The sequence below is a fragment of the Patagioenas fasciata genome, chromosome 2 (genome assembly GCF_037038585.1).
Source record: "Patagioenas fasciata isolate bPatFas1 chromosome 2, bPatFas1.hap1, whole genome shotgun sequence".
Lineage (NCBI taxonomy): Eukaryota > Metazoa > Chordata > Aves > Columbiformes > Columbidae > Patagioenas > Patagioenas fasciata.
Genome location: NC_092521.1, coordinates 65784108 through 66937540, shown reverse-complemented (window position 1 = coordinate 66937540; position 1153433 = coordinate 65784108). Strand labels below are relative to the sequence as shown.

General features: G+C 38.8%; 7 protein-coding genes across 13 annotated transcripts; 3 read left to right on the top strand and 4 right to left on the bottom strand.

The window, feature by feature from the left end:
* Window positions 1–289514: 289514 nt before the first annotated feature.
* ANKS6 (ankyrin repeat and sterile alpha motif domain containing 6) lies at window positions 289515–324063 on the bottom strand. Of its 2 annotated transcripts, none has more exons than XM_065832104.2 (17): window positions 323655–324063; window positions 320081–320577; window positions 316860–316904; window positions 313271–313475; window positions 310088–310194; window positions 308484–308632; window positions 305219–305429; window positions 304545–304594; window positions 302713–302916; window positions 300721–300886; window positions 299907–300076; window positions 296604–296790; window positions 295075–295191; window positions 294651–294718; window positions 293266–293382; window positions 292355–292451; window positions 289515–290288 (listed from the first exon to the last, which is right to left on the bottom strand). In XM_065832104.2, exons 1-17 carry the CDS (start codon window positions 324008–324010, stop codon window positions 290239–290241), a joined length of 2796 nt encoding a protein of 931 aa, XP_065688176.1. In that variant the 5' UTR covers window positions 324011–324063; the 3' UTR covers window positions 289515–290238. The 2 variants fall into 2 exon arrangements, with proteins under 2 accessions (XP_065688176.1, XP_071660441.1); XM_071804340.1 differs by having other exon boundaries at window positions 296604–296787.
* A 7563-nt stretch (window positions 324064–331626) lies between these two features.
* On the top strand, window positions 331627–384898 carry GALNT12 (polypeptide N-acetylgalactosaminyltransferase 12). The gene is made up of 10 exons (XM_065831333.2): window positions 331627–332083; window positions 345450–345619; window positions 346341–346530; window positions 350043–350228; window positions 352501–352618; window positions 359907–360083; window positions 362753–362884; window positions 372004–372117; window positions 378617–378772; window positions 381380–384898. Exons 1-10 carry the CDS (start codon window positions 331710–331712, stop codon window positions 381515–381517), a joined length of 1755 nt encoding a protein of 584 aa, XP_065687405.1. The 5' UTR covers window positions 331627–331709; the 3' UTR covers window positions 381518–384898.
* A 5146-nt stretch (window positions 384899–390044) lies between these two features.
* On the top strand, window positions 390045–880427 carry GABBR2 (gamma-aminobutyric acid type B receptor subunit 2). 2 transcript variants are annotated; one of them, XM_071804339.1, is made up of 20 exons: window positions 390045–390130; window positions 390716–391264; window positions 495942–496079; window positions 582678–582848; window positions 621128–621229; window positions 627732–627797; window positions 635039–635230; window positions 636295–636531; window positions 671820–671880; window positions 710982–711062; window positions 714031–714181; window positions 714675–714807; window positions 725890–725997; window positions 740412–740534; window positions 838704–838814; window positions 852568–852792; window positions 858960–859142; window positions 861659–861788; window positions 870599–870716; window positions 877940–880427. In XM_071804339.1, the coding sequence occupies exons 2-20, from the start codon at window positions 390950–390952 to the stop codon at window positions 878103–878105; spliced, it is 2811 nt and encodes a 936-aa protein (XP_071660440.1). In that variant the 5' UTR covers window positions 390045–390130; window positions 390716–390949; the 3' UTR covers window positions 878106–880427. The 2 variants fall into 2 exon arrangements, with proteins under 2 accessions (XP_071660440.1, XP_065688428.1); XM_065832356.2 differs by lacking the exon at window positions 390045–390130 and having other exon boundaries at window positions 390200–391264.
* A 39157-nt stretch (window positions 880428–919584) lies between these two features.
* Window positions 919585–957495, bottom strand: ELP2 (elongator acetyltransferase complex subunit 2). The gene is made up of 22 exons (XM_065832566.2): window positions 957336–957495; window positions 956793–956871; window positions 955517–955602; window positions 953874–954024; window positions 952644–952721; window positions 948577–948641; window positions 943177–943243; window positions 942133–942267; window positions 941098–941193; window positions 939098–939198; window positions 937059–937190; window positions 936394–936543; window positions 933400–933588; window positions 930720–930789; window positions 928455–928550; window positions 928273–928330; window positions 924860–924932; window positions 924239–924425; window positions 922506–922627; window positions 921859–922001; window positions 920949–921062; window positions 919585–919903 (listed from the first exon to the last, which is right to left on the bottom strand). Exons 1-22 carry the CDS (start codon window positions 957465–957467, stop codon window positions 919747–919749), a joined length of 2481 nt encoding a protein of 826 aa, XP_065688638.1. The 5' UTR covers window positions 957468–957495; the 3' UTR covers window positions 919585–919746.
* Window positions 957496–1012161: 54666 nt separating this feature from the next.
* CTNNAL1 (catenin alpha like 1) lies at window positions 1012162–1071205 on the top strand. Of its 3 annotated transcripts, none has more exons than XM_065829781.2 (19): window positions 1012162–1012393; window positions 1031474–1031663; window positions 1039039–1039226; window positions 1043356–1043475; window positions 1045838–1045927; window positions 1046216–1046386; window positions 1047431–1047631; window positions 1049543–1049629; window positions 1053395–1053553; window positions 1055278–1055370; window positions 1055685–1055835; window positions 1062458–1062495; window positions 1065788–1065838; window positions 1065937–1066091; window positions 1066837–1066885; window positions 1067641–1067697; window positions 1067808–1067927; window positions 1069418–1069501; window positions 1069591–1071205. In XM_065829781.2, the coding sequence occupies exons 1-19, from the start codon at window positions 1012268–1012270 to the stop codon at window positions 1069750–1069752; spliced, it is 2292 nt and encodes a 763-aa protein (XP_065685853.1). In that variant the 5' UTR covers window positions 1012162–1012267; the 3' UTR covers window positions 1069753–1071205. The 3 variants fall into 3 exon arrangements, with proteins under 3 accessions (XP_065685853.1, XP_065685852.1, XP_071660435.1); XM_065829780.2 differs by having other exon boundaries at window positions 1065910–1066091; XM_071804334.1 differs by having other exon boundaries at window positions 1047374–1047631.
* Window positions 1062710–1075714, bottom strand: ABITRAM (actin binding transcription modulator). 3 transcript variants are annotated; one of them, XM_071804336.1, is made up of 7 exons: window positions 1075620–1075714; window positions 1075474–1075525; window positions 1072089–1072218; window positions 1071328–1071404; window positions 1071188–1071257; window positions 1070980–1071119; window positions 1062710–1063328 (listed from the first exon to the last, which is right to left on the bottom strand). In XM_071804336.1, exons 1-6 carry the CDS (start codon window positions 1075672–1075674, stop codon window positions 1070994–1070996), a joined length of 510 nt encoding a protein of 169 aa, XP_071660437.1. In that variant the 5' UTR covers window positions 1075675–1075714; the 3' UTR covers window positions 1062710–1063328; window positions 1070980–1070993. The 3 variants fall into 3 exon arrangements, with proteins under 3 accessions (XP_071660437.1, XP_065685854.1, XP_071660438.1); XM_065829782.2 differs by lacking the exon at window positions 1062710–1063328 and having other exon boundaries at window positions 1070830–1071119; XM_071804337.1 differs by lacking the exons at window positions 1062710–1063328; window positions 1071188–1071257 and having other exon boundaries at window positions 1070830–1071132.
* A 360-nt stretch (window positions 1075715–1076074) lies between these two features.
* SLC39A6 (solute carrier family 39 member 6) lies at window positions 1076075–1098090 on the bottom strand. The gene is made up of 10 exons (XM_065832664.2): window positions 1097971–1098090; window positions 1095176–1095907; window positions 1093710–1093890; window positions 1093254–1093423; window positions 1091764–1091976; window positions 1090500–1090569; window positions 1087047–1087424; window positions 1081825–1081905; window positions 1080141–1080331; window positions 1076075–1079360 (listed from the first exon to the last, which is right to left on the bottom strand). The coding sequence occupies exons 2-10, from the start codon at window positions 1095893–1095895 to the stop codon at window positions 1079208–1079210; spliced, it is 2157 nt and encodes a 718-aa protein (XP_065688736.1). The 5' UTR covers window positions 1095896–1095907; window positions 1097971–1098090; the 3' UTR covers window positions 1076075–1079207.
* Between the last annotated feature and the right edge of the window lie 55343 nt (window positions 1098091–1153433).

Here is a 1153433-nt window from a genome sequence, read left to right as displayed (position 1 = left end):
CTCCAAATTTGGTTTGATTGATAAAAACCAAACAGTGATCAGAAAACATCAAAGTACTCTTCTCCTCATAGTCACAAAAGCACTAACTAGATGGAGTTTTTTCTGCAGCTGAATGGCTCTGTATACCAAGGCTTTAGATAAAGCAATAAATACTGTCAATCTTCTAATTAAAAAAAAAAAAAATCCAGGAATGAGAATAATACTATATCTTATCCTTGGCTTACTGGTACACACGGATCTATGAAGGATTCCATACCTCAAGCAGGCCTCCTCAAGATAACATTTCTTAATTAACACCTTAATTAGCACTTAGAGGGTATGGCCTGTAGTTTATTGGATCTATTTACCTCTCCAAGCAGCTGCATTGCTTTTAATCAGCAGCAATGTTTCTCAGAAAGCAGAAACAGCACTCCTGTTCTAAATATGCTGCAATATGTTTAATCATTTATCTCCCTGCCCAGTGAGGGGAATCCTACATAAAGGCCTACTTTATACCTGAGCTTTTTCTCTTTTGTGAATACCTGCAGTTTATGTTTTTCATGACTGACAGTAAGAAATTAATCTCAACAGCAAAGGATTGGGAAAGCAGAAAGACTTGCCTTAGATTCACTGCCTATCCGAAGGCTATAGGGACTTAAGGTAGTGTTCACAAAGTTGTAGGGTCTTTACATGCCCAGACGAAGACAAAGTCTCTTCAGTAACCTGATTAAAAATGAGTGAAATGGCATGTAAATTAATAATGCAACACAGCTTGTGTTTTAATTTTCACTTATCTCCAAATTAATTGGAAAACACAGCAATAATGTCCTGTTGTTGCCTGTATGAGCGAGTTTGTGTTACAATTTGGGCTGACCACCGCAGAGAACAGGGAGCTGCTACTCTCGGCTAAGTGACTTCTGCTCTGCCTTTGGAGAAGCAGGATTTGCCTCCTTGCTGCTGGCTTTGACAGGCTATGCTGCTTCTAAAGTGACGACTGAAGTAGGATGCTGTTGGTGGGGTGGCCATTTTCAACAGAACAAATTACAATCTAAGGCTGAAACATAGCTCTTGTGGAATCAGCCAGTTCAATGGGAACAGAACTGAACTGTATGCCTGCTGATAATTCAATGTAATGACAGTCCCTAATTTTCCCAACCACTAGAGCAATAAGCATGTGCCCTGGTAATTGTCTTACTTTGCAGCCAGAAATCCCACAAAGTCAGCACAAGATGTGCATATACAGTATGTAAGAGAATAGCAGAGGAACCTGAGAAATGAAAAACACATAATGAATTTTAAAAATGCTCTACATACTAATCTTTTCTGTGGCTTTCCCCAACAAAGTGACTAGTACTTCACAGGCGATAAAGCTCCGACAAGCGTTAAAATCTATCCAGTTGTTTATGACAAAAGTGTAATTTATATTTTTATATTATATTTCAGTATCATTCTTCTTTCACTTTGGATTACACCACTTTCATTCAGTTAGCAAGTGTCCTGACCAAATCAGGGTAAATGACAGAAACCAGGTAACGATTTATAAGGTTGTGTTACTAATCCCGTAGGAGTCTTACTTCAGCTGCCGTGCTGAGAAATTACCTCTCAATAGACCCACATCAGAAATACTGAAAATGTGACAGAAAACACCAAGTAAGAGGGCAGAAAAGAACATTTGAAAGGAACGTGTACTGCTAGGATTTCTGGAACTTTAATAGCTTTCCACCTCAATTTTGGCCATCGTGAACTCAAGCTAAGAGAAAAAAAATATATCTTTTTAATGAGTTTTACAACATGCAAGTTGCTTTATAACATATTACATAATGATGTAAGTGCCATAAAGAAGGTTGTGTGCTGCTCTGTAAAACGTATTAGATCATCAATATTTCTGGTTTCGTACTGAGGAATTAGAAATAATGATGAAGATTAGGGTTACAAGAATTAAAAAAATCCTTTGAATTGAACCATTCACTGTCCCCAGGGAAATACTAAGGAATTTGTAGGCTGAGAAAATAGGTAAGTTTATAGGTTCTCCTTAGGTGAAAAAAGTCATGTTAACATCATAAGTTTTATACAAACTTTCCATATGCTGTAGTACCCTCGCTGCTTACCCCCAGCTTTCTTTCCCTCGCACCCTTATTGTGTAGCCCAGTTGGAAACAGATTTATTAAAAATGATCCATCAACTTTTACACAGAAGGAGGTCAAACATCTTTCAGTAGCATGACTCAAACCAGGAATATCCATTTAATCCTCCTGCAAATGACAAGCTGGGAGAGATTGCATCAGCAAGCCTAGAGGAAAAGGAGGTTTGCAGGATAGCAATCCCTTCACTTCATACCGTGTTTCCTCAGAGTCACCCACACTCTGCCCCATGACCCAATGCTGCAGATGTTCTGTATTCCTGGAAAGGAATGCAGAGATCTTGAGACTCCTCACTTCCAAAATTTTTGGTTTGGTTCTTTTTTTCCTGGTACAGACATGTACTTTCAACTTTTGAAATACCTGTAGGGCTTCTATGTACATTAGTCAATCAACAAGCTAGAAAAGAATCTTTACTGAATGGGTCGAGGAAGGAGTCTTGTAGAGTTTTTTGGCTGTTTGATTAGAGGAGTTCGATATTTCGCTGCTTCTGAAAGGCCAGCTTGACACCTACCTGCCCAAATGCAGCTTCAAATCTGGCACTGAGCAAGATAAATCATGCTGGCTGTTAATAATACAGATTTCTATACTATCTTTTTAAATGGGACTTAAGTTTTAATGATACTGTGCAAAAACTAGACTGAATAATTCTAAAATTATTGGAAGTTAAAAGAGGGATGAATTAACTGGCTAAATGTAATGATTTTTATCATATAAAACTCGCTATGCATTGACCACCAATTACCACTGTAGGTTCACGAAATAAATGGTGTCTGTACCTACAGTTCAAAGTCAAGAACCATGGCAAACCTATATGAGAAACTATGCTTACTTTTATGCTTAGAAAACAGTCTCTACCACAAAGATATATGTGCATTATTATATAATTAACTGCAGTGTAAGAAAGCATGTCAGGTGTAACACAGCCTGCTGAAATTATGTTTCCATCCCCTTTGGTTTCATTTAAAATAATTGATTTCCACATCCCTAAGCTTTGTTCAGTGTGTGAAAGTAAATCAACACAGGTTTTTGTTTTTTGTTTGTTTGGTTTTTTTTTTAATTGCTGATTCATGTGTAAACATGGGCAAGAGAAGTCTAAAGCTCTCAGTCTCTATCAATGAACAAATAACTTGATCAGGCCTGGTAAGTTTTCCTGTTTTGATAAGGGGCAAAAGTGTCTTTTTGCCATATTTGAAGCACTTTATGTTGTGAGTCTCTAGTATTCATGATGAAGGATGCAAAAAAACTGCAGTAGGTCGAGAGGTCTGACTGATGCTGCAGAAGCCCAGGCATCTAAAATCATCAAGTTAAAGAAGACCTAAGAGGTACAGAGAAGAAATAAACATTAAGTAAAGAATCAGAGAAATAAATCTCTTTGCTTTCAGCAGGGAGTGCTGTCTCCAGGCTGGTATTAAGCTCAGGAAGATAAGGCTGCTATGGATATAGTCCTCATACATAAAAATTAAAGGAACTAGGAGAGTATTGAAATGACTCTTTAATGTGTAGTGTGATTATAAACTTTGCACCTGGCCTCACAAATTTTCCTCCCATAGGTATTTTGCCTAAATTAAATGCAATATAATAGCTACATACTATACAAGCTTTAACTTTCTCATTTGGGAAGAGCGAAAAATTATGATCATGTAACGTTTATTGAGAGTGAAAACCAACTAGATCATTAGATACCTTGAGTGATTCTCCAAACAGAAGCTATTCCACACCTGTCTTGCTGTTCCTCAATTCTCAACAAAGAAAAAATAAATATAGGTTCTCAGATCTGGAATGATACTAACATTCAGGTGCTAAACTTGTTGCTGACTTCATTAACATTATGTTAGACTTGTTGGTTTTGTTTTCTAATGAAAATTAAAATCAAGATCCCCTAACACAGTAATATTTTGTCTTGCTACCAAATAGCTGATAAACAATGTAGGTCAAGAGCAATGCATTATTAAAGTTGGCTTACATGTCGTTTCTCACCTCGTAGTTGTAACCACTTTTAAGGATGTACTCTCAACCGCTAAAATCCCAAGGGTATTTATTGATGGCATTGTGTTTACAGTAGAGCTACACTGAAATTTTTATCAAATCAAGTGGTAGGTTGAGAAAGTTTGTGAATGAGCTGATAAGTTCTTGCTCCTGTGATCTTATCCATAAGATAGTATTAAAATGGTTCCAAGTCCTCCCTGTCATTTTTCAGTGAGTTTCAGAAATGCATTGTTATCTCCAGATACGTCGGGATTTAATTTTTTAATATACTCCACTAAGACAGAGAATTTTTAGGGTGAGCTGAATTGCTTCCTTGGGCTCCACTGGCTGAGCTGCCTGGACATGGATTCACTAGGGCAGCAGTTTCAGACACCTGAAGCACACATAGACACCTTTTTGTGGATTTTCCTTCCTTCATTTAAGAATCCTAACCCAGAGCTGACTCTCACTGGAGGAGTTGCAGAGTAAACTCAGCACAGCTGAAGTTAAACACTCATCTTCTCAGTATGGAAATCGCAGAAACTACAGAAAAGCATCTGAGAACTCAGTCTGACATATGTATATATATTCATGTTGTTCAGACATAATTCATGGAATTGTCCCAGTTATGGATTCTTTCCTTAAAAGACTGCACTGTGCATGGGACATGTTGCATGAAAATAGATTTAGTTCTGTTTCAGGAGAACCAGGAGATGAAATGTGACTCTGAGATCAGTGAATCCTGCAGGTTAAATGGTCACTGTTGTAGACAAGACACCTCCCAGTTTGTCAGCTCCTAATGGTAGCAAGGCAAGTGCTGAAAGAGAAGAACATTTTTGTGAGAGAAAGTATCCCATATCAAAAGAGAAAAGAAATGCAAAGCAGAAAATTCTGACAACAAATTTCCAGTAATAGCTTTAATACCTGACCAATTAAGGAGTACATGGAAAAGGTTTTGGTTTTTAGAAAATTACTTCACCATCTGTGACATAATATGGTACTGCAGAGTTTAGATGGTTTCCATCCCAGTACCAGAACCAAATGTTCTTGGAGACAGGCTGGCTAGACTAGTCAGAAGGGCATCCAGAATGCAATATACATACTTGATGCTTTTAAAGGACTGTTTCACAAAGCTGAAAATAATTACAAAGCATATCAGGCCAGAGAAAGAAATCAAAGAGAAAAACATTAATAGCAGTTTGGAACTATTTAGGAATGTTTTACTAGATGTCCAAAAAAACACAGTTTCATATCTGACAGAAAAGGATATGTGGATAAAAAAATAAAAAGCCTAGTTCAGTGGGGAAGTGAAAGCAGCTATAAAGAAAGTGAATCAAAAATAATATAGAAAAAAGATGAAAGTAAAAGGGAAGAGAAGTAGAGAGCAATGAATATAAACCAGGAACTGTACAAAACTAAGAGAGAAACAAAGAATAGAAGAAAAAATAATCACTGATGAAAAGAGTTAAGGACAAGACAGAAGAGCTTGTCTGAAAGTAGCTTAGGAATAAAGGGAATCCTAGTAAAGGAACAGAGACATTATCAGGTGGAAATGGGAGGTGTCTAAATATTAATACAGCAATGCTCTGTATTGTGAAGAGAAACAGGATGAAGTATTAATCATCTCACAATCATGACATAGTTTCCATTCCCATGAAAGAGAATATTAGAAGGCCTCCGAACTTGGACATTTTGATATCAGTAGCTCTAAATAATTTGCTTCCAATAATTTGTAAGCATTAACTTTCTGGATTATTATTGTTGCTTTTCAGTAATTCATAAAATATTGAGGTTCTCCCGAAGACTAGAAGACACTGAAGTACTGATATTTAAAAAGGGAAAGTGGAATGATGTCAATAACTGCAGGCCTGCTGTCATGACAATAACACTGGAAAAAGATGATGGGATGGCTGATAGGAGACTTGATGTATAAAGAATCAAAAGAGAGTTAAAAAAGCATACTCTCAGTCAATATGGGTATACCAGAAATAGATCTTATCAAGCTAACTTAATATATTTTTAATAAGATTACAAATTTAGTTGCTAAAGATAATCAAGTTGATATAGAGTACTGAGATTTCAGTGAGGCATTCCACTTATTACCACACAACACTTTGATTAAGAAATGAGAGCAATACAAAATCAACATGTAATACATCAAGTGGATTAAAAACTGGCTAACCAGTAAGTCTCAAAAAGTACTTCTAAGCAGAAATTATTATTAAATGCCTTTGCTTCTAAATGGGGTCTGAAAAAAAAATATACTTTATTTTGTTTATATTTTTGTCAGTGATCAAGAAGACAACTTTAAATAGTAACCAACAAAGTTTGCAGGTGGCACAACAACAGCAGGTACAGGAGATAACCAAGAAGATAAGTCGCTGCTGCAGAACTGTCTGGGTTGCTCAGCGATATGGGGTCATTTTAAAGTAGCCAGTTGTAAAATCCTACCTGTACTCACAAAGAGTGAAGGACATATTTACAGGATGGGGGACTGTACTGTGTAAAGTGGTGATGATGAAAAGGACTCCTGGGGTGAAGGCAAGGTCAATGGGAGATAATCAGCTGAACAAGAGTTCCCAGTATGATACAAGATGAACAGAAATTTGATAACAGAGCACTCTGGTCTACCAGACAAAAGTATAATAAGATCAAATGGCTAGAAGTTAAACCTTAGTAAATTCAGAGTGAAAAATAAAACACATTTTTAGTAAAGAAAGTGTATACATACATATATATATATATATAGGAACATATATATATAGGAATGACTTGCTAAGGGCTGATTCTCTAACATATAAGGTTTTAAAATTTTGTTTGGTGACTTGTTTTTTATTTTATTAGATTTTTGTTTCCCAGAAAAGAGCCAGATATAAGTGATTCAGGGGCAGTTAATGTTGCACAAAAGACCATACAAAATAATCCCACCCCATTACAGAATCACAGAATCGACTGGGGTGGAAAAGACCTCAGAGATCATCAAGTCCAATCCTTGGTTCAACTCGAGTCCATTTACTAGATCATGGCACTATTTGCCATTATTTCTGAATTCTATGTGCTCTTGGCTAATGCTTTCATTCACACTTGTAGCAAAGGTGAGGCTACTGTCATTCAATTCTGATTTACCTGTATGAGAAGGACTTTTTCTTGTCAGGTAATACAATTAATGCAGCTCTGAATAACCATCACGGTTAATTGCAAATCCTGTATTTTCAAACCTAGTTGGGGATTTGAAGTGTTGTCCACAATGCTTCAGGTGGCATTGTTCTGACAATTCATTGCAGTTTAAATTGAAAAAAGTACTAGAGTTCATAAAAAAGCATTATGGACTTTTTTTTTCCCCTCCTTTTTTTCCATTTTAAAAGCTTAGCGCTAGGACTGGGGGGCTTAGCTGGCTTTTTTGTTCTGTTTCTTGGGTTCAGGTCTCTCCCCAGGTGCTTGAAAAACTGTGTAGGTCCTAAGCACAAGCTTCACAGTAGACTTCGTTGTTTTAAAGTGCTTGGCTCAGATTCCAGTTCACGAGCCTGTGGTTTATGACAGCAGGAGACAACTCACTATCTTCCCCTCCAGCCAGAAAATCCAGGAGACATTTGACTGTGAGCAGTTTTTCCAAGAAATGGTGGTATCTTTCCAAGAGTGACCAAGTCCCTGCTCCTCCTTAGTTCCCAGGAAATCAGAGTGACAGCCCTATGTAAAAGACAGCGGTTGAAAATCTTTTAGCAGGTCTTCACCTAAAAATTTAAATCAAGATCCAAATTAAGCTTTTCAGATAAGGAACAAAGTTTTAATCAGTACTTTAACTGTTGTTAAAAATCATGACCGATTTCCCTTATTAGAAAAAAAAAGAGGCTGAAAGCATTTCAAAGTCATATTTAAGCCTCCTGCTGACATTGCTACACTGAAATATGGTGGGGGTTTAATTATGTTACTTGATTGTGTGTTAAAGAACATTACTGTTGTTCTCCATAGTATATAAAATTAAGAAAACAACTAAAAAATGTTTTGGTTACCTCTCAGACTTGCAAAGAGAAAGCATTAAAAGTGAACAATTTAAAAAATAAAGTATTTTCTTATTAGAAACAAAATTAAAATTGTGTTCAATCTGTTATTTCAGCCTGCTATCTCAATATAAGGTGAGGGGAAATTATATTTCTGATCTCTGGAATCAATTCAAATAGGAAAAAAATCTAGAAGGAAAGAAGATAAATAATCCTGAAATGTCAGTTAGCAATCAGATGTGACGTAAACACCGAACAAGATTCTGGGGGTCTAACTGTACCGTGCCTTCCTCTAATACAAATGAAAGGTAATCCACAATTATGGGCTCTAATTATTTAATAAAATGTTTATTTGTCTTTCTAACTCTCTGGGTGAAATTCAATCCCCTGCACTCGCATGGAGCCAGAGTAATTGGGAGTCTATGCAATGGCTGTGTAAAGGGACTGATGAGGTGAAATTCATCCTTCTCAGTCCGGCTTCTCTGCACCGCTCCAGATCCCCAGCCAGCTGCTCTCCCCTGTGCCTTTGCAATGCCTGGTTGGGAATGGCAGCAGTGATCTCTCCGTGCCGTTTATAAGGATTGGAACTCTTCTTGGTGTTCTGCAAGTGCAGTTTATAACTTCTCCTGCTCTTCCTTGACTGAATGTCTATCCAGAGAAAAAGGTGCTCTGTACTGCACAGGGGAGCTAAAAAGTAGCAAAAAGAACATTTTCCTGATTGCACCACAGTAGGTGACACTGATGTGGCAATGGTTTGGAATATCGCTGATTTCCAAGTGTCAGACATAGGGGCAGAGACCTTTTACATTAAATCACAAATGGAAAGGAAAAGATGCATCTGAACGCAGAGTGTCAGTGATATTTTTGATGTGAGTTCCTTCTCCAAATCTGTAGAAGACATAGACTCTTTAGTATATGCGTGCGTAAGTCAGCATTTATAAACACTTGTAAGAGAGGAAAAAGAGAACAAATCCATATGGGGCCCTGGTTTTGTGTGCATATGTGTGTATTAAAATTGCCAAAGTAACACAGATCTGTGGAGATGGGTTGAATAACAAAGCTGACAATTTCCATTCACAGTCTCATGGAAGAGGAGATTTGTATGGAAATCACAACCTTTTACAAATAAAGTTTTGGTCCATTTTGCTGTAAAATGTGAAAGAGTTAAGACAACATTTTGAAGGCTTTGCTGAGAGTACCGGCCTAAGTAGTCCATTGTGTTATTAAGTCCACAAATTGTAGGACATTCTTGTTATCTTGCAAGACTGAGACTTCCAGAGTCACTGAGCATTTCCTCTTTGACTTCAAAAACCACATACATTATAGCAGCACGTGAACAATGCTATCAGATTGAACAATAATGTTTCAACCCGTGTGGAAGAGTTCTAAATGCACACTATCAGTGCTCCTGCAAATCTCTGACAATGATCTATAAATTTATATTCTGCAACAAATAAAATACTTCTATCAGCCTGCAAGAAGAAAACATTCAATTAGACCATGTCGTTTGTCCGTCTCAACCACGACAAGACCATTTCTTTTAAAGGGGACTTAAATTTAAAGCTCTTAACATGAATTTCCAAGTCTTCAAAAAATCTTTCTCGCTTCTCTATTAGAAAGAGTAAATGGAAAAAAAAGTGACTGAGTGCTTTGAATAAAGACTTTGAGCAGGCCCTTCTTAGGAAAAGTTGTTTCTTACTGAAAGCCTTGGTGAGTGTCTAATTACTTCCTTTAGAGCCACTTTGAATTGAACTATAAGATTCCAATGTGTATTGAATTTAAATTCTACTTATGGGCTCTGCTTCCTTTGATTCTGCATTTCTAGCAAGGGGAGCTCCTTACACCACATTAATCATAATATATGGAAGGGCTTCTGTGTTTGCTTCTGCAGTGCACTAAGTTGTCCCTGAAGATAAAAAAAATCCCCCTTGGAAGAAAAATCTCATTCTAAATGAAGATTTAAATTGAAATTATTGGAGAAGTTAAGAGGGAAAGATATGCCCAGTAAAATTAGAACAAGCATTTAAATGGAAGAGGGTATCTTTAATTATTTTCTTCCTTGGCATAGTAGAAAATCCCATGATATGATAACTAAGGATACTTTGGGGGGTTAAGAGCCCAACAGCAGAAAAGCTAATGGGATTTTTTTTTCAGATAGAGGTTAAAGTGATGGTACTGTAAGTAGGCTGTCAAACTATCTCAGCTCACCATCTGCTACATATTAATTTACAATAGAGAGATAGGTGAAGTGGGTGTTGCTCTTCAGGAGCTATATAAATGTGTAACTTTCTCAATTAGTATTCACTTCAAATGAAGAATAAAATCCCAGGAATCTCAGACCACAAGCCAGGCAGTATTATGTTTAAATGGTAATAGTATATCTATAATATGCAGCTAGAGCTGCAGTGTATTGCCAAGAACAGAGTCCAAAAGGCTAGGCTAAGCTGTTTACCATTAACCTCGTGAGATTTCTTTGCTTTGGATAGGTATGCAAAATGGCATAAAATAGACGTGTGCTTCTAAGAGGCTTTATTTTTTCTTTCTTAGTTCTGTTCTCTCTCTCTCTTTTTTTTTTCCCCCAATGGAAATAAATGTTGCCCTTTTAGTTTGCGAGAAACTATTGCCAAAATCAGATCAAGAGAAGGAAACAGATACTTAAGAAAAATAACCTCTACGTTCTACTGTTCCTGTGTCAATCAAATGCCAGTTGAAGAAAAATAGAGAACTTGTAATTTTTGTATGTAGTGAGCCAACAGATACTCATAACAGTGGGAACAGACGCATCTTTCTCACTATAATGTCATTGTGGATCCCTAACCCATCTCCTGGATATATGTGGGACTTAGTCCATTTGGGCTAATTCCCTGCTTCTCTGAATGATACTGGAAATCCTTCTCTTGACCTTGAAGGAAGCAGTTCAAACACTCATACAAGCACACAAAGTGTGGAAGTGTGGTCTTTGTACAGTTTATAACTCTGTTGGAGGTACATTTAAAAACATAGTGAGGTTCTTCTTTGGTTATTAAAGAGTGTGGCTGCAATATGACATAAAAATAATGCCTCCCTTTAAATTCATCTCTTCATTATTTACTGTAGCATGAAATACTGGTTAACCATTAGAGGTGCTTTAGTGAAAATGCTGATTAGACTTAGGTTAATCATAGCAGACCTGGCCTTGTTTTATGTAGAAAAGTCTCTTAAATTGGAAAGAACATTTTATCTCAAGTTAGAAACACGTTTATTTTCCTCACTCATCCATTGTTTGAAGAATATGGGATTTATCACCATACCGCTCTTTTTTGTCCTACAACCAGAGATTTCACCCAGATCTTCTCCTCTCCCTCTCCCCCTCAAAGGAAAAATACTAAATTCAGGGAAAGGCAGAGCTGTGCTTTCTCTTTGCTGTATCTTCTGTCGTGGAGAGCGAGTGTGGGGGTACAGCTCTTCTGCAGAGTGCAGCTGTAACCATGTCGTCCACCTCGGAGGCAAGTCTCTCCCTAACACACAGCCATCTCCTACTAAATGTCCAGAGCAAAGGTGGTGTGCTCGGCAATAATTTAAAGGCCCATGACACAAAGAAAGGGTTATGATGTTTAACTTACAGGCCATCCAAATATTATAGGCCCAAGCAAGTTCCTATTAGCAATAACTCAAGTCCAGCGAGGAGATTTGACATTCAAAACTGATGAGCGCTAATCCCTTGAGCCCACTCCGACCCAGCCACACTCAGGCCACTTGGTAACCTGAGTGACCCAGGAGTCAAACCATGATAACCCTCTTCAATTTAAAGAGCAGCTTCTCCCCATCTGTCTGAGTTCTGACTCTGCACAATAAATTTCCCAAAGAGCATAAAGAGCCATCTAGTGTATATCAAATCAATATCATTGTGGCTTGCAGCGATATCCGAGGCTACAGTTCACAAAATAAACTAGGCCAGGGGCTGGATTTCTGCCCTTGGCAATCAATCAGACTCACTGGGTCATAGATTTTAGTGTAAATTAACACAGCAGAAACAATCATGCTCCCCAGATGATGATATAATACAGTATTTGCTTTTCTTTTTCCCCCCATTTCATTGCTCATGCTCGGCGGCTAAGCTGTACTGAACAAGAATAATAAAAAGCAATGATTAGAAAGGTGGTGGTAATCATAAAGCAGAACATTAATATTCTCCTGACAAATGTATATAAAATGCACATAAAGTGTATACACAATATTAAAGGGAAGAAGGAGAGGGGAAATTGCATGAAGCCACTGATGTTTCAAATACATTATTTTTGCTTAAGAATTTTAGAAGTGATCTCGTAAATTTTTGCAAGTGGTTATCATTTTGTTTCATTACCGGATTTGAATCCAAAGATGCTAAATGCTCCGGTTTTGTCTTCATGTACCACTTCCCACACACAGTGTCGAGCACACTGACAACTCCCTTCTCCACTTGCAATTCGGGCTTTCCCAATGTTTACCTGAGAACTGCCAGCACTTTTCCCCAGAGGAGTTTTAATTTTTTTCTCTTTAGGATCTCATTGTTATAGAAGAAGTATCACCTAGTATTTCTTGACACCCACCTTTACACACATCTCAACTTTTGAAATTTTCTCAGTGTATGCCACATGCAAAAGCCTTGCAGGAATTACTATAATCTCTAATTATTCAATTGACATAAGGCAGTGTATTATATTTTCTGTCAGAACCTCAGGAAGAAATGTCAATATTTTCAGCATTAGCAGGATATTTTTTGAAATATAAACACCCATCTTGTAATGTTATTTTATCTATCTCATGCATCTTCTCAAAATATTTTACAGAAAGGAAATGAGATACACATAAAGGAGACTAAGTAGGGTTCTTTAATAATTGCAAAGCAAGCTGTATTTTTACTTATTGCAACAGAAATTTCTGGTAAGCAACCACATTATTCTTTAAGTATTCAAACCTTTACATTACTGTTCAGATAGTGTAACTCCAGACAGAATATATTTATTTGCAAAATATCTTATTAGATTATACAAACAATATTTAGTTTGGATATAATAAAATACTAATCTGTGTACAAAAGCTACATGGTATGGATTAGAACTGTGTGAGAATAATAACTACCATGCAGGAGTGGTTTCTGATGAATAGTCTGCATAATAAGATTTATCAAATAACAGTTATAAGCAGGAATTCATTTCTTAGATTAAATTGATCCACTATTTTCTGCCAGGGGCCTAAAGAAACAGAAGCTTCAAAGGTAGCTCTCTTCTGAGATGACTGAAGGCATGCTATACTTCCTTTAGTGACAAATCTACTCCTCTGTTCTCTGACTAAAGAAAGGAGCTGGATTAAGAGGCTGCGGAAGGGGAGCATCCTTGTGTGCTCTGATGTGTCCAACTCAGGAAAGCTCCTAAGTAGTTGCTACAAAGCCAAGATACAGGGTAGAACTGAGGGATCTGCCACCACAACAAGGTCACAGATACTCCCTTTCCCTGGCAGCTGGACTAGAAAAATATAGTCTTTGCAGGGCTGCACAGTGTCCCTCCATTATAATTATGAAGGAATCCACTTTCTCACTGTCTCAGTTCTCATTTTATTCAGCAAGTACTTCCTATGTGGCTGAGGACCTGTCCATGGAGACAATAACATTTCTGAGAAAGAATTAGTGAAATGTACAGTATTAGTGACAGGCAACTTAATAGTTTGTGTAAGTTGAAGCAACCTCCTGGAAAAAAAAGAAAAAAAACCAAACCAAACCAAACCAAACCACCACCACCAACAACAACAACAACAACAAAAAACCACTCAAAACCAAAAAACCCACAACCTAACCTATAGGCTGAAGACTTAGATTTCCTTTTTTTCATGATAGTCCACCCATGGACAGCTGAGTTAAAAACTCTTGCAAATCATTATTTGGGTTTTAAAGTTTAGATTCCTCAAGAAAATTCTGCTTCTGTGCCCCTGTATCAGCTGGTGTGTTCTGACAGCTACTAGATTGACCGTCTTTCTAAAAGCTGGTGTAGAACAACATTACCTTGAGATAGCAACCATCTTCTATGTTGGTTTGGTTTTGTCTGTTTTTTTAATGTCCAAAATGTAGCAATTAACTCTCGTGGTGCTATATGGAAGTTACAGTTACATATAAACTGATGATTTTTTACCTCTTTTTAAAAAATTGAAGTACTCATAAGTAGAGAAATTTAGCTTAAAAATTCATAGGGCTTCACACTCCATCTCAGAGGCAAGAAGACAGAAAATGTCTCAGCAAATTTTAGTTGAGCCTTTATGAATTATTAGGTATTATACTACATTATACTATACTATATACTGTATTATGCTACAGACCTTAATTATGTAGTGGCAGGGTATTTTTTCATCAGAGTGCTTCATTCAGAGCACAGACTGGATGCACACAGGAGCAAAATTAAGATCTCACAGCATAGCATAAATCTCACCTTGCCCAACTTGCTCTTTCTGGAGTTTGCCACCTAAGCATCACTCCTCTGTCCTATTTTCAAACACTTAAAAATAATAATTTTCTTGCCTCCATATCTTTCCCTGCATTTTGTCAACATAAAACCAGTCTTCGTTTAATGATGTCTACATGAAGCAGCTCTGCATCTTTGGAGTGCTACAGTGATAGTAATCCCTCAATAGGAAGCAAATGCTATCTGTCAATATGCTGTGCTGTGCAACACAGTAGGCCATATGAGAGGTCTGTATTACATCATTTCTGGACTTTCCAGGCTTATAATGGCCTTTCAGTGAACCTGAACTGAGTGTTGAGCTTGTAACGAAAACTGAAACCCAGGGACTTAGTTGTGGCTTAAGATTTTTGCACAGCTTCAATATACACACACTGGGAATCATTTCAATAGGCCAAGGATGTGTTTCAGCCACTTGTGAGGTAGTAATGCTAATAGGTAAGAAATTTGCTTCCTAACGTAAAAATTCTTCATTCCTCCATTCTAGAGTTTTGTGGGGGTTTGTTGTTGGTGGTGGGTTTGGGGTTTGTTTTGTTTGGATTGTTTGTGTTGTTTTCAGTGAACAGAGTACACTTGTGCCAGGCATCTGTAATATTTTTTGCACTTTTCCAGTTGTAGGAAGCAGGCATATGTTACTATAATTATGGATATTATTCTATGGATGTGTGAATGAGGGATTCTCTGTGTGTTAAACTGCATGCCTGTGTATAAAAATAATGAAATATTCACTGGTCTAGAAGAGAGAAGGGGAAACAACAAACAAATCCTACAGTCCAATGGTCAGGGTACTCCCCTGGGATGTGGGAGAATCCAGTCACAGTCCCTACTGAGATGAATGTTAATTATGTACTGGAAGCAGAGCACTTCCAGCAGGAGAGATTAAGAGGTAGCTATTCACTAGCCGATGGATTAAGTCACCTTTGTGAGAAACTTGTGTTCAGAGACAGTTAGGAATTGATCCTAATTCATTCAAAAGATGACCACTCCTAGGCAGTAAAGAGCTCACCTCCACGGTGTGAGAGAGAAACTCTGCTCCTAGCCACTGGCTAAGTTTTGACCTTGCAAGTAAGGTGGGCAGAAGCAGACCTTGTTTTTTAAGGTTATGAGATCTTGAGCGTGCAACTAGCCTTACATCTGAGTCCTAGCAAGACAGTGACAGCCCTTTCTATTAAATTCTGGAGTCTTGAGAGTTTCTCTAGTAGAAACAAGAGCGTGAGAAATGTAAATACCTCCAACATTAAGAAAGATGGTGGTGGGATACCATGGAGGAAAGAAGACAGGAATCTGAATGTTGTATTTGAGTCTTGTAAAGAAACAGATGTTTTTTCTGTATTCTCCCATGAATTTATGGCGACATAGTGTTACTTTTCCCCCTTCATTTCCAGTGTACACTTCTGGCTCTGTCTTCTCCTCTGTTTCGCTTGCCACAAGCATTCTATGCCTGACCTTGGAAGTCAATTGCTATAAGGAACAGTTTCATGGGATTACCTCTGTTGAAAAGCTGCCTCAAAAGTCATCTTGATATAAGGCTATCCTTAGGTTCCAGTAGGCCTAAGAGCTGTTGCCTTTGCTTGCTCTGGGAAAGTCAAATGACCATCCTGAGGGGTCCCAACATCATAAGTCAAATGACAAGTTGGGGGAAAGAGTGTGCCAAGAAGCAATTATTCTTTCCCGCATACAGATGAACAGCAGCTGCCATGTACTGAGGTCCTTTCTCTCTTCTAAACTGCTTCTGTACTTTGCGATCCGTAAGCAATTGTTGACATCTCTTTCCAAGCCCTTCCTACCTGACTTCCAAATACCACTGTAGAGAAACTATAATTACATCTAATGAAACACCTTGATAAATATGTGCAAAAGGCAATCTTTAGAAACAAAAAGGGCATTCATGTTTTTTCTGAGTTTGGTCATTCAGAGGAAAACCTCATAAACCCAGACGGAAGAGCTGAATGGGAAATACAATGGAAGTCCTCATAATTCTGTCAAACTACCCAGATATCTTTTCTCCATGAATTTCTTTTTAAATTCACTTTAGCATTTAAAATATTCAACTGATTAATGGAAAAAAAGTTTATCCTAATTGTATTTTTTGTTTCCTTCTAATCAGGAAAAGTACTTTTTAAATTACATGAGAAAATAGTTGCCAGACTGGTTAAAGCCAGGTAGATCTTTAAATGTTGCAAGAAAACCTGGTGCTATTAGATTTTAATCCTATTTTCCAAAATTTAGTTATATTCAGATTATTCAGATAATCCTTTTGAAAAAAAGCAAATGCTACGTTTCTTACAAGACCCAGACTTCCAATAAATTATTTGGGACTGAGGCAGAGAAAGCAATGCCAAACTGGGTTAATTTGGGTGTTGGCCCCCTTAGCTAATTTGACAAACAGAACTGAAATTTAACTGGTACTTTTTTCTATGCATGCATGCCATTTTTTTTGGTGGCAGTAAGGGTTATTAGCATGGCTTGTTTCCTTCTTGTTGCTGTTTTTCATAAAGTTAACTAGTAGAAATGGTGCCAAGAAAGAAAAGAAAAATCGGTTCATGATTTAAAGTAATAAAATGATTCAGTATTAAAATGGTAACAATCCTGCCATTACAAAATTGACTGGTGCAAAACTAGACTAGTTGGCTACAAACTGCATGCAAAATATAAAGCAATAAAGAGAAAAGCATATTTGCCCATTGTTTTACTGAATGTCATAAACAACAACTAAAATTCTGGAAGGTAATGCTCTGCTTGTTTTTATAAGTAACATTACCAAGCAGCTTAACTTAAATGGTATACCATGAGAAAATCATTTCTAATTATTTTAAGTAATATTTAGATCAATTCATAGTAATCTTATTATCTTTCATGTTTATGTCAGTATTAGATTACTTTCATGTTTGTTTAAGCTCTTTTGCTTTTTAGAATTTTGGTTTCAAAGGCAAATTGAGCATAGTTAAAATAATCAATGTCCTTTGTGGTTTCAGCATATGCAAATAACAACAACAGTTGAAAGGAATCTAATGCTTTCTTATACAAACTATTAAGCTTTTACTGAAGAAAACCAGAATTATCTAGCTAATTATATCATTCATTATTGCTACCTACATATAGTCAGTAACTTAGTCTATTAAAGATAACCATAGTGAAAGAGATATGCTGTGAGAAAGAATAGCAGCTGGGCAGACTCAATCCCCATACGACATTGCTCAAAAAATGTTATTTATTTGCTCATGTGGATGATGCGGAGTAAACAACAGTCTGGTGTGGCAATAACTGGGTTTCACCTGGGAAGATCTGCATTCACTTTCTTGCACTGCCACAGACTTTCTGTGTGACCTTTAGTGCATTATTTTGTTGTTTCTGAGCTCTGGCCTGAAGTTAAGGGTTCTGAGGTGCTTCCTTCCCTTCCCCTTTGCCCATAAGGAACTCACGCTGGGGGTTACATCTGCACTTTGCGATGTGATGGTGTCGTGTGTAGCCTGGTTGGGCGCCCATCGTGGCTGCAGCTGCTCTCCCAGGTTGTACAGTGAGTAATGACACTAATACAACAGCCCGTCTGTACATGAAAGCACTCATTGCTTCACTAAGATTTCCACTGGAGCCATAATTGCAACGGTGAAGTGCTGACAATTTCTCAGCATGGGTCACCTTCCAAAATGTTTAATGGGAGTGTAAAATACCTGAACTAATTGCTAGTGTCTTATTCTTTGTTGTTTTATCTTCACTTGCTCCTCTTGTGCTTTGTGCCTGGCTGTCAGGAAAGGAAAATGTACACTTTGCCAGGGCTCTATGGGCTCCACTGCAACAAGAGAAGCGATCACAACACTCAACGGGGTGCTCTCCACTCCAAGTCTTATTGTCATTCACAGTGGAGAGAAGTATCCGAGCTAGGCTGTGGTTCCTACCAGTTTATACATCTAGGATTTCTACTGGCAGAAGAAAACAAAGCAGGAGAGAGATGAAATGCATGTCCAGGACACATCTGAGCTTTTCCCAGATCCAGGAATACAAAACCACTATTGGGACGGGTCGAAATTTTTTTTTTAAGTCACCCCACAGCTTTTTTCTGCTTCTCCATCTCAAATGTAAGCAATGTCTGTCTATTACAAGGTACCATACTGTTATAATATCACGTTGCTGTGCACAGAGAACATCTGTGAGATAACACTTCGGTATATAAAGATATTAACCTATCTGCTTTATTTTAAGATTTTTTTTTTTTTCAGGAAGAAGATCCTTCAAATTACTTTCTTCAAAATGGTAGTAGATTGTGTTTTCTTTTCTTAGTAGCCACCTTTTTAAAGTTTCAGCTGCCTTTACATAAATCAGTTAGAAAATATTTATACTCTGATAGAATCATAGAGCCTTCTTTGCAATATCTAGAGTTCACATTTGCTAAGAAAGCAGGTTCCTGTTCTTATTACTGGAATACAAACATAATGTTGTTATATTCCAAATTTTATTGGTTATGTTCAGTGATAATACTGGTGTAGCAGACTAATGCACATTTATTTTAACAAGTTTCTCTCTTGCAGTTTTAAATGCTGGGCAGTAGCTCAGTCTTCCAGACCATTTGGCAGATGGAGGTAAACACAAGGAGAATATTAATCTCAAAGGTTTCAATGTGTTTCAAAGAAGAAAATATCTTTTGGGTTTGTATCCTATTTGCATAATTTTGATGAGCTCTGCTGTAAATTCATTTATAGAATTCAATATCTTCAAAAGTCACTACATGTTGAAAGCAACTGATACAAGTAGGAATCATTGAAAAAATCTTTACAGTCTTCTATTTCTGATTCTCTGCTCAGGGCGACTTTTGATTCTTTAGCTGCAGGTTGGCCAGATGAGTGTGGCACTTCCCATCACTGTTTAAGAATGGTACAAAACCTTCACTTATTTTGAAAAGAGGTGTTCTCATGCGTAAAGTAATAATAATAATAATAATAGTAATAATAATAATAACGTAATTGTAGCTATGTTCAGCAAAAACATCCATGTTTGCATCAAAATCACTCATTTTCAATATTCATGTGTGTTCAGGTCTAAGGTTTCAGGTCACACACTACTGAAAAGAGAGAGGGAGGCTCCTACCTGTGCAGAAGATCCCACCTGCTTCTGAGAAGGGCTTTGCAGTAACAGTACAGATACTAGAATCTTACTATTACAGATGAAGGTCCAGAAAAATTTCCTTCTCAATGAGCAGAAATTAGTGCATCCATTCCCTTATTTTCTCACCTATATCAATAACCGAGATAGTTTGCAGGAGCAATGGGCCTGGGACTTCAAATTCACAGGCCTCCAAAGGCTTTTTTTTTGCTGGATAACGAGGCTCAAAGGAAATCTTGATGACTTAGGTAGTTATCAAACCAAATGAAAACCTGAAACCCTTAGCAGAAGTAAACTACATATAGGAATCAACAGGTCTACTTAACTATGAAAATGCAAACTAGAAGATCAAAAAGGAGAGATGTTTAGAAATGGTAAGTTCATCCTTTTTGCTGTAATGATTGCAGGAAAATTATGGATACCATGAACTACTCTTAAAAGATTATGAGGTGAGACAGAGGACAAAAAAGTAGGTGAAACAACCTGAAAAGCAGATTTTTCAATAGCCAGTCAGGCTAGAAACAGCTGGTTATTACTATGGAATTCAAAATATGTAAGTCAAAGCTTTTTATCATGGAATATATCAGTATATACTAATATCCTGCATGCAATTTGAACTTATTTAGGAAAAAAAAATCAATCATATTTAACCTGATAAAGATGTGCTAAGGAAAAAATCCTAGAGGGGAAAATATATACATACAGGAATCAAAAGGGAAACTATATTTATTCTAATAACAAATATTGTTTAACTGGAGACTTCAAGGCGTACCAAAAGGCTATTATGAACAAAGGAACAAAGAAAATAAATATTTTGTGATCTGATTGTTCTGTATCATAGAAAGAGGTGTTCTAAAAAGAGGTGCAATGTTAGCAAGCCAAAATGCTCAGAAAACTTGAATCTTTCTTTAAAACTGTAGACTACAACAGTGCATTTGAGTGACTGAGCTTCAATGAGACCGAAGATTTATTTCATGTCCTAAGGAACACCAATTAACAGTGAGATTCCTTATAAAAAGATTATCAGCGGAAGAATTAAAGTTTTAAGTGTTTCCAGTTCTCATGATTTTCTTGCCAATATTGAAGTATTTATTGTCCCTTTCAAAGTTTATGTTCCTAGAGTCAGACTTTTTCCTGAGAATCTCATCTAACAATTAAAAAAAGATGTTTTCTGTGTTGAGAATATTTTTCATTATTTAGATTTTTTTTTTTTTACTTCAGTCTCCTGAATCCCGAATGTTTGCATTTGACAGTGAGGGAAGACTAAGAATTCTGTAAAAGGGTGTTTGAAAAACAGAAGACTAAGAAGCTAGGTAGTGGTTAGCATATAATTTAACAATAAGCCTTCATTCCAGATCACAGTAACTTAATGTTATATAATAAAAGAGTAAGGGAACATTTGATTTCCTTGAAACACAAAATTTAAAGAAGTGCAAGGAAATAATTTACTACTTTTAAAATTTACTTTTGGGATTCACTGTTGCAGTACATTTTGTCCTAAATAAATACCATATTTATACATATGATTATGTATAAAAGCATAAACGGCCATAAAATCATAATTTCATTAAGCATATTTTCTTGTATTGCACTAAGGTAAAACTAGAAGTGTTAGTTATGCTTATATCTAGAAAATAAAATGCCCCGTCAGTTTTAGAAAGAGTGAATTATTTTGCTGTGACCAAATTTGGGCATTATAGGCATTTTTCAATGTATTAAATGCTAAGCATTCATCCAAGCTAACTTCAAGTGCCCAGCTGTGTTTTTCCTGTCTTCCTTCAGCAGTAAAACAAACAAACAAATAGGATTATAGCATTTGTTGACTTGTGAAGGTGAATATTCCTCTTGGTTATTCCTCTCCAGTGCAGTGAGTTTAGGTTGCTAGTTTAGAAGATTTGACTAGAGGACTTCTTGAGATCCCTTCTAACCTAACTTACCCTACAAATTGCTTTATGTCCCTTTGTCATCTTAGCTAAGAACCCAAGGGTTTCGTCCACATTAATGGTTTAGTTCAGCTCCTGAAATTTATCTCCTAGTTTTCTCCGCATTCCTGTACTTTAGTTCACACTGGGACAGACACCCTGGTTGAAACAAAACTAGAAGATGCACCCTGGGTTGCACTTACAGAGTATTACAGTTGCAACAGGGCATTCAGTCCATGGGACCACACCGGAGTGAGCCCAAGTTAAAACATGCCGGAAATACATACAATGAGGTTGTTGATCCTCAGCACCAACTGCTGTGCTCTCTGGAGCCACTCCTATTGGTCTGTGCCACTTGTTAGTGAGGATGTAGTTAGAGTTAGCAGTGATCACAGAATCACAGAATGTTAGGGATTGGAAGGGACCTCGAAAGATCATGTAGTCCAATCCCCCTGCTGGAGCAGGAACACCTAGATGAGGTTACACAGGAATGTGTCCAGGCAGGTTTTGAATGTCTCCAGAGAAGGAGACTCCACAACCTCCCTGGGCAGCCTGTTCCAGTGCTCTGGCACCCTCACTGAGAAGAAGTTTCTTCTCATATTTAAGTGGATGGAACCTCTTGTGTTCCAGTTTGCACCCATTACCCTTTGTCTTACCATTGATTGTCACCAAGGAGAGCCTGGCTCCATCCTCGTGGCACTCATCCTTTACATATTTATAAGCATTGATGAGGTCACCCCTCAGTCTCCTCCTCTCCAGGCTAAAGACACCCAGCTCCCTCAGCCTTTGCTCATAAGGGAGATGCTCCACTCCCTTCATCATCTTTGTTGCCCTGCACTGGATTCTCTCCAGCAGTGCCCTGTCCTTCTTAAACTGAGGGGCCTAGAACTGGACACAATATTCTAGGTGTGGTCTCACCAGGGCAGAGTAGAGGGGAAGGAGAACCTCTCTCAACCTACTCATCACCCCGCTTCTAATACACCCCAGGATTCCATTGGCCTTCTTGGCCACAAGAGCACAGTGCTGGCTCATGGTCATCCTGCTGCCCACCAGGACCCCCAGGTCCCTTTCCCCTACACTGCTCTCTAACAGGTCATTCCCTAACTTATACTGGAACCTGGGGTTGTTCCTGCCCAGATGCAAAACTCTACACTTGCCCTTGTTATATTTAATTAAATTTTTCCCCATCCAACTCTCCAGCCTGTCCAGGTCTCACTGGATGGCAGCACAACCTTCTGGTGTGTCAACCATTCCTCCCAGTTTGATGATAGTACACTCTATTCCCTTATCCAAATCGTTGATGAATATATTGAATAGTATTGGTCCCAATACTGACCCTTGAGGCACTCCACTAGATACAGGCCTCCAACTAGACTCTGCCCCATTGACCACAACTCTCTGGCTTCTTTCCTCCAGCCTTCTGGCTCAGTGTATGAAAGAATCCACAAAATACAGACCAAACATAGTTGCAGTATCATCTGGAACTGAAGTGGATTTCCTTCAGTAAAGTTTTAGAAGAACTTCCAACCTGCTTGCACACAGAACAGCGCAAGCATCAAAATACTCAGTCATTTAACAGAGTTGGTACATGACCACAGGAATAATTTGGAATAATTTAGCTACAGAGTTGCATAGCTTTTGAAAGATTAATTTTCTCCTTTTGTTTCTTCTCTTGGAAATGCTACACGGACTCTGTAAAACTGTGTATAAATAGTATAAGTATCAAGTATAAATTTGCTTAAACTTCTAAAACAGGCATTATTTATGCAGAGCTCAGCCACAGTTATTGTGAAAAAAAATCAAATATCGACAGCATTTGAAATAAAAATGCCTCATATTACCAGCAAGACTAATTGCTATGTGTTGAATCTCCGATTTTTCAAACAGCCCAATTCACAGAAATAGATTACTAGAAATCATGTGTAATGATAGTAAACATTTGAGATCGCATACATTCAAGTTTCATATGAAAAAGTCCATGCTTAGCGTTGCTTTTGAAAAAGAAACAGTGGTGCTGAACATCTTACTATTTCACCTCTAAAGTTACTGGACCATGTCACAGTAAGAGCAATCAATATTGCTTAATAGACCAGATCTGTGTTATTAGTATTCTTTACAACCTTGACATACTTCATTTTATGTACAGATTGCCTATGAAAACTTGGGCTTATATCTTGTCTAGACAATGCCTTACATGGCCATTCAAATTAATAATGTGCCAGAATTATCCTATGCTTAATGCAGCTGTGCTCTGTATTGACTCTGAAAATTAAATTTACTTCATTGTGCCTATTGACAGCTGGGTCTCAAGCATATTTAATGGATTTGAATGGAGTTTGGGCTATGGCTTATGCCTCCAAGCAAAATGTTGATAGCTAATAATTTTCATTAAAAGTGAGAGTGTTTATCTATAAATGTTGCATTTCTCAGTATAGGAAGTCAGGGTAAAAAAAAGTTTAAGGTCACCTTTCAGTTCACTCAAAGCACCCAGAAGGAATCAAGAGAAAAGGAAAATAACCTGTTTGCTGTCTTTAAAAGCAATTCTTTACCTTATTAACAATGTACTTGCAAATACGTGGTGAGGGAATCCTATTCTAGTTGAGAAAAATAGCTTTAGTTCCAAGAAGGCAGAGACAATACCTCAAGTTACATCTGAACATAATGAAAAACCTCATGCATAATATATTTATTGACAGGCCTGGAAATTGAAGTACTTTATTTATTGACAACCTACATACAGAATAGACACTGCAAGTTTCTTTCACTGCTGAGCAAACATACTTTTTACCTGGGCAGAAGAAACTACTTTTTCTGAAGGAAATAAAATTTATTCATTATATCCAGTTGTTCTTTGGATTATATATGAAATGTCTAACAAATGTGTCAGTTAGTACTGATTCTTCTGATCACTCTTCTACTCCAGAATGTGTTCTCAAGAGACGCCTAACAGAAACAAATTTTCCAGTTCTTCCTAAGTCTGAAATTATCACGAGAGGGTAAAAAGTTTGAACAGTTCTGCAATTTTTAATCACAAGAAGAGTGAAAAACTTGCTTTTTAACCTTCAAGTGATAATAAACTTTCTCAGACAGTATGGCAAAGAAAATTATTAAAGTTGGAAATTTGAAATATGAGATGGTAGACCTTCACAATGTCAGGCTGCAGTCCTGCAGTACATTTTGCACAAGACTTTATTTCCTAAGCTTAGAAAACAGGCAGCTTAGGAAGGGTTGTGCTGGACTTTAGCAGAAATCAAAGCAGGCCTGAAATTCAGATGCAAGTGCCACATACTCTGTCAGGCTCCGTGATGTCCATTAACAGATACCTTGGCAGTTTATCCTACATGTAGTAAAACTGTTTCTATTTAGGACCTTCCAAAATGCGTTGCAAACCACTGAAAAAATATTTTTTGTTGTTTGTTTCCTCTCTTTTTGCTACAGACTCAAACATATTCTATACAAAAGTCTGTGGCAAGATTAAGGAGAAAGAAGGTGAACACATTAGATATGTAATATCTATACAGATATATAACAAAGAAATGTTATACATACACATATATACATACATAGAGAAACACATGTACATAAATATACAGAATAATACATAACCCAGAGAAATAAATCAGAGAAATGCATTACAAATAGAAAACAAGCATGACACCTGGCTCAGCTTCCTAGGAACTGTCAGAAACAACTGCAGTCTCTGATTGACATCACAGGCAGCTATGACTAAAAAAGAAAAATGCAGTAGTTTCAGGTGGAAGAATATTTAAAAGATTAATCAAAGTTTCAGTGTAGAGATTAAGGATGGGCAGTGACATACAGGGCAACACACTGCTGAATTGCAATTAAAAAGAAAGCAAGAAAGCATAACGTTACCAGCTGGCATGTCCTCCATAGGAGGGAAACACATCGTGTGATATTCCGTGGTCTCAGATGAGACATGTGCTGTGAAGCAAATATACAAAGGCTTCACAGATAGCCTTAATTTTCACATTTTCTTCTTTTGGATGGTTCACTTCACAGTTCAAGCATTTTAGGGGTTGATAATATCTTTAACTGGAGATGTTTTTTTGAAGATAAATTCCTAGAAGATTCTTCCTCTTGGACTTTCCATTGAATTCACTCCTGATGAGAAGGGGTATGCTACCCTACAGAAGAAATTTAGGTTGTACCCCACAAATCTTTAATGTACCCCAAGATTTGAGAGATCTGATTGAATTTAGGAATTTTTTTAAGTCAGAATCCCATGACTGCAGCCCCACTGATGACACAGGCTGACTACAGTTGTCTTTCCTTTCACAGCATTTTTTCTGCAAGAAACTGCAAGAATAGTGTGCCTCCCTCTGATAACACTGCTTGGCTACGTCTTCTATCCTCTCTGAATTATTCTGATTGCTGGTGGTTCTGCTATGCATTTTGCCTTTCTGATAATTGGCACAGACCACAACTTTATGTAGAAGTCTAAGGAGCACAACCCCATACCTCTTTTTTACCAAGAAACATTATTTGTAACCTGAAATGTATGGTATGTTTTCTTCCACTGAAAAAATCAAGAAACTATTGAGGTTGAACTTATTGGAAAAGGAATGACTTCTAACCCAAGAAGAGAAAAGTGAATGTCTTTCAATACTCAAGCTAAAACACCGGTTGGACAATGTGTTCTTATTTTGATAAAATGTTGATATTGCTAATGGTGCTTCTTGATGCCAAAACTTTCTTCTCCTGTGACTCTAAGCAAGCAAAAGAACAAAGATTGTTTCAGTAACACTGTCAGAACCGCCCAAATCATTCAGTTTTGGTTTCTCATTTTTAAAATAAAACCCAGCAAACTCAGCTAGTCTTCACAAGTAAAAAAGAAAGTCACATTTTTTTTTTCCTTTTTATGAACTTACCTTTAGAAATGTATCAAACTATTCACACTTGTATCCCTTAAATTTTTGCCACAGCTAATGATGGACGAAACCCATCATATAAAAGTGAAAATGTCTTCCGAAAGAGAGGTTACCGTAGGCTCCTGCCCTGCAAATGTCAGCAGTTTTGGTGGGGTTTTGTTTGGTTGGGTTTCTTTTCCTCCTGTCCTTTCTCTTTCCTTCCCTTCTCTCTCCTTTGTTTTCTTTCCATGGGAATTGAGAGTCGTATTTTCAGCTCATAGAATTAAGTCTGGTTTCTAAATTTCACACAATAGCTATGCTGTGACACTCTGTGACTTGGAATTTCCATGGCACATATACTTTTAAAGTAGAGACAACTAAAACATTCCTTTTATGCTATTTCACACTTCCATAGCTACAGAAAACAATAGCTATGAACTTTTAATTAATTTATATAATACAAATCCTGATAACATCCACTTGTGTGCCATTTTTAATTTAGAAATAAAAGAAACTAAATAAAATAATTTCCTAATAGCTGTAATAGATTCTTGTTTGCTAGAATACATAATCTAATGAACTACTGACAGGAATGAAAATTTTACTTATTATGAGCAGGTTTTTCTTTCCCCCCTGTTCCCAGCACACCCAGCTTCCTGAGCAAAACAGGGTCTCCAACATATATAAAAACGTGAAAAAAATGACACAGGCTATGGAGCATAGGATTGTTCATAGAAAATGTACCCTTACCACCTCTTTGGATGCTGTAATCACTTCTTCTTTATTGCCAAATCACCACTGCATGGCTACATTTTCTATTTGAACCTTGTCTGTAAAACACACTCATCCCATTCCTCTTCTACCTCACTTTTTCACAGGTTCTTTCACTTTCTGTATGCTTCCTATACCTCTCTAAAAGTACCTTCCTGTACCTCACGTTCCTTGGTACAACTTCAGAAAAGCCCTGAAAGTTTCAAAATTCATCTTCACCTGAAGTTTCCTGGAGTAGAAGACTGTTAATATGGCACTTCATTGCCAGACATGGACAATGATGTATGAAATCATGGTTTCTTTACAATTGCAGCTGTAAGAATTCAAAACAGATAATTTGGAAACACTAAGAGCAATTTTCCAGTGTAGTATTTATTTGAATATCACTACTCAAAATTTAACAGCAAAATGTGTCACTAAATTATGAAAAATAATAAATACATAAATCATGCATATATGCTAAGAGACAGATCTCAAAAGTTAAGGGAAAACCTCAAAGGAAACTGATTCTGTATATAGGAGCACTCATGTAAAATAGTAACTAGGACATGTGTTGGTAGCTTGGATTTTCAAATGAACTGTGCTTTTATATCCCTTTAAATCCTCCTAAAAATTAAGTATATTGTTTATAATTTCACCTGCATTACTTCCAATTTCCAGATGGATTTTATTTGCATAAGAGTTCCCAGGGGGGCTTTGTTATAAAGAAGCCTTGCTGAACAAATTACAGAACTAATCATTTCTTTAAACAGGCATTTGTAAATAAAATAAAAGATCTATACAATATGTCAGATGTGAAAGGTTAGCCACTGTGCATAATAACAAAATAATGTAATTTTAAATAAATGCCTTTGCCTTAATAAATTAGGAGGTGAACTGAGCCTCAACTCCCAACATACTTAAGGGAGAATACTCAGGCTTATGCCAAAAAGCAGACTGTAAAAAAAATGTGAGGTTGAAAACTGCTTTTTCTTCTCTAACTAGTATGAGCCTAAAGTTTCTGCAAGCAGGAGAAGCTCTTGAGGCTGCTTTGTATCAACGCATGACAGGAAAGTGGCTATAAAGGCTATAGAATGGACACTTATGTGCTTTATTTGACCTCTAGATATGGTTCCCCATCAGGAAGGAGAGCCTTCAAAGGTTGCAAGGTGACAAAATCAACAGGATTGAATCTGTAACTACTGGCAAGCACCTGGAGTGAAGTTCAACAACATGTTTGAGGTCCTTTTCCAATAGTATCTGTAGCAGCCAGCACAAGTATCAGATTTAAACCCTAACATTTAAATTACTGCTCGTAGGAACAAAATAATTGACAAAAATCCCCAGGAGGTATCTATTTTGATTGTTTTCCAGCCTGGAAATTTTTTGGGAATCATTATCATGACTGCCTTTTGGAATACAGTCACAGCCTTGTAAATAGGTTCACATGTGACTGATGATACCTTAAGGGACTTCTAGTAAATCCTATAAACTCTTCGGAGAGGTAGAATTACTCATGTGCATAATTATCTGAGGGACAGATAATTACCTAATAGTAGTTTCTTTTAGTCAGAATTTTTAAAGCATTAATTTATAATAGTAACATTGTATCGCTTTTAGTGGAATATTATTGCAATTGGCCTAATACGTATTTTTTATCTTTTATCTCCCAAGGCCTGAGGGATGACGGGAGGGAGGAAGGAGAGGGCAGAAAAACAGTAAACCAGTGACTGCTCTTATCTTTGACATGCTGTGAATAGACAGGATATTAGACTAATACCCACAAAATCACAGATAAATGATTATCTTGTCTTGATTACTACTGCCCTTTAACAGGCTCCTCTTTTTAGCCAAAGACATTAGTTCTAATTTATTTGACACAAATTTCAAGGCCTTCTGCCAAGAGGAGAGCAAAAGCTTCATGAAAATGTTCTTAGCATAAATTTGGGACATCACTTGTAAAATTAGTCGATAAAAAGAAATAAAGGTCTTTCTACTGAAACCAGGGGGTATCCCAACTTAAAGCAGTTCTGGTTTCTATATTTTACTGTGTATTTATAATAAAGACTTAATTCACCTTTGATGTGAACTTCCTAGCAAAAGCTGAGGCTTAGAGACTGTCTATATTATAAGCACTTAATCATAAAGTACAGGAGAGCACACTTCATACATTCATATGATTTATTTCCTTACAGCATAAACTTTAGGAGCAAGAAGAATTTCATTTTTCTGTTGTGTTTCTGTATTAATTAATTTTAAAGAAGAGTCAACACTTCATTTCTGCTGCCAGGGAAATGGTTTACCTTGCAGTAAGAAAATGCATCGTTGTATTATGAACCATAGTAGCTATTGGCGATGTTCGTAACAGCGCAGGATGTCAGTGAATAATGTCAGCATTACTTTGCTACGTGTATTTTAAGAAGCATTTTTATAAACTTTTTGGATCCATTTCTGCTGAGTGATATGAGCTATCACTTTCGCAGTTATACAGGCTTAACTTGGAGCAGTTAATTTAGCTTGAATTTTGTTTGGTTTTACCTTCTTGGTTTTTCTAATATTAAGTATATAAGAAGAGAATGCATTAAAAAAATATATTCTGCCCTTCTTATTATCAAAGGGCCCTGGGATAGGAGGAAGGTGGGATTCTCCAGTCTAGTGGTAGATTTGCAGTTACTGCAGTTTTTGTTTTCATCTTCGTTTTGGCTGGTTTCTGTTTTATGTCAGTCCTAAGCAGCTTTGTGTGTGTATAAAGCTATTGTTCAGTCACAAGAAGGCAGGTTTTCTCTCCTTCTGCTGTAGCTTGTTTGGGCCCTGATACCCATAGTCCTTCTCATATTCAACCAACTCAAAATTTCATCTTAGAATTATGGAATAATTCGTGTTGGTAGAGACTTGAGCTAGTCCAGCCTCCTGCTCCAAGCAGGTTAGGTTGTGTTGATCAGGGTCTTGTCCAGCTGAGTTTAACCATCTCCAGTCTCTAGTTTCAGAAAACAAAACAAAACAAAACAAAACAAAACCAAAAACAAAAAAACAAACAAACAAACAAAAACAAATACTGGGAATTGCTCCAAAAACACAGCTTAAAGAGACATAGTGGCTACTTCAAGACAACTAATTCATTACAGAATGACATCTGCATACATACAGTTCTAAGTAGGACCACATCAATAATGACAAGCACTTTAAATAATATTATCTGAGTATTTCACAAATACTTGAAATTTACTGGGAGCCTAGAAGGAATAAAGTGAAATTAGTTGAGTAAGAGGTTTCAGGTAGACTTCTTGTAATTTTTTTTACACCTTCATTCAGAAGAAGCACTCATGAATATTCTCATCAAAGCAGTCGTTTCTCCAGTAATGATAAAATATATTTCTATTGTAGCCTTGATTCTGAAAAGACTCAGATGTCTGATTAAATTCAGGGATTGGGAGTAGTTCCACAGAAATAATCCAGCTACTAAAAATCCCTATGAAGTTAAAACAAGGAAATACTGTTGAAACCCTTAAACATAATTTCTACTTCTATTCATAAAAGGTAGGAATTATCTGATTATAAAATAAAAGTATATATATATATTAATTCTTATTTTCTAAATCATGTGCAGTTTTCTTTACATAGATTATGGCATTTTCATCAGGCTTCTAACCAAAAATCAAATTTAGATACATGTACACTTGGTATCATTTTTGCGTGGACTCAAATCCTCACTTGCTTACCCATTTAAATTTCCATTCACCAAACTGGAAGTTCTCTGTTCTTACGTAGTAAAAGCTAACTGAAGAGTTATTGTTAAAAAATCTTTTTTAATATTTAACTCAAGTATTTATGAGTAAGAAAAGCAATTTACTTCAAATGCTAACAATAACACGTTAACATTGAGACTTGTCAAAGTTAACAACTGGAGTTTTCAAAGACAATTGTTTAACAACCTTGTGCAATAGGAAGCAATAATATTATTCATTTGGATTAAATACCACATAAGTGAAATTTGCCTGAAGTAAAATTACACTGAATAGAAAATAGGAGCTGAACTGATTGACTTCAATAAATCTAAAGGTTGAACAATCAAACCTAAACTGAAGAATACAGAGGAAACATTCATCCGGTTCTTTGTTAGAGATTCTTTTTAGAAATTTGCCAGAATAGTCATAATAAGAGCTGTAATTAAGCAATCAGCCTTTTCAGAGATACATCTGTAATAACCGCCAGCAATGAAGTGTCTTATTGTAGATTATACTTCATGTAATTTAAGAAAAACAACTGTAATTGTAAGTAAAGCTTATGGTATCATACCTCATGTTTACACAGGTGTGATGTTATAACTTATCAAACTGAAAGCTTTCTTTAACACAAGAACAGTATAAAAGTAGCTTACAATATTGCCAGAAGTAATTGTATGGTTAACAAGCAAGTGTATTCACCTGTTCAGAAATAGCTCTGCCTGCTCTGCATGCAACATCTGTGCTCCATCACTTAAACTGCTTTGAGTGTGGAGGTAAAGTTAAGCCTTTTTCAACTCTTCCGGCTCATTAGTTTTGTATGATTGACAAATCTGCTGCTGCTGGGTCCGAAACACATGCATGGCCCATGCAGCCTATGGTGGAAGCAGCCAGCTCACATTGTCTCCTTTTGTGTCAGTGCTTCTGGACAGGGAAAAGTGTTCCTGTTGAAGGACTTGATGCTGATGGCACATGGAGACCCAGCTAGCAGCTGGGAGCAGCAACAGCCACGGGCATCGCCGGATACACTGAGACGCTGCCACCAATATCCATTGTTTAGGAACTGCCTGGCCAGAACTGGCAGAAGAAGGTGGCAGCAGCACAAGAGGGGTTTCCAAACACTTAGAGCTCTCCTCTGTGCATGTTGATGTAGGATGGAACTGGTAAGAAGCTGTTTTAGGGTGATTTGTACTTGGCCGTCATACAACTGGTCAATCACATCCCATTTCCCACCAGCAGACAGTCCTCACTTAGAATGTAGTATTCCTTCTTTCCACACTCAGCTTTGCTGGTTCATGGTACACCTGATATAAAGAATACCTCACTGGCATCCTTCAATTTTGCTTGTAATTGTGTATTTGCGTATATCCATTTGTCAATCCAGGAATTACCTGGACAGCAACAATTTTGGTGGGAAAGCATTTGTACATTTTTTCCTGCCTCTGGGCCATACTATAGAGTAGTTTTGAACTTCCATTCTCATCTACAGTGGAAGGTCCTGAAGACATAAAAGGACATCTAGATACATGATCTTTACCTATATATATTAGCAGCAAGGGAGCAGAGGACTATACTTTTGGAATCAGTATTTAAGAGAATCTCATTCACTGGTCAATGCTGAAGCAACATGGCTTCTTTTTTAGTCTTGATACATCATCCTTTTTAAAGCTCAACCAAAGTAATACTGGCAATTAGAGTAACTGTTCTTTCATTTGGAAACTATGATTTTTTGCAGGACCCTGGCCTTGAGATGGTTGGCAGTCTGTCCCACAAAGGTAAAGATATCCTAAGACAAGATATGTACCTCTTCTCATTTCCAGAAATAAAAAGTTGAGCTTGATACTTCTAATATTTACAGGGAAAAAAAAAAAATCTTTTCTAAATTCCATATCTTAAATAGGATATTATCATTTAGCAAGATAAATGACTCCTATGCACTAAAATACAGAGAGAGAGAGAGAGTGAGAGAGGTAAGTATTTTCAGCTTTCAAGTCTGTTACCTCTTTGCTCTCTTACAAAACGCAGCTTAGATTAATTCTGAGAAGAGGTGCTAGTATAATGGGAAATCATACATCTGGTAGCAATACGGTTCTGTACTAAAGGGATTCCTTTTGTTTGTGGTACTGCAGAGCTGAACTGGTCAGGGAAAATTGTGAAGGACCGGCTAGATTATTTAGCACTTTTCATTTTAAATTAGTTCTCTGTTGATATTTTATCTGTCAGTCTAAATCACAGGTTAAGAGCCAAATGGTCCACAAACAGAAAACAAAGCTGCTATTTATGATGCAAAAAGTTTACAAGGCAAATTTAAGTTATGTTCCCCTTGCCAATGCTGAATTGACAGTTAAAACCTCAGTATTAAAGACCAGTTCTGTTTTTATCTTCTTACAGTCATCTTTGTGAACAACATGTGGTACATGGCTAGATCTGGCCAAAAAACACCAAAACCAACCAAACAAACAAAAACTAAAACAAACAAACAAAAAACCCCACAGAAAACCGAGAGATTAAATACATGACATTGCATCCCTTTTAATATATTGTTCACTTACACCTAGTCAAGCAATTGAATCTGATTATATTCTCTCAGACCCTCCTAAAAACTCCTGGAGTACCAGCCTGTTGTCATGGATGATCTGGATCTATCATGTTGTAAGGGTGACATCACCTCCTAATCTTAGACTGAGACAAGAAAGGAATCTAATCTTTCATTAGTTCAGCCTATTTTTTCCATTTTCTCAACATAGCTTAAAGGAATTCAAGGAAACTTAGTGGGGCCCTGAGTCTAACATGCAGTCTGTATTCCTACACTTGGAGAGTCTCTCTTGGTGGGAAAAGGAGGTGAGAAACTGGAAACTACCTACAAAAATGTTAATAAAATTGTGGAAAGAAATAATTTGTTGTGCATATGTTGTTGTATGTTCTTTTAAAATATTTTAATAACAACTAATTGGCCAGTTAAATTAATATGAGTATATGGAGCCAAAAAATTCCAGGCATGTGAAAATAAGTGGTTTAACTGCATCATGCTGAAGTGAAGAAAGAGCAACTTGCTGCACACCATGAACTATGCAAATGCCAGCAGTAACAGAGAGTGCATAAATGGTACATGAATAAAGAATCATAAACAGTAACTTACAAAAATGTGTAGACTACAGTGTTCTGTTTCAAGATTAGGTTAATTAAATATGAAATGTTAGTTTAAGGGGGAAAAACAATGGTAGATTAAGATTCACAGATCCTGAAGATAAGTGAGTTAAGGAATACTGGCATAACTGTAAAATAAATTTGACCCAAGAGCATGCGGATAATCATAAGCTCCTTTATCTTCTGGACCTTTGGTTTTAGTGCTTTATTTTTTATTTTACTATTTGAAAACTAGATTTTAAAGATTTACATACTTGGTATAGAATAATATCTTAAACATGTCTGGATAAAATTATGACTTGGAGGAATCCAGCCATGATAGATCTTGTATTGAAAAACCTGCCATAACGAATTTTAATTCATAATTGTTATTGAATAGCAAAGGCAGATTTAATTATCTCCATTATTGACCTGTTCTAAGCAAGTACTTTATGTTATAAATCCACACATTATTGCCAAAGAGCAGGCTGAATGCATAAATTCTTTGCCAGTTCTCTCAGCAGGTTCTTTATGCCACAAGAAAACTTCTAAAGGCATAAAATATGTCCAGCTTCCTCCATCCCACCTAGCTATAGTACAGACACAGATTTGTCAGGCTTGCAGGCTCACAACAAAATGAAATTATTATTTGGGGATTCACTACAGTTAAATAAGTCAAAAACTGAAATATTGTATAAGCCCGATTAAAAATTCAATGGTGAAAAAGTAGTTTTGATTGGTTGTGGCACTGGACATCAGTTACACAGAAATCCTTCAGCAGCTGTGCCATTCAAACCCATCTGTTCCACAGTCATCTAAAGGAGTGATGACACTGTGTGAAAACAGGTAAAATGTGGGATTCTTTTTCTTTGCTGGAGAAAAGAAAAAGGGGATATAATAGCAACGATGACCTTGGTACAGGACATTTCCTGGGGAATTGATGACCGCCGTGGACCATCAACTCTCCCAGCTAGTCATTAATCGCCAGGAAATGCCCTGTGTCTGCCTTGTTATTGCTTAATTCAATTATTTGTGGTTGTGGCATTTATTCTGTGAATATTTTATTGCTCAATCTGCTTTCTGTCTTACCTCTGCTCCTTTTAAAGTCCATCTCACTGGTGCACATGGGCTCAGCTCAAGAGCACCTCACGTTTACCAGAACAGACTACAATTTACACATTTCTGTGTGCCTGCTATTTCACTAAGATACGACAGCTAGAATGGAGTAATAAAAAGTGTACTTTTCTATCTTAGGAATTTCATAAATTGTAATTACCAAACAATGTAGGTAGAATCAGGTTTTACTGGGCATATACATTGCATATATACAAGCACCATAACAAAACCAGTTGATTCTGCTGCTTGAAATGTAACCACTATGCTGAGAGGTTTTTAGGTAGGCCAGTATGGTAGGATGCTGCAATAAAGACGGGAAATAGGACAGTGCAATTACTTTTTGTTAGTTTATTTCTTTCTTCTACCTTGTATGGCTTTTGTTCTTATTTCATGTTCTGAGGATGCATCATGACAAGTATTTCAGCATCAAACTTGTTGTTTCCTCCTCAATACTGTACCTCAATGTTTATCCCTCCCCTTGTTTCTGGCAGTGGGACCGTTCTGTGGGGAACAAGATAAAGGAGCTGGATTTTAAAAACCTACAAAAAAAAAAAAAAACAAGACTAGTTTTAACTCCTGCAATCTGTTTCACCAAACACCCACACAAATCGTTGTAGCAGCAAAATGGAGAGACTTGTCTGGAGCCAGGGAGGAGTGGTGAGGACCCGTGTGGAAGTAAGGACAGCTTAGACAGCCTGCCATGGAAACACTCCTCTAATTACAGTCTGAGAGTTGTATTCTCTTCTACACTAAAGGCCTTCACAGTACTTTGACTGTTTGAAGAAGCCATTAAACAAGTCTAAATATAACTATGTTTATTTTACTACTAAGATGGAAGAAAGAGGACATTTCTGAAGCAGCTGAAACACACAGGTATACAAATGGAAATTACTAGACAACATCTGATCATTCAATTACAATGTATGCATGGAGGTCTGTGAGATCAAATAGGATGTATATAAGAGTGTTGGAGGAGCTGGCCAGTGTCATCATGATGCTATTGTGCCATCATTTACAGCTCATGGCAATCAAGGAAGTTTAATAAGAATTGGAATAAGCTTAATGGGAACTGGAAGAAAACTGACAAGAACTTCATGAAGTTTGGTGTGCCTTATACAGAAGAATTCCCATACACCAATACTGTCTGGGAACCAACTGTCTGATAAACAGCTCTACAGAAAAGGATCTGGAGGTCATGGTGGACAACAAGTTGAATGTGAGTCAGCAGTGCAGCAGCAAGGAAGCAGCAAAGAAGACCAGCTGCATCCTGGACTGTTTTACAGAGAGTGAAGCCAGCAGATCTTCCCCACTATCTGATGCTTGTTGAGACTGGATCTGGAGTGCTTTGTCGAATCTCCCCAGTACAATAAACTTGTTGGCCTAATGGACCTAGTCTGCTGGAGGTACTAAAATGGTTTAGCACTGCAGCATGTGACATAAGAGGAAAAGCTGAGAGAACTGTCTGTTTAGTATGGAGAAAAGAAGGCTAAAAGGAGACTCTATTGCAGTTTGATACTGCATTGATCAGAGGATGCAGATAAAAGCCAGAAACTTCTCAGAGGTGGCCCATGACAGTCCAGAGGCCATAGATGCAAGCTAAAACATGGGAAATTTTGACTAGATAAAGAAAAAAATATTTTATTGTGTGGGTAGTCCAGTACTAGAGCATTCTGCCCAGGGAGGTTGTGGAGTGTCCTTTCTTGTAGGTGTTCAAGACTTGGCAGGATAAGACCCTGAGCAACGTTTAAGAAATTAGACCTGCTCTGAGCAGAGGATTGGACTATATGACTTAGAGTGGTTCCTCCTAACTTAAATTATTCTATGAGTCTGTGACTCTGAAGCCATATTTGAAATAACATGAGGACAACATTTTAAACACAGGTACCTTGGCAGTATGAATATAGCTATTTAACATCACTGGGGGTAGTGTATCTCCCTATCTTCATTCACTAAAAGATAAACCCCAGGAAGCAGATCTTGAATTATAACATTTTCATTAAGATCCATGTTATTAACAGTTAAAAGCTCATGTTAATACAGTTTAATATCTTAAACACAGCTACTCTTGTATAGCTAGTAATTAAACATATTGCCTGTTGTGGGTAGGTGTGTCACATAACATAAGATGAAAAAAGTAGCATTTTTTTATATTTGCATTTCTGCTGTACTATTAGCCTTCAGAATAACAAGATTCAAACCAAGATTTGTGATAATGTGGTGGGAATTTTTTTGCTTTCCTCTTGATATTATTGTCACACTGAAGAAAATACAGGAGTTATTTGCCAGGAAATAAGATTGATTTGCACCAAGACTGAATACTGTTAGAGCACATAATTTCCTTGAGATCCTATGAAATAGTACCTAACCTACATTTTTTCCAGATTCTATTGGTTTTTTGCTACAGGCAACAATAATGATGGTCTCTACTCCTCCCACTCAACCTTTCATCTTCAGAGGAGTCAGTTAGCTAGCTGCAAGTCCCATCAGAAATTCTGTAAGCCCAGTGCAAGTTTATAGATACAACCCTTATCTTTATCATAACTTGATGAGTGATAGGTCCAAGAATGACTGTCTGGCACATTCCATTTGATGCAGATAGACAGACAGACACCACAGCTCATTCCCCAAAAATCGTGGTTTTACCCATTAAATTATAACCTCCAATCCGATCATTTCATTTCAGTGTTTCATTAATATCACTACAGAAGCTGTGAATCTGAAGTATGAGATTGGAGCTCGGAAGATTCATACTTTGGTCCCAACTCTAACTGATTTGTGTGCGATTTCTTCCAACTCACTGTGCATTACTCAGTAACCTAACTTGAAAAAATAGAAAAAAAAATCATTGCTCATCCACTTTTAAGCTATACACACTCTACTGGAGATTTTTTTCCCATTTTTTTTTTAAAGTTTTTATTGTTTATAGACAATAAGCAAGAAGGATACACATATGAAGATATTATTATCCAAGCAAGTTTGTGACTTTGCTTCTCAAAGTGTTCAAAAATAAATGTAAGAGGCGTGTGTAAGTCAAGATGAAGTTTAGACATAGACACATGACTGCCTATACACACACAAATGAAATAGTTCCTAAATTCTTAAATGTTGCACTCCTTTGATAGCATAACCATAGTTAATGTTGTGTCAGGGTTTCCACTATAAACTCTCTTTTATAACTAGGCAATAAAATTTTACCCCAGGCATGAAGTATGAGGTCTCAGCACAGCGGCTGACATTTTTATATGTACACATTTTCACACACATTAAAAAAAAAAAAAAGTTTAGCTACTTTAATACATGCAAGTATAACTAATATTAAAAAGTTTAAGGTACTTTTCTGTTGAACGTATATAATGCACATATACAGAGATACTTGTGTATAACTCCAACAGCATTTCCTTGTTACTTAAAAGGTACTGGAAAAAAATAATACAGACTCTTCAGCTAGAAAACAAACATTCATTACTTACATTTCAAGAAATAATCATATATGACCAGATACCTGATTGAAAGTTACTTTATTCAAGGAAATACGAGCCCTCCCACATGACTCTACCTCCCACGCCACCAGCCGTCCCCTCACCCTCAACATGATACACTTCATTAAACACAGAAGTGCTTTGTTGCATTAGGGGGTTTAAAAGAAGTGGAAAGGTAGACTCCTTACACTTCCTATGAGAAATGAACATCGACTTCCTCTGAAGAAAATGTAAATGGATTTACTTAATTGGACTCAGGGCACTGGAGCAATTAATAATAGACTGTGTCATAGTAAGGGCTTTGTTTATATTTAAATAAATAAATTCCAACTATTCATTTATATTTATTCCAAGTTAAACTCATTTGTAATTGACATGTTACTTAGCCCAAGGCTTTTAAGATCTTTTAGTATAATTAAATTAATAGAGAGTTATAGATCACTGCATGATAAACAAACAGCATGGACTTTAATATGACAGATATACAGAGAACAGGCCATGTAAGTAGATCATTATTATTGGTTTTACCTTCAGCAAAAATACAACTGAAATAGCAGAAGAAGATTGAATGCAAACAATGGTAAGTGCAAGGATAGTTTGTAATAAATTTTCTTTTCCTAACTTGATGGTTTAAAACGTATTTATCAGTCTGAGGGAATATTAGATAGTAAAGTAAGCTTCCGAACACTGCTTTCCACTCCATCCTCTACTCCATCATCATTTTGTTTCTTCCACCCTCACACCAGATACTCTGGATTACATTTTTTAAGAGGTCACACCGTACAAGGAGTCACTAAAACTTTAGACATTTTTTATTTCTGAGGGATTCTTCTAGTCCTTTGGCCTTCAACACAATAATGTTAAGTACACTATTCCAAACATACCCTTGTTGAAACAGTTAATAAAGTCTCTAATAGCTGCCATAGAGACCAGTGATGAAGATCCCACACATACCTTGGCAATTTCTTTCAACATTTAGTAGTACTGTTTTTTGGTATCTAACCAAAAATACTTGATAAACAGAGCCTATGTCTTCCTGTTTATTGTGACCATGGAGAAAAGACAATTCTTTTTCTATTCCAGCAGCTTTTGAAGGCCAGTAAGAGTCAAACACTCTCCCTGTTCTTTTTTTCTGTGCATTTCACACATTAAAGAGCAGATTGCTCAGCCTGTCTGTACAGGAGATGCTTTTCAGAACTCTAACCATTCTCTTTTTCTCTCCCAGAGAGTCTCCCACACCTCTGTTGAAATGGCCCATGCAGTCCTCCTCCTGAATCCTTACAAATGCTGAGCAGAGCAGAAAGATATGTTTATTCACTTTGCTCCTTTTAATCTTCCCAGTGCAGCACTTATCTTTTTCTCAACAGCATGACATTATTGACTTGTGTTCCACTTGTGATCTACTAATACCTTTAAATCCCTGTCTACTGGCCTGTTGCTCAGCCAGTTTTTCTAGATCCTGAATTTGTGTGCCTGATTAGGCCTGTTTATCTGCACTATTTCACTTGTGCCTCTTGAGCTGCATTTTGGTTTTCTTCAGACCATGCTTTCAATCTGTCAAGAACCTTTTGAGCTGAAATCTCATCCATCAGTATAATGCAATGTTTTCCATCTCAGCATCACCTATGGATATTGTTACCGCTCTTTTCTCATAGTTCAGGTCATTAACAAAAACACAAAATAGTACCAGATCCCTCACAATCACATGCAGAATCAGACTCAGTGCTTCCTTTCATTTCAGGAGAAACCTGTTAATAAATACTACCTATCAATGATTTTCCAATTGATTTTGCAGTATCCAAAAGTGCACCTAATAAGATACCATTTCCTCATAAGAATATAATGGGATACAGTGTCAGAGTCGGGATTTTAGTAAGTCTAAAGTCAAAACATGTATGACATTCTCTTTTCTGGTACTTGTCCCAAGGAATGGTCATTCATGGAACAGAAAATGACCTTTCTTTGTTGGTACTATTTCTGATCAGATAATCGATTCCAAATACCAGAAATTTGTCTGCATCTGTGCAGTATGTCTTCTGTAATTTTTTTTATTATTATAGTTCAATAGGTGGCTAATGTACCTTTGTACTCCTACAAATCTTTTGCATGGTCTTCTCTGGTCATAATTTTTAACTCAGATCCACTGAAATGTTATTAGTATTATTTATTATATCTCTCTATATATGTTATATATTGCATTATAGAGATCTGTGACTTAAAAAGTTATTCATATTTGATTTAGAACTAGGTATTATGGTACCTTATTTATTTTTATCATTGGCATTTGTCATTGACTATGATGTATTAAGGTCTTCCATTTTCAGGTGTTATGGCACCCCTAAGTTTGAAATTTTCTGTATTAGAAAACTCACCTTTTATTTGAGGATGTGTGATAAAAGATTTAGAGTGAAAGGCTGTGTATGTGGAGACTACTTTAAATACATAATTATTTTTTTGTGCAAATTTTGTTGGAGGGGGAGAAAAGAAGTCTGAGATATCAGAATATCAGTGTGATAATCTTCTATTTTTCTGTGAGAAGATGCTAAGTAAGCAGATAAAATCCCTACACTCTCTATCACTAGAAATTCATAGAATTTTTATTTATTTAGAGTGTGGTTGCAATCATAAAATTCTCTTAGGAGATTAACAGTACTGAAACCGAATGTGTGAATATTTGTTTCCTTTGGTTATGAAGCTTTGCTATCAAAAGTGAGAAAAAAGAGACTTGAAAGTAAAGAGAATTATCCTTGTAGATTTATCAGCTTCACTCATCATGTTGAACATCCATGTGCACTTTTAATTTTCTTATGCACAATAGATTTCCTGCACATAAGGGTTTCTAAATATTACCAGCCCAGAGAATAAGTACCCGCTTCTGAGATATACATATGACATTCCAGCATAGATTGTTGTCACATGCAATAATTTCATATAATGAAATTCACAATGAAATTACAGATGAAATTAATTGCTTCATGCATGCCATAGACACAAGTGTAAAAAAAAAAGACTTCTTTAAAAAAAATAAACCTAACTTTTTTAAAAAAGAAAATCCAATAACAGTAAATTGCCCTTGTACTCAATCCCAAAGCTTTTAATTGCTTTACCTGCCGGATTTTTTTTCACATCATCACCTCTTTAAAAGATAACTATTACTACAAGTACTAATTCCCTAGTATTTAATTTTCCAAATATCTATACTACACTTTTTTTGTTTGGCTAACTAACCATTCCCATCTCTTTTAGACAGCTAAATCATTAGCTTAGACTGGTATATTTCACTGAGACAGGCTTAAAAGCAACTCACAGCTAATCTGGCACCTAAGTGTGCATTTAGCATTTAATTTTGGTCTCTCAGGTTTGAGAACTGTAATCTAAATGACTTTGGCTACCTCATCTTGTGATAACTGTTATCTTTCAGGCTTAACTAGAATTAGAGTAAGAAGAAAAAAAAACCTCTCTCAGATATATCTATGTGATAAGTACTGACCTATCTTGACCGTCTAATTGTGACTGGTAACTATGCATAAAGCAGTGTCATAACTGAAATTAGTTTCTGAGGGAAATCCTGATCATGAGAGATAATGAGATAATGAGAGTTTTTGCCCTTTTGATTTCTTGGGGATAACAACATCTCATTCTGACTCTCTGGAGTGGAAATATGGATATAGCTGCCTTCTTCAATAAATGACCAAGAGCACACACTGTGTCTTCATGTTCATGGTGATGTTGTGGGAAGCCAGTTTCTGACATCACCTGCTAACATGCAGAGCACAGACTAGATTTTTCAAAATGTCTCTAACAGCATCAGGAATTTATTCTCTTTGGTATGTTGGGCTAACCTGAGAAATGCCAGACAACTTGCTTTAGGGACCAGTGACTTAAAGAGCTGACCATTAGCCTCAGCTCAACTTGATTCTTACTGTATTTTCCATAAAATTATGATACAAGCAAAGATGGGGAAAATGTTTTGGCTGTGATTTTATACATCACTGTGATCAAATGGAAAGATTTGCATTAATGAAAAATCCCATGTAAAACTTTACAGGATTACAATAGACCACGAAAGTGAAGTAATAAGTCCTCATTCTTACACTGAAATTGCTAATAATATTAACATTAATGTTCCTATTAATATTTTCTCACTTATCTTTTTAATGAATAGATACTTTTTAAAAGCAAGCAGAGAACAATCAAGATGATTTTTTAAAGTGTTGTCAATGTGCTTCTGACTCCATCTTGCAGCAATTTAGTTTTCTAAATAATTCCAGTCGATGTACTCTTTGGAGCAAATCCCTGCAGAGAACAATGGGGTTGATTGTTTTGTTGACTGTGATTGTTTTATGTGTGGATTGTTTCCCAAACCTCAGTATGGAGCAGGGAAAGGAGTGGTTCAGAGAAGTCCCTCTAATGAATGGGTAACAGATGACTGTAAACCACAGGTATTAGACCTTTTCAGCATGGAGCTTTAGTGACTCAAAATAAAAAAAAAAATAAAATAAAATAAAATAAAATAAAAACCGGCAGAAGAAAAACTGTCAACAAAGCTTGATGAATTCATTCCCTCAAATCAGGTAATTTGTGGCCCAGTTTGGTTTGGATTTTTAACGTTTTTGAGGATGTGTGGTTAATTTTGCAATGCACAAATAGCTATACAATCTAATATCAAGTGTACTTCGATGTTATGCAGAAGATACAATTGGCTATTGGGTTTATCAATAGCACAGAGTCTCAGGATATATGATGATTGGAACATCTGCAGTTTTTCAGCCATCATTACAAGTAGCAAAAATTACTTGATAAAACAATAGAAAATAATGAAAATAAGTGAGAATATATAGGGAAAAAAAAAAAAAAGTTGCTTTAAATACATTCACTCCCATTCACAGCTGTGCTCAACCTGCCCCTTTTGCTTGGTTTTCTTGCAGCATCTCCTGACTGCTGTAGCAGTTCCTCACACACTAAGGTGTTTACGGAAATTCAAGCAATTCAGCATGATCATGTAAGAGCTAATCCAAATATAGTTCTAAGAAATAAGGTGTCTTCTCTAGTCAAGTCTTCCCCACACGAAGTACAATATAAAACTTTATAATCGCTGCTCCTGCTGCTACTGCTGCTGCTTGAAAGTGCTAGTGGAAATATAATTGTATGGCAAAATATCCCTGGGATGCTAACCACATTTTGCTACTTTGTTCACAACTTAAAATTAGCTAGTTTCTACTGTAAAATTTTATTTCTTTGACAAGCATGTTTATTTCATTCTGCTAGAGTCAAAGGCGAATCTTAGATTAAAATATGTGGGATAAATGTCCCGTTCTGTGCCCAGGAGCAGAGGCAAGCTAACAGCTAGAAGATCCACACAGTACATTATGCCTTACCTATCTTTCAGACCTTGAAAACCTCACGAGCCCAGCAATCCATAAAAATGCCATATCTTATTAGCACACCTGTATACGCAAAATGACTTATTTTCTTTTTTGTGCATGAAATTCAGGCAATATCGAAATGAAGTGTCACTTCAAAAATCAAGGTAATATATTTTCCAAATGTTGAAACAAAATTTGGGACTTTACAATCTTCTATTTCCTTTAAAGCTGCAATTTTCATCAAATAAACAATGAGCCCAAAGAAACCTTTCTCAGTATCTAATATCTAACATCTGTGTCAATCACCGAAAACCCTCTTATGGTTCTTTGCATGGAAGCAAGTGTACCCTATCCCTCCTAGCTTCAGTGATTAATGAAGTGACTAAAACGTTCAAACATCTTAAGGAATTTGGACACCTAATCTCCAGTTATTATAAGTCAACTGATATGTCCACGAGGGAGCTTTCAGTTCCCTACAGGTCCATAACTTACAGATGATCCTTTCCATGTTTTTCTTGATTTCTTTTCCCTGTGAAAACAAAAAGACTGATACCTGGAGAAAACAGCAGGATTTATAGCACACTGTTTGCAAGGCTGCAGCAGTACAAGTGCTTTTCTTTATTCCTGCTTTTCTCTGTTACTGTCTAATAATTGATCACTGGCAGTTTATGGTCCAGCTGCTACTCTCCTGCCCACTACCCTGGGACTCTGAAGTGCACTGTAAAATATCTGCACATGGGCTTTGTTGTTCATCTAAAGAAGTACCCTAATTTTCTTTACTGCAGATCACACAGTCATTTATTTTTACAAATCTGGGCTTTGTTTTTCATCTTCTGCATTCTCTTACTGTTCCCAGTACATCAGTGGTGACTTCTGCACCTGGACTCATGGTATTATGACTGCCATTCTCTCTAGTGGACCTGTTTCTCCCATTCCAGAAGAACTGTATCACTGATTAGCTCCATTGATTAGAAGCCCACATGAGCTAATGAATTAGCTTCAGTAATACAGACACATCTTCTCTGTTGCATTTTTAAAGTCTATGTATACGAATTATTGTATGACATCTCTTCATCTCTGTTGAATACCTGGCAAGATGACCAAGCAACACTGAGAGCTTTGTATACAGTTTTGCCTTTATGACAGATATCATACATCATGCTCACACATCAGCACTGTTTACCCTGCTCTAGAGTGACTGTTGAACAGTATTTAAAATTAGGACAGTAATTAGTGTTAGAATTTGAATTTCAAAGCAAATTAAAATTACTATCATATACTGTTGGATGTTGATGTTTTGTTATTACCCTGGGAACTGTAGAGGTTCACAGTTACCAGAATAAGTTCGGCTTGTACAATCACAAGATGAATGTCACAGAAAATTCATACTTTGCTGTGTATAGCTATATTTGCTTCACTGCAGTTGTAGCCTTTCTCTTCATTAGGTATCAATTAGAAGTACGATGTCAATGCTGCTGGGGGCGGGTCCACACCAGCATTTTAGGGAACAGAGCAGGACAAGGAATGATTCTGCAGAGGTCTCTGGCAGGGGGACACAGCAGTTGCTTCATATTTCAGCCACTCTATCAGCCCTGCTCAGCCAGCCACCACAGGGGTAGGGCACCTGGATCCCTGTCTGTCCATTACTCCTTCTGAGTTGCCATATACATTTACATATAAGGATAGCATCCTAATTCTTGGCCTCCTTCATTTTTCTTCCACTTTCCCCTCCCTTCTTAGCCCCTGTACCTTACATCCCAATACAGCCATACAGAGTCTTGCCTTACTTTAATATTATATCATTACCTTAAAATTATTTCCATTTGGAATTATTATGCTATTAATTCTTACATCCTGTAATTTGCAATAAAATAATGTTCTAACTCCTGAATCTTTAAACACAAAGGATATCAGAAGGGCTATTGGAAGCAGAAATAGAAACTCCCCCTCCTAAATCTTAATTACAAATTTTATTTGTACAATGAAGAGTAAGATTTCAGTAGTCCTCTATTTGCTCAGAATCTCTTTATACAGGTTTTCACAGCAAACTAATTTGTATAACACAGGAGGATTTTGCTACAGTTGTGACTAGACTAATGTCATTTTGGATAATCTTCATAATGTCTAAAACTTCAATATCTCCCTGAAAGGCAGAAGCAGCAGGAAAAGAAGAAACTTATCTCCCCTTGGTTTATGGGGTTATTTGCACTGGTCATACTAAGCACTGCAAATAATTCATTGGTTGAAATTAGCTCTTTTTCTTCAAAATATCAGAAAACAAAACTTTCACGTTTATAATCTTCTGTTTATGACACTCAGAAGGGAAGAACAGGATAAAAATGTGCAAAGAGAGGTAAAAAAGAGAACTGCATTATTTGGCAAAGCATTTGACAAGAAATATACTGTAAACAGATGCTATAGTCTGGATTAGTTACTTATCAAGTAGTTCATAGAGTGAGCATTCATACCAAGAACTCATCTGATGGCTTAAGGCACACATTCTGTTCGCTAATTGGATAACGTAACCTTTACTAATTAATTCCACCTTCAGCTGAATTAAACAATTGGCAGTAAAAGGATCTTTGCCAACATTTTAAAATCACTAGCCTATATTGCGGCCAGGTTCTGTAGAAAGGTTTCAGCTGTATTTTATTAGTTGCAGATATCTATTTGGGGAAACTATCGATTTTGTGTTCTATCCTTTTCTGAATATGAGGTTGGATTAGCATCCTCCAAAGTTTCCTTCTAACCTGGATTATCCTATGATTTTGTAATAGAATATTATATTATAGTTATTGTAGAATATACTCACAATATATTTTTATATAAAGATATAAAAAATATAATATATATAGTATATATATTATAAAGCTAAACATGTAACAGTTGCTATCCTATGTTTTTTCATGGTATTTTGACTGTTCGCAGATTCTGCAGCATTCATCAAAAATAACTAAGAAAAGTAAGCTTTTATTGAGCTGACTTATTTGCCTGTACAAAGGCCCTAATTCATACTGAGAATTTGTTAGAGACCTGCAACAAGCTTTAAAAATATTGAGTTATATCAGTCCTGTAGCTTTTAAAAGTAATCTCTGGTAATTGCTTGGAGTTTTTAAATAGCTTGTTAGGATATCAAGATTTTTAGAGACTGGAAATAAGCTTCTGCACCCAAATACCACAGTATCATTTATTTTTAAATACATATAATTGAGGTCCTCATGAGAAGAGCTCTGCCTACTGGGAACTTCTCAGTCCCTCTGAGATTGGTCGCTAAACAAGACATTTACTGAGAACTAAGTCTAAATCATCAAGCCTTTTTTAGAAATTGTGTCAACACTGGCCTCTCATGCCTATCTATTATTACTGATTATTTGGTTTAAGCAATTTTTGTCTTTCAGAGGGAACACTGATACTGTAATTTTAGTCAGAGTTCCAAAGCATTACGGTTCTTTTCAAGGCCACAAAGTTAGCTTTTTTTTTTTTTTAATCTGAAAAAGCTATTCATCTTTTCCTTTTCTCTTCTGGCCCATCTCCTCTGAGGTAGCTCCAGCAACTGGGCTGAAGTTAGAAGAATTTAGCTAACAGAGTTCAACAAGTTTATGGTGTTAACAACAGGAAACCACCACACTAATCTGCAGATTGCCTGCCTTCACATACAGGGCTATTCATGAATTCGTGCTGCTGTTTTCCTGCATTTCAGAACTTCCATTGTTTTATATGGGAGCTTGGAGGCTGGTTTAATTAAAGTGATCTGAATAGAAGTACAGTATGCCAGATGTACATTATAAATATAGAGCAGGTTATGTAATGGTAAACCATCAGGAAGTATATGGGCATGGTTTGTGATAACTCATTGTTAACTAAATATAAATCCTAATTTATTTCTGTTTTAAACTTACTACTTTTTTTTTTTTTTAATTAGCACAAATGAACTTTCTTTGTATTTTTACTTTTTGCTTTTTTTTTTTTTTTACTACAGTTTTCCCATGGGGAAAGTCTGCTTCAAATTAGTTCATTCTGGTGAACAGGTACTATTCAATGTGAATAGGGACTGTAGCACCTGGGCTAGATCCACAGTGAGACTAAGACAGGGTATGCTCTTGTTGTTTCTTCGACCCATAACAAAGATATCTTAATGCCATGATTCAGCTGCCATCTAATTGGCATAAAGACAGAAATTATTGTATTTCAAAATTTAAATACCCAAGGTCTTCAAAGAATATAGGCTTGCTCCAAAATATCTACCCTTCATTATGCTGAGCTGCTCAAATGTATTGTTCTATGATTCACCAGTTAAGTGTTGCCTCTCCTAATTTACTTATGTGGTCTGATCGATAAAGCATTTCCAACATCTTTTTGACAGAAAAGGCAAGGATAGGGAAGTTATCATTCCTACTTCTTTTTGTCCTCTTCTTTCTTTGCTGAAGCACCTTAGACACAACACTCTAGTTCCATTTTCAGTTCTCCTTGCTGAAACTCACTGAAACAGTGTACATAGAAGCCCCACATCCCTTCATTCAGAGGCTTAGTGCCTCTTCATCTCAAAGGCAAACAGCTATTTGTGCAACCCTGGGTCAGGACATACAGCACCAGCTTTCATCGGGTTAAAAGGTAGAATGAAGTGTGTATTCTTCAGTTACCTGTATACTATCATATAGACAAACCTCAACACAGTTAACTACCACTTACATAATGGGTTCAAATACGCATTTCACATATGATTTACTTTTTTCTTCCAATGCCCATGAACAACTCATTTAATTGTCAACCATTTTCAGACTTAGGACTATCCTAATTCCTGAATTATGATACTTTTTTGCATTTACTTTTAGACTATTTGTTCCACTCGACTAACAAAGAGGCTCTAAATGTTGAAATAACTTCTTATAAGCCACATTTCATATCAAAACTGAAATATTTCTGACAGGAAGCATGTTCCTACATATTCATTCAGTGTTTTTCCTGTCTTTTGCCTAATTAACAGTTTCACCCAGTAGACATTTTCAAAGCTGACTGGGCAGGAGGTGTAGAGCAGACAAATCCCACTGTTTGCTAATTAATTTCTCTCTTCTTAAGATCACTAACAGAAAAATCAATGGTCATCTAGCACATGTGTTCTTTATAACCTGCCAGTGGTTCAGTATAATTAGTTGAAAGATTACCCAAGCACTATTCACAGAGAGGTAAAGGTATTAAAGATCATTGCAAGCAGAATAGCAAAAAATATTACAAATATTTCTCTAAGTGTAGAATTTTATTTCTGAAGAATTTATGCTTCATAGCAACTACACATCCTAGACTCTTGCAGAAAGCTCCCTAATTTTAACCTACCTTTCAAGGAGTTTCTATGTCAGATAGAGCATCTGACTAGCCTGGGAGAGCGGAAATGAGACACAACTCCTCTAGCTTCATCACCACAAATAACCCTGTGATTTAGCTTGTTGTACTGGGTGAAACTGAAATAAACTAGAGTAATAAATCATCTGCTCATGTTTGAATTGTCTCTAAATCCACAATACAACTTGATGTGACTCAAAGTGTGAGCCAATGGGTTTGTTTGGGCAGTGATTTTCAAGTTTCAGATGTCTGTCTACATCATCACCCACACATTTGTTGCTGCTTACTGCAAGAGGTTTTGGGGAATGATTTTAAATAATTTTCACAAGCTTTGGAAAACCAACTAGGGCTTCTAAACTAGGCATAAAATCTTGCATTTATTTATGTATAGTCTTCTAATACTATGTATATTAAAATTACTTAGAAACCTGAAAATATCTTTATGTCTTTTTTCTTTTCTCTGAATCATTTCAGTTATGAGGAAAGGAATGTCTCCATCCCATTGATATATTATAAAAGACATAAGTTATGTTAAAGACTTTTTGATTCTTTTTGATTTCTCACAGGTATCGGGCAAAAAGGGAGCAAATGATGAATTTGAGATTTACAAAACTATATATGTGCTGTTTTGGATAAACACAGTTTCAGTCATTAGTCAATGCAACTAGGCAGTAGATAGTGACACATCTACCAAAACAGGCCACCATCAGCTATAACAGCTAAATCCTAGGGGTCTTGACAATCAGGGCATAATGGCCAAGACAGACAGAGGACAGGATATTTCAGCACATTTCTTTTGCAGCCTGAAGCCTCTGCCCACACTGGTATAAACCCTTAGTGGTCTTTCTCGGCTGGATTTCTCTTGGAAAAATCTATAGGTGATGTTACCTGCTGTGCATACTCCTGCCTTGATTCAGATAACTTGAACAGGTCAGAGGCTGCAGGGTTGTATATGTTAAAGTCACCAGCTCTGGGCTTGCAGTGATGTTTCAGAGCTTTCTGGGAATTCATCAATGCAACTTTGGCAGTTGCATGGTTTAGCCTTGCCTGCTCTCCTTGTAGCTTTTGGTGCCTGGCACTCAGTGCATATGCAGGAGGTCGCAGAGTAGGAACCTGATCATATTTATGAGACAGGAAATGATCATCACCTTGTGGCTATATATTTACTTTTATTTTGAATATGATATTCATATGTAGTAGCTTATTGAAAACAAATTAAAGACTAGCACTGTTCCCTGCAACAGGACACACGGGTAGTACTCAGTATGTGGCTTTTATGTGCTTTATGGAGCTCCAGCTGCTTGAACAGTGTGTGGAGACAACAGCTGACTCACATCTGCCAGGTTCATTCAAATCTTGGCTAAAATGTTCTGCCATTACAGATTAATTGCTGATTTCCTTCTGGCTGTCCACAAAGGAAAAGAAAGCAATATTTGAAAACTGGGAGTCACCTTCAGGGTCCTGGAAGTCACATGCAAGGATTTTGTGCTCATGTCTGACAACATATTCTAACATTCTTGTATTAAAAACCAGAAAAAAGGCACCTATTTCCACAATGATTTTTTTTTTTTTTTTTTTTTTTTTAAAGTGGAAACTGTGCTGCAGACAGCAGGAGAAAGCTCAGTCCCAGAGCTGCCAAAAACTCATGGTAAGAACAGTCACCAGAGATGGTAGAGACCCCTACTCCAATGGACATTTTCTCTGTTTTAGAGGACAGAAGTGAATCTCTATCCTGGAGGAGTGTTGCAGGCAGTATTCTCTGCTTCACTGGAACTCTACCATGTTACATCAGAGACCGACAGGAAAGCAATTGAATCCACAGCCTTATAAACTGGATCACTCAGCTGGAATGAGAAAGACAGGCATTGAATACTTGGTTTCCAGTTAATCATTGGAGCAGTTGCTGTAGAAGACCCAGATCTTGGCTACAGCATTCACCAGGTGATGCATAGTCAAGTCTTTGCTCCTGTCATCCCAGTCTATCAGTGGCACAGGGACCTGCTTTGATACTTACATACAGCTAAATTAGCAAATTAAAAAGGGAGATACATAGCCAAAATAATTATGTTTCTAGTACTATTAGAGTACTAATATATCTTCTACTTTGTAATTGTAGATTTTGGTGTTTCGGGTACTACAAGTTTTTGAAGCAATTTACATTTACAGCACTGTTACTAACTGCAGCAAAAGGGAAGAAGAAGGAGGCGGTCATACCCCCAACATTGTCCACTATACCCTATGATTGCGTAATCTCGTGTCTCACCTATGGCCCCCATATACATTCCTCACAGAGGGAGGGCAACCTATGAGAATTACCCTGGGGGCATGATCAGTGTTAGGTGTACATACCTAACGTACACATGCTTTGGGTTCCTAAGAAAACTCAATCAGATCACAGTCTTATCACACATATCATCATTTGAAATTGACAGGCACACCGCTCCTCTTATAATTAGAAGCTTTGAATGTTAATTTCCCAAATTCGTGTATCATCGGAAGGATGAAATTTAATCTCCAAATGTGTCACAGTGGGCTGAGCCAGGTATTTGATGTGTTCAGAGAATCCTGGACCTTATGTATTTTTTGGCGGAAGTAAATGGCAGCATTTTACTGTAACGCTGTACTGTGCTTGCCCCTCAGGGGAGGGCTTATATAAAGAGTGTTTCAGTAGCAGAGGATCATTTTTGATGCTGATAGGGCATCAGTTTCTTTAAGGTCACAGCATCTAGCAAGACCCCGTGGATAGCAGCAAGTCAACCTCTAACACTCAGGAACAAAAGGTCGCTAGAAAAAAGTCAAGTAGATGGTGGCTGGTGGATGCTGCAAAACCTGAGACAGGAAAACAATGGGTAGTGGGATGCTACTCCAGGTAAAAACCTATTGCCTGAGACAAACTATTGAAATCCCAGTTTTCTGTGTGAAACTGAGGACTGCAGAGTTAAGTAGAAGCAAAAATGAGGGAATTACTGTAAACGAAGATATTTTTTGGGTCATAATAGGAAATTGCCGTCACATTGAAAAGAAAAAATCCTCAAAAAACTGAGCTCTTATTGATAACTTTTAACAACCTCTAATAAGGTGAATGTTTTATAATTTATCAGGAAAATAAAGTAGTCATTTTCATGAATTTTCTATGGGAAAGCCAGTATGGGTATTTAACCTGTGCCTTGTCAACTCTCTCTGCAGAAATTATCTTTCTTCTTTGAGGAGTGAGCACTCCACAGTGGTAAATGACCATGCTATCTTTTTCCACAGTCCCATATGTGAAATAGCTACATTTTTGCCCATGATTAATGAGATAAGTTCAAGTAAAGGCTATGTGTTTAACTAAACCTCAGCAGCAGAGTTATGAAACACACATTTAGTATTTTCTTCATCAGAAGCTACATGCTGTTCTAATTTGCTGATTGCCAAATTATGTCATCCAGCTAAAGAATTTTTTTGTTGATATTGAGGACTAGAAAGATGTCTTATTTAAATAGCAAGATAGAAAGAAACTATTAATATGAAGGAAAAACAATGATCTAAACTACAAAATATGGTTATCAGACATTGCCAATAAATCCCCTATTAAATGAATAAATATGATATGAGACTACCCATATCATTCTTATACGCAAGACCACAGTTAAATTAATAAATCTCCTACTGGTATAGATTTACTGCATAAACAGGCAGTAGGCTAGAGAGGTTACACAATCTTCACCTTTTGGTTTATTTGGGAGAAAAGTGCATGGGAAGAAACTGTTTTTACTTTTTCTTCTCATTTACTTTCATTTTTTTCTCTCTCACACCAATAGATATAACCCAGTCACTTCAGTCTTTTGAAAGGCTTGTCAACTCATGTCAGTTTTTCGGACATCTTGGTGCCAGCTGTAGAATGGCTACAATTAAAATATGAGGGAAGTGATAAAACTTTCCCTATAGAGACTAGAGTGCAGCACAAAGGAATCAACTAAAGGCTTTATGATAATAATTTTGGCTTATGCCTGCACTGCCGTCTGCAAGGCTGTGCAGAGCTACTAGAGCAAGATTTATATGAAGCTATTGAGCCATAGCAGTACAAAGCCTGGTGGGGACAGGGTGATTGCAGCTCTCCCATCTGGGTTCTTTCTCACTCCTTGCCTTGTCTCTAACTACTGAGATATTTCTGGAAGGACTTCAGTAAAGGGTTTTCAAGGTTTGTATTTGTCCCAGAACACAGGAGAAATGTATTTGGGGTACTGATTTCCACATGCAGAGTTTGGGAATGGGGAAGGCTCACTGAAGAGCATCCTAGGATCACTCTGACAAAACATAATGAGAGCCGCAAAAATGGTCAGAGGGCTGGAACACCTCTCCTATGAAGAAAGGTTGCTTGAGTAGGGGTTGTTCACTCTGGAGAACAGAAGGGTCCAGTGAGACCTTGTTGCAGCCTTTCAATATATAAATGGGGCTTATAAGAAAGACAGAAAGAGAGGCCTGTAGTGATAGGATAAGGGGCAAGAGTTTTCAAATCAAGTAAAACAGATTTAGATTTGACATGAGGAAGAAATTTCTTATAATGAGGGAGATGAGACAGAGGAATAGGTTGCCCAGAGAAGTTGTGCGTTCTCTGTGATTGGAAATGTTCAAGGTCAGGCTGGACAGGGCTTTGAGCAATCTGATTTAATGGAAGATGTCCCTGCCCTTGGCAGTGGGGTTGACCTAGGGGATTGAGGGAGGGGCATTTGGCATTTAACAATTCTTGCTATTCAGCGTGAAGCCCTAGCCATAAAAATCAGGTCTTCAAAATAATATGTTGTGCACTGTCTTATGGCCTGCATGCAATGTGCTAAGCAAGTCAATGTGCTCGTTTTTTTTGGTTTTTTTTTTTAATTACTGCCTTTCCTAGATGTGAAGTTAAGTTGCATTACAAACCATTTTTTCTTTCCAAGTCAAGATACCTAACCCAGATTTCAACTGCAATTGAACAATTGAAACTATTTTCAATATTGTCATAGAAACATGGTGAGATAACAACCTGAAAACAAAATGTGGTATAATTTAAAAGGGCATCATGCAAGTAGACCATCACTCTTCAGTATATTTTTAAAAAGGCATGCTTACTTATCTGACCATCCTAGGCAGCTTCATACAAAATATTCTGTAAACTTACAGACATTATATTAAGTTAGTCAGTGCTATGAATATCCAGCTCATCATCTCCACAAAAGCAGGAAAATTAACAACCTGGGCAAAGGCAAAGAGTAAGATGTATGATTGTTAACTCATATCTTGAGTACAAAAACTTCAACAGGTACAAAAAATAAGAAAACAGTTCCATATATAAAAAATTATAAATATTTATTTCATTGTTTATTAACAGTTAATTCTTACATGTTTTGTTTAGCTTCCCTTGTCAGTCCCTAATCTCCACTCATTGAATATAAAATCGGAAGAAAATCAAAAAATAGACAATACACAGGAGCTTAACCTGACAACAGGACTATTCCTACACATAAACTTATTATAACTTCTATAAAATACTAGAATTATTACACAAACACAGGATTATGGATTAACTCAGGGCATGTGTGAAAATAATCATGCTCTCATCTGTAATTTTCAAAATAAGAGGAAGCTAAATTAGATTATTTTCTAGATAAAATCCTTCATATAATAAAAAAAGAAAGACTTGAAAAATGTCATATTATCTAATACAGTAATGAAATTCATTACGTTTCAAACAACTTTCCCATAAATTTAAATAATCATTATTCATACTGCTATCTATTTCAAGTGTGTTGACACAGGAAACATCATAAAGAACTAATCCAGTGTGGTTACTGCAGTAAACATGGATGAAGCTCACTGTGAAGGCAGATTTTTAATTTTATACAACAAAATGTTGAAATATTAAGTTTTTAATGTGATGAATGAAAGAAGAAAACAGAAAAAAAAAAAAAATCTCACTCTGCTAACTCATCATAACATAAATAAAACTTAAAGTGTTCCTAAAGGATTCTGCTTGGTGTTACAGAGCAGAAAGAGCTTGTCGTAACCCTTACATTAAATTATCCTTTTAAACTTCTCTATATTTTTAATAAAAAATTACAGATTTCTCTTATTAGGGACATTTTAAGAGATAAGTGTTCAAGTAATTTCACTTGAAACTTGATTGAGACATTTTAAAGGAAAGGAGAGGGGTTTCAACCACTAGGTTGGATTAATGTAAATTGATTTGTCCAAGGTTATTTGTTTAGATAATAGAGGGAGTGGAAGGAAGGCCCTGGGTCTCACACAAGTGATGCTCTGAGATGTCCCATCTTGTCATCATCCTCAAAGCAGGTTCACATCAGGGCATACTCCAATTAGGCAGGGAAAATCCAATTAGGATCATTCTGTGGACTCAGGGATCCCAGTGGGGATCAGGACAGGCAATATGCAGATTTCATTGTCTCACAATGTATTTCAATGAAAGACATTTTTTGCCCTGCCTTGTGCTCCCTCTTGTGTTTTTCTGAAGTCTGTTAGTAGCGTTTTATTAATCATAAAAAAGGCTAAGTTAATTGTTTATGTTTTATTTTGTTAATTATATTAAAAATAATAAAAACTGGCAATAATTAACTACTATCAACAGTGAAAAAAAATAATTGCCAAACCTATACAAAATTATAATTTTGGCACTGCATACTGACTAATATTTTTAAAATTTCAGCATATACAGAAATACAATATAATTAAGGAAGAAACACTTAAAAAACAAAACAACCAAAAAATGTAAATACTTCCTGGAATCAAATACAATTTTTTCTGCAGTGTACTGTTAACTAAGCATGTTTGTCAGAACAAGTCTGAAAGTCAGCAAAAACTTAGGAAAGCTGTGAAGCACTTAAAGAAGACTTCATCATTTTAAACATACAAATATCAGAGTTGCCAGCCCTAAAATTTCAAAGTCATGTGCGAGACAACTAAAATCAGAGGGCTGATTAAAGCAGTGACTAAATGTGAGCCTGTGCTTGATCTGTCCTTTGGATTTTTAATGTATTCTTACCCTACACAATATAGATGTGTCACTTTTACAGAGGTGTCTGTAGTCCAAAACATAAGCAAGCTGGTTCTGGTTCACACATCAAGAGTTGTTACAGCCCGATGATCAACTTCATCCAGCTTTCCCCCAATATAAGAATGCTGGTTAATCAGTCATTTCCCCTCAGCCCCACAAATACCAGTTTCTTAGACAAAATTCTTCCTGCCAATGAAGTGTTAATGAAGGAAAATCTATACCTTTATTACAGCAATTATCGTTAACTCCTTTTCCACAGGAGCAGCAAAGATGTGTGCTCAGACCATCCATCCTTGTGTTAGAACTGAAATGCCTGCGAATCCTATTAGCTGTGTGGTAGCCTTCTGTAGAGACTTAAGACACCATATTGAACACAACAAATGAAAATTGGAAACACAAAGGCAGAAAAGAGCTTGAAGGACAACAACCAAAATGCATAAAATTAATAAACCCTATTTTAAACACACTAGTAGCAGGAAATTTGTCAATGCACTTGTAGGGCCAGTAAGTAATCAAGGCATAAAAGGAACGTTCAGAGAAGATAATGTTATAGTAGGAAAACTTAACAAATATTTTCTCTCTCTTTTCCCTGTGAAGAAGCATAGCAAGGATTCTCCAAAAGATTCCTTCTCTATGCAGGCCTTATCAGAGGATCTTGCTTATGCTGAACTACTAGAAGAATGTGGGGAAAAAACCAACCAACCAACCAAACAAACAAAAAAAAAAAGAAGAAAAAATTATCATCAGGATGATCTGATACATACTTCAGAGTTCATGGAATTCAAGTCTAAAGTCTTACTTCACAGACCTATTGGAGTGCTTTACAAGAACAAGGATGATCACATAAGGATGAGGAAATCCAGAGAATATAATCTATCCACATTTCCAAATGGCCTAAAAGATGCCAAAGGAAAGAAACTGCTATGGAGCAATGGAAAGATCTGAATCTGTAGGTTAATAGGTTAAATAATGGGAATAAATAGTAATAGGAAGTAGATAGTAGATATGCGTAGTTAGAAGGTTTATCATTCAGTTATAAATAAGACAATTATTAATATTTATCTCTAATACGCCCTGTCTGCCCTCACCATTAACATATCCCACTGTTTTTCAAAAAGTCATTGATCTTACCTTAGTTTTACTTAGCTCCATTGATTTACCCTTGGGCAGGACATCCTCAACACACCAACATACATTCTGTTCTGTAATTTAAACACTGTCAAGATTTAGGAAGCCACCTTGGCTTCTCTGGTAAGAGTCTGCACTTGTGATAAAGGTAGGAGCCTTTACTATATAGATTTCATTCCTGGATGTTGAGTCTATATCTAAAAAGAACAGAGGTACCGCAGAGAGATATTTTCTTCCTGTCAGCCTATTGGACCAGCTGCCTGCATATTGGATTTCAGCAGATAAAGAAAACACTTCTTGTCTATTGCATTTTAATTATCTGGGAACTGAGAAGTGGTCAGTATCTTCAGTCTCCATCTTTCCATCCCTCCATCCAAACTTGCTCAATTCACAGGTTGCTACTAACTTTTTTCTTGAGTTCTGCTTTCATTTTGAAATTTCATTCTAATATTGTTACACTTATCTCTTGCTTTACCAGTGTCAGCATTTGCAATGATTGATAATTATATGGAAACAACTTAATTTTGGTACTCAGTACACAATTAATTGCAGACATATGTTTTCCTTTGACGTATGTGCTGTTTGAGACTCAGGTGAGTCAGACTATCGGAGCTGGAAGCAAAGATTATCATAAAATCCTAGACTTACTCTTTATACATTGAAGACATATGCAAAAATACGAAGAGAAACATTTCCAGGTGTTTGCAAGGAAAATGGTATGTATATATAGACAAATGTACATGTATTTGACATGTACCCATAGTGGTATGTGCATAATAGCAATTCGGTGTCCTATATAGGCATTTAGAATAGGTTTTTGTGGCTTCAAGAGTTCCTCAGATGTGCATTTTGTATGCATAGCAGTGCATCATCCTGATTGTACGGGCAAATGTTCGCACCTGCTGAAAGGGGAATGAACTTGCATGACAGCACAATATTGAGCTCCAAGAGAGTCAATCACTGAAAATAAGCAGTTACACAGACAACCAAGGTACATCACCAAAAATTTCAGTCATTTCAGTAAGAAGTCCGTGAATAAGATGAACAAAGTAATTTAATTCACAGTGAAAATGAGTAAAATGGGACAAAGTAATAGCAAGGAGACATTAAATTATCAGTTGAAGATAATTTTAAGTATGACAAATTTGAAGATGAAAAATAGTATTATACTTCCATGCAACATCATTAACTGATAAAACACACCCATGTGTCACAGGATACAAAAAACATTTCTATGAATCAGAGAATAATGATAAAATGACTTGAACCTCCATTTTCACACACACAAAAAAAATCACAGTTGCTAAGTAAATTTGCTTAGTATGGACATTTCTCTTTTGAACATTTAAAATAGTTCATACATTGATAAATCAATCCTGTGTCTTTGTATATTATTCTGAGAAAATCCTGGAACTCAACATGCTGGATGGTGTAACATATTAAGTAGATAAACCTGTTTTCAGGTAATTTGTGGCGGTTCCTCTGTTGCACTGTTTCAGAACACAGGAAGACTGTCTTGAGAGTTACCTACAGCACTTTTCAGTTTATCCCATGACATCTAGATAGGACAGAACTTGTTCCTCCACCTTTCTCCTAAGAAAACAATTATGTTTGTGAACTCCCAAATGTTTTGTTCCAACACATTTATGGTTAAAGACTATCAATTGTTAAATTCATAAGACTTGTTTCCAACCTATCCCTGTGAGATGTAAGAGATAAAAGTGCCAAAGGAAAGAATGAAAGCAACAGAAGGGACAATACTGTCATCTGGTTAAAAGGAGGAAACAAGCTGCTTACTCTATGTGCAGAATCACCTTGCTCAATGAGTACAACATAAGATGGAGATATATTTATTGGTTTACCTCACCGTGGGAGCCAGTGATGCTTTCCCCCCTCCTTCCCCATTAATGGTTTTGATAAAAGACAAGGAAAACAAAGTGTGGTGTTCACCCATTTCTGAAGAGTTAGAAATTAGCCAGAGGTGAGGATAAGGTACAGCAGAAACAGATACCTAATTGCATGACTGCTTTTTACTGTTCTGGACAACTCTGGTGACCTAAGTGAGTTTGATGTGCTAAGTGGTCCCTCCCAAGCCTATGGATCTTGAACCTGTGTATTTCTCAATGTTTGGTCCAAATTCAATAGCCATTTCAGTTAAACTGGGAAAAAATATTCTTCAAAATATGTATTTATTTCAGATTAAGTATAAAAAACTCCTTGGTTCTCTGAAGGAAGCTTTGTTTGACAGTATCATTGCAACAGTATTATTACTAGTCTGGTCTATCGAAGCAGTTGCTGAAGAAAAATAATTAATCTGTGGTGTGTTGCCCTGACACTTCCTGTGTTTTGAAGTTGTTTCACAACTACATTTACAGTATCTGGGTGAACAGGAAAAGATCACATTTGATAAGAGTAATAATATTTTTTTACTTCATGTGAGACATATTGAACATGTAGGCCTCTTATTTGGGGAAAAACAAAACAAACAAAAAAAAAGAGGCAGAAAGATTAGTTCTGACACAAACCAACAATATAACTCAGTAACTGGTCAATATTTTTCATTTTACATCTTAGAAAATGAGCCTGTATGACTGCACTGCCTGTTTGTACATCTGGCAAACAATTGTCCCTCCCTTTACAATAAGTTTTGAACCAATTGGCTGATTTCAGTCAAATTCAGTTCAGAGGTTAAGGTCTTAAAGGTTAAATTCCTTCAAATTTCATTAAAAGAGACAGCCAGATAAAGTGAAGGCAAATATCTAAATTAGTGTCACCACTAAAGGGAAAATTGCACTCTGAGCTGAAATGTTTTCTCGACACCAAAGAATCTGTTTCAGATAGAAATGGACTATAAAGGCATTATGGTCCACCAAAAAAAAAAAAAGTTTATATTGAAAGTTGCTTTATGTATGATTTTGAATATTGTCAATGATGATTTGCATCTAATTTAGATTTACATTCTAAATAATTTTTACAGTGAAAATTATAATTTTGTTACATTTCTGTAACGAGACAGTTTTTTTACCGCCTAGACAAACCAGTATTATTTATTTTCTTAATTAGAAATACCAGCATATGAAACAGAGAATTAAGACATGATACAGTAGCTCTGGGTTCATTTCCTTTGATGAATAAATAATTAGTTATTTGATTAATAAATAATAATTTCTTACGATTTTTCTCAAGTACTTTAAAAAGAAAACCACTCCCTGACATTGTTTTATTGGATAAACTAAGAGCACTCTTTTGGGTTCAGGAAATACTTTTCCCTAAATTTTTTAGCAGCAGGAAGTGGGGCACATGGAGATTTCTAAATACATTTTGCCACTCCAGTAAGTCATAGTAAACTAAATTGGGAGCGAAGGGAAGGATGCTGAAACTGCAAGCGGTTCTTTTTTTCCCAGAAATGGATTTGTCCAGCCAGAGAAGAGACTGTGTGTAATTACTTCATTTTGTGATTGCCATTGAATCATGGCAGTGATTCTACAGATAGAAATTTTACTTACAAAGAATATTTATACCCTTCATGCATTTTTTTGGACTGGGTTCCTTTCCCATAGTAACTAAGGCATAGGAGGGAGTGTACAGGGGAAGAGGGCAGCCCAGTGGATTTTGCTGGAGGTCTCACATACAACAGTGAATAAGTAATGGTAAAGTTCCATTAATTTACAACAGTCCTGTCTTTCATTTTGTTTTGTTTATTTTGTTCCTTAGTCCTTGAACTACCTTGCCTTTCTTGTTTGTTTGTTTGCTTTAGTTCCTCATTTTCCTAGTATTATTTTGAGAAAGACATGTCTAAATTAAGGAAATGATGTAAACTTTTTAATTTTTTTTCCTCACTTGAAATTATCTCAGCTGAATGAAGATCAAACTGCCCCGCAGGCCTAACACTGTCTTACTGCATGAAGTAAAACTATGAAACTGGTAACAGCTTTGTAAGCACTCAGTCACAAGCCAATTGCACCAGTTTGCCTGTAAAAATACAAAGACCATTAACAAAAGGTTTCCTGACTAGTTACTTGGAGTTACATCTTCAAGGCTCGAGTCTGGAGATTTTCCTCACATATCCATGCCTGGGAGAGAGGAACACTTCTTATTACATCCCTCTAATGTGTTAAATGACAGTTTTCAGAATTTCTACATTAAGCAGACTTACAAATCTCAGATACCTTGTTGGACATTGTCTAAAAGAAACATAATCTACTACTTTCTACAAACCTACATCTTCTGTAAGAGAAGGTATTCTGCAGCTCACAGTACAGCTAATTGAAATAGAGAAAAATAAACTAGCATCTCACATTCTGAAAGATTTACTGAGGTCTTAAAATGAAGAGCAAGAAAAGCTTAGCTTTAAAATAACCCAAGAGAAACCAGACAGTTAACAAACAAACCCTACTTAGTGACTCAGGATAAGTAAAACAAATAAAAGCCCCTTCCACAAGCATCTTTTTTCAGACACACATTGTCCTTCAGTTGATACTTGTAAAATTAGTTCATTAGTAAAGATACTTTGATCACGAATGTTTTTGCCAGAAATGTTATATCGGGAATTTGGGGAAAGAGCCTTAAATTAAAGACAATTATAATAGCTCTTATTTGTGGAAAGAATCATTCTGACAGTGTCTTCTATTACACAGTACCATAAGCAAAGCACTGTTTTCATGTCATACTGCTGCTGAACAGTTATAGTACTTCTCACATTATGAAAACCTCAAGCTCAAGAGATCTTCCATAAACACAAGCTCTGATATTATCTTCCTTAAAAAGATAGTTACAGCATGCCAAAAATTGCTTTGTTAAAATGCATTAAAAAAGCTTTTCTGAACATATTTTTTGCATTCCTCAACCTTGTTGTGACCCCCACCATCTTTACATAAGTGTCCTACAACCCAGTTATTAAATAAAATAATCTTCCTATAGAGTCAAACATGATGAAGACAACTTGTATAGCACAAGCAGCTTACATTTTATTTAAATTTACTGTAAAAATTGGTACAAAACCCAGTAATGGATCTTACTATTAGAGAAAGGAAAATAATAAAGATCTTTAGAAGTATTACTATATTTCTAATATTATATGGGCACTTCAAGTTGCAGCAATACCTGGAATAATTTCAAGCAAACTATTTCAATTACTAGCTGAAATTAATCTCACTGCAACAGCATGGAGTTCCATGAAGACTAATTTACTTTGCCGCACTGTAGTGTACAGTGTAGTAGGCATACCTTTACTTTTCTGAAGTTTTTGGGTACGAAGATTAAAAAGAACACTGTATGTGTGTATATAAGCTACTACGTGTATGACTTCATTGTTAAATGCTAGAAAACATGCACAGAGTAAGAATTTTGCATGAGAAGGCTTGCATAAAACATGCTTTACTTAAGAATTTTTCTTGTTTCGTTACGAAGTTTTACAAGCTGCAAAAATGAAAGCTCAAAATATGAGGAAATGCAAGAAAACTACTAAACCAGAAGTGTGTTAACATAGGGTCTATTGTTGCTGCTACTATTTGCATTCTGTCCGATGAAAAGGTCACTTTAGAATGGTGATGAAATACACTAATTTTCCTTAAAGAGTAAACACATTAACCAAGGATACATCATAACTTTAAACTGTGACCTTGGAATTCCACTGACTGGGAGCAATGTTACTTTGTATGCAATTTTCAGAAATACTGCTGAATTTGGTCAAGTAATGAAGTTAAGAAAGCCTGGCTTTTTAATATTTTCCTAGAAGATATTTCAAAAGTGCTGACTGTACAGGGCTGAATGGCAATATTAATTTCTTATTACTATGGATTAATTTATATTATAGAGGAGCTTTAATTGATGGTCACAGTACAAGAGGTTTTGCTAGTTAGTTAGTTAGTTAGTTAGTTAGTTAGTTAGTTAGTTAGTTTGTCTGTTAGTTAGTTAGTTGGTTGGTTAGTTAGTTAGTTAGTTAGTTAGTTAGTTAGTTAGTTAGTTAGTTAGTTAGTTAGTTAGTTTGTTTGTTTGTTTGTTTGTTTGTTTGTTTGTTTTTACAATTAAAAATATGCTGCAAGTAGGCCAGAATTGAAGGGGCTGAAGTGGCCGGAAGAAAACACATTTATACCATGCTGCTGTGTAATTTGAATACTTTGCTGTCAGAGAAAAAAAAAATAGAAGAAAACACGGCGTAATTTTCAATGATGCCAGCTATCTACTGGGAGGATGGATAAATATTGAATTTGGGAAAATTTGTGAAGGACTGAGAAAAAATGGACCTACCAAAATCAAGAAATAACTTGCCATAGAAACTGGTTTGCTCAAGCGAATAAAACGATGCTAAGTAATTATGGTGGAAATTATATGTCTTTCAGTCCTAGTAGCTGGTGGTATTTTATAACACTATTTCAGTAGAACAAATAGTTCTTGTAATTACTCAAAGTGATAACACAGACAAAATGCCAGCACCAAGAGTACCCTTCTCCTCTTCAGCCCTTTTCTTTTCCTTTCTAATGCTCCTACCAAGATTTTAAAGAGCTGAGACACTACAGGCATGTTTTTAGGAGGCAGAGACAACAGCTTGGAACTGAGACACTAGCAGGTAAACATAGGAAAAGAAGTCATTATGTCATTATAGAGCAAAAGCTCACATTACCATTAGATCAATTACACCCATGTATTTGTCCTTCTGCTTTCCTCCTGAGTTCATCAGAGCAATCACAAAACAAGGAAAAAGTAAATCTGATTAATATAAGCAGTTCTTATTGCTGATACTTTGTTTATCCTCCCAACTTTCATCCCTATTATGCGCTATGTCATATTTTTATTTAGAGTAGATGCTGACAGAAGAAATTTTTTCCTTTAGGTTTGCACAATGTCCAGTGAAGGCTGGGATAAGGGGGAAGTAAAGTTTGACAGAATTCTTTAAAACAAAAATGTTCTGCTCACAAGAAGAGGGAGAAATCTCCCAAATGATCAATCTCATTATTCTGTCTGTTATTCCTCACCGTACTAGTTTCCAAATACAAACCCAAGTTCATTTATGTTTTTCCACTAACTCTCTGCTTACTATTGCTTTAATTAATAGGGATATAGTACTATAATATTGGTTATTATGCAGCAGTGATATCAAGAAAGAAGACTAAAGAAAAGGTGTGGATGTTGTCTGTAAAAATAGAAACAGCAACAAAACAACAACACAAAGGAAAATTGAACGCTTTCTAGAAACTTACAGCTAAACAGAGGACTGCTGGCTCCATAGTTGTTGGCGTCTGGGTCAACTGCAGCTTCTTAGACTACAGAGTAATTTTCTTTGGAACACATTAGTGAATTTTAAAGCCCTTTTCTGGAGAATTTTAAAGATTACTAATCTCCCTTAAACATTGATATCCTCCTTCATTGTCCCTGACTGAAGAGAAGACCTTTTGTTTTAGAGCAGTAATCTGCAGTTTTGTTAGAGAAAAACTTCCTTCAAAAATAAGTGATGGGATGGAGCTGTGCAAACTTTAACCCCAAAAAATGCTTTCTATCCCAGCAGAAGCACAAGTGGGGTGTGTGCTAACTTGGACCCTCTCAAGTTCATTTATGGTCAGAGATATTATTATGTAATTATAACAACTTTCCATCTGTTTTTAGCAGTTATCAACTGTGCCTGAAGAAATTCATAGTATTTTATATTCACGCATAGCCTATTGATTCTTTCTTCTTTATTTAATTTTATTTATTAACCAGCATTACAAAAGATGATTTAATTTCTACTGGAGAATGGGACACAGCTCAAATCTTGACTTTTACTTGTTTGCTTGAGCTTGTTACCCTCACAGTTTGAAACACTCAATTTTTCTTCCTAACAGACAGACTTCATGTGACATTTACTGTAACAGTATTAATTTTGTTTCTTTCACAGAGTAACTTTTATAGTATATCCATACTTTTTTTAAAAAGGACGGCAATCAGAAGGATGGATATCATACAGTGTCTTGAACAAATTAAAAGCATAGAAAGTGTAGTTAGAAATATTCTCGGAAAATTTTCACAAACAAAAAATAAAACTTGTATTAGTTGTTCTGAGCTATGTCTGTGTGTAAAGACACAAGTTATGGAAGAGAAAAAAAATACCACAGTTTTTCTCACTTAATTTTTTACAGTTTTGAATTTTCTAGTTAATAATAATATTAGATTTCTTTCTCCCTTTTTCCTCCCTGCACTTCCTCCTCCCTTTCATCCCTTCAACTATATGCAAGCTGCCTGATCAAAACAAATTACAGGACAGCCTTATAAATTAGTTACAGTAGACTAATGTCTAATGGTGACATGTCTGTTTTGCCATGGTGATGCTCATCCTCCAGAGGTAATGTCACCTAGGTTGTCAGACAAGCAACAGCATTTTCATAAATAATCCATGTGATGCTAATACGGGATGATTTGTGATGCTTTATAAAAAGTTTGGTTGAGTTTGATTGAGTTTCCCTCAAGATACTGTATAGTTAACACTGTGACCTGATCTGACTTGGCTGACTCTGATTTCTGAAAAGGTTACTCTAAAATGCTGGTGTACAACAGGAAGGCACTGTGGTTGCCAGACACAGCTACATTGGTAATACACAGATGACTGTAATATTCTGCATGTATCCCTGGCTGGATCAAAAAAATTCACAAATGCATTAAAATACTTATAGAACTAAAAGCTGTCTAGTTCATATTTTTTGAGCGTGGATTTACAGGGTGAAGAGAGGAAACAAAGGGAGTTGAATATCTCCCCCACCAATTAGCATGACCTAATACAGTTTGCATGCTTCAGTTCACGTGACTCTGACCTGTCACTCAGTTGCACAGTCCTCTCTCACCCCTCCTGCCCAACCCCATCACAGCCAATCTGGCCCCAATTTTACCTTTCAAAGATGCAAATATCTATGCTGGTCCTAAACAGCAGCTAAAACTACAGGCACATGCTTTGTGATTAATCTAATGAGATTATATACTTTATTTGTAAAGTATCACCTTCTTTTCAGCTAACAACGGCAAAAGTGCAAACACACAATTATAATATGAGTCCCTCTCTCTGGTTTACAAATATGAGCCAGATGCTCATTGTAACACTTGAAAAATCTTGCGATGTTCCTCCACGAGAAATGTTGAGCTAGAGACCACCAACCTACCCGTGTTTCAGTTCAACTGGATTTAGTTCTACTGGTTGATTGCGAACTTCTGATTAAGGATAACCTGGACTTTCCATATATACAGTGGTTACTTCTCCCCTTTGTTTAATAGGACCTGCTTTGCCAATATCTTGACATACATCCCAGGGAATTACAGTGGCTCCACTGTTGTCACATAATGCTGGCCAGTCCTATGAAAACAATATGGTTCTTATTTTGAAAAGAGCATTAACTATTAGTGTGGTACTTAGCATTTCTGCAGCACTTTTCAGGGTATGACATGGTTGGAAACTTAATGCTATTTGATTGAAATAAATTAAATAGATATTAAAATCCATTACATATTTTTTAAGGGTCAGAGCGTATGTGTGCATGTGCATGAGAAGATGGCGACAGTAAGTGAGAAGAAAGAAAGAAAACATGCAGGAAGATAGAGGCCAGAGGCCAGAGTGCTCAGCTTAGGAGGAAGAATTTAGTACAGACCATCTTTATGAAAATACGAGAACCAGGAATACCTTCTCATTTGTCAGATTTCCTATAGCCTCTGTGTTTTTTACAACACTGCTTATGATGCAAACACTCTAATACTCATATATATAAATCAAAGGACTTATAAAAAAAAAATCTGCAAGAGCTCCAGCAAATAACAACATCCCTGTGACACTCTGATCAAAGACAACAATATAATGCCAAAATAAGACAACAATTCAATACTGACATCAAGCTATAGAATAATATCCAAGCATACAAGGACCAGCGCAACTCTTTTTAATAAGAACAGAAATGGAGTTTTAATACTGCTGCAATTTGATCTCTTGGACATGCAGTTTTCTGAGTTGGTGGCATATCCAAGTCCCAGTGCTTCAGTCATGTAATTGCAATTGTTTCCTTTAATCCTTGCACTCTGCAGTAAGCTGGCAGGTGTAGCATCTGACAGCATTCCTAAAGAAATGGAAGCGTTCCAATCTGGAGCCCCTTTGGTAAAATGTTGATGAAATTTGTTCACTGAAAAAGCCAGCACTTTTCAGAGTCCACAGTTTTTCTCGCAGATGTTTCCCCAAAGCTTTTGAAACAAAGGCATCTTGGTAAATAAAGAGGACTCCAATTTTCAAAATTTGGCCTCTATCATTCCTCACTTCTGACATTACTAAGGTGCCCCAAGAGCACTTAGACCTCATAAAACAATTCACAGGTGAAACCAAAACAATTTTTCCTCAAACCTGAAGTGTCACTTCAATTAGACTATGTCCACCTCAAAATTAAAACCATTAGACTACTTGACTTCTGGAGAGTTGTCCCAAAGTATGAGTGTAGCCCTGTTAAGCAGGCTGTTCCTCCAGTCATCAGTGCGTACCTTCCAATTTCAATTAGGATTCCTGTTTACAGCTGTTGTGAGAGAGGTCCAAGATCTACAAGTTGCTCTTTCAGTTTTCCGTATGACAAGCAGCTTCTCTTCCACAGCAGGGCAGAATGACTGTAGAGAGGTTTCTTTAAAGTGACATTCCTTGCCTTAAATAACACCTGATACTGCCCCTGCTTATTCCTCTAAAACTGTTTATTCATCTCGAAGGACACACTGACACAACAGAAGAACAGCTGCTGACATTTTTTCTTTGCCTTCTGTGGACAATCAGTCCTGCAGGCTCCAGCTCTTACTTACTGGGATGGTTCACATCTGCTCCTCTGCTCCTTCACAGGGTTTTGAGATCACAATTAGAAGTGACTGTGACTGATTTTTCATCAACTGCACTTTCACAATAACTACTTCTGTCTTGAACTCGCAGTTTGGTAAAGCCTGTAACAACTTTTCCGAATGTCAATTCCAGCTGCATATATGTGATTTAAGACATTTCAGCAAGCACACTGTTATAGTCCTTTATTCATAAGAGTCTTATTAATATGGAGACCTTGTTAAACCAAAATTCTAATGTTAATTGCTTGAAGAGAAACTTTATGCACTAATTAAAGGTATCTTTAAAACCTGATGTGCCTTCTCTGTTCCCATACAGGTTGTAAAGGAAAACACTAGTCACTGCTGTAAAGGAAAACACTAGTCCCATAAATGTCTCATCCTGTGATCTTCTCAGACAATATCCAGCCTTAGGACAGCAACCATGAAAATGTTGAGCAATCTGGAAAGATCTCACTTCCCACATACAGTGTCACTTCTGGCTTATATTCACCCAGCTGTTGACCAACACCTCCAGGTCCTTTTCTTCTGGGCAGCTTTCCAGCCACTCTTCCCCGAGCCTATAGTGTTGAAATTGTTACATTATTTTCTTAATTCTTCTCCCTTTTCCTCTTTTAATCATCTCCTTACATTCCTGTTTCAAAGTGTGCAAGATGGTTTCAGTGATACAATTTCAGTGATCAAACACCTCACAATATGTGAGTGGACTTGCCAGAATTGTGTTCAGTGTGAAGGTAGGTAAGATCCCATATCGTACTACAAAATACTTCAAGTCACTTGAATATTAAAAAATACTGATCTTAACAGTGATCAAGTGGCAATAAAAGACAACAGCAAAAAGAAAAAAAAAAATCTTGATACCTGCTAAAATAAGGTATTTTCCGAAACATAAAGAATGTTTTGGCATGAATATGATATTTTTTAAACTATCAAGCTATCCTGCATCTTTTTGTAAGAAATCAGAACTGAAGTTCCATACTACATTTATTATTTACTTCCTCAGAGGAATAAAACTCAAACAGATTTGAAAAGACTTTGATAAACATAAGAAAAATAAATACTAGTTTTTCTTAAGTGACCTTTTAACCAATCAGAATGCATTCCCTGAATATCGGATATAACTGGATAAAATTGCTCCAGCCTTCAGTATTATTGTCATTTGAGAAAGCAAACAATCAAAAGCTATTTTCAGTCAGTTGTGAGCCACCACTTGTTTCAATGATATAACCATATCTTCTATATTCATGAGTGAAGATAACTACAAAACATTCCTAATCCTTTAGTGAAAAATACAATATTGCAGTCTCCCTCCCTGTTTTTGTTCATCCCCGCACAAACAGACAGCCAGCCCTCAACTAAAAGTACAGTCAATTGTCTTGTTATGTTCTTTTTGCATTAGAGATGCCTTAGAGCTCCGCTTAGGCTTTATAATTGAGTTATAGCAGTCATCCACATATTAGATTCTGGACTGAGCTTTGGCAAGACTAAATAATACATTGAAAAATACAATTATTGCTTACCTAAAGAATTCCTTTGCTTGGAAGGTAAAGCATATATATCAGAAAAGTTGTTGGTTTTTGTTTTGTTCTGTGTTGTTTGGGTTTTTTTTTCTTTTTTTTTTTTTTTTCCCCTCAGGCCTATTCAATAAATGAACGTTACACCAGGATTCCTACACAGAGTATCTTTGAAATGGGTTTTGTATTGATTTTTGTAACTACCCTGTTAGATGACGTTATCCCTTAGTGTGTCATGTTTAGATGGGTCCGCCCGGAGCAGGTCACTGAGGTGATAACTGTCATTTGGAGGGACAGAAAAGCAATCATAGCTTTTTCATTACTTACTGTTTTCCCCCTGCAAGTGTGGGATCATTTGACATATTATGGCTTCTGTGATTTAAGCTGCATTCTGAAATTAAGTGCTAGAATATCAAGCTGTGGGTTTAGAAAAATAAACTTCATGTCAAAGGAACCGCATGCCCTGTAGGTCATAACTAAGATCCAGAAGAAGTAACAGTCTTTAGTATTACAAAATAAACAGACAAAAAAAAAAAAAAAAAAAACCAAAAACAAAAATAACAAAAAAAACCCCACCACAACACACACCTCCAAAAAAAAAAAAAAACACCTGAAAAGAAGTACCTTTTTTAATAGGATGCAAAAGGATCCAAAACTGTTAAAGCAATTGTACACTGCACTTCCTATGTTCCTATGTAAATGAAAAATATAAAAGCAATTTTCAACCTGAATCTCTTAATTTTCCATGCTAAAACAAAAATATTGTGAAAGAATCAGCAATTTGTTAAAACATTCAGTAACCCAATAACAGTTAAACGATAGAGTACAAAAAGAAACCAAAAAGCATTTTTTTACAAGCCTTCAGAAAAACTGTCACACTACCCTGCAAAGCTTTTCTGAGTGTTAACAAGTTTCTAGGAAAATCTAAGGTGACTTTAAAATCAATCCAAATTCATATGAAAACAAACCTGTATTAATGCATAGTTGCTGACAGAAAATACACAATATGGTAGTTTATTAAACTATCTTGATATAGAACAAGGTAACTTGTTACACTTAAGCTGACCTTTTGCAATTAAAAAAAAAAAATCAAATACCAAGTTAAAAACCAGGTTAATTAGTTAGTAACAAGTCTCCCATCAGAGATACCCTTTTATATGCTAACTTTTTTTGGTGTATTTTTAAAAGCAAGACACAAAGTCGAAGTGTCCCTTCCCCAATTAATCTTTAACACTGTCTAAGAACTGTTAATGTATTTTAGGGATGAGCCCTTAAATGGTCAGATTTTTTTTTCATTTTTTCAGAATCTTCTTTTGTGATCAAAATCACATTTAATTTAAAAGACAGATCATATGTCCCTTACATGAAAATTGTTTTTACAATTCTCAGTCTGTAATTCTCTGAAAATTTCTAGTACCGTAAAATGTTATTATAGCAATGTTGATATATTATATATTGTCATTAGGTAGAATGCACAAACAATCCTGGAAGCAAGGGTTGCCAAGCAATAATTCAAAGTATCCTGCATAAATGCCAAGTTACAGAACTTGCTGTCTCTTGCCTTCTCTCTCTCTCTGTGAGAATGTTCACCCTGTGAACACTGAAAGTTTTCTCCTACTGAGGAATGGTTTCAGCCCAAGGCAATGATCATAGTCTGGTGGTTCAGGTCCCTTTAAAGAGTAGAATATTTTGGTCTGGACAGTTTTAGGCTGAGGAATCCAGGCCACCCACACACTGGGCAAAGGTTTTAACCATGAGGTTGTGTCCGTCTAGTATATTTTCAAGGAGTCAATCTAATCTGTTCCTCCAGAAGAAAGCTTAAAATTCTCTTTTATGATTCCAGAGTGGATGAGGTTCCCAGGCTCTGGAGAGAGACAGGCATATGCATGCGCTCAAGCATTTCTGTCTGATCTAGTCCTCAGTAGCTCCCTCCTTAACAGTCAATTTGGATTACATGCTGAAAAACTTAATTCACCATACTATCTGTGAGGATCACAAATTGTCAACTAGAATATTAAATATTACCAGACAGGGATAACATTTTCAACAGGTTAAGAGCAAGATTTGTAAAACAAACCACCGTTCCCTTACCTTTCCACTTTCCCCAAAGCACGTTAAGTATTAATAACTAATAAAATAACATTTTTTTTTCTAAGTAGATAATTTTTCATTAATCTATGCTGGTTATGGACATTTTCTTCCCAAACTCCTAGCTGCCAAAATTGATTAAAGCAGTATTGTTAATTTACCTTAAAACATCCCACAAGAGATTTGCAGTCTTGCAACTAAAATCAAAACCTTTAATAGATGTAATTTTGCATTTTACAGATGGGTCTTGCTTCTTTTAAGTTGCTATCTCACATACTTAGGAAAAAACTGACTAAGTAAAATCAATCATTTTTAGAATATGCTCAGAAGTACTCTACTTGGTGCTGATAAAACATAATTGGACAGTTGAAAACGGCTATAAAAATATAAGGTGATCAAGTTACATACTTTATTTTTGTTGGATGTTTGAAATATTGTTGAATATTAGAACTATTTAAATAAATACTGTGTACAAAATTAAAATAATACATGCTATATGAATTGAAAAGTAACCATTTGGCAGATGTCGTAACCAAACACATTGAGAAAGTAATTGGTGGTATTATTTTTAGTGAATAATACTCATCAGTGTACTCCATAATTCTGTAATTCATAAGGAATAACTGATTAAGTTTATTGATAACACAGAGGTTGGTTGACTAAAAATAATTATGAGAATAGGTCACTTATTCAGAGATATCCAGATCACATGGCATCATGACTGTATTCAAGTAACATGCATTTTAATATGTATTTAATACATTCAGTATTCAGCCAGAGGCATGTTTTGAGAGAGCTCAAACCCAAGTTTCTGATGGAATGCTAGTTGCAATGTTATTGATTATGAAAACTTTTTTTATTATTCTTTTTCATTCAGAGGACAGTTTTAAATGTAACTATTTAAGATTTAAAAGAATTTTTGCATTTTTCTTTTTCATATTTACAGGCAAATATATCACTGGAAAAATATTCAAAATCGGAGTTTTCATGAGGTGGTTTTTTCCTTTGGTTTTCATATGCAAAGTCTTCTGGTTTCTGGATGTCATAAAATTCAAATTGCAGGTACATATTTTTGCCTTGGAAACAAATGAAATCATCTCAATATTCATTCATTCTCCGAGATTCTAGAGGAGTTCTGAGAACCTAAGCTTTTTCAAATGATCCAAATAAGCCTCACTAGAAAAAATCCCCTGCTAATTTTAAGGAATAAAAGGAATATGCTATTCTTTTCAATCAGTAATATTTTTCCTCCAAATGGAAACTAAGAGAGTACTGTGAAGGAAACTTTATTGTCCCTATGGAAAGTGATAACTGTGGGTTAACTGTCAAGGAAGTATGACAATACTATCCTTTTTTCACTGCCATATTTTGAAAACACAGAATATTAAATCAGGAAACTACCAGTTATTCTTCCTTACTTAAATTCAAGTCACAAATGGTAGTGAAAATTGACTGAAATTGACATTTTTGAACTTCTCAAATCTCTTTCGTAATAAAAATTACTTGGTCTTCTTTTTTTTTTTTAATTTTTTTATTAAGCATACTTTCTTTTCTACCTTACTGGGTCATAGACTTGCCAAATTACTTTACATTGTATCATCTTAAATATGCATTATTGCCTATCATGTCAACTTTTGGAGATATAATTCAAAAATGTATTCAGGTTGTTTAAAATCCATGCATATAGTTCTGATAGAGAAACACTATAAGAATCCATTGTAAAAAAAATCCATTCACCCACAATGTATTTATAACATGTCACAGACTATTAATATGCATCATCCTAACAAAGACTCTCTTTGTTACAAACTGAAAGTGGAAGAACTGAGAGAAGCTGGAGGATTCTTGATCCACAGGCTTCTGTTGTTCATTCTTAAGCCAGCATGACTTCTTTTTCATGGATATACTTATTCATTTTGTCTACTTTCAGGAATGTAAAAGGAGTTTAAAGTAGCTTTAGCGGGGCCGCAAGATTGGGTTAATAAGATTATAACAAATCTTTTCACTTCTTCCGTCATCTTGCCTTGAGTCTGACTATGTGGCCTGAGGAAACGTTTGAGCTTCAGCTGAAACAACTTTTACATTTCTCAAGATGAAAACTTCTTTATTAACTCCAAGCTTCATTAATGGAAGCCAACTTCTAGAGACCCATTATATATTCTCCCTAAAATTATTGCAGCTACTTTGCAAGTCTGCTCTGTCTTCCTGACATAACTGACCAGATGACCCCATTACATTTGAGTTTGAGAAAGAGGGCAAATAGGAAGCATCAGAACAACGTACTAACAGATTTCTAGATGTTCCATACACTGAAGTGGCTGTATGGGGATATAGCAGAAGATTTAGTGAGGAGGTTAGTTAAATGTAAATACGCTCAAGTGACTTGCACCTGTCTGTGGAAAAAGTACATACATCACACTAATTGTTCTACTGACCTTGTGTGCTTGATGAGTAGAACGTCTGTGTTAGATAACACAGGCCTGTGAGAAACTCCAGGCACCTTATCACTATGTCTGAGATTCCTGCTTTGTTGTGAGAAAGAGCGGGAGGCCGCGCCTGCCTGAAGCTTTGAAATAGAGGCGAGCTCAGCAGGCCCAGTGATCTTCCAGCAGGGCTGAACTGACCAGCGCCTGCATCCCCACCTGTGTCACCTCTGCCTGGGAGCTCAGGTGTGGCTTCGAAGATCCCCCAGTAGAGAGGCAACTAAAATAAAACTTGCTCTTTGCAAATGCATCTGTGGCCTCTGGCTCTTCTTGCGATGTGCCTGCGCATGTGTACACAGTGGCACTGGGCTTCTGGGAACTTTGTGCAAAGGTTAAGCCATGTACTTCTTCCTCAAATCCAGACAGTGTCTGGCTTACTAGCAAATTTAACCTAGTGTCAACCACATTCAATTCTTTTCCTGTTCCCCGTCAGAAAATTATACAATTTTTTAACAAAACATGCACCCATTTTTAATGTAAACAGACCTTTTTGAAGAAATATCAAATATTTCAAGGAAGTTAAGTAGCTTTATATCTGTTCACTGAATACTTCGCAAGAGACAAGCTTACCAAAATATCTGAAAAGAAAAAATAATATTGTAGTTATCTTTATTTTTCTAAAAATTCTCTGTAATACAATGACACATCCTCTCTGTAAGATCTTTTTATTAAAACAGTATTTGTTTTACTCTATCCTTCTATTGACAAGACTTTCAACAGAAGAATTTGACTGAATGCACAATTTTTTGTGATTAAAATGTTACATCTAGGAAAGAAAAAAATTCTATAAGTAAATGGGATTCATTGCACTCAAAAGAAAGGGAATAAATTAAATTACCAGGAAATCAGTACCAGTCATTCCAAACATTGATTTATACATCATTGTTTGTCAATAGTTTTATTCCATAATACCATTTTCTAAAAAGTGTAACTGTTTGTAAACACAAGATGCCAAATTTTCAAAATTACTCCGGTGGAGAGAAGTATCTGGGAAAGTCCAGATCATTAAATATAGCACCAAACCTGAATAAACCAGTAGAAACTATTAATAAAGCATAGAAACAGGGGACTCAAGGACACATGATTCAGTGGAGAAGAAATCGGTTATTCATGGAAAAGTGCCACGCTTACAGTTTCTAATAATCTTTGTAAGACTAAAGGTGAGGGTGATCTGGTTGGCACACTGTGTTTGGATTTTTCCGAAGTCATCTGCCACGTCTCTTGTGGTAGGCTCTAAAAGAAATTAAAATTCTAAGAGGTCACACAAATACCCATTTGTAAGTTATGGAACAAAAAGAAAGATAAATGGTGATTCTGTAGAGCTAGGTCAACAATGAAGTCTGTTAGGAATCTGCACTGACATCGACAGTGTTCAATATAAGCTGATATTAACAAGTTAATAAATGTTCTCAAGTTAGAATAGATAAATGGAAATGCCAAGTGTAAATGTTAACCATTATGAAAGGGAAAAGACAGAATGAAATGAGATGCCATCCTGATCCCAAGAAATAGCACTGGAAGAAGTAGAGAGAAGGATGTGTGGCACAGTTTCTGTGCAAGGAACAGTTAAAGAAATAATAACTTTATCATCTGGAAGAAAAATAACAAGGGTCTATAAATAGATTTATGAGAAAATGATATAAAATCAAGGGTGGCCTGGGTGAATCAAAATCATGAAATAGCGTGTTTAAGAGGAGCAAAACACAAAAAGCAAGAGCAGAAAATCCTAGATACGTTCACAGAAAAAAAATCAGAAAGATACAGCTTCTGACTCACCGAGTCCACACATTGCTGGTAGCTAGGAGGCTGCACAGAGGGAATTATCACTATGCTTCCCTAGGCATCTACTGCTAGTCACCAATGAAGAAAGAAAACTGGGATAAGATGGACTCTTTCATCTGATCCAGCATGGCAGCACTAATGTTTTTATTCAGGAGCCTCTGGCACTACAGAAGCAAAACAATGTCAATTGGCTGATTAGCAGTATCTTGCAACAGGGAAAAGCAGATGCTCTTAAACTAAATTGCTTTATTTGGAATGCACACAAGACTGCAGCAGAAGTTCCCACAGAGATCCTGTAGATTGGCCAAATGCAGTCCTACTCACCACAACTCTGTGTCCATCTTGGGGGGCTAAGGGAGGAGGGGATATTATCAGTGTCTTTTTTATATACCCATCCACGATCACTGTAGGAGCACCTACTTTAGAAACAAACCAATCATACAATACTGGTATTACTTGCTTTTTCTTCTAAATTACTGACACCAAAACCACAAGCTTTTTGAGATCAAGGTCGTCTAAAACTTTATACACATGAAAGACACAAATGTCAGTGTCCACCTCTATTACTTTACTGGATTTACTTATGTCCTTCATTTATGGTCCTTGTAATTGTAACGATATTTCGACCCTACAGAAAGAGCCTCTCTTAGAATTACAGTTGATACAGATGTCTCCTTAGTTACAAAGAATACATTATCATTTGGGAGGAACTGAAAGGAGACAGAAGGAGTGTAACAGTTTTTAAAAACGTTTTAATGGAATTTGGATCTCCAGGGCCAGTACTCTGTAATCACTTGGTTTTGACCACTGCAAGGCATCACCAGAGATCAAAAGCAAAGTCTTTGGGGTGGGTTGTACTCTAATATTTTTGTATTTCTTTTGACTGCTGCTTATTTCTTTGATTTAAGGATAGCTACATTATCACTATAATATTTTATTACCATTAAATGGCACGTTCCCTTTCAATTGTAATTGAAGTTCTTCTTGTGTGGTAATATAGGGTATGGTTACAATAATTCAGCTAAGAGCCATATCACAGAATCACAGAATCACAGAATGTTAGGGATTGGAAGGGACCTCAAAAGATCATCTAGTCAAATCCCCCTGCCGGAAGAGGAACACCTAGATGAGGTTACACAGGAAGGTGTCCAGGCGGGTTTTGAATGTCTCCAGAGAAGGAGACTCCACAACCTCCCTGGGTAGCCTGTTTCAGTGCTCTGTTACCCTCACTGAGAAGAAGTTTCTTCTCATATTTAAGTGGAACCACTTGTGTTCTAGTTTGCACTCATTGCCCCTTGTCTTACCATTGGTTGTCACCAAGAAGAGCCTGGCTCCATCCTCGTGACACTCACCCTTTAGATATTTATAAACATTAATGAGGTCACCCCTCAGTCTCCTCCAGGCTAAAGAGACACAGCTCCCTCAGCCTTTCTTCATACAGGAGATGCTCCACTCCCTTCATCATCTTTGTGGCTCTGCACTGGACTCCCTCCAGCAGTTCCCTGTCCTTCCTGAACTGAGGGGCCCAGAACAGGACACAATATTCCAGGTGTGGTTTCACCAGGGCAGAGTAGAGGGGGAGGAGAACCTCTCTTGACCTACTAACCACCCCCCTTCTAATTCACCCCAGGATGCCATTGGCCTTCCTGGCCACAAAGGCACAGTGCTGGCTCATGGTCATCCTGCTGTCCACCAGGAGCCCCAGGTCCCTTTCCTCTACACTGCTCTCTAATAGATCATTCCCAACTTATACATATTTTGTAATTCATAGAGCACTTTGAGATTTGGAAAGAGAATCTCATAAATCAGTTTAAAAATAATAATGGAAGGCAATGGAATTAAATTATTAACATTACATAAACACTCAGTTTCATTTCAGCTGACTTTTCATCACGATGACTTTTTCTTGACATATAAATATGAAGCCCTACAAAAGAGGGAACATTTTTTTTGTTGTTGTGAGAGAATGAAGGTATGAAAAGAAAATCAGTCACTTATGTAAGAAAATTTCGGCAAGTAACTGAGTAGTACAAAAGGAAAAAGCTGATATTCCTTCACAAGGATTGTGCAAAATAGTGAACTCTAATAATCTGCCTTTCTTGTTGCATTTAGGTGCAATCAGCAGGAGAGGGAAGTAAGGCATGTTCCGTGGAGTTTATACAAACCACATTATATTGTGAAGATTACCTCTCGGAGCTGAATACAATGGCTGCTGAAGTTCATTATTGTCTTGTTACATACAACCATTTTCGCAGTAGTCTCCATAAGACCACGTCACAACCCAGGAATCACAAAATCATCAAACAGAAAAATATCTGTGTTGCAGAGACATTACCATCTGACGGCCAGACCTAAAGAGAACTAAAGCTGAAGAAGTAGAATATAGGTGGATTTAACAATCTATTTCCAAAATTGCAACCCTGAAACATTGTTTTTAACTGCCACTAAATACTGGTTCGTCAATTTTAGTCTGCTATTTTATCACTAGCAAGCTGAAATGAAAAGACCTGGAAAGCTTGGATGAGAAAGAGGATATTGTCAGTTTTTGAAACCATGTTCTGAAAAGAGAGATTAAGTGTTGCTCAGGATTATGAAGGAAAATGGGAAGGCAACTGTGGGAAAGGATACTAGGCTGTCCAAATGCATGATAATTTCTCCACAAAGTCCTAGATAAGTCTTGTCACAGAGCACAATGACCCTCGAATTTCAGACATGGTTCCTCTTCTTCCCATTTTCTGTCGATTACATTCATGTGACTGCACACTGAGGATCAGCACAATGTGCTGTCTGCTAGTGGTTCTGAAACACCCAGCTCCCCACATAAACTGTGAGTCACTAATCTAGTTGCCTAGGACAATATTCTACTCTTTGGTTAATGGAAAAGAACCTGAATTTTTCTCATTGCAGCGTATCACTTTTAAGCAGCTAAGGGCCAGGAAACCTGACCTAATTATAAAATTAGCCCTGCTTTGAGCACAGGGTTCAGTTTCAGAGATTGCCTTCTTACTTAAACTATTTTAATGATTCAATGACCTCTGTTGGTTGTATCTCTAAATTACTAATTCAGTAACCTCAAAAAAGAAAAAAAAATCCCAAACAAACAAACAAAAAAAAAAAAGGCCAAAACACACATGCAAACAAAACCAAACAAACAAAACAACACACACATACACACACAAATCACCTGTTTGTTCTTTCAATATTCCGGTTTTGCTCCATGGGCTAAAAAGCAACTGGAGACCCAGATCTGCCCCCATCATTACCTTCTTCTAACTCTCAGTGGCCCACACCAGAAGTACCTGTCACTGTCTGCACACAAGAGGGATCACAGTTTTCCCTGAACTTCAGATGGGAACAAGGGAGTGAGAATTTTGTTAAACACTCTTCTTTCTCTTGTGTTTATATAAGACTTAGGGACAATTAGCCGCAAAGTTGTTACACATGTATAAAATATATCCTAAAATGATTTGGTTTTGAGTTTCAAAACTTTTTTTTTTTAAAAAAAAAAAAAAAAAAACCCAAAACATTCTTAGGACTTTATAACAAGACAGTGACTGCATGGATGGTTCATTTATAAAAGTTAAGAAACATGTAGCAAATCATGTTTCCTTCAGTAACTAAAGTAAAACTTGCTGCTTGCACATCTGCATTACCACTAACTCTGAATTTTGGAGGCTTCATACTTTCCTGAACTTAAATACAATGGCTGTTAATCAACATCTTCTTTACCAGAAGACCAGTATTTCCTGTTTGTCAGTCAGTTAACTCTGTTCTTCTCTAGAAATGAAAACAATGCTATGCTTTGGTTTTCAAAATACCACAGTACTGTAACTAAGATGTACAATTCAGAATTATTTGTTGATAAATAACCCTGAAATGTGCTAAAGTAAAATAGTTTTGGAAAACTAATATATTTTAAATGTCAGATACACTTTGTGAATTCTAGGCAAGCCAGAATTTGATAACAGTTGTTATTCATGGTCAATAATCCAGCTCTTCAAACAACCAGTATTACATTATTGTATTTCAGGATAAACTGTTGGCCTCTCTTAATGATACATTTTTACTGATTACATACTTCTATCTTATTAATTAAGAGCTTTGGCATTCACTCCATTGAGACTGACTTCCCCTAAATTTACCAAAAATATGGGCTACCTTGTTGCTGTACAACTTGTATCTATACAACTGCCTGTATATATTCATCATTTTAGCATCAATTTGAATTTATTATCCACTTTTATGCACTATGCAATAATTATATTTTCACTTTATTTGGTATATTCACCTTATTACAGGTTCCAATATTTCAGTTTATTTTCCTTATATATCTGACTGGAAAAAACACTGTTTGTTTCATTCTTTGCCTAAAGTGGTTTCACAGAAATGCCTCAAATTAACTGATATAATTCCTTCAATACCTCTAGGTAATGTGTTACAGAGTGTTCCTAGTAACCCACTTCAAGGATCACTGCAAATCATAGAATCATAGAGTAGTTTGGGTTGGAAGGAACTTTCAAAGCTCATCTGGTCCAACCCCCGTGAAATAAGCAGGGACATCTTCAGCTAGATAAGGTTGCTCAGAGCCCCATCCATCCTTGCTCTCTGCTCAGCCTTTGTGAGGTCACATCTGGAATACTGTGGCCAGTTCTGGGCTCCTCATTACAACATATGGACTCACTGGAGTGAGTCTAGTGAAAGGCTATGAAGATGGTTAAGGGACTGGATCATCTTTCATGAGGAGAGGCTGAGAGAGCTGGGTCCATTCAGCCTGGAGAAGAAAGGGTTCAGAGGGGATCTAATCAAAATGTCCAAATATCTCAGGGAAGAGTGCAAAGAAGACAGAGACAGGTTCTTTTCAGCAGTCCCAGTGCTCATGGGCTCAAACTGAAACACAGGAGGTGCCATCTGAACGCCAGGAAACACTCTTTTACTGTGAGAGAGACCAAGCACTGGTGCTCTATTTTGTCACTGCATTTTCCAATATGAGTGCTTTGTAATTTGAGAGTAAGTAGATATTTACAAAACATCTTTTCAATAGAGAACACTTTTCTTGTGTTTTTTCACAGTAACGAAGTACTGGTGAAGACTGTTCAGAAGAGTGCACTGAGTCATGTACCTCACCCACTTAGGAATGTGTAGAAAAGCTTATTGAACATTTCCTAAAAATGGTACCAACACAATCAGTTTCTCAGAACAGTTTTTCAGTTCTTCCAGGAATGCTGCAAATTGTATTTTATTCAATGTATAATGGCAGTTTTAAGAAATACACTATTTTTTCCAAATTACTTTGATTATAATAATATTTAAAGAAAAAACAGGTCTCTACTGATGTTCCTAAAGCTGACCTATAGAAGAAAGTATTAGCAGTGGTTCACATTGTTATCTGTAGTGCAGTTTATTAACTGTAAGACAAGAATAAGTTAACCGTATTTCTGTTGCCTCAGTAATATGAATTAATCAGGTGTTGAATGTATTGTGGAAGTGAATAAAATGCACTGTGGCCTCGATCCAACGTGATACAAAATAAATAATCACAGCACAATTTTAAATATGACACCATGAGTGTTGCAGTACAGTTACCTCTGGACTTGCTGCTGATATTCTCTTCTCATTATGTGCTAATTATCTAGAGTTACACATGTACATATGTGTATGTTTGAACTTGCACACTATACCCATGCACAGAGACACACATATATAAATAAAATCAAATGGCATAGACTGAAGTAACTAAAAGAATTGACAGTATGAAAAGGCAACTTAAAACAGTTTTTTTAAGCATACTAAGAATATTTTGGAAGCAGAAGTGGTAAAATGGCATTAATGCAAATAGGAGAGTATAATGTGCTAGTAGATGCACAGTGAACAGAGTTAAAAAACAGAAGAATTTGACAAATTATCTACTAGCCCAGATTCCTAAATAAGTCAGTTATTTCTGTTATAATCTGCTTAATTGTCTTTTTATTTTCACTCTTACTGAGATGTCTATGCAATATAAATAGCCACTTTTTTTAAACCAATGTACCTGCTTCATGATACAACAATGGCATTATGCAATTCTTCAGCTGTATTAACCTAATTATTAATTTATCCATAATAGCTTGTGGTCAGTTCCAAACACTGTTATTAATGTTCATGTCTCGTATTAGCTTCAGTGTTTTACTAGTGATGTTTGTAGCCACAAAACAAGTAAATATATAGGGCAGTACAGGATTTACATTTACAGTGGGCTGCATTTTACTTGATGAAAAGAAATGGACGTATAGTGTATATTTGTTACAAATACAGAGATACATTGCTTTCACTTTTTATGGTTCACTTTTTAAAAGAACAAAAAATAAAATTTGAATTACTTTTGTATAAAATCTTCACATAAAATTGCAATATCTTGGATCATGATTTACATTCAAAGAGGAGTTTGCAGGGACTCCTGCAAGGAAAGTCACACTCAGACACCAACATGAAACTGACACGTCTGCCTTCCCCTAATCTCTGTTCCTTTACTGAAGGACAGCTATACCCTTTCACTCACTTCAGAATACATTTATTAGAGAGACCTAAGCCTGTATTTCCAAATTAAGTCAAATCAGCTGTATTTGTTTGTTTGTACGTAGTAATTCAATCTGTATTATTAGTATTAAAGTACATATTTTATTTGGCTGTTGCCTTACTCTCCCACTTCTGCTGAAGTTGATGTAAAAATCACGTTTGACAACCATGGGACCTGGCATATCAATAAAATGATTTGTTTCCTTCAGAAATAAGAACTATTGGTTATTATACTTAATAGATAATCGTTACAACTAAGATATAATTTCTGTAATCTTCAACTCTAAAAACAGTCCCATTAACTTTAATAAAATATAGAACAAATACAGAACAAATGCCTATTTCAGTTTCTAGGAATATACTTATTACTCATCCATATGCAATGAAAAGTTTACAAAAATGTACTTGTTTTAAGAGCGATCAAGAGTTATGTTTTGACTGTTCTATGCAACATTTATCTGATATGATCATACTTAACCTTCCCAACTGAATAACTAAAAATTTGTCGGCATTAGTTAGTAAAGCCACAACAGCAATAATACATTCATCTACATAAAGAACAGTTATTCTCTAAACACCGGTATGAACTAAATCTGACTTGCAGAAATGTCAGAAAGATGACCACTTTACACTCTAGTGAAAAATAGCTGTTCAGCTGGGAATGAGTGGTATACTAGCCAGTACTCACTCCTTACCTGAGCACTGTGACTTTTTCATCAACCTATGAGAAGTTGTGAACTGCAGTGAAGAAGGGTCACACGTGTGTTAAGTATACATTACTTTACATTCACATATAAAACTAATTAAAAAATGGTTTTGAGCAGACAACGTAAGACCATCGCTTTTTATCTCCCCAGACTGAGACCTTCTTTAACAGGACGTCTTGCATATGGACCGTGTGGAATTGACCAAAAATCTTCCATCTCAAATCCTGTGTAACTGAACAATCTGACTGACAGCCTGTCCCCAGGCGGACACCTCTGCTGTACCCTAAGTAACTCTCCCGTGATGCCCTTTGAAAAGAAACCCAGGGATGTGAATGAGAAAAGAGCCACTCCAGTAACCTGTCCAGTCTGGGGAGTCCAAAGTTCATGGAGTTCATGGAGCAGATACCATCCTCACAGTGTCAACACAGGCAATGAGAAAAAATTCTCACAACTCATGTTGACGACCAAATGGAAAAAATGGAGAATATATTCACAAAAACAGTCACCATCTTGCCCCAGACACATCACAATGTGGTTAGACCTAAAACAAAACTCTAAGGATGTGGTCATGTATCTCTGTGCCCAAGTACATGCTTTCAGCAGGCTATCTTAGCTCAGATATGGTGTTTTGGGAACACTAGAGACTTGAGTTGGCTGGTGTTAACTAATATTATTTTTTATATATTTATTTCATTTTTATCAGATAGTATGGCTTCCAGTAACATTTAGCTCAAGATTACTTCTAAACCATTTGCTTTCTTCAAAAATTGAAGTCCAGCATATAAGCAAATAAGCTGATAGGAGATGTACAGTTTTCAACCAGCTGAGAATCTGGTCCAGAAAGTGTGTCCAAAACTAAAAGTGCATCTCCTGGTGCACCAGTTTCCATAGTTATCCATAACATTTTATTTTCTAAACTATGTCATTATACACATGCACAGATGCTCACACACAAACAACTGTGTAGATCAATTTCTAATGCAATATCATGTGTCTTTCCTTTTGGTCCAAAGCACTAGTAGACACAGTTGATTCTGAGATTCATATTTCTCAGGAAACATATTAGAATAACTTGAAGAACATTTCTTCTGTTCCACCAATAAAGGAAAAGATTCAAGACACATCTGTAATGCTGTGTTTCTGAACAAGGTGTGCTTGTTCTACCAAGGATATGCCAATAATTCAAGGTAATCAACAGGGTACATTACAGAGGAAACTCTGAACCAACAAGCTGTACAAACAAAATAGCAATCAAAAGATTTAATGCATTTCTGATGTACGTTTAAGGCATTGACACTGGGCCACAGATGTACATGTGTTGTGTTTTATCTTGTTGAGATATGGTCTGTGAGAACCTATTATAGCACATCATCACCCACAACTGGGTCCAGCAAAGGAAAAATTCTATCACACATTACCCCTGCAGATATATTAGAGAAACAAATTGTACTTGGAATTGAAAAGTCACAGGCTTATTCTGTCTTAATAAATTCCTGCCAAAAGGCTAAGTGTAAAACTAGAAATACTTCCAAATGTTGTTACTGTATTATCATCTTTGACATCTCAAGGGCTGCTAAGGGGATCATCTAGATATCATTTCAGAGTTCTCACAATAAATCTGGGTTTTTTTAACTTGTGCTTGGCTTTATGTAGCCATTTTGAGTTTGCTGTACTTGAAATTTAACACCCCCTTTACCAAAAGGCAAAGGCTGTTTTATAACAAGAGCTCTGACACTTCTGGTAATGTGATGATACTATACACTTTTCAAAATCATAGATAGACCTTCATATGTTACTTTAACTTTTCTGAAGACATAGTCTGGAATCCTGTGATGCATTTGAAGAATCTTTAATCTGATTCTGTCCCTGCGCTGCCATCTTTGTATTCTAGATTATGATCATTTTTTATTCTATTACCAATACTTGCAAACACTATTGAGTGTTTTCTTTCACACACGCCTTAAAACTGTACCATATCTTATTGTAGTATATAGCAATATTGTAAAGTTCTCAACTACATGTATTATTTCTATTATCTTCTTTTATGGTTTTAATTCTCTACCTCTCTTAATAAATACATGAGTATTTCATAACATACTGGTATGAGGTTGACAACATGTTAAATAAAATGCTCTAGGAAAAAGCACTTTTTGGAAGTTATTCCAAGAGAAGTAGTCTTTCATGTCCACCAGCAGACCCATTTTGTCCCATTTCATTTCTGCTTCAACTAAACAAAGAAAACAAGCTGAAACATGCAGACGGTGTGCCTACACCATTGGTTTAATTACTCAGTTTCACTCTAAGCTCCTGCTTCTTTGATGAACCACACCTCAGGACTGAGAGATATTTCTTGAGAGGAAATGACGAGGTACTTACCTGGGCAGACTCCAGACCTCGCTCAAAACTTAAGTAGGAAGGTACAGGAGTGAGATACATTGCTCCATTGCCCACCCCAGCCTGCCAACACCATGGTGAAAAACACATTCATCTCACCCTCCTCTGGATATTATGCATGCCCTCCTCAGCATCATGCTATTGAAACAGAAATATGGAGTGATAGAAAAGAACCCTGTAACTATCTTTGTTCCAGTATGAATTTGTATTAATTCTAAATGAAACTTAAACTAATTTTTAAAGTGTCTCACCAAGAAAAAGACACTCTAGACCAAGAAGAACCAGCCTTGACAAGTGTTTCTAGCTATCCCAGTTGCTGGACACAGGGTGACATGAGAAGACTGGGACATGATCACTACACTTGCCTAGAGGAACCCATCAGGACATTCCACAGTGAGGCTTATGAACAGTACAACTTGAACTAAAAATCTGAAAAATGGCTTCCATTAAAGTGGGAGCTGCTATGATCATGTAGCAAAACAGGCACATGCTGCAAGTGTCGTGAGTGTCCTACAGGTATAGGTGCAAAACTCTATGAAACAGGTAGCAAACAAGAGATCACTGAGAAGTTATGCAATGCAGAGCAGTCAAAACACCGCTAGAGGAGCTGGCTATGAGCAGCATGGGTGTTACCCACCCTCACTCAATGTACCAGAGAAATGCAATGACTCTCTGAAACAAATAACAAAGGTGATAAGTGGGTAGCCAAACAGCAGAAGCAACCCCTCAACAGCCTATGCTAAATCTGACGAGGATCATGAAGCAAAAGCTACAGCTGGTGATCTGACATGGTTATAAATTAAATAGATGTGAGTTTACTTTAATATCAGAGTTTGTAAACTGTACATGCTCATAAGTGCACACTCTTCAGCCACTCCTACTGCATGGGAAGCAACCTATAGCAGGGGAAAGGGACAGTGAGCTAAAGATGTCAACTCCTTTCTTTGTTTCAGCAAGAAAATAGTCAGCTTCTTCAATCAGAGCCTTCCATCTCCCTGGATGACATCTAGGAAACAGTGTTGAGAACAGCATTGGGTATCTATAAATAGGTACATGAGTACTTTTAAAGACATAGGCCTTGACGTCTCCAGTCTATAACAACAAGCAAAGGCATTGCAGATCAGGTTGGTGTCAGTCACATATCCCACAAGTCACCAGTATGGCATGGTGTAATAGAAGGTGAACTGACCTAGTATGAAAAAAACACTAATTAAATTTAATATTTAAATATGAAACAAGGCATGTTCTATCCCTTGTAAGTAAAGTCTTCCCTTACGAAACATAGCTGTTTACCCTATCTATGAATGTGCTTATTTTTTTATGTTTAATACTTCTTCATCAAACAATTCTGTGTTCTCAATGGGATCTTCTAGTAATTAATCATTCATTATGTAAAAAAAAAAAAAAAATTACTGTTTTTTCGTCCAAGAAGCACCATCATGTTGTTCTGGTATTAGGAAAAAGGATAAATAGCAATGGTCACCCTGCTTTTTCTCAGTCATGTTTTGGATTTACGCAGTGTCATTCCCTCAAAACAATGCTACATGACATAACTTTTTCATCAGTCATTCACCTTCATCCTTTTCCATGTCCTCATGTATTCTTTTGGAGGCGAGAAATTAGTATTCTACTGTGAGTGCTCTGGGTAAGCAGGATGCCTTATCCCAGTATCTTGCTTATTTAAGACGTGTCTTTCCTCCTTTTTTGTAACTGCTGTTTTTTCAGCAGTTAAAGTCAATATGGCTACTGCTGAGCTTTATACGAATTCACAGATACTGTTTCAAGAGAGCTTCAAACCTCCCCCGGTATATGTGCTTAAGGTGTCAGTATGCAGTGATCAAAAAATTTCTGTCTTCGTTTCAGTGCTTTGTAAAATCAGAACAGCAGATTGCTGTTGACTGTGTATAGGCTCCTCCATACAACTCTTTTACATCAGCAATCAACAGGTAGGCTTAGTCAACCACAGATCTTGAAATAATCAACTAGCAACTTGTCACTTCAGCTGTGATGAAAGTCAACAACTGTGGTGTGGAGATATGAAAGCGCACTGCAAAGAGTGATGTTCTCGTTTTTCTGGCATCTCAATGAGACAATGAAGACAACTGCGTTTCACAGTTGTGCATCAGTGCCTCGTAGTTTAAAACTCGTTAATGTTACCAGACTTTGGTAAATGAATGAACATAAAATTGATCATTAAACGGTGTGATAAAAAGTATGAACAAGACATCCAGATACTGAGAGCTTTCTACATACTGAATGTAGCAGCCTTATAAGCAACAAGCTTACAGTGTACACCTGCAGACCCCACTAAATTGTTTAGATTGCACACTTTACTGTAGGTCAAGGCTGTTAATCACTAGAACGCCCCAGGGCAACCACATACAGCCTTATTTATGAGCAAATCAAGAAACTGAAATACTGAACCGTGCCTGATTAGCTTCACTAATATGCTACTTGTGGCTAATTTCTGAGCTGCTTAATTCGCAGGTGTTTGCCCCAGCCAATAAATCACGCTTTCTACCTCCTCTTTGCACTCATGGACCTGCCATGCATATGTGGAGCCTGTTTAAGTGACAAGTAGGAAATAATTGATGGTGCATTAAATCACTCCAGTGTTCAGTGAACTGGCTCCCCTTTGAAACAAGCCTTGCTACATTCCCACTCCCAGGCTCATTTCAGATGTTATTGTAACCCAAGTCTTCTACGCCACTGCTTACAACCTTTCAAAGGTACAATGTGTACATTTCCTCATTTTTATTTGTTTTACTTGTAGAGCACACTATTTGCATAAGACATTGCTATTAAATTTTCCACAACAGCTCGTCACCAATACAATGAAGCAGAACAGAATTCTACTGATGGAGAAACTGGAAGGGAACGTACCAGGAGTCCGAGCAGCTTCAGTCCTGTAATTTCCCCTTAAATATTCTTCAACTAAGCAGGAGTTCTCAGTCATGTTTTGTACCAATCACCAGCTTGCTTGCTCTGATATTTTCCTTCAGACAAGAGAAGGGGATCTGGAAGTTGAACTCACGGAAACAATCTAAGTCCTATCTCACTCTAAGTCAAAACCAGACAGATTCATGTTATTTCCTGTATCTTGACACAAAACCACAAAGAAGCTGCACAATTTCCAAGCATTAACTGAAAATGCTGTCTAGATATACTGGGAGGTCTGAAACTAGGGAAGGGCCATGTTTTTTCATGTGTCTTTTGATTCATCCCGTATTAACATGTGGTTACTTAAAGTAATTTTTATTTTGCGGAAATCTCTATCTTCAGCTTGCATTGTAGCTGAGATGATAGTTCCTCAGGGAATTCTGGATGTCACATAAATCTTTCTTCTTCTACTTCTTTCTACTGTAAGGAGTCTATTACCATTGTCCATGATAAAATTCCTTTGCCATTATTCTGGGATCTAAGGAAAATATCTCAAAGTATAGTATTTCAGTAAATAAATAAAGATTCTAATTTTGGAACATTTTTAATGGCCACTTAACCTTTATGCTGAGACCAGACAGAAACTGAAACTAATGGGTAATGAGGTCATCTGCTTATTAGTGTATCACACCAAAAGCTTATTGGTGTCCTAAGAACCACAATATTGCCAACAGTTTTGTGGTGATAGCTAAAAGTGGGGATCTCTGGAGATATGATTTCTGGGGGTACTTAAAAGTGATGATATTAACTAGGCCGAGTGCTACATTGTTGGAGGTACATTTACCTGTGACTTTTTCTCATGCTGCAGCTAAGACCAGCAGAAATAATTCAGCTCTCCAAAACCAAGGTAATTAGCTAAAATTAAAATAAAATGAACACCAAAGAGAACAAAATGTCTACAAATGATACAAAAACTTTTTAAAGATAATGTATTAGATATTAAAAAAAACAGTGAGTCACCCCCAGCATCAATATATACTTCTCATGTGTTCCACAGGAAATCATATGGTTGAATAGAAAAGGTAAACTAGGCAATAGCAAATCTGAAAAAAAAAAGAAAAAAAAAAAATCTTAAGTCACATCCAACTGAAGATGTTTTTAAAAAGAACAAATTGAGACAAATTACATACAAAATCACAATAAGGCACATAAAAAGCCTTTGGGGAATAACTTTCTAAAAGCATAAAAATAAGAAAATTAAAAGTAATAACAAAACAAGGAACTGTTGTTAGGGTTTCTGTTTTGTTTTTCAAGCTTGATGTGTAATCTATGAAGTGAACAGAAGGTCAACGTTTATAAAGAGAACTTAAATGTCCTGTAGTAGCCACCAACCACATTAAATTATCATAGAACATCTATCTGACCCCATATAAACAAACATAAATTTTAATATAAGGGTATGACATTTTCCCACTATTTGTTATCTGAATATTTTGCTTTGGTTTTGATGCCTACTTTGCTAAGATGACTACTAGAGAAAAATATAATGCATGCATACCGATTATATCATTTCAATATAACAGACCACAGTGTTTTGACCCAAGAGAGTGTTTTTCTCTAAAATGGCTTTTCTTGGAAGTGAATGTTTTAGGTCAGGGGTTTTTTAGTTAAAACAGAATTGTCATTTGCTTTCTACATTACATAAATATTTCACAAACTTCATACTAAATACTTTTGTCTTTTCTCAACTATTAGAAAATAGTTATTCAAACTAATTATTTAATCAATACCACATTTTTATGAAAAAAAAAGAACATTTTCTCTGGCATGTTCAGGAGATATTTAACGTAAACAGCACTGTTCAATTTAATTACATTATTTGAATAAGTGAGTGCAATAAATTTAAGCTCAATAATAGGTCACACATAAATAATTATATGATTGAAATGGAGAAGTGACAACTGAACAAATTTGTACAGGTCTTCAGCTACTCGTTTATAGCCTATTGGAGGAGTTTGCAGGAATACATCACTTTTTATTCAGGTGATGTTCATGGGAAAACTCCATCCGAATTCAGTGGGGAGAGGGGAAAATATACACAAACACATTTTTTAGTATTTGTATTCTGACTTGATATTTTGAATATCTTATGATAATGAAATAATTTTGAATATCCTAGGACAATGAAATAATCTCATAGAATCACAGAATCCTAGAACGGTTTGGATTGGAAAGGTCCTTGAAGATCATCTAGTTCCAATCTGCCTGCCATGGGCAGGGATAGCGTCCACTAGACCAGGTTGCTCAAAGTCCTGTCCAACCTGGCCTGGAACACTTCCAGGGATGGGACATCCACAGTATCTCTGGGCAAACTGCTCCAGTGCCTCACCACCCTCATAGTGAAGAATTTCTTCCTTATATGTAATCTAAATCTACTCTCTTTCAGTTTAAAGCCATTAGCCCTTGTCCTATCACTACATGCTCTTGTAAAAAGTCCCTCTCCAGCTTTCTTGTAGGCCCTCTTTAGGTACTGGAAGTCTGCTATAGGTCTCCCCGGAGCCTCCTCTTCTCCAGACTGAACAACCCCAACTCTCTCAGCCTGTCTTCATAACAGAGGTGCTCCAGCCCTCTGATCATCTTCATGGCCCTCCTCTGGACTCACTCCAACAAGTCCATGTCCTTCTTATATTGGGGGCCCCAGAGCTAAACACAGTCCTAATTTCAGTTATTTTTGTTCAAATTTTTCTTTAATTTCCCCACTCATCCTGTTTAAAAACATAGATAAACCTATGCCTCACTTATGTTAACTTCATACTTAAAAAACACACAGCAAACTCTGATTCAAGGATCATCACTAGGGATTTTCAGACCAATTTTTCACACCTCTCTAACAGTCTGGAAAACTGGTCTGAAGTTTGTGTTCTTTCAGAAAAAGTATCATAAAATAAAGTGAAATGTACTTTGAAATTTCTTTAGACTGCCTTGATTTTTATGTTTGTTTTCTTTTTAAGGACACATTTTTCTTAATATAGACTTTAGCAACTGCAATAAAGAAATCCCTCTTAACTTTCAGGGGCTGCAAAACACTTGCAGACTGTTACAGAAAATCTTAAAAGTATAACCTGAAACTACAGCAAGCTCCTGTTTTATGCAGTCAAGCTCTTATTTTTTGCAGTCTTGAGGAGGTTTATTAAAAGGTAACATTGGCTTGTGATCATTGTTGGGGTGTACACTAACAGCATTCTAAAAGAATTCTCTGAAGTTTCTCTAGTTTTCTCAAAGTGAATGTGTTAAGAAGGGAGTTAAGGTTGTTTGCATTACCTTAATTGCTCCTCTTCATATTCATGATGCTCTGAGTGGTCTGAAAAGTGAAACTACACATCATTTTCATACTTTGTCTCTGATTTTGGTAATAACTTGGATTATACTATTGAAATGTATACTAGAAAAGACCAAAATATATTTGCAGTTTAACCCCATGTTAACAAAGATTCTTATTATTATTGAATTTGGTTTTTGTTTGCTTCATTGGCCTTGAATTATTTTCCCAGTTGAAAATCGAATCTGTGTTTCATCACATTCTGGATCAACACCAAAGGAATAATGCATGATGATTCAAAAGAGGAAAAACACAATGTACAATGCAACTTAGTAACACTATGTAATTGTCATATTGCTGAAATATAAGCATTGGAGAGGGATATGGGAATGTCAAGAAGTATGGTTTCTGTATTTCAGAATTAAAGGTGTGCCAGCCTTTACTGTCTGTCGCATCCACCACGCTGTCAGAATACACTTTCAGGAGGAAGCAATGAAAGTTTATATTACAAAGGTCACTCAGAGAAGAAGAATGTCACAAAGTTAAGTACATCCAGGCAAGATCAGATAATAGGGAATATCTTTTTCAAAGCTAAAATGATAGATTGCAAGAACGGTAAAATAGAGCACATGGCAGATAGAAAGGGAAATCAAGACAAGAAAAAAAAAAATAGAAGGGTAATACAATATAAGTGAAGCTATAGAAATCACAAAAGAAATGCTTGGAAACAAGAGTGAAACTTATTTAATAAAATAAAATTTATTCCGAGCATTCAGATGGTAAGATTCAGAAAAATAACCAGCAGAGTGGCATTTTAGCTGATTGTAAGATGCTTGACGAATACGTTTTAAAAAATTGTCATGTGTTTTCATATAACATCATATGAATAATTTAACAGTAATGCCAAGATTTATGAAAAGAGTATTATCAGTGAAACATTAATGCTTGAGACAAGAAATTGTGGGGGTTTAGGGTGACTGTACAGTTCTAATTTATAAAAATTTATAGCATTTAACATGGACTCATAAAGACAGGACAAGATCTTCCTGGATTTCTACAATATTAACAGAGATAAAAGCCCGATGATATTTGAGAATTCTATGCTAGTTATCATTTTATACAATCTTTGGCAAACAGAATATGCATAATACTGTCAAAGCAGTATTTATACAGAATAGCAAGTCTAATTATTTTTCATTGAACATTTTGCTTCCTTTGATAAACTCATCATGAAGTGATCCTTTGTAATGAACAAGAAATTTTATGATGTCATTAAAATGTTACAGACATAATCATTATGTAATGTTAGTCATTTTGCCCTGTAAAACCTATAAGGAAGAGCACATGCAAGCAGATTTGTTTGACTGCTTGCATGCCTCGCCACAGCATGAGACAGACACAGTATTTATTTTTCCTCTGGACAACCTCTGTTGCACCTCGACAAAGAAACCCACCTGTGTTCACTGTTTTGGGTCTCCTGTGAGACATAAAAGAGTTGACAAACAAGCACAAAACTCTGAGGATTCCATTGCTTTACCTGTGTTGCCCTCACCTGCAGGATTACAACACCTCCTTGCAGTAATAGGAAACTGTTGGGGAAATCTCCTGAGAGTACACAAGTGTGTGAGGCACAAAAGTAAGGACAAATTATGAATAAAAATCCCTATTTCCTCTTCCTCTATTGGTGAGCTAAAGAAATAACTCAAATTCATTAACTACATGACACATTGTGCTTCACAGAGAGACTTAGAAGACACATTTCCTTCCCTGCACATCATATGATGTATTACCCACAATCCTTTCAAAATCTTCCAGTACTTTATTTCAGTTAAATGCTACAACATCTTTTATGTTGGCTTATAGTCAGTTCTTTGCTGTAAAAAGCACATACCTGATGAACATGGCCCTCTTTCAGAAGATATTCTAATCAATAAATTTGTGTCAGCAACATAAAACTCACATACACACTGAAACTGGTCATAAAATCTGGCCATGGTCTGAACCATGGGATACCTCCAGTTATAGAAACACAAGACTTGTACCAACCAAAAAAATACATCTTGCTGTGGACATACTGACTCCCAAATATTTGAAGATAATGGGGTCAACCTATTGTCCCACAGAACTATAACAACTAACAAAAAAACAGGTGGGTACAGGCTTCTCTGTTAGACCTCTCTTGAGGTCAGATTGACAGAAGAACCAGAAAAAGTGCAAAGGGAAAAACCATCTATGAATTCATGACATGGCCTCCAGGAATGTTCAGCTAGAAGAACCACATATTTAAATTATGTTACTTCTAGACTGGAACCCAAACTATGCTGTGTACTCTGAAAAAACAACGGTGTAGCAGCAAGGATTGGACTTGAGTTGGACTTTAACAGAAAATTTCATGAAGGTCTGTCAGCTCTGAACAGGGTGAAATCTCAGGCTGTTAATCTTGCTTGTCCACCTAAGATTTTTTTATGGATTGAGTTTTACCTGAATATATGTCTTAAGCAGGTTCAGTTATCCAAGAAGAGGTTGGTTTTAATGCAGAAGTTTTTACTTTTGCAATATATTTTTGTAATGCATTTTTAAAGAATGTTTCGCACATGCATGTAGACTATTACACAGATACACTACTGCTATAAAACAAAACAAACAGATCCTTACTTATTTTAGTCTCTGCAGTGAGGAACATTGGGACATTCCTGCTTTTATGCTTTTCAGATTGCTGTACATCAGGCATGACTACCAACAACAGTTGTAGCTATTTTTCTCTTTCTTTCCATTCTTTTTCAGTACATTGTGGCTGATTTTTGAAAACTAGCTTGTATTTTGAAACTTCAAACAATTGGAAACTCTTAATTAAAAAATAGATTTTTTTTTTTTTTTTTTTTTTTTTTTAATTTAGACTTACATAATGCAGTGCAGTGGCCTGTGATATTAAGGGTGGACTTAGGCTGATAGTTTCTTTACATTCCTAGGGTTTCTTTTCACTACTGTGACATAAAAGTTCTCACAAAAACCACAATTAGGCCACAGGGCTTTTTTCTTCTCTATGAGTAGTTCTCTGATTTCCAGCAATCGTGATTTATTGTGATGAAAAAATCTACTGATTTGTGAGCCATCAATTTACTTGGTCATCTGTTCCTATGTGAGTCATATAAAATAGGAAAGGTGGAATCTACATGGTCATCTCATCCTACCACTTCTTCAGGACCACTGCTACTTTCATCATTCATGACATTGTTCCGACTCTTTTTGGAAACTCCTATGATGGTGATCCCACAACCTCCTTTGCAGAACCGTGCACTTGTTCCTTTAAGAGAAAGTTATTTTCTTTTGTTTGTCTTAATGCAGAACACATGTCTTTTGCTGAAAAGGATACAAGTTTATTCCCATCACATGACAAACTACAGCTATGTCTCTCTCTAAGCTAAATAATGCCATTTCAATCAACCTTTTATCATAGGTTACATTTTCTACATTTCTGATCTTTCTTATTTCTCATTTTTCAGGGTATGTTTTTGACAGCCCAAGGTGGTTGTTGTCTTTTTGTGACAACGCTGGCATTGTTGACTCAGGCTAGGGTCCATTACAACCTCACAGAGCTTTTTCTTCAGTCCACCTGCCTAGTCAGCTTGTATTTGTTCTTGCAACTATTTATTCTTATCTAAGCACGGTGCTCTGCTGATTCAGTATCTTTATCTACTCAGTTTGTCAGGAACATATTTTTTATTCTGATCGTGTTCACCAATGCACTTCAACCCATCTCCAGATTTCTTAAGCATCCTCTCAAGTCGTTTGCCCAATTGTCTAGTGACAAACTCAAGCCAGGACGGATCTCTGTCAAGTCTTGTTCGCTGCAGTCTTCCATTTTGAGAATATATTACTAATAGCTATAAACTGGGTGTGGTTGGCCATCAGTGTCTGTACTAGTAACAATTTAACCTAAACCACATTTGCCAAGTTTTCTTATAAGACCACAGTGAAAAACATCTTACCAATATACACATACTGACAATTTCTTCTTTCACCTATCATACAATTGTTTTGTTATGATTTACCTCTCACAATTCCCTGTTGGGCATTTATTTCTTTCTGTTATCACTCAGGTGTTTGCAAACTCTTTCAGTATTAGGAGTATTTTTTTTGCAAGGAATGGAAGTTTCTGTAACTACCTTATATTTCTTATTTCTTCCTCCTTTTCTTGTTTATATGTAAAGACCTGTTTTGCCATTTTCTCAGGTCTCAGAGAGAATGGCTTCTGATCTACAACTGCTTCAGCCAGATCTCTGGGCATCACAGGGTGAATTTCACCTGGTTCACATGATTTACTGCACCTACAGAACAGCTCTCTCAATTGTTCTCTCCCCACTGTAGACTTTTTTTTTCACCCTGACACTCGTCGATGTTAACTCTGTGACCATGGTCAATCCTTTTAGCAAAGGTTGTGGCATACTACCTTGTGGTATGCTGCCATACTTGCCAGTAGACTTTGTGTTACAGCACATCCATAAGTAGAGCGAACATGGAAGAAGAGTGGCAGAGTGAGCTGTTAACAAACTAGTAGAATATGTTCGTCATTTCTAACTGGCAAACATATTGTTTTACAATATTTTTTCCAAGCTTTGGTCTGTTACGTTTCTTACAGACTGACCTGGTTTTGACTGGGATAGAGTTTAATTTTCTTTTTTGTAGCTGTGTTTTGGATTTAGTGTGAGAAGGATGCTGATAATATACAGATGTTTTGGTTATTGCTGGGTAATCAAGGACTTTTTTCAGTTTTCTGTGCTCTACCAGGTGCACAACAAGCTGGGAGGGAACAAAGCCAGCTGACCCAAGCTGGCCAAAAGGGTATTCCTGACCATATGATGTCATTCTCAGTATATAAACTGGACTTGGCTGAGGGGCAAATACCACTGCTCGAGAATGAATAGGTTATCGGTGCCACAGGTAGTGAGAAATTGCATTGTGCATAATTTGTTTTGGATATTCTATTAATGTCTACATTTATTTATTTATTTATCCATCTTCCTTTGCTGTCTCATTAAACTTCTCTTACCTCAACCCATGAGGTGTTTTTTTTCCCCTTTCTGATTCTCTCCCACATCTCACTTGGGGGATTAGTGAGCAAGCAGCTGCATGGTCCTAGTTGCCATCTGGGTTTAAAGCATGACACAAATAAAGGAAAGCTCTCTCCTTGTCTATCGCTTTCCATATGTCTGCCTTCTTCCTTTACTTCTTGTTCTCTGTCTGTTATTGTAAGTTGCAGATTTTGCATGATCTAATGAGATGAATGTTATAAAGTGAGAAAGGGAAACTCAATGCTTTCACTGAACTAATCTCCACCCTGGTCTAAGGGGTTTATTTGCAGCTGAAAGTCCTGATGATAGTCTAGAAATAAATGCCTCATAAAGAATTACTTAATTTAGTTAATAATGTTTGAATCAAGTCATTCTTCATTTTCCATAAAACTAGAATAGGCTAAAAGTAATTCAATTATTTTTTACAAGTACTAATGAATAAAGTAAATGTGTAATTTCCAATAAATTACATAGTTCCTTGTGGTGTGAAAAATTGTGCACTCAAAACGAGTAAAAAATGTGTCACTTTTATTTTCATAGTATGTCCTTTAGAAGAGATATTAAAGCAGTGTTTACTTTATCCCGTGGTACTCTATAGAAAACTGTAGATTAATTTTCCCTCAGAGAAGCCGTATAGTATTTCAACCCTGGAAGAAAAAAAATGTCTTAGAGAGAATCATTCAGGTACCTTCTATAAATTCTCCAGTAATAAGAAATAGGTATTTATGCATTTCACACATACCCTGTATCTGTTGAAGAAACATATTCTTGCCGTGTTAGAGGAAAAAAATAGTCTTTTTCTGCCTGAGTTTTTTTGCCTCTCTTTTAATTAAAATGCAAACTTAGGCACAATCCTGCCTTCTCAAACAGCGTTTTTTTGTTCCGAAGCATGTGGCTAGACTTTCTTTTCTCTGAGCAATGGGTAGGACAGGAAATTCATGAATGGAAAACAAGGGATGAAATACTCCTTATGCCATGCATTTCCTTTTCCTCCTGTTTTACTTCCAAAGCTCAAGAAAATATCTGTGTGTTCATGGAAATGGCAAAGGAATTTATTTCATATTTTCAAATAGAAAGAGATACAACTTAGAAGAATAGGGTATTTATAAAAATATACTTACAGCAAGCTGGTATTCCTCTTGCATACCTGTGTGCAAGCACTGTCTATGAGTAATGCATCCACTGATTGTGCTGGGGCACTGGGGGAGAAGGGGAAAATACAGATTCACATATCTCAGTAACCATAAATGAAGTAAATCCACTTTAGCTTTGCTGTGACCTCCAGGAAGCAGAGCATGAACTGCTTTGATTTATCACAAAATTGGAGCTTGCATCTAGAAATGTAAGTGTGAGATCATTTACTTAAAAGCTGTAGTCATCACCATAATCTTTAAGGACCCAGATCCTGAGGCAAATTGCTGATGTGCTGATGTGCTAAGGCCTAGAAAGCAAGTCAAACTTCGAGGATACTTTACAAATATGGCAATATTGACAAGCTGTAAATTGGTTTCTTTGTGCATGCTGCCTAGCCAAATAACCCTTAAGGAAAGAGTGGTAATAACATAAGTCACCAAATATATTTCACCAGGCCTCTGTGCAGATGTAACTCTTCAGAATAAAATAAACCAGCTATGCTAGTTTTGAAGACAAGGTACTCTCATTTAGTTGTGAAATAAACCACCACCTGGCACAATATAATCTCCTCCTCTGTGGTAGACTTTGTCTGCAAGACATGAAACCAGTGCCTTCACAGATGACACTGGCCAGAGCAGGAGCAGGATGGACATGGATTTAGTGAAGAAACATACAGTCTACAAAGACAGTCCAGGTAAAGCAGTGCCACGCATTCAGATATGCACAGAGGAACAACGATTTGCGAGACCTCCAAGCCCTATATGTTTCTGGGCCATGAAAGTGAACGCAATCTTTGCCAGACCTTCTTTAAATGTGATGTCCCTTTTGGTCAGAGCATTTGCACTTTTGGTAGACAGAAGTTAGAAAGTGACCCTTGTTTCAGCTCTGCTGACCCATAACCCACCACCTTTTTCCAAGTATGCCTCACTACTGCATTCTGTTCTTAACAGCAAAATTACCCAAATAGAGAACTATTAGTAAAACATTGAACAAATGCTGAGTAAGTGTTGACTTCCTACAATGACTCTCTAGCATCATCCTTTCACTAATCCAAAGACCAACAAACACAAAGCACACAGTGAAGGAGCATTTACAAAGGAAGCAGGATAACAGAAAAATAAATTAAAAAAAAAAAAAATAAAAGAAGTTTACTACATTTTTTCCTGGTAAGCTGATTCAGAACAGAATCTTCAAAACTAAACAACACATGATCATGATGAGCAATAATTTCATAAGACTCCATATAATAAGTGTTTCTTATTGCTAGAACTGCCTGGAGAACTTTATCTTCTGTAATATGCTAATGGCACATGCTGATTTCCAAAACAGTATGCAGTGTAGGCTAACTACTGTCAGATATAAAAATATTTACATAGATGAACAAAACTGTGTGTGGTAATACCCTTTCAAATTTATCTTACAAATGTCATTTCCTGACATGAAGCCATGATAATTGTTTTCTAGCTAGCTCTAATTAACTAGGACCCTAAAAAGCTATAACAATTACCATCAACATATATGAAAGCATTTTAGGAATATATTCCTGAATTTTTCAGTCGATGTAAACATGTGGTGATAATTTTGCTATTCATACTCCTCCTGAGATTTTTTTCCACAGTACACACTATACCTTGAGTGAACTAAGAAGTTTTTTCTTCTTAAAAACATCAGTACTTTCCAAGTTTCCAGCACATATTTTCTTTTTAATTTATTTTCCTATGGGGAGAGAAAAAGAGCTTCACAGCCATTTTAAATTTATTTTTGCAAAAAATTTACAGCAACGTAAATCAAAATTGAACCACCTTACTCTACAAAATTAAGAGTGGCTTATGTATCCTGTGTATATGGCAAAATTTTATAATGAATACTTAAAAAGGAACTCACAAATTCCAGAAACTGAACAAGAATGAATCTAAATCAACCAATAAGAAATGGTGAGGACCATGATGCACTCAGTCCTGGACAGAGGCAGATAAGCCCTGGGTACCCAATACGAGGATTCCAGCAATTCCCCTCTGCCAACACAGCTCTCTGGCCCCAGGCCACAAAGTCATACACCCTCTTGTGATTGCTTTCTCTGAACCCAAGGATTAATGACTGCTCTGTTGCCCAGCTTCAACAAGAAAACAGAGAATCAGTACTTTTCAGCCAGTGTTATGAAGCCTGTTGGTTATGCTGCATCTCTAATGTGACATGAAAGCTCTGAGCTTGAAACCATTCAGGCCGAACTACTTTTTGGTCCAGCTCAGACACTTTTTGTTAAAGCTCAATCAAGACAATTAAAACAGCCCAAGTCAATGTACAAGAAACTCAGGGGGACTTAAATAAAAATGCTGAAATCTATTCCTAAAAGATGTTATTTAATTTCTAAGTGTTGTAGCGTTAAGTAATGTTTTTGTTTGTTTGTTTTCCTAGTAACTGTATCCATCCAAATCATCCACTTCCCAATGACTACATTTTCAATAGGTGTTCCATAAATGTTATTTTCTCAGTTCCTCACATCATGTTCACAGAGCTTATTATTTTTAGTGTGTTATTATTTTTGTTGACTTTTAATATAAATGCCACTTACATGTTTATAACTAAGTTTTGTGCAGATACAAATCTTGACAGGAGAAAGCGTGGCCAATGTCAATGGACACACTTTAAACATTAGTATGACTTCTTAAAACACAGTTAAGCTTAGCCTGTGAGGGCTTATGAAATCTGACAGGTCTGAATTGAGAAATGGAGCAAAATTTCTTTTTGAATATAAAAAGCTTTTCTTGTGGAAATTGGCTTTTTAAATTCCTGAATTATTCCTTTTTAACTTGGCATTTTTTTAATGTGAAGGTTTTTTAAAAAAGTGAGGTTGTTTTGGTTTGGTTTAACTTTTCTTATTATGGAATTAAAATACTTTACAAATATTCCAATTTAAAAAACATAATTAATGGTACCAGAAAAAGGACATTGCAGTTTCACAATTTCAACACACTTCTTTCATCAAAAGTAACTTTGGCTACTCTACTTGGGAACATAGGTTGGGGATATTTTGTCCAGTGCAGTGGTACCATACTTTCTCAGAATACTTAGAAGACAAGTATCATGCAGAAAGTTAGAAAACTATGATATTTGATTAGAAACTTAATCAGAACTCCACACTATAGGTGTTCTGTATGGAAATGGCATGAGGAAGTAGTTCTCATCTTAAAAACGTTGGTCTAGAATTCACCCTTCTTCTGTCTGTATGGGCTCTGAGCACTTCTGAATATGAGGAAGTTACGTTTGTGTCCTGTGTACCACTCAGACCCATTAGCTGCACAACAGTGGGAAAATGAAGGCTCCTAAAGCTTCACGTGAACCACGAGGAGTAGCTCAGTTACCCTGCTCAGTTCCAACCTCTGCCTGTTTGGTGATCCAGGTTGTCTGGTGATAGTGATCAAGGAGTGCTACCAGCACTTTGAGGGAGGTGATCCTTCTGGGGAAGCCACATCTGGATTGTATGTCCAGGTCTGTCTCCGGTGCAAGAGAGGTGAAGCTACTGGAGAGAGTCCAGCAACAGAAAGTGAAGATGATGGGAGGACAACAGACTGTTCAGCCTGGAGAAGAGAAAGCTCAGAGGGGATCTCATTAATGAAGGAAGGGTGCAAAGAAGAGGAATCCAGTGGTGCTCAGTGACAGGACCAGAGGCCATGGATACAAACTGAAACACAGGATGTTCTGCCTGAGGCTGACCAAGCACTGACACAGGTTTCCCAAAGAGATTACAGAGTCTCTATCCTTGTACTCAAAAGGTGTCTGGACATTCTCCCAAGAAACACGGTCCGGAAGGCCCTACTTCAGCTGAGGGGTTAGACTGGATGACCTCCAGAGGTCACATCCAACCTCAACTATTCTGTGATTCCGTGAAATATGTCCCAAGTCAAAAGTATGGATATGTAATGAAAGCCAAACATTGTATGCATGTCTCCCAGACTCACCCAGGAGACCATCAGACTACATATAGATATGGGGGGTAGAGGCAGCATGTTGCTGGTTGCCCCTCCCCTGAAGACTTTTCCTCACAAGGCTATGTGCTCACTCAGTGTTCCACAGAGTTCATATTTTTTGTGTCAATAATAAAAGGACTGTGCTCTCTGAAGGTTTCCCTCCATTTCAAAAGGATGTTCCTACCGAGTTCTCCATTTCATGAATGTCCCCTATGAATAATTTCTCTTCCTGAAGTCAGCATTCCCCCTGAAGGCTGATTCATTGTGAGACAGTCTTCCTCAAGTTATGCTCTTCAATGATTGAGGTCCCATGTTTATGGAAAGAAAAAAATCTTTTGAGAGTCTCGGGACATTGATATCTTGCATCTCAGCAAATTGCCATAGGGTAGAGCATTCTGGTGTTATCTATTAATACCAGAAGGCGCAGTCTTATAGATTTTTTATGTTGAGATGCAAAACAGTGGCACCTGGTGACTCCTGCTCCTTGAAGAGAAAGAGTATTTTTGTATTGAGTCTGTTCCATTCCTGTATTCATCAAGTCACTTTGCTGAGCGAGAACAGCTCAGTTAATTTTTTGGCCCAGCTTCCTACATAGCCATATTAATTGGAATTTTCCATGAAGGATTTATAGGGCACAGTTAAAATGAAATATACTTGCTAACACCTTTGCAGAGCTTATATTAGAAAATAGATGAGGACTAACTGGGTTTCCTTTAGAAAACAAATGTACATGTATACATTGCACATTGCAAACCAGATACCATACATTGTTCAGAGTATGAATTAGAAACAGGCAAAAAAAAAAATGAGAGAAGAAGATCAAGAACTTAAATCTGAAAAGCTTTCACTTGTCTTTTCCAGAAAAATAATAATGCAAAACATTATTTTACTTCTTTTTTTCCCGCACAAACCAGCTACCTCTCAGCCACCGGGTGGTAAAGTTTCACTCTAAATAAAGCATTGATGGTATGAAAAAACAGCTGCAAAAAAACACAAATGGCAGTCAGTTCTGACTGTCAATCTAAACATTTAATGAGAAACTCTGCTCAATTTAATGAATCCTGGTGCTTCAGTCTACCATCACTTTAAGTAGAACCTGCATACACAACTATCTAGTGTCAATTTGGGGCGTACATTATGGAAGTACAGTACACCTCTGAAGGAAGAACTTCATTTTCTGAACTATTAACCATATAAGAAATTGTTACTAATTTACTGCGAGAAATGTGTGTGAAAATGCATGTGCACATGATTGGTATGGTGAGACAGCTTGAAAATGTTTAATCAAGGCTGAATAATTCTGAGTCTACAGTAGCAGTTAGATTAAAAACAATCAAAAGAAAAAAAAAAAATACTACTATCACTTCACCAGCATGTCAGGGGTGAAAGTCTAATTGGTTTGTAGTTGAAGATAAACTAACTCCACTGTGAACTAACTAGTTTAAATTTGTAGGTGAGATGCATTATCTTGGGCTTGACCTTTGATTCCTGACTCTAATAAAAACTGAAAAGATGTACCGTTCTTCAGAGGGCATATTTCATATATGGGAAAAAAGAAAAAAAAAAAGCAAGCTAGGTGGCACATTGCAATGCCTGGGCCAGGACCATTCATTCATTCATTCATTGTAAGTATACAGATATAATTCTGCACCAAGTTACTGATTTTAACAACAGTACTTGAATGCTGGTTCTGAACATCAAACTCATGCCCATAATGGACAGCCATGAACAAGCCCAAACCTCTTCTCTTCCACCCCACGCTCCTCACATAAACACATCCTCGCACAGCTATAATGAACTGTAGCCCAGTTCCTCTCTGTGTGAGGCTGAGAACCAGCTCATGTAAATACAAGCTGGAGAATTTAGGTTGTGTCACGTAGCAAAAACAATGAATGGAACAAATGAGTCGAGCAGCGCAGAAAGCTGGAAATCTCTAATTACCAGACCCAGTCACAGCCAAACACTGAAGGAGGGGCGGACTATTTGCGTCTAGTGCCACTCAACCAGGGTGACAATAAATTTATGAAAGGTCAAAGAACTTTTCATATGTAACACTTTGCAGAGGGAAGGATGCGGGGCTGTCACCCGGTGAGGGCTGCCAGGCCTGGGGCGATGCTGCCACCTGCCGATGTCTCGCCCTCCGCTGAGACTGATTTCCAGTACACTCTGCTTTTCCAGCTTTGCTATTTCTGCAGATAACTTATTAATAACACTGTTTTTGTTCTCATCACCTGACAGAATTTGCATTTACTCATTGAGGTCGTAACATTTACCGAGAAATTTCTCAGACCTACTTGGGTCATTTGGGCATTATTTTTTTTTTAGTTTTTTTCTCTGCCAAGAACCCTCTGTCCTGCATGTAACAGCATTATCACTTATGGAAAAGGCAAAGATAATATTAGACAGCTACTACTTGACTTTGTTAAATATGGATGTCTTTTCTAAACAGAGCTTTTACTCCTAGCATTTGTAGGGCTGCAGACTACAGTACACTCCTTGTCAACATACCCCTTATTGCTTGGTTATCAGACTGTTGAAAATGGTTTTCTTATGAAAAATCCCTCTCCCATAAATATAGAAAAGCTTCCACATTAAGCTGTCCTATTGAATACCCCTGTAATAGCAATAAGCCTTATTTATAAAATTTACACAAATACATGTGTATAAATACACAAAAATACGCATATAAATATACATACAGAGCAAAATAGGATTAACAAAAGGGTTTTTTTTAAAAAAAAAAAAAGATAAATATAACCTAACTATATTCAAGAAATATTCTGTCTGTGAATTCTTCTCACTACTTTCTTTGGACAATTTGTCTACCTCAAGCTAAAAAGCGGGGAAAAAAACATTGCAACAGTATTCTCAGTGCAGGCTGTGGATTGCTCTGTATGTTTGTATATCAGGTAGGACTCAAGCATCAAGCAGAGAAGAGCTGAATTAAGGGATGAGCTGCCTTGGCAACTACTCCTGCTGCCCAGCTGTACAGCAGTGCAAAAAGTATCCTGACATCTGCTACAGCACCATCCACCTCTGAGATTTATTCAAGAGCTGTGCCTGGACAGTGAGAGGGGCTGCAATGGTCACTTAATCAAGAAGCATCAGTGTGCCACAAGAACAGTCCTCAATGGCACAGACACAGGATGACACTTCCCAGTGTCTCTGCAGGGCTTTTGGGGTAGCCTCCTGACCAGTCTGTGCCCTGCCAAGCTCCCCTTTACCAGGGATGGCTTTGCAGGGGATTCTGCAATGTCTTGCTCGTGTCATTTCTGTGCTCGCACAGTGCCGGTGTGTGGGTTCGTTTACGTCACCTGGGGGCCTCTTTGTGAAGAAGGATCTGATGCAAAGAATTTTTTGAGTAGGGTAATCTGCAGTTGAACTCTCAAAATTAACTCACCAGCTAAGAGTAGCCCACATATGTTACTCTTCTCCAGCACACACACACATACAGACACATATACACAATTTCAAGTAGCCATTGAAAAAGGTCATAAGGTGTTTTGGAAGGACAACCTTAACCCTTCTCCCTCAAAATCTTGATTATGTGTAATTGTGTGTGCAAGACTACTTAGGATAATGGCATCCCGAGTTTTCATTTATCTCTGTTCTCTGCACTTTCCTGCAAATGTATCTGAATTTTCTTGTTCATATGCTACTAAGACACGGCATATTTGAACTTTCAGCAAATGCAGGAGCCAACCCATCTTCACGTGACCAAGTCAGGAAGCAAAGGTTCCTGTTAGTTGTGTAAATGCTTGCATCAACCTACGGTGACAACCCAATAGACAGATCCTAGAGGAAGCATGTGGTAGTGGCAACAGCACCTGTCCTCAAAGTAAACCCACCAGCTCTCCCACGCAGTCAGCCCAGCATAGCTGTAATTCTTGTTTATTTATGCCTCATTAAGGACTCTGTACCTGAATTTTAATCATGAGAAAGTTGTGTCCAACACAGAGCAAGAGACAGAGAGAGGGTGCCCTTGGAGGACCTCTTGTAGCAATTATTTGGCCTAAATCCCTAAATTTCTTACGTTTTGTTTAATCATTATAAGACAGATAGACCCAGGGTAACAATTCCAGCAAAGGACAAGCCCTGATGGTTAGCTAAGGTAACTAAGGCTGTGCATTTGAAAAAACCCCACACATTTGCATAATGATGTGGCTGTTTAAAAATTACATAACAGTACAATTAAAATGCCAGAGAATGGCACAGTTCAGTTGTTGCTTATGTTAGTTGATGGGATCCTGAATCTCTCTGCCAGCTGCTTTCTTCTCTGAACTGCTTGCCCACTTGAAATGTAAAGACACGTTTTTCCAAACTCCAGTGGCTCTCACAGTTTTCACTTGCATATAAAGTTTCTGGTGCGCTGTGTGCTGCCTTCTCAGAGAAACATTTCACACCTATAGCACATTTTAGCATCTTAAGAGTCACTAGCAAAAGAACACCAACATTTAAAGGTTACGCTTATCTGCTCTTACAAAGTTGTGGACTATACATTGTTTACATATCACACAGAATCACAGAATGTTAGAGACTGGAATACTGGAATATATATGTTAATAATAAATGTATGTATAGAGCAGTGCTCTTTTTCTAAAAAAAGAAAAAAAAAAAAAGGCAAAATATCATTATTTCAACTCCATGCTAAACTTCCAGTATATGCTAACGGTTTAGTTGAACTATTGGCCAGACTGGTAAAAAACGTGTTACCGCTAATGTAGTTTTCTGCACTTCAGTTGAATTTATCTGATTTAAAATCTGTATTTAAATACCTATCAACTTCGACTTCCACAAGTGTTGAAGAGAGTGCTCATATTTTTTCTTGCTGAGAAAATTCTTTCTTGTCAAATGTTGTAATCGAGCCACTAACAGCTGGCAAGAATTCTATCTGTTTTGGCAATCGTGATACCAAATGGAAAGACATGACTTCCCTTGCCTCTGGTTTTCAAGATTACAAAGGAATCAGAGCACAAATCCAGATCTGAATATTTCCTCGTTCAGATAAGACTGATCCATGAGATCAAGTCTCAGTTTAAATTTTGTATCTGGGCCTCATCCGATTTCCAGACATGAAGTGGTGTGGTGAGGAACGTGACAGCTAATTGAAGGCCATTCTATAATGCATTGTAATGGCATTTCCCATTTCCAAAATGGAAAATATAAGAACAAAACTTGCAATTCTTAACTTTAAATGACTGCAAGGCATTTATTTTTGATCAGTGATATTTGCTAGGAAATAGGTTAAAAATTAGAGGAAGGTCAAACATAATCTGCTGTCTGTGCTTCAGAGAATTTAAGATACTAACCACTGGGAAGCCTGCCTCACTTTGAACACTAGGCTGTCTATTAAAAGTTGAGCAAGATCTATGACAAATGGCAATGAACAATAATCTTTCAAGAAATTGCCAACCAGTGGAATTCCTTTACAAAAACATAAACTTTTTTTCTAAATAAACAACTGTTTTCTGAATGAAAAGCACTTCATTTCATCTGAATTTCATTTTACCAAAAAGACCTTTGCTACCACAAATTCTGAGCAGCTGCCAGTATTATTGTTATGTGAAAGTCCTCACTCAGTATTGAAACTCTTGTTTTTTCTAGAGAAGTTGCAAACTGTGGCAGAAACATCCTTTTGCTTTGCCTACCAAACAAATGCAACTTCTATGATTGCAAGAAACATCCTACAATGAACACAAGATAAATCGTCTCTAGGGAGATTTTCTTCACACTAAAAAGATGAAGTTTTCCTATGCCAAAAATACATTAGTCTTTTAAAGAAGCAAATGAATTTAAAAATTACAAATAAACAAGCAAAACCCAATTAAACACACATATTTTATATTTATGGACCATTTAGGAAAGGAAAATTCTTCCTCAGCAATAACAAAACAAATTAAAATTTCAAAAGCAACCCCCTAAAACAAAACAAAACAAAACAAACAAAAAACAAACAAACAAACAAAACCAGTATGTGTTTACTGTCATGCCTTTAGCTTATTACTGAGGTTACAGTGAAGCAGACATTTCACAAGGAATACATGGCTGCAGGTACAGGGAAACAGAACAAAAAGTGCTTGCAGTTTTTAAAATCCTGGAAAATAGAGATATTTTATTTTATATATGTGTTGTTTATGTTATATATGTTATATTATGTACTAATCACTGTAATGTCACTTTTACATAACAGTTTATGAGAACAGGCTGTTATTCAGTGAGCTGTGAGCAGGTTGGTGTATTTCTTTTGCAATGTCAGTACAACTTTTTCCTGAAGAAATGTACACTGGTATATCCGTCAGGAACAGATGGGAACTTTGGAATCAGGCACAGTGTTCTTAAAAAATAAAGTTGTCGGGACTTACTTCTGCAGCCTGTGAGAGACGTATCTTTACCCATGGGTAACATCTACTAGTACCTTCATGGCACACATTTGTCAGCTCTTTCAGGTTTCTAATTGCTCAGTTACTGCATTAGATACAGAATAAGGAACATCAGGTCAACTTTTTTTACGTGTGAGCCTTTTATAGCACATTTTATATTTGTTTGGGCTGAAAGCGAAGAGAGTGGTCTCTCTTTCTCAAAAACAAATCAGAATTCCTTTAATTTTATCCCAAACACTAATACTTAAAGCTGAAAGCCAAAGTAGCAGGACAATTACAGGTAACAGTAGAATAGCATTGTGCCAGAGCTCTAATGAGGATAAACACAATGAGGAAACTATTTTGTTTTCTGGAAATTATATTCTTAGATGCCAGGAATGTAGAATGAACAAGATACAGTCCTCTAAAACACACACATACTATGCATACAACAAAAGGTTTGCATATGCAAGAATAGATTTGCATACACATTTATCACTCCATAAGAGGAAATATTTCATGAACGGTGTTTGAATGCTGTTTATTCAAACTGAACTATAGAATTCCAATTGAGTAGACAAATTGGAGAGATATCTATTAAAGAAAAAAAAAAAAAAAGTTAAACCAGTTGAAAGTGCAGCACTTAATTCTTCAACTCCCGTACATGTAAGCTAGTACCTTATGGGTAATGTACATAATGAAAGGTGTTTAATATTCCTATTATTGGAAACAAGATACAAATAAGTCAAGAAACTGGATTAATTACATTGTTTTGCAGGAACCAAATGAGGGGAGAATCGGCTAGGATCAAAATGTTCTTGTTCTGCAAAACACACCATGATCCTATGCAGTGTTTTTCCATACTGTGTAATGGAATGGAATGTTATGTAGCCATACAGATCTTGCCTCTGCTTGAGGTATTGTAAATCACTATTGATTTTAGTGGAGGCAGGATCAGGTTCTTAGAAATGATAACAAGCCAATGCTGAATTCTCTTATACTTACCAAAGATAGTCGTCATCTTTGACAGAGATGCAGAAATGACAAGAAAATCTATTCATGTGCTTTAGACACTGGCTTTTAGCCGCAGAAAAAAAGATATCAAAGAGCACAGCTTTACAAGCACGTGCAAGAATGGCATTATAGATGCCTTTCCTGAACAAAGGCTTGCATAATCAGGCCAAATTGCTTGTGAGGCTTTCACCAAGCTTTCAAATTTTATGGAAATATGGGGGGGAAATGGTGTTAAAATAGTATTTTAAACCTGTTGCAATATACTGGTTGGGTTTGAATTAAATTGCAGATGCTTAATGTCCCTGAATTAGTACTTTTTATTAACGGACACAGAACATTTCATTAAACTTCTGTTTTGAATCACACTACTGTTGTTAAACAATCAGAGCATGTTTTCTCTTTATTTTGACCTTGACAATTAACATATAAACTTTCAAAGCACTACACTCAGACCTCTGAAAAGAAATATGATATAGAACACAATTAGTGACATAAAGATGGAGACAAATGGTATCTAAATATAAAGAAATTTCCCAAAACCTCTTCCTGAAAATGAGACAGTTATTAGAGATTAGACAGTTTAAAGTGAAAAGACATCTGACATTTGCATTGATGCTGTAGTAGTATTGCTCTGACTTACAGTAGGTGTAATTAGAGCACTCACTCTATGGAGGAAGAAAGACCTGTCACTTTGCAGCAAAGCCCCAAGCAAGGCAGGATAGCTAACAATGTCTTATCCTTAAATTATGCTTCTGATTTGAAAAAATATTTTTAAAAAACGAGGTTTGGGGTGGATTGTGTAGTGTTAGTAACTGAACCTTTCCCCACTTCTCTGTTAATGTTATTACAGCAAGTTATTACGTATTTTTTGAAGCCCAGAGGACAGCTCAAGATTCATCTGTTTGAGTAAAAGCACTGATAGGATTATTTTGAAAAAGCATGATGTAAGCAGGCTCTTTGTAGTAGAATGAATCCCCTCAAGATACTAATAATTACATTGATTAATTTGGCTTGTGAAGGTGCACTGTGTCATCTGATTTTAGAGGTAGACAAATATCCAAGTGATAGAATATCAGTGTCTTCTTGTCCCTTCTTTGTTTGGGGTTGACATACTTCCAGCTAACATGGGAAACACCTCATACAAAAGCTCCTTTTCAGCTGAGCTGATTGAATAGAGTTGGAAATTTCATTTTTTTTCTAGTCCTGGACAAGAAAGAATTTCCATGCATTGGAAATAGCTTTGAATGTTTTGAAGGACATGAAATGCAAACAGTTTGATACCTGTGCGACCTTGAAGATACTGTTCTTTAAAAAATCCTCTCTTCTACCAACAGGAGTTTAGACAAAACAGATGAGGTTCTCACTCCTACATGACGAAGGATAGAGAGGATGATACCTGCAATGATGCCGCCTTCTTTTCTTGCAATACTACTGATCTTTTTGTCACCTGCCCCCAGAGATGCACTGGCACTATTTTGTCATTACAATGCTTGCCATGGGAAACAGAAGGGATAACTTAATGCTGCTTTCTGAAACAGTAATCATTTTACAAATTCCAAATTGGAGACTGAGACTGAATGCCAGAAAGTTTTGTGAAGAGCATTTGACTTCCAAGTAGCGGCCTCACACCTGGTCCTAAAGAAGCCAGGAAGATTTTGTCTTGTAGGGATCCCTAAATCACCTCCATTTTGAAGGAGCAATAGTTTTCCAGGGAAGTGGAAAACACCACTAAAAATTATTGACAGTTTCAATTTTTGAAGATCCCCTTGGCTACAGTCACAATGGAAGAGAATTATTTCTGCTTCCCTTGCCAAATTCATGAAAATCTATAACTTAAATCTTTGCCAGCAAATGAAATATAAGGCACATAAGCAAAACCAATGAAATTTAATAGAAAATCAGAGCAATTTGGCCAGTAGTCAATTTAAGATTACCATGAAACAAGACAAACTGGCTCTTCAAAGAAGACTTTCTCAGTAGGTCTCCTACTTCTGTTGAGTAGGCATTACATTAAACTTGATCATCATTTTAACTACTTATGAATAATTGATTTAGGAATAATTTCACTGACAAAAATCTCCAAGTTCAATTTACTATGGTTTGTGGAACATATTTATATCCATTTATAACAATGCTAATCGACAGCAATCCAGGCTTTGGAACCCTTAAAAAAATTAATTGAACATCATAAACTCAAATACTGTCGATCAACATCATTTAATAGACTGTCTTCCATAGATTACCTAGCAAAGATCAATCATAATCACGGAACCCTCAACCATTTCCATTCTCCTGTGGTTATTAGAATAGATGGGATTTTCCAGTATGTCTGAAAGATTAATGAATCAGATTTCTGGTAGATCAGACTGGGTTACTAAATTAGGAACAAGTAGTTCTCCAGAAGAACCCCCTCCAGTAGCCTGTCCCCACGTGCAGTTTTTGCCAGTGGGATTCTATTTGGAATATCTTTATTGATCACAGTAACAGAAGCATGTTCCCAGGTTGCAGAATATTGAGCACTTCCTGAATTCCTTAAGGAGAACTGGGTCTATAGTTGAACTGCAAGACAAAAAAAAAGTAGCCAATGTCAATCCTGAAATGTTACATGTTGTCTTCATTAAATGTATTTTCTATTATTACTCATTTTGTTGTTAGAATTGATGACTGAATGTAACATTGGTAGACTTAATGTGGTATCTGTTACAGACATGCAGACAGCTAAACAGAAAATGCACTCATCCTGTAGTCCTAGACAAAGTGTCTGATTAGGTACACCAGGTAACTTACATTTAGCTCACTGAAATAGCAAGAGAACGATGAGCTATTATGATATCTCTGGGCTTCATGCATCTCTACATTAAAGCACACTAAAAGCAAGGTATCTTTCCAGTTAATACTGTGTAACTTTTTGTTGGCTTGATGTGTGTCTGTGTGTCCCAAAGGAAATTACATTGCTTTCATAATAAATACAGTTTTTATGTAAGAGTGCATGTGCCTTGTTCTTTTGCACAGTAGCACATGGAAGGGAACAGCTCACATGCAAATCCAGAATGAAAAGACGAGTAGGAGAAGGATCATCAATACAAAAGCTGGTAACAGCGTAGTATGCTCTGCACAATCAAGAGATATAGCCTAGGGTACCTAAAGTGACTCGATGTAGGGCACTGAATCTTCTTTTACTCCTGGGTACAAGAGATACAATGTTCAGTGACAGCAATACACTTCCTCCTCATAGACCCTTCACAGGATGAAGAAAGCAGCAGCTGGTATAGAGGAACTCAGACACTGAGTATAAATTTTTCCTACAAAGGTATGACTATTCACAAAATTTATTTTCAGTCAAAGAAGTAAATCCCAGAAGGGACCTTAACAGAAAAATCTACTTTGTTTCCATTTCTCTATTTCTATCTGGTTTGCCTTCCTAGCCAATTTTTCAGGTTTACTACATGACTTTTTCACAAAATCTGCAGTTACAAACCATCAGAGAAACTAAACACAAAATAGTTATATTTATTACAGATTTATTCAGAAATAGGTCTGACACAGCAACATTGCCAAACATTTGGAAAATGCTCCAAAAGCCCTTTGGCCCTTGTAGGACAAGAAAAATTAAATCCCTCTTGGAATGGTCCAAAGAGTCTAAAGGAACCAACACCAGAACATTACTCCTGCTTTTCCACCACCTGCTTTCATTAAAGAGGACTGTGGAGCATGACAAAACTGGTTTTGTACATGTTTTGCTTTCCAGACTAACGTGGTAATCATGTGGGTAACCCTTTCCCTGCCAGGGAGAGGTGAATGCCTTCATGTTTCAGGAGAGGGGTTCAGCAGCTAGTGAGAGAGATCCTGATGGGCCGGCTTTACCAAAGCATCACTGTCACAGTTTCAGAGTACCAAGGACAGGTGGAGGGTAAGGAGGAAATTTCTGCACAGAGTGTGACTGCATCTGGTGACTCTTCTAGAAGCAGGTTTTTCTATTTGATAGATAGTTTCCAGAAAAGAAGCAAATCCCAAGTTATATAATGAGAATGTCACCAGTATTCCTGTCTTCACTGTCTCTTGAAATGACCTGAAGACAGGTGTCCTGTAATCTAAGAAAATTAAAGCAAGTATTTGGAGATTGTGCAGAAGACATAATCTCCAGACGACTGACCAGCATATTGTAAACCACCTGAATGAAGGTGCATGACTCTGTGCCGCCAGTGTAAAGAGGGGATCACATCACCACAGAATTGTAGTGGGCACAATGAGTTGCCGTCTGTACCTGAGAGTGAAGAAGCAAAACAGAGTTTATGATACATGCTGTATATGATAAGGAAATACATTTTCTTCATCCATTTGTGGCTCTTTTTTAAAATACATGGAAGTATACATTGCTTCATGGTCACTCAGAATTTTAATACCATGACATGATATGCAGACTGGTAGGAATTCCATATTCTCTTTTAAGAAAGAGAGAAAGTAGAAGTGAACAATTCAAAAAGTTACAAGTCTTTTACTCAGCAAGTAATATGCGCTGGCATGGAGCACCAGGAGAAGACTTGGATTATAGGTTTATCTGTCCCTTTTTATGAGTGACCTTGAAAATGCTTAGAGAAATCTAGAGAGAAAAGCAATTATATTTTTGAAATTACACACCACTGTTCTCATTCATCTTGATAAGCACTTTTAAGGAATCCAAAAAGGCTAGAATATTGCTTTTATAGGAGTTATAGAGACCTTGGTTCTGCAGAGTCAGTTTTAAAATAAATTTAGATGTCCAAAGATGATTTTTTATTTCCTTTGTGTTGTTAAATTAGCCCGTTTAAAAAAAAAAAAGTGCAGGATCTTTTTTCTCGTGCTGAAAAGATATACTATGTTGAGCTTATGTTGTACATTCATCCATACTGTGTCACAAGCATCTGCACACATCCATTTCTGTGCATTTATGAGTGTGATTGAAGTGTTGATAGGAAGCTGCATTTATAAAAACAGGGTGTTATGCAAACAATGAGCACAAGATCTTAGTTATTCCTATTCCTGCTGGTTAAGCTCCCCGGTGTTCATTTAGGCATGATATGCCTCCGTGTCTCTCTTACTCTCATTATTATCTTGCTTATCAATTAGGTAAGGCACTGAACGGCCTGTTATTTCAGCTTGGGAGGGCTGGGGGTCAGAAGGAGTCATGCTTGATGTTAAGTAGCTGTGAAACGTTAAAGCCTGTAAATTCATCAGGACAGTTGGTCTAGCCAACTGCAGGGCAAGGGGTGTAAGTACTTTTCTGCTTGAATTACATATGGAGCAGCACTGGCTTTGAAATGCCAGGATCCACGCTGAGCCCCACTAACACTCCCCAAGCGCCTAGCTCCAGTCTCAGCTCTAATCGCAGGAGCAATAGGGGTTATATTTGGAAGCTCTTGGCAGTCAGATAGAAAAGGAAACTTCAAAACTCATTCTGCCTCTCTACTGAGGACCCCCTTAGGAGTACTACTGGGAAGAAGTCTGTCGACCTGCCACAGCTAATAGTCACTCAGCAACCCAGCGTAACCACCACTCCAGAATCAATGCGCTGCAGCTATTCAGAAGTACCACATCCGATGCTTGAAAGGATGGAAAACACGATATGTGACAGCTGCTTATGAGTGATAGTGATAGTGAACAAAAAGCCTAATGGGTACTGGAGTCTTCCCACCCTGCGTACAGAAAAGACAAGGAAGGGAATGATGACTTTTCCTAGCACGGCTGCACTCTTCAACAGGCACCGTCCTGTGTGCCAGATTGGCATCTCCAACAGCTCAACAGCAATTATTCACATGCCGCCTCTGAAACAGGGGTTTGCTGCTCACATGATCCCTTCTATATCACATACCAGACTGCTGACTGCACATCAAGTGTTTTTTCTCTTGTTGGGCAGTAGAATAAGAGACTCACAGACAGAAAAAAAGAAAAGGGACAAATCTGTTCATCTAGAGTTTGCACACAGAAAGTGAGAGATTTTGTAACCAACATGCACAGGGTTAAAAACTAAGCACAGCTAGTTTAGCTTTGGAAATAAAGGTTTTCTGACACATAAAAAAAGTTACCAGGATTTATGGTATGGTGTTTTTACCACTAGCTTTGTTGGGAACTCAGCTGTATATTCTCTTGACCCATTTGAAACATGGCACCCAGCAATATCTAAATTATTCCTGGAATCATGGATTATGTGTCCAGTTCCGGGCCCCTCAGTTCAAGAAGGACAGGGAACTGCTGGAGAGGGTCCAGTGTAGGACAACAAAGATGATTAAGGGAGTGGAGCACCTCACTTATGAAGAAAGGTTGAAGGAGCTGGGTCTCTTTAGTTTGGAGAAGAGGAGACTGAGGGGTGACCTTATTAATGTTTATAAATATATCAAGGGTCAGTGCCACGAAGATGGAGCCAGGCTCTTCTCAGTGGCAAACAATGATAGGACAAGGGCTAATGGGATCAAGCTGGAACAAAAGAGGTTCCACTTAAATTTGAGAAAAAACTTCTTCTCAGTGAGGGTGACGGAGCACTGGAACAGGCTGCCCAGGGTGGTTGTGGAGCCTCCTTCCCTGGAGACATTCAAAGCCCGCCTGGACATGTTCCTGTGCGACCTCACCTAGGCGTTCCTGCTCCAGCAGGGGGATTGGACTAGATGATCTTTTGAGGTCCCTTCCAATCCCAAACATACTGTGATACTATGATTTCCTGAAATCTCCTAGTCTCCCATTTTGATGCACAGCAATACATTTTCTATGACAACTTCACTTCCATCTAGTATACAGTTTAATATCTCAAATGTTTGACTCTATGACTGAATGAATATTTATAGTTACACATTACCTCCATGAACTTTGGTCTTCACTGTATGAGTAAAACTTTGGTATTTAAGAGAAAAAAATCACTTGTTCCAAGAGAGAAGCACATGAGTTAACATGGCTGAAACTTTTTGAAATGTGCTTTAAAACAAATGTAAAAATCTGTTCATTGAGGCAAGCTCCTATAGAAAAAGTCTTCAGTATAAAACTATAACGTTTCCTAACATGCAGAATGCCAGAACACCTGCTCAGAATGAAAAAGAAGAAGATAAAAATAAATTTAATCTGGAGGAAATTTAATTATTAAAGATGTAAAAGCAGTGGTGACCTTGAATTTGGGGTAAAAAGTTTGATCAAAGAGCTAATTCAATCCTTTGTCTATACAGGAAAGTGGTACCCTGAGCTGTCAGTGGCTCCTCTCAACCTACTAAAAGTCCTAAGTGAATCCTATTTTGTAGATCACAGTGGAAAGACTCCATTAATACTCACATGTACGAGAATAATTAAGTTATATTCTGACCAGTTGTTTTCCACTCAAACACAAGTTTTCTGTCATTATGTTCAATCTTGTATACTGCAAGACCTTTTCTTTATCTTAGTTTGAGATACAGAAACATCCTTTCACAGGTTTATATATCACCACAAAATATTTTCAAGGCTACCTTTGTTTGTGATTTTATCTTCATGCTAAGAGACTCAAAAGGTTAAGATTTTAATCCACTGCAAGGGATTTGCTGAATAAATGTCTTGTTTGTAAGAGCTGGATTAAGACAGCACACTAAACCCACTCCACTTCCTACAACACAGAGAATCCTGTCAAGAAAATAAACTCTTCTGTTTATCCTTACTTATGCACAGATCTATGAATAACTCTTATAACCAGCTAGTGATCCTGCCTACATTATCTTGTCTGTAAACATGCTCTGCATGCTGAAACAGCTGAAAAGAATATACAGGATTAGGAAAAATCACAGAAGCTGAAAACATGTTTTAACTTAACTATGGGAGAAAAAAAATCCTCTGCTTCAGGTGAAAAGCTTAATAGTCTCTCTCATCTCCCATTATCCTCTCACATTGCCCAGAATTGCCCTACTTTGTCAGAGAGAAGCTATGATGAAAAGATCCATAGAATGACCCAGCCTGAAGGAATGCCTTTCACTTTGACTTCCCTAAGAACGGATAAAACAGTATATAGGCAGCTACTTTTAAATAATTGTTTCTCAAAACGTGCACTGTCTCTGGTTAGGAAAAAATGTCTTATCTGAACAAATAAAACACAGACCCCAAATGGTCTATGAATTTGTAAATCACTGCTTAAACATTGAGTTTCAACATCTACTTTTTTAGCCCAGGAGGTCCTAAGCATGTCACAAACTTTATCAGCTATCCTGTTCCTATTAATGCTACTAGGATTTTGGTTTGCAACATCAGTTGGAGAAGTAGTGGGCTGCTTAAAGACAGCATCTAGCATTAGCCTGCAGACGAACAGCTGTTTAACAATATAAAGAAATGATGCACAGTGATTTAGGACAGCAAATATATGGCCCTATTATTCTGCCTTCCTGACATGTTCTCCCAATGACCCCAAAGGGACTTAAGCCAGCATATTACATTATTGAAATCTTCAACACCTCAAGACTGCAGTCAGCCAGCAGTTCTCTTCAAAATGATTCTGTACCAGGATTTAGAGACACAACTTCAATTCAATTTCTTAGGCCCTATAGGCCTCTCTGTTTAGCAGGTGCAAAGACCATAAAGCCCTTGATATTAACCATGATAGGATTTACCTTCTCTCATATTATGGACATTATCAACACCTTTAGCTTTTAATTGAGCTAGAAGACTATAGCGGTGGCACAAAAGAATTCCTAATACCGTTATTTTAAAACTTAGGTTTGTTACTGAACCTCTCTGATAAAAGAGGGTAAATGCACTTTACTGAATACTCAGGGCAGTCTGCAGCATCTCAGTCTCACCTGATGGGTGAGAGACAGGTTTTGACATAGTCCTGTATCCCCACCTCAGTGACATGCTCTGTTGATATGATGTATTGAAAGGCTGCGGGACCATGAAAAAATCTCACAAGAACAGTGAATAATGGAATAAAGGCTAATTTGTTCTACTTGGTGAATGAGTACATCACAAACATTTCTTGAAGATCTTTAACTTTCTGCAGACTAGTTGGCACCCCAAAGTCCAAACTAACTGGGGAAGGGACAGAAAGGAGAAGCTGACCTTCCTTCAGAGCTGTACCAGGGTGAAAGTAGCCAGCAAATTGCATTCCTGGGTGTTGCTGCCTGCCCTTTTCAAGCAGAGAGGCCTAATAACCTGTGTTGATGTTACGATATGCAACAGGCTCCAGGGAAGCCTGTCCCTCTGCACTGGAAGCAACCATGGCCTGCAACCCTACATTTTGTACAAGAGCTTACTGCTGCACGCAAAGTAAGAGGTGCACGGTCTTAGGCTCAGACTCTGCAAAACCTTCTCATCAAAGCTGGAGTGATCCCGTACTTTGCTGTCTTGAGACTGTACTTTCGTCCCACCCAATGTCTGCTGACAGGCGGGATTCTGAGATGATGCCCTGCCTCCTCAAGGGTGACAAGAACTTGCAAGCAAGAGGAAAAACGCTTATTTGCAGCTCACTCAAAATTGTCATTTGATGGGAGAAGGATGTGGTGTCAGAAAATAAAAATTTGCTCAATAGCAGAATGTTCAGGGGACATATGTCAGTTTCAATAAACCTGATGATCCCTATGAGAAGCTTTCTGATTTTCTGCCTGCTGGTTTCCAGGCCTCAAGCTTTTAGACCCCAGGTTTTGAACTTTTCTAGGAAAAACAGCATCTACTCTTGATCGGTTGGTCCCCCAACTATGATACTACATGACATTACCCTGGAAATGAATCAGTAAATCCTAACTCACCATCCAGGAAAAAGAAAACGAGTTGTTCTGTTCACTGAAACAGGCCTCAACTACAGTTCATAGCTGAGAGTGTCTGTTTCCTTAGGTACATTTACACAAAGACTTTGGTTCTGGAGAAATCTGCATGTAAAGACTCAGAAAAGCAGATGCATCTGTTTTTTGAGTCTGATGTGGTCACATACAGTTAGGTTGTAGAAGATCATATATTCAAGCTTGATTCATATTTTGAATGCTGCTACTGGAATTTCTGCTGAAATCAGTCAGCTCTACACCAAGGCCATATCACAGGGAACAAAGCCTGGCATACTCTGCCCTTAAAATCCAATGGTACTCTTTCCACTTTATGATGCAAGGCATTTAATTTAGCACGGCATGTACCACAGATCAAATTCCTGTGCATATTTCTTTTTCTTCCTTTGGCAATAGATAAAGAATTGATGTTGTTGCACCATTATGTCTTCCAAATTACTATTTTTAGCAGAAAGTAGTACAGTGATTAAAATTTAAAGTGGCACAGATTAAAATCCTTCTTAGAAACAGTGCTGTAAGGCGCTTTATGATACCAAATAAGTTTTTATAATGTTACTCTTGTATTATACAGTTGCATGTATACAGGTTTGTCTGGTAACCAAGCATATTATATTACTTGTACTCTATTTCTATTATACAATGAAAAAAGAAAGTGTGACCAGGACAATAAAATGATCATTTGGTGTACAAATTGGGACATTCCAGTCAGTTAATTTGCTTTTCTACAGGAAGTGTGGCTATTTGAATTTCCGTAATGTAAAACCATTTACTATTCCACTGAGTAGGAATTTCTGAACAAAATATCCCTGTGGCATTGTTTAAGAGCAATTACTACATTAAAACATTCATTTTCATAATATATATGAAAAAACATATAAAAAACACCACCATTTCTCTCATCAGCAGTAGTAAAAGGAGGAAATAATGAGTTCAGCAAGTGGAACTCAAGGAAGTTTTTACAATTCTTTGTCAGAATTTTTATTATCTGGTCAGAAACATCAGCCACTACTCTAATAATTTATGAGTAAAGATATAAAGAAGTGAACACTGTTTAATATTCACTGATGCTTCTATAAGGAAAATTATAGCACAAATTTATTAATAAAATAAATAACGTATTCACTCAGGATATGTGTCCATTTTATTCCCTCAAATAGTTTCAAAGGATCAAGAGTCTCTTCTCATATAAAACCTTCCACTCAATAAAATGAGGAAAAAATGATACTGTTGATGAAATACACACAGACTTCATAAAGATGAATGACTATGGATCACAGAATCATAGAACAGTTTGGGTTGGAAGGGACCTTCAAAGGTCACCTAGTCCAACCCCCCTGCAATGAGCAGGGACATCTGCAACTAGATCAGGTTGCTCAGAGCTCCGTCCAGCCTGGCCTGGAATGTTTCCAGGGATGGGGCACCTACCACTTCTCCGGGCAACCTGATCCATTCTCATTTAAAAAAACTTCTCATGCTAAAAAGAATACAATAATGCATCGGAGAAGACCTTGTAAACGAAAATGTTGGAGACTCTGAGAATTGTAGAAGTGGGATTCATTCCCTTGGACTATGAATTTGGGAATAGGCATGTTCTGGTCTTTCATATCTGTATATGAGTGTATATGTGTGTGTGTTATTCTTTGGTATTCAGCGTATCTGCATTGGCAAGTAATCCATCTGGCATTGACAAAAGAGCTATGGAGAAGTCTTTTATAGTGATATCTTGCACCCTCCGGTTTCAGAAGAAATAGTCTTTTCCCTCATCTTTCCCATCTGTTATGAAATGTACCTGTTTCTGTGGACAAAGATGCCGCAAATACAGTTTAATCCATTTCACATGTTAATATCTGTCTACATATGCCCATACCTTAAATTTAAAGATTATTTTCCTTAAATGTTTAACACTTTCCTCCTTCTCAAAATTCTACTGTTGTTGTCTGTGTGAATGGACCAAGAAATACACTGTAGTTAAATGAGGAAGACCAATTTTAATCTAAATGTTGGAGGACCAGGAATAAGGGGGGAAAAAAAAAAAGTTAAATGCATTATAGAAATAACACTTGCTGCCTAAAGATTTCTTGAATGGACTGCTGAATGATTTATGCCCTTCTATAGGTACATATATATGCTTTAAATAGTATACAAAATTACTATATTCAGTTATAAAATGTCCATTATGTCAATATTTCTAATTTCCTGAAAAAGAAACATTTTACCCTTGGAACATTTTTTCTGATGTTATTGTTAAAAATATTGCACAAACAATATGTGGTATTGTTCTAAGGCCACAGTAGAAATTACCACACAGTAAAAATTGAGTAAGAAACTTAGAGCAACATCTGGATGCCCAGCATATTTATTTTGGACCCCTTCACCTCATCTGTGTTTGATGTCCCCCAAGAGATGAAATGAATGTATCTGAACAGCCTCATGATTCTTGCACCAGTCAGAGAAGTCACACTGTGCCCTTATTTCCGTCTTCCAGTTCTCCCAACACTTGTTTCTAGCCTGTGTTGTCTAAAAAAGGCATTCTTCCATAAAGTCTGAAGATGCTTCAGAGAAGCCTGAATACCTTCCCTTGAAAACCATTCTTATAATGAGGAAAGAGAGCTTTTCCTGAAAAGAAATCCGTCGGTTGGGAAAAGAAGTCATGTATGAAATGAGTACTTGAAAAAAATCAATTTTGTGAAGAATTCTGTTATCTGAACTGGCTGCATTTTACCTGTGTCCTTCACGCAGAACATCTCCATAGTGTACCTTCCACCCATGGCAGAGCTTTAGCTGATTTCCATGTTGTCTTGACCCAACAGCCTGCATATTCCCAAGCCAGCAGTGGTGAATGGAGTCTCATATCTGTGTTTCATTTGTGTGCAAATACTTCAAAGACACAAAAAATTCCACTGCTTATTTATGAAACACTTCAGAGCCATGGCAATGGACAGGTATTTATACACAACCAGAGACTTATTAGCTTGAACTGAAGTTCCACTGCTAACTGTAAGCCAATAGGAAAACTGAGACAGTGACTGGAGAGAGGGCATCTCACTCTGAACTTTAAAATGTACCTCAATGCAACTGTTTCTGGCAATCCAAAATGTGTCTCTTATGGTTGTTTTCTTAGGCTCACCATCTACTCTTCTGTGTTGGAAAGTTTGGAAGGGGTGGAGGGGCAAGAAACCAAAAATCAGACAAGGGGACTTTTCTCAAAAGATAGCTCACCAACCTGTTCACATGCTTCCATTTCAGATTTTGAAGATTTAACTTGCTCCAATAACCTGGAACAATTGCTTGTCTCAGGCCAAAGTAATTCTTTCAAAATGTGGAAAACATTTCTGAACTTTCCCACAAATTTCACCCTTGCCTAAAACCATTCTTTAACCCTCAACAACCTTCTGCTTGCTTTGTCAAGGCAGTTGCTCCTGAACGACAACCTGAGCCACCTTATTCCAGAGGATGGAGTTATATTAGTACTTCCAGTCCAAGTTGGTCAACTAACTGGTAATAACTATTAGAATTAATCATCCTTGCTTATCTGGCTTCACTACTCAGGAACAAAGTACCAACATCTCTTTCTTGCTGTCACTTCTGTTCATTTTTCCTATATATTTTGCTTAATCTTAGACACCATTGCATCTGAATTCATTTAAAAGTCAGGTCTCATGTTACTTTTCAGTATCTATTCTTTGCCCTGTACCAGCACAGCATAAGGAAATAAGGTGCTTTGCTTGCTGGGCTGCATTTTCATGAGTAGAAACAGATAGTGTGTTAAACTGGGTAGATCCAGTGAAGCTATGGCTTCTACCTTTGCATCTGCCAGTACACTGAAATGGGTATTTGAAGTAGGATTAAAATAAGATGGCAAAATTCATTGTTCCTTGCCAGCAATGTAATTTTCACCACCCCAAAAGCAAGGATGTTTTTGCATAGCCCACGAGCAGCCACAGTCATAGGCTTGGTAATATTAATATAAATGCTGAGTTGAAAACTCTACTTCAAGAAGACAGTTGGTGAAGATACTGGGCCCATACAGCTTCAGCTTTGCTATTGTTACCTGTTGTTATTTATCCAGTTTGTGTGCTACAAGTTCTATTGCAGAATGGAAACACAAGTACACTGTAAACACCAAAAAATACCTAGTTAGTGCTGTTTCATTAATATTCCCATCTGAAAGGGTTACTGACCTCTTACATGAGTAAACCCTAGGCATCTATGTTGAACATTAACCTGACCTTCTCCTGCATGAGTTTTGATTATTTTTCTAGATATTACTGTTCAAAGCCATTCCATAATTTATAGCACATTACTCCAGACTTTCTTTAGTTTCCAAAACCAGGTCCTATATAAAGACCAAAAAACACTTCAAACAACTTAATCTTTCCTCGAAAGGGCTGTTAGCATTCAAAGATGACATTACATCAAAAGCAAAGGTTAAACTCCAGAATGCACTCTTTGAATGAAGTAACAAAAGCTCTATTATATCCTTTGATCACTTGAGCTCACCTGTAGGAAATGTTACACCTTTTTATTAAACTGTTGAATTGTCTTTGCTGTACAAGCTGAAGACATTCTTGACAGGCTTAAAGTCATTAACACCTGCTCAGCAGAGCCTATTAATACTCTCTCATGTCTATGCATGTTAGCATAGCAACTCTATACTTTCCTAACATGGCAGGCACTCTTTCCTTTTGATATTTTTCTAATAAATTTATTGAAATGAGTGAAATAATAGCGTATTGGCAAAATTCTCCATGACACAGATGAGCACAGTAAAATATGTTGATGGTTATAAATGAAAAACCCTTGCACTAAATTAGCAAATTTATTGAATTACCATGACACATTTGTAAAATAAGTCAACAGTTAAATACTGAAAAAAAAATCAACTGAAATTTTGGGTTTTTTATTGGTCTCTGGTCAGCACCTTTACCACTGCCTGTCACCAGCTACCATACACCCAGTCAATTCATCTTCCTTTCACATAAGATATATTAACATTCTCACACAAATAGACACACGCACACACCCCCCATGCATTTTCTGTCTCCAGAGATATCTACATGTATATAAATGTATATGCATGCAAGTATGGATGATTAAAGGAAGATTAAAGATCAACACTCTGGTTTCTCTTCTTTCAAAGATTTTCTTATACATTTTTAGAAGCACATGCAACTATAAACCTGCTGTCTTTAATAAATAAATAAATATATAAGTTTATAAGGACTTTCTGCAATCCAAACTGCTGTTTAGTTCTAACATCTTCAGCAATAAGCAGTGGAAAGCTATTTTCCCCCAGCCTCTTTGGATCCTTAGTTTCCTTTTATTCCTTCAGTTTGTTTGCAAAGCTCATCTCTTCATGTTTAAACAGTATTTTTATGAAAGACTACCGTTACTAAATGGGCATGCTCTCTCAGATATATAGAGAACTGGGAGTTGATTCTCCTTTTCTTCTCAAGTTGTGCTCTATATACATTATTTCTTACACATCACAAGTTTTTGAATATTCCTAATACACTTTACACTTCAGGTTCTGAAATATCTTCTGCTGAATAAGCATTCATATACATGAAAGCTGCTGCCAGACCATCACTAAATACACATACAAAAAGAATTCTTACATAGCAACGAGACAGCTAAGAAACATAGTGCAAACAACTACCAAATGTAAACAGTGATAGATTTTTAAAAGAGCATGTATCATTTAGAAAAAGACAGCTAATGTAATTACCAAAAACTACATTTACATCCTTCTTGTGATTTTCTTAGAGAACTTTTGACTTACTCATGCCTCTATCTCTGGCCTATTTAGAGATAACTATCCAGTGGAGGCTTACAGTGAGCTTCTGGATCTTAATCCTGTTGTCTTGATTAGTCTCTCTAATGATTACAGAGTGTGATTGCCTCAGAGGGAGGTGAAGAAGAATGGGGTAGAGGAATGGGAACAGTTTGTATAGTTCCCATTAGCTTCTCATTACAGAAAAAACAAGATAGTGTCATGTTGGCTGAGTTCAGTGGGGAGGAAGACAACGTGCCTTGGAATAATTCTGGGCAATCAAGAGATTAGAAGGATTAAATGTAACCAAACCTTTCCTAAAACAGGAAAATGAGCAATATGTTTTTAAATGGTAAACACTGGTTAATTTGTTGACTCTTTTGTGAGATAGTCTACCAAGACAATGAGAACATTAGTAAGAATAAAGCAGCGGCTTATACCTATCTCCCTGCTGAATCACATGGAATGGATTTAAGATTGCCGTGTCTATCTGACTTTGTTCACTGAAGATTTCTCTGTCTCTCCCACTGCTGACTCAATTGGGTAATAAAAAGTGAATATTTTCTAAAACTATGGATGTTTTTGTACCTGCAGAATGAATGAGTAAAAGATAGCTCACTTGGAAGAATTTTTCATTGACAGTTTCTTCTTAGATTTTCAATAATTTAGAATTTATATTTTTCATAAAATTTGAAAGTGTCTTTCATAACAATTCAGCCAGAAAAAAGAATTGGTAATTTCATTTGAAAAAATATACAATACAAAAATTAGCCTAATAGACTTTTCTATTTTTAATCCCTTTTTAAGGTAACAATTAATGTTTTACTTATGTAATTTTATTAAAATAGCTCATTATTTTCTGTGTCATATAGAAAATCTATTTCAAATGTCTTCAGTTTCTGGAGAATAATTTCATCTTTTCCACAATCACGCTGCTGTCTGATGCGGAAAGCAAGTTTCACCCTGCCCAGAGAAACCCTTTTCAGTCCCCACAAGAACTCTACTACTGGAAATAATAGTCACACCAATTAAAAAAACAGAAACATATCCAGTCCTGTCCACTCCTAAAAGCTCATACAAGGTGGTGGCTTTCACTGAGAACAGCAGCCCCTCTGACTGGAAGAAGCTTACCAAGCACTTTAGTCTGTGCTGCCAACTTACTTTTAAAAGTCCTTTATTCTCACCAATGTCAGTCTGCTTTTCTCTTCCAGTCACAGCATTCAGAAGAGAGGGCTAACTGCAGTGAAGCATGGAAGCTATATGATCAGGAATCAGTAAGGCAATAACTGTCAGGAGAAAGAATATCTTCTATGAAGATAGCCAGGATAGCTAGAAAATATGAACAAATTTCTGAAATCCTTCATTAGATGAAATACAGGAGTTTTTTGCTTCCAAACATGCATTAGTCCATATAACTCCATTTCCAACCAGTTCAAGGATCTAAAAATGCAGGTAGCAGCATACACAAACTGAAAGTTTACAGTTCATGTAGACACATGGGCTGAAGCTTGCAGCAAACTCAGACACAGCCTGGGAGAAATTGCTCTAACACCTACCTCTCTGGGCAATCTGTTCCAGTGTTTCACCACCTTCATCGTAAAAATTTCTTTCTTATATGTAGTCTAAACCTACCTTCTTTCAGTTTAAAACCATTACCCCTTGTCCTATCGCAACAGGCCCTACTAAAAAGTCTGTCCCCATCTCTTTTCAAGAATTGAAAGGCTGCAATAAGGTCTCCCCAGAGACTTCTCCAGGCTGAACAGCTTCAACAGTCTCAGCCTTTCCTTATTAAGTAAGCACAGCTCTTTACATGGACTTTCCACCAGTGTCTCAACTGGAGAGCAGTTAGGGTAAATGTATATTCAGTAGTTGAATTAAGGATCTGAAAGATCAGGTTAACATCGATGTTTTAACAAAAAGAAAATGTTGATTTCTAAATCAACCCCAAAGTTGGATGGTTTTCCAGATCATTGGTTCAGCAACTTTAGTAATCAGTAAAGGATTTAGGGATTCTTTTGACGCATTATTCATCCAAGCAGAAATTAGAAAGTCAAAACACTAAAAAAAAAAAAAAAAAAATTAAAAAATTGCTGCCCTGGGCATGTTTTAACTTACTATTAGCTCAGTCTGTTTTAGTGTTTCACTCGTAATGGCTCCCTTGCTGTACTTATGACGAACAACAATAAAATATTAACAAAGTAGTTGGTGACAACTCTAGAGATTATAGGAATGAAATGGTGTTCTTCATTTTGCTTCAAGTCTGACAGCTAACTTTGCTCTCGTTACCACTGTATCATCTCAGTGCCAAAAGCATCAGTGACAGCAGCAACACCATATTGCTCACTGGTGTGAGAATAAACAAGTCGGTAAGCTCTCCTCACCTTAGAGAGAATTTGTTTTCCTGTAGTTTCTCATCCTCCTCAACCTGAACTCCTCAACACCCTCCAGCTTGCTCCAGCTTCTTCCCTGAAGTTACTAGAAGACACAGTGATACTTTGCCTCCTTGAGCTGCCTTGTTGCCCATGTTGAGCCTCAGTTAATTTCTTCCAGCTGCTTCCACACACATTCTTCCTCCAGCCACAGCCGTTATAGCTGCTATGATTCACAGATCATCCAATGGTCCACTCTCTCCCTCTCAGTAGTGCAGTGATGGATGTGAAGTCTGCCAGTTCTCAGAAAGCACTCCCATAAAATCAACACAAAACCTCTGACAGAGTATATTTGAAATTTTAAAAAATATATTTTTATTTGCTTGCAATTACTGCTTGCTTATAATCATGCCTACAGGTCTCAAGTGAAATTGGGCACCATCTCTACCTGTAGTAATAAACAGTCCTCAATGCAGAGTTTGCAGTATAAGCTTAATCAGAACAAAGGTAAGGGAAGAAAATACTGTCATTCTTATTAACTCATTTCGCATCAAGGTACAGCTGAATTTGTTCAAAATCTTTGGCAACTGCAGCAAAAGCATTTAAGTAGTACTATGAGCTTGATGTTGAGTGTATAGCGAAATGAGTAGTCTGTTTCAGCACTAGCGCCTTATGAACTAAGGGATCTGTTAAGAGATTCTTGAACATTTCATTCAAACTTAATTTTGTGGCAAAGTTAGGTTTAATTTCATTAAATAAACTAATGTCTATGTTTTTAATCCCTTGGGTGATGTGACATGACTGTAGAATTTTATGGGCAAGCTAGGATAGATTCTTAAAATGACAACAAAGAAAAGTAAAAAGAGAAAAAAAAAAAAAACAACTTTAAGAAGTCAGGCACTAATCACTGGCTAATATTGAGGTTCATTTTTACATTTTCTGTGTAATTTGTAGGCCGTCATTCATACTGAATGATGCCTTTAAAATCTGTTTTGCAAACAATGTGACAAGATTAGGCAAGATTTGTTAATCATGCATAGATGGCCATTTGTCCTAATTCTGTGGTCTTCTCCTCTTCAAGGTCTTTCAATTTCCATACTTTGTCCCCTCAGATTTTTGTATTCTAGTGCTTTTTTAATGATAACACCAGTCGACTCCAGATTGCAGTATCCCTTGGCATTATAGTGCTGATATGATTCACATTACCACTGTCAGGTTATCTATCTCCTGATAATTGTGTAATTAACTTACTGTATAATTATCATTGTTTCAAGCAACCTGCTGTATGATTTACACCTTGTTACCACAAAGCAACACGTGTTGGTTTTGACATGGTCGAACCATGTGGTGTTTGAAGACTTGGGAACTTTATGATGTCTGGAGGGCTTGCAAGTTAGTTTGTTGTGGCTGGGAAACTGAAGCGGGAGCTGAGTCAAACTGAAGAGAACCACCCTACTTAAATGAATAGTGGCAATTTCTCTAACCTCCAAACCAGAATATTTTTGTGAATATATTACACATTCTCACATATAAACAAATTCTAGATACATGGAAGCTTCTAACAGAAAAATTTTGACACATCGAGAGAGGCTAAACACTACATGTGTCACAGTATGCTGGTTTTTAAATTTTTCTAGTTGTCTCTTTTTTATACACTACAGTCTCCACACTTTCTCACACTGTCAATTCTTTGCTTCTGTTTTCAAACCACTTCTATTTTTCTGAATATTTCTGCTCCATTTCTCTAGCCATTTTGCTTCATTCACTCATTGAGAGAATTTTCAAACACAGGATGTTCAAGCCAATTCAAGGTGAGGCAAATCTGATCTTCTCATCCTACACTTTTCTACAGAAATCTGAAAAAAAAAAAAAAAAGTGTCCCCAAACCGTCACTACAAACAAAGCACCTTTTAAACCTCAATTGTTAGCAGTGAGATCAGTGTTTTCTTCATTTTGTTTATGCGTGGATCCATTGTTCAATTTTGTTCCAGCTCTGTTCAGTTTTACTAAATACTGAAAGAAAATAGAAACTCCACTCAATTCAAACTGACAAATTATCCAAACATGACTGGATTATACAAGTATTTAGTTGCCTATAACCAGACCAAACATTGACAGAAATGGGGATTTATGTCTGAAGAACAGTAGCAGAAGCAGATGTAGGACAGATCTACTGGGCTACCTGGGAATTAATCAACTTTGGATTTTATGCCAACATGTGAAACACACTTTGCTTCAATTCATTGGGCTGAAGAACGGGGATATCTGTTCTAAATCAGCCTTTCAAATTTCCCTGAGAATGCTGAATAAATTACACTAGATATGACCACATTATTGTTATATACAAATAGTTAGAATTGAGTCTGGATTCAGATGAAACCAAACCCACTTTTTCTATCGAAGACTTCTCCAGCAAGACAGGCCAGAAGGGTGATGTTCACTATTGTTTAAATATCTACCAAACTGCAGCTTTAATATTAATGCCTTATTCAGGTCATGCCATTTCTTAACTTTTTTTTGGTATCATCCTCTATGATATTTATGCTAATTGCCAAATGCTTTCAGTGAACCTAATTTCCAGCTTCAGTGAAATAACTTCTACACATCTAATTTGAAAAGCAGAACACTTAATTTAAACAGAATATACATAAAGGCGCTTTTTTTTTTTAATCTTTTTCCTTATACTGCTATTGTTAAGCCTGAATCAGATATGAAATCTAAGTTGTTACTGGAAAAAAATCCATTCACATCCAAAGTTTAATGTTACTCAGCTTTTCATACAATCACTGCAATAACACTTTATCTGCCTATTATAAGTGTCCTTGACAGAATGTTTGCAAAGCCAATCATTTTCAGAAAAAATCAGAAATGAGGGTGATAGGACGTATATATTTCATATGTATTTATCTCAGTGTATATATTTATACACGTGTGTGTGTACATGCAAGCATAGATACAGTTGGAGTTGATTTTTTCTGCTCTGGACATGTGCAACTTTTCACTGAAGCTAGAAGAAGTTACTATAATCTAAGCAGGAAAATAAGGGCTTCTGGAGTCAGTTATGTTTTTAAATTCTTACATTACATAATTGTTTTGAAATTCTTAAGATAACAGCCATTATTACATACTGATCAACTACCTGTATTAAAGAAAATATTGCTGTCAAATACAATCCTACTCAGTGTTTATGGTGAAATCATATACTCAAGCAACAAAAAATTCCATAAAGTTATGTCTCTGTTCAACTATTTACAGCTGCTGGCCTGATACACATTCTGGTACAACTTCTTTTTTAACCTCTTAATGAAACCTAATACTACAGATCAGAGTCTAGCTCCTTAAAACTGCAGCTTACAGGATACCTTTGCAGTGCATTAATCTTTTAACCCCTTGAGGCATACTGAACATCAATTACACAGTGCTGTTGCCCAGAGGTGAGATATGTGAGCTGGAGCTGAAGACAGGATACAGCAGCGGCATCTCACACACAGATCGTGAACAATCCATCTTCTTCAGGGCGTGGGAGCAGAACAACTTCAGAAAGCCATCAGTGCGTAATATGGTATTTGAGTGCGTTTGCGGCTAAAACTAACTTGTCGCACAAGGAAGAGCTTGCAAATCATCCTGACCTTCCTGACCCCACACAATCTGCTGCTGAGGAGCACAGGCTATTAAAGAGCCTTGCAAGGTCCACACAAAAGGAGCAAAAAGGAACTCTTATAACTGATGGGGATTTATCAGAGCACCCGTTTAGCAGGAGGATGGAATGTAAATAATGCCACCAAAATTGTTATCATTGGTATTGCTTAAAGGCAAGACAGGTCAGCTCTCAGAAACTCCCTGCTATTGAGATTTTCCCAGCAGTTGCAAATATTAAAAAGTGAGCTTTTCTTAGCTCTGTGAAGGCTTCTGTGAAAACTACAATAACTGTATGCCTCCTCTATATATTCTGTCAGATGGTAAGCTTGCTCTTAAGGTGTTTATAGCCTAAGACAGTAAGAGTCTTATTGGTTTAGAAAGTAGAAATCTAAAATACAGAGTGGTTCTTATGAACCTCAGCTTGCTTAAGGATGGATGGATGGATGGATGGATGGATGGATAGATAGATAGATAGATAGATAGATAGATAGATAGATAGATAATAGATCAATCAATCTGGTACCATCACCTTTAAGGTCATCCAGTATATTCTGTTGTAAGACTAACTGCTTATGTCATGAATATATGCATACCTTTCATGAGTAACTACCTGCAATTTCGTGAAAGCACATCATTCTATGATGTGCCATGTCTTCCAAAAACTCACCAAAACAGCCAATTCAAGAAACCTCAAAATACTGAATAAAGGATGTATTGACTGAATACAACAATGTACTGAATCAGGGATATGTTATTGTATGATAGATTCACTTCCCAAAGATTTTCATTGAGGCATCCTGGAGCTGAAGAAAGGGAGTGAGTAGCCGTGAACCAACACTGTGTGTCAGGCTCCAGAACTAAGAGTTTATTATCTGCTTCCTGTTGCTTTTCTATTTCTTTTAGACAGAATAACATGGAAGTAAAGGAAGTCTGCACCCCTCTGTGCTCAATATTGTACGTATCTTGATATCTACTGCACAGCTAATGAACTATCAAAGTCAGTGCACATTACTGGATGATATATTTATTCAGAAAATAATGGGTACACCGCTTCTTGTTGCGATTTTTTGTTGATGTTGGTATTTACTACTTGCTCAGTTCTTTCTTTGAAGAGGTTTACTCTAAACTTCTTCTTAGCAATTCTTGTTTCACCTGATATTGCTATCTTCTGTGCTTCAATAACCCTTCCCATTTTAGAGATACCCTTTTATATAAGTAATGCAATGCTAGCTAAATGTATAAAGGCATAATTTTTTCTCTACTAATCAGATAGAAAAGCCACTTCTGTGAAAGTCCATTATCTCCTCTGGTTGTTTACTACAAGTCTGACTATTGTCTCTGATGGCCTAAGTCAGACAAGGTGTCTGCTCCTGCTCGCATTGATCAGCACCCTTTACAGGAGACAGAAGTTCTTAGAAACCAAAACAGGGTGCATTGGTTTGTTGACCTGCCCAAGGTTTCTCAGTATCTAAAATTGAATTTGTTGTTCTAAAGATAAGGAAAAAGTCACTTACTTGCTTTTCTTGTGCGGGAAGACAAAACCCATTTTTTACTGCAGCAAGGCAAGTGCCATCTATAGCTGGGCCAAGTTATCTGTTTCCCTACTGCTTCTACTTTTGTCTTCATTTGCAGACTATCAGTTTAAGTACCTGAAGAAAGGCATGAAATATTTAAGCATTTACTTGAACTCTATAACCAAATAATTAAATGCAGTAAATAAACACACATTTTGGTAAAGCACAAACATTGCATAAACTATAGCTCTAGCTAAATTCAGTTATGTTTTCGTCATGTTGTAACTGCAGAAGCATGACGTGCTTGTAAAATAACTTTACCCAGTCACAACTTTTATTCAAGGAGGTGAAAGACTAGACTGAAGTTGGATATTTTGCACATATGTAAACAGACTTGAACCTGGAAGCAGCAGTGGCAGCCTTGCTGAAGTTTGTGAAGTCATTGATTTTGGTAGAGCCAAGGTCTCATTCCCTCTCTTTCAGAAAATAATTTTAGGGGTTGGCAGCATCTTTCAGTAATGGAGCAGTAAGGAAGAGCCTTGGTTCTGTTAGATCTTTAACCTCGAGATACATAAAGCTAATCTAAAGTAGGATCCCTCTGTAGTTATTGGATGCAGATAGGCATCTCCAGAGGGTGTTTCATCCCACCTAGTTTTGATGTATACCAAGCAAGAACTGCCCTGAGGAGATGTATGCTTTTTGGTGATGATTATAGAGAGAAAACAAATTACTAGTGCATTTAGATGTCTAGCTTTCAGATAGCTAACTTTACATTAAACAAATACCACTCTGAATAGATATTTGGAGGCAGATATTTTATAAAGTCTTGTGATCTCACTTCCAAATTGAAAATAAAAATGTAGAATAAACATGTATTAAAACTGATGTACAGATGCATGCAAAGAAGGTAATGGGTCTCTCCCAATACAATTAACTTTTCCTTAACATGCTAGAGAAGCCTTATTTCTTTGGTCAGTCTCAATAAAACATTTCTCTGTTATATTATCTATAAGGCCACACAGCAAGAGCAACATTCACAGGCTTCATACACAGGCACTTATGTAATACCTTCTGTGTCTGGCTCTCAGACTGTTGTTTTCTGGAGGAAAAGGTTCTTGGCAGCCGTGCTAAAATTACAAACATGCCGGTTTTGTGCAACCTGTGATTGGCTATTGTCATGTAATAGAAGATTAAAATCAGACACACTGAGATACTTTAAAATCTTGTCAAATTAAGAAATAAATTTCTAATACAGTTTGAAGGAAAGTTTGCAACTTAATACAAGACATTAATTTTTCCATCATAGTAAACTATGCACAGTTAGGTGGCATCACCATTATTTTAAAACATTTCCTTTTTAAACACAGTGTTAGTTCTGAATTAGAATAAAAATCAAAATTATTGTAGAAATTTTTTTAATATTTTACCTGTACTCATAAAAATATTACCTTTAATTTCAAGTGTCAAAAAAGCCCTTACAGTTGTATGCTATTACATAAGCATGTATTTGATATACTATATAATGTGCACATCTACAAATACATATATTTTTTTATATATATATATATACACATACATATATGTGTATATATATGTGTATATATATATCTCCAGAAAGATTCAGAGGAAAGAGCCAGCAGCATTGGAGACTGTGTTAAAATTTTCAGGTAATTGTGTTTTATTATGTTGATCATTGAGAAATGTTTCTAGTAACTTTCTACATACATATAACTTACTAGGAGAAAAACATTTCAAAGACTATTTCGTAATGTGCCTTGAACTTGTGCGTTGAACTATCATAAGTGCGTTGTACTTTTAAAAAGAAATTAATTCGCAATTATATTGACTAGTTTGAAATGCTTTATTTATTGAAGGGAAATATCAGATCATTCAGCCACTTAGTTGTTCAAGCTAACTTGATTATTAAAAGGATAATTCTCTAATTAATGAACATAGCTAACTGGGCTTTTTTATGTGTATTCTTTATCTATCTATATATATATATATATATATACATATCTATAAGTACATAAACAACAACACAGAAATTACAACATCTCTGCACTATCTTTCATTCTTTAAATCACTGGTAAAGACTAAACAATGATCCCCATCATTATCTACTAGACATTATCTCCATCGTTATCTACAGAACATTCCCATAATTACAAACACATTAACTGTCTTCTCTCCATATAAAAGCATTACAGAATTATCTTCTAAAGGTCCCTTGTGATCCAGACAGAAAGCCAGGGGCCTCCAGAGATCACTGTCAACTCCTTGGAGCCATCCATCTCAGTAGTAAAGTCTCTGATAGGCCAGCTTCTCCCAAAGCAATATAGTTGAGTCTGTAACATGGTATACCCAGTCTCCATTTCCAAGAAGAAATGTGAACAAGAACTTATTTCTGGATAATTTTGCTCAGTGGGTCTTCTCCCTCACCTTACTCTACCCAGAACACCTCTCTCAGGTTCTCCAAGGTGGGATTTCTCTCCCGCAATAAGCAGATAGTTCACAGGAGGCTGCCTTTTCTTTGAAAGCGATAGTTCTTGCCTACCAGCTCATGATAGGAGAACAGCTAACATTAGCTGAAGACTCAAGACAAGAAATGCTGAATGCGTGAAGCAGGCAAGGAGTTATAATACAAGGCATTTCTCTTCTCAAGTTTGCAGTCTGTTGCAGCCACAGGGCTTTTCTCATCAGATGAGCTTACCTGCCTTAGCACTGCTTTTGGATCCCAGTGCCAGAAATACCTAAAAAACTATCTACTAATTATCTGATAAATGTGTTTGTTCATGTCTGAAGTGCAGCTTATCTAATTGCCAGTGCCCTTCCTATTTTCCTCTAAGGGGTAGGTTTAGTTGAGAATTCTCCCAAAGAGCTTGCTTTTCATGTAAGTAATTATGTGCTTTGCTTTCTTCGAAGGGATATTAGCTTGTTTGCTAATGGCAGCAAACAGAAAAAAAAAAAATATTCTCCAGGAGATTCAGATCTAAAATAAAACAGAAGTAAAGAATTTCGTATTTGTAGCTTTTGACTTAATTAAAATTAACATAAAGCTAACAATGAGGCTTGCTAAAAAGTATTAACACATCTGTGTAACTGCAAGTGCTGTCTTAAGGGCATGAACTTGTAAGACCAAGTCACTAATCAGCATTGTACTTGGGAGCCAGGACATTGAAAAGTTAATAAAAACAAACAAGAACAAAATAGGTGTTATTAAGAGGATACTCTCTTGCAAACTCTTGCAAATTTTGCAAATCCTTCATCAACCACTTCTGTGTCTAATATTCCCCTGACTTACTAGGTCCTACCAATCCAACTTCCAGGCCCAAATGTCTCTTTCTTTATGCTTTGTAAATCTTCAGGTGCTACTACAAACCTGCAGGAAGCAGAATATGGTTCGGCTTCTTCCTAGGCCTACTGGACTTGGAACAAGAGGAGAAGGACTCAGTCCTTTTCATAGGATATAAGCATTAACTTAGGTAGAATGTAGTTCAGCTTTATTCAATAAAGTAGAAAGCATTAGGATTGATAATACTGAAATATATGAGATAAATTGTAACAGATTTGTATTGCATACAAGATAAAATAATGTTTACATTTATCAGTAGAACAAACGTGTGGATGGAGAAGGATGTTAATACAGTCAGACAGTTACATAGGTTCATGTGATGATGTCTTTCACTAAAGGCTTTTAAAGAATCTAAAATTCAGTGGGACAATATGTATCTGCACACAGAACCAAGGAACCATTTAAAAAAGGAGGAAACAATGAGCAGTTTTGACTGTGTCAAGTGGCTGTAACAGAAGCCTGACAAAGAGCTATGACATGGATGGTGTTATGCAATGTAAACATTCTTGAAAGGGGATGAGGTGATAAAATTTATTATTGCTCATCAGGGCTGACTGCTAAGAACTACAGACTAACCCCATTATGTGTGGTAATAGAATGACAGATGAACTTCAAGATAGATGACCATAATAAAAAGAAGAGGGTAAGAACTTTCCTCATACACAAACTTGGGGATAGTGTCTTGATACTGTGACCACAAGATAAAAATTATTCAGGATGTATTGAGAACTTTATGAAAATGTTAACTCAGTGTTAAAAAACAGACTGTGAAGAAAAACAAATACACAAACTATGACTCTAGCTTGAAAAAGCATAGAACAGAGCTCTATAAAATTAAAAGCGGCAGAATACAATGAACTGAGAACAGTTGTTCACTATTTCTCATCAATACAGGAGCTAGGGGCTAAGATTAGTAGATTACATATTCAATACAGCAACTACAACAACAAAAGAGATTGCTTCATACAACTCATGTTGTGTGCCATAAGAAACTGTGGCTGCTAAAATTCACATGAATGCAAGAAATGACCAAACCAATGACTGATGTAATCAGGAATACTCTGTGCCATAGTTCGTTGGATCGTGGAATAATATGCCTAATAAATAACATCACGTGCTGTTCTTATGCTATCCCTTATGCTCCATCTGTTGTGAATTCACATTCTCAGGTTAGAACAAAATGAGTAAAGCCACAGAGCCAAAGCAACATACAGGACTTGAAGGAAAGTTTAGTTATCGAAGCTTATCAAATCTACTTAAATGACTTAATAAAATTTCTTGCTGAAGATGAACAAGTTCTATTTTGAACCTTTCTGATGGCTGGCCTCCACTGCCCTTACAGAATCTTATTCACCGAAAGATTAGAAATCTCATTTTCAATTTTATGTTGTTCCAAGTAAATTTATATGCACTGGTTTTTTTTTAGCTACCACTGTAACCTAAAAGCTTTGTCCCCTCAGTGTTGACTACTGCTCCTTTGCCTTCCCTTCACCCCTGATGAGCTACAGAGGTAGATCAACTATAACTCCTTCCAGACTTTGTTTTACTAGTTTAAAAAAATTGAGCTGTTTATGAAATTAAACTTTTGACTTGCTGAAATCGTAGTTATTTTATACACTTTTTTTTAAAGCAAGAAAAATTACAATTTGATGACAGTACCTTTTCTAACAATGAGGTGCTTCAGCCCTTAATGAACTGTGCAGAATGCAAGTATGCAGTTTGGCTGAAATAACAATGCTTGGGAACCACCCATATAAAAATATCAGTAGAGATAATTTCATCAGGGAAAAACAGGAGATCATATTTGATTGATTTTGTTGTGATGTTTTTTCATTTGTCTTTGGAGTTAATTTCTGGCACCTTAAATGGAAAAAAAAAAAAAAAGGAAATGTGACAGTGAGAGAAAAAAAGTAATAAAAATAGCATCACAAAAACATTCCCTGAAGTAAAAATGGATTAGTAGCTAGTTAGATAACATGGTGATGAAAAGCAGTTTTACAGATCTGCATGAAATGGAATGTATACAGAGTATGAGAGGGTTGCTGAGGACTAACATGTTCCTGGAGTCCATAGATCATAGTGGCAGGGCATATGCATAATGCAATAGATATAAAATATATTTCTGCATGCAATACTGGAGATAACTTAGGTTTTCATTTTCTTTTTTGCATGTCTTTATGTCCTATTCTGCATGTATGCAATGACTTTCTAATGCAGGCAAAAATATTTAGGTATTAGTAAGTACTAGAGGTAAGTTCATTATTTTGCATTATTTAGCAATTCTAGTTGTTCATCTTGAATATCCTTCTGATCGAGCTAGGTATTACCCCTTCTGTCAGTACATGATACCGCCTCATCTCAGTAAAACACATTTTAATTAAGTACCATTTCACAGAAGAAAAATTTGCAAGATTGGTAAAATTCACAGAACACAAGCAATGAAAGGAGATCAATGCTTTATTTTTTTTTTTATCATCTCACCATAAGTATCTTCACATATCCAGAAAGAAAAATGGATGAAATAGAAGTGAAAGAAAAGTGTGGCAGTGTCCAACACTTCTTAATAACGAAGTAGTAAATCTGTTTTTCTCAGTGTACTAAATTCATGCCAACTCTCAAATACCCTAATCTGACTATAAATTTACCCTTCCTACACCTTATCACCCATCATATTATTTTTTTTCTCCATATAGACTGTTAATAACATTGTTGGCTGCAAACCCAGCCGAAGTATGAAATTCAATTAAGTAAGTGTCTGTTGCTAAGAGTATTGCAAAGAGCTGCTATTCCTATAGGAATATATTTTCAGCAAGATGGTGCAATTCGATGTGGCTGTCTTATTTAGATGTGCAATTTAACCACAGAAGTAAAGTATTCCTGGCTGACTGGAAATATCTAGATCTATGTTATTTTGATACGTTATCTGTATCACAGCAGATGTCTCGCAGCAGCTTACCATGCAACTGCTGTCTTGTGAGAGGGGAGACCAATACTGAAACACAGGGAGGTGCCAGCTCACAGGGGTACAGACCTTCAGTGATAAACCTGTGTACTATTGGAGTATAATCATTGCAGTAATTTAGCAGGGTCTTTAAGCTTTCAAAAATAAAAAAATAAAAAAAGGCAGGGGGTGGGAACGACAAAAGATACCCCAAGCAAAATAGAGCACTGCACTGTTACTACTACTAACCTTCATCCCAGTCACACACTCCTTTCCAAAAGGAGATAGGGAGAAAGCCAGATGACTTCTCTCTGATGTACTATGAAGGAAAGAGTAAGTGAAACTACAACCGCTTGTTTGATGCTCAGGCAAACAACTACAGGGAAGTATGAGGAGCCAATGGAAGCTGAGGGAGAGAGATGTTCAAAGTTCCCTGATACTGTTATGAAACAAGTACACTCCTGCAAATTGTTGTTTCCTTCAGTGTCAAATCAGAAAAAAAAAAAAAAGGCTGCCAAGTAGCCTGAAGGTAATTATGATGAAACCTCCTTTCCCTCATCTGCCCTCCCTGCCTCCCTTCCTACACACCTGATTTCCTTTCAGCTAATCATCCCTCAAAATAAAAGGCCTTTTCTTATTGTGGAGCTGGAATGATCCTCAAATACTACCACCAAGTGGGTCCCCTATCCTTCTTGCCATTGTTTGTCTTATCTTTTGTACTAAGATCATGCCTTCTTGAGGAAGGGAATGATATTCATTCCATGGTGTCTGGAACAACCTGAGGTTTGGCTGGCTACTTGGCTACCCTTACCATGTCAGACAACAAACTAACAACTAGAAATGACACCTAACTGCATGCTAAATGAAATTGTGAAGGAACACAACCTCTTTCAGCTGAAAGGCTTGTCCTCACCTGATACAGTCTGGGATGAACAATGAAGAGGAGATGAAATATCTGATGACATTTCCTCCTCACTCCTATGTTATTTACTGTGCACTTAGACTATCTAAGTGAAAGCAAGACCTGTGGCACCTAGTCAAGAACTTTTACCTTGCTACCCAGAAGATAATCTTAAAATGAAAGTTTTTATTAAGAAAATAATGGGATTCAATACATTAATAAATGCCCAAATTAATCTTGACATCTTGCTTTGGTGTCAAAATTTCAACAATTTCAGAAAGTGAAAGAATTACACAAAAGGTCAGCTGTCGTATACATATAAAGTACTTCCAGATTATTTTTGAACTAACTTTGTGAGTTGTGAAGCAGTACAGAATTCGAGTCAGAGGTACCTGAGCCTTGGTTCAACAGAGGTGACATAATGGACCTGTCTACCAAGACCTATTCTTCTTTACATTAGATGTTTTTCAGTGTATGCATTCAATATGTCACTTGCTTTGTAAGACAGCAACTTTGCTGTTCATCTGTCACAGACATTCATAAACCACTTAATAGCTGACATAAACAGTAATCACCATGAGATTTTGGATGGGATTCATTTGCTGGTTAATTTAGGAGTCTACAAGTGAGCTGGGCATCTAAGTTTCTGTCCTCAGTCTACCCTTGGTGGTGGAGAACCTACAAAATTACAGGGAATTTATGGAACGTTTACATCACCGTTCCAGTATAAAATACTTAAATGTCTGACAAACACAGACCTAGTGAGTGCAAAATATAAGATATCAGTAGGGAATGTTCAGAACAATTATCTCACTTTCATATACACTGTTCAGGCAGAGAAGCTGGAACATAAAGCTTCTGATGTTCTGGTTGATTCTTGTCATTCAGATCTTCAAGCCAACACAACCAGCCGCCAGGGTGGAAAAGACACTGATGCCTCGGTTGACCAACAATGGCAACCTAAGATGCAACTAGATGCCCTAGTTACAGGTATTTAAAAAGTAATAATTTTAAAAATCTTGTGCAGATAAGCACAAAAATCCACACATAAGAGCATATCCCCCCTGCAGTTGCACTGCCTACAGAAGAGACCTGTGCATAAATGTTGCACTAGCTAGTACCAACACCAAAGTCAGTCTAGACACAGCATCTTGAGGTTGTTTGAAAATGGTTTCCTGAGTTTCTCAGGCAGGCTTTGAGCCTGCAATGTGCAAGGCAAGTGAATTTATGTTACCTAAATTAATTTACTGGGTTGGTGTCACAGCTATTTTAACTTATGTATAATACACAGTTAAATTTCAGTAAAAATTTTCAACTCATAAACCTTAACATATTTAACATAAAGAATTCACTGATGTACCATACAGTTAGACTTAATAACATCTAGCACACTTTATATGTACCCTCAACAATGCGAGTTATTATTTCTTTTCTGATTTTAAACAGTTCAGTTTCTGGGAGTTATAAACTGCTTTGAACATGAAAAGTACACAAGTTTCTTGTAACTGAATTCACTAAAACCCTGGTTATCAACATGAAGAAAATCAGAATCAGGTTCTCAGTGAATATTTAACAGATAATATGGTTGGCTGTGAACAAACACTACTTCGAAAAACAGTTTTCAACTAAATTAAATTTGTTTCTGTTAAATGGACATTCAGCTTAATGACAGCTTCAAACTTCTGAATTACATTCAGCACTTTCATTCAGCCAGTAGCAGATACAGAGTTTCCATTAGACTGTCCAGTTTGACTGCCAAACTAATAAAGAGTTAAATAAAGCAGCTATAGTTCATTTTGATATGGGATTTGAATATGTTTGCCTTTTAAAATTATTTTGACTCTTACTTTGATGTGTTATTTCTTGTTACATCCTGTCTTGAAATCATTCATTTAGCCATTGTAAACATGAACATAAAACCACTTTACCATAAAACATGTTAAAGGACAAGCAGTCCTTAACTGCAATTGTTTTACTAGCACACACCATAATTACATTGTTGTTTCAAGGTAGCGAAAAAAATTAGGTTGCCACTTCATAATTATATTCTCTATTTTCGGGGTTGAATTTGGAGTCTGATCCCAATCTACTGTACTATACATAGACTGATTTTCAAGCAATTTGATAAACTTACCAAATATACACATGTGCTTAAATAAAAGTTCAGCTCCTTTGAAATGTTTGACGTACAGGCTTGATCCTGTACAATGCTAGACTATGTGTACAATATTTCCATGATCATTTTCTTTTCTGCTGCCTTCAGAGTAATTCTCCCCTGCCACTGCAAAATACTCTTCTATATTCACACACACAGACAAACACACATACACACACACATAGTTGCCCCATCTCTTTTTTCTGTGCTTTCTCTTTCCTTGAACCCCTCCATGTACATCCCTCCCCATCCCTTTAACTTTCTTATGGTGCTCCCTTCTGAGAAAAAGTTCAAAGACTGAGAGGTTTAGCACTATTTGGATAAGCATGAAATTCTAGTTGCTTATCCTAATTATACAAAATCTCTAAGTCTTTTGAACTTTCCTTTAGAAGGGAGCATGCAAAATTTTATGCTTATCCAGGACACCTGGATTTTCAAACCTGAGCTGGAATTTTATGATGACAGGCTCTCTCTCATGAGGTAGTACATATACTAGAATGGACACAGAAAAGAAGAATAGAAAAACACTGATTTATAATCCTGGAATTACTACTGTTTTTTCCAAAGTTTTCTGCTATCCCCCTGTCTCATTTTCTCTTTCTGTAAGATGAAACAAATAAGACTGCTCCAGGGATGTTGAATTCATAACCCATTGCATGTGCTTAACTGTACAGAACAGACATGATAATGTTGTTGCCTCTTAATGCATTTCAGCACCAGAAGATCCAGACTGGCCAGAGTAGAAAAAAGAAAAACAGTAAGAGGAGTCAAATAAACTTTTTTTGCTTATGATAACACTGTATTTGAGTTTGTCAATATCCAGGCTTTCATACATTTCATATATTCTGTTTGGCTCATCATTTAAGTTCTGGCATCATAAAATTACTTTCAAATTTCCTTTTATGATTTTGCAGCTTGAACAAAATCTTTGAGAATATGATTGTGCCTTTTACTCTGAAGCTGTCTTCCTGTTCCTCAGCAATAGCATCAATGAACTGTCTGAGCACTTTAGTCTAAGTTTTCTATAGTTATCACTGTTGGCAAAAGTATGATTTTGAGAATGGGATTAGAGAATATTATTGCAAAGTGAGAAACAAAGATCTGAGTGTTGTCCCACAAAAGTGGAGTGACAGAGATAGCAAGGCATCTGCCTTTCTTGTGCTACCCATAACATGCATCTGAGCTGAGTTCCTTTCAGTGTCCCCGGTTATGACAGTACCATGAGAAACATTTATGTTTCATACCACTGGTTCTTATAAGTGTTCAGCAGACACACAGTAAAATAATGAAAGTGGCATTATTAACATAAAATGTCATAACACTTGACAGGTCCATGTAAATGAAGACCTTACTAGAAAAGAAAAAAAAAAGAAAAAGAAAAAAAAAAAAGTAGCTTTTTCTTTAAAGGGAATTCAGGTCTAAAATCTCTAAAATCACAACTGATCCAGCCTGGAAACCAGGAACACGGTGCCTGTGACATGCACAAGCACGAAGGAGCTTCTCTTACACTCTTTGTTTTTGTTTTTGTTTTGTTTTTTTTTCTGTCAGGAAAGACTAATTTGCTTATTTTGATGTGAGTTGCAGAATTCCCAGCAAAGCCTTTTGCCATTTTACTCTTTCTTCAGCTGTTAGGAAGGGAGGGGGAAGAGAGAGAGGGGGAGAAGAGGAGGGAGGGGAGGAGGGAGGGAGGGAGGCAGGGAGGGAAAGAGGGAGGGAGGGAAAGAGGAACAGAATGAGGGAGGAAAAGAGGGAGGGAAAAAGGGAGGAGGGAAGGAGAGGGATGCAGGTTGGACTGAGTGGCAGCAGAGAACAGGGCCAGCAGTTCAGGTCTCCACCCTCACTCTCTCTCTGTCAAAAACACATCACAGGTGCCTTCAGACCTAAATGGAGCAAGTCAGAGCATTCCTCCCTTGTTGTCACAACAGACTTAGCAGATCCTCCTGATGTGGCTTCCAGCTTTCTCATCTTCTTGCCTTGTCAGAAGGTTGCCATCATTTAGAAAGGTACACAGTATTTTGAAAGGATTAGGGGATAAAACACAACTCAATCCTTTACAAAAGAGAGACAGACAAGGGGAAGGGGAAAAGCAAAGTGTCAGGTGCTACAGAGCGACTGGAAGAGAACAGCGTGCACAAATAAAAATAGCGAACTGATTGGACTCCTGTTCCTGTGAAGCAGGGGCAGAAAGAGATGATACGTGACAAATACTTACTGCCACAGCAAAGCAAGAGGAGCAAAATGTAGATTACGACAATGTATGAAGGCAAAGGCTTAGATGACACCAGCAAGGAACATGTCAGCCCCCAAATAAATACTAGTTCTACAATTATTTAATAGTGACACAAGAAGCTACTTCTTTGCTATTATCTGTATTTAAACTACAGAAATTTACAGTAATGGCAAAAAAGTGCTGCTTATTATTGTACTAGCAAAGCCTGACTAGTTTGTTTTTGCCTTTGTGGGCTTGCACCTTAAATTGCATGTCAGGAAATCCCCTTAAATCTTGAGGTTGTCCACACCTCTTCTCCCCACAAAAAATGTCATCTTATGGGGAGTTTGTAGATTTTCTTCTATTTTATTTCACAAATTGTTAGCCTACTCGTGAACTTTATACATTCAAAATATTTGTGCTAAGGAATAAATGAATATTCACTCCTTTATTAACAGGGCCCATTATAATGTAAAACATCTGTTATTTCATTGGGTATTTTGAATATACTGATAGCATGTTGTATGATACATAGTGTCTCATGAAAGTCAGAAGTTGGTTATGATTTGATACCAATAGTTTCTAACATTAAACACTGAAACACACCATTCATTTAGAGAAAGTGAGATTAAAATCACTTTTTTTTCTTCACTTTAGTGTGTTTTAATGATTTTCCTCTCAACTTCTGCAGCAAATAAAAAATGAGAAACATGGGTTTGTAGTATTCTTTTTACCAAGGACAACATTTTACTCATTTCGCCTTAAATGAATATAAAAACTGTTTATGGCGATGTTTACAGTGACGAAAAAACATGATTAATGACAGTTAATCAATCCACAGTAGTTTTCATTTGCAAGAAGTTGATACAAAACGGATTTCATTAGTATCTCCTTTTAAGATGTAACTAATTTATTTGTAATTTATGTTTTCTCCATTTCTTTCTTTTCTCACTGTGTTATGACAATTTTGTTTAGAAGGCAGTGGTTACTTAAGTAAGCCAGTATGCCAGTAATTACTTACATACATACATACTGGAGTATGATACACAACAAAACCTTTTTTAATGTAATGCTGGCCAACAGCCTTTGCTAACGCATGAATACTGACCAGACAACCCATCAACTGACTGTTCACGGCAACGTGAGACCTCTGCGAGTGTGGGTTCCTTGTGGCACAGAAAGATGTCCAAGTCATTTGAATTGCCTAGGTCATCTGAAGCACTTCAGAGACCTGAGGAGCCTCCTCTATCACTTTAGCTTTGTTAAGAAAAACAAAACAAAACAAAACAAAAAGTAAAGTAGAAAACTAATTCCCATGAACTAATCGTATTTATAATAAAAAAGCTGAAAGCAAGGAAGCATCTTTGCTTTCATTTGTCCTGAATGTTTAGTGCATCTGTAATGGCCTACTGTCCTTCAGCTCTTAAAAAAATTCTAAATTTTAAAACTTATTAATGTACTTATTACAGTAAATATTATTTGAATACTTATTTTAAAATACATCATAGCTATTTAGAAGGCATATTAATTGTTTATTACTAGAATGTTGCATGTTGCAAGAGATTCTGTACTCTTAAATTTTTTCTCTAGTTCTTAAAATGTTTGGTAATGTCACTGATGTGACACCTCTCTAGATTGTCTTTCAACTTTATTGCTGATCTGGACAAGGAGTAAACACAGGTAGGTAAGCTTAGCTAATCACCCAGCAAATGTCTCTGTTCATTCCCTGCCACTGTCACACTGACCCTGCAAATTAAATTCTTCCAGAAAGAGAACCAGCAACTATGCAGAACAAACCTGTAAAGAAAAAAGAAGACAATGTAGGCCTGAGTCTTGTTGGCATAAAGATTTCTTACATTCACAGAAATTTGAAACTTGCAGAAAGAAATGGCATATATGTAAAATGGAAGTGTAGTTCTTGTCCATTATGATGTGCAATAAGAGATTAATTACGTATTTTCCTTTACCTTGGTTTACTTTTTATGTTTGTGGTTTTTTCATCATTAAAACTTTTGATTTTTCTAATTCACAAAACAAAGAAAAAGCAATTTTTCTTAATACTGTCTAATTTTTGCTCCTCTATCCATAATTCATTAATCCTGGCTGACAGCAAACACTATTATAATTCCCAAAAACAGGACTGTAAAGCCAGGGATGAGCTCCACCGAAACCAGTCAATTTGTTAATTGCTGAGAGGAACTTGACTTAATGTGGCAATAGCTGGCCTCAATCAAAAATTTCAAAAGACTTTGTGTTCCTAAACGGCTGTTTGGGAAAGGATATTACCGGACTCAGAAATTACAGTGGGAGGTTGGCAAGCTGTAAATTCTCTGGGCAACACCTCGGCAGTCCAGTTAGAGCCTTTTCTACCCTCTCAGCATCTACTTGGCCACAACACAATCCCATTTATCCTGGAACACTAGAACCAGCCTAAGCCAGAACTAACTACCCTAAGTCCATGTAGCTCTTTAAATTGCTGTAGGCTGTCCTGAACAGGCTTTGAATCAAGTATGTGAAGCATGTGGACAGAAAGTTCACAGTAACCTAAAACTGTACGATACACCACAGATCTGAAGATTAAAGGGAAAGTCCCAGTATATGGATCCAAAATATATTTATGGCTATTTAACTGTATTATTCTATTTTCAGTCTACTTAAAGCTGTTCTGAAATAGCTAGTACACTTTAAAAAGCCTATCAGATCACTGCATTATTTAAGAAAAATACAGTAGTTATCATATAAATGGTTTAAAATGAAAAATATGTGATATTATGACAAAAAGACCTAGTGGGCGAACATGAATGCAACCCAGCGTATATGAATATCAAAGCTAAAAAGCAAAAGCAGATAATCAAATTTTGTAATATTCATAGGAAAGTTACAGGTATTATATCACTCTTATTTTGCATAATTCATGAGAATACAAGGAGAAAACTACAACTTATTACAAGGGAAATACAGAATCTTAATCCATATAATCAAATTTAATTAGACTGGGCAGTAATGCACACAAATAAATCCAAAATTTTTACCTTCCCTGATCTTAAAGCTTGTCATTACACATCTTCAGAATGTTTATTTTTCCCCTGATATTAATAAGGCTGGTCAACTTTCAAAGGAGAAGTTTTAGTAACCAAAATTATTGAAATAATAACAATTGCACATAATCTATATCAATAATTTCAATAATTTTGTTATCGGGTTAAGTATGCCCCACACTTGTTTTTTGGCAGTTTTGGAAGAAAACATTTGCACATGAGCTGAGTTTGGGGGGATTGGTTGCTCTTACTTTCTTACAGATTTTGATTCTTATCCTTTATTGAAAGGTCAATGGTACACAAACAGGAACTACAGCAATGGGCCGTTCCCTGCTCAGTAGCTGCAAAAATTTTTAGAAATAATTTTTTGCCATAAGGTCATAGTAGCTCTGAGCTGTTAGAGAAATTAACCCTTACACTTTGGATCATTTTATATCACATTTTTCATCATGACTGATGCGCCATCTATTACTACCCCCTACCAAAACCATTATGACGTGCTTTAAACAAACCGAGCTCCTGCAAGCTGAGAATGACAGCCAGTCAGCACATAGCACATTTCATGATAACACAAGAAAACTTGGTCAAAGACACCCAGATTCTTCTTTTTTACAAAACGAGGTTTATAATGAGGCAGTAATCTTCAAGCAGAGCTGTGCAGCATCCCACTCTATGAAGTTTTATCCTAAAGCTCATACTGAGAGTTTCAAAACTGATTTGAAAAGTCTGCAGAATTCAGATTCTATAAACTGACATGCAATGGATCGTGCTTAGCATACATCAAATGTATGTCAGCAATAAGGACTGCCACTCAAGAAAGAAATTTTGCTGGACGTTGCAGGTTGTCATCTTTAAGGCTGCAGTTCTGATGCAGACAGTTCATCTATTATGCTTCCCAAGTCTTCAGTTTGGGGATATCTTAGTACAGAACTATCCAATTAATTGCTTAAAGCTGTAGTAATGTTATGTATGACAAGCAGGGAAATTGCTCTGATTAGGCAAAAGTGCAGAGTCAGACCTCAAAACAATGCAGTTGTATTTCCTTGTGAATATACAGAACAGAAAAACTAAGACAGCTCTTCTCTTTGAGTGGTTGTGAAATATGTACTCAATGCTTCCATTAAAAATCAAGTAAATGGCATTTTTATATTGTCACTGTCACAGGGGGCTACCAGAATCCTTTTACTGAAAGGATTTTATCTATCTTTGAATAGCATGCTTAGAACAACATTTCTTACTCTTTCCTTTGGAATATAAACAAAAATCCTCTCTTCCAGAAATACATGAACAGAAGCAAGTATATTTCAGCTAGGATCATTGCAAATACATGGCTATTTCTTTCTCTCCTACCACTGCTTGCACTTTTCTCAGGAATCTCTCTGAATATGTTTGTCTTGGAGACACTGCACAGTGCACTCTGACCACTTCGGGAGAGCGCAAATCCCAGTCCAGCTGCAAAAAAGGCATTAAAACTGAAACAAGTGAATAAATGAACATGATAGACTAAGAAAAAAAGAAATTAAATTAGCAAGGTGTCCTACACTAAGACAAAAACTCAGAGGAAGATCAGGCATTCCATAAGGCAAAAACAAGACACAAATAAGACAACTTGTGCTCTGGTTTCACCAGTTACAGGTATATGTTCCAGCAGCAAGATAGAGATCAACCTGCAACTCAAAAATAATTTTAAAGAATTTAAAATAAGAAATTAATAACAGAAGAGAAATATAATTAATAACTGATAAACTTGGGGAATAATTGGGAAAAAATAACATGCAAGTAATGAAACGTAGCTCCCTGCATTTTGGAAATCCTTTTAGGTGAAAGCCATTGATCTCAGCCATTAAAGCCATGAAATCAGAAAATAAATTACCTAAATAAGCTGAAAAATCTTAGCTAAAGGAGTAACATCCAGGATTATTGTAATCACTTTTCACAGTCCGAGTAAACCAATCATGTTTTTGTATTATATTTAATATTTTTATAGGGACAGACCACAGTTTGAAAGGTGTGGCAGCATATGCATGTATACTAAAAATGCACAGTGACATTCTTGTATTTTTCTGGACCTTTGTATTAAGCATTATATACAAAAAATTAAGCACACAAACACTATATAAACAGTAAATATGAAAAACAAGAGATAAGTTACATGATCTAACTGTAAATTTAGATCTGCTCTGAACAGGAGGTTACACCAGACAATTTCCAAAGTTCCATTCCAACCTCAACTGTTCTCTGATTTTACTGTGGGTTTTTTTCCTACAAACCTCACCACGTGCTCCTTGTGGTTCACAACTGGAGAGCAGCTTTGGGGATGAGCAACAGAGGAGAGCTGGTGTAACAGGGTCACACATGATCTTACACTAGTTCTTAGATATTGTTAACCCTTTCAATTACTAAAGAACCAAAAGAGTCAGAAAGGATTAAAAAAAAAGAAGGACTGGAACTATAAATTGCAGACATGAGAAATATAATATAAATGGGACAGATAAATAAAAGCTTGTGTGCACAATATTGACACTACAAGACAATTTTCATACACTCTGAAGCAGGTCTTTTTGAAGAAAGGTTTTTTTGGTAAGTGTTGAAAACAGCAGGAGAAATCAGAGTACATATAGAAATGATAATGGCCAGCGCACTTGGATGGAGTTACAAAAATCAAGGACGATAACCAGAAAGAACTGAAAACGTCTCAACAAAATGGCCCTCAGTGTATTATGTTTGGGTTTCAAATCATGTTTATTCAGTTACTGGTTTCTTATGGAGATAAAGTGCCTCAAATTTGGGAGACTGTACTCCAGGGTTTCCAAAGAACTGATAAAGAAAGCTAAATAGCATGTTCATTCTCATCTGTCATGAACATAGCAACATAACCGTTCATCCTAAGATAAATTTCTAGTGAAGTGATAGGTTTACGTTATATATTTGGCCCACAACTGTGTCTGAATCCTGTATTGATCACTTTCCGCTTTCCCTGTGTTAAGCAACCATTCACACCCCAGATGGACACAGGAGAGCTGTCAGAAATGGCATGAAGATATTAGCAGAAATTAGGCACGTCTCTTGCTGGAGCCCTGTTTTAGGACCAAAAGCAGCTCAGAAAACCCAAAGACAGTCACCAGAAGACCCAGAATAATCCTGACCCTCTGCTGAAGTCACATTAACTACATTTGGGTTTGCAAGACAGAGGATGAGATAGCGCCAAGACAGCTAGCCTGGGGACAGACTTCAGGTTATTAAGAGAGCTACGGGGGTAGCCAGGAGGGATACAAACTTCGGTGAATCTTCCTGAGGGGAAGGACGAAAAATGAGAGTTAAGACCAGCCAAGTAGCCTGCCTGGTAGCAACAGTGATACGATGGCAGCCTTTAGCTAGCCAGAGGCGTCCATGAAAACTGCAGAGAATCTATTCTAAAATCCAACTGTAATGTCCATTTGTTGTAGAAATTAATTCCCCAAAGAAGAGAGCAAAGGAAAAAAAATCAAACATAGCAAATTTTTCTGACACTACAAAATGAAGTGCTAGTCCATACCCTTCTCAGTGTACTAACTCTGTTAAAATAAGTACTTCCTTAGCAGTTCATTTCTGATGACAGCCAAATCCTCAAATATTAGTGTCATGAAGCATTATTAAACATTGAACCACTGAAGAAATACAGTAGCAGAATAAATAGCAATGATGTTCTATTTCTTTGAACTAGATTTTTGAAACAAAATGTGAGTCTTTCCACTAGCTACACAGGTGTGACAGAGAAGCAATATGACTGAAAAATTAAATAAAATGTTTCTCTATTAAATACATTAAACCACTTAATGCAGATGAATAAGTACTGCTCACTTGCTTTCCAGCAGCATTGGCTTGCAAATTATTTCCAAGAGGATGCTAAATTCTCTCTTTGGTATGGATCCAGCAAAACTGCTGCCAGATCACACCTCCTGGGAGATCTGGGACTTGGCATGGGATTTGGCACAAGACTTTACTAATGTCAGCTTTCCTGTAAAAACCTCAGGTCTGTTGTCATGAAAACAACCGTTATGAGTAATTTCTTTTCTTAATATTACTAGCCAATTTAAATAGAGAGAGGATGAGATGCCAGTAATGTAGAGCCGTGCACTCAGGACTGGATTTTTGTAACACAGTTGCCCAGAATAGAAATATGAACTTCGGATTTTGAAATGAATGCCCACCTTTTGGATCAGTGTATGTTGTATTTAAAAGTATATCTGCCCTGTACTTCAGAATATCTATTATGAAATAATTGACCATTATGAGGAAAACAGCAAAGAGTATGAGCTGGGTACTCATGTGCAATCCAGAGCTGCTGGGCTATCACCCTATTTCATTTATATTTATATATAAATCAATATTCCCTAAGACTGTAAAGCACTAGAGAAAAGTTAGGATTTAAACAAGATAGTCATGGCAACAAATTTAATAGTCTGTGATATTATTTTTACCAGTCTGGTAAAAAAATTAGTTGCATGAATGCTTTACTGAATCAGTACACATCAACTAAGCTCCTGGCAAGTCCGAGACTTTAAATTGTTAATTAGTACCTCATTTCTAATATAGTGCCTAATTTGTGGGAAAGCAAACAATGCCCATTCCAAGCAAATGCAAGTTAAGTCATCTTTTGGAAGATGGCTGTTAAGCTTGAGAAGCCAGAAATAAACTTTTTGTCTGAATGGACATCTTACTCTGTGAAGCCATTCAACAGATCTTAGTCACTGTATGTGTTGACCTGCCAACACATAAACATTTGGCCCTCTGAGTCACACATTATATTTGCATTGGGATTTTCTCAGAAACCTCATATCGAGAGTAACAGTTCTGCCTGAACCTTAAGGAAAAACACTGCTGAAGACCCCAAAATTAAACTTTGCCCATAACACCATCTTTTCTCAAATTCCCCTTTTAATACAAAACTAACTTGAATGTCTATTTATATGTCTAGCCCTTGTGTAGTACAGTTATCCAGGAAGATGCACACAGAACAAATCTCAAGTAAAAGCTTCAGTACGGGACCAGTGTCAAAGTAGGTCAATTTTTAGGACTAACAGCCTTGACAGTGTCCCTTTAATATGTTGATCTGTTTCTGTAAAGCACATTAAGAAAAGTTTAGCGTGAAAGAGGATACAAATGTGTTTGATATGATATGGCAATAAGTGTACATTTTGAGCATACTAAAGCTGCCAAAGTACATTTTAAACTGCTTTTCTTTACTAGCTAAGGGCCCTGTTCAATGAAAAAAAATCCAGACTTCTGTACACTAGAAGCTGCAGAAAATCTGGTTTTCTGTGACATCTGTAACCCACTGTATATATTTTCAAGGTGGAATCTACAGCTTTCTTTGAGAGATAATGAAGGGTTTTTTCTGTTTGGACTCCTGAGAAACCTTAAGTTGAGATCAGGTCCAGATGTTGTCCATATAGAGTTAGGCAAAATCACTTGCCTTGAGGATTTAGAAGTTTTGAGTACTTTGTTTTCAGGAATGCTGCTGAATCACCTCACCTGCTACATTATTTGACTACTAATTTGCTTCTGATGCCCATTATACACACCTAAATCTATTAATATCTGTGTGATGAGAATTTGATGCTTCAAGAGATATACCATCTGCATCATATTTACAAGTATTGCTCAGGAAAGTTCACTTGCCAAAGCTTTTTTTTCAGTGAGATCTTATATCCAAATAGGTCTTACTAATTTTTCTTGGTTGCTGCTTTGGTTAAAGCAGATGTTAATTCAATGGTCAATGCATACAGAAAGTGTCTAAATAGTACAGATTTTTCAGCATCTGGGTGTGTGTAGAAAGGGTAAAGTTTCAAAGGCAGTCTTATATTTTATAAAGAACCCTTCCTGAAGACATTTCTACAAGGAAATTTCAAGCTGTCCTTATTTTTGTAATATCTTGCACATTCTCATTCTAAAGTACTGTGTATTACCAATTACTACTCATATGAGGCACTTTCTGATGCTTTATTTTTGCATCATACTGGCCTCTTCATTGTTCCCACTCTTGGATACTGTTAAAATAACATGGAAGTACATTCAGTAGTTTTGTTTTATTGCTTTCCTTGTAAACAAATTATCCTGTAGTTTTCACCACTTCTGTATCATCTGCAGTAAAGGATATAGTAATCATGGACTCTATTTTATTCTCTTTTATTACACTAACTGATGCAATCAAAAAAGTAGACAGGTTTTCAAGCACACAAGCCCTTCTTCAGATCTGAAATGGAAACAGCCAAACTTTAAGTACACAAGTTATACACGCATACAAGCCTGTTAAGTGAACACAATTAAATAAATGTATTTGGATAGCACTGCGTTCAAACCATTTCCTAGGAAAAAATTTGGAGTTACTTCTCGATTTTTTTTAGAAGAGTAATCATTTAAGGAAAAACATTTAAAAATATTGCAAAGTAATCTACTATTAGGAGATGCTTTAAAAACTAAAATCCAATCAGTAAGGCTTAATAAAATGAAGACTGACATTCTACAAAATATCAAAGAATGAAAGGACATAAAATATACATTAATACAAAAATACTTTTTCACAGAATATATGCATAACTGTTAATTAATGGTAAAAGAGGACCAAACAATTTTCTTGTGCAGAGCCACAAATGACGAAGTGTAAACCACGACACATTGTGCACCACAAATATAAAAACAATCAGATCAACAATGAGTACTTGATATCTCTGAGTGAACAACTCCCAGGACCTCGTCTTTAACGAAAATATCCTTATACTGGTTTTGATTTATGGTAATGTAGTGTTTCCTTTGAAATTGGGATGGGGGGAAGATGTTGCAAGTTTCTTAGCTTTATAATAGAACTTCATCTTCTCGTATTCACTCTCAGCACAACTGAAGAGAAAGCAGACAACAATACTTAGCTGTCAACATTTAGTGTTTAAGGTAATTTTTTCCTCCTAAAATTATCATGATTAGAAATATATTCCTGCCCTGTTTCTTAATTATTCCGAGAAACATGCCTCCTAACTTTGACACAACTTTTACATTACTGCTGTGATGGAATTTGAAAAAACAATTTTTTTGCAAGAAAAGATTGAAAAAGGCTGATTCATATACTAGCTTCCAAATCTAACTACACACTGAGCAGTCCACACATTCCTTCTGAAATTCTTGTTATCTGCAGAAACAATGATGGTAGGATTCGTTGTCACAAATTTTCATTTTACAACGCCTCTCTTCTCTTTAGGATTCCATTCTTCTGGAAAAGTAAGCATTAGGTAGCCTTTTTATCTTAACATACTTTTCTAATTTTTTTCCGCATTTATTTGTTTTAGCTGGCACTGCCTCTATTTCGTTGCTCTTTTCTGCAAATACCACATTTATAAGAGACTCTTGGTTTAGAATGATCAAATTAGGAACATAATTTATTAAAAAGAGTTATTTCTCTAGAATTTCTTCAGCAACATCTTAATTAGCAGCAAGGGCAAAGAATTGGTAAGGCAAGATTCATGTGCTGCAGGGCATCTCAAAACAGCTGCCCGATTGCGTGATGTTCCTTTCATATCAGACCCCAGTGCACAAAAAACATTATCAGAACAGAACTCTGCACTACTCTGATTTAACGCAGGGCAGCAGAAAAACGGATGCCTCATCTTTCCAACAAAAATTCTGCTGCACTAAACATCTTTGATAAGAAACATTCAGAAGCAACAGGTCTTCAGATTTTTTTTTTTTTTTTTTTTTTTATGTCTTACCTATATGCCTCTCGTTGTCTTTTCTACAGAACGAAAAGCTCTGAATCAAAATTAAGAAATGTTGCTCTCAGTCACTTCTGGCAAGTAAGAGTCAATCCCAGAGCTGAGCATGTGGTGAAAGAAACTACAAGGCTACAGCAACAGCCTGCTGTGTACACCTCTTCCCCACAGCTTTCACAGAATCACAGAATCACAGAATCACAGAATGTTAGGGATTGGAAGGTACCTCAAAAGATCACCTAGTCCAGTCACCCCGCTGGAGCAGGAACACCTAGATGAGGTTACACAGGAATGTGCCCAGGTAGGTTTTGAATGTCCCAGAGAAGGAGACTCCACAACCCCCATGGGCAGCTTGTTCCAGTGTTCTGTCACCCTCACTGAGAAGAAGTTTCTTCTCAAATTCAACCTCTTGTGTTCCAGTTTGAACCCATTACCCCTTGTCCTACCGTTGGTTTTCACGAAAAAGAGCCTGGCTCTATTCTTGTGACACTCACCCTTTATATATTTGTAAACATTAATAAGGTCACTTCTCAGTCTCCTCTTCTCCAAGCTTTGTTGCCCTGTGCTGGACTCTCTCCAGCAGTTCCCTGTCCTTCCTGAACTGAGGGGCCCAGAACTGGACACAATATTTCAGAAGTGGTCTCACCAGGGCAGAGTAGAGGGGAAGGAGAACCTCTCTCGATCTACTAACCACCCCCCTTCTAATACACCCCAGGATGCCATTGGCCTTCCTGGCCACAAGGGCCCAGTGCTGGCTCATGGTCATACTGCTGTCCACCAGGACCCCCAGGTCCCTTTCCCTTACACTGCTCTCTAACAGGTCATTCCCCAACTTATACCGGAACCTGGGGTTGTGCAGCCAAGCTAAAAGCAGAAATCAGTCCTACTTATCCGGAAAGCCCAGCTTTGCACAAGGCTGTGTCCACGTGCTGGCAAGGTGCAGTTGCAACAGATTCAGAGGAGTGGGAGAAACAGCTTGTATGGGCACAACATCCCAACAACACACCTGCCACAGCAGAAATAGCTGCTCTTCCTACAATGCTGACAGGCAGGTGTGGAGGGGACACGGAGGACTGAGCCACAGCCAAGTGTTGTTTCATTAGTAATGTCAATGAGATATCTGAAGAGTCGCTACGTTCCTTTTCGTTGCTAGAAGTCACATATCAACACAGCTAAAGTTTTGTGCAGATATTAACAAATGAGGTACGTATAGGCCAAGTGCTGAGGATCCAGAGAGTCCTCCTGGTCTAGTACAAAGGTAGCCTTCCTCACCCTTCCTCTTACATGGCAAATTTTGTGTTCACAGTTTGAAGAAAGGGAGATTTAGCACAAGACCTGAATGTAGCAGATCTTGTCAGATAAACCTTCTGGGCTGAAACCATGTGAATTGGTGTAAAAGCAACTTTACGCATTTGGCAGCCAGGAAACATTGGTGAGAATCACTAACGTACCTTATCCAATATAGCAAATTAAGTGGTAATCACCAGAACTTTAAAAGAACTTTTTTTCTGTTTCTAGGAACCATCTCAAGTATTGTGTCAGCTTCACCATTCATTTAGTACGAGGTTAACCCATGCACATAATTTACAGTAAACAGGAAATAAGCTTTTTAAAAAGCAGATCAGAGAGACTACATACACATTTGCTATCTACTACCCCAATCCCATACAAAATATGAGAAATAAATGTGTTTCTTATATAATATTTCCCCTTTTCAGAAAAAAAAAAACAAAAACAAAAAACATCACTAGGCCTGGGCAGACAAGAAAACAATCCCTTCTTCAGGGCACCACATTGCAGTTTCAAGCACAGAAGGAACAGCATAATGTGAAAAGCAAGTTCCTGAGAGGTAGCGCTATCACATAACCCAATAGCAAATATTTGTGCATGCAGAAGTACAAATAGGAAAAAAGGAAGAATAGAGTGCTCATGAAATAACATCCAATGTAATTAAAAAAAAACCACGGCGAATGACAGTGTTGGCAAAGCAGTGTGATATTCAAGACTAAGACACTGAAAGAAATACTTCCCGTTTCTAGCCAAATTTATATGAAGACAAAGTATTTAGGATTAGAGAAGATAAAAGATCAAAAGGCTGAAATTATGTTTGTTTAACTGGTTTTATGAAAGGGTATATTAAGACTGAGCTGCACAAACAAATTAAGTTTATGTAGTTTTGACATATCCAACAAAGGGTAATGAAAACCACAACTACCACCGGGAAACAACAGCGGGTAATCAGCTCCTGCAAGGGTGTGGTTCAGGAGATGAGAAAATGATAAAAATCATTTGATAAAAAGATATGGGGAAGAGCAAAGCCCTGATGTGTCTCATCTTCTGATACTTCAGATTTCAGCCTTGTCATGGTTTACTGTAATCAAAATACAGGTAACAACATGACACAGAAATGGAAAGCAAGCCTGAGGTTATTTTCACTTGAGACACAGGAGTCGCCACCTAAATTGCTGAGAACTATTTGGCCTCCAGAACTTATCTGGCCCCTCTTCCCTCCAGGAGCTAACAAGACAAATATAATAACTCAAGCTCCCACCAGGTGTCTGGAACTACCTGCTGGAGCCAAGGCTGCAAATACTTGGTACTTTCTTGTTTTCACATTGTTATAACTACTTGAGCTCCTCTCCTGTGCCATCCTGCCATTTTCCCCTCACACACACTCTTCAGGTGATACTTCACTTGTCTAAAAAAATTAAAATGTTTTCTAAAATAAAACCCTTTCAGCCCACCTTCCCAGTTACTGGTCAAGAGGACTGATGAAGAAACCCCAGCGTGTGCTAAATTCTACATTTAATCGCATCATTTTGTACATGGGTTTAAGAATGCCAGTAGATTGCTCAGTATCAGTACAAAACATTCTTGATAAAAGCTCACAGGCATTTCCAGCTGGAGATCGATTCAGTTGTATTGGCAATTCGAAGCAATTTTAGTGATCTCAGACTAGATCAGTCTACCTGTTATCTTTTTGCATGGCTTTACAGCAAACTCTTCCAATTTGTTGTTACGCATGTATTTTAGGCACACATATTTGCATGTTCATTCAGCTGCTCTGAGATCCAAAATGTTAATTTTTGGTTTCGTTCTTTAGTTCTTTCATTTCTAAACTTATAACTGCTTAGCTTCCAATCAAAATCTTATTCAAAATTAATTTTAGTGTGCATAATAATATCATTCAGTTCAAATAATACAATCTCATGAACAGAAGGAGGACTGAATATATTGAAAACTATGTAATAAAAAATGCTGCCACTTCTGCAGCTGATTTGGTACAAAACAATTTAAAATCATTTCATAGTTTTAAATGCATGCATTGCCGTTTTCTTCTGGTTTTAATATTCTGTATCTACAATCAAGGTTTAACAAAATTAGCACAGAACAAAAAATTCTGTATGTCCTTATAACGTTTTTGTAGACTGGCAATAATTTAAGGACTTTTAATTAGTTAAGTTTATGGTCTTGCTTTGATTTTTGCTTTTTAATGTCATCAGTACAATCTCAGTCTGAGGTGTAACACCTAAACTAAGATTTTGGAAAAGCTGCAGATGGTAAATACAGAAAATAAAAGGATTAAACCAGAGATTTTCCTTATTCTTTTAACCAAAATCTAATTTTGGATATTGTTTGGGATTCTATCCAGCTGTGAATACCTCTATTTCAAAATATACTTTTTCAATTTGTGTTGTAACAAAACAAAAGTAGTTGAGTTTTGTGCTTTCTGGTGGTTTTGGCATTTTCACTTCAAGGAAATACTGCAGGTGGTTTCACCTGACACCTCTGCCTAAATCCACATTCTCCAACCCAGAAACCTCATATATTCTCAGTGTGAATTTTGCTAACAGGAGACACAAAAAGCCCAGCTTGGTATGATAAAAATTAGAGGCACAGAGCACAAATATAACCTACAAAAAGTATACCTACAAAGCCATCATATCATCATATCATATCATATCATATCATATCATATCATATCATATCATATCATGTATGAGGGATAGCCCTTGTAACCTATGATATGTGATAGTGATATTTTGAGTAGTTTAACAGTGAACCATCTCTTGCTTTTCCTGCTGTTGAACACAATGGCATATAAACAGCAGGAATTATGACTGGATCATGTTTATTCTGCCTTTAAATTTTTCATTCATCTTTCTCTTTCTACGTTTGCTCTATAATAAAAAATTATACAATCATTGCAAGAATTCAATATAACAATGTTTCAGTATTGCTACAGGAAATGCTTTTATAAGCAGAGATCATGGAGATGTCTGCAACACTAAAGTCTGTGTTATCACACAGCCATTAATTATTAAAAATGCCCTGAATACTGTAGCTCTAGTTAGAGCTTCTGGATATTTCATTAATATTTTCAGTGGAAATGAGAGTAATTATCTTTATTACTTTAATAACACCATTTGCAACAGACATTTTCCAATAAAAGATGCATCCTTTAGGTTTGGAGAATAGAGACTAGAAACAGTGTGGGAGTGGAAGGAAGATACAATGATATCTATTTACTGCATTCACTCCATAAGACAAGACCACAGATTTCTGATTGGAAAAGCAGCACTTGATATGAAAATAAAAGAGAAACAAAAAAGTAAAACCCGAGATTCAGGAAAAGTGCTTCTTGTGGTTTAAGATCTCTGTTTCATATTTACATTGTACAGTATTATGAAATGTTAACTTTCCTGTTGGAAATTACTTACTCTTTCAAAAATGAAATACAACTAAAAATCATTTCACACCACCATCGATTCTGAAGGTTAAAATTAATTCTGGAATTGCAGTAGAAGATGGAAACAGGCATGGAAGAACTATTAATCTTTGGTGATATAGTTTTACTGCTCAGGAAAACTGAAATAAATTACATTAGAAGTTCTAGAGGAGAGCTGCAGGATTTTTTTTCTGGGTTTTTTTTGACTCTTAAAAAATTAGTCTGATTATTTTTTCTTTATCAGATTTCCTATCATTAAATGCTATAGGAGAAAGATCGTTAAATAGTAAATTATTTTTTCATCAGCCATATGGTCATCTCAGAGACTTAGGAATCTAGTTTAGGCCCCATCTGTGCCAGTAAGAGTTTACTGGCAATGTCAAGAAGCCCATGCTGTACACAAGTGGACATGTAGCAAAGGAAACCTAAATCTGAGGTGACACGGTGCCACAGACAGTTTGTGTATAGATCCAATCTCAGATGCTCGAATTCTGACCTGGGTCATACACATAAAGTCTGACATATTATGGAAAAAAAGGAAATTCATAACTTTGTTGATGTAAGGTAAGGAAGGAACTTCTGATTAATATAAAAATTCACACTGATGTAAAATGGTCATCAGAAAAAAATGCCTTTTGTATAGCTATGGTTCCGTGTCTTGATATAAAGAAGTTAAATGTATGGTACTATTTGCTGAAAAGGAAAATTGAGTCTCTAATAGGCTTTGAGGTGACAAAATTGAAATCAGAACTCACTGATTTGAAGCATCTTGAGACTCGAATCACAAAAACTCTTCTAAAATCGGGGCCCAGCTGTGACGAACTGTATTGCAGGTAAGTTTCTAAATGAAGGCAAAAGGGTGGATGATTACCTGAAATCACTAAACTAGGAATTAACTTTGAAAGGTTTGATTTTTATCTGAACCTGTCATTGAAGGAAGTAGTTAGGAATAATCATCGGATATAAAGCTCATCAGCACCTTTTTTCTACACTATCTGGTTTGCAAATAAGGATACGGATTTTATATAAACCTGTTCCTTTTGGAAAATTCTCCACTTGTTCATAGTCTTGATTACCAAGCTAGAAGAGAAGCAGTTTTTATGCTGCTTATGGTTGCTCTCACTGATTCTAGACTGGGCTGCAAATGAAAAGTGAAACAAAATCAGATTTTTCCCTATTGGGGTCAATAAGAAGAGAGGCTTTAGGTTCTCTAAAGTAGTTCATAAGTAAATGTGCAAAAATATATCTCTCAAAAAAAAAAAAAAGGGCGAAAAAGGGGTTGAGGAAAAACTCAAAATATGTCCATTTATCTTTCACCCCCCCGCCCCCAGTGAAACACTGGGAAATATGTCTTCTTTCTTTCTTTCCAAATTTTAGAAAATTGGGAAAGAATTGATCAAATTACAGGTAAAGAATTTTGTTTAAAGATCAGCTTCTCTTTTCTAGATAGCATTCTAAAATGTAAAGAGAAGACCTACTGCACTCATTGAATAACATTCTGTAATGAAACATGCCAAGCAAGATACTAAGGGCAAGATGTTTTTTAAAAGCAACTGTAATTTCCAAGTGTACATTTGTACACTTTAGAGCATTGAATTTGAGAAAGAGACCTTTTTAATTTTTTTTTTTTTAAGAGAGCACAGGCTCCCAATTTCCATGTAAAGTTTTTCAAATGGAGGACCAAATCTCGATGTACAGAGTCACTATATTCATCTCACTGTTAGAGTCACTAGTAGTATAGCAATAGCAATAGCATAGTCACTACTAGTAGTACAGAGGCATTAATGTTCATGTACTAAAGAACAGACGTGAAAGTTTTCCACTCCCCTGTAGGACACTTCCCTTACAAAAAGCAAATAAGGGGCAAAGGAAATAAAAGCAAGTGTCATTCTGCCTTTTCAGTCATAACGGCTCGGTTACAACCTATGATCCTGACTGGAGCAAAGGGAGAAGCGCTCTAGGAGAAGCTCCCTTCTCTAATTCCCACTTAAAGCCTCATACAGCAATGGAGCACAACTAGAATCACCACTGTCTCTAAAGCACAAAGGCTGTATGTGTCTTGCAAATAGATTATGAGTAGATAGCTGCAGTGCATATGTTTATATACAACTTTTTTTTTCACTGTTCTATGACCACGTGCAAATGGAAAATAAGCTGCAATGTTATACTCACAGAAGAGAACTCCTGAGAGTTCATACACAGAATATGCATTTAAAGATTATTTCACAAGGACTATCGTGGTCTCCTGCAATGTGAGGCTGGAAGGTTTTGATTTTTAGATGTGGCTGACCACGGTTTGACTTTTACATTATTTACTTGTCACCACATATCACACTTAAAAAAAAAAAAATTCGGAAGTATGCTTCTCTCTCCTTTTCAAATTTAAAATATATATATGTATTCACGCTATGTGCATGCTGACAGTTGAAATATCAACAGCTGAGAAACAATAAACAAAGGAAAAGAATATCTGCAACTAAGTTTGGACCAGCTCTAGGACCACTGTAATTTAAATGTACTGTCAAAATGGAGCCCTGCTTCAAAAAGTAAACAAATTAAAAAAAAAAAAAAGAAAAAACTTCAAATTGACAGGACCATTGCTGAAACTCATGGTGCTTTTCAGATGAAGATTCTGAAGTGCTCCACTGAACTGGGCTGATATGGGAGCTGAAATTATAGCTTATGTGTATGAACCATTGTCCTGGTGAATGGTTCTTACAGTTACATATTGTTAATTCAGTTAGCCAGACACAGTGTTTCAGTAGTAAACAGTGATGAAGATACACCTCAGGTTGGGAAAAGCAACCTGCAAAACTTGCATCTTTTTCCATTCCTGAAATAAGGAGCACACCCGAAGAGGGAGAAGTCTTTTGTCTCCTTTGGGAATTACAATAAGGACATCATCAGACTTTCTCACGTCATAACAACCCTAGAAGGTGTATTTTAACAGTGCAACTTACAACACTTTGTTGTAAGTAAAGTGCCCTTTCCCAAGCATTTTGTGATTGCATCTCCCATGCTTCTCATGTAAGTTTAACTGAAACTACAGGAGCCCAACAAACTACTGTGATTCCATGATGACAAAGTATCTTACACACTCTGTTCAAGGCTTTCTTGTTACAGAGTAGTAGCAACTGTTAATGGTGAAAATAAATGTGTGCAAGAGAACTTGTATGACCTGACACCCTTCTGAATGTTTTGCACCTAGTCTGAGACAGTGGTCTACACTCCTTCACTAGGCAATGGTGGATTTCTCTCAGGTATCTTTGACCCTTCCCTGAAACAAATCACACTCTAACTCCTCGTTACAGGAGGAGCTTAATGAACTTTAATTTGACGCAGGACTTTAAAATGTGTTAAATAAGTCCCACTCATGCACACTATGGTTTTCTTACTCAAATTTTGGATCTTGTTCCAAATTCAGTTTCCCAAAACTGTTACACAGTAGATTTGGTATCCTGAGCATGATGCTCCAGGGCTTCTATGTCAAACACTTTGAGAAGACAGGGGAACAGAAGTACTTCCCTCATTCACACCATACATGCAAATAAAGACAAGTAGAGATGATCTTATCATCTTAACAAGTGAAAACAGACCTCAACTATGCTAGAGCAACTAAAAAAAAAATCTTTCATTTTGATACAGAAATATGCTTTAGGCCAGTTTTTGAGAACATGTTGAAACTTTTGAGACTGTTCTCACTGACTAAAATGTTTTCAAGATCTTTGGCTCCATTGGGCTACGTGCTGATCAAACTCTGCCTACTTCAGATATCAGAGAAGGGAACATAGAGTCTAACCTGAAACAAGATGCAGTTGTGTTACAACTGTGTTTTTCCAGCTTTCACCAAACAGAATAAAAACAAAAGGCTTTTTTTGTATCCTTTTTGGATTCTATAGTTGTTACCTCTCTTCTTTTAGTCCTCTTTAATGTTGAAGAGTAGGTGCACTGCATATTTGGCATGTAAGTACACTGTAAATTTACTGTTTATTAATTTGAATTTACTATTCAATTATAATTAAAAAGAAATCAGAAAGAAAGATGTCAAACTTAAGGTAAAAGACATTTTAATGAGCTTTTAGCAATTAATCATGAATTTATGTTCATCCTTGAATAGAAAGAAGGAAGACAGGTAGATGGAACTATGTCATTCATGGATCCAACAGCAATTATCATACTGTTTACCTTTCCTCTTTGTTCACCTAGAAAGGTTACACACACACACACACACACACACACGCACACAAAATAGTAGGAAACAGACCCTATAATTTACCCATTTTTAATGAGCAGAAAAACTGCACAATGAAAAGCAATCACATACAAATATATCCAGGAGCAATGGAATGCTACTAAATGCTGTATTTCAGTGCACTAGGTAGGAACAAATAGAGCATTGCAATAAGGGTGGGGTTTTTGTAAAAGGAAGATTACCAAGAACTTTTAAGCCTTTTTACCATAGTCCTGAGACCTGAGAAGAAAATAAACTAGATTAATCTTGATTCCTATTGCTTTAATGTATTGCTTTCTACTAATTGAATTAAAGATTTTAAGTTTACCTTCTCAGCTTTGTTTCTATTTAAAGTGATAAGGCCTAAGTCTCCCATAGTCTTAATAAATTCATTACTTCAAAGCTTCAGACACCCAGAAAGTCTTAAACAACTCATGAGACATCCAACTCTAAAAAGCTTTAAAAACCTGGGCCTTCCTGAGTCAGATATTCCCAAGAAAGGCTAAGAAATTACAGACCTGGAAATTATATGTAAAGGCAGATATTTGAGCAGTGGTCACCCATTGAAGGACTGGAGAGCTGAGTGTTGGTGCTGCATCTTTTATTCACAAAAATCAAGGAAGAAATACAATTTCATAAACAAAGAAGCTGGTCATCACACCATGTCGGAAGGATTTTATGGAAAAGCAATTCCTCTCTTCTTTGGGACTTCACTCAGGCTTTGATATTTCATTATGAATTCTTCCTGAATACACATGTGAATTTCTACTGGGAAAACAGGCTACCCATCTAAAGCACCTCAGGATGCAGACCAAAGCAATGCATTGAAAAACACAACCGATGGAGCGCAGACTCTTTGCACTTCACTGTAGTTTTTATTTCTTCACTGTATGTTTTATTTCTTCACTGATGCTCCACCTAATTCCCCTTTGGATGGGTCACTATAAGGTAGGGGGAAACAGGGGAGAAAACAAACTATCTGTCATGGTTACAGGTCTAGCTGCATCCCACTACCCTTCCTTGTTTCTCTGAATAAACCTTACCCTCTCCAAGGATATAATTCTCTCATCACAGTATCACAGTATGTTTGGGATTGGAAGGGACCTCGAAAGATCATCTAGTCCAATCCCCCATCTATCCACTTTGGATGGACCGCTGCACACCATGTGCTTGCCTCCCTCCTCTACCTGTGCTCTGAGCTGGCTGAACACAAACCAGCCAGATCCAGAGGCTGGAGAGCCATTAGCAGAGCACTGAACCACCCTTGGTAAGCCTGACTGAGTGACTAGCGGCTGCTGGGTCATATGGACACAGACAGATACTTCAGTTCCACCTCCCTCTACAACATCCTGTGCATCAGCTGCTCTTGTACAGCCTGTTAAGCTGATATTGGCACCTATGAAATATCTGTTCAGAAATCCATGATTATATATCATACATCAGCAGTACATACATCAGATAAACCACCTTATTATTTAACAATGCCTTGAAATATGAAGAATAAAATTAATATAAGAGATTTAAAAATGAAAGCTTACATTCAAGTCTATTTTAATTCAAGCATTTCTATTCTTACAGTGATCAGCAGAGCAAGCTAGTCCATGTGCCTCAGACCTGGTTCCTCCACAAACTTCCCCCATCATAAATTACTGCAGCCTCACTGGTCATCTGATCTCAAAGTCTAAGATCTACTCTCAGAAATAAGTCTCTGCCTAGGCTAGAGCAGAGCTAGCAGTTAATCAGCTCTTCAGTGTTGATGAAGAGTAGCCCAACTTGAACAACTCTTTCCCTCAAAGCAAAACAGTTGTTCCCTCAGATGAGGTCTTTGCTAATGCCAGTGGAGAGAGCCAAGGTAAAGATTAAAACGCTTTCCTGAGCTGTCAGCAGACAATGTGATTGAGAGGAGATATGCCCACCCTACTTTCCCTTCCATTTTGCTTTTCCTGGCAAACTTTCCCATTGAAAGGAAACCAGCATTTGCACACACTGAACCACATAGAGCAGTTACTCTGCTACAGCTCTGCCCCAGCACCACTTGGAGCTAAAGGCTAGGACTACCTCATTTCTCCGGAGCTGTTCCTTCCTTCCCCATCTCCTGCACCACTACCATTTAGGTGAGTCGATACCTAAAACATGTCTCTGAGAGTCTGCATATCACTAACATGATTGACCCTACCAATAGGAATGGATTGTGGTAAGAGGATTTTCCTGCTGTAGATTATAACTACCATCATATGTAAATTTTATTTATGAGTCTGAGCTCTTAACTGATCAATGATGTTCAAATATTTCAGTGCTTCTGAGGAGCCAGACCCGGTCAACTGGCTTCACCCACTGTTCAAACTGACAGCAGGGTGTCATAGAACAACAGGGGAGTCAGACCGAGCTCACCAAGGTAACACTGTAAGAACTACAGCTATACATTGACAAGTCCATCTCATACCTTAAATTAGCACTGAAGTTACACATCAGCCAAATTTTACCAGGTGCTGCTTCATGAAGGAGATTTCACTTTGTGGAGGAGGAGGGGAAAATTACTGCAACTTGCCAAGTCTTCTAATAGTCTAAAAAACCTAAAGAAAAAGGTAAGATGTATTAAAAAACAGCATAAAAACTATGCTAGTACATTATCGCATATGATCAGCCACTGTGCATTGCCCAATGCTTGTAGCCAACAGCAACGTGTTTTGCCCATTACTGAGGCCCTAGACAGGACGACTCGGTAGGAGTGGGGTTATCATGGAATAATCGCACCCTTGGGTATTGGGTACGCAACCACATCTCAAATCTTGTAACACCCCAGAGGTGTGATTATCTGCTGTCATGCTTTAATTCTTAATTAAAACAAGAGCTGCAGCTCAGATAAGATCTGTAAGAAGATTATGGTCATTCTTGGTTAGACAAGGGGGAACGTGTATCTTTGGAATTAAAATTCAGGTGTTTGAGTGAACTCTGCAATGCTGAGCTGTGCTTGAATCCAGCTCATCTTCGTTTTCCCTTTGATATGATTTAACCAGGAGGCAGCACACACAAAAAGCCACAGTTCCTGGGAACCAAACACTGAATAACCCAGTAAACTGCACAGAATTGTTTGAATGATTCAAACATTTTTGTGCTTTTGATCACTTCTCAGCATTTTGACTTAAATAAAACTGGAAACTTTAAGTTTAAGTGTGCTTTTAATGATGCTAAATGAGGGATTCTTGCTATTAAGCATTAGTTTAAGTCACAGCAGCCATACAAACACTGGAGGAATGTCTTGATGAAATGTGTACTAAACTACTCAACTTGCAAATATAAAGATGGATATACGGCCTGAGGAAAAATGAACATAAAGCACTTCTGTGAGTATTTTTGAAACTTAATTTTATTTTTAACAAATATTAACCAAACTTAAGGTCTCTGTAAAGGTTACATTTGCATTTACAAAGAACTTTGAAGCAATTTAACTACAATGAATTTTAACAAGGCAGCTTCCTGTCCTCACTGCTTACCTATTTTTAAATTTTATGAGACTCTTCTGGCAGAGTTTTGGAGCTGTTAAGATGAAAGCCTGGATGCATGCATACTTTAAAAGTGGAGGAGGAAAAAGAAGAAAAATAAGAAAATAAAATAATCAATTTGGTATCAAATTTATTCCAAAGCCGAAAAGTGCATTTTTTTCTGATTGTGAAAGAAGACATGTGGAGAGGTCAAAGGTCAAGCAAAGAGGAGACAGTATTGTGTAGGAACTGTCACGCATCACCACCTATTTTGACATGCACAGGGCCGTTTGTTGTCTGTCGAACATGCAAATTAAGTGCCTGCTGTCACAGCTAGCCGATATCTGAAAGTGGAAAATGAGACCACCTGTAACCAGTGAATGGAGTGATGGACAAGCATTCAGAGCTCGTCATTTCCAACGCCATTCACACCACCTCCGAATTGCATATGACATGTAAAAATCTTTTCTTAATATTCACAACCGGGAAGTTTGGGGAATTATGGAGGCTTCAACTGCTGCATCTAATGGGTTCTCCAAGCAGACAGCTGTGACTGTGAGTTGGCTTGATAATTAGGTGTCCAGGAAGATTTTATGCTATGAATCAGTTAAAAGGGAGAAAAGAAAAAGAAAATAATGGCAAGCAAAACTCGCTGGAATGGAAATCATATTAACCCTTGCATGTCTTCCTCAGCACTTGGCTTTTACAATTCCTGTGAAGCAAGATTCACAGAAATCAGACACATAATAATTTGTCTTCTGTCTCTGAGCAGCACTGTCTTCCTACTCAGAAAATTGCACTCCAACCCTTTTTGATGCTTTGTTTTCCTGAAGAGAATTTAGAGGCATTAAATCTAAATATGCCAATCCGTCTTCTATTTGAAAGAAAAGGCAAGGCTTTATTTGAATTTCTATTTAATATGGTGCATAGGATTTTAAGGTACAGATTCGTTGTACTAAAGTCATGTCCTGTCATGTGCCTGTACATATGAAAATCAAATAGTTTAGCTAGCTCTTCTGTAATCCTTTGCATGTTATTGCTACTTTTGTATGCATATCTGTCTTTGTGCATGGGATGCCATAAAGACCGCATGCAGTATAATGCCAGGAAAAAATATGATCTTCCTGATTTCCACTTCTGCTTGATAAATAAAGCTGCTCTGAAACACTTAAGGTAGGAGAGTTTTGATGTGTCCAGCTGCACAATAAGCTCATAAAACCTGTTATTTTATTCAAGACCTAACTAATTAATGCCAGTGTTCATTTCTATATAAAAATTGAGCTCTTCAGTTTGCAGCTCCTATGCTGTGTTCTGAAAGCCATTCTGGCTGAGTTTCCTTTCAAACACAAACAAGACATGCATATGCACAGCAGACAGTCAGCATTGAGGAAGGTTATTCAGCTCACTGAGGATGAATCAGAATTTGACTGGGCAATATCATCCATCAATACTTCCCAGCATAACTAGAGAGTTTAGGGAGCCTGTCTGAAGTTCCACTACACAACAACTACTCTAGACTGAAACCAGCCTCTTGGAACCAGAGGCAGGTGAGTTACTAGTATGATAAGCAAGCTTCTCTGAGTCATGTAATAGAAAGCTTGTATTTAAAATTGGGTTTGGTTTTGTTGGTTTGGGTTGATATTTGTTTGTTTGGGTTTTGGTTTTTGTTTTGTTTTTTTTAAGAAAAAAAGCAAAACACTTTTTAGTTTACATTGTGCCGAACTGTAGAACGTGGCAGCTGTTCCACCATTGCCCACAACTTGCATTCACTGCTGCTGTGGTTTAGGTCTTCAGGGATTGCTTCTTCCCTCCTGTGGCAATGGGAGTTTAGAGAAGCTGAAACAGGACTCACTCACCCTTCTGATTGGGGTGGGGAGGGGAAATCAGAAAAGGAAGTAATCAAAAGAACTAGTGAATAGATACCCAAGGGAAAATGAGCAGAAGAGGCATTGGACAAAGAAAAATCCTACTTGCTAACGTTCAAAAGCCATCCTTATCCCATCTTCCTCTTTTGAATAACATGACTACTCTGTCTCTTCCTCTGCCTTCTTGTCCCACTTATTTTAGTCCTGTAAGTTTTCTTGGAAGCAACACTTCCTGTTAGTTTCCATATGCTCTAGAGAGAAAAAAAAACACACACACACCACCACCACCACCAAAACAAAAAAAAAAAAACCAAAACCAAAATGCTCAAGGAGTCCCGTTTTCCAGTCACAAGCCAGCAAATCCCTTTTGATGGTTTACATCTCTAAGACTGTTGGGAAACCAAGGAGGAGAGCCTGACTCAGATACTTCTCAGACAGTACTACACTGCCAGGCACTGATGAGAAGTCTGCAAAGGCATACCTACACACAACCCTGAAATATCATCACTCTGCTTCCTTGTTTCTTCCAAACATGTTAGTTTGCTGCTGGGCAAACAGAAGCAGCAAAGGCAAAAGAAATAATAAAATAAAATAAAATAAAATAAAATAAAATAAAATAAAATAAAATAAAATAAAATAAAATAAAATAACAAAAGAAAGGAAAAACCAAAACCAAAACAACAACAACAAAACCTGGCAAACTTGTTTCTCTGTGCCTGAAATCAAGATCCACACAGGACTTGAAGACAAGGCAGCATGACGGTGGTGTCTTACTAATAATATTCTGATCTACACACAATAGAAAATCTGAAACACTGTCAGTTGAAACCATCCAGTGTGTGCATTTTCACAGAACAAAGTCTTTGGCAATGAAGTCAGATTAAAGATTCCTTCTCCGAAACACCTTCCAGTTACTATCCATGTGCAACACCCTCACATGCCCCAGCAGTGCCTTTTGCAACTGCCAGACTGCCAGTGTGACCAGGGATGAAAATATCCCTCATCCTTGAGCATATTCCAGCCTTTTAGCTTTTTTAGCTCCCCATAAAATGGAAGAATAATAACTGTAAGTCTAACTGACTGGCTTCTGATATGTCCCTGAGACAGCTCACTGCATGCAACATCTGTGCTGGCACAAGCAGGGAGGCAGCACACTGCCACACAATAACAAAAACCTGCATCTGCAAGTAGAACTTAAACTGGCATTGGTGCCGAAGGACAACTCAGCATGGATCTAAAACCATGGCCACACTGTTTATGCCCCTATTAGGAAGCTGCATGGGAGTCCGAGAAGTTGGACTCCACTTCTCAGTGTGTCCCCAAGTGGTCAGTTCACCTCCAGGAACATGGGTACACCAGGACCCTGATGTCAGGACTGGTCTTAAGGGATACCACAGGTAGTCATTAATAAAAATTATCTTTAGATGTGTTTTACTTCATTGCTATTTTACGAATTACAGCAAGTTTTGTTTTCTACATACGAGCTATAAAAATGTGACCCTACAACCTTCAACATCTGGCAGTGTGCTTTTCAATGTGGCTTGCTCCAAGATTCAAATAAGCACTAATAATTTTGAAACATCAAAAATAGGTCAGCAAGTAACATGAGGTTGTTATCTCCATTACACAAGAAGTCAGAGAGAGATCAAGGTCATGTGCCTTTAGGTCAAATCTAGGAGGGACTTGAACATCACAGTTGTGAGACGTCAATGTGAAACTACCAACTCTCATTAGAGCTGGATGTTTTGGCCAACCAACACATTTCCTAAATTCTGATTTCACTGGAAATGTTTCAAACAGGTCATAAGCTGGCACTACGTGCTTTTACAGCACAGGTCTGAGTAGCAGGGATGGGGGAGCAGGTATTTTTCAAGAGAATTCTAAGTGTCTGCTAACACATTGCAATACCAGGAAAGCAAAACAATCATATTTGAAATGACTGCCTGCAGTACTTCAGGCCACATGTTGCCACTCTTTCCATGCTGCAAGTAATAACATGCCAAGCAGAACACCTGTTTTCCCTGTCAACACAGGAAACAACGGCAGAGTATTTGTGGAAGAAAGATCTCATAAACACAATCATGTAATTCCTCCTACTCACTGTGGTACGTCACACTCTTTGGAGCAGATCCAGGAAAACAGTCCATGGGGTAAAGTGTTATATCACCAGCCTTGTCTGACTTAGACGTGCCTGGGTCAATATAAGCCACCAAATGTCCACCACTTCTGAAAATTCATCTACTACTCCTACTAACATTCCTTCAATATGTATTTTACCACCTAATCTGAGATTCATGTTTCTCCAGATAACTTCTTGTGGAGGTCTTACGTGGTTTTCTTAATTTATTTCATCTGCCTAACTTGAACACTTATCCTGTTGGCAGAAACACAATCCAAGGACCCAGAAGTTCTCTTTATTTGGAGAGACTTACAGTATAGGTAGGGCAGACAAATAAGGTCCTTCCCTTTGTGTGGTGTTTTGTAGAAATTTGCTTATTCTGCCAAAAGAAACTGTCACTGAGAAGCAGTGTGACTGAAAGAGACACAGTAGATGACAAACTGAATTTTATGTTTTTTTTACGCATACACAACTTCTGTTTACCATTTAAACACAAGTCCATTTAACCCTATCACTAAAAGCTAAGCATGACATGAAAGTGATGTAGACACATTGAATTGTTCCTCTTTACAAGGCAAATTTTCACTCTAATTAAGTAAATAAAATAATAAAAAATCTCTAGAGTTTTCTAGTAAAATTTCCAGGTTACATTACCTATTTATTATATTATCATTAATTTATATTTAACAACCATCTGTATTATAAAAAATTAACTGTACAGAAAAAATACTTTGCTTGCTTTGGTATACATAATGTTTAAAATATTCAATTAGGCCTAATATTTAAAAGCAGCACAGGAAAATTTTATACCTGTATTAATATGCACATGGTACTTATTTTTCTGTTTATATTTTTCAGTTTCCAAGTTAATATACTGAAGCTTCCTACTGAAAGAATTTCCAACAATAGATTGTGCCAGTAAGAAGGAAAAAGAAAAGTACAAACATGCTGGTCCACTCACTTTTTAGATAAGCTTAATTTCCCATATCATTTTTTAGTTGATGATTTTATAAGTGTTTTTCCACATGACTTTATATAGCTATTTTAGAAATACTCTCTTACCACTCTCTACAGATTTCTGAAACATATACAAAAGCAAGTGAGAAGAAAACACAGCATGACTACAAAACGCGCCATCAGAGGAAGTAGACGGCAACAACAAAAAAAGCCAGCACTGCGCATTGTGATGAAGTCCTCAAACTGGAGTTTTATGATGGCAGCTTAAAGTTTCTTACATGCCCTTGTGTTGCAGCACTGAATGAGCCAGGGACAGCTGCACCAATTCTGCACAATTAGTCAAGGTCAGGCAGTGGAAAGGGAGGACACTCACTATTTGTCATCAGAACAATGGCAGGAGGATCAGCCTTTCTCCGCCAGGAATGACTGTTCGCTACACGCATTCAATCAGTGGCGAAATTATGCCTGGCCCTTTTTTTATTGTATAGTAGAGAGGGGCAACCTTTCCAGACAATCGAAGTGTAAGAACTAACAAGGCAGAGCAACAGCACAAAAACAAGCTTGTTTTAACTACTGAAAGCATATGTTCTTGACACAAATTAATGTTTTGACACTTGTGGAGACGAAGGTTGTAATTTCTGCAAGCTTTGAGTGAAAACACTAAACCCACTTAAAACTGTTCCTTTATTACTGATTATCGAGGTTGCAGATTCAAAAAAAGAAAACAATCCTCACAAGTTACTGTCAATTATTTTGCTTACTCTGAGGGGTTTTGGTGTTGGGGGGAGAGGGATTGGTTTGTTTTTGTTTGTTTGTTTGTTTTAACAGTTATTTTATCAGAAACCTGGGAATATATTCAGAAAGAAAGAAGTTAAATATTGGACAAAGGCACTCCTCTCAACATAGGTAGGCAACCTGAGATTAAAAACAAGAAAAATAATCCAAAGCATCTGTCATTAGCAGGAGAGGGGGGCAGGAAATCTAAACAAAACATTTTTAACAAAGAGATTTTATTTCAGTGTGCAAGTATGTGCACTTGGACCTGCATTTCGAGTTTCTTTATGACACAGCACAAATACAGAAAAGGTAAAAGAGTAGTTACAATTAAGGGATATGCAGTAGCAGTTTTGATACAGAACTCTCACACTACTGCACTGGAATAAATGGATTTAATTGTGTGAATTCTGTCACTTGTATGAACACGTGTGGGGATGCAGAACCTGCTTAAACTATTATGAGGAGACTATACTGAGACCACCTTTTAAAAAGTGAAATATAAATTGTAGATATATTAAAAATGAATCATATCCACTGAAAACAGTATTTAAGCAAGTTTATAGCAGTTGTGAATGCTAACTGACTTTTCAGTATTTTATCATATTTGCGTTCATCAAAGGGAAACAATTTTCAGATACTTAAGGAGGGAATTTTACAGTTAAAGAATTTGAAAGTATTTCTCTAAGTACGTGTAATTAAAAACATCAAAGGACAAATATTCCTTTTTCTGGACACCACCTGAAAACTGGATCGCATTAGCTTTAGTAAAAAGGAATTTCTCCTTCAGGTAGTTTTTGCAGCTACTAAGGTTGCACAAGCCACACCTGCAGTTGCACACTGCCGTAAAAGAGGGAAGGATGGAAATCCATACCCCCTGCATCAACTTCATCCACCTCAGTAAGAGGAGTAAATCCAGCCCCAACCATTACCTACCATTTTCTCTGTTGCTTTCCTGCAGGCACACCAGGATGCTTAAAAACTTTTTTTCTTTAATGCTCACCATCTGTTTGGTGGGATTTTTTTCCTCCAAAAATCTTTCCCCCTGTGACCTGAAGCTGCATTAGCCCTGAAGTTAAGAAGCCATCTGCCCCAGCAGAGAAACAGATTCTGGAAAGACTCAATAAGGGAAGGAAATAGGAGAGATTTTACGTTGCTTTAACTTCACACTCAAAATATCCTACATTCATGATAAACCTCTACTGAATTATATCTGAAAAACAGGTTTTTATTATGTTAATTTTGGAACACCCCTTTTCTCCTGGAGCAATTTAGAGAAATCCTTTAAGCTAAAACAAATTTTGTTCTTCATATATCTAATGAAGACTGAAATTTCACTCTATGAACTGTGTCTGTTAATAGAGACAAGAAACTATTGCACTACCTTCTAATTCTAAATCCTTAAGAATACTTTTCTATTGTGTTGTTTACGAACCAAGGCAACCTCAACCAGTTTCTTTATCATATTTCCAACGTCAACTGAATAAATTAGAACAGGAAAATGTCAGAGTGCAATGTAGATTTTCAAGCCATTTGGCTTAATGAAGCAGGATAAATCCAGGCAAAATTACCTCTTTTCCAGTCTAGTGGCTTTGCAGGAAGTTAGCACCTTGTTCTTCATGTTTAGCAGTCCCTTCTCATGTATTTTTCTGCTAAGAAGCCCTGCAAAGTGAATGAAATTTACAAATGGATGTAACCACTGAGGTCACTTTCAAGCTACTTACTTGCCGTACACCTTCTATATTGATAGGTACAGTTACTGCTCCCTGTGACGAGAATTTAAACTTAAATTTTGTTCATTCTAATCTTCCTCTCCCCCAATCCAAAGCAGAATCTTTCCATCATTTTCCTCTCACTCGCTCTTATATATTTGCTAGAAGGTGAAGTCAGACCCTATGTTTGAAATCTGTGCTGATCAACAGAAAAGAGTCAATCTCATCTAACACTGAACAAGGAAATCCATTATAAAAAGGAAGACAGAATTTCTTAAGCTATTCCAGTCTTTTCACTAAATCTATCATAAATCAAACAGACCAAAAACCCCATTTGGGAATTACTGGATCTGAGAAAGAACTTATTCAAATGAATTCATCTAGCTAAAGGCAACTGCTATTTAACTGCATATTTTGAATTTTTCAGTATGAAAAACTAGATATTTCTATTCCATACTGACTTTTCACATATTTAGAAGGCTGAATTTTGAAACCTCAGAGCACATTAGGAAATATTATTTTGTGGCATTATTGAGAGGGTTTTTCCCCAAATGTATCTATTGCCATATCTTGTGTAAGTACCTGGCTGGTTTGCAAATTTTTGCACATAGCCCAAAATGGATATGTATTGCTTGAAACTTCTATCAAGTATAAACTATGCAAGTGATAGTATTTTACATAAAAGTTCTACCCACAGGGAATAAATGAACAATATATCCTATATTTAGGTTGAGTCTCTAATAACTTACAACATATTTTTACAACATTCATTTAGAGTCATTATGTCACCTTTTCTCCAAACACCATTAAAATCTATCTAGAAATGTTTCAAATTGGGACAAGATCTTTTAATATTATTCTTCTTGAACACCATGGTCTGCAGAATGTTCCAAATATATCTATTCAAAAATACACATTCCCGTAATGAGTAGATAATTTTTTTTTACATGATTGTGAAACATGTCGAAAATGCTTTCAATCACTACTATAGTTTTATGATAGATACGTATTCTACTTAAAAGTAGGTCTAGGTTTGATGGATGTACAGTTTACCCAGATAGTAAATAAGAATATACAGCAGATTCAGGTAGTTTGTAAAACAGAAGTCACTGATAGGGAATAAAATGCTATAAACAGCATTCAACACAGTATTCAAACTGTCATTTCGATAGTACATTTATGTATTTGACGGGGAGTGTATTCTCTTAGAGAGGTTAAAAGAATCACAACTTATGCATAACCAAAGTTGAACTGATCTACACAGGTTGTCAAGAGAAGGACAGATGGATAGGTAAATTAGAAAATATTAAAATAACTTTTTCACTGATATAGAAAGCAGGGAAAAGAGGAAGAAGTAAGACTCCAAGGATCATTAATTCCCTTCTGATATTGTCCATGTTGTACTAACTTAGGTCCCTATCCACCCTGGGAGCCTGAAACACAGGAAAGTCAGCTATAAAGACGTGCGTATAAAATAAAAGACAAACGGGTGCACAATTATACTCCAAACACACCGTTAACTCTTAAGGTACATTTCTATTAGTCATAAATAGAACTGATTGCTGAATTCACTCATTCTAAATGCCATGCTGTATGGAAAACCTCTGAAATAAAGTTTTTTGAAAGAGGGAAAATTGATCCAATACGAAGGTATTATGGACAGATCAAATAAACCACCTTCACTTAAACCTAATAAATCTATTTTTAGTTTAGCAATATTCATTACTAAGAGAAAGTACTTGCACAGGCAGTGTGCAGTCCACACAAAATTTACATCATAAAACAAATCAACAATGGAAGAATTAGTGTTCTTTAAAGAGTAAACCCACAGTTGAACTAGAATTGAAATAAAAGCTTTTTTCTGGCTTTCTAAAATTAAAGAAATCATGATGACAAGTGTTTGCCTGTAGAATCCAGAAATTAAAATCTAAACATTCTCTGAAATTTGATACGAATCAAGATCAGAAATTCTACTGTGAACCATCCCAAATAAAGGTAGACAGAATTATACTGTAAAGCAGAAAATGAACTCTTACTTTCATAATACAATTCATAAGCACGTGTTACTGGATGTTAGCTGGAATGTCTGCTACTATAAATCCTATATTTTGCAGAAAAACTCTTTGAGTAATTTCACTCTTATCTGTTAGTTGCCTGGAATACTTGCTGGAAAAGAAGAATTTGAAAGTGGAAGCACTCAGTAAAGCATCTAATTTAAAATTCAATAGTTAAAAAAAAAAAAAATTTGAATCTACATTTACTGATACTACCTCTAACATCTGCTAAAACCAATTATTAAGGTAAAACCTCAAGTTCTGGGTATTTGATAAAGAGCCTTGACTTTCAGAGGACGAGTGCTCACCACTTTCTGAATCATTAAATAGAAAATTAAGGGTTGTGTTCCTCCATCCTGGCAGAAGCATACCATATGATTTAGATGATGAGTCACTGAGCTGGAATTTCGATGATCAAATATTCACAATGAGATCCTTGAGAATGAGCTACAGACCAAGACCAAGAATTATTCACTGAAGTTACCGGGTGAATAGTTTTGAATAATGAGCACATATGAGAGTCTTTGCTTATACATTCTCTGAAGGAACAAATGTCAACTGTGGAATAAATTATTAATTTCAAATTATGCATTTGGCTCCAAAACATATTTACTACATAATAGTGAACTGTAAGCCTGACTGTAAACTGACTGCCCTTTGTGTTTTCTAGGTGTAAAGTTTTCACAATCACCATGAACTACAAGAATAATGTCTGAACTGAAGTGATGGTGTGAGTTTGTTGGGGAACACAAAATATATTGCTTCTTTGATCAAAGGTCAAACCTAGAATAGCAATGTAAATACACACCGGCTGGGCATAGGTGAGAAGTCTTTCATAAATCCAGCAGAAGTGAAAGCTGTCACCAGTTTCTTTTATGAGCTTGTTTGATGACAGTGGCCTGAGGTACTAATTAAAGGGAGTTACTTTATGACATTATTAGTGCAAAGTGTGTTCAGAGGTGAGCCTATTTGTCATGCCTGATTAGCACCAAGTATGGGAAAAAATTTAAATGGTAACAAACCTGGTAAAATCTGTTTTTAAAAATATCCAGTTAAATTGATTTGACTTTCACTTGCTCAGCTACAAATTCTAGTTAGTTCCAGCTTTGTTTAGTTTTGTTTTGATTTTTTAACTAATGATTCAGAATAGAATTTCTTACTAACACACTGGTATCATGGCAGCTATTAATATTATAATGCTGATGATTTTCCTGAGGATTTGGGTGGGAGGTTTTGATTTACTGGACTCTCTAATCACACTGTTATTCTGTCCTTTGTTTTTCTCATTCTAAGCCACTTGACTGAATCTCTCACCAGCTCATGACTGAAAAAAAAAAAAAAAAAAAGAGCATTTAAATGAAAATGTTCAACCATTATACTGGGAGACAACTAGGCTTCCTAAACATATTTTCAACAAAGTCTCAAAATTCCCTAGAAAAACGCCAAGACTCTTTCAAATTCTTCTGGAGAGAAGGTCTAGAACAATGATTTTTATCCTGAAGTCAGGAAACTGGATGAAACTTTGACAATGGATGTCCTGTAAGGGTAATCTTTTCCTAGAGTGCAATACTCAGTGAAACTTTCCCATTTTCCCACTTTCTTAACTAAAGAAAAGATGTTCTGTAGGCAGCTCCCCAAAAGTTCTGATTTCAAAATCTAGATTGATTCAAAGTCAGTGATTTCAAGAGTCTTCCATTTTATTAACAATCCACAAAGGTTTCCTCTTTCTTAGTGTGGAATGGAAGCAAAAAGTTCCAACAAAATTTAATCATATTTCAGAAAGCTCTAGGGGGTGGGATGGATCTATTGATTTAAATACTAACCCTCAAATTATATTTGTTAAGCACAAAGTAAGAAAAGTTGTGTTAAAACATCACCATTTATATAAAAGATCTCTTACAATGATATCTAGCATGTAAGCTATGAAACTAACTCTTCTCACTCTCTGTCTTAAATAGGACTCAACAGAAGCCAAAAAAACAGCATCAAACCTGCATATCTACCTTCCTCCCTCCACAATATTAAAATCCAACTTCTTATTTCATTATGAATCCTAAATACGAGTCTACATTACAGAATTCTGTGAGTGGCATTTCTTAGACAATAACATTTTACCTGAAAAAAAATGTATTTGAACCTTGTCCAACATTAAAACAGTGGTTGCATCTAATTCATCTTAAGTAATCAGGAGGATGTAGATACAGTATATGTATATTATGTACCAAGAATCAAGTCTCAATGGGTATGCAATGGACAGTCTCCCAGAGATGCACAGATCAAGTATGCAGTGCATGTACTGGCTCCTCAGCCTCCTGGCTGAGACCCCCTTTAGAGAAGCAACTCAACACACTGAGATATGATCAAGAACATTATGCAACTGCCCATTGCATAGCATCACAAAGTTTGTTTACCATTTTTACACCCTTCTAAAAATGCAAGAGATGTTACCACTTTCATTAAAGCTACTGTAAAAACAGAGTTCCGCCACTTAACTGCATATGCAGCTCCTGTCTTTTCACAGGTCTGTGGGAAAAAAATTATGACATGATCCAAATCAGATTCTCGGTCTAGTTTTGTTTTGTTTTGTTCTCCATAAAACCTTAGGGAAGTTAAATGTACCTATAAATATGTATTTAGTTTGGCTGCCCAAAACTTGATGTGTTTTAATAAGTTGGGATTCCAGTGTAAGACAAAACAATTTCTTTTAAATCCATTAAAAAAAAAAAATCAGAAGCTAAATAAACAAAAACCCAGTCATCAAAAAGAAACGGTTTTTATTTGACAGAAGATAAATAAGCAATGGATTTTTTAGATTTAACAAGTCTAATGACATTTCTTAACTGTATACCTTCTGTATACTGTATACATCTTCATGAGAAGTTTTCCCAGGTTTCTAATGGTCATTAGATGAGTAAAGCTGCAACAATGTTTTACTCTCTTTTCTTACCCTCTTCTTGTCATGAACAAGCCTTCAAATAGTAGCCTCACCCTCGATTCCTCATTTCTGATCTTTGTCCCTTGTCTATATCTCCTCTTTATACTATTTATCATTTGTTCAGTACTATCCATGTGTCTTTCAGATTTCCAATACAGAAGTTAACAACAACCTCCTTTAATATTAAAAACATGAAAGTCAAAAGAAGTGCTGAGAAAAAATAGTTTTCAGCTTCACCACATTAATTACAAATTACTTTTGGCTCCAATGTGGGTGTGAGTCTTGTACCACTTATTAGAATGGGAAAATAAGATACTGAGAACATCTTAGGGGCCAAGTAAAGACAACATATAGACAAGAAAAGATTAGTGAGTAATTGTGAGAAGCCTATGGAATACCAAGCAACTGTTGTGGAACTTCACCACTTAATTAGATCAGGGCATGAATGAAAGGTTATGAAAAAGAGGTAATTAAAGCATCTTGTACAAAGCTTTCTCTTCTAATACAAAAGCCAACCAAAAAGGCAATAAAGTAGTAGGTGGGAATCACACCTAAGCACTCTTATTATGAATTAACACCAATGGTAAAAATTTCATTATTCCCTAAAAAGATTGGGTGAAACTGAGTCACATCAGCCAAAAGGTTTACGGATCCAGAGCAGAAGAGGTAACAGCAAATTAATTTCTCACTTTCCCTCAAAACGAAAGGATTTTTCTCCCCCTCATTGTCTGTGTTGAGGTCAGGACAGGTTAGAAGCATTGGAGACCATCTACTGACCAAGGCAGGGTATTGAGTAGTGAGAAATTCACTGCAGTGAATGCTGAGCATCATTCCCCAGATCAGTGTGGTATTTCTTGATCAAACAGCATGCATCACATGGAGCATTAAAGGTGTGCTGAGAAGGAATTATCACCATTACAGAGTAATACTGGGATCATTTGGAGGCATCTTTGGAAATACCACTTCCCCAATATCGCTGAGACATTTGGAACTGCTGATGTCCAACCACTCTTCTTACTTGCTCAATATGTGCAAGCAGACAGCAGAGAAACCAATACTACACTGATGTTCCCACTGTGTTGTGGACTGGATATCCAGAGAAAGATGATTTCAGAATACTGAGTGCATCACTTGCACATTTCCCAGCACACACAGAAACTTGATTTCAAGGTCAATAATATTCCCTCTGTCTCAAGACCCATGCACATTGCACTCACATGCAAACACAGAACAAGGACTAGCACAGGCTGCATACTTTAAGAAAAAAAGTTCTGTTGAAGTGTTATGTAGAAGACACACTGAAGCAATAAGAATTATTATTCCCCTCCTTACACACTCTGTTTAAACACATCAAGGGATAATCAAATATACCAGTGTTATTTAACTACATAACATTTCACTGCCCTAGGAAGTCCATCTACTCAAAAGTAATTCCCAGACAGCTAGCTCTCCATCCATGATCTCTTCATTTGTGCTTCAGCACTTCAAAGAGCCAAAACTGCTCTGATGATTTATCTTAACATGCTAAATTCAGGGAACTGGGAAACAGCCTAAGATAAAAGTCCATGCTCCTATCTTCAAATTTTTAAAAAGTTACCACCCAAAACTTACCCCAGCAATGCCTGCTGGCACTACAACACAGAAAAGAACACAGTTAATTCTGGGTTTTCTGCTGTTATACTTTTTTTTTTTCAGGTGTTTTCAGTTCTACAAGACCTACCTCTATCTTACCACTTGCAAAAATATCCCAAAATTCTGTTACTTAATGCCTATTAATATCCCCTGTAAAATCATCTAGCACTTTTTTGTTGTCTTTTTTTTCACCAGACTTTCTGTTTACCAAGCTTATATTTACCAGCCTCAAAGACTGAGAGCATAACATCATGGAGAAATCCAGAGGTATAAAACATAAAGGAGATATAAAATATTCTGTAGTACTTTCACTAGTTTTTGTTGGTTTATTGTTGTTGTTGTCATTGGTTGGTAGTTTTTTTTAATCTAATAGGAAGGCTTCTCAATCTGTTCTGATCTTACAGAGTTTTCCAATGCATATCAGCTTGAATAGGAAGCCCTTAACATCCTTTCTGCAATGGTGATAGTCAAGGTGACAGAAGTCTTGTTTTCTTTATTGTGCAGCAGTTGACACTAGTCAATCTATTTATAATTTCTCTTGAACTGTAATTCAAATTTAATTGCTCCCATTGTATTGCAGATTCTGTTAGGTATACTAAATGGCACGGGACTATAACTTTCAGATAAAGTCATGTATTTAGAAAAAGAAGTATCCTTATTGCTAAGAGCATGCTATCTGGTCTTAAACCTGGTTAAATAAGTTAGAAGTCATTTTCAGATCTTGAAGAATATAATTGGCAATCTTATATCACATAGTGTGGTGAAAGCCCAGAATCATTAGGAGAAACAAAGAATTATCTTACAATAAAACATTATAGTGCCTTCTGTCCTTTACAACACAAGTTTTTAGAGGAAAACGCAGAAATACTCCATTACTGCATATATCACTTTGCTGTTTAAAATCTGGAATATTGAATAATGTTTTAACAAACAAAATACTTAAGTATTTTCAGATATATCCAGAAAACAACTGATTGTTTGATCAAAAACATTTTTTACTCTGCCACAAAATGAAAGTTATCGCTACGTATGTAAATAAAAAGAGTAGTGAATGCAGCACAATGGAAGAGCCATTTAACCTGTGAATTGCAAGGTTATTTTTGTAGCTGTGTCCTGTCTAACCAGTGCAGTAAATGATTTATGGTCTCCAGCAGAGCTTCATCATCATTGTTCTCACCTTTATTTCCATCATAGCTAATTAAATGGAAGGTCATTGTCACCTTATGTTTTAAACCTTCTTAACATAATATATCACCCTTGGTATGCTTTCATAAGAGGACTTGTGTAGGAATGTTATTATAGGAAAAAAAACTTTACAGCATAATCCATCCTGTTAACAATTACACCTTAGATTTACACATAATGAAAGTTAATAAGCAGACAGAATGAAGGCTACATCTTGATACCCATTCAAATCTTGATTAATTGGCTGTGTGATCTAATGGAATAAACAGGAGTATGCCTTTCTTGACTTCAGGCACATGTATGAAGAGCGAGTTTCTAAAGGGAAGATCTTCCATTGAAATAATTTTAGCATACAAAATACTGTGCCAATGGGAAAGAAAGAAAGAAAGGAAAGAAAGAAAGAAAGGAAAGAAAGAAAGGAAAGAAAGAAAGGAAAGAAAGAAAGAAAGGAAAGAAAGAAAGACAGAAAGAAAGAAAGACAGAAAGAAAGACAGAAAGAAAGAAAGAAAGAAAGAAAGACAGAAAGAAAGTCAGAAAGAAAGAAAGAAAGAAAGAAAGAAAGAAAGAAAGAAAGAAAGAAAGAAAGCAGAGTACATATTTTAAATATTACCAAAGAAAACTCTTTTGATGTTAGATGTACAAAATAAACCACCTTTAAGTTGAAGATTGGCTCAGACAGATTACAAAATATTCAGACAATGAAGACAATGGTTTTTAATAGAGATTCCGTAGGTGTTAGCATTTTTAAACCCCCTGAGGGAAAAATTCTAACTGACTTATAATTATCTACTAAAGAGAACCAACTCTAAAACACACACAGATTTAGGAGAAAAATCATTTAAATATATATTTAAATATTTACTCCAGAAGATCTCCAACAATCTTCTATTCTTAATCTGTATTAAACATTTTTAATCTATTATGCTGTTTATAAAATCAGCCAAAACATGGGCTAAACACACATGAAAAATGGAATTCCACAGCACCACTGCACTAATTAGCCACAGACAGTTGTAGAAAACCTGAGTGTTCAGCACTTTATAGCCATAAAGTTATGGCTTATGGCTATAAGCCCAAGCTTATGCCCATGCTAGAAGTCAAAGCAGATTTCTGATTATAGTATTAGTGGACTGTAGTATAAGCCTTAGAAGAGACAATGTACAAAAGTATGGTCTTTGTCATTTGCATGTGTAGTGCCACTTGTCCTTATGTTGTAAGTACAGCAGCCTTCAACTTGCCTTAATGGATACAACTTGCCAAGCTGAAAGAAAGTTTATACCTCACCCAACTGGTCTGTTTAGGTAAATTATGGACCACAGGACCAAACTGTCTACTGATAACTAAAAAATAGGATCCAGGGATGAAAGTCCTGTCCAGCAGCTCAGCTAGAATCACTATTTTTCTCTTCCTTGCTATACACATCAAAACTTCTTGATCAGTGGAGAAAACAATTCATCTATATGGGACCAAAAATATACTTATTCACGACCTCCTCTTCCTAGTTGTGCTGCTTCCAGTGCTGCTTCCAGTTACGGAGTATGCATCTCTGACATATTAGTACTGTTTTAGATGATAGCTCTAAGATTGATCTTGTGCCTCAATGGTCTGAGAAGTCAGGAAGCAATTTCATAGTTGCCCTGAAAGATAAATTTTTATCAAACCATACAAATGACTTAGCTGGAGACATCAGGAAAAGAATGACTAAAGAACTGCCACTTGGACAACTTGTTCTTGACACCAGCAACACTTTTGAAAGTATACCTGTCAAGACCACAGAAATATCACATTAATAGTCTGTGGAGTACATTATCTCCTTATTTGTCTTGACTTGTCTTCTTGCAGTATTAGTGAAAGCCCTAGAGGCCTGAGATCCAGACCCATGAGAACTTCCATAGAAAAGTCACAGATCAGGTAAAGACAGCATGAAAAAAGGTTGCCACACACTCAGCACCATGTTGAAAAAAATGTGGCATTTCGAGAGAAACATATGAGTGTATTCATGCAGCAATAAAACTCATTCATGCACATGCACTATGTTGCTGTGTAATTTTGTGGAATGGTAGATTAAGTAACTCTGAAGACTGTGTTCAGTCACCACAGAAGTAGACTTCATTCTTAATGCACTGATCTAAAACATTTCTGAAACACCAACAATTAATTTTGGCTAATAGCATAAATAATATACTGCAACTATGTTGATCTTTTCAACACATCTGTGCTTATATGTAGCCAGCACTTTGGGAACTCCAGACTCAGTATTCTGCTACAGAGCTGCCAAAAAGCAAAGCAGGGAAGTGGGCAAGGGTGAATCCAGGTCTTACGCTTCCTAATAATCTAGCTGTTTGCTTTATTCTGCTGTGAAGTTCTTGATCATATTCATTAGAGCAGTTCATTTTGCTTCAGGACAAAATTAATTCACAGAGTAAAGCCTAAAACTAATGTAATTACTTTAAACATACAACTGGAGAGATGTAGCAAAGGAGACATTTCTTCATATACATTCATAAAAGGAAGAATCATGGCCACAAAGTGTAATCTACACCAGTTTGAACAGTTGGAAACCTGAAAGAACCACCAGATGTTTTAGTTCATGTAGCAAACCTTCCAATTTTGTTCAGCTCTGCTATGTTATTGTACAAAATGAGATGTTTAGCTAAAGAATATCCTTTGCATAATTGGTGTATTGCTTTAGCTCCTCCTGAGATGTGGGGATCTCTCACCTGATAATGCTACTACCAGTCTCAAACACTCGTATCACAAGTCACACAAAAGAAAAATCCATGACCTCGATGTAAAAATCCCATTGAAAAAAATATTGTCTTTCTATTACACATCTGGGAAGTCTTCTGACCTCCCGTTAGGGAAGGTGTGTGCAAGTTACTCTGTCAACTCTGCCTGACATACAAACATAAACCTGGGCCTGTTTTAGAAACTCCTGCTGATTAACAGGTAGTAGAGAACTTACAGCTTCTTATCAAATCTCGGATACTAATCAACTAATTCTTATCTGCATGAAGCATCTCTGCTCTTCACACACCCATCAAAGATCCGTAATTAATACAACCTTCACAGTTCCTACATGGCTTTCCATACCTGCCTGAGAGAAATGTACTCACTCCTACTGCACTTTCAGGGGTTCTCCATTATCCTCTTCTTCTCCTCAGGCTTGGATTGGCATTAATGGGAATAAGAGAAAGGATGACCTATACCTGCTTAGCACAATGACTTTCACTACCTGTCCCTTCCAGGAAAACTGGGGAACTAGAGGTGTCAGGCAATCAGATGAATGGTCTTTATGGGCATGGGGTCTGACACTTCTCTGATGGTGCCTGCAGCAGAGGCCAAAATCAAAGTTATGTCACATGCCAACCGTGACAGACTTCCTGCGAGGCAAGAGAGATGTTATGTTAGCAAACACAGAGAGCCTTCCTCAGAAGAATGGGCAGTTCCACACAGCCACGTAAATAATTTTCTTCAGCTCATTTGAACTTCACAGAGGAGGATTTGTTCTGATGTGGCACCTGATGTGTGTCTCTACAAGCAGCTTTGAACAAGTTCACAAGGTTGACTATCTACATACTTGACAAAATTCTAGCACCTCCACTAATCTGCAGTAACCGATCAACCCTGACACTGATTATCCAGTAACAGTTCCAGTCTATCTTCATGATGACTTTTGTGTGGTTTATCAACATGAGATTATGAAAATGAAAGAGATGTCTAAAAAGAGAGGCCTTGGGATCTTCGTCATAAAGCAAGTGTACTCTACTCAGCTGAGCATCACCTTAGTAGCATCGCCTTATTAGCATCACCTCTGTCTTGGCATCTGGCAATAAGCCCATCTGTATTAGGAGGCTCTCCTTGGAAAGGAGTGAGCAATCCAGGGTGTAGCAATGCAGTGGCCTGAGCCTTCAGAGGCAGCTGTGGTACAGACAGCAGGAGGTTTTCTTTGGCCATTTTCCAAATATCAGGATATCATCCAAGCCTCTTTTTTCTCCTCCACAAATTAGACAAGGACTAAATGTTAGGTACCACAAGGTAGAACTTCTGTTCGGGTAGTCATCATTGGCAAAAACAGGATTTAAAAAAAAACAAAACAAAACTGTAAAAGAAGGTAGGTCCTAATGTGCCTTAATTTATAGTGGAGGAAAGCTTGAGCTTTTTGGCCTGAGGGACTTGGAGTCTTTACTTGACACTGGTATTTAAAGTGACAGATGATTACCCAGAGATGGAAATAATGTGACATTAAAATATTTCCCAAGACATACAATATTTGATACCATAGCTCAAGAAACCTAATCCAAAATAATAATAATGATAATAAAATAATGATAACACTAGTTCAGACTGGCTTGGGAAACCAAACAAGCAGACTGGTTAAAGAGCACTTATAAAAAAAAATCACAAAAAAAGGTAGTGAAATGACTCTATGTCTAAGGCCAAGACCCTGTCTTAATGCCTAACAAAATCATATAAAGGTTGGGTAGAAATCAGTAATGGGATTCATGTGGGAACCACAGTGAAAGGACTTTACTTACTGACATGCCTTTCTAGCCCTAATATGAAAGATCTTGTGATCAATACCATATCAGTAGCTCTATATCAGTCTACAGAGACACAATGTAATATTATATATACCTATATATTCTCAATTAATATCCAAAATAGCACACTCAAAACTCACTGATGACATTCATAGGTTGTAAACAAAGTTTTGCACCCCTAAAAATTATGGTGGTTTCCTTCTCCTAACCCACTCCACCCAAACCACACCTTTTTCTACTTCATCTCCAGGCTTAGGAAATTCACACTGTTCGAAAGTACAGCCAAAGTTCTTCAACACAGACAAAATATCACCTGTCAAAAAGCCCCTACAATTTCTAAACTTTTATGGTTTGAAATATGTCAACAATGCCACCTACTAACATTTTGAGGCTGTATTTACATGACTCTTTAAATTCCCCTGATTGTTAGGTTTCAGAAATGTAGCTGGTCTCACAGTTGCCTGCCAGTTCAGCATGCCCTCTCCAATGTGAATGATTTGCTGAAGATGAAAAGTTAAAAATTGTGAAACAAGTTCAGTTTTCAGTATTAGACAATGGAGTTAGAAAATAGCTAGTAAGAAAAATATATATATATTTCAAGCACTGTTTACTATTTATATCTTTATAAATCATGTATAACATCCTGCTGTATTCATATTTTTACAGCATAAATTACGTAGGTGACAAGTTGTGACAGTCACACAAAATCTGATTTTATGACATTTTTCTACTTCCTGCCTTTGGTATTAAAAAAATCATGTTAACGTCATTCTGCTTCATATTTATAGTTCCTATAGAATGACATGGATAAATTTCAGAGTCCGTTAGTCACATTGATATGCATTTGTTTTCCTATATAAGTAAGGCTGCTTATATACAAAATCAGTAAATTTACTGTAATCCACACCTCAACAAGCCAGCACTGTTTATACTAATTCATATAAAAATCATGTACACTAAGAAATTCTTATAAATATTCTCTTTGGGATTTCTGAATTCACCTGCCTCTTTCAAAACTATTCCCGTTTCTCTAGTGACACTGGGGAGAAAACATACTGAAAATATAATGGACTATTTCTCCTCCCCTCAAAGCAATAGGCATTGCAACTTACTTTACTGAGAGTAGGACTGGCAAAACCTCTCTAAATGAAGGTAATTTACAAATCAAGACTAATCAGTTAACACAGAACTCCAAGTGCAAGTCAGATTTTCTTTTTTTTTTTTTCATCAGGGAAACACCAAAAAATACCGTTAGTTGCCTCATATACTAGAAAACATACAATATTGCTAATGCTGCCAACACCAACATGTAATAGCAAATACAGACACACAGTAAAGAAACCACTGGGTTTTATTACTTATTATACATTATGGCATGCAACACACCCTGTAGACTACTTCAAATTACGGCAGGAAGTTATAGAGAAAGTGATGATGTAGTTGTCTGGCAAACCTGAACAGCTTTTTTGTTCTCAGCACAAAACTGGAAAGAAAACTACTTCAGGGCCTATCAGAGCTAGCAAAACAAGACAGAACTAAAAAACAAAAACAAAACCAAAACCACATTAGATTTGTTTTTCACACTACAGTTGTTTAGCACAGATGGCGATTGACCAAATATTCAGTTATGACACAACTGCCCTGGACATCCTAAAAAGGAAACATACCAAGCACTTTTCTTGTAATTTCTTTGTCTTTTTTTTTTTTCAATTATTATTTTTTATTTGACTGATTTGAGGCTTGTTTTGTTCCAGTTTAGTTTTAGGTAGATTTATGAATATTAGGTGATTTTGTTTGCTTGCTTTTCCAGTTTTCAATATTACCCTTCCATAATGCATAATATTACCCTGCACAATGCATGATACTCCCTGTCTGGAATGTAATTCCTCTTCCTTTTGCTCTGTGAGAAGAAATAAGGGTTCAAGACTCCGTGCTAGCAGAGTTTTAGGACTGATTATCTAAAACAGGCTAGAACAGAAGACCTCAGGACACAGACCTGCAAAAGATCTGTGGCATGAGGAAAAAAAGAAACAAAAATCCCCTTTCACTAGCAGGAGTTTATACATTGCTTAAACTCATTTACATATGTCTTTTCCATTTCTATTTTGTCATGAAGCCATCAGGATGTTTTTCAGGACAATGCAATATTTCTTAAATGGTTGCACAAAGAATAAGGTTTGAATATGAAGCAGAACTATACTAACCCTTGCTGACATTCAGATCACAAGTAACTTGTCTTGTGCAAGTTCAATTAATTGGCAAATGTTGTCCTAGACTCCAGAAGGCAAAACTCATTGCTTAACAAACACTACCAACCTTTTACCAAACAAAACATGTATTTTGCTGGGAAATTTGTGATGTGCTTTTTGCATCTCTCATTTTCTTCTACCACAGATCACTCTAACAGTGTGCTCTAATGCAGCTTGCGAAGGCACAGGCAAATGTAAAATCTACTCCAATGATGGGAGGCCAAAACATAAGAGCTCTTAGAAATCCCACTATTCCACATCACTGTAGGTTTTTCAATATAGCTTTACAAACAGCTCTACAGACTTTTTAACCATTCGATGGGTTATTTCTACAGTTTCATAATAGGCAACGGTACTTCAGGCCTTCCAGCACATATTTCAGAGAATATGCTGGAAGATATCTTACATCATACATCATTTAGTGACAGTGTTTATTAGAAGACAATCCCTATTGAGAGAGTAAGTATGTTGGAAGAAATGCATTAAGTAAATGCAAACGAAACTAGTAATGACTATGCAACATGTTAATCTGAAAGAACTACTATCAATGTCTCATGTTAATTCTGTCTCAAAGGAGCACCTTCTTGTATGACTACCATATGCTTTTATCCTTTAAAGATGTCAACCCTCTCTAGTGCCTATTAGAAGATTTTCTCCCAGCCGTTGTGATCATGTTTCAAACCATTTATACTCTTGGACAGCCAAGGGACTGCATTTGCTCTATCAAAAACCTAATGCTGAAGACTCAATACTTCAATGTGTCAAATTTATGTACTAGCACGAATTAAAAAGCACCAGGCAGTGAACTAGCAAAACTTCAAGGAAAATACACAGTACTATTTCAATCTGCCATGTGTATCTCTGTCAAGTTGCCATCGTTCACTGGTCTCATGGAACATTACGTCACAAAATCCAAAACATACTACATTGACTATAAATATTTTTAACTTCATGATATTTAAATAAGACTTAGGTGAAAATTAGAAATTAATATGTCAATTATGTTGGCTTAGAAAACATAATTGGAATTTTTATTCAACTTGAAATTTGTTAGGAATTTATTTTCTAATTCTGGGAGGAAGATAAGGCAAAACAAAACAAAAAAAAAAACATCCACAATTCTAACTGTCATAGATACTCTGAGACACAAAACCTATCCTAAGTAGTAGGTAAGTATGTGGATACCAATTACTCTCTCCAAATTCTTGTTGGTTTAGACATATACCTCATGACTACAAGTTACACTTTTCATACAGAGTGTTTCCTATAGTTTTTCTTTCTCTTTCATTGAGTACGTCATAGTTGCTCAGCCCAGTCTTGGTCCAAGAACAAAAGGGAAGACTCCTACGAAGTTTTCTTCTCCTCTTTACTGCCCAACTGCTTAACTCATGTCCCCGTTCATCTTGGTCAGAGACTCCGATCTTTCAGGTCTGGGCTTTGACTCCAGAAACAGCTTCCCCCAAACTTCACACAGAGGGCATGAAACCCAGGCACTCAGCAAGAGTTTTGTTTGCAAGGCCAGGATTTCACACAGCATGTCCATAGATGAATGACAGATACAAAAGAACTTGAAAAGCGCTGTGCTCTTAAGATAGATGTCACGGCTGACAGTTATGGTATGGAGCTGTCAACTGGGAGCAACAATACATTCGCTCCTAAATATTCTTCTCTCTCTCTCCACCCTAGGGCTGGTACCGCCCAATTTTTGAATAACTGCAGGCCAAGATTTGGCACTTAAGGAACAATTCACGAAAACCCATATCTTCAGATAATTCATTCCTTTCCATAGATCACCTCTTCAAGTTTTGTGAGCTCTAGGCTAAAATTTCAAGTTTGGAGCATGCTTTGTCAAGCTCATGCTGATCAAGGGAGCTGACAACATAATTGCTTTATCAAGATGAGTATCTATTTGATGTTCTTTTAAGATTCTGCCCAGCTGGACTGCTAAGCAGAAATTTATGAGATTTTAGAACAGATGTAACCAGGTTTAGAGCTATGGGGATCCTTTTCTTCTTCCAGATGTACGTGCACTCATGTACAAGGGTTTCTTATTTAGTTTCAGCTCTCTCCTTCTTTTGCTTCCCCCACCACTGTCCCTCTCTCACACCCACAAACATACAAGTTTCTTGAGCTGATAATGGACATTTTAATTAATCCACAAAATGCCTAAAATAATATATGATTTTTGCAGCAGCGAGGGAATTAAAAAATGAATAGTACTTTAAAATACTCTCAGCCCTACTATATATTGTTTCAGACCACAGTTATCCCCTAAAGCTGCCAGCAAGTTGCCTAAACATTATATCTGCCAGTATGCAGAATGCATGGAAGGAAAGCAGAAATATATGTTCCTGAGACTAAATATAGACTACTTAAACAAGTATTAGGTAACCTATTGATTTGAAAGGTAAAGTATATTCCACTGTATGGCAATATAGTAAAGTATAGAAGAGCAATTTATTTAGCAAAAAAAAAAAAAAACTGTGCATCCCAATACTATACTTTTAATAAAGATATCTAAACATTTTTTTCTATGTGATGATTGCAGTCAGCCCAGATTCAGAGGAAGTTAAACTCACATTGCTATTAATTTTTTATATATGAATTTAAAATACTTTACCAAGAGAATCCCTGGGAGGAACATTTAAAATAATTGCATGCTTACATTAGTTACTAGCAATTCAGAATGATCGTTCTCTAGCACAAGCTCTGAAAGAACTTTTATGAAGTTATGATGAAAGCTTAAAACCCATCACATCCGCAACATTCATGAAGTTTAATGTGATTAAAAGAAATTATTTAAAATTATATAAATAATCCAGTATAACATATACATGTATCTTCTGTAAGATTCTCTTGTAGAGAAACAGAATAAAGAGGATCATGGCTGGAAGATCTCATGGAGGATAAGTTTGATGGTTGAGCTTTGGTTACATCTTATGTTTGAGATATAAAAAATTAGTCCTTTACTAACTAGTTTACCATCCAGCAGTAAAGGGGTGATAACTACATAAAGAATTCACTCAGTGAACAGTTCACAGAGACTCTATACAAAACTCTAGCTTATCAAGGTAGTTTTCCAGTTAACTAAATATAAATGCATTCTGTGGTAATGCTAAATACTAATCATACTGATAGTAGTAAATACCAAACAAAACAAAACAAAACAAAAAAACCACAAAATTTCTTCATTTAAAATTATTTACTTACAGTATTTTCACTCAAATATTGACACTTAAATTCTTATATTCCTTCCACATGGGTTTTTTTTTTTTTCTGAAATAAGAGGTAGCTGAGTCTGAAGACTGAAGGGTATTGACTGAAGTATTTTATATCTGGTAAGCTAAATTTTAGGCTACTTAGGTCTAGAGTTCTTTCTAAAGCTTTTAGCAACAGAAATACGTTAGTGAGTTCAAATGTTACTCACTTCTGAGCAGCTACAAACTAAGGAAGGGTCATTTGGAAGAAAAGCAGGATTATTCTAGGGCTGTGGTCAAATCCTGTCTAGAGTTTTAATTCAGGTGTACTATTACTCGGCATCTCGAAAGATATTCTCAAGAGGTTTTGGCGGCATCCGAACTGAAACCAGGAAAGAAGTTTTTTCCAATTTAGCAGGTCATGGAAGGCAAAGAAGATGGCTAGATTCAGATGAAGCAATTCAAAACAAAATGTAATCACCAAGCTCTGTCTCCACAAAATTTAAAGGAGACTTGTTCACTTAGTTTTACCTCATTTTTGGTTGCCAGGTGTTTGGTTTTGGGTCTTGTTTGTTTGTTTTCTTTTTTAAGAGGAATAACATATAATCTACCTTGTTATCTTTTTCTCTTTTCTGCTGCAGTTTTTCCTTACCTCAAATAAACTCCCCCTTCCTTTCTGTCTTACACTTTTCTCATCCAAGATTTTGCCACTGCAGGTGCCTCAATCTTCCAGACATGCCTCAGTCTTCCACTACTGGTAAATCTTTTTATGTGACAAAAGATCATTTTACACTCAAAAAAGCCACATAGGAGAACCAGAATCCCATATTCCCTGAACTCCCATGAAAAAAAAGGAGTAGATTTTCATCCATGTCCTGAAGGTCAAAGACAACTTTAATGCAAAAAATTTACAATGTGAATAATTAATATCTTACCAACAAAAGATTTTGCTCTGATTTTGAAAAGAAGGTAAATAGAAAGTAAATGAATAAAAATTTAATAAAAGCCTGGATTTGTGTGTGGAGGATTCCCATTCAAACTTCTTTTTTTTTTAATATTCTATTAAATAAATTGTCAAGTCATTATATTAACGGAAATTAAAAAAAAAAACACTAGTTGAAATCTGCCTAATTTTCAAACATGCTATTGCAGTGAATTAAGTACAAATGCATGATCTTTTTGCCTGGGCAGGATATGCTCTTTTATAAATGCCTCCTGTTCTATCACGGTAGTTTAATTCCAATAAAACACAGAACTGTTGTATGCATCTATATTCAAACACAAGATAAAATGCATATTTGGATATTCAGCTTTGTTCTTTCACTGCTGTGCCAAGCTCTTATTTAATTTTGGTGTTTAAACCTTTATACATGTAAGGAAAATGTTGATTAATTTGCCTGAGAGTTTAACTCTGATTCCAGAATTAGCCTGAATCAAACGTTCTCATTTGACATATCATTTAAATTTCCATCAATATACATTTGAGAAGAAAGACTAAGTATAAAGATCTTACTCACACATTGTTTTCTCTCCTGCACTAGTATAAATCAAAACAAAAAAGATTATATGGCAATACAAAGAAGGGAGGATTTCTATAAGGCCTCATCTTACAGTTATAAATGGAAAAACATATGAACGTGTTCAATGGAGCTGAAGTTTAATATTACTATCCAAATTCCATTTTATCCCACTGTCACCGCCACCAAAGGAGGGGTTTTATGTTGGAGATAATATGATACCGCAGTATAAGCCCTCCTCAGATTTCAAACAGGTCAACTTGTCAAAGCTTTTTAAGGGAGCCAATTACATTAATTTTCCACAGCAGAGAAATACATATTTCATTTCCATCTCCCACTAGAGATGGGGCCCAGGGATTCTGTTTCGAAAGGCTCTTATCACTAAGTAACATTCGTACCCCCAAAGGAACCTTTGGCAGTCACTGGTCCATTGATATAATTGAGCAAGGTATGAGCTGTCTGACACTGCCATGGCATTGCTCAATCGCGCTGTGCACTAAGCACTCGGAACAATGAAGCTTCAGCAGACGGCCGCATTGTCAATAAATTTCAATTACACTAATTGCCAAGAGTTCAATGAGTGCACTTTCAAAGGGGAGGAGGAAGGACGGATGGAAGATTAAAAAAAACCTGTGCCTACTAGGACTGAAGAATAGGATGCAATAAATAAACTGCAGCTTCTAATGGGGGCATTAATGTATTTTTTTAACATGGCTTAACAAGATTTTACAAGCTGTACCAGTTTCAGGGATCCTGTTTTACATTTCTTTGTTACTGTCTCCAAACAACCTACACAGAGACTCAATTATATGGCATTATCTTTCAGGGAAGAATCATTTTCTTAGGTTTTTATGTTGTTCGTGTTCTGTTCAGGATGGATAATGCATTTGAAAGGAGAATGCTGTAAAGTCAATTCCATGAGCAAAAGAGGCTGCTCACTGAACAGGCATATAGCGACTAAATGCATCACCTTATTGGAGTGACACAGTCACATACTGCAAATTAATTAGAGCAATGCAGGAAATTTACATATGCACATGTGTGTTCACTCCAATCACTCTTAATATTAGGCACACAGCAACGCGCACAGCACAGATACAAGTAGTTGATATACTTACCTCTTACCCACAGGTTATTTACTGCAATGTCTGAACTCGCATAAAAATAATGGTGACCATTCTGAGGTAAATCTGGGAAAACTGTTTGCTTTATGCGGGCCAAGACCCCAAACAAAGTATTATTTCCTGTTACGCTTAGTTCTGGTTTAGTTTTTAATTTACTACAAATGAAAGTACGGTAACATCAAGAAAAGGATTTGAAAGTGGGCCTCCCCCAGTCCAGTCTACCAGCTCTACTGGTATTAAAAATAATCTCAGCTTTAGAAAGCCATACATAGAACTTTGAAAGGTTTTACTGTAGCCCAAAATAGAAATCTCAAAGAAGTCTGCAGAAGAGAATGACAGCTTCAAAATCAGTCCAGGAAACAAAGCACACTTGTAGTTTAATACTTTTCAAGATTTGTTTCTTTAATAAGAATCTAGAGAGCATAATAAAGTGACTTCGGTTTGATAAATTAGGTCTTCAACATCTCAGTGCACCACTGAGAGCGGTGACAATAATGAGTAAAGCTGTAAAGGTCTCCACAAGACACCAGAAGAACTTACAGTACACTAGCTCAAGGCACAAAAGCTAGAAACAGTCACTTATTTACACAGGAGATTTTTAACAATTTAGTTGAGAAACATGAGCAGATGACCTCAGCTTTCTGGGTAAAAAGAACAAATACTTTCTAGCAAAAGAGAGGAGGAAATGGTGGAAAAAGTGAAAGACTCAATTTCCTGCTCTGCTTGATTATGAGTTGATGGACATCTGAAGATTAACTGCTTTCTTACACCTCAGAGACACCAGATCAAGATTTGCCTCTGGTCATATAGGAAAACTAAGGCAGGGCTGAGAGCAGGACTTAAACCTCCCGGAAGCAATATTACCCAATCACAGCATGTACAGATTTCTGCAGCTGGCATACCACATAACATGAAACACCACAGCATCACAGCACAGGAAGGAGGCTCATCACTCATCACAGTCAATAACACTATGTGTGCAGAGTAGAGGTGAATGAGGGATGGCTCAGGAAGAAGGCCATAGGTGATGAATTTCTCCAAGAACATGAGGTTGTGGAGAATCTCCTGGACAACTTTGGAATGGAAGAAATAATCAGTATTTTCACCTTGAAGGGCAAAGCAAGCTTTACACAGCAGAAGTATAAATGACATTTAAGAGTTATTTCCAGCAATTCTGTTGAATTTAAGAGCTATTTCCAGATTCTGAAACACCCAAAGAATAACCCCAAATAATACAGTATGTCTAATAAAAAGCTTTGCTGGTTTTTGGTGTTTTATTTGTTTTGGTTTGGGGTTTATTTAAAAAAAAAAAAAACCTGCAAAAAATAAAAGCCCATGTTGATGCATCAGACTTTTCCCTAACACAAACCAAACTTATGAGTAGTCACTATCAAATTCCACTTTCCCGTCCATCTTCCCCCGTTAAATTTCCAACAGCCAATTTGGAAGTGAATTCAATGTGAAAAATGGGAAAATTCTAAGGAGCCTTCTGTAAAATCAGTGCTTGTAAAAAGGAATAAGGACCAGGTGCTTTTCCACCCAAAAAAGGTGAGAAGTGCTGTGTGCTAACCAACCTGCACACCTGTGGATCACCCCTGTCGCAATTTGCTTTGCTGCTTATTTAAGGTAGAGTACTGCAGCCAAAGGATGAAGTTTGTTTCTCAGAGAGCTCACAAAACATCTTGTTTAGAGTAAGAATTCTCGGTCAGGCATTCTTGTTAACTTCATGATTTCCTTAGCAATTTCAAAACTCTAAACCAAAGTAACAGTTTTGAAGTGAAACATACCTGATTGTTTAGTTTTGGCTACATTAGATGTTATAGTCACAGATTATCTTTGTTTACTGATGACAAAATATTAATTTTGACAAAACCAAAAACCACATTTAAGCTTTAACGAAAAAAATACTGACAGTTGATAAAAAGGTTTTCCAATTCGTATCTTTTTTTTACACAAAAATTTTAGAAGGGAAAATTAACAAATCAGTCCACATATGTCATAATTTACCATGCAGCTGTCCCAAAAAACACCACCAAATCTATTAATCCATGTGTGCATTTATATTCTATTAATCAAAGCGAAGGCATTATTCAGCTATTTAAAATCAGGGGTCATCATGATCCTGTATTTCAACTTCCTGCATAAGTCAGTCTGTACAATGTCATAGAATCATTTCTGCATCAACTCTTGTAACTTGTGGTTGAACAAAAGTAGTTTTTAATAAGATATCTGATGTTAATTTAAAAATCTAGTTACAAAAAGTCCACCACATTTATTGATATTTGCTAATGTTTTGTTTTTTTCTTAAAACTATATACTTAGTTTCTATTGTAGCCCCTACCCATATACATGGGACTTTCTACCTTTTGGAATTTGTTAAGATTGTGTCTACTATACATATATATATATAGATATATATATACCTACTAGCGCAGTACACATATATTTATGCAAATCAAAACAAGAGAGCATCAGAGGTGCTCCATTGTACATGAAAATCAACCCTGAAGAAAAAAATCTCAACATTAACATGAAGCTAATTTTAATATCAAGTTGCATGTGCATTTCCTGTTTTCCATAGAATATTTGTTTATGCATTATAGGAACCTAATGAAACATTCTATAAGAAAAAGCTAAATCATACATGAATTGACACACATGTAACACAATTAATTTTGTAATTATTAATTATGGAAGCTATCCATCCACTGGAAATTTTCTAAGATCAAATTTTGTGTGCATTCTGAGGTACTCCACTGGTAAAAAAAAAAAAAATCTCTATTCAATAACAGATTTATGAATGAGACCTGTGAGACATAACTCAGGAAAAATTACTCCATTTCACTTCAGAAATGAAGATATTCCCTAGTGTAAAAGAAGAAGAAAAAAAAAAAATATTGCCTTGTGAAGTGTAACAAATACGATTGATTTCATTTTTGTTATTTTGGAATATGCTTTCATATGTGTCAGAAAACAAGCAATGGTTAATGGTATTTAGACAAAACCAAGTATTAGGTATTTAGACAAATCAAAGTATTTATTCAAGAAAAATAAAATTATTCTCTTTTGTAGGAAGGCATGCTTAATGTTATTTCATCATAACAGCATAAAACAGCGTGGTTTACGTCAGAAAATTGTGGTTATGTGATTTCTCAGCTTATGGGGTAATCAAGTAAACTCATTGAAACAAAATAATTTTAAGTTTAAACCATGATAACTTTGGAATACTAAATTTCCAATTTGAATTTGTTTATTGATATCAGCTTTAATATCAGGTTTTGGATCTGCTGTGCTGTATTCTTCAAATTACAAAAAATGAAGAACGTATTGTTCTGGTTCAAACCTGCTTTTGTAAGAGAAACCCATGAGATTTACTGAGGTTGTCAAATGATTCCTGTGTGTGAGAGTAATTTTTTTGCTTCCTTCCACTTACACAATAGAGTTCTACTTTCAGACCAATAGGACACAGCTCTATGCAACTTTCTGCATGTTCCTGCAGCAATTCAAGAGGTTTTCCACAGACATAAATGAATTTTATAGTATTTACTGTGTATCCAGATTGGAACAAAAGCTCGCTCTCTTCTAAACTCCTCAATATTTAGTTCCTCTCAGAACTTACATCTTTAAAAAAATCTCATAAGTGTTGTTGAAAACTCTGGGAATCTATGAGAACAGTATCCCATCCAAGTGTACTAGGGAAGTGTGATATATTAAATCTGACAGGATGATGTTCATTAATCTTTGAAATGTAGTTGGGACACTGGTAATTCCAAGAGGCATTACATTAAAATGAAAAGCCCCCTTATGGCAAATGAAGGTGGTTTTTTGTTTCCTGTCATCATCCATTTGTAACTGCCAATAGCCGCTAGTTAAATCAATGCACCTGATAAATATTGCTTGACTGAGCAAACCTAAAGAATCATCATTTCTTAGCACTGGATATTTATCTTGTTTTCTTATTGCATTTATTTTTCAGCAATACTGTACTCTGAAAACCTGCTTGTACCATTTGCCTTTTCAGTAATTAACATTGGCCTAAGGGCAAATTGAGAGAGATGGTTTCAGACCAAAATGTATACCACGGTTGTTACTTTATCACTCTTCCCTGCAGACGAAGAGGATTGTGGACAGAATTCCATGATTCCTGACATTTTTAATCAATGCCTACCTCTCTCAACTGTGTTGTAACATTTAGAAGACTTTAGAACAGAAAATCCCTATTCAATTCAGGAAAAAAAAAAATGAAATATTGTACCTACAACGCAACCCTAGAAATAGACCTATGTGCTGGAAGCAGGTGAAGACTGGATATAGTCAGTTATATTACAATGCTACCGTTAGAAAATGCAAGAGAATAAGAGGAAATATTTCCGTCTATGGTTTAACCTTCTAGCTATAAATCATGCTGTTATGGTTTGTAAAGGTAATGCAGAAAAGTGAGTGGGGGCAAAAGATGTGTATATTTGATAGAGTCTTTAGAAATCTCATTTGTTGTTTTTGCCTACAGTATACAAAATCCGATGTACAAATTTAAGGCTTACCCCTATTTCTTTTCACTAAATATTTCTGTATTTTGCTTATCAGAAGGCAGTATTTTTCAGAAGTGCCCGTTTACTTTGATTGTTCCATTATTTTATATATCTAGGCTGTGATCCATATATTTGGGCAATCCAAGATTAGTGATAACTAGATTTTAAAAGTACTGATACGTATTTGTGTGTTTTTCTTTAGTGGTAAGATTCCCAAACTATTAAAATATTCCTTCAGTGACATGCAAAAACTCTTACAAGATGCTAACTTTTCATTAGGCTCAGTGATAAGCTATTTAGTTTAACAACAGAAAGAAACTCTTTCTAGTGATTTATTGATGACATTTATTCACCAGATAGACAAAGAAGCACAGAAAGCAGTAATTTGGATGTTATTCTGAAGCATCGAGTCTCCTCTGCTAGAAATTTCCTAGTTTAGCTTCAGGAAGCTGAACACTGCTTCTCCATCTTTAAAACTGGCCAGCAGTTCCACCCTACAATGCAGTAGTAGTGTGTATATATAGACATTCTAGAACACTATGCACACACCTAACAGCTTTGACAGTTGTGAGGACACCAACAATCTAACATCTGAAACAGATAATATCTCAAAGGGAAGTTACTTCACATGTATGGTATTTGGCAAATGAACAAGTGAAACAGACTTGACAAATTTGGTCTATAGTTGGTTATATCCAATGCCAAATCACTCTTCTCTCACAAGGCAGAAAATTCATTAAAATTAATTTTGCGTCATTATCGTGAGTAGGTTTTGGTCCATTACATCCACACCAGCTTAGCTGGACATGCTTTTATTTTGAGCTATACTTTTACCTGAATTTTTATGGGCAGATTTCATTCAGAATTTGTACACACACCCGTAATAAAGTCTTGATCCAGAAAAACAATTCTTGCATAACTTGAAGCGTGAAAATAATTTCACTGAACTCAGTCCAGCTGGCTATGTATTTAAGGTAACACCTATGTATATGCCCCTTGAGAAAAGTCACAAGTTGGCAAAGTTGCCCCGTGCTTTAATCCAGTTACACCACTCCACAAAGAAGGCTACTATTTTGATCAAAGAACCAAGAACAAACCTTCCAGTGCACAAAGTATGGCTTTCCTGAAGAAAAGTGCCAGGAAAAAGGATGGCACAGAGACTATACTGCTGCGTGGCACCACACAAGTATGGAAAGAAAAGCTGCCAGAGGATTGCTCATGCTCTGTATCCTACCCTGTGTGTCACAAATGTAATAATAAAGCAGACATCATGCACAATGGCCCCAAAAAGAGCTATTGAAAAAAATCCTCCAACACTTAGAAAGAAGAGAAAGAAAGCACTGATGTATTTTGTCAGAAATAACCATTATCAGTAGCACATATGCATATAAATGCTCCCATTCCATTTTTGAATCATCTTTTAATATCATTTGGTGAAGTCTTATATTTTTGTCATCACTACCATTCACTGGGCTTTATCATAACAACGGTCATCATCAGGAATACTATTGTTATCTCTGCCACAAATATAAATCTATAATATCTGCAGTAAGCTTTAAGATAGGGCTTCCATAAAACAATACAAGCTTACTCCACTCCACTGACTCGTCTCTACCTGTGAGAACTGAAGGCCAGTTCAGCACCTCAACAGCTAGTTTTTGTGGGGATGCTTTTAGACACCCAGCCCTGGCTGACTAGAGCTCAGCATCTTTCTCACACTCTCTTTTTCAGTAAGGAATAGCTTGCTCCTATGTTTGACACCATATATTTCACATTTGGTAATTATTCTTCATCACATTATCATAATCTACCTTGTCCTAAGGGCAACAGCCCTTTGAGATTCAGTTCTCTTGGCCTCTCCCATTAATACAGCCCTACCAGCTATTTTACATGATTGAGGTTTGACTAACAGAAATACAAATAACATAAATTTAGGCCACTGGCTTTTTAACGTCCCCTTGGCTCCCTAGCAAGGCAAATGACAATATTCTAATCTGTTTTCCATTATAATTAAGGCTCTCATTTAGTTTATGGTTCTATAATTGGAGCACCACACCTCAAGAAAAATCACAGATCCTCTCCACAGCCAATTCTGCACATAACGCAAGAGGCCATAGGCAGTAACAGAAAAGATATTTATATAGAAGGAGAAGAGATGTGGTTCAGAAAGGTCCACATTTCCAAGGTGATGAAAAGTAGGTCCACACAGCACAATTGGACACATGTTGTTAAAGGGTACTGAGCCAGCTCCACGTTTGTTTGTATTTGGTGCAATAAAAGCAAGCACTGCCCCATAAGCATAGCAGAAAAATTAGCATGCCTCACTGTGCAAGCTGTTTAGTTCTACTGACAGAGTTTGGTCTGCAGCCAACTCATTTGATACCAGCAATGAGTGACCCTATAGCACGATTTAAATGTGCACATCACATTAAAAATAGTTCAGGATTCACAACAAAGCTTCCCTTAGACTGGATCTTTCCAAGAAGGTTAAGTCTTCACCTTGAGTTTGGAGAGCTGTTTAAATTAGTTGCCTTTCACTGGTGGGATGAAGCCAGGTGAAAAGATGGTTCTCCTTGCAGCAAGGAATTATAAACAAGGGCTCTGAGCTGAGAAAGATGAGAAGCAGAAATAGGTCAAAGGCTGGACTACTAATCCCATACAGGACAGCCCTGTTTTTGTTCTGAATGAAGTATTTTAGTTGTTAACAACCGCAGAAGAATGAAGGGTTTGTGTGTCTGTTGTTTCTACTGTGAGTCATTAAGGCAGTTCCAAAACAGGAAAACTTCAGTTAGACCATTATCAACCTACACATGGAGTGTTGATTATTAATAAAAAAGAGTACACATAGAAAACATTTTACTTTTAAATCAGTCACAGACATGACAACATAGGATCCCAAGGAAGAAGAATGTGATAATACAGGCACTTTTTTTTTTCCCAAAGTCCAGAAGACTCAGGGGATAAAAACAGCAGAAACGGCAAATGACACACAGATAATCTGACACTTACTTCAAGAGCAGTGAGGACAGGACTGAACCGTACAACAGTAGTTAGGATTACCGTATGTGCCAAAAATCATCATCCATCAGGATGACAAAACCAACCATGATAAGAGCAGTGTGCACAATGAAGTTAAAGGACTTTCCGTTCTTTCAGGATGCCCAGAGCTACTAGACTCCACAAGGGCCAGGATCGCAGAGCTGCTGGAAGGTTATATTCAAAACAAGTGTCTGCCAAGAGAAGTACTGCTGTACTGGCATCTCTGGGGGCATTTCTGACCTGCATTTTCTCAAGTAGCCATGCTTTCTCCAAGCTGCTGGTGTGTGCTCAAAGCTGGTGCTTAGTGAAGCAGATGCTATTGCAACCGACAGGTGAGCCGGCCTCTCTGAGAGAACATGCAGACACACATCTTTATTAAAATAAACCAGGCCCTGGCATCACAAGATTATTCCATGAGTTAGAATACAATCTCAGCAAGGACAATGATGACAAGGTTTATCCTGCAGTTCTCTTCAAACACTACCATTATGAACTGGAGTATGCACTGCACTAAATAGTAGCTAATTACTGTTTACTGTCAGACTCACATTTTAATATCTAACATCTAAACACCAAATGCCACTTTCTACATCCCCATCCTCCCACATGTTTTAAGCTTAAAAGAGATGTTATTTCTTATCTAACCTTTGGTTTTGGAGAAGTGGTTCTGTGTTTTTTTTCCTTTGGTTCTCAGCGATACCAGTTTCGGTATTACTTACATGATCTGTAAAAAGAACTTAAAAAAGATGTTTCAATAAAGTAATTTCAATTTTCTTCCAGAGAAGGGGTTAAAATCAACTTCACTTCAACTACAATACTGTTGACTATTAGTTAAAGAACTACACAGCAAGATGACTATAACTTTGCTACCAGGGCAGCATATTTTTACAAGGATGATACAGGAAATATAATATCTTCCCTACAGATAATACAAGAGAGACTGCACATAACACTGAGAATGTTCAAGGGGCATATGGGATAACTGTACCTCCTGTGCAACACCTGTCCTTCAAAACAGCCCATTTCCGAGATGGCTTTAACACCTCTCCACAGAAAGTCTTTAATTTTTTGTTCTTTTATTGCCAGAGCAATAAATATCTCAGCTTTTGAAATGGTGAATTAAAGTAGCTACCAAAGGTTCAAACTGAAATTATGCCACAGATGGGATTAAAAAAAAAAAGGGGGGGGGGGGGCATTATTCTACCTCTTCTTTTTTCCCTATTCAAAATAAAATTTAAAAATAAGAATTGAGTATTTTAAACTCTTTTGTTTTTAATAGCTATTCTACAGCTTCCTAAAACTGCAAGAGGCTGTGAAGTTGCAGATATCATCAATTTCATTACAAGAAGAAATATAAGGGTGTTTTCCACAAATGAAAAAAAATAAAAATAAAATAAAAAATCAGAAGTTTTTCCATTTTATATCATGTTAAAGGTAAAAATTTTGAAGTTGCTTCTATTTCAGTGAAGTTGTTCTGCCATTTTTCAACACAATCTACTGACTTTGTTATCTGCCTTCATCAAACATATAAAAGACCTAGGAAGAGAAGCAAGGTCTGAACAGGTTTTCTCAAAAGCAGTCAGGTATTTCCAAAGACTATTTGTATCAATAATATAAGTAATACTTACTGTTCAAGGCATAGCACAAGTGGGTGCACTCTGTGTAACCCTGAAATCTTGCCACCAGCTAGGTCACATACCCCAGTGAAACAGCTGACAGACTGCGATTTCTGCCAGACAGACTACAGTACCTGAATTTGCCACAGAGACAAAATAGACTTACAAGTGAAACAAATTCCAATTTTACTAACTTTGCCACTGTAAGACACTTTAATAGAAGCTGAACTTCCTTCACTCTTTGTAGAAGTTTTACAAAATTATTTGCCAGACTTTACTACTGCTTCCCAGAAGAGACAGTTAAATGTACAAATTAATTCACAACAAGAATCTGCAAATGTACTTACACACATTGATAAAGATGTGCACAACAATCTGTTTGATTTACATGAAAATAAGGTAGCATGTTTATGTTTAAACTAAAACCATCGTGGCTTTGGGAAAAAGAAAATGAAAAGATGACTAAGTCTACAATGGTTAATAATGAATATCTGAGCCATGAAAACTTAAAGGAGATAGGACAAAAAAGTCCACTGACACCTGGAAAGTTTAGATGTGAACACATGCTTCAGAATTCACAGAATGCTACAACATCTGTAGATCTTATGTCGTAGGAATGAGATGTTATCTGTCATTCATTAAAAGTCTAATTAGTGCAATTATCTTGTGCATTAAGTGTGATACCTTTAGAATTAATTCACATCACACACCGTATGTAAACACACCAGAGCCTCATGAAATTTAGGAAATAGAAAACTTGTTTGAGAAATACTAACTTATTTTGCTATACGTTTGTATAAAAATGTGATGTAATAAATGGTCGCACCATTGTTTAGCTCTTACACGGAATTTCAAAAATTTCCTACTATTCTGAAGTCAAGCTCATGCTCTGGTTTTACTGACTCATGGCCCAAAAGAAACACTCGAAATAGATGACTCCTAACATTTAAGTAAAAGACATTAAACTTAAAGGTGAATAAAAAATACCCCAGTAATTACAACAAAATGCTCCTAAAAGAAGGAAGATATAAAAGCAAAGCATCATTGGCAAACAAAGTAGCAATAAAAATTAAATTTATGTTAGAAATACTGGCATAGCCATGGAATTCTGACAGATACATTTTGTAGTCAGAAAATATCCATTAAATCAAATAGAAAGATGGATTTTCTATGAGTAAATATTTAGAACATTCTTTTGATACTGAGTTTTGAAGTTATACTTGTCTTCCCTAAAGACACAGAGAAGAAATTGCAAAACTGGAAGATACCAAAAGCTAAACTGTGCTGAAGTGCCTGGGCTGGACAAAGCCATCACATGTATAACTGGAAATATTCACCCCTACAATTTGTATTTCTAAATTGAAAGAAGCAGCACAGGAAACGGGAGAGGTGCCTGAGGAACGGAGGAAAGCAAATGTCACTCCAGTCTCCAAAAAGGGCAAGAAGGATGGTCCAGGTAACTATAGACTGGTCAGCCTCACCTGCATCCCTGGGAAGGTGATGGAACAACTTATCCTTGGTGCCATCTCAAGGCATATTAAGGATAAGAGGGTCATTAGGGGCAGTCAACATGGCTTCACCAAGGGGAAGTCATGCTTAACCAACCTCATAGCCTTTTATGAGGACATAATGAGGTGGATAGATGATGGCAAAGCAGTGGATGTGGTCTATCTTGACTTCAGTGAAGCATGTGACACAGTCTCTCACACCATCCTTACAGCTAAACTGAGAGAGTGCGGTCTGGACAATTGGGTAGTGAGGTGAACTGCGAACTGGCTGAAGGAAAGAAGCCAGAGAGTCGTGGTCAATGGGGCAGAGTCTAGTTGGAGGCCTGTATCTAGTGCAGTGCCTCAGGGGTCGGTACCAGGGTCAGTATTATTCAATATATTCATCAACGACTTGGATGACGGAATAGAGTGCACTGTCAGCAAGTTTGCTGATGACACCAAGCTGGGAGGAGTGGCTGACACGCCAGAAGGCTGTGCTGCCATCCAGAGAGACCTGGACAGGCTGGAGAGTTGGGTGGGGGAAAGTTTAATGAAATATAACAAGGGAAAATGTGGAGTCTTGCATCTGGACAGGAACAATCCCAGGTCCCAATATAAGTTGGGGAATGACCTGTTAGAGAGCAGTGTAGGGGAAAGGGATGTGGGGTCCTGATGGACAGCAGGTGATCATGAGCCAGCACTGTGCTCTTGTGACCAAGAAGGCCAATGGCATCCTGGGGTGTATTAGAACGGAGTGGTTAATAGGTCGAGAGAGGTTCTCCTTCCCTTCTACTCTGCCCTGGTGAAACCACACCTGGAATATTGTGCCCTGTTCTGGGCCCCTCAGTTCAAGAAGGACAGGGAACTGCTGGAGAGAGTCCAGCACAGGGCAACAAAGATGATTAAGGGAGTGGAGCACCTCCCTTATGAGGAAAGGCTGAGGGAGCTGGGTCTCTTTAGCTTGGAGAAGAGTACACTGAGGGGTGAGCCCATTAATGTCTATAAATATGTAAAGGGTGAGTGTCACGAGGACGGAGCCAGCCTCTTCTTGGTGACAACAAATGATAGGACAAGGGGCAATGAGTACAAACTGGAACACAGGAGATTCCGCTTAAATATGAGAAGAAACTTCTTCACAGTGAGGGTAACAGAGCACTGGAACAGGCTGCCCAAGGAGGTTGTGGAGTCTCCTTCTCTGGAGACATTCAAAACCCGCCTGGAGGCCTTCCTGTGTAACCTCATCTAGGTGTTCCTGCTCCAGTGGGGGGATTGGACTAGACGATCTTTTGAGGTCCCTTCTAATCCCTGACACTCTGTGATTCTGTGTGATTTTTTTTTTTTAAGTGTTTTGCTGAGTAAATACAAAGAAAAAAAAAAAAAATGAAGACAATCAAAACATGGTCCTAGGAAAGAAATCTGATGTAACAGTCAGGACATAATGGTACAGACTATACTACTTCACTATTCCTTCAAAGTGTAACTGATAATTAATTCCCCTTGATAAGTCCCTTGGGAAGTAAATATTACTGTTTTCCATTTGACAGCTGCAGAAACAGAGAAGAAGACTGTCTGCGTATCCTGGTAATGGTTTCTCAGAAGCTGTGTTATGCCCACTAGCTCACACAACTTCCTCATTGCAATGATTTCAAACATATGTTTTACCATCAGAAATATGAGCCTGACCTAGTACAAAATCATGATGCAAATAAACAGAAGACAAAGTCCACTGTAGTGGAAATAAAACACGAACACAGACGATGCACACTAAGTGTATTTCAGATATGAACACAGGACTTGCTGTTCTGGCTCAGGCTTGTCACCCACAAGGGCTAATACACCGTCCCCAGCAGTAGCCAGCACTGGATGCCTTGGCAAAAGATACAAGAAACCCCACAGATGTGGGATAATCTGTCTCCCTTGAAGGTCTCATCCTAATCCCTTTAGTTATAGATTCCCTTAAATCCTGATGCATGAGGGTTTTTATCCCTTCAAATACTCTTTTTTAGAATTACTATCATAACTCTGGATATTCTTGTTATCCATATAAATGCCCCTTCCCTCTTTGAAGCTTGTGAAATTTTTTATTTCATCTTCATCCAGAGCCCATGAGTTCCAGAGTCTATATAGGCACCTTCTGGTAAGTGTTCCTTTATTTATCGTAAGAGATGGGGAAAACCATAGTCTCCTGATCTTTGCTCTCTGCTGCATTATTTTTTAATATTTTTTTTTTTTTTAAACTACATACACTATCACTCCTATTCTCATCTGACTCCTCAGGTAAACAATCACTTCAGATACTTTTATGTCACTAACCTTTCTCTCTACTTTTATATGGGTCTGTCCATTTCTGCAATATTCTTTTCCAATGTGGATTTTCCGTTAATGACAAATAAATTTTATATAAAACCACAGTGCTGGCTGATACAATGACTGCGTATGGATTTACTTAAATTTTCTTCTGTATTTCTTCAAAAAGAATGTATCTCACAGTTACCTAGTCTGTCTGAGTCCATGTGAAATTCCTTAAGGCTTCTCTGGACTTGATTAACAAGGAACCTACAAAGAGGTTATCTACCAATAATGTGGTGTTGTTACTTCATTTCTCCTTCCTCTTTCCAAATAACTAATAAATACATTACATAACGACAGACCTGGTACAGAAACTTATGGCTATTAACCTTTTGCCATGATGAAAATGGACCATTTGTTCCTGCTTTTTCTCCTTCCTCTCAGCTATTTTTGATCCATGATATCACATTGACTCATGGCTACTTGGTTTCTCTTAGGAGAGATATTATCAATCCACAATCTTCAAAAATCCATGCATGTCTAGCCACAGAATCATGGGATAGCTTACAAATCATGACGTATTAAGACATAATAACAATTCTGTTTCTACTGGTGTCCAATTTCTGAGCTAAACTGATTCACAATCATGAGTTTTAAGTCCTGGATTTCTAAGCTTGTGGTGGTTTTCTTGTTTAGAATTTTTTCTCTTTTTACAAAAACTTCTCATTCCATCGCTTGACTTCCATAATGAAGAAATTAAAAGAAACAAAATCAAGTAATATTGGCCTTAAGAGAAAGCCCCAAGAGCTAGCAATGCTGAGGAGTCTCTCACCTATGACGGTGCCAGAAGCCTTTTGAAAGATATACTTAACAAACCCACTATTCATTTGCTGACACAATTAAATAACGTTATGACATTAGCTGGCCAAAGTTTATTCTGCAGAACTATATGATTAGCTATAGATTATTATCTTCAAACTCCTTTTTCTTTTTCAGTGTCACTCTAGCTAAGTATCCAGTAAGGTTTATCAGCAAGTAGTCCCACAGAGCCCCTCTAGAACCTTTTTAAAGATATCAACAGCGTTTCTGTCCTCTTATCATATGGGCAGTTGGACCATTTTTAAGCAAATGGTTCATTTTGTTAGAAATTCAGATGAATCATACTTAGAACTTCTTCAAAACTCTTGGGTATATACCATTTGGACATGGTGACTTACTTCTTCTGAAATTTTCACCGGTTTACTACACCTTTCAAAAATATAGGTTGAAAAACCAGCCTGCACTTTTATAGATCAGTGAACCACTGAGAGAAAATAAGTGCGAATAATCAAATATTCTATGTGAAAGGATACACGAATTGTATAGAAAATTTCTTTTGGAATTAGTTTAAAGGGAAACTCAAAGCACAAAGAGAAAAAAAAAAAAAGACAGAATAGAAGCAGAGGAAAAAAACCAAGATATTCGGGGCAAATATCATACCAAGGATTACCTTAGTAACTGCAGAAGCCATACTTATTGCTACTTTTTTTTTTTTTTCAAGTGGGTCACACATTTCATTTCCTGTAGCTATTGAAGCTAAGCTGTTGGGGAAAAAGGAAGTTTTCATACTGGGCTTCTTGCTATCAGACCTAGGTGAAACAGGTCGTTTTATAACACAGCTTAAAAAAAGTATGCACTCTTTGAAAGTCCCACGTGCATTTACATTTTCAGATAGAAACTGTGAGGGCTTTGCTTCTGCTCGATTGCCATTGTCCTATTCCTTTGAGTCCTGTGCAGCTGTGGATCTAAGAGAGAACCTTGGAAAACATGCAGATCCCTCTAAGAAATTGCCATATGAGGGTTTGAAAAATCTTACAGGATCAGAGGGTAGATAGGACATAACTTGAGACGGTCTGCATCATTCTGCTACCTGCAGCACCTAAAAGCAGACCAGTAAAAAAGTTCTGCACAGACCATTGCTAGTTGCTAGCAGCCAGGAAGAGAAACAGATGAAGAAAGTAGGCCAGGATTTGAAGAAGGAAAAAATAAAATCAAGATAAATAAATCCTCTCAGAAAGAGTATACGATGTAGGGAAGTAAACACAGTTCCTTTCCGAAATCACTAATACAAATACTGGAAAGAAGTTGGGAAACATATTATATCTTGCTTGTTTCACTTGATAGATAAAGACCTTTTGTGTGACTAAGTACAAAGCTGCAGGTTTATCTTGTGTTGCTGTGCTTGTTCTACCATTTATCTGACATGTGGATTCCAGACAGTCAAAGTTTAGGCTCACAGTATTTGAAAGCGGGATTTTAAAAACAAGAAAAGCAATTCTATTCTCTTGTGAACTTTGACATGGCAGAATGCATAAGTTGTACTCACAAATCAAAAGGAATTTCTGCCACTTTCTGACTTCCACACTGATCGAGAACTGTCCCAGAACTAGTAATTCCAAATGCAAAAACTGTAAAGCATAAGAGAGGACACAGGCTAAGTCCAGCCATCTTTCTAAATCTCCTGAATATGTACTGTATATTTTTATATTGTTCTTATGGTCTGACAAGGTCACCGTGCAATGCCATACCTGATGCTGCTGCACCATTCGGGGAATGAATTGCTCAGTTCTCCTGCATCTGGAAAGCACACCACATGGGAAATATTGGTTTACATATAATTTTAAAGCAAAAGCTGATTTTCAATAAAGCTTATAATTGCAAGAAGATAGGAATTTACTCACAAATACCAGCCAGCATTTACAATTTTCCGAGATATTTTTTGGCACAATAGTTATATTACAGTGCCATCCACTGACTCTCTCCTGCAAGTACGTGCACTGACACACACAGCTGCTGGTTTACATTGACTTGGCTTAATTCCCACTGAAGGGCCAACCATCCCCAGACAGATATATTCCCAATTCATTTCCTCCTGCAATGATAACTGTGAAATTTACCCAGCTCACAAAGGAAGAGAAATAATTTCTCTAATAGCCTTAATGGGTTTTTAGAGACCTTGGCTAGCAGCCAAGAGAGACTTAGACATGGCTTTGCAGGCAGCATGAATACAGAGCTTACTTTCATATGTGTGTGTGTGTGTGTGCCTGTGCATTCTGTGCATGGTTTTATTGTGAGATACATTTCAGGAAAAAATGTATTAATTGAACCTCATCAGCACTGATGCGCCCACCAATAGTTTTCCCTCACTGACGTCAAGGGATATGAATGAAAACTAATTGTGCTTCAAAGAAAAGGCAAATCACAAGTCTGTTGTAGGATTAGTTTTTTCTTTAATTAAGATTGTTGAAATAAACAGCAAGAGAGCTGTTATGGATGTTTTCATGTATACTTTAGTTCCAGTTTCTCTATTGAAATGTGAGACTATCATGTTATTACAAAAGAAGATCAAAGAAAAGAATACACTAGAAAAGCCTGAAAAGCTCTCGGAAAAAATAAAAAAAAAAAAAAAAAGGCCAAAACATTAAGCTTCGCTTAAGTAAAATTCCCTGAAATCATCCACCAAATAAATATTTTTAATATTTCAGTTACAATGAGTTCAATAATACACTCTTAGAATTAGAATTTCATAGTATGTGTTTTACTCATACCCTCCTTCAATTAGAAGTGGAGCACGTAAAGACAGATTTTAGAAGAAATAACTTTGACAATTCAGAGGTTGCTATAATTATCACAATAAAGTACACTTGCTCACTTTTTTGTTGTAATACATGCTAACTGACTGGCACATTACATGCCAGCCCAGGAGGATGTGTCTGTACACCAGCATAACCACACTGCAGACAATCTGCAGCACTTTAGAAACCTTATAGAGGAGGATCCAGGTAATTATAGACCGGTCAGCCTCACCTCTGTCCCTGGGAAAGTAATGGAACAGCTTATCCTTGGTGCCATCTCAAGGCATATCAAGGATAAGAGGGTTATTAGGGACAGTCAGCATGGCTTTACCAAGGGTAAGTCATGCTTGACCAACCTCATAGCCTTTTATGAGAATGTAACAAGGTGGATGGATGATGGCAGGGTGGTGGATGTGGTCTACCTTGACTTCAGTAAAGCCTTTGACACAGTCCCTCACAGCATCCTCACAGCTAAGTTGAGGAGGTGTGGTCTAGACAATAGAGTAGTGAGGTGGATTGCAAACTGGCTTAAGGAGAGAAGCCAGAGAGTGGTAGTCAATGGTGTGGAGTCTAGTTGGAGGCCAGTATCTAGTGGAGTGCCTCAGGGGTCAGTACTGGGGCCAATATTATTCAATATATTCATTAACAATTTGGACGAGGGAATTGAGTGTACCATCAGCAAGTTTGCTAATGACACGAAGCTGGGAGGAGTGGCTGACACGCCAGAAGGCTGTGCTGCCATCCAGCGGGACCTGGACAGGCTGGAGAGTTGGGCGGAGAATAACCTGATGAAATTTAACAAGGGAAAGTGTAGAGTCCTGCATCTGGGCAGGAACAACCCCAGGTTCCAGTATAGGTTGGGAAATTACATATTAGAAAGGGACCTGGGGGTCCTGGTGGACAGCAGTATGACCATGAGCCAGCACTGTGCCCTTGTGGCCAGGAAGGCCAATGGCATCCTTGGGTGTATTACAAGGGAGGTGGTCAGTAGATCGAGAGAGGTCCTCCTTCCCCTCTACTCCGCCCTGGTGAGACCCCATCTAGAACATTGTGTCCAGTTCTGGGCCCCTCAGTTCAGGAAGGACAGGGAACTGCTGGAGAGGGTCCAGCACAGAGCAACAAAGATGATTAAGGGAGTGGAGCACGTCCCTTATGAAGAAAGGCTGAGGGAGCTGGGTCTCTTTAGTTTGGAGAAGAGGAGACTGAGGGGTGACCTTATTAACGTTTATAAATATATAAAGGGTGAGTGCCACGAGGATGGAGTCAGGCTCTTCTCAGTGGCAAACAATGATAGGACAAGAGGCAATGGGATCAAGCTGGAACACAAGAGGTTCCACTTAAATTTAAGAAAAAACTTCTTCTCGGTGATGGTGACAGAGCACTGGAACAGGCTGCCCAGGGAGGTTGTGGAGTCTCCTACTCTGGAGACATTCAAAACCCGCCTGGACATGTTCCTGTGCGACCTCACCTAGGTGTTCCTGCTCCAGCAGGGGGATTGGACTAAATGATCTTTTGAGGTCCCTTCCAATCCCAAACATACTGTGATCCATTTTTGTGACAACTCCCATACTTCGAAAAAGGGTGACCGAGCCATGAACAGCTTCAAATTAAGAGCAGGTTAGGGAGAAAGGAGCCTGAGGGTCCTGCAGCTGGTTAGACTGTTTAGTAGCAGTTCTGCCTCACACACAGATACATGTCCTTATGGAGAGGAAGGGGGCCACAAAGCACTCTTTTATGTATTCCACCATGCCTGTAATGTGCATGGTGTAGACAGAGCTTTAAAAATCCTCCTCTGTGGCAGACTGTTACTTCCCAGAGATGACTTTAAAACATGTTCAGCTGCAATGGATTTTTTAGAAGTTGGTGCACCCAAAGCTGGCAGAAGAAACAGCCCAAACTTAGTGCATCTCCTCAAATTATCTGTCATAAACACCCACCCTGGCCATATGGAAAGTGAGGAAGGGAACTCTGATTTGGAGCACTTCAGCAAGTACATGTCCTGCATGACTTGTGAGTCTCTCAGCCCCCTCCATCTCCTAATCTTTAGCCCCTTTCACATTCTGCTGGTAACAATCACCCATTTCATACACTGTCATGTTTCCTGCTCCTACCTGCGCTGCAATGGAGCAGCAGTGGTGTGGCCTCCCTGGCGAGAGCTGGCTGCCTTCCCACACGTGAACTTTCAGCAGGTAGGTACAGAGTGAGCCAGGAACCATCAATCAAACACAAGCTGCAGAGCTTCACCGGCACCAGCCACTATACTGCAGTTATTGCTGCTCAGTAACTGCCAATTGTTTTGCTGTATGGCAATATCTGCTATTGCTTCTCGTTGTTAGCAATTAAAGAACATACCCAGGTAGCTCATCAGCCACAAAGTACTACAGATTTCCACAATCTGTGATCTTTGTCTTTGGGTACAGTTGGGGAAATCTGCATACCTAATACCATTATATCAAAGGGTTTTAGCACACTGATGGTGATGCACATATGTTTTCATAGCACTTACATGGAGGAGTTTTAATAAAGGCTATATTCTGTTGCTTTATGAAAGCTGGAAAAAATTTCTTGGGGGGAAAAAAAAGCATTGCAACCGGGAGTTCTCCCCAGGAAGCTGGGTTCTGGTTAACAAAACAGTAAAAACCCACCTCCTTGGATTTCAGGTGAGTTCAATGATACCTGACTGCAGGGTCCAACTATTCTGAAAGTCACCCACTTGAAAAACAGGACAGTGGTAAGACACAAAGCTATAATACTTGGAGGAAGGGAAAAGAAAATTTTTTTTAGCAAAGACAAGAGTCATGAAGACTACATTTGTGTCTCTGAATTCTGAGACTGCCTTTTAAACTGTTCCTTTTAATATTACTAGAATAGATTTGTTTTATTTAAACTAAACTTTGTATTTGGAGCCATCTTGACTTTTTTGGTCAAGTGAGTAATTTGTAATTTGTGAGTAATTTTTCACAATGGCACTGGAAACGTGGACTAATTTTGTCCTCACAGCAAAGGAACAAATTCATCAATTTTGCTTTAAACAAAAATTCTTTCTCAGACCTCTAGTCTCAGCATAACAGAGATTAAATGATGGTTTAAGCACAACTCTCTTGAGAGAGGTACTTAAAGGTGTTTGAACATTTCTGCTTTATCCCTTTTCTTAGAGCTACAGTGTTAAAAGGAATTCTCTTTCTCAAAGACCACTGAGGTCTGACAGAGATAATAATATCAAAAATTTGCTGGATTTTAGCATTCATGAATGTTGGAGACTGAGCGTATGCCCTACAATCATGCCATATATATACATCTCCAGAGGTAAAATTGCCACGTGTCTACAGTAATATCTTTTTTTGTATGTAATATTGTTTCCAGCACCTGGAATCCCATCTTCCATTTTCCTTGCTTTTTCCAATATCTGTTAATGTCTTTTGCTACAACTTCTGCAGTACCTGTGTATCAACCAGCTAACATAGTACTGTCATCTTTTAGGGGCCAGAAAACTCAAAATAGCTTTAGAATAGCCTCTGAGTGCAGTAGACACCTTACAGTGCCTAACCTGACAAAACTGTAAAATGGATGGCTGTGATTGGAACATAATATGCTTCATTATAGGTCCATAAACTTTAACATGCAAAACTGCTCATTGTTCAGAACTACTCCAGAGTTTCCAAATCCAGTCCTGCCAGACGAAAATCTGGTGTCCACAAATATAATACATCCAGACTGTCATTCGAAAAGAGCTTTCCATTCAATTCCAGATTAACCATCTATCTGGGTAGCAACCCCAGACACGAAGCCCTAGGCAAAGCAGAAGGTCATCCTCTAAAACACGTAGGAATCTATTTCCCTAAGGTCCCCAGAAAGCTTTGTACGGTTAATACGCTGCCAGGCATACCCAGGCAAGGTTTTCCTCAGCTGCTTGCAATGCCCAGGAGGTGGACAGAGTGCAGAACACATCATGTCACAAACACTTTTGTGGCCGCTTATCAGAAAAAACATATAGATTTAACCAAGAAAACTCAACCTTAACTTTAACCAAGGAAAATCACATTCAAACTTCTCTTGAATCTTTGTTTTCTTTTTTTCTACCAGTTTTCTTTTTTCTTTAGCAATTAGACTATGTTCTGGTTAGGGTTTTCCTGTTTAAATTCTCCACACTGCATTACTGTTTGGTTCTACATGGGTAAAACACAATAGCAAAGTGGAATAATTCCTCTTTCAAAGAGATAGTGGAAAGACCAAAAGCACACGTACTTATACGTTCAAATTCATGTGGTTGTCTCTACATCATACAGGCAGGACAATTTCTCATTTGTTATTTCATTTCCTCAATTAAATTCAGTCATCTTGTTTACAGACTGTAGTTGTTCCATCTACATGGAAACAGACACATGCAGATCTGCAATATCATGTTCTCCAGCCACTCTTATTATAGTCACAGCAATTATTTTTCTGGCATCATCTTACAGGAAAACTTTAGACCCTTCCTGTTTTAGGCCAGTTTCAAAATTATCCAAGTCCTCTGTTAGGATCCCTACACACTTTACTTTTCCTCGAACATAAAATTTCAACATCCTTATTTATCCTGAATAATTCAGTAGGTGATACATAAGCATTCCAAATTTAGAGGAAATCTCACCAGACTTAACATTCTGTGCATGTTGGTTTTGCAGCAAACCCCTTAAAAGATTATGGCTCAGAAGCACACCCTAGATTCATGTCACATACTCAGACTTCCACTACTCTGTGTCAACGTGTGGGTCAGCTGTGGCTAACATCCACATACCCAGATTCTCACCCACACCCCCTCCTCAGTGGGGCAGGGGGAGAAAATACAATGAGAAATCTCCCTGTCAGGATAAAGACAGGGAGATTGCTCACCAGTTAGCATAGCAGGCAAAACAGACTTGACTTGGGGAAATTTTAATTACTTTATGGCCTCTTAAAACAGATTCAGGTAGTGAGAAACAAAGACAAACATTAACACAACACCTTTCCTCCCCACTTTCCCATGCCCAGCACGAAGTCCTTCACTTCAGGGGGTGGTTAGTAGGTCGAGAGAGGTTCTCCTTCCCTTCTACTCTGCCCTGGTGAAACCACACCTGGAATATTGTGTCCAGTTCTGGGCCCCTCAGTTCAAGAAGGCCAGGGACCTGCTGGAGAGAGTCCAGTGCAGAGCCACAAAGATGTTTAAGGGAGTGGAGCATCTCCCTTATGAGGAAAGGCTAAGGGAGCTGGAGCTCTTTAGCTTGGAGGAGACTGAAGGGTGGCCTTATTAATGTTTATAAATATGTAAAGGGTGAGTGTCACGAGGATGGAGCCAGGCTCTCCTTGGTGACAACCAATGGTAAGACAAGGGGCAATTGGTACAAACTGGAACACAAGAGGTTCCACTTAAATTTGAGAAGAAACGTCTTCTTGGTGAGGGTGCCAGAGCACTGGAACAGGCTGCCCAGGGAGGTTGTGGAGTCTCCTTCTCTGGAAACATTCAAAACCCACCTGGACACATTCCTGTGTAAGCTCATCTAGGTGTTCCTGCTCCAGCAGGTGGATTGGACTGGATGATCTTTTGAGGTTCCTTCCAATCTCTAGCATTCTGTGATTCTGTGATTCCAGGCTCCTCCACCCGCCACCCCACAGTGGCACAGGACAGGATGGTGGAAGAGTGTGGACACTACACAGCAGTTACTCTCTGACACTCTTCCCCCTCATGCTTTTCCACTGCTCCACCATGGGCTCTCCCTATAGGCTGCAGTCCTTCAGGAACCTGCCTGTACGGTGTTCTTCAACCCTTTCTTACACAGGCTTTCCACAAGGTGCCACCATCTTGGCTGTGGTGGCTCAGTTGTGCCCTGTGGTGGGTCAGCTGGAACTGGCTGTGTCCTGCACAGGGAAGTCCCTACTTCTCCTCACAGAGGCTCCTGCAGCTCCCCCCACTGTCAGTGCCTGGACACCTGCACTCTGTGCAGTCAAAAAAACGTGAGATTTTATACATGTTAAGACCAGAAGGAACTAGATCAATCTAACACAAAGTGTTACATTTTACTCAGATATGGCCTGCTCTGCTCTTACATTCATCTACAAGACATCTTGCAGAATCACAGAATCATTTTAGTAGGAAAAGACCTTGAAGATCATCGAATCCAACCTTTAACATAACACTGGCAAGTTCACCACAAAACCATGTCCTTAAGTGCCACATTTACGCATCTTTTAAATGCCTCCAAGGATGGTGACTCAACCACTTCCCTAAGCAGCCTGTTCCAATGCCTGACACCCCTTTCCATTAAGAAGTTTTTCCTAATATCCAACCTGAACCTGGTGCAACTGGAAGCCATTTCCTCTTGTCCTATCACTTGTTACTTGAGAGAAGAGACCAACACCCTCCATGCTACAACCTTTCAGGTAGCTGTAGACAATGATCAGGTCTCCCCTCAGCCTCCTTTTCTCCAGGTTAAACAGCCGCAGTTCCCTCAGCTACTCCTCATCAGACTTGTGCTCCAGGCCCCTCACCAGCTTCGTTACCCTTCTCTGAACTCTCTCCAGCACTTCAGTGTCTGTCTTGTAGTGAGGAGCCCAGAACTGAGCACAGGATTTCAGGTGGGGCCTCACCAGTACAGAGGAATGATCATTTCCGTAGTCCTGCTGGCCACACAATTTTTAATACAAGCCAGGATGCTGTTGGCCTTTTTGGCCACCTGGCCAGACTACTGGCTCATACTCATCCTCCTCCAAAAGGCAGTCAGTCTTGATTTGGAGACTGAGACTGCATTGCTCATCAGCTTAATTCATTTCGCCATTTAAGATGTGTGCCTTATTTTTCAGTTGAACTTGCCTGGTTTCAGTCGAGTTACTTGTTCTCATTAGCAAGAGAACAGTCTGTAGCACTCCTGGCACCTCAGTCTTGCCAGCACTACAAACACACAGCTTTTGGGCGTCCTGAAGTTCTTATAACATTCAGTTCCCAATTTCTCAGTATTACTTATTGCTTATACTTTACTCAGTCTCTGACAGCATAACATTGGTCACTGTTTTCTCAGCTGTCACCAATTTTATTGTTTTTTCACTGGATTTGAACAGCTGAAATAAAGCCTTCTAGGTGAAGGGCTGTCACCTATGTGTTTCTAATTTCTCATGTTCCAGGCAGCATTTGATTCAGTTCAGCAACCATCTCTTTTTGGGCTTTCGACTGCAGGAGCACTTTCTTTTTTTCTCCCACAGAGATTACAGGCCCATGCATTTTCTGTATGCTTATTTATTTAGTTTTTAATTACTTACTAATGACTTCTCTGGTGGACACTCAGAAATTGAAAATCAAAGAAACAGCAAAATCCCTCTCTATAATATTGGCACCTATGAAGCTGGGGAGAAAAAAAAACCATGAGAATGTTTAAACAATTATGACTACTCAATATTTTGTTTCTTTCAGCAAATATAAAAGAAACAGAAATAGGTATGGTAAAGGACTCAGTAACATCTTTATTTCAATGAACACCCTAAAACTTAACCAACCTTAAAATAAGCAAGTTGTCCCCTACTAAACAAAGTCGCACAACATCATGCAATCTGGTCCCAAAGCTCCACAAGAACTACGTGTGGAATTAGACCAGCCTGAAACAGAACCCCATCAAGCACTCAGAATAGAAACCTTCTCCCCACAGCAAGGTTGCTGGGAAGCTCCCACCCACTAAAGGTGGGCTTAATATAGTACAAGTTCTATGGTAACATCTCAGGACTTCCAAATAAAACAGAGGTTTTAAACCTGTACTTACTCTTCCTTGCAGGGATGCCCTTCCCTTTAGCCCTGACAAACTCCTAACATGCACAAATCTCACAGTACCCTCTGGAGCTCTACAGCAGCCTCTTTCATCCCCATCACCTCAAGGCTTGGTTGCATGTCTACCCTCCTTTCATGCAAAGCCCATGTTACTAAAATCCACCCCACGCCAACCTGCACAACCTCACAGCCTAGATGCCTCCCCCAGCTGCACAACAAGATTATTCTCAAGGAAAGGCACAATCTTTGCTACGTCTCTAGAGCTTCCCTGACCCTGAACACAATGTGCTGCCCAGTCACAGGCTAGTTAACAAAACAGAGCATATTCAGTGAGCAAAATAGTAGTTCAAGTATTCATCACACTGTTCATCACAGAATTTTAAAATAATGATAGCAAGCAAGTGTGATGCCAGACTGCAGTATAATACATGTACAAATGGACAAGCTATATGAGCTGAACATCAAGAAACTGTAGGTTATACTTAAAAGAATATTAATTCACCACAGCAGGCAAGGTAGACAGCACCTAATATAAAGTGCACTTGAAAAAACTTTACATGGAGCTTTGGTAGTATCAGCTGCTGCAATAGCACCAATCCAATATTCAGTGCTTTAGAAATAGCACTGTGCATTTTCTATTTGTGTGTCATCACATTTGGTTTTCTGTCTCTCTTCTTTTAAATGTGATTGCCGTTGTTCATTCCTTAATTTGTTGATGGGTTTGGTGGTTTCTTTTGTTCTGTTTTCTTTTTTACTTTCCCTGAAGTATTATTTTTCTGGTTCTCAGATTCTACATGCTCCAGCATAGAAGTGGTGTCACCCACTCCTGATGAGCAGTACTGTGTACGCCCTCTTGAACTCACTCCACAGATAGAGGAAAGGAAACAGCTTAATAGAATTAGTTCTAATTATTATTATTTTATAATACAGAGAGAAATAACTCAGATGATTTACTGGTAAGTTTTAGTTCCTGCACATTGATAGTCCACAGTGGTAGGTCAAAGCATTGTGAAATCAAAACCGAATGTTGCCACCAGGACACAGAGGCACAGAAGATTTAAATGACTCACTCCAACTTACACAACTGAATAATCATAGAAACAGTTAAATAATGGTTTTCTAGGGCATTTAGATCAGGCTGAGTCCTGGTTAGCACGTTCACACGTTGCAGTATAGCCATTGTGTTACATAAGACACAGCCAAAATGGAGAAAAGTAGATTTGAAGTGAAGATGTTTGAATTTTAGTGTTCCTTACCCCAAATTCTATCTAAAATGTTAGGCATACAGCTGTATGTTTCTGGTTTGGTTCACACAGTAGTTAGCTGTGATGCTGAGCTCTTGATTATATTACTAAATCACAATATCTCAGTTATGTTGTGTTGTTATACTGAAATATTATAGTACTTTCAAATCCCAAGAGACTACAAGAGACATAAAAATATGCTTCATTGTACATAGCATGAAAATTAATTGGCCTCCAGATATAGAACTGTATCTGGAGAGAAGTGGAAATGTACTGTAGATAATTAGGTCAGACTTAAGGGCCTCCTAAGCCTGCTTTTGACCCATAATATTTTTGACTCATAGATGCAGTTACAGTAAAACTGTTATACTCCAGAGGGAGTGCAGATTTAAAGGTCTTTGCTCATCATACCATTTGGGATTTCCTCACAGACAGCAAAAAACAGAGAACCAAACTTGTAGGAATGAGGATTTAAATTATATATTTATTTTGGCATTGTAACTGAGTCTAATAACATTGTTTTGCAGATCAGAAGAGATGCTAATATTAATACATTTTAATGGTTAACATAATATGCAGTGCTGTGGGACTTTGACAAACACTAACACATTTGTAATTCCAAATTTAATTACTTTGTGAAATAAATATATTTTTCAAATCCTAAACACCTCACTTCACTCCCTCTGCACAACACACTCACCAGTGCATGCTCATTCATAGAGACCTGAAAGTTATCACAGTATGACAGTATGTTTGGGATTGGAAGGGACCTCAAAAGATCATCTAGTCCAATCCACCTGCCAGAGCAGGAACACCTAGGTGAGGTCGCACAGGAACATGTCAAGGCAGGTTTTGAATGTCTCCAGGGAAGGAGACTCCACAACCCCCCTGAGCAGCCTGTTCCAGTGCTCCGTCACCCTCACTGAGAAGTTTCTTCTCAAATTTAAGGGGAAATTCTTGTGTTCCAGCTTGATTTCATTACCCCTTGTCCTACCATTGTTTGCCACTGAGAAGAGCCTGGTTCCATCCTCATGGCACTCACCTTTTGTATACTTACAGACATTAATAAGGTTCCCCCTTAGCCTCCTCTTCTCCAAACTAAAGAGACCCAGCTCCCTCAGCCTTTCTTCATAAGGGAGATGCTCCACTCCCTTAATCATCTTTGTTGCCCTACGCTGGACTCTCTCCAGCAGTTCCCAAGTAGAACTCGGCAAGCTGCAGCTCCTTTTCTCTCTGCTTTTTTTATTTTAACGAGAAAGTATAATAAAACTCTAATTTGGTTCCATTGTTGTCTAAAATCTAACATACAGTAAGCCTACTTTCATGATCAATAAGAGGAGTGTCTATGTTGGTGTTTTGTTCAACTGAGGAATGCAGTTTTGAAGCAGATCTCTCAATCCACTCAAGCTGCTGTGTTTTCATTTGTATTGTGCAGCAGTCTCAGAGAGTCTATTTGGATGAAGTTAAACTGCTGGATGCTCACTCCCCTGCAGCACATCTAATGCACATCACATGAGATCAGGCATTCAGACTGTGGGATCAGACCAGAACTAGCCGAAAGTAAAACCCATAGAAATGTGTATAGTAGGGATGCTGGATCCTTTAGCCTCTCTGTTCCTCTTATGCTGGACTAGTTTAGTGGTTAATACTGAAGCTGTATCTATAGGCCCAACTTCTGAGCACAGTTCATCTTGACATGCTTAAACTTTAACTATCTAGATTTGTAAGGCTACAGCAGTGCAGTGTTGCATATAAGACCAGGACAGCATGGGCAGCTAGAGCTCAGTAAGGCATAGATCCATGTTTAAATACCCTGCTTCCCAGGTGGGTTTTAATATATTTATTTTATATTCTATTTTACATCCAACTTCTGCAGCTATGTCCATGAGCTCTGACTGTAATTCAGACTATCACGTGAACATAGCAAGTGCAATCAGTCCATCTCTAAAGACTGGGTAGGACAAACCTTCTGCACAGAATAGGAAGTGGAATATGAGGAGTCCTGGTCTTCTAAATTAAAGTACGGCAATAGCTAGGCAATCACAGTCTGAACTGGCTTGGATTAATTAACCCTGCTGCTACTGTGAATGCAGCAGTTTACCTATTGTCCATAAGGATTCCAGTGAATGAAGCTCCAGGGCTAACTCACGTAAACTCTAAACCTGCTTGTTCACACAGCTTCGATTCCTCTAAATTTCATGGTCAGTGGACTGAAGGGATTGTGTCTCTCTTTGATGCCTGCGTTTGACTGTTTCTGAATTTAGCAGGCCAGTGCTGCATGTGCTAACAATTCTACATCTATAACATCTATAAGAGCCTGAAGCCAGACTTATGATTCATTTTGGATCTAAACAACCAGAAATACCCTTGTTTTGCAAAAGTCATTAAGAATTCCATGGCTTCCACTGTCTTCTTGAAGATGCTGGATAGATGGAGGAAGTCCTGAATCTCCTGGAAGATGCAGCCAAGTTACCACAAAAGAGATCAGAGTACAGAAGCATTACACTGTATAGCCAAAACCATCAGATGGTTTATCTGTGCAGTCAGCAGTCCTGTAAACTTAATTTTCAGGATATATTACTGACATGCAAAATCCTGCAAAATATTCACCACTCTGTAGTTCACTGTATTAGCAAACTACTCAAATAATGGGTTTCACATGGTCTTGTGTACCTAGACTTTCAGCTGCTCAGTTGTAATACTTCAAAATCTCTAACCTGATAAAAATAGAACTGGTCAGGCAGACTTTGTCACATATATTATTCAAAGAGTACTGCTGTTATTCATCAAAACCATTCTTCAGCAAATAGCTTCTAGCAGCTTTTGACCAATTCTGTAGCTGGCTGAATATTATTCACGGAATAAATTAATCTGCGTATAATGGTAATATTTCTTGAATAATTTATCTGCTGAATATTTTTTCAACTATTTGACAAGCTCCATTAAATTCCAATAAAATCTAAGATATCACATAATTAAAAATAATTAAAAGTCTGTTTACAAAAATTGGCCTTATTCTTTGGTAAGTTGTACATGCTTTATGGCATTTGACTAACTCTCCAGCTCTCAGATAAAGTTCGGGCAACCCAGGCAGAAAAAAGACTCAGATTGCTCAGATCTTTGAACTCATATTTTCATTGCTATTTACACACGTTGAGATACATAAAATAAATGCAGAAAGAGGCTGTGTACATATCTATACCGGTGTATCTTTCAGACCAGAGATAGTATTTCTATCCAACTGTGCTATTTACATTTCAGATCATTAATATAATACACAAATTATTAGGAAAATTAATTTTAATGATTTATCAACACTAACTGCATTTAGATGTAACACCTAAGTTGTTGGGCTTTTTTTACTGTGACAATCTTGGTGATTTTTTTCCTATAGAAAGCTTTTTAACATTGGAGCAAATGTTATGATTTAAATGTTCTTCGTGCAGTATGTACACACAAGGATGCAGTTATAAATTAATACTCTTGTACACACCCATTGAAAGATGACATTTAGATTTACTTGTAGTTAAATTCTAGTGAAATTATTATAGGAATTGCTATCTTCGTATTCCACACCTAGTAGACAGGTATTAATAACCTAAGTAATATTATTTTTCAGAAGCCTGTGCCTCCTTTCGTAATCAGTCTTTGAGTATGAATTTAGTTTTCCATCTTGTAGTTTTTTTATATATGTCAGTGGTGACCAAAACATCATCCTGGTTCTCTGTCACCTAAAAAGGAAATTAGACTGGATGCAAAGCATGAGGCTGGTTCTTCCATATCAATCGAGTAGTCTTAGAGGAAAACTATGTATATAGAGGTGAGATCCATTTATTTAACCGATCAAAATTATTTACCCCTGAAAGAACAGTGAGAAGGCAGCAGAGGGAAGTTGTTCATAAGATTATCCTGTTGGAAGGATTTTCAGTACATGGGATTATCTTTAACGAGATTAACCACTGGGAGATCAAATTCTGAATGGATGCTTCAGGGAGGCAAAATACCCACTAAAACAAAAGAGAAGGGGGAGGTAAAAGCTACAGGATTCAAGATAAGGTCTGGGCCTGAAAGTCTTGTTGTTCAGGCAGCAATAATAGGAAGAAGACTGGTTTGCAAACATTCAGGAATCTCGTCAAGTGCACATCAGTAAAGGCCTAAAGACCATTTTAGGAAAAGGGTTTCTAATGAGTGGATCAATGGGAAAATGTGATAAAAGGTGGCCACTGAGTCTTTTGCATCAACGGGTGGCTGAGAATCCATATGTCAGCAGCAAGATGATGCCGCAAGCAATCATGATCTGTGTGATATTTCATGCACAGTTACAAAGATCAGCTTAGACAGGATTTTAAACAAGAGCTTAGAATGGTGGACAAAGCTACAAGATGTTGTACAAAGAATGGGTAACAATTTTTGTTAAAACCACCCAGGAAATTTCAGATAGATCCATTTGGCAAACTGTTAGTTCTTCTAGTAATTTCTGAGCTTCTTTTTATTGGTGTAATGTTTAGACAAAACAGAAGGTAGTTTTGGGGAGGGAAGTATTGGTGTATCATAAAAACATATGGAAAGGAAATGTCAGTAAATCTAAACTTAGGTCAAAACCAAGATCCAAATTTTCCAGAAGTTTCAGTCAAACCCAGTATTTTGGAACTTCTAATTAACAGAAGATGCCACTAGTAAGTAAAATTATATTTTTGATGCATAGCCCAAAGCAGAGGTAGAGATTGTGCATCCATCCAGAAATGCAACTGTAGCTTTGCCTCTCAAAATTTAGGTATTATGCATATATTTTCCTACTCTAGCAGCAGAAACTCCTGTGGGGTATAGTGACTTGGGCATACCTATTTGAGACATCTGAAAGTTTTAAAAAAGCCAGGGCAGACATTATTCAGAAAAAGTACTCTGTCTATACAAGAAGAATCTTCTGTGCACAGATTTATTCACAGTTCCATAAGCTGTAAGGTGTGGGACTTCTCTTTTAGGAAGAAACAATTATTGGGATTAATCAGATAGGAAGCCAGGTCTGGCCTGGACCCCTGCCCCATCTCCATTTTCCCTCTCTCGCCCTAGTATGTCAATACACAACTGTCATTTGTGGTGCCTTGGCTATTCTATGCCATGCCACGTGTGGGAGGAGATGGGACAACAACAGCTACCTGAGGAAGCTGCAGATGTGCAGGGAGCCATGAAGAAGCAGAACTTCCTTGTGGGACTGTGTTTCAGAAGGAGAGAGAAATGAGCACACAGCAAGTGTGTGGTCTGAGTGGGATGCCAGACCTGGGAAAACAAGGGTTGTGTGTTGAGCTGTAGGTCTCCAAGGGTGTCAGAAAGGCTTCCTCAGGTCTTGCAGAAGTCAAAGACTCTTCACTGGTCAATTGCAGCACACACCCAAGAAGCAGCAGAATGGACTCTGAGACCTCTGCAACTTAAAGAGATTAAAACACCTACTTCCCATGCCCCCCAAAAGTGTCTGATCAAGAGAATTCATAGAGGAAAACAACTACTTTCCTTGAAAAGTTTGTTTCAAGAAATATTTTAGGGAACACCATCTAGTTTAATGTGGTTTTCCTATAGATACGTATGTATGCCTGTGAGCACACGTTCCTTTTCTTTTACTTCAGACATACAATTCAGTATTGGAGGTTTAAATTTTAAATGATAACTGTTTAATACAGTTCTGTGCAAATAGGCACTGTAAATCAATTCGTAAAACTTTTGTCATGTATAAGTGAAATAAAATTTAAATTTAAACAGTCTCTACAGAATCCATGTTTATCAGATTTTTGTGTTCTTAGCAAGCCTGTTTACTCAAGAAAATATTATTCTTACTGTTGTATTAGAGTGAACATAAGTTCCACAGGTGTTAAGTAATTAAGATACTCAGGATTTGAAGACGGAAATGTTGTTCCCTAACACAACACTTCTGAAGCTGTATGCATGCTCTACTGAGCAGCTCACTACAATATTCCTGACAAACACTCTATACCCCATATTTTTCATTACTGAGCCTTCAAGAATACTTGACATTTTTTTTCAGAAGATGACTGGATCAGTTAAGGGTTGTTTTGTTTGCCAAATCAAAAAGTGAAGTCAGATGTTTGAGAACAATTGTATATCATTAAATGGAGACATTTTACATTTTTCCTGACTTATCTTTTAACATACTCTGAAAAATAAATGACTAATATTCAGGTACCGTATGTGAATCCATCATTCCCATTCCTTCATCATCAGAGAACTGAAAAATCTCAGTCTCCTCTGGAATTTGATATCCAACTTTTAATAGCTGGGAAATAATCAAGGATCCTTCAGCCTCATAAAGATAATCTTAGGGTGATATAGCTCAACACTTCCATACATTATAAGTTATGGAAATTAAATATTCCCAGCAACTAGAAAACTCATTGCTGTACACTGTAATTGAAAACTCATGTTCTGTTTTGTACCTGATGAAATTATGACTAATCTATCATATACATTGTTGCATTATGCAGTATATGAGCTAAGTAATTAGCTAGAAGGAAATATTTTTCATTATTTATCATAAACTGTTTTCCTTCCCAAATTAACAGTAGCATGGTAGGCACTAAATAATGAAAAACTGCCAAAAAAACCTCTGGTTAACTTAGACTTATTACATTATGGAATATGGATGGGTAGATTATTCTTATGTATTGTTGGAAACATTACTTAATTCAATTGTTTCGAAGTATTTGTAACAATAGAGAAATGTTCACATTTCAGCCAAGTTAATAATTGTTTCCTCATCTGAAAGAGAAACAGACATTTTATTGACAATACATAGATTTTTCTCCTTTTTAAACACAGCTTTGTAACACTCACTAAACTGTGCTTATGCATAGATCCTCCGCAGGCGTGATCGGTAGCATATGTCTTACGATTTTCTTAGTAGCAACACTGTTTCAATCATTGTGTTCTTAGCTAAATTAAAATTAGTTTTATGATTTATGTTTGTAATTTTTTGCATCTGACAGTCTTTCATGAAGAAATACGCAACCATTTCTCCATCATTGTAAACTTCGTCACAGTTATTACTACGGAAAATACTTTCTTGATCTTTCTGGAAAATGCAACATTCATTTCTCCTCAAAAATAATCAAGTAAAACATAGGTACTTTCTGACCATCTCATACAGAACAATTATCAGAAATATTTGGTGTTTCTATATTTTAACTTATCTGTAACCTTCAAGTTTTCTTTGCTCAAAGAAGTATCCTTTTGCTCATACAATGTTACTTTTACATTTACTGTCAAAGATATGATCCACTCACATTTACCAAATCAAAACACCTAAGTAATACTTAGGTTTAGCTTTGTATCATTATCACACAGTGTGTGGTGTACCAAGATAGTCATTCCAAGTATTGTGCCCAAAAACCAATATGAAAAATATAAGTAACATAGCTCATGATAAATAAATATAACATAATCACCTTTAGATACTCAGCACGTTGAGTATGCAACAACTTCTCTACAAATACATTTCAAGTGTTTCTTTTTTAATTTCAGTGGTAGTAGTAGTCATAGTTTCATATTATTTCTTATGATGCTTTTTTTAAAAAAGTCAGTGCAAATGTAAAGTATGTTAAGCCTATGAGTGTAAAGTATTCATGTTTGGGAAGCCTTGATCTTAGGCCAGGTGGGCTGAGAATACAAAGCAGCCTTCAGAGTAGCAGCTCAGTTCTCAATTTGAGTCATCCTGATATTCCTCTGATGGAGTGAATACTAATAACACTTCTCCCTGTTTGTTGTGCAGAGATTTTTTTTTTTTCTCACTCAGACAAGTGAAGGGAAAGCTTTATGCTTCTCTCTTCATACTGACTCAATAAATGGGTCTATATCCAGCTTAAAGGAAGTTTTCCACCACAGTTCTCTGAAAACTTCAGCTGGGCCTTACTGTAAGTGCAGAAAAATCCAATTTCTTTTCCCGGTTCCACATCAAAGCTCAAAAACTCCTCTCTACAACACCCTGAGCAGCAGCACCATAGAGTGAGGCTACACAAAGGCTGGAGATTTCCTTCAGTACACAGGCTGGCAAGGTCAAATGAGAATTTGGAAAACTCTCGTAAGGCACTTGATCCTTAAAGGTACAATCAGAAGAACCAGCTTTCCCCTACTCATAGTGCTTATTTATATTTGCAATAAAACACAGAGGGCACACAAACAGTGAACAATTGCATTTCACGTGGCCATTAGTGACAAAGGCATCTACCTTGCACAGCTCTACCCAACTGTGATGCAAGAGATGGGAAAAAAACATTTATTGTAACAACTATGTTCTATGAATCAGCTCCATGATTCATATTTCAGGTAGTTCAGTGTGCTGTTAGATCACTACAGAGAAGCTTTTATTTTTCTGGGTTTTGTTTTTAATTTTTGTAGTTAGCATAACTTAAGGTTTCTTTACACTTGGAGTTGAAAACATCTTTAATCAGCTCCTGCATTGTTCTGCAAAGGTTTGATTGATCTTTTCAGCCTTCCTCTTTTTCACATAACAGACAAAATAAAAGCCTTAAAAATAAGGCATTGCTTGTTTGACACAAAGGAGAAATTAAAAGAATAGAGGGTAGAAAGTAATGGCATACACTTTCTGTTCTTCTTACAGAAGCTGTGCATTGTGTAGATAGGAACAAGTGATTCATGCCCAACCCTGTGAGTGTGTATAGGTGAGTTTATAACATGCTTACCAGTAAAGATCGAACAGGGGATTTAAGCACTGCTCATAGAGTTACTGTTTCTTGTGCCATCAGAGGAAGGTCTCTGTCTGTGCAGGTGAGAGCAAGTACCAAAGCACAAGGGCAAAAGAAGAGCAGGAACATGAGGAACTTCCAGGTCAAACTGGAAAGCAACTCCAATATTAGACAGCTGTTAAGGCCTGCTACTATACTTTAACGGATGAGAATTGCACCTTTTTGGTCAATGGATCAGTGACTGAATAAACAGCTACTAGTAATGACTTATTTTACCACTAACTTATATGATTAATTCTCTCTCATTTCTGAAAGGTAATATTTGCCTACTGCAACCCCTCCCTGGGAAGTCATTCATGGTTAAACTCCTGTTGATTCTGTGTGTCATATCAGCTCTTCAAAACAATGTAGGGAAGATCAGTTGAATAACTGAAAAGTTACCTGGTTCTAAAATTTCATAGCATTGTTCACTAACTTAATACTAATACACATATGCAATCTACTCCATTTCCATTCAAAAGGACAGGTGACTAAAATCTTTCTAATCCAAACTGGATATAACATTGCTCTCAGCAAGATGCTAGGCTGTTTTAATTTTGTATGATACCTGCTCAAGAAAATATGCACTACCACAGAATTTGCCAAAAAATAATGGGTATATCTACAGGGATATATAGCTATTTTAATAACTAATAGCCACCACAAAGAATCACATTACCACCTTACACTACCTATTAGCTCATAAAGAATAGTTTTGATGAACAGAGAGTGAACTACAATAAAAGGTTAAGCAAAATTAAAAGTAACTATACATCTTCTATTATTTGTGCTTCTTTTTAAATATCTATTTTTCATTTTGGAGTTTCTCATTCCCTCAGGTACAGCATGAACTTAAAAGCAACCTAGATTCTTCACAGGATTTTTAGAGTATATGATGGATCAATAATTTGTTGGTTTGTTTATGAAATATGCCAACTTACTGGGACAGAGTCATTTTTAAGAGGAAGGAAAGATCAATATATATGTGCATAGATTTATGGGTGTTTTTGTTACAATCAAAATAAGTCTTTTTGTTTAAAGACTTTAAAAGGCAAGCTTGGCTTTTATTTTTCATTGATGTACTGGCCTGAGCAGGCCACTTAAATTGTACATGCTAAGAAATGCTACTTGTGAAACTTCCATTCTGTTAAAATCTTTTTGGAGTTTAAGCAAACTAAGTTCTAAAAACATAAACAACAAGCTACTAAGACTTTTAAAATATTTTGATGACCACAATTTGTTCACTTCTTTAAATATGTGAAATATTTCCCTACCCACTGTCACACTTTTTCTTCCATCAGGTCATATGGCTAGAAGTTTCTCAGGAGAAAAAAAAAAACAAAACAAAATAAACATTAGATGGAAGAAACAGAGGGCTTAGACCCTCCAGTTACCAGCTGCATCCCCCAGACAGGGCCACAGCTTTTCCCTGGCCCTTGCAGCAGCAACACAAGTGTGACAGGGAGAAAGACTGAGCTCAATGAAGAGCTTGAAGTCTCTCACCCCATTGCTGCAAGACATGGTACCTGCAGTACTGTCCATATGGGAGGAGGGAAATTCCTCATCCACATCAGCTTTGTGTTAGCTTTCAATACTCTCAGCACCATCATGCACTTTAAAATTCAGATATTAAATGTACCTGTTCCCTCCCCTTTTCATTGCCAAATCTGAAGATACAGAAGTCCCTCAGGGTTTCAGTGTGTTGATGCTGTTGTGTAATGTTTTACTACCAGCTGTGAACATTGCTACCCATCTCCTTCACACATCAGCCAGAATTTCAAACTCAGTGCCTCTCTGCCTATCTTACGCCTAGGGTTCACTTTGATTGTTTTTTACGTTCTCAGACTCCACACAAACCATAATAGTTAGACAGTGATGGTGACAGTGCTGTATATGCAACATCTAACTTTTTTCTAGCAGTGTTTTCCTGTCGTAGAGGTAAGAAGTCAGTCTTTCCTCCTTCTGGGTGGGTCAGGTGTTTGACTCCACCTCTCACAAGACAATTCTGTAAAACAATCATAGGAAGAGGTATAGAATCTCCTTCTTGGAAATGCTGAGCAAACCTTTTATATATACAGCCTCAGGACTAGCACAATGTATCTCCTAGGTAGTCTACACTAAGGTGATCCTATGAGTGATACGAGTTTTGACATCTGTCCGCCATGAAGATATACAGAATCCTTCAAATCCAGACTGGTCACTGAGCAGCTGTTATTTCACATTCACCAATAGGTGTGATGCATGCCTGGACTGTGTGAGGCATGATTAACCTTCCTTTACATTGCTTTTAGAGTGCAATGGATTTGAAATATAAAAATACAGCACATTATGCAAATCTCACTGTAGCCGTTTACTGAATCCTAGTCACTGGAGAGTCTTTCACCGAACTCAACACATTTGAGATTCAGACTTTTCACGTGACCATTCATTGTCTTTTGCCGCTGTTGGTATGGATGCATTCTCAAGTTACCAAAAAAAAAAAATTAGAATGAACTGGCCACTGCCCCCTTTAGTGTATCTGTTCCAGTCAACACAGAAAAGGTCTTTCTTTGGTGGACTTGGATTGTTGCTTTTATGGTTGGCCTCGAGGATCTTGAAGGTCTCTTCCAACCCAAATGACTCTATAATCTCAAATCAGAATAAATACTGAAATCAAAAACACAACTTTTTTTTCCCTTTCTACACATAAAGAATGAAGATTAATGCATATTATTACATATGTACTATATAATAATAGAAATAAAATATATAGTGGAATAAAATTACTTTATTTACTGGATAGGTAACTATACTAAGTGATAACCTTTATTGTTCATGTGAAAATGTCATTTAAGAATGGAACTTTATACTGAATGTTAAAGAAAAAATAAACAATTGCATATTTTCATTCCTTCAGGGAGGTTAATTTTTTGCATACTTTGTCCGTAATTACAGTGTAATTCCACAAACTTTGCTTAGACAACAAGACACCACAAAATCAATTTTTACTGCTTGAGCAACTAAACTAGTTTATTGATCTTGCAATTCTTTGTGCAATTTCAGGTATCTTCCTTAAAATACACTAGAGCAGCCCAGGGTTGTGTGTGGGAAGAGGATAACATGATGCAAGCCACCTACTAAACACACTTAATTCAACTGTATGCCAAATTCTATTTTCTTCCTCAATGCATACATTCACTTCCAAATTTTCTCTCTCTCTCACTTTCTCTCTCCCTGCTATAGCATCCAAAGATATCAAAGGCATCATTAAAGAAATAAAAAATAGAAATTGAGAAAAAAAAAAGTAAGATCACCAAGTTAAACAAATTCAAATGAGCTACTAAAACAAGAAGAAAGAACAAATAAAAAAATCAAAATAATTTCTTAAAGTTGCTACTATTAATATTTTGATTGCGATTTATCTCAGAGTCAGAGTTGAGAAATGGAACTGCCCCACCTCTTCAGTAATATATAAAAGGTTTCCAAACTTAGCAATTTAAACAAGGTATTAAAAGAAGGTATTTAAACAAGTAGCTTCAATATCTCATCATTCTCAGAATTAAAAGACATGCAAGTTATCTAGGAAATTTATTTTTCATTGTTCTAATCTACAATTTTCCTGCATCATCAACAAAACAGCTGTAAAATCATAAAATAAATAAAGGTTTCAAGTATTTGAAGACTTGCCTGTAACTTTATAAAAGTAACCAGAGGAAATTTACCTTTCTTGTCTTGTTCTGACTCTTTGGCTGTCATGGGTGAAATTCTTAGTTGCGGTCCTCTGATTAAAAATAAAATAAAATAAAAAAAAGACATCAAACCACAACATTCACTTCTGTCAGGGCTGTCAAAAAGGTGGAAGAAATTACCCAAGAGTTCTGACTGTTCTTTGAATAAAATGAAGAAAAAAGGAACATGTTTATTTCCTTCATTTATATTTTTATTTCTTTCAACGTACTTGTCCAAATCCAAGCATAATTCCTCCTTGGGCTTTTTCTACCACTGTTGATTTTATTGCCCAATTAATTTTTGAATGAATTCAGTGCAACTTAAGGAGATTAATTGTAACAGATAAGCATCCTGAATGTGAGTAACTACAAAATGGTGGCCAGGTTCAATGGATAATTTATATATATTTATTTGCTCAAAACCACACCACACGAAGTGCTAAATATTACTAATTACTATTTCTATTACGAATTATATCTCTGTTAACTGTAATAACTACAGTGAGCTAAGCTAGCTGTGAAACTGTGTAACAGACTTTTTATAAGGGACCTGAAATAATATTCTATTGATATATAATAATTCATATTCCTCCCTTTTTTCATTTGCAATTTAATTCACAAATTCACTCAGAGGTAATAAAAAATGTCTGTATCGCCCCAGAAAGTACATATCCAAGAGGCTGTGCTAAATTTTATATTTATTTACCCCATAAGTCTTTAGATTTTTTGTTGAATTTGAGCTTATTAAGAAGATATACAGAGTCAAAGATAAATACATTAGGTCTCAACAATGTCCAACTAATTTCTGAGTCTACTTAAAATTACTAAACTGTTTACATTAGCCTGTATTAGAGATACTATTTTCACATTTATTTTATTCATGACTGTCCAATAATCAAATGTATCTATTCCCTGTTATTTATAGACAAAAAAACTTATTTCAATAAACTCATACGTTCTCTAGTAGAGCAATGCTCTGTTTTCCCAAGCTTCTAGGACATGAACAAATAATTCCTAGTAATAATGACATGAGTGATCTAATCTAATATAAAGTCATAATGCAGGTACTGTTTTAGGAATTTTACTATGATATAAAATTCCCAAAGTAATGATGAGGTGTTAATTGTATTTGAACTTTTAATATGAAAACTAGAAACTACTTCTTGAACATGTTCATTTACAGAGTTCATTAGGTTTTGTTGAACTGAATAGGAAACTCTTGCTTTTGTTACTATTCAGTTTGCTGGAAAAGATGGTCAATTAGTGAGTAGTTGACTGTGGTCGATGTAAGAATTCCTGAAACAATTATTAGTTTATTTAAAACACTTGGAGATCAGATTAGACCTCACCTTCAAAGTCCCAAAGGACTGAAATTCATTACAATTGTGATCCCATTCTTTGTGCATGTTGACAATGTCTTGAGAAAAAAAAATAAAAAAAATAAATAAAAAAACCCCCACAGTGATTGAAAAGACCACACAAAACAATTTCAAAATGCTTTAGGCACAAACTATGTGAGCGACAACTACAAATTTAAGTGCTGTAATTCTTTGATTAATACAAATAAAGTGATTTAGATTATTTTGATAACAGCCTTCGGGGAAAAAATGACACTTAAAGGAATATAAAAATCTGAGGTTCAATTTAGTCACCTAAGGTGTGTTTTTATAAATAACCTGTCACCTATATTTTGGAAGGAGAAGAAAAAAGCTGAGTTATTGGCTTTTTACAAAGTAAACTACCTACTGTATACTCCAAAAGTGACACTTATATTTTTTCTTACCTTATCCAAAACCTCAAGATTTTGAAACATACACTAACCTAGTAAAGGTTGGACACGATAAGAAAGAAAATTCACCATTTACTTCTAGTTTACTAAAAAGAGAAAAGGTACTATCTCTTCAAATATTGCATCTCTTTATTAATAGTAGTTTTGAAGACTGGCTGCACAGATCAGTAATGTATAATTATTTAGTGCCCAGTACACTAACATGAAATAAAATTAGCTGTTTTAAGAAGCATACTTGAAGCCAAATTCTGCTCAAATATTCTACTTGTTTGACATAAATAAAACTAATTTCACTCACTTAGGCGGTCAAATATAAAATTAGACAGCTAACTTTGAAACTTCCTGTCTTACAATTATTAATTTTTCATAAAGAAAAATCTGGTACTTGTCAGTGCTTTTAAACAACATCTTTTGCGTGATGCAGTGTCTCCTCAAGAAGGAGAAGCCCAGGAACCTTGTAGCTTGTGGGGGACTACGGTGGGTCCGTGGATTCCCTGACGGAGGGCATGGGAACAGAAATTAGCCTTGAAGATATGAAGGCCTACCCATGAGAAAGATGGGAGTAAAGGAGTATCCGGAGGTATTAAGGATGTACCCGTGAGAGAGAAGGGAGTAGAAGAGTAACACTGATGATAGCAAAATTAGCCAATGAGATGTTACTGCTGTAACTTGTAACCAATAGTGAAGAGACACATGAATTGGTAAAACTGTATAAAAATGCACTTGTGGCAATAAATGACATCTACTACTTTCATCCTGGAAGAACTTGGTCCATGTCGTTTGTCTGTCTCAACCACGACAGTAGCTCTGCAAAGAAATCCAACACACCATTCCCCTCTCATCATTAACCTCTCTAGCAAATTTGAATCCCACATGCTGTCCTTCTTCATTGAGGCTTGGCCTCTAGAATTATTCCACCACTCACTCTGCTATATTTACAGACTGATTTTGCATCAAAAGCTAAAAGGGAAAGATCCCAGAAAAAAAAATACATTCCTGTAATGGAGACCTTAACAGGAAGCAATGGACAGCGCTTGCTGAAGTTGCAGTTCTCTCATTTTTGTAGCTAGTTTCACATATGTTTGATCCTTCAGCTCATTCAAGAAAAATAATTTGATCTTACCCACAGAAGATATTTTTTTTAGTGCATGTTCAGAAAATTCTTTACTGAGAGATGTGGAATACATAATACTTGTATATTACATTATTTTTAAAGAAACAAAAAATTTTAATTACTTTTTTCAGCTTTCAGATGCCAATACGTACCAATAAATTAGGGAATTCATAGATGAACCTAGCAAAGAGTTCAGTCAAAACTGGTATCTACTTTGTACCTCACAACTTTTTTGCTTACAGAAATTCATATTTCATACAGCTCCACCTAGGAGTGGCCACTCAATAAAAGAAACACTTATGTTGCACCTATTTTATAAAAAATAACATCACTGAATAGGAAACAGGCATTTAAGTTATTGTCAACACATCATCAAAACCTAGAATGAAAGACCATTGAAGCTGGCCAGACTGTTTCATTGACTTCAGTGGAATTTGCATCTATCGCACTGCTTAAGTATTACATATTCAGGGACAAAACCAAGCACTCTTGAGGAAATTACTGTTTCAGGAAGACTGAACATGGCACACTAAAAAGAAGATTGAATGCACATGGGCATGCATATGTCATCTGTATTATATGCCTCCATATATATATATATTATATATATATATATCTCATTGTATTTACCTGATCAGCGGTTCATAGAACTTGTTCCCTCCTGCTTGAATAAGGATACAAAAAGTGTAATGCTGTGTCTGGCCTACATTTCCTGGAAAAAACAGCTAACCGCTTGCATGCATAAAATATATTCTCAAGTACTTTATAATTACACTAGAAAGTCAGATTTGAAAGGCACAAACAGGCTAATATTGAGTAAAGTTTTGATTAATTGATCAAATTCTGCTGCACTGTGAATGAACCTGAAGCTCTTTGCACTAAAAACACAAAAGTTCTTTCAGTTATGTCAGGAGAGGAAAGAATTAAGACAGTTTTTTTTGCAAATATATATACATTGCCAGATGATCTGTCGGCTTTGTGCCAAAATACTACTTGTTGGTAGCTAGAAGTTTAGAACTCTAAATATCGAAAACTATTTTCCTGAAACTCTGAATGAGGCATATAGAAGCGGTTAGTAAAAGTCCTGTGAAATAGATCATACAAACTTCAGGTGTGTAGAGAACTACTTTAATCCACCGAAGTCCTTAAATAAAATGTCACCTATAATGAAGAATTGTGCATCAGTTGTTTTAAATTCCATGGACAAGAAAAGGTAAATCCATGAAAGAAAATTAAATAAAAAAGCCTCTGACATTAGAGACAAGCTTTTTGGAGCAGTCACAGTTGCTTCAAATGCAGCTTTGGAAGATCTATGCTATCACTTGGAGGCAGCTCAGGCCTCATTTTTCCATCCCTCCTTAAATACTTAAAAGATGAACAAAGTAAAATTTTTGCCCAGAGATTTCACTGGCCTACAGACAGAGTAATTTGGGTTGTCACAGAGTAATTTAGGTATGAAGGGGCCAGGGGAGGCCATCCAGTCGAACATATGGCTTAAGGCATGCTTAACATCAAAGCTAGACTAGATTGCCCAAGGCCTTGTCCGATCACATTTTGCAGCTCTCTGAGGATGGGTATTTCACAACCTGTCCAGGCAAACTGTTCCAGTGCATTAACACAGGAATGGTACTAGAAGAACAGTGCAAGCAATGGGACATGTCTGAAAGCCCCTGGGATGTTAAGGATTTCTTCTTCTTCAAGCAGTAAGTGATGTGGGGCTCTATGTCACGCAGGACTGCTTGGGCAGAGAGTTCCCAAGAAGGTGGCTATGTACAGGAGTAGTGACACTTCCACAAAGACTGAAGAGTACAAGGCACTGCAACCACATGCAATTCCTGGTCACACCAGGACCTAAGAAGACTTTGTGGAGGTGGTCTAGTGTGCCCTAATCTGAAGGGGAAGAATAGGGTCAGTAATGCAAAAGAACTGATCTGGAAAATTATAAATTGGCTTGTGTTGATACAGGAAACATGAATAAAGTGAAGAGGAGCTGGAAAGCTGTGCTCAGTCTCAAGTTCCCTTCTATTGTTCTGGATGGTACCACATGATGTTGTAAAAATGAGCAAAATCGAGTTGCTTGCTCACTGGCAACGCAAAAAATATGTTGCTCTCAGTAAAAGTACGTTTGAATGAGGTTCTGAACAAAGATGTAACGTCAATCATGAGACTGCAATTTTCTGTTCTGGAGGACAGAGGTGACTTCACAGTAGCTGATCGTCTCTTAATAATAATGCATTTATTTCTTTGTAAGCAGCTCTATGGCTGACACATGCTTAGCTTTTTCCTCATTTTTCATTTTACTGCCCTTCTGTTACTCTCTAACCAACTTCCTTTTTGCTTTTCTTTTTGAATGATTCATCTCCTATTAAAATTAATTGTGGAACTAGACAACATAGGGTGCGCTACAACCAGTATACTCCAGTTATGTTCTATATTCTTTGCAACTTGTCTATTTAGACTGTCAACTCTGTGTTTGTACGTGACTTAGTAAAATGGGGATCAATACTTGGCTGACCCTTAATCACTCCAATAATAAATATGATTAATAACAATGTCAGGATTTATTTTTTTTTTAATCCAAGAACACTAACAGAAACAAATTAATTGAGGAAAGATGAAAACCACACTGGTTCCCACTGCACCATTCTCACCATTCCACCTGCTGTTTAAATCCAGATTTGCAAAGCCAAATAAACAGTCATCCTGCCTCAAACTTTGCCCACTTTTATCACCATATGAAAGATAAGCCACTGCTACTATACAGAGAGCAATAGTTCATTCAGCCTCCAATATCTGATATCCTTTACTTCCCAAAGTTACCTTTAGATCATTAAAGAATTTTATCAGCTAGACCTTTTGCACTCTGATACCCATCAAGAGAAGAAGGGAGCCTCCAGTGTCTGCATGCTGATAAGAAAGTCCTGCTCAGAAAAAATAAATCACCATCTTCTGTCTTATTTAACACTCTTTATTCATTTTTTTGAACTATAGTCTGTCTCAGAGTGTGATCAACCAAGATTATTGCTTTTCATGCAAAACAAGATCATTACGCTGTCTTACCACCCTCCCATCCTGTATTTAGCTGGTTATAATTTATTGTGCTTGTCATAAAATTACCTTATAAGCATTTGCAGGCAAGACTATTTATATTACACTATACAGAACACAGCACTTCTTAATCAGAGTACTTTTATAATAATTAGCAATAATTTAAAAGTGGGGAAAGTTAATTCATATTTTTTATATTTAAGCAGTTGTAATTTTTCTATTTGAAAAAGTGCAGAGTGTTCAGGGACTGATAAAGGTTCCTTTGAGGTAAAAAGGAGTCAAAATCTGATTATCCCCTCCACTCCTATGAGCAGAGGAGACCCAAATGAGCAGCTTTTGACTGAGGATGGTCCTATGGATATCTCCTGTCTGCAATTAGTCACAATCACTGACACAGCAGGGAGTTACCATCAACAGACAGGATTTCTTGTGCAAATGTTCATATTAAAATCAGAACTGTAAGCAATAGCCACTATATACAAGATTGAATATATATGGTAAAAGCTGCTACTTAAGAATAACTGAGTTAGCTCCTTATAATAATTTTGCGAGAAATGTTTTTGCACAGGGAAGGGAAAATTGTATCATTGACACCTACTTTTTGCCCTCCATAGCTAAATGCATTTTCACCTCTCTTCTCTATACCCTGATATGCTTATGATGTATTCCTAAAAATCCAACAGCTCACAAATTGATGGATAGCAATTTTTCCCATGAAAATTACTGTGACAGAGGAGTGATGCCGGCAGCAACTTAAGAAATATATGCAGTTTAAATACATAGGAAGAGTGTACATGGAGTGGGGGATGGAGAAGCAAGAAGTCAGATCATCCTTATCATCAACTGGAGGAGATGTTGGATTTTTTAGTGGCTGGTTTTACAGTAGCTGAGATCTTTTGAAATCACCCTTCATCAATCCATTCATACTGAGGTCTGCTAACTTTGTCACTATCCTGTTTTTCTGTCCTCCCCTCTGAATGGCCTTGCTGACCGCTGATTCAGCAGAAGAAGATGATGAGGATGAAAACACAGCCATTCAGAGAACAACAGTAGTCACACTAAGACATTTACGCTGGATACTCGGGCCCACGGAGGAGACAGCCAGTCTGTCTCAGTCTGACAATGAGTGCGTCACGTTCAGAAAGGTCCCAGGCACTGAAAAGCCAGAACCTTCTCCAGCACGTGACCCTGCCTATCTTGCTGTACATTTAGAATACAGAAATCAGGGCCTAAGCAGCATGGTGGCTGGGAGAACTAACAATTACAAGACTGCTGAACTTGAGGAACCAGAAATTGAGTGTCTGAAAGGAAATAACTTTTAGCCAAACTGTTTAAATTTTGATTTTGTTTCTGAAAGAATTACCACCTGTAGCAGTATCAACTTAACTGAAAACAGACAATGTTAATCTTTCAATTGTCACACAATTTAGTACAATAATACTTCCAATAAATAACATTTTCTAATATTTTCTAATATTTTCTATTTTTGATCAATCTGTATCAAAAAGTAAAAAATTCTTTAAATACAGCAATCTTTCAGAACATCAACAAGAAACAGAAAGAAAAATGAGTCAGCATTTAACTGTTGTATAAGACTACAGAAAATCCAAACATATCACCTGTCTAGATTCAGATAGACAACTTAAAAAAAAAAAAAAACAAACAAAACCCACAGCTTCACAATAAGGATTACTTAATCTAATGCTTCTGTGCAACATATTTCACTAAATTCTTAAAACATGAAGTAGGCAGGCCAGTTTAATTAGGTTTATTCACAGAATCAATATTGTCACACTAAATATTATTGTATGAAATGAACTGTACTTGAAAAGAGGTCCCACTATGCTATTGTGACCATGTGAAGCAGCAAGGCTGGACTTTCTGACCAGGACTGGTAGTATGCTTGTTGCAGGATCTCTTCTCACACAGCTTTGCACAGTTAATCATTTCTACTGGTTGCTGTAAAGGAAGTGATGCAGAATCCTCACCCTGCCTCCACATGATCACAAAATCATAGAATGTCCTGAGTTGGAAGGGACCCACAAGGATCATGGAGTCCAACTCCTGCCCCTGCATGTGACAGCCCCACAGTTCACACCATGTGTCTGAGGGCATTGTCCAGTCTCTTCTTGAACACTGTCAGGCTTGGGGCCGTGACACCTCCCTGGGGAGCCTGTTCCAGTGCTCCATCACCTTCTGGGTAAAGAACCTTTTCCTGATGTCCAACCTAAACCTCCCCTGGCACATCTTCCTGACATTCCCTCGGGTTCTGTCACTGGTCACCAGAGAGAAGATAATTTTCTCTGCTTTACTGGAAAACTGACTAATAAATGGCTAGAGAGAGCAAGAAAGACATATTGTCACTCAATGCAAGGCCTGTTATTCTACCTTGCCTTCAAAATTGTGGCCTAGTGGCAGATACTTGACTTAGCCTCCAGCTCTGCCTTTCTTAAGGTTATAGGAATACTCTGGTCTCCAGAAAGCTTGTGGGTTCAAAAGCAGGACCCAAAAGTCCAGTGCATACAGCAATCGATGACTCATGCTGTCAATATTCTTTTTTTACATGTAAGGCAGAAGATTTCTGACAACATAGTTCCAGTAGAGTCAGTCAGTCCAGAGATGGTACAATATGACTGTATCCCTAACATGAGTTCCCCAGGTCTCCACAGGACTGTGAGTCAAACTGTGCTGCACTTTGGTAAGGGCCAACTCCAGCCAGCTCTGCCAAGCAGAAAAGGCTAAGTGTAAAATGACATTGGCTAGGCAGAGCAGGTGTCATTGCCTGGGAGGGCTTCTCTTTCTCATGTTGTCAACATAAGCTCTGAATTCAGTGATAACTAAAGTGTGAAGGAGAGAGTGGGATATCAAGCCTGAGGAAAGATAAGTTATAATGATTCCATATAAACTGTTAAAAAAAAATCTCATTCAAAACACAAGATCCAGGATTTTGCAGCAGCGCAGATTGTTTCAGACTTCATAAAGACACATATTCAAGGTTTTAATTAGCACTGTGACAGTTTCGAAACTGCTGTCAATCAACCATTAGGAAGGAAAAAAAAAAAAACACACTTGTCAAGTTTGCATGCCCAGGGAGAGTTAAATTGAAATTAAAGTGAATTTTAAAAGATGGGGAATAATTAGGGCACCAGGAAAAAGAATTCAGAGAAAAAGAAAGCTGTGAGAGAAAAGTATGTTACTAATTATGCTTTTTACTTTTTCTAATTAATCCTTATTCCAGTCCCAGCCCACCTTTAATAAAATTAATGAATGATTATACAGGGAGCGTTTTACTGTTCAATATTTGGTTATGCAGATTTGCCACACCATGTGCACACATGAAAGCATGCCCAAATGGCCAAGTATGTGCCCATCGGAAATGCAGCAGAACGGTCTACACGATAGGAATGAGATTCCCAAACTCATATGTACAGTTTATTAGCATATTCACGCAGCCCAGTTTCAAGTACAAAAGCAAAGCTGTGTATTCCCTAAAGCCTGCTCAAGTAGATTACAGAGGATGTTCACATAGAACAAAAGGGTATCAGCATCAAACACTTCCATTCTCCAGTCAGTGCAGCTCCCATGCAAAAGCTGAAATCTGGGAGGACTGCAAACATGAGCTTGTGAAAGAGAACTGTGGGAAAGACATAAAACTACTGTGAGACAGACATCCTAAGCAGTAAGCTAACAGAGACTGCACAAAGCAAAAGCAACAAGGGAGTGAAACATGGAGGAAAACCTGACATTGTGGTCTGAACACACAGCTGGGTGAAGGGAATACACCAGAAACCCTCACTGGAGGAGATAAGCAAGACTTTGTTTTGCTAAAGGAGAAATTATAATCATTGTCATAGCTCCTGAAGATACTACAGTCATTTAAACACATATATAGGAGTGAGGGGATGCACACGTGGTTAGTAGAGAGAAACACACACAAAACATACAAAACATCCTACATGAGTATATACAAGAACCTCTTTATCTACAAGGTCAGTAAAGGAATGCAATGTCATTTATAATTTTTCAAGCAACCTGCTGTTCATGGTGCATACCTAAAATGTCTGTATTGCTTTAAGGCAAAGATCCTGATGCTATTGTCCTTGCAGACAGATCTAACAAATATAAAGTAATCACATACCAAATGCATAGGAATGATATCTGTAACTGCTAGGGCTGTCGTGAAACATGGTTAATATCCTGTGTCTGATTCCCTGAGCAAAAGTGGCATCCTTCTACAATGTTTTGCGAGTCTCAAAATTAAGTGGCAAAGCAGGAGAAGGAAAACTCAACCCTTAGCTAGCAAAGAACTGATAAGGACAAGCTTTAGCTTATGAGATTTTATACCGTTGACTAAGAGGCCTTGCTCTTGTGTATATGCTCCATGCGTCCACGGCATTCTACTCCTGGGGAAAAAAAAAAACAACAACAACTTATGTACAATGGTCTGAAGAGTCTTTGTCCATTCTCTTCTCTCATGGCCAAGCCCTCCACTGGGAAGGTAATATCCTTCCCAGCTCTTTCGCTCTCTTCGCTGAAAAAGCAACCAGAGTTCAGACTTGCTTGAATGTGAACCTAAATGCTAAATGATGTTGATATAAATAAGTCAGAGACACAGTCTCTTTCATTCCCTTCATATTTAAAATCTTACTGAGTATGTAAAAGTAAATCCAGGACCTCTCCATAGCTCTCTAATGCCTCTTAGTAATTCTGCAGTTCACCCCTAAGATGAACAGGCAAGCTGAATTGACTCCTGCATGTTCATTCTTTTTTCTAAGTCAATTTTCTTATCCTTACATTCTCTTTCATTTCTCAAGGTAGAGGTGTGAGACCTTCAAACAAGAGATATAACTGAACAGCTTCCTGCAGTGCTCCCACTGAAACTGTAACTGTATTTTATCCCACCTTTTAAACAAGAAGGGTATCATTGTTTTCAACAAATATCTAAGATAGCAAACATTTGCATTCTTTCTTCTTGAGGACCACACTGAAACAAGATAACTGCACTAAAATTGTATTGTACAAAAAAAAAAGCTGCTTTATTTCCAAAAAAAAGGCAAAAGTTATTGGAACATTTCTCAGCAAAGACTACTGTTAAACATGTTTGCAAGTATATGGCTAGATGCATCAAAACACCCACGTTCAGTTTCACAAGCTGCTAATACTTCAAATTGCCAACATAAACAGTTTTTCATGAGTCCTACTTACCTTTATGCACGTACAGTTCTTCTGCTGGCAAATATATATTATGGCATCTGAAAATGTATTTCAAACTGTAATTATATCAACTGCTAAACTTAGCCCTGTGCATTAAGGCTGTATTTGCTGCTACTTCTAATACATGCCCTGTGAGAAGTATGTTTTTAGAATATATCCTTTAGTATCTACACTTTTAACAGACATGTCCCTGCAAACAAGTACAAACAAATATTGTGACACTTGAGTTCTTCATTAGAACAAATACTGATCTGTAGAGTTTTTCTTCTGTGTATAGAGAGTATAGCATCAGATATCTTCAGAAAGTCAATTAAAAAGAGAGACAGGGCATCTTAATCACAGGGCTTTGCCTATCTATTTTTTCCAGTAGTTACTTAAAACCACTAACTTGAAATCAGTCACACTCTCTTCAGAAGTTCACTCAATCAAAGGGCCAAGCTCTGAGCAATCAAAGATCTTAAATCACTGGAGCTCCCAACATCATCCGCAGGAGGATTAAAAATCCAGTAGCCAGAACTCAATTCTTCGATCTAGCAAGCACCAGAGCATTATGAGAAGTCCCTAAAGCCCTAGATCACAGCCCAGCCTTTGCCTACTGCGGAGCTAAGTGGAAACCGTCTTTAATTCCTTAGGAGATCCTATCTTGCCAGATGAAAATAGATATTGGCCTCTGTGTGTAGGATGATTAGAAGAATGGAAGAGGATTAAACAAGATGCAAGGGGAAAGGCTCAGAGTGGCTCATTTACATGGTATTACTGCTGACAGATAGGTGTTAACAGAACAGAGCAACCTGAAGGCAAAACTGTATCTGAATTAAAGCTGTATTTATTTACTCAAGTTATAAAGGGATTAAGTCCTGTTTATTTTACCACATCCAGCACTGTTTTATCTTCTAAGCACTTTGATGCTTACTCAATTGTTCTGTGTCATGCATTGCACAGCTGTTTGGGGATGTGTTTATCTTCATTTAAAACAGAAGCTTTTAAATGTTTCAGACATAAAATATAGATGCTAATGGCAAGTTAAACATTCACAGTGGTTGTTGTGTTTCCCAAAATGAGGACACTTTTTAAAAGACAATGGGAAATGTAAAAAACACATTCATAAGTAGTTTGTAGATTGCTGACAGGAAGAACCAAGTACAGGAAAGTATGTGTCACACATAGATGTGAACACAAAAGCAGGGTCACTGACACATAATCCTTGTATTTCTATTAATTTCCAATTATTCAAAAATCTTTAATTAGGCAGGAAAATGATTTAGCAAGAATTCCTTCCAGCTCAAACCACTGGGAATCAGTGAGTTTTCTCAAAAGTCAGTTTAACATCTCATAAAGTAGCTACCTTCTTACTCTGAGTGGAGCCCTGTAACAGCTGCTCCCAGGTGACCCAGTTCTCAGGAAAATACAGAAACTCTTCCCACTCTGCCAGCAACACCAGAAAAATCAGTTATTTGTAAGATCCAGTCTCAGTACTGCTTGATTGCTCTTATACCCTTAGCTGCTTCGTTTACCATACCAAGTTTTCACATGATCCTTACTATCTTCTGGGAGCTGAAAAGCTAACTGTAGCACTTAGCTCACTCTTCCCTGCTTGTATTCCAGCAGACCTACTGCTCTTCTTCTCTCTTCTCTTCCCTTCTCTTCTCTTCTCTTCTCTTCTCTTCTCTTCTCTTCTCTTCTCTTCTCTTCTCTTCTCTTCTCTTCTCCTCTTGTCTCGTCTCGTCTCTCTTCTTCCCTTCCCTTCCCTTCCCTTCCCTTCCCTTCCCTTCCCTTCCCTTCCCTTCCCTTCCCTTCCCTTCCCTTCCCTTCCCTTCCCTTCCCTTCCCTTCCCTTCCCTTCCCTTCCCTTCCCTTCCCTTCCCTTCCCTTCCCTTTCTTTTCTTCCTGCTCATTGCAATAATACCACTTTGCAAATATCTGTGTCACAGCTCAGACTTAGCCAACCCATTTTATATTAAGTGTAGTCAGAGTGCTGAGAACAGAGGATGAAGAAAGAGGCACAAAGAATCTGTCAAAGTTTCGCTTTTCAGTCACATGCAGAACTACTACTGCTTAGTGCTTTTAGGGGTTTGCCTATGATGTTCATGTTCTCCACAAGGAACTAGTTACAAAGCCATGAGGACTCACTCGAGTGCAATCACAGTCTTATTAATCCTGTCAATAACAAGAGTTTTGTCTTCTGATGCTACATTTTCTGGTTCCAGTTGGGACAGATTTGAAGTGCCTAAGAGGCTGTGGGAATAGGCTTCTGCATGTTGTTTTTTTTTTTTCAACAGAGAAAAGAAAGAGCAGGTAAAAGACAATGGAAAATAACTTCTGTCCCACCTTGTACAAGAAATAGTAATGTTTCTACAATCTGAACACTCAGCTCCCTGCAAAACCACAGCTAATAAGACTTGCTGTTGTACTCTAGACCCATTTTAAGAGGCACATTCCAGATGAAATAAAGGCAAGGCTAAGTACTTAGTAAGAAACACTTCCATGTATTGGTGGGAAAGGCTATGCTGCTTCTGTTACTAAGGCATCTCAGTTTTCTTTGTGGAAAGCTTATTATTCATAGGAAGCTACCTTGGCCAACAAAATCCGTGCAAACTTCTATGAAGCCAAGCCCTACATTCCAGAAATAGTATTATCAAATGGGCAAGAAAAACAAACAACCAAGAAAGCAAACAAACAATTCCCTCTCAAAAAGAAACAACAACAACAACAACAGCAACAACAACAACAAACAGAAAAATAGATTCTAGACATAGGTAAGATTCAGTCCTGCCTTGAGAAAACACTTGGGAGCCATCTCAGGTAGAGCAAGTAACCCTGTAGGTATAAGGGTCCAGCAGCATGTCTGTAGTTGGATTCATATCTTCATGTTCATCGGGATTTGCTCCTCCTTCCAGTCACCTGGGCTTTCTCAACATGTTCCTCAACCACCCAAAGCACTTTTTGCAGTAATAGTCTCAACCCTGCCAGCAGTTGAAGCATGACCTACTTACACTTGATTTTGAAAGAAAGTGTGACCCTGACATTGTTGAAGATTTTTTTTTCTTGGTAGTGCAGTTCCTTGTATTCTGCTACAAGATCAGACTCTGCCATTAATACTTTAGATGTGAATACTGGCCTTGTTACATCAGGTACACTATTGTGCATAAAGGAAACAAGATTGAAGTAAACAAGATTTCCAGGCATTAAATAATAATAAAAGAACCCAGAGACTTTAACTAGCCTTTTCATAGAGCTTCAATGCCTCTTAAAATAAATAGGTCAGTGTTGATAGAAAGACTGGGCTTTGATTTTGTCTTTTTGTATTTTCAAAATGCTTTCCAGCATCCAAGCACAATATGAAGAAAAACCACAAGCCTATCTGCTCACACTTCTCTAGCTTTAGTATTGATATTAATGCCAACAAAATTAGTAATTTGACAATTAGTTTTCCACTTACCTGAAAAGACATGAAAGGCAGAAAGAAAGTAGTTTAACTAGATTATAATGTGGCTGTGACAAGTCAGGTTCCTGTCATGTTATAGCCTTCCAACTTTAACATTTTCATGTCTGCTTGGCAGGTTATTAAAATAAATGAGGGTGTGTTGGACTGCTGTTGCACTTTTCTCTAATGGGAGTTCAGGAATTTGCAAGCCGCTACTGTAAATTGACCGATCATGAAGTCTGAAAGAAGTTGGCTAAAGTGGACAATTAGGAGCATTTCTCCACAGCTGAGTGAAATATTCCTTGTTATTTTAATAATTCAGGCACAGGCTAATTTTCGGAGGCTGAGTTTGTCAAGATAATGTGCCTTGTGCTTGTCTGCTTGTCATTTTTAACTCAATCCCACATGTTACAGGTGCAGTCTAGCTTACAAAACAGGCAAATCACTCACAGTGGAATTTGCATATGGAATATAGATATATTGTACTAAGGAAAAACAGTCCAAGAAGCCAACAGATAGCTGTGATAGGAATGCACATGATGGTAAAAACTTTTGATGTTTGATAGCTGTTGTATGCCTCTTTATGTGGATATAATTAAAGGTCTTATTTGGCAGTATGCATGCACAAATATGTATAATGTAAAGCATCATGTAGATTTCTTTGTAAAGAGAGGTGGTAAGGCCACAGGAATCCCATGTGGCATGCAGACATTCTGGGTAGACTCAGTTACTTTTTTCAACTAAAAACATCTCAATGTCAAAAAATATGGAACATGCAGGGAATAGTTATATCCTTCAACTGAGAGGGCAAAATCTCCTTTATGAAAGATGAAGCAGCTTCTCTAGACATTATATTATACTCAGCTTCTGAAGGAAAAAGCTACACTACTGAGCCAGAATTTTCAAACCTCCAATTCTCTTACCAGTTGCTTCTTCTCTGAGAGGCAGTGTGAATGGCATTCATAGCACGCATTTTTCTCTCATTTTCTCAGGCTGGATTTCTGACTTAATCTGAAGACATAGAGAAACATGTGTTAGGTCCAAACTGGTTGAGAAATTCAACTTGCTACAAGCTTCCTCTGCAGACTTAAGGTTTTGCAATGAGTCAGGAGAATTCATTCCAAGATAAAACAATTTCAAATTTGCAGTGGAAGCACTATTTCCAGGACAGTTTCTTGAAGGTCGTCTCAGACCTCTAAAATACCAGCCTATAATGAAGACACCAGGAACTATGTCATCCTAAGGAACACCTTCACACTCAGTAACATTGGGGAAGGCACTGCATACCTTCCCTGACAGGCCTTGCCAGCTTCACAACCCCAGAAGCCCATTACAGTGAGCATCAGGGAAGGACACCCAGGGAAAAAAATACTGTACTCATGAGAGTGCAGTTAGATATTTACACAGAGCATAGAGAATTCCAAATTACTTGTGAAGGGTGCACAATAGCTGCTTCTTAGTCTTCTCCACCATGAGATAAACACACACATGCAAATATATGTATGTGTCTGTGTGTCTGTTTATGTATGTATATATATGAATATATTCATTACTGCCATTTTATCAAACAGATTTCTCCCTTGAGGTCAGGCAAAAGAGCTCTTTGCTAGAAAACAACACAAATTACCACTCTGAGCTCACCAGTCAAAAGATCATGATGCCACCTGATCTCTAGTGTTGCCATCACCCTCATGTAGTATTCAAGGAGCAATGGAGCAATACTACCATCTTCTACTATGAAATAAAACTAAAGGCAATTTTATTAACTGGCTTTACAGATGAAGAATATGGATCCCTATTCAAACTTGCAGGACCATGAAAGATCTGGCGGAGAGAGAGCACACTTACACTTAACAGTGATGTGGTACGAATGCTTAAAATAATGCACCATGAGAGTTCCCGTTCTCTGGCCATTCCTAGAGATTTTCTAAAACACCAAGAACAATCTTAATTCCAACATTTGCATGCAAACCACGCTATCCATGTGTGAACATGAGCATTTATCATATATTATTCATTTCTGATTACATTTTGGAAGTTTCAGTCATTCAGTCAGGGAGTAAACTCAGTCCTAGGCAGCTGAGGTGGCAGTTCACTATGCGTGAGGAATGAACAGCACAGAGTGAAGAGCTGAAGCAAACAGTTCAACAATTTAGTCTCAAATATTATTCCTATAAAATTGTCCATGTAACAAATCCTATCTGTAAACAAGGAACTCGTACTCAGCAATTTGCAAAAAGAATTGGTGGAATGAATTAAATGTTAGAAATTAGTCTGAATAGCTCTGATCTTCACAAGTGAAGAACAAAAGTCTTTATATCAGACCTAAGACATTGCTAAATAATGAAATAGTGAAGACAACAATTTGAAGTCTATGCACACTTCCACTTTCCAATAATGTAACTTCAGAAGTTTCAGGAAGGTGACTGTGGCTGCTGCATCTGGACTTGAGGAAAGAAAAGTTCAACATGTGAGCCTAAGACCATTCTCAAGGAACTTGCTATCTCTGTGAGGAAATAATGAGCAGTAAGGGTAGCCAACAAAACTCATTTCTGGTCAAGTAGAGGACAAAACGCCAAAAGATCAACACTGGATCAGAATCAACACAAATGTCAGACCTCCAGATCCAGAGGTGCCTTCAACAGGGAATAAATCAAAGCTAACAAATCACCATATTACTGAGATGGCAAAAGAAATGTCAACAGTCTCATCCACACAACTATCATCCTACAGTACCTGAAGTTAAGAACTTAAAATCTTTCTCTGGAAAGGCAATAAAAATAGCAGAAGAAGAACGTAAACTGGTGACTTCTCTCTTCCTGCAAAGGAACAATGTCTTAACTAGTCACTGATGGTTATATATTTGCTTATTTCCCCTTCTCTCTAGCATATCTCAGCAGAAAGCTTCTCTCCAAGAAAGCTTGCGTCCCCCAGCTCCCTGATCCTGTCAGATGAGAAAGAGGAAGAAGGGCACTCTGTTCCTGTTTATGTGTCGAGCTTATACCAATGTAAACATGTTCTGGGCTCCTCAGTTCAAGAAGGGCAGGAGAGGGTCCAGCGTAGGGTAACAAAGATGAGTAAGGGAGTGGAGCATCTCCCTTATGAAGAAAGGCTGAGGGAGCTGGGGCTCTTTAGTTTGGAGAAGAGGAGACTGAGGGGTGACCTCGTTAATGTTTATAAATATGTAAAGGGTGAGTGCCATGAGGATGGAGCCAGGCTCTTCTCGGTGGTAAACAATGATAGGACAAGGGGTAATGCGATCAAGCTGGAACACAAGAGGTTCCACTTAAATTTGAGAAGAAACTTCTTCTCATTGAGGCTGACAGAACACTGGAACAGGCTGCCCAGGCGGGTTGTGGAGTCTCCTTCCCTGGAGACATTCAAAACCCGCCTGGACATGTTCCTGTGCAACCTCACCTAGGCGTTCCTGCTTCAGCAGGGGGATTGGACTAGATGATCTTTTGAGGTCCCTTCCAATCCCAAACATACTGTGATACTGCGATAGAGTTGTGTTACTTTATATTAGGCTGCAGGATCAAGAGGCATGACATCACTTCTGTTAGTATAGATTCCATGTCTTTTTGGGACCAGATAACATACAGTCAATTACCTCTGAAATGGATTGTAGGATCTTGTCTGCTCGTGGTTCAAAAACCACAGAAAATCTCTTTTAAAAAAAAAAAAAAAATGTCATTTTTGTTAAAGACGGGCACTTGAAGCCCATGTGTGTCAACAGTATGAATTCAGTAGGCTGAAAATGGAACTTAAATTGTCAGTAGCATTACATCTGACATTTTAAAGTTTTAACAACAGAAAATATGCTATATGTTTGGTCCTCAAATTACATTTTAGCAGCCAAGGGGGAGAAGGGGATTGCCATTATCAGCAACAAATTGAGACCAAAAACTAGTCATAAACAATTCCACAATATTTAGAGGTTATGGAATATATTCACAAATGCTAGTGTTTGCCTAATTGGTTTTGTGTCTACCATGGAGCAAATCTGAGCTCACACACACTTTGTTTCGTTAACACTAGAGGGAATATCTTAACACTTAGAGATTTTTCAGCCGTTACTTTACAGAATGAGAGCATACTCATGTATGAATGCAGATCTTCCCCAGATGTACATGCAGATGTAATATATTAATGCAGATACAGTGAAGGCTCTTTTATAATCTTAATCTTAAAATTAACTTAAAATAAGCTTTGAAATAATTACATTGAAATTTTGCATGTAGAAGCAATTTTGAAACAGTCTGTGTAAATTATTATGTGCTGTACTCTCAGTCTGGTTAATACCTGCAGTTGCCTTTCGTAAAATAATACAATAATTAATGCCTGCATTTTATTACAAAGTCATAGATTCAGAATCGTGAAGTTTCTGGTAGAACAGCAGAGCAAGTACACTTCTATGATCTTGTTTTATTATTTTTTTATTCAGCATAATTATTAAACAATTCTATTGTCCAAACCATTTTTGCAGCTTCACCTGATATTTCATAAACAGAGACTGAAACTGGTTGAAACTCTCTTATAAACAAAAGAAGGTCTGACACCTCTTTCTAACAGGAAAACTGTAGTTCCTTTGAGGATTAATTTATGAGTATGCATAGAGACATACATAAGTTCAAAACCATTTAATTCTGCATTGTTACACATAATGAAGCCTGAAATATTTCAGAGAGAATAAGCATTCGACATTTATAGATAAATTTTAATATAACATGGTTTGTTTAATGTAAACCACACTGTTTGTAACAGAAATGTTAAGGATAATCATCAGAAAGGTTAAAGAAGCCATGATATTTCTAAATCTCCTACAGAAGTCCAACCTGCCAAGATAAAAATGTGGACAAAAAAAGCTTAATGACTTCCTTAAGTCGTTATTTATTCCTAAAAATACGAATCTCTGACAATATCAGTGTATGTTCATCAAATATATATGGCACGTGAAACAACTTTGTGATAAAAAGATTACATTCCACAATGTTTGAGATTCTGTCTGCCTCAGTCCGTTGTAAAACTGCTTGTCTAGCACATAAGTGAGCCAGTGGAAAATACAGAAATATGCTGAAATATGTTTTCATATATTTCCTCCAAAACGTCAAGGTGACTGCAACTTGGTTTCAAATTGTCGATTCACTGTTTGAATATAGCAAATAAGACTGGTTATGATATGGTATATTATACCATGATATATATGGATGGTACCATGCAATCATATTATTATACAGTTATACAACTATACAAAATATGCATAATACTGCATATTAACATTAAAAAGAAACCTCTTCTGTTACTCTTTTCCCCTTCAGAAAGCTCTGACAGAGAAATCTGTCCTTTACAGAAAAATTACAGTGATTAGTTCCAATAACTTGGACAGCTAAATAAATATTTACAGTATCAGAACATACAGTAAAAACTCATTTGCATGGACCTAGGTGACCTCATATGGATTATCAATTTTTGCAATTAGTGTGTAAAAAAACAAACAGGATTAAAAAAGTCAAGGATACTGCATCACAGAGTGTACTTTGTTCATTTATTTTGACAAGCACAGTTTGGGTTTAATTGTGAATAATAATGCTAGCAATCATTTTAGAGTTAAAGTATTATGGGATGTTTGATAAAAAGGCTTACTTCGAAACTATATCTGCAAGGATACGACAGGGAGACAAGTTGAAAAGCAAATGTGGTCTGACAATATCTGTCTTTTCAAGGAAGTTTTAACTTTTTTCCTTTAATTTCATCACAAAATTTCATTATATGTTTTAGTTTCAATAAACCACAAAATGTTTTTCCAGTTATCAGTTGCTAAAATGTTGAGTTTTTTTTTTTTTCCAATTTCACGCTTCCGCATACTTTTTCCTTACTTTACTCTTTCACCAGTGTTTTTCAAGGGTATCAACTTAGTTGTGTAATCTCGGGCAAATGAGATTCTCCATGCTTTGGCTTACCCACCTACAAAAGCTGTGTAACTTGCTGATGATTGTGTAGAATTAGTACTATGTTTAATCAATGTTCATAGAAGCACTCAGCTTCAGAATCCTAGTAGCACATACGTAGGAAGTACCAACACGTTTGATTTCCTATGCTTGCAGCATCAACAGAGTGGTAAAAAGGGAGTGTAGTTCCACTTTTTAAATATTAAAGTTATTAACGCGTCGTGCTTTTCACATTTTAGAGACAGAACATTTCTCCAAGTATTTCTCCAAGTCAGAAGCTACAATTTTTCTAATGCAGCACTGAATATACTGGAAGTGTATTAAGGTATAAATGCAGCTCTAAAGTAGTGCTCTTGAGACAGAAAGACTGTCGGAGTTTTTTTCAGTATGTTTCATTTTATTTTTCTCCAGTGTGCAAAAATGTTAATGCTCAAGAACAGGATTTGCTATATGTCATCAAACTGTCTTTTTAATGTCTCCCTGCTCTGAGCTATGTTCCCTATGAACAATTTTGTTATCAGATTGCTAACAGAGCAGCTGCTTAAATAACTGTTTAAGATTAATTATTACCATTGTTTCACAGGAGTTCCCAAAACACATCAAATGCTAGATAAACTTTATAGCAAGCTTGAGACTGTTGCCACCTTCAGCTCCCCATCCCCCACATCCATGTGATGGGAAAAATTGTTCAGAAATGTTCCTAGTTCACCGCCTGTGAAAGTCAATGGGCAATCGACCAGGCGACACCCTTGCAATGACAGCTAACGATTAGAAAGTCTGTGACACTGCACTGCTTCATAGATGTGACAGCAATTGTAGTGCAGATGCTTAGTAAGTGAAAACAGCATGTTTTTCTCACCAGTAATGTTGTTCCTACCTGCTAAAATGTATCTCTTTAAATAGATTTGTTGGTTAATAATATTTTAAATTGATGTCTTGTGTTGACCATTAAAGAACAGATTGGAAACTGAAGTAGCGGTTCTTAATTGAGTAACTATTACTACCCCGGTAATGGGACATGTGAAGCATTATATCTGCTTTCTTTGCAGATTGTTAATTTAAATGGATGGCATGGCGATAAACCAGATAGAGTTAATCAACTGAACTAAACTGTAGAAAGACAATGTAAGGATCATTTTAATGCTAACGCGGAAAACTACAACTGTTGTAATATGTAACAGTAATTAATAAAGTTGATGAGAAACTAGTTTCTGAAAAACTGGCCATCATTCTAAAGCTATTCATGAGTAGAAGTCTCTGAACTTCTACAGCCTGAAAAGGTCTCATATTCTAATGAGAAAGACTGAATTGTAGCAAAGGAAGGTACCTGCACTGAAAGCAACTGCAAGGGCCACATACAAAGCAGCAGTCTTGAAGGGCTATACTTTGAACTGTAAAAGCATAGAAATGTGCTTTAGGTGCTTTCAAAATTAATTAAAAATCTCATTACCACCTACTCAAGGCTCCAGTTGCCCATGGACCCTAAACAACAAATTGTGCTTTCAGACTAACAGTGCTAAAAGACAATTTTTGTACATGCTTTCTCAAACATCTGCACCCATCACAAACTGTAAGTCCTAAGACCCCATAGCTATTAGAGATGTCTTCAAAACATCACTTCTAAATCAGAATGTATGGGAAACAAACGTAAAAATAATCTATTCTTAACAGACCGCCTCTTCAGACTGCACAATTCTTCTTCAGGCCTATTCACCTTGTGACCACTATAGCAATGTCATGTCATAACAACTGTTCAACAAGTCAATCAAAAAATATTAACAAGAAATTCACGCCAGAGTTCTTGCCTCAAACTTGTTCAGTTTTAAACAGCAAGTCTCTTTAAAGTTGATGTATTGTAATCTGATTACTCAGGCCTGTAGTGCACAAAGGATTACAATCTGTAAACATGGTTTCTAGGTTAACATATGGGGATCTCAAAGGCTACAAATCATTACACAAATATACCGAAATCAGTAGGACTAAACATCACTAGTGGTCTGCTGAATCTTAATCAAGTTTAATAACGATCTGGATTTTAGGCTAAATAAAATCACTGTGTCTAAACAGCTTTTACCCTGAACTCCATGGGCTTGTGTTGGAGTTCCTGTGCAGAACCACCCACTTCAAATCATGAACAAACCTGGGACTGATAGTTAACACCACCACAGAATGAAATTTGTAATACCAGGGATAATTTACACAAAACAGACCATGACTCATGTATTAGCAGTTTGGATGTTCCATAGATCTATGCTAGAAGATGGACATACCTTGAATGAAATTATAAACATGACAAATACTGCATCTCTTCAGAATCTATAGGAACCAACTTAATAGCAGGGGTTTTACAACTGTGTGTTTTACAAAACTATTCTGCTTACAGGAAAAGAGAAATGAAGAAAGCTGGCTTAAGCTTTACATGAATCTGCAAAGTGGAAGAAGCAGCACCTATGTTAATGTACATATATGAAAGATATTTATGTACAGGTTTTTAAAGGAAAACACATTAAAGACGTTTGCAGGAATATGCACTGGGTCACTCAACCTGATAGAATCAGGACTACAACATTTAAAATCCCTTCTCTCAAGTCTTCTCAAGGTCAGAGAAATGTTTAAAATAAACTACAAGGTAGCAAAAAATAGAAGAGCAGGTAAGTCAAATGCTGTACTTATCTGCCTTGTCAGCCTCATTTGAACGAGCAGCAGAACTGGCAATGAACCAGCACAACCTCAGAATGCCATGAAGATGCAGATGTGTTTGAAGTGCCACTTTCTTAAACATCTGTCTAGGTAAACACATCAGGAGTGTTTCTCATCTCACCAGCCCTTTGCCATTCTGACACTGAGGTAAAAATTGCCATTTCCATGAAAATGCCGGCCCTTATTCAGAAATGTATCCAAAGTCCCTGTGACCACAGAAAGCTTCACGTTTATCATATGCATATTGTCTGTATTATGGAACTGGATTACTTTTTGTTTCTAAGTTGATAGGTTTCTTTGCTGATGTACTGTAAACATTCGAATGTATTATTCCTCTTTCCCAGTTGGAAACTACTTTTTATTGGGAGTATTTTCTATTATTATCAGCAAGAAAGGCAAATAAAATACAAAATCAAATCAAATCAAATCAAATCCCCACACTTTACCATTTATTCTTCTAGTCCTCATCATTTCACAGCAACACTGATCCATAAAACTCCTTCCTTAACAGGGGACTAGAATCTGCTAAGACCATCTGAGAAGCTGTAAAGAAATGGTGGGTTTACCCCCATTCCAGAGAAAAAGGGAAAAGAACTTACTGTCACTTCCATCTGTGGTGAAGAGAACTTAAGGAAACTTGGCTCTTCCAACTGTAACAGCACTCTAAGATAACATATCTTTTGATTTAAAATGTTGACATTCTTATCAAAAAATTCATAACTGCATCAAAAATAATCTTGTCTTCAGACATGAAATAAAAAATTTCTTATTTCCCTGCTTACCTTGTGGCATGTGATCAGTCTAGCTACTTGCATTTTTAAGTGTATAGACACCTTAGCAATAAACAAAGTCTGTAGAGCAAAAGCTCCTTCTCTTTAAGAATTTACAATAACCAACAGCTGAATAGCCAAAGAAGATTCATAATTAATCATGCTAACACTACATGGTACAGGCCACTCCAAATAAAAGGAACGTTTAATCTAGAAATTTAAAACTCTTCTGTTCTTGTGTTGATGTCCCTTGTCCACTGTTCCACAAGTTGCCAAGTGAAAACAAGAATCTGGCGTTTTGACACCTTGGGTCCTATTCAAGCCTGTACAGAAATGTTGCTATACTTGATGTTGAAATATTTTCTGGCCTCAGTGGCTTTTCGCAGCTAAGCACCAAATGTTGCCAACACCTCCCTCCCTCCCCCATTCAGCATTTGACAACACAAAATGCTGCTCATCCAGACACGAAAACCATATATGGACATAGCCTTCAAACGCGTGCTGAGCACTCCAAATCTTCTTTCAGATCCAGCTGCTACACACATCTGTTTGTAAGTACCAAGGTAAAGCTTATTTATGCTTTGTCAGCAAGCAGACTTTCTGTTCCAGTCTTCTTCAATACCCAGATTTTTAGTCCACTGAACGCTGAATTATCAGAGGATAAGCAGGAAGCAAAGCTGCTCTGGTTGCTTACTGCAGGGCAGAGGTGGAGAAATAACAGGAAATCAGAACATTCAACAACTGCAGACATAGGTGGTTTCTCCTCTGAAAAATATCAAAACAAAAGGAGGGAGGAAAGTTTAATCCCCTCTCCAGGAATCTTCTCTTCAGTTCCCATGAAAGCATGGTCAACATCTTAATTGTAATACCAGTCATTTCCAAAACTTAAATACAACTAATTCTCATCAAAGACAAAATACCAGACCCATTACACACACACACACAAAAAAAAAAAAAAAAAAAAAAAAAAAAAAAAAAAAATTGGATGTATTCAAATCTACAGAACCTGGCAGAAGTAATTTCAGAAGAGATTGCCAATCTTTCTGTAATCAAGCCATATTTGAGAAATTTAGCACCATTTGAGACTTCTGCAGTGAGAGCTTCTGGCCTGTCCTTCCTTGCTATCTGTTACAGCATGGCTGTTGTGTTTTCTCTACCACAAGAATGTGTCTGGCAATGATTTCTTAGCTTGAAATCAGTACCTTAACCCTGCTGCCTCAGAATATCCCTGCCACCTTATCTCTCACTGCCTGGTGAGAAACCAGCTTTCCTGGTGAGGAATCCATGCCCTACAGCATTTAGGAGGCAGTGTGACCTCTAAAGCACTCATTTTTGAGAACTTGACGACATCGGTAGAGTAACAAAAGTGAAAAAGAGTATCTAAAAGGATGGAAAATGAAGATGGAGGGAGCTACAAAACAGCCCAATTTCAAGACCCTCGAATTGCATATTAAGCAATCAGCGTTTAAGCACATGGAAGACAAAGAATTTGGGAACACATCAAGAACCTGTAGCATCAGTTCAAGCTACTCACAGAATCACAGAATGTTAGGGATTGGAAGGGATCTCGAAAGATTATGTAGTCCAATCCCCCCGCTGGAGCAGGAACACCTAGATGAGGTTACACAGGAAGACCTCCAGGCGGGTTTTGAATGTCTCCAGAGAAGGAGACTTCACAACCCTCCTGGGCAGCCTGTTCCAGTGCTCTGTTACCCTCACTGAGAAGAAGTTTCTTCTCAAATTTAAATAGAACCTCTTGTGTTCCAGTTTATATCCATTGCCCCTTGCTCTAGCATTGGTTGTCATCGAGAAGAGCCTGGCTTCATCCTCGTGACACTCACCCTTTATATATTTATAAGCATTAATGAGGTCGTCCCTCAGTCTCCTCTTCTCCAAACTGAAGAGACCCAGCTCCCTCAGCCTTTCCTCATAAGGGAAATGCGCCACTCCCTTCATCATCTTTGTTGCTCTGTGCTGGACCCTCTTCAGCAGTTCCCTGTCCTTCTTGAACTGAGGGGCCCAGAACTGGACACAATATTCCAGGTGTGGTCTCACCAGGGCAGAGTAGAGGGGAAGAAGAACCTCTCTCAACCTACTGACCACCCCCGTTCTAATACACCCCAGGATGCCATTGGCCTTCTTGGCCACAAGAGCACAGTGCTGGCTCATAGTCATCCTGCTGTCCACCAGGACCCCCAGGTCCCTTTCCCCTACACTGCTCTCTAACAGGTCATTCCCCAACTTATACTGGGACCTGGCACTGTTCCTGCCCATATGTAAGACTCTACACTTGCCTTTGTTGTATTTCACTAAATTTTTCCCCGCCCAACTCTCCAGCCTGTCCAGGTCTCACTGGATGGCAGCACAGCCTTCTGGCGTGTCAGCCACTTCTACTTTGGTGTCATCAGCAAACTTGCTGATAGTACACTCTATTCCCTCATCCAAGTCATTGAGTAATGTATTGAATAGTACTGGTCCCAGTACTTACCCCTGTGGGACTCCACTAGATACAGGCCTCCAACTAGACCCCGTCCCATTGACCACAACTCCCTGGCCTCTTCAGCCAGCTCCCAGTCCACCTCACTATCCAGTCATGCAGTCCACACTTCCTCAATTTAGCAGCGAGGATGATGTGGGAGACTGTGTCAAATGCTTTGATGAAATCAAGATAGACCACATCCACTGCTTTGCCATCATCTATGCACCTCGTTACATCCTCATAAAAGGCTATGAGGTTGGTTAAGCACGACTTCCCCTTGGTGAAGCCATGTTGACTGCCCCTAATGACCCTCTTATCCTTAATATGCCTTGAGATGGCACCAAGGATAAGTTGTTCCATCACTTTCCCAGGGATGGAGGTGAGGCTGATCGATCTATAGTTACCCAGGTCCTTCTTCTTGCCCTTTTTGGAGACTGGAGTGACATTTGCTTTCCTCCAGTCCTCAAGCACCTCTCCTGTTTCCAAAGACTTAGCAAAGATGATGGAGAGTGGCCTAGTAATGACTTCAGCCAGCTCCCTCAGCACCCACAGATGCATTCCATCTGGACCCATTGATTTATGGATGTCCAGATTGCTTAACTGGTCCCTCATCTTCCTTGCTACCATAACTGGCATAATGGAAAGACAGATGTAGCAGATGTGATACACTCATTTTTCTAAAACTGGATATTTTCTCTCATGATAAGCTTGTCAGTGAACAAGGAAAGGTGGTGGAGATTAAGTTGCAATAGGGTGACCACTTGGTAGAAAACATTCACATTAAAAATATCAGTGTCAGATTGGGAATATATTTCACTTGGAGTAACACATGAATTTGTCTTTGGCCAAACTCTATTCAACACATTAATTTAAAACTCATATGGCCAAGAAAAAAAAAAAATTACCAGTTTACAGATGTCAGTGATCTGGAAAGCCTCATACCAGAGACAGAACTGGTATTAAAAAGAACCAAATAAGTCAGGAAGACATCAATAGGCAAATGCAAAGAACTGCCGCCTGAAGAAGTGCATAATATGATATAAACAATAACTGCACAGCTAGAGCTGTGAGGAGCTATTATGGTCCATAAACTGACAGACTCAACATGGTCATGTTGCTGCTGTGAAAGCAAAATCAGTTTTAGCATATAATGGTAGGACTGTCATATACATGACCAAAGTGATAAAGATCATTCTACTCAGTGTTCAGTTAGCCCTGGCTGAAGCATAGCAGACAGTTCCCAGTACCTTACTTCAGAAAAACAGAGGAATGAGAGAAGCGCTCAGGAGAAGAATGGTGGAAGGTTTAGGCAACACAGCCTGTGAAGACAGGTCGAAGGAATTCTGTTTGCCTAGTCTTGGGAAAAAGTACTGAAGATAATACCTAAAAATATTGTAAGATTAGTAGTGAAACATAAGATGATTGATACTCTTATTCAGTGAGAAGGACACAAAAAGCAAACAGATTCAATGGTAGCAGAAGACACTCAGGTTAACTCTCAGGTGAAATTTTAAGAACTGTTTCACTCCGGCCAAAGTCACCTGGGAAGCGGCAAAATCAAAACTTTCAAAGAAAATGTTACATGTAAGAGATGGGTTAGGTATATGTGTTCATGAATGGAAAGGCACCAGATGGCCTTCTTGAAGTCATTTCCAAACTTACATTGCTATGAAAGTTATTATCTGTTTTGTAAAGGACTTAGGGAATGCTGTCAGGACCCTGAAGATAGACTGCAAGGTCAGGGAAACATTTTGCACAGCCCAAAGGTCAGGCTCCACGGTGTTTGGCTCAGGGGTCATGAAGGTCCAAGGTAACCAACAGGGAGCAGCAAGGGCTGGCTGCTTCATAAGGGAAGAACAACCAGGAGATGAGAGTGACAGCAAGGCAGGCAGAAGCTTCACCGGCAAGGGTGCAGACCCACAGGACCTAAACAAGAAGAGCAAAGCAGATCTGGTGGCAGCAGTCAGGTTAAGCAAGAGTCCAGGCTACGGAACAAGTCTGTAACACTGAGGCAGGTCCACAACCAAACCAGCTTGTGTCTGGCTCAGTGGGGCATGTGGTCAAGCACAGGCATAGCTCCAACAAAGGACAGGGAACAGCAATGAGCAAGGATCTGAGATTAAACACAACACCTGAGCAAAATGGGAACAAACCCAAACAAGACTTCTCATAGCTCTTTCTCACACAACTTATTTCACAGCAGCTGGATCCAAGGCCACACAGCTGCACTGTATAGGCACTGACCTCGAGCCCAGGCTGCCAAAGCCACAGAGGAGAGTTGGTGGGCTCAGAGACCAACAAGTAGTTAGGAAGTGACTTGGAAATTAGTGCTGTGTTCATTTATCTTTCTTCAATAAGTACCTCCTAATATTTTTGTGGCTTTATAAATATTATCTGCAAACTCCTACTCTGGCATAAATTAACACAGTTGCCTCTTCTAGGGTGCTAGTACAGTTCCAAGGAGAAAAAACGTAACCAGCATAATGATATAAAATCTTGACACAGGCATGGATAATACAAATATATTAAAAAATTGCCTTATTGGAATGAATGCACATACGAACAGGTAAAAAAAAAAAAAAAAAAGGAAATTAATAAAAATGTTCAGATTGTTAGTAATTGCAGTGTTTTAAAATGTTAATACTGTTTTTAGTAAGCTAAATTTTGTTAAGTAGGTCAATTGCAAATACATCCTCTAATTGCAATATCATTATAAAAATTAAGAGAGATGAGGTCTGCAGGTACTCTTATTGATAGAATAAATGGAAGTACTTGAGAGTATGCCATCTGTAGAGTAAAAGCCATAATGTAAATGTGATTAAAATTGTATCACTGATTTGTAGCAATGGACCAATATCTCCTTTTCAAAAGCTTCATATATTTCAAAGCTACACCATTACAGGAGTGGCATACCTGAATTCCATCTGGGGATCAACTACATCCCTTTATAGTAGATATTTCACCCGACCTTCTAATCTAAGCTTGTTCTCGCAATTTTACAGTCAGCTTTTCTTCAAGCCAACTTGTCAAACACATGGGTCACATTTTCCAAATACCAGTGATAATCTGAAGTACGATCACCCAGAATGCCTTATCTTTGGGAAAGCAAGAGGTGGGGTCATTCACTTCTATTAAGAAAACAGAAATAAGTGTTCAACATGACAAGTCTCAGATCTCTGAGACTCAGCTAGCCATGCAAAGCTTCTCTTATCAGAACCCACAATTCACCACCAGCTTGGATTCCTCTCTCCTTTTGAAGACAAAACCTACCTGTCATCTTGAACTGCCACACAGGGCCTGGGCTTCCCCACAAACCTCCTCTAGAAAAAGGAGCTTGTCCCAAGACCTGCCACGTTCCTTCAGAGAAGTACTCACTCAAGTCTCAACAAAAGGGTCAGTAGTTGCCTGATGACAGACTGGTGAGAAAAACAAGTAGCAACTGCAGTACCAGTTCTTATTTTACCTACAAGGAAGGTCCAACACCACTGAAATCCAAGCCAAGATCCAGAACAGGAGCTTAGTTTTAAGACGGTCTATTCCTTTCATCTTCATAATAAACATGAAAAATTTTCCACTGTGTTTAGTTCAAGTATTGGAAGTGTAACGTGTTATCTGTTAGATAAGAACTTTATTTTCAGAGCTAATCTGGGCAGGTGATGGACACAACGCTGGTTCTGCATTTGCACTCTGTCCATTCAACATTAGTCTTTACCTAAACTGACACACATTTAAGGAATTGTGCCACCTGTGGTAACTCCTATCAAATTGTTCAATGAACACAATATACACAACTGAATCATTTTAATTTTCTATGACAGAGTGTATAATTTGATGAATTAAGTCAGGTTAGTTGATAGTTGAAATGATGCAACTTGCCAAATTACACTGACTTGGGATGTTACAAGAGTAAGTCAAAAGTTAAACCTAGATTTTAGTGATAAATCAGACAGATTATGAGATGTTGTGTTAATGCATCACTTTCAGATTCTTCTACCTCCTTGTTTGCCACACCCAGAGTAGTTTTGGATACCCTGGCATTTTTCTATAAAAAGGTCTTTACATTATTAATGACATCCCAAGAGCAATGAGTGACTGAAAAAGAGGCTCAGAGTTGTGAGATCAGAGGTTTGTGGGACAATATCTGGAAACAAAACAGTGAATTAACCCAATGTACTGAGGAAAAACAGGACAAATAGGGACGTTTTTCTTTGGGTATAAGATATGGTAGCATTTTATATCATACATTAAATAACTCTCATACTTTTTTCAACCTTTCCTACAGAAAAAAAAAAAAGGAGTGTCATAGTTTTCCATGTTGAAGTCATTCCTTCTAGATCCAGTTCTTCCCTTCTTCTTTACTACCAACCTTTATTTTCTTAAAAACTTACTGAAATATTTCTTCTGGTTCTTTTTATTTAAAAAGACATGAAAAATACTTTTGTTTCATGAAAGTTACAAGCAGGTAAGAATTTTATTAATATTAACAATTAATAGTATGGGTTTCATACTAGTAGTGCCAATTATATGCTGTTTAAGCTTATTATCTAATTGCATGCTGGTGCTGGCTTCAGAGATGGCATGACATTAAGTCAGACTTGTGCTGCATTCCCTAGCAGTGAAATATTCAATTATTTGTTCTGACTCATGTAATTCCCTGTATTCCAAGCTTGTTAATGTCATTACAGGGCTGAAATAAAGTGATTACTCTAAATGAGTATTTATCCGATAGGCAATGCAATTCCTGCCCCCTCCAGCTGACAACAGATGATTGCAAGTGTTCTTCTTTACTCCCTCCCCTCCACCTCCCCCTTCTTCCCCTGTCAAGAAGGAAACCATAACATTGTGGTGCTCTGTGAAATACTGTCAGATGGCGTAAAATATATATAATAAAATAAAAAGATGTGCAACCTTCCTCGGCAGAGTTAAAGCTAATGACCACTGCTTCCACTCCCAGTCAGTGATGACAGGTTGAACTAACTGATAATGGCATGCCTGCTGTTGAGCTGGCCACTTATGTTATTTCTCTTGACATGGTTCTGGGGAAGGCCTAATTTTTTTGACATTTGACCATGCAAATTTGAGTCCTGATACATTATTCTGCATTTACATCCTCCCAGTGTTGCTGTTTAAAATGTGCTACAAGCTCCTTGAGCTCAGCTAATAAAGGCCACAGAATGAAAGAAAGTTAAATATGAATGTAAGAGGAGACCTAAATGAAGGGCTAGCTTGTACATCTCAGAGATGACCTTCTGGAAATGAGCAAGTGGAAAATCCTTTTTAAAGCAAATGGTAAGAAGTGTAACATTGATTTTTTTTTTCTTCAAAAATTTTTTAAAGATTCTAAAATATTCACAAAAAGGAAAACATTGAGTTTTACACAGCCATTTCTTCAGTCAGCAATTCAGCTGAGTGTATTTTAAGCCTAGGTTCCATTAATGACTCTTAGTAATCCACCTTTGCCAAAGAGCCAGAGATTCACAGTGCTTCATTAAATATAAGGAAAAAATAGGACTTGCTCACTCTCTTTCTTTTTACTTGCTCTTAAATTTTTCACATTGTTGAAGTCCAAATGTATTACCTGTGAGCAAAGTCTTTTCCATCTCTTAAAATTAATTTGTCTAAATTTACTGCTTATGAATGGCAATAGCTTGACAGCTCTGAGAAAAACACATCTCTTTTTAGCTACAGTGTGAGTGCAGGGTGGACCTGTGGCTCCTCAGCTAAGGGTTTTACATCAGACCTGAATGGGTCATATACAGAGAGAGGTCACCATTTCACTGGCCTTTTGTACACCTAGAGTCATGGAAGTTTTGGTAAATCTTTCATTCCCAGGTTTTTCTCTGTTCTCTTCTCTCTTATTGACTCTTTATTACAATGAACCTCTCGGTGCATAAGCTATTATCCACTGAAGTCAATAGAAATTTTTTCTTGCTTACATGCTCTGCTTCACTCTCACATAAAAACTCCAGTAATGAGATGGTTGCAAGAGGATTACACTGCATGCAGCCTCCAGCGACTGGCATGTGGTTAGCACCCGGAATGTATCAGACTTTCCCCAGTTAATCACCCTGGAAAATAATGCACTTTATAAAGACCATAAATCAGCACATCTAAGCACAAATAAAACAGCAATTTACCATGAACAAGAAAACTTTGATCATTGTGCAATCTGGGCCTCCAAGTAAGCCATCCACTCTAAAGATACTGTAGGTTGTTCTTTAACAATACTCATTTATATTCTCCCTACTTTCCTTGCAAGTTCCTCTGATTTCACCTGTGTTTGCCAACAACTAAAAATTCTGTAGCACAAAATGAAACACATAGTCTGTGTGATATTTGCATGTTTTAGTTAGAAACCTTAAAGAAGATATTATTGCACTGTATCTTGTTGCAATGATATTATACTATGTCATATTGTTACATGCATAGGATATTACATTATAAACAAAGATAAGTAACACCAAATGACTGATTCTATTTTCTTTTTAATTCTAATACCTGCTGGTATTGAGACCCAGTTTTCAAACTCCTTTTTTTGATGTAGATATTAAATAAGTATATTAAATCTAGCTGAGAGTGACCAACACTGGGGAAAAAAAAAATCAACGATCTTAACATTGCTCACTAGCCATGGAAATACGAAGGTGCCTCCTCCAGTTTTCAGATAAGTGTTTCTTTTGCAAGACCATCACTGAGGACAAGGAACGTGAATGATTTCCTTACTCTAAATGGGTGGTCCCTCCAGAAGACTCAGCCAATTTGCACACTGATTGTTAATCCTTAGTATCTCTCCTCTCCTTTTCATCTGGTCAACAAGGAACAGCTCCATCAGAAGGAAGCCATTTGCTCTATCTTTTCCCCAAGACTAAGGCAGAGCCAGTCACCATCATCTCCTGTCTCTGTGGCTTACACAGGCAACAGGGAAATGTCCTCCCTTGCCTTGTAGAGAAGCAAGTGACAATCAGGCAAGTACCCAAACCCACATCAAAAGAGGAATGCAGCAGTCCAAACAACTGTCTGCATATTCTCATTTTTACCAGAAAATTCCTAGTTCTTCTGTGATGCCCACTGTTCTTTAAATGTTTCTTCAAGCTACCTGGAATAACCTAGGTTCTCATTTCCTTCATCTTTTAAAGAAACCTAATTAAAATTACACCATAGATCCATAGTGCTGTACTGGCCAGAATTTGCATATCATTTAACAGAAACAAGACAAAACTGAAACAAACTTGAGTATGTATTTGCTGTGCTAGACAGTGTTGTGAGTGAAAATCAAAGGAGGATGGAGACTATAGCAGTTTTTCTTCTAGTGAAATAAACGTTAATGACATTTAAGCAGCCAATAAATTAATCAATTACATTACTACCAGAAAGCCTCCACTTGAGCAAATATCTCTAGTTGGTCAGAACGTGGCAGTAGAAGCACCACCACCTTAAAAAGTCCTGCAGATTTTTCTTTTTGTACAGCTGTCTAAAACATGTTCTCATACTAAAGTATGAATCATCTTGAAAAACTCCCCACCTCAAGTGCTATTTCATCCTGCAGCAGCTGAGGCTGCAGGGGAAGCCATGTGAAACAGCTGGTTTTCCAATATGCTCCCACCAATCACCTCACTTAAACTATAGAGAACACAATCTAAGGCACACACTCCAAACCAAATAGCATTTTCCTCTATAGTACTTAAATTCCATGAGGTATGATACCTGAGATACAATTAGAACATCTATGTTGGATACCCATGCTACATTTTTTAAAATTACAGTGTAGCCATGAAAAGTCACAAATTTGCTTTGTAGTTTTGCTTTGCAAACTCAACTGACACCTGCAACGTTTGCTTCACTAAAATGAAATCACATTTTGGCACTGTATTTCCCTTGGAGGGGGAAAGTCATGAACATCCCAGTATTCATCACCAGTCTGGTTTTGTAATCCAGTGACACAATAACCATGAATCCAGTAATACAGAAAATGAAAGATCTGAGGCAAACAATCACCAGTTTTTCAAAGAACTGTGGTGCAGATGGTTTTTAAACACTGCAGAGTGTGTTTGTCTGGGGGGAAACAAGATCCAAAGGCACAGTGGCATGAGTGGAAACTGGAAAAGGGAAAATGAACACTGGCCAAAGCTATAAATACCTGGAAGATCATGGTTCCTCCCCTTTTACTAATGAAAAAAATTCCACTGAGTGCAAATGCTGCTCAGTAGTTAGTTAAAAAGGTCGATGTCCAGCAATGTAAGCTCAAGGGTTTCTAGATCTATCCAAGCTGTCTCTATTTCTCTACCAATATTTCTCACCTAAGCACTTCCCAGGGAAATGAAGAACTAAAGTAAATGCTAAGAGATGACTGTAGAATGGGATCTTTTTAACCCCTTAGTAGAAAGCAAAAATATGAGAGTTGTTATTCTGGTTCAAATACATGAGGCCTCTTCTCAAGGTCAGTTTATTACACTTCTCCTATACCAACAAATGTTTGAACTTGCAAATACCTTAGAGCTCAAATCTATTTTTATAACATATAACAGCACTGCATAAATTGCAAAGGCTGACTATTCTCTCACAGATTCAATTTAGCCTATTTCTACAGCAAATTACTTCAAATATTAGCATTTTCTGTTTATTTCTCAGCAAAAACAAATTTTGTAGCCATATTGAATAACAGCTACTTACTACATGATTTGTCACCTTTTTCAAGTGAAAGTGACATTATAATGAGTAGTAGTAGTATTGTTCGTATTTATGTATTAGATACATGCATATATACTACTGCCCTCTGCAGAACAGAATTATGCCACCAGCAATGTTTGCTCTCAAGCCAGGGTATGTTTTTAAAATATATACAATAGATTTAGAAGCACGCAAAATTTCATCCTTTCCTGAGTTAGGACCATGTTTTATGAAAGCACATTATGTCCATTCAGGTTTTCACACAGCAATTGAAAAGTATTTAGCCAGCAGCTGCACCTTTAACAACGCATTTGAATTACTGACCAGTTATTAAAGCATCAGTAAAACTCCCAAACTGAGACCTCTAATAATCAGTGGAATTTAAGGGCTATTACAAGGATTTCACATAAACTCATCAAACTCACAGATAAGTGAGCAGGAAAGCTAAGCTCTGTACTTAGCTGGGTTATCAACAACAAAATCAGAATAACAAGTTCAGTTAATGCCTAAAAAGAGAAAACTGGTCTATGCAGAGGAAGCAGGTAGGACCCTTGCAAAGACCTCTATTTCTCAAAATCCCATCTCTTTACAAGATTAATACAGGATTAATATCAGTGCAGCTGTATTTTCGTCACTTTAGCTAACCACAAATATTCTGCTTCTACATGACATTACCTTAATGCTGGCTAAGTATAACTTGCCACGCTCTGGGGTTATTTGCTCTTGCAATTTTAGCTTGCGTTCATACTTTGTCCCAAGCAATAAATTCAAAAAACCCTGCATGACTAAAATAACTTTTGCCAGAGCCATTTTGATCTTGTCTGTCCCTACTTGCAATTTCTGGTGCCTTTGCAGTTTCTGTTATTAATATATATAACCTCGATTAAGCAATTGAGTTAGGCCACAGGCTTTCTGCTCTAGTAGGCCTCGTGCTCTGTTACACTACAGTCTTTATGCTCAGGTTACAGAAGTGACCTGGATTTTCCATTTTTTTCAGAGAATCTATAAAGTGGCAGTTATATAATTTGGAGAGAAAAAGAAACAGCAACATACAATGCCAAACTTCTAACTAGGAGGCATACAAAAATATTTAGAGCCTAGCCTGAACCAAGAGAAAGCAAAGTAACTGTGAGACGCTGGGCAGCAAAGACCAGACAAATGACTAGAAAGAGTGCATTTCCTACAGGGAGGTGACAGTGACACAAGCTGGAAAGGATGTGGCAACACGAAAAATTAATCAGCTCTCAGAGACTCCTGTTCCAAATACACTCACTGGCTGTTGCTTCTGAAAAGAAAAATCTACATCAAAAGTAAGAGAAAGACCACACGCTATGAGAGCCCCGAAACACAGCTCAGCGCTGCAGAGAGAAATACTTTCCTGTATGTTCCATCCAAAATTCTGCCCAGTTCTCCCTGCCCTTGTCCTGGAAGACCTGGGGAGGGCAGTCCTGGCAGGTTCCTCACTGCTGGCTACTTGAGCATTTCCTCTTTTACTGTTGTTCATTTGCTCTCACTACCAGCAATAAATACAAACAGAAAGCAGTATATCTCAAAAGTAACATGAAATGAGGAGGTGAGGCAGGTCTGAGCAGGAAGGGGGAAGGAAGAGAAGGTTAAACAGTGAAGCATGTGCTCCAGATAACTTCAGGAAACTCAACAGTAGCTGCAGTAAAGCATTACCAACACTTCAGTTAATCCTGAAATAGCCCTGTTGTAAAATGACATCCTGATACAGAAGACATAGCTAATTCTTAGCAAACCTAAAAAGTTACTGACACCATTTCTCTGTAGCACTTGCTACTGGACCTCCTAGGAGACGAAGCACGGGAGCTGGCAAGGTAATGCAAAAAGTTCTACACCCAGAGAATATTTCACAATGTTATCAAGAATAAACTGGGTCAAACACAATCTGATCTCCATACAATGGGTTATCAACAGCTGTGTCTGTCTTTCTTGAAGAGCGGCTCTCAGTCACTCTTCTTGATTGGTGATCTGTTTACCTCCAGTATACCTACCATGTGCCTGATCTTCCCCAGATACGATGTCTTGTTCTCCTTGTAGCAGTTTCCACTGTTCCCACAGGAAAATGGGAATTCGGACATTTGTACTAGACTACAGGTCAGAGCAGAGGTGGTAGCATGAATTACTTGCCTGGTGCCCCAAACTCAATCACAACTGACTACTGCATGAATGCATGGTACTCTGAATTTACTACCCAGGTGCAGAGGAGTGAATCTGGGCACACAGCACAAGCTCAGTGAATCCACAATGTGTCAGATTTGTGGCACACACAGAGCTTTCATGTCTGGTGAACCTGGCATGACTGGTTGTCACAGTTTGACTCGAGCTGGCAATTCAAAACCACAATAGTTGCTTGCTCATTCCCCACTCCCACACTCAAATAGGAGACAGAATAGAAAGGGAAGGTAGAAACTCATGGATTGGGATAAACACAGTTTATTTAAATAACAAAATTATACTAATATACCACTACTAATAATACATATATAAAGGAAAATTAATAGACTAGACTAGACTAGACTAGACTAGACTAGACTAGAATAGAATAGAATAGAATAGAAAAATGCAATTGCTCATGAACTCTGTCCACACTGAGCAGCCAGTCTTGGGATGAGAGAGAGCATCCTGGTCCCGAACAGTCAGTCCCAGCGGAAGAGAGAAAAAAGGCAGACAGTCCCAGTGGCTAACTGCAAAACAGCAGGATGGCAAAAAGCTGAACTAAAAGAACTCCTGAATGGAATTCAACTGAAACAGAGCAGAACCAGAATGGGTCTCTGTCTCCCTAGATGGAAAAGATGAGTCTCCTTAAATATGAACCATGACTCTAATGGCATGGAATATTCTTACTGACCGGTCTGGGTGTCGGTCAAGCTCTGCTCCATCTAAGCCCCCCTTTCTAGATGTCTCACACCTGTGGGCAGAGAGCTGAGAAAAGTCCTTGGCTCCCAGACAACAACTAAGATAACAGCAAACTCTTACATTCTCTTTGTTTCAAGCCAAAGACTCCAGCAAGTTACCTGGGAAAAAAAGGGAAAAAATTTAAAAAAAAAAAAGCCAGTCCTGGGGTGTTATCTTTTTGTTCTCAGACTAAATCCAAACAACGACTGTGCTAGCTATGAAAAATATAAGTTTCTAACTGCACGAAGAAAATTAACTTGCTTTCAGTCAAACCAGCACACCGATATGTCAGCATCGTTGCACGTGCACAGCACTGTGTGTGCACAGACATGTAGCTGGGTCCTAAGCTGTTGGGCAACTGGAGTCCCACCTGAACTGCAGCCAGGCTGTGGAGCCATTTGCAGATCATCTGCACATACAACTGACTTCAGGGTAGCAGCAGGACAAGCCTTTGCAGATAGCACATACCTACCTTTGAATCCCATCACATTTTTTACTTGAGAGCCCTGCGGGCAAAATGGTCATGGAGATGCAGACAACAGCATCTGCCATTGCAGGAAACAAACCAAAGCAACTTCCCTATAAAGAAAAATAAGAATGGTGTATCTGTGAAAGGAAATATCAAATTGCTATCCTATTTCCCTCTGTTTCATAAAACTGCATGAATGCATGGTGAGTAAATCTCAGTTTTGCCAAGAATATCAAATTTACAGAAATGTTATGTCACTCTTGATCTTGCAACTGGAAATTACAAAGCAGCAAGCACAACAGAGCATAGTTTAGTCATAAATAAACTAGTACAAATGAGTTGGTCTATCTATACAAATCAGTGCTACGCAGAGAAAGTGCCCTGAAAAAAAAAGTGTACTTTCATTACTCTGGCATATCCCTCTGCCTAGGCCAATTGCCTCTTTACAGAACTAATTAGAGCAGAGCACATTAATCCAGACACTCTGCTTATCTTGCCAGCTGCTCCACTGAGATGTAGAACACAGTTCTGTCCTCTCAGCCAGCCACAAGACAAACGTGTGAATGTCTGCTGTGGAAAATTCATTTTTAATACCCATTCCATAGCTGACGAGCTCTCATTTGTTGCCAGTCTCATGGAGCGACTTCAAAAGATGATGAAAAGGTCCTTTCAAAACTAAGAATATGGCTGCACATTTAAATATGAGAAACACAAAGGCGGATGTTTTAACAAGACCTTTTCATGGAGACAAAAGCAGAATGAGCATCAGGGAAATTAAGCTGGCATCCAGTCTACCCAGCTGATAGCAGCAATGCCAGGTGAGCGAGTTCAGATATTTTACCAGGGCATTCACATGAACCAGAGAAACAAATGTAAGTGAACATAAAGTTCTCACGAGTTGCAGCCTCTTCACTAGTGCTTCTGGAGTGTGAAAGTGCACTGTCCTGCTTGGGGCAAAAAATTGTGAGCTCTTGTTTCATAAAATAGCTGATAGAATTTGCTCAGAACTGGCCTTTGTACGTGGTTACTCTTTTGGAAAATTATTACATTTTTATATAGTAAAAGAGGTATAACTCACTTTGTTTTCCATTTAACTCCCAACTCCATTTGAAAGTTGTCCTTCTGTTAACGTCAGTATTGCTTAGTATTGTTTACGAAATCGGACTTTGACCATTTCATGACATTGCTATAGTGGTCATATTGTAAAACTGTCCTAGTTTTGTTAAAAAACAAGTTTCTCTTTTAGTGAATTTTGCCTGTCAGCTAAAGCCTTCATATTAGCTGCATTTTCCTGGAGAACCAGAACTATGTTTTGGTAAACACAGCAATGGAATGCAAAGCCATTCATAAGCGTGGATGGACATCTTGCAAGAGGGGCAATGAGAAACAGGTGACCAAGAAACTGATCAACTGTGTATAACATTCCATTCACATGAATACTTCATATAAGAGTGGGAGATCACGAGGATCTCATCCCTTTCCCTTTTTTCCTCCTTTTTCATCCCTTTTGCTTATGGTTGACATTAGGAGAGGACCTTGCTAGTTGTCTCTGCAAACTGAGGCCCAGTGAGAGACTGAATCCAGCTCCAGTTGGCTGCAGAGTCCAATCCAGGACTTCGGGTGCCAGCTCTGCAGTTGTTGAGACTGTCAAGATTGGTTTTGTATATTTTGTATTATTTTCTCTATTCTTATTAGTAGCACTAGTAAAACATCTTTAATTTTTCCAACTCTCTTCTCTCTGTCCTTCTTTTCCTCCCGATCACCTGTCCTTAGTGGGAAGGGGGGAGAGGGAGGGGTAAAAGGGGGAAGTGGCGGGGAGAGGAGGTTAACAATACATCTGCCAGGGTTTGATTGTCACCCCACAGTTTAAACCCTCGACAAAAACATACCCTTCAGAAGTGAGGAAAATCGGTTATTGTAGGTAACAAAACATATAGCACAGCAGCATTTTCAGATATTGAATCCTACACTGAGATTTTGGGGTTGTACCTTTAAAAATCTTTGGATGGCATATAAAATTTGAAAGCATCTATTTACTATTTCTAGTTCTTTCCTTGCAATGCTAGTTTTCTGGTTGTTTTGTGAGGATGAGGATGAATCACAAGTAAGGCTTTTTTTTTTCTAGTTCCAATCCCCTTGCCTTGGGCAGGGATACCTTCCACTAGACCAGATTGCTCAAAGCCCCATCGAACCTGACCTTGAACACTTCCACGAATGAGGCATCCACAGCTTCTCTGGATAACCTGTTCCAGTGTCTCACCACCCTCTTGGTGAAGAATTTCTTCCTTATGTATAATCTAAATCTACCTTCTTTTAGTTTAAAGACATTACACGTCATCCTATTGCTACTTGCCCTTGTAAAAGGTCCCTTTCCAGCTTTCTTGTAAGCCCTCTTTATGTATTGGAAGTCTGTTATAAGGTTCCTCCAGAGTCTTTTCTTCTCCAGGCTCAACAACCCCAACTCTCTCAGCCTGTTTTCACAGCAGAGGTGCTCCAGCCCTCTGATCATCTTCGTGGCCTTCCTCTGGACTCAGTCCAACAGGCCCATGTCCTTCTTATGTTGAGGGCCCCAGAGCTGGACACAGTAGTCCAGGCAGAGTCTCACAAGAGCAGAGTAGATCTTGACCTTCTTTTGATGCAGCCCAGGATACAGTTAGTTGTCTGGGCTGCAAACGCACATTGCTGAGCTTCTCATCAACCAACACTCCAAGTCGTTCTCCAGTCTTTCTATCCCAGATAACCAAGTCTCCTATTTTCTTCTGGAGAGGACCCACATTTTCCCTTAGTCTTCTTTTTATCACTGACATACCTATAAAAGCTTTTCTTGTTGCCCTTGACATCCATGGCCAGATTTAATTCTATCAGGGCTTTAGCTTTTCTAACCTGTTCCCTGCCTACTCAGACAATTTCTCTGTGTTCATCCAAGACTACCTGTTTGTCCAGGATATCCTTTTTCATCCATGCAGGCCTCCTGGTGGTTTTGCCTGACTTCTTCTTTGTTGGGATGCATTGCTCCTGAGCTTGGAGGAGGTGGTGTTTGTTTCTTTGAAAGGAATACATTAAAGTATTTGCACTTTTGGATAATGAAGGAAATGTAAATACAGCACTCTATTCTTTCAAGAAAAGCTTTCGAAATGCACATAGTCCACTCCCCTTAAATTATGATAGAAGATGGGTTATAATAGCTGAATTAATAGGCAAGAAGGGAGAATGCAGCACAATTCCCTAAACTCGATAAAATAAGCAATTACTCTTGTTATCTGAATGGCTCTGTCAGTGGAGAAGTTGTCTGTGTCATAACAGAATCTAACAAAGCCTGTTGCCTTTAAGCATCAAAGGCTTTGGCCTTATTATCTTTTTACGATGTGCATGTATAATAAGTTTTCCCAACAAATGGCAAGGAAGTGTCTCTGGCAAAATCTAAAGTGGTGATAAACTATGTCCAAATGATTAATTCACAGAAATTCTCCATCACACTGCAGCTACATGTGCCCGTCTCTTCTGTTATGCCCTTGGAGATTTTCATACTAAACATATGTGCATATTTTTCATGGCCACTGATATTTGAATTGCAGCCTGCTCCCATGCAGAACATAAAACACTTCAAACTGCATAATGCTGACTAAATTATAAGTTCTCCAGTGGCCCGAGGTAGCAAGGGCCATAATAATGAGTGTGCTTAAGTGGTTTGTGTAGATATTTTCCCCTTTAATTTTAATGCCCTGACTTGCTGCTGCCTTTTCTAAAGCTAGTGATTGTCTCACACAATCATAACAACAGGGAAATAGAAGCTGTATTATGCTTTGAAAAAATATAGGATGCAAAGCAGAAGTTTCAGTCATCAAGCACAGTGATAGGCAATTCAGCCCTGTTGGTCACATGGAATAGGAAATGCTTTGGTGACTTTGTTCATATTTGTGATCGTATTTGAGCTGTTTAGTATATAAAGACAATTCCAAACATGTTTCCTGGATACACCAAAAAGCTGCAATCCTTTCAATCACATTCATATTGGACACACAAAAAAAAAACAAACCAACCAAACAAAAAAACTCCACAGCTGAAATATAATTTGATTAAAATTATAATGAAACCAGGTACATGGAGTCTGCCAAAATACTGAGAACTTTACTCACAGCAAAGTGGACATCTGTATGAGCTGTAATGAACACTTCCTGATTTTGCAATGTTTTCAGTGTTCTGTTATTGGTTATTTTTCTTGGTTTTTCTCAAAAGACAAATGGATGAAAATGCTTACCCTGCAGAAATACTCACTTCCATGGTAATTGGAAAAATATACACAGATTGTGCTAACATCCACGGATGTTTATAGTCAGGCAGATAAAAAACGCCTGGGCACATGTTAACTGTTTCCACCAGCTTCCCCCATCTCTGAATAGAGACCATTTTTGGCCAGCACATTGAGGAGCAAAGAGCTATTGGCTTCACAAGTCAGTGCAGAGGAAGACTGACTCCTTGCAAAATTCTTCTCATGTGCCACTTTTGTCCCACAATGTTTTGGGAAGCCCATTTCTATATTGTCTGCTCTACCGCATTGAGGCAAATGTTTAAACTCAGTTCTCACTGGATTAAGATCGACACCCAACTGCACTTCTTGTCAATAGTCTGAGGCCCTCGTTGTAGAGGAAGGCAAACACATGTAGTTCAAGTGTTCCTATATCAATATGGCTATACATATCTTCCTTTGGCACCAGTTTTCGGACCTCTTCTTCATTGTGAAAATACAGACTAAAATTCTTTTGTAAGCAGTATCAAGACTTAAATGGAAGGAGTGAACACATGGACTTCTGCCCCATCTCCAGGTTGCTCTAGAATCTTGGTGTGGAGCTTCTGGGTCAGTGAGCAGCAAGGGTAGCTCTGCTGGAAGAGCAGGAAAAGATCTGCAGTGGTTTTACCGCCTGCCTACAGCAGGTAAGAACTCCTGATGCAACACCAAGAGCTCCCTGGAAGTACCATCTCTTCTCTCTGACCTCTCTTATACATCTTGCTTTTTCTCTTTCCATAACTGACAGTAATGAATACGTATCTGATTTAGGTGTTTAATTCCCCATTTTCTGGGGATACTGTTTAGCCATTTTACTTACTCAAAGCAATTCCAAAGTGAGGCAATAAAACTACTGGTTAGTGTTTAGAGAGCACAACCCTACTTGTTGCAGTGTCTTGACTTTCTGCAGCTCTTTTCCTCACTTTCATTTTACACTTTGTGATTCAGATATTGGGTTGTCAATACAGATTAGAATTTGTTTTCACACCTGAAAAAAGAGCCTGGCATAATTCACAGAGCCACAGCATGGCTGAAGGGACCTCTGGAGGCCACCTTGTCCAACCCCCCTGCTCAAGCAGTGGCACCTAAAGCTGGCTGCCCACGATCATGTTAAGATGACTTGAATATTGACAGGGATGGAGACTCCACAGCCACCTGGCTCCATCTTCTTTGCATCCTCCCTTCAGATATTTGTGCACACTGATGAGATCCCCTTAGCTATCTTTCACTGGACTCTCTGCAGTTTTCAGTCCATCTCACTTTCTGCTTAGCCAACTCATACTTCATCAGCTTTTCTATGAGAATCTTACAGGATACAGTGTCAAAGCCTTACGCAAGTCCAGGTAGACAATATCCACTGCTCTCCCCTCATCTACAAGCTAGTCATTTAATTGTAAAAGGTTAGCATGGTGGTCAAGCATGACTTCCCCTGGGTGAACTCATGACGGTGACTTTGTTGTCCTTTGTATGCCTGGAAATTGTTTCTAGGATTAGCTGCTCCATCACCTTCAAAGGGATTGAGCTGAGTCTGGCTGCCGTGTAGTTCCCAGGGTCCTCCTTCTTGCCCTCCTGGAGATAGGAGTGACATTTGCTTTCTTCCAGTCCTTAGACACTTCTCCTAGTCACTGTGATCATTTAAAAATTATCAAGAGTGGCCTCACAATGACATAAGGCAGCTCCTTCTGCACTCAAGAATGCATCCCACCAGGGCTCACGGACTTATGTCCAGTTTGATTAACTATTTTCTAACCTGATCTTCTTCCAGCAAGGATAAGCCTGCCTTGCTCAAGACTTTCCCCTAGATATCTGGGCCTTCAGATTTCTGAAGGTGGGTCTTACTAGTGAAGACTGAGGTGAAGATGGCTTTCAATACCTCAGTCTCTTCTATGTCACATGTCACCAGGTCCCTTGCCCCTTCAGCAGCAGGCACACATTTTCCCTAGTCTTCCTTTTGCTGTTTATGTACTTTGAGAAGCTTTTATTGTTACCTTTAACATCCCTCACTACATTCAATTACAGATGGGTGTTTGCTTTGCTAACAGCATTTCTTCATTCACAGGCAGTCTCTCTTTTATATGTTTTGAGTTTTGCCAGGACCTCCTTGTTAATCAATTCAACCCTCCTGACATTTTCACCTGACTTCCTGCTTATTGCAATGGACTATTCTTGAGTTTGGAGGAGATGATCCTTGAATATCAACCAGCTTCCTTGGGTCACTCTTCCATCCAGGGTGTTATCCCATAGGACTTTACCAACAGATCCTTGAAGAGGCCAAAGTCTGCTTTCCTGAAGTCCAGGGTTGTGATCTTGCATTTTGCCCTGATTCTTCTTCTCAGGATTCTGAACTCTACTATCTCACGGTCACTGCAGCCAAGGCTGCCTTTGGCCTTCACAGCCCCAACCAGCCCTTCCTTGTTTGTAATTATGAGGTGCAGTAGAGCACCCATCCTCTTTGACTCCTGTATCATTTGAGTCAGGAAGTTGTCCACAATGTTCTCCAGTAACATCCAGAATTGCATATACCCATCTGTGCTGTTCCTCCAGCAGATATAAAGGTGGTTGAAACTCCTCACGAGGACCACAGCCTGTGGACATGAGTCTGCTTCTGTCTTCAGAAGGCCTCATCCATTTGCTCTTCCCGCTTAGGCTACCTATAGCATAAACCCATTACAACGTCATCCATATTGGTCTGCTCAGTAATTGATATTTATAAGCTCTCAGCTGGTTCATCATCCATCCTTAGGCAGAGCTGTATGTACTCCAGCTGTTCTCTCTCACAAAGGGAAACTCCACCACCTTGAGTTCCCGTCCTGTATCCTTCCATTGCAGCACTGCAGTCCTATGAGCAACCCCACCTCATCTCTGTGATCCCAACATCATGGACTTTCAACTGCACATAGATCTCTGCTTCCTCACATTTATTCCCCATGCTGCATGCATTAGTGTACGCACACTTCAGAGAGGGACCCCAGGATGCTGATTTCCTAGTAAAGGTCTGTTTGTTTGATTGTTTGTTTTCATAATGGTGCCTTGTAAGCACTTTCTTGCTTACATGCAAATGCTTGAAGTGATCTTGCAGAAGCCCTGTTTTGTTGACTCTATTTACTATCGTTCTTATCACTGTTAATGTCAACAAGTTCCTGAAAGACCAGTAAACAGGAAGGTGTTTGGTCTGTGATGGCCATGACTATACATGGCTACGTGTAAGTAGTGACATCTATATTTATTCATGACTGTTGTACAGAGTGTATCACCAAAACCAGGCAAGATTGACCCAGCATACCTGACTTGATTTCAAGGGACATCAGGCATATTTTTTAATCTCCTGAAACATCTATCTGTGTAATTTTGTACCTTAAACTGTCTGAATTACTGAATTTCCAGTTTTTGTGGGCATACCTAGATCATCTATATGGTTTGGACACCTTTTTCAATGTATAATCTGTTCAATATATTGCCTTTACTGGAAAAATTAATTTGGGCATGTATTTAAACACATGAGAAGTCAAACAGGTGTGTTGGTTCATCAGTCTGAACTCACGTGGCAGAGATTCTTAAAATCCAAAAGCCCTAAAATTATTCAGAAGTGTGAAGACCTTTGCTTGCCAAACAAAGGAAAAAAAAAAAAACAAACCACACAAAAAAAATGAGGTGTTCATCCAGCTTCAGTCTGCTCCCTTGTCTCTTTCTCTAGCATAACTTGTCCCATTTTTTAAAGCATTGAAACAGCTACTGTGTGGTACAGTGGAAGTCTCTTCCTCTGAAGCGCTTGAGGGCACTCCGGGCCTGCAAGCACCTGCAGCAGAGCAGTCTTCCTGAAGTCAAAGGTTCTTCATTCAGCCCAAGTGGACAGCTAACCTTCAAAGGGGCTTTCTGAGCAAAGTGCCAGTTTTGATTTGTATCCTTATTCAGAGAGCAGTGAGCTGAGAACTCATCTGTGGCTTCAGGCAGATTTTAATTTAAAACTAAAAATACTACTGCTACCAAAAGAGAATAGTCAGCTCCACTGATGGTATGGCATGTAGCCATCTGACATAACACTCTTCTGAAGCAGGCATTCCAGCTCCTAAAGCTGAATAAAATGTTTTCTTTATCATACTGAACTATGCTTATCCCCAGAGTTTTTCAAAGAAGGTTTGAAAATAAAGGTGCTTTTTAGGAAACCTAATCTGGAAAACAGTGTGTAAAATAGTTAGGTTTCATTATGTTTTAATGAGCAGATACCTTTGTTTAGACCTAGCTTCAGAAGTAAAATATTTATACCACCTTCCACGGTAAAACAATGCATCACTTATCTTCTGGGCATTCACGTGTGAATCTCATCAAGTGTCATTTTTAGGATGAAAGATTCTTAGAGAAGTATCTCACAAACAAACTTTCAAGAGTTGATTGATGTTTGAGGCATCTTGTTGCAAGTAAGACACTGTAGTTTGTTCAAATTAGTTTACAAGATTTCTCATTCCAGCTTATTAAAAGCACAAATGCTGTATGCTAATGACTTAGGGAAGTAAGGTGATTTTTATGTATCCCCTTGGAACACACCTCATGTTCCCTAGCCCTTTTAGGCTTTAATCTGTAATGAAAGATTCGATTTAGAAAAGAGAAGGCTAAATTAACAATAAAAAAGGCTTCCATTCATTACTTCAAAAGGACATTTATGACATGCCTCTGTAGTTCTACCTTCATGTTTTAATTAATTTCTGAGTGAAATGCGTGCACATTTTTCAGTCCCACTGAAGCACACAAGTTTTGAGCACCTACCTCCACCAGGCCCTCTAGTAAACTAGATCTATCCATTTCTAAATCCAAGAACAGTGATCATAACTATCCTTCTAAACAGTCATAAACCCCAGAAACATATTTTTCAAGAAAAACGCTGCACAAAATGGTCACTCAAATGGAAAAGTTCATCTAACAAGGCCTTGTTTGTGTGGCTCAGCCTCCTTGTGAAAGGATTACCTTTCTTTAGAAGAAAAAAATTTCAGCCTTTCTACCAAAACCAGCCCTAACGAAACACTTACCAAGAGCAGCAAACGAGCTGATAACATGGTAATGTGACCACCTGTCATTTAGGCACTGGTCCAATATTACTGATTGACTTCACAGAGGTGGCAGAAGAAGCATTAGCTTGTAATAACTTTCAGGCATAACTGTCATGGGAGGAGTAGATCTGATGTCCCAGAGGCAGAAGGTCGCTTATGCCCCAGAACCGTAGCCTCCCCGCCTTGGAGCATCATCTCTTTGAAGATGAAATGAACTGTGGTCACATGTTCCCTTTTCTTAAATTACTCCTGCTTTGATGTCATCCATGGCATGATTTTATGACTGCATAAATAAAATACATGCCTGCTTCTTAAACAAACACTGGGCAGAAATATGAGTGCAAACTGGTTCCACCCATGGCTCCAAGTAAATGTGAGTATTGTAAGGCTTACTTTCTAGCTTCTGTGTACCACCCAGTAAAACCCTTGGCCTGGGTCTGTGAGGAATTATCCACGGCCAAAAGGAAGCCACAAAAGCCAGGTACTTAAATTAACCCTTTGCACATGCCTGAGTAGTTAGATACCTTATTCTGCTTGGATTTACAGTAATGCCTCCCATACGTTACGATTCCTAATAGCCCTCCAATATTTATCTAAAAGCCAGTCAGATCACTTCTCTATCCCACATCTTGCCACCAGCTGAACAAATGTACTAGCTACAGTTGTTGCCGTTCAAGAGATACCACTGTCATGATCAAATTTTCCTATTAGCATATTTGAACACTTTCCAGAGCAATTTGGCCCACCCTAAGAAGACATTGCTGAAAAACATAAAAAGGAATAATCACTGATTACACAAATATTCTATTGTCAGAATTATATAAAGTGTTTTCTCTTTATGTTGTTTAATTTAGTGTGGAGACTGCATCCTTCTGATGATGAAGACAGGTCATAGAGCTTTAATGATGAAAATGAGCACCTTCAATCCCCTTAATTTATAAAGTATTTAAATCTTTGTACTTCTGCAAGGGCTGTCACTTGCATTATTTGTCCTTCTCTTTTTAATGGATAGTTGTAGTTCCCCTATGTTGATCTGAAATCTGACACATTCTTTTCTAATTAAGGACATCTAATGGGAAAGTTACACTTTCCCATGATGCCTGCTACAATAAATCCTTCTAATTATTAATGTATCCAGGCAAGTGACATCTCATTATTTTGGGTGACTCCACAAAAGCATTTGACAGGAAATAATGATAACTCAACCCAGAACCTAATTTTGGAAGAATTTAAGCAGATCAGAGATGTTTCACTACCACAAAAAAAAATTTATTCATATGGTTTAAACTAATAGATACTCAATCTGGAGGCTCAGATGAGTTAAACTTCTTCCCACTGGAATGGGGATGCTGCCTTCAATGGAGAACAACACTGGTGTGTTTTGAGGCCTACATGGGAACATGCTGTTCCTATCACATTTCCCTTCCTTGAGCTTTAAATACTCTATTTCTACAATAAATGTGTATAGAATCACAGAATCTTTTTTTTTTTTTTTTTTTAGGAGAACCTTAAGATCATCAAGTCCAACCATAACCTAAATCTGGCCCTAAACTGTGTCCCTAAGAGCCTCATCTATACATGTTTTAAACACCTCCAGGGATGGTGACTCAACCACTTCCCTGGGCAGCCTGTTCCAATGCCTGACAACCCTTTCCATGAAGAAATGTTTCCTCATGTCCACTCTGAACCTTCCCTGGCACAACTTGAGGCCATTTCCTCTCATCCTACCACTTGCTAGTTATGACTAGAAACCCACTCCATGCTACAGCCTCCTTTCAGGTAGCTGTAGACAGCGATAAGGTCTCCCTTTAGCCTCCTTTTCTCCAGGCTAAAACAGCCCCAGAGAAGGTAACAACTGGAGCTGATAATGCACACAGACAATTTGAGGCAGTACTTAAAATTTGGTTTGCCTCTCACTGACCAATATTATTTTGTGGGTTCTCCTTTCCTCCTTTCCTGTACAGGGGAAAGCTTAGATCACTGCATCTGTTTCAGAGAGCATCTGGTGAGTTCACCCAGCTTCCCGCGGAGCCGTCGGCCCATCAGGTCACCTGCCACAATTGGGCTAAACGGGAGAGCAACCACCAGGAACACACTGACAGCGGCAGGAAGCAGTTATGTCAGTGCAGGCTGTCTCCTCAGCTGCCCTCTCCCGGTAAACCTGGGGACTCTGCCCAGCAAAATAAAACGTTTACGAGACTCTCTCACCACCCGAAGTCACTTCTGTCCCTACCGGGGCAGCCGACCCCAGGATGCACGGCATCCTCCCTGCTGTGGGACCCGCATGCCTTGGCTGCAGTGACACTTCTCTGGCCTCTTGTCTGGTCCCAGGGGCACAGCCCAGAGCTGAGTGTCGCGCCAGCCCCCCCACTATATTTCGGAGGCCCAGCGTGTTTAAACTGACCATCGGGCTGGAGGGGAGGGCTCCATCCCTCGGGAGACACGGCACAGCGGCCAGCCCAGGCAGAGAGGTCGCGGAGCCCGTTAGCTCCTCTCCGCGGCAGTTTGCTGAGGAAGAGGGCATGCCGGTGCCCGCTGTCCCCGACCCGGTACCCGCTGTCCCCCACCCCCTACCAGCCCTTCCTCATCTCTGCTGATTTCTCCTGGCGACCCCAACGCCGAGTCGGCAGCGCCCCCTGCTGGGCGCTCGGCGTTATGGCGCTCTTCCCGGCCTGGCCGGGGCCGGGTGCCGCGGGGTGGCCCCGTCGGTGAGGGGTAATCTCTCCTAATCTTTGATCATTATTATCACGGTGCTGCAGGGAGCTTTCTCGGAGATTTTTGCCCAGGGAACGTTAATTTCTCTGATTGTCAATAGCCATGAATAATTCAAGGCGTTGTTGCGGAGGCTGAGGTTCCCGTGATAAGGGCAATCGAGAGATCAGAGGGGGCTCGAACTTTTCGAAAGTAAAAGGGAAACTGTTAAAGTAGATCTCAGATGCATCACCTGCCTGTACCAGCTGGCTCTCTCATAGCAGTTTTCAACCAGAAACGTCCTAAAATGCTTAACACACCCTCTCCTTTCCTGAAATACAGCTGGAGGATACAAGGATCTAGTAATGTTTATTTTTATTTTTTTTTCCTTCACAAAATATCAACCTTTCCTTTTGTGGATCTGACATAAGGTGGGAGGGAGCGGACGGCTTGCCCTTTGGTGGAAGCCATTCATCGTAGATCCATGGTATGAAAGGATTTTGGGAGGCCTAGTGCCCTAATCTGGCCTCCCACTCAAGACAGGGTCAGCTCGGTGGTACGAGCAACCCGTCCAGGGTTTCACCCACTCGGATCTTAAAGTCCTGCAAGACTGGAGACTGCACAGCCCCGTGGGCAACCTGCTGCACTGCTTGGCTGCCTTTGTGGGTTTTGTTTCGACTTTTAAAAATGTCACTTTTCAAATGAAATGTAGATGTAGAGCCTTCATTCACATTTTAAGATTTCTATGCAATTTTTAATTTGAAAATGCAAAAAACACTGGAGACTTTCTCGTTGTTGTTTTTTTTTTCCCTTCCTGAATCATCCTCGCCCCATCTAAGGAATTGCAGGTATGTCTTTGCCATAAGTTTTCTTAAAGGCACGAAACAGAGAATCTAATGGGTTTTTATCTGTGTGGAAGTACACTAGAAGGAATCCACCATAACATGGGGAGCCCTATGCAGAAGGTGAAAAAGGCATAACGTGGATTTCCATCCCATCATCAGCTCTGGCTTCTGCATTCATTTTTTCTTTGGCTTTTCCTGCCTGTGATGAAAAAGCAAGTTGCAGCAGAAAGACAAGAATCTTTTTGTGAAATGGCTGTGCAACCCTTCCTATATCGCATGTTGTCTCCAGGAGAGAAAGTAGGTGTTATTCATACTGTGCACATGCACAGTCCACCCGAATTAATTTGAAATATACACATGTGCATAATGTCTAACATATGACATATAACATATGTCATTTCCACATAATAAACAGGCTAAACGAGAGACTTAGTTTTGTTACCATACCCAACCAAGTCAGGGATTTCTAGTGGGGTTGTTTTTAGTTTTCTTTTGTCCTCTCTGTCCCCTCATCTCTAATTATGAATTGCTCTTTATGTTGCTTTGATTCACCAGAAAAGAAAGGCAACATAAAGCAAGTCAGTTTTCAACATTTGTAATACTTGTTTTATCAAATTACTGCTTAGCAGATGAGAGCGTGGCTCAGCCTTCCGAGGCATTAAACAAAGGCACAGCGAATGCCAACAGGGAGGTGAGCTCCAACAAATTAAAGTGATACCTAAAGGAACACGACAGGCACGTTCTTCAGCTACTGGCCCAAGAACATGTCTATAGCCTCTTTGTGTACACATCACGCTGGCATGGGAATGGTGCAATCCAACGTGGCGGGTGGGATGCTCCATTCCTAAATCATCCCAGCACAGATTTTGTCACAGTTCACTATACTTCAAACCAAAGTGCTTTGGATTTGGTGGAGTTATACCAGTACAAATCAGGCCAGTATTCAGCTCTACAGTTCATTACTTATTTCCTGGGAAGTACAAAGGGACATCTTTTTTTTTTTTTGTTAGAACTTCTCAGCAGGCATATTGGCCAAAAGTAGAAAACCATTAGTATGTTTATGCAGTGCTATCACAAAACCCATCACTTTGCTGGCTGCTCTCTGTCCGAAGTGATTTTGTTCTGCAACTCATCAAAACGGAAATCTCTGCTCCAGCTAATTGCAGGCCACCCATTCTGTGGTGTTACAGGTCACTGAGACTTACTAAAAACAAGAATTCACAGCCACATATGAAGTATATGCATGAACACAAAATATTTTTAACCATTTAGAAGAAGGTGGCTGGAATGGGCCCATTTTTCTACATTCACATTCAGCCTTTTATCATCCTCAAGGACCCTGCTCCAATGCTGCAGTAGCCAACCCTGACTTGGCGCTTTCAAGACCAGACAGGCCTATTATGAGTGTTGTACAGACCTACTGATGAAAACTGAGAGGAATAAGAAGCCAATTAAAATGCAATAGATGCAAAGCTGGGAATATGGCAATCATGCTTCAAAAATCTGACTGCTTTTGTTTTTACGACTGCTTGTTAACTCTGTGAAGTTTTAATGCACACTGGAATGCTGTGAATGACAAGTGGCAAAAATTACTTTGAAACAATTCTTTGCTGTGATACTGTAAGGAGGACATTGCATTAACAGTTTATTTCAATAATACAAACTTCTAAGAGACTGGAAATTAAATATTCCAAATGAACTTTAAATATAGCCTAAGAAGTTTCAGGTTTAATGGACAAAGTCTGTTCCCACTAAATGTACGCTTGTACTGCCAAGAGGGGTCTGAAATAAAATAAAACCTGGAAGTGGCAAGTTTGAGGCTATTAGTGTCAGAGTCAGATCAGCCAAGCAATTCTAAACTACAGTGATCTTGGTATTAAATAAATCTGTTTGCACGAACTTTTATGTTCCACTTCACTCTGGAAACCAAAGTTGTTCCCTTGAGAAGCTACCTGGTTTCTGAAGCATTTGCTGAAGCATGAGAAACATTACAGATGAGTGCTGGAATCATCTCCAGGTAACAAAGAATCTGTATTTAAAATCTGATCTTGATTAATGCTCAAAGTGCAGAAAAAAATTAGTAATAAGAAGAACTTTATAAAAGGTTCTTGTAAAATAACAGTACTCTTCAGCAAAATACATCTTATGGTTAACAGCTATAGATGAGTCAAGTCCATAGTTCTAGACTGAATCAGAACAAGAACTGTTTCTTGTATTGTTTACTTCTTCAGGAAAATCCAGAAGGTATCTCTTTTTTTATTATGAGGTAAGCAATTTTGTTAACAAATATTTTCATTTAGACTAAAAAGGAAGACATGGATAATGAACAGGAAATGAGAAAGAGCTTTCTGCATTTGAATGTCTGTGACAAATTAGGACAGGCCAATGAAATTATCATTCTCATCTCTGAATGGTCTCTTTTTCCAAGTGACTGTTCACAACAAACAAACTCACCATAACCTGCACGGATTGTCATGTCTGGCACCCTCTGTGGGTACTTTGGGTGTCTCAGGGCATGCAGGTGCCAGGGGGTGTCTGGACAACTCAATCAAGCTCCTGGTCTAGGTTGGTCAGACCCTGGCTTTTGAGGCCCCAGGGACTGTGCTGATCAGACCTCCACTGCCCGCAGGGGAGCTTATACAGCCCCTACATGCAGACGTGTAGATGTAGGCATCAGTCGCAAACTTACCTTCTCTCAGAGCCATAAAGAGAAGCCATGGTCAGCAAACTGCTTTGTAACTCCACTTCCAACGGTGGCTAAATCAGGTAGATGGAACAGACCACCTCTAATAACTGCAAAATATATGAAAGGTTCCCAAACTCAAAAACTATGTTTTTGTTTCTGTGTTAATAAAGCTTAACTCCTTAGACAGTAGGACTTGTTGATGGTACAGTCTGAGGAACCCTTTCTGTCTGTTGTGTAAACACAAAGAACCTATATTTGTGCATCAGTCAGTGTCCTTTGATAGTATTTTATTCCATTTAAATCTCTCTGCTGCTGCTTCTTTGATGCACTTTCGCTAACATTTCCAGATTTATTGTGCTGTTTATCCTCAAGTTTAGGAATAACAGCTTAGGAATCAGTAAATAAACAAATATAACTAGAGGAACTAAAGCCTAACTCTTCCCCACTCTAGTCCAATGTCTTATGGGGCCACACTCCATGAATCTTGAATTATTTTCTGCACAGTGAGACAGATTCAGCCAGAGGAATGAAGTATGATCCTACCTTGCCTTATAGCCTTGAGGTTCCTAGAGTCTTCTGGGAAGTGATACATACGAATGTAAACCCTCCTAGATTATAGAAACAATGCATCTCTCAACCTTGCAAAGTGTTTTTCGCACTTAACTATTGTTCAATGTTCTATTGAAAAGAAACTAAAAAAAAAAAAAATACACCCACCCCCTCAATTTATTGCAGGCAAGTATAAGGCCCACAAGCTCTTCATTGCAACAGCTGAAGTCTCACCTTGAGGTTTTGGTTTTTGCTATTAGCGGGTTTGAGGTAACTCTGCAGAGCATGTTGGATATTTGGATTGTCACTTGCTGCATTAAGAGCACAAAACTGTACAGGGAAATTGTGCTGCCTCAGGGTCCATGGGCACTAGGTAGGAGAGAAGATGGTTCAGCTCATTACAGATCCCTTATTTCCAGTTACACTGAGAGGGGCTCCAAGGTGCCACTGCGTATTTTTTTAGCTCAGAAGTAGTAACTGTTTCCTGCTCTTCCTAAGACTGCTGCATTTTGAAGTATTTTAACAGAAACTGTCTGCATGTTTCTTCAGGAAAGTACAGGGCTATTAGCTTAATAAGATATAGTTTGCACCCAGCATTTCTGTGGGTCTGTCCTGCTATACCATCTTTAGTAGTTGCTCTTGAAAACTGCGAAAGCAGAAAGGACATATTTTTATGTAATGCTGAAATCAACCTGAAGCACAATTCTGCATAGGGAGTGATTTTCTTGGGCATAAGACATCAGAAACATAAAATACCATGCTAAAAGTCCATAGCATTTTAAATTTGTTGACATATATACACCAAAAAAGAAAAATTGAATAAAAATTATTTTGCACATGGCTATACTATTAACACCTGAAATATTCATAGCATGACCACCAAGGGACCTCAGGGTACTAACAGGCTCTGATTGCTCTCCTCAGTTCATAACCACCTTTTTTATGCAATACCTTCCTGTAACATCTTCTCCTCCTTGGGATGTAGCGAACCCATGTTCAAGTCTGGCTCCGATACACCACAGCTGCTTAATGCGGTGTTTGCTGTCAACGACCTGAAGCGGTACCTCAGGTGGCCAAACCAAAGAAGCCACCACAGAGGCAGCTGACACACCCAGGGGCACCTGAGGGATCGCAGTGGCATCACCACCTTCACTGCTACCACCATTACCACATCCACTTCTATCCCTGTTTTTGCTAAGCTCCGTGAAAACAACTACAGTGAGGAAGGTGGAGAAAAGTAAAATCTTCAGCTCTGTACACAAGTCATTACTTGAGATCACCCCTCTGCACTGGAGCTCCAAGGTCATCTTGACTTTACCTGCATCAGTACTCCTGGCCTCACGCTGAGTTCAGCCAGTGGTAAAGTTGTGAGTCTTCAGAAACACAAAATATAGCATCAGAGGCTTCTGATGACTTGTATTTTAACTGCTCAACAAAAAACTGTATTTACTAAATAGAAAATTATTTCCACTCATAATTAACTAGTCCTTTCAAAATTATTACAAAAGTCAAGTTATAAAAATGTATTTGAAGGCTCTGCTAGTGTTACTGTTCAAAAAAATCCAGTCAATGTCAGTTAAATGGTTTTATTGTCAAAACAACCGATCAGCAATATAAAATATTTTAAAACTATTCCTGTTTAAATACTGGTGACAGACTACGCATTTCCTTAAATAAAGTGCTATTTTTACAAATAGGTATTTCATATTTACTTTTACTGCTGTTCTAACCTCTTAATATTGAATAGATAAAGTGTATTTTGGTTAATGAAGAATGCAGCATTACTTTTCTTTTATATTCCTTCTCATGAAACCATTACATTTTCAATTTGGACTCCTTTATCTATATCCAGTCAATAGAGGCATTTTCAAGTTTATATATTTCTCCATGTAGAAGCTCTTATCATTCGTGGTGGTTGTCATGCCTTCTTCCACGCTTTTGTTGTTCTTGACTGTGCCCATGCAGGCCTCCTATGGGGTCTTCGTCTATGGGCAAGAGTAGAATAAAACCAGGAATCTTCTTACATGGTCATCCATTCTTCTGCTCTTCTGACTTTGTTCTCAAATCCAGACTGCTGATGCCTTGAACAATTCAACACTTAGGCTGAACTATGAAAGCAATCTCCTTCTTATTTTTCAACTCTTTCCGGGATTTGAATTTTAAGCACATTACTGCAGAACGTCCGTACAGATATAGTTAGGACTAACTTTTCAAATTTTCATTTGTACACTTGGATCTATTCAGCCAGGTGCTACAAACTTTACCATGAGAAATAAAAACTTTTTTCCCAGTAGCTACCTTTTAGGAGGAGCAGCTTCTTGTGGTTTGACAGAGCAGCCAGGTGCTGTAAAACAGACAAACAAACAAACAAACAAATCTGAAAAGCCGCAATCAGCAAGACTCACTTAAAGAAGACAGAGTAACTCCACAACTACCAGAAATAGGCCCACATTTCCCAATATCATTGTTATACCAGACTCCAACAATCTGACCCTCTAATTCATTTTACTCATCTTAAGCCCTCTCCTGTGTGGAGAAGGTATGAAAAAATCAAAATCACATGTGAAAAGGCTACCTACTGCCACAAACCTTTCCAGAATCAATCTTTTCTCCATGTGTATGTTTCCAGCAAGTGGCTACCTGAATCCAGTATGATTTTTATTTGCAAGTCTGTATTGGTTTTGCTCCTAATTTTACTTCTCACTCTACAATCTCTGTAGCTCCCTCCTCTGGATAATTTCCACTTGATATTTTTGACTCCGAATCCAAAAGTGGAAAGTAGATATACAAATGACTCCCCGCTCTCTTCCACTTTATTCTGTCACATCTTTTGAAAAACCTATATGTGTATCTGCAGATACATATGTGTAAGTATGTATCAATATGCAGCATACTACTGTATGTAAAAAAGAAACTGGAAGACCAGAATTTCCACAAAGAATTATAGACTGAATGGCATCATACTATTTTTTCATCATAGGCACAGTTACTCTTCGTTTAACCGTATCTGGACAACATTCAGTTCATTCTTTTGATACCTAAATTCTCTCTTTGTTCAGTGCCCCTGCTATATGTTGGGGTGTTCTCTTTTCTTCTCACCTGTTACAAGAGAAGTGTTATGTTTACGTGGGGGAGAGCAGCTAGATGTCTATACCAAGTGACAAGGTTCATCTTTTTCTTTCAAGCATTTAATAAACTTGATATTAGAAGGTAAACTAAGCCAACTGGCAGTTAGCTTCACCTCCAACAAATCTTTGTTGTTTGTTTTGGTTTTTTTTTTTCATAATGAGGTTAAGAAATGCCCTAGGAGAAAAAGAAATGTCCAGTTTTGCCCAAGTCAGCGGTAGGACTACAGTTAGCAGCTGCTTTCACGTATCTCGTGATATTCAGCTGACTGAGACATGAACAACTGGAACTTGCTCATTATTAAGGCTTCCTAAAGCATACAATACCTGAAATATTATTTAACACAACCACTAAACAAATGAAATTATTTTGTGACTGGATGCAAGCAGCAAAATAAGCAACTGAAGAAGAGTAAGAGGCACTTTAAAATGGTGAATTTCTCAAGGCCATTCAATGGCTTTCATGTTTCTCCTAAAACACAGACCCAGAGATAAACATATAAGTAGGTTTTGCCCCATTCCTTAACCTTGAGTAACAGACACATACTTGCCTTTGGCTCAGGTGATGGGCAGGACAGAGATTTGCAACTTTTATATCTAGAGGTGACTATAGTAAATGTATCCATTTGTTACAGGTCAGCAACACCTTTATGTACGTTTTGATTATAGATAGTGTATTTTAAAGGGCAGTTTCTCCATCAATGGCTAGCAACTAACGCTGGTGGTTGGAATAGATATATTCCAAAGAAATTGACTATACAGAATCAAATGAAATATTACCTATGCAAAATAACTAAATGCATACATACATAAATACATAATTAATACAGCTAAGCCAGTATACTAAATTGTAAACCTTGAATGTATTTTATCTACTTGATCACACTGAATAAAATGGTCTCCTCTAAAGAGTATGCAAAAGGAAGTTATGTATCATACAGAAACATACCTCCCATTGATGCTATATATATATATATGTAAACACTATATACAGTATAATGTGTATTATAGTTTACTGTACTTACATCCATTTTCTGTGTTTAGTAATGCATAGCAAAAATCTTACGTTTATTTCAGACAGTAACTGAAGTGTGTATAAAAATCTTACAGATATCTCTACCTCTTTACCTTGAAATCTTCTCTATAGTCTCAGCAAAAGACAGAGACATGCATCAGTCATTAACCCAGAAAGCCATTAACTGGCTTGTGTGCCACAATCTGTCTTCTAGTCAATATTAATTTAAAGTATCCACAAATTTTTCAATTAATCTCAGGTGCTACTTACACTGGGAATGACCCGGATGCCGTGTGTTACTAACACTGCTCTCAAAGGAAGAGTGGAAGTTGTGTATCGTTTCCTGTAAAATCTGTCTCTCTCGTCCCTGTAAAAACACAACAAATTACAATGAGGTATTCTTAAATTTCTGTTTAAAATTGAATTTATTAAGAGTTCATATAAAAACATGTAAATATGCCCAGATAGTTGCAGTACGCTATTAGGAATAATAACAAATCCTTACCTCCCAGATATGTAGAAAACCTTGTAATAATCTTTTCCTGAAACTATCAGACAGCAATGGAAACATTTCAATAATTTTCTTCATAGCTTTATAGGATGGAACATCACCCACCTACCTTCCCTAATTTTTAGTCTCATCACTTGCTGCTCACCTCTTGATCTTAACTTAAGGAAACTGTTTTGTTTATCTGAGCTTCCAGTATCAGGGAACACACCACAAAACTGAAAAAGCAGCTGAGAAGTGTCAGCATGCCTAATTAAAGAGATGCCCCAGTTCACAATACCTCTGACAAGAGCACTGCTTACTGTATGCCATTCTTAGAAAATTTGTTTATGTCAATATAAAATTAAAAGGCAATAAAAGTGTAAGGAGTGGTAGAAGTGCTTTTTACCTAATCACAAAGAAATCAAAAATTGTTAGGCAAAACAAGGGAGACTTTTCCTTTTACATTATATTCTCTGGATAGACTACAGTGGCCAGAGATTCTTTTCAGCATGACTGCAATCAGTATTCAGTAACAGAAATATTTTTCACTAATGAAATATATTAAATATTTTGTTTGGAAAATATTTGTTTGGCTTTTCTAACTAACATCTGCAACTAAATTTTGAAAAGTATGTTGAATTAACAATATAAGTAAATCTTGAATTCAGTTACTGAGTACTTCCAAATGTACCTTTCCTGCATTCAGTTCAGAAATAGCTGCCAAAATTTGCTGTCTTGATCCATCAGTTTTAATACCTAGCTCTTTCAGATCACCATCAGTAAGTGTAAGGAAGGCTTCCATATCCACCTGCAAATGAAAAAAGACAAGACAAATTTACCTAGGCAAAGATTCACTGTTACAGGTTAACAGTGGGCTTTTTTAGTTGTATAGACTTACTCTAAATATAGTGCACACAAAATTTTTTCATGAATGACCAGCACCAAATTGTACCCATTTTACCACTCTATTGTCAGGTTTTAAATCTGCTGTTAGTAATTAAATTAATTATGACAGTATATTTAAAGTATTAACAGATTTTATTTTTTTTTCACACAAGCTCTTATACTTGCCACAAAAATTCCTCTATTTACAGTAGCAGCTAGTTGAATAAGTCTAAGATTTCTCTCGCTTGTTTTCTTCTACCTCCCCACCTTACAAATATTTTTGAAGTTTCAGAACACAGTGTGTACTTTTCCAGTGTCTCCTGAGGAAAACCTAGTTTTTTTTCCATGTATGAGTTTTTATTATATCGACACATCTGTAAGGCCATGATAAGAACAAATGTCTGAAACTTTTCATATTGATATAACCTTCACACACAGCGCAAATTCATTTCTACAAAATACTGTCCTACCTATCAGGTAAGGGGAACAACCATAAGCCCAGTGTATTGCGATGCAGATAAATAATCTGTGTTTCTGGCGAATCCTGAACTCTGCAGCAATGTCAATTTATTGTATGTCTATTTACTACCTTCTGCCTTTGGCCAAACAAAGACACAATTATCGCTCACATCTGATACCCTCTTAAACTTTTTAAGGAATTAATTTTACTCATTTTCAGCAATGTTTCCTTTCATTGCATCCTTCAGGTAAGTCACTGTCACAAGCCTCATCTACAATGATGCTAAGGACCCCCAATTTAATTCTCCTGTTGCTTATTCATAGCAGATAAAGAAGATAAAGCAGCCATCCCAGTAACTCACACCCTGCTGTTCTCCATCTGCAAATAAGGTTCCAGCTGTGATTCCATGGATGATACAGTATGTCCTATAAACTGTTTAGTCACACTGGATATAGACATATATAGAAAAAGTAGTGTGTAAAAACAGAGAGAAAAAAATATCTGAAGCACCTATTATATAAAAATTTTAGGTTCGGTGTAAAAGACACTGATATTTGCAGTAACCTGGAGAATGCCATAAATACTTGGTCCATGTTTAAAGGTCCTCTCTGCTACCAGAAATGGTTGCAGAACTTTAAATTTGAGATTCTGGATCACAATTCTGATACAATGTGAGTAGCACACTACTTTTTCTAAAACAGTACAAAAGAAATCTTTTGAAAAAGATGTACCTCTTGTTCCTCAAAAATAGGCTGATATTTCTCAAGTGACAATTTTTTAAGGATGCCAGTCAGCTCATCTGTAATAATAGAAAAGAAAAAGAAAACACAAAAAAACCTCATGGATCAGGAAAGATTTTAGTGATCTCCACATTGTTAACTGCTGAAAACACATATTAAAACATATATTCCATACAGTGATATATGACAAAAACCCAACCACATTTACTCCGCATCAGAAATTAAAACATTGGATTATGGTGTTCTCACCTACTTCAATACACTGCAATTCCATCTAGTCTTACCTTGCTAGCATAAAATCTTTGTTGTGTTGTCCTTTCTTCTTCATCAAAAGAATCTTAAAAAAACAAAGCACTAACAACACTCCTATTTAGCACCTCTTTTGTACTGCTCTGTCATAGTAAAGTAAAATTACCTTTCTCCAAGTTTTCAGAGTCTCCTTTTACTTTCACATGGTTTCGTCTTTCATGATTTTCTACATCACTGGTTCTCAGAATAGGGACAAGCTGTTGATGGTCCACCAAGTGGTTGCCTAAAAAGAAACCATGCACACCTTTGAATCCTGCTGCCTGCTGTTCCTTTGCACTAATACTCAATGCAAATCAAGTTTCTAATTCATTTAAGTTTACGTGAGAGAAAAAGATAAGTCAACGCTGTGGGCCTCCTGTACTTATTCTTCTGATTTCTGCTGGGCATATGAGTATTTGTACTGTTGCTGCTGAATCAAACCACAGCAAGAGAAGCCTTTCAACTAAAGGACCACTGAACTGCAAATCTCACAAGCAAAACAAACCCAGAACTATTTAGGTTTCTGACAAACTATCCCTCTGCTACAGAGTAAACTCACTGCCTCATGGCATGAGTGGTGCAGTCACAAAGTCCAGCTTCAGCAGGTGAGGCTAGAACAGCTGACAGCTTGGGGAACTCCCCTTGTTATCTGACAGCGAGTTCACTTCCCTTTATATATTTCTAAACAAACAACTCTTACATTATCAGGCCATCACTATAAAACGGTGCTAACTAAAATGTGAAAGGATTTTCTTCAGCAGTGGGTACAATATGTTACAGCTAAGCCAAGATGAGAGGACAGAAAGCGGTTCAAATATCACCCCTTTTGGTGTCAAGTGTCAAAGGACCAGGCTAGTATAAATGAAAACAAAACAAAATCAATATGGACACTTTCAAAAAACCCCAAAATAGTACACAATGCCTTGTGGAGAAACCAGATAAAAGGTACTTCTATCTCTTATTTAAAAGATTCTGAGTCAGGGGTTTTTTTCACTTTGCTTTCTTCTGTAAACATCTCAAAAAAAAAAAAAGTAATCACTGTCCTGTTTCCAAATGCAGTAACATGATTTTTTAAAATAAAGTGTTGTAATTTAGACCTAAAAGTTCAACTTAAAAGGCAGCAATCTTTTTGGAGAAGTAATGACGTTATTACCCTTTCTTATAACCTAAAGTTAAAAAAAAGGTCAAAATAAGGCTACTTTTGCAATTTAAAAGAATAAATGCAATATAGCTCTTAAAAATAAACTGCATGTAGGTATGACTTGCTATGAATCAAAATTCTGTGTCTGTAGTAATGTGCTTCAGTGCATTTATTTAAAAAAATCATTTTTAGTGGGCAGAAAGTGCATTTTCTACTCTTAGTCAATGGTGAAAACCAGAATTTAGGTAAGAAAGAGGGTAAGAAAGGAGGCTATGTAAGACTGGCCCACCTACATGCTCTATGCTAGCTTTGAGATGGCACCAATGTCCCTCCAAAGGGAAGGGGACACAGCTTTTGGGAGAGAAATAGCCAGTTACTGCAGGAATGTCAGTCTTTCTAGAAAGCAAAAAAGTCCTCACTATCGTGCGGATACATAGTAATCAAGTAGAGCTACAGCTTTAAACACTTTGTGCTCTTCATGAATGAAACTCCTATAATTACAGGGACCTACTCACCATCTTCTGTAATAGTTCCACTGCTGGAACCATTGCTCTTGGCCTGTCTGTGGGAAGAGAGGGAGGACTCCGTGTTGTGAACCTTAGGAGACGGGGAGGGCGATGGGGAAGGTGTGAGAGTTGGTGATGTGCTTTTAGACGTAGATGAAGTTCCAGATGGAGGTCTCTTGTTTGTCTCCAATTTCTGCTGTAGTGACACAACCATTTCAGTTAAAAAAGTGTTTACCTATACATGATGCTTCAATAGCACTTAAGTTGCATATTATTTCTGCAGAGCCATTATTTCTGGTCAGAACCAGAAGCTTCTGCTTGATTCATACTGAAATAACTGGCACAATACCGATTTATTCCAGGTGAGAGTCTGTTCTCTCAAATTCACAAAGAAAAATATGTTTATTAAGGCTGTAATTTTGGAATAAGAAAATGATTTTTTATAAACGCTGAAATTACTTTGGCTCTGAAAACAGGTCTTTTTCATTCAGATAGTTAAATAAATAAAGCCTCAACTAAAGCTTTTCAAAGCATACCAGATACTAATTTAAAGTAGCACTTCATGCTGGATTAACCAGAAACATGTAGCAAGCATAAACTAAGTTTCAAGTGCATTTAAACCCCTTGCTGCACTGTCATGAAAGTTTCCAGTCAACCCTTAAACTTGTTATTACTTAACATGAGTCAAACAGTTCAAATTTACTAAATATTTTGCAAATATTTAACACATTTGGAGGTATGGAAAACAGGAAAATAGATGAATTAAAATAAGGAATAAGAATATATAGGTAGGTGGTTTTCTCCTGGATTGCTGAACTCAGAGTTTAATTTAAAATACCTTTTGTCACTCAGGCTGCTACAGAAAAATGCAAGAAAAAAGCTGAGCTGGGTAACAAGGCAAGAAGGGAGAACTACAGTGGTTCCTGTCTCTCCGCAATTTTGTTTCTGTGCTATGGCATAAATACGACATTTCTAGTTAATGAAAGATGCAAATTAAAAAGATAAAACTGATGTGAGTGGTAACACTCTTCCATTGCTCTATCCTATGCCAGAATGTACTACCCTCCTTCGCCCTGCATTGAATTGTCTAGAAGTAATGTAGCATGATATCAATTTGAGAGGTCTCTGAAGAGCATCGTGAACTCATTTCAATTTTTTGTCCAAAATCTCCCTGTATTCTGTAATTGGCCATTTGTGTTTCAGAATGGTCTTCCCTCTCCAGCACATTGTCTGCATTTTTTTAAATTACATCACCCCGTAAATTGTTATTCAGTTTTCCTTTCTTTAAGGCTTGTATAATCCCACCCCTCACGGACAACTTCTGCAAAACTGATCAGAGGAACACAGCTCCACTTTTGGATCAGCTGCTTCCAAGTTTAGACAGCATAATGCTAATGGAAGAGCACAAGCATTTCCAATAATGGATATAAACGTTAAATTTTCAGTATTCATGCTGTTGATTAGAACAAGAAAGTAGGTTGTTTAAGCTTTTGCAGCCAGTGTGGATCCGTATGTGATTGTGTACTCCCAGACACTGACGTCCCAAAAATCACCTGACGTGATACATCAACATCTGTGGCGAGATCCACACTGATTAGATGTTTTGTTATTGGTGGATAGACTGAAATTCATCTAGAAATCTAAGCAAAGAGCACTGAAAGAGTTGTTGCCTTTCCAACACACTGGCATGAGTTTTATTTTAAAATCTTTTCAAAAGTATGATGAACTGCCTTCCTCTAAGAGGATCTGTTTGCACCCTCACTACTTCTTTATCCCCTAATGTCTCCACTGTAACTGGGAATAGCAGTTACATTTCTCAGTGGCAGAATTGTTGTAACAATAGGCCCCAAAGTTCACAGGCACAGGTATTATCTCTTAATAGGCTAATATAACTGAAAAAAATAAGACTTTTGGGGGGACACAACCAGTTGTTCTGAAATTATTTAAAAGATAGAAACAAGCTGAGAGGAACTGCTGAGACTTTAATTAGAAATATATTCGTCAGACCACCTCTGAAAGAAGCAGCATTGTTCAGCAGAGGAGACTTCAATGAGGGAAGAAGATAATAAAAGTGTCTTTGTCTGCAGGAAAGAAAGTGACAGATCATTTATCACACAGGGAGCAGTTACATGGGATAGAAAGGGAGGAAAGATTATCATGTGCCAAAGAATCACTGTGAGTCCATAGCTTTTGGGGGTCCAGTAGAGTCAGAAACTTTAGCTCACAATCTCATCTTTGAAAAGCGACCAGGAGTCCCTTTAGAATCAAGACTGATGGATCAAAGCTACTGTTTAAGGAAACTCTTTTGGCACTACTAGTTCCACACCTTTCTTTCTCTGATTTTTGTTCTAACTAATTTTCAGTTAAATCAATCAAAAACTGTGTAACTTCATTTATCATTGATAGGGGTCAAATGGGCTGTTTGGAGATCACACAAGCAAAAAGTTGAGAAATTCTAACATTTTCAGAATCCCAGACATTAGAACTAAAATCTCAAATTAAATGCTTTATTTCTCTTGCTCTCTGCAATGTAATGTTTCCCTGTGTGAATCAACCCATACATTTCACAATCGTGCATCACATTGTCTGTTACAATGCTACTTCCTAAATTGTGTCTCTACAGATTTTGAAGATTTAAAATCCTAATCCTTAAAAATGTTGTACAAAGCAGTTGCTCACTTCAAAGTATATGCACAAAAATGGGCAGGTCACGAAGGTAAAGCTATTCCAGCAAATTGACAGGTAAGTCAGTGCAGATAACACCTCCTGCACTCAGGAGCAAAACCTGACTTCAGTGATTACAACTTAATGTTCATACTGTTTAGAAGTAACAGCTTGTGGAGTAGATTGGATACATGTATATTGTGCTCAGCAGATCCTGGTACAAATGAATTCATGTTCTGCACCCAGGTTGTGCTTCTGGAGGGAAACTAGCTATACCACTTCAGAGGAAAGTCCAGGAATAACTAACATAGAACACTGAACTAAATCAGTGTCATCAAAGGAAATAAGGAGAAACCAAAGTAACAGTGCAGATGTACCCTAAGATCAATTATTACACTTACTGTTTTTAAGATAGAGTGAAATTAGTAATAAAGCAAAACAAAGTTTCGTTATTAGGTCTGATCTTTTGTAGACTTGTAATTAAAATAAAGGTTTGTGGAGCTGAAGCATTTCCACTACTGTAACAGGTATCCATTAATTTCAGTATGTGCAATGTCATGCAGTTATATTTATCATCCAGCCACGACTGAGACATGACCCACTAAAATTAGTCAATTTGGAAGTACAAAAATTTACATTTCTCTGTACCTTTACAGCATGTCCATTGCCAACGATTTGAGCACACTGCAAATCAGACAGAGTGGATGAAGGAGTTGACTGTACTGGACTGTGCTGTTGGCTGTGTTTCAGTTCAGGTAAGCCTGCTGCTTTTCTTCTTTGGGCTGCAATCTGAGATAAAACATTATCTGCACTGCCACCTAAGGAAAAAAATAAAGACACAGTCAAGTAAAACATAACTTAAAAATATTTGCAAATCCTCAATTCACCTCTCTTCACCACTCACATTCTTTTAAAAACTGACTGGATGAAGAAAGAGAGAGAATTGTAAAGTTCAGGCCTGTTCAGCAGCTTTTAGGAAAGGGAACAAAAATCAGCTGCAGGAGAAGAGAGAATCCAGTCTCGACTATACATACACGTGAGCTACTTCACCATATTTACAGCTCCCAGATACAACAGCTGCAGCTTTGTTTTTAATTTAAAACTGATTTTTATTTTAAACAAAACTCAAGCAACGTGAGTAAGAGACAGCTCTATGAAATGTATATTGCAATGAAGAAGCAGCCCCCTGATCCATGTGGTTGGTCCCAATAAAATCAACATGTTTTTTTTCTGAAAGAGAGGATAACCTGTGAGACCTCTGTAACAGACGTGAGGCTTTTGCTCCCTTAATGTAGGTGTCTAAAGTCCAATCCTGTTCCAACAAATTTATATAAGTTTTTCTTATACAGCAATAGGACCCCTCAGAAAAGGTTTAATATTTTCTGCTATCATTTAAACTCTTAATTTTTTAGCTGAACCAGATAGGAATGACTTTCTTATTAAAAATAAAGCAGCATGGTACCTGATCTGTTATGCAGTTCTCCTCCATGTCTGTTAATTCCCGCAATGTTATTGGATCCACCAGAAGAATGAGGAGAATGGTTGAAGTTGTTGGAATTCGAAGGAGATGCAGGTCTTCTTGCAAATGTTGGTAATTTGACTGGTCTAGTACCTTTGCTAACAGATGTCTGGAAAACAAAAATAAAAATAATGTGCATATTTGCTGTTTGAGCAAAATAAAGCTAGAACTTCAACTGCTATTTTATTTATCATAAGTTCCGAAATTTTCACTGAAGAACAAAGGTATATCAGGAATAATCTACATATACAAATATATTTAATACATATTTGTATAAATACACTTAATATATATATTCAAAAAAAGAAATTACACCATAATCAAGGTGTTAATTCTCCTTAACATTTGACCAACACAAAACAAGGATACACAGTGCACCAGAGATATAATACACACAATATTATGAGCAGTGGGGGCGGGGGGAGGGGGTGCGGGCAGGGGGAGAAAGACAAAAAAAAACCAAACTTATCACATGTGAAACTTCTTTCCTGCAGAATCCTGGTTTTGCCTCTCCCACGTCAAATAGGTACCACCTACTCCTCATCTGTCATATCCCTTTTTCTTACTAATCTGCAACAAGTGACATGAACTTTCCTCCAGTCGCATTATCATATCCTCTTCAATCTAAACATCTACCTGCACCATTTTATTGACTACTAACTGAGGCACTAATGACCTAGCTATATGCTAGCCAAATCCTTAGCTACACCCACATCCTCCTTCAATTATTTTGCTTTTACACCTCTGGCCACTGCCAACCATTGACATATGGCCCTTGCAGCTCAGCTTTTTCATGTTTCTTATCCTGTTGCTCAAATCACTTCTTCCAACTGCAACTTACTATGTTACTTTCTTTCTCCCTATTCCCTTAGCAAAACCCTTCTTTCCCCACAGAAGGATTGACAGCTAGTCCTCCCCTACTTTCCCTGTCCCTCACTTCATACATGGGGGTCAATTATCCATCTACATTATTAGAAACACTTTTTTTTAGGATGACAAACATCTGCATTCCTATGATCTATTACTTCCCTTCTAATACTCCACCTTATTCCACCTAAATCACTTCTACCAGTATTTCGCTAACTTTCACTTCAAAAAGGAAGACAAAAAAATTCCTCCTAACTGTCATAATTGTTCCATTTCTAGAACTGACCAAAAATACAGTTCTGGACTAGTGAAATAAACTCTTCTCTACACTTGGTGACTACAGCCTGAAGTCAGGGGAGTAAGCACTTCTGTCTCCTTTTCCTCCTACTAACTAGGAAAGCAATGGTTATCATGGTTCTTCTGACTCCTGTCTCAATACAAATAAGCTACTTTCCTTTTGTTTTTGCTTTTTCACTAAAAACATTGTAGAATCAGGTGAGCTCCTTCTATTAAAAAAAATATATAATTTATTCAGACTTTTTGCCTTTTTACAGAACTTGCACCACACAAGCCACACAAGCCCACTCGATCACTAATTGCTACGATTTTATCTATTACTAATATTCCAGAATCTTATGCCTGTATATTTATGTCACACTGATATTTCTTCCCTTCCCTCCCCCCCAGTCCTAAAAACTGAGAAACTTTCATTCTTTTCTTCTGCCAACTCAGAGCAGTGTCTGCCACACTTCAATGATGGTACCCACTTCAGCAACTAAAATATGTAGGTGGAACGAGCAGCCACTTGAGCAGTTTGCAGCAAATTTGTTAGGGCTTGACTTTATTCTGGTTAACAGCAAACAAGTGATTTCATTTCATACAAAAGTTTTGTTCCATTTATGTTCCTTCCATAGAGATGTGTATTCTTCTTAAACAGCAGAGCTCAAAAGGACAAGCCATTACTGAGACAGTGTGTTTAAAGCCATTTCTAATCAGAAACACAGTGTGGCTCACCAGTCAGCATGGCCTGCACATAACACTATTTTCGTACAAATTTTGTTTGCTTACTACATCAGAGTTTCCACTGCTGTTAAAATCGTGCTTGATCGCTCTCTGTGGCCAGGCTGTTCTCATCTGTTCGGCTTTTCCATCTTTGTTGAGTCGTGTTCGGTCAGAATTCCAGAGCTCAAAACTTGAGGGCGGTAAGAAAGGGGGTATCACTGCTTTCAGTTTATCACTGGGCAGCCTGGTGAATGGAGCACTGCTTCTCAACTGAGAGAGGGAAACAAAGAAAGGGAAAAAGAGAAGAGCCCTTTTTTAAGAAAGATTAGTGGGTGCTGATGATACGATTTCAAAATTGTAGGTCAAATAAAAAGATGGAGGTAAATCCATTTTTAAACAAAATAAAATGGAAATGAGACAGAAAAGTGGTATTTGTGAGGATGTACGACACTTAATAACAGAGAGAATCCCATGAACATTCTGGCACCCGTCTGTACACTCATTCATTTAATACAATAAATATAGTTAATTAAGTAGCAGAAACTGTCTATTCTTTCATTGGGCTGAATCTTGCTTCAAATTGGTTTTAACACAACTGCTAACAATTAACTTCCAAAGAATTAACAATGTTATCTTCCCTGTACTCCCAGACAGGACACCTGGAAACAGTGAACAACTGCCTGCTGCCTGTGTTCTCCACAAAGAGAAAAAAATCAACATAACTGATTTGGCTCCCTGGAGTTCTGTCAGTCAGTCCAATCAAAAGTTACTCAATCTTCTTAAAAAGAACATAAAGGATAACCAGCCAAATTTAATGATGTCTCCAGGGTGTAAGCTGTAGGGAATTTAAAGCTATAACATAATAAAAGAAATAAAATAATACAAATAAACATCCCAAACTAAATATTTAATGGTTGCTGGTTGCTTCTACTAGCAAATGCTCCATCCATGTCTTCCTGACAGCATACAGCTTGTCAGCAACTAATCAGCTGTTCCATCTATTTTACTAATCCATTTGAGCCAACAGTGTGCCCTGGTGGCCAAGAAGGCCAACGGTATCCTGTCCTGTATCAAAAATAGCGTGGTCAGCAGGACAAGGGAAGTGATCCTTCCCCTGTGCCCTGCATTGGTGAGGCCACACCTGGGGTATTGTGTTCAGTTCTGGGCCCCTCAGTTCAGGAAAGATATTGAAGTGCTGGAGCGGGTCCAGAGAAGAGCAACACGACTGGTGAAGGGACTTGAGCACAAGACCTATGGGGAGAGGCTGAGGAGGCTGGGGTTGTTCAGTCTGGAGAAGAAGAGGCTTAGAAGTGACCTCATCACTCTCTAGAACTACCTGAGGGGAAGTTATAGCCAGGTGGGGATTGGTCTCTTCTCCCAGGCAGTTAGCAATAGGATAAGGGGGCATGGGCTTAAACTCTGCCAGGGGAAATTTAGGCTGGATATTAAAAAGAAATTCTTTACAGAGAGAGTGGTCAGGCATTGGAATGGCCTGTCCAGGGAGGTGGTGGACTCACTTTCCCTGGAGGTTTTTAAACTGAGATTGGACATGGTACTTAGTGCCATGATCTAGTAAACTGACTGGAGTTGGACCAAGGGTTGGACTTGATGATCTCTGAGGTCTTTTCCAACCCAGTCGATTCTGTGATTCTGTGACCATCCAAAGGTACAGATAACTCTTGAAAAAAGTCAGTATTTGTGAACAGCTTCCATACCACAGTACTTGCAATACTTCCTAGTATCAAAACTATTGATACTGTCAGTTCCTGTCTAGTGACTATCAAGAAATTATAGGTCTCTTTCTAATGGTGACTTAGATAAAAAGTAAAAAAACAAAATTATGGGAGCTGCATGACTTTCTGATATGTGCTGAACACATGAAGAACACTGTGACATACCATAGTTGTCAATAATTCATCATCCTTTCCTCCTTTTGCAGTGGTTACACCTGAAAAATATATAAATTATGTTTTATTGTTTACACTCTCCTACTGTTGTTCTCAAGGATATCTTATTCTTTTCAAACATTCAACAGCTTTACCATCAGGAAGCACACAGAACCAAGATCTCCAGTGACACTGTCATGTACCTAAACTGAAGTTAAGCCAATAGTCCTACCACATCACAAACTGTGGGAGCTTTGCGCGGAGAGCTGTACAATTTCAGCAGATGTGCTTTATGATTTGGGCTTTTCCAAAGGAGCACTTAGAAACACTCATAATTATTTATTTAAGTAAATTTGTTTTCATTACATAAATGAGTTTATCACAGATACGAAAAACTTTTGAGCGGTCCCTCCCTACTGCCCAATGTAATGATGTTTGCTACAGAACAATAACATTGTTATATTAGTATTTTCCTGCTTAAACGATGCTGCGCTCAGCATTCAGCACGATCAAGTCAGAAGTACAAACACGTCTCTTGCTACATACTACGAAGTATGTAGATGAAATAAATTACACATCTCTTCAGTTACATTAAGCTAAATAAAAACTAAATCAACAAATTAGAAATAGTATTATCTTCACTATCCCACGAGAGGTCACTTCCCATACGACATTTCTGGCTTTACCACTAGATTTGCTATTTGTGATCCGAGCTGTAGCAGCATCGAGGTTTCCAGAGGTGTCCGTATCACTCTGTGAAACTGCTTTTATGGTGGAACTTAATGATGGCTCAGGCTCATCAGGAAAAGGCACAAACTGACTGGAAGGAAATCCATGGCGCAACGTCTGAGTCAGCTTCAGCTTGCGGAATCGATTGGACATCCTGCTCCACCAGGACTAGATTGATAAGAAAACACAACAATTTAGTTCAAACTAAAAGAAAAAAAGATGGAAAGAAACGTACAATTAAGTAATCAACAGAATGCTCCATCGTACTTTACATGCATATGATTAATCTTTTTCCTCATTTTTCATCTGGCAAATGCCTTACGGTATTTTTCCACACTACCTGGAAAGACCAGGTAGATAAAAATATTTGGGGAATTTGAAAAGTAAATTTTTACAGCTACATGGCAAATAAATAATCTTCCCATTAACTTCCGATTTCACGGTTCATTCTGACACTCTCTGGCATCAATAAACCAGCATGTGTTTTCCGCTTTTAAGAGGTGTGCATAGATGTTTAACTGATCTGCATGACAGCCTCTCCTTAAGATTTTCAAAATCAGTTGCAAACTAGGAGAGTTTTGATAGTATTCCTGTCATAATAAAGATCCACAATCCACATAGTGCTGCTATATAGATAACTTAAACCCTGTCAGACTGGAAAGACTATAAATTGAAAAAGAGCAAGGCAAAAAATTACCAGTTGTGTAAACAACACGAACCTTAGCACTTCTACTACACCTATGACTTTCATACATACAGGTGACACATTTGAGGAGACTATTACACAAGCGGACCATCTTTGCTCAAAATAAAATGTATCCAAGTATTTACAGACTTATGTATTTTTACAGGCAGACAGTGCAAGATGCTTCTAGTATTTAGCAGGCCACTTCTCTAGACTATAAAAGACCTATAGGCTATATTGAGAAGACCTATACAATCTGTATTAATGATTATGTGACTTGTAGGTAAGTAAGTCAGATTATAAATATCTTCTGATTATTTCTTAGTAAAGCTTCTTCTTCCCTTTCTGGAACACTCTAAAAAAATAATAAAGTAATGTAAAAGTGATGATACTTCATGACGGCAGTTTTATGTGATAACCAATTCAGATAACATACTTTCCTAGTCTAATTTTTATTCTTAGCCATTCCTCCTCACCATACATAATCCCCTCTTCTTTTCATCTAACATTTTTCAACTGCTTACTGATATATGTCGTCTCAACTGTCACACAGTAGAACTAAGTAATATAAACTGTAAACTTATTCCCTGTAAATCAATCCTTCTAGCAGATGATCACTAAAGAGATTTTAAATCTGCACAAAGCATTAGTAATGGACAGAGTTCTCAGACCTCTGTATCTCTTTGGAGTCATAACTAATAAAGATTTACATTACTTTCAGCAACAACGACCTGACAGAAAAAGGCAAGAGAGACAAATAGTTCTGAGAAAGCAATAAAAACCACACAGTTCAGTATTTACTCACCTTCCAAAACAAACTGAAAGGGCAAAAAAATCCATCTAGCTTTAATACAGAGCACAATGAGTATACAAAAGAGACTGCTTGCACAATGTGGTTGGTTTATTTCAAGAGCAAGATACATTCAGCGAACAAAAGGATAACCTCTAAGTACCTGTCATCTCTGTTACCCTTCTTTATGGTGCTTCTGCTTCCTTAACGTATGCCCGTGCCACAAACTAAGCCAATATGGAGTAAGTACAGCTACCCTTCTACCATATAAAAAACTACTGCTCTTGGACAAAACTGGAGTGATAGTGCAAAGGTCCATCTTGTCCTCTGGTATTCAAAGTGACGGTGGTCTGAGCTCTGGAGTTTCCAATCTGCTGCTGCTGCAGGGTTGTGGCCTCTCCATATACCTTACCACATCACACATGTATGGAAGCTGGAATAAAGGGCTTTAAACCGCACTAAAGCAGCCAAGGAACAAAAACGCATTTGTGGTTAAAAATAGTGCCTGTCAAAAGGCTGAAACCTAGTGAGGGGGGAAGGCAATAGTATCAAAGACCAGAAAAATAGTGTTGCCACTTGAGAAATACTTTAGACATAAGTAACAATGTTAGGAACGAAAGAATAAGGGGAAGAACTGGAAATCTCTGCCCTCAAACAACTTTAATCTGAAAAAGAAACTGAATGTGATATTTCACACTACTCCAAAACTGACCTTGAGAGAATAACTTGCTGAAGAAGCACAGGAAGGAAGGAGAGGAAATAGAATTTTTGTATACAGCAGAGGCAGAACTTTGTTTTCAAGTCATGCTTATCCACTATATAACCAGTAGGTAAAGGAACAAGGGCCTGTATTATGCATAAATTACAAATAAAAGAAACACACAACAAAAGAAAAAGTCTAACAGTTAATAACAAAAGTGATAAAACAGGAGACAGAAAAGGGTTTGAGTTTTTTTTGAACTTCAAAAGCTGTCTACTTGTGATCAGCTATTTTAGTGTGGATACCATTAACAGGAGGAAGGTAGAAATACGTGTGCATTTGCTTAACAGACTAAAAATATTCAAATAAGCTAACACAAATTAAAACCAAACAAGGTTGATTAAAATTACCCTAGAGTCATCATAGATAACACGACCTCTGAACAAATACTGATTACCTTCAAGATAAGAGGATGGAAGAAGTTCAAGAAATCAGGCAAAAGGCAAATATGTAATCGCCCTTGCCTTAAAGACGAAAATCTGAAAACTTACTGCCCAAAAAGCTTAACTTGAAAGGACATCATTGAAAAAACAAATCCCCGTAACACATCCACTTTGATTTCAAAGAACAAAAAAAATATTAGCTGTGGGTACAAGAAGTCTACTAAAATTGGACTACATTTTAAAGGCAGATTTAAAATTAAGATAATCATAACAGAAATTCAGTTCCAAAATTATGAACACTGTATCTTCAACTACTTAGCTATGGGATCTGCCTCTAGCAACTGAAATGATTTGATAAGAACTCTTCCTTTAAAAGTCCTCCCTTTGCTTTGCCATCTGACAAAAACAAAGCTGAACTCATGCTTCCTTTCATAAAACCAGGCAGTATTGTCAACAAGGAATTCAAAACCACTTCCCCTGGTCTGTCCCACCCCGGGAGGAATATTACATGTTAGATCCAAAGTACTTCTTAGCAATTACTTTTTCTGCATCATACCCTACAGGAAACAACACACTGGTTATTATTTAGAGGAAATATATTTACCTTTAGACCTCCTTTGTCATCTGGCAACATTGGGACATTTAAGGATTGCCTACTTCTGGAACAAGGCAAAGATGATCTGTTGTTCAGTTTATTCTTGTCTTTGCCTACTTGCATACATGCTGATGCCAGTAATCGTACAAGCTCTGTGTCTAAAAGAAAACAAATTAACACACCGTTTAATTTGTTTTGCTTTCCGAAATTATGACTCATACACTGACACTTGCCCTATATACCCCATATAAATAGTAGTTGATTTACCTCTCAAACATAAAGCAGATGAATCCCTAAAATCTTTGTTCTTGGCCTATGTTTCCCACACCTTCTCCCCACAGAGTGGGCTTCAGTCTTACCATCATCCTAAAGGTATTTATCAATATCAGTAAGCACGATATTCAGTCAGAATCAGTCATGTGTGACTAAGTGAACTGTCTCCTCACACACTTTGTAGAAGTTAAGAACGATATTGTGATGCTCCCTTTTCTCACCTGACACAGAAGAGAGTAGAGAAAAATGAATATTCTTTCTTCAAGCGTAGGTTGCAGAAAAGAAGCTTGAAATTAAATCCCAAAGAGAAAGGAGATGTTCAGCCTGGACAACGAAGGGACTGAAAAGACATGTAAGAAAAAAGTGCACAAAAAAAGGTAAGAAAAAAAGAAAGGACGAGGAAGAAAAAAAGAATGAGCATGAAATGAGGACAGGGAAGCAAAAAATATTCTGTACTCTGTATTTTATACAGAAGTCAGGAAAGGCTTTCAGAAGGGCAGACAGAACTAACCCATATATACATACATATATATATATAGACAGGTAACAAGACAAACTACTCTATCGTATAAGTTCGTTGTAAGATAAAATAATTCATTGTATTTATTTTCTAAAATTTCATACTATTGGTGATCTACTTTTGACAAAGAAAAGGTACCCACTAGTGAGCAAAAGCACCATAGGAGTAAATACAGAGAAAACAAACATTAATTCGATCACCAGTAGTGTTTCCTGCCTTCAGATAAAACCAGTCGGGTACCAGGCAAGGTTAAAAATAACAAATTATGTAAATTAAACAGGTTACAACAAAAACTAAATTTGTTTCACTGAAGTCTCCCCAAAACATGCTGTATTTTTCTAATGCACTCCCATAAAAACAACCTGAACCCTGAAGTGTGATTTATTTTCAGCCTTCACAGACCTAGTGAGAGGTTCAGCCAGGACTTCACTAGTTTTGTTCTGACAGCAGTCTCTTTGTCCTGTCCCTTTACTGCTGTTTACTGAGTGGAAATTTCTAGCTCTAGTTGATAGCTCTGTGCTAATGACACACAGAATACCTGGGCCACCACAGTCAACAAACGCCACTGAACTGGCTCTGGTAACACAAACAACACATTTAGGAGCATTTTTAAAAACAAAAGTAAGAAGAATGCACAAAACCTGTTATCCCATAAAAAAAACCTATTAACCAATTAATTCAAACCCCACCATTCTCAGACAGTGTCCTTTCTTGGTCCAGTCCAGCCTGGACCTGAGAGGATACTTACTTGCAATTTTAATGCATTTTCTAGATTGGAAGGGATATTTATGTTGTACATTTTCTCTTTGAAATAACATACCTGGATCATTGAGCAGCATTATCAAGTCAAAAGCTGTGTATCCATTTTTTGCACGAAGATTGACGTCAGCTTCTTGATTTAACAAATACTTCACAACGTCTTTATTTCTTTAAGGGAAGAAAAAAAGGCATTGCTCACGTCAAAAAGCAAAACATCAAACAAAAAAGAAAACCCTAATACTCCATTTTCATCCTTTTATACCATTACTCCTCAATTAGAGATCAGAATTTTACCTTTTCTATAGCTAACCATGTCTAAAATTCATTGACAAGCTATTCAGAAGCTCTCATGATTCCACTGTCAGTCACTGTTTACTTACTATGAATTACACTAATCAACATGCAGAGAGTCAGCCTAAAAAAACTGACTTAAACAGTCAGTTTCTTTAAGCTGACCCTTTGGAATGGATTCTGAAATTTGTTGCCAAACACCTTCCCAATGAAAAGCCGTTCATGCCTAGGGCAAAAAAGCAGATGGAAAGACAAAGGTCAGTCCAGTAGTCATCATACACCATCACTAATACTTCAACTCAACTTCATATTCAGAACAGGTAAGAAACTGCTCACAGAAAAGCCAAATTGGCTGAGCATGATTTATAAACATCAAACAGTACTTCACTTCATTAGAAATATAAATTACATAATTGAGAAAGCACATTATCACTTCCTTGAAGTGTTCAAAATGCAAAAAGAATCAGCATTGAATAATAACGAACACAAACACCTTCCAACAAAAGCTCATAAAAGCTAGTTGCATAAAAGGAACGCACCACCCCATTCCCATTAGTCCCTCTCCCCTCTCACACACCTGAATAAATAAGCAGGACTGGCCTCAGGAGTTAAAAACAAGGCTGTAATCCAGCTTATGGAATAAATGAATGGACAACAAAGCTAGGGAAAATATGTTTAATACAGAACTCCTCTTGAGCAGAGACTGACCTTGTATAAAACCGAACTCTGACACTCATGAGCACCATGAGCAAAAATGTTAAGTAGCAACAGGTGACTGCAAACTCTAATAATGGGGCTGACAAACAGATCTCAACCTCTCCATTTCAGAGCGTTACTGCTTATCATACAGATGAAGCTTTCACTTCTGAACTCACTCCAGATAAAGTCAACCTAAAATGGAGGAGGAATGTTTCTTTCTTCAAATAAAAATTCTGCTTATTGCCACCACAGCTCCTCTGCATACTTCCCATTACTATTCTTCTCTTCCTTAAAACTGTGTCATGCCATCATGCTTGCCAGGTCCTGCACCTTCAGGGCACACAGAGACAACAATTCTTTAGTGCCCCTGGCTCACACAGACCTTGCCTGCAACCTTCTTCAAATCAGAGACCTTCCATATCACTGTTGCTCCTGAGAAAGGGTAAGTTGAGGCTCTGCAGAGGCTAAAGATTTCCAGTTGTTATGAAAACTCACAATTGGCGTGCTGCAACCAAGGAGAGAGGCTAGCATGCAAAGTACAGAATTACAGGGGTAAATATTTATTCAGCAAAACTGGAGCATCCCAAATGTGGTTTTACACAGGGTTCTTGTACCCTTCAAGCATTTAGGTACAACACAATTTGACTTATCACTAACACCCACACTACCAATGATGAATCATAATAAAACTTCACAAAGTAACTCTATTTCTGCAGGATTCTTGCTGCTTGTCGATTGATCCAGATGTCCCAGGAGTCAGTCCTACTATCACTATTTATCTATGATGCCAGACAATACTGGGAGGATTTCAAAGACATGTTAGAGGGCCTATGACACTGGCATTATCTTGGCTGACTAGGCGTATCTTTTATCCTTCATGGACAGGTTTAAACTCCTAAGAAGCCAAGTCTTTTCTTTTTTCAGGGCTGGGATGTCCCTTCTGGTCCTTCCACTGAGCTGGTATCCTTTAGTTTGTTTTACTTAAGCATGAACAATACCAAAGGCCCCAGTAAAACTCCTACCTCAAACCTTAAGTGTCCTAATAAATGTATTCCAATTGCTATTACAAAGAAAACTACTAACAAAGTTAATATGTTTTCATACTATAAAGACTGATATAATAGGGAAAGGAATTTTTCTAACCTAGTCCTCCAGGAAACTGAAAGTGCTGTATCTGAACACACGCAGTACTCAGTTACACTCTGTACTTCCACATCCGAGTGCCTGAGTATTGGCAAGGGGACGTGCCAGCAAGCCTGCATATCACCTGCTGCTGCTGCTTCTAATCCAGCTGTGCACTGGGGTAGCTGCTGAAGGAAAACATCTTCAGGCACTTCTGTGAAATGCTAACTACTACTAGCAGTACTGCATTAGTGAGGAAGCAGAGTATCTCATCTTATGTAGGTCCCAGGAACTACTTCAGAAAATTTTCACAAAGCGATGACAATTTGATCCCCACTTTCTTTCACTTTCATAGTCCTATGAGATCGGTTGAATAAAAATAAAAGCTGGAGCAGAATATTTGCATTTGTACAATTGATGTGAGCATTACCAGGCAGTGAAGGGAATCTTGACCTTCCTGAGAGCCTCACCTACAAGAACGGAGAAAAGTTCACCTTCCTAAACTAAATATCATGTACTCAGACAACGCCACGTATATGGAAGAGATCACATATGAAGTACCAGGCCAGTTTCTGGGGTCTGACAAGATTTTATCTTCCTATCTGCATTTATAAAATAGGTTCAGAGAAAATGACAAGCAGTTTTCTAGTGAGCACCTTTCAGAAAACTCTATGAAAACTAAAGGCCGAATAGGGGAACATAAGAATGGTTCTAAGACTGGAAAATATGGCACATTAAAAGGTCATTGCCTCAAAGATTCACAGAATGATATAGGGCTACAATCCTGGCAGGAGGTGATATTATCATACAAATCACTAAAACCATCAAAGGATGGAAGCTGAAATCTGCACCAAAGCAACTAGTGCCTGCCTGGAGCACTATGTTCCCAGCATTTGCTGTGCAAGATTCAAGCTCCCAAATGTGTCACTCATTCTGAAATCCAAACGGCACTCACGTCTGCTCTGAAAAGCCGAGGGCAGTGCAAGTCATGGAAAACTGAGGTCACAAGTCTCTCAATTTCTTGTAAGACTCCTCCGCTTCCAGAATCAGTAACAAAAATATTTTTTGCTATTGGAATGTAAGAAGAATGAAACTTCTCTACCGCTAGACCCAAAGAAAGCATGTATCTCACCCGTGGTATGTGGCCTGCATGAGTGCTGTCCAGCCATGAACATTATCCTGTTTGTCAATATCAGCATTTTTCTCAACAAGGAGCTGAACAAGGGGCAGTTGTCCAGTCACAGCTGCAATCATTAATGGAGACGCACCATCAACATTGGTAATATTGACCTGACTTGGGTCTTCATCAACAATCTCTTTAACTAGCTGAAAGTTTCCTGTAAAACAGTGATAAAACATAATCTATATGAGCAACAGAGAACTTCTTAGCCACTGAATTAATATGTATTTTGATTTGCTGACACTGGTATACATTTGGTAGAATTCAAACAAACAAAAGACTAAAGTACTAGAGCAATAGCAACAGTAAAGCTAAATATCTGTACTGATTTTTGGTCTTTTAGTTGCTTAGTACATCTTTCCAACCTACACAGAATTGTAGTAGAAGCAGAAAGCACTGTTTTCCCTCATTTTCCCTACCTGTACACTTACAGTGCAATCCCATAACAAGAATCATTTTCTGAAATGAACAACTACGCTATAAAGTCTGTAAAAACTGCAGTGCATCCCACATGTGAAGACACGAGTGGGGAATATTTATATTAAATTATCATAAGATCATGTCACACAAGGAAAACTGATCATGTTGAAACAACATGATGTGTCCTTCAGCAGGACAAAGATCCCCATTCCATTTCCATAGGCTGATATCACAGAAAGCAACAATTTTAGAATCAAAGAGAGTGGATACAAAGGCACTCCGAAAGGTGGTGGAGGCCATTCCTTGCCTTAGGCAGATAAATGCCCTATGTCACACTAACCCATAAGTTCCTCTTACAAAGATGGTTCACTGATTCTAAAAACCTCTACTGTTACAATTTCACAACCTCCCAAGGTTAACTAATCTATTCCGGTGATGAACTTTCTTATATTCAGAAAGATTGTTTTTTTCTTTTTCAATCTGTCTCCAATATTCAAACTAAATCTCCAGTGCAAAACTTCCCTACTCTTTACTCAAAAGCCATGCATTATTCCTGTCGTCTTTCTAGTTCTCTAAAAGTGAACCTAAAATTCAAATTTCCACATAAAGAGGCTGGTAGTCACTGAGTTCTTCTCAAAGTTACAAAAAAACAGTACAAAAATGTATTTTAACTAGGTTATGGTTTGTTTTTTGTTTGTTTGTTTTCTAAATTTTAATAAAGGTAGGAACAAGCACTTTTAAAAAATGTATTACATAGTCAGGGTCATCATAAGCAGAAAGTTCCCCCAACTCTCTTACTTTTTTCATGACATATGGTAGGCAAAAGCAGGGAAGAAACTAAGAGGAAAAAACACCTGTGTGACTGAATATGTACCACCACAGAAACAAAGGCAAGAAGCAGCAAACCATCAACTGCCATGCAAATTGAAAAAAATCTCATCTTTAAAAAAACCTTCAGATGTTAAACTGCTTCATGACATGGGCTGCCTTCCACTCAATCACAAGCATGAACATTTTCTTTGGAAAGCCAGCCAGAATCCCAGACAAATCCCTGCAGGCACTTGAACGCACTCACTGAAACTACCACCCACCCGTGCCACTCAGCTAATTTCTTGGAACGGGAAAGACACAAAAGCATGGAACTACTTTTTTTAAGTCCCAATTTAGTAAAAGATAGCAGGTGGTTTTTTAACACAGACTCGCATCACAGAGTTTGTTAAACTGAAAGTCTGGAACCTATGGAGACTCCAGAATTGACTTTGAACTCTGGCCTGGACATGTCTTAACCTAGTGATTTGGGTTTTTTAACAGTGCTGCCATCCATAGCCAAGTATTTCAGGAAAAAAAAAAAAAAAAAATTAGTATGTTCACCAGCATTCATTTGGCTTCCCCCCAAGATTCCTTCTGACCCAGAACTAACATTTATAAATTTCAAACTAAAAGTCACAGGGATACAAGAAGAGCAGCTGAACTCTCTAAAATCTAACAGATTTGAGGCCTTCCTAGGAAGAGGTTTTGGTAGCTTATATGTGAAAAGCTGACATTTAAGAGAGAGCTCCCCATACTGATGCCTATCATCTCTTTCTCGTCCTCTACTATGTCTGTCCATTTCCAGATCTGGCAGCCTGAAAAATCATAAAGTTCCTGAGATGGTGACTTATGATGGTTAATTGAAAAACAACTGTTAAACTGCTGCACCAAAACCAGGATGGGATTTGAAGACTAAGGCCAGGCTTGATCATTTAAAACACACCTCTAACTTCTCAATAGGAATGGTGTAACAGTAAAACTTGGAAGACAATTGTTGATTTTAAGATGCATTGCTGAAATCCATTTGGATGGATGTTGAGAAAAAATGGTATTTTCCTTCACAAAAATCACTCACTTACAAATAGTAAAAAAAATACCAAAAAATCCACGAGAAACCTTGAAAGTTGCTAACTCTCTGCAGGTTGCAGCTCCCTGTTGAAAATAAGAAGGTGAACCACACCAAAGGCTTTATGATTATGTTACAGTCAGGAGTGGGCACCTGGACATAAAAGCTGGAATGAGAGGTAGTTGTGCTCAACCCTAAAGTTCACGTATTCTCTATGCATATATCACAGTCGGGGGTGGGGAGGTTAAAGGCAGCTTTCAGTACATTATGACCAGATTTTCCATGCCACAGAAGGCACAGCCCCAGTAAGGATTACTAGGTCCAATGCATGCACAAGACTGTATTACCAATGTTTCCTCATTGTCTGGGGCATCTTAGTCCCAACTAAGGGCAGGTTGACTAGAGAAGAAACAAACCTCTTAGGTCTCGTGGAATACCTCTCACAACTTCACTGGATGAAATATTTAATCTCACATGAGAATGACAGATTCCAATGCTTCAAAAAAAAAAAAAATTAATAGATCCATCAGGAACTTTACTACTTAGTGACTATTTTTTCCTGACTGTCTATATAGCTAGGACTGTTGGCAATAGGCTAAATGTGCTATCATATAGCTGAAAATATATATGGGAGCAGTAATCAGATAAGGTTCAAGTACTGAATCTCTCTAACCCGTCAAAGAAATTGCAAACAGCGCAGAGTTTTCTGACCTGTGACATTATCAGGAGCCTCAGCAAAAAGTGAATAGTCCTGTTTCCCATGACAAAGCCATCAGTGAGTCTGAAGCCAAATCCATCATTTCAGTACTTTTTCCTGTGCTGGAAGATCCAGGAAAACTGGAAACCAAAAAGCAGCTTGCCATCTGCCCCAGTTGCAACCCATCAGAGCCTGGACCAAATTTAAATCAACAGGACGGCACTGGCTCTTTCATGTTTGCCATGGAACAGTTTTACTAGTTGTGTGCTCATGAAAGAACAGGTAAGATCTGAGACACTTATTATTTTCTTGAAGCAACTGTAAAACGCAATTACAATGTCCATATGGGGTAGAGGCCAGTATATACTCTGCACCAATTAGCACTTTTGTTGTCATAACGTCAAGTTTTTCAGGAAGGAAAAAAAAAATCATATTAAAGGTAGCATGGTCATGGAATAACTGGAACTACTAAATCACACCATTTTGGCATGAAAGGTACAACAAGTTACAAGAACCAGACATGGTAGAAGAGCCTTGTCAGTACTCACCCAATTTCAAAGCATGAAACACATCAGGTTGCCTCTTTTCTGTATCTGGAAGAAATACAGGTATCACTGTTAGCAATCTTCTAAAAAGTAAAAATTTCTAGGAACATTTTTATAGCAAAAACTACTAAAAATTTACATAAAGATACTATAAAACACGTTTGGACATACCTTTATTAAGAACACAGAAAGCACTGATTACGTTTGTATTCCCTTTGGGAAGAATGACTCACCTGTACAGTTAGCTGCCTGTGCAGACTTAAAGCTACAAACTGTAACACAGCATCGGTACAGGCTTTTGCCTTTCAGCTTCCATTCTCTATCAGGAAATTCTATCTGGAAACTTACATGTTTCCTGCCTGGAAGACTAAAAGATCAATCAAAGAATCACAGTATGGTTCTGTGGTCTCATGTAATCCTCTGTGTAACAGCAAACACTAACAGAGAACCACATCATTTTGAAAGGCGACTCAAAAGCAGTTTTACAAGATGTCCTATTTTTATTTCCTCTTCAGTATTGCCAGCTTAATTTCTGAAGGTCACAAAAATAATAGTGATGATTTAACTACACAGCTTGCTATTAAAAAATATCCTTCAGCTCCCAGATCATCATCCTTATAATAAGAACTGTAATTATTACAAATTCTAGCATTTTTAGTGAAGGATCTTTCCTTTGACATGCCTTCAAAGTGCTTTGAAACTGTTGACCCTATGTAAGATGAGGAAAAAATAGTGACGTATCTTGCACCTGCCACTCATGCCAGAAACCCTCCCCATCATCCAAAGCATTACTGACACTACAGAACCAATGGGCTAAAAAGATTTTAAGGAAAAAAATGAGATGTTGAGAGATTTCCTAAGCCAAATTCTGTCATTTTCATGATAATACAGAAAATATTGATGTTCACAGCTTGACTCCAAAGGAAGTAATTTGAAAATGCTAAACAAAAACTATTGCTGGAAAGCCCTCCCAAACCATGAGAAACTATTATTTTAAGACTGGCAAATAGAGCTGTGGGTCCTACATTTTCTCCTGGTTCAGCCACTGATATTATAGAAGTAACTGAGCTCACAATGGGAAAACAGATTTCAAAAGACTAGTTTAAGAAAGGACCAGACTCTATACTTGGGGTGTGAAAAGCCTAGAAGAGACGCAGCCTCAGGGAGCAGAGCACAAGGAGATTCCAGAACGAAGGACTGTCATCTGAGTGAGCTGAAGCAAGGACAAGGACAGAACACAGGCAATACCCAGGCCACTTCAGGTAGTTCTGAATTTGTTACTGAAAACAGCCCTGAAAAGTGCTGGATGGGTGGTAGCATCTGGATGCTAGTCACATCCTTAGATTTCATAGCAAGTACTCCAAAGCTGAAAAATCCAGGTTCGGCTCTTCCAAATCTTTCTGTTAAGCACCTCCCAACACTGGTTTGAATCATAAAGCACAAACACCTTGAAAAGTGTCCCCAAACAGCCATATCCAGAGTAAGCTCTCAACCTCTGAAATTACTTATTTGCATTCAAATGTCCAACACAATGCACCAATTAAACTCTGTGATTTCAGGAGAAGATTTAATGCATTTCTGTTAGCATAAACAAATTTGTGGAGAAGTAAAGGGAAGAAAATCCACAATACTTTAACAAACCTAACATAAGACATTAATAACATTATTTTCTAGAACCAGCTAGAAAGAAAAGCTAATTTGGAAAGATAGCTGGGAGAGACAACTGCAATAAGTAAAAAATTTTAGACGTAAATTCATTAACATTTCAAACTAACAGGTGACAGCAAGTAGGTTTAACCTTTATCTTCAACAAAAACAAATATCTTGGGAAAATACACACAAAATACTGTCAAGAGAATGTGAGTTTGTTTAGTAATTAAAAAAATTGGAAACTTACTGGTAAAGACACAAAATTATATACTATTCTGTACTTCTGGTTGAGTGTATGGTATTGGATATACTGGTTAAAACTGAAGGAAAAATGTTGCAGTCAAAGTTTGCTCACACCTTCCTAAGCCTTCAGATGCCCTACTACAAGATACAACCTACAAAATCCTGGATTTCTTGTGTCCCTCTACACTCATGGCTACAGCTACATGACCACCACACATTCTTTAATTACATGGTCACAAAATGTTTCTTTATCCGTTCTCTTGTCTCAGTGTACATAATCATGTGTTACAGCGCAAAATTAAAAAACATAAAACCAGCATTTCTTAACTTCATTTTAACTGAGATTTGCATTGAAATAATGTTAATTTAATCTAGTTTTGTATATACACAAGCATGGCGTGTGTCCCTTTTGGTGTTTGTGTACACACACAAACAGGCATATTCACATTTCAAGGAAGGAAGGAGGTTGCCTGTAAATTTTATGAAGTCCTGAAGTTAATTAAGTATTCCCCTCTCCTGAAAGGAACAAAAGCAAGGGACATGCTGACTTGCTACTCATCCACACTAATATTCAGTTTTCCTAGAAAACACAGTCCACTACCAAAGGACTTTAAAGACGTTTAATATATTCAGGGAGTGCCAGAAGAAACCTTTAGGTTAACATCATCTGGCCTTCTGCATGTCACAGGCCTTGTATGTGACACCCAGCACCATTGCATATCTCTACTAAGTCACTCCAGGTCTAACCTTTTACTCCCAGTTGTGGGTTTTTTTGTCCTTTGGCTGTCACATAAAAAGGCCCTCCAGTATTTGACTTCCTACCCTTAATGTGGACGCTTTATTAATCACCTCTTACCCACTTACCCATGGAAGTAGACAGACTGAACTTCTTCAGTCCCTCCTTACAAGGCCTAGATTTGATATCTATTAGGTTTTCTTCAAGTCTGCAATATCCTTTCTTTGATATCCTATTCTGTTTTTTCTGTCTATTCTTTAGAGTCATTTTAAGTAAGCCTTTGTAATTTTCTTCCTAAATGAGCATCTGGATCATGTGTTTTAAATGCAGATAACATTTAAAACATTAAAACATTCTAAAATGTTTCACAAGAGTTTTATTGCAGGACAGGAATCTCGTCATGCTAATACGGAGGAAATGTGCTGAAGTTGGGCATTCCTGCCTCACCCAAGGTAGGTGTACCCACTCTAAACATTTACAAGGGGGCCTAGCTACAAATTATAAAGAACATGATGTACACACAAACTATCCCTTCAATTTCTAAACATGCAATCAAAAGTTCAAGACAGAGAAACAAACAACCAACACTCCATACCTGCCTGGGGTCTGATCGTTGTGAGAGATTCCAGGTAGTCCTTCATGTCTTTGTGTTTGAAGCCAACAGAGATTTCAAAAGGTGTTTTATGTAGTACATTCAAGTGATCAGGATTGGCACCCTTCTCCATGAGCTGCTGTGCCAAGCTCACCTTCCCACTAACAGCTGCCAGCATTAAAGGGCTCCAGCCCATAGTCTTCACAGTGTAATTACAATCAGCTCCCCAGTCTAATAACAGATGTACCACTGCCTCGTGTCCATGCTGAGCTGCTGCCATTAGTGGAGTGATATCGGGAAGGTCATCTCTGCTGCTAAGTACACTTGTGCTAAAATGGTCATAATTGTCTACAAAAGCTCCAGATTCCAGCAACAATTTCACCATGCTGACGTGGCCACCTCTGGAGGCCATTGTGAGGACACTGGCTCCTAACTTATTCTGTGCATTGAGATCAGCACCATTCTCCAGCAAGATGTGAGCCACGCTTAGATGCCCGAACCTTGAGAGAAAGAGATAACGAGGAGAATTAACACCCTGGATGGCAGAGACTTTTCAACAAAAACCAGCATATTCTGAACACAGAAAACTGTTACCAAATTTGCCTATTGACTAATACACTATGTAGCATCATGCACAGACCACTGAATGTGACACTGGTTACCTTACTGGAGGGGAGCAATCAACAGCTAAGGACTGTAAACTAAACCGTTCCATATGTACCAGTGATCCTGCTGAAACCAGGCACCAATTTAAGAGGATGTTCTGGCCACAGCAGCAACATGCTACCCTCATTTTCAGCTGTGTGACATCAATACATAACTTCCACAAACCACAAAGTCACCTTCTTCCTTCCTGTATCACATTGACAAATCAAAGCCGGTTTGTTGGCAGAGATCTTAATTAAGTACCCTTATTAGTACTGAATGAGTACAAACTCCAGAGTCAACACTAAAGGAAAAAAAAAAACTGTTTTATGAACTACATAGCCAATCCTTTGTCTTTGCACCATCCCTTGCTTTCCAGTTATGAACCACTAACAAAGTCCCACAATGGAAGAAGGTTCAAAGACAGGTATGTGCCCATGAAGCTCACGGAAGTATGTAGCAAGTGGCCACAGCTGTTGTAAAGAAAGCTGAACTTCTCTCAGCACAAAGAAGACCAGAGGGTGGCTTCTTTTCCTTTAAAGAAACAGCTCTCTCAGCAGAGTGGGACAACTGGCTACGTGAATGGCCTTCCCTAAAACAATCAAGAGAAAGTATCTTCCCAAGTCAGACCAACACAGGGAAAGTGTTATGCTGCTCAGCCCAACACAGTGCACCAAAACTGAGCAACCAACAGAAATAATTCAGAAGAGAGCAAGGGGCCACATATTCCTTCCTGGCAACTGGGGACATCCAGTACTGTGATGGTGAGCATCCAGGGATTGGTAACTGGCACACTGTTTGTCTTGTGGTTAAACTCCGTGTTACCACTCCTATGTTAGCCTTGTGTTGTGATTTCAGTAGATTGCTGTCTCACTAGGCTCAATCAAAAACCTGTGTAACATCAAATATCTTCCAATAAGGACACTTGGTATTAAAGCATTAAACCCTTCTTGTGTGGAATATCTAAAAGAACTTGGACAGAGTACTGAACTCTTACACCAGTTTCACCAGTAACACAGTTTTGATACCACTTGACTACCAGAGGCTCTGGTAGTTTGTCAGTATGCAAAAGACAACCATGCAAGCCACACACCAAACCAGCTAGCTAACCATACGAAAATGGAAATCATTACTCTTCCTCAGGAGAGGAATCCCACATTTTAATAAACATAATGCATTGACAAGATGAGTACTTTGTGCTGTTACGGATATCATGCATTACTTTATGCTTGTGCAGTGTTTAACATAAACTTTGATCCTGAAGGCAGCCTCTGTACACTGCAGCAAAGCAAATGCTTGTTGGGGATATCCTGAAGAATGCTGGTAATCACTAACAGCAGACATGAGACCAAACTCCCTAGTTTCCTTTCAAAAAGAACATAGTCACAGAAGAACGACTCTGGGATCTGTCTAATCTCTAGGTCTATCCTGGTAGTCTTCACTGCATCACCTCAGCGAAGCCTGCAAGCACTGAACACGAGTAATTTTATGTATAGCTATTATCTCCTGTCCAATGTCAACAGGGCTAACCACAGCTAGAAAACTAAACATGTACATAGTTTGGAACTTGCATTTGTATAAACATTAGGTTTCCTTTTTGGTTATCCATTAAAAAGAAAAAAGAAACACACTCTTCCACTTCAAGCTTTCTCCACAGGTTTCAGTGATATCTGCAGTACTTTCCAAATGGCAGCAAGTAATTTCTCTGAAACAGTAAGATGGTTGTAGTGATATGAGTTTACTGTTTTTGGAGAGTAAACGTATGGTTTCCATTAAGGAGGAAAAAAAAAAATCTAAGAATGTTTCTGCAACTTTTTTCTTTTTTTTTAATCTTTATAAAATAACAATTTTTTTCAACCTTGTCTCCTTGTTCTTACTAGGAAACCAGCTGTGTGACTCATTCTTTGGGAACTTTCTATGGGCTTTAATTGAAAAGAGAAATGTTGACTTTGAAACAGACTCTTTTCTTGCTAGTATTTTAATCTGTTATGAGGCAAGAAAAAAACAACCCCAAAAAAACATTTATCCTCTCAATTAAACATTCAATTATTACAGGAAAACACTGCCCTCCAACCTTGCAAAACACGTCTGTAAAGCCATAGGGTATCTGTATACATAAAGATAAGCACAAACATGAGCATTAGGAACGCAGGAACCTCCCACAACCCAGCAGCGGGTTACATGAAGCACAGCGTCATTGATGCAGAAAACAATCCAGTTTCGTCATTAAAAACCTCAGCAATGATTTCCCATGTCCTTCACCAAGCCATTCAGGAAAATATGGAAAAAGCCAAGTAAAAGGAATTATTTCTGTTTACTTCTGTGTGTTTTGCGTCAGCGTTGAGTTTTCAACAGGTGGGTAACACATACCAGAAAAACACAACAACAACGAAAACCCCCACAGAAATTAAATAAGGGTGTGCATGTATCTTATTTCCACACAACGAAAGAGGAAAACAGAGGAAAACAGAGGAAAACAGATTACTTCTGACTGGGATTCTGCACTGGCTTTACCCAAGAAACAACATGGACAGCTTCAGCCACCACACCCTTAATACAGAAAGATAAAACCTAATGCCCCGGGGTAACACTTGAACACATAAACTCGACAACCCCTCCCCACCCATGCCCCGGAGAAGAGGCGATCACTCGGTTCCCCCCACCGGGCCTACAACATGGCGCCTCCCGCCCGCCCTCACCCACGCTGATCCGCCTGAAGCCACCCCCGGCGCTCCGGGGCGCCCTCCCCCGGCCTGGGGAGCAGCGTTTCGAGGGCGAAGGGCTCAAGCGCCAGCCCCGGGGCGGGGAAGGGAGGAATGCCGAACCTCTGCCCTTCCCGCCCCGGGGCTGCCGCCGGCGCGGCAGTCGCCCCGCCGCTGACTAGGCCGGTGCCCCGCGGTGGGGCGGGACGGCCGCCGGAGACACCCCGTACCTGGCCGCTTGCATGAGGGGGCTCCATCCGTAATGGTTCCTGCTCTGTACCGAGGCCCCCTTCCGCAGCAGGAACCGCACCAGCTGCTCGTGGCCTCCCGCCGCGGCGAACTGCAGCCCCGTGTTGCCGGCTTCGTCCGTGCAGTCCACGGGGACGCTGGGGGACGGCGGGGCGGTCGCTTCCCCACGGGGCTCCGCTGCGGCCGCCGCCTCCTCGGTACCGCAGGAGGAGGCGGCCGCCGGGTCGGTGGTAGCGGCGCCGGGCAGGCCTAAGAGGCGCCGGGCGGTCTCGCAGTCGCCCTGCTCGCAGGCGCGGAGGAAGAGCTGGACCTGCGGGGGAACCCCGCACTCCCCCATGGGCAGCGCCGGCAAGCCCGAGCAGCTCGGCAGCCCGCCACCGCCCCCGCCCCCGCCGGCGGCGGGGAGGAGGGGACTCCGCCGGCGGGAGGAGGGCGGCCGCAGCGCCCCGGCCGCTCTCGCAAGGCGGGGGCCTGGACCGCACGCCGCCCTCGGAGCCGGCAAGGAGCCTTCGCCGCTTCTGTCGTCCGGCCACCCCCCGTTGGTAGTCCCGACGGTGTCACCGTGCACCCTGCCCTTTCCCCAGGTGTCGTCCCCTCGCATCTGGGCTGTAGGCGTTTTCCACACGTTCCCGCTGCCATTACTGATACAGAACAACATCGAAGCTGCTGAGGGGTCTGGAGCACAATGAGGAGCGGCTGAGGGAACTGGGGCTGCTCAGCCTGGAGAAAAGGAGGCTGAGGGGAGACCTGATCGCTGTCTACAACTACCTGAAAGGAGGTTGTAGCATGGAGGGGGTTGGTCTCGTCTCCCAAGCAACAAGTGGTAGGATGAGAGGAAATGGCTTCAAGTTGTTCAATGGGAGGTTCAGATTGGATATTAGGAAAAATTTGTTCATGCAATGGGTTGTCAAGTATTGGAATGGGCTGCCCAGGGAAGTGGTGGAGTCACCATCCCTGAAGGTGTTTAAAAGATGCATAGATTAGGTTCTTAGGGACAATAGTTTAGTGCCAGGTTTAGGTTATGCCTGAACTCGATGATCCTGAGGGTCCCTTCCAACCGAAATGATTCTGTGATTCTGTTCTGTGACTCCCATACCATGAAGTGTCTCCACATTACATGTTTTTGTGCCCCCAGCCGTTGCAGCAAGGCTTCACTGTGGGGTTTATTCAGTCTCACCCGACACAACAGTCCCTTTTTCCTGCAATGTGACCTCTACAGCCTGGCATGGTCCCTCTCTGCTTGCATGATATTTTAGCCCTTAGCCGCACCTTCCTACTTGGTTTTCCCTTCAGCGCAAAACCAGTCTTTTCCTCCACCAAGATACAGGATTCACAGTTGAGTCATTCCCTATAATTCATTAATTTCCTGCTCCCTGAGAGCACAAATCTATCATGCTTTTTTTGTTTAAAGAGTTTGAGCATAAAATTTTGATTTCTTGTGGCATTTCTAAGTATCTTTCCCTAGCTTGAGCCTCTGAGGTGACTTCAAATCTTTTCCAGGTTATATTGATTTATGAAGTGAGGGGAAAAAAAACATAAAGCACTGATGAAATAATTATTGAACTGCAGTTGACCAGTCACTTAAGGATATTGTATTGTGGCCCTATAAGTTTGGGCAGGTCATTACCTATTAAATTGGATTACTTTGATGGCAGATCATGGCACTTAATACAGTAGTGCAGGGTCTGGGGACGAGAGGACTAGGAAAGATTATGGGAAATGTAATGAAACCACCAAATGCCACTAAAATGAAGCCTGTCTTCCACTGATCCACTTGCAAACCCAGCTTGCAACACCATCATGGCAAAGGACCAAACAAGTTACACTTGAAGGAAGACTCCAGCAAACAAGAGCTGTGTTTATGGCCACTTAAGTCAGTCCTCTGGGAAAAAACTGTTCACAGCAAAGAAAAAAAATTACTTACATCTTTGCAAATTTACCATTACAGAAAGGACAGGACAAACTCCTAGGCAGGGTAAATATTCAGTGATGCATCCTCCAGTATAGATACCATGTGTTAACTCATGTAAAACATGTAAATATGTAACATATTAATTTATGTTAAATAATTTCCTTAGATTTTTATGGTGGTCATAATCAGAGGAAAGACACATGGCTAAGCAGACTTTTGGTCTAGCCAGTACAACCATTTTTACATTATGATAATATGAGGAGCTTGCCATTACCAATAAAGCTGGATGGTGCAATTCACTGTGTAAGATTTCAGAGCCTGGAAGAAGGGAATGGCAAGAGTGACTAATGCAATAAATTATTCATGATTCAAGAAAACTGGGTCATTCTTAACATATGAAAGTGCAAGCTCGGATATAGTCAAATTAGTGACATGATCACTCCGGTTTATTTTAGAGATAAGCTACTGAACATGTTGATTGTACAAATTTATGTTATGTAGCTGATTATTATGCTATCAAACTCTGCAAATGGTTTGGAACTCCAACAAAGATATCATGAATATAATTAGGAACTTAACAGCAAGATGCAACTCTTATTTAAAGAAACTCATAAGTAAACAATATGAAATATATGTTAGGGTTTAAAAAATGAGAAAAAAAATTATTTGTGCTAAATGCTGCTGTCACATGATGGCCATTGCTAACTTCAGTCAGCATCCTAGGTATTTATACAGATATGATCGCTCAGTGATTTCTTCACCAATGAAAGATCAACCTAAGCCTTTCAAACTGTTCATTAGGGTAAGATGATGGAGAAAGCTTAGGTTGGAAGATATTAGTAATATAGGAGAAAACAAACCCAAGATTCTCAAGTGCAGATTGTGCATTACTCATTTGGGAGGCTTGTCCAAACTGCATCTGGCTTGTCCAATCTGCTTTAGACAATAAATTCCTTCACATCACCAATGTGTTAATTTTTATAGGTCAGTGTTGGATTGCTCTGAGACTAAAATAATTCAAAATGACAGAGAAAAACCCATTGAATGAAAAAATTGCTTTAGACTAAAGGAGATGAGAAAAGTGCAAGAAACAGAACAGCACACCAAAAGAGGCAGATAAGGCAAAAGCAAACATGCGAATGCAACATTTGTGAAAGTTTTCTAACAGAAGCTTCCACTGTAAATGATATCAAAACACCAGCAGGGATATAAATGGGCAAATGTAAGCTTTACTGAAGCTAATCACAAGGTGACATGAAGGAGATAAACTTAGAGCCATCGTTCTGCAAGAGGCAGAGCTCATCATTTGCAAAACAAAGCCTAGGAAACCATTAGGACATGTAATGTACCTGTAGAGCTAGTAAAGTAAGTATAATATGGCAAATGTGCAGTGATGTAGAACTGCACATTGGCCAAGTAATGTGACAAAAAAAAATCTGTTGCTTTTACAGTAGTAATAGGATGTAATATATGTGCACATATTCTCATACCATGATATAGAAGCTAATTTCTACCTCATATATAATTCAAGATCACATAATATGGAAGACTATAAAATGACCATCATAATCAAAAGCATCTCAGAAATGGGAAAATGCAGGTACTCAATCAATCTGTTCCAAAGAAATGCAGAAAACTAGAGACAGCTGACTCAGTCATAACCTTCATTATGAAAGTCTGGGAATTGTGGCATCTCAAATCCACAAATACGATGGCATTATTTTCATGGCAATTCAAGGACTAAAAGGCTTATTTTTTACTGTAAAACCTTGCTGATGTGAATCGCAAGGAAGCCATACTGCTGAGAAGAAAAAGAAAATGGAAAGTTTTAGCATGTGTTTTGTTTGAATACTCTTATCTCCATCTTAAAGAAAAGCATAGACATATATATTAGACATACCATTAGAAAAGCAGATGTTTCTCCAATATCATTAGACTCATATGTTAACTTCGGTCCTTTCAGGCATAGAAAAAGAAATAACCTTGAAAAAAGACCAAAAAGGTGGTGATAAGTGCCTATAGTATAGGATGACTAAGATTAATTCCACTATGCAATATCCCCCTTGAGGTCTATGGTTTGGAATTTTAATGATGACGTTTATGGCAGGTCTCCACTTTGTCTACTATAGCCAACTGGTATGACTTTGTAATGAAATTACTTCATTTATATGCTTCTGAATATGCCATAGTTTTGATCAAACTTCCAAAAATTATTTGCAGCTCAGTAGTTCAATTCACTGTGTCTGCACAAGAAAGTATGGAAAATCAGTCAGGTTTCCAGTGTAGCAGAGCTTGAACAGTCGTTACAGTAACACATCACATTATACCACATTCCATGCACAGAACTGCAGTTTTGTTCCAACAGTTTTTGACAGCCAAGCTTTCTAGCCATGGCTTCCTTTGTATATGATATTTCTTCTACTGCCTGCAGTTCATGCTTGCTATTTAGCTAAGGAGAACATTAATATATCAACAATATATACCTATAGCAAGCAAATATACTGATCGATGCCTTTAGCATGCACATCTTTACTACTTTTAAGATATCATGGCCTGCATATGACTTTTTGAAAAATATATTTTTTGTGTGTATGTGTATATATATGTAGACATAGGCACATACGTGTACAATGGTACAGGTTAGGTCTTGCATCCACTCAACGCAGTCTGTTTTTATTGGTGTGTCAGTATGAGAATTACACAGCATTCGTCAGTCTGACAGAAGATCCCTGAAAGAGATGACAGTTTCTATCTCACTCATCAAGTCTGTGTTTTTAGTCCGCTTTATTTTTAGGTCTCTGAACCCACTGTTCTTCCTCTCATCAAGATTCCTGATATGCTCTGCTTCTGCACTAGGCACCCAGCTTCACCCTTGATCCAAAGCCTGTCCTGTAATACAGGGTCCCCACTGAAGCACTGGCACCCCAACATCCACCCTCCGGCACAGCCGCTTCATGTTTTGCTTGTGCTACGCAGCTGTCTCAAATAATGACACTTTCAACACAAACACATTATTATTAAAAAAATCCTTGGCACTGGTAGGACAGTGGGCTGAGTACGAATATTTTAAAAATACAGGTACACTTGTACTGACAAAGGAGAGAAAGAACAGCCAAGGTGGGAGTTGGGGGGAGGAGGGGGGTGTTTCTTTGCAGAGCAATGCTATTTTATGCCCAGTTAATGCAATGGTGAACAACCCACAGCCCCACTAAGTATGTTTTATAACTTGGCTGAATCTTCTTCTCCTTGAGCAAATTTCTGTCTATCAGTAATGTATTTGTACATCATGTTCCTCTAATTTTTTTCTTTTTTTTTTTTTTTAGAATATATAAGTGTAGTAACTTATTAAAATTAAAAACATTATTCTGGAACATATTATTGAGTACATTCTTTTTCCCCTGGAAGTATGAATTTAGGAAGGTATTTGAACTTCGGGTTTATTAAAAATGCAGTCTCTATCAGCTGATAGTTCTCCACACCCCATTTCCATTTTAGCATTTTGCATCATTTTGACTGAAAGTACAGATCTAAAAAAAAAAAACAACCCAACCCACAACAACAAACACCAAAAAACCCCCAAAACATTGGATTAGGTAAATTTTAAAGCTTTTGCAAAATTTTATACCTCTAATTTTTTCTGTAATGTGTATGTCATCACTACAAAGTATGAATAACTTTTAGCAATAATGGATGTGTAAAATAGTTAACTTATGCTTTTTCTCCTTGTCTGTAGACCAATTCCTTCAATAAGCTCATGTATTTTACATAAACATATATTTTGGGCTCCTCATGATTAACATGTCTTATTACTCCATTGTAAGTAATTTGCAACCTTACACAATGGGAAAAAAACCAGAATATTTGTTCAAGACAACCAGATCTAAATCAGCAACATGTTCCAGAAATGTTGGCCATATCTTAAGAGTTTACTCCTCCACCAGCTGGAAACTAGGGAACCGATACCAATGACACCAGTTGGGCTTCCTTTTTTTTCCAGAAGGATTGTAAGCAAGGAGACAATGCAATCACCTGGCCTCCAACTACTTTTGCCACCTAACTCTTCAGATCCCAAGCTTGCTAGACACAGCTTCATTTGTACACAGTTTGTATTCTTCTGTCCAGCAGATTGGTATTTAATAGTTGTCTACAAACCATATTTACACACACATACTTAACCACTATTATAGTTGTTATTCTGGCTTGTACGTGTGCTTTGAAACTAGATTTTATGCATATGTAATTATCTGTGATAGATAACTGTATAGCTGAATAAGAAATAATGAAATTGTATCTATACACACAAACACATGCAGTCATATGCAAATCCACCTCCATGACTTGATTTATGCTAGTTTGCCAGCATCAGGATGACTCATTATTATTCATCATCCTTCTGTCCAGAGCAAGGTCTCCACAGTAGCTGACTGCCTCTGTGTCTGTTGTCAAATAACACTGTTTATTAGCATCTAAAATCAGAAACAGCTCATAGCTGTATGCTGTGACCGAGTCTCGTAGTGACAAGGTTTTTCCCCTTCTTTAGCATCAGCGGTGTTTTCATCCACTCCTCAGCAATGCTGGCGAGCACCACCCAATACCATTTACGAGGCTGAGGTCGCTCGCTGGGGATGACCAGAATCCTTTGCAGGTTGATCTTGACGGGTTGATCTCCAACAGCAGATGATAGCGCAGCAAACACTCTTTGTCAAAGACATGGAGCAAATGGCACTTCAGAATTGGACTTTCAGCGCCCTGCTGATCTTGAGAGATAAACTGTATCGGTTATGTTACACTCATGTTTTTGCAGACACAAACTCACAAATTCTCATGTAACCTCATGACCTCAGGATTTAAGTTTAGGCCAGGGATGTCAAACTCATTTTCACCAGGGGCCACATCAGCCACAGTGTAGGGGTGAAGTGAAAAAGTAGCACAAATGTGATGTTGACTACAAAAAAAATTAGAAAGCTTTGACTAAATGCCACTGTTGCCTCACCCCCCCCCCCCGCGTCCCCCAGTCCCACCAATGCATAAAGTGGACTGCCCATTATCTGGATAATAAATTTGGGATTTTCACCTGTCTTCTGGATTTCTTTCTGTGAGGCCACATCAGTTGGCTTTTTTTTTTTTTTTTTCCCAACCAGTGAAAGAGGAGTTTGTCATTAACCCCATAGCTTCTTGGTCCATGTTCTGTTTACTTCTAAAGCACATGCTGTTCTAGAGGCAGCAGACTGGATGAAGCCTGCTTCCCTACTGATCTGTTTCTTCAGCCCCAAAGTTCTTCCTAGTCCCTTGGAAGCAAATAATCTCCCTTGCTGTCTTTCTGCTAATGTCCCTGAGGAGAGAGCCAACCTTGAAGCCATCCCTGTGGCCTCCAATGGCCATCACAGCTTGCTGTGGCCATGCCAACTCTGTGCCAGCCATACTTTCTCTTGCTGTCAGTACTCCTGCGTGTCTGCCACACAGCTACCAGTGTTCATGAAAGTCCCTCAAGCTTCAGGATGTCCAGATCACTTCTTCCTTGAAGGGTGACAGCAAACGTTCCTCCTTCCTCCGCACATCCCAGCAGTGCAAGCCCCAGCAGCACCAGGCTGGCCCTGTTCTGCTCCCGCTCTGCGGCGGGAGCTGCAGGACAGGCGCCCGAGGCTGGGTCAGGAACATACCTGGCTCCATCCCCAGGGAGAGCCCGGAGCAAGCCGGAGGTGTGCGCCTGTCCTGAGCTGCTGGGGCCCACGGCAGCCAGCAGCTTGCCGACCACCACGAAACCCAGGAGCATTGCTCCCGGGGAGCAGGCTGGGGAGCGGGAGGGGTGCAGACCCCCTCTCTAACACAGGGAGAGGTTTCACGGTCCGGGGGCTCCGGCGGGAGCCGCTCCCCGTCCCGCGGTAGCGCCCGTCCACGACTCTTCCGCGCCGCGCCCCTCCGGGCTGGCCCGCGGCGGGGCGGGGAGGAGGGAGGAGCCGCCGGCGGAGGAACCGGGCGGGTTTCCTGGCAGAGGCAGCGCTGGCGGCCGGCGCGGCGTGGGCAGGTTCGTGAGAACTTCGCCGAGTCCGCCTGGGGCGGAGGCGCGTCCGTGTCCGCGTCCGTGTCCGGGAGAGGCCGCCCGCGGTCCCGCCGCCTGCTCGGCATGGCCGGCCGCTTCGGCCGCGGGGTGTGCTGGGGCAAGCGGGGCCGGGGCTGTCGGGGCGGGGGCGCGCTGGTGGCCCTGGGGCTGCTGGCTGCTGTCGGCTTCCTCGCCTGGCGACACGGCCCGCCGCCCCGCCACGCCGCCCGCCGCGCCCCCCCGCCGTCCGTCGACGCCGAGCTGCTGCGGAAGCCGGTGTACGCGAAACCAGCCCTGGACCCGGGGGCGCTGGGCGAGCTGGGCCGGGCGGTGCGGCTGGAGCTGAGCCCGGCGGAGAAGCAGCTCCAGGAGGAGAGCATCCGCCGGCACCAGATCAACATCTACCTGAGCGACCGCATCTCGCTGCACCGCCGCCTACCCGAGCGCTGGCACCCGCTGTGAGTACCCGCCGCTCCGCCTGCCGCTGCCGGGTGACCCCGAGGGCAGGTGGGAATGGGACAGAGCTGCCGTGCCTGCTCCGGGCGCGGCTCGCTAGAGCGGCTCTTCCCAACAGAGGAGCGTTTGGTGGCAGCGGTTAGCGCGGGATAATCGTGCTGCAGCTCACCCAGAAACGTGGAAGCTTTTAAAACTTGTTTCACCCCCACCCACCTCCCAAGCGCTTTCAAACCACAGCGTTTGCTCAACACAGTTAAAACCGTCCCTGATTTTTGCCTGGCTCCCGCTCCTCCACACGGCAGAAAAAGTAGCACGTTGGCGGTGCATATCCGACTCGGGAGAGGTCGCTTTCCTCTGGTAGCCCTGTAGTGTGGTTTCAGTCCTTCAGCGATGGCAAGCTGAAGTGTTTCTCCTCCTGCTGACCCCTGGAGAGGTCACCATAGGCAGCAGCGTGCTTTCCCGTCACTCCCAGCTTTATGAATGTTATGCTTCCCAGATTTCAGCTTTGCATTGTATTGACATGTCTTATACCACACAGTGTAAAGTGCATTGGTTTATTATCAGACTTACCAGAAGCGTGTTGCTGTTTCACAATATAGAAATGTTCACAGATATGCACAATATTCTTTTAAACTGAGGAATTACTTGTTCCAGGATGCGTAGTTGCTGGGACAATTTGCCAGATGATGGCATAAGCAATTCTGAAGTAAGGATTAGACACTGTTTGATTAGATGTTTCTAGTTTGCTGGCAGCAGTTGAGTGCAGTCATGAAGTCAGTGCTGCACAGCAGGTCCAACTGTAAGATCGGTTCTGGCCTGATGCACATAAGCAGTGTCGTTGAGTGGTTCACCTCGCTGTGGGCTGTCCTATGAGAAGAGCAGCCAGCTGGTGAGAGGAATGGGTTGAGTAGTTACAGGTACATGCTTTCAGCTAAAGGGGTAGCAAAGAGCTGTAGAAAAAGCAGGGCTCTGTCTCTACCATGCGTTTGCTTCCTGTCAGTGTGTCCTGTCTGGTAGTTAACACAACTGTACTTGTACGTGCTGCATCTAAAACATGCATTCTATGATAGCTCCTAAAAAAATTGCAGTGCAAGTGCAAGGCCTTTTTATCATGAATTTAAGTGTAACACTAGGCTTGTTTTTCATAGGCTAAGAAGGACCATTTTAGTTGTGTTTCTACAGAAACTATTTAAATAGTTTCAATTAGTTATTTTGGACTCCTGCCATTTCTCTCAGGATGTTGAAGGAAATGGAAGATCACAGTTGTTGAGCAGGGGACATTATAGATAAGGGTGGGGAGATTCTTGAAATGAAAATAATGGGGAGATGGATTTTTCTCCAATGACACATCTTTTTTGATTTGGATATTGAAATGACAAAATGTATCCAAAACAGAAGGATCACGAAATATCAGTGACATAGAGATAATTCCCTTCTGAGGCTGGGGCTGTATTGTACTTTTGTAGTATCTGCTGGCAGGTGCTTCATGCTTTTTCACACAGTTAAATCTAAATTATGGCAGAAACATCGCAGAACCTCTATCTAACTCACACAGCAAATATATAAAAAAAAATCCCCAGGGACGATTTTGCAATAAAGTTGTTAACTACCTCTCTTAAGAAGGAAGACTATGTAAGAGAAGAAAGTAAAAACGAAAGCAGCATTGAAAAACATATCACCAAGACAGTGGTGATAGAAAATTCGTTGCTGTTCAGTGTAAGATTAGAGGTTTTACATGTCAAAATGTCAATTTAATTTATTTAAGGTTCGTAATGCGTGACCATTCATGATCTTTAATGAACATTCGAGTGGTGGGTGAGGCTACGATGGTAAGATATAAGTAGTAATGGTAGACAAAAATGATGCAAAGGCTATATTTGTAGATGGGATCAGTGAAACAATGTTGGTACTTGAAGACCAGAAGGTGACAAGTACACTTTTTGTTGTTGTTGTTAGCGGACTCCCAGAGGAGAACCCAGCAAACTGTATGCTGGGAAGCCTTGGATCTCTTCCAGGCATATTATTTACAAACTGCGGTAAGGAAAAGAATTAGTAGCGGGTAGGCAGGTGTGATCTACTAAGAGGGAGCTTGGCTTTTGTCAAGGATGACGTGGCTCACAAACCTAGTAGAGTTCTTTGAAGGTTGTAATTATATGGATAACGAAGTGTGGTGTTATTTTCAAAGGCTTTTGTTGAGTTCCTTAAAAAGCTGTGAAACAAGGTTGAGGTTCCTTACATTTATAAATAAGTAGATAAAAGCTAGGAAGCACTTGTTTTATTCTTTTTTTTTTTTTTTTTTTAATAGTGGAGGGTCACTGGTAAAGTCCTCCATAAATCTGTGTGGGATCCAGTGCTGTTCAACTTGTGGCATGGCCTCCATAAAGAAGTGGCTAATTTACAGCTCTTTAGACTGAAAGACAGGTTACTGGTGCGGTCCCTCTTGCTGAGCTGCTGCAATACTAGGTTGATGCATGAAGAGGATAACACAAATTGCTCCACTTCCTTGTTCCAAAAATTCGTTTTCTGTAAAGCAGATTCAAAACAAGTATTAATGAGATATTAACAGACACTATGCTTGGAAACTTTATTCTGGTCTATGGGCTTTTGATCTGTTTCAGCATATTCTTATGTGTGTGGAGGTAAGTATAGACATTTTAGATCCCAGGAAAATGGGAGGATGAAAGGGAAATAAAGATAGGTGACATCCCCACCACCTGGGTGCCCTGCTGCTCTGTTTAATGTTAATGCCCTCCCACACTCATCAGTGAAGCCATTCTCTGGGTGTGAATTTATGAAAATCACAAATATGAATCTAGTGAAAACTAGGATTTTGCTAATAAGGTTGAGAATATCTGGATCAGTAAGCCTTTAAACCTCGTCTGCAAAATTATGGATACAAGGTGTTGGTTGCTTTATTAGAAACGGATGACAAAAGCTTTTCCCACTGCTGCATGTTGTACATCCTGGAGCTGCTATCAGACCAGAAATGTAGCAGTAATTATTGGCTAATACCTATGTCTGGTAATTCTGTGCAGGAAGAGAAGAAGAATAGTTTTACTGAGATTACTCCCCCAAATAATGTTTTGTTTGGTGTCATTTGACTATGAATTCTATAGAGTTGTTATTAATTATAAAGTTTCTTCAACTTCAGATGTTTCTCCTACTAATATATTCCTGCCAATGTAAATATTCAGAAGACCTTTATTCCTTCTTGTTCTCACAGACCACTGTAACATGTTTTTTTTTCTGAGAGCTGATCCTGTTGCTATTGAAACACAGACCTGGAGAACTTGACAACTATCGTTTCCTTTAGACAGTTCCTGCTTCCTTTAACTGTCTGCGCTTGAGGTCAACAACTGATAATACTCTGTTTCATCACACAGAAACTCTTTAGTTTTGTTGATGGCTGGAGCTGGGTGTGTGGATATATGTATCTATACGTATACATATATGTTTACATTAAAAATATATATATTTAAACATACATATAAACAAATTAAATAAACATATAAACAAACTATAATAATGTTCTTTTGGTAAAATCTTATGCATAAGAATGTACGGAAATTACTAAATGGTGATACAGTTCATACAATGCTAGAAGTGAAATGTGCCATAGGGTCAGAGAATGATGAAGATTGGAAGGAGCCTCTGTGGTGGGACTGGAGTCCAGCCTCCTGCTTGAAGCACGGCAACTTCAGTGTTAGAGCCTGTTGCTAAAGGCCATCCTTGTCCTGTCAAATTTTGAAAGTCTCCAAGGATGGAGATTTAACACCCTCCCTGGAAACCTCTTTCAAGGCTACATCACAGCCACAGTCAATTTCCCCCGCCCCCCGATCATGATGTTGTCTAGATGGCCCAGGTTGTCTTCCCAATGTCTATCCTTCATTTCTTGAATTTATACACATATGAGAAGCAGCAGTTATATTAACAGCAGGCTTAAAATAAGCAAGCATCCTCCATCAGACATGGACTTACTGAGGGCTGTGTTGGGGCTGATGCCCTGTAGGTGCAGCAGATGAGCTCTGGGATTTGCATTTTGGCGGCCGCTGCTGTGCTGTCCCCCCACGCAACAGCGCGGCCGCATCCCATCCTGATGGGCTTCTCGTCTTGTGCTCATTTCACAGGACTGCAGGATTAGGCTGACAACTGTTAGGGTCTCTTAGACAGGCTTTTATAGCTTATTACAGTGTGTAGGATATAAATTTCCAGTTTTTCTGCTTGGGTTCTTTTAGGTTAAGGAATGTTCTCAAGCATTGTTCCTGATTTTAGACATTCTACCTTCCTTTTTTTTTTTTTCTTTCCCTTTCTGTTTTTCTCCCAGTAGGTGCACATTACATGTTTATTTCAGGGATGGTTTCTGTAAAATCTCCCCAGCCTTCTTTTGGCTGACTCATGTTACAAACAAAACAAGGCAGGGATAGGCACTTTCGTGCTGAGTCAGTATTTTATGTTGTCTCTTTCATGACAGAAGCCTCAATCAGCCCTTAAGCCTCATTTCACTTATGCTTACAAGCAAATGGATTTCTAAGTCTTCTTTTCTTACCTAGCAAATAATTTTAAGTAGCCAAAAAAGCCCCCGAAATATTGAATGTGGTTGGCATAATAATTAGCAGCTATAAAAAAAGTTTTAGAGGTTTGTTCTTTAATTCTAGATAGCTTTCTGTGTTTCAGAAAGAGAGTTCATTTATATATATGTAAATCATACATATATAAACTATATATAAGTATCTGTATATATGTATATAAATATTTGTATATAGGTAGATACACACAAATACTTAAATTCCTCGGTCACCATCACCTACACCTGTAATATTATTTATTTTTTTGGGATATTGTCTTTGAGTTTAGCATAACAATGCTGTGATATTTTTCTGACTTTTAAAACTGCTTTTCCCATCTGTTCCTGGATTTGAATGCGATTCTCTTACAATCTCACTTGCTACCATGGTTTGCTTATCCGATAGTATCTCGCTAGCAAATTCCCAGCATAATCCTCAAGATTAGCTCTTGGTCCCCCTTCTACGCCAAAAATCACAGGATCTGATTTTGATGGGCACGCTGCTTCTGACGGTTTTAACCTGACCCTGTTGCAGGAAATGCCGTGGCCACCGGCTGTTTCCTCCCTGTGCACCGCAGCTGCCTGCCCTCGCCCTGGAGCTTCGCTTTCGGCTCTTTTCTATAGGTGAAATAATGCTGGTGACTACTTTTTTGCAGTTCATATAGTAAAAGTGAACTCATTGGAGTGCTTCTTTGAGGAAGCTTGACCAGGCCAGCGCATCCCTTTCCTCTTGTACATGTATTTGCTTTAGTGGTTTTGTAACACTATAGTAATTGTTTTGGGGTTGTGTGGTTTTTGTTTTGCTTTACTTATTTTATTTTTTTCTGAGTGTCTCTGGAATGGATAATTGGTTACTGGTAACTACATTCATAGTAATAGTAATACCTTTTAGTCATTACTTTATTGTTAGCTGGCAGGATTCCTTGCATTTATAAACAAACTGTAGGCCTGCAAAGCAGTGTGTTTCTGGGACATTTCATTCCTCCGTCATACAGTTCAGTGGGGAAGTGATAAATCTGCTTTTTTTTTTTTTTTTTTAAATAAACAAGCTTCCACAAATGCTTTGATATTTAGAATATTTTAGTATCTTTCTTCTCTGTCTTGTGTAAAAATATGTCGGTTTTCTTTGTTGTTATTCTTTTGTTTAATCATCACCTGCAAACATTCTCCAGAAGAGCTCAAGTGATTATTTTTTGATCATTTTTCTTTACAGCTTCTGGTAGAGATCCTCAGCTTCCTCTGATGTCTAGATGAGTACTTAGTTTTGGTTGATTTCATTTTTAACCCGTCAAAGTTCCCAAATCAGTGATAGTAACTAGAAATTATCATTATTATTTTTTTCTTTATTCAAACAGTGCTTTTACTGTATACGATTGTTTGTAAGGACCAGGTGCACCCACACCCTGCTATTAGTGATGGTTACAATAACGTCTTTCAGTTATTGTATTACTTTGCAAAATGTTTTTCTTGTCCTAAATCAAATTACTTGCACCGAAGTAAGTTTCTGAATGCAGGTACAGGAAATCATATGGCTCTATGCAAATGTTAAGTGTGTCTTGGAAGAAAATTGCAAACATGGGTAAGCAATTGAGCAAAATGAAACCAGTGTTTCAACAAAATAAAATAAAATTTAATTTTTTTTTTTTCCCATGAACACATGCAGAAATGGCTTCTTATCTGCGCATCCAAAACCTGGGCTAGGTATGAACCTCTATTGCCTTTTTCTAACAATTTGGAATTACGAGGATCTATGGATTTCTTAAAGTCATGGACTTTAGGATATAGATTTAGTCCACCTGCATAGGTGGGCTTTCTAGACAATTTCTTATTAATGTATTTTTAATCTCTCTTAAACAGGTTTGACTTTTTTATTTTTTTTTTAACTGCTTTGCAAATATTCTCTTCTATTTCAGACTTCTGAGCTTTCTTCCTTGCTTCTTACAATGTTGGGTTTTTTTTCTAGCCAGTGCGGCCCTTTAGTATCTGAAATCTTAAAGCAGTGTTTGGCAGTCTGTCTTATCAAGACCTTATTGTCACTGAGAGAATTGTTCTTTAAAACATTAAATAATCTGGAAAACCATTTTACAATCCAGCTAGCCTCTGTTTTCAAATGCTTGATCATATCACAGTGTCATAGACTGAACTATATCCTGGGGGGCTCTTTCCTAAAGAGGTTTTTTTAGAACAGACACAATTTAGGGAGGATTTACTTGGGCTGCTGGGCTGGGAGCAGCTGGTGGGAAAGCATGGTCCAGCATCACTTTAACTCATGCTGCTTACGTGTTCCAGCCTTGCCCTGAATAATTCAGCCATTTTGGTGGTTATCAGCACCTTGCTGATATCTGCTTTGCTAATCTGACCAGGGCACACCTTCCGTAAACGTCAGCACGTTTTCTACAAGATCCGAATGCATGTTGGGTATGTAGGTGTGCAAAATCAGGTGCAGCCTTTCCATGCTCAGATTAAGACCTTTTCTTTCTTTATTTTTTCTTTTCCAAAAAAAAAAAAAAAAGGAGGACAGTTGGTTCAAGGTAGTTTTCTGTGAGAAAATATTATAAATTAGTACGAAAAATTGGGTAGTGTTTAGAAGATATAAGAATAATCTGATTTATCATATCCTTTAATTCTGCCGGAGATGTTGCACTTACGTATCCCATGTTTTGATGCAATAGAACTGCATTGCTTTTGTCTCACACAGTGGATTTTATCCGTCAGTTGCTCTCTGCCACAGAAGGGTGATGAGCAGCTGTTGGAACTGGGATTCAGCCTGATATAGGTAACATGGCCTCAGTAACTCTGCAGGGTGGCTCAGAAACCAGGGCTGTGACCTGTGCTGCTATGCTTGAGATGCTTGTGGATGGACCTGCTGAACCCTAAGCTGTTGTTGGGAGCAGAAGGGAAGGAAGAAGTAGGGAAGGGGGGACAAGAGGACTCCAGCACAGCTGTGTCCTCTGCCGTGGCTTTGGGAGGAGGAACGTGTTTTCTCTCAGGTGAAGATGCCTGGCAGACCCCCTAAGTTCACATTGCTGCCTCTGTAGTTTATGGGGTGGTGAGTGGAGGAGGTTAAACTGGATGGAGATGCCCATGGCTGCTGCCATTCCTCCAGATCAGCCATATTTAATTTCAGCCTACAAAACGCCATGTTTGAGCACAACTCTTACTAAAAGGTTATCTGCAGTTTAATTCAATGCCCCAACCCTGTTCAAATTAGGAAGAGAAAAGGAGGTTGTGTTTTGTTGGTGGGTTTGTGACCCACCATAACAAACCCAGTAAGCCCATTGTGTGCAATCCTGAATTAGGTTTCTGACTGTGTTTGCTGGGTGATGCTGTGGTACTGTGTATAAGGCAATGTCACATACCATAGTCACGTAAATCATGTTAAATCAGATATAGCAGTGACACGTGCTATTTTGAACCTCTTGAGAGAAGCAATGCAATTTTGAACTTGCCTGTATTCTTGGGCATTCACATTGAAATTTCAAAAGCAAAACTTACACAGTATATAAGGTATATATTATATACTGTCAGAAAGTATGAATTAATTTATGAACAAATAATTTCTTAGCAAATCTTTGAAAACTCACAGAACATTTCATGTTTTTTTTCTTAAAATATGAGTAACTGTGCATATTGAAGATCAAATTTGGAGATTAAAAATGTATTTTCCCTTGCCGTATCACTGTTGCAGTTGTGGTGAAACACTTATATAAAACTATGTCAGCAACCATTCCTAATTAACTGATGGCAGCATGCCCGGTGTACACACATTCATGCTCTCTCTTTCTGTGTATAGATACACATCTCTAAGAGAAACAGTTCCTTACAATGAAATAAATTGAGTGATTACATTAATTGACACAAATGTTCTCCAAAATAGCCCATTTAATTTTGTTTAGACATTTCCTGACTGATGTCTCCTTAGCTTCTAATAAATAACCTATTGTAAAACTTGCTAACAGAAAATTTTGTAGTGCAGTAGATTCCAAGGTTAAAATATTAAACTTGTCAGCTGTATAGTCTCAGGCTGTGACTTGCAAATGCAGAATGAAAAGGTAAAACCAAGAACCCATAGGAATGTGGATTTATGATGATACACCTTTACATGCTGTGCCTCAGTGTGCATTTTGTGGAGTCGAATGTTCGAGTAGATGCTGTAGTGAAAGATCTAAGAAAGATGGTACATAGTGAACATGGTTTTAAGTTTGTGTTTGGGTACGTACCAGCATTATTCTCTCTTCTTGCCTAGAAATTTAGATTAATGGATGAATACAATTAGAATTTCAAAATAGAGATGTTTGGGTTAGCATAAACTGATGAAGAAAAGCTTTGTCTTTTGGCATTTCTTGCTTTATACCTGTCTTTTAAGCCACAGTGATCAAGTGGGGAGGATTCCTGGAACATCCACCCAGTGTGGCAGAGGGTGCCTGTGGGGAGCAGAGGATGATGCTGGAGCAGGCGGCTGCTGGAGCAGGGCAGTGTCCCAGCCCCACTCCCCAGGAGGTGGTGGGGCCAGTCCCAGACACGTTTTCTCTGGGTGCAACTCCCCTGTGCACAAGGACTCTACCTGTGCATTTTTTAATGAGGCTGCAGAGAACAGGAGCCATCAGAGGGTGGAGGCTGAGCAGGTGTCAGTCCTTTGCATCGTGTTATTGTTGTTATCCATTATATATCAGTGTTTTTCAGTTAAGTTCAAGGCGTATTTAAAGCTCTATGCCTTTCTTTGCTGAATCTGAAAAAGCTGCTCACATGTGCTGGCAGTAGGTTTTTCTGCAGTGACTGGTCCTTGTATCTGATAACTTTTTCCAAAATCAGCTTGACCAGAGATATGTGTACTTTCCTAAAGAAAATTAACCCATTCAACATGCACACATTTTTAACTTAGGTGTGGTTTTTTTAATATATATAGTTATTACCTATGTAAATAGTTGTTCCTGTGGTTGAATAAGATGAGAGTAGTGAAAGAATATGTCAGACTTCAAATGACAACGCTTCTAGATTTGTTGTCTGTGCTTGGAAATGTCATGTTTACAGGCAACTCATTTCCTCGTGTCTGTTACATTTTTACAAACCATTTGGTAGTTATAACTAGGTTCAAGGGCGTGTATCAGTCAGCCAACAGTCAGGACTATAGGTAGTTTCCTGTTGTTTAACTTCACATGTAGAAAAGTTAAGCATCTGATCTATAGGTAAACCTCTATAGACAAGGGGGAGGTTGAGGCCAACAAGGTCTGTTTGTCTGCACTAGATGAATGGAGGGTGAGGTGAATCGCCTTCTGGATCTGTCTTTATGGCCTTGCAGAGTCCAGATAATTAGCTCAAAGATAGCACTTAACTTTTAGATTTCTAATGTGAGATGCAATTAATCCTGTCTTAATATGATCCTCTATATTGGGAAGGACAGTGTTATGCATTTGAGGGTGCTCTGAAGAGTGCCTTAGTCAGAAACTGAAAGCAGCTTGCAGTATAGACAGTATAAATATACATTCCCAGTATCCACAAAAACATTATTTTGGGACTACTGTCACCTGTTTATATCTTCCCTGTCATTTTAATGGCATATTCTAACTGATACACACTTGGGTTTTTGTTTTTTTTTTTTTTTTTCTGAATAACCTAAAATAGGAATGAAATGATTCACTTGGAAAGTAGGAGCTTGAATACTTGGCTGACACACAGAGAATAAAAAATACATCCTGAAGTTTGCAAAGGTGAATACAAAAGGTGCATTGCTAAAGTGATTCTGTGGTAAATAGAAGTTGGGAAACGGAAAAGCTGAGTTATGACCACTAGGCTTTAAGTCAGGTTTCATACTTGTAGTGGGTTTTTTGAAGCTTATGTATCTTGTGAAGTGGTAATGTTTAGTGTCCATATGCATGCTGCGTAATTGTTATTCAACAACACTTTAAGCATTTCCATTCCAGGGATTCATTTGTTTTTTCCAAGGTTTGCTTATACTATTATTGTTCCAGGGTTTAAATGCTTTAGGTTTCTAATCTCCTCATTGGTTTGCTTTTTAAGATTTAGCAAAACTCATTGACATTTCTTTCAGTACAGAAAGATAAGGAGAAGTGTGTTTCATTTTAGCTACAATATTTGTGACTGCTAACAGTTGAGATCTTGTTCCAATCTAGTAAGGTATATATGTCTTGGTAGAAATTTCTGGGACAAACATGGAAATCTGCATAGAAGTTGAGTAACTTTTTCCCCTCCATCCCCCATTTTTTAAAAGTAAAAGTTTCAAAATTCCAGTTGCTCTATATGTGACAATTAGTTTTCCCCAAAACAAAGTACTAAAAAGCTAAGCTTTCAGCCGTGCTCTGTGTATTTCAGCATGCAAGGTGCGATGGTTCCTTTCCTCGGTGAGGTGTCATCCCCATCCAGCCAGCCCATTTTGGGGAAGCGGCCTGACAGGGGTCCACACCCCACTCAGGGCAGGGCAGCCATGCAGGCTAGCAGCCCGCCCTGCATTGCACTTGCCTGCTGCTTTCCACCAGGGAACTTGTAAATAAAAAGCCTTTTTCTTTTTTGGCCTCTTTCCTGACTTCAGAAACCTTAGAAACGTGTGCTGTGGTGCGTCCCACAGGAGGGTGACCTTTTCCTGCAATGCAGGGTGTGCTCAGGGAAGGAGGCAGCAACGCACAGTGAATCACAAGCAGTCTGGGGATTGCCTTGCTCTGTGCCAAGTTAATGTTTCCCGTCTCCAGAATGTAATTTTCAGGCAAATCCATTGAAGTCTTTAATCTATAATGAGGCTCATAAGCTTCTTTAGACCTTTTGGGTTTCCTTTTTTAAATAATGGAGTGCAACATTATTATTCCGTGAATCTTTCTGAGATATTTTCCAGAGAAAGCTTGCATGAAGATTTTCTATTTTTTTTTTCCTTCAGTTTTTTAAAATGGGTAGGTAAAGACCCCATTTTCATCAAGAAATTAACAGAAATTACTGGTACAAGTGGCTGTGATATGTAAGAAGAATTTTACTGGCAGTACTCAGAATAAATGTTTTTCAATAGGCTAAAGTAAATACGTATTTCAAAAATTGTAGTCATACAGTAGGTTTTTCTGCTTAAAAAAAAAGGTAATTAAAATGTCACTCCTTTCTCATGTGTTTATACATGAATATTTGGCAAAATCTATCACTTTTGTCACCAGCCAGTGGTGTGAGGCAGCTCTCTGTGAATGCCCCTGTTTGGCTCCGAAGAAGTTACAGCCTGAAGGGATGGGCATTTTTGTATTTCACTGTAAAAGTGTGTGTATATCTACCCGTCGATGTACATCTGTATGTGTGTGTGCACACATATGCATCTTATACACTGGGTGTCGTTGCATCGCATTCCCTTCATGTTTGAGATGCACTCTTCTGTGTGCCTGCTCTCCCCAAGTGTCATTTCTCCTCATTGCTTCCTCATTTTCAGGTATTTATTGTAAAAGTACTTTACACACTTTTTTGTTCCTCCTAAGAATTTTGATTTTAGGAATATTCAGATTTTTTTCTTTCTGTACCACACATCTTAATAAATGTTGCCTAATCTTTAACGAAACCTAGAAGTCATCTTTTTTAATTGCTAACAGCAGCATTAATTGATCAGGAAATACATCCCGATGTGCTATTTGTAAGTGATTTTTTTCTAATGTCATTTTCTGCACGTTTTGAGGAATTTCAGTTCTCCTAAACTGACCTGAGGGATTTTGCTGTCACATTTTCTATTGAGCAGTTCTAGTTTCCATCTTCAACTCCCAACAGCATAGGTTTTGGAGGACTCGCTGCTGTTGTTTTGCTGGAAGGGATGTCCTACCTGCTTTGGTGTCTATCATGACCTAGTAGCCTACAGAAGCTGAAAAATGTCCATTCTTCCCGTACGAGCCTCGGTGAAGCCAGGCAGTAAGCTGGAGGTGTAAGAAAGTTCAAACGTCTCTAAACTGTTACTGTTTTTTGTTTGTTTTTAACAAAACTACTCATAGACCATGCTCTAAGGAAAAGAGAGAAATGATAGAATAATAAATACTGTCATTTAAAAAAAATATATATTTCAGACCAGGGGTATCTTTAACAATTTACACATTTGGCTCAGCTGGAAGTTTCTTGGCATCTTTATGTTCATTTAGAAAAGTTCATATATATATTTATAGGAGATGCATTCTGGAGCTTAATCCAAAAGTTTGCAAACTTTCTGGTTGTTCATGGAGCCAAAAAATATGCATTTCTATGTCTGTCTGTGTTTTTTGCAGATTTCGCTACTATATCTTGGCAGTTATGTGGTCTTCCCAAATTCTGCTTCAGTGTACACACATCTCAGTTCTGTTGCTGTTTTTTTTTGCTCTATATGTATTGCGGTTCCTTCACAGTTACATTTTCACTGTCTAGCACTTGTTTTGTCTTACCAAGCACAAGTTAGCAGTAATGTATGCTGCTGTTTCTACCACATTTAGGTTTTGTATTTCTTTTGTTTCTTTCTGTAATGTGAGGCGTGGTTTGGCGATTGCTTGTTCCTCTACTTTGGGTAATTTTGTGCAAAGACAGCTACTGCACATACACCAGCCCAGAGTACCTCCCGTTATTTTTATTTATAGATATTTTTGGGTTTGCAGAATTTTAGTGCTGCTGTGAAAGTGGGACTTCTGGAAGCCTGGTTTCCTGGAAGCGTTTACATGACTTTTCCATGTACATACAGTTCTTTTAAAAACCTTTATATGTTCTTGTTTACAGTTAGTAAGTACCATATGAACTCTTCATTTGAGAATACTATTCTGAACAATTAAAACATGCTTTTGCACTTGTACTAAAAGTAGTACTCTCCCTTACAGATGCAGAGAGAAGAAGTATGATTATTACAGCCTGCCAAAAACCTCCGTTGTGATAGCATTTTATAATGAGGCTTGGTCAACACTTCTGAGAACTGTTCACAGTGTTCTTGAGACATCTCCAGATATACTTCTGGAAGAAATTATCCTTGTAGATGATTACAGCGACAAAGGTAGGAGGAATAATTCTTAATAATGTTAATTGTTGGTGAGGTCTTCTGGCCAGCCAGTCACAGGAGGAAAAGATACACTGTTTGGGTAACATACCATAAAATTGTATGACAGTATCTAACTGGAAAATGGTTTTTCTTGTAGCATGCCAGTGAAAATCTTGAGTTCTGGACTAAATTTAGTTTAGAATGAGGAGCCATATTTGTGGTGTTGTAACATGAGTATTGGCATATGTAGATAACTACAGTCTGGTTGGAGCATTTCAGGTTTCCTAATTTGAGCAAATTTTGATCGCTCCAAGGTTTCCCTGGCATAAGATATAGTAAGGAGCTACCTGGTTATCTGTTTGCATTTGAATTCTGAGACACAAAACAATGCTGGCATTTTCCACCACGCGTGAATTGTGTTAAGAATAAAACTTTTCCATGGAAAAAGCTTTACACAACATTTGAGACTCATGTAACAATTTGGAAATGAATTATAGAGGCAAATGCAAAGCATTCAGTTTCTTAAAAGTAACCATGATTTGTATTCATCCAATTTCGGTGCTTTTTCCTTGTCCTTTCCTAACATGGACAGTATAGCAGAATCAGAGTTCAAAATACTGGTAGCTTTAAGGCACTGCTATAAGTAATATGCTACTAAAAAAACAGCTTTCTGTAGCATGACGTAAACCGATCATTCCAGAATTACATTCTTCCTTTCTTTTATTGTTTGTTACAGAACATTTAAAGGAGACTCTGGAAAATTACGTGGCTGGCTTACGCAAGGTGCGTCTTATCCGTGCAAATAAGCGAGAGGGGCTGGTTCGGGCCCGGCTGCTGGGGGCATCCATAGCCAAAGGCGACATCCTGACGTTCCTGGACTGCCACTGCGAATGCCATGAGGGCTGGCTGGAGCCACTGCTGGCAAGGTGAGGTTTTGCTCTGGGGTTGTTTTCTGTCCTGCTGCAGAAGAAAAGACGGTTTGGCACACTTCAACAGTGGAAAAATGACTCTTTGCAGACATTTACCAAAGGTTACTGCATTCTGGTCCCTGGGGCACTGCCAGTGTTTGTCTCCTGGACGTGGGGCAGCAAATGGAAGCGTGGAAGATCAGGAGGTGGATTTTTGTTTTCTCCCAATGACCAGGCTGCTCTTTTTCTTCAGAAAAGGGAAAATTTTGTTTTCAGGAAGAGGAATCCTCCCCCAGCTTTGAAACTACCTTGGCAAAGGTGGCTGCTTCTGTCAGCCTGGGTGGTGGATGAGAAGGAGGTCTGGAAAGATGCATGCCCTGAGACATCCCTTGTTGCATGGGAATGTGCACGTAAGCAGACTGGAATAGAAGTCAACAAACTCCATCTTCCTAGTCCTGAATGAATCCATCTTTCCAAACTGGTTCTGATGTAAAGCATCACAGGGTAGAATAGGGGGGAGTTAATGTTACTTCAGCACTGACTTTTACTTGGACACCATCTGTCCTGGGACACTGTATTTTACAGCAATGTAGTTTTTCATCTATACTGCATATCTGTTGGACAGTTCAGAAAACTTCCATTGATTAAAACCAAACCAACCAACCAAGCAAAAAATCTGACAAAACCCCCTAAACCCTAGTATGCTAGCTCTCTATTACAACTTAGAATATTTATGATATTCTTGAAACTTCACTCATGCATAGTCAGCAGCCATACATGCACTTTTCCTGCTGTCGGTTCTGCTCCTGATACACCTCACTGCAGCACCCTGCCATCCCCCAATGCATGCAGGCGGCTGTATCGCTTTGCTTGCTGACAGATTATGTCTTTACCCCCTTGGATGCCGTTAGCAGATACTGATTGATACAGTACCCGAATCAGACCTCCTAGATATTGTATATAGAAACCCACTGCCTTTAAAGCATAATTCTAAAAAAATCCTTTCCTCAAGGGCAGTGATTCGATTTGCATCCTGTAAAGATTTCTGCCAGGTACTGCAGACTTCAGAGGAGGATGAGACAAAACATCCTTATGCAAACTGGAGGGAGGTTTCTAAAAACAGATGCTGTCTTGAGGAGTGCAAGTCTTCCTGATTCGTGGTGGAAATTGTGTTCTCAAACTCCCCATGTCCACTTGAAATTGTATCTGGATTTTTTTTTTTCCCCTCAAAATTGTCATATTTAATTTGTTTCTAAATTTCACAGTGAGTATATTCCAGGTAACTGTGGGTTAACTATGAACAGTATAGATAGTATGATGAAAGGAAAAAACATAAAATCAAAGAATAGGCATGTTTTTTAACGACTGCCCTCTGAGGAAACAGTATGTATCTGTGGAGATTGTTCTGTAATTTCTTCACTTCTTTAGTGAACCACTAGATGGCAATCTTGAGGAAGGATGTGGATAATTTTATGTGTAATAAATCACCTTCTGTAAAAAGTTAGTTCTGGCTGTGTCTTGGAATTTTTTCCCTTCTTGCTGCCCATGCAGATGTACATCTCTAAGGTGATGTTTGTGTGACATATCTGACTCAAATGTATGGGAGCAATACATGAGCGTTAGCAATTTGCAATGCATGGTTGTATTTGTAAGCTGCCTATGCATTGTACCATCTAGTTAATTTTTAACTTACAGAAAAGGTGATGGCTTTTCATTTACTTGGTTCCTTTCATAACTGAAATTATATGCCAGCTACCTAATTTTTACTCCTTTTCCTTCACAGGAGCAACAAAGCACTTTTACATTTTATTGGGATTTTTTTTCCTCTGTGTACGTATCATTCTCATTGCTTTGTACATAAGTTTTATGCAAATCAAACAGGATATAGCAATATTTGTATAAGCCCTTTTGTGTGTTCTACCAAACAGGATTTAAATGAAAGATCATAAAGAAGAAAACAGCTGCATCGCATCTTCCCTCCAGCAATACGAGACCATTTCATACTTAAGTCAGCCTTTCTCAGCTCAGACAATACTTCTGTGGAACTGCGGCTGTTCTCTGCTGCATTTAACCACCATGAGCTGCTCTGATTTCAGAGTCAAAGCCCCTTGGACAACCTGCAGGTTTTAAGTTTAATAATCCCATGAAGAACAAGCTCCCCTTGAGTGGCAGATATATCACATTTCTTCCTTGTTTGGCGATATAATACGTTCAATTTTCCTTCTCCTCTGGAATATGCAAATCAGAAGATGCAGGGCTAAAACAAGTACTAGCATCTTAAATTCAAACAAATCACTTTGTTTCACGGAACTAATAGGAGATGTCTAAGACTAGTGTAAAGAAAATTACTAGAAGGTGATGTAGGAGAAAGACCTTAGCTTGAGCTTGAGCTTGTGCTTGGAGTTGATCTCTCCTAGCACTGAAACAGGCTTTTCCAGAAGTTGAGGTGAAGGCAAAGGATCCCATTGCTTTTTGTAAGGGCAAACGCTTTTGGAAAGGAATCCGGAAAGCCCTGCGTGTCATTAAGAAATGGGAGGAAGGGCTTTATCTCCTTGCAGAAGTAGACCTGCAAGAAATGTTGCAGCTCTGATGCATTCTTAGTATGATAAAGATCTTCATTATCTTTAGATCAACCTTGCTGATAGGTATGTCATTCTGCAGTACTACATTTTTTCTCCTTTTTATCTCCTATGTTGCCAGGCTTTCTGGAGGCCTTCTTCATATGTGCTTCACTGTTGGAGATCTGATTCTCATGTTGCATGTTTTTTTGTGTTTAAGCTCATGGCTTCTTTTTGCATTACTCTTATAGTGCTCGGTATAACTTTGTTTGCAAGTGACCACAGTTGCAATAACAACCATGACTTTAAGAGCCAAGAGGCTAGCTGATCTATTATTAATCTTTGCAGAACTGTACCATCATGCTGCTCTCTTCATATCTTAAATGCAGCTACCTTGACAAAACAAAATAGATGCTTTTATTGAGAATGTGGTGCTGGCCATAGCAACCAAGCCAGATGCTGAATGCGTTATCTCAAGCCATCTGGCATACCTTGCTTCCACTGTCCAGTAAGATTGATGCTTTCTGAGGATGCATCAGGATGGACTCAGCTGTAGGCACCTGGCAAGCATCAATCTTCCAGTTTATTCTTGTAGCTATTATTTCCTTGTATTGCAGCATGAATTGAAAAAGAGCAAAGCTTCATATTTAGTATTTGTAAGCATTTTCTGTTCTTGACAGTTCTAGTTTTTAAAAGAAGCATAGGAGGTTCCATCTAAACATGAGGAGAAACTTCTTTACTTTGAGGGTGCCAGAGCACTGGAACAGGCTGCCCAGAGAGGCTATGTAGTCTCCTTCTCTGGAGACATTCAAACCCGCCTGGACACCTTCCTGTGTGATCTGCTCTGGGTGAACCTGCTTTAGCAGGTGGGTTGGACTAGATGATCTCCAGAGGTCCCTTCCAGCCCCAGCCATTATGTGATTCTGTGAAGTATCTAATGGGATTCACCTTTTTCTTTTAAAAACATATTAGGATTGCGGAAGAAGAATCAGCTGTCGTGTGCCCTGTTATTGATGTTATTGACTGGAATACATTTGAGTACTTGGGAAATGCTGGTGAGCCACAGATTGGTGGGTTTGACTGGAGGCTGGTCTTCACTTGGCATAGTACACCTGAAAGAGAACAAAAACGGAGGAAGTCCAAGACCGATGTGATCAGGTTAGTTTTTACGCGTCTTATGAAACTGTGAATGTTACAAGTGGTTTTGATTTGACTTGGAAATGCCAGATGCTAAAAAATATTTGAGAAACGAGCATATTAGTAAAAGTTACATGTTTTTTTTAGTTCCATATGGAATCCTTATTGCAGGAGTCTCTGGACTCCTACAGGCAAACTCCCTCAGACGCTTATCAGCACACGGAAAGGTTATAACCGATTAACTAATGCTGAAGCATGTCTTCTGTGCAAAGCAGAGATCCGCGTTGTAGAAAATGTATCATTATCAATGATGAAAAAGGGAAAAAATCATCAACTATAAGAAGGCAAAAGTAGTTTTGAAGACTATGTGTGCTGTAGCGATAGTGGTGGTTCCTTGTGCTGTTTTCAAAGGTAAACCAGTTTGGCAGTTCTTTACGGGGATGAAATGATACAGCTCTATCCACCGCAGTTTCTATTGAAGAGTTAACTCACAGGAGCTGATGCAAATATCTTCCTTGTGGGTTTTAGTTTTGTTTTGTTATCAGACAAGTTGCAGTCAGTCAGTGTTATTTGTCACTCCATGCTGTATTTTTAGGGGAGGTAAGGTATGAGTACAAAGAGTGCATCTGGAAAATGGACACTGTCGACAAAAGCTTTATAACTGAGGGCCTGCTGTGTTCAACTTGGAAGCTGCTGTATTTCACCAGTGTATTGTAAGAAACCAAGCAGTTGTTTGGCATTTTTAACATCATGATTTTGTTAGTCCTTGCTTTTGTTTATGATGTGATCTTACAGACTATAACAAATACAGAATGGTTAATTTTTCTCTGTCTTTTCTAGGTCAGTTATCATTATAACAGTACCCAGTACTTCACATATATAATGAACTCATCCTCAACAGAGAGAACATTTTTTTTTTTTTTTTTAATGGGAAAAGTGAGGCAGTAATTTAGTCCTTCTCAGCATATATTAGTCCACATCCTCCTTGAGAAAAGTTTCAAAGTACAGTGAGTGTTTTTAAAGCCTTTATTTTAAATACAATGCTTTTCTTCTCCATAATGAGTAGAGTTGTCTTTGGCATGCCAAGGGGAAAATGATGAGGGATAAAGCTTCACAGTAGCCTGAGGACTGTGGGCTTGGCAAGTGTCTGGAGAAGGCAGCAGTGCTGAGAGTGGTGTCACCCACAGTTGTGCTTGGAAGGATGAGATTTGGAGTGAGACAGAAGAATCTGAGTGGTTATGGAGTTTGGGTTTTTTAACTTCTGTCTTATCTCATTCCATTCTTTGAAACAACATATGACAGTGTAAAACGGTGTTTCTTCAAAAATTCATTTTGACAGATTAAGAGTAATTGATAACTGTGCCAAGCATTTGTTAATATTTACCTCAACAGCAATTTAGTAAAATTCATAGTGTGTCAGCTGAACTTAGTTCCAACCAGCATTATATGCTTGGCACTTTAAAGAGGGTAATTTTCTAAGACTGTAAACAGGAGCAATACTGAACAAAACCAGGTTTATGTATATGTACATGTACTACCCTACTGAAAGTACATCCCTTAAGTGCACTGTCACTCTGGGCCTTGCAGTCTTCAATGAGGATCTGGTCTTTGGTCTTGACTCCTGATGTTTTGTTTTTTTTTTTTTTTTTCCCCCAAACTTAGTAAAAAAAATTTAAAAATGCAGTTAGGCAAATCTTAGAAAGAAAAAAATAATCTCTTTAGGGGCTATACTTACTTAATTCTGCTGAATTGGTGTCTGAGAGTTTGTCCACTGGCTATTAATAGGATCGGGAATGTTATTATTAATTACTAAAGCACAAATATTTGTATACTTATTACTTAAGCAAAATAGTGCACTTAGAATTTCAGAGCTGACTAGTATAGTTCTGCCACAAACAAGCTTATGTTCTACTGTGTGAACGTAAGAGACTAGTAATTTCTTTTTGCTCACAAAGACACTATGGTTGCAAGAATTGTATTAACACAGTGTTTATCTTCTCTGATTTCATTGTGTCAAGGTCAACAAAACCAGGACACATTGTTATTTTTATTTTAATACATTCCCGAGCTTGTTTCAAATACAATTTTTTACCACAAAATTAAATTTAGATTGCTCAATGATAACTGATCAGTGTCTGTTACTTTGCATGCAGGAAAAAAAAAAAAGAGAAAATGGAAAATAAAAATCTACTGTTTGTTTTGTTTTTTTGGTTTTTTTAATCCATTGCATTGGTTTGTTAATTTATATTTTTTTGCTTCTTATTTAGTTCAGAATTACTATTCTCTTTCATAGGTCTCCGACCATGGCAGGTGGATTGTTTTCTGTGAGCAAGAAGTATTTTGACTATCTTGGTTCATATGACACAGGAATGGAAGTCTGGGGAGGAGAAAACCTTGAATTCTCATTTAGGGTAAGTGGCTCAATTGAAAGGTTTTTTCCTGAGAATAAAAACAAGGTTTTTTATTTCTTTCTTGATGCCCTTCTACTTAGATAACTGCAGTGTAAGAAAGTATTAAGAAGATAATATTTTGGGAGATATTTGTGAGTCTCTTCCTTGATCTCACACTGTTATAGCTCTATTTTCCTTCTGAATAGCCATTTTAAAACATTTTTTAAAAACATGTCTTTGTTTTGAATGCCAGTATAGAGTTGAAGTAGTGGTGTGATATTAGCGGATGAAGTTTACATTCTGTGGCTTGAAGAGGATTGTTGGAAAGAAACATTTTTAATTCTGTAATGTGACTTGGAGCTCTCACTGCAGTTGATGGGAGTGAGCAGGAGGCAGCTGGTGGCACTTACCAGTGGGGTGGGACAAGGCAGCCCCTGCACTTCTTTAAGGCTTTATTCCATTTCACTTCAGGAAAAGTTTGTATAAAGGTTATAAAAGATGATGGAGAAAATATCCAGGAACTGTAGAGCTGTACCCCGCTGGAGGGCGGACCAGTGCTCAAGTGTGAGGCAGATAGGTAGCTGGAATGGAAAGGATTTATGGCAGTGGGAGAGAGAGGAGATGTGAGACACTCCAGACTGACGAGCAAAACAGTTTTGTCCTCCTCAACTCTGTTGTTAGCTGTGATGCTGCTTGTTTCCACTGAGCACTGGCTGCCTATGGTTTGCCCCATATCACACACTCAGCTTGCTGAAGCAATGCAGGGTGGTATAAGAGGTGCACTGTGAGCTGTTTTGGGCTTGCAAGGAGTTGACACCTTAGTATCCTGGATTTCCTTTGCTTTTTCTGCTCATCATCAGGTATGTTTTATGATCATATTAGCATTTTTGTGTGTCACTGGATTGTGGGACAGGAGGGTTGCTGTTTGGTTGTGGAGGGAGCAGGGGAGATGGGGCGGGGTGGTTTGTGGGGTTTGGTTTGGTTTTTTTGTGTGTGTGTGTGTTTTGGGATTTTTTTTGTTTGGTTGCTTTTTTTCCCAGGTGACAGCAGATTTCAGGTATAAATAGTATTTTAATGTTACAAAACCAGTTCATTGGGAAAGGAAGCATCAGCAGACTGTCTCACTTGATGTCTACCTGTTCACCAGAGAAGCCTGGAATCTTCCTGGCTGCTGTTCCTGTCTCCTGCTGCCTGTAGTGTAGGAATCCTAGCAAAGAGGGCACAAAAATAAGGAAAGAAGAGGATTAGGGAGGATAATAAGCACAGACCTAGAGTTGACATGATTTTTCTCTGGAGGGGGATTTCTCAGCTGGAATTACTCTTTGATCTGAATTCATGATCACCTCCTTTCTCACACAGGAGAAAGTTTCCAGCATGTAAATCCAAACACACAGCCTACTTGTCTTGGTCAGCAGGCCTCCGCCTGAAGCTCAAAGCGGCTTGCCTACCTCTGTAGCTCTGTGAGCTTCTGAAGCAGAAATCTCCCAGCTGCCTCCTGTTCTGGTGTAGTCCACTTTGATGTGTCTGTTGCGCTTGGTCCCCTCTTTCCACTAGAAGGAATTTATTTTCTGTGGGATAATTATTCAGTCACAAGGTCAGGAGTTATGAAATAGCTCTGGATGAAATTATTTTTATGGCTTCTTTTTGAGAGGATGTTCAGGGAGCCAGAGGTAGCAATAGATTGAGTTTGTACTTGCAGGCCCGAAGAAACAATCATGCTCATCATCAGTCACAACACAACGTAGGTTAAGCTGGAAAGCAGCTTGCTGACCATCCCCAGCTAACTCTGGCAAAGGAAAATTGTTTTTCTTGCTTACCAAGGAAGTGGAAGGAGTGATGACAATGAGGGAGTCATGCATTTTTGGGTACAGATGCTTGCTGACCTGGGGCTTGCTGGGTCTCTTACTTTCTCAGCTCTGATACTACTGTGGCAGACAAACAAGCAGAGACAGGAGCCTCCGTTTAGCAGCAAACTACATCAGAGAGCTTGACACTGTCTCCCACAAATGTAGCATAACAGTGGCAAGCATGTTGGATGCACTACTGAACAAGTCTGGCTCTTGCAGACACTTGTTTGTGTCTGCTAGTGCACATGCAACCAGACTGAACAGCTGTGAGGTGGCAAGGATGCTGCTTTTGAAAATAGCACTATATGCTTGGCCTCTTCACAGAAATTTTGCACATCTTTCAAACCAGCAAGCTTGGGAACAACAGCCACAGTTGACAGAACTGGACATTACAGGATCTACTTCATGTTGTTTGAAATGTCTTCTGTGACCATGGCTGCCACAGATTTGGTGGCACCAAAATAGTTGCCCCATAACCAGTCAGAGTTAGGGGTAGCACTGCCTCAGATGGCAGGGATTTTGTGCTCTGAGATGGATTGTGGGAGCTTTCTATAGCTCCTTGTAGAAAGTCTTGAAGATGGCCCTCTTTGCATGCAGTTCTTGGCTTTCCACTCTTCATGCCTCGCTTTTGGTAGACCAAGGCTTGCAGACAGGAAAAGCCATACCCCTGCTCTGTATAACATGGAGTGCCCCTGCACTGGCTGCTGCTTTAGACACAAATGATCATTGCTGGTGACCTCTACCAGGCTCTGGCAGCAAGTATGATTTCTGATGTTGCTGGTTCCCCTCAACCAGATGTTTGACCCCATGGGGTGCAGCAGCATGAATGAGCAGTGCCTTTGCTCCTTCAACATGGAGAAATGTGGTCTTCTTGTGGGCTGGAGGAAGCATCAGAGGCTACCTAGCAGGCAGGAGAAGCACAAAAGGAGCGGCAGCAGAGTCCTCGGAGCCAGTGTGCTTGGGGCTGTGCACAGACACGCTGCCGTGCACACTGGAGGGGCTGAGCAGGGACATGGGTGCCCCAGCCTGGGGGCTCAGGGTGCTCCGTCAGTGGCCACAGGCCTGTGGTGTGTTGTGCACCAGGCTGAGAGCAGGCATGTGGCTTGCGGGATCTGAAAGAGGTGATTAAATGACGAAGCAGAGTGGGAGCTGTGGTGTGGGGCTCTGCATGCTGCAGGTGGCTCGAGAGGCTGTCTTCTAGGAGGCCAACGGTTTGGTAGGACAGGCTGTGCAATGGCCAGTGAGTGTGCCTGGGCATGTTAATTTTATTAGTGCAGGTTGCCAGTAGGATGTAGGCATTTGGATCCAAATTGTGTACAACATGCTTTCCTCTATTTGATTTCAAGCCCCTGTATGCGCGTTTGCTGTGGTGAGTGTTTTGGTGGAAGACAGCAGAGCACTGAAGAAGGTCAAGAGGGATAGATCAGTGTTAATTCTGTTGTCTCTGTGGCTTTTAGACCTGCCAGACCTGAAAATTAGGAGCAGGGATACCAAAAAACTCTGTAAATTAATTCGTTGTTCTTCTCATCTCTGAAAACACCACCGTCTCCTGATGGCATGAAAGGACTTGTCCTCGAGCCTTCTCTTTCTCATATTTCAATTATTCTAAGCTGGAGAAATTCTCTGTGGTTTTGAGAGGTGCAACAAGGACAAAGCTTCAGCTAAAAGCATGATGACTAAGAGAGATGGAGGCTGCATGCTGAATGCAGGATCGAGTCAATGTGCCTTGATTTCAAATTGCTTAATGCTATTTGGCTGAATAATATTTCACTTCATGGGCATAATGGACATTGAAACTCCTCTTTCTGAGGGATGTGAAATGTGCCCTTTTGTCTTCCCCCTCCTGTATATGGAGCAAGGGGAACTGGGTGCATCTTTTTTCCCCCTCTCTGCTCTTGGTCCTGCTATTGGTACTGCAATGTAAGTTTGTTTCTGGGGACCACTGCTTGATACACCCGCAGTCTGCCTTTCAACCCACCATCACAGCATGAGGGAAAGCCACGCATGTGCAAAAAGGCACAACTATTTACTTCTTTTGGAAATTTCATTGCCCACAGGCCTGGATGATGCTCCTCCGATTGCCTGGGGTCTTCTCTTTTCTGATATTTTGGTGTTTCTTTCTGCCTAGATCTGGAAATCTGTTTTGTGGTGGGAGCAGCCAGGATGGGTTCATGCAGGTGGGGAGGCCCCCCTTCCCACCCAGCTCCAGCAGATCCTGCAGGAGCAGCAGGCAGGTGGGCTCAGCTACAAGCCAGCAAGCAAAATTGCAACAGAGACGGGCAGGAACAGTGTTTTCTGCAGTTTATCTTTACTCAGAAGGTAGCATCCATTTTAAAAATTATTATTATTCTATTATTATTATTACTATTTTAATGTTAGAATGGAGGTGGTAGAGCTTATAGAGCTTTTCTTATTTAGCATTCAGCGAGCCAGCACTAGGTCAGTTGTCCAAAGACCCGAGCAGGGATGGGGATCCTAATGTGGGTTTTGTACTTTTACTGCAGCTTTTTGTCATGCCACTGTCACTGAAAAGAAAAGAATTTGATAGCCTGCATGCATCAAGATGAAAATGAAAGTAAAAATGAATGTCACCTTGTCTTCTTTTCTTGTGGAAGGAAAAAAGTATGCTTTTATAATGAGCTGCACGTTAGCCAGACCTAGTAAAGAAACGTATTTTCATATACATGAGCGTACAAAATATACATGAAATCTAATGTGCTTCTCTGTTAAAGGAAGTGTGACTAGTTTTACGGAATAACCTTCGCTAGAGTCACTTATTTAGGACATAGTAGTGAACTTGGCTTTCTCTAGTGAATTTCTTGCTTTTTCTCTCTTTCCCTTGCTCTTTGCATCTGATTTTATATAGAGGCCGAAATGTGTTTTCCATGCAAAAAAATAAAGAAACATTTTTAGGAATTGTTTCGCTGAAATATACTTAATTGTGTTTTAAATAGGAAGACAAGAGAAGTTTCAAATTGTTTTAATAAAGGAAGCAGAATTTAATGACCATTGCTTAGCAACCTACAGTTATTTTTTAGAGAAATTCAGAATTTTAATCACTGAAAAATCAGCTGTTATGGAATTCTCTTTTGGCAGCAGTTTAACAGAGATAAAGTCGGTCTGGTTTAGTTCATTTAAATCAGACTTTACCACAGAAGAGTGGAAGAATGTGCTTCCTCCTTAACTGTACATTTTTACTCCAGTAGTCTTTATGGTTCATTCCTCATATCTTGTTTCAAAACAGACTGATCAAAGAAGTAATAATCAATTAAAAAATGCTAATATGGAATTAAATAAATATGGAAATTGTTGAAATCTAATAAATTTAATGATACTTAACATTTGTTGACAAACAGGCCTTCCTTGATACATTTCAACTTTAAAAAAGTAATCTTGTATGTAGAAATTAGAATGTAAGAAAGCTGTTGTTTTGAAACAGATCTCAAAAAGGGAGATCTTACAGTGAAAATAGCTGGTTTCATAGCAGCTTTCAAAATGGCAGTAGTATAACTTACCTGTGAAGATATCTTTCTGTTCAAATTACAAAGATACTTCTCCAAACAGCAACAAAAAAAAAGAGAGAAACCACTCATGAAAAGCAAGAAATTAAAATTTTAAATCCAGGAAGATTATCCAGTACATTTGAATAATGAATTACCTATACCTTTAAGGACATCTTTTGTTATAAAAATAAACGTGTATTACAGTGCTTACAGTTTCCTTATTAAGCACAGTATGGTGCCGCTTGTAAAGGTCTGATGTCATTATCCCAAACGAAATCAACTGAGACAACATGCATTAGTTTCTAAATTAAGAAATTTGAGAGAAGTCCTAAGTAACTAAAAATCAACCAAACAAAAAACCAAAAAACTCACCCCAAAACAAAACAGAAAACAAACGCAACCCCCCAAAAGAAACCAAAACAAAACCCAACTACAACAGAAACCCAACAAACAAAAGAAAAAAACAGCCCCTAAAATAACCATTCCGAAGACAATGTCCATCTTGTGTATGCTGAAGGCTGCCATCTCTAGTGATTTTCTGGATCCCTGAAAGTCCCAGGAAGAGAGAGAGATAAGGTCCTGTCTGATCTGTTGTTATTCAGTACAGAAGTTTTATTTGCTGCCTCATAGGTTTCACTCCTGCCATGTTCATTTGAGTAACATGTAATTAAAAATGTATTTGTTATGTAAGAAGGTTGTCAGGGAGCAAACCTTTACCCCTTAAGCACATCTCGGCTTGTCTTCCATGTACAAAGGAAAGGTGAGCTGTCACCTGTGTGCAATTGAATACATGAGGGGAATCAGCTCACTGAAGTGCTAGTTCTCAAAAGGCTTCCACAAGAAGTCTATGAGAGCCATTGGTGATGACCTCAAGTCGGTTCAAGGGCAGCAACATATCCTGCCTTTCCTGCCATCTGACGATTTCAGAACCCTTGTTTCAGATACCTGCCAGAAATAGGTTGTCTGCCACATTGCATAATAATAATTGGAAAATACCTAGACATGCTTTCCATTCATTACATCAAACTTGAGGTCAGTGGCTGTATGGGTGAGCTGCCCAAAGTCCACAATTTACAAAGGAGGTGGGAATAATCACAAAAATTGGCACAGAGTTCTGAGACTAGTGTCCCTGCTTGGTGGTCATGAATGGGCTTTATCCCCAGGGCCATGTATTTTCTGACTTGGAGAACCAGAGGCATAAGGATAAGGGCAGAGTGAGTTCTGCCAGTTTCACGTTCACATTCAAGTACTTTCCTTGGCAGCAAGGAGGAATGTTGGTTTAGATAGGAGAGATTTTTTTCACTACCATGGATCAGTTACAGAATTACTTTGCTTTTTCTTTTCATGTGTTAGGTCTTGGGTTCTTTCCCCAGCTTTCCAATGAAAAAGGTTAGTGACATTTCATGACCAGGCACCCATACTTCTCTTCTGAGATGGTGAATATGGAAATGGAAACACAACTTATCATTCTCCCATAATATGATGAGTTTACATGTTTTGTCAAGTTAGCTGTCCTGCAGAATGCAAGAGTAAGTTTCTGGTAAGGAATCAGTCATCAGTATCTTTGAGGAGGGTATTTGTATGGCTAATTTGGACTAGAAATAGACTCTTAAAAATGACTGTATAACTTGAATTGTAGACCATTGTTAGACCTGCAGAAATATTGTGGACCATTTCTTCATAATGTCTTCGGAGAAAGTAAAGCTAAGAAAGAAACAATTGCATACCACATAAAACCAGAGATGAGGTTGTCTCCTTGTTACTCCCAGTAGTTTGCTCAGTGTTCGCAAGGATTCATTTAATCTCATCAAATGAAACACACAGTTATTGTATGTGTTGCTTATAGTATGCTTTGATGCTCTTGAGAAGGTGTTATCCTTGCAAAGACATATCATCACTTGTATCCATCTGCTTGCAAAGATACAAATTAATGATGCAAAATGTCTATTCTTTACTCAGATATGGCAGTGTGGAGGAAGTCTTGAGATCCACCCTTGCTCACATGTAGGTCATGTTTTCCCCAAACAAGCTCCGTACTCACGGTCCAAAGCTTTGGCAAATAGTGTGCGTGCAGCTGAAGTGTGGATGGATGAATATAAAGAACTTTATTACCACCGAAACCCACATGCTCGCCTGGTGAGTTCAAGCCCGTTGTTCTTGGAATTTCAATTGAATTTGTTTTCAATGAAATAACTATTAATTTAGCTGATATTTAACATGAAGTGCTTTTTATGTTTATTTCTTATTTCTTCTGAAACTTTTTCCTGAACATAGAATAAGTGTAAATCTACTTAATTTTTAATTTATTGAAAAAAAACTGAAATTCTGTAAGACTAGAGAAGGAGACCACGTTTGTGTCAATATTAAATGAAAGAATAAAGTTTAGCAAGGTGACCCAAGTAAGGAGGAGCTGTTTAGCCTAAAATGTGCATCTCCATGAAACAACTGATACAGGATTCTATCAATAAAGAATTGCAGGAGAGACACACAATTAGTGAAGTCTTAGTCAGCAAGGTTCAATGGACAGTAGATCTTTAAGTGAACAGCATGGTAATAATGTTTAGCAAAATTACCTCTCCTGTGATAGTTGCAAAACTTTGGACTGATGTAAGACAGAATGGATTTTTTTGTTTGATTTACTGATGCATAATGCATGGTTTAATTTTTTTTTTAAAGTGCCAAAACAATATTACAAAGATTAATTAAAATCAGTCTTGGGAATTCAGATGAAAATGTTCCTAATAAAATGTCTGAAGTATCAGTTCTTGTGTTCGTTTTTTGTTTGTTTGTTTGGTTTTTTTTAATTAATTTTGTTTTTGTTTGTTTTTTGTTTGTGGGGTTTTGTTTTGTTGTTTTGGGGTTTTTTGTTTGTTGTGTTGTTGTTTGGTTGGTTTTTGTTTTTGTTTTTTTTTTGGGGGGGAGTGAAGTTAATATATTTATTTCTCACGAGGAAGAAAATAAAACATTGTTTGCGTGCAAAATTTTTCAGAAGATAAATACTGTGAAAATTGAGTAGATCAGAACAGTAATGCAGCGTGCAAATTCATATGTTGGATATATTTATGGTGAGGGGCCTGTAGGCTGGAAGACAATAGCATGGAAATACCCTCACAGCATCTACAAATGACTTATATGAACCTCTGACGCAAAGCCCAAAATTCAAGCTTAAAAGAAATCACTCTCTGCTCTTGCTTGTTTCTGGAGGTGTTTGATCTCCCCGGGCTCTGCTCTTGGCATGGAAAGGAAAGACCTGCCCTGGGTGGGCTGCTGGGCACCCACCTCTGGCCATGCCAGACCAGAGCTTGAGGACCAGGCAGGGGACAGGGAACTCCCCACACGTTTGGGTGGCCTTACCCCAGTAGACATGCCAGTGGAAAAAATGCTCTTGAAACCACTACACTTTTAAAAGATAAGCTGGAGGACACTGGGGAAGCTGAACTTGGTTAGCTTCCATCTCGTGTTCCTTTGGATTAAACTGGGTAATTAGATTATTATAGTCTACGCATTTGTAATAATTGTTTTACTTCAGCATCATAAAAGCCATTTAGGTTTTATTATTAGAGTCTGACTTTGAGAGAAGCAGGGGTTTTGTGTCTGAAGAAGGGAGCTCACAGGCAGATTCTGCTTGCCATAGGCAAAGAGAAAACAACAATAAATACCAACAAGTTTTCTTGTAAAGTTCTGGGCAGATGACATCTGTGATGACAGAACTTCAACTTGAAGGGATATTTGTATGTTAGTATCAGAAATTTTGCATATTGGCTTATTGTAACACAGTGGATGTGAGCTAAGTGTGGGGTTTTTTTGCACGTATCAAAGCTGCCACCCATACACTCCAGTTTCCCTAATACTCTGTGTACCTCCTGTTGCAGCAGTTGAGTTCAGTCCCTTTTACTTCATCTAACTCAAGCATTAAATTCCATAATGGAAACATGATTGATGCTATGGCTGCAGAACTTGCTTCTGTAAAGTTTCTCTTCAAGATTTACATTCAGACCTCAGAGCTATTATGTCATGCTCTTTATTTAAGCAGGCATCTTCTGCCTCTATTTTACATCTGCTTCGTGTTTTCAGTCATATTTCCACAACTTTGAGAAATGCAAATGTATTTGTGGTTTCACGAAGGAGTGCGGCAAGTGACCTGTAAAAATCTGAGAGCTGCAAACAGTAGCTCATGCCCGACTGTCTGAAGTCCTTAGTCAACATAAGGACAGATTTTTTTTGAAGACAGATGTGAAAAGATGTGAACTCTGCTGCAGTCTATAGACAGGGAAAAGTCTGGAATGAAAGCTTTTCTCTGGAGGTTTAAGATTTCATGCTCCCCACCCCCCGAAACTATGAAGTTCAAAAGAAACATTAGCAGATTATACAAATTCCATCAGTTAAGTGTGAAACTGTCTGTACAGGTAATTTGCAAATGGATGGTGGGATAATTTAAAATTCTTGATTCATTCACTGCTTTTGAGACTTTCAATTATCCAGCTAAAGGAAGTTTTATTTTCCAATACGCCTTCGCTGTTCCCAGCAGTCTGTATGCAAGGACTTCCTTACTTGCAGATTTGGAGAGCCAAACTGTCTTCTAGAATATTTTAAAGTTTTACATGCACTGCTCCAATTCTTTTTTGTCAACATTTAACGAATGTAAGGATAATGAGATAAAATCCAGCACCCAAACATGGGGATTTTCCTTGCTAAAAGTCCTACTCATTGCTTCAGCGTACAGTTCCTAATAATGTATACAGATAATTTGAGAGCATCTGCTCCGGTTGGGGTTTTTGAAAGTTTTTTATTTTTTTTTCTTTCAGGAACCATATGGAGATGTGACAGAAAGGAGACTCCTTCGAGAGAAGCTGAAATGTAAGGACTTCAAATGGTTCTTGGACAACGTGTACCCAGAGCTTCATGTACCTGAGGACAGACCAGGCTTCTATGGAATGGTATGTGGCTGCTGAGAAGGGGCCTATTCACAGTTCTCTGAGCTCTCCTACTAACTCAGTATGAAGGTGTTTTTATGCTGAAAAGTGTTTGGGATTTTGATAGAATTCAGTTAGAACTGGTAGGCTTTAAAATGTGGTTTCTATCAGAATCTTTGTTCTAGTGGATGTTGTTTATAAAGAGTTCTGTGGAAGGGTAGGGACAGGTAATGTGGTCATCAATTCCACCTTCCAAGCGAGGTCTTGGTAGTGTTAAAGGCAGCAAAGGATGACATTTTTGTTAAAATGTTGCATAGGAAAAAAAGAGAGCACCAAAGTTTTCTGAGTTTTAGTTGATAACTTGAAAATAGAATGTGCTTTGAAACATGTGTTTGCACACTTTATCTAATGAAAACTATGATGCTCTGATGACAAGAAAAAGCTGGTGCTGTGTGCTTCCAGGTCATATAGGATTCAGCGTGTCAAAAGCGTATTAATTTTTAATCTGGAGGTCACTTTAGACCAGCACAGCTTCACAAGTGATTTTCATTGGTTCAATGTCAGAATCCTCTTCTCTTTTTTTTAAGAGTTGACAACTCTCCATGCTATTTGCAGCTTGCAAATAAATATAAACTATAGCTCCATGTTTATCACATTACTTTAATCTCATTTGGAAGGGATGAGGGGAGAGATGATGCAGCAAATACCTTCTTCCTCTGAAAAATCATCAGATATTTGCTGCATGTCTCATTAGGAAGACAAGGCTGCAACTTTCTGCCAGGCAAAGATGTATAAAATACCTTCCTGGTTTCCAGTGCCACAGTGGCTTAGAAGTACTTTTGCTGGTAACTCAATGGCTCTGCAGATCTGGCTAAGTTGTGTTCCCACCACACTGCATCGCATCCAGCCCAGATCACAACAGTCTTACCTTGCTGCTGTCTGGGCTAGGGGAGGTTTAGGTTGAATATTAGGAAAAACTTCTTCACAGGAAGGGTTGTCAAGTATTGGAACAGCCTGCCCAGGGAAGTGGTGGAGTCACCATCCCTGGAGGTGTTTAAAGGACACATAGGTGAGGTTCTTAGGGACATGGTTTAGAGGTGGACTTGGCAGTGTTAGGTTAATGATTGGACTCGATGATCTTGAAGATCTTTTCCATTTGATCTTTTCCATCGATTCAGTTATTCAATTCCTCAGTCTCTGCTGGATCTCCTTTGATGCTGGAAAAAAACCTGATCACTGAGGGTGTACAAAACATGCAGGAACCAAGTCTCCTTGCAGTCTTTCCTAACGTGGGAATGCTGCGGTTTCCTCAGGGAAGCTGCATTTGCCCCGGGGATCTGCATTTCCCACAGGGAGCGTATCAGTTGGCAGCAAACCCCTTGGGAGCATTTGGGAGAGCAGCCACCCTCCTTCCTTTGCCTTACAACTTGCACTTGAATTGGTACCTCTGGGTAATCGCTGGCATGAAACGTAATAACCCACCATTATCCAGTACCTTAAATGGTCCATGGTACAACACTGGTGTGTTTTCTGTTGTTTTGTGCTGGATCGCTGACTGACAAGATCAGAGACAGCTGAAGCAATAAGGTAAGATTTACCTTCCAGGATCATTTCAGTAACCTTATCTTCCCCTTCACCTCCATCCTTCACCCTCCAAAAGAAAGCCTAGACTGGTGGCAGGGATAGCACTTCAACCCCTTGGGGAGGGAAAGGAATTTCTGCAGTTTCTTTCACAATTTAACTGCACGTGTCATCCTCAAGAAAGGTGTTGACAATACCTAGAAATAATAATTCTTGTTCAGAGCTGCTTGAGGTATCTAGGGTGTAATTTAGGTGTGCTCTATATATCTCTCTAAAACAATTCTTAAATGTTGTCATCTAGTTGTGAGTATAATAAGAATACACCGTTCTTTGGCAGGAAGAATTTTAAATGTGATTAAAGTACAGTTATACTCTAAGAAGTGACAGTGCAAAAATGACACCTACTGATTCAACTGATTTGTGGATATTAAATCCCATCTGCTAACTTCAGTGAATCACTGATCATGTTCTTTACTCCTGTCTTAGCCATATAGTACTTTTCTTGTTCACAAAAATACTGTGTTTAAAAGTGTTGGCTTTGTTAACAGCTCAGCTTAGTGTGAGGTTATTTAATTTAAGGGATTGCAAAGAGATATTGGAATTTCTCTCTCTCCTGAAAATCTTTACACTGAAGTTAATAAATCTTTCTAACGTAGCCCATAGGTTAGCCATATGTTCTTGAAATAAATTCAAGAATTATTGGGCATGCACTGACAATTAGACACTTTGCTAAAACTTTTCTCCTGATACATAGATAAATTTTTCCCATCTGTACTAAGCTTGGTTGTCTAAAAGTTTAGCTGCCTAAAACTTCATTTAAACCTACAGAATTTTCAATATTTTGCCTGAGCTATATTTGCATTCTTATAAACTGAGGCCTAGAAATGAGGGAAATAAGTATCTTTAGTAGTAAAATTAGTACACTTTATACCAAAATCATATAGCGTGAATAAATCTAGAATGCCACAATCCTAATTTAATTCAGTACTCTGAACAAAATTGTACTCCGAGAAGGAATACTATCAATATTACGAGTGTTCTTGTTCATATATATATATATTTATTTTAGTCAGATTTTTCCATAAATATTCCAGTACGGAACAGTGGAGTAGAGTTCAAAATGTAAAATTTCAAATGTTAAGGCTACAGAGGCCATCAAATATTTCCCAGCATTTAGTCTCCTAAAGTGCTGTATGGGATAGCAACGTTAGCTAGAAAGATAACTGCATGGGCAACTTAAAACATAAATTGCCAGAACTTCAAGAGCTATTCCCTTTTTTGCAAAGCATCTTTGTAGGAGCACATCTTAAGTCCCTATTCACTATTTTAATCAAAGAGCAAATGAAATTTGTAGAGATTAATCCACCTTCCCATCTGAGCTCCCAGTATTGTTTTGTGCAGTGGTGTATTAAAGCAAGGCAAAATAGAAGCTCCTAGAGCTCTGAATGAGAGTGCATGCATTTCTTCTCAGGGCTCCTCAGCTGCCAGGGTAGGGGCATAGACATGGTCTTATATCTATATATAGATGTAAGGAAGACATTTTTTACAATGATGGCAGGGAGGCACTGGAACAGGTTGTCCAGAGAACCTGTGGATGCTCCATCCCTGGAAGTGTTTGAGGTCCGGTTAAGTGGGGTTTTGAGCCACCAGATCTAATGGAAGGTGGACCTTGCCCATGGGGGACTGGACTAGGTGGTCTTTAAAGGTGCCTTCCAACCCAAACCATTTTGTGGCTGTATCATTTTATCTCCTTGCTTGGCTCAAGCAGCTGCCATTTTAAAGCCATACAGTGCCCTGAGCACCTGTACAAACAGTGTTTCTGATCCTTGGGCTCCATGTGACTTTGGAACTTTGTGTGGGACATGAACTCAACATTTTGGTGTGGGGTTGGGCTTTTTTTGGTTTTGATTTTTTGCGTTTGGTTTGGTTTGATTTGGTTTCGGTTTTTTGGTTGGTGTTTTTTTGGTTTGGTTTGTTTTTTTTTTGTTTTTTGTTTTTTTGTGGGAGTGAAGCTGGTGGGCATTCAGTGGGTTAAAAATAATAAGATGTCAGTGTTTCTGGAAGGGCTGATAATCCCTTTTAGGTTCTTGAGTGGTACACTGGTATCTGTCTTTTTTTGACATAGCATCTGTTTTGGCCATCCCTGAGTATGCACTTACCACCAAAGTGTGTGCTTCAGCTGGTGTGAAATCTTAGACCTGAACCCAGGTCTGTGGTGTTGTCCACCTAGATAGCCCAGACTAAAGTTTACTTCCAAATCTTGGCTGCCCTTGGGAGGGATGGTGTGGACACCATTAGGGAGGACTTGCGTGTTTAGTATTAGCACTGTGCTATTGCTGCATTGTGCATTTGGGTGAAGACAGGCAAACTGGGCAGTGCTGTGATCTTGTCATGTTACCGGTGTCTGTGGAAAAGCTCAGCTGCAAAGCAAGGGAGTATTCAGGGTTTTTCTCCCCTCTAAGGTGTGGTGAGTATATCTGCCATTCAGGGTCCATATCTGAGGAAAAATTCATGGTCTGTCACTGAATTTGGCTTTGGACTTGGCATCCAGGTTACTTTCAAAAGACACAAAAATCAGGATTTTATCCAAGCTTTTTTTCTAAGTTTGATTGCTTGGCAGTGAGACCATATTGTATTCTGATACATAGAATCATAGAATGTTCTGAGTTGGAAGGGACCCTCAGGGATGATCGAGTCCAGCTCCTGTCCCTGCATGTGACAACCCCACAGTTCACACCATGTGTCTGAGGACGTTGTCCAGTCTCTTCTTGAACACTGTCAGGCTTGGGGCCGTGACACCTCCCTGGGGAGCCTGTTCCAGTGCTCCACCACCCTCTGGGGGAAGAACCTTTTCCTCATGTCCAACCTAAACCTCCCCTGGCACATCTTCCTGACATTCCCTTGGGTTCTGTCACTGGTCACCAGAGAGAAGAGCTCAGTGCCTGCCCCTCCTTCCCTTGTGAGGAAGCTGTAGACGTGATGAAGTCTCCCCTCAGTCTCCTCTTTCCCAGGCTGAACAAACCAAGTGACTTTAGCCGTTCCTCATACAGCAACCTCTCCAAACCCTTCACCAACTTCATAGGCCTCTTCTAGATGCTCTCCAGTAGCTTTATATCCTTTTTATCTTGTGATGCCTAGACCTGCACACAGTGCTCCAGGTGAGGCCGCATCAGTGCGGAGCAGAGCGGGACAGTCACCTCCCTGACCTGGCTGGCAATGCTGCACTTGATGCACCCCAGGACACGGGAAGGTTTTCTTTGTTCTTCTCAAACAGCTTCTAGCTGATTTTTCTTCCAGCTGAACGTGAAGCAGCTAAGCTGATAAATGTTTGTTGTGACACTCCAGCTGATGTCTCTTCTCACCACATATCCCTAAAGGCATCTGAGACTGAGAGAACAAAAACTTGATTTCTTCTATTGGCAACTTCCTTCCACATTTTCCCCCAAGACCATCTTGGCTTCAAGGAAATCCAAAATGCTTAGTTATGATTTTATTTTTAATTTAGACCAGATATAATCTTGAAAAAAACCCAGCAGGTTTGAGCCTTTAAACCTATGCAGAATTTTGCTGGAACATGAAAGAGACCGTCTTGTAAATTATCTAAATAACACATGGACAGGCTTACAGAAGAAGAGATCTTAGCTATGTGGCTTAAGTTATGCAATAAATAAGACTATTCCATGTCTGGTGTTACAAGTTCTCAGAAGTATGAGGCTCCTCTAGGATATACCTTTAGACTGCGTTATAATACAATCAGTAGAGCTGTCACTTGAGATTGAATTGATACCCATGGCTGACTAGACCTGGAGATCTGAAGCCCATCACAGGAAAATATGCACCATTCCATTGGCTGTACAGCTTGAGACAGCTGAAAGCTTGAGACAGACTTTTTTAAAGCTGGTGGGAGAAATTCAAGTGTAGTTAATCTCAAATGAACACACTGGCACTTTAGACATGTTCTTGTATGTTCTTCAGCCTCTCAGAGAGATGTGGACTCACTGGGGTGAGCAAGTGAATTCCAACAGCAGTGTCTCATCATTGATTTCTTTGAAGGATCTTAGTCAGAAGTGGTGCATACCCATTCCACCACTCCATTTAAGTAGGTAACATAAATCTGAGGATATTCACAACCCTTTTTCCAAAAAGGCTGATACGAAAGTGGCCTGCACTCAGTAAAATCATTCCCTGTGACTCCTCAGATTACCTTTGAGGTAAAAGCTTATGCCTGGTCAGTACCATGGAGCTGCTGGCTTGCTATAAATCCTCATCTTACTGTGTCCCACAGTATCATCTGCCCATACCACTAATGCATCAGCACCAATGCCACTGTGGCAGAATAAAGAGGATTCTGATCTATTTTGTGGATGAAGAGAAAGGTTGGCTCTGCTCCACTGTCCGCATTTATCAACTAATGTAACGAAGTTTTAATGTCAAAAATCTGTTGTTGAGGCTTTGCTTACAGTTATATTAAATGGATTTTATCTTAAAAACACCCCCAAAACTAAGAATTATTTACAGAATATCATCTGTATTGTGTTGTTGCATGCAAGTGTCCAGGTATTAGGAAACAACAGATTTAAATTTCTCCAAACAGTAAGGGATAAAGGCCTGAGGTGAATATTTCAGTAGTTGCTGTTTATTACTTGTCCCAACCTCCAGAGTGGGAACTAAATGGCATTGTAGAGTACACCTGCAAGGTTTCAATAAGAGGCAAATGCTGTAGAAAGATACAACCAGTGAAGCTGTATGGGCAGAACTTTTTAGAACTGAACTATGTGTTTCAATGGCAAAGTGATCAACATTTTTTCTTGCTTCTGTTTCTCTAATGCAGCATTCTGCAGAAGAATTAAGGTAAGTCATGGAAAAAAATAGTTCTTATTGCATGACTTGTGTATGCTGGATATAGGAACAAAGATAGCTTCAGAAATGAATGGATGATTACTGTTTTGATAGAGATCTTGTACATAAAAGGAACTTCTACTGCGTATTCTCATTTAACAAGAGAAAAATATTACTTTCACAAATTCTCCTGTGCTTTTTTCTGCCTTGGAACAGATCGTGGCTTTTGCTGTTGTTGTTGTTTTTTTCTTTTTTTATAAATGATGCTACAATCAGATTTTCAAATCTGATTATTTTCAAGTCTTTGTCATTTCAGATCAAGTTGTTTAACACCTTAGTATGCAGTATTCCCAAAAAATTAGGTCTTTAATATCTATTAGGCTTCCTGATGAAGTGTGGATATAAAAGAACATCTACTGAAGTCTGATTAAACAAAATTTAAAAAAAACCAGGTTAAAGTATGAACCATGTATGTTTAGGAATGTGTCTCCGTGTATCACAAGCATTTATGCATGAAGGAGAAAAATGAGAGAACGTACGTGGTAGCATCCCAGGAGCACAGGCTCAGTTTTAAACTATCTGAAATGAAGCTTAAGTTAGTAATCTTTTACACAACTTTTGGGGTTTTGCCTGTATTTAGGCATTGCATAACACATGTAGGAGAGTCACCATGGTTCTAGTGGTGCACAGCATTTTAAAACAGGTTATTTAAATTTCCACCGCACAAAAGGGAGCACGTGCTGGGGCTGACAGCAAAGAGCCCACGCTTGGAGCAGTGGCGAAGGTATTGGGTTGTCTGGAAGGGCACTTCAGCTGAGGGCTTTGTACCTTTATCTTCCCTTGGAGTCAGGAGACAGGCGAAGTCATATGTTGCTGAACATACTAATGAGGGACCCTCTGATCCTGATGACAGCTGCTGACAATAGCTGAAGCCGTTTTATGTTTTTAGAGATACAATTACCATTCTTAAGTGGTTATGACTTTAGGTTGACCTTTCTTTATGTAGAATGTAAAAAACATGAGAAGTGTATTGTTTGGTTTATCTAGTTTCATGGTAATGTTAAAAATAAAAGACACTTTCCTGTTTTTCCAAGAGTAATTCTTGCCTAGTGTTATGAAGTTAAACAAAATGTCTTCTTTTGACAGCTCAGGGAAGGGTGCAGTGGTCTAGTGTGTTCCCATCAAACCACACAAGGCTTTCTGTAGAAAGGGTGCCCAGAGGATTTCTTTTGCTTCTGGTAAACTTGGACATGAAAACTAAGGATGAATTTTATCCTAGACCAAATTCAGATATTAGTTTATCCTGGACTGAAAAATTACACCAAATGCATAGTGGAAGCATATTCAGAGAGGAATTAAGAAGCAAAGCCTGTAAGAGTAAGGGCTTCAGTCCTACATTTATGCATTTGGCTCTGACAGGAAAGCCTCACAGCCCCAGCAGCCCTGCAAAGGGCCCCAAGCCATGGTGGCTCAGTGGTCCTCCCCAGCCCCCCAATGTATTGCTGTTGCCTTGGGCCAACAGCCCAGCCAGGCAGAGCACTGAGAGCTTGGCTGGCTTTCAGCAGGAGTGGGCACGAATCAGTGGAAAAAAGAGGTTGGGTAGCAATAAAAGCAGAAGTTGTGAAAGCAAAATATACATAGAACACAAGTATTTAATTTTCCAACTTGTGTGGTTTGCTCTGTGGTGGGTTTGGGTCCTGCAGGGTTTGGCTTGTTTGGTTGGTTTTAGCCTTCTGCGATCTCTTTGTGTGCGTTCATTCTCTGTGCTAAGAACTGAGGATACAATTATCACGACTAGGGAAGAGCAGTGAAATTACACCTTGCTGAAGTAACTCTTCTGAGATTTACTCTGCTTATTCTTTGTGATATAATTACACTTAGTAACAGGGGCATTCAGCTTGAACCTATGTTTACAGAACCCGGTTTGCTTTGTGTAATTTTAAATTTAGCTAAGTGGCTAATACTAGGAGTCAGTAATTGTTATGGCATTGTTTAACTTATTTTCAGTTACTTTTGCCTCCTGCATACTTAAATGCAAACCCATGTTAATTAGCCTGATGTTTTTAAAAATCAGGTAACTTAATATTTTAAAATTTAATCTAAAAGTTATGTACTTATTGTGTCAGAGATCAGCAATATTAGTAAAGAATGTTTAAAATCACACACAGTGTCTCTTTGGAAAGATATATCCTACCCATTTTCATGATTTCTGATCTTAAAGTCTGTCTGCTTGTTCAACCTCAAGAGGGTACTGGAGTACTTTGGAGAACAAATCCTTCTAATGTCTCCCATTTGACAAAATGAGAAAAGTATGTAGTCTTATTTTCACAAGAAAATTGAACAAGGAGATCCTGGGGGAAAAAAAGAAGTTAAAGGCATGTCAGATTATTTTGTTTTGCATGAATTGCTGGCTTGTTGAGTTTCAACACAACTTTTCATAGTTCCTACCTGCTTCATTTGCAAATACACTAGAGCATGGTGTCATTCCTCGGGGAAGCCATCGTGTCTGACTGCTTCAATACCCAAAGTCAAGATGGATCCAGCAGTTTTATTTCACATTAGTCTGACAGGGATGTTGCCATTTGATCCATTTGATCTATTCCAACTAGTTTGAACCAGCTCTGGGATATAAACCTCATAGTCCAGCAGGGTGGGTGTAAACTGACTACAGCATATCTCACTTGCTTCAGATTAACACTAAAATATTATTTTGTTTTGATTAGCTGAAGAATAGAGGACTAGCAAACTTCTGTTTTGATTATAACCCTCCAAGTGAACATCAAGTAACTGGACACAGGATCATATTGTACCCATGTCATGGCATGGGACAAAATCAGGTAAGTTCCATGTTTTATTTTCATTTTGACCAATGCTATGACTGTAATATAAAAAGTATGGTAAAAAGCATCACAGTAGGACCTAAAGAATATGTTGCTACAGTGAGGTGATCTTACATTAAATTTTGATTCTCGCATTGGATGCTTTTAATTTTGATGGCTCTTGAGGTCAGGCATAGGGTAAAAGGTAAAAGCAAAAGAGTAGTATAATTCATAGGAGAACAGTTCTTATGAGATGACATTTTTGAAGTTATCTTTTGTTTAGCTAGCTCTAAAAGACTTAACTGAATTTACTGCAAAGATATCAAATCACGGGATATTAATGCTCTTACATCTATGTTGATGGTGCGATATGTCCACGTACCTGGATATCAGGCACCAGACCGAGCGCAGCGATGCTCTCAGAGCTGTGCAATCCATGCTCCCTCTGCTGGCATCCAGGCAGGAGAGGAAGGAGAAACAGAGAAACTACCTGGCTGCAATATAAACGGATAAAAGAAAATATGAGATGACACAAGAGAATTGCAGAGCCTGAGGAAGAAAGGACAAACACAGGAAAGGGGTGAAACAACATTAGTGAAACAGGCACAAGGCATGAGAGGGCTGACAGGAGCCAGGGAAAGGCGGGCAAGGTGACGGAGGGCAGAAGTTGTTTGGAACAGAGGTAGGGCAACAGACGAGGAACAGGGCATGTGTGACAGAGGAAAGAGTAGTCACAGGCTACAGGGAGGGAGCATGAAACAAGCAGAATCACTGGAGACCTCTTTAGTGGCAAGGGGACTGAACATGGAAGCTAAGATACCAGCTGGCAAGTGGGGCATGAGCAGGGGTGACAGGTAGTAGCTGCAAGAGAAAAAGTGGGCAGCGGGAAGAACTGTGGGTATGGGAACAGAGGGATGCTAAAATAAGACATGACGTAGAAGCACAAGTGAGATGGGAAATGGAAGTCAGGATTGCTGAACTTGCACCTCCTTTTTCTGGCTCACAAATAACTGCAAAACCTACCAGAGACACACTTAATTTCCTTCCCATCCCACTGCCCTTTTGACAGTCTTTCTTAAAAGATGACAGGCTTCTCCTGGTGATGTGAATTCCTTAGCTGAGTTAGCAGGTGACAGTGGCAGAACCTAAACCATCAAATCTCCCACATGTACATCCACCACTGTCAGCTGATGGAACTGATGGTGACAACGTTGGTCATCTTCTAGTTGTATCAACACTAAGAAGAGCAAGGTACTTCACCACAGCGTTTCACAGATGTTTCCTGACAACAGGCAGCCCTTACCTTCTGTTTTGTCCTTGGAAAGGGAACCTGCCATCCTAATCTCAAGATCTTCTGCCTGCTCTCTTCCAGTCTGCTCTCATCACTTCACACATTACCCTATATACAGCTTTAGCAGCAAACCCTCATTACAAAGCTTCACTCCAATCCCCTGCCCTGCACCATGTGTCACAAACAACTCCGGTTTCTCCACGCCATGCTATTTAACACTTTCTTTTCTATGCTGTCTGGCTCCCAGTCTAACGCCCCTGCTTTGCCTCTCCTGTCACTTATTCTTCCCGCCAGTTTACTACTCACACTAGTCATGTTTTACTCCTTTTCACATACCTCTCTTCTTTCCTGGCTAGCTCACATTTTTAATCTTCTAGTCTTCTTATCCCTTCCTCCAGTTGCAGAGTTTGTTCCACCATTCATCACTTTCTTCCTAAAATAGTACTTACTGCTGCACATCTGCTGTCTTATGGTATAAGGAAATGAAGTTTATTCTCCCGAGTACAGCTCAGTAAAGTTATTCCAAAAGCATCTTGATAGGATTTAACATTAATGAAGGTTAACTTGGTCAGCCATATGTGTCTTACACTCCAGTACACACATCCTCTGGCATGATATGCTAGTGGCAGGTGGCTGTTTATGTAGGGGACAACTGCAAAAGCTCTTTTCACTGGAAGCCATTCTCCACTTAAAGTGACCTCTGAATATCTGTGTGCACTGTGCCGAGAGGAGAGAGCTCTGTGCTCTTGATTATTTATGAAGTCCAGCACCTGCTCCCATTTTATGTGTCAGCAAGTAAAACCACGCTCAGAAAACCCTGGTAATTTGTTGCTATTTTTCTTTGAATCCATTGCCTAAGTGAGAGGATTCCCTTTAGTCCTTTTGCGTTGCTTTTGTGCAGGCCGTAGGAAAGCTAACTATGTGTTGGTTTAAAATTAATGTGTTCATCATAACAAGAAGGGTGTGTATGATGGTGGTGACAGGAGTTGAGTGTATATGGAAGAGAGGCAGAAAATATGCAAAACACTGGCTACCCAATGCTTGTACCTCAGGTTGCTGATGTTTTGTTGATGTGTCTGCCCTGGTAGACAAGAATGAAAGGCTTTGAAATTCAACACAAATAAAGCCCATTACCCTTCTTGGTATGGCTGGGAAGCAGCACGGAGGGCCCCAGTGTGTGATGGCAGGAAGCTGACCTGGTGTGGCAAGAGGATGGGAAACCGTGGAGCAGCCAGCTTTGTCTGACAGTACTTTCCCCAAATATTCCCATTTGCATCTGATAGATTTGAGGCGAATGCAGAGTGGCAAACGAAGAGCTTAGCAAAGCCCTTGAGTTTTCTGCAAAAGGGGTATTAGACCTGTGCAAGCTTCTTGCTGCGTGCAGAAGAGCAATAGCCAGGCAGGGAGGAGGAAGGAGCGTGTTTCAGGGTCTAGAGAGGTAGCCAAAATTTGCCTCCATCCCTGGTACCACAGAGCACTGATGCAGCTGGGGCATAACCTGTAGATCAGCCAGAAGTGGTAGGAGCTGGGTAAAAGGCCTCTTCAAGTTACCCAGTTGCACTTAAGGGAACTTACTTGTTCTCCAAAGCAAAGAAATGCAGTAAGGCTGCTAGTTACTGGGCCACAGATCAGGCTGAAAATAGAATCACAGAATCGCAGAATAATTTTGGTTGGAAGAGACCCTCAGGATCATCGAGTCCAACCATAACCTAACTTTAGCTCTAAACCATGTTCCTAAGAACTTTGTCTAAATGCCTTTTAAACATCTCCAGGGATGGCGACTCTACCACTTCCCAGGGCAGCCTGTTGCAATGCCTGACAACCCTTTCTGTGGATAATTTTTTCATAATATCCAATCTAAACTTCCCCTGGCACAACTTGAGGCCATTTCCTCTTGTCCTATCACTTGCTACTTGGAGGAGAGACCAACACCCTCCATGCTACAACCTCCTTTCAGGTAGTTGCAGACAGCGATCAGGTCTCCCCTCAGCCTCCTTTTCTCCAGGCTAAACAGCCCCAGTTCCCTCAGCCGCTCCTCATCAGATTTGTGCTCCAGACCCCTTACTAGCTTTGTCACCCTCCTCTGCACCCTCTCTAGTAACTCAATGTCCTTCTTACGATGGGGGGCCCAAAACTGAACACAGGATTCGAGGTGTGGCCTCAACAGCACCGAGTACAGTGGCACAATCTAGTCCTGCTGGCCACACTATTCCTGATACAAGCCAGGATGCTGTTGGCCACCTGGGCACACTCCTGGCTCCTATTCAGCTGGCTGTCAATCAACACTCTCAGATATCTTTCTACCAGGCAGCTTTCCAGCCACTCTTCCCTGAGCCTGTAGCGCTGCCGGGGTTGTTGTGACCCAAGTGCAGGACCTGGCACTTGGCCTTGTTGAACCTCATGCAATTGGCCTCAGCCCAATGATCCAGCCGGTCCAGATCCCTCTGTATGGCCTTCCTACCCCCCAGCAGATCAATATTCCCACCCGACTTGGTGTTGTCTACAGACTTACTAAGGGTGTACTCAATCCTCTCATTCAGGTCATTGATAAAGAGATTAAACAGAACTGGCCCCAGTACTGAGCCCTGGGGAACGCCACTCGTGACCAGCGGCCAACTGGATTTGGCTCTGTTCACCACAACTCTTTGGGCCTGGCCATCCAGGCAGTTCTTATCCATCAAAGAGTACACCCATCCAAGCCATGAGCAGCCAGCTTCTCCAGGAGAATGCTGTGGGATACAGTGTCAAAGGCTTTGCTGAAGTCTAAGTACACAACATCCACAGCTTTTCCCTCACATGTAGAATCATAGAATAGTTTGGGCTAGAAGGGGCCTTCAAAGGTCATTTAGTCCAAACCCCCTGCAATGAGCAGGGACATATAAATCAGTCTCTCCTCTGTTAGAGCCCTGACAGCGCGTTAACAAAATGCTAATTCTTGTTTTCTTGTTACTGGAATAAAATATTTTCTGTTGTAATGCTTCCTTTATGCCCACAGAACCCACTGGGCAAGGAAAGAGCACTAAAAAATGCTTGAAAAAGCCTGAAGTATTTATTCCATTTAAGCAGTATAGGGTAAAGAACTGTGTGATGTTCATTGGGCAAGGAGGTAGCAGTAGTGCTTGGTTGCTAATACTATAAGACAAATCCTTAGTGTTATCCAGAAATTAACCATTTTACTTGCTCTTCTCCACAATCGATGCAAGTCCTTGAGAGGCCGTTCAGGAAAGATGTCAGTAGTAATGAGTGCTCTGACCTAGTAGCTGCTCCATCTACTCGATGCATCTGGTACAATCCGCAGCTTGCAGGCTTTCACTGATACTGAATACAAATTGCTAAAAAGAGTTATTATATCTTATAAACCCACTAATGAGCAGGGCTCTAAATGTGGCCTTGTAAAAGTGGCAGCTGTAAAAAGAGTGTCCATACAGACAAAAATGAGCAGGAATGAAGCTTTTTCTTTATTCACTAGTCATAGGCTTAAAATGAGTGCCCTTCCAGCTCACTCTGGTACCCAAAGTAGCAGGCTTTCCATGTGGCAATCAGATGTTGAACCTAGGAGCTAAAGCGTGGAGGCCAAGGAATACCCCCTGCCTATTGGGGTAAAAATAATAATAATTAAATAACTTTTGGCTGGAAATATCACATTTGACTTTTGTTGACAATGAGACATTTCTGGCATAAAGCAGATATTGTAAAGGCAGTGCAGCCGACATCATAGAAACATTTCCCAGCAATAGGTTTCAAGGGGAAATCAGAGTCTCCTGGGTGTTATGTCAGCAGATAAACTTCAATCTTGAAGTTGCTTTCTCAAAACACTCACTTCCCTTTGCGGCTTACCACAAATGAATGACAATGAACACGTTAGCTCTGGGGAAGAGGTGGAGTCACTTGCATCACTGCCCAAAGAAGAGCCATGGAGCACCACAAGCTGACACAAGTGGACAATGTTGATCTGTGTATGGCTGCAACAGCCACCTGGGCAGAGAAATTCCTGGTTGTGATAAAAAGAGGAGCAGAGGAGATTTCATGAACAACCACCATCAGCATAGTCTAGATCAGAACTCTTACACCTAGAAATGGATGACTGCAGACTTTGTAATCACACAGTCCTGTTTACATTAAAACTCCATTTCCAGTTTTTGTTTCAAGGTTAATTAGCCTTTGTGGTTGCTAAGGGTGGTTTTGTGGTAAGTTCAAGTATACGCAACATTTCTGAATTGATACAGCCCTCTTCACAAAGCCTTACAGTCTCTTTATTCAGGGGCTATACAAAACAAAGGAGTTTTCCTTCTCTCTCTCGTGCTTTTATTGCTTTCCACTAATGCACTGTGTTATTGACAGCAAGCGATTTTCTGATGTGTATAAAACTCCTCTGCCCTACTGAGTATAATCTAAATCAAATCTAAACACACATCCGTGCACTATAGTCATCTGAATTATTTAGAAGCGTGCTAAATACAAACAACTCTCAAACTCTGCCGCTCTTTAATGAAGTCCAAAATTTGGCAAGTGTCCATGATAAATATAAAAATTTTAAGGAAGTCCTCAGCATAGTTGCTACAAAAGGCAAGATGTTTTAGAGCATGTTCAGAACACCTCTGTAGAATATTGTGCAATAAGCAAATCCAGTAAATTGTCTTTAATAAAGTTCTGTTCTTGTTTAAAAGCAGCTGCAGTTGATTTGCTCTGAAAAGTATCTTAAAATGTTATAAAATAAAATGCTTATCATCGTGCACCCTGAGTCCTTTTTTATCTGGAAATGAACCTTGACCAAACTGCATTTGTACTATGCAGTGAGCAACTCATTAATTAAAAATAACATCGTTTTGTGACAACAGAATTAAGAAGGCATAATGTCAGGCTATAAACTAGTTTCCATCCTATTTCTAAAGATGATCTAGAATGTGAAAGGAGAGTATTACAGTCAAATTTTGTAAGTTCTTTAATGTTGGAACGTCTGTTTTTCAGGGCATTTATTCAGCCTTTCATACATTTTAAATGCAACCAGAGTAAAGCAGTGCTGTGGTGAGATTGATTTTTCTGTAAAATAGTAAACAAACAGCAGCATTTAAGGCTCCCTGAATATTTTTATCAGAATTTCTCTCCACAATAGCAACTTTAATGTGTGAACTTAATTATAGTATCTTAGTATATCCACCTTATAAATACTTTCTTCTGTACATATTAAATTGCCATTGTCCTTTATTTCTTCTCTTGGGTTTGTAGTTTTTTGAGTACACGTCCCATAATGAAATACGTTACAACACCCGGCAGCCAGAAGTCTGTGCAGCAGTCGATTCAGGGACTGAGTACTTGACAATGTACTTGTGTCAAGAAAATGTCCACAGTGTTCCTGAAAACCAGAAGTTTGTTTTCAGAGAGGTAAGTGTGCCTGCTTGTTTTGGGCTTTGTTTGTTTTTTTGGGGGGAGTTGGAGGAGAAGTGTTGTGTTTTGAGGGGGGAGAGAGTGGGTGGGAGGAAAATTGGTGAGTTTTTTAATTTTTATCTTACTGCCTACACATTGTGCAGGCCACATCATCAGCGTAGATCTCTGGGAGAAATATGCTCTCTTGGCTTTTAATATCTGAGCATAGAACCACAGGGTAGCAGCAGCATGCAGTTGAAGAGTATGCCAGTCATAAAGAACAGGAAGATGAGAGGAAGGAAAGCACCCTTCTTAATGTCAGAGGAGTAGGGAAGGTTGGCAGAGGTCTCTCTTTGCCCTGTCCACATCTAGCACTTTCTGTGGGCTGCTCAGTTCTTTCTCACATCACATCCCTACTGTCTTCTCCTGAGAACTGAGGTATCTCCATATCCCCCTTCCTCAGCCAGTCTCATGTCTGGCCCACTTCTGCTCTCCTTTCATTGACTTCTCTGATTCCCTAGTATTCATACCACCGTATATCCCCAGTCCTTCACATACCACCATTACTTTACACTCTCCCCTGCCTTTGAGCAGCTACTTCTGCTCTGCAGACCATCTCTTTTGACCCTCCTTGTGAGCATCAGAAGTGCTCCCTGAGCTTTTCTACAATGTCATGTGCAGTTGTTGCATTTAATACACCATCAAAAAAGACCTTCTGCCATACTCCCGGCCCTACACAGGACACATCTTACTGGTTGTGGGCACTCAGCAAATCCGTACCTCTCTTCTTCAACCTTAATACCTGCTCCCAAAGGGGAGAAATACTGGTAAGTATGGAGTATATTTAATAAACATAACGTGATCTTAGAAAAACTTGTGTTTAGTAGTTTTTAAATCTCTGAGGGAGTTCCTGGATGCCTGAGAGAAAATAAATTGAATGAAAAATGATGGCCTTGGTCAGGTTCTGGAGTGTTATTATTTGGCTAAGGGAAAAGGTCACATAATATATCAAAATGGTATATTTACATAATGTGTCTGCATAATACATCGAAACTCTACAGGCTCCCTGGTTAACAAATTTCATGCTTAGATACTACCACCAGTAACAGACAGCAGAGTAAATTCTAAAGAAAAATATGAAAACTACTGTCTATTGACTGAAGCTCACAGTGATATTATTGAGTAAACCAAAATATTTAAAAGGCTGATGTTATAAATGACGTTTCATTTTTGGTCATATGCATTAATCCCTAAGATGACATGTATTTAATGAAGCTCATTATTTCACTTCAGGAAATAATCAAGAAAACAGTTTTGCAATACAGCTGTTTCCACTGCATTCCTAACCATTAAATTTAAAAATAATTCCTAAAGTTTCAGATGCTAAATCCCCTTCCCTTGCCTTCCCTTGCCTTCCCTTGCCTTCCCTTGCCTTCCCTTGCCTTCTCTATTTCTCCTGATCAGTTTGTGTCTGTGTGTGATTTAAACGTACTGGTGTGCTCCAATTACTCTTCTTCTGTTGCATTAAATCAAAATCACCAGTCCTCACCTTTCAAGGCAAGTGATGGGTGAGGTGTCAGTACTACATTTCTCTTGCTTTATGTGGAGAAGTGTCAGTCACTGGAAAAGCTGTCCTCATGGATGCAGCATAATCAGAGATTTGAACAGCCTTCCCAGCAGCCTGGCAAGTGTTAAGTTGCTATGGTCACTGAGTCAAAAATGAGTGAGGCAGATATTGATTAGTCCACTCAAAAATGCGAATTATCATGATGGAAACAGGAAAGTCACTTAGCAGCCAAGTCTGTCAGCAGGCCTGTGAGCAAGCTCAGAAACAGGGTGTTGGCGTCTTTCTTTGTTGGTTACATGTGGGGATGTCACCTGGGCCAAAGGAAGGCTCTCGAGGCAGGCAGTTCTCCACAGCTGGCTACGCCGCATTTTTACAGCTCACTCTCCTGGTTGACAACGCTCCTGGATCAGAGCAAGCAATGTGAACTGGAGACGAAATGTTCTTGGAGACTCCTATAATAGGAGGGCCTGAGGCCTCAAAATGTGTTCTTCAGGGAATCTGAGTGTGAAGACCTGTCAGACCTTACACCTCAGAGGCAGCTGTGCTGCCCTCCAGCAAAGCAAGCTGGCTTCACACACATCTGCTGGCAAGGGGCACGCTTAGATATTTTTTCCTTTTCTGCTAAAAATACACCCTGTGAAGAAAGAGGAAATTTTTTTTTGCTGAAAATATATCTAACATCTACACTTAAACTAACAACATTTACGTTTTACTTGCGAGATGTGCAATAAGTTGGTGAATTTAGGTAATGCCTGTGCTTGGCTTTAGTTTTCTCTGCCCCTATTCTGATGCGGTAACAAAAGGCATTTGAAGTGAATGAAGTTATCACATCCTTTACAGCTTTAGATGTCACTCTAAAGCAATGTTAATGTAAGTTTAAAAGCAGGGTCTTTTGATAAAGTTTCAGAGATCCTCAAATTAGGCACTTGGGCTTCACTGCGTGGCCCCATGAGAAGGATATTTATTTGTAATGAATGTCTTCTGTTACTTTTAAAACACAGTGATATGCCTGCAATTTTTAAGACCTGAAAAGCAATAATTATTTCTGTCTTTTGTAGGATGGTACTTTGTTTCATGTACAAACCCAGAAGTGCGTACAAGCCGAGTCAAACGCTTATAATGGAAACCCAGCGCCATTATTACGACCGTGTACCAACTCGGACTACCAAAAATGGTTCTTCAAAGAAAGAAGTTGATCAAGATGTCATCTAGGATATGGCTGAATATGAAAACAGCCTCTTTCTAGTCAGCAGTTAATTAGCCTTTTGAAAATCACTTAAGTGGTATATTTTTTGTATGGAAAGAACTGTAATTAGTTTACAAGCCTTGGATTTCGTTTTCTGGAGTATTAAAAGGCATGAAGCATTGAGAGCTGCATAAAGTGCTGTGGTTATATCATGCACAGAATCTGCTCCTCTTCTTTTCTCTTTATTTGGCAGCTACATAACTGCTGTGTCTTAGGTTCTTTTCACAAGTGACAATATATTTTTTTAACCTACTGTGTGAAATTAAGGCAGTCAAAATAATTGCACTACTGTTATCTGCCAATAACTTAAAATGTTTATTTTTCTACTAAAACATTGTGCAGTTGGGCCTTTGAACAGGTAGTTGTTAGTAATTCTTCTTGTATTTTAAATACCAAGAAGGTAAACAAACATAGGCCAGATTCTGCCCTAAGTGGCTACCACCAAAGCCTCACTGATGGCAGTGTGGATTTGCACATGAAGGCAGAGTAGGTCTGCATGTTTTTGCACAAATAACAATCTAGATGCATACAGATTGCACATGCTTGACAATACTATACGTAAAATGTTGTGACAATTTTAAATGCTCGTGGCACTTGACAGATTTCTAATCATGCTTAAGTCTGGTTTGGGAATAAATTGCGGATTTTCTCTTCTTTCTTAAAGAAATAAGGCAACAATATTTAAGGCGATGCTCTGGGAAAAGCTGTTTGGATTCACATGGATCTAGCTGCGCAGTTGTGTCACAGACTGCATGACTTTGACATTATGTTGATTTTCAGCATGCATCAAACCAGCAATAATTATTTTAACAAATTTCAAAATTACAGTAAGAGAAAATGAATCTAAGAGGTTATATCTTTAAATTGTAAATTTTTAATGGTTCATATAAAAATGATTATAAAAACAAAAATGGTTTTGCAACTAATTGACATGCAGCTGAAATTAATGCGAAAATAATTGTCTGTCAGATATAACTTGCATTTTGTCTGGGAACTCCTTTTCTGATAAGTCGTTCATGTCAGCACATATAGTGCTATTGAAAACATGGGACGTAATCTGCAGCGGTACGAGATGTTTTCTGCTGTGGTGTGTAGGATCTGCCTTACCCAACCAGACAGATAGTGTGTATAGCAATGTATTTGGTCATTGACCATCACAATGTTGATTAAAAGGGTTTCCGCTCATAAGAAAAGTGGTTTTTGCTAGCAACTGGAGGTGTGCTTATGTGTAGAAGCATGAAGATTTCGACTTTTTCCCCTCAGAAATCTTCGCATCTGTTTTGATTAGTTTGGGATATATTCTGTTATTTGCCTTTGTTCATGTCTTCTATAAGAAATGTACAGCCTTGTCTTTGAATCCTCATAAGCTCATGCCATTTTGGCATACCTATTTATATGATTAGAGTGTGGAGGGAGGGTTTCTACCTGTTGGAGATGCATAGGTAGGTTCTTCCAAGGTATTTCTAAACCCATGTAGACAGATTGGTTTTGTGAGCACCTTTAAAGTCTTGTCTCTGTGGGCTGAACTGATGAAATTGATGTTAGAATTAATAAAATATTTTTTGTGACTCAGAAGAATGGGAATTGTCTTTACAACTTTTTTTCATATGGTCAGTGGTTTCCTTTTAATCATTTCCCTGTTCTCTTAGGCTCTGACCTCTGCAGCACTTAGGAGAAGACTGCTTCATGTTACGGTCTATGAAGTTCCCTTTCCTGAACTCACTAATGCTTCTGTTCACCTGCTAGCAGCAGTGGTGTGCATTTTCTGGAGCCACAAATCAAAACTGGGTGGCTGCATGAGAGAACCGTGAGAGGTCCAGCAACACAGCAATTTTTTTCTGTTCGTTTCTGCTTTGCCTTCTTGACTGTTGATTGAATTACATTACTAAGTTAATGATAGCCCAGCTATTTTAACTGTAGACAAAACTCTCATTGATCTTCATGATCAATGAGGTTTTCTTAGTTTTGGGACTTCAAGACTTCATCACCAGGTAGTGGTATGAAAGTTAAACTTAGTAATTGGAAATTATTTTCCATACGTCTTCCTACTCTGCACTTGTTTAGGGAGAAGTATTGATGTTTTGGGCTTCTAGTTATGTGCAGTTGAGCTGTTTTCTCCTATACCAGCAAACCTGCAAGGCTGGGTTGAATATTTGCTAGGCAAACACACTTATCGCTGAGTTTAAAAGCAGACGCTAAATGCAGTAATGTCACCAGTTTGCTCCTCCTGTGTTGGCATTTTAGTCCTTCTACTTCTCATTTTTCTCCTTGATATTTTCTTCTTCTCAGCTCACTGGAAGTGTATTAATGTCTGGCTTCAGGTTTGGAGGGTGAAGGACTCCATCAGATGTCTAAGTCACAATGCTTGTCTTGAAACTTTTGTGGGAGGTCAGGGCTACCTGCTGTGAAATGGACTGGACTTCAGGCTTCTCCTCAGCAGAGAAGGGGCTGGATGCCTCACAGAAACAGAAAAACTGGAGGCCTTCAGTCACAAACCTATACTTCATCTGGTTCTGGCCTCCTAGGGCTCTCTTTGAAAGAGAGACAGGAACACTTTCCAGATGGTCCAAATCAAGAACCAGTACGTTCCCCCTTTCTTAGTATTCATCTTTCTTTTATACTTAGAGACGCATTTTTTCCCCCTTTGCCACTAACCATGTGAAGAGTCCATAAAACTAAAATGTGCATCTCAAGCTTATTGATAACCTTAAATTAAAGTAATGGGATACTGGCAGCGCAAACTGGGAAATCTCAAGGGTCCTCCTTCCATTTCGTACCACCACTGTTCAAAACAAGGACATTCTTAAAATATAGTGAGATCAACTGAACAAATTGTCCTAAGAAGGTGTCATCCCAGTGCACAATATGCTGTAAAAAATTCTAGGATAGAGATGAAGAAATCTGTCCTCCAAATGGATGGAATTCCTTCCTCATTGCCCAGCTCTGAATACAACCCCTCCCATGTTTACTGCCCTTTTTTAAGCATTACACTGGATGAGCATGATTCTATGTTCTCCCAGGTCACTTTGCCTTGTGTGATGTTCTTTAGATGTCCCTAGGTAATGGAGCATATTTGGCACAGTTGAGGCACAAAAGATTAAGCCAGAAGAAGTGTTCCACAGAACTAAACTGTGCAAAATGTTTTCCCAGTTCTCCATATCCTCTGTGCAGAATATACCTTGTGAGGAGAACAGTAATGTGCAAAGAGTTTTCAGCCTTTAATAAATTATCTGATGGTGTTAGCCCCAAAATGAGAATTTGGGGTTGTAAGTACTGATTGAACTTGATGATTTTTTGGAATTAAAAAAAAATAAAGAAAAAATAAATTATTTTTAAATGTTTATTTTTTTGCTTTTTATTCCTTTACTAAAAAAAATGCAATGCAGTCTGGTGTCTAATTACCATATTTCTTAGATCTCATCAGGTAACTTGCTGTTTTTTTTCTTTTATTCTTCTACCATTCTCCTTGTGTTTAAACATTGTGGATCTTTGACATGGGCTAGAACTTATTGGATTTTCACTTCAACAGAAGGCAATACATGAACCTTTTTCTAAAACCTCTATATGTGCACTCTTGGCTGAATCATTATGGTAGAGCATTGTTAGAGCTTGCACAAACACTTAGAGCAGCACTCATCACTGTATATGCATCGGTCAACATGAATTGGAGGCAGGATTTCTTGTTAGCTCAGCTGAAACAAAGACTCAAACTGTGTTCAATTTTAGTTATAGGAAGTTATAGGATTTACTGGAAGGTGAAATTCATGTTGGTTGGTAACACCAGGACTGATGGGATTGTGCCTCTATTCCCCATGTATGAAAACAGGGGCAGTGATACCGCTGGGTTGGTAAGTAAAAAACTGATGTTCTTTTAATTTCATTTGTCTGTCTTAAAGCCTTTAGACTGAGAGACTAATTTGAAATTGAGCTTTGTTCTGATACGCTGACATAAAGATGTAGCAATCAAGATGTCAGGACTGCAGGGTTAGGATCATGCAGTTGTGCATACACCCGTGCAGCTGCGGGGTTTTTTGGCAGTGTCTGAGCATGCTGTATAGGCTCGTAACAAAGACAACATTTTGACTGTGCTAGCAAGTTAGCTGAGGTAGGTGGGAAAGTCCTTGGGAGAGAGGGAAGAGAGTGATAGCAGAGCTCCCCCTGTTCTGTCAGGGTGCTAGCAGTTGGCTGCAAGAGCAATAGCTGTCTTTGAATTAAAGCACTGCAGTATTCTTCCACTTCCCATTTACGGAGGAAAACAATTATGTATGTATATGCAGTACTAAAATTACTATGCCTAGCTCAACGGTTTTAGTTTGGTTTTTTTTTCAATCCATCACTCACTGACATTTATATGAATAGAGAAAGCCTATTTAGACTAGTGGCTGTAGATGACATACTTTTAGAGGCTTCCAGGATTTCCAGAGGGAGCTGGAGACAAAAACAGAGCAGGACTTTCTCAGTGACTTCTCCAAATTCCAAAAACAAGAAGAAAGAAGATGGAAGATGCGCGAAGTGACTCATTGGCCTGTTAGGTAGCGTGACATTTCATGAAGCAGCAGATCATCTCCCAGCAGGGGAGAGGACTTGCAGCAGATGCAATTCCTTGGTGGTAAGGGAAAAATCAGTTTTCTAGGTTTCTTGAACTTATCTGTGCTCTGAAGGTATTTAGCTTGCAGCTGAAGAAAAAGTAGTCAAGGCAGTCATACCAGTACAGATACTTAGACTTCAAATTCATGAATTAGGTACTCTGTGATAATCAAATATAAAGAATATATAAAGAACGAAAGATGTTAACTGTGCATAGACTGTGAGAAGACTTAATAGCAACTGAGAGAAATTGGAAATTATCATTAGCAGGAAGATATTGGACATGACTGGTTTTACTGAAAAATAGCCAAGGGATTCACAAAATTGAAATGCTGAAGTGACTGGGTAAAATGCTGGGAAGAAAGTAACATTTGATTTTTTGAGCAAAGAGCTCTATTTACAATTCTCATGAACTGATATTTTAGCCAACAAGGAATAAACATGTACAGAGGGTGTCTGGTGTAGACCCCCAAATAAGAACATAAAGCCTTTTTGCATGACGGATAAAGGCTGTGTGCCGCTTTAGAAGATTTAATCCCAGGGGATGCACTTTACTGATTTCATGGTAGCAAAACATACTAGGGATTTCTAAGGGAAAAAAAAAAAAAAAAAAAAAAAAGTCAGCTGTGTCTGACACGATCTAATAAGCAGTTTGGTGCAATTCTCCATTAGGCCTCTTTTTATTTAAAATAAGCTGTTACCTGGGCATCTGTTATGCATAAACAAAGGATAGTACCTATGAAAGAAGACATTTCTCAGTGCTGAGAATTGGAAAGAAGCAGGTTTTACAAAATACATGTATACATCATGTTGAAAACTTATAAGCATACAATATGGAAATTTTGGATAGTATTGCAAATGGAATATTTGAAAGTTTCAGAAATATAGTTCTTTGTTAAATCTAAATTTAGCCTCAGTGCATCTATTGGACTATTGCCTTTAATAACATGAGTTTTTTGCATTATATTCCCTGCTTTTTTGCAAAAGATATGGAAACTGTCTTTGTCATGCCTCAGTGAGTATACAGGAAGGATTTTGAGAGGCTTACTTTGCCTAATCCTCATTGTTCAATATATGGCCTTATTTACTTCCCCATAGTAAATCCCTAGCCTGAAAAATAAAGGTTATTTTCCTAGCCTTTTCTTTTAAAGGAACTTGGATATTACAGTGTCTTAGTGCTTCCCAAATATTTATCATTCTGTCTTCACAGTATAAGCACAAAGGAAGAGCACCCTAGTCTTACTGACAGGAAATGCAGTGACAAAAAGATTGAGGTCAGAAGTACCACATTATTAAATACTCTAATTTGAAGTGTAGCTTTGCTTGGTGTAAATGATACCCAGCAATACTCCAGCCTTCTGCAGTTCAGGCACAAGAGCTGGGATTCATTTGACCAAAGGTGGTCACCTTCACACCAGAAATGCTCAGATGGATGAACAGTCACCCCAAACTCACATTACAGGCAGAATGATGCACAGAATGATGCATAGAAAGGATCTCCTGCCAAGCGCCCCAAAAATGAGGAAGGTATCATCAGAGATCACCTCTGAAAAGTCTGCCTTAGGTTTCTGGACAAATGGTGGTAAATCTTGTTTTCCTGGGCCTGATTTTGGAACTGTTTTTGTATCCCATGGTGCTAGCTCCATGACATGGCACTTCCTAGGTGTGTTTTCTTGACCCAGCTCCCCTGCACTTGACTTTCTGGTGGGCAGTGTGGGCACTGCCAGCAGCTGGGCTGAGCCTCCCATGTGAGGACCAACCTCAAGTTTTATGCTGAGTGGAACTGTGCAATAATTCTTTCCAACCTGTGCTTGGAAAGAAGCAAGGAGGTGCATTTGATGCTTAAAATAATACAAGCATGTTTGCTGCTGCATCGGTAACACAAAAGGATATCAAGCAGTTGTTAGTAATATTCAAGGTATTAATCCTTTTGTACCATATAACTTGGACTCAAGCTTTCTTTCAGACTGAGTTCTTAAAAGCTGGGAAATTGCTTAAAAAAAAAAAAAGAAAAAGCTGATGACATTCCAGAGACAGTGTGAGTGTGTGTGTTAATATCGTGCCAATATTGTGAAATAATCCAAGTGATCCAAGTAGCTGTAGTCCTGGTAGCCAAGCACTGGAGAATATCACAGAATGATACAGGATACAAACAGTGAAGAATGATTTTCTGTGAAACAGATTTTGACAAACTTGGTATCTGCTGCAGATCAGGTTGAGAATGGTGAAACATCACTTAGCATATGAAATTCTGATTAAAAATAACATTATACAAAATCAATATGGCACCTGTTCCTGTTGGCATCCTAGGAAGATCTGTTCTTGGCATCATGATAATCAGTTTTCTGGAAGAAAATAAGTTGCTGGTTTGCGGATGACAAAGAAACTGCTGGACAGGTCAGTCGTACAAATAAAGCACATGGTTGGATTTATCCTAATGGAAAGTCCGGTGCAGAGGAGCAAAGGAGGAGGTCATGCTTTTAAGCAGAATGGATCCAAAACACAGTGCAGAGGATTCCATAAAGAGGCAGGCACGGGGACAACAGACTGGCTGGTTTGCCTGTAGGGACTGGTTCTCCTGACCTGCCCAGCCCTCGGAAGTGGCCGATGCTGAGGTTGCTGCTGGTGGCCCAGTGCTGACAGGTTGCAGAGTCAGAACGGCCAGTTCACACATAAAGTGGAGGAAGGAGAGATACCTTGGAAATCCCTCCAAGAATGATCCTTGAGGTGAAGGAAAGTCAGTCTAATTATTTATTAAAAAGCAAAATGTAGTGATTAATCTCAGTCCATGTGCATGGGAGAAGATTGCTGACACTGTCTCCCCTTCAGGTAAGGAGGACATGATAAGAATAAGAGGTTGGAAGCTGGAAAAAAGATAAATTGTTACTGAAGATGAGATACACCTCTTAGCAAACTTATCAATGCAATGGTTAATCCAGAGATGTGGTGGACCCTTCATTACTGATACCTTTAAGTCAACACGGCTGGAAGTCATTCTGAGGGAAAGGCTCTAAAGCAGTGAGTGTTATTGAGGCCTTTTAGCCCAAGGTCAAGTCATGATGATCTTAGAATTTATTAACCTATGAAGATTCTTTCCAATTTATTGCATAGATGTCACTGCCACGTATGTGATATAAATTAGATGTATTAGAATTATCTTCAAAGGTTTTCTGTGAGTGACTTCAGGAAAATTATGCAAATGTATAAAAAGTGAGGTGCCTAAGGCAGGGTTAAGCAAAGCTTTGCATTTTGCCAGTAATGCTGTCTGCATGGGATCCACCTGCCATGAAATGTGTGGTGACCTGTGTCGCTTCCTGGGTCTCCTTGATGGGCTGTGGGCAAGAGTCTTTGGGTGGGTGAGCAGCATGGATGTGTTCCCGGGGGTGGGGAGACACACTGGGAGCGGGGCAGAAAGCCTTGGACAAGAGGTGGGATGCGGGGGTAAGTAGGTGGGAGAACAGGCGTGAGAAGGGGTCATCTGCGCCTGGCTACTCGCAGAGTTGTGGCAACCCCTCGGGGAAACTCCAGTGTGCTGCTGCAGCTTTAGTGTTTCGCAGCCGCCCCTTCTGCGGGGTAAAACAAACAAACAAACAAAAAACAATTAAAAATCGCGACTTCTGCTCTGTCAGAGCGCCCGGCTCCCGCGTTGTCGCAGAGTTGCCCGAGCCCGAGCTGTGCGTGTGCGGGGCTGGCGGAGCAGCCGCGCCGGAGTGGCAGCGTGTTCGCGAACCGCGTGTGCGCGGGGGCGAGCGGGCGGGCGCGCTGTGGCGGCGCGGGGCAGCGCGTGTGAGCGGGTCCGCGCGGGCGCGCGCGCTTTGCCGGGTCGCGCGTGGGGCGGCCGCGCCTCCGCGCGTGGGGAGAGCGCGGGCTCCGGGGCGTGCGGCACCTGCCGGTTGTGCGGGTGGGCAGCGGCGGGAACGCCCCCCCGCGGCCCCGCCGCCATCGGCGCTGGCATTGGGAGCTCCACCTGGAAAAGGTGCCCGACCCACGGGCGCTGAATGCTGATGCTGTGAGGGAAGCTCGGCCCGGCCCGGCCCGGCCCCGCTGCTGCACACTTTGCTCTGCCCCCGGCCGCGGGCTGCCCATCCTCGGCGGTTCTGCCCGACCAGAAGGACGGGCGCTAGGCGGCACCTCCCGCCCGCGGCGGGGGCTGCCCGGCCCACGGGGCGCCTGCGACCGCTGTGCTGCCCCGGCTCCCGGGGAATGCGGCACTAGCACCCCCGCCTCGGCTCGGCACCGCTCCCCTCCTCCCCGGCTCTAGGGGGGGCTTTTTCCTCTTCGGCGTTTTCTGCTGGAGCATCCTTTTTATTTTTTTTCCTTTTCGAGGAGGAGGAGGGGGGAAGGAGGGAGGTGTTCAATGAGCGCTGCTCGGGCCCCCCCTCCGCGCCTCAGAGGTGCTGTCCCTCCCTGAGCGGAGAGGGGGGAGAGCAGCCGGAGAAGCAGAGGCAGGTCCCGCTCCCTTGCTCTGCCCCTGGGGAGCGAGGAGGAGGGTGGTGGGGAGTGTGTCTGTGTGTGCGTGGTGGGGGTTTATTTATTTATTTATTGTTCCTGGTGGTTGCAGCTGGCAGACCTGGGAAGGAGTAGGCGCCATTGCCAGAAGGATTATTGCCAGGGGAAGGGGAGAAGGCAGTGGAGACCCCGAGGCTCCCGAGGAAGCAGAGAGAGGCGGCTCTTTCCCTCCCGCCTTGGCTTCTGCCGCTGGGAGATGCGCCCGGACTGAGGGGCTCGGCTCTCTTCCGCCGCTCTGTCCGTCCCCCCCCACCCTCAGTTCTCCTCCTCCCTCCTGTCCAGCAGCATGCATCCTTCTCCGCGGAGACCGGCCGCTGCCACCTCCAACCCTGCCATGCTACTGCTGCTCCTGTGCCTGGGCTGGGCGCCGCCGGGCTGGGGCTGGACGCGGGGCAGCTCCCGGGGGGCGGCCGGGCTGCCCCCCAACGCCACCACGCCGATCTCCATCATGGGCTTAATGCCGCTCAGCCAGTCCGAGGAGGACCAGAAGAGCAAGATCGGTCGGGGAGTGCTGCCCGCCGTGCAGCTGGCCATGGATCAGATCCGCAACGAGTCCCTTCTCAACCCGTATTTCCTGGACCTGCGGCTGTACGACACGGAGGTAGGGACCGCCGCGGGCCCCGTACCGCCGGGCGCAGGGGGAGGAGGCGCCGCCGCCCAGTCCCGGGGCACTGCGGGCGGCGGGGCGCAAGGGCAGCGCGGACGCCCGAGCCGGGGCTGTCGCTGCCGGCGGAGCCGTGCGCGGGCACCTCCGAGCCCGCTCTGCTGGCCCGGCGCCGCAAGCCGCCGGTGGATGTGGAGGGACCGGCGGTGGAGGGAGAGGAACTGGAGCTGGCGGGCCGTACTCTGCTCGCCCCGCATATCCGGAGCGGCTCCCCCAGCAGCCGGTGCTCGCCCCGCCGCTCGCCCCTCGGGCGCCCCTGCCCGGCGCGGCAGGGGCCGCTTGCAGCGCGGGGGTGGGCGCGGGAGGGTGCCCGTGTGTGGGAGATGTCTGGTGGCGGCTGGGATGCGCTGCCCTTGGCACCCACATACGCGGCTGCCTCTCGCTGGCGCTCCTTCGCCCAGCAAAGCTGCGACCACATCGCTCTCCCAGCCGCTGCCCGTTCAGCAACAGATGCACGCCGGCCACTTTACTCCCCTTCCCCGCCGCCGGGCACACGCTGCTATCTCGATTTATGCCATGCACCGCCGGGACGCGAAGGGCAGCGGCCGCAGGAGGACGTGGGGAGGCTCTGGCAGGATTTCGCCGGGTCTCCCTCTCCTCCGGCTGGGACGGCGGGAGCAGCTGGACGCCCGCCCTTGGGGTGCGCGGTGGGCCGCGGTGGGGCTCAGGCGAGATGCACCGGGGCGCGGAGATGCTTCTCGCAAAGAGTTAAATTTGCAGTCCCTCTCCCCGCGTAGCGCCCGGCAGCGCGGAGGGATGCTTGAGAGGTGCCCGGCATCGGAGCGCTGCCTGGGGCCGGCGGACGGGCCGGGCTGGGAGAGGAGCCCTGCGCGGAGCTGCGCTGGGAAACATCTTCACTTGGTAGAGAGAGAAGCAGGGAGCGAGGCAAGGGCTTGGTTAAGTGGGTTCCCACCGCCAACCACTCACAACTGCATTTGGTTTTGGTCACAACTTCAATACGCGGGTGTTTGCGGAGGGTACGTGCTGCTTCAACGTCGAGGTTTTCCTGAAGATGGCAGCCGTTTCTTGTGTAATGCTGGTGTCGGGGCTCATTTCCAAGACAACCCCCGGCAAAGCAAGCGACTACTGAAAATTTTCCTGGCTATGATTTAAGGAAGCCCCTCTCCTCTCCGCTTCGATTCTTGAGATCCGGGGGGAGCCAGCTGAGAGTAGCAGTGACAGGCTGTACTGCTTTGTGACAGTGTCTCCATCCCCAAAATTATTGCAAAAGCCTCTCCTTCTAGCGTGGCTGCTTTTTATTGACATACATTTGTCGTAGTTTATTTTTTTTTTTTCAGATATCTCTTAGCAAAAATGCATGGAGGGCAATAGTGCTGAAGCGGTAATTTGGGAGAAAGCATGCTGCCATCGTGTTGCGTTTCGTGAACAAGAATGAGATATTCAAAGGGAATACAGGCGAGATCAGCCTAGAGTAGCTGTTCGTTTCCTTAAAAAAATGAATCTCAGGGAACTCTGCAATCATAATAAAAAGAATTGTGGGGGATTTTCTGAATGGCATTACCTGTTTCATAAAGTGAGGTGCTCGTTAGAAGAAAGTCACAGTTCTCCTAATCCTGTTTCCATTCCATTATTCTATTTAAATCTTTACCTTAGATGAAATTGTTACAAATATAACACATGCATAGGAAGTAGAGAAGCCTAGGCGAGATCTTCCTTCTTCATACAGTAGCACCATAATCAATAAGGTGCTGCACTTCATTGCAGACAAAATATTTTGAAGTTCTCCAGATTTGGGGTTCTGAACAAGGTAGTTAAAATATTCAGGAAAAAAATGCCCTATTTGTTCTGGACTGAGTATCGGTTTCTTAAAAAGTACATTTTTACTGTTTTGTACTCTAGGGATGCAAAGAATCAGGGTCATGTTGCCAGTTTGCTCTGTAGCTTTGAATGCTTTTAAGCAATTAATAAATGGATGGTTATGGAATGCTAAGTCAGGTGAATGCATATATTTGAAGTTCGGTTGGATCACTATTGCATGCTTAATAGTGACAAGTAAATAACATAGTGTTCATGAAAAGCACTAGACTGACTGCACCAAAATGGAATAGACTAATGGCTGGGATAGCTGTTAAATACATAATGGCAGTGCAAACTTTTTCATTCGCTTCAGACATTACCTTATTCCTTCAGTGCAGTTACCGTAAGCAGAAGGATAGATGGCTCATCATGCCCACTTGGTCCTCAGCCTATTTTCCGAGGTTGCCAATAAATAGATATGCCTGAAGGGCCTGGATCTTTATCATTGCATAATCACAGACTAGGGAGTCGTTCTTTCTCTCAGGGCTTTGCAGGTGGTGCTTGTGACATTGTTGGCTCTTGAAAAGAGAATGTGGAGCCTTGAACACATGGGATATTTTAATAGCTTGAGAAATAATTGTAGTATATTTATAATGCTTAGGAAATGTATGGCAGTGATTCAGAAACTCATATATTCTTCCTCACATCTTTCCAAAATCTCTCATTGTTGCAATCTGATGTTTGTATTGCAATTTCGTGTAATATTTTCTCTTTAAAAGGTCATGAAACATAATAATGAAAACAAACATTGGATTTTTTTTTTTATTATGCATTCAGGTAGTTTTCTGTGAGGATTGAACTCAGCATTTTGTTTTGCTTGATATTTCAGATTTGTATAATGAAGCATTATAGTGCCTTTTCTTTCTGATCAACCATCTGAAGAAGTGCGATGTGCTTTCTAAGTTAGGCTATTATGTGTCAGCTCTTGAATTCACTGGCCTTTGACGACATGAGAAGCAGCCCTAGTGTTTTTCAAAGCATTTAAACTGAATTAAGCACTTAAATACAATCCCTAGTCTATGTCTCAAGCAGTTGTGTGAATTACATCTTTGTAACAAAACATGACCACAGATCACAGCAAGTATATAAAAATGTGGAGGCTTCTGTCTTGTGTATTTTTGGTGGTTAAATGTATTTGGAGTTCAGTCCTGATCCGGTCTGGTGAACTCTGTTTTGCGACCCCCTGGGCATGCCTTAATCTATTTGGGCTCAGTCAATACAACAAAGCTCAGGTGTAGGCATTTGCAGAACTCTGGTTCCTAATAGTGACTTTAATTTGTGCTGTTCATTTCAATGAGAGGAGGAGCAAACTCTAGATGAGACTCTTAGGGAAAATTTCATAATAGCGTTATTTTAGAAGCTAGAGAATTTATCAAGTGATCATCTGTAAAGAGCCTCATCCAAAACCCATTGAAATTAATGGCAGTAATTCACTGATTCCAACGGCCCTTGGACCAGCTCCTAGAAGTTAAGGGTGCTTGATAGTTTATGGCTTTGGATCAATAACAGCAATATAATATTTCTTCTTTTTCCCCATCCCTGTGATTATAACTTTAGTTGGTCAAAAATGCAAATAAATGTTTTGCAAAATAATGAAGTAAGAAGCTCTGGATACACTAGATGGAGTTCACAACTTCATGGAAATCGGGAAAGAGGATTTCTGCTTAAGCACTCTGACAGACAACTATTGGAGGGGAAAAAAGGCAGAATAACCCTAAAATAAAGCAATTCAATGTTCTAGTACACAATATTATCAGTTTCAACTGTATTTAATTTGCATGAGGCAAAAACTGACCATGCAGAATCTAGAGGAAGAGGCATAATGGAAGAATACAAGGACTTTAATGGAAGTTGTATATTTGCCTTTCTACATCTGGACATCTTCCCTTGAAGATGGCATTTATTTTCTGATTTCTTTTAGGAGCAGTGCTGCAAGTGGTGCACAGAGAGGCTGATATTGTTTTGAATCTAAACATGTATAGTCAAGAAAGCTGTGCAGGCAAGTTCTGTCACTTGTTTCTGAAGATCAAAATGAGTCTTGAAAAGCTGAAAAAATACCTTCCAGAAGTGAGTGGGGTTTATTATCACAAAGAGGGAAGACTATTCATACTATGGGGATGAGATTATTTAATTTTCTCTAACTACTACAAGTAGTGTGTGATAATTCTGATATAATCTCATATTTGTTTAATAATACTAATACTTTGAAATAGAAGGTTGGCATAGAAGGGTGAGCTCTGGAAAATGCACATGTTCCATGAAATCTGAAGTAAAATATGAACTTATTGATATTTAATACATACTTGCCCACTCCTTTAATTCAGTAGAAAGTGCCTTGTTTAGTTTATCTGACAGGAAGTTACAGTATAGGCATATTATAAATAGACCTTCTCTTTATTTTCTTCTTTTACTAAAAAAAGAAAAAAAATCTGTATTTTCAGTGAAACCCTCCCCCCTCAAAGTTTAAGAAAGTTGTACAGGCTGTGCACCACTCTTGATCATTCCTACCAGCTATTCTAAGTTTAAAAAGACACTCAGCCTGCAAATAAAGACGCCATTTCTGGAAAGTCCAGTCATTAGTGTTGTCGACAAAGTCGACCCATGTCTTGTTCCTGCAAGCTGAAGTAAGAGTCACATTTACTCTTACTAAGGATGGGGATTATATTCTGGAAACAGGAGAGCAGGTTGGTGTCAGTGGTGCAATAAGGTGTCTATCCAGGAGCAATGGAGCTCAGTGTTCAGTAGCACCTGGTGGTTGTCAGAGAGTGACAAAGAGCTACTGGTTGCCATCTGACAAACTCTGCCCTGACAGAAGTGAGCAAGCGCACCCCTCCAGAACAAAATCACACCATGTGCAGGTTAGACCAGTTGTCTTAGGAGGCGCAGATTCAAGTCACTCCAGCAGCAGCTGGGTTTGCATGGGGAGGTATGGTGCACCAAAACCAAGTTGGGACTCTGGGGGGTGATCCCTGACACGCTTGTGAATGCTCTGAGTCCTGAATTGTCTGGAGCCTTGCTTTGCTTTTTAAAGTAGTGCTCAAAATGGGAGAGATGTTGTCGTGGTCATGTAAGAGTACCAGTCCACTGAATACATGTCAGGGTCTAAAAGTGGGCCCCATTTACAGCAGATGTTTATTCTTGTATCATCTCATGAGCTTGTGTCTAGCATATGTTGAAGTGGTTGGGTCACTTCTTACATTTAAATATTACCAAGTACTTGTGCTGTCTGATATGTAAAGAGTAGCATTAAAATGCAATACGCTGTGTGTATGGATGACGTTCACCGTCTACTCTGTCTGCTCTGCTGGCAATGTTCTGCTTGGAAGGGACATACTTCTTCAAATAGTCAGTGTGCCCTTTGACTTTTGCGTAATACGGTTCCATTTGTGCCATACCCTCCTTTTGCTCTAGAGTTTTGTAAACTTGGGAATAATCCAGAAGTTAAGTGTTTATGTTAATTCTATGCTGGTTTCTCTGCTGATGCTAAGATGTGGGTGGGGAGAGGAGAGAAATCATGTGTTCACTGCACCCACTCCTCTGGGTGCAGATCCCAGACCTGCAGAATGTATATCCTCTATCTCTGCAAAGAGATTAAAGCCAATGTATCACTTTCTGGCATGTGTCTTGCAATTTCCTGTATAACTTATCCTATGCATACTGCAAAACACACTGTAGCAGAATCTTTTGATTCAAATGCCAAACACACACCATCAGCAGGGAAAAGTTATTTTTTTGGATAAGTCCAGGAAGTCCATTTGAAGAAAGAGGGGGAAGGTTCTATCCTCTGATATGGTTATCAACCAGAGTGAATTACTCAAGTTTCTGGAAAAGATGGGGTGTAATATCCTGGTGGTAACTGTGAAGAAAATATTTGCGATAGGAAAAGGGAGAAGAAGGAGCCAGGAGCGAGAGATTTAATGACGAGACTCACACAACAAGTTGTCAGTGTAATATTTATATTGTTCTAATTACATACACTTAACTATTTGGGATGACAGCATAAATAGCATTGCATGTCAAGGCTACAAAACGCTATCTCACAGTAATGATCTGAGCATGGTGGTGCATGCGTGTCTCAAGCTCTGTCGTTTGCTTTCAGTTTCATTGCTTTATGGACTTTTTAATGGTGGATGGTGAAATAACAATGCATTTGAGCAAAATGCAGAAGCTGGGAGCCAAACAACTTTTTCATGAAACTCAAGTGGAGGTCTTTGCTGTTGCAGGGTAGAAGATATTTTTACTTAGGGAGAGATGAACCATTGCATATGGAGGTCTGGCTCAGAGAATCAAGTGGTGCAAGTTAACAGAGGAAAATCCTCCATGATCCATTTTGTCTCAAATAGTTTTTGGAGCAGCTGGGGTGAGCAGAGAGGTACATTGAGGCCAGTCAGCACTTGTGTGACTCAGTCCTGTGGAGATGTGTGTTGATACGCAGCAGCGCCATATAGTCCAGAAGCTCTATGTCAGGCTGTGGGCTTCCAAGCTGAGAGGGTACAGTGCACATACATCACATTTTTTTGAATTTATTTTTGTACTAGGAATCCTGGAACTAAATTGGTGACAGACCTTGAAGCTTTCTGGAAGCCAGATGCACTGTTCTCTGATTTGTAGGTCTAGCAGACCTAAAGGGAGGTTTGCAGTACCTTTCTGGTCCCCTGGCTCCAGCATTAATGGACCAGTAGCCTGACTCCTGAAGCAAACTGGTTCAGCCACAGCATCACTCTGACTTAAAGAAGGCAGTGTCCCTAAGAATAGCTGGAATATATTTTTGGTCATGCTGTGTCTCCCTTTGCCATACCACTTACACTTGTGGGATGACAGAGTTTTCTTTCCTAGGCAAGGATTCCTCTATTTGCAGAGGATACACTTTTTATTTTTCTCTCTTTTTTTTTTTTTTCCCTTGTGATGTAATAGCCATGTAACCTTATTGCCAAGTTGGTGATTGATGTCCAATTTCTATGCTGATAGCTTTTCATTATCATTGGCCTTTAGTTCTGACAATTTTACCTGTAGTATTTTCCACATAAGTATTCTCGAACATGAAAATGAAGGCTAACAAATTAAAGGCAAATATCCACCTTCACTCTGAAAATAATAGTAATAAAGAGCATAGAATACAAGGGCTAATTCAGCAAGGCTGTCCAAATTGTTACTGAGGCTTCTGAGAGATGAAGGCCCAGATAATGGACTAATTGCTTTAAAGTGAACATCACAAGTTTGAGGGATAGGATTAGAAAACATAGGTTTCCTACTATGGCCATTATGCTTCTCTTAAATAATTAATGACTATTAAGATCAGAGGACCATTAGGATTATCCAGCTCTTACAATATAGGCCGTATATTTCATGTAGGGATTTCTACCTGCCCCACTATGAACTAGATTATGTATTTTCGAAAGCCCTCCAATCTTCAGGATCCCCCCAAATCCTCCTTCCTGGAAAACTTTTCTCTCCGATTGGCTTGAAATCCCTTTAAAAGTCCACTGCTATTTCCAGCTTAAACTCTGCTGACCCTGTAACTGCTGATGCTGTGAGTAGCAGCTCTCAGCTCCTGCGTGTTCCACTGTCCCTGCGATGCCCTCTTGGCTGCAGAGCTGGGAAATCACTGGCAAGGTGGGCTGTGCGGGGTGATTAAGGCTTTCCAGCTTTTTATGGCTATCCAGGGGATCCAGCCTTGTATGAAGGAGTCTGATCGATCAGATCCTGCTGGAATCTGATTTTCTTGCCTTCTAAAGATTGTCCCTGACCAGAAGTGAAAGCCTTGTTAGCTTGCTTCTTGGCACGACGGGTCTGCTGGATTCGTGTGCTCCTTCACTGAGTAGCCGGTTTTGCAAAATATCTTTTGAATTCTTGGCTGAACCCCATGTTCTTCTCTACATGCACCTTTTTTGTAAGACCATTTTGCCGTAATCCCCATTAGAGGAGCTCGTCTGTCTGTCTGGTTAAGTTATTTCCAGAATTTCAGGTTTTTTGATTAAAGAAACACTGCCTTATATCTTTAAAATAATATACTTGTTCAATCGTTTGTTTCCTTAAAGTCATTATGTATTTCAGTTTACCATTTGCCTATGGTGGCCCTCAGCTTCTGCTGCATCTTCACTGAACTACAGAATTATGTGAAGATTCATACACACAATAGGTGTCTAAGTAACCATTTTACATCCAAAACCTCCAGGGAGAAGTAGCAAGAAGTCCCTTTTGGGATGTTAATTAACTTCCTTTCCACTGTTTACTGCTCCTGCTTTCACAGGGAATTTGATGTTTTCTCTAGCAAAGAACACGTATCTTTACAATTTTTACTCTCTCTATATAAAGTCACAGTTTTTAAAAGATTAACAATTAGTGTGGTACAAAATTGAACACATAACATTTTTCAAGCATTGTGATTATCAGACATGCACTCGTGTGTGTCTTAACAGCATCATATAGAGATATTTTAATGTACACATATAGTATAAAAATATTAAGTTCTGCATTTCTGTGGGGTATTTCATGTAGTTTTATAGTTCTATAAAAGCACCTTGGGTTTTGCCTTCCCCTCTCCCCTGTGAATTCAGAGAGCCCTAAATATTAATAATTTACAGGAGGTTGACCAAGATAGAGAGCCAACTTTCTCTTTTTTTGCCCCTTCCACTTTCTTCCTTTCTAAAAACTAAAAGCAGTATGAAATTCCATGTTGTTGGTGAGAATCCAGCATAGAGGGATGTGCTAGTGGCAGGAAGATTTTGTGCAATGTAGTAAAAGAAATTCAATAGCAATAGCTACCACTATGTAGAGAAAGCTCCCTTCCACTCCTAATTTCTTGCTGTGAAGAATGCTAATGCTATCAGCTCCAGATCGCCTTTTATTTTTTCCCCTAAAAAACAACAAAAAAAAAGAGTTTCAAGTTATGTCCCTGAACTGAAGATTTGCTTTCCAAAAGCACTGAGTGATTTGCATTTTCTGTCAACATCAGTGGGAATTGCTGAATGCTCAGCACTTTAGAAAGCCAGCCCACCTATGAAAATGCAACGTGCTGCTATGAGGGGAGACCTAGAATTGCCACTTTTAATTAAGACCAAAGGCATTCATAGTTACTTGCTTTAAAGTTTTGAATTGCCTGGTGGAATAAAATGCAGATTTTGTTCAGCCTTTGGGATACAGATCCTTTCAGGATCAGTGCAGTATTATCAGAATTAAATAACTTTTAGAATAAGAGTATTGCATCTCAAAGATCTTGTAGTTGAGAAATACGCAAGGTACGGGTATTTTTAAAAAGAACAGTCATTCAAAAAATAGTCGTTTTTGTAATTAACACATATCTCGAAGTTGTATGTTTGACCTTGGCAAAAATAACAGCTTGTATGATGTAAACAAAAGGAGTGACACGGTGGGAGTACTGTGTCCCTAGGGCCTTGTTACTCAGGGCAGGTCTACACAACTGGCACAATTATGTCACTGGTGGGTATCAGGAAGTGTTATCTCAATGTCAGTAGAAGCCCTTGGTGCAGTTACAGCATCAAACAGCTCTTTCCAGCTGACCTAATAAAGGGTATTTCATTTTAAGGGAATAGTTTACTGAAGGGTTGGAAGTGTGCTTTCCTTGACCAATATGTTCAAAAGTTTGATATTATTAGAAATCGTTTTTTCACCCATTACAGAGCAAGTTACAGATTAAGGTGCCTCTGGACATGACACTAGATAGACTGAGCTGCCTTTTTTTTTTTTTTTCTTCTTTTCCCATTCCCCAGCTTTTTATTCTTCTGAATATTTCAGTTTGTCATCTTCATTCTCGAAGTGCTGCCACTAGAATTTGATCTATTACTTCAGGAATAATCTCACTGATGCTGTATATACAAGTAATTTTATCTCTTTTCTTCAAGCCTTCTGTTCAGAATGCAGGAAATGAATTTGATCGTTGTGCTGCAGTGCTGGAGAAGAGGGAAAGGAAGCAGAAATGATATTTTCAGGCTACCTATCGGGAGTGAGGCACTAGGATTTGCAGAAAAAAAAGTTTTCATTTGCCTTTTTCAGGTGAATCTCACCAGCTACAAGCAAATACGGTCAGTCTTGGTAGGGCAGTCAGAAGTAGATAGCCTAGTCATTTGGGTAATGCCATGAGAGGTAAATAGTTTTAGCTGCATAGCTGGCTACTTAAGTACTAGAGAGAGTTCAGAGAAGAGCAAACAAAGCTGGTGAGGGGTCTGGAGCACAAGTCTGATGAGGAGCGGCTGAGGGAACTGGGGCTGTTTGGCCTGGAGAAAAGGAGGCTGAGGGGAGACCTGGTCGCTGTCTACAACTACCTGAAAGGAGGTTGTAGCATGGAGGGTGTTGATCTCTTCTCCCAAGTAGCAAGTGATAGGATGAGAGGAAATGGCCTCAAGTTGTGCCAGGGGAGGTTTAGATTGGATATTAGGAAAAATTTGTTCGTGGCAAGGCTTGTCAGGCATTGGAACAGGCTGCTCAGGGAAGTGGTGGAGACACCATCTCTGGAGGTGTTTAAAAGGCGTTTAGATGAGGTTCTTAGGGACATGGTTTAGTGCTAGAGCTAGGTTATGGTTGGACTCGATGATCCCAAGGGTCTCTTCCAGCTGAAATGATTCAAAGATTCTATGAGTCTATGTTAGAGCAGATAGTGGTGTCTCAATATTGAAGCTACTCTTGGCATAGGTGGAGGCTTGATCTTGATGTAAGAACAGCAGTTGCCATCCTAAATAAATCATAATGGTTTCCAGTGCATAACCAAGGTTTCTTAAGGTGTGTGAGTGCTGTGCACTCTAATTACACTGCACGATTAAGCAGTAAGAGCAGAGACACATGGGACAAGAAGGGTGAATGATAACCTACTTTGAAAAAAACTAACATTTAAGGCTAGGATTAGAACATCCTATAAATGTTAATGGGTGTTACTCAAGGGGGAGGAGGTTTTGTGTGGGAGGCGTGAGGTGACATATAGCTTAAATATATAGCCAGCCTTTAACACAGTTAATACACTCCATAGTCAACCTTTTACATGAGCTAATAACTCTTAAAGTGATTTATGGTTCAGAAATACTGATCGGGGGATTGAGAACTCAATTGAAAATGCTATAAAGGCAGAGGATAATGTGGTAAGGAGGACAATACTGAACAGATTACTCCTTTTGCCTTTAGATTGTATTTACTATAGGTAATACATTTATGCCAGGTGTTCGGGTCTTTTTAAGTTCTCAGGGACTGTGCTCCTATGAGGGAGCACAATTTCCTCCTACAGTTTCCCTCTCTGAAAATTACTCAGTTTGTGCAGATCTCATGAAGGAAATGCCAACAGTGAGTCATCTGGTCACCAGCTCTGTCCTAAACTCTTGCAAAAGCTATACCGATCCTTATCATGCTAAAAAACAAGCATCTACCTTTGGTAAAACTATAGTGAGGAAGGCAGGGTTTAATATGAAATGGACTTGATTTTTCTGACACTGAAATAAAATTTCAAAATTAGTACTATTTCAAATAATTGTGGAAATTCAGCTTCAGATTTGAAAAGTGCATGCAAGATGCAAGGAACTGACTTAACAAATTAGCATTTTACAGATGTTTTGTTAGCAAATTCTGAGGGTACTGAGTAAATTCAGTTGAAAAAAACTCTGTCTCTGGATGTGTGGCAAGGGCATAACAGTGTGCTTTTGTGGGTGTTAAGCCTCAAGAGATGATATTCTAAATCTGAAAATTATACCTTCACGATCAATCACATGCCTGGCAAATATGGCTATTTTTTTAATCAAAATGAAAACAGATGGGTATGTTTTGACACAAGTATTACAGGATTAATTAGCAATAAAAATACTATATAAGAAACAATTGTCTATTTAGATAGCCAGATGTTTCTATCAGGAAGCAAATTTTAAGTAAGGAAGTAACATGAGCCTGCTCTAGTACGTGATCTTGTTTGTTTCTTTGCCAGATGTGGGTTAAATGGAGCATTGGTGAGTAGATCTAAAAGTAGCACAAGGAGAAAAACCAGACTGGTCTGGTTGAAACTAGTCACATATCTATAGAATGAGGTGATGCTCCCTAACATGTATGTCCTTCTTTAAAATGTATGTCCATCTATGTGGTACTGAAAATGATTTCATAACCTCTGATACTGCATTGCTCTCTCATGAATTTGAAGCCATTGGGTGAGCAATGAGGGTTGAATGAGGTGTGGTGGCAGATTTGTTTTTTTGAACACAGATGAGGATACTGAATATTCAAATCACATTTTTTTGTTACCTAAATACAATTCAAAGCTATGACTCATGGAACCTCGTGTTCCCACTCGGTTGGTGAAAAGATTGAGGCATAGGACGAAGAGCAGTTCAGAGCACCGTAGCTGCTGAGATTTGGCAGCATGAATGTCTCCCGCTTTCTTCCCCTCCTCTCTCTTGGTGTAGTCAATGTTGAAATAATGCTGGTAAAGAAGGCTGGTCCAAGGACTCTTCACTAACAAAATCCTGGTTAAGCCTCTAATAAAGGTATTAAATGGGATTTGAGCAACGTCTTGGCCTATACTGGCCCTCTGCTCAGGAAAGAGTTTCATCCTGAGTTTAAAAAGTGTTTAAAATGTATATTTTCAATAATCACATTACAGAATCAGAAGACTAAGCAATGGAAAATACCTATTAAGTCATTGTGTTAAATTGTTGCTATGCAGGACTGCGCTAGCAGGGTGTACTTCCTACTTACTGTTGTGCCCAGCTATTGTGCTGAATTTCTCAGTCTAGGGAATTCCCATAATAAATTTTGACCCTCCTGCATTTGATGTGGGCAGAGCCTTCTACAGGAAGAAAAATAGTATCCGCTTCCCCATGCAGCCTTGCTGCTTTGTGACTATAGGCAATGGTGATGAAGAAAAGCAAGGGAAAAGCATCAGGTATTTCTATTTCACTTTGTGTTTGTGTCCAAGAATACATGGAGAGGAGTAATAATTGGTTGGGCTCTTTTCTTGCCCACCCAGTTGCACAAGTGAGTTGGTAGAAGAGTTGCTGTGGACAGTTAGTCATAAACGGAGTGTATCTCCTACTTGGAGCTGTTCCCTGCCCCCAAGGCAGACATTTATTGCTTCTTTATTCAATATTATTTTGCTTTTTTAACTGTTACTTATCTATTTACTTCCATGCCCTCACGCCATGCAATATATAGATTGTAGTTATAAATTAGAATGTTCATAATTAGACTTTATTTGGAGATTTTCTGGAGAAGCTTTTTAGTTGCACATCAGTTTCAAAATAATTTATTGACCTGGAACACTGTTTTGAAAATTAAAATTAAAAAAAAAAAAAAACAAAACAACCACCCTTTCTGCAGCAAACCAATACTTTATTTTGAAATGTCAACTATTCACAAAATAAATTGCTAAGCTCTGAACATATAATTTCAAATTTGATTTATACCAAATCAGACTTCTGCCTATGAGCCCTTCCATGTGTTTTCCTTTCAGATTACTGAGTCACAAAAACCTTTGAGGTTTTGGGTTTCCATCCCAGCGTGGCACAGGGCATTTCTTTTCAAATCTTGAATTTCCACAGGATAGGAAAAAACAATTTGTTATTCAGCTGTATGTATAATGACACTGAGCTGAAAATCTGAGTTTTTTATTCTTCTTGGACAAACAAGCCTTTCCCAGGCCAGATGATCTTTCCTTCCCTGTCCTTGGGTTTGGCTCTTGCATTTCCTTCCCTTGCCTATGGCAGCATCCCAGTAGGTGTCGGGGGCTTTCTGTGCATGGGGGTGATGGGGAGAGCTGGCTGCTTGTGTGGAGGGAAGGGATCACCCAGGTGGCTGATTACAGGGGGTAGGGCAGCATTGATGCTGTGAAGGAGGCAGGGAGGATGATGCCTGAGGGGTGAGCTAGGCTCTGAGTGTTGGGTAACAGAGATACAGGTTCTTCTTCAGTGCGGTGGTCCCGTATCTGTTCCCTTCTCCTCCTGGTGAGCTTTGCTTATCCTGCAGCAAATAAGATTTTCTCCAGCATTAGTATTTTTCTCTGCATTTCTGCATGCACAGCATCCATTCCGTTTGGTAGCCTGGCATATTACTTGGAAAGCTGCAAATGGTGTGATGAAATCACTTAGCTAGCTGCAACAATATGTGAAATGCCTGTCAAAAGCTGTGTGACTGTGGATGGGAGGAACAGTCCTGAACTCTGTGTATGCTCAAAACTCACATTGATTTTAAGGGAAGCATGGGGTTTCTGAGAAAAGCAGAATCAGACAGAGGATATACAGCTTTTAGCTGCTGCACCTTTTGCACTAGAAGTATATAAAATATTATCAATACTCAAGACTGAGTATTCTCTGTTTGGTCTGTGTGAAGCCAATTGAAAATGTGATATGTGAAAGATAAAACAAACTGAAACAATCTTCAACCACTTTGATCAATCCCTAGAATACCCTTTTTTCAAAGCAATCATACTAGTTTGTTTATTGATTTGTCACCTATGGATGAATATTTCTGCTGCAGAAATGTTTTAAATTACACATGTTTAAAATTAGACTTGGCAGAGCAATTTGCCTAGAGATTATTCTTGTGAAGTATTGATTCACAGCACTGCTGTGAGCTGGATTACTGTCCAAATTGGAAAAGCCAGTCGTAGAGAGGTCTTTATCCTTTAATAACAATTAGCTTCTTTCTTAGAGGGACACAGCTGACTGAAGCGAAGGAAAGCTGCAAGATGTCGGGCAACCAGGGAATCTAAGGCCTCCTCTTCAGGGATGTGGGCTGCAGGGGAAGGGAAGGAAAAAAGAGAAAAGCACCAAGAAAGATGGTTCTCTGGAACTGGAAACTAGACACGCTGGTGCTGCTTGTGTTATTAATAATCAGGTGCTCTGAGGAACTGGATCGCACTCGCCTCTCTCTTCTTGGGCTTTCACCCACCAGCTGCCTGATTAATCGGCGAAACCTAACAGCAGACGTGTTGCCCGCTGTCCATTTAGCCTTGAAACATCTACACAAACATTCATGGATGTTGAAGAACTATGAACTCCAGGTATCATTCCATGACACGCAGGTAAATGGACATAGATGTAGAGTTGTGTAATGTTCAAGTCTCCTCTGTGATCACCCTTTTGAAGGCTTGCGACTGAATCCTTTCTGGAGAATTCCACTCTGCTGAAATAGAGCACGTGTGTCCATCTGGAAACTTTGGGCTGTTAGGTGGATGCCTGTCTGTGACGGGGATATTGTGGTGCAGTTGTGCCCTGCTGAATCTAGAAGCAGGAATAAAGAGCAGGTGAATTAAGAGGGTTGGCAAACACCTGTGGCTCTTCAGGTGTTTCTAAGGCACCCAGAAAGTGTGCCCCAAATCAAATGGCGTGTTGAGTTGCTCCGTTATTCTGCACTTTCTTCTGTGTCTCTCGTGACAGCTCTACAGATAGCTGCCATTTGTGCTTCTGCATGAGCAGGAGAGAGGTCTGAGCTGTGCCATCGGGGCAGAGCATTTGCCTGTGCAAAGCCTTGCTTGCTGGTTTGGGGAAAAATTAAGGGCTGATACAAGAGCTGAGGGTGTTGAGGAGCTGGATATAAAGAGTATTGACATTATATTTGTCACAGGAATGCTTTAGAATTTGAGAGAAGCTGTGTTTTTTCCTTTTTCTTCTAGTACTGAGATATCTATCTTCTGTGCAGAAATTAAATCCAGACAGTTAATTTTTAAGGCCTGTCTTTTAGGCTGGCCAAAACAATTGTGACAAAATTAAGAGGAGAGACTCACATAGCAGGGTGATCTGGGACTGTAAACCTGTTCTTAAGGAGCTTTTCACTGATTTGAACTTCTGTCTCTCGCATTGGAGGCATGTTGTGGAGCAGGTGCCCTTAGATTCATACATGGTTACTTGTGTATGTGCATACAGTTTCCATATACAGTAGTAAACTACTTAATACTTTGAAATTGCAAAATAGTGCATCTAAACACATTTGCTTATCTTTAAACATGGACTATATTGTTATGATTAAGTTATTAAAATTTGACATTATTACACAAATAACAGTTGCATTGCGTAATATAATGGGAAGAAGGTATTATATGTCTTCTTTTGAAGCTCTAGAAAATTATCCAAGGGAGAAATTCTAATGTAATTTTAATTGTGCGTTTGGTGCATAAGCAATTATGTGTAATTTTTGAAGTGCTTAACATACAACAAACATGATCCCATATGCTATAAAGTTACTTGAGGATAGCTTCCATGTTTAATGATGTAATACAAATGTATCAACTGCATGTACACATTAAGAAAACCTCTGTCTTGTAAATTACTTTTAATACAATTAACTGTTTTATTTATTTGTTTATAAGTACCTACTGGAAATGTAATTATAGAGATGCAGTCCTGAAAAATGCATACTTGTTAATTTCTTATGTAGAAAGATGATGTGCAGTAACATTTCAACTTAAATAACTGCGAAGTGTAGATGTGAGTTTAAGTGGGCAGCAATTAAAACCTACTGGTATTTGCTCAGATTCAGTGCTTTTAATCCTGTTTCATTTGGGCTAGAGAGAGTGTAGGTGGATGTCTATTAGTTAATCATGTTTGCATAGTTTCCAGTTCTAGGAGCAACTCCAAACTATAATATTTTTCCCCACATAAATGGTCAATAGATTTGAATTGCAGAACTTCAGCTCTGTTGCACTGACCTCTACAATTTGAATTCAAATATTTAAGTAATCTGTAATTATCTTTTTGAAACAAGCTTTGGAAAAAGACAAGTCATAGTGGCTTTTAAAAGATTAACAAAATGTGGGGCATTAGAGTTCTGATTTTTCTTCCTGGTTCTGAGAGTAGAGCACGAAGTCTCAAGGTTAACGTCCTGATTATAGACAAGGTACAGAGGTCTTTGGATTTAATAATTTCTCAGGGACAGTATAGATGCGAGAGAGCTGATTCTGTTTGTTGATGTTGTGAGCCCAGATCTGCCGTATGTGACCTTATACAGCCTTTCAATTAACTTTTGCTTTAAGGAAACACAGGTGCTTGGCTTTTTGATTGCAAGATCTTTCAGGAGTGGGACAGATAATTGACTTTATGGCACAGTTAACTATGAAGAGAGAATAGTTACAACCAAAAATATTTGTGTGGCTTTTGTGAAATAAGAAATGGAAAGAAGTCATGTCATCCAATGTATGATGTTGAACAGGGCTTGAACAGCATTGTGGCTTCATTCATGAGCGCAGGGGAGCGGGGCTGCACTCTGTCCTGTGCCCCTGGGGTTTTGAATCCACATCCCCTGCCTCCCATAAGAAAGCACTGCTGCATGGTAGGGTGTTTTGGGGAGGGTTCTCAGTCTTTTGCTTTGCTACTCTTTTATTTCAACTAATTAAGCCATCACTACTTCAGAATGCGAATTGTTACTATGAGGCGAAGGGAGCACTCTTGCAAGAGCTGAGTTCTTTGTATTAAATGAAGCTGTTTCAGCAGGAGCCTTTGGGAAAACTTTCTTCCGCATAGTACTTTATAACCTGGTGGCTGTGGCACTGAGCTGAGCACTGGATGCTTTCTTTGATTTCTTTCAGGTCTTCTGTGATTTAATGTGTTTCCTAATTACCGTGTTGTCAATTCCTTGGAAGTGGGAATCCCTTGAAAACTCATGATGTAGCACTTCCACATAAAAAAAAAAAAGCTGAAATATTCACTGAGAATGAAGAGCAAGTGAATTAAAATGATCTTCTAGTTTGGTAGATGACTGCTTATCCCTCAAATGGTACATTTATTTCTGAAATGTTTATTTATTTATACCAGAAGGATGGGATTAACAGAACTGTTATGTCCCTCTTTACCGGCCACCCCAAGCAGGGGCATCTTGGAGAGGGGTGTGCTGTGTTTCCCCGTCTAACTGAAGCAAGGCTGAACTTGGGTTGTCTGCAAAGCCCTAATCCTTGAAGTGTTGGATGAAGGGTGTGGGAAGGCAGGCAGACTGCTTCTGCGGATTTGTAAATTCAACCATGGAACAGCTTTTTAATGCAGAAGGGGAAATTATGCCCTTGAGACTTTTCCCCATGGGAGTGGGCAGCCAGGTATAATTGAGCTATCTGGGTATCACTTCATTTCTGTCTTTCACCATATGGCTGACATCTGGAGGCTCTCCTTCTACACTGTCCTCAGGGTGACCAGGCTGGTGGATTCTTACAGGCTTAGGCAAATCTAAAAATAGTTTTACTGGTGGACAAAGATCAATATTGTGGTCTTTCAAAGTTATTCTTAGGTTCTTACCTAGTTTTCTGTGAGCTAATAGCCAATACAAGGACTGTGAAGCCAGTGTTTCAATTAGCGATGACAATGTTAACAGGAAATGCTCACGTCCTGTAACTGGGACGTGGCTTGAGCCTACAAATAGACTTAACTCTGCCTCTGGGATTTTCTGGGTAGTGCTGATTTGCACTCATGTTGCTTGTTGACACTCGGTTGAGTCTATCCTGATGTGTGTTGTCTCTGACAGGGATGATACAACATATCCCAGTCTGACTTCAAGGCTGGTTGTCTTTTCTTTGGTAGTAAACCGGTTCCTTTGTAATGGAATGACACAATAACATGATAGCTGTGTGTCAGCTTATATAAAGCATACCTTTATGTGCTTATTAAAAAAAAAGAGAAACAAACAGCAATGGAACAGTTACTGAAAGTGACATTGATAAGCAGATTATTTCTACAGTGAAAATTTCACGGCATGCTTGTTTTCTTACCTGAATAAGAAAAAAAATTCTGCTTCGGGCTCAAGGTACAGTAAACTGAAGTGTTGTACTAAGTTTTTTTGATTGTACATGTACAGGAATTTCTGCTTAAAAGCAAGTAAAAAGATAGACATTTTGCAATGGCATTAACATAGAACTTCACTTATTAATTTGATTCATTTCATAAACAATAAAAAATAGCTATTGATTTTAATGTGTGCAACTCACTGCCTATGATCTACGTCTGGTACATTCATGATTTCTAAGATGCTTTGTGAAACCATATGCATAGGAAACAAAAGCATCATGTCATTCATGTTTGCTGAAGACTTGACATTTTGGAAACGTTTGTAAATCAGTGTCCTAGGAAGTTGTTAGCAGGCCATGTGTTTGGTAAGTCAGTTCTTGACATGTAACATTCATACAACTTTGCCTCTTAGGGAATGCAGTTTTTCAGTACAGTATCAGAGGCATGAAAATTGTGAGCCATAAAATACTTGTCAAATGCTAATTTTAGCTTTCCTAAACTGCCATATCACTATCCCTATTATTAGAACTGTCTAACTGAAAACAAGAAGTGTTCTGTTATCTATATTTTTAACCCCACAAAAGTCTTAATTATGATTCCTGGGCAAAGCTCTTTGTTTTCTAAATCATATATTTAAGAAAAATAATAAGTAGATGAGCCTGGCTAAATTCCCTATAAGCTGTTCTTGTGAACTGTTGTGAAAGGTATCCAGTTTCAGTTTTATTCTAGTGTTTCACTTTTCAGTGCAGCAGAGGTTGAGAGATGTACAAAAGGTACACAACAGTTCCCTTATGTTAACACTTCCTAAATGTTATTTGATCTAATTCTCATATAACAAAAATAAATGTAGTCTTTCCTACCTTTTGTCCCTAAAGGACCTTATTAATTGATGTAATTGTATGTTTTTACTGTATCTTCTTAGTGTCACTCTTCATTTATTTCAGGCCTTTGAAATTGCTCAGTATAACGCACTTTATGTATGTGAGTGGTGTATATGCAGACATCTGCTGTGAGAAAAATGACTTGGGCTTGACATTTTTTGTTTTCCTGTTACTGCTTCTGAGCTGTAAGGAATTTGAGCAGAGGAGTTGGTTGGCAGATCCAGTGAGGGCTGCCAGGCCAGGAGATGGTTTTGGTGCTGTGAAGCCAGGGGTGTATCCAGGCATGTCCAGTGCAGAAGGGATCTGGTAGGCCTGGGCTTCATCTGGCCTGGGTTTGGAGGTCTGGGCTGGGGAGATCTCCCTTCCAGTGGTGTGGTAGGGCTTGCTATACCATCAAGGAATGGGCACTTCTATGTGGAAAAGATCATCTGACCTATTTGAGGCGGCTATTTTAAGAAAAATAAAAAAAGGATTGTATCCTAGAGAAAGCTTGTTTCTCACTGTGAAGTATTAATATAAAGGGAGCCTCAGCTGGCTAGTGTAGATGTTGATGTCTCCTGTGTGGAGATCTGTATTGCGTCAGCTAGAGACTACCCTAGATGTCTGTGGGACTTTTTATGTAAAAAGCTGTAGTAACAGTGTGTTTCCAGCACCTCTGGCTTTCAGTGGGTTTTCAGCAAACAGTCCAGAGAACTTTCATGGAGAAATTCAATATTTGGGTTTTTTTGTTCCTAATAACATGAAAACCCCTTGCAGAATTCTTCACAGAATCACTTGCTCTGGTTCTGCACCTCCCTGCTCATGTCTCCTCATGGATGTTTTGCTTGTGTGAAGTTCTACACAGATATATATTTTGTAATCTTTGTTGTAAAAATTTCATAAAATGTTCCTTTTCAGATTCTAAAAAAATTTGAGATCTGTCAAAATAAGCAGATTCTTGAGAAATTAGTTCATTTAAGTACACTTTGTTTAGGGCAACTTCAGTGCAAGTTCTTATGCTCATGGGTTATGTTTGAATGAACCCAAGTCTCTGGTGAATACTATTGCTCTTGAAGCAATTTACATGATTTCAATTTGTGACTTGTGCGATCATTTGCAGTTAGGCTAAAGTGTGGCAGCCTCACAAACTGCTCCGAGAATGGTGAGCTGCTGGACAACTCATACAGTGTCAGGAGAAGTAAACCAGAGTTTCTTTCAAAGTAAGAAAGAGGTGGTCAGACCACTTGACTGATTTGAGTAGTTCCACTGAAAGATTAAACATTTTGGTTTTGCATCACAATTAAAGTTTATTCATTTTTTCACATAGGCAATATTTTAAAATAAAAATGCCTTTTGCTTTCAGGTACCTTCAGTCCATTTCAGATAGATACCAACTGATTTCATACTATTAGAAGCATGTTCTTGTTTGACACAGAGGTGTAGTAAATATTTTAAATGTACAGAACAAATCTGAAACACAAAAGGAACGAATCACTGTTCTCTGAGGCTGTTCATACCCAGTTCTTCTGGTTATTTTCCAAGTCTTCTATGTCATCATAGTCGAAGTACTCAGTACTGCTGTCCCCTTGCTCCATCTGTGTCTCTTACCCTCATTTCCCACCCCAGGGGTCTTCCTGCTGACAGTTAGCATGTGCATTATCTGGGATCCCATAATAACTGTTCCAGAGCTCCTTTCTCCTGCTTGTGACTGCTGACTCCGAGTACCCTGTGATTTCTCATCTGCCCACAGTGAGCGGGAGAGGCAGGGATCCAACAGAGAGGAGTCATCAACAGGAGGCTGCTGAAATGTTGTGAAGAGGAAGGAGGCGTTTCACAGGATTTTAAAAAGAACAGGAAAAAAGTGTTGCCCCAATAGCTTATGAGCAATTTCCAAGCACTGGAATCTTTTAGGAGTGCATGGCTTGGTACCATCTAAATCACAAGAAATTCAGAGACCCAAATGTTTGGTGAACAGGGTGTTGTGTTTGAAGAAGTGGGGTTTGAAGCTGTAGTGAGGGACGTTAGCTCCAGAGGTATTTAGCAACACAAAGAACAGATAAATGCATTTTTAATCACATTTTTGTTTGGAATTCACCTCTTGTTGCTTAGGGCATTCAGTATTACTGCAGTACTTTACGGATGGTATTTCATAGATTGCAGGCTGGAATGGAAAATTTTCTGAAAATGATGTTAAATGCATTAAGGAAAATAACGAGATTTTTGTGATTTTTCTCAGTTTTGCAATTAACTGATGTTCAGCTAAATATTTATTCCTTTTTACTATGAAGGCAGGAATGCTGAATTACATTCACTATTTTCTTTCAATTGTGTTCCGGTTCTGAACCAACACTAATAGGAATAAGAATTCCTCAATACATAACAGAACTCAAACACACATATGAAAGGTAGTTTGAGTTGGTTTATAGTATTTATGTGATACCTATTAAATTATCAAAACTTTACTGATACAAGCAATCATGTAGGTTCTTGTATTACAATGGGAAAAATACTCTTGATTTTGTTCTCATTTATACAAAGGACTGTTTTACTTCATTCTGACAAGGTAAAGTTGCCTTATATAGGTCTGATCTTTAGGTCTGCATAGCCAGAAATCACAACTAAGAAAGAACTTCACTGTAAAGCTGTCTTCATAAAACTTGAAAACCAGTATTAATAAAGTAAGGCAACCTGTGGAATGGGTAAGCTATAGAAGTCAGAGGGTTGTTCATCTTAAGTTTGGTGTGCCAGTAGCTGCAGTCAAAAGCATACAGGCAGACTTTTAAGCAAAGTGAGGTGCCAAGCCTTTATTTTTGGGACTAAGATCTATTTATTAGGAGATCATGTGGAGAACTTTCTGTATGGGAAAACATGGGAGGAACTGGCAGGAATATCAGAAAGTCTCTCCTTTGTAGCACAACCTACCTACCAAACAGCAGAGAAAGCTGGATGACTGAAAAGCAAAAGAAAACATGTAGGCCTTGCAAGGGATACTTGCATGTAGATATTAGTATATCAATAATAGCTTGACTACAATAACTTTGGCAATGATGGGCATGGTGGGAGAAGTGTTAGTAGTCTGAGTGTGGTGTGCTTATAACAAGAACTGCTAGTTCTTTGTTTCTAACTTTTGTTGTTACTGCTGTCTGCCCTAACTTGGTCAAAACCTACCAGCAGATGGCTTTGGAAAATATGTAAATATTGACTTCATTAGCCTGAACTTCCACGCACAACTCCATCAAGTAATTCTTACGTCAGGTTCACCAGTCTCCCTCAGAACTGTAATTTATCTTTCTGAATGATGCAGAATTTTTATTCAGAGCCTTCCAAGGGTGATGAATTCACTGCATCTTTTGCAAAGTTGTACCAATGGGCAATTTCACATGTTATTTCTGGTTAAACTTTGCTGATTTCATACTTCAGTTGTAATATATAATGCCGTATCTGTTAGATTTAATATCATACTGTCATCTCTCTGTAGCTGATTGTGGATCATGTTCATTTCAGCACTTTCTATCAGCCATGATAAACAGACAAAGTGCTCTAATTTTCTTGCTGCAAGGCAGAATTTCCAGGAGTTACATCATTCATTGAATGAGCTTTCTGGAGAGAGAGCAGAAGAATATCAACATTCTCCATTCCCCTACTTGACTCGTACTTCACCCTCACGCTGCAGGAGCATGGTTCCCATAGCAATTGGCTCTGCTGTTCCTACTGATGTGCTGAGGTCTAAAGAACAAGAGGGATACAAATCTGATAGAGGAAAAGAGGCTTTTTTATTTTTAAACTGTATATGAAGGTAAAAAGTGTCTCTAGAAACTTTGACATGTCCTTGAGTTGTCAGCACATAGAGAGTACTTACTCTCCCTTCTTGGAATAATGCTGAAATGCAGGCTGTCTTCATAAAGTATACAGAATTCAAACTGTAATTGTTTCAGTCTGAATTTTCTTGATAGGCAGAACCACAGTATGAACTTTTCTGCGTAAGAGAATTTTGAAACCCATCTTCCTGATGACAAAAACCCTCATTAGCATGAGAAACTGAGAATATTTTAACATTTTACAGTGTTTCACATATCAGTGAAAGATTGTTAATCATTATTTACAGAATGTTGAATATATAAATATGCAGTTCTCTCAGTAGAAATGACACAACAGACACATGCACTTTGACTTTAAGCTTACCTAAAAGGCCTATATGTGGAAATGTGTGTACCTATGTTGTACTATAGGAGAAGGTGTGAGATTGTGGCTAATTCTGAATACAAAATCCAAATAACAGTTTTCTTGCTTTGGGTTTCATCTGTCCTGTATGAGAGCTCTTATGCTTTATAGACATGTCTTTAAATCACTGAAAGTGAACTACTTTCAATAAAATTATCTAATTTGAAATGATCGTATTTCTAAAGCTCCCATTACTTTTTAATTAAACAACTACTTTCTAATGCACTTAACCTGTAGGACTTTATACCCTGATAATTATCAAGAATTCTTTCATTCTTAATTTTACCTGAGTACTGCCAGTTTACCCTTATGACGTTCCTAAATACTTTATCTCTTTTCTTAAGACCTGATCCATAACCAGGATCCATATGTAAAGGACAGGACCCAGCAAAGCTGAACCGAACTAAGTGATGATGTATATAAAGATTATGTCTGATTCATCACACCTGTTTTTAGTTATATGTGTCTGAGCTGGTCAGCCTTTATAGACAAGACATTTAGACATCTGCTTTAGGATTATATGAATCCTATCCCAGAAGAGGCTGTTTCTTTCCAGTGTCTATAAAACTAACCCAAAATATTTAACGTAACTGTCTTAAGTTTTGTCAAATGAATCACACCATATATCTGGTCATTTAGATAGGCATTTGTTGTTTGTACTGTTCAGATATATGAAGATCATTAGCTTTTAGATCAGCTGCTTTGCTAAGTTGTGCATTTAGAGTTTTCTTACTCTTTCCTATTAATGAGCTGATCTGTTAATCCAGGGAATTCCTTCAAGTCTGTGTGCACGGTAACGCAGTTCCTGGATGCCCCCTAGGTTTTTACACAAGAGACCATTCATTTAGTGTCTGAGAATTAAACCCACTAATGGTAATACATCTTTGCACCCAAGGGACTGCTACCTCCCGGCATCAGCCCATGTTACCTAATACGTGTTCTGTTTACCTCCACTGTAGTTTTCATGTTTGTCTAATTTTCTGCTTCCAGTGCTTCTGCTAGGACTGTGTTCAGATTTGTTTTTGTTATTGAATATCTTCATTTTGCAGAATGCTCTGGCTAATTAATGATTTTACAGCTTCCAAAATTTAATCTCTTTTATTATTTTCTAAACATATTTCTAAACTAAGTTCCTTGCTATTATTTCCTTGTCTTCATTAGTATTCTCAGTAGCACCCAGTTTAATAGCATTAGCAAATTTCCAGCAAATTAACCAGTTGCTTATTCCTTCCATACAAAAATTAAAATGTTGAACGGGGCTGTTTCAACACTGATCCTTTGACAGTCTAATCATAATCGCCTTTCCCAAACTTAGCAATTTGTTGTTACCATCACTGTGGTATTTCGGCCACAGTTCAGACCATCCTGTCACACATACGTAATCATATGTAATTAATTTGGTGAGATAATATAAAATGATATGCTAAGCTTCAGATATTCTGAGTGCAAGTTTAGTTTTCAATTAAAATTCCCACTCATTGGGAGATGCATCAGGAAAGCAAACACATTAAAACCAAAGTGAAATGGATAACAGATGAAATTGAAAATAGTGAATACAATATAAAGAGATACTAGGTAAATCAGAGACATGTCTGTACATGAATTGTACTCTACTCCATCCTAACTATGAATACAAGAGTAACAGAATGGGTTCAGAGATGGGCGATGAGGCTGGTCAGAGGCTTGTGAATGCTCCAGTCAGAGGAGACACTTGCACAACTGGGATCTGATCGAATCCCCATGCTGCCTGATTTGAAAGAGGAGGCCAATCCCAAGTACCACATTCCAGGAGATTTACTCAACTGAGTTCCCCTGAAAAAAAAATGCCCACCAAACTTTCTTTTTATTTACTGTTTCATTTTACTTGGGTTAATTAAATATCCGTTGGCCCAGGCATCACAAGTAGAACTCCGTGACTGTGGTTTCTGGCCTCACTGGAATATCCATGTAGATCGTTATCTTATTTGAGTGTTAGTTAGTCCATTTTTTGTGTTGCCTAATGCATAATGCACAGGTGAGTCACACCCAGACAGTTCTGTCCTATACTAATTCCTCTAATTTGTTTGAACTGATATATAACATTGCTGGTTCCATTATTATTTCATGTTGCCCGAGATCATACCTGCCTTCTTTTGACTCAGGATTGCACAAACATGGCTTTTTTAGAGCATAAGGATGTATGGGAAAATTCTGGGTCCTCGAAATGAAGCTGCTGTCTTGGAGACTTTCCATAGCATACAAAAAAAAACCCCCATAAAACAAAAACAAGTAGGAGAGAGCTCTGAAGTAAGTGCTGGCAGTGGTGGGGAAGGTGGTGTGATGAATGGTCAGGAAGCTGCTCTAATGCTTTCATTTAAAAATAGACTTAAAGTCTCTTGTGTGGTTACAGAGTAAAACTTGAAAAGGTAATAGGAAAGCATTCAGAAATCAAAAGGCAAATAAGCAATGAAAATTTATTATGATTAGGTTTGGTTTCATGATATCTTGGAGCCTGACTCATGACTTTTGAATGTCTGTAATGGATGATAAAAAAAAAAGATGAAAGGGATTCATAATGTGTAGCAGCCAAGTTAAGGAGCATAGTACGTCAGTCCTTTTGCTGTGAAACTTAAATTCCTACCTTTTTTTCTGTGCAGAGTCGATGTTTTCTTTATATTGTTCCATTTGACTTTGAAGAAATGTACCTTGTTAACAACTTCAGAGTTATCTTAATGAATTTAGTTTATCTATCTGAAACTTTATTTTGGGTTTCTTCTCTATAATGGTAAGACATTGAGCATATATTTCTTAAGAGGCTTTTTAATTTATCTCTGGTAACAGTGTGCAATTTGTATAGGTCTGATTATGCTAAAGCAGAAATATGAGTTGAAATTAATTGTATAACAGATCAAGTAATTCATAAACAAATAATGTAGTTGGTCAGATAAGAGCCCTCAAAATTTCTGAAAACAAAAATGTAGAAAACAAAAATATTTTACACTTAAACTTGCTATAGTGAACAGATTTTATCAGTCAGTAAAAATACAGAAACAGATCCTTAAATAGAAAAACAAAGTATAAATACTCTTTTTCAGGTCTAAAACATGTCACTTAGAACTTATCCCTCTAAGTAAATGTATTTCTCCTAAAGTCAGAGAAGACTGGGCAGTTAGAAGTGGTGTCCTTCAGACACTGACCAACACTGGAACTGATTTTGTGTAATGCCTATATTATTGACCCGGAGGATGGGATGGAGTGCGCCCCTAGTAAGTTTGTTGATGACATCAGGTTGAAGGAGTGGTCGATGACTGCATGCAGGGCTTAATATGGGGGATCTCAACAAGACTGGGTTGAAAGGACCCAGTCTGGGTCTCTTGGGTATAAGACATTGATGTAATCACGTGATGCCAGCAGAAGGTTACCAAGATGGTTAGGTGCTTTGGAGCACACGATGTACAAAATTTAGTTTTGAAATACTATATGTAAGTGAAGGCAAAACAGTATTTGATGAATCACTAGTATGAAGGTGAAGTGCAACTACCATATTGAGCTGTCATCTCTTCATCTCATGGGTGACTTATGCTAGTCACATCTGCTGGAGATACAACAGAGAAGGGCACAAGCAGCTCAAGATTTTTCTTCCTGACAACATAAGTGCTCAAGGTTTCACGAGCTGATGCAGTGTGAGCTAGTGAAATGGGCAGAGAGAAGCTCTGAAAGCTGTCTGAACTGGCAGGCTCAAAGTGACCAGTGGCACAAATTCACTAGTGATGTATCTCAGGAACCAGTAATGAATCCAGTATTCCTTAAGCTCTTAATTAATGAACAGGATGATGTGGCAGACTGTACCCTCAGTGAATTTGCAGGTGATACAAAACTGGGAGAAATGGCCGACATACCAGGTGGGAGTGCTAGAAGGATCTTAACAGGCTGGAGAAATGGGCCAACAGGAACCTCATGAAGTTCAGCAAAGGGCACTGCAAAGTCCTACCGCCATGGAGCAAGAACACCAGACACCAGTACATACTGGGGCTGATGAGCTGGAAAGCATCTTTCCAGAAAAGGCCTTAGGGGTCTTGGTGAACAGCAAGCTGACCATGAGCCAGCAATGCGCCCTTGCAGCAAAGAAAGCCAACAGCCTCCTGGGCTGTCTGCATTACGAAGAGTGTTGCTAGCGAGTCAAGGGAGGTGATCGTTCTCATCTGCTCAGCACTGGTGAGGCCACATCTGGAGTGGCAGTTCTGGGTACCCCAGTACAACAGAAAATTTGACTTACTAGAGCAAGTCCAGCCAAGGGCTACAAGGATGATGAGCATCTCTCATATGTGGAGAGCCTGAAGGAGCTGGGATTACATAGCCTGGAGAAGAGAAGGGTCAAGGGGAAAACTATCGATGTTTGTAAATATCTGATAGGAGGTTGTAAAGATGAAACTGCTAGACTCCTCTCATTCTTGCCCATTGAGAAGAGGCAATGGGTATACACTGAAATACAGAAAATTCTATCTGAATATATATATATTTTTTGTTACTGTGAGAGTGGTTGAATGCTGGAACAGGCTGCTCAGAGGTGTTGTATAGTCTTCATCCTTGGACATACTCAAAACACAACTGGACACAGTCCTGGATGGCTTGATTTTTCTGACCCTGCTTGAGCAAGGAGGTTGGATTAGATGACCCCCATAGGACCCTTTAAACCTCATCCATTCTATGGTTCTGTGATTGTCTAGCAAGATAAGCTAAGTTGAGCCTGAGTGGGAAGCACTGAAGGAATTTCAGGAATATCTGGTAGCTGAAATATTGTCAGACTCATAATTTTCTGCTTTGTCCATGATGTAAAACACTCTATAAGAACTAAGTATGAGTAGATTTATTCTTTAATAGGAAACCTGTAAGATAATTGAAATTGCTGAGGATTGAATATTTCACTTAACCATGCTAAAGAGTCAAAGTTATGCATGTTACTCCACTCCAGCTTAAAATATGCAGTCTTAGTAACGTGAAATGTTAGAGCTTAAAAAAACCCAACACCTAAACAAATGGCAAGACAAGGGAAAAGAGTGCATAGTGAAATGAATACAAAGAAGGACATTACATTTTTATAATCTGTATATAACGTGAATTCTGTAACAATAGTAGAAATTAAAATGTATTGATGTTAATCAGTTATGAGTAAAACCTGCATTTTTCCAACATTTATGCAAATCTGCATTTACCATAATTATTTTGCAAAAGCACAGTGAGGTAAATGAGTGAATTGTTCACTGCTACTGCACCCTGTGTTGCAGTGGTCATCTGGCAAATAAACAAGTTGTCTTAATAACAGGCAGGTGAAAAGATGTCCCCAACAAAGCGAACAACCTGAGAAGAGTTCTGTGTTTCAGTATGCTGTTAATTCCTCAGCCTGGCAGAGAAGTAATTTTTTGCAACTTTTACAGGTCACTGAACATTTTAACATAACTGGAACTAGTCAGCAGTTGGGTTCATCTATTAAACCTGACTCAAATGTCAATCTATATGTAAGATTAACAGTGGTAGAATCAGTTACTCATCATGAGGCTCCAAATGTTTTTTAGGGTAGAATTTTAAAGATACATCAGAAAAAAAAAAAAAAAAAACAAAACACACGCAAACCAAACCAAAACAAACAAAAACAAACTGTGGAAAAATCTTTATTATTTGAAAACAAGGTATTTTATAGGAAGAAAAAAAAGTAACTTTTCTGGTTATTGTGAAAGAGTATCCAGTCTAGAAGTCAGGGTCGTTTTAAATCTGAAAAAAATGGCATTTCAATATAAAGGGAGATAATTATTACATATTTATTCTTTCTGGCAGTAGTAGCAGTAGTAGGAGTAGTAGTAGTAGCAGTATTATATTCTCACACAACATGTAGTCCTGAGGAGAAGGAGCCATTAAATTCCCCATCATCCTGCACTGTCAGATGAGTACTGTTCAGTTCGCCTGTACAGGGGAGCCCCCAGTACTGGCACATGTTGGTTTGCAAGCAGTGGCTTGGGTGGATACTCTTGTGGGCTTCCTTAAAGTCCACAGAAGTTTGCAGAGTTACTCAGTGCTTCGCATATGGCACTGGTGATGCCATTATCTGGTATAATCCGAGGTAAGATCTGACACTCTTCTTACGTGGGGTACTGCAGGATGAGAACTTAGCAGTGGGTTTACACAAGTCTGGTAGGAGTCTGTGTGGACGGACAGTGTGTGGAGAGTGAAACAGGTCTATCAATGAGACGCAAAGCAAACATAAAATTGTGTGAAGGAAATTCTGCCAATGTGGCTAGAGCATGAAAACCTATAGATGTATCCTGTCTGGTGAATGCCTGGTCCAAACCAAAGAGCTTGTGGGACCTGCATCTGCTTCATTTTTATATTAAAGGTTTCATACATAACAGGTTTGGTAGCAGACGTTTAGTATCCTGTAGCTTCAAGTTGATTTTGTGGTAGGACTTCCATTGCTATCGAAATGAATTGAATAGTTTAGAGTAATATATTTTAAATCCTTTTGAAAGTCAGAAGCAGATAAATGTGGGGCCATAACCTGCAAACATTTCTGCTGGAATCTAAAAATAAAAATGCAAGATGTTCTTCCTGTCTGACACGTGCACAAAAGTTCAGGACATGATCTGTAGATTTGTGTTGATTTTTTTTTCCTTGGTGTTTGCTGGAGGATGGGATTAAAATTTAGCATGATCTTGATGACTTGGAGAAACATTCTGGAAAAAACAGGTGCAGTACAATACAGACAAGTGCAGAGTTCCAGCCTCAGCAACAGGCATAGGTCTTTGATGCATGTGACTTAATTTGGCAGCTTTACTTAGTTTTAGATGAAGGGTTAAATACATCTTTGTTCATTACTGACAAGGGGACATATATTTTATCAAAAAAGATGATTAGAGAGTGTTTGGGACTATCAATTCTTTCTACATGAATTGTTACATATTTACATTGGCTGTAATGTATCAGCTACCCGGAGTATCCCTACATCTTAATTGATATATATTTTTTTTTTTTATATAGAGTCAAGATCTCTTACCTTGAATGCATCAGAATTTTATAAGAAGTTGTCATCTGATAAGAACAAAGACCCATAAAAATATTCACTTAAATCTAAAGTATGCTTGACAAATGGTCAAATGAAGGACCTGGTATTTTTTTTCTTTGCTTATTTCTTTTCAGACTCATTTCTTCTGCTTTTTCTCAGTTCTTCAATATTGTACAGCTCATTCACTGAGGATCTGCATTTCTTCCTGTCTTACCGTGCATGAATTCACATACTAACATCTGGCAAATTCTGCCAGATGTCACTGAAATTGTTTCTTAGCTTCAGTGCTGGAGATATCATCTCAGCTTCACATACACAGGAGATTTGTGATCACTGTGATGTTCTGTCCTGCTGCTTGTATATTCTCCATGCACAGGGCGTTCTGTGGGGGAGCTGCCAAGGGAAGGGAAATGCCAGGGGTATAAATGTACTTGCTGCATCATACAGAACAAACAGCCCCACGTTCCCTCTCCTTGTTCATTTTGCAACAGGTAGGAAGATGATTAAAAACTATGGAACAGATCGTTCAAACTGTGGAACTTGAAAATATTAAATATACTGGCTTTTTATTGTGCCAGGAGTAGCGAAACATGCAAAGCTCTCAGATCAGTTCATTTCTAGATCATTAAAAAAGAGTCCACAGTAGGGGGCTACGCTCTTACCTGTTTAGAGCGTGATCTTCTTTTCTGGTCCTGCTTCTGTTCCTTTCACTTCTGACAACAACTCCCTGTGTTCTCACTCTGCTCATGACTTGACATCCTTACTTTTCACTGTTACCTGCTTAATTGTTCTGTCACCTGGTTCTTGCTTTCCTTCTCTACACCTTTCACACACGCTGCCCTTGTAATTAGCCAAATAATTATCTGTAAGGTTTTATGTTCTGTGCATAAAAATAATATCAGAAAATTAGCTTGCTACTTCAACAGTCCTACTGCCCTGCAACAGCCTGCTGAATCAGTCATATGAAATATTACTGGAAACATTAATTGCTGAACTATTCCTAAATGAAATACAAATCTACAGACTTTATCTTCTCCTGACAATGGTAGTCTGAAATTAAACTTATGAGCATACTTTATTTTACTATAGTTTATTTTGTGTAAATGTCTTGCACACATAAATCACATCATTGTTCCTTCAGCCAGCCACGCTGGGAGGCATAAACTAGATATGCCAAGGTAGAGTTGTAAATATTAGAAGATATGGTGTCGCTGAAATTAGAGGTGAAAGAAAACTGTTTTGCTGCAGTAGGGATCAGGTAGTGATCTCCTAGTTGAGGATGTTCTGACAATCCATTTTCATGCTTACCACTCAGGGATAGGGTTATTCAGATCCTTATAGTTAATCAGCTGATAGAAGTTACATGGAGAGGTAGCCTATTCCATGTGTAACCTCTTTGCTGCTGATAGAGGATCCAGAATTAATATCTGGCATAAAAATGCCAAAGGAAGTGTTTGATTTTTCAATCAAAGGACACAGATAATTTTTGGCAGCAGGAGGCTGATTCTGGATGATCATGTGTTAGATTTGTACCAGGGACTTAAAAATTACCAGTCAGCCAAATAAGCAAATAAATAAGTCACATGTTGTTATGAAATCATCTTCAGGCACTTGACTTAGTAAGGTGGAGAAAAAAAAGCAAATTCAGTGCGAAAGGCTTACATGTGCCTTGGTGAAGAGAGGAAAATTGAGAAGGAGCATTTGTGTGTAATACCAACAGAAAGTAGAGTTAAAATACTGAGTCAGTCCTAGAACCTACCGCACATATGTTACACAGCAGCAGTTCTGTGGGGATTCAAGCAAACAAAAGTGGCATCACTGCTTTTGTGGTAAGTTTTCTGTCCCACAGATTTTTCTCAAGAAATTGAAGTAGCATCATTGTTGTTTAGAAAGCTGTGTGATCTTTGACTGGTATAGTAATAAAACATGTAGTATAGCCTCTCTGCAGATCTGATAAGAAAAAAAAAAGAGAATGGATACTTTGATGTATGCAGCATGGTGTCAGAAAAGACATAAAATATATACAACCTTAGACTTTGCAACCTCAATTTCAGTCTTCTTGGCAGATTTGGAAGGTAGACTATGTGCTCCCTGCTTACATTTTTTTCAAGCTCCCTGATTTGTGTATATTTAATAGCACACTGCTGTCAGAAGGTTATCAAACCTAATGTTGTACTTATTATTTTTGTCTTGTCTTTGAAGTGATAAATTGGGGGTGGAGGAATGGGAAAGCAAATGAATTGATCTTTCTGCAATATGAAAGAAAGTTCCCAACTACCCTTTGAGGTGAAAACGTTCCCTCGCCAGTCAGAATCTGGTCTCCACAGCCTATTGAGCATTTTAGATCCATCAAACAGTTTTTCTTTATTTATCGGGAAGGATGCTAAATATTTCTTATTTAAATCTGTACTCTAAATCTATATGCTGATTCTGATATGCCTAGGTGTTGTCCATGCAATACCTTAGCACAAAGCAGACAACATAGCTTGTCAATCACACTGATATGCATGTTAATCACTACTTTCCTAGATTCCTTGTCATCCACAAGAAATGCCTTGATGGCATTGGGACCAGCGGCATCAACACCAGTACAACATCCACCTCAACACGCTGTCAAAAAATCCTTCTCATCTTCCTGCAGCTCTTGCTCCAAACACACCTTCCCCTTCCCCTCACACAACAAGATCCTGATGTGAGATCACAGGACAAGACCAGGCATCTGCGCATCAGGTCAAGAGGATAAGTAGGAGAGGCATCAGGTATGAACAATCCTCCGGCAATAAATCCCCCTTTTTATAACTGACAGTTTTATGTGCCACATTCGTCACAGATGGATTAGCTGCCATGACTGAAGTATCTGAACTGTGCCTGAGAGCTGGCCGGCTCCACCAGGAAAGCGACTCCAGGCTACAGATCTTGCACTTCATGACTCTGAGCAGAGGCCAAATGCAGCAGTTGATGTGATGGTACAGAGGGGGTGCTCCTGTCCCACTGGCATGGAGATGAACGGAGACCATGTTGCTACCAGAGACCGATGTGTCACAGTGGGGTACAAGGCGCAGTTGCCTTCTGCTCTACCTCACAATTGCTTTAAATGCCCTCATAATCATCTGCTCAGCAGGACCCTTTCACTTCTGTTGACTACTACATTTCCTTGCCTCTTTCTTTCTCTAAAATAAGCCTTCAAGTCCATTCGTAGGCTGGTGAAAGATCATCTTCTGGAAAAAAAAAAAGTCCAGGAAGTGTCACTTAAATGTTTTTATTTAATCAGATACAGTAATGCAACAGCATTAACTCAGTGAAGCATAATTTAATAATAACTTACATTCAGTAGTGGTTTTGATCTCGCTGTCTGAAAACACTTTAAAACATTAATACATTAAATTTAACACTGTCCCTCTTGTGAAGTAGGTAGGCATTATAGCCTTAATTTTACAGATGAGGAAACACAGGCACAGAGAATTTAAATGCTTTGCCCAAGGTCAAATGAGAGATTCCTGCTAAAACTAAGAAACTGGGAAGAAGAAGGAACAGGGTGCTTCTATTAATACTGCGGCAATCTGTCCAGCTGCTAGCTTTTTATGGAACAAAACGTGTGCATCAGTGAAATCTACATAACTTAACAAATATATTTATATATGTTCATAGGTGTAACAAGACACTGTTCTAAATTACTTCATAAGCAACAACAAGCTTTTTAATTGAGACAGTGCCTCAGAATGAGGAGTAGACCAAAGATGATATTTTGACCAGCACGTTTGTTCTTTTTTTTCAGTGTTATATCCTAATAATCTATAGCATTATTATTTTTTATTATTTCTTTCATACAAGTGTTGTTTCTGAGAAAAAAAATGCGCTAAGTAAGTAAGTGTGTAACCCTTGCAGTGGCTGATGCAGGTTAATATGAGTCTGGACTGCTGCCTCTGGAGATGAACACAAACCCAGTTCTTGTGCATTCCTGCAGTGGTGTTAAAAGAAACACCACAGGGAGGTACAAAGTTAAGACAAAAACTTGATTACAAAGGGCTGTCATGACTTAGGGGATTTCCCCTAAGAAAGAAAAAGGTCTGGAGTACTGTTAAGAGGCTGCTTTGCAAGAACGGGGACCTCTTAGACATACCTGGGTAGACCTGGAAAAGTTAGCCAGAATAGAGGATGTATAAATCAATTATATCTTCTGAACTTTTTAATGTAAGTTTCTGCTTAAGCGCGCCAGTCAAGGAAGAGCCATGCCAAGGGTCTTATGATTTGCAAGAACCTGAAGAAGTGTTTCACCATGTTGTTTGGAAATAGTTCTGATAGATCTGTGTAGAGATGTTATTCCTAGGTATCTGGAGAAGGCTGATAACAACAACATCAGAGGGTATGGGCTGAGAAGTGACCTGTCCAAGTAGCCAAGTCACAGCAGAGGCAGATTGTCACACAGCAAGAAGGCAGAACATAGACCAAAAAAATGATGATGCCAGTCTCAGGATAGGAGGTAATAAATAATTCTTTGTTTCTCTGTTGCCTGTTTCTGATCTTACAGTATCCCTTAGCTCTGCTTCTTGCAGCATGTTGGGATGGTCCCTTTCTGACTGTGTCCACTTGGGAAAGGTACAAGAATGGGTTTCAAGCCACTTTAGTCCATAAGCAGAAGCTTGTTTATTCAGAAGAGTAGGTCAAATCTCCATGCAAAGCAGGTCTTAAATAAAGCATTTTTAACAATAATGAGGACTGAAAAAAAAAAAAAAATTAGTATATTTTAGGTTTATGTGTGAGAAACTTATGTTAAAAAAATGGCTTATATGTTCCATAGAGCTGAAGTCAGTTTTCAGTTTCTTTAGTGCTATATTCTCCCTATTGCATAGGATAGAGTGTTTATGTGTAATCTAACTTCTGTTCTCCCTGGGGCGAAACAAGTGATGTTCTACTAAAGAGATTTTCTTTGTGGCTCTGCAAAATCACTTTGTTCTCTTCAGCTGTTCCATCTTGTTATATGGATGCATATATCCTAGAAGCACTTGCAAATTTCTTATTTTCCTCCCCTCCTCTTCCTGTAATCAGTTGTTGCCAGCCACTTCCATAAGCGCATATTGGCTTGCTGTCAATTTGCCCAGCTTAATCTATGTAAATACATATAAATGCTTTTATCTCTACTCTCTTTCCTTCCCACTTAATTTCTTCTGAGATTCTCTGCATTTACTCTGATTTGTGTTGCATGCAGCTCTGTTCCCAAGTTTTGAATAGACACATGCACTTATCCTGTACATCTTTGCTGCTATCTGATGCCTGCAAATTCCACGTGTCTTTCAAGCAGTGCCTGTTGCATTTATTTGCCCCTGTAGAGAGGTTTTAGATCTTTTTAGGAATCATGAGCAAAACCTTTTGTCAAGTAGAAAAGTCCTGCTAGATGGATTTTTCCTTGTTCTCTGTGGAGAAAAGGACCAGAACAATACAATACTCACATAGAAAATATGGTCTGACTGCAAATGTAGCAATCACTGTTCTTGCTTCCCAGCTGCAAGTAGCAAACTCCCAACTCCTCAAACCCAAAGACAAAGGCTCTGTTTCTGTCCAGAAAAGCCCAAGCTATGAGCTAGCAGAGGTGGGGGGGCTGGAGAAGAGTGATAATCCCACTTTAGGGCCTAGGGCAAGTATTTAGATGTAATTTACTCTTGTTTTGTATATTTCTTCCTACATGTTCCCATTTCTTAGTCTATCATATGATGCTCCACAAATGTCAGTTGCCCACAGTCCATCTCACTGTTCTTAGCTGTGTAAAAACACCTCAGGCCAGGGCCTCCTTTCCTGAACCTTTGTTCCTTCTCGGCCCCAAATCACTGGCAGAACAGAAGAAATGGAGACCTTCCTTCTCTGTCCATGTAGCTAATGAATACTCTGTCCCATCCAGACCATATTCGAGGGGTTGCTTTGGATTGCTGCTCCTGAACAGAACTTTGTAGTGCCTTGGACTTAAGGTAGCATGTGACCCTGTGGTGTTATTGAGGAATGGGCAGTGAGAAACACTGGTTAAAACAAAGCAAAACAAAAACCTCCTGAAACCAGCAAGAAAGAAAAAAAGAAGTCATCTATGCCTTGCCTCTTGCCTCACTGAAAGAAGTAGTTGTTTGCATCCTGCTGAAGGTTTATGTTTATGTAGACTGGTGCATGGCATGAGTGTGATTCTTATGTTGCAGTAGCCAATGATGGAGGAACTGAAGCCCCAAGCTCAAGGTGTTTTTTTTGTTTTGGTTTGTTTGATTTTTGTTGTTGTTGTTTTCTTTTTTTTTTTTGGTGTGAAACAGTAGATTATTTTTTATAATCTGATCTTCATAGATTTGCTTTATCTATATCAATTTTTATATACAGATCTACACAACAAAGGACACTTCTTCAGGGATGAACTTTACATCACTTTTAGAGTATTACATCTACAAAGAAATGGCTTTTATAATGGAAAGTGTTATGCAAATGAAATATGCAGAGAGTTGCCAGATAGCTGCTCAGAAGGTCGAATTGTTTGTCTGCCCATAAGACTAAAGTAATGGGCAGAAATTAGATATGGCAGCCAGAGGTTTATGCAGAGGTGTTTGCTGTATTGCTCTCATGAACTTTTTTTTGTCATTTATAATGCACTTATTGGTGTACTGTCTTCTAACTAATATGTTGATATATCAGAGTATATAATAGTAGCATGGTATATAGTATATACTATATTGTAGTACTTATTATAAAATAAAATAATAGTAATATAAAGTAATAGTGTCAGAGATGGCTTCAGACCTTAAAGTGTCTTTAAGGAACTGGTTTAGAGTGTTTTTTCTTTCTGCATGTGAGCTTATACAAAAAGAGAGCATGAAGGTGGTTATGATTCCATTTTTGATGAAAACTAGGTTTCCTTTTGCATGCTGATGTAGTGCTGTAGTTTGAAGCGGGTACTCAAAACATTATAATTTTGAAGACAGATATTAGAGAGCCAAAATCGGAGTTTATTTACCACTTTTACTTTATTTACCAGTTTTTTTTTTTTTTACTACTAGTTTCTCAGTCACTTGGGGATGAGCGGATAGAAGGAGAACAGGAAGGACATGGATAATCACTTCATTTTCAGAAAGGACATATTGTCCCCACCAAAAACTCTGGAAAACAGAAGGTGAATCTGACAGTATCAGCACCGTCTGAAAGTGTCTGTATCATCATGCCCTCTTAAAGGTTAAAATCTTTCTGGGAACACTTAATGGCTACTCCTGCCCCGGGATGCAGCAGAAGGGTTCTCCTTGGTAGTTTCCTTGCCCAGCTTCCTTCAGGTCCTTTTTGGAGACTGAACCCAGGTCTTTTGGCATCAGAAGTGTAAGCTCACTGAGCTGCTGGAGAAGCAATTGCATCAGCAGGTTGCAGTGCTGTGCTCTTGCACCGATTCATCTGCCAGCAACAAAAAACTTGTCCATTATCTTTCTATTTCAGGAATGTCCAGGATGTCTTTTTTTGAGAATGTAGCTTTTGATTTTGACCTGAGAATATTTTCTGAGTAGTTCACTGTGGTTTTAAAATGGAAGTGTTTTCAGTCAAGCTTTTTGCCAAAGGGAAATCTTTTCCCCAGTTGGTCTCTGCTGTTTTGGGAGCAATTCCAGTGCAAGCAAAGTGCACCGTGAGCAGGACTTTTCCTTTCCATAGGGTGCTGTTCAGTAGTTGTTTGCTGATTGCTGGCTGGATTGCAGAGATCTAAGTCCAGACATGCAGATGATGTGGATCTAGAGCTGGTTTTCAACATTTTTCTCATCCTGCTATTTCAGTTTAATGCAACCTTAATTTTTATGAATGGGTAAGAAAGACAAATTCTTTTATAAAGTGGAAATTATAATGAAACCTAGATCAAAGGTTTTGGTTGAAGATCGAAGAGTGGTTTTGGCAGACAAGGTAGCATAATGAAACCTCACAGATTCATTGTGTCCTATGCCCTTTTCTTAAGGCACAAGTTATTTAGCAACTATAGCAAACTTTGTGCTGATTTTTTAAAATTGATCCATTAATAACAATTTCATTATATGTTACCGGATTCAGGTATAATTTTGTATTTGCACAGTCTGTTAAAGTCTGTGTACCATTTTGCTTTCAAGATGGATGATTTGAAATACAAAATTTAGTGTGTTTGCTCAGGCAATAAGAAGTGCAAAATGCCATGTAATGTTTGACAATTAAGAGAATACTGTCACAAAATTAAACAGTAATCATTGCAAATGCAATAGGAAATGTGATGATCCAAAACATTCTCCTCTTCTTGCTGAAAGACTGATGATCTTGGATAGGAAGCCATGTAAAAAGAGGATTTGTATGAAGGAATTTGTTCCACATAACCGTATTTTAGTTTTCCCTTGACAAGTTCTTTGAAGATGCCTATTTTAATGGCTGTTGAAAATCTATTGAAGATCTGGAAGATAATCAGCATTAACAAACTTGCCTCCTCTGTAGTTTTGTAGGATTGTCAAATACAATCTTAATTTGCCACAGGCATTGTATGTTTATTAAAAATGGCATTTTCCCATTTTCCTCCAAGCAGATGGCTCATATGTGCAAAGAAAATGAAGTTAGAGAACAAAGACTGTATGTAATGCCATAATGCTTCTCAGTTGCAATATTTCTGAATTTTCTTAAAGTGAAGACCTGAAACAGATTCTCCAGTTGCTAGCTGTGTGGCAAAAGTTTTTAATTAAAGCATTTACAACATGAACTGCCTGCATAATTCTTGAGTAGCCAATTTTCAGAGCAAGCACTTCATCTGTGTGTATTTGTCTAGGTATATACATATACATGCTTACAAACTTGACAGTACTTTTTTCCCCAAAAGCCTCATTTGCTAACCATAGAATGGGTTAAGTTTATGTTCTAGCCTACTTCTGTCTTTTATTATTAAGACCAGATGTAAGGTATATTAAGCTTGGTCATTTTATCCTGGACATTTGCTTTACAAATTTAATTTAATACAGATAGGCTTTTTTGGGCTACACTGTGTAAAGTCTTATGCATGCACAAGAGGAATTAGTGAGATTAATGTCTGTGAGCACTCTGCAGAGGATTCAACATGCAGCAATAATTTTGGTCACAACACCTTATAAAGTCAATGGTAGCAAGAATTTTTAGCATAAATTTAAGCTAATGCATCATTCTGGGAAGCAAAACTTTTTGGACTTTTGCCCTGGTAAGTATCGCCTGCAGATCACAAATGTTTGGTTAACACTTCCTTCTGGAAAATCCAGTTATCTGCCTGGGAAGAGTTTGCCAAAAGTGCATATAGCCAGATGAGCCTCTTACATGGATGGCTAAGTGTAAACAAGGACTTAATACTAGCTTGTAGGTCATCCATCAGAGCTAAGAGGTTCAAATACAAGAACTTAATTTCTTTGCCTCTTTCCTAACTGATCTTGTGCTCTACACACATCAAGTGTGTGTGTCTAAGGAATAATAGGAGTATTGATAATTAGTTTTTTCTTTGGATATCTTCAAGTGCATAACAGCAAAATTGATCAGAAACTTTAATTTATTGGTAAAACTGTGAGTAGTGCATAAGCTCTTCGCAGAATTGCGAACTCCCTTTTTTTGTTTTCCTACATTCATTTGAAATGCTTTATTTGCTTCAAAAGGATTAATCTTAATAGCTTTAAAAATGAAAGCTTAAAACTAGCAGGAATTGTTGGCTTAGGACCTACAACAGGGAATTAGTGGCTTCCCACTCACCACTAATGAGTGGATTTTTTTTAAGCTCTGTTTATTTATGAGCACTGTTGAATACAAATTCTTTTTAAACAAGTTATTTTAGGGAACCTGCTCTGCTTGACTTTAAAAAATATTAAACAACCAAATTAACAAAATACCATTGGCCCAAATGGCAGAGTATCTTCATCTCACATTAAAAAAAATGCAGCATGCTTAAAGAAGAAAACATCTAGATTATTAGTAAGTGTAGGTTTCCAAAAAGTCACCTCCAAAAATGAATCTTTTCTTCGCATGAAACACTTTTTGGGCAACCTAAGATGCAAGTACATACTACCATGCACTGCCATTCTGTATTCAATATACTACATAAAGATTCCAGAAAATTCATATTTAAGCTGGTCAGTAAAGTGGTTTGCTGATATTGAAGACCATATGCCTTAAGAATATTAAGGGAAAAAATAGGCATTTATTTGGGATAGCGTTAGTGTTCCTCTGTAAATGCTTCCTCTAATTCACTGGTGTTACTCCTTTCTCATGCTGGCAAAAAGAAGTTTGAACAGAATAAAAGCAGACTAATAGTGGGCTGAATAAGATCCTGTCTTTTAATATATGAGGACAGAAGTAAAGGGGTTTTTTTGTTTCTTGGCTTTGGGGCATTGACCAGTAGAACTATTACTGTATGGTTGTCTTCCAGATCTCCTGTTTTGAATCCACAAATGTAAGAGAAAACTATTTAGCCACGCTTAAGAGATTTTCATTAATTCTTCCCCATCCTCAGGTTTTGTTTTACATTTCTTTTGTCACTGTTGCAAAGTGCATTTCTCTTTTTCCTATAATATATTCATCTTCTCGACTTCATGTTTTCCCCCCGCTATGTTTTGCTGCTTTTATATTTTCGATTATGATGTTCTTTTCCACCGTTTCTATTCTTGTACTTTGATACTGGCACATGCTGTTTCTAACATGCAGTGGGCTATGACGGCTGATTCTGGGTAGCTCTGGTGGAGGTGGACAATGCAGGCCAAGGAAGAGCCCGAACAGTGTGTGAGTCACAGATGGACTCAGTTAAGACGAACCCCAAGCAGCAACCACTTTACTTGCCCCTTTGTTGTTGGACTGGGTTTCTTTAATAAAGGCTTGCTTGCATCTTCTTTCTTTACATACATAACAATCCTGAAAACAAAATAGCTTTTCACCGGGAAGCATAACTGCTCTTCTCTGGACATCTGCTGGTGCTTAGCAGGGGATCGATTCTGGTCCTGGAACACCAGAAAGGTCAACTAGTTTTAGTTGCTCAAATTACTCTATTGACCGGTTGACCTGTAATTGTCTTCCTCTGCTGTAACAAATTAAAACTCATTTACAATGGGCAATGATTTGCTCCATTATCTGTAAGATAGAGGTGGGATAATTTACTGCATTCCTGTTCCGTACTACAACTGCCCATCAGATTAATTTAGGGAAAAAAAATTACACTGTGATAAAATGTAGCATTAAGTGGCTTGTACTCCATCTGCTGTATCATCCAAATGGATATCTCGTTTTGCATTTCTGAAGTGATGTATGCAATAAAAAAGTGTTCCCGTTGGTGTTTTTCCTACAATATATATACACAGATGCACACACAGAAGAGCTGATTGTTGTTTGGCACTGGCAAAGTTGGGTCTTGGGGAGATAAGGCTTCAGATCATTACAGAAGAGAACTAGAAAAATTACATATATATTAGTTACGTATTACATATTTAATATATAAACAGTTTTTCAAAGTCTTAATTAGTGCACACTACCAGCAAGTGTTGAAAGGTGTTGCTGCCTGACAAGCAAGAGAATGTCAAGCTTGTCATTGAAATCATTTAGGTTAAATTGCAATATTTGAAAAATGAATATATAGACATGTATGGAAAAGCAACCATTTGCATGCAATATGCAATCGTATATCTGCAAATGTAGCACTGATTTTTTCCCTTGTTTGTCGCTTGGCAGTTTCCAGATGAACTGCTATGCATCAGACTCCATCATTATATCTGGCAGCTGCAGTGCAGCATGGTTTTAGAACTTTCTGTGATTTCAGCAGTGAAGCACAGCAAGCACTTTACTGGCCAAAAAGAAAAAAAGCCCAAAACCTTGAATTGAGATATTTTCTGTATCCATGGTAATGATTCTCAGTAAGGCAGGAAGCCTCCATTACATCGTCATTACTGACAGCTTGCAACAGTTCTGAGCCGCCGGATACACACAGGATCAGCTCCATCTCCTGGCCCCACTTTTTGCCCAGTTCTCTGGGCAAACCTGTGCTTTTCATAGAACAGTCAGCTCCCTGAACATTTCTTTTCTGAATTTCAAATGCCATGGTGCTGCAAAGAAAAAAAACAAATACAAAAGTTATAAAAAAGTTTCCATCAGGTGTGGATATGGTTTCCTTCAGATCCCTTGAAATGGTGACCTTGCTGGATCTCCCAAGAAGAGCAGATTCTTTCCTTCTCCCCCTAAGATGAGTATTGTCATGTGTATTATCAGCACTCCTTTAGATGTTCTATTACATGAAAACCCCTGGGTATCCTGGATGCCCAAGTAATTCATAGAAAGGCTAAGAGATCTGGAAAAGGAGCATCAAGTTCAGGAGGAGTAAGGGAAATTATAAATACTAAAAAGAGAGGGTTCTGAGATATACTTTCTTCAACTTTTAGTACTGCTGGCATGAAGGTTTTTATTGTGTACTTATGATGTGTACCTTTGTTTCAGGGAGTAGCACAAGGATAATATATGTGAAAATGATGGACCTTTCCCTGCTTCTCCAGAGACAGTGCACATACTTTTTATTTTTTCAAGCCTTTTTTATCAATGGTGAATGTATACCATTTGGATTTATGCTAGTGTGTTGTTTTGTTGTTTTTTAAAAATATGAATAGCATGTAGATGGCAAAGCCACAATGCGACTGGAATATCATACATGCCTCCCACACACACACCTTTAAAAAGAAGAATGAAAATTAAAGCAGCTCGGGGTAGAAAACACAAATGAGAACTGGCTTTAAGTGTCTGTGTAGACTCGCTTACGCAAATCTCTGAATCAGTCTTCAGAGAAATTACTACCATTGAAAGCTATGTTTTAATTCTTTCTGAATGAGGATCAATGTGAGGAGGTGTATAACTCTAGTTCCAGTTCAGAACAATTTTATTCCATTTTAATTTTAAACGGAGTTATTAAAGTAGATTCCAGGCCAGGCTGGATGGGGCTCTGAGCAACCTGATCTAGTTGAAGATGTCCCTGCTCATTGCAGAGGGTTGGACTAGATGGTCTTTAAAGGTCCCTTCCAATCCAAACCATTCTATGATTCCATGACAATGCTCATTTTTCAAAGTACATCTTTAGGGCTGGTCAAAGGTGAGGTACATTTTTATTAGAGGTGTTAACTGCCAGTCCAGGTCTACAGCACTTTTTATGGTTTTAAAAATTATTCTCTCCGGTTTCTCCCTACCTTGTGCTATTAGACAAAAATTTCAAACAAAAGCTCAACTGACTACTGTAAAACAGTTGAACCGACAGTTATGAATGGAAAGTACTAAAAAATCCGTAAAGCAGAAATACGTCAGGAGACTTTTTCACCAGCTTTCTGAACATATTTGTAATATACGCAGGTATTTGCAAATAGGTGTTTATAGCACACTTAACTGTTATGTAGGAGTCTGTTTTAAATTATGACTGTATGAGCTCTGAAGAGTTATGTGTATACTTCATGAGGATCGTAGACATGTTGGCTTGAAGGCACCTCTGAAGGTCATCTACTCTAACTTTCTGCTTCAAGCAGCACTTTTGCCCTCAGTACAGTGGGTCAGACATGATTAACCAAACCTCAAAAGCCTCCAGGGTGGAGACTCTACACCCTCGCCAGGCCATCAGCCCCAGTGCTGCTTTAATGAATACATTACTGGTCACGTCCAGTGGATCTCCCAGGCTGTGGTTCATAGCTATTGCCTGCCGTTATGTCATAGAATCATAGAATAGTTTGAGTTGGAGGGGACCTTCAAAGCTCATCTAGTCCAACCTCCTGCAATGAGCAGGGACATCTTCAACTAGATCAGGTTCTCAGAGCCCCGTCCAGCCTGGGCTTGAGTGTTTCCAGGGATGGGGCATCTACCACCTCTCTGAGCAACCTGTACTAGTATTTTACATCTGCCATCTGCCAGGACTGGTGTCTTGGTAGCTCCTTCTCAAGTTGCCACTCAGCCTGCACTCCTGAAAGCTAAACAAGCCCAGCTCGCTCAGCCCCTGCCTGCTGGGCTGTATGCTCTGGGCTGCTGACCATCCTGGTAACTGGACTTTTGCTGGAGACCCAAAGCTAGACAGAATATTCCAGATATAGTGCCAAGTAGAAGAGAGTAATATCTTCCCTCTTATGGTCTAATTACATCTAATTACATTACAGGCTAATTGCATCATGTCATAGTGTTTGAGAAATATTTGAGAAATATGGTGAGATATTTTCTAAAATAACGCTGTTCTTACAAGTTCCGCAAAAAATGGGATATACTTTCAAGAAGTCATGCCAGCATAAGCAGTACTACATAGATCTGAGAAATCAATGCATGAGTCTTCTTTATTTTAATCTTTAAAAAAGTCTTTAAGATGCAAGGCCTATTTTCCTCAAACAAGTTAAAGTTCACACTTGATTAAGTTGCGGAAGGAAGGTAACAGGGAAGGTGATTGTGGGCTAGTTTCATCTTTGCTTTTTGGCTGCAGACTCACAAGACAAGTATCTGCAACCTCCACCTCTTGCATTGCTGTTGGCAGGGAAGACAGCACAGGGGAGATCTGTGAGCTCTCTGTGCATGCCAAATGCCTTCCATATTTTCCACAAGATATATTGCTTATTGTCCACAAAGGTATTGAAGATGATATGAGGGATTTGCTTCACTGCTACTTTCAGCATCTATTTTTAGTTGTCTGATGTAATGTTGATATTATTTTAAAAATTGTATGTTTAAAGCAAAGGTGATTAGAAAAAGAGTGACTGCAGAACCCATCTTAATTCCGTACAGTACACATAATATTTTTTAAGGATATTAAGAAAACAATAGATGCATCCTAGCACAAGTTTTGTAAGTCACATGTAAGCTTCTATGTATACATTGTATTTGAGCAGAATATCATGTATAACTGCTTATAACCTCTTGACTCTCTTTGTAGTCCTTTGTCCAGTTTGACATTTACAACAGCTGTCATTTTAATAAAAAATGGAAGCATATTTTCAGTTTTGCTTTCTTTTTCTTTCAATTCAACTTTAATGGATGTTGGTTTCCTTTCAAAAGGTATTTGTCATGAGTGACCAGATCAGACCTGGGGTTTAAATGAAATATGGCTTGTCATAGAGAGAGCGTCAGCTCTGCTTGTAATTAGAAAACAGTTTAGGACCTGGTGTCCAAAATGCTTATTTTTTTTATGTTATGATAACAAGAAGGCTCCTGAAAAGAGTATATTATCATATGATGTAACTTTAGTAAGCAAAAAATGTTCCTATCTCAGAAATCTTGTTCTTTTGGTACAAGATGTATGATAACAGTGGCATGCAGCCAATGTGGTAGAAAAGTACAAGCAATTAGTGTAAGAAAAGAGGTTAAACAGATTGACAGGTGCACAAGGATTTGTAAGTGTCCTATTAGCACAGATTTAAAGGAAGCATTTGAGAGAGTGTATTTTTGTGCATAGACATTTTTCTATAACATAATGCATGGAAGTATGAAGATTTTTGTAGGAAAGACAACAACTGGGCATAAAGAGCTGCTATTGTTGACAGGAAGGAGACAAGTCTTGATACATTTACGACATATTGAATTATTTGGGGAGTTATAAACTGCAACAGCACTAAAGGGGGAACCCCCCAGGCCCCTATTTTATACAGTGAATAAGGTAACGAGTGACAGTGAGAACAGGAGCTAACCATAATAAGAAAAAAAATAACTAAATAAAAACATTCTTGATGAGAGGAGGGTGAACAGAAAAATTATACTTTAGACAGTTTTTCCTCTCTCTGGATTCAGAGCAGAATTTTAAAAAATCCATTTTTACAGGGAAAACATCTCCCTCCATAAACATAGAAAACATAATTTTCTGCAAGGCAAAAATTTGATTTTTTTTTACATTACTGAAATTTTATTTATCTGACTGTGTGACAGAATATTCCAGTCAATCTTACATCCTGCAAAACTTCACGTGGCAGAAAATCTTACATACAGAAAGAAGTAACTGATTGACCAAGCAGAATCAAGAGGTTTTTTAAGGAGAGGACTGAGTTGAGAGTCATATTGAGTAGAAGAAGCTGTAGGGCAAGGAAAGACCAGAAAGATGAAGAGGTAAGAGTTGAAGAAGGAGAGAGGAAAGGATAAGTTAAGGTTGAATTTCTGGATCAGGTGGATGAGGTGGGGGGGATTGATAAAGAAAAAGAACTATCCCAGGTGTACTGTCAGACTGAAAAATCAGTAGGTGAGCAGCGGATGGAATAAAACCTGACTGGGAGGCTGTGGGGAGGAGCAGAGACCAGAGCACCAGTGACAGAAATGACAGAAAAAAATTCCTAGAGAGAGAGAAGGCTGGGCACAGTTTGCTGCAACTCAGAAAGTCACTGAGTTGGCCAAGACCGGGCTCTGAAGCAAGGACCTGCCTACATTTGCTGTTGTGAGAACGATAAAATTGAAGCAGACCCAGAAGTTGTCTCTCCATGATTTCCAATGATTGAGGGCATTTGTATCAAGCTATTATTTCTTTCCAGAATGTAACTCTACAATCGATATGTTGTCTTAATACTTCCAGTGCTAGTTATGAAAATAAAGTCATTTAAATATGTACTCAGAAAATTGTGTCTATCATCCCTTTCTCTGCTGTATATAATAACCCACTTTTTAATAGATACAGATTCTACCTGGGCTGTAGCAGTCCCTGTAGCTTTTACACTAATCTTCCCCTTCCCCTGCTTCAAGAGACAGACAATGCAGCCCAGTTAAATGGATCTGAATACACCAGCCAAACAATTAACATGGAAAAATATATCTTGAGATTCAAAGTACTAATGCTTTCAATGCAATAGCAACTACTGATACTTCAAAATGTTTTCTTTGTGTGTTCTTTTTTTTTTTGTGGGTTATTTTGCTTTTTGTGTTTGGTTGGTGGTTTTTTTTTTCAAATATTGCTTTCCCAACTTTTTCCTTAAACTCCATTCAACAGAAAGGCTTCTGTTTTTTGACTGACTGTTTTCAGTGGCCACTAAAAGTGGCAATTTCTAACTCTAGCTGCTGGTGAAAACAAGTGACTGAAAAAAGAATGACTGAAACGAGTCTTCAGATAATTTTTCCAGATTACATTTGTTTGGAAGAAACAAAATCTTCATGGGAAGCTGGAGATGGGAAGTTCTTTTGAAATAATGGTCGCAGTACCATTTTCCTGGCTCTTTTTGAGATAAAGCACAATACCAACGCTTCCTCCACCTCCTCAAATGTCCCAGTAGAGTTTGTGATGCTGTGAATGAGGGTAACATGACTTTTTGATTTAAGAGGCTTCTTGTATCATTTAGCAAAGACTCTCATTGCAGGGATGCACTTGCAAGCTCTATGTTAGCTAAGGAGTTCGTTTGCTTCACGTTCTGATGCACTGGCACCGTGAAGCCTGGTAAAACACATGAAGCCTTTTGCTCAGCTCTTCTGCCACCAGAAAGTGGAGCACAAGAAGACTGACAGGACAGTGCATCCTGGGCCCCATCCCACCCTAAAAGGACATGGGGTGGGTGGTGATGGATGCTTCTTATAAGACCATTTACTGCTCTTTCAGTGCTTCTTCACAGAAAAATATTTTAATACACACATTCCATCACCCTAACCTTGGTCATCTCAGATTTTTCTGTTAACAAAATTGAAAAGGCAAGGTAGGAAAGATTGTGCTTGAAAAACTTTCAATTGCAGTCTAATAAGATTTTACTATTTTTTGGAACAGTTAGTATATTGTCGTTTGCTAGTTGGAAATGTACCAAAGCCAATCTCAAGCTCAGTTTTTCTTGCCATGTGTCCTGGCCACTGCCCAATAAAGGTTATTGGCCTGAGTGGGTTTTTGGGTTGCTCGATTCTCGTCAGACTTTTTTTTCCCTCCAAGTCAAAGCAAGTGTTTACTTGTAAATGTTTATCTTCTAGGTTAATGTGGTGCTTATCTTCTAGGAGTGCAAAACTCTGTGACACTGTTGTTTTCCTCCTTATTATTTCATCATCTTTTTAAAAATATATGAATATACATATCATGCAAATTATGGATTATAAATCAATAAATAATGGTATTTGCATTGCTGCAGTTGCAAATTTTGAGGTCAAGTTACAACCACTTAAAATAGTTTTATAAGCATCTCTCTTTATCTTGACAAAAATAACTCATTTCTGGAAGTAATGACTGTCATGCAAGCCAGTCAACTGCTTTAGATAACTTGTTTTTGCGTTGTGATGCTATTTGCTATACCCAGTGTGGCTAACTTGTGCAAATGCAACAATTTGCTTGCTGGCAATCCTGTTGTTCAGAAGGCCAGGCCAGCCCTTGGATGACATCTTTGTAACTCTGCTTGCACAGTGTCTGGATTAAACAGTGATTCCCTTACTAGCAGAGGCAAACATAAAGGGTATGTTACATGGGAAGTGAATTCGACTCATACGAGCTTCTTACTCCTTGGGGTGGAGCTGTAAAACAAAGAAGAAAAAGTAGTTGTACAAATAAAGATCTGGACATCAATTTTAGAGTTAAAGAATTAAAATCTGCCAGAACACATGGAGGGAGAAGAATGAGTGGGGTAATAACCTGATATCAGTACTAGAGGCATGTCTAGGCCTGTGACTTTAATAATGATGAATGTCTGCTATATATAGAAACAGTTATGACCTCATGCTGTAATGTAGGTTGTCCTTTAGAAAAAACCTGGATGCATTAGGCAAAGCTTGAAGTGATTCGCTTGAAAATATCACTAGGAGATCCTCGCTGCAGAAATATTACAACAGCAGTGTCTTTGGAAGAAGAAATCAAACCAAACTGACAGCCTGGGGGAAGCAGGAGCTTTAAAATACGATCACAGAATCTTCAGACGGAATCAGCAGTGTAATAACTTTTACAGAAACACAGGTAAATTTGTAGCTACTGGCTCACTGATTTTTCACTTCATATTAAACTATTCCTAGCTAAAAATTGTTAAAAAGCTAGCAGGCACACAGACAACAGGCAGAGTGTTAGATGCTTCCCTTTAGAATACTTTAAAGCAATTGTTTAAAAAAAAAACCCCGAACAACTATTATTTTTTTGACCTTCTGCATGCCTTTGGCTGATATACCCAGCTTTGAAAGACATTTTGCATTTTTTCCTAGTGCCCAAGTGGTGCCAATGGCATCAGTTGTATGAGGTCTCAGAGGGGTAAGATACAAAAACAGATGACACTGTAACATTTGGCTGAGGACATTCTTGATTGTAACCTGATAGCACAATGAACAACGGAAGATGTCAAGTGATATTACAGGTAATGGGCCTCAGTTCTCTTGTCACAAGCTTAAACATATCTAATCCTTTTTGCAGCACAGATTCCACCATGACAAGGCAGGCAAAATTGTCAGGACTGCCAAAAATCTGGGCTTTGGTTGGTTTTGTTTGTTTGCTTGTTTTTGTTTTGGTTTTTTTCTCCCCTCCTACAGATGAAGAGAGATAGGTAAGTGGGAGCATATCAGAATAACAAAGCCTGGAGAAAGAATTAGTAGACTAGAGAAAAACACCAGCAGAAGGCAAAGGCAGCCTTCCAGTACAGCTCATGTCACACCTTATATAGACTATCTTGTTTATAGCAAATGAAGCTTTGCAGCCAGCAGCAGCTGAAAATGTGATTACAATCACCAAGCCAGTGGTAGCAAATAAAATATTACTATGCAGAATCCTGGGACCTGCAACATTCTTGCTGACCAAGAATGCAACTAGCAGCTATAAACAGAGGTAAAATGTGAAGGGCACAAGAAGATGCACATGACTGGTTTCTAGCAACAAAGAACAAGTGACAGGTTCAAATGTGCAGGTGACTCGTTCAGCAGCTACCTTGTAGTATGGGTTGAGAAAAGGTGACCAAGATAAGGCAATAAAATCATTCCAGACAACTTACTAACAGAGATGCAGCCTGAAAACTATTTTAAAAAGTAACAAAATAAAATCCTATGAAACGCTGAATAAATCAAACTGTAAAACTTTTATTTGTAATTGAAAAAAATTCATTGTATTCCAGTAAAAGCAATATGAGAAATAATAAATATGTCATTTATGAAAGCAATGAATGTAAAAGACAGCAGCCTACTAGCATAAAATAATGCTTTTCTTTTCATTAGGCTGAATATTTTATGCAACTGTTTATGGAATTGTGTATTATCTATGTATGAATAAAAAGAGAATTATTAAAGAGGCTGGAAATAGAATAGGCAAAGAGTACACAGCATCATCTAATTTTATAAGTTTCAAATAGATACTTGGACTGGAAAGTTTTCCCCTGAAAATTTTACTTTCAGCATGTTGCCAGAAATAAGCCAGATTTTACTACTGTAATTCCTTATTGCTTGTGGCCAGAGGCACTGGCCAGCACTCAATGACAGATACAAGAGATTTATAGCCAAGGTATACATACAGTGAGTAGCAGGAAGGTTAAATATAATGGAAGTGCAAGTCATGTACCTCTACAACCACAGTTATGAAGAAATAAACACTATACTGTTGTCCTTAGGGAGTGATTTGAATTATTCCTATGGCCGGCTTATTAGGATAGTTTTACTTCCTAGAAGACTTGAGCTGTGGCAAAGATAATGCAAGAAAAATAAAAATCAAAGCATGTAAGTACCTTGAAGGCAATCATGAAATGGAGAACATCACCTGGAATAAAATCATGGATGACTTGTAAAATGGTCTAAAAACCTTTACAGACTTTACATCCAAGTAATATAACTTTTTTTCCCCCCCCCTTCTTTGAAGGAGAGAATCAGTACATGAGCTCCCTCAGTAAGCAGCTAACTGGAGAATGACTAACTTGTTGCTTCTGTGTCTTGAACGTGAGCTTTTGTGGCTTTCGGATTCTTGAAGTTCATAGCTTTCAGGTGGCCCAAGTGCCATTTTTGCATTGAAGCAAAGCCACGCACCTGCAAGGTGGCACAGATCCCGCTGGGTGCAGTTGCTACTAGCCCTGTTGGCCACTTGCCTGCAGTGGCTATCTAAGCTCCTGCTCTATGGCCCACCCAGTTTAGACCACTGAACTTTGCAGTGTAAAGGGAAATTGTTCAGAGGCAGGAAACACAAATGACTTCCAAGAGCTTGAATTAGCTGTTTGCACCCTGCTTCCTCCTTGGAAAGATAGGCAGATAGCAGGTGATTCCTTCTCACACTAAGTCTCTGCAATGCTGAGACCCCAGCAGCAGCAGAGCTGGCTGCTCCAGGTACTTCTGCACCACTCAGCCAGGGCTGCTTCAGAGGGAAGATATCTGTAGAGCTTTCCTGCTTGTCAAGCTCAATATTAACCGAAATCAACCCGAGTTTGTAAATAGTTTACTATTTTATTTAAAAATAAAATAATCCCTCCACAAAACAAACAGATATCTTGCCTAGCCTTAGTCACAGCTGAACAGCTGTGAAGAAGCATTTCTGCTAATGCAGTGCCAGTCAAGGCAGAGAAACAGAGCTTTTCACAGGTGGCTCTCATTTTCTGGGTTGCTGACTTGAGACCTCAGTGTTTGATTTGCAGAAGCACTGAGTAGTTGCAGCTGCAGTTAATAGGCTTTGAACATGGAGGAGTAACACGAAACAAGTCTTCTGAAAAAGCAGTTTTCAGCACTTTCAGATTGAGCACCCAGAATTAGTAGTAAGTGCATAGTGGTTTGGTGTTTGGTTTTTTTTTTTTTTAAACCTTTCTATCTGGGTCTTGTTTTAATGTTAAAGAAGATATAATTTGTTCTTTCTGCAGGTATGCAGTGAAAATAAATGTACTGAAGCATATAAAGTATGTAGATATAAAAATGAACTTGTAGAGGAAATTATGGGAAAGTTTAGTTGCTTTCAGTATGAACTCATGTTGAGCTCACAGAAAGAGAATTCAAGTAGAATGCAGTAGAGCTGTGTGTTGAATCAAGTAGGGCAGGACAAAGAGTAACTTCTATTTTTTTTCTTCCATATGTCTTTTTTTGTAGAATTATGTGAAATGGTGTAAATGTGTACTGGAAACTCTAAGGACAGGTGTGGTCTCTCCATGTTGTGTAAATCATTTCACTCGAATTGCTACTACCTTATGGTGATGTCAGTGAGAAGGAAAAGATCTTGAAGGAATGAACTTCAGTGCGAAGAGAGATCCTATACTGTCACAGACCATAATGTGGTTTATAAATCTACACAGAATATTATGACCAGTTAGATCTCATGCAAAGGACCTGCTCTATTGGCAGGGGAGTGTCACAGTCAAAGCCTTAGCTTTGGAATTTGCTGGTAGCTTATAAATAGCAGTACTGAAAGTGTATAAAACACGGCATAGGGTTTATCTCTAGCTTCTGTGGTTATTGATGTTTTTGATTTGTTATCAGGATAGTGTAGGTACAGAGGTGCATCAAAGAATCATTGATGTGGCAGTCTAATAAGGTCACCTCCTGTGATAGGAGAAGAAACCAACTGTGTGCCTGAACTGCTGTGTTTCTTTTATTTGTTAAAATGTTAGAGGGGGAAAAATGACCTGGCAAAGGATAAGAAGTCCCTTAAAGTTTTGCACTTTCTTCCTTTTGCATAGTTGTGGCTGATGTAAGAAATTATGTAGCTGATTCTGATTAGTATCCGTGTACCTAATTGCAGCCAGCCTGTTTATAATTGTTTGTCCATAGGATTTTATGGCAGTTTTGCATTGCGTTTAGTTTTGAAGTTGGAAGGTGAATTTTGATGGATCTGCCTCGCGCTGATTTAAGATTTCCCTTGGCTGTTGGAAATTGCTATCTTCATTATAGTTGGAAGAATGAGGCAACTATCTGTGGTTCAGCCTCCCCATTTCTTAACCCATCTTAGACTTAAGTGCTGATGAGAGTGGGTTTCTGATAAGAAGCCAGGCTGCAAACAGAAAGAGCCGAAGTACAAGCTCATGTCTTGCTCTCTCAGCTCTTTGCTGAGGCTCAGCTGGGTACGATGGTGCTCATACTAGAACCCAAGTGTCAGACTCCAGTGCTGACTTTTAAAGCTCTTGTCCACCCTTCCTACCCTGCTAAAGGTTTTATTATTGCTGTGCTATTAGATCGCAGATTGATTGCGGTGACTTTTTTATGTCCATACATTATCAATGAAAAAGTCATTGTGGGTTTAGTGCTTTTGCTGAACTGAACATCAATACCTGATAAAATAGGATGTCTAGAGAATGCTTTCTAAAGCTGAACTATTATTCATGCTACTGACTAAACAGTTCAAATATTGAGCATCAGCAGGATTTGCAATCTGAGAAGGCAAATTCAATGTTATGTAGTTCACAACAGATGAAGAAAGTGTGAAAATATGCATAGATACCTTTAAACCAGTGAAGAAAATGATTTCCTGCATTGGCAGTATGTCTCTGAAGAGATAATCAGCTTTTTTAATTGGCAGCAAACTGAGTATACTTTAGCAGTTTTTTGCAGAGGCTGCTGTAAACCCTGGATAACCATTCTGCGTTCTCTCACAACACAGTATTTCCAAACTAGGATTTTGTTTCCCTGAATTTCAGCTTTGAAACGATTCCAAGCATCGCCCCATGCAGCAGGATGACAATACCTGAAAACTGGGACAGCACAGTCACAAGAAACATTTCATGCTTTCAGTAAAGTGCAAGTGAAGGAGACTTTCTAACTCCTAGTAATAATACTACCTCAGATGACAGAATAAATTCTGCCAGCTTTTCTTATTATTTTGCTAAGCTATATTGTCTGAAATGAGTCACCATGAATTCATCTGGTTTGACCCAATTCAAATTAAAGTAGAGGCTCGTCTGCTCTGATTTGATCAGAAGCTACATGGCTCTCTGGTAGCTATAATGGTTGTGGAAAGGAAACTACACACAATGATTAACAAAAATACTGCATTACGCCTACTGCTTTGCTCAGAAATGTGTATAATGTTACGGCAGCATATGGCTTTTCTACATGTTGGCTTTTTTTTTTTTAATAGAAAGAGCCCTTGTTGCATCTCTTCCTGTAAAATTTCTTCAAATCCTGGCTGTTCTCATTCCTGTTGTTCCTGCTCTTTGTTGGTGTTTATTCCTGAGAGAGACTTTCGTACTGGCCAAATCTGTCAAGGTTTGAAGGTCAGTTGCTGGTAAACTCAGCCTCATGGTTCTCACTGGTTTCTAGTCCTGGCCTGTGCTCAAAGCACTTACTGGGGTCCTGTAGTGTTGCATCTGTGTTTCTCTTCATCTGGCTGTGGTGCTGTTGGCAAGCAGCTGGAAGTCTGTGAAGAAGGGAGTGTTTTAATACCCTGTCACATCTTTGCAGCTCTTAAATGTTTTCCTTCACCTTTTTGTTAGTGCCGGGTTCATAAACTAATTTTCTGTGGGCTATACACTGTGGATGGTGAAATAAGGTGCAGCACAGTACTGCTACCTAGTTGTTTGGTTGGTGAACCTTAGTTCTGCTGTTCATTGTCTGTTATCCCAGTTTACCTGGGTAATAATTTCTTGAAAGCCGCATATGCTTTGCTGTTAAACTGGCTGTGGCATGGGAAAAATGAGAGATGTTCAAGTTACGCTGGTGATGTAAACCCTGTGAATCCTTGACAGGCAAATTGGAGAGAAGAGAGCTGGAAGGGACTTTGAGAGGCTGTGTTTTCCATATACCTGTCCAAATATAAATGGATCAATTTTAACTGTCACTTCTTGTAAGTGTTTGTCTAATCTATAAAAACCTCCTGTGATGGAGATTCACATGCTCTTCCAGTCACCTATTCTAGCTTTTAGTGTTGAGCATGGAAAACTTTCCACCTTACATCTGTGATGCAAGCCCATACTTTGCTGCCAGCAGATATGGAGGAGAAAATAATACTCATGCTCCTTTAATTTACCACTTATATGCTTGAAGGCTCTGATGAATGATTACTACTTTTCACTTTGCAGGGCAAACTGTCACAACTCTTTTCACCTTTCAGCCTGTGCTTTTTAGTCTTGTGCTTGGTCCCGTTGCTCACCCAACAGCCAGCTCTGGAGAGTCTGGGTATTTCTTTGGTTTTAGCAGCCACAGCTGGATGTGCTGGTAAATACCTTGCTAGTGCCACAGAGAGCAAAACGGCTGCTCTGGTTGTCTTATGGACAATACTTTCCCTTGTATATTACAGTATGATGCTTGCTTTTTTTTAGTAAGTATATGATAGAACATCAGTTGAAAAGAGATCTGCATTTGCCTCCTGCCCCTCTTTTCTTTCCTGGCATAGTACAGGGTGTTTCAAAAAGATGGACTCAGTTTCAAAGCAGTATATTTCACGATATCTTGCGAATGACTGAGGCTCAGGGCTGTTTGTACTCTGGAAGGTGCATCTAGCAGTAATAATTTGAAACTCTATTATGTCCTGCCCTTTCAAGTGGTAAGAGTTTCATTCTTAGGTGGTTTGTGGTTGCAGAAATATAGTGATTTCAAATTTGGGTCCATGTTTTTGAAACATCTGTAATTTATCCTACATGTAAAGTTCTGAAAATGTAAAATTTGCATTTGTTCTTACTGAATTAAAATAGAGGCCCATGATTTTAATGGGAGCTCCTAGAAGGAGCTGGATGTTGATTGCGTTAGGCTTATATATTATTTCTAACCTATTAGAGTGTCAGAAGATCAACTTGGAATATATTTAACAGGAGTCTGTAATTCACATGACGATTTAGGATGGCTCTGCTGTCAGGTGGTTTCACAGTGAAAGAAATGGCATTCGTAGACCCGTATCCATACAAGTGCACATGGATTTTTGATGTACTTGTGGTAAGAAGGCAGGTGATAGAGTACTCGGTTCTTCCTGAAACCCAACCATGTCCTTTGTAAGAACAAGACATTTCTGTTCATCTGGTATTTAAAACAGTGCATCTATGTTGGCTATAGTACTTCAAACCAAAAATTGTCATAATCTTGCAGACTAAGTTTTCTGTGGCTTTATTTAGTGTCAAACCCTATCTCTGTGTCCGTGCTTACTGTCCATTTCCCAGCTGAGTGATATCTGGGATATGGTACTCAGGAAAGAAGCTGCAAATTCTGACTTCAGGCTGTCAGCACTGAGATCTTAGCAACAAGTATCTCTAGTTCAGACACGGAATATATGGAATACTTCATTAAACAGTTTGATAACCTGTCTTTCAAAATAATGTATCTTTTACTTCATTTTTTTAAAAGCTTTTTTTCTTTAATAGAATATGTCCCCATATATGTGGGGTGTCATTGTTAAAAATAACTTTACAAATTTCTCACCATTTTGAATTGTTTTTGTCTAAAGATGAACAAAGATCAGCTATTAGCTGCCATTTTCTGAACAGCATCTTTAATCTCATTGAGCCACCACATAAACACAGAAAGAAAATTGAAAGGATCTTGAAGTTTTTTGTGTCTATGACTTTCTTTAGTGGTGATTATTCAGATGTGGTTCTTAAATTGCTGGCAGTGAACGTGCGAAAACTCGTAGTATTCCCAGTAAACTCCCTATTTCTCCTGTAGACACATAACTGCTCTATGTTTGTGTTTATCTTTGCTGCACTAACAATTGTTGTAAGCCTTCTAACATTGATAAAGCAATTTATTAGGTACTTATGTGAAGATCATTGTGCAGTATTTCCTTCCTTCCTTCCAGATTTCCACACCTTCTAGAAGATAATTCCTGCATTTAACTGATCATACTGAAACAGTGAAACAGACTTTTTCTTATCACCTGTGTCAGTGGCTTACCTGGCGTGTAAGAGGTTATCTGAAACCCCAAGCCAGGGCATAGGAGGCTAAAACAAAACATACAAACCAGTTAACTGGGCATTGGAGGAGCACAGCAATGGCTCAGAGTTCTCCTTGCCTAGTCTCCCTTAGTAAACTCGACATTCAAATTTCAAGTAGAAAAGTACATGTGAGTCTGGAGAGGTTTTAGAAAGACTCATACTTATCAGCTATGGATCTCACAGCCTTAAGGAAAGAGTCCAACCTTGCTGATAATGGGATTTAAAGTGGGGAAGTAGAAGCTCTGGCAATTGAACATCTTGTGTGAAATAATCCAGTAGCTCAGGAATAGAGCTAGGATTTAAAATCTTAGTTTCAGGTATGAAAATTTAGCTCTTGAATCATACTGAGGTACAATGATGTACTTGGAAAACAAACTAGCACTGATTCTGAAACAATACCAGCTAATAAATGTGATAGAAAAATGTTTGCATAGCTAGTCAGTGTATTGCCCAGAATGAACTATATGTGGAAAGCTGCAGAGACAAAAAAAATTTAGGGGCATCTTGCAGAGGGTAATTTTAGGTAAAGCTAAATTAAGCTTATACAGTAAACTATGGGTATAATGTATACTTCTCCAAAAGATTCATAAGAATGCATGATTTACTCTAATTTCAAGGGGTGACTTACCAGTTCATAATGTCTCTGTTTCAGAGACAAGTTACTGCCCTTGCAGACCTCTAGTTTCGGCAGGACTTGCTGCCTGATGCACGAAGCAGCAGCAGCAGCTGTGCTCCCTCCCTGCCCTCACTGTGTGCTGGGCACCTCTTGCTCTGCTCCCTTCTCCAAGCTGAGGTCTCAGGTAGGGGTGGAATTGTGCTCCTTGGTTGCACACATTCAGCACAGGTGTGATCCAACCCCTACAGTCCAGGTAAAAGAGTTTGGAACCACTGTATGAAGTCTGGCAGCTGACTTGGTACCCTGCAAACACTGGAGATGTGTCTTCCTCCCGAGGAAGTGGAGTAGCTTTTGGAATGAAATATGAAAATTGGGAATAGCACATACTTGTTTGTTCTAAAAAGCAGAAATCTTACTTCAGTTGGACCTAACATGACGTGTACAATCAGTGATATTTATAGATAGAAATGTGATACAAATGGAAATTTAGACAAGAAACAAAGTGCTGAACAGTCTTTTTTGGTTTTCTGTCACGTTAATCCCCTGACCAACCTTTTAATTTAACATTTTTTTGATAATTGGATTAAACAGAGTAAAGGGAATTTTTGCTTAATGGAAATAAGTGGAAGCAATGAAGTGAGACATTTAAAAATAGCTCAGACAAAAAGCTTTAAATCACATAGTGGAGAATGGTGGAAAAAAGACAAACTAACGGACTTGTCTCATTCTTGTCCATGTATATATAAAATAGGGCCCCTTTTATTCCACTATAAGATCCCTGTAATTGTGCAAGAATATATATCAAGCTGAGAATATACACTGACTGGGGATTATGTGGATAATCTCATGAGGCCCTTTAGTCCTGCAATTCTAAACTAGGTTTGGTATGTTCTAGAGCATTATTTTTCTGTGTTAAAGTTTAAAATTTATCTATTTAAACATTTCTATTGATTATAAAATCAACTGAATGGAAAACTTGTTAAAATGAAGTATTCTGTCCTAAAATAGAATTTAAGAGTTGTGGGGATTGGATGAGGTTGGTGGGGTTTATTTTGTTTTTGGTTTGTTCAAATAGCAATGGTGATGACCTAATTATCTTTGTTGATTTCCTGTGACAGCGAAAAAGTAAATGTCTCTTCAGTACACGTGGCTTTTGCGTTGCATTAACATATGATTTCCTTCTAGTAGCTGGCCCATGGACATGGTAAATTTTTGTTTGATCCAATGAAGATGAGTTGCAAAAGTGAATAGACATAACCTTTATGGCATATAGGGATGTGGCCTGGATGCTACCTTGAGAAGATCTAACTAGATTCTTAGACAAGTTAGAAATGTGTGGAAGAAAAGACCTGTATATATACTTTTTACTTTTGAGTATAAAAGAACAGCTTTCCCTTGAGATGTGGAGGAAAAATGCAATATTTAGGATGATTGCTAAATAACTACTTTCTTCTTAGCCTTGTTTTTATATGGCTTGTAGTCAAGTAGTAAGATTTAGGTAGTTCCTATCCTCTGTAGGAAGCCTACGATCATCAACGCTGCTGGCACCCCAAAGTTGCTCATTATCATCACATCTGGGCTTAGTCAAGAGCTAGTGATAAACTACATACGATTAGCCTGCTAAAATATTTGTATTGTGTGGGTTTTTTTTTTTTATTTACAGTGATATAAACCATAAGGTTCAGTGACAGATGCATTCCTTGCTGCTGCATGAAGCCAAATAGCCACCAAATGGGAAGGCAAGAATTTAGACTTTCATTGCAGCAAGGAGTTGCTTAGTAACTGGTCCAGTGCAGGGGGTAACAGTGTAATAAAGAAATATGTGCATGTCTATTTGAAGGGGTGGTGGTCCTCTCCAGACATGTCTCCCTTGTTGTTTGGCGTTCAGCAATGGGCTTTGTTCTATCTGTAGCTTTATAATTTTTTAAAAAATATAAAATATATGTATATATGTATCCAAAAAATAAAAATCAAATCATTTTGATTCTAAACCATTTACATTTCTATGGGATGTGTGAGATTCAATTATATAAACATATACATGCTGCTCTGTACTGAGATTTTGGAAATCTGGCCACTTCTTCTATCTTCTGATTTCTTTAAAAGTTTTTAAGAATCCATTCTGAATGTGCACTCTTACTTCATTTGTACATAATTGGAGCATACTTATTGTTATTTAGAGATTTGGGTCCCTTAAAATAAGTTGTCAAGCAACTTTAAAGCCTACATTCTCAAAATTTCAGTAGAGAACTAGACATGTGAATCACTTTGACATTTTTGAAAATATTGCTTCAATCCTCTCTTTCATCTTGTAATTTTAAAGGATTAAAGGCTTGACTGTACTTTTAAGTCACAAGCCTGCATTATCACTGAAAGTAATGGCCCTGTATTTTAAGGCACATAGAGCTACCGATCCTTAGAAGAATTCTGAAAGCGTGCTTGTAAACTGATAGATGTAAAGATCGTCCTGAGAACTGGGATGTCTGCTGGTTTCGGGAGCTATTCGGTAATTAAAAAGCCTTTTTTTTTTTTTTTTTATTTTTTTAACCAAACCATTGCAATTGTTTCAACAGATCTTCTCGGTGCAGGAGCAGATAAACAGAGAAACTCCAACTCTTTGGGAAGAATAAACAGAAAGAGATAAGTTTGGGGTTTTCTTGGTGTCAGGTACCACAAGAAATAGACTCTGAAAAAAGATAACAGAAAAAACTGTTGGTTGGCTAAAAGCACTCACTTTTGCTATCGGAATAAGGTGGCAAAAAACATATATGTCAGGTGAATGAGAGCGCTCAAATACAACTTGATTTTTTTTTTTCCCAGAGCTGCTTAGCAGCCAAAGTAATATTAATGTTTCTGTATCTCTCACTACTTCCTAATGTTGTATGTGATATTACTGAACCATTCTTTCCCATTCTTGCCATTTGCTTTCTCAGTAGTAGTCATGGTGTTGATGGAGGTCTTTTGCATCCAAAAACCTCTTTAGTTACAAGATGAGGCAGAGCAGTTGTCCAGCCATTTCAGTGGCAACAGCTGTTCTTGAGCACCCTGCTGCAAGGCCCTCCAGAGCAGCATATCTCACTTTCTGTAGATGTTGTCTTACCTGGATGTGCTTGCTTACAGTGTCCTCGGCTTTTATGGTTGCCAGGGTTACCTCTCCTTTCTTAAAGACAGTTCCTCAGATATTCCTTCTTCCTACTGGTCTGTTGTCACCTCCTTGCCCTGACCTCTGTGCTTGTCCTGTCTTGCTCTGCACCTCATCAAACTTCCAAAATGTACATCTCTGCTGCACAGCCGGCCTTCCAGTTATAGCTTTGGCTTGCAGCAAAACAAACTTTGAGAGAAAGCATTTAGCTACCTTGATTTAGCCTGTATCCCGAAGAATTTTTGTAAAACAAATTGTTCCTCTACAGTGGTAGAGAACTTTTATTGAAGAGTGAGAAAATTTTATATTTCAAATGACAGGCAGAATTTCAAATCACAAACTAAATTCCATCACAAATGCTTCAATTTCAAATCTTCATACCACTTCTACTGCACTGAGGGAGTCATAAGCTTGTGTGTTGTCTGCTACAGCTCTGTAAAGTACATAAGGGAGCCCAGAAAAGCTCTGTAGTATTTCCTACCCACACGGAGGAGTGAGTCAAGCAAACAGATTAAGAGGGATTGAATATAGCTCAGCATACTCAGAAAGAATGGGCAACTTTGGACACAGTGGTGCTGGACAGTAGAGCAGTCTGTTCTGATGTGCATTTCTGCATGTCTGCAAGCATCTTCAAGGATTGAAATAGATCAGTTATATGATGCCTGATCATGTAGATTTGATAGCAGAATTCAGAAACCAGCCAGGGATTTCCCCAGCACCTATATGGCATGAGGAATGCTCCATGGTTGTATATAGGGCTGTTTTGGTGCAGACCCAAGTGAGAAGTTGTTAGACTAAAAGAATGTGTAATTTGAGCCTGGAACATTACCTAGTAATTATTTATTCCTGGTCATGAACTAGGTTGTGTTTCTTATGAAATCAGCTACTGATAATGTTGGAGAATCTCTCATATCCCTAAGTGATTTGAAAAGGTACTTATTAATTTTGCTTTAAGGGGCTTCTTTGTTTTTTCACTTCTGTGTAAAATATGAAGCCATTGGATTTCATTAAACCCTGGCTGGTAGACTGGTCTCGAAATATAAATCTTTTCTTCCCTATGGACATTTACAAATTGTGACAAAATGCTTCTTGATTTCATCTTTGATAAGATAAATGGAAAGAGATATTTAAACCTATTAGGCATGACCACCTAGAGTGGCCTGTATAGGCTACATTCGCTTAATAAGTTTATAGGTTGGATTAGTGAGGATGGTCAGAATTATGTTATTCTGTCCACAAAAAGGATGATGAATGTCCCTGCTTGCAGCTACTATGGAGTACCTTGGAAAAAAAAAAAAAAATAAAAGAACCCAACAACAATCAATAAAAAATGTTGGATAGATAACATTACAGGATGGACGATCTTAAGGACAGTTTCTGTTTTGGAAATATTTTTGGAAGAAAGACTATAACATCTTATGGAGACTCTAAATTTCTTCTTTCTGATCTCTGCCTGCTTAAGAAAGACACACTCTTTCAGGAGCATACAGAGACTGAAGTCTCACAATGACCAAAATTTGCTAATGTCTTGCAGCTGTTTTCCTGTTACTGTATTTTTTTGAATGCTGTGTTCCTGTGAGGCTGATAAAGAAACACAAAACATACAGTGTCCTGTGTCTACTCCTGGTGGTTTCTTTACCTGAATGAAAATGCCACTCCATTGTATTAGAGCTTTCTTTTATCCTTTGTTTGCCTCCATGTATTTAAATAAAATAATCTAGAACTGGCAAATCCTGGGAGAAAGATTGCAAACCACATATGTATATATAGATATATTTTATTTTATTTTTTCCCCCAGTCTCAGTTATCCCCAGTCTCAGTTATCTTTTCTCTAGAGCTTATATTGACTTTTCTTGAAGCTAGATAGTTCTGGCTGTCAACTGATTACAGGCTGTCTCACTGATTTGAAAGTTTTGAATTTGGGATCTGAAATCATTTAACAGCAATTTACTTCTGTTTTTAATTCAGAGTGTTGAGCTAACACAGCTAATTGTATTCATGTTTTGTGTACAGTATCAGTGGCATATTTGGATGTAGCAACTTGAGGAAGGATTTGGGAATCACTTGATGGCTGAACAAATATCTGTGATTCTTGACTGTACGAGAACATGAAGCAGCAGTAGGAACATTTATAGCTATTCTTAACTGAACATTATGACCTTTACTCCAAGGGTATACTCAGTTCAGTTATATCCATTCAGCAAAGAGGCTGGAAAGGCTTCAGAGTTTAAAAAAAAAATCAATAAGAATGATGTGGCATTTGGAAAAATAACCTTAACGTGAGAGGAGAAGGAAGTCTATTTATTGTATTAAAGAGTTGCTTAAGAAGACCTGATCGCAGCCTGAGGCAGGATTGTTTTAGAGACTGTTGTTCAGGGTAGAGTTGTCTATAAACAAGCAGGAAAGTCCTGCTGTCCAGAACACCAGGTGCCCCCTCTGTGACCATCTTTAACTTACAGACAGGTCTTGATTTGGTAGAAAAGTCTCCATGTTAACAAAATCCAATAAGAAAATTATTTCATGCTGTCTGTAGCCTATAAATCCTGTGGCTCCTATCAAAACAACGGTATGAACAGGTAACAGGCATGTAACATTAAACAGTACATTTCTACCCATTGTAAGATAAAAACAGAATTACAAATGATTACTGAAAGACACATATTCTGAGATGTCTGTCATCTTAACTGAAGTGCCATTTTGGGTTTTTTTACAATAATAGACTTTTTCAATACATAGAAAGGGTATGTTCATGTAACAGTGTCACAAATTCGGCTTGATGACTAGGAAAATAGGAACTCACTGAAGTTCTGGTACTAGTAAGGAACAGAAAACCCCAAAAGCCTGCAAGAGCAGCAACCCAAAACTCAATCTCCAGCAAATAAATTATGAGTAATAGAACATCCAGTTGTTGTCTGTAAAACACTGCAGAAACTTAATTTGATGCTTAATTAATAGATCTTTCTGGTTGTGTTCAGTCATCTCAGCCTACTGTGGAGAAAAAAGAAATAATATTTGTTAGCCGCAGAGAAATAGCACAGCTTCACAGTGCTCACTGAATTTCACCTCAGGTGTAGTGGAAAAGAATTATTTATAAATTTCTGACTATCTATATCCGAGTCATCACAGAGATTGCATCAATATGCCCAATACCCAAGGACAAGACCTTTCATGGTGATTGCTGATTCCAGAATCAGAAAAAATTGGAATTGAAATATTATTCCACTTCAAATTTTCAGGGGTGGGTCCCAGCCTTGAAAAGCTGAACAAATAAATTTTAGCCCAAATTGTATCAGGGCAGGAGTCCAGAGTTCCCTGTTTATGTGAGAATTTCTTTGCAATATCTATTATTAAAATTATTTGATGGAAGGTAGGGTGTGTTTAACTAAGATCTGTTGCCAACGTATAGAAGATGGTATCTTTAGGAGAGTAAAGCACATTTGTGTCAGATCTCAGAAGTAAAATTTAGAAGCTTGTGGAGATAGTAAGGGGCTATATTTTGAATGAATGTGGGGCAATGGAAATGAATTAATTGGGGAGAAAAAAGTTCTCTTGAGATAACTCAGAACCATAGTTAAAGAATCAAATTTGGCATAGATTCTATACAAACCTACACAAATACTCTTCAGCCTTTTTTTGCATATTGAGGCAAACTAGGTACTTTCTCCCTATTGGAATGAGGTCAGAAAAATTTCAGAAAAATGTCTTCTGAGTCGACCCTTATGAGGGTGGAGGAGGAAGGAGGGCAGGCACCTGCTGCAATCACACATTGTGATCACCGATGGGTGGGTTTTGCCCTGTTCCCCATGCCCAGGGATGCAGGCGCAGGGATGCGGTGCGGATGACGCTTTGGGAGCGGTCCATGCTTCCTGGCTGCTACACAGCACCACAGCTGCTATGGCTTGGCTTGGGAGTTGGCGCTGGTGGTGTGAGAAACAGAAATGAGAAAATAATGCAGATGGCTTTTATCTGCAGCAATGAAAACATCTTAAGTTTGTCCACTGTTTCCATGGTGACCGTGCCATCATATAGTCTCCCTGGGTAACAGGCAGGAGGAGGGGACTGCTCAGAGTCTTGAAATATATAAACCAGCATGTTCTTATAAGAAATTGTTTTGCTCAAAAAGCAAATAGATAAGAGTGTTTTGGAGAACTGCATCTGTGCCTGCGTTCGTACAATCTCACAATGACAGTGGTTCTTTTGATGGGACTGTCAGCTATTCAGAAAGTCATGTATGAGAAGTAAGCCTCTGTTGCATCAGGTGGAATTATTCAGAGGCTTGTGACACCTGGATAAAAGGCTAATCTGCACATTACATCCTTTCTGGTTTTGGGTGTACTCCATGCATATTCTAAAACTGGGTGACTGTGAACCACCTGCACCACCTGCATCAGAGGCTTCTTTGCATTTTTTGTCGATGTATAATCAAAAGATACCCACCCTTTTATCATGCTGACAAATTATTCTGTAATCATGTCTGGTTTAATTTTTGTGTGTTGTGGGTGTGTTGGTTTTTTTTTTTTTATTTTTTTTAAAGTGTATCTTCTCCTGCCAGGACTGGACCTGAGTGGCAGGGGAGAGCTGCTTGTGGGCTGGGTGCTGGCTGCTACAGTTGAATCCAGGGAGGAGATCCTTCTGCTGGAAGAGCAGGCTGCTCCCCATGCTGCTTTAGGGGCAAGGGTGTATCTGGGGAACCGCTGGGGGTGCCTTGGAGCGGGCTGTGGAGGAGCAGTCACGTACAGTTATCAAGGAGCTTTGCCCACAGGGCAGACCAGCATAGGTTGGACTCAGGGGTTTCCATTGGGACCCCAAATTGACTTCAGTCCTATCACCATGTGCCCCAGCTGCCTCAATTCCTTTTCAGTCCTATTTCTTTGTCCCTTTCTTCTTGCAGTTAGATGCAGGAGAGGTGGGGGGTATGACCCAACCTTATTCCACCAGATTTTCAATTTGTTCTTCTTCTTTTTGACTTTGGTTGCCCTCTGTCCTGGCTCACCCTTGCAGGTGGCAGCTCAGGTGGCCCAGTTCCTGGGCATGAGATGTTCCTATTCAGCTGGGAGCCCAGAAGGACACTCCATGAATATGTGAAAGGCTGGTTTTCATTTACATGAAATTGTATTATACACACATAAATATGCACTGCATATTTGTCATTTTCATCTGCAAGACACATGTGCTGCATCTAATAGATCCTGTACAGAACTGACAAATTTCTGCCTTTAAAAGGCAAACTCCCAGGAAACGAAACACGCCACTTGTGCTTCCCACAAAGCTGGGGTTCACAAAGCTAAGGTTCACAAAGCTGGACATGCAAGTCTACAGTTTCAGCAACTCAAACAAGCACTGTGGACGCAGTCGCCACTGTTGACTGGGGCTGAAAAAGTCTGACCTTCTGTTGTTCTGAAAATCCTGTTTATGGGCAAGGAGAGTGCATATAATTAAGAAAATAAGTGTATATATAAATAAAACCAAGCATTTATTCATAATACAATTGAAATATTAATGCTCTAGGTATTATTAGCTGTAGAAAAAGCAAGCTTAATAGTGCCCCGCCTTGAGTGTGGAGTGTATTCCTGGTTATGTGGCAAGTCAGCTGGTCTAGCAGTACTGAAACGCACATTTTTCAGCCCATCTCTGTGCTCCAGAGAGCTGTGTAGAGCTGTTATCATTAGCACTTCACCTGTTTTCTAATCTTTCTTTCCTGTCAGCTGCAGACTTTATCAATAGAGATTTTTGTATTTGCTTTCAGGAATGGGTATGCCTTCTTGATGACCTTAATCAAAGTAGAGAGGTTTGAGATTTGGCAGACTGTTTGTGTCAAAGCATGACTTGATTGATGGTGTAGCCAAAGGCATGTTCATTACTCAAAACTGTTCTACTGGAGGACTGGATCTGCTTGTCTGCATCCCAGGTACTTTTTGGGCATCAAAGTTGGTAGCTGGGAGTTTCCAAGATGTTAGTGTGTACATGACCTCCCACTTCCCTAGCCCAACCAACAGAAAAATCTGAAAATGTAGAATTAAGGTAACACTTAAAATCAAATCATCAATGCAGGAAGCAACATGGACTGTGACATACCTAAGGACTTTGGGCAAAAGTGGAGATGGTAGAAGAGGTACAAATAATTATCATAGGTGGGAAGGACGATGGATGGTTGGGTGGTCCCCAAGTATTCTTTTGTGGTGCTTAAATTACTACCTGTCCAGTTTTAGAAAATGATGGAAAGGAGAAAAGCTTCTTGCTGCGAGTCCACAGCAGGCGAGCGTCTTAATGCTGAAAGCCTTGAAGTTGTGGTGGTTGTCTCTAGCTTGTTTTCAATCTCTCTCTTGGTCCTGTTACTATCATTGCTTTTTGTCTTCTCTTCCTTAATTTAAATTATCAAATATTCCACAAAATTTGTGTCTTCATGAAAAAGAATAATTGGGACATGTGAAGGGTGCCACTTCCAGCCTTCGTAATGGTCACCACTACAGAGTTTATATGAAAAGAACATAGATGTTATGCTCTGGAGTGAATATACTGATTGGTATCTGCAATCACTAAATCTCAGACAGAGCTCAGTCTGTGTTTATCTTGCATATTTTTATGGTGATGTTCAGCAGTTTGATAATCTGTCACTGAATGGTCCTGATTGTTGTTCATTCTCAGTTGATTATGCATGTTTTCAAGGAGATCTGGATTTTGGAGGACTTTGAAGCACTATGGGAATTAAAACTGTAAGTCTAGGACTAAGAAGGAGAGGAAATACTTTGTGACCTCCTCTCCAGCAGTCTTTACAAATATGTTAAATTGACATGTCACTTCTGTATAACCATTACTCTCTCAGGGTATGATAGCATTTAAGATGAAGTTCTCATCGTCCTTAAACTTTGCTTGCTTTAAGTAGGCTTTGACAACAGAGACAAGCTAAGCTGCTTTTCAATTTTACTTTCCAGAAAATCATGAATTAAATGTTAAGATGTGGTGAAAAAGTCTGAGTTTACTCACTGTTGTATTTGACTGGCACAGAATGGCCAGGCTGCTCTGGAAATAGTGTTAAGGGTTGTTGGCTTACTATGTGCAAAGTTAGAAGAAGAAGGGCTAGGAATGCACCTGGGAGGAAATTTTTTAGATGGGATGTTGGCTTTGTAGATTCTAACTTTGTGCTGATTCACAGCAAGGAAACTTATTGGAAAATTTCATGGAGACTTCTCAGCCTCCCACCATGGTTATTTTCATCTCCATATTTCTGTTTTAAGAGATTCCACAGAATCAATTGAGAGAGAAGTTGATTTCGCCTTCCACGCTCACAGATGTGTCTGATCGGAAGTGCAAAGCTGTGATTTTGCTATTTTATCACTTTATAAAGCCAGATATTACAGTCCAGGATTTTGATGCTAGTAAGCTAGTTGTAGTGCAAATAATGGGAAAAGCACAGTAAGTACTCAAAGATATCTTAAATTTCCCTGGATTTTTTTTTTTCCCCCAGAAAAAAAGACCCTGGTATTCAGTAACTGATAACATAATTGCAGAGAAAAGGAGTAGCGACAGTGCACTTTTCATTAAATGTGTAGAATACACTTAGAAAAGAGTTTTTCTGTAGGAAAAAAAAAAAAATAGTAAAGCCTAGCATCCTGGAGATTTGGGTTGTCTGTCCCTCTGCCTGATCTTCACATGCACTGTGATAAATATAATTTCAAGCTTCCTTTATGTCCACTGTGTTTTGTTCCTGTTCAGCCTTTATAGTGCTGGCAGCTTCCTTGTGTTCCCTAATGCCTTGGCAAGAGGCAGCTGTGGCTCATGTTGAGTTTTTGTGGCCAGACAGCACCCATGTGCTGACCTCTTGGTAGGTGACTGAGCTTGTGGTGCTGGGTCACCTCACAAGTTAGAATCATAGAATCATTTCAATTGGAAGAGACCCTCATGATCAGAGTCCAACCATAACCTAAGTCTAGCACTAAACCATGTCCCTAAGAACCCCGTCTAAACACCTTTTAAACACCTTCAGGGATGATGACTCCACCACTTCCCTGGGCAGCCTGTTCTAGTGCTTCACAACCCTTTCCATGAAGAATTTTTTCCCAATATCCAATCTAAACCTCCCCCGGCACAACTTGAGGCCATTTCCTTTTGTCCTATCACTTGTTACTTGGGAGAAGAGACCAACCCCCTCCATGCTACAAGCTCTTTTCAGGTAGTTGCAGACAGCGATCAGGTCTCCCCTCAGCCTCCTTTTCGCCAGGCTAAACAGCCCCAGTTCTCTCAGCCACTTCTCATCAGACTTGTGTTCCAGGCCCCTCAGCCACCTCATTGCCCTTCTCTGCACTCTCCCTAGTCAGCACGCTCTAGGTTGCATCTGACTCTTACTGGGCCATTAGTTTTCATCCAGCTTAAAAACAGCCCTTCAGAAAGGAGAAGGTTTATGAAAGGACAATGATGGATAGAAGGAGAGGATGAATTACTGGAGATTCAGGCTGAAAACAACAACTATGTTTAGGGAGTCACTCAAGAAGTGAAAAAAAACCCTCAACAAAACACCAAAAAACCCCAACAAACCAACCAAAAAACCCAAACCATCAAACCAACAGCAGAAATAAACAAAAAACCCCAAACAAACAAAAAAGCAAAACCAGCCAAAAAAATACAACAAAGAACAAGATGTGTTTCTTGCAGCTTTAGAATTCAGTGCCTGAGAACGAAACCAATGCTTTTCCTCATTGTAGTTGTTTGCTACATCTAAGGCAAATCCTCTCCATGTTTAATGCATTCAGTCTAGAGGAGAGCCTGTGCTAACACGTGTGCTAGGAGTGACAGATTGATCTTCAGGGCAGGATTCAGACTTTGCCGGTTTTGGGAACGGGAGGATACTTTCTGGATTTCACCGCAAAACCAGAATCCGTAAATAATATAACAAGCACGGAACGGTATGGAGAAGGGAGAAATAACACTAAAAGAAAAACCCATCACATTGAAATAGTGGCAAATTTAAAATTCATCAGAAAGTGGAAAGAAGAGTCACAACTAGCAGCTCTAGGTAATTCATGAAAAGAAGGAACGTGTTGAAAACTGTTGATAGGGCTGAATTTAGGAAATAATGAATATGGAAACAGCTGCATTTGTAATGTACGGATCCCAAAGTGTTAACAGAAGTGGTAGAAATGTGTTTCTAAAAATATGTATCACTAAGAATGCCAGTGGAGCTGCATGAGTTTTCACCAAGGCTGACTTGTTTTCATGTTTATAAATCTTGCCTGTTTGTATGGTGTCTGAAGAAATTTGAAATTCCTTATTTGCATATTTATTTCTTAACCTTAAAGCAGCAATAACATGTATAACCATCTCCATTTTATTATGTATCTCATGCTTGATTTTAAATTAAAGGAAAAGGACCAATTCATTAAACTGTAAGCTACGACAACTGCAGGGTTGTTTTTTAATGAATTTTCCAGTGAGTGAAATTGTTTCTGTGATTTATACTGCAGCCATACTTTGATATGAGCATGAAACGTTATAAGGTTTTTTGCTGCATGTGTAAAGAACCAGTATTAGGTCTATACCAGGTAGCTCTGCATTTGTAACAGAACATGAGTTTGCTTCTGCAAGAACTGTCATGTCAATGCTTCATTAATAAATACTTCTATGAAGCTGCTTGGTGATAGAGAACTTGCGTATGTCATTCCCCAGGATGAAGCATTAGGGAAAGACCCCTTCTATTTACAAATTCTTCTGAAATAATTCATAAATATTAGCTCACTTTGTAGGAGGAATGTGCACTATATAATGACAGCATATCTATTCAGCTGACCAATTCTGTGATTATAACTGGTCACATAAATGAGATTTTTCTACAAGTAGACTATTACCAGAAGACAAGAGAAATATTCCATCCCTCAATGAGATTTCAGTGCCCATAAAAATATGTCTTGTGGAAACATATATGTGACAACTATAGTAAGTGTAAAATGAATTAAATGCTAATGTGGTACCTATGTCACTCATCTGTATGATCTCCATATGGAAAACATCCACGAAACATTCTCAATTAATAAATAGTTACATTTTGTACAGAAGGGATGGCTGAGCTATTTGGGGGCTTTTCTTTTTTGCAGTGTATTGCACTTACTCTCTTTGGGAAGAAACAGTTTCAATCTTCATGTATTTGAATCATACAAATCACTTAAGTATACAAATTGCTTTTCTTGATAATGGACATAGTGTTCTAATAAGTGATGCTTTAAAATTAAATGAATCAGCTTAAAATCCAGCATTTATCTACTATTTTAGTACTTTAAATATAAACCAATTATGTTCCAGTGTTGTCTCTGCAGTCTCAAATTATTCAATTTCATGCCTCCTCCTTGTCAGGCATATTAGTCTCCCTGAATGTCTCTGACTTTAGGTTTCAGCTTGACATGATTCAGAATTATTTTAGTTACTATATGTGAAAGTGTGATGCTCTTCACACACTGGACCAGGTCTGATCTGCATGATGTATCGTTATACTCTGAAAGATATTTTAGAATTTTTTGTATAAAAAGGAAAGTATTATTTCCCGTCTTCAGGGTTACAATGAAAATCATTAGTTGTGATCTCTTTGAACATGGAATATTCAAGATGCTTAAAACAGAATGTGGTAATAAAAATTATCAGGCGTCTAAGTTCCTAATCTTATTTAATTCAACCTTGATGTAGCTGGCAAAGAAACAGAACTACTCTCTGCACCTTGTATTTTGTGGGATGAATAAGTCAAGCTCATTTAGCCTTCCCCTAAGATAGGCTTTCCATTCCCATTATTATTTTAGAAGCCTTTCTCTGCATCTACTACAAAATGAATTAATCATTCTTGAATGTTATGATTTGAGGTACACATGGCAGTCCTTTTTGGGTTACCATCGATGTTTGGAAACTGGTAGATAATTTTTAAAATTGCATTTGTTGTTCTCACACCTAAATGTGATTAGTGGTTAAATTAAAATATTTTTTCCTCTATTTCCAACCAATGATCTCCTAATTAAAGTTTGTATTTCTGATTTATGCATTTGTAAGTATAAGTCTAGGCTCTGCTAAATTGTAGTGCTTCATTATGTTATTCCATAATTTCGTAATCTTAGTGAATAGCTAGACTATTGAAATAGGTGAAATAAGGTAGTTCAATTTGTTAAGGAAGCTCACACTTCACATTACATGGTGCGGCAGAAAATCAGTACGAGCATCTGCTCCACTGTTTTGCCTAGTGCAAGGTGAGTGCTGGTCTGCGAGGTGGAACTCAGGCTGGTGTTGGCTGAAAAATTAAAGTATAAAACTCAAAACTGACAAAACAAAACCCGAAACCATCTTTACCCTCAATCATTGTGCTCCTTCATGCTTAGGGAGAGCGTAAGCTGTAGGAATGTGGATGAATATGTGCTGATGAAGGCAACCAATTATTGTGATTAGTGAAAGAACCTATTATTTCCTTCTGCAAAGCCGGCCTGTTAACAATATTGTTACTCAAGGAAGAAAGTGTAACTGATATATAAAACTGCTATCTCACTTCTAGAAACCACTTTTAAAATAAAAAAGTAATGTACACCTACCTGTGAGTGACACAAAACTCCTTGGGTAATGAGTCTCAAGGCACAAGGAGAAACCCTGAAGTCACTTAGAAAAAAAAGCTTTTTTTAGCATGCTTACAGGCAGTATCCCGTGTCTAATTGTTGGGTTTCTCTGTAGATTCTGCAGTCTGAGTAAATTACATTTCACCTACATATGGAACATGTACAGGTATGTTATATAGTCCAGTTGTTAGCTCTGGGCTAGTTATGATGCCTGCTGTAGTAAGAAGTGTGTTTGCATTCCGCTAAGCCCAGTCTGAGCAGGTTTAAGTAGTCAGCCTGGGTGCAAGCCAGTGATGCTCTGTGGCAAAAAGCATGAGCTATTAAGCAAGTATTCATAGTCTCAGCACAAAGGCATGGCTGATCAAGATGGACTGTTATTCTGCAAGTTGAATTGATAATAGCCAGCTTGTCCATATGCTGTGCAGCCCTTTGCTGCAGGGCATGTGTTTGTCTTCAAAGTAGGAGAATTCTGACCATCAGTCCCAAGGGAGTTAATTGCCTGGGTGGTCTGCCCCTCATGGCCCACTTTCTCTTTCAAAACAATAGGAGAATCAAATTGCTCTCTTAATATCTTTCTTATGCAACATTTTCTTTCTTGCATTCATTTAGGAGGTAAAGGGGAGGAGGAAATACCAGGTTTCTTACAGTTGCACAAGAAGCAACAGGGCCCCCTGCGTAATTTTACTTTATCAATAGGAAGAATTAGTTGCAAGAGTCAAAATCCTAAGGGCAGATTTAAACTCTGCAGCATAACTTAATGTATTAACAGGGACCAAATCACATCTGTCAGTGCAACCATAATCAGGAGACTGTCTAGTCCTAAATCTTAATATATATATATGTGTGTGTGTGTGTGTCCAATAATCTGATGTCTAATAGGTTTAATGCTTTCAGTGTCTGCCTCAAACAGCACCTCTGCTCTAAGGTTATTTGCCCATGGTAGCATGTCTTCAGGAAACTAAAATTCACATTATTTGGAACAGAAACACAGTAGAGTAACAAGAAAACTTAAATGAGAGGCAAATGGAGACAGAAAGAGTGATATTGGGTGTGGTATATGTGGAACCAGAGACTTGCAGATTTCAAATACTGAGCATAGGAACTGGGAAAGGAGTGTGACTTAGAAATGCAAACCTTACATTTCTAAAAATGGTTTAATTTTATTTCTCTTAGTTTGTAAATTTTCATGGATTAAGGGACATTGTTTTGGTAACATATAAAGCCCCAGTCTACCGATGGTCAGGGTCCTCTTATATATGTTAATTTGGAGATGCAGAGGTAATAATAATCTCTAATACTCTCTGAAAATTTGGGTTAAAGACTTAAAAGAGTCTATTTGCAAATCCTCCATTTCAACTATGTGAAAGCCCTTCGTTTCATTCCTCATTTCAGTTATTTTTAAGATTGCAGCAACTTTTTTTTTTTGTCTTACAAGTCTGTAGTTTTGCATTTTAACTGACAGCAACTGGCCTGGGTCACTTTTCCATCTATAGTGTTTCCAGTTGTTATAAATGACACCACTAAGTAATGCTGTGTCAGATGTCTAACTTGCTGCAGGAACAAAATGACCCTTAACAGTGTGCCAGCTTGAGGAAGAAGGTTGTAATTTAGAGACCAAAAAGAGAACGAAGAGCTGTTAATTATCTCATCTCTGTACACTTGTCAGTTTTTAACTGGACACTATAGTTTTAATGTACAAAAGAACTCTGTCCGTCTTCCATTTTGTTACCTAACGCCAATTCATTGCCATGACCATGGACTTTTGTCATAGTATAACCTCAGAACTGCTTTCTGTGAGTGAATTGAAGACCATTTTTTGGTTTTGTATATCAAGATGTTTTAATTCAAATGAGCAATGATATGATCTTAATCTTATTGAGAAAACATGTAAAAAAAAACCCTCTGAATTACATCCTCAACTGAATAAAGCTGTTAATTGTGTTATCTTGTATAATAACACAGTACAAGGTGAAAATACAAGGTGATAATTAATTAAGTTAATCTTTTCTTTAAAAGAAAAAATCTGATCATTGTAAGTGAAAAGTATTCTTTTTGCAACAAGTGACAATAATGGGAGACATCTTCTTTGCCTCTCTTCCTGAAGAAACTCTGTGTGATTCAGCTTCAGTAAATTTATTTCTTTTAACTATATATAGCACTTAATCTGTTGTTTTGGTACCTAGATTCTCTGGCTATTCTTATTTTCATGGTAGGAATATTAATCTAGAGTTATGGGACAGATTTATGCTGGTGGATGGCTAGCATCAGAAGTGTATGCTCAAATTTTTCTGAGTGTAAAATGCATGTTAAATCAAAAGTAAGCTTCTGCCCTAACACTTTCAAAACAAGCTTGAAATGTTCTTTACTCCGTACATAAAAAAAAATTTATACTCTGGAGAGGAGAATGAAAAGAGAATTTTTGGGCATTTTCAAGTGAATTAGCCAATGTTGGTATGCATTACTAATAGGCTTATGATCACTTCTTCTGGGGAAATGAGAACGGGGATGGATGTACAGTAGTGGAGAAGCAGGAACTGGGGATTGCAGTGGGGCATAAAAATGAGTCAGAAGTAAGATATGTGACTCAAACATGAAAACCCTTTTCAGCTAAAGGGTGCTGTGTTTGTCTTGGATCCATTTGGTGCATGTTTGGCATCCAGTTCCCTTGCCACCTGGGTTCCCTGTCTGACCTCTCACTGACAGTATTAGATCTGTGCCAAATTCCCTCTAGTTTACTGTTATGTAAAGTGCTTATTATCAGCTTAATATAATATGGACCTTAACATAATATGGACTTGAACCAATAAGCCTTGACTGCATAACATTCTTCCTTTTATAACATGGTCTTGCGAGGGTGTTGAAAGCTAAAGTGTGTCAAAACTTGTTCACCTTCTGTTCTTCGGTACTGTCCTGCGCTGGGGGCTGGATGGATCTAAGCATCGCTATCAACTTAAGGAGATATGTGATTACAAGAGACTTCTAAACAGAGCATAGCAAACAAAAGAGATTTGTGGTGTGTGTCCTACACCATTTTCCTAGGCTTTGCCGTGGCCTACCTCCATCTGTATCTGAGGAAGTGAGTTTCATGTTGCTGTTCATAAATAGAAATAACTTGCTTGAGTAATAGGAGATAATGGCAATATAATTAAGATTCTCATAAAGGCATCCATTTCAGCAACAAAGTGTCTTTTCCTTTTATTAGAAAAAGGGTTATCGCTTGTGTGCAACAAGACTAGAGCCTTCCTTCAGGGATATATTCATGTGGCTGCCTTCAGGTCAGCTGAATATGCACACAGAGGTTGGTGCATCTACTCAGTGCTTAAACAAGATCAGAGCAATGCTGCTAAGAGAAACAGTGGAGTTCGTCAATTCTGCTCACTTAAGTCTGTCTTAGTTTGTAATTTGACTTCACCAGACTCCTAGCATTAACCTCCTTTATCTTTGCTGTGTGTGCCTGGCAGCTTCTGAGCCAAGTGCCTGAGCCATATGTTGGAGATGCCTGTGGCAGAGCTGAGGCATCCCCTGGGTTGGGCAGGAAGGCCAATGTGGCCTGGGGGAAAGGGGCAAGGAGGTGTTTGGAAGAAAGAAAATGTTCTTTTATTTTCTATTTTTACTTAGTAGCTCCAAAGTACAACTGTGATGAATGTGTTTGAGACAGCCGTTATCACAGATAATGCTGGGGCTGGAGCCTGTGAGTTTTCCAATGAAAATGTTCTGTGTTTCTCAACACAACTGGGAGGGCTACTCTGGGAAGGACTCTGCTGTTGGCAGTGAGGCATGTGGAGTCTTAAACACTGGGGTGTTTCTGTCCTTAATTTGAAGGATTAAGGGATAGACATCTAGGCCTGCTCAAAAGATTAATGTAGAATTAATGTATGACATATGTATGACATATTAATCAGTACAACTTTAGGTTTAATTTTGTAAAATACTGACCATCAGCTTCAGCATGTTGTAATACTGCATTCTCATTTTGTACAGCATCCACCATAAGCAAACAGGCTTAATGGTTCATAGAATCATAGAGTGTTCTGAGTTGGAAGGGACCCACAAGGATGATCGAGTCCAGCTCCTGTCCCTGCAGGTGACAGCCCCACAGTTCACACCATGTGTCTGAGGGCGTTGTCCAGTCTCTTCTTGAACACTGTCAGGCTTGGGGCCGTGACACCTCCCTGGGGAGCCTGTTCCAGTGCTCCACCACCCTCTGGGGGAAGAACCTTTTCCTAATGTCCAACTTAAACCTCCCCTGGCACATCTTCCTGCCATTCTCTCGGGTTCTGTCATTGGTCACCAGAGAGAAGAGCTCAGTGCCTGCCCCTCCTCCTCCCCTTGTGAGGAAGCTGTAGCTGCCATGAGGTCTCCCCTCGGTTTCCACTTCTCCAGGCTGAACAAACCCAGTAACGTTAGCTGCTCCTCATATGGCTTCCCCTCCACACCCTTCACCAAATTTGTGGTCCTGGTTCTGGACACTCTCCAGTAGCTTTATATCCTTTTTACACTGCAGCACCCAGAACTGCACAGAGTATTCCAACAGTTCATTGCACTTATAAAATTAAATGACAGTGTGGTTTTTTTTCCTTTTTTTTTTTTTTTTTTTTTTTTTTACAGCAGTGAAAGACCAAATTTTCTTTGAAGAAATTTCTTGCAAGGGTAGAGTGGAGTACAAATAGCCATGCTTGTAAAAGCTTGTCAGATAAACATGGCTAAATAGTCACAGATTTACTGCGGAAGCTTTGGGAGGGCCAGTTCCTTGCTTCCTTGTTCTATTAGCAACAGCCAGTGTGGTGTGCAGTCCAGTGCCGTGAGGCATTTATATTTCTGCTGTTGCACAATTCTCTTGCCTTTGGGAGAGACAAAGAATTGATCTACTACAGTAGCAATGCATGTGTGATACTGCCATGGAAGCAGTCTGTTGCGTTTTTGAAACACGCAGGCTTAAACACTTTTTAATGGGTACCACTCTATCCTACATACTGCGGTTCTAATGTAAAGTATTGCATAGTCTCATTATTTTAACCTGAAGTTATAAAAATTTGGTTGGGGAGGGGAGAAGGTTTAAAGCTTAAATTCTAAAAATAAGTTAATGGTCAAGAAAAAAAAGAATCTCCTGAGCTTCTTAAAAAGTAGAGGTTTTTCTAACCAGACCAAGAGAAGTAAATGATACTTCTGTTTTATTTGTACCACGCTACAATATTTACAACATATTTAATAAGCAGTTGTGATCTAACTGCAAAATAGTCTGAGAAATATTGACTCTAAGGAAGGACAGCAGAGAGCACAGTATTATTGCCAGTTGTGAAGCATGATTTTTCACTGAATAATTCAATGTGTTTAAGATGGCTAAAGGGTAAAGCAAACTATTGGTGTGAGCTTCCTTCACTTGATATAAAAGAATTGATGGTGGTTGAAGATCGGTCCCTACAGGCCTAATTCCACTGAATTCCTTTTATACTGATGCGTAGCTTATGTGCTTTGTGTAAGTGGCAGCACCTGTGTTTTGGAACATAGGCCACCCATGGGTTTTTTATGGAACAGTGCTGTGGTTTTGATTTGCAGCTCTTCTTCAGCTGAAGGAAACTAAGCAGCAAGGAAAGATATAAGGAAAGCAGCATGCCCCAACTGAAATGCCTGATCGAAACACACATGAAGTAATCTAATATTCTGCTAATGTACCAATAAGCCTTTTCTGTGATTGCTGCATGGGTGTTATGCAATGGCAGATGAGACACCAAGTGATTGCTTGATTCTCTATGGGAGTAAAATTGATTTACATAGTGACAGAAATGAGAGACAGAGTGCACTTGAAGAAATTATTCATTAAGATATCATCCATGTTTAGTATTAGGCTGAAGGAGTGTAAAAACAAACGTAATTTGTTGTTGGGAAAGGATCAGGAGACTTGTTTTTTCTGTAGTTTGTGTAAGTTTGAAATCGTGCATTTGGACCTCTTCACAGAGATGGTGGTGTTTTTTATGTTACTGGGATCTGTTCAATGTGATCTGATATACATTGAAAACATCATAGTGAAATCTCTGGAGATGTTAAAATGTTGTGGAGAGGGAAAGAATGCATAAGAATTTCTAAATGTCAAGATACATGAGTAAATGTAACCTCATGATTTGTAGAGTTTGCAATTATACAATATTTTCTGAATATATAAACATATAAATATGATAGCCATTAAAACTATGTACCTTCTAGGAAATCTAACAAGTTGAAATGTGGAAGAGATCTACCTATTTACCAAATGTAAATATTCTCATGATACAATGCTGGAATCCACAGAAAGGAGTAGATCAAATCATGGAATACTACATACATTTTGTTATAAATATTTTAATGTACAATTTAGAGGTATTCCCTCACAAAATAAAGCATGTCTACAGGCAATAGAAACAATAAGGGGAGGAAGTATGGACACAGTCTCCATCTCCTGTTGTCTTTTCTCTCTTTCAAATAAGTCAGCCTTTAAAAATATAAACCAACTGTAGGCAATCATAAGATGTATCTCAGAGTTTGCTAAGAAAATAATTTTGAACTTTGGCCTAATTTATTTCAGTGTCATTCAGTTGACATTGCTGGTAAGCATGCTTTAAATGTTCTCATTGCTCAATGATGAAGTTTTCCAGATACTCCACCTGCCAGTGCAGCTAAAGGTTGTAAACATGAAAGAACTGGAATGTTTGGAGTTGCACAGAATTAAATTTCTGACCTATGCTGTAAGCTGAACCTGGAAAGGACTATACTCTAGAGATTAAAGTCCTTGGGTTTTACAAACCTGCTGTCTAAATAAACACAGTTATTTTACTTAGACTATTATAGCCATAAGAATGTTTATTTTCATTATTCGGCTCTGGAATTTCTAATTCAGCTTGATAGGCATGCATAAAGTGAGAATCCCAATGGCTGTTCTAACTCTTTCATCCTGCTTGCAGGATGTTTTGCACCTCTTTTTTAGTACAACTTCTTGCCGCTAGCAAAAAGCGGTAGATCTGTCTAGGTTTCAGATTCCATAACAGTTTCTCAAGGTGATGACTGGGGTTTCTTTTTGGTGTGTGGTATGTTTGGTTTTTTTGTTTGTTTGTTCATTTGTTGGTTTGGTTTGGGTTTTTGTTTGTTTTCTTTCTTTCTTTGTGTCACAGCACCATGACCTCTCTTGTAAGGTAAAATATCACAGGACTGTCTGCTGGTTGGACCTTGAGTTTAAAAATACGGAGTTTTCCCTAAGTCATTTCCCACTGCTAATTTAGATGTAGCAAGGACTCCTAGTGGTATGATACCATGTTCTTTTTACCATTAAAATAGCTTATCTGGAAATCCAAATATCAAGGTATCAAACAATTTAAGTCCCTATTTCTTTCATTTTAATTTCTCTATGTAATGAACCTGATGCTTTTCAGGATTTCAGTGTTGTACAGTGCTCAGCTTCCCACATACCTTGGAGATAAATCCCTGATTCAGGGAGGAGAAAAATTTATGGTAGATTGGCTTAATTCCTTTTTTTTTTTTTTTGGTGACAGATGTGTGGATCAGAATAGAAACTCAAACTGTTAGGCTAAGGAGTGTGGAGGTGTATGTGTGGATTGAGGGCAAGAGATGTGGTCAGAGAGCCTCGTAAAATGCTTTTATCTCATGGCATGCTAAACAATTTTCTGAATATTACTGCTGCACATTTTGAAATCCATTTATTTGTACTTCCTAACTCTGTTCTTGGGAGATGGCAAGGTAACAGAGCAATAAGTTAATTTGGATCAATGATCTGTGCGTATAACATATGAAAAGAATATTTTAATAAAACCAGGAATTTGAGTTTTGTATGGAATTTTTATCATGACAACACTGTGGCATAATAATGTGAAATTTCTTTCTAAGTGGATGGCTTGGGTTTTTAACTTATAACTTATTTTCATATTGCTGGCTTTAGAAAGAAAATGTGATAAACTCTGTAAGGAGATTTCAGTGTTTCCTGATGCACTCCAGCTGAACAATTTTCATTGGAACAAAAAAAAAAAGGCACTCTGGTGTCTGCGGGCTGCTCCTTTGCCAATTGATTTCCATTTATAGAAAACGAAGCTGTTAAGGCTCTTTCCAAATTGAAAAATACGATGGGGAAAAAAAAAAAAAGTATTATTACCAGAAAGCTTCAAGCATTGTTGTTGTTTTTCTGGTGATGTGCAGGCAAAAAGATTTTAGAAATGGAGTATTATAGCAGGGCACAGTCATTCATGGCAGCCTGGTGCAAGTGAATGGAGCTTTGTGTGTTCTCCAGCCCTGTTAGGAATGGTCAGTTTACTGTGGGTGCCAAGGTCTGGTGCCTAATACTGCGTTTAATGATTTTGTGTGATTTTATGACTAAGTGATATTAAACATCATCTCCCAGGCACAGAAATATTTCTTAACTGTATCAGCAGTGTTGAACTCCTTTGCCTATTTGAAAGACTCTAACAGCTTTGTATGTATGTGTATCATTTTCAGGGAAGTCTACGGTTTTATTGACATAAAAATCATAGCTATTATGGGCTAATTTTAACTCTGGCACATGGAGGTGCACTGGCCAGTGATTACAGTGAGTTTGCATCTGCTTTTTTTGAGGCCTGAAGTTATCACATTACTCTTGTTGCCCCTAACATTCACCTTATTTAACTTCTTATGTGTTGTAAGGAAAGATTGCTTTCTCCAAATCAGTAATTCAGGATGCAACTTCAACTGAACTCCTAAGTCTTAGGAAATATAGGCAGATTAATACATGTATGAAAGCTCCAAAGACAGAATTGCTTGTCTGCAAAGTCACTTCCTTGAGATTAAAAGATGCTGTCATTTAATTGAAATAAATTATTGCTTAAAAATCACCAACTGAAGACTCCATAAAGTGACTTCTAGGATTAGCAATCTTCTGAAGATGACAATATACTCCTGAATAAAATCCATATTTATTTTATATGTCAAATTAAATGAGACTATTGAAGATTTTTTTGCACTCTGCCCATGCTTCATTTTGTTTCTGTGGCCTACTTTTGAACTTACTTAAATTAATGGAGTTAGAACCAAGTCCTCTGAAGATAGTGAAATTACTGTAGCAAATAACTGCTGTAAGGAAAAGGAGGATCAGGCGTGTATATGTAATATTAAAAGAATTCTTCATGAAACTACTTTTACAAGGGACTATTGAAAACCTTATCTTGTGGCCTAATTTTTAAGTTAAGACTTTCAGAAATGCTGCCAGGAAAATAAATCCCTATTACTGTTGATAGTGTCAATGGCTACCACCCACTGCCCATTTGATGTGTATGTAATCATGGGTCTAGTTACAGTTATGTGTTTAATCATCTTTTTGTCAAGCTAAATTTAAGTGGAATTAAATGCCCTTCTTCATTCACAGTGATACCTAGACATGGTAGAAGTTAGCTGGATGCTTAGTAAAGCCAGATTATTGTTCTTTGAAAAGGAATTTTTATTTTTTTATTACAATTAGAAGCTGAAGGCATATGTTGAAAGGCTATACGTGCATGTGAGCACTCAAAAAAACTAGGGCAGAAAGAATGGAAAGTCAGCAAACAAACAAGAGAAGAGGTATGAGTATGGTCTTAAAAGATGTGAAGACATGCCTTTTGTTATCAAACACACTGGGGAGGCAGCTTTGTAGTTATGGTCAAGGGCACATTTCCAGTGCAGCCAGCCCAGCCATGGGCTTGCTGCTGCAGAAGGGGGCACTCCTTGTGCCTTCCCTGTGTGAACCTTCCCCCTGCCTGGTTGCCCCTGATTTCAGGGTAAGCTGATTTAACCCAGTGATCAGATGGAAGAAAATCACCTGTATACTTTTGTGCTCTTTTATAGTTTCAGTCTGTTCACCATGGGATCGGATGACTGTCAGAACCAGATTTACTGAGAGGGTGACAGGAGCAGAAGGTCAGGGCCTCCTGCTCTCTTCAGCAGCAAGATGTTAGTTCAGCTTAAGTCATTTGGATAAGCTGTACCTTCAGCTGTGTTAAGGACATGAGTGAAAAAAGCGCATGTGGGTTGTTATAACAGCTTTTAGGCTTTTTTCTGCTCACTGTAACTTCACATTTTTCCGTAACTGGCAAGAATTCTAAGTAAGGGCTCAAAACAGCAGCAAAGGAACTACCTTCATTGAAGATGACCTTCACCCTAAAGAATCCCTGTATTTCTTGCCATGAATGAGTATGGGGTTTAGACTGTCGTCAGGGGAGATCTTGGTGACCTGACAAACCGCTTTCCATTTGCCCTTTTGAGGATAGACTCACGGTGGTTTTAATAAAAGTCTTGTGCTTGCGAGGAGAATGTTGCTGGATATGAGACACTGAAGCGACAGAAGGTAACTGACCCAGAGAGCAGGAACTTAGATGTCACATCCCAGGTGTCCATGAACTAACCAAAGGCAGAGAAGGTGGCAGTATCTTGTATTTCCCATGGTGGTGCTATCTGCCTCTTGCCCAGCTCGGTCAGGCTGTCCCAGCCCGGGCTTACTCTTTGTGCCCCTCCAGCATGTACAGAGGTGGCAGGGTGGGAGCTCTGACAGTGAGATCCAGTCTTTTCAGTCTGTCGGGTTCCTTAGGCTGCTCAGTCTGTTCTCACAGCATCTTCAAGATGGCTAAATGGAGTGATGAGTGACAGTAGTTCATCCTTCTTCTTCTGTGTTCAGCAGTTAGACTTCAAGCATCAGTTCTTGTGTAATTTCCTCATGCATTCCCCTTTTGTTTTATCGGAAAAGATTTTGGCATAGGCTTCGAATAGTAGCAGTAGATTTATTGGTTTGGATGCATCTCATTGTCCCGGTGTTTGTTGACTGCTCATAAACAATGTTGTGCAATAGGTTGAAATGGATTTTTGTTACCTTGAACAATTCAGAGGGCAGGCTCCTGACAAGAGACAGCATCATGTTTAGAAAAGAGAAACACAATATGCAGTGCACAAGACAAATCTGGTAGCAGAAGTAAGCTATTTTCTTTTGTGTGTGAGCGGGGATTAACTTTGCCAGTGATTAATCACCACCATTAACTAAAAATGTTAGGAAGTATAGAAACTGATCTTCAACTCTGGGCCCAGAAAAATGTTTGTTAGGGTGTTTGCTGATGACAACCTTGGGTTTAGTGAGGAATTAGGATCCTATATGTAACTTTGTGGGACTTGAATCCACTGTTATTAGCAAGCAGAGGCTGGATTTTACCTAATAAAATGCATGGCCCAATAGGAAACTACAGGTCAATATTGTAATCAGGAATGCAACAATATTACCTACTCTCTTGCAGAGAATAATTCAGGCAAAGGAATTCATGCACTGCAGTTTATCAGTTGAGTTTTAATGCTGGGCTTACAACACTCTTCTGCTGCCCATTTGCTAACTGACCATACTTCTTACTTGTCCTTTAGTTAAAGTTTTTAAAGATCTTAAGTTTTTAACTTGTACTACCTGCATGAGGTGGATGATAGAAAGCTGGTTATTCCTGAATACAAGAAAGTGAGAGTTATTCTCTCCCTGGTCTTACAGTGTTTGCTGAATACTGGGGAGGAAGGGGAGTAATTGTACAGAAGCTATTACAGCTGCTGCACGCTGCTATTCTATGCCGAGGTAATTGGCTGGTGACAGTCCTAAAGGTCCATCTATCACATCGGCTTTGTACGTGTCCGCTGATGCAAGGACTTGTATCCTCTTCACTTCATGGTCAGTGGCCTAGGATAAAGATGAGGAAGAAGCACAAGGAGGCATCCAGTGTGAGATACTTCTTCTCTTGAAGCTTCCAAATTGTCTTCCGTGAGCAATTTATCAGCAAATCAATACAAGTATGTTACATTCAAGGGAGTATGTTAGTGTCCATGTCATGAATATTTGGGACTAACATCTCATTCATGTTTATTGGAAAACAAAGGGAAAGATTACATTTATAGTACTATATAAAGCATAAGGATATTGTGTCCTGTTTTTCATTACCATATACTAAAAAAAGCTCAAATGCAAATTTCCTTAAAAATACATTTTCCATAGTGCTACTGCTGTGTTGGACAATTTCCCTTCTATTTGAATGCCAGTGTTTAAGAATGCAAGATCTGAAAAAGCCTTGTATAAAATGCACTGAATAACAGAGTCTACAATAATGAGGTAACATACATGACGTTCTCCCAAGTGAAAATGATACCAAATGTTCAGGAATTTTTTTTTATTTGGATGCTTGTTAGAAATCCAAATTAGCAATATGACTAGGCTATCTTATAAAAGCATTTAATAAGTTCTCAAAAGTTCATCACAGAAGTGATTTCTCAGAGGATATTTGCTGTATAGTCACCTGCTGCAACAGCATGCGCTGCCTCTTCCAGATTCTCATTACTGCATGCCTTGTAATTAAACTAAAGTTGTAATATATCCTCTTTCTTTCCCCTCTTTTCCCAGTCAGTGGGAATGCAGGACAGAAGTATTGATAAGGTACCACGAGTGTTGGGTTAGACACAGGTCTGAGCTCAGGACCAAGTATTAGTGGAGCTGGGAGATATGCTAAGGCAGATTGTAGGGTTCTCAGGGAAGTAGCTAGAAGCTGTATAGGCAGACACATCTGTCACTCTTTAGCAGAAAGGATTATGATTACACTTATTTTTAATTGGGTTCTATAAGTAAGCCTAGCCCTGGGATAAAAGAATGTGACAGGCACGGAAGAAAAAAGATTTTCAACAGAGTGTGACAGAGAAGGATTGGGGTAAAAACAATTGGGATGTCTCAGGGCAGAAGTGATACTGGGGCTGTGGAGTACTGGGGGAAGCGATGGCAACTCTACATGGCAGTACATTCTTGCACGCACAACTGTCATCTGCTATTTCCCTGCATATTTTAATTGCATGATAGGAAATCAAAAGACATTTTAGTTGTTTACCTAAAGGAAGTCATTCAAATGAGAGCTGTCCTTGAAGGACAAGTGCTCACAGACGCGATTTAGATGATGGGTGTTTTAACCAGATTCACTCAGTGCCATTCTTGTCTGGCTGGACTGTTTCAGGTTCCCTTGCCTTTCCTAACTTTACCATCTCTCTGTTCCCACCCATTTTTCCACCTCAAACTAAATCTTTCCAATCCTGTTTTTCCACCTCCTTGCTCTGTAGAGTGTTGTACTCACCTGAAAGACAAGATCCTGATGCTGAAACACACGAATTACATAGAAGTGTTGTTCTCTTATAGCTGCAGGTTTCTGTATGTCTGCTGACCAGTAGTAACTCCAGTGTGAAACACTGTGCACCCTACAGCTGGGGAGTGAGGGTTTGGTTACACAGGGTGTAGCATATGTTGGCAACTTCTGGGGCTGGTCCCAGTTCAAGAAATAGTCCTGAGAAAAGCAATGAATGGATATTAAGTGTGTTTAATCTAAATCAGATCCTACATTTCCGCCTTGTTTACCAAGATTAGCAGATGCCTTCTTTCCAGGAATATAGCTTAAACAATCTGGTGTTTTCTAGGGGAAGTTGTAATTACATTAAGTTATGCATACCTTAAATTATTATAATATTTCAATATTTCTTTTAAATGATTACAAGCTTTTACAAACTCTGACTTGAGAGAAATTATCCTGGGACCTCAGCAAAAGGTGACACGTTCTGTGTTTGTGGACTAAATATTGTCATATTGTATTTTTCCTTGCTTATTTGAGGTTGTTGGATGAACAAGTACATAAAAATGAAAAAAAAAGAAAACCAACAGACATCACTTGCTTGACTAAATAATGTTTCAAAGAAAAAAATTTTAACTAGACAAATTGAAATTCATCTAGTTAGAAAAATTGCAGCAAAACAGTCTGATGCTAGTACAAAGAAAACAGCAGATGATACCAATTGTCCAGCTATCCATAGCAATTTGTAAATAATGCTCTGTATGCTAGCAGAGAACGAATCATGATGGAAATGTCATTTAAAAAAGCAAAACAAAAAACCAAGATTTCAAATAAATATCTTACATGAGAGCAAGAGATCATTCTGTTCTGTGAAAATGAACCATGTCAATCTTTCTCAAGCATTTTAGATATGTTTTTATTGCTGTCTTAAGTAAATACTAGTCAAAGTCATCTTCGGCTTGCCCAATGCAAAGTGATTCATTTTGTCAGTGGAAAGGTGTGATACAAGCCTTAGCCTAGAAATCTTCCAGTCTTTAACTGCACAGCTTTATCCTCAAAACTGGGGTGAAGACCCTATTTTCTTCAGAGCTCATTGGTGGTGCTCAAAATTTTGCAGACTTTTGTTATATCAGTATTGGAATTGCTGATGGGTTAGCTAGGGTAAGTGCTACATTGGAGGCTGCTGTGACTGGACATGGCGTTGTGAGGCTGATTTTTGCCTTTCTTGTTTTGCTTTGGCTCCTATGGCTGCTTGCAGTTGAAACTTCATAGATTCATTTTGATTGAAAAGGACCTCTGGGGGTCATCTAGTCTAACAGCCTGCTCAAAGCAGTGCCAATCTTGAAGATACATCAGGTTGCTCAGGACCTCTTCCTGTTCAGTGTTGAAAATCTCCAACGGTGGAGATTCCCCAGGCTCTCTAGGTAACCTGCTCCAGTGCTTGATCACTGTTTGCCCTTTTTCCTCTTAAATCTAATCAGAATTTGTCTTGCTGCAGCTTGGGCCTGTGACCTCCTTCATTGGTCACCTATGAGAAGAGACTGGCGCCTTTTGCATTTCCTGTGTTAGGGACCAGAAGGAAGTTAGAGACCATGGTAACTGTCTCTTCCTGAGGCTGAAGGAGCCCACCTTCCTCAGCCATTCTCATGCATCATGTGCTCTCTCACCATCTCGATGCCTCTCCTTGGATTCTCTCCTGTTTATCAGTATTTCTTCTGTATCCGAAGGCTCAAAAACGAACACGCAATTTGAAATGCAGCTTTAACAGTGATGACTAGAAGGGAATAGTCACTCTCCTCAAACCACTGGCTATGCTTTTTCTAATACAGTCCTTGCTGCTGCACAGGCACACTGCTGAATCATGTTCAACTTCTTGTCCAGTAGACTCCCATTTTCCTTTCCTAAAGAGTGCTCCATAGCTTCTTAGTCTCCAGCCTGAACTGTTGCACAAGGCTCATTTCTTCTATATGCAAGACTGTGGATTTGCCTTGATGAAATTCATGAGGGTGCTGGCAATCCATGCCCTCATCTTGTCAAGGCCCCACTGAAGGGCAGCCCAGCCCTCCAGTGTACAAACATAACAATTTAATTCGTCTGAGCTTGGGTAAATGAGTTATGAGCAAAGCACTTCAGTTTGCTGTTCCACAACTTCCCTGAAGGAGAAAGCTGTGTCTTTCAGAGATCTGGCAAGGTGTGAAGTCTTGGCCTCTGTCCTTTTCCACTTGTCTCCACAGTTTGTGGTGTTGCCTTAAAGTTCTCTGTATCTCGTTCAGCTTTTACCTTTTGGAACTTTATGAGGAATTCCTGAGTCATTACTGTAACTTACTGAATTCTCAGCTAATATTCTCTACCCTGCTAGCTTGTTATAGAATTAATCAATGACATCAAGAGAGAGTTTTATGTTTGTACATCACCAAACTCTTTCTTTGGGCATCAATGGCATCAAGGAGTTATTGCATTTAGATGTGAGTCTAAAAAGCATTATTCTGACAAGCACTCGCTGGCAGGGGTTTGACTCAGCATAGAAGGAGGGTGAGCTGAATTTGACCTTTGTGTTTAGAGCATTAGCTGATACTTAAAGCCTCATGTTGTGTCTCTTCTCAGCTTGAGGTAATTCAGCCCTGACACTCAGAAGAGTTTTTTAACTACCAGGCCCAAAATGTTCTGGATAAGGTATGCTTCTGTTTTTCTGCTAAAGGTGTCCTGAAATGATTTGAGTTAAATTCAAAGCATTACTCTGTCTAGATGCTCAGATGGAAAAAAGGCATCTTCTACTCAGGTCCTTGATGCCCATTTTTTGTGGTTTATATTAAAAGGAAACAAAATTATCCCACACAAAATAAGCGGTTTTCATTAAGCAGAAGAAATATCTTTTTGAAGGCATCACCCAATCATAAATATTTTAAGTTTGAAGTCCCAGAGTGGATAATGTTAATAGGAGTGCTTATAGAAACTCTGCAGAATTTTAAAATGGGACTTCTTTGCAAATGGCAGTCAACTAAATTATTTATAACCGATTAAAGCAGTGCCAATATCACTTCTGTTTTATTATTCCTAAAGAGAAAACAATTCTGTTTGCCTTCTTTTGCACAGTCTGGCACAATCTGTGTGCTGTCTTTAATGCAGATACCGTGTAAGAATGTGACCTATTGGAAAAAAATGATGGTCGTATGCTAAACTAATACTTCACATCAAATTAATTCTCAGGTCTTTCATAAAATAGTAATACTGGTTTACATGCTTTTAATTAAATGGTCTTTGGAATCATAGCATCCTATTTGCAGGACCCTAAGAATTTGTAATTAGGAACTTACCCAATGTTTACTGAAGATGAGAAAGTACAGGAACTAATGCTGCTAAATTTTTTGAAAAGACCAAGCTAGACCATTTAATGACATTCCAAGGCGTGCGTGCAAATCCACTGAAAGTGATAATTGCATTTGAAGGCAAATGATTTCTACTGTGTGAGGAATAAGCAGGTGAAGTACGAAGTTGCTTATAATATACCCGATAGAGTTAATGCACAAAAAAGTTGAAAAACCACCAGAATTACTTTAAAAGGTCTCTTTTACATTGCCAGGAGCCTAGTCACAAGAACTGTGAGATAATCTCTGTTTTCCATATTTTGCGGTATAGAGCAGAAGCACACAGTGCTCAGACCTTGATTATCAGTAGTCTGTGTACCACATCTTAACTACTGAAAAGCCTTTTGTATTTTGATTGAATGTTAAAATACAAACTCTTTCTTAGAGTAATACCGCACATGACTCTTGTAGACTATTTTTTTTCTAAATTCATGAGTTTTCTATTATGATCTCATTTACTTAATTAAATATGTTCATATTTGTTTCTAATGTTTATGGATGAACACAGTGATTATGAATAAATTGTCAGAAGTGATTGCAAACACCACCACGAAGAAAGCAGTGGACAAATTTTCTATTTCCTTTCCCTCAGTACAGTTTTGTAATCATAGAACTTCTCATGCTTTAAATTCACTGAAATCTGGAGGTGTAGTTGTTTTGTCATATCTGCTTCTAACTGATATCTGTTGGAAAAATTCTAGTAGGCTGAGCTTGAAGGAGTGAATAAGCTTGTGTGGTTAGGGGAGACATACAACACTTTCCCCCTGTTCTCCCCACTAAACTCAGGCACATGTTTGCATGTTAACACACCATATGCCACCCAAATCCGTGTTAATATTGTGCATTATATGATTAACATCCATCTTTGCCTGTCTCGCTTCTTTGGCGTGGGTCTCCTATCTTCCAACTCATACAGTAGCTTAAACTACATTTTGAGCACGCTGGAAGCCTGCGCTTGCTCAGTCTCCCATCAGTTTGCATCTAACAATGCCAGCAGAAGGGCAGTAGGAGAATCTAGCCTTGTTTGTTTTACTGGTTTTAGTGTTGCTAAGGAATACAGTCTCCACTGTGCCTGGGGAAGGGTCTGTTTCATGGTCATCACCAGGTGCTTCTTAGCTCAGCAAGTTGACTCGTGCTACCAGCTCCATTTGCTGGAGAGATTGGATGGCTGGTCTGTATGTGTTCATTGTTGGTTTTTGTTTGTTTGCTTGTGGGTTACTTTTTCATGATTAGTATGTAGAAGCCTGTTGGTAAACTGTCATTCTTGAAGGCTGACATATGGGGTGTTGAAAGGAGAATCTCCTTTTGACTGCTGTGTTGTCATTCACCCTCAAAGCATAGCAGTTGAATTAGCAGTGCAGGAAGATCTGTGGCAACCAGTGATGCTGTTGTCCTCCTCCATTTGTCCCCACTCCTGCATTCATGCACCAACACACACGCACATGTACATACACATGCAGATTTGCCAAAGCAGAAAAGATGATGTGTGAGGTCAGCTGACTTGTATGTGAACAACGATCATTATCAACTGTAATTGGTCAAATTTGCTTTACCTGCAGTGGGAACCACTCACATGAACTCCTCCCAGTGAGATGTGGAAGGGTGGCAGCCAGGTGATGTTTTCTGACCACAGCCTAAGTAGATGTTTTTCTTGGTGCTACTGTGCCATCTGGCCTACAGCACTGGAGTGTGTATTTTCTCTAAACCTTGAAATGCTATGTATAGGCTTGTTAGTATGCATTTTCTCTACTGGTTTTTAAATAGATATGTGCCTGCCTCCTGCACCAACACTTTGCACAGTTTTCAATTTTTATGCCGTGTCAGGTAACCAGCAGAAAACCTATTTAGGTGTCTTTTACTACACCACTACTTTGTACTAGAAAACAGTAATAGCTTTCCTCCCCTTGAGGCACTCTGTGTGTTGTACTTAAGTAAGATATTTAAAATCTATTAAGGTATTCAGAGCACTGGCTCATTATAAGAAAGGTTTCACTAGGCAGGTTCATTGTCAGTTTGATATTTCACCTGGTCAGGACTTCCACATTTTCCTTCAGTTTGTCGCTGAAAAAAAAAAAACAGCAAGAAAATTTTAACTCATTCACACATTTTCTTTTAAATTTCTGATGTCATAGTAAGAAATAAAATTGATCCAGAGCTGTACAAAGTACCTTTTCTTCACTTGACATTGTGGTGCCAGCCACACTTTACAAAATTATTAAAATCATCCTGTTAATGTTTTATACCATTTCAACCTGTTAGGATTCTGGGGGACAGTCTGTGCTTATTTAGCAAAGGGACGTCAAGAATCTGATCAGTTTCCTGTGCAATCTTAAAGCAATTTAGGTCTGTTGGAGTACATATTGTAACAGGAAGCAGACTCTTTCAAGTAGCTTGATATTTTCATGAGATATTATAAGTTAGGACTGTGTGAGTCTGGAAAAATCATGGAGATTTTTAAGGCGGAGAAGACAGAAGAAAAACTGATCTGAGAATTTACAGCTATGATGATTTAATAGAGTTTAGTTGTTTTAGAGTCTAGCAGAGATTGGTTGAGGCATTTTCAGTAGAGTTTAGACAAGTCAAAAAAATTCAATTTACACAGCTGTGAATTCTGCTCATGCATATGAGCTTTGCCTACAGGGTAGCAGTGTCTCCAGAGTATTATGTGCCAAACTAATAGCAGCAATCAGTGAGGTGCCAAATATAACCACAGTGTGAAGGTAACCAGACAAACCAGTGAAGGATTTGGTGATCTGAAACTTCTTCATGGTGCATGTCAATGAAACTTCTGTATGGTTCGGTTACACACAAAAGGCAGGAATTACTTGTTCAGTGGGTTATGTCTGAGGGAGTTCATGTTGGGATTTTATTATGAAGGTGAATCGTGCACACCGAATCAAAACAGGTTCTTTTCTGGGTAGCACCTCTTACAGCTCACCTTGGGTGGCAAGCACGCAAAGAGTTGAACCAATGAGTTTGTTGTGAGTGTGTCACAAGCATATGCCATATTTACCAAACTAAATTAGGTAAGTAAGGAAGAAAATTAGGGTGACCTAACTAGGATAAGATGGAGAAGCTAGGAGGTCTTGTCTTCTCGTATGGATTGTTTGTAGTTTCCAGACTTGCACTGAATGTATTCGCTTTTAAACATCTGTGAGGTTGATCTGGGACTGACTGCAGGTTTGATCTGTGCACTCTGTGGGCATTTCACCTGCATGCAGCTCAGCTCTATTTGACTTTTGTTCAACGTGTCCTGTTTTTTCTGGAGCATAAAGAGGGAACCCCCAAGGGCTGATACATCAAGGTGAGTAATGGCCTGTTCTTGGCAAGCTTAATTAAGATTCACTGTAGGTGCTCCAAGAGGGAAGAGCATTGGTCATCCTGCTTACAGAAATTCTATACTATGCTGTTCAGTGTGACTATTGAGGATTTATTTGGCAGTCTGCTAACCTGTCTTGATCTTGCAAAGTAACAGCTCTTTTTAAACCAGGTTGCAGTTTGCACCGTGGAGGCAATATCTTTCTTGCATCCCTTTAAAACCAGAGAAATATAGTGTCCACGTGTGACAGGACCACAAGTCAGACATAACCACCATTCCATGTTTTTGAAGTGGTTCCTAATCTCTCTACTGATTAGTTACCTGGAATATAAAACCGAACTAGATCAAGGTGAGCCTTTAAGTAGGGAAAACTCAAATGATGCTGGGCATATTATAAAATAACAGGCTTAAAGAAATATGTGCGATGACCGTGCCCCCTAAGTTCATGAAGTTTGGATCTTTTTTAAACACATTTCCATTCCAACATGTCTCTGTAGTTCCAGGACTGCTCTTTTTCTTCCCTTTGCCTCTGAGGCTCGACTCTGAGAATGTCCCTTGTTGCAGCTAAGCCCATGACACCTCAGGTTTGTGTCAGTCTGCCAGTTCCATGTAGGAGTCCCTCTGTCCCTGTCTGCCTTCCTGCCTTTTTCTGCACACAGGGACTGCTTGTGTGTGTGGGAAATGGATAGTTCACCATTGTCACGCATGGTGACACCATTCATCACAGTGGGTTTGAATCAGGAGTGCGTTCAGTCTCTCAGGTGCTTCAGATCAATTTGCTACTTTTTTTTTTTTTGTAAATTTAAAATGTCCCTCTTTTTCAAAACATTCCAAGAAATGGGAAGATGTTTGGACTGTGTAGTTATCCTGTGAATAACAGAGTTTATTTGCACTGCATGAAACAAGAAAGACATTGAGGTACTAGAGAGAGTGCAGAGGAGGGCAATGAAGCTGGTGAGGGGTCTGGAGCACAAGTGTGATGAGGAGCAGCTGAGGGAACTGGGGCTGTTCAGCCTGGAGAAAAGGAGGCTGAGGGGAGACCTGATCGCTGTCTACAACTACCTGAAAGGAGATTGTAGTGTGGAGGGGGTTGGTCTCTTCTCCCAGGTAGCAAGTGATAGGACAAGAGGAAATGGCCTCAGGTTGTGCCAGGGGAGGTTTAGACTGGATATTGGGAAAAAATTCGTCACAGAAGGGGTTGTCAGGCATTGGAACAGGCTGCCCAGGGAAGTATATGTGTTTTGAAGAATATTGCACCAGATTTTCTTGATCTTTGGGTCAAGAAATTTATTTTTGCTATTCTTAATTTATTAAGCCCTTTTAAAAACTCTTTTTCAGTTGTATTGTTCTTCTGACCTGTGTCTGTGTTTCTAAAATTCTTGTTGGGGAATGAAAAGAAAAAAAAAAGAATTAGACAATACTGCTTCAGAAAAAATCATAGTGGGAACTACTTGTACTGCTTCTCACTCTTTGTGAAGAACATCATCCTCTAAAGGAAAAGAGTTTAATTTTATTTTCCAAAAATACCAGATGCTTTCTAACCTTTGATTAAAATTCATATTTGTTCTCAAAAACACCACAGACATCCTTGTGATAGCTTAAGAGATCTTCTCATGTTTTCCAGGTAAGTGACTTTCAGAAGCTATCATATAAGAACATTTCTGAAGGGCCTCAGAGTCATCTGTGTCTCTTGTCATCCCCGGTGAAGGTTTATTTAGAAGCTTCCGCGGTCGTGCGCACTGAGAGACGAGCCCTGTTGCCATGTGACTGAGGGACATACAGGAGACTTTATTTCAACATGACAGAAAGCTACTGAAGAGCTCTTTTTCTTTATCATCTCAAACTCAGAATAATGTCTGATTTTAACTTCGTGTCAGAAAAATATCGAGAAATATTAAAAAAAAAAAACAAACACACACAACCAAAAAAACTAGAGTATTTTTCAGGAGCGAGTAGGTGATGGGAGAGAGATAAGTCATATATCAGACTTCCTCCATAATTGATTCTTGGTGATTGCTGAGGGCCAAGTGATTTTTCAGAGTATTATTGCACTCCTGTCTTGGTTTCAATTGCAGCTTACTACTCAAGAGGGGGATGCCAGGCCATATAGCTGTTACTTCACATGTTTTGCACTAGTACGCTTCAATTTTCTTCCATCTACAAGATGGAGCTTCTTGATTGTTATTTATAATTTTGGATTTTCTCCTTCTATATTGTTTCCTTATTTCAGTCCCTCCTTTTATTTGCTGCAAAGAAAATACCTACAGTTAAAAGGAGTTTCACTATTTTTAGTATGCAACATTTTTCTATGTGCTGAGAAGAAGCAAGTCAATGGTTCGGAGATGGTGACCTTTTTCCTTCTCCCAAAATGACCTGGTGTTGCAGTTTAATCCTTGACAGTAATTAAAAACTGTGCAGCTGCTCACTCACCCCCCAAGCCGGTGGAATGAGGGAGAGAATCAGAAGAGTAAAAGTGAGAAAACTCATGGGTTGAGATAAAGGCTGTTTAGTAGGTAAAGTGAAAGCCGCGCACACAAGCGAAGTGAAACAATAGGTTCATTCACTACTTCCCGTCAGCAGGCAGGTGTTCAGCCATCTCTAGGAAAGCTGGGCTCCATCATGCACAAGGATTACTGAGGAAAACTAATGCTGTGACTCCAAATGTTTCCCCATTCCTCCTTCTTGCCCCATCTTTTATTGCTGAGCATGACATCATATGGTAAGGGATGAAGTTCAATAAGACCAAGTGCCGGGTGCTGCACTTTGGCCACAACAACCCCCTGCAGCGCTACAGGCTGGGCACAGAGTGGCTGGAGAGCAGTCAGGCAGAAAGGGACCTGGGGGTAATAATTGACAGGAAGCTCAACATGAGCCAACAGTGTGCCCAGGTGGCCAAGAAGGCCAATGGTATCCTGTCCTGTATCAAAAATAGAGTGATCAGCAGGACAAGAGAAGTGATCCTTCCCCTGTACGCTGCATTGGTGAGGCCACACCTGGGGTATTGTGTTCAGTTCTGGGCCCCTCAGTTCAGGAAGGACATTGAAGTGCTGGAGCGGGTCCAGAGAAGAGCAACAAGACTGGTGAAGGGACTTGAACATAAGACCTATAGGGAAAGGCTGAGGGAGCTGGGGTTGTTTAGTCTGGAGAAGAGGAGGCTTAGAGGTGACTTCATCACTCTCTAGAACTACCTGAAGGGAAGTTATAGCCAGGTGGGGATTGGTCTCTTCTCCCAGGCAGTTAGCAATAGGACAAGGGGGCATGGGCTTAAACTCTGCCAGGGGAAATTTAGGCTGGATATTAGAAAGAAATTCTTTACAGAGAGAGTGGTTAGGCATTGAAATGGCCTGCCCAGGGAGGTGGTGGACTCACTTTCCCTGGAGGTTTTTAAACTGAGATTGGACATGGCACTTAGTGCCATGATCTAGTAAATGGACTAGAGTTGGACGAAGGGTTGGACTTGATGATCTCTGAGGTCTTTTCCAACCCAGTCGATTCTGTGATTCTGTGTGTGAATATCCCTTTGGTCAGTTGGGGTCAGGTGTCCCAGCTGTGTCCCCTCCCAGCTCCTTGTGTACCTCCAGTCTACTCGCTGATGGGGTGATATGAGAAGCAGAGAAGGCCTTGACTTTGTGTGAGCACTGCTCTGCAGTAACTAAAACATCCCTGTGTTATCAACACTGTTTTCAGCACAAATCCAAAACAGCCCTGTACAAGCTACTATGAAATAAATGAATCCTATCCTAGTTGAAACCAGAACACCTGGGAAAAAACAATCCTCATATTGAAACTAAGTACGTAGTCAATAGTAGACATAAGAAAAGGAGAACATTGGTAAACTCAACTCTTTAAAGGCAATTAGAGAAATTTATTTTACTAAAAATGTATTGTTATGATTTATTATTTTTCATTGTTAATGCTGTAAGTCCCATTTTTTGCAGTGCTCATATTCTAGATCTGGAAAAGGAAACCAAACGTCATATTTAAATGTGATCACACATCTCTTTTCACTTTTGTGACTTCTTCCCCATATTAAAAAAAAAAAAACAAACACAAAACACAAGGAAAAGAATGAAAGGAAATTTGAGATATTACTAGATCTGGTATGATCTATGAAAACATAGGCTATTTACAGTAATGTAATAATAAATGGTGATGAATGAAGGGGAGAAAAAGAAAGGTGAGGAAAGTACAAAATTGAACAATTGACATTAGTGACTCTGAGCCTGCCAAAATGATCTCCCTTAGCTCTTCATTTTGTACTTCCGCTGCAACTGGCAAATGCCTTGTAAATCTGCTACAGCACATCTTTCTCTCAAAATGAGAGGCAACAAAATAGTAAGTAGTTTGCATCAATAAATTTAAGTGATAATGGTCTTGGGGCTCAAGTGTCTGAAACAATTAGCACCTTTTGAGGTTATTTAAATGCAAAAACACAACTGATTTCCTAGAGGACTTTTAAAAAGCCTTTTGATGCAAATACAGAACTGAGACTTTTCTCATTTGATGAATAATTAAAATTAATTCTTTGTTTTGTTAGAAATCATTGTAATGTTGAACTTCTTTGGTAAAAATTGGAAAAGCTAGAGAAAACTAAACCAGTTTAATCTCAACAGCAGGACATGATATTTGTTTTCAGAACATCATTGTATGTATTAGTTTTCCTACATTATTCCTTTGGATTTTTATACTTTTCCATAATTCCACTTATTTTCAGAAAACATAATAGCAGTGGAGCAGTATAGTATAGGGAGGAAGAAGCAGAAGTGAGTAAGGCATTGGTCTTGCCATCAATACTGAATGTACCAAAATATCTCATAAGTGAGCAGTGGAACATCAGAGAAAACAATACAGTACTACGATATAGTTCTTCTTTTTGCACATTTACGCTATAAAACTGTGAATGAGAATGTCCACATGAAGCTTTAAGAATATTTGGAAAAAAATCTAATTCAAAATGGCATTGTGTATGTGAACATTCATCCATTTTAATCAATGTTAGTAATTAGAAAACATCTGTAAAACCATCTTGTGTAATATTATTGGACTGATGCAGAAATGAATGCGTTAAATGAAGTGGACTGTATGCTGTGGGTGAGCAAATATAGTGTGGATGTTATAAAATCCCTTCTGACCCGGGAGTATTTGAGTCAACACCAATTTGATTCTGATTAGATGATGGGTCCAGCTGCAGAACAATCCAGGAGAACTCAATAACTTATACTGTGGGATCTGACTAATTGCTCAGGTTCCACAATAGGAACTCTCTAAGGCCCAAATGTTAGCTTTCCGTTAGCAATTCAGAATGAGATGTTAATGTTCTGAATTAATATTCACCAGCTTACAGAAGTCTTGGCCAGTGTTACCTGAATTAAGAATTTCATCACTGTACAGCCCTAGAACAGCTTCTGCATTTGATCAATGTTACTGCCAGGAAAAAAAAAATGCAGTAGATTCTTTCTAGAATTTCTCTGGTGTAGGGTCCTCTATGGGCTGCAGGGGGACCTCCATGAGCTGCAGGGGGACAACCTCTGCATCACCTCGTTCTGCTCCATGGGCTGCAGGGGAACCTCTGCTCTGGTGCCTGGAGCACCTCCTGCCCTCCTTTACTGACCTTGGTTTCTGCAGTCTATTTCTCTCTAATTTTTCTCATTCCTCTCCTACAGCTGCTGTGCAGTGCTTTTCACTCTGTCTTAAATGTGCTATCACAGAGGTTCCACCAGTGTCACTGATGGGCTCAGCTATGGGCAGTGGCAGGTCTGTTTTGGTGCTGGCTGGAACTGGCTCTGCTGAACACAGGGGCAGCTGCTGATGTCTTCTCATAGAAGCCCCACTCCTACCAAAACCCTGCCACATAAAGCTAATACAGAATCATGAAAGGGAGTGATCTTCATATCACAAATATGCAAAATGTTCCTTGATGGTCATCTTAGCTTCTCTGTGTAACAGTTATGGATAAAGGAAAGGCTTCAACTTCCTTTGAGGAAAGACTTCGAATTCCAAGGTAAATGAGAATTTACTGTGAAAAGGGGGAGTCAATTTGATCTCTGCTAATGCCACATATTTAATTACGGTGGAAACTTAGGCAGAATCAATTTTGATTACACAGGATTTGGCTACTTGCTACACTCCAACTCTATTTCATATTGCAGTTCTTAGAATGGTGTCCTCCAGTGTAAATGTTATGTACGCAAAGAAAAACGAACAAGACAGAAAAAGTAAGTCGTATAACAGACCAAAATAAAGGTTAAATGGAAAAAAAACGAGGAAAGTATATATATTCCTCTTATTATGAGAGGCAGAAAAATTTTGTTTATCTTGCTGGGTGGACTCAGTTCCCAAATAGTGATCCAGGAAAAAGAAAATGACTTTGAGCAAGAAGCTCAATGGGAAGGTATTTAGACAGTCTCTGAGGGAACGAGGGGACAGAAGGGTGAGTGGCCAGCCTTGCTGTGGAGTCCTTCACTTAAGAGGCAGAAGATAAGCTGTTAAATGGGATGCCAAGCACCATAACTTAGTGGTGAACTGCTCCCTGTACATCAGGCAGGATCAGATAAGGGAGTTGCTAGGTGAAGTGTGTCAAAGTGTGTCAAGAGCTGTCAAGGTGAGTGGGTTAATTTACTGGGAAATATTTTACTGAGGAATTTAAGTTCTCCTCTGCTGTGTCCACTCCTTCTAAACCAAAACGGAATCTGATTAGTAGTAGTTAAAAAATGACAGAAAAAATTGTATACAGAAGAGTCCATGGTTTGGGATCAATTAACTTCGGTTTTAAGATACAGAAGTTTGTGGTTGTTGGAGAGGGTTGCTTTTGTTTTTCAAATCGAGAACACAGGCATGTCTACAGTGGTTCAGAGCACAACTTAGTGCAAATACTCAGCATTGTTCTGGAGCAGATGATCTGTAGGACAGGGCAAGGATTTAATCCTGCTCGTTCATAACTAACTTGTCCTAACCACCCACGATCTGTGGTTCAGGAGGTTCCTGAGGAAATGACTGTCTCTGTATTGAGAAGTTTGGGATTGTTTTTTGATCTGTGAGTGAGTCCAATTTCTTTTTATTTATCTCTGTAACATCCATAACATCACCTGGCAAGTTGTTTCACATCTATTTCTCACAGTGTGAAGAAGTTTAGAACAAATGAGAGGAAGTGCTTTTTCTCTTGCTGGATAATTACATTGTCACGGGATGTCGTGGTTGTCAAAGTGGCAGTTCCAAGAGCAGTTGTACAGACTCACAGAAGGAAAAATCTAGCTACAGCGATTAGATGCAAAAATAGAATTGCTGGTTCTGATAGTACCTAAAATGCAGATGCCTGAAAACAAAGAAGATACCTCAGGAGAAGCATGCCTGTAAACCCAAGCACTGGCTGTTAACCTTATTGACCTTTGTTGTAGCTCAGCACAGTTGTCCATATGTTTTTTGCTGAATTATCTGTATTACTTGATTACTTTGAAAGTGGGACAAAACTAATTTTGGTGTTTCTTGTCTCTTAGTTCTTTTCATGCTGATGGTTTCATGTGGAGTTAGTTCCCAAGGAAGATTTTGCAGAGGATAGGAATAAGGCTTTGTATCTCTGTCTTTCTTCAAGGAAGTCTCATCATATATTTATGAGGACTTGCTTCTCTTTCTGATGATATTCAGCCCTGCTGAAAGCTCTCGTATCACTTGAAAAAGTTTGGTATTTCATTATGCAGATGCAGCTGTTGGTTATTCTCTCTTATCATGAAGGAATTCTAACCTTAGTAGTCAGTAGCTCAATAGATACCAAAATTGTTCCTCAGGTTTACTTTTACTCAGACAAGCAGTTGTGCCAGAATATAGCTAACTGGGAAACAGCTGGGCATAGCTGTCCAACAGCTAGAAATCTGAATATAATCATGCATCTGACCAGTGCATCAGTTCACAATACTTCCTGTTACAAGTATCTGCTATTCCTGTAATTACTCGCACTGGTCAATGTTAGAGGAATCCTCAAAGCGTTATGTATCAGACCCATATGAATTCCCACTCCGTCCACTAAGGATTTGCATTATGTCTCACTCAAACCCTGAGGGTTTGAGGACGCACCCTGATGTCTGTCTCTGTCTGCCAAACAGCCTTCCTGGCAGCCACCAACCCCGACAAGTCAGTTCTGTTGCTTCTCCTGACTTGAGTTGTGTGTCCTTCACATGGGACATCCTTCCTCTCAGCTGCAGAGGGCCTTTGGAGAAGGTCTTGCTCATGTCCTCGGCTGCTTGTCTGTTCTCTCTGGAAAGGTTTCTTGTCCTTGAGCACCCTGTATGCTTCAGGCAGAAATTCCTCCCTGTGCATCCAGATCCCTTTCTTGGTGAAGGGTGAGAGTTTTTATTTGCCAGCCTCTTTCAAGATGGTTCAGGAAGGTTAACGCTTCAGTCCCCAAGCTCATTTAATTCCTCTCCTATGCAGCAGTTCATCTGGCTATTTTTCTTAATTAAAATAAGTGGTTCTGTTTCCTTGGAAATGGAAACTATGCCTTTGTCAGGTGCCACCTGTGATATTAATCACTTTGTCACGGTGTGATATAGGACCCTTTATAGACCTTTGCTTGGGGGTTTGCTGGTATTTCTCCTTGTGAACTGTCTATGCAATCTGTGTCAAATCAGTGTGTTAAGAGATATGTTTCATTATCTCATTAATATGTATGTTTGCTATTTATATGTCACTTATTACTGGTTCTTGGCTGAGACTTAACATGGTGATTATGTATTTGGAGTGACTAGTTCTCAGCCCCTTCCTCTGAAGAAAATTGTAGCACGTACCAAATCAAATGGTAAAGACCCAGTTTGTTTTTATGCTCCTTGAAACTGGGTCCATCTTTTTGAAACAGCGTGTATTTGAAATTACAGTCATGGTAAAGGCTACATTTCTCCAATGAAAGGCATTGCAGACATCCTCAGTGTTCCAGTCTGCAGCCAAGATCAACAGCACAGCATGGCTGTCTGATTTTATATGAGTGGAAAGTGAGCTGGCCAGAGTTCAGCTCAGCAAAATAGAGATGTTGATGACAATTCAGATGGAAGAGCAAAACTATCTAGCAAAAGCAGTGTTGGCTCCTTCGGGTGATATTTTTTCATCATTTAAGTCTGTGACTTTTTATGAGGGATTCTTTCCCCTTCATTGCTGTTAGTCATGCTCCCATTAATAAGCATGTCAACTTCTTGTCATCTACACGTGGCCAGGACTTTCTAGCCTCTGCTTTTTAATGTGGATTTTGGTTCTTCTACAGTCTTTTGTTTTACTGTAATTGCATTGAAGCCATACCGTTGCTCCTGTACCTAGTTGTAGTCAGCTGCCGACTCGATTCAATAAGTCATCTTGTTGTTATATGGTGGGAATTTCAGAGACATCTTTGCTTGTTGTCTTTCAAAAAGGTTGCCCACTTTTAAGGTTATATATGTGGGGTTTGACAAGAGAAGATCATGAGCAGCAATGGTGGCCTTCTGGGTTCTCTTGAAGAGTCAAATTCTTAAAAGGGCTTCAGGAGCTTGCTAAGGATATGTTTCTCACACTAGAGGCAGGAAGAAACTTCTCCAACTGCTTGCTACTTCTCTGTGTGGCTTGACTGGGCTATCATTTTTACCCGAATGTCTATTTTTTAATATTTGTGACAGATTATTCTGTTGCTTATTGGGAAGAATGTCATACATAGTTATGTGTTCTGAAATTTGACAAACAAAAGTGAAAGTCTGCTTTCTCTCATCTTTCTCATTTTTCTTTTTTTTTTTTTTTCAGTCTAGTCATGACCAGCCACAGCAATAAGTTCTTTTGTTTTATTTCCAAGACCTGCTTTGGACTATTTTGGAAGTTTTACTCAAGGAGTAGACTGTATCCTGTAATTATTTGTGGTGGCCTAGTGACTAGTTATGAAGAAAGTACAAAGATGAAAACATAGTAGGCTTTGAACTCAATCACACTGAAGAGGTGCCCACAAGTTATTGTACATAATTTGGATTGATCACTAATGTCACCAGTGTGGACTTTTCACTTTGGGAGTGATGAAAAAAGCTTTCAGCGTACCTTCCCAAGAGATCACTGTGTGATTGAAAAAGTGTGTTTTCATGCAAGTATTTTTATAAACACGAAAATTAAATAAATAAGAAAGAAAAAGCCTTATCATAATAGCAATTCTGGACCTCCCAGCAAATCAACCTATGAGGATCCTTAACTGCACAAGGTTACTCTACTGTAGTGAGAAACAATCTGTAGGCAAATAATAGTTAAAAGATGCATCAGTGTTTTTTGATGTAAGACTGCATTTTATATGAATTTTATTTCAGTTAGCAGACCGCAGGTCTTTATACTTTAGAATACAGAATTTTATTTCTCCATAACTTTTTATGTGGTTAGCACTTCATGGGGTACAGCTTCTGAGTGTTATTTTACTAACAAGGTCTTCCTTATTTCATATACGACTTGTATTCTTCTTAAACTGTTACAGAGTGATACATTGTAAACCTGATATAAGGCAAAATAATTTTAAAAAAGTGTTGTCTGGGTTTAGGTTTGTATGAAAAGTAATTGAATAATCTCTGTTGCTACAGCTTAAAATGGTGAAGTGGAATGAGGTCAAATATTTGGCTAAATGTCCGTTCAGTTGCTGAAAACTCTGGTGTCCTTGGCTACTTATAAAAGTAAAAAAGTAACTGAGCCTTCTAATTCTGCTTGGAATAAACTGATCTTTAACTAGGGAAGTGGAGGAATAAGACTGGAGGATGTTGCTTGTTCTGATAATCACAATCTTAATTCCTCCACAAAGGAAGCTTCTGCCATACTGAATACTCTGTGTGTGCGTTGTTTGTATTTTTTTTGTGTGCTATATTATGTAATTTTTAAAAGTCTATGCAGTAAAAATCTATATCCATTCGAAGAAGTGGGAGTGATAATTCTATTCTTGCAGATAGAATGCAAATAGACTAGTTTTTCTTTTAGCATATTAATTCAGTAAGAAGATTAATATAAGCTTGCAAACTTCTTAGTCAAAATCTTTATTCTCTCAGCAGAATGCAATACAATTACTACTTGGATGCTGATAGTAAATGAACTGTTTTATTGAATCATCATAAAGAAATGTTGGAGGCAGGTGTATGAAAATTCTTATAAAGACTATATTTGAGGGGGACTTTGTAGAGGAGGCAAAAGAAGGCAGAAAATTTCATTTCGAAAAGAGAGAGAAAAAAGTGGCTGCTGCTGGAGCAGTGGGAGCCACCATCATAGCCTGTTGGTACTATTCCAGTACAGTTTGGAATCAAATTCTTAACTTTGGGTATATGTTTTATTGATACTCTGGTGCAAGATCAGGAATTAAACCATGACTACATAAGTTATGAATGACTGATGCTACTCTATTCAAGGCATGTTATTAATAATATTTTGCCATACTGACAAGCATCACTCTTTGTTTCTTAGTTTTCAGTCCTGGTCTTGGTTTATGGTAAAATTCTTTACACCTGAAATAACAAACTAATTATCAGAGAAGCCCAGAATAGGTCAGATAGGAAGGCACCTCAGAAGGTCATTTAGCCAAGTCTTCTGCTCAAAGCAGGGTGGACTATGAGAGCAGACCAACAAATTCTTAACAATTTAAAGGAGAGTATTATTTTGATTTTTTTTTTGAAGACTATGTGTTGTCCTTCTAAAGAACAGGCTCTCTACTATATGCTTTTGAACAGAATACTGAAGTTGGACCTTACGGAGAGGTTACTTAGAGTCTTCGTTAGAGACAAAGCTTTCTTTACAGAGACCATGAGTAGTGTAAATCTTTCCTCCAGCTATTGAAGTCCTGCTGACCTCTGGTCTTATATTCTGAATTTTGCTTTAGGAAATAGTAGTTCTGAATGAGGAAGAGGTTTCAGTCAACCTTTTTTGTTGGGGCTCTTTTATTCTTTGTCAAATGATGGTATCAGAATTCAGATGTTGCAGCTGTGGCTTGGAAGGAAGAAATAAGGGGTTTTGAATAATGTAAGGAAGGGCTTTTCTGTTCTTTGACTACAGCACGTTACAGGTCCAGACCTGAGTGCTTCAATTTTTAATGTTTGATTCTTAAGATGTTATTTATTGTACAATTTTTACATCAGTACAACCCCTGTTTGTTTGGGTTTTTTTCCTGCTTAGTAGTTTATTTCTTAGTTAATTATGTTATTTGTGATGTTGAACATTGCCTCTTTATTTTTTTTTTTTCCCCAGTGTGACAATGCAAAAGGACTCAAAGCCTTCTATGATGCAATAAAATATGGACCTAATCATCTGATGGTTTTTGGTGGTGTATGTGCAACAGTTACTTCTATCATTGCTGAATCTCTAAAGGGATGGAATTTGGTTCAGGTAAGGCACGAAGTGGAATGTATTCAAGTGCTGACTATCTTGTATCTCTGTTTTTTGTTTTGTTTTGTGTTTTTAATTTAGAAATCTAGTATTTGATGCTTTTTAAGCTTAATATTTTGTGTAATAACTATATCTCAGTTTTGAAGATCAGTGAAGTTATGTGTAAAGAACAACAGCTACTTTTACATAGTACTAGATTTTCAGGCTTGTGAGTATGGGGCAGAAGTTGTGTGTCTCAGTAGATTAATTAAATAAAATTAATGTATCTCAAAACGCAACCTAAATGAAATGAAGTTCAGTGATGGTAGCTGAGCAAATCTAGGAATTATCCAAAGTCAGAGGAAACAACTCAACAGGCCTTAAATTATGATACACTGGGATCTTTACTCAGTCATAATAAAATAATTCCTATTGACTTTAAAAGTGTTGGAAGTGTATGAATCTTAAGTAGTAACTGGGTGTGTATCTCAGTATTTGACTCACAAAGCACGTTTATTCCCAGCTCTTCTTTCTGACTTTCTCAAAGGTCAAGTTTATGGAAAGGTTCCCTCTACTGAGGAATCGGAATTTCTTAATACTAATCTTTAAAATGCAGATGATAACAGCATGATTTTCTTCACTTCTTCAATCATCTGGCTAGTGATGATCTTTGGATTGATGGCTGTTCATGCATGGTAGGCAGCCAGTTTTGCTTTTCATCTGTGGAAATGCCCTGGCTTCCTACTCAGTATTCATATTGCCTAAAGATAAGCTTGTATCATTTTTATTAAAATAAACAAAACTTTCTATAGCAAAATAATAAAACAATGAAATATAACAAATACTTGAGGTTTCAGTTACAAACAGACTCCTTTTCTCCACCTGGAATACTCACTGAGATTAGTGCAGAACAAACAAATGAGGCATAATTAAGTTTGTGAAGAAGATGATGATCGGAGTACAAATGGGAAAATCTTAGGAGGATAATTAAAGTAGCTTGTTAACTGTGTTTGCAATGCTTGTCATATCAGATACTTTTTTCTTATGGTTCAGGATTTTTTCTGATATGAAAAACATCAGTTCTACTATGGAAACAAAATAATAGTGTATCTCTGGGGCAGAATGGATAAAACAACAGAAAACTTGAAACTACTAGCTTAATGCTTTCCTTTGAAAATGGCCTAGTCCATGGCCTGTAATAAAATATGTGTCTGGGGCTCTGTGTTTTTTGGAATTTGTCATGTGGAACTTTGAGATGATGTAGGATGTTTTAAGGAGTTGGATTTCATTGTGCTAAATCCTTTTCATTTGCAGTCAAGTTCAGGCTGCTAAGGTCTGAAAATCAATTTGCTAATGCAGTTGCTCAGTCAATAAGGAAGGGCAAGTAGAAAGCCTCTGTTTGCTTTTAAATGCCTGAATTTGTCAATATATGTGTTAACTTATATAATGATATGAAGCATTGCTACTAGACAGCATGTATTTCTTTGTATTTAACCACTACAGCTGTGACTAAGTCTTAAACATTATTAATGATATCAGTACATCAAGGGATTCTCCGCTGCTTGGGCTTAGTATCCTGCAGGCACTAGATAAATCCTCACATGGCATAACTCCACTTTGTGTCAGGTTGTTATAAATTGATTGACTGAATGATGAAAGAACACAAATGATGACATGGCTGGGAAGTGTGGTGAGGCTTATTGGATGATATAGGAGGAAAGAGCGTAAATACAGTTTGTGAAATTGTTATGTCCTACAGTGACAGAAATATGTGCATCTGCAAATCAGCACATATAGCATGCATAAGATAGTGGGGAAATGGAGTACAAATCCTTCCACTCCTCTAGATTGACTGTCATAAACATCTTCGATTAAAAGCATAGCTTGAATAGAAGAAATAGAAATCTGTAGTTCTTGGAAGTGGAGCAATAATATTCAGACCAATACAAGACAAGACTGTCCTCCCTCAAAATTTGAAACTTCACCTCAGGTAATCACAGCAAACTCATGTAGTTACTTCATCGTGATCACAAATTCATGTATTTTATGTTACAATCAAGAAGAAAAAACAAAGCATTTAGACAAAAACTAACCTGACATTGTATTATTTAATAGAGGATATGCATTTTGATGTCTTACTCTATCAGTTTTCTTCCTATGCAGGCAGTCACAAAAACTGAGCTCTTAACCTTAGCAGGAGTATTTGATTTTGATTTAGACAGGTGTCATGTGGTTTAGCAAAGTGATGACTGTCTTCCACACAGGAGAAATGCAGGATGATACTCATAGTACTGGGAGGAATAGGGAAAAAGAGATTCACAGAATATAAAACTGGAAAATTACTTTTGTTGGCAAATATGATATGAGATGAGATTACCTGCAAAACTTTCCTGAAAGGCTTTTAACCCTGAATTCAAGGCTTCTGTGTGACTACTTTTCCTCTCTTTGGGGTAATTTTTCTTTTCTGCCTCTTCCTCATTCTTTTCAGTAAAAGGACTCCAAAAACATGCAACGAAGTAAAAGGCAAAGAGTAGAAACGTGCTGGAAATAATCACATTGCATTTGCTACTCAGACAATGTTACAGCAGTGATGAGAGGGGAATAAAAAAAACACCGAAATAAATTTTTGCAAGACAGCTTCAGTCTCTACTCCTCTTACTGTACACTGTTAATAATGACACTGCATTTTTGACTTCACTGGTTAATTCAGTTCACTGGTGGCCTGTAACAATGTGAAATAGGGGAGACTATCAGAGCTTGAGAGGAGTCTCGCTCTGAAGGTGACTTGGTTTGTATCTGTACCAAATATAAACAGAGGGTACTTTTCCTCCCCCACCTTGATAAATTTTCTTATGATCAGCAACAGAACAGGAGATTCTGTTCTCAACTGTCTGCCTTCAGCTGCTGGCTGATTTAATTATCTATTACTGTAACAAAATTAATGACTTTTTAATGGAGCATTTTCTATCTGTGGAAGGAGTAAGTTGCTTTAGCCTGCAAACACTGAAGTCATCCTTAAGGACTTTCACTGAGGGATAGTAGGTGACAACCTGCCAACTGTTTTCCGAACGCACGTTCTTAGTAGGGCAGATAGAGACCCCCATTCCTTAGCTTCTCAAATAAAAAACTTCCCTGTAAGTAATTTTTGTGTGCCAGCAGACCTTTCTTGAGTGACAGTCTGAGCATGGGCTGGAGGCTGCACATGCAACTTTGATGTCCAGTTGATGGTGTGGAATCAGTTTGAACCTTTGGTATTTTGGTTAAAAAGTGCCAATAATATTCTGTGCATCTGACATTAGGTCATACAGGCATGAAGGTCTAATATCGGGCAGTTACCCAATAAGTCAAATACAAATATGTCAATGTCAAATACATCAAGATTTGTCTTATCCCTATTTCATTTCCATGTGTTTTCAAGGGCATTAAGCAGAATGAAGAATCATTAACAGTATCTACAATGTCTTGTAAAAGGCCAGTTATGCATTTTTGTTTCATACACTGAAGCTTTCCTGTTAGTATCCAGGTAGTGCAAAACAGAGGAGATAGCTTGCAATTCAGTCTTCTATTCCAGGATATCCATCAATAGTTTACCTCTCCATGTGAATTTCTTTCAGTGGCATAAGTGTCTAATTTGTAGATTGCTGTTTCTCCTATTTTCCATGTTCATCTCTCACTTTTCCTGATTGCTATATTGGCATTAACATTTAACCAGGGTGAGGTTTTTTTATCAAACTGGCCATCTCCATTAATTTGGGAAACTCTCCATTTTGGAGACTTGCCTTTCTCTTTTGTTGTGATGTCTTCATTTCCTGCTTCTTTTCCAATTTTCTTTATCCCTGGAAATAAGCCTCTGCCAGAAAAACAAAACAAAACATAGATATTACCTTTTCCTTAGAGTATTCTCTGTTTCTACATATTTAATGCAATCGAGTCTTAACTGCTGACTTCTAGGCTGCTAACTGATGCAAGTGATCCAGTGATTAGATTGTAACAACATTCAAGAGAGAGAAAAACCTTGTTCTGTATTCAGCATCTCATGCTGGAAAATTTTCTAGGAAAATTCTAGGTGCCGTAATCATGATGTATTACTCATTTTATGGGCCCAACTTCCAGCAAGTATAAGTCTCCCATGTTGATATAGGGCAAGTTCACATGTTAGAACGGGAAAACTTCTTTAGTTCTCAAGCTCAGTATAACTGAGTATTAAAGAGCCTACCCTGAGACTTGTGTTATTATCCCAGAGATCCACAGGCATTCAAGATCCCATCTCTGAACTAGCAGAAAGACTGATGGTGTTTGAGAAAATTAATGATGTTTCTTGTCCTTGGTTTCCTACTGAAACAAGGCTGATACAATTTCATGGTCAGTTCCTCCTAACAATTTCTGACCACTACCCGATTGCAACCAAAGATTATTAGCTTCTATTCATTTCTGTGAAAATGAACTGCTGAGGAGAGGGATCCACATGAACAGAAGGGAGGCTGCAGTGTGAGCACAAAGATAACTTTGAGCCAGCCATGATGTGCGGTGCTCCCTGTCCAGCTGCAGCTTATGGGAAGGAGACTGATTGTGTTGAGAGAGTTAAAAAAGAGAGAAACAAAGCTGAGAAAATACAGAGGAGAGGTGAGGCCCAGAAGGATAGGAAGTAGGAGCTGGTTTGTGTGTTTAGAAGCTTAAGCCACATGTATCTGTAGGAAACCAGGCTCAATTAGCTGGCTCTTTTACTCATCAAAATACTTTTTAATACAGAATTTCACAACTCTATGCAGGTTTTAAATGGCATTTTTTAACACTTAAATAATGCACGTCATCACAGATGTTTCTATACTGGCCACTGAATCAAATTTCCTCCTGGTAATATCTGAACTTTCTGAATCTTCATGGTTGTTACTTGGAGCATGGTCTTTTTTAATTAATTAATTTATTTTTTTAATGTTCTTTATCATGTTTGTTCCAGCACAGTAAGTTTGTGCTACTTTTGCCTTCACTGCACAATTTCCATGTATTATTAGCTTGAGCAATGAAAAGGGCATTTTAACTAGTCTTTGACTAAGGCGATTAGCTACTTGTATCTATGAGATGCAGGTGGTCTCACTTGAGCAGGCCTTTTTCCCACTGGGATGACCCAATGCACCACAAAACTAGAGTCTTCAGCTTCTTGGCCCACAATTCACCATCATAATCATAATCCTCTTTTTTCTTTCCTTTTTTTTTTTTTTTCCCTCCTTTGCTTTCCTATTTTATCTCCTGGGATTGGAGGGATTTTTGTAGATAGACAAAGTGTGTGAAAGGAAACACCTCTTAAAGTCTTGTTATATAAGGTTCAAACCTGATGATGTTCCTGTCTTGCTTTCCGGACTTAGCTGAGCACATAAGGAAGTTTTGCTCGCTGCACCGTAGGAATGCTTGGGAGCTCCTGAACGGGAAGGAAACACAGCAGGCCTGACCTTCATGCATAATTTCATGTGAAGTTTCTCCTCATCTGAGAGAAGGTCTGGCAAATTTGGAGGGAGACAGACCTTTTAGTTCTGCCAGTCATCCCCTTGATAGAAGCTGCCAGCAGGAGCTCTGCTGTTATTGATTTTGCCCTGCTGAAGCTCTGTGGTTGCTGCTGAGAAAGAAAACACAAGGGGAGTTGAAAGAGATCAGCAGCACCATTCCTCCTAATTAGACTGTGTCTCTCTGGGTGTGGATGGATGTGGACATACATGATGTAGAGCAGACTTAGATTTGGGAAGTTAGTTGTATGTTCGCCCTTAGACTTAGAGAAATGAATGTTGCAGTGCATAGGGGAGACTAGTCTAGGCCAGAAGAATAAATTTAGTGGTGAGTGTTCTTTCATAGTGATAAAAACACTGGCCCTGATTCCCAGTGCATTATTTCAGTTGTACCCCAGAGAAGACATTAGCATTACATAGTCATTAATAGTAGAAATTTGGTCGACAAAGATTAAACTGAAAACTTCAGAAAATTTCCAGGCTGAGGTATGGTAAGAAATGCACATCCTGTATTCCAAATGGGCTGGAAGATTTAGTAGAACCTTCCTCTTTTTTTTCTGTCTTCTGCTTAAATGTATGAAATTGGTTTATAGGGAGATAAGTTGGCTTAACCTGGCTTTCCTTCAGTTTGAAATTGTTTTTTCTCCAGCGTTCACTTTATTTTAAATATGATTAACTGTTCTTTTTCATCTCATTTGTCTTGTATTTCTACTGTTGGAAAAAACAACAAACTACAGTATACACTCTATTTTTTTCCATTTGATCTAACATCAGCACGTTCAGTTCATTATAGAAAGTGTGAATAAAAGTATTTAAATATGGCTCTTGAGTTAGGTGAAAGCTGTTGAAGTCTGAACCTGTATATTTATTCTAACTATGACTGCATGTTCTGACAGAAAAAAAATATCTTTTTTGTTATTTTTGTTCTTAGCTTTTTTCCCATAATTATTCATTCATTTCTGTTTAGTGTTGGATCAATGATGTGGAAGGAATGAATGATGGTCTAGGGTACAGACCCAGACTTGAAAGGCAAGGGTGTCACTTTGCTATGTAGTATACTTCAGGTCTGGGAAAACACATTTAATTCTGAAGAAATGAGACATTCCCTCTCCTCCATATACTCCTTCCTTGAATCTGAACAGTCTCTTGAAGAAAAATAAAATACATAAAACAAACAAGCAAACAAAAAACAACCAACAACCCATCCCCATAGTGTAACAGACAAGCATTGGTGTTTTTCCAAACAAGGTGTTTACAATACCCCAGCTTAATTTATTATCAGAATAAATAATGGATGTGTGTGCTTTGTTTTGTTTTCCCTGGTGTAATTTTATCTAAGTATTCTGTCTCACTTCTTGTTTGTGTTTTGGGGTTTTTTTGTACTTTCTGTGAAAGAAGGCTGAAGTCTTTTATTCTGTGGCTTTCACAGGCCCTCAGCTGGGATAGACATGCCAGGTAGAATCTTACTCAGTTACCAAAATGTCTCAATATTGCACCCTGCAGCTATTGTTGCAAATTCCTTCACTGCTACAAAAGATATCCCTTCATGTCCGCTCAAACTGGTTTAATTCTATTTGCTGCTGCTTTTTATGGAAGTGTTTTGGAAAAGTAGATTGATAGCTTTGGTTGCCATCTCTTCCTTCTCTCCTCCTCCCTTTCCTGATACGATACGAAGATTGAGGTTTGCTTCTTTGGGAAATGACTTGTGATTTGGCATCTTCACTACGCTGAACAAGGAGGACTGTGATATACACTGATTTCTCTTTCAGATTTGAGATTTTTTTCATAACATGTTTTCTAGTACCTTGTCTGATGTCCGTTTCCTGTATGGTCCAACCCAGTGGACAGTAGTGCTACTAAATTTCCTTCTAACCCACAGCTGGTCAGTGTGTCTTCTCTTGATTTCCTTTGAGAAATGTCATACAATTTGTGGGGATATAACTGTGTGGCACCAACACTCCATTAATGACACTCTTTGATTGTACCTGAAGTTCTGCAAGCCCAAAGAATCACCCTTGGATTCTTTAATCCCATTGCTTTTATTACTCTGGGACCCACAAACCTGGCTTGAAATCTCCCATTGGTAGGTAGGAGCATTATTAAAGTTTTTCGGTAATTGCAGCACAGAATTTTGAGATCCCCTTTGCGTTTTTCCCAGTGTATGACTTTATACAAATCTTGGTTTTATGTTTCTTATTTGAAAGCTAGCTCAGGGAAAAAAGATACTAATTCATTGCCCATTTATACATGATTTTTCTGCTTTAAAGGTTATATTGATTGAAAACTGTCTCACTTCACTGAAAATACGATAACTTTTTCACTTTTTGGTTGGTTCCTGGCAATCATTAATTTACTCAAAAACGTTCAGATTGTGGTATTGCATTTCTTCGAATATTGAGACATTTGAAATATTCTAGAAAGCGGGTTTCAAGCTTCTTTTACCATTAGTGCCCCAAATATGGTCCTTCTGGCTATTTTTACCATACCTGTAACTTCTGGAAAGCTGGAGTTGGTTATTTTGGTATGCTGTTTGTCAGAGTGACTGCTTAATTTATTTTTTTTCTGAAAGGCAACATTGAGTGTGTTCTACAGCCCAGCTTACTGGTCTGTTCCTTAACAGCTGCCTTGAAAAGCCCAAGGATTGTTTTCATTCCAGTCTCTTTGACCAGCCTGGATTGAGTGGACCTATATGAAGTTAAAAGCACTCTCTGCCATAGCTGTTGCTGTCCTTGGAACATAAAAATGTGGCCACAGTAAGGAGGTAAATACATCAAGTTAAGGCAAAATAGCTGTGATAAAATTTGATCGTTTCATACTACAGTTCCCACAATCTTAAATCTGCTTTTTCATTTCATTCTCTCTTCCTTTGATGTTTTTCTTCATGTTACTGTCCTAAAACAGGACAAGGAAAGCTTTCTCATTAACCCGCTTTCCCCTGCATGCTGTTGTGGCAGCAGTTACCTAATTACTTGTTTTGAGGGACAGCATAATGCATACAAATTCAGCAAAAGCAGCTCCTGGGCACAGATTGAAGAAGAAACTCATAAACCACCCAGTTGCAAAAAGAAAGCACCTTTATGTAATTTTAAAATGGAAATAAAATATTCACTGGCCTTCAAAACCAAAAAACGCTTAATTATGCTCCACTGAAGATGTAATACATTGCTAATATGTTTATATAAAAGTAAGCGCTGAAGTACAAATCCTTATATAATAGGAGCTTTTCTAAGGGCCTGATTCTCAAGTGCACTATAGTGTTCTTGGAATGTGATTTGTCTAGTATTACAACCAGTACAGCATCTATCTTAATTCTTGATATTCACGGTACTCCATACCTCTAGAGCAGTTCCTGGAGACTTATAGGTCTCGAGGCATCAGTTGAGTTTTAACACAACTGGGTTAAAATAAGACCTATAAAACAAGAGAGAGATATGTTTTAATTGAACTTATGGAAACGCATTTATTTCCTTTAGTCTTAGTTAGCACAGATAGCAAAAACAAAATCTCAGTGTCAGGGAAAGTAAATATGATCACCATAGCAGAAGAGCCTCCAGGTTCTGTTGGAAAAGCCCGAATAAATGTATATAAAAGTGCCGCTGAAACAATATATGTTTGGAGTAAGAAGGTTTCATCCTAGGATTAGACTGAGAACAGGAACATAGTGCACAGCTCTTAAGCATAGACTTGTAATAAGGCATTTCCTTTTATTTCCCATCACATTCAAATAGTTACAGCTATAGAAAGCTTAAGTTACTGAGTCTAAGCTTATTTTTGTTACTGAGAAATAGTTCCAGAATTGCAACTTTCTGGTCTTTCAGAATCTCTTCTTGGCTATTTGTGTTGTAATATCTAACTGGAGTTGCAAATCCAGATTTACTTTGATTTCTTTGTCTTTCTGTGGTTTCGTTCTTTTTGAGGAGATGAGTAGCTTGAAATTTCTGACCTCTGTGTTAAGCTGTGACACATTCTGCTCCTAATTCTCAGAGTAAAGGAAAGCATTTCCCCAGTGAAGTGTAGTCCTCATCTTTCATTATTTTGCATAATTCCATTAGACTTTACTATCCGATAGTCAGGGTATCACAAGCTGATTGATAAGCTATGGCAGGTTTGGCAATATAACCACTATGAGCTTTGTTTGTGTTATGTTACCACGCTAAGCGAGGAAACTTCTAGGGTCATTTATAACTAAGCTGCCATGAGGGCACAATATGTATCAGGATGTGGATTCATTATATTGTTTTTATTCCTGTAAGTAAAAAGATTAGTAGCACAGCTTGTAAAAGGTTTCTTCAAATCCTTCAATATTCAGATGAGGGAACAATAAAATACGTGATTGGCAAGTGAGTGATCTCAAGTTCAGCAGTCTAAAGTATCGCAAGAAGTGCTTGGGAGCTACAATTCTGTATACACTATTAAATGTTGCCATGTTGACATAAAAAAGATTTCATTTGTTCTTTAAAACAGAGCAAGTTCTTTGTCATAACCCTTTTGAAAATAGGAGCTTGTATAAGAGTGATGACAGTCTCAGTTTGAAATAGTCTACACTTATATATCAAAAGCTGAATGCTTTGCAAACAAACTCTCAAACTGGATCCGTTATTCTGTTTAAGAATATCTGTAGCTGCAAGGAAGAGATCAGTTCTAGGATAGACTTGCACCAGTGATAATAATGTGGGTTTTTTTGTTGTAAAGACATACTCATGCGAAAGAGATTATTTTCCTAATGTCTCCTGTTAATTGAAACAATCAACCCAAAGATTTGTTTAGGTAAGCAGATATTTATTGACTCTTTTTTGAAGGCTCTGAATGCTACTGAGAAAAGAAGATTGACTGAGCAAGCAATAGAGAAGATCAGTATTATGTTTCTCTCTTATTAACAAAATGCGAATCAAATAATAACAAAAAGGATGAACACTAAGGTGCTGGTTCTCTCACATGTGTACCTACATATATACGTACACACACATACATATATACATACATTATATGGGGAACTGTTATGTTTCAGATCAATGTAGTTGCATTCTTATATTGCATTTGGATTAAGTTACATTCGGAAGTGTGGCTGACGTGCATAGGTGGGATGCTACATAAGCAACCTGCTTTGAAAATTTTTTTCTGTGACTTTTTGCTGTCCAGTTCCTTTTGCCTTTCACCTGTTTTGCATTATTCTGCTTGCTTATGAGTAGTTTAAAAAATTTGAATTTGCAAATCTGAAAGAGAAGGAAGGATCAGAACCAACAGTTCACTCTTATATAGAGTTCCTGCATGTTATTTGTGGATATTGATACAGGAGGTCATAATTAGAGATTAGAAACTGTAGTCAGGCCAGTCTGGAACAAATTTGGCTATAGAGACAGAAGTTTAAGAAACAATTTCTACCTAGCAAATTTCATGGAATCTTTTCAAGTCCTTATGTCTTTACTATTAAAATTCAGTGATGTTACAGTTGCCAAATGTGATAATGCTTAATGATGTTAACAGTAATGTTGATAATGAGCTCTTTGAATTGCCAGCGTGAAAACTCTTGTGACTAATGTGATTCTGCCCTTGCTCTTGGGAGACTTTCCAACAATGTGATAAGCTCCTGTCTTTATGCTGGTTTTGACTTGGAAAGAAAGAGAAGAATGCAGACAATTGTTTAATTTCTTTGCTTTTTTTAGAGGAAAGGGCAGAAAGGTGCAACTATGGGGCCCTGAGTTTCCTTGCCTGACACATCCACCCTTATTGATCAAGACCTCAAGCTGCTGTTTTTGTGGCTATAATTATCATAGAGACACCTTATGCATAGACTGTACTCAAGGTTGCATGAGCCATATCCTTAATTATAACACAAATCCTTCCTTATAACAAATGCGCTTGCACTGGCTTGACTTGTCTCCTATTCACCATCCAATGGCTAGACCACAATAAGAGATTTATGATTCTGCTACATACATTGTCTTAAAAGAAGATTTTGGTATTTGTGTTTTTTTGTGGGTGTGTTTGTTGTTGGTTCGTTGGTTGTTTTTTTTTTTTTTTTTCTTTTTTTTTTTTTTTTAATTTAAGTCATTATGACAGAAAGACAACAAAAATGAGTAATAATATTTGTACAAATAATTTTGTAGTTTGGTCTTTCTGTTAACCTCATTTTTAACTTCTCCATTTCCCATTGCCACAAGCAGTGCTAGGAGGATGTAAAGGCAACAAGTTGCCAATTAGTCATGGCTTGCCGACTGCTCATTTGAACAGTAGGCGTTTATTTTTATGTCCAGAAGTCCACATTTAGTACTACAGATGAACCAACAGGGTGCAGTTTTCTGCTTAGTTCAGTGGTGTAACTGGTTATGTAAACCAGGAAAATGAAACTTTAAATGTTGTTGCCCAATATTCCACTGTTCAGCAGACAGATTATTATATTATAGTATTATAATCGCCTTGCAAAGACAGCTTGTGTCTCCAGTCACAAATGAATTCACATGGAGTATGACTTTGTTAGCATAACTGTAAAGGTGGGGAGACACTCCGCAGTAAATCCAATGATTCACGTTTACTGAGAATATGTGGGTTCATAGTGCTACTTTGGAAGTCTTAGGCACCTGTCCAGAGATTATATTAACCCTACCTGAATGTGTTCCCCAAAAGCTGAATTTATAACATATATAGTCCCAAAAAGCAAACCTCACCCTCAAGCATAATGTTATTGTCTCAACTCCGTAAGTGAATAATGAAATATGGAGCACATGAATTCCATAGAGCTTCAGACTTGTCCATGTATGGAATGAGTTTTGGTAACCTCACTGTATGAGGATGCCTTGAGGCCCAGTCCCAGTGTTCACCTCATAAACTTTTCATTAGACTTTGCCCTTGATCCTGCACTGCTTCGGAGTGCAAATGTTCTATTCTGCCTGTCTTCTCAGTAGCCAACGACAAAGGCCTCCATGCTTGCTTGGTTTTCTCAGGAGGGCTCCAGTCCCAACTGATGGTACTTGTGAGCTTGCCAGTATTTTAGACTGCCATTTCTACAGTCATTATTCAAGAAATCAGAAAAAAGATCAAACAAATGTCACTTTTCTGAATTGTCATCATGATTACTGTTGTCATTATCAGGATTTCTGGGTTTTTTTGCCACCTTTGCTTTTTTGGCATTTGAGAGAGGCAATTCTGTCTTGCCACAAAACATCAAAGCTACAGCGAACTGTCTCAGATGATCCTAACTTGGTGCTTACCCTAGTGAAATTAATATTTATGGATTGGAAGTGGTACTGTCTCAGCTTCTCTTTTGGTGATTACTGATATAACTATTCTCTGCCTAAGTACCTATGTCACTGAAGAGAGGGATGGGTTTTCACTTCTCTTGGGGTGCTCTAACCAATATTTATATGGAATAATAAGCATACCCACTTTCAAGTTTACCTGAAAGCGTAAGAGTGGGAAAGAATGAAATGCCTACGTCCCCAAGAACACGGAGTTACAAAGTCTGCTGCCTAAGCCCTGTGGAGGGTGGGATTTCAAATGCACTTCTAGCCCGGAATGGCTTACTACTCAAGCTCTAAGTGCCTCCATGCCCAGCGTGGCTGTTGCCTTTGAGTCCCATCCTGAGGCACTTCATTCTCCCTGTGTGCTGCACAGTGAGCTTAAGAGCCCAACTTTGTGCTTAATTGCTCTGAAAGAGCATGGACGTTCTTAGAGTATGTGTGTTTGCCAGGTATTTCTGAAACCATATCTGGTCTTCCATCACACTGCAACTGCTCGCTGTGGTTAATCGCCATATATAAAACTGCAGTTCTAATTTTAACATCACAATTGGCTGCTGTGGAAGTGGCTGTAATGAACAAAATGAAAAGTTATTACCCAAATATTTTTTTTCCTGTTCTGCAATCTAACAGTCATCTGGAGAAATCTCTTTAAAAGTTTTCATAACAACTTTATGGGCTCAGCACAGGGGAAATTGTATGCCTCTACTGAGGTTTTAAACCAATATTATACATTGCAGACCAGCACACTGACTGAAAAGAAATCCCCTTAGTGAAGATTCTGCCAGATTTTAGGAAAACCTAAATGTACAAGGCAGCTCTCTGTTTGTCTCACATGGTTCCAGGCAGGATATGTAGGAATTTGCTGTTGTGCATCCTATCTGGAACTGCTCTAATCAATGTGAGTTGCTGTCACTTAGCAGCAGAAATAGGCTTTAACAAAATATACTGTTTTTCTTCAAGATGTTTCCCGCAGATGAGGCATTAAAGAAGATGCTGGTGCTTATGACTGTTAAAATAATAAACTCAGAACACTTGCCCAGAAATTTGAAGGTGTACAGTCCTCCCATAAGACAATCAAAATCACATCTGAGTGCCATAACCAGTAGATTATGGGGGTCATTGTCCCTCACATGCTCTCTTTTTCTGGTCACATGAACCTGTTAAATACTTTGGCATGCAGTGGGGCACCACTGACGTGAGGCTGGAGAAGACTGCACAGGGTGGCTGGCACCCTGAGCTTAGGATGATGATAAAGGCAGCTACAGGGCCTCAAGTTGAGGGTGATGCCCCAGATATGCTTCCTTTCTCTTGGACAGGACTTAGAGTGTTGTACTGTCTGTAAAATATAAGTGCTCCTACATTCTGGCAGGCAATGTGTTTAGATAAAAATAATGAACTGTAGCCAGCAGCTTTGGCAGAACAGGTATCAGTGCTCACCTTCAGCCTGTGGTCTGCAGGGATATATCTAGGGATCTTATGCCTTGACTGATGTTTCTGGTCTTTGCAGAGAGAGGGATGAGGCAGTCACCATTTACCCTTGGCATCCTTGTCAGCTTGATATGCCCTGCTTAGTAAATAGCTTGTTTTCAGCTGAATTTGTGCACCACCATTATTTCCAGTTCATGTTACAAGGAGGTGAAATGTGCACAGAGTTTAAGGTCCTCTTCTGGGACCCAGCTCCCACAACTTGTATTCTGCAGTATTTAACTTGCAGATACTGGGATACTTAATTTCTTTGATAACTGAATTCATATTCACTATGCTACATACAGTTATGTTGTACAATATAAGCACATGGTAAGGATAAGACCAACAAATAGCTGGTTTATTGGTTATAGCTTAGGGCTCATTTTCAAAGATTCCAGGAATGAATAGAGTAACAATCCATCCCCTATTCTCCTGAAGATGTAACTTAGAGCTGATAAGATCAGTCATACACTCTTTAAGTTTTATTAAATGTAGGATGTGACATTTTTGCATATATGAACTTATATCCATGTAAAATATTGTAAATTCTTTGGAGTAATTTCAGAATAGGACATTCAAATTATCTGTCTTACAGGAACAAGTGACTGGAACTTTTTTTTATTAAGTAAGGGAAATCTTTAGTTTTTCTGTAATCTAATGCATAACTTTCAAAATGTATTCAAAGAGGAAGAATATTATGTAACTTAGGTACTGATTACACTACATTTTTGGAAATTCAGAGCAAGTGTTTTCCACAATCACTGTAGAGATTCTTCAGCACCCTAACATATGGATCATGATGTTCCACATTTTAACACAAGTTGCAGCTAAGGGAGTCATGACATCATATACGAAAGTACTCTACACGTACCAAATATTACAGTCTTCTAGCTCTTTTGGTTCTGTATGCAATCTGGACATAAAAGCTCTAATATTTCAAAACCTTTTTAGTGTTTTCTAAGCTTTCTTCAAGCACATTCAGAGACTAAGTATCTCCATATTTTCAAGATAGTTGTCTCTGTATGTTGATTCCTGAATTCTATGCACTGCTTTAATGATGTATAAATAAATATTTATGAAACTTCAGATTTTTTTCCATGGTATTATGTCTGGTTTTCTTTGAACATAAAAAGTATAAAATTCTGCACTGTAAAAGTATAATGGGACATGCAGAACAGAAGAATGAAGTTTTTATTAATATAAGTATAATTTAATGAAATTGAGCAAAATTGAATACTGATCTGCCAGTATTTCTAATTCTGTGTTTTTATTTGTCTATATATCTTTCTCTTGGATGAAGTAGTAATTTCGTAATAACTTTTGCATAAAACAGTTATCAAAAAGTTCTTCCTTCAGGTGGAAATATCTTAGTATTGTAGTTAGAGGTTACAAACATTATATAATGATGTCTTATGTCTATTTGACCCTAAGTTTATTTTTTCTTTAGAAATAGACTTGAAATATCTAAAACCATAAAAATTAGAGCTATCTTTGCAGTGCACAAATGAGATCCTGGTTTAGATGTATTCTCTAGTTTTAGCATAAATGTTTTCCCTAATCTGGATACTTTAAAGTTGGAATAAAGGAACTTCTGAGTAGATGGGGAAGAAAAATGGACATTCAAGTGGTCGAACATTGGAACAAGTTTCCCAGGGGTGGTGTGCGTTCTCTGTCCTTGGAGATGTTCGGTTTGCTGGGCCTGACTGCATAAGTCAGACTGTAATCAAGAGGCTGAGGAAGTTGATCCTTCCCCTCTTCACAGCCCTGCTGAGAGCACATCTGGAGTGGTGTGTTGATGTGTCCAGATCTGGGCTTCTTGGTACAAGAGAGTCATGGACATGTTGGTAGGATTCCAATGGAGGCCCACAAAGATGATTAATTATTTGGGGTGTCTGCCATATGAGGAAAAGCTGAGAGAGCTGGGACTGTTTATGCTGGAGAGCAGGATTGGGGAATCATGTCAATGTGTATAAATCCCTGATGGGAATGAGTGAAGAAAGACAGAGCTGGATTATTTTCAGTGGTGCCTAGTGAAAGGACAGGAGGACACGGGCACAAACCAAAATGCAGGAAATTCCATGGCATTGTAGGAGTGACCAAAACCAGAAAAAGTGTGGAAAGTCCATCGCTGGAGATATAATCAAACTTGACTGGACAGGGCCTTGAGCAACCTGCTTGAGTCGACCTTACCTTGAGCAGGGAGATTGGGTTAGACAGTGTGCCAAAGTGCCTTCCTACCTCAGCTGTTCTGTGACTCTGTGAATGTAGCCCCCATTCTTCATGTTTATTTTTGTACAGTAGACTAAAAATTTGCAGTAAGAGGAACGAAATTACATTGATAGGCTGAAATCACTATGGATTCCCTTATCAGCTAAAAACTATGAGCAGATTTTATTTTAATCCTGTTTGATTCAGTATGCATTTGTTGTTACTGGTTGTTTGTTGTTTTTTTTTTTTTTCCAAATCCCCCTTCAGATTTTAAAAGCAATAATAATGAAACAGGGGACTATAACCTCTGAGTTGAATTGACTCCACGCACAAATAAGTATTTCTGAAAAACAAAGATCTTCATAACACAAATAACATTGGTTTGACCCTCCTTTGAGCAGGATGCTGGATTATTTGATCTCCTGAGCTCCCCTGTTGCTCTGTGATCCTGTGATTCTGAAATTGCTGAGCCATAGCAGTTCCTGTTAGGTTTAGAACACTGAAGAGGGTTTATCTTTCACACATTGTAATTTGGAAAATGTAGGCATTATTGGTAATTGCCAGAGCATCAAAACTTTTAGTTCTGGGTTCATGTATTTCTAGATGAGAGCAGAGTCATTGCGAGGTAATCTGTTTGCTTGGTTTTCATACACAAATAACTGATTTATTTTATCATAGTGCTATGATTAATATATATATATTTTTGTAGAGGGGATAATGATTTTTATAGTGATTGTATTGGGAAGAGGGAAATAAACTCTAAAGTAGGGATAATGTCAGTTCACATACAGAGCTTTTCTGCATTAAGTAATTTTAATTTCTATAATAAATCATGCATCACTTTTGTTTGTTTGACCTGCCATCAGATCCATGAAACCTTTAATCCAGTGCCATTTTCTAGATAACTCCTGAACTAGTTCCAGCAGAGAACTCCTACAACAGCAATGGCTTTCAAGAAAGCAAAGTATCTGTTATGAAGTCACTTCTAAAACTTTTCTTGGACCTTGGAAATGATAGTGCTTTACCAGCAGTTAAGTACAACTCTTATCAAGTATTCAAACTAGGAATTTACACTGCAAATAAGTGTGAAATTAAAATAGGCATTTAGAGTTGTTTATTTTATGATCTGCTTTTGGTGCATATGGAAAACATTTGTTTGTCTCAGTTGCATATGATTATTTCTGGATACACATGTGGCCTTCTGTGGCTGGATGTGGAAGGTAAAGTTCTTGCTGAGTATACTGACAAGAAGACCGAAAAGTTGTCAAAGTAAATGGATTTCAGAAAACTCTCTGTGGCAGGTAGACATTAATATTAAAATGTGTGCAGCGTGTAATGTGAGCTTATGTAGGCTTAAAATTATCCTCAAACAAGGAAAATTGCTTTCCAGAAACTGTGCACAGTACTGAAAACATACTGCTTCCCAGCTGATAATAAGAACTTTTCCAAAAATGGCAAGAATGGTGTCTATAATCAGATAAACAGAACTTAAAACATCTGTTGCCGTAATGACTTCTGGTGGTTGCTAAAGTGCTAAAGCTATTCTTCTGAAAGCAAAGTTCTTGGGCCTCTGTTAGTTACCGAATGACCAATCGCTAACAGTCAAAAATATGACAAACAGTAACATTTAAAAGATCTTCAAAAATCTTGTTAAGCCCACAAGCCAAAGAAGAGAACAGGCAGAAGTGTACAGAAACAGTGTAATGAAACAGTGGCTGCCTTCTATCCTGAGCAGAGACTGAATAAATTGTGTGGCTTCTTCTTCAGTAAAATGGAAACTCAGGATGAGATATGTTGACTAAGATGGTCAAAGATTACTGCACTGAAAGTGAGAAAGAATACAGGGAAGAGAGGAAGAGTACCTATTTCAAGCAAAATGATGATATTTTGCACAGTTGGTCAAAATATCAGTGGTCAAGACCTTCTTTACTTAGTTGTACTTGAGTTTCAAATGAGTAGAACTATAATTGCTTATCTATAAAAATGAGTTCAACCTTATGTATTACCAGATCCTGTTGGAAAGATTGACATAATTGGAGTGTTAAATTCCAGTCACAGCCTCTTTAAGAAAGATCAAGTGTGTAAAAGTCAAGAGGGAGCACTCAAAAATAGCATTTCTTTTTGCTATGTCAGTGACCTCTTGAAAGAAAATGAATATTTAAGGGATTACTGTCAGATTAGAGAAATATGAAGCAAATAATCAATATAAAGTTATTTCCTGATATTTGCAGAAGACCATCAGGTCACACTAGAAAACAAGATGATGAACTCAGGATGTAGTTATGATACATACAAGGGAAAATGAAGATGTATGATGGAGGACTTGCATCTGGATGAAATATGTTAGAAGTTTCAAGTTCTTGAACAACAAAAAAGGAATATTGGACATAAATCTCTATGTTTAAATTAACATAGTTTATAACTGTGAATTGTTTTATAGTATTACTCCATATCCGTATATTTACAGGCTGTCCTTATTATAAAAAATAAACAAATGAGAAGCTAACTGGCTCACTGTCTGACATATAATGAAAACAAAATTAGAAAGGAAAAAGTGGTAACAGTTGATGAAAATCAGAAAGTAGGAAAATTTGGAACATAACAAGGTCATGGGCAATCTGATGCCATTAACACTGCTCGGGGTAGAGATTTGTTCCAGGCTGCCTCTGGAGGTCCCTCCCCACCAATTATTCTGCAATTCTAGGATGGTCAGAGACAGGAGCATAGCAGTAAGACATGTTTAAGTATATTGGGAACCAAAGGAAATCTAACGATACTAGCTCATGGTTAGGAAGAAATAGTATTGTCAGTAGCAATGTATAAACAGTACAAGTGTTGACTTAATGTTCTTGTATTTTCTGTGTCAGTTTTGGGGAAACAGATGATGAAACAAATACTGTAAGCTTTTCTGCAGTAACTTGTGAGGATGGTCGTTAGGTATTTTAAAACAAGTTGTTCTAAACAATTTTGTAGTGAAGTTTTCTGAAAAATTGCTCAAGGAACATTGTGGCTGTTTGTGATGAATTTTAATATTTTGGACCACTGAAGAATGTCAAAAGAACTGGAAGGAAGCTAACACTGCATTAGTAAGTTAAAAGGCTATAAAGGATGGTTTGAATTGCTACAGGCTGAAGTGAGTCCTACAAAATGGAACACATGGTACAGGTTTTGACTGATAAGGAACAGACAGAGGGAAAAGAAAAATGACCTATATGGATTTATGAAAAATTACCTCCTGCCAAACATGTCTTGCTTTGACGGAATTGTAATTTCTCTTAAGAAAAAATTTATTTTTTTATTAATAACTTGAGTTAGTTTCCAAATAATCTCTCATAAGACATTTGCTTTGCAAAGGTTAGGGAATTAGAAGTAATGAAAACAAGTCAATAGCACATAGTGATCCTGATTAGTGAGAGAATAGCATGACTTAATACGTTTCATAATCCTGTCTTCTGGATCATACTCATCTCTTCTGGAAAGCAGTGCTCCTGAAAAGAACTATAATCTCGGTAGATGATTAGCCTGTCATCACAGTGTGATGCTTTACACAACAAAACAGCGTTCTTGGATGGATAGGCAGATAAACAGGGAAGTTTGTAGAAGAAATTCTGTGTCCAGTTCTGATGCTCATATCAGAAGATATTGATAAATTCCAAATTTTTCAGAGAACAGCTATGAAATAGCTAAAATGCAGTAAAAAGATCTCCTTTTAAGGAGAAATTTCAAGCATTCTGTTAAGACCCCCAGACAGATGATGGTGAAATTTTGTCTGCCAAACTGTATAAGAACTTTTGATAACCATTTCAGACTACAAAGAAAATGATCAAGAATAATTCAAAGTGGAAGCTAGACAAAATAAGGCTAGAAATAAGGTATACATTTTTAACAGTAGGAATCTTTAATAGAACAACTTACCGAAGCTTTCATTTTATTTTATCTTAATAGCAAGTCAAGAGCAAATGTTTTTCTAAGCCTCTGCTTTAGGTTAAAGAAAATGGAATTCAGGGTGATGCTTTGGCATGTCATGCATGTGAGGTCATTCTAAAACCTCAGACTTATTCTGTCCAGCCTTATCTACAAGTCAACTGAACACAGAATTTTTTACAGAAAAATTGAAGTGTTATCATTCGTAGTATGAAAGCATGGAAGATGACTTTTAAAAAAATCAGAAAACCATCCTTAGATAAGAGAGAAATCTACCTATTGTCTTAAATTAAGGAAAAACTATTAGAAGGAAATTATTCATCTGGAAATTATAATACATGAAGTGAATTTGTAGTGGATATTAACAGTTCATTGTAAACAAGATTAAGTAATTGAGAAAAAAAAAAAAAACATGACTAAGTTCTCTGCTTGGATCTTTTAATAATTTGAGAGAATGCATTTCGTCAGAAATCCACAATGAAAAAAGTGAATGATTCTGTCCTGATTTTTGAGGACAGTCTAGAGGCAGACAAATGTCTTTCAGTAATGATACAGTATGTGACCTTTTGAGGAAACAGAATATTTTACATTTTCAACTGGAAAACATGTTCATGTGAGTCTCTTTTCTGGGGGAAGATAGGAAGGAAGTAGCATTACAAATCACAGTAGTTTGCAGGCAGAGGAAGGAATTATATAAATAAATGTATTTTTTAATTTGCTCTTAAATTAAAACAGAAATAATCTTATTAAATGTTTGAACATCAGTTCCTTAAATCACATTCAAAAATAACTCTGTTTTAGTCATTAGTAATTTTCTAGCTTTTGTATTGTGAGGAAAAGTTGGTTACTATGCCCCAAGACATCAGAAATGCAACAGATTCTTTTGCAGCTATGAAGATATGGAAGTACTCTCCTTGTCCTTGTGCTTTTCAGCTGCATCTGGGCCCAGCTGGCTAGCACTTGTAAGGCAATACCTACATTAGCATTTTAGTTCAGATCTGGAGTGTGATTTTGAAATAAATCCTACTTTTGTCCCCACTTACCATGCCTTGGTTCTTACCAAGGGGAGGTGTTTGAATGCATGGCCTAGCTCCCACAAGGAAAAGCCAAGAGCCAAACATGCTCCAGGAACACAACTAACTCTTCTTCCTCCAGAAACTGGTGCTTACCCACAGAACCAGTTTAGAGCTAATCTGTATGATGTACCGGACACTGAGTCCACTGCACCAACTGCTGTGCTAGGCAGGTCAGCTCTTCTTAGCACTGCTCACTGATGTTCTCACAGCCTGACAGAACTGCAAGCATGCAGCAGATCATTGTCCCCTTTCTGTGGCAGAAACAGCAGAAACTACTGAGGAGGAAAGGATGATGCCTTCTGCTGTCATCTGTGCCTGGTAAATATTGCTCCTGAACAGCTCTTGAGCTTCTCTGTTCTTTTCCTTCTGCATCTTTAGAAGACTGAAGAGTCATTTTGCAACCAGAATCCTGAATATTCACCAGGCTGGGACATGAGACCATATGGGTGCAGTTATGACACACAGCTTATCCCATCATGTATCCAAGGCCTTCCACACTCTTACACTGGTCCTTCCAAACTTTTACTGAAACTACTGTTTTGTAGAAGTTGGAAGTAATTTATTTGCAGAGTCCAAAAATCTCCAGGTTAGAAGAAGCAAATACAATATTTAGCTTGACATCCAATTAAAACTCAGGCCAAAATTTTTCATCTAGCATACATCTTTGTACAGACTAGTAATTTATGGCTAAGCTAGACTGTATCTTTATAAAACACATTCATTTTTGATTTAAAATGTTCTACAGAGAATCTGGCATACCCTTAAGTGATGTGTTGCATTGATTAATTGCATTCACTCTTAAAATATTTCCAGTCAGGCTTTGCTTAGCTTCAGTCTCCAGTCATTCGTCTTTGTGCCTTTGTCTGTCAAGGAGCTGCTTGCCACTGAAAAATCTTTTAATGCATAGGTGCTTCCAAACTGAAACTTTGCTGCCCTTGGGAAAATAGTTCAGTAAAAGTGACATATATTTTCAAAATCTTGTAAAAGGAAGGGAACCACAATTTAAAACATCACTTTGTTTTCAGTTCTTTCCAATTACAGCGGAATAACAAGGAAAGGAGAGGTACTTTTGTTTTTTTTTTCTTCTTCCTATACAGTATAGTTATACTGAGTTTGCCAGAGATGGAGAGAACTTTTTTAACAAGCCATGGCTGTAAGTTGAAATGAAGAAACCCTGGAATAGCATTCCTATTACCTCACAGTTGCCATCACTTTTAGAGAGCTATAACATGGTTACTTAGAATTTTTTAAAATCAGTTTTGTCTCAGAAAGTGGTTCCTATTGCAGCTACTGCTAACTAAAGCTCTTTTTTTTCTCTGAATGATAAAATTAAAATACCCAATAGGTAGTGTGGAGGTGGGGCCAGGCTTCTCAGCCTGGGATGTACAATAATAGGACAAGAGGCAATGGATATAAGTTGGAACACAGTTAGATATAAAGAAATTTATTTTATTTTTTTACCATGATAATGATCAGAGACTGGAACAGGTTCCCAGATAGGATTTTGAATCTTTCTCCATGGCAGTGCTCAAAATTTTGACTGGTTGAGGATGTGTGAAGCTTGTTGAAAACTAGTGTCTTCAATGTTTGGGGAACAACCCCACAAAGAATTGGCTAGATCAATGAAGCCCCTTGTCCTTAGGCAAATAGACTGAAAACAGACAGCAGGTCCCCATTTGACCATATCACCCAGGCACATGATGCCTGTGAAACAGTGTGTTAATGAACTGGTAGTCTAAGTTGGCAGCTTTGTTGACATGCAACAGAAAAAGTATTATAATTAGGTCCAAGATTTAACTATCCATGTTCTGTATTGCGAGTACTAAATCTCAATTTCATGACTTGATCTTTTGACATGCAGTCACATTTGGGCAAATGGTGATGCCTAAAATTAATTCCACTGGGTTTTTTTTTGTTTGTTGTTGTGTTGGGGGTTTTTTTGTTGTTTTTTTGTTGTTGTGGTGGTGTTTTGTTTTGGTTTTTTTTAATGAGTAAATTGAGGCATGGCGTTTGCATTTATTGAAAATTACACAGAAAGACACTAGCAATCAGGAAACAGAACTCATTTTTATTCACTTGCCGTTTACCTTGCAGTTCTCTAGCCATTACAAAATATTGCCTCTATCAGAGAAGCCAATGTACAAGCTAAAAAGAAAAATGAATCTCTCATTTTAGCACAGTGTATTGTCACAAAATTTAAACAAGTATTATTCTGTTACCTAATTCATTCCTTTTAATCAAACAAAGGATATGCCTGTCTTTGTAATTTTTCTATAAATACACCATGAAGTCTGGAAATTTTTAAATCTGAGAAGCCAGGCTGTCAGCCTTCAAATTCATAAATGTCTCTAATAGAATACTCTTTGATATACATCTGATAAAAATAAACTAGTTACATAAGTTCCTGATTCAGCAAATAAATTAACTACATGCTTAACTTTTAGGCATAAAAGTGAACCCAGTAGTATTCAGTAAGTACACACGTCTTAATTCAAAATTATTGAATGTCAAGAGTCATTGACATTTTTAGGAACATAACTACCTTTCAGCTCTACTGATAGTTGACAGTATGGCTGGTGGATTGGTTGGTTGGTTTGACTGCTTGTTTTAGCAAGGTCAAATATTTCAGCTGTTAGGTACCTATAGTAAACTTATTTTCAGCAAAATTTTCAACTGCTTGGGTAACAGCAGTGGTCACGTAGTCAAGGTATTTGATCAAATATGGTTACTAAAAAAACAGTGCAATTCAACTGTTTCAATTCCATGACTGCTTTCTTTTCCTTTTTGCTCTCTGTCCATGTGCAATTATGGACCATGTTTCAGTTAATTATTGCTGAACTCCTCTTTTGCCTCCCTTCAGTTTTCCCACAGTCTTCTCAAGATTAGTGTGAGTAAAGCTAAGCCAGTATTTTCATCTGAATTATCATCTTTGTCTCTTTTACGCTATTTTGACCATCATTAGCTTCTTTCTTGTACACAGTTTTGCTTATTTTTACGTAGAAAGAAATTAGTGGTGTTTTTTCCTTTTTTCTAAAGGAGAAGTTGGATTTTGTAGTAGTAGTAGTCGTCTCAATTGCAAAAAATATTAGAAAATCGCAACACTTATTTATTTCTAATGGACTTTCTACATGATGGGGATGCAGGTCTCTTTTCTGTTTTTCTGGTTTGATTTTTGTGTGAATCTGCTTGGTGCATCATAAAAAAAGAAACTGAAGATTGTGCACTGGTTTTACATAATTATATGTCTGTGTGTCATGGGGGATGTTGGTGGTGTTGCTTTTTGTTTTGTTTTTACACAAAATGATCATCCAGCTCCTTGACCAGGAAATATTTTGATTTGAATTATGTTATCTTTTGATAAATAAATGAGTCAGAGTATAGTAATGCGTTTCTGTGGTTTGAAGGTCTTGCAAGCGTTTTATGAATTTAAGTTTTTCATACAAATAGTTTGAAAAGTAGCTGAAGTAATTTGTATTCTGCTGCACAAGGGCATCAAATTCTCTTTTAGCAACTTCTGGATTTTGCAGTGGCAGCCATTAAATTCCATGCCAATATCAATTTATTTTGTTGCTGTGTGATACACTTCTTCGTCCTCACTTCTGCCCCTTGCAAAGGCACGAAGTATGACTCATAGCTGAAAATAATAAACAAATTTTATGTTGGTTTAATATTTTCAGCAAGTACATGGTTTCCAAGCAGTATGGCCACATTTCTTAGACCGTGATCACTGAGACCACACACAGTCCCTGTCTAAACCTGCTTTTTCCCATGTGCCAGAGACTAAGCTTGAAGCCTGTTGGAGCAGCTCTTCTTCAGGACTTCCACAAGTCTTTACAACTGCCCTGTTTATAAGATGGTTTCAAGTCTGTGATGCCAAGTGCACTGTAGGAATCTCTGTGGAAGACAGAGCTTCAGTTGTGCGTCTGAGGTTTTGGCCAGTGTTTCCAGCTCTTCCTAATCCCTCTGCAAAACTAACACTAGTGTTTGCTCCCTATCTTTTTGAACCATTCATTGTAGTTGAGTCAGAAGTGCTCAATGGGCAAATCTTCCAGAGTCAGCTGCAAACAAGAATGGCTGATTGCTTTCTCTCCATGAACGGGGAAAACATTATCTTTTAGCTTACACAACTTTTTGGTATATTTACATTGGAAATCCGAAGTTTTGTCGTCAGTAGAGTAGTGATGTTCTGGACCAGTCTCTTAATGAGAGTAGTCAGACCTGTAATATCAAGGACCTAGATTCTGACTTGAGAGACCCTGTCCAGTCTACTTTCTGGCCAAATAGTGAAGTCAGAAATTACCAAGTCAGCATAATTAAAATGGAAAGAAGCCATAAAAGTCACTATTCAGAGATGTCATTCTGGCAAACATGTGCGGACCACATGTATCAAATTCATGCTAAAAATTTAGTCTCTTCACTGCTATTTAGCTTCCTTGTTGCCTGTTGATTTTAGTGTGTGATTACAAGGAGGAGAGAAATTAGATACCTGCTGAGATATGCTCCAACATTACGGGACTTAATTTTTGAAGAAAGAAGAAACTCTGGTGTGTCATTCTGTGACGGAACACAAATCATTAAATAAAATGCTTGTGATCTTTGAAATAAGAATTCCCCTTTTTCATGCTGAAGCCCATGCTAAAAGTACATTCTCAAGTATTTTATGCCTTCGGTCTTTTTTCATAATGTTCATTTTTTTCTTTAAAATTATTTTCAAGCCTTCTGTAGCTCTTGATGTCACTGTCTTTTCTATTCTGGATTATAGTAGGTTTTTCAAGTCTGATTTCCCTCGAAATTCACACGCATATATGGGATCTAGATTTAAGGGGTCTAGAATTTCTTCTTTAATATAAAAGAAAGGGAGTTTTGCTGACATGTAATACCATGGTGTTGAAGCTTGCTTCTTAGGATCTATTTAATCCAAACTTTATATACATTTTTCACATAAAGTGTAAAGACTTGTAAAGGCTCAACATCAGTGAATGTGAAGTCATTCAAGTAGTCTCGGTAGGTGAACTGAACACATGATTCCATGGTTTTAATAAAGCAAATGAAGAAAATATGGAAGAAGGAAGACGAGTTTGCTTCTAACTCCGGCACAGGTGGAACTACTGGATAATCCGCTGTGTCTATGTTACAGAAACTGTAAGAAGAACAGTTTGAGGACTCAAGTGTTACATGTATTAGAAAATCTTAAATTTCTGAAAATAGTGCTGTGACTGGGAACATTTTTCACAATTTTTGTTTTCATATTCTTTTTTCAATCTAGTTTCTCTGAGATTGAATAAAGATTTAGAGAACTTGATTTGTATGAAAGGAGTTGATTTATAAGGTTCCTGACCTTCTCTGATTTATTAGACAAAACATAATGTGATCCCTTGCTCAGCTACAAAAATTCAAATTTATGTCTAGGAGATATCTTCTTTATATGCAAGGGCCAACTGCAGTTTCCAAAGAGTTTTGGGAGCTTTCCTGTTACTGAAAGTCTTCTGAATGGTATATTCCAGCTGAAGCACAACTGGTTGGAGGTTGACGTGAGAAGTGTTGAACAACCTTCTCTTGCCTGCCTTGCATGAGGAGGCCTCACACCCTGTGTGTCCTCCATGGTGACGCTGTAGGGACTGTTTCCTACCATGACACTGATGGATGGAGGTGAAAGTTTGAAATTAGAATGGGATGTTTCTGTTTGCTTGGCTGTTCCCAATGCCTTTCTTGTACATCTGTTGTGACAGTAGAGAAGGTGCATTTTTCATTGTGCTCCCTGTTGACAGTGTTAGGGGCTTTTAAAATCAAAGTTGCACTGGTTATTCTCTGTATTACTTTCTAATGGTTACACATGAAGAAAGAAACTGTCTATACTGTTAACCATATCATAGGGGAGGACATGACAAACACTGAATGATGTACTCTCTAAGGAGATGATTTAAAAGTATCTCATATCCTCTGTCAGTTTTCAGCATCTGCCGTTGAAACAACTGCGTGGTAATTGGTGCAGGAGGGTTGAGCAGGTATTGCTGCCCTTCTTACAGCAAAAACAGAGCACAAAAAGGGCCTTGTCAGCAAGCAAAAACACTAAAAAGGGAAAAGCAACTTGCTAGGCAAACACTAGAAAAGATAATGGAGTTACTTTCAAAGATTTCTAAGTGCTTCTTAGTTGTCTTATGTTATGTACCTTTACTGCAAATAAAATCAAGTTGGAAAGTAATATCACCTTCTTACTGCTTAGGTACCTAAACTCTTCTATTGATATTGACCACTTTTAACTTTTATTTGCTTTTGTGGCAGTATATTTAGGATAACCAGAACAATAGTTTCAAGTCTGACAGAGAATCTACTGTAAGTCCTGTAATTTCTTTCCACTAAGTTTCTAACTAATTTTTACATAATTAAATGAAGTTAGAAGATGTTTTCCCCTGTCAGAAATCTACTGCCCTTGTAAATAATAAATATGTCCTTAAAAATACATGCAAATTTCTTACCAAATTTGTTTTGGCACCATAGACTAAATCTGCTTTACAGAATGAATTTCTGATAAACAAGCTTTGTCAGCTTCTTGCTTACTTAGAGCAGGAGACTTCCGCCTTTTTGCAACTGTTTTGCTTTTTCACGTTAGTTTTGATTGCTTAGATTTTTTATTTTTCTTGAGAACAAGGCAGCACGCCTTTAAATAGGGTATTTTCATTTTTGGCTTTGTTGACTTTTTTTGCAGAGCAGGCTGAAAAAATATGTGTAGGTTATTAATATGTCTGTTTTTATGACCAGAGAAACACTTTGTCTGTGGTGACATTTGAATCTCACTGAGAAAGTGCCTGTAAAGGCTGCATATGATTTTTATTTTCCTTCCTACTTTCAGTATTAGTTTATGGAAAGCTAATTTAATTTCAGTTATTTTACCAGAAATATTCTCACTGTTTGTAATGAGCTATTCAGCTGAGGTGACCCTTGGGACTATAGTGCCAAGTTACAGTAAGATCCTAGTAACAAAGGTCTTTATTGATGTGTATTTTTGAGAGTTTTTGAGTATTTAGTTTCCACTCCTCAGGTTCAGGAAAGCAAAATAGAATACATGTATTATGATTCTTACTGTAAGACTCTTTAAAAAGTTCTCAGAAAAATTAGATCTCTCTGTGTGCCCACAAAGTTTGACATATGTTTGCTTTACTTAAAATGTTGTTAAAATTCTTTCAGTTAAAATAATGATATATGCCTAAATGTAAATGATAACAAGATGTTTTGTAATCAGCTAATTCTGGTGGCCTTTGTGTAACCCATTATACATTTTTACATTTTCCATGTATCAAAATGTTAATATTGATCATGATTTTTCTGTGTTCTTTTTCTAACAGTAATCAATTTTTTACCTTGATAAAGTACACTTGTCCTTTTTACTTAGCTGTATTTTCAAGTGTTAGGTTATGTCATTCTAATTCAAATATCATATTTGTTTTCACTGCCATAGCTTAATACTTGCAGTGGAAGGTTTCAATTTCTGATATCAAAGGTACCAAATGATATCCCCTTGACAATCAACACTTTATTTATACACAAACAAGATGAGCCCTGCTTTTGCTGTCATTCACTTTAATAATCAGCAAAACTTTGAAGTCAAGAATATCTTTAACTGAATGTCAAGTGAAGAACGTTTTATTTATCCTTGTTTCTCTGCAATACTTGGTTAGTGTTTGCTCGCTGGAATGCCTTTTATTTCACAGTCCTAAAATTTTCTTTTGATTTGTCTATCATTTAGTGCCTCAGTATGTTAGAACTGAAACATGCCTGCAAGCCCATAGCTTTCCTCACAGTAACATAATACATCTGAAAGGTGCCTGCTACTCATTTATGTTAAAATACTTAGCTTAGTTTCTTCTTATTGCTTAATGAACAGTTGTCTGTGTTATTAGGCAGTGTTGATTATTCTCTGACTGGTACTATCAGCAGTGTCAAAAATAAATTTACTAGCAAATATTATAAAACACTCTTGTTGCTGTACTAATAGCATGACCCAGCATGCAGGTTTTAGCAACAGGTGCTGCAAACTTACACCTCCCCTTTTTTATTTTCTATAAAGTTTTCTGCTTTTTCCTGCATGTCATCTCATCACAGATAACTGAGTATTCTTTATTACACAGTTCTCTTAATTTGCCCTTCAAAGCCAAGAGCTTATTATGCCTTCTCTGCTCTCGCGGGTTCCAGACAACAAAGTATTTTTGTTTGGAAAAGCACGTATTGCTTGACTTGACGCCCAGAGCACTGTAAACATTTTTAATTTGGTTTGCACTTAGCAAAAATTAAAATGTCCTTCTGCATTACCAATTTGGGACTGAACATATCCTCATGAGAAGACCACCTTCAAGCCTCGCACGCAGCCTGTGAACTGTCCCCTTCCCCCCCATCAGATTTTCCAGTAAAGTGAGTAGAAAGTTATTGAGAAGATGAAATAAATAATAATATCTAAATGTACTGCTGGTACATGGAGTAAATGTCTCAGTGAGACTCAATGTCAGAAAGAGCTGGAAAGCCAATTTTAGAGCTGCTGTTTATTGTCTTTCTCCTTTTTTTTTCTTTTTTTTTTTTTTCCCCCTGGCGTTCTTAGCATTTTCTTTCCAGTTCATCCTCTGTTTCTCATTTACTTTTTCCTTCTGTGTTTTATTGCTTTTGAGAACTCCCAGCTGATCCCCCTGTGCTTCGGTTCCACTTCCTCTCACAACTGCTTTCCAAAACAGGATCATTGAACAGTTAATGCCGGCACTTAAAATGAGTGAACAACCCAATTAGATCAACCGAGGGCAGGGAAACTCACATCTCAGACTTTTATTCTCTGCCAACTCAGGAAGACAAAAGAACATCAAACAGCTCCCAAGTTCTACCAGGCATAGCAGTGCAACGTATAATTGGGACCATAATGTCCGTACTGGTGATGATGTTGCTGTTTTTCTGCGTTTAGAGGATAAGGACATTTGCCGTTTGCTGGGGTAGAATTAAATTGATGAAATGAGAGAATTCCACGGGTTTGACCTTATAGATTTTGGGTGTGAACAAATAAATGTAATTACGTAAGCCTTCCTGGGAGTAAAAGACAGTAACCAGCTGTTTTGGTCTGTTTTGGGGATGTTAACTAATTCATCCATACCTGGCTGGCTTCCTATGGATCAAGAATTTGTGGTTTTGCTCCTGAGTAACACAGGGCATTGGAGACAGGGCAGAGACATGGTGCTTGGTCTCAAAAGATGATAAAACATCCCTAAAATGACTTTTCTATTATTTAGCCAATGTAATTGATACAGAAGGCAGGTGACTTTTCCAGCCAAGAAGTGTATGTTCTTGTTTTTGTTTTTTCTGGCCTTTCTGATTGAGCTTCCTACATTTCTGAAGGGCTTTGCAGCTGTACTATACATTCATATAGGTATATTTATTTCTTTATATAAATGTGTGTGTATATCCAAACACTCCCCCACCCCTCCTCAAAAAAAAATGCTGTCAGGACTAGGATTTAAAAAGCATGTCTTTCAGGTATGAGCCCCACTGCCACAGAACAGAAATCAGCACCAATACCTTTACCAGCTGGCGTGTTGGTAACTGGGTTTCAGTTCCCTTTCCTCCCCTGCCAATTGATGACAATTTTCAGCGCCAGCCAGCACATGAGCATAGTCCTGTCTTCCAGAGGTTTTGTACTGAATGTGATTTGCTCTTTCCGTTGCTCCTCATTAGCAGAATAGAGACAAGCTGCCCTGCTGAACTTCTGATATTAATTCTTACATTTGACTGTTTACCATTCTCTGTATTTTATTCTTGCCTTTTACCACCTTCCTTTAATCTCTCCATCAGTGGAGGAGATTGTGGAATATCCGACAGACAGTCATATTGAGTAACTGGAATGACCTTAACCAAAATAGAATGAGAAACCAGAATTTTTTTGTACAAGAAAAGATATTTACAATGTGTTAGCGAAACTACCAGAACACGTGCAAGATTAAGTAAACCAATCACAAGATAACTTTAAGCGTGTGAACAGCTAACATAAGCCAATTAAAACAGGAAGTTAAATGCATGTACAACAGATACTAACTATAAATGTAATTGTCTTGCGGAAATAAAAGGTCTCTTGGTTCACCCACACTGAGACTTCATGCTGTTAATCCCTCAGGAGATGGCACAAGTTATTTCTACCTGAAGCAACCCCCCAAAAATGCAAAGTCAGCATACAGCTTTTTTTTCTTTTTTTTTTTCTTTTTTTTTCTTTTTTTTTTAATTTAGATGTCCTTTATTTGTGCAGCAAGGCAGTTAAGAGATAGTGAGGACATACAGCCTTAGCACAGGCTGCTATGCTCTAGATTGCCAAATGCTGTTTGATATCTAACATTGTCTCTCGTTTGTTGCAGCTGGTTTGCAAATAATCTCCTCTAGGTTTAACTCTGGTCTTGAGTCAGGAAGCTAGTTAGATTTTGGCTTGCATAAATTCCCAAATCATTGATCCCGAAAAAGTGTTTGCCATTGGAATTTCTCTGAGCTTGTGTGTATATATATATATATACACACACATATATATATATATATACACATTTTTAATTTTTTTTTTTTTTTTACAAGACAGGATGGTATGAGTCATATAAAATTTCCTTTCATACAGCTTCTTAATTTCATTTTTGCAAAGTGGCATTGAAATTCTTGTGTAATAATTTCTTACTGGCATAATATTTCACAGACCTCTACAGACCTTTGCACTTGAATTCCTATGAAGTGGTTTCTAATGGTTAGTTTGTTTTGCTTTCAATAAATTTCAAATCGTAAACATTTGTCAAACATAAAGATAAATTTCTAGTATTAGCTTCTCTGTAAGAAAATAGTTTCATTTTGCTTTATTTGCTGTTTAACAAAATGTGTCACTGGTTATTCATCATGGAAGAAGCCTTCCAACCTGCAGAGGATGTTGCATTAACAGATATCCTGTGTTCTTTGTTAAACTTGAAACATTTCCGTAGAGCTTTATAGCAGGGACAGTATTTAATTTCTCAAAGTAATTGCTCTTGCCAATCTTTCCACGCACCAGTTTAGCATGGAATGAGGTTATTAACAAAGGGGTGCTGCTGATTTTTAATCCTTTGAGTTTCTTTTTGTACTTGGTGCAGAGAGAGAGCAAGAGAATGCCCTCTAGAGAACAAAATCAGCTCCCGAGTTGGACATTGCCTTCAAGAAGAGTCTTTCTCCATGGGCTGCAGAAGAAGGCTAGAGAAACTAAAATAACTCGAGTGACTAGCCTGGATTTCTAATTCATTAAGAAGGCTTAATTATATCAACATGTTGGAAATTTTTCTGTGATATAAATTCACCTTCCATCTTTTCATCCTTATTTTTAAGTTTTTCAGCTTCTAGTCAAAATATCTTCTCCATGAGTGTCTCAATTAGTACACAAATGTGACTGAAAACTGTTTCCGAATTTGTTTTTGAGAAAAATGTAGGGATCTTTTGCATGGGAGGCAGTAAAACACTACTTAGCCTCTTCATGCATGTTGTTTATTTGAAAAGGAATTTGCAAGGAGCTCACTGCTCTTTCTAGCTTGCACATCCAGTTGATATTATTTAGTTTAAAACAGCCCCTTGAAATGCCACTTAAAATGAAAGTTATTTGACACACATGCAGAATATCTACCTTGTAGACCTATGTTCAGTATCAGCCATCACTTTCACATAAAACCTGAATTTTCTACAATATGCTAGATACGATGTATTGTTAAAACAACTAACTCGATTTCACATGCTTACATTTGTTCTATAGAAATGTATATCCATATAACTGTTTACATTACAAGTTTTAGTTTTAGATCATGGAATTATTTGTACTCTCGATTCACTTAAAATGACATACCTTTTAAATACAAGCCACAGAGTTTTGTTCTTTGTACCATAAGTTGTGTTAACAGTTTTTCTTTACCAACATGAGTGTGCTACGATACGTAATTTGAATTGTTGCTCTGTTTATTTCCCATATCAGAACCTACTCTTTAAAAACATTTTACTTTTATATTTTTGTTGAAGAACAAAAGGAAATATGTCTCTGTAATTACAGCCTAATAGTCTTTTTTAGTCATTTGTGTACTGAATCTTTAATATTTATTTCTAGTTTGTAGTTGAAAAAGGCTGGGATTTCTGGTTGAATGTGTGATTTTTTGCCACTTGTTTCGTTTATCTGCAATTGGTAGTTTTCATTTGCTTATGATTGTATTCTTTTTTTATCCTCTGGAATGCTGTTCTTTTACCTATGGAAGTTTTCATTCTTCTCCTCCATGTAACATTTTTATTTTCATGTACCTTTTAAGTCCATGCTTTTCCTGCCAAGCCAAGTTTATTTCCGAAAGTAACCTTGCTATATTCAGATTGAATTTTGTCATAAATAAATTTCATTTCCAGTTAATCCACATCGATGTGATTTAGCTGCATTACCTAGTTGCTTACCATAACTCGGGGCCTTATGGTGCAGCTGATTTCACATAAATAAAAGTGGGTTGTTTCCTGACTGTAAACTTCCAAATATCATTGAGTAGTGAGTCACTCAAAAAATTTTGAACAGACCATCAGTTTTTGGAGAGCAAACCAGAGAAACTGACCTTGCTGGAGCAAGCATTTGTGCAAAATTAAATGGTTTATGAAAGTGCAGGAAGACTACAGGAGTTTTTATGTGAAGTTTTTCTGATATAAGGTAATTTTTTTTAGAAAAACTAGCAATAGAGTTTTAGGAGAACAGAATGGATGGACAAAATTAGTTATTTAAATATTTTTATAAATAAGAATGTTCACTGTCATTTAAAAACTTCTTGTTTTCATTCTTTCATTGTATAGCAATGAAATATAAAAAGTGGAAATTAAAATAAGACTTTTCAGCCAGCCCAAAATAAGATTTTGTACAGAATTACAAATTTTGTTACTTTGCAGTTATCCAGAATAAGCTCATCTTTTATAAGTCGTTCTCCAAATTCTGTCACTCCATGTAGTTTTTGTTTTCTGTCATTTTACTGTTCCCACTGGTATTAAATGGAGACTTGTCATGTTTCTTGGGAGGAGGGTGAGAGGCTGTCACCTCAGCTATCCTGGGAAAGAATCAGAAGGTAGGAAAATCATGCCTTTTGGCTTGAAAGATTCAAATGGAATTATTTTATTTTGAAGTGCTCTATTTCTGTCACTATGTAATTAGCATGCAGCACAAATGAATATGGTTAAAAAATGGACTCTATGTCTTGGTGCTAATCACAGCGCAGCAAGAGTGACATGTAACATTGCTTCAGTCACCTGCTGGGCAGTTATTCACTGACCTTAAAGACTGTGATGAGCAAAACTGATTCTATTTTAAAACCTAGGCTATATCTTATGGAAGTGAAATAACTATATCTTCAGACTGTTGGTTCAGTAAAGCATATTGACTTATAGGTATTCTCTTTGGGGGTTTCTTTCATTTTAGGAGACAACTCAGAGCTGGGGACTGTCACAGTTAGATGGAACTGTTAGTCCCTCTGATGTACTTCATGAATCTAGAAAAAGGTCTTGTTAAATTCAAATAATTAATAAAAGTCACTGAATCTAAAGATTGTTGCCCACTGTTGCATTGCAGGGATTGAGATGAGTTGATATTTCATTTAACTGTACCTGAAAGTGGCTGCATGCGTCTCCAGTTTACTGTTACTTTAGTAAAGTATCTACAGAATGCTGTGCTGCGTTTTTTCAGCTACTTATATGTGTTTCTTTACAAGTTCTCTTCAAGTCTTTCCATTTTAATCTCTAAAGTCTTTATGTGGATCATGGTATTAAATTAGGAAAAACCTTCTTCTGTTCCTGAGTTTCATAGTGTTGGTGCAATGGAATCCTTTGCTCTGCTTTTAGTTTGTCCCTAAATAAAATGGAGACATGCTATAGTGTTTTTTATAATCCTTTCTTAGGATCTGTGTTCTTATGAATTAATGGCTCTAGTTCCTCAAGTTTACCATCATACCACCATCATACCATCATGCCACTTTATTTTCTTAGGAATTTGTTGCAATTCCTCTTGCTCTCTCAAGAATTTTCAGACATATTCCTTTCCCCTTCTTTGGACATGGAATTTACTTTATCCTAGTATCACTGATACAACACTTTGACCTGCTTTTGCTTGGATGGCTATGCTGACCTTTTTCCATTTGCAAATCTTTCTGAAGCAGATTTCATTGGGGTTTTTTTTTGTATTTTTAGTTCCAAGTCAGTTTGCTACATCCAGATCAGTTAAACTTTTTTTAAGAGTGCCCCTCAGTGGAACATAATTGAGCCCCATATGATAAGAATAATTTCAGTAAGTACATACTGTGTCATACATACTACTTGCATCAGTAGTTTAATTTTGGTATTTTATATCTGCTGAGTAATTAATTTTACAGTTTCTTTCAGAATATAATATGTAATTTTAATTTCAATTTTTGAACAAAATGCAAACAGTAAAAAAATTAACCAAAACCCCCTAAGAGAACTACTTCAGGTTACCAAGTTAAAGCCAAGTTAGAGTATTGAGAACCATATTTTAGAAAGTCATAAGTAAAATTATGAAGTTATGAAAGGTGCTGCTAAATTGTAACCTTATGTACAGTCCAGGCACTTCTATTGAAACATATGGTAGAGAGACATGATCAGCCTTCTACAGAAAAGGAATCTAGTATGTTTGTTGTGTTTATGTTTTTCAAATATATAATTTTATAATGAATAGGAATGGAGAGGTAGAGATTATACATTTGGTCAGATGAAGATTATTCTGTTCATGTTAGAGATATCCTTTTATGTCTCGCATGAAAAGATACAGCAAACAGACGAAAATATATTATGAGGCACAAGAACAACATAACAGACATTTGCATTATCTATAGATAACGGATAAAAATTTTTGGCAACTTTTTTTTTTTTTTAAATTTTTTTATTTCAGCTGTTTTTAATGGTTCATTTATGAGGAGCTTTCTGTCCCATTTGGCTGACAGATGCTGACGTCTGAATCTTGATGCAATCGGCATCTTCTCCTCTTACTAAATCATTCATGAATGTTGCACTACTTTTAGTCTCTTTATTCTGTCAATGACTTTGTGGTAAAAATAGAAATAGAGCTTTTTGATTTCAGTGATTTGATGCATTCGTAGTTGATGCAGATCATTAGCTTTTAAAATGCATAAATCATGGACCTTAATTTTACAACCTTCAGGCTTTTAATCTTTTGGTAGTGTTCATTCTCTTCTTTTAAAGGAATAACTTTAGTTACTTTTTTTGTACTGAATGGAATCAATATTTCTAGAATAGCAGATCAATAGATACCTACAAAACAGGAGTATTTAAATTGGAGAGGATCTCCTAGAAAGAGCAAAAGAGGATTATTGGCTAAAAAATAAACAATTAAAAAGAGCTAGTGTTATTCAACTTGGGGGAAAAAACCAAACAACTAACCAAAAAAACCTCAACAAGATAATATATGTTGATTTTAAACACTATAGGGAACTAAGGAGAACAGGAACTGTCTCCAACTTCTTAAGTGACCTTAAATGAAGAGAAAAAGAATTTATAACTAGCAATAAGAACATAATGCTTCAAGATGCATGCAGTGCAAGAGCTACTGAGGCAAAAGTCATGAAAAATGTCAGCCAAAAGAAAATGAGTTGCTGCAAGTAAGCCTATTGTGGTACACAGATGTTTCTGCGGTACTGGTGAATATGGTAATATGAAAGTGCATGCATCTTTAAAAAAAAACCAACAAAACATAAAGGCGTTTGCGTTAGGAACGATGAATCTGCAGTCTTTCTTAGCTTGAATCAGGCTGAGCAGTTGAAGAAAAAAAGACCTCATTTATATCAAACATTCCTGACATTCAGGAAAGCCTTTTGGGGCCATGTAAAATCTCCATTACAAATATGACACATCTTGTGCCTTGCTTTTTCACAGAGGTTTGCTACTGGGCCTTTGTATTGCATGTCTCCAATAATTGCACCAGTCTTAAAAATTTGCGCTAGGATGTTTTAGCAGGGTTTGCCTTAAAGTTACTTGATTAAGATAAGTAGATAAAGACAGCAGCAGATAAATATCTACCTAATCACTTCAGAGGGTGACAATAGGTAAAGCTTAGTTTAAGTCAGTTAGCTTTTAGATGTTAAAAGTATTTTGTCTTTTTCCATTGTTAAACCACTTACCATGATTGCTTGTGTGGAAATTTGAATGGGCTTAGTGTTAAATCTATGTTTAGAGCTAAATGAGTTTAAAATGCAAGTCAAGAATCAAAAATGCTTATGCAGTAAGAAAAACAGAATTTAGATTAGGTTGCAGGTTTTTGCTCTTGAAGAACAGGCAGCTGCTCCTTAGTGATTTTTCTTTTTATAGATTTGAAAGAGATGAGCAAACTCCAGTGGAAAAACCTTCATTTGAATGGTATGAGTGTGTCTTTCACAGCAGAGGAGGCAAAATGTTATGTGAACTCTGTTTATTTCACTACATTTGTTTGATGAGAACCTGCCCTTCATTTGAAATTCTGTAAAACATTAAAGCAACAATTTATCTCCTACAAAAATGGCTGGAATAAGTGGCAGTATTCACACATTTCGGAGTTCAAAGGGTCTGATCTACTTAGGGCGATGTAAAGGCTCCTCTTGGCCTTGGAGTAGGCCTTTGCACAGGAACCGGGAGCAGGAGGCCCATGTTCTGGAGTGCTTCTGGAGTGAACTTAGATAACCACAAGAATGTGGCTGAAAGAGCACTGTTCTTTTCTGGAAACTTCCCTCCCTCCAGTTTTCTTTGCTCTGTTTTGAGGAGCTGTATCTCGCAGCTATAATGATATCTTATACTGTAAGATGCTCTGCTGGAAGAAAACAACGACAACAAAGTGCAGTGGAATGCCACAATATCTGACAAGATTTTACGTCAAGTGTTTGGTGGATTGCATGTTTTTTCATTTTTTTTTTTTTTTTCTTTTTTCCTTCCTTATGGAAGCGTAAAACCATGAGAGAAGGGGCATATAAGCAATGGTATTTTTTGTTTGGCTTTTTTTTTTCCTTTTTAACCTGCACACTTCAAAGTTCAGATCTCTGAGTACATATTGGAAGTGTTCATCTCGAGAATTTAGAGAACTGTTGTACTTTTCTCACTTTACTTTTTCTTTTTTTCTCCCCTTTCACTTTCTTACCATCTTTTCTGCTATCATTTATGTTTTCATAACTCCTTTGCAAACACATTTGTGTGTCTCGCTGGTTTCTTTAGTGTCACATTGTGGGAACCATTCCATGATTTTGATGCTTTTTGGCACCCTTTTGCTGTACGTACTTTGATTCTACTGTCTAATTTCTGAAGTGGAATATGAAAAAGAGAACTGGAAACAGTCAGTTTTCTAGGTAACATGGCATCATGGGTGTAAATAAGGATGTCCTCTGTTTTGTGCTATGGTCTTTTACTAGAAATTCTTAATATTCTGTTGAAATGTGTGGCTACCATTGAACGTTTATCTGATGTCTGCAGACGCCTACTTTTCATAAACACGCAATGATTAGTGTTTTAAAGTGCAGCTTTGTACACAACTAGTTAGTGCTGCAGGTTTTGTTTGGTTTTGCTACCTGAATCTGGCTTCCCATGCACAGATACTGTCAATATTCAGATGTACTGCACTTAATGTGTCCACCTAGAACTGGCTCATCTGCCTGCAGAACATGAAAATATTTATGGCACAGTTTGTCCTATGCGGACAGAGAAAACTGCAGGGATTATTTGTCATTTTCACAAATTCTTGAGAGACCTGAAAACACTGACATGGAAGCATTTTTAATTTAGTTTATGATGCTATATGAAATCCTGCATTTTTAAGTTGTTAGTAAATAATATAGCAAAAACTCCAGATCTGATCGAGAACTCTGCAACTAAAAGGCAGTTACTGGCACAGATGTTCTCACCTGTTGCAGTCTTAATTCTGAAGGTGACAGCTGAAAACTATGTGTAACTTTGAATACAAGTGTTAATAACATCTAAGACAGTAAAATGTAATTATTGCATGTTATTATACTATCACCTGTGCAGCTGCAAGGCGTAGACTGAATATTTTGCCACATTTAATTAGAAGATAAAAGTAGCACTGCAAAACCAAGTCAGTTAAATGAAAACTTAAATAACTGCAACCAGAGTAGGAATTGTAAAGTCATCCCCCATCCTAGCCAACCAGACACATTTCCAGGCTAGCAAAGCATGTTTTTTCTGGACTTAGGTTATGAAAATGGGTAGTTTGGATTATATTTTAAGACAGTGTTTGGCTTGTCAGGAATGTATATGATTCCTTAATGCTCTTTGAGAAGTGGGAGTCACAGAAAATGTATAGTCCTGGTAAATGGAGGAGAAGAAAATTGTTCTCACTATGTCACCAACAGTCTTCCTTTGCTTTTATCTTAGTTTCTGCTGTACTCTTCATTCTCTTATCCAGTCTTTAACCAGTACTCCAACCAGCATGGAAAAATGCATCTGCCTTCTTGATTTGATACCTTTTTTTTCATTGCAAATCATAGAATTGTAGAATAGTTTGGGTTGGAAGTGACCTTTAAAGATCATCTGGTCTGCCTGCCCTGCAATGAGCAGGGACATTTTCAACTAGACCAGGTTGCTCAGAGCCCTGTCCATCCTGGCCTGGAATGTCTCAAGTGGTTCTTGTGGGGCTGCAGCACCTTCTGTTTTTAGATGTAAGCCATAAAGCATGTACATGGTCAATTGACTTCTGTTCTAGAAAAGAAATCGGTTGCAGCGGTGGTTGATCTTCCCTTTTATAGTAAGAATTGATTTTATACTGATGTTAAGACTTTTACCTTTACCCTGTAAAGCTACCCACTAATACCAGGGGTGTCAAACTCATTTTCACTTGGTGCCACATCAGCCTCACAGTTGCCTTCAAAGGGCTGAATGTAATTTTAGGACTGTACAAATGTAACTATGTTTGACACCCCTGCACAAGTCCTGCGATTGTTGTTTCTCTGATCAAGCAACCACTGGAGTCACTGAAGATTATGAGGCTTAAAAGCTCAAAAAGTGAGAATTTGAAAGTTGCTTAAACTCCAAAATCTTAGTAAAGTGTCGGATGACATTTTCTGTATTACTTATGTTTCACTAAATTGATTTCTAATAACATAAAGGTTCTGTTGGAATGAATTAACTTAAAACACTGCCAAAAGGGTCTTTATGAGCAAAGAAATCTATGCATTTTTATTATCGTAATTTAGACTTGCCCCCTGTGTAATACAAGCTGTTTAATCCAGTAATCGTCATAACACATCCATATAGCTTTTGATTAAAGAATGTATGTACTTCCCACCTACTGATTTTTAAATTGAGACCAATTAACTAATTAGTCTTCAGTATGAGCTGGTAAGTTTCTGACATATTGCTGTAGTGTCAGCAACTAACAACTCCAGTCACTTGCTGGAATCATAGGTTAGTTGAGGCTGGAATGCACCTTGGTAGATTGTGTAGTCCAAACCTTCTGCTCAAGAAGAGTCACCTAGAGGCGGTTTCCTAGGACCATGTCCAGACAGCTTTTGAGTAACTCCAAGGATGGAGACTTTACAGCCTCTCTGGGTAGCCTGTTCCAGTGCTTGGTCATACTCATGGTAAAAAAAAAAAAAAAATTCTAGATGTTCAGATGTAATCTCATGTGTTTCCATTTGTGTGGATTGCCTCTTGTCCTGTCACTATGCATCACTGAGAATGTTCTGACTCCCTTTTCTTTGTTCCTTTCCATCAGGTATTTATACACATCAATAACTTCCCTCCTGAACCTGCTCTTCTCCAGGCTGGACAGTTGCAGCTCTCTCAGCCTTTTCTCATAGGAGAGGAGCTCTAGTCCCCTAATTGTCCTTGCAGCACTTTGTTGGACTAATTCCACAAAGTTCATATCTTTCTTGCAGACCAGTTTCTTCAGAAATGTCAATTTATTTTCACTCTCTTATTTGTCATTTAAGTGATGTATTCTAATGAGTCCTCTTTCAGATTGCCATTTCCTTATTGCAAACACAGTTCCAGAATCTGTACTTGATATGCATAAAGTTGGAGGTTGTCTTTCTATGTTTCTGCAAATGCACATCAAGTAAAATGGAAAAGTACTGGTCTTAAAATTGGGGTAGCCTAGTTATGCTTTACGTCAACCAAGCCACAGAAATCCAGGCTTGAAACTCAAATTGTCTTTTATTTGCTGTGAACAAAGAAGTTGGACAACTCCACCCAATTAAAGTCAACTGAAAGAAAACAGCACTGTCCTATATAAGACTAGGCAGCACTGCTTTATTTTGTCAGAGAACATCAGCATCCTTTACTTAAAGAACTCTTTTCTCAATCCCTTACACTCTTTAAACTGTGACCTAGAAAACAAAACCTATAACCCCACCAACAGCACCAACAATTCCCCTGCTTCCGATTCCCACTGTTAGTGCTTGTTTCTTTACATAGCTGGGTATTGCTGCTTGGGGTCAATGCACCCATCTTTCAGCTCTAATATCTTCTTTTGTGTTTAACACTCAATAAAATTTAGTGATTCAAGCTATCATTAAAAGCAATAACTGAATAAAATTTTTTTTTAAAAAATATTGTTTGTTTGAAGCATGAGTACAATTTTACATGCTCTAGAGAAGAATAAGAGTAAACCCTAAATATAGGTGAGGCAACCCCTTAAATTTCAGGCCATAATATGTCACCAGCTGGGGTAAATTTAAAAAAAATTATAAAGTTTCATGCATATAGCCTAGTTTTTGACTTCTTCCACAGTGTTCTGATGTTTCAATATCAGCGTTTTTCAGGCAGCAGACTAGATTTAATTTACTGAATTTATTTTTTTTCTTCCTTTTTTTTTTTTAGCTGTCTTACCTACTGTTCTAGTTGATGGACATAAAGTGAATGCTGAAATGAGAATCATATTTAGGAAATTTGTGTCTTACTCTCAGGTGATTTATTGGATAAAGTCTAACACATAGAATATAGAAATGCTATTAATTGCAGGGTAGTCTCTGAACACAGAATAGTGATAGAGACTTACAATGCATCAGTATTTATCTCATGCTGTATTCTCATCTATCATAATTTTGATCTTCAGGACAGAAACACTCCAGGTGTAGCAGATGGAAATTTGAATTCACAGTGAATTTCCTCTTATTACTGTGGAAAAATTTGAAATATGCTTTCTTTAAACACTAGTTTGTCATTGCCACTTTCTGAAGCTTCCCTCTTTCAGTTAATAGAGTTAGGCTGTCACTTTATTAATATGTCTAGTATTTGCTTTTTGTTTACAACCTTGGTGACAGTGTCCTCGAGAGTGATTTGTTCTGATCAGCTGTCAACAGTATGAGACTGTAAGCAGTGATGTAAAGTAAGACAGAACAAAGTTTCAGAGGCTGTGTTAACTTAAGAAATAGATGCACAGTAATCTCTTCTGTTTCTCCAAACTAGTGGCTAGTGTTGTAAGTGCTGCAGATCTTACAGTTATCCAGCCCAATCTCTTCAGCCTGCCCCTTCTAGAAGAATGGAAACCACTCAGAGGGCCTGGACTCAGAAATCTACCCAAGTAGAAAATGAATCTACAATGAATTTGTCTTCTCAGAAAATGCCACAGCTTTTCCGAGCATCCCTGAAACATATACGATATATCTGGAATAGCTGTCAGGTGGAAAGGTCTTAAACTACTTGAGGTTTTGTAACTGAGACCTCTACAACTTGGTTATCCATTAAATGTTGTAATACTGGTAATTTGTGCTGAATCGTTCAAAAGTCTCCTTAATAACTAAGCAACTTCATTTTGAGTCAATAGCCAGTTTTGATGACTTAGTATTTTACAAGAATGATCTAGCTCAGGGAAAGAAAAGCATAGGTAATTGCAACATGACTATAGCCAGAGGGAGAGATCAGAGTAGTGCTTTCAACATCAGCAGAGATGGCTAAAGAAAAAAAAAGTCTGCATTTATCTAAGTGAAGTATTAAATTCAGAAGTAAAATCAATGGTTAAAAAATGGCATAATAATAAATTCACCACCAGTAGAGTTGAGGAATATTTTGTGACCACTGTTTTTGTCCCTTGAGATATGAGAGGCAATCCATCTTAGAAGTCTGTAACTCCATGTTGCATAAAGTTCCTCACTGACATTCCCCTGGAGACTCACCTGCCACTTTTTCTTCCAACTCTGCCCTCTCTCCATGCCAGCTGTGTCCTGCCAGCTCATTTTTCTGGTCAACTAGATTTCCCCAGTCATGGATTCTGTGGGGTGTTTTTTTTTTGTTTGTTTGTTTTGGCTTGTAATCTTGTCTGTCTTTCTGTTCCTACTTCTTGAAGCCAGACAAAGAGAGGATGCAAAACATAATGACTTCCCACTTTGTCTTTATTAATTCCATCACATTGTTTTTAAGACACTCTTTTGACCTCACCATCTCGGAGGCCCAAAAATTCCTAGGAATACCCTGACTAAGCTTATTCTGGAGCAGGGAATGGCAGAGCTACCAGGTGACTGTGAGTGTCACCACACAGCTTTCCCCACAAATTCTTTCCTATCGAGAGGCAGGGTAAATGAGCTCAGTGTCTCACTGGGTTGGTTTCATTGTGCTGGGGACTTGTGCCTAGCACTGCACTTTGTCTGTTCAAATTGAGTTCACAGCTTGTAGTCCTGTGCTCTTCTGCATATTGCCCACACTTAGGGTAATGAGGTGTATCAATTAGGTTATACCTCCTAGTTTTGTGCATCTGAGAGTGTCTGTTTTCCATGCAAACATGCACATGAAGCAAATGTAAATTAGTGTTAACAATAGTTTCGTGACATGCAGTATAAATCTGAGTCCGTGCTCTAGTCTGGTGGGTTTTGGTGGTGGGTTTTTTTGCTGTTTTTTGTTTGTTTGTTTTTTTTGGTGGGGTTTATTGCGTTTTGTTTTTAATCCAGTATCGCTTTATTTCCACTATTGCTTTTCACAGATAATATTTCTTCTAGCATCACAGCAATTCCTTATTGGTGTCTTCCTTAAAACTAAGATATGCATATTTCGAAGTCACTAAAACAATACTACAGTGCAAAAATAATAGTAAAGCTTTTATATTTTTTGCAGTCTATGTAAAAACAGCAAAGGAGGAATTTAATGAAAACTGTAGATTTTTAATGTAAGTTTAAAAATAGTCTGTTTAGACAGGAAACAGGTTTGGCAACCTTTGTAATGTGTCAGTTGTAGAAGTCTTTTGAGTATCTGCAATGCAGCATGTAAAAAGATACTTGTGCCATTTGTTAGTGTTTGTATTTTCATAGCTGATATTCCTACTATATTATATATTATATATTATATATTATATATTATATATTATATATTATATATTATATATTATATATTATATATTATATATTATATATTATATATTATATATTTCTATAACTGCAAAACAAATGCTGAGCAAAGATGAGTCCTTTCAGCTGCATAAAGGTAGCTAAAGCAATATTTTGCCTTTCCTCTTATTTTGGGCCAGAAGAATATAAATATTCCCTTCCCTCATCTTATCTCCCAAAATCTTCCAATAATTAATTTGTCCAGCTTCTCAGAGCAGTTGCTTCTTATAAATAACATTTTAATTGTAGCGAAGAAAAAGCAAGCAGCAGTTTTGTCTTGGCTAGTCTTTCCTTGAAGCTCAAAGAGTCTTTTAATCATGTGTCATTCGATTTGAAAAAAGAACAAGGTATGCTTTAGGGGAAGGATGTTCTTCGAAGTCCACGGCTTTCTGTGGTGGTTTTCAGAAAATATCCTGAGTGGTTTTTAGAAAGTAGTAACCACATAGTGCTGAGTCCTTGTGATTCAAAATGACCGAGTTTTGTCACAGGCTAGAGAATCTACAGAGTTCACCAGAACTGTGCTTTTTGCAGAGCATGTACATTACTTTTTCCTCTAAAAAAAAAAATCCTAAAGTAACTGAAAGTCAGAATCAGGATGGCAGCTATCTGATTAAGTGTCTATTCCTAGCATTCGTGTCTAAACTTATCAGGTGATTTCATTCTTGAGAGTATATACTTCACAATGATCTGTTATTCTTCAGAAAAAGAGAATGTGAATTAAGAAATTCCATTGCATGCTGAATGAAGTATTTTTAAGAACTGCAGTTCTTTAAGCTGGTTCAGAAAACAATTTGACTGAAACTGAAGATAATTTGATTTATGAAGTCAAACAGTTTGCCTGGTTGTCCACTCAGTGTCATGACCAAGAATGTAGTGTCTTCTCTAAATGAGCTTAAAAATCCTCTGCATTTTCCCTGTGATGTTAGATATGAGTACTGTAAAGTACAATATAATATTTATTTAATCAATGTGCCTATTAAGAGATGGCTCATCTATGGCCTTCTAAGTGCATACAAGGAAAGATGTTAAGTAAACCCGTTTAAACTATCATGAAAAATATAAGTACTCAGTGTCTAGAAAGTAAAATTAGCAAATTAAGAATTAGATACAAATGCTTAACAGAACATAATTAGCAACTGGAGCAGAGTGATGTCTTAAACTCAGCATCACTTGGATTATTTAATCAAGATTTCATCAGCTCCACTAGAAACTGGGTGAAGTCAGATGTTATACAGATGACCCAACAAATCCATGTTATTCTCTTACTTCAAAATTTTAGTAGTCCATCGGGTAGTTTAAAATGTGATGCACATTGTTTTATGCTTAAAAAAAAGGTGTAGTCATGCAATTATGTAGAAATTTAAGACAGTGTTCTGCATGGTCCTCTTTTGGAGTCGGCTCTTATTTTGCTTGGATAGCTTGGCAACAGTGAAAAATTGACAAATATATTAGGAGGTGGAAGTTGGTAAAGAAGTCTGAAAGTGAAAAAGATATAGTTCAGTAAAGTTGTAACAGACTGTTAATCTGAATTAATTATGCTTCTTTCTGACATAAAAGAGGACAAAGCAAGCACAGTTTGAGATAATTAACAAAAATTTTGTTTTTCTTGGAAGTGTTTGAGTCCTAAATGAAAGTTACCTGAAAAGAGAGTCCAATTTTTTTTACAATAGATCTCATGATGTCGTATATTTCAACATTATTAAAATACATAGCTGATAGAAAACATATATAAGCACAGAATCACAGAATAGTTGGGGTTTGAAGGGACCTCTGGAGGCCATCTGGTCAAAAACCCCTGCTCAAAGCAGCGCCACCTAGAGCCAGTTGCCCAGGACCATGTCCAGACAACTTCTGAATACCTCCAAGCATGGAGACTCCACAACCTCTCTGGGCAACCTGTGCCAGTGCTCAGTCTCCCTCAAAGTAGATAAGTTCCTTATTTCAGTTTGTGCTCATTGTCTGTTGTGCTGTCACTGTGCACCACTGAGAAGAACCTGGCTCCATTCTCTTTGCTCCTTCCCTTCAGATATTTATATACTTGGATGGTATTCCCCAGAGTCTTCTGTTCTCCAGGTTGAACAGTTCTCACAGCCTTTCCTCATGTGTGAGATGCTTCAGTCCTTTATTCATCTTCTTCATGGTCCTTCGTTCAACTCTCTCCAGTTTGTCCATATCTCTCTGGTACTGGGGAGCTCAGAACTGGACCCAGCATTCCAGCTGTGGCCTCACCAGTGCTGAGTAGAGGGGGAAGGATCACCTCCCTTGACCTGCTGGCAACACTACTCTTGCAGCCCAAGATACCGCCAGCCTTTGCTGCAAGAGCACATTGCTGGCTCATGTTATGTTTTGTCTGTAATAAACAGGGAACTACTGCTTAGCTGGTTTGAAATCTTTAGTTTTTTATTCCTAAAAATCTAGATATTTTTCTGTTGAGACTGAAGTATAGATGCCACCAAGACAGAAAGGTCACAAATTGTACCACAAGTAGTTAAGTTTGTAGGGAATATTTAGCTTGATGTAATAATTGTTTGAGCATGTAGCCATTTGACAGCGTCTGCTGAAATACTGTATCTGAACCAAAGGAAATTCAGATAAGTGAATATATTTAATCTTTATTTTGATTTCTAGCTATACAGTCTAGATTGCATTGAAATAAAGATTCTGAATTAAGCAGTAAGATCAGCTTAAGAATAATGATTTTTGAAGTCCTTATCATTATAGGTAAGTTTGGGCATTTAAAAAATAACACTTGTATAGCAACAGTGTACAGCAATGCCCTTGTTTTTCTGTTGACGTATCAAAATCTGTTCCTGTGAACAAAACCTGGTCATGGGTGGCCTTGGAAAACAAGGAGGGAAGTATTATAAAGAAACAGCTTGGGTGGGGGAAGCAAAATGGAAAAAAACCCTCATTCAATCCAGCTCTTTATCACAAGTGACAAACAGGTTGTCATTAAATGACAAGAATAAGACCCTCTTTCAACTTCTATTTATTAGCATCCAGACATTTTTTCAGCCTATCAGCTACTGTTACAAATCAAAGGCATAATAAATGCTACTGCTCAGTTAAAACCTTGTGCCCAGAAGAGAAATTTCAAGAATTTTTTTTTTGTGGGTGTAAAACACCGTTCCTGTGATGCGAATTATAAAAGTGGGCTCTGAGTGAAAGCTATAGTATGAGAGATATCCTTTGCCAAACATAATGTTTATGATTAAAAAGGAGCTAAAAAGTGTTGTCATATAATTAACTAGTATTCAAAAGTCTTATAGGAAAGAAGAAAATGTACATATTGAAGTAGGATAATCTTAGAAAAAAAGTTATTGAGAAAAGGAATAAATAAATCCCCCAAAGCTCTTTTGTTGTAGTATTCTTTCAATGAACCTAAGTTTCACAACTCCTAATGACATTTTAAAGTATTGTTTGAATTTACTGCACCAGCCCCATAAATGAGTAGCAACTGGCTGTGCTATAAAGTGCATTAAGAGGCATGAGGTGTGCACCAGCAGCCTGCCTAATGCAACTGTTAATTACTTATTGATACAAGTCCTTAATTTCCACATAGCCTGGGCACCTAAAACTGCCTAGCATGTCTGCTTCTCTCTTCTGCATAAGAAGAAAATAGTTGGTCCATAATCTTCCCCTTATCAGACATTAACAGTACAGAGGGCACCCACACTAGTACATAATTTCACATGTGCAAGTGGCTATAATCTGAGAAGTTCAGTATGTTAATAAAATGCACTGCAGCCCCCTGCATTAACCTTCTCAGAGATATATAAATCCTACATTAAAGAGATATGGTGCAAGTGGGACTTAAAACTTAACTCTATTAAACATTAAAAAATTGGTTTGATGTTAGAGAATATAATTGTATTTTGAAAAGGTTAACTGGTGTGCATTCTCGCCAAAAATGGGAAAGGCAGTAGCCCCGACTATAGTTTTGATAAGATAAAGATATTAAGACAACGATTATCACACCAAGCATTTCACTATTTCTTGCTGTTTGAAATATATTAGTTTAAGTTTACATTCAGTTGTCTCTAAAATGACTGCTCTACACCTAGTTGATAAGATAGTAATTAAACTTTGAACAGAATATTAGTTGAGGACCTGAGCTGTTGCGATAGCAGCTCACCTTTTTCCTGCACCATCTCAACCTCTTAGGAAGATCACCTATAGCTTTTCTTGCTTCTCCTTTCTAGTTCTTATTAAAAGCATTTATTCTAAGAGGAGACGATGTAGATCTGTGCAGCAGTGTATTCCTCATGCTGTGGAAGGAGATCCACCTTTTTCTTGTGCTAGCTGGAGGAAGAGATGTTCTTCAGACACCACATCCAGGAACTCCTTGCTTGGCTGGGAAAGGAGGAAGAGGGTTCTGGCTGGCTGCAATTAATTAATTGTTTCTTTCTTTATCAAAGGTGTCAATGTATACAGGTACAGGGTGCATTTCTCAGGGAAATAATGTCTTAATGGTTTTCTAGTCTGTTCTCACCATGGAAGCAGAAAAGAACAGAAGCAGCTGCTCTGTAGGTGGGGTTTATCATTAATCTTCAGTCAACACCTCTCAGTCGTTCTGAAATTGTCTTGAAATGCACTGCAGTGGAAAGGCAATGCTCCTAGAGACAGATACTCTACCTGAGTCCATACATTCCATATTTGAATTTTGCAGTCTTGTGTGAAGTTGTTTGTCTGCCATGATTGATTGCTTGCAAATGTAATTTCAACAGAAATCCATTAGTACTTTAATCCTGCAGACTTAAGTGAATATTTCATTATTTTACTATGACATGAAGTTTACAAAATCACTTTTCATCCACTTTGTTCTCTAAGTCACCAGTAATGCCCTTGGTTACGTCATGGAAGATGCACAATAAGGCTAGAAATTTACAGGAAAACAAGTACACACTAATTTTTTCTGCATTCTTTTCAGGGATAGGCATCACAGGCAGGACAGACTCCATCAGCGCACTGAATATTAAGTCATGGCGTAACACGAAGTGCAGGCATATGGTGACCTTCAGAGTTCAGTGTTGTACTTCAGTGATCAGGGATTGGTGTTTACAAAGCGTTTGCAGTGTTGGACTGTCTGTGTGTGTTATGTGTATATATCTATATATAAGTTCTGCAGACATTTATTTTGCTTCACCAGTAGCTAATGACAACACACAGAAGGATCTGTCTTTGACAAATATCAAAAGCAATATGTGTCCCATATGCATCAAACTTGCAGGGAAAAGGAAAGCCTTTAGCATGACTTTGGCAGTCATTTTTTGCAGAAAAATTCCGCACATCATGGGTTGCCTGAAAGTTAAATATACTGATCCTGTTAGAGAGTTTTATCCCAAAGGCTATGAGATCATGGGAAAAGTGGCATGTTATTAAGTAACACATATTTTGCCGATACTTGTTGAAAATATAAAGTACATCATAGGCATTAAGGCAGTAGAATCACAGAAGGCTTTCCCCTATGAAAAATGTACCTCAGGGTTTATGTATAGTGTACTTCCTCAGCCTTAATTGACAGTCAACATTACTTTTGTCCACTGATTTTAGCAAGAATTAATTTTAAAAGCAGACAAGAACAGAAAGGTGGATAGGAAAATAAACAGACCTATTCTGCCCGCCCCTCCTCACTTCCTCCTGCTGAAATGCCAAAAAGCTCTTACTGTACTTCAATTGATTATTTCTTTGCATATGTATTTATTCATTTTGTATACGTTTATACAAGTATCATATTTGGGTTTGCTATTTTTAATTAAAAATCTGGTTACATTTACTATTGGCCTGATGTGACATATCCTCTGCAGTCCTGATGGCAACTCAGTAGGTTACCACAGACACTGTGGTAGAGCAAATGCCAACTTACGCCTGCAGACAGATGGGAAAGTATAACATGCATGTTAGTTCCAAATCACTTTAAAAAAATTCTCTTACATTATCAGATAAAAACATATTAAAGAAAATCTGTCTTTTTACTCATTTAGATAAATATGTTGTGTAAGACCAATTACATTGGGTAATGTATTTGAAGAAATATACGGCAATTAGGATATTTTGTTGAGTGTATCTGCTGCGACTACCAATCATACTAAAACTGTGTTGATATCAATCTTCTTTATTCTTTTTCTTGCTTAAAAAGAAATTGAGATGTGAAAAACTGGAAGATAAAGGAAATATTCGGCACAATATTTCCTTTTTTTTTTTTTTAAACCTATTTTGTGTATTCTGTTAAAGACAAACCAGTTATTGCTCACTTTAAAACTGATGGCAGTTAACATCTGCTCTTAGTATTGTCCTTGAGTCAAGTTTCAGTTGCTATATGACTTTCCCAGTGTCTTGAAAACAAAACAAACAGGTGAAAAAAACCCAAAACCTGCTGTTCATCTGGCCAGAGGGAATGTACCTTTGCTTTTCTGAGATGCAGAAATGCCATCTATATGACCAGGTAACTGAAGTCTGCCATTCTAATCATTTTAGGTCTTCTACATTAAAACAATTTTTCAGACTTTTGTGTTGTTCTTTATATATGTGATTCTATTTTATATTTTCTGAATATGGGTAAACACCCAGTCCTTTTAGAAGTAGTTTGACTGATCCAGTGACACAGAAAGAAAACCTAGATAACGGAAAATTTGTTGTATGATGCCAAAAGTTAAAGAAATGTGTAGATAATTAAAACCACTGCCTAGAGATTGTAAAGTGTGTATTCAGTGTGGGTTTGTGCTGCTGGGGAATCACAGAATCACAGAATGTTAGGGATTGGAAGGGACCTCAAAAGATCATCTAGTCCAATCCCCCTGCCGGAGCAGGAATGCCTAGATGAGATTACATAGGAATGTGTCCAGGCTGGTTTTTAATGTCTCCAGAGTAGGAGACTCCACAACCCCCTGGGCAGCCTGTTCCAGTGCTCTGGCACCCTCACCGTGAAGAAGTTTCTTCTCAAATTTAAGTGGAACCTCTTGTGTTCCAGTTTGAACCCAGTACCCCTTGTCCTACCATTGGTTGTCACCGAGAAGAGCCTGGCTCCGTCTTTGTGACACTCTCCCTTTATATATTTGCAAACATTAATAAGGTCACTTCTCAATCTCCTCTTCTCCAAGCTTTGTTGCCCTGCGCTGGACTCTCTCCAGCAGTTCCCTGTCCTTCTTGAACTGAGGGACCCAGAACTGGACACAATATTCCAGGGCAGAGTAGAGGGGAAGGAGAACCTCTCTCGATCTACTAATCACCCCCCTTCTAATACACCCCGGGATTCCATTGGCCTTCTTGGCCACAAGGGCACAGTGCTGGCTCATGGTCATCCTGCTGTCCACCAGGACCCCCAGGTCCCTTTCCCCTATGCTGCTCTCTAATAGGTCATTCCCCAACTTATACTGGAACCTGGGTTTGTTCCTACCCAGATAAAATACTTTACACTTTCCATTGTTATATTTCATTAAATTTTTCCCTGCCCAACTCTTCAGCCTGCCCAGGTCTTGCTGGATGGCAGCACAGCCTTCTGGTGTGTGAACCACTCCTCCCAGCTTGGTGTCATCAGAAAACCTGCTGATAGTGCACTCTATTCCCTCGTCCAAATCATTGATGAATATATTTAATAATACCGGCCCCAGTACTGACCCTTGAGGCACTCCACTAGATACAGGCCTCCAACTAGACTCCACCCCATTGACCATGACTCTCTGCTTTCCTTCAGCCAGTTCGCAGTCCACCTCACTACCCAATCGTCCAGACCACACTCCCTCAGTTTAGCTGTGAGGATGTTGTGGGAGACTGTGTCAAATGCCTTACTGAAGTCAAGGTAGACCACATCCACTGCTCTTCCATCATCCATCCACCTCGTTATGTCCTCATAAAAGGCGATGAGGTTGATCAAAAATGACTTCCCCTTGGTGAAGCCATGTTGACCGCCCCTAATGACCCTCTTATCCTTTATATGCTCTGAGATGGCACCAAGGATAAGTTGTTCCATCACTTTCCCAGGGATGGAGGTGAGGCTGACCGGTCTATAGTTACCTGAGTCCTCCTTCTTGCCCTTTTTGAAGATTGGAGTGACATTTGCTTTCCTCCAGTCCTCAGGCACCTCTCCTGTTTCCCAAGACTTAGCAAAGATGATGGAGAATGGTCCAGCAATGACCTCAGCCAGCTCCCTCAGCACCTGTGGGTGCATCCCATCTGGGCCCATGGATTTATGGGTGTCCAGATTGCATAACTGCTCCCTAACCCAGTCCTCATCAACCGAGGCAAACTTCTTCACTTTCCTGACTTCCTCTGGGGCCTCAACGGTATGGGGCTCCTCAGAACAGCCTCTGGCAGAGTAGACAGAGACAAAGAAGGCATTCAGTAACTCTGCCTTCTCTGTATGTTCTGTCACCAGGGCACCCACCTCGTTCATCAGTGGGCCTACATTGCCTCTGGTTTTAGTTTTATCTGCCACCTATTGGAAAAAGCTTTTCCTGTTGTCCTTGACCCCTCTCACCAGGTTTAATTCTAAGGAGGCCTTAATTTTCCTAGTTGCCTCCCTACAGCCTTATATTTTTCCCAAGTGGCCAACCCTTCCTTCCATGATCTGTAAACTCTCCTCTTCCACTTGAGCTTACCCAGCAGTTCTCTGTTTAACCACGCAGGTCTCCTGGTTCCCTTCCTTGACTTCCTACGTGTCGGGATGCTCTGATGTTGAGCCTGGTAGAAGCAGTTCCTGAAGACTAACTGACTGTCTTGGGCCCTTTTACCTTCAAGTACCCTTGCCCATGGGATTTCCCCTAGCAATTGTTTGAAAAAGCCAAAGTTTGCCCTGCTCACTACTCTGTTCCTGCCACAGGAGATCCTGAATTCCACCATTTCATGGTCGCTGCAACCAAGGCAGCCCTCAGCCTTTACCGCTTCAACCAGACCCTCCTTGTTAGTGCGGATGAGGTCCAACAGTGAAGCAAAATGTATTTTTTATAGAAGCTAACTGAGCTTACAAGTCTTGCTTCATTATACCATCAAAATGACTATACTTAGAAATAGAAGTGATAAAAATATAAATCTTCATACACCTGTCATTCACATTTTAACATAAAATATTTGACTAGCTCTCTGCATACAATTTATGTAACAAGAAAAATTGCAAAAATGTAGGTTAGACAATACATAAAAGTGGAGATTTAGGGTTTTTTTGGTGCTCTTTCTACATTACATCAGGTGTAGACTGGAATCAGTTGGCATGATTGCTTATTCAACTTTCTGTTTGTATTTAGTACGTTTGTTTCTATTCATTTAACAGTTTCTCATTTCAGTTTTTCTGATTTCTAGAGATAGCACAAAGTTTGCTTCCCAGCTCAAAGAATGGGCTTATGGGAGTCTATATGGGGCATTAATTAGGACAGAGGAATAAAACAAAATTTTCACGCTGGGTTAGTGATCATCCTGAACTTACAGGTGTAAGCCTGAAAGACAGAGCTGGTCCCAGGATTCACTTGGTCATATAAACCCAAGGTTTTTCTGGTGTTTGGGTGCTTGAGTTTCACTTTGCAAGCCACTGGGACTATCCATGCAGTGGAATATTCAATCTGTAATGAAGTTTAATTTTATTTCTCTGTTTAACCTAATAATCACAGTAAAGAAAAAAAATCAGAAATCGTTACCTGTCACTGTTGCAATCCTGGTTGTAATGGACTTTTGAGTTAAAGAAATTATATCTGTGTCATTACTGGTAAAGGTATTTGACAAATCTGGTTTTAAAACTTTGCAAAATGATGATTGTGCAACCTCCTTTCTCCAGTGCTTAGCTAGCAGATTTTTTTTTTTTAAATCAGATCTAACTGGAATCTTTCTTACTCCAATCTGAACTCATAATTCTTTCTTTTTGTTTTTTTTAAGACTAATGATTATTCTCACTAGCTTTATGAAAGAAGCCTGTTATATTCTTAAACACTCCTATCAGATCCATTATCTCTTTCCAGCAAGGTTAAACCCCAGTTTTTCCCCAAAAATGTTTGTTTTCTGGACCTCTGGTCATTCCTTATGCTCCTCTCTGGGCACCCTCACTTTGGTCCACAGCCCACTTGAAGTGATTCCCTAAACTGAACCAATGTTGTTTTCTGAAAAACCACTCATTTCCCATTTTATGTTTGTACAGGTGATTATTTCTGCCTTCAAATGTGGTAGTTTGCCCATATTTCTATGGAGTTCCTGATTTATTTTCAAGCTGTTTTTTCAAACTGTGGAGATCAGCTATTAATTTGCGCACAGCTCATCTGTTCTGGTATTTAAAGGGTGGCTACAAGGAAGAGGTAGAATCCCTTTTTACAAGGAGTCACATGGAAAAGGTGAGAGACAATAGGTACAAGTTACTCCTGGGGACATTCTTATTGAACAGAAGAAGGAAGTTTTTCACGATGATAACAATCAGCCACTGGAATAATCTCCCTGGGGAAGTGATGGCTTCCCGAACATTGGACACTTCTAATTTTCAGCTGGACAGGGTGGTGGGCCATTTTGTCTATACCGTGTTTTTGCCAAGAAAGGTTAGACCAGGTGATCATTGTGATCCCTTCCAACCTGTTATTCTATGAGTCTGTGATTTACTTGGTGCTATCTGAAGATTTAATAACTATACTCTGTGTTCGAAGGCTATCAAGTATTTAAAGCAATAATCCCATACTCAGGCAAATGTGGAGTAGCAGTGGCATAAAAAGAAATAGAAATCTCCAGCAGAATCTCCATCTCCTGATGTCTCATGGGTGTGCATGGAAATACAGCATGGCCTCACTGCCCCTCTGAGTCAACTGCCTGATGAGTGGGCACTGGCAAGTTTTCTCTGGTTTACCAGTTTCTCTGACAGGAAGACTGATTCTGGAATTTGAAACATTTAAAAGATTGGAACAAAAATGCTAACAAACAGCAAGAAACTCATTGGCTTTTGAAGAAACATGGAAGAATGTCCTTGAGAAGTCCTGAAACTAACAAGTTCAGCTCTGTTTTTCTGTGTTCAGCTAGTTAGTCTTAATGTACCAAGGGCTGTCTGAATTTTGATCCTGACACTACCTTCCTAAAGGAAACGAGGTAATAAAACCCAAATAATTAGCTCAGCTCCCTGGCCAAGGGTAGGAGTGCAAGGGGAAATGTGACAATGGGATAGGCATTCAACCCCGGTAAAGCCTGTGTCCATGTCTGAGCATGACACTTGAAGGTTATGGGCCCAGAGATGAGCAATGAGAATGATTATTAGTCCAGAAAACTTGACCTGTAAAGAAAGGCCCAAAGAAGTGAAGTTCTTCAAGGAGGGATGGGAAGGAAGAATGGAGACAAGCTTCAAGCGCGAAGGAGGTGACTGGCAGGAGAAAGAAAGCAGAGGCAGGTTCTTTCCTCCACTGCAGAAAGAAAGATTACGCTCAAATTTCAGCAACAACTTTCCAACTTTATTAAGTATTTGTCAGATTATCTAAGGAAATAGATCAGTCTGTCTGCCAGAAGAACTTAGGTCCCTTCCAGCTCTCTGTAGGATTCTCTGACTTGGCTCCTGTTAGACCATCCTCATGTACCTGACTTCCTTCTCTATCTTGTTCCTGCTGTTGCATGTTTAAAGGATGTTCCTCAGCTTCTATTCTTCTATAGATGCATTTCTGTATTTTTTTTTTTTTTTCCATCATGGAAAAATACTTTTTAAACCTCTAGCCTCATTTCACAGGAAATCTGCAATCACTGACTAATGTTCTTCAGAAATTAATTTTTCTTATTACCTCAAAAAAATTCTGCTTTGTGTGCTGTACCAAGTTCCCATTCACAGCGAGGAAATGCAAACAAATCCTGCTTGGCAGAACAGCAGATTCTTTACTCCCTCTTTACCCTTTTACAACATTTACAAAATCAGCTAGTATTCTCCTTATATTATCCTGGTTCTTGGTTTATAATTTCATTTCTTTTGTCTTTGTCTCCTTTAGTATGTGTAGTCCTTTTCCTCCAATGGGTGGAAGGTTCTCTGTTTCCTCCTAGACATTTTGCAGGTGATATTATCTGTAGCTTTTCTACTGATGGTCAGCACACATACTTCTTTATATGGATCTCTTTTAAGTCTATTAAGTCAGAATCTCTATGGATCTTTCTAGCAGTACCTGAGTAATAAAATGGACAAAAATAAGCTTAAACTTCATTTTAGTGATATTAGAAATATCAGCTAACTTTTTTCAAACATTATGCTCTGTGTTTCTCCCAAACTTCTCTTAGGCATAGAACAGCATTGCAGTGGCAAAGACTGAAATCCTCCAGTGGGCGAGGTATTAGTGTACATTCTGCTGAGTATTTATAAAGCCACCATTTTCCTCAGTCCACTTAATTACCACAGAAATGACTGTCACAAACCAAGTGGAGAGTTAGTAGCAAAATCTCTTTCTCTGCTTTCGACATAACTAGTTAACTGATAAACTCTGGCAAGGCAATAGAAAACCACTTATCATCTGAAGTGAGTTACTACAACAGTTCTATGGGTTAATTCAAATATGGGATAGTGTGTACATCTAATGTTGGATGTAGGAAGGATTTGAGTACCTAAAACAAAAGCTGTAGAAGTTGAATTTTCACGGGGGCTCTGTCTACAGTCAGTTGGCATGTTCCCATTTAGCTTGAAGTTCTGCCAGCACTGACACTTCTGCTTGTACTCATTCCTGAACTGCTCTAGTCTGAGTGGTGTAACACCTGGATCCTGCTAAACCCCATTGTTTTTTGCATAGATCTCCTGACAACAGTGACCAGCAGTCATGTTGTAGAAGTGTCTATGTCAGATCAGTGTGGTCAGGCCTATTATGAAATGTAGTGGATTCCACAGTTTCTCCCAAGATATAACAAGAAGAGGAAACTGGGCCAATAAAGGGAGGTATGAACTCCTTGCATGGCTTGTCATGACCTTTGCTATGTCATCCAAGTAGTATGCCCTTCCTTGGTGTGGTTGCGCTTTTGTGATTGAGGGTGATGTCCTTGATGTTGGGAAAGGAAGATGAGAACATGTGAAATTAAAGAGGGATGTAGATCTGCTGATCTTGTACACAGAGGATAGACATAATCTTGGCATAAAGGCAGAGTTTCATACCTGCTTTCCTGCTTGCCGTTTTCCTCTGGCTACTAAGAGTTACACAAATTAGTGCTCTGAAGTGCCTGAGTCTCCTCACGTGCTGCCTACTGAAAGCTGAAGGCCATCTCCATATTCTGGGCCACATATCCACACGACAGAATTAGGAACTGCTCATCTGAAGGCATCTGTGTCAGTTATTCCTGCATCTCACGACTCGCAATAACACTTCTGAGGGCACTGCAAACAAGGAGAAGGAGTGAATGGTTCCTGACCAAGGGTCTTCCACTTTGCTGTGATTTCCAGGTACCTTGGCAGAGTCTTGAGGATTGTTAGAATGACTTTGAAGCAACAATAATTTGTGGTTGAATCTGAAAGAGCTGCTGACAGATGCAGGATTTGGGGGAGGTGTGAAGAAAGTGGGCTCTTTCAACCCTGCAAGATTCAATCTGCTGGTTCGGTGAGCCCACAAATAGGATAAGCATTTGTGAAGAGATGCTCTTTTAATTTTAAGAGACCTTTCTGAAATCTAGGTAAGTAATTTAGGAGGATAAGGGTTGACTTAAAGTGGAATTTCATTATTTAGCCAAAGGGGAAAAAAAGCACGCTTTTTTAAAGATGAGGGGGTTTTATTCAAATATAGACATTAGGTTTGTAGTTTGGTGACTGCTGTAAAGCTATAAATCCACATTCACACTAACTTGTTAATTAAGGCCTTATTCTTAGGAAGCGATTAGCAAACTAAGTTGAGTCATTACCCACAAGTTAGCTAGTGGGTACCTATCATCAGATTCTCATTTGTACATAAACACACCTTCATTTCCAGCCCCAGCTTGTCAGCTGCCACTGGCCCTGGAGACATGAACTGAGCAGAGCTATCAGCCCTCAAGTTTCAATTGCAACACTTGTGATATTTGCTGTTTTACTTGACTCCTTGATTTCTGCATTGTTGTTATGCAAGAATCTCCATCCTCCTTACAAAATGAATGAGTGGGTCAAGCTTTTGAACTATGAACTTACAGAACAGAGGGGGGGAAAAAAAAAAAAAGAGAGAATGCCAAATACCACTGTAATTTATTTTTAATCTTATTTTCATTGAGGAAGGGAAAAAGTGGTTTTTTTAATGCTTGGTGTTGGTAGTACTGTAAGCATTACTGAGGGTTTGTTTTCTTGATCTGCTTATCTCCATCAGCAGTGGTAGACTAATTGTAATAGATTAGCTGCTAAAATGGCTTCTTTTAGATAATACCTCTGTTAAGGAAAAATGCTTTTTCCATGCCAGTCAAGATTCATCCCCTGTAAACCACTCAGAAGAAGCATTTTGCAATAGCTCTGCGGAGATTGCGATCTGTTTTCAGTAGACAGTTTCTCTTTGTTTAGAAGCCCTTCTGAATGGTAGTTGGAAACCCTTCAGCGGCATTACACTGTGTCAGCGCCATGTCCCATTCATCCATTTTGGGGGGATTAGCTCTGTGATAAAGTTCATTGGTCACTTCTGTTATTGTACCTTGGCATTTCAGGACTACCCATACACAACTGGTTTGCCAGACTCTCCTGTACATTACAGTGATTTTTCTCATGTTGTGAGTAATGAAAAAAGAAACACTTCTTCTGAGGCTACCTGGCTCTCAAAGGGAATACTTCTTAAAATTTTCTGTCGCTATAATAGGACCTAAAATAAAAGTCATAATGTACGCTTTTTGTTTGGAAGGGCCACTCTCAGTAAGGTAAGTTGTTTCTCCAACTAAAGGGACCTCAGGAAAGTATCTACAGCCTTTATGTTATGTGAACTGACAGGAAAGTAGCCCTCTAGTTCTTAAGCTGCAACATAATATTAAATTCTCAAAAGCATATTTTCCACATGAAGTATTATCTGCAGGATGCTTCTACTAACCTTTAAACCTTATAAGCTATTCAGCCATTGTGTTCTTGTAATGTGTAGGTCTAGGGTGGTTGTCATTATCTTGAAATGTAACACAAGCCAGTTCTTTTGCTGTACAATTCATATTTCCATTCTAGAATGTCTGAATGTCTGCATCATTGTACTACGTGAGTGCTTTTTTCATGCTTAAAAATAGACTCAATAACCATCTTCCTTCTCTTCCTTTCATTTTACAACTGCAGTAGCAGCTATGTTTCCTGTCTCAATAGCACTTACGAAGCAATTAGGCAAATTTGGGACAGATCTTGCCACTGAATGCTAGACAGATTTTTCTTTATCCTCACTAGGACTTGTGTATGTGAAAGCTAACAGATTATAACCTAATGGCCTGGTTCTTTTCCTGCTCCTGCAGGAAGCACTCTTCTCATTTTACACATGGGCCATTTGATTTGGTGCCACAAAATGAAATTAATGGATCCTGTAATTGGTCATTTGTAATTAATTAGTATAAAAATTATTCATGTTTGTCTCTGCTGTATGTTCTGTTGTCTTCAGTGACTACTGCTCATGATTATACTGCTGAAGGAAATTATTAGCATGCAAATTAGGAAGACTTACAAAAACTGAAATGAAAACATAAAAATAAAATAAGACCTCCAAGAGTCAAGATCAACAAATCTTCCCTAGCACCGTGATTAAGTGCATATTAACAAAGCTAAATATTCTGTAAATTTCCTATAAGAGATAAATAAAAAATAAAAGGGCACACCAATCACACTGATCCACTGCTGTATTTATGTCCTATAGTAAATTTCAAAAATGGGCAAATCAGAATATCCCCCAAATAGAATGTTACTTAGACCATCCCAATAAATTATGCTGCCTCCACATTAGCAATGAATATCAGTAAGTTTGTCCAACACACCTGAATGTTTCCTGCTATCCTTCCTCTGCTCTGCTTACACACAGACACATATCTCCTTTAAAACTCTCGGGAATCATAACATGCAATATGCAAATTTACTGCCCTCCTTCTTCTGAAGGATTTCATACCCATATGTCACCTTCTCACAAAGACTACCTATACTGACAGTGTTCAACAGTTTGGGGGAAGTTACATATCCTCACCAAAGCTGTCACATTTTGTATTACTGAAGAAGACTTTTCTTAGTTCCAGAATAAAGACATGGACTTTTGAAAGGAGCGATAGAAATGACAAGAAAGAACAAATAGTGCAAAATAATAAATCTTGAAACTGATTGCAAAAATTCTGCAACAGATGTGAGACTTGAGTCATCTATAACTGTAGACCACCAGTGTGATATATGTGCAAAAGGTAATTCAGTTTTGCCATGGTAAGGGTGTCTTCATAGGAACAGGAAACAATTAGTACCGTGGTTCAAGACATCAGTAATACCTCATTAAATTATTAGAATATTCAGCAAAAATCTGGCCAAAATGTTCACAGAGTTTGAACTGGAACAGCCCAAAAGAGTTGAATAAGAGAATGGAAGATATATCTTGAGGGAAGAGATAGAAACGTCCTAACTTGTTTACTGAAAAGATGATGAGAGAGTACGTTAGTATTTTCCAACTAGCTTTCAGACTAGTTATCAAGGAGGAAGAATAATTCTTTCTGTTGAAAGAGCAAATACATGTACAGTGGTCATAAAGTATTCAGATTAGAAGGTTTTTTAAAAGTTTCTAAACATCTGAAGAGAGTGAAGCTCTGGGACAGCTGACATCAAAGGAGGTGGTGGGGGCAGAGAGAGAATATTTAATGTCTGTCTGTAGACTGCGTTACTGTATTTATAACAGGGAAAGTATGAAAAACTCTACAGAGTTTGTAGTGAAACCACCAGGCTCAGAATGAGTCAGTGAATGTCTGACTGGCTGGTAAACCCAGGAAGGGTTAAGAGGTTTTGACCTCTGTTAGTTGTGGTGATTTGGACAACTATTATATGAATATCACATAAATATTCATATTACTTAAGGTTTTCTCGTAGGTGCCCCCAAGGACCAGGAAAGATTTCAACCTCTAAGATAAAAAACTTTTTGTTTGCTTGTTTGTTTCTTTTACTTGTTAATTTATTTGTTTATTACCCTATTTTTAAGCATTGGAAGCTGGCTACAGAAAGAGACAGAGAGAAGGGCAAGGCATGATATAATAGTCTTCCTATTTGGAAGCAGTTCTTTCACTTGGTGTGTCCTGGTCATGACTGCAGGTTGCTGCCTTGGTTGGGAGCAGGATCATGAACATGCCACCTCAGGCTAGTGGTGACTCCTGCCCCTTCCTCTACTCCTCTGCCATGCGAGACATAGCCCACTTTTTCAGGTTGTTACAGTATGAGGTAAAAGGCTTTTGTCTGTGAGCACAGAGTAGCAGAGGGACAATGACAGGTGGAGGAACCTCAGAAACTTATCTGGCATACAGACCATCCTGTCCCAGCCACTCACGGGTCTGCTGCAGGAGGGTGATGGGCCCTGTTGTCTGAGTGTGAGACCCATCAAGATCAGTTACTGGGAGAGGGTCTTAGGACCACCTTTGAAAAGAGGGAGGTTACTGCCTGTTGCGTGTGGGAATCCTTATGGGATGCTGGGAGAGAGCATCTTGGGATTGTGTGAGACTTATTATGGGATGTTTAGAGGAGGAACCATAAGCAAGGAAAAAGAGAGGGATCAAGGAGAACTGGAGAGAAACAAGCATAGGAAAATCCCAGGGAAAGAGGTTAAAAGAAGCTGGTTGTTGTGTAAACAGGTTGCTGGTCAGTACACTTGTCTGGCCATGCCCTGTACTTGGCCATTTGTCGTGTCTTCTCATTTAACTCCATTTCTAGCTAGTTTTCTAGCCGCTTTGTGCATATCTGTGTGTAAGGTCTAAGTGCTAGCACCTGAAGCGGAGACTATGGCTCACAGGGCCCATGTGTCTGCAGTGCCAGAAACTGAAGCAAATGTATGTATGCAGTGTATGACCACCGGCAAACATCATGTTAGACTAGCCAGTGAGCAATGTTAGAGTCCAGGGAGCCAGGTGTTGAATCAACCAGAAGTCTGGGTTGAGTAGCAGAGAGACCAAAGGGTCTGAGAGCTGACTGCTGGAGGGACCTGAAAACCAAAACCAGTTACAAAATAGACCGTAGGACATGGGGCACAACTGAGAGACATGTGTGTGTGTTTGTGCCTGAGGCACCTGGAAACCAGAGGATCAAAGGGAAAGTTACTGGATAGGTTGAGGGTTCAAGACCAGTGGCTGGAGAGATGCATGTGGCTGAGCACCAGCAGCTGGAGTTGGGCTGTGGGTCTCAGGGGCTTGTATGTCCAGGTGCCAGCATCTGGGGACACCTGGGTGTCCAGGGACAGCTACTGGGAAGACTGAGTGTCTAAGCCCAGCTATTAGAGGGGTCTGTGTTGTGTATATGTGTATATATATATGCCACTAAAGCACTTTCGTTCTGACCAGCCAGAAAGGGAAACAGGATGAGGTTGTTGTTGCTGTCTGTTTTTTCATGAGCTCTGTAGTTTTTGTGTTCATCTGTGTGGCTGGCCATATGTATATGTGCATGTGTATACGCGTATGTGTGTATTCCCTACGCAGGGAATACCTGCTCGACCTCACTGCTGACTAGGCCTGGGGGCATGGAGCTGTGGCAGCCTCATCTGTGTTGGGCCACCAGATTCAGCAACTCTAGCAAAGGTCATTTGTTCCACAGAACAAATTCGCTGTTTTTATGTAGGTCAAGGGTATTGGCAGTATTTCTCATCTTTCCATGCTCTCGTTTTGTAGCACATCATTGCCGTCTCAGTGGGAGTTTTACTACAAGTTTTCAGTTTAATTAAGTGTGTAGGGAATATTTTGTGGGTTTGGGTTATTGGAGCACATGTTCTCTAGATTCTTCTTACTACATGGTATCCTGCAATTGCTGAAATGGGATTTAATGATCAAGGTCTAGTTTTATATTGCAATAGGGAGGTTATGCTAGTTAAATACCAAGTGAACAGTAGTTCAGCCTGCTTAGGGTAGTTGTTATCTTGCTTAGAAAGTATCATGTGATAGTGTCAAAAGCCTTGTTAGAAACAAAATGTGTGGCTTCTCCTGTTTATTCTTCAGGTACAGAGTTTATTTGCTATCAAAAAGGATGATCTGACGAGTTTAGCATGATTTGCTGTTAATGCAGGAGTCAACAATGAAAAAGAAAGAGTATTGAAAACAGAGTCAGTTATGTAGTAAAATTGTGTACTTCAACATCTGTCCAGAATATGAAAAATCAAAATTACTTTTAGACATGTTTTATAAGATAACTTAATGCATCTCAGCGCACTAATGTTAATATAACATGTTTAGATGTATAGTATATAAAATGCAAACCAAGCTGAGCCAAAGAATTGTAGAAGAAAATGTTTAGATTTTTCAAAATGAAATGAGGAAATTAAAGGTAATATGCTTTTTCTATTAAGAAGAGTTTAACAAATAATTTCTTTTTTTTTTTTTAATCTACAGACATATTAATGGATAATGACAGTGAATTAAAATTTTCTATTCAGTCTCTCAGTTGTGTTAAACACTTTTTTCAGTTTTCAACAGCAGAGCCTCTTTCTATGTTCTCAGCATCCTGTGTTCTCGGTGGTGTAGCTTTCAATATTTTCACGTTGCTCAAAGTCTGTGTGACTTTATTAGCACAGTGCTGAGCCTGAGTTAATATACCCTGCTGAGGGACTTAGCTGCAACACAGAGCTCTGGCAGAATATCTCCCGATACCGTAAGAATTACTTGTTAAACTCTATATATGTTGTTGACATAGCAGCAGCATTTTTAAGCACTGACTAATGCTTCCACAGCTGTAGGTAGTATCAGGCACTTGGTTACTATTAGGAAAGCTGCCAACGTATTAGCAATGTTTGTATGCACAGTTACTATAGCCAAAGGTACGCTATGTTGTTGGGCACCACTGTTAGAAATATTCTTAAAACGTCTTAAATCTCTCATTACTGTAGCCCCAGCTGACTGTGGAAGCTAATGGCATTGGCAAAAAGCTCCTTAGAAATTATAAGCAACACCCATATTGCCAGCGTTTGTCGCTAAGTGAAATAAATTGTTATGAGCACTGCCAAGTTGCTGGAACTGCTTGTAACAGCTGTGAACCCCAAAGTAGGTGATTAATGTCAGCTCGAAGCATTGCTGGCTGCCTGACGGAGCTTGGAGCAGCCAGGAGCTCTGAAACGCAGGACTCCTGATGGCTGCAGGCATTGCTGCCTTCACAGCCATGTCTGTAACAGCCTCAAAACCTGAAATGCAGGACTTGCAGCATCCTCTCTTTTGCCCGTCTTCACTGGGCTCTGGTGAAACCAAGATAAAACCTGATGAATTTTAGAATGTCCGTGTAGTTTATTTCTGTTGGCAAATCAGCAGATAAGTTTCACTGCTTGAAAATGTTAAGTTTGTTTTTGTAGTTTACAGCTGTCCTTGCATTTTCAGGAAAGAAAAAGACTGGATTCTCATTGCGGCCATACTCTCTATTTATTGCCGGGGGTGGGGCCAGGTCTTTATGGAACCACCTATAAATTTTTTTATCCTGGGAGCGGTTCCATGCTATTTCCCATCTCAGAATAATTGAAAGCAACCTTAGAATTAGAGATTCCAACTAAGAATTGCCAGAGTTGCAGCATTGTGCCAGTAACTTCCACCCTTTGCTTGTTGTCTGTATGGGGAGCTGCAGTGAATATAGGAAGACTTACTAATATAAACCTTAAAAGACATCAACCTGTATGCACATAAAATGTAAGTGCATAGGCCAGTTGTCCTACACTATTTGATGCACCATGTTGCCATACATCAGTTAAGTGCTGAATAAATAATCATAACATTTCTAGAATTGCCAATGGGATACACAAAATTACTGGTTCATGTAGGATTGTAACAGGCCAAAAAATAGTATTTACTCATGAACATCTACTTTTTTGTTAGTAGAAAGAATCTTTCCACTGTTTCTGCCAAAACTGGACTGCTAAGCAATTGTAGTCAGATCTTGAAATCCTAACTTTCTCATTAAATACAAATACTCTTTAGGATGATAATGGGCACACTGTATTGCTTATGTAGGCAGTTTTCCTACCTGTTCTGCGATTAAAATGAGTTCTAGTGAACTTTTACCAAGCCAGTAGTTTATTCACTCTGTTTCTAAGCAAGAACTATGCAGTATAAAATTTAATGTAAAAGAAACAGGTTCGGAACAAAGTAGAAAAGGTGGTTCCTCAAGTAAAGTATATTTAAGCTCTGGATCTCCTCGCTGTGGGTTATTATGCGGGCCAAAAATTACAACTTAAAAGATAGCTGAACTAGATAAATTCACGGAAGGAAAAAGAAAAAAAACACGAGGAATATTAGATGCAGAGACATCAGCAAGATCCAAAGAAATCTGTGAGCCACAAATTTCTGGAGATTGGGGGAATGTCTCTAAGAGGGGCTGAGAGCAGATGTCTAGGAAGGAGCAGGTGCAGGGGTGAAGGAACCAGTGGTGTGTATCTTTGCTTTGACCTGATGTGGCCATTCCCTTGATAGGTTCTTAAGCTTTTTTGAATCAGAGCATGCGGCACAGTGGACCCTAGCAGAGGTGTTTGCATTCCTTTGTGAACAACCTGATTGAATAAATTTGAATGAATAAGTCTGAATGTTGTGTGAATTTTCCCATTCATTTCCTCAGACTGTCAACTCTCAAGGTTTATGAAGAGGAGTGAAGTGATAACAAATTTATGGATGATTATCTTAGGTGAAATCTAAAGCTACTCTCTTATCTGCAGTAGTTGGATGGCAGTTTCTGAGTGCAGAAGCAAGGAGATAACTGCATTTGTGGGATTTGTGAATTTGCATTTGTGAAAACGTATTGGAATTATGTGACTCAAATAACACTGTTTTTTCAATGACAGCCGTCTAAATAATGAGACAGTAAGCTGGCTGCCTGAGCCTGAAATACTGCACAGTAACTGCATATACAGAAACAATACAGAGGATTGAGGCTGAACACAGTTAGTTTGGATTTAGTGAGGATTTTTTCTGTATAACTGCATATGAATAATAGGGCTAGGGGGCATCATTCGTACAGAATAATGTCTTTGCTCTACTATCAATTTGTTGGCAAAGAGGAAAATAGAGGAATACACCATACATATTATTCTACTTTAGAGCTTTAACTTGAAACTGTACCTTAGTGGTTTTTAAAAGTCATCTTTATGACTGTTTTATTTCACCAGTTTTATTTTTTCTGTTTTATTTTTATAAAAAATATTTTCAGAAGGTGACAAGCATGGAATTCAAGTATGCATGTATCCATTTAAAAATACATTATTTAATATTTAGCCTACAGGATTTGATACTGGGGCAAATACTGCTTAACATCTTCATTAATGACTTTGGTAAGGGGGCAGGGCACACCCTCAGTGGATTTGCAGCTGTAACAAAAGTAGCAGGGTTGATGGATACACCAGATGCTTGGCCACCATTCAGGTGCATGTCAACAGGCTGGAGATCTTGGCCAGCAGGAATTTCCTGAAGCAGAGCAAAAGAGAGATGCCAAGTCCTGCCTTTGGGGAGGAAGAGACTGCGGACACCCACCTATGCAGACTGGGGGGTGTTTGGCTGGAAAGCAGCTTTTAGTAAAGACCCTGAGGGTCCTGATGGACATCAAGTGGAACATGAGCCAGTCATGTGCCCTGGTGGGACAGGTGACCAGCAGCATACGGGTTGCACCAAGGAGAGCCTTGCCACTAGGTCAAGGGAGCTGGGTGAGTCTTCTCTGCTCAGCCCTGGCTAGACCACATCTGGAGTGGTGTGTCCAGGCCTGGGCTCCCCAGAACAAGGGAAACATGAGTTATGGTCATTTAGCCTGGAGAAGAAGAGGTTCAGGGGAGATCTTATATGTGTATGAATATGTGTATATATTTTATATTGTATACAATCCTCAGGGTTGTTTTTAATACTTCCATTTTATAAGAATGAAGACCATGTTTGGCATCATGAACAACTTCATTTGCACAAAACAAAAATAGGCATTGCTTGCACACTCACAACAGGTTGTGGTTACAAATCCCAGTCATGCTCAACAGCAGCAGCTTGCACGTGCCACTAGCGCTAGATTTGGATGGAAGTTGTGAGGAGCAGAGGTGTTGTGGGGGCTGTCTGTCTCGCCTCTGCACCAAGACATGGGGACCGTCTGCCCTTGGGTGTCTGCTCCTTCCCTGACCGGTGGTCTTCAGCAGCTGTGGGGCACAGAATGAGAGAAGGAACACTGCAGGAGGAAAGTCAGGAGCAGATCAGCAAGGGCAAGCACCACTTTCTCCAGCTCTTTGAGTTGTTCGGATACTTGTTCCAGCCTAACCTTCTACCCCAACTCCTCTGGGAACAGCTCCCAGATTTTGAGTCTTCCAGGCAGCTCAAGAGGAGTCAAATGAAGTTATGCCAGGAATAGAGAGATGCCTGTTTTCTGCCTTTGTTCTCAAGGAGGCAAATGTCTTGAATTGCAGGAGAAACAGGAGAGATAGGAAGACTTATGAGGAACATGTCTGTTCACAACCTCATCTGCCCAAAACTAGAGTGGTCTCTTGCTCTTTGAAAGCTTTTGTGAAACATTGCTGTGCTTGCCCAAAAGAAGCACCCAGAAACCCAGAAATACCTGGAAGCTGCTTTATGCCTTTTGGAGTTGCTGCCCTCCCCTGTTGCCTCCTGACTGGCTCCCAGCCACCACACTGAACTGTGTCCTGCAGGCTCACAACTTGAGTGAATATGTGATTTTGTTGGCAGTGAGAGATAGAGGCTCTCAACACAGAAAAATTATGTATATTGATTTTTATGTGTAGCTTATGTGTTCTCAATAACATCAATAAATAATAGCGTCAAAATTTCTGAATTATTATGTACTCTATGTGAATACTGAAAAAATACTTTTCATCAGCAATGAGGACATTCAATTTTCATTTGATTAATAATTTGAAAGTAGACATCACTTTAACACAAAAGGACTTGAAACAACTATGATTTGAATGACATCCTGACACTATCAACATATTTTATAACCAACATAGGGAAAGAGAGTATAATGCTTCCATCTGTTTTTCTTATTTCTGGATCCACCAATTTAAAATATTTCCAGACCATGTGCTTTTAAGGCTTTACTCTGGTTTTCTTTTGTGGCTGTGGCTCCTACTTTGTCCAGGGAAATTTTCACATGTATGCTGCAGCATTTTGTTCAAGGAACAGTGGGAAAGCCTTCTATCCATCTGCCTCTCATCCATCTTTAGCTTGCTGTCATAAGGGGATAATTATGCCTGACTTCTGAAACCAAAAATGAATTAGGTTTGACTGCAGTATATGTCTGGTATCGTCTTTCCCTCCATTTTGCCACACTACTTCTGCAAAGCCATGCAGTTTAGTGTGGAAAGGGGTAGGGTAAAATTGTAGCCCCTTGTCTTGGGTTTAGACTTAGCAGCAAACTTTGGTTGGGCTTGTATGTGACACTGGTCTCTCTGCAGCATTAGCGACATCAATATATGTACAAAAGCTTAAAAGGAGCAGGTGCAACTCTATGAGCATCGTTTTGTTTGACTATTGCTTGAGGTTTAAGCTAAATGAGCTTGCTGGTCATAGAGGGATGTTAAATAGGGATGACATATAAATTGTTTAATGACACTGCAAAAAATCACTAGATCAAATGGCAACTCCTATTCAACAAATTAAACAGCTACCCCGTAAGTCGCTTTGAGCTGTTTAATTAGTAGTGGAAGTATTATGCTATGATGAAAGATGTGGGAAGGACAGGGTTAAGAATGTTTTGAGACGTCTGGCCTGAATCATAGAATGGTTTGGGAACAGGCTCCCAAGGGAGGTAGTCACAGCCCCAAGCCTGACAGTATTCAAGAAGCATTTGGACAATGCCCTCAGACACATGATGTGAACTTTAGGGTTTTCCTATGCAGGAACAGGAGTTGGACTCGATGATCCTAGTGGGTCCCTTCCCACTCAGGACATTTTATGATTCTGTGACTGAAAGGCTGCTATAAGGTCTCCCCAGAGCCTTTTCTTCTCCAGGCTCAACAACTCCAACTCTCTCAGCCTGTCTTTATTGGAAAGGTGCTCCAGGCCTCTGACTCTCATCGTGACCCTCCTCTGGATTCGCTTCATCAGGTTCATGCCCTTCTTATGTTGGAGGCCCCAGAGCTGAATGCAGTACTCCAGGTGGGTTCTTATGAGAGCAGAAGGGGAGAATGGCCTCCCTCGACCTACTGGTTATTCTTCTTTTGATGCAGCCTGAGACACTGTTGGTTTTCTGGGCTGCAAGCACACATTGCTTGGTTATGTTGAGCTTCTCATTGGCAACATCTCCAAGTACTTCTCCTCACAGCTGCTCTCAATCCATTCTCTGCCCAGCCTGTATTTGTGCTTGGCAATGCCCTGCCCCAAGTGCAAGGACCTCACACTTGGCCTTATTGAACATCGTAAGGTCTGCACAGGCCCTTATCTCAAGTTTGTCGGGGTCCCTCTGGATGGCATCCCTTCCCTCCAGCATGCTGACCACACCACACAGCTTCATGTAATTGGCAGACTTGCTGGCTGTGCACTCAACCCCACTGACTGGGTAGCTGGCAAAGATGTTAAACAGAGCCAGTCCCAATATTGACCTCTGAGGAACGCCACTGCTCACTGGTCTCCACTTGGACACCAAGCTGTCGACCGCAACTCTTGGGAGGCGACCATCCAGCCAATTCCTTATCCATTGAGTGATCCATCTATCAAATCCACATCTTTCCAATTTAAAGTCCTGTAGGACTGTGTCAAATACTTCAAATACTGTCAAATACAAGTCCAGGTACATGACATCAGTTGTTCCTCCCTTATCCACCAACATTGTAACCCCATCATAGAAGGCCACCAAATTTGTCAGTCATGATTTACTCTTAGTGAAGCCATGTAGGCTGTCACCAGTTACCTCCTTATTTTCAATGTGTCTCAGCATAGTTTCCAGGAGGATCTGCTCTATGATCTTACTGGCACAGAGGTCAGACTGGCTGGTGTGTAGTTCCTTGGATTTCTTCCCTTTTTAAATATGAGGGTTATGTTTCCCCTTTTCCAGTTAGTGGGAACTTTACTGGACTGCCACAACTTCTCGAATATGATTAATAGTGGCTTAGCAATTTCATCTGCCAGTTCCCTCAGGACCCACAGATGCATCTCATCAGGTCCCATTGACTTATGCACCTTCAGGCTCCTTAGATGATCTCAAACCTGATCTTCTCCTACAGTGGGCGGCTCTTGATTCTTCCAGTCCATGTGTTGAAGGGAAAATTCTGTGTATGGAATCTTCAGGTATTTTTAAGAGAGAGAGAAATTACAGGGAAAATTCAGTTACCTTAAACCTTAGCACTATGGTAAGAATTTTTCCAGGTCGTGTAGATATGGATCCACTTGAACATTTTGTAACAACTGTATTTATATTTAATATGTTTTTGAAGAATTAAGGCATCATCAATTTGACTTACCATTTGGTTTAAACTTGTAAAGAGAACATGTGTCTAAAAATCCTCAGGGGTTAAGAGGCCAGAGGGCCTTCTAGGTGCCTCACTGCTTCTTCACACACTTAAATATCCATATAGATCTGATAACTTGTATGGGATTCACTCAACCAAGTGCAGCGTAGGTGGCTGCATCTGATACAGTCACTGTAGTCTCCCATTAGTGCCTACAGAAGTGAGAAGCAGATGCTTCTAGGGAATGATTCATCTCACCTTAAGGTTTATCTCAGGCAAGTCAATTCAAGTTATGAGGTACCAATATAAATCACATCAAACTTGAAGCTTTACACTGCTGTAAATATACTGGGAGGTAAAGTTGCTTATGTAGACTTAAGGAAAGTCTTAGAAAGTATATGCTATCCTCTTCTCTCTCTTCTCTGAGGTACAAGTGATGCAGGTTTTTCAGAGGCTGTAGATTTCTTAAGTTCCTTCATTGATCGTGTGGACATATAATTGTGCAGCTTATTAGGTGCCCGAGTTTGTACAAGTCAGCCCAAGTACTCACAAAGCCAAGTTTTCAGCAGATTATAAATAAGACTAAGATTACTCCTATTCATTGCATCTGTCCACTGTGTCCGTCCATGTTTTCTTTCGGTCTGTTCTTTCTGTTTCCTGCAGTTTGTCTTTTTCTGTGCCCTGAGCAGCATCACTTCTGTTCTCTCTTGTCATTCATCCATCTGTCTCATGGTCTCTTGTTCAGTTCTTGCACTGTTTATTTCCTGCCAGGGTTTCCTGCCCACTTTTTATCTTAAGAGCCTTGTTTTGGAATGAGTCAAGTTGTACCCAAGCTGGCTACCTTCTGATCACTCATCTGTACTCTAGCAGGTGCTTTTCTGCTGAGACTAAGCTGAATCTCTCTACAAGTAGAAAATCAGGATTCTGGGAAGCTGGAGAATAAATAAACTAATACTATTGTAGAAAGAAAAGGTGGTAATTCCATTAACTTAGGGATAGTAAGCTGAATGAATCTGATAATCAAATTAAGAAAATAATTAAAAACCACCACCACCACCAAAGACATTAAAACAAAAAGAATGCCCTATTAATTCAATTTCTAGGACTTTCTGTGAACTTGTTGCAAAGATACCATACACTCATTAGGAAAAGTTGCGGAGTCTCCTTCTCTGGACATATTCAAGACCTGCCTGGACATGACACTGTGCAATCTGCTTTAAGTTTACCTGCATTAGTGGGGTGGCTGGACTGGGCTGGACAATCTCCCTTCTGATTCCAACTATTCTGTGATTCTGGGAAAAGTATCTTCATTTTTATTACTGTTCAGACAGAGTCACTTGTGGTTTACCTTCTCTTTTGTTACTAGATAAGTCATCAAATATACCAGGAGACTCAAATGTGAAAGACATAGTTCTCTTTACTAAGTAAGTGTAAAGATTAAAAAAAAAGCAAAAACCAGAAACAACAAAATACCCAAACAAAACAACAACAACAAAAAACCCACCAACCAACAAACAAACCCCCAAAACAAACACACACATACAAAAAACCACCCCAACCAAAACAACAACAACAAAACATACCCAGACTCATTTGCCGTTCATTTAACAAAAAGATGGACCCAATATGTTACAACTGCACAAAAATTTACAAACAGTTTAATGACTGATCAAGTTTTCTGAACGTTTTTATAAACGCTGTGAGTTTTCTCCACCTGCTGTATGGACAACATTGAGAAGATAGATTGTGGTTGCAGAGATACGGTGATTTCAAAATGGGTCCATCTTTTTGAAACACCCTGTATTTAACTTCATAGAATTTCTGAATAAACTACTTGTAAAAAAGGCAGTGAATATATTTAATCTTCTTGTGTTTTTTACCCAGATGCACAGTACATTAATATAGGTTGCTTATCTCCTGATAGGCATTCTTGATAAAGATGACCTTATTTTAACTGCAGGAGATACTTGGAAATTCCTAGTGAATGCATGTTAGTATGCAGTAAAGTATAATTCTTTAGGAAAAGCCATCCAGACCACCAATTTAATTTATGAAATATTTAGCTGGAAATTAGTGGTTTATATTTTCTGATCTGAAATCACAATGATCACCTTTGTCAAAGGTGCTTTCTGTTTGTCCTGCTGTTTTTCTGATTAAATGTTTGTTCTGTCATGAGTTTGTCCTATGTAGAGACAGTAAAAATAATAGATGTGTTCAAAGTTGCCAGGGATATGTCCAAGAGCAGTGTTTGGAAAAGACCAAAAAGCCCCAGCAGTACCTAAAATAACAGAAGCCAAAGTGACCAAGTAGACAAAGACATAAGATAGGTGGTTAAAAAAAAAAAAAAAAAGCCAAAAAGAAGAGCAAGAATATGGCAATAATTTGGTCAGAAATGTGGTATAAAAATAAATGGTAATTTAGAAAACGGTTTATAAATGAGAGGGTTGAGAAAAGGCAAGTGGAAGAGGCAAGTGACTTTAAAAATTACAACTTAATCACTGCACATGAGAAGTGAGTAATAAATAATGAATTACATGTGATTGAATTAGGAAAGATATTTAAACCAACCTTTGGAAACTAATAAGCACTTCTAAACTCTAATGCACATACTGAGTTTTCATATATGAGTTCCTTCTCTCAAATCAATAAAACTTCTTAAATATTTAAAATTAAACTGTATTCTTAAAGGGCTTTCCTGGCTCTGTGACAAAGATCAAGCATAAAGATATTCCTTGCATGTGAAAAATTAAGGCTCCATTTGGTTTATTATAGTACTACGTATGGATGTGGAGTGATTTAATTCAGTTTTTATCTCACCTGGGTGCATGTAAGTTATGGAAAATACTGTAAAAAGAGCAGATTTGATAAGGACCATTTTCAGGAATAGATGAGATTGTAGTGAGCAGTTTTATGGAGTAAGTGACAAAAAAGATACCAACTAAAGAAAATATTCAGCTTTTAACCTGCAGGAACTAGGATGATGGCAGCATTCTAGGCAAAAATGGTAGAGAGATCTAATTGAAATGTACGTAATCTTAAATGGTGTAGATAATACTTTCTACCCAGCATGCATTCTAAGACCAGGGGCAAGTACTGTACTTAAAATCAAATGCAAACATAAAGAAACGCTTATTAAATTAATAGTAACAGCTGACCTGGGAGGCATAGGTATTGAGAAAAACACATTAAAGGTTACTCAGGCAACAATTAACTGATGTCTTGGAGGCAACAGCACCAGGAGGAAACACTCATGTTTTCTTTCACTTTCTCAGTGACATTAGAGATGGGATTTTTGTTTTGTAACTGCACTTGAACCAAGATGGTTTGACAATTTTTATTTTATGAAAATAGATTATATAATGCCTCATAAGATTTCAGCATAGAATACAGGTTTAAGTTGACAAATAGTTTTGGGATTTAGATTGTCTGAATATATCTGCATGAACATTTCACAGTTGCATGTGTTAGTAACAGGTCTTCTACATGCAGCTTTCAATCTGGAGCATCCCCTTAAAATCTGTATTGACTGTAGATAAAGAAAACATAAAGTATGTGTAACCTTGGTTATTTCTTAGAGGAGGATCAATGACATATTTGACATTTTAATGCCAAGTATATTATAATCATAATTGTGACTGACATTTCTGTTGAACGTTTTTCATGGCAATGTAACCCAAGTTGCCCTTGCTGCTGGGCAAGCAGTACTTATTTTCCTGCAAATATCTGTTGGCAAAGGAAGTTTCCTGATTTTCTTATCAGGTTTTATTTCATCTTCTCCCCTCCAGCAAACCCTTGCTTTCTGTAGCATAACCCCTCTTTATCGATTATTAGAGAAGGTGCGATTCCAAGCAAATGATGTCAGATTGCTCTCTAAATACTTCTGTTGGGGTTTGACTGCTGCATGCAGTGCTGAGATATCAGAAAAGCTACAGAGCTGAAAGAAAAGGCAAATTAGCCCAGACAACGTGCAGAATTAGTGCCATGGTATTGCTCCCAGGACCTGATAAGGTATCTCTGAGCTGTGCTGCTCTATGTGAACAGCTTCTTTATGTATCACTACTTTGCCTAGTGAGGATGTCACCTGTTTTGGCTTGAAAAATCTGGGATATCTTGCTGAGGTGTGAAACCAGAGAATGAAGAAATAAACAGACCACAGATTAATGACTTAGGGCTCTGCAAAAAATATTTTTGTAAGGGTGTCATTGTGAGTTAAGATCATGTACTTGTATTTCTTCAGATGCCATATTTGCAACAAGAGAAATAAGATATGGAATGGGCAGAACTGGGACTGTATCAGGGTGTCCAGTCCACCAAAAAAACAAAAAGTAAAAAAAATAAAGGGGAATTATAATCTTAAATCTCACCAGTGGTCCTTCTGCCTGTTTCCAACAAGAGTGTAAGGTTGATTTACTCACAAGAACAAGGCACCTTCCCCATACTGCACAATTAAACTGTCTATTGGGGAAGTTTTCCCCTGCTTTTCATCATTTAGAGGTAGAAAAATAATAAAACAGATATCTTATTTAAAATCCAAATGTAGACAGAACAGCTGTAGTTTTAACGTATTAGCTGAATGAAATCTGACAAGCAAACAATACTAATAGAATGATAATAGTTTGGGGCAGCCAGCCAGGAACAAGCTATTGGGAATAGTTCTGGAAAAATATTTTTTTAAATGGATTATGGCAATATATTCTGTTTTATTAAAGGTGAAATATTTTACGAATTTGTTGATTTTCAGTAAATATTTAGAAGATTCTGTTACGGACAAGAAACAAGCAAGCTGGGTAGCTAGAGTATGCATGTAGGAGACTCTGCTTGATTTGGGATAAATAATAATGCTCTGACTGAAGCAGAGCAGGGATTTGAAGCTGAATTCTATTATAATCCAGGCCAGCAGCCAAATGCTAAGCAACTGAGTGTGACAGAAAAAGATACGTACAAGCCTCTTTCACAATGCAGTTTTATTTGTTAAAATGCTCAGAAGATTTTGTCTTTTATTCTGTTTAGAAAAGAAAACAAATTTTGCTGCAACTTCCGTAGATCCGCTATTTAATTTCAGTGCTCTGGGAAACCTCTAGCAGTAAGCAAAACACCTGTGTTAGGTGTAAATGATTTGTGCCTGATATGGATCTGAAAATATTTTCTAGGGAGTAGAAAAAACAATTCATGACTGCCAGATTTATTCCCTTAGTACCCTTTTTTTAACATCTGCTTCAAACTGTGATAGACTTTTTCAAATGAATGGTCGGAAGAAATATGGAATGAAAAAGGGACAACAGTTGTTTATTTTCCATTAATAGTGAAAAACTCAAGTGAAGCCTCATGCTAATGAGGCTGAATTCTTACTTTTGGATATGGGAATCTGAGATGATTGTGCTTCATGTGCAGCTGGCTACCTCCTGAAAGACCGTATAAATCACAAAGCCTCTATCAACTTGACTGGTTGCACTTATTAACCACTGAATCGAAGGACACTTGCCATAGCTCCTTGATACACTTCTTTGGCATTTCTCAGAAGTAAGTTGAATGCGTTAGGTTTGTAAGGCAATATTTATTAGAACTTAAAATGGATCCCATTACTTGGCCTTGGATTTGATTTGTAATTTTATCCTGCTCTGAAGATTAATAACTCTTCTATTTTCTTTTCACCTGAAATGTTCTTCAAGGAATTCCTTGAAGTTACATTTTTTCTACAAAGTTCTTAAATGTAGACTCTGCCTGGTGTGAACAGGTAGGTGCAAGTTTTAATCTTCCAACCTGAGAGGCAGGTGAAGCAGTAATGCTAATGCCTAGGCAGTTCTCTTTTTTTTTTCTTTTTTTTCAGCAGATCTCCTACAATTTTCAGCTACCATGTATCCTCTCCTTTACTTGAAGACAAAAAATAAAACACACACACACACACAAAAAAAATTATATATATATATATAAAAAAACAAGGGGGGGAAAAAGAAAAGCAACACAGCTGAGGATCGATTGAATCACTATTCTGCAACATAATCCACAGACTTCACTAGAGTAGGAATTTTTAATGCCAAAAGACCAAACTTCATCCTCTGTTCTGATGTCTTGCTTTCAGACATCTGCTGTTCCTCCTGAACCATGCTGGGAGCAGGTTGGGCTACGCAGGTGGGAAGCAAACTGGACATAAGCCTATAGGAACACACCTTCCAGCTGAAGTACTTCTCATATGTATTTTATTTTATCTAAACCAGTTTCTATCCTCTAAAACATTGATTCGTTCAGTAGCCAGAATTGCTTCCTGCAATGTACCCAGAGCGGCATGCAGCTGAATATCAATCTTACTGTGATTGGATTAATTCACTGGAATGCCAGCAGCGTGGAGGTGGGTGCCTTCCAACCTTGAGACCAGCTGGGATTGCTTTTTCTGGAAACTCCCAGGGTGCCAAAAGGCAGTCAGTGGAAGCAATTTCAGACATAGAATTAATGAAGGTAATGGCAGATGATATTGGGTGCAGGAGTATTTGGTAAAAGATCTGATTTTAAAAGGAACAGTAGTTCTAATCAGATTGGTAGTGTGTTATGGATGGTGAAAGGGATGTTCATCCATGAGATCCATTCATGTCCACTGTGTTTACTACAGTGTGTATTTTTATGTTCCCATTTGGATGAAGCACCCTGCCCATTTACTAGTTAGTGAGGCATAGAATCATAGAATCATTTCAGTTGGAAGAGACCCTCAGGATCATCAACCTAAACACCTTAAACACCTCCAGGGATGGTGACTCCACCACTGCCCTAAGCAGCCTGTTCCAGTGTTTCACAACCCTTTCCATGAAGAATTTTTTCCCAATATCCAGTCTAAACCTCCCCTGGCACAGCTTGAGGCCATTTCCTCTTGTCCTATCACTTGCTACTTGGGAGAAGAGACCAATCCCCTCCATGCTACAACCTCCTTTCAGGTAGTTGTAGACAGCGATAATGTCTCTCTCAGCCTCCTTTTCTCCAGGCTAAACAGTCCCAGTTCCCTCAGCTGCTCCTCATCAGACTTGTGTTCCAGACCCCTCACCAGCTTTGTTGCCCTCCACTGCACTCTCTCTAGTACTTCAATGTCCTTCTTATGATGAGGGGACCAAAACTGAACAGAGGATTCAAGGTGCGGCCTCAACAGTGCCGAGTACAGTGGCACAATCACTTCCCTAGTCCTGCTGGCCACACTATTCCTGATACAAGCCAGGATGCTGTTGGCCTTTTTGGCCACCTGGGCACACTGCTGGCTCATGTTCAGCTGGCTGTCAATCAACACCCCAGATCCTTTTCCCACAAGCAGCTTTCCAGCCACTCTTCCCCAAGCCTGTAGCGCTGCCTGGGGTTGTCATGACCCAAGTGCAGTACTCAGATATTTCCCCAGTCTTCTCTTTTCCTCTTGCAACTGTCATAATGAAAACTCACACAAAGTTAACAGAACATTTTTAATGATCATTAGATTTATTTGCTGTAGGACTTAAGTTTGTGAAATCCCGTAAAATCTTCTGAATGTAAGGATGATGGAATCTCCAGAGCTTTCATTCAAGCAAATATTTAAGAGTATTGATGACAGGTAAAAATGTAGCTGATTCACCAGCGCTGGAAAAGCATTATTTCTTGTTAATATTTTCTTATTTAGTCCCCCTTCTTTCAACTTATGTTAGTGCCTCACCTGTGCTGTTTGAAGATCAGTGTCAGACTACAGGCAGCAGGGAAGACTGCCACTTTGATTCCTAGGTCAGATTCAGAACCAGCTCCTTCCCTGTCTGTGTCTGACTCTTGTCACCAGCAGCTGTGCATGCAAATTGTCAAAAAACATTGTTTTTTTCTTGGTCTGTATTGCTGTGTGTTCCTTTCACTGGCTTTGAAGATTTATGCAATGCCTTTGTCAATGAAATTGCTGCACTTAGCTTCTTATATTGAAATATTTTCCAAATAGATAGCTGTTTGTGACCATTTTGCAATGTTATTTTCACATTCCTTTTCTCTAAATCATCCATCAAAGTTGATTAAATGATACATTGTGTTCATTGGGGTGGGAAGGAGCAGTCTAGTATGTCACTTTTTTATTTTACATGCTATAATGTATTTCTTAAGGTTCTCTTTAATATTCTTGATTATATATCACTATTTTAATATTCCAAGTGCTGTTATTATATTAAAATTTATTCATAACTTGGCTAGCAGTAAGATCAAGTTCAGTGATAGTTTGACTGCACGTGGGCAAATTGGCTTGTATAGTAAGGTTACTTTTAATCTTTAAATGATGATTAACATTTAACCTAAATCTTTATATTTTGCATCTTTTAATATTTATTACAAAACATCAATTACCATTCAATTAAACATGCAATTTAATTGTCTAAGGCTGTCTCAAGAGTTGCAGCAGACAAATCTTTTAACTCTTCATTATTCATTAATTTTCCTTCTGGTCCTTCCAGCTCCTGGGACCATCAAGTCATCAGATGCCCACGCTCCAGTATTATTATTGTTGGCACAGGCTTGTCAAAGCATTAGAGCTCCTGGCAAGGCACACAAAGGAATGGTGTGTGGTGTCACAAGTACATATTGCCACAAATTATCATCTTCCTGAGTTTCATCCTTGTTATTTTTGTATTATGAGATTCTGTATGTGCAATCCTGTACTATTGTAAGAGTATTTTCTGTGGAGCTTTCTTACATTATGCTTTCTTTTTGAAAGTAATTATTTGCGCTTTCCTTTCTCACAGAAAATAGTGCTTCCTCTCTAACAGTACATGACATGCGATCTTCAGTTGTGATGATAATAAATGATATCACCAATTAATTGAATCAGCAGTTAATATCCTGTTTAGCCATGTTGATTTATCAGCATAATTCAGCTTTCTAGAAAAGGTAGGGGAAATACAGGTGATATCTGCCATATAGACAAAACTCTTCATCAACATTAGTTTTGTAGAAACAAGCAGATTTAAATTTCTAGGGATAACTAATAAAATACTTGTATAAGCAAGTGCAGAAGCCTAGGAAAATTAAGCTAATCTCTCTGGTGCTCAATAAACTAATTTTCTCCATTTGCAAACGTGAATCACTTGTCTTAGCAGATGACATTTTATTAAAGGGAGATTACCCTGTTACCTAAGACTGCCTTTTTATTTTTTTTTCTTTCCCTCCCTCCCCCCTCAGTGTATAATACTCTGTGCACAGAGCATGTATCAGTTTCACAGCCTTCTCCTCTGGAGAGGCAATTGGTGAGAGCATCACTTCTTTCTCAATTTGGGATTAACAAAACCAGATGTTCTGGTACCTCCTGCCAGGTTTTAGGGGGGCTCCTTTGAGCTGCTGAGGAGTCTGTAGTGGGAGATGCTGCTGATCCTCCACAGGTCACACTATGGCCTCAAGTTGTGCCAGGGAAGGTTCAGATTGGATGTTTGGAAAAATTTCTTCATGGAAAGAGTTGTCAGGCATTGAAACAGGTTACCCAGGGAAGCAGTGGAGTCGCCATCACTGGAGGTGTTTAAAATATGTATATATGTTCTTAGGGCCATGGTTTAGTGCCAGATTTAGGTTATGGTTGAACTCAATGATCTTAAGGTTCTCTTCCAGCCAAAATTATTCTATGAGAGGGGTGCAGTTTCCTGCCCCACTGGCATTGTGGACCTACAGTAACTTTGCAAAGGGTTTCTGTTATTGATTTACTTCAGCTAATACAGTCCTCTTAAGTACACGTGACTCTTAAACAGACGTGTTGCCTTAGATTAGGGTGACCCCAGGGATAGTTCTGTGTTTTTGTTTTAACCAGACTTCTGCACATTATTACAGTGACAACATTTAAGCATAAATGCTTCTTAGAGACAATAAAGCCATAAGAACACCAGAACGCCACTTGCCGTTTCTGGCAACTTCACTTCCTTCTGCAGTTCTTGAAACTGCAGAGTGGCTTCAGCCTTCCAGCTTCCAGCCTATCATCTATATGGAACATACACATTCGTAGTGTTGTTCCCTTTTCTAATTTTGTTTCAGCTCTCTAATATCCATCCTCTCTTACATAACTCCTAGTCTTTCCTATTGATTTCATTAGTGTTGCATCCCATTTTCTTAAATGAATGCTAGAGCTTATCATCTTACCATTCTCACTTCTGTACTGTTTTTTTAAAGGGAATGCACTGTTACTTCCCTAAAACAGGAACATACTTGCTTTAACATGAAATCATTTTAGATTGATGTTTTTGGTTTAATCTACCATGCCTCATTTCACCTTCATCTGAGGCTATAGAGCTAGCTTCTACTCCCCTTGTGCAGCATTGTTCCTTTCTACACTTTAACTTTTTTTTTCCACCTCAATCTATCTAGTGTTACCCACAACGCTTTGAAGCAACTGTATGGATTTTCAACAAAATTAGTGTTTTCCTGTTTCAATAAATATCACCTTCTGGAGAAAATTTAATTTATCAAAACATATACCTGACCCCAAGACCTCCTGAATAAAAATACTTCTGTATATTTTACAGTTTTTAAGCAAAGTCCAGCAGTTCAAATTCCTTAACCTGGCCATCTGTCGTATTAGGCTGAAGCATTTTTCATAATACTTGTATAACATCGTCTCTTCTCCATTACCAAAGTCTACTTTGACTCTCAGTGTGAATCCAAAGAAATTGCCTTGACTTTTGTGGAATAATGTTTGGTTGTTTCAGGGTTGGTTTGTTTGTTTATTTTTGTGGGTTGTGTTGTTTTGTTTTTTAGTATAAAAGTAAAATCTGACTTTTTCGATTTTGGGTAGTTTCCAAGCCCTTTGTTTTTTAAAGTACAAAAACTTCTTACATTTTCTGGCCTCAAAACTTCTTCACTGTAAGACACTCTTTTACACACATAGTGCCATCAGATCCTTTCTGCATCATCTTTAATTTTTTTTTTTTTTTTTTCCTTTTCTGTTTCACACCATTTCTCAAATTCTTCTGCTTTGGACCCATTCAAGAACTGGTATTTGTTGCTTCCTTTCTTTTCACAGGGTAAGATAAAGCCATTCACTGTCTTCCTGCTCTGCTTCTCCACTCTTGGCAATGAAGCACAACTGCTTGGCTCACTCTTGAGCCAGCTGTATATTTTTATTTTTAAAAATGCAGAATCTGTACTACTACAGATCTGAGTGTAGGTAAACTGCAAAATGTCAGGATGACCTACAGAGGTGCAATTACACTGGTGTAGTTAAATCTCACTAACTAAATCTGATTTCTGGGTACTCAGGCTCTTAGGAAGTTGGTGGAAGTTTTGGCACTGACTTGGTGGGGCTGGGACTTTGTCTGAAATACCAGCTTGTGGTCACCCTTTATGGACTGCTCCAGTCAGCTGTGCTTTTGCTGCCACTTGGTCTGTGGGGTATATGGCAGGGAGAATGCCACAGTAAGCTAAACATTGTAGAAGTTAATCAGTTTCAGGTGACATCCTTGAAAGTCCTTTTACACTGATTCCTTTCATACTCACCCCAGATTTGAATGATCTCTGGGGTATTAACATTATTGTTTTTCTTTAACATATGCAGACAAAATACTTTCTAACAAAACTGCTAAGTAAGAATCATTTAAAAAGTCAGAAAGAGTGCATTTTAGCTGTTAAATAAAGCCTTTCATGTTAGAATTGAGCAGAATTGTCATATTTAAGCAGCAGAGCTTCTACTAATTTATGACATTAATGAAGAAATAAACATTTGGTTTTCAATACCTCAGTCTATTTGGTTTTGAGTTTGTACTACGGTTATTCTTACTTGGATGGTAAGTGCTATGTTTTTTTCAATTTAAAAATTCTAAACTCTGTTTCATCCCTGAAATCTCCATCTGAGTCATAGCTTACATATGTTTCCGTACCTACACTCATTTTAAGTTCAGAAGCAGTTGCTCACAATTGCATCGAATTGTAAGCAGATACTCTGAAGAAAGAGATTTCTCAGAGATGACCTGAGAAGTAGCTTCAGTTTTTCTGACACTATTAAAAACAATATATATGTAATAAATATGAATTATTTTTTTTTTCTCTAGATCTACAAACATATGCACAGTCTGTTTGCAAATGCACATACACAAACACCACACACACAATTGCGATTTATCACCTGGCATAAGTCCACTGTGTCCTTCATTTTATAGCAATTTGAAAGAAACCTTTTTTTCCTGCCTTTCATACCTTCTTGAAGTTTGACTTTTGGAAGTTTTGTAAAATATTTTTCTGTGAATTAATGACATCATACCCCCACAGGCATTTATTGCTGAGTTATAATCCTGTTTATAACTTTTTTATATCTCACTCATCTTCTTCGCAGAGAGGCAGCTATGTAACACCTGTAAGATTTTTTTTTTAACAATGCATGAATATGTATGCTCTGAAAATATAGTAATGTGAAAAATAGTACCTTTGTGGTTTGCAAAAAGTTACATGAGCAGTAGGATTGCCATTCATCCAGATTCTTGACTAACTAAAAGTTATAAGAAGAATTTCCTACAAAAAAAAACAGAATCAGATCTCTATGGCTTCCAGTCCTGCAGAATGAAGTCAAGAAACTCTAAGAAGTTTGCCTTTTAATAGATTCAAGTTTCAAATCAGCAATGAATAAACAGCTTTAGCCCTAAAATGCAGAGGATTTATGTTCATTTAGCGAGGCCTGTACCATCTCAATGCATGTGTGAGTGGACTGTGTTGTTTTATTAGGTTCATCAGTGTTTTTATTATGAATATTTTACTGATATGTGCTATATCACGGGCTTTTCCAGTAAGTCTACAATGTGTTAATTTATTTATTAACAAGATCTTTTCATCATCACTTTTTAAAATGTAATAAGTTTTTTCTTCTTGTTATTCCCTCTCAAAATATATGATTGAGTGCTGGTGATTGTTGAGTTAAATTCATTGCATGTCCCCAAATTCTCATAGGGATGATTTTGTGAAAAGTTGAATATTTTCAATGACTTAACCTTTGTGAGAAAGAAGAGAAAAAAAGAAAAAAACCCCACATATCTATTTCAGGTTATTCATCCATCTCTCCTGAGTGTTTTATTAAAATGGCAAAGTGATGCAGAATGAGACCAACCATGTTATATGTGATGCTTCAAAGGCCTCTGAACATATACGACATTTGAAGATCTGTTTGGGCATTAAATTTTCCCATTTTATATTTTAATAAAACCATTCTTCAAAAAGAAAGTGAAGAGGAATGTTCTTTTGTAATTCAGGTGTCATTAGTATTACACATAAACCTGAATTTGTCTCATCTCACCTCACTTTACGTGGCTGAGACATCTAAGTTATGAGTCTTCATCTTCCTTTAATGAGTGAAAAGAGCTAAAGTTTTGCTTCAGTGTTTCCCAAGGAAATGTGTTCAATGAGGATGCTCATATAGGCACTTTGTTGAAGTCGCTAAAATGTCAAAGGATGGATCTGAATTGCCTTTGCTTCTATCACAGATCTCCACCCCAAAGCCAGCTCACAGCTATAGAGATGATCCTAGTTACTAAGGGATTTTTTTTTATAAGAAAAATGTGCTGTTCAATCTGTGAACCTTGCCAATGTTGCTTTTCACTACTGTTGTTTCAGCATTGCTCTTGACTTCTTTTACTTATGGATCAATCAAATTATATTCGATCCAAAACCGTAATAACTTGAAAAACAAGTCCTTTGCAGTCACTAGGCTGCAAGTAGCCAGGCTGCTGAGAGGCATTTCTCTTCATCCTGGATTTCTAAAGTCAAATTTTCTCTGTTTCAGTCAGAGGATAGAGTTCCTTATTCCCACATCCATGATGCAGTGGATGCATGATGTTCAACATTACAAGGATAGACAGAAAAGCTGGCTCGGTCTACGTGCCCTTCATTCTTTTCCCCTTGAAATCAGCTCTTCACAAACTCACTGGTCATTACTAAATATTAGGAAGTTCTAAGTGAACCAACAAATACAGTTTTGGAAAATCAAGACTGCAATAGCACCATACCTCTTAGTGTGTTTTTTTCATAAAATCTGAGAAAAGAGCAGTCAATATATTAAAAATACTTTACATTAGAGTTACATAGCAGCAGAAGGTCTTAAAAAATCTCCTCTAACTAATGACTGGTGAAGAGAAATAATCTTCTCTTTGAATGATAACGTGTAAACTATCCAGTTATACACACTTTAAGTTGTTTGGATTTCAGGCATTTTAATTAAGAAAATAAACTCTATTCATGTTTAGGAGGTTATAACAATGTAATATGTTCTTTGTGAGTTTAAAATCAAACACAGGATGAGTTCTCTCTCTGACAGGCAAAATCTAGATTTTATAAACATGAATAAAAAGTTAAAGCTGCTATTTCAGATCGAAATTTTCTGTTCTGAAATTCAAAAGAAGTTTTCCAGCCCAAATGTATTGTATGCTTGATTGAAAAAAAGTATAAACTTAATACTATGGTTGGAAGTACTTATATAGGCTTGAATTCCCCTATACTTTCTGACTATTGATTCTGAAAGACTTAACACAACTGTATTAGAGAGCCTATTTCTCAACAGTCACACCAATTTGCATTAAATTGGTACTTCAAAAAAAGCTCAACTGCTATGCATGGCTGAAAATAAACTTTGAAACACATTGCTAGCAACTCAAAAAGTACTGGAGGAAATAACCACAAGTATCTGAAATAGGAATATTTTCAGGAAGTGAATATAAAGGCATTCCCTTCACAACACAGCCTGAAAACCATTCACAAAAATGAATAGAATAGAACAGATTACACAAAAATATGCTGCCTTTAACTTGGGCAGAAGAATTCAGTGAAGTTTCCTGATTTTTTAGTGTTAACAGATTTCGTCTTTTCTGCCATTATAAGCATTCTGAAACCACATACAAATTCCAGTGTATTCAGGTGCTTAGAATTAGCCACTGAGTCCTCTTTGATAACACAGATCACAGAGGACTGCTTCAGTGGAGGAAACTGGGAGGCAGGTAAACTTCTGAGCTGCAGCCTTGGCTGCTGTAATTATTCCCTCCATTTCTGGTACATACCTGAAGATAAGAAGAGGGGCTACTAGAGGTTTACTCTTTAATTCCAAGGTATGTAGGAGTTTGAGAAAATTTCCTTGGAACAATACTCAACTATTGTGAAGAAAATGTAGAAGGAAGTTTATGGGAAGTTAATCATAGAGATTTACTCCCTTAGAGCTGCTTGCTCTGATTGTACATCATTGACTTTGAAGATTCCCTCATTTAATTTTGTAGCAGGTGGTTTATATAATTAAGGTATTTCTTTTGAAAGTAATTACTTTAAAAGTAAATTAGTAAGTGATTCTGGTAGGACTTTCAAGCTGTATGATCGTGAAAATTCTGTACATTACTACAATGCACGGGCTGTGTCTTGTTGCACTGAGAAGAGCAACGTTTTTCTTCTAGATGATAGATGACTTATAGTGACTTTTGGTTTTTTTGTTGTTTTATTTTTTTCAGCTTTCGTTTGCAGCAACAACCCCAGAGTTGGCCGATAAGAAAAAATATCCTTATTTCTTCCGAACAGTGCCATCTGATAATGCAGTGAACCCAGCTATTTTGAAACTACTCAAATATTATCAGTGGAAGAGAGTAGGAACTTTGACCCAGGATGTACAAAGGTTCTCGGAGGTAAGTTTCGCGTATTTCCAGTACACAAAGAGAGGCTTCTGAGGAGCTAGTTCCTCCATTAATAGCAATTAAGTAAAAAGAAGCAGGCCCACTGTTTCATTCTCGTTTGGCTTTGTCTTACTAGGTCACATTTGCTATACTGAATAAACTTAATTCCTTTCTGAGGCTTATTTGACTGCCTATAGTAAAAAACACCAATGCTTTTCCTTTACTGTTTTTTACACCAAGAACATTGCACCCAAATGCAAAAGAAAAGCTTTTTTTTTTTTTTCTCTGTAGCAAGTGTTCCTTTATATTCTTTGGCTTGCTGAAGTGTATGATTTTGAAAGGGGCTTGTGTCCTGACATCAGTTCACTTAAAAGAGAGAATAAATCTAATGTCATTGTGTCCCTTTTTTCCTTGGTTATATTATAAGCATCAATCTGATCAGTCTGAACTTTAAGGATCAAAATGTGGTAAGTCTGTGGTGGAAAATACTGGAGGAGCCTACTGAGACAGAAATGACTGAAGCCCCCAAAACTGATAAGATCACATATTATTCACCCTCCAGATCTTATGAGGTTCACCCTGAGCAACATTTTGGTCATAGAGATTGCAGTAAACTATGGGCCAAGTGCTTTAAGCATGGTTTTAACTATAAGTAGTTAAAAGTAAACACGCTATAAGTAATTAATCAGAGCAAGACAAGGGAAAGAGTTGGCCCATTAATTAGCAGGGAGGCAAAATTGGTTGTGTGGGTTTTGGTTTTTATTGTCGTTGTTTTTCTTCTCCTTCCTCAGCACTCTTTTAAAAAAAAAAAAACAGAACCAAAACAACCCTGAGTTCTGAAGACTAGCATAATTAAAACTAGTGAACAGCGGTAACAATAGGTTGGAGTCTGCTTAGACGAGTCAGATATTTTCAAATTGTATGGCACAGTTAATTCATTGTGGAGTACTTAAGAGATCTTAAGAGTCTTCCCTTACATGCTTTGAGAATTAAAAGATAAAAAGTGAGTTGTAGGAGGAGGGAAGAAACCTTTGTGTCTTCTTTCTCCAAAACGCATAAGGACCCAGGGAATTATAGACCAGTCAGGCTAAATTTAATTCCTGGAAAGACACTTGAGTAGATAATCGGTTTGGAATCACCCAGAAGATAAAATATGCTAAGCAACAACCAAAATGGAATTAACAAGAATAAATCATGGAAAGAAATCTAGTTTCCGTCTGTGCTAAGATAACAGGGTCTCGAAGAAATGGAGTAGGTTATAAGTGTGATGTTTTATAACTTCTAAAAATGTTAAAGGTGTTTCTAAAGGAAAGTAGGGAAACTTGATCTTGACAATGATACTGTAAGAGTAGTATTTAACCAACATCTCTGCCACCGGGGTTAATTGACATCAGATCAGTTGAGTATTTGCTTTTAAAACAAATGCTGAAGGAAAAAGTCACCAAAAAGCAAGATATGCTTTATCCTTCTCTGGCTTGGAATTATAATTTCAAAAGCAGTTATCAGTGGTTCAGTGTCAAACAAGAAGGATGGGATTCTGTCAAGTGTTTTTCTCTAGAAAGAGATAAGGTTTTCTCTAGATAGTGGGATAGAGAAAATGTTTATTAAATCTGCAGTTGATATGTACTTGGGAAAAGCTGCAAGCACTTTGCAGAGGACAGGATTAGGTTTCAGGATGGTCTTGACAAGCAGAGAAACATTTTAATATAAATAATACGTTAGTGAAAAAGCACAAATGGCTATCTAGGCAGTAGATATCCGGTGGAAGATACAGGAAGCACTACAATGAACCACGGACTACGTAAGGGTCAAGAAAGTCAAACTGCTTGACCTACTGTAAAAAGGAAGCAAAAAACCAGCTCTCATTTCACCACCCTCAATGTAATACAATATTGACATTTAAAACACACAGAGTAAACTTCAACAGTTCTTAGTTCTCAGATGTAAGTTGGAACCTCAGTCTAGTATCATCTTCCAGAAGGAAGTAGATCAGATAAAATGTTTCTAGATTATTGAATGTTTTTACAGATGTCTCTGATCTACTTCCTTTGTGAAGAGAAGAAAGATTAAAAGTGGTTTCATGAGAAAGATTAAAAGTGGAGAACAGTAGAATAGACTGGGAAGGTTGTTGAACCCTCATGGAGAGTTTATTAAGCTAAAACCAAGCAAACACAACATAGGAATTCTTGGTCTTCCTTTAGGACAGAGGTACGGACTTCATGTCTGTCAGGTTCGCTTAAATGTTAAAACTGCTGCTTCCAAGGGTTTGTTAGGGTGTTGCACTTGAGTTCAGAGTTTTTTCTGTTCCTCTTGAAAGGTAAGCAACAACATTCTGTGTCAGGCTGTAAACTCTATTTATTGTGATTCATTCAAGCCTTCAGGTAATGACCGATCCAGTTAAAACTTCCTTGAATTCAAGCGATCTTTCTAGAGTTGAGTCCTGAGTCTTTGAAATTATAGGAGGTTCCATCCTTTGTTTTCAGCTCCTTGCAGAGTTTATTCCTTCCCTGTGCAAACAGTGAAAGCACAGGAAGAACTGGAGGAAATAAGTAGTTGGCTGTCAGGGGGCAATGAGGGGTGGGAGCCACCAGCAGCAGAGGGAGAGGACATGTGATGGCTGGGCAGAGCCCAGGCCCACTGCAAGGGAGAAGAGCAGGCCCAGACGTGGAGGACAGGGTGCAGACCAGTCAGTCGAGTAAGTTCATGGCGAGGAGGCAGGTCCAAGGCCAAGCTGGGAAGTTAATCTGCAGGTTAGAGTCAGGCCTAGTGATTGCTGAGCAGGTCCATTGTCAGAGACTGTCAGACAGGAGTAAAGATTAGGGTGGAGTTCCCAGACGAGGGACCATGAAGTCCTGTTAGTGACCTCCAGGTACTGGCTATGAAGAAGATGGAGACTTTCTTTTTATAAGGAATCACATGGAAAAGATGAGGAGTAATGGGTACAAGGTACTCTTGGAGACATTTTTCATGATGAGAATGATCAGCCATTGGAGTAATCTCCCCAGGAAAGTGGTGGATTCCTTGATATTGGACACTTCTAAGATTCAGCAGGACAGGGTGCTGAGCCATCTTGTTTAGATTGTGCTTTTGCTAAAATAGGTTGGACCAGATGATCCTTGCGGTCCCTTCCAAGCTGGTATTCTGTGACTGATTTTGTACATCCACTGAAACCAGAATTTTCCCTCTAAAGGAACGTCAGGCAAAACTATCCTTCTAACATGTTTTGAAGGTGACAAAGTTGTTGAATAACATCTAAAATTTCACTCTTTGTTGTAAAATTCCACTGAGTTTAGAATATGATTCTTCTTTTCTGTGCTGAAAATGCATTACAAGCCACTAGACCAGAAGTAACTGAATGTCATCTCTGTTTATTCTCATATAAAATAAGCAAACATAAGCAAAAATAAACTAATGGGGTCTTAAGAGAAACCTATGCACTGAATCAGGTGGGTTAACTCTTTGCAGCAAGAGAGAACTATGCTCTCTCTCATTTTTCCATCTCCCAGAAAGACTGATTTTTTTAAAAAAATTTTTTTTTAGTCTAGAACAATTTGCATCTTAATTTGTTCCAGTTGTTCTTCCACCTAAACACATGTGGCAATAGATATTGGCTGCTTCTTCATGTTATATAGAGAAGACTTCATACTCGTATGGTTTAGTCAATAGGAACTCAATCGTATCTCTTCAGCTGGCATCTAACTTCTGATTTTTTTGAGCTGATAATTATGATCTTATATCCTGGCAATTAAAGCTTACCTAGCTTGTCCGCAAGTTAGCTGATCATGAAAGTCAAAAAGCTGTTTATTGGTTTACCTTGCCTTGTAATGAGGCAGTTGTCTCAATTGCTTAGATTATCAGTCTTGCTCCAATTTATCTCTGGAGGCAAAAATTACAGAGGATCTCTTGCTTCTGTTTCAGCCATTTCCCTTGGGAACCCTTTCTAGACACTTTGTGTTATCACCCAATTGTTTCTACTTGGTGGAAAAACTCTCTTATAAACATTACATCTTCCTATTCTCCAGGTCACATAGAGAGACAAAAGACAGGTAGATAAAATGGAGATGTTTATGCCAATGTGGTTTCAGTTCTTGAAGCACATGGGCAATATCTGTATATCTGACTCTGCTAGCACGGCTTGAGACTCCCTTTCTTGGGTCTCAAGCATTATGACTTTTGAGGTGACCTGAATTCCATGCTTGCCAATAGCACAGCTGTTAGTATCCTTTGTAAGTTTTTCAGGTCTGTTTGTACAAGCAGAAATGTCTCTTCCACTGCATTAATGTTTAAGTTGTGTAAGTTGTCTTGGTATAAGGGTAACACACAAACTGAATCAGTTCTGTTACTTATCTAGGACAAATTCATAGCCATTGTGCTTCTATGTCCTAGATTTCGTGGGCAGCTGCCCTGTTCTCATCCTCTGGGAGAAAATTCTGTTTAAAAAGTTAATAATTCTGTGGCAGAGGTTCATAAATGAGGTTACAAAATACTTTCAGGATTTTCAGCTTTAAGTGTTTGCTATGGTATATAATCATCGGATAATTTAGGTTGGAAGAGACCTCACGAGGTTGTCTAGTCCAACCTGCTGCTCAAAGCAAGGCTAGCTTTAGTGATTATCATCCCTGAAGAATTACAGCTTTTGCACACACAACTCTTAGGAAAGTCCTGACCCTGTCCTCTTTCCAATTCCCAAGTGAGCTGCCAGCTGATTGGAGATTTTGCAGTAATTGGTGCCTCCAATATTGCTGCTGTCTAGCACTACCTGTTTGGGATTGTATTCTGAATTAGGCAAACCAAGGAACATTCTTGTGATCTGTGTTTGCTAAGCTTCATGTTTTGGTATGGAGAGTCATGAGAATAAAGCCACACTTAGCTATCAATAACTCAAAACTATTGGGAACCACCAGTATTACAGAAGATACAGAGGCTTCAGAACATGACAGTGAAACAGAAAAATACGTAGTCGTGTGCTAGTTTTCAGGTAATGCTGTATTTGCAAATCAGTAATTCTAGTTTATCTTACTTCAGTATTTTACTGTTCTTTCTTGCGTATTGGTCATTTTATTTATTCACTCCTTTTGTTTCATAATATGTTTCAAACTGCAAGTTAGCACTTGATTACACTCAGAAGAATTCTGGCTTCCTTGCTTTGTGGTAAGATGCTTCTTCCAGACTCTTTTCAGCTGTTTCTTTTTGCTCTCCTGTCACGTTAAAATACAGTGAAACTACATTTCAGCTTCACATTTGGTACCATATTCATGATATTTCTAGATCTTAAAATATATATATATATTTCCCTCCCACTGAGTATCTTGTCTGAGATTGTTTTTAAAACAAGTTAAATTGTGATCGTCTCAAGTGACTCTTTGTTTTTCTCTACTTCTTAATAGTCATCTCTATGTGATTTCTCTGCTGCTTCTTGGAAATATTGAGAACTCCTAATGTAATTTCAACAGTGTAGGTGGCATTTAAAAAAGACAGAAGAAATGAGGAGTGTGCAGTAAGCTAATGAAATGGATTAACAATATGAAAAATAAAAGATAAAGTATTTTCTCTAGTGACTCTATCACAATCTTCATGGAATTTAATAATCTAAGAATACCTTGGTGACAAAAACTTAAGAGAAGTATCCCCTGTGAGTGGACAAAGCAGCACTTTTTTGACTGTCATGATTAACACTTGTAGGATTTCTTAAGGTTGTGCTATATTTTGTACAGTGACATCTACTTCAAAAAGGTTGTCAGGGTCCATTTTATCTAAACTGAAAAGCATTTAGCATCCGTAAATGCCAGTTCTCATTCCAGGAAATGTAATACTGGAGAAAAAAAAGAAGAAAATCATTCCAATGAAAAGCAGCTAGTAAACAAGCCTTCTCAATGTAGTATATGCCTATTCCTATTCCTTCTAATCTAGAAGTTTATTTATTATAACCTTGTACTTTCACTGTAGAGTCTACAAACTAGGATCTGAGTTAGTGGTCAGTTCTGCTAAGTATTTTTTGGATAAGCAGATGCAATGAGTAAGTTACTGAGAGACTGAGAGGGATTAGGAAGGGAAAAGAAATGAGATATCTGGTGACCTTTAGATTTCAGCCAGAAAACAAACTTGAGACACCAGTTTTTGGTGGTTGTAGGTATACATTGTGCAGACTTCAAGGTGCCATTGCACTCTGACTTCTGAGGCTTGGCTTCTGAGGAGAGACAGAAAAGCAGAGATTTCCACTCTCCATCAACGGTTTCAAAGAGGTTTTATGGCAGCAAGAAAAATATTACTTTCTCTCCACAAATGAGTTTGGAAGCGTCAAATTTACCAGATAACAGCAATGTTTAAGCTGAAATCTCTGAATAATACCCAGTGATTTCATCCTAGAAGGAGCCCTGTACCCTCAACTTCAAGAGCAGAAAAGCGTAAAGCGAGGCAGAAGATAAGAGATGTGAGACACAGAAGGCAGCCAAAGAAAAATATGGGAAAAAGCATTGAGAGGAGGAAAACGGAAATGTTATAAATGTCATTGTTTAACTCTAGAAGTCTTTCAAACTGTCTCTTCCTACTGTTTCTCATTTTTTCAAGGTGTTGTCTTTTTCCTGTATTCTGTCTCTTTTTGTTTGTTTTCTGCATAATTTCATTCTTTTCACAAAGTCTGTCAGATGGCTTTTACTGGTTCATATTTTGAACCCTAAAGAAAAAGAAAATATCTCTGTCTGCTATGTCTTTCCTTCCACATTCCACTCAGATATTTCTCCCATATCCATGTGCTCATCTGCTTTTGGGGAAGGAGAAGTCTTTTCCTAATATGAAGTTCTGTAGTTGGGACAAAATAAGCAGATAACTTCTGCCGAGTATTCAATACTATTTATAGAGCCAACTGGAAATAAATTGTTAAGCCTTCTTTGGAATACCAATATGAAGTTTTTGAGGCAGAAGTTGTCTTTTTTTTTTCTGTTGTTACTGTACAGTTATTCACATAGTCTGTTCTTGTGTCTGGAGAATGCTTGACATGCCCTGATAGGGCCTTAAATATTCTTTAAGCATTTGTTGAAATGCATACTGTATCAAATAAAGAGGTATTTTTAGATTTTTCTTTCACTGGTTTAAAAGAAAGAAAAATCAAATTTTCACTAAGATTGGATATATACCTCAAACTCTGAACTATTGATATAAAAAAATGCTAGTAAAATGAAGTCTGTACTTAGTCCAACTTCACACTTTATGAAGAAATGAGTTTTTGCTTGCTTGCTTGTTTTTTTTTTCTTTTGCAGTGTGTTTTAGGTTCCTATTCTCAGCAAGTCCCAATCTTCTTTTCCCAAAGATAGTTCCAGTGAATTTTATAAACAGAAATACAGAGATTCTGTTCTTAGTGGTATCTAGATGGTCCTGCAAAGCAGAAGTACAGGCACAGAATTGCCCAAGATCTTCCTTCACATTGCCCTGTTCCCAGTTCTTGCCTGATTTGTACAGCAAAATTGTATGAACAACTTGACTTCAAGTTCTGTTGAGCTTGGAAAGGAGAATGAATTCCTATTCTGTCTTACAATTATGCTTGCCTATGATCAAGTTAATACATTATGATCTTTACAGAAAGGCAGCCTCTGAAAGTGACTAGTATCACAGGATGTATAAATATAGCCCTTATAAATGGGAAACTGTATCTTTACTGGTGTCCATAAGTGGTTTAAGGAGGAAAAATCACTGCAATAATGTAAGATGGATGTGACCAAGACATTTCTTTGAGATTCAGAAATTTCTTCCTGAAAGGGAGATTGTTAGACACAAAATATAGGGCATGCATAAGTGTCTTTTTGGCCTGTGCAAATGTCATCCATGCTAGGAAACTTTTCTCATGGCAGTAGTATTTTATCCAATATTTTTCTTTTCTTATTTTTTCCAAAGAGATTTCTTAAATATTATAGCTTCCAAAACCAACCTCACCACTTGCTCACTTCCTCCCCACCTCCCCCCCCGCGCCTCCCCCCCCCCAAAAAAAAAGGAAAAAAAAAGAAAAGGAAAAAAAATATCACTCGGCAGAGGATGAGAGCTATACAGTGTTATTATATGGTTGTGTCTTCCTGCACTGAAGACTAACACTCCGCTATCACTCTAAGAGGCCCCAAGGTTCCCATGAACTAAGTCCTTGTCAAACTTCAGGTGTCTTGAACAAAACCAAATCAAACTTAAGATTTTTTTTTTTAGAGAACTTCTCACCATTCCTTCATATTTAAACCTGGTATTGTGCATATGAGATAGGTTGGTATTTGCAACACAAGATAAAGGAGTGTACTTCATGGCTGAGAATCTCTGTATAGATAAGAGTCTCCTAGGGGATCTAACACAAAAATCATCACTTTATCTGAAACGAATAATAATCCAGAGTCAAAGAAAATAATTCCCTTATAGATTATATTGAAATAATGTTTCTAGACAGTGCTTGTTTTAGCAGATGTTAAGATTACACATTTATATTGGTTTTTGCTTATACCACAGCATTGTCCTAGTTCTGTTTTGGGTTTTGCTATGCTTTCATCCTTGTGTGGTTTTTTTGGTATTTTTTTATTGAAAATAATAATACAAGGATGAAATATGATTCTAAACAGTCATTGAGCTTGTAAGCATTTCCCCCACACAATAGTTTTGATTGAGTATCTAATTATCTTCCATTCATCAGGCAATTGCAAGATATTTTCAAATTAAAATTGATGGTGCAGTGATAAAATTTAAAAGTGGGCACAGTTGTTCACATAATGTAGATGAGTAGCAGGAAAATGTAATATTAACCAAATCAGAAGAGAGTAAGCTCACTTCACCAAAATAACATTTTCTGAAACAATGTATCAAAATTCAGGGTCTTGATTGCTAAGAGGTTAGAATAAAATCCTGGAAAAGTCATGGAATGTCTTTTGGAATTATGAACCTTCCTGGAAAGGTATGCAAATTTAGTAGAATCCGCTCCCTGTGGAAGGTAATCTGCAAGCGCTGGAGTCAGGAAAATAAAGCAGCTGTTAAACTGCTGGAAGTTAGCATTTGCAGGACTGGAACCATCTCCTATCACTTTCACTGTGAATTATTAAAGCTAGAAATAGCTCAGGATACAAGTGCTCTTTTGTGTTGTGTGGGGTTTTTTTTTTGTTTTGTTTTCTTTCTTTTTCAGTGCTGTTGCCTGTTCATGGATATATTTATTTACGGAGATTTTCTTTTAAAAAAAAATCTTCCTAAGAACTGTGATTATTTCAATACTGTTTGTGTCCAACTGAAATTTATACCATATTTTCTCTGTTTTGATTTTTGCTTTTTTGTGATGGTTGAGGATTGAGTTTCAGTAGATTGCAGAACTTCTTTTGCCCTATAAGGAGAGTGGAACCTTTGCAGGGCAGGAGATAAACCCTTTTCTTAGGGAAAAGTTAAGAAAAGACATCCCAGTCATCCCTCTTGGGCTTCACATCTAGAAGTATAGGAGAACATACATAGTGTCACACGGTCACAATTCTGCCCTTTTTCATGTTATTAATTTACTGTATAGAGAAGGTAGAAGGGGCCCAAGCTGAGGATTAATATTGCTTTCCTGAGATTTTTTTTTTTTTTCACATATACTCATTCATGCCCAAAACATGTATCTGCCCTGACGTGAATAGGGTGCAATTCATCCTCTGAATATTTGTGTTGCAGTATTGCACTGGGGATCTTGAGTGAACTGATGATGTGGACCACTCTGTAGCATATAACTCAGGCAGACAGCCTCACAGAGAAATAAGAACCTAAGCTGGTAACATCTGGCCCATCTTTTTCATTTGTCTGGAGCAAGCAGATTGCACTGGAAGCCAAACTATATGCAGATCAGTTTCATGTTTTATTTACTCCTCTTTAACTGCAGGCAGCTGATGAAAGGGGCAGTCCTCTTCCCCCTCCAAGTTTCTGCCTTCTCTGTTGCACCCAGTCTTAGCAGTTATTCCATCGTGTCATGAATCAACTTGTCTGTCAAAAGCTAATCTTCCATTTGCAGGGTGATTCAGGCTCTGTGGTTATAACTTTCATGTCCTTTGGAAAAGTGGGAGCTTCACCCTCATGGAGAGTTATTGGACATAATTAGATGATGGGACCAGACTCCTTTCAGTGTTACCCAATGACAGGATGAGGGGCAACAGGCACAGACAGAAGCAAAGGTTTCATCTAAATATGAAGAAAAACTTATTTACCTTGAGGGTGCCATAGTTGTCATAGTTACGTGACTTCTAGAGGTTTTGAACACTGCTGAATTACTAGATTTAGCATGGTTCTTCTGGGTCCTGGTAAATATTTAGTGGCCATGAGACTATGGGAAGGTCATAGGATTATTATATATGAAATATGGAAAAAGCATAGAGGCTTAGGCTATGTTTGTCCCATTTGTAACATTCAGTTACATAGTAGGGGGTCTTTTGCAGGTGAGAAGTATCCTACATCTTTAAACAGAATGTCTTCTATCTGAATGAGAAAGTGTCCTGAATGAGAGGTGTGACCTGGTGAATTTAATGACATTCCTTATTAGCATACCTTTTCTTACGAATTTTTGTTTGCTGCTGGCATGTTCTCAACTTGTTTGCTGCCTGTGACTGGCACTAATCTAATGGTACACATGAAAATTACTTTTAAACAATTTCATAGCGTGGAAAATGGCTCCAAATTATGTCTGACAAAAATCAGGACACATCGACCAGACATTTCCTCTTTCCATATCTTGTGCCTTAGGTCTTGCACCAAAAAAACTTCAAGTTGACATTACCAGTCTAATTTCAAGTCCCAGGAAACTGTTATTTTCCAAAGCAGTTTTTCACATACCTAGGGACTATAGGTACATTCTGAAACCTAAACTATTACTCTAAAGCACAAAAGATGACTTTAAATCTGATTTAGCTGTATCTGAAGATGCCCAATATCTGTTTGAGGTAGCTACATGCAGGACATCAGTAATGTTTGTAGTGTCTTAGGAGTTCAAAGAATACCAGAATGGTTGAGGTTGAAAGGGACCTTGTCCAGCCCATGCTCCATTAGCTTCTTATGTAGACATTATAGGAAAATGTCAAAAGCCTTGCTGAAATCTGGGTAATCAATATGCTTGATCACCTTCCCAGGGACTGAGCTGAGGCTGACTGGCCTGTAGTTTCCTGAAATTTCTTTTCCTCCAGTCTTCAGGCACTTTTCCCAATCACCATGATTGTCCAAAGATTATTGACTCACTATGGTATCTCGCATATTGGTGTACTCAATAATTGTTACTCATAAGCCCTCAGCTGGTTCATCATCCATCCCTAGAAAGAGCTCCATATACTCAAGCTGTTCTCCCTCATAAAGGGAAACTCCACCTCCTCATCTTCCCAGCCTCCTTCCTAAAGAGCCTGTGTCGCTCCATTGCAGCACTGCAGTTACGTGATCATCCCATCTCATCTGTTAGCCAAATAAAATCATAGCCCTGCAACTGTATAAAGATATCTAAGCTACCATGTTTATTCTCCATGCTGCATACGTTAGTGTATGGGCACTTCAGAGAGGCACCCCAGCATGCTGATATCCCAGAAAGGATTTTGGAGATTTCTCCATAGTGATGTCATGTAGATTCTTCCTTGTTTATGTGCAGAGGCACATTTTGTGATTCCTTTTGGTCACATCATGCCAGACCCTTTGTTCCTTGACCATCCCTGTCCATCATGCCCTCAAAGGGCTGCCCGTAACTCTCTCTTCTCTGTCATTCTTAGTTCAAAGTACCTCTTCACCAGGTCAGCCATTCTACTGGCAAAGATACCTTTTCCCTACTTAGTGAGAAGGATCCCATCTCTTCCAAACAAATGTTGATCTGCAGACAGGGTCCCATGGTTGTAGAGACCAAAACCCTGTTGCCAAGATCAGCTCCACAACCAGTTGTGGATGTGCATTATCAACTGCCTCCTCCTCACAGCCTTTACCCTCGCTGGCAGGAGGAAGGAGATCACCTAGCTCACCATGCCTCTAAATATTGCCCCCAGAGCTCTGAAGTCACTTTGGATTCTCTCAAGTCTGCATCATTGGTGCCCACATGGAAGAATAACAGGGGGTAATAGTCAAAGGATCAGACAAGCTTTGGCAGTTTCTCCAAAACATCCTGGATCCAAGTCTGCAGCAAGCAGACTAGATGATAGGTCCTGTCCGCAGATGGGTTCCTCTGTTCTCTGCACCAAGGAGCCACGTTACTATTTCTTGCCACTTCTTCATGGTGGTTTTGAATAGTTTAGAATCAGTTGTCCCAGATATTTTGCTTGAAAGTACATCTGGCTGCTCTTCAACTTTGAGGGTAGTGAATCTCTTTCATAGTTGTAAGCCTTTAGGTAGAGCAGGAGCCTTCCTCTTGGTGCCAGAGGTCACCAACTTGGAATGGACACTGCCTGCAACTCTAGTGCAGCTTGGGGTTCAGGGCTATTCAAACTGTAATGTCTGCAAGAAGACCCAGCCTCTCTTTCTTTCATCTTCTCTGAGCTTGTGCAGACTGATGATTTTCTCCTGTAACTCTTCTACTTGGTGACACAGCCCTTCAAAGACCGCATACTTCCTGCAAGACAGAGGTCCATCTCTCCTGGCATCAGAGAGAGGGTCCAGGCACTCTGCGCAGGTTGGAACATGGAGGGCTGCATCCACCATCCAAAGCACTATGTGGGCTGAAGCTTCTAGCCTTGCAGGGTCATCTGAAAGGGTTCTTGATCCTCTGTAATTAAAAGCAGCTGCAAAAAAGGCTCCAGGTACCTTAGGTCAGGGGCATCATCATATAGACAAATTAGAGAACTGGGCAATCACCAGCTGCATGAAATTTAGCAAGGACAAGTGCCAGATTTTGCACCTGAGACACGGCAACCCTGGCTGTACACACAGACTGGGGGACAAGATGCTGGAGAGCAGTTCTACAGACAGGGATCTGGGGGTTCTGATTGATGACAAGTTGAATATGAGCCAACAGTGCCAAGAGGGCCACCCATGTCCTGGGATGTATCCAGCACAGCATTGCCAGCCGAGTGAGGGATGTGATTGTCCCTCTCTGCTCTGCACTGGTGTGGCCTCACCTGGAGCACTGTGTGCAGTTCTGGGCACCACAGGATAAAAGGTATATAAAGCCACTGGAAAGTGTCTAGAGGAGGGCCACAAAGTTGGTGAAGGGTTTGGAGGGGAAGCTGTATGGGGAGCAGATAAAGTCACTTGGTTTGTTCAGCTTGGAGAAGAGAAGACTAAGGGGAGACCTCGTCATGGTCTACAGCTTCCTCACAAGGGGAGGAAGATGGGTAGGAGCTGATGTCTCTGACGAAAAATGGTAGAACTCAAGGGAATGGCAGGAGGATGTGCCAGGGGAGGTTTAGGTTGGATATTAGGAAGAGGTTCTTCCCCCAGAGGGTGGTGGAGCACTGGAACAGGCTCCCCAGGGAGGTAGTCATGGCCCTAAGCCTGAAAGTATTCAAGAAGCGATTGGACAATGTCGTCAGACACATAGTGTGAATCTTGGGGTTGTCCTATGCAGGGACAGGAGTTGGACTCAATGATCCTTGTGGGTCCCTTCCAACTGAGGGCATTCTATGATTCTATGATCACGTTTCTTAGAAGATACTAGAGCTTCCTTAGGCCCAGACCCTTATGGCTCCCCTAACTCCATCCTTCCCTGACAGCAGCAGGCATCCTCAAATTTCTCAGAGAGTTTCCAAGAGTTCACTGATGATCCTGGACCTTGTCTCCAGAGGTTCCCAAAGCAAAGCCTAGAGACTGCTTCACAGACTGCTGTGCCTGCATGGAACATGGGAATAACAGTCTTGAAGGAAAGAATGAGCAGGGCTGCAGAGGGCAGGAAAGATAAAATACAACGTAGTTTTTTTATCAAAGGAAGATTATGTCAGAGATAGTAAGATAATTTATTTCTTAGAGTGGCTTTTAATGCTTACCTGAAATCTAAGTTGGTTGGTACAGTGCCCTGCAGAAGCATGGCCAGAGGGAACACTGTAGCAAATACTATTATAAAGATGATTCTTGGGATAGAGACATTGGCAGTGACAGCCTTGGGACCAATTGTTTTCAGTGTATTAATTCATTACTTTGGGGAGAACAAAGTATAAACTTGTGAAAGCTATAGATGACAGACACAGGGAATAAAGAAATTCCAATAAAAAGAAGAAATAGATCATCATAAAGGATGGTCTGTATGATCTTATTAACAACAATAAGAAAATGAAGTGTAGAATTTCAAATACAGCAGGCTTTACATGTGGTAAGCTTCCTAGAATTTCCAGGATTTTAATTTTTCAGCTCCTAGCTGTTGCAGGACCCTAAGACATTGGTGATGTTTTCAGATTCTCTCCCTTTTAAACTGTCTTCCTTTGGAACATTATAATTGTAGCCTTTAATATTTTATTATATATTTAAGTTTTGATTCTGGAAAGTGTTTTACAGCCTACAGCACGTGAAGAAGCATGCCATGTATGAATTTTTTGTATCTATGTATCAGGTGTTCAGTTGTCCCAGGCAGTCCCTTTCAGTGGTGAGTTCATGTGGATTTCAGGCACACTCCGTTCTTAGCAAGTTTCTCTTTTCTCTGTTCTTTCCTATATTTAATCAAACAATTGTAACCATGAGGTCCTTCTGCAAGTGAAGATTTTTCATTTGTTTAATCTGTGTTCTTTCACTTCGTGGATAACCTGTTTAATAAAAATATTTATTTTTGTTAGAAAATACAGAATTAATCAAAGTCTGATGGTTATTGAAAATGTTATGATAATAATCATACAGTTATTATACTGAAGGTACATTTGAAGATGTTATAAGTTCATTATGAACAATTTTTGCCAAATGCCTCTTTTCTAGTCCAGATCTGCCAGGCTACTTGGACATTACATTAGTATTCCCTGGCCAAAAGCACATACATTTCTAAATTTTGACCACAGACAATACAGTTAAAGAGAACTTGAAACAAACCTTTTGTAAATGTCAAAAGTTAAATTGCATACATGTTAAATAGGAGTTAAATTCACTAAAAAAGTTATTGCAGTGACCCTCTCAGCTTCATCTTCAGAGCTCTCCACAATTGCTTTGACACCAGTGGAAGCTTTAATGAACTGTGTAAAGCTTGGTCTGTAGAAGTGTTTAGGCTTCCTGTGCCCATCTCCAAGACCTGTGGAGTTCAGTTGTTCTTCCTCCTTACACAACTGATGGAGTAATGGATAAATTGGTTTTGAATGCATTCCCAAAGTCAGAGTGAGAGATGGAAGCACACAGACCAAGGAATCAGCAAAGGTAGCCAAGAGTCAGCCTTAAGATTTCCATGTATTATAAATCTTGCCACTTTCCAGGGAGTTTAAGATTTCCTTTGGGGCTATAGAAGTTTGCTTCTGTACATGCAGGATTCACATCCCTGAATCATTTTCTGGACTCCAGAGTGCTACCGTCCGTACTTCAAAGGCTAAATGGAGGTCAGTTTTCTCTCAGAAACCTACTTCTGCTGCTGATATTTTAGTCTTAGCTTCTCCTTAGAGAACACACCAAGGAAGTGGGAATTCTCTTTTCTGTTCCCTTCTCTCTCAGTCCTCTTGAAAGGAATTCAAACTCACATCAGCCCACTGCCAGGACAGAGCCCTGATTGGTAGAGTGGGAGACATCTGCGTCCTTTTCTGGCGGTAACTCCAAGTACATTTGCTTCTGTAATAAATGGGAGCGCAGGTGGAATACAAGGAATGAGACCAGATACTCTTAAACAGACGCATAACAAGAAATGCTTATATTTGCTCTGCACTGCTCTGAGGGAGGGAGGTGGTGAATTCCTGCACTTTGTTGTGCAAATTACACATGTACTAAAGGAAGGAGGATTACAGAACAGAATTAGGGAGTGTTGTAGGTAATGTTTCAATTACAAAACTTTTTTTTAAGGTTCAGTCTCTATATGGCCATTGAGCTGGCGGTTGTTTGGATGATGAGAAATGAGCAGATGTGACATGAGCAGGAACATCTTTACTGTGCCTTTGGTTGCAGCATATACACACAGTGGAGATTTGTTCTGACATGTTTTGCGTCCCTAATCTAAACAGGGATTACTAAAAGAAACTAGAACTGCTCTATGAGAGACAAGACAATATAAAGCATTACTAGGTCCTAATGGGCAGGCCGAAGCTCCCTTAATACTCTGTGATTGAATGCAACTTGACAGACAGAACAAGCAGGTATCAAGGACTGGGAGAAGCTGTTAGACAATCTCATTTGTCCACCCTAGGATGCAGTTACCTTTCCTAAAAAGTAAATAAACAAGAGTATTTAGAAAAGTGCATTACTCAAAGCGTGTGTGGGAACCAGGAGGCTACAGCTTTGCAGTTATCCAGAGTTGTTCTACATGGTGATTGCCGAAAATTTGACTTCCTACAGAAGCAAGAATCCATCCATAAAACAAACCTTCTATTCAATTTAGGACCATACTCCTCCACAGTTTCTCTTGCCTTCAAGTACAGGACACAATAAGGCTTGTTTGCTGTCACTAAGAAGGAAGCAAGAATGTTTTCCCCATATCTTTCTCATCCCACTTTCTTCCCTTGCTTTGTGAGTCTTGTCCTACCTCCAGCTGGAAGACTTCCCTTCAGTGATCCTGCTGTCAGTTGAGCTCACATGTAGTAGAGGGTATGGTCTGCTGTAGCCTTCATCCATCTAAAGGGATTCTGTATATGAGATATAAATTTTAAGCAGAGTGGGACTGCAGAATTCACCTCCAGCACCTTTATCAATGAAAAGTGTATCCTTTCTTTTCCTCCAAGTAATTGTCATCATTGTCCAGCTTTACCAAGATGTCCATGTGTCTTTTCAAGATGTCTTCTCTCTCTCAGACTGTAAAACAGCAATTTATATTTGTATTAAAATCACTAGTAGAAAGGTATAAGGGATGAAAATCTGTTCAAAATGCTTAGAACAAATTATATAAATCTGCATTTTTACTATAGGGTTTTGTATCCAGTTCTGACAATCACAGGAGTTCTGAGACCCCTAGGCTAGCTCTGATACAAATTGCTATGCTCATCTACTGTGTTGGTTGTAAAGTTCCTAACTCTGATATATTTCTTTGGCTATACTGAAAAATTATACTCCTTGTAGTACCAGAGATTGTAAGGCTGTCTGTATAGCATTGAAATGGCATGCCCTGGAGAAGAAGAAGAGGGAAATATATGAATTATCTTTTGATTATGATACACTGTGTAGCCTTCAGGTCTTCTTTTGCTTTCCAGTTGTTTTCCTCACTCTAGCTTTATTTGTTTAATTTCAGCCTGTATGATGTTCTGATGTACAAGCAAACTAATTTGCCTACAGCCTAGTAAAAATCTCATTTTTTTGCCTCTGTCAGGTCTAATGATTTCAAAAGTGTTTGCTCTTGCACTGATGGAACAGGGAAGTGCTTTGTGTTACCCTTGTCAGCCTTCTGCAATTGGTCCTGAGGTCTGCCCTCAGATCAATTTGGCTCTGCTTGTCCAGCTTGCTGAAATGAAAACCCATAGTATTTGCTATGAAGGTTTCTGTGATAGATTCTATCACCCATGATTTCATGGATGCTTTTATTTATATTAATATTAGACAGTTCAGGACAAATGCTTGTCCAAATGAAAAAGCAAGGACTTGTCAACACTCTTGCACCTGGAAACTAGCTCTTTTTAGCTTTTCTCTTCTCTTGGAATCACTTTTCCGTTGTGCAGCTCTACAAATACAAATCTAAAGAAATCTTCCCACCACCTGGACTGCCTTGTTTAACTTAAACTTGTGTCCTTAAAATGCTTTGCGTAACTTGTTTGTTTTGTGTTTTTTTTTTTTTTTTTCCATATAGAATGTTTGCCATTAATTTATTAAATGTATCTCTGATTAAACCTTTCTTTCTCAGCAGTATTCTCGTATGTTGCTGACCAATACCCTTAGGCAAATTTTTAACTACAAAACTTAGGTAAATATTGATTCTGAATAGGCTTGGTAAAACAGACTTTTTTCCATCATTCTTGTAAAGAAGACTAGATTCAGATTTGGTCCTCTTAGTTGTTCGCTGTGCTAAAGGTGTGTGACCCATGTAAAGCTTCAGTTTTAATGACGAGCTGAGAACACACCAGCATAACTGACTCCTCAAGGCCAGAATGCACCTTTTGCTCCCAGGAATTGCTCTGTGTTTGGGATTCATTTTGTGTAATGTTAGCCACATAAGCAGTGATGTCAAGCTTAAACTAATAATTTAGGTTCCCTTTATAACTCATAGGCACCTCTCAGCCTAAGTTGTGGTGTCTCAATAGGAAAAAAAAAAAAAAAAAATCAGAGATAATGTCCAGATTCCTCCTGCTTTTCATTGACTAACTTAAACTAGGAACCACATGGGATGGAGATTATGACCCATGGTTGAGTGAGAGAATGATAGACAGGTGTCAAAAGCACAGAGTGCAGAGTGATGGGAACAGGAGAAACTTCAGGAACAATAAAGCAGGGTGAAGGGACACCTACCTCGAATGTACACAAATGCATACAGCCTGGGAAACAGACAGGAGGAACTTGAGCTGCACATGGAGTCACCAGAGAGCATCACTGGAATAACTGAGAGATTGTGGGAGAATTTGCATGGCTGGATGGCTGAGGTGGATGGATGCAACCTCATGATAAAGTTATTTGCATTTACTAGAAATTCAAGTAACCTTAAACAAGGCTCCCAGATCCTTTAACACTACAGGAGAAATTCTGTGTCAGTTTAAAATAAAACAATGGACTAGTACTGCATGCACATACATTTTCAATTCTCAGTATGAAAGACCTCTTTCCTGTAAAATTTAATGTAACAATGAAGGACAGGAAAGGAAAAATAATTCAAGTATTTTTCAGATGAACACAGTATGGGTGTTCACATTTCAGTCAGCAATGCAAGGAAGGAAAACATTCTCAGCTATAGTTAGTCCTATCTACAAATTTTTATCTGTGGAAAAAAGAGAGGCTAAATATAATTATTTGATAAGCAAATGTTAAACTCCATGGGACTTGAGATTCCAAGTATGATCCTGAGAATGCATCTGCAATAAAAAGTAAAAGTTCTCACCTGTCTCCAAGGTAGAAAGGACTTTCAAAAAGGATTTTGTTTATTAAGGCTGAGATTCTGTCAAACTCCGTTACATGGTTTCGATGCAGTACTTTCTGGCTAAAGCATTATGCCCTCTGTTTTGCAGAAGTTCAGGCTGGATGATTGATACATTTCCTTCAGGCATTAAAATCTTAGTATTTTTCTTTCAAAAGCGTGTTACGCACCAGGCAATCCTAATATAGCGTGTGTAGTAGAACATAAACATCTTTCCTGAGATTTATTGCTGACGATGACATCATAAAGTAGGGAATATCACTTTGGTTACTTTGGGTCATCTGTCCTAGCTGTGTCCCCTCCCAACAGCTTACCTATTCCTAGTTTACTGACTTTTAGGGCAGGTGGGAGAGAGGAAGCCTTAACACTGCGCAAGCACTGTTCAGCAATATCCAAAACACTGGTGGGTTGTCGTTGCTGTTTTAGCTGCAAATGCAAAGCACAGCACCACACAGGCTGCTCTGAAGAAAGTTGACTTCGTAACTTCATTCCAGCCATACCCAGCAAATCATGTTACTGCTTCGTGCTCAAGTTTCTGCCAGTGAAATGGAAGTTATCGGTGTTTTCCATTCATAGATCTTAAATAGTTGAAAAGAACTTGATATTTTTGTTATTTATGGGTATTTATTCTCATTTTGTTGAGACAGACACTGAGATGCAAATAAAAGAAGATTATCTTTTGGCATGGGGGCTAGAGTGGGTGCCAATAGGAAGTTCAAAATATGAAATCTTTATTATATCTCTAGCATGAAATCATTGTTCCTTAGTCAAAACCCAGATATTTTCTTGGTTTGCTAAAGAAAATAATCCTGTTGTTGCCCATTTATTCATGCTCAAGAACACCAGAAGGATGAGAAATTTACCATATTCTTTGTCACTGTCCTAATGGCTAGTGATACACATTAAAAAAAAATGTGTCTTATTTAATCTTTAACTTCCTGTCACTATATTTTATGTAATTTTGTCTTCTAGATTAAAGAGATTGGAGTTCAAAAATCTCCTTAAGTAGGTAATTTATCATGTACAGACTGTGTCATCATGATTCAGTTCTGTCTTAATCCATCTTAGAGCTCATTTTCTCTCCTACTGTACAGCCTGTTTCCAAATTGCAAATCAATCTTATGGTTTTCCTCTAAATTTTGATTTTTTTCTTGGCATTCCTTTCAGGGGAAAAAGTGGGTAGAAATGGCTACCTCTAGTCTTGGGAGAGGAGTGTATAAGGACTGTAGGTACTTTGAGCATATGTCTTTTTTATAAATATACATCTTGAAGTGTATGTCTTTTTGCAGGTGGGCACAGATTGCCTTCAATCCATGCTGCAATCCAGATAGATGCTCATAAACTCTGACCTGTGTCCAGCTAGCTGGGACTAGGGCTAAGGATCCCACAGAGCAGTAGTCTCCAAGTGGGGGGACCTGCACCCCAGGGGGTTTGCAGGATGATCTGATGGGGTGGAGGAAGAAAATAAATGAACTTCAATTTAAATTTATTTTTATCTAAAAATATAAGGAAGAAATTAAGGTTTACTAATATTTAATATACAGATCAACACTGGTGAATTTAGTCAGTCCGCATGTCAGATGGTCACATAGGGTACATGAGGTGTCCTGAAGGAAGAGTGGGTGCTTCACAACATTGAGGGGTTGACAGTGGCATCTTCACTCATTCATTCGCTTTCAGCGTATTGTGATGTGTTACAGTTTAGATGTGCCCAGTTAAGTGGATTTATGGATTATATTATCTAGTTTCTACTAAACTACAAAATGGACAACTGGCTTAAAAAGATTCCTGCAAAGAAACTGCAGGTTGAAAATAATACTGACAATGCCAGTACAAGTGAACAAGAAGAAAATGGTAGAGCTGACACTTGTACTGCTAATACGAGCTAATCATCAGCCCCATCATAGGTAAAGATGACAAGGTAACCAGATCTGACAAGAAGATGGCCAAAAAAAAAAGGGCAGAATTATCAAGAAGACTATTTGTGAAATGGATTTATAGCTACTGTGACTAATTATGAACTTTGTCATACATGTATACTGTGCCTCGAGACATTAGCTATCACTAATACATGAAACCATGATTATTAGAAAGACATTTAAAAATTAAGCATCCAGAACATGAACATAAACCTCTTAATTTTCTTCAGTGATGTTCAGAGTCACATGATACTCAGTCCAGTCCTTTACATAACTAGGCATACTGATAAATGTTTCAAAGCGTCTTCTGAGGTTTTTTACTTAATAGTAAAAGACAAAGAGCCATGTACTATTGAGGAAACACCCGTTTTTCCCACTGCAGTAAAAATGACTGAAACAACACATGGAAAACAATATGGTGACAAGCTAAATTGCATTTCTTTGTCATCAAATACTGTTGGGAGATGCATAGAAGAGTTGAAGAAAGAGGACTAGAACAAATCATGCAGTGTCTGAGGTTTGCTGTGCTGCTGGGTGAAAGTACAGATGTTTCTAATGTCTCAGCTTATGGTATTTGCTGGATTCTGCTTCAATAATGAAACAGATAAGGAAGTACTTTTTTGTGAGCCACTGAAGGAAAAATGTACTGGAGAAAATACATCCTTGACAGTAAATTACTTCTTTAATAAGAGTAATATTTTATGGAAAAACTGTGTAAGTGTAACCGCTAATGGAAGGGCTGCATTGACTGGAATAAAAAATGTATTCCAGGGTGAGGTTACAGAACTAGCATCACATGGGAAATTCCTTTGCTGTGTCAGTCATAGACAAGCTCTTGCAGCAAAGAAGTTGGAGCTGAAACTGCATGAAGTGCTGCAGGGTGCTATCTATGTGGTTAATTTTATGAAAACATGACCTTCAAATAGTAGAATATTTACAATATTCTGTAATGAGATGGGGAGTGACCACAAAAATCTTTTGTACTCCACAGAACATCACTGGTTTTCTTATGGTGAGGTGCTTAAAATTGCTGTTGAACTTGAGGATGTTACCCATTTTTCTTTTACAAAAAGTCTAGTGTTCCAAACTTTCTGACCTCTTCTGTGATGACGAGGAGCAGTCCATAGCAGATATTTAAAAAAAAAAAAAAAAAACACGCTAGATGTATTCCTTCAACGTGAAGGGGATGCTTTAACAGTGAGTAAGTCACTGCTTTTCAGAGGTAACTAGTGCTATGAAGAGAGCATTTTTGAAACAGAAGTTTGGAAATGTTTTGATTGTTAAGTGATTTTGTTGCCAAGGTTGGTGCAAGCCAGTGACCTAATAAGTACTCTCATATCTGTACACTTCAAAAATGTGGAAACTGAATTTTCCAGCCTGTTCAAAAATCATCCAAACAAGAGTTTCAGTGAGTTCTGAAGCCAGTTGTTAAATCTATCAAAATGCAACAACTTCCGATTAGTTTGCAAGAACAACTGATTGCCACCAGGCAAGATGGAAACTTTCTAGCCAAAATTCAAGAAAAACTTTTGTGCAATTGGTGGATGGAACTTAAAAATTAATACCATGGTTCAGTAAGTCTAGACAGTGATATATGTCTTCCATTTAAATTTACCTATCTTTGTGAAGTAGCATTTTCAGCTAGCAGCCATTAAAACCAAGTAAGGAAATAAACTGGACTTGGAACCAGACCTTCAAATTGCTATATCACAGTTATCACAGGTTCATCATCAAAAAAGTTTGCAGACCACTGCCATGGAGCCACAGTATGTTAGCTTAGTTCCCTTCTGCATCTCATTGTGGTTACATAGATTGAAGTTCCTGCTGATCACCAAAAAGAAGGAGCAGAGCACATTCCCACCTGTCTGAAAAACACCTTGGAAATGCCCACACGAGACCAGAAACTCCAGTACAATACTTTTTATCTGTGTTATATAATGAGGTTATTGCAACCTCTGTATTGACAAATCCAAGAAAATCCACTAACCATTTTTGTCAGACATAACATGAGATACTATGTTTATGCATCATGAATTTTACAGATGTTCACAATAACAGCATCACTTCTGTGTGGGCAGTTGCTCTGCTTTTGAATATCATTGTTTTCACCAGGATAGCCTTAGTAAAAAAGTCCTATTCAGTTCCTGTAGGTTCTTTTCACACCATGGCACTCTATGAAGATACTTGCATGTTGCTTCCCCTTGTAAAGATTAAAATTAATCTATTAAACTCTGTTCTATAAGAGTTTGTAGAAAGAATAGGAAGCTAAGAGATGCACTGCAATATAAGATGTTCTCACTTTCTTAATTCCTCTTTTAGGGCCACACTTAGGAGGATCACATCATATCATGACCTAGTGAACGGGATGGACAGAGGGGAGGAGATGAGGGAGGATTCCCTTCCTCTTTCCTCTATTATACCTTTTAAGACCTATGTCAGTAGTAACTTTCATGTTCACCTTAAATTGATAGGCTCACATAATGTGGAGGAGAATCTGGTTCCATGTCAATGGATTGATATTTACAAAATTTATTCACAAAAATGAGTGATGAATGATCAGTAGAAATGGTGAAATGTCTCCTGTAGACTTGCCATGGTGGTTTCTTAAAAGCTTTCATACCACCTACACTTTGGCTATTTTGGAGTGCCCCTGGTTTTATGGAAACAAGTTTCTGCAAGTACTATCCACCAAAGTCTCTGAGTACTAATATTAATACAGATGAAACTTTAAATAATTATTCAGGTTGTAGGATTAACAATTGTAAATCTAAATATGCCTGTATGTCTTTAACAGAAATGTTCTGTAGAAAAAAAGGACTTAATCAAAAGGAATGACTTTCTCCTGACTCCCAGACCAGCACAACTTCTTGCCAGAACAGAGTTTTCTTGTATGGGCTACTGGCATCCTTCCCTGTGCTTCTTGGTCTCTTTCTTATTTGAAGAATGGAGATTAGTGTGATAGGACATGAATGTTACTTTTAAAAAAAATGCTAAATGGTATTATCTTTCAGACCAATTAAAAACATGTAACAAATGGCATGGAATGTACTTAAAACTCAGAAAGAGAGGTTATTTTTAAGGGTGTTGCTCAATTCTAGTGAAGCCAATTGTATAACCCTTAATGACACCACAAGTATTGTCTCCTCCCTGAGAGAACTAAAATAAATCGTTACATATGCTTCTGAAGGTACAGAACATTTTTATTGTGCCAGATTGTTGTGAGTTCTTGGGGGGATACAGATGGGTAAAGTCTGATTCCAGGTGTTCTGTGAATTTCATGCGCAATCCATAATGTTAAAATGAAAAGGGCAGTGGCAGTAAAAAGTATTAGAGCACATGGTCAAGGAGATGATTGCCAGTCCATAACAAAGACACTAAATTTTCACCTCCTGAAGTTGCCAATAAGTTGCCCAATGACACAGAATGAAACTGCTTGCTTAATTTGTAGCGTAAAGTACTTCAAGTATTTCTCAGGTAACCTAGAATATTTTGCCTGAATTAGGGACTTAATTTCAGACAGTACTGATAAACTACTCATGTTTTTGTATCATTTTCCAATCACAGATAAAATTTGCTTTACTTCCTTAGCTTGTATTATATTAATGTGAGCCTGGAGAATTCCTCTAAAGGAAAAGAGAATATGAAAGGAATTAAATGAGTCCACCATGGTATTTTTAATACCATTTAACTATGTTCCTGTAAGAATGAGTGTAACCACAGTAAGGCTGCTTAAGACAGTATGTCAAAATGCAGCATGTCATTCAGAATAACATAAATTAATGTGCAGAATTTATTTTAAAAGAATTTGATGTAAAATGTACCAAGAATTATTGTGATTTAAAAAAGCTTAAGGAAAAGGTATTAGAAAGAAGAAATTTTGTAACATAGAAGTCTGCCAAAGGAGAAGAGAAAGAGCAAAAGCAATTAACTGAGGCATTAAAGGATTCAAAAAGTTGTGTACAAGAGCCAAGGAAGATTTCATTTGTAGAAGGACTTTTCACAGGTAACTGGAGTACAGCTTCAGCTGACAATTGAAATCTCAGTGGAGGAAGTATGTGAATCAAACTGAGACACTAAAGTACGGTAAATTATTGTCACCATATGGCATCCTTCTGAGGATTCTGAAGTAAATAAAGTGTGAAATAACAGTTATACACCATTGTGGGGAATGTTGCTGCAAGGTTTTCTTCAATATTCAAAAAAATGTTAAGATAGCTTCTGTATTTTCTTTAAACTTGGAGGACCAAGGGATAATCCTCAGACTCTGAAATAATGTTTAATCACCTAGCAGTCCTAGAAAACAGGATGAAAATGCTCTAATAGATCCACTACTTTATCTTACTGTACCTTACTTTAGCTTAGATTAAAAAGTGAATGTAATTTAAAGTTAGCACAGCATATATTAAGTGGATTGATTTAACTGGCATGGGGTTAACTGAGTTATTAACTAGCTTGCTTATGTAAAATCCTGCTTTCCAAAAAGAATGTGGTTATGGTTTCTACACATTTAAGTTGCTTGGTTTTTGGGTTTTTTTGTTTGTTTGTTTTGTGTTTTTTGTTTGTTTTGGTTTGTTTGTTTTAACATAAGTTTTTACAGCAGAGAACAGCCATGTCTCTCGTGATTAATTTGGGAGAATCAGCAATGTTATAGATAATAGTGCCATTATCAGTGCCTAGGTGGAGGAGGAGGTGGAAGAGGAGCAAAAATAAAAGTTTGGCCTGTTTGGCTTCTCCTCAGGTGACAGCAAACACTGTAGGTCACTGTGTGCCAGAGAGTGCCATCTAAACATCAACTTCTTTTCCCGTTGCAGACTTTTAACAACTTTCTCTCCCATTCCTTTAAGCAGCCTTGAACTTCAACTTGCCACTGCCTGCAAGGGGCAGGGGGACATCTTTGTGGGCCTCCCTGAAAAGCACAATTTGATTTTGTCTCAAGCACATGACACCTTTTCAAAATACATTTAAGCTGAAATCTTATGCCTGGGTGTCTTTTATTAGTCTTGAGTTTGCCAGCTTTGTTTTTCATTTTATCTTTCTTCCTGAGGCAATGGGTGGCATTATCACGCTAGCTTTATGTTAGATATCATTAATTTTGCACATGTTCCACTTCCACTTCATGTGCCTTTCTGACATTTTCTAGGATTGCCTCTCCTCTTTTTGGTTCAGAAACAGAACAGTAAAATCAAGACTTTTCTTTAGGAAGCGCTTACTGATAGGTAGACTCAAGTGAGTTTTCCTACAATGATTAAGAGTTGGAGAATTAATAGTAGAGCAGAATTCGGCTACTGCTCTCCCTCTTTAGTAGCAGCAGTACTCAAAGGTGGATGCAGAGCCACCACACAGATCCTGCATGGCTGCTTCTTCCTTCTATGGGGTCAGCTTCCATCTAAATCAGAGCTTGAGATTAATGTCTCTTCCTCAAAGAGGTGATTAACAACCCTTTATTGAACAAGTCAACAAACTCTTGATTCTAATTTGCAGGTGAAAGGGAGGAAGAATTGTTTTGAAGGTACACCCCTAATTTTTTTAAAACCTTAATTGGTATTTTCAGGTGTACTGATGGCTCAAAAAAGAAAAGGGATGGACATGGATTGTAGTGGCTACTTTTACTTTAGCCAGATCTCTGTGGTATCTGGATCTTTAGATTTTACTGGAGCAAATCTTCCATTGCAGTATACTTTAAGCCTATATGAAGGGCATCGACCCTAATACTTTTGTTTTCTGGACATTTCTTTTTCCTGGCCTGCTCACTCTGGCCTAGAAGATCTTACATATGAATATACTGCTTTAAGAAACAGAAGAGTTTGGAGCTATTGAAAGTGGTTAATCATCTGTTGTCGTATTCTGTTTCTTTATTAAAACCAGTTCCTGACTGTGTATTGTTTTCCTGCCTATACTTGTGATGTCCTGAGCAGGAACTTCACCTTGAGCTGGTTTAATCTTTTTGATAACTATCAGAATACTGAGGGTGATCTGGGTAAGCAGCTCAAATTTCTTAACAAGTCCAGGTTTTTATCTAGAGCTCATCTTCAAGAAAATAAAACGGTCTCAGGTCATTCAGCATACTCATGTGTAAGCTTGTTTGGTAGAGTCAAGTCATCGAGGACTCATTCTTAAAACAGTGTTCTGCCTCAAAATTGTCTGTTCCATGACTGATGAAAATATGTTTTAAGGGATTTCTTTTTCATACAGTTAGAGGCTGGGCCAACTGCATGCTACAATACTTTTAATAGAAACATTAATTTTTCATTACAAGGTGTCTTCAAAATACACAGGGAACAGTTTTACTTGAATGAATACCACAGGAGGTTCTTTGAACATTCACAACACTGTACACTGAAGTGACACTGTTAGAGGTTACTGCACTGAATAATGGCTTTTCCAAATGGAAAAAAAAACCACCCAGCCAGTTGTGTTAGACCATTTGAACCTTCTTGCAGCATCAAATGACAATAAAAGTGAACTTATCAAGTATAGCTCATTGTACAAAGTAATGTAAAGTACATAGATAAGGATGTATTATAGTAACACCTAAGTTAACAGACTTGGGCACCATTTGGGATTTACGGACAGAAACTACGAAAGTCTTTTCTGTAGATGAAACCATGAATGTACATCTAGGGAAGATCTTTTTCCTCACATATACAAGGTTATGTAGCCTTTCAACTAGATTGTAAGACAATATGTATATTATTTGAAATATGGAGTAGTGTGAGGTGATCCAAAGGGAAGAATGTTACTCATTATGAAGACTGCCACTACTAAAACTGTGGATTTCAACCTCCTTCTGCACTGTAGGTTAGAAAGTGAGAAGGAAAAAGATTTTCTTGTAACACTGAGAGTACCTCAGTTCATCATGGTTTCATAATTCCTCAGTTTCTCCAGTATAGATGAGTGAGTGCAAACTCTTAATGCCAACCAGGTTCACACTCCTGCTTTGGAAGATCTGAGCTGCTGATGATTTGCCAGGTCCCACAAACAGAGAGGATGCAGAAGAAAATTGCACTTCAGAACTATTTGTGAAATTATTTTGGTTTTCTGCATTTTAAAAATGAGTAAAGCAAAGATGGTGTCTGTCACAGACAGGTGATTCTGAAGGTTTTTCACAGAATTATAGGATCCGCAGTGCTTCCATGTGCAGAAGGTGGGCATTTGAATTCGTAAATCAGTTGTTCCCTCAGATAATAATGCCAGTGAACACAGGAATGGTATTAGTGAGCATCTGAGTATATAAGACAGAAGAAAGTTAATAAGTATGTTATGTTAAAGACTCCAGAAGGGTTTTTTTTTTTAATTTTTGAAAATTAAACTTTAGTATGAAATTTCAATGCATAACACTGTAAGAAATGAGTTACTACTTCAGTGTCACATATTAATATCTTCAATTTAGTTTCTTCTAACTTTAGTTTCCAGATGGGTTAAGGTTGCAGTCCTCAGTACAACGTACTACAAAATTCCAGTCTTAAGAAAACATAATAGGATGGAACAATTTAAGAGATAAGTGCAAGTGAGAAAAGTTCTTTGAATGTAAATGGTACACTATGGGGAAAAAAAGGTTTTGTAATTTATTTATTTTTTTTAATCTCCTGATTAGTTGTCTCTGCTCAGTAATATCACTCCAATGAGCATTCTCTAGTGTAGCAGAACCTATTTGGGTCAGAAGAGATAGAAGGTGACTTCTGTGTTTTTCCAGAAGGAAGGAATATGGGGCTGAGGCATGGTTCATATGGTAAATTTTTCCTATTTATATTAGCATTATAATTTTGTGCAACATTATCCTGTGATGATCTCATATCCCTGAAACAGTGTCTGTTTTCTCCTTTTCACCTGGAAAACAAAACAAAACAAAACAAAAATGTATGGACTTAACGAAGTTTAAGTGACAGGGTGTTTTTTTCAGAAGTTGATCTAAACAAAACTGTTTGGAGCACCACATTGCCAAGTGGAAAGTAAGTTAATGAAACACTTTATTAAACTGTTCTTGAATGTTAAACAAACTGGTCCCTCCACTCCTAAAAAGCCTAAAGCCCGAATACCCCAGTGTATTGCAATGAGGACAACTATTCCCCTAGTTCAGGCATAGAACAGAATTACATCTTAGCTTGATATTGCTGACCTTTCTGCATTTAAGAAGTCTGAGGAATGTGGATTGTTGTTTTGGAAGATTATTGAAATTGTAATGATTTCATATCATCTGTATTCTCACAGGTGTATTTCCATATTTCCCCTTCATCACGTGTGATCCAATTTTTATATTAGGTAAATGTTTCTTTCTTTTTAGTTTCCCTCTGAGGCTTGTGTTCATAGTTTTTAGTTGACAACACCACTAATTCCTGGATACAGAGGTTTTCATAAATATTGATGTAGTCCCCTGAATCTGATGCAATTAAACCATTAGTAAATAACTTCAGTACAGCAACAATGCACGGTAAAAACTTCAAATATGGCCCAGGTTTTCCAGAAGAAGAAGTACCAAGTAGGTAAAGACTTCAGGCTTTTCACAAAACCCATGGTTTGTACAAACCCCCTCTACAAGACAAGAAGTAGAAGAGCCTGTGTGTTCTCCCTCAGCAGTTGGGTGATCAGATTGAGAAAGAGTGCAGGGAGGTAGCCCACTCCTTTGACCTTGTGCTGAGAACATTTTATGAAGGTAAGGGATCTTTGGGGCTTCAAAGTTTCAGTGGATGCTACTGGTACTGGAACACCATTTTGAGACAGGTTTAGATTTTGAGACCTGCGGTTCAGCTGTCTGTATCTGAGAGTCATCTGAGCTCCATTTGTAGTTAATTGAGAAAAGAGAGAGGTGCTTCCAGGGTGCAATTTGTCTCACCTGTTTTAGACATCTATTTATGGATGACTCATTCCTTGGAAATGCCAATTTATGTTAGCTTTGGCAATATCCATGTAACACCTTTCGTAGTTAGTGCTGGAATAAAATATATTTCATCCATCATGGATAGAGAGACTGTAAATGTCTAAAAGTTACTGCTGCTTTCATTCTGCTAAATCAAGGAGGATTTTACATGCAGACACTTCCTTTTATACTTATAAATCACTGCTCTTCTGGCACTGATAACAATTTCTTAAACAATATTTAATTATCATTCTTCTTGCTTTATTTGGGTTATCCCTCTCAATGAATTCTGCTCAGAATTGTTTTAGTAAAGGACTCTTTTTCAGTAATAATTGTTTCAAATGTGTATGTATGTAAGAATTAATGAGTACTATTCCTTGTCCACTTGTAACAATTAAATAAACTGTCGAGTCCCTAATTTTTGCTTTAGTCATCAGCCTATTTGCTATGTGAAAACTACTACAGAAGTGGTTTTGAGGGTTGTATGTGAGCTTCAAAAGACGTTCACGATAGTTTTCTAAGCTGTGATTGATTTTTTGTTTTTTTTTTTTTTTCTGTGATAGCATGAGACTTTCCACCTTGTTCTATTCTTATTTCCTAATCTAAACCAAATTCACCAATGTAAAGGAGATTTACCACATATTCTAAGTAGTTTTAAAAATACTTTTTAAAAATTTCTCTAAGTTTTTTTTTTTTGTCTAAACACATACTCTAAAGCTTGTGAAATTTTCTTTGTCAGAAGATTCATATATATTCCATATTGTGTATTCTATGCTCTAATTACACCCCGCACATGCTTTTATTTGCCTGACTCTACATTCCTGCTGACACAGTGTTCAATATTTCAGCACTCATAGTTACTTGATTGCTTGCACTAACTTTCAGTACTCTTATTACATTCACTTGCTTTAATAAACATTAATTTCTAATTTCTTGCTTAATTACTTGTGCTTCTGGCATTGATTTACAAATTATTAAATAATCTATTCTCAATATGGCCCCTATTGACTTTCATAATACCTGGCATGAAAATTACTGTTGTAGACTATTACAACCTCCAGACCCTTTGCTTTTGTTCTCTCTTCTCTAAGAGTGAAGTGTGGTAAATTTGAAGAAGAGTGGTTTTCTTATTTATCTGGAAGCCATTAGAATCACATTGCCTTCAGTTTTGTAGAGGGTATCTCACACTGAACAAACTAGAAGCGTATTTTGCGTATATTTTCTTCAGCAGTTGTTTTCATCAGCGCCCCTGAAATCTTAATGTGAGCTACTGCTATTGCTTATAGCACATATCATTAACGTTCAGTCCTTGCCTACACTTTTTGGGATCCTTTCTGGCTCTGCAATGCATTATGCATTTTTCCTATAAGGAATGTACCATCCGTTTTTCTTCACTGCTGCACTACTGGGTTGTGTATTTTACTTGTTTAGGATCCAGTCTTATTGAAGAGAGTTTGTTTCTTCAGGCTGCTTGGGGTCCTGCTGAACATATTGTACAGGTCCTTAACATGCTTGTAAATTAAGTGGAACTTAATCTGTTCATATTTCATCATAGTGCAGATCCCTGTTTCTTTCTTTTCTAGCTAAATTTTTCTTTTACTGTAAATTCTGGCATCTTCAAATACCCGATATCAAGTGATCCACCTATTTATAAGATGACTTGGGTTTATCTTTTTGTTGCAGAGAAATCACTTCGGACTCAAACTGTTTGGAAGTCACCTTAAAAATCCTTGATAAACACCCCCACTACCACAAGATTCCTAATAATTCTTTTTAACCACAGCTATTAGGTTTAACATCAGAGTTCATGGTTACATTTAGCTTCTGAAACAAAAAAAAACAGAAGGAATTTTTTCTAGTTTAGAGAAGTTGGGGGAAATTAGCCTATTTTATATGTGACTTTAAACAGGTTTATATTTAAATAGGTATGATCTGTGTGGTAGTCATGCATGTGTAGGTTTTATGTGAAGTCATATTTACCATGTTGACATTCAAGGCAGAAAGGAGGAAAACTAGCATGTTTTAAGTAGAAGGTGTGTGTACATATATATATATATATATATATACATATATATATATATATATATAACAGTACAATATCTTATTTTTATTTTATTATTGTTAGTATTATTTTTATTATTCTGGTCCAAAACACTCAGTCTGAAACACTCAGGCATTCCTTGCAGGCAAGAGTTATATTGATTTCATTTGTTTCCAGGTTAGATCCATGTGTTAGAGTTTGACTTCCATTAAAAAACTAATATTTTTCTTGAAAGCCTGTATTGATAGTTTTCCCAAGTAAAACCCCGATATTACAGAGTTCTTTCTTCCTTTCCTCTCACCCTGAAAACCACACACAAAAAATTCCTATTGAACAAAAAAGGAAATCCAACACACCTCTGATTCTATTTCTCCTTTACGCTATGAGGTATATTTAGCTTCTTAATTTTCCTGTTAGACTCTTTCCTAATACCTAAAATAATAGCTTACTGTTTCCTTTTGGTTTATCTATGCTTTATCTTTTGTTTTGTGTTGTGTCTCTGCTCAAAGTAAGGTTCTACTTCTTCTTTCGTTTTTGTAATCCCAAATGACGTGTGTATCAATGAAAGTATACCTCAATTTTCTTTTATGTCTAAGAGCAATGACAAGTATCAGTATTTAGAATTGCACACTTTCTCTTCTCCAGATACAGTATTTCTTGAAAGTAAGTTTCACTCAGTGCTTCTAAAACTCTAAATGCGAGTAACGTGTTTCATTGGAATGAAAACAGAGATAATTGTATCTGTTTGTAATGCATCATATATGGTGAGATCTCTCTATCTTTACTAATCCTCGAAATTGTAATCTCTCCTTTGCAGTCACTCTTGATTATGTTTTGTCCATGTAATGAGGAAATACTTTTTCTACTAATTCATGCATTTGTTTTGTACACATATATTTTAATCTCTGTACTGAAACTCCTACAGTGCAACATTTTAAAGTACACAGTATAAAACTCGGCAGCAGGAAATCTTAGTAAAATATCTGACTGTGTAATCCATCTGGTCTGACCAGTTCTCATTCATTAGGAGTCTCTTATGATCAACATCTGGTAGGATTAGACTTCCCTGAACAACAAGGATTTAGCTTGCAGTACTTACATGCAGCTTTAGTGAACCAAAAGGTCGCCAGAAATATCTGTTAAAAGCAAAGTAGTAAGATTAATCTAAAAATTATTAAATTTATTTTGTAACTGGCAGAGTTAGGATTAAATAAGTGAACTGTGCCTTTAAATGTATAATCTGAAACCTGGTTTGAACTGTGGCTCTGTGGAGGCCCCTGAACACAAACTATCATCAGAAGATAGAAGATTCGTCAGGAATATCTCCTTTCTTTACTGTTTTGCTTGGAAAGGGGATAAAATTGGCTTGATAAAAATGAAATATTTTGGTCAAATGGATGCTGGCTATTTACTATTGGTGAGCAGGTGCTTGCACTAGAAATCACACTGAAGTGAGCAAGATCTGTTTACCTAAAACGAAATCAACACGTGAGAAACTTTTGTATCCTTGTGAGGTAGGGGATTATTTACATACTGTATGCAGAGAATCATCATACAGAGATCATATAGGAAGTGAAGAACATGCCAACAATTAAAATTCAGTGTCAGGTCCCTGAGAGCACCAAAAGCCCTTTTTGCCCCTGACCATCCCCTCAAGGCTCCCCCTGCCTTGCCCACGACGCTGTTTCAGCTCAGCCTGGTGTGCTCAGTCCCTGCCCCAGCAGTGTTGTGGGTGTGCTGATCCATCTCTCCATCACAGCCATGCCTGTTGGTCTGGACCCATTTCCAGGGCTGTCCTTGGACCTGTCCTGTCAGTACAGGCCTTCACAGCGATCATGGGACTGTGTCTGACTCTGGTTGCTCTCACCAGACCTGATCCTGTCCCTGACTTGTGGGTGGACTTCCCAGCTTTACCAAGGACCTGCCTTAGCACTGTGGGTGTGCTTGGAGGTCAACTCTCACAGCTGATACTGGCTGTTTTTTCCAGCCTGTCCAGCTCCCCTTGGTGGGACACTGGCTGGTGAAGTCCCTGGTCTGGTGTCTGTGTTAGCACACTCTCATTCCTCTTCCTTAGGGACATTCTAGTTTGCTAGGGATTGAAGAAGTTCATTTCTTCCTTGGCCATGCAAGTTCTTGGCTCCTCAAAACCCCTCTGTTTCTTCTTGGGCAGGCGCATGGTCAGGGAATTTGTCACTTTGTTGTTTGCCTCTCCAATATCACTGAATTTGATACAACAGCTATGAGGTAGGCCAGTATTGCTGCCACCCACTTTGCAGAAAAAAAGATACAGCCAGATTTGGTAGCAAACTTTAAAACCTTATTTTGGTCATACGAACTGTATCACAGAGCAGCTCTGGCAAAACGAGAGGTAAAAGCAAGTTCTCTTGTGTCCCATCTTCTCTTGTGCCTCAAGCACAAGGGGCCATCCTCTTCTTCCTGCAACTGTGTCCTTACATGTGATAGAAACCCTTCATTTTTTGGAGCTTGCTGCTGCGTAAACATGTTTGCACCCCAGTAATTTTTGAAGTTGACCATACATAGATCTATTAAACATGTAGTATTGAGAAGTACTGATTTCATCTAAATTTGTATACAGAGTAGTGTAAAAGAACTATTTTTTTTTCCTGTGGATGAAGGGCAAGGGTCTCTAAGCAGTGATTTGTGAAACTCTCAGGTTCATTGATTCATTAAATTGTGAACAAGATGGAATTATACTACTTCTGTATTGTAAGTCAGCTCAAGATTTACTTAGGAACTACAGATCCCCACCAGAGCTTAATTTGGTTTTGTTACAACTTTCTACAGCAGTTTCCTTCAGTGAAATTATCCTATTCGACACTATAAAAAAGCGGTAGTATTTTACGATTTTCCTTGCTCAGAGTTGGTGGAATGAAGCATCTGCATCTGCTAAAATAAAACATGCCTCATTTTGTGTTCAGAATTTCGCAAATTTAATCCAGAATTGCAACATTTGCTAAAGGAATTCGCAGCTCTAGAACTGGAGGTAAGGCTTTGGGAATTTTGATGTTGGACCCAAATCTAAATTAAAAGATTCTATAGTTAAATTTATTTGAAAGGAGTGAAGAACTTCTGTAGGAAGAAAAACACAAGTTTCTGTTCTGGGAGATATTTAGAAAATTTAGAAAGAAAGAAGAGAACCTGAGGATCGTGAAAAAGAAATATGGAAACAGGAAAAAGAAAAAGACTGGAAAATATAGTGGAAATACCCCCAGAGCAGGCATAGGATAAAATTTATCAGACTAATGCTTGTAGCATTAAAAGGGGAAAAAAACCCACCACATTAAGTCTTCTAGAAAAAACAATGTAAACCTTTTAAAAAAGCTCCTAATATTTTGTTGTGATAATGCGAAAGAAACACCTTTCTTTTGGCAAAATCTCCACAACAGATGCGTCTGAAAATCGTCCAGTATCTGATTGTGGCAGTGCAGAGAAAATGTTTCCAACTTTTCTGGCACCAGATCTCATGAGGTGCATCTTTTGGGAGGTTAATCGGTAGTTCAATGAAAAGCCTATGAGCTCTGAAAGCTGCAGAATATTTGGCTTCTAGCAGATGGGGCCATGGGGTATCAAAGAAATTTCTCAGTGGCTGAATTTAAATAAGTGTAGCTCAGAAAAACAAAAATCATAGGCAATTCAATATCTCAATTGCAATGTTCATGAACAAGTTCTGAAGGGAAGGAATCACAGCAAGTCAGTAGACAGTCTGAAGTCTAATCAAGTGTCAGCTTTGTGCCCTTTGCTGAAGCCTATCTTCAAGTGTTGGTCTATTTTAGTAGTATTTAATGTGTATTTTATCATTTTTCTCATGTTAAAATGGTCTAACTTGACTAAACAGGTTGGTGACTCAGATTTTTTCTACTCACATCAGCTGAGTAATGTAAATCCAGTCTTTCTGAGATTAAAATAATACTAAAAATGGCTCCAGAATTTTTTTTTTTTTTTAAAAAAGCAAAATACCAGAAAAGCAAACATACAACTAAAACATTTCATACTTTACAGAAGAAGACAGGACAGTATGTGGTAGAAGCATATGACAGGTTCCTTTGGAAAATACAGTTCTGTTAGCTAAGGAAAATTTTACTTTTTCTAAGTAACAGATGATACTTTTAGTGAACTTTCATACTAACTAGAAGGATTTCAAACATCAACTAAACTATGATCAAGAGAGGTCTGTTTTCTTTTATTGCTGATGGTTTGTTTCAAAAAAGCTATTTTTTTTTTTCTGTCAAGGAAGACCTGTATCATAAGGAGCAGCTAATGACATTGCTGGAGCTAAAATATCAATCATTCATTTTACTAGTGTACTAGCAGAAAAAGGATTCACTGCTGGTCATTTTTTTGTCATTGAATACATTTTCACAGAATGCACTGAGAAATGATTGTAACATCACAAAAGGATGAAGGATATGACTCAAATCTTGGTGGACTGTACATTCTGACTTCTGTAGAATAAAATAATTTTCCATTAAAAATTACTTATATGTCCACTTGTTTTAACCATTGTAAAAGGTTATAATTTAAAAATATGTCTTAGTAATTTTAAAGCATGGCTAAAAGGGATAAGATGAAGCAGAGGCCATGGAAGAAGTAATTGAGATAGCCTGTGTAGTAAACATCTTAAAGAAATATTTCATTGGTCAACCAAGAAACTTGGCAAAAACAACTTAAAGGGAACAGCAAAAAGGTGGAATGCCATGTAGGGATCGATTAATGCAATTGCTACATTGCAGGAAACAGGTTATGCTTCTTTACCTTGAATAAATTTGCAAAAATACAAAGGTAGTTTTAATGTTCACCTCTTCGACAAAAAAAACTATGTTGCTATCTAAAACAGCTATGCAGCATAGTAAAAAAAAAAAGTAGCTCCATGGTAAACATAAAACCATTAAATACTCCCAACAGAGCCACTAACATGCACAGATTGGAAGGATGCTCACAGACTTACATTAAAGAAAGGCTGAAGGATTTTTGAAGAGATGAATTTGTCATGAAAGTAAAGCTGCCAAGAGAACGCCGAAGTTACACCTGTGACCTTTCACGTTTCGTTGCATCCTCTTAGTTTTGCTGTATACTTAGGCATGAGTGTGACACACTTGCAGCAGAGGAAATTTAGCAATAGTTGGTTCTTAGTTTTGCATACATAAAATGTCTTCTCATTATATAAACCTTATAGTTATTTCAAGTCAAATGAAGAAAGTCCTACTCCTGAAGGCCAGATACCTCTTCCTCTACTTTACTTGACCATACCACTGTATATCGAATATTTTCAGATTGTTTTTAGTTGACAGAATATCATTGGAAACTATCTGCTAATGATTTATAGACTTCTAAATAGTCCTGTTTAATATCATATGTATTTTTCTTCATGTATTTCATTTTCTCGTTTTGCATTTGAGATACTTATTTTATGCTGTGATTTGTCTCTCATATTTCTGTTATAACAAACAAATTAAAAAGACAATCAGTGCAATGACTGTGATCATGATTTTATTAAATTAAAATCAGAGTGCCACTCCATTTCATTCCTAACCACATTATATCCAGCTAAAATTATTTTTGCTCATCTGTTAGGAATAGGAATGTGAAACTCTGTTTTTGCAGTCATGTGGCTGGAAGAAAACCAGCAGTGATTAAGACAGATAACCTTGCAGTAGTTATATGGAAAACAAAAGTAAACTAAACTAAATCCGTAAACCAGGTTGCTTTATACGTTATCTGGCTTCTTTGTGCTATTAGGCAGCTCAAAGAGGACAGTCTCTTGCCAGTATAAAAAAAACAGGTGAGAAAATCTGTTGATAGCTGGTTGCTTATGTCACCTTGAAGCAAACTGTACCTCTTGCTACCCCATGCGGCAAGATGCATGCTCAAAGCAAAGAGGAGGGCACAGAGGAGTTCATGAAGCTTCACTAGTCCCTAACTGATCTAAATAAAGCACTGCTGGTTCATGCTAGAACCAGCTGATGGTAGTTTCAGATCATCCCTCAGCAGTGAGAATATGTAAGAATTTCCTTGATGAGTCTTTTCACCTTATACAGTCGCAAGCATCGCCTTGACTATAAGAAAGATTGTGGTCTTAACAGTATTGAAAATGCACAAGAATTGTACATCCCCATGATGCGAAATGGGAACCCACTGTGAACTTTTTGTCACACATAGTAAAACTCTTTACATAATATACCCGTAGATAGCAGATTAGAGTGGTAAAAAAATAGTGGTTTGATCAGAATTTAGGCAAAATGGAAAAAAAAAAGGTGGGTGCATACATCATCTTGCTTGTCATTGCAGTGTGATAAATATAGTCCATCTGCTTTCTCCTCACTGGATCTCAGTTCACTGGTTTGCCTTTTTCTCAACTTCTGACAGGTGAGGAATGATCTGACTGGTGTCCTGTATGGTGAAGACATTGAAATTTCAGATACTGAGAGTTTCTCCAATGATCCTTGCACAAGTGTAAAGAAGCTTAAGGTATGTGCCGCTATTTGAAGAATAAAGAGAAAGTGATGATTGTGTCATGGCTTTTTTTTTTTTTTGTATGAAGAAGACCAATAAAACAAATTTTACATAAGAATGATATACTACTACATTCCATTGCACAGTAATGTTGACAAATGGCTTTTAGAGGACCTAGTCCTGTTTAAGTCAATGAATGTCCATGCATATAGTAAATATTTTTTATAGTTCCTGCTAAAGACACAAAGTAAAGCAAGTTGTTACTGGCTTAATGTTTGTACCTAAGACACCAGTCTTATTGATTTATGAGTGAAAGTTCTTGAGGTTTGAACCAGAACCCTTTTAAGGTAAATTATCATGTAGCAAAAGTATTAAGTATCTTTCCATTAGCTTCATTACACATTTTAGATTGAATTCTTTGCATATGATTATCTCCATTATTTCACAAATCATAGGAAAATAAAGGAAAAATTAATTTTAGAGCATAATAATTTACTATCCTTCTCCTATTGTAATGATTTATTATATTTCTGGCATCTCATGAAATCAATAATTATTTTAGCATTACCGTGCAGTGCAACCAACAATGAACTAGACATAGGAGATGCAGATCTTAAACTGCATATGAACATTAAAACAATGATTGAACAGCAAGAGAAAGCATTTTCAAGTGTTGAAGATCAAATCATTGCTGGCACCAAATATGTATGACACACAATCAAAGGCACAACTCTGAAAATTCTTAAATATGTATAAAACAGGTTTTAAAAAACCCTAGTAAATGGAACGATATTAAAAAAACTTAAATTAAACCATGGATATCAACCTGTATAAGACTAGGCCACTAACAAAGCTAAGAGGAGAAGGTCTGAAGCATAGTAAACTAATGTGCTTTAATATTGCCGCAGACTAGAGATGCAAGCCTGAATGCTTAAAATAGGAATAGGTAAAGATTATATTTACAGGAAGCCATTTGTGTCTGTCCAGTCTAAGCCTGTTTGCATTTCCTATCTTGAACTGAAAAGACTCCAGTATATGTTATCGGTAAAGTCCACATTTTTGACAAACTCTTTAACCCCTGGCATCAGAAACTTAACAATACTGAAGGCAGAGCTATTTAAACCAATGGATGATGTAATAACAAGAAAAATGTGCACATAAGCCATGTATATTTAGGCTGAAGTTTAGAAGCAGCAGTGAGATTCTAGCTTTCTTGTATGTTGACAGTGTGCTGTTTGTTTTATAGGGAAGACCAGAAGACTCAGTCAAACAATCTATTAGTTATCTCTAGATTTCTTCTTCAAAACAAATTACTACAACAATAAATAGGCAATTATCTAGACAATTGGTTATTCTTGACAAGAATGTAGGGTTACTTTTCCTTAGGTACATACGTCAGACACAGCTTAGCCATCTGATGCTGGAAATGTTCATTCCTTCCTTCAAGATATAAACCTAATATAGGTAAACAGGTATCTGCCTACTGTACGTGTGATTAAAATAGGCATAAATACTTTTCCTTTTTGTAAATACAGTTTAAATTAATGAAAGTAGTGATTTTGCAGTAGAAAATAGAAATATCTGGTATGGTTTGCAGAAATATATGTTCCTTATTTTTCCCAGCAACATCTTAATTGTTACAACATTGACACCAGCCTCTTTGAATCAGAGTTGGAAAGTAAATTTAAACTTGAGAGCATCTTTCAAACTAAGTTTTGTGTCTAGAGAAAGGGATGTTGGAGGATATATATTGTACATCAACTTAAATATTTAAAAATTCTGGGCATATATAGGCAAATTGCATGAGCTATAAAACTTCCGCTTCCAACTTTCTTGTATCTTGCGCATAGGACCAAAAAAATGCAATCTATGAATTCAAATTCAAGGAAACCATTTCCATCTGATTTCCCAAGTACAATAGGTGTTTTGGATACTGACCGAACACCATTTCTTATTCTAATAGTCAAGTTAATTAGATTTTAAATTTTTGGGCTGGGAACAGCCTCATTCTAAGTAAATGGTGTGCACCCTAGCACAGACATCAGCCAGTTTTGCCAGCATGTTGTGATTCCATAGCTGAGTTTTGGGACTCATCTGTAGTTCTTCAGGTGGACATCCAGGCATTTAGAGGGCAGAACATATGGATGCCTCTATTGACAAAGTTACCCAGGTTGAGTAGATTTATTGATATCATCTTGACTGTCAGATACGTGGTAGAGAACATGGCAGAGTATCTGAGCTGTTTGATTTAGATATTTCATAAAGAGCCTGCCAAGACGTTGACTTTTCCTGGCAGATGAGATATTGTAGCAATCCTTCTCTGGAAAGCCGTGAAATGCAGCATTGTGGTGTTATTCATTAGAAATGAGGCAGAATAAAATCTGATCACAGAATGGAAGCTCTGCAGGCTGAAAAATAAAAATTAGAAAAAGCTGCCTATTCCAGCATAATGTGCATCACTCGAAAACTCTGAAAAGGCTAAAGAGTGCCTCATATTTGAGGCTGTTAGCACAGGCAGTGGAGAATACAAGTTGTTCTTCATCCCTCAGTGGAGCATCTTAGGTGTTTCGATCCTCACTGTCTTCAGGGTTTATACTACTCAGCTTCCAGTAATGCCAAAGACACTTTAAATTTACTGGGTGAATAATATCCTCACCTGTAAGAAAGGAAGAAGGGAGCAAGAAAGTCATTAATTTTTGAGGCTGTGCTGTAGTCTCCATTTATAAAACATGTTTTTTATGAAGAGTCCACCATAACTGTGGGTAAAAGAATTGTAACTGTTATTCATTTTCTTGTTTGAACTTTAGTCCATATGGGAACATATGTATTGCTTACTGAGGGGCAAAGCTTAAATGCTGATATTGCTACTATAATCTCTGAGAAGAGTAAATATGACAGCTCACCATCTGGCAAACGGTCTAAACATTGGTCTTTTTATATAAGTGCAGTTTGGGGAATTGCCTTCCCCCTGGGATGTTTTTAATCATCTCATAGATCACCTGCCTAGTTCCATGAATTAAAAACTCTTCTGTCAAATACGCTTTAGCTCCATGCAAGCAATTTACAACTCTTTGAGAAAGAAAAAATATTATACTTGGCACGTACTGGGATCCAGTGGGTGACTTCTTTAATCCCTACAGGAGAGTTACACTGTTAATTTACTCAGTCCCATGAGGGTTGATGTAAAGGAATTCAGGGTGTTACAAAAAGAGGGACCCTATTTCATTCATCATCTTGCGAATGACTGAGGCTTGAGGCTGTTTGTACACTCAGAGAATCGTCTAGCAGTAATCATTTGAAACTCTATGCCCCGCTATTTCAAGTGATGAGAGTTTAATTCATGGGTGGTTCTTGGTTACAGAGATATAGTGATTGTGAGTTCATATTTTTGAAACAACCTGTAGTATATCCCTGCCAGGAAATCATACTGTTTGATAGTTAACATTGTGACTGAAAGGGGAATAAAATTATGCCTCAGTAAGTGTTTGATGTATCTCTCTGCATGAGAATATAATGTGGACATATACTCTGACCTCCAAACACTGAAATGAACCCAGCTCTGATAACCTTCAATGCAGACTTGACTATCCATCCAGATAAAATCTCTGCAAGGGATTTGAGCTGTGTCCGGTTGCATGAATTTGAAGCTTCAGTGTCTCTTATGCAGGATGGAGCCAGCAAACCCAAGCCTGGCATCAAATGGATCTAGTCTTCTTTACCATATTGAATGCAATTCTTTAGGAACAAATTTAGGAAAAATATGGAATGGAATGCAAAAAGCAGAGTTGGAGAGAAAGAGGCTTACTGAGGAGTGCATCATTGCACAAAGGGAAAATGTTACTTGTGGAAAAGTAAAAACTATTGTACAGACTTCACTAAATTAGTTCCTTCTACGTGTGTTCTAATGTACAATTCTTTGGTTGCATGATTTCATACTAAATTTTCCACTCTTTTTAACAGCAAGCCATAAAACCCCAGACTCTGCTTCTCACAGCATCAAGTTGATATCTGTGTGGTTATAAACAGGAGGAATCTTTTATGATTTCCCATACATGACTAGCCAACTAGAACTATATATGATGTTCTTCATGAGGCAACTTTTTGAAACTTGACAAAGATATTCAACCATATATTCACTGTCCACTTGATCCTGTAATTCCACACTCCACTTAACCCAACAACATCACTGCCTCACACTGGATCTTCATCCCCATCTGAAGTTCCTTGCTTGCCCAGGGCTGTGTTCTGCTTCTTTGATTTCTCATCCCAGAGTACCTTTGTCTAAATTGTTCTTCTGTTTTCTTCTGGTCTTACTTTCTGAGATTGCAGTTGTCCTAATAGTAGCTATTTCTCAACCTTCCTATTTGCCATACTCTTGAAAAGTCCTAATTCTCCCTCCCAAGCTCCTTATTCATTGCTGGTTTCAGGGCCACTGCTACCTCCCCAGCTGTGTGTTCCATCGTTGTCTAAAAAGCACTCATTACCTGAATTCCTTATTTGGTTTGTTTCTCCTTCCCATGTGCTCTTTTTTCTCTCACTGGACCCTACCTCGAGTCACCTTATTTACTGACTTTCAGCATCACCTTCTTGGATAATGACAGTATGTGGATTGTGACTTTCCCTACTTCTCAAAGGTTTAAGACCTGGACAAGTGTGGGGGAGAACTGAAGATTCATATTTCTGTCAGAGAAACCTTCGTTTTCTTAGCATATGGAATATAAAAATATATAGAAAATAAGATTATTAAGGTTATAACTTTTAGGTCTTTTGAAAAAAAATCAGATTTCAACTTCTTTTGCTGTAGTTCTCAATGGCATTATACTTTAAATGGAAGACTTATGACTTTAATAGGTGGTAGTAGAATGTTTCTTTTAATCTTCTTTAGTCAGTTCATGTTTGCGTAGCATCCAAATTTATTGTGAACACAGACATGTTAATGTCCTCCTTGCTGTATTGAATGCTTCAAAAGCAATAATTTATGCATCAACCTGGAAACTGATTAATTTAGGCAAAAGAACATTTGATTATTGCGTCTTGGCTCGATCATATATCCCAAGGATGACAGAACATCAGGGATCACCAAATTCCAGAGCCACAGCTGATCTTTGAGTTTGCATTCTGAAGCTTTCCAGTTGTGCATCAGGGATCCTCAAGAATGTGGTTCAGATGTGGTTCTCACACTGCAGATTTCCTACTCTGGCATCTACTATTGCTCTAATTTGTTTATTTAGTTTCATGTGACCCTGTTAGATTTGTTTTAAAAGAATGTAATCTGCTTCAATAAAATTTATGTTACTTTAAAAATCTGTGGCTAAATATAAAAATAAAGAGAAGCAGGCTTACTGAAAATGCACATGTTCAGAATTAGCAAAGCATATTACATACTTTCTGACTTTAACCATGCTAAGAGTGATACTGATTTCATGCATTTAATTGCAGAAGAGTTCTAGTATCTTTCTGCACTGTCCATCATAATATTTTCTGCTGAACAGGAAATAAACATTGAAATTATCTAAACAGAAAATCTTTGATAAATTGATTTAATTAAAACTGAAAAGTTTTTTGCCACTGAAATTCACACTGAATCATCTGTTTCTTTTTTTTCTTGGAGAGGTGAAGACCTGTTGGTAATTCTAACCAAGTGTTTTATAAAAGAAATGAAAAATTAGATTTGTTCAAACTTTTGCTGAGAACTCAGCTTTTGTGTGAAACAAAAGGTAATATTAAGTAATAAAAAGCTATTTGTTCTGTGTTTTATAGATGTTAGCAGCAATTTTTCACATGAGAAAAAAGCTAGCCCAGTTCTTGAAGAAATATTTTTCTGCGTATGCTCCTGAATTTAGGAATGTTTTCTTAATGTGTTCCTAAGCATGAAAGTAAAATGAGCTCTTTTGACTTCAGACACAGATTCTTACAGTGTGCTGATTTTATTGATTGATTGATTGATTGATTGATGTGTGGACGTGGGTGGGGGCAGGAGGAGAGGAGGGATCGACAATGTGTTATATTGAGGGTAGAGAAGATGTTGTATGAGTAAAATTTGAAAAATTACGAAAGCGGGCATAATATCAAGGCATTTTATCTCACAATGTCCAGTCTCTCAACTTCAGTTGATGTAGGTAGTTGATTAGTTCATGTAAGCAGTGAAAAGCATGTATTTTCAGCTAGTTTTGATATGTAACATTTTGAAACAAGAAATCTTGCAAGGGATCAAAATAATATTTGACACTTTAGTGTAATATTACAGTATATAATAGTAATGTTTGACAAGATAAACATTGCAGTATTATTCTGATGAGTCCCATTGCTTAATCATTTGCTTCAAACACCTCAGCTGCTGTCTTTTGCAGTATTTTAAGTTCCCGAATTTACAGAAAATGGAATAGTTCTGAGTTAATTTTGCTGTCTGCAGCTGCAATCTATGCTAACACTCTGCACGATTTGAATGGCCAACTGAAGTGGTTTCTGGAAAGGCTGCGACTGAATTTATCTGCCACGTATCTCATTTAATCTGCAGGGTAATGACGTTCGGATAATCCTTGGCCAGTTTGATGAGGAAATGGCTGTGAAAGTCTTCTGCTGTGTAAGTAAATATATTTAATTATATGTCAGAATACAGAATGAGTTACATTTGAATAAAAAATACATTTGAGCATAAAAGTTTCTTCATGGGGTTCAGCTTCATCAAAGTTTACATCCTCATGAGAGGTTACATATGTGTAGTTCAATTTATTTTTCAATAAAATACTTTGTGCTTGACTTCGGTAGAACTTAGGCATGGACTGCATGGTTAGCTTCTTATTGCTTTCCTGTAGTGGAATTAAACTCCAAATCAAGCTTGAGCATTTTTCTTCATGTTAGATCCATGCAAGCACTCGTACATAAAGCAGTAGATACAGAGAACCACAAGATTTGAATCTTGTCCAAGAGTTGCATTCGGGTGACAATGTCTGCGTGTATGTAGTTTTGCATGTTTGCTTTGAAACGACAAGAAATTCAAGCAGTTCCTACATATGGTAACGAGCCAACATTAATAATCTCTGCTACTCAAAATGTTGCTAATTGTACGGTTCTCATTCCCTTTTGACTGCTGTACATTTTATTTATTACATGAAAGCAAATATTCCTTTGTAAGAAATAAAGTTTTTTGAATTAAAATAAATGTAGTAAGACCAGCATAGATAAAATTCCATGTCCTCACTATTTGTCTGTGTGTATGAATGTGCTGCAAACACACACAGTGAGATTGCTGTTGAAAGTAGCAAGATTAAAATGTGGATCTTTATTTGTACATATAAAAAAAAATAAAATCCCCGAACAGGGAGATTTTTAGTGGCCTAAATTTTGTATTGTTATTGAATTATTAGTCTAAATAACCAGATTAATCCTGTTTGAGACAACACAATAAATATAAAAGAAAAGCAATAATGATGGCATATAAATTTGAAAGGGTGTTTTTTAATGCTCACTTAGAGTAAGTTACCTATCTAAGCAAAGAAAGAAAAGGCAGAAGTTAAAAATCTGAGAGCTCCATGTGCCTCAGGCACTTGTTGGCTCATCCTCAGCAGCTGTCCCAGTTGCTAGCAAAATTTGGAAAGGAGATTGTGGAGTGTATTTGGAAGAAACAAAATCTGTTTGCATCCAAAAGGGAACAGAAAGCATTATTTTCTTTTGTTTTTTCATTCTTCTCATCTTTGATCAGTCTTTGTATATAGATTGCTTTGTTACGGCATTTAAATTGGATTGACAGAGATAATTTTCCATTTTTCCATTCCTGAAAGAAAGAATGGTCCTTCCATGGCCCAGCTCCTCCCCAGGTCTCTTGTGGTTGGGCCGGGTTTCCCCAGCTGAGGGATCTTTATTGGCCTCGTTCATACCACTGCCCTTAGTAGCTCATTGTCTTCCTCTACAGCTGTTTCCCAAGTCCATATGCCTGTGAGGACACTGAAAAAATCCTAAAAGTCCTTGGAGGGGCAAGGTGTCCTCTTATCTGCACTGCTCCAGGACAGAAGATTTTGGGGGGTGGGGAATGGCTCTTTCCCACAAATGCCCACTGCAGCTTTCTGTAGCAACAGTTTGGTACGAACGTGGGAAGCGTGTGTAACTCGGAGCAGTTTAAAGAGCGATGGCTACTTCTGAAGTACATAGTGCCAAAAAATACTGAGGTGGATTTTCCTGGAGACTGGAGAAATCTGAGAGATCGTGTATTTAGGCTTGTATGAATATATTTTTTTGAGTTTCAGAAGGACACTGCAGGAGATGGCAGTTCAAAATAGGTCATTTATATGTTAATAAACTACAATATGTCAGTAAGCTTGTTATTAGTCATAAAATATAATGTTGACTCATGCACTCCTACAGCTATGTGTCTAAGAGCACAATAAGTTAGATATGTCCATTTTTTTAACCCCTTTTCCCACCTGTATGTTCAGACAGGTTCCACTTGTGATTCCATGTTACATTTCATGGGGTGACTGACGGCAGACAGGGAAAGCCAGCTGGACATGAGCCAACAGTGTGCCCAGGTGGCCAACAAGGCCAACAGCATCCTGGCTTGTATCAGGAATAGTGTGGCCAGCAGAACTAGAGAAGTGATTGTGCCACTGTACTCAGCACTGGTGAAGCTGCACCTCAAATCATGTGTTCAGTTTTGGACCCCTCATCATAAGAAAGACATTGAGGTGCTGGAGAGAGTGCAGAGAAGGGCAACAAAGCTGGTGAGGGGTCTGGAGCACAAGTCTGATGAGGAGCAGCTGAGGGAACTGGGGCTGTTCAGCCTGGAGAAAAGGAGGCTGAGGGGAGACCTGATCACTGTCTACAACTACCTGAAAGAAGGTTGTAGCATGGAGGGGGTTGGTCTCTTCTTCCAAATAGCAAGTGATAGGACAAGAGGAAATGGCCTCAAGTTGCACCAGGGGAGGTTTAGATTGGCTATTAGGAAAAACTTCTTAAAGGACAGTGTTGCCAGGCACTGGAACAGGCTGCTTAGGGCAGTGGTGGAGTCACCATACCTGGAGGTGTTTAAAAGGTGTTTAGATGAAGTTCTTAGGGACATGGTTTAGTGCTGGAGTTAGGTTATGGTTGGACTCAATGATCCTGAGGATGTCTTCCAACTGAAAAGATTCTATGATTCTATGAAAGGCTTTTGGTTTGTTAAAGGAAGGTGCTATTGTACTAATGCAAGATGGTTGGACTTTTTTGTAATTATAGTCTGAATATTATTTTCCAGTGATATGTGTAGGTGGGAAAATCTTTAAAACCTGCCTCAATTTTCTGACTGGATTCAACAATCATATACTGTGAGGTTTCCTCAAGACATCCATCCTTGTTTTCATTTTGCCTGGCTATTTCCTCCCTCTCCCCACTAAACACACACACACACACACAAGATGCAGAGCATATAACTCAAAGATAGATGAACTAAAAACCAGTTTAATTCAGTGGAAAACTTTGAAAACATTACATGACTAATTCAAGCCAAAGTGAATGTTAGCAGGTGTTTCCTACAATGATGTAAATAAGCTTAGCTGTTCGTTTAACGCTAGTGTCAAAAGCCGCAGTTTTAGTTCTATGGGAAGTCTTCGCTTTCTAAAGTTGTTTTCACCTCCGTGGATTGAATGCAGTATTTTTTATGGGATAGAAATTAAAGTATTTTGCTCAAAACGTAACTCTTTGACAATGAAAATGGGTGACTGTGTTGGATAGACATAATCTCTTTTTTTCAATTGAAATTGCATCTTCCCAACAAAAGCTTCAGTTCTGCAGAAAATGTTATTTTTTAGAAAATTGTTAGTGGGAATTTTTCCAACATGTTGTCTTTAAGTTGTAGAGATAATGGAATATAGCCACAAACACATCAAGGCTGATGCCTAGCTGATACAGTTATTCGTCCGAAGATGATTGAAGAAGATGACTATTATGCATAGGTCACTGAATGAGCTTCAGGTGGCTGTTTTAGTAAAAATTTAATAACAACAAAAAGTGAGCTTAATCAGCACCGTTGATACAAAAGGGCTGGACTCTCTTCTTGAGCTGATATAGTTTTACTGCTGAGTCTGCTTCAGAATTAAAGGCAACGTTGATTTTTAATGAGAAACAGATGGCTTTTCATTGCAATTCAAAAGCCTACAGGCATTCTTGTAGGAGTAGGATATAGGATGTGTCCATACTAACATGTTGGAAATACAACAGAAATTCAATTGCAGTGAGGTTTTGCAGGCTGTATTATACAAACAGATAGTAATTGTTTACTACACATAGAGGGATCTCTTACATAAATTTATTTGTGGTAAGTAAGCATCTTTTTACAGATTCAAACAAGAATGAAAAGTTTAGAAAAAATAAATGAGTTCAGTCTCACAAGGATGTAAAATATTCAGGACAGATTCGTGGCTGCTTGACTGCGTCTTGGGGCTTTGCAGCTTAGGTGAGGCACATGGGAAAGATAAGGGAAGACATGAGTACTTTGTGCTGTACTGATGGTATAAAGCCCTCGTAAAACTTTGGCTTGCTCTTGTGTGCCAACAAATATTCCCCTTAGAAACTGAAACCTGTAAGAAGTGGTCTGTGTGCATTCAAACAGTTTTGGAAAGATCTGTATTTTTCAAGGAAATGTGTCTTTTTTAAAGAGTCAAAATCATCTCCGTTGAGCAGAATCAACAGGAAGGAAATGGTGGCAGAAAGCATTATTTTGAAATAAGTCTTCTGGAACCCAAACACTGAAGTGTCTGAACACTAACAACTGTGCTGGCACTAGAAAAGTGACTGCATGGAGACGGTACTAAGCTTTGGAGAAGCTGATTTTGTTCCTCTTTTTGCCTTCCCCATTGTGTTGGTTTGACTGAAAATGGGTTAATTTTCTTCATGCAGTTAGCAACCTTTCTTTTTCATAGCTAGCACGGTGATTATTTGGACTTGGTTTGAGAACAAGAGATAACACCCCAGCACAGAGTTAATGTTTTAAATTGCTCTGGTCTGAGAGCCAAGAACACTCTGAGTGCTCTGCTCACAGGTGTGAGGCAGCAAGGGAGGGGGGCAGAGATGGGGCAGAGCTTGCCTGACATCCAGACTGATCAATAAGAGCATTCCATTCCATCAGCTTCATGCTTCAGGTTTAAGGAGAATTGGGACCCTCTGGTCTCTCTCTCTCTCTCTCTGTCTTTCTCTGGGTTGTTCCCATTCTCACTCTTTCAGGCACTCTCGCTCTTGCTTGCTCTGGGATGCAGCCGGGGGAGTTTGGTCAGGACGTTTAGTTCGGCCTCTTCCCATTTTGCAGAGGCCTCTGAGCATTTCTGCCTTTTTCCTCTTTTTTCGCTGTTGGGGACCAGGTGCTCTTTCCTGGGACTGGATGCTCAGTACGTTCGTGAGGAATTGCCTTGAGTATCTTTTATTTCTATTATATATATATATACACTTACTACTAGTGTATTAGTATTTTGTTATTTTATTAAACTGTTTCTCTCAATCCAAGTTTCTCCCTTCCCTTTCAATTTTCTCCCCTGTTGGGGGGAAAGCGGTGGGGTTGAGCAAGCAACTATCATGGTTGTATTGCTAGCTCAGGTTAAAACACGACACCCACATTGCCCTTCAAACCTTACCATTCCACCAGACTGAGATATTTAACACTAGTGTCAAAAACAGCTGTTTTAATTCTATGGGAAACCTTAATTTTCTAATGCTGTTTTCACTGCAGAGAGATGAATGTGATATTTTTCATGGACTAGAAATTAGAGTATTTTGCTCAAAACTTAACACTTCAACAATGAAAATGGTCAGCCACTGGGTTTTGGTTTTTTAAAGCAAAATCTAGACATGTAATCAAATTCTTGCAGTAATGTGAAAGTTTCAGTGCGACCTTGGGAATGATCCCCTGTTTCCAGGATGGAATTTCTGGTGATCTTGATTTTTTTAATTTTGAGCCCATATCCTGGAACATTTACAGATTGTGCGGGAAACAGGCACAAATACAAACAGAAAAATTCCAGCAGCTCCAATTTCAGAATATTAATAGCCAATACTTTCTTGCAACACACAATTTGATACTTTAATCTGTATAGAGCAGGGGAAGCTACTGATGATTGTCCTTCTCTAAAAGCACAATTAACTGTAACTTTTTGTCCTCAGTGATTTGAAAACTGTCAAATAAAAGACACTATATCACTAAAAGATCTTGAATGACCTCATTGTGTAATGGAAACCATTTTAGACACCAGAAAGTATTGCAGGATTGCTGTTTTCCGCGCAGATGGACCTGGGATGCAGTGTTGCCATAGCTGTAGCCGGAGTGGAGATGTGCGAGAAGGCAAAACAGATGTGTTTCCGGAAGGATAGAATTAATGAGCAAGAGAAAGACAAACAATTTATGTGGACAGTGGAAAAAGTAAGATATGAGATGCAAGACACGGGGTTTCAGACCGCAGCGCTTTTAAGTGGTGTTATATACAAATGCATGAAATTTGATTTTGGCTGAACAAAAGCTTCTGCAACCAAACAAATCTTCTTTGTGCACAGTGCATTTATGAACACCATTATCATAGCCTTCACAGATTTAAAGCCCAATTTTAGTTTGGATATTAACTTATTTAGGAGACTATCCTATTGTGTATTTTTTTGCTATTCATCTTAACCTGATAGGCTTCTGGTATGATCTTTAGGATATTTTTCAAAAGTTAGTTTCTGAATGACTGATATGTAGTGTTTACATTCTCATAATTTCCTCCTTCTGTAACGTTTTCTGTGAAGATGTAGCAGTTTTCCAGTTGAGTGCTAAGGCTGTGGCATATATGTCTAAAAATTGGAATTTTCATCTTATAAGTATGTCTTGTATCTCCGGTATTGTTTATATTAGGAGCCAAAGAAGCATGAAATCTGCTGTTTTGAAATGGAGTCTGACTGAAATGTCAAAAGAAATATATCTAGTTACAAGACAGAGAAACATCTCAGATAAAATTTGCTAACTTTATCCTAGAATGCTCTTCACAATGGAATAGATTATCCGCTGTGAATAGATCAGCTTTTAGGCAAAACAGCGTATGTGCCTGACTAATAAAGTATTTCTGTTTCCTGTTTTACGTATCTGCTATTTATTGAAAGGAGATAACAATCATCTTAGTATCTTGGAATCCAGTGGGCTATATTCAGTACTCAATATAGAATTTCAGCTAAAGAAATTTCTTTCTGAAAAAAAACAAAAAACAAAAAATCACTGAAAATTGCTTGCTGTATCAGGTTGCTATTGATTCATGCTTCTCAGAAAAACTGCTTACTTAACGTCCCTGTGGTCTCCATTTTAGCACAGTCATATAATTCATATTTGCAACATTGTGATTTAGTGGTGCCTAGGATCCACTAGGTTTTCTCGTCTAACCTTATCTTGTTCAATGTGGTCTTTAGGATGATATTAAAATAATAATAATTTAGTTTAAATGTGGTAGCATGGTGGTCCTACCACTCATGTGCTGGTTGTGTTATGGAGAATTTTTTATGCAAATGTTGTGCCTTCTACCAGTGTTCCTCTTTATCTCCTGTCATTTTAGAATTCAGTATTTTATTTTTCTGTTTTTGAATAAATGGTATATTGAAAGCAAAATAGGTTTTAGTAAACTCTCATTGTCTGAATTTTAAAGACAGGAATCTTCAAGAGAGCAGTCTTCATTATTAGCAAGTAATTATTTTAAACTGTTCAAAATACTTGTGTATCCTTCAATTATGTCATAATTTCATTAATAATGGTAAAAAACCAAATATGAACAGAAAACAATTACTTTTATGTTCAATATGTCTATTATGATGTCTGTTATCTTTTATATTTTTCTTTCTTTGTAGGCTTATGATGAAGAAATGTATGGCAGCAAGTATCAGTGGATTATTCCAGGGTGGTATGAAAACCTTTGGTGGGAATCCTGGATTAATTCCTCACAATGTCTCAGCAAAAATCTTCTTGCAGCCATGGAAGGTTATATTGGAGTGGATTTTGAGCCTCTCAGCTCAAAAATGAACAAGACCATATCAGGAAGGGTTAGTATTTTTCCTCCAACTATTTCGTTATACAATCAGTTGTCTCACCAGTGTCTTGACACACCAAAGCACCGAGGAGGGAGGTGAAGCTAAAGGGTTCTTCTACAAAGAGAGCTCACAGTCGTCATGGTTAGTCTTATCTTTCCACTGGTTTGCATTTTTAAAATATTTAGAAATCAATTCCAGTTCTCTACAGGGTAAGGAAGCAGTAAAGTCCTTTGTCTCACATCTGCTCTCCTCTGTGAGAACATTACAGTTAAATGGACAGTAACGCTTGAGTTGTAGTCTGCAATATCACCTGCTGCATCATGTCAAGTTAAATAGTTGAGCACAGAAACTTTTATGTTTAACCCCAATACTGCAAATGGCTAATTTCATTGCTGATTTGTGCCTCTCACAACTAGAGGACAGGGCGTGGGGCTCGTTTTAAATATGTGATTATGTGGTATTTCCATAAAGTACGTAACATTTTATCACAGAACAAATGCTTCCAAACTCTATCCAATGAATAAACATGCCTGATTCTGCCACTTTTCATCTTTTTTCCATCTGTCTCTCATGCCTTGCTGAGTGAGCGCAAAAGGCAGTTTTACAAAAAGGCTGCTTCTGATAAGATGGCACACTGTAAACAACACAGTAAACTCATAAAACATTAGACAAATTGCCGTTGAAATAATTTCACATCAAGTAAATAGTTGTTCAAGTAAAGATTATTTGTTTTCCATTATCCTTTAAAGTGTAATCAGACCACAAAGTTGCAGAGATACAGGCTTACTATTGGTTCTAGTATTATGACTCACCAATATATTGGTAGCCTTGGTTGTATGAAAGCAAAATAAAGCAAATTGTCATTCATACAAAGATGGTCTCCCTTCAGTCTCACCATCAGTCTTCTAAGTTAGCCAGCACATGGGTTTTGAATTTGTTTCTTTCTTAATGTTTGTTTTGGCAGCCTTAACTGTGTTTGTCTTTGAACTGAAGAGTCTAGCTCAAGGCATAGGTTTGGACCCAAATCTGTAAAATGTTAAGTGCTGAATTAAAACTGAGGTTTTTCTCCTCTGCAGACTCCACAGCAATATGAAAAGGAATATAATGCTAAGCGTGGTGATGGGCAGTCCAGCAAATTTCATGGTTATGCATATGATGGAATATGGGTGATTGCCAAGACTCTGCAACGGGCAATGAAGTATCTCAATGCCACCAACAAGCACCAAAAAATTGAAGATTTTAACTATACAAATCATAAACTTGGCAAAATTTTTCTGGATGCTATGAACGAAACTAACTTCTTTGGAGTAACGGTACGTCCTAATCACCTGTTTGTGGGGCGGAGAAGGCTTGTGATTTTAAGTCAGTAGCCAAAGCAAGCATTAGATTTTAAATACTTGTGAAAAAGAAACACAGTTGTGTATTTCTTATATCTTCGGAACTTCCACAGCTCTTATCTTAAAAATTAATGTTGTTGCCTTGAGACTCTTGCTCGTTACCTGTCTTCTGATGCCAAGAGATGACACTGTATGCTTCCTCAGTTATGAGATTTTTTTAAGCACAGGTGTCATCTGAATTAACAACTCAGAGTGGTCTCAAGGGAACTGCCAAGTGTTGCAAGCTTCAGTGACCTTATAAGTAACTGTTTTAGCAGTTGAGGAATAGCTGGAGTATAATCTGAAAATACCTCCTGTTTGACTCCATCATTTATTTTTCGTGGTAGGTTATAGTGCACTAATATCTCCAACTCCTGTATTGTACATCCCAGGTATTGTTACAACATACTTCAGTTGCCATTTAAGTGTATTAATATTTTGTACTTTTTCACAGTCAAGTTCAAAGTATGTTGACCATGACTGAAGAAGAACTGGTCATATACTGCTCTCTTCTGCTCTCAGTTGCACCATTGCAAATTCGTAGCATTTTTTTCTTAATTGACATTGCTTCTAGTTTTCAGCAGAGCAAATTGGGCAGTAGAAGTATGGCCCTAAAACTTCTTAATTACTTAACTGTGTTTGTGACAACATCAGTCAGACGTTAATGGCACATATATGTTCAGGAGTGTGCAGACCCATACTCCTTCACCAAGAGAGCTGAGCAGACTCCCTTTCAGGGACAGGCTTCATGAAGCAGTGTACTTCGGTGGGAACGTTACGAGACAAGGAAATCAGAGTTTTGCAGAAATGTGTATTTCAGTGGTGGATGGAGTGAGTGCTTTTAGGCACGTCCTTGCGGTGAGAGCACACAGAAGGTTGGCATCATTTCTGCCACTGCTTGTCAGATTCTGTTCCCATGTTAATTTCAATTGTCTTGGATATTAGTTAACCTCAAAACGTGTTGAAGTAGCAGAACTAAGGTTGTCACGCATGTCACAAATCAGTTCAAGAATTAAATGCCTCTGCATAGACATCAGCAATGAGGGCAGTCAACTTTTTCATGTCCTTAATTGCTGAAGAAGCCTATGCTTTGTATCCCAGTACAATTGAAACTGATTTAGGATTTGTAAGTAAAAAACAATAATGTGGAAAGATGATACTAGAATCTAGTTGCCTGTAAAATTTGAATTTTGCTTTCTTTCTACAATGAATTTGGCTGAAGGTTTCAGTAAAATAATTGTACAGTTATGGAGTATCCCATTACATCCATAGCAGGACTGGATCGTTGAGAAAACGTTCAGTCAGTAGCATCTGTGAACCAGACTCTGCAGGGACTCAGACATCTCTGTCCTATTCCAAACACAGCATCTCTCAATATGATTTAAATTGTATATTGCTATGTAGTTCCTTTTTCTTTTTTTTTTTTTTTGGTCCCCTTCTTAGCCTTTTTGCCTGCTTTTTAGTCTTGACAGTCAATTACGATAAAATTGATAGATTTCATTAGCACTGCTTAATTGCCTTTCACTGCTCTCCCTCCAAAAACAACCCCAAAACCTCCAAGATGAAGAAGGTCCTTTTTTCATTAATTTCAGAGACACCAGCAAAACCTCAGAGATGAACAACATCCCTTCAGGGAGGGAATGAATCAATGTTTCACCAACCATATTCGGCCGTGTTTATGTACTTTATTCCTTCAGGTATAATGGTTTTTAAAGAAATTACTGCACAATTATTCACTGCATTTAGTGCTTCTGTGAAGGAGTTTGTGAAACATTTTTCTTTAATATTGGTCTACCAAGTCATTGTGACAATGCACAGCCCAAATCTGGTATTTGCAAGGATCATAGCTCTTGTTCCTTATAACACACTAACAAAACCATTTTAATCAGAAAGTTATGCAGAGAAGAAAGCCTATAGCAGCTACACTTTTTAGGATATAATTAGAACAAAAAATACTCAAGTTTTTTCAGGCAGTGTGAAGAAGCGTTTTATAGCAGATATTAAGAGTTTTGCATTAAAATGCTCAGGAAGTTGAAGGAACAGATTGATTCTTACCAGAAATATTTTTAAACTTTTTCTTCTGTAGTCTAATAAATTGCTGTCATTTGTGACTTAGTTTATAACTTTCACTGGAACCTAAGTTTTAGGTCTCAGAGTGCCAAACCTAATTTCATTTTTTTTTTCCAAAAAACATATTTTGGTATAAAATTTTGACAATTTATTTTTAAAAACTTGTTCTAAACAGGAAAAAGAAATTCATTCATTCTACAGTGTATATGCAAGATACAAAATGAGTTTCTAAAAAAAGGAAGAAATAAAAAGGACTAAATCTGATCAATCTTCAAAATTCATCCAATGATATAGTAAAAAAGTTTGTTAATTATTAGGTAAGAGAAGGTAGAACACAAACTGTAGACAAGAAACTAAAAATGTAAAATCTGTAAAAAAGAGGCATTTTTATGCTTTCTGTTAATATGACATAAAAACACTGTCATGTCATAAATAATAAATCCCTTTACCCAATTTTCATTTTCCTTGAAATTATTTATAGTAAACCACACACACACACACAAAAATCACTGTTAAGAGTTGGTTTTGGTGGAATTTTTGAAATAACTTTTGAAAGACCTGCTGGAAGTGAAGTGTGCTAGTTCCTGGTTACACAGAGTGATTCTTTCAGTTTTCTGGTTTTGGGGTGTTTGGTTTTGTTTGTTTGTTTTTCTGGGAGACAACATTTAGAAAATAGTTTAGGGTATTGCCCAAAGATTGACAGGACTAATCCTCTTTTTGTGCATCAGAAATTCAATACATAGGTGTTAGTTATTGTGATTTAACTACCAGAAATCCATGGCAAATGAAATCACAGCTATTCCTTAAACATCCTGAAGGTTCTGGTCTTTTTCACAAAATGGTTCCTTCTGTTATTTTCCCTTTGTGCTTATCTGACTTACAGTCATGTTGATTACCACATGATTTTCTCATGTATTTTGAACACAGAGCAAGGAAACATATTTGGTCTTTTATCAGAAAACAGTAATACAGCTTATCTGCTACACTTTTTCAAAGGTAAAATGGATAGTGTTTGTGATGAGAAATGCAATGCAAACAAAAGACCCGCAGGGATGTTCCTACAGTTCTGTTAATCTGAATGTCCTAATTCTGCAGTCAGATCCCCTGACACTGCCTGTTTTCAAACTGAATAAGGCACCGTGTGGTTAGAATGGTCCATCTGCAATGACCAGCTTTCACCATAGGAGTCCTTGTGATATGAGACTAACTTGGTTTTCATGGTTTACATTTTTCTAATTCCTTGCTTATCAGACCACTTATTTTTTAATGGAAAAGTTACTGAAACAACCACAAAAAATCTCTTAAAGGATTTGGGACAATTTTTTCCACTTTCCTTAATCCAGATAAAGCCAGTTTTGTAAACTGAATGCAACTCTACCACTCTAATGGTTTATAAACTGCCAGATGCCTGTTTCCTTGCTAAATATAAGCCTCTTCTTGTATAGAACACGTTCTTTCTGATAACCCAAGTGTCAGGCAATGAAAGATAAGAAGTACTCGCACACTTTATTTTGACACAGTTTAGGTGTCCAAGGAGTCCTCTCATGTAGTTGATAGAGCCACTGGAGGTAATTTAGAGTTGCAGAATCTACTGAGGTCTCTGTTGTAGTGTTACCACTTCAAATCAGTACAGAGTGATAAAGTGGTGGGAAACAATAAATATGTCTAGGGTATCTATGTTTCAATTATACAGCAGTTTATAGCATACTACCTATAACATGCCCATCAGGTATGTGTGAAAACCAAGGAGAATTCTCCATATAGCTGGAATAATTCTCCCAAAGCAAGATTGTTCACCTAAAACATTAAAAAAACAAAACAAAACAAAACACTATTTTGTGTAATATTACCATAGCATAACTTGTATGATTCATAAATTGTGAAGAATTAGTGCTGTCTTCTCAGGATAATGAGTCCTATTTAGTGCATATAGAATCAAACTCCATCTAGAAAATAGAAGGATTTTGTTTTAGTAATCTTTTTCCTTTGTTTTTCTGTTTGTAAAGGCTGTGGATGGTTACATAGTACCCTACAACTACAGCAATGTTTAGATTTGTTAGCAAAAAAAATGGTTATACTTGGAAAGACATTAAACACCACGTATGTTCTCAGGATGGATGGTAGAAGTTTATGTTGATTCCAAGGGGTAGCTAGGTGGTGGGAAAAAAACAATGTGTGTTGGAGATCATCTTTAATTTACTTTTTATGCAAAACGTGGCATTATTTTAAAAAATGCTTTCCTCTAATTTTTTAGCTTCACCTTTGTCACTGATGTGATGTCATAAATGTTACTGTTCTGCCTGGTTTATGCCTGAAGACCTGTAACTGTTGAGGTGGGGTATTCTGCTGCTTGAGTTTATTGCTGTTTTCTGTGATTATAAATCAGGCCTCAGAACTGTTAATTTATTTCTCATCTGTATGGCCTTCTATTATTTGTGTGTAATGGAAAAAGAATTACAGTGGAGGAGGGAGAAAGTTAAATACAGTGTTGTCTTTCATGTCAGCCAGAGACTCTAGCACAGTGGGATAGAATTCTATCATGGTAGCTGCTGCACAATTTAAACCACAGCCATGAAACAGCTTTCAGGTCTGTCCCTGGCATCCTGCATTCAAAATGGATCCAGTCACATTTAATAACTGGAAAAATGTTTATTGATATGAAGTTCATTTTGTATTTTGACTCTAATTATTTCTGAAGATCAATTTTAGCAGCTTGCTTCCACTTCTCAGGCTTCAGTAGCCACTGTGTTGTACAGGAATCTCAGAAATAAAGGAGCTTTTAGCATCAGAATAGGAACAGGGATTGAGTATTTATTTCTTGTCATCCTGGAAAAATAACATACCCTGAGACTGTTAAATTTGGGAAAAAAAAATTTGGTAAAAAATCAGATGGAACTAGGGTGGACTTCAGCAGAGTCAACTTATGCTTAATATGGGAAACTAACAAACATTTTTGTAGTGGCATTGATCATTGCAGTTAATTTTGCATGAACAGTTCTGAATTAAGCCTCAAGACCTGTTCATAGCTGGAGTCAAATTTTCTTTGTTGTCATGGCTGGGCTAGGGCAGATAGCACAAGTATTAGGAGGAGGGGAGAGATTTTAATCAAGTAACTCCATGTTAATCTAGAGCAGTGCTTTAAAAGTACATTTAATTTTATAAAGGGGCAGGGAGGAGGTTTAGTGTGCAGTTGAATACCTAACACTATAAAGATATCTGTTCCTCAGAAGTGTATTTGAACATTCCATCAAATGTGATTGGTCTTCATTTTCAGGATTCAAAAATTTGCATTTGGCCATTCTCCCTAATTGGGTGATTTGAGTGAGTTCAATAAGCTAGCAAAATGCATAGTCAGAAAATTATAGATATGTATATATGTATGCATAAACATGCATGTGGTCACAACCTTACTTGACTGTTGTCAGACCTCAGTCTTTTCCTATGGGTTGTGAGTGTGATTTACTCTGAATTAAATGCCTTGTATTTCCTTTTGATTTTTCAGAACTTGCTTCAGGTTACAGGGTTTCTTGTGTAGCACAAAGAAAAAGAAAAATACTTGGGGTCTGGCTGTGTGCAAGACCTCCTACATCTCTTTGCTTTGCCTGAACCCTGAGTCTGAGCTTCCCTCAGTGGAAACATGGTGAATCTCTTACTTCCTTACTCCTGACTACTGTGCATTATCCAACAGAGATGAGCAACTGAGAGTGGTACACAGGGTTGGTGAAATAATTTGCTCTCTGTATGGCCAGTCCATTTAGGAGACTCCTCAAAATAGAGAGCTGCTAAAGTGAGCCATCAGCAAGTCTGCATAGGGTCATAAACAATGTTTGCTCATTAGGAAAAATCAGTGCAAATGTTTTCATCTGCCAACAATGTAAAACTGCATACAGAAGGAAATCCTAACTTTTTAAAGTGAGGACTGACATTAACTGTGACATTTCAAAATTAGCCCTCAAGCTAATCAGCAGTTGAGTATTTAATTGTTTTAGTAGGTGGCAAAAAAAAAAAGGCTTTAGTCGGAACTTGTAGAACACTTATTACTTGTCATTCTAATAGGTGGATATTTGATGAAAATAAATGAACAACATACATTTACAGAAAACCTAGTGAAACATTTTTGATGATCTGGCTAACATCTCTTAGCTTCCTCTGCTCTGTATTTAATTTTCTCTGTATCTAGACAGTGTTTACCATAATACATAATATCCCCTAGAAGCTACTTTGTTGCTACTTTGGGTAAAAGAGTGGAAGTCCCTACAAATAATAAAGAAACAAAGCTCTACTGAAGGTGATTGTGTTGGCTAAGTGGTGATGTGGGTTTGTGCTTCACCAGGTAGTTCTCCTTTAGGCTTCTGAAGAATTAAAGCACATTTCAGTAGTTCCATCACCCTGTTTTTTCTGATGTGTAGCTGCCTGCTTCAAATCTACTTTGATCTTTTTTGGGGTATGTTTTCTTTTGTTTGGCTTTTCTGCATTCTTTGAACTTTAGTGCTGAAAGACTAAAGAAAAAACAAAATTTACCAAATTTGGAAGCTCTGTCTTGCTCAAGATCAGCAGTTAAGCTGAGAAAGGCTATCAGCAGTTTTAAAGAGTTTTCAAAACAGTTTCTTCCTCTGCCAGTTGCCTGTAAATGCTGGACAACCAACACAGGAATTACAGGTTCTGGTACCTCTTGCATAGCAGGAGATGTTTTTTCCTGATGGTTAGATCCCATTTTGTGTGCTGTTTAGATTGAAGTACTATATAGAAAAGGTGTTCCTTTGCCACCCCTCCAGCATGTAGTAGAAAAATAAGGAAAAATGTTATATACCTTCTTTGATTGCAGTAAAGCCCTGTCCCTCACTTCCCCAAGTTCTTTTTGAAAAGAGGTAGGTAATGTTCCTGTGCCTGTTGAAAGAGGAGTATGGGATAAAATCTTACAGAGACTTATGGAGAAGTGACCCTCTTGCAGAAAGTGTATCAATGAAATATCATCTCTGAAAATTAATATATTATAAAACGCGGAGTAGCTCCATCCACCTATACTGTGGCTTCAAACCATGTCAGTGTCCTGTGATCAAAAGCTGATGACACATCAGTGTGGATCTCTGGTGATGATCCCGTATCGGCAAGAGAATATGCACGTCTCTCTTCTCCATATGCAAGCCTGTGGTAAACAGTAAGGATTTGCAATACATACTATAAGAACTGTTTTGCCAAGAATCTCTTGTGCAATGGTAATCCAAAATGGAAAATGTGCAAGGTGTATGGTGTTGACAATGTTGCCAATTTCTGATTTTCTTTTTGTGAAAATTAGACATTTCTTTCACTGGAACTGCAGCTGTAACCTCCCAAGGAAGGACTAGAACATTGATGTTAAGGGAGGTGTGGGTAGGAAGTGAAGCATGATGGAGAAAGGAAAGTCAAGGGTGTTTTAGTTGTCCTGGGATCTGATGCAGTTCTTGGTAGCAGTGGTAGAATATAATATGTCAATTAATACAGTAGCCTAGTAAACAACTGTAGCACAGGTTAAAATTATTTCAAACCCCTTTCAAGTGTTATTGCCTGTAAAGGAAGACTGCACCTTCCCTAAGAAAGAAATGTCTTAAATGAAGAGGGAATGGACAAAGAGTCAGCAGGGTCTGAGATCCAGACAGGGAGTCCCTGAGAGAAGTGAATCCATAGCTATGTCCCTAGCCCTCACACAACTTTTTTTCACAATGAGTCTGGAAAGTAAGACTGCAGGAAAAGGTGTATTTAGGAGAACATAATGAGAAAAGAAAAGCTTTCCTGGAAGGCTTTCGTATAATCTGCATCACTGAGCAGTTCTGAGTTTTCAGTCTCCAGTGTCTCCTGTTCTGACTTGTTTAATAGTGCACAGAGTTTAATGAACATCTTCTCACCTGACTGTGCTTTTCTTGAACCTGATTTTACTGTCCTTGTTGAAGAGCCAATCATTAACAGATTATATTAATTCCATAGCAATATGTCCAGTGTAGACATATATGTATGGGCCATGTGTTTGCTAGATAGGCCATGTAAGTGTTTACACACATGGAGTGTAATGGTCCTGAAGAACCAGCTACATTCTTTTATGGTTACTTGGCAGATGATGTGTGAATTGAACAAGATCAGGCTGACATAGGCACGGCTGAACCATGCTTCCAGGAGAATTTTTGCAGATGTCGCAATGACATATAGGCAAAAATCTATGAATTATAGACCTTCCAGGGTAACAGTGGTATAGTTATTGCTGCATTTGGTGTTGCTAAGAGAAGAAAAAAAAACATGCCACTGCTTCTATCTGCTATGTCTCCATTAGAAATTACAAGGAAAGACACCTTTCAGAGATCATAGAATCATTTAGGTTAGAAAAGACCTTTAAGATCAAGTCCAGCCATAAAGCTAACACTGCCAAGTCCACCTCTAAACCATATCCTTGAGAAGCGCATCTAAATATCTTTTAAACACCTCCAGGGATGGTGACTCCACCACTGCCCTAAGCAGCCTGTTCCAGTGCCTGGCAACACTGTCCTTTAAGAAGTTTTTCCTAATATCCAATCTAAACCTCCCCTGGCGCAACTTGAGTCCATTTCCTCTTGTCCTACCATTTGCTACTTGGGAGAAGAGACCAACACCCTCCATGCTACAACCTCCTTTCAGGTAGTTGTAGACAGCGATCAGGTCTCCCCTCAGCCTCCTTTTCTCCAGGCTGAACAGCCTCAGTTCCCTCAGCCGCTCCTCATCAGATTTGTGCTCCAGACCCCTCACCAGCTTTGTTGCCCTCCTCTGAACTCTCTCCAGCACCTCAGCATCTTTCTTGTAGTGAGGGGCCCAAAACTGAACACATGATTTGAGGTGGGGCCTCACCAGTGCTGAGTACAGTGGCATAATCACTTCTCTAGTCCTGCTGGCCACACTATGCCTGATACAAGCCAGGATGCTGTTGGCCTTGTTGGCCACCTGGGCACACTGCTGGGTCATATTCCAAGCCCTCACCTGCCCAGGGTCTCGAGGATGAAGTTCACCAAACATAGGAGAGCCTTCATTTGCTGTATATTCTCTCAATATGAACAGTGCTTGAAGTAGCATGATTAGTTACTCTGCACCAGCATCAGTCTACCAACTCTTCCCTCAGACCTTCCTCTGATTTATCTCCCTTTCCTCCTAGAAGAGAGCCCTGCAGAAGAGCCTGTGTTAACCTAAAGTTTGAGATGTGAGTGCCTTTCAGGCATGACTCTATAGTTAAAAAAGACTATGATTTTAGAGATAACATATTTTAGAAATGGTATTCCTGAGTGCCAGAGGGTATTATAGTTCTTGTTTTATTTTCCATGGGAACAGATGTTAGGCCTGCTGCCTTGGGATGGATCCAGCTCTGCTAATGCCACTCTGTGTACCTAAAACTCTCACTGAAATTTCAGATGGAGAAGGAAGTTATTATTTACTAGCCTCACACTGGGACTCTTCTGGAACCATGAATGCCATAAAGATGCAAAATTTTAGTATTATTTTTCTCACTTATTTTATTAGACATTGCTTTCATTATTATTTCACTGTACAGGCAAAGTATACTAAGGTTTTACTGATTTGATCCTGTTCCTGTTTCAATCAGTGGAAAATCTCTTTTAACTTTGTTGTGAGCAGGGGAAGGTTCTTACCTAGCAAATGCTTTAATAAATTGTGAATATAATGCTAGATGTTGTTCTAAAATCCTTTTCGCTCACTGAAAATTTAGAAAAAAAAATTCTTCTGAAATGCTTTCTAGAATAAAGTAATGTATTTTAAGCGTACTAATCAGTTGTAGTGCTGTAAGTTAGTAATGAATGATTAGACACAAGCTTGTTCAAGCACATTTGGAGAATGCCTCTAGATAGTGTACTGTGTGGAATTTAGTGACTCAGATGTCAAATAACTCTGAGCAATTGAAATAATGTGGTGGTGTCTTGGCAATTTAAAAAATAACATCTAGCAATGCCTAGAAGAGGCTGCAACTTCTAATGCAGATCATGTAAGTCAAAGAAACACTGAATATTTTAGTGATCAGTTGTCCGCATTAGATATATTCTTTTGGCACAACAGTGTAATCCTTAACTGGGTGTCAGATATTTGGGAATATGAAATTGCAATATGGAAAAAAGATAAAAGGGAAATCTCGTAGAGGGTGCAGACAATATTGCCAAGGTTGAAGCAACTTGATGACTATACAGAAACCGTTTGTGAAAATTTCAACCTGTTTTCTACTGCACTTCGAAGAGCTTTTATCACACTACTCTAAAATCTTCTCTTTTTTTGTGTGTGTGTGTTTTATATTAAGTATTGACAGTTTAGAGAATGATTAAAGCACATGAATGATAAAAATATTTCTAAATACGCCAAAATCTTAAAGAACAATAATTCAGGAAATAAATTATAAAATGTAAAATTAGTTCAAAGCTGCTTATTTTAATCCTTTACACCACTGATTTGGATACTTTAAGAAAAGAAATAAGAGAAATGCATTTTTCTGACAATTTTTATGTCATATTTACAAAGATCTGTTGATTTAGATTAATTGGATTGTTTCTCTTCATTGCTATATAGTTGCATGGCAAACTTTAATTTATATTCTGTTTTCATTTAGGTTACACTGTCAGTGGTCAATTTTAAAAGGCTTTTAACAGGAGTCTCTTTTGTCTTCAGTGAAATTGACATCGATGTTACAAGTATTAGAATTTAGCCTGATGAGAATTCCTCTGTGCACCTTAGAGCAAAATTTTCCCTGCAGACCATTTTGCAACGTGTGCAATGTGACATTTTTTACTTTCTGACCCGCAGAAAAAAAAACAAAACAAAACAAAAAACACACATTTAAAGCTGTATTTTAATTCTCCATTCCTACTGCGGTACTTTTGAGATTTTGGCTTTAACAGTTAACATACTCTTCACTGCTGTTAATCTTTATGACAGCTCAAGGCAAAAATATTCCTTAACTTGAATATAACGTTTTGCTGAGTGTGAATCCACCTGTAATGTTAAAAATGGTCTTACTAGCTGACTTAGCCTGGAGATGCTCTGAGGTTGTCAGTTCTGATGTTCAGTGGATTATATTTTCATACATCACTGCTCCTCTTTTCTGGCAGTCATGATTTCTGTGATGAACTAGTTTTCTTCCTTGGAGAGGTGCTCCAGTTGCAAATAGGATTCTTAGAGCCTGCGAGCATTTTAGTGAAACGCAGGAAAACGAAAGTATATTGTAGACAAATGCACAGTACATTTTAAAATACTTTCCTAGTAGTTTTGGAATGGACTTTTAGGACTTATGTATTTGTTACCTTCTGCTTTTCTCCCCACCATCTTCTCGTAGCATTGTAGCAGATTGTTGCCTTAGCAGTTGCTGACCGTTAGGTTTTTTTTTAAATTATCTAGCCTCTGTTAGAGGAATGTTAAGATAGTGTTCTTTTTTTAAGATTTCATAATGCATCAAAGATCTTGCACTTCAGTAGGGTATGAGATATGGCAGGACTTCCCCCTTGGAGTCCTTCACATGAAGAAACTTGCGGCAGGTGAGGAAGCACGAAAAGCTGGAAGGCCCTTCTAGGTGAACTCTGCTGATGCTGAGTCCCAGCTTCACACCTGCCATGGCAAAACAGGCAGTGGCCAAAGGCAGCATTTTGTAAACTAAATTCAGCTGCCTTTTTTTTTTTTTTCTTGACCTTCTCTTTTGAAGTTGTGCTTGATCATGTAATTAGAATGACATTGTGCATAAGCAGTCATCATTATCAGTGCTGCAAAATATGCAGAGCTAAAACCCACAGCTAGGGCCTGCAAAGAATATCATCCCAGGAGCAAGAGACAGCAGCAGAGAACCTGGCAATTCTTCCTCCTTCCCTCAGCCACCCTCCCTGAAGGGCAGGGTCCTGCTCCACATGGTGCCTCTAGGAGGACAAAGCTTGTTGAACTATTTGTGGAGTCTCAGGGACTGAAGGTCTGGCCTCACCTGGCCTTCGAGTCCTGCCTGCCACTGCTTGACTTGCTGTCTGATGCAGGGTGGTGATGGGGCCGCGTCTGCCTGGTGACTGTGGGGCTATAGCTTCAGCATGTTCATATTGTGCTGCTTTGGCTAAAATGTTCTTCAGGAGCTAAGACATGCTTCAGGAGTTACAAAGGGGAGAAGTTACAGTGATCAGAAGTGCACATCTCAGCTGAATGTGAATTCTGTGAGACAGAGGTAAACTTCAGTAGCCCAGAGGCTCTTGTTCTGCTGAACTCAGATGTTTGCTGCATACCAGGGAAGCATGTGAGCATCTCCAAAAGAGGCTCCAATTATGTTTTCTAATTGAAAGTGTTAGACTTTCTTAACATTGAGTTTTCTGAGATCACATTCACATCTCAGAAATATTTTTATTGGTGCTTTTGTTAGGAATGACCCTGAAGCTTGGTATTTGAGTTGCAAAATATCTATCTTGTCACTTAATTTCTTCTTTTTTATTTTTTTTTTTAAATGAAAATATTTTCCTGGTATCTTGCTGCAAAGTTTCCTCTCCATTGTGCCAGTTTAACTGATATTGAAAAAAGGCAAATGTTTAAAAAATTAATTATGACACCACAAAATTTGATCAGGGATTAAAAATATGAATTGCCTCAGGTAACTTAAAGAACAGAGAGATCAGCTAAATTGCATCTAGGAGTAAATCAATCAAGCTACATGTTCAGCTGGGGAATAATTGTTTGCAGGTCCCTTTGGTTGCATGCAAAGCAAACCAACCCAACATTAAATACTGGGTAACATACTAATAGTTGTGAGTTCTGTATAGACCTCAGCTATATCTCAAAGCCATTTTAAAGTCCTTTCCTTTGTTTACTCTGAAGTTTATTGTTTTGTAAATTTTTGTGTGATTTTAAAGCTACTTAACTGAATTTAGCCTATACCCTATTCGTTGAATGCAGAGACTGTGGTGCTGTGGAAATTTTGATCTATTTGTATATAGAAGATGTTTGCTGTTAGTTTCCATGGTGAAGATGCAGGTTATTTTATAGAGGTCAAAGGGCCACAATTACTATTCTAGGAAAGATTTGGTGCTCAGTTTTCATCCTAATGTTTCAGACGTGTGTATGTTCGTGTCAAGCTTGTCCTCACGCAGAAATAAGGTGAAAGTTTATGAGAAGAAACATCCTTTAGTGGGTATTTCCTAACAGTGCAGTAGACAAAATTAAGATTTTCCTCTGCATTAGGTCTGTTTTCCATAACACAGCTGTTAAATCCCAAGGAACACAGAAAGGGCCGGTTCCCCACTTTGAGGCAACCCCACACCAGTGAGGGACTGGAGAGAACCTGGTCCAGGGCACTTTTAGCACACATGCCAGCTGTTCCTGGGATGCAGGAAAGGCTGTGGCAAAGGGAACAAAGGTCTCTGTAGAAGTGGTTCAGAAAACATGTGGATAAGTGGTAAGTGTTATGGATCAGAAATATTAAGCATACATTTCCTTAAAAAACCTTAGTAGTTGTATCTGAGCCACAGAGCTCATAAATTTCTGTAGCTGTAACAGAAAATAGCGGAAGGAAGGAAGGAAGGAAGGAAGGAAGGAAGGAAGGAAGGAAGGAAGGAAGGAAGGAAGGAAGGAAGGAAGGAAGGAAGGAAGGAAGGAAGGAAGGAAGGAAGGAAGGAAGGAAGGAAGGAAGGAAGGAAGGAAGGAAGGAAGGAAGGAAGGAAGGAAGGAAGGAAGGAAGGAAGGAAGGAAAATCTTGTAACTACCTTGCCAATTATTTATTTTCAGATATGTTTTTTTATATTTAGGCATTTGGGGTTTTTAAGAGCTGGGCATTTTAGATTTCTGTATTTGCATGGTGCATCAGTGAGTAAATGTCAGCTGTTAAAAACGTTCAGGCAAGTAAAAATACAGCTGAGCACCTAGAATATTGTTTTTCTTGTGCAACTTATTATTTAGTATGTATTTAAACGTAAGCATACAGTATTGTATTTCTGACTGAAATAAATCTGTTGATTATTTCCACAGGAAAGTGAATGAGGCACTTTATGTATATCTTGGTAATCATATTATCTGCCTTATGCATTCAGGGCATTTTAGATAAGCATTTTGATGAAAGCATAAACTTGTTCATGGCTCATCCAATGATGAGTGCTGGGAGAGTGTATTAGAAAGAACTCCATAAAAATTATAAAATAAAGATGGAAGAATGTAACTATTGCCCATTTCAAATGCCGAACTACGCATTTCTCCACTGTAAATCAGGGAACACGTAACATGTAACCAAATGTTAAAAAACTTACAGAATATTCTTTCTGTGCTTCTAAATACACATATTTAAATATATCGGGGCAGAATAGCTGAATTTCGTATTTTATTTCTGAAAAATATTTTCAATGAGGTATTCAAACTATTGACACTGGTATTTCTCTTAGGCTCTGATTAAGTGAAATGCTTAAGAGAACACTGAATATTAAGCATGTGTATTCCAAATGCACTGGTAAAGGGCTATATTGAATCAAGTCTTAAAAGAGTAAGTTTGTTATTTTGCAGGATAGGTTGTATCTAAGTTAAAGAAACACATATAGTTAACATTTGGTAACCTTTGTGAAACTGTTTTACAATATCACAAATACTAGCAGAATAAACTTGTTATACAAAATGTGAGCATTATACAATTTTTAATGTGCATCTCAGTGAAATTAAAGGCATGTCAGACTTAGGTTTTTCAGTAAATGCATGCCATAGCCCTTGGGGCTTGTCGTGGCTGAAAATCTAGTTTGTGACATGCTTTTCACTTCTCTGAATGACATGCAAGGCAGTTCTGCTACCCAAACTACAATGCTAGCAGAGATTTACCATGCTAGCTTTTGGAGACTGCGTGTATTTTGTGATTTTAATTTATAAATAGGAATATCAAATGGAGATAAAAAAAATTACAGTAATAACTTCAATGTTAGCTTGGTTTTATTCTTTGACATCTGCAAATGCTTTTTAAAATACAGAAATCACAAACTCCTCTCAGTCAGCAACAAAACACAGCTGTATGTGATGCAGCCAAATACAATACAGCAACCTTATTTTCTCTTGTGTCTTTCATACCAACCATATCTCAGACTGCTTTCCACAACACTCAGTAATGCCAGGCAGCACACAGGAGATAGTAGCCAGGGAAGAACCTGGTCCAAACGACCCATGAGTCACTAGAATAATCTCATTCAGCAGTGACTGTCCTACAGGAAGGGGAATAATTGAAAAAATTCTGAAACATAGCAATTCCCTCATGCTTTAATGAGATTTTAGGAAGGGGAAAAAAAAGGGATGGTTATCTTTCTCTGCCAAAGTAAAATTATTTTCCACATTTTTGTAAAAAGAATGAACTCATCATGGGAAGTATTTAACCTCTGTTACATTCACAAGATTCTTTCAGTTAGAACAATGAGAAAAGTTACTTGCCATAACCACAACCTTTTAGGTAAATGCAACTTTAAGTTCATGTCCCTTTAACCTTTGTTAGCTGGCAGCTAAAATAAGGCAACAGTTTACATTAATAATTCAGACTATGCTATCTGTTTGACTAAAACACTGATTGTAGCTAATCAGATGCACGTGGTTTGGTTCACAGGGCTACAATGCAGATACTTGGTGCACAGCTTTGAAGCCCTGCACCCACAATTCGCTCTTCACCACCGTCTCTCTTCCACTCCGAGATGGCACTGTCTTTTGCTCATATTTCTATACTTGCAACAGAATCCTCTTGGTCATGACTAAAGCTTGAAATCTATAATGACACATTTCTCTCTCCCAGCCTTCTTTGTGCTGGATATCTAACCTGCTTCTCCTGCTATAGTCCTTCTTTAATTACCGTTGCAGTACCTAAATGAAAAAAACATTTTCTTCGCTGGTTGCCTCCTTCAAATATTTGTGGCAATATCTCTTTTTACTTGTTATTCAACCATTCTGTATAGATGCAAAGATCTTAATCCTCCCCAGGAAATTAATCCCTATGTGCTTAATTTGGTTTAAATTCCTCTACCAATGCACACGATAAGAAGTGATGTGGCAGTGAGCAGACCATTGATTTGAATGCCGTGTTCTGAGAGGGGAAATAGTACTTGACATGCACAATGCTGGCAAAAGCTGCTTTTGTGTTGCGGCTTTCTGAATTTCCCTTCATTGATTCATGTCTCTCTGCAGTCGCAGTGTTTGTAAGTGATAGGAGTTCTCTTGATGTGAGTTATTGCAAATTTTACTCCAGGCAGACATGGGCACTTCCGCTTCTCCTCCTCACCACTTTTCTTCATTGCCTCTAGATTGTACGTTATTTTGTTTAGATCTACCTTATTTTATTGTAAACATTGAGTCCTTTGCTGTCCAGATTCCCAAAGCCTGGATGTTTTGTTAGTTTAATCTTGCAATTAACTGCAGGAGGGCAGTACTGACAGGGGTGGGATCCTGCCTGGCTTTCCTCTGCGATCTCTTTGCCGAAAGGACAAGGATGCCTTTACCCACAGAGTATTGTCCAGTTTGTCTCTCTCTAGTGTTAATAAAGGCAACACAAAGCCACTGAGTGAAACTGATATTTGCTATATAGTACTTCTAAAATACGCAGTAGTTAGCATGCATTTCTACTCACTGACTGCAGATATTTAACTTTAAAAATACTAAATATTTCTTCAAAACTTAGATGTGTCAAAATTCTCCCCAAATCTAATGAAAATGCTGTTGTTGACATTTTTATGTTCTATTTGTATCGGTCTGGGTGAAGGGAAAACCACTTTAAAAAACTCTCCGAACCCGAAAATAGATTATCAAGAGTTATCGTGAACTAATGGGTGAAACAGGGAAGCTTGTTCCTATTAGTTATGTAGGAAAGCTGTGTATTGTGTGCTACTTTGTGGAAGTTGTTGGCAAATATTGTTTTTACAATCTATTTAAGAAACAAAACCTCACCTGATTTCACTGTAGAGGAAAGGTTAAGTATAAGTTTAAAGATGATGTAACTTGCAAACCAGCGGTTTTTCAGAGGCTATATATCCCCACACTGCTAAAAAAGGTGACAATAAGAGAAAATAAAGCCTGCTTAGAAACCAGATGGTACTGTTTGCTTCAGCAGAAGGGTTCATAATTCTCTTCAGATTAGCCATCCAGGATATGAAGCAAGAAAAAGATGATTCATCTTCAAGAAAAGTGTCTCATGTTCTTGTTTCAGGCCTGCTTTTCATCTTTCCCCCCATTTTGCCTTACTGTTTCCTTTTCACTTTTGTGAAATCAGGAAACTCACTGTGCTGGACGGCAAATGGAGCACTGATGGGAACCGAGGGTACAAATACCTTCTCCCTTGCCTCTCAAAAGGTTGTTTCTCAGTGTAGAAGTAGAGTAACCCAACAGCAGTGGTCTTGGGCTGGAGTACGTGAATCGTGTTGCTATGAATTGGACACCAACTTTGCCTGAGGTGATATTCTGTGATAGGCTCTGATAATTTACCTGTATAGTGAGATGGCTTGTTTCCAAAGGTCAGACACAAGGATCAGCGCTAAGTGTTACAGGTGTAGTCAGCAGCCAGCAAAAATTTGAATGCATATTCTTAGAACAACTGTCTGCGTGATCTTTCTTTCTAATACATGGTATTTCATGCAGTGTGTCTGCAAGAAAATATTTGTCTTGCATTTGTTGCACATTAAAGTGAGCAGCCAGATTTGACAAAACTTGAAAAGTTTTGCTGGATCTGATGCTTGTTGAAGTTCTGCACTGGTTATGGGTGAAATGGGAAGAGAAGCAGAGAACTAACCCAAGACTTTAGCTCTGTTGAATGTATGTCTACTGTTTATTTCAAACCTTGAGCTACAGGTTTTTTGTTAGGCTGATTTTCTGTTTACATCATTGGGTAAAAGGGATAAGTAATAGGAAAAAGGCAAAATGCCCAAAGAATCGTGAAGCGCTTACTACGACAGCACACTTAGGACATTACAGGGTGGGCTAGAGTTGTGGAACTGTAACGTCTCCCCAGTTAGCACCATTACGATTTACATTAACTTTGATTGACTGAATACAGGGACCAAACAATCGTGATTAAACTTAATGGAAAAAAGTACGATTTTATTATAACTAATGTCTATTTGCAATAAGATAATCAGGAGAAAGAGGTTTCTAGCATTTGAAGTACAGAAACTTGTAAAATAAAACTCCAATAGGAGATTGTGGGTTTGAAACATACTTGCTTTTCCTTCCATGGATTCCTTTAGATAAAATTGGAACTAAAAATGGTTCATCTCAAGCTATAATTGGAGCTATTCTTTTAGGAAACTGTTTCTGACAAGAAGAACATTCTAAAAGAAAATTCTGTAACACTAAAATAGCATAATAGTTTTTATCATTTTTATGTGCTGGACTACTAGACTATCATAACATGGAATTTAAAATTATTTCATTAAATGTAAACAATCAAAATGGAGAATACTTTCTCTGCCATTTCCCTATTCCTAACCTGCAAGTAATATTTAGTATATTTGTGATGTGTGACATATTGATTTTTATAAACATTTTAACTTATATGTTTTAAAAATGGCAATATTTTATAACCACCTGACCATCATTTTCACCCAGGAGGAAATAAGGAGTTATCATAGTGCTCTATTGCATATGTAAATTGTATAAATTAGGCACTGTTGAATAAAGACAGCAACCGGCTTCTACTGTAACTTCAGTGGGAATATGTGGCCCCACATAAAAAGCATTTTGTTTGTGCAGAGAGGTTGCAGTGGCCGATGGTAGTCCACAAACAAAAGAAAAAGCCTCATCCTTCTCACTGAGAGCAGTTAACAAGAAAATTTCTCTTGCTTACATGTATTCTAGAATATTTAGCCCATTATTTTCCATGGGAATAGTTCCATAAATAAAATCTCAGTGGAATTAATAGTGAGAATGAATCTAAAAGAGGTTCAGAGACTTAGAAAACCTCCAAATTGTGGTCTGTACTTATAAGTAGTGCATGTTCTGGGTTAAAAATAGTAATCACTTGGACACATTTTGACATAAGAGAAAAGACAAATGCTGTCTTGAGACAGAAATTTGTATTAATTAAACTTCATTCATGTCAGTAGAAGACTTTAGATATTTTCTATGATACCATTGATCTAATAAGGATTAGAATGACTGGAGACATGATTTTTCACCCCAGATATTGCCTCTAAATAGGGTAGTTATAGTCCTTTCGGTGTTATTTATGGAAAAGTTTGCAACTAGGACCAACTTTATCACTAGATCCACTACTCCTTACTTGCATATCACTGTATAGGGAGCAAAATAAAGTTCAGTCTTTACAGTGTAAGACTCTGAACATTTTGTCTCTCTTCGAGAGTATGAACATACCTTGGCAAGAATATGAATATTGTGTCTTCATCTTTAGGACAGACTGTCCACCCTGGGAGATAAATCAGAGAGCAGTGGAAATTGTTCCTGGCTTCAAGCCACAGAAATTATTTTCAGCGTTTAGTAAGTAAAATTCCTTCTCCTGAATACATTTACCGGAAAAAGTCACATCCTCATCAGCAAATGTCTCACCTCTTCTATTCCTGTACAGTAACCCAGCCACATTGCAGAGGGAATGCTTCTGATGAGAAAAAAGGAAGAGGCTGATAAATAAAGCCCTCTCTGTCTCCGGGGGTTACCACTGCACATTATCTGATGGCTAGTAATGGAAGAGAAAAAAACAGGATTGAAAACAAGTGCTGCATAAATTCCTCTAATCTAACTTGGTCAGTAACATAGCCCAACAGTACCACCTGGTACCCAGACCTGCACTGAAGCTTCTTAATGATTTCCTATGACTTCCTGTCCAGAAGATAAATTTTGTTCTGTTACCATGAGACACAGCAACACATCCCTTCCAGGACAGTTGACTTGGTTTAATGACTTCAGAAAAGCAGTCTGATAGAAGAGATATCTCCCTTATATAGTTAATCTAAGCTTTTGAAAACAAGATAATTTAGATGCTAATGAGATTTCCATTATTGCAATGATTGCTTTCTTGTCCATTAATTACATAAACTTTGATCAGTCAGCATTAGTACTGTGCATAAAAAAGCTTTACAAATGTTTAATAAGTGGGTTCATGTTATTAGTGTTTTTAAAGATAGTTGTTACTACAAATTGAGATTCCTTTTCCAGCTTAGAATATGAAGATAAAATATGATCTAATTTGAGAAGCAATTGTTTGTGTTAGTTGTTTTGCGATTATTAATTCCTTTTATGAGTGATAGAAAGAGAGTAGAATCTCCTTTTAAGTGCTATATCCTCGTTCTAGCTGGAATTCAACATTGTCAGATCACTGCAATATAGTCAAAAACATCTTAAATATTCATTGGATGCCAGCGGCAGAGAAGGAAATACTTTCTTATTCTAATACCACTTCCATTTGAGACAGATGAAATAAAAGGCTTCTCATTAGCTATTTTGGGACATTTAATACACTATAGAAATGCCATACACTTGGCCAATTAGCATAGATGATTGATGACAAGTATTAAAAAAATAGAAGTAACTGATTTTTAAGGGCAGATGTGAATACAAGGTTTGCTGCTATTGTACAGAACAGTGCAGTTTGTTAAAGTATTAAAAAGAAATTTAGTCCCATTCAATTCAGTGTGAGTGTGTTGACCGAGATAAGGAAAAGGTTACGATATTACTGATAGCCAGAGAAAATAATGGAGTCTGTCATTTGTCTTCCTTCAGGCTGTTTAGATATTATTGCTGTCTTTCTTCATGTACTCCCCTCTAAGAAGTCAAGTGCCTGATGCCGGAATGCTTTAATTACAGAAGTGCCAGCGTGAGTTTCAACAAATTGCACTTATTTAGAACTTGTAGTGTTGAATCTTTTCTAGGAAAATGAAGAATGCTGCATCTTTAAATGACAATTTGTTTCACAGTGAGTTCTTTTTCAAGTATAATGCTTTCTGGACCTTGATGGTCTAATCTCTCAAACAGGGCTGAAGAAAGCAACCAAACTGGTGAGATAATGGTTTCTATACTGGCATTGAACCAGGGGGCTTTTGAGTATGAGGCAACCTCCTTTCCCTGGGAACAGGAAAATGGGAAAAGCAAAGGATGGGCCCCTGGACTTGTCTTCAAAGGTCATATCCTAAAATCAGTTCAGCATCCTTCACAGAACAGAGTGTCAGGACTTAGTTCAGCACGAGCTGAAGCACCACCAGCACTGGTCCCAGTGGATTTGCACTGCTGTTGCCTTGCTGGGTTGCTAGAGCATCCTGCTGGGGCTCTGACAGTAGCAACTCAGCACAGCTCAGTATGATAACAGGGCTGTGGCACTGGGGTCCTGCTGTTAAAACGTTAATTAGGGAGAAAGGAAACCTCACCTTGTATTCAAATGAGCACAGTCCTTTCCGAATAGAAGTTAGGGAAATTAGTGTACATTTGTATATGTTATTCTCTAGAGAGTGCAATTAGGAGTCAATCAAAAATGATCTGTTCTTTTAAGAGATATTCTGCAACAATCAGCCCTCTGATATACACACTTTTTTTTTTTTAATTTAAATATCTGAATATTTTCAATATTTAAAAAATATAGAAAATTTGGTTTACATGTTCAAAAGAAAACATTTCATATTCTTCTTTCAAGTAAAATTTTTTTAACATCTGAAAGTTGATTTAAAGCCATTTTTCCATGTGAGAAAATTCTGTGGTTTTTTTTCCTGTTTTCCAGCATTTTTTCTACCTCTTTAAATTTTTTTTTTTCCCCTTTTTTATGCAACTAAGTGTAAGTGTGTAATATACCAATTTCAAAGTCTCTGAAGTATGAAATAACTCATGTGTGTTATTCTGCCAGATTAGCAGAGGACAACCTTGTCACTCAGTGAGCAAGTAACAAGACACAAATTCTCACTACACATCTTAATTAGTAATGCCCGTATTTAGGCATCAATTAAACTACATGTTAGTAAAATGTACTATATCAAACCTAAGACTAGAGGTTCAGGGTCTCTGTTCTTTGAACTGTGCCCAAAACACAATGAGCTCTACCTCATGGGCAGGTCTGTCTGAGCTCATGGAAAATGTAGCAGAGTGTTTCTGTCTGGTTTTCATGTAGTTAATTGATGCAGGGTCATAAGAAAAATGAGTGAAAAAGGCAACTAAAATAAAGCTGTAGGAGAGGTGACCCCAGGCTGGACTGAGAGAACATCAATGTTGTCTTGGACTTATATTATTGAATATGTTCATTTTTTCCTCACACTAAAATTAGGAATGTTATTTATGCAACTCATTGATGACATGTGTTTGAAAGGGCATTTAAAATACCATGTAGGAAGAATCAAAGAATCTTGGTGGTTCCAGTAAGAGACACTGGAGGAAGTAAAAGCATACCAGAAGCATTAAAAGAGAATTTACATGTCCAAGGTTCAGACAGCAGAGAATACCTAGTATGCTGAGAGGAGAACTCTGTGTTCTCTACATAAATATTAGCCAAAAACACAGGGGGGGAAGATGTTTAGTCCAAATCATACTGTGAGCCTAATAGTGTATGGCCAAAAATAAGAGGAACCTAATAGATAGAGGAAAACAAAATGACCAGGAGATTCAGGTTCAGAAGCCATCTTCTGATGGGAATGATGGAAGTGAAAAACTTCACATGCTCGGTTTTTTAACTCCAAGAAAGGGGTTAGATATGAATAAAGCCCATTGCAAATGCATTGATGGGAAGTAATTCCCTTCCAGTTCCGAATTTTCTGACTCTGATTCTGCATGAGCTTCTCTTGAATTTTATTTCATCCAGGAGAAGTTTAATTGTGTCTGAGATGAGAAAAGGGGATTCACTAGACCAAGCTTGGTAGTCTGGGAATCTGACTGTACTTCCAGATTCAAACTGATCGTGTTTTCCTGTGTGGATTTACAAGTTCACTCTCCCAGGTGCATCTGAATTAGTCAGCACATGATGTAGATACCATGTTGGGTATGAAAATGTTGGGAAGAAAAAAGAGAGAGAAATGTCTACCCCTGAGCTATTTCATGTCATTAATTGGACTTTGCACACTGCCTTGAGTAAGAAGAAAAGCAAAAAGAGAGCTCATTTTACTAATATTAATAACTTGCATTTCTTCTCATTTCTGCAAATTAGCTAGTGTGACTTAAGGGCTGACAGTGAAATATTATCTGTTGCCTTGTTTTCATTTCCATCTTCATGTCTGTAGGGAATTTCAAATAGTTTACAAAGAATATTTTTCTTTAAAAAATGCACCATTTCTCTGTTAAGTGAGTGTGCACTCTAGATATGTCTCAAATTTTTAGTATGACACTGATTTGAAATTCATTTTAGGTAGAGAATGTGTTTGAAACAACAAAGTATTTCACAAATGTTTTTTTTAAAAGCATCCACCACAGTGGGAAGATGTTTAAATATCAGTAAGCCTTAACATTACTGTTCTGAAAATGTAGGAAAAGTGATCCCAAAGTAACAGCCTTACTCTAAGCATTGCTTTATAGAGTCTGAAGAGAGCTATACCTTTGAGAGTTCTGATATATGCCAGCTGGATGCTGTTTTGCTGTGTAGGTTCTAAAGATGTGTGACACTGATCAATCACAGCTCAGAAACCAAACTGAGTGTCTTTCAATATCTTTGGACCTGACTGTTTTCTGAAGAACGTGGACACTGCTGTCTTTCCTCTGTAGAACTGCTGCAAGGATGTAAATAGGGAATCTTTAAAGTTTTAAAACTATGCCAGTTATACCTCACTGATTCTCTGCTTGTTGTTGGCACAGTTTAGAACAACCTGAAGGATTAAGATAGACAATGAAAAGGGCTGAATTTGATTTTCTGACTAGTATATTGGTTAGACCTCCATACTGGCACTGCCAGGCCTGTTCAGATCTCTGTGCCCAGCAACGCTACAGCTCTTCTCTGCAGCTTTCAATCAAAATTTGATGCTGATGAAAGCATCACCTGGAGGGATGCAGCTACTTCATTATCATCAAACATAACTGTCTTCAGGAGTGCTTTCTGACATGGAAAGCAATATAGACAAAATCTGAAATTTTCAAGAAAAGTAATTCTAAGGGTCCTAGGATTAGAGATAATTTAGCCTAGGCTTTTTGGCTTTGCAGAAATAGCCACCGAAAACATCACAGTAGTTCTGACAGTTGTCAAGTAAAGCCAAAACTACAACTAGGCTAAAATAAAAGGCTATTTGAAGCTTGCTGTGAATTTAGACGAACGAATATTATTGTTATTTTGTTATGACATGGGAAACTGGCCGATTTCAGTGACTGTCACTGGGAAATATATATTAGAAAGTGAATGTCCTGGACAGTTCCTATGTGCCTTGAGCTACCTTAATGGATTTGCCAAAGAAAGATTTAAAATCTTCTTGTCATTAGAAACATTTCATGAATATTGAATAAAAGGGTTTTAGAACGTGTGTAAGAGCTCCTACTGAGTAAAGAAGGAAAATCAGTGTTTGTGTTTTACTCATGGATGGCTGTTCACTCAAAAAACCAGTCTTTTAGCTGATTCCAAATACTCCGTCCTGACCAGTGTCAGCTCACACTTCTACTCACACCAGTCCACCAGAGAATAGGCTGAGGGTGCACAAGAATCTGGAAGGGCGCACAGATGGGACAGCTGACCCCAGCTGACTATACTCTGACGTCATGCCCAGTATATAAAGCTGGGGAGCTGGGGGAAGAAGGAAGGCAGTGAAGCTTGGAGTAAGGGCATTTGTCTTCCCAAACAACCATTAGATGTGATGGAGCCTAGCTTTCCTGGAGATGGCCAAGCACCTACCTGCCTATGGGAAGTAGTGAATTCATCCCTTGTTCTGCTTTGCTTGTGCATGTGGCTTTTGCTTTACCTATTAAACTACCTTTGTTTTAACCCATGAGTTTTTCACTTTTACTCTTCTGATTCTCTCCCCCATCCCACTGTGGGGGAGTGAGCGAGTGACCATGTGGTGTGTAGTTGCCGTGGGGTTAAACTACAACAGTCCTCTGCTTTGGACACAGAGACCTTGTTAATAACGTGGGCTATCTGCTCATTAGAAAGAATATAGTAAACAAAGCAATCTCCTGCATCCAGCCAATGTGACAGAGCCTGAGCAAAAAGAAGTGTGTGGAGAAGAAGTAGTGGCTCATACAGTCTTTCAGGTCATCATCAGAGCGAATGAAATGCAGCCTGTGCGGTTGTGCTCTCTGCTGGGATTAATGTAGTTTAAAGAAAATGGAAGAAATTACTTCATATCATCTGAAATTCCACTGTTGAAGAGAAAGAACTGCTGCTTAATACAGTGTCCTTAGAAGGCTTTATGCCATCTATTCTGAGTCATTCTTACAAACGTGATAGGAAAAAAAAAAAAACACAAAACAAAAAAACAAACAAACAAAAAACAACAACAACAACAACAAAAAAACAAACATGGTGGTGGAATCTCATAGGCTGTTGTGCTGTTTCTACAGGCACAAAGAGCTAGAAACTGAAATCATCAGGGACTCATCCTCAAAAGAACAATTCTGAACATCACCTCAGCAGTTCATGTTTATGTTTTTATACACACTGAAAAGGTCTTGAGTTCCTAGTCCCAGTGCTTCAGCCTATTTCCTCTTCTCTTGCCACCCTGAAAGACAGGTTGTTTACATCATGTTTTTACACATATCTGGAAGAGACTGAGTCAAGAGTAAAGGGTTTATTTTGCTTATGCTTCAGAGGCCAACCATAGATGAGGAAACTGGCTAAATATTGGTAGTCAGCACCCAATTACGTATATCACCAGACTTGAAAGCATTTGTTGCAAACAATTGCAGTGCCTGTCATGTTGTTCCTACAGTATTCAGAAAAACTTGCAAAAAAGCTTGTCCAATGTATGTATTTCATTTTAATTTCTTTCTTGTCATGCTTTTAAACTTAAGACCACTAATGATGAACATGTTTTAGGCAGCCAACAAAGAGCTTACATGGGCACTGGAGGGAATGGCTCACCTAGCAGAAAAACCCTTCCATTAGATACAAATGATATGGCAAGAAAGAATGGCAAAAAAGAGCACCTAACTGCTCTGCCTGGTACAAATCATAAGTCTGGTGAATGCGTAAAAGCACATTAATGACTGACAAACATGAAGGTTTCATCTCTCTTCACCTGCAATGGCCAGCAAGTGCAACACTGTTTGATTCATGATTTCCTGGCTAGTATCCTTTTTTCCATACCGTCACCTGCTTATGAATTGCTGGTGCCTTGTCAGGAACATTATTCCCCTAGACTTGCTTTTGTGTGTAGAACAGAGCAGTCAGATGTTCACTAATCATATTTTTGCTTGCTTTGCTGAAAAAAGATGCTATGATTGCAGTGTCTTGTTTCAGCATAGCTGTGCAAAATTGTGTATATGCATCTAAATGCTAATCTAATGGAACAGCATAATCTGGGTTTATCTCATGTCATTGTGCTGTCAACAGCATGCTTTTCTGCAAAGACAACTGCTGACAGAGGATGCTGCTGAGATGGAGGGAAGAAATTTCATTGAAAGAAATTCTGTCCATTCTCCATCTGATTCCTGCACTTCCCTGAAAAAAAAGAGATGAAGTTCTGCCCAATGTATGGTAAAGTTCAGAGAGCAAAATGCCTGAAATAGAGGCACCCTGCTACATAGAAAGAGCAGCTGTATTTCAGTTATGGATAGCATTCCTCTGGAAATAAATATGAGAAATTAAAAAGGGAATTAGAGAGTAGAGATAGGCAAAAAAGAAAAATCCCCTCTCCTACGAAGAAGAGACTGACTGGACTGAAACTTTATTTGGAAGGGACTTAGTTGACAGTATCTGCAAGAAGGGCTGAAAGGAGGATCTGGGGAACTAGAGGCTTGTCAGTCTCACCTGAATTCAGGGGAGGGTTATGGAGCAGATCCTCCTGAGTGTTGTCACAGCTCATACAGGACAACCAGGTGATCAGGCCCAGCCAGCATGGGTTTATGAAGGGCAATACAACTCTGTCATTCCTGTCATGTTATTAAGAGACACACTGTGTAGCCTTTTGTTTGAGGAAACTTGTTTTTGAAAAATGCTTGTAGTTCAAGATGTTTCACACTAAAGGAACTAGGGAGTTTGTATATATTTTTTTTAATTTCTAGAAACTATTACTTATTCTGTAGGCCTTTAAGGGAAATGTGTCCCAAAGACACAAAGACACATGAAGAGCGCCATTGGCTAATGCCAGAGGCTACTTGTATCAGCTGTCATTAACAGAAATCTTTTTTTGGCAAATATGAGGCACGAAACCTATCTTTTTTATTAAAATTGTTGGATAATTTTGCCCAGAACAGTTTTTCACTTAAAAAAAAAAAAAAATTAAAAGTGACTTTCGTATGTCTCTTTCCTGTGTTCTGTATTTCCAAATAGTCATAGCTAGAACACAAGTATTCGTTTAGATGAGAATGGTGGTATTGCTTCATTCAGAAAATGTTAGCCAATACCAGACTTTTAGTTATGTTTCATAACTGTGCTGCTGCTGCTGCTCTCCAGGCACCACTGTTGAGTTACCCAAATCTTTTAGAAAATGTCATAAGAGACAAAACAGGAAGGGGGAAAAAATCCCTTTAGATCATAAAATATTTCAAATTTACATCTTGAAATTTTGACAGAAACATCTTTTCTGAAAATAGTTTCAAGGCTTGAAAAGCAGCAGCCACTTTATCTGCTTTGATCAAATGTTCTATAAACATTTTTCTCCACAGTGGTCTAAGGATATAAAATAGTGAATTCAGGACCATTTTTGGTTTTATGGAGCATTTTAATTTTCAGCACCCTCTGCCTTCTGCTCACCTCTCATTGTCCCAGAGGTCACAAATGCCTCTTCATCCCACAGGGGGTGACAGCTTTATTGCTGTCTCCTGAGTATCCTCTCTTGCTCTGTGCTCACATCTCCAGTGCTCAGCTCTTTGTCTTCAGCTAATTGAGTGACGTAACTGGGTTGAAAGAGTTGTGCACAAGCTACCCTCAGCGGGAAGTTTGCTGTTTTGTTTCAGAAGTGAGGTTAGATTTGCAGAGCTAAAAGCAAATTATTAGTTATTCCCAACTATATGATTAGATAGATTAAACGGCATTCCCTTTCTCTATAGTCACTGCTGTCTTAGACGTGATGGAGGGTGGAAGAGGTGGGGAGTCACAGCTTGTAGTTCTTCACTGCCTAGGAGCTGCAGAGCTAAGACCCAAAGAATGCCAGTTTGCTGTTTTGTGTGTGTCAGGGAAGACATGTGTGTAGCTAAGGAGTCCTGTTGGAGTAAATGGAGTGTGTGTAACACTGGAGTAGTGGGATGTGTGGATTGCATGATAACACAGAAAGGCTTCTGCTGGGAGCTGAGACTAACAGAGGGTGTCTCGCTCCCTCCATCCTAGCTCTTTCTGCTGGCACTTGAGCTCTTCCAGAACTCCTTAGTGCTGGCTCTGGGGCTGGCACTGCAAAGCAATTCAGAAACAACATCTCTCCTGCTTGCCAAACTGATACAAAATAAATTTAAAAAAAAAAAAAAAAAAAAAAAAAAATCACTGAATACCTTTTGCTGGTTTAATAGGCCACTACAGCTCACACGGGGGCCTGATGAATGCTGACCTACCACCAGGTAGGTGTAGGACTGGGCAGCTAGGAGCAACTTGGGAGAGTAATACCTGCCCTTTGGGTGTTTGCAAGCTCTTAGGTTTGCTGTTCTGTGATGCTTCAATCTCCTTGGCTCCTACTTTTATTGGATTTAGTCCAATAACGACATTACAGGGTCAGAAGTACACCTTGATTTCAGTAGATGTCATAGAACTTAAAGGGACAGTTTAAATTGCATAATTATTATTTGAAAATAGTGTACCATGTTTTGAATTAAAATATAACTTCAATTGCTTTAGTTATCCCACTGCTTTTAAGATATTTCTGCATGCATTTAATTAAATTGTTTGCTTTATATTAAATACCTAACTCAAGAACCCCTAAAATTACAGAGTTAATTTCTTTTTGAAAAAAATGCTAACAGCCACTTTTGGAACTGGTTGGACTGTGTAGACTCAGATATTTCAGGGAAAGCCACTGGGGATAAACACTGTTATTCAGGGAGATGACCTGCCTATAGGGAAGAGTAGCCCAGATTCCTGGACAGTGAAGTGGAACTGAGACAGAAATGTGTTGACCCATTGGAAAATGCTTGGGAGCATGAATCCTCTGGCATCTAATTGTCTTGCATCCAGCTACAGTGTATGTCCCATCATACTCATAGTTCCTCCTCCAATGAAGGGATATTTCTGTTATTATTTTAGCTTAAATATATAACTATGATGCTTTAAATCAACAGTAAGATACCAAGTATAAGCTGATTATATAATACAAATTTGAGAAAGTAAAAAATTATTTGATGCCACGTGCAGGAAAACTGTTGGAGAAGGAAGCAAGCATTACATAAACCAGAACATTTTTGTAGGTATTGTACTGAAAATCACAGAAATAAGTTCTATGTATTTATTTCTCTGTTTACTATACTTGAGACAATTTGCAGAAAAAAATATGAAGTAAACAAAATGAGGGTCGAAGTGCAGACCTGGTCCAAACTGAGAGAGCAGTTAAGAATCTTCTGAACTCTGGTTGTATTGACTGATGAACAAACCTGTCGAGGGTTAAGATTGCGGGGTGACAATCAAACCCTGGCAGATGTATTGTTAACCTCCTCTCCCCCTTCCACTTCCCCCTTTTGCCCCTCCCTCTCCCCCCTTCCCACGCAGGACAGGCGATCTGGAGGGAAAGAAGGACAGAGAGAAGAGAGTTGGAAAAGTTAAAGATGTTTTACTAATGCTACTAATAAGAATAGAGAAAATAATACAAAATGTGCAAAACCAATCTTGTAAGTCTCAACAACTGCAGAGCCAGCACCCAAAGTCCTGGATTAGACTCTGTAGCCAACCGGAGCTGGATTCAGTCTGTCACTAGGCCTCAGTTCGCAGGGACGACCAGCAAGGTCCTCTCCTAATGTCAGCTATGAGGAAAAAAGGGAAAAAGGGCAAAAGGGGCGAGATCCTTGTGATCTCCCACTTTTATATGAAGTATTCACGTGAGTGGAATGTTATACACCATTGGTCAGTCTCTCGGTCATCAGTTTTCTCGTTGCCCCTCTCGCGAGATGTCCATCCGTGCTTATCAATAAGTTTGCATTCCATTGCTAGGTTTAACCAAAACATGTGTTGGGTTCTCCAGGAAAATGCAGCTAACATGAAGGCTTTAGCTGACAGGCAGATTCACTAAAAGAGAAACTTGTTTTTAACAAAACCAGGACAAAACCTAAAGACGTGAATGGAGAAGTGTGTTGGCTGTGGATTTCAGTGTAAGAGGAATGAAAGAATTCTAACTTTGGCATGGACCTGCGTCCAGAGCTGAGTAATAATAATACTGTCAGTGATAATGCAGTGAAACTTCTAATAAATACTAGTGCTCCATGGCTCAAAAAGACCTTAATGATACGTTCATAATATAGCAAAGATAACTACTTTTTATCCACCAGGAAAAAGTAAAGTATAATAAACAGCTGCTTCCAAGAGCAGACAAGTTAATAACTGCTATAAAGACAGGGGCAGTCCTATGGGTTTGAAATAAGGTTAATGTTGGTTAATATTTTGTGAGTGCAAATGGATGATTGTTGTGGACTTTTTATTCTGGCCACAAATAAAGGACTGATGGCTTAAGAAACATCAGTTCAGGAAAAAAGGTAAGATTCTACATCCGGGATGGTAAACACTGTCTTTTTAGTAATGAGATGAAATGCAGTTATGCTGTATAACAAAGTACCTATGAGTAAGACAAGAATCAGTGTTAGGTTTGTGAAACAGGGCACGTAGAAGGAGACGGTACACAGAAGAGACAGGGAGATGAAGTCCTTATATGTGGCAAGTGTGAGACCAACACTGGTTAAATGTTCGATCCCATTCTGGTTTTCATCATTTTTAAATGACATTAAAGCACTGTAGACTTTTTTTGGGGGGGAAAAAAAAGCACCAAACAATTACAAGAAAAGCAGCTGGACTCAGAGATATATCTTTAAAAAATTAAAAACCAACCAACCAAAACCACAAAGAAAAACCTAAAAAAAACCCACAACATGAGCTTCTACATGTCTATTTTTCGAACCACCTAACTTGCCCTGTGTGACTAGTACTGTTTTCCCTTTATGGGGTGGTTGTACATTTAGGAAAACTGAGTGAAGTTCACTTCTGTATGGCTGTGTTATGAGTTATGCAGCTGCAATAGGTCCCAGATACAGGTTCCTGGGATGTTGTGTGCAGCAGTGGCTGTACAGCCCAGCAGCAACATCTGGGGGTACCATGCTGTGCCAGGTTGAGCTCATTCAGCTTCCCTTCCAGCTGCTGTTCATGTCCCTGTCTATTGAACTCCAAGCCACATAATTTCTGTTTACAAGGATAATTGCTGATGTGAAGGTGCCCGTCCACAGCTCAAAGTTGGGCAGATCAGTTATAGAATTGGTATTTACTCTATCATCATTGTTGTAAATGGTGAAAATTAAAAGACAGTAAGATACCAGTGTGGTTTGTATTGATCTCCATTGGGATGGTGTCTATGTAAAGAAGAGGAAAGCTTTGCTGAGTAACTATTTTTATGTATAGTAAAATATGTGGTTTGGTCTTAGTAATTCACTTCTGTAGTTGATTTAAAGAAGAGAGATCATATTTTGTGTCTCTCAAAGTAAAATAATTATTTGACTAGGAAATATTACTGGATTCTGAGAATCATGTTCTGAAGTACTAACAGTATTGACATTATTTCTATTATTTTTCTTTAAAACAGTGTTCTATTGTTTTTCTTTAAAAGACTACTTTGCATCTGTATATTAACTGATCCTTTTGCTAATAAGTATCTAAACATGCCTATGCAATGTCACCAAAACACAATGGAAGGTAAAAGGTGATTTTGTTTGTTCTTATATTCACATTGATTTCCTAAGACCTAGATTTTATGGTGGATCACACCATAAGCTGCAGCCTGTACTGGCAGATGTGCTAGAGTATGTGGTGAGGCAAAAACAGAGGATGAAGTAGTACTAAGGTTTGCTTTTGTGATGTCAGAGCCTAATGCATGTATTAAGAATATCTATTATTCAAACATCCTCTACTTTAAATAAAGAAAAAACACTGAGCAATTTATGAATCTCAACTCTAAAGAAGGTAACTCTAGCTATATCTTATGGTATGTTACCTTGGTGGCAAAGAAATGACAATGAGCCATAGAACATCCTCAGATTATAACTCACTTCTCATGCCATAAATCAGCACACCATTTCTACAAAACACATTTCTGAAAAACTGATTGACTTATTTCTTACTAGCATTCCTCTAAGTTTACAAAATTAAAAACTATAACATTTTATTGTATATTTATATCACTTTTTTGACTCCAAAGTATTTCTCTTATTTTTCATAAATCATAATCACTGACTCTCATTAGTTTCCTTCCTGTTCCTGTTTTAAGTTAGTATTTGTAAAAGCAAAACAGAGGTATCTCTATTTACACAATTTCTTGGTGTTCGTGAGGAGTGCTCCTTTTTTCCACACTGGCAGAACCAAATAGTGCAGCAGGAACATTATATCAGTGTCTGCTGGGGCTACCTGAAGCCCCAGTAAAAATCTAGGAGTGTTTCCTTACCCAGCACATAAGAATTTTAGAGTCTTGAGGGGTTTAAGGTACTTGAGATGCTGTAGCTACTTGTCACCTCTGATTATGAAACAGCGTGTTCCCGAGGAGCAAAGACCAAAGTGGTAACTGTAGCTGCGGTTGCGATTTTGATGCCTGGGTAATAAATATGTTCTGTCATCGTCATGGGTTGCACTTTCAGATTTCTGCTTTGCGACTTCTAGCTGATATGGCTTTTTGTTGATTTTACCTTTGAAATAGACATGGCATAAATAGCCAATTTCAGTTTCTTGAAATGGTGGGGTTCTTTTTCCTCTTCGTGTGTGTAACATACAGACACTCTGTAGTTTGTTAGCAACACCCCAACGATGTCTGAACTCATTAAATAGTATTTAGAAATTTTTATTCCCGTCAATAACCCATTTGACTTTTTAGCATTTTCCAGAAAGCTTTAATGAAAGTAAAATACTGTGATTTAATAATTTTGTAGATAACAAAGATATTTTCGTGAGTTGCTCCATAATTCATTGCTATCATCCATATCTTTACTTACCTACTACTTAGATCAGTGTAAGCCATAGATCTTAACAAAGGGAAGCTGATACAAATGAATGCTTCTAAATCTATAACTCTGTTCTATAGTTTTTTATCCAATTTTTTACATTTATTCAGAGCATTCAGACCTGATTTATGTGTTGTTGGTAGTTTCAGAACATCTAAATGAGACTGTATGTAGTTACCTACGGTCAGCAGATGCATATGGTTTATGTCTGTACTACTGAATGATAAAAATGGTAATTTTACAAGAAGCAATAATAATATTGCAAACCAGTTGCATTTGGAATATAGAAAATTTTGTGAGCTGGTATATTATACTTTTAATGATAGATGACAATCATAGGTGACTGTCATCATAGATGATAGCAGTAATTCTTGCTGTATGTTTATCTATAAATAGCACTCTAGTCGACTACAACTTAGTCCTATTATCTTATAATAAAAGAAGAGACAGAGTTAAAGTAAAAGGCAGTAAATTTAGAATCAAATGAAAAAAACACAGTGAAAAATTTATCCATAGAAATCTCTGACAGAGGTCACAAACCCAGGAATTTAGTAAGGTCAAGACTGGATTGACCATAGACATATATATATGTGAACCAAGTGATACTTGCATAGCATCTTTACGGCTCTCTTCTTTAATATTTTCTACTATTTTTCACTGACACCAAGTAGCCAAGCATATTATAATAATCTTCAAACAAATGAAGGGATAGTAAATACTGCTTCTGCAAACTAAAGGAGATTGAGATGAAGGCTGCTAAGGTGCACACAAAGCTCTACCTACTAATGTTTTACATTCTCTCCTGAGGTTGTGTCAGCTGCCACTGGATGAGACTTAGCATGACCATTGTTCATGCCTCTTGATCTCTTTTTGTTGTGGACTGGGGCTTTTGGCTTTTAAGGCTTAGCACAAGGTAGCTTATACTTGTTGAAGGGTGTCTTTATCTACTTATCAAGGCGAAATGGTGTCTTATGCCTTGCAGGGGCTGTGGGGTGAGTGTGCCTTACTGCACATCCATTGTACGGTTCCTTGCAGGGAGCTGACTCAGATGGTTGCCTTCAGTACATCCCCTTAGTGACCAAAAAGGATTATCCAAAAAAGGCACTGTCTTGCACAGAGAAATGTTTTATAGCCTTACATGCTTATTGTTTGGTTTCTCTTATCCCAATGTCTGCTAAAACAAAGATTAATGGAGATAATAATAATAAACCAAACTGGGGACGCAGTAAAAAAGCAATCTATATTGACAGCACTCTACACTCCACTGCAGGTTCAAAATATTAGAATTACATCTTAGCATAAATGAATGAAAACCTCTTCTTTCATACTCAATCATGAAATAGCTGAAGTAAGGAAGAAATTAAATAGGAACTTAAATAAAGTCAGAAAAATGGGATGAAAGATGGGAGTAATTTGCTAGGAATATGTAAGGAGGTTTCAGCATTACGTGACCATTATTTTGAAGAGCAATAACATGTAGCACAAGAAAGAATAGTATTGACTTAAAGGCATTTCATTTAAAAGGAATTCTAGGACATGGATGTTGATGTAGTACAAAACCAAGCCACAAAAACTGCAGATATCCATAATCATTCATATAAGATAATAGAGCCATTTGGAGAACCATATGATGAATGAAATGGAGAACAATTTTTTTGTGTTGTCTTTGATAGCTCTTACATATCCTTGATAAAAAGTCACACAGTTAAAGTCAGTTGTTTGCATGTCTCTCTTCATCTGAGATTCAGTAGGCACCTTCATTTCCATCCATGAAAAGTGGGTGATAATACTGGTCAAGTTTCTAAGGCCATTTGAAATCTGTGGAAGAAAGCTTTATGGAGATATTACTGAGTTATTTTAAACTTTAATTTTAAAGCTTTCTTGGGTAATTTTAATAGTGATTGGAAGCTAATTGCAGTGCTAATGAAGTTATATTATGAGAGATTTATAAAACCTTTAAGGTATTTATTTATTTCATTTAGGGTCAAGTTGTTTTCAGAAATGGAGAGAGGATGGGAACCATCAAATTTACGCAATTCCAAGGTAGGTTGCAAACAATTTAATTTTCATTATAATTCTGTATGTAGTTTCAAACTTGTATATCGGCTGCATTTGTTTCAGGATGTTTTAAATATACAGTGATTTTGAAAGGGAACTGCTTGCAAGATGCATCAAGGTACTAAAAAAGTTTTGTTACCTATTGAAAATATTGTGTTTTGAACCCTGAGCGCTCTGAGATATTCCTAGATATTTCCAAGAATTTTTCTAGAAGAAAACGCACACACTTGTAGAAACTACTACTGATCTGTAACACCCAAGAGCTGCTGGAAAAACTATACGGGTCAGCCAAGCATCCACTTCTTAGTACAGTTGTTTCTGCAAACTGAATCTGAAGAGGAACTTAAAGAGGATTTTTGCTGTTAAGCTCTTTCAAGTTAGCGTTTGTGCTCTCTGAAGACTCACTGTTGACATTCTGCAACTGCTTGCTAGAAGCTGCTTCAGGAATTGGTCCCTCAGCGTGCAGAGGACACAAACTGCTGACCCAATCCCTTAGAGGCAAGACACCCCACCGTGTGACTCCCCCAGCCCGAACTGCTCCTGCAGGGAATGATATTGGCAGCAGAGACCACGAATGCAGCCACAGGGACTTGTCAAGGGTCATTTGCAGCTGGGATGAGGCACTTGCTTGGGAGAGTTTTCTGCAGAAATGGTGATTCATAAAAGACGTGTTACAGTTGCTTCTACAGTTTATAGAATGCGATTCATGTTTTTTGTTCCTAGGCTGAGATAAAACTGCAGACAATTGCATTTGGATGGTCTCGTGAGAGTAGTAGTGAGAAAGCTGGCAAATCCTTTTCAGACAATGCATGAGAAAGAGGCTTGCACTCCCTTTATCTTCTGGAGATCACTTTCAACATAATCCTGCTGACCATGTTACAAAGGCTCATCCTTTAAACAGAAATTGTCTGCTGTGTGGACATTATTATTAATGAACAGCAATACACTTGAGGGGATCTGTTACTCATTCTAATTTACTGAAGCAATCTTCGGGATTGCTCTTGCCTTCACAACTCTTAAGTGTTGCTATTAACTCCTGTTCCTTGAAGCATTTCTACCCACTAAAACTCTGCAGACATTATCTCATGATAATATAATTTAGAAATTCTTGCTCGACACTAATAATAAATACTGATTGCTTCCTCTTCTTCCTTTCCCTTCTCCCCTGCCTGCCCCATTTTTTCATGGTAGCAATGTTTACAGCCGCTCGAAAGAACCATGAGAAAATATCATAAGGGGATTTTGCAAGAGGTGTTTATTCCTCAGAAGTCTGAAGGAGCCCTTACTCATTATGCCTAAGACAGCTGTATGGACCGTTCTTGAGCATCTGAGTGAGGAGGATTCCCTCTATGCATTGAGGATATGATTGGGGATCATGGGGAGGTGCAACTTGTGTCTTCTGAACTGATCTGGAGGAGCAATAGAAGTCCAGGATAGCTGATTTTATACAGGTTTCTATTTGCAACAATTCAAATTGGGTTTCTTTACAGTGTTTTCAGTTTCACATCAGATGCTATTTAACACCAATGGTTTTATCGTCAGTTTCAGTGCTGCTTGGTCAATAAGAAGATAAGGAAACAGTTGCCAATTTTATAATTCCTTGCAATGAAAAATTACTATTTTAGAACTGATTCAGACACATGCTTCGAATTTTGCTAATCAGTTAAAGGTTTCCAGTTGACCTACCACAAAAAATAACCCAGGCATTCTATGGAGAAATGCAGGAGAAGGGCTGGATTATCTCTCATGCAAGCAATAGTCTACCAACACATCTGAAGCCTGGTTTAAGTTTTGCTTAATTTCTTACTAATTTTGGAAGTATGTACAAAAATGTATGAGAAATTGAAACAAAGAAGAGTTAAACAACATGGGTGAAAGTAATCTTTCTTTTATTTAACTACAAATGGTATTTTAATCATTAAGATGATTTTTTTTTCCATTCTTTTTTCATTGGTATTGTCTTTATACAAGGCTTTTATATTTAATAGTTGTGGTATAATTGTAGAAATCATTAATTTGTTCAAAATAATTCTTTATTATTTAGGAAGCTTTCTGAAGCATTCACATTAACTTTTAATAAATCTTGTACCATTGGGGAAGTTCCTAAAAATGGAAAGGAGTTAATTAAGTCCACTATTTAAAATGGTAAATGGCTTTTCCTTTGTAGTTTTAGCTGTTAGGTGCTATCAAGCTTGAGATAAATATGCAACTCATTCTTTTTGTTTGTTTGTGTGTTTGTTTGTTTTTTATTTACTATATAATACAAATAATGATGATTTCTTGGAAAGAAATACTATATCAAAAACGTCTTGTAAATTATTTTATGTGATTAATTGTGAGTATAGCAGGTATCAAATGTGTTAGTAGTTGTTATCTAAACATCATAATGGGGAATAATCAGTTTTAGTGTTCTATACCTAAGGAGTCATTTCTTCATCTAGAATGGTGTATGATTCTGTTAACAATTTGAGTGAAAATGTACAGTTATCACAAATCAGTGCAGAAAAATAGAAGAGGTGAATAGGTAATCATATATTAGAAGTAGGATTCCTTGGCCAAAACCACTGTTCCTCATTTGCCAGGGTAGAAAAACAGCTGGATAGACTCAGGACCTTCATTTTCTGTTCTTTGCTGGAAACTGTTGTGTTAATGAGACTGTCTGCAAACATTTTGGCTACGGAAAAAGCAGATAGCCATGTCTGCCAGAGGCAAAGGAAAACCAGCCTGTGAGGGTTCAGAGGGTAACTGCACTATGCCTGACACACTGTGATAAAATTTTGAATAGCTGATCTAATTTTGAATCTAGATATAGGTTGTTTGTTTTTTTTTTTTTTCCCAAGCTCATGGTAGTCATGTTGCTCTTTCAGGTTCTGTGCAGCCTGTTGGTTTTGCAAGTGGTCAAACAGATGGTACCAGAGAAAACTGTGACCAAGCTACTCACTGCTTTATAGATCATGAATACCACCCAGGAATGATTTAGTATGCAGCAAGGGATACAAAGCACATGTAACAGCATTTTCTTCCCCTACCTTACTGGCAAATAAAGAGCAGTCTGTCAGTCTAGCTCAAATATCTAAGTGATGTTTGAAGCTGGCATCCTTCTGAGTGAACCTCAATTTTTCCACGGATGCTAATTAAAGGACTATTCTCATTGTCAAACAAGTAGTTGAAGGAGATGGCCAAAATCTTTTGGCTACTAAGAGGTGAAAGATGGTCCTGGCAACTGTTGTGTACCTGTCGGGGAGCAGGGAGGGCAGCAACGAAACAGGTTGTAGATTGCTGTAATACAGGAGGCTGCAAGAAGAGTACACACCTGTCCTTCAAAGTGTTTCACTTTGGCAGATCTTTTTTGATTAATCTGACTGGAGCCTTTAGCCATTTTGTTTTCAGTCATATTCCTATTTCTGTCAGGCATTAGAGAAAACCTAAGAGACTGCTGTGCTGGAATAGGTGAAAAAGGAAAATTGAAGCTGAAATGTGCATAAATCAAGCTGCTTGTAGATAGGAACAAACGTCTGTGGTACTGCATATTGATAAAAATTGAAGAAAGTGGACGGTTGTCTACTATGTCTTTCTGCAAAGAATTTAGGAGTTCCAACTCATTTAACCTGGTAGTATGATACATTTGTTAGTGTTGAAGGCTGATCTGGGCACAAAGCAAGTGGGAGCATGCCTCATCAAGTGTAACAACGCCATTGGTCATCTTAGGAAAGGCCTTACTGAATTTCTGTGGTAAAAGCCTCAAAAATTCTTCTCTGAGTTTAATCAACAGATAGACAAACAAATGTTTATTCTACAGTCAAGAGCAGGTTACACGAGAATCCAGGATTGCTTTCCTGGAACCTCAGTTCATCTACTTGGTTCTGACTTGTTTGCTGTCCACAACTGCTCCAATAAAGGACACATTAGCAATTCTCCTGAATCACCTACAGATAAAACATCTTGTTCTCCAGGGTCATCAACCCTAGAAAAGTTTCCTTCTATTATTCTAACTATAATCCAGCAGACTATGCTTTTGGTTCTTGCTTCCGTTAGGGTTCATATAAATAATGAGACTAATTGCCTTTGATTTTATTTTTTTTTGATGTTTAACATCTGTCCAGTATATACCCCACAGACCAGTTTGTGGGTTTTTTTTCTGTGATAATATTGAAGGAGTACAATACAATAAACAGAAAATATATAGTGACAACTCAGGAAACTCAAATTTGAAATATGTCATATGTCTGGAATCTGTGGTGTCAAATATCCAGAATCAGTGGATTCAGATTTCTCTGCTTCTGCAGCATACTTACAAAGTGAGAATAAAATCTCTTTATAAATATTAAGGTTTTTTTCACAGATTAAGGAGTACCTTTGAAGAGCTGGGTATGAACTTCTGGGAAAAGTAAATAAAGAACTACAGAATTCTGTTGGCTGAGCAGAGCTTCATTAGTGAACAATAAATAATCGATAGTATCATGGAATGGACAGTAAATATGTAAAAAAGTGTGCTGCTTATCCTGGGCAGCACAATTCTTCTGGAAAAGATCACTCTGTCATTAAAGACTATGATCTAGCAGACAAAAAAAGGGAATTAATTAAGGAGTCAGAAATCTTACTTCTGACACATCCTAACTGGAGTGCTTGACTGCAATCACAAAAACGTGTGTAGTAGACTTCTCCGTGTACTTCATTCACTCCGTTTTGTCTGCATGTGAGTAGTAGAGTTAGATTGTAGCCACTTGTATCTTAATGACTTCTGGTTTTTTTAGCTTAGTGATCGATTCATCCTGTCTACTCAGTCTGTCAAACAGCACCCATGGTAGTTTGTAGCAATTTTCCAGCACACCACACACAGGAACCTCTCCCTGGCACTGCCCCAAACCTGCTTTTTCAGCTCCAGGGTAGTTGGTGGTGACTATGTGGGAACCTTTAATAGGTCCCTTCCAATTGAAATCCCCCCAAATAATGGTTTCTTATGTGCTACCAGATGTTTCAACACCAGTTCATCCTGATAGTCTGAATTGTGGTATACAAAAACCCACTGGTGCTATCTTGTCTTATAGCTTGTCATGTACAACGCTGATTCAACAAACATTTTAGGCGAGGCATTTCAGTCAGACTATCTCTGTGGAGTACCACTTCCCTCTTTTGTTGGCAATATGATGTTTTCTTAAGGAATTTGGGACAGTATTATCTATGTGAAACGATCAGTTATCTACAAAACTGATTTAGAGTCCCTTCTCAATGAAAAAAATAGCCTTCTAATATGGAGAGCTATACCAAGTAGACTCCTGAAAGGACATCCCTTAAATGTGAAGTCACTGAATATTGTCATTGCCGATTAAGAAGATGAACTAGAATGTGTAATTATCAAGTGTACAATGGTCTCTGAGGGAGCCAGCAAGCACAAGGGGGACTAGACAAGAATTCAGAAAGATGTTAACAAATTGAAGAAGTAATCAGAAGATAACAGAATGCAGTTTATTTAAGTCAAATGACTGGTGCTACATTGGGAATAAACTGCTGTGCAAATACAAAATGGGGAAAAATTCACCAGGCCATAATTGCACATAAAAGGAACTAAGGGTTATTGTGGGTCACAGGCTGAACATGAGTAAGCAAAAACATGAAGAGGTAAAAAAAGAAAATTCTGTACCATGATGTATAAATAATAGTATCCTTTTAATCTACCCAGTGCCAAAAGGCTACAGCTAACTACTGTGTCTAGTGCTGATTTAAGGAAAGTCTGTAAAGATGACAGAGGATTAAAAATATACCTCATTAGGAGAAGCGTGAGATCTCGACTGCTTAGAGAGACAGTTGAAATACATTAACAATTGCCACCAGAACATTTGCTTGTCCTGTCCTCATCAGCTGGCTGAGAAGTAAATGATTTAAATAGTAGTAGTGCAGATTTAAGCCACAAAATAGTAAAAACTTTCAAATGAAAATTATATTTAAATACTGGAGAGTGCATAAAATTGCTACCTCTGGAAGTTTTGAGTTAAACAGACCTCTGAAGTGGAATGGGTGTATTCATGGTGCCTTGAGACAAACAGGTGACTTCTGTTACATGTTAAAGTCTCTGCTGGGTCCACTGTATTTAATTTTAAGCTATCGGACCTCTGCAGTGTATGTTATGTGATTCTGATATTGCTTACAAAATCCTGTCCACTGTATTCTACTAATACCATTTATTGTATTTCTTTTAATTGTTTCCAGTAGGAGACATAAGCAAAAAACCTTAACTTTGATTCCTCTTCCGACACTGATTCTATGTTTTGCATTGTTTTTTGGTTTTTTGTTTTTTGTTTATTTTCCTTTAAATCCAACCCGTTATTTGAGTGTAAAATGCTTAAGTGGGGGGCTTGGATTCTTCATCCAAGTGAGGATCATAATTACAAATAGATTATAGCAGGGATGTCAAACTCATTTCCACCAGGGGCCACGTCAGCTTCACCATTACCTTCAAAGGTCCGAATGTCATTTAGGACTGTATAAATGTAGGAGTCTTAAAATGACATTTGGCCCTTTGAAGGCAACCATGAGGCTGACGTGGCCCCCGATGACAATGAGTTTAACACCCCTGGGTTATAGTGTCAGGCCCTCTGATCCTATATCTTCTGGTCTATCAGTCTTGATTTTTTTTCTGTGTTGTACAAGAGTTTTAGCAAGACAAATAGTGAAAGTCATTATCCAGACACATGTATAGACTGGTCATAAACAGGAAGAGGCAAAAACTACAGATCTCCTCAGGCATGAAGTGAATTAAACCTGGGATTTCCCAAGTATATGACGACTCTTCCAACCATCTATATCTAAATAGGTACTTTATGAAAGGGAAGTGCTGCACCTGCCCTTCTGCTCGTGTGTTTCAAAGAAGGGACTCCCAGTCAGTTAACAGAAAAGGGTAATTCCTCCCCCCACAAAAGACACACACACACACACACACATTTTAAAAAAAAGCGCTGATAATTAGGAAGTCTATCAAGACATACATCCTGATAACTCCAGACAGAAAAGTGAAAGTTCTTCATTATCTGTGTACCAAGTGTTGGGACTTGGAGTGCAGAGATTTTGGTGTTTCAGTGCCTAATGATGTAACACCTGATAACCTGTTTGGATGTGACCATTACTGTTTCTATATCTAGCGCATGAAGAATTGCAGTATTGGGTCAAATAACAAGCTCTGTCCAGCTCAGTATCTGTTTGATAGTCGATACTGAGGGAAGCACATGGCATATGCTGGTTATGGGTATCTGTATCAGAACAGGCACATATAGAATTGTTTTATCTCAATTATATACTCTCAGTTCCCAAAGTCAAGTGTTTTCATGACTTTTAGAGTTGGAAAATGTCTTTGGACCATCAGATTTAACAGTTGTATGTGGATTTATCCTCTACCAATTTGTCATACCTTTCATGGATCCATTTACACTTTTGGTCTTCAACACATCCAATGGCAGTGGGTTTAACAAAATAATTATGCATGCAATGATTTAAGCCCTTCCATCTGTGTGTTTGTTTCAAATCAGCTATCTCACAATTTAATTGGGCATGTCCTGTTTCTTGTAGAGTGAGAAGCAGTGAATAATTGTGTCTTATTCAGTTTCTTCATATCATTCATATTTTACAGATCTCTCTTATCAATGACTCTTTTAGAAGTGCAAGTCCTTGTCATCTGTTTGTTTTTTTCATCATATAAAACCGCTCCAGAATTCTAATAATCCTCTACCTTGTCTGATACTCTTATTCCCTTTTTGCAAGAGCATAATAAGAGTCATATGTAGCATTTATACATCCACCTCCATACCTCACACTGCTGAATACCTTTTTGTGTACTTTTAACTACTTTCCCGATATTCCGTTCTACAACATCCATCCTCTCCTTGCCTCTTTGGCCACCAGTGAACATAGCACTGATGTTTTCAAAGAACACACCACAGTAAATTCACGGTCTTATCCTGAATGCTACTAATTAATTAGTACCAACCACTACGTATACTTGATATTAGCTTTCTCTTTTATTTTACTTTGTACCTTACTGTCACTGAATGTCACCTGTCATTTTATTATTACCTTTATACAAGTGCTCTGTCAGATGAAAACATAGATGTTTCTCTTTTTGTTCCTTACCTACTAGTAGCAAGTAGCAGTGTTTTCCCCTGAGCCAGTGATTTCTTTTGTAATCTGTCCTGTTAGTATGATTTGCTAGTAGTTGGTGTTGTTTGGGGGTTTCTTGTTGTTTGTTTATTTTGTTAGTGTTGTGGGGGGTGGGGTATGTTTCAGGTTTGGTTTGGTTTGGTTTTTAATAAATGAACATGGAATAATGTATTGAGATTCAGGCACCTAAGTTGTGCACATGTGCTGTCAAACTGGAGAAAGGACAGATAAGAGCTGCAGAAGTTGTTTGGGGTCTTAGGCCATTACTTATAAAGAAAGATAAACAGGATTAAGTGTGTGGAGTTGCTAGAGTCACCTCATTTGGAACAAGTCGCATTGTGTGGATATAAATGGCAAGGCCAGGGAGGGGGCACTGAAAGGGCACGCTGATTCTGCAGCTGCTGCTTGTCACGGTGTCTTATTTTGTTTTACCTGAGTTAGCTTTAAACTGGTGAACAAGGCTGCTGCTAGCAGTGTAGCAACATGGAGCAGACTGTAAACTGGAAATCTGCCCAGGAGCAAAATAAGCATTTTGGTAGGTAACCTTTCCCTTGGGAGCACAGCTATGGGACAGCACAGCTTTGCAGCTATCAGCACTCAAACCAATGAGTTTAGGACTAGACGAGTACTTCCATGCCGCCCAAATTTGCAGTAAGCAAGACAGAATCATTGGGAAGAACTGGATTAGTTATTTTTCCCCAGCCATTAGCAGCAGGCACGCGTGAGGAGCAGGGGAGACCTATTTATCACTGTGTGTCTATGCCTGTGTTTTATAGAGCAGTTCATCCCCTGAGAGATGGTTTGGACTGTGCAAATAATTATTACTGGGAAAAGTGCATATGGTTTAGAAATAGCTGTCGTTTTTGTAGGCTTCTAGTTCAGGTCATCCAGCATACTCTGAGGCACAAAGTGTTTCAAAGGAAATGACAAGTTTCTGTCACTATTTTGTGCAAATGTGTCTTAGGGGCTGTCTTAGATGCCACGGAAAGGGACACAGCTTCAAAAGTAACAGCAAAGAAAGAACTTGGAAAGCAACAGAAAATGATTTTACAATAATTAATCTCTACTAAAGTTTGAAGAAAGTAGTACCCCGCTAAAGAAATGACATGTGGGAAGGACCTGAAAGAATTGTCATCTCTCTTCTTCAGAGTTCTCCTACTTTTCCCACAAATTAAAATATACATAATTTTTTTTGCAACCAGTATTCAGAATCCTATCTCTACTAGAGGTAACTCACTCAGATGTTTCATTTCAGGTGGTGTGCAATGCTGTCCCACTTTTTTACCACCTTGTCCTCCTCACATTTTGAAGAGAGGCAGAGTTTCTTTCAAGGGCTGCAGAGCTGCCTTGACCTGCTGCTCTCTGCAGAGCTGCGTGCTTGCAAGTCTCTCCCCCTAGCATCTTGTAAAGATGCTATTTTTCTGGAAGGCATTCCAATACAGTTTCTCCAGGGGGATGAAAGGAGCCAGAAGACTTATGAGAAATCCATCAGATTCTGTTATATATTGTGGAAAATATTTCATTTGATGTAATTAGAGAGTGGGCTAACAGCCACGGTTAGCCCAAGAGTGTGCTAGCAAGAACCTTATGGAGTTCAGCAAGGACAAGTGTAATGTCTTGCACCTGGGAAAACATAATCCAGGAGTGCAGCACAGACTGGGATCTACCTGGCTGGAGAGCAGCTCAGTGGAAAGGCACCTGGAGGTCCCAGTGGATGACAGTGTGCTGCTGCAGCGAAGAATGCCCACAGGATACTGGGTTAAATCAACAAGGGCATCACCAGCAGAGATAAAGAAAACATTATCTCACTCTACTCAGTGCTTGTCCAGCCACACCTGGAATACTGTATTGAGTTTTGGTCTCCATTATACCCTCCACTGTAGCATGGAGGGTGTTGGTCTCTTCTCCCGAGTAGCAAGAGATAGGACAAGAGGAAATGGCCTCAAGTTGCACCAGGGGAGAATTAGATTGGATATTAGGAAACATTTATCTACAGAAAGGGTTGTTGGGCATTGAAACAGGCTGCCCAGGGAATTGGTGGAGTCACCATCCCTGAAGTTGTTTAAAAAGCGTTTAGACGAGATTCTTAGGGACACGGTTTAGTGCTAGAGTTAGGTTAGGTTATGGTTGGACTCAGTAATCCTGAGGATCTCTTCCAATCAAAATGATTCTGTGATTCCAGGATTCTAAGCAATATATGGACGGGCTGATGATCAAACGATTGGGAAGCTGCCATATGAGGAAAGGCTGAGAGAAATCGGTTTGTTCAGCCTTGAGAAAAGAAGGCTTAGGGGAGACTTCGTCACCATGTTGCAGTATTTAAAGGGTGGCTGCAAAGAAGATGGGGAGCCCCATTTTACAGGGAGTCACACAGAAAATGTGAGGGGCAATGGGTGCAAGTTACTCCTGGGGAAATTCTGATTAGACACAAGAGGGAAATTTTTCATAATGAGAACAATCAGCCATTGGAATAAACTCCCCAGGGAAGTGGTGGATTCCCCAACATTGGACACTTTTAAGATTCAGCTGGACAGGCTGCTGGGCCATCTTGTCTAGACCACGCTTTTACCAAGACAGGTTGGACCAGATGATCCTTGCGGTCCCTTCCAACCTTATATTCTATGATTCTATGAAATAATGGAGAATGTGGTCTATTGCAATGACATCAACCCTGACCTGTAATTCATATATTTCCCCAAGAGATACAAACCAGTGAAACAGAACAATTTTAATTCTTAATGAGTGGAAGAGAAGAAAATGAAGTTTATCTGGGTCACTAAAAAGACATAGATTTATTACTTGACATCACAGCATTTGAACAGACAAAAGCAGAATATTGTTTAGTAGTATACCATGCCAGCATGTAAAGGCTTGTGTAGCTGTAGGCCAGAGATACCAAGATAAGATTATAATGCCTGACAGATCTCTAAGTCAATGGAATTTTATAATTAAGACTATTTGACTAAAAATTTCCTTTAAACAACCACTTCTGGGATGGTAGGCAAGGTTAACTACACTGTTACGAGTAAACAAGGGTGACAGGAAGACCTATTATAGATGAGGGAGATGAATAACGGACAATTTTTGAAAAAAATAGCGAAGATGGGTTTGATCACAGTGCAGGTGACCAAAGGCAGTTGTGAATCCTGTGCTGCTGAATTCATACAGGCAATGGTACTAAACCTTTGAGAACACAGAAATCATATTAATCCAGATATTACTTCCTTATTAAGGACACAAAAGACCAAATCGCTTTTCATATTTACTAGTGCCCCTTTTTACATCCTAGTCATAGTTTCTTTTTGTTCTGTCATTACAAGTGCTAGCACAATTTCAAGTCATAGCTGATCAAGCAGTCATTGTATTGGCACCCAGTTCTCTAAACTGACATTTTAGTTGCTGTAAAAACAATGTTTCAATACATCATCACTGGAATGTGGATAGATAGATGATGGATCCTTGCCTCAATTAAAAGTATGCTATAGATCCCAAATTAGTAACACGTTCCCTGTTCTGGCCATTTTAAAAGGTCAGGTTATTTGCAAGCCTGGTGAGGCAAATAGCTCCATGATCTGCTCTGAACATGTTAAAATGGAAAGCTGAGCACGTTGAGGAAGCAGATTCCTATGCTCTTTGGTCTGCATATTGGAAAGAACGAGATGTTTAACATACACAGAGACCCAAGTCCTTGAGCAATCAATTTTACTCTTTTATAAGACTCCTTGTACCACGTAATTTACAGGATGAAGCAGCAGAGTGTTCAGTGGATTGAAGGGATCTTGCACATTCAGAAAAGCTGGCAACTCCAACAGGCTCTTAAATACAAAGCATATGCTTCTTGCATTTAGAAGAGAAAATAAGGAGAGGCTCCCTGCACAGAGCAAGGGGAAATAAGCCTTCCTCTCATTCAGACCCTTCAAAAGGTCAGTGCAGAAAGTGTTATAACACGAAGTGATTTTAACCTGACTTTGCTAATGTGACATTTGGAGCATGGTTGTGGCAGCGTGATGTGACAGCAGGTGAACATAGTGTTGTGTTAGTAAATGGCAGAGGGCCTGATAAAAAGGAGAGAGTTGTTCGCATATTTAGTCTGTGCTTCCCCCCTTGAAAGGGAAAGACTATGAAAAGCCCCTGAAGTGTGAATCACAAAGGTCAATAAATACATGAAGGGTTTGTTGAATTCAGAGAAGAGAGCAAAAGTTTTGAAAAATCATTCATGAATTTTCACATTCAGAAATGTTAAGTTAGATTTAAGGTTGCAGTTGTATACAGAAGCTATAGATCATCAAAAGCTTTTTAACTGCTCATATCCAGGTGTGATAAATTCAGTTGACAATAAAAGTGATGACCTGCAGCCAAATGCTAGATTATTGCCTGTGTGTTACAGGTTCATTTTTCAGCACTCTAGGCCTATTTTAATCACTGAAAGCCTCCCCACACTCAGGCAGCTTTAGGCCAGACAATGATGTACTGACAGCTAAAATCAGTGGTGCACATAACTCAAACTGTGGGCTGGCTTTGGAGTTAGTGGGATTTACAGAAGCAAGAGTTCTGGGTAGGACTCTGGATTCACAAGTCATAAATATGTGCCCTGTGGATATAGAGTGCCCCTACTGATGCCGTGGATCAGCAGGTACATAGAATATTCCTTCCTCTGGGCTTCAGTTAGACTGATTTCTCTTTTTCTCTTATTGATTCATGTTTCAATATTTTTTTTAAACCAAAGCTCAATTTATTTTTTGTTAGCCCTCTGTGATCTATCTACATGTATGGAAGAGGCTGTCTAAATGTTAGAAATATAAAAGATAAAATGTTAGGGGGAAAGGCAACTGAGTCATAAGACTTATATTTCTAAATCACTCAGGCATTTTTGAAAATGCTACCAAAATGGATTCTCCCAAAACTGTGCAAATCTGAAACCTGCTTTGTAAGATAAAGTAGTCAGATAAATGTGTCGCCCTCAGCTTTGTAACTGAAGACTTGAGCATGTAAGCAGTTTTCCAAGCATTTCTCCTTTTAGACATCATTGTGATTGACAAAAGGGGTCTCACTATAATAGTAGTAATGTTTTCATGCTCTTTCACTGAATTAAAAAAGAAAAACAGTCTAGGTAGTTCCTCAGGTCTGCCTTGTGGAATTTTGTGCTGAGACTTTCTCAGTATGAGACTCTAAAAGGAATAAAAGTTTATCTTAAATGATCTGTCAGGTTCCATTTATTTACAGTAATTGGCCTGAGGCTCTCCCATTTAGCAAAGCCTTGGCTGCTCTTGCATGGTCAGAGAAGTTGGAAGGCTCTTTTTGCTGCCTAGAGATGCAGCCATACAAGGCCATTCAGCTAGCATTTCTGCCACGACTTCGTATACCGTAGGGTCGTGGGCAGGTGTGCTGGAAGAATAACTTTGAACCTTCACAATCTGCATACATACCTCCCTGTGCAGGACAGCAGATACCAGCCGAAACATGCGCTGCCCCTTTTCTGGCAGGCATGCATTAAAATTATGCTCGTTTGAACCCCAGAATTTGCAGTGCTTTTCCTGAATTCCAGCGAACTGCAAGCTGCAGATGCAAAGGATGGTGAGAGAAGACATGATATCTGTTGCTTTGTGCTTTCACCAGCTCATTAATGTATAGACTAAAAGAACAGGTGCAGAAGTGGCTCAGCAGTATCCTTCATTACAATATAATTGATTTCATGACTGTAATTTACACTCATTCAAGCAGTATGCATTCCAGGTGGCATTTATATGCTCATCATTTTAGATAAATTTAGGTTGGGATATTATTAAATGCTTTATTTAAGACTAGGTATATTCCATTTGCTTGCCTTTTAGCTTTGCAACTGTTATTAAAAACAAGTAAAAAAGGGGGAGATGGGCATAAGGGAGTGAAATGTGGCATTTGCATGCCATAAACAGAGCACTCAAAAGACAGCAATTAAAAGATCAAAGGTAAAAGCTCACAAATATTTTTTTCCTTCTATTCTCAAGTATAAAATGACTAAAACTGAAAATCTCTAGCACTTGGAAAGTTACAAGCAGCTGAGGTAAGCTCATTAAAGGTCCTGATAAAGAAATGGGAATACTCTATGCTGACAGACCCAATTTTAACTACGTGAAAGATTAAGTCACAGAGTGGCTTTTAGTCACTCTGCATTAGGAAAGTGAAATTCTGTCCCTGTTTTTTGTTGCTCAGGATGGAGATGGAAACACAGAGTTGAAATGTTTCATAAAGTTACTCTAATGCAGTCAAATGGTTTGCCACTTAGCATTTACAAATAGTTTCCTGACTAATACAGAAACAGGAAAGCTGCCCAAGATAGGCAGAAAGGAGATACAAGCCACAGGGTTATCTGAATTTTGCCTCTGTCAATCCTTTTGTATTGATCTTTGTTAGTATCATCCCAGGGCAGAGGGCTGCTAGAAAACGAGACCTTGAAAACTAGGTTCAATTCTTCCTTTGGTAAAAATGCTAAGAAAACTACAATTGGTTAAATTTTGTATAAAAATTAGTGATGTACATGTACTGTTGTCTCAGACCCAGCATAAACAACATACAATATGCCGTCTGTCACCATCGTGTGTATTTTCCCGTCTTTGTAGAGGGCTGGTAGCAATCAGTCCCTCAAATATTGGTAAACTCCTTTGTGCTTTGACTAGAATGTTCTCCTGTGCATTCCGTTTTCTCAGATAATATGGGAGTTGTCCTCATCTGAAATTTGTGAATTGCAGTTCAAGAAATTGCTGCTGATTACCTAAACAAAAAGCTGTGCGTTCTTCATAAAGATCTAAAACAGGGGAAAGCTTCCTGGCTTGTACACGTGGTAGGTTTCCCTTCCTATATTACAATTTAGCTGCCATTCTCAAGGTAGGATTTTTGCTCTAGTCCATAATTATGAGGCTAGATAAAGATGTAAGGGAATGTTTAGATTAAATGTCAGCCAAATCATTGGGTAACTCTGCGTAATAGTCAGGGAGTAGAACAAGCTGCCAGGAAGGTTATGCCATCTACATTTCGTTTTTCAGAACAGGCTAACTTTCTTTTTTTTTTTCCTAAAGATGATGGAGTGGCCAAGAACAAACAAATCTGAATAATAGATGTTTCTCCTTTTCATCTGGAATGATTCTATACTTTGTGCTTTCTGTAGAAATCAATAGCTGTCCTGGTAGATGGATAAAACCCAATCAACAGATAAAATATAAATGGAGCTGCATCATACTGAATTGGGTCAAATTGCATTGGAATTGGGTCACGCCTTTAGGAATCCTCCCCTACTTGATTATAATGAGTGCACAGGGTTTTAAAACCAGCTTACTGGCTTTAATCAGCAATAGCTTATGGTGTGATGTATTACTGCTGTGTTTATAAATACTTTAATTAACACGTGCTTTATGAAGACGATGTAGTTGCACCATTGTAAACCCTGAGCCTGATCCAGCGAAGTTCTGAGTAGATCCTGAAATGTTAAATTGATTAGACATTGAGGACATTCAGCATCCCGTGCAATCAAACCTATGATCTGACGGACAATGTGTCAGTCCTTGTTTTGCACATCTTAGCTGTTTATCTGGGGCTCTAGCCGGTTTTAATTTTTAAGGTATATTTCCAGAGGCCACTTTGATCTCATTCTATAATCAAAAATCTGAACCAATATTAATAATAGGTACCCAATTACAAAAAATCTGTTCTTGAGTTATATGAAATACAAATCCTTATTTCCTTGAAGAAATATTGAGATATACTAGGCACATGAAAGTCTGCTGCTATGCCTTCTCACAGGAGTACAAATGCAAAAGATGTGCACAGAATTTAATGTTTGCAAAAGTGCCTGAACAGTCATTCACATGTCATTTTTAATGTTTTGGTTTGGTTTTGATATGTGCACCAACTGACTGTGCTTGTCAGGTGGAAATTATCTTCTAAGTTCGGATGATAAATTTTTATTCAGTAACTGCATATTATGGAGTTCATTGCAAGTGATTTTAATTGTTTTACCCTGCTAAATAGGATTTAGCATGTAGATCCTTAGAGCTGCTCCTCAGATACTTGTTTGGTCTTGACCTCCCTGCATGCCCATATTCACACCAGCATTTTTCTGCTCCAGACTCACACTAGAATATGGTACATCTAAGCCCTAGTACCTCAGGACAAACTAGGTGTTTACTAGGTGTTTACTGGGTGGTATGCAGGTCCAAAAAATTACCCTGTCATGTGCAGTTTTTCTCAAGATGTCCATGTGCCTAACAAGTAGGACCACCCGCCAGAAAGGTGCATAATTCAGATTTGGTTCCATCCTTTACTTGATCTGGAGCAGGGATTTGCATCAAAACCTCTCTTTGTTCTGAAGGTACTGAACTGCTCCTGAGATATATTTGGGGTATTTTTCTTAGTCCTTCATGCTGGATTTTTTTGCTATGTATAAATAACTAAATATTAATTTACCACAAAGAAAGTGCGAAATTACAGTCCAGGAGCTGGGGCATTCATCTGAAGTGGGGGAGAGCTGAGTTCAGATTGTCCTGAGCTGGGTCCAGTTTGTTTGGAGAAGGAACTTAAAACTCTTCTTTACTATATCTCAGAGGAGTGTTCCTGTGACTGACCTAGGCAGGACTAAATGGGGCGGACTAAAAGGAAATTCTCTTTCTTGTCAAAAAAAGAAAAAGTATTGGGTCAGTTCTGGGATATATTTGTGCTGTTAATGATGCCTATATTTGTGTTTGACCTCTGTGCCTAGGTTTGTGATAAGTCCTTTCATTAAAACTCCTGGCCAACACAATTGGAAATAGAAGTGGAAATTCCCTAACTTGTATTTCAACAGTCATAGACCTTTGAAGTGCTTTATTACTGGGAAAAGCTAAATAATTATCTTAAACTAGTTAAAACGATAGGAAATGTCAAGAAATAGCCTAAGCCCAAACATGTCAGTGCAACAGCAGTCATCTTTGACTGAAATCAGTTTCTGTTGTTTGTGTGCTCAGTTCTCTTTGTACAGGTTCAGCTGACAGCAGCAGGAATTAGTTTTGTGAGCAGGTATTGTTTTCTTTAGCAGCCTTTTAACAAATATTTCTTCCAAACATTTGTTCTGTAACTGTTTTTAAAGTTATGCTACTACACGCAACGAATCCGTGTGTAATGAGGGAATAATTTATTAGATCTATGCTTGTTTTCATTCATCTTTCTTTTGTAAGATGGTCATCTCCTAAGATGAAATCTATCTCACCTCCGGTATCCATGAAAAGTCAAATAACTTACCTGCATATTTATGCCTGGGCAAGTTGTCTTGGTCCACTTTAAAGAAGGATACAGGTAATTCCAGCATGAAACTCAATCTTATCCTTAGGTACGTGTCTACAGTACCTAAGACCAAACAAATCATACTCTACAGGAAGTGCCCATTTTTTTCAACATCTTGACAGAGAGCCTGGACAAGGTGGAAGAGATATAGAAGTCTACACCATAGTCATTGAAGTTTAAACAGATCACAGGATCACAGAATAGCTGGGATTGGAAGGGACCTCTGGAGATCATCTAGTCCAACCCATCTGCTGAAGCAGGTTCACCCAGAGCAGATCACACAGGAATGTGTCCAGGCAGGTTTTGAATGTCTCCAGAGAAGGAGACTCCACAACCTCTCTGGGCAGCTGGATCCTCAAAGTAAAGAAGTTTTTTCCCCGTATTCAGATGGAACCTCCTGTGCTTCTGTCTGTGCCTGTTGCCCCTCATCCCGTTGTTGGGCACCACTTAGGGGAGTCTGGTCCCACCTGCTTGACATCTACCCTTGAGATATTTATAAACATTGATGAGATCCCCTCTCAGCCTTCTCTTCTCCAGGCTGAACAGACCCAGATCTCTCAGTCTCTCCTCATAAGAAAGATGCTCCAGGCCCCTCACCATCTTTGTAGCCCACCACTGGACTCCCTCCAGTAATTCCTTGTATTCTTGAACTGGGGGGCCCAGAACTGGATGCAGTGCTCCAGATGCAGCCTCACCCGGGCAGAATAGAAGGGGAGGATAACAGATGAATCCCGCTAAATATTATTCTAACTAATAAACTGTGTAGTGGCTATTAAAGGGAGGAATTAACAACAGTAGTAATGAGCTAAAATTGAGCACTGTTCAGTTGCCTGTTCTGTAGGTTTGGAATCTGCAGTCACTTCTCATAAAGTTTAAATAACCAATTTCGGACACTTATTTTTGGCTGGCTTTAGATTACACAAAAATACTTTGGTGCTGCTGAGGAGTAAATCAAACAAAATTGAATCTGTAAATCTGAGTACTCAGCATCCTTACTGAGAAAGTCCAAACTATATTTTTAATAATGCCAGTTAATATTAAATTAGGATTAAATTCATTTTAGATGCTGCTCCCTGTTCCACCCCTTCACCTCCCCACCCCCAGCATGGTAATTTGGAGAACAAAGCAAATCTAAAGACTTATTCCTCAGAGCAGGATTGGTAGGGATATCACCTTGAATTACTTATTCTAACAGGACAAAGGGAAAAAAATGAGGCTTTAGCACCCTCACTTACATACTGCATAACATTTTCCTGTACATGCAAATCATGGTGAACTCCAAACAGCTACACCAGCCATGAACTGGGAAGCTTTCAGGAAGAGTTTTAATGCCAGGCTCTATTGCACTACTTACTCTCTCCATGTTGAACTCTGAACGAGAAGATCAATCCACAAGTGAAAAGGACTTTTGTTAATATCAAGCTTCAGCCTTTAGACTGACTTTAAAGGTGGTTGGGAAAAAGAATTTATTTTTAAAAACTGAGCAGATCAGTTTTGTAGTAGATAATGCTGTGATAAATTATTTTGAATGTGTACTTATGATGCCAAAGCTCAGTTGTACCTGAACAGTGTAGTTGGGTTAGGAAATCAACAGCTTGTGAAATGGTGAGACTTTCTTGGGTGTCGTAGCTTGTGTGTCTTCAGCAGAAGTTGATGTGTCCAAGCCGTCTTGTGGGACACATCATCTCAGGCTGATGAGTTCAGTGCTGGGATGAGCTTTAAGAGCACAGAAGTCATTAGTGTCATACCAGGGTTTTGGAGACTGAAGTGCTTCACTGATTGCTTGTTGCCTTGGTCTTGGTGGACAGCTGTGTCTGACTTTCTCCCCCTGCGCTGCCTGCTGTTCAGTGCAGTAAGCAAGTAGGGTATCTGGTGACCTGAGTACAGACAGAACTAACTGCTGTGTCTCTCTCTGATCAAATTTGTTACCAACACAGAATATTTTAACAAAGTTGTGGAGGAAAATAAACAAACAAAGAAACAAACAAGCAAATAAATTGCACTGTGCTTGGCTATAAATATATAATTTAAATTATTTTTTTTCTACAATTTTTTTCTTTTTTAAAAAAATATTTGTTAAAAGTCACTAAATTTTGTGAAATGCATAATACCTGGGAAAAATATTTAAATATTTTAAAAATTATGTTTTGCACTTTTTGATTTTGCTTGGAAATCAAATAAAGTTGAAATATTATTTTAGTAAGAAAAGAAAAATATAATTCATACAGTAATTAGAACTAGAAGTTGATTTCATTAATTCATTATTTATTTCATGGAATCATAGCATTTTAGAATGTCTATAAAAATATAGACTTGGAAGGCACCCACAGGGTTCATTGAGCCCAACTCATTTCCACTAAAATCAAAATAACTTGATTTGGAGACGGTCCTTTTAAAACTGGCTTTAAAACTCTTATTTTATTTGCGATTGCAATAAAAGCTATAGTAATATAATTTTAGACAAATATCATCTGAACTGGCATGCTCTTAGCAAAAATTAGTTGTGATAATTTTGTACAACTTGCTCTTCAAGAGGCTTCTTTTCTTTCCAATATAGAACTAAATTAGTCATGCGCAGATTCCTCTAAGAAAATCTCTTATGCAGGAGGGAGAGAAATTCAAGATACTTCCTTTTTACCAAATTATGGGTAGAGTGCTCTCTTGATTTTTAAATTACACTCTGTGCTAGGTCAAGGTATAGAATAAATAATTATCATTTGTTTTAAGTGAATGGGAATTAGATAATTAAGAAGCATATTATTGTGTTTCAAATAGTAGGTAATTTTGTGCCTAAGCGCAATTAAAGGTTTGGATGGGGTGTTAAGGAGGAGGCTTCTATTAAGAAAATAGGACCAGGCAATTGGACCTCTTCAAAATAGACTTACTCAATTTCTCTTACTAAAATCAGTGGTCAGGTCTTCACAAAAACAGTATTAACTCTTGGAGGTAACAATGTACAAGCTAGATCATAAAACTGATGTAGTTTTTGCTTTCAGTTGCATCCAGTTATCTTTCAGCAGTATAGGTTTTACAGCATTTCTTGTAAAAACCCTCTGATATACGGAAAGCCTCACTGAAGGAAATATAAACACATCTGAGGACATCAGGCCCCTAGTTTCAAAAGTCATCATGGATTTTATATATTTTTTAAAATGCAGCATCAGTTTATATTTTCCAGCTGTTTGTTCATTGCTTCATTTTTATAAGCAAAGTCAGCAAACTCAATAGGACAGATTTATAAACAAAAATCACAAGCTGAGCAGGTACCCTGTTCTGGTGGTAAATTGCTGCTTTTGAACTGGACCTTGTTGAATGAGACTTACGACTCTTTGGACCTCTTCTGGAAAACTTCAGAATGGTAGTGATATGCCTGAAATACTTGATTAGTTTCAAGGAACTTAGACTCTCCAGATGTGAGAAGATAAGGACTTAATGATAGGTCCATAAATAATATTTCTTTTTGGGTTATATAAGGATTATAGATCTAGATGGCTGTTTCTCAGGGCTCTGGTCTCTCCAAGATCAGCTGTTTATCAGCTGTATTGAAAATGAAGCATGGTGAGGTGGTGTCCTTGTCCTTCCACCATCTCTCTGAACCTCCCACCACTTGTGCCTTCTGATCGCTGTGCTTAGCGTCGCTGCCCTGCCTGACCACAGAACTCTTTCTTGCAGTTCTACCTGTGGTAGCCTGCTCTGTGTTCTCTCTCTGGTCTCCCTGTCAGCCCTATAACCTTGCTGAAATTTAAAAAGAAAACATGAAAAACAATGAAATTTTACCACAGGTTAAGTTTTTTGTTGGCTTTGTTAGGGACAGTTGAGGTATATTGCCATGTAAACATGATATTCTAGATATATTGGGGCTGGGGGGATTGTCAAAGCCACGAAGGGATTCAGTATTTTGAGGGTAATAGCATGAACTGGAAAGGAATGTGTAGTTAATGCCTAGTCCAGAAAAGTCCATAAAATTTTTGTGGTGGCTCTAATGTCCTTCCCACATACTTGCACAAGAACTACCAGAAACCCCATGATGTGCTATCTTTGAATAAAACAGCAGCCTCAAAGTCTGCCGGAACAACTCAGGGCACACTACACAGGAAAGAAAAAACCCAAGTGACGCAGCAGGTTGACAAGGTCTCAATACCGGTTGCAGAAGTGAGACTCAATTTCACCCTGGCTGCATGAATTGCAACACTGTTATCCTCTACAGCTCAGATATGAAAAGCATCTGCAGAAACAGTCTAAATCCTAGAACAGGCTATGGGAGTTACAGAATATTTTCCACTTCAGTAAGAAACTTCCATTTCTAGGAATATATCCGCTGCTGGTTTCCACAAATTACTCAGCATAGCAGGGCGAAGCAAGCTACATTTCGGTGTTTGTGCTGTACGTGGGAAACAGAGGCGCTGCCAAACATCAGCGCTTTCCCATGAATGGTGTGATTGAAAAGGAGTCATTGACTCCTCTTGCAGCAAGGCCAGGGCAGAGGCGGATGCCACACGAGCGCTGTTCTCTTCAGCAGCTGTGTTTTGCCCCGTGTTTACACATGCTACTGATGCAATGAGGAGTAATGTGGTCTAGTTGAGTGAAAAAGTGGTTTAAGCAGGGTGGGCTTTTGGCACAAGCCAACCCTGTCTTGGCACATTGTGTGGCATGCAACACGTTCTACCTGGCCTCTTCATTGTCCCTTCTCTTTCCTGTTCGTGGTCCTTGTAGGACCTTGTAGGACGAAGACCAGGACATCTCTGTTTCTCCAAGAATGTCAGGAGGTGCTAGATGCTGATATGGTAACACTGTTTGAGGTGAGGAGGGCATCAGGAATAAGGAAAGGACTACAGGTGGAACTTGGGGGCCCCAGGTTTCCAAATATGCAAGTGAGGATCCAGCCACTGGTCTCACACACGAAGCATGACTGTCTCTCTAGGTCATGGTTCATATTTCTGGCTGCTACGTGCTTGTGACTTGTGACCTTTTTCTCTTACATCCTGTTGTTCTTGCTTAAATCAAAGTTACTTAGATCTAGAACCAAGAGATTGGTGATAGCTTTTTCTGTACCTACCCACAAGAAAACAAGAAAACATTTTTACATCTTGTACTGAAAAGCAATTAGTAAGAGCATTTGACCTGAATTGCTAGCTCCCATTGACCTGTAACAGCTATTGCAGAAGAAGCAATGGTGTAAAAGAAGGTGAAGAGACAAAAACTGTAAGTTTAAGTAGTCTTTTTTTTAAATAGTTTTGTACTGAGTTTCTTAAAATTTAAGGGGTTAAAGATTTATGGTCAAATATATAAAGTACTTTATTTTCATAATTTTGCTAACTAGTTCTGCTAAACTTGTGACATAGACTATGATTCTGCTCCATTCAATCTTTCTTTTCTTCCTGGCATTCTGTCCTTTAAATTTCCAGTGAATGCTGTAACTAGCAAGGGGTTGGTAGCAATTGCTTAGATACATGTGCACTGAGATACATACTCACTTCAAGTAAGATTTAAATCCCCTCCTCAGTTTAATCACTTTAGTTTTGACTTTTAAATATGTCACAATTGAAGTTTGTGAGACAATTGACTTTTATAGATACCTTGTAGTAGTACTTTGCTAACAGTTTCAGGGCAAAGCCCTGAAGTATTTTGAAGTATTTTTTTCTTGCGATTGTTTTTGGCATTTCCTGGTTGCAGAATTCCTCTTACTTTCCTACTCCAAACAAACCTCAGCTTTCTTTACTCATACATCTACAATTTTAACATCTTAGACAAAAAGCAAAACATAATGCTAGAACAGGGAGACAAATACCCCTCATATTTGAAACACTAGATTTTTTTCAAGTTTTTATTCCAGTTGTAATGAAAAAATGAGGACATTAGTTTTGTACAGTGGTTTTTCAGAGTTTTGTGAATCCACAGAGTTTATTTAATATAGTCTCTTAAGCCCAACCAATTGTAAAGTCTCTACAGTTCTTTACTGTCATGCTGCAATACAGTGATATGTGAGAAAAAAAAAAATAATATCTCTGCTTTTCTAGTTTTAATCAGCTTTTCAAGGATTTTTGTTTTCTATTATATTTTGTTCCTACAGGCATAAATCCTGTCCTCTTGTAACAAGTTAATGTTCAAACTAAAATTATCATTTCTATATGCTATCAATTTTCTGGTCAGAACAGACTCTTTCAAACTATGATTGTTTTGTCAAACTGTTTCTCTCAGTAACTAAAATAACAGTTTCGATTCTGGAAACTCTTAGATGGGTGTATTTAATGTTATGCACAAAAACAAAGCTATGCTTGTGTGATCTGGCTGTGCTTTGCCAGGCAACTATATTCCAGAGCTGTCTATCAGGTGTATTATGTAACTGCTCTATATTAATTATTAAATCCTTTTTTTATTTAGAGTAATTATGATTTAATAGCTGTAGTTTTCCATGGGTGATTTTTTTCTCTTAATACAGCCTCTTTTCTGTAGCTATTCAAACTCCAGATGAAGAAATAAAAAGAAAAATAAATCAGAATTTAAAATTAACTAGCACAACAATGAAGTATACTGTATTTTAAGAAAATTTTGAAGCAATCATTAAAGATAAAATCAGGGACTATCACTTCAAAACTCTTCATTGTATCTTAATCACTTCTCTACATCATTTTCTTTTCTCTCAGTAGAATATATGTTATTCCTAATTAATAATAAGAGGAGATTACTGTTGACTCTTTTTCCTCCTTTCTGTTTTCTCCAGTGGATTAGTAGTACACACAGATTATTCAAAACAGGTTAAAGCAAGCACAGATTCACTGAAATAGCAAGAAAACTTATGTATTTCTCTGGAACTTTGATTTTTAACAAGTTCCAGTTGGAGTATATTTCTTTCCTCTTGAATGCAACATCAGCTTACAAGTTTAAAACAAACAAACAAACACACACACACAAACTCAAAGTAGTTTCCTAAATGAGGTTCTTTTGCAAATGTTATTGGTCTTCTTCCCTGTAAGTTTAGTGGTGGTAAATATTGAAGTTCAAGACTAGAATGCATCCTACTAAAATGTACTGGTAGTAAATGAAGGAAGCCAAACAGCTCTACCGACATGAGAAATGCATATCAGGGTGGAGGAGGGCAAATTCTAATTTGACTATTATCATCATCTTACATTTCAAAACCGTTTTGGCCTCATCCTGACATACAATGCACATACATTAAAAAAAAAAAAAAAAGAAAAAAAGGGTGTCAAATGGAAATTCATAAAGTGAAAAGTATCGTAGCAGGTGCCTATTGGGCTAGGTTGGTACCCAGAACCTTTCAAATGCTGTTTTTTAAAACCCCACATCTTCTTTTGTAGATCAGCAGTGAGTGGATCCCTCTCCTGGATTTGTCTCTTAAAGCCTGAGCTTTAAGAACTGAGCAGGACATGGGCACTTTTTCTATTTCACACAGAGAATTGATGTCTTCCAGACCCTCAGACCATGGGGCTGTACAGCCTCACCCCTGCACCCCTCAGCCAGAGCCCCAGGCTTTGGGTTCCTCACTTGTGTGCTTATGGTCTCACAACACCCCTCCTGCTGGTGGGTCCCCCAAACTTGCACTTCTCAGGTAGCCTCTTGGGGGTCAAAAAGACAGGCAGTGGTTGGCGACCGCCTGGGGCATAGCGACCACGAAATAATAGAATTTTCAATAGTTAGAGATGCAAGGAGAGCCACCAATAAAACCTCTACACTGGACTTCCGGAGGGCAGATTTTTGCCTATTCAGAAGTCTAGTTCAGAGCATACCCTGGGAAACAATGCTTAAAAACAAGGGGGCCCAGGAGGGTTGGACATACTTCAAGCGGGAGGTTTTGAGGGCACAGGATCAGGCTATACCAGTGCGCCGAAAGGCTAGCCGACAGGGAAGACAACCGGCTTGGCTAAACAGGGAGATTTTGAAGGAAATCAGAAATAAAAAGAGAGTTTACAGACTGTGGAAAAAAGGGCTGGCTACCTATGAAGAATTTAGGAAAATAGCTAGATCGTGCAGGAAAAAAATCAGGGAAACAAAAGTGCAGTTTGAAGTTAATTTGGCCAATTCTGTTAGGGATAATAAAAAGTCCTTCTTTAAATATGTTAATAACAAAAGGAGGGGCAAGGAAAACCTCCATTCTCTACTGGACTTTGAGGGAAATATAGTTAACAAAGATGAGGAGAAAGCTGAGGTACTTAATACCTACTTTGCCTCAATATTTACCAGTCAAACAGATGGCCCTCAGGATAACTGGCCTCTGGAGATGGTTGACAGGAATAGGAAGCCAAATAGTCCCCTTGTATTCCAAGAGGAAATAGTTGGTGGCTTACTGAGCCATCTGGATCCTCATAAGTCTATGGGACCAGACGGGATCCATCCTAGGGTGATGAGGGAGCTAGCAGAAGAGCTCGCCAAGCCGCTCTCCATCATCTTCCAACAGTCTTGGCTCACTGGGGAGGTCCCAAATGATTGGAAACTGGCAAATGTTACCCCAATCCACAAAAAGGGCTGCAAAGCTGACCCTGGCAACTACAGGCCTGTCAGCCTGACCTCGGTGCCTGGCAGGGTGATGGAGCAGATCATCCTGAATGCAATCACACAGCACCTCCAGGATGGACCAGGGATCAGACCCAGCCAGCATGGGTTTAGGAGGGGCAGGTCCTGTCTGACCAACCTGATTTCCTTTTATGATCAGGTGACCCACCTAGTGGATGAGGGGAAAGCTGTAGATGTGATCTATCTAGACTTCAGCAAAGCCTTTGACACTGTCTCCCATAATATACTCCTTCAAAAGCTGATAGCCCATGGCTTGGACAAGTGCACTCTCTGCTGGGTTAAGAACTGGCTGGAGGGCCGGGCCCAGAGAGTGCTGGTAAATGGGGCTGCATCTAGCTGGCGGCCAGTCACTAGTGGTGTCCCCCAGGGGTCAGTGTTGGGTCCAGTCCTGTTTAACATCTTTATTGATGATTTAGATGAGGGGATTGAGACCACCATCAGCAAATTTGCTGATGACACCAAGTTGGGGGGCAGTGTTGACCTGCTGGAAGGCAGGAGGGCTCTGCAAAGAGATCTGGATAGACTGGAAAAATGGGCTGATTCCAATGGGATGAAGTTCAACAAGGCCAAGTGCCGGGTCCTGCACTTTGGCCACAACAACCCCCTTCAGCGCTACAGGCTGGGCACAGAGTGGCTGGAGAGCAGCCAGACAGAAAGGGACCTGGGGGTACTGATTGACAGCAAGCTCAACATGAGCCAACAGTGTGCCCAGGTGGCCAAGAAGGCCAATGGTATCCTGGCCTGTATCAAAAATAGTGTGGTCAGCAGGACAAGGGAAGTGATCCTTCCCCTGTACTCTGCATTGGTGAGGCCACACCTGGAGTATTGTGTTCAGTTCTGGGCCCCTCAGTTCAGGAGGGATATTGAGGTGCTGGAGCGGGTCCAGAGAAGAGCAACAAGACTGGTGAAGGGACTTGAGCACATGACCTATGGTGAGAGGCTGAGGGAGCTGGGGTTGTTCAGCCTGGAGAGGAGGAGGCTTAGAGGTGACCTCATTGCTCTCTATAACTACCTGAAGGGAAGTTATAGTCAGGTGGGAACTGGTCTCTTCTCCCAGGCAGTTAGCAATAGGACAAGGGGACATGGGCTTAAACTCTGCCAGGGGAAGTTTAGGCTGGATATTAGGAAGAAGTTCTTTACGGAAAGAGTGATCAGGCATTGGAATGGCCTGCCTAGGGAGGTGGTGGACTCACCGTCCCTGGAGGTTTTTAAACTGAGATTGGACATGGCTCTTAGTGCCATGATCTAGTAAATGGGCTGAAGTTGGACCAAGGGTTGGACTTGATGATCTCTGAGGTCTTTTCCAACCTAGCCAATTCTGTGATTCTGTGATTCTGTGAAGAAACAAATACCGCTGAGAGGAATTTCTCAGCAGCCACTTCTGTTTGTAGAAACACCCCAAGTAGCACTCCCAAACAGACTTTTCTCACCCTCTGAATCATGCAGTTTATGGGTTGGGTGCGCATCCTGGGGTTGTGTAACATTTCTTGTTTCTCGCTCCCTGGTTTGTCCTCCCTAAATGTAGTGATGACGAGCCTGTCCGTGATGGGGAGTGTAACTCCCTGAGGGCAGGGAAATGCAATCTGTCATCCCATGTGGCTCCAAGCCTCCAGCCAGGCTACTGCATGGGGAGCTGATTGTCATGGGAGGGCCAGAGCTTGAATGGTTCAGTGTCTGTGGGTTTTGACGGCTCTTTGAGTGACAGCTTTCTTGTTCCCCTCAGCAGTGGAAGCTGGAAGAGTGATCTGGGGGAGTATCACTACTTGGGTGCCTTTATAGTCTCCCCTATATCCCTTTGAGAGGTTACTTGCAGATGTGGGTTATTATACAAGTGAGCTCTTTGTTGCTCTAATTTTTTTTCAAGAATGCATCCCCTACTCTTCCTGAATAAAGTATCTAGAATAAACCAGCTTGGCTGAGTCAAAAGTTGCTTTTTCTTTTTGTACAGGAAAAAACCCTGACAGTTACTGCACAAATTACAAGACAAAAAAGAGCGTAGAGTTTGCAGCTTTGTATAAATGTGCTCAGCGCTGCCTCAGCTATCTTATTTTGTATCTTAGGATGAGGGCAGTGGGAATTCTGCCTTTGGCTTTGACTCTGAATCGTGAAGAAGATATTCAAAGCTCTTTATGTGCTACAGTGTTTTCACAGGCCACCTGGTGTAATGGCAAGAGTTGATATTCAAGGACTTAGTGAGTAGTTCAGATCCAACACTTGTAATATGCACAACAGCTGCTGCTCTCCTCCCATCTCAGGCGTGGTAATTGTAAAACTCCAACCTCTAAATAATGCACTCTTAACTATAAAGAAGTTTAAGGATGCAGTATGTAAGGAAGCAGCCAGAGCATCTCGTTTTCTGACCTCTCGGCTGGAGCAGACCAGGCACAGCATCTTGCAAGGGGCTGCTCAGGGTGTGCTGAGCCTTTTCCGGGAAGGGGAAGCACAACCCTGACACATGGCCAGGGAAGGCCCTCAGCATGTAGTCATAGGTATGCATCCAAATGTGCAATAATGGAGGCTTTGTTTTGTTCTTGCCTCCTGAGAGCCTACCAGAAAGCACAGACTGCCTTGCTAAGCAACACTTCTTCACATCTATGCGATAGCTAGCGTGCTGCTTTGCTCCTGTCCTCTGGCCCAGCAGGCATCTTCTGTCATGGAGGATATTTTTATTTCTGTCATGTTATGCATTTAAGTTTGGTTATCATATAAATTAGGAAGGACCACCCAGCTCTCACAAGGAGGACCGCATCATACAGCTTGTTCTGTATGTCTGAGCACCTCCCCAAAAACACGGTGGCAGAGGCTTGGCGGCACTGTTCAAGTCAGCTCAAACTGTCCTCAGACTGGGGCTACTGTCAATGGTTGTGCTGTCTGTCACCACACTGACAAGAGCTGGCTGAAGTCATTGCTAGACCGCTATCCATCATTTTTGCCAAGTCTTGGGAAACGGGAGAGGTGCCCGAGGATTGGAGGAAAGCAAATGTCACTCCAGTCTTTAAAAAGGGCAAGAAGGAGGACCCGGGTAATTATAGACCGGTCAGCCTCACCTCTGTCCCTGGGAAAGTAATGGAACAGCTTATCCTTGGTGCCATCTCAAGGCACATCAGGGATAAGAGGGTCATTAGGGGCAGTCAGCATGGCTTTACCAAGGGTAAGTCATGCTTGACCAACCTCATAGCCTTTTATGAGAATGTAACAAGGTGGATGGATGATGGCAGAGCGGTGGATGTGGTCTACCTTGACTTCAGTAAAGCCTTTGACACAGTCCCTCACAGCATCCTCACAGCTAAATTGAGGAGGTGTGGTCTCGACAATAGAGTAGTGAGGTGGGTTGCAAACTGGCTTAAAGAGAGAAGCCAGAGAGTGGTGGTCAATGGTGCGGAGTCCAGTTGGAGGCCAGTATCTAGTGGAGTGCCTCAGGGGTCAGTACTGGGGCCAATATTATTCAATATATTCATTAATGATTTAGACGAGGGAATTGAGTGTACTATCAGCAAGTTTGCTGATGACACTAAGCTGGGAGGAGTGGCTGACACACCAGAAGGCTGTGCCGCCATCCAGCGGGACCTGGACAGGCTGGAGAGTTGGGCGGGGGATAATCTGATGGAATTTAACAAGGGAAAGTGTAGAGTCCTGCATCTGGGCAGGAACAATCCCAAGTTCCAGTATAGGTTGGGGCATGACCTATTAGAGAGCAGTGTAGGGGAAAGGGACCTGGGGGTCCTGGTGGACAACAGGATGACCATGAGCCAGCACTGTGCCCTTGTGGCCAGGAAGGCTAATGGCATCCTTGGGTGTATTACAAGGGGGGTGGTGAGTAGATCGAGAGAGGTCCTCCTTCCCCTCTACTCCGCCCTGGTGAGACCCCATCTGGAATATTGTGTTCAGTTCTGGGCCCCTCAGTTCAAGAAGGACAGGGAACTGCTGGAGAGGGTCCAGCGTAGGGCAACAAAGATGATTAAGGGAGTGGAGCACCTCCCTTATGAAGAAAGGCTGAGGGAGCTGGGGCTCTTTAGTTTGGAGAAGAGGAGACTGAGGGGTGACCTTATTAATGTTTATAAATATATAAAGGGTGAGTGCCATGAGGATGGAGTCAGGCTCTTCTCAGTGGCAAACAATGATAGGACAAGGGGCAATGGGATCAAGCTGGAACACAAGAGGTTCCACTTAAATTTGAGAAAGAACTTCTTCTCAGTGAGGGTAACAGAGCACTGGAACAGGCTACCCAGGGAGGTTGTGGAGTCTCCTTCCCTGGAGACATTCAAAGCCCGCCTGGACACATTCCTGTGCGACCTCACCTAGGCGTTCCTGCTCCAGCAGGGGGATTGGACTAGATGATCTTTTGAGGTCCCTTCCAATCCCAAACATACTGTGATACTGTGTGATATGAAAGCATTATGTAAATGAAATGAAAAGCCTCTGGTAAAGAGGTAAACATCCAAGGTTTTGTAAATAACTGGTTTGGGTTTTTTTAATTTGTCTTCTCAACTGCAAAAAATAAGTGATACTCGAGTTTAAGTTGAATATAAAATTTCAGATAAGTAATATGTTTAGGTAAGTGTAGTGAAACATTTCTTTTGAGCATCCATGAGAAAATCAAATTAAATGCTCAAATATTAAACATACAGGAGGAGGGAAATGTCACTCTGATCTTCTATCTGATTCAACCAGAATGTGCAGCTGGGCTGGAGTCAGGGTCATCCCGGTCTTCAGAACTGTCTTTCATGTCAAGACATCCCCTGGTCATGGCCAGTCACATCTTCTGTCAGGTTTGTATGGAAAGCCTAAATGCTGAGCCAGCAGATTAGGATTAAGCTACTGTCTTGGGTGTCATGCATTTTGTAGCTTCAGATGAACTTTAACTTGGTGAATCAGAACAGACTGACAGCAGTTCTATTCCCAGTCGTTTCTTCCCTAAATGACACTGCTTGGTGAATTTGATTTAAGTTCATGAGTAACCTTTGGGTTAACTAAAAAAAACATTCTCTGGTAATGTGATAATGATTCAAATATTTCTTTTGCCAGACTCTCCTGATAGTGCACACTGTGCCTACTCAGACTCAGTTTCCAGAGCACCAGCAAGATAATAATTGCATTTGTTCCCCTTGGATAAGAGATCTGGAAACACTGCTTCCCTGTCATCTTGGGTTTCTTTGGAAGTGTCATGAACTGTCAAAATGGATACACTGCCATCCTATGTTTTACTGGCCCTTATCTTTGAATTAGTGCAGTATCATGGTACATCTTGAATTGTGCCTCATGGTCTCTGATGCTTCAGCACTGTGAAATGGAGCTCAAGAGGCAACAAAACGTGGCCACGGCCTCTCTTACTGGCACCTCCACCTCCTGGCTTCAGTTGTTCCTCTCCCAGAGAGACTCTGACAGATGGAGCTGCTGCTGGGCCCTGGGCTGCTGCCAGGGGGACTTCTCTGCAGATCAGTGGCATTCACATCCAAACCTGTCACTGCCTGGATGGCCCTTCAAACCCAAAAATCTCCTGGGAGGTCTCCCGGGAAGCCAGCCCGACCCTGTGTGTCTACACAGGTTGATTTCCTAGCACGCCCGCTGTAGAAAACGGACTAGTGTATGAGAGTAAAGGTTCTTAAAGGCACACAACAATTAATAAAGTTCTGTTATTATTTGATAATTGGGAAAATTTCTTGTCATGTTGGCTGCCTGTAGTTTTACACATGCAGTGTTATTTCCCACTGTAAATTCTGAGCCAAGAAAACTCACTGGTTTTGGACTCTGCTAGAAAGAGGTGATTCCAAGTGATAAATGAATTCAATTCCAGTTTTTGTTTGTAGACCATGTTATGTATAGATAAATATTAATATTAAAAAAACCCTACATGTATGCTTACATTCTGATGTACTGTATGATTTCAAGGAATCATTTACTTTTGCAAGTGAGCTCTCAAAATTATGAGGATTTTCATTCTCTGAGAAGTTAATCAAATCATAAAAGAGGATGAACAATAGAATAGCAAATCCCTTAGCTCGCTTGAGATGTTGCAGTTGTTGCACACGCATATATCCTAAAATGGAATCATACCTTACCTGTTTGAATATCTGTTTGTATATGTTAACTTTCTTAATGGAGTTAAAGGTAATTCAAATTACTGACATATGTTATCAGTGGTTATAGAGCCTGATTGTGATTCTTAGTTAAGATTTTATGCTAGAAGTATGAAAACCAAAAAGGTGTGATCTCATATGCAATCTCATTTCAAACTATCAAGGAATTTATTAAGCATCTTAAGAAATACAAAGTTCTTTTTAGAGGAATTAATGTAAGCTCTATACACTTGTTTCATTACACCAGTCGTTATATTTCATAGATAATCTCCCTTCATTGTTGTATAATTGTTTATATCTTTCTCAGGTTCCTGAACCAAAGGTGTAAAATAATGATCTAAACAATTCAGATTTTAAGAAATAATTATTGTAAACTCAAAATGATTTTTTTTGTTTCATTTTATAGCTCTTTGATACCTAATATATCAATACCTAAGAAATTTAGGTATTAAATCCACATGAACAATATTACTAAACTTCTATGTCAAGCTACATGCCAGTCTAACAAGCAAAATGGAGACAGACATAAAATCAGGAAGATAAAAACAAAGGTTAAAAAGAATCTGTAAAATTAATTATAAATGAAGATGCTTGAACTTTTTATGGAAAAATCTTCTTGGACTATAAAACAACTTGACTTTTTATGAGTTCAGGATACTTGATGACATTTTATGAGCTGCTCACTTGCTTGCTTGCTATGGCCTGTTGACTAAATATCATTACTAACGTAGTGAAATAAGCCCAGGGTTAAGATTTCTTAGCTTTTATCCTGACTGCATACTCCTGACGTACACTGTTTGGCCTTTGTCTGGTTTAACCTTTCTGTCTTTTGCTTTATGGATGAATGAAAGCTAGTGAACCAGCAATTAAGAGTAATTATCATTTGCTATATTCACTGCTTTCATAATTCAGGATTTCCTGCATAGTGTGCACTGGAATCCAGGATTTCAGAAATAAAACACTAGACAAGAACTTGAGATGAAAGGAATAGTTACACAGGAGTTAAAAGATGAAGGGTAATATTTCTTGGGGCAAACCAGATTTTTAATTCTAATTACAAGGGTAAAAACTGTGGTAATTAAAATCCTTGCAAAGGTAACATATTTTTCTTCCTCAATTCATTCTTTTCTGGCAGCTTCTGCTGAAGAATAATCTTCTATCTGACCTGACATTTTCTTCCTTATTTGAACTGTGATTCTTAATCTCAGCATTTCTGTCTTTAAACAAAGGAATTGTTGCCTACAAGTGGATAGAAATTCATGAAAAAGGCTTTACTCATTCATTATTTATGAACTTCACTTGTGATTTTTTTTTTAATTTGAAAGCTTTCAACGTGTATTGGTTATTGCTGATATGCGATAAGGATGACTGAAAAGCTTCCTGGTCCTGTTTGACAAGGATATATTATGAAAGTTAAGATTACATTAATATGGTAAGAATTTCTACAGGATCCACAACAGGAAATGTTTCTGTATTTATTCTGAAGGAAATTATCTTTCCTGATGCTTGGTTTAATTCAGTGATGTAAGGGCATTTAAAACGGCATTTCCAGCCTATGTGGTAGACTGTATTTTGTGAAAGAGCTTTCAAAATGAGTGAGACTGTGGTAAGATGGGTTGGAAAAGACTTTGCAGGCAGGTTGCACAGGACTTACTGAAATACGGGACATGTTTTCAAATTTGCCATTAGTTTGCAGTCTCCATCTTAGGTATCTCACTGCTTGTGTTTGGCTCATCATCTTTCCTGGGACTTGCTCTCTGCATATCCTTGTGCACAGAATGTGTGACACATAAGCTCTTCAGGAGTCACTGCAGTAGGCAATAGAGGGAATGAGAAAGAAGAACTAAGGCCTGTCAGTGCCAAATGATTGCTAGGTGACTGACAGTTCAAAGTGCTAGAGGAAAACATTCACTCTTTAGAAGGGAATGTGACCAGAAGCCAAACTGGAGAAAGGCAGGTCTCAAGATACCGTAGCATAGTGTGTGCGTGCATCCTTCGGTCTGTCTCTGGACTGAACCTTGTCCATGAGTTGCCAATAGCTTATGAATGGTGAACTTCCAGATAGGTTAGTTGTGTCTTTGAAAGAGGGAGTACCCGTGAGGTGGAATTATTTTTTTGTTCATTTCTAGGAGATTGATTTGAAATTTCAGAATTAAAGCCTTTCCAAATTACAATGTCATTCTCTTCCTAAGGATCTTGAAGCATTTCAGGTGTGGATGGTCCCTGCTCAGTTTCACCTGTTGGTGGCCACTTGGGCGTTTTACAAAGTTCTTCTGAGATCTGATGAGTAAATATTCCCCATAGCTGCCAGCAGTCCTGTGGGGCTGTGATGCATGAATGAGGAACCATGTGCAAGAGCTAAATGTTTCTTTTGTAGGATAAGGTTTAATAATATTGCATTCTGGGATAGGCTTCTAAGTGCTGAATATGCAGCAAGACTTTTCTAATGTGCTAGGCATCTAATCACTCCCACCAAATCACAACGTTAAGCAAGAAGGGCAGCTGACAAAGAGTGGCAGAAGGGATTGTTAAACTGATGCCAAAGGAATGTTTTAAGGAAGTACAGTGATAATGTCCTGAGTATAGAAGCAGGAGCAGCTACACAAAAAAAAAAACCAAAACAAACCAACAACAAAAAAAACCCTAACAACTTTTCAAGAAGAAAGAGACATGGAGGTAGCCCTTTAGGCAGGAATATATTCTGAGGACAAATTAAGACCTGCATATTGAGTATACTTTCAGCTATAGGTTCTGTCATTTTTATGCTACTTCTAAGTTGAGAATAGCCTAAGTGTTCTGTAGATGAGTAACCTCAGTGACCCTTAGATTATCTGGAGAATAGTCCATAGTAAATCTATTACATTTACTTTAAAATATGTCGGAAAGTGAAAACTCATCACTTGCACGTTTTTGTTTTTGTAGTTTGCATGGAGTTCTAACTTTATAAAGAGCTGCAGTGACATAACAAAGTATTAGTAGTGTCAAGCTACAGTAAGCGATTTAGAGCTTTGAGGTCCTTAATTTTCACTTACAGCTGTGACGTTTGGGGATCACAGTAATGTTAGGGCAGAACTGTTTGTCTTTGCTATGATGGTTTAGGCATATTTGTTTTACATTGGAATAACCAACTGGATGTGTAGGAAAACATGAGTCCATTCTCCTACCAATATATATCTTTTTTTTTTAACTTCGTAGGACAATGCATTATTTCAGAGTGTCCTTACTATTATAAGCATAAATGCTACTGGTGATTATACTGGGGTGAACATTTTTATATTGGCTTAACTGCATCACCACTAGGATTGTTTGTACCATTTCAGTAGACTAATATACTTGAAGGTGCTGCAAGCTTTAGATATAGACAAAGTTTTAGCGTCATTAGGAGTTAGCCAGCATTCTCTACATAGAGAAAAACAAAGGAAATCATCTGTTCCATCTCTTTTGCATTGCAAGTGCTTTCTCTCATCTGTAAACATCTCTCGGTAGAAACTATCTTCATGATATGTGAATAAGTACACTTATAAAAATGTAGTGAAAATGGAAATTATGACATATAGTGAAAGGAACTGAAACTAAACATAGTCTCATCTGGAAATTCTCAGTCTAAGTGGGTAACAGCCGTACTGTTTTGATTTGGTAAGTTCATTTTATTGTTTTTGCTTTCATTCAACAAGAACATGTAACTACCTCATATGCAATTAAAAAATCTGTTGTATTAACTTTATGAAAAGTGGCACAATTAATTAAGCAGTAATGTGTCAATTTGTCAGGAGTTGCTTAAAATTCTGTAATAAATAATGTAGAGGTAACCATTTTAATTCACCTTTAAGAGTAGTTCAGTTCTTTGTTAGCAAAAGGCTTTCATCTTGGCAATATAAGTAATCTGTTATGTGACAATTAATAACAGGGATTAGTTGTTTATAATTCTGTTAGCCATAATTTTCAGTCACATATTTCTGGTCTGGTTTTCTTTGAGTTGGTTAATTTCCATACTTTTCTCTTCCTGTGTGAAAGAACAGCTGCAGAGTGAAGTTCTAAAATGCTACTGCTTCTGTCATGGTATTAGCAAGCTTTGTCTCCCAAAACAAGTAGATTTTCCATCATATTTTTCTTCTGGATTTTAACCTGAGAAGGAAGGTTTCAATACAATCTCTCTATCATGAGTATGGAAAGATCAAGTTAAAAATAATGAAAGCACTACAGAAAGAAGCCAACATCATATTCTGAATATTGTGCAAAGCACTTTGTTGGTATTCTCATTTGAAGGAGATCCATTTCCCCCTGTCCTTCTGTTGTTGAACATACAGAGATTTTGACAGATATGCGCTGTATCATACAAACAATATACTGACTTGAATAATTCAGAATTTCCAAAGGGAACTCAAGGTAATGGCATATAGAAAAGCAGAGCCTGCAGTCCCATCCTTAGCTATAGTACTGCCTCTTTGCTTGCTTTAATTAATATCTGGAGGTGACTCTGTCACTGAAGAGCACTTGTGCTTGGGAAACTGAAAAACCAACAAAAGGACAAAAGATCACAAAGACTGTTTGTGTCTCCCTTGCAGCACCCCTATCGTCGGACTGTGAAATGGATAGTACATCCTTCCTCTCAATAAAAATATAATGTATTTCCCTCATAGACTACTTTCCACAGTTGTAACTACTTTGAGATATCAAATATCTGTATGTCTTTTCTTGACTTTGATAAACGTTGGCATGTGCTCTATGAACTGTCCTTTCCTATTTGTAAAGGGTGAGACGTTGAAAATGTGGTTCCTAGTCACTACATGCTTTTTTCCACACAGTCTTGCGTTTCTAAGTCTAAAAAAAGTTTCACTCTTCAGCTCAGTCTGCCATGGAGGTTTGTTTCTCTCAATGAGCTCCATTCCTATGAGGACCAGCTCCTAGTACCCAGGCTAGCTAGTGGTAGGTTACCTCATCCGTATTAGACTACACTGTGCTTGCCATCATAGGCACATTCTCAGTGTTACTTCATCTGCCAAGGAAGCCATGTAAGGGTTCATAAATACTGAAAAGGAATGGCATTGTATGTCACGTGAAGCAATCACAGTTGAAGTACCTAAATCAGTTCTTAGTTGCAGTACCTAAATCAACTAAACCACAAATGTTCTCTTTTGTCTGTGCTTCACGACCTACTATGTGCCTCTCACACCTACTATAGTCCCAGTAAGCGCTCCATACCCAAAAATTTGTTGAGTGGTTACTCTTTTCCCTTGGTTGTTCATCAGAGCTATCAGTTCTTAGCCTGTGGCTGTAAAATTGTGGCTAGACCAGCACCAAGGAACGTGTCTTCCCCATTTGGGTAAGTAGATGCTGTGGACTATCTGGCATCTAATGTGCAAATTGTATGTCAATACACATACTAGCATTTGTCTTTCTTCTCTCTAGATGGTGTTTTCATGTTTTAGATATACAGGTAAAATCTGTCACGCTACAAACACAGATGGAAGTGAAGTGATTTGATTTTTAGCAGTAAACATTTTAGCTTTTAGATGACTACTGGGAAGATTTTATTGTTTAAGACTGTCAACGATTTATGCATATATCTATTTCACAGAGAATTTTCAGCCAGCAACAGAAAGTATAAGCTTATATTTACTCCCAAGGGTCTGTAATGCTGTGTGGATGGGCTTTGTGAAACTGCTACTGGACACTAGGGGATTGGGCTTTTATTCCAAACTAGTTTTAGAGCCTCACAAGCGAATCGTGCTCATGTGAAAGGCAAATCAGTTTTTAGCACAGCAAACTCCAGCTTTTGATGTGGGTATAGCAAATGTGTGTCTCTGCCAGATTTGCAGCCCAGTTTGCAATTCTGTGTAAACAATTTTAACAATAAGAAGGGGGGTTTATGTAAGGAAAACTTTTGCCTTCTGTGAGCTCCAGATTAGTATTAATCAGCTGTAGATTTTGCTAAAATGGAGCTAGCTGCTCTATTCAGCAGAGCTGAACAGGCGCAATCACTTTGAGTAGAAAGGAGAAAAGGTTAATGTGGATCTGTTGGATGAAACAGAGTCTTTTCAAATTTGCCATCTAGTTCAAGATCATCAGCTTCCCAAATCAGTGTCACAAATAGGGTCACGAGCTCAGAATTTAAATATAAATTGGGTTGTGCTTGCCCAGACATAGAGTCCGGAAAGGAAATTTTTGACTCTGCTGAGCCAGCTTATCAAAGAAAAGTTTAGCCAACACGTCTGTGGATTATAAATCTCTCATCTTTGGTGTGAAAGTGATAATTTAGTAAGTTCCAGCACTTCTAAAATATACCAAAACCCGAACAGAAACAGCAGAAATTAACTGATGCCAGATGTTATCAGAAGGATGGGACAAGCATGTGCTGGAGTTCCACCTGCAGTGGCCAAACAAATTAAATTCCTATATCTGCACTACTCTAGTCCATTAGGTACAAAAAGACTGTATATGTGACAATAGTCCCAAAATAGCAGATGAGAGCAAGAGTAACGTTTTAGCTCAAGTGCATGTTGGCTTTAATTACATAACATGGTATGTTTTGCAGTCAGGGTACTAATGAGTTGCTTATTCCCAGTCAGAATAAGAGATTAGATTCCCAGTGTATCTCTTAACTAGCGAGACTACTCCATACTGGCTGGAGCCTGCTGCTATGACTCCCCTGGGAAATACTTCACTAAGCAAGGTGTCCTAGTTGTTCAAATGAGAGTGGAATGTGTGATTTAGCCATGTCTGTTCTCCCAGCAAAATGTCCTGCATGGTGTGAGACACTAAGGAAATGTGAGATTTTTAACCTGGAGATGTCTGTGCCCCGTAACAACAATTCCTTAATCATGTAAATTAATTCCTAAGAACACTTTGCGTTTCTTTAAAGAATCGGAAATATTTCTTTTGATGACGTGCTGTCTGACATTCTGCTTTAATAATTCATGCACTTCAGGCACATTTCTTTTCCTTTTGACGTACTGTCAAAAAAGAAGGCAAAATCAGTTGAACAATTGAGAATGTGTGAACTGCCATAAACAATCACTCGTGTTTGTTTCTCTGCAGAAAGAAAGGAAGTGAAGGTGGGAGAGTACAATGCTGTGGCTGACACCCTGGAAATAATCAACAACAGCATCAGGTTCCAAGGTAGGAGAAAAAACTGGAAAGAGGTACAGCAATGACATGGATGGCTGTATGTAGTTTGTAAGACTGCATGCTGTTAAAAAGCTGTACTAGGATTTTTAATATCAAAAAACTATGATACTGTATAAACAAGGGAACTGAGCTGTGCTTAAAAAAAATAGAAGGAGAATTCTGAGCAGAAATTTGCAGTGTTTTGGTATCATATACTTGTTTTTCATTCCAATGACCAGGATAAATTCAAATTCATGTATATACATAAATGTTCTTTGATACTTCAACAAGATGAAGATATGCCTTCTATTTCATTTCTACTGATCAATAATGTTCTAATTTCATCCCCATTTCCCACTCTCCCAGCTTATCTCACCTGGTTGATGCTCTTGTGTGGTGTGTTTGCACAAAGAAGAAGGAGGTGGTGGTTTTTCTTTGGGAGGTATCTGTTGGGCAGTTAGAAAATGGGATTTCAAAATACCAAGGCTAGCTTTAATGTGGCCCATCTGAATCAGGGCCAGAGAGGGTGTTCAGCCCAGCAGCACTCCCAAGGTCCACAGCAGGCAAATAGCCTGTGTTGCTGTATCTTTTTTCAATTCTTTATCCCATGCTGCTCCAAAGTTAACATGGAGACTTCCTTTGCCCTCACAGCAGTTGGAGCGTGAGTATACCCACAGCTTTCTGAGCATATCTATGATCAATGCAGACATATGTCTGCTCAAATTAGTTTTAAGTGTTGTTGAATATAGGCATATATGTTATTTTTAAAGCTAATAATTAAGATTTAATCTTAAGCTTGGCTACAGTGCAATTCATTAATGGAAAGTAAAGTTGTCTTCAATGAGATCTCTGTGGCTTCCCCTGGGAGGAGTGGATGACTTTAAGCTGCTGCATCCTGTTCCCTACTACACCTGTCTCCAGTGACCCAGCACCCAAGGTTTGCATGAGCACAGCCATGTGCTCTTCTCACATCTGTCTGGAAGATGAGGCTTTGGAAATTAGGAGTGCAGAATCTGTCCCATTTGCTGAAGTCTGGGTCCCAGCAGATTATTTTTGCTGCAAGGAGGAACTGATGATGTGGTTGAATGCTAGTTCAGTACCACTGATTTCCAGAGAACATATGCAGGATAAAGCAAGTAACAGGAGACGGGTTTTGTTCGTAACTCCATGCCTCTATGGACAGTAGATGATAAGAAAAATTCTCTCTTCAGACATTTTTGAGGATCATACTCCTAGTTCTTATTCTGATCACATCTGGTGTTTCTTCCACCCATAGCCTGTCATATATTTGTCTTAAGATGCATTATGTGACTTAGAGTGAACCTTCTCCATTTACCTACCTTAAATCTTCATTCAAGCAGTCATATATTCCATGTGGAGGACAGAGTTGTTATGTCTTCTGGGTAGTATAAAAGACTTAGTAATTTCAAGTGTTTGAAATGGGGAGTAGAAAATACAGCCCCATTTAACCCCTTGCCTAAAATTGCACAGAAGGGAACAATAATTCATTAGAATTGAATGGCCGTTGCACAAATAAGATATTACATGTAGAATCACTGGTTGTTTATATTTAATAAATGCAAATCATTAATATACTGTATATATTTTTGATACAGTAAGGTGTTGGGTTTTTTTCTTTAGTATTAGGTTTTTTAATGCAGGCATGTGCTTTATTGTATATTTAGCTTGTTACTTCTTGCCTAATTTTGTGAAGTATCATGCACTGTAAACACAGGCTCTGAGGTGAGAAAGGGAAAATATTAAAATCTCAGGTATTTTCTCCAATACCAAATCAGCAAATGGTCCCTTGACTACCACTTTATTGTGACCACCTGAAAGGAAATTTTTTAGCAGAAATGACAGGCATAAAGACCAAAGGATAGCAGATTTCCATTGTCTCAATTGGTTTGGCATAACTGGTAGGGATGAAGCTATTTTATTTTATAAATCCTTGAAAAGCAGAAGAGTTGATGTGAAATTGAGCTATGGCAGCCACTAGGTCAGCTCCTTACTTACAGCTCTCTGATCAGCGGGTGCACAGAGCTCTACCTCTGCAGCCACGGTGTGGAACGAAGCTGCTCAGCCCCATGGGGTTGTCCTTGCAGCCCCATGGAGAGCTGGTGTGAAAGGACAGGCCCAGGCACTGCAGGGCACAGAAGTCCCTTCATGAAGGAAGTCAATGCAAAAGACCTTTTGCCAATCCCCTGCACCAAGATAGTGTAGGAAGCAGGTAAAACAGAGTGTGGGAAGTAAGGGATGCAGAGCTTTGTTGCAGTTGTTGGAAAGTAATTCTCCTCATTAAACCAAAAAGCCTTTAATTAGTGAGAGCTGACTGTAAATCAAGTACGTGGCTTTAAATATTGTTTTTAAATTCAGACATTCAAGTCCACATCTGTAAGGATTCACAAAGTGGGTCTGTCCTTTTGTTCCATTCTGTAGAGTCCTGAGGGCACCAGGAGCTCTGCCTCCCACCCCTTCCGGGGCTTCCCCCATCCTGCCCACAGCCCAGGACCCCGTTTCAGACCCCAGGGCTGTCAGTCCCTGCCCCAGTGATGCCACACCTAGAGAGGCTGTTTGAATTTTCCCTGGTAATATTGACAGTATGCAGAGGAACGATGCTCTCTGTTTTCTTCTTATTGCTCTGTCACTTGTTTCAGGAAAGCATAACCTCCTGGTAAAATTTAGAGTCATGGTATGCATTTTAGTGTTTATTTGTACTTTAAAATGAGGATAGTTAGTATATATTTCATGGGGTTCTGCATTAGGGTTTTGGTGTGTTTGTTCTTCCAAAGAAGATATTTATGTGTTCCAGAAATGCAAACCATCTTGTCAATCAATGCGACTAACATATGTCTATCAAAGTCAATGTTTTCATCAGCTACTGATGCTGTTCACAGTTGCTAAATCAAGGTATAATACTTAGGAGAGGCAAATTTTCTTACAGAAATTCTTTAGCCTTTTTTCCTTCTGGTGATTCTAGGACTTGAGCCTCCAAAGGACAAAACAATTATACAAGAGGAACTACGCAAGATCTCTCTGCCTCTCTACAGCATTCTCTCTGCCCTCACCATCCTAGGAATGATAATGGCCAGTGCTTTCTTGTTCTTTAACATCAAAAACAGAAATCAGAAGTAAGACATTCAGGTTACTTCTATCACTACATCTTTTGTATTTGAATGTCATGTTTGTAGATTCTGTCATCTATCTATATATATATATAAAAAGAAAATGTTAAAACTGTGGAAAGATGATATTTTAGAACTATTTAATTGAAATCACCCTGTAATATATTCACATTAGAACAGATTGTCTATCTGTTAAGACAGTTTCTTTTATACTATCTAGAAAGTGTAATTTTTTATTCATGTTTGAATGTCTACTATTAACATTAACCCTAGCTAATTAATCCATCAGTTAAATAGAAGGTCTTTTTACTAAACATTCAAAAACCTGAAACAATGCTAGACTTCATAAAACAGCAAATAGTGTGCATGCCTATAGGTGGTGTAGAGTTCTACAGGAAGGGATGTCTGTTTGCCGGGTTACAAAAAACTCTTCTTTATTGCTATAATAGCCTAGCAGTAGTGTTTTCCTGTTTAATGCACTATCACCTTTTGTCCATAGACTAATAAAGATGTCCAGTCCCTACATGAACAACCTTATTATCCTTGGAGGGATGCTTTCTTATGCATCTATTTTTCTTTTTGGTCTTGATGGATCCTTTGTCTCCGAAAAGACATTTGAGACACTTTGCACAGTAAGTAATTCCATATATTCTAGTTGAAGATAGTCTTGCAGGAAGCTCTGTGAGAAATGCAAACAGAAAAGTTCAGTAGTTGGATGTCTCATTCCATTTCATCACTTATTCTCTTAGTTCTTTCCTGGGATGTTTTCTGGGACCAAATTCTGGAACATGCACAAAGCTATGTTATTATTATTACTGAAAGCTTCAAGTGCGTTGGGATTTGGCCTCAGAATAGAGGAATAAATGTGCTTTCTTATTTTGAAATTATATATATGAAGTTAATTATTAGAAGGTTGTGTTTGTAGCATGGCAGCTAGTATTATCTATGAAACTACTATATTTTCTTTACAGGTTCCATATGACTGCTGCTTGTCTGGGTCTTTGAGTAAAAAGACTGAGTAAAGTCTTTTTGGCTGAATCTCCAAAGATTTCTACTACTATTTCCACAATACACTATAAACTCACACAAGCCTGGATCCATGTAGAATATGTTCTAGTTAAATTAAAACAAACAACTCTGAGACCAAATTAAACGTGTCCACCTAGAAGCCTGCAATGTCTTAATTGCTTACTGTGACATGCGGCCTGACTTACAGAGGCCATTTCAAAGAAAGGGAAAGAATTTCACTGCAAAGGTATTCCTTCCAAAAACAATACAAACAGTATTTAAATGTATGAATTATTTTCTCCTCAAAAATTCTGAAGTCTATGCTTGGTGTATTGCCTAGGAATATCAGGAGTTATCTTCACTATGTTTCTGATCCTTCGTCAGGTCTCTAGAAAGATGCAGTTCACAGCACCTTTTTTTTGGGAGTCTGAATTTCTGGTGTCATCACTGGAGAGAGATAAACTTTACTTCCAGAGAATAATTCAAAGCATGAAAGTTGGATGCCTAAAGCTAGTTGGTGGATACACATCCCAATATCTAAACTTAAATCCTCCAGACTGACTAGAACAATTACAGAAGTGAAATATCATGTGACTTGTTCAGTTATTACATTTCAAAACGCTGGAGACCTCTTTAGTATGTGCCAAGATGCATTAGAAGATGTACTGTAGGTGAATATATAGGATTTTCTGTGCAAAGTCTTAGCTTCCTTAGTTGAGCCTGGACACAGCTGTATTTTAGACACCTAAACATTACCAGCCAAAGAAACAAGGAGAGAATATCCATTTTTCCTACAGGTAGAGTGCAAATTCTCTGTACAGCTAGTAGAAAGAGGTGCCTCAAAGACTTCAAAGGAAAATCCTGTTCACCTCTCCGAAACTAGTATACAACTCTGAATACATAGGGACCAACAGGAAGTGGAAGATGCCAGCATCCTTCTTTTTTTCTAGCAGTTATGCCTTTATTTGTGAAACAGCTTCTAATGGAGCAGAAGTGTTGTTGATGTCAATCCCCATTCTTTTCCTACCCTCTGTTGAAGAAGAAACTAGTGTCACGAGGTGCAAATTTTAGGTCCTGATGTCTGCTCAGCCTTGAGGGGATTGTATTCAGAGCTCAGGCCATTTGTACAAGTAGGCTACAGCCCTCCTGTTGAAGCAGCCAAGCACTGCTGAACAGAAGGAAAGAAAATGGGAACCAGAGGTACTTATCAGCACGGAGCTGCTCTAGGGAACAGGTTTCCATCCAGATTTAGCTGTATAAAACTAAATTTAAGTCCCCCTTTAAATGAGAAACAGCTCAGTGTTACCTCTGAAAAATTAACCAGCATCTAAAATCTTGTGCCTCTGCACCAGAATATTTCTGCTGTTTGATTTTTTGCTTCTCAAAATGTAACCACTACTGTCATATTCTAAATGCAACAAAATTTAAGTGAGGGCTGCTTTGTTCTGTCTTATCTTGCATACATCTTCTTTTTTTCCATTTGTATCTGTCACATTTTGTTAAGTTTGTTTGTCTATCTGCCATAGAGGGAAAGGTCTGCACGGGCACTTGAATAAAATAACTACTTAAGTGATTGATAAAAGAAAGGGGTGGAGGAAAATAATGTGTTCTTAAAGCCAAACTTTGATTAAGAAATATCACCACATGCCTTAGGCAGAGATTTTTTTTTTTTTTTTAACATAGTTAAATGTTAAATATTATATCAACAGAGTACACTCTGTGAGATTTCTCCCCAGTCTTGACATTCCAGGTTTTCAGTTCACTACAGAGGCATTTCTGAATATATTTTCCTGCACCTGGCTACTGATTTATCTTATGAATCCCAGCTCTGTCAGCAATTAGTATTACACTCATAAATGCAAAAACCCTATCAGGATTTTTTTTTCTAACCTCCTGCTCATTAAAACAGTTCTTATAAAATCTCCTGCTCCAATTATATTTTCTTCAGTGGGATAGTTTATGCTTCTGTTAGAAATAATCTTTACATGGCCACCATTGACTGTGGCAATACACTCTCCGTGTATCTAGAAAACTCTGAATTAATGCCAGACAGTTCATAAATATGGGAGATAAACCCACTTTTCTGTTCAGTAACTCTTCTGTGTCACCTCCTTTCTCCCCAAAATAACCACTAAGTGCTGGGTACAGCCTGTGCATTTGGCTCCATGTCACGAACATCCATATTTCCATATGGGCAATATGCTTACAATATGCTTAGTGGTTTCATAAGGACTACTTACAGACACCAGTTCTTATAGGATCAGGCCAGTACAAAACTCTTGATTGTCCATTTCCCTGGAAAGACATGATTTTGATTACCCATTCTAACTACATTACTTATTAGTTTGAAATTCCCACTTTATGCACGACTGTGGCTTAGTCTTTAAAAGAATCAGCTACAATGGAGAGTGATCATAAAAAGCCATTGAGCCAAGAACATGTGGATATAACAACTATATCTCAGGCACAGAGAAGAGCCCCGTCAATGGAGATTTTTTTTTCGTGGGGAAGTAAAAATTTTGATTCAGCTTTTATAAGCACATACAAAACTAAAAAGCTGCCATTAGTGTTATCCCCTCTCTAAGCCAAGTAATCACCCTCTTTGTCTTCTATATTTCAAAAGCCCTTGAATCTCACCAGGATAGCAGTACATACACAACAGCAATATTATTTAATCAGCTATGTTATATATTGTTTCTGTTTAATTTTATGATAATTTTTTGACAACACTAACAGGAGGTCCTTAAATACTCTTTAACCTACCCACAAAATTCAGGAAAAATGGTTTCCAAATTGTAGGTATTACATTCCAAATCTGTTGTGCGTGTTTCCTTTACAGCACAGTGTTGGTAGTGTTGTTTGGAGAGTGAAGTGCTTTGCAGTCTCTGGCCTTTTTGATTTCTACATATGGCATATAATTTCACTGTAATATTCCAAAGACAATGAAACAGGATCCAAAATCACACCAACAACACTGAAAATTTCCAAGGCTTTCATTGATAAGTTGTACCACCATTTTCCACTCTGTAAAGCACTGTTTGTGGGAGCATGTGGTATAAGTCAATATGCTGAAACAGAACCAAGTGTCAAATGTATTTGAGAGTCAGAAAAGCACTTCAAACATATCGTCAAATAATTTGCTGAATAGGAGTATTATATACATTTTTTAAATTACATAGTGTTGACTCTGTGCTAGAGTGGGTAATTGGTTCCCAAACTCTTTTTTACCTTGGTATGCCCATTTTCTATGGAAAGGAAATAAAGTATATTGAAATACACAATAACTAATTTCCTAATGGTAAGCACTCATAAATGTAGCATTGCTTAGTTCCATGTCAGAATTTGAGGTTAAGTGTCATATTATAAGACTCCATTTACATAGAATTAAAACTATCCAAAGCGGTGAATTCTGAGAAAGTGGTCAGGTAGGACCATTAGATCGTGTCTTACTCAATAGCAACTTCATTGGTCGTACAGAAAAAGGAAAAGCAATGCAACATTTCATTAAATGCATATATATGCCAAAGCAAAAAGTGCTTCAGATATGAGGGAGAGAGAATGGGGACGTTCTATCTCTGTTTTTAATCTCAGAATTACCATGGTATCATACCAAAAAAGATTTTAGAAGTAAGGGTGTGAAACTGGATGTGATACCAACTGGGAAAATGCAAACAAGTGGAAAAATAATCGAAAGCATTCATTATATGGAAGAGAGACACTCAAAATTAGCAATGCCAGTGACATATCCTATGAATAGAGCTTAAGCTGACATACTAAATAGAGATACTTAAAATAGAGAGAATATTAGATATGATCACAATGTTTAGACTTCTGTAGTACATTCTACTGAGAATTTCATGCTTTACATTTAAGATGAGTAATGTCTTCGCAAGCTGGAACTGCTATGGGATGAAAGGTTACAATGGCCCTAAGGAGGAGCATAGTCTCTTCTCTGTTATGCATCTCCCTCAAGGAGGTAAATAAAATGATGTTCATATTCTCCGTATATATGGTTAAGGCTGAAAGAAGATTGTTTTAAGTAGTCCAGGTTGGAGCAAAATGCCCATAGTGTCCACCCAGAAAGCTCTGGTGTATTAGGTAATAGTAGAGTGAACAACTCTGCCTCTCCTCAGTCCTGGTAGTCCTGATGGGTAGGAGGACTTTCTCTTAGAGACTGTGCTGCATGGGATGATGGGAGGAACAAGAAAGGGGTAAATGACCTGTTTGGAACAGTTCAATGTAGTTCATCGTGTTCTGAGTAAGATCTGTTCTGGAGACAGCAGTTGTCTTCCAGTCTCCTTTACACTCCAGTCATGCGAGTCATGCAGTCACTAAAATTAAGCATGCTCTATCTTGTTTAGCTCATTAATTAGCGTAATTGATATGAATTGTCAAAACCAGGCAGATATTTTGTGACTCCTGGTGATCTCACTGAGCCCCGTCAGTGTTTTGCATTGGATAAAGTAAGGAGGGCACATGAAGATTTTTGCACACCCGTGGTGTTCGGCGATGCTTTTATCCTTCCCAGGATGTGCTCAGACTTTTGGATTTCAGTCAATTTCTGTCAGCCATGATGCAGGCATTTGGAAACAGGTTTTGTCAGAAAGAAGGAAGGAACCAAACAGTGGAGTGGGATAGCGACACAGAGAGAAGAGCAGAGATATCACTGATAAAGTCCAGCTACCTACTGCAGTGTGTGTGACTATCCAGACTTTGTATTTTCATCAATCAGACATCCTGAGAAAATGTACGTTCATGGCAACAATAGGTGTTATAGACCTTATCTTCTCAAAGGTGTACTTTAAAATGTGGCCTTTAAATGTATCCAGATCTTCAAAAGCAGTTAGTTTGTTTTTTTTTCAGCAGATATTATTCTTAATGATGGATCATGAACACTTCTGACTCCATGTTTTGCAACATTGTGAAAGGCAGGTTTTTTCTTTTTACTAATTTTTCACAGTCTTGTGTCTGCCCCACTGAGAGAACAGCTAGGCAAGTTGGAACTCCATGGTCCACATTGTACTTTTTCTTGGGGAACCCTGAACCTAGGCAAGGTGAGGAATGCAGGGTGGTGTAAGAGTGAGGAAATGTCCTGAAAACTACATCTAAGAGAGATTGAGAGACTGCAGTGAGGGGCGTGGAGGAAAAGCCAGGGATGAGAGATCATGGAACAGGTTCCTGGGGCTGGAGACAGGCTGCAGGGCGAGTGGGAAGCTGAGAAACTTGCTCAAACTCTGAAAGTCGTGGACCTGGCTGAGAGCAGCTCTGGGAGGAAGTACTTACCTTTAATGGTAAAACAGGGAGAGGGAGCAGATGTATCAACCTTCTGCCTGCTGTCTGTTTATTTCTGCTTTGTCTTCTCTTGTCACTCTGAGTTTTCTCTGTTTAACCATTTTTGGGAGAACTGACTAAAAGGAAAATATATGGGCAACTGCTACCTAGAGGCCGAGACTGTCTTGGTATATTTGGGCAGGAGCCACTTGGACTAGACCCTGTGCTAGCCTTGATATTTGATTAGTAGTTGATGATGTGCTCCTCATTCGTATATGCTCTTCAGGCATTGCTGTGGTTTTCTTTGGTTATTTTGCCCCTTTGGACTCTAAATTTGCGTAATTCTTTTCCTCAAATTGTTAGTTTTGACCAGGAATTTAAAAAGCAACAGATAGACACTCAGCTCATACTGAACTGCAAAAGGATTTGGACCTCTAATCCATTTCTTTGTCTCTGGAAACTATAGCTTTTGTTTGTATTTTTAGTCTGGCCTTTTTCATTCCGCGTGTATTCTTTAGTTTATTTCCTTCTTAATTGTTTAGCTGTTAATTTTAATCTCCCTTTTCTATATAATCACTTCTATAATTGTCCTCACTGTCGTTCAGTCTGAGACTGATCTCAATCCTATTTAATTCAAAGGCAATTCTGTTACTGAGTTTAACATAAGCCTGATCAGCTTCTATTTTAGTAAACGACATTTTCTTGGGGAAAAGAAAGAAAGGAAAAAAAAAAAGAGACAAAAGTTGCAAGGCTGAATAGATTCTTGAAACAAAATTATTTCATATACTGAAGCAAATACACCACAGCCTTGCCAGACATTTGTTAAGGTAATATTTTTAAAACATTTTGTCTCTCCTTCAGTGGGACAACAGCCAGATTTTAAAGCCCCCTTATAGAGTCAGAAGCAATTCTCTTACACTACCCATGGTCAGAAATATATTAAGAAATTGCTACAGGAGATCTCACAGTATGTGAAAAAACACTGTACTTAATTTATGTGAAAACAGCATGTTTCAATTTTCTAATGTTATTGCCACATACATTTACAAGAACTGTGCCGGTGCAACACAGATTCTAAAGAATGGGTTAAAAGTCATAAACATATGTCAGAAAATGTTGACATAAATAAAAAAGTATAATTCAAATGGATGAACTCTTTTCTTGGGACCAGCACTTGGGATTTTGCCATTGTTAATAGAAGCAGGATGAAGCCCCAGCGAAAAATTGTTGACATGACACACTTTTGTTCATCCTAATTATTGTTTATATCCCCGGTTTGCCAAGAAAACTATAAGGTACTTAATTTTCAACTCATGAGTAGTCCACAGAAATCAACAGAATTGTCTATTCAAAGATAATTGGTCTCTCCAGGGCTAAACCCACAGCATGGTTTATTCTGGAGCTTATCCCTTTTAGTGCCGTACTCTAATACTAAGATGCCACCAAGCTGCTCAGCACTAACGTTCAGCTGCAGCCTAGCCCTGTGGGCAGCTTCCAAATCAGTGCATGTGCAAAATTAGGCAACTATTTATATTCCCAAAATGAATCACTCTAGGTATCATCAGCTAAACTGGAGAGTGTCTGGAGTGTCAAGTCCTGTGAAAGAAACATTTGAAGGCTTTTATTTAAAAAGACACCATTAAGTTAAGGTCTTGAGATGGAATCTTAAATCTGAGTGATTCCTCTGCAAGAACATCATCTAAATGTTTTGCTAACTGAAGAAAAATATTTTAAACAACAAAGCTGTTTCACTATCCTATTCAAATAACTCTTCTTGAAAAAACAAAAAGTCACCTGGAGAAGTGATAAGAAGTTTATAGCTTTTATGCAACTCATAGTTCCTTGTGCTGACACTTGGTTTTCTTTATTCTTCCTTCCAAGTTTTCATGTTGTTTGCTTGATATGGGCAAACTGGATTAGTATAGCAAATTTAAAGCTGCAACTCAAAAATGTGAATGTCCAGTGTATTCAGATGGTTGTTAATATTTCTTTTTCTTTCAACTTAACAGAAGAGTAAAATACACCATATTCCTGATAACTGCATTTGAAATTTTTGTTATTGCTTTCACGAGCTCAAGACCTTTCCGGGCATTCATCATCAATTAGTGACTATGGGGTCTTCTGAATGCATAAGCAATGGTGGTCAAATACGGAAAAATGATGAAACTTCTATAAAAGTGAAACTTTCTGCCATTCATCGATTCCGTCCATTTTCCAAGATAACCTTATTTTACAATTTTATATAGAAGAAGATATCAAATAGCAGCATTCAAAATATAGGTTAGCCAGCCAAAATTCAAGGTTGAGAGGAACTTTGATTCCGAGGGAAATAACTTTATATAAGGCTGTTCATCTATCAGTGCTTATTACATGATGGAAGAATAGTCTTAATTAAAAAAATAAAAGATCTTTAGCACCTTATGGATAGGTTTAACACAGAGGTCTTTTGTTGCAAAGGGACGTAGAAAAGAAATGCTCCTACAAGATGTAAGGAGAATCTTTTTCATAAATGCAGTGACTCTTTAGCTGAACCTTGCAACATTTGTTTAAATACCTTAGAACATTTATTTACATTAATATTTGACAAATGTGGGGGGTTGTTTGTTTTAAATAAACATCATATCTGTTCCAAGTCTGGAAAATTACCCAGAATTGTCTGTTTCTTTGTGAAGACACTTTCAGTGTTTGGTGGTCGTCAGCTGCATTGTCCACTAAATAAACGATTTATAGCTTTTTCAGTTGTCCCATGAAATGCACCTGTAAAAGCTTCTAGCAAGTAATTTAGTAATTTATAAAAAGCACAAATTCAAATAATGGATGCATATGTAGTAATTTCAAAAATAGACCCTAAACCAAAATAGTGTAGGAAGTAGAAATAAAAGGGAACTAAGAAACTGCATTTTAGCATCTGCATAGATATACTTGATTGGTGTGTACCAAACAATATTATTTCCTTTAACACTTGTGAATTGTCTTTCAATGAAAGAAAACAAAAAGGTTGTAGGAGATATGCAATTAGTCAAAATAGTTTATTCAAAAAAAGAAGTAACCAAGAAATATAAGCAGATAATTGAAGGTATATCCTAAAATTCAGTGAAGGCTTGAGGAATTTCCTAATGACCTAACGTTTTAGGAAAAAGGTAAACTGTAGCTATTTTTGCAGATTATCCTTCTATAGGAGCATAGGAGTGTTTTCAGGTTTTGTGTCTAGTTTGGAGTAGGGATTTGAACGCAAGTTTCCCATCTTCTAAGGAGGGTCCTTTCCTGTTTGGTGGGTACTGGGGGGAGGATGATCTTCCTCAGCCTCTTCTGTCAAAACTCATCATTAAAAACTTCCAGCATAGAAGAATTAATAATTGAATGTGTAACATCATGGTCATGCTCTCCAATTATCAGTGTTATTTTTATCATGTTCTTTCAAACCAGTGGCATTTGGAGGTATAACGCATTTAAGAATATAAATGGACAGATATATGAATTTCAGAGACTTTTGCAGTTTTCTAAATTTTTCATTTTGCCGGCTGCAGTAATGAATTATAGCAGACAAATTCGAAGTAATTTTCTTCAAAATTAAAAATTTATTTTCATCTGAAACTTACTATCTCATTCTTAGCAACAGCAATCTCATTTTGGCAAAATCTATGTTTAAGCTAGAATGCTTTCACTATAGCAAATAGTTATGTTATTCTGATTTGCACAATCCGGATCAGGAATACATAAAACTTTTTGAACCAAACATGCTAGAAATAACATTTTTTCTGAATATCTGGTTACAAACATATTATGAGTATAATTGAATTTATTACTATTCCCAAGAGCCAATTACTGTTTCATTGAGAACAAAACAGAGTCTTATTAGAGACATGGAAATACCATGTATCTGTTTGCCAAATATATCACTGAACGGTACACAAAAGAGCTGAATACTTATTAATAGCAGCAGAAAGATTGAATGCTAAGTGTGGTTATCACAGCCTAATTGATGTGAAGGCAAAAAAAGAAGTAACTGGCTAATATGAACATGTTGATATGAAACATATTTTTCAGATCACTCAGAATTGATCTAACTGGTTGTTAGCATAATGTATGGTAATGGATAACAATCAAAGATTTGCAAATATATAAAGTATATAAGTTAAAAATAGTATTTTGCTGACTTAAATATATATTCTTTTTTTTTTTTCTTTTTTTTGTTCCGGGTTTCTTTTTCAATACTACATTCAAGAATGTCACAAAGTGGTTTGAATCTAATTGCACTTGGTTTACTGGTTTTATTATTGTCAAGGTTAACCAGCAATCAGTGAACACCAGTGTTCAGTGTTCAGTGTCAGCAATGCAACAGATAAACCACAATATTAGATGCTAATAATATGTTAATATATATATATATGCAAATATCTAAATGGTTTCCCACACATAATTGCAACATTTTCTAATAAACGTACATCCCAAATTCAATGGAGACACCTCCCACTCACAGGACATGTGGGTTACCAGCACAGCCTTTCTTCTGGGGCTGCAGGTTCCCCTATACACACCTGTCCTCTAAGGAGATGTGGGTTCCCTACCTGCTAATACCCTCGCCAGTGAGACAGCAACCTCCAAGTTCACACTTGCACACTTCAAGTTTGTTTCCCAGTGTTATCTGGTTTGGGGCATATGCCCTCTTAGACCCTGAAGAGTTTGGAGGGGAAGCAGTATAAAGAGCAGTTAAAATCACTTGGTCTGTTCAGCCTGGAGGAGGCTGAGGGGAGACCTCCTCATGGTCTACAGCTTCCTCACGAGGGGAAACTGACCATCTCCTTTTTCTCAGACCCATATTGTGGGTATTATCTTTGATTCACGTTTTGTCCCCAAGGCCTGCCCACCAAGGCTATGTTCCTGTCTTGCCGTTTTTCCCTATATGATAATTTTAATGTCATTTTTTCTTATCTTTCCAGAATGCTCACGGTCTGCACTAAGTGGTGCATACCTCAAGTAGTACAATTTCCCCTTAATTAGTCTGAGTAATGTCTCTACTTCTCTGTTGATTTTTGTTCAAAATGTTGCTGTTAATATTAGTTCCTTGGGTAGTTGTTTTGTCTCAGTCTCTTGTTTTCCTCCACTAGTTCCTTCCTCTGCCTCCACAGAACACAATAAAAGTGAAAAAAATGCACAATATTGTAACTGTGTTTGTATTTATATATGGAAAAGACTGCTAATTCAGCATCCAGATCTATTGTACTTGGAGAGAGGGGATGGAGGGAAGAGAAAAAAAGGCAAGAAAGCGATGAATGAGACGATTCTGAAATGTCGACATTTTTGTGAAGTTCTTTGAATATTTTTTCTCAAGATCTTGAGAAAAAAAAAAAGTGGGTGAAATTATGATATCCACCTTGTCTACTTAAAATTAAATGGCTTTGTCTTTTTTTTTTTTTATATATATATATTTTTAGGTTCGAACATGGATTCTTATAGTGGGATACACAACTGCGTTTGGAGCAATGTTTGCAAAAACGTGGAGAGTTCATGCAATTTTCAAAAATGTAAAAATGAAGAAAAAGGTGAGGGGAAATAAATGATTTTTTTTGTTGCTCTGTTAATATAATTTTCTAACTGTTTTGCTACCTTTCCTCAATGGCCATACTTGAGTTGACTCTGTTCAAAGATCTTAAATGGTTCGATACAGGGGCTTTCTTGGTCTCATTTTCAGTCTCTGAGAGTTGGAGTCGAGCAATAGCCTTCACTCTTTTTAATGAGACATAGTGGAGAAGGCTGTAGAAGTGTATTTGGATCCTCACACTTATTTAGTATGTTGTTTCAGCATCCAGAGGTCTCTTTCTGGTAGATTCACAGCTGTTACGAAATGTTTTCTGTATGTGTCTGTTTGGGCTACAGGTATTACAGACAAGTTTCTGATGAGTTGGTAGGAGGAAGCAAGAGACAGTGCTGCTTATACAGGTTTCTATTTCTAATTTGGACTGAAATTGCATAAGCTTACCCCAAGACTGATTGGAATTGAACCACAGTGGTCATCTCTGGCATTTTTGGTACAGAACATTTTCTGTAAACAATTAGGCTCAGCTTAGGAGTAGTGTAACAATTGGAGCTTCTTTTCACATGAGTGCTTTTAATCAGATGGCTTTATTTTATAATGGGAAAACTGGTGAATACGAATAATTTTGATGGAAAAAAAATTAAGAGAAATGTGCATGAAAGAGAAAAAAATAAGTTTTATAGAGTGAGAAGCAGTGCCAAATGCAGTTTCTATATGCAGCTGAATAGATTTATTCTAGTAAGTGGTAGAGTCATTTATACCCCAAATATGTAGAACAATATTCCAAACCTTCATCAGATTCCTCTGTTTTTTTCCCTCTATGTGGGTTCACGGAAGAGCTGTGAGTTTTTGTGGGTTTTGTTTGATTTTTTGTTTGGAGGTTTGTGTTTGTTTGTATGGTGGAGGGGTTAAGGGGAAGGTGAGTGGTTGGTTGTGGGGTTTTTGTTTGTTTTGTTTTGGATGGTTGGTTGGTTTTGGTTTTTTAACTGTGTTATTGTTTCTACAGTTGCAAGATGTAGGGAATTGCTGTCATCACATGATACACCTATCCCTAAAAAGATTTGGGCTTTACATAGACAGAGATGACTTGGTTTCTGAGAGGACTTTTGTCGTAGGTTGTGAAAGAAATACATGCCATGGCTGGAACTGGACCTAGAACTCTGGCACCTTAACATTACAGCCACCTAGTCCTTCCCTGTACTTTTCAGCCATGTCAGGTTTGCTTAAATATTTGTTAATTAAATCTCAAATATCATTACATGTAAAAAAAAAAAAAAAAAAAAAAAAAAAAAAGCTGAATAACAGATCTCTTAAAATCAAGTAAAATTATAAGAAATTTCTGTACCAGAAATGGGACGTTCTGGATGGAGGGAAGTGGAGACCACCCTTTCTGCACCCGTGCAAAGAGCCCACTATGATGTATCAGTTCATGCTACCAGAATCCAGTAAATATTTTTAAGGATCTTAGACTTCCTATATTACAGACTTTTTACTCAAATTCAGTGTTTTACCTACCTGAAAAATTAAGTTTTATATTGCAAAGATGTTTTCAGCTGTATTGGTACAAAACTTTGCAAATTAATGAAGTTACACAAAGTGACGCTAGTGTAATATACAAAAGTATTTACTTAATAAACTTTATTATCTTGAGAATTTTATCATTTCTACAATACAAACTATTCAAAATAGAAGTGAACTTCAATGGGCTGCCACTAGGTATTTCCCTTATTGTTTTTTTAGAAAACATTTAATTTTATGGCTTCAAGTTGCTCCTCAATATGAAATTTCATAGTCTATTAATTAAACATAATCCTCAAATTCTATATAGTGTCTGTTCTCCAACAGGCCCATCAACAACTGCAAATTGCAATTGCTTATTCCCAGCTGGATGTTAAAAATGGTTGAAGATCAGTTAAAAAGACACTGACCAGTATAATGGCAATAAACTTTGAGACATCTGGATGCTGACCAATGAGATGCTCCACTCTACATGGTACTGAAAATGTCAAGGCTATTAGGGCACCTTACTCAATATTCTGGAATTGAGTAAATAACGCACTTCACTCTGTAAACTTTAAAGGATGGCTGTTGCACAAAAGTATCTTGTTTTGCTTTATTTGGATATCCCATTCCAGAGTACAAGCATGAATCATAGAGGACAACAGTTTTCTTAAAGCAAAACAAATTAGCTATCCATGATAAATTTTGCTAGGCACACATTTTCTCCTTTGATTTGCCCAGGCAGATAAAATTCTTTTTAAGAGTTGATTGAAAAGCTGAAAAATGTGGCATTCTTTATTTATTTCTTTATAGAACAACATTTCCATTTTCCGTAGATGTAGTTTACAGACAAAGCATTTTGTATCTATGGAAGCATAGACAGTAGAAATTTTCACAAACAATACCTAAAGTGACAAATAAACAAAGGTAGTGCTATAAGAAAAAGCATATTAATGTTTTTCGAATTAGCTGTGCCATGACAGAGCAGACTGACATTTCAATACAAGAACAAAGTTCCAAAATTATTTAAGTACTGTGGATCCTATTCATCTGTGGATGCTTCAGTTTCCACCTGCATATGACAGTAAAAACTGACATTTATGTATATCACTTTTGACTCCCATTCTGGATATTTTCATCAGAAAAACTTTCCGAACAGTGAAAAATATTGGTGCATTCATTTGACGGAAGTGGGTATTAAGTAAAGCAGAGAGCAGAATGAGTCAATCTCTTTACCTTCATCCAAAATGTTACTGGACACCTATCTTAATTGTACAACATAGCTTTGTGAAAAGATGAGTGGATTTCTCTCTCCTTGTGAGAAAATGTGTAGGATTTTAAATAACAGTACAATATAGCCCCGTTTTAGTGCAGTGAAGAGTGGATCTAAATTATGTAGGATGTCTTGAATTATGTGAAGATTTTTGTTAACTTTAGTTTACAAACCTCTCACAATTCTCTTATTTTCACCCATTTATATATGTAGTCCTTTGTTATTGGAAAAAGTAAGCAATAACATTCATGATACAATCCTCCCGCTATCAGAGTGCTAACTGACAAATTTTGCAAGATCCATTACCATCTTTGATCTTCATAGGGCTCAAAGGAAACAAATTAAAAATGCATTAATTTTAGCTGTATCTGAAACAGAGGGGTGCAAGGGAATCAATTTTTGTCAAATGGAAATTAGAAAATCCATAGGGAGAAATAAATTATTTTTGAGTTTTAAAGAGGTTAGTGGAGATAATGGAAAGTAGAATAGAATTAGTATTAAAAACAACTGGAACACTTGTAACTGAGGTGCAAATCCAGTTTTGATACATCTCCTTTCTGTTGGTTTGGGCAGTAGGATCTTCTGCTTTGTGAGAGGTGAGGCCTGCTTTTATGTTTCTCTGGCTAGCAGAGGAGGACTGGCAAGGGATGAGAGGAGGGAGTGAAGAATGTGGCAGAAGAGCAGGTGGTGTCCCAGGGAAGCTTTAGTTAGCTGAACCATTTGAAGAAGCAAGCCCTTCTGATGAAATTTACAAGGTTGGGAAACTGTCCTTTTTAATGGGAGCTGCACTGTCTTAGATTTTAGGGGACATTAAAGCAGTCTTGTATAGTGACTGCTCCGGCACAACTCCAATATGCCAAAATAAGGACCATTCACTTTTGACAAGTACCGGAATAGTAACAAATTTAGAGCAGTGTTTTTTAAAGCCTCCATAAACTTTATATGTTCTGCTCCTACGAAGACAAGTATTTGACTGTCTGTGGGTGAATACAATAAAGCATGAGGATTTGGATCACAATGTTGCTTGTTGCAGTTCATATTTGAAAGTACGATACTTCTTGGTTGAAGTCGCTACGATAGACTTGTCTTACCCTTAACAGTACAATCTGGCTCTGTCCATTTGTACTTAATCCTGTAACTGGGACATCAAGGGAGGGATGGTTTATGTTTAACTTTCACTGAAAATATTGTCAGTGTACTCAGTTATTACTACCACTGTAGGCTTCTGGTGACATATGTCTTTATGTTGACAATGTTATTACAAGGTAAATACAGAAATAATTGCAGAAGTGATGTATAACAGCATCTTTTCTTAAGACTACTGCTGCTATCATTTTGCCAACATCATTCTACTCATTGATGATATTTCATAAACCTTTCTCTGTACTAAGTTTACTGTGTGGCTGTAGAGTTTTCACAGATGAGAAAGGGTTAAAGAGCTTAAGAAGTATTGAGAAAATATACTAGTATTATCACAAGGTTAGAAACCTACAACCAACCACAACAGAGAAAAATTACTTACCAGAGTTAGCTATGCCTCTTAGGCTGCAGTCTGGCAAACTTATTTTCTTATATTCAGCCTTCTAAATTCTTAAAAGGCTTCTGAAAATATGTGAGGCTGAGAGGTAGGGAGCAAGGAAGAGGCTGAGAGGGAGAAACTGGTTTAGTTTCTAAGGGCTTCAGAGGGAATGGGAACCTCTCCAGACAAAAATCATAGGGAAAAGCTTGGGATAACAAACTGAGAGAAGGAGTTGAGGAGACTGAATTTGGATAAGAATTTCCTGGGAGTTTAAAATAAGATTGAGAGCCAGCAAAGAGTTGAATACGGCAGGGAGGGATGTAAGAAGTGGTGAAGAAAGCTGAATGTGGGGGAATATAGAGTCCAGGTTTGAGATTCAGGTGGCAAACTCCAATTGAGTGACTACATCTGGTTTAAAATAAGATTAAACTTGAAATGTAGAGGTAGTCTGACCGGCCTGAAAAGTAGGGACATGGACTGGGAAAGGAACATGGGAGCAGAAAAGGAGTAAGAGGCAAGAAAAAGTTCAAATGAGGAGTGGTTGGAATGGTGGCACAGAAGCATGGGCAGAGCATAAAAACCAAACACAGGATTTAAGAGTTTCACTGTTCTTTTTTCTATTACTATGTATCTGTAAAACCTACAGGTAAAATATGTGCCTTGTCTAACTGTTATGCTGTTTTACAACTCATGATAGCTTCTAGTTACTGTTTTAGCTCAAGCTGATGAGGTGTGCAAAGATCTGAATGTTCCTTTTGCTGATACGTGCAGCTCTCTCTAAAATTGAATTATCTTTCTTTCCATTTTCTTTGAAAAGAATGGGCTCATGAAAATGTTAAAAGGCTTATGTTGTGGCTAAAAAGTCAATAATTGAAAACCTACAGCTTGCTGGGATCTCTACAATGTACATTTGTTCTCCCATGTACATTATTAGGACACCAGTGCAGCCATAGTTTTCTACAAGATGCCAGTGTCATGGCAGACACGGTGAGTCTGCTCTGGGCATGCAATAGCACTGTATGTTAAAAGAGGCAATTTCTGTTTCAGTATTTTTGACTTAAACCAGAAAAAAATGCATGACAAAAAGGCAGTAGGAGTTTAGAGAAAGGTAGTCTCATGTATAAGACAGCTAAGTGCTAACATGAAGAAAAATAATTAATTGCCAGAATTATTTGTTATGCTTTAGAAAACTCTCTGAGCACAGTTTTCAGAAAAAAAGATGGCACTTGTTTTTAAGAAACAAGTTTATTGCCTGAGTGAAGCAGAGCAGAAATTCTCAAACTTTTTAGCTTGTTGCCTTGCCACTCCATTTTTTAACCTGAATTTGGCCACCCTACCTCCCTAAGTCATATACTTAATGGTCTATAAACTGTGGTGCACTGAAGACTGGGAAGAGTAAGAAACGATCCATGCTCTTTCTGGGAAGTGGGGCAGTGGGTTGCTCTGAGCAGCGCCTGGTCCTGACCCCTCCAGTTGGGATGGGCAGCAGCTGGCTCTGTGTCCTGGTGGGGAAATATTATTATTATTATTATTATTATTATTATTAATAATAATAATAATAATAATAATAATAATAATAATAATAATAATAATAATAATAATAATAAAACAAACCAAACACAAAGGAAAAAACCCTACACCACACAGAGAGAAGAAAGCAGCTGGACTCCGCATGCTTATGAGCTGGTGTGCTGCTGCCTTCTCCTCGCACAACTTGTCTCTGTTCATTGCTATCCCCATGCCTCATTTGAAAACCTCTGCAAGAAAGTTTATAGGATGAGTGCAATCTCAACTTTTCTGTAGGTTTTTAAAGTCACTTATCAAATTTAGAATCTATTATAATCTACAGTCTTTCTCACAAAAGTCCTAAAGAGGTTTTAAAAAATATACTCGTGACCTTAATAATTTCAAAATGGATGAAGCAAAGTCTTCCGTATGATATTGACAAACGTTTTGGATCATAGCTTCACAGGCCACATCTTATTTACTCACTCAAATGCATTTATAGGTGCAGTTCTTTCTGTATTAACATAAATGTACATCATATTACCTAATTATTTATTTCTGTAACTGCTACTATGAAATGTTTTCTCAGGTCAGGGTTCAGACTGTAAATGTTTATCCATTTCCAAGACTCTTTTTTTCAATCTAGCTAGTGCTTTTTGTGTGTACAACAAAAAACTATATGCTGAATTTCCCGTATTTCACTTAGTATATATAAGAGATCATAAGTCTGAAAAAGAGATTTGTCAGGATACAAAAATTTGCTTTGGGTAACCATACCAACAGCACAACAATCTATTAGGGGCCATCTGCTGAAAATGAGCCAGCATATGGATACCTAAAGAAACGTTCAGCTTTATTGTTCAGTGTTTGACAATAAGAAAGAAGACAGCAGTGTGAAATTTGCTTATGTTTGGGATTTATTGGATTTTCATTATGAATATTTATCACTGGACCAAGTAATCCATGATACTTACAGTGCAGTGTAAATTATTCAAGTATAGATTCATGGGTTATTAACACAGAGATATAGTACTTCCTAAAGCAATATAAGTAGAAACCAAATTATTTTATTACTTTTTTCCTCAAATAGCTATAACTATAAATTTTAAGTCCAAAGCTTCAAAAATAGTCAGTGTAATCCTAGAATCCATATTTAGATGTAAAATAAGCATCTTGGTTTTTTGTAAGAGCTGATCACCCAAAATGCCAGCCAGGGAACAATAGGAATCACATTTCTAAAATTTACATTCATATAAATATGGATCAGGGAGCTAAATCTCAAGCTCCTGTCACAGAAAGAAGTTGAGCTAATGAACTGTACATCTAGGAGAAAAATCTGCTTTTGAAGTCATTTATGTATGTAAATTTCTGGATGGTACAGTGTGATAAGGCTAAACCTCGGTACCAACGGAAACAATGAGAACTCTGTGTGAAACATAACTGCTCATAAACAACCATAATTTCTATGTATTATGAGACTAATGGATGACAGAGAAATAAAGAACATGTCGCTATATAGTATGAGGCAATTTATTCCTGAATAGCTTGAAATTAGATTGTAAATGCAATCAAGTGCATTGATGTCTCCAGCTATTTGGTAACAATGTGGTGTGCTTTCCCACAGAATTGTTCATTAAAGAAAATATTAAAGTCTAGATATTTTAGTGTTATCTCAAACAAAATCAGAACATTTCTTCCAGACCATTCAAATCCTTTGTGCGCATTTTGGGATCCCTTTTAGTGCTAGAGATGAAAATTCACATCCCTCATAGAAATTTCTTCACTCTTATGGCCCATGCAATCATGGACTCAGCAGATGTATTTCTCTCAAAGGTGAATGTGACCTTCTTTGTTGATGGGATAACCAGCTCAAGGCAGCATACTTATGAGCTTTACTTATAGCAGAGTGCAGAAGCTAACACAATGCTGAGGTCCATTCCTAAGACTGTTCTCCAAAACACTGTATAGCCAGAATGCCTGGTTCTAATGCTGTCAAGCTTGAGTTCTTTAGTGCTATTTTGGTTTTTAAGCCTGCAGTGTTTTTCATTTCTGTCCTTCTAAGAGAGTTTGTGAAACTAGCCATGTTCTATCACTGTGTGTGCTCCCTAAGGCTGAATTAGCAATGTGAGTAAAACAATCATCTCTCCAATTCTCCAGTGCATTGTAGCCATGATTGAGGTTCAGGCTTTCAAAGATGAGGAATTTTATAATTTCTTTAAGCTGTTGCTGATTCCTACCCCTTCTCTAACCTCTGTAAAATTTCTATCTTCTCCTCCCCCTAGGGACCATTCCCCTAGGATGTTCCACCTGTCTTTTATATGATTTGGAAAAGGGGAAAGGTGTTTCTAAATGGGTAGCTTCTCCTGGCAACAAGGCGTAGAGTCAACACATCCCCATTTGCAGTGTAGTTACTGAGAGGGTGAGTCTACCCAAAGATGCTGTACAATTATTCTGAGCATGAGTCAGCAAAGAGGACAAGTTCCAAAATGTGTTCTTCAGCAGGCTAGTGACTGTAGCTATTTAATTCTCAAACCCAGACTTTCTGTTTGTATGCAATTGCCCATTATTATGAATAGCACCACACACTCCATTATCCTGGAAAGCAGCAAAAATCAAGTTCTCAGACTGCACAGGTCACAGTAGAGCCTCACAATAGACAAATCTATTTTTTTAATTTAGAAGTAGATATACAAATCTTTCATCAAAGTACCTCTAAGAGGGTAAAATGTCTTAAGCTTGGCTTTTTACTGGAAGTGACTTACTGGTCAAAAAAGCTTGCTACTACAAAACATGCTTTTTTAAATGTTGGCATTCACTCATTAAAACTAATGTAATTGCAGTGTGAAAAGTGTTCCCAATACTAATCATAAAACCTATTATAGGAAATGCTCATAATAGCTGCTGAAAAAACATTGTGGAGTTATTGGGAACAAGTGCATAATGTGTTTTCAATAGTCCTTTTTTGCATTCCGTTACACAATAGAAATTAAGAATGTGTTATAGAATAGTCCTCTAAAATATTAATGACTTTAATAAATCAAAGATAAATATCACCCTTGGCCCACGTATGGCAATGTTCACATATGTACATCTGACTCTACATCATCATCCTCATGGCACCATCCCACCTGTACTACCCCACTAAATATGGAGGATCAACCCTAGGTTGTTTCCCAGTTAATCATACTGGGAGAAATAAAAGGGTAGCTTATGCAATGGAGAGAATATACTGAAGGCAAGTTTAGGAGTAGTTATATGGCCCTTTTTTCCAGCTATGCAGACTTTATCATTTTTTCCCCACATTTTTTTTTCTTTCCCCTCCAGTTCAGAGGGAGGGCTCCTATCAGCATCATTTCTGTATGTACCAGTGAGAGGAACATTGAGTTTCAGCTTTCTGAGGGCTTCAATAATTGCTGTCAGTGTTATTCATTTAAGGTAATAAGGTCTAGAAAGCCTCACAGAGCGATCCTTTAAAGAGAGTTTCTCTCTACAGATTCCGTCCCAGAAGTCTGGGGAGGGCACAACTGAAAAAAAAACCCGATACTGAATAGCATTAAGTGTTTTCCCAGATGATGCCAGAAGGCAAGGGACAGATCTGTCAGCTAGACGAGAAGGGATCGATCTACATAAGTGAAACAATAAAATGGCCATCTTGAACAGAAAAAATCTAAATTTTCAAGGAAAAAAATGAAATATATATTTATCTCAGAATCTATAAATGGGTACAAAAATACTCCCAGGCTTGCTATGCTTCTATGAATTCAGCGAACTAAAACCAAAACAAAACACAAACAAACCAAAACCAAACCAACCAACCAACAGCAAAGAAAAACAACACCAAGATTTAGCTAATAGATAAGAAAGTAACTCTCAAAAAGACACAGGAGGAAGCAAACTATTCAATCCATGCTGGAAAGCTGTTTGTGGAACTCAGAGAGTACAAAGCTAATGTTGCACCCTGGAGAAGAGATTAAGTCATACATAAGAGCCCTTGTGCTTGGTTAAGAACAGAGTTCAGCTTTAAGGTCCATATCATATACATTTTCAGAGTTGGTTTCTAATAAGGTAAGAAATAACAACAAGTTTGCCTTAACTACAAAAAGCAAGCCTAATGTTTAATTACTGTTGTTTGCCAAATTGCCAGGTGAACCCATAAACTGGTTGAGGATAGGGTTCTGCAGGGCATAGTGGATGTGCATTAGTAGCAAATGAAAAAAAAACAAAACAACACAACCAAACAATGAAAATTGTGTGTGAAATAGTAACCAAACGGACAGTTGAAGTTGTTGTGGCAGGTAGTACAGCCTGTGATAGTTCCAGAAAATTCTTAAGAGTTTCATGAGAACAAACTTCATCTCAGAGCTTTAGAAAGATTTTATATCTCCTATGATCAGACCATGACATCCATGGAAGATAAGGACTTTGATATTGAACTTGTCCTCAGGGTCACATGTTTTCAGAAAAATAAAATTATTTGCTCACACAGTGATGTTGCTGAGAAGAAAATGCCCTACCAGTTTCTGTTCTGAGTAGATTTGTTTTGAGGACAGACAGTTTCATATCCAGATATATAGTCCAGACTGGTAGCAATGGCATTTATAACAGTGGGCAGATCTGCCAGGATGAGACAGATTCACCTATCCAGTCGCAGATGGTAGAAAATATTACTCACAGATGCTGCTGTATGAGAGCTTGGCTTCAGCAAGGAGTCAGGAACACTCACAGAAATGGATTTTATTAGCTACTGTGCATTTCTCCCAAGGCTGATTTACTGTGTACTAGAAGGAGGATGTAAAAGGGAAAAAATAAAAATCTTTCTCTGAAAGAATTATATATTTGATTTTAAGGAGCCTCAGTTGCTCATGACTTTCTTTTGTCAGACTGAGAAATTGTTGGATTCACAAGATCTGAGTCAAGACTCCTTCAGTGCATCTGGTGTTTCCCAGGGAGTGAACGTACTGAACTCAAAGAGTGCGGGTGGTGGGAGTGATGGCTGGAAAGAGGGAAAGCTGGGCTTCCCGCGGGTGGAGGGGAACAGATCAGCAAGCCTTTTGGAATTGCTGCTGCTGATACACGAACAGCGTTTCTCAGAGTAGACTTATGTTAGGACAAACTGCTAATACCTGACAGAAAACTCATTGGATCTCAGCATCTCATTTGGAAAGGCTTTTGTCTTGGAGAAGAGTTCTGCTTCAGAGCTGCATTGCTGCTGTGTTGCCAAGGACAGACCCCAACAGGGTCGCGATGAGTGTGCGAGGCAGATTCAGGAACCCTGGTTTAACCCGCTCACCCTGCACGCAGCATCAGTAGCTCTGTGTTTTACAGAGCTCATTGCAGCAGTGCATATCCCTTCCTCAGGTCATCTTATGGACTTTCTTTTGCTTGCCTTCCTCCTTTCTGTCTGGCAGGAGTAAGGGATGAATAATACCTGCTGCCAGTGGCAGCTGCTGTTTTGCATCTCTCCCCTTCTGTGCAGAAAAGGGCCATTCGCAATGTAACACAGGAAAAAATGCGCCAAGAGGTGTTTAAGGAAGAGCTACACTGTTCACTGGATTTCTGCTTTTATTTGTTCTAGTAATTGCCTGCCCAAAATAAAAGGTTACCAAACTTATACGTGAACTAAAATATGGATGTTAACCTGCAAGGTCAGGTGCAAGGAAGGGCAGTTAGCAGCATGATCCTGCATATGTAGTGTTAAAATGAGCTTGCTTTTGACCCTGTCAGTTAGTGGTTTATCAGTGTTACTGCTTTTAATAATATCCTTTCACTCTTTTACTTCTGATGTTGCTGTAGCAGCTTGATTAATATTTACTAGGTGCTGGTAAATCTGCATCTAATGCAACCCTCCTTTCAATATCAATATAGTCTGTATAAATTTAGAATACAGTGGCTAATTGTCTCCTGTTTATTTGTCCCAGGTAAAATGTTCACTATTTTCATTAGAAAGGTAGGGCATCATTACTGATGTTTTTGGTGTTTTTTACACGGAAATTTTAGGGTTCAATAGAGTGAGCATTTCCAACAGATTCTTTTCTCAAACACATATTTTTTACTGAAGTTAGTTGTCTTCACACCCTCATGGGGGATAGGGCAGGAGGGAAGGACACATTTTAGAACATGAGCTTCTCTGATCCTAAATTGTACCCAAGATAGGTGGGATGATTTGTCCTTTGAAGGTTTCTGTCTCTATCCACTGGCTGCTGAGAGAGGCTAGACACATAATGCTTAAACAGCCAACTTCAATAAAATAAATCTCATCAGTTAAAAAGAAAGACCAACCAAAATATGCTAGCAAAAGAGATTGCCTAGTCACTTAAGAGGGAGAAAAATTAATTTGGCTTGAGGTGTCTAAATTTCTTCTCTTTGGATTTGATTCCCCATGATTTTCTCTCCTATGTCTCTACTCATACTAGGAGCTGCACTTGGTGTGTTTCACCCAAGTCATGTTTAGAGGCATTCAAAAAGAGATTAAAAATGCATGGGTTTTTTTTTTCTACAAAGAGCAACCTCAGTAATTAACAGTCCTTTTTCAGCTTTGACTGTAACTTGGTAAATGACTAAAAGGTTAGGCATAGTTCTGTTTTCCTAAAGAAAACAAGGGACCAAGCTGTGTCTGAGAATCTCTGCTTAATATCTGCTTTCCTTTTGGCCTAATGAGGAAACACATTGCAACAGTTCCCTCTGCACCTCCCACCAAGACACATTTTCATCATTTTCATCATTTTCTGGTCCTTTATGATGATGGGAGTTGCACAGATTTAAATAACTAGTCTCAGGAAATGAAAATAATGCATCAAATCCTTTAAGTCATTCTGATTTCTAGCCGTAGTTCTATACTTAGTTTACTCCAAATGATTTATAATATAAAATAAACTAGCAGACTAGCTGAGAGTGGTGCACAATATTGCAGAAGCGTTCCTCTTACATGATTTCAAATTGTATTCATTTTTATCATTTCTTTAAGCTTAATAGGAATTCAATGCAAATACAATTTATTCTAGGCTGGAGTACCAGCCTTGCCTGTATTAAGATTAGCTGACACTTCTGGCTTTGTAATGCATTTTCAAAATCCTAACAAGTTTATCAAATTGAAATGAAATAATCACAACTTTATTAAGCTGTTCAGGCTTAATATTTTTGAATATTTCATTTGGATTAAAACAACTGTTTCTGAGAATCAGAACTAGGGAAAAATACGTGGTTTTGTACATGTTAAAGCAATTTGGTAATATCTTTTGAATATTGGGTGAGTGTTCCTTCGTAATAGAGGTATATATGAATTTAAAAAAACATGAACATAGGCACAAGAAGACTGACAGGAAGTTAATTGAAGCCTGATACTTGAACATGTTTGCAACTTTACAACTGAAATAATGTGTTTGCAGTGTATTTATTTCTGTCTTGCTATCTGTGTAACAGTAGAAAAAATATAGAGATTGCATGCAGCTATATGAAACTGTAATACATGGTTTGGACTGTTCTTTTCATTAGCAAATCTAACTTTTTTTCTGAACCTAAAATTTATACAAAATTAAAAACGTGTTTTAAGTTGCATGTGCATAAAAGCCTCTAACTTCAGCAATATAGAAAAAATACATTGTCCCTTTCTGCTTCCTGGGTAACAGAGGCAAATGTTAAACAGACACACAAAACCCCTCAAAAATTAACTTAGCTTTTGATACCTTGCAAATGTGTTTTCCACATCCAAGAAGGTTATGAAAAAGTGAACACTGTAAATCTTAATGAAAACTAAATTCCTTTTTGACTCCTGCTGCTCTGCAAGATACAATTGTGTACACATACACAGGCATGTCGCAAGAAGAGCCAGAGGCCACAGATGCATTTGCAAAGAGCAAGTTTTATTTTAGTTACCTCTCTACTGGGGGATCTTCGAAGCCACACCTGAGCTCCCAGGCAGAGGTGACACAGGTGGGGACGCAGGTGCTGGTCAGTTCAGCCCTGCTGGAAGATCACTGGGCCTGCTGAGCTCGCCCCTATTTCAAGGCTTCAGGCAGGCGCAGGCTCCCACTCTTTCTCACAACAAAGCAGGAATCTCAGACATAGTGATAAGGTGCCTGGAGTTTCTCACAGGCCTGTGTTATCTAACACAGAGGTTCTACTCATCAAGCACACGAGGTCAGTAGAACAATTAGTGTGATGTATGTGCTTTTTCTACAGACAGGTGCAAGTCACTTGAACGTATTTACATTTAACTGACCTCCTCGCCAAATCTTCCGCTATATCCCCATACAGCAATGAACGTTTTTACACATTTGCATACGGCAACACAATTGTGGCATGCTAGAATATATTTTTTCATTTTCCAGGAGTTTACATTAGACCTGGACTTCAATATTAATATTTAAGAGTCTTCCCATTTTCCTTTTAGAAGTCAGAGTGCACTTTAGATACTTCTAACAAATATGAAACAAACTAAAATAATTTTGTGTCTTATTGCTTTCATCTTTTGATATTTCTGAAACTTTTCTTTGTTCATTGTTAAAAACCCTTTTTATTAGCAACCTATGTTTTTCTCCCTATATAGGAATAAAGCTGTACAGGGATCTACCTATGGCTCATGGGAATCTCTTCCCTTCATTTTTCCTTTTTTTTGTCTCTCCAGATCATTAAAGACCAGAAGCTACTGGTGATAGTTGGAGGGATGCTACTGATTGATCTTTGCATCTTGATTTGCTGGCAGGTTGTGGATCCTTTGAGAAGGACAGTGGAAAAGTATAACATGGAGGTATGTCCTCAAGCCCAATTAGTACTTCTGGCTGCATATCAGTATCTACAGCTTTCTGTAGACCAAGCTAAAGATGCACTACGCTATATGAAAGCAGATCAAGCTGTGTATTTGGGAGGAAGAAAGGTTCTGTTTTTTAAAAGCACATAGAAATGAAATTACTGCAACCAACAGAAATTGTATCTGTAGTTGAAGGTGCCACGTTTGTGTCACTTGTGAGAAATTTTAGAAGAAAGTGTTGTAAACACAGGAGAGTCCTCTGCTAAGACTCTCTAGCAGTCTGTTGCAATAAATAATAGATTATCAAACCCATTAGCAGATTTCAGCAAGAGCTTATTCAAGATAAGTGCAGGAGAGGTCACTGCTTAGACTGCATTCTTTGTGGAGATGTTCAGGAATAATGTTACCTACTGCTATATTTGTTTTCAGTAATAGCATGTGCATACACACATACTGATGGTTCCTATTTTAATGTCATTCCCAGAAAGGTCATGCCAGAGATTTTGACAGGGTGGAGGTAATAGCTTAGTAATAGCTTACTGTCTCTTGTAGAAGATTTCCAGCATTCTGGTAGGTTTCTAGACAAACTGACAGCAAGAAACATGGCAGTAACAATGCAGAACTAGAAAAAAAAATCTATCTGTATGCAGATTAGCAGTGTTTGAGAGTTTATTACCTCCAACATGGAAACTGATGATATCTGAGAACTAGATAATATGAGGTCAATCTAGAATTGTTACTCTGTTCTCCAATGCTTGGCAATTATTATGAGAAAGAATGGCAGTATTATGACATTAAAAATTGCAAGAAAACAAGATATTTTATTCCATTGGGTTTACCATGTTCTTACTTTGCAGTATGGCTCTGGAATTTTATTATTAGAAGTTTTTACTTTCTATTTGAATGTAATTTGTAGGAGATATCTTAGGATGATGCGTCCTAAACTGCACAGGGTGCCTTTCATGAAATCGCTTCAGAGTCTGAAAAGATACCTCTTGGTCATTCTCTAGAGTTTGAACTTTTTTTGTTTTTTAGTGAGACTCTGCAGTTATTGCAATTGTTAATTAAAAAAAAATATGAAAAAATATAACTGGAATTTGTCTTATGGAGACACTTCTGCTGTATGTTTGTAGAGCTTGAAACAATAGCAGCTTGTCAATAGACTTGTTTACTTCATTTCAGTCCAACTGCATTGCAACTGATATTTCAGTTATCGGTGTTCTTAACTGTTTCATTGCTGGTATAAAACTAAATATAATATGATGAGTAATAACAAAATCCAGCTGAAATAATGCTCATGTCAGTGCTGTGGGTGAACGAGTTAGACAGACTTTTACTTTTTTGCCTTATCAGAGGGAAGCCATAACTAAAGATTCTGATATCTTGTCTTAGCAGAATCACTCAAGTTAAATTTTTACAGACAGCAACAGTGACTGTGAAGTTATCAAACCATAAATACCAGATGTTTGAAAAATAATGTTTATTCAAGTTTTAAATTGTTGCAGTTTCCATCTGAACCTATCAGTGAATATTCTTTGGTTGTGTAATGTATACCACTAAAAACTTAGTGTGATTGTTCCATGCTGAGTACTGTGTAGACCATGGGGCTGCACACCAGTTGCCTGAACTTTGTATCAGAACAGGAATTCTCTGGAAACTACGTAAGCCCATGCAAACTGACATTAACTGAATGCACACATGTGAATTTGTAATATTTTGAACACTCATCATAGAATTGACTTAAACTTGCTGTTATAGCTCTTTGCTAATACTATAAGTTATGCAGAATGTTTTCTTAAGCTAATGGATTTGGGGAGGGAAGGAAATGAAAGTATTATACAAGGAAATTAAAATACTGGACATATGTTTTTGTCTTATATAAGCAGTGAGGTGAACTGCAATTTGCTTTCCTGACGCAGACCTCTTCAGGTCTCAGAAATTCCTTTGTAAAAGCAAATGACAATTGTGTGTGTTCTTTTTAAAAATGATTTTAGTTTTCCTTTTTTTTTTTTTTTTTTAAAATAGGGTTTTTAAATGCATTCCATAGTGATTAATTCTTTAGTAGAGCTTGCCTCAGCAGGTATTGTCTTTTGTGTGTTTGAAAAGTACTTACCACAAAGTAAACACTACTGGAAGCAAGTTTCTGTTTTATTTCAAGAATATTGTGTCACATATACTCCTTGACCCACTTGCTTCTATGGAATCATTTTAAAGGGATATTTGGTCTCAGTTAAAATTGATCCAAATGAGAGAGACTAGGCTCCAAACTTATGAATGCAATCAGTCATTCTAGCTAATGAACCATTCGAGTGCTGTTTTAACTATGAATACTCATCAGCTTCCTATGTGAAAGTTTTGCATTTGGCCTCTATTGGGTGGTCCTCTGTTAACTATGTCTTCTTAAACATGTCAACCAAAGTAACCAAGATGAGGAGCCTAAAAACTGACAATGTCCTTTGCTGTTTGGCAATATTCATGAAATAGTTCATTTGAACACCAACAACAGCAAATTATCAAGACCTTCTTAAAAATCCAGACTCCTTTTCTGGAATTGTATGTAAAGTCAAACTATCCATGCCTTAAAAGCTGAGGACAGGCAGTCCACATCTAAAAGCACAAAGGCATGTGAAGGTGCTTGTGGTGACTCTCTGTCTCTGACAGAAGGAAGAAATCAGGTGGGATGTTTGGTCTGTCAAGTTTTCAGACTGGTCTCTGGCATCCTGACCCTAGATGTCAGGTTTCCTTGTGAAAAACACATCTCTGGCTGCTATAAGACATCATGATAAAAGTTTTAATGAATTGAGCCCTGAAATATCCAGATCCTCCAACCATCAATAGGTCAGTTTTTTGGTATATGACATTACAGACAACAAAATCATTGGATAAAAGCAAATAGATTACAGATAAAGTCAGGAACCACTTTAAAATTTCCTTTCCTGTATGCTGATCTCTGAGAGAACACTAAGGTTCCTCCTACGTACACTTTATACAGATACTGTAGGCTTGATTCTTGCATAACGCAAAAGCTTTTTCTGACATAAAATGCTTCTCAACTTCATGCAGTAGTGTAAAAAATGCAAATTAATCCATAAAATTACCTCTATTCATCTGTTTTGCATGTTGTATCAGGTGTAGTATTTCTCCTTTTGCTAATGCTTCAGACTGGTGAAGAGACCTATCATGTTTTTACTCACTAGCTTCTTCCTAGGCTAAATTTGGAATTTGTTTTTTTCATTGTAATTCACCTTTTTTTGTCATAATCAAAATTTTCTGCAGATACGATCTGATCTCGACAAGGTTTGTGCAAGACTAAGTTACTCCAGGTCATGTGAACCAGGGCACATCCTCCCTCACCATCCCACTGGGTTCTTGGGTTCAACAGGCCATGAGGAGTTACAGTGCTTCTGCCTATACAGCTGTGGAAGAGCTTTTGCCCCAGTAGCAACACTCTACCACTTTTCCCAACTGTCTGGATTTTGTCCTGGTTTCTTAAGAAGGCAATTCTGATGTGTAAGGGTGCCCTGTGTGATTTTTCCTACTGCCTAATATAATAAACTTTGCCAGATTCAGTCCAACCTGACTGAGCAGATACAGCTCTCAAGGACATAGCACTGCTACAGATTTGATGGAAACAGCCAACTGCATGGAAGAGAAGCTCTGGTAGTTTGTCTCTCCCTTAGAAAACGGTGTCAGAGTGAGTTTACTCCTCTGCCTAAAACCAAACGATATAAATGACCTGCTATAAGGGAGCTCTATGCTTAATTAGACACAAAGAATCCAGCCACAAGATGAAAGTACATAAGAAACCAGTTTGCTCTAATTTCAGTTGCTGACCAATACACCTGTACTGGAAGGAAACCAGTCTCAAACAGCAAAATCCTTTTACAAAGTGGAATCTGTTCTCCATGTGCAATAGCCATGTCATAATTCAATTACGTACCTATTACAGTTCAGTAAGTCTGTTTCTAGATATTCATTCAAACTCACCTCTCCCTCCTAGTACAATGGTGTAGTGATTCTTTTAGCTTGAAATCCTCTGACTGGCTTGTCTTCTCCCAACACAAATATCTGTGACACATATTGCATCACTGGGGCTTTGGAAGGTAACCAATAATAATGTTTAATAAATATATTTATGAAATGTATTACTTGTACACTAGAGGGAATGAACTAGCTTTTATAGTTCCTAAGGTGTGCTAGACTCAAGAAAAGTAATACTTTGCATACTAGATGCCAGTATCTCTTCTAGAATTTTAAAACCTGCAGTAACCTTTGCATTCCTTGATATCTTAGTACCAGTTATATAATTATCTTTGTGATGTTTCCTCTTATGCAACCTTATGATATCATCATCAGTATTTAAAAATATACTTCATTCTGATATCTGGTATACCAGTATTTAAAGTTTTACACTGAATTGTCCTGTGATGGTAATAAAGACGAAATGGGGGCTGGGGGGGGGGGGGGGAGTGCCGTTTTAGAAGATACAGAAGAGAAAACCAAAAACCAGACCAGTGAGACAGCACCCTATTTGAGCTTCTAGTGCTCATATACAAATAAAATGTGGAAACTAAAAACATCCAACTTTATGTGAGGATGTTGCTATAATAAAAACATCAATTTGCAGGAAAGATTGAGTAGGCCATGGCAGTGGCATTATAGCGCAGTCTGTTAAAGAAAACATGGAGTGAAGTCAGATTAACAAATTAATCATTTCAGTGAGTGAGGAAGAATACCTATGCATTCCAAGTGCTATTGGACACATACTACTAAGCAACAAGCTAGAAAGTCAGCTCTGACTGATATGTTGAGGGAGTCATAAACACTGCAAGAGCAAAAAATGCCTGTGCAAACTGGGCAAATGTGCTGCTCAGACTAATTCACTTAGGAGCGGTGACTGCTTTGTAATTCAACAGAGAATCCACAAAGAGAGAATTAACCCTTGATTTCATTCTGAATAGCATACATCTGTTTAATAGTGTTGATAGCTGAAGGACTTTTCTGTGGCTGCAAATACATCATTCTTATCTTTGATAGCTTTGAAGAAGCAACAACCAAAAAAGATCAGTAGAGTGGTACTCAACGTCAGAAAGGGGAACAACGTGAAACTGAGGAAGCCTCTTAAAGAGACACTAAAAAGGACACTGTAGAGTGTTAAATCTTTGCAGGTGGTCTAGACAGTATTAAGAATATCTTATTGGAGACACAGAGTAAATGCATGTCTCACATCAAGTAAGACTTGAAAAAGAAGAGACTCAGCATGACGAAACAGCAGGAGGCCATCCTTCAAAAAACCAAAGTTGTATCCAAATGAGGAAAGCTGAAGGGATCATAAAGTCTGGTAAGTTAAATGTGCAACACAATAAAGCAGTCTAAAAAAATTCTTGCAAAAGGCAAAAGAATGAATAATACATCTTTCTCTAAATATCAGTAGCAGGAAGTTTTCCGGGGAATCTTTGGGGACAATATTTAATCAGAATATGAGAGCATTACTTGCAGAAAACAAAGCCACATAGAATGGTTAAATGATTGCTTTGCTGCTGTGTTCAGCAAAATTCTTTTTAAAAGAGTTTGTGTAGATTACTACACTAGAACCCTTCTGATGAACTGACTGAGGAGTGACTGGAGTTGCTGGTAGGAATAGAGAAACTGATCAGAAATAAATCAGTGGAAACAGATTATATTCACTTAGGCTTTCTAAGGCAATTCAAAGGAGTCATAGTCAAACTACTGACAACAGTATGTAATCATTAGCTCAGAACTGCTTTGATATCTGCATGAAAATTTGCAAATGTCTTGCCATGTTTTCAGGACAGAGTGGAAACATCAAACTTGTAAGTTAATATCTGTAGCAGGCCAATTTATAAAAAATTATAATCAGGAATAGAATTAGAAATAAATATGCTACATTGAGGAAGAGTTGACATGGCACTTGTAAGTAACAAATTATTCAAAAACTCAGTGAAGTCCTTTGAAGAATCCAGCAGGCATGTGAACAGAAGCTGACACAGCCTGCTAGGTCTCCAAAAAGAACTCAGCAATTTCTTTCATCAAAGGCTCTCATGAAAATGAAATAGCCATGGAATAAGAGAAAAGCCCTGAAATGGGTATGAAATTCCTTAGAAAAATGAAATAGAATTAAGGAACAAATAAAAGTTCATTTCATGCGAAAGAGGGATGTGACCTGTAGAGGCCTTCAGGACAAGTGCCAGTCTCTGTACTGAGACCTGTGTAGTTCAGTGGAAGAGGAAGTGAATGACAAGATGACAAAATTTTACTGGTTATAGTAAGTTATTTCAGAAAATAAAAATTAGGGCTGATTGTGAAGAATTCAGGTGAACATTGTGAAGATCAACATCAAGTGAAATGGTCCTTCCTGATTGCAGCTGCAACAAGAAACCTAGAGATTCTTATCTTCTTTGTTATGCAGTCTTGCTGATAAAGAGGAAGGCAAGATTATAGATTTTGTTTTTAAGGTCTGCTGGAGGAAACCCATAAATAGACTAGGTAGATTCAGTACATCTTACATGTCTTTGAATAAGACAGAATAAGCCTGACTTAAAAAAATTGCAACTGCTTAAGTTAATCATTCACATAACTAACCCAGAACAAAATCACAATGTTAGCTAGCTTGACACAACTCTGAGCACCCAGAGATGTTGAGTATACTTGAAGTGGATGGATGCAACTGCAACAAGACTGGAGGAATAAATGTTCTTCCTGGTATCTGATTGTCTTTTCTGTGAGACTGTTCCTGGTGCAGTACCCGAAGGAATGAATATTCCAGAGATATTATTTGGACTGTATGCAAATTCAACTGAATATATGATTCTAGAAGTTTCTCACAGTAGTAATGTGAGGCCACTGATAAGCGAGAGTTCTAGGAACATAACTAAGATGTGATACAAAGAAAACTCAGGAAGGAGTTCATAAAAGGGTAAAAGTATGTCCAAGGTGAGTATGGTTATGTACCCTGATAAACTAGTTAGCTAAAACCAAAGAACATCAAATATAAAACTTTTTTTTATTATAGTCTTTTGTCTTATGAAATGGATTTGTCTCTACATTTTTAAGCAAAAGATACATGAAAATTTGGATTCAGCTGCACAGATGTAGATCAAGTATAATTTTCATAGAATCATAGAACAGTTTAAGTTGGAAAAGACCTTCAAGATCATCAAATCCAACAATTAATCTAGCAATGCCAAGTCCACAACTAAGCCATGTCTCTAAGCACCACATCTACACGTCTTTTAAACACCTCAGGGATGGTGACTTCCCTGGGCAGCCTGTTCCAATGCCTGACAACACCCAAAATGAATAATTTTTTTCCTAATATCCAATCTAAACCTCCACTGGTGTGACTTGAGGCCATTTCCTCTTGTCCTTTCACTTCTTAGCTGGGAGAAGAGACCTCATTTACAACCTCCTTTCAGATAGCTGTAAAGAGCAATATGGTCTCCCCTCGACCTCCTTTTCTCCAGGCTAAACAACCCCAGTTCCCTCAGCTGCTCCTCATCAGACTTCTCCTCTAGACCCTTCACCAGATTTTTCTCCAGACCCTTCACCAGCTTCATTGCTTTTGGAGACACTCCAGCACCTCAATGTCGTTCTTGTAGAGAGGGGCACAAAACTGGACACAGGATTTGAAGTGCAGCCTCACCAGTGCTGAATACAGGGGCATGATGAATTCCATAGTCGTGCTTACCATGCTATTCCTGATACAAGCCAGGATGCTATTGGCCTTCTTGGCCACCTGAGCACACTGCTGGCTCATATTCAGCCATCTGTCAATCAACACCCCCAGGTCCTTTTCCACCAGACAGCTTTCCAGCCACTCTTCCCTGAGCCTGTAGCATTGCCTGGGGTTGTTGTGACCCAAGTGCAGGACTCGGCACTTGGCCCTGTTAAACCTCAAGCTGTTGCCCTCAGCCCAATGATCCAGCTGATACAGATCCCTCTGTGGAGTCTTCCTACCCTCCAGGAGATCAACACTTTCATCCAACCTGGTGTCATCTGCAATCTTACTGAGGGTGCACTCGATCCCCTCGTGCAGATCATTTATAAAAATTCTGAACAGAACCAGCCCCAATACTGAACCCTGGGGAACACTACGTGGGCCTGGCCACTGACTGGATTTGGTTCCATTCACCACGAATCTTTGGGCCCAGATATTCATATAGTTTTTTTACCCAGCAAAGACTATGCCTGTCCAGTCCATGAGCAGCCATTTTCTCCAGGAGAATGCTGTGAGCACCAGTGTCAAACTCTTTACTAGTATAACATCCAAGTAGACACCGTCCACAGCCTCTCCCTCATCCACTAAGTGGGTCACCTTGTTATAGAAGATCAAGTTGGTCAAGCAGGACCTGCCTTTCATAAAGATTAGTTGCCTGCCTGCTTTTCCAGGGCTATTTCATATTCTTTAATTATTTTTTTTTCATTTTTTTCTTTAATATGCATCTTCAGTCATGACACATTTACTGTAAGAACTGGAAAAAACTCTGGTCCAACATTATATACAGAGAAAGGGGTGTATATGTGTTTGTACACACAAGATAAAAATGTAGAAGTAACATAGATCTGGAATTAGTAAAGATGTCTGGCTCACATTCACTGCTTATGTAGATTTGTGCAGATTCTTTGCTGGTTTGAAACAATCAGATCATATTCTTTTCTCTTTCTGCATATGTATACATGCAGAAACAGATGTATTTAGGGGGTGTTGTTTATATTGTGTTGTTAGGCTATTCAGTCAGCTAACAGCTGGATTAGAGGAAACTTTGTCAAACATGCATTATGAAATGAAGACTATAATTGGGTGAAGTAGTTTCTGGGGGTGTTCAGACTAATGCAGGTTAGAGGTTGTTAGTCAATTTGCTCTCTAAATACCATTACGCCCATCTGTTTCCCCTACTATTTTTTAAATAAATTTAATTTCTTTCCTTCCAATTTGAAATATTACAGACTGAGGGAGCCAAATGTCTCCTGAAATCTGTAGCCTGCTTTCAAACCCTGCCATTCTAGCTCGCAGCAGGCGGCCCACCAGCAATAGCTGAAACCAAGAACTCTTATGTGCATCTGCTGGGACCCACTGGTGGCTGGCAACCGTACCAGAGAGAAGGAAAATGAATGGCCATTAGAGTCAGCTCTAAACCTTCTGCCAGCACAGAGGATCTAGAACAGATCCAAAGAATGGGTAAATATTAAAGAGCAAAAGCCGGTTTACTTCTCATTCTCGTTTGACATCAGTTTCCAAGGAAACGGAACAAAACGTGAGAACTGGGAGCCAGCAGCTGAGATTGACTCAGCTGGTGGCTAGTCCTGCTTCTGTTCCCATGGAAACACATATCAAACTGGCAAAAATAAAGAAATAGGGCAGGGTCAGTTCCAAAATGGCAGGATGAATGGCTGCCGCTTTGTCTGCTTAAGAAGATGAGGCTTGCTGATATTTATTCCTCTTCAGTAAGCAATTCCAATTTTAGTTCTGGCTCCATTATTCATTTCCCAATAAATGCAACTTTCCAATCTCAGGAACGTAGGAACCACTGTTCTTCACGAGACTTCTAATTTGTCTTGTTCAGCAGCTTGTTTGCAACAATGATACAATGACACAAATACTTTCACAGGTAGATCCTAGAAATGTGTAGTGCACCTGTCACACTTAAATTTTCAACCATGGTTCAAATTGAGCAGTGACTTCAAATGTACTGTTGTGTATATCTGAGAACTGTTTTATACACTCATTATTCAAATACTTTTGTTATTCCCATAAACATCAGTTGTTTTTGACTCTTGCTAAGTTTTCCCAGTACAGTGTAACGTCTAGTTAGGCACTGTGTGAAGAGCTTCCATTTTAAGTTTTGAAAATGTTGCTTTTCAGTCCCACTAAACATACATTATTCTTCTAGGAAAAGAAAATAATTGAATCTTCCATATCTACTTTTGCAGTACCATGCATTACTATATAACTGTATGTTTACTATAAAACCTTATTTTCCTCTTATCTTTGGTAGACAGTGACAATCTTATTAAGCACTTTTTCCTATGACATAGAAACTCTAAAGCATCTTTTTATATTTAAGATGACTAATGTTGCATATTTTAGAAGATCTGTGTAATGGTTTTATCTATTATTCATCCTGTTCCTTATGTTTAGTGTATTTCATTGATGTTCACCATTAAAAAGAATTTTGGACTTGACTGTCAAAGTGGTTCCCAGGTCATTTTCAGGCACTACGACCCCAAGAAAATGTATTAATAGTTCTACTGTTTTCAGGTGAAAATGGCTTTACAGTTACTGAAATCAAATTACCTTTGTCATCATATGGCCTACTCAGCTACTCTCCTCACAAATCTTTAGACTCAATTAGCCTCAAAATTTTTGTCTGCATATTTTCCTTCTTGTGCTGTTGAGAAACACTGATTTTAGTATGGGATTATGGTTCTTAGAGTGGAAGTATAACTCTGGAACATGGAAGCATGGTACTATTTGTTTGGGTTTTTTTTTTTGTTTGGTAGGTTTGGTTTTTTTTGAGGGGGGGTTGTTGTTGTTTTTAAATGTATAATTATTCTTACTTGTGTTCTGTTACATAGTCACACTTCTGGCATGTTGCTGCTGCTTTGTGAACACTTTGCTGTAGGTGCTCCAGTTCTGAAGACTCAACTACCAGAGGTACCCAACAAGAGCCAACCAATTTCCACCGCATTTGGCAATTCAGACTATTGTTCTCCTTTTGAGATTTCAAGGTGTAACCCCCCCTAAGAGAAACAGACTATGGCAGGAACGGATATCAGATGGCAGGTACATAACACGAGTAAAGTCATTACATATGTGTGGATTAGAAGCAGCCGTTTACCACTTTTGGTAACAACACTAATGAGATTGCTGTGTATAGTGTGAGACTACCAATAAATGATTCACAGCCTAATCATTGTTAAAAGCAACAGACATATCATCTATCAGTGATACCTGGCTGGTTCACACAGCAGGCACTATGCCAATTTTGTTCATTCACTGAGGAGATTCAGTATATGATAGACCCAGTGGCACTTCTTCACTTTAAACTTCAAATACATAGGATACATTCATTCAGATTTGCTCTTCTGAAGGCTGAAGACAGAGTCAAAGTTGACATTGATTTTATGCTCCCTTATGAGACTGCAAACAGCTACAGAGTTGCTATAGGACAACACTGATGTTTTTTGGCAGTCAGGAGCTGACTACCAAATAGCAATATACCTGGCTTTAGGATATTTCAGCATTCATTCAGCAGTGCCACACTTGCAAGGGCTTAGGAGCTCATCTGCTCACATGCTTTCCTTGTGTAGATGTATTATAAGCCAGCCAGGAACATTTTTGCTCTTTTGTCAATGATTTGAGTTGTTCTTAGTTTCAGAAGCAAGAAAAGCAAGGAAACTCTCCCTCCATCAAATGCCAAAGCCTGTTTATGAAAAACTTCCAGAAAACAGACTCCATGAACTGATTAATGTTCCTCATTGCATCCTATCCTGGACATTCAAAGCTCAGCCCTTTCTAGCCCTGTAGCATTTCTGTTTTGTTTTCTGGAAGCAACCGCCACTGTACAGAGAAAGACAGACTTTAATGCTTATGTTAGGAAACAGATGCTGATGCAGATGAAATGACACATAATGAATTACTCCAAGAATATGTTGAGGCTACAATAAAGACCAGTGGATTCCTTTTACTAGACTTCTCTGAAGATAGCAAGATGCTTATTTTGGGGAAGAATATTCCCTTGTTCCTTCAAATGTTTAATAGGCTGATACTGAAAAGATACACCCTGGTCATCCTGATACTCCTTTAAAGCCGCACCTTTAGTCACGAGCCATCCTATGGAGCAGGCAAGCCTCAGGTTATATTATAGTGATTATAGTCAGCATCATTCACCTGGAATGTCCTGAGTTATGGCCAAGACATTGTACTGAAACACATTAATGGCAGCGGTGGATTAGTCCTGCTGTCACTGAGGAGAAGCAAGCCATCTAGTCACCTGCCACAAGGTCTTTATGCAGTGCTTGACCATGAAGTAATGCTCTCATCTAAAAGATGCACCCTAGCTTTGCACTATAACCACTTCAGTGCTGCTTAAACTTCAAAGGTACTGATGTACTTTTACTTAGAGACAAAGTGCCACATAGAGCAATTCTGTTTCTGGCACACACAGGGAGATGCTTGGTGTGCCAGCTAGGTGGCATGGACACACACAGGTGAAAAGCAGATGGCAGACTGCTGGAAACTTAACCTGTGTAAAAGAGACTTTATGCTAGTGGGGAGAGGGCCTGAAGGAGAACTTCCATGCACAAAGCCATCCTCTTTATGTCTGTGCACTGCAGGTCATTTCTCTTCTGTATTTATTTCTTCTGGATTCCTCAGTGTTGTTAAGCACTCTTACAGAGCAGCATTCGTAAGTAATACTATACCATATCTGTACCCAAACCTTGAAGACTCTGTATCACTGTCATGGAGGCACCCCGAGGTTAGTTTAAGGGACAACAGGATCCAAAACAACTTTTATTAAATGAGTGAGAAACAGGGTTGTAGCACTCCAGAAGTGACTCAAATACAGGTTTGGATATCAGTTGAGGAAAATTATTAAGGGGCAGCAACTAATACAACAGGCGGTCCACAGAGTGCATGCACGTGGCTTCACCAAAACAATGCCGGAACCATCTGGACAGCGGGAGGAGCACACACTTGCCTGAACACGGTGCGGGACTATTTTTAAAGAGATACACGTACTCATAGTGAGTACGGAAAGTGTATACTCGCAATTCTGCGAGGGTAAATTTATAATACACTCGCAATCCTGCGAGGGTTAATTTACTTACACGTGCAAATGTGCACGGAATATTACACGTGCTTATGTGGAAGCATAGGAGGAAAATACACCCGCGATTATGCGAGCATTAATTTTACACATGCTAATATTGAGCATGGAAAGTTACGCGTGCAAATGTGCACGGAAAGTATAAATATACTCGTAATCCTGCGAGAAGTTTTACTCACACCCATGGTGGCAAGGCAAGCGGAGTCTCCATCCTGGGGAGAGGGGCTCTCGGCGGCAGCATCTCGCTCGTGCTCCAAGAGACCCGCGACAATGGGCGGAGTCTTGACGAGAGTCCCATCTATAGGCTGATCAGACCTGACTGTAGGCATTCCAGACGCTTCTCTGCACCCCCACACCATGTGTGGGGTGCCCCTGAAACCTCCAAACATCCCCCACACTGACCGCAGACGCCCAGCGGCTCACTGGCGCCTCGGCACTCCCTTCTCCTAATGGCCCTGGCCAGGATGCTCTGGGGCCAAACAAAAGAGGCTGTTAGCCTCAAGCAGCAGAGAGGGAGGGAGATGTGCCTACTCCTTCCATACTGAAGGAGGGAGGGGGAGAGAGGGGGGTTTGCATCCTGCCACACCCACCCTGGCAAAGCAATGCAGTCGTAGTTGTCTATACCTTATCATCTACAAAACACCAGTACAATATATTTGGACATGAAAATACATTTATTTTGAAAACCATTTAAAAAACCTCCTAGTACTAGTACAGGATATTTACTGCAAGTGCCTTAGGCCTTTCTCTACTTGGGTTTCCCATACAGTAGTAAATGCCTATATTTTATGCATGTAAAGATTGTTTCCCTTTAGAGGATGAAGTTGTTTCTTCTCTGATAAGCATAGTCTAAAAATTCAAGCATATATTTCATATGTGAGAGGAAGCTTTTTTGGAATCTGCCAAACACTAGAATGAACTTTTCTACAAAAATTGCAGATTATCACAAATCTACTCACTGCTACAACAGCAAGGGTTGTTTTTGATTTAGCTTTCTCCAGCATCAATATCCATCAGAATATGTTTACGCATATGTACTTTTATTTTAAAACATCCTGCTGTATGTTCTTCTCTCCCTGGAGAAAAGACAAGAAACACGTAATAGCTGTTAACCACATTGTTAATGGGACCAATATGCATTTAGCGATGCTTCAGTGACATATATATATTCTTAAAAGCTATAAAAGTTGGGGCTTTTTTTTTAATAATGGCCTGAATCACCCTAAAGTCTACTTTCCAAACTTTGTTCTTCTACATCCAGAAGCTGCATCTGTACTCTGTGAAATGTATACCTTCCTTCTGTGCTTTTCTACCCTCCTGTAGTGCTTCCTCCTACCCATGTTCATAAACTCTCATGCTCACCAAATCTTACCTCATGCTCACTTTCCCTACCATAACCTGCAGGTCAGTGATAAAACTGGCTGTGTGAAAGGACAGAAGACTTCTGGTCAGCACATTTTTATATCAGAACCTGCCTGTGAGCAGCTATCAAAGACTGGCAAGGACCTGACTGCAGGCGGCCATGGCTTAGGTACCACCGGGCTGATGCTGACATGCCTGTGGACAGTCGGCTCAAGGCTTCCCAGTAAGATCTGATTTAATGGCTTGGGGTAAGCAGCAAGTATAAATGTTTGCTAATGTAATTATGTGGAAGTGGTGGAGCGAGTTCCTGGTGGGGGAGGATGGGATGAGGCCTAAGGTGAAAGTCATGCAGAATTTGGGAAGGCAATTGTGCCCAAAGGAAAGTGAGAAGAGTCAGAGAGATTTGGAGGTGACAGAGGAAAACTGGGCTTGCCACTGTCACTCTTTGTATGCACAAGAGATGTGGAAAAAGTGCCTCATAAATGGGTAGACCCACTCCCCATAACTGTAGCTGCCTAGCAACCTTCCTTCTCCTTCTCCTTCTCCTTCTCCTTCTCCTTCTCCTTCTCCTTCTCCTTCTCCTTCTCCTTCTCCTTCTCCTTCTCCTTCTCCTTCTCCTTCTCCTTCTCCTTCTCCTTCTCCTTCTCCTTCTCCTTCTCCTTCTCCTTCTCCTTCCCCTTCCCCTTCCCCTTCCCCTTCCCCTCCTCCTTCCCCTTCTTCTCCTTTTTTGGTGGTAGTCTATGCGGCACACTTTGTCTCCTCTTTGCATAGGTTAGGTAGGCAGCAAGAGTACTGCACCTCACAGGAGTTGTTCTGTGACCTGTAGCAGCCTGCTTATAAGTCTGGGTCTAAGTCCATCCCAGTGTGAGGACAGTCATCTCACACCTTGCACAAGTGCTTCTGTGTGTTCCTACACATCGTTCTCTTACCATGTCCCATAAAGCCTTTAAAAAGTAGGAGCAGCAGTTACTGGCTTAACCTTCTGCCGTAAAAGTAATTTACATGAAAAGACTATGTATTTTTGTTAGTTTTTGTCAAGCTACATCTCTTGTTAGTTTATTTTTAACAGTTAAACAACAATATTATACCTGGGCATACATTTTGTAATGAATACTTAATATATCACTTTATTTTGAGTCTTCTAAATCTCGGTGGAGTAATTAATTTGTTACCTGAAAAGAAAGATTTGGTATAAGAATTTTGTCAGCATTCTCCTCACTCGAAAATACTGAGTTTTAATTCTTCTGTCATCTCACCTTGGCTCCAGCAATGTCATTAATCCAATTTTTTTTATTTTCAGGTACGTTTAAAGAAACTCAATGCTGTATTTTAGCTACTCACACTTGAAAACGTGTATTAGCTATCTTAATTTTTTGCATATAATTTCTTCTCCAATATGTTTTTTGTATCAACTTCCTTTTTGTGATTATATTATAAGGGACACCTGATTATCTCAAATAGCATTCCAGATTTAAGTGTTGTGGTATACTGAATTTTTTATTTTGCTGTTTTGTTCAATAATTTCCATTCATTCTGAGATATTTTGTTGCTTTCAGCATCTTTGACCCAAGTAAGAATTTTAGAGATTGGAGAGTCTTTCTAAAGCAGTTGATAGTTGCTTTAGTACTATTACTATGTCAGGTTGGGGCTTACAAAGCTAGAATTCTCATTCTATGGAAATACCCTTTTTACACTTCAACATCATTATGCCTGCCTTTGCATAATTTCTCATTAACAAATAAAGTATTGTGTAATTCTTAGCATGTAGAATTTCTTCTGATTTTACTACAAAATTTGGTACTCAAAAAAGGCATGTATTTGTGAAAAAATACTTCTCTAAATATTCAGTTTCAGTATGTTGCATATAGGTATGCGTATGTATGAATGAGTGTGTATATTTTTATATATATATATATATATATATTTAATATCTTGATTGCTGATGTTTCAGTTCTGGTATCTGGTCAGAGATAATTCAGATAGACAAATGTCCACTAAAAGAAGCCTTTATTTTTTTTCCCTTTTAATTTTCTAAAACAATGTAGATGTATTTTTCCAAGAGGCACAGAGAAAGACCAGGGACTCTCTCTTGCTTTCTGGCAGTCTTGAATGTGAATTTCAAGAATCTCTTATGGAATGGTGTAAGACCCAAATATAACTGAAACAACCCATGATTCTGACTGTGATAGGTGAAAAACTGGATATTTGCCCTGTTATGTATTTTAGTGTCCTGGTTACTTCTCTGCAGGAGAGGAATTTTGATCTGCTTTGATCAGATCCCTCTCACTTGTGGGACTGTTGCAAATAAAAGTGGAGCAGAACACCTACATCATAATTTATAGATCTAATATTAGAAAGTAATTTACTATGGAATTTTCTATTTGTAATAATACCGTTGAACTAGCACGTAATTTTGAGCAGCAGATGAAAGCAAAATGAAAATTTCTTACTACCAGTGTGGAGGTGTTCTTCAGCTTTGTTATATAGGTTGAAGGCACATATCTTTAATGTTTTCATTGGGGGTCTAATCTTACAATAATACTATGAGCAAAGTTTTAAAGTGAAGTTGTAGTTTGTGGCGTTTTTTTCCATATTGTTCATTTGCATGTACTGATATAGAAGAACGAACAGCCAGTTAAAGCACTATGAAGACACGTTCAGGATGGAAATGTATGTGTGATGATGGATCATCAAACATTATAAGAAACAGCATTACAAAGGAATTAGGTTGGAGCAAGATGGAAAAGATCACTGCAGGGGCAAGACTGTGACAATTTGGATATTTTTTCCTATTTTGCCAGTGTTTGAGGGTATTTTAATAAATTGATAAAATTTTAATTAGTCTGACATGATGATCATATCAGAAATTATCAAATTATTTAAGCAGTTAAAATGGTGAACTTTGACAAGTCATTTCCACAGCTCGTTATGACATTGATTTCATAAATTTAAATCCCAAGCAAGATTTCTGTTTTCAGTGAAAATTAAATTATAGGAGAAGCTGAATGTAAATAAATGCCAGGTGATTGTGCGATCTTGATACAGTAGTACCTACTTATAGGAAAACATCATCCTGACGTACAAATATATACAATTACTAGACAAAAAGCTAATTTCCACAAATGTTGTAAATAAATTCTGAATAATGGTATTTTGTTTAAAAGTGGTCACCTGTGATAAAAAAAATGAACTCATAAAGGAGCAGGTACATGCAATAAATGTTGGGTTAATAAAAAAAAATGGCAAACCTCTCTTATTAAAGAAGCCTAAAAAACTACAGTTTGCTTAATTTTGCAGAATTAGTGCTAGGAGGAGATATGATTATTATTTCTAAATTCCAAGAGAGGAGATGAACTATTCAAACTGTATGTCAGTGCTGACTCATGAAAAAATAGTTAAAAATTTATTTGAGTAAACAGAAGCTGGAAGTGGTAAGATGTTTTTAAGGCACTAGATTAGTTGAATATCTAGAATTGTCTTTTTGTAGGGGGATAATAATATAACATTTGAAATTCAAAGTTTAGTAAGTAGATGAAGGAGATTATATGGAGACTGGACCCATACTTCCGTGTTTATGAACTGGGCCTCAGATTTTTACTAAAAACTTGTGAAAACTGCTTGCATTCCTGTGCTTTTCCACTTAAAGCCTGGCTAGCTTCATCTGGATTTTGCGATTTCTTTCAGCCAAAAATGACTAACATGAGAGAGAACACCGCAGCTATCATTGCATCTCTTTTAAAATGATTCATTTGCCTCAGGCTTTAGGATTTAGCTGTAACGAAGATGAAAGATTGATGGCTGACTGCTGACCTACTTTGAGGAAATGAAAGAGCGGGTGGCATGCTGCTGACTAGGAAAGTATTAATAAAAGGTTGTACTAAAAGTGGAGAAATAAAAGCATGGCTAAATAAAGTTTCTTTTAGATCACAGCTAGTTTTCAGTAGCCCAACATGGAATAACACACATCTGGGGACCTCAAAACCTCTTTTGTATATGTATATGTGTAAATATATTTAACCTATTTGAAATAGTTCATTTTACTTAAGAAGGCACTAAGAATTCATTTAGGGCAGAGGTGTCAAACTCATTTTCATCGGGGGCCAGGAGTAGCTACATTTATACAGTTCTAAAGTGACATTCAACCCTTTGAAGGCAACTGTGAGACTGATGTGGCCCCCCATGAGAATGAGTTTGACACCCTGGTTTAGGGCTTTGAATCTATCAAAATGTCACAGCGTATTGTAGAAACTAATAGGAAAAGTTAGACAAGGCAAATTACAGAAAATGTATGGCTTAAAATGTGACAGACTTGTGTCAGTTCTCACAACAAACCATTCCCAAGTTTTGTCTAACCTTTGGTGAAAGAGAGGCATGCTCATCTAAATTTAGAATTGAGATGTTTCCAATTGTGTGACAGAAGTGTTTAATAGTTAGTGGCAACCAATTCTTCAGCAAAGAGCTGCCACCTTTTAACTAGAAGCAGTTTACTCCAGTTTTTGTCAGGAACTTCATAAACGAATCATGAGAAGGGGCTAAAGGAAAGTATTTTCATTTTCTTTTTAGCAATCTTGTGTTTGAAGCAAACCAGTAAGTACATTGGCGAATTAACCTCATTTGATGACCAAGTATTGCTGCAACTTGTCATGACTGTCAAGTTTATAGAAAATGGCATCATTTTAAAGCTAATTGCTTTCATGACAAAGCAATTATCTTCCATGTTTTGAAGCAGGTAGAGAAGAAAAGAACAGTATTGCCTACCTTGAGATCTAATGGGAAATGGACTGAGCTGCAAGCCAAGGGACTTGAGTTGTAAGTGAACATCCTCCCCTTACATCTTGCATTTCTGCACTTCCAACAGCCCTCATTGTTAACTACAGTTTCACACTGACATCCTGAAGTGAAAGGAAATTTTGCAATATAAGTCCCTCTATTCAGGTTCAGATAGCAACAGAACCCTAGTATGTCATTTAAGACATCCAATTCTCATGCATTTGGAGACGAGTCAAAAGTGTGTGCCATTTTTAAATCAAGTCTGGCTCTGACTTTCCCTTCAGTATACTATTATAAAGGGTCAAGAATGTGATAAAAGGCAACTTTGTAGATCTTTAGACTTGTTCTTTTTACACAGAGAGCTTTTAGTTTAGTTTTTGGCTGCAATTCCGATTTGGGAGATACCAAGCTATTAGACTGTCCAGTCTCTAGCTACTCCCAAGACCTTTCCTTTTTTAAGTCTGGTAATGAAATCTGATTTTAGCATCTGTCATTCAGCCCATATTCTAAAATATCTTAGTAACTCACTAGTCAATTTTGTGCTGTCTTCCTTTATTCTCCTCTTCTGAAAGGGGAGACAGCTCGAGGAAGTGGCCACTCATTATTTTGATGCAGTTCAAAGCCTGACAGTGATTTAGAGAGATAAAAGGGAAAAGCATGTGTGTGTGTGTGTGCCAGGGAAAGTACCAAGTGTGGGTGCTGAACTTTTTTTTCCCCCACCCTGTAAAATATTCTAGTTAGAAGAAAATTTGCATTTATATTTTATGCTTGTAGTAGGTACAGGAGAGTTGCAGGAAATTTTGCCTTTGTATCCAAACTCTACAAGGCATTCTGTATTTGTATCCTGTAAAGGACAAAATTAATTTAATCTTGTTGTTTTTTTTTTTTCCTCAGAAGAAGTTTGTTTTCCAAATTGCTGCATTAATAATTATCAGTGCAGTTGCCTTAGGGTGTAGAATTGTACTATCAAGACTTTCTTCTCTCTGGTTTTCATGTAGCTCACCAGGTGTCTGGTAGCTATTCATACAAAGCAAATTTGTTTGATTGCAGTTCTACATCCCGTGGTATAGACTCTCCATCATACATTTGTACCCTATTCATCTCACTGAGAATATAGCCTTATTGAAGATCTGCACAAAAGCTCTAGAAAGGACAAAAAAAATAGTTACTTTTGTAATGCTAGAGTTAACCCATAAACAGATTGAAATCTGCATATGGATTTTTTTTTAATTAATTTAATGTTAGAATTATTCAGAATCTTTAAAAATTTTCTGTATTATAAGGTTGCCTATATACACAAGTGGTATAGAAAAACAAGAAACCCTTTTCTATTAATCTTGCTGGACCAAATACATGATAAACAGGAGTGAAGGTGAGGGTGACCTAAGGAAAAAAGAGGAGCAGACTATTCTTCCTTTGGATCACAGTCACAGAAGCCAGCAGAGAAAACATGGCAAAAATATGTGACTTCCAGTGAAAATGACTGTGCTTGGACATACATACCTAAGAGAAATTTGTAAAGAAAATACCAAGATAATTTTTCTATTGTCTTAGACACAGAATGCAAACCAGTAATTGAATAGGATCTTTTTAAAATGTTGATGAAGTCTAGCCATTAAAATTGCAGGTTTTAGAGTGTATTTTGAAAGTAGGAGTAGTTTAGTGCAGTTACTAAACATTAATTAGAAAGAATGCTCTTGCTTTAAAGGATCTTTTCTTCTGTGTTAGAAATACCCCGCACCTATGTGAAATGGATACTAATTTCCTTTTTGTCTAAAACTAGAATCCATGGAAATTTATTTCCATTGGTACTGAAAAATTTAAGATGTCTCTGTATGCCTACATGTGATTTACATATGAAGTTAGGAGGGTTTAAGAAGAGGTGTGTTCTAAAGTGGACATATTTTGTGACATCTCTGAATCGATTTCGACTTGGCTTATACCCATGCAATTCACGTCAAAATTCTTGCCAGTGTACAGCCATTAATGTAAAACCAATTTCTATTTCCGCAAATTTTTTTCACCAGTTTAACTATTTTTTAACTGATTTAAATTAAGCCAGTGATACTCATTATGTAGAGAAGACACAAATTTCCAAGTAACCTGTCACAAAGACATGCTCACTTTAGGTGGAATAAGCTGGAGGATTGGAATCTTGTTCTTTTATCTGTCTCTGCATCTGGAAATATTAGACATTTGAATACTTGCACTAGGGTCTATTTCTAGTTTGTGTACACAGGGATAAAAAGTATGACTTATGGAAATCAAGTGAAAATTTAGTTTGCTTTGGGATTCAGTTTTTCGTGGTATTGTCAACTGAATTATTCATCATAAACAATTTGTGTGATTTATGATAGGAGGGGTCTGTAAAAAAACAGTCAGTAGTGATTTAGGTATTTTTTTGCCCACATTTTCGGTCACTACCCTCCTTTTAATTTTTTCCATGTTTGCTTAAGTCTTCCAGTGAACAGAACTGTAGTTTTTTTCTCTTTGATGTATGTCCCTTTTGATTAGAAGATCATCAATTATTAAGATTGTTCCAAACCTTGCAACCTAATACTTTGAACATCAGACTGTAAGTAGAGCATTTTGAAGATCAGTGTTTAAAAATAGGTCATGTTTTTCAAGAGACCAGCCAATTCAGTCCTTGAAAATCTGAAAAATCTCCTGATTAATGTTCAGTATTTGTTAACCTAATATGGACTTGTTTTTAAAACATTAGCCGTATTATTTTCTCTGTTTAGAGACGTGATCTAGCTTATGCATAACATTTAATGCCAGTTGTATTATTAACATAATCTATTAAAAACCAGCAACAATGTTATTTGAGTGGTTTTGCTGAAGGAAAAGAAGGTATTTTCGTAACTTCCCTTTAATGTCCATTTCATACAGTTTGGGAGCCTTATCAAATTATCAGTGTGGCTTTGCTATGATAATTACTTGGCGCATGTTCTTTACTATTATTAATAATAGTAATAATAATATTTTGCATTTCTGAAGCACTTTTCATCTGCTGATCTCAGTTCTTCTTTGCAAACAGCTAATTAGACATCAAAACACAGTAAGTGGTGTTATACCCACTTTTCTGCAGGGCAGTGCTGGAGGGCAAACCATGCTGCCTCTCAGTAGGCAGTCCAGGGTTCTTGAGAGGATGAGTAGGAACCCCCATGAATATGCATTGTGAATTAATATGCCATGAGGGAAGTTTTCTTACTTATTCCAATTAATTAGCTCGTGGCCTGATAAACGAAAAGGACAGAAATTTCAAACTGTTCCCTACAACCGCATACTTAAAAGTTTTATCTTGTCATGTGGCAGTGATACTCATGGCAACAGCAAAGTTTTTCATGGTGGCTTCATGTGCCAGAGAAGTTCAAAGAAAACTAACTAGTTATAGATATTTTTGGATTAAAATGTGTTTTCCATCCTAACCCATTTAAATGGTGACATCTCTATTTCTTCCAGCTTTGACTTTTTAGATTTGCTTTGGTTTTTCACATGACTGCTGGCCAAGTGCTTCCAACAATTACTGGCCTGAAACTGTAGCTCGTGGTAGTCTGCTAGCTTTGGTGGCTCTCCAAGCACTGTGGTGTTTTAAGAACTCATTGTTATAGGTTTATTAGTAATTTTCATTCCACATAAATCCTGATACATAACTAGTTATCTCATCAAACGACAAATTCAGTTTAACATCCCCCTTTTTAAATAAGGAGAATAAACTTAATTATGAACTGCCCAGCCTGGTAAATAAGGGGAGTGCAGTGGATATTGTCTATCGAGGCTTCAACAAGGCTTTTTACATTGTCTCCCATAATAACCTCACAGACGAGCTGGGGGCTCATAGGGGCTGGGTGAGCAGACAGTGAAGTGAACTGAAAACTGTCTGAGTCGCTGGTCCCAGAGGGTGGTGATCACTTGCACCAAGTCTAGTTGGAGGCCAGTAGCTAGTGGTGTACCCCAGGGGTCAGAACCGGGTCCAGTCCATTTCAACATCTTCATTAATGATCTGGAGGATGGGGCAGTGTGTTGCCTTAGCAGGGTTACTGGTGACACAAAACTGGGAGGGGTGGCTGTTATAGCAGAAAGTTGTACTGCCATCCAGAGGGACTTTGACAGGCTGGAAAAATGAGCTGACAGGAACCTAATGCAGTTTAACAAGAGAAAGTGCAAAGTCCTGCACCTGACGAGGAACAACCTCAGGCACCAGTACAAACCAGGGCTCAAACAACTGTAAAGCAGCTTGACAGAAGAGGACTTGGGGTCCTGGTGGACACCAAGTTGATCATGAGCTAGCAATTTATCCTTGCGGCAAAGGCAGGTATTGGTGTCCTGGGCTGCATTAGGCAAAGTATTGCCAACAGGTCAAGGGAGGTGATCCCTGCCCTCTCTTCAGTACTGATGAGGCCACACCTAGAGTGCTGGATCCAGTTCTGGGCTGCCCACTGCAAGAGAGACATGGACATACTGAAGGGAGTCCAGCAAAGAGCCACAAAAATGAAGGACTGGAACACCTCTCCTATGAGGAGAAGCTTTGACAGCTGGGACTGAGTGAGATCTTATCAATGTATATAAATAAATAAAGGGAGGGGGCAAAGAGGATGGAACTAGGCACTTTTCAGTGGCGCCCAGTGACCGGACTAAGAGGCGATGGGCACAACCTGAAACGTGGGAGGTTCCCTCTGAACATCAGGAAACACTTTTTCACTGTGAGGGTGACTGAGCAGTGGCACAGGTTTCCCAGGGAGGTGAAGGAACCTCCATCCTTGGAGATATTCAAAGGCCATGGTCCTGGGAAACCTGATTTAGGTGGCCCTCCTTCAGCAGGGGGGTTGCACCAGATCACCTTTGGAGATCCTTTTCAACCTCAACCATTCCATGACTCTTAGATTCTGTGAAATAAAAAGGTGAATATCGTAAGATTCTAGCTCAGGGCTGCTTGGGATTTCCTCTCTGCTACTAATTTTACCTTGGTTGCCATGGAATCAAAGGCAGAGAAGCAGAAGAAATCAAGTAATGAAGCCTACAAGTAGTTTCTCAAGGGAACAAAGGACTGAATAAAGTAAATTGATAATAAATAAAACAAAAACTCTTGCTCACTTCATTGAATGCTTGAGAAAATAACAGAAGTATGTCTTTGAATGCAAAAGTGTCTGGATTGGTATTTTGCATCTTTGTTTTAATATCTGTAATTTCTCCCTATTATCTTAGATTTATTACTAGTATCATTTTTACATAATAACAGTTTAAAGTTTTCTGAAATTTGTTGTGTGCATGGAGGATATTAATAAGACCAATGAAAATACCCACCATTTAGATCTTCCTTTAAGAGCAAATTGAGGCTCATATCCATGTCCTACAAACGGGTGAATTTCACTGTCATTTTTTGCTTGTGTTTAAAAAGAAAGTATTCACTGTTCACAAATATTTTTTCCTGGAGAGTAATTAGAAGACAATTGTGAAACAAAGTACATCATTAATATGACCAACACAAACTGTGAAGTTTATTGTACTTAATGTTTAGTATTTGAAAAAAAAAAAAAAACACAAAAAACCAACCAACCAACCAAACAAACAAACAAAAAATAATAGGACAAAACTACTGATAGAAATTCCTGTCCTTAACACAAACTGTACAGAATGGTATTTTGTCATCTGTGTCTCACGAAGCAGCTCCTCATAATATATGTTGTGGATTTTTGGTCTCTGGCTTTTTTTCTCCCCAGTTATACTGCTGATTCAGGCCCTGACTCAGCAAGCTTTTCTACATATCCACCAGCATGTGCTTACTGGCTGAATGGTGACTTTTCTGAACATATGCAGTGTTCCTTTTACTGCTATATTCTGCATTAAGAAATTGAAGATTATTCAAGGAGAGGTTGTGGGGTTTTTTATTTTCCTTGTTTTCCTTTTCCTTTTTTATTTATTTTTGCTTGTTTGTTTGTTTCCTTTCACTATTTCTATTGCTTCTCATCAAAGAAAATAAATATTAACTTGAGACAGATGAGGTGAAAAAGTGCTGCTTTAGGGCTTCAAGACTGAAATGCAATTACAGAGAGCAAAACCATGAAGGTGGTATATTGTAAAGTCAGTAACTACTTGGAAAACTTTGTAAGAGGCTGTTTACCAAAAATTTTAGTGTGTTATAAGGGAAAGCATTAGGAAACTTAAAAGCAGGCTGAAATATTTTGTATTGCTTATTCTTTTCGCTAACGAATTTCTAATAAACAGAATATCTCAGGAATTCAGAAACCACTAAGAACCGTAGTCACTGTAGATTACATGGATCATCAAACAGAGATTATAGACTGTGAAAATCAGTCTTCTGCTGATTTGTTATGGACCTACATGAAATTTGGGTGAAAACAATTCACTTCGTAGTTCTAGAAAGAGTGGATTATCCCAAGAGAATGTCTCCAAGGTCTTCAAGCTGCGGAATAGCTGTAGCCCCTTATGTGACCTATTTTCTGTGTTTTGGCTGGTATAGCTGAAGAGCTGCAGACCCTCTGATTGATCACCTTCTCTGTTAGTTTTGCAGAGTGAAGCTCTTAGGTGCGCAGGGATCACCATTTATCAGGCTATCCATAGGCTGCAGTATTTGCCCCAGGGTAATTCTGATGGAATAAGGGCTATAGCATAAGTGAGATGATGACCTGCTGAAAGAACGAACTGTGAGTAATAGAAATGTTCAGAGACTTTTGTTTAGGCAAACTCCAAATCCATCTTTTTCTTTTCCTGCTTGTTGTTTTAATGCAACAGATGTCTGTTATCAGCACTTCTTCCCAATATCCAGCAATTTTGAAAACACAAAAAATACACTTCTGTGTATTTTGACTTTTTAAAATTTTGAAAAGCATTTGGCACATATTCATGTTTTGGCAAGAAAAAGTGTATATGGTTTTTTTTTACTTTTCATTTAGCATTATGGCAATGCCTGTGACTCTCCTGGCTGGGGCACTAAGGTGATTAACACAAACTTCTGCTAACTTAAGGTAGTTATCACATATTACCTAGCCATAAAATATACAGGGTGATTGGAGAGCATGACTTCTACTTCAAAATTCATGTGATTGCAGATGTATCTGCTGGATTGCCTTCTGTAATGTAGAACAAGTACAATGACACCCAGTGCAGGAGCTCAGCCCGGTCAATGCTCTTTCCAGCGGTCCCCAGGCTGTGCTCTGTCGCTCTTCCAAAACCAAAATAGGCTGTCATCCTGAGAAAATATATTTTGAAGTGACTCATAGAAAACTTTCATCTTCTTACACATGTTATTCATATACTACAGATTTTAATTTTCCACTGGGTATTTTTATGATAAGAAGTCAAGGCTGCTTGTGCTCTTCCTACACTCATTTTTGATTCACTAGTTCAACAAATAATTATGCACCATGACAAGTTTCAAATCAGATGCCTCCCGTGAAGTCTGCCATCTCCCTCTTTCCCCTGTTTTCCTCCTACACACCTTGTCCCCTGGCTTGTTGCACAGATAGAGAGAGGACCGGAGGAAGGAGCAGAAAGGTGGGATCAGTTTTTCAGGCAGTGGAATGTGGTGAGAAGCAGCCCTGCTGCCACTTATGAAAAGTTTGACTCCATCACTGTCTCCATAAACTGCATCTGCTCCTGAGTTAGGTTTTTGGCAGTTGTGGACTTTGGTGAGTCATCATAATGAGACTCCTTTTAACTCTCAGAAAAAAGGAATTTGGCCCCTTTGGTTATTTGATTTGACCTTGAAGGAAGATGGAATCCAAGACTTTCTTGCCTGAGATCAGGGGTCTTGGATTTTGGTTACCTATTTGCATAAAAAGACAAACAAATAAACAAAAAACATGTTGCTAAACTGAAGGAACTATGGATTTTGTGTACCTAAGCCCTGAGGAGGCATTAGCGTTCTAGCCTTTCTTCCCTTTGTAACACTTACAGCAGTCATTTCCCTCTCAACATAAATGTGCTTCTTTTATGTTGCAAATATCTGACAAAATTGTACCAGAATGTTCCTCCTTCCCAGATACAAATCATCTTAAACAGACTTCTGTTCCAAAACAACATAACCACCAGAGGAGCAGTGAGGTGTGTACCCACCACATCTGCACAGTCTTTCCAACTGAACCCATGCAAAACAGACATAAACCCAGGACATGCTCTAAGCCATTGTATTGCTTATTTAGGCAGGATTATTTTCCCCTGGACTTTTCAGCCCAGCATTCCTGCTTATCTTGAAGTGATCAGATCCTGCAAATTCTCTTCCTTTTGCTGCATGCAGTTGCACATCTAATAGAAATATAAACTCGAGTCATAACTCTGACCCAATGCCTGTTGAAACTGATGAAGAAATATGCAGAAATTAGTGGCTGGATTCAGTTACGTATTGAAATGTTCTTCTCTCCCCCTCATTCCTTGGTTTCATCTGGACTCTCTATCTATATTATTTTTCATTTTATCTTTTCATTATTTTAGGTGCCTCCTTTGCAGATTACTCCCTTCCTCTTTATTCATTCATTTTTAACCTACTACATGTCTTATCTCAGCTTTTGCTGTTGAGAGCTTGCATTTACTTCTCCTTCAAGGAAAAATGTTTGTCTTTCTCTCCTGTGCCGAGGACATACCTGGTTTTAGTTAAGTAGAGTACTTCTTTTTCTGCTACCCCACCACTGTATCTAGAGAGGTGTGCACTGATACTGCCCAGCTTAATTTTCCATAATATGGTTCAACAGCAAAAGCTATTGGTATTTTGTTGCTGATGTTTTGAAGTTGACTATATTGCTGCAAAACAAGCTGAAAAGCACACCCCCTGTTTTCTCCTTGAAGCATCTAAATCCAATACAGCTCAGATCTTTATCAACCTCTGAAATTATCCTTTTTTTCTTTTTCCCCTTGTTTTTTTCTCCAAAGGACTGCCTTTCATGTATAAATATAGTTAACAATGAGGCATACAGATGTGGACCTACAACTGGGAAGACACTGTCCTTCTCACAAAATTCCAGAATCTTAACAACAAAATAGAAATAAAAAGCTAAGGACAGGTATTCATCTTTAGACAGTTCACAATACACATTCTTCATAGAGCTCCATCATAAATGTTCATACATGCAAAAAATGCTTATTTGGAGAGAATTCTAGGTGAGCACTCCTGCTATAGATGCACTGTCAAAAGTTGAAAGGGTCATATTGGTGTTGGAACAGACAACATGATTGTTTTTCCAACCTGCTCAGTACAGTGGTTCATTCAGATTTGAACACTAGTATTACCGTTCTCTAAGGCACTTTGCTTGAAAGCTTTTCCAACCATTGACAGTCATCTGACCTAATCTTCACTTCCACTTAAACTTTTATACAAGCTTAACACCTTCCATGGGCCTTTGATTCATGTGTCAGCCTTCAAATATGTCTTCTTGTGCCAAAAAAAATATACAAAATACTTGATCTTCAAACTAAGAACCCCGAAATAAACAGCAGAGAGAAACATTTCATATGACAGCCTGTCTCCTACAGAAAACAGAGCTGTGAAGTGCATAGACAGATGGCTGCTGCAAGCAAAGCATATTCTCGATGTGCGATAAATCAGATTTTTTTCATAAATATTCTTGTCATTTTTTTTAATTGATGTTATATAAAGATTATTATTAGCATTGAACAATGGGCTATCGATTTCATCCTCACTGCTGAATGGGAGAACATCATAATTCATTTGAATCTCTTCACTGGCAGGGCTTTCCTGAGCACCAAGGGAGACTGTTTTGTGCTCCAAGAACCTCCTAGTTTTAGAAATAACGCCCAGATTATAAATTGTAGAGCCAACCACCTTTGACAGTTCTAGCTGCATTCTTTCCATTAACTTATACATGTTTATTATTAGAGTCCAAGCAGCTGACACTTAAGGAAAAACCTATTTATCCTTTCCTGAACTACAGAAGTTCTGCTGCTCACTGTGATCAGCTCATCCCAACAATAGACAGATTTCTCAGCCAATGATATTTTAAGGGGTGACATTTCATGGTGCTTGTCTTCTTCCCTTTACTCAAGTCTCCTCTCTTACTGCTGCATATATTTCATCCACCAAACTTAGCCACTGACAGTATCAAATTAACACATACGCTCTCTTTAGTGTGAAATTTTGCATGACTGCATCTAATAATATAGTAGTTGAGTTGAGAAACATAAGAAATTTACTTTTTAAAAAAAGTATATTGTGAAAAGCTGAACTACCTGGATAACTATGCTTGTAATTATGAATGCAAGAAAACGTACATTTTTATTTTCCCATAGAGAGCTTGCTTCTCTGCTTAGTCTCTCAAACTTAGGACACAAATTGTTTTCTCCCACACGGCATGCTCAGAAAGTAGGACCCAGTGGACTGTTTTCCCTTCTTCTTTTTCTGTTCTTAATAGTACCCTTGGCACTCTCATACATTTTGAAAGAACCATGTCTGCTTCTCTAGCCTGGGGGAACTGTCAGACCTGACAGACTGCTGAGCCTCTTTCCTTTAGCCATCCAGGCCAGGTCATAGAATGAAAAACAAACAAACAAACATTTGGGAAAACTTGACACTGAGGCTTCATCCTGGCAAAGAGGAATCATGAGTCAGGTCTGAGTGAGAAGCCAAGAAGAAATGGGTCAGAGAAAGTAGCATAAAATGGAAGTGCTGTTAAATTCATGATGGTGAACACAGTTAATGATCATGGTCAAGTAAAGTCAGTGCTTGTCAGCACTGTTCAGTAGCCTGACACGAAAAGCCTCCCACCAAAGACAGTACCACTTGCTGACCTAGGAGCTGAACCTGTGAGGGAAAGGACCTGTCACCTACTGTTGCAAATGTAATTGGATTTGTTAATCGTGCTCTCCTTTATTCTTGTAGGGTATTTGTTTTGTGTCTTCTGTCTTGACGTCATTGTTGCATGAAGTAATTAATCATCAGGCATCCGCCTGATTTCATTAGTGGGCTTTTGAGCAGTGCTTGGATTTCGGTTTTAAGTTGTGACTTTCCCACACAGAACAAGTTGTACCAGTCACAGCAAAGTTTGCTACAATATTCAAGCTATAGTAGGAACCCAAATCACACCCATGATCTTTCACAGAGATGTAAGTCCTATCCTTTAAATACTACTTTGCAACTTTATTGACCTTTTATAATGCAGGGATGTTTTGTACATAAGGTGAATGTAATAGCATTATGTGCATGCACTAAAGTAGAATCTGCCAAATATCGCTTTTATCATTCTGCTGTTAAGATTAATTCCTTTCCTTAGCTTTTTATTTCTACTTTATTGTTAAGATTCTGGAATATTATGAGAAGGAAAGTGTCATCCTGGTTGCTGGTGCACATCTGTATGCCTCATTGCACAAGGAGAACAGCTGTCAGGAGTGTGCAAGTGAGAACTCGAAAGAATACAGACAAAGAAGTGCAGCAATGGTGCTGATGGTTATAGTAACTGGCAAAGGTGAATGAATGAGATCTACAACTTACAAATTCTTACATTTCTTAAAATACATATGTATCAGTATATGATTTAGATTTTTTGATAGGCTTAACTCTTGGAAAGCAAGCATAAAATTCTGCCCATGTGCAGAGCACTCTTCACAGTGGCATATAATCCTGTATCAGTTTCTGAAGTGCTCTTATAACCAAAATAGAGATTTCTTTTTTTTTTTTTTGGCCATTACTGTATTTTAGGGGTTTGCATTCACTTTCTTCTGTCTTGTCTTATTCTGTTTAATGTTACGTATTTGCTTTGCAGCCTTTGAGGGCAGGCTCTGGTGGCCTGCAGTACTCAGGGCAGCTATTGTATTTGTCTGATTCACACTTCACTTGTAAGTTACACCATAGTTTGCATCTCTGGTATTTATTTAAAAACAAACAAACAAACAAACAAACAAGCTACCCTTCATTATTTGTTTGGTATTTCCTTCATTCTGTCTTTTCCTGTTTCTCAATGACATCTTCTGAGAGACAAAAGGATTAGCAGTATTTATACTCCACTTAGAAATCCCTACCCCTTGGTCTTCAGACACTTCAGCTTCACCAGTTAGTTCCCTTGCACGTAAAATTCTGCATGTAAGTAGAAGTTCAGCACCCATGTCGTGCCTCAGGCCTGTGTCTACATATGTCTCTCTAGTGCATGTCGTCAGAGCAAGTCTAATAAATAAAAGTAGAAGAAGGTCCATTGAAAACAAAGCAGTGTCAGATGCTTTTGTTAAAAGAGTAGAGGAACTGTTCTTGGTTCAGCCATCCTAACTGGGTTGTTCCCCGTCAGCCAACCTTTTGTGCTGTGCTACTTTTTTCGTTCTTTTTGGAGCCAAACTTATCCAGGACGGTTTCTGTTAGGACCAACAGTAGTTTCTGCAGGTGGGACTGCAAGCGTGATGGTGATTCAGCTTCTTGATGTCTACAGTACCCTGTGTTCTCAATAAGACATGTATTATACAACTGGGGATTACTGCAGCTACACTGACTGGGTGTCCCAGTCTAAAAAGTTTCGAGTAGACTCTCCACAGATTTTGTCTAAAGCTAGGAAGATGGTTTACTCTACTGGAGAGACTCCAGTGTGTGACTCCCTTGCACAGCTGATTCTCTTCTGGGAGTCCAAACCTGAAGGAAGGTGGGATTTCAGACACACCTCTCTCATTTGCTTTTTCCTTGGAGTAGTGTTTGTGGCTCACTGCTCAGTGTGCTGCTGCTTTGGATCTCATTCGGAAGAGCGCCGCAGAGAGCGCAGGTGGCTAACACAGGGCTGTGGGTTGCACTTCAGAAGCAGATACGAACCACTTCAAAGCCAGGCACTGCAACACCGGGTCTCACACTCTGTCTGCGTCCTTTTGCGTGATACAGCTCTACATCTTTAACCTGAGACACACAGAAAGTAAAGACTGAAAGACAGTGCTTGAGTCATCTCTTTCATCTATTGTGTGTTTCAGGATTGCACGTCACACTAAATTCTTCTGCTCTGCCCCTTTCAGCGCACAGCAGGTTGAGGCAGCCCCATCCTGTCATGGGCTCAGTAACCATGCAGGCTGTCAGGGGACAGGGATGGACTTCTGCAATGGGCAACTCAGAGAACCTGATGGGCTCCACACATGCCAAATTCCCTGATGAGACTGTCCTCTCTTCTTGTTGAGTCACAGGGACACTGTCTGCACTTCTTAATCATCACTTCCCACCTCTGCTCCCTCCCTGTGCCAGGTCTTTCCTTTGCGTGCTGAGGCTTGGAAGTATCAAACACAGTAATGCTAGACTCACATAGTGTGAAGTGTCCTCCAACATCATCATACCTCCAAGACTATTCCACAGCTGGAGGTACCTCAATTTTCATAAAGTATCTGCTTTTAGCAACCTCGAGTCTTCCCTTGTTTAGCTTACTTGTAAATGCTTTCCAGAGATACTATTAACATCAATATAAATAAATACTTTATTGAAGTTGATACCTTTTAAATTTTTGCAGACAGTCCTATCAATCTTATGATCATTTCCCTTTTTGTTATACTGCTCTTTCTATTTCATCAACTGTTCTGTCTCCGAACAAAGAAAGCCATACACTGATGACTCCGTCACAGCTCTTCTAGAAAGTGTTGTTTCCCCATTAAAAGCTAGCAGAGGGATGAAGATTTTGTTAATATTTCACTGAAAACTTTTATTCACTTGGTTGACTCCATAATTCTCCTCTTAATATTATGAGTTTTTGACCTGCCAAATTTGTATTTGTATTGGTATTTCAGGTATTCTGTGGATAATTTTACCTTTTTATTCCCTTGTATTTCATGTCCCTTATCATCCTCTGCATGTACCTCAAGTCAGCTTTCTTTTTCCTTTTGTGGGTATAGCAACACTTCACAGTCTTGTATCACCTCCAGATTTGGTGTACATATAAATTTTCCTATAGTTAGACTAGTAATATGATCCATTTTAATTTTCTGTGACAAGCAGTGTCACATGCTTCAGAAGATGATGTGAAAGTTACACACACACACAAATCATGCTGTTATGTACCCATATAGAGAGCTCATTTCTTTGCCACAACAGTCTGTGGCTGACTTATGGATGCATCATGTCCTGTGTCCATTCCTGCTGAATATGCAAAAGGGATACCTTAAAGTATTTAGTTCCCAGGTCTTATTGAAGGCTAGTGACAATTGTGTTCCTGGTTCCTTTGAAGTCTCAGGATTTTGTTATTTCAGTAACCTCTTTTAGTAGATTTTTCTTCCTACCTACTCGGCCACCCCACACACCTGTTTGTTAAATTACACACATCGTTGTCTGGTTTCTATCTGCAGCTGCATATTTCTGCAGAAATTTTAATGTTATGTTGACAGGGTAATATCTGGGTTCTGAATGAAGATACAGATGTTTTCCGGGAAACTTATAGATGTTCTTTATTCTCTGCCTGGAACGATACTGACCACACAGTCATAAAAGTTAAAGGGCACCTCTGAACCACTTCAGCTGTATTTCATCACAAGAAAGTAAATAAAGGTTATTTAAAAGGAGGTTAAGTACCAACAGCTAATTTTTCTTGGGAATGAGAAGCCTCAAAGATTAATAGTTTCTGGCCTAAGGGAGTACTAACTGACTGAAGAAGAGGCTTCAACATGAAACTGACAATGTCAAAGGGACTGTTGTTTTTTTTATCTGACCTACAAATCACAACAAGGCCGCCCACACTAATATTAACAAATCTTCTCATCCAAATTCAGCAACTATATTTTTTTAATGGAAAGACAAGTATGTATTTTACTTCAAAAAAGAACTGTCAGTCTTAGTATAGAGAAGATAAACTTAGGCTGTTTTGAATATTAACTCTTTCCCATCAAAATAAAATGCAGTCTTTTTATATACTTCGAACTATATTTTTTTTGAAGACTGACACTTTCATTTTTAATTTCTATAAGTTTAAGATTTTAAATTCTCTTAAATACAGTGAAAAATTGAGACAATTACAGATATTCAAATCTTTAAACATTCTCTTCATATGCAAAACAGACTTCATGTCTGTGATTGTATTTATTTGTATTAGTATTCTAAACAAAAAATAATTACAATTATAATTTCAGCTACTTTAAGGCTGAAAATGTATTCCCAATGCCAACTTGTATTTCTTTAAAAGGCAGAAGCATATACAGAGTGAAACAGTAGAGTGTGAACCAAACTGAGCCATTTAAATGTGTGTGCTAGGAAAATTTTATTTGATTTAACATCTAAAGATGTTTCCTTACTAGTGACAGATCTAATAAGACCTTAAAGGATGTGAGGCTAAATTCACATAATGTTTATGTACTGAGGCTAAGATGTCTTTGTAAGCAACAATCTCTGGCAATAACAACAATTTGTTTGGATGGGGAATGGCAGGAAGGAGGTAGCCTCATGGTGCTCTTGTGACTGGTGTTTCACTCAGACGTTGCTGGGTTCACCACTCAGCTGATCTTTTGCCTTCTGTATGGATCACATACCTTCTCACCAATGGCAAATGCTGTAGGTGTAGACAGGCTTAGGCAGGGGCAGGTTAATACACATGTAGGCAATGGTGAACTGTAACCAACCACCCTGAGCTGCATGATCAGGATTTTTTAGTAAGATAGCAGTACACAAAATGAGATTGATATACAATTAATTGGATCCTTTCACTCAACGACCCCAGTTTTCTTTGGTTTCCTGTAAATTACAGTAGAGATGGCTGAATATATTTCCTAGCAGTTAAAAACCAACCAAAAAAATAAACAAAAAACAAAAACCCTTAAAAATCTTATACATTTGAGACTCGCTACCAAAGTTACTGGCCATCATCACTGCACCACATCTTTAGCAACCTAACCTACATATTTTATAGTTTTCTCAGCAATTGAAACCTATTATATCAGTAACTCTTTAAATAGTAAAAGGTTAATTAACACCCGGTGTTCTTCATAAGAGCGATTTATGGATGTTGTTGAATGAGTTCTGACAAAATCAATGAGGAGAGATAATTTATTATTCCCAAAAGGGTGTATTTACAGAAAGAGAAATGTAGTGATTTGTCTCAGACCTTAAAAACTGATCTCCAAGACCCTAGTTGCATAACATAGGATGGGTTATTTTGCTTCAGGGTCCACCTGCCTATTATTTACACACTATGTCTTTGAGACCAAGTTGTTTTGGGTATCCTGACTGCTGCCCAACTAAAACTCTTGCTAACTGGCCATAAGGTTATGACTTTAGTGTATACCTGATATACTACCTACCCAGCATTGTATGGATACAGCGCTTTTGCCCTGGCTTATCAACCTCTGAAAATAAAGGTCTAAAATAAAACTGATGATGTAGCCTTAGCTACAGGAGAACTCAAAGTCATTTCTGTTCAGCACTAAATGGGGCCTTTTTTTTCCCCTCTGCAGAATTGTGGAATGCTTGGACCGAGTAATTTCTTTGATGTGTAAATGCACCTTAAGAAGGACATTAAATATTTCAAGTAATTGGTATGAACATGAAATCTCTCATTAGTGTCTGCTAGACAGCTGCAAAGTAAAGATAAGAAAATGCATGTGCTAGTACAGGAAAATATTCCAAAATTCTTGAGGAAAGCTTTCTGTCTAAAAATACCCCTCTTCTTTTTGCCCTTCCAGTCTATGTCCATGCAGCCGCTGTCTACTGCAGAACATTCTGGTTACTGGAAAAGTAAAGCACTGTGTGTGTTAATCTCCTTGCCACAGAGGCTTTTCCTTACACTGACATGACATTCAGGATCTAGGCTGCAGACCAAAATTATTTTCCACCTCCTTGCAGAATAGAATTTGAATGGTGCTTATTTAATACACTTTAATTAGTCACGTGTTTGATTTTGAAATGTGTTTTCAATAACATCCACTGAAGTCCATTCTGAAACTGATGTGACTGTCTAAAATGAAATGACAACAATAATTAACATTCCGCTTCATGGTTAATTAAAATAGATTATATACTAAGAAAACACAAACTTCATCTCATAGAATGAGTTAATTAGTCTTCTCAAAACTGCTTTTCGGAGGTTTGTTTCTTTCACAAGTTTAAAATCTGTCTGTTAGATGTAAAGAAATCATCTGGACTGTTTCTAAGAAAGGAGAAAGTTTACTTCCCCACACATACTTCTGACAATTTCTGAGAAAATCTGGATATATAAATTCATCCTTCCTGAGACTGAGCAAGTTGTCAGTAGGAATTAAGGAAGAACCTGGGAAGGGATACGAATTTTATAACAGGCTGATTTTCAGCATTCATTGTGGTTAATTACTGCACTGAGAAGGACAGTCAAATGTATACTGCCATTGTAACCATATTGAATAATCTAGTTAGTAGGGACCAGAGATGAAGGCTGGAAAGAGAAATTGAGTCCTTCAGAGATCTGGATGTTTTCCAGATACATGACAGGGTAGATCTTTTTTTAGTGGTGCTCTGAAAGCGGGTAATACGATGTCCTTTGTCCTGAAGAATCCCAAGGTAATGAGAGAGGCGCTCTCTATTATCTACAGTTGTGACTTGCATTATGCAATAACCAGTAATTCTTTTACAGATTTTTTTAAAAATTTGAAGATTTCTCTGAAGATTACCTTATTTCATACAGATTTAGTACTGATGAAAGAGTACCAGTTTGTAGTTTCGGTGAATGAAGCTTTGTATCTACAGATTGGTTTTAAGGCAATTTTTTCTCCTACAGTGGTCTACAAGCAAACTAAAACCAAGAGGGAGAAAGAACTTCTGCTGTAGGTAACAGACATTTAAATCATGATGATTTGCACAGCTCTGACTTTTCATGTTGATGGATAGGGGAGCTGAATCCTTTCGAGGTCCCTTCCAATCCCTAACATTCTGTGATTCTGTGTGAATCCAACAGCCGACCACATCGCCTCCTGGGTCTTTTAAGCAAGAACGGCTTTAGTGTCCTACTGAACTGGGTTGCAGTACAGTAGCTATTATACAGAGGAAATGTTCTACTGCCAATGAGACCAAAATAGAAAATGCTAGTTTAGTGTCACTTATAAATAAGGTAAATTTTAAAAGACTACAAGAGATATCATCAGCTAATAAAAATCTAGAGCAATGCTTGAGCTAAGGTACTCCTTAGATCAATCTTGTTACATTTATATGTCTAATATCCTGGGTCATAAATAGTTTTTCCACTTTTTAATCTCTGATATTCAGAACAAATGTTTTCCTTTGGTGCTATAAGAAGAACCATAGCACAGCAGCTAGTAAGAAGTACAATCATAAATGATGCTGAGATTGTAAATGAGAAATTTGATGCCTGGCTTGTGTTCCTCAATCCAGGAACAAGCAAGTGATAAAAATACCTGCTTTAGCCATTAGTGCTAACTATCCATTTGTCTCAAGTATTCTCAAGTACATAACAAAATCAAGTTCAACTCAGATAATTTTTTCTCTTCCTGCATTAGTTTAAAATTTTTGCTTCCTTTTCAGACCTGATGATGAGCTCATAAATCCATAGATTTATTTGCCTTTTTCCATTGAATCTAACAAAATATATCACCTCCTCCTACAAAGCCTGCTTCTCTTACGTGATGAAACCACTAGAGCTAGAACAACACTAATATTGCTTATCCTTTAAGAAATTTGTTCTGTGGTGCAGTTTAGCAATGGAAAATACTTGTACCTGTTTCGTTAAAAAAATGGGGTTTATGTTCAGCTCTGCCTAAAATATCCTTATGTAACCTCATGAGTAAAATGCATGATACCCTGTATCCCTGAAAATAAGACCTACCCCAAAATGAAGTCCCAGCATGATTTTTCAGGATTTTTGAGTATGCTCGAAATATAAGCCTGACTCAAAAAATAAGCCCTAGTTACAGTTCATTGAAAAAGTCAATTTAAATAGTGTCCAGGCAGCTATACATATAAAAAAGTAGTAAGTTTTGGAGAAAAAAATTAATATAAGACCCTGTCTTATTTTTAAGGAAACAGTGTATATACTCACTCTTGAATAATAGCCCTAAGAGATCTTGACTGACGCTAAGGAGTTTGAATGTTCAGAAATCTTACCATACATAAGTGAGAGAGCCGGGACTGTACAGCTCAGTGAGTATTCCTCTGAGCTATAAATAGCTTTTGGAAAAGGTATCAAATGCAATTTTTAAATGCCAAAATACACACAATTCATAACCCTGCTATCTTGCATTATCGAGTCTTTTTGAGCTTTTTAGAGCCTGATATACCTTTTCTGCCAGTTACTGCAATCTGAATTACTTTTTTTCAAATACAAAATTAAGACAAATTCAGAAATACCTGTATACAGAGAAGATATACAAGTTATCTAACCTTTCGATCTGGCAAAATAAAAGGGCATGATTTACTGAGTGACAATAAAAAATATCAATGCCCACATTAAGAAGCAAGGTAGAACGTTTTAAATAGACGTTTTAATTAGCCACCAGGCCACCCTGGTCATGTAGTAAAATCCTCTCTCTTTTCAACCTTAATTTCAAAACTAGATAGCTTTCTACAAAATGTATGTTAGGCAGATCATTTTCATTTGCATAAGAATCAGAGAATCACAGGATGTTAGGGATTAGAAGGGACCTCAAAAGATCATCTAGTCCAATCCCCCTGCCAGAGCAGGAACACCTAGATGAGGTTACACAGGAATGTGTCCAGGTGGGTTTTAAATGTCTCCAGAGTAGGAGACTCCACAACCCCCCTGGGCAGCCTGTTCCAGTGCTCTGGCACCCTCACTGTGAAGAAGTTTCTTCTCAAATTTAAGTGGAACCTCTTGTGTTCCAGTTTGAAACTATTACCCTTTGTCCTACCGTTGGTTGTCACCAATAAGAGCCTGGATCCATCCTCGTGACGCTCACCCTTTACGTATTTGTAAATATTAATAAGGTCACCCCTCAGTCTCCTCCAAGCTAAAGAGGCACAGCTCCCTCAGCCTTTCCTCATAAGGGAGATGCTCCACTCCATCATCTTTGTTGCCCTGCGCTGGACTCTCTCCAGCAGTTCCCTGTCGTTCTGGAACTGAGCGGCCCAGAACTGGACAAAATATTCCAGGTGTGGTCTCACCAGGGCAGAGTAGATGGGAAGGAGAACCTCTCTCGACCTACTAACCACTCCCCTTCTAATTCACCCCAGGATTCCATTGGCCTTCTTGGCCACAAGGGCCCAGTGCTGGCTCATGGTCATACTGTTGTCCGCCAGGACCCCCAGGTCCCTTTCCCCTACGCTGCTCTCTAATGGATCATTCTCCAGCTTATACTGGAACCTGGGGTTATTCCTGCCCAGATGCAAGACTCTACACTTTCCCTAATAAAAGAAAATTCTTTCTGTGAAGGTATTACTGGATAAAAGTTGTGTCATTGATGCAACAGGACAGATTGTTTAATGGTCTCTTTTGGTCTGAAAATAGAGCTTCTGTGCTCTGAGCATCAACATAACATTCATCAACCCAATAGTTTTTATATATGAGAGATACTGATTAATACACAGAATTTTCCTGTTATGTTCATTATTTTCATGAGACAGTCAAGAGTTTACCTAACTAAACTTGAAGATGAATGCCTACATTGGTTTGATTAATAGAAAGACAGGGATCAAACAGTTTTCTTTGTTTGACTAAATATAAGATACTTAGCTTACTCAAGCAAGTCTAAGTGTTTTGCTCTGTTTTTTCTCATAGAACAAACATAACTGATATTTCCATAATTGACACAAATTATATTGTCAGCTAATGAAATGATTCAGAACTTTATTATCTCTTATATACAATGTTTTTGCCTATTTACTGATTTTGCATACTATTTAATTGCTAATAAGAGTTCACAGTAATGAATTCATTTCAATATGTCACCTTGATCTTAGAATAAATTGGGAAGAAAACGTTCTACCTTTACATCCTTGAAACTGTAATTCATTATTGCTATGAGTTTATACTGCGACTCAGTTATATTCTCCCTAAAGGACTTTATCTCAAATGACCGGTGTGAAAGAATTGAAGTTGTACTCCGAATATTATCTGACATCTTAACTTTTGCTTGTTTGCTTTTCAAATTTCATACTACTAATTTAGCTGAAGGGATTGGCCTTGGGGTTGGAGAGTTTTGGTATTTATTAGGAATTAACCTTGAGGATACCATTATAACCTTAAATTCCCGTGTTTATCTGCCAAAAACTTTAACTATGGTGAGTCTTCAGTCTCAAAGAATTATTTACTGACTATGGGCATAAGGTAAGAAACTTGAAATTAGAGTGCTCTGTAGCATTCAAACCACAGAAGACATAGTAATCCAATTTTGTATAACTGTGAATTAACCTCCTGCTAGTCATCTCAGGATATAGAAAGTTCCTTACTATCTGTAATCCCTTCCTTTTTCATCTTCTCAGTTACACTGGCAATTATTTTCTGTTTTTCATTATCCTGATACAATCTGTAAATCTTTCACATTGGGAACCTCACACCATTTCAGGTCTCTAGAAGAAGGAGATGTCTTGTTTCTAACTTTGGTTCCAAACCAAGACAGTATTTCAATATGTTGTACACCTTAAGCATGTGGGCAGTCACACTGAAGTCAACAGGTGACTCATACTTAAAGAGAAGCATATGGTTAAGTGGTGGGTTGGTTTTTCTTTCCAGATTTGGATCTAAAATCATGCTGGGAAAGCATGAATATCAAAAAAATGCTGATATTCCACTGTGAGGAAGAGCAGGACACCAAACATATTTCCACATTTCCTGTCTATGTGGCATGAAGCTATATTTTGTGGGTTTTCTTTCTATATACATGTGAGAGGTTAGAGGCAAAGCTGAGGTAGTGTGATCCTATACAACCACAAGCAAATTATATAGTCTTCACTATGTAGCTAGAAGTCTGGATGAACAGTTCTACCAATGCTCTGCAGAGATAATCTGTTATATTTGAGTTCTGTGAAGACTGACAGAGTAATACCAGGTTTTGGTACAGTAACCAGGGGTTTGTTGCACAGATGCTGAATAAGATTGTGTCGTACCCTACATTCCAGGTTTATTTATTTCTACAGCTGTACAAAGAGTTTCTATCCGGGTCACAAAATAGCACCAGGTTTTCTTTATATGTAATTGTAGCAAATGAATGAGATTGTATTAGGGTAATCTATTTAACATAATCTATTAGTGAAATCAGATTTTTTCGTATTTTATATTGCCTCTTTGTATGATAGAAAGCAGAGTGACTTCTGCGAGCAAGGTCAAAATCCAGCTGTGCTCTCTCCATCTTGAATTTTAGCTAACCAGGGGATTTTTACTTTCTTTGGTGTTTGTGAGGAGACAGGTCCATGTCAACTACAATACTAGGAATTCCTCCTTTTTGGAGAGTTTGCTGTTACTTGCTGCTGTTGCCTACTGTATATGCAGTCTTTCTCATGTTTGAAAGGAGAGACAGGTAGCTGCACAAGAGAATTCTCAGTCCTGGATGTGAGCAGACTGAAGTGCCTACCTTGCAATCTTCATTCACCAGCTGAAGCTCCTGGGAGGGGTCAGTAATCAGGCACAGCTTCACACTCCTTCTAGGGTGGCTTCCACTTTGGAAGAGCCTTGAAATGCCTTTTAGAAGCACCTCAGTTACCATCAACTGTGCTCTAGCAGATGATCTCTTGGCAATTTAGTGCCACCAAATATCCAAACCTGATATCTACTGGGCTCTCCAGATCATTAACAGAAGTGACAGAATGACATTTTGGCTGCCACAGTGTGCCACGTAAGTTATTAACCTAAAAGAAAGTCAGCAGTGGTTTTAAGATGTGAGCACTGAATTGCAGCAAGTATATAATCTGTCCTGCCATGACTGTTACAGTGACAATAACCTGTGCCAGAGGTAAACAACTCAGGTTGGTGACCTCCTGAATCTTTGTGAATTCCCAGAGACCACAGAGAGACTGTAAATCTGTCATTGACTGCACTGGGAATTTAAATTTCTAACTTAGAGGCTTCAATACTCAGGTACCTTGTCTCACTCTCACCTTGAAATAACAACAACAAAAAATCTCACAAAAAAACCCACATCTATACTGGGTGGGGTTTTTTTTGCAGTCAGCCCCTTGTGTCATATGCATATTGGTATTATCTTTTTGCAGTTCATTGGGTTTGCATGTATTTTGCCCATCACCTTACAGCTTTGCAGTAACCTCTTTTGAAAAGACTTGAATTTTAAAATGAAATAAATTAACTTTTTCTCCCTTAGCCACTATTTTATTTAGAATGAAAGAACAGAAAGAGATAATTCCTTTGCAGAATCCATGCCAATTAGATCATGGCAGCAAGCTTGGTCTCTCAGGTCTCTTTTCATTCTGCTTAATTTATCGTTTCAACCCATTTGCCAGGTTTAGATGTGAGGTTTATTGGCCCAGAATTGCCAAGATCAAGCCCTGGAGTTTTTAAAAATACAAGCATAACTGTGGTTGTGCTTAAATAGGACTTGGATTTTGTAACTACTTTTTAAGTATATCTGTTTCTAAGACAGACTCTTTTCTTCCCAGACTACAATATTTAAGGGATGTGAAGGAAATGTGCACTGAAGTTCCAGTTGGTAGCTACGGGAATTAGGCACTTAATTATCTCGGATTCTTTTGTAGTCTTACCTACACAGTGAAATTCCAGCAGGACAAAGACTTTGTAATGGGCTACAAATTGTTGTACTGAGGGTGACTATTACATAAATGAAAACTGTGATCTGCCATTTTAAGAGGCGTTTGCTGAAGCATGATTGACTGTAGAGGATGGAGCCCGAGCCGAGTACCCAGGGTCCCTGCAGGAATATGCCACTTTCATCTCCCTACGCTTCAGCACGCCATGTCCTACCATTAGGTTTTCATGGGTGCTGAAAGTGCTACCATACTTGAAAGGTCATCTAAGCAGGGATGTGTCACTCTCGCTGGCGTGTGTAGGTCTTGGTTATTGCATCGACATTTTGCTTAATTCTGATGTTCTGCTGAACGCAACAGAATCAGTACCTATACTTCAGAGTCCAATGGATGTTTTATCACATATGAAAAAAAATATTGTTAGACATGAGTGTAAATCACATCATTTCAGGGGCCAAAGTATCAAATCAAAATAAACCCCTTTATGGTGGATCATACTTTCCATTAGTACTGTAAGGGATCCATGGATGGGTATGTAAATACTGTTGCTGTTGCAAAATGGATGTGGAAAACATTTCATGTACATTGACAAATCTTCGCACAAAGCTTATGCTGCTAGACTCTGCCTATTCAAGTTCATACAAGAGCAGTTCAGAGCTGAGGCTCCTTACAGGTCATAAAGAAAGAACTCTTGTGATGGTAATGAACAAATTTAAATAAAATTAATGATAAAGTGGTGTGATTCAGACCATACATGTTCTTTCATACATTCATTCATTCATTCATTCATTCATCTTTCACATCACCTGTATATGGCTTTTTGAACACAGCTGATTTTAAATAAACGCTCTCCGTAACCTCAGGCGATGCATGAGGGACGTGGTAGACTCTCGTGGGAATGCTCTGATGGCCATGGCATAAAACCATACAATATAATATTCGACATAACCCTAGCAAATTTAGTTAAGGTCTAAGGAGAACCCAGCACTCACTTGCATACATTGTTTGCAGTGCAATTGTGTGGATACGCCCAACAATTTTAGCCCAAACTGACACATTATTTTGCAGATTTAAGAGTCTTGTCTCTAATGTTAGCTCCCTAATATTTTAGCTTAGCTCATTCTGGGATGGCTTAGCCATTCTCATTATCAATACAGTTTACTAATAGGATGTCAAAGTTTAATCATTTTTCATTGAGGTAGAATACAACTTTGGCAGAAAAGAATAAAAGGAAATATTTTGCTATAGGCACTAAATGTTTCATGTGTACAGACCACGAATTCTGCAAATTACTATCTATAGTGTTCCTACATATAATACTCTTAAAAATCATGAAAATATTTTGCTTATATCCCTTAAAAGTGTAATAAAAACTTGATCTCTATCACTGTTAGCAATAAGGCAGAATATCAGTGAACCTTAGGACTATTTATCTCAACCTATTCTGATTAAAGGATATGAAAGAAATCTATTATTATGGAAAGATATCTTTTACTAGCCAATTTAGTGCTCATCGCTCTTTCTGAGATTGCTTGCAGACCAATATAACTAGTAATATAATTGTTATTTCCTTGGATAAATATCAGTCATATATTTCTCTTGACCTTTTAGTCTATTTAAAGTAAAAAAAAAAAAAAATATATTGTTTGCAAGCCCCTTTTTTGGTCTAATTTCACTGCACATGTCCTAGAATCCAGTTTTCCAGGCAAGCTGACTGCATTTATTCTATTTGCCGTTCTGCCATCTGTGAAGTAATTAACTTTTGACTTATGAAAAAAAAAAAATCAAGAATTACAGTCATCTTATTTGTTTCCCAGTACCCCTGAAAGATAAGCAGTAATATTGTTTCTGTTTAAGCCGGGGCGCACATGAACATCCAAACTCTGGAAGCTACTCACAGCTTCCTTTACAGTAGCAATTTTCATTTTATTGTAGCTGAAATTTTACTCTGATATCTATGAAGACTGCTAAACTGCAGTGTATTTCTGCATCTGGTTTGAGTGTCACCCTGAAATATAATATGAGGACTGAATTAAATAGTTTGACACAGAGCGACATCCTCCTCTGCCATACCACAGCACCCCTAGAGACTAGATTTGCAAAACTGTTTAGAGATTTGTAATGCTTTATGTGTTTTACAGTAGGATAGAAAGATATTATCATTTATATTTGTCATTTACAAACAGAAGATTACACTGTGAGTGTTAAAAAAAAAAAAAAAGATGCTGCTGACCATCCTTACATGTTATTAGTTTTCAGTTAAAAACACCTTACAGGCCTGTTACAGTGCTGATCGCATTAGAAGATCACTGCCCTGTTGTGCAAAAGAGCAGAGAGCTGGCAAAACATCTATTTACTTGCTTTGCCTACACCAGTTCACAGTCTGATGAACTAGCCTGCAGCATTCGAGTTCACGCTATAGAGAAACCATGTGTAGCTCCTCATCCAGGCTGGTGCACTGATTACTGTTCTTCCCTGCTGCTTTAATCCAGTTGAGTTGACACAGGGTGAATTAACAGATATGGCAGAAGTGCATGTTGCTTTTAGCAGTTTTCCCACCCCTAGTCTCAGGTGTTGCCCCTTCCAAAGCAGGTGTGGCTGAACCACACATGAAGTTTGCAGCCCACAAGACAGAAAAAAATATAGTCTCTGTTAGACTATTTTCTGCAGCAGTTTAGGGACTGCTTCAGGTACAGTTCAACCATCCTTTGGCATGGGTATACAACAGCTGCAGGCATCCTATTGCATTCCTCGCTGTGCATCAACAGTATCAGGATTACAGTCTTTGCTTTAGAGCTGCTAATGTTGCAGAAAACATTTCCTGGGGTGGTCATTTCGTGGCTTTCTCCCTGCAGTACTGTCTGTGGAAGTCTCTTGTCTCAGGAACAAGCCTTTCAAATAACTCTGTCTCATCTGGCTCCTGGTGATATTTCACCAGCTGAACAGACTGTGAGGATGATAACTGAGGAAGCACGGTTTCAGGCAATCTTACCCTAAATAGGGTAACAGCATAACAAACTATCCGTAAGCCACCTCTCCTGGAGAACTGAAGGCCATCCTACCAGCCAATAAATTGAAAAGGCTGAACAAAGACGGGAAAGGACTAAGCCAGAGAACAGATGTACTAATCCATGCTCGGCCTCCATCAGATGGAATTTGAAACTGCTGTGTCTATCACAGGCCTGGGAAAAGAGTGGCAGAGCCAGCCTCTGCCTTTCCACGTATTGCAGAAATGAAAGGATTCATCCCAATTGACCATCAAAGCAGAGAAGCATTCAGCTGCTCGCCTCTGCAGCCCTTGGAGGTCACGTAGGTAAACAGAGGTAAATTGTTAAATGAAACCGGTTATGTATACTTATTTTCTAACAAGTTCTCCATCCCAGATGTTCTGAAATTTTTCCAGTTATATTCAGCATTTTTTTTCTGAGGAGACAGGAATGATTTTAATAGAATACCAACAGTACACAATTTTTAGTTTGAATTTAGAGTTTAAATGGCTGGTGAACTATGTATTGCCCACTCCAAAGTTTTATTTCCCTTCTAGCATGTCACAGATTTGGGTCTTGTTAATACATTTAGAAATGCAGACTTGTCTATGTGCACCTTGCAGCTCCATCTTGTAGTTTTAACATTATAAATATATGGATAGTGTTCTTGAGGGATATGGATGGGTGGAATCAAAAATCTGTTGCAGTATTCGCCAGCATAAGCTTTTGTCTCAGTTTTCCCACCTGTGTCATAAAAGTTATGTATTCATACTCCTTCACAGCCCAAACAAAAGTAAATGTTGGCACAGTGATTTCAGAAGGTAAAGATCTCATTTCTGTAACATCTAGTGTAAGACAGTCCAATCCAGGCAATTTGTGCAAATCCTTCTGTAGTTTAAGTCCTTCGTGTTATTTTAATACCTGAAACAATTTAGGACAATTGGCAAACTTTACTAATGCAAAATTCCGTTCTCTCTTTATATAAATATATACAATAGTTATGATGTTAGCTCTGAAGGATATGAACTTTTGACCTTTCACCCTGCTGAATAGTATGAAAATGGCAGTTTTCTGCTATAGTGTGCACACTCATTGTTACTTTATTGATTTATCACCTATACTTTGGACACCGAGGAGTGGGACTGACTTTTTGGGTAGAGACTAGTGGGGCTTGCTGCAGAGATGCTTCACACAAGAAAAGTACCCTACATGCAAGCACGCTTCAGGGAGGACAAAATGTGCCAAGGTTTTTGCTTTGTTTTGTTTTATCTGATAGATCAGATGATAATTTAATCATCTCAAATTTTATCTGTCAGTGTTTTACTAACTTATCAACTAGATTCTCAGACAGTTTCCCTGACTCTGATTTAAGTTGCTTCTGTCTACAGTTACCAAGATTTTCTTTTTAAGAGCAGCTTTGCTATGTTCAGAAACAGTTATTACTTTTAAGAATAACTTGTATAAACAGTAGGTTTAATTACACTGGATTACGCACAGTGTTTTCTGGATATATGGTAGAGCTAGCTCAATATGCAGAAGTGCCCAGAAAAGGAAAGCAAACGTTTTCTAACTGTTAAATGTTAGGGGTTGATTTCATCTTCAGTATTTAATCAGTTCTTATTGTCCAGCATAGCACAGCTGAAATATACGCACACTCAGTGTAAAATCCTATATATTCTACCTAATGAAATAGTTGTTACCCATTTTGAAGGTCTGCATGCCAGACATTAACATCAGTTTCATCTGTTCTGCCTTTTACCCAATAAACCTTTAGAGTCTTCGATATTAAAAACAAAAATATTGTGTCGTATGCAGCTATCTATACGGACGTACGTCCACTTCATTATTGCCATCATAAGCCCAAGACTGCTTAACCGTTAGTACAATGCCAATTAAAATATCATTCCCCTAAGTGTCCCTCTCTAGGATTATTGTGATAGATAGGGTATGACACATTAAATGTTCTGATACTTTTAAATGTCTTTATGCATCTATGTATTTGTTTTTATTTCCTTTACATTCAACTAAAGTTTTCTTCTTCATCAGACAAGAGGCTTCTGCTGAACTTTGGTTGGCCAAAAAGAACAAACGCACAAAAAACAAACAGCCCAAATTTCCAGACCACATGCCACAAAATTCTTTGTGGTAAACGGCCACAAAGTGTATAACACTTAATAGAATCAAGGGGAGTTTCAGGGTAAACTGGGTCAGCTCCCAGGGAAGAAGTTGTTTTACCTAAGGAAAATCATGCAGTTTACACTGGGATGAGGCAACATTATTTGGGTAATCCTGCAATCCTGTGCCATGCCTTTGCCATGAGAGGTGTATTACACCTGTTTGAACGTTACACGCCAGCTACAGTTTGATCCTTTGCACTGGGACATTTCTTACTTGCTCGAGTTTTGTTTTGACTTCATAGATGCAACCATTCTAGCTTGAACCATGTCTTATCTATTTCAGGAAGGAACAAATGCAATACCTTCTGTGTTTGTATTAATTCTGCTATTTGATATTGCAGTTAAGTTGCTGAGTCTCCTCTTAACCTCTTGAAACCTGTTTTCTCAGTAGAAATCACTCTCTGTGAAAGTCAAATTTTTGTCAGATTCCAGATGTCTTGACTTTCAGAGTTACAGAGTAAGACTCATTCCTTTATTCAGGGAACAGCAAGGACCCAGAATCGGGAGCTCACTCTTGTGTCACCAGGGACTCGGTGGACAACTGTCAGTGACTATTCAGTACACTGTTCATTCTTCTGGGAGAGTGAAGCCTGCTTCTTTGGAAGCTGCAGAATAAATATCCTCTTCAGTACATTCTTTCACATTATTCCTTTCAGTCCTTGAATGAAATACCATCTGGTCCTGATGACTTACTGTAATTGCATCTCTAATTGCTCTGTAACTTCCTCCTTAGAGAGTTCAATCTCTGTGAAAGACATATTCTGATTTACCATTAAAATTCCCTTCAGTATAGCAATTCAGTTATCAGGACTCTTTCTACATCTCACTGTATCCAGACAGTGTAGAAGGATAATGGCTACCATAAGGTAGGATTTTTCTGCCCTACAGAAATCCTGCTTTGGTTAAATAGAGATGTTTTCTTGGAAAATATGTTACAACTAAAGAAAGGAGATGGATTGAGAATTCCTTAGCATGGCAATATCTGATAATTATTATCAGTTCTGTTGCTTACATCTCTCTGGACCCAGGATTGACATGATAATGTCAATCACACTGACATTACATCTTTACTGTGGAATGTTTTGCTACATGTAGTATCTCTGTCCCTGTTCTTTAATGCTTTATTCTGATGTTGCTCAAAGTCACACTTACTTCCCCAACATTTTCAATAAATCTTTTTTAAGTACTGAAAATAGTGAAAAAATATGCACACTTATTTTTTCCATCTATGTGCGTGCATCTTTCTCTCCCTGTAGTTATCATGTAATGCATCATGGCTCATAGATAAATGTCGTTGAAGCATTCCAGTTAATGACAGATGTCAGTGAAAGGTTGAAAGTTCTTTGTGACAGCTAAACATTCATTCTTTGATAGACTTCAAGCCCACACTTCAATTAATGGAGCAGATAAAGAGAACCTTTTTTGATACACAAACCAGTAATGGTGATCCTAACGTAAGAGAATCCTGCAAACAGGGCAAGACAGAAGACACAAGATATCTTGTCAGCCCCTAAGAAAAAGAACCGTGTTTAGCTAAGTTAATAAGAGCCCTACCTCTCACTTCCCACATTTTTCAGTTGCCATTTCTTCTTCTCCAACACGTGAAATAATTTGAAAATATGTTTTGTAAATCAATGCTTCTTGAAGAAATGATGTATCTTACTTCCATCTCAGAGCTTCAGATGAATTTTCTGTTGCCAGCTGTATTGCTTCCTACTGCACCTCCAAAAGAAAATGGGGGACTATAACCAGTGTAGTTTAGTCAGTTTTCCCATGTGGATCTTCAACCCAGGATGGTGACACTGGCCTTGCTCATACCCATTGGGAATCTCAGGATTTTTTTGCAACTCTTAAATTCAGCTCTGTTCTTCGTTCCATAGGAGCAGCCCTGGCATTCCAAGTAGTTTCAACTGGATTTCAGGTCAACATCATCAATATGGTCACCATAAATCCTTGCATCACAATGTAATTATGATCACCATCTCACATGGCTTCACTTGCAAGATTCCACCTAAGGTTACTTCAGAACAGGCTGCCAGTCCGAAGCATCATATGGGCATTTAAGTGTCACTTCTCTAGCACTATCTTCACACAGGGGTGGTGAACATACAGTCTCAGTGTCGTATTTCTCTATGTATGGTCTTAGCAGATGCCTCAAAACATGCAAACAGAGGGCACGGTCACCCAGTCTTCCTGAAAATGTATTGGAACTCAGACAATCCAGTGTGTCTGCAATGATTCTGTGCTCCTAAAAGAGGCACTTCACATCCTGACAAACTGTATAGGGCTTGTTACATTGGCTGTATTCACTGTGTAAGGGAAAAAATTTTCAACCTTGCACATTCAGCATGAAATAACTCAAACAGCACAGCAGTTAGCAGGTGTAAACAACCACCCACCAGACTTTTTTTAAACAGTCAACAATCCCCAGGCTGCCAGGTGATGTGAAAGGCCAATCCAACCCATACAAGAAGGAGAATGAGTAATGAGTTGAAAACATACCATTTTGCACCATAAGAGGCCACAGTCCAGGCCCTCTTTGAGATGCCCTTTGGCATCCTTATAAAAAATGTTTATTACTAGGATCCAAACCTATTCGATGTTAAAAGAGATGACAGTCATTCAAAATATTTGTCTATGTGGAATTTTTCTTCATGTCTGCAGTATCACCTTGCCATGCTTCTAGGGTGACTGAAAGCAGCAGATGGAATACAAGTTTCTGGTATCTCTGAGATGAGACATGTGAAATCATTGGATGTACAGACCAGCCAAAGAGTGTAAGGGATATGAGAGTATCCCTATATATGAGGGATACACAGAGACAAATATTTCAGAAAACTATGGTTATAGTAAATTCAGTGAACATCTGAATATGTCAACTGCTTTGCTAAGTGAGAGAAGGGGTTGTAATAACCTGGATTCTTTGATTTCTTTTTGGTGTCCTCTCCCTTTTGTGGAGTCTATCTGTGTGCAAAGCTAAATGTTATCTTTGCAATTGTAGGTATCTCTCCTGTCAAGCTATACCACTGCTGCGAAGACATTTATACTGTTGACATTATTATAATTATACTAATGGGTTAGTCATTGTACTAGTTAGAAAATCCTTCCCTAACTAGCTGAATATATTTCTACAATTTGTGAGGCCCTTATTTTTTCTGGATTTACGTTTAAAATAGTTAGCAAAATTAATCTAAAATCTAAAAGTTTTGTGAACTTTATGACAATTAATAGGTATTAATAGAGCAAATTTGTTTTTCCAACACAGTGCTTATCCACCAGTCATTCTCGTTTTTGTAAAGTATTCATCATCCATGCAGGAAATTCAAACAGTACTCATATGATAGGTAATAAAGAAGAAAACACAATTTCTTTGTTGTTTTGATAAGTGACTGGCTATTTGTTTTTAGGTTATTTTGGTGTGAGGGAAGGTGCTGGCATTTATACGGATTTGTTCAGCAGATGTTGGAATGAAATATTTTACATTAAACTGTTCAACACTATGACAGGTTAAAACCTATGAAATTTATAAATAATTCATATTTAAGAAAGAGAAGAATACATGCTGGCAGAAATCTAAGGGTTATGGACCCTTTAGTTTAAGATACAGAGACAAACCACATGATTTGTATTCAGGCAAGAATAATTGAAATGTCATCCAAGATCCCTGCACCTTGACCTTTTTTTGCTGAGCAACATACCAGTTGCATGGCAGGTGCATTTGAAATATTAAATTTTGATGGAAGCGGAGAGTACAACTAGTGCTGGATCTGTATGTCAACAGAAATGAGAGACATGGCTAATCTACCAGGAACAAAAAACTATTCTACCTACTTCAAACAGAGCACCCGATCAGACACTGTGTCGCTGGAATGGTGATAGTTACCATCAGTTTCTCTGGTGACAGGATGATGAGTTCTGTCAGATTTTTACAAGCAAATGACATGGACTCACAGGACTGGGATTTGAGGAGAAAAGTGGATTTCATCCAGAAGTAACTGACAGCATAGGAGATTGAAAGGGTCAAAGGACAGAAAGTGCTTTCTTAGAAAAGTAATTTTTTTAATTCAATATAACTAAACCAATCTAGATGAGCCATCCAGAGAGTCAGACTAGATAAAATATTCAGATAGGCTATTCTAATCTGGTCTCTGTCTATTCTGTATAAATCTGTTTTTAATCTGTGTTCCCTTGCCCAATATAAATAATATAGGAGTAAGATTGTATAGCCGAGATGAAAATACAAGGCCATAATTCCTTAATGGTCTCAAATCCAGACTAAAAATTGAATGCCTGAATTCTGAGGCCACTTTCTAAAACTGTGGCACATCCTCCATCCTACTGATAGCTCCTGTGGGGAAATGGAGGGGAGGGGTTCTTTACTATATGGAGATAAGCATTTTCCTGACTTTTGAGGCAAAAAAAAGATTTTCCCAGAAACCTTACAATGCTATGTTCCGGTACTCCCATAGTGTAGTTAGGAGCATGTCTTTAACCACACCGTTATTAAAAAGAACAAAACGGACCTTGATGTGCAGTCAATTAGGGCAGCTATGCAGAAGTGAATATAGTGGGAATTCTGGACCAAGAAGCACATTACCAGCTGACATGCATGATATTTTGTTGCACACTAGCAATATGGGCCTCTTCTGCATCACCTGAAGTCAGTCTTCCTAGCAAAAAAGTTGGTTTATTTTGTTTTTGTTTTTTTTTTTTCTCTCTGAGAGATAACTCCCTTTCAAACCAAAAGGCACACCACTGCTCCAGCAGTACTTATCTGCAGAAGTTTGTTGCTGTAGATATATCCAGAGATCCTTCCAGGTATTACTTAGTCTTATTTGAATAGTTGAGAGCAGGGGCAGTGGCTTTTCCATGCTGTGATGGAAAAAAAGTAGCAGGAAAGGGAAGGTGGGACTCCACGCTAGCAATCTCTGGGACCAGGAAGACCAGGTTCTCTCTTTCCCTGATACCTATTTCAGCCAGTGCTAAAGCTGCTCTGTTTGATGCTTTTTGAGTCCAAATACCTTGGATTCTTGTGCATAAATATCAGTCCAATCAGCTTCACAGACTGAGTTATATTAAGGATGAGTAAATTTTGTTTTAAGGCTCTGTGAAGAGAAGTTCAGGCCTGCAGAATAATATTCTGTTTGCCTTCTTTTGTTCTTAGTTTTGAAATGCTAAGTTGATACGCAGTATGAAGAAAAAAATAAAACACACAAAAACCAAACCAAACAAACAAACAAAAACACACACACAAAAAAAACCACCCACAACCAAGCTAGAAGGTCAACAAAACCAGAAGTTAAAGAGAAAAAATTCAACCACCTTAACTGGGACTTGAACTTGAGCAGAATTCTCCATTTATTGCGTTAAAATCCTTCAGAATTGTAATACAGTGAGTTTCCTCAGCTGTGGCAGAATGGAGTGAACTCTTACCCTATTTTACAGCAGTACATGGAAGGAAAGCATCACTCTTCTTATTAAGCTTGAGCAGCTTAATCCAGACATCTTTAGGCTTAACTCACTCTAAAAAACTTAGACTTTAAAAAAAAAAAAAAAATAGCCTCTGTGACAGTTGCCCCTTCCCTGTAAAACATTACACTTTAAATAGCACAAGATGCTGGTGAGCTTGTTTCCCCAAGAACTGGGACACCAGCTTCAATTTCCTTCTCAGCATTTAAGCTCCCAGTTCATCGATCAATGCCCTAATCACCAGGCATTGACTCTTCTGCGTAGGAACATTTGTCTGTATCCTGGAAAATTATGTCACTTTGCATTATTGGATTGGAGACACAAACTGTCTTTGTAGATGATTGATTCCTAATCTCAAAGTTGTTTTCTTTTTTTTCTTTTTGCATTTTATTCAATGAACCAGGAAATGGTTCCTCTGTCCCTGATCAGTGCTCTAAGATACTAATTCTTATGTGGAAATGGAAAACCACTTATTTTGTTAGCTTTGTTTTTAAAGAAGAGCTCAGAGTTATATTTGATGAGTGGATTTTGTGCTGGAAAAAAAAAAGAGGAAACTGGATGATGTGCCTAAAAGGCAAGATTTAATGATCTCGCTATCGTATTGCCTAAGTCTGGGCAGCTTTCCACTCAAGATATTAATTGCTCTGCTTCCCATTTGAGGGTATCTATCTACATCCACATACCTAACCTAGCCACCAAACCTGTGAAGGCAGATGCTGGAAAGATAGCCATCCCTATCCTTACTTTTGGGATCATCATTTATTTGATCCAGCTTTGAGAAGGCATTGCTGTTGGGCACGAGCAAATGAACTTTATGAAATGTAGCTTTTTTAAACTCTTTCTTATCTAATAAATTGCAACCTTAAAAAAAAAAAAAAAAAAGAAAAAAGAAAAAAAGAGAGGAGTCTGGCCTAGAGAGTTAAATTTACCATGACATTAATCTGACTATGTTTTTACTCTGCTTAAAGTTTAATTTGATTCTTCTCTCTAATAAATCTCATTTTAATTAAGACAGCCCAAAATGAATTATAGCCACTGTTACTGGATGCTCGTTGTTGAAGATTTCAGAGATAAATGAAGCTAACTCCTTCCCTCAAGTGAAGCAGAAGCAGCATGAGGGAATAAACACTGATGGGCATGAGATTGCAATAGGGCGCATGAACTGGAACTATGAGGCTCCTACCAGTAGATCTTGGCTAGTAGACCCTGTATGGGCAGTGAAAAAGCTTGTAATTTCTACAGGGAGCATGTAAGACATACTGTCAGTCCTATTTAGTAGTTGTTTGGTTTGGGGGTTTTATATTGCTTGTTGCTTTTTTTTTTAAATAATTGGTCATCCATGCAAGTACCACATGCCAGATGTACACAGCTTAGCTGAAGTAGCATGTACAAACTCATGTAGAGATTTGACAGTACTGAATTACAGCTGAGCCAATGAGTTTCAACATATATATATAATAATCTGGCCATTCCAGTCAAGCACTTTTCCTCTCCTTAGAAGAAGTCTATCAGTGAAGCCAAGCTATACAAACAGCACTCACTTCTTTGTAATTTGCATTGGCTTGAAATGGAGTTGTTCAGCTATACTTGAAGGCAGAACTGAGTCCATAAAGGCCCCATTCCTGCAAAGAGTGACGTTCATGTGAATAACTCAGCCTACAAAGATTCCCACTGACAGCATTAACTTTATGACCAGATGTACAGATTTGTGAAATCAATACCTTCGACAAGAGGGAAGGTGTTTGAACATGAGATGCATGGCTTTTCACAGCCATTAGAAATGAGTATTCAGTAAAAGTTCCCGTATTTGAATTTCATAATTTTTTTTTAAAACAGGATTTCTTCTTCATAGAATATGACTAGATATGTTTTCTCTGAATTACCAGCAGATATTGCCAGATATAAAACAATAAATTTATTTGGCAGTACATACTTTCATACTCTAAAACTATATTTTTATTTAAAAATGTGTTCAGCGTAAAATGAACATGAGTCCTTAAAGAGTTTATTAGACTCTGTGAACGGAATAAATGAGAAAAAAAGATTTCTATTCTGTTATTGTGCAGCCACTGTTATATATTGTAGTATAATTAAAATCAGTTATTGAAATGGTGATAAGGTCACAGTTAGTATCTCTATTATGAAAATAAACTGTGTTAACTTTTTTCCCAAAGGGATGTACTCGCAGGACTGGGCATTTAGATGAAGAGTGCACAGATTGTATAAAGCAGTTTCAAATGGTTGAATAATCAGTAGAACTGCAAAAAAGATAGAAGCAGTAGCAACTGATTATGTTATAGGTTGATGCCATCCAGTGGTTCAGCAGAGCACTGAGGGACAGGTTTTTGGTAATCTCAGGCACAAGATACCATTTACAGATCAGCCTACAGAATTGCTCCTCTTTGTTATTATCATTCTACTTGAACTTTGTTGTGTTTACTAATTATCAGATTGCTTATGTTCTACCCTACAGCTACATAGTACTCATACATATACACAGGCATGTCTTGTCTTGCATGTGTGGTGTGGACACACAGACGATAGTAATGTTTCCACATCAAAGGGCACACCTCAGAAGAGCACAGTCATTAAAAGAAAAAGCAGCTAATTTTTGCTGATGTAAATCAGGTTAAAAATGTGCAATGAATGTTTTATTTCAGAGCTCTACACAACAAGAAACATTGTGTCTTATCAGAGGCCTGTAAATGGGAGACATACTAAATGAGCTACATGCAATTGTGAGTGCTGTTAAAAGTAACATACCTACACCATCATAACAATCTTGTGATACAGTTGTGTGGCCTCTGGTTAGAATAAGAGGAAATACTGAAGGAATTGATGTGACTTGGGCTACAGATTGATGCATTGCATTGCCAAGCTGCAGAAGATTGCTTGTAGATATTGATTTTCTAGTGTTTGGTAAGAAGAACTGATATTCTGGTTAGTTTCAAATTAGCAAATCAATGCAAAATTAAAAAAAAAAACCAAACAAAACAAGACAACTCTGACAAGAATTCTGCTTGCCAGTTTTTTGTTATGTACAATGTTAATATTCATCCTCAAAAATATTATTCTCTTTTAATAACTTGAGTTCTTCAGTTTTATGCTAACAGGATTGTTGATTTAAAAAAGGAACACGATCTTCATTATAACATAATACTCCTCAAGAAAAATACTGTTTGCCTGAAAATCCATTGTTAATCATCAAATGAGTGAAGATCCATGGTACAAATAGTGAGGTATTTATGTCAAAGTCAGAAGACTGGATTATGTGTGGATTCATAATAAGCCTCATACCTGCAAGCATGAAAGAAGAATACAAGCTGTCATCTGAATTTCTGTATTTGAAGAGTTCTTATGAGGCAGGAGCATTTGTGCTATCTCGGTTACTTTGTAAAGCCTGCACTGACAACATCTGAACCCTATGCTCCTAATTCAGGCACCTCAGTTGCATTAATTAATTCGAAACTCTTGATGACCAGTCTGAAGAGCAGAATCACAATCCTGGGGAGACCAGTGAGACCAGACTGTTCCCCCTCCATTCAGAAACACTGACATGACTGTCAAAGCCTTGTGCACCCTAGGCCTGGCTCGTTCATCTGCAAGAACTAGAACAGGCGATCCTGTCCAGGGGCAGTAGTGAAATGTGGTAATACTTTCTTCTACAGTCAGTAAACATACGAGCAAGAATTTTTGGCTCTCTCATTCACCAGTTTCACTGCCTAGGTCTCTTACTCTTCTTCCACTCTCTCCAGGCCCCATCTTCTTCCTTGCCATGGGACATTCAAAGTGTCTTCCTTCATAAAAGAGCATTCAACAATGTCTTTGAAAGCACAGAGAGAAGTGGCAAAGGCATGTAGCATTCGACAGTGCTACAGGGGACTGTATTCCAAGCAGAACAGGACCCTTGTTGCGGTCAAAGTCAGCATATCAAGTGGAAACATTACAAAAGAAAATCAGTACAAAAAAAAAATACGGTGTAAAGGTCAGAGAGATGTAAGTAGTATCAGTATTAGTTATCTCAAAAGGCAACATGTTCCTTTTAAACTTCTCTAATTCCATCTGTCTGCATTGTTGATATCCTCTCCTTGGGATCTGAGAGACAGGTGAGCTGGAGGAGAGGAGAGCATTTATTCTAACACTGATTGAGTATGTTGTTTTCCAAGGTGTATTTGATTCCTAAAAGGGGTCTGTGCATGCTAATGTGGTCTACGAAACACAGTAAAGTTGTTCTGGATTACATAGTATGCAAAGAAACATGAATTTGGCAAACCTGACTCAAACTTTGCATACATTGACCTTAAAACAAACATGAAGAAAACACATGTCTTCTATTCATAAATATGTTTGTATGTTTATATAACCGTATATTTAAGGGATTGAAGCAGGTATTGAGACTTGTTTCTTCTTTTGGTAATGGAGGTCAGTGCTAAACAGCTGTGAGTGGTCAGAAACAGCACAAAGCTACTTTTCCCTGCAAAAACAACTTCACAAGTGCTCCATATTGGAATTCCTGCAATTCCCTTTGGAGTGACAAGCGATAGCACAGCACATGATAAACACATTTTGTAGTACTATACATTAGAAGAATTACTAGATTATATTGTTCTCTGTGGAAATTGCATCATGTTCAAAATTGCAGATTTTTATGAGAAGGAGTGTGCAGTGATGACAGAGAAAAAAATATTTTGTCTGTTCTTTTTTTTTTTTGTTCTCTAAATAGCAGAAGCAGAAAGCAAAAGGAAAGGACTGATAAAATGCAAAATGACTGACAAATGGAGTTATCCCACTTCAGTTTTGACAGGAACACAAAGGGTGTTGAAAACAAGCCAGTTTCCTGGCAGTCTGTTTCATAGCAATTCCTGTCCGCTCACAGTGATTAAAACAGCAACTGAAATTTTGAATTCAAGTCACCAAAAAAAGCCTTTTCAATACTTAATTGCTGCAGCGTTTCTGTCCCATTGGCTGCCAAGAAGCACACAGTTAATGTCATGTGAGCCTTCCCCAACTTGTGAAGTCCACAGCATTTCAAATAAAGACCTAAGGTTTTTGTGTGTCTGTTAACAGGGAAGTGCCTTCTCTCATTTAGCAATTATTACTTTTTTCCCTAATCTCAGCCACAGGCGGTTAAATTTTACTTTGATCAGCTGTCTTGTCTTTATATCACTTGTCTGAGATCTGAAGAGAGAGAAACATGACTGAGGAAGTGCTTGTGAACTGGCATTAATGTGATTTAGCTCATTTTAATAAGTTTTGGATTAAATTTGGAACTCTGTTATCTGTAAGTTGGATAGATAGTTTTCATAGATGTTGGAATGAGAAAACATGAGCACATAGAATCACTCAGTAGTTACAGGTGCCCACATACTCTGTGCTCTGACTGTATAAATTGTAATACATAATTCTATGCTCTATGGTATACACACATCAATTATTCCCCACCTTCTCTAACTATGATGTTGCCTTTTCCTCTAAAATACAAGAATATTGGTTGTTAGAGCATGCTAAAAGTTAACAAATGGCATGGGTGAGGAGAGTAAAACTGAAGATGTCTCAAGGCAAAATCCTAGCTGACTGTCACATCTTCTGCAGAGACTCTGCTTCTCTGGTACCCTCAGAGGGTGCAGTACAGAATAATGATTTTGATAGTGGATTTTGTCATTATTATTTAGATCCTTGTCAGACTATTTAGGGCTTTATTGATTTAAATTGCCCTTTTCCACTCAAAAGCTCACTGGAGGCCAGTGCAGTGGTGCTGAGGGTAATGGGCTTAACTCCTACTCATCCTTTCATGTAAGCAGGTTTCAACATCCTAGGCATCCCAGGCAAGCTCTATCTGAAAAGTGTATTACAGAGACCTTATTTTGGCAGATCCTGCAGCGGAGATGAAACAGCATAGAGTGGAATAGTCTTTGCATTAGAGTGCAGGAACAGCCTGGCCAAACAGAAGAAGGTCCTGTGTTACAAAAAGAAGTTACTCCTGTTTAAAATAGGTTGCTGATATAAATCGGAAAGATGCTATCTCAGACTTGGCTAACTGTGCAGCACCTCAGTGCAATGTTCATCCAGTTATTGGATAATAACTTCCTCTAGTCCTGCAGCTTCAAACAAGATGAAGCTGTAGGACTGTGTACCACAGGAATAATGGATAAAACCAGGCAGTCCATAGTATAATGGTCTAACCTGTCATTCAAAGCATCCAGATTTTTTATAGCAACCTTGAAGTGTTTTGTTACTGAAGGTCTTTGTAAAATCTGTAAGCAATATTTTCTCAAGGTTGAAACACTTTCTAGTTTGTTGTTTCCTTCGCTGCACTGTATTATACTATGAGCTAATTAAAACTGTTGGCCCTCAGAAGTTACAGATTTCTCACTCTGTGTTTATTTAGTCAGGCTAAACATGAAGAAAAAATTTTGAGGTAAAAGCAGATCTATAATAGAGATTGCTGTAGAGAGATTCCGCTGAATTTCTTGTTTAGTCCTGTCAGGCTGCCCTGTCCAAACAGTGAGATGTTTGGATTCCTGAACACTCCTGATGTGCAAAGACAACTGGCAAAGGAAGGATAAAACAACTATCGGTGGTTTTTTGTTTTGCTAATTGTTGTTAGGAGTTTGCAGACAAGCCCATAGCAAACTACTTTTTTTTTTTTTTTTTTTTGCTAACTCTGTATAAAGATCATGAAGAAATATCTTCCTGAAGAGGACTTTGAAGAAGCTTAAGAAAATGGATTTTTGGCCCCATTCAGAGAAGTAATCCAGAAATGTCTCTGTAGGGTCCTCGTTACTTTTTCTTGCAGAGAAAAAAAACAGGTTTGGAGCAGGCACAATAGCAATGCTAGAAGAAACAAAAGACATAACCCCAATCTAAAAGGAGAGACGGAGATACGCAAATTCTTGTTAGAGGTTGTAATTTAGTTAAAACAGTGTGTAATATTTACAATTACATTATAAATTGTTGAGTTCGAACTTGGGCATTCAAGAATGCTTTGACTACAACAGAAGTCATCATCATTTTCTAACATATTGCCGATGACAAAATATGAAGTGCAGAACAGTCACCCTGCCTTCAATAGCCAAAAAGTTACCAAAAACAGTTGTTAAATAATCAGTTTACAAGCACATAGATAATAAAATAACAAAGTGATATGGAACAGCCAACATCAATTTGTCAAGAACAAATCAAGTCAAACCAATCTGTTTTCCTTTTTGACAGTATAACTGGTCTAAGGGATACAAAGGAAGCAGTGGATGTGATATAGTTGAGCCATTAATAAGGCTTTTGACACACTACCATTTACATTGTCATGAGCAACTTAGGGAAATGTTCTGGATGAAATTGCCACCTGGCGGGTGCACCCACTTGTTGCAGAAATGTACTAAAAAATAGTTATGACAGTTCACTATCAAATTGGGAAGGTGTTTTATATAACGTACTTCACAGATTTTTCCTGTGTTTTGCTCTAGTTTCATTAATGAACAGAAAATGCTCATCAAAAAGTTATTATTTTTTTTCCCTCTGAAAAGAAGGGAATATTTTGGAGGACAGGATTAAAATTCAGAAGTCATGGCAGTTTGAAGAAGTGGTCTGAAATCAATAAAATTACATTCAGTAGACATGAAAGAAGTACTGTACTTACTAAGGAAGATAAAATGCCCAGATGGAAAAATTATAATGAGTGTGTACAAAGGGGCAGGGGCAGATCACAATCGAAATCTGAAACTACAGTTTAATACTGCTGCTGCAAAAAAAAAGAGAAGCACATGAATTGCAATGTTTGTATGTAAAGCACAAGGAATAGGAGATATTTTCTTTTACAAATGTCATTTTAACTAGAGCACTATGTTGGAAGCTTGGATTTCAGGAAAACGTAAACAAATTGCTAAGAGTCCAGAGGAAAGTTAGAAGAGGTATAAGAGGTTTAAAAAATGGCTTGTGAGGGAGGTTTGATAATTTGTTAATTCATTGGGCCTTCTTTGTTCTAAAATAAACGAGTATGAGAAAGCTTGTAATAAAAAAGAAGAGTGAAATATTAAGATTATTGCAACAATGAGAAATCAGAATTTCTTCCTATCCACTGAGGATAGGATAAATGTAGTTAGCTGAATTTACCCCGGAAAGAGTTAAACTAGATGCCAAGTGAAAGTGAGCGTAGGGACAGATTGTGCCGGAACGTGCTAACTGTGCAGTCTGCTTCACTGGAGATTTCTGAGGACACGATAGATGAATGTGTCATCAAGAGTGAGCTGGGTATACTTCATCCTGCCTGAGAGGCTTCTTTCAGCCTACCTTTGTGTGATTTCTACTTAGTAATGCAAATGTCTGGAATTAGTACTTACGTGGATTCTAGAAAAATGTTCTTAGGTGGATTCAGGCAAAAGCATCTCTGCCGACAGACAGGCAGCAAAGCCTCCTGAGGAGACCTTGAAGCCAGGAATGAGGGGGTGAAGGGAGACGATGACCCAAAGTCCACTGAGGAAGTGCTGGGCTGCATTGGCAAGAAAGCTTGAAGGGTATGGTAGACAAAACAGAGCTTGAGCATAACAAAGCATGGTGAAGAAGGCCTGATTCAAGCACATGCACACAAACAGGGAAGCGTCAAGAGGACAGCATCATGATGGGAGTTGTCATCCTTTCTGAGAACTCAGCAGGCTGGAGCACCTCTCTGAAATGCCTTTATGCTAATTCATGTGTGCAGCATGGGACAAAACCAGGAGGAATCAAAAGCACGTGTGCAGTTGCAGTACTGTGACCTTGTAGAGATGTGGTGGGAAGACTCCTGCAACCAGCATGCTGCAGTGGATGGATGCAGGCACTTTAGAAAGGATGGGTGAGGAAGGTTGCGGGGGCATTCAGCTTTTTGTGAGAGGCTAGTAAGTATTCATGGAGTCTTGCCCTGGGACAGATCACAGTATCACAGTATGTTTGGGGTTGGAAGGGACCTCAAAAGATCATCTAGTCCAATCCCCCTGCTAGAGCAGGAACGCCTGGGTGAGGTCGCACAGGAACATGTCCAGGCCAGTTTTGAATGTCTCCAGAGTAGGAGACTCCACAACCCCCCTGGGCAGCCTGTTCCAGTGCTCTGTCACCCTCACTGAGAAGAAGTTTTTTCTCAAATTTAAGTGGAACCTCTTGTGTTCCAGCTTGATCCTATTACCCCTTGTCCTATCATTGTTTGCCACTGAGAAGAGCCTGGCTCCATCCTCGTGGCACTCACCATTTATATATTTATAAACATTAATAAGGTCACCCCTCAGTCTCCTCTTCAATGACGAGCCAGTCAACTGTTTATGTGTTAGGATTAGAAGGCAGACCATTGTGGGCTGTGCTGTGGAAAATGTCTGCTACAGACCGCCTGATCAGGAAGAAGATGTGGCCGTCTTCAGGCAAGGGGGAGAGGCCTCATGTTTACAAGTCCTGTTTATTGTTGGCAACCTAATAATGGCTAGATGACAAAACGGCCTGGGGTTATGTGGAATGCATTGAGGAGAACTTCCTAGCAGACACTGGCAGATGTTGCATTTGACTGGATGCTTGCAAACTTGGAAATGTTGAGGATATGAAAGTTGCAGGCACTCTTGGCCACAGTGACCATGAGATTACAGAGATCCCAATCCTGAGAGAAGAAAAAAAAGCAAATAAGATGGTCACTGCTCTGGCATACAGGACAGCAGACTTTGGCCTGTTGAAAGATCTGCTTAGAAGGATCCCACGGAAAGCGGTTGTGGAGAGAAGAGCTGACCAGGAGAGCTGACTGATTTTAAGGGATCACCTCCTCCTAGCATAAGAGTGGCTTATGCCAGTGTGAAGGAAAAAAAGCCAAAGTGGCAGGAGGTCTGCATGGATGAATAAGGAGGAGCTTTTTACGCAGCACAGACCTAAAAAGGCATCATACAAGAACTGAAAACAGGGTTAGGCAACCCAGAAGAAATATAGAGACATTTTCTTGAGTGTGCAGGAATAAAATTAAGAAAGCTAAAGCCCATCTGCAGTTGAATCTTGGGAGACAAGAAGGACTTGTATAGGTCTGTCCACAACAAAAGGGAGATTAGGGAAAATGAGGGCCTGACATGGAGTGGGGCAGGGGACTCAGTGACAAAAAAAATGGAAAAGATTAAGGTACTAAATGCCTTCTTCACCTCAGTCTTTACTGATAGAATTTTCCTTAAGGAAATGCAGACCTCTGAGATCAGTGGAAAAGTCTGATGCAATGAAGTTTTATGCTCAGTTTAGAGGATCACATTAGGGAACATTAAACCAAGTGGACATACACAAATCTGTGGGACCCGACTGAATGCATCCATGAGGACTAAGGGAGCTGTCTGTTGTCATTGTGAGGCCACTCCTGATGGTCTTTGGAAGATCATGGTAACTGGGAGAGGTGCCAGAGAACTGGAAAAACAACGATCACTGCTACCTTCAATAAGGGGAAGCAGAAGGATAGAGGAAACTACAGCCCAGACAACTTCACCTTAATCCCTGTGAAGGTGGTAGAGCAAGTCCACTAAGGGCTCTTTCCAAACACATTATTGTGTTTCAGGCATTTTCCAGTCCTTTGTAGAAAAATGCAAAACATTTTTTTATGTTCAGGATAGTGGACAGTACATGTCCACAATGCAGAAGCTCTGTTCATGTCGGTGATCTTGCCAGTCAAATATCACTTACCCTTTTCTGTCTCAACACCAAGTGGACTGTAGCTTTTAGCATCTCATGAATGCTTGTGAAGCTCCGCATAGCAAAACAGTATCTTCCAAACAGCACCTGGCTACTTTGTAACAGGGATCAGATTTTAAAAAAAAAAAAAAAAGACATCTAATTCTGAATGAGGCCACTTCTGCGTGACCATCCTAATGTCATAGTTGGGCGTAATAAAGGGGAACCATCTGGCCGAGTAGGTATTTGTGTGAGAGAGTGAAGGTAAGATTACCTGGGTGCAGACGCAGTAAATTCTTTTTTAAGGGAACAATTTTCAGGAAGTTTAATTTGCAGAGTGAGAAAATTAATTGAGATCATGGCTGATTTCCATCTTTTCATCCAGCAAGGAGAGGAGACTAAAGGAAAAGAGTAAAATGACAGGAAAAAGAAACAACCACTCATAATTGTTCTTGGTAACAGCATAATTTTTTCAAGAATATAGTCAGAGGTGTCTGAACATGACTTTCAATAGCACTGAAAAGGTGATTGATATCCAGTCAACTATTATGACTAAAACAGTTACACAATAAGTCAGACACTTGGAGGTGTCCAAATGCCCAAATTTAAATTATTTTTAAAATCAATAATTAAGATATAGATGAGACACACACAAACACAAAATCTGTATTGTGCATAACCTGTATGTTATATTCTTGATGCAAAACAAAAAAAAAAATCACCGTTGTAATTCAAGGGGAAGAATTTTACAGCTTTATTAAGCACAACACTGCTGTGAATCTCTGTTGAGGCTGTGGGGAAAAAACTGTCATGAAAAAAATTAAGGAATTTTAACATTTGCATTTGTTCTGAATTAGCATAAAATTAAAATATTGATTTTTTTTTTTTTTTTAAGAACAAAACAACTTCCTGTAACAAGCTTGTTTTCACATTCAGGATGATCGTGGTTGAGACTGCCTGGTTCCCCGTAGAAGGGGATGGTTCTGCATGGGTTATGGTGTTTGCAGGATTTGTTGCTGCTCTGAAAACTCCTAATTAGCAACTGACCTAAAGGAGTTGTTTGACAAACTAAGCAGAGGGCAAGAACACTGCAGCCCTTTCCAACATGTTTCCCTTGCTAGGAATAGTGGGATACTACTGTATTTGTGATGATAATGGACTGTCTTGTACCAAAAGAATCCCTAGCTGGCAAAATGTGCCTCATTTTTAAACCCTACCCGTGGCTGAATTGTGAAAAGTAAGTGAAGCAGATCTGATAATCTGGCCCACATGACTCCTTTACAAAGTAAACATTATCAATGAACACTTGATTTCCTGTATCCTCAAGGAAAATTGCTTTGGAAGAAAAGACTGTTCATGAGTGGCTTTTGATAGCCTCTTTTCAAATGCTTATCTCCTGGATCAGCAGGCAAGTCTTGTCTGGTAGGAGAGCTCCATTCTAGCTCCTTGTTGGGGATACCAAGGGCAATTCAGACACATCTGTATCTCGGTTTTCATCGTGTTTTGTTCTGCTGTAAATATCAGTTTTATTGACAGATATCAGCCTCTCTGATACTCCTCTGCTGGCTGGAGACATGAAATTCCCAAGCTCCATTTTTTTATAAAAGCATCTCCCAGAGATAAAATGAATGGCAGCAGGGACTGGAAAAAGCACTTGATAAGTGCTTAAAACCCAGCTTTGTTCATTCTTTGTGGTAATTTGCTGTAATGTTTGCTACCTAATAGCACTTACACTACAAAACAGGGCTTCCTGCATGATTAGCCTTTTTCACTATTAAAATATTGCATCCTTTGTGTTTGACCTGATTGTAAGAAGAACTTCCACATCAGGCCGCTGCTGGAACTGCTTTTACAGAAAAACACTGGGACTGTATTTAAGGCAGAGTCTCTATTAAAAAAAAAAAAAAAAAGTCTCTAACCACTAAAAATAGTTGTCTGTCTGAATATCATGTTATACACTTCTGCCCTATAGAATTAACCTTGCAGGAAAATGCCTCAAGGCAAAATGAGGCAAGTCTGAACTTGACCCACATCCAGACTTTTGTGAGCACAACCCCATGGGCTGTTGAGTTGGTGACGATTAGAGTTGCAGAAAGTTTTATCTGTTTTTCCTCATGGCAATGCAAAGGAACAAGAAGAATGAGGGCAAAAACACTATTACTACATCCATGTCACAAATTTAAAAGCACTAAAAAAGTAGAAAGTGAAGATATAGTATTCTAGTTTCACAAATAATACCAGGTAATATTAAAGATGGTTAGTTATGTATCTGTAAGTCCAGATGGGTTTTAGTAATAGAAAATAAGAAAGATCAGCCAATTGCCTTGCAGCTTTCATGATGTTATCATGAGCTTCATGCTTTTGAGGGTTTTCTTGGCTTTCTTATCTCCTCCTGAAAAATTTTGCCTTTATTCAAAATAGTTTCTTTATCCTATTAATTTCAACAGGATACTTCTCATTATTAACATATCTATCATGGCCATAGTTCTTTGAAATTAGAAGTGAACTCATTCCTGACATTACAGTCAGCTCTTCATTGCATATTTTAAAAAATGTGGGACTGATGCTTTGTTCATTGTCTCCATGATTATCCTTATGGCATATGTATACTTCTTATAGATATATGTATATAAATATATATATATATGTATTTAAAGTTTTTTTAAGTGAAGCCAATACCATATGTATTTTACAAATACATAAACTAAGGTGAAAATAGGGATAAACTAGGGACATCAGTTAGGTTTTTCAGTACTACATTTTGCTTTGGCCCTTGCACCCTAAAGTAGAACAGAATATTGGGAGAGAAGTCTTGTACTTCTTTAGAATCCTGTCAGCTGTAATTCCGCAGAGTGGGCTTGGATGCATGTGTGGAAATACAGTTGCTGCTGGCAGAAAACCTCCCTGGGTCACCCGTGCTACCACCATCTGCGACATACTTGCTCTTTGGCAGAGGGATTTCTCTGCATTTCCTAGGAGGCAGGCCCCATCCATCCCGTTGCTGTTGCCATGGCCACATTCTCTCTCTCAGCATCCTTGAGTGGAGAAGAGTGCAACCGTGTTGCTCACCCAGGAGATTGCCGATGTACTTTCTGCTTACTTGTGTGTAACATCAACGTGCCAGAACGATAATTCTTGGTGATGTACCCAGTGAAAAATATAGCAATTTAATGAGTCTTTAACCACAGAAACAGGGAAATCAGAACCTGGTCTTCAGCTGCAAACAGTTTGTGCTCCTCATTTTAGCATTGGATTTAGGAGTCTTCTCACTTGAAAAAAATACTAATTACAAAAATATATTTATAAATATATACTCTCTCTAAATGTGTGGTTATTATGTAACACATTATACCTAGAGGATAGATTCGGGTTTCCCTGGATTATGAAATCTGAGGTTGAATTTTGAGAAGAAAGAGCAGCACCTGTGAGATGGTTCAGGGATTATTTCCTCACGTACTCACAACTTCCGTTCATTTCACATCAGTCCCATAATATCAGTAAATATTCCTATTTTCATAAGAAAAACTCTGTTTCTCAGTAAATGAATCTCTTTTTGTTAGCTTGGTTTGGTGATAACATTTTACATTACAAGCAACTGCTCTGTAAAGATTGAAATGAGGACGATGCGATAACCCCACAAAGAAGCAATGCCAAGCTGCAAAGTGCTCTTTCTTTGTCTGGGTGCCAGCATTATGAGGAATAAGTACAAAAAGAAAAAATAGGATGAGAAAGAAAATGAACAAAACTGTGTCTCCACTGCTGTTGGTCTCAAACAAAGCTTGTTTCTCAATATTAAAACCTTGCTGTTAAACAGGCAGAGGGGGAAAAATGGTGTAATACTGTAGGGTATGAAAAAAAGGAAGCTCTCAGAGTTTAGGACTGTGTCTTCCTCTAAAACAATGAAGACGACGAAGGTCATTTCAAGTTAGTGAAACAGGAACCATTCTGTTATGCTCTTCAGTCAAAGCAGGATTTGGGTCCACATAAAGATGGTTTTCTCTGCTGCATCCTTTTCAGACTCTAACCCAGTAATGATATCTCAGTTCAGCATGATGGCTTTGATAATCATTGTTATCTCAGGTATGCAGAGGCAGGGAAGAAAACAACATCTTATAAATGCCTGCCACCGTAATTAAGTGGCAAGTTTTTCCATGATTAGGGAATGGGAACTTTATTTCAGAGAAATCATGGAAACAGTTTAAGCAGTCATGTGTAAAGATAGAAAAGATTTCAAGTGAAATACAAGTTTCAGCCAGCAAGCAAAAACACAGTTTAAAGATCAGACTGCATGATCCTTTAATTAGGATATGAATGGTCCACAAGACTTTAGCTGTATTATTTTTTAGAGGAGACAAGCATCCAGCAAACTCAGACATACATCCCATTTGAATATACTGCAGGATATGGTGTAGAGTAAGCACAGGGTTACAGCCCTTCCAGATCCAGAACAGTAATTCAGAAATAACAGCCTTAAAATAAACAGAATTCAGTGTGAGGCTTTCACAACATATCCTAGGCTGAGCATCTGTTCAGCAGCTGAGGTGGATATTTAGATTCAAAAGCAAATCTTAGTAATTTTGGATATCTGCAAGCCCTTTTCTCTTACGAAGAGGGATTTTTACAACCTGCTGTGCTCCAGAGGGGAGAGCCACCTGGTGGGTATTAGCAGCAATGCGTTGCTGTCTTCATGTGCAGAACCCAAAATACTCAATTTGCAGTGTTCCTTTGGTTATTGTTCTTAGGATTTCTGTTTGCAAAATCTTCATGGCCTCCTAATTTTTTAACACTGTTTTTTCTTGGTTTTGTTTTTGTGTTTAGTTTTCTAGGCATGGAAATGTATTTATTCTTTGCCAAACAGTATTCACTAATGAGGATTATTGTTATGACAGCACTGGACAAACTGATATGGCAGAGAAATGGAATCACTGTGAAGTGCAAATTCACTTGCTCTGAAATATCTTACAGATGTAAACCCAGTTCACCAAATAGATTCATGTGAAGAAAAGAAAAAAAAAAAAGCTTCATCCAGATGCATGCTTGAGCTAGAGAAGGGGAATTAGTATCTCTCTGCCTCTCTTCTCTCTTAAAATCCACCCTCTGCAAGACTGAAGGATGTGGGTTGAGGAGAAGGTACTGATAATCAGATGATATGACATTCTAAACAAGGGCTTCCTCACTCTTCCCTGTTGAGGTTGTTTCATTATTTATTAAATACTGATATCATTACCAAAAAAAATTAGTACTGTCTGAGACTGATTCTCCAGCCATGTGGCTGGGACATTTGCTGTGTAGGAAGTATATGCATCACTGTTCACATGAGTTACTATCTATTAATACACTTAGTATCTATTAGTACAGTGAAAGAACATCAACAGGTGAAATGCAAAGCACAGTGCCCATTATAGCAGCAGGATAAGGCACTTTCTGGGGAGGTAGGAATTGGGAATTCAGATCCTCTCAAGCAAAGGAGACAACTGAGCTTGGAGCTCCTGAGCTGAAAATCCTTCAATGGTCGAATGAACCGATTTCTTCTTCTTGGTTTGGTGAGTCCAGGCTTTCTCTGACATTGTTCTTTCATCAAGTTTCTGAAACAGAATTTCCCTAAGGGGAAATTATTTGTTTTGGTTTTTAACAGAAAATGAGCTTTATTTTTAGGCACAGTAGGAGAAAAAGTGGGAAAAATCTGTATGATCCACATCAAATGTGCATGTTTGATGCAAATCTCATTTGATTCAGCTGTTTAAAAAAAATCACCATCCTAATTCCAAGTGAGATATATTTTATTAAATACTCATATTCCTACTGACATTTCAAAAAGAGTATTCAGGAAGTGCTCCACCTATATTTAAAGAGAATTTTGGAAATTCAGGCAGTAAAATTTTCCAGTTTCTAAGTCTTGCAGGCAAACAGGAGCTTCTTTCAGAATTTCAGGCATCATTTAGCCTGAGAAACATCTAGGAAGCTTTATCTCTTTGCAGAAAACAATGGCAAGTATAGTTATTCTGTTTTCTAATGTTTTAAATTATCACCTCTATCTAATTAATTAAATTAGCAGTGCAAAACTGTTATAAGAGTGTACTAGATAGCGTAGATAGCGTAGCTCTTTTATCGGAAGAGATGTTGGAAAAAATGCGTATTTATATCCTTCTGATGACCTTCAAGAAAGTCAATCCACCTTTCTTGCACTGTTGGGGAGAGCTATTTACCATATCCTCTCCCCAGCTCACCTCATCCCCTTCAGAGCACAGCTCAGTAAACTCGGTCTGGGCCTACGTAACTTGCCCTCTGCTTTCGCCAAGTGTCGGGTGGACTGCACATCCTTGGATCAATTGCATTGCACATGTCTGGCTGCTCTGACCTTGCTGCTCCAGAGAGACCTTATTGCAGCCTTTCAGTACTTAAAAGGGGCCTATAAGAAAGATGGGGACAGACTTTTCAGCGGGGCCTGTTGCGACAGGAAAATGGTTTTAAACTAAAAGAGGGGAGATTCAGACTAGACATGAGGGAGAAATTGTTTACAATGATGGTGGTGAAACACTGGCACAGGTTGCCCAGAGAGGTGGTAGATGCCCCATCCCTGGAGACATTGAAGGCCAGGCTGGATGGGGCTCTGAGCAACCTGATCTAGTTGAAGATGTCCCTCCTCATTGCAGGGGGTTGGACTAGATGACCTCTGAAGGTCCCCTCCAACCCAAATTATTCTATTACTCTGTGATTCATTCACCATAAAGGTCTAAAGTATATTTTCTCACTGTTACCCATTTCTTTGTTGGTCTCAGGAGCACTTAGGGCAGCCATGGGCTGAATGAGTGTCCTGGCAGGGTGCACGCAGCCTCAGAAGCACAGGCTAAACACCCAACTTGTAGAACTTAAGTCAGTCCAGACTTAATATCTAGCCTTTTCAAATTTTACAGGTTTTAAAATGCTGATCCTTCAAAAGAATTCTTTCATATTTGTGGTTTCATTTTGCTTCCCTTAATTTTAAAAAATACATTCTCAGATTAATATGCTTTATGTCAGAGGCACTTCTAATCTGAACATCAGAGTAACAGTGGCTGTAGCTCCTCTACTTCATACATGAGCTGCTGTTTTGTCTAAAAGTTCTTTCAACAAGATGTGTCATCTTTTGAGAAAAAAAAATAGATAATTCACTATGCCCTTTCATCATGTTTCAAATCATTATATAACCTTGTTGCTAACTGTTTTCACTGTAAACACAATGAAAAAATGTGATTGCAGGCATAAAATAGATAGTTTCTTATGTTAGACATCAACTTTAAAAATCCTTATCTCAGGTAAAGCATAAACCACGGCAGATGCTTCAGAATAAAACTTAACTGCTTTGTACTTTTCACCTAGTTTGTTGCATGCCTAAGCCTTTTATTGCAGTTCTGTCTTACAGAATCAGTTCCTCACTGTGAGCATTCAAGTAGAGTTGCTGATTTTACAAACATGCACATCCACCTGTCAAAGCCATAATTCACATTAAACAGAGATTGTAAAATTAACATTCTTTTGTGAGCTAGGTCACATGTGATCTTAAGTCTGATGAAGCAAGAAACTAGGACAGAGCCAGTTTGTGTTTGTAAAATTCCCGCTGTTAATGTCTAAAATGCATGCGATTACAATTTCAATTGGCATGCCTCCTATGTCACTGGTGATTCAAAAAAAATTGCTATTTAATTTGGAATACCATTTCTTTGACTTGTAGAGAGCTGTACTATTACAGGAATCAAAGCAAAGCACTACCACATTCTAAACATCCATAAGGTTGTTACTGTAGCAGGTTCAGCAGAGGGACATCAGCATGGTAGTGGCTGGAGTTCTTGACCTGGCAGAAGGGGCTGGGGAAATGGGTTTTGTTCAGAGTGACTTAACATCAGCCTTCAATACCTACAAGGACGTCATTGAGAAGATGGCGTGAGCTGCTTCTCAGAAGTGTGTAGTGGGAAGATGAGAAACAATGGGCACAAATTGAAATGAGAGGCTTGGACTAGACACAAAGTGAATCTTTTACACTGTGGGAGGTTTGTACAGTCTCTGTCCATTTTAAGATCAGACAGGATGAGTAACTGGGTCTGATTTCATAGCTGACCCTCCTTTGAGCAGTGGGTTAAACTAGAGACAGGTCCTTGAGGTCCCTTTCAACTAGAATTTTCCTGTGAACCTGTGATACGTTGTTTTAAAGGAAAACTGTCTAACAGTATGTCAGAAACATAAATGCAATATTGACACAGTAAGAGTTACTTTAGAATACCTCTAAGGTTTAAACATCTCAAGAGACCTCCAAAAAATGTCATGTTAAACTGGATTTCTTCTGATAAAGGAGTTTTGTCATGATTATACCTAATGATCCCTAAAGCCACAGGAGAATATCATTTCCTCTCATTGTCACAGGCATGGAAATGTCTACAGCAAGGCTGACATTGGAAAGGAATAATTACAGTCATAGAAAGTTCTGACAAGAGGAACTCATGATGTGTCTCGTCCTCCTGTAACACTGGCTATGCACTAGAATGGGTTGCTTCTGCCTCTGCCATTCTTTTAGAAAAATCTAGGATGAAGAAACCAAACATTTTTAAGGCTCATATTATGTTTTTGTAAGATTTCTGGAGCTTTTGAGTTATTTTAATCTTATTTAGATGTAAGATTTATGTTAAGTGGAGTTGTTTCTGCTCAGTCTGAAAGGATTCTTCCAAACAATTTGCTGTTGCAGTCATAGTTTTCCCTTCTTCCCAGCCAGCAGGGTAAAATCCTGCGTGATATGTGCCTATAGATTTCATGTACTGTTGAGTTACATATTTAAAATATAGGTTATTTGTAGTGACTGCAGAACAAGCTCTAAATGTAACTTCTCTTTTCTGTATGATTTAAGCACTCGGTACAGGAAAGTTCATTTCAATAAAGTGCTCCCTGAAGGTTTCTTCTTGTTCTTGATGTTGTTTTTGTGAAAAAAAACCCAGAAACTTGCTTTAAGGTAGTAAATCTATGCTTCTGTCAGGGACAACTTTGATCCTGGATTTATTATGTCATTAACTTAGTACCTATGAACAAAAATTATTAAAATCCAAATTGAAATATTCAGTGAAATATAACACTAGCATAGACTCCAGCAAATCGTCAAATGATGGGTTTCTGCAAAGGTGCCCGTTCTTTTCAGGCATATAAGAAGTATTTAGCTGACAGCTTTGGTATATGAACCTTTTCAGGAGTAATTGCTATGAAAATGAAGAGAACAGCCACAAAGCATGAGTCACTACATCCAGTTGTGAAAAAACAGAAACTAAATATAACCTACATGCTCTAATAGTCATATATGGAGAAGGCAGAAATGTTCAAACATTTTTGTAGGACAAACCTCCTACCTTAAAGTATGAAGTCTAGAGAGAAGTGTAATTCTAATAAATAAAATGTGTGGTCATCAACGAGAATACCTTTGGAATCCCAGTTTTCAAGTACAGAAGAAAATGAAATGCCCTGCTTTCAAACATTCTTTAAGTGTTTTGAAATAATACGAGATTACCATTCCTTTCAAACATCACAAAAACAGCAAAGTGTTCCTGTCCTTTATATATTCTTTAGAGCACTTTGTGCTTACATAGATTATACTGAAATAGTCTCTTCTCGAGAACACCTGAGAAAAAAGTATGAAGAGCAGCAAAATTTGAATGTATACAGATTTGAGCAATTGCATACATTTTCAAAAAGTTTTCTTACAGTATCTATCTCTTTACCACAAGACACAAAGTGATAAGTATATCAAAAGAAAAGAACTTCCATAAATTGATGATCCAAGTAATCGTTACTTAGTTACCAAAAATGCATTGTGGTATTATTATGTGACATTTTAATAGTGGCAGTCAGAGGATGGTTCTTTTCTTCTGCTCCTTTAGTTCAAAAAGCAGGTAACAGTTCAGTAAAGGCTGGCTTCATACATCTGCTGGTTGGAAATAAACAGGGAAATGTATAGATTTGATCTAATGATGAAATACCTCAAAACCAGTGTGAAGGTCACAGTTACTTAACAAGTTTATATGAAAGTTGTCATTAATATTTAGGTAGCAAAATTTACAGCTGAGTAAATTGGTTCAGTGGTTTGGTTAAATTTAGGAAAGTTGTGAGACAATATAAAAGGACTGAGAAAAGCGCAGCAAAGAGAAGCATAATGTAAGAGTTTCCATTCCAGAGAGCAATTTTATGGCTGATAAAAATGGTAGATGTCTGTGGTACACAGTGATGAAAGAGAGAAACAGAGGAAGGCAAGAACAGAGAGATGAAAGAGAAATTTAAAATAACAGGAGGGCACTGAAAATCTTAAAATAGGTTAGTTCATTTGCTTTCTAAAAACTCAGAGAATACATAGGAGCTAATATGACAGCGGCATATAAAACAATTAATGGTCAAAAAGGCCAAACAGTGTATTTACTCTTTCTAATGTGACATAAGCAAACTGACGGCAGAAGCCTGAATTTTATCGACGCATTTCTAAAAGATAAAGGGCGTACTTTGAAAGCTATGCATAATTAACCTGCTGAGCTCATTTTAGTAAGAAATACAGAAGAAAAAGGTGCAGTAGAAAAAAATAGAAAAGAGTCTACCCTTTTTACAAGTAATTAAGATTTTGCCACTCCTTCAGAGAAGAATAAAATTCCATCACCTTGAGGGTAGGACTTTTTTCTTTTTTTCCTGGACATACAGTTAGCTAGTGAGTTTTGCACGCTTTGCAAAGCACCTCTGGAAGCAGCTATCTGGGACAGTGGTCGTATCTACAGTGATATTTCCTTTGTCTTTGCTGTGATGCTGTGCAAATATATTAATTATCCTAAAAAAAAATGCAAAAAGCATTGAGAGAAATTATACCTTTAAGTGCACATTCACACCTGTCTTTGTGAAAGACAAGCACTACTTCAAAATAGCAACAGCAATAAAGAAGACCTGACTTTTTCTGTAGTGTTCTATTTAAAGTGCACTTAAATGAAATGAAATTAAATGCTCTTTACTAGCAGCAATACATCAATTTGTTATGTAAATGAAGCAGCTCTACTACCACAGCAGCAGTTTGTGCTGCTTAAATGTTGTCATGACACTTCTTGGTAGGTCATTCCTTCACCTGTCTCAGTTCTCAGAAGTACTTTAGCTGAAGCTTCATTTCCTTCTAGATTTGTCCTTGATATTAATTCAATAATCATAGAATTGTAGAATGGTTTGGGTTGGAAGGGACCTTAAAGATCATCTACTTCCAATCCCCTTACCATGAGCAGGGATACCTTCCACTAGACCAGGTTGCTCAAAGGCCCATCCATCCTGACCTTCCTGTATACCATCTTCAAGGAAAGGGGCCTCCACAGATTCTCTGGGCAGCCTGTTCCAGTGCTTCACCACCCGCATAGTGAATAATTTCTTCCTTATAGCTAATCTAAGTCTGCCGTCTTTCAGTTTAAAAAGAAAAAAAAAAGTCATTTATGCCAAGAAAAAGTGTTTTACAGCAAGGTACAGGTGGGATCTTATGATACTCAGTACAAAATACATCAAAGCTGTTTACAATCAGAGTAGTAGATTGTCATAATGGTCTGATAACTAACTCTGGATTTCAGTTAGATCTACTGGAGTGTAGTTACTGCCTCTGTGACTTTGGACACTCTGTTTAACCTTTCACTTTCACAGTTCCCACCATTAAAATGGGACAGTCATTCTTTACTTCAAGATTTTTTGGAGGTGCTCTGCTGCCAGGACCAGGAAGGGGAAAACTTCAGTGAAATATATATTTCTTCTATAAAAACTTATATTTTCTTCACTCTATAGGGGTGTTTTAAAAAAGGTGGTTTTCTTTATTACTTTATAACAAGATAAATAGTACAATGTCTTTGTGATAATTCTTGTTATTCTCACAAAATCCCTATGAAAAATACATGATTTTCCTCCTCTTTTTTTTTGGCCAGCCGAGTGACGACACAGATAATTGAGCAATCTCATATTCTACCAAATGCAGCTTACCTGTAATCAAGTATTGTCCGTGTATGAGAAAGATTAGAATATTAAAGTCTTAAAGTCAGGATTAGGTGTAGTAGCTGTCTTCATCCTCAGGAAACAAATTAGAGGCACTGACTGTTGATTGAATGAATTATTTCAAAATTCAGTGTAGATAGTACATATGCATCTCCCTGTCACCATCTTTTCAGAAAGTGACTAGTATATGAATGTATGATAGCATTACTACCATTTAGAATAAATTATTTCTCTACTATGTGCAAGCAGGCACTGGAGATAATTTTATTTTAAAAGTATGCAGAGATCTGTTGATGGTAGTACAGGGTGTTGATGACGATGCTGTCTCTTTATTACCTTCTTTGTTATTGGACTCATACAATGTTTTCTCAAGAAATGTTTAACTTACCTTGACTTCCACCACATTCTCATCTTGTTTTCTCCTTCTTTAAGCCAGCAGAACAGCTGGCAGTACTGATTTCTGTGCCACATGTAATGAAATATTAGACCAAAAATAGAAGAGGATTAGAGACATTCAATGGCCAGTGATTTCTGTATTCCTGTACACCATCTTAAACTTTCTCAACCTCTTTCCTAATACTCTGCCACTGGCTAGCTACCTTCCTCCCATTTCCTCAACTGCTCCTCAGCCACATGGAGAACTGGGTCCATTTTCAAGTACTTCCACCAGTTAATAAAATTCCTGTCCCCAAATCAGGTTTTGAAGTGCCTTATTTCTGCATCTCCTATCCTCCAGCTCTACATCAAGGTGTGGGGTACCCATGAAGGTGACAGCTTCTTTCATGCCCTCTCTTCCCTATTTGCGTACAAGCTTGTAAACTCTACTGTGCTTCAGCAGGTTAGAGTACTCAAGTGAAAGATGTTAGGATGAGGGGAAGGAAGAGGAAAAGGACCCCTCCCTTTCCTTCCCAGAAGCTGTATTTTGCACAGGGATAGGTGCTGCCCAAGCAGCTTTACCAACTCAGCACCCACAAGTCAGGCAGCTGGGAAACATTTTGTGGTAAGGCTGATTATGAGGCAGGCTACAGGGGAATGGATGTTCTGAATCATAGAATCATAGAATAATTTGAGTTGGAAGGGACCTTCAAAGCTCGTCTAGTCCAACCCCCTGCAATGAGCAGGGACATCTTCAACTAGATCAGGTTACTCAAAGCCCCGTCCAGCCTGGACCTGAATGTCTCCCGAGATGGGGCATCTACCACCTCTCTGGGCAACCTGTGCCAGTGTTTTACCACCCTCATTTTAAAAAATTTCCTGTCTAGTCTGAATCTCCCGTCTTTTAGTTTAAAACCATTGCCCCTTGTCCTGTCATAACATGCCCTGCTAAAAAATCTGTCCTGAGGTGCCATATGTGCACCTAGCTGCAGAAATGGAGGTCTCTACTAGAAATATTTGCAGAAGAAACTCAGGTATCACAGGGATCAGGTGCCTACAGAGCTGGCCTGCCCCACAGGTGCTAGTGAATACCAAAATGATGGATGTGCATCCTTGAAACCCAGCACTCCTGTCCTCTTTGTAAATACAGCCTTGAGTGTCTTTGTGACAGTTCTCCCCGCCTTAATTGTTTTGTTTTGTTGTCTTTGGTCCTGGTGAGAATGGTCTCATAGAATGTCCTCCATCTAACACATTTAACAGAATTGCTGGCTATTTATTCCTGTGTCTATGTACCCATTTGCTCTTCATGTTCTAATGGCTGTGTTTGAGATGGGTTTGAATTTTCATGATAGATATAAATAGGATTTGCATTGTATCCTTATCTATTCTCCTCCAAGAAAATTGCTTTTAATTATTATTTAAGGTTCAACTCTAGTTACTGCTAAAAGAAACTTCTGCTTCTAGCTTTAGGACTGAGAACTGAGCTGCAAATAAACATGAACTGAAATAATTAAATCAATTGCTACCTTTGGTTATTTTACTTTTAATCTGCATAGCCTTTATAGTTTCAGAATAATAATGTCCAAATTCATTTTCACTGAAGTCATTTTTTTGGTTGAGATTCACGCTTTCCACTCAGTACTCAGAACTAGGTCTTGCTTGAGGCAGTCATTTAATTTGTAAAGAAATTTATTCTCTAAACTTTGTCCCAACATGACTTTTGACCAGTTTATGTGTGGGTAGCTGAAATAATACCTTATTAACTGTTTATTAACTCCACTTGCCATTTATTTCCTTTGGTATTACATGTTCAATAGCTTTTTTGTGACTGGAGGACAATCTTTATAACCCGGCATCTTTGTGTTTCAGGTGTGGCTTTGAAGTTATACATTGTAGCTTCTCTTTGGCTTGGGGAGCTGTGGATGCAGTGGGCAATTATTACCAGGTTTCTGTATTCTTACTGTTAACAACCTTCCCTCAGACATTTTTTCCTTTCCCACATGTCACAAGTAAAGGATCACCTGTCACCCAGCTTCCCATGGGCTGAGCTGCCCTGGACCATATGGGTGATGTGGCTGCTTCTCTGGTATTTCCCAGGTTTTCTCCACTTCGTAGCAAGCTGACTGTTTCATTCTCACCTCCATTCCCAGAACGGAAGGAAATCAAAAACAGGGAATGTGCCCACAAACATTAGGGATGCAAGGAATTAAATTAATCATCTACCTGGAAAATGTTCAGAGCTAAGGAAGTGATCTCCTTTGGACAGGAGAAGCTAAACAGTGACAAGGGAAGCAGAAGAAAAGGAGCTGGTGGTGGCACACACCTTGGTTATGAGTTGGCAATATTTGTTGCTTGGTGGTTGCATTGTTCATGGAAGGCCAGCAATAGCCAAAGCACACCAGGAGGTGTGTGGGGATACAGAGCCAGGATCACAGATGAATCTAAGTCCTTAACTGCTTAAGTACTTCATAGGCACCTAAATGCTAATTAACCTTCTCACAACCTCAGTATAGTTGCCACTTCTCCTTGTGGACTTCTGAAATCCCAGCTCTTACACTTTTCAGGTGCCCAAGTGCCATTTCTAGGGGAAAACTGCTGAAGCCTTGTTTGTTGTTGAGCAACTGGGCTCCCCTGCAGTGCCAGGGCTCACAGACTGAGCATTCCTCCAGCTCATCTTCTGTTTGGAGCACGTTTGCACTGAAAGAGCTCAAAATAGAGACCACAGGAGTGGTAGTCTCTTTAAAAAATTCTGGGAATATAAGATGCACATTTATAAATTTTTCTGCTGGCTTTTAGCACATTTCTTGGAAGAGTACCTTGGCCTTTCTGTTTGCATGATCAGGAGCTGAGAATACCACATTCTTTTAACCAAGTGGTCAGTGTTTATGAATCCCTGTCTGACATTGTTCCTCCTCACTACCCCATTTTTACAAATAAATAAACAGCAGATCTTTAGGTTGTAACGTTTAATATCCTTTGTCCTTACTCTGAACCTCACCCACAGTCCCCCTGCCCAAGGACGTTGCAACTGACAACAGATTGGGCATGGAAACCCGAGGAAATCGCTTTGATTTTGAATCTCTTATTGAACTTTCTATTCATAAATGGAGCATAATTTCAATGCTACAGGTACACATTGTAGGTCTGACAACAGTTTAATTGTAATGGTGGGCTTTATTTTTGGAGACTTATTTTTTAATTGGAAATCAAATCCTTGCTGTCTGACTGAAAGCTGCTCTCATTTATTTAAGTGTATAGCAGCTCCACTCAAGCCACTGGCGTTGTACCAGGGCCACTGAGAATACTACCATCTTCAGAACAGTATAAACTTATTAGGATAACTGTTTGATCTTATAAGTGAATTCAGCAAGCTAAAATCACCCTTCATCTAAAGCATATAATTACATTAGAGTTAAATTAATTGATTTATTTGATGGTTATATCCTGGAGCCTGCCAGGATCCTGAGAGTATCTCTCTGTTTATTGCCTCTCTTGCTTCTTAGGATGAAAGTGATGGGACTGGAAGAAATGTGCAAGTTGCAAATGTACCACCACCCACTTCTCTGTTATTTATTGCTGTTTACATAGCAGCTCAGGTTTGTGTGACACATCAGGCAAGTAAAGCGTCAGATTGCTGCCTGACAGGGTAGGAAGCCTGATCGTTCACCACCTGGCTTAGGAATTGCTGCTTGCACAAGATGAAGGTGATGTGTGTATAACCTAATGGCAAATATGAAATTCTTCATTCACCTGTTCTCCATTAGATTTGTGCTTTATGCTGACTGCTCATGGAGGTGTACCGGTATAAAAGATGCATGCTGTACCAGCTGTGGTCCTGGAACAGGAGTCAGGTGTGATGAAGGTTTACCATTGTGACAGCAAAGGGGCAGGAAGAATAGCTTGCAGTTGTGGAATTCTATTCAGAAGTGACATTTAGAAAGGCAAATGCAGATGAGAAAGAAGTGAATATTTACAAGAAAGATCTTCTTTCCCATACCTCCCCTGTTTTCCTTTATTTGTATGTGTGTCTTGTCTGTTATCTGTATTGCATTTTTCATTCATACTTGAATCTCTGATGTCTTTAGAAGTGATTTAAGGTCACCCATACAGAAGTATGGGTCATCAGTTCATTACTGCTAGGTGCACCATGCATCATCTCAAGTCTCTTTAATTTTGTTCCAGGCTTCAGCACACAGACAGTCATATATTTGTTTTACTTATTTCATGTCATTATGAACGTGGGTTGAACATCAGGCTTCTGGTAGCCATCTTCATCCTTTAGACTCTCCTGACAGTAAAACATCTGTGTAAAAGACACAGAGGGAAAGAGAAAGACAGGAGGAGACACATCTTTCATCTATTCCAAGAGTGAAGAACATGTTGGTTGGGACTTGGACCTTCTTAAACTCCTGCATTTATCAATCAAAAACAATGATTCTGAGCAATGAGACTTCATTATCTTCATTTGATGCACAACTACTTGTTTAAACACAGAGTAAGATGGAAGAAGTCATAAAAGTAAATCTGTTTATTAAAACTCTTGCTTCTGGTAGATGATATGGTAATTTCCATCAAAAATTGAATTGTAGAAAGTCATATGAATGTGGCTAAACACAACCTGGGAAATTGTTCTGAGAAGAATATAATCTGTATCTTGGGAGAAACTTAAAACATCCTGAAATCTAGCAGTTGCCATGGAAATGCTTAAATTAAATGTAAAGCATGCATAAATTTTCAATATACCCAGCACTTTGGGATTGGGTACATATGTTAGGGGAAAAGCCATATACATGAACACTAAGCAGAAGATAAGACATGGGATTTTCTTTCCTGCAAATCCGTGTATGGAATATTCCACTAGCATGTCTATACTTCATTTGGAGTGCAGACCACACTATGCAAACTTCAGGACAAGCTAGAAACTTGGATCTGAGCTAACTGTGCCACCAGGTGTTCTGTCTTCACTTTCAGCTTGGCCAGCTTTGGGCAAACAAACTGAATGTGGAGTCCCTTCTTGAAAGGCCCTGCATACCACCACGGAAGATCACAGTATGTGGTTGACCATAGCTGACCTTGTGTGGAGCAGAGGGGACAAGATGACTTCCAGAGGTGCCTCATGACTTCAGCTATTCTCTGTTTCCCTGAAGCTGGAATATGTGAATAGCCTGATATCGTGTTGCCCTTCCAACCATCTGTCCACTGAGGTACCAATGTTCTTCATAAAATGTAGATATGAAGTGAAAAGGACAGGAAAGCACACTGGGCTAAATTCCACTCCCTTACCCACATTCTCTGTGCACTGTATATTTGGCATGGACTGAGTATTTGAAATTACGCACTTTGCATTATACTCCAAATGTTGCTGGTTACCTCACAAGACGTTCCTTTGGCCATAAGAAGGAATCCTTGGGGGCAATGCTCTTCCTAGGTGCTCAAACCATTAGCTGTGTAAGTTCAGTGCACTAAGGAGAAGACAGCACACTCTGGCTTCTCTGCTGATCATCTTCAGTAAGTCCTGGACTTGCTGCACATGCACCTGCATACCTGCACATACCACAGTATCACAAGTGACTGGTTGGATGCAAAACCTCTAAGGAACTACCAAGAATCACAAGTGTTCTTTATTATGGTGCATGGGAGCTACCCTCACAAATCAGTCTTATCATACAAGGTACTATGCTATCGTTCTTTGACATACGTTAAAAAACAGAGACCTAGAGTGAGGGTATAGCTAAAAAAAACCTTCCAGGTTTCTGTCTGTGGTGATGCTGTTGTGGCAAATGTCTAATCAGTCTGAAGACTGCAATTTTCAGGAACATTCTAAATCTCTACATACTTGAAAGACAGCCTTTGTAAGGTGGTTTGGTTTTCTGTTTTGATCTTCTTGTTAAATTATAGTTCAGCATTTTAATGCAAATTAAAAGAGAAACCCTGAATCTTCAACTTGAGGCTTCTTAAATGTCAATTTCCTCTTTTTAAAAAAATTAGCGAAATGTCATATGAAACTATAGACACACATACACACAAGTACATTTGATGATACAAGTTACTCAGTTTGATCTAAGTCTTGACTTATGATATGAAGTGTCTTCCCTCCTCAGGGAACTGGGTGTCTTTGTCAGCATTTTGATTTGGGAATATGCTTCTGAAATAATTCTCAGAGAGGAAGACCAGAACTGATGTCCTTTTCAGTGAAACTGAATCAGGTGTGCTCCACGTGTTCCTGATGTGCTCCATCCACTGATGGGTATTCAGATCACAGGACTTTGTTGGAATAGGCATGTGTAGCCCAGGAAGGGATACAGATGGTGATTCAAAGTAGTTGTGGTTGTAGGAACCCCATCAAGCTTGCAAAATGAACATCACAAGCATAATCCTGACTATACTAAAGTGAAAACCAAGGTTTCCATTCACTTTAGGGAAGGCATATTATACCGAGAGTAGCACTCTTCCCTCCCTGGCAGCTGGGTGACAACAATGAACAACTACAGCAATCAATTTTTAGATATGGCCACTGGATCTAAAGTCATAGTATACTCTGAACTGCATTTATCTGCAGAGCTAGAAAAATACACCCTTTTGCACCCTTTAGTAAAGACACATTAACCTTGCTGGACAGTCACATTAATGGATAGCTTTAATAACATCAGAGCTTGTTTGTTTGCCACTGCCCATATGCACAAAATAAATTCCTCTGCTAATGCAGCTTGCATCTGCCTGTCTTTTACAGCCATTTTAAACAGTATTTTGTACAGATGTGAGTGTTCATCATTTGTTAGTAAGTGGCATGATGATAGTAAAAAAAAAAATATACTCAGTCTTGCCCTTTATCTATGTATTTATTGTTTCTTTTTGTTTGGTTGGTTTTGGTTTTGTTTCATTTAGATAATGCTGGAATGCTAGGGGTTGAAGATAGCCATTCACATGTGCAAATAACCTCATGGCATCTTCCAGGAGGTGCCAGTAAAGATTCCATATATATTTATACTAATTTTTGACCAAGTGAAATATTCTGGCAAAAAAAAAAAAATCCAGAAACAACGAATGGTATCTGGTGAATTTTATTTCACTCTGTAAGCTACATACTGTGTCTTCGTAACCCGTGGCATAGGCGAATGATTTTAACCATAGAGTTAAGCATCAGTGGATTCTTTTGAGACTATTTTGGCAAATATAGAGCCTATTAAAAGAGAGAATCAGGAGCCATATTTGTGAAAATATGTTGGGAATGGAAATTAGACTACAATATCTGCATTATGAGAATATACTCTTTAAATAATAAGGACATAAAACCACAGTTAATATAGATCAGAGAGTATTGGAGGAAGCTGTTGTTTGTCACAAGAGACACTGGTTCTCAGGTTTTGTTTGATTCTCCTGTATGTCAGTGTTTAGATTCATGGTCACTTGATTCAATCCAAATTACATATTGTGACTCTTATATTTGGTACAGTACTTGAAAGCAGTGTATTTAAATATACTTCATTGAAAATTAAAACCTTATATTTAGTCATAATTAGCAGATACAGTAATCAAGATACCACAGACTTTATTTCTTTGGGGAGAAAAAAAAAATATCTGAAGAACAATAAGAAGTTAATGTGCTTCCATAAAAATTTAAATGCATAAGGCCAGATTGTAACAGTTTGCTCATACAGCACTAAGGTACCATTTAACATGCAAATTAGCTAATGGGAACTATCTGCTTTTGAAGCTCTAGCTTATACTTTATTCCACACGTTGCCCTAATTACAACAGAGAGAACTATTTGTGGAATATGGTACTATTTAATTGAGGAAGGCTATCATAAACTGTCTGTAAGGAATGGTTTCATATAATTTTTAACTCTGTTGAAAAAGTCCCACTAAAAACATGAAAACTCTAATATTCTGAAATTCAAGGTAACAATTTGTGGGCATTTTTCCCCTGAAAATAATATTATGAGTACTTTGGAACAACTTTACTTTGGTGCTTCTTTTAAAATTTTTGATGAACATTAGTTGTTCTAATCTCTAAACTGTATGCAAACAAATGATGCTACTTATTCCCCCTATGTAGCATATAAATCCTGGAGTTTTAACAAGTTAGCTAAACAACTGTCTACTCAAATTTTTACATTTGTTCATCCCATTGATGATATCGTACCATTGCTCAGTGGTGGATACACTTGTTTATTAATAAATATAGGAACATATGAATAACTGTCATATGTCTCTCCCTGCCCATTCTTCCCTGGATGGGAGCACTGGATGGATATTTTTCAAGCTGACAGATACTGCTTTTCTTAAGTCAAGATCAAAATACTGCAGTTGTATTTGCCTTGATAGGAGTTCCTGTCTCTAAAATAATAATATAGTTTCTGATTTGTACAGAGATGAATTTCACAGCGTTCAACCACCTTCTGAGAAAGCTGTTTTTCATTCCTAACCAATAATTGCCATTGTTAAATTTGTTGTATTGAATGCCTGATGTATTCATAATGTCAAGGTAATTGTAGGAATATCAGGCCTTGTTGCCATGGAAATACACATTCACTTACACAAACACATTTCAAGAAGAAAAAATCACTTTTATAAAGGATCATAAAAAGATCTTTCTTTTTAATATTGATCAGGTTACAGAAATTTGGTTTTTTTGTTTTTTTTTTTAATGTATATTAGCTGCGGGACTATGCATGGGATTGATGCTGAGTCAGTTTATACCTCACTCACTGTCACAGACAGTGGCAGAAGGAGATGCTATTCATGTTAACCTGGCCACTTTCTGCTTTAGCCCCTTCCTCCCTTTCTCCTTATTTTGGCAGGCAAAAGGGAATATTTTCACCACAATTTCATTTCTTCTCCACAGTCATCTTCGAAATGGTCTGATGTTTCAGTCTTCTAAAGTTTTCAATATTTCCCTTGTTCCATCAGATCTCAACATCTGGCCCAAAGTTTGTTTCTATCCTTGATGTATTTGTAAGACTTTTATGTCGTCTTCTGATTAATTTAACAAAAGTCTGCTCTTCTGTATAGAGAATCAAGTCATCAAGAATTGTCACCACTGACAGTTTTTCTAGCCTCGGATGAGTTGTGAACACAAGCTCAAGCTTCAGATTCTCATGGGTAAGGAAAACTTCCAACAGAGGAGCTAAGATGTCTAACCTCACCAAGCTGGATCATTTGGCTCTTGCCATAGCTGCTCCAGAGATCCCCACTGAAGGTTTACTTTGGGGAGGATCGACTAAGAGCTCTGTAGCAGAACACTGCATTTTCTTTATCTTCTCAAAGCACATCAACAAAATTGAGATTTCATGGGGCCATAGTGCTGCCGCTTAATCTTACCCGGTTATTTAGTCTGGTTCTGTTCCAAGGAAGTCCTCCAGCACTGCAGCACACAGCTCAGTGCAAAATGCCAAAAGGTCACAGTTCCTGCCTCTCCTTGTCACACTGTTATAATTCCTTAAAGGGGATATTGTGACAGTGTAATAATTGTTCAGGTAGTTCAGACAGGAGAGGTTTGTTCTGAAATGTGTGACAGGATAGTGGCTGTAGGTAAATACCGCAAAGCAGGTGAATGCACGGTCAGACAAACCCAGTCGATACCAACCATCACCATTCAGAAATACACTGCTTTTCCTGCCCTCATGCAGGTATTGCCTGTCTGCCTGTCCTTATTTCGTCCTCTGTCTGTCTTCCAGTGAGCAGTGAAAAATGGTCCAGAAGAATAAAGGCATCAATCCACTTACTGTTTCTTTTTGATGCCTTGATCTCAACAATGAAAACTTGGGTGTAACTGTAAGCTGTCAGAGGCTGTGCTGAGAAAGTTTTTGAGGGCTTTCATGTCAGCTCTAGAAGTTCTCTAGAGGAACTGCATGTGCTCATCTGCTAAAACAAAATTATCTAGTAGGCACTCCTAAAATATAGTGGGAAGAATGATAAAATCCCTAAGTATACCCTATTAGAAAAACAAAAACCAAACAATGGATGGATAGATTCAGAGGACAGTGGAAGCACTTTACCTCAGAAATAAGCACCTCGATGCATTCTTCAAGGCCGGTAAAGGTTACAAGCTTTGCTACCAATACTGGATCCTCAAGGAATCCTTTTATACTGACGCCTAACACATCAGTACTGGGAAGATGTTTGTACATAGGATCACCTGTATCTACCAAGACAACTTGAAGTTCACATGACAAGAGAAAAAAATGTACAGCTATAGATATACACTGTGTATTGAGTTACAGGAAGAAGTATGAAACTACATCAGAGAATGGTTACAGATCAATGCTTCCTGTAATTCTTTAGTTTGAAAATAGGCATTGTCTCATCCAGATACTTTAATACAAGAATTCACTGAAACATAATCTTAGAAATAAGCAAAAGTACTACTTTTATCAAGAAGATCTAGGAATTGCAAGGTAGAGCAGGTACTACTTGTACTACATCTATATCAAACATATGCTTCAGAAGTAAAAAAAAAAAAAAAAAATCAACTATATGGTGCAGAGCTTAACAATGTAAACAAATAAATAAATTCTATGGAAATATAAAATAGATTTTATGGTTGCTAGGTTTTGTCTCACATTCACTTGCTTTCTGATCAACTGAAAATTCTTCTGTTGTACACCAGAGCAAAGGACCTGCAACATTTGAAGGGTGTGGTAGACTTGTGTTAAATGAAATCTGGTCTGACAGATGCTGAAAGAAGATAAATTATTTAAGAAAAATGTTGCATAAAAGTTTTACTGAACTGAGAGAAAGGAAAAATTCCCATGACTACCTGCTTTGCTCTGACTAGCGTCAATAGAAGTGGCAACACTGAAATAGCTATTTGTAGAAGAAAGACGTAATGGAAAAATCAAAAATATCCATAACTGCTGTTGTTTTTGTGTTTTGGGGGCATGTAACTTTCAAAGTAGCTTAGTGCAACTATTATTGGTTCTCACTCATGTCAGGTATTCCTATGAAATCAGAAGAAATACATGGTGAATAAAACTTTGAGATTAGCTGTTTTCTATCGTTTTTAAACTATCTTAAAGTATGTCTATTAATTTAGAATAAAGAGAAATAGAGAGATTTTTATGGCATTTGTAGTTTCATATTATCTACTTTGGTCTAACCTGATCTTGAATGTTACAACAGTATTATTCCTGGATATAGCTCCAGGGCAACCGTGACCAGCATAGTGTGCTACATTCCAGTCTTCATCATTTGGGAAACATGCTGGTGCAATGATCCAATGAGGAGCAATAAGACTTGTTAAAGAAAAATGAAACATGTCCATAGCAAAAAACACTAGAAGCTCATTATTTAACTTATCAAGGACTACATCAAGAGTTTACTTGGCCAAAATCTGTAAATACCAACATAGGAATGAAATTTTGTTACATAGCTTTTCAATTAATTAGACAAAACATAGGAAGAACTAAGGGAACCTGACACTAAATTCATTTTAGGAATGAGAAGCAAAATGAGGATCAGGGGTTTTTTTTAAGTCAACGGAATCAACTCAGCAAGAGTTCTATAGGTTCATCATCACTTAATGTTTTTTTCTAAAATGTATGTTTTATTTCAAACTGGAGCTAATGCAAGGCAAATCTACATCCTGTGTTTTGCTGAAGATGAGACAATCATAAAAAGTCTCATTTAACAGTAACACCAATTTAAATATGGAATCCTAAGCCTCATTTCAGATTCCTTCTTTAAGGCAGGAAATGCATCAGTTTGAAACTCCAAGAGTTATTTTAGTTTGCGAAGGGCTACAACTTCCACAGCTGAAGCAGGACTCCAGTGAAGATGAAGGTGTACTTTGTGTTCCTTTGGTGCACCTGTGTGCACCTCCAGTCTGTAGGCTTTGCTGGCATAATTACGCCAGTAAAAGTTGTAAAGATGTGTGATTCAATCACTGGTATCACAATGCTTTAATACATCATCAGTTACACTATCAAGTGTGAATCTTCAGAAGTAATCTGTCCAAACCATCTATTTGCAATCTTATATCTGCTGATATTCCTTAACTTAGGTGTTGAGATTTTTTTTCTCAGAAAACATCGAGTAGTCATGCAATTCAGATATTTGTAAGAAAAGGGTCATCTCAGTGACCGATGTAGAATTATTTTGGTAGAAAAGTGTTAAAATGTTCTTGTTTACCTTTGTTAGCTAAAGAAAAATCTCTTTTTAATTTAAAGTGACCTTTCTTCTCAAAATGAAGTTAGCTTATATAAAATAAGGTTAACAGGTTTAAAAGGTCAAGAACAAATCAAATCTTCTGAAGTAATCAAAATTTTTCTGTTGACCTTATGTTTATTTATTTGTTCATCCATTCAGTTTTTGGATGGTGATATGTAAAAATTTTTGTATCTGAGACATTACTAGTCTTGCAAGGTGTGAGAAAAAAAAATTAAATATTCAAAATTCTTATGAGAGGCAAATGATTTCTTGTATTTGCATATGTGAAGATGCATCTTACATTTGGCTGTCAACAAGAAATTAGGAATTGATTTTAGGCAGAGCAACTATTTTGATGGGGAAGTTGAATTGTCTAATTCTAGAAAGACTTTGGGGGCCATGTACGTGCTTCTACTACAATTATCCCAATCAGATTATGAGAATATACTTATTAAGGTAGTCTTAGCATTTATGAATCAAATATTTTATCAATTTTTTAGAAATAAAGACCTCCACTTAATTCAAGAGTTTCTGAATGTTGTCTCAGTCATAAAAATATCAGCAAAATCCTCCAAAATCTAGCCATTTTTGAGAAAATAAAATAAGAAGGAGGTAATTAAACTTTCCTTCATGTTGAGAAGTAATCCTTTTTTATTTGCCACAACCCAGAAACTACTCATTTGTCAGTGCCTGCATAGAGGGACAGTGGTCTTCACTGATATTTGTCTCTGAAAATATCATACAAACTTACTTTATGCTTCTCTCTCCTCCGACACTTCATATGTATGTTTTTAATCCTCTAAGGGAATGGATTTTTCACTTTCTGCATCAAGACAGTGTCCATTTGTTGTTCTTGTCACTACAATGCAAACAGGCATGATAATAAATATTGCTATAATCCATAAATTAAAGGAATTAGAACACTAAACAGAAGATACTATTGAAGTGAGATTGTTGCCTTCCTTGGCCCAAATAGCTGGGGACAATTGAGGACCTGAGAGTGTTTCTTCTTGGAAGGAGCAGCCAATGATAGATTTTGTTAGCTGTTTGGGGCAAATCTGGCTTATTTACAGGAAAAGTGCTAAATCATGGCATGGCCTCCAGTGCAGCAGAAAATCTAGCTAGGAAAGGGAAAAAAAAAAAAAAAAACCAAAACACAGAAAAAACTTCAAATCCAGCTTGCCAGCCGTGATTCTGGGCAGCTTCACAGGAAAGGAGGGGGAAATATTCTTCCTCACTTTGTGAAGCTGATACCAAGAAGTGAGCATTTCTGGAAGATTCTGTGCAACACAGGAGGGTCCGGATAGTAACAGAGGTCTTCATTCCTCTAACTTGCTTTTGTTTCATATCTTGGCCTTCTGCCCTCCCTTCAAAGAAAAACACACGTTCTACTGCTGAGAATGCTTTATTAAGTCTTTGTAACACTTGTCCCGCTGCCTCCATGCACATACTCAGAAACATTTCATTATCCAGTCCCTAGAAATGTAATTGGGGAAACATTCTCTCAGGAAATAATATGATGTAGAATTTCTACCAAAGAGATTCCTGAATGTAGAGTGGGGAGACTTAGTCATGGTTGTTTGAAACACTCAATGATACAAGAGAATTTTGCCTTTTCCCTTTCATTGCTAGTCTGCTTTTGTTTGCAGGGATCAGAGGGGTTTCTTTCCTCAGTCTAATCTATTATTTTGTATTTTATGTTAGTGCAAATAAACAAAATTGTGCGGATTAGGGCATGGTATTAATAAAAATACCAAGAAAACTCTGGGAAGCTTTTGGCTCTCAAAAATCAGTTTCATTTAAATAAAAATGAAGCACCACAAGAGCAAAACAAAAATCATTAAGTAAAATGGTGTTATAAGTAATGCTGCTCAGAGATTTTATTTACAAGTAAATGTATGGATACACTCACAATACAAGAGCTTATAAATAGCTCTTCTGGCATTTTATCTTCTTTCAATCACACTGACTTACAGTACGTATGCTTGCTGCTTTCTGGAATTATTTGTACAAGAGACAGATGGCAGCTAGAAGGTAGGCTTGTTGTAAAGATACTACGGTGTGACTGTCACTGTGACTGTAATACCAGACCTTATTGTTTTGGAGTGGTAGGAATTACAGTGGTTACCTCTAACACATTTTCTTTCTTTTTTTTTTTTTTTTGTATCTTTCTTCACTCCCATCCACTTGGAAAGTCAGGCCTGAGTGATTTAAAATAACTACATCAACGTCCTTGAAGCCCCAAAATATATTAGAACTTTTTATGTTGGCTTGTATGGTTCATCTTTTTTGTGTTTTAAAAAACAAAACTGAGGGGGGCGGAAGGCAACCAAATAAAAAAATAGGTATATAAATAGGTATATACACGTTGGTATTTCAGCAAATGTCATTTTGTGTAATGATCTCTAAGTAGACAACCATTACAGGATTATTGGCCCGTATGTATGCTATGGTAAAATACCACTTGGGATGAAGTTTTGTAGGAGTTACAACGTAAACAGGATTTCTTCTGATCTGATGGAAGAGTTTAATTTTTGAAGTTTTCATGAAGCCGAATTATGCCTGTGTCCGGTCCACTGACCGAGGTGGGATGGGGGAGCTGAATTTCAGTATAACAAGAAAAAGAATGGAGCAGAAAATACCTTGCAATCACCCTGTTTAGCCTAAAGATATAATTTACTTAATGTCACAGGTGTGTATATTCAGATCTAGGTGAGAAACCTTGTGTCCTGACACGCATTACACCACAGTTCTGGGCAAATCATCTGGAGAATTCCACTGAGCCACCTGTGTTGTGGGTTTTCGAAGAAGGGACATATGGGGCCCAAGGCTGACTGCTTGTCCTAAACAGTTCTGTCCAAAGCCTAAACAGTGGGATTATAGTTTGGAATAATACTGCATTGCTGCAGTACTCATCACCACTGTGAAACCTTTGGAAATTTCAAGACCAGTCCTTAGCCTCATTCATTAACATGTTAGAAGTTGCTGGAATCTTCTCTGTTACAAACTAAGATAAATTTCAGGTTTCTAAAACTTTCACAAAACACAGAACCATTTTTGTTGTTGTTGTTTTGCATCAATTTGAAATGCCAGTAATTTATTTTTAATCTGTATAATTGCTATAAATAATGTTTTAAAAGTTAGTGACAATCTAAAAATCACACATTTTCATTATAAATAGCTCTGCAGCAGGACATCTGAAGGAACTGCAAACCTGATTTTAAATGTAATTTCAAGTCATGAAATTTATTGAAATTGATCCTTTTTCAAACAAACAAAAAATTACATAGAAACATTTTTCTTCAACTTTTTTTCTGGTAAATTTCAAATTAAGTTTATAATTTGAATTAGAATTTTAGAAAATCCTAATTATAATTTCTAATTAGAAGTTTACTGTCAAAAACTGCTTCTGAACTGGAGTGAGAATTTTTACACTGATCATAGTTATCAGGAAGAAGGTGTTTTTCTTTAACTCAAAGGCACAATAGAGTGAATTTCTCTCAGATTTCTTAGGCAATTTGCTTAATCTTCATATGATGACTCCTCCTCATCTACAGAAATGAGGTAACAGCTCCCTTTCTGATAGTGTCATGAGCATTAATCCATTGTTCCAGTACAAAGTAAGTACATCCACAGATTAGAGGCTGAAGTAGTCACAACTGTTTAATGAAATAAAATTTTGTCTTCCATCTCTGATTATGAAAAATAATAATAATAGTCATAATCATCAGTAACATTACTAAACTTTTCATCCTTATGAGAAATTTTTCTATTCAGTTGGGAACTGACATAGCATGCTGTCTTGCTGCAGTTGTGTATTCATGGTCATCAACTGTAAATGTTTTTACAATTATAAATACATTATTTAAACTATTTTTTTTTTTTAATGGTCTAAATTCTAGTGTCAAATAATTTTCTCCTTGGAGCCTCCATGAGAGAGAATCAAGTATGCACATTGAATGCAATGGATGATGTGGTTGCTTAGAACCTCATCCTTACCTTCTCCTGAAGTCAGAAGATTTATGTTTCTCATTTGTCTTGCAGAAGTTATGGAGTGGCCAGGTGTAAAACCTGCTTTTATTAACAGAATCCTGCTTTCCAATACTGGAAAACAGCCCTTACTATAGGAAATAGTACTGTGCTCACCAATTGAAAGCTGGTTTTATTTTCATAATCAAATTGTCCCATGACTCTGAATCAAACAAAAATACATGAAGAAAAAGTCTTCCAATCAGTCACTGTCCTGGATCCCCAAACTATTACAGAAATGGCCAAGTTTCTCAATTAATCTTGAAGAGAATTGAAATTGGTCACCGGACTGCAAGAATCCAGAAACAGTTTTGTACTCAGATGAGCTGCTCTGTAACTTACAATGTGATTTGTCATGTGTCTGAACACAAGCTCAGATATGAGCAAAGAGAAAGAAGTTTTTATTCTAGGTTGCCCACCAAATTTTCAATTGGAAGACATTCCAAGTGAGCTACCCCAGCCTAGTATTGCATTTTCTATTTTGCACTCGCAGTTTTGCATTCATGGAAGGTATGACTACACAAAGTAAAAAATATATTAAACAAAAGGGATTCATTTCCTGGTAAATCTCTTTTGCATATCACAGTTGTTTTCCTCCAAAAATACCCTCAAATTATTAAGTAATTGAAAAGTAGACGGCCTGTCTCTTTTCATCAGTAATTGAGAGCCCAGCTACAGTATACTGCATGTGGAAACTGTTTAAATCCTTTTGTGGAACACCTTTCCATATTGATACGCAGTTTAGCACAGAGCAGGGCCAGTTACAATGTGCACGTAAATTTAATTTCTTACAGAATTTATAGTATAACTATAATTATCTTTGGGGGAAAAAAAGGTGAATTGAAAAAGAAGTAAGGATGATCTTCTAATTTAGCAAAGCCTGGATTTTCAGATAAGGAATCACATTTGAGCTCCATATGACTGTTAAATGTGCCAAATTAAAAATGCCAGAGATGTCTAATTCATGCTGCAGACTAGTGATAGTATACAGTCATTATGCTAGTTAGATGGAAGCCATTTAAAGGGAAGATAAAACAGAGAGTGGGATGGTATATGAAGACCATTTCAACAGTGTGTATTTTCCTATACTATGGGAACTGCACAGATTATTTTAAAGCTAATAAGCAGAAGCTGCAACTATTTACCTTATGTTTCGTAATCATCTTTGGAAAAGACTGAGGCCTAATGTTCTGATTTTCCTACTGATGAAACTGCAGCTGCAGGAATGGCAAAATTTGCTCTAAAGTTTCTTAGAAAGCTTGTTGAGATTGTCCACCCATGAGCTGTGTTACGCAGCAGCATCACAACTCTGTAAAAAAGAATCGTTTGTTATACTGGCCATGGGACCTGAAAAGCTGACCACATAGGCGTACCCTAGGAAGGTCAAGGACTTTTGGATGCTGTGCAGTGGTCCGGTCTGTTCTTCACAGACATTTGCTGTATGAAATGCCTCATGGAACATGGACCCTTCCTCCTTTTGAAACTTGTGTGGAGCTATAAAGAAGGAATGGCAATAAAGACACAAAATAAGTTAATGATACATCAATCACCATACAAATATCTTCCCACTGTGCAGAGTCTTTTCCAAGGGATTTTGGTTAATATAATAGCCACTAAGAATTCATAATTATAGATTTAAAAAGGAGACACAGTCTGTCTTTATATGGATCCAGTAACATCATGCCCAGAAGGCACAGGTGCCTCCGGGTGGTTTGCCCTATCTTCCCACACCTTAGCCCGAGATAGGGCAAGCTGTCCATCACACTGTATATGTTCATTTGCTCAGGTAGAGCCAGATCTTAAAGGAACTGAGATAATTGTTCCGTAAAAACTGCACTTGCTCTTGAAGCACTGCCTTTCTGCTTCCCTAATGTGGGCCTCTCTGGAAACCAGCTCAAACTGGGCCTGTGGTTTTGTCTCGCAATCCCCGGATATGTGAAGTGCCGTTTCTGTTCAGTTGTTTTGAAGAGGTGTAGGAAGGCAGGAGGCACTCGGCAGTCTCAGTCATTGCAGGGTCTGGCCTGCAAATTTTTGCTGTGGTTCCAGGTGTTTCTAAGCTTCACTTGTCCCTCTGGCAGTACCCACCTAAGCCATTGCTCACCTGTTACAACAAGGATCTGCCAGCCCACCAGCAGTCTGCAGAGCAAAGAAAAGGCAACAAAGCTATAAAAGTGACTAATGATAATATAAACATATAGACAGAGGAGATATAAATGTTCTGTAGATAATATTGTTACTGGTTTGGGTTGCTTTCTAAACCTAGCAAATCTTGTGTAAAACAAGCATTTTAGTGGTGATGACATAAAACTCTTGTATGAACAGATTAAACTGTTTATGTTCAACTGCTGAAAACACTCCAGAAATTGATGTCAATGTCAGAAACCCTATTAGGTTTCAGGAGATGTAGGAAACCTCCAGCCTCATCACAAGACAGGAGGTCCTCAGGCTTTTGAGAATGACATCTGAAGGACATTTAGATTGTTTTCTATAAAAGGAAAGGGCAAATTTCCTGTGCACACATAATCACTGGTAGCATTTATGTTGTCATTCTCTCTAAAGCAGCAACAAAGTGCACAAATGGTGGATGATTAGAGAGGTCAGTGAAGTGCTCTGTTCAGCTATAATTGTAGAGTTTTTAAAAACTCTTTTGACATCAGAAAATATGTTTTTTTTAACCTAGCTTTTCGCTGATTAGTTAATTCATGCAAAATCAGTGAAGAAGCAGAATGGCAAATTCAAAGTGGTAAAATAGGAATGCCATTTTACAGTAGTGATAAGTAATCATCAAAATCAGTTTACTGTAAAATTACTGCTACCTGCCAGTGCTTAACTCCACATGCACAAGTATTCAGCAGAATTTTGTTGAAAATATTACCACCTTGCAAATCTGGAAAGTGCTTTGAAAGAAGTACTGCTCCATGCACACTTTTGCTGATGCTGCAGTCAGTATTTTCTCTTTTCCTACTCCCCCTAGAGCACTTCACAAAAATTTATCTCACATAGAAAAATCTGAATACACTGTTTTATTTAATTAACATATATTTTAAGCTATCATTGCCTTATAAAATCTGACACTCTTCCTACTGAGGAAATTATGCAGCTTCTTTCTCTCTAGTAAGATTTGAAAACAAATTATGTTTTCTGTTTCATCATTTTTCTGCCCAGGTCTCTCAGTTTTGAGTAATGAACGGATGTATGCTTTCCAGTTTTGAAGCAAATTTGCATTAGAGAATAACCACATAGTGAAAATAAAAAGACAACCTGCCACTGACCAAATAAGAGTTTGTATTTCAGTCATATTCTACGAAATAAGGAATGATTCCAATTGCTCATAGTTGGTTAAAAGTGGTGGAATGCTTCAGTCACACCATGAGTGGAGGTTTCAACTCATGGACAAGGGGAAAAAAATACATGACATTCTCTGTTGCACCAGGAGGTCTACATTATTTGTAAACTTGCTTGTTTTACAAACAAATGAAACTGAAATAGATGGAATACGTAGCAGAAAGGACCTAGAGCTGGGGAAATGAAGACAGTCCTGTGCTCATTCCCCAATGTGGAAAAAAACCAAACCAAACCAAACCAAACCAACCAATCAAACAAACAAACAAACAAAACTCTACATCAAAAAACCTCACCACATTCTGATGGTCACAAGCTTAAATTTGATGTCATTTTCATAATTCCAGACCATGAGGGATGCAACTGTTAGCATACTGTAGACTGAAGATGGGAAAAATAATCTTTATAGCAGTCTCAGGTATAGACTAGGATTTCAGGAGAATGTCTCTGTAGTACAGTCCTGTTCACAATCAGTTACACACTTAGAGCTATATTTTAATGATTTGTCATGTAAAGTTTACATCATACTAGTCAAAAATGTTGTTGCCACATTGCAGGTGGAAACTTCGGTGTGAAAGGGTACTTTGCCTTCAGTGCACCTAAATTTTTGCATTGGCCTTTTGTCGTTGGTGAGGGCAGATGTGGTAGTGCAACTGGTCCCCGGACAAACATCTGCAGCATTTTAAATACTGTGATGCCACTTAATCTTTGCAGCCATTTCAGTTCTTCATCTAATGGTTGTTTGCTTGTCATCAGCAACCGTTAGGGAGGAGACTTAAGCTCTCTGGGGGAGTTAATATTGCCTTTTCAAGTTTTATCTTATTTTATTTTAGAGCACCTTTTTTCGAAGATCCTTATTCTCTTGTTCAGGGTTTCTACACAAGTTCAGGACAAGAAAAGGTTTTAAATGTTAATGTCTTGCCTTCAGAAGGATTTGCAAAGAAATTTCTGAATCCTTTGTGCAGTGCTTAGCAGAAGGTTGTTTGGATCTTTTTTCCCTCTGTGTGTCTAACTTCTTGTTTCTTACATTATCTTTTGACAGTGTATGAGGTCAGGGGCAGAGTATCACATATAAAAAGATTGATGGAAGAAACTAAGCTGCAGATTGATTCTGTGGCCACTGAAATCCATAATAAAATTCATATTGGCATCAGAGGCGAAAAGGATAAGCTTTAGGAAATTATTCAGACATCTCTGAAGTCCTTACACACATAATTCTATGCTTCAGTTGGTGAAAATGTGTTTTTTCCTCAGCTCATATAATAAGCATGATTCTTCTGCATAGATTTTTATACATGGAAAATTGCACAGGGAAAGGGGAAATTGCAAAGCCCTGGGACAATGAGGTACAGAATGTTATGCCTGGGTTGATCTTAGTTTAGCTGAAGTTCAGATCCAGTGTTTCAAAGTAGAAAAGAAAAATAGCTTTCATCATTTCAGTGTATTCTGTAAAACAAAACAGACTGTTACTCAGAATTACAAATGGGAGTATTCTGCAGTACCCAAAACAGAATCTCTCAGAATCACATACAAGAGGCATCTTGTGTTCTTATGCAGTGTACAGCAGTAAAAAGCAGTTGGGCCATATGTTAATACATATTCTAATTGTAGAAAACATAGTGGCTAATACCTGTTTGCTCTTCGTGGCAACTGTTTTCTTTTTTTCTGTTGGAAAAAAAAAAAAAAAAGAAAGAAAAGCGAGGGAGATTGTTGGAGATTGTTCTTGCTGGTTTCTCTGAGTCTTAGTTATAACTTCTCCTTCATACAAACAGTGCTAGTAGTCTGCAAGTCCTCTTCATTCTGCACTTTAATACAATCTCCTTTTCAAAAGAAATGGGAGGTTACAAAGCTTTCAGCAGTATTAAATTTGGTGTAGAGGTTCACTTGCTCTGAAGGTCATTTTTTTCCAGATTTTTGATGATTTACACTCTCTTCTAAGCTACTGATATAGTTACCATAGTGAATGGTCTTTGATTTAGCTCATGATTATCAACAAAAAAAACCACCTGAAACACAGCAGTGTTTCATACATTGTTTATCAGCTGTGTGCCAGTGACACAAGAGCCGCAGGTGAAAGAAAGGATGACTTTAAGCGCATTTATTTTCATGCCTGTGCATTCAAGCTGTTTGCCTTGTAGAAAAATTGGATGTCCTAAAGCTGAAAAATGTGACTGACACTATTGAAAACAGAGTGGGTTCAGACATTTCCCTTCTGGTTTGTAGTAGAGATGACCTCACCTGGTGGTAGTTATCATGCAGTTGGTTCCTCAGACATTTGCTTTTCACTGTATTCTTCTGCACGTTCTTGGGTCCACAGTCATCACAAGTTACTTTAAAGTTGTCCACTCCATTTTCTACACATCCTCAGTCTACTGAGAATAGATTTAAGTACCTCTGAGGTGTGAATGCAAATTAATCCCAATATTTCACCTTTTATTTTTGCAGCCGGACCCTGCAGGCAGAGATATCTCCATCCGACCCATCTTGGAGCACTGTGAAAACACTCACATGACAATTTGGCTTGGGATTGTCTACGCTTATAAAGGGCTGCTGATGGTAAGCATAGCTCGTTCTGCACAACATTGATTTCAAGCTGCTACTTCCTGATAGGTGTGAACTGAATTATATTTGCTTTCCTGGTTGCTGGGAGTTAGATAAATCTTCCTTGAATACATGTTTTATAGTAGGACCTGTTCTAAAGTTCATTAGGTGGTAGCATGTGGATATATGAACACATAAACTAAGTAAGACACTACTAGAACATAAGCTGAACACTATAGATACACGACAAACCAAGAAATTCAATAGTGAAAGGATGGGTCTATGAATGAGACAGGTGGGACTACGGTATTCTAGATGTTTGCCTCTGAGTTGCAAACCTCCTTCAGGAACAGTTGCGGGAGAAACAAGGTGTATTTGGAGTCTGAATCAAAGTAACCCTTTTGTTACTGAGGCCCAGCTCCAGAAAAAGATTTTCTTTCTAAAATGGACATTAGGAAGAAGGAATCCTTAACCTCGACAGTTTAAAAAAAAAAGAAAAAAAAAAAGCAAACAAAACTGTAGAGGTGGCAATTAGTGACTAAAAGCCCCTAAGCCCCAAGGTTTTAAAGACATGCAATTTTGACAGCACTGACCAGCTGAACACCTGTCTTGAGGTGAGCCCCATCTGGATCCTAAACCTAGATAAATATTATTTTTACACTGCCCAAAGGGTTCAGTCTGTTCTGTGTGTTTGTAGCACGCTTGTTTGTCAGGACAGCCGTGAAGGGCTGGGCCAGCTGCTTCCACTCCACACGGTTGGTGCTGCTGCCCTGGGGGAAGCCGGGGAGAAGGACCTGCTGGTGCCTGGAGGACACGTCTTCCCTCTCCACAGCGAATGGCCGCTCTGCTGGGCTGCAGAGTCCCACTGCTTTTCATGCTGCTTTTCTCAGGATGAAAGATCTTTAAATACGCAATACAAAGTTCAACAGGAAGGGATGAGAGCTTTTTATTTTTATATATAATTCTAGGTAGTCAGTAGGTTTGTGGTCATACTGGTCTGCTGGGGAGTGCCTTCAGGCAGAGGAGGGAGTAGCACCAAGTCTCTCTGGTTCCTCGTTGCCAGTTCTGATCCTGGAGCTACTAGCCAAAAAGAAGTTTCCCCACCTTCCTGTTTAAAAAAGAAGAAAGTAGCAATTTTAAGGTGTAGGTGCCTATTTTCTGGACAATGTCCAAGCAGGCTGTGAAACCAAGAGCTAAGACACACTCAATCTCCCCAAAGGGATCAGGAATTAGGAGAGATTCCATAGCTCAGCATTTCTTACTGGGCAGCTCTGACTGCCTCTGGATTCACAGTAACCTCAACATGTAGCACAGCATTGAGGGATTTTTGTTATGAAGACAAGGACACCAGAAGTCAGGAGCTGTGACTACTGACCAGTACTTGGGCCACAGTTTGACACTAAGATTTAACTGTCCATTGGCATAAAACATCATGCAAAAACATAGCACTTCACCCAAAATTGTACCAGTATGTGGAGCATCTTTGCACACTGAATGAACTAGTCCAGCTCAAAAGAGATCACCGCAAATAAAAGGGAGCGAGGGCTCCTTCAGGCTGTCAAAGCCCTGGTACCACAGCAGGGCCTGTCTGCAAGTTCCCGTGTGGAACTGGGAGCTTCTGAAATTCCTACTTACATTTCTTTGTTTGATTCTTCCTAATCCGCATAGTGCAAATTTCTGATTTTGTCTCTTTTTTTAAGCCAAATCTTCCAAAGAGACACGGCTAAACTGGAAAGCATAGCTTTAGTACCCAATTGTTTACAAGGTATTTAACTTTATTGCAATATGTGCATTCTGTGTGCTGATGGTTTGTATACATTAGATCATTTATTTATCTTAATGGATGTTCTTAATTTTTCATCCCTTTTCTAGTATATTAATTTATTACTGGTTTCACATGTCTGCCAATAAACCCCTGCTCTTCACTTAGGAGAGTATTTTTCACTTTGCATATTTCATTTTACAAGATTTTTCTTGGATAATTTGTTTAAAGGAACAACATTATCTATACTTTTGTTACTTTCCAGTCTTCTTGTATAGAAATTTTGAAGAGCTCAATTTGTGTTCTCCCAGACAGAATTTGCCAGTGTTCCTTATACAAGTACTTAAGACATTTTTCTCTGTGCTTCTGTTTGAAAAGTAAACAAGTAAATGATTGGTTCACTTAGTGCTATGTAAGTCAACAAATCAAATTAAAATTCCTTTAAAAATATTGAAGGATTCAAACAAATAGTGGAATGATTTTGCACAAATAACTTCAAAAATGTTTTTGGTAAAAATCTATTATTTGTTATTGAAGAGGGAAAATGACATTATGTATTTAAAAAATACATTATCAGGTAATTTTCTTTGAAGTTTCTTTCGATTTTGATTTGTGCTCAACAATAATCAAACTGCATTGGTTCTTACTAGTACTTTGCCCTTTTTTGGTTTGTTGGTGTGTATGATGGACTGTTTTCTATATGTGACTCAGCTTAAGTTTGCAAATGCCATTTGGCATTACTCATTATGCTTATTTCAGGCATGCAGTGTTTCATAACAACCAGTGAAATATAAACTTTTTATTACTCCAGTGCCCTTTTATCACAATGGCACACACGAATCTGTTCATATGAAAAAGGAAGATATTTTTCTGAAACACTTAAATAATGGGTATGGTCTGTTATATGAGGACAACTGGATTGATGCATTTCGTGTCATCGCAAAAGATGTTTCTGTATACCACACATACTTTGCCTTAAGAATAAAAAACAGAACCTCACATATTACTGTATCACTTTATAAAGGATTATGTAATATGAAATTCTGCAGTACATAATAAGAAACACTCATCTCTAATTTAACATACTTTATACTAAAGAGCTAGTATTGCTAATTGCAGTACTGCGCAATAATTAAAGTTTAATGGCTTAATGATTTACTCAGATCAAAATTATTTACAATGACCTCCTGCTGTCTCAAAATGAGAATACAAAAAAAAATGGGTTAACCAAAAAAGTACTTTTCTTTTTTGGCTTGAAGATGTAGAGCAATACGACCATTCTAATGACTTGACTGCACTGATGCAGTGAGTAAATCACTGAGGCTAGGGCAGAGCACAGGAGGACAGGCAAGGGCAGGGAAGGGAAGGGAAGGGAAGGCAAGGCAAGGCAAAGTAAGGGAAGGCATTTACTCACCAGGATGCACAGGTATATTGAAGTAAGCAAACAATAAAAGTGGGATTCACGATTCTTCCATTGCCTGCGAAGGAATGTGAGGAAACACGTCTTAACTGCACAAAAGCTTCTCAGTTATTGGACGCACATTCCTCAGGACCGGTGACCAGACAATAACAGGAAGACAGCCATCCTAAATCTTGCCTTTGTATTGTGCTGTATTGATCTTCTTGGTGACCTTGGCCAAATCCCACCATACATATGAGACTCAGTTTAATTTCCCGTCTCAGGTTCAGCTCCTAAAAGGCTACAGAAAAGCTCAAGGTCTGTCTGTGTGTATGTGGTTACCATCAGTTGCAGTATGTCTAGCTTTTGATTTCTGATGATGTAGACATGGTTGAAAAATACTTTTATTTGATTTATTCCAAAGGATGATAGAAATCACATTATCTTAAACTTGCCAGTGATGCAATATTAGTGAGTGTACCAATACCTTTCCAACCAGTACTAATTATTTTTCTAATCTCAGCCGGAACACCACCAGATTTGGGATGGACTGGACTCTTCTAGGGCACTTTGCTTAATAACCACACACGCTAGACTTGTCTACAGTTTGATTCCCCTCTTCTTGGTAATGCCTTTAATTAACATTAGACTCAAGATGCAGTTATGTTGGAAGTTTCTTTGTGTTGCTGCTGTATTATTACAGTTACCTATTCTTCATCTACTGAGAAACAGGCTTCCGAAGCCAAGGTATATTTTCGGTTTGGCTGTTGCTCTGCATATCAACTCCTAATTTTACCATGTAAGTGTTAATTAAGAGGTTTTTAAGCTATAACTAATATTACTGACCACTTCTGACACACAGTTTTTAACAGATCATCCTTATCTAACCTTGCTAAGGATGGAAACATCAGTATTTTGTGGTGGAAATAGGAAAAACTGATGCATATACATCATGGGACTTGTTAAAGGTTACTAAGAATAAGAAGTCTAGTTCCTTCTAATGATTCATATTCCAGCATTCTACTTTGGTCACTATACTTGACATACTGTACAGCACAGCTCTGTAATGGATTTATGAAACCAAATAAATTATTATTTCAAGTACAATATATCTTTAGGGTAATGTTCAGTCTTAATTCCAAGTTTGAGATAATTCCTTTGCTTCCTGAGGCTCTCTAATCACCAAGCTGACTTTGTTTAGGTGTGACTTCCAAACCTTGAACCTTAGTGGGTCTTGCATATATGTTATCTGTCTGTCTCTGAAATGAGCTGATGCTTTTACTCCTAGGCAAACTGCCCTGAGTTTGGCCAAATTTCTGTGACTTTTCTAAAATCTTATTGCTTTATGAAAATGACATCTATTAATTGTCTACCATTGTCCACCTTTGCTGTCCCATGATGTTATGGCCTCCTTCAAGTCAAAGTTACAAATATGGGACAGCATTATGTTAGCAATTTTTGGAAACCTATCCTTTTTTTCAGTAGCTTCTCATTAATAGTTACACATTGAGGTCTGTCGCCTAGATTATGATCAGTTTAAATTTGTTGTATTGATTTTGTAACATACCATTTTAAAATCACAATACCAAGTTAAGACAAATGCTACTGAGAAATCCAAATAAGCTGCATAAACGTGATTGTCTTTAGTCAGTCTTGCAATCTCATTGAAAGAAATAATAGCACGTTAAATTATGTCACTATCTTTTTTTTTTGTCCTTTATTGCTTGAGTTCAGGTATCTGCCATTTCATTAATTTGCTTAGGATAGAAATTACCTTAATAGCTCTGTAATTACTGAAGATGTTCTACCTCCTCTTTTCCCATATGGCCTCTTTGTATCTTAAATGGAGCTTTGCCAGAATTCCAATAAATATCAACAATTAAGTCCAGCAATCCAGACAGCTTCTAAACCAATTCCTAACACTCTGGCATGCAAGATACTGCATCTCTCTGATTACAACACCTTGTCTTGACAAGACTTTCAAGCGCTCTCTTACTGCTGGAATAAGCTGCATTTCATGGTTTTGGCAAGATGTGAATGCATTGTTCCATCTCTGTGTAAATATAGGACAAAAATATTCATTAAGCATAGCTTATAATGCATCATTATTATCAAATTTGTCACCTTCCAAGGAATGAATCATTATTAGGATTCCTTTTGCTCCAAATACATTTTTAGAAATCTTTATGAATTCTGTTAATGCTGCCAGCCATTCATTTTCTACTAAATATTTAACTTCCCTTTCCACTATCTGTATTTTAGAATTTTAATTCAAAATCATTATTATTAATAACCTCTTTTAAACCTTTGTTACATGCTGTCTAGTTTTCAGACAATTTTATTGCTTGTTTATTTTAAATTCCGCAACAACCCAAACTGTTTTTTGAGGTAAGGAAAGCTTCTTTACATTTATGAAGTTCAGAGCAGATTGTTTACAGCAATACCCAAACATCTTTCAGTGACTGTTTGTAAACATCCCGGTTGCTTTCCCTGCTCCCTTCTCTGATAGTTTCCTTCACTTTGATGGCTGATCTACAAACATTACTTCTCTAATGTTTTCATGCACTTGGAAGTAGATTTGCAGAAAGATGTTAGGTACCAGAGTTTGGCGTTTGGGCTGCAGTCGGTGCCCAGTGGTGCAGTGTTCGGTCAGCATTTGGTGCTCTTGCCTTGCTGGGCAGGAGGGAAGAGCAGCTTGACCGGAGTACATGGACCTCCCAAGCCTGAGATGCATCTTCTCTGAAGTCCAGCAGAGGCTGGTGGTGTGGCAGGCACCAGAAAGCAAACACCCAGCCATAGTCCAGGCAGCCCACAGTGTGCACAGAAGCAGTAGCTTGGGTGCTAACAGCATTCGGGCACCTACAGGTGATACTGAGGGATGGCCTGACGGCCCTTGCTGGATGCTGGATGCAGTTTCTCATGAACACTTCAGGTGCCTAAAGCCTCTCTGTACATCAGACCCAGGAGCTGTGATGTGCAACCTGCACTCTTAATTTTTTACCATTTTACTGTATTTACTCAATGTAGACTGGTGTGTACACATACGCAGGCACATCGCAAGAAGAGCCAGAGGCCACAGATGCATTTGCAAAGAGCAAGTTTTATTTTAGTTACCTCTCTACTGGGGGATCTCCGAAGCCACACCTGAGCTCCCAGGCAGAGGTGACACAAGCAGGGATGCAGGTGCTGGTCAGTTCAGCCCTGCTGGAAGATCACTGGGCCTGCTGAGCTCGCCCCTATTTCAAGGCTTCAGGCAGGTGCAACCTCCCGCTCTATCTCACAACAAAGCAGGAATCTCAGACATAGTGATAAGGTGCCTGGAGTTTCTCACAGGCCTATGTTATCTAACACAGACGTTCTACTCATCAAGCACACGAGGTCAGTAGAACAATTAGTGTGATGTATGTGCTTTTTCTACAGACAGGTGCAAGTCACTTGAACGTATTTACATTTAACTGACCTCCTCGCCAAATCTTCTGCTATGTCTCCATACAACTGGATATAGATTTTTTTTTTGTCACTCCAAGGAAAGTGAAGCAGTGGAGCAGGTTGCCCAGAGAGGCTGATCAGCATCCATCCTTGGAAGGTTTCAAGACCAGACTGGATAAAGCTGTGAGCAGCCTGGTTTGACCTCGCAGGTGAGCCTGCTTTTTGAGCAGGTTGCACTAGGTGATCTCCTCAAATCCCTCCTGATTATCTCATGCTGGTATATCAATAATACGTCTATTACTAATCAATCTCTATATCAAATTAATGATTTTTATTTGTAGAAAAATTGAGTAGTGTCCAGATTATGTTAAAATTTCCCAATTATATTCTGAAAATACTTTTGATTTTCAACACATTGACTTGCATTCTTTCCTAATTCCGTTTATGATCGAGAAGAGAACTCAGAAGAAGCGACTGCTGCCTTCTCAATTAATTTGCATGATTCCAAATCATATTTATGGTGGGTTTATCACCAACCCATCTGTCCCATCTTACAAACATTAGACAGGAAGATAGTTAAGATTTATGGTGGGGGAAGGTAGTTTATAGTGGTATCAGTTATTTCTTATATCTTTAATAAAACATTGACAGTTTTTTAACATCCAAAACATAAGTTAGCATATGGTTTTGTAGGACAAATTTTTCCGTATTATGACCATAAAAAACTTCAAATATATTCTTGAAATACTGCAGATATTGCAGTATTCCCTTACATGTCTCTTTTTGTGTAGCAGAAATAGATTTAAGCTGTACCACACACTTGTTATTATCAGAGATGTTTGATCGTTTTACAGGGTTATGATTGTCTGTGGAAACCTTACCTTAGAGACAATATTAAAGCTGTTCCAAATGGATATTTCACTAATAACCAATTGCATATTTGTTTCAACTTTGTTACTATAATGCGTTTCATGACTAAGTAGGATTTTCACAGAAGAAAGTCAGATACAGTCTCAATAGAAAGAAGAGAAAATATTTTATTCACCTGTTGATTTGTGAGGCTGGAGTATAATGTGGAAAATTGTATCTGGATGAATGTTAGTGTCCATTTGCACACCTGCTTTTCCATCTTGCCCTGGGTAGGACCATACAAAGTGCACTACAGCATAAAAGACTTTGCCAAGACCTTCACAAAAAAAAAAGTCCATCAACTGAACAGCTATATACCATATTTTGCAATTAAAAAAAAATTCACCTGTTGTCCTACTGCTCAATAGAAATATTAAGCTTCCCTTTAGGACTGTCTATCCAGAGCAGCTCTGTGAAAATGAACTAAATTCAGAGCAGACTCATGCCGGAACAGGGGAGTTTAATACAAGATTGTACTTACTGTGAAGGTAGGAGACCTACAAGGGTATAGTTTGTCTTTTAGTTTGTTAACCTTGGTGTGCTGGCTTCCTGAAACCTGCTCAGTAGTTTCTACCCCCCAATTATTCATGAAAACCTGAAAATCGAAATGCATCTTTTTTTTTTTCAGTTTTGAAAATTTTCATTGGAAAAAATCTGCAGCCATTTCACTGAGATGAAAAACTGCCTATGTCTGTGATGATCTGGATTTAATGAATGAACACACATAGGGAAACCCACAACTCCAGCATCATGGTTGCTTAAGACTGGGAGGTGTTCACAGGCCAGAACTGCCTTTTTTTTAAAGGACAGCAGGAGAGGAAATCTCCCAGTACTCTAGCCAGGAAAAAACAAAAAAGCCATCTGTAAAATCTCTGAAGTAAAGGCTTGCTTTTGTTCTTTCATGCAGCACAGCAGGGCTGTGATCCACAAGTGAACTCACTAAGTACTACTACAATACAGTAATTAGCTGCAGAGCTGAAGCCTGGTCCAATACATAATCTTTCCAAAACCATACCCTCCGGTTATTGGCAAGCATGACATGACAAGATTGGAGGCTTTTCCTCTGGTTTTTCTTTTCTCCTGTCTGATATCCTCAATATAATTCTCTTTATCTTTCTTTCCTAATACTGCTTTTAACCCATGTTCAAACTATAAGCAGACATGACTTACTTTAAAATGAAACATATAAACAAAATAGTTAAGGGCAGTACAGGGCAAGAGGGGAAGAAGGGAGTATAAATAATTTCCTGCCTCTCATCTGCCAGTCTATGCAGTCCAATAGCAAATAAGACATTTGATTGTATTAATATATATTGTGGATCTGTAAATAATCATTACTGTGTTTAGCAGGAATTCTGTTGAACAAGATTTCACTAACTAGTAAAGTTTTGAAAAACAGTGTTAAATGTTTTCTAATACTTCAGATAAAACACTTTTATTATATTCCCAGCTATCACAATTTAGTCAGTATAAGATCTTTAAAAATTGAACTTTGCCTGTTAAACTCTATGAACACAAATATTGTATTCTCCGTAGTCCTACTATTCCTCTAAGACTTTAGTATAGATTTCTCTAAGTGACCAGAATTCTATCTTCAGTCACAGTGGTATAATCCTGTTGTCTTCAGACACTGTTTTCCTCCGATTTATTCAATGATTGTCTCACAGGCTATTAGGTGCGCTGACAACACAGTCTAAATCCACCATATCAACTGCTACAAAGGTAATACTCTAAATCAATGTAGTGTCAAATGGAAGCTGCCTACCCTGAAACAAAAGATGAAACAAATCAGTCGTGCCTTTATTGCCCGTATCTTCAGGGAAAGCCCAAAATAACATTTTATGACACTTCTACATCAAGAAGATGTGTATTTAGTACACCAAAATGGAACAAGGCTTTAAGTTAGTGACTAATGATGTAGGAAGCCTTCCCCATTGCACTCTCAATGTGTCTTTGGTTGAGATCCCTAAAGGGACTTGAATTAGACCATTAGACCTGACAGTAAACTATTGTGCTCCTTAAGTCTTAGATAACTGCTTTCTATAGGGAAATGCATAGCCCTGAGATATTTGATCTCCTTTTGTGATGCACGAGATGCATCAGGAGCCTCAAGACAGGAACTGCAACAACCAGCAAGTGAGTTGGTATAAAACAGTGGGGACAGACGTGTCCTACCCCTCTCCAAATCTAGCACATTAGTACTGCTAAGAGCTGCCTGCCTCCATCCCCGTGTTGGTGCACGCCTTCTCTAAACACTGTTTAATCAAAATTCTCAGCAGAGATCAGAACTGACATCCCACGCAAGTGCCCAAGTAATTAAGGCAGTCAGTCTCTCATTACATAAAATCTGACAGCTCTGAAAGAAATTTGAGATCTCCTTCTGAAGACAGCCTCTAGTCTGGGGCTAGGGAGCACACCTCAGGCAAGATTTGGAATTCTGCTGGCTTGTCCAAACATGAAGCTGGTCATCACCAGCATCGTTGTCTTCAGTGAAGATGGCTGACACTGTATTTGTGGGAGGCCCAAGCCAGTAGACATGACCTAAGAAGCCTTTACCAACTTGAGCCCTCTGGGAGAAATAGGAGGAGAGACAGCTGCATTGCAAATCCCAGCAGGAGACATTAGATATCAAATAGTGCATAAATTGCATGACAGTCTCAAGACTGGGGTACCCCCAAGCACAATGAGAAGTGTGATTTACATAGCTGGGGAAGATTAATGTTTAAAGTACCAGGAGTAAAGAGCAGCTGACCTGGGTTACTGAGAATCTTTTTTTAACTGGAGATCATAGGTTTCATATTCAAAACTTGTCAAGGAATCATCTGGACCTTTCACTAACAACATCTACATCCCATTTCTCAACCAAGCCATTTTAGGGATTTTCAGGATTTTTGCAGTCATAAAAGTGAATCTTTAATTTGTGCAGATTGGCTGAGCCTCAGGAAGGGTGACAGTCAAGAAGGGCAGATGAAGGGAAAGCAAAGTGTCATGTTCCCTCAGGAAAGCTCTATCTCAGAGGAGAAATCTTATCAACTTTATGGAGCCCTTTAGGTACCTGTACCAGGCAAACAAGGAGCTCCTCTGAAATCACCACTGTTGTAGCAGCAGGCTGTAGAAAACTCTCAGCTTTTATCCATCTTTGAGGCTCAAAGATGAGCTGTGACTTTTAGAAAAGAAGAGCTCTCTTCCTGAGGCAAGCATTTTACCCAAAATACCAATAAAAATTAAAAACAATGCTCTCAATTTTATAGTGAATCATTCTGAGGAAACCCACTTGCTGCAAGAACCTCTCGCTTTCTTTAGTTGTCATATAAATAAATATCTTCCTTTCATCTGGAAGATACTTAACTATTTTCCATGTTGTTCTCAATTGTAAGTGAGAATGGGCCAAACCATAACCTCTACAACACTGTTCAAATGATCTTTTTCCATTATAATTGATATTTTAGATCACTTTATAACTGCCTCAGCTATAAATTCATGCCTATTATTTGTAATAAGTGCTCGCCTCATTTAGGTATGTTGGCCATATTCCCAGTATAATGCTTTTGGAAGGGAATCTGTTCATGTTAGGAGAAGTGGGGGAGAGTGAGGGATGACCCAAAACCCTAAAAATCTCATTAATAATTAATTGTAGCAGCAGAAGATAGAAATCTTCTCCATAGATAATCGAGGTCTCATCCTTTTAAAAACATGATATAGACACACACATGAGGTTTCTTTCTACCCCTCAAAGGAGCCCATCCCAGCCCAACCTGTTTGGCAGTTCAGGGGCTGGCAAAGTGTAAATCTTCAGCACAGCTGAGCTGCTCAGCAGCAAGAGTGCAGGGAATGCAGAACAGGCAATAGCTGAGGTGATGGCGTGTCTGGGAGGAACATGTTTGTACCCTAAATAAAGGTTTCACCTCTGTGTGTCCTCAGTGCAGCCAGGTCAATACACTGGACAATCTGCTTCTGCAAAGCCTGTGAAGGAGTCTGTACATTCCCTGTGCACAGTGCCAGATCTAAAAGCAGAGGGGTGCTGCCTGAACCCTTCCTTATTAGAAGCATCATCTTGGTTACCTGAAGGGTTTTACAAAATATATTAAGGGATCAGCTACTTCTCTGGCACAAAGCTACCCAGCTCGATAAACAGCTTACCCACTACAGTACCCAAATGGCTGAGAGACCCCTCTCTCCTCCAGGTAGCTGTCTACATTGACCTTGACCCCTCAAGAGCAATCCCCTCCCATGCTTCTCCTGCAGCAGCCACTACTTTTCTTCCTGCACTTCTTAGGCTGTTGGGAAGAGCGGGGGAAGAGGCAAAGGACCTAGATGAGGTGTGGGCTCTAGTCCTACAAGAGGTAAAACCAAAGTAGGCCTGTGACAAGGGGGAAAATGAGTGTCCTGCAGCAGTGTGTGGAGGGGGCAGGGTGGGAACAGTGCTGAAGACTTGGGTAAGGACTGCAAGGGCAACTGCTGGTGCTGTTCCTGGGAAGGGCCACCCCCACCTACATGTCTTGACTCAAATTGTCATGGCAGCACTTGCAGAATAGGTGAGCAGGAGTCTCCCGTGGACCTGGCAGCACCTCCAGCCTGCCGCACTTCATGGGCTGAGAGTAAATGCCTAATCCGCCATAGCCTTCCAGCTGCCTCTGCTCATGAACGTGTGGCAGGGAAACATAAGTGCTGTAGGCAAGAGAATGAAATAAGCCAGCAGACAAGCTCGCAGGCAGGGCTGGTATTTCATTTCGGCAGTAAATCCTGGCCTGAAGTGCCTGGGTGAGTAGGTAGGTGACTGCAGCCTGCTAGTGTCTGTGGGAGTGCAAAGCAGCTGAGTCACAAACGGTTGGGTTTGTTGCCATTGTTAGTTGAGGTAGAAACTAAGTTATCAAAGAAATTTGCAGTTAATAATGCGCAGTTTTTACTACAGTTGAAAGCATGTAAGGGCACAACTGAGTTTGTACAACAAGCATAAATCTGTAACTTTCCAACTATCTTGTGCTTGACTGGCAACCAAACAGTGTCTTCTAGTCCAGGTTATTTTTTTTTTTTTTTTAATGATTTTTCACACAGGAAAAAAGGCAGAAGGTAAATTTTTACTAGGCAACTGCAGTTAATCCCCAAATGGCATCATCGTAGACCTCTGATTTCTTGGATTACGTCACTGGTTGCAGTTGTATAAAGGAGAAGATAATCTTCATGAACAAATGTGATGGTCTGGGAGGAAGGGTAGCAAGGTCAATGGAAGAGCACTTTTTCTCTGTCTCCTTCTTGTCTGTCCCTGCAGTGTGATCAGTAAAAGCTAGAAAACACATAAACCATGTCTTGAGTCTTAGTGATGGTTCCTCTCTCTGTCCTTTCCTTCCCTCCAATACCATCTCTTATCTGCCATTCTTCCCAGGGCACCATACACTCTTACTGGGCTTTGCCTAGACCGTAAACTGTGTTATATATTTACAATGTCTTGAGTTCATTTATGGTTTTGCTGCATCGCTAGGATTTCTCTGAGGAATACAAAAGAAAGAAAATAATCGTTTGCGGTAGTTGGTGTTGTAGAAAAATCTAATTAAATTTCAAGGCATGAAGATGGCTTCCTTATACTAAAGACTTTCACCGGTAGATTGCAAGAACATATTGCAAATAGCAAAGCGGCTAAAACTTAAAAATACACCAAAGGAAAAGAAAACACCACTAGAATGTTGAAGCCAAAAATCATTAGACAACTGCAATTGAAAGGCCCTTACTAACTCCCACTATAATAAAAGACATTATAATAGCAGTCTGAACAACTAGGGTGACACTTTCTACATGGTATATGTGTCTCCCATGGGACACATCTTGGCACTGCTGTTTATTAATGCAGGTGATAATCATACAATGAATGACTGGATTGTATAAGAGTGTACTGAGAACAGTTGCTAAAAATAGCTAAAAGAACAATGCACATTTTATCTTTACTGGAATCCTTGAAAACAAACAGGAAGGACTGTCTTTAAAAATTACTAAAAATATAAAATACAGATAGTTGTAACATTCGGAGAAATTTGTTCCCATTACAACTAATTCCAAGTTTCGTATTTTTCTTGTGAAAATGGGAATCTGTCCTAGTGAGCAAAATAAATCACATAGGTAATTAGATATTAGGTAAAAGGCAGGTGTGTATCTCTGTATTGTAATATCACCTATGTTTGTCTAGTTAGAAAACATACCAGTTTTAAATGAATGTTTTTTTCTGAATGTCCGCCAATTCCTCTTATGATATTTTTTTTGTTCCTTTACAATTTCAGTTATTCGGGTGTTTCCTTGCCTGGGAGACACGAAATGTCAGCATTCCTGCTTTGAATGATAGCAAGTACATTGGAATGAGTGTATACAACGTGGGGATAATGTGCATTATTGGTGCTGCTGTTTCATTCCTTACTCGGGACCAACCCAATGTGCAGTTCTGCATCGTCGCTTTAGTCATAATATTCTGCAGCACCATTACTCTCTGCCTTGTGTTTGTACCTAAGGTAGGTGAATTTGTTTAGCACGGGTCTGGGTTTTTTCCCTTCTGTTTTGTAATTAAGATATAATAATACATAAAAGTTCATTGCTTTTTCAAGTACACAGGATGTGTGTAAATTCTAAATCAAGCCCGCCTATAGTTTCTTGTCTCTGGATCTTGAAGGGAAGAACGAAGCTTCATGAGATTCTGGAGAAAGTGGAATATGCAAAGTTACAGAAGTGTGAATTCATGCATTTCTAATTACTATATTTTTACTGAATCTGTGACTGGGGAAACAAAGGTTGTTTTCTGTAATTTATATGGAACAGTCTCAATTTCCAACTTTTAGGAACATTTTTGAAAGGGTGATAAGTATGGATTCAGGAGCGACAGGTCCAGTTGTCTATGCTGCCATGTCTCTTATGCAAGACAATCAGGATCTCTGCTTCTCTACCTACAAAACAGTAACACCTTTTTAGTTCACCAGCATGCTGTAAGGTCAACTGTGTTGAAACCTCCAAGATATTCAAGTATGGTGTTACAATAGGCTTTATCAGTACATCAGAGAAAAACTGTATGTATGCTGAAAATGCTGACGCTGAAGATATATTTGCTAATGGATATATTAATGGACCAAGTGAAGCACAGACTGGGAGGTATATTCTTTCATCTCTTTTTCCTCTTTTGGGCTCTGAGAATGTGCTTGTTGTGCATTTTTGGAAGAAGTGAGAAGACCCCCACAGAGGGCTGAAACTTCATCATTTCAGTTACAGAGTTAAACTTTGGGCCTGAGAATGACAGATCTTGAACTAAGGGAAAGCTGGTTTCTGCATAAGCTTACTTTAGCAAAGACTCAAGTTCTGGGGAATGTATTTGACATTTTGACTTAAAATGTATGATTGTATTCATTTTAAGTGACTTGCATAAACCTAGCTTATCATCCCAAAGTGGATGCATATACAGTTCATGTCTGAAACATTTGCAAGGCGAGAGTCAAGATGTGGGTCTTTTCATCTCCGGAATCTGTTCTTAGGCTTTTCAATGAGTAGTGATAAAAATTTTGTGACTCTTTACTGGTCCACATTCAATCAATGTTATTGAGAAAATTTTAGTGAACAGGTTCTGGTGCTAAGTGACATCCCTGGTGACGGTTCTAACGGGGGGACCAAGAACTGTATGTGTAAAATGCAACATCTAATAAATTTATCTCAAAGTGTTCCCTCTGAAAGAAATTAGAGGCACAGGTTGGCAATAGAAGCTGCAAAAAAAATGAAGTAATTTGTTCTCTAGGACCACCTAACCAGGATGTTTTTACAAGTTCTGTAATTCACTTCTCAAATATTAAAAAGTTGTGCAGATATATATCAGCATATTTTTATTCTGGATCATAGGGAAGAATCACAATTTCATTCTAAATTAAGGGAACATTCACAAACACAGCAACAGAGAGTACTTTGAAATGCAGCAAGATTTAAGTGTGTAAACTGTATGAAAATGCATATTAAAACTCTGATGCCAAAAATACCTCCACAGAATGTCAGAACTCTCTTCAAAGAGAAAATATTATTAATGCTGTGACATGCTTTTATGCCCCTTTGCTTTCATGCTCCTTTGCCCATCCTTATTTTCTGCTGCCACAGGCTTTGAAATGGCTTTTCTGTTTCCTTTTTTAACCCCTTCACCTGCTCTTCTTTTAAACCCCGATTACCCTGCCCTCATTTTTCCTCTCAGTTCTTTCTACACAAAATACAAACATGAACTGTAGCCTTCTAGTATGAATCACTTCATTTCATTCCACGTATTATCAGGTTTCCAAATGCTTGGGTATTTTGTATTAAAAATGGTCATTAGATAATGCACTAAGAAAAAAAAAAAATGGGGGTGTTGGAGCAGGAGCTGGAAAGCAGCACTTCCAATGCCAACATGGGTGCTTTCACAGCTGGCAAGTTCTTCTTGCTCTCATAATGTTGCCCTACATTTCTTCTCGCTGTGCTGTGCCACTGTTACAGCAGGACAGCTGGCAAGTGCTCTCTCCTGCAACCTGCTCCAGCTCAGGTTTCACAACAGCCTGTCTGGAACCCGCAGAAGACTAAATCCAACGCCATCCAGTTTGTACATCTAGGTAAGATGTCAGTGTGAGACAGCCAACAAGCCCCTCCCCTTAAGAAATACGTAGTCAATTAGTACAATTTTGGCAACATAGGAAGATTGCTGGTGAAATTCTAAAGCCTGTGGCTCATCAAGCACAGGAGGTGCTAATGAAGACTTGGAAGGTTCCACCTTTTTGTTTATTAAACTGTGGTCAAACAGTAACGTGGGTTTGTACCAGGTTAGTACATTTACTTCTCTGCTATACAGAGTAAAATACATTCCTTTAAACTAATCTCCAGCAGTCTCTTGGGCCAACAGTGCTGGAATTCAGTTTTGCCCACAACCCTTTTATGAATCTGAATAAGGCAAGTATTCATCAATGTAGGTGAACTAGGGAACGAAACATGATATTTTTCTCTTCTTGTCAGCTCTACTAATCTTATTTACTTATAACATGGCAGTTGCTATATTTCTCCAGTTAAATATCCACCTCATCCACTGCCATTTTGTTCAACACCGAGTGCCTCAGAAAAACATGAGGAAAATCCCATAGCAGAATAAGACAGATTAGAGAAAAAATTTTCATCACTCTTTTCATTTAAAGATGTCTTCAGACACAAGTGCTGATATCCATTATACTGCATCTTACTTACAATAACTGTAGACATTCTTGTTATCCGACCAAAAAATGTCCAAACGTTTTTAAAACTACTACAGGTTTCTGGGTTCAAGGGTATCTTGGAAAAGAGATCTGAAGAATTTAAACATACATTATGTATGGCTTTGCTGTTAACTGCTATGTCTAATTATATTTTTAAGGGCCAATATGTCTATCTTATTTTTCAGCATACTCACCACTTCTTTAAAAGAAGTGATCCTAATAGGGATTCTCTCTTCATGAAGTTGCGTATCAATGTTTATCAAACTTCCATGTCCTCCCATTTTCTCTGCACCATCCTTTTTGAGACAGAACATTAATGGCATTAATACATTAACTCTGATCCAGTTTCCTGTAGAGCAGCAAGGCAAAATCAGTTCTAGGAGGCTAGGATTAAAATATTAATTTTCTGTGTTGGTAGAATTTTTTGTCTTTTGGCATTGATTCTTTGTAGATATTCAGTGTTGACTCTGTCAAAACTGAAACCGCACATAAGTGAGGCAGCAAGACACATGTTCAACTGACTTTATGGTCAGAATGAGCCAAAAATATTGCCCATGGACTTTTCCATCTAACCCACATCACTTTAATGAATTCATTAGAGTCTATGTCCTTGTAGCAAAACATCCAGTCTTCAGCTATAAAGTCCCAGATGAAGATGAGTCAATTGATGGATGGCTATACTCCTATCTTATATTCAGTTTGAACTTAGACCACATCAAATTGCAGAGCTTTTATGTTGTAACACTTTTCCATGGTAATTTAAGAAGCCATGTAATTACCATTCTTCACCTTTAACTTCATTTTAATGCAGTTTTTGTTCTGGGAGTTAGATTCACCAGTCATTACAACCAGCCTAATTAGAATCAAAGAAATGGGGGAGAAGAGAAGCAGGAAGCTCTAGGAAGACTCAGTTACAGTAGGTTACTCAGGGCCTAAAGAAGTTTGGTCTTGATTATCTCCAGAGATGAATACTCCCCAACCTCTCTGAGAATCTATACCAGCATTTGACCATGCTCACAGTAGAAAAAAAAAATAAAATTGGGGTGTTTAAATGAAATTTCATGGCTTTCCATTTGTGCTTCCCTTCCTTTCATTGGTCACCACTGAGAAGAATCTGGCTCCATCCTCTTTATTCTCTCCCATCACACATGTATACACATGAATAATGTCCCCCTCGGTCTCTTCCATCTCAATGCTAAACAATCATCAGCCTCTGCTTGTATCATAAAGACTCCAGTCCTTTTCAGCATCTTTGTGGTCCTTCACTGGGCTTTCTTCAGTGCACCTTTGCCTCTCTTGTGCTGGGGAGCCCAAACCTGGACACAATGCTCCAAGTGTGCTCTCACCAGGGCTAAGTTGAAAGGAAGGATCACGTCTATTGGCCCAGGGTCTTATATTTTGTTTTGTGTTCTCCACAATACTCAGTGCCTCTACTGAAAAGCTGCTTTCTAGTGAAACACCCCTCAGCCTGTTCGTGTGGATTCTAGGGCTTTCTTTCTCCCCAAGAGCAGGTCTTGTTATTTCCCTTTGCTCGGTTTCAGGAAATTCCTGTTGGCCCAGATCTCCAGTCTCTTGACATCCCACTGAAGAGCAGTGCAGTCACCTGATATATCAACCCCTCCTTCTCTTTGAGGATCATCTGCAAACTTGCTGAGGGTGTGCTCTGTCCCACCATCCTGGTCACTAATGAAGATGTTAAACAGCATTTGTCCAAGCCTGAACCCCTGAGGTACAGCACTAGTGGCTGGCTTCCACAATTCTTTGTGCCTGGCACTTCATCCAGTTTTCAGTCCACCTCACTGGCCACTTACCTAGTCACTCCTTCAGTAGTTTGGCTGTGAAGATGTTATGGGAGACAGTGTTGAAATCTTTACTTAAGTCAAGAAAAATAACTCTCTCCCCTCACCTACCAGCCCAGACATCTCACTGAAGAAAGGCATCAGGTGGGTCAGGCAGGATTTCCCCTTCAGAAATCAATGATGACTGCTTCTAATCACCTTCTTGCTCTTCACATGCTTTGAAATGGTTCCCAGGAGAATTTGCTGCAGCACCTTCCTTCGACTGATGTGAAGGTGACCAAGCAGTATATCCATAGATTCTTCTTCTCACCTCTCTTGAACACAACTGTGACATTTCCTCAGGTTCCTCAGGAACCTCTCCCAGTCAACATCACCTTCCAAAGGTAATTGACAGTGGCCCCACAGTGACATTGGGCAGCTCTCATAGTTCTCAGGGATGTACCTCTTCAGATCTCATGAACTTGCGTTCAATTGATTTAGGTATCTCTAGGGGTCTGGGATTTCTGAAGGCAAGTTTTAACTAAAAAGGCTAAGGTGAAGAAGGCATTGAATACCTCAGCCTTCTCAATCTCTTTTATCAGCTGAAAAAGAGAATTTATTGTCTTCAGGCATCAGCCAGATCTGCAGACTTGGTCTGTAAATACATGCCAGGGACCAAGTGCTTCAGTGTCTGATCAGTCAGATCTCCATCAATCATGTCCTTATTTCATGTCACTGCAGCTGCAGAACAGCTTCATGCTCTGAAGAACAAGAGGAACCAATTCCAAAATGGGGCAATACCACAAAATCTGGCTGTGCTGTGCTTACAAAATGATTGCCCCTTTATGATGCCATGCCTGTGCTCTCAGGGCAGGGAGCTCCTTCAGCTTTGTCTATATACAAATATGCATGCTGCTTGGCAAGTAGTCATAAATTCTGTGTTCTCTAGAGTAATCTGAGATGCTCTCTCCCCCTTGACAAACAGCTAGTAGCTTTCTCTCCTCACGTCGAAGTGGTATTTTTACGTTGTCACTGAGTGTTAAATCTTACTTATATTTGCTTAAATTAAATATGTTTAAGGTTAACCTTTTTTTTTAAAAAAAAAAAAGTGGCTTATTTAATTTATTTGAGCAGATTTGTTTTATTTTGGGTCACTAAAACCTAATTAAGTTTCTGTTATCTCCAGAGTGCAATCTCCCATGAGTTCTTTCTGTTAATAGTCCTGCTTCATGCCTCTCTCTGCTTGAGTGTTACTTGTAACAGTAGGAAAGAGGAAATTTCAAATTAAACTGTGCTTGGGAAGAGATGGTATTTTTTTTTCTTAAAGAAGGAATACATCCTTTGATAGTATAAAGATGTAAATGAAGGAGAAAAATATGTTTGATTAAATATTAAAAAATATTTTTAACATAATTAAAATGCAAGAGAGTTTTTCCTGATTTTTTTTTAACACTTCCCTTTGCAAAATCATTTTGATTCAACTTACTCTATAAAGTTATTTTCAAGTACTGCACACAGCAAACACAGCTCACTTTCTATAATTTTGTACTTGAAAGCCAGAAAGGAACTCTTGGTTTGCCTTTCAATATTTTGAGCTACAAAAGAAATAGCTGCAAAAATAAAACCATCTATGGGATTTCTTAAATCTTTTAAACTTTTCAGCTCATCACACTGAGGACAAATCCAGATGCAGCCACACAGAACAGGCGATTTCAGTTCACTCAAAATCAAAAGAAAGAAGATTCAAAAACATCAACATCAGTCACCAGCGTCAATCAGGCCAGCACATCTCGACTAGAAGGACTGCAGTCAGAGAACCACCGCTTGAGAATGAAAATTACAGAGGTATTGCTTATTGTATACACTGCCTAGGCATTGTTTTTTTCTTGTTGCAATTCTGTAATCCACTTTTTAGAGGGAAAAAACAGCTTTCCCCATAGAAAAATATTTAAATAATAGGAAACAGGTGATTTATATGAATAGCTAATTAATACAGTAAATACTTAGCAGGTGTGATAAAATGAAAATGTGCCTTAGCAAATTTAAATGGAACTTCCCCTGTTTATTTGTAACAGCCAAATTACCCTGTTGCTTCACATGGATGTGCTGAGCACCACAGAGCAATAGCTCTAGAAGTGCAACCTTGACATGCAAGGTAACAGAGACCCACAGCCCCAGGGGCACTTAAGAGCTCTCTTTGTTCCTGTTTATGGCTGAGTTCAGAGATTGTTGCTGTTATTTCTTAACCTGTCTGAGAGTTCACTCAAAAACTTGCTAGACAGATTTTTATATCTGCGGTGAAACAGAATTACATATTTTCTTGAGGTAGAAAAGACCTGTACAATAATGTAAGCTGACTCTTTTGGCACAAAGGCTGTGAAGTTTCTTCAGTCTCTACCAAGAGAAAAACTAAGTACATGGAGAGCATAAATTCCATTAGAGCTATATCATCTGTATTTTTAGTTATGTCCATCCTTGCTCACAAGACCTCAAACCATGACAAATCAGCCTTGAAGACTGCCCATTTTGTGAGACAAGATAACCATAACTGATTAATCTCTTACAAAAAATTAACCTCTTCTTGCGTAGACTGTGAAGTATTCTTATGCCTTGAAGAAAAGCTATTGCAACCATTACTTCTTCATCCAGATCTTAACTAATGACAATTGCCTAGTTAATCAAAAGGTGTTTACTTAAACTACTAAAGACTTCAGAAGCAAAAGTTACCTCTGCCTTGCTAAAGAAATTTAGTTCAACTTGGCCAGGTCCCTTTCATTTGAGAGCATTGCAGTTTTTAATGAAGGCTCAGCTGGCTACTGGCTATCTCAGTTTCTTTATCCTACTGCAGTTTTTTCTGCTAAGCCTCCAAAATCACAAGATCTCAGCCTGTGCCTTGCAAGGCTCATGGCAGTGATAACAGGTAAGGCTGGTCTGGGCAATTGAGCCATGTTAGTACACACAGGGCCCAGCTGCTCTTTATAGTTTTTGCTTAAATAGATTAAATACCCAGAACCAGTAGGTTCAACTAAGAGTTTAATTGTCGAAGTGATTTAGAGCATGTTCTGCCTTGGCTAGCAACTACATGGAATACTGTGTCCAGCTCTGGACAGACATGGACCTGTTGGAGAGGGTCCAGAGGAGGACCACCAAGATGTCCCTGCTCATTGCAGGGGTGTTGGACTAGTTGACCTTTGAAGGTCCCTTCCAACCCAAACTATGCTATGATTCTATGAACTACATCTCTGGCTTATCTACCTTGAGTTGCTATGTCCCAGTTCTATAAGGAAACAATGCAAATCTAAATTCAGCACTTTTAAAATTCAGTTATGCCAGTAGTGAGTGAGACATAGTCTGGACACAGCATCCTGGACAACTGTTCACAGAGACCATTCCAGATCACCATTAAGATGCTTATATTTGCATATTTTGTGCTGAAGCTGTAACTAATTGAATACAAGTTAGCCTCTGGGGAGAGCATCCTCTGTTCAGCTCCATGCAAAAACCAAGGGTGCACCAACCCAGCATTTATGCTGTGGCTTTTCCAATCAGAAAACATCTGTGCTTTTCTCCATCTCATGCTAGTCTTAAAGGATGCCTTTCAGGAGACAGGACTGGGATTTTTGTTTCTTCCCCCTCTTGGAAAGTTACAGTTGCAATAGCAGTTTACTACTAGCTATCAGATTGCATAGTTTAAGACACAAGAGATAAAAACCATGGAGGTAATTTTCAAATCGCTCAAGTATGGAGTGTTCTTATCCCCAAAACTAAAAACTGTGAGTTGAACTTTCTTTGAAATTTCACACACACAGAGGTACAAACAAAAGGTCTAACAGGAGTCTGTCTCTCTAAGAAAGGTAAAAGGAGAAAAAATAATCTTTTGGGAAACAAAACATTCCTAGTAGAGTTGACCACAGTAATTCACATGGCTGGACACGCCCCTGATGCCAAAGTTCACTGATATTCTCGTGTATGATCGATAACTTGATTGATTCAACAAAGCTGTTATAGCTATGTATGCTGCAATTGTGTGCATAAATAATAAATAGTTGAGAGGTCTTCAGACTGGGTTTTCTAATGCCAATCTCTTTCTCATTCAGCAGTACATCTGAATTGCTTAAACTGTCAACTACTAAAGCTCATTCTTCTTGTATGCCCTGCGTGCAGTATCACAGCTGAATGTGGTTTGTTACTTTGATTTTTAGAAGCAGCATTGTAGTGCTATAGGAAAACTGTATTTGTCACAGAGTGGCAATTGCTTTACCACCTGCCTTCTAGTCTAATTAAAGCCATGCAGTTACTGCAGATAACCTGAAGCAATGATTCTTGAATTTTTAGAGATTCATGCTCTTTCTGTTTTGCAGCTGGACAAAGACTTGGAGGAAGTCACAATGCAGCTTCAGGACACTCCTGAGAAAACAACATACATTAAGCAGAACCACTATCAGGATCTTAATGACATTCTTAGTATACGGAACTTTACAGACAGCAAAGGTGAGAGTTAGTAAAATCCATTTGTAGCTTAACCCACCAAGATTTTGAACAGCAATCATCTCACTGAATTGATTATAGAGCACATGGACCTGGGTAAGATGGAGCTTTAAATATTTTGGTTGTGTTACAGAAAGCATGCAGATTCACATAACAAGCTGTATGGTACCCACTTAGTAGTTATTTCTCTGTACATATGTTTCCTATCTTATGCCCTCTATTTATAATAGACATAGTAAAGTGGAAAACTTTTAGAAGCATGCGTGTGCTCAGAAGTCAAGTTTTCTGTGCTATATGGAAGAAGGAAAGTCACAGAATATTTCAGATCTTGTGAGAGTTAATCGAGCCAGCCTTCAGCAGTAGGAAGCCCAGTTTGATATGTTCTCTTCTGAGCAGGATGTTAAAATCCTGCTTTTTGGACACTGCTATCAAGCACATAGAAGACAAGCATGTAAATATTTCAGTGTTGATTTGGACTCTAAATATAGAATTGAAGGCACTCATGTATGAAAACTCTTCCCTAGGAACTGATAAAAAAGGATTTCATGACGACTGTAATATTCCAAAGTTGTTCCTACTGTGTCTCTTGCATCGCTCCCCAAAGAAATGCATGTGAAAGAATTGCTTCCATTAAATCTATTTCACTTTTGAGAAGCAATAAGATCTGGTGCATAGGCAATAAAGTGGAAGCTAGGACACCTCGCTTCCATTTCTGACTCTAGAATGGATCTACTTTGTGACTTTTGGCAAATGACTTTGTATAGCTGAATATTACTATAATATATGAAAAACCAGTTGCCCCATGTTGGGAATTGGTATCCTTGCATATTTATTGCAATACTAGGCTCAGAATTCCTATTGATGTGGCAGCGTAATCTTGGTTAAGTGGAACAGAAGCCATTCCTGCAAGTATAGTTGTTGAAGAATAATTTTAGAACAGCAAGAGCTCATACATGCTTTTAAGGTATATTGAAATTTTGGTTGGATAAGGTTACTTTTTCATATGCCTTTTGTTTTAGCCTGGGTATACACTTGGTTGTGTAACTTGTGGAGAGAAGAGAAAAAAAGGAAGAGCTCCATAGACTTCCCAGTGTCCTCTTTAAAATTAAAAAAACAGAAGAGGGGAAAGGAGGAAAAGGAAAACACAAATAGCTGCTGGAGGCGTGTGATTATTGGCCTGAGATCAGCAGCAAGAACTAACATCAGTGAGTGGGATGAGGCAGTTTTACCAAGTGTTTGAAAGGAACATATAGAATGTTCCACTCATGTCAGATGCTCCAGGAGAAATGATAAATCATGAATAATATTTCAAGCAGAAAAGATACATTACATTGTGCCAAATGCCCATTTGAGTTTGGGCATGAGAAATAAAAACGATTCTCAAGAGATACGCTGGGTATGAATTTAGGATGGGATGCTTTCCACAGTAGGTTGCACTCCATTAGCAGTAGGATGCTGGTAAAGAAATCAAGGAGAAAATATAACCTTTCTGCACTTACTCATGGCTCTGTCTACAAAAGACATCAATGTTTTACTGCTGCTGTAAGCAGGAGCATCCAAGATTGTGTGTGTTCCTGATTTTCCCCCAGTACAATTCCACAATGTCTACTTTTCTGCTGGGGGACACGTATTTAAAATCACCTGTAAGTACGGAGCCTTCATGTTCAGAGTAGCTTGGAACTATGTATTATGAGGATTTACAGAGCAGATATTCTTCTGCAGACTGAAGCTGCTGGGCACAGTTTTCTGAATGGACCTACCAAGCTCTACACAAAAGGCTGGGGGTGGGGGGTCCATAACCTATTGAATAGGTTAGAGCATCCATTCACTTGGGAATGAAGAAGACCTGGATCCCAATATGCAGCAGGTGTTTGAAGCTTGGTTCCAGACGTGGTGGCACATGCCCCAGGCATGAGTATTCTGGAGTATCCAGATTCTGACCCTAGTGACACCAAATATTCATATTTCCAGGCTCTGAGCCACCATGTTCAACAACCCTTGCTAGCCTTTTTCTGTCCCTCCATTTCTGTTTCCTCTTCCTTTTGTTTTCTCTGTTTCCATGTTTCCCTGTCCCTTTGCTGCATGTCTGAATCTCCTCTCTATTTCTCTCACCGCATTCATTCCCAATACTCAGCCTATGTGCTTAATTTAAATCTGCCATTCCGATCAAAATAACAAGGCTTTGGAGAATTCATGCTGCTGAGTCACTGCTGCTTCTGTGCAGATGCAAACAGACATCACTTAAATGGTATTTTAAAAAATTCTGGCCCTTACGGTACAGGAAAGCTAATCTTGACTGACATAACTATGCTTTCTGTAGCTCTGTATTTCTTCTGTAAATGAAAGTACAGAACCTTGAAATTATCTGTCCCTGATGGTACTTGAATGAAGCTTCAGGATTGTAAATAATTTATTAGCATGACCTAGAAGTGACCATGTCTCTCACCTCCACTGTGCAACTGGGGAAGCTGGTCTAATGTTGTTTTTAAGGTGATGACAAGGTTTTTGCCTACCTTGGACCTTGTAAAAATGTGAGCTGAGAGAAAGAGTAGGACAGTAAAGAGGCAAGCTAAAAATAGCATCTGACTTGGAGCTAAAAATCATAGCAGATCATTTGCCACATTTCCATTGTGGACATGGCTGAATCCCATGTCAGTCCTCTTTATAAAATATTACACCTTTCTGTTCTGAAGGAGTTTATATAGAGAATGCAATGTAATGTATCCCCATTGCTACTGAGTACACAAATTCAGGGCACTGCTCTTCAAAGAACAGATAATAACACGGGACTTATGCAATGCATCTCGAACAAGTCCTAATCAAACTTTGATGTCATGGCACACTTCAGTAGTTTTCTGATCTGTTAAAACTGTCCCATGTTAAAATTCCTAACTCTAATAGCCAAATGCCAAAGGAGGTTATTTGGTTCTTCTCTTCCTTCCCCTCTACTGTCATTTATGCCAAGTACAGATTTAGGACACAAAAGTTAAATTACTTTAGCCAAAATAGACACAACTGTGCACTCCCATAACTACCTGACCTCAGGCTAAGTTTCATAACTTTGGGATTCCTGGTTAGTTATTAACAGCAGCAGCTCCTGGTGTACTCCTTCTTTACAGCACATTTTAATTCAGTACGTCTCATTTAAAGAGAGATGTTATTCGAGACACTCGTCTCTTGTTCAGAAATGCGTAATGTTCCTGAGACATCTACAGCAATTGGCTATGTAAGAAAAGCAATTAGGAAATGTGGTTTGTAGTTTATAGCTTGATTGCTGCTTTTTTTTTTTTTTTTTAATGCATCTTTTGCCTGTGCTGCTAGACAGCTTTGTGTGGTCAAGCAGTTCCCAATGTGCTTTATAGACCATGGCTCTGGGACCTCAAATGGCTTCTCCAGTTGAATTTAAAAGGGTATTCCCTTAACTTCATTTGATACATTCCTGGGCTGATTTTGAGTCACTGTGTCTGCTTAGCAACCTTGGCTCTGTGCACAGCACTACGTTTGCTTCTCCCCCAGCGTGCTGTTTGTGGGATCTGCTCACCTTACTGGAGCTGTTGGCCACATTTCAGCTGGGTTTTAAGGCAGGGATAGGCCGTGGGTGAGATCCACACTTGGCTCCTGGCAGCACCGTTCAGCAAAGAGGGCCAAGCCTAGAGACAGGGCTGAGTTTTCCAGGCTGACATTTGGAAAAAGGAGGACAAATGCTTGCAATGGTGATGCTGTGTAAAGACGAAGGTTGTGTCGCACAGCTCCAGGGAAGAAACACCCTGGCACGGGCACAAAACCAGAGCTTCCCGAAAGGGCTCCCTCCACCCATGCAACCGGTGTGCCAGAAACAGGGGAGACTTCGTGAAGGTAGAAGTTATTTTGACCATGCAAGTTCCTGCAGAGATAAAAGTTACTGAAGAGAAAAATACAGAGAGAAGATACTATGTGGTTTGAGGGGCTGGCTAATTTTGCTCTGCTTGGAATCTCACAATCTTACTCTATTTGATTTGTATTTGACATTTTATTACATGAAGTTATTTCTACATGAATGATTCAGAGATTGCCAGAGTTTCATATAAAGTCAAGCTCAGAAGAAATCTTGCAGGAGAATCTCCATTTATTCCTACCTTTGCCAGTACATTTCTGAATAGCACAGTAGGAAAATGAATGGATGACAGCCATAGTGTGGAAAATACATAAGAAGCAAGAGACAGCCTTGCAAGAGTCCCCACTTATGGACAAACGCTTTTTGTGAGTTCTCTCTCCGTGCAGGTACTCTTGCTTGCGCAGAAAGCCTTTTCTGTTCTGAGCCAGAAAACAGTCTTTGCTCATTGCTGTAAATGGACTGGGAGCATTCATTTACATGTCAGATATGCCTACATACTGTCAGTTGTCACCCCACTCCAATGTTTCCTAGTGTTAGTTTTTCCCCATATAAAAGCTCAAAGGAAAACAGATTTCAAAAGCATGTTGTTTGTAAATGCGAAGCAGAACAGTGTTCCTCTGTGACAGAGGGAGGAAATATTACTTCTGTGAAGCTGGCGCAATTCAAGCACTAAGCTTGAGATTGAAACCACAGATTCAAAGGCTTTCAGAAATAGGTGTGCAACTTTAAAGGAATGCTCTTTTAAAGAAAGGCTATAGTTCTTTATATCCTTTGCATATAGAGATATGTATACTAGTTTCTATGAAGTCCAGCAAATGGATTCCAATCCTGAAAATGGAGATTGTTTCTATTTCAACAGGGAGAGCAAACTACCAGAGGCTCAGTGCCTGCCCTTCCTTTCACAGAAATGGATCTGTAGTAAAAGGAGTTTCTTGTGATTTAAAGTAGCATAAATCAAATGAGAATCTTGCTGGCTTTTCTTTAAAAAAAAAAAAATCTTCCCTTCAAAACTATCAGAAGTCATGTTTTAGACTGCCTAGTGCTGTGAGCTAAGTTCAGGAGAACTTTTTCTGATATACCCAGCAGGCAATGTGATCATTTTAATTTTTTCCTTCGTTTTACTTTCTTTTCATCCTGTTCACATAAAAAGTGGAAACTGGCTAGTCTTGTTTCATGGTCCAAACCACAGAAGTGTGAAAAATTACAGTAGATTTTTAGAAATATGCCTTTAGCTAGCTTTAAAGTTTCCAGAATTCTCTAGTAAATCAGCAATGTTATCTCTGCCAGCTCTATTAAGTCATTATTAAACCACACTTGCTTCTTTGCGGAGCATAAAATATGCTTTCTAGCAAAGAGAAAACAACAGTGGAATTGAAAGATATGAGGTGAACAGTGGGTTCTGCCATCAAGTTGTAAGCCATCGGAGGAATATTGCCACTTAATCATAATGATGAAGATGTTCAATAAAGCTGCAGTGTACAAGCGCCAGCAAAACAAACTTCTAGTTAAAGAAACACAGTTTTCTAAAAATCTCGGAAGAAACCACAGCAGTAGCAGTCACCTGGTGCTTTCAACCTTCAGCTGAACAGGAGTTATTAAAATGCATTATGTGTTTAAGCCAGCCCAGGAAAATTTGGCAGTGCCGGGTTGCAGAGTGATCATACGCAGGACAGATCTGAGGCCCTGTCAGCCCTGGCAGAGCGAGAGGAGAGCAATTGGCAGCTCCAAGCTTTGTAAACTGGAACTCATTTCTCTGCTTCAGGTAGGGAAAGGTCCTGGGCTGAAGCCTTTGGCTCTCACCAACCACTGGGCAGCGGGTTTTTGTTTTCTAATGAAGCCATTAGTGAGCACTGCGCCAGGCCCTTGAGACCTATATGTCTTTTTTTCCCCGGCGGTTTTCTGAACAGAAAGTGTTCAGGCATCACTTAGCCAGACTTCTGAGTTCCGGTTTGAGGTCTACGAAGGTGAAAATTACTTACAAAGTACTTCTGGCTAATGTAAATTCAATTTTGAAGGTAGCGAGATCATCCCGGTGCAACTTATTAAGGCTGAATGAGAATGAAGGGCATTTTTCAAGTGGTATAGTTAATGGACAGAGGAAGAAAAGATGGGGAAGTACTTAAAGCAGCGCTACACTTTCCAGGGGAAAGTGGGAACTCAAATGTTTACCGTTACTCTTAATTTATTTTATCTCAGTTGTTCACATATATAAAGTCAGTTTCCTCCACCCTTCAGGTTTTTAAGTGCATATGGCGATAGTGTTTTTAAGCTTCAGCTCCTGGAAGCGTATGACTAAGTGAGAATCTTGCTCTTCATTATTTAAATGAAAGGTAAATGGGAAAAAAAAAAAAATATTCTAGTTTCCATAGCTGCAGAATAAAGCCCCAACAACTCCTCTCCCAAAAAGCTTAACAAATAAGAATTACCCAATATTTTGCATTTTGAAAGAAGCAGAGGAAAAAGAAAAATCTCAAAATTGTGGCAGTTTTAGGTGGATTTTGCCTGTATTTTTTTAACCTAATACATTAAAACTTGTATATGGTAACCTTGTATACAGAAATACATGCAGTGTGTTAAGGGAGAGTCATCTGCGAGAGTGGTGGAGAAGGGTCTATTAAGAATAACACAGTGAGATTTGGGCAGTCAGTGTTGAGGGGTGAGTAGGCAGAGAATACATAATTTCTGTCTACTTTAAACTAAATCCCCCACCTTTTTGACAGGGACCACCTCCTTCTCTCTCTCTCTCTCTCTCACAACACAACTGAAAGCACAAGAAACCCCTCAAGGGGCATACAACACAGATTAATATACTAAATCACATACTCCAAAGCCCAACAGTTTCATATTCCAGTCATTTGATGAAGAATTGTAATCCTCCGTGGCTTTGTAAAAGGTTAAATTGCTTATTTTCGCCAAAGGAGTTGGGACCTTAAAATAGTTAAATAATACACCTTTTCCATCCCTGTTTACAAGGATTACTCAAATTTTAACTTTGGTCTTTATCATAAAGTCAGCAGTTTTAATTGTCAGCTCAGATCAGCTCAGGATTGAATGTTGGTTTTAACCATGGGAGTAAAAAGTGTTCTTTTTATGTGTCTGTTTATAGACGTCACAAGGCTTTTATGCAAATGTCAAGCTCAATATACATAGAAATGCAATATATTGAAAAGAAAAACTGAACTCTTGTGACAGCAAATGCCACACCAGCAAACTTCAGGCTGCCCAGAGATTATAGACTTCATTGCTTATCTTAGCCACTGTCAGATTTGAGAATTTGCTGCCCTCCCTTCACATCTAAACCACCACTGAATGCTGTCAGATCTTCCTTTGAAGCATTCTTCTTGCAACTGAATTCCTTAATTTTCTTTTACCAACATTTTCTTGCCCCAACAGAAGCAGCTTCATGTGTTATGATTGCCCCCTTTCTCACCCAGACCTTTGTGTACCGTGCAACATAAGTGAAAAAAAAATCTTCTTTCCTGCTCTTCTGAGCTGTAGCAATCCGCATGTCTGCACATTTTTGCATCCTGACCTATTCACTTCTTCCCAAGTTGCTTGTTAGGTTTTCCACAGCAGAAAGTGAATGCCACAAAATAATGCCGGGGCTGACGGCACTGGGAGAGCAATTATACATGTTGGAGTTCGCCCTCAAAACATTCCTGTTTCTGCTTTCACCTTCTTTCTTCACTCCTTATTTCTGCTGCCTGTTTTGTCCCACCAGTATCCTTACTGAGCTGGTTGATAATGTAGATATTCCTATTGTGCTGGGACCTGAGCATTATTGGGGCTTCTGAGCACAAGTAGAACAGAAAAACATCTCAATCCTACAATATGCACTGGGATTTTCATGCTATTTTCATTTTCTCTTCAATATTTTCCTGCTTTTCTCCCTCATACCCTTTTTTACATTAAAATCCTCCAGTGTCCTTTTCCAGTTTTTACCTTCAAGTCCTGTTCCACACTGCCTTAATGCCTGCAGCAATCACTGTTCCTCTGTGTGTGTGGCAAACAACTGCCGGTGATGGATTTGGAGCTGCTCTGTAATTATTTATGAAAACTGTGCTCTGTCCTCATTACTCGGATGTTTTCCATGTGATTTTATTTGGCTTAACACAGCAGGGAGACTTTGGAAAAGAAGGCAGGAACAGAAAGGATCCCCGGCGAAGACAGCCTTCTTAAAATGGCTGTGTTTGTCTGCATTTCCCAGGGGGACCGATGCCACCAGCTTCAGCACAGCTTGCCAGGGACTCCGGGGACTCCTGGGGGAAACAAGTGAAGCTACTTACAGGGAAAATTATCATCTTCTACGTAATCACTATGCAAAAAGGAAAACTGCAAGAGAAAGCTTAATGAAATCATTAGCTGTCCGTCCTGCAGACAGCCTATGGACCCGTGCGACTGATATGAATCACATTTCTGTGCTAAATGATAGAAAATAGTTAAATGATGGCACTAAATTGCTTGTGTGATTGCAAGAGTACCAAGGTTTTATTCATCAATGAGATTATAGTTTTTCTAGGAAAAGGCTTAAATAAGAAGTTTTATTCATATGAAAAGGTAACAATTTTTGAGTGCAAGGTAACATGATGTTGCAGTTACATTAATTTTTTACAGAGCATAAGGCAAGATGAGAGGGCATGATAGGGCTACACAGAGGTGGGAAACAAGGTTTGGTTTGTGTACCTTTTTTTAAAGGTGGAGGGGAAGCAAGGGAAGGAGAAAAGAGGTTTTGTCCCTTTTCTGTTTCTTTATGACAGTTCCTATGAAGGAGCACATCACTGAAGCGTAAGAGTACCAAGGACTCACAAGGAAACCTGAGACTGTATTGGAATATGGGCAGAAAGGTTTTACTTTGTGGCATTAAGAACATCTGGGAAATTTTAAAATGAAACATTGTAAAAATGGTCACTTGGTAAAATCGAATGTGTTATCCGTCTAGATGGTGAGAAAGCCATTTTGAAAAATCATCTTGATCAAAATCCACCAGCACAATGGGGCTCATCAGACCCATCCAGAACAAGCAAAGATCCTATAGAAGACATCAACTCACCAGAACAGTAAGTATACACCATTACATACTTATAGAGAAGGAGGTACCCCTGCTCTCTTGAGTATGCATGTGATTGTGTGCATACGTTTTCTGCTGTTTTAGCCATAAATTCCACCCTGGACACCAGCTGCCTTGCTGGTAAAACATTAATTTAAATTATTACATTTCATCGAAACCCACATTTCTCTTTCATGCATTTTTATGGGAAGACCACTGTAAACCCTTCTGCCAGACCGAGCTACAGAGAGAGCCTGGATCATCAGCAACAGAAGATGTGAAAGCCAACTCCTGAAGCACCAGTAGGCAGCAATGTTGTACCGTGGTGCCTCCCTGCCCCCAGCTCACCATTCCCACCAGTTTTAGAGGATATCAGGGGCAGGAGATCCTAAGGTGCCCCGAAGGCCAAGTAACATACTTCTTTTGTCTTGTCGAAAGCAACATGATGTCTAAAGTTTCTGTAGAGAGTTACAGGACAAGCTGTGCCCAACCACCAATGTATGTTAAGGAGAGAAGAAGATGTACATATGTGCATACTTGTGTTGTGACTGTTGTCAACAGCCCAAGTCCTTCCACACACCAGCCAGAAGGGCTCATGGTGTACATTGCCATTTTTTTCTCTTTCGATCTTAAGCTAGCTGAGAAATAAAAACAGTCCTAGGGCTTTTCAGCGTTACCATAGCAGCTGGACCCGAGTTTTGGCATAGGAAAGCCTGCGCCAAGTAGTTTCCCTTAGAAACAATGCTGCGGCTACAAAGAGAAGATGGCACAAAGCACTTGCTGGATTGATGGAGGAAAAAGAGTCTGATGGTATCAGCTTTTCTCTCGAGGAAGCTCTATAATAAATTCATGTACTGCCCTCTACCAGCTCAGCAGAGCCTGCTGTGGGCCAGAGATCAGGGAAGCACCATGCTTGTTTGTCCCTGGATCAGTCCATTCCCCAAGGCAGCCAAGTTACACAGGCATCACTTCATCAGGATTTGAGCTAATAGCTGTCAGATTCCTGTTTTGTACACAGGCAACTTAAAAGCTTATTTAAAAACAGAATAAATTAAATAAATTACTAGACTGAGTCACATGTTCCATCAGTGACAGCAAACCTGATTTCAGATAGCAATTACTGCCTTGTACTACCTGGTGCAGGAAAACACGTGGATTTCTAACTCTGTCTTTGCACCCCAAAAAACCCCAACCCGAACCTGCACTGAAGCTGATCTACACACAAACACACACATATGCACCAAAAAAAAAGCCCCCAGTAGCTGAAATATCTATTTATTTCATAAAAGCAGGGCCCTTGCTGAGAAAGCTCTCGTGACTTTATGGGGTCAGCAGAGTGCTTTAATGCATAGCTATTAGAGGTCTGTCTTTTACCAGCACCATCTGTCAGAAATAATGTAGTGTGAATGCAGCCTCATCTGCACATGGACACCTTACATTAAGAGAGATGCTAAGAAAAACACAGCCACTCAGGCAACCCAGTTGTCTCGACACAGATTTAATAGAGAGAAAAAAAAAAAAGAAAAACATTTGGTGATGACAGACCCTCCTCTAGGCTAGCAGTAACTGATGAGAAGACTGAGATTTCCTGAAGGTCTTAAAGAGCGAGGCGGTAAAAATCTGAATAATCACTGACATTTATGGAAAGTAATCAATAAAGTCCTGGTAGATCAAAACAGTATCATTCAGCACTTGCGCAGCTGTGACTGTGCCAGGTCCAAGGGTCAACGTCTACCGTGAAGATGCATTGGCAGCTTGGGTACCAGAGGCTCACCACTCCACCACAGGGGACCTGCTAGAGAGAAGTGTAGCCATCTTCAGGACTAGGGCTTTGTGATTCCCTCTCTTTGACCAAAGACTGCCACTTGCCAAACTTTTTGCTCTTTAGGAATATTCTTCCTCATGTATGTGGTTTTTTTCAACTTGTTTGGCAGCACTTCTGGCCTTCCATGGTCATTAAATATATCATTTGGGGCGGAGAGGGGGAAGTGTTACAGACAAGCTGTGGTTTTTACCTTCTCTTTCTCATTTACTGTGTACATAGGGCATCTGATAAGAGAGGTAGTCACACAGTCTGCTGAACCTTTTTCTTATTCAAGAACACAAACCTCAAGGACATTACTCTGAAGAAGGTTTCCTCCTTGCCACAAACTTTTGAAAGGAGGACGTTAAGATAATAATGCAGAAATGTTAACTCTTTAATGGCTATAGCAAAAAGAAGCATCCCAGCTTCCTGTTATTGATAGCACTCAGGAGAGCTGATGTCTTCCAGTACGAAAGTTCTTGTAGAATGCAGAAAAGAGTTTGATTTGGAATTTTTTCATTCTTTCTTCCCATTAGTGATACATTTGACTAACTGCAAGTGTGATCCCCTATCCTACAGTTGTGTCCACAGTGAAGGCACAGCAGAATGCACTCATTTCAGGCTCAGTCATGCAAGAAGTTGTCTCACATTTGTTCATGGGGTGTTGTTTATATAATGTCCATCAGAATATGAAAAACATTTGGTTTGTGCTTGGTTCAGATTTAAAACCCCGCATCTAAGAAAAATACAGTCTATATGACTGTAAAGCAGCCTTAGAGCATGAATATAGATGATTCACATTCCCTTTGCCTTTTATTCCCTTTCCTGCTGGGCGGGAACTGGTAGGTTATCTATAATGCCATGTAAAATTTTCCATACCCAGTCAGACCATCAGACATGAGGAGCAAAAAGTGAGCGCTGGCTGCTTTCTCTCCTGTTCACATTGCTTACACAGTGTAAATTAACAATTACTACAAGAGACAAAGCAGTGCTGGTGCACAGGCTCGAGCCCTGAACTTTGATTTTCCATGGTGCTTATCAGTGTACCTCCTAGCACAGTTGCATCAGCTTGTGCTTTCCCATGTAATGCTGAGGCACAGTCTGCTACTTGGAAACCCTGTTTAGGGGGAGCTTAGCTGCATGGATGAGAGCTGCACCATGCCAGATCATCTCAGGTCCAGAAAGCAGCCTGAACCAGTTTAGAATAGATACAGTAGTTCATTTCCCAGTAGGCCGGGGGGTCTCTTTCCTCTTCCGTGGGTGTGTGACCTGCTGGAGAAGATCATAAAATCACAGAATCACAGAATGATTGGGGTTGGAAGGGACCCACCTGCTAAAGTAGGTTCACCCAGAGCGGATCACACAGGAATGTGTCCAGGTGGGTTTTGAATGTTTCCAGAGAAGGAGACTCCACAGCCTCTCTGGGCAGCCTGTTCCAGTGCTCTGGCACCCTCAAAGTAAAGAAGTTTCTCCTCATAATCAGATGGAACCTCCCGTGCTTCAGTCTGTGCCCATTGCCCCTCATCCTGTCCTTGGGCACCACTGAAGAGTCTGGTCCCATCCTCTTGACATCTACCCTTGAGATATTTATAAGCACTGATTAGATCAGTGTACCTTAGCTGGACACACTATTTCAGTACCAGTTCTATCAGTGCATTGTGTTGAGATATTAATCAGGATACTATTTGTATTCCAGCCTGATAGGGACCTGCTTACTTATCTAAAGATTGCATCAGTCCCCTTATCTGCATGATGGCTACATGAATATACTCAATAGGAGATCTTCCATGACCCTTGAAGACATTCTTCTGGGCACCTTCAGTCCTGTATGCTGTCCCGTCTCATCAGTGACCTACATTCAGTGAATTAGTTTTTGGCACCATTAAAATTTATACTGTTCTCATTTTAACAGCAAGAACATGTAACAGTCTTCCAGATCTCTGAGTAGAGGCGATGACAGATTTCTGCAGGACCCCACTAAAACCTGCAGTTTTCACAGGATATTTCCTATATGTGGTCATTTTTGTAACCTTCGAAGCAGCTAATTGCTGTGTAGCCTTTATTAGAGAAACTAACTTGATATTTTTTGAGCTAAAGCTCTGCTTTTAGCAACATTTAAAAGACAGTCAAATACCCTGCTGGAACCAGTTACGCTGATTTTAGTAACCAAAAATTCTCATCAAAAAATGTTGGTTATGACTGGATTATTGCATTATAGCCATATGCCTTGGCATAAACATGCCTCCTTTATTGAGTTTCTTCACTAACAGTGGTTCATATTAGTCCATCTATGATCCTACTCAAATCTGTCCTTAAAATAAGGTGGATTTAGAATGCTTAGTTCACTTGCTAGTACAACATCTTGCTTTACAGTACTCTTTTAGAACATCTCCAGTTTCCCAGCAGCTGCCAAAAAGCAACATTAATGGGCTGGAGAATCAACTGAAAAGATACCTGAATGCTTAGATGCACTTTATATGCTCCCACAGCTCTTCAGATATTCAACTGTAGCAGGAGTTGTTCCAGTCCCCCCACTTAGCAATTAATCCCATCACTGGTTTTGTATAGCAGAAAGAAATTCTGTTTCAAATGCCTCTGCCCTCTTTGTAGCATCATGCATTCCCATATGCATTGTGTTCCTATGTGTACTGACATTGGAAGTCAAGCTTTTACTTGGTTTCATTTATCCCTAATAAATTACGTTTCTGTGCAGAGCTGAGGATATGGCCCTATTCTAACACAATACCCTGATAAGTGGCTGCTCCGTGTGTGACACCACCTTTCCTTTCCATCTCCTTTAGCAGTTGTAGAAAAACGCTAATACTAATGTTAACCATTCCTTCCCCTGAATACTTGACAATATGCTTTGCCATATCTATATTGTATGGACAACTCAAAACAAATTGTATGCCACCAACCTGAAAAGCATTGACAAAATGTGGCAGGGGTGGAGGAGGAGGAAAAGCACTGATATCGGAGAGGAAAAGAAAAACCATACAGTAAGGCAAGGTACAAGATTTGCTTTTACTTAAGCAGAAAACAGCAGTTTTGTTTGGATTTTGTTACTTTGTGTTTTTTTTCCCCTAAGAGTTTTGCATAAACTGTTAATTGTGTTCAAGTCTCCAAGCTACAATCCTCTGCCCCAGTTCCAGAAACCAAGTTTTCAAGTGAAAGTAAACTTTAAGTACAGTTAAAGCAAAATTTGCCACCCACTGCAGCCACTGTTGGCATAGCCAAATAAACATGCTTTGTCCATGGTATGGCTAACACTTCAATGGGTGGAAAAAAAAAATCCCATTCACTTGATTATGCAACTGGATTCCCTTGGAATAGCTTCAGAAAGCTCTTTAATGAGAAGTCTGTAACAGTTGAACAGAGTAAGCATTTCCACTGGTGGGAAAATAAGTGTGGGGAATTCTGCATTTGACCCTGCAAGGAGAGACAGAATGGCAATCTGCAGCCTGGGGCTCATAAGGATTCCGCACATGGAAGCAGTGAGCCATGCCACCTCTGCACTCCTTGGGAACAAGGCATGATTTCATTGATGCCACCAGAAAGAGTTGGGCACAGTAGCAAAATAACAATGAATGGATTTTGTCTAATCCCAGGGATGCATTGCCAGCACTACAATACTCGACGCTGTGGATTTATATCGCATCAAACTTCTAAAAGGAGTTTGTGGGGGGAGAAAAAAAAAGATGAGAAAGATCTTCCTGGCTAGGCAGCCTACAACTGTATTCACCTCATCTCTGTATAAACAAGCCTTAGTTTGTAGTGAAGAAACTAAAGAGAAGCAACATTACATTTCTGTTTGAATTTGAAAGCTATACCGCTTGGTCACTGAGCAGTGCAATGGATGCCTTGGCAGCTGTCTCCACTTCCTAGCACAAAGCAAAAAAAGAAATGAAATGTCGTTTGAATCAGAAAGGCTGTACAAAGACAAGCTTTCAAACATACACTTCTTACAAGGGCCTGTCTATACTCAGTCATTATATCAGATAACAGGGAAATATAAATTTAAAACTCCATTGTACTGATACAATGCTTTGTATGGCCATTTTTCTTCTGGAATAAAAAAGCAAGTCTTCAGCTCTGTCAATTTGACATCTGTCTTCTCTTTAAAAAGTTCCTCCCTGTTTCAAGACTGAATGTCTCCAAATGAAGAAGTAATCCTGGTATGATAGCATCTTCATCTCTTAAAGTTTTTCTTGCACTAACAAGCCTCAACTGGATTTTCATTTAGTGTAAGGCGCCAGTATATCCACAGCATGGCACTGTCCTCTCCACGGAGCGGGGTCAGTTGGGATATCTGTGAGCATGGTCTAGTATCCCTTAAAACAAACAAACAAACAAACAAAACCAATAACCTACCAGTTTTCATTATGTCAATATGCTTGGACTATTGGATATGGAACGTCAGGTTATTAAATACTCAGTTTTGGTGTGGGTGGAAGGTTAGACTGCATTTAGAGTGCCCACTCCTCAGTCCTGTAGCACTGACTGTGATAACTGGAGAGCATCCAGTACCTCAAAAACACAGACCTAAACTGCAAAGAGGAACTACTTGGCAAAACCTGTCAGTCTGAATTCCCTCCCACTGTGCACCTGTGTTTGCCTTAGCTGGAGTTGCAAAAATGCCATCCTTAATTTTAACATCCTTGCGCTAAATGATGCATGGCTTAAAACTCAGCCTGTGAGCTCTTGCACGTCTATGCAGTCAGATGGGGCTCTGCGTGCAATAGATCACTTTGCAAGGGACAGGGAGTTGCAAAGCTATATGTCCTCATTGCAAATTTAAGGTTTTCCCTTTTTCTGATATCAGCAGTCTAATGATTAACCTGGAAGTGCCTGGGAATTATAGAAGGTTGTGGGATGGTGAGAATGCACCCTTAGATTCTTTTGTCATGTCTAGCCTGTCAGAAAAAGTCCCCAAGGGGAAATAAAACCATGGTGGTGTAGCTCAGTAACACTGAGTGTAATGCTCTTGGCATTAACCCTCTCTGTCACAGCAGCAGGCACAGAAAATATCCTTGTAGCAGCCTGCAAACACATCAAGCCTGTGATGTGTTAGCAGGCTTGTTATTTAGCAGGGCCTCTTGCAATAGGACAAGCCTGTAATGGTTTTAAACTAAAAGAGGGGAGATTCAGGCTAGACATGAAGAAGAAATTTTTTACAACAAGGGTGGTGAAACATTGCACCAGTTGCCCAGAAGGGTGTTAGATGCCCCATCCCTGGAAGACATTCCAGGCCAGGCTGGACGGGGCTCTGAGCAACCTGATCTAGTTGAAGATGTCCCTGCTCATTGCAGGGGGTTGGACTAGATGACCTTTGATGGTCCCTTCCAACCCAAACTATTACATGGTTCTATGACTCTATGTATTACATTTTGCTCTAGGCTAACGCTTATGTCTCTCTGTCTCTCTGGCAGCATACAACGCCGGCTGTCCTTGCAGCTGCCCATTCTCCACCATGCCTATTTGCCATCCATAGGAGGAGTTGACGCCAGCTGTGCCAGTCCCTGCGTCAGCCCCAGCGCCAGTCCTCGGCACAGACACGTGCCGCCCTCCTTCCGAGTAATGGTTTCAGGGCTGTAGGAAAGGGACATCAGTGCTTCCTGAACTGCTTTTAAGTACTCAATGACTGGACTAAACATCTGACCTAGAACTCTGCCACAAACATATAACATTGGCTCCGACCGCAGAGGAACTACCGCTGAGGCCGTCATCACAGGAGTGCCCGTGTAACTTGTGTGGGAAGGCAGAGGAGAAGGACACAAGGAGTTTGATCTGTAGCCTTATTCATGGAGTTTTTATTTCTTCGCGTAGAAGTCACTGAAAAACGTTTCTTCCCAAATTTCTACTAGCAACAAGGAGGCTGGGAAATACGGATCTTGCAAAAAAGACACTACGGAAAAACAAAATACTCAGATGGCACTGAGCTTTATGTGGCTGCTGAGAACATGCAATTCTATACTGTATCCATGTAAGGAAAATACAGTGGTTGAGCTATACCATATTTATTGAAGTAGATACATTCCTTTTTACAAGAGTTGTGTTAAATTGCTGGAAACATTCTGCACTGGTTAGTCTTGCTTGTTTTCATTTCAGGGATGATGTTCGATAGGAAAGAAGGGTGGTGAGAAATGATTCCTCGGGTGTCATTGAGACTCTGCAGTGCTGTGAGCAGGGTCACCTCTAACTTGCAGCTGTACATGAAACCCAAGCAGAGGCTGAAGCTCCAGCTCCAAGTTGTCACCAGCTGGAAAGCTGCTGGTTGGAAGCGGAGAGCTTCACCCTTCTCCAGGAATGGGGGTAGTGACTGCTGACCATCTGCAGCTTCATTTTTAGCAAAGTTTCTGCACCTATTTCAGAATAAATGCCACCAACCAAAATGTACTAAACTGTCTGGAAAAGTCCTGAGGTTGGTAACTCAAGAAGCTGAGGACAGAGGGGTAGTAAAGTCTTAATGTCACAGGATGGATTGTTTTTCATAGTTTGTTTGAATTATGTCACACATAATTACAATAAAATTAATTTAGTGGACTTGGGGGGGAGGGGTTGGGGCACAGCACTTTGCTGTTGCAGGCAAAGCCTGCAGAGCACATAGATGTGAATATACACTATGTTTGCTTTGCACCCGCTTGTGTGGCAGTTGTAGCAGATAATAGAAAGGACAAATCAAATTTACCAATAGAATGTTTTATCTGAATCCTAAAAGGACTGTGAAAAAAACATCAGTTTTTATACTTTAGCTCCATCCCCTAAACCAAAGTAATTGGGAGGAATGCTAGTGGCACATTGTCTGGACTGGCTCTGGAGCCAAACCCTCAGGCACAGGTGAGATACACATTGCAGCTTCTTTTTCCAAGGGACTGGAAATGTGGCGTCTCACTGCCAGGGCTGTTTGCTAAGAGTAGGGGGAAAAAAAATACAAAACCCACATGAAGCACCCACTGGGCTCTCAGTTTTCTTTGACCAACACCTGTGCACCTCAGACCAAACCTTTGGAATGATGTTCCTACAAAGGTTTACAAATCAGCCATGACTGAAGCACAGCTGAAGAGATTCATTAGCTGAGGGACTTAACTGCGGCTTTGACAAGCTAGCATAAATCTCCATTAAAAATAAAAGACACCTCATAGTGGCCAAAACCAACATGAATATGTATCTGAATCTTACAATCAGGAGCATCACAAAATATTTCACTTGGCACATACAGTAAGAGAGGTTATGGAAATATCTGTAGCTTTTAGAACAAAAATATGTAAGTATAAACACGATAAAATAGAACTCATTACTCTGTTTAAGCACTAAACACTGACTTTGTCACTCAATGTGTGTTGACAGTATTCTCTTGCTTTATTAATATCATCAGGGCCTGGTTTATTTTAAAAGGAATGTTAATTTTTAAAAAGAGAAAATTACAATATTGTATATAATGTATACACAAAGATCTCTGTAGAAATATTATTCCAATTTAGCAGGAAAAAAAAAAAATCAGAAGTATCGGACCATTGGAGGTGAGTGTGTGTGTGTGTCTGTAACTTTGTGAATACTGACTGTGTGACGTTTATTAGGTTTAAACCATGCAGTACATTCTTTGTCTCAATGATACTGTAGTTTCTCCCATAACATTTCTTTTCACTTTACTGCAGATAACAAGACCAACCAAGTGAATATAGCTATTTAATGTTTCTGTTCTTTTATACTGCAGCAAAAATGTACTGTAAATTTATGAAGAGGCTGTGCCCCAATGGCATTTTCCAATGATGTTAGTGCACAAATGCTTTAAACTAGACTGGAACTGCCAGAATAAAATGTAAATTAAGAATTTCTTGTATAACCTTATACTGCATGAGATCAATTTTTAATAAATTGTTGCAAATCTGTTTTTATGAATAAAATATATAAAACCTAGCTTTTTTGACTCAGTGCCCTCATCCTATAGCAAAACCATGTTTAATATGTTTGTGTGTGTCTCTGTGTGTGTGTATAAACATACATGTAAATATAAAAGTCTCCCTGGAGAAGGAAGAATCCTATTACAACACCACATTGTAATAAAAAGTCAAAATACACATCCTAGTAGTTGGAGGGTTCACATCTAGAGAAAATAGACAGAAAAGTTTCTGCCCTGAAATATAATTACTCAAATTACTGCAATACTCATAAGTGAAATTTCAGCCCTTTTTCAATTGGGAAAATAAAAAAACTATGCTGAACATTTACATCCAAACCACACTTAATACATGCACCATTCTCTCTTGCACCACAAGGCGTGTGAATTCAGGAGGAAAAGGAAGATTTTACTATTTCACATAAATTATTGAAGTTGAGCCCATCTTCTAGCTCTGTAATAAAATCTCTGCTTCAGCAAATGAGAAGTTTCTGGGAATACTCACCAATGGTTTCGTGAAGGCTAACACTAAACCTCTCCATCTAGTTTCTTGTTTTTGTGTTCTAAACCAGGTTCTTCTGGATGGCAGAACAGGAGGAGGGTGGGAATGTAGTGCAATGAGCCAACAAGAAGAAAGAACATTTTTAGTTGTTTACTTTTCAACAGGAGCATCCTCAAGCCAGCACAAAATTACATAAAGCACAAGATAAGGGAATTCAGAACCAACATCACAAATGTATTTTCTGTAGATTTCTGATGCAGCTTAGGAGTCCCACCAAACATATGCAAAAGAGAAAATACTAGTGAGGAGTTAACAGCATGGCTTGTGGATCTCAATGCAGAATACCAGATGGCAGGAGAAACTTAAACAGATACATCAAAGCTCATTCAAGAAAGGAAAAAAGTCTACAATGGCTTTATTGTGAAACCTATATTCAACCAGAAATTGTGGTACAATGTGAGCAATTTAGAGTTGCTTAAGAATAATGGGAAACCAGAACAACGCAAAACATTGCTTTAAGAGGTCAAAAAAAAAAAAAGAGGGAAATGGCATAGAAGCAAGTTTACTTGACCAGTTGAGTTTCCACAGTCACAGCAAATGCGCTTCCTATAAAATCATAAGCTTGCTATTGAATTAATGGGAAATTACTAATGTTGCAGCACTTCTTTCAAATAATAAAATTTGAGGGTTGTAAGAAGAGCAGGAGACGCACTTTTTCAGTTTTCTCTTTCTTTTAAAAGATCACCTGGCCATTACTTTAATACGCATGAACATTATTCACGAGCACACTTTCAAGAGCACTCTGCCTCTCGAGCCCATCAGGATTCTGCCAGCACTCTACAGCGCTTCTCACTGCGCACTAAATGACATTGCAGAGGAGCACTAGTGGGTCTAGGGCTGCGTTGGAAGAGGTGAGGAGGAGATGGACAGAGCCCACATTTAGCTGCTGGCAAGTGCAACCCCTGGGTGGCAATACCATCACGTCGGCGTTGCCACAGACCTCTCGTACCTGCAGACATTTCGAGCCAGCAGCTTTGCAAACTGCAACTTGTTTAAGCCCCTTCCCCTGGTGATGAGGTGCTGATGTGTGCCAAATGAAGGGACAGAGTGAAGGGCAGGCAGGAGGAGAAACAAGGGGCATCTCCAATCACTGAGCATGTCTTTCACCACCCCCAAGAAAGTGGCTGCTGCCGATACCATCAGAGCCAAGCATCACACGAGCATTTAAACAAATCACTGAATTTTAGAGGCTAAATTCAGTAGAGGTCAAATGGATGTGAGGGCAGGAGCAGGAGATGGGAGTGCCAGCTGTAGGTACCAGCAGCAAGCAGTCTTTGGGCTGGCTCACTAGCAGAAGCAGAGCAGAAAGGAGCTCAAATGACCTTGATCTTAAGGAGAAAGGACAAACTTCTTCATGAGCCAGCAAACACGGGCTTTGACTAGAACAGAGGATTTTTATCTCCTGACAAAAGGTTATGCAGCAGGAGCCCTGTACCCACATGCACTATGTGTAACTTAAGCTGAGAAAAATATCAGCTGAATTTATGACCTATAGCTGTAGCTGCTTTAGCGATCACATCACTCACCTACCTACTACTGCGGGCAGCAGTGTGGGATACCTGCTTGAGCAAGGGAGCTGCCACTGGTAGCAAACCAACCCACAAATGTGAAGTTGTCCATTCTGGCAAGTCAGTTTGACTGGAAAATACTGTGTGTGTTGCAGAGAGCACTGGTGGGACACTGAGCAAGAGCAAGCAGCCCAGCATTAATGGCCTGGAAAACACCTTGAGGACCTAGGCAGAGACATTCATGATGCCTCCTGCTTTGGGAATTTGTCAAGCATCTAAAAGTAAAACCCATCCTAAGGGTATATGCACACAAGCCATTCTCAGCTCAGAATTAATTCTCCTTGGACCGCTCTGTTACACAGTGCATAACCCTGGGACTGCACAGCTGAACATGCCCTGTTTGTCCAGACCTAAGGAAAAAGGAGCATGAAGCAGAAATGAAAAACTGGAAAAGAGAAGGCAGGAAATACATGCATGGCTTTGTACTCACACAGTAAGTGTTCCGCTGCACTGTCACCCGAGTGGCTCCTACTCTGTCCTTAGGGTACTTCAGTGCTTCCAAACACCAGAAACTCCTCCCAGCAGACAGACACAGACACCTGTTCTGCAGGAGGAAGCAACCTCACATCCTCACCAAATAAGCTAGTTGACATAATAATTAGTTTGCATTTATTAAGTAGGCTATCAACTGGTGATACAAACCAGCACAAACCTTGCAAGAAGAAAGCTTTCCCTTCCAGCAAATGAACATCTCTTTCTGGAAAATGTTGTCTTCCTATTTCTTCGGACACCTCCATACAACACAGCACCAGCACAGCTCTTGCTACCCCAGAGAACAACGCTGCACCTCCAATCTGACAAACCCTCCACTTCATCCACTACTAGAGCTGTGCCTAACAGCTGATGCCTCTGAAGCAAAGAGCCACAGACAAAACAGTAGAGATGAAAGTCAACTCTTGGCAGTTCAGGAGATAAAGCCAAGTGAGGCAGCAGCACCAGGACCACCTGCCCATCATGTCCTGAGAGGCACCTGCAGGTATAGGTTCCTCTAAAAGACCTGCTGCAGAAAAGCCAATTGCTGAGCATAGATCAGCTTTTCCTCAACAAAGGTAAAAGGAAGCAAAGTCTTAGTTGCTCACCTTAAAGGCAGTCACATTTCCAAAGACATTGACTCTCATCATGATGAATGGCAGGCCGAGGGAGGGCACATGGGACAGAACAATAACAGTGAGGGCAAGGACAGTAGCTTCACACTGGACCTGTGGAGGGAGGGTGATGAGATAAAGGTTAAAGGCTTTAAGATAATTCCATAAGCCCCACAACTCATCTCAACTCTCAAAACTGGAAAGAAATCCTCTTTGTTTTTACTTGACCCATCCTTAGGTCATTGGAAGACACTATTTGAGTAAAGTAACAGAAGTAGTGGGAGAAAAAGGGAAAACAACACCAAAACAACCAACACACACATACTAGGAGATGGCTTGAGAGTCATAAAGATGCAAATGAACAAGGGACTCAGCTGCAACTGCTTCTGAAGAAGAGACATCGACATCAGGATCAGATACAAGCACCCCAGCAAAAGATAGTTGCTGCCATCCCACAAAGCTGGCTGTGCAAATGAAGCTGTTAAAATTTTCAGAACCGAAGCCAACACCATCACTGACTGCCTCGGTGTTGCTAGTAACTAAAATGGGAGAAACTTTCCTCCCGATTTTGACCTCAGCTTCTAGTAGGCTCAAAGTTTGTAATTCAATTCAGTGCTCTGGTAGCCTAGGTTGTTTCCAAGCTTTCATTACTACTGGAAGGCTGCAAGAGTGTGAAGTTTCTAAATTAGCAATCTTTAGGAAAATTTTACAGAAACTGGTTCTTACACACACAGAGAAACATGTTTTTAACAAGACTGCCTTAGGGTGTGGGGAGAGGGCATATTTCACTATTCTCCCTAAGTAGGTATACACATTTTACTGTTTTCAGAGGCCTCCACATAATCTGTCTTTGAGATTACGGACTCTACAACTTCAAGATGAAAGTACAGATGAAAAGCTTCTGTACTGCTGTTGTAATAAGGAATATTTCTCTAATATGTACCCCCATTATTTGAGGACCTTTCCGTCTTTTCCCTCCCCCTCCACCCAGCTAATATTTACTACTTTTTTTTAAGTTTTAAAACCCAATAATTTCTTTGCCTAAGAATTAACCAATGTTTGAACTTAAATAAGCAATTCATGACAAGAGTGAAGCTCAGCAAAGTGGAAAACACCTAAGTTGTTCCAGTATAATCCACATAAACAAATAAGAAGAGCACTTGCTACACTTCAAAACTTTCAGAGATATTTCCCTGGGACAAATGACAGTAATTTCAAAACAAAATCAAGTAAATGTATCCCAGGTTTAACTGGCCATGGACAAAGTCAGCTCTCAGTTATCCTTGAGCAGTTGATTCAGGTTGCCACAACCTGGGATCAAACCTGACTCTCCACCTGCTGGGGCCTGTTTGCTCACTGCTTATTCAGGCAGCCCTTATCTCCACAAAAAAAAATGGCTTCTACACTTTTGAAGGTGAATGAATTAACTGTAAAATTCAGCCTAGCACATGTGAATTATCCACAGTCCTTTCTTTTCTTGCTTTGTGTTAGCCTGCTGATACTCCCATCCCATTGTGCTTTTTAGGATACTGACATTTGATATAAAATTACTCCTATTAGGGACAAGTAAAACTGTAATGAGAGTGGAAAGACATATAAAGACATCTATTGAATTGGACAGTGGCAGAGAATTCCAGTAGTAGGAATAGAAAACTGATAAATCCAAAGATATCTCCCTCTGCTGAGCACTAGGTTGATTTGTTGTGGCATGGGAGCAGTTACATCAGATGCCCATTGATTCCTCTCAAGAGAAGTTTTCTTTGTGTTTTATTCTAACCTGATCCCAGCACAGCAGAACTGATTACCCTCCTCTCTGCTTCCAAACTTTTACAAACCATCCTGGCTGAGTCATTCTAAATATACCAAGAAGGTGAAACATCTTCATCTTTCTGCACCAGCTTGACTCTGCTGCTGCATCCTGTGTGCTCGCAGGTGGGCAGAAGGGACAGGACATTCAGCAGCCAGAGAGATTCGCTCCAAACAACATTTCCCTGCAATGCAACGTGCAGAAAGGTGCACTGTTGCACATCTCTCCTTATTGTTTCTCTCTTTCCCTTCCCTTCCCTTCCCTTCCCTTCCCTTCCCTTCCCTTCCCTTCCCTTCCCTTCCCTTCCCTTCCCTTCCCTTCCCTTCCCTTCCCTTCCCTTCCCTTCCCTTCCCTTCCCTTCCCTTCCCTTCCTTTCCCTTCCCTTCCCTTCCCTCTTCCCTTCCCTCTTCCTTTCCTCTTTTCTCCCCCTTCTTCAACAGCTCAGCTCCATGTGCCATTCCCTTTGTTCTTTGTGTAGTTGTTACCAATGCTGGCACATCTGATATGTTCAAATCCTTCTGAAAAGGCTCTCAGCCCTTACTTGAGAAATTATTAGGAGCAAACACTCACTTCAGGAGTCCTAAATGTGACAAAAATAGTTTCAAGAATTTTAAAAGTGCCTATTTTAGATAAGCTCTCTATTTTTTCCCAGTGTACGTCAGCAATCACGAACCACTCACTGTGTTCTACAAAGAAAAAGTGTGTGCCCAGCTCTGTTTCAGACCTTGCAGGCATGCTTACATACCCCATATTTTCTGCCTTTTTTTTTTTATGGTCATGTTGCTGATTTCTTGTTTGTTTGTTTTCAAGTAAGACAGAAACAAAATGAACTTTCCCATATGGAGAACACCAACCACAGAGCAGTCACGTCTGTGCAGTACAAATGCTTGAGTATAAGCTGCTTTCCTCATCCAGCATGCAGGGTGCGTATCTCAGGCTGTGAGGGCAGAAGCTTAGAGCTTCAGTCAGATAAAAGATAATAAAATGAGCTTGGGCCTCATTAACTTACCCTGTTGAGGCGAATATTAACATAGATTAAAATCCAAGCTCCAAAAAGAAAACGCAGTCCGATCTCATCACAGGCAAACTGCAAGCAATAACAAATTCCTTGAATGAATTTAGTTCATCATATTTTAAAGCTACAGTAAGACACTCTACATAAAAGCCCTCTCCACGAGGCTTTGAAAGTTTTGTAGACAAATGCAGTTCCAGGAATTAAATATTTGGTTATGCACTTTGCTTACAGCTTTGATGAATACTTTGATGAATACTCTGCTGCTCTGGCTGCATATACACAGAGAGTCTAGGAAGGCACTTCTCTTTCTTTCAGGACCTAGTTTAGCTTGGTACGTGTAAAAACATTTATGAACATATTCAGAATGCAGACAGCCTTGTTCAAATTAATTTAATGGGGCATATTTAAAATGATGAAAAGATGTTTCTCATGAATTTCTCTCTCATTTGGAATAATGCTTTCCTTTTACTGGTATTCAGTTCTTTTACTCTGTTCTAAATAGATGTTATATTACCTTCATTATGATGACATTAAACTACTAGCACTACACTAGTGATGCAAATAAGGACTGTTCATCTTCTTTTCCTGCTTTTCTATTCCTACAGGGGAACAGTGTTTACAGTATACTGTTTGAATTTGTATAGGAAAAACTAAGGTGGAGTAAAGAAAGGAGCTGCTTTTTTTTTTTTTTTTACTTACGTTACAGACTTCACATTTATCATGGAAGTTCAAAAATGTGTTTAACACCAAAACAAAGGGAGAGAGATTCATGGAGATCATTATTTCCTTCAAAAGTCCATTCCAGTCTTGAAGTGTCCCTCTGGAAAGCATCACCCTCTCACCGCAGTAGGAAGCTCATTACATGAAGCAGTCACCAGCAATCCTCATGCCGAAGTTTTAGGTTATCTTTTAGCTTTGTTAATCTAAATCAACAGCTTTTTATTTCAAAAGTGCTTCCCTCAGACTCCACCACGCCACTTGACTCCCATGATGCTACATGACATAAGACTGCTGTCTTCTTTCCTGACATAGCTGGCACGGTGAGATGTTGAACTTGGTTTTACCCTCAGACTCCCCATGCTGAATGGACAATCATCCTTGGCTGGGGGATTTTATTCATTATGGAACTTCCTCCACTCTCTCGGATACATCTGCATATTTCCTGACCTACATGTGCTATAAGCTGCATTGTGTGAACTGTGGTGGTCTAAGACAGGTGTCTGTTCCTGCATGATGTCCCTGCTCATTGCAGGGGGGTTGGACTACATGACCTTTGAAGATCCCTTCCAACTTAAACTATTCTATGATTCTACGATCCGTGACAGAGAAATTTCCTATTGGTAGCTTGGACATCACAGTAAGGTAGCGTTATCTCGCAAAAAGGTTAGAGTAGTCTATCATGTGCCTCTTCAGGGACATATTTACCTCATTGGCAAAGATTCATTCGGACGTTTGTGGTACATCAAGCAACACACTGCTTTGTGCACTGTAGTTTTCTTTATGTTTAATACACAGATCACTGGTTTAGTGCCTCTTTGCTGATGACAGTCCTACCTTCACCCTGGCACTGTTCCCCATGCAATTGTTGTGGGCAGAGCTGCACTTACCCAAAGACAGACCTTTCTATATAAAAACATCCCACAATCTGCTAACTTGCTTTTGCACTTGTCAGGCAGTCATTTGGCTACCTATAAACTACATTATTCATTCTTTCCCTACCTAGCATCCTCCTCTGTTTTCTTCACTCCTGTTGCTGAGAGTTTCTGGATTCAAACTTTAAACTCTAAGAAGTCTTCTCTGCATTTCTCTGGCTATTCGCTTTCATCCCTTTGGATTACTTTGGTAGCCAAAACTGCTTGTTACAATTGCCAAGCATATCTGGCCACCTAACAGTTTGCTAGACTACTTACTGAGCCAGTCTTTTACAGATGAAATTGCATGAATCCCAACAACAAAACCTCTATCAAAGATGTAAACCAATAGATCAGGCAGCTGAGAACTCTGGCTATGACTGCTAAAGGGTTTGGAACAACTGCTTAACTTGTTCTTTTTTTCAGATAAAGCTGACTCTGCAATGGTATGATTTAATTACACATGGTAAAGGTCTAAGAAAACCTAAAAGTGACTATTGTGTAATTTGCTAGCTCACCAACAAGAAAGAGTGACCAAACAGACTGTTTAGAAAGATACCAAGATAACCCTCCCTAACCCAACCCAGCACTGGAACAAGAGAGCCCACTCCCACCACTGAATTCCTCCTGGTGAAGAATTTGGGTCACCAGTAGCTCACCACGAACCCTTTCTTCTAAAGGAAATCTGGCACTGGTGACTTTAGGGCCCAGAAGGGCAACAGAAAGATGAGTGCAACAAACCACAAAAATGTCATGAGGTCTAACGCAACAATAACACCACCAACAAGAAGTAAAATTTCTTTCATCTCAAGTTGTTCAATCACCTGAAAAAAAACCCACATGTTTCTGCTGCTCTTCTCTCATCCTTCAGCATTAGCACCAGACAGTGAGAGAGTAAGGACTTCACCAGCTCATGTGAGATGCAAGGTATTTTCTGTATAAACAAGTCTATATCCTCAGAGTTACATAAACTGAATGATTCAATGCCCCCTGAAATCATCATTAAAAAGGCTGACAACAATGAGAAGTACTTTCCTGCTTCTGCCTGAGCACTCACCATTATTTCTAGTATTTATGCCACTGTAAATTCATCTTAGGTTTACTCTAGTGAAACAAGTTCATTTTGTCTGTAAGCGAGAGCAGACTGTTGCCTTATTATGGTCATTTTTTAATCAACACTTTAAACGCGGACAAGTATCCAGAAACCAAAGGGAAAAATATATATATAACTAGGGAATACATGAAGAAGAAGAATGCTTTCCCCCTTCTTTCTCCTTGGGAGAACACATTTTTACACTCAGTTTTTAGATCAACCTGAGTAACAACTCAAAACCAGCAAAACCAAACCAAACCCAAAACTACAAGAAAATAAGGTAACAGTGAGTTTTCCACCACTTGTTTACCCCTCCTTCCCCAGTTGCTATCCTGGTCAGACCAGTCACTGGGCAGAAAACGTTGCTTGCAGAGGGAGAAGACGATTCAATATTGAACCACAGTTATTTCATATGGTTTCCCAGATGGAAAACCGTAAAGCAGGGTGAGGGTTTACTGCAAAACAAAACAGAGTCTGGAAAGAGGGAAAACATATGCATGGATGCATGCATTAAAAGTAGTTTTAGAATATCAGTTATTCTTCCAGAAAATTATAAGGAAATATAGAATAAGTTTCCACACATTTTCCAGTCAAAGCTTTACGTCAGAAACTGTTGTCTGGCCATATTGACAAGCTGCATACCCACAAGCACATTGATTTTATACCACAGAATTAAACCTCCCTGCTGTCAAATTTGGAACGTTGAAGTCCTATACACAGAGTTAATACAACCCATATTCATGAGCTGATAAGAAATATTACATAAATATTATTTCAATTTATCACATAAGGAATTTTTGACAGGATGCTCTGGGCTCATACATTTTTTATAAATTGTGGCTATTTTGGTAAAGCAGAAATGTGGGGTGAATGATGCCAGCAAGTAGTTACGATTTCCTGTATTGCTACTACACAGCATGCCAAGATTAAGAGCTAAATTTGTCAATATCTTTCATTGTCCTGCCTTTATACATTTGCCTTACTCTGTTGTTGTTGTTTTTTTTAATCATTAACTTCCAATTGACATCCTTGGGCCAATTCATTTTTAATTTAGGAGCGTGAAACAAAAATAGTTTCATGAGTCAAGAAATAAACGAATGAGAAAGGAGCATATGGCAAAACCCAAGCCCTTTTAGCTACTCTTTGAATGTACTATGATTTATAATGGTGAGGTTATGTGGTAAAGTTTAGAGTACAAAGCTTACTAAATAATTAATACAGTGCTTCTGTGTAATTTTGCTGGCAATAAGCCCGAGCAATTTTAATTAGTTTCACCTCCCCTTAACTGCAAGGACAGCTGTGGATGTGTAGCCTTTCTACAAAAGTGGAGTTCTGCATGTTATCTTATCTAGATTTAATTTTTTTGCTATCAAAACTCAGCTTTGCAACCGATTTACCAAAAGCGAGCCCAGATTTGTGTCATTTCAGTCAGATTATGGAATTAAAGAATCAGGCCCACAGTGACAGGCAAGGAAACTCCGACAACCTGGTGAGGGAAACAGAGCGCCACTGCCCAGGCACCCCTGGAGAGCTGTCAGCTCAGTAAAGGTCCATCTCCACCAACACAAAGGAGCACGGAGGAGTGGTGACAGGCAGCCAAACCCCAATGTCCTAATCAGACAGAGAGGAGCACCCTGACTTGACTACTCCCAGGCCCATCATGGGAGGATGCTCAGCCCACCATTGTGGTGGGAAACCCATCAAGATGAGTTTTGGCAGGAGAGGCTTTCCAGATCACCTTGCAGACTTTACTGCCTGAAGGGAAGAGCATTTGGGGATGGTGTGAGACTTACTACAGGAGATGAAAGACCAGAGGCAGGGGCAGTGGGGGATCAAGGTGGTTTGGGAGGAACAAATATGGAAGAGAAGACAGGAAAGGGGATAAATGTGAGTGACTGTGCGTAAACAGGTTACCAATCAGTGCGCTTCTCTGGCAATGCCCTGTACCTGATTCCTGCAGCCTGGCCTGTCTTCTCATTAAACTCAATTTCTAACTATTTTCCTGGGTGAGAGTGGGGGCCATGAGTCACAGAGCCCATGTTTTTGTGATGCCACCAACTGGAGAAACTGGCAAGCCTACAGGGACGTGGGAGCCAGGTATTGCAGCAGCTGGGTCTCGGCTGGATAGCAGGAAGACCAGAAGGTCTGAGAGCTGGCTGCTGGAGGGACTAGGAAGCCAAAACCAGCTACATACTGGCTGCTCAGTGCAGATGGAGGTTGTGAGGAACTGTATTTATTATCTTTTATCTTCTATATTCTATTTCCATTTTATATGTATTAGTAGTAGTAGTGTTATATTAATATTATTTCATTATTTTATTGAACTATCTTTATCTCAATCCATGAGTTTTCTCCCTTTCCTTTCGATTCTCTACCCTATTTGGAGAGGGGAGTGAGGAGGAGGAGCAGTGAGTGAGCAGCTATCATGGTTTTGATTGCTAGCTCGGGTTAAACAGCAACACTGTTGTTAACTACCCACTTTGTGAATCCTGGTTCCCACCTAGATCATGGGCCTAAGCTGCAGTCCCCAAAAGGCACAATTTAAGTGATCAGCTATGACTTTGTTTCTCTTTGTCCTCAACCACTTAGCTGCTGCCACATGGAGAATTCACATAATTTCTGCCCCTTTTTCTCCTCTGCCCCACTAGCCAGGTTCCAGCTTGATTTGTTTTCTCTCCACTGCTGAAGCCTTTTGGGAAATCACTTTAATCAGCTCTAGATACTGCCCCAACACCCAGAGGACAATGTGCCACCAGGAGCCACCCACCTCTTCACTGTTTCTGCCTGCCATGCCAGCAGCTCCAGAGCAGACCTCCCCAACTCATTTGTGAGGCACAGATCCCTCCCTGCTTCCCAGCATCAGGAAAATCTGGAGACACAGCAGTAAGCAGAGGTAACTTGCCTGAGGATCAGAGACCAGATGGTGACTACAGCTAGATATGCCTAAAGAGTTTTAACTTTGTCCTTTCTTGAAGCCCAAGACCTCTCCAGCCCCAACATTGGATACAAGTTTCTCTAGTGACTGTGCATAATCCAGCAAACAAACATGTCTCAAAATGTAAGATGGATGCTCTGTTCCCTGCCTGTCCTAATTTTCACTTAAAGGAGGAAAGAATGAATTTTTTTTGTTATTTTTTAATGAAACCTAGTGTGATGTCTCTATTATTACCACTGCATGTTATAAGGAACAAAATCCGACCTCATAGTTTTCATTATCTTTTGTGGTCCGGTAGCAATTTGGGTTTGTTTTGTTTGTTTGTTTGTTTTCTTTTTACAGTCACTAAGGGAATGAGAAAATTTAACCTTTTCTGTCTCAGTATACCAGTTTGCTACAAGACAGCAGATGCTTGGAGTCTCGCCAAATGGGAGAAGAAAATTGACATAGGTTTTCCCTTGTTATTGCAAGAGTACTGTGTATTTGTAGGTCTATAACATATCCTCACCTCTGTAACAATCTGCCAGACAGCTGGAAGATTTCTAAATTACATTAAAACACCAGTTTTAGGTTCTGTCACTACACATACTTCGAGCAGCCAAATCCAGAGAACAGAGCAGAAGCCTACACCAGAAGGATGAGCCAGATGGGAGGGCTCTACATGATGGCAGACCCCAGCAAACAGTCAGACTGCACAGCGAAAGTTGAATGAATTACTCAAGTAGTTTTCCCTTAGACATCCATTCATGTTTGCTGTGGTATATGTGAGCCCAGATGTCTTCTCCTGTCATATTTTAAAAGAATTCTTACCACAATGGATCTAACAGTGTGTATGTTTAATTCCTTCAACAGTTGCTGGTGAAAAGCACAATGATTTCAGCTACTTTGTTGGGGAGGAGGAGAAACAGCCAGTGAAATTAAAGCAAGAAAAACACCATATTTAAAGAATTTCAGTTTTCAAAACCACTTGACCCTTAGAGTAGCCTGAAATCAGACATGCAAGACAGAGGTATCTAAAAAATCACCTGTAATTTCTGAAAACTTAAAGTCTCCCTCTCAAGAAAGGGAGGATGTGCTGTCTCCAGACAGTTTTCAAATTTAGGAAAATAAGTTCTCTTCATACAAAGATGTTTGTCAGCCCTGCTGTCGAGAGTTTAGATTGTGAGGTGACAATAAAATCCTGGCAGATGTATTGTTAACCTCCTCTCCCCCCACCTCCCCCTTTTTGCCCCTCCCTCTTCCCCCTTCCCACTCAGGACAGGCAATCTGGAGGGAAAGAAAGAGAGAAGAGAGTTGGAAAAATTAAAGATGTTTTACTAATGCTACGAATAAGAATAGAGAAAATAATACAAAATACACAAAACCAATCTTGTAAGTCTCAGCAACTGCAGAGCCAGCACCCAAAGTCCTGGATTAGACTCTGTAGCCAACCAGAGCTGGATTCAGTCTCTCACTAGGCCTCAGTTCGCAGGGACAACTCACAAGGTCCTCTCCAAATGTCGGCCATAAGCAGAAGGGAAAAAGGAAAAAGGGACAAGATCCTCGTGATCTCCCACTTTTATATGAAGTATTCACGTGAATGGAATGTTATACACAGTTGGTCAGTTTCTTGGTCACCGGTCTCTCGTTGCCCCTCTCACAAGATGTCCATCCGTGCTTATCAATAAGTTTGCATTCCATTGCTAGGTTTACCAAAACATGTGTCTGGTTCTCCAGGAAAATGCAGCTAATATGAAGGCTTTAGCTGACAGGCAAAATTCACTAAAAGAGAAACTTGGTTTTTAACAAAACCAGGACACCTGCCTAGCTCTTATCAATTCTGTCTAGGCTAAAAAGACACCACATGGTATCTGTAAGTAGGGAACTAAAGAAAGTTTCTAGCTAAATGGCTTACTGACAAAGCTATCTGCTTTTAAACTACACATAAAATAGGTGTTTAAAAAGTCATCCAGACCTCTGAGCTCAAAGGTAAAATATATTAAAATACAAAAATAGCCACGCATATGCCAATGTCATCATCATCAACCATTCATGAATCCCACTAAATTTCACCCATCAGGCTCTCCTGATCTATTCCATTCTTCTCACCCAGGAAATTTTGCAGCAAAACCTTCAGATGCACAAGCACAGTCCCTAGAAGACAAGCATAAAAAGCTATTTCCAAGGTGAAGGTCTCTTTTGTTGAAAATACCATGTGTCTTGACTTCCTTCAGTTAAACTGTAAGATGTCAGTTTTAATGCTTCAAGCAATTGTAGTTGTCACCAAATGACTCAAGAGAAAGTTGGCCTTTAAGATATCTGAGAACTTAAACTGCTTTCTGGATCACTTCAATTTGAAACAAGAGATGAACTCAAGGTCAAATTGTGATGCAGAACATGGGGTTAATTGCTATTTAACTGATTCACATTCACACAAGGAAAAAAATGCATTTGGGAAAACAAGGTAACTAATGACTTTTAGAAAGACTAAAACTCTTGTATTGGGTACTGATTGACAGAAAAATGTCTGATTACATTCTGAGAGGTCTTCACTAAAAGCTTCCACCTAGAAATCTGGAAGTAAATCGTACTTTCTGGGGGCTCAAGAACAAGCTGAATGCAGAATTGGTGTTATATAGGTGAACTTTAAACAATCAGAAAGGGAGAACAGGGAAGACAACACATCAGTATGGAAAACCTGAATCAACCCTAAAACCCAGAGCATTCACATCCTAGAGGGAAGTAGTAAGAGTCTTGGCTGTGTCCTCTTTCAGCCCTGGTTGTACTATACTCTCGCTTTGGTGCCTAAGCAGGAAGGAATCCACATAAGCGACAAATCAATCTGTTGCCCAAAGGAAATAATTCCTTTCATAGACAGGTAAGGATGCTCCAGGCTGGTAATCTTGATGATCTGACTCATCCGTCCATCACTAGCTAGGCTTACTTTGGCCTTATCTGCTGCTGTTATGAATCACATGTGCCACAAAAGTTTCATTGCAATTACAGAATCACAGAGTGTTAGGGACTGGAAGGGACCTCAAAAGATAATCTAGTCCAATCCCCCCGACAGAGTAGGAACACCTAGATGAGGTTACACAGGAATGTGTCCAGGTGGGTTTTGAATGTCTCCAGAGAAGGAGACTCCACAACCTCCCTGGGCAGCCTGTTCCAGTGCTCTGGCACCCTCACCATGAAGAAGTTTCTTCTCATATTCAAGTGGAACCTCCTGTGTTCCAGTTTGTACCCCTTGTCCTATCATTGGTTGTCACCGAGAAGAGCCTGGCTCCATCCTTGTGACACTCGCCCTTTACATATTTATAAACATTAATGAGGTCACCCTTCAGTCTCCTCCAAGCTAAAGAGACCCAGCTCCCTCAGCCTTTCCTCATAAGGGAGATGCTCCACTTCCTTAATCATCTTTGTGGCTCTGCGCTGGACTCTCTCCAGCAGTTCCCTGTCCTTCTTGAACTGAGGGGCCCAGAACTGGACACAATAACTGGACACTGAGAAAGAGAACCTCTCTTTACCTACTAACCACCCCCCTTCTAATACACCCCAGGATGCCATTGGCCTTCTTGGCCACAAGGGCACAGTGCTGGCTCATGATCATCCTGCTGTCCACCAGGACCCCCAGGTCCCTTTCCCCCAAACTGCTCTCCAACAGGTTGTTCCCCAAGTTATACTAGAACCTGGAGAATTAGTTCTGCTGCCTCTGATAGCACTACTCACAGCAGTGCCAGCCAGTTCCTTAGATGGGTTGTAGTATGTTCTTTGTGAAAGCCACAGAGACACTGAGTATAAACTCTTCCTTAAAAAAAAAAAAAAAAAACCCTCTTGGAGACTTATTTTCCTGCAGCTTCTTCTCTCAAGCAAGCAGGTTGCTGTCACTGACAAAACCAGCACTAGATCCTAGCCCAGCCCCCAGGCACACTGAGCCCAATATAGCAATATAGCCTAAGAAGTGACTTGAACAGAGGACACAGACCTCTGCAGTCTCGAGCCCAAGCAGCCCCAGCCTCCTAGGCAAAGACACCAGGACAGAGAGCAGAGGTGGTATCCAGAAAGGATCAGGATGCTGCAGGGAGTGAAAAGGGCCAGATTACTGGTGTTTAGCTGCCCCCCTGCACCCATTAGGCTGCCCATCTGTGGTAGGACAACCCACCTGCATTCTGTTTCCTTTCCTCACCAAAAAGAGGCACCACCAAAGTGGCTTCTCTCACAAGTGCTTCACACGTGGAAACAGGAGGCCACTTACAAATATATTCTTCTATGCATGTATAAAGAAAAACTGCCAGGGTCTGCCCTATCAAGTTTCTGACCTACACCCTCTTTCTGCTGACACCTGGTGAAGCTGTACAGACTGGCCACATGTGTGGTTTCCATCTTCCCCACCCAGGACCTCTGTAGTCTCTCTCTATCTTTTCACTCACTGCTGTTTGCCTAACAGAGAAGGATATTTTTGTCTTCTTTCATTACTCCTCCTGACTGGCTGTTGGATTAGACACCAGTTCCAAATTCAAGCCCAAACTGGAAGGGGACGGGTACATAGTGGGTAGCTGAGAAAATGAAAACGCTCACAAGAACATCAGGATTTTGAGACATCCATCCCAGAAATAAGTATTTAAAATGGCCTCAGGATGTCAGCCTGCCACCTGTCTCCCCCAGGACCTGGTCTCTCAGTGGGGTGGGGCCAGCACCCCACTCTCTTTCTGTGGGTGGGGGCTGTTGCTGCAGCAACAAGGCTTCTGCATCCCCTTCCCCACCTGTCCCCTCAGCACTGGGAGCGAAGTAACCCCATCTCCATTGCAGCCATGGCCAACTTCCTGTTGTCTTTCATTGTCATCATAGTAGTCATTGCCACTGCCTGTCCCTTCTTTCAGCTGCCATTAAACCACAGACATGGTAAACCAAAGGACTCCAAGGACCTTTCTCCAATGAAAGTTGCTCACACCTGCAGAGTGGACATGGTGTCCTTGTTTTCTTCTGTCTTGTCCCCTGAGGAAAAAAAAAGACTTTAACAGATGTAGAAAAAGGAAGGTCCTACCCTTGCCATTGCTATTCTCTTCCCATTGCTCCCCACAAGCAGAAGGTAGCCCCATTCTCCTCTTCACAGAAGTGGACGTTATCTAGTCCAACTTGCCTGCCCAAGCAGGGCCATCTAGAGCCAGTTTCCCAGGACCATGTCCAGATGATTTTTTAGTATCTTCAAGGAGGGAGACTCCACAATCTCCCTGGGTCCTCCTGCACCTGTGTGTGACCCACCCTCACCACATAGATGATTTTTCTGATGTACAGACAGAATTTCCCATACTTCCGTTCATGCCCATTGCTTTTCTTCTGTCCACTGGGAACCAACATCCTCCCTCTGGAGATCACGTTGAGTCAAGGCCTCAGCTGTGCCAAGGGTACTTGCTCAAGTCGCCGCAGGGGACCATGTCCTGCAGAGTGACACCTGCGCACAGTCCCCAGCAGACTCTGCTGGCTGCCTCTGTCAGTGCTGCTCCTACCATTCCTCTGCACTTTCAACTTCTCTTAATTAGAAAGAAAAAAGCCAGCACGCAGCCCTCTCCCCACTTCTGTTTTTCCTTTCCCTGGTTTCCTTCCTTGTCTTTTGCCTGGATTATTCCCACTCAGCACCTGTCCCCTCTCTGTGACACCTGCCTCCCCGCACCTGTCGCTCACCCCTCTGCACAGTCTCTCCTCCTGAACTAGCTGCCTCACATCAGCCCCTCCATCTCTCATCACTGCTCTGGGCAACCTGACATGAAGTTTTCCTTATTCCCAGGCAACCTAGTTTCCTTATAAGTCTTTAGGAAATCCAAGGGGATTATACTCATCAGCCCACCCTTACACATCTTTTTTTGGGCCCCTTCAGGGACTTCCAATATGTTTGAGAGATAAGACTACATCACAAAGTCACACTAACGTTTCTGTTCATCGTTTTTACTGCCTGCCCACTAATTCTCTTACATTTACAGTTGCTATTAATTTTCCCAGCACAGGTGTCAGGTTTATCAGCCTACAGTTTCCCCTTTCTCCCCTGGCAGCCTTTTTAAAAAACTGGCATCATGGTTATAACATCCAGGCCTTACAACAGCAAACTAGTTTTACACAAGAGGTTGCACACCAGTACATGCAGATCAGTTCTTGCAGCCTTATGTATTTGTAGGAGACTCAAGTATCTTCCAGTCCTGATGACCTGGTAACATTCTTTCAGTCTATGCCTTCCACAATCTCTTCTGCAGCCTCTTAACACTGGACAACTGAATGGGTGACTTTTCTATCATGTGTCAATCAAAGTTGAACTCTGCTTTCCCCCAAAACGTCCACCCTTTTCCAGATGGTGGAAATGGGGAGCAAACACGCCGCTCTCTCACACACCCACCCTCTGCCTACTGAAAAAGTATATATTTTTTTATGCCCACACTCCGAAAGAAGAAATAGAAGTGCTGGGATTTCAGTATACTCATTTTGTTGTGAATTTATGCAACCTGCTTGCTTTCTGCTTCCCCCACCCTGAATACTCCAAGGAGCCAAGCGAGGTGCTTTTGGCAGCTGAGCCCAGGAGACGAGGCACGCCGGTACCGGGTACTGCATCTCCCGAGTGCCGTGCATCCTGGACCGAGCGGGCTGCAGCCTGGTGGCACAGGGCAGTCAAGTCCTATTTACTGCAGGTCTACCTAAGAGCAAAACAGCTGTTAAGGAAAACACTTGTGATTTCATCAATAGTGCAGAAGATGCTTTCGTTTGGCTAGGATTCTTGCCCTGGAGGATGGCACAAATGAGATTTTAAATCTATTCTTATTCCAGTGGCAAAGGAAGGTGGATACTGCCAGGTATCTATTTCAGTGAATCGTCTCTCACATGTCTTTACACACCTGCATTTTAAGGTGGATTTTTTTTTCCTGCCTTCATCACATCACCATAACTTATACTTCTTCCTTGGAGGCCTACTACAGCTTTGAAAAGGCCTAGCTCCATTCCACTGGCTTTGACAGACCAAAAAAAACCTCTCTTCCCAAGCTTCATGCTTACAGGAAAGCCCATGCAGAGATTTAGAATATGTATCATTCCATTGCCTTTTATCATGGAGAACTGCTGTGGATTTCCATTGCTTCATTATGCAAAAAATATATAATCGAATATTATGTCAACCAAACTAGCTGTGAAAATGAAATGCTACAAGTGACACAAATAAAATTTAACTGCTATGTTTCTCATTCATTCGTACCACAGGTACAGCCATCGCCAACTCTGATCCCTGACTACAGATTACAGAAGCGAGATTTCCAGTGTATTCCATCTGTTTATATATTTTTAAAGAAAAACAAAGCAATTAATTTGGTGTAGATACAGGATTCTAATCTGTATTTCTACAGTCTTTCAGGAAAACACTCGTTTCCACCTAAATGGACATAGATTTGCCACCTGGATGAAAATCCTGATGTGATTTCACGCTGATTATCAAGGACTTTTACTGCGGCATAGCTGACCAGAGGAGAAATTGGATCACAGGTGATTCTGTAGCTGTCTAGGTGGTCTGTAAAAGCATTTTACTTCCTTCTTCATTTTTAATACTAACCAGAATTGTTACCTATAATGCAACAAAACAGAATAAAGAAGCAAGAATATTAAAAATCGGTTTATGTAGTTTAAGTGTCAGAGTGGTCATGAGACCCTAGAGGAGCTTGCTGATCGATTTTGTTGTTGAAGAGTAAGACATTTTCATTGCCAGGAAGCACAGCTGAGGGTGGGAATGGATAAAGGCACAGCATTTTCACATAGCATCCATACTTCTGCATGTCCATGTGCTTGGGCAACAGCGTGGGCAGCAAAGCATAGAGATACTGCCCGTGTCCCCAAGATCAGCTGATGGTTAAACTCAGTATGTCCACAATAGCCATCAGTGCTCAACCTCAGGTGAAGGAGTTTAATTACATAGAACAAGATTTTGTCAGGAAAGCCTTGTTTTGAAAAGTAAAAGGGCTGTGTCTACTGGGCCTGGGCCTGATCCCTCACCAAGCTGCTTCTGCTCTCCTCACGTGCTGGACAGGGAGCCCGTGCTCAGCTTCATGCCAACCTGCCATGGCCACATTCAAGGATTTTAAAGCCTCACCTTAAGTTGATTTCTATCAGTTTCAGTCCCACCACAAGCAGCCAGTGCCCCACCAGCCATTCACCTCTGCCTCCACTTCACCTTCCCTCAGAAATGCCTGTGCCACGATGCTCCTGCCATTCCCATCTCTTGTCATCAGCTGTCTCCGCAGTGGGCAGGTTTCTTTCCCTTTCCTCACGCTTCCCTTCCAGGCTGGGATCCAGGACAATTTCTCCCTTCTCTAAACACCAGGGAAGAAGCAAAGACAGCCTCACCTGAGCAGTGTGGAAATGCAGCCAATGCTTTTCACTCCATGTGCAGAGGACTTCAGCTTCACATCTAACATGGGCTACTAGGAACTTGAAAGTGCACACCAAACATGTCTGTTTAAGTCAAATAAAACACATGTACTGGTTTCATCCTCCAAACAGAAACATTTTTCTACTTTCTGGCAAGACCAGTAATTGAGGAAAGAAGCTGAATATTGAGGTTATGAAACAGTTAACAGTGTTTCCAGAAGCACTCATTCATCTGCTGTTTCGGAAGGACAACTTAAACACTTACACAGCAGCAGCAATCAAGGTGCATCAACTTTTAAGCCAAAAATAGGACACTCTCCTAGTGGTAAAATTTGTCACTTAATTTTGCAGTTATATTGATTTTTTTAAAACACTTCGGGCCACTGTTTGTATAAAAGATGTTTCAGAAAGGCACGTTATGTCGGTTTTCAAATTATTTGCTAACACACACCGATTTCTGTTATTTTTGCTGTCTGTCCCTCTATACTATGGCCTTTAAACAACTGCCCTAATTACAGAACCAATAAGAGAGAAGTGCAACGTTGTATTCCTTCTGTCACTCTCCAAATCATGGAATTGTCCAAATTCATTGCTTTTCAAATCCAGTTCTTGTCAAAATCCCATGTCACAGTTTCCATTGGGTTTCTCGGATGCACAAGAGACTTTCCAGTCAACACACAGAGAAAGCCATCTAGCAAGAACACTCTACATGTGTTCTGTACTCCTAATAAACACATAGATTTTCACCTGTCTTCTGGTAGCTTAACTCAGTGGATAAACAAGACTTTTCTTCTTCCAAAACCCACAGCAGCCTTCAGAGCCTCTCCAGGAAAGGAACACCTCCGCAGCCACCCTGCGGCCAGGTAACCCAACTCTGCATAGAAATGCAGGATAATTACAGCTTCATTTCCGCAGCAGGTGCAACTCATTAACCCACAGACAGTTGCTGTCTCGTGGGGAGCGGAGGCAACTCAACTTCACCAGAGAGAGAGGCCCTATGGGGAAAGCCCTGTGAAAAGCTAAGCCTGGGGAAGTTGTTTAAGCCACACATCAGGTTTTGTTGCAGCTACATCTGTTCTCTTTCCTCTCCGGTCTGCCTCTCCCCATAGCCAGGGATCCTCAGACCTGCTGATTTCAGCTCAGCACCTGAATCATCCTCAGGGTTTCTTCACTTAGGTGGGTGGCAGGCAGGCATCTTCCTGGTCAAACATGGACAAGTAGTAGCTGGCATCCTCGCAGCAAGACACCCTCACCACAGCTTCCCTTGTGCACATGCTGCTTTGCTTTGAAGCTTTCTCAGGCAGTCATGGCCCCAAGCCTGACAGTGTTCAAGAAGAGACTGGACAATGCCCTCAGACACATGGTGTGAACTGTGGGGCTGTCACATGCAGGGACAGGAGTTGGACTCAGTGATCCTTGTGGGTCCCTTCCAACTCAATACATTTTCTGATTACCCTGCTTCTGCATTTCAATGTCTGATATGCTCCACGTACTGTTCATCCATTGGACACATACACCTGGCCATTTTTGGGGTCACCCACATGTCAAGGCCCCTTGTCAGCAGATTGGGGTGTGTATGTAGCAAGCCATGCTGCCAGCCTGGGCCCGATGAACTGCTGTCCTTCGCTTACATTCAGCTTCTGCCATTGGTATTACTCTGCCTATGACAGGAATGTGACATTGTCACCTACACCGTGATCAGTCTTAAATTTTATTTACTAATAAAAACAAGTCAGGCTGGAAAATACACCTTTTCACAAGGCTGGGAATTGAATGGAGACTAGCTGCTTAACCAGCAAGAAAGCAATTTTATTCTTTCAGGTGCTTTTTCCTAATTGCTAAGGTCTGTCTTATATTTTAATCAATGTCACTTGGTTTGTTCAGGCAGCTTTAACTTGCTTGTTCATCCCTCTGCATGTAAGAGATGTCCTTTGTGAACACAATCAAGCCGTTTTGCGAGACCGACAGTAAGGAAGTCATAATTTTTAAATAAGGTATCTTGTAGTCACTTGGAAAATAAATATATAAAGTGTTTTGAAATAGCAATCAGCTAGTCCCCCTAGTGAAGTGGAAATTTGTTGGATGAACAGAGACATTGTCTGCAGGAAACTGAGGAACAGAGGTTTAGTGACATACTGAAGATTTCTGATGGAAAAAAATACAAATAAAGGAAACCTGTGGTCTGCATTCAACTCAGCCCACAGAAGGTCTGCGGCTGTTGTCCTCTATATCTCCTTCCCTCCTCAATTGTCTCATCAGCTTTAGTGGCTCTCAGTCCAGGGTCTTCAAAGACACTTGCTAGTAAGCTGATTGCCAACAACAACAAAAGACTCAGAATTGCCTATTTTGATTATTGTTTCATTTTCATTCAACTCACAGCCAGTTCATAGTGACAACGGTTTCTTAATGCCTATCTGATGATCTGGAAATTCACACCAGTGAGTGAAAATAGCTGCCCCTCAGAAGGCAGTACAAGTCCAGAGCTACTGATCCCTCGAGGATCCCCAAACACCAGTGGGAGATATTTCCTCCTAAGTTCCTGTCCCAGATGTGCACTTATTCCTCAGCCCCTTCTCCATCACCCTTAGCTGATACTTCAGCTTCCCCTGGTGAAGCCATCTGAAAAAATATTTGCTGTGCAAAGATCAAAGAGAAGCAACAATTAAAACCGGGCGAGGGTGTTGCTGAAGTGCTGGAAGACATTCAGAGAGAGAAATGTAAAGATGATGGGCATGACATTTTGCAACACCAGAGCTCTTTCTGATGTGTGATTTCACACGGCCGTAGCTGGAGGAAAATTTTCAGAAGACCTTTTCAAAATGAAATGAGTTTCAGAAATACTCTAAAATTCCTTAGGAACAGCTCAATCAGCCTTGAGTGGGGAGATGAGAAGGAGAAGACTTCAAGAAAAAAAAAGTGGAACACAGGCCTGTGCCCCTCCCTTTGCTTTTTAGCTTGTCACTACCCACTTGTCAGGTAACAGCAACACTAAGAATGCTGCTACCGCAAGCAGCCGATGTTTGCTGGGCCCTCCCAGCCTGGCTGGGATGACGGCCCTTACACAGCAAAGCTGCAGGAGCCCGTGAAGAAAACACTGTCAGTGCTGTATGGACAGATGGGTGCAGGAGGCAGAGCTGGAAGGGATTTAATTTGTCCTCCTTGCAGAGGCCCTTCCTCGCTGCAGCCACCACCGAGGTCACTGGGAGAGGGCCGGTGAGGGAGAAGCACGTGTGAGAAAGAGGAAGGTTTTGCCAGCTGGCCAGTACCCAGCGCTCCCTTTGAAATATTCAGGGAAAGAAAATGGTATATTACTTCAACCGCCTCTTCCACTTCCCGAAACTTGATCTCAGTGGTTTTCATGTGTGAGAACCACTAGCTACCTAGTAATGCCTCTAAGATAATTAATGTTTCATCCTTGTGACATAAACACAAGAAGGATACTGATAGTTTCAAGGTGTTAAGGAGACGGAGATGGTGGGATTGCTGCATAGAAATGCTAACAGTCTCATTCACAAGAACTGGTGATGGCCAGAGAGGTGTGTCTTTTAATGAAAAAATGTAATACCAACAAATATCTGTAACACAACTTTAAAGAGGCTCTCAGAATGACTTTTAAATAATTGAAGAGCGAGTTTGGATACTGCTGAATGGTGACGCTCTGGTTCTCAGGCTAAGTTTTCTGAAGTTTACTACAGATCCCAAAGATGGAGTGCATTCTAGCTTGAAAACAGAGCTGAGCGAGCATCCAGCTGCACTGGGATCAAAGTTTGTTAATATTTTAATGTTTCTAACATGATGCAGAGTGCATGAAAAGTCTAAGCCTTGGGGACCATCCTGCTTAATTTATGTAGTGAGTCACTACCAAAAAGCAAAGCTGTAGTTCTGCCATCCCGATGGCAGATTGAATTCTGGCTATTCTCAGTAGTCCAATATTGATCAGTAAAACAACCTCTTCTTCCCCTTTTACATTTTTAACAAAGAAAATAGAATATTAATCTGGTTCAGGACAATAATAGACAATCATGAAAAGATGTTGGAGCTGACTGTCATTAGCTATACTGCTTTTCAGGCTAATGTACAGATAAATCAGACCAGCATTTGGCAAACGAAACAGTCGTGCTGGCGCTGGATTAATTGCATGCATTGTCAGAAATGCAAGTAAAGGCCCTACAAACATTCTGTCTACTTGAAGTCAACTCGAGTCTATTTAAAACAGATGTCTATGGAGCAAACACGTTCTAGTGAAAAGCAGCTCTGCGAGGCATGAATGGGTAACAGTAACCACAAAAAATCTGGTGTTAGCAATGCACTTGTAAAGGACTCGACTGTCAGACAAGCAGTAGCAGGCGCCAGGGGAGGTTTACACTGAATATTAGGAAAAATTTCTTCACAGGAAGGGTTGTCAGGCATTGGAACAGGCTGCCCTTGGAAGTGGTGGAGTCACCATCTCTGGAGGTGTTTAAAAGATGAGTAGATGTGGCACTTAGGCACATGGTTTAGTGACGGTGTTAGGCTAATGTTTGGACTCAATGATCTTGAGGGTCTCTTCCAACCAAAATGATTCTGTGATTCTGTGCCTGACAGCAGGACATGCAGGTGGAGTAGGGAGTGGAGAGACAACTAAGGGCTCTGTTTTCCCTCAACAGTCCTGCATAAAAAGAAGCAAAACACTGATCCTCCAGCTCCATGTGCAGAGGTATTAGGACAGGAATCTTTCCAGTGAGGTGGTGATGTAGCACAGATCCCTTTCCTATGTATGAAAAAATTTTGACAGCCTCAGCCTTAGCTCTGCAGTGAGCAGAACTGAGAAGAGTCCAAAATTCCAGATAGCTTTGGATGCTGAAATCCACTGTGCCATCATGACACATTTTGGCTCCCCTGTTGTCCCCACTGTCTGTGTTAATTCCATTTTGCTCAGAGCAGAAAGTGAAACTCAGGACAGCTCATTTGTGGCCACCTGAACAAGAAGACACTACATGAGAAGAGCTGTACCTGTCCTCCTGATGACAAACTTGCTGAAAGTCAGAGACATCTTTGGGGGCACCCCCTACCCACGGAAGTCTGTATGGACCACATCACATTGCAGTAGCTACTGCTTTTCCCCTCCCAGTACACAATACCAGGCATTGAGAGAAGATCTTCTGTACAGTGGGCATATGGATTCAGTTCCAGTTTCTGGACTCCCAGAGCAATGAGCTGTCTCGTCCTGCCACAGCTGCTGCCCTGCAGCATTTAGTGAGTGAGATAGAAGTGGAAGTGTTGGGTTTCCAAAATTAGGGTGGGACCTTCTCACTTTCTGAAGTGACTTGAATGGAAGCAAAGAATCACCTCATTTGTACAGCTATCACTGGCCAAGCTATAAACTGAATTCAGCTACTTTAGGTGAGCCTTAAGCCTCAAAGAAGAAAAAGGGGAAGGAGACTGACCTCCTCCCATATCTGATAAGGCAACAGACCTCAATATATCAGAGTTTTTTAACCTGACAAATAAAGAAGCAAAAATTGGACAGTTGTATGTATACCAGTATGACTGGCTTTTACCTCCTTATAAAGGCTACTTACAATGATACAAGTTTTTGTCTTAGTTTGAAAAGACAAAATAATCTGATGATTTTCTACAGCTTTGCTCATCCCATCACATTTCTCCAGAAGGTTTCACTAAGAATGATGCATTATTCTGTTTGTGTCGTGAAAGACTGTCACATCTCAGAGACATTGCAATACGACATTGGTTTGGTGTTATGAGAAAGATTTCATAGCAGCTAGACAAGGCAGGGGATTTAGCAAACAGAATGACACTGTGTGGCAACCTGGAAAGTGTTATTGCCTGATGCTCTTAAAGAAGCACCTATCATTGATCTGGGCCTGCAGCAGATCTCCCAAAATAGCCTGGTACTGACTACCCTATGGGAGAAGAGAATAACACAGCCAAAACCCCGCCAGCATCTGGCACCAGCATGCCTTCACACGTTGTGAATGCCTGCTAGGAAAGCTTCATATGCCCATTATCCTATGAAAGGTTTGTTTGCCTATCTGTGCCACTTGGGAAGTGAATATTTTTTATATTATCCAACAGCTGATGATATAAAAAGAGAATGTCTGCCTGGAACACAGTGTGCTTTCTGGAGGTGAGGTGAATTAGTTGTCTGCAGACACACTGCCATGAGACATCTCAAACTGCTTTGAGATTCAAACATGGGAATGGTGTCACACTACAAGTCATAACTTGGCCAGTTTCAGATGCCATCCTGTTGACAAAATATTGTACGTATCTAAAAAAAGGATTTCCATCAGTCAGAATAGCGAGCGAGCAGCCGAGGTACAAGGTGGGAAGATGTCTGTAAAAAGACCCCAAAGAAGAACGACCCTAAGCCTCTGCTGCCCAGCTCTTAGAAGAATAGGCTTGTCACCAGCACTAGCTGAGGGGACAGTGCAGAATATGAATCTCACATGCCAAAGCATGTCAGCCTCCATACTGACCTCTGTGCCTGCTGCACTAGTGGCACCGTCAAGAGCTACTCCTCTCACAGGGTTAAACTATGTCCCAGTGACTCAGAGAGCACATATGGCACCTTCAGAAGAAAACAGGGATATGAGTGCTTCTTCAAAAGCATATGTTCACCTTTCTCCCACACCTACACAGAAGCACAAGGTGCAGAACAGGCTCCACGCACACGTCATCGCCACAGTCTGCTCCCAGGTGGGGCTGGGGTTTTGCAACCACTGAGTTCTTAGGCACATCTCAAAACTCTGTGGTGTCTTCTTTTGTTGTGGTTCTGACACACTGAAGCTGTGCTTGGGCTGAAATCAGTTGGTTCTTTGCCTGTGTCTGGGATACCAGTTCTCACCCTCAACCAAACAGCCATTGGGGGAGGAAGGGATAGGGGCGACTCTGGGCAACGTTTTGCTAATGTTTGTTTCTTCTTAGAAGCATATCAAACCCAAACTTTTTCCTGCTTCCTCAAGACATATGGAGACAAGTGGGTAGTACCTTTACACATGACTTCTCCTGATGGTTAGTAGACCACATTTTGGTGTCATATGTATGACCAGTCAACCCCTCCACCACTGTAACAGAACAAGTCACTAAGACCAACAGCACATTCTCACAAGCCCTTCCTTGCTTTTGGAGAACCTCTTTTACCCACACTATAGCGAGTGAGTTGTGGAGGAACACGATGTTTCAAATTTCAATCTTCCTGGATAACAAACAGCTGCCACAGAACTAAAAAAAACAAACCCACAAGTCACTGCACTGCTCAGTAACCTAGCAGGGTGCAATAATTCCCTCCTATGTTATGCAAAAGGACAAGCTGAACATCTACAGCACTTCCCACTGGACATAAAAAAATCATTGATTTGTTTGTTTTTAAATCTGTAAAATCCTGCAGAGACTTTTTCCTCTCTGCTAATTTTGTTGGCAAGGTCAACCAGGAAAGGTTTCTGGCATTTGCCACGTCTGCTGGGAGGCCTTCCACAAAGTGTGAAAACCCATCCCTGACGTGGCTGGAAAGGCTCTCACTGAACCAGAGAAGTCACTAACCAGCCTCCTCCATTTTTACTGAGTCAATGAAGGAAATTCTCGCCACCGTAACTGACTGATCCTTTGATGGAGATGCAAAGATGCAGGAGGCACAATGCCAGCTGCTGCACAGACTTCCCAAACTTGCTGCCAGTAACTTCAGTTTTGGGTTGCAGCTACCCTGCTATTTTAATATTCAATTTATTTTTAACAGCAAACGTTAATCATTCAGCACCATGCAGCGATTCTGAGGCCTCTGACACTGCAGACCAGAATGATATTAGGAAAATCAATTTATGACTTAAACGAGGAAAGAAAAAACAGTCCAATGGCAAGAAGCTGTACTCTGTCACAAACACCCAAAAGACAGTTCTAAATTCACATTGCATGCCTTAAATGCTTCAAACAAGTGAATTTTGACTTGTTTCAAAACAAACAAATAAATGCCAGTACTTTAATAAGCAGTTTGGTTTACTAGTCAGTCATACATAAATATTAATAAATTTAAAGGTGTAAAAAGTGATATATGCTTATTTCTTGAAAAAAATATTGTAGTGCTGGGGAAGAGGCAGTAAGTTCAATGAAAGAAATGAAAGAGATGAAATAGATGAAAGAGAGCTTACTGCCTCTTCTTCTCCAGGAGAACTGGGCAATCACCAACTGCGTGAAGTTTAACAAGGACAAGTGCCGGATTTTGCACCTGGGACACGGCAACCCTGGCTGTACATACAGACTGGGGGATGGGAAAGCAGCTCTGCAGACAGGGATCTGGGGGTTCTGGTCAATGGCAAGTTGAACATGAGCCAACAGTGTCCCTGGCAGCCAAGAGGGCCACCCGTGTCCTGGGTGCATCCAGCACAGCATTGCCAGCCGGGTGAGGGATGTGATTGTCCTGCTCTGCTCTGCACTGGTGCGGCCTCACCTGGAGCACTGTGTGCAGTTCTGGGCACCACAGGATAAAAAAGATATAAAGCTACTGGAAAGTGTCCAGAAGAGGGCTACGAAGCTGGTGAAAGGTTTGGAGGGGAAGCCATATGAGGAGCAGCTAAAGTCACTTGGTTTGTTCAGCCTGGAGGAGACTGAGGGGAGAGACCTCATGGTGGCTACAGCTTCCTCACAAGGGGAGGAGGAGGGGCAGGCGCTGATCTCTTCTCTCTGGTGACCAGTGACAGAACCCGAGGGAATGTCAGGAAGATGTGCCAGGGGGGGTTTAGGTTGAATATCAGGAAAAGGTTCTTCCCCCAGAGGGTGGTGGAGCACTGGAACAGGCTCCCCAGGGAGGTGTCACGGCCCCAAGCCTGACAGCGTTCAAGAAGAGACTGGACAATGCCCTCAGACACATGGTGTGAACTGTGGGGTTGTCACCTGCAGGGACAGGAGTTGGTCTCCATGATCCTTCTGGGTCCCTTCCAACTCAGGACATTCTATGCTTCTATGAAAAGAACAGGACAGATGCTATAAAAGGGACTCTTCAGACTGGAAAAGAAATCCATGAGTGGGGAATATGCAAGAGGCCTATAAAATCAGGAATGACAATGAGAGAGTGAAAAAAAAAAACAATCCTGTGATGAGGCACTAAAACAGAGGCAGAAAAATAAGTTCTGGTTTACACTTCAGCAATGTGAGTAAGAAAATAAGGTTTTTTTTAAATCCTCTTCTGATGGAGATGTTGGGGTGAGGGAGAATGTATGTAACAGACAATAAGACCTTCCGTGATTAGGAGGGGCTCATTAGCTTATGAAGTTGTACCATTTCCCAACTGCAGGACCAAAATAGAAGAAAGAGTGCTTTCAAAATCAGCATTTCCTGATGAGAAATGCTTGTCACCAAAACATTGCATTTAAGCAACTCAGAGAAGACCAAATACCTGTCTTTGAATATATTTGTAATTTATTTTGATTTTTGGGGGTATACATGGCAGGTGCTGGAGACGTCCATCTATCCTTTTCTTATATTGCCACCTGGTGGTCCTAGGCATATGGAAGCAACAAATTCACTGATTTTTTCAGTAAAATGACTTCAGTTTAAGCATTTAAAATACCATCTATTTCTTTTCCCCTGAGACAGAAGATGGGTATTTTTTAAATATAGAATTTGTAGAGGCGAGGGGCTGTTTTGGTTTTACCATCAATATGATAGTTCCTGTGTGTAGTGCAGTCAGCTTTTGATTATCTAACGAGATGGCTGCAGTGGCCACTGCAGGTCACAGGGAAATGGTTAATGTGGATTGCAGCTCTGCTGTGGGCTCTGGACACCCAGCTGGCTTGGATGGCTGCCCCATGTCTGGGTTCAGGGCATGAGGAGAGCAGAGCCTCCGGCCAGAGCCAAACCACCATCTCGTTCTTCTGCCTCTTTCACCTCCCCCGTGGTGGAAACAGAGTGCAATGATATTTAATAAGTGTGAAAGGGGCTCTTTAGTTCCCAGAAGCAGCGTAGCCACATGGTCAGAGCGATGTTTGAGTTCACATCTCACACAGATGTCAGAGTACATTGCACAGGGGGTACAGGGAATCTGTTAAACTGCAGCTATTTTAAAGAAGAAAGCATTATAGACTCAGACTTCATACGGGAGGAAACTGTATAATAGACTTTAGACTGGTCTACTGTAACAAGACCATATGTACTGATCCAGCTTTTGGTCCCCCAATACAGGAAAGATGTTGTTAAACTGGAGCAAGCGCAGCAGAGGGTCACCAAGGTGGTGAAGAAGCTGGAGGAGCAGTCACAGAACCACAGAATCACAGAATGTTAGGGACTGGAAGGGACCTTGAAAGATCATCTAGTCCAATCCCCCTACCAGAGCAGGAACATTCAGATGAGGTTACACAGGAAGGTGTCCAGGTGGGTTTTGAATGTCTCCAGAGAAGGAGACTCCACAACCTCCCTGGGCAGCCTGTTCCAGTGCTCTGGCACCCTCACTGAGAAGTTTCTTCTCAAATTTAATTGGAACCTCTTGTGTTCCAGCTTGATCCCATTACCCCTTGTCTTAACACATTGTTTGTCACCGAGAAGAGCCTGGCCCCATCCTTGTGACACTCATCTTTTATATATTTATAAACATTAATGAGGTCACCCCTCAGTCTCCTCTTCTCCAAGCTAAAGAGACCCAGTTCCCTCAGCCCTTCCTCATAAGGCAGATGTTCCACTCCTTTAATCATCTTTGTTGCCCTGCACTGGACTCTCTCCAGCAGTTCTGTGTCCTTCTTGAACTGAGGGGCCAGAGAGACACAGTCTCGTGAGGGGAGGCAGAGGGACATGGCTGGTTCAGCCTGGGGGAGAGAGGGCTTTGGGGGCATCTGGTAGCAGCCTTCTGATACCTAGGAGAAGGCTGTGAAGAAGTGTTGAGTTGCAGGAAGATGAGAGGGCATAAGCTGAAACAAGAGAGGTTCAGAGCTGATATAAGAAGAAACTTTCTTCACCATGAAGACAGCAACAAAACAGGTTGCTCAGAGGGGCTGCACAGTCTCCATCGTTTGAGATTTTTGAGACCAGACTGGAGGAAGCTCTAAGCAGCTTGGTCTGACCTCATAGCTGACCCTGCCTGGAGCAGAAGTTTGGACTAGGGGCTTCCTGAACTCCCTTCTAATTTTAATAATCCCATGTCCTATTGCTCTGTGAACCACAATCTATTTTTATGTCAGTTAAGAAAAGCTCTGTGCCAACAGTTTTCCGTACTACTAACCTATGGAAATGCACTCTTGAACAATTAATTCAAATTGCAGAATTTCAAATCCCAGACATAAATCCTGTTTGGAGATACGATAGTACTTTTTACACGATAAAATATACCCAATTTTTTTTTGATGCGTAGAAGAAGTTGCAGCTATCCTTTGCCTAGCACTGGCTAACCAAAACCAGCCTTTACACTTTTTCATTGGCTTTACCAGACTACATTTTGTGTAGCTATAACTGTAGGGGCCATCTACCAGCCTGAATCGATGCTCACCAGCTGCAGTGGAGGTCCCACCCTGCCTAATCTCAGGGGGCTTAGTAAGCTGGAACTCACACTGAAGATGCAGCAACATTTGTGCTACAGAGAGACTGCAGGCACACACCGAAGAAGCAGAAGTTAGATCGGAGCACCCATGGAAGGTTCCTACCCTGCACCTTTAGCGCCTGTGTAGGTCAGACAGACCCACTCTGAAGACCCACACAGAGCATCCCACAGGCATCTCAGGCACTTCCCTGCCCTGCAGCTTTTTCAGCCTCCCTGGCTGAGACAAAGAAACATGTGGCACAGTTCAGTGCTCTCTTCAGACAGTGGTGAAGACTTGTAGCATGCCCCATATAAGACTGCCTGCCATGTCAAAGCAAAGACCTTAAACAGCAAGAACTCCTATGCTCTAAAAAGAATTTATGTGTATTACAGATATTCTCTCAGAGAGGTACACCTTTGTATGAAAACTCCTAGCATGGAAGTTCTCCAAGATTATGAAATGGACAGGCAAACATAACAATTGCTTTATCTTGAAAAGCACTAGGAGAGCTACCCTTGGGGAGATTGCAGTCAATTCATTTCTGTAGAGCAGAAAAATTCCCCCCAGTGACAGATAGACAGCTTACGCTCTAACAAGGTAGGAAGGGTATGCTGCTCACACATACACCAGTAATTTGTTGTCAGGGAAAAAGGAGGTAATGAGACTGGACAGCCTGTGTAAATATCAAATGCCCAAAACCCAGCAATGGAGGAATCAGAGACACAAGAGGCAAAAGGGAAAATAATACCAAGAGGATGTCCTGCTTGATATGTATAAACTCCTATAGGACCTCGTATTAAAAAGCGTAGGATTATCTCAATAGAACAATAGCAAGAGAGAAGAGGATGTTGAAAAAATAAGGATTGATTATATGAGGATTTAGGGGCCTGCAAGAATGGAGAAGGGACTAAGAAGGCAAAATGCCTTCTTAGAAGAAGAATGGGTGAATAAACAGAGAAAAGGCTTAGGAAAAAAACAAAAGATCAGGCATCCTTGTTTGCACAAGCTCTTGATTCAAGGGAAAATAGTTCCTTTGTAGTAAAGATTCTGGTTGCCACATCCCTTGTTTTTTTCAGTTGGGATCAGCTACAGTCTATATAAGGGTGACACTGCCATAATGTGGCAATTACCTCAAGCGTAACACCTCTCCTCTCATCTGCACAGCAGTAACGTTGCCTGAATCATGCAAGCACCAATTTACATGGGGCAGCTCCTTTGGAGGTCTTCAAGCCCAGGGCATGGCTGGTTGGTACAGCTACCCTGGGGTACCAGAGCGAGTCACCTCATTATAGAACAGCCTTGGGCTTTGTCATGTGGTCTACCCTAAACTCCTTCCAGAAAAAGTGAGAGATCATTTTTAGTTTTATCACTGCATTACAGCATAGATAAGTTACTGCAGAAAATAAAATGATGAAGCTAGCAAGGTTTGAAAATGCCATTGAACACAGACTACGAAATACAGTCACCAGAGCTGGTCACACAAGGTAAGAACCAGAGCTATGCTTGAGCACAACTATCGGGGACTTGCAAAGGGAGCTCATGGCCCTCCAAGCTTTCTGCCAGAAAAAGGTAGAAGTACGATAAGGGGCATCTGGTGGTTGGATGGGCACAGAGGCAGACCCTGGCTGGGGAACAGGAGTGTCTGAAGGAAGGTCCCACAACCATATGAGGATGTGCTGGTATCCAGGGCAAAAGTGGGAATGGTTGGAGCATCAAGGGCTGGAAAAGTCACGGGGTGAACAGCTGACCTGCCACCTCCAAATTACCACTGTAGATCCTGATAAAGTACTGCCAGTAAAAAAGCAGTGGTAGAGCACTGCTTAACTGTGCTCAACAATTCCCCCTTTCAAGAGCTTCCCAATGCACTAAAGGCAAATTCTGATTTTTGTACCATCAGAGATCTTGTCTCAGGCTTTGTACAGCTCCAGATGCTCCTTAGAACAGAGCAAGCAATATTTTTGCTGCCCATTTCAGTTATTTTAAAGTTTTCTTATTTGCAAAAGCCACTTCTTTAAAGTGAAATTCAAGTCTAAATGAGGACACAGCTGTTTCCTCCTCTTCCCTCAGTTCCGCAATAGCAGCAATCGGCAGTGAGCCTCAGAGCATCCTCACTTCTTCCCGTTAAATATTTGGGAAAACAGAGATTACTCAGAGTTACCAAAGTGATGTTTTCAATAGCTGAGAGCTCAGTAATTTACTTCCTTGAAATTTTCACCAGCTTCTAGTTACTTCTGGAGTCCCAGGCCACAAGACAGATCAAGACAGATGACAGCAGAAGAATGTACTTTTTTTTTTTTTGTTAAGGCTTAGGATCCTGTTTCTTCTTTCCCATTACATAATTGGAAACCATGCGCAATCAATAGCTCACTGCTGGTAGCGGTGTTTAGTGAGCCTGCCACGTGGAGCCCATGCAGGTGTTCGTGGGGCTGAATGTCGCCATCTCTCATCTTCCCAGTTTACGCAACCAGCTCATTTTTTGTCCTCCAGGTCCCAGAGCCCTCCACAGTGTTCTCACTCAAGTCAGTGTTAGCACACCTTTTTGGTCCAACACAGGCTTGAGGATGCCTACGTTTTGGTCTGACAGATTTAAGATGGCTTTGGATAATCTCAACAAACATTTAACTTTGGTTATAGATCTCAGATTATAAACCACCATAACCACACCATTTCTTGCTTTCTTTTTCACAGATGCCTTTACTGTAGGACAAGACAATCCTACTTCCTTTAAGTCTGACTACATCAACCACCTTGTTCATATCCTCAGCCATGAAGCCTCCTCAGAGCAAGCATAAAGCCAGAATAATATTTTTGATAGTGTGCATCCAAAATATTGATGGGATGGCTTTACCTCAAATATATCGCAAGGTATTAGAATATTTTTCATGAAACTTTTGTTTATTCCATCATTTTTTTTCAACTCCATTCTCAATGAGCAGAGAATTTCTGAGTGGTGCATACACTGCCAACAGTTAATTTCTTAAAGCACTATTTCAGACTAGTGCAAAGCACTACAGCTATTATACTTTCTTCTACTGCATAACGTTTTATCATCAGTGAAAAAGTAATTTTCAGTTATTTACTTGACTAGTGTCAAGTATTTTTAGTTTGACCTTTAAATAACTCTAGAGCTTCGCTTCCAGTAGCAGAAGATGCATAAAGGCTCTTACATGTTCACTAAAAGGAAAAAGCCTCAGAGAAACTACAAATTGCTTTCTCCTTTTGTGTTTGCTATATATTAGCTCTTTAATTTGTGAGTTTAAAGAAGTCTTTAAACATCTTTGCTATGATAAAGGGACTATTTCATCCACATAAAGATGCCAGAATTGAGATTTCCCCCTGCAGAACATGACACTCTCTAATGGTGCTCTTGCCAGGTGGTCTTTAATGGGATGCCTTGGAAATGCTACTGGCACCAGAACACATTGCCTTTGCATCAGGCAGGGGAGATAAAGCAGCAATATAACTTTACAATGAAAATTTGAGTGGGAGTAAACACTCTGGTGTGTAGTATTTGAAAGCAGATGCCATAGAGATTCAGACTGTGATGATTACAGGCTTTTGAAATATATTTATGGGGATAGTTGATGCAGAAAGATGCAACAGCTCATAATTTTAAAGTGGGAAAAAAATTTGGAAACTTACCCACCAACTGCAGTGTAGGAAGCAATTTGCTTCCTGGAATTGAGATCTTGGGATAAAAGCTGATACCACTATTGTGATATTTTCCTACAGCAAACATACGGACAAAACAATAAACTGGTTTTAAAGAGACGCTCTGTGGTGTTTTTCTTTTGGTACCATGCAAGCTTTACATCTCTTGGTAAAGACCATCATTAAAAAAAGACAATTCAAGCATTAATTGCAGAAAGGCAAAATATGAGGCGAGTGTTGGCATTCTGTGAGAACTTTAGTTCCATATTTGTAAATTTGGTTTAGATTCTTACCCTGGTATCTTGAGCGTACACCAATCTTGTTTTACTCAGTTTACATACATGGGTACACACCCTTACACATTATTTTAATCAAGTGAATCATTTCAACACAGGTCTGTCTGAAAGATAAGTGTTCAAAGGTGAAAATTCACAGATTTTATAGGTTTGAGATAAAAGAAAAGAATTCCATCAGTGTCTAGGCAAGAAGCTGCACCTGGAGCTCACACTCTGGAGATGAAAATCCACACCTGGAAGCAGTAAATGTAACTCATCACAGGAAAACTAGTGAAAACTCACAATCAGCAAAGCACTCAAATCTGTGGGAAACAAGGCCTCATCTGCGCCAGTGGTGATGGCAACATTTTATTAAATGTACACTATTCTTTAGGGGCAAGGTACACGAGCGCGTATGTCAACCAGCCCACGGTACTTCAGAAAGTAGCACTTGAGGGATGCAGAAGCACTAAGCAGCTTAACTCTCTAAACCTGCACAGACCCAGTTCTGTGCATTTTGGATGTAAAGGTTGGTTTAAAAAAAAAAAAAAAAAGAGAGTAAAATGTAAATTAGACTAAGAGGAGCATCAGTTTAGAGGGGATGCTGCACCAGCTTTGCATTCTGCTAGATCTCAGAGGTTTAAAATAAACACACCGCCCTTGGCCAACCTGATAAGAGAAATGAAGCCAGAAACTTAAAAATATGTTATGCTACTAGAGTTAGAAATCCATGCAGAGGATTAGGCTGCTATAGACAGGTGTATTTTGATATGTATCATTTGCCTCTGGGCTTTCATCACTGGAATTGTGCCCTTAGGCCTGACCTTCGGACTGGCAGGAAAGAGCAGTGCAAAGCTGGCAGCATTAGGATTCCAAAGAGTCAGTTTTTACTTCTGACCACTGGACGTGATCTTGCCTCACGTTGTTAAGGGAAAACAAATGCAATATTGGAGGCTGTGTCATGAAAAGTTGAAGCTTCCAAAGACTGGAGTTGGCAGGGTTTATTTGATAGTCTTGAAAGGGAAGAAACAAATAAGATTGCACCTACCTCGACTTTGGTTTTCATTGTGTGACATTGAACTATCTTCTATAAAGTGGGTGGTACAAGAAACTTGCAAAGTATAGAGGTTAAGTCTATCTTCCAAAATACTCTTGAGCACAACTAGAGATTTCACTTAAGGGAGGCCATGAAAAATCATCACATTTTTAGAAAAACATAATAGGTAGGAATAGAAAGAGGCATGGCACTTCACACAGGAGAACAGCAATGACAGAGCACCAGGGAAAGAAAGTGTAGAAATAAAAATGGACACGGTAGGTAAAGAGGACTACGGTCAGGTCAGTCAGGTAAATATGACTGAAGCTATAGTTTTTTATTTTGTTTTAAGGTATGAAATAGTACATGAACATATGCACTATAATTAATTAAACTGAGTCTCTCTGAGTAACTATATTAAAAAAAAAGCACATGGAAGAAAATAAAAACAATAAAAACAAAAGCCATTCAGTGAGCATAAAAAACAGTAGATTCTTTCAATTTAAAAAAAAAAAATCACACAGAGGTTTTGGGGAAAAAAAAAAAAGAAAAAAGGAAATATAGCAAGAAGGCACTTGACTCCAGCAGTATTTATCAAACCAGTAAAATAAGAATAATGAAGTAGAAAGAAGATAGTAAGTGTCTGGCAAATGCTTGCTTTTCTCCATTAAGGGAAAAAAAAAAAAAGAGAAACAAAACAAAAAAGAAAAAAAATAATCTTAATTTAAAGAACTCTGTTCCTCATTAGGTAGCCAATGCTACCCCCAAAATGATCACTATAATTACACTCACTTTTCCTTGGTATCACGCTTATATTGATCCAAATAATTTTCTGATGTTAGTTAAGACAATCTATTTGTTACCCTGATGCTGATTTGCATGCTGGTTTGAAAAAAACTTTACTGAGGAGATAAAGGCGTATGTAAAAGTCACGCCCACTAAATGCATAGTAAAGTGATATGTGAACAAAGATAACATCATACATAATACATTAGTCATGTGTTGAGGTGTCTCTTGACAACCTCTAACTTAATCGAAAATAAAGTGTCTATTACAAACATTTAGACTTGGGAGATCAACAGACTAATCTGATGCATTCAAAGGTGGAACAATGAGGTATATTCTTCAACGCGATTGAGTCACAAAAATCCCAGGAGTAATGGAATGCATTACTAAACCATGTAATAGCTGACGCTTGTTTAATGACAGAATGTCACAAAACAAAAAGTGAGGGACAATATGACATTTCACTTTTGCCTATAGGCAAGAGTGGCTGCATGGCAAGACATACTAGTATCGGAAAGTGTTCTCCAATATTATCATCAAATTGTAGGTAAGATACCAAATTACAGTTGTGACAGAGAATAAAGTTCCACTTTTGACAACTCTTTAATGCCTCATGAATGACAAGTTATGTCTTGCTTTTGCCAGGATACAGTCGATGGTTGTTTAAAAATTCCTGGACCAGTAAAAAATACACTAATCAAATGCTTAACACACACATAAGTAAAGTACAAGTAAAACATAGCAAAGCATCTTTATTAAGAATCTGGGGTTTATACCCCTACCACGTTTTAAATAATGGTTTGGTTTTTCTTAATGCTGAAAAACAAAACTGAAAATAAAAAGCTAAAATATAAAAACCTTTAAAATCTCATCTATAATTATTCTGAAAATAATTTGGCCCATTCTGAATGAACCATATTTTCTAGCTCAAGATGTAACACAGTAAAAAGTTAAGCACAATTCCAGTTATTTCTGCGCTACCAGTTTGGGTAGCTATTGGCTCTGGAACAAAAATAATTTCAATCCCAAAGTTTAACTGATTTCCAATTAGATTTTGGAACTGGAGACAGACCTGCTGAGGTCTATTATCAGCCTATTTAAATTACAAGAGTCAGACAAATAAGGTAACTGGTTCAACTTGTCACCAGAATAGATAAAGAGCACTCAAAAGTCAGGAAGAGTTCAAAGGCAGATTCAGGAATGGCTGTCACCTTTCAGGTCCCACCTACTGATACTTCTGAGCTCTTCCAGTCCAAACTAGAGGACATCCCTCAAAGTTGAGTGAGATGTGACTCTTCTATAGCATGCTGCTCAGAGATGGCTCACGGGGGAGACCCCACAAGATTTAAGTGGTCTGTGAGTTGGGCGTTAAGCCCCACACAACCAAGAAACACGAGCCCTGCACTCTGAACAGCAGAAGAATGAGGAATATGGGCATGAAAAACAAACAAGCAGGCCTGCCCAAGCATGCAGACACAAACAACTCCTTAAGTAAGCTGGTCTAAGACTTGGATCAGGGCCGTAACACATGTTCAGAAGGTGATCAGAGAAAGCTGTATATTTAACTCGGACCTCTGGTTAACTGCACATGCTTAGACATGCAGTGTCAGCACCGGCAGGTCAGCTCCAGTTGAGTTTAACAGGAATAAGGAGCTCAAAACAATTCAGTACTCCATTTGTAATCCCAAGCACAGAAGAACCTAAGTACCAGCAGCTTCCCACCTACCCTTGGAGCCACAGTGAACAAAGCCACTTTATTATCCTTCTCCCACACCCTACCCCATCTCCCATCCCTCTAGGATATTTACCAACCAAAACATATAAGTACTTCATATTCTTGGAACTCCAGAATTAGGAAAATATTTGACATTTCAAACTAGCACAAAAGTTGCTTTAATAAGTTACATGTAAAATGTTTTGCTTTACACAGCAGAAAACAGAAAATCCAACAATCAAAATTACTAAAGGCAGAAACAAGATGTTGTGAATCTGTTTTGTGCAGATTCAAAGGCCTGCTGCCTTTGCTAAAGAGCAAATCTGTTGACATTGAATATCTTAACACAGTGATCAGCTCCACAACTTGCGAGCTGCAACCACTCACTGCTGTTCTGATCATTATGTCCGGCTCTGCCTGCATGGTGTCTCCAACATAAACGTTTCACAGCAAGAGCGTGACTTCGGCTGCAACAATAAAAAAAATCCATACATAACTGCAAAATGTCAAACACAGCTGGGCATGTGAGTGTAAACATCAACATTTATATAATTAGTACTCTTCTTTTAACACTACCAACTGAGGAAAAACTGACTTGTGACAACCAGCAGGTATTAAGTTCTTAAAATAAGTAGGGCCATTAACACTAATGACATTTTATCCTCTCACTCATCAATAATTTAAACAGCTATTGATTTCAAGTTTTACCCCATTAAGCTGCAGGTCTAGCATCTCAGTTACTGAGATATGACAGATTTCTGGCTTTTAGCCTGCGATTTGCTGTTATCTAGTGTCTCTTTCCAATCCACCTCAAGCATACATGGGCCAAAGTCACCATCAACTTTCATATCTGGCACTACCAATGCCAGTATGTGAAGAAAGAATCCAGCAGAGTGCTCCAAGTGAAACAGTCATTGTCTCTCTACAGAGAGTTTCTCAAGCTGTCACTGCAGCAGCACCACATATCACTTGTCATTCCTTTGGTTTCTGCTAGAAACTGCCCTTGAAAACTTGCTGTCACCTACTCCAAGAGGTTTTGCTGATGTATATCAGCAGTGATTCTTTTCCCCACTCTTCAGTGTTTTCTATCATCTTATTTTATGACTAAAGGCGATAAAGGTTGGAGGTTTTTTTGTTTGGCTGTTTTTCGTTAAGCAGGCACATCAAATACTTCTCAAAGCATTTGCATAGCATGAAGTATTTGGGGGTTTAATGGCCCTCCCTCTCAGTTTCTGTCAGGGTTTGGTTTTGTTGGTTTTTGTTGTTGGTTTTTTTTTCATGTGTGTGTGGTGGTGGTGGTTTTTTAATAAATCTAAATAAGTAATATTTTTATTTCCAGGTTTTGCTTAAAGACATCTTTAGACTTTCAGGGATCACCCTGACCCTAAAAGGATAACAATTTCTGATATACAAATAAACTAGTTTTGCATCATTTTCTACCATACAAACAGAACTCACACACTATTAGTCTCAAGAATAATGCTTGCTCCCAACTTATTTCAAAAGGCATACCTGTCACCCATCTCAACACAGAGGGTCCAATCCGCTAGTGCTGGTTCTTGCCCACTCTGCTTCCAAGTGTACAAGATGATCTTCCCACTCTCTAAGCCTACTGCAACAATATATCTATCAAGAGAATAACTGCATTAGTTCTGAAGAGATTACAGTAGGCAGCTCAGTGAAGCTGGCTCTAATGCAAGCTAGAAAGAACTAGCACTCAAACACTGAGTTGCACCTTGCCCTTTGAATCAATATTTACTTTTCCATGACAAACAAACAAACAAAATCACAATTTAAATCAAAGCTTCTTCAATAAAAAAGGAGCAAAGGAGAAACCTGTAAAACATTTGTTTAGGAAAAAAATAAGAAGGCTATTGCAACATCAGATCAGGCAATATGAGGGGACATTCAGGCTAGACAAAAGGAAGAAATTGTTTACAATGAGGGTGGTGAAACACTGGCACAGGTTGCCCAGAGAGGCTGTAGATGCCCCATCCCTGGAGACATTCAAGGCCAGGCTGGACAGGGCTCTGAGCAACCTGATCTAGTTGAAGATGTCCCTACTGATTGCAGTGGGGGTGGACCAGATGGTCTTTAAAGGACCATTCCAACCCAAATCATTCTATGATTCTCTTTTATGACAATATTATTGGAAGAACTAATGCATTTCAGGTGTGTTCATGCCCCACTCTCCCCTTTCTTTTTTTCTTTTCTTGTTATAGCGTTTGCAGAAGTCACCATACACCTGAGAAGGAAAAGGAAAGGAAAGGAAAAAAGGTAGAGTTCATTCATTCAAAGAATGGTCAAAATATTTGACAGATATCTACCTGTCAAAGCTCTTTATCCACAGAAAACTGACTAAAGGGGAAAAATCCTAACTTCTAATTAAACACAAAATAGCATTACAGAGAAACAGCAGTACCTTCCATCAGGAGTAAGCACATGGCTGATACTGACAGCAGTAACAGAATCCCCAGCATCCAGTACTGTTGAACAAGGCTTGATGGAATCCAACACATCCCCTTCAGTAGTCACAGATAAGTCACACTGGCCCCAGATAATGACCTGCAAGAAAGAGAATCATCCAGGAATGTTCACTTTAATCTTTGTATATGTATGCATTTACAGAAACATAAGGAATAACTTAGTTAAAATACTTACGTTACAGGGCACTGAACAAAGTGTAACACCCAAAAAATAGTAAAAAAATGTCTATCTACAGAGATTCAACTTTTTAGAGAGTCTGTCTGATTGCATTAAAGATACTGACAAATAAAATAGACTCTGTTATGAAAGATAAACTTGGAGACCCGTAAGAGTTCTGTGACATATGCCTGTCTTACTGTATGAAAAATGAAGGGACGAAGTCCCACTGTCAGACTACAGTCTTGTACACACATACTCAAACATTTTATTTCCCATATTAAAGATCACTGATTTGTGTGGTAATACACACAATGAGCTTTCTCTGTATTTATAGAATATGGGCCCATTAGAACACAGCACTTGCTAATCTAAAATACATTTTAAATAATTCTGGGCTTTTAAAATTCCTTTTATATTAATTACCTTTTTGTCTCGACTGCCAGTAACAAAATACTTGCTATCTGGTGTCCAATCACAAGACCAAATGATTCGACTGTGAACAGCTGTATTTTTGTCTGTGTATGCACAGCAACTGAAGACTGGTCCTGGAATAAAACATATAGAGGAAAACCCTTGCTTCAACTACTTTACATATTAGAAGTAATTGTTACTCTTACGTAACTATGTAAGAACTGCAGGAATACTTGGACATGATTCAACTAATCTTTAAAGCAACTGGGAATACTTAGCACCAGATAAGTATTTTTTTCCAACAGTTATCACAATGATAACTAGCACCTGTTCAAGACCATATCAGTCACCCTTATAGCACTACAACAGTAGTAACAGTTTGATCTTTCACACACTTATCTGTTCCAGAAGAACTTAAGTTCAAGTATAAAACCTTCAGGTTCTTTCTATACAAGTTTTTCATAAGAACACTGACTTGAAAACTTTTAGCATATTGCAATATTTATCATGTGTACACATATCCCCAAAAATACCATTCCTATTTACCAGTAAAGCCCCAAGAGCTCAAATCATAATGATCTAATTCTAAAGGTTCCCAAAGAGTCGGGCTGCCATTTCAAGATGCAAACCATCAGGCAATAAATCTGATTAGCAGATCAGCAAACAGGAATGGTTTTCCTAAGTAGAAAAGGCTGCCAGTTTGGAGCACAGACTTTAAATAACCACTTCTTGGGATGCCAATACCAGCAGTTTTGCTTTACACTGATAATGATGTTCTTTGTAGACAAAAAAGTTGTTGATGAACAGATGAAAAGAGGATTTCCTCTGCATCCTATGAGAACTCACACTCCTTAGCCTGAAACATTGTGTAACTACTGTGGACAAGATGCCAAGCCTTAGAACAGAAGCCTGAATAGAACAGAAATCTCAAGCCAGAATACAACCGGACACTGTCTGAAGGGGCCAAAACTCGCTGCCAAGTCTCCAGGAAAACTCTGTAAAGCCCAGTAGTGTTTATGTGCTATTAAGCCAACAGTACAATGATAATTGTTTTCAGCACAAGCATCTGTTCTAGGAATCCATTAGTGTTCAACAGCAATTTCCTCATGATTTTGCAAGGCTCAAAGTCTTAATGAGAAAGTCAACTGAATCTTCACTATCAGCTCTTTTTCCAGACAGATCCAGCCCTAGCCAAATTAATGAATTGTGCAGGATTATCGGAAAGCCACACCAAAGATAGAGATTAATCCTCTCAAGAGTCTCAAAGTGTCATGCCCCGCAAACAGGGCCAAGGCAGCTCTATGCAGGACATGGGTGTAGCGATGAACCTTCCAGCCTTGCCTGCACAGAACACCAAGAAGAAGGTTTTCCTCCACACAACACCAGTTTGATGTTCAGGCACTACACTGCAGTATGTATACTTGATTTCAGTAAATCTGAAACATAAAAATCACAAGTAGAAGGCAGCAAGAAGAATAGCAGACTTCATTACACCCATAAATTAAACAGCATTTAAGGCCTGATTATATTATTCTCTATATTTTAATTCCCTTTCTAGCTTTCCTATACACTATTAATTGCACTTCTTATAGCCACAGGAGTTTACAACACTATCAATTCTTTAAAGTTGTAAGGAAAACGTCCATTAAAATATTTTACCAATTCTCTTTCAAATATTTTTAAGCCAAAAATAATGAACAAACCATGATGTCTTCAAATGTATATATTGACTTCACATATCTTACCTGACTCTGATGAGTCTTGTTTCCTCCACAGTGACCAATTCCTGTCTCTAGAAACTGCTAACAAAAAATTGTCATTAGGAGAAAATGCCAGTTGAGTAACCGTCAGATTGTGAAATGACAAACTCTGCAGTTTCTTCCAGGAGCTAGTGCTCCACAAAATAATTGCTGCATGCTCTTTTTTGGAAGCCTATATCAATAGAAAAAATATCAGTGAGAATTAACGAAAGCAAATATAAAAGTCACACGTTTCAAAATCCTAAGATGTTAGGAGGCTTGTTCTAAGGTTTGCAATTAAGTTAGAATCAGCTTTCCTCTTGGAAGTTTCATGATTGTTTCACTACTTTCTACTAATGCTGACAATATATCAGTAAGAAACTGTTTTATACCTGTATTTGTTAGAATTTATCTTACTAATATCTTCAAATGAATAATTTCTAATTGGCAAATAATAGCTTATCTGCGTTCACTCCCACCCTTGCAAAACAACTCTCATCTATACAAAATCTTTCACATTTAAGTGAAAGAACAGAATTCAGTCCAAATTGAATTCTGACTCCTGGTCTGTCAGCCCTAGAAATCCGGTGGCACTTTTCACTAGATGGTGCTAGAATCTTTTCTTACCTTACATGCTGAGGCAACTATGGTGTTTGAATTATTGCAAGCAACACAAAAAATTTCATATCCATGTCCATACCTGAAATAAATGAAAAATATTAAACACATCACAGTCCTTTTTGCAGTATATGTCAAGGTTCTGATGTTAATTTAAATCCTTTTGCAAGAATGAAAGGCGCCTGCCAGGAACTTCTCACTATTGTTTCAGTGTTACATCCCAAATAATTCCTAATGTTTAGCATTTAATTTAAATATTTGCATAATTTCTTTTACACTTAGGAATGATCTACAGCACAATCTCTCCAGCCCATGCCATAGTTCTAAAGCGTCAGCTCTGCATGAACTACACTAATGATTAACAAAGAGACTAAAGCAGCACTTCATGTGCTTTTATTTGCTTGTAAAGCAGTTTTAACAGTACCAACAAAAATCAGAAGCCACATATTTGAAATACACCACAAACACTCAGTCTAAAGATATCTGTTCTGTGAAATACTGAAAGATCCTGAACTAGAGGACAAGAATCCCTTTGGAAAGGGAAAACAACACTGAAAAAAAACAAAAACAAAAACAAATACACACAAACTTCTAGCTTTCTCCAGAAATACGTTTCTAATCAGTTTTTGCACAAGTTCTGCTGGAATTCAAGCTCACATACCCAGACTGGGATTTAACTAATAAGTAGAAATGTCACCGGACTAACACAAATTAAAATCAGCCACAAACCAGACTGGAAGTAAAATTGGAGATGCAATCTATACACAGTAGACAAATATTAGCTAAATAACGGGGGGGGGGGGGGGGGGGGGGGGGGGGCAGCGTTTCCTTTGATTCCGACCTCTGAAGAGATGGGCACTTCTCTTAATAAACTCCTTTGCTCAGCAGTGTTGCAAAGAAGGGATGAATGGGGGAAAGGTGTTTTTAAATTTGGTTTTATCTCTCATTATCCTACTCTGATTTGATTGATAATAAATTGAACTGATTTCCCCAAGTTGAGTCTGTTTTGCCCATGATGGTGATTGGTGAGTGATCTCTCCCTGTTCTCATCTCGACCCATGAGCCTTTTGTCATATTCTCTCTGCCCTGCCCAGCTGAGGAGGGGAGTGACAGAGCAGCTTTACTGGGCACCTGGCGTCCAGCCAGGGTCAACCCACCACATAACCACAAGCAATTTTGCTGTAGCAATGTGCAATCCATAGCAATTTTTTATCCACAGGCAAACTGACTGGACTCTCAAAGTGTCCAGACAAATTATTACAGTAATTTTCTAGTGTCAAAAAGAATCTCTCAAGACTTCCAAATGTACTACATGAAATGCACATACATATAAACACAAATATATATGTCACGACCCAGGTTTTAATCACAGTCTGCTGCTTATTAACTCTCTATGGTAATTTTCCAAAAGGATAAAGATTAGCATACTCTTGCAGGATTTATCATATTTTTATTTTAAAGTTATTAGATCATTGTAAAAATTCAGCAAATTCTTCATAATAAAACCTACTCAAGGCAAACAGTTTTCAAAACCCAACACTAGTCCTTCAAAATCTGGTGTCAAGTCTGAGCTAGGAATACACAAATGTCAACAACACACAAGCTATTTTTAGCAAGTCAGTTCCTCACAGTGTTTTTCTGCTGCTATGGCAACTTTAAATCTACATTATGCAATTTCATGTTATTTCTTTCAAGATTATCCTGAGCAAAAAACTGAAAGTCTATGTATGAATGCCTTACATCTTGTTGCTCTTGCATAAAAGAACCCCTATCATTAGCAGTGTCTCTAAAACCAGGAAAATTGCTCAGATAAGCCACCTGCAGACCATCATAAAACACAGTTATTTTAATGAATGCAGGATATAAGAGTAGATACGTAGTGCTTCCATAGCAGAATATCAAAGGTTAATGTCTCACTAGACTTTGAGAAATGTCAAAGGCAAATGAAGGAAAATTTTGGTCTTGGTTCCTTTTCACTACTTAAGGATCCCTCATCAAACTACTTACGTGAGTGGGTGCCTTAGTGGCCATAGCAAACACAGGAGATGCAGTTAATGTAACACTGTAACAGTTAGAAATTACTAAATGTGCAGATATGGTCTAATACCCCCCAGTTTCCCTCTTAGAAGCACAAACACAGTAAAAGAGCTTAAAAGCATACAAAGATTAACTGCCTAGTTGAAGGTGAAGATGAGCTCCCACATAATCTCCCACTCGGTCAAATGAAAGCAACCTGCAAACTATATTCCCTAAAGTCTTTTTATTTCCCACCCCCCCACATAAAGTCACAGAACTGGCAATGCATAATGGCAGCTGTAATCATCGGCAAATGCTCAACATTCTTCTTGTTCCTGTCTCAGGCCACTCCTTCAGGAGATTCAGATAAATAAACCCAAAAGAGCTTGAGACTATTCATTTCTTGGTGCTACGCTTTGAAGATTGATACTAAAACTTTGAAAATTGTGAAAGAGCAGCCTAATGTTACTGGGATCCTTAGAGAACAAATAAGGTGACAAGTTGTGCAAGTTGCTGTGAATCTCAGAAAAGAGGGTACAAAACACAGCTGAAGAATTCTAAAACCCTGCAACCTCAAAATGATTATTGTCATGACCATCTGACCCTATTATCTTTGCAATCCACAACCCACTTTGTCAGCATTCAATATCCAAACTTGGTTTGGAACCATCTTAGTCAATATTCTTCACCTTGCTCTACCACTAGACACATCCTATTTTGGCTGCTGCTTCCATTTATTGCATCTTACAACTCTGTGAGGATTTAGGGGGAAGCTCCTTCTTTGATGCCTCAGCCTCTACTTCCAGACCAGAATGAAAAACTTGATCTGCAAGTCTGTGCCACAAACTCGAAAGAGGCAGAAAACTCCTTATGCAGAGAGAGCGCTTCAGCATTGGCAAGGTTTTAAGCAGATGTGCTGAGCAGACATAAACAAAAGCTGCACCATGGAAAGAGAGGCCCATCACATTCCACAGCACAGAGAAGACCATGAGAATGTGCCAGAGTTCCTTACAGCAGACCAGAAACCTCACTATTCTCTTGGAACAAAGAGGCAAAAAAACCCAAGGATTGGTGCCCTGAACAGACCTTCAAAAGACAAACATCCAAAGGGACAGTGAGAGTCTGATGATTACAAACTCAAAAGACGAAGAGCTTTCTGCTAAAACACATACATATTTCACTTGTATAGAAACAACTAGCGAAATAATGTTTTGTGACACATCAGTCCGAACTGCCATTTTCTGCATTGTTTCCTAATTTTTATATACACATTATTTATTTGACACTGTACACAAAGTCAAATCAGGTAATAAAACAGGAAGAGTTACAAGACCAGACTACATCACATGTGGCAATAGCCTCCTGGAAGTTCTGTAAATTAAATAAAAAAGAAAAACAAAACTTACAACTTCTGAATTTCAGGCCACAAGGTATTCTGTAGTAAGTGATCCTCTGGAGGAGGTACTAAAAGACATTTGTACAACATATTCAAATTTAGTACTAAATAATCTAAAACTCAGCTAAATAATGCTTCAAGTTTATATTCAATGAACCTCTTTATTTCCTACAAGAGAAATTAATCTCATACCTGTAAGGATCAAGGGTTGAAAATAAATCTCAGGATACTGATTTGAAATGGAATTAAATGTTTCTTCATCCTCAGCTGGTTGAACAGCCATATCTCCTATTCAAAGTAAGGACTTAATTAGCTAGAGAGAACATACTTGACAGGAGAAAAAATAGGAGCACTTATTATACAAATATTTTCACAATATATTCCAAAGTTACAATAATATAAATATTAGAATTTAGTTATTCTACTACACATGGGAATTAAGAGAAAAATAAAAAATCTAACCTTTGGACTAATTCCATTATGAGACTGACCTCTCCATCAGCATAGTTTCTTTTAGAGATTTCTAAAGAGTCTTTGATTTATCTGAAAGAATCAGGAGCTGAACTTGTGCCTCCCCGACGTTAAACCTTTCCTTTTGTATTTGAAAATGTTTAAGGCAAAAATGTCAAATACAAGTGATGAATCCATAAATTTAATGTAGACCCCTAAATGAAAAGCCATACTTGCAGAAGTGCATCTACAATTTGCAAACTTCAGCAAAACTGCTGAGGGCTCAGTCCTTAACTTTAGGCAAAAGTACCAGAAGTAACTGCAATGACTCCATTAATTTTAAGTTAAAATTCAACTCTGTCCTTCACTTTTAAGGTATTATTTAAGAAAAAGGTACAGAGTTGGGGACAAGTTGCTTTCAGAATTTAACATTTAGCCAAATGTACATTTCAAATACAGCAGTTTAAAAAAGCAGATCCAGAAAAAGCAGAACAGAAAGACTGTCTTCTCATTCATCCTGTCTTCTCTCCCCTTGAAAAAGGAATTAGCAACATTCAGCTAACTTGAGACCTCTATCTGACCATTGCTCACCATGAAGCAGAGTAAGCAAGAAGACAGGTCTGTGTGGCTTTAACCTAAGCCATCAGTGCTGATGGCACAGAGTGGGCAATGCTGGATGACACTGGAAAATTTGACAGCTTTTCTACTCATAGTGCCACTCCTGGGTGTGCCACATGAAATCAATGAAAATTAGTTATTCTGTGTGTGATGATACTCTAGGAAAAGGAAGTTTCCTTCTCTCTCTCAGCAGAAGGACCCACAAGAAAGCAGTAAAAATAGGGTTTTTTGCCAAAATACATTTTACTGTTACTTCAAACAACAAATCTACTTTTCTCTCACAGATGATTAAGGAAAATCTGGCTTTATTGCCACTGAAGACCCTGGAGACACAGCTTATTAAAATGCCTTTTTTTTTTTTAAATTTCTACCTTGTGATAAAGCCTTAAGCAGAGAAAAACAGGTTTGACCTAATTTGTAGATTGCAGTGTAAGTGCATTTTTACCAGACTTTATTAAACACCAGATTACCAATACCGTGACACTACTCAGTTATTTTTATCTTTCTAGGCAGATCCTTGTCACTTCTTCTCTGTTCCCCCACAATGCAATCCTCACCACCTCTCCAAGAAATCCATCTGATGCTTTACCAGCCTTTATGGACAGAACAGTAGTTACTGTTGGCTAACTAATCCTTCCTTCTTAAATACTTTAACGAAGTATGATTTACCTGGAGAAGGTTTATGGCTGTTTTCACTGAAACAGAAAGTGTGACTGATCCCTCTCAAAGCAGCATTACCTCTATAAGCCTCTACAAGGGGGCTAACATTTCGGCAGAGCATGAAAAGGACTCCAGAATGTAGCTTCAGAGGTCAAGGTATTTTACAGAGCAATCACAAGCAGCAACAGGTAGTCTTGCTTTAACAACTCTGAACTTAGTTTTTACAGTACACTACTCAATATTTTTTTTTTTTTTTTTTGGCTAAAAGTCACCAGTCTTCTCAGGGACACAGGTAGTGGGCATAGAGAAAGCAGAGAAATAAAGGCAGCTGAAGGAATTTGGATAATATCCTGCCCTGGCTACTCCCAGACCCATCACAGGAGAGCGATGAGCACCAGCATCCATGTGAAACTCATCAAGATCAAGAGCACTCTGCAGAATGAGTGGGGTCACTTCCTACAGGCTTGTGGGACAAAGTATGGGAGACAAGGAAAGAGCATTTTGCGTTTGCACAACACAGTAGGGATGTTTAGGAGAGAAACAGGAAAGATTCTTTTTCTTTTAAGCACGTATTTAGGTGCTGCTAGAGAAACAAACAGTTTGGACAATTTTATTTCTAGATTGTAAACTTGCAGTCAAGCTTACAATGGACAGTCCTAACAAAAAAAAAAAAAACTAAACAATGTTGCCACATGAAACTGCATCATCATTATTTCTCATTAGCCGTACCTTCAAAAACAGCTTTATTGGATAATCCCAAAGCTGGCACAGTTGCACCTTCTGGAAGATCAGATGATTGCTGAATTAAAAAAAAAAAAAAAAAAAAAGACAACAAACAACAAGAAGAAAGGTTACACATAGGTTCAGATTTCAAAGGCCACAGTTTAAGGAATCCCTGTGATAAAAAGAGAGTTTTCTAGAGAAGAGAAGGGGGGCACTTCGAAAAACTACCAACTCATCCAGAACATACCCTGGACAAAACAAAGACCAGTATTCTGTCAGAAAAAAACCCAGCTTTTCTAAGGCTGCAGCTCCAGGGTTTTGCTCTAAAGCATGCATCTCCATCACTAATTGCAGGTTTTATTCAGCAACCTTATATATTCTAGGATATACATGATAATTAATCAACTCAGAGCACTGCAGTTTTTAACACAACAGGACAGGGAAATAGTCTGTTCTGAGGTGAAATAATAAAGCAGCATTTTGGAAACAGGAAAAGAGGGGAGAATGGCTGTGCCCACAACATCAAACGCAACCCAGTACATAGCACAGACATGTGACTGGAGTATACAGCTGTTTAAAGCAGCACAGAGGAAAGACAAATCAACAGATGGAAAATACTTTCATAAAGCTATGGGAGAAGAAGCCAAAACTTAGAAAGGGTAAGTGAACTTGAGGCTCTTTGTGCAGAGATGGAAAAAGATTAGATTTAATAGCAGTAAAACGCCTTCCTTATACTTCATATAATTAGATGAGAAAATGTATGAGACACACACACAACTCTAAGGCATCTAAACCAAAAATGGTTCTTCATTACAAACAACTGTATCAGAACTAATGTGGCCAGCAGGACTAGGGAAGGGATCATCCCCCTTTGCTCAGTACTGGTGAGGCCCCACCTCAAATCCTGTGTTCAGTTTTGGGCCCCTCACTACAAGACAGACATTGAGGTGCTGGAGAGAGTTCAGAGAAGGGCGATGAAGCTGGTGAGGGGGCTGGAGCACAAGTCTGATGAGGAGCAGCTGAGGGAACTGGGGCTGTTCAGCCTGGAGAAAAGGAGGCTGAGGGGAGACCTGATCACTGTCTACAACTACTTGAAAGGAGGTTGTAGCATGGAGGGGGTTGGTCTCTTTTCCCAAGTAGCAAGTGATAGGACAAGGGGAATGGCCTCAAGTTGCACCAGGGGAGGTTTAGATTGGATATTAGGAAAAAAATCTTCACAGCAAGCATTGTCAGGCATTGGAACAGGCTGCCCAGGGAAGTGGTGGAGTCACCTGGTGGTGGTTAGTAGATGTGGAGGTGTTTAAAAGATGTGACACTTAGGGACATGGTTTAGTGGTGGACTTGGCTGTGCTAAGATAAAGGTTGGACTTGATGATCTAAGAAAATCTTTTTCAATCGAAATCATTCTGTGACTCTATAACCCAAAGTATACGACAATCCCATGGATTTGAACTGAATATAATTCTATTCAACCCTTTTTGAAAACAAAGCTGGCTTTTTCAGTTTTAAGTACTTTTTTGGGGAAGGCATTTGAGTTAAATAAAGAAAATGCTTAGCCACTTCAGTTAAAAAAAGCATTCAAAAAAACCAATTTCAATAAAGCTATTTAAGAGTAGCTGTATCATAAAGCTCATAAAGCCTTCCCCTTTAAACAAAGCCTGTGCGAAACACTGTGATATCATGGATCAAAAAACAGCTCTCAGAGGAAGAGCTGATAAGGAAGGTCTACATAAAAGTAAAATAATGACATCTGCCAGCATTATAAAAGCATAATGTTATTTGCACATCATTAACGGAAATGCTTACAGAGTCTTATGGAATTACAGCACTAAATAGCTATTTATGTAACTTCTTGCTATCCAGAATGAGTAGATTTTTCTCAGATATTTCAATTGTTAAATGAAATGGAAAAGTTAATCTGTTTCTGAGAAACCGCACAGAAAACACCACTTTTGAGCCAGAAATGCAAAGAGCATGCAAGGCACTGCAGAGAGGCAACTGTCCTGAACAAGGTCTGCTCTACAAAATGCAGAGAAAAACAGAATTAGATCTTAAAGCGAATGGGAAGCAATGGACAGCAACTCGGCCGTCTTATCTTTCCTCAGTGTAGGAAAATACACTTATTGTCAACTAAGAACTGTAATGCAAAGGCCTCACAAGAAAATTTCCAGAGCCAAGAGGATCTAAAGCATGAGCAGCTACACATTTATAAATATTTATATGCAATAATTAACAACAGCGCTGAAAGCTTTATTTCCAAGCATACAATTAAAAAAAACCAACACATAACCACACAACAATAATTACATCTAGACAAGACTACTACACCCTCAAATTAAGGAGAAGCACATTCATGGGCTTCATTGTTTGCTTTCTAATCACCAAGTGTGTACATTAGTCTACTTGATCTGACTTGTTTGGAATTTGCTTATACTCTTTGCAATCTTCAGACATTAGGTCTTGCTTAGTTTCAAGCACAACCTGTTTTATAAGACAACACGGTGGAAATACGTATGAAACAACATACATGGTAGTAAACAGAAGAGCAAGGAAAAACAAGGTTAAAGTTTCAGAACTATTACAAGAATTTTCATGGAGTTTAGTGCAATTTGACATTTTCTAAAGCATTAATTTTATTTACATGAAAGAGGACTGTCTGCACTTAGCATTGCTTTCACATACTTACGTGGGAGCACAGCTTCTCCATTGCAATACCAGTGATGTTACTGAAATTTTCTATAAAATTCTTGGGTGCACGAAAAACTCGAAGCACTTTTTCATCTGCTCCCGACACAAACTGAAACCGGCCGATCATTGCCAGACAGTGCATGTCATACCCATGTACTTGAGGCCTTGCAATTTCATGCCAGGTTACCTAAAAGAACAGACACACAGTTAAAACACAATTCTTAACCAGAGAAGCAGCAAGATTTTGAGTTTCAAAAAAGTACTAATAGTTTCCTTGCGGACTGTAGTACCATAAAAGAATGTTAATAGCAATTTCTACTGACAGTCACAAAATTGATATATGCTCATATACATCAGTTAAATACTATTTTTCCACCAAATGATTCCTGTAATTAGTGTGTCCCTGCACAGGTATGTTTAATACATTTGCTTACCTTTGTTAATAAGGGCACATGGCACTTACTGTGACTTCTTTATGCTAGACAGTCATAGGACAGAATTTGCTTATGCAGAGGATTGCATGCTACTTACTACTTTCAAAACTGTAGCTCTCAAAGATGTAAGACAAGTAGTGATAATCACCTCACTTCCTTCATCTGTCTTTCACAAAGCACAGCAGCAGCACTGCTGTCACCAGGCTGCAGGTTCCTACTTCCTCCCTTTCTTGATTTTAGTGACACCATTTAATAGAAGCTGTGCAAAAACCTGACAAAACCAAAATAGTTTCTTATAGGAAAAACATCTGGAAAACCCTGCTGATTTTAGAAGTGTTTTCATTTGACATATTATTTTTTTTCAGTTTCCTGAAATATTCATATCCTCACTTCAAGTATTAATCCAAGAAAGCCACAATTAACAGCTGACCAGAAATTAGATAGACAAGTTAGTTTTATTGTCACACTAAGCAAAGAATATTAGCAAAAAAAAAAATTATAAGTTGCTTTCTTAAAAATCTTATTTATTCTACATATGAAAAAAGTGATTCTTCAAAAAAAATCTTCTTCTAGCAACTAAACTTTCATGAAAAGATTTTTAGTAAGTGTCATTTGCTGCTACTCCTACATGATACTTTGATTAGAAAAATACGATGTGCACTTTTGAGTTAACAGCTGGCAGAATTAGAATTCATTTTATCAATTAGAATTAATTTAGACTTCTTCAGTATTACAATGCCTGGAAAACTGCAACCAAGGCAGAATTTACATTGTATTAGGCATCATACAAACATAAAGAAAGGCATTATGTTGACTGTAAACTGCATACATCACACTAAAAATTCAATTGAAATTTGAATATCAAAGCTTCCAATAGAACCTGAAGGGGATATTTGAGAGAACCTACAAAATCTCATGTTTTCACAAGAGCTTGCTTATTTTCCAATGAGAAAAAAATACTAATTCTAAAAACAAAGAAAACAACAACAACAACAAAAAAAAAAAAAAAAAAAACAAAACAAAAAAAAAAAAACACACCACCCCACACCCAAACAAACAGTGCAGTAAACCCGTAAACCCTCCTCACCCTTTACTAGGTGCATCTTTGCTTATTTTAGAACACAGCACTTAACAGCAATGAAGAAAACTAAGAGCCCAAAAGAGAGGGCTGTATAAGCCATGCAATAAGCTCCTTCCAGAAAAGTGAGGGTGCAAATTTGCATGACAAATTGAAGCTGATTGTTACCCATTATTTCTGATATTTGAACACAGTACAGAATCAGAATTCAGATTTTAAGCAGGGATAAGTATTTGCATTTAACAGTTCTATTTTTATAGAGAAAAATCTGAATATTGAGCTGTAATGCTAACTTTTCATAGATATTTGAAGTGGTGCTTCAGTAGGTCACAGAGAACATGATAGATACAACCCTTTTGAATGCTGCAAACTAATATCATGTGCTAATTATGGACTTCGTTTCCATATGTCAAATCCAACATACTGTCTTCTCCACAAAGCTGTTGTACCCTCCAGACTGAAGACCAGGGGAAGAAGCAGGGAAGCAAACTGGAGATGCCCTTCCTGTAACACCAGGCAAAGCTTAGCACTTGAGCTGGAACAGCCACCACTTTGTGTGGCCTGGAAGAAGGAAATCAAGGAATTGATGCTAAAATCACTCTCCCAAAAACATCAGACATCCTGTGCCAGCCTACACTATGGCAGCTTTGATGAGACAGTTATAATGGCCATGCTTTGCCCCCCACAACAAATAGCACAGCTTGCACAGGGCCTTATGTGACTTCCATCAGTCTCATTTCTGCCAGTTTCCTGAATGGAACATTAGCACTGTTCTGTCAGAAAAAAGCTGTATTTGTAGATGAGGAAAATGCACAGGCAACTAGAAACAGAACTTCTGCATTCCTACACATGGTTTCCCAGACCAAATTTTAGACTTATTTTGGAACACGCAAAGTTATTCAGGAATAACTCTTCCCGAAAAGTTGCTTGTGCAGGTACCAACTGTACTCATGCAGTTCAGATAATCATTCTGGTAAAAAGGTCACAGTCCTAAACAAAATAGCGTAAAAAATACAGTGAGAACTCTGCTTAGATTAAGCTTGTGTGAAAAAAAAAAAAAAAAACCCACACAACAAAACCCTACAACCAAAGTTGAGTTTCTTTATGATTACCTGCTGCAGCAGCACTTAACTAAGTGCTAAATAAGGGCAATAGATGGTTATTAGAATCAGCCATGTATTCCTCCTTGTGCATTACTGCAGAGCCTGGTTTTAAAACCCTGGGAGAATACTACCTGAAGGTAACTAAGAGGTGAACTCGGGATTAAACAGCAGTCATGCTATGTAATTGCTAAAACTCTGCCACTGGTATTTTTAAAGTTAAACCAGAACATACTGAATGACCAAGTATTTACACAAGCAGTTTGGAACACATCACAGCCTGGGGAAACTTAAGTTTTCAATTCTATTCAGGTGACTAGTTCCAAACTCAAGACAGACAAGCCCTCTTGATCAAGCTCACAAAATTTTGAAGATTGTACCTCTGTATCTTCTTTTCTTTTCCATGGAGCAAAGAGTCTAGTAGTTTGATCAGAACCAACACTGATGATAAACTCTCCTTCTGGATCCCACTTTACATCCTCTACACTGTTAAAATGTCCTGAAATCACAACTTCTGGAGTCCATTCTTTCTATTAAAAAAAGTCAGCAAAGAAGCAAGAAGTTTTCAACTGACCGATCGACATATTCTAACTAAAACAGAAGTATCAACACCCTTACTAAGAAATAAAAAAAAAAAGAAAAAAAAAAACCACCCACATTTGAAAACAGCAAATTATTAGAATTCAGAGTGGCTAAAGAGACAGAAATACTGATTTACTGATCCAGTCTAAAATAAACTTGTGTGTTATTAGTTCAGCCGCTACTTCTGAACAAAGCACAACCACAAAGGAGTTCAGTCTGTTCCACTGACTTCATGGTTCCCACAGGGAAGCATCAGGTTTTAGAGCCTGGGAGATTGCAACCTCCCTTCTGTGCACAAGTGAGACTCCTACAGAATACTATATTGAGAGAATCTCAGTCATTAATTTTAAATTGTACTGTTACACATTTCTATGAACAACAGAACTTAATTCAAGTGACATAGAAGTCTAATTATTTTAAGCACTAATAATAATTTAAAAAACCCAACACCACAACAACGTACCTTATTAACTGTAGCCTGTTTCCAAAGGTGCAGTGCTCCATGAAAAGCTTGAGCAATGATCATTGAACCATCTGGACTAAACTGGCAGTCAGAGAATCCAAGGGTATTGCCACCCACTTCACCTACCCGCACCTGAATTAATGATCAGAAGTGAAATATCCATGAAAATGGCCTTCCATTCATTTAAACACATCCTAATCTCATGAGATGAAAATTTAACTATAGGCAAGAGTTCAGATTACACATAATAATACATTTAAAGGGTATTTTAATTGTGAAGTTAAGCACTAAAATGCTATGGGAATTAAAGCTGCATGCCACTTTAATAGAGCCTCCCTCATAAACACAGAAGGATGGAATCTTGCTCAATCAAGAAAACACTACATTACATGAGACAAGAGCCTAATCTTTCTGTGTTTTGGTCCAGTCTGTTAGCTGTAATGGTCTATTTGTCATCTGCTGCCTTGCTACTGCTCTCTTGCACAAAATGGAAAAAAGGTCCACAGGAACAGTGGTGCCCAGTTACTTTTTTTTTTTTCCTTTAATTTCCAAGATTCACTACCATATTTCCACTTCGCTCTTTCTCCACGAGTCCCTGCAACTTGCTACACATTCCTTCTGTGGGATATTTTGGCCTCTGTTTAGTGCCACCATTGTGACTGTGCACATATGTAGGCATGAATACACACATGCCTTATAGTTGCTCTAGTGCTCTTCCAAGTTTTTAATTACATTAAAGGATTACTAAAGTTACATTTTCAAGTTTTATTCAGGAGATAAGAACATAATTCCTTGCAAGCTGAACTCTTAACAATTCCTCCATTATTATACAGCTACTTTTAAGATCATAATGAAATAAATCTACACCTCATTCTAAATGGTAGTGTGGACTGATAGGTCCATCTTATTCTGAAAAATACTACTCATATGGAAGTAACTTTGATACACCAAGCTAGAGGCAGAATTCTAATCTCACCTCTGAGCAGGGGAATAATTTTGTGAAGACTTCTTGTTCATCATCTCAAAATGGAAGAGAGAAAATGGGATGTTCCCCTTGTGCCCTTCCTTCCTGCAGGCTTCCAGCTCAGGTTTCCCTCCCTCAATGCAAAAAGGATTGTTGCAGTTAAAATGTCTGATCTGAACTGCAAGCTGCACATTTGAGGTCTAACCAAAGCAAACGGAACATAAAAAGAAAGAGTAAAAACTTGCAACAAGCTTTATTACACAACCCATTTTTAGAAGCTTGTATATTTTGTCACAGCTAAGCATTACAATTAGTGACAAATAGCATTTCTCTGTGATCACCCTATTATGATTTAATTTCTATTTCAAGCAGAAGGGCACACAAACTTCTCAATGCAACAGGGTAAAAATTAAATCCACTTAGTGTAATTATCTTTTTTCTCCCAAGAGACGATTAGAATTTTCTTTGTGATAGGAAAGATCATCAACAATGGCTGGCATAACCCAACGCAAATAATTTCAGCTGAACTACTGCAATTTGGAAAAGCAGGTCAACTGAAAACAAAGACATCTACCAAAGCACTAGATAAATCTGGTTGTACTACTTGTTTATTTAGGATGATCCACATTAGAACAGTATTCAAAATATCACAGTGAAACATGAGTATCCAGCTCAAATGGAATTAAAACCTAACAACAAAGCCTGTGAACAAGTTACTGTGAGTAAAAACAGGCTTGTGAATTGCCTGTCAGCTACTCTGTAGTAACTGTTTGGATGCACATTCCCACAAGGATTAACTATAAATAATTCAGCATAGTAGCACAAACTCCCCTTAGAAACTCCCCAGTATGGTAATAAGGAAGCAAACACGCAATAAAAAAATCATACTGCATCACATGATTTTTGAAAAATACAGTTTTACTTGCAACACAGCATCAGAATGAGTATTTTTGCAAGAAAAAACTCGTGCCTTTCTCTCCTACAATTTTCTAGAGTTTTTGTTTCCTCCAGCACCACACAATGGTAGAAATGCAACCAGAATACAGTATGTCTCCTGAGAAAGACTGACACTTACCTGTTCCAGCCAAACTCCAGATTCCTTATCAGGTTCCCAGATGATCACAGTTTTGTCCATTGATGCAGACAATATCCTCATTGGTTGTTGCATGCTGCCATCTACAGTGCAAGGAAAACAATTACAACCTACGAGAATATTTTCTACAATAATTTGGTCATACTGAAATCCAAACACACTAAGAAAATTGTTTAGCAGAGACGTGCAATGCTGTGCCTAAATGCCAGATTTAGGAGGCTCTACGTTCTTCCTATACGTCCATTAGGAGGTATTGTATTTTTCACTCATCATGTCTCAAAGGAAATGTAAAGCACATAGACAAGAACAATCATCTTCTACTGTTTATTCACACCAAATTGACATTGAAACAAACGTAATTTGGAGGAAAAGCTAGAGCTTCACAGAGAGATTGCATAGCAATTGGCAGTTCTATTGCTCAGATTAGTTTTTACGGAGAGATTTCCAGTTTAAGACAAAATAATCTCTATGCCAGTATTCACTGTTACTTTTTCCAAATTCAGTGTTAGATTCACTACAGACTTCAACAGACTCTGGCATCTAGGAGCAGGAAGGACTGCTCCCCAAAATGCAGTGAAACACTCCAGACAACTGCCCAACACAGCCAGAACTGGGAAGAGGGAACTGGTTCATCACCCAGAGGGGAAACCTCTAAAACTGCTGGGAAACCTTTCTTGAGAACAGAGACATGGGTGGGCACCTCCTGAGCCAGTATCTTATGTCACACCAAACCTTCTACCTTCTGCACTGAGAATGTCTCTCTCAGAGCAGTCTGCCCCTAATGAAGAAGAAAATCTATTTTGGGGAACCCAAGACTGGGCAGGCCACAGAAAGCAAGCAGCTGCACGTATGCAGAAGCGCAGTGTAAGACACCTGGAATACTTCATGGCCTAACAGGACAGTTTTTCAGATTGCAGTGCAAGACTTGCATGATTATTTTGCCTAAACCTTGCCTCAACAAGCAAAATATTTTACTAGCCTTTAAAAAAAAAAAAAAAAAAAAGAAGAAAAAAGTGAAAGAATAGATAACTAAGCCAATATTTCTAAAGCAAGTCCTGTGGCTTTCACTACAGGCTCTTTGACATTTTAATTGCACTCTACTGTTCAAGTTTTGTATATACACTGGAAAAGAAGCTGTGCTTTGTACTGGTGAACTCACATGCCATCAGCAACTCTAAAACATCTCAGGAAAAAAAAAATGCCAATAGAAATCCTTTGTTAATACAAAAACCCAAGAGCATTCTGATGGTGCAAGCATGTCAAATCAAGAATGTCTTTCCCTTACACTCCAGGCAGACATGCACAAGTAAATCAGTACCACAAACAAGGCTGTCAGAATTTAAGGATTTAAAAAGGAAGATAAAGACTACGGCAAGACACAAAATTAAACTGTAAAGAACACTATTTTTTCAGTGAGAGTCTGCATTAATGCCTTAAAGCTATATGCTAGCTAGAGAAATCTGACACTCAAGGAATCCCTGGCATGTTACACTGATGCATGGATGACTGAAGACTGATCTTCTGAATGTTGCTATTTGTTCTTTTCTAGTTTGAGAAAAAGAAAGGAGTGCTCGAGTTAATGCTGATGTTCCAAAGAACAGACATTTCAAATACATGTATCAAGGCAAAATATTAGCACTTTTAATTCATACTGATTAAACTTATTTTTATTCCACTAACAGCAAATTAATTGCAACAAAGCCAGAACATCTCCGTTATGTCATTTCATTCATTAATCAAAACCTGAGTAAGAGAGAGCATCATGCAATACACAATGACAGACAGAGCCTGTGCTGTAAGACGTGCTTTTGTGGCACATTCAGCCAAAACATTAATTTACTTACAAAACATGATTTGCAGAATTTAATTATGTTCATAGTCCACAGTGACAAGTGAGCATGCAAACACAATTCAAAGACATTTGACTGTACTCTGTGTATCCAACACTTAACATAACAGTCAAGCGTTTGGTATCTTTTTACCTTTGGAAAAGGAAGGTTGCCAGTGAACTGCATACACCCAGTTTTCATGACCAGCCAACACAGACTCCAAAGTAATTGCATATGTTGTAACAGTATCTACCACAAAACAGAGAAAAACACATTTATTTCTAAAAGCCAAGACAGACCAGGTCATTTCTGATATCTTCAGTGAAAAAAAAAAAATCAATGGCTCTCATCATCTACCAATATCTCAATAGTCTATTGACACTGAACAGCTCCTTGAAAACCTACTTTGCCGCAAGCCCTGAGTACCAGATTGACACCAGGAGGTCAGCCTATTGCCTCAGAGGGGTATCACAGAATTCCTAGAGAACTCTCAAGCGTTTTGAAATAAACTCTCTGACACTGGTTCTACCCGTACTCTTAACTTAAGAGTATTTATATCTACAAATAACTGTAAATACAAAAATTAAGATACTTCAAACAACGAATCAGGATTTGCAGCAAGTAGCATGAGCACTTTTTATATATGTCATACAAATTTCTATATATTACCTAAGTTGCCCAAATTAACCTATAATGGCAGCATTGCAAGCCTATGATGTTACAGTGCTCAAACACAGTATGTTAAATAAGCAAAAAGTAAGCCTGCAAATACTTAAGGTTTTAAATAACAGTAGCAACTCCTAATGCATTGAATTCAAAAGAAAACTAAAGCTGTGTTATCAAACTGAAGGAGAACTGCACAACAGCTTACCTCCCACAGGCAGATCTATCTCCTGACTACATGCTGTATTTGAAGTAAGTGTAACAAGGCATGTTGATATTAAGCTCTCTCACCACTTTACCATTTTTTAATACATCATTAACTTCACGTAGTCACAGCTTTAAAACAATAACTCCACTTTTTCTAATAGCTTAATAAAAAAAACTATGTCCTTAAACTGGTCTAAGATTCTTTTAAGACAAGAAACCAAACAAATTAAATGGTAACCACTTTGTTAGCCACCCCAAAACCACAAACAGATACACAAGTGAGAAGTTGTGAAAGAGAATTTTATAGCGGTTACCTACCTTTGACAGTAAAAATATTCTCTTTCAGTCTTATGGAATTATCTTCAGTTTCTGGAAGTTCCTTTGATTTTGCACACACTTTCCAAATTCTTATCAAACAATCCTGAGCACAGCTTGCTAAGAAAAGGTCTTCACCTATTTGGTTTAAAAAAAAAAAAAAATTAGGGCCACGTTTTCATTGCAATCACCGGCATGACTAACCTACCACCTTTCCAAATGTACTACAGCTTTATCCTAGTTTTTCTTATTGTACGCAATATCATAAACTATTTTTATTTCAACATCAATTTACTCTCACATTTCAAAATCTCCACTAGTTTAGAATACGCTGACTACGGACATTTTTATACTTACAAGACATGGAAGACATGGTAAGTGCTGTACATACTGTGCATATGCTTCCTTACTACCTATGGCCTCCACTGTCAAAACTGACAGCTGCGATAAGTCCTTTCCTTCTTTTCTTTTTTCAGGATTGTAGCACTCTCTAATTCATTGTGTTTTAGTTTTGCCATTGCAAGAACTATTTGACTAGTTAACCTCTGAATAGATTCTCCTCTTAATCTCCCATTCTTTAAAATTAAGAAGAAAAAATAATAGAGGGGGGTGGGGAGAAGTACTACCTTCCCCCCTTTGAAAAAGCAGTCAACTCTTCCTCACTCAGATACAGACATTTGCATATTGAGAAGGACAAGTTGCTAAAACTCCTACTTGTCTGAATTTAGCTACCAGTCAGGTAAACGTACTTGAAGCAAGCAAGACAAAATGAGAGATGCAAACGTAAGGTGTAAGTGCTCTGCATAAATCCTATTGTATCCATAATTATGATAACTAAAATATAACTGCAGTACAGGTTCCACAACTCTTATGTTTTAATAAGACAAAGTTCTATCTTTATCTTTAATATTTTTACCATCTCAGAAAAAAAAAATCACAACCACAAGAGCTTAGGCACTACAGTGCATCAAACCCATCTGTTGGAGGGGTAAAACAGCAGTACTGTCATTAAACTAGTATTCCACTTCATTCATCTCTGATACTGACCACAGGCTGCCCATTCGACGCCTCTTATCCAATCCTCATGGCCAGGGAGTATTAAAGTTTTCTGAAACTGAATAAAAATTCCTGTTATATCATAAAAACACACCTAATTACCACACACATACGAGTAACTAGCTTTAGATTTTCAAGTCTTTTATGTTTACAGCTTCTATTATTTGAAACTGGAAAAACAAGCTGCTAGTAAGGATTGTAAATTATTGACAGACTCTAAATAAGCCTTTTTGGTTTTGCCACCATTGGGTAAACATGCATCACATCATGGCACTTCCCAAATGTGGGCAGGAAAAAACATGAATTTAAGGTGCTCACCTTCAAGAGGCTACAGTTTATGTAACAGATGTTTTGTTTTGTGGTTTGGTTGGTTTTTTTTAATCAGGCTTATAGGGGTACACAAAAACAAAGTAATGCAGGTTATGACATGGTAAATAATTTTTATTACGTGTGTTAAGTAGATGCAACTGCAGATGATGTGAAAAATTGAGAGGTAAAACAGAGTGTAAAAAGAAGGGTCGATGTTTTGAAATTATTTCAATAATTAATTTGTAATTTAATACTATTACTAAGAATTACTTATGGGGCCAGAAATATTCCCTGTGTTTCTTAAGTTCATTAACTAAGTTTCTAAGCAAGGTAAGCATCAAGAATTGTATCTGCTGATGGAAACCTACACATGAACACAGGCTCAAGGACACAGGAATGCAAACATAGTCCAGACCTCCTTGTAAGAGCCTTCATTAGTAGTATATTTTCATTCATAACGTTTATTACTGTCTTGTCTTGATTCAAGTATGGCAGAAGTATTCATTGCATAATCAGCATTTAAAGCATTTCTGTTTTTCTTTGCCCAGAAAAAGCTCTACTTCCATGACATTTTTTCTATCCCGGGATGACTTAAATGTCCAAAATAACCGTTACAGTTCAAACGCTAGTGTAGTTTAGTACAAATGAGTAATTATAACATTAGTTCTTGCATTCTGTTGTGCTAAATCCCTTACCTAGGCCTACTAACAGTTAAGTAATCTTGTAAGTAATGACAGTCTTTGCTCTCAGCACAAGACTGCAAATGAGTTCTCTTTCTCTATCTGTAATAAAATATATATATCTATTTTTTTTAGAAAAGGCAACACAATAAGAAAGTTTCTCTCAAAAATCTCTCGTTTCAGCTTCAGAGAAGATAGTCAGCAACAGTAATTCATCCAAACAATTTTACAGCTAACTAAACATACTCAGAATTCAGTGCCTCTTCTCTTTGGTCCATACTTTCCTGGGTATTCCACAAAATCACCTTCCCCATCAAAAAATGTTACTCAGCTTCTCCTTGTTCTACATTTGCATTCTTAATGTTACAGAACGATCCACATATTAGATACATGATCAGAAAAGTTTAAAAGAAACTTCAAAATCAGAAAGCTTTGGTCTTGATGAAGAATGTGTTCCCACAGTCACGTAAATCTCATTCGGCTTGTCACTTCTGCACTCACTGGCACTTCTACATGTATGATAGATGTTTGTGTTAAATACCTAACTGGTTATGTGTAAATAAGGGCAGGAACAGTGCAGGAAACAAGATCAAACAGTGACCTAAAAGTTCTTCTTAACACTATGTGTTTCTGGCAATACATTAAAAAAAAAAAAAAAAAAAAAAAAATCTTCTTAGCACTTCACATTTCAGATAATAGATTAAAAAAACATCTATTTATTCATTCAGTTATATGATCTTTGAAATCATGCTCTGTATTTTACATTTGCCAGGGTTACTTGGTAAAATTATTCCGAACTGAAAGACTGGTTCAGGTTGAACTGTTCTGTTGCTAACATACTTGTTCCTTACACGTTGAACAGCATTCGTATTTCGTGAAAATTGACTCTAATATTAATCTAAACACACATCTAATAATTTTTAATTTCAGGTGTTTTTTAATTACCCATATATTTTCACATCAAAGAGAACCATTAAGACAAGTAGATATTTGTTTTCTCTTTAAGAGGTTTGAGGTTTCTAATTCATTTCCCAAATAAGCTTATAGGCACTACTGAGCCTTAAATCAAGCATGCAGTTCTCTTGTGCTATAGAAAAAGGACTCAAAATTTTCCAGATATGGTTTCCCATAAGAATAAAAATTGTCCCCTGAAACTGAGCAAGTAGTAGTATGCCCTCAGCTTGAGATTTTTGTATTGTTTTTGCTGTTTACCTTGAAGTCTGTGTCTCCTGATATCACACACTCAGTTTCTTCAGATGTATTCCATTCTAAAACTGCATCAATTTAAAGATCCTTGCAGATGCACATGGTCATTATTCCTAAATCATTCAGTCAAAGTTTTTCTTATTGCCTAAGTTATATTAGCAAGCATTTTGAGCTGCCATTCTTCACGTTTTCACAGATTTCGTTTCCATAGTCTCAGCTTGCTCCTTCTTTATTTCAGTTTTCCCCTTGATCCTTAGAAGGTACATAAGATTATTGGAAGTTACAGTACCAACAGCTGAATCTAACAAAAACTCATGGTCCGAGTCACCTACTTCATAGGCTTTCCCATGCCTCTTAACTAATCTCTCAACATTTTTATGTAGCAGCAATCTGGTCTCTTTTCTTTTAGGCTAAGAATCAAACTGTTCTGCAGGTGGCAGAACTAACCAAGCCTGGTTGTCTGTGGCCATGCCCAGCACATTCTGCACAACTAACTCTGCCCACACTTGGGGTACGTGTCCTTCAGGATCAGGCTATTTAGCAAATTTGGCAACTTTCACATAAGGTAACAGATGTTCGGATCTTCTCAGTTTCTCTCCAGTGGACACTAAATGCGATATCTCTCCTCTATCCAGTTGTTAGAATTAGAAAGAGCCCGAATTATCTTTGAGTCTCTTATTCCACTTTTCAATCAGGTCAAATTATTTGGGGGAAACATACTCAAACATGCAGCAATAAATCTTCTCACAGAAACGTAGTTCAACATAGGGATGTTTCGTTTTAAAGCTCTATTTTAATCTTCTGGTTTACCTACTTCCCTTCCATAAGCCTGTAATATTTCAAGCAGGAAGACATGTAATGGTTTCTGAAAGATATTCCCTGGGTACTTTTCTAAATCAATACCCTCTTTCAAGGACTCAGAAAAGTAAAGAGATCATTTTCTCTCTACTACTTAACACAGTAAGGGATCTCTGGGTAGAGAGTCTTAAAGGATTTGAACCCTGCCCACTCAATTTCAAAAACTAAGTAGTTTTTATGAATAAATATATTTCAACTGTAAAATTCATGAGCTTACCAAAAGGCAGCTTTTTCCAGCTAACTGAAGATGCCTCACCTTCCCTTAGTTTATAACAGTGCGCTCCAAGTTTCATTAGAATGTCCCATTAATAACTTATATTCTACCTTGGAGTTCATACCATCTTTTTCAGGGCTTTAACTACAGGAAGAGGTTTGTGAGAGTCACGATTACAGGACAGAGCTACAGGCTGCTACAAGTTAGAGAAGGATGCAAAAGTTTTGATTCTAATCATTCTTCCACACAAAGTTCTTGTGAAAAAATGACAGGATGACACTAATATTTCCTTCAAATACCTCTAAAAGTAGAACTGCATAAGCCATAAAAAAGTGCCAGCAGATCTGAGAGAAGTCGACTAAAAAGAACCCTCCTTTCACAGCTAGGAAGGAATTTACGTCAGAAGGCTCACAAGAATGTTTTCATTCTGTTAACAGCTGTAATGCACTATGTAGGCACTTTTACTCCACAGGAAATCAAATTTGGGCTCTTCTCTTTGAGATCTGTACAGTTTACTTAGTTAAAAGAGATGTTCTGGAAAGTCAACAGACACCAAACAGAAGCCCCATCTCATTAAAAAAAAAAAAAAAAAGAGAGACTCTGAACCCAAACTCTGCCAAGACAGCTAGTGAAAATACTTCCTAAAATTGAAGGAAAATGTGTGAAAAATAACACATGTAAGATAAGAGAAAATTATTCATCCCTTGTATGATTAAAGTTTGCTACCTTCAAAAAAAGGCAGCAGAATAAACTTGCTTATGAAGATGAAAATGGAGCTTGCTTATTGCAATTATCTTCCTTTATTCTCCACAGACTGACTGCATTTAAGAATGGCTAAGACTGCTCTTATACTCAAAAGTTTAGTCAACAACTGGCAAAATAAGTTATGAATTTCTGATTTTTGGCAGTGAAACTGCATATTATTTGTTAATCTGAACCATGCAAGAAGACAAGTTCCAGATTTTGAATGAGAAAAATCAACTGTACAGCCCCTGACAAAAACGTCTTTCTTTAGCACACTGAGAATCATGAGTGGCATTCTGCCATGGCTAATTCCCAGAGAACATCATTAAACTGATTCAACTCATGAGCTACATAAGGAAAGAAAAAAAGTAAAAGCTAAGAAAGTGACCCTTCTTTCTGCTTAGTGGTCGAGAAAACACTAAACATAGCAGATAAAGAATGAAGTATTTATTTTATGGACAACAACAACAAAAAAGAAACCTTATTATTGTATGTTGCAGCACGAACAGGCAAAATTATCAATAAAGTAGCTTTTATCTCAAAAATCAAAAAGGAAATCTGTTCTTCAGTCTCTAAGGGGACTGTATCTGAACAAATCCGGAAACATGGCTCCTACATATGTTAGTTTCAATGAGGGTTCTTAATGTTCAGGTTCATTGGTACATTGTGGGGCAGTGTTTGTGGTTTGAGGGTTTTTTTAAGGGAGCAAAAGGGAGGAAAAAAAAAAAGACATTTACTTCTGTTTTGAAAGACAGTCATTCAAAACATGCTTTAGAGTCTAATAAAACTTCTGAATCAATCCAAGAGAAGACAGAATTTCTTTGTAGTGCTCCAAAGGAACATTAACCTCTATGAAAAACTAAAGATAGAGACAGCTTTCAAATAATACATGAAAAATGTGCATGTTTTAGAAGATCAGACACTCCTTCAAATATTACTTTCAATATTCAGAAACATTGAGCACAAAGGCCATGCTTAGCAACAAAAATACAATTCTACAGATAGAAATAATAGCAGTATTATAGGAATTTATAGACTGAAAGGAACATCATTTCCATATGAACCATTCAATACATGGATACTCAGTAAAGAAGGTCAGTTGTGCCTATTACATAATCAAAAACAAAAACAGAGGCTATCTTCACACAGGGCAAAAATAAGAAAAACTATCACTTTCATGTACTGAATCCAACTTCAACATTCTGTATGTACACTTCATCATTATCTAGAAAAATGGATGAACTATATGAATAGGGGTAGTTGCATGTGATGGCTATCTGAAGACAGATACTAGTTACTGAAGAACCTCAAAAAAACTTCAGCACTTATGGAAAGAAAAACTGAGTAACATTCTGAGCAAGAGACAAAAATGATAATTACCTGGTCATTCTGCTGTATAAACAAATGTATTTTGCAGTCATCACCACCACAAGCCAGTATTGGTACTGGAAAGGAAAAAAAGTCTTCATTGCTCAAGTTACAAAATCTAATATTCTAGAATATGATAAATTATATAAACAACATGAAAATCAACATATTATCAATAAATATATTAATACAAACAGACAGGCAAGCATGATACCACTTTTTTGTTTTCCAAATTAGACACCTAATATTGCTTGAAATAAACTAGGATTTGAAGAACACAAAACTCACAAGTTATTTTGGCATGTATATCATATCTACAAATTCTTAAGATGCTAAAGAGCTCCTGTATCTGTAGGAAGTTCAAGTATTAGAGATTTTTAATTAATTGTTTATTTTATTGAATCAACAGGCATTTGCTCTAAATACAAAAGAAGCAAGCAGCAAAACAAAATTACTCACAACTGGAGGTAGCATAATTATCACGCAGCAAATAAAAAGACCAAAAAAGGAAGACAGACCACCACCAACTGTACATAATGATATGAAAGCAATGAACATTATTATATACATCCTCAAGTCTTGAGTAGTAGTTTACTTCTATGACCCATCTAGAAAGTGCACTAAAAACACAAGTCTATTGAAGCAAACCAGACAAAGTTTTGTTTAAAGGGAAAACAAGAGAAATCAGGCAGTGTATTAGTTCATCTCTCCCACAGAAGAAGATGGAGAAAAATAGTTAACCCTTAGACCACTCTTTTTGGGTCATAAGGATGAAGTAGTACTGCTAGGGACTGAAATAGCAAAAGAAAAGGAATTAATTAGAAAATTACAAAGAAATAAGTTATCAGGACTAGACATTCACATTTCTCATATCTGGGTAGAAAAAAAAATACTAAATGTCACTAAAATCAGTTACTTCATTTAAAAAACCTATATGTCATCCCTTTAAAGGGCTAGAATTATCTTTATTAGGGACAGATCAAAAAAATCAACTTGAATATTCGTAAGTGTATACTCTATGCTGATTTACTCTTTCAGCTTGTACAGAATCTGTGCCTAGATATCTACTGCTCCTCTCACACTTAGACCTCTATCACTTGCTGCTTCTCTCCAACCTCTAAGTCACATTTCACCTTCATATCCTTCTTGCCTTACATGGGGCCAAAAAAGACTGCTTTGGGCTGGAGGTAATGAGATGTTTTGCAAGAAGACCCGGTCTTCAGGTCCACAGAAAAGGGGCAAGATTTAGGGCTTTTCCCACAAAATACGATACAATGTATGTTCTTGTAGCCTGTATCATCCTTTCCTGAGAAACACATTTTATGGGCCATTACAGTAACTACATACTTATTCAGTGGAATAAAAGCTTGACTAATAAAAACAGTAAGAGAATTATGATCTAGTTGCTGTAACAGACAAATGCAGAAGTTTTCACTCAAAAAGTTCTATCAAGTATATAACTAGCAAAACCAGACTAGTATATAGTTTTTCACATAAATGTATTAGAATTTCAATCTAATTGAGATAAAGTCCTGCAAAGGAAATTGAAAAAAAATAGTGGAAAACTGTGGTCCAGTTGCAATGGGGACAGTGTGATTGGCAAAGCTTTATCAAGTCTGTTCACTTTTTTTCCACCTGTTGCAATTCAGTTCTGAGGAGACAATTCTAATTTGTCAGAGGCCACGCTACGGCACCACAATTCTCCAGGTGGTAGGAAGAATCAGAATATAAGACAAAAGAGCTGACCAAAATCTGTAAAATAGTAAATCCTATTCCCAGCATTTTAGAAGCAGGGTTTCTATAGACGATGCAAGGCAAAAAGCAACAAACCAAAAACAACAGTACGAAGCTTTTCTTCCAGACCCAGAAAACAACCGTGAAGAAACTTTCACTAAGATGCTGCCAGTAAAGTGCTTACACTCTACTCCAGCTGTAAATGATTGTTCAAGTATTTATGCGCAGTCTGTTGGCCTTCCCCATTTGACTTCTTCACAAAAATGGTTCTTAACTTTTTTTTTAATAATTTCTTTTCAAAGACAATCAGTTAAAGTATTAGGCATCATGAACTTTGATGTCTTTTGAAAGTTAAAGCATCCACTACATACTAATCTATTTTCACTGCTTTAAATTTCTTTGCTTGGTGAAATCAGAGGTTACTGTAAATGCTTCTAGTTCAGGAGAGTAGTTTACAACTTTCAGAAAAGTAATTCTGTATTTTAAGTTGTGACTGCAGATTGCCCTGAAGAGAGAAGCTTCTTTAAATCTTAATACAGCTGCCAACAGAGCCTTCATAAAGATTTCAGAGCAACTCCTAAAATTATCACGGATCATTTTTCCATGAAGCTCATTAAAATTCCAAATTTCCATTACAGATTAATGTTTCTGACAAAAAGATCAGCAGCGAGATATTTTTAAAATATAGTTTAAGGTACTTTATATTGGAACTGCCATTAAAAACATAAATGTAAAGGGCTTTTTTAAAAATTTCTGCACAAAACCTGTGCAAATAAATTCTCATTTGAAAATAATTTCATTTCTTCAGAAAAGTACTCTTTTTCAGGTTATGAGCACTGTGTTGGTTTTGGATAAGTAATTTGAATTGGGATAGGAAGAGGCCATAATAATGTATTGTCCTGCTCTGAATGCAACTTGAAGTAACAGCAGGTTTTGGGGACCCTGTGAAATTTTCACAGCAAAACAAAATGCTTGCTATACCACCATTTAAAGAAGCTTTAAGCACTCCCCGCAATTTTGGTTTCAGAAGCATTTAGTTTTAAGAATTAATACGACAATCTTCGTTTAAGGTTTTTTCCAAAATAAATGGTCACTTCTCTTGTATACAACATGATTTCAACATTAAAAAGATGCACTACTCTCAAGCATTACAGTGAAAATTTCTTACCTGTACACTATCGAACATGAAGAAATAATTTATTGCTTTGTAATATGAATTTTATACTCATTAAACTGGCACCACAGAAACTTCACTTCTAATGAAAATTGACACTGGAAGTAATGACCTTAATTTACCCTGAAGCCTTTTAACTTCATCTCAACAACCACCTCTTAGTACATTAACAGGAAAAAAAAAGAGAGAGAGGGGTTTAAAGTTCTTTAGTGGTGCAGATGCTGCTTTTGTTATCAGACACACTCTGGAAATGGATGTCAACATTTCCAAATGGGACAACGCATCTTGATAGAGCTTTCGTATCTCCCAGAATTAACACAAGTCAAAGAATAAAATAAGCTTCTGTATCATTGCTCTTGAGGCATACAAGCAAACAACACATCAGTGTGGAACACATACAACTAACAGTTGAAAACTCCAGATACAGGAGAAACTTCAGTACTCTTTGTCTTGGAAGCCCCGCACTCCTCCATCCAGGTGAAAGGCTCTAACGATTGTTAAACACAAACCTAATACAACATATGTATCTGGCTTGAGGATACATTTAAGTTTGTTCTTTTGTTTTGCCTTTTTTTTTTTTTTTTAAAAAAAAGTTTACACAGATTTGCAACAGAAGAATGTGTCTGTGGCAGGCTCCAAAACCTGGACATTTTTTTGTTAATAGAAAACTATATAAACCATACTGAACAGTCAGGTAAGACTTGTTCAGCATCTCTTTTTTTTTTTTTTTCACATTTAAGACTGAATAGGTGATAAAGACTGCCCATTAATCTGCAATTTTTGATGCAGGCTTGCAGATTCTTTTTCTAGATCTTGCCCTTCAATCCAAACAACAAGAACAAACATACACAGTAGCACCACAAGGACTGGGTGAAACTAAGCACCATCCTAACCCATTTACTTATAGCCCTGTTACTCCCTTTTTAAGTTCTCTGTCTCAAGAGTTCAACTAAAAAACTCAATTTGAGCATCATTTTGAAGGCACTGTAATCAGCCAGTAATTTTCTATAATTACTAAGAAGAGTTCAGTGACAATCAGCTTAGGCTGATTTTGTAGAAAACAAAAAATACAGCACAAGGGTCTGCAGTTGGTCAAATGAAAATCTATTTCGGGGATTTCTCAGATTTTACATTTCCTGCATTGATATTCAAGATGTGCAGCTGTACTTACCACTGCTGCCAGGCAAGAACGATAAGCAGACATCCATAACAAATCCATTTCCAAACTGCAGAATTTCAATACATTTAGCTGGAAAACAAGGACAGCATTGATCTCATTAATCATAAGTATTACAGTTACGCTGTCATTTCCTACTATATTATGTAGTTAAAATTTCACATTCAATTTTATTTTAAGGAGCTGAAAAACTTCTACATTTTTCAGAAGCCTAAATAATAATATTGTCTTCTCTGGGGCCACAGAAATTCATCTAGAGTTAGCTGAGTTAGAAGATAAATCACTATTCTCCACTGACTATTAAAGTTGTATAAAAGCTTCACTGTGGTAACACATCAGAAGTGATAAATATTGCAAATTATATCCTGTGGCAACAACATTGACTACACAGGAAGCTAAAAGTGAATCCATTTGCTACAAGAGTAGAAAGAGAGATGAGTAAAAACTAACCTTCCTGCAAACACCCCTGAAATCCTAAAAGTGGCTGAACTGATAAGTCATCAAGATCAAAGTAACCAACGGAATTGCACAAAAACCTCTCTACAGAAGCAGAACTGGTCCTTCCACCACTGGAACTCATAACAGGAAGACAAAAAGGAAAGGATGTGACTTCATGGTGTTCTTTGGGAACATGAGAAATGACTTCCAGACTGAAAACTGGCAACTCTCACTTCTCTCCTGTAGGCAGGGCAATGTGAAATCTTCACGTGCACCAGATAAGGAAGAAAGTAGCTTGAGAGATGCAGACAGTACAATTCAACTAGCAAATAACACTTTAAATCTAGATTATCCGCCCAATTTATCTCCTATGTATTTCAAACAGCTGTTCTCCCATGTGTCCATGCAAGGGCCTAGTTCACCAGAAGGTCAAGATCTTACTACCCCACACTTCACTGGACTCCAGTCAATAGTAACAAAAAAGTTACTAGTTTAACCTTACCATTCTAATGCCAGCATTCATCATTTTACTAAGTAATTTTACTTCACACACACATACAGCTACTTTGCCCCCACATTACAAAGAAAAGTGATGGTTCAGATTAGCAGATTCTGAACACATATTAAAAAGAAACAAGTAAATTCAGCCAACACGTTGCACAGTTTGAAGAGAAATCAATATAGTTGTATTAAAAGATGTTAGTATTTAGGCAAGCATTTCAATGGATAAGCACTCATCTTTTTTTTAAGCCAGTAAATCGTCCATAATATTAAAAAAAAAGTTACCTTCTGAACCATGCCGAGACCAAATTCTCACAGTAGAATCAGAAGCTGCAGAAGCTACTAGCAGATTTGAATCAGGCTTATCTGACTGGTAGACAGCATCCACGGCACAAACAGCTTCAGCATGGCCTTTGAGAGGAATGCTTTTCACAAGCTGAACACATCAGAAAGTTTTACAAAGTTATACAAATAAACAACATTAAATTCCAGTAACTTATCCAAGAGAATTTTTAAAGTCATTTGAAGAAATAAAACAATTTAATACTGAAAACAAGTTGTATGCCTGCAATGGCAGAGAATCTGCCAAGCTATGCTTAAGCTATAGCATATTCCAGGAAAACACTGAGAAGGGATACAGCTATGATGATTATTAACTTAATAAGATTTTGTTCAAAGCTGAACAGAATTAAAAGTTCCTGTGTACACTACACAAACCTCACCATTCCTGGAGGGAATCTGGAAATAATACAGAAGGTAGGAAGAGCACTTTCCTCCTTTTTTCTCATTCTCTTGCCCCTCACCCTAAGGAATATCTCATAAAAGCTTAGAGAACCGTAGTGAAGGAGAGAGAGTAGAGAACACAACGGAATAAGTAGCAGCTACAGCAGCTTTAACAGCAGTGCTTAGTGTGTTCTCACAAGTTAAACCAGCTTTTTACTCCTTCAAAACAGCAACATGAAAAAGAAAAACTCTAAATTTAGACTTTAGTACCTACTTCCTTAATGAACAGGTGATTCAATTTGTAATATGTTCCTCATAAACACAAAGAGAAAAATGAGAGGCTTTTAATTCTGCAACCAGATTGTCCAGTATTTATCCAAATTTTGTCATAAATGCACTTGACGTCTCTTTCCAACACATGGTGTGGTAGGTCACACATTTTGAAACACCAAACCTAATCTAGTTTGAGGTAGCCTACGAAATGGGTTACCTACACAGCCATTCACAAACCAATGCCTAATAAACAAGATTTTAGAAGTTAGATAGTAAATTAAAATATATTTTCACCTACACCTCAGTTCATTCTGAAGGTTCTTTTACACCATATTCCATCTTTTGCCTTAAATTTCACAGTATGAATAGTAAATTATCCTGTCTCCTTTTCTCATTTTCTCTGACACATTAAATTGTTGCACAGAATTATTTTTTTTCTAAACAGCTACTCCAACTCGTATATCATCCTGGTAAGACCACCTATATACAAACACTACACTGTCACACAGATTGACCAGAAATCATTAGAAATGAATAGAAAGAAACAAGGAAGAAGGACACAGGAATGTCAACTCATTATTTGAAGATTTAAGGTAGTTTAAAGGGAAGTGCTACATGAGATCAGAAAGCTGATGACTCGAGAACAGACAAATGAGACCTTTTAGACATGCTAGAAAAATCCACCTGATGACAGGTTAGCTAATTTCTAAATGAAGGCTGATTTGAAAAATATAAACTACAGAAAAGAAGAAACAACATTTAAAGTAAAACGTAGCATGACAGTTTACCAACAACTTGAAGGAGATGCTGGCAGGGTTCAATAGTGAGAGTAAAACACAGAAATATGAATGATAAATGCAGAAAAAACATGATTTGTGGTATGGGAGAAAGCAGGGAGGGGGAAGATTTCAAAAGAGGCTTTTCCTGCTTACCTGATTATTCCACTTTCCTGTTGCATTCAGTTCCCAAAGAATGAGTTGTTTATCAGACCCACCAGAAATTAACTCTGTTTCAGAAGCTAAAAAAGTGTATTTGGTAAGTTTCGCGAACACTTATTTTGTTACAGCAGCCAACAACACAAGCAGTTACATTGGTTACTACTCACTAAATATCATGTATCAACTGTAAGCAAAGTTTTAATCAAAATAAACTATGCCTAATACAAGTTGCACTGTGCAAGACAGCTTAAGAACAAAAGTATTCCCTAGGACAACATAAAAATAAAAGCCACAGGAATACTTGAAGCTTTGTATGATTGTGATGAATATATCTTTCCAAAAATGTTCTCAAATCCAACAGTGTAAATAAATATTTTCTTTTTTTTCTGTTTGGTCTTTTTGGAAGACAGGAAAATAGAGCAAGAAAAATCCAACCAAACAGAATTCAAAGCTTTTCACATGAAAATTTAATTCCCAAGTTCCCTACAAATAATTACTTTTAATCAATTTTAAGAAGAAAATGTTTTAGTGCAATCAGTTGAGAGGCTGGCAGGTAATAAGGAATCTTTTCATTTCAGTACTTCCTCCCAAAAAAGCAACAAGTCTCATCAACAGCCCCATTTCTCTTTGTCGATGAGTTTCTATAAATGCCTAGGGGCAAGAATATGTGCCTTTGAAAAGTTTGCACTAAGCAACTTCAAATTCTTGAATTACTACCAAAAGGCTCATATGGGTCTCAAAGCATTTCCATCTTGAAAGATTATGTTTTCGGGGACATGACCTCTACGCAACTTACAGCTTTACAGTCAGAGATTTCTTAAAAGGCACTGCAAAGCAGTTTACAATGTCAAATCGTGCCGAACTCCAAACCCTTACTGAAGAGCCCGGTAACAGCACAAGCACCGCAGTTGCAAATCTGCCAGAGCCACCGCAGCCCCAGGCAAAACCGCCTCCCGGGCTGGCGCTGGCTGCGCGGCCCGGAGCAGACGGCCGACCGGACCTCCTCGCTCACCTGAGTGTGGCGGGTCAAATTCCTGCGGACCCACGTGTTAAAATCCTCACTAGAGGAAGCACTACTGCAGCCCCAACTTTCCTTCAGTTATATAAACTGCAGCCCCTCTGCTGCCGACCCTCTCGCTTCACCTTCCCAAGCGAGGGGCAGAGCAGCAGCGCAGGGAAGTGGCCCCGGCTCCCGCCGCAGCGAACCTCAGCCTGCGGCTCCCCGGCCCGAGGGGACCGGGAGGGAGAGAAAAAAAGGCGCGCTACTCACCGCCGTCCCGCCGGCGGACCCAGCGCACGCAGTTCACGCGGCCGCTGTGGCCGCGGAGGGCAGCGACCACCCGCCCGGCCTGCGGGAGAGAGAAACACTTGGTTTGTTCACCCTGGAGGAGACTAAGAGGAGACCTCATGACGGCTACAGGTTCCTTACAAGGGGAGGAGGAGAGGCAGGCGCCGAACTCTTCTCTTTAGTGACCAACGACAGAACCCGAGGGAATGGCAGGAAGATGTGCCAGGGGAGGTTTACGTTGGACATGAGGAAAAGGTTCTCCCCACAGAGGGTGGTGGAGCACTGGAACAGGCTCCCCAGGGAGGTGTCATGGCCCCAAGCCTGACAGTGTTCAAGAGACTGGACAATGCCCTCAGAGACACGGTGTGAACTGTGGGGTTGTCACCTGCAGGGACAGGAGTTAGACTCCATGATCCTTGTGGGTCCCTTCCAACTCAGGACATTCTATGATTCTATGGGAAATACGGAGCGTCAGGCCGCGCTGCCGGCCCCGGCCCCGGCCCGCCTCCCAGCGCCCCAGCTCACCGCCGGCTCGTAGAGTATGACGTCCCGGCAGCTGCCGAAGGCGAGGAGCGCCTCCCGGCCCCAGGACACGACTCCGCCACCCGTCCGGTTGGCGCAACAAGCGACATGACAGATCTCCACGGGCGCCGCCATCTTCCCTTCCGCCGCGTGCGCGACCTCGCGCGGCTCCCGTAGCAACGACTCCAGGCGGTCCCCGATGGGGGCGGGGCCTACGGCGAGAAGGGCGGGGCTGGGGCGGGGCCACTGGGCGGAGGGGGCGCCGGGCTGATCAGATGCGGTTACAGAGTCACGGAGTCACAGAATCACAGAGTGTTAGGGACCGCAAGGAACCTCGAAAGACCATCTAGTCCAGTCCCCCTGCCGGAGCAGGAACACCTAGATGAGGTTACACAGGAAGGCGTCCAGGCGGGTTTTGAATGTCTCCAGAGAAGAAGACTCCACAACCCCGCTGGGCAGCCTGTTCCAGTGCTCTGGCGCCCTCACTGAGAAGAAGCTTCTTCTCTTATTCAAGTGGAACCTCCTGTGTTCCGGTTTGTACCCATTGCCCCTTGTCCTATCATTGGTTGTCACCGAGAAGAGCCTGGCTCCGTCCTCATGACACTCACTCTTTCCATATTTATAAACATTAATGAGGTCACCCCTCAGTCTCCTCCAAGCTGAAGAGACCCAGCTCCCTCAGCCTTTCCTCATGAGGGAGATGCTTCACTCCCATCCTGTGCCAGCCTGGCATGGTCTGGCCCTGGTTTCATGACTATTGGGTCAGAGAGAGTCAGCGTGAGCCTGAGTGGCCGTGGGGAAGAGCCCGTTTCTCGGCTTCCACTGCTGGGTCTTGTGTCGGGGAACTTTGCGGCGCTTTACCCCGTAAGGACCAGCTGAGCCTCAGGGGCGCAGCAGCCCCGTGCTGGGGCTTAAAAGGCATAGAAATCAGTGGAATGGGAACTAGTGTTTTTCTAGGGGTTTTTGCAGGGGTGGGAGTTTAATCTTTGTTGCACCTTTTTTCAAACAGAGGTATAAAACATTCAGAACTTCTCAGGGTTTTGATTTTTGGTTGGTTTTGTTTACTTGTTTTGGTTTTGGTAGGGTTTTATGTGTGTAGAAGTTGATTCCACATGAACTAGGAAAGAGCAGAACTGAGTATCAGAGATTGTATTGTTATTACCCATTCCTGATCTGTTTCTGTCACTGTAAAGCACCCTGATAATCATTCTTAATTCACTGATCTCAGACTGTGTTTGATATTACAGTTTATTATGATGTCCTGGAATAACTGTCACAGAAATCATGTGAATTTGCAACCGAGCAATGGCCAGGGCCCCAGTGGGGTGATCTGAATATGTTTGAGTTTCTCTGTTTTTCAAGACAAAAGATGAGATCATAGCAGATTAGAGAATTCTATATTACTTTTTTTTTTTTAATTTATGTATTTATTGCCCTCACTACACAAGAAATTGAAACCAAATCAAGAAAGATAAATACTGCAGTAGTAGTCTGGTTTTATTTGCGTTGTCACTAGCCTGAAAAAATGGGTTCATCAGAGGATATTACAATATATGGATGTGCTAAGAACTGTTGCAGCCATTTGGCCTGACAAGGTCAAGAATTTTTCCACTTACTGGTGGCTGCAGATGCCACCTGCTGTCCCACAGGCTGCATAGGAGTCTCAGCAGGATCTTCAAGACATCCACTCTGCCTCCAAATGCTTTACCCCACGCCCACAGAAGGCCCTGGAGCAGAGGCCAGATTGAAGTATAAATGAACTGCCCTGGGACAGAAAGCATAGAAAGGGAGAGGAAACAGAGGTGTGAGTACCTACACCTATCCTGTACTTCCTTCCGCCAGATTGCACCTGGGATATCAAAGATGAACTGAAAAGCTGGAAAGTCTGTGGTGGAAGGAGAAGACAGCTCTACATGGCTGTGCAGGGAACAGGAAGAGAAGCAGCAGAAAGCAAGCAGGCATCCAGGGGAAGCACTCTGAGTAACACAGGGAACACCTTGGATCCAAAACCATTCCTGCCTGGCCTTTATTTCCCCATGTGCCTGCAAATTCATTAATACTGATTGTCAGCAGCTCTGTAACCTGATACAAAAATGTTACAGCTGGGCACAGCTTTTTCCAGTGGGTATGAGAGGAAGGAAGCTGTGCCTGTTCGCATACAAGATGCAGCCAGGAATGTTAGCTGCTAAGGGAACAAATGACTCCTTGCAGAAAAATGCACGGGTCCAGTCATCAAAGCATGCTTTAACCGAGGAGTACTGTCCCAGGAGATGCTACGCTGCAGTCATGTTGCACACCAACCCCCTTCTCAGTGTGCCCTGCCAGGGTCGGAGTCAAGGCTCTGGCAGGAGGTCAAGCACTGCCAAAAAGCTGCAGCATGTTGCAAGAGTTGCATTTGTTGCTGTGGGAACGAAGCTGGCTCTGACTGTGATTGTGGGCAAAGTGCGGGCTTTTCCTGGATCAGTTTGCGTTGGGGGTTCCTCTGGGGCACAAGAAGTTTACTCATCTGATAGATAACCCTCCCAAAGAGGGCCCTGCGTGCTGCTTATGTCAGAGAGATTTGGAAGTGCCCATCATGCCTGAGGGGGCAAGGGCACTGCAGCCTGTGCTGCTGGGGTTTTGGGGCTGGCCCTTGCAGCCTTAGGCCACCACCTCAGGGCTGGTGCTTTCCCAGGCAACTTGAGGGAGGACATTGCGGGAGGCTGCTGGCATCAGGTATTGCCAGTGCTTGCCACCCTCCTGCCACGAAGGTTTGACACTGTCACCCTCATGCCACCCTGACACCTTGTAGCACCAAGAGAAGTGGGATAAATCAAAAGGGAATATGGATTCGAAAGTGCTGTGTGGAATGCTGTAACAGGACCACAGTGGTATGGCCAAAAAGATCAGGAAGCTGGGTCTGTATCCAGACAGATCAGCCTAGATGAGCCTAGTTTCTTACTTTTCATCAGTATTACATCTGACCAAGTCTTTATTCACATGAGGTACTGGGCCTTTGATCTAACCCAATTAAGGGGTATTTTTTGTGAGTTCAGAGGTTATAGGATCTACTCTTATGTCTGAAAACTGAAATATCTGGAGAATAGTGTATGAGAGATTGAGAATATTGAATAATTAGAACCAATATGGCTTTTAGGGACACGTGCATTATAAGGAAGTAATGGCAGCGGTCACTGATGTTCCAAGGATGGAAAAGGACATATTCTGGGCTAGTCACCAACTTCCAGACTTCATTTGTAGCTAATTTGTAGCTAATTCAAACCTGCCTTTGCTGTTTTTCTTCATATTCCCAGAAAATTACTTCTTCACTTTTCAGAAATATATGTAAAAATAATCTTGCTCTTTTTCCTTCTTTGGTGTAATTTCTGAGGCACAGGAAGACGTCAATTTATTGAACATCAGAAAAGGTTGTGATGGTGCCTAAGCAGACTTCAGAAGTCACTCCGTAGCCTTCTTCACATGTCCAAATTTGATTCTGCCAATGGAGTTAGATCAACAAAATCCAACAAGGGAGATGCTGCTTATACTATCAAAAGGTTTCTTGAGCTTAAGATAAATTCACCAGTTAGGTATTGGAATAGCTTCTGTTATTCCAATAGCAAAATAGTAGGAAAACAGTCATACTGATGGTGAACTCATGTCTACAAGTGAGATTTTGCAGGCAGAGGTGGCTTAGTGATCTTCATGTGCTCCTTACCCAACTCAGTTATGCCTGCAAGCTTTTAGATAGAGACCAAGAAAATACCACAGTTGTAAAAAATGATATATAGTATTTAATATATTTATCTGTCTAAACAATGACATGAAAATATAATAAAGTGGAAAATATGTTTTCACTTCCTACAGATTGTTTCCAACCTCTTAGACAGCATATTTAGCCTCATCTTTCTTTTCTTGTTTTATGAGGAAAAGGCAGTGTTGGATATATATGGCTTGTATTGTTAATTTAATGCATGTTGAGAAGAAATCTGGTCTTTGATAGATTAAATCAAAGTTTTATGCTTTCCTTTATTGGTTGGGGTCTTGTTGGTATAAAGGATTATGTATTAATGGACATGAGTCATTCTGTGTGATATAATTAAAAGCAGCAATCATATGTTAGGTTTAAAGTTCAATTATATGCTGTTTAATTCTATAGAAGAATGTTTTAAAGTTGTTAAACTAGCAAAGCCAAGTACTCAAAGGTCGGGGGCCTTATTCTTGTAAATTGTTGAACTTTGCCTATCTTTATTTGTCTCCATTGTATACATGCCTTATGAAGTAATCATTAATGAAGTTACCTCACATTCAAATTACTGCCTGCTGTTTTTACTGCAGGTTGCTTGCCTCTAATAGCAACCTTGATGAATAGTGCCTGGTGAATGAGGCAGCTATTCAGTATTTTAGTTTCTCCTCATTAGTCGTATCGTAGCCCTAGGCCTAATTTGCTGCACAGTATTCTTAGCACAGAATTATCCTTTTCCTAATGGACTCTTTTTTGTGTGTGACTTCTACTGCCACAGTGCCTGAATGTCTCAGAAAAAATGTATGAATTATATTTTTCTCTATAATATCACTGGTGGGCAGAGGGATATTATTAGATTCATTTTTCTGGGTCACAGTTTCTTCCTAGACCAGAATTCAGAACAAAACCACCATAGTTCTTCAGTGATGAAGTGCCCAATGTGGCAGATGCAGAACAGCATTTGGGAGAGGGGCTGACCACCCACAGCACCTGTTGCCTCCATCTGCGATTGCGAGCGTTCAAATCCTGGAAATCAGATTCCAGTGCTGGGACACTTCTGGTGGCTTCTCCAGGGTCACGATTTCACCTGAGGGGTCAGGGCTGGAGCACTGTGAAATTAACTAACAAATAATAGTGATGGAAAACATAAAGATGAGTTTAAATTACTGGCCGGCTTCACAGGAGGTATGCTGCGCAACAGGTAGGTACAACTCCGTTGTTTGTGACGTCTGGAGTACAAATCCAGCCTCTTCCTTTTTGTCAGCTGTGGGATCCACTTTGGAAGGTGTGTGAGGAATCCTGACTCCTGGGTTTGCTGAGGTTTCCTTCTCTCACGCCTCCAACCCCCAGATCCCAGAAGGGCTGACCAAGGGCAAGTGTCGTTCCTGAAGTTACTGACTGGGTCCGTTACAACTCAGTGTCAGACTCGTTGTTAACTGCCACTGATTGATTCTGGAATTGTTGGTCCTGCATTCAGTAACAGGATTTCCAGTATATCTTGAGCATAATGTAAACCTGTGGCATTCTTTTAAAATACATTTCATAAGATAAAGTAAAAAAAAAAAAAAGCAAGCAGACATTGTCACTTTAACAGATTTAATTTAAACTGTTTAGAATAAGTTTTTAGAGACAATTTCTCTAATTCATCTCACTGAAGACTGAAACTTGAATGATGCTGGTGAAAGAAGTTCAACTGAATAAATCTTAAGTACGGCTATTTCCATTTTTCTTGAAGGCTGTATTTTAAGTGTTCCATGAATGGCTTACATTTCCGCTGCCTAAATGGATTTCTGATTTTCCAAAGAAAAAATAAACTAATTATTTAGAAATATCATCAGAATTAGCTCTCCAAACAATGACTGTAATTGCTTGATGAAAGAAATTCCACAGAAAATCACTCTTTTTTTTTTTTCTTTAAAGCAAGACCTAGTGCAAACGACCTAGAAATTGCATGAGAAAAAACAATGAAAAGGATGAAACAGCTTGTCACATAATCAAACTGATTATGCAGTATATTTTTGAAGCAGAAGTTCTAAAAGGAGACATGATAATAGGCATGCATTCCAGAGGGCATATGTACACACACACAAGAAAAGAAAGAGTACTTGGAAACACCATCTGGAATAGTTAAAACCCTATTTTACACTTAAATTCTGTATTAGTAGCAGTTCTTGTATGGCTTGTGTTGGATATTGTTCCACAGCATAGAATAACATCTTGTAGAAAACAAAAAATAAGTTGTATAATCGTCTCCTGACACATCTCTTCATGCTCATTAAGGAAAAAAAAAAAAAAAAAAAAAAAACACACCACACACACAACAATAACAAAAAAAACACCAAACCTAAGTTGTTCAATTAATATTATATCTATTATATCATTGGATGACTTTCTTTTTGTACACACACACATGTATATGCATGCTACCCCATCCACTATTATATATATTTATAATGGACTTGAGCACAAAGGGGTTTATTGCCCAAGTTCTATGTTATTTAATAATCTCCAGAAGGAGATAAGGAGATAAGCCTGATGCAAAGCCTTAGGTGGTCAAAGAGATTCCCAGTATTTGATAAGGCTTTCTATCAGGGGGCAGTCACTGACACTGGGAGCTGGCAGCCTTTTTTATGTGTTTGATTATGTCACTCTTCCCTATTCTTTGTCACTATCTCAGGCCAAGTAACTTGGTGAGCACAGGGATGGAAAGCAATAACCTTCTGGCCTGCCGGTCTGGAGCTGTTGCGGGGTTCAGGTTGGTGGAAATGCAAACAGCGTTGCAGGATTGTATGAGGAAATGCCCATTCCCAGTGCCAAGTGTGCAAAGACAAACATCTGCTGAGTCTCAAGAGCTGCAGGGGAAAGAAGGGGAATATGGCACAGGGTATTCAATGGTGTTACAGTGGCCTCCTCATAGTATGTAAAACTTCATTTTTCTGGGAAAGATAATGAAAAACTCTCTAATTTCCATCACAATACAGTTTCCTTTTTAAAATTACCTTTTTTCTTTTAATGTGAATATTGGAGTAAATTGGTGTAAAAAGTTTCTGTAGTAGGCAACAATTTATTTAGAGAATTTAATGGACTGTTCTACTAGCTGTTGTAAATGAAGTTGTAAGAAAGATGGCCACAAAGCACCCTGTGCCATTCAAGTTGCAGCTGGCATCGCAGGTGACTGATATTTTTCCTCTCTGTCACCCACAAATGGATGCAGCCTGGACATATGCCACAGGTGACAGAGAGAAAATAATTATATTTTGAAGTGGGGAAAAGGTGTTTTCTATTTAACGTGGCTCACCTTAAATAAGCAGCTTAGAAGCAGAATTCATACTACATTGGCACTAAGAAAACATTGTTAACAAGAAAGGCGTTTTCTTACAGAGACATAAGACTGAATAATAGCAGATTGGAAAGAAGTTTAGAAGAGGAAAATATTGACTGAACATGAAAAAAATACGAGTGGTAAATCAGTCAATGTATACCACATACAAGAAGCTGCAGAGTACTGAATGGGAACTTCTGATACATCTTCAAATTTAAGGTAGGAAGTTCTGCTTTGCACCTAAAGCTGGAGTTCATTCTCCTGATTCATAATTCTAAAAGGCATACTCTTTGGACATTGAGTAAATATTTTGATACTTAATAAGACATCCATCAATAAATTTCATATCTCCATTGTTCTTTTCATTATGCAAGATTACTTTATGAGATGACACAGATACTTTGCACATATGAAAATATACAGCCAAAGCAACCAAAAGAACTTTAAATGGTAATCAGCTACACAGTAAACCCAAAAATATCTGAAATAATCATTGAACAAAGGTATAGATCAATACTTTTTTTTTGTTTCCTACCTCCCAAATGGAAAAAGCCACCACATGAGATGAAACCTGCCAAGTTTGTCAAAGTAACTGTTGAAGAAATGAAGAGAAATGTTAAGATAAAGGTCGAAATTACCAACATGACTTAGGAACTCAATTTCTATTCAATTGCCTAAATGCTTCTGAGGGTGCATGCCTACATGGTTTAGTTTAATCTGTGACATACTTTGACTCACTGGATGAGATAGAAGTAAATTAAAATGAGTGCATTGGGAAAACACCATGAAACTGCAAAAATGTGAAAGATCATGTTATAGAAACAACAAAAACTGCATCAGTTTAATCATCTGGACGATCACACACAACATAAGTTGGCATTTCCAAGCACTTGGATTTTAACTCTAAAATACTAATGTGTTTTGAGGTGAGTTATTTTGTTTCATTTTTGTTTACATTTCCAGTCACAAATATAACCATTTAAAGAAGTAAAATACTGAAGCAGAGATGTCTAGAGACTGAGGGCAAAAGCAATCACTGCACTCATGAGCCTTGCAGGACATTCTGCAAAGAGCTTCACATGAAGGAACCAAGCGGAAGGGGCATATACTAAAATGCCTGCAGTGCATGCTGAAATTCACTCATGAGCAGCAAAATTCTGCACAGTCAGCAGTAAAAAAAGAAAGAGTAGATGTTTAGCTTTCATGCTGCATTAACTGTCGACACAACTAAACTCACACAAGGCTAGAGCGGATTTTTACCTCGTTTTGAGTAAATGAAAAATTGTCATTTCACTAAGGAACACTGGCATGGTGAATTGCAACATTCTTCATCATTCCTTCCTCAGTTCTCCCATTTCTTCTGTCCAAAAAGTCCACCTCCCATGTAACCAGCAAGAGTAATACTTTTATTTTCCTTCAGACCGTATTCTACAGATGAAGAAACCTGCATCCGCCCTCTCTATTCCAGTCTCTTAGTTCAGGTTCTTGAAGCTGCAGGGTTTCAGAGAAGATCCAGTCCTTCTCTTTCTTGTCATCCCTGATGCTGCACAGTCTGTTGACCTCATACAGGTCCTTGGCTTGCTGACACAGATCCTGAACGAGCACACACGTCCTCCAGGCTAGAAGACCATCTCCTCATGCCCCAGCCTCCATGAGGGGCCTTATGCATTTCCTGCAGCCCAAGACGTGGAGAGCTGCATCCTCCTGGAGCTCTGTCTGTGCTGAGGCCTCTGGCCCTGCTTGAGCAGGGAGGTTGGACCAGATGACCTCCAGAGTTCCCTTCCAAACTCAGCTATGCTGTGATTCTGCTACAGGGAAGTTGCTCCAATGTCTTATGGGGACTGCAGTGCATCACCACCTTTGCTGAGGACATGGATACTGTTCAGAGCAGTGTGCCCTTCTGCACAAAGTGCTGCACAAACTGTCACATATGTTTGCTGCTTGTCACCTGCTTTATTAAATGTTTTCCTGACTGTGCAATTTATTCTTTCTTGCAGCAGACATTCTTTCGATAGTAGGAGTTGGGCCTTCAAAGATCATATCCAGCTTAAACCATTGTATGATTCTCACAGTTGTTCTAATAGCTGAGTGTATTTTCTGTAGCCATTGAATTCTGAGTCTGTTCAGCTCTGCTACTCCATCTTCTCCCTACAGATATCCCTCTCTATTCCTAGTCTGTCCTTACTTTCTACAAACTTTTTTTCCATCTCATCTGCTTTTCCTCTCTCCTATTCCCTTCTCTGTTGCCCTGACCCCTGCATTGGGCACTTTGCAGAAGATATTGCATTCCAGGCAGTAGAGATCCTGAATATGGCTGCTCCACCAGGCCTTGTATGTGAGCTCAAGCAGCCCCTTCATTAGCGTGAGCAGCTGCTATGTAGGAACTTGCTGCCTCATGCGAGCCTGAGCTGCACTGGTGGGTGCTAGGACGGAGATGACCTTCCAGCCTGTTGGATAACCATCTGTTCACTGGACAGCCTACTCGTGTAATCCATAACTTATAATACCATTGAGAAAGGTAAATTGGATGCGGATCAAGGGGTGGAGTGCAGCTCTCCTGCCTGGTAGAGGGCTGCCCATGGAGGAGAGAGCAACTTGAGTCACAACAACCCTATTCAATGCTACAGGCTTGGGGAAGAGTAGCTGGAAAGCTGCCTGGCAGAAAGGGATTGGGGGGTGGGGGGAGTGCTGAACGACAGCCAGCTGAACATGAGCCAGCAGTGTGCCCAGGTGGCCAAAAAGGCCAACAGCATCCTGGCTTGTATCTGGAATAGTGTGGCCAGCAGTACTAGAGAAGTGTTTGTGCCACCCTACTCGGCACTGGTGAGGCTGCACCTTGAATCCTGTATTCAGTTTTGGGCCTCTCATTCAAAAGAAAGACATTGAGGTAATAGAGAGAGTGCAGAGGAGGGCAATGGTGCTGGTGAGGAGCCTGGAGCACAAGTCTGATGAGGAGCGGCTGAGGGAACGGGGGCTGTTTAGCCTGGAGAAAAAGAGGCTGAGGGGAGACCTGATCGCTGTCTGCAACTACCTGAAAGGAGGTTGTAGCATGAAGGGGTTGGTCTCTTCTCCCAAGTAGCAAGTGATAGGACAAGAGGAAATGGCCTCAAGTTGAGCCAGGGGAGGTTTAGATTGGATATTAGGAAAAAATTCTTCACGGAAGGGGTTGTCAGACACTGGAACAGGCCGCCCTGGGAAGTGGTGGAGTCACCATCCCTGGAGGTGTTTAAAAAATGTTTAGGTAAGGTTCTTTGGGAAATAGTTTAGTGCTAGAGTTGGTTGGACTCAATGCTCTTAAGGTTCTCTTCCAACCAAAATGATTCTATGACCTCCCTTGCTGTTACCCTGAGCGGGCACAGGGGTACCAGGCTGCTCAGTCCCCTGGCCATGGGGTCACCTCAGCCACAATATGGTCACAGAGCCACCTGAGGGCAGATCCCATGCCATACTGACAATTTCACCTCCTGAGTGTCCTTGCCTTTATGTAACCATGCAGCAAGAAGTTCTTTTGTGAATGTCCTTTAGGAATAGGGTTGTTTTCTTATCAGGAAATCCTGTAGTAGCACAAATGTCCAAACAAGGGAGATCATCTCTCCATGGACAGGATCTGCTCTATGCAGCGTCCTGTGGGGAAATCCATCTGGGCCCTGTCTGATGCTGCACACACGCGGGGTGCCCAACATCTGAAGGGACATGAGATGTACTCACTGTCTGTATTCCTCTTCTTATCCTATCTTACAAAACCTGCTATTCTATTAAGCCATTTTGTGTCAGGCCTTTCTTGTTGAGATCCATACAAGCCCTGCCCCTTCCCTTTCCCCTCTCACCTCACCCCCTCCCCAGTGCAGAACAACCTTCTCTGCCATTTCACACCCCAGATACCAGTCACTGTAACCTGCCCCCTCAGCCTGCTGTCCCCTGCACCCTCTGCTCACTTCCCACCTCACAGCCTGAGAGCCAGCCTGTAGAAGGACTTGGATTTGCCAGCAAGAAGGCATAGGGTCCAAGTTCCAAGTGCTGAAAGATTCCGTGACCCACCTCAGTGTGTTTTCACTGCATTTGCATTTCTCAAACAATAGCATGGTCCCAAAATTGTGTAAATTAGTTGTGTTTATACTGTTAGAAAACCCCAAAGAGTGCTATAGAAGCTGACAGATCTGCACTGAAGAGTTGCATAGATGCCTCATACAGAAACCAGCTACACAGAGCTGGGGAGCTACGTATCAATCCCAGACTATTTGTGGTACAGTACATGTGCTTGATAAACACTACCAAGTCACTCAAAAATGTATGTCAAGCAAGGAATAAAAAGGGGAACTGCTGAGATTACTTCTACCCCCTCGCTTTTCTGCTTTGTGTTTAGCACTTTGTGATGATGCCTTAAATTATTCTGTTTTCAATGGCCTTTTGCCTGTTACTTTTTTTTTCTGTCTGTCATTAGTCATGACCTGACTTTTGTTGGAAGCACTCAGGATCTGGAGAAGCCAAGAGGTTTTGGTTCAGCTGTTTACATGAGGCTTATGACAGATGGCAGAGCTTTATTCTAAATGAGAAGTTGTTCCACCACAAGTCTCCAACAAGAGAGTGCTCACTAAGCCTGCAGTGAACCCAAGGTCACTGCGGTAGGACAACCTCAGGTGGACATCAGGGAAAAGCAGGAGCCCTGGGGTGGTTAGTAACAGTCTGCACACACCATGAGCTTAATAGATGTTATTACGCCTAGCACAGTTCTACCTTTTGAACACTGGAGCATAATAACAAGAATTTAAAAAAAAAAAAAAGGATAAACCTTTAGCCTCGAGGAAAAGTGAAAAAGAAGCTGGCACATTTGTGTTGGGGACAAAAATAAAAAGTGTTATTTACTTGGACTTTATTAGAGCCTGCATCCAACTGCATCAGACATTAGTCATCTTCATAGAAATTTTAGTAGAAGAAATGACTAACTTAATTATGATAAAACCAACATTCTTACTTTACAATACAGTACAGAAACAACCAAAATATTAGCAGGTAAGGTCTAAAACCATAGAATCAAAATTATGGCAGAAGATAGTAATTAGCACTAGGATATGTAAAAGTCATTGTGATTTCTATCTTGTATGTTTGTCACTTTCGATATCAAACTTTATACCCGAAAGTATTTTTAATCCACTTTCAAATATGTAACATCTGTTAGGAAGTAAACACAGATTGCCTTGTATCGTATGAAAGATGTCCTAGAAAATGCTGAGAAAACATTTTCAACATGATCCTACATTTATGAGATCTGTGAAGAGAATGTTTTCCTTCTTGCTGTTTCCATCACATACAGGAAAATTTTATTTTCCTTTATTTAATAAATTCATGATTCACAGAATTCCTAAAATAACCTAATCTCTCTCTAGACATGCAAAGCATTACAGGAGTTATCCCAGGCTGGTATAAATTGTTGTGCTTCTAATGGAGCAACTATTTGATTTTTTTGCAGGCTTGCACCTAGGCTGTGAGGAAGTGTTATTTTATCTTTTGCTTAAGGATATTCCTGGTAAACGATTATATCAATTGATTTTGCTATCTTGTTGTAGCCATAGTACAGTATAAAAATCCTATTCTGAATGTTGGAAATATGATCCGCCTTTTTCAGTGCACCAATTTAAAAATAAATGTAATAAATTTTAGGTGGGTGTTCATGAAATTGAAAAAAAAAAATATCAGAGGCCTCCTGGGCAGTATTTTTCCTTTCTGTTGGGTTTTGTTTTGTTTTGTTTTGTTTTGCTTTTATGGCATAAAAACAAGATCTATCTTCCCTATTTTTATCATGGATAATTGTATCCAAATCTTTCCAGATATTAAAAACAGCTCATCTTCCTGTATCTTTGTAAAACACCTTTTTTTTTTTCTTTTCCCATTTTCTGCATCACTATTATTCCACTTATTCTTATTTCCATTTGTCCAGAAAGTTATTGGGTTTTTTTTCAGAAGAGATCATTAGATGCAATTTGACAACATAATGGAAGAAGTTCTAATAAGTAAAGAATGACTAATGGGGGGGGTACCATTATTTCACTGTTCACTTCCAAGTGGAATCATCAACCTACGTTTTTAAGGAAGTTATTTGTATGAACGGCCTACTGGTTTGTTCAAATGAACAGCGTAGAGCTATAATTTGTCCTTTTGTTCATATTTTCTCACAGAGTAGTTCCCTTTCTTTCCTGTTACTATATGTCCTCTTCGATTCTTACAAGCACATTATCACATGAATATTTTACTTTTTAGTCTGTGAACTTCCTTCTGCTTTTAGCTTATATATATTTTGGCCTCACAAAACTTTAGAAATTATTTTTGCGTCTAAGGGACTTATATGTGTTAACATGCATTTTGTTTTGCTAAGTGATCTGCTTCATTCTGAGTATGATTGAATTCTAATAAGATCTAGCAGCAAGCCAAATATACACAGCTACAAAATATATTAACCTACAGAACTGAATAATTCGGCAACATTTAGTTTTTGTATCTGTAATAGTCATAAAGGGAGAATCACATTTTAACTCAAAATCCCTCTTGAACATTGGAGTCTGAGATAATCTGGTGTAGGGTTTATATTTTGTGATTGCTCTGTTGGTTTATGCTTCCTTTGGCAATAAGGTATCTGATAAAGTGTCTTTTGAGTTACAGGACGGGAAGATTAAAAAAGAAAATACATGTTTTCACATCTTTGGAGCATGAAGTTGGGCTCCAAATCCAAGCTAAGCATCATAAAACAGAGGTGTCCTGCCTTGCAAAGGTGCTAACTCCCAGCTGGTGTGGACATGAGTTGTTCTCACTCATCACATTATTCCACTGAAATCCTCATCTTGTTCTGTCTGCCCTCTGTTATATGTGATGTAAATTAATAATGCCTTTTTTACCTATTTCCCTTCCCCCAAATTTTGATCTCAAACCTCTCTTCTCCTTAAACACTTTCAACAAAACTCTGTGTATCCTTATAAATATTTTTTAATTCCATACAGAATTTTAAAAGGCAAAGCACTGAGTAAAACTTGACCTGACCTATTCTTCATGTTCTATTCTCCCATAGCCTACATTTTTCCCATGGTGCATTATTTCCCCTGATCTTTCCCCATTTAGAGATTTAGATTATTATGTTTCTATAAAGAGGTTCCCCATTTAGCCTTGTACACAGACAATAATTCATGCCAGACAGTGAAAGCTTTTTATGTCTGAGCATATACTTGATTAAGACTTGGCCTGTGCGTGACAGTTCCTCACCATCCTGTAAATCTGGTTGAGTTTGGTCATTTGCAGTTCTTCCGTTACAAAGTCAGTTGCTAGTTGGTGACCTACAACTTTCTTAGACCAAACTACATTTGATATTTACCAAGAGAAGACAAGGGCACTGTGAAATACTTTTAAAAGGAGAACTACTCTGTAGAACCGTGTTGATTAACACCCTGCCATCTCATGGTAGCAACATGAATTAGATCTACATTCTCCAGCTCCAACCAGGGAAAGAGGTTCCTCTTCTTGCTTATCTCAGAGGCCAACCATTTCAACTCCTACGAGTTCTTCATGTTCCTTTTTCAATATTATACCTCTTGCTGAAATCCCAGACACGTCTGTCCCACCAGCTCTGCATGAGAGAGCTGTTACCTGCAGCCAAGGTACAGTGTGCGTTGGTGCCTTTTCTTATTTCCTAAATTGCTGCAGGAGATTTGTCTGAGATTTTTCATCAGTTCCCTCAAACCATAGAGTAAATATAATAACCAGCCAAGACACGAAGTTCACAAATGGGGATGCTTCTTATCTGTTAGAAACTTTATTTTCTGTACTGTTTCCTTTTTCAGCAGGCACATAATAAGATACAGATTTTCAGAACTGGCATCTTATCATGAGATGATGTGATATTTCTTCATTTACTAAATAACAGAATTCCTTCAAGGAATATAGAGTTATGTTTTCAATTAAAGCACGATGTTATACATTTGTTTCCATTCCCATCTCATCCACAGACACTGGAGGTGAAGAATATAGATTTATCCAGTTTGTATTCAATGGTCAGGTACTTGAGTACCACTCTTAGGTAGGCAGGGCCACTGTACCTCAGTGCCTGCATAGCTTCTCGCACATAACACAAATTTGCACAACCACCTCTAGCTCTCAAAAGCATATCCATGTTTTCATAAACTCATAGAACAGTTTGAGTTGGAAGGGACCTTCAAAGGTCATCTAGTCCAACCCCCTGCAATGAGCAGGGACATCTTCAACTAGATCAGGTTGCTCAGAGCCCCGTCCAGCCTGGCCTGGAATGTTGCCAGGGATGGGGTCATTTAGTTTCACATAGTCATTGATTCCAGTAATTCTACATAATTTAGGTAATACCTATGACCCCGATGTTCTCCACTTCTCAGCAGTGTGATCCATTTGATTTGTTTGAGCAACTGTCCTCCTATGCGAAGCCAAGTGAGGGATGTGATACTGGTCTTCACTACCTGGAAACCTATTGCTCTGACACTGAGGTATTTTGGTCCCATTCCTGAGTCCAGCAAATATTGTAACATTTAATGTTAGCACCTCTAATAAAAAGCATTGTCCTTACACTCATCATTTTGGTGGCAGTTAAGAAGTGCAGGTTTTGTTTTATACTTCTTTGAGTATAGGTTGGTTTAAAATAAACTTGGTTTATTTTGCTGAGCATCATTTGTATGAGCCTGGAAGGAGGTAAGGAAGATGTTGGAATGTGCTGCACACTGACCCCTGCATCTGCTGATGCAAGCTGCACTATGTACAGGGTGCATGGTGGGAGCTGTGCAGCCTTCAGCATGGCTTGTACCACCGTACACTGAGGTTGTAACTTTGCTAAACATAAATCTTAGATTAATTTAATCTCCAAAGTAGAAGCTGAGTCCTTTTTCCTGTTTAAATGTAGGGGTGTCGGGAGTCCTGGGGACAGTCCTGGGTTTTATTTGCTGTATGAAAGCAAGTCACCCAACACTGTATGAGATGTTCTAGAAACTTCCTAGAGCTGCTTTTGTGCCATTTACACAGGCTGTCTTCAGCCTCCCACTGACAGGCTGGTCAAAGCCCAATATCGCAAGTTTTCTTAAAACTGGGCAAATGGATCTCCTTATTTCCTCCCCTTGCTGAAAAGAGCTTCTGGTTTTTATGTTGCTTTTAGCTGTGCTACAGAGGCACACGTATTCTCTGCTAATGCAGTACGATGAAGCCTTGCTGATCTTTGCCCCGCTCCTTGATTTTCCTCCTTGTTGTTCAGCTGAGGCTGATTTTCAAACCTTTTCAAGAAATTTTAATGAAAAAGAATTTTTGCATGGATCATCCTCCCTCCCACTCACAGTGACAGTTACAATTTTCTCCTGTTATTTGAGGCAACAATATTTCTAAAGAGACATTACTTGTGGAAAAAATTATTACATGGAAAAATATTTCTTCTCCCACCACTATTTCACAGTTTATCAGGTAGGATCAAACTAAAATGGGTAATCCTATATCCAGTTTGCAGGCTGTAAGCCACATATAATAATCCTGTTTTGAAGTCCAGCAGCAGACATAGGAGGGATTGGATGACTCAGAGGAATAAAAAGGCTGTGTGAGTATCTGGAAACATTTTCTTGGTCAGTCTGTAAAAGATTAAACAGAGTTTTTCCCCTGAGGGAAAAAAAGAGGGGGGGGGGGAAAAATCAGTAGCTTGAAACATTGAAAACAAGTTGGATGCAATAACTTATAGGCGAAAAATGTACTAAAGCAGATAATAAACAAAATGGCTTTGAGAGTCCTTTCTGATGTTTCATCTCTATGGAAGAGTAATTAGGTATGTGCACAATTACAAAGCAAATGGCATGCATGATGATGTTTTCCTCAGCCAGATTCGTTTTTCTGTTCTTCTAATTTGGCTTTAATTAATACTAACACAAAGAGGTTTTTTTCTTAATATAAGCACAAATAACTGTATTAAGGTTTTAAATCACTTCTGTGATGCACTTGAATAATTGCTGCTAGTATCAAGGAGAATACTACTTTTTCGTTATTTGTGCAGGTGGAACAAATGGTACCCGAGTATAACACTGATAGTCATGCTTTGTTGCATGTGTGAAATTTAGCAAAGGGAAAAGGATAATATTAAACAAAGCTAGCTTTAAGTCTTGACCTTCCTACCCATAATTCCTGTCAGGAGCCTTTGAAGTCTGATACTAAAAAGCCTGTGAAGCTTGGAATCTAAAAACAGCTTTTCACAGGTATTAGCATGATAATTAGGAGTCTGGTTTACACATCATCTTAATTTGAAAGTAAGTAATCGAGTTTAGATGACACTTTGCTTTATTATATTGAGTGTTTGACATGAAAGCAAATTAATAGCAAATTTATTTCTACCATGTGCTACTATTAACACCAGGAAAACCAGAAGAACTTCAAAAGCTGTATCTTCATCCGTTTCTTAATATTATTACTTAAAATAGATATTGCATCTTTATAAGGATGTACTTGATGGAAGAAGAAAGCAGCCAAAACAGTTTGCTACAGACACAGGAGGAAACTTTGGAACTGTGGTCAGAAGACAGTTAGTGGGGTATGTGATCGGGGTTGAGCCTGTGTCACCACCACTACCCACAACATGCAAGGTAAATGCAATTACTGAAGTGTTACACATTCCAGACTGTGTTCTGGAGTACTTTGGGTATAACTACATGAGAAAGGGAGAGAGTCCCACTATGAACACTCAACCCTCTATAACATGGAGAGAATTGGAAACTAAGCATGTGTTCAGGTTTGTCTTTATTGCTTATTGTGAACAAAGGCTCTACACATCCCAGCCTGAGATAACCATCAAGTGTCAGCATCCCTCAGTTTTACAGACAGGTTAATGGAGAGACTCTTTGAAAATGTTCTGACTTTGATATTGTTGTGTTTGTTGTTTTGTTTTTGTTGGGTTTGGGTTGGGTTGGGTTGGGTTTGTTGTTTTTTGTTTTGTTTTGTTCTGTTTTAATCTCACAATGCAATTCATTTGAAAATTTAAATATAGGAACCATTATCACTCTAATATTTCTCTTCTGAGGAATATGTAATTGGAAATTGCTTCCTCTCCTGAAGAGCACAGCTTTCTATATAAATTATACAATTCATCTCCAACAAAAAAGAGTACAGTGAGAATGAGTTGTGGCAATAAAGAGGTGAAGGTATTTTCAAGTGTGAATATTTATTTGCTTTCACGATACAATTTGAAAAAGCTGGACGAAGTCTGGAATATTTCAAAGCCAAACACCATTGCCCATCTAAAGCTGTTGTTATTATGGGTTCTCTGACACAGTGGGTACTCTTCATTTAAAATCTAGGACTATATTGCATCCAGCAAACACATGCTATTACTGTGGCCTGATAAAAGCTGGGACTCACAGTGTTCACTTTGTTGAGGAGTGGCAATTTTAAAATATTGACATTCCTACATCCATAATACAGAGACCCATGATAAAGGTAGGTCAGGTGTGGCACTAGTTTGCGGTAGCCCAGGGGTAAAATGGAACCGCCATGTTATATCTCTTGAGATTAAGGTACTTTGAGACCACTTTTTCGAATAATGTGAATATTCTAACAACGTAGGTTTCCTTTCTCATTTTACTAAACAACATGCAGAACTACGGTGCTTGCACTGTCTTCGTTATGCTGTCTTTGGCTAATGCATTTCAGATCATTTTAGCAATCAAATTATCCAGAGGAGATTATTTCAGAGAACCTGGGAAAGAACCCAGCCCAAGAAAATAGATTCTAAATGAAAAAAACACAGCAGTTAAGAGCCAGGCTGTGCAGAGGCAGAGCTCAGAGTCTTGCAGCCAGCAGTGAGCAAGGCACTCAACTACCACCAACTTTTAGTGCTTTGTGAGATGCTTGCAGCACAGATTTTTACAATTTCTTGTTTCTCTTGTTTGATACTGCCTGAGCCTTCTCTCCACAATTCCCACCCTGGTAGTAATGGTAAATAGTGTTAGCAATCTACAAAAATGACGGAAGTTAGGGTTTGTGAATCTCTGGGATCCAAAATGGCATCTGTTTGAGCCCCTAGAAGGGGGGAAAACAAACAAACAAACAAACAAACAAAAACCTTTTGCCAAGGAATACAGCGTTACCAGTTTCTGAAAGTAGAAGCAAGGCAATTTCACCAACAATCTCTGAGACTCCTGAAGCACTGTAAAGACATCAGCTGTATGAAGGCATCCAAAGGACTTCAGAATTTCCCTGGATGCCGAGCATCCCTCAGCAAACAGCCAAATGCTGTTTGTTTTCCCCTGTTTTTTCTCTCACCACTATTCCTCATGCCAGATTTGCAACGGGAGCACTTGGGTCCTTGCCTCACATCGAGACTGGGGCTCAAATATCTCTCTTCAGGTGCAGTTGTCCTGCGAGAGACACGCACCTGTGATCATCAGCCACCTCAGGCATGTCTCCTGTTCTGGTTCTGCTGTGAACAGGCTGGTCTTTACAGGGCAGAGACAGAATTTATTTTAAACTTCTATGTCTGTGCTTTTTTGCTCATGGTGACAGTTTTTAAACGTATTAATAAAGAACATAATTTTTTAAAAGCTTCCGGGCACCCTCCTTGTCAAGTCTACTTCTTAAAGCTTCTTGCCTCTTGCTGATTATGAAATTTAATCTAGAGTATGAGTATAGACATTTAACATATACACCATCGTCAGAAGGGATAGATTAATGCTTTTCATTTCTACTGAAGCAACAATTTAAGCTACATGGATTGTAGGTTTATGTAGGTTATTGAAGATAAAAATATCAACATTACAAGTGATCCTATGTTAGCTAACACCTTGCCAAGCAAATTAATTTAGGCTACATAACTTCAGTGACAAAATTCAGGTGTTCTCTTTAGAAGAAATATCTTTAATGTCCTATTTCATTTTTAGACAGTATTCAGATAGCTCCTGAGAATGGCTGTGAAGTTCAAACCAGTTTATCAATTATCGCTTTTACAAAAGAGTAGATTCAAGTCCATTTTCCCTTGAAGGTCTCTCAGATAGGGTGAAATAAAAGTTTGAATGAGGGAACTGGAAATAATTTCTTGCTCTCTCTCTTTTTTAAACATTTAAATAAATGGATAGTGGCTGTGCTTAAATGGAAAAATTCAAATACTATTCATGAGCTAAATTTCCCTCTCATGAACATTCCACATGCAATTTTACAACAAGCCTAAAAAACAGGTTTATAATCTATGTTGAATTTTTCTCGGAATTATCTAGTAGTCCTTCCCAGATTTCCTTTCTGCTCACTGGCAGAGCATTATATTAGGTGACACATTGCTATAGTTCTTATATGGACTCTCACATAGCATGACAGGAAGGATCTCTAGGTCCAGATGACTTTATCGAAAATTCAGGCAAAAACATCTGGCCTTCTGAAACAGTCCTCAGGTTTATGCTTGCCATCAAGCATGGGAAGAAGGAACGCAGAAGATAACCCAAGGAAGTTTCCTTTGTTTTTCTTTTCTGACTCTATGTGTAACCAAATTTAGACATCTTTTTATCAGCTCTTCAGTAGACCATCCTGGGTTTCCCATCCTAGTGGTGAATTGCTTTGTAAAACGCCAGAGGCAGAGAAGCCAGACAAGGCTTTGTAATAGTTATAACTTTAAATGGACAAATACGTGAGAAAACATGAATTGTTGTCATAGCAGAAATTAAAGGCAAAATGCTTTTAACAGAACAGGTAGATTTGCTATGCTAGATTTCTGTGAGAAGCTGGGAATGTTTCCATCAGAAAGTGGGAGCAGTAGCTGCTGTGCTTATACGGCACAACTGCAGAGCCAGTGTGATGTCCCTGGGTGGGCTATGGGCTTTTCCTCTGCCAGACACATCATGTGTGATAAAAAATTAAGCAATGAGATTTAGAAGCTTAAATTTTTATAAAACCTGTTTGGTGTGAAATTCTAGGGGACAGTATTTGCAAATGGTGTTGGAAGTAGGCAGAAATTATTAACCAATCTTGCTTTTTTACTTTGCGTCTTTGGCATGAAAATAACTTATCTTTCTTACTTCATTAAATAAGTAACAACAACAACAAAAAGGTAAAAAAGAAAACATAAGAAGATGCTTCCAGCCTCTTTTATGAAGCCACTTTAGCCACAATAGCATCTGAATTGTTATGACTGGCTGCTCTGACCTCTGTAGTCTACATAGAAACAGTCAAGGAAAAAGAAGAATGTCTTTCTTTCCCGGGTCTGTCTGTACTGAGAATTTAGATTATTACACTTATTGGAAGACAAGGCAGACTTACCTTCTCTTTAACAAGAGAAATAAGGAAAAGATACATCCAAATTTTGGGTAAGCCTGCAAAATCTTGTCAAGTCAATGGTCGTATTAAGAAACACAGATTCATTTCCTTGGTGGTGATGCTAAGAATAATGCTGTTATGCCTATATTTTTAAAAGGCTATGGGCCTTGACACTCAGGATGGCCATCAAAGGCAAACTTGTCATTTTTACTTACCAATTCTCATGTCTAATTATAATGCTGTGACATTCAATTGCAAATCCTTGAGAGAGTACAGCCTTGCAAACATGAAATGTGTTGCTGAAATAATCTTGTAATGCATAAGAACAACTGCAATGATACAGATTCCTGGGCCAGATTTTCTCTAGTGGTTATACTTTATCAATCCCAAACTGGAAGCAGAGCTGTTTCTATTAAATAGGTATTCCTGTGAACACCAGACCTCAGGGGGCCTGCTTGCTTTCTGTGGGATCTCCCTGATGAGGTGCAATCAACAGAGACACACTTTGGTGAAAGACTGGGCTCCCCAGCACCTAGGAAGGCATAAAGCTTTCCTGAAGTTGGAGCACTTATCATCTGACAGACTGTTTGATGTCAACCAAGATGGGAGGCCTTGAGCAGGGACCTGATGGCCAGGTCTGTCTTAGCAAGTAAGTTCAGACTAATAAGACAAGGTCTATAGAGAAGAACGGGACATCACAGTCTCTGCTATCTTTATTTCAGGAATTTTTGAGCATCCCTTGCCTCATTTCATGGACTATATGCCCATATGTGACTGAAGTACATTAAAGACAGTCCCAGAGAGCATCTCCCAGTTCAGTTTCATCTGAAAGGAAACCCATTTGTATACACTGAGACCACCGCACGACACAAAATGACACACAGTAAGGGTGGGAAAATGGAAATTTGGTTAACCACTAGTACTCAGAAAAGTATTCAGAGTACTACCCATACATACAGTCTGTCTCCTTTCTCACTGACTTTCTTCAAACGTACAGGAAACTCTCACCTTTGAAACATCTCTTTTTTTTTTTATGTTTGGTTGAAATTTACTGACAGATACAGCATCCTTGGCTGTGGCTTGTGTTCAAAGGTTGTTAAATGGAAAGCGAAAAGCATGCATACAAAGCAGTATCACATACTCTATGTACATTGACTGGGGGCAGTATAGAGTTACATGGGCTTTCTTTTTCAGACATGTGAGCATAAAAGTTAACTTTTAGGGCTAGGACATCAATTTATTTACATGTTCACTGACTTCAGAGTAAATGTGGTGTTTTACTCAAGCCAGAGACGTGGACCCTTGTGTTTACAAAGTGCGAACTTATTTAACTCAATTGATCTGAGAAAGAACCCTGATTAAAAAGACTTTATTAGGCATAGCTGTTCATTATGCACATCCACAGCTTCCCAGAGAAACTCATTCTCAGCATCCTGCTGTGGCAGAGATTAGTCATTATGCAGTAAAGCAGCACTGCTGGGACCACATTTGCATTATTAAATGAATTAGAGTATTACTTAAGAAAAAGCACTCCCATAGCTGTGATCACCACACCCAAATCTAGGCTAGTGCAGCCATCCAATGTTTTAGGCCACCTCTCACCATTTGGGAACAGAGACATCCTCAGTCATCTGTCAGAGTTAATCAAACTTGCACTAGAGTCTATAAATTAACATATAAATAATAATAAATACAATAACAAACACAATAATTACTACAATTAATAGCCAAGTACATGTTATTAAAAGCAAAGCAAGAGTAGATGCTGCTTATAAAACATTACAATAGAGAGGTTTCATTTTTTTACCACTGCATGAAGCCTGCAGTACCACTGAAACACATCTACATCCAGTGTCACCTCAGACCTTTCTCCCCATGCACTGCCTGACCCACTGCTGCCCTGAGCCCATCAGCATGGCTGGGCACTGCTCAGCCAGCCAGGAACAACCTGCATTTGAGGTGCAGTCAGGAAAAGCTTTTAAGTGATCTTTACACAGCCATCTCATCTCTGGGAAGTTCCCTGTTCATCTCAGCACAAGTTTAAGTATGTGTGTGGAAAGCATCTTTTTCAGTTTGAACTAAAAGAAACTAGGACTAACAGTCAATAACAGGTGTGTTTTAGGAGACCACAAAATTGAGCTGAGGCACTTCACCTTCAGGAAAGCATTTAAGCCTCCAGGCCATCACAAAATCACAGAATGGTTGGGGTTGGAAGGGACCTCTGGAGATCAGCTAGTCCAACCCACCTGCTAAAGCAGGTTCACCCAGAGCAGATCACACAGGAATGTATCCAGGTGGGTCTTGAATGCCTCCAGAGAAGGAGACTCCACAACCAGTGCTCTAGAACCTTCAAAGTAAAGAAGTTTTTCCTCATATTCATATGGAACCTCCTTTGCTTCAGTCCGTGCCCATTGCCCCTCATCCTGTCACTGGACAGCACTGAAAGGAGTCTGGTCCCATCCTCTTGACACCCACCCTTGAGATATTGATAAACATTGATGAGATCCCCTCTCAGTCTTCTCCGGGCTGAACAGATCCAGATCTCTCAATCTCTCCTCATAAGAAGGGTGCTATAGGCACGTAATCATCTTCGTAGCCCACTGCTGAACTCCCTCCAGTAATTCCTTGACCTTCTTAAACCGGGAAGCCCGGAACTGGACACAGTACTCCAGATGTGGCCCCATCAGGGCAGAGTAGAGGGGGAGGATAACTTCCCTCAATCTGCTGGTCACACTCTTCTTCATGCACCCCAGGTACCATTGGCCTTCTTGGCCACAAGGGCACATTGTTGACTCATGGTCAACCCATTGTCGATCAGAACTCCCTAGTCCTTCCCTGCAGTGCTGCTTTCCAGCAGGTCCACCCCTGATCTGTACCTGAGGTTATTCCTCCCCAGGTCCATCCTAGAACACTTAAGTTTTTCCAATCCTTTTCAAGGCAATTTTTAAACACAGTTGTAATAAGGCAATAAGTTTGATTTTAAAACTTTATGAAATAGGAGCCTTCACAGTTTAAAAAAAGAAAAAAAAAATCCTATTTCTAAACAGCTACAGACTGCCACCTTTTAGCCTCTCTTTCTGCCTGACTTACTCATTCAAGCCACATATCATGCAGAACATGGGTTGTGGCCACATCTAGAAATACTGGCTCTGAACCACATCCCCAAGGAGATTTCAAGAGCTAAGCTGGATCACACTATAGTCCAGGGCTGACAGTATGGCTGGATAGTAAATGAGGGCATATGCTTTTAGTCAGGTAAAGGCTTAGTAGTTCAGGCATCATGTGCTGTAATTCAGGTAGCCTGGAAAGCCATGTGAGGAAAACAGGGAAGGAAAATTGAGCTGCAAGCACGATCTGGCCATGTAATAGGATGAAAAATGGCTGGTGGCCAAATGCAATGAGCTGGTGCATTTTATAGTACAAATACTAAATTCAGTAATATTTTAGAAAAAAATGCCAAAATCATGCACTCTAGAAGCACACAGTCCCTGTCTGAAATGAAGGCAGCTTTTTACCCCCTATGGTAGCTATTACTGCAAGCTGTGAGCAAACGGGTGACTTGAACTCAGTTTAGATTTTCAAAGTTATCAATCACCATAATCATAATTCCACAGACCCAAACAGAATAAGGTATAGATCCTAGCTATTACCAAACTCTTTGAAAAGCAATTCAAAAGGAAATTACGAGTCTAGTAAAATACCAGGAGCCTAAACATTTTATCGAATATGGGTCTAAATATTTGAACTGCAGAGACTTCGGGCTATTGCAAATCTACTGCAGGACCCCCAGGGTCCAGTCAGACCAAAGAGGCTAAACTGATCCAGCAGCTTGGGGCTGCTAAAAAGAGCAGTCCTTCACCCTCTCTACCTCCTCCTCCTTTCTGTCATCGGTGCCCTCCTTCTTACTCTCACCCCAGTGGTCTCCAGCTCTTCCCTGTGCTAATTTGGTGCAATCTGACCTTTCAAGAAGGCAGCTGAGCTCGTGAAATTGGTAGAAATTAACATGGGGAAAAAAAAAAAACAACCACACAACTATTCTTTTAGCATTAGCAAGCTGTAAAGTCAGCTTAGCCATTTCATCTGATTGCAACTTCAGTCCTGCTGAATATAACACAAGCAAACACTGGTTGTACTTGAAAAAATATGCTGAGTCTTACAAACAGCAATATATAGCCTTTGTTACTCTTACAGGGTTGCATGAACGTGCAAGACAGTAGAGTGTGGCTCAAAATTTGTGCAGTTCCTTTGTGCTAATTAAAAGTGGTTTTTCCTTGTACCAGTTCCAAGATGCTGCCTGAACTTTCAAGGGTTTTTGAAGACAACTGCAGTTTCTTACTTGAAATGAAAGCCCAATGGCTTAATATTTAACCTGTAGCTGTTGTCAGCTATTTAACCTTGGCCAGAAGTGAATGGGTAATTCCCCTTTGCTAACGAAAGTGTAAAAATATCTTAAAATGACCTTGTGCCTGTTTTATGGTGAAAAGTCACACTTCAGTAAAGCTACACAGCTAACACAGTGTTGACCTTTTGTTCTTTGCCATCTAAAGATGTTAAAATCTGACTTAGCCACGATTATGCAATGTTAGACTCAGTGTAGTTAAGTGAACACGTATGCTTAAATAAAACAAGGGGATAAATAAAATAAGGGGGTGGTGGCAGTGAGGACCAGTCAGGCAGAGGCAGAGCCAGCTGAGCCTTGCTCCTGCCAGCCCTGAGGAAGAGCTGTTCTAATTTTATCTCACCGATTCTCTGCTGGTTGTAACGTTTTTGTTATCCGAATAGACTTCTTTATTTGGACAAAGAGTGACTAAGAAGGAGTGATTTATTCACATTAACAGACAGTCGGTACTAATGACTCATTAGCATATGATCAGAGAGGGTTTGTAAGCCTTCAGGCCTGTGAACAGGGCAAATCAATGGAAGAAGAAAGAACAATTAAGAGTTCGCCTTTGAAAATTTGCTTTAGGAAAGTAAGCCAGATAAGAAGGTCATTAGTTATTAGTAAACTAGACTGACTCGTGAATATTCCTATTCAAGGAACCAACATATTAAGATTTTGCAGGGTCTTTGCAGTCATACTAAACCTGAGCTGCAAACCAAGGGCAAGGGACCTTACATGTGGCCCATGGAACAGTCTTGGGCTTTTAATGGATTGGGAGTGCCAACCTAGTTACACATCCCAAATAAACAGAGGGGGTTTTGTAAAATGCCATCCAGGAGATGAAGGAGCTCTAACTCCCTGTTCATGGCACTGAGGGCTGAAACATGCCCTTTAATTTCACTCTGTCAGGGTGGGAGCTACCTGCTGTAGTTCTGGGACAGCTACAAGAGGGTAAATTGTTTTGTAGCCCACTGCTCTACTAGAGCTTCTTGGTAGGTTTTATCACAATCAGGTTTATCTGGATGAGAAATCCCACTTTTTCTGACTGTTGGTCCAGCAGTTCTCCTGGTTTCCACTCAAATGACAACCATACTTGGTTCTCTAAAGAAAAAGTTGTACAGCACTCTACAGAGAAAATCCCACTGCCTTCTGACTCAACATATAAAAAATTTCTTTGATGTGAAATTGTTCTTGAATGCACATAAACAGGCAAGGTTCAAAATTTTGGTGCAGAATTTATCCTTTGGGCACAGTTCACTGTTTCTGGCCTAATTAGGTTTTGAAATGCGTGATTTCATCATATTTCTCTCTATCGCTGGACTCTGCATTTTAAAAGAAGTGAAGCCGGTTTTAATCTCCTGGCTCTTATAGGCGATCACCGTCATAGCCTCTTCAAAAGTCTCCAAAAGCAGGATCACACTGCGAATTTAATCTTCCCCTTATCACTCATCCCGGGGAAGGATTGCTATAGGAAACAACGTCCTGATGAGCATCACGGGCTGGAAATCCTGGCTCTCGCTGCGGGAAGTGTGAGCTCTGCAGAGTGATAGACCCAGCACCCTGTTCCACGTTGCCTTTGCTGGCAGCCTGGCTGCTTCCCACCGCTGAGAGGGACCGTGGTGCTTCTGCCCATGCAGGCACAGCGGGATGGGCTGGAAATCACTGAGGGGCTGGCACGGTCCGTTCCACAGGCACAGTAAATAAACAGAAAATAATAGGTGGCAGTTTGTGGGGTTTTTTTTTGTCTGAGCACTGGAGCTTAAGCGTGGCCTGCTTCAGTTTCAGGGTGCTGGGAGAAATCTGTGTTTTGATTGTTCAGCCTTCAGAGCAGCTGCTGTAAACATGATGTGACTGAATGTTCCTTCTGGGCAAATGCTGGCGACAATGCAGCTCACAAATTCTGCTAAAACAGATTATCTTCCATCTTCCTGCTCACCCTTCTTAGAGCTAACTGATGAGTCATTAATCCTCGAAAATTTAAGATAGTTATAGGTCTCTTTAATTTGCACCTAACTTCCTCTAATCCAATATGATTGTTCCAGAAGCGAAAAATAGCTGCTGCACATATCCGGGTCTTTATTTTATCAGGGATGACCTGAGTACCCGTGGGGACAAAAAGATGCTACATGGTTTTATGCTAAATATCTGTTTCCCATCACATTCCCTCCCCTATGATAAAATTTTCTTGTGTCTGTGGAGCAGCAAAACCAAATTGCAGCAGAAGGGAAAACTGAAACTTAGACAACACAACACTGACACTGAACTCAGCTTTTTACTTAAAACTTGGCCAATGAGGGGCACACAAACCTGTTAATGATGGTACCGTTGCAGCCCAGAAAGTAGGTATTTATTCCATTCCTGGAAGGTCAGCTATGCTCTTGTTTCCAAGCGAGGACAATATTTCAGAGCAAAGATGTGCAGGTGCAAACATATGCCAGCAGTGACCTCCCATTTCATTCAGGTTGGGTCCCATGCACACACTGCTGCTCTCTTTTAAGGGGGTGGTGAAGTAACTCATTTTTAAAAATAACATTTTTATTTGCAGGTCTTCCAGGAGTTCCCAGCACCCAATCTGAAAGCACGTGCCTGTGGACATCATGACTTAGAGACAGCAGCTTGGGTCTTTTGGCCACCTCGAGGCTGTAGAGTGTCTTGCCTGTTTACTATGTCCAAATGCCTCTTTTGATTTCAAAATCTATTAATGCAAATGCAGGAAGCATGATGAATAGAATCATGAACTCTGAACACAGGATGCTGTGACCCAAAAGGTGTTTTCCCCTGACCTCTAAAAGCAAACATCTCCACAGCTCTCTCCTGCCAAGGCTACATCTACATCAGAAAACCATGTGATGCAGTGAGAGCGAATCCGACTTTGCGGACCACAATCTGAGGTTGTGGTGATAATCCAACGTTGACAGCAGACATGTTTCAGCTTCTGTCTGCTCACCTGGACTGACTGCAGTCCTGAAGCACACTGTTTGACGAAACCAAACCAAACCAAACTTTTGGTTTTATTTCATCCGAAAGGAAGTTTGTTTTAGAGACCTTAGGAAGACTTCATTCACACACACCAAGACCTCTCTGTGATGCAAACCAAAGCTCAGCAAGTGGAAACAATTAGGAGAATCACTTCAAAAGTATAATTCTGATCTGAACTACATCGTTAATGACAGCCCATTCTCAGTGATCCACCATCTGCCTGGGCTTAGCAAGGCAAGAGGTAGGTTCTAAGGACAAAGTAAAAAATGGGCAGATTCTGATGCACTCAAGTCTGTAAAGACTGATGAGACCCCACAAGGGTCAGCACTCCCTGCTAGCAGAAGAATCTTTTTCACCATGGGTGCACACCATTCTTAAGGGACATCTTTTTTTATATTATTTACTTGTTGGAAGGATATGGAGAAGGCTGGAGCATTCAGTCAAATGCTACTGGCGTGAGTTTTGCCAGGCAACACGAACAGATCTAATTGCTAACTAAAACCAGTTTCAGGCTGGAGTTCAGCCTGAGGAAATGAAATCTTTCAAAAAAATCTAAAGACAAAGCCTAGGAAAAAATATAATTTTCTGTTATTCTGTGACTACCCTGAATTACAGACTTGAAATACGAAGGCATGGGTGTGGAGTTGTATTTGAGCCATTGGCTATTGAAGAGTCATGTTCCCCCATGCTTTTATTTCTGCATTTGTAACCCAGTTAGGGAAATGGCATGCAAAAAAAGAAACCTTTTGAAGGCTTCATGTAGAGCTATATGAACAGAAAATACTTAATGTTATTTGAAGTCTAATATGTTTTATTGCACATGTTTAGTGAGTACTGTGGGAAGGGCAGAAACATGAAAAAAACCCAGCCCTTCTGTTTTTTACATTTCTCATTTCTTCATTTAGCGGCTTTACCAGACCTTTATGGAAGTTTCATAACAGGCTCAGCATCCTATAAATAAAGGAGAATTTCAGCAACTGGGGGTTCTGCTGTGTCACTGATGTATTCTCCCACACACACTATCACAAAGAAGAGTTTTGGCCTTTTAAGGGAACTGGAAAGTGACCTGGGACTCTTCTGAGCTTACAATAAAGATCACATGAGCATTCCAGAGATGGCAGAGGTGGAGCACATCCCTCAAAAAAAACCATGAAATGGAAATTCTTTCTGTTTTCTAAAGACTAGAAACAGTTGAGAGAAGTATGGTGAGTGCTTACTCCTACAGAGACTTGTGAGTGACTGAACTTGAACCCCAAATTTCATATATTTGTGCATAAATTTAATATGGAAAGCTTCAGCTGCTGCTGAAGTGTAAGAACATATATTAGGTATCTTCCAGGAAAGCTCTAGTCTACCTTCAAGGTCTTCAGCTAAAATTACCCTCTATAATAATCCTCTGTAGTATTGTGCTATCCTACCTGCTTAAAATGTCATATACAGTAATACATGATGGCTATCTTATCTAATGGACATGTACACAGGCTTTAAAGAGGTGAAAATGATTGTGAATTAGGGTTGGCTGTGTCTGTCATATATTTCTACTTCTGTTTAATTCTGTACCTATATACTTGATGTCCATGACTTCAAAGATGATTAAAACATCCCACAAGCAAACCAAGAAATACCCCTTCACTGTAGAATTCTACATAGAACAAAAAAGATAAAAGCTTTCCAGGTTTTCATGCTGCATTATCACACATAGGACAGCGTAGTAAAACAGAAAATAATAAAAATTTTGTTGGTAAGAAAGAAAAAAAGGCAGTATCAACTTTGACAGAAGCAATAAAAAGCAAAGAAATCATGATTGTGACAGTAGATTACTTAATCTGAAGTGGGTGACTCACCTATAATTTGGAGGGAAAAAAGCTTTCTATGTTTCAAAAAATATAATAGCTCCTTTTTTAAAAGTAGAAAATAATTAAAGACTTTGATGAAAAGGACATGCTTTTCTCAGTGACCTCTGATATTTTAGATAATTGGAATGAAATAGTTATTGTAGTCATATTAACATAGGCTTACAAGGGGAATATTCTAGCATCTGAATAAATTCAAGAATATTTGCTTCTATCTAACTGCTCAGATCATATGCTGCATAAAATGATGACGTGTAACTGGTAATTCTTTATTTGGAAGTTATGCAAAAAAGCTTTCTAATCACTCTCATATGCCAGAAATCCAGGAATTTCAGGATATGTTTCATTTTGTCAGCAGAATACACAAATGTTCTGAGACTTATTCAACAGAAGTGCTTATCTGTTTGTAACACCATTGAAAGGAACTCAAAAGCTTTTCCAGCTTCTATAAGTCATCTCTGTATGTTAGGTGAGGATTTGTCACAAGCAATCTTTAAATTGGTTAAAGGTGATGAAGGTGTGGATGATAGAAAACCACTTTTGGTAACTGAATGCTACTAACGTTTCTTCTGCAATGTTCTAAAAGTCTCTTTATGGTGTAATCTTAGAGCAGCTTCATTCTGAAATGATGCCTTCTTTGCAGAGAGCATTATGACAAAGAACTGATGACAAATTCTTTTGTCATAGAGGTAACTTTTATCTAAGAAATACATCAGAGCAAAGCACAAGGTGTGAGAAGGGACTAATGCGGTAACATACGTCAGCTCTCAGAAACCCAAGTTCATGTTTTTGTATCAGTAAACTAATTTTCAGTCACCTCCTGTGGAAAAAATAGCAATTTTCAACATGTCATAAGTATGATTGAAGGGCTGAAATGTGACAAAAGGCTGGAATTGGGTTCTTTTACAATAATATGTATGAGGAACAATATGTGTTGAGAGATTCAGTAGAGAATTATGTATCTGAGGGAACTGTGAACATATACTTAAAGCTTACAGAGTTCTTGCTTAAAACATTTTCTGATGTTTTGGCATAGTTATCCTCTTTCCTTCTGTCCACAGGTGACCACATCATTTCAATTACTCTGTTAAAGTTCAGAGTTTTTAAATTTTGCCTGGCAATTATGTCTACATCCTCAAAGAACCACCATGATGAGTTACTACAGCATTCCTATGAAACACAATATGTTTCTGGTAATTTGGACTTTGGGAAGAGATTAGAGGTGGCACACAGAAAAGACATCTGGCCTCCACTGATGCCTCCCTGCAAAACCTCGAGATCTGATAGGTCTAAATATTTCTGTCATGGCATAGTGGGTACCTTAATCAGGTGTTACTTGGGAAGTGAGGACAACAACTTTATGAGGGCAGCTCAGGAGCTGAGCTTCATTTCTTACTGGGCAGTCTTCCTCGGTAATGTCACCTACCAGGGGTCTCCAAAAGTGCAATGGCTATTTCTAGCACATCTTCTCCACAGAAAAAAAATGTTGTTTTCACTCAACCCAGTGGAAGTGCTCTCCAGGCAGGTCATTAAAAAAAAAGCAGGGAGCCTTATTGCTACTCAGGGGTCCTCACCCTACATGCCATACCCAGAAGTGGGGATTTGTCATGAGAAACTGTTCTCAAACACCACAAAAACAAAAGATACATATCAAAGGGAAAGAGCACAAGGACAGCTGTAAAAATTAATTCTGCAGCTGTTGGTCTCAGTTCCCAGTTCCCTACCATTTCCCCCTACTTCACAACAGCTGCTGCAAAGACCTTATGGCAGATTTCCAAATCTCCAACAGAAGCTGTTTTACCCTATAAGAAAATCACAATTTCATTCTTATTTCCAGTTGCAGAAGTACATGACACCAGCTTCTGGGGGATTTAATCCACAGTCTCCTAAATCCTGGGAAGATTTCTAAAATCACCTGCAATTTGCCATGTAGAAACCTGTACTCAAAGTTCAATGCAGCTGCAGCAGCATAACCCAGAGCACCAAGCACATGAGGCAATAGTACAGCTAAAGCCGCTCTGCTGTGACATAAACATTGCACTTTCCTTACTCTGATGGATGGCAGCCCTTCAGACAACTCAGGTTGGGGGAAAAATCTGAATACAGTTCAGCAGCAACTAAGACGGAGTGGAGGACCATGAAATTCTCTCAGCTGGCCGGTTCCTGCAGGCATCTTATCTTCACATGCCTCAGATGGACCAGTATGGGACGAGAGCAGTAGCTGCTCATCTCATGTGGGATGAGTGATTTTACACTTACTATTCTTGGTGCTTTGAACAGTTATGCCATCCATTTAACTAATCACCAGTATCAATCATCAGGGGAAGGGATAATGATCACTAGCAATGCTTTAAACATTGTCAGTGTCATACCAAAAGCCAGTTACAGGAAGATTATTTATTTCTGTAAAATGAGAATGGTGACAGTATGACACAAAAAAAAAGACATTAGTGAAAGGCCTTTGAGGAAAAAAATCCAAGTTTCTTAAGAACAGTGCTAAAAAGGATTATAAGTTAAAGCAGACACTCAAATGCTCCTTTAGAATTAATGCTTATCATTACTAAAACTGCCATTTTTCATTAATTTAGATTTATGATAATTAAATTGTAAGAGGAAGTATGTTGGAATCATATAGAAATATATCAGACTTAATCTCAAAAATCTTCACTGATGAAACGCCAAAAAAAATGCTACTTATATGATTCTACTCTACTGTAATGATTTTCAAATGCTACAGTAGATAAAAATGCAAGAAGAGGACAAGAATGCTTTGAAACGGCAGTTTGAAAGCAAATATGCAAAAAAACCACAAAACATGCACAATAGGGAAAATTATCTGAACGCATAAATTAGTGGGTGCTTGGAAAACAGTTGTGCTTCTCCTAAGTGTCTGGGTGCCTTATCCCCAAAGAACCAGGAGACCTGTGTTTGTGTCCTCTCTCTGTCATAACAACACTGAATATTTTCCATTTGGGCATACAAAGACAGCTTGTCTTCCCCCAACACACTGTGCCAGTCTAATGTTGCGGTTTGTTTTGAACTCTCAAATTTACCGGACAACATACTCTGCAAACCAATCTTGAGCTCATGAGCTCATTAGGTAAAAGTCAAACTAGGACTCAATCCACTTTTAACAGACTATCCTAACTTGTTAAGTTTCTAATTCACTACTTCGTTAATTCACAAATTCCCTAACTCACAAACTCACCGAATCACACATTGTCGCATACTTATGTGTAAGACAAGTCCCCAGCCAAGAGTGAGAGCGCTCCTCCTTCCTCCTCTGTCACGATATAACAACAGGGAGCATGACAGCCTCAGCAGACCTGCTGCTCTTGGATCCACTCTGGAAGTTTTTTGGATAAGCCAACATACTTATACCTCCCAGCTTGGAAGTTGGTCTATACTGTCTCTGTAAGTCAGCAGACTCTGCAAAAACAGACGACAAGGACTGTTGCAAAAATGCAGGAGATGTTGGCTGCAGAAGGTGTTGGCTGCAGGAGATATCAGCTGCAGCCTGTCCATTATGTCTGGCATGTATGTTGCTCTCACTTTCACCTGATTGCACTGCTCCCAAGCATACATCAGGCTTTAGCATGAGCTGTGTGTTGAGCCAAAATTTGATGAGAGCTGACTGAAGAGCCACACCTATCTCTTCCCTTCTCTTCCTTCACCTCTTAATTTTCCTGCTCCCTCTGATCTCTTGCTCCTTCTTCCCCAGTACCTCGCATTTACTTCTCCAACAGCTTGCACCTCATCTTCACCCATTGCCTACCCTCAGCAATGCTCTTGATGCCATAGGACATTCCTGAGACTTAGCCCAGCCATCCTCTCAGCTAGTTCGTACCCAATTGTCCTTTCACCTCTCCTCGCCACCTCAGTCCTATGAAAAACACATATAATCCAAAAAAAAGGAAGTCAGTATCTCATGTCCAAGAAAAAAAGAGTGTCCACTCTTAAACAGAAACAGAAATCATTTGCCTTGGAAGCAAAACGTGCTGGTTTGCATTGGGCAGGAGTTTGTCTTTCTGGAGACTCTGATGACCATGTGGTGATTCTTAATAGCAACTGTGATAATGCTTAAAAAGAGGAATCCAAAGACATGTGCTGAGGGGAAACAAGAAAAAATAAAATGTTGTTCAGCAAGGATCCAGCCAGTAGTCTTAACAGCAATGTCTATGTCATACATATTAAAAAATACTCAGAACTATCACACAGGTAGGGGGTGAAATTCTTCAGAATAGGATTTTAGACATATCTATTAAAGCTCTTCTTCATATTGCAGGCATATTCTGGTTCTTTATGAACAGAAGATGCACTGTCCTCACACCAAATTGCAAGTGCTGTGGAATAACACAGAGTCTAACTACACCAGCACAGGAAAATGTAGAAATTGGAAGGCCCTAACAGAAGAAAAAAGGAAAGGAAAGGAAAGGAAAGGAAAGGAAAGGAAAGGAAAGGAAAGGAAAGGAAAGAAAAGAAAAGAAAAGAAAAGAAAAGAAAAGAAAAGAAAAGAAAAGGAAAGGAAAGGAAAGGAAAGAAAAGAAAAGAAAAGAAAAGAAAAGAAAAGAAAAGAAAAGAAAAGAAAAGAAAAGAAAAGAAAAGAAAAGAAAAGAAAAGAAAAGAAAAGAAAAGAAAAGAAAAGAAAAGAAAAGAAAAGAAAAGAAAAACCAAGCTGCATTAGGAAGAAAAACACATTGAACAGAAAAATTATTTTGCTGAGATTCTTTTGCTTGTAGAAATGAGAGCACTTTGCCAAGGCACCATTCCTAAACATCCTCGGACCCGCTGGGGACTGCTGTATATGGAGTACTGCTAGCTTGTTCCAACATACAAGGAATGCTGGCTGTCACAATCATGGATATGACATTTATCTTTCTACAAATGACACACAGGCTTAGTAAGCCAGCAAGTAGCCAAGCCTAGGAAGACAAAACTGGAATCCAGATCCTCTAAATCTTAGTCCACCACTTTGCACTGTGACCTGCCACTGAATCTCAGACTAGGTTCTTAGCCCATCCCAATCCCCACAGCATTGTCATGGGACTCACAGGACAGCGCAGCTGCTCAGGACCCAGAACTTTCACAAATCTGAAATAAATCCTCTGAAACAGCACTAGCAATTTAGGAAGCTACTGCTCTTGTTCCCTTGTGACCTGTAGACCTGAAGTCTTAATGAGAGGATGTTCTTAGGTAGCTGTTTGCGTAAAAGGTATTTAAGAAGTCCACCATATACTTTAGTTTCTAGTAGTATTTATTAAAAATTAGAATTTGTAGTTCCTGGGAATTTCACCTTTGAAAAACAGATGATAACCAAAAGCCAGAAGATTGATTTATTAATTTTCGGTTCACAAATTTCAGTTAAGAAATGTAAAACCACGTAATTTTGTCTTGGTTTGAAACTGACTTGTCCCTAGGCCTGCCCTCGGCACCTCAGATGTGACTCTTATTCCCATTCATCTCAAGGGTGTTTGCTTTCCAGACAGGCTGTCTTTGCTCGTGGCCCCCACAGTGCAATCTATCATGGGGAAGACTGCCTTGCTGAGACTAATTTGAACTAAGGAATAAAAACTTTTCAAACCAAGCTGTCTCAATTTGAGTCAGCCACCCCTAAAATCTCCTAATGAAATAAGTGTCAATTTTTGCCTGGACTTTTTTTATTAAGAAATCATGTAAATTTTTTTTACTAGCCTGGCCTACATCAAGAACGAAATGCATCTCTAGAGATAGGTGTTTCATTATTGGAGTTTAACTGGAAAGTAAATCTGACAATTTTCCTTTAATATCTGTTTTTTCTTTTTTTTTCAAAAAGATATTCAAAGGGAATGATCATTTATACCAAAGTGACAGAAATCCAATAAATTAAAATTATGTTTGGAGAATGAATCTTTTGTTGAACATTAGTGATTTAGAACAAGTATGACATAGTTCATATTCATATCCACCCTCTATTAATTTTTCTGTTTCCATTTTTCTGTCAGTATATTACCCAGTGCAGCTGCCAAGTACAGCTTATAGTGTGCTCAGCTTCCATGAATTTTTCCTTTTATGTTCATGATGAATTTATAAAGCAGTTTATAATGAAAATTCACCATAAGAGAAAAACTTACAAGATATTTTTATGAAGCACGTCAGAGGTTTTACAATTTAAACTGGGAAGCAGTAACAGTAAAGTCATTGCCAAACCCATGGTATATTTTAGTCATCTGTCCACAAGATGCATAAGATGGAAGAAAAAGGATTTTAAAAAATATTAAAGATACTTTTCCCTTCTATAAAAGCAACATAAATTAGATTCTGAGATTTGGAGACTACCACTGATTCCAGCTCTCTGTAAAGATAATAGCAAAGGAATATTGCTGAAGGAATTGATTAATTGCTTGCTATCTCCTTTGGTATGTAGACGTAGATAAAAAGGAACTGTAATACAATGATGGAACTAATGAGTATCCTCCATGCTTGGAAATCCACTTCCAAACAAATAGCAAAAGCACAAAGAGCACTGCCACTAAATCCCTTGAGTCCCTAACTTGAACAAGTCAGTTGTGAGGAATCACAGTAAAGGAGAAAATACAGTCTCATAAAAATAAGTAATGGGCCAGCTAGAGATTTACATATTTAAGGCAACACTTCTGAATCCCCAACCATAATCCTCAACCAGCTGTTGCAGAGCAGGAAGCAACAGTACACTTGCTTACAGTAAAATATCCTACTTAATGAAGCTATTGATCTTGTAACAATCTCAGACTCCCAGTGGGTTGGAAACTCAGTCACAACTAGGTTGTTACTGTAGTCTAGCTGTGAGGTGAACAGGCAACACAGGGATATTTGGTGGAAGGGATCACCATTGTAATGTGATCTGTGCCCAGTTTGATTTAGTACATAAACCAGCAGATAGGAAAGCAGAAAGTTAGAGTGCTCTTCCAGAGAACCATGGGATCTAGGTCTACTTGCAGCACTTCTCCCAGTACTTTGAGTTTGAGGAAAACAGGAAGAAAGGGATGCAATTTGCAGAGACGGCAGTCCAACTTAGAATCATAGAGCACCTGGAGTTGGAAGGGACCCATAAAGATCATCTAGTTCAGCTCCCAGAACTTACAGAACTACAGGGATCTGCTACAGATGTGGATATAGTTTGTGTGACTGTGAAGATGGGCTGACAGTGAAGTTTGTGCCACAAAGGACCAATACGACATCAGCAGCTGAACTCATGATGTTCTACTTAAAAATTAATTACAGCAGAACTGAGAGTGTACCCTTCAATTTAACTTGTTCCATGAGTGGGCAGGAGAGGGAGGAGAGTAACCCAGAAATGAAAGTCAGTTTTGGGAAGGGTAGCATAAAATTTTGTCCACACTCTCAGACTCATGCATTTAAGTAATTTGTACACCTTTTCTGGCACCCTTAACAGGGTATGTTTGAGATAAACAGAGCAATAGAAGTTCTCACCATATTGAAATGGCTGAAAATGTGCCAAAAAGTAATAGTAAATTCATTAAAGTATTAGTCAGATTAGTAACATTTTGATCTATTTTATGAAGTTAAAAGCATCACAGCATCACAAAATCACAGGATGTTGGGGATTGGAAGGGACCTTGAAAGATCATCTGGTCCAATCCCCCTGCATTAGCACAAATATATGAAGCCTTTTTGTGAGGTCTTTTGAACAGAAGAGCAAGGACTACCTGCTGTCCTGTATGAGACCACAAGGACCTGTTGGTGGACTGATTTACCCTCTTTTTGAGGTGGGCCGAGCACGTAAAGCACGGCAGCCTCATGGGTCAGCAAGCTGGGCTGTATCCCAGAGTGGGAAAGGAGGAAACAGGCCGTGCCAGGAAAAAGGGTGGTGCAAACCGTTTCCCCTCTGCAACACAGAGGACGCCTGACACTGTGAGTCAGAGTTCCCAGGGAGGTTTAGCTAAGATTGTCCTTTGGATAGGTTGAATTTCTTGGTGGAAAGCCAATGTTCTGGGTTTGGGTATTGATTTTTGTTTTGTTTTAGAGAGAAACAGTTAAATCCTATTGTTAAAAGTATCTGCTCTGAGTTTCCTTTGGTTTAGGGTGGTAAAGCTGCTTCATTGTATTATACAAGGATTGGAGCGGTTCCCCATGAGATGCAACAATACCAGTGTTTGAAGGGTATTTTCCTATTTAGCACTGTGTTACAACAAAGTGTAACTTATAATAGTCAGCTTTCCAAATTGCTTGACAACTGAAAAACTGCAATTTGACTCAGCCTCTGCACTTCTTGCCTTGCTGTTATCTGTCTCTGGGGTGATCCTTCTGCAAGGGTGAAACTTTATAAAATGTCTTGGAACTGATAATTTCTCCATTTTTTTGGCTGGTATAGTTTCTCACTGCATTAATGGCAACAATTGTCAGTGTTAAAGTAAGCTGGAAGCATCCTCGGGCTTTACTACAACAAATATGGCTGTTAAGGAGCCATCTATTATCTTTGAGAGTATATAATGTTCGGCATATTTTGCCTCCACAATCAGAATCATATTCTAGATACAAATGATGCCTACCTGCCTCTCATGTAGCTCCTTGGTTGCTAGCTTCTCTTAAGCAGTATATTATAATATCTTAAGAGATTTGCATAAAGTAGTGGATCATACTGCAGAACAGCTGGGAAACCCTCTCAGGCAGGAATGGAGTAGAAGCAAATGGATGCGTTGCAAGGAAATACACAGCCAAACTGATGCTGGGTAAAGTGGATGGTGAGATAATGACACCAGTTAAAAATATAATCCACCAATGACTCAGCTTCTACTTGGGCAGCTTCCTAACTATTCAGAATGCTATTGATTCAAAAATCATGAGCTATCATGTATGTATCAGCAGAAACCCATGGTGAGCCTCATGGTTAGAGCAGGGGGCAGAAGAACCCAGGCATCTGTTTCTGACGTAGCTACAGATTCGCTGCAGATGTCAAAGCAAATTGAACTCTTTATGTTCCCCTAACTTGGTCTGCAAACTACAGGAAGAAAAAAAAAATCGTAGTTATGTTGTAAAAGAAAAATCTTGTCTTTAAGGAGATAAAGGAAAAGCAAATATATTAAAGTTAGTCCTAAATCACTACCTCTTTTTGCTGTAGCTCCTAGTAAATCCCTCCCTGTAGAAATGCCAAAATGAATTTAAAGTTCAGCCTCTCCTGAAAATCTCTTGCTTTTGAGAAGGAGAGGAAAGGAAAGGCATCAGCCACATAAAGGCATTCACTGTAGAACTGCAAATGAGCCTGCACAGTGTTTTATCCTTCACCAGTCCTCTTTGTCTGCTTCTCTTCTGACTGCTTTCTTGGAACATCTTGTACATGCATTTATAAGTCTATTTGTTTTATTGCCACATTTTCAGCTGCACAGACCACATTGCAGCCTGAGAAATTAATTTGAAAGGCATGACAAACTGTGTTATTTTGGTTAACAATAATTCCGGCTAAAACTGAAAGCTATGTTTTTTTCTCACACTAGAATTTAAAAAAAGCGCATTACTTCGGCAGATTCAGGACATGAAAGGTAACTGAAAAGTTGAACTGTGTCAAGATAGAAATGCTGTCAAGTTGAGTTTAACTGGAAAATATAGGATGCAGTATCAATCACAAGTACTCATGAATTTTGCATATTTAAAATATACAAAAAGCCACCTCGGCGTTCTTACAGTGAATAAATAATCATCTTTTGTAACCTGACAGTTATAAGTGAACATAGTGCACCTGTTGATAAACAGAACTAGCATCGGTTTAGAAATATTTAGAACTTGAGTAATGTGTTTAGTAAGAATTGAGCTGGAAGTCACAAGCTGTGCCTGAAAGAGAGTGCTGCGCAGGGGAATCAGTCCAACACTGTGGGTGTACATAGGCCTTTGCAGGTAAGGTCCTCCCCAGGCCTCTCCCTTCTGAAGGCAGCAGCACCACTCATCAGCTGCAGGTGATGGGTGTGCTGCTCACCTGATGATCCGAGCAACGGCAGGGGAAGGAAGCACCGCAGGGACAGGTCCTCTGGCAATCTTTCTGCATCAGGTGATATCTCAACACCGCTGGGTAAATATCATTTTGTGGAAAAAGTGACAAACGTCAGAGAACTAATCAAAGTACAGAGATTTCATCAGCAGGCTTGTGGTTATCGCGGGCTACATTATTGGATGACAGGATCCATAAAAGCATATTGTAAACAATAAAGAAATTATCAAAATGATATCATTAGAATGACAAAATATAGTCTACTTGTTTGCATCATTAAATTCCCTTGAGATAAACAACACAGGAAATTATTATGGGGCAAATATAGAAAATAATTACAGAGAAGAAATACAGGTTAGACACATTAGTTGATGAAAGAAAATAAGCTCAGAGGTTTTAAAAAACATATTTAGGAGAAATTAATAGGGAAGGCAAGCTTATGATCTGCAGGGCTATATTTCATGACATAAACATGTTTCTTTGAGAACATCACACCACAGAATCATAGAATAGTTTGGGTTGGAAGGGACCTCCAGTCCCTAGCCAGAAAAGTTTGTGGGACTGGCAATTTTTTATGAGAGGATACAAAATCTGTTGAAAAGAGTACTGGATACATTTTCTCCATAAATATTTAAATTCCTTTGATGCATCGATTTGATGTGTTATTTTCCACACTCATTCATTTGAGTGGTACCATCTGTGGTATGTTTGCATAAAATGAATTTCAGTCTCACTATGAAATATTTGTTGAAAGTAATTCTGAATTTACTTTGAAAAATATTACTGTAGAAAACTGATAAAAGCTCTGTGTTCAACCAAGTAAAAGAAATTACCGGGAATCCATAACGAATGTTAGTGTCATTTTTGGCTTTTAAATAGCAAGCGGCAGCATATAAGAAATTACATAAAATGTTGTTTAATATTTTCCAGTAAACCCTGCACTGGAAAAAAGTTTGAAAGAAATTATATTCATTGCATCAGGCTGTTATAAATTATATCATAGATTGTCAGCAAACAATGCTAATGCTCTTCATAGTCTTTTCCAAGATATCAAAAGTGTCTAGAAGATAGTACTGGTATATAAGTAGATGCTGATGCATGAAGACCCTTCGAATTTCAAGATTTTCAAGATTTTCTTACCACAACTGGTACATAGTTCCTGAGTGTTTCAGATGCAAAGGTATTTTCAGGAACAACCAGCCTTTTAACTTAGTACTAGGTACTGTAACATAATCCAGTATCCCTTTACTTTGCTGAACTAAGATGTGTTACATACATATAAACATTCAGATTCATGTTCACAGAGTATCTGGGAACTTTGTTATAGGAGTCTAGATTCCTGTTTGAATTTCAGATTGGGTGATTCACAGTTTTCTCCAAGTATTTAAGTTCCAAGTCAGAAATGGTGATAGCTGAAGGTTTCTTGCTCTGCCTTATACCAGGGTAAAAATTTCCATGTGTATTCAACCTAGAGCTCAGCAAAATACATTAAAGAAATTGTTCTAAAAATAAAGCTTTATCTATTAAACCTGCTTAGTCTGCCTGCCTTTCCTGTCCTCTGTGCTGTAGTGCTGTGGAACAGAGGAGGCTTGGCTGTCTCTGTTTGCTTAGATTTTAAATGTGCCTCTGAAAATACTAACTCTTCCATGAAATAATATTAAAGTTGGCTGAAGAATGCCTCCTCAGATTGAATGGTTATGATGTTGGTGTTTAACAGCTGCATGCTTGGAAAAGTATGAAGAGTTTAAATGTCCGTGTTGGAACATAGTGATATTTTTTTATATGGAGGCACATAACCTAAATTATATGACTTAGCACAAAGAAAGGCAGCTATTAACAACAAGACCTTGATCTCATATAAAAAATTGAAAGGAACGGGCTAAATTTAGCCTTTTATCCTTGTTCATAGTTCCCTCTATTGTCTTCTGCCAGTTCTGAACTTAATACAGTCTTACTTTCTTACCTAAGAAACTCTTCTAAGTTTCTCTTTAATCAACAGTTTCAAAATTTTGTCTGTTATCCATTGGAAAAGGACAAATGTGCACACAGCAACATGCCTTAAGTAGAAATCATTAAACACCTAGCTAAACTGTGTGTATCCTTTCTCTTCTTTTTGGAGTGGTATTAGGTCCTGCGGGACAATAATACCATTAGCTCCTTCTGATCTAGGATGTTCTGCAGGGTTGGGATCTATAGAAAGTAAAAGCCAGAGAATTGAATACGTCAATTCTCCCAGCAGCCTCACATAAATAATCCAGAAAAGACAACACTATGATTGGATCAGCTTCCAGTGCATTCTTAGGATCCAAGGAAAAGCTCTTAAAAAAAAAAAAAATCCCCAGATAATCTGTGACCAATTCTTCAGAAGCAACACTGCCAAAAGAGGACAAGAGGGAATAAATCTACTGGGAGCAAATCTACTTCCCTTCTGTTGGAGGTTGTCATTGATCTTTGACTAGAAGAGTCTGTATCTCTGAAAAGCAGAGATGAATAACTGATACTCATCATTAGAAGGTAAAGTCAGTCCCTTTAGCTACTGGGGCACCTGATGATTGGCAGTGTCCAGGTTGAGCATCTGTGCCACATAACCAGTAGAGTGCAGGGAAGAGTTTCCTTCACCCCACCCCCCAGATTCGCAACCATCTCATTAGAAAGGAAATGAATATAGAAGGAGTTGAGTAAACAGAGATGAAATGTCTCTCATTATCAAGCCTAGAAGCACAGGACAAAAGTAGAGCCACAATGACTATCAATATTGTAGGGTTCAGTAGGTGCACATTTCCTGTGCCTCATTTCTTCTAGCAATCTTTCCACATTAGCCTGCCAAAAACGGAGAACCTCCATAGTGCTGAAGAGAGGATACCTCAATAAGTAAGAAAAGTTATCAGGTGGTAGGAAGCCAGACCACAGCAATGTCTGAAGGAGAGAGCCTGAGATCACTAGGAGATGTGCTACAGGAAGCAGCGGTTCACAAAAGTGCCTTTCATTGTCCTTGGCATGACCCAGAGGACTCAGGAGATGACAGCTGACTTCCCTGGGAACAGTTTTAGGCTGGGGTCTGAGGGCTTTTGACTCTCAGCAAAGAATTTCCTTCAGTGGAATCCTAGTGGGAGAAGTATAAGGTACCAAGACGGTTGGGTTTTATTCTTCTCTGCTAAGAGGATTGCTACTAAGTATGGCAGAACCAACTATAAGCAGGTTTGCTATACTAAAATGAGGAATATGTCAAACTATTATAATCTAATTATATAATTATTATATAATCTATTATAATCTAATAATCTAATTCTAATCATGTGAACATTTTGGTTTGTAAAAGATGGGATAAAAAAATCTCCCAAGGGATAAACAAACTCAAGGTGTAAATGAGGAGAATGGTAACCAAAAAATAGTAATGATAACAGATACAAAATACAGAGACACAAACTGCATGGCTATAGTGCAATTTCATCATGCCCAGTAAGTCTGTTGGGATCAACCTATATGCACAAAATCCCTGTCTGAAGACAGGTGCTCACACCTTTTATAAGGTGTCCTTGGAATGCTGAACTTTCTCTGAAACTGTCATTTCAGATATAACTTTTTTTTTTTTTTTAAGAAGGCTTGAAGAGGAAGAACCAAAATGATGCATGACTTAGAAGACAAAAGTATTCATTCCGTTTCCATTAGGAAGGTGTTGGGTGAAGTGTCTTAAAGCATCTTCAGATATTGAAAAGAACATTAGGAGTGAAGAATGAAACATTTATCCTTAAATCCATATGTGGACTCTAGCACCAGTTGTTTTGGATTAAAGGAAATCCTGCAGGAACAGTGCTACATGTAAGACAAGCTGCTCCAGAGCACACTTTTTAGTTCCAATTCTATCTTTAAGTAAAAAGGGCAGGAAATCATAAGTCCCTTAGTAAAATCTTAAGACTGGAAATTTGCTATTGAATCTATTGTTTTTCTCCTAGATTTAGGTAAGAATTAATTGCGAGAGGAACAAAGCAGTTTCTCTTTTGGATCAGGATGAAGACAAAGCCTGCCTGATACTTCTTCAAAAAAAGACACCAACCTGAAACATCCACAGCTGAACACGCCCATGGGAATTGGAAATTTAGTTTCAAGATCATGGCCTAAAGTTGGCTGAGCAGGGATTTTAATCAGGTTCTGTATGCTACATGTGTGACCTGAACACCAGGCTGCACTGATCAGTGTGTATTTTCACTTTCCATCTTGTCTCTGTCACCACCATTTTTTTAGAAGATGTGAATCCTAATCAGCTGTCTTTCAAAGTCAAGGACAAGCTCTGCTAGAGCTACAAGAATATTATCTTTTGCTGTATTCCCTCAGCACCTTAATCATAACTTTTGAGAAGGACAGAGAAGTAGATAAAATACAGTTGTTGCACAGTTCCTGCTGAAAGGGCTGAGATTTCCTACCCAATGTGTATCAGTATTTGAAAATGACATGCAGCGTAGGGAGCGATTTCAGCAGGATGTAATAATTGTCATGTATTACTCTGTGACAGTTTAAATTAAAAAAAACCAAAAACAACAACAACCAAAAAAAAAAAAAAAACAAAAAAACAAAAAAACACAACAACAAACCCAAACCCACTGTTTTAAAATAGGGTGACTTTTTCTAAGTATGCTGCTCTGTTAAGATACATAGTATTGTAAGAAACCAAAATGGGTACATATATGGGTATAGACACTAAATGAGGTCCTGGGAACCCTGAAGCCACTTGTGGGCTAAATAGCTGATAAGAAACCTGAAACTCTGAAAACACAAATTGTTTCTTACTGATTGGTTTCTCTTGTCTCCAGAGAAGCAGGACTTTGCCATTCTTTATAATCAAAGGGACAAAGAAACATTTGATTAGGAAATTATTTTCTCCTTATCCAAAGCACGCGATTAAATTTCACGTCCTGATTGAATGCTAGAAGACACTAACTGTGAGACAGGAAAGCTTGGACTCTGAAGTGTTGTCCACCTGTGATTTGCAAACTTTTTCCTATTGGAGTGTCCTGAGCACAACTAAATGTGCAGTCCTTGTTTGGAACCACACCAATTTACATTGATGGAAGTGTTGCCAAGTCAAGACTACCATTACCGTTAGTAAATGCAGCGAAAAACAATCTATCAACATACTCCTTGCACTCCAACACCTCGTTTTGCTTTCAAATCTTTTGCATATTAGGGCCTGCCTACGTTATGATATTTCAAAAAAAAAAAAAAAGGTTGATATTACGCTGGCAATTCAGTACCAATGTCAGGTTCTAAGAAATACTTTTAGTACTTTCAACATGACTGAAAAAGATAGGTTTCTAAATTTTCAGTTATTTATATTATGTTTTCTGGAACTTTTTGTATTCAATATAAACTCACTGAGCATACTTACTACAAAAATCCTTGTGTTCCCTTGGCAATAGCTTGCTGCTTCCCTTTCAATTTCAGCTGCACTTACAATTTTCTGCTCCAATTCTGATACTCCAGCATGTACTCTCCTGCTGCCAGAAAGAGAACTGAATCCTACCAGCTGCGTGTAAGAGGTTAGGCTAATGATTTCTCCAAATAGTACAAGTAGTCTAATTTAGCAACAATACACCCATCTATATTTTAGCATTAAGAATATTTTGTTAGTAATGCCTTTGATGGGTTCAAGTTGGTTTGTTAACTGAAAAACTAGGATCCATGTATTTTAATTGAAACAAAGTATTTTTTAGCACCTTGTTACTAGGGCATTTTAAGTAATGGTATGACCAGGAGTCCAGAAGCTGTCCATTTTTTTTCACAACAGATTCAGGTTAATTTAGCAATGTCACATGGGTAAAATTCCACAACAAGTGTCAACAGTTTGAAGGTCTGGGAGGTACAATAGACATTGTGTCCTTGGATATCCCCAGTTTCTTTCCTTTAAGGAGGTGAATACAAAAAGGGGGCAAATAGATCAACTAGGATAACTGATACTCAGTGAAACATCTTTGTAGATGTTGCAAAGTCTTATACGTAAGAGCAGTATAAATAGAACCCAAGTGCATTACCATCTGTGTAATTTTTCCCTACTATCTTATTAGCATCACAAAATGCAGAACAATGGGATTTTGATTGTCAGCCAGCTCATGCATGTTGCTATTACCCTTCCTCTCATATAATTCCCATACTTTCCTCACATATCTGTGAAAACTAACAGAGTATCTGTCAGCATTTTTAAATCATTAACATCTACAAACAGTATATTTAAAGATAATACACAGAAATTTCAAACTTTTCAAGGAATGTGGTATTTATTGCATGACTAAGCTGGCAAATGCGAATTTGAAAAGAAAATAGCTTCTGATCTAAGTATTCAATTGCTGATGAATTAAAATCACCAAGTTATTCAGCACAATTCAAAATGAAAAAGCTGACATATCATTTATTGTAAAGGCCGCAGCTATAATAGGAACGTCATTGTTTCCATTTCTGCTGGTCTCACACATTCTTTTAAATCTTGATTATTTGTCACCCTGTTAGGGACTTCTTATGGTAATGAAATCCTTTTGTCGGTGATGTAACCAGAGCCTTTTGCTGCATTTTCCCCTCCTACATAAGTCACAATTGCAGTTATAAACACTGTGGAGGTTTCTTCTGAATCACACAATTGCAGATTGTTCAAAGGAGACACACGTTCTTGGCTGTTGCTAGGTGGCAAATGCTCTTAAAGATTTTGCAGGCTAGAGATTTCTTCAAACCTTTAATCCTCCATATTTATTTTATAACCCATAGGAATTGTTAAAAAAAACCCCACTCAGTGCTAGGATGATAGAAGATTTGAAAGATAAAACATTTGGCATCAAAGCTTAATCCCATCCCTAACCACAGGTCAGTTTAAAACTTTCATGAGGGATGATTATCATGTATCTGCATATTGCGAGGCTGCTCATGCCTTCTTCTAACACTAGTGTGCTAGCTCTGTTTAGAACAGGGTCCTAGATGTAATGAATAACCCTCAGCCATAGTCCTATGAAAAATATACATTTGAAATAAGAACTTCACAGACTGAACAGAAAAAAGCGCAAATTATTGCTTACAATCTAGGAACTGATCACCTAGTTTTGTTTTGCCTGATATATCACAGCAGCACTGAGAGTTTTGAATAGTATCTTAACACATCAATATATCTATATAGTGCTAGTCGGAAAGGGTCCTGTACTGTACCTTTCCAAGGGTATGATTTTATAAAACTGCATGTTAATTCCTACTAGCAGTTCAAGATGAAACTGTATTTTTCAGATGTCCATTTTGAAATAAGGCCAAATTCTCAGCTGAAGCTAAACTGATGAGACTTTTCACCCTCAAAAGCTGTCACGCTAATGTCAGTAAGTGTTCGACTCATGTGCTTATGCCAGTAGTATTTATCAAAGGACAGCATAAGGAAACTCTAAATACAGAAAAAAAATTACCAGGCTTGATTACAGAATAGCTTCAGCTTCTTCTGCAGTATGTCATACCTGTGCAAATGTCACAAGTCCCTGCTTGTCACACAGACAAGATCTTGTGATGGTAGTTGCTGCAGGTGGATAACACCAAAATCTCAGTACTTCCTTCCTCTTACACGTCTCTCTCACAACCTGGCCCTTTTTTTCACATCACTTGCTGTGCTCTCCTTCAGCCTGCCCATTTCTCGTTTATTCCTACTCCTTACATTTGGCCCCTATACTAGGCTCACAAAAAACAGTCCCACTCAATGTATGTGGAGATTTCAGAAAATGTACTTGTTCGTCTACAAATAAATTCTTAAACAAAAAAAAAAAAAGTTTTCAGAAATGCATTCTTCAGATAAATTTAGGAAAACTGTTACAAATACTACAAAAGGTGTTTGTCTGACTGTCCCATCAGATTTACATACATGACATTAAATTTCACCTTTATGAGTCAGCCTGTATCTTCTTAGCAAAACAATGGTAAGGATTGTTCAGTTTTGACAAGTGCCCTTTTTTGCTATAATCTCACTCTTTTTTTTTTTTTTTAGATAAACCTATGTCATTTCTTCTGAAAAATAAAAAGAGAAATCATTCTGACACAAACATGCTGGAGACCCACACCAAAGTTTTGAAGTTCAGCATATTCATATATAACCAAAAGCACTGTAAGAATGGAAAATCTTGGGCAATTCTATCACTATCCATTGGTGTATATCTTTCCTTGCCAATTGTCCTGTTTTGACTGAAAATGGGTTAATTTTCTTCATGAAGTTAGAAACCTTTATTTTCCATAGCTCATTATTTCCATGCTCATTATTTGGACTTAGTTTGAGAACAAGAATTAATACCACAGCACAGAATTAATGCTTATAATTGCTCTGGTCTGAGAACGAAGGACACTCTGAGTGCTCTACCCACAGGTGTGAGGTATCGAGGAAGGCGGGCATAGATGGGGCAGAGCTTGACTGACATCCAGACTGATCAATAAGAGTATTCCATCCCATTAGTGTCATGCTAATTATTTAAGAAGAGTCAGGACCTTCTGGGTTGCTCTTCTCTCTCTCTTGCTTGCTCTGGGGTATGGGTGGGGGAATTTGGTTTGGGATGACTAGTCTGGCCTTTTGCCATTTTGCAAAGGCCTCTGGGCTTTTCTAGGTTTTTTTGGTGGTCCCCCCCCCCCGCTTCTCTCTTTTGGATTGGCTGTTCAGGATTGGGGTATTGCTTCCTGGGACTGGCTGTTTAGTGTGGATGGAGTTTGTGGGGAATTGCCTTGAGTATCTTTTATTTCTATTTTATATATATTTACTAGTAGTGTATTAGTATTTTGTTATTTTATTAAACTGTGTTTATCGCAATCCAAGTTTCTCCCTTCCCTTTTGATTCTCTCCCCTATTGGGGTGGGGCGGGGGTGTGGTGGATCAAGTGGCTATCATGGTTGTATTGCCAGCTCAGGTTAAACCACAACACCAATAAAGCCTCATACTATCATGAAGAAAAGTAAAAAAATCATACAGGACTGAAAATTGTTCCCTTGCTCTTCCCTACCTCAGACAATCAGCTGCTACAGCTGTAGGTGACATGGGTAGGAAACACCAGTGAAAGGCAGGATATATTCTTCTGACCCTGATTTTAATGATCATTCTTTAATTCTGATCAGCTGACTAAAGCTTCTGTGCATTCAGCACGTCACAGGAAATGTATGCTTTATAACTAGATGTATTCTCAGAAATACAAATTGCAGAAGTCTCTTGATGGTGCCAGGATTTATGAAGCATACCGGTTCCTTACACGTCTTGGAGAACCAGCACAAGTAACTGTATTCTTATGTGCTCGGTAAAAGAGGCAATCAAGCCATGACAGTTCATCAATATCTGACCACCTGAACTAGGTTCCTCATTCATTTTCTTTGTGACTGTTACAGGGAACAGAAGTGTTTTGGAGGCCTACCACATTTGGTAGCATAGATTTTGTCAGCTACCACCTTGTAAACTCAAAGGAAGCCACTGCTTGAAATCACCCTCTGGCTGTATAGGCACACAGGTGTTCTGAATAAACATTCAGAATAAAAATAGACACTAGATATAGTCCTTTGTATATATCTATACATTATTTTTATGTTCTGCTTCTTCATAGTTTCTTTAATAAGTGTTGCAGTCCCATTGTGAAACTAGTACTTCACAAAATGACAAAAATATATAGTCACATAAAATGCTCTCTATGTTAAAAAAAAAAAAAAAGCAAGGTTTTCTTTGTAAAGTGAAGTATTTTACTGTGGGGTACGAAGTAAACATAAAAGATTGTTTGGTTTTATAAAGAAGTGTAATGTACTTTGGAGTTAATAACCACTAATAACCAGGATTAGACATTTTAAGCAATGCTTGCCTCCCATCTTTCGACATTTCTCAAAAGACTAAGATTTTACTTGTCTTTAAAATCACTGATCTCACAAGTTGCCTGCAAAACATCCCCACTGAAACAAAAAGAAATATGACTTTTTCAAGTTTTAGAGGAAACTGGAGGTAATCAAGGGAAAAGTTTAATCTTAGAGGGAATTTCTAAATTTCATCTGGAAAGATGATTGATGTGCTTTCTCCTCCCACACTGCTCTAACTTTCATCTCACCTGAAGGAAAGAGAAAGGGAGCAATCTGACACTTAGCCCACTCAGCTCTGCTTTCCAGACTGCTGCTGGGAGACAGGGAAGCAATGGGGGCAGTGCTTCCTCTCACCCTTGGATATTTGGAATGCTCTCTTATGGGTGGATAAAGAGCAATTACCCACTCTTGGAATTCATCCTCAAGACGTTATTAATTTAGATAATCCTTGTGTTTTACTTGATTCATCATAAGCATGCATGGAAAAGTGCTCATTATCAAAACTTACTGAAAAGCCCTCTGATCCCATCAGCTGGCCTTTGTCAGTATTGTTCTCCCTGCCCTGTGGTTTCTATTTCCTAGACCAACTGTCCTTTGTGGCCAGAAACTATTAGGCTCCTCTTCACACACACAAGTTCAAACTCGTTCTGACTGGTGAAATGGCATCTGCTTTGCTGCATGTGCCTCAGCAGCATATACACAGCAACTATAATGACCTGTTTCCTACAGGTTAGACACAAGGTTTCTTCCAGTGGAAAAGGTTCCTGCCCTCGTCACTGACCTCATACCAGCCAAAATTATCAGATTAGCAAAAACCTTATTTAAACTGTTTAAGTGTTACACGTCTCCTTTTGCTTTAAACAGACCAGGGAACACTCATGCCTTAGCTGGAAGGTAAAAGCAGGTGGTAGCTGGTCCATCAAACAGGCTGACTGACAGCCTCTTCAGACAAGCCATGGTGTGGGCAGAATAAGATGCACTCACTCGTTAGTATGTGTACTATCATTCCCATCACAGCTAGGAGGCCAGCATCCATGGGCAGAGGCCTAACTATGCATAAAGGCTCAAAACAGCTGCCCTTCTCAGGAGTATTGCTGCTGTCAAGGTGTGGACATTAGGCCATCAGCTTAGCAAAAAGATTGAGGGTTGTTGGTTCAGCACTGTGCTGGATAGTCATGTTTTCTCCTACAAAAGGTGCTTCAGTTAGGAAGGACAAAGGTGAAGAGCTAGATAAGGGAAAACTGGTTTACCTACTGTGTGGGAACCTGTCAGCAGTCACAGAATCCAGACTTATGGGAGACCATGGACAGAGCAGCAGCAGGTGTCACATCCTTGATTGAAGTTTGGAAGCAATATGAGGAGGAACTGATGGATATGTCCATAATGCCATGAGGATATGAATCACTTCCTTCCCCTTAATCACTGACAAAGTTATGAAGTTAGAAATATAGTCCATTAGGCATTACTCTCATTCTCTACCCTTATACTTCATATGCCTTTCAGGTCCAAAATAGACCTAAACAGTGGTAGCTGTCTAGAAACTGCCATGGCCAGTGGTCCTGCTCCTGCGTTACAGGCATGAGGGATGCTTGTTTTGGGTGATGGGCTATTGCTTTCCTGAGCCCTTCACACGCACTGAAAATTATAGCATGCAAACTATTTTAGTGCTGTGCATTGCACGTTTAGAGTGCTCCCTCAGAAGTATGTGTTGGCATGCCAAAGGTGTGGTTGCAATCTATCACATCGGTTCATTCAAATTGTCTTAACATAATTAAAAAGCACAATTAAGCTCCAGGCTATCATTTTTGAAGATCTCCTCAAGGTGTCTTCAAAGATGTTAGTCTGCAGCATGCTACAGCTTTTCAATTGTGTTAAATGAAAACCGCCACAACACACATTCTGTTTGCCCAGCACAGGACCCAGAAGCAGAGCATGTGGTTTCCATCTTTAAACTGGAAGAACCTGAAGAGGATAAGTGGGAGAACTAGACAGTGTTGTCACTAGCACTACCCACTAATGCTGCTTCTCTAGTGAAAACAAAATGAAAGCAGGAAAAGAGAGTGGTAGATTGGGAATAGCATTTCTGTCTATAGAGGGGCATTGCAAAGTCCCTACCATTTGCTCAATCTGTGTAGAAAATTATTTTTAAACTGCTGTTTTTGCTACTGCTTTTAATATCAAACTTTTCTTTTTCAATGTGAAGTTAGAATCTTAAAAAATTGTTGTTAACCTCTGCTGCTAACTCTGCTTTGAATTAGGAAATGTCATCCTTGAGAAGTCTGATCTATTATAGCATTGAAGAAGACAGACAGCTGTCTTTGAAATTAAGTGATGCAGACTTGGCTGACCATACCAAATTATAAGCCATGAGCACATGCAAGTGTGCATATGCCTCTAGTTAATCTCTGATGTGAATTGTAGATTCCTATCTGTAGATGGTGATGACGTAGATAACATATTATGGTAATGTCCATAAAATAGTTAATGAGTGGGAATTACAAGTTTAAGTAGGAGGAGGCAGAGGAAAGGGGCAAAGGAATGCATTTCTCTCTTTCTGGTGTTACTGACACTTTGTCTGGTTTATGCTTCAGCTCATATGATCCAGAAGTCTCCTGTACCAGCGTACAGACCTGGGGAGGCTGCAACCACATTTTACCTAAGTACTCTACCAAAACATAACAGAAAACAACAACTGTTTCCAAAGCCTTCAGATCTGGGTACTGAGAAGTAAAGGGAAAACGAATGACCTGGAAAAGAATGAAAGACATTGTAAGAAAATTAAAATTTTAGGAGAAAAACCCTACGAAATCTCAAGTGTGCTCTAAAGCACTTTGATCAAGCATGACTAGCATTTGTTTCAAGTCTACACCATCATTTAGATGTTTTTGTACCATGACAGATTTAAGCCTCCAGTTCTCTCCTGCAACATTTGATCTTATATAAGATGTCACTTCAGAAAATATGAGACCACGTTGGAAACCAATTTCCTGAAGAGCTAGGAATAGGGTCATATCGTTATCTAGGGTTATCCTTGCAGTTCTGGCAATTTTCTTTTTAATAAGCAAGTATGGATAACTCCATAGGACTCCAAAGGACAATAAATGCTCTCCTTTATCTTATGTCTAGGTTTCAAAGGACAACAAATGCTGTCCTTTAGCTGATGTCTAGATGTCAAAATTCTGCAAAAGACGCTTTGTGCAAAACACGTCAGAAATCTTTCCAAAGACAGACAAGGATACAAAGTCCTTGGTCTAACAACATAAAAAAGCCAAAGGCAAATTTACAGAGTTGTATTGTCTTGGAGTTAAGCAGTCAAACACAAGTCACCAGTTCTGACCAGGAAACTAACTAGTTACATCAGAAGGGTTTACTAGTCCAGACCCTACATAGAGCTTGTAGGCTCGTGGGTAGTGCTGCACTGAGTTACCCCGGTTCTGCACCAGAGCTGCTTTTCACCTTGGTAATTTGGATCACAGCCAGGAGAGCTCTGCTCCATTTCCACAATTTTGTGTAGACAAGCCTGCAGAAGAATCAGCTGCATCAAATACATAGATCCACATTAGATGAGTAAGCATTCGCAGGTCGACCCTTCAGGAATACAGGTTACAAACTAATGTGGGGAAGCGAGTTTAGCCCATACCAAACCAGAACAAAACTTACAAACAAAAAAGATAACAACAAACCCTCTCAAACAGCAAAAACAAAACAAACTATTTTTATTGCTTTTATTTCTTTGAAATGACTTTTGCCTTCTTCTTGCTAGATCAAGGATGGTCTAGCTTTAGCACCAAGGTTTTGCAAAAACAGATACACTCGATAGCTCTCTGAAAGCGGCCCGTGTGCCAGGTACAGAATACAAATCACTGAAAGGCATGAGGAGCTTGCTTTCTTGCTTTTTTTCCCTCCCCTTCGCTGGGAGGCTGCTGAGAGAAAAGCCGATGGAGCTTACTTTGAGACAGCTCACCAAGCCCTCCCAGATGCGATGAAAGCGAATCGTGATTTCAACACTCCCGGAGGAGTGACCGGCTCCCTGGCTGACTCTCCCCCGCCTCCCTACCGGGACCACCCGTTCCCAGTTTTCCGTTGGTCGGTGCCGCTGGAGCTCAAGGCCGGTTACCGGCCCGGACTCCTGTTTCCTTGGGGGCCACCCGAAGCCCCGAAGCCACCCTCTAGTCTGGCTTCCCCACCCGGGCAGGGACACTCCAGCCGCCCCGTCTGCCTCGGGCAGCAGCCACGGAGGAACTCTGGGTGGGAGCAGTGACAGCGGGCACCGCTCCATGTTTTCTTCCCCCACCGGCCCCGGGGTGGGTGTGAGGGGAGGCGGGACGGGAAATCACAAGGGGAAGGGGGAACTGCCGGGGCTGAAGGCGGCGAAACGGGCGCTTGTGCCTTTAAATCCCGTCCCGAGGGGCGTGGAAGGGGCCGCGAGGGGGGCTGAGCGCGCGCGCGCGCGCGGCATCGCCTGGCGCCCCGGGAAGGCAGCGGTGCCCCGGCGGGGGGGAGGGGCGCGGCGGGGGGCGGGGAGGGGGCGGTGCGGAGCGGTGGGGCCGCCGTGCCAGCGGCGGGAGCGGAGTTGTCCGAGAAGGACGCACGGGTGCCCGTGGGCGGTATTGCCCGTCGGTTTCCCCGCCATGGCCACGTCCCCGTGCAGCAGCAGCGGGTTCTCCTCGTCGTCCTCGTCGGGGCTGGGGGCGGACGCGGGGCTGGAGATCCGCACGCGCTCCGTGGAGCAGACGCTGGTGCCGTTGGTGTCGCAGGTAGAAATACCGCGCGCGAGCCTGACTCACCCCCCCAACCTCCGCCCCCCCGCCATCCCCAAGGGCTCCCGAGTCCCTCCCGGGCAGCCGGTTCCCGACAGGAGCTCGCGTCCCCCTTCCCGCCCGGGATGGAGTTCGGCCGCCGAAGTTTCCGCGCTTGGGTCGCGGCGCTTCGTAGCTCCCTCTCTCTCTTTCTCCCCGGCCGCTCGGGCCGGGGCGGCTTCTCTCAGCCGCGCCCCCTCCCTCGCATCCCGGGCCCGGGGTCCCCGCCAGCCGGCGCGCCGAGGTGCGGGGGCGGGATCTCGCTGCCGGAGCGGGGCCGCCGGGGAGATGCTGCCCGCACGTCCCTCCCCGAGGAAGAAAACCCCGAAGTTCCCCGCAAGGTCGCGGTGCCGTTGCGTAACACCCGTGGGACGACGGTTTGAGCGGTTTGAGCCCCGGGATGCCGCGGTCTGGGGCGGCGGGAACCATTCCCCCCGGCGGGGGGGGCTGCACCGCCGCCCGAATTCCGCCGGCTGACCGAGTCTCTAGCCTGGTGGTTTTCCGCATGAGAGGATTCTCCTTTTCTCACAGTTCGGTGCTGGTGAGAGCGATCAGCTTTCAGGGGATTTGGCGAAGCTTTGTGTTTTCGCGGTCCAGCCCGAGCGTTGCGTTGATTGGAGCTCTTATCGCACCCGAGGGTAGTAGCCGAATTTTAAGAAGTTAAATAATATCCAAACTGTGTCTTGCTGACCTCTTAGCGTGTCCCACACAGCTCTAAATGACCTTAAACAATAAAAGTGAGGCTTTCAAGTAGTATGCTAAGTAACTATAAGCTAACCACTTCGCTGTCGATATTTTTTTTTAGTACTTTAGTTAAAAATTCGAGTTTGAAATAACAAGGAAAATTTTTCTTTATTGAAAAATAATGTATGAAAGCAGCATAGTGCTTGCTGTAGAAGATTATTGTACTTAGAACACTGATTATTAACGTTAGCAGGTCAAAACCTATCTGTACAAAATCTTTAGACAATGTGTTAACAGCTGTAGAAAAATAACTAATCCTGGTGAGGTCAAGTTACATATGTATCATCATAGCTCATCTGGAAACAAACTGTTGTAAGCCTTGTTTTGCATTTGTACAGCTGGGCGGCAAGAAAGGTTTGTGATGGGTAATTGTGGTTCTGTACTTATTGTGGTAATTTGTTTTTCTCTGTTTGAAGAAATCGCAGTCAGCGCGAAGAAGCCCGTGGAAAGGGATTAAACCGCTTGTTCCAACACAAAGTAAAACTTAAGTTCAATGAATTTTCTTCTCCTGAAAAAATTGAGAGAGGTGAAATATGGAGGTGACTTTTAAGGAGCCTAAGAACAGATAGAAACTCCTCCAGTTGCAAAGGCTGAATATAATTTCATATTTTAAATTCTTACTTTTAACAGATTTCTGTGAAGATGTGCACGTTCTTCTGGCATACTCCTTGATAACAGTAGTCTTATTTCTCTGTGGATTCATTGCACATGTAATGTGTCATGTACGATTTTTCATTGACCACAAAACCTATAATTGTGTCTTCCAGAAGTGCTAAGCATCTTTCGCTTACATGGTGTAAGGTCTTTGAGCATTTCTGAAGGCTCAGAGCATACTGTTTTCCTGGAAAGTGCTCCAGATGAGCTTGTTCCCTTGAATTGTGGGTGCTGAGCACCGTTCAGATTCAGGCCAAAGTTGCTGATGGTATCAGCAGTAGTTTCCTACACTTGACCAATAAAATGCCCCACTTACTGTGGTGTTTTGTCAGTTTTGTCTGTACTGTTTCATCTGATTGTTCAGTAGAGGTCTCACTGCCTTGCTTTGGTTGGGTATTTATGCAGAGAGGGTGTTATAAAGTACTTAAATCTCAGAATTTGTTTTTATATTCTGCATAAGCTACATATCAGCAGTAATGCTCCGGAATCTGTTTTTCTGTTTGTACGAAATACACTTGCAAAGGGATTTGTTCTTGCTGTGAAGTTAACTTCACAATTTACTCTTTTGTTAAAAGCTGAGAAGTGTTATGTGATACCTGTATACCACTGAAAAAAATGATCAGAATGTTGCTACTGCTTTTCATTACTTATTTGAAGCAAAGAGGAAACAAAAGGTGCCCTGTCAGACAAACTCACTTTCAATCCTTCTTATGCATCTAAATCTGCTTCCTTCAAGAAAAAAAAAAAAAAAGGCTGAATTGATTCTTATTTAAATTCATGTACTGTATAGTGCATCGTCCTAAGTGATGTATAATACTGTAAATGTGTGTTTGCTTGCTCCTCCTCAACAAATGTGAGTGTTCGTTTTGTTTGTTGTTTGGTTTTTTTTTTTTTTTTTTAACTGTACTTTGCAGCCTGATTTTCCTTATGGACTAGATAGTATCAGAGTATATTTGCTGCCAGCAGTGCTGTAAGATTCCTGTTTTCCCAGCAGGAAAAATTACCCTCAGAGTCATTACTGGATAAGTTTTTTAATAAATTTGTTTTTAAAACTTAACAATTTGTGGACTTGATCTAGGTCTTCATTTTCTCTAGATCTATTCAGATCCCAATGTGGCCTTTTACTAATAGTGCCTCAAATGACAAAAGAAGACTGCAGATTTAAGCTGCAGTATTAAACATATTGCAAACACCCTTTTTCAGTATCTACATATCTGTACAGTGAGGAGAGCCATTCTACAGTATTGTGCAAAGTCTGTGTTATGCAGTGCCGAAAATATGGCTTTTGGGATCAAACCCCACAATTTTCTTCAGAACAAGTAGAATTCTCTTTTCTTGGATAGATGTCTTTACTTCAATATTCCACGTATAAATAGAACAGCATTCTCTAAAATCCAGACATCTCCTTCACTGTTGCTACCCATTTCCAGTCTAATTATGTTGGGTTTTATTTTTTTATGGAAAGTTTTTTGGCAACACAAGCCAGGAAGGGTGTTTAAAGTGGTCAGTGCTGACTCATTTAATAACAAGTCATTTAAACAGTTGAGGAAAGGCAAAGACTGGGAAAAAGCACTTTCCAGGATGTGGCTCCACCAGCGACTTCCTCAGCTGCCATTATATATCTTTGCTAGTCTGGCAGAAGCTGGGTATCTTCAGAGCTGTAGGAGTCTGTCTGGATCTGTTCTAAGGGAGCACTCAGAGAAAACTGCAGAATAAGTTTTTGTCAACTGTTGCAGTCAAGTTCTTAGGAAAAGTTTGCTGGGAGGTAACTTTGAGCTCTGTCTGTGTATGTTCCTGAAAGAGTTAAGTAGTTTTTCATGGCTGAAGGTGACTTATCCTCCAGCATCCTGAGTGTAGACCTGTGGGATTACAGCTCCCTGTTCCACCTTCAGAAAGCCTGTTTTGTCATAGGCACTTTGGAGAACGTTTGTGTGCCCACAGGTTGCTGAAGATGTTTTTCCAACTTTGTTACAGGACATCCTGTAAAAGGTTATTGAATGAGCTTGACCTGTATAGTCAAAATAAAGCTTAAATAGCAACAAAAAGCCTGTGATACCAATGTTTCTGAATTTCGTTACTGCCAGTCTTTGATTCTGAGTAAGTTAACAGTGGTATATGCCCTCATATGGATAAAACAAACCTGTTCCTTACTATGGTCTTGTTTCTTTGCTTGCTCTGAAGACAGCTAAAATAATTCTCATTTCAATAAACCTTGTATAAGTTATATAACATTACATAATGTTCTGCCAGTATTCTGTTTTTCCAGAAGTTTCTGGAGTTATGTGTTAGAGCCCAAAGAAGAACCAACAGCTGATGTTTTCCTATTTGTGTGAAAAGCTCGCTGGTGTAGTTTTCAGACTGAAGGTGTGACTTTAGAGTAGCCGTACTGGATCAAGCTGGAGTTACATATATAATTAGTGACCTTTTATCTATTTTTTTTTTTTTGTCAGTTACCAATGGCTTCCCTCAGGGACTGATACAGGGGATGATGATGTTTAACATAGTTATTAATGATTTGAATGTTGGGATGATGGACTGGCATGTTCAACAGACATGTGAACTCCCCCAGAGCAAGTTAGGGGTTGTCTGATATGCTGGAGGACACTGCTGCTAAACAGAGGGACAGGCTAGAAAGACAGTCTGACAGGAAGTTTGTGAAGTCCAACAAAGGCAATAATAACCATTAAACCCCATAAAACCCCATCTGGGGCAGGATAACACCAGGCAACAGTACAGGCTGGGTCAGCTGCCTGGAGAGAACTTTTGTGGGGAAAGACACAATGGTCCTGGTGGCCAAAGAGCTGAAGAGGAGTTCACTGATGGCCAGCTGCAAGCTGGGTTGTTAGCAGAAGTGTAACCAGCAGGCTGCAGAAATGATTCTTCCCTTCTGGTTGGCACTTGTGAGGCAGCATCTGGAGTGTCATGTCCAGTCTGGGGCTCCCCTGAAAAAGGGAAAGCACTGACATAGTGGAGCATGTGACGTAAGGAAAGAGGTTGAAGGAAGTGGGTTCATTCCACCTCAAGAAGAGAGGTGGAATGGTCAGCTAGGACCTAACTTTCATACAGGAAGCTAGGATGGTACTTTCCCATCTATACCACTTTAATCTGCACTGATTTTTTTTGTCTGACATTTTGTTGCCTGATCAGTGTAGCAAGATGTTTCTGCAATTCTGTAGTCAGACCTTACCTTTACTGTCCTGAATAACTTGGGATCACCAGCAAATTTTCATCATTTTATTACCTGCTTATCTCTCCTTCTTTATGATTATGTAGAATAATCCATGTCCCAGCACAGGTTTCTGTGAAACTTCGTTGGTTATCTCCCTCTATTAAAGTAAGCAGTCATTTATTTCCTGCATTTTTTTCATCTTCCTTCTCATCATTCTGTCTCTACATTAGTTAAATATTCATATAAAGTGCCGCCTTCCTTTTTTTTTTTTTTTTTCAGAGACTTGACTAGTGTCCTCTGCAAGCTTTGATACAGACTTTGTTTCCTAGTTTTCTTTCAGCAGAGTGCCTCCTTATCTGCGTAATCGGTGATCTCTACAGAAAAATGTGGTTGCTTTGTGAGACAAGAATTCCTTTAACAAGCACCATGTTGAGTCTTTGCCAGTATGTCATATTTACTTGGGTGTCCACTAGTTCTGTTCTTCCTCATTTTTTGCACTGATTTGCCATGTACAAGTGTCAGGCAACCTCCATACGTCAACTATCGATCTAGTTTTAAGCAGGAGATTGCATGAGAAAATTCATGTAATCCTTTGTATGTTTCAGTGCCTTGAAATCTTGCTGAATAACATCTAATGTTGGCAAGTTGTTACGGTTCATTTTCTCTAATATTTTTATAGCCTCTTCTACAGTCGCCTTGATTCCACACAGATTTGCCGAGTATATCACATAGATACATTTTTGGAGTAGGGATCGCTTAATTTCTTTTGTAGTTTAGCATGGATAAGAATAGCTGCTCTGCTCTGTTCTTATTTTCTGTTGAAGGGATGTACAAAGCCATGTCAAGGAAGTAACTGAGTATAGCAGGATTATATCTTCTGAAGAAAGGGACTGTAGTAGTTGGTAAGTTACTGTACGTTTAGTGGAACTGATGTTATTCTCCATTGAACTAAACAAGCATGTTGTATCAGAGAGATTTAAGAGAATTGTAAGACTGTAGACATGGAGTTCAATATGCTAATGTTACATCACGCAGGCCTTTGAATTTTGTCTGTAGGCCTGGCAGTGTCTTTGGGGAAGCTATTTTGTAGTCTCATTGGCTTGGAAGTCCTTAGGTGAGTAGTGACTACTAGGTTGCTCGTGTTGTACCCAGTAGCAGCAGAACTCTGAACAGGACCTCACATTCAGTTCTTTGGTATACTTGTAGATGTGGACCTTAGTATGTCTCCTTACTGAAGGATGTTTTGTCTGAATGTAGTGAAGGAGCTTCACAAGACTTATTTTTTGAGGGGGATGTACGCATGTGTGATGTCAGTGCTGGTCAAAACCTGTGTAAGAGGTTATATATAAAAGTGACATACATATGCATGATATCTTTCAATGAGTGTTCATTTCTTCTAAGCTTAATAGCTGCAAAACTAGTATTCATGGGATTTACCCAGTCATGGGTTTGTCTTAATGTTTCTTTGTTTGTTTTGCTAACAGCTTTTAAGCAGAGACTCCTCTATTAAGAGCACTGTTAGACTTCTGACTTGACATCACTAGCTTTTTATTCTTGGAAGTCTACAAAAACTGAGGGCGGAAAAACCCACCATGTTTCCCCTGTCTGTTTCCTCCACATCATGCATCAGTCTTGTATATTGTTTGAATGTCTGTAATTGTAGTATGTAGTGTGTACTGCAATGCAATACAATACAAGTTGCTGTGAATCAAATACGTTCTCTCTTTCTCCCTTAGAAACTAAATAGAAGTGTCTCATCTACTCTCTGGACAATGTTCATAACATTAAGCATATGCATAGTCTCATTCCCTTCCTGAACTTCAGTGTTCAGTCCAGGCTCTCATCCATTCCAACTTACTTGAATTTCCCATGCAGCAGATGCATTGAGAGATTTGTACCAGCAAGTCCCTTGTCTGTCTTTTTTCACTAGGCATTTTTTGATACCTTTAGGTCTTTCCCACTTCTCAGGTGCTAAAGGGTTCATATGTTGTTGGCGGTTCTTGCTCCAGTATGGTGCCAGGGGGTGTTCTTTGCCCCTTATGCCTCTTTCTGGAGGAAGGGAAAATTCCTTTTTGGACAAAATAGGGTAATCCATATTAGTCTTAAACTCATTGCTTTCTTCAGTGTATCTGGGGGAAAAAAATCTGAGTGCACTCCTTTTAAAATGATTTTTGAGTACTATTCTTCAGTACTTTTAAAATTATGCAAATTTGCAAGCTTTGAGAAGCTGTTTCTCCCCTTTTCTGAGATTTTTCTTCTTTGTGAATTAATTTGGTACTCAGTTCAGGCTTGAGACTTGGTATTGCTATTGAGTAATAAAATTATGGATTACAGTGTAGAGACTTGCATTGTAACTTGTATCGAGTGAAGGAAAGCTGCTGCTAAACTCTCTTTAGTTTATGTCCTGTACCACAGAGAAACTGTGCCGGGGGTGCAGAGTCATATGCATTAACTCTGCGGTCGAGTCTGGAAGCATATGTTGTGCTGCCTGTGTACAGAGTTGCACCTCATTAGTTTCAATTAGTCACTAACTCACTGACTCTTCCCTTTGGTTCCACAGGTTCTGTGGGTTAAGTTGTGCTTTGTATGACAGACCTTCTGCTTGATACACATTCTTTTTCTGGAAAAGGAAGATTGCAGCAGCTCAACAGCTTGGCCTACACTAGGTACTCTGTGCCCCTGAAGAAGCCTGATTCTTTATCTTTGATTTATGCAGTAAAGTTAATCTTACGAGTTTGTTATCTGGCTGTAGATAATATGATTGAGTCACAGTATCAGTTACATCTCTGGGCTGATGTGGTTGCAGGTTTCCCTTTACTGAGGCTAGTTTTTAATTGACAGTTATTTAGTCATTGAAGTTAGGTTGTTATGAAACAGCAAAAGGGAAATAGCTAATCATTTACAGCGATGATTTTTAAGGTATGCTGGGGAGCGCAGAAGTACATTAGAATATTCTAAATCGGTAAATGAAATTATTTTGTTATATTAATCAATGATGTTAACATCACTAATGATATTCTGCTTTACAAGAAAAATGATATATGAACATTTTATCGCATGAGCAACAGCACTACCATGAAATAGCTGTTATTTCAGGTTTTTGAAGTATCTGGTGGAGTTTTTTTGTGAACCTTTGGATGATGAAATTGGTTTTGAGTTGGCTCCTGTTTTATAATGTTCAGTACGATAGTCTTTGATGTGATAAATGAGTCAGGGTAACACTTCAGGAAGCTGAAGTAAGATACTTCTTACTCACATAGCTGAAAATCAATTGATCTTTTCCAATGGAATCCTATCTTTCAAATTTATGATATGTGATTAATGACTTTTCTATGGATTAAACAATTTTTTTGTAGTTCTCTAGCTGAATGAGTATTAAATCAGAACTGCCTCACAGTGATCCTGCAGAAAAAGAACTAGAGCAGCTTTCTTGCTATTCAGCATTGTTAACAGATGGTTTTATACAGATTATGTAGGGAAATCCCCAAAGGGGGAATTATGATTTGATGATTGCAAACAACTCTGATTGTAGTTTAGTAAAACTGCTGTATGGTAGTATGAGCCTACGGCTTTCTGTGTGCATTTATGTGTATAAATTAATTGATAAAGCATAAATCTTGCTAGATAGAGCCTGAAATGACAATTTTTGCTCATTGAGTTTTATTACATTACATCAATAGCCTTGTTTAAAACTAGTGGAGTAAATGAGTAGTGATACTGCCTCTAGTGCCAGCTGGTAATGGTTAATCTACTCTAGATATTGTATGGGATGATTTCTTGGTTTTATACATAAAAGGAATTCTCAAATGGTAAGATAACTCATGAACACAAGTTACAAAAATCATGTATGAGCATATCCTAAGGTTCTTTCAGATGTATATGGACAAATAAAAATTATGCTGTTCCTTTGTCTCAGAGACATTTTTGTATTGATTTTTTGTATTAAGCGCAATGAATGTAAATACAACCGCACAAATAATGTATTTTCCATTAACAATAAAATAAAATGGTGCTGTAGTAATGTAATGTTTTAAACGTGGAGGGTTTTTTTGTTGTTGGTTTGGTTTTGTTTTTATTTTGGGGTTTTTTTTGGTTTTGTTTGTTGGATTTTTTTTTTTTTTAATTTGGGTGTGTGTTTGTTTTGTTTGTTTCTTTAATTCACAGATGTCAAAATTGTTTAGAATGGTAATATAGTCCAGAGTTGCAAGTGCTTAACATGTAGGAGTTAGACCAATGTATGGAATGTTCCCTTTTAATTATCAAAGATTCTGTATTGTATTTCAGTCTTACATTTAAATATTATTAAATTTTCCAACTGAGTTTTTGTTGCCCTTGAGCACTTCAAGGAAGCAAGCTGAACAACATACAAGGCTCTTTAACATGAACAAGATAATGGTTCCTGGATTATATGAAGATTTTGTTTCTTTTACACTCCCCTACGTGGATAATATTTGGATTTGCATAGCCTTTTCCAGACCACACTGTACTTCTCTATTAATCCCTAAGGCAATTATGTGCTTTTCAAGATGAAATCCCAGGTGTTGCTCTGAATTGAAGTCGTATGTCAGAAAGCTGCAAAGGAAGCCTTCTCTAAAAAAAGCTGGAGGAACCCTCCTGTCTGCAACATGAAGTGCAAGATGGATTAGAATGGCTGGTAATTGTGCCAGTGATGCTGCCTGTTTATGGGACCAACAACCAACTTTTCTTGCATCTTCAGGAGTGTGTCCTGATTTGAACAGAAAGAACTCTCAGTTGCAGGTGGTACCAGTGTGTTGTCCCTGTTACATTCTTTATTACAATATCGGAATTTTTACTTGCACAACAGTAACTTTTTTTTTTTTCAATAAGTAGCTCAGAGTTGGCTCGAGCATAGTTTGCACAAGCTATACATTAGGTACATTAACAAAGGAAAGCCACAATAATTATTTGCCATTCAGTGTCTGGTTTTGGTGTTATCTGATCATGTTAGTAAATTGAGTTATTTCTGAGACTTGCATCTCTCTGGTGCTGAAACATGTCTACATCTGTTTTGACCACATCTGAAAATACACATTAAACAATGAACTTCCCTCTGAGTTGGTTTTGTTTACTTAGACTTGCTTATGCCCAGGATTTTTAGGTGCAGAATGAAAACAAGTTTTCATAAACTTTGTTTATGAAATCTACCTATTTGGGTATGAAGATACTGAACTGGAGGGCAACAGGAGAGAACACACCTAAAACCAATTATTGGGGCTGTTTATTCATGTTGACTTTTTCTAGTGAGATAGCTGCAAGTTTCAGGAAACTTCAAGACAGCAGTTGAATTAGAAGGGCAGTTCACGCTGCAAAGTGCAGTAAAGGCCTTTTTTTTTTGCATTTTATGATAGGGAAACATTTTCTGATGTTCAGTGTACTTGCTGATGCACAAATCATATAATCAGAAAAGTTTAAATTTGGCTTTCAATTTGACAAATTATTTTGGCCAACTTGTGTCAAGTTGCTCAAAGGTGCAAATTTCAGTCTGTAAGCTTCCATACATCTTTTCAAAAAGAGAAGGAAACTCAAATTGTCTGCAGATGAATTTTTTTCTCATTGTCACTGATTTCTACAGAAATTCTGAAGACACCTTTTTTGGAAGATAGGGCAGTCTTCTGATTTGTAAGGCATGTGACAGTACAAGTAAGCAAGATAGCTTTAATGGGTGGTCAAGCCTCATTGAGCATTCTCCAGTGATCCTTCTCCCACGTGTGGAAAAAAAAAAGGGAGGATGGCAGGAGTGCAGATCAGTTTTCGTGTACTTTTCTGCTTTGTATCTGCAAGTTATTGGGGATCTCTGATTTTAAGGCGTCTAAAAAAACCATTAAAAAGTGTATTTCTACTCTACCATAGTGTTACTTTAGTAACGTTATTAAAATAATTCAAATAACCACATAATGTCTAAGAGTCCATAGGTCGCGTGAACTATTCAGCCATAGTCATTCCTTTTGTTTATTTGTTTGTTTCTTTGGCATTCCTTTTCACAGCAACTTACAAAAAAGGTTGGAAATTATTTAATCCCACTGAAAAAGAATCTGAAGTTTCCAGAGTATTCATTACTTTGAAAAAAAACCCAAACACAAAAAAGCGCAACACAAAACCAACACACAAATCCCTCCCCACCCCCCTGGAAAAAAAAAAAAAAGGCCACGCTAGAGGAAATAAATTGGTGTAATCAAAATACTACAGTTCATCTCTATCACATTTTGGGTAATTGTTTTCTCTGTGGTGTTTGGTTTGGATCTTGAAATTTAAAGGGCCCTTAGTTTTCTAGGAATGCATTCAGCACAAAGGGTATTCACTACTTATAGCACAGTCTTGCTGTGAGTTGAATCCTTTTGATCTCTTAACAATTCCAAGAATGTGTAACGAGTACATAGCAGTAGTACTAACAATCTGAGGTGTGTATTAGAATTTGAAGTTGTGTACTCTGTCTTTCCTGGCAAACTTTACAAAGAGATCTGAAGTAGGTTTTGAAGCCTAGATCTGAAGGAGGTGAAGAAGCTGTTCGCACCCCTTCCAAATAATATTATCTACCTGTTGAAGCTATTGAGCTTGTGAGAATTGCACAATTAAATGTTGTGTTTTAAAATGTATGATTTGCATATAACCAAAAATATGGTTCTAGCTGCAAATAGCTAGTGTCTCATTTGTTTGTTTTATTCTCATGTTTTCTCATGGGCACCCATGTTTGGGTACTGTAGGAGATACTGGGTTAGGTACACCAGTGATCTGATTTGGTAGGGCTGTTCTTGCATTGATTGTCAGCTTCTACTTGTCACTGCAGGTCCTGGATTGTACCGTCTTCCTTTTCAGAGGAGGCTTATCAGCTTATTAGACACTACCTGTGAAAGATTGCCTGAGGCTCCTCTAAGCATGTTGGCATTTGCCTGCAGATAAGTGAGCCAGCTTACAGGTTGTTAATGTAGTTTATTTAATTTGCTTCCCTAAAGGCTTTTATAGAAGATGTGTACAAAAGCGTCGAGAAGATGCTTATAAAACCTCTTTAGGTAAAGATACAACAGTCTCAATACCACAAGTGCAATAGAAGTCAGCAGTCTCAGACATGCAGCATATTTGTACTGCCCTTCTAGACACCAGTGCATTGGCAATTTGAGTAAAATATATACAAATGGGGTAGCAGGATCATGCCACTTCTTGAAAGCTCTTTTTTTACAGAAGTAGTAATTCAAGGTCCTGAATGATCTGTTGAGGTCTGTGCGATTTCTGCAAGAAGAGCTTGGCTGCCCCTTTTGAATAAGAATAGGCAGACGAAACTGTCATGGTTCAAGTGTCCATAAAGCAGTGGCAGCTGTCTCACGTAACATTTTCAGGATAAGTACAATATGGATTCTTACAGTTAACTAGTGCATTAGTAGTTAACACGGTTGCATTTCATTGTGATTAATCTTTTCTAGCCTTTGAAAACTTCCAAAGTTGAGTTTATACAAAGTTTTTTGTAGGATTTTCCTACAAAGTGAGAACTAAGTGGGGAAGATAATGTTTTACAATTCCAAAAATTGTCACATTAGCCAGACTTGTAAAAATATTGTAGTGCTTGAAATTGTAGAAGATGCTTACTAAGACTTCCATTAATGCTTGGACAGATGCCTAATCTTAACAGATTTTGGATTTTTAGGATAGGTAGGCAGGTAGTCCATGTTCACTTCTTGAGATCCCAAAGGCTCTTGTCTCTTGTGATGAGAAGTCTATGTGACAGTCTGCTTGTGGCCCTTATGGACTGGATGTCAAATATCAGGTGCTGCTTCTGTGCTTTCTCAAATGTGTGGTTGTCTTCTGTAGCAGATCTAGGTCTTGGAACAATGTGTGCTGCTGTCTGGCTAAATGAGTCTGAAGACCTATTTGTCCTTAAGTAGTACACAAGACCTAATGAGATACAGTACCTGAAATGTAATATTACAAATTTCCCCATACTCCCTGCCCCCAAACTCAAGATGAACTAATAAAAGAATGAGCACCGTGACAAAGGCTTTTTTCACCAAGTTTTCTGTATGTCCTAACCAATGGAACTAAATTTCCTTTACAGCACGCTTCCATTGTAGGGGTTTCTAGCTTCTTCTCTAGTATGCAGTGCTATTGCATTTTCTCAGCAAAGACCTTCCATTCCTGGTATTATTATTTTTTCAGAAAGTAATTTTCTACCATTATACAATTAATGGAAAGTAGAAAGCAGAAAATACACAAAATGGAAGAGGAGCTATTACTTTTAAGGATGCTACAGCACTATAGCTAATCCTTGTTGCACAGAAAACATCTTGAATTTTTCTAGCAAGAAAAGTAATTTGTGTGAAGCAATAAAAAATACTACTCTTGAGAGTCTAAATCATCCTGTGTACATTGTGGGTACTTACTAGGGGGAGGGAAGGGGGCAGGGATAGACTATCTTCCAACATAACTTCTCAGTTTAACTCTTGTGTTTGTAGTAGTGACTGTGAAATAGCTACGTTTCCGCTGGTTTTATTTATAGTTGTCTATAAATACTTCCTGAAACCCAATCTCTTTAAGTGTCACTTAATTCTGTCATGCAAGACTTAATTACACTGATAATAAATAGACATTAGAATATTTTTAGCTAAGCATGCTGTCATGATGCTTCCTGTGCATGAAGCTTGTAACGACTTAAATGTCAGTATCTGAAGGCCCTCAAAAAGCTCTGAAAATAGCTGCTCAAAACCTGCCACAGCTAAGCATGTCTCCTTAAATATGAAGTACATCTTGTTACGTTATGACTATATATGTTAGTTTCGGTAAAGTACTTGAGAAAAGGCAGTTTTTCTGGGGCTGGTTGTAAGAAGTGACAGAAGATTGTAACTGACAATTTCTTGAGACTGCACACTCCTTAAACTGATTGTCTCAAATCTCAGCTAAACATTCCATGGAGATAGTATAAGAGCCCACATTAAACAGAGCATGAGGACCATCAAAAGGACTGTTTCCTTTCTAGGACCTGATCAGTAAATCCGTAAGTAAACAGCACGTAACGTATTTATCTTGTTCAAAGAGACTTGCTGGTAATATTTTCAGCTGATAGCTCCTGCCCAAACACCACAGATGTTAGTGACTGGGTGATACACGATCAGAATACAACAGACTAAATATCTGGGAGGTGTTAAGCTTAAATGAGATCTTAGATAATGTTCCTGTAGTCACCAGGGTTTCCTACTTAAAAAACAAACAAACAAACCAACAAAAAACCAAACCAAAACCAACAAAAAACGACTGAAACACCACAGTAACACTTCTGGTCTGGTTGCAACTGGATGGGCTCCAGGGGAAATGCAATTCTCTGTAACTTAATATATCCTTAAACACTGCAAGTTTTCACTAATTCAGTTTTTTACAGGCTCTTATGGTATCTTTGGATAAAGGTGGCTGGTTGCTGGGCATAAAGTTCCTTGTTAGCTTTCCTGTGGATCTTTGCCTTTCTCCATTTAACTTGTCTGATTCTATATATTTTTGTTTTAAATGTTGCTTAAAAGTCAGGAACAGAAACTTCGCTTATTCTTTAGTTTAGAAGCCTAGCTTACTGGCCTTTTAATGCTCATTGCATTATTCATATCCTGAAGCAAATGGTATTGTATGCCTCACCCAAACACCCTTCCAATTTTACTGCTTAGGGATTATTTATTTTTTTTCACTGTGGTCTGAACTGGTTAAATAATGTTTGTGCTCGTTATTAGCATCACAGTTCCCTTCAATTTCTCACTTAACATACAAATGAAATTCATCTCCTTGCTCAGTTAAGTTCTTGCTTGTTAGTTTTTTTACTTTCGTTATTAATTATAAACTTGATTAAGTCTTGTAAAGGAACTGAAACTGCAGTTGCTTTTACCTCTGATTTTTCATAACTTTATTTTAAATGGAGGATATAGCTGAGTTTACGCCTGTCACTTTTAACACTTCATGAAGGAAGGAAAAAGATATTGCTCAGAATTACACATTCTCTCTGTTTGCACAGCAGTGTTTCCTGCACGTGGCAGGTTATGAGAAGCCCATCTGTATCAGACGAACTTTCTTCCTGCCTTGGACACTATTAAGCATCTTACATTTGGTGTATGTCTAACTCATGTTTCTAGAACCAAAGACAGCCCTTTTTCCATTAGCTGATATATATTAAATCATAGAATCATTTTGGTTGGAAGAGACCCTCAGGATCGAGTCTAACCATAACCTAACTGTAGCACTAAACCATGTCCCTAAGAACCTCATCTAAATGCCTTTTAAACACCTCCGGGGATGGTGAGTCCACCACTTCCCTGAGCAGCCTGTTCCAATGCCTGACAACGCTTGCCGTGAAGAATTTTTTCCTCATATCCAATCTGAGCCTCCCCTGGCGCAAATTGATGCCGTTTCCCTTGTCCTATCACTTGCCACTTGGGAGAAGAGACCAACACCCTCCACGCTACAGCCTCCTTTCAGGTAGTTGTAGACAGCGATCAGGTCTCCCCTCAGCCTCCTCTTCTCCAGGCTAAACAACCCAGTTCCCTCAGCCGCTTCTCATCAGACTTGTGCTCCAGACCCCTCACCAGCTTCGTTGCCCTTCTCTATCTTTCTCTGTCTCTTTCTTTTATCATGACTTACCTACTCCTATGTCCAGGGCTGTTTGTTACTTACTTTTTTTTTTTTTTTTACCTTTTTACTATATTAGTACAGGCTGTATTTTCTACATCTAATGCCATAGTATTGATCATACTTGAAGTGAATGTTATATGAAGCTGTTTGTCTTATGTTTCCAATTTCTTGACCGACTTCTGTTTTAGTTCTTACACAATGTTTGTTTTTAACTGGCAATCTATAAAGTTTTTGACTTCTGTGGAAAAAAATAATGGAGCTCCATAAGATTCCCTCCATTCTAATGTTAAGATAGTTGCTGTAGTGGCTCTAATTAGCCAGTCTGAGAAGAAATTATATTACCCAGCTGAGAGTTCATAATTTGAGGAGGTATTTGCAAAGCCTGAGCTGCTGTGTATAACCATAGGTTTTTAAACTGGGTTGACTCTAAATATAGAAGCTACTCCAGTGGGCATCTAGACTAGATCACTAAATCATAGAATGGTTTGGATTAGAAGGGACCTTTCAAGACCATCTAGTCCAACCTCCATGCTATGGACAGGGATGTCTTTCACTAGATCTGGTTACTCAGAGCCCCATCTAGCCTGGTCTTGAAAACTTCAGGGATGGAGCATCCACAGCTTCTCAGGGCAGCCTGTTCCAGCACCTTACCACCTTCATTGTGAGATATTTTCTCCTTATGTCTACTCTAAATCTACACTGTTTTTAATTTAAAGCCATTGCCTGCTGTTCTGTCACTACAGGCCTTGGTAGAAAGTCTTCATCTCTTTTATAAGCCCCCATTACATATTGAAAGGCTGCAGTCAGGTCTTCCTGGAGCCTTCTCTGAGCTCAACAACCCCAACTCTCTCAGCCTGTCCTCACAGGAGAGGTGTTGCATCCCTCTGATCATTTTTGTGGCCTCCTCTGGTCCCTCTCCAACAGGTCCATGTCTGTCCTGTACTGAGGGCTCCAGAGCTGGATGCAGAACTGGAGTCTTACCAGAGCAGAGCAAAGGGGCAGGATCACCTCTCTCAACCTGCTGGCCATGTTCCTTTTGATGCAGCACAGGGTACAGCTGGCTTTCTGAGTTATGAACACACATTGCTGGCTGCTGTCCAATTTTTCATCCAGCAGTACCCCCAGGTCCTTTTCAGCAGAGGTATTCTCAATCCCTTCATCCCCCAGTCTGCATTGATACTGGGAATTGTCCCAATACAGGTGCAGGACCTTGCATTTGGCCTTACTGAACTTCATGGGGTTAAGAAGATACTGATGAAGTCGTAAGGTTAGATGACACTGGAGATGGGCCTGCCAAAACAGCTGCTGATTCTTGCTTCACCTTATGTGGGGGAGTATAGGAGGTGTCCTTTTCAACAAAACAGATGACCCTCTCTGAAGAGAGTCCTCGAGAAGTGATAAAACTGTAAACTTTAGCTATATCTCAAATTAAAATGTTTCTGAAAATGTTCTGTAAGACCTTATTAAAGCAACTTCAACTGTGACATCTTTGAGATTTTTATCATTTGCGTACCTCTACAGTAACATACGGCATTAAAATGCCATTGATGATTTTTAAAATAAGATGGGTTTCCTTTTGCTCTGCAGTGTTAGTTGCATATACATTTCTCAGGGTTATGCAGAACATGTTGAAACTTCTACTGGTATAAAATGCTGTGGGAGGTAAGCTTGCAGCCAGGACATGCATCCAACTTGCCTTCTGTTTGTCTTAGGCTAGTGTTATTGTCTATGTTTTTCAGAAGTCAGTAACTGTATGAATCTAATATTAGTGCTTTGTTTGCATAGCATTAAGTTGCAGTTTGCTTAAAAACCAGTTGAGGAAACAAAGTTGTGACCCTCTATCAAGTGGGTTTTCTTCAGTGTTTGGTCTAATACTCTCTGTAGGCTTGCTGCCTGTGACTACTCAAGAATTCACCAGCTGTGATGGTTAGAGTAGCTGCTGTCAGGTATTTGGTATTTTGGTATGTCTGAAGTGTTTACAATGGAAGAATTCAGGAGAGTTGCACACTACAGCTGTTTTTAATAGCCATTTGATATTAATTGGAATTTCCACTGAAGTGATGGTAATTCTCTAGAATGAACCTGAAGGTGTTCAGATGTTTCCTTAGTTTACTCTTTAACAGGACTCTGTTTTCATCTTATGATTTTATTTTCACTGGATGGGCAGCAGGTGTTCATAGGCTTTGGGGTTGAAATTTGGTGAACTGGGGAACTCATACAGGGACAAATGAAGTATTGGCTTTTTCTGTTGTGGAGAGTTAATACTACAAACTTGACCAAACCAGCTCCTGGCATTCAAAACCAGCTCCAGTAAGCTGTTAAAAAACACCACTACTTTTTCCCTAGAAATAAGACTCAGTGATATCTGAAGGGTAAGCCATGGGCATTGATCAAATGCTTAAGTGGAACAGTTCCTGCGCTGTTTCCTGCTCATTCCTTGGATCTCCTGTGAGCATTACAGGTACAGCTTCTATGCTCTTATTCTACTGTAGGCTTGACCGGTAGGAGAATGAATGAGTGGATGGTGATTTATGGTGTTTTGAGGAATGGATGAAGACATCTGTGATTAAGCTAATACAGCTGAGATGTTCAGACACTTAAGTAATTCATGTAATTCTGAAATTCTATCAGCAGAACTATTCCTACAGCTGTGCAGTGAACTGGATTGGGCAACTGATTATGAGAAAAACTAAACTAACAAACATCACCTTCTTCACAACTTTGGTTTAACTCAGATCAGATGAATTCATTGCGAAAAAGACAGAGATGGAGGCAAGGACAGGTGGGACTGTCTTGGGCAGCAGTTATGGCTTTTATGCTGGTTTAGCATGTTCAGAACTACAGTTTGAGTTCTGTCCTGCATCTCACTAGAAAATTATTGTGATACCAAAAAGCTAAAGCTTCTACAGTGTTTGTAATGTAGTTTGTAATTAGGTAATTCTGAGTGGCAGCATTGCACATTGTCCTCATGTCTGTTTGTCTTGGTTGAGGAGCTACTTCTGCGTTACCTTTCTCTTTGGGTGGTTGGTGGTTGTGTTCTGGGCAAATCTTTGGTGTCCTGCAGCCTGCATGACTCCGAAGTTGATCTCTGGTTGGTAAAAGAAATGTATAGTGCAATGTAGTACAGGGCAGAAAAGCTGATACCAGGTGTGGAGATCAGAAGAAGAATAGCATCCCAAATTGTTGTTTGTTTGTTTGTTTTTTATTCTAGAAAACACACATAACTGAAGATGTTTAAGTTATGAGTACAGTGGATATTTTAATGGAGAGAACACTGGAATACTTCAGATTATTTCTAAAAGACAAATGGTTCTTCTTTTTGTGTAAAAACTGTGCTACTGCTTGTGTTTAAAGTCTGTGTTAATCAGTTGGATAAAACATCTTTTAGAAAGGCTTATTTCAATAAAAACAGCCAGAGCTCCCAAATCATAATTGATGAGTGTGTTTAGTTACCTGGCAGCACAAAAACTTTGTAAGATTTTCGGTGCTTGCAAACCCAAAATGGTGTTGATATGTCTGCTACTGTATGCAACTCTTCCTGTGTCTGTAGTGAGAAAGCCTGTTGAGAGACCTAGGGCAGCTTATTCTAACACTGCAAATGGGGGGAGAAAAAAGAATCTCTCCATGCATTTGAGATGTCAGATAAGTTGAGATCACAGCAGATGAGCAGATTTAATTATACTCCTTTTTTTTTTTCATCCTCTGAGAAATTAAATGATACCTCATAACTCAACACTAAATTTTATTAGTGAAGTATGGTAAAAATCTACTACTGAGTTCAGTTCAAAACTTGCCTTTAATACTAAAGTTAAAATGTCTTCTCGTATGCAGTTCTAATAATTAACTCTTCTTGTTTGCAGATAACTACTCTTATTAATCATAAGGATAAACCAAAGCGTTCAGACAAGACTCTGCAAGCAATTCAGCGAGTGGGCCAAGCGGTTAACCTGGCAGTTGGAAGATTTGTTACAGTAGGTGAAGCTATAGCCAATGAAAATCATGAATTGAAAGAGGAAATGAGTGTTGCTTGCATCGAGGCAAGGAGAGCAGGTATGTAGTTACTAATGAAATTTGTAACCTCTTGTGCTTGTGCCATTTTTGGCACACTACTTTTAGTATCAGGAATAATGTAAGAACTTTATTACTTGATTGCTTACTCCTCTTGTGCTGGTTCATTCAAGGCCTGATCTGTTACCTGACTTTGTCACTTAAATTACTGTCATCTTATGGACAGGGAATGGAATTGTGTGTTGGCTTTGATTTTCATAGGATCTTTTGCTGCAAGGAATTACCTGACTGCTCTTTGTCTTACGATGTTACTACAGACAAAGAGCAGAGTGATAAGAATACAACTTTAGATTTCATAGCTCTTGAGCTAAAACAGTGGAGTATTTAGAGTAATTTGAGTATTATGGTATTGAGGTCACTGTGTTCTAAATGTCTGAATGAAGGTCAGTGTCAACCCATATTTCATCAGGACTCAGTAAGATGACTCACATCGGTCATCTGATGACTCCCCTCAGTAGAATGAAAATCATATTGTACTTGTCTTTTTGCTGGATTCAGCTTCTGTTGCAAACCTGCTCTGTGTGTGGATTGAATGTGAAGTATGGATAACTGATGGAGCTGCTTGCTGTCACTCCCTTCGTTCCCTCAGAAGCCTCTATCTAGGCAAATAGTGGGTTACATTCTCTGATACTGAAAGCGAATGTCAGTGTCATGCCAGAAACTACTTTCCTGCATGTTAAATACTGTTCCTTGCATGATACTTCAGCAGCTGGTATTGAAGGTATATTCTTACATGTGCAGTGCAGCCTTCAGGAAGATCACGGGTAGAAGAACATTCCTTTTGTTGTTAGTGGTGGTGGGTTTTTGGTTTTTTTTGTTTTTTTTTTTCTAATACATTTGAATAATGGGAAATTCTGCTTGAAGCTTTTCCCATTTAAGCAGGTGGAAGTACCTGCAGGTGTGACAGATTTTCTGTGGCTTCAGGTAGACAATCTTGAGCTTCCAGATGTGGAGGCAAATAAATGACCCTTCAACACACTAATTCTTGATAACTGGAGAAAGGAATAGTACTCCAAGACGTAGGTTACTGTACTTAAAATTGATCTGTTAAGGTAAACTGGACTTGTGGGGAAGTGTTTAGGTGTTAACTTTAAATAACTTCAGAAGCTTGAGAAACTTGTCTTTTGGTATCCTAGCCAGTACATTTATTGCTGAATCACTGTGCTGGCCTCGAACCTTGGAGATGCAGTTCATACTATTTTTGTGATTTAAAAAAAAAAAATAAAAAGGCTTAGAAATTGAGCATGGTATTGTCAGAAATCCTCTGAACATCCCTCAACAAGAGTTGCAATGTTTAGAGAAATGCTGGTGATAAATGATTGGTTTTGTGATTTGAAGGACTACTCTAGATAAACTTCAGCCTGTAGATTCATGGTCGCTCCAGTAAACTTGGCTGCAAACAGAAATGTCCTAATTTGAAAACATTCCACTTGTTATATGAAGCATGTGTTTTCTCTTCAGGGATCCAAGTAAAATGCTGACAAGCCAAAGTTGATGTTGATAACCTCAGCTGCTAGAAGAGCAGCGCAGTCTGCATCTCTATTTCTTGACTTGCCAGTTATTCTGTGGTGTAGTGGGTTGACCCTGGCTGGATGACAGCTGCCCATCAAAGCCGCTCTTTCACTCCCCTCCTCAGCTGGGCAGGGCAGAGAGAATATGACAAAATGCTCATGGGTCGAGATGAGAACAGGGAGAGATCACTCACCAATTACTGTCATGGGCAAAACAGACTCGACTTGGGGGAAATTAATTACCAATCAAATCAGAGTAGGATAATGAGAAATAAAAACTAAATCTTAAAACACCTTCCCCCCACCCCTTCCTTTCCCAGGCTCAACTTCACTCCCGATTTTCTCTACCTCCTCCCTGACAGCAGCACAGGGAGACAGGGAATGGGGGTTGTTGGTCAGTTCATCACATTGTCTTTGCCGCTTCTCCCTCCTCAGGGGGAGGACTCTTCACACTCTTCCCCTGCTCCAGCGTGGAGTCCCTCCTGCAGTAGACAGTCCTCCACAAACTTCTCCAACATGAGTCCCTCCCATGAGCTGCAGTTCTTCAGAAACTGCTCCAGCATGGATCCCTTCCACGGGGTGCAGTCCTTCAGGAACAGACTGTTCCAGCATGGGTGCCCCAGAGGATCACAAGTCCTGCCAGGAAACCTGCTCCAGCCTGGACTTCTCTCTCTACGGGACCACAGATCCTGCCAGGAGCCTTCTCCAGTGTGGGCTTCCTGCAGGTTCATAGCCTCCGTCGGGCATCCCCCTCCTGCAGTGTGAGGTTCTTCATGGGACAAAGGTGAATATCTGTTCCACCGTGGACCTCCATGGGCTGCAGGAGGACAACTGGCCTCACCATGGTCTGCACCACAGGCTGCAGGGGAATCTCTGCTCTGGCACCTGAAGCACCTCCTGCCCTCCTTCTTCAGTGACGTTGGTGTTTGCAGAGGTGTTCCTCTGACATACTCTCTTCTCTTCGGCTGCAGTTCTGCAGGCTTTTTTCCCCTTTTTAGCTATATTATCCCAGGGGTGGTACCACCATTGCTGATGGGCTCGGCCTTGGCCAGTGATGGGTCTGTCTTGGAGCCGGCTGACATTGGGTCTGTGAGACATGGGGAAAACTTCTGGCAGCTTTTCACAGAAGCCACCCCTGCGGCCCCCCTGCTACCAAAACCTTGCCATGCAAAGACAATACATGTGGCCAAGTGCTTTTTCTCCCTATCAGTCTATCCAGGAAGAGCTCAGAATCTAAAAATAGTCTGCAGTATTTTCTCTCACCAAATTATTGTACTTTTTTACATTGTTTACATTTGTTTCCTGTTATGCAGTAATATGACTCAGTCTAGTGGAGTGAAGATATAGACTGTTTACTTTTCTGTCAAGCCTCATGTTTACGTTGATGGGGGTCAGTTATTCTCTCTTTTAGCTATTTGAGATCTATGTAAAACTTACATGGACAATCCAGTATATCAAATGTGTTTGCTGCTGGTTTTTGTTTGGTGTTTTTTTTGTGCCAGTATTATCTCTGTGGACTGTTAAGTGTTGGTCAAGGTCAGAGAGTGCTTTGTGCAGAGAAATTCTTATGGGTCCCTGTCCTCTGAATTCAGTCTCTGAATGCAGTTGCTCAAGTGCCATTTTGGACAACTTCGGTGTTACAAAGCAAGCCAATAAAATCTCCTGGCCAATTATAGCCAAGAATGTTGAGTTGTATAAAATAATCCTATGTTCTGATGCTATGGGTGCCTTGCTGTTTATGATGGAGGATGTTGTAGAGCTGTTCATACTTCATTTTAACCAGTAAATTAGATGGTGCCTCAAAAAATAAAGAGAGACTTTGTTAGGCATAGTAGATAGATTTCAACACTAAAGAATTTAGAACATTAAGCATCTCAGTTGCTAAGGAAAGTAGGGAGTCTTTAAATCAATTGCATATCCTGCAGACGCTTTGAAGGATGACAGATGTTGTATCTGTCTCTTGTGAAGGGTGTAATCAGTGATCTGAAGTGTTTCAGACTTGTTGTGACTCTTGCCTTGTAATAAACCTTGTAATTTGATTGACTCAAAGGAGAATCATAAAACACTGCAGAGGGTCATGTAGCAGATTTTGCCTAACATTAGTCTTGCACCGTGTCAGCGTTTACAGTGACAGTATTGTAGTGGAATGCAACTCAAAGCAGCACATTTTTAGATGCCCATCTGTGTCATTGTTGGTTTGAGTTATTTTTTATTTGTTTGGGTTTTTTGTTTGTTTGTGTTTGTTTTGTTTTGTTTGTGGGTTTTGGTTCTTTTTTCTCAAAAAATGGGAAAGACTGGTTCATTTAAAAGAGAAAACACATGTCAAGAATGAGCTAGTGTCATAACATTTTCACTGTTCTCTAGCGGTTGACTACAAAGCCCTAAAGGAAGACATGGAATAAACTGAAAGCAATAAATAGTGCTCTCCTGTTTTTTCCATGTCTTTTAGTACAGAGAAGGACTAAATTAATGAGGTTGAAAACTAACAATTTTAAATGGATAAATAAAATCACAGAATAACATAATTTGGAAGAGACATTTAACTCCAAGAATGGAGACTCTGTAACTTCTTGTACATCTCTTACAGTCTTTGACCACTCTTAGAGGGGCAACAGTATTATCTTTTATCTTGTCCATTGCTATTTAGCTGATCACCGTGCACCGCTGGTATCAGTTTGTGTCTGTCTCCTCCATGCCTGCCCATTAGGTAGGTAGTTGTAGACCACAGTAAACTTTTCCATTGGCCTTTTCTTCTTGAGGTGGAATGAACCCGCTTCCTTCAGCCTCTCCCCTTATGTCACATGCTCCACTGTGTCAGTGCTTTCCCTTTTTCAGGGGAGCCCCAGACTGGACATGACACTCCAGATGCTGTCTCATAAGTGCCAACCAGAAGGGAAGAATCATTTCTGCAGCCTGCTGGTTACACTTCTGCTAACAACCCAGCTTGCAGCTGGCCATCAGTGAACTCCTCTTCAGCTCTTTGGCCACCAGGACCATTGTGTCTTTCCCCACAAAAGTCCTCTCCAGGCAGCTGACCCAACTTGTGCTGTTGCCTGGTGTTATCCTGCCCCAGATGCAGGAATGGATAATATTGCCTTTGTTGGACTTCACAAACTTCCTGTCAGACCATGTTTCCAGCCTGTCCCTCTGTCTAGCAGCTCTGTCCTCCAGCATATCAGACACTCCCCTATTTGGTGGTGTTCACGTGTCTGTTGAACATGCTGGCCCATCATCCAGGGAACAGTTTTGATGCCTTGTATCAGCCTCTGAGGGATGCCACTGGTAATTGACCATCTGGTGGACTTTATACCACAGATCGCCATCCTGGAGCCCAATGGTCAGGTCCATTTTCTATTCACCTTATTGTTTACTTATCCAGTACATATTTCATTATTTAGTTATAAAGACACTCTGGGAGATCATGTTGGAGGCCTTGCTAATGTTGATATACACAGCATCCATTACTTCTTTTTCTAGAGACAGTGTGATTGCATCACAGAAGGCATTCAGGTCAATAAGGGACTATTCACCCTTGCAGGTTAGTGCTGACTCTTGCCAGTTGCCTTTTTCTGCTTCATGTGGTAATGACTTCCAAGATTATTTTAATAATATTCCTGGAGTCTGATGTGAGGCAGACTAGCTCATAATTATCTGAGCTTTTCTTGTTACCCCTTTTGAAGATGGATGTGACAGTTGCCTTTCTATCATTGGAGACCTCTCACAATTGTTATCATCTCTCAGACACAATAGCAGAATTATAGTGACACTGAACTGCTCCTTTGACACTCTCAGATGTGTCCCATGGACTTGTGTATGCCCAGCTGACTTAAATATTCCCTAGTTCAGTCTTTTTACCCTACCAGGTCTTGATCCTCATAGCTTACTCCCAGGGCACCATTCCCATTCCTGTAGTTTCAGATCTGCAGGCAGAGAAGGAAGGCTTTGTTCTTTTGTCAGAAGTCTCAAGTTTCTAGGGCTGTCTGGTGCTTTTGACAGGCAGATATTGCAGCTATTTCTATGTTCTCTGATTACTCTTTGTATTATTAGATGCTTCACCTACGACTTGATAATTCAGCTTCAAGAAGGTGAATCCCACAGCATAAGAAATGGGATAATGACATTTTGCATCCTTCCTTGGTTACCAAAAGAACTTTTTGTCCATTTTAATTGTTCACTGTGTGTTTTTACACTATTTTATGTGGTCACATATATTTTGAGGTCAAATGAAGAGATTTGGGTTAATATGCTGACAAAGTTGAACAGTTCCAACTAGAAATTGGCCTGAACTGAAATTAATTTGACTGTGGAGAAGGCAATGGCCAATCTGTTTTGCTGTTAAATGATCTCCTTGCCTGGCTGGAGGCTTGTCTTAGGACTTCACTATTATTCACCTGGCTGCTCTAGCTGTTTGCATAATAGCTGTACTTTTACAATTCTTCTTGCTTCATTTTCAGGCACTTCAGCTATATGGAACTCACCATTTCAGATTGTACTGTTTATCATATTTGCGTACTTAGAATACAGAGACCCTCTGATTATTGTACCTTTACTTCTATAACCTGGCCCGGTCCTAGCAAAATAACTGGAAGTTCTTTGTCGTAATGCAAAACTTATTCAGGCAATGTAGGATCTCAAGGGATTGCAGTTGTTGGAGGAGACACATCTATACATAAACACTGTCAGGCCTTCCTTGTTCTACAGTGTTTGTATGTGGTATTTCCAGACTAATAATGCACCCTCAGGTTCTTCATGTGGGACCTCTGGCTTTATCAGGCTTTTGAAGTGAGTATCTTGTCTGCTCAGGTGAATTACCTTAGCTGAGGTTTTGAAGATAAGTCATAGAGGACTCGATCAGATGTCCTAGATTTTATCTTCAAGGATAATCTGCAGGTTAGTTGCAGGTTGAACATCTTGTCTTGCATGCTAACAAAAAGCACTTCTCAGAGCTTGCCTGAGTTTAGTATCCCACTGGTCCTTCTGTGTTTATGAAATAGGAAACTGCTCTATGCCTTTCCTCTATTGCACTATTATCTAGGGTACCCCAGAAGATTTAATTGAATAGAGTCCTGTGATTTTTCTCACATAAGAAGACCCATTGGCTGCATTGGATTGTAGAATTTGTTACCACATAAAAAATAAAAGTGGTCAAACAGTCCTGCTTAACTATGGTCGTACCAAATGCTAGTTGAATAAAAAGCTGCTTATGAACTGAAAATTAGTGCTTCTTTGACACTTTTTCCCTCATCTTTCTGACAACATACTGTTTGGTGTTACTCCTTTGAACATAAAATGAAATATTTTCACTATAATGCTTCAGTCCTGTAAGTTATAAAATTATTTTTTTAAGTCTCTTTATTCTTCATCCCTGAAGACCTCTACAGGAATAGAAAATCCATAAGTTATGCGAATACTGACTGAAATTTGGAAGGTGGAGGGGAACTTGTAGTTCTTCCTTCCTTGCTGCATCCCACTCCTTCAGTAGGTTGGTTGATGCTGCAAGTGTCGACACTGATTTGACTTTTTGCTATTAAAATTGGAAAAATATTTCTCATGAACATTTTCTCCCTCCATACTCCGCAGCTTCATCCCCTCCACCTGACACATCTGTAGACTACTGTAAGAAAATTAGTCTGTGTTACAGATGAAAGAACGAGGCGTTACTGAATAACAGTCCAGATTTAAATATGGAGAGGGTGCCACCAACAGTCAGTAGAAGGAAGTGCAGTGGAATAAAAGAGTTGTCGGTAGTTGGTTTTGTTCCTCAAAGGTAAAAGTTAAGAATGCTTAATGGCCCAGTATATTTCTTTGTAAGTCTGAAACGTTAATTATTTGGTTTTTGCTTCTAGGTGAAACAATTGCACAGCTTACGGACGTGGCAAGCTTAGATCATCCGGAATCTGACAGCCACATAACAATCTTTACCGACAAAACGGGTGTGGTAAAAGCTGCAAGACTGTTGCTTTCTTCAGTCACAAAGGTCCTGGTGTTAGCAGACAGAATTGTTATTAAGCAAATTATAACTTCCAGAAACAAGGTATTTGTAGCTCCTTTTTTGTTTTGCTTAACTGATACTTGGAGTAAATGCAAAAGAGTGTTTCTAAATTAAGTGGTATTTTCATTGTATCTCTTGGGAAGGTAAAAAATGAAGAGGTAAAAATGAATGTCTTGCACATGTTCACCTATCAGATAGCTGAAAGGGGATGGGTGTAAATCAAGGAGAATAAAATAAAAATTTTCTACATTTTAAGTGACCTGTATTGTTCTGTTGACTTAGTATGCTGGAGAAGATGCTGTGTTACTGCTTATTTAAGTTTGCTGCAAGGTGGAAAGTGTGTCTGTCAGTAAAATGGCCAATAAAAGCTTCCACTTGCTAAGGACAGGATGTTTGTATTGTCAAGATCAAGACAAGGAGAACATTATGAATGTGTCTAAGGCAAAAAGCTGTGAGAAACGCTGATAAAAGTCTGTGCTAGTGATGTGAGGCTTACAGATTGAAAGTTTTTTGTGCAGTTTAACTTATGTCTTGAAACTTAGTTTGAAACTACTTAGTTGATTTAAATAATGTATGAAGACACATTTAACCTCAGATGTACTGCAGTGTCTTGACTGTAGGATATTCTTTCTTTTTTCTTCTCCCCTGATGTGCTAGAACAAAATTAGAAAAACCTCATGTTTGAAAAATGAGAGCCTGATGGGACCTGGGTTTTTCTGTTAATTTTCAACTCATAATCCAGAGTGGAGCCCATCTTTCCTCTCTTGACTCTTCATAGTTTCTCTCTTCCTTTGCTTTCCAGACATGCTGGTCTCTGTTTTGCAGATTTGAGATCCAAGGCACTTAGTTGAGTCTAGGATTCAAAAACTATGGCAATACCTGCTTCAGTCTGGCTTTAGACTTAGCAGCATTCATTTGTGATCTTACTGCTGTTCTCCCAGTGCTTGGTGAACGTGGCAGCAGTTTTATTAATATTAGTTTGCTGAAGTTACTTGCAGCTTTGGTCTTCTCTTGTGCTGAGAATCAGAATGGTGCATTTAATAGCATTTGCTGCCTTTTCTGAGCTTTTCTTCTACCCTTGTCTGCAGCCATGCAGTGATCTGAATTAATTTACCTTTCTAAAAGTGGCTGGTGTTAACATAGATTTAGGCTACAGAACACTGCGCAAGTGCTTGTAGCAGAAAGGGTTAAGGAGGGATATATCCTTTCAGCAGCAGGGCATGGTTTATGATAGTTTTAAATAAATATGAAAATATTGTCATATATACAGTGATATGAATATAGTAAGTGTAGGCACAGGATTTAATTTTGAAGGTATTTAAAATGAACTCTGATTTTCCAGAGTAAGTGTGTCTGACTCCCAATTGCCATAGTCACCATGGTGTTTGTGGTCTTTTGGGTTTTATTGCTTTCTCCTTTTTACCCCTGGTCTATGTGTGTTTGAGAATGTCTGTTCTGTTTATGTTACCAATAGAACAACTGGCATCTCTCAGACCAAATTAAACAAATCATGGTATCTCACACAGGCAGTACTTTGATATTTATAGAGTACATTCCTGAAAAGTGTGTCAGACACTAGTATGAAGGATAGCAAAGCAGTTCTTTCTCTAAGAAATATTTTGGTAGAGTTAAGATGCGGGCAGGGACTTAAGAATTGCACACAAATACTGAGAGACAGTGTAGTATAACATTGCATAGAGGATGGAAAGGCAGGAGCAGAATCATCAGTACTGTCAGCTGGAGCAGTTTTTTGGAGGGCTTCACTTTTCCAGAAGATATCAGCTGCATTTTCATCTTACAGACTGAATGCCCAGTGTTAAACTTTTAGTGCCAGTTTGCTTGCTGCTTCTTTCTGAATGCCTTAATTTTCATTATCATCATCATCATCATCTTCCTCAAGTGAATCAAGAGTAGTTAAGTCAACCAAGGACCAAGAACAGAGAAACAGCTTAGTGGGTGGACATCCAGTCTCATAGACTGATGATGTGATTGAGATCTTCTGGAACGGTGATCTGCTCCAGAACCCAGCCTCTCGTTGATGATCCCACTGATACTGTTCCTGCTTCTGCATCCTTTGTGTCATATGTACCGTGCCTGTGGTCTTAGATCGTGTGCATTTCTTACATCCCTGCCCACGTCTTTCCAACCTTACAAAATTTATTTCACTGTCCATCCGACTTAGTCACTGCATCAGTGAGCTTAACATCTCGCTCTGCTTACTGGCATCAGTCAGGTTAGGAGTGTCAGACCAAGGAATTGGGAAGTGACAGGTAGTGGGGGTGTTGCTGCACTGTGCACATTGGATGAAAATATGGATATGCCCCCAAGTGGTGTCAGCCTACAACTGCTGGCTGAAAGGTGACATTCATAGTGCTGCAGTAGCCGTGTGATACTAATTTAGATATTAAAAGGAACCTCAAGCCTTTTTTGATAAATAATTTTAACTTTATATTTTAAAATGTATATTTTAATTACTACATGTGTTTCACATTGAAGAAAGTTTAAAATGGAAAATTACGAAGACATCACAGGTATTTGGCATTTGAACAGCTTCTTGAATAAGCTTTAGGCATATTTAAAGCTGTCTATACAGCTTCTCCCTGTATGTATTACTGGTTTATTGGAATGTCAACTCTACCTGGAATGTCTAGAATTGTTAACTGTAATGGAAATGCATGTGCTTTCACTGAAATTTTTATTTGACAAGAGATCTGTCATGACAGCAACACTTGCTTTAGGGTAACTGTAACAGAGTTGCTTGCAACCAGGACCATACCTATGAAATACTATACTTGCTGAAACCAAGAATGATTGAACATAATCGCTATTATTTTTTTATCCATTTTTAGAAGAGAAAGTTGAACCTTAACTTCTATGTTTTCTCCTTTCTCCACATTCACTTTTCTATATCCTTACTTTCCGAGTCCTGTTGTTCTCTGCTTCTTCTGCATTTGTACTATTTTCACATCTTCATCTTTGTGCAGCTTCCTTCCAAATCCTTTCTACCTCAGCCTTACTCGTGCATCAACACCTAAATCACAAAAATGACAGTTTCTGCAGCTGTGGTGGAGCTGGCTGCACAACGTGAGACGCTCAGACTGATACTGTGGTCCAGTATTGCATGATAAAGCAGTATGTTCCACTGCACTCACAGGTTTTAGTTGAACATTTGCATTATGTAGACTGAGATGGAGAGGCCACTCTTACGAAAGAATGGGTGCTTCTAGCAAGGTTCCCCTGGGTTGCAGAGAGTGAGTAGTTTGTCATAATCAGGTATGTAGACTGCTTTTTTTAGTTGGGGGAAGATATTTTTGGCATAGGAAAAGAAATATAAGTTGAAGTTTCTCCCTTTCAAGTACAGTTTGTTAAATTTTCATGCGGTATCTTATCTCCAGTGTGAAACACAATAAAGAACTGCTTTGATTGTCTCTCTTTCTGAAGACATTTAGTGGATTTGAAAGGTAGTTTTGGGTTTAGCAATTAGACCTCTAACCTGAAAAACCCTAATGTTAATCTCTGTTATAAACCGTGTTGTAGTGACTCCAGCAGGATAGCTTCAGTGATTTATAAGCCATATAATGACTTCTACTGAGTGTTGTAAAAAATGCTGATTTCACATACTTTTGTGTATCTTGAGTAAGACCATGGTAAAACTTGGGTTCAGTTTGTTCTTTGTTTTTTATAGAGCTAATAAAAATTTTCAGAGTTAAAATTGTTCTGATATTGTTAGAGTATAAAACTATGTGTTAATTTCTAACTTCTTTGTTTTCTTTTGTGCAACTGTGGTTTTAAAGTTTGAAAGTTCTGCATCTGAAGTTGAACTTTGAAACTGAGACTTACAGCATAGGGATATAATCTGTATATTAATTTCAAGTACTTATGTTTTTAAATTTGACAGTAACATTTTTCCTAAATCTGGAAACCGAATCCTGTAATGCTGTTACTCTTGGTACTGGGAAAAGTGAAGAAAATGTTTTTTGAGACTTGACAAGAAATTACTCATTTTTAATGAAGCATGATTATTAATTTAGACTTGATTTCCAGCTGTTGTGTTATTAATGCTTAAACCACATGATTTAGAAGGGTCTGCAAATAATGGTATTCCTAGTTTAGTAATAACGTTTTATGTTTAGTATCTTGATAATCTACAGTACTGTCCTCTATCTTGCAGGTTCTTGCAACAATGGAACAACTAGAAAAAGTCAGTAGTTTCCAGGAGTTTGTACAAATATTCAGCCAATTTGGAAATGAAATGGTAGAGTTTGCCCATTTAACTGGAGATCGGCAAAATGTAAGCATTAATAAAAAGCTGTGAGAGATGTTGTAAGGTATCATTTTCATCTGATTCACTGGACTATTTGGTTTCTTCTTGAATGATTAATTTTGACAGAACAAAACAATTGCTGGTGTCCTATCTCTGAAACCTAACTTTTTCTCCTTGCTCCACTCAAAGCACATCTTTTGATTTTAAAGCTCAGCCTGAGAAATACCACTGCATTGTTTGATCCGCGTATCTTCCAGAAGCCTCGGTGCATGTTCTTTGAGATGTCCTTTTGCTTCAGTCACCATCTTTGGGCTTTAACTTTTCTGGCTTATTACTCTAGTAGGGAATTTGTCTGTTATTACTTGACAGAAGATTTGATGTTTGCACATAGTGGAGGGATTTGAAAGCAGAATAATTATTTTAGAGAACTCCAAACATGCAATCTTTAGATCCTAATAAAGCTTTTGTTTGCATTTTTTTATTATTATTATTATTATTATTATTATTATTATTATTGAATATTTTTCTAGGGTTAGGTCAAAACTTTCTTATGTTGGGATAATGGTTTTTTTTACTTCTCACATGCAATTGCTCTTTCAAAGCCTTTCATTCACTCAGGAAACTTTTTGCTGCTACTTCCATGTAAATAAAAGGTTCGTTGAAGCTTAAGACTTCTGCTGTGAGCTGTTCCTTCCCCTTGGCAATCAAATCTATTCAGAAATGAACTAGGGTCTGATATAGAGCCGCTAATATCCAGCAAAATTCAGAATTCACTTTGTGTAAACAATTGACCCACCTCATGCATATAGAGGCATTTTTTGTGATATGGCACAGCATTCTTCAGATAAAATGTTAGAGAACTTTGCTAAAAACACATCCCACACTCCTTTTACTGTTGATGTGTTCAGAGTTTGCTAAATACATGCTCTGTAGCAAAGAATCACTTCTGGGAAAACTACATATAATTAGAGGAAATACTTCCTTGGAAATCATTTCTCTTTATTTTACCTTGAAATATTCATAGCAGTTGTTCCTTGGAAAGAGAAAAGTGATCACTAGTAAGTGATATTCTTTTCAGCTATTTCTAGTTTTCAACGTTAACTGGTCCTTGGCTCTCCTCTCCTTGCCTACTTTGACACTCTTGGAAAGAGTGTTTCATTAGTACTTTTTAAATTGTGTCAAAACTTTCTTGACATGCTCGTTTTATGGTGTGTAGGCTGCTCTGTGGAATTATTAGTTTTATTGGGAGGAAATATCCTCAAGGTATTTTTCCTTAGTATAATTACAATAAGTGTGCCAGAGACTCTTGAGTGTGGACATATTTATCAGAATATCATGTCAGAATTTCAGAAACGAGCTGTGGTGAGGTTTTTTGTTGTTTTGTTTTTTTGGGGGGTGAAGGGGGCTTGTTTTTTTTTTTTTTTAGTGTGTTGATCTTGATCTTAAAGATTTTCTGTAGTTGCTAAATGAGATTTTTATAGCAATGTCAAAAGGGACTGCTGCAGTGATTTATCTTTTTTTTTTTTTTTTAATTGCTAATCTAGAACAGTTTAGGATTAATTGCATCCTGTAAACTGTTCCCTTTTCAAATGGTCCTCCCATTCAGTTACCTGTTTAACACTCAAATAGCACTCAGCTATCTTTGGTAGCATTGAAAAGATCTTTGTTGTAGCTTTGTAAATTCTTCATCTTGTTAGACTGTCCTACATATTGAGGGATAAATGTCTTGTTGTCTTCTTTGCCTCCCCTCACTCCCAGTTTGGACTCTAAATTTTTCCTTTTTCATGAACTTTTCTGAGGGTATAGTTCAGTTTTGCAGGTGTATCTCTCTCTCTCTCTCTCTCTGGAGAGCTCTGGGGAAGCTCCTGCCTTTCTACAGAGGAATTGCTTTTCTAGCCTATTAAAACTTTCTTTGATACTGGGATATATTAAATATAACACTCAAGTAGACAAAAGATTTATTTTATATTTCCTTCACTGCAGTACAACTAAAATCTGGTGTTCTCTGTCTCTGCTTTACCCTATCCTTGCTTCAGAAAATATTCTTTAGTCAGCTATTCTTTTCCTCTAATTTTTCTGTTTTATGACTAATGCTTATGATAAAGATGGGAAAATTAGTGACAGTTTACATAACATGCTCTGTATCTCTGAGGTCTTCCTTCTTTGAAATCTGAATTGAGTAGAGCCAAGAATAGATGCATAAATTAAAATTGGTCTGAAAAGCAAGTTCTAGATCATGAGTTAGGCTGAAAATAGCAGTTGTCAGACATAAAGAAGCTTTCTTACAACCCATCCATCTGCAAGAGAGTTTCCGTTTTGCAGTCTCACAAGCATTTAACATTTTAGATACTGTTATCATGTTCAGGTAATTTTTTCTTTTGATGTTTAGGATTTGAAGGATGAGAAGAAAAAGGCTAGAATGGCAGCATCTAGGGCTGTTCTTGAGAAGTGCACCATGATGCTCCTGACTGCTTCAAAAGTGAGTGAATGTGCACATTCTTACACAACTTTGGTAAATCACAGAGGATGGCATCTGACAGGATAGTTGACTCTTCTTTCTCAGCCCCACCTTAAACTTCATGCTAAAGAAGGGTGTAAAATCTTCATATTCTGAGTAATGCTATGAGTTCTACTTAACACAATAGCAGTTTAACAAAAAGAAATTATTATATTCTGACGGATTTTTTACACTTGCTTTAGGAAGCATTCATTTCATTATACTGCATGTGTACTCCTTCGTAATACTTACTTTGGTTTCTTTAAAAAGACTTGTCTGAGGCATCCAGACTGTGAATCTGCTCGTATAAACAAGGATGGAGTTTTTCATCGGATGAGATTAGCTTTGGAACAGGTAATAGAAATTGTAACTGACTCTAGACCAAATGGAGAAAGTGAAATGCCTGCCATCAGCATATATTCTGGCATCAAAGAATTCAAGGTAAGAATAGAGATAGTGTTGTTTTCTACAGCCTAATAAATTACCTCAAGACTAGAATTTTGAAAAAAAAATATTCCAAATGGTGGAGCTGCATCTTTTCAGCAGTGTAGTTTAAATAACTGTCCTAAAATGTTAGAGAATCTGACAAGAGATTATTGTACTTTGATTATCGTTGCCAAAATACACATTCTGATACTTGCCATCTCCTCCTGGATCAGAATGCATTCAGAACTCTAATGTTTCATTGATGTGGTACCTTAAATGGAGAATAAATTTAAGTATGAAGATACCAATCAGAACTTAATTAAAATTGTTGTTGCTGAAGATATTTTGCTTCCTAATAGGTAATATTTTAAACACTGCACACAAAAATATTCATTCTAACATTTAAAGGAGCAAATTGTGGTTCAAAGGAAATGTTATGAACTGTAATTCTATCTTGTAGCTCAGTCTATTTTTCCCGATAAAGGCTTTTCTAAATTTCATACTCAGTTAAGAACAGTTAATGAACAACTATATCTCATTTCTTTGGAGGCTGTCACTTATATTTTTTAATATATATTATTATTTATTTATCTTCTCTTCCCCCCTTAAAATTTGGTTGAAATTTTTCCACAGTGCCTCAAAGTATTCTATTTGCTACATGAACATTTTTAGAAAAACACTCAAAATGGATGGTATGGATATAGAAAAACTTGTAAAGATCAAACAAAATCTGAATGCACAATTAATTTATGAAACTTAACTGAACTTAAAAGCTTGTAATTGACAGCATGAGAACAGTAATGTATTTGTTGTTACTTCTGATGAGTGGCCAGTAATTTGCCGACGGTATTATTACATTTTAAAAAAATTCCTAGAGCCTAAACTGGATGTCTGGATACAAGCAAGTTGTTGGATGACTTTGAAAAGAAGTGAATAATAATAAAAAAAGCACTGGGAGAAAAAATAAAACGTAAAATGATGCATGTGCTCTCTTTTCTGCAGTTGCATCACAACTGTGTAATCACAAACTCTGAAGGAACTGCTGCGTTTCTTTTTCAGAATAAGGTGGAGGGTCTTCGTGAGAATCTTTATTTTCTCTCAAAAGAGAACCTTTCGACAATGCTGGAAGTTATCCTGGAACATACGGAGGACTTCACAGACTCTGCCTATACCAGTCATGAGCACAGAGAACACATTTTGGAGCTGTCTAAACAGGCTAAAATGGAACTAGAGCAGCTGGTTTCAGTGTGGATGCAAGCTGTAAGAGCTTTTTAAGCAAAGTAAATCTTTTCACCTCTACTTTGGGAAGGAATTGCTAATGCAGTGTTTCTTCTGGTCTAGGAAGAGAGAACTGCCTGTATTCCCCACAGTGAGAGGTGATGAGGGAAGCCAGAGTTTGTTCTGTGCTTCTGCAGCTTCAATGTTCTGTCCTCCCCCTGCTCCAATGGTATTGATTGCTTCATTGATTCTTTGATGGCTAAATTAGGCTACTAGTGGCAGTAGCCTAATTTTAATGAAGCTCTAAGTGGAAACAAGGAGGCGAATAGAAGTATCATTGCACAGTCTTAAAAAGTTACATCTTTTGGTTAAGTAGTTCAGAGACCTTGATTGTCTTGATCCAATGGCAGTGACCACAATTTATGTTTCTTTGTTTTCAACAGAATATTGAAAACACTGAAACGTAAACACTGAAAAGGGAAATATTCTAAAAAAATTGTGAAGAGAGAAAAGAGCCACTAAGACTTACAGGGAATTTTGTTTGTCCTTTTCACAAGATTCAAATGATCCAATTTTCCTTTTTAGAGAAGAAGCACATTAAGGCTCCCTCTGTCATTTGTCTTATCTTTTTTCCTTGAAGATGATAGAAGATACATGCAAAAGGGGGAGGAAAAGCAGAGATGGAAAATAGTGGCTGTTTCTGATGCTGACTTGCTTTCAGTCTTGTTCCTGGGGAAATGTATAGCACTAAATCTCATTAACACGCTGAAATATGGCAGATGTATACTAGTATAGAATACTTCCTTAACTGAGTGCATTATGACACTGCTTTTTTGTTCCTTTTCCTTCTTTGAATCAGATGCTGCAGTCAGGTGTTCTTAATGTAGTAGTGCTGTTTGAAGAGCATATGTATCATATTCATAACACAGACTGTTGTTTTTACAAAGAAGACACATATATAGAATATTAATTGAATATAATCCCCTAACTAAAAGAAAGTAAACCTCTGTTTAGCTCGGTGTTTATGGTTAGCCCTGGAAGGCAGCTGTGTAACCACCACTCAGCAATAGCTAATGCATCACCATGTTATCAGCACTTTCTATCGTAAATCCAAGATACTATGGAGAAAATTAATTGCCAGCCAGAACCAGTACACTTTGGCATTTCTAAGCTCTGTTACTGGTGGAAAAATGATCACCTCTAAATAATTTATTATACATGCTACATTTCAAGTGATAGAAATGAGAGCCTGGCACAAGACTTTGCATATATATGATCCATGAAAATACTTGGACATGTACATGTGTGCTTATGCATTACGTATTTTTGTTAATAAATAACCCAGCCTAGCTGTGACTGAAGGCACAGTAAGCAGGTAAAATAGCACCAGCTCACTAGGTGCTGTTTGCAAAAGTGGGAACTCTGTCTTGAAAGTACCTCAACAAAATGTCGTTAGCTGCTGTACTTGTTTAAATTAGACAATGATCTGAAGTCTTACAAAGATGCTTTAAGTAACTTTTTTGTAATTCAATATAGAATAGTTGGTATAACATTTTAGGTACCACTTTATTTTAAAATAATATTTATATTTTAAAGAACCCTGAACTGTTGCTCTACTTTAGGTTGTTTAGACAGAAGATTTTTTGAAGTTCTAAAGCTTAAGACAACTCTTTTCCTGAAAAAAGCTCAGTGAGGTTCAGAAATAAATTCCTGGTGAACAGAAGCAGTCAATTAGCTTGCATCACTATTGTTTTTAGATTTGATTTGGTAATAAATGTTTCTATAAAAGAATTTTTCAAGTAAAATATGCTGAGAATGTGCAAATGAAAACATTACATCTAGAAAGAAAAGGCTGTCTGCTAAAGTAACTTGAAGTAATGACACATGATGTGAAGGTGGGATTTGCTGGAGTTCTTGTGTAATGTTCTGTTGGTTGCTTCCTTTGACTTGTAGCAAAACCAGAAGACAAAGGATCTCATGGAAGACTTGGAAGTAGCCATTTTAAAAACATGCCAGTGCATGAATGAACTTAAAAGAGAGGTGAGACTAGTTTAAGCAAGCATCAACTGAATAAAAGCTTGAATTTTTCCTTGTTCAATGCCAAGTTGTAAAATAAGATCCTGTACCCCAAAAAAAGCTAGTATGTGTTTATAAACGAGAGCAGCGTAATCAGATTTACATTAGGGAGCTTGTATGTCTTAAAATTTCTCAGAAATGTGTTAGCTACATAGGCTCTTCGCTAACTTGACAACAATAAAAAAGACAAGTGTTTGGAAATACGTGCTATGTATAAAATCATTATTTTAAATGAAAAGGCTAAACTTCCATTGTGGATGCATGCATCACTGTTTTAAATAGTTGGGTATTTTTCTAAACAGTTGGCAGCTGTGTATGTGCTTGTACATCTTTCTTTTCCTAAATGCAAGTATGCTGGCTGTCACCTGAAATACACATACGAGGTAGCTGCCTCACTTAGTACATGGGATGGACTGCACTTGTCGGATAGGGTCCTTCACCCCACTGTTATTAGATAGCATTGGTGGCTTGCCTCTTCCACAGATTTGAGCCAAGTACAGAATTACTGGTTTCTGGCAGCTTCTGAAATACTTACAAAGCATTCAGATGTCTTCTCAACCGCTTCATATTATTGTTCCTTTAAGCAAATGGAGAAATGAAACTGAGGACAGACAATGAGGGTTTCAGTACTAGGCTATAGAGAAATGCAAAGATACTAGACAAGTGTGGTGAACTTTCTTAGACTGAGGTCTCTGCTGCTGTAACTGGAAAACCTTGAGTGCTCAAAAATCATGCTGTGTATTTTTTAATAGAGGCAAAACCATAGAATCATTTAGGTTTGAGATCATAGAGTCCAACTGCAAACCCAGTATGGCCAAATCCACCACTAAACCATGTCCCTAAGTGCCCCTAGACATCTTTAAAACCCCTCCAGGGATAGTGACTCCACCATTTCCCTGGGCAGCCTGTTCCAATGCCTGGCAACACTTCTGTGAAGAAATCTTTCCTAATACCCAATCTAAACCTCCCCTGGCACAACTTGAGGCTATTTCCTCTCATCCTGTCACTTGCTACTTGGGAGACCAACCCCCTCCATGCTACAACCTCCTTTCAGGTAGCTGTAGACAGCGATCAGGTCTCCCCTCAGCCTCCTTTTCTCCAGGCTAAACAGCCCCAGTTCCCTCAGCCGCTCCTAATCAGACTTTCATCTTCCGGATTGTAATTCCTATAGCTGTCCTGAAGATTTGAACAGTGCTTTGTACCTATTTCACTTGCAGTTAAGTGCTTTGTGCTTCTGCTGTCAGGCAGTGTGTTGGGCTCCCAGAAAATAGAGGATACATAATTTGTGTACTTTGATTAAGAGTTTTTTCTTTAGTCACCGTTATGTAGGAAGTTGGTAGCAGAGCTTTTCCAGAGTGATATTCAGTTGCTTTAAGATCATCCTTTTTCAGTAACATTGCTCCCATGTGCTGAATGAGGAAGAAGGGTTCCCAGTCAAATTAGTATGTGACCATGTAATTGCAGTATCATAAAGCCAGAGGCATCTGGAATATAGTATGTGGAAGAAATCATTAATATCTCGGTTTTCTTGCAGCTCCATAAATGTAAATCTTGCCATGTTGTCCTGCCCACAGGTTTCTATTTATGAAAATGGCATGCAACAAAGACTACACATTTACTACAAAGTTAAAGAATTTTGTTAGGTGACATTAATAGAAAATTACCTTCTGTAAACCAGCTAACAGAAGTGGCATATGATACAAAATAGTGGTTTGTCTGTGCCCTGTGATGTAGCTCCATATTAAAAGTAATGCAGGTGAAAATGTAGCACACTGGTTCAGAAATTGTAGAGCAAATAGAGTGGGTTTGGATTTCTAAACTAACAAATCCTAAGTCCTGTAGGACTTGCTTTGGTGACCTGCAGAGTATGAAAGCTTGCTTAGTGACTTTTTAAAAATGCACAGCATGAATTTTACTTAGAAGAGCTAATTTAGAGTATTATGTCATTTTCCTTGTTCTTCATGTAGTTGGGTTGGGTCATTGGGTTGAGTTGGCTTCTGTGCATGGCTGAGAAGGATGGTCCTGTCAGTCTGACTCATGGTGCTGCAGTCTATCAGTCAGCAACCAGGCTCTCTCTTGGTGAAATTTAAGTATTGTGACTCTAATTAAAATGTTTTTGAGAGCCTGGGTGGCTGAGAACACGATGCAGTCTTGTTAAAAGTAGCTGTTTCCTTTTGTGGAAAAAACGAGAGGTATGTTCCTTCCTTGAGAACATTTTCCTGCTAATGATCAGAGACAGCTTTAAGTAGAAGTGAATTTCTATTTTACATCAGGATGAAAAGAATTTCTAATGAAAAGGTAATCTCTACGTAGCCTATATATTAATGAGAATTGCCAGTTTTCCTACTCCAACATTACAAGCCTCGCAGATATCCTTTCTTCAGAGCTGACTTAATTTCTGAGATTAGTGGTTTGTGCAAATTTTTAATGGCATGCAAGCAATGCTATATAAATAGTTTGTTACATGTTGTCATAGCTTTTTTTTTTCTTTTTCTAAAAAACAGTAGCAGCAGGTTTTGAGGCAACAATTGAAGTTTCTTGCACAGAATTAAAAACAAACAAAACAACCCCCCCCCACTTAATTCTGGACTGCACAAGAAGTGCTGCCAGGGAATGGTGGGGAAATAGATAAAGTCAGGAGGAAAAAAACCCAACATGTAATAAACATTGTTTTCCTTGTGGAATCAAGGCCCATCAATGTCACAATTTCAAGTTCATTGCATTCATAAGGACTTGAAAAATAACTTTCACCTTGAACAACCAAATTTGTTGTATATTCAGTGCAGTCCTGCAAAGCGGGAGTCTTGTGGGCATAACGAAAACAGAGCATCAGAATGCTCTGCTACTTTAAAAGAGATTGCTGGTTTGGTTTTACCTATATTTTTAAGTGGGGCAAATTATGGGGCGCAGGTAAACCTACTTTGATGATAGTTTCTAGAACTAGCAGCAGTTTCTGATAGCTGTTGTCTAGCAGAGTCCTGCACAGCACAATTCCAGCAGATCTGTGGGTCTGAAAGTGTGTTGGGATTTAGGTATGTGTTTCAAGGGGAACCTTCTTCTTGCTTGGGAATGTAGGGAGTGTTTGAGACCTCTCCGGTATCCATCTCTTGCTTCCGTCTCCTTGCAGAGTTTTGGGTTTTGCTTTTCTAAGGCTCTGCAACAAGCTGATAAATTCAAGCTTTCCTTTGCATCACTGGCAATACAATTTATTAATAAGAATTTAGTTTCTAATGTATTGGAAACTCAGATGCTGTGTGGCTTCAGTCTAATTCTTTTAATGTGTTTTCTTCACAAGAAGTGAAGTGGCCGTTGTGCTGTGCTTATGCTGAACTTGGTGCCCCACAAAATGATGCACCTGTTTTTTTCCCAGCTGTTACATTATCAGAAAGCAGCAGTGTGGTAATTTCATGTTCTGATTTTACCCAGCTGCTCATTTGTTTCTCTTTGTATTTGGTTGTGGTTTGTGGGTTTTTTGTTTGGTTGGTTGGGTTTTTTGTAGTATTTTTTGTTGTTCTTTTTAATACAGTGGATTTCATCTTTGTACTTTCAATAATAATTGAAGAATTAAGGCCCCAGATAATATGTAGGCTGTATATGATCTTTCATGGCAGTAATTTTTTTGGTCCTTGGGAAAAACAGTCTGTCTCTTAGGGTTATGTGACTTAGTACTGGGTGCATTTTTTTTCCTTCCAAGGTTTATCTCTCCTTTTTCTTTTAACGCTACTCAAGGTCCATAGTGCAGCAACATCTCTGGCAGCAGATCTGTTAAAATACCATACAGATCATATGGTCCTCAAAGCATTAAAGATCACAGGAGTAGAAGGAAATCTTGAAGCTGTAGCAGAATATACTTGCAAGCTGTCAGAGCAGAAAGAACAACTTGTTGAGGTGAGTTCACAGCTACTTTCACTTTGTAAGGCACTTAAAAAATAAGTGGCTGGATTTGTCTTCATCTGTTGTTTAGGAAGGCTTTGGTCTGCTTTTTTGTAATTTTAATTTATTTGCGTGGTATAGTGTTGAATTTTGTATTGTTCCTGGTATGGTCTGATCTAGAGATGTCACTATGGCAAACAGCTGCAGAAGGGGTGTAGTGTCATACCAAATTCTCCCCTGGATCTAGACTCAAACTCATTGTTTGACGCTGTGTTATCTATTTCCACATATCTGGGCTAAAATGTTAATCAAAAAATAGGTTTCTGGATCCAGGGAAAGATGATAGCCATTTTCTTTGAAGCCGTAGGCATCCAGCAACAGCTGAATCTAAAGATACATTTTAAGAATGCTGGAATGTAAGGTTAAGTTTCTTAATGCAATTAACTTGACTGTTTTGAAGATCTTGTATAGTTTTTCTCAGTCAAGAGGGCCACTGAAAATCTCTTCTGCTTTGTGAAAAGCGGTGTGTGTTTCGTGTACTAATATGTTCATTGCTTTGTGTGGTAGTATTCACACAAGTGAACAAATAGGATTCCCAAGACTATTGTGAGATGGTGGCTATTAGGATTACCTGTGGAGAGGATGTCTGCCATATATGCCTTGTGGTTCTCTCTTCTGGCACACAGATTTTGGTCTTTTTGATAATTAGAATTATTCAAGAGTGTGTGCATACATAATTTTGCTTCGCTTTTACAAATTCTATCACATACTGTGGTCTTAAGATGAAGCAGAAGTAACAGCACCAGTAAGAGACATACAAAGATACATCTGGAACATGGTGATGCCAGAAGCTGTATTTGTGTGGCATCTAATAATAATAGATGACTAAAAAATTGTGATATCATATGGGGCATGAGGATTCATCCCAGAAGTATGAATCCAGAAGCAACACCTTTGAACTTCTGGGACCGGCAAATCAGCATTGTGGATTTTTAATTTTGGCTTTATTGTCCCCTTTTTCTGTGACTAATTTGTGTTCCAGTGAGACGCTGAGGTTCTTTTTTTTTCTTTTTCCGAGCATAACCATGACGTTAAATAGTGTCTGTATGTGAGACCTTGTAGCATTTCTGATGATGGACAGTGCAGTTAGTTTCATATGTACTGTCTCTGTCCTGTAAGTTCTCATTTTGATCAGAAAACTTTGATGCTTTTCCCAGCCCAAAGTTCACTCCTAAACTGATTTAAAAAAAAAAAAAAAAAAAAAGGATGACTACATTTTGCTAACTGTGAAACAGAATTTCTTCCCTAAATTAATTCGATGCTGATTTGCTCAAAGATAATTCAGTCCCCTGGATGATGAAGGCCTGAATTTTCCACATGGTTGCTAATTGCTGTTTTGATGAAGTCATTTATGCTACAATTTTTCCAAGTTCCACAGGTATCCGATTACTTTCAGGTTTATTCAGTCATAATTATGTGCAATCATTGTTTTGTTTCTATCTATTTATTAAGGCTTTATTTCTATTGGTTATTTTCTACACATTCCAAGTCAAGATTTAGCCCTGTTCTTATTGTAAATGCTCCCTGAGAAACACTCAGCTGTGCAGTCCCCGGTAAGCTTCTGAAAGGACTATCAGTAACTTTGTGTGTGTGTATTTGTGCATATGCACCTTTTCTAACTACTAATGAAAGTATATTTTTTACCATTCTTTCCTCTTTAAATTTATACAAATATTTAGATGTGTCGCTTGTTGAGGCATGTTTCTGGAACTGAGCCCCTCGAGATTACTTGCATACATGCAGAAGATACCTTCCAGGTCACTGGCCCACAGGTATGCTTTGCTTTTATCTGGCCACTTTTACTGGAGATGAATAAATAAAAATTACTTGTATGAATTTTTTGGAGACCTAACGTTGAACTATTCAAAGCAGTTCTAAGAAAGAGTTACACTTTAATGTTGGGCAATAAGTGAAAGAATGCACAAGGGAGACCATCAAGCCTGCACATGTCAGGCAAATATAATACGTTACAAAGACATAATAGTAGCAGTTTAATTTCATATTTTGCCTGTGAAGATATTTATGAATTCACATGCAACACTTTTTACCAGGATTTCCAATAGCGAATTTTTTGTTCTCTGTCCAGATAATTTCTGCTGCCGAAACGCTGGCATTACATCCATCCAGCAAGATTGCAAAAGAAAATCTTGAGGTGTTCTGTGAAGCCTGGGAGTCTCAATTGAGTGACATGTCTGTGTTGTTGAGAGAAATCAATGATGTGTTTGAAGGAAGAAGAGGTAAGAATGCTGTGTACAAATAGAAAAATGTAGTTTTCAAAACATGTAGTTTAAGGATTTTGAGTGTGATTTCGGAAATACTGTTTCCTAAAGAGTGCAGTAAACAATCCCACATCCCGTATGGCAATGTGGAATCTCGGTGGCAATCCACAAATATATTGGTTTTGTATAGATGTCAAATTAGGGTGTTTATTGGATTTTTTTCAAAGAAAAACAGCCAAAAAATTGAAAGGCCTGATTGGTGTAAAATTAAGTATGTTTGACTTTCTGCACTGTGATTAGTTCCAGCTAGTTAGTTCCAAATAGAACTGTTCAAAGGACACAAAAATATTCGACACAACTCTTTGCCAGCAGTGTCCAAATATTAGGACTGTAGGGCTTTCATCCCACCCTTTGGTTTTTCTCAGACATAACAGTCTGTGACAATCAAGATATAACTTGAATTGTGTGACATGTTTAATTAATTTCCTGTATTTCTGGAAAAATATATATGCACATATTCTATACTGTCAGCTTGCCTTGTGTTCACTTCATAACGTAGTGAATGTAGTTATTTGATTTTTAAACTGCTGTCCTTTCTCCTGGATGGAATCTCTGACGACTCTGCACAATCTTGGGATATTTTCTCTGGTTGGTAAGTTTATTGGTATTTGTACAACATGTAGAAGAAAACCTTGGAATCTTAAGAAAAAAAAAAAACCTGTGTTTACTTTTAGTATAGGGTAATTTACCTTAAAAATGGAAGCCATTTTGTTTTTCTTTTTTATCTAGTATTTTTTTTTCAGATGATGTCTTTAGTGTAGCCTGTCATACTTCTTGTGGCTACATGTTTGTTTCGGTCTTTAAGGTATAATTGCATACAGCTAGAATGTAATATACAATAATGCTGAATGTCTTGTATTCTTAAGAAAATCACTCAGGTTTAAAAGTTTAGATTTAGTTAAATACAGGGACTTCATTTATTTTGTATCTAAGATACAGAAAATGTAAATCCTTATTCAGGTTAGATGACACTTTATCAGTGATATAATATTTCATCTTGCTATTAACATGAGACCTTTTTTCCTTTTTGGAGTTTATTTTGTCAGTTTAATTTTCTGTACTTGATCAGGTTTTTGTGGAAGCAGTTTTTTTCTGCCAGCTTTTTTGTGAGGGCAGTAAACAAGCAACCACACGGCAGTAAAATCTTAAATTGCTGCTGCTGGTTGCTAGATGAAGGTGTGTCTGAGCCTGAAAACTTATGAAAAGAAAACATATCTTGAAATTCTGAGTGGGCTTACAATAATTGTGTGTAGTGCCGGTTATTGGGAATTTGAGGCGTTTGAGACGTACATGGTTGCTATCCTACTTTTTCTTCCACCTTGGTCTGGAATGCCATATAAAGATCTGTAGCAATCAGACATCCTGTTTCTGGGACTCTTAACGTTCAGTGGGTTTTTTGTTTGTTTTGGGAGCCAAGGATATACTGACTTTCTTCAAACATAGCATTAAATTTTGTATAATCCAAGTTAAAATATGGTATTTCTCTAGCATTAATGTGTTACAATAAATTTCGAGTTGGCAGGGCTGATCATGCAGTTATATGGATTTTTTTCATATTCATACAATGGTCTGGCAGGGTTGAATGGTAAACTTTATACGTATTTATATATGTGTGTGTATGTGTGCGTATACATGTATATATTCCTATATTTAAAAATAATAGGATGAGAATCATGCAGCCACAGCAAAGCATATACTTGGCTCTCCAAACAAATAGTTTTTGAAGCATTGCAACACATTCCCTGTCTCTCCTGTCCTCAGTAACTTTCTCTTGTGGCTTTTGACAGCAGATAACAGACATTTTCCACAAGTGGTGCTTTTCAGTTTCTTTAAAGCACCATTTCCCCAGGCAACCCAATGTCATTGCTTGAAGGAGAGAAGAGAAGGGGTCAGTGTTGCTGAGCATGTTGGAGGCTGTGGCATGTGTGGACCTGGGGGCAGCGGGGACATCGGCCCTGGTTTGGCACAGCCAGATGAGTCTGTTCTTGTCAGTGTTTCTTGTTTCCTCAGCCTTTCCTTCAGCACAAAGTGTTCTCATACCATTATTGGTAAGACAGTCATCGTGGCTTGTATTCTTTATATGGCCTTGGGTGCATTAGGTCTTGTATTGCTAAAGCGATGCTTAGGTACTCAGGTCTCCATTTTCCTTGTCTCGTAGCCCAGCTGAGTAAGAGATTTCTCTCTGAGTGTGGATTGTTTCATATTAACTGTCAGTGATCTCCTTAGAAATAATTTGGTCTCTCATATCCACCCATCTTCTAGAAAGTATTCCTGTGTATTGTGGGCTAATCTTTTTTTTTTTGTTTGCTTGTTTTCTCTTGTTGGACTTCAGAGGGACCCTTGTCAAAAAAAAGGGGGAAAAAAATCTCATACAGATACCCCCACCTTTTTGCTTCCAGAAAATACCCTAAAGTTACCTTGCCACTTTCAACGTTTTTTTCTCCTAGAAGACACTACTGATGACCCAGTAAATAAATAAAAATATTTTCTTGTGAAGAGATTATGAGTGGCACTCACAAAACTTTTGCCTCCAAACATAAAGAAGTTTCACAATATTTTATAAGATTTTATTTTGCTCGTAACTCATGATACTTGTCTTAAGGTTGGTAAAAGTGTCTTTATTTTACAGACTAAAATGTAACAAGTGCTTTATTCTTAGTAGAATTGTGATTGTGTGTAACAAAAGATAGAATTACAGTAAGAAGGTATATTTTTTTTTTTCTCCTCAGTTTAAAAGCTTGTATTTTTGTACTACTAATGTAAATGTTTGGCTTTGTTAAAGAGTTCAGAATACAGCTTAAGAGGTAAAACTTGAATGGTGACTAAATGTGCTGGACACATCTAATAAAATAGGCATTTTTCTGATTATACTACCTTCATATTGTTCATACTTATTATTTTTTATGAGCAATTGCATAACTCCTTATCCAGTGTTTCTTTTATATCAACAAATCAGATATTTATCATACAGAGGCTAAAAACTTGCATGGGTAGAAAGCCAAATTTGGCTTGGAAATGAAGCAATATTTTACTCAATTTTAATGTAATCGCACCAGATCATGCCCAAGTGGAAACGGGCTTATCTGGGGAGGGGGCTGCACACACCTGTGGGGCTGGGGGAGGTTGGTGAGCACACCAGAGCACGTAACTCTCACGTGTATTTTGAAAATGTCTCTGTGCAGTGCAGAACTGTACAGCGAGTGAGAGCTGGACTTCCTTTGCTTAATGCTAAACCAGTATTTAATCCAACAGTGAGGAAGCCCATTCTGCACTATGCTGGGCTTTGAAATGTTGGGCGTCTGGGCTGGGCTGAGGAGAGCGCCAGGATCCTCTCAGCTGGGAGATGTGGGGCAGCTGCTGGAGTGATTGTCCCACTCTGCTCTGCACTGGTGCGGCCTCACCTGGAGCACTGTGTGCAGCTCTGGTGCCACAGGATAAAAAAGATATAAAGCTACTGGAGAGTGTCCAGAAGAGGGCTATGAAGTTGGTGAAGGGTTTGGAGGGGAAGCCATATGAGGAGCAGCTAAAGTCACTTGGTTTGTTCAGCCTGGAGGAGACTGAGGGGAGACCTCATGGTGGCTACAGCTTCCTCACAAGGGGAGGAGGAGGGGCAGGCACTGATCTCTTCTCTCTGGTGACCAGTGACAGAAGCCGAGGGAATGTCAGGAAGATGTGCCAGGGGAGGTTCAGGTTGGACATTAGGAAAAGGTTCTTCCCCCGGAGGGTGCACTGGAACAGGCTCCCCAGGGAGGTGTCACGGCCCCAAGCCTGACAGTGTTCAAGAAGAGACTGGACAACACCCTCAGACACATGGTGTGAACTGTGGGGTTGTCACATGCAGGGACAGGAGTTGGACTCGATGATCCTTGTGGGTCCCTTCCAGCTCAGGACACTCTATGATTCTGTGCTCTCCATGGACTGCAGGTTGCTGAAAAGGACTAGTTTAAGAGCGATACTTAACTCGGAGGCTCTTGCACTTTGAGATGATTACCTAATGAATGTACTTTTCATTGGTCCAATCTGTCAGGAGTTAGCCAATCTCTTTTTTTTCCTTCGAACTTTTTGGTTTTAACATGTTTGGGAAGAATGTGAATAGTCCTCTGTTTGCTCCCTTGTAATTTGATCAGAAGTATGAGAACGATTTATGAAGATAACCTTTTCTCTCCTCCTCTTCTGTTTTGTCCCTTTGCCTTGAGAGGGGTTAAATGACTATGAGGATTTGGAAGGGAAATAGTTGATGAATAGGGGAAACAGATCAGAATTTCAGAATTAAAGTTCTAGAAAGAAGGGTGAAGCAGGGATGCAGCTGTCCTAGTCTCAGATAAGGACTGAGATAAAAAACAGGCTTTAGAAGTTGAAATAAGAGACATTTTGGAAGGAAAGATGTGACTGGAACTACTAGAAAGTGGAAAACTGGAAGACAAAGAGGATGAATAATAAAAATTAGTTTTCAATTTAAAAAATAAAAAAGGAAAAACACGTTAGAGCAAACACATTAGGAAAAAAAGGCAGACTGGAATAAATAAAAGGAACATCATAATATGCTAAAAAGTCTTTTGTTATTATGGCAAAGATTTGACTTACAAACTAAGGAAATTAAATACCTGAAAAAATATCTATGTGTATTCTGTTGATGGAATCAAATATAAATTCTGTGCTTATACCAATGTAATTAAATATTTTCTGATGAAGTAGGATTATCTCTGGCCTGAGTTGATCTCCACTTTTGAAAGATCTGGCATCAGTGGTCCAGTGAAGTGGGGTTTTTTGTGTGTGTGGTTTAGTTTTGTTTTGTTGGGTTTTTTAATGTTCCAATAAACAAATAGTGAGATCCTTCCTCTTCCTGAATATAGTGAGCAACTAAACCTTGCAAAGCCAAATAATGAGAATTGCTTGAAGAGAAAAAAAATATATTTTTTTTCTTATTATTTCTGTTTACTACCTTTTTCCATTTGGTTTCCATAACTGTGAATGCTCACCTTGTAGTATGCGAGTAGCACATCCCCTCAGTATGCATTTGTATTCCATCTGTTATGTCAAAGCTTTCTGAGTTTGAACTTTTTTTTTCCTTTTTAACATAGAACAACAGGTTTTTAGATAGCACCAAGGAGATCTTTTATACCACAGCATTTTAAACTTACAAGTTAGCTTTTGTTCTTGGTGCATCTTACATGCTTTCTTACATGCCCTTTAGCTGATGTTTTGATTCATAGGATGTTGAAAATCACTTCTCATAATTTACTTCAGTGTTTAGTGAGAAATGTTGCTTGCATGCATGTTTGGGCAATTAGAATCTGAATAAATCTACATTCTGAAAAAGATAGTTAAGCAGCTTGTGCCCTTGATAGCTCATTTCATCTTCCCCAAAACTGGGTAGAGGAAGGAAGAGATGATATTAGAAAGGAATAATACCATTTTTCATACATACCAAGAGGGTTCAGGGATGCCTGTGAACTTAATGGAATTTGCTTTTTAGGAGTAAGTTGCCTAGACATGGAGCTCATGATCTTTCTGTGGTGTCAGGAGATAAAGAGCATATTTTTGAAAAATCATGAATGCACATGAGAATTGTCATCTGAAGACTCAGAATGGAATTTTTCTAGGAACTGTTATGAGAGGAGGTAATAGCAATTGTAGGGAGGTTTGTTGCTTGTCCTTGTCTGTCAAGATGCATTATCTCTTTGCAAACCTGACACCAGTGTCCATTATGGTAGCTCTTTTGTTTTTTCAGGTAAAATCTATTTTCCACTAGCTCTTAAGCTTTTGATTTATTTTATGTAGCAGTCTTTCCTCTCCTGAATCAATTATCATAAATGCAAGTCTTCGTAGATAATTAAGTCTTTTGGTAGCTGCAGCTCCAATCCTAGGCTATTAGCCCAGGCACTGTTTCCTCTTGCCAATAAACTCTTCTTACCCACTTTTAGGCAACACCTAAAAGGATTATTGTTTTTTCTCTATTTGTTTTGCTCAGACTTGGAATATCTGAGGCTCCTGGAGATATAAGAAATAATTCAGGAAGTGTGTAAAATGCTATAGAACTTTATAAAATACAGTGCACATGGGATACATACAGTATAGTGCAACGTGAGGGTTGTAGTGGTATTACTTAGAAAAACTTACCCAGGTATTGCTCACTAGTAGTGTTGCCAACCACAAGTTTCATGCTGTGCAACCCATGCCAAGAAAATCCTTAGGCAGAGCTGCCATTGTATGTTCTGTACTTGGCAAAAAAATGAACGCATGTAGCGAAAGCTGCTCAGTCACTGAAGAGAGTTCCTTTACTCGTTCTCGGGTTGCATGCAGGGGACTAGAAATCTTACTGAGGGAAACTGTTCAGAGGAGCGTTCTTAAGCGCCAGCTGATAAAATCTGAACAGTACAGAGTTCTTGGCTTGTCTCGTCTCTCTATGGCAGCACGAGACAGAGAAGCAACCTTCTGCAATATTCAGAGAGGAGGAATTACAGGTAAGCAATTAGTTTTTATATTATTGCAACTTAAGGAAGGATGAAATAAGGCATGTGATCCCATTGATTAAAATCTGCATAAAAATGTTTGGTGTAAATGTGTGTGTTCTTCATAGGAGAGAAGCGTGTCTACCTGTCACTGCCCAGACCAGGGGTAAGTTCCTTTTGGGATTGTTTTATTTACTTTATATCTGCTGTTAACTAATTGACTTCTTTCCACATTACACGCTGATCGGGACATAACAATATCTTGGTAACATGCATCCTGACTGGATGGCTGACAGAAAATATCAAGCTGTCAGTTTATTAAGTGAATAACAAACATACGGAAAACTAGGGTAACTAGTTACATAATATGCTCTAATCACTTTGATTGTATGTGAGCTTTAATTCCTGTACATTAATATGACCTTTTTTTACCATATACTGGACTGTCATGCTATATAATAAAAAATGCATTGTTACTATTGAAACAGTAAGAATATGTTACAATATAATGAAAGTACGTCTTCATAATCTGATTTTTTTATGTTGTTGCCTGAGTTGACCTACTTGGAACAAATGGACACATTTGAGCCTATTGTAGGGTCTTAAGTAACTGGTTATTGATTCCTTCTTTGATCTTAAATGTTTTTAATGCAGAAAAAAAAGCTGCACCAAACGTCCAGATTTAGTTGTGAGGTAATTAATATCCTTAGCTGATTATAATTTATACTATATTGTTTCTGAGAGCATCTCTACATTAGGAAAACTCCTAAACCCTGTTGGTATCATATAACAGTCATTTGATTCACTTGCTACATGCTGAATCTTTTCATGGGTAGGAAGAAGAGGAAGAATGATCTCAGAAGGCACAGTGAACTCCAGCATGTCTTTCTCTCCTCACTTTAACCTGTAGCACTGAGGAATTTGGGTGTCAAATGATCACCTCTCTCCATGTCTGCAGTTGTGCAATTCTGCAACTTCAACAGTGTATTACTTCTGACCCTTAATGAAAAGGAAAAGAGAAAATGTTATACATTATAATTCCAATCTGCAGATTTAAATGAATTATGTTAGGCTGGGTGAGCATAGGTGAATTTCATGGTTATGGAACTAAATATTGCGGCTGGAAAATAGATTGTTTCAGTAACTTTTAATAGTTTTTTCCCTCACTTGTTTGACTAAGCTACATAGCTTTTGGACTTCAGCCAAAATATAAAGATGTTTGAAGTCAGATTTCCACTTACTGATTCATGTGCCTTTTAAAAATACTTCCATTATAAACTTTATTCTCAGGATTTAAACAGTTCTGCTTTGTTGTCATTTGAAAGGTTGCTGCCTTCTTTAGAATTCTGCCAGATGCACAGATTTGGGGGAGTTATGATTAATAGACAGTTTGGAAGCAAACAGGAAGTACAGATTATGACCATAAGACCATAAGTTTGTCCACAGAGTAATTACTTTGCTGAACTGATGCATTAACCCTTGGTCCTGCTTCTCTTGCCAGCGCTGTGACTTTGGGTACTGCCCCTTCTCTCCCTACTACCCTCACAGAGCTCTGTTCTGCCAGGCTCATGCCCACGCTGTCCCTGCACAGAAGTCACACTGTTCCTGGCCATCTAATTACATTACATATGTTGTTACATATGTTTAATTGCAACTGTGCTGTTTGCAATTAATGACTGCCCTCCCAGCCCATGCCACAGTTGAGGACAGAGCAGTAGTGATGATTCAGGTCTGTGCTTAATGCACAGGTACATTTTTCTCTATAGTATTAGATATTAAATCATGTTTTAAAAGCAGAGTAACTGCTTTATCTGAGTTTTACCAATTTTCCTATTCAAGTAGTGTGAGTAAACACCAGAGTGGAAAAAACTTGAAATCTGACAACATCCTGTGGTTTCTTCAGTTATTTGTGGTTAGAAAAACTTACCTGTACTATAGTGCTGGTTTTCTTGAATACCCTTCACTCAGCAGCTTAAATATTTGCCATACCTTGTAGCCCAAAGTTTGTATTTACATACAAATCTAGTTAGGCTTTATGTTCCTTTCTTAAGACTCTGCCTTAAAGCCAGTATTTCTTGAATTGCATCTCTAATATGCATTGTGGTCAAACAAATTACAATTAGGAGTATCAGACATCTTTTAATAAGAGATCAGCATTCTAATATATGGGTAGAATTACAGTGTCTAATCTGCGTAGACCTTCATAAGATTCAGAATATTTAAAAATTTTGAGATGGGAAAAGAGAGATGGCATGAAAGCTAAATTGAGTAGCAAACTGCAGTAGGAACTTCAACAGTAGCACTTCATTTTTGCTCAGACTCTTGAAGTGAGAGATGGAGACTGCGCCTGGAAGATATTTCTGCTGCTATTCACAACGAACAGCGTTTCTTTCCCCCCACCACGGGCATTACTGAGTTTAAATCGCCCAAGAACTCCCACAAAAGAATAACAGCTCATTTCAGATTCTCAGACGGGGATCTCTGTCCTGCACTGTTATCATCCAGCCTCCTCCAGTGGCTCCCATCTCTCCAAGTTACGGCACCAACTTTGTACTTCCCATTCCCCCGCGCTCAGTGCAGTTTGTGAAACTGGCCAGTGGTTCCCCTGCCTGTTGGGTTTTGCTGCTGTTGCACAGTGACAGCACCAGCACATGAAGTTAAAGGCAGGAACTGCTGCTGTCTGCATGCAGGTTGATTTGAAACAAATCACGTGTTACTGTGAGTGTTGTGCAGCTGGCAAGCTGTGCCTTACCAGGTACTCCACTCGCATCGGTACCACTAATTGTTACAGAATCACAGAATGGTTGGGGTTGGAAGGGACCTCTGGAGATCATCTAGTCCAACCCACCTGCTAAAGCAGACCCAGAGCAGATCACACAGGAATTATTGTTTAATCTGAGCCAAGATTTGACTTGCCGCCAGACTGGTATTTTGGATAGGTCATGATGTTATAAGAAGGAAATCCAGTATTTGTTGCCAGCTACTTCATCAAAATTAGAATAATCTGCTCCATCACACCAGCATTTACGTGGGTTGTACCCTAGATCAACTTGCTGCTAGCTAAATCAACTTCCAAGTGCCTCTTACATCAGTTTTAGCTTTGATGGAAAAGTCAGTGCAGTAGTAATTGACTAAGATGGTTTATTTAGTCGTAAGCATTATTGAGGATTTAGAGGGTAAGGGGAGAGATGGTACTGTATGGGCAGGTGGAGTCTGAGAACTGTGGAAGGTTTCTTGCATGAAACTTCAGGGTGTCTGTAGGTACAGACCCTCTTGGCAACGTGCCACTGCAGGCCAGGCAGCTCAGAACAGATTCTCAGCTTCTACCGAGAAGTTTGTCTGAACCACTGAAATTCTGCAAAGTCTACGTCTGAGTATACAGCCATCTCTTATGATTTGTTAGTAAAATGATTGCTAATTCCTTTTATTTAAAAAATATTATTTTTTGTTTGAAACAGAAGCATAATGCAAATCTGAAAGCATTAAAGCCGGTCAAACTAGACACTGAGGTAAGATGTCATAATTTTAGTAGTTTTTTTAATTATTCTTTTATCTCTTGTCTGAATAATGTATTTTCAAGTGCCATAAATATGGTTACCATTTAAAGGAACAGGCAAAAATTGCAAAACTTGGATTAGAATTGCATCTCCTCACATCTGATGTGGATTCTGAGACAGAGAAATGGGAGGATCAAGAGAATGAGATCGTGCAACATGGACAAGGCATGTCAAGTATGGCCTACTCCATGTATTTATTTACCAGGTAATTACACTGTAGCAGCATGTTTAGGTGGGGAGAAGAGCACTAACAGTGTTTGTAAGAAATAAGACTATTTAATTTGCAGAGTATAATAATTGGGACACACTCAGAAAGGAACTTTAATTTCTATCGTTAAGCTTTATAAAATCTATTAAATTTCTAAGCTGTTTGGTAATAAAATTAGGGGCTTTTTAAGGGCTAACCATATGTTTTGTTGCAGAACAGCTATTTAAATATCTCTTGAGTACAGAAAACATTTTAAGAAGTGTGTTCATAAATACTTTAAAAATTAAGGGAATTAAAGCACAGGTATAAAACTGTGGATTAGAATTGCTGATCTTTGCTGTACTCATGGGTGTTCTTCTGAAACTTACCAATGTCAGCTCTCTTATTTGAATAACTATGGGGATTTTGTATAGGAGTTGAGATTTTTCTTCCCTAGTACTCCAATAATAGTCAGAATGCCAGAGATAGATACAGATTTCTGTCCTGGCTCAGCTGATGAGAACTGAACCATTCCTGATTTCTCAGTCCTGCTCTAGCCACTGAGGTGTTTATATAATATTCTGAAATGTAGTTCCTGTAGTAAATTATTGTTGTTCATAGTATCTTCTAAAAGAGTGATATTTTACAGTTCAGTAGTGTGAATGGGGGTGAGAGAGAGAGGTACTGTAAGTAGTGCAAGCAGCAGGCAAAATAATCTGTAATCTATACATGGCATACACTCTGTTTTCATTATTTCCCACAGAGGAGAAGGACTTCTGAAAACTACTCAAGATTTATTTCATCAAGCAGAGGTAACACATTTTGAACAAAATAGGAACTCTGAGTGAAGAACAAATTGGAACTTAACTCTCCGATTCCTTACACCTAAGTACAGTGTACCATGAGCTGACTGGCAGCTGTAGCTTTTAAGCAGCCTAACTCTGATTTGTACTTTCTGAAAAATAACATTTCAGTGTTCTAGCAGTAGCTGGGAATGGCAAAGTGGCGTTATGGCAACTACAGTGGACTTCAGTGCATTAGTAGTATTCCTTGTGTCACTTAGTCCCTGAGAGTGTTAATGGAGACTCCATCCTAGTCTGAGCAGCAGTATTTTCATGGGAAAGAAAGAAGATGTAAGAATTTGAATAATACAAAAAAAGACAAGAGGCCAAACGAAGGAATGTGGGGTGATATTTCCCAGACAGATGCCTGTGGTCAACAGGAGACCGGTTATCTTTGTCAGGACAATAAACAAATGTGGCATGTGTCAGCTACCCACAAAACTCCTGTGAGCTGCTACAGTGCAAAAAATAATTAGAAGTCTTTTTTTTTTACATGTAAACTGAAAACCTTTGAAGTTGGCTTAGCTGGGAGAAAGGCAATTCCGTAGCGTTGTTTCAGAAGTCACTGCAAACTGCTGACTTTTTAATTATAAATGTGTACAACTATCACAAGTATTTCCTGCTACCTTTTTACTTCATAGTACGCTATTTATTAAAACAACAATGAAAAAGAGCCTAATCTTCCATTGTAGTTCATTTTCTTACATGCTTTCTCCCCCTTCCAGATTTTTGCTACAGAGGGCACAAAGCTTGCTGCAGCTCTTCAGGCTTTTTCTGACCAGGTGATGTATGACCTCTAAACAGCTTAAAAGCTGGTTTTGTTATCTCCTCCATTGACTTAATATTGGAGTCTTAACACAGAGTGGTTTTGTTTTCTTGAAACACGTTTCAGGTGCACAGTGATGACAAACCTTTGCTTCTGCTGGAGGCTGAAAAGCTGATGGCTATGTGCAAGCAGCTCCAGATAACAGCTAAAGCTTCTGTTCAGGGTAAAAGTGCTACGTTTACAAAGGTAAGGTAGAAAATACATGTATTCCTGAAAATAAGACCTAACTTGTTTTGAAATATAGTAACTTACTAATTTATGCTCCTGGTAAAATATGAAACAGATCATGACAGCTGAACTTCTTGGATTGACAGAGGACCATAAAAATCAATAAGTTCAAACTTTTATGCTGTTGTGCAGACATTTTTTTGCTATACAATATGTCATTGTTGCTATTCCTTATGTAGAAGAGGAATTTACTTCAACTTGAAGTTCTATTCTGCACTTAAGATCTTTTGAGAAGCTGATGTGCAAAGTGTAGAGAAAGGACAGTAAGAACTGTTCCGCTTGCTGAAAATGTTTTGTCTAGTGGAACATCCCTGGTAGCTGTAATCCAAGCCATTTACCACACTATCTTGTCTCAGGATCTTCTTTCAGAGAAATATGAACTGTAATTAATTGTACCTCATTGAGAAAGGACCTCAGTGATCAAAATACTTATCAAGTTAATTTGTATTTCCACCACTGTAACAGTTATTGTTATTCTGTTCTTATTCATGCTTAACATAAACATAACAAATTCCAACCCCCAAAGACTCTACTACTGAAACACATGCTTGCTTCTCAGTGGGTATAGAGTCTATATGAGACTGCCCAGAGTTTATGATGATATTGTTCATATTTGTCACAAGTAAATATCCACAGAGCTCCCATAAAAGTTTTGGCATTGTTACCACAATACGTAGATCTGCAAACCTTATTGAGGAATAAGTATCCCTGACCAGTAATATGATCAATGTCAGCAAGACCGTTTCTGTGCACCTGGATGTTTGCTTCCAATGAGCTACACAAAAGATATTTCAGTTTTACATCAGGGACTGAAACTGGCTGGAGTATTCAAGCCACTCCAAACCAAACTGAGCACCTCAGGGCTACTGCTGGGTTTGTTCTGACACTCTCCAGCTAAACTAAATGGGAATACTAAATGTTTATACAGGGTGATGTATTACTACATCATGGTAACAGACTATCAAGGGTCCTTCAGGACCCAGGCTTGTGACCTGTGCTGAGTGTTACACTTGAGGCATAAACTCAAATGCTTTTAAGATGTAGGTAACTTTAGTGTAACTCATATCGAGGTAAAGCTTACAGAATGCACGGCTTTTGAAATCATGGTGACAGGACATAAAACAAAAAGAAAACCCTGAAGAATCATACTCAGTAAGAGCTCCTTCCCAAGACACTTCTGTTACCTTTTAATATTATATTAATATCAGTTCCTTCTGGCATGTGCGTCATTCCCTCCTAACTCAAGTCTTGGGTAACAGAAGTGATGCTGCTGCTGTTCACATAGTATATAGAGAAATTCAAAAAAGCTAAGCAAAAATGTTTTGCTTAGAAGGGATTTATGAAAGAAAAATATTACCTATTCAAGCTTGAAATAGATTCTCATCTCATTAATTAAACAGTTTCCTAATAAAAGTAATCAGTGGTCTTACCCTAATTGTCTTGTTTAGGTTGATGCGTGCATTCTGAAAACGAGGAATGTGATGACTCTGTTATGCCAACTTCTTCCACTTTGCTGCAAATTACTGAGAAAGGTGAGTACTTGGTTCATCTGCAGTATTTTAAAGGTTTTTGGGGGGTTGGTTTGTTTGTTTTCAAGAAATCTTTGTTTTTTTCTATACAGAATAAAGCAGGAAACGTCTGCCTTAAACCTGCTCCTCCGTGGAGAGAAGACAGAATACGAACTGGTTCAAATGGACATACTGCAGAAAGGAGAACTGAGACATTTGGCATCAAGTCTTTAGAACATCATGTAACAAACATGACGTTTTTAGAGAGCAAGTAATTACAGCACTTAGAAACACAGGAACTCCCATTTGAAAATAACACTTGGTGAATTCTCAGTATTGCTTTCATTTGTGGAAAGTCAAACCAGGTTAATTGGAATTAAAACTGTTGACCTTTGTCGCATCTAATAGATGTCCCATTACTTAGCAATTACAACACCAACTAGTCTAATTGTGATGTATTTTTATAATGTGAACGCCTTTCCTATGCTCACTATTGATACTGGTTTTGTAATTAATGCTTATGAATGTCTTAATAGATGTTTCAACCCAAAGATGCTGCTAATAGACATTTTATATAAAGGACCTTGTGCTGCATATGCTATTTGTAACACTACTGTTGAAGTCTTTAAACTCCTCTCTGGCCTATTTCAGTCTATGTATTCGATAAAGCAGAATCAGGAATAGAGTCTGAAAGACTGTGGCCAGAAGCACTGAAATGTTCTCTTAGTTATGAGTTGTACCTGCAATGAAGTAGTTCTAGGGGAAAAACAACTCTTTCAGCAGCTGCACCACTGAATTTTAATCTTGTTAAGATGATTCCTATTTCCAAAAGTGTATTTCTAAGGGATTAATACTCTTGACTCAAAACCTTCTTTTTTTTTTTATTATCTTTATTTGTAGATGGCAGCTGTTGCTTCCTTTTTTATTAAAACTTAAGGAGCAGAATTTAATTGCATGTAGAACCACTGAAGTATTATCTACTCTTTACGTTATACCATTTAAAATGTAGAAAATAGATACCACTTGTGACAAACTTCTATACAAAGGGCATTACTTGACTTCAGGATGCTATGAAAATATAACCTCGTGTGAAATACATATTTTCAAGTTTATCTGCTCTTTGTTCATAGGCTTCAGTTTCATTTTTATCTTCAATTTGCCTTTGTGAAACTCCATATTGTATTAGTTTAGCTAAAGTAAGTGACAGCTAAATCATATGATTTTTCTGTATGTGTTTTGCTTGCACTAAGCAGAAGCAAAGCTGCCTGTGGAACACAAATACTCGCCAACATGTCATTCTGCACTTATTTAAAAACTTCTAGTGCTAGAATTGATAGAAAAGAGAAGGCAAATTTTAATATGCAAACTATTTGAACTGTTTTATTCTTGTATGAAACAACTGTTTAAGTTCCTCTTTTAAAAACAGGCACTAGGCCTTTGAATACCATGAAAGTTACGGTGTACAAAAGAAGTAGCTTATTTAGTACCAAATACAGATATACCTGGAAAATTAATTTCATGAAGAATTAAGACGTTTCAACAAAACTTCCTCGTATTCCTTCTGCGTGAGAAGTCCTTGAGTTACACTCTTGCTTTCTTCAAATTTGGGTAGAACCACTGCGATGTATCCCTCGGTTGATGGCTTAAAAGCAAGACTGAAGTTAGTGGTGAAATAAAAGTTAGCAAATAAAAAGCAAGAAAGTTTCTTACCTTTTCTTGCAAAATAGATGGATTGCTAAGAATGTTTTCATTCACTTCTATCAGTCGCCCCCGTATACAACTACAAAAATGTTAAGTTTCAGTAAAAGGGCTGCTATGTCAAGGTAAGAAGGAAAAGGGAAAAACTTTACCTATAAATGGTATATTCCTCTCCATCTGATGAAGATATCCTGCACAGAGGGGCAAGTTCTGTTAAAAATTGAGCTCCCTGCATTTGAAAAAGAAAATATATGTATACACACACACATTTTGAATTACACAGGGCTTTTAAAAGTATTACCATCAGCAACACAAGAAGCTGGTAAGCTTCAGAGCAAAGCAGGGAAGTGTGATAGGAACAGGTCATGGCAAGTTACGTAGCTGTGCTTCCCTACAGAAGGTAATACAACAACTTGTTCTGTACACAAATAACTTAGAAATTTAGTTGTAATTACGTTTCTTGTACTTTAATCAGATTAAAATGAACACAGAGAAAACCAGCACAGTTGGCTTTCATAGCACCAGGTTAAACTACACACTTGTAAACCCCCCGTGAAACACACTGCACTAGCCCATCTGTTATCCAGGTCTGTTTGACAAAAACAGCAGTCTCCAAATCCTTGACATTTTGGTGGAGACAGACTCTATATGCAATGAAAAAAATGGGTGAAAGTGACTGTTAGCCTTGCTTTGAGCAACACTGGGAACCACTGGTGCTGCAGGAACACCACAAGAGCCTGACTGAGACAGTCAGACAGGCACCTCTTGAGAAAAGCCTAAATTCTTCAACTGGGGAGGGGCTGCTTTAAAATAAAATGCAAAGGTAAATCAGTAAGTTTCTGTCCTAGAAAGGACAGGAAGTCTCAGGCACTGTGAGAGAGGAAAAAGAACTAAGCGAATCAGAAAGCCATACCCTTTTTGACTTCCCGGAAACCTTATTCTGGAGTCTGCTACAGTTGGCACTGATTTGGTAATTTATGCTTGTAATTTTTTTTCCATTTTGAAGAAGAGGATGGGCTTCTGCCAAGGTGATGACACAGATTCTGCAACAAGAAACATAATTACTACGCTGTAATTGTTCTTACCTGCTCTAAGCCAGCTCTAAAACCTCCTCTGCCTGTACTGGTAGGATTTAAAACTGATACTGACTACGTGACTTGGGCTCCTAGTCTAAAATGCTACCAAGACTTCCAGTGTAGCAAAAGCTGTTCTTTACTCTCATTCTGTAGGCACAGACTTCTTCCCTCTATAGCTCAGCAGCAAAGTCAAGGTGATAGTTCAACGTGAGTCACGGGACGGGCATCAATCAGGCCCAGGGAGGAAGGAAGGACAGACAGGTCTGGGTGACAGCACTGGGGCTGAGTACGGTAACCTGGAACACAATTTACCTGAGCTAATGAAGAAGAACAGAGGATAACTGCTGGCTGTTGATCAGAGCCAAATTGTAATTTCCCACTTACAAAAATGTCAGATACTGGATCAAATTGGACGTGCTTTCTTCAGGGCACCTTAATTGACATCTGCGGTACCAGACAATGAAAATTGCATTCTGACCTAAAGCAACCCCCCAAAAAGGTGCTTTGTTTTGAGATAGTAGGCTGGACCATCAAAAGCAGTACACGTCTTAGTTAAACAGAGCCACAGCTTTTAAATAAACTAGAGCTCTTGTATCTGTTGTACGCTATGTGAGTATACTTGGTTCACTAGTTTTCTGATAGCTGAAGTAGATATTTACTTAAGACAACAAAGCAAAGCATGGGATGCTTTTGTAGGAAAATTTAACACAAGGCAACATTCCTCAGAACGGCTAAGGACCTGTAGTGGTAAATAGCTACAACAGATTAATCCCTCGGTGTTCTGGGCTTCAGTTACCCTGCTGCTTGCATTTTATATTTTTCTAAAGGGTATTTATTTACTTCTTGTCACAAAGCTGGAGACTAGGCCTACCTTCATGCCTGGGTTAGAACCATGCTTAATGCATAAACATGGAGAGCTCAGAACTTGCCAATAACTGAACCGAGATGAAGCTCTTCTGTTCAAGAAGAGTTTAAAACCAGAATTAACAGTAACCACGGCACAGAACCAGAGCTTTCCCTGCAGATGCTGCATCTGTCTTCTTGTGCTGTCCCATCTCTTGGCAAGTTCTTGCTGAGCAGCTCCCACAAGAGGGAGCTGGATCCTGAGGAATGCGTCCAGCACACCCAGCAGCTCCAAGAGACCAGAAATGCCACCTCTTCCTGACCCCAGCCTCTTTCTAAGGGGAAGGTGACAAATGATCTATTTCAGCTGCCATCCATTAGAGCCGAGACCTGGCAAACTGAAAAATCAGCAGAGTATTTTACACTGCTTCAAAATACCAAACTGAGCCACAGCCCCATACATAACAATGGTAAAATAGTGCATAGAGCATTTGGCTAAACTGCTGTGGAAGCCAAGGGCCGTAATATTTCAGAATTCTAAACAGCAAAATAATCTTCACAGACATCTAAACAAGTGTTTATATTTTTGTTTCCTTTGCTCCATATCAACAGGATTTAAACTGTTGTCAACAGAAAGCTGTTTATGTTGGACAACTGAGACCAATAGCTACATATTTAGTATTTAACCCAAATGTGAGGTGTCCTTTCTTGCTGTCACACTTGTTATTCCCAGGTACTCGGCTTTCTGCTACCAAAGAACGAGAAAGTGAATTGCATGGAGCTGCCGCAGCTCTGAAGGCTGCAGCGAGGTGTTGGCTCTGCCCTCTGCCAAACACGCTCTTCCCATCACTCCAAACTCTGAATTCTGAACCAGAGCAGGAACCCCCCTGGGAATCTCCCTCAACATGAGCAATTGGCACTGCTGATTTCTGTGCGGAGGGTAGTTCTGTTCTTCCCTCAGGGACTAAACACCTCAAAAAGGCTCATGATGCCACAAGCCACCCTGCACCCAGAGTAGGCTGTAGCAGTAGGGTAGATGTGCTGTTATAGTCCAAGCCAGGTACAGGGCTGATTGATTCCAAATCACTGGATATCCAGCTACATCCAAGTTGAAGCAGCATATGACATTTTATTTCCTATGTTGCATTCACTGTCTGTAGTACAGAAAAGAACAACTGAAAGCAATTAAGTTGTACATAGAAAAAGCCAAATGTTTGTTTGAATTAAGCCAATTAACTTCCTAGAAACCAAGTTAAACACACTATTTCTCAATGCCATTACAGAAAAGCTTTTCTGCCACTGGAGATGATATAAAGGAGATGATGTAAGTAGGTTGTACCATGGAGGGGGTTGGTCTCTTCTCCCAAGTAGCAAGTGACAGGACAAGAGGAAATGGCCTCAAGTTGTGCCAGGGGAGGTTCAGATTTGATATTAGGAAAAAATTCTTCATGGAAAGGGTTGTCAGGCATTGGAACAGGCTGCCCAGGGAAGTGGTGGAGTCACCATCCCTGGAGGTGTTTAAAAGGCATTCAGATGAGGTTCTCAGGGACATGGGTTAGTGCTAGACTTCTGTTATGGTTGAACTCAATGATCCTGAGGGTCTATTCGAACCAAAATTATTCTATTACTCTAAAGGGCCCTTTCAGCAGGAGAGGATGCAGGGATGCGAGGGCAGCACTCCAGCCACTGAAGGATCCTTTTAAAAAAAAAATGTTGAGCAATTTTGGGGGGTGGGAGGGGAAGAGTTCAAGCTCCACTGTTCTTACCAGAGTAGTAATTAAAGGGACTCTTAAAACCACGTTGTAGGGTTTTAAAAGCAGTATTTCTGAATCACCGCCGGGCCTGAACTGGAGGTGTCCCTCCATAGGTGCACCACCGACCAGTTAGTCACACATGGTTTATACTGACCGAAAAATTACATATTCATTACAGTTCTTGACAACAACACCTATTGTACCACAAGTGATCTGTTTAAACAATACTAAGTAACATTTGCATGATTCTCAGTTACTTCTCAGTTACCAGTTTTAAAGGAATGTCATAAAGCCACGTCAATTTTAAGAATACGGTATGATTACTAAGTACAAAGATTCTCTGGTTACAAGGTCTGCTTATACAAAGATTCTATTGTTGCGAAGTTGGTTAATCTTTAAAGGTTGCTACCTTAATGTTCTCCTAAACCATTCCTTAAAAATACAGCCTAATAATTAGCAATACAGGTACCAGCGTGTCCTGCCCGAACGCAGCGGCGGCTCCTTCAGGAAGCAAACCGGAGGCTTCCCAAGGGTCAGACCCCGGCGGCTCTGGGCTGACCGCGGGTACCTGATCTCGGGACAGAGCGGAGGCCGCCCCCGGAGCTCCCCAAGCCCCCACACTCGCCTGTTGGAGTGCTGCAGCACGCAGAAGTCCTCGCACGGCCGCCCCTTCACGTCTGCAACAGGGCACAAACACCAGTGGCAGACCCGCTGCGGCCGCGGTCGCCACGATCACGACCTCAACCCCGGCCCCGGCCCGCCCGGCGGTACCTGGCTTGTACCAGCGCGTAAAGTACCGCTCCGCGCCGCCCGGCCCCGCCGCCATGCCGCCCGCCCCGCCTCAGCCGCCCGGCGCGCCGCGATGACGGACGGGCGGGCGGGCTCGGAGCCGCGAGGCGGTGGTTCCGGCAGAGGCAGCGCGGCCTGCCCCGCCCGGGCCGGGCTCCGGGGCTCCTCAACGACCGCACTGCCCGGGCCGAGCCCCTCGTCCCACCTGCCTTCTGGGCCCCGGTGCCGCCGCCCCGCAGGAGCGGCTTCTAGGACAAAATCCTTTCCTCACACCCACCCGAATGCGTGGAGAAGCAATTCCAACACAACCCAGTCGTTTTCACTTACTGTAAGGAAATATAATTTTACATATTCGATTATTTTTTTTTCCCGAGAAGGTAAATTAAATGCCTAGCGGCCATAACCGCATCTGTGAGGAAAACGCTTGAAACCCAGCGTTTGTTTCAGTGGTTTATTTTCTCCAGCACGCAGCAAGAGGCATAAGAACTGTCAGTGATCATTATATGCACCAAAAGAAAAAAACAAACACATTTCATCAAAATGTATTTTTGTTTCTTGCTCCTAGCAAACAGCATGACCCCTTTTTTCCACAGAAACTCTAATTATGTCGGTATCTCGGTTCAGGCAACAGGAGAACCCATGCGAATTACATTTTAGCCTTGATTGTATTTTAAATAAACGTCACTCAGCTGGGTTCTCACAACAAATTTGGTGTCACTCTAAAGAGCACCTGAACCCTACAGCCGGGCCACGTGAGTTTGACTCTTGCCGCACGTAGTAACTTCACACACCACCTTTTTCTGTTCAAATACAGGTCAAAAACATTAGAATAACACGTTACAAAGAAAATAACTTCGAGTCCAGCATTGTCTGCCTATTCTGTTCACCTGCCTCTAGCACAGGCACAGCACGGCAGCTGTAAGAGCATATAAAATTAAGGTCTGTACCATAATTAAGGTACAGATGGATACACAAACCATAGTTCAATTTCTCAGCTGGAACAGGCAGGCACGTCACAAACTGCTGCAGAAAAATATATGCATAAAAATAAAGGGCTGCTCAGAGTTCTGCCCCATCAGTTTGCCAACCCATGAGTATTTCTGATTCAAGTATATTGCAACAAATGCAGATTCTACTTTATAAGGCTGACAAAGATAAACAAACAAACAAACAAACTGTTGTCATCATGCTGGTACAAACCTACAGCAGGTTTCAGCCTATAGACTGCTCAGTTACTAGTTTGGACAGCTGTCCATCATGGACATCTTTCCATCAAACACTAAAGAACACTGAATGGGTGGGACACACATATGGCCATCTGATCAAGTCATTTCTGCCCACATGCTCTAAAGGCAAATTTTTTCATCAGTTTTTACACTAGCAATGTGTTTTGATATGCAGATATTTTCATGTCAGTTGATTACATTGAAAGCCAGCCAAAAACCCACTGGAAACACTGACTGCAATTTGTAGATGTCCATCACTCAGTCATTGATCTCAAAACCTCTTGGGCAACACTAGGCTACATGTCTGCTTCCTATTTCATACCCACCACCCAGACAAGAGAAGTCCAGCTGAAATAGCAGCTATCAAGGTTGTAGGCCAAGAGAAACCGTTAGCCAAAAACTTCTAATAGGAAGTCTAGAGGCTTAATCAAAACACAATAGTACAGAATAAGACCAACAGGAAATGTAAAGTGCTTCACGGAAGGAAAGAGCACACCCACCAATATTTTGGCAGTGTTCTTGTTAGAGATTAGTTTCTAGTGATGGAAAGTAAGTCAGGGAGAGGAAAGTGAGTGCTCCCAGAAGAGAATTCTGTTCTTCTCTCCAAACAATTGCTCATCCAGCAAAGAGAGATAAAGGTTCATACATGCAGAGATCTGGGGAAGCTGGTGAGACACCACCACAACTTAGCGCTGCCCTTGGGATGCATCAGCAGAGCTGAAGGAAGCATGCCACTTTCTACCCCTGACATCCAAGGAGGAAAGGAACAGGATTTCGTCACTGGGGAAAGAAGATCAAATCTCAATCTTGTTCACTTTAGGAAAGACTCAAGGAGAAGCTAATATTCCACTGGCTGCAGAGACATCTGTGATCCCCATTTCTCAACCAGTAAAAAAACCCACCCCTAACCTTTTGATTAATTCCAAGCATCTATTTCTAAAGTGATACAGTAGTTTCAGCTTCCATTTTATGACAGACCAACATATGCCAGACTGTTTAACTTGTCTGATCCAATTTAACAACTCAATCAGAATTAAGTTCTAATTGGTTTATTTCTGTTTTTTGTTTGGTTTTTTAAAGCTAGCTAGTTAAGATAGCATAATTCTGTTACTCATAACATAAAATTTGTCCAATATTCACCTTTTCTGGAAATGCAGAATTCATTTTGCAATTGTCTTTTTCATCCTTGTACTTCCTTCAGTTACTTTCAGGGTGGTTAAAATATTAAAACTGTAAGCTCAAACTACATACTTACAATTACCCTTAACATACTGCTTCCCTATATAGGTTTTCAAAGAAATTTTGCTATTTTGGATGTCTCAGCTTTAGTTGTGGCAAGGAATGTAACTGCTGTGTAAACACAGGTTTATGGTGTGCAGTCACACAGAACTAGAAGTACTCAGCTCTCCCACTCTGCTAATTTCCCAAAGTAAATCAACACTACTTAAGGAAGCTGGTGTGGTAAATGAATGTTTGTCTCAGGCTGTAGTACTCCTCCCCTTGGTATCAAACGGACTTTAATAGATCTTTGCCATTTCAGGCAGTGTAAGTGGGATATAGCACTACTTTGAAAATCCTTTCAATGGAATTCACAAACAGTAGATCCAGAGCTGTGCTTTTACAATCTAACAGCTGTACTTCTGTTGCCAATTTGAGACACAAAACAGGTAAAAAAAAAATGGTGCAAACACTTAAAACAGGATTTCACAAGAATTCCTTTGGAGTAGAAACCAACTGGAGTAAGACAAACAATCCACAAGCTATTGAGAGAAGAACCACCGCAGAAAGGATGGAGTGGTCTCATCTGCCACTCTGTGTAAACTAGGTGGATGAAGAAGAGATTGCTTTCTATAAATATAATCACATGCTACCCATTACATCTTGGTCTTGTTTTACACTACTCACTCTCCTTTGTATCCACAGATTTTGATTGTGCTACAATAAAAACCACTGTCATTTTATTTATTTAAACCAACAAAACCATTGAAGTAAAAAAAGTTACATATCATTACATAGACTAAATAAATTTACTTAAAAAAAAAAAAAACACACACAAAAAACCCTCTAACCCCCCAGACAATACTCCTTTAATAGATTTGGCACTTTCACCATGTTTTACTAAGTACAATGTTCCACAGTACCATGTGCAATGCTAAATCCTATGTGAAAAAAAACCTTACAGTGTTCATTTCTATCAGGGAGACAAGGGAAGGAGGGAGGGACACAACAACAAAGCACACCAATAAAAATATCTAACCTATATCAACCGTACCTCTCCATTATGGAATAGAAAAAAACCTACCGCTTATAATTTAACATGAAGCTCTTTTCCTGGCAACCAGCATTACAGGTTTATGCTGAATACAATCTTATGTTCAAATACAGAGATAAGCAGCATTATCCCAAAACCCAACAGAATCCCAGCATTCTGTAACAGGAAATATCCCCAGCGGCTACATCCATGATCACTGGCATCGTTGTGGAGCATTTCAGGCACCTAAAAAAACAAGGAAGCGTTAAATGCCTTCAAAATCAACACTTACTTCAAACCCAATTTTTCAACCATGAGGCAGCCAAGTCTTACTCCTCTAGTCTTTCCTGTTGACTGCATTAATGCTACTCCTCAAATTAGGTGTCACTCAACATGAACAGCATTATCAGAGTCTACTTCCATATGTAGAGACAGAGAGAATCTAATGTTCTAATTACTGTTTTCATAATTATACTTATGTCTTAATCATATCCTCCTGGCTTATTTACCACGTTAAGTAATCAAGCCACACCAACGATTTTATTCTTAAGATAGTTAAGCTTTCACGAAAATCGACCAAATACTTTGTACTTCTGTACAAACATACTTCTGGGGTACAGTGTAGGCTTTAATACTATTCTGTCTTCATCCCCAAAAGCAGAAATTATTTAATGCAAAAGCCAAAGCGCATTTGGTGGTGCCAATACCGTGCAACTCGCAGTCTTACTGGCCATCTGCTACACTAGCCACTCTCAGAAGCAAATTTTTACTCCACCTCTGCTGTTAACTGCTTCTGTTTAAAAACTAAGGGAAAAACAACCTCTCTTCCTACAGTAAGCTAAATAAAAGCAATCTTCCACCTGAACATTTAACAGAGTTCTTACACTGCATGCTCATCAGCACCTTCAAGTGCAGAGAAATTTAATTGAGGGAGAAAAGATAGAAGCATTTATTTTCAGATCAAAATATAAGTAGTATTAATTCTTAAACTATGCCATATAAATTCAAGTATATCTAGCCACTTACCATATCCACAAGAGCCACGTACATGAACAAGCCAGCTGTAAGTGCAAATATCCACATGGAAACATTGTCTGCGTAATGACCGATGAGGATCCCGGTAGCCATCCCGAGATAGGCCAGCATGGCTGACAGCGCATTGTAAAGCACGGCTTGCTTGACAGTCATGCCCGCTTTGAGAAGTACAGCAAAATCTCCTACAGCAGGGAATAAAACAAAACAAAAGTTTTGATCCTCAGATAATTATTGCAGTATTTATGAGTTCTCCTTTTTCTTACAAGATTACTAAGCTATTTTTATGCTGTCTGCCTTACTGTTTTCCGTCATAAAATCAGAAATTGCCAGGGGACAGAAAATTTTAAAACGCACACAAACAACAACACAGTAGCAAACATTGTAAGTGTATAACCTTAAAATCTTAGGAGTTTTGGAAAAAGCAGCTCTTAGTGTAGTTTACATTTAAACCAACTCTGTAAAATACTGGAGTACCTGGTATACATGAACATCCTAAAGTTGTTCTAAAATAAAATATTCTCACTTAGTTGCATAAAGCAATGGTGATGATTCCATTTATTAGCCTGTAACTGCTCTCTGTATTTTAAGTCTAGCTGTTCCATAAATTCAGAAATAATTTCTTCATTAATTTATCTAAATGATCCTTGACATCTTATTTTCACTTAAAGGAATGATAGACTACCAGCCAGAAACAAGTTCTCCATCATTCAAAACAGATTTCTTTGTTCAGATAAATTCAATCTAAACCAGAGGAAAATAATATAAGCTTATTATTTGGAAATAAAATGGATTCTACATAAAAACATAAGTTATCTCCAGTTAAAGTAAACAAAAACAATCTTCTAAGCTGAGTTATTTGTTACAACAGCTTTTCCCACAAGATATCGCAATTATGATGAACTGGTACATCATAAACATTGTTTAGCATTAACAAAAGAATGATCCAATTTTATCCCCAGTTAACCAGCTAGTCCCATGTGTTTCAGTATTCCTATGCCGCTTCATGTCCTCTATTAAAGAAGGTATTTCTATCAAGTTTTCTGTGCTGATTAAAATAGTATGAATTTTTAAAAGATTTTGTGCTTCCAAAACCAACAGAACATTTGAATCTAAGATTATCAGATTCATAATATGAATTATTTTTTTGTATTTGTACTAACAACATTTAGTACAGATAATTAAAACAAGTTCCATGATTCCCGTGGAATTAAGATGAACAAGCCTCAGTTCCTCCCATGTTATAAAACCAGGTATGTTTTCTCTGGATTAATGTATTTCTGTATAACATTATTGTACAGACAGACAAATATATCAGACTGTTTAACAAATTGATCAATGTATACACATACTGGTTTACAAGCTCCATTAAATGAAATTGAACATTCTGCTTTCTAGGGAACTGAAGAACAAAAACAACAACTGAATTATACAGAACGAGTTGTAAGTAACTGCAAGAGACACTGAGTTTTAAGCAAAGAAATAGATTTTTAAAAGGAAGATACATTAATTAATAAAAGCCTTTAAGTAAGTTAAAAGTATTCTTGAGTATACAATCTGACACAGATTAAATTTTCTGATGAAATTTTATTGTGCCACAGAATAAAATCACTCCCCGTTCTCCAAAGCGCACTGTAAGTATCTATACCTGCAGTATATGGAAACACTGAGGTCTTACCTAGCTCATGAGGTAATTCATGGCAAAATACAGCCACAGAAGTGCTTAAACCACTAGACAGCCCTTCAGTAAAGGCTGCGCCTATGAAGAGACAGGAAAAAAAGAAATAAAAACATTACTTCATATTCAGACATCAAGTGCAGAGGCATTGTTGCATATGCTTGTATCAGATTACGATGTATTAGTTTCACTCAAATTTTTCTTATGCTTGTGGAAGCTTTTAAACTATAACTGAACAGTTGTTGTTTATGATTCTTAAATTTCAAAATCACAAGCAACACAGAATCCTCCAAGTAGCTAAATTAAACAAAGTTTCACTTTTAATTCTGAACTAAGTCAAATACCTTTTAAAAACACAACCCTCCCAGAAAATGCAATAAGTGGAAATCCTGTCAGAAAAGACACTTTTTAAAGGGAAGAGGGCAGCTCAACTGCATCTGAGGCTCAAGCGCTGGAAAAGGGAAGCCCATTCAACAGTAAGAGAGGATACATAGTCATGTGAAATCAGCAGTGAAAGACTGTTAATGAGGCAGTGTGCACACAAGTGTTTTTTCCTCCACCTGAAGCATGGTAGTTCAACCACAGAAACCCCTTAAACTCGTCCAACAGTCCTCATCCTTCTTGTTTTCTCCATTCCTCCTGCTGCTTGCCATTTTTCTGGTTTGATGGCAGCTGAGGAGGAAGCAGCAGGGCTGAAGAGCTGAACCACAGCTCACACACAGCAGGGAGAGATGCACCAAGGGGTGCAGCAGAACCACCTCCAGCCTCTCCTTCAGCTGCCACTAGCAGAGTGCCAGCAAACGAGGTGCTGCCAACAAGCAGTCCAAGAGGCACGAGGCCATGTCACAGTGGCTAGCATGAGGGACTGCTCACAGAGCAAGAGCTATGATGGTGATGAGACCACAGGAGGCAAACACCAACCCCAGTACTCCAGCAGCCTCTCTCCAGATGTAACTCTTGAGGGTGGACACTGCCATCCAGCTCTTCATCTGCAAGAAATTACTGATGCTCCTCCCTGCAGTGACCACAGCAACAACCTCACCTCTGGGGTAAGCGCGGGAGCACCCAGTGAAGGACATGCAACAAGTAGCGCACAGGCATTTTAGGATGAGCAATAATGAACAGCAGATTGAGAGAATCTTTAGAAGAGGTTCTACAGAGGCAGGAGTCCCAAGCCCCTTCAGACTAAAGAGAAAGGCAGGACCAAAGCAGCGCTGGAACAGGAAACATGAACTCCCAGATGGGTAAAATCTCAACACAGTGAAGCCCAGCAACAGAAAGAACTCGCTGTCCCCACTTGCAGCTGCTCATCTAAAGAACATGGTAATGACCCCAGCATGCCTACCTCCCACAGCACAAAAATCACATGCATATAATATTGCCTAATCCATCCGGGTAGTATTCAGGCTAAAGCAGATTGAAAGCAGGGTCCCATCTCCCTGCTCACCAATGCTTTGCGGAAACTTATACATGAGTGTAACGAGGGCCCTGTAGGAGCCAACACTATGCTCTCATTCCTAGTACAGTGAATCCCGAATGTCATAGTCTTAGGAGAAGCAAGGCCAGCAGACTCAGTTCTTTACAACCCCTGCTAAGCACTGGTGAGGCTGCTCCCAGGATTTTCTGTCCCCCTTGGGGTATCCCAGTTAAGGGTGAATATGAACACTGTCCAACAGAGGCTGACAATACAATCACAGCATAGGGCCCAAAAGCTTGAAGAAGCTATGTATAATTAACCTCCTTCTCCACCAGACTAAGGAGTGGTCTAACAGAGGCTTGTAAGTACCTTTAGTGCCCAGCTCTTCAAAGTAGTGACATATGACACAATGGGGGAGAGGCTGCCAATCACAACTTGGGAGCTTCAGGCTGGACATAAACACAAGCTTCCTTATTATGAGACATCAGTGCAACACTAGAAGAGGTCAGCCTCCCTATCTCCCCATCTGTGGTGGTTTTCAAGGCTTGGCTGTGCAAAGCCATGACTGACCTCACCACGTGTTCCCAAGAGCCGTTTCCAGCAGAGGTTTTGACTAGGAAAGGACAAAAGCTATTTTACCCTGAGCCACCCGCAGAAGTGTTTTCCACTGCACTCTCAAACCTTCAGTCATAGGAGTTTACTCAGTAATCAAGAGGTAAATGACACAAGTTACCGCTACCAGACTAGCAAGAGAGGTTATTAGTGAACACTATCAATCTCTTCTAGGTATTGGTCCATTTCCCCTGCTCCCAAACATATAGTTTTGAGTCAGATTTTGAGAGACAAACAGGATAATGACAGTTACCTCCTACTAAGATAGGAGAGTTCATCACCATTCAGTCAGGCTTCAGTTTCTGAGGAGATTAGGTAGGTAGAGGAAGGCAGAAGGTAATTACCTTCTTCCATGCCTGCATCGTCAAGAATCTACAAGTTCCTCTATACTACTGTCTCTCAACAATGTTTTCTCAGTCATCACTTGTTAGAGGAAAACTAAAACCACAAGAACCCAGCTTAATCACACATGGTAAATCTAATTTTGGGACCACAAAGACAAGCCAAATAAAACCTCATTGCTTTGGCTGACGTGACTGTACGCTGTATGGATACATAGCACCCAAAGTACAGGCATAAATAACAGGAATATCTGGTTTTATTTTTCACTGCTAAAAAGATGTCTTGAAACTTTAACGAACTGCAGACTACAATAATATGTCCAGTATTATCCCCTCTTGAGAAGCTGACTCAATAGTGTCATGGTATCTTAAAATATACATTTAAGACATCACTTCTCTCAAAAAAGATCTAGAGAAAATAACATATATGCAAGATTAGTGCAAAATCACTGCATTTTAGTAATTTAGTTGAAGCTACACAGAAAAGTTCAAATCACTGAACATAATTTTGTACAAATTAGTCACATGTAACTGTTCCACAGTTTAATAAAAAAAGAAGCACTTTTAAATTTTATTTCTACATAATCAGCACAACAGATATGAAGAAAAAACTATCTGATAGAAATTATGAATAACAAATCACAAGAAAGGAACTTAAACTAAAGGTTACTCTGGTTAAACCTAGCTTCACAGAAGCATCCATTTCTTCATTTAAACACAGGTCAAATACTATACAAGCAGCACTGGCAATTTCAGCATTTTTAGAACATCGTCAAATCCATGTTTCTCCATACTACTTTTGAGCACATCCAGAACTGAAAGAAACCCACGTTTCCATTAGCATGAACAAGCTACACAGCAGGACTTCTAAAAGCTATTGCTCTCACTTGTTCAATAAGCCTTTATTAACCTTCCCCATGCTTTTCCCTTCATAACTATAAATTCATACCTCCTTCCCAAATCTCTCTAATGCTAACAAGTAATTGATTTGGCATTTCATTTGTATGCAAATCCTCCTCTTCTACCACATTTTCACTACTTACTGATCTGCTCAGAAATTTACATTCCACGCTTCAACTTTCATCAAAAATGAGATTAAATCAGAAGGTCTCTTTTCACATTATACTTTGAATTGACCAAATCTGAACAACTGCAAATACTGCTGTGAGAAAACAGTTATTACTGGGTTTTCTCCTCAAACAAGAATGAGCTTGTTTCTGCAATAAGATATACAGAAAGACTGATACTGCTGAACTGCCCCCAGTATGCTATACAAGCTGGAAATGAATCTGATAGCTGTGACGATTAGTCTTAAATACTAAAGTCAAGATTATGAAAGACTAGCATAAGAACTGAGGATTACTGATTTTACTTCACTTTCTGTAACTTACTTTAACCTTTTAAATTTAAAATACCTGTAGTCTAGCTTGCCTTCCAGGAAAAAGAAAAAAAGAGGGAGTTCCCAACCTGACCTCCCAGCCAGATGTCCAAAACATAATATTCAATTTGTTATTTTTGTGATAAAGTAATATTTCCACTGAAGCGCTGTCAAAGAATGAACAACTACAATGTTTAAGCAGAAAAATAGGGACATAAATAAAAAAAGGAACAAAAAGATAAGTGTCCTCATTACATTTAAAATAACTGATTATACTGGTGTAAATTAAAAAATACTATTATGGACAACTTAAAGAACAAGACTGGGTAGAGTATGACTGGTGTTTAAGAAAAAATATTTTTAAGGTACTTTTCCAAGAGAGACTGAGCCTGTTTTAAGACTGAGTACAAAACACCAACCATGTGAAGGAATCATGTTATGCTCTTTTACTCGGTAAAGACACTCTTAATCCAAAAATCTGCATAAAGGCAACATACAGGGACTTTATTGGTATCTGCTCCATGAATCATATTTCTGAGAGGTAATAGATAACTAATGTCCTGTTAATTAACACCCTACTCACATACTTCTAGGGTACAAAAAGTTACATACACCTTCTCTGGAAGGTTAGCACAGCACTAGGAAGAACTGCAATGTTGCTCTTTAGTGAACAGTAAGATCTGAGAATCTCGATGTGACAGGACTGCTGTGCAAAAGCGTAAAAGCACCTTAGAGAACACAAAGCCTTGGACCAAATTGATTTTACAGTAAAAAGGAACGCATGCCTACCTCCCACAGCACAAAAATCACATGCATATAATATTGCCTAATCCATCTGGGTAATATTCAGGCTAAAGCAGATTGAAAGCAAGGTCCTATCTCCCTGCTCACCAATGCTCTGGGGAAACTTACACGAGTGTAACGAGGGCCCCGTACAGGCAAAGCCAGATGTGCAGAGTATATAGAACCTGACCTTGCTGACTAGTGTGAAGACGGAAAAGAAATAAAAGCAGCAAACGATACTAGCAGTCTGACTGAACTGGAAAAAACAGTTACTTTACATGTGACCAAACAGACAAGCTTATCTTGAAAAAAAAATAACAAAATTGTTGAGCGCTTGGAGGCATGGAAATACAAAGTCAGCTCAAGTCCTAAGTATTATAAGCCTAGCTTTAGTTTTGATAAATGTTAGCTTTAACTTTGTTAAAAGTAGGAAAATAAGCAAAGTTTATAGATTTCCTAAAGAAGCATAACTGTAAGCATATAATTTCTGTTTTATTTATCACTGATCTCTAGGTTGTTGAGCCGGAGATTTTTCTCATTCAGAGCTGCTCTCAGATAATACCTCAATGATCCACTCTTAATTAGTTATGTTCCTAATAAAGATATAAGTGAGATAAAGAGTTAAGTGACAGCAAGAAGACTTTGCTGTCCTCATGTATAACAAAGCTGCAGTGCCCAAACTAACACTTACCAATCGCTAGGCCATCACTAAAATTGTGTAGCCCGTCTCCCATAATCACCATCCACGCCAGAGTTGCTATCCCTGCATCCTTCAGTTCTTCACGTGAGTAGCGCTGACTGTGACTGTGGGGATGATGATTCTGATGATGATGGTGATGCAGAATATGATGGTAGTCATGGTGATGATGACTAAGGTGATCTGTCTGCCCTAGAGTATCGTGTAAGTGAGAATGACATTTGTTTCTACAGCCTCTGGACACATAGACATTGTCAACCTCCTCTTGGTGAGGATGAGCTATCATCACTTCTTCTTCTTCTTGTACAGTTGGCTGCTGAGAAATAAAGGGCGATGGATCTTGTGAGTCTGTTCCTAGGTAGCCCTCAGGCCCTGTTACAAAAACCCAGATTATAACATTAGCATTTAAAAAATCATTTAAGAAGCAAAGATACAATAAACAAGTTGAATAAGTGATGCAGTAAATAAGAAAATAGTAAGACCAGAAGTTGAGACTGATACCCCAACTCTTGTACCAGTTTTCTTTTTCCCCAAGAGTTTCCACAACTTATTTTTCTTTCATCAGATTTCTAAGATCATTCTCAATAGTTCAAAAATCAGAAAAACTTTCAGTTTCTGTCCCAAACTACTAAAGCAGCCAGGACACTACAGCGACAAGTGCCTCCTAAAAAGCATAAAAGCTTCTAATCTAAGACACAGTTCAATTTAAACATAACAGCATAAGGCTCTATGTCCCAGTTTCACAGCATGAAGGTCATTAGTTCAATTGCTTCAGAAAGACCATGTGTCTGGAAAGCATAAGCCATTTATTCATCCTAGGCCTGAATTACGTTACAGATAATTTTGGAAACTCCTGTGCTTCCTATAAATACAGGAGCTTAAGTTCAAACACTTGAAAAATAAACACTTGAAAAATAATCACCACAAGACTATGAAACATCCTCATATAAACATTAGTGGCACACTATGGTTAGTTATTTTACCTAACACCAAATACTTGCATAATTCTTCCCCTGCAATTAAATGAAAAAATGCACATTTTTTTTCCCCTGAATTATCAACAACTCTTTCATTAGTTATAAAATTTTTTTGAAAAGCTTAACATCTCTTTTAGCTACAAGAGCTAGCAAGTATCTAGTGAGGTGTGTTTCTGCTTACAGCACAATCTTGGGGACACATCATCATTTGCAATCCAGGTACTTCAACTAACCTCTAGCAGATAAAACTAATACCAGAGGCATTGTAGGCCCACTGATGAATGAGGTGGGTGCCCTGGTGGCAGAAGACACAGAGAAGGCAGAATTGCTGAATGCCGCCTTTGTCTCTGTCTACTCCGCTGGAGGCTGTCCTGGGGAACCCTGTACCCCTGAGACCCCGGATGAAGCCAGGTTAATGGAGGAGTTTGCTTTAGTCGATGAGGACTGGGTTAGGGAACAATTAAGTAGTCTGGACGTCCATAAATCCATGGGTCCAGATGGGATGCATCCGCGGGTGCTGAGGGAGCTGGCTGAAGTCATTGCTAGACCGCTATCCATCATTTTTGCCAAGTCTTGGGAAACGGGAGAGGTGCCCGAGGATTGGAGGAAAGCAAATGTCACTCCAGTCTTTAAAAAGGGCAAGAAGGAGGACCCGGGTAATTATAGACCGGTCAGCCTCACCTCTGTCCCTGGGAAAGTAATGGAACAGCTTATCCTTGGTGCCATCTCAAGGCACATCAGGGATAAGAGGGTCATTAGGGGCAGTCAGCATGGCTTTACCAAGGGTAAGTCATGCTTGACCAACCTCATAGCCTTTTATGAGAATGTAACAAGGTGGATGGATGATGGCAGAGCCGTGGATGTGGTCTACCTTGACTTCAGTAAAGCCTTTGACACAGTCCCTCACAGCATCCTCACAGCTAAATTGAGGAGGTGTGGTCTCGACAATAGAGTAGTGAGGTGGGTTGCAAACTGGCTTAAAGAGAGAAGCCAGAGAGTGGTGGTCAATGGTGCAGAGTCCAGTTGGAGGCCAGTATCTAGTGGAGTGCCTCAGGGGTCAGTACTGGGGCCAATATTATTCAATATATTCATTAATGATTTAGACGAGGGAATTGAGTGTACTATCAGCAAGTTTGCTGATGACACTAAGCTGGGAGGAGTGGCTGACACGCCAGAAGGCTGTGCCGCCATCCAGCGGGACCTGGACAGGCTGGAGAGTTGGGCGGGGGATAATCTGATGGAATTTAACAAGGGAAAGTGTAGAGTCCTGCATCTGGGCAGGAACAATCCCAAGTTCCAGTATAGGTTGGGGCATGACCTATTAGAGAGCAGTGTAGGGGAAAGGGACCTGGGGGTCCTGGTGGACAACAGGATGACCATGAGCCAGCACTGTGCCCTTGTGGCCAGGAAGGCCAATGGCATCCTTGGGTGTATTACAAGGCGGGTGGTCAGTAGATCGAGAGAGGTCCTCCTTCCCCTCTACTCCACCCTGGTGAGACCCCATCTGGAATATTGTGTCCAGTTCTGGGCCCCTCAGTTCAAGAAGGACAGGGAACTGCTGGAGAGGGTCCAGCGTGGGGCAACAAAGATGATTAAGGGAGTGGAGCATCTCCCTTATGAAGAAAGGCTGAGGGAGCTGGGGCTCTTTAGTTTGGAGAAGAGGAGACTGAGGGGTGACCTTATTAATGTTTATAAATATATAAAGGGTGAGTGCCACGAGGATGGAGCCAGGCTCTTCTCAGTGGCAAACAATGATAGGACAAGGGGCAATGGGATCAAGCTGGAACACAAGAGGTTCCACTTAAATTTGAGAAAGAACTTCTTCTCAGTGAGGGTAACAGAGCACTGGAACAGGCTACCCAGGGAGGTTGTGGAGTCTCCTTCCCTGGAGACATTCAAAGCCCGCCTGGACACATTCCTGTGCGACCTCACCTAGGCGTTCCTGCTCCAGCAGGGGGATTGGACTAGATGATCTTTTGAGGTCCCTTCCAATCCCAAACATACTGTGATACTGTGATACTGTGATATTATCAACCTTATAAATAAATAAACACTCAAACTAATAAAATCCAGAGTTAAGACATACAAAAATCCAAATAATGGATCACACATATAACATCTAACACTCTGAAGTGTAGAAGTCAGTAGGTACAGCTGTATTTGCAACAGGCATTAGCCAGAAGAGCTTCAGGGAATGACTTCAACTTCTGCTGTTAAATCCCGAATTAAAAGGCTTAAGATTTCAAAACCGTGAATTCACTACTTCCAATCTGTCAATCCTTTCTAAAGGAAAGCAGCAAACAGAGCTTGTCCTCTGCGTATCAATGCACAGACAGGTTTGGCTCTGAAAAGAATTCAAGTGGGTAGTGATCCAACCTACAATAAGAAGCAGATCCATGAACTGCCAATCAGGTGTTTTTTAAACAGTGCTGCCACAAAATAACAACTGTGCAGTAATACTGAGACTTACGATCATCTGCATCTAACTTTTCTTCAGTCGCTGAAAACTTCTTACTTTCTCCATCATCTTCATTTTTTTTCTTATTCCAAAAGAAAATACTGTGGTTATGAATATTTTACTTATCTTTCAGGATATACATGAGCAGCATTATATTCAAAACATTTATGCATCTTGCACAGGAAGATGACAAGTTGGAAACCATATAAAGAGCACAGAAGCAGCACATTAAAAAATTAGCTAAATACAGTAAGACAAAGGCTCCTCAGGTTCCACAGGAGGAAATAAAAACAAATTAAAAAAAACAACAGCAACAACCACAAACAAAAACAAACCCCCACACAATAAAAAACACAAAAACAACAATTACAAAAACCCACATGCATAAACACTGCATAGTTTTGCATGAGAAATAAGCGGAGGGGTTCATCTAAGAGGCAAAACACAAATACTGCATAAAAGTTATACTGACATTACAATGGAAAATAATTAGTGGAATAATGTGGGTTTTTATTTGTTGTCAGGGGTTTGGAGTTTTTTTGTGGTGTGTTTTTTGGGTTTGTTTGTTTTTTAGTGTACTGAAGGGAAATCAAAGAAAATCTTTAATCGTTGCTTGCTAATCTCTCCATCACAACAATTTACGATCAGTGACTCAGTATCTAGAAGGGCATAATTAGTCTAATAGGAAATCTATTCCCAGTGGCTGACAGAAGGAAACAGAAGACACTTGCTTTGCTTGGAACTCTTCAGGTCCTCTCTCGGCAAATAAATTTAACTAGAGATAGGAGAAGCAATCCTGTCACTCACAGTTGGTTTAGCTTCAGTATAAACCCCACCAACACAACCTCCCACGACCAAAGTCAAAATGCTTACACAGCATCTGTTCTGAGATCGCTGCCTTAATGACCAGTTTAACAAGAAAACTAAACAAAGATTATCAGCCATCATAGTAGGCTAGAAAATAGCTATTTTTAAGTAATTAGTAGTTTACTAACTTTCTTCAAACAAAGCTTACACTATCACCAGCTTTTACTGTACCTATTTACTGAGCCAACTTTTACATTTATTATATGTCTGGTTAAGGAAATAGCTCAGAGTTGTTCCATAACAGGACCACACAAAAAGGTTATAATGTAGTTTAAAAGTATAGTGCTATAATTTCATTTATACTAGAGACACATAATCAAGTCAGCAACCACTATTAAATCCAGACAGGAATATGATAATCAAAATTATCGTGCAATACAATATAACTTCAAAGTAACAGTTTCTCTACCTTTTTCTTCTTGTCTTTAAACTGCTTTATTAAAGTGATCAAATGCTCCACTAGAAACATGAAATATAAGCCTCCAAGTGCTGTAAGTCCCTTCCATGTAGAATCCAGGTAAGCACTCTCCTCTGTACTTTGAAAAACAAGGTGTTTGAATGTGGAACTTTTGTTTTGTTCAAGTACAGGTTTGTCGTGGTGATGGTGGTGGTTTCCATGAGACTAAGGGAGAACCAAATGGGGGAAGCCATTATATTCAAAAGAACTGATAACATAAGAAACATAGAAAGTATTCTTCACATTCTTTTCATCAGGCCTGGAGTCCAGGCTTAACAAGTTCCATGGGCTAAATGCTCTGGATACGAATTCAAACAATTACAAAGAAATCTGTTGATTTTCAAGATACATAAATACTTAAGAAGAAACATTGCACGGACTGAGAGCAGGCCTGGTACTTACCTTCTCACTGCACCTACACACGTATCAATCAATACAAGATGTTCAGCTGCCCCCACAAAAGCTACTAACACCACCAAGGAAACTGCATTTTAAGTAGTAGTCACAGCCAGCACACCAATTACTTTCCCATCTAAGACAGCTCATAGATGTCAAATACTTTTTCTTTTTCTACAGGAAACTCAGCAGTAATTTCCTTCTTTAAAGGAAGTCTGACATTGTTCCCTCACTGGCTACTGATGTGTTCAGTAAAAAAACAACTTCTAGGACACCTCACTTGCACATGTTTAGATTTACATAACCTCACACAGCAAAGCAAAACTAACTGAAAGGCAAAAGAACGACCCAATGAATTACAGGCAGGGCTCAAAAACTACCCTGGGATCTGCAGTCCTTCATATCCATCATATCTGAAAGCTGCAACAAGTTGCCTTTGGGGGAGATATGGGAGCAGGGAGAGGGCAATGTCAGTTTAAGAGCTTCAAAAAAGGTAGAAATTTAGCAATCACACTCCAATTTCATTGTCCGTGTTACATCACAATTAACATGTAACTCTAAACAAGTAATGTTTTCCCAGGACTTAAGAAATGCTTGATTCTGGTCAAAAAATTACAATGGATAAGTAATCAATGTAAGTGGCTGATAACAGAAAACAGTGGATTATCTATTCCACATTTGAAGTGTACAATGAGCAATTTCCACTCATCTATAAAGTCCATTAGACTGGAGAAAGAAAATAAACAGTCAGCATTGAAAGGAATTACTAAAAACATTTGTGAAAATTTTTTGCATGCAAGGAGCAATGAGTCATTTGGCAGCACAGATGACTAAGAAAGGGAAAGAGACTGAAGGATAATGGTGCGAAGTTCTTACCCTGTAAGGTCTGTCAAATGAATAATATAAACAGTTCCAAATGGGAAACCTTTCCAACAAATAATCTGCCTTACAAGGTTGAGAAATGACTCACCAAATAAGCGCTAATTAATGACAGGTATCACATTCTCTGCTTTCAGATACCAAGTGAAACAGTAATTAATACTTACATGTGGAAGCAGGTGTAAGAAAGCATCTCCACTCAAAGTCCCCACAGCCAATGCCACAAGAAAACTTAGAAGAAATTTGAAAAACACACGATTCATCAGCGGTACCAATATAACACCCAACAAGGAAAGAAAACTGATGACTGAGATGGATATAAAGCCACCAATCCAAGCTGGTAACAAAAAAAAAGATAAAAAAAAAAAAGAAGAAAGTAGTAACAAGAATAAACAACAGCTATATCAGATTTCATTTGCTTAACATTTCTGTTTTCAAACACTCCCGATCAGTTGCATAATGGGATGTTAACAAATAGTCTGCCACAAAGATTTCTCTCTAGACCTGGTCAAGTGCCCAAACAAAATTACAAACTTCTTTCAACTTTGAAATATGTTTCTCAAATTTATAACCAACATAAATAGGTTTCCAGTAAGTTTTTATTCCCTGTTAAAACAACCTACCTATTTGCAGAGAGTAACTTTTCGGAGGAGTTTCAGCTTTTTCACTAGTTGCATGGACTATGCAGTATTTCCCATCAATCTGATTAATAAGAGCTGGACAGAGGTAACTAAATTCTGTAGCTGTCAACAATACTTGAGTGCCTATTCCATGGGACTGCATTACTTTTGATGCACTGAAGCACTGTGGAAAGACAATACATTAAAGATTAACCAGAACCAAAATACCATGATACAGCTCAAAAGGACCGCACATCCCATTTCAGTGGAAATGCTGTGGCATCACATGAAAACAGGTAATTAAAAACTGGTAACAAACTAATTTAGTAAGAACTTTACCTCCAACCCCTCCTTCTGGTCTAGAAATCTGGTATGGGAGTCCTGGTAGATGATGCACAATTATCATTCATTCTCAACACAAGGGGGTCAGATGTTTTGCTGTGCAAATAGTAAAAGCCTAACACTTATCACTCAGTTTTAGAGGCCATGTAAAGAAGTAGTAAAAAGGTTAAATACCTTTTACAGAAGTGATTACTGTGTAAAGTCTTGTACAGAACATGTTCTGCACACACTTCCTCTAGCAAAGTTCCCCACTGTATGACTTACAGTCTCACAAGGTTTAAAACAGTTGTACTTCTGCTCTGACTGTGCAGAACACAGGAACAACTTGTGAATTCAGCACCTACAGTCATAATGCTAAATAACAGCCACTCTGAATTACCTGGCATGGATTCCACAGAGACACTTGATTTTTAAAGCTTTTAAAAGCCCTTAATGGAGAAGGATCTGATCGTGTACGAAAAATGTCCAGAACACACTATGGACTTCATCAGCATTAATTTTTACTATTTTAAAGTAATAGATAACATTTTGCAGCAAACAGTTTTACAGTTTAAAGACTGAGAGGGAGGGGGTTGAAGGAGGATGGTGCCCACTACTTCCCTAACACTCATGATGCAGCTTTGATAAGTTTGACTGTGTTTTAACTACATTTTTTTACTTTCACCACATTATTAGGAAAACAAGACAGATTCTGGCTTTAAGGCAGAACAGCAAGTTTTAAATTTGAAGTGTTTTTCATTTTTAGTAATATTTTAAAGTCACATAATAAATAATTATATATATTTACATATAAAAATAAAAATACATAAAATATAATAAAAATATAATATATAGTATATGGTAAATATATAAAACCAAGTGCATGTTTATACTTAAGTATGTATTTCTTTTTAGAAAGAAAAAAATAAAAACAACTAGATCACATATCTATTTTCCTCTGAGCTTGTGAACATAACACAACATTCCTTCAAAACGTTACATTTCAAGGAAAGTTGTTTGTGTTTTGCTATGAGTACTGTTACACCACAAAGCTCGTACCCCATTCAATGATAAGCACCTGACAAATATGCCATAATAACATTCCCAGTGGATCTGGATTCTCAAGAATACAACAGAATCCGTCTCACCTCTTGGGTATTTTGGTTTGTCAGTTTAGAATACAGGTAACTTCCTCTTTCTGATTCCTTCGGAGAAGTGTGAGATTCATTTTCTTTGCTGTTAGCAAGCCAGCTGGCGTTGCTGCCACCTGCAACGTTAACGGCAGTAGAGCTGGTCAGACCTAAGTGAGCAACCGCCTTGGCTTCTCCAGGCTGCCCATTTTGTAATTCATAGCGGCCATCTGTGGGAGCAGTGACGATAGATGCAGTTATCTCATTAACAGTGTTCTTGCTGTGTACAAAGTTCTGCTGATGTTCTACATTCTCTACTTTATGAGCTTCCTTTGAGTGACTGTTCCTATGGTCTTTGTTAGGATCAGATTCATGGTTTGGACAAACAGTCTTCTCAGAGTTTTTACTCAACGAAACATGAGTATGATGAAGGTGATGATCGTGGTCATGATCATGGTCTATTTTAATCCTTTTCATTTTATCTATACCTATGTTCTGGAGCAGTTTCCTAAACCCTTCTATCGACAGAGAGTTGTTTTCCCCATAACGATGGAAAAGTTCTTGAAGATGAAGCTTCTGTATTAATCCTGCCAAGTCAGTATTAATGCCAGCTGCCTTTTCTGGAAAAGTTCTCTCTGATATATGCACAACAGTGGCTGTCTCCACTCCATGATGGTAACTTTCACACAGTAGTATGGAAAACAATACAAGGACAGTGACCCATACTGTACTCTCCATTGCAGTTTCTTTCTAGCAGTGAAAAAGAGGTAGAGGAAAACAGAAGATAATTTTAATAGTTTGCTAAACCCAATCACATTTTCCACTATAACAGATATTCATAATTTGCTAAAAAAAAACCCAAACCAAAACAACAACAACAAAATGCTAAAACCACCAACCACAACAAACGAAACCAAACCATAGAACCATAGAATGTCCTGAGTTTGAAGGGACCCACAAGGATCATGGAGACCAACTCCTGTCCCTGCATGTGACAACCCCACAGTTCACACCATGTGTCTGAGGGCATTGTCCAGTCTCTTCTTGAACACTGTCAGGCTTGTGGCCGTGACACCTCCCTGGGGAGCCTGTTCCAGTGCTCCACCACCCTCTGGGGGAAGAACCTTTTCCTAATGTCCAACGTGAACCTCCCCTGGCATATCTTCCTGCCATTCCCTTGGGTTCTGTCACTGGTCACCAGAGAGAAGAGATCAGCACCTGCCCCTCCTCCTCCCCTTGTAAAGAAGCTGCAGCCCCATGAAGTCTCCCCTCAGTCTCCTCTTCTCCAGGCTGAACAACCCAAGTGACTTTAGCCACTCCAAATACGGCTTCCCCTCTAAACCCTTCACCAACTTCGTAGCCCTGTTCTGGATACTCTCTAGTAGCTTAATATCGTGTTAGAAACCCTGCTCAAAGTATCAATGCACTAAGAGAAGAGCCCTTTAAATTTCTTACACATTCAGCATTTTTCCCAGATGTGTGGCCTTAGGCAACAGGAGATGAAGCTGCATTGCTATGCAGCAGTGAGGTCACTGGCTGCAAACACCCCTCCGGGTGTAAGCTCACCTTTGTTTAGCTTGGCCTGAGTCACTTATCTCACATCAGCTAAACACTGCAAGCATCCTCAAGGCTGCAACAACAGCGCCCTAGGTTAGACGTTGCTTCTGCTTAAAAGAAGCCTTATAATTTCACTTTTAGTGACAGATAAGTATTATAAATTAATGTTCCTGCTTAAAAATCAAAATTCCCAGCTTTCCATCACTAGATTTCCCAGAGCTCTTGGCAGCTCTTGGCAGGCCAGCCAAGCAAGCTTCCAGTACTTCACAAAAATGACTTTTTATGCTGTCACTGTTTTAACCCTGCCATGTTACACCTCCTCTCATGAGGTATACAGACCACTGCTGCGGGTCAAGCGTTCACAAGCGCTAATTTCAAGTATTTCATCCCACAAATCCTCCAGCGAGGCCGTGAATTACCCGATACTCAGGCTACAGTGCAGGACTGTGCTGGGGGTGCCTCAGCCCATTCACAAGGAGACACAGAGAACATCGCGTAACACTGAGAACCCCGCAGTTCTCAATACAATTGAGAGAGCTGGGTCTCTTTGGCTTGGAGAAGACTGAGAGGTCATTAATGTTCATAAATATGTAATGGGTGAGTGTCACGAGGATGGAGCCGGGTTTTTCTTGGTAACAATGATAGGACAAGGGGCAACGGGTACAAACCGGAACACAGGAGGTTCCACTTAAATATGGGAAGAAACTTCTTCACAGTGAGGGTGCCAGAGCACTGGAACAGGCTGCCCAGGGGGGTTGTGGAGTCTCCTTCTCTGGAGACATTCAAAACCCACCTGGACACATTCCTGTGTAACCTCACCTAGGTGTTCCTGCTCCGGCAGGGGGACTGGACTAAATGATCTTTCGAGATCCCTTCCAATCCCAATCTGTGATCAGCTTGCAAATCCCGGCAGCACCGCCGGGCCCCGAAGCACCCCGGGTCCCCGCTGCCCACGGCGCCGGCGGGAGGCGGCGGCCCCAAAGACCCGCGTTCCCCGTAGCCTGCACCCGGGCTCGGCCCGCGGCCCCCGGCCAGCACAGGGCGGGAGGGGCGGCCCCGATGCTCTCTGGGACGCGTGTGCCCGCTGCCCCCCCCAGCTGCCAGCGCCGGGCGGAGCCTCGGAGCGATGCCGCGCCCGGCCCAACCCCGCCTCACCCCGTGGCTGCTGCTCCAGTGGCCCGGCCCGCCCCACCGCCACCAGCCCCAGCCCAACCGCGAGACGCACACGCCCGCCCCGCGGGAGGACACTACGCTACCTCGCCCACCGCCCGTTCGGGCTGGGCTGGGCCGGCCCGGGCTCCGCTGCTGCTGCCGCCGGACCCTTCTCCTCCCGCCGCCGCTGCCCACGCGCGCGGCAGCCGCTCCCCGCCCCCTTCCTTTCCTCTTCCGGGTACGGCGTCTTCCCGTTGGCCAACGGGGAAGCGGGGCGGGTGTCACGTGGTGGCGGCGAAGCGCGTGGCGGCGGCGGCGGCGCGCGGGCGGCTTCGAGGCCGGGCGGCGGCGGAGGGGCCTTCCCTTCCCTTCCCTTCCCTTCCCTTCCCTTCCCTTCCCTTCCCTTCCCTTCCCTTCCCTTCCCTTCCCTTCCCTTCCCTTCCCTTCCCTTCCCTTCCCTTCCCTTCCCTTCCCTTCCCTTCCCTTCCCTTCCCTTCCCTTCCCTTCCCTTCCCTTCCCTTCCCTTCCCTTCCCTTCCCTTCCCTTCCCTTCCCTTCCCTTCCCTTCCCTTCCCTTCCCTTCCCTTCCCTTCCCTTCCCTTCCCTTCCCTTCCCTTCCCTTCCCTTCCCTTCCCTTCCCTTCCCTTCCCTTCCCTTCCCTTCCCTTCCCTTCCCTTCCCTTCCCTTCCCTTCCCTTCCCTTCCCTTCCCTTCCCTTCCCTTCCCTTCCCTTCCCTTCCCTATCATTCTGGGTTTGAAGCCATGGTTTAGGTAAACACATGGGATTGTAGCATCCCTTCGATTATCGTAGAATCACAGAATGGTTTCTTTTGGAAGGGACCTTCAAAGTTCATCTAGTCCAAGCCCCTGCAATGAGCAGGGACATCTTCAACTAGATCAGGTTGCTCAGAGCCCTGTCCAGCCTGGCCTGGAATGTTTCCAGGGATGGGGCATCTACCACCTCTCTGGGCAACCTGGGTCAGTGTTTTGGCATGAGGACCCCTAGTCTTGAAAAGAGTACATGTGTGGGTTTTGGGCAAGCCAGGGCTGCCAGATGAGCTGACTGGTGCTAAACGAGGGGTGTGGGTAGATGGTAAGCATTGTCATTTTTTGACGGCATCCATTAGGGAATTGTTGTGAGCACTGCTTGAGTCTATCATCGTAATTAATGATCTGGCAGAAGAAAGCTGCACTTCATGTGCAAGTGAACAAAGAGACAATAAGAAAGGACTGAGATCACTTCGGAGAGGACCAGTATTATTCAGTATATTCAGCAACGATTTGGACGAGGGAATAGAGTGCACTATCAGCAAGTTTGCTGATGACACCAAGCTAGGAGTAGTGGCTGACACACCAGAAGGCTGTGCTGCCATCCTGCAGGACCTGGACAGGCTGGAGAGTTGGGTGGGGGAAAAAAAAAAATAAATAAATGTAACAAGGGAAAGTGTAGAGTATTGCATCCAGGCAGGAACAACCCCAGGTTCCAGTATAAGTTGAGAAATGACCTGTTAGAGAGCAGCATAGAGGAAAGGGACCTGGGGGTCCTGGTGGACAGCAGGATGACCATGAGCCAGCACTGTGCCCTTGTGGCCAGGAAGGCCAGTGGCATCCTGGGGTGAATTAGAAGGGGAGTGGTCAGTAGGTCGAGAAAGGTTCTCCTTCTCCTCTGCTCTGCCCTGGTGAGACCACACCTGGAATATTGTGTCCAGTTCTGGGCCCCTCAGTTCAAGAAGGACAGGGAACTGCTGGAGAGAGTGCAGCGCAGGGCAACGAAGATGATTAAGGGAGTGAAGCTTATGAGGAAAGGCTGAGGGAGTTGGGGCTCTTTGGCTTGGAGAAGAGGAGACTGAGGGGTGACCTTATTAATGTTTGCAAATATATAAAGGGTGAGTGCCACGAGGATGGAGCCAGGCTCTTCTCAGTGACAACCAATGGTAAGGCAAGGGGTAATGGGTTCAAACTGGAACACAAGAGGTTCCACTTAAATTTGGGAAGAAACTTCTTCACAGTGAAGGTGCCAGAGCACTGGAACAGGCTGTCCAGGGGGGTTGTGGAGTCTCCTACTCTGGAGACATTCAAAACCCGCCTGGATGTCTTCCTGTGTAGCCTCATCTAAGTGTTCCTGCTGTGGCAGGGGGATTGGACTAGATGATATTTTGAGGTCCCTTCCAATTCCTAACATTCTGTGATTCTGTGAAAGGCTTCAAATTTGCTGAAAATGTGTTGCTTTCTTCTGAATAGGCATACTGTATTTTTCAAGTGTTGCTTTGCTGTACCACTTTTCTGAACTGGCTGTGACCCCACGAGCGTTGTATGTCCCAGCACAGGCTCTCTTGCATTTCCTCTTTCTTCCTCCACGGCTTCCTGAGTTTTACTTTCTATCATCACGTGGATTAATATTGCTGGTACCCATCCCAGCTGGCTTTGGGATTTGGCCTCTCCTGTGTGGTCAATTGCCAAGGTTTTTCAGCTTGCTGGAGTGTGAAGGCAGCACTGAATCCTGCCCTAGGATCTGACTTTCCTGATGGCTCTTGAATGTTATGCCAACAACTTAAACTTAACATCTAGTCGATTCTCAGCCATCTTTCTTCTGCTGCCTGCTGCTCTTGACAGTTCCACCTTGCTCACCAACGAGGAGGTGACAGATTTGTTTTCGTTATGCCTGATACTTCTGAGTGAATTAAATCTGTTTGTGAGTTCAACTGACTGAAGGACAGAAGGGAAGTATGTGTTGTGAACAACTCTAGAAACAGCAACATGTCAGCAGGTTATGGATTTTTTCCGTACAACAGCTTTTGAAGTATTGAAAAAATACTGTGTCCCTCAGCCTTAGGTTTTTGTTTGATTTTGGTTTTGTTATTTTTTTCTTCCCTGGAGGAAGAGAAGCTATAAAATGCAGGAGTGGGTGAGATTTTTTTTATTTAATGCTAAGTCATTTTGCGTGAATACTGTTTACCAGATGCCTTTGTAATATTTCAGTAACACAAAATTTATGCCCGAGATGTTATTGTTAGGCATTTGATTATTGTATTTTTTTTAATCTTCCTCTTGCATCTTGTCAAGGTCATTTACAGATGTAAGTGTCAGAGCTTAAGTCATACAAAACTGGTTTTCAGTGCTAAAATGCTTTTTTTTGTTGTTTGTTTTGGTTTGGTTTTAATTTCAGTAGTTAACACACATCTACAAGGCAAAAAGAACCCACAGTGGTAAAAACAATCCACCTGAAAAACTTACTCGCAGTAAAACTTGATGTCAGATCTGTTTTACAGTACCTCAACTGATCTCAGTAATTTTATCTCATGGTAAAATCAAAGCACATTAGTCATTTTTGCTCCTGTTTTCCAGTGACTTAGTCTGAATATGTGTCCAACCAAGAGCTCTGGAGTAGCTGTGATCACGTAAAACAAGGGTCTTGGTGTCCCTTCTGGATGGTTTAATATATATATCTATGTATTAAATATGTGTATATATGTACAAATCTCTCAACCTGTGGACAAATGGGAAGCAGTATTTAGAGAGTCAGCAGGGAGCAATGCAGGAAGTGATTTGACTTCTGTCTTGATCCATCATGGAACTGCATCTTAACTACAGTGTGTAGCTCCAGGCCTCTACTTCAAAAAGGGCATGTTGGGAATAAACTTGGAAAAGAGATGAATGAGGAAGAATATGATAGAGATGGAAAAGTTTGTGAAGCAATACCACCTGCTTAGCTGCTGTGACTACTGTTACCCAAAAATTATTTATTGCTTTGCTAAGTATGTGTTGGGGGAAATGCTTTAAAACTCACCAGTTTGGGACCTGTAAGGAGATGGCTGTTCATGCAGTTCTAGCCTCTTTGCTTGCACTTGCTGGCTGTTGCAAGACTTCATCACACACGTGTTGTGTGAGCCTAACGTTGCACATTGAACATGAGCATGATGCTGAGAACTGCTCTGCTCTGGTCCCTCTAAGCTTCCACTTCTGAAAGTTTCTTAAAATTTGAAAAGTTTTATATTCCCTTGCCTTTTAACTTTTCATCGAGAACAGCTGTGTCATTAGAAATATTAAATGTTGTATAAAATAAATGAAAACTCTGAAAGTTACAAATATATTTGTTTTAAACTGAGAGTTTTTACCACACAATTCTAGACAGGTGTAATCCCATGCGAAACTCACATGTTATTTCTAAAAAATCTCCAGTAATCCTTTTGTTCTAGTAACAGCATTTCACAATTACAAAGAAATCCCCAAAGCAATTCCTTCTGTTATTGTTCCAATAGGTTCCTCTCTCCAACACCATACTGAACAGCTATTTAGTAATTACATATTTGGTGGTATTATATTTTAAGTCCTGAATATATATTTTAATGTAGCAATGTCCTTGGTTTTATTAATATATGTTTTATGTTGGTTTTCAAAATACTTAGAATTATATCTGGGGGAAAAAGCAGTATTACTAGTTAAATGTCTGCAGATTTTCAGCAACCTGCATGTTGAGCTTTGGGGTTTTCTTAGTAGTATGTGTACAAAGCAATCATTTCTTAAGTAACGAAACATTTATAAACATGCATCCTTCAACAGCGATGTTTATGAGCAGTACACAAGTCCTTACGTAAAAATCTCCTGGACCTTCTGCTGTGCTCTTGTCTGTATTTAGTGGCTCATTCTCATGTCAATGAGAGGTTTTTGGAAGCTGCACAGCAAGAGCTGCACAGACGCCTGGGGAAGCACTAACTGTGGGGTAGGGCTTTGGCTTGGATAATTTTCTTACAAATCTCAGCTGTGGTCGTTGCATTTCAGTTTAGATCTGTTTACAGATAATTCCTAAAGAATAACGCCCCAAATGATTAAAATAGTAAAGAATAGAAAGAAAATATTAAAGTTACGCTGTTCTTTCCTTGCCTGACATCTTTTACCTTTAGCCTGATGCACCAGTTATTGAAGGCGGAAAAAGCAGTGGTCTGAGCATGTGATCACAGGTATTGAGAAACTAAGAACTTTACAATTTGGGTTTGTTGAGGTTCTTGTTTTCAGTAATTTTGGTTTTATTTTGTGTTCTTCAGTGCTTATGATATATCTAGAACATCAGCATTGAAAATTATTTGTAATCTCTTAAGCTTTGCTTGACAATCTAACAATATAACAGAAAAATATCTCAGCTGTACCTGAGGTGATCAGAGGTGATCAGAGGCTCATTGCCATGAGCACAGAGGAGCAGTGACAGGCAGTGACACTGCAGTGACCTAGACAGGGAAAATACCCTCACCGAGACCTGGGGCTGTCAAAGAGGGAGGATCAACCTCATGCCCAAGTACAAAACTCACCAGATGAGACAGTGGAAGAGGCTCCCTGAGAGCAACTACGGACACACCATCACCCTGAGAGGAACACTGGAGTCATGGAATGCAAGGATAGAGATTCTTGGGATTATGCAGGACTCATTAAGCGAAGGACTGAGGTGAGGAAAAGGAAGATCAGGGTGGCCTGAGGAGGAACAGATGTGAGAAGATGGGGAAGAGTTGAGAGAAGGAGCCAGTTGCAAGGCTGCTGGTCAGTACGCTTCCCTTGCCATGCCTTGTGTGTCTTCACCACTGCCTGTCCAGTCTTCTTACTGAACTCCATTTCTAACTCTTTTCCTGGGAGAGAGTCTGTTCTGTGTGGATGGACATCTAAGTGCCAGCAGCTGGAGAGTGGCCCAGGGGTCACAGGGGCCCATACTTCAGTGATGCCAGCAGCTGGAAATGCTGGAGCACAGCTGAAGAGAGAGCCAAGCATCACAGGTATCTCTATATCTGGAGTGGCAGCAACTGGAGAGACTGTTGCATGTGTATTGTGTGGATGCATACGCCAGTGTGTGTAACTGGTGATGAACATTAAGCTGGACTAGCAGGCTAGTGGGATAAGAAGGTTGAGAGCCAAGTACTGAAGAAGCTGTAACCCTGGGCTGCCTACTGGGGAGACCAAAGCACCCTGAGTGTTGGCTATGGGAGGGACCAAGAGGTCCAAGCCAGCTGCTGGAAGGACCTGTGGGATCAGGGGGGCAGCATGTGCCTTTGTGCGTGAGGTAACTGTAAGACCAGGGGATTCAGGAGCCAGGTACTCAATGGACTAAGGCTGGTGATCAGAGGGAGTCGCAGTGTGCGCGTCGGTGTGCGCATGTGCACGGGGGTCTGGATGCCAGTGACCTGTGTGGGGCTGTGGACTTCAGGGTCTTGTATGTCCAGATGCCAGCAGCTGGACACACCACAGGATCCAGCAGCCAGTTACTGGACAGATGCAGTGTCTAAGAGCACCTGTTTTAAGGATCTGTATTGTATCCATCCATGTATGTGTTCCTGCTAACAGGTTTTCATCCTGATCAGCCTGACGGGAATGGGATGTGGCTGCTGGTGCTGTTGATGGTTGCGTGAGGGCTGAGTTTGTCATCTGTGTGTCTTGTGTGGCCAGCTGTGTGTGGTGTGTCTGTGTGTGCGTGTGTACCATGTGCATCTCCACCTATTGAGAGAACGTGCTCAGCCTTGCTACTGGCTGGATCCAGAGCAGCCTGGCTCTACTGGGCAGCAAAGTTTGGTAACCCCTAGTAATTGCTGTTGTTTGGGTATTGTGGTGGTGTTAGATCTAGAGACAGAAAGGCTGAGTTTTCGGGAAGGAAAAGAGCATAAGCGGCAGCAAAGTATACTAGAAAATAATATGGAGAAAATTAATAACAAAACAAAACAAACAAACCCAAACAAACAAAAACAGCAACCACTCCAGAGTGACATATTCAGAGTTGTACTCTGTTATCTAGCAAGGCTATATGTATACATTATATACAATATGCAATAACTTTATACATTATTGTAAGTGCTGTTGACTGGAAGATGGTGAAGGAAGAGAACAAGGGCATTTGTTCATGCATGGTATGCTTTTAAGTAGTGTAAGTTATTGCATGTCTTCATAGGGGAATCTTCAACATCATTACAAGGTATCCCAAGATGGAGATTCGGTTCCTTTTTCCCATAGGAATTTAATCGTTAAGGTGTCTGAGTACAGTTTATCATCTGGAGCTTACAGCTTTTATTTACTTCTGAAAGTTGCCAAGAGAACACGCATGTTTTGTGTGTGTCTAAAACACAGGAGTAGCAATTCTTCAATACATTTCTGCTTAATTAGAAAAAGTTATATTTGACAAACACAGAAGCAATAGCTTCCTCATTTGTCGTTTCCTTTTTTCCTGATTTGCTTGCATAGATAGAAGACTGAATCTCAGGTGTCCTGGGCCAGACGGCAAAGTTGGGCTGCAAATCTTATTGGGATAGCATTGAGCTTTCTGACGCTCATTGCCTTCACTTCTTTACCTGAGGTAACAATGGAACATTTACTTGCAATGAGGAAATTCATGGTGAAGAATGACATTCACGGTAGCAGCATATTCTCTCCAGTTTTAGGTGCTGTATCCTGTAAAAGGGACATTGCTCTAGGATGACCTCTGTTGTCACTCTCTTGTTTGGACTGAACACAGTATTTGATTTTTGGCTACCTTTCCCTTTGACACAGCCTGCTCCTTTTTTGCACCCTGCTTTGCCTCATCACAACAGAAAAATGATACCACTTTAGTTTGTATATTTTGAAAATGGATTGTAATGATGGATGCTATAGCTTCTTAATGTGCTGTTGGAATAGGTTTTTTGTGTTCATGTTGCTTGGCAAAGCTAGGGGAGTTAAGAGCTGGATTTAAAAAGCGTACATGAGCCCAGCAGCTTTTGCTGTATTTTGGGCTCTCTGCTGGATACAGAAGATAATTGGAAGGCATGCATTCGAGAAGTTGTCTTTCTAATCGCCAGTTTAAACTCAAAGTTGTCAAACCCAAATGCCTTTGAAATCACTGAAGCCAATGGACGCTCAGGATCTAAGGCCACTTATGTACATTCTTCAGTGTGGATGAAGAGTTTCCATGCCATTTTAAAAGGTTGTCTTTAATAAATAATGTAAGCTTAAATTCTGATCAGTTAAGCTTTTATGACTGCAATTAACGTAAAACTTGAAACAAACGTGTTCTGACACAAAAGCTAGATCAGAAATGCAGACGTTTACTGTGTATTCTGTACAGAAAAATTATTGCCAAATTTCTCTGTGGAGCTTTCTGGAAAGAAATATCAGCGCAAGCATTGGATGGGTCTTGGGGCATGCCCCAACTGCTTGTTTATGTTCTGCAGATTAGACAGTGTCCAGAATACGTTGTATTAATTGTACGTAATTAGATAAGCTCTAAAGCTGTATGTAGCACTTCTAACACTCTAGAACACTAGACCTCTGCAACTACTTAACATATGCAGGGTTTCTAGGTATCTAGCAGCCCAGCAGAAATGTTCAGCATTTCTGTCATATTTCTAGTAGGAAAAAAGAGATGAGAGTAGGAGACCTTTTGTTGGTCTCAAGACTTACCTGTTTTGATAAACTGGTACTCTAATGTCTTCACTCTTGTTAAATTATTGCTGTTTTCAGGTGCGCTTGTTTCAAAACTGTGATACAAAAATAACCTCATACGGCATATGACAGATGCCACAGTAATGTTTAGGATTATTGTCGTTCTGGTTTCTGCTGCCTGGTATGTATTATATTTGGATGGTATAATATCTCTTGTGAAATAGAACACTAGTAGATAACTTGAAAATGTGGTGCTGTAATTTTTTTCCTATCAAACTAATTTCCTTTAAAGCTGTATGTTCTTGAAGCAGCATCCATCAGATCTTGTCAGCAGCACAATGAGGCACCTACTGTATATTGTCAGTGGAATACCAATTAGCCTTTAATTTTACCACATGTCCAATCAAAAGAGCTATTTGCTTTCACATGATGGCAGAAGGTCATTAAAACAAATGATCTTGCTGCCAGACAATGACAACAAAACCACAGCTCAGTAAGTAGTGTATCTGTTATTGGGCACTAACAGCACGCTAAATGCTGTGCTGCGCTCGCTTTTTCATTCTGACTCCTTTCACGTGATCTGATGGCCTAAGAGCTATAGCTAAAACACGATCTCCTAACTTAACCTTTTAAGATGCAATATTATTTGCCTCAGGCATACAAGTACATAGGTACTTTTAATGTCATAGCTGTCAAATTCTGTAGCTCTTCCTTTGTTTCCTGTTGCTTGCAGTTTTAGTTCTGAATAGTCCCTTCCAGGATCTTAGAGTTTGTCTGGGTTCAGTCATGTGGATTCTCTTCAGTCATCTGGATTCTCTTAAGTCTTTCACTTCTTATTCTGCTGTGCAGCATGACTAGTTCAATGCTTTCTTCTGTTCAGGACATGAGAGAATTTCCAGATTCTGACTTTCTTGTATTTTTCATCCTACTAAGTTTTGAACTTTCTTTGTGCAGAACAATTACCTGGCTTCCTTCCTCAGCTGAAGAGCAAAGTATTTGCAAAATTTCAGAGTAAACCAGTTACTACTGTGTAATTGAAAGGTGCTGTTCACGATTCTGAGTCAATCACACAAAGTTACTATTAAAAAATACATTAATGTTTTTGCATACAAAAACTAACAAAACTCTACATACTGATGACAGATATTAATTCCCCTACCGTTTATGCTTTCAAGATGTGTGTGCAAAAGTAAATCAGAGAAAATAAATTGGAAGCAGTGCATGAATGTCAGCAAAAAAACCACTCTATATGTAAGAATTTCAGTTCAAGCCTTTGCCATTTTTTCTGCATTGAGTTGTTCTGCTGTCTTTGCTCAACAATACCATCAGCACTGAGAGAGAGCTCCTGCGGAGATCCCACACTGCTAGCAATCAGGAAAAAAAAAAGGGAAGATATTCTTATGCTTACTGTACGATAGTAAAGTTTAGGCAGCCAGGTTTGGGGATTTTGTTGCTGTTGTTTTTTCTTTGTTTGTTTGTTTTCTGGTGTATGCTTTCTGCTTCTTGTTAGAAAGCAGAACTTACACTGATGGTAAGTGGTCTCATGAGAAGTTCTCAGCATGTCTGTAAATCAAGCTGGAAGTGAGCATCCAGAAAATGAGCATTATGTAATCATTGAGCAGATGGCCACATCTCTTCCCTCTTCTCCAAAGCGGAGCAGAGTCAATTTTCTTAAAGCAGGAGGAAGAATCATAGAATCATTTTGGTTGGTAGAGACCCCCAGGATCATCGAGTCCAACCATAACCTAACCTAATTCAAGCACTACACCCTGTCCCTAAGAACCTCGTCTAAATGCCTTTCAAACAACTCAAGGGATGGTGACTCCACCACTTCCCTGGGCAGCCTGTTCCAATGCCTGACAAATATTTCCCTGAAGATTTTTTTCCTAATATCCAATCTAAATCTCCCCCCTGACACAACTCAAGGCCATTTCCTCTTGTCCTATCACTTGCCACTTGGGAGAAGAGACCAACCCCCTCCATGCTACAACCTCAGGTAGTTGCAGACAGCGATCAGGTCTCCCCTCAGCCTCCTTTTCTCCAGGTTAAACAGCCCCAGTCCGTCAGCTGCTCCTCATCAGACTTGGGCTCCAGACCCCTCACCAGCTTTGTTGCCTCCTCTGCACTCTCTCTAGAACCTCAACATCCTTCTTATGATGAGGGGCCCAAAACTGAACACAGGATTCAAGGTGGGGCCTCACCAGTGCCAAATACAGTGGCACAATCACTTCTCTAGTCCTGCTGGCCACACTATTCCTGATACAAGCCAGGATGCTGTTGGCCTCGTTGGCCACCTGGGCACACTGCTGGCTCATGTTCAACCACTGTCAATCAGCACCCCCAGATCCTTTTCCACCAGGCAGCTTTCCAGCCACTCTTTCCTGAGCCTGTAGCACTGCCTGGGGTTGTTGTGACCCAAGTGCGGGACCCGGCACTTGGCCTTGTTGGCTCAGCCAAATGATCCAGCTGGTCCAGATCCCTCTGTATGGCCTTCCTACCCCCCAGCAGATCAACACTCCCACCGAGGTTGGTGTCATCTGCAAACTTATTAAGGGTGCACTCAATCCTCTAGTCCAGATCATGATGTAGTGGTTACACAAGCCAGTTGTAGTCTCTAAGCCACCTGATAACCAACAGTTATTTTCATCACTGGTACCCTCAGAAGGGATGGTGCCTCCAGTCTGCTTAATTGACCAAATGCAGAGACCAGAACTTTGTGTCAGAGACTTGCAGATCCATGAAAACCATTTGACAAAACCTGCTCCAGCCAACCCCGGACGGGTGTCCAAACTCGATGGGCTGGTAACATATGCTAATACTGTGCAGTGCAGCTCAAGTAAGTCGGGTTTTTCACTGAGGTATATCCTAAAAGCTTTACTTGAAGCCTTTGACCCAATGCCCAAGGATTAACTTTGACTAACTATTGCAAGTTGGTGAAAGAATGGAGCAAAATTGAGACCTGAAGTAACCGAAGTCCTTTCCTCCAGGGAGAACGTGGTTGTGGGAAAAAGAGAAAGGTATTTTTTCATCATCTTGTGTCTCACATGCCCAACTCAAATTTGGTGGATTCAGAAAAGCCTTCAAGTATTCTCTGTGCTCTGTCTCCTAAGCAGGTATCTCTGGGGTCATAAAGAGGAGAACGGAAAGATGTAAGAATTTGCATGAGATGTGTGTGCTGTGGAGGACCTAGTACCTACCTGTTGTGAATTCATGATTCCATACTGAATTTTATTTTCTAATGTTTATTTTAAAGCCCTAAAGTACTGCCTATTTAATCATGTCTTTAGAACAGAGTATCAGTGTTCATGTCTTTAAAGTACATTTCCAGTTCTTGCAGTTCCAGGAAAAAAAAAATAAATTGATCCCTGTGCACCTTAGTATTTCAGAAATGAGCAAGGAAAAGAAAAGGCCATGAATCACTAATCCAGTCATCCTAAGTATTAAAAAACAATGAGTCAAATGCTGAAAGCAAGCCTGAGTGACTTAAAGTCTTTACTCTTAAGATTAAGATAATAGAAGTTACCTTCTGATGTCAGAGATTCAGCAGTCTCTGCTTTCACGTTTTTTTCAAAGAACTCAAAAAGCTGAACACCAGATATTCATGGACCATATTTCACATTTTATCATGTATTTCTGGACTCATGATAAAGCATCCACAATTGCTAATGCTGCAGTCATTAGCCAGAGAAGGCTCCTATAGGAAGACACAAAATGCAGAAAGATCTATTACTGTATTTAGAGCAATGTTTGCTGTATTATTTCCTGCAAGTGTTTCACTCATCACTTTGTCTTGTGACCTGTGTATGCTGGTGGTATTTTCTAACTACTTTCTGCTCCTCCTACAAAGGCCTTTCTTCATCTGAGTCTTTTTAATAAAGATTTACATAGAACAGTTTGGGTTAGAAGGGACCTTCAAAGGTCATCTAGTCTGACCCCCTGCAATGTACAGGGACATCTTCAACTAGATCAGGTTGCTCAGAGCCCTGTCCAGCGTGGCCTGGAATGTTTCCAGGGATGGGGCATCTACCACCTCTCTGGGCAACCTGTGCCCCAGCGTTTCACCACCCTCATTGTAAAAAATTTCTTCCTAACTTAACAGTATAGTTTACAGATGGTCCCTAAAGTGACTTTAAAAAAAAAAAAAAACTTTTTTTTTTTGGTTTTGGTTTTTGTTTTGGTTTGGGTTTTTTGTTTGTTTGTTTGGGTTTTTTTTTAATCTCTGCATCCTACCTAAAAGGAGACGTTGCTTGAGAACAACCAAAGTACTCCCGTGCACATGCAGCTCCCTTTTTTTCCTTTGGGCAAGAGAGAAGGGAAGGATAAAATGTGCAACAATGCGAGATGTTATACTGAAGAAAAGGCCTGTTAGTAATGCTTAATTAGTTTGTAGGCAGCTTTGTAAAGCACAGCCACAGTGTTGAATGGATAGCAGGTACGAACAAGCTTTCTACGTTCTGAGTAAATGAGTCTGCTCTAGTCCAAAAGCCAGAGACCACATCAACAAGTCTGAGACTGAGCTTGTCTCTCCACTGTTCTCAAAGAACATACTAGTGCAGGTTTGGTGCCATATTAATGCAGTCAGTAAAACTGGCTTGCATCTGCCCAGATGGTTATACAAAGATAAAAGTAGAAACTCTTCTTTATGGGCAATACATTTCACATACTACAAAGTACGCTTGGTAGGTTTGCGAGCTGAAACAATTCCAACAGTGAAATATGCAAGTAAGCAGACATATATACAGATATATATATAAAATGCGTTGCTGAGAGGCTCAGGCTGGTTTGGTTGAAGATGCAAAGGTATGAGTTAAATTGGTGGGATCCTTTTGACTGTAAGGTAAGATCTGCAGGTCAGCTACATGGGCTGCCAGAGAAGGGGTTAACCGCGAGTCATTTTTACTGGAAATTTGTTCCAGCACCAAAATAATGGAAGTTGTAGTCCTTGATTTTGTGCTTCCTGGCAGCAGTTCATCTTGTGCCTCAGTCAAGAATCAGACTGAGGGGCAGAGAAGGTTGATGGTGATAATTTCACAAAACTAGTCAAAAACTTGTTGCTTGCTAGGTAGCCATAGAGATGAATCAGACCATTTACTTAGAAAGCGTAAGATAAGTAAGAGGATGAACTTTGATTAACCTGACTGCTGAAATCTGATAGTATTCCTGGGCCCTACACAGCTCTGTTCCACAGACTTTTGATCAAGCGTTTTGTAAACAGGCATTGGCTTTCTTAACTTTTTCTCCATGGTAGCCCCTCAGTTACTTGAGGTCTTTGGTTGCCTAGTCATATAACAGAAGGTTGTGGACATCAGACTTTCTCATACTTACTAAAATAAAGTAATATACTACAGTGTTACTAAGTGGAAGAGGGAGAAAACTCTGTTGCTAATAGAATAATGACAACCAAGTGGCATTTTAGAATTTGGTATTATTTATGGAATACCTTAGCTTTGCAAAATTTACTGTAAATAACATTATGAATCATGAAGTAACTCCTAGTTCTAAGATGTTGATTTTCTCTTTTCTGTGATGACAATTTTGTGCCTAAATGCATACCCTTCTAAGTCCATGTAAGTTCATTTGAAGCTGAGGCACAATGTTGGGACAGATTCTCAGTAATTATTATTCTATATATATATGTGCTAATTATGGGCCGCTGAGAATGCAGCTGCAAAATCATCATATCACTCAGTATACTGTTAGTATTCATTACTGGCAAGGTCTTTTAATTTTTAGAATACAGTATTTTAAGCTCTTTATATTCCTTGTGTCTTTCCACAGATGTTTTGAACATTATTTTCAAAAATCAAATTTTACAGACTATGGACACAGTATTTTTGTATTTGGGGTGTTTTTGTGGAAAACAATAATAATTTTTGAATTAAGTAAATACTTCTAAAAACATGTATACAAACATTTTAACAGGGCAAAAGCTTATAATTAGGAGCTGACAAGCAGACTTTAAACAAGTCTACCATCTTCCTTGAAAATAGATAAATAGCAAGCAAAAGCAGAAGAGCAGCTTTAAAAAGTTGCTAGGTTTGAAAGCTTCAAAAATGGTAAAAGGATAATGAATTCTTCAGACCTGAAGGTATGTTTCTGAACAAGGAAAAGAAAGACACATATTACCTACCAGAGAGAAGAAAAACCTGCTGTCAATCTTTAATATTTTGGATATTGTGTTCTTTCAGAAGCCTTAGCAGCTTTCCATTGTTAACGTATAAATTCCTTTTTCATTGTTTCTTACAAATAAATCTTCTAAAAGTAGTTTATCTGTGGTGTCTTTAGCCACATTTGCAATTGTTATTTTGACTGAAAGTTTTTTCTCTATAATCATAGGAAAAAACATAGCTAACAATTCTTTCTCCTGAAGACGTTGTTCCCTTTGCTACTGTTACAACTATATAATTTATGATGTCACTATGCAGAAAGTCTTGTAGGTACACTTCATACTATAAAAGAGATGAAGCAGTGTTCTTTTCCTTTCAACCTTTTTTGCTCCCAGGACAGTTCTGCTGTCATACAGTGTGTGTTGATCCAAATTGGCACTTCTCAATTCTGTTGTCATTTTCTTTATAGATTTCTATATAAATTTCAGGTTTTGTGTCTTATAAATGACACTGTTTACTGTTTCCCTTGAAGCATGTCCTGTTTTCCCAAAGCTCTTTTCTCAAGCCTAAAATCCACTGATTTAAATGAGCAATTTTTAATATTTTCCTTAATTTTATATCATTAAATATAGGGTTAGAAGCCACAGAAAAAAAATAGTTTGATTAATAAAGATCACTTCAAACTGTAAAATTTGCAAGATCAATTACACAGCGCTTGTCAAACCATGCCTGGATATTGTATTCAGTTCTGGTCCCCACAATTCAAGAAAGACTTGGACTGGCAGGGGAGGGTCTACAGGAGGGTCATGAAGGTGATCAAAGGGCTGAAGAATCTGCTCTGTGAGGAACGACTGATGGATTTAGTCTTAGAGTGAAGAGGGCTCAGAGGGATCTCATCACAGTATTCCAGTACTTAAAGGGTGGCTACAAAGAGAATGCCTCCCCCCTACCCCCCATTTTTTTTTTCAGAAAAATAATTTGTTTAAAAATTCCTACCTTCATCTATAAATAAGTCAGAAACCTGTAAGACTTTGGTGCCTCATCAAACTAAATGTAAGCACTGCATTTCCAGTCTTCAATATAGTTTTTTAGAACCATACATTCAAAATTGGCAAGCATATTTCTATTTGAAAAGCGAACGCTCGACATAAGCATTTTGTTACTATACAGGCATTGTGATAGAAGGAGTAGCAGCCTCTAAGTTTGTCTAGTGCTTCTGTAATAAAAAAAATGGTTATAACTTTAACAGCTCCAATTCCATCATGATTAGCCGCACGTTTTGGAAGCCTGGCAGGAGCTTTGGGTTAGAGAGGTGCTTTTTACTGCCATTATAAAAATTTCTGTAGCATTGGCAGAATTATAAACTGTCAGGAATCATATTTTTTTGCATGTGCTGTATATTGTACTGATCAGGGGTTTTGACTTCCTGCCAAAACCCTTGACATCTGATAGCTCTGCATGCATATCAAGAAGGTATCCTGAATCATCATTCTATACAGATTTCAAAGTCTAAATGGATCATGGACAAAATTGATTTTCTCCTCTTTAGAAAGTCTGTGGGGAATAGGAACCAATCAAGTAATAAATTCATTCTGTACCTTACTTCTTGTCTTCACTGTGATCTGTACCTGTTACTCTCCCCATTAATAAAGATGTCTCTTACTTCACAAAGAATATGCACAAGTTTGAATGAAAAGACATCTAGGACGGATACACAAGCTGCCTGAGAAGTTACACAAGTAAAGCACTACTTAAAGATTCTTTGTTGTTTAGCCCACTGAAACAGGACTCACCAGGTATAAACAACCCTTTAAAAAGGGAAAAAGAAAAAAAAAAGTAAATCTGTCATGGCTTGGAAACTTCTTTGTGGATATAATAACTAATCATTGTAGGACTCTATCAGAGATTTAATCTCCCATCTTAAACTAATGGCATCAGAAACCTCTGCAAATTTCCCAGCTTATGTTCCACTAGTATTATTCCCCTAATACCAAGATGCTAAGTTTGCTGATGGGAAAAAATTCAGAAAAAGTATTAAAGAGATAGCAGGCTGTTAAAGTCAGTCTGACCCTTAGACAGATCTGAGCTATGCCAGTCAGTTCATGAATCGCAGTGAACAATTTCTATCTAGTAGCATTACAAAATTTTGGTCAATAAAATTTCAATAAGAATACAGAGTGGATTTCCTGAATGACAGGATTTTATTTTTGTAATTGTGAAGGTGTCAAGAAATTGTAGAGCTCTCATGGCAGCAGGGGCTTACGGCATATAGTGAGGTATTTAACACATAGGGTCACTGTGAAATCACTGGACCTGGCTGGCGAGAAGTGGGCAGAGGAGCTCTTCTGACATAACCAATGTGAGTGCAGCAGCTCCAGCTTGTCAGGAATGATAAAATCACTCGTAGGCAGATCCAACTGCCTGTTTTCAGCAGGACCACGGCTAGTCTACTGTCCTGAGGAGTGGGCAGCATTCTTCAGGCAAACACTTCTGTGCCTAACAAATCCTCTGGAGATTCCTTGTGCTGTTTTACATAACAATACGTCGTGCATGCAGTTTTCCTTCATATGTATTTGTACCGTAAATTAGTGATTCCTGGAAAAGTTAGGAAGAAACTTTTAGTATTCAGACTGTGATAGCAAGGCAGTCAAATGTCTAGCTGCTAGTTACCAGTCCAGTAGTTGTGAAATAATATACTATAGAAATGAATCACCATAAATGTACTTACTGCAGTTTAGGGAGACAGGAGGGTTAAGAAGATTACTAAGATCATCTAAAATGTAAGATGAATTTGTGCAGCATTTTGAGTCTCAGAAGCAGGAGGTACATTAAAGAACAGCAAATGATCACAAAAAGTTTTGTGAAATGGAAGCACGTAAAAACCCCTTTTGTCACATATTATATTGGTAATGATATGTATCGAATGTTTAGAACACTGTTCATATCTAAATCAACAGACTATTTCCAAACTAAATCAGTTCTAAACTAGTCTAAATCCTTACTTAGCAAATTCACCTTAGAAAATCTGCACAAGGTTTTAGAAGCTGGTATGAATGAGCTAAAACCAATTTGCTGTTTGTGAAGGGGTTTCGTTAGAAGGAGATATGTTGTTGAATTAGTCAGGCCCAAAGGAATCTCAAGGCCACTTCAAGAAGCTGAGAACAGAATCTGCTGTGAGAAAGAGGGGCGTTTCTTCATTAACAGGGCCTCAGCATGGCCTGAGTCGTCGGACCTATCATCGGTGGGGCTCCAGCGTATGGACTGCCCATGATACTCATTTAGCAAATCCATGCTTGGAGCGTGGATTCGTGATTAGAGAATAGTTGCGTATATAAGGAGACATGTTTCTGTAATAAATGGCTTTGGCGTGATTCACATTGAATCGGAGTGCTGAGTCCTTTATTGTTCCAACAGCTGTTGACTATTATAAAAATTGTTGTGCTTTGGCCAAAAACTCAGCAATCCTTTCTTACCCTTACTGATTAAGTTTGTTATTTATAAAGGAACAGGATTCAAAAAAAATGTAGCGTGTCTTCCACACTGGTTCTTTCTTGTCTGGTATATTTAACATATTTTTCTTCTCTGGGGTGTCCCATTTGAGGTCAACAGATAATTTTCTGTTTTATTTACTTAAATGTTATAATTCTCATTTAGAAGTACATCCTCTGGCCTACAGAATTGTGAAGAGAGGTGCAGTAAATTATTTTTTAAAGTTGTCCAAGCAACCTGGGCACATAATTTGTAGATTTCAATGGGAGCGACGTAACACACTGAGGTGCACTGGAAAGACCAGATATGCCTTTCTCTACCTCTTTAGGGTTAGAGTTTCATAAATATTGATGTGCTCAAGTGAAATGTCTCCTGATAGCTCTTTGCCATAACTATGTGGGAGATGGTAGTAGGTCTCCAGGCAGCTTGTGACAAGATCATGTGTTTCCAGAAAGTCAGTGCTAACTGCTTCTTCTCATACAAGAGCAAATAGTATTTTTGTTTGTTCTTAACCTTTATGATCTTTCTTGTGACTACTGCATAGACGCTGTTAACAGGTTGTTTTGTTTGTTTTAAACAAAACAAACAAACAGCACACCAAGACAAAACCAAAAAACAACCAGAATTTGCTTGGACATTTTTAGAGGTTTGTGCTTCTCAAAGAATTACAAAAGATGTTACAATAATTGAGTTGATTTTCCAGCAATTTAACTGAAATAGCCATCCATGTCTCTTTACCAGTAGTGTATCAGCACAGACTTCGTAGCAGTTTTGATAACAGAGATAAAGCCAGACAAATATAAACCCCTAATTGAGTTCATGGTATTTACCCTCACACTTCATTTATGGGGTTTGTGGGCCATGTGTATTTGTATTTTTAAAAATTCTTAAAATATAGAAACTGATTCACACAGGAAAATGAGGATGTGGTATTATCTTTCTACATTTATGGACATCACTTTTTCCACTTTAGTCAAGGTTTAATTACAGTGTTGAAGATTTTCCTTCCTACACATAATACACATTTTAATAGATCTTATTATTTAGAAATGCCCCTTGATATTCAGTGTTCATCATCATTTGCTTAACTTTATCTCATTTACTAAATTCAAGATCCAGTTGATGTCTTCCTAGTTTTTTTGTTGCTTCAGCTTCCAGAGCTTGAAAGTACTAAGGACCCTTAATCTTTTATTTTGCCTTTATTGTGAAAGTTGGGCAGGCATTTGATTGACTGCCTCTATTTAACTTTGACTGAGGCTAAAAAAATAAGAAACCAAGGGAGCCCTCAGAGCATTGAAGTCTGAACTTCCCAGATAACAGAAAAGGATATGTTATTTCTCTCTGAAACATAAGGACTAGTTGCTTCAGTGAACTGTTTTCAAAAGCTAGTTTCTGAAATGTAGCTCAAGGAGAAGTATAAATTATTCTCTCTTTTGACATTCTCAAAAGGTTAAATTGAAAAGGAAACTGTGCCTGTGTCTGAGGTTCTGGTAAATGGAGGGGGAAGCCAAGGACTGAAATAGGAATGTTACTTCTAGTCAATACAAGTTTTATGTTTTCTAGTGTTTTCAATTAGAAAATGATAAGTATTCAGAAATATGTTGCTTTGGTTAAATCTGGATTGGAAAGGTGAAAAGATTACTTAACCACGTGGCTTTTGTAAAGTGATGGTGGAGACAGGACATAATCGTACAGCAATTGTACACAAAGCAATTTTAAGACAAAAGTTACACTAATCCATTTCAGTATTACATGGGCAAAATAAGTACAAATGGAAAAAAGGTCTGAGGAGGTGGCCCAGATTGTATGACCTACATTCTTTGTAGTCCTCAATGTTTATGGATGTTTACATACCCGACTCAAGTTTAACACCAGCCACTCCCTGGTTTCGTAGGAAATAAAGCTTCTAAATATAAATTCAAAGCCTCAGTACTCTTGTGAATCTGGCTTTGTACTTCCTTCTATATTCAAATATCTGTAAAATCAATATTGTCTGCCTTGGTTTTATCTCATTTCAATAAGGTACAATGATTATGAGTCCCTGTTGTGGAATGGTGATGATCTGGTGAAGGGATTTCTCAAAGATTAAAGACTAGAAGTGATATCTCCAAATAAACTTACTAGCAAATTGGGGAGAACAGAGATAAATGTAGAAGTAAGAGTTTATAAGCAGTGTGGGGATGGCAAAAGATACATAGGCTATTGTAATAGAAATACTGAGAAGTTGTATTCCAAAAAGTCAAACAACAGCCAGTGGTAATTTAGTAATTCTTTTTTGCAGCTCAGTAATGTCTATGAGTAATTTTCTACATTTCTTGCTTAAAGTCAGCATTGCCACTGACAGGTTTGTCCAAGCACATATTTATTTAATCGCTTATTTTTGGCTGAATTTTGCCCAACAAGATTCTTCATAGAAGCCAGAAAGATTACATATGTGAACCATTCACAAATGAACAGATACATTGTTTTTTTTGTCAAGGTTTAATTAAAAAGTCCTCTTGATTGTTTTTGTTGCTATTTCTGCTTTTGTTTTTAAACATGTCATAGGGTTTTTATGCCTTATGCTTTTCATATTTTACACTTTGAATCTCAGATGATATATGTCTGATATTTAAAACAAGGAAAATAATCTTAAATTGCATTTATGATTCTAGAATTTTTTTTTATTCTGGACTTTGCCACCACCAGATGAAATGTTTGTGTACTTACTATGATTGCAGTGTCATCTGTAAGTATTAAATATACTCATCTGATACTTTAGTTAGCTTCTTGTCTTTTCATCACATCTGTATATAAATCAGCACAGTCAAGATTTTATTTTAGTGCTTTTATGACTTATAAGAAGTTAATTCATTTGGTAAACTACATCATTTGTATACATGTTGTATAGTTGTTAATGCAATCAAATTGTAGATCAGTTGCTCTAGATTTTAATTGTATTGGATTCACTGAAGCTTTTACTACCCACCCTAATTATTTAGAGACCCCTTGTGGATAGTTATGACCTTGATTACTATAGACACAGGCAGAATTATAAGTATGGAAAAATTATTTACAATGTATAAGATAAAACTGGAAATATATGTCAATCAAATTACACAAAAACTGAAAATGGAAAAGATCAGCTCTGTATGTCTGACCATTTAATCCTTCACCTTTTTCCTTCAGTATAGTTTTGAATACACCCAGTAATGGTTTTTCCACTATTTATTGTAGAAACTGTTGTACTACCTGAGAGTTTATAAATTCCATTTGCATTTCATTTTTCATCATATTACTCATAGGATAGTGATGTAGGTGACAAAGTCAAATTGATTTGTCCTAAACCTTTGTAATCACAGGGCTGCCTGGATGTGTATTGCAGCATTTCCAAAGCCATTCTTGGCAGCAGGAATATTGCAGATTGCCTTTTGGGGTCTCCCCAGAGGTCTCAAAGAAGTTTTAGAGAGAAAGGTGAAAGAATAGAGAGAATTCTCCTGAGGGTCTCCCTTAGGTATCCATAAGCTAGCATTATTCGGAGGTACTATGAGAAAGCAGGTACCAAGCAGACTACTCCAAATGAGCTGTCTGTCCAACAATGTTTGAAATCCTGCTGTTACCAGTGTCTGTGTGTCACAGTTATGCATTCATCAGGGTCAGCAAGTTTAAGCATTCTGTTTAAAAACAACTAAGATCATTTCTGCACTCAGAAATGTGGAGAAAACGGATGCCACTACTTTAGGTGGGGTTTGAAAGAGCTTCCCACTTTACAAGGAGACTGAGACTCCACCAAGACATCAGAAAGTCATAGCTGCCTACATGTCTCTTCAGAGGCCTCTCCCCTCTTCTATGGAGGAGACTTCCCACCTAATCCATACTCAGCCGGTTTTATGGAGGTGCTCAGCAGGCCAAGCATCATCAGAGTTGACTTGGATCTCTTGCTCCAGCTTCCAGCATTGTTCGTCACAGAAGATCCTTAAAAGTGGAATCACAAATTCAGAGGGAATCCTGACTGCATGGAAAAAGACCTGTCCTCATTTCTGAAGCTCTGTCAGAACCTACTGTTCCATCAAATACAAATTCATATTTGTTGCACTTACCCTTCAAGTGTTTCTAGACAAATTGAAGGAAAGTTTGTTTATCTGGATAAATAACCCTGTAATAGTACTCTTCCATTTGCATACACAAAGAAAGAATGGAACTCTTACAGCTTCTTTCATAGGACTTGCTTTTGAAGGATCTTCTTATTCCAGTAATCAAAGCGAGAGTGTGTTCCACTGGTCAGACAGTTTCCTCTAAGCTGATCTCATCTAAGGAATCTGAGGTAGGCTTACTTCACAGTGTTTGTCTGAGAGAGTCCCAGTATTTGTTTCTTTACTCCTCTGCTTCTACAACTCAGGCTCTGTGCTTGAACTTTGCACTCGGAATGCCCATATATTCACATTCGAAACAGCCAGTTGCACATTGTACATTTAAAGGAAACACAGCATTTGCAACTCTGATCGATGTGTTACTGATCTTTTGCTTCTGGTTGTTATTCTAAAATTTCTCCTCTTAGGGGTCATAATAGATTTTCTTGTGGCCTGCTTATGACCTCCTGTGGATGTCTGAGTTTCCTCTGCAGGTTAGGTCAAAATGAATTTTAGGATCTCTTGTTTTCTACGTTTTGCACTGTTGTTGAAAGTTAGATAGCTGCATCAGAATGCCATGATTTGGGAGCTGGACTGTATTCTCTTTTTTTTTCCTGCACAGGTGTATTTCTAGCCCATAGGCTAATTGGAACCATGACCAAATAAATTTGTCTACCTGAGCTCACAGATAGCCTGAAACAGCTACTTTGAGGGGTGAATTGCATCATTCATGTCAAGAACTTACCAAAACCAAAAGCCCCTCCTTTGAGGGGCAGGCGCTGAGCTCTTATCTCTGGCGACTAAACACAGAACCCAAGGGAATGGCAGGAAGATGTGCCAGGGGAGGTTCAGGCTGGACATTAGGAAAAGGTTCTTCCCCCAGAGGGTGGTGGAGCACTGGAACAGGCTCCCCAGGGAGGTGTCACGGCCACAAGCCTGACAGTGTTCAAGAAGGGACTGGACAACACCCTCAGACACATGGTGTGAACTGTGGGGTTGTCACCTGCAGGGACAGGAGTTGGTCTCCATGATCCTTGTGGGTCCCTTCCAACTCAGGACATTCTATGATTCTATGAAGTCCCCCTTCAAAAGAATGTCATCTAAATGTAAACACCAAGAGCTAATGAGAAGTCTTTCCTGTTGCAGCCAAGGTGAGAAGTATCAGCTTGTTCTCTTGAGAACTGTAAATAGGAATGCTTTCACACCTTCTTTTCTGGGCAGGAAAGAGATGTCCTCTGTCAATACCAAAATCTTTTCTGAGAGTAGCATACTAGCTATTTTCAATTTGAGAAATTTGATCATCTACATTAATGCAATATTTCTTTATGTGAATAAAAGTCCAGATTCTCTAACACGGTTAGCCAAAATCACATTGAAATTCCATACATCTCTTTCCATTTTAATGCCCCTAAGATTTAGTAGAACATGTTTAATTTACAGGCATTACATTTTTTTTAGAATAGTTAAACTTTGAGCTCAGTTCTCATAATAATATATGAGGAATTTAGGCAGATAAACTATTAATACTAATGGGATTACTGATTCCCTAACAGCAAGAGAAAAAGCCTTCAAGAGCTTTCAGAAAATACCTTCTGCCTTCACAATGCAATTAAATTGTAGTTAAAGTTGCATTATACATTATTAATTAAAGGGGAAAACAGCACTGACATCTCCAATTAATTTTTAAATAATAGAAATTTGAAGAAAATACCTGTATTTCAATTTCCTTTACCCAAACTTTTCAAACAAGATTGTCCCAGGTCAGAAAGGAGGGCTGTAGGCAGGATCCTCTTCACATACTGTGATCAGTGGATGAACCACTAAGTCACGCTCATGGAGACTACTTTGTAAGGGCAAATATGTGATATATTTCTGACTTTGCTATTAAAAAGAAGTGACTTCCCACATTATTTTCACAACAATCTGAGTGTTTCAAACTTCCTTTGAATTTATGAGGTGTTATTTACAGTTCTGAAGACATAAGTGTAGATGCTTTGAGGCAGGTACTGCATGCTGCTTTGTGTTTGCACTGCACCTACTATACTGTGAATTCAGCCAGAATACAAGCAGTCTCTGAAATGTGCTCCAGGCAAGTAGGCTCAAGTTGAGGCATAGGTGTGAGCTCCTACAGGAGACACTAAAGAAGCTCCTTTTGGGAGCTCCTTGTTCTGTTGTGTATACACGATCAATCCAGTGGCAGTACCTCCCGCAGTGTCTACAAGGATACATGCCAGAAGCAGGGTTGGTTTTTTTGTTGTTGTTTAGAGTTCTGTACTGCTACTGAGTACGGAAGTCATTGTCAATGTAAAATCAATAGTATCAGCTACGTCTTCAGTGTATTTATGGAATCGCTATTGCCATGTTTCTGGATCTTGTACAACTTTTGTTCTTGGTTTTGTGACCTGCTCAGTGCCATAGGAGTCCAGCTATTTCGTGACTGCTGGTCAGTCTGTAAAAGAGCTGGGGACTGACCATTAATTTAATTGAACATTAAGGTGAAAATATTGCAAGTCTTAGAATCTGATCAGCAATCGGTTAAGGCTGCGTTTACAGTGATACATTATTTTCATTTGGAAGTTTGGTTTATAAAAGCAATTTTTAAAAATGTATAAGATTCATATAAAGTTTGGTAAGGACGATTATATAGCCATTTCATGGAATTTCTGACCTGATGGAAAAAAGTTCAGGTCCTTGCTCTTTTCTGAGTCAAGACTCTGGCTGGTTTTGTTTCTGCATTTTTTTTTCCATATCCAGGTTCAGACCCTGAACAGGTAAACCCCACCAGTACTGAGGAGACAGAGGAGACAACAGCCTAGATTAAGGTATTTAGGTGCTTGCGTGGAAAGAATGAAATTTCCTGGAAAACCAGACCCAAATTAGCATCTGTGTAGAAAACTGATGCATTCTGGCATGTTGAATTTCTCATTCTGTGGGGCACAGGTGAGCACTAACGAGTGAACACTTAGGACTATGTGCTTTCCTAAAGCCTCATAGTTGAAATAACTGGTATCTGTCCCATTTATCTAGAGTGGGCTTTACCCTACTTTTTACATTACTTACGTTTAGCAGGATTCTTTCAATTTTCAGAGGCTTTTAACACTTACATCTAGCTGACAGCACAAGATGGTGCACAAAGGGGACTCTGGTGCCCATAGCAGGGGGCAGCCATGAGGCCCAGTGCCTGGCCACCCCAGGCTCAGCCCCAGGTGCCTTGTGGCAAATGCAGCGGCCAGCAGATCCCTCTATGAGCAAGGTGGGAGCCAGAGGGGCCGGAGAAGCCACTTCTTCCCTCTCCTCAACCATTTGTGAGACCACAGCTGAGGAGCTGGCTGCCCACCACCAGAAAGACACCAGCCCAGTGGATGGGGCTCCAGGGAGAGTGGTGAAGGCGTTGTACTGTACTCTGGGCACAACACCACAAGGGCTGGTTATGGGGGCTGTGCCGTTGAACATCTGGAGGAGGCAACGGAGTGCTTGATCCTCTAGTTTGCAGGTGACACCGAATGGGGGACTGATGGTTGCACTCAAAGGCAGGGCTTTTATCCAGAACAACCTAGACGGACTGGAGACATGGGCCAGTAGGGACATTGTGAAATTCAGCCAAGATAAACACCAAGTGCTGCACCTGGGAAGGAAAGAAGCCTTTGCAAGAATACCAGCAGGGATCTGAATGGTGGGGGAGCAGCTCTACGGAGAAGGACTTGGGAGTCCTGTTGGACAGCAGGCTGGACATGAGACAGCAGCATGGTCTGGCAGTAAAGCAAGCCCACAGCATCACCAGCCATATTGGCAGCAGTGTAGGCATTAGATGGAGTGAGGTGATTATCAGTCTTGACATGGAACTTGTTAGATACTGTCCAGAGTAATGCATCTGGTCTCTGTCGCATTATTAGAAGAAAGGCATGGATAAACTGAAGGAAGTCCAGTGGAGGGCTACTGGGGTGTCCAAGAGCTGGAATACTGCCCTGTGAGGGGAAAGGTTGAAGAGGCCTTGTTCAGCCTGAGGAGGAGGTGGCTTTGGGGTCTCTGTTTCCACAGCTACAAGGAAGTAATGAAGAAGATTGAGTTCAGCTGGGCTCAGTGGTGGGTGGCAGGATAATGGGAGACAACAAGCATAAACTGAAACCATGGGGGTTCAGAGGTGATATAAGGAGAACCATTTTGCTATGAAGAGAGTCATACATTGGGACAGGTTGCCCTGAGAGTCTTCATCCTTGCAAGTTTTTGAAACCCAAGTGGATAAAACCCTGAACAGCCTGGTCTGCCCTCATAATAGCTGATGCAGCTGCTCATGTAGGATGCTTGTCTACCACGGTGTGTAATGCTGTATACAAGTGAAGAAGCTTGAGTTCAGGTCACCTTTAGCAACTTGGACAACACCACCAGTGCACAGGACGGCAGGGAGGTCTCCCAAGACTGCTGTTCAGGCTGGGCTCCAGCACTGCAGGGACACTCTCAAGCATTGTTACAAGGTCATGGGGCAACAGGAGAGGATTGATGGAACAGGAGCAGTTTCTGAGGCCTGGAAAAAAGACCAGAGTGCTCCCTGCCTTCCAGGTGGACAAAGGGGAGTGATGCAAAGTGCATCTCCACCAGCCAGCTGGTAGCAGGAGGTTGGATTTAGATGACCTTCTGAGGTGTCTTCCAACATGAATTATTCTATCATCATGTAGCAATCTGGTGGACCAGAAGTGAGCTTGCAGGCATCGTGAGGCCATCTGCCACCTCTCAGATGCCAGGAGTTTGTAAACCAGGGCTGACCATATCCCCTGTGTCTTGGAGGCAACCCAGGAGAGCTGTAGCTGTGGAGCAGCTTCCCAGCTCTCCCTTCTCAGCCCTCTCTAGGCTCTGTGACTCAGTGAACTGGGCAGAAATGTAACTTCTTTACCCTCAACCCATACATACTATGTTTCCATAGTATATCTCATTTGGAGTTGATAGTTCCTATACAATTCAATATTGTCTCCATTTGCTGCTTTTGACCCTGATCAGTTTCACCAGTATGGTGTTCAAAGCAAAAATGTGACCCTGGCATTAAATACAGAGAGTAGAAGGTGGAGAGAATAGTTTTAGGGGAAGGATACTGTGTTCAGCATTTTTCCTGTTGAATTTAGAAGTTTGTCAGATAAAGATGTGGAACTTTGGAGAAGATGAAACTACTGTTAGAGAGGAAAAAGCTGTGAGAGCAGAATTGAAATGGGGGCCGAGAAAGGAAACCTGTGGATGAGAATGGTGTAACACAAACCAGAAGGTAACAAGATGTTGAAAACAGCCATCATTGGGTCGCACAAATGAAAAGGTGCACTAGAGGGGACTGTGCGTGACAGAGGAACTTGAGTTCCTAGGCTTAACTTCTATTGCCTTGGAGAAATGCAGTAGTAGGACTGTTGCTATTTAAGTGGAATTCTAGATTGGCCACTACCACAGATTGAGGAATATAGGCTGTTTAGGTCATGGCATCACTGGGCTTAAATGGGTGGTGGTGATATTGAAGTGGAGTTAGTATTGATTGGAGTCACTGAACTCTGATCTGAGAATGTGTTCTTGAAATCATCGAGTCCTGACTAGCCATTACAGTATGAGGAAAATTGACCCAGATCAAGAAGAGTATTAAGGAATGTATCTTTCTGAAGGATACAATTTGCACTATGAATTGCTTAAAAATGCTAGGTCCTTAGAAAACAAAAAGGTCTCCTCATTTTTAACTTTTCCTTTGAAAAGCATGGGTAATTTTCCAGAAATAATATATCTTGATAGCCCAGCAAACTAGAAAAATGGAACTTCTGCACATATACTGGATTGAAAGTCTGTGCTGAGGAATAAGGTTCTGCAAAATGGAAAATAAGAAAGTGCCTAGGAAGCAAATGCACATATTTAGCATAATGAGGTCTACATGTAATCTATATCCTAGTCACTTTTTCTCTAAGATTGCAGACCTGAAATGTATATTCATTAGCTTTCAAACAGGACCTAGTACAATGAGATTACGAAGGTACTTGGTGCCTCTGAGTATTGCTGCCACTTAAATCTTAAATTGTATTGAGATATAATAACTATGTGAAACGACCGCTGGAATTGAAAAGTCAAATACAAAAAAACTAGAAAAATCCAAAATGCATGCTTTTAAGTCTCAGTGCACCAGTTTAACCCAGCAGAGCAAGAGCAGGATGCGGTTTCCTGAGTCCTAGTCTGCCGTGACCTGTAAGGAAAGATCGAGAGGTATCATGGCAAAGGCTGTTGAGCACTTCCAAGGAGTAGGTGTGCTTCGTGACAATGAGCATACAGAGACCAGCAATGGGCATGCTGTTTGTCTTGTGGTTTAGCTGTATGTTGCAATTGCTATGTCATGCTTGTGTTGTGATTTCAGCATATCACTGTCTCACGCTTCTGAATGAAAAAGGCATGTAACGCCAAATACATCAAATAAGTAAACTTGATGTTAAAGCATTAAACCCTCCTTGAGTGGAATATCTGAAGATTTCAATGCGAGACTGTTGGACTCTTGACAACATGAGAGGTCTGGAAATAGTTTAAATAAGGCAATTTTGTGCATTATTTAGAAATGCATCGTAGCATCCTGATAGCAGATTCTGCCCAGTAATTCCACAACAAGAAAAGTAAAGCCTTTTGTGAGATAGTTGAGAATGAAGCAAAGCTTTATTAGACTATTCCTGTTTAGTAACAGTCAAAATGTTTATTCTTTCACATAGGAGGTGTGTGACCAAATGAAATAGAAACCAAATGATGCATTTCAGGATATTGTCCAGGCACAATCTAAAATGATGTGTCTGAGCACTTTGAATATTTATCTGGGCCAAGAAAGGTGTGAAATCAAAACAGAGATTGTCTCTCCAAAGGATCACTCCTTTGTACCTTGTTTGGGGTTTTTAAAGTATCTGGCATGTAAGCTAGGCTACTCATTTGAACAGGTATTGGAAATATCTAAATAAAATTGGATTAAAATCAAATAAACACTCTCTTTGTCTGTTTTGTTTTGTTTTGTTTTGTTTTGTTTTGTTTTGTTTTGTTTTTTGGTGTGAGTATACCACTGAATATTTTTGATGTTAAAAGTTATTTTTCATCTTTTGCTGTAATACTACTTAAAAGTAATAGGTTTTCTTTAACATCTCCTATTTATTTTTCAAAGCTCTATTTAATATAGTCCTTTATATTCCTAGAGTACAAGTTAGTTTTCTTGCAAGAACTGCATTAAATTTGGTCTTGGCCTATATCATTGATTGCTGTACCAAGTAGAATAAATTGACACATAAATTCACAAATCGCGGTCACATCAGCATCACTTTGTTTGAGAACTTTAGTATGTTTGTCGTGTTTATCCACCAAACCACTGATGATTTACGATAAGACTGGGCATTTAGATCATAAATATTGATTGAAAGTATATAAGCTTAATTAAAATATGTAACTGTAATTAATATTACAAAAAGTTTAGTAGCTACAATGTCACAAATGCAGCCATGGCTTCATAAGCTTTCCTTAGAAAAACAATCACATTACACTAATAACAACAGTTATTTATACTAAGTCATATCACAGTTACAGCATGTGTCAAAAAAAGTGAGCTGTTGAAAAATGTTAGTCATAGTAATAACAAAAAACCTCTTAGCACATGTAGTTTATAAGATGTTCAGGAAGTTGCTTCATAAATAAGCCGTTTAACCTGACCATTTGGAACGTTCAGTGGCAGAATATCCTTCTATTATTGCAAAGAAATCTCAGAGTATATTAAATGGGTCTTTTTTTCCCTCCTTTGCTCTGTAGCAAACATCTTTACCTATGCTTGGAATGCTGCCCATATAAATAACACCCATACATAGATCCATGTATATATTTGTATATAAAAAATATATGTACCCATATAGCACAAGTCAGCAGTTAAAGAATCCACAATATCCAAGTGAACAAGCACATTATACTTGTGAGAATTGACAAGTGACTTTTCAGGTGAGAATATAGTATTTTTTCTCCATTCCAAGAAGATGCTCATAAATCTTAAGCGGAAATATTCACTATCTCTTTACATGAGCACTTTTATTTTCTTTGGTTATGAGGCTAATAAACCTGTCAGCTTAGGACAGATTGACTGATGGCCATGGATAAGCAGGAAGTTTCCCCAGCACATGTGGACACTTGACCAGGGATCATTTGCAACAGATCTCTATAATCTCTGTCTCCATGGCAGAAATATACTGCAGAGCATGATATTTCCCCTCTGGGTGAAGTGGTTTGATTTCTTTCCATGAGCCACGAGCTCTTCTAAGGCTTAGTCTCTTTGTTTTCCCTCCTTCCCTCCTGGACTAATTTTTTTCATGGCTTCCTCAGGGCAGCAGTCTAGCACTATAGGTTTTTTTACCTTTTTTCTTTGTTTTTCTTTTCCCCGACAGGCTAAAAATTGGCATTGCTAGAATCCTATCGACCTTTCTCTGGTTTAACCCGGCAGGGAGCCAAATGCCACACAATTGCTCCCCTACCACCTCCCCGGTGGGGTGGGGGAGAGAATTAAAAAAAGAAAAAAAAAGTTAAACTTGTGAGTTAAGATAAATACAGTTTGATAGGACAGAAAGGGATAATAATAACAGTAATAATGATAATAGAATATACAAAACAAGTGATGGACAATGCAACTTCTTACTACACTCTGACTGATTCTGAGCCTGTCTCCGAGCAGTGCTCACCACACCCCAGACAAATTCCCTCAATTTATATACTGAACATAGCATCATATGGTATGGAATATCTCTTTGGCCAGTTGGGGTCAGCTGCCCTGGCTGTGCCTCCTCGTAGCTTCTTGTGCACATCCTCGCTGGCAGAGCATGGGAAGCTGAAACTTGACTTAGTATAAGCACTACTTAGCAACAAATAAACCATCAACATTATTCCCGTACTAAAACAAAAACACAGCACTATACCGACTACTAGGAAGAAAATTAACTCTATCCCAGCGAAACCAGAACAGTATCTACCCCTTATTCTACACCATTTACATCATGCCCATATCCTACACTTTCCAATATATTCTATCTAATCACCACCATTTTCCTGTCTTTTGATATATATACACAGATATCATTCCCTTAGTCTGTGGGTCATCCCTCTAAAATGTCTGTTGAGTTCATTTAGTCCATGACTTTTTGGGTCCATCTGCCATAACAGTCCTTCAGGGCAGAAGAGATGTTGCCAGTCCAGATCCACCTGAGCCACTTCATTCTTACCAGCCTGATCCACCTGCTGGTTCTCCAGTGGACCGACTTTTAGGCACATGAACATCTACATTACGTACTTTTACAACCAGGTCTTCTACTTGGGCAGCAATATCTTGCCGCAATGCGGCAGCCCAGATGGTTTTACCTCTGCTCTGCCAGTTGTTCTGCTTCCATTGCTGTAACCATCCACACAGTATTTGCCACCATCCATGAGTCAGGATAGAGGTAGAGCACTGGCCACTTTTCTCATTCAGCAATGCCTAAAGCCAGCTGGATGGCTTTCACTTCTGCAAATTGGCTCAATTCACTTTCTCCTTCAGCAGTTTTTTCAACTTGTGTTATAGGACTCCATACAGCAGATTTCCACCTCCAGTGCTTTCCTACAGTATGACAAGATGCATCAGTGAACAGGGCATATTGTTTCTCATTTTCTGGTAGTTTATTATATAGTGAGGTGTCTTCAGCATGTGTCATCTTCTCCTCTGGTAATATTTCAAGATCTTTGTCTTCTGGCCAGTCCATGATCCCTTCCAAGATTCCTGGGCAACTGGAATTGAGCCTGTTGCCTGATCAGTGCGATATACTTACTCCACATAGCATCAGTTGCTTGATGTCTAGGGACAACCCTCCCTTTGAACATCCAGCCCAGCACAAGCAGTCGAGTTGCCAGGGAAGCTGTGCTTCAGTACCAACCACTGCCAAAGCAGCTCGAACCCTTCATATGCTGCCAGTATCTCTTTTTCAATTGGAAAAAGAGATACTTGGATCCTTGGATACTTGGATACTTGGATCCTCTGTATCCTGAACTCCAAAACCCCAGGGGTCAACCTCAAGTCTCTCCTCATGCTTTCTGCCAGAGGCTCCAGGGGGTACCATTCTTCCGGACTGAAGTGTAAAGCATGTTTTTCACATCTTGTCCTTCCTGGACTGGCCCAAGGGCTATTGCATGAACTGTTTCCCACTTAATTTGTTCAAAGACTTGTTGTTGCCCAGGGCCCCATTTGAAATAATTCTTCTTCCGGGTCACTTGATAGAGAGGGTTCACAATCTAACTGCAGCTTGGAGTGTGCATTCTCCAAAAACTCACAGTGCCTAAGAAAGCTTGTGTTTCCTTTTTAATAGTTGGAGACATAGCTGCTGTTTTGTCAATCACATCTATTGGGATCTGATGACATCCATCTTGCCCTTTGATTCCTAAAAACTGGATCTCCTGTGCAGGTCCCTTGACCTTACTTGGTTTCATGGCAAAACTGGCTTTCAGAAGGATTCAAGCAATTTTCTTCCTTTTCTCAAAAATTTCTTCTGCTGTATTTCCCTACACAAAGATGTCATCTAGATATTGCAGATATTCCAGAGCTTTGCCTTGTTCCAGTGCAGGCTGGATCAGTCCAGGGCAAATGGTAGGGCTGTGTTTCCACCCCTAGGGCAGTGCATTCCAAGTGTTCTGGATGCCCCTCCAAGGGAAAGCAAACTGTGGCCTGCACTCTGCTGCCAAAGGAATTGAGAAAAAACACATTAGTGATATCATTTGTGTCATATCACCTGGATGCCTTAGAGTATGGTTTGTATTGAAGTTCTAGCATGTCCAGCACTCTAGCACTCAGCAGCAGTGTGACCTCATTCTGGCCACAGTAGTCTACTGTTAATCTCCACTCTGCATTAGATTTTTGCACGGGCCGTATATTAAAAGTGTGAGTGAGTCTTGCTGATCACGCCTCGGTTCTCCAGTAGATGAATCAGGTTATGGATGGAAATCAGGTCTTGGTGCAATATTGCTGCCAGTGCACTGTTGTGGGAGCAACTGGCACCTGCTGTTCTTCAACCCTCAGCAACCCCACAACAGAAGGGTCTTCCGAGAGACTGGTTAAGGTAGACAGGTGTTTATTGTCCTCTGTCTCCACAGCGCCTATACCAAAAACCCACCAGTACCTTTTGGGGTCCTTGAAATACCCTCTTCTGAGATAGTCTATGCCAAGGAAGGATTTATGTAGCCTCTGGGCAGTTACACTGGGGTGCTTGTGCCACTCATTCCTCCTTAGGCTCACTTCAGCCTCCACTGCAGTTAGCTGTTGGATCCCAATGTCACTCCAGTAATGCAGATGCATTCTGCCCCTTTATAGCTTGATGGCATTAGGGTGCATTGTGCACTGGTGTCTACTAGAGCCTTATACTCCAAGGGGTCTGACATTCCAGGCCATCGAATTCACACAGTCCAGTAAACCAGGTTGTCCCTCTCCACCTGGCTGGAGGCAGGGCCCCTCTAGTCCTGATCATAGTATTCATTACTCACTTCTTGGAAATACGAGTAAGAAGTCCTTTCATTAAGATCAGAAGCAAGAACAGCCCTGCTACTCTACCTGGGGAGCTGCCCACTGGAAACTGGAGAAGCAATTTTCCTGGAAGAACCCCCATGCGGCTGCTTTTCTTTGCAACTCATGTACCCGTGCCTTTGGGGTCAAGATGGATTTTCCATCCCACTTCCTCATGTCCTCTCTGTGGTCATGCAGGTAAAACCACAGGGTGCACTGTGGTGTGTACCCTCCAAATCCTCTCTTGAGCAGAGGAATGCCTACTCCTAATAGCTGAGATACTGGTCTGTACAGGTGGGGAGTAGGACGTATCCTCTTTGAGTTGTTGGAACTCCCAGGATGATTTCTTGTCTACCATGTCCAGTAGTTTCTCCACAGCTGAGACAAGGGAGTAAGAGAGATTTTCTTATTGCTGGAGTTGGCCAGCCAATTCCTCCTCCCTCTCCATCTTTCTAGGTCAGTATTGCCAATGAGTTGCCATATGATGGTGGTGTTCTCCACACAGACTTCCACCATGTGGCAGATTGGTTAAACATATTTATCCCTGTGTAAGTTAATATGCTGCCTGTTAGCATCTGCCAATGGCTGCTTTAATAATGGGTATGCATTTTGCTTAAGTACATGGCCCCATGATTACTGAGGAAAAAATAAGAACAGTTACAAGTTATCCATATTCTCTGCTTCTAAGCAGGAAAAATAGTGTTGCTGAAGAACAGCTGATTTTATCCCATACATTCTGTCAATTATCTGAAGAAAGGAATGGCAGATGCTGCAAGGGTAAGAAGAAAGTGCCATCTAATTACTAAGTAGTCACTGAAAAGGGTTTTGCATTTCAGTTGAGCAAAAATTGAATAATCTCAAGTTTTTGTAGCTCAGCAGAAGAAATGTATTTATCTAATTGTGCCCTCCAAACACAGCTCTGTAAAAAGACAGTGAAATGAAAAAGAACTTGAAAAGTAACTTGAATTAAGTTATTTTACAGAGATGAGTCTACTGTTCTCTAATATTTTCTACAATATAATACTTACAATGAAATTTGAGGAGTATAGTTTTTAGCCCAACACTTACTAAATTTATAGGGGGACCCTGAAACAGAAATAGACCAACATAGTTTTGAAGTATCTGAATTATATAGCTGTTATTTCCGTTCTTTAAAACTACATATATCAAAAATTAAATCAGAATATAGCAGAATAAAGAGAGTAATAAAAGTAAGTGGAGCATAATGTTTTTAGGGTGAAAGAAAATAGAATTATACTAACTGACCCTGATCATGTACTAGATCAGAGATTAATTCCTGAAGAAGATACATGTTCTATTTGAAAAAACCCGGAACAGTTCATTAAAAGATTAATGAAAGTGATGTTTTAATGAACTTCTCTAAGAAAAGATTAACAGTGATAACTTTTAGAGATATAATTGCCTTTACCTGGAGCAGACACAGTGCCTGAGTATCGTCACGGAACACTGGGCAGAAACCAGTGACTTGTGACCGACACCTGAACTGTACCTTCAGTGAATGAGAGCTTAGACTTACTCCTTTCCTCATGCTCTACTTAAAAGGATGAGCAAAAAGAACAGTTCCTAATTTTGACTTGTTCTAGCATCCTCATAGGTTCAGAGATGGTTGTGTTGCGTGGGTAGCGAACCTTATATTTTCCTTTACCAGAAACTAGAACATAGATGCACTTGGGATTCTGGAAGGATTGTCTTGTACATCTGCCCATTCTAGCCCTCTTTTTTTCAAGGATGCCGCACAATGTGTGGCTGAGCAGAGAGCGATGGAGAAGTTCAGTGGACTCCCCATGGAGTTGGCTGCAGCTTGTTCAAAGAACAGATGATTAAAGGTTTAAGCCAAAGATGAAGTCATCTGACACCATGCACAGCATTCTCTGTCTTCTTTCCTATCTACTTTCTCCTGGATTACTTTGAACAACCTTTTCCCTCTAAAAGCAGCTGCAGTGGCAACAGGAAAGGCAATCTGCTACTTCTTCCTCTTCTGCTGAGAGCAACAGCATAGGAATGAGAGAATTTTACATCTTCCCAGTTGAGTTAGCAGAAGGAAAGCATCTCCTGCACATCCTTCAGGGATGCTGGTGAGCAATCTAAGTATGAGGATATTAGGGTATGTTGCATACCTACCTTTTCAACAGTAATCTGTGATCTACCTTCCTATGGCAGGGTTATATAGCAGTACTCTGCCATAACCATGCAGCACAAGACATATTGTCATGCCTTACAGAGGTTAAGCAGATCAAAATCCCTTTAGCGTTATCAGATAAACAGTAGCCACAACTCTACCTAAGAAAATGTATGTAAAGTGTGACTTGCTATATTGCTACAGCATATCTGCAGCCTGAATCCTTGGTTCAGATTTGATTATTTTTCTTGACAATCTTGACAGCAGTGATGAAAATTAAGAGAGTGTATGTGGGAGAGGAGAGAAATGTATATATAATAAGAATTTTAAAAGAGGAATATTGTGCAAGTTCTATATATAGAATACTGTACAGTAAGCAGACTTTGTCAACATCAAGAAAGTAACAAAGATGAACACAAAATGTGAAAGCAGAACACTTAAAATTGACAAGAGATATATTGCAGCCAACACAAACACTTTGTTACCCATGAATGTCATGGAGTCAGGAAGTCCAGCAGGCTTTGAAAGGGAATTACAAGATTTTACTGTTATGGCATGGGAGTATTATGGAAATGAGAAAATGCAGGGCAAAGTAGTTTGTTATATATGTACTTCGGTTGAAAGGAAAGTGCAGGACAGTATCCATTACTAATACACCATGTCTACAATATTAGATAATGATATTACAACATCACAATAGCATGATATCATTACTGTCTGCCATAACTGAGCTATACCCAAGGTCTGATCCAAAGTTCACTGAATATCAATAAAAAGACATCAGTGACTTCAGTATGCTTGGGATCAACTGGTACAGAAATAAGGAAATTGCTGATGCTACTCCTGCCCCTAATAGCTTATCTATTAACACTTGGTTGCAAAGATCTCTTAGAGGTGCTTGCAGCAGCCCAGTGAAAACCAAAATGCCAGGTGCTGTGGAAATGCCAGTCTTACTCAGACCCTGATACAACCCTGTGTTACTGCTGAGAGACTAAAAAGCATTTAGGTCTTAGCTACAATTGAAGTACCTGTGAATCAATTGTCACAATCTCTGAGCACATTCAAATGAATTCTTCCTCATGTCCTTGCATGTCTTTGTAAGGACATACATAAGGCCTAAGATGAAGCCAGCATTTGGGTCCCTACTTGGTTAATATCCAACTCCTGGAGAACACACCTGAGCTCAAGCTCAACCATGGGGCAATGTGCAGAGCACAACAGTGAAGTTCAAGCTCTTATATGATTTCTGGTTCCTGGCATTTTTGAAGTATGAATGGACTGCAGATGAATTGGGAAATATGCGTTGAACCCACATTCCTTACCATATAACCCCAACACCTTGCAGCACCATCACAAAATGGATATTAGAAAGGTAAGACTGCCTTAGGATGACTAAAATACCAAAAGAAACATGGAAATACGCTATTTCATCCTAGTCTAATCCAAGTTCTTTCACAGCAATAGAAACTCATTCAAAAATTAGGGAAAAGCCATTGCATAAATGTACGTTAAATATTAAAACTGAAGCATTGGAAGGACTTTCCTTACAGTAGTCATTGCAGGCACAACTACACTAGTTGTGAGACAATGCTGGAGTACAGGCTTGATCACTGGCCTGAGAAGATCCCTCCTGTTCGTTACATGCTCCTTGCACATTTTTGACCTCTGCCAACTAGCTCCCTACCAGTTAATGCCTGAGCACTGGGGGACAGAAGCGCAAGGGGACAGTCCTCCTAAGGTGGTGGAGACAAAGCCACTTTGGGTGGGGAAAGAGAATCATCTGGAGATGAAATGTGCTGTGTTATTTGACCTCACATGACCAATAAATGGTCCTTGGCCCTGTTTTAAAACATGTTGCCTTTAAGTATGCCAGATTTATCAAAATCAAAGAAAAATCTGTAAGAATGTTATCTCATTATAAGATAATGACCTGGTATACCAAAGAGGTTTTTTTGAGAAATTAACTTTATGCTGCAGTGGTCAATGTAACAGAGACTGTGTAATGATTAATAGTATAGTTAGAGAAAACACATTGTACTTTCTTGCATGCCTGCCTTAGATTTATTCTACTGCTATGTTATGCATATATGTCTTAGAGAAATGAGAATTGTGTAAAACTAGTGGCAAAAAGGAGCTCAGCTATGCTGTCAGAAAGTTCTCACCGCTGCACAGATATGCACCTTCCCATTACCTCCAGTAAAGGTTATTACATTTACTGTTGTATTATATGGAATGAAAAGCAAGATGTAGCACTTTTAAATGTCCATATAGGTTATTCTTGGGGAGGGAATGCATAAGGTCTACCTACACTTCTAAAGACAAAAGGATGCTTAGAAAGGGCTGTAAGTAACAAAGCGTGGAAGCATGTGGAAATGCGTGTGCTGTTTACCTGGCATCTTTTGAGAGGTTAGATTGAATCTTGTTGTCCTAAATAAGACATTCATTGTTAGATCTCAGACTGAAGTCTATGTTACTACATAAGGCTGTTGATTTGCATATAAGTTAAGGTAAAAAAAAGTACTTCTTTTTTCAGGGATCTTAACTTACCATCAGTAGAAGAACAAAACAGTGAAAGAATGGCTACATTTATTCCTTGAAGCATTTTAACTGTTGTTTTAGCAGTTTCATTACAGTAGCTGCCCTGTTTTCTTTTTATTCGTCTAGTATGGAGACAAAATATTCTTTATATTAATTCAAAAAATCTAATGTCTGTAAACAGTAGCAGGGATCTCATTTCTTAAGCTGTGAGTTCAGCATGCTGTGAGTTTTAATAAAGTCATTATAACTGGCTACTCAGTTCTCTCAAGTGCATAATATTTTTCTTTTAACATGTTAATAGCGACATTTTTATTGCGAAGGTTCTCCTTCTTTGAAGTGCTAATATTATTCTCTACAAATCTGAAATATTTGGTGCCATTTTTCATACAACAACAGTTATGGAGACTGAAAGGCTCAAAAGAGATAGTCTTGTCTGGAAGACTCCGACATGCTAGAGTTGAGGACTCAGTGTCTAACACAACCATGAATCAACATGGGCTGTCACTTTAAGGGCACCCACTCATTGAACATTACTTGCTGATCTTTGTTAGGTAGCTAACCTACCTAGATTCTCAGCTAGTAGAATTTTTAAGATACTCACTTCCATATGGTGTATTTTGTTTCCTTGAAGAGATGTGGGTATCTAAGATCAGGATGCTCAAAAGCCTGCACTCTCACCGGGAGTCACTTCACACAGTCAGTAGGAAACACAGAAGTCTCATAGGTAACACCATCCTTGGCATTCAGCCACCTAATGCTGGACTGCAGGGATTAGGGTTTCATTGATCTGAAATATTTTAACCTTAATTTTAAGTGCCTAAACCTTTTTTATAACAAACGAAAAAGTATAGAACGGCCTTTTATTTTAGACACCTGTGAAAGGATGGTGTTGTGCATTGTCTTTTATTCAAAACATGGGGGAACACCACTAATTCTGTAGTCTGCACAGGACAGCTGCAACAGGTCAGTGCGCTGCTCTGGCTGACAGCGCGTAACCCATCGTTTGCACAAAGAGAATGTTCTCCTTGGCCCAGCAGGTATGTAATTGTTCTGCTCAAAGTTAAACAGTGAGAAGGATAGACAAAAGTGATCAAGAAGGTCCCATCCCAGAGCAGACTGTAACAAGGTTGTGCAGCTACACTGTGAGGGACAGTGGGTGAATTACTCTGACTCCTAGAGCTGTGTTCCAGCTACCAGCACAGATCTGCATTACTCTGTTTTTGGCCAGAGATGTAAGATCTGTTTTCTAAAAGCAATATATGTAAACAACACTAGACTGATTTTTACTTTTATGTCCAGCTGTTTAGTCTTCTATGTAGGTGTATGACAACACTCTGCTGTAACACCATCTGCTCTGATCCCAACTCTGAAGCTCTCACATCTCTTTCCAATCCCTCTGGCTGCTGGAAGCCATACCAGTCCCTACCACTCTGCTGTCCAACCTCCATACCCTGTTTTCCAGCTGCATGCTACCACTTCAACATTTCCAAGCTGCAAGGATCCTTTATTCTTCTTTACTGCACACCCCTACCTTCTTAGCCTCCTCTCCCATTTTACACAGCCTCCTGGCCAAAACTCTAGTTGATTTATCCTTTCTGCCTTCCTCCCTTGTGCCAGCAACCCTGTCCTCTTCATCTCTCAAGCTTTGTGCCCCCCAGCCTCATGCAGAAATGCTGGTGTTATGAGGGACTGAGCTACTCGACATGATTTTGCTGAGATTTGCGGGAAACAGCAGCTACCATATTTGGGAGGGGAAATTACAGATCGAAGAAAAATTTGCTGAAAGATAAGAAATCATCAGGTATCAACTGCTCCGTGACAGCGACCCTAGTTCATTTTATTTCCTCATGGTAAGCAGGAGATGTTTTTTCTTTTTGCAAAAGAAGTGTATCACATTTACTCCGGGGTATGAACATGCCCCTGGGAAGTTACCATGATAAATTTTCTCAATGTGTCTGCATACCTTTATGGTCAAGCCAAATTATCATGCACCACATGGCTGGTAAACTGGTAATATCAGGTATCACACTTGCTCTTAGCACCTCACTTCCTCTCCTCTGCCCATTGCCAGGGATGGGGTTGAAAGGAGAAACTAGGACAATTCACAGAAGCTAAAACAATTTTCTGTTCCAACAACAGGAAGAATGATGTGGATTACCACTAAGGAGCACCATGGAAAAGAAATGGCTTAACAGCATGTGAAGTGGTTTGCAGGATTGGTCTAAATTACCAGTGTAGCTGTACACTTGAGTGTAATTCTGGTCCTAATTACCAGCTGAGCCCTGAGAAGCTAGATTTTTTGGCTTAGGCAGCTGAGATGACAGTCAGTAACAACTTCTGCACCTACGCAATAAGATTTCCTGTATTTAAATTCTGTGTTTCATGATAACTAAAAAGAAAAAAAAACCTGCAAACCTGGAAATATTTATGAAAGTCCTCTTTCCCATGAAATCCATTAGAGAACAATTCATTCTAACATTATATTATAAAACCAACTATTGATACTGATCCTGAATAGAAATATGAGGGTTTATATTTTCTCTACTAGTTCTTACCTGCTTAACAGGATTTCATTTAGGAAGTATGTGAAAAGGCCACTATTATTGTGGAGCAATTGGCTACAGTTGAAATTTAACCTCAGATATCAATAATAATTTCATACTTTTTATTGATTGTGGACTACATTCCCGTTTGTTAAGATGAATAGTGTCTTAGTCTATAAGCAGTAGCTGCAAAATCTGAACAACTTGCATGTGGCTAGGAGTACTTAATTATCTCTCTGAATATAGAATGTGTTCCTGTTGTTATGTCTCAGTTCGCAAAAAGTACTATATCTATCTACAATTTCAGAATAAATGTCTTGGTTTAGACAGGATGAAGAGGAGATTGTTTGAACCATGTCCTATGTGTCAGTCCGCAGAAAATTTCTTAACTGTTTACCTCCACTGAAAGCAGAGATGATTGATATTCCACATATACCATGGAAAAAAAGGCATACCAATCTAAGTAGAATTATACAGAAATATCAGTTTCCAAAATATGAAGATGGAAACAGCTAAAGAAAATTGCATCTCATATGACCTAGAATGCTCCAAAGCCTATATAACTTTCTTAAAGTATGTGCACAAACTGACTTCAGATTTATTATAATTTTGTGAGTCTCAGAAGCCACAAAATCCAGATGGTTTTGCTTTCTTTGATGTAAAATGGTAAAACTGATGATGACTCATGCATAAGCACAGTAATTTTACAGACTCGGCACTGAGGATTCAGAAGTATCCAACCAATATAAAAGTTAGATTTCCAGCATAGCCGCAACACTGTCAAGTATAAAGTAAGCAAACTAATGCAAACATATTTTATGTGCATGGTAATTAAAATCTGAATCTGAATCTTCTGAGGCCTTGGAATAAGGACAGCAATTTTAGGATATATACTGCTTACTTGGGGATGGTGAGATGCAGGAATTACAGGTTTAGTTCATGAAAAGAAGGCAACCAGTGGCTTCTCAGGCGATCTGTTGAGGAATAGTGGTGGCCTTGGTGTGCAGCTGGATCCCTGAGGGGTCTGGCACTTGCTGGCTTGCTTCCTCATACTGCTGAGGATTTACTGAGCAACCTCTGCTCCAGCTCTGCCCGACTGCCAGTCAGATCCATGCAGTCCTGGCACAGGGACTGCTCTTGAACTTTTCACGAAGTCACAAGCAGCTCTTCAACCACTAGTGAGCCCTCTATCAGAGAAGAATGGAAATAACATACCTAAAGTTCAGTTCAGCTGCAAACTGATCCCACCAAAAGCTACTGCAAGCTTTTTCATCAAAGTTTTCTAAGAATTTTCAAAATATTTTTATCATAACAAATACTCAATCTTTCAACTGAACTTCAGTTGGTAAACTTTAAAATATTCTTTATTTCACCGTAAAACACATTATGTGCTCTGCAGCTATGAGAGGTTGGATTATACAGTGTTCCTGTATTTCCAGTCATAGGCTCAAGGCAACATCAAACTCCTACGAACTCAGAAGTCATCAGGTTTTGTGACAGCACATGATTTAGCTCTCAGCTCCCTAAAATTTTCTGACTGCCCCTTGCTAGTCAGACACGGATGCTCGCTGGCTGTGGTGGGTTGAGCTTGGTGGGCTGCCAGCCCCTATCTAGCTGCTCTCTTGCTCCCTTTCCTCAAGAGGACAGGGGAGAAAAGATGTTTAAATAGCTTGTGGATTGAGATGACGACAGGGAGATCACTTACCAGTTATCATCACAGACAAAACAGACAACCTAGGGAAGGTTGATTTAATTTATTGCAAATCAAAATAGATTTGGATGGTGAGAAACTAAACTGCCTTCCTCCCACCCCTCCTTCTTCCCAGTATCAACTTTACTCCTTCGTCCCCAACTCCCCTACGCCGCCCTCAACCCTGAACAACATAGGGGAATGGGGAATCAGGGCTGTGATCTGTCCATAACAGCTCCTCTCTGTTGTACCTTCCTCCTCATGATGTTTCCTGCTCCAGCCAGGGTCCATCCCATGGGCTGCAGTCCTTCAGGATACACCTGCTCCGGTGTGGGCTCTCCAGGGGCCACCATTTGTTCAGGAAACATTCACCTGCTGTGACGTGGGGACATCCATGGGCTGCAGGGTGGGTATTTGCTCCAGCATGGTCCTCTCCATGTACTGCTGGGAAACACCAGCTCCACCATGGTCTTCTCCAGGGTCTGCAGTAGCCTAGAGCATCTCCTTCCCTTCCTTCAGCTCTCCTCTCAGGGTTTGCAGGGCTGTTTCTGTCACATTTTTCCTCACTCTTCATTGCCAGGCAGCATTTTGCCCTTTCTTACACACACATTCCCCAAGGCACCACCATCTTGGCTGCAGGGCTCAGCTGTGCCTTGTGGTGGGTCTGTTGGAACTGACTGGAACCATCTGTGTCCAGCATGGGACAGCCCAGGTCGCTCCTCACAGAGGCCCCTGAACCCTCCTCCACCAGCTCCTGGTCACTTGCAGTCTGTATGCATTTTTAATTTCTTTCCAATTCTCTACTCTCACTGCATTTTTAGCTTGCACATTATAGCCCAAGCATCCTATGAATGATAATTAAAATTACGTGAAGTTGATAATAAAAATTCAAGATAAATCATCTTATTAGGGGTATTAAATAACTTATGTATCTCCTATGTAAGAGCCTAGAAAAGTTCAGATCTGCTCTGAAAAGTCAAACCTCAAAAGCTTTTGCAGAAGCTGGTACCAGAGAAATGTTTACATTTGTGTCACAGCCAGGCATGTCTGAGAAGAGAGTTAATATGTGGGGATGGATTGTCTTGCATATCTGTAGGGTTTTGTCATCTCATAGGTATCTCGTCAAAACCAAGATTAGATCTTTTTGTCCATGTGGTAGTGTACTACCTGAAAAATTAAGTACAGGTTAAAACTTGCTCACATTTGATGTTGCCATCTTGAAGGGAGAGTTGCTAAACTATGGTGATGATTGCAGGTAGTGTTCAGCTAAAACCCTGAAAGGTCAAAACACCCCCAAAGCAGTAAAAACAAGAGATTGATCTGCTTGAAATGTTTCCACACATCATTTTTCAAGCGCTAGAATAAAAGGCCATGCCTCTCTCCCAAAGTGCCATGATAAAATAAATAATAAATAGACTTCAGCATTTAAGCCCAACAAGTGAAAAAGTTTAAGGACAGAGAGAGAGAGTAAGGTAAAGAAAGGAACCAGTGATCCAGAATGATATTATACAGGTAAATGGAAAAATATATGTTTATGTAGGGGGTGTGTGACTGGTTTTCTGTCATTCAGGCCCTGTACGAGCAGATCTTTTGAGAATATATCTACATATTTTTTTCCAATCTGACTAATTGTGAGTACTTTCAATAGGCATTTTCATAATTGGCATCTCACAATATTAGCCAGAGTCATTAGTGAGGTGTTGCGTTGGACTGCAAAACCTTTTCCTTCAAGTCAAAGGGAACTTCCACTTCAGATATGCCCTTCATGGTGACTGATAAATGCTAGTTCCCTAGACAGCATTCATTTCTGCCAGGACTGAGCCTGTGTGATCTTTCTGGGGCCAGAGCTCAGGGTGAGGGGTGTTGGAATAGTTAGTTCAGATTCAAAGGATGATTTAGCCACAGCTGCCATGTGTTCACATTTCTATTAGCCCGGCTTTGGTTGCAATGGAAACATTGTAAGATGATCAATAAGGGTGCACAATTTAACACATCATCCCTTTCCTACTATTTCCTTAGAAACTGTAAGCAAAGCTCAGAAGTTACGCTGTTTGCTTTCTGTGGGCTCATATGCTGTGTTATTAATAAATGATAAGTAAAGCAAATGTTCAAACTGGTATCATTTAAGATGCAACGCATAAACATCAGTAGGTTAAGCCTTCACTTCTCCTCCACGCCTCCCCAGCACCTCAGTTCAGCTGTGGAAAACAGCAACACACCAGAGGCACAGCTCGTCACCCGGCACTGGATTTTCATCATCTTCCTCCTGGAAGCACAGCTCCCTGCAGAGAAGAACACAGCAAACCTCCCTGGAGAGAAATGACACCTTTCAGACACAGAAAACACAGCCATTTCCTCTCTTACCAGTGCATGTACCCTGTTATGTGAGCTTGGATCAGTAATGCAGCCCTGCAGTGCATTTCCCAGCCCTCCTTGGTGATCATGCTTTGATTGACATTATAGAGGGGTTCCTGAACTCACAAATTTGATTCGTTTTGCATGAAGCTAAACTGGAAGTTGCAGTCCAGGTGCCAATAGGTGTGCAGTTCATGGGACCAGCTTCAGCCTGGCTGAAGAAAGACATCCTCAAATGTGTACTGCAAGGATGGAAGACCCTCAGAACCAGCTGCTTTACACATCTGCTCTTGCTGGCTTTGATGCCTGCTAATGCAAACATAGCCTTTGTGGCAATCTGCCTTGACCTCAGCAACTCATTACCAAGTTTTCATCTCTCCAGCTACAGATGTGGCTTTGAGAAGTTGGGGGCACTGCCATGTGCTCTGCGAAGTGAGCAGGTACATTATGCATGGCCAGTTCAGGGCACATCTCCCATTGACCAAGGAATATTTAGGTGATCTAATGGGACAGAAGAGAGGCTGGATTACCAGAATCTCTTCCTCCTCTGTGTGCAATACTATCTTGAAATGTTGGAACACCACAGGAGTAGGTTTTATGGCATTTTAAGGAGTTTTGCCAGTGATCCAGAATGATACTATACAGGTAAATGGAAAAATAAATGTTTACGTAGGGGCTGTGTGGAAAATACCGGGGCCTGGAAGTTGGTAACTTGCCCTTTTCTGTATTTTATAAAACCAACAAAAAGGATCCTGGCTTTCTGACTCAAAACCAACCCTGGTGCCAAATGTTGAATCATGGAGAAACCACAGTTCCTTAAATACCGATGCAAGACATTTTATAACGGAAAAAAAAAAAAAACAGTTATCTTAAATAAAGGTCTCACCACTTCTTGCCTTACCAAGCAGAGTTTAAAATAATACAACAGAGCTTGATGATTCACTTCAAAAGAAAGTGCTGCTGTGCTGAAAGCATAATTGGAACATTACTAACCAGAATAAATTAGAATACCAAAGTTAGGAGCAATTGAAGGGTGGTGGGAAGATGCTGTAACAGAAGTTGCATTTCTCTGCCAGTTAAAACTTTGTCACAGCTTTTATTTTAAATGGGTGAACGAAGCAGATTCTAAACACTGAATTTTTCAGGTGAGTTCAGCAAGCCATCGACAGTTAGAGGTCAAACTGGCTGAACAGGTTCTCCAGAGAGCCAGGATCTGGAAAGTGCTGGACGCTGAACTTTTTGGAGCATGATGGTCCACTGGGTTTCTGGGCATTTGGAAACATTAGTAAAATATTCCCAAGCATACCCTCGCCTGAGGACTTACCTAAACTTCCAGATGTCATTCCTACATTTCCTTGTACCTACTCTTCTAAGCTTTTCTGAAGTAGTTTATGTGTTAGTATGCACAATGTATACAGCAGTTGCATGCACAAACAATAGCAGATCCTGGTCTGAATCTAGCCAGGACATTGATGGGAGGAGCACAGTATCTCCAAATCACAGAACAGTAAATCTCAAGTTGGAAGGGATCTATAAGGATCATCAGCTCCAGCTCCCTGCTTCTCACAGGACTACCTAAAAGTAAACCATACAACTAAGAGCATCATCCAGATATTTGAGATCACTTTGTAAGTTTTTATACCGATATACAATCCTATTTTACCTACAAAGAGCCCCAGCTTGCAGCAGAGGAGGTTTTTTTGGACAAGACCAGCCTTTTTGTATCTTATGAGTCAACCAATTTATAAACATGTCTTAGAGCCCACACATAACAAGTGCCTATTTTTATATCTTCATAATACATTTCTCTTAATTTCATATTAAATTTCTTTGTCTAATTACATTTTTTGCAATATTAAAAAGATTATCTATTCCCTAACAAAGCTCTTGCTGTATCTCATTAGTCTGATGGCTCAAACTGATAATAAGACATTTGAAATAGCAACATCATGCTATTGTAGTGCTGGATTATTTTATTTCTCTCCCCTAGTGGAAAAATGCCTTTTCAGCATTAGTAATTTATGTCATTTGTCTAGCCATAAAAATAAGAACTTTTTGAACAAAAATAAAAATTAGTTTATTAAAAATTCATCTCAGTTCTAATCCTTTTTTTCTGAAGATATCTCAAACATCATTCCTCCCAGATATAAATTAACAGGAGACTTTTCCTATTTCTCTCACAGTAGTCTTCAAAACAATGGAAGAAAGTCAGCTGTATTGTTTTCTTCTTAGACATCCAAGTGCATATGATAGAATAAAATGGGATTGTTAGTTATGTATTATATTTGTTAGCTACTTTTTAACTCAGCATCTAAATACCTAAGGGAAACATATTTTCTTCCAAGTGAGTAGTTGTATCACCTGTTTGAAAAATATAAAGCTAAGTCCACATAAATGTTGGTTGGGGGAGGATTGTCAAAACTGAAACCTTTTCTTCTTAAAAAAAATGTAGAAAAAACCAGCCACCAACACAGTGATATTTTAGAAGAGTGTTTGTTGCCTACAGGAGTCACTCAGCAAACAACGAGCATGTACAGCAATAGTTTTCTAATAAAATACATGCTCACATGCACTTGTGCTGTTCATCATCACTATGACTACAGTGTTCCTCACAGTTCAGCATCTTTCATTTCAATCATGAACTGAAATAAATCAGGGATGTGACAAATCCATTTCTCTGCTGATTTGTCAGAACCGGCAGCTCTGGTTAGCACCAGCTGCCGTACTTCTTGCCGTGCCAGCCTTGCCGTGACCAGCGTCTCAGCCGAGGGGGGAGGTCTATCCAGCTGCCTGTCCAGGAGCTTTCAGACTCTTCCCAGCTCCAAAGATGAAGACCTGCATGGCAGATGATGTTTCCTTTTCCTTCCTGGCCCACCATCTGCCTTGCAGAGAGGGTTTTCAGAAAGGCAGCGGAGGATGTGGCTTTGACAAATCTGGCTACTGCGGGTTTCCAGAAGGCAAACAGAAGTTGGATTTTGATCTTGCCTAGAGGTGTGTCTTGAAAGAAGGAGGACACCAAATCCATACTCATTGATTTTTCCTTTTTGTTTCTTTTGGTAGCAAGCCTGTCCTCTTCATGTTTGCAACTGTGTAAGCAGTGTGACCACAACATATGGGTCTTGTCCTGGAAGAGGAAGTGGAGACCGGGATAAAAAAAGGGAAAATATCCTGCTGGGGTGGGAGCCTCATGTGTGCTGAGGCTATGGAAGAGTGCATATGCACTCTGGATGTCAAATTAAAAGCTTCTTGTTTCTTTGTGTGAGAATAGCTTAAACATTTTCTCCTCAGTTGCACTGACCGTATTTGGCTTTGCGCTCATCCCAGCAGCAGTTATGCCAGTGGAACTGTGATATTGTACAGCATAAGGAGACTTCAACAGCCCTTCCACCACTTGTTCCCAGGGATAGATTCTTGCTGAAAAGATGATATGTACAGGAAGCTATTTCAAGCAATAGCTTCCTTATCCACAGTGGTGCAAGCTGGGTACATATCTGGGGTACTGGAACCAATACATTTGATACATCTATATGGAAAACATACTTTCCTGCATGCTAAAATGTATTTTGAAGTAATGTATGTAAGTAATATAGATGTTGCATATTTCAAGCCTCAAGTGACAGACATAAAAATATAACTTAAAACCCGTGATATGTCTTCTTGCTCAATTTTAAACATTATGCTGAATAAAAAGAAATGTTTCTTATTCCATGAATAAAACCTTAAAAGCAGACTACATGCTACCATCATTACCACAACTTCATTTAAACATTCTTTTGAAAATGAGTTATCTCAGTGATGCTTGTCACTAATCAATGAAAGATTTTAAAAGTGGTCCATAAAATTCAACTCAACTAATAAAAGCAATATTTTTATCATTTTCCTTCAGCCTTCATGTGGAAGTTCATTGTGTGTAGCAGATTGAAATTCAGAACACGGTTCAGAACCAGTTCTCTTTCCTTCAGTAGCAATCCTATTGTCAGGCTCCACATGACATTCAGAATGATGTTGTGCTATTCCAGAAGGAATATAAGTATCCAGAGCTCTGTCAACAATAAATTCATTCCATATTATTCTACTAGGTATAGAAAGTGCTTTGGTAAAATATGTCTTTTTAGAGCAATCTGCAGTTTTTGTGGCTCTGACGCAATTCCATTTCTCCCTTTATAAAAGCAAGGAGTGTGGCAAGTTCAGGATCTTGTGAGGTAAAAGTGCTTTCATCATCTCAAGCATCAATAATGTGTGTGACCTGATGAAGAACAAAAGGATTAATGATATTCTGAAAGTTAACTATGACTCACGTCAGTATCCACATCATGTCTTTTGGGGAGGGAGGAAAATCAAATATAAATAACATTTCATTGCCTCTCTTGGGGCTGCATGATAGTCATATAATTTCTCTCTATGTAAGATGTACTGCATCTCACTTAATAGTTTTAGCCAGTGCTTTCATATTGATTGATATATTTCAGCCAATTTAGCTTGCTCCCCACTTACAAGCAATTAGTGCCTCTTCCCAATGCGCAACACTTATCCTGGGGCAAGGGGAAGGTCTTATCTGAACCTTACAAGCTGAGAAGCATTCTGTCATGCAGAGAAAAGTTCCACATTTAAAAACTGTATGTAATTTATGCTGTACTCCAATACCTACTGAATCTGCACCCTAATGCTGCCTATATTTTCTATAAGAGAGCCAAAATCATTAAATATAATGCAATACTGCTTGAAGACCATATGCAAATGCAGTTATGTTGGATGTGTTTACACCAGCCTTGTGCCTCTCAAAAGGAAAAGTTAGCCCCCCACATTCCAGACAAGCGTTTGGAAAACCGGGAGGTGCTAGGGATTGAGGCAGATTGGCAATGAGGTTTCATCCCTGTGACAAAGTCAGTTGTCCCCAAGTCAAGTGGCAGAGCAGCTTGAAGAAGGAGGAAAGCCCTGCAGCCTGCTGATGGCTGGAGAAGCCTGGAGAGCAGCACCTTGCCACCAAAACCCAGCAGAGCTGGAGTGTCCTGCAGCAGAAGCTCAGTCTTTAAACCAAAAGTACTTTTTACGTGAGAGAAGCAGGTGGGTCTTGAGCAAACTAATGGTCATCGCAATATAACCATGTAGGGGAAGAAGCATAACATTTCCTGAGGGGAAGCTGGGACAGGAGAAATTGAGGCATAAAACCAAACCATGTGATTACAGAAAGTCAAGAGATCTGCACTATCTGCAAGAAGTTATATTCATCTCTTGTCTTTCCAAGTAGAATTTTTACTATTGATATTAAGGGGCTACTTCTTCTGTCATTTTGTCAAAAAGATTGAAGCTGAATTCAGATGTTCATTACAGTTGCGTAACTGATTGATGGGAAATGTTTGGTTCAGCTAGCTTGTGTGTGTGTGTGTTTATTTTTTGTTCTGGTGTGGGGTTTTTTTGTTTTGTTTTGTTTTGTTTTACGGGCATGCAATTGCAAAATCATCCTAATTCACTACAGTTACAAAAGGTTCTTAGGGACATGGTTTAGTGTTAGAATTAGGTTGTGGTCTTAAGGGTCTCTTCCAACAAAAATGATTCTATGATTCTATTATATGATTCTATGATTCCAACCAAAATGATTCTATGATTCTATGAAAATTGTTATTATGCATCAGCCAGAAGTGCCATATTTCCAGGTGCACCCTCACCAAGGTGCACCAGCTGTCACTTGTCAGGTGATGCGACAGCTCACCCAATGAGTCTTGTTCTTACCTTGAAAACTCCAGGCAAACAAACAGAAACACATAGAGCAAGATAGCTGATGTTTCGGCCAGTCTAAATCCCTCGTAGTCTCATATTTCTGGGCACAAATGTAATCATATTAGACAAGTTCCTATGGAAATTTATTCATTTGGCTTTATTATCTACCAAAAGAGGTTTCATAAGGTTCTGGAAATCCAATAAACCTCCCATTTATAAGCCATGGCTTGCAAATACTTAGAGATGTGCTCCACTGGAAAAAGCATATTACTATGTTAATGGACACACACTGGGCTTCCATGAGATTTGGAAGTTCTTTCAGAATTTTTGTGGAGGAACAAGATAAGAATATATTATTATTTAAGAATGTCATTATTCTGGACCCTAATCTCTCATTAACACTGAACATGCACGAGGTTAGAGTTGGCACCATGCCTAATACTTGTTTTATATGCTACTATCTCTGAGCATGTTAAAAAATTACAGTTTCTCTTTCTCCTTCCTGACAGTTTTTTTTTTTTCCTAAGTATATAGTTATGTATTAACATAACGACAATGTAATTACTTTTGTGCTTATAAGTATTATATATAATGTGGATCAGGAACAATGTAATCTGTCTCTTTTGTGTAAACATCATTAAAATAATGAAGAAAATGAAGTTTGAACAGTTTGGTAGTGATAAAAGCGTGAGAAATATAGCTATTGATAACAACACATATGGCTATACCTGAGAAAGCTAATTGTATAATGATAGAAATCAATGTGCAGCCTCCTGGAAATGGTTAACAAACTTTGAAAAGTTATGCAAAACTAGAGTATGAGAGCAGCAGAAGGCTGGAGAAAATTAGACTGGGAAATGCAATGCAATATAGCAATAAAGAAAGGCTTATGCAATTTTGAATTACACACTGTCACAGCACAGGGAAGTAGCGGTCCCTTTCTGAATGTCTTTAATGGGCTGACAAGCTGTATGCTGCATCCACTTGTGTGGTTCTGTAGCAAAAATTAAAACAAAATAAAACTGAAATTACTGAGCCCCTTGACAAAAGTGTTTGAGAATATTTTACTATATAATGCACTGCTAAAACCAGCCATCGGGGACAATTAAATGCAGCATAAAAGATGTCATTCTTTAATCTGTTTTTACATTTTGATTAAGAATTGCAGATAACAAGGTGAAGGGTATTCTCAAAGCAAGGGGCATAATTGGCAAGAGCCATAGTACTCATTAACTGAAGATTACACTTCAAGCAAACCGAATACCCATCTGATTCAAAATACAGAGAGCTGTCAGGGCAACACAGCTCAAGCTCAGTGAAATATATTTTTACCCTTGTGAATGCCAAAGGCTAAAATCAGGATTAAAAAATTTGTGTTATTAGTGTTATTTTATGGATATGGTGGAAGAACGGAATAAGGTGTGACCTTCCTGGCACACCTCAGCACACACAGGTTATTATGTTGTGAATTACCTGCAGTAAATATGATTCACTGGGGTTCAAGCTAACAAAAAATTGAAATAGTCTGATCAATAAGTGACAAAAGCATTTATCAACATCTGGAAATCGCTTTTACTAATCCGTGGTTAAAGTCTGGCAATATTTGAATAAAAAAAAGATGTCAACAAATTAGAATAAACTGAGAAAAGAGTAACAAACTGATTAATGTGCTGAAGAATTGATTAATGAGGAAAGATTACAAGAATTAAGTATGTGAAGGTGCTAAATGACAGCTCGTATTTCATTATATAAGCCAAGAAAGGAGAAAAAATGTTTGGAATGGATGAGTAAGAACAAAAAATATGTACGTAACAACAGTGCAAGATGGGCACACCAACTGGGCATATGTATTGGTGCCCTGAGAATGTTTTGCAGTTTTCACTACTGTTCCTGCCACTGCTCTGAATAAAGGTCAAACAAAGGTGTTGGTGTTCGGAGGAGCTAAAATGCATTGGAGAAGCGTGCATTAGAAACTGGATTTTGAAAGGTGAGGATTTTGTTTTCCAGTGGCTGTAGAACCCTTTGTGTTCTGTGGCTGTTGCTGGGAAAAAAGAAATCTCTCGGTGCCCCGTTTTTTTCAGCAGCAAAATGAGCACAGCAATATTTCTTGATTTGTGGGGACATTGTGACAGAAAATTCAATAACATGCATGGGCCAGCAAGCTAGGGTGGGGACAAGTTCATAATTACATTAGTGAGGAGATGAACTAAAAGTGTCATCATGAAGACATGAGAAGAAATGTCTCTAGCCTTATTCTTAAGAATTGTCGTTGACCCAAGTGGGGTTTTGGTGGTGTTTTTCAACTGAATAAAGATTGGCTGGGAAAGGAGAAGCAAGAAGAGAAACAGATCTGTCAGCATGGTGAAAGGGGAAGGGAAATGCAGAAAATTAGGGAAGAACAAAATAATCCAGGCAAACATCTGAAAAATTAGAGATTGAAAGAAAAAGAGGGAAATAGAATAACCACAGGAGTGAAGTATAAGATGCAAAGCAGAGTGGCATAGCAAAGCAAGGGAAAAAAGATCTCAGCTTACCAGGAGCAACTATCCTGAAAGTGTTGCTGCCTCAAAAATAGGTGAGGCATTGGGGCAGCCTTATGCACGGGGGAAGGACACTGCTGCACAGGGCAGCAGGGCACTGGGGGATCAGTAAAATAAACACTGCCCATGCTGCTTGCCCCAGAGCTATCATCAAGCTATTACGGAGGGGAAGTGGGAACAAGCAATCATCTGCCTTCTCTTTCCCACCTCCCAGAAGCAGCAGGATCAAGCCCAGCTTTCCTGAGCTCTTGCCCTTGCCCTGCTCTCATTACTGTGCCGGCAACTTCAGTTTGGCCTAAACTGTCTTTTTTTCTAGCTTTGAGTGGTGTTAAGTACTTGAAGCACTTGATGAAGCTTCTGCACCAAAAGTTAGATGTGAAACCTTAACAGAGGGCAAGTATTGATCTGAGACTGGTGCCACATATTTAGTACTAGACTGAAAGAAGGAACACAGTACTGTGTTAAACACTCTTTCTGTTCAGCAAAGAACCTTCCAGGCAAGAAAAGTTCTCCAAGGTTATGTTTGTACAGCAGGTGTTGAGTTTGGCAAGATAAACCTGTGGGAGGTCTGTTGGATGGGCTTCCAAGTCCTACACCATGACCTCGCTCTAAATCCTGGGCCACACACTTGACTGCTGAAGCACTCAGCACTAACACAGAAGAAACTCTATGGCACTGAAAAATAATTGTAATGTGGATCAATTAAATATGACATTCAATAGCTAGTGAACTCTGGATGAAACTAAATGACATAGCCACCTGGTCCTTTCTTGACTGTTTTGATTTTGCACTCATTTTTTGTTATCAGAATGCGGTGGGATTGTATACTGAAGATCCTTATTTGTATTATCCAAGTTGTAAATGCTGAAGGTGGCAGATTTATGTAGGTGTCTGTTGAGATTTTGGGCACAGAAAATGAGTAGAAAAAAAAAAAAAAAAAGGAAGCAGATAAATGAGTTCAACTAGTGGACAAATTAAGTGGTTTTGATAAAAAGTCAAAAGTGAGATAGTTTATATGAGAGGACTCCTGTGTATTGAGGCTTTTATTGAGGCTGATTCTAGATGTGGTTAGACAACAAGATCTTTGGCTCAGGACAAGAGGCATTGAGCACAAACTGAAACACAAGAGGTTACCCTTGAACATCAAGGAAACACTTTCTTACTAAGAGGGTGACGAAGCACTGGCACAGGTTGCCCAGGTAGGTTGTGGAGCCTCCATCCTTGGAGATATTCCAAAGCCATCTGGACATGGTCCTGGGCAACCAGTTCTAGATGGCCGTACTTGAGCAGGGGCCTTGGGCCAGATGACCTCCAGAGGTCCCTTCTAGCCACAACCTTCCTGTGATTCTTTGATTCTGTGAACATTGTTCCAATTTGTACTATCGATGTTTTTGAAGTCTTTTTCACAACTAGGGGAGTTGGAAGCATCATTTGGTTAAGAATGAAAAGTTGAGATTAATAAGTACAATTCTCTGGCAAAATACCTTGCAAGGGCAGGATTCTACTGCCTGATGCATAGGGGAGCAGTGGGCTCCGAACAACAGCTTAATGGTTTCACTAAATTATATTAATAGATCTCCTCCATTTTGTTCTCCAAGATGAAATAGAATAGTGCTGTCACAATTAAGTGTATCTGTATTGTATCCAGATGCCTGGCAAATGAAACCACTCTCCCTGGTCAGGAAGCTTCTCTCTGCTCCTGCATATTGCCTGCTTGCCTTTGGTTGTGCATCTTCCTTCCTACAATGCCTGGGGAAAAATAAGGGAGGGCAGAAATTGTGTGTGTACCAGCAGTGGCCTGAAAAACGGCTGTTGGTGTTCAAGAACTCACCAAAGATGACAATTTTCAACAATTTGTAGAGCTTCCTGCTTTCACAGGAGAGCAGTTGAATGTGAACAGAAGTGAAATTATTGTACAATTGCAATAGGGTCACATTTACTTGCCGAAGATGGAAGGTAGCAAATGTGACAGAGTTTAGCATGATCTCAAAGTCATACCAGATCTGTCATTTCATCGGCATGGCATTCCCTCTGCTTGTAACAATTTGTGTCGCAGGAGCAGCTTGCTCAAATTCTTTCAGAGTTCCTTTGATTCTTTAGCTGACAGGAAAGTGTTTAGGGTTTTTTTATACATGTATCAGAGAACAGAATAAGAATGAATACCCAGCTGGTATAGTGTGAATTTGCCAACTAGGCATGACTGTATTACTCACTTAAGACTAGCTAAAGATGCGTCCAGGCAGATAGCACAACTCAGACACAGTTTTTCTAGCAAAAAAAATGACCTGTCATCCATCCTGGGAGTCAAAAAATAGCAACAACAAAACCCCCAAAGCCAAATCCCATGAGATTAATTTACAATCCATCTGGATTTGTTAAAAACTTCCATATGATGCAGTGTGGGGATTGCCTAGTTAAA

Bases quoted from the DNA above. Each gene is read 5' to 3' on its own strand.
- ANKS6 (XM_065832104.2), bottom strand. From the start codon at position 324,010: ATGGGGGAGTGCGGGGTTCCCCCGCAGGTCCAGCTCTTCCTCCGCGCC. The intron at 295,192-296,603 runs GTGAGTAGGTCC...GTTTCTTTTTAG, and splicing joins TGGAACTATTACAGAAGATG to GCAACCACTTGGTGGACCAT. The intron at 294,719-295,074 runs GTAATTTTACTT...CTATTATTACAG, and splicing joins CTCTGAAAACTTGGAGAAAG to ATGAGCTGACTGGCATCCTT.
- GALNT12 (XM_065831333.2), top strand. From the start codon at position 331,710: ATGGCCGGCCGCTTCGGCCGCGGGGTGTGCTGGGGCAAGCGGGGCCGG. The intron at 332,084-345,449 runs GTGAGTACCCGC...TCTCCCTTACAG, and splicing joins CCCGAGCGCTGGCACCCGCT to ATGCAGAGAGAAGAAGTATG. The intron at 350,229-352,500 runs GTTAGTTTTTAC...TCTCTTTCATAG, and splicing joins TCCAAGACCGATGTGATCAG to GTCTCCGACCATGGCAGGTG.
- GABBR2 (XM_071804339.1), top strand. From the start codon at position 390,950: ATGCATCCTTCTCCGCGGAGACCGGCCGCTGCCACCTCCAACCCTGCC. The intron at 711,063-714,030 runs GTAGGAGAAAAA...TGGTGATTCTAG, and splicing joins CAACAGCATCAGGTTCCAAG to GACTTGAGCCTCCAAAGGAC. The intron at 852,793-858,959 runs GTAGGTGAATTT...TAAACTTTTCAG, and splicing joins GCCTTGTGTTTGTACCTAAG to CTCATCACACTGAGGACAAA.
- ELP2 (XM_065832566.2), bottom strand. From the start codon at position 957,467: ATGGCGGCGCCCGTGGAGATCTGTCATGTCGCTTGTTGCGCCAACCGG. The intron at 948,642-952,643 runs GTAAGTACAGCT...TTTCCTTTCCAG, and splicing joins GTTCTTGCCTGGCAGCAGTG to TACCAATACTGGCTTGTGGT. The intron at 924,933-928,272 runs GTAAGTTTTGTT...CATTTATTTCAG, and splicing joins TGGCCTGAAATTCAGAAGTT to GTATGGACATGGATATGAAA.
- CTNNAL1 (XM_071804334.1), top strand. From the start codon at position 1,012,268: ATGGCCACGTCCCCGTGCAGCAGCAGCGGGTTCTCCTCGTCGTCCTCG. The intron at 1,062,496-1,065,787 runs GTAAGTTCCTTT...TGTTTGAAACAG, and splicing joins TGTCACTGCCCAGACCAGGG to AAGCATAATGCAAATCTGAA. The intron at 1,069,502-1,069,590 runs GTGAGTACTTGG...TTTTCTATACAG, and splicing joins GCTGCAAATTACTGAGAAAG to AATAAAGCAGGAAACGTCTG.
- ABITRAM (XM_071804336.1), bottom strand. From the start codon at position 1,075,674: ATGGCGGCGGGGCCGGGCGGCGCGGAGCGGTACTTTACGCGCTGGTAC. The intron at 1,075,526-1,075,619 runs GTACCGCCGGGC...GCCCTGTTGCAG, and splicing joins TACGCGCTGGTACAAGCCAG to ACGTGAAGGGGCGGCCGTGC. The intron at 1,071,258-1,071,327 runs GTAAAGTTTTTC...ACATTTTTGTAG, and splicing joins GAGGAATATACCATTTATAG to TTGTATACGGGGGCGACTGA.
- SLC39A6 (XM_065832664.2), bottom strand. From the start codon at position 1,095,895: ATGGAGAGTACAGTATGGGTCACTGTCCTTGTATTGTTTTCCATACTA. The intron at 1,093,424-1,093,709 runs GTAGGTTGTTTT...TTTTGTTACCAG, and splicing joins AAGTTACTCTCTGCAAATAG to CTTGGATTGGTGGCTTTATA. The intron at 1,087,425-1,090,499 runs GTAAGTCTCAGT...TTTTTGTAACAG, and splicing joins AAAGTTAGATGCAGATGATC to GGCCTGAGGGCTACCTAGGA.